At 44.2% G+C, this 1,132,885-nt stretch overlaps 6 protein-coding genes and 1 pseudogene across 12 annotated transcripts; 3 read left to right on the forward strand and 4 right to left on the reverse strand.

Moving 5' to 3' along the window:
* Positions 1-133,272: 133,272 nt before the first annotated feature.
* Positions 133,273-697,216, reverse strand: LOC120990317. Of its 2 annotated transcripts, none has more exons than XM_040419049.1 (23): positions 696,708-697,216; positions 610,058-610,225; positions 582,340-582,437; positions 565,419-565,484; positions 551,989-552,087; positions 522,118-522,209; positions 451,139-451,281; positions 374,008-374,111; positions 354,280-354,399; positions 351,286-351,492; positions 333,012-333,158; positions 261,598-261,711; positions 239,322-239,402; positions 238,464-238,592; positions 220,812-220,909; positions 198,886-198,985; positions 196,164-196,286; positions 192,500-192,601; positions 179,538-179,665; positions 176,977-177,115; positions 170,224-170,303; positions 140,096-140,228; positions 133,273-133,333 (listed from the first exon to the last, which is right to left on the reverse strand). In XM_040419049.1, exons 1-23 carry the CDS (start codon positions 697,108-697,110, stop codon positions 133,313-133,315), a joined length of 2,895 nt encoding a protein of 964 aa, XP_040274983.1. In that variant the 5' UTR covers positions 697,111-697,216; the 3' UTR covers positions 133,273-133,312. The 2 variants fall into 2 exon arrangements, with proteins under 2 accessions (XP_040274983.1, XP_040274982.1); XM_040419048.1 differs by having other exon boundaries at positions 198,886-198,991; positions 696,708-697,215.
* A 75,414-nt stretch (positions 697,217-772,630) lies between these two features.
* LOC120990319 lies at positions 772,631-870,831 on the forward strand. 5 transcript variants are annotated; one of them, XM_040419056.1, is made up of 10 exons: positions 772,631-772,781; positions 791,707-792,089; positions 806,737-806,904; positions 830,057-830,142; positions 841,791-841,856; positions 847,164-847,259; positions 855,014-855,102; positions 859,122-859,264; positions 869,080-869,161; positions 870,746-870,831. In XM_040419056.1, exons 2-9 carry the CDS (start codon positions 791,714-791,716, stop codon positions 869,139-869,141), a joined length of 1,086 nt encoding a protein of 361 aa, XP_040274990.1. In that variant the 5' UTR covers positions 772,631-772,781; positions 791,707-791,713; the 3' UTR covers positions 869,142-869,161; positions 870,746-870,831. The 5 variants fall into 5 exon arrangements, with proteins under 5 accessions (XP_040274990.1, XP_040274987.1, XP_040274988.1 ...); XM_040419053.1 differs by lacking the exon at positions 870,746-870,831 and adding an exon at positions 869,893-870,025; XM_040419054.1 differs by lacking the exon at positions 870,746-870,831 and adding an exon at positions 869,893-870,025 and having other exon boundaries at positions 772,631-772,776.
* On the forward strand, positions 864,994-865,171 carry LOC120992966 (annotated as a pseudogene).
* LOC120990318 lies at positions 870,811-1,003,888 on the forward strand. Of its 2 annotated transcripts, XM_040419050.1 has the most exons (13): positions 870,811-870,943; positions 873,559-873,706; positions 890,921-891,034; positions 893,766-893,846; positions 894,923-895,042; positions 895,223-895,341; positions 922,130-922,229; positions 923,108-923,230; positions 924,515-924,616; positions 957,068-957,162; positions 960,848-960,992; positions 983,690-983,769; positions 1,003,022-1,003,888. In XM_040419050.1, the coding sequence occupies exons 2-13, from the start codon at positions 873,656-873,658 to the stop codon at positions 1,003,491-1,003,493; spliced, it is 1,602 nt and encodes a 533-aa protein (XP_040274984.1). In that variant the 5' UTR covers positions 870,811-870,943; positions 873,559-873,655; the 3' UTR covers positions 1,003,494-1,003,888. The 2 variants fall into 2 exon arrangements, with proteins under 2 accessions (XP_040274984.1, XP_040274986.1); XM_040419052.1 differs by lacking the exon at positions 960,848-960,992 and having other exon boundaries at positions 1,003,022-1,003,182.
* A 41,737-nt stretch (positions 1,003,889-1,045,625) lies between these two features.
* Positions 1,045,626-1,049,735, reverse strand: MED28 (mediator complex subunit 28). The gene is made up of 4 exons (XM_040419058.1): positions 1,049,328-1,049,735; positions 1,048,250-1,048,316; positions 1,047,046-1,047,158; positions 1,045,626-1,045,979 (listed from the first exon to the last, which is right to left on the reverse strand). The coding sequence occupies exons 1-4, from the start codon at positions 1,049,454-1,049,456 to the stop codon at positions 1,045,782-1,045,784; spliced, it is 507 nt and encodes a 168-aa protein (XP_040274992.1). The 5' UTR covers positions 1,049,457-1,049,735; the 3' UTR covers positions 1,045,626-1,045,781.
* A 2,789-nt stretch (positions 1,049,736-1,052,524) lies between these two features.
* Positions 1,052,525-1,075,362, reverse strand: LAP3 (leucine aminopeptidase 3). The gene is made up of 13 exons (XM_040419059.1): positions 1,075,206-1,075,362; positions 1,073,256-1,073,371; positions 1,073,115-1,073,169; positions 1,071,936-1,072,041; positions 1,070,484-1,070,643; positions 1,069,294-1,069,458; positions 1,063,849-1,064,007; positions 1,059,298-1,059,422; positions 1,058,611-1,058,699; positions 1,057,420-1,057,522; positions 1,056,011-1,056,090; positions 1,055,770-1,055,882; positions 1,052,525-1,052,902 (listed from the first exon to the last, which is right to left on the reverse strand). Exons 1-13 carry the CDS (start codon positions 1,075,275-1,075,277, stop codon positions 1,052,707-1,052,709), a joined length of 1,539 nt encoding a protein of 512 aa, XP_040274993.1. The 5' UTR covers positions 1,075,278-1,075,362; the 3' UTR covers positions 1,052,525-1,052,706.
* A 38,467-nt stretch (positions 1,075,363-1,113,829) lies between these two features.
* CLRN2 (clarin 2) lies at positions 1,113,830-1,125,082 on the reverse strand. The gene is made up of 3 exons (XM_040420562.1): positions 1,124,830-1,125,082; positions 1,117,293-1,117,472; positions 1,113,830-1,114,375 (listed from the first exon to the last, which is right to left on the reverse strand). Exons 1-3 carry the CDS (start codon positions 1,125,080-1,125,082, stop codon positions 1,114,110-1,114,112), a joined length of 699 nt encoding a protein of 232 aa, XP_040276496.1. The 3' UTR covers positions 1,113,830-1,114,109.
* Positions 1,125,083-1,132,885: the final 7,803 nt, after the last annotated feature.

The raw sequence follows: 1,132,885 nt of genomic DNA on the forward strand, positions 1-1,132,885 counted from the left end.
GCAATTTTGTTTGTGGTATTTTAGTGGTGTGACTTTGATGCAGGGACATTTCTAGCAAAATGCAGCATGCTAAGGGGAGGGTGTTTTTTTCCAATATGCTTTTAAATATTGTGGCGAGGTGAACTGTAAAATGCATGGTAAAGTCCCGGATGGGGGGTATATCTCTCCCAGGTTCCTTAACTGGCTGAGGTGGGTGAAATCCAGAATGACTCTGGCTTCACTAAATATAGTTGGCGGAGCTATTTTCTTTATTTATTCAGGGCTGAATTTTACTTGGATTGGCATGGTAGGTTTTGGCAGTGGGACCTCCCAATCCACCCCCCCCAGTCAAGGGCAGGTTTTTCCCTAGCAGGAAGGTGATCGCAGGTGAGGCCTGCTGTAATCAGGCCGGCATAAAGCACCTCCCAGGGTGTCAGTCTGGGAAGAAGGGAGAGTGTCTGTGATACTGGAGCAGAGGTCTCAGTCAGGAGGACTGAGGGGCCACAGGGCTATGCGAAGCCTGATCTCTTCCCTGTGTGCATTGACGCTTGATGAGTGGAACCTGCTAAGGCTTGGAGCCTGAGACCCGGACACTAAGCGGTACTTAGAGGTGAGTCAGGGAAACCTATGTGTTTAGGTAGAGCCCAGACAGGCAGGAGTTTATTTTGTATAACTGTTTAGGTTTACGCGGAGGTGCCGCAATAAAACACAGTTTTGGCCCTTAAATCCTGGGGTCTGTGAAGATATCTGTGAGTGTGACCCCCTGAAAGAGAGCTACCCCTTACAATATAAAGATGCAAATATGCCCATACAAAACAACAGAACTTACAGAAAAGACAAATGTGTTTGCATGCTTTACAAAATGTGTTACTCACCTGAATAAGACTCATAGAAAATCTTTGCATATGCTGCAGAAATAACCCCTTTCAGTTATATGATGCAGATATTCACAAATATACCTAGAGACAGATTAATTTTCTTGCAGATGAAAAGGATTTTAAATCAGATAAATTTTACCATTTGCATACAATGATTCAGAATCATTTGATAAAAGCAAGGTCATATTTTTGAAGAGAAATAAATTAGTAGTGAGAAACCTTTCATACACTAGATTGGATATGTTTCTGATATTGCACCAAGACCTGTTTAGGGTTAAAACACCAGAATAGGCCTCATTTTATAGTCAGATCATGCATCTATACCTATTGAATTTGCAGAACCCACACACTACCCCAGCGCATATCTGGCATCTAAACAATGACATTTTAGAACATACCGATTACTCTGGCAGCATTAGAGATGAGGGAATTTCTCAAAAATGTTATTCAGCAAATTTTTGGAATAGATTCGTTTCGATGCGACTTATGTTAAAAATGGCTATTTCCGGGCTGCAGAGAGCCTTTATAGGGGTGTAGAACACTGTGATTTGCAGGAACATGCATAAGGAGACTGCTGTGGTGTTGAAATAATACTGTGAGTCAGTATGACATGCAGATGACAGGTGTCGCTCTTAGAATCACTGCATACTTCACTTATTTGGGCAGTCACAGGGCCAAAATTGACTAAATAACTGAAGTATCAACTCAGCATTACAGGTCGATGTTAGCATCAAGAAGAAGAACAGTCCTTTTAAACCCTCCTCAGCTGATTCCACATAGATGTCTACAGAACCTGTTCTATTAAGCGCTTATACAAGTAGAGCCCCCCCGACAGAGTTGAGAAGGTGTCAGAACAATAACCCCAAAAAGCGGATCCAGTCTCTGGAGCATATGCCTTCACTCGGTCAGAATTTGCTCAATAATCCATCAGTATTGCTAATGCCAAAAAAACAGGAGTGGGCCTAAAACAGAGATGACACGTGAATGGAATATTTGTATGTCTTCTGTGTTTTGTACCCACTCCTGCATTTGGCTACCAAATCTGGAGTTAGCAGCAGTATGAGGAGGCCACCGAGTGGCACAATGACCGAGTCTGGAGTTGGCAGCAGTATGAGGAGCCACCAAGTGGCACAGTGACAGAGTCTGGAGGTGGCAGAAGAATGAGGAGGCCACCGAGTGGCACAATGACAGACTCTGGAGTTGGCAGCAGCAGCATCAGGAAAAGGCCATCGAGTGTCAAAATGACAGAGTCTGGAGTTCGCAGCATTAGGAGAAGACCACCGAGTGGCACAATGACAGAGTCTTAAGGTGGCGGCAGTATGATGAGGCTACCAAGTGGCACAATGACAGAGTCTGAAGGTGGCAGAAGAATAAGGAGACCACCGAGTGGCACAATGACAGATTCTGGAGTTGGCGATAGCAGCAGCAGCAGCATCAGGAGAAGGCCACCGAGTGGCAAAATTACACAGAGTCTGAAGTTGGCAGCATCAGGTTAAAGCCACGAGTGGCACAATGACCGAGTCTGAAGTTGGCAGCAGTATAAGGAGGCTACCGAGTGGCACAATGACGGAGACTGGAGGTTGCGGCAGTATGAGGAGGCCACCGAATGGCACAATGACCGAGTCTGGAGGTAGGGTCAGAATGAGGAGGCCACCGAGTGGCACAATGACAGAGTCTGAAGTTGGTGGCAGCAGCAGCATCAGGCAAAGGCCACAGAGTGGCAAAATGACAATGTCTGGAGTTGGCAACAGTATGAGGAGGCCACCAGGTGGCACTATGACTGTGTCTGAAGGTGGCGGCAGCATCAGGAGAAAGCCACCGAGTGGCACATTGGCCGAGTCTGGAGTTGGCGGCAGTATGAGAAGGCCACCAAGTGGCAAAATGACAGAGTCTGGAGTTGGCGGCAGCAGCATCAGGAGAAGGCCATCGAGTGGCACAATTACAGAGTCTGGAGGTGGCGACAGTATGAGGAAGCTACCGAGTAGCACAATGACAGAGTCTGAAGGTGGCAGAAGAATGAGGAGGCCACCGAGTGGCACAATGACAGATTCTGTAGTTGGCGATAGCAGCAGCAGCAGCATCAGGAGAGGGCCAAAATGACGGAATTGAGTTAAGCAGCATCAGGAGAAAGCCACAGAGTAGAGATGTCCCGAACTATTCGCCGGCGAACAGTTCCCGGCGAACATCGCTTGTTCGTCATGACGGGCAAACCTATGCGATGTTCGGTCCGCCCCATATACGTCATCATTGAGCAAACTTTGACCCTGTACCTCACAGTAAGCAGACACATTCCAGCCAATCAGCAGCATACCCTCCCTTCCAGACCCTCCCACCTCCTATCAAAAAGCAAGGACAGCATCCATCTTAGATTCATTCTGAAGCTGCAGTGTTAGTAAGAGCAGGGAGAGTGCAGCTGCTGCTGATTTAATAGGGAAATCGTTAGCTAGGCCAGTGTTCTGTGTCCACTCCAGTCCTCAAAGACTCATCTGATCTGCTGTAAGGACAGCGTCCTGACAGCACCCCAAAAAGCCCTTTTTAGGGCTGGTACATCAGTCTGCTTTTTTATTTTTTTTCTCTGTAATATAACTGCAGTTGCCTGCCAGTGTGTGTCAGGCCCACAGAGTGTACTGTGCCCACTGCCAGTGCATATTACTCATATCTGGTGGCACAGTAGTTTGCAGATAAAACAGTAAAATATTTTTTTTCTCTGTAATATAACTGCAGTTGCCTGCCAATGTGTGTCAGGCCCACAGAGTGTACTGTGCCCACTGCCCACCACTCATATCGGGTGGCACAGTACCTTGCACGCATAGTACCACTAATCTAAAAAAAAATGACAGGCAGAGGCAGGCCACCCCGCAGGGGCCGTCGTGGTGCTGTGATTTCCTTTGGCCCTAGAATAATGCCCAGTGTTCAGAGGCCACGTACCCTGAACTCAAAAAGTTCTGAGAACATAGTTGACTGGCTAACACAGGACAACCAATCTTCTACAGCTTCCGCTCGGAACCTTGACGCACCATCCTCCTCCAGCTCAGCTTCGGGCACCTCTCAAGTTACCACTCGCCCGCCTGCCGCCACCACCAACACTAGCACCACAGCCGCTTCACTTGATCTGTCAGAGGAGTTATTTACACATCAATTGGAAGAAATGAGTGATGCACAACCATTATTGCCAGAGGATGTAGATAACAGGGATATGTCTCAGTCAGGCAGCATTACACACATGGACGTACGGTGTGATGATGATGATGTTGTACCCGCTGCTGCTTCGTATGCTGAGTTGTCAGATACAAGTCAAGCGGTTGATGATGACGATGTGTTCGTGGAGGTCACGTGGGTGCCCGCTCGAAGAGAAGAAGAACAGGGGGAAAGTTCAGATGGGGAGACAGAGAGGAGGAGGAGACGAGCTGGAAGCAGGGGGAGGTCGTCGCAAGGAGATAGTGGCACAGTCAGACAGCATGTATCGTCACCCGGGGTCAGCCAGACAGCACGCCAATCAACGCATGCTGTTGCCACCACCAGAATGCCGTCATTGCAAAGCTCAGCAGTGTGGCATTTTTTTGGTGTGTCTGCCTCTGATAACAGCGATGCCATTTGCAACCTGTGCCAAAAGAAACTGAGTCGTGGGAAGTCCAACACCCACCTAGGTGCAACTGCTTTGCGAAGGCACATGATCTCACATCACAAACGCCTATGGGATCAACACATGATGAGTACAAGCAGCACACAAACTCAAAGCTACCATCCTCCTCCTGGTCCAGCATCTTCAGCCACGTCAACCACTGCTGTCCTCCTTGCCCCCTCTCAACCACCTGCCACTCTGCCTCTCACCTTCAGCAGTTCCTGCTCATCTGCCCACAGTCAGGTGTCTGTCAAGGAAATGTTTGAGCGTAAGAAGCCAATGTCACAGAGTCACCCCCTTGCCCGGCGTCTGACAGCTGGCTTGTCGGAACTCTTAGCCCGCCACCTTTTACCATACAAGCTTGTGGAGTCTGAGGCCTTCAAAAAATTTGTAGCTATTGGGACACCGCAGTGGAAGGTACCCGGACAAAATTTATTTTCACAAAAGGCAATCCCCAACCTGTACTCTATTGTGGAAAAGGAAGTCATGGCATGTCTGGCACACAGTGTTGGGGAAATGGTCCATCTGACCACTGATACCTGGTCTGCAAAGCACGGTCAGGGCAGGTACATCACGTACTCTGCGCATTGGGTAAACCTGCTGACGGCTGCCAAGCATGGAATACGTGGCTCTGCAGTGGAGTTGGTGACACCGCCACGACTTGTAGGCAGGCCTGCTGCCACCTCCTCTACTCCTCCTACTCCATCCTCTTCGCTAACCTCCTCGGCTGAGTCTTCTTCTGCTGTTGCGTCTTGCTCCACATGAACTGCACCCCCCCAGCTCCCCAGGGGCTATTCCACATCCAGGATACGACAGTGTCACGCCGTCTTGGGGTTGATTTGCCTGAAAGCAGAGAGTCACACCGGACCAGCACTCCTGTCCGCCCTGAACACACAGGTGGATCAGTGGCTGACCCCGAATCAACTGGAGATCGGCAAAGTGGTGTGTGACAATGGAAGCAATTTGTTGGCGGCATTGAATTTGGGCAAGTTGACACGTGCCGTGCATGGCACATGTGTGTAATCTGATCGTACAACGCTTTGTGTATAAGTACCCAGGCTTACAGGACGTCCTCAAGCAGGCCAGGAAGGTGTGTGGCCATTTCAGGCGTTCCTACACGGCCATGGCGCACTATTCCGATATTCAGCGGCGAAACAACATGCCAGTGAGGCGCTTGATTTGCGACAGCCCGACACATTGGAATTAAACACTCCTAATGTTCGACCGCCTGCTCCATCAAGAAAAAGCCGTCAACGAGTATTTGTATGATCGGGTGCTAGGACAGCCTCTGCGGAGGTGGGTATTTTTTTGCCACATTACTGGACGCTCATGCGCAATGCCTATAGGCTCATGCCTCCTTTTTGAGGAGGTGACAAACCTAGTCAGTCGCACCGAAGGCACCATCAGGGACATCATCCTATTTGTTTTCTTCCTGGAGTGTGCCCTGCGAAGAGTGCTGGATCAGGCCATAGATGAGCGTGAAGAGGAAGAGGAAGAGTTGTGGTCACCATCACCACCAGAAACAGCCTTATCAGCATCGCTTGCTGGACCTGCGGCAACGCTGGAAGAGGAATCTGAGGAAGAGGAGTCAGAGGAGGAATGTGGCTTTGAGGAAGAGGAAGACCAACCAAATCAGGCATCCCAGGGTGCTCGTTGTCACCTATCTGGTACCCGTGGTGTTGTACATGGCTGGGGGGAAGAACAGACCTTCAATGAGATCAGTGAGCACGAGGAACGGGACATGAGTAGCTCGGCATCCAACCTTGTGCAAATGAGGTCTTTCATGCTGTCATGCCTGTTGAGGGACCCTCGTATAAAAAGGCTGAAGGAGAACGACCTGTACTGGGTGGCCTTGCTACTAGACCCCGGTATAAGCAGAAAGTGGCTGAAAAGTTACCGAATTACCGGAAGTCGGAAAGGATGCAGCAGTTCCAAAACAAGTTAAAAAGTATGCTTTACACAAAGTATGATGTTACAGCACAACGGGAATCTAACAGGGGAAGAGGTGAAAGTAATCCTCCTCCTACCACAATCACGCCGGCAAGGACAGGACGCTTTACAAACAAGTTGTTGATGGAGGACATGCAGAGCTTTTTCAGTCCTACACATCGCCACAGCCCTTCGGGGTCCACCCTCAGAGAACGACTTGACCGACAGGTAGCAGGCTACCACGCCTTAACTGCAGATATCGACACTCCTGAGGAGCGATGAACCCCTTGACTACTGGGTGTGCAGGCTTGACCTGTGGCCTGAGCTATCCCAATTTGTGATAGAACTTCTGGCCTGCCCCGCTTCAAGTGTACTGTCAGAAAGGACCTTCAGAGCAGCAGGAGGTATTGTCACTGAGAAGAGAAGTCGCCTAGGTCAAAAAAGTCTATATTACCTCACCTTTATTGAGATGAATGAGGCATGGATCCCGAAGGGACTGACATTTGACTAAAAAAGGGACTGACATTTGACTAAAAAAGGCCTGATGAGCTGCCTTGGGCTAAAAATGGTCCATACGCTGCTGTACTGTATTTAATCTCTGCATGCCGGATGACTTGTGTGACTTCTCCGCCACCAACTAGGGTTCAAGCCGCAATGTTTTAGTGCACTTTCTGCCTGCAACAATACCAAATTTTTCAGGCATGTTTACATGCCTAATTTTTCTGGCCTCTGGTGCTGCACTGTGGCTGCAAAAAATAAATAAAATATTTATTATAATTTTGCATAGAAAAAACATTAATTTTCTTTGTGATCATCTAAGGTGATCATTAAAGCCTACTAGGCCAACAATGGGCCCACACTGCAGAATCATTGTTTTCTGGGTCACTTAACTGTCACTGAACTCACCTTAGCACGACAATAGGCTTTGAAAAACCGCCATCGCCTGCAATCTCCCAAATGTGCGCACGAGCACAGTCATCACTACACCAAGATTGACGCATAGAGGAATAAAATTTATGTCATGAGTTTGACAACTCTTTGCAGTTGTCTAAACTCTATTCTATACACGTCCCCTCATAGGGGACGTAACAGGGATTAAACTGATAGGAATAGTACTACTTAACATACCACTCATATAGGGTAACACAGTACATTGCACGCGTAGTGCCCCAAATTGGAAGTAAGAGGACCGACCAAGCATCTTTTTCCATCTCCCGGTTCCTAAAATCTATTCCATACACCAGCCCTGATAGGGGATGTAACAGGGATTAAACTGATAGGAATAGTACTACTTAACATACCACTCATATAGGGTAGCACAGTACATTGCACGGCGCACGCGCAGTGCCCCAAATTGGAAGTAAGAGGACCGATCAAGCATCTTTTTCCATCTCCCGGTTCCTAAAATCTATTCCATACACCGGCCCCTGATAGGGGACAAAACGGAGATTAAACTGGTAAGAACAGATTTTTTTAATTAAAATAAAAGAGGACAGCCTCTGTGGAGCTGGGTATTTTTTGGCCGCGTTACTGAACGCTCATGCACAATGGCTGTAGGCTCATGCATCCTTTTGCGGAGGTGACAAACCTGGTCAGTCAAACCCAAGGCAAAATCATCGACCTCATCCCATATGCGTTTTTTCTGGAGCATGCCCTGCGAAGAGTGCTGGATCAGGCCGTAGATGAGAATGAAGAGGAAGAGTTGTGGTCACCATCACCACCAGAAGCAGCCTTGTCGTCGTCGATTGCTGGACCTGCAGCAACGCAGAGAGAGGAGTCTGAAGAAGAGGAGTCAGAGGAGGAAGGTGGCTTTGAGGAGGTGGAAGACCAACCACAGCTGGCGTCCCAGGGGGCTTGTTGTCACCTTTCGGGGACCCTTGGGGTTGTACGTGGCTGGGTGGAGGAAGAGACCTTCAATGGCGTCAGTGAGGACAAGGAACGGGACATGGCTAGCTTGGTATCCAACCTTGTGCAAATGGGGAGTTTGCGGTTCTGCAAATGGACTGTTTGCGGTTGTTTGCGGTGCGTTAAACGGGGAGTTTGGTCTGTCACTGTGAAGTGGGCGTAACCCTTACACTACCTGATCGATACAACATCATACCTGATGTTTTAAAGCACGTTATTCCAAACAATTTAGAAATGTTAGGTGATTTATGCCCTTTATGGATTAAAACCCGACTCTGCGTCAACTACGTAATTTTCCATGGGAGTTTTGCCCTGGATCCCCCAGTCCAGGTGTGCCACAGTCCAGGTGTTAGTCCCCTTGAAACAACTTTTCCATCACTATTGTGGCCAGAAAGAAGAGTCCCTGTGGGTTTTAAAATTCGCCTGCCTATTGAAATCTATGGTGGTTCGTCTGTCCGCGAAAATTTGAGGAAATTCGCGTTCGCCGTTTGTGAACGGAACGGAAGACCACCGAGGGGCACAATGACCGAGTCTGAAGTTGGAAGCAGTATAAGGAGGCTAACGAGTGGCACAATGACGGAGACTGGAGGTGGCATCAGTATGAGGAGGCCACTGAGTGGCACAAATACAGAGTCTGGAGGTAGGGTCAGAATGAGCAGGCCACCGAGTGGCACAATGACAGAGCCTGGAGTTGGCAGCAGCAGCATCAGGAGAATGCCAACGAGTGGCAAAATGACTGGAGTTGGCAACAGTATGAGGAGGCCACCGGGTGGCACAATGACCGTGTCTGGAGTTGGCAGCAGTATGATGAGGCCACCGAGTGGCACATTGACCGAGTCTGGAGGTCGTGGCAGTATGAGGATGCCACTGAGTGGCACAATTAAAGAGTCTGGAAGTGGCAGCAGTATGAGGAGGTTAACGAGTGGCACAATGACAGAATCTGGAGTTGGCGGCAACAGCAGCAGGATCAGGAGAAGGCCACCAAGTGGCACAATGACAGAGTCTGGAAGTGGCGGCAGTATGAGGAGGCCACCGAGTGGCACAATGTCACCGCCAGCTCTCTGAGAAGGTCTGGCAGACGTTCTTCTGTACCTCTTGCATGATGTTCTTTGTTTTGGTTTCACTTTGTCATCTCCTTTCCTTCTCCCAGCTGTCACCTATTCACACCAATTGCCTCCCTTTATATTCCCTCCCATACTGCCTCACTTTGTGGTTTATAATACTTCCTGGATTGAAGTGATCACTGCTGGAGACTTCTGCTACTGCTTGTTCAGATAAGTCCTTTCTTGTATTGTGTTTCTTTGCTGACTTGATTCTAGGTGACCCTGACTCCCTCCGTATTAAGTGCAGGAAGCCGGTGGTCGTGTCCCCTCAATATTATAGGGTTTTCAGGTGTCACACAGTCTAGGTACGAGGGCATGCAATCGTCTACCTCTGAGACCCTTGTATGTGCTTAGCAGTCAGGGTGAGCTCTTAGGGTTTTACATTGGTCACCTTTATGCTCCTTAGTTTGGAATCAAGCCAGTTGGATGTTTATCCATAACTTCCAGCTATCTGCAATATCATCCGTGACACACAATGATAGAGTCTTGAAGTGGCGGCAGCAGCAGCATTAAGAGAAGGCCAACGAGTGGCACAATGACAGAGTGTGGAGTTGGCAGCAGTATGAGGAGGCCACCGAGTGGCAAAATAACAGAGTCTGGAGTTGGCAACAGTATGAGGAGGCCACTGAATGGCACAATGACCGAGTCTGGAGGTGGCAGAAGAATGAGGAGGCCACCGAGTGGCACAATGACAGATTCTGGAGTTGGCGATAGCAGCAGCATCAGGAGAAGGCCACCGAGTGGCAAAATGACCGAGTCTGAAGTTGGCAGCAGTATAAGGAGGCTACAGAGTGGCACAATGACGGAGACTGGAGGTGGCAGCAGTATGAGGAGGCCACTGAGTGGCACGATGACAGAGTCTGGAGGTAGCGGCAGTATGAGAAGGCCACCAAGTGGCAAAATGACTGGAGTTGGTGACAGCAGCATCAGGAGAAAGCCACCGAGTGGCACAATTACAGAGTCTGGAGGTGGCGGCAGTATGAGGAGGCCACCCAGTGGCACAATGACAGAGTCTGGAGGTGGCAGCTGTATGAGGAGGCCACGAGTTGCACATTTGGAGCAAGGGCCTGCTGATCTGACCATCTAAAACCTTAGGGGCGAAGGCCTGCTGCCGCATTGGTGACTCTAGTTAACCTCTGGGCGATTGCACGTTCCGGTGACGGTGACAATCCATTTTGATGTTTGCCCTATCAACTTTTGATGTTCTTTTCTGCGCCTACCATGGTGATCATGGGTAATGGGGAATCAGGGTTCAATTCTGGAGTGGGAGCCTGAGAAAGGGCTACCACATCCAAGCGAGGTCAATGGCTGAAATCTGATTGACTGTTGTCGCCTTGCCCCTTTTTTTTCCTAATTGTGAACCACTCAGAGAGGGTGGGTCAAGTTATTAAAGCACAAGCATCCAAGAAAGGCAGCAGGTGGAGGTAGTGACTATAAATTACAATACAGCACTCCTAAGCTGCCCTGTTATTGGAAAGAGTACACTTTCCGTTAACGTGGATCTATTGAAGGGCAAGTCTGGTGCCAGCAGCCAACTTGCTCCCGGCCTCCACAACGTTCACCCAGTGTGCCATCATGGTGAGGATTGTGTTGACCAGACTCTTGGCTACTGAGACTGGACTTGTAGGTGAGGACCTGCTGCTGCTTTGTTGACTCTAGTTAACTTCTAGACGATTGCAATTCCCAGTGAAGGCGACAATCCATTTGGATGTCTGCCCTATCAACTTAGCAATTTTTCAACAAGGACCTTCTGGTATAGCACCGTTTTGCTTGTCCTCTCCACCAGAGGAATGAGAGATGAGAAGTTCTCTTTGTAGCAGGGGTCAAGAAGGGTGAACAACCAGTAATCCGTGTCTAAAATGCTTATAACGTGCGGGTCGTGGGAAAGGCAGCCTAACATGAAGTCAGTCATGTTGTCACGGCATTGGTGTGTGCCGCGACATTTTCGCCGTGCATGCTGGTTGCCGGTGGCAACTTGTTTTTATGCATGTGCGTGCGCTTTACCTTTTAGGATGTTTCCTTTCCCTGCTTGTGCACGGGGTTAAGGTGTGCTTGGTAGGTGTGGTGGGTGTGACCTCAGGCCTCCTATATGTTGGTGTGGTGGAGCCTGAGTTTTAGTTTGGTTTGTTTGTCAGCTTGGTGTAGAGCTCTGCTCCTGGGCTGAATGATACCGTCTGTGTGAGCTATCCTTATTTGTTATTTTGTATTTATTGCTTTGTCTGTTGTCCCCTCCGTTGTGTTTCTGTCATTCCTCCCCCCACCTGGTGTATGTAGTTATGGTGCGGGTTTTGCTTGGAGGTTTGATTGTTGTATGAGGCTCCGGAAGGGGCGTGCTTTCCCGGATGGGTTTAAGCGAAGACTCGCCTGTGGGCTTTTCCAGCTTGGAGCCACCTTCCATCATGGCTACGGCAGGTAAGTGAGGATTGCATAGTTATGTTACTGTGTAACTTTCCTGCCGTACTGTTTAGCACATGGCCTTCTATCCTGCTTGCCACTGGGCCATTTGAGACACCATTCATCCGTGGTGTTGGATGAATGGGTGGTCTCTGCCCTGTCATTAGGCCTAGGGCTTTGTCGGGATAGCAGGGTCAAAGGTTGGTGAGCATGAGCCCCCTTCTAAGGCGGCTCATGCGGTAGGAGTCTAAGATGAGTTCAGGGTTGCGCTAGGTGGTGACCTGCTCCCTGTTCCTTCCTATCTGGCATTGCAGTCTCTGCCTTTGCACGGTGGGGGGTTTTCCCCACTCCCCGCTGTGACACATGTGTGCCAGAGTACCAACAGGCAAGACTTCGCTGTTGTCATCAGAAGGGGAGCTGGCCCTGTAAAAGATTGTAGGTGAAGGCCTGTAGGTCAGCTGACCCTGTAAAACATTATATGCAAGGGCCTGCTGGTGATCTGACCCAGTAAAACATGATATGCGTGGGCTTGCTGGTGAGCTGACCCTCTAAAAAATTATATGCGAGGGCCTGCTGGTGAGCTGACCCTGTAAAACATTATCTCCCTTCTTGTGACACTAGGCCGCACATCAGGGTGAGGGTGCTGGCGGAGTGTCATGAAATTGTCCCAGGCCTTGGAGAGTGTTGCCCTGCCTCTGTTGGAACTGCTGTGTGTTCCCCTTGTCTCCCCTCCTCGGTTGCCGCCGGCGTTGTCAGATGGAAATTTTTGGAGCAAATTTTCAACAAGGACCTTCTGGTATTGCACCGTTTTGCTCGTCCTCTCCACCTGAGGAATGAGAGATGAGAAGTTCTTTGTAGTGGGGATCGAGAAGGGTGAACACCTAGTAATCCGTGTTGCCTAAAATGCGTATAACGCGCTGGTCGCGTGAAGTCAGCCTTGTGTGCCAGAGTACCAATAGGCAAGACTTCGCTGTAGTCGTCAGGAGGATCTCTCTCAATCTCCTCATCCTCTTCTGCCCACCCACCCTGAACAAATGGAATTAAACGTCAATGGGTACTACCCTCTGGAGCGGAGGCAACCGTCTCCTGCTCCTCCTCTTTATCGTCCAATTCGCACTTAGAAGACGGATGGAGGGTGGTCTGGCTACCACCCTGTGTAATGTCTTATTCCCTTATTTCCACCTCTTCCACATGCAAAGCGTCGTCCTTAATTGTGAGCAGCGAGCGTTTGAGTAGACACAGAAGTGGGATGGTTACGCTGATAATAGCGTTATCGCCGCTGACCATCTGTGTTGATTCCTCAAAGTTTCTTTAAACCTCACAGAGGTCAGACATCCATGCCCAATCCTCGCTTCTGATTAGCGGAAGCTGACTGGAAAGGCGACGACCATGTTGCAGCTGGTATTCCACTACTGCCCTCTGCTGCTCCCAAAGCCCAGCCAACATGTGGAATGTCGAATTCCAGCGCGTGCTCATGTCGCACAACAGCCGGTGAGCTGGCAAGTTAAAGCGCTGCTGCAGCGTCAACAGACCGGCTGAAGCTGTCGATAACTTGCGGAAATGTGCGCACATGCGGCGCACCTTCACCAGTAGCTCAGGCAAATTGGGGTAGGTTTTGAGAAACCGATGAACCACTAAGTTTAAGATGTGGGCTAGGCATGGCATTTGTGTGAGCTTGCCGAGCTCCAAAGCCGCCACAAAGTTACGGCCTTTATCACACACAACCATGCCTGGTTGTAGGTTGAGTGGCGAGAGCCACAGCTCAGTCTGGTCTGTTATCCACTGCAACAGCTCTGCTGCGGTGTGCTGTTTGTCCCCTAAGCATATCAGCTTCAGCATGGCCTTTTGACCCTTCCCCACTGCAGTGCTACACTGCTTCCAGCTACCGGCTGATGGCTGAGTGGTGCTGCACGCGGATAATTTGGAGGTGGAAGTGGAGGAGGAGGCGGAGGAGGAGAAGTGGGGGTTGGAGCCACTAATGTAGGTGCTGACGGAAATCCTGATGTAATTTGGGCCCGCAATACTCGGCGTCGGTAGCACCTGTGCCATCCCAAGGCACGACTCGCTCCCGGGCTCCACAATGTTCACCCAGTGTGCCATCAGGGAAATGTAGCGTTTCTGGCCAAATTCACTTGTCCATGTGTCCGTGGTTAAGTGAACCTTCCCAGTAACAGCGTTGGTCAGGCACGTGTGACGTTTCGGGACATGTGTTGGTGTACGGCGGGCACAGCACACTTTGAAAAATAGTGGCTGCTGAGTACCGCGGGAAGGTCGCCGACATCAGGCTGCGGAAGGTCTCACTGTCCACAAGCCTAAATGACAAAAGGTGTGCCTTCAGTGCTATGGCCTGTGGGTGGGTGGCTGGGTATTTGTGCTTGCGTTCAAATTCCTGGGGTAATGACCTCTGGACGCTGCGCTGGGACAGGGAAGTGGATGTGGTCGCTGATGGTGCTTGCAAGGGTCCAGGTGCAAGGAAGGAGGCATCCTCGCCTGCACCTTCGACAGGCGATTGGCCAGCACTTACCATAGGGGAAGAGGAGGCAGTGGTGTGACCCGCAGACACAGATTGTGGACCCAGGCGTTCATTCCACTTATTACGGTGCTTGGATGCCATGTGGCGGTTCATGCTGGTGGTGGTGAGGTTGCTAGTGTTCACGCCCCGGCTCATTTTGGTATGGCACTGTCATGGTCTTACCTTCTTGCTGTTTTCCTTCGTTTGACATGTGCTGGCGGCCATCTTGGTTTCTGGGTTTCTTGTAGCCTTCCACCCTGCGGCTCCTCCTTCCCACTGGGAGGAGCTGGATGCCTAGCTCATATATATATAGGAGGTCTGTGGCTTCAGTTCCTTGCTTGGTCCTCCTGTGTTCACATGCTTCCAAGACTGCTGCTGCTTCTGGTTCCTGATCCTGGCTTCGTCTGACTACCCTGCTGGTTCCTGATCCTGGCTTCGTCTGACTACCCTGCTGGTTCCTGATCCTGGCTTCGTCTGTCTACCCTTCTGGTTCCTGACCTCTGGCCTCTCAAAGACTCTGCTTCGGTTTCACCATCCGCTTGGACTTTTGCTTTACAGCTTTATTTTCAATAAAGCCTTCTTATTTTCACTTATCTCTTGTTGTACGTCTGGTTCATGGTTCCGTGACATTAGGACCAAGCCATGAATTCTGACGGTACAGGGCCATCCTCGCTACCCATGCTGGTTGCCAGACTTGATCAGCAGGATCACCTGTTGGGTCGGTTCGCTGTGGCGTTGCAAACCCTGCTTGAACGCACGGCTCATTTCGCTCCCGTTGCCGATGGGTCGGTTGTCGCTCCTACTGCCGCTCCGGTTGTTGCGCCAGAGTCTACCCCGACACCTGTTGTTGCGCCTGCGGTGTTTCGGGGTATGACCGGTTCTGCCCCTCTTCCACAGCGCTTTGGGGGAGAGCCAACTCAGTGCCGAGGTTTCCTTAACCAGGTGGGCATTTATTTCGAGTTGCTGCCACATGCCTTTCCTACTGAGAGATCAAAGGTGGGCTTCTTGATCTCGCTGCTCTCGGACAAGGCCTTGGCCTGGGCCAGCCCTTTATGGGAGAACAACAATCCGGTGGTTGCCGAGTTTTCCGGTTTTGTTGCTTCTCTTCGGAAGGTATTCGATGTGCCGGCTCGTGCTGCCTCTGCTGCGAAGCTCCTTATGTCCATCAGACAGGGTTCACGATCCGTAGCTGAATACGCCATTGAGTTTCGTACCCTGGCAGCAGAGGTGGGCTGGAATAATGAGGCTCTGGTCGCTGCTTTCTCTCATGGTCTCTCGGATGCCTTGAAGGATGAGGTTGCAGCTAAGGACCTACCAGTGGAGCTCGAGTCTCTTATTTCTTTCCTGATTTTGATTGACACCAGACTCAGGGAGAGACCTTCCTTTAAGGAGAGCCTGCGGAGGTCTTCTAACAGATTGGCGTCTACGTTTGCTGTCCCACCCGTGCCTCCCTCTCCTCCCACGCCTCCTGGGGATGACTTGTCTGGGGGTGAACCCATGCAGCTGGGGTTTGCTCGCCTGTCCGAGGGGGAGAGGGTACTCCGGAGACGCGAGGGCCAATGCATGTACTGTGGTCTCGGTGGGCATTTTCGGTTGGCATGTCCGAACCGTCCGGGAAACGCTCGTACCTGAGATCCTGTCGGGGGCAGATCTTGGGTGGAGTCTCCTCGTCCCCGGTTTCCCGTGTTGACAAACCACTGATCACTGTTGTCCTCTCCTGGGTCGGGGGCTCGGTGACGACGCAGGCGTTGGTGGACTCTGGTGCTGGTGGTTTGTTCATTGATAGTGTGTTCGCTGCCGCCAATTCCATTCCTCTGCAGGCTCGAGGTTCCCCACTGGCTCTTGAGGCGATAGACGGCAGACCCCTTCTGCTGCCACACGTGACTCATGAGACCCTTCCAGTGGGGATAGCCATTGGTGCCGTTCACAGAGAGTCGGTCTGCCTCCAGGTTATTTCGTCTCCACACTACTCGGTGGTCTTGGGGTACCCCTGGCTCCAGAGGCATTATCCGACTTTCGATTGGAGATCGGCCGAGATCCTCTCGTGGTCACCGCAGTGTGGGGCTAGTTGCATCCATGGGTCTGTCAAGTTGCTGTGTACTTCCTCGGACTCTCTGTTGCCTCCTGAATACGAGGAGTACCGGGATGTATTCGATAAGGTGCGCGCGGTTGCCCTACCTCCGCACCGCCCATACGATTGTGCCATAGAGTTACAACCTGGTGCCGTTCCTCCTCGTGGCAAAGTCTATCCACTGTCGGTAGCGGAGAATGAGGCCATGGAGGAGTACGTGAGGGAGGCGCTTTCACGCGGACACATTCGCAAATCCTCGTCCCCGGCAGGGGCTGGATTTTTCTTTGTGAAAAAGAAGGGCGGTGAGTTGAGGCCTTGCATCGATTACAGGGGTCTCAATCGCATCACGATCAAGAACGCTTACCCGATACCCTTGATTTCCGAGCTGTTCGATCGCCTTAAAGGGGCCACGGTCTTTACCAAACTCGACCTGAGGGCGGCATATAACCTGGTAAGGATCAAGGCGGGCGATGAGTGGAAGACCGCGTTTAACACCAGGACCGGTCATTATGAATCCTTGGTTATGCCCTTTGGGTTGTGCAATGCGCCCGCAGTCTTTCAGGAATTCATCAACGATGTTTTCCGTGACCTGTTGCAGCAGTGTGTGGTGGTCTATTTGGATGACATCTTGGTATATTCTGAATCCATGGAGGCCCACATTCTGGATGTCAGACGAGTGTTGCAACGGTTACGAGAGAACAAGCTGTTCGGTAAGCTTGAGAAATGCGAATTTCACCGATCCCAGGTAACCTTCTTAGGTTACATCATTTCCGCTGAGGGGTTCTCCATGGATCCTGAGAAGGTTTCGGCTGTCTTACAGTGGCCCCAGCCCAGTGGTCTTCGTTCCCTGCAGCGCTTTTTGGGCTTCGCCAATTATTATCGGAAGTTCATCAGGGACTTTTCCATGCTGGCCAAGCCTCTCACGGATCTGACCAGGAAGGGCAGTAATTCCCAGGTCTGGCCGCTCGAGGCCATCCGAGCTTTTGAGGCCCTAAAGTCCGCTTTTGTGTCGGCTCCGATTCTGTTGCATCCCAACCCTGGGTTGCCCTTTGTCCTCGAGGTGGAAACGTCTGAGACGGGAGTAGGCGCCCTTCTGTCTCAGCGTAGAACACCAGAGGGTCCTCTGCTTCCTTGTGGGTTTTACTCCCGGAAACTGTCTTCCGCGGAGTGCAACTATCAGATTGGTGACAGGGAGTTATTGGCCATCGTGCAGGCCCTTAAAGAATGGAGGCACTTGCTCGAGGGTTCGGTGGTTCCGGTTCTCATCCTGACGGACCATAAGAATCTGACCTACCTTTCTGAGGCCAAGAGATTGACACCACGTCAGGCCAGATGGGCTCTGTTCTTGTCACGTTTTAATTACGTGGTCTCCTACCTACCCGGTTCCAAGAACATCAGGGCGGATGCCCTATCACGGCAGTACTCCGAGCTGTCCAGGGAGGAGTCGATTCCGACTTCGGTCATACCTCCGAATCAGATCCTGGCCGCCATTCGCACCAGCCTGACCTCTCCCCTGGGTGAGCAGATTTTGGCGGCTCAATCTGGTGCTCCCTCTGGGAGACCCAACGGCAGATGTTTTGTGCCTGAGGAGTTGCGCACTCGGTTGTTGCGAACCTACCATAACTCCAAGACCGCGGGGCATCCTGGAAAGAATCAGCTGTCCTGGGCTGTTTCACGTCTGTTCTGGTGGCCTTCCCTACGTTCCGACATCGCCGCATATGTAGCGGCATGCTCCGTTTGTGCCCAGAGTAAGTCCCCTCGGCACCTTCCGTTGGGCCTTCTGCAACCCATAGCCACCGGGGAGCGCCCATGGTCACACCTGGGGATGGATTTCATTGTGGACCTCCCTGCATCCCGAGGCCATACGGTCATTCTCATGATTGTGGATCGGTTTTCCAAAATGTGCCACTGTGTTCCTCTCAAGAAGTTACCCTCTGCACAAGAGTTGGCCACGATTTTTGCCAGGGAGGTCTTCCGGTTGCACGGTTTGCCCAAAGAGATTGTGTCGGATCGGGGTAATCAGTTTGTGTCCAGGTTCTGGCGCGCCTTTTGCTCCCAGTTGGGGATTCATCTCTCCTTCTCCTCGGCCTACCACCCTCAGTCCAATGGGGCCGCAGAACGATCCAATCAGGCCTTGGAGCAATTCCTTCGTTGCTATGTCTCCGATCACCAAGACAATTGGGTTGACCTCCTGCCTTGGGCTGAGTTTGCCAGGAACACGGCGGTGAACTCTTCCTCTGGGACGTCTCCCTTCATGGCTAATTATGGGTTCCAACCTGCCGTGTTACCGGAGGTATTCTCTCCCCAGGATATTCCGGCTGTGGAGGATCACCTTTCCGTCCTACGTGCTTCTTGGGTACAGATCCAGAAGTCCCTTGAGGCCTCTGCGCAGCGCCAGAGACTCCAGGCTGATCGCAGACGAGCGCCTGCTCCTTCCTACCAGGTCGGAGACCGTGTATGGTTGTCCACCCGCAACCTCAACCTTCGAGTGCCCACTCCCAAGCTGGCGCCTCGCTTTGTTGGTCCCTTCCGAGTGCTTCGCAGGGTAAACCCGGTAGCCTATGCCCTTGCGCTTCCTCCTGGCATGCGGATCTCTAACGTGTTTCATGTCTCCCTGTTGAAGCCACTGGTGTGTAATCGTTTCACTTCCTCGGTTCCTCGGCCTCGTCCGGTCCGAGTGGGCAATCGTGAGGAGTATGAGGTGAGCAATATCCTGGACTCACGCCTGGTCCGCGGTCGGGTGCAGTTTTTGGTCCATTGGCGTGGTTATGGTCCAGAGGAGCGTTCCTGGGTTCCCTCCGCAGATGTCCATGCTCCTGCCTTGCTCCGAGCCTTCCACGCACGCTTCCCTCAGAAACCGTTTTTTGCTCCGCGGAGGAGGGGCCCTTGAGGGGGAGGTACTGTCATGGTCTTACCTTCTTGCTGTTTTCCTTCGTTTGACATGTGCTGGCGGCCATCTTGGTTTCTGGGTTTCTTGTAGCCTTCCACCCTGCGGCTCCTCCTTCCCACTGGGAGGAGCTGGATGCCTAGCTCATATATATAGGAGGTCTGTGGCTTCAGTTCCTTGCTTGGTCCTCCTGTGTTCACATGCTTCCAAGACTGCTGCTGCTTCTGGTTCCTGATCCTGGCTTCGTCTGACTACCCTGCTGGTTCCTGATCCTGGCTTCGTCTGACTACCCTGCTGGTTCCTGATCCTGGCTTCGTCTGACTACCCTTCTGGTTCCTGACCTCTGGCCTCTCAAAGACTCTGCTTCGGTTTCACCATCCGCTTGGACTTTTGCTTTACAGCTTTATTTTCAATAAAGCCTTCTTATTTTCACTTATCTCTTGTTGTACGTCTGGTTCATGGTTCCGTGACAGGCACAGGTTGCAAACTACTATTCTTTTGTCGTCCGCGCTTTCCTCAAAAAAGCGCCTTACTGCGGAACACCTACCCCTTGGCAAGGAAGATTTACGCAAGGGGGTGCTCCATGGAACAGTTGCAGGCCTCTTTGGTTTGGACCGCCTTCTCCCTTTTGCCACCCCACTGCCTCTTCCAGCCTGTTGCGGTGGTGCAGATCCTTCCCCCTCTGTACTGCTGTCCTCGCTCGGCTTTCCACCTTCCCAGGTTGGGTCAGTGACCTCCTCTTCCACTTCCTCACTCTGATCATCCTCTTGATTTGTTGACCTAACCACAACCTCAGTAATTAAAAACTGTGTCTCATCCTCTTCATCAACCTCTTGAGACAGTAATTGCAGTTGACTCATTGGCAACTGTGTCTCATCATCATCCACCTAATTAAACACTAATTGCCGTTCCCCACAATCATGTTCTTGTGACTGTGGATGCTCAAGAGGTTGAGAATCAGGGCACAAGATCTCATGTCCCTCTTCAAGCGTGCTTGGCGAGAGGGCCAAATCAAGTAATAGCGATGAAAAGAGCTCCTCGGAGTGTAGGATCACTTGTTTGGCCAGACTCTCCATGGTGGGAGGAAGGAGGATCAGGGAGAGGATTCTGTTTACCAGACTCTTGGCTACTGAGACTGAACTTGGTGGAAGACAGGGTGGTGCTTAACCGACTGGAAGCATTATCTGCTGCAATCCAACCAACCACCTGGTCGCACTGGTCTGACTTCAAAAATGTTGTCCTGCAACGCCCTGCAAACTGGGACATGAAGTTAGGTATTGTTGATTGTTTTTCTTGTGCTCTGGCAGCAGGCACAGTTTCAACGTGCCCAGGGCCACGGCCTCTGCGTGAACCATCAGCATCACTGCCCTTTCCCCGTCTCTTAGTGCTCGCCTTCTTCATATTAAATGTTATATACACGTTTGACACACAAGATGTGGCACGGATGTCACAGTTTACAGCAAGCAAAGTATATAGAAAAAGTAGGTAAAAGTATGGAAAAAGGAAAAGAGATTTCACTTATATTTCTCAAATCTCTGGCCCTGACACACTGAAAGTATTGGACAGATGTCACAAGTCACTGTAGACACCCTCTATATAAAAAGTATTGAAAATGATGGAGAAAATATAGTAATTTTCACTTATATTTCTCCAATCTCTGGCCCTGACACACAGAAGGTATTGGACAGTCACTGCAGGCACCCTCTATATAAAAAGTATTGATAATAATGGGAAAAAAATAATAATTGTACTGTAGCTATAAAATACTGCCAGCCTGCCACCACACAGAATAGTCCTTAAAAGGACTTTTGGGTCTTTGAAAAATTCTTCTACTAAATTGATTGCGATCAAACTCCCTACACTGTTCCGGCCAGCCAATCACTGCCAAGATGGCTACTGGCATTACAGTGAGGGCAGTACTTACCTGCACGTTATTTGCGAAACGTGCGGGAAGGAAACTCAAGCATGGCGCTCGAGCACATGCGGTACTCGGCCGAGTACCGCCATGTGCCGAGCATAGTGATAGTGAATAGTTCGGCAGAGCATGCTCGCTCAACACTAGCACGCATCCGTTAATAAAAAAAGCAATTTTATTAAGGGAAGCTCACTGGATCTTCAGACTCAATACTAGGATACCCACAGGTTTGAACCAGAGGAAGGAACTTATGTATTTCTATCAGTAACTGATTCAATTGTTGTAATCTGTGGACAACCAAGATTTATAGACAGATTTAACACCATTGTATTTTTGTGAATTGACTTCAGATTTTATATTATTTTAGCTCATATATTTTGTAAATGTATTTTATGTCTATATTCACATCATGTGAGTTTGTGTGTGTTAGTGTTTTTTAGTTTTTTTTTATGTTGATTTTTATTTTGCCATGAACCTGGGGGTCATAATTGTGGTTTGATAACCAATGTTATACATGTTTTATTGTGTTACCTCACTGCATATACATCAGTACTAAACCCACTTGTATTTTGTACATTTTATGTCTCTATTCACATCATGTGGGTTTTGGGTGCGTTTTTTCTTTTTTTTTTCTTTGTTATGTTTTCATTTTACAATGAACCTGGGGGTTATGATTGCAGTTTGATAACCAATGTTAACATATGTCCTATTCTGTTACCTTACTGCATACACACCAGTTTTAAACCCACATGTGATTTTGGAACAGGTGGCTTGATGCTGGAGGGATGATTTTGTTCTTACCTCCCCCCCTTCCCTACACTGTAGGAGTGGAGTGTTTGGGGGATCTTTAAATTCTCTCATTCCAGCATCAAGCTTAGCTACGACTAAGGACACTGGTCCAAAACGCGTCAACTACATGTTGTAAAGATTTGTCTGTATATGGATTTATTTTACATTAATAAAGAGGAAGTTTCTACTGAAAAGTATTACAGTGCCGGAAACCTTTCTTCTCACATGGCAAAATGACAGAGTCTGGAGTTGGCAGCAGTATGAGGAGGCCACGAGTGGCTTAATGGCAGAGTCTGGAGGTGGCGGCAGTATGAGTAGGCTACCGAGTGTCACAATCACAGAGTCTGGAGGTGGCAGCAGCAGCAGCATCAGGAGATGGCCACCGAGTTGCACAATGACAGAGTATAAAGTTGACAGTATCAGGAGAAGGCAAACGAGTGGCACAGTGGCCAAGTCTGGAGTTGGCAGCATTATGAGGAGGCCACCGAGTGGCACAATGACAGAGTCTGGAGTTGGCAGAAGTATGAGGAGGCCACTGAGTGGCACAATGACAGAATCTGGAGGTGGCGGCAGCATTAGGATGCCTCCGAGTAGCACAATGACAGGGGCTGGAGTTGGTGGCGTTCTGATGCTGCTGCCGCCGAGTGGCACAATGACAGAGTCTTGAGGTGGCTATGTTTCAGGACAAAATTGCTCCCTTCAATGCCATATGGGATCCCTGGGACGTTTACTGGGCTACGAGACACACTAATCTCAGCAGCTCTCTAAGGATATCTCCCCCCCTCCTCCCTTTTGTGTCTTTGTTCTTGTCGTTAGTCTTGTCTTGTTGTTATTCAGTGGTCCTATAATGGACTAATTAAAGACAGACGCAGTTTATTTTTCTTCTGTGCACTTTATTGTCATATTAATGATTGACATTCCTCTTTCTGTTGTGAAATATTACTGAATGTTATTACTGCCTAGGTTACTGTGAATTCGGTGCTTCGTATGTTATGCCTCATACTTTGTACTAATGTGCATAGATCTGTTGTGGATATGCTTTGTCATTTCTTCACTCTTTAATAGATATACAATTATAAAAAATAAAAAAAATTTATTGGCTCTCTCTCAGTGGGTTCCATAGGTGTGGGCGGTGTCCAAACGGCAAGATTACATATTTTCCTAAAAAAAACTTTGAGGGCACAATCTAGACAAAACATGTTCTACATAGACATCAAAGAGGGTTTAAGATGTGACTCGACTGAGGTCATATACCTAATAGAATGTCCTTGTCTCAAACAATACATAGGGAGAACAAAAAGAACCCTACGCAAAAGAATAACAGAACATTTTTCAAATATTAAGAAGGGATATGAGTTGCACTCTCTATCCAAGCACTACAAAGAAGGGCATAACTGTGACCCCTCTACACTAAAATCTATAGCAATAGAGAAAATCAAGAAACCATGGAGGGGGGGAAACCTCATTGCTCAAATGTCTAGAAGAGAGTCTAGAAGGATATTTGAGTTTGATACCATTATCCCCAGGGGTCTCAAAAGTGAAATGGAGTTATTTGGATTTCTATAAATGAGGGTGCACGTTCGTGACGAGACATCTGGGTCTGGCTATTTTCTAGCACCCAAATCTCTCCTCCTGGACGTGCTTACCCCCATCCTCCTGCTTACCCCCATTCTCCAATTTATTACATACAATATCATATTATATTATACAGGGTGGGCCATTTATATGGATACACTTTAATAAAATGGGAATGGTTGGTGATATTAACTTCCTGTTTGTGGCACATTAGTATATGTGAGGGGGGAAACTTTTCAAGATGGGTGATGACCATGGTGGCCATTTTGAAGTTGGCCATTTTGAATCCAACTTTTGTTTTTTCAATAGGAAGAGTGTCATTTGACACATCAAACTTATTGGGAATTTCACAAGAAAAACAATGGTGTGCTTGGTTTTAACGTAACTTTATTCTTTCATGAGTTATTTACAAGTTTCTGACCACTTACAAAATGTGTTCAATGTGCTGCCCCTTGTGTTGGATTGTCAATGCAACCCTTTTCTCCCACTCTTCACACACTGATAGCAACACCGCAGGAGAAATGCTAGCACAGGCTTCCAGTATCCGTAGTTTCAGGTGCTGCACATCTCGTATCATCTGAAGGCAATTGTCTATGCTGTGAAGATACGAGATGTGCAGCACCTGAAACTACGGATACTGGAAGCCTGTGCTAGCATTTCTCCTGCGGTGTTGCTATCAGTGTGTGAAGAGTGGGAGAAGAGGGTTGCATTGACAATCCAACACAATGGGCAGCACATTGAACACATTTTATAAGTGGTCAGAAACTTGTAAATAACTCATGAAAGAATAAAGTTACGTTAAAACTAAGCACACCATTGTTTTTCTTGTGAAATTCCCAATAAGTTTGATGTGTCAAATGACACTCTTCCTATTGAAAAAACAAAAGTTGGATTCAAAATGGCCAACTTCAAAATGGCCGCCATGGTCACCACCCATCTTGAAAAGTTTCCCCCCTCACATATACTAATGTGCCACAAACAGGAAGTTAATATCACCAACCATTCCCATTTTATTAAGGTGTATCCATATAAATGGCCCACCCTGTAGAATTATTCCCATATATGTTGAAAAGGCACATATATGTTGAATATGGTTCCTAGCCTTTATATTTTGAAAACTACCTATGTAATTTGGAGACTAGACATGTTTCTCCTTATACATTATAACTCATCAATACGTTCCAGACCATCAAGGAGATTTAGATGGGCTTAATAATGTGTAGGACACGCATGTGCATCTAATTGATGCATGGACAACATATATGCAGTTTCACAGTCTCATTTTTTGTCACATGGAAGGAATCATCTTCTTTTTTAGTAAAACATTTTTCAAAAATTTTCTTTTGGGAATTTTTTAACCAGGAATTTTTATCAAGGAATTTTTTAACAAGAAGTTTTCTAGCAACAAAAAACTTTCCAAAACTTAAAACTTTTTATCACTTTTTAACATAACCTATTCATATATATAACCTATTCATTTATATTATTATAGCCAGCTGCTTAGGGTCAGGAGAATAGTGCAAGGGGAGGAAGACACTATTGATAGACTCACCGTAATGGGTGAAAAGTTTATCAAAAGAGGATACCCTAAAAAACTGATAGAACAACATAAGGTGAGGGCTATGCTACAGCCTAGGAAAACCCTCTTGGAAAAGGGGATAAACGAGGTGAAGGACACAAAACGTATCCCGTTCATAACCCGGTTTTCACCCTTGAGTGACAAAATCGGCAACATTTTGAAGGGACATTGGCCCATATTGGGCAGTAACTTCAGAAGTATTCCCGAGTTTGCCAACCCTCCAATGATGTCATATAAACGTACACGTAATATCAAAGATCATCTTGTACGGGCTGACATTGGGACTAAAAAGATTGCATTCAGTACATACTTTGGTGCATCCAGGAAAGGCTGTTTCCCCTGTCATGGGTGTGTGAACTGTCCACTCATGCTTAGGGGCGCACACTTTGTGCACCCACAGACAGGAGAGGAGTACATGATTAAACATCATTTGACTTGCGACTCCTCCTATGTAGTATACTTGTTGGAGTGTCCCTGTCATCTCCTCTATGTAGGGGAGACTACATGGGACGTCAAGACGAGATTGAATCATCATAGATACACCATCAGAAAAAAGAGGTTAGATTTACCGGTGTCTAAACACTTCACGGAAGCATCACATACTGAAAAAGACCTGCGCTTCAGGGTCATTGACCAGATCGCCATGCCACGACGGGGGGGGGGGGGGGGGGGGTGACAGGTCGGTGATGCTGAAGCAGCGGGAACTATATTGGATTTTCCAATTGCAAACCTTGAAACCCCGCGGACTTAATGTTGATTTTAGGGTGACTTAGCTTGGTACCGGTGGGATGCGTGTCTTTTATCTGAGAATGTATAGGTTAAGATTGTGCTCTCCATTTATTCTCTCTTTTTGTCTTCCCTCTCTATAGATTACCATGATGGAGAATTTGATCTTAATTGAGACGACAGCGCCCAACATGAAATCCCCCTGCGATCACTGTATATTTCACTTTGAATGTATTTTTCACTTTTTGCATAAATCTCTCCATTTATATATTTTTTCCTTTTCATGACTTAGGATCTGAGACCAATAAATTGCATGGCATTTATGTCAGAGATTTTGCGGTGTTTTTGATGGGGCAGAGGAGGTTAGGTGTGGCTGATGGATGTAGGAGCAGGTGACATGGGGCACGAGAGTGCTCTGTCCCCTGTTTCCCACAGATACATGCACCCAGAGATGGCTGCGTGTACCTGTGTTAGACACCCCCCTCCACACCATCCCCATTATGACCACAGGGGACGGGGATGCCGTGACAGGAGCCTGGCTATGAAATGGCCTAGGTTCCTTGTGACATTGGAGATTGCGCATTGATTCTTCTATGTGCATATCTCCAGGTACGTCGCCTGTCTCCAGATGGCCACTGTTCCCTTTTCCGCATACAAATAAGGTTACCATGGTCACACAGTGACGACAGCATTGGTCTCCGCCCCTATGTACAGGCGCAGCAGTGCGATACTGCTGGGATTATGTGCCTCCTATAGTCGCACAAAGCGCATGCGCGAGAAGTGGAGAGGTCTCGCGGGATCTATGTGCGTCCCGGCGGCTGCGTATGGGTACGAGTTTGATCGTGCTATGCGCATGCGCGGGACGCAACAGGATCTCGCGATTTAATGACATAGACTGGCGCCTGCGCAATGGATGCCAGGGGACGCTAATACCTGATCGCAGTGTGGAATTCCGTGATGTGGGTTTGTCCCTCTTTTATTTTTTCTAATTAATATGCACTTTAACACAATTTAGCACAGTTGCACTTTATGAGGCAATTAGTAAATATTTGTGTATGTAACACAGATTTGGGCATGTGATAAAGTTGTTTTTTCACTATGTGTGTACCATGCTGATATAATGATGATTCATGTATACCGGTATATTTCAATAATCTGTATAATCATGTTTTATATTGATATTTGTGAAATATGTTTTAATGATCAATTATGTAATTGTAATGAGAACCACCTATTTAAATATGTTTGAGAGCACTAGTTCATTAGCTTGACAAAGGCTCCAAAGTCATATTCAGTGTAGCCCACTGTGGAAATCTAGATTCCTGATTGGCCTACAAAATCAGGAATCACGGGCTCGTATCGCTCTGGACTACACCAGACAAGTTCACCGGCAGGGTGCTCCGGTGGATTTAACTGGTGGGCCGGGAAACCAGTACGAGCCCCAGAGTTGCTCGTACTAGGCTGGGCCACAGGGTCCCTAACATAGCGGTCCCCTTGCTCCGCCTGGCGGCGTCTCCGCCGCCTTGGGGGCTCATCATCATCGCTAGATGATGAGGAGGACGCGGATGACAACAGGAAAGTGGGGTCATCCTCGTCCTCACTGGGACTCTCGGAGTTGGAGGCAAGCTGGGCGTATGCCTCCTCGGCCGAGAACATCCGGCGGGCCATAGGGGAGTGTGTGTCTGCGTGTATATGTGCGTGTGTGTAACTCTTTATTTTGTGTGCGTGTGTGTGGGGGCACGGGTGTTCACGAACTCACCCTAAAACTAACAGAAAAAAAAAATTGCCCACTTCAATTTCTGGGTCTCCAAATTGGGCACATGACCTGAGCTTTCCCTTTACTCCTTGGAGGTGCTGGCCTGCCCTGCAGCCAGTGTATTGTCTGAATGTGTGTTTAGCACGGCAAGGGGTTATCACAGACAAGCGCAGAACTTGTCCGTACCTTGTGCAGAATAGACATGTATACCAGCCTTAACCAGCCATTGTTATACTACAGCGCAATTGCTCATTGTTGTATTTTGGATATTTCACACTCTTTTGGAGTGTACCCTAATTTAAAAAAAAATAATTAACCAAAAAACAGTGTTGGCCACCTCGACCTCCTCCACCGCTACGTCCACCGCCTACTCAAACTCCTATCCTACTCCATATGGACCTCCACCTCATAAATCAAGTTTATTTTTTATAATTTGTACGTATTTTATTTTATGTCATTTCACTAATTTGTCTGCTACATTTTTGGGTGAAAATCACTAATGTTTGGGTGTGATATACCACTGCTATACCTAGTAGACAGGTAAACAAATTTCACTAATTTGTCTGTTACATTCTTGGGTGACATTTGACCATATTTGCCGTTATTAAACCCCTGCTCTGCATAGGTGATAGGGACATAAATTTCAAAAAATCGTCTGTTACATTGTCAGGTGACACTTTACCAATTTTGCCGTATACAAACCCCTGCTCTGCATAGGTGACAGGGAATTAAATTTCAAAAATTTTTCTTTAATTGATCCGCGCCCCCTCCTTTCATTTAATGCTTAAACTTTAACAACTTGTCCCACATTTGCGCTTCAATAATTTGTCCCACTTTTCCGCTCAATCATATTTAATGATGTGGTCTCTCTTTCTCACGCTCCCTCTCTGGCGTGGAACCCTGATTCGCAAATTACCGTGATAAACATGGTAGGCTCAGAAAAGAACATCGAAAGTTGATAGAGAAGATATCCAAATAGATCGTGGACGTCACGGTGACCTGCGATCAGGCAGAAGTTATCTAGAGTCAACAAAGCAGCAGCAGGGCATCTCCTGTCTAACGTTTCCAAAACCTAAATACCCCTGTGACATTCCCTATAATTTTTTATTAATCATTCCAATAATAGTATTGAGCACGAATATTCGAATAACGAATATTCATGATTTTTAAACATCTGAAAACATGATTCCTCACTGCTTCTTGCTTGTGGGCCAATGAGTCATTTGCCCACAAGCAAATTAAGCAGGAAGGAATCATTTTTCATATTGAATAAAAATTTACGAATATTCTAAATAACGAATATATTCGCTATATTGCTATATATTCATTTCTTAGAATATTTGTCATATTCTAAATCAAGAATATATAGCAATAAAGCGAATATTCGTAAAATACAAAAATAGAGCAATTTAGCTAATATAGTGCTATAATCTTTTTTTTTAAGTCTTAATTTTTTTAAATCAGAAGTTAAGAAGAGAAAAAAGTTACAACTATTAGACAAAGAAGATTATACCACTATATTAGCTAAATTGATCGATTCTACATTAGTTTTAAGTTTTTTCGAATATTCGCTATATTGCAAGAAGCAGGGTGGAATCCATCTTTTTATTCGAATTCCCGATTTTTAGCCGAAAATCTGGAACGTTATGAATGACCGCATGAGGACGCGATCTTATGAGTGACGTAATAGTGTCAGGTGCCCTGGTTTCGGTTTCGCTTTTGCTACTAGTGGAGTTTGGCAGTCTGCCTGAAGTAAAATCGCCGATCGAAAATGGGGCGAATTTGATTTCTAGAAGAAGTTATTCCCACTGCAAGTAATATTGTATTACAGCACTGTATTTCATATTGCATGCATGGCAGAACAATATTTAGCAACACTCGATCTATGTATAAATTATTTATATGTAGATTGAGTGTTGCTAAATATTCGTGTATGCGAATAAGAACTACATTGATACAATTTTTTTTTTCCTCCGCCGCCCGTGCCCCCCCCCCAATAGTAGACACTACTGATTGGTGCACAGAGTATTCTTGTTACTTCGTAGCACTATGTCAGTAGCATGTATGTATGGACAACAGATAAATATCTATCACATGCACATAGCACGTCCATTTTCCTGCCATGCAATATATACCACACACTATATACCATACACACAATATATATAGATTTAATTTTATGTTCATTAGCTTTTTTTGTCGAACCAAAAGTATTTGCTGGTTCATTTAGCGTTACCCAGGGTGCACCCCGGGGAGGTGAACCAGCTGTACACCCAATACCGTACCGTCACTTAACTAGACAGGTACATCGCAGCTTAGCTGGCCAATATCTGATTGCTCAGACCTCATACACATATAATCGCAATACAATCCGATCTTATAACGGTAACATTAAATCTAATATTTCCCCTTTAAAGACGTAACTACTTTTTGCTTTCTTGTACTGGATATTTTTTTGAATATCTGTACAATAAAAAAATTGTGATTATATGTAGGGATGAGCGAACCCGAACTGTATAGTTCGGGTTCGTACAGAATTTTGGGGTGTCCGTGACACGGACCCGAACCCGAACATTTTCGTAAAAGTCCGGGTTCGGGTTCGGTGTTTGGCGCTTTCTTGGCGCTTTTTGAAAGGCTGCAAAGCAGCCAATCAACAAGCGTCATACTACTTGCCCCAAGAGGCCATCACAGCCTTGCCTACTATTGGCATCGCTGTGATTGGCCAGTGCAGCATGTGACCCAGCCTCTATATAAGCTTGGGTCACGTAGCGCTGCACGTCACTCTGCTGATTCAAGCATAGGGAGAGGTTGCAGCTGCGACGTTAGGGCGAGATTAGGCAGATTAACTCCTCCAAAAGACTTCATTCTGTGATCGATCTGCAGCTGTGGATCATTGAAGTGCTATTATTGACTTGCTCACTTTTTTGAGGCTGCCCAGAGCGTTTTTAGATCACTTTTTTTCTGGGGTGATCGGCGGCCATCTTGTGACTTGTGGTGCGCCAGCACGAGCTATCACCAAGTGTATTTAACCATCGATAGTGTGGTTATTTTGTGCTATATCCTACATCAGCTGCAGGCTGAGCCTGTGTCACCCAAGTGCATTTAACCATCAACAGTGTGGTTATTTTTTGGCCATATATTACATCAGGGGCAAGTTGAGCCTGTCACCCAGCGCCTAAAAAATAGACCTGACATTTCTATTCAACCAAATCTGCACAGTTTTAGCTGGTCAAGTTATTTGTAGTGACCGTAAAAGCAGACTTTTTGTTCTGGGTTGAAAAAGCATTCCCAAATTTGCCATTCTGAAAATAACTAGTTTGTGGTATTTGAGGCCTACTTGAAATCTATCCCAAAAAGAAAATCTTACATTGAAGTTATTTATAGTGTCATTCAGAAAAACCTAAGACACACGCTAGCGTGCTGATAGAAGTGTCATTCTGTGATTAAACCTATAACTGTCACACAGCGCAAAAAAAAACAGGTCTCACATCTCTATTCAACCAAATCTGCACAGTTTTAGCTGGTCAAGTTATTTGTAGTGACCGTAAAAGCAGACTTTTTGTTCTGGGTTGAAAAAGCATTCCCAAATTTGCCATTCTGAAAATAACTAGTTTGTGGTATTTGAGGCCTACTTGAAATCTATCCCAAAAAGAAAATCTTACATTGAAGTTATTGATAGTGTCATTCAGAAAAACCTAAGACACACGCTAGCGTGCTGATAGAAGTGTCATTCTGTGATTAAACCTATAACTGTCACACAGCGCAAAAAAAAACAGGTCTCACATCTCTATTCAACCAAATCTGCACAGTTTTAGCTGGTCAAGTTATTTGTAGTGACCGTAAAAGCAGACTTTTTGTTCTGGGTTGAAAAAGCATTCCCAAATTTGCCATTCTGAAAATAACTAGTTTGTGGTATTTGAGGCCTACTTGAAATCTATCCCAAAAAGAAAATCTTACATTGAAGTTAATGATAGTGTCATTCAGAAAAACCTAAGACACACGCTAGCGTGCTGATAGAAGTGTCATTCTGTGATTAAACCTATAACTGTCGCACAGCGCAAAAAAAAACAGGTCTCACATCTCTATTCAACCAAATCTGCACAGTTTTAGCTGGTCAAGTTATTTGTAGTGACCGTAAAAGCAGACTTTTTGTTCTGGGTTGAAAAAGCATTCCCAAATTTGCCATTCTGAAAATAACTAGTTTGTGGTATTTGAGGCCTACTTGAAATCTATCCCAAAAAGAAAATCTTACATTGAAGTTATTGATAGTGTCATTCAGAAAAACCTAAGACACACGCTAGCGTGCTGATAGAAGTGTCATTCTGTGATTAAACCTATAACTGTCACACAGCGCAAAAAAAAACAGGTCTCACATCTCTATTCAACCAAATCTGCACAGTTTTAGCTGGTCAAGTTATTTGTAGTGACCGTAAAAGCAGACTTTTTGTTCTGGGTTGAAAAAGCATTCCCAAATTTGCCATTCTGAAAATAACTAGTTTTTGGTATTTGAGGCCTACTTGAAATCTATCCCAAAAAGAAAATCTTACATTAAAGTTATTGATAGTGTCATTCAGAAAAACCTAAGACACACGCTAGCGTGCTGATAGAAGTGTCATTCTGCGATTAAACCTATAACTGTCACACAGCGCAAAAAAAAACAGGTCTCACATTTCTATTCAACTAAATCTGCACAGTTTTAGCTGGTCAAGTTATTTGTAGTGACCGTAAAAGCAGACTTTTTGTTCTGGGTTGAAAAAGCATTCCCAAATTTGCCATTCTGAAAATAACAAGTTTGTGGAATTTGAGGCCTACTTGAAATCTATCCCAAAAAGAAAATCTTACATTAAAGTTATTGATAGTGTCATTCAGAAAAACCTAAGACACACGCTAGCGTGCTGATAGAAGTGTCATTCTGTGATTAAACCTATAACTGTCACACAGCGCAAAAAAAAACAGGTCTCACATCTCTATTCAACCAAATCTGCACAGTTTTAGCTGGTCAAGTTATTTGTAGTGACCGTAAAAGCAGACTTCCCAAATTTGCCATTCTCAAAATTGTGGTGAACGGGAACAACGAGGAAAACATCTAATAAGGGACGCGGACGTGGACATGGTCGTGGTGGTGTTAGTGGACCCTCTGGTGCTGGGAGAGGACGTGGCCGTTCTGCCACAGCCACACGTCCTAGTGAACCAACTACCTCAGGTCCCAGTAGCCAGCAGAATTTACAGCGATATTTGGTGGGGCCCAATGCCGTTCTAAGGATGGTAAGGCCTGAGCAGGTACAGGCATTAGTCAATTGGGTGGCCGACAGTGGATCCAGCACGTTCACATTATCTCCCACCCAGTCTTCTGCAGAAAGCGCACAGATGGCGCATGAAAACCAAGCCCATCGGTCTGTCACATCACCCCCATGCATATCAGGGAAACTGTCTGAGCCTCAAGTTCTGCAGCAGTCTCTTATGCTGTTTGAAGACTCTGCTGCCAGGGTTTCCCAAGGGCATTTACCTAGCCCTTCCCCAGGGGTGGAAGAGATAGAATGCACTAACGCACAACCACTTATTTTTCCTGATGATGAGGACATGCGAATACCACCTCAGCACGTCTCTGATGATGACGAAACACCGGTGCCAACTGCTGCGTCTTTATGCAGTGTGCAGACTGAACAGGAGGTCAGGGATCAAGACTGGGTAGAAGACGATGCAGGGGACGATGAGGTCCTAGACCCCACATGGAATGAAGGTCGTGCCACTGACTTTCACAGTTCGGAGGAAGAGGCAGTGGTGAGACCGAGCCAACAGCGTAGCAAAAGAGGGAGCAGTGGGCAAAATCAGAACACCCGCCGCCAAGAGACTCTGCCTGCTACTGACCGCCGCCATCTGGGACCGAGCACCCCAAAGGCAGCTTCAAGGAGATCCCTGGCATGGCACTTCTTCAAACAATGTGCTGACGACAAGACCCGAGTGGTTTGCACGCTGTGCCATCAGAGCCTGAAGCGAGGCATTAACGTTCTGAACCTTAGCACAACCTGCATGACCAGGCACCTGCATGCAAAGCATGAACTGCAGTGGAGTAAACACCTTAAAAACAAGGAAGTCACTCAGGCTCCCCCTGCTACCTCCTCTGCTGCTGCCGCCTCGGCCTCTTCTGCTGCTGCTGCCGCCGCCTCGGCCTTTTCCTCCGCCTCTGGAGGAACGTTGGCACCTGCCGCCCAGCAAACATGGGATGTACCACCAACACCACCACCTGCATCTCAACCATGTCACACGGCAGCGTTCAGCTCTCCATCTCACAAACATTTGAGAGAAAGCGTAAATTCTCACCTAGCCACCCTCGATCCCTGGCCCTGAATGCCAGCATTTCTAAACTACTGGCCTATGAAATGCTGTCATTTAGGCTGGTGGACACACACAGCTTCAAACAGCTCATGTCACTTGCTGTCCCACAGTATGTTGTTCCCAGCCGCCACTACTTCTCCAAGAGAGCCGTGCCTTCCCTGCACAAACAAGTGTCCGATAAAATCAAGTGTGCACTGCGCAACGCCATCTGTGGCAAGGTCCACCTAACCACAGATACGTGGACCAGTAAGCACGGCCAGGGACGCTATATCTCCCTAACTGCACACTGGGTAAATGTAGTGGCGGCTGGGCCCCAGGCGGAGAGCTATTTGGCGCACGTCCTTCCGCCGCCAAGGATCGCAGGGCAACATTCTTTGCCTCCTGTCTCCTCCTCCTCCTACTCAGCTTCCTCCTCCTCTTCTTCCACCTGCTCATCCAGTCAGCCACACACCTTCACCACCAACTTCAGCACAGCACGGGGTAAACGTCAGCAGGCCATTCTGAAACTCATATGTTTGGGGGACAGGCCCCACACCGCACAGGAGTTGTGGCGGGGTATAGAACAACAGACCGACGAGTGGTTGCTGCCGGTGAGCCTCAAGCCCGGCCTGGTGGTGTGCGATAATGGGCGAAATCTCGTTGCAGCTCTGGGACTAGCCGGTTTGACGCACATCCCTTGCCTGGCGCATGTGCTGAATTTGGTGGTGCAGAAGTTCATTCGCAACTACCCTGACATGTCAGAGCTGCTGCATAAAGTGCGGGCCGTCTGTTCGCGCTTTCGGCGTTCAAACCCTGCCGCTGCTCGCCTGTCTGCGCTACAGCGTAACTTCGGCCTTCCCGCTCACCGCCTCATATGCGACGTGCCCACCAGGTGGAACTCCACCTTGCATATGCTGGACAGACTGTGCGAGCAGCAGCAGGCCATAGTGGAGTTTCAGCTGCAGCACGCACGGGTCAGTCGCACTGCGGATCAGACCCACTTCACCACCAATGACTGGGCCTCCATGCGAGACCTGTGTGCCCTGTTGCGCTGTTTCGAGTACTCCACCAACATGGCCAGTGGCGATGACGCCGTTATCAGCGTTACAATACCACTTCTATGTCTCCTTGAGAAAACACTTAGGGCGATGATGGAAGAGGAGGTGGCCCAGGAGGAAGAGGGGTCATTTTTAGCACTTTCAGGCCAGTCGCTTCGAAGTGACTCAGAGGGAGGTTTTTTGCAACACCAGAGGCCAGGTACAAATGTGGCCAGACAGGGCCCACTACTGGAGGACGAGGAGGACGAGGATGAGGAGGAGGTGGAGGAGGATGAGGATGAAGCATGTTCACAGCAGGGTGGCACCCAAAGCAGCTCGGGCCCATCACTGGTGCGTGGCTGGGGGGAAACACAGGACGATGACGATACGCCTCCCACAGAGGACAGCTTGTCCTTACCTCTGGGCAGCCTGGCACACATGAGCGACTACATGCTGCAGTGCCTGCGCAACGACAGCAGAGTTGCCCACATTTTAACGTGTGCGGACTACTGGGTTGCCACCCTGCTGGATCCCCGGTACAAAGACAATGTGCCCACCTTACTTCCTACACTGGAGCGTGATAGGAAGATGCGCGAGTACAAGCGCACGTTGGTAGACGCGCTACTGAGAGCATTCCCAAATGTCACAGGGGAACCAGTGGAAGCCCAAGGCGAAGGCAGAGGAGGAGCAAGAGGTCGCCAACGCAGCTGTGTCACGCCCAGCTCCTCTGAGGGCAGGGTTAGCATGGCAGAGATGTGGAAAAGTTTTGTCACCACGCCACAGCTAACTGCACCACCACCTGATACGGAACGTGTTAGCAGGAGGCAACATTTCACTAACATGGTGGAACAGTACCTGTGCACACCCCTCCACGTACTGACTGATGGTTCGGCCCCATTCAACTTCTGGGTCTCCAAATTGTCCACGTGGCCAGAGCTAGCCTTTTATGCCTTGGAGGTGCTGGCCTGCCCGGCGGCCAGCGTTTTGTCTGAACGTGTATTCAGCACGGCAGGGGGCGTCATTACAGACAAACGCAGCCGCCTGTCTACAGCCAATGTGGACAAGCTGACGTTCATAAAAATGAACCAGGCATGGATCCCACAGGACCTGTCCATCCCTTGTGCAGATTAGATATTAACTACCTCCCCTTAACAATATATTATTCTACTCCAGGGCACTTCCTCATTCAATACTATTTTTAATTTCATTTTACCATTATATTGCGGGGCAACCCAAAGTTGAATGAACCTCTCCTCTGTCTGGGTGCCGGGGCCTAAATGTGTGACAGTGGCCTGTTCCAGTGGTGGGTGACGTGAAGCCTGATTCTCTGCTATGACATGAATACAGATTCTGCGCTGACATAAGGCCAGATTCTCTGTTACGGGACCGCTCTCCTCTGCCTGGGTGCCTGGGCCTAAATGTGTGACAGTGGCCTGTTCCAGTGGTGGGTGCCATGAAGCCTGATTCTCTGCTATGACATGAATACAGATTCTGCGCTGACATAAGGCCAGATTCTCTGTTACGGGACCGCTCTCCTCTGTCTGGGTGCCGGGGCCTAAATGTGTGACAGTGGCCTGTTCCAGTGGTGGGTGACGTGAAGCCTGATTCTCTGCTATGACATGAATACAGATTCTGCGCTGACATAAGGCCAGATTCTCTGTTACGGGACCTCTCTCCTCTGCCTGGGTGCCTGGGCCTAAATGTGTGACAGTGGCCTGTTCCAGTGGTGGGTGACGTGAAGCCTGATTCTCTGCTATGACATGAATACAGATTCTGCGCTGACATAAGGCCAGATTCTCTGTTACGGGACCGCTCTCCTCTGCCTGGGTGCCTGGGCCTAAATGTGTGACAGTGGCCTGTTCCAGTGGTGGGTGCCATGAAGCCTGATTCTCTGCTATGACATGAATACAGATTCTGTGCTGACATAAGGCCAGATTCTCTGTTACGGGACCTCTCTCCTCTGCCTGGGTGCCTGGGCCTAAATGTGTGACAGTGGCCTGTTCCAGTGGTGGGTGACGTGAAGCCTGATTCTCTGCTATGACATGAATACAGATTCTGCGCTGACATAAGGCCAGATTCTCTGTTACGGGACCTCTCTCCTCTGCCTGGGTGCCTGGGCCTAAATGTATGACAGTGGCCTGTTCCAGTGGTGGGTGACGTGAAGCCTGATTCTCTGCTATGACATGAATACAGATTCTGCGCTGACATAAGGCCAGATTCTCTGTTACGGGACCGCTCTCCTCTGTCTGGGTGCCGGGGCCTAAATGTGTGACAGTGGCCTGTTCCAGTGGTGGGTGACGTGAAGCCTGATTCTCTGCTATGACATGAATACAGATTCTGCGCTGACATAAGGCCAGATTCTCTGTTACGGGACCTCTCTCCTCTGCCTGGGTGCCTGGGCCTAAATGTGTGACAGTGGCCTGTTCCAGTGGTGGGTGACGTGAAGCCTGATTCTCTGCTATGACATGAATACAGATTCTGCGCTGACATAAGGCCAGATTCTCTGTTACGGGACCGCTCTCCTCTGCCTGGGTGCCTGGGCCTAAATGTGTGACAGTGGCCTGTTCCAGTGGTGGGTGCCGTGAAGCCTGATTCTCTGCTATGACATGAATACAGATTCTGCGCTGACATAAGGCCAGATTCTCTGTTACGGGACCTCTCTCCTCTGCCTGGGTGCCTGGGCCTAAATGTGTGACAGTGGCCTGTTCCAGTGGTGGGTGACGTGAAGCCTGATTCTCTGCTATGACATGAATACAGATTCTGCGCTGACATAAGGCCAGATTCTCTGTTACGGGACCTCTCTCCTCTGCCTGGGTGCCTGGGCCTAAATGTGTGACAGTGGCCTGTTCCAGTGGTGGGTGACGTGAAGCCTGATTCTCTGCTATGACATGAATACAGATTCTGCGCTGACATAAGGCCAGATTCTCTGTTACGGGACCGCTCTCCTCTGTCTGGGTGCCGGGGCCTAAATGTGTGACAGTGGCCTGTTCCAGTGGTGGGTGACGTGAAGCCTGATTCTCTGCTATGACATGAATACAGATTCTGCGCTGACATAAGGCCAGATTCTCTGTTACGGGACCTCTCTCCTCTGCCTGGGTGCCTGGGCCTAAATGTGTGACAGTGGCCTGTTCCAGTGGTGGGTGACGTGAAGCCTGATTCTCTGCTATGACATGAATACAGATTCTGCGCTGACATATGGCCAGATTCTCTGTTACGGGACCTCTCTCCTCTGCCTGGGTGCCTGGGCCTAAATGTGTGACAGTGGCCTGTTCCAGTGGTGGGTGACGTGAAGCCTGATTCTCTGCTATGACATGAATACAGATTCTGCGCTGACATAAGGCCAGATTCTCTGTTACGGGACCTCTCTCCTCTGCCTGGGTGCCTGGGCCTAAATGTGTGACAGTGGCCTGTTCCAGTGGTGGGTGACGTGAAGCCTGATTCTCTGCTATGACATGAAGACAGATTCTGCGCTGACATAAGGCCAGATTCTCTGTTACGGGACCGCTCTCCTCTGCCTGGGTGCCTGGGCCTAAATGTGTGACAGTGGCCTGTTCCAGTGGTGGGTGACGTGAAGCCTGATTCTCTGCTATGACATGAAGACTGATTCTGCGCTGACATGAAGCCAGATTCTCTGCTATGGCATGAAGAGACTGATTCTCTGCTGACATGAAGCCAGATTCTTTGCTATGGCATGAAGAGACTGATTCTCTGCTGACGTGAAGCCAGATTCTCTGCTATGGGACCTCTGTCCAATTGATATTGGTTCATTTTTATTTTTTTAATTTTAATTTTAATTCATTTCCCTATCCACATTTGTTTGCAGGGGATTTACCTACATGTTGCTGCCTTTTGCAGCCCTCTAGCTCTTTCCTGGGCTGTTTTACAGCCTTTTTAGTGCCCAAAAGTTCGGGTCCCCATTGACTTCAATGGGCTTCGGGTTCGGGACGAAGTTCGGTTCGGGTTCGGATCCCGAACCCGAACATTTACGGGAAGTTCGGCCGAACTTCTCGAGCCCGAACATCCAGGTGTTCGCTCAACTCTAATTATATGCTTTCATCTTTGTCCTTCAGCGCTTTCTAGAGCGGGGCTATCGATGGACCCGGAAAAGGGTTGAGAAAGAGGACATTTTACGATATGTCCGGGCCAAATTAAAATTAAAAAGTGGCATCTGGCACGATCACAAAGCTATACAAAAAAAAGTTTTGCGACCTGAAGCGCCTACACCCAGATCGAGAAGAAGAGTATAGTCAGCGATTTATGCCCAGGTACAATGCTTACATGAATTTTGTATCGCGCTCTACAACACTCAGTAATGTATATATTCAGTTATGCTGCTAATCCGTACAGATGTAGTAGGGTTAACACACAACCTCCTAACTCTAATTTCTTAAAGTCATCACGTAATCTTGAAACAAAAGCCATTTTATAAAATAGCTTAAGGCATTTAATTGCATTAAGTTTACATAACATGTCTCATAAATCATGTGTTTTAACTCTACTACATCCGTATTTCAGCCCTTTTCAAATGATTGCTTAATACCTGGTGTGACATGTACAAAATCTTCCAGTTACATCATACATCTCTACCTCGCTGAGATTGTATATACACTCACCTAAAGAATTATTAGGAACACCATACTAATACAGTGTTGGACCACCTTTTGCCTTCAGAACGGCCTTAATTCTACGTGGCATTGATTCAACAAGGTGCTGATAGCATTCTTTCGAAATGGTGGCCCATATTGATAGGATAGCATCTTGCAGTTGATGGAGATTTGCGGGATGCACATCCAGGGCACGAAGCTCCCGTTCCACCACATCCCAAAGATGCTCTATTGGGTTGAGATCTGGTGACTGTTGGGGCCATTTTAGTACAGTGAACTCATTGTCATGTTCAAGAAACCAATTTTAAATGATTCGAGCTTTGTGACATGGTGCATTATCCTGCTGGAAGTAGCCATCAGAGGATGGATACATGTTCTCATTCTGTTTACGCCAAATTCGAACTCTACCATTTTAATGTCTCAACAGAACTCGAGACTCATCAGACCAGGCAACATTTTTCCAGTCTTTAACAGTCCAATTTTGGTGAGCTCATGCAAATTGTAGCCTCTTTTTCCTATTTGTAGTGGAGATGAGTGGTACCCGGTGGGGTCTTCTGCTGTTGTAGCCCATCCGCCTCAAGGTTGTGCGTGTTGCGGCTTCACAAATGCTTTGCTGCATACCTTGGTTCTAACGAGTGGTTATTTCAGTCAACTTTGCTCTTCTATCAGCTTGAATCAGTCGGCCCATTCTCCTCTGACCTCTAGCATCCACAAGGCATTTTTGCCCACAGGAATGCCGCATACTGGATGTTTTCCCCTTTTCACACCATTCTTTGTAAACCCTAGAAATGGTTGTGCGTGAAAATCCCAGTAACTGAGCAGATTGTGAAATACTCAGACCGGCCCGTCTGGCACCAACAACCATGCCACGCTCAAAATTGCTTAAATCACTTTTCTTTCCCATTCTGACATTCAGTTTGGAGTTCAGGAGATTGTCTTGACCAGGACCACCCCCCTAAATGCATTGAAGCAACTGCCATGTGATTGGTTGACTAGATAATTGCATTAATGAGAAATAGAACAGGTGTTCCTAATAATTCTTTAGGTGAGTGTATATTGTTATACACACAGCGTGGTACTGATGTATGATGTCACCCGATGATTTTATACATTTCACACACACATAAATATATATATAGGTATTTTTGTTTATATCTACATAAACTACAAACATCATTCAGTATTCCGGTCAAAGTCCCCGACCATTACATACATCCCCCACAAAATTTGCATGGGATTCAAGATTATATATATATATATATATATATATATATATTTATATATACAGTGCTGCCCATAATTATTCATACCACTGGCAAATTTTGACTTAAAGTTACTTTTATTCAACCAGCAAGTAATTTTTTGACGGGAAATGACATAGGTGTCTCCCAAAAGATAATAAGACGATGTACAAGAGGCATTATTGTGGGAAAAAAACATTTCTCAGCTTTTATTTACATTTCAGCAAAAATTGTCCAGTCCAAAATTATTCATACCCTTCTCAATAATCAATAGAAAAGCCTTTATTGGCTATTACAGCAATCAAACGCTTTCTATAATTGCAGTTCAGCTTTTTGCATGTCTCCACAGGTATTTTTGCCCATTCATCTTTAGCAATGAGCTCCAAATCTTTCAGGTTGGAGGATCTTCTTGCCATCACCCTGATCTTTAGCTCCCTCCACAGATTCTCAATTGGATTAAAGTCTGGACTCTGGCTGGGCCACGCCAAAACGTTAATGTTGTTGTCTGCTAACCATTTCTTCACCACTTTTGTTGTGTGTTTTGGGTCATTGTCATGCTGAAATGTCCACTGATGCCCAAGGCCAAGTTTCTCTGCAGACTGCCTGATGCTGTCGTTGAGAATGATCATGTATTGCTCTTTTTTCATGGTGCCGTTTACTGTGATTAGGTTCCCTGGTCCATTGGCTGAAAAACACCCCCAAAGCATTAGGTTCCCACCACCATGTTTGACAGTGGGGATGGTGTTCTTTGGGTTGAAGGCTTCTCCTTTTTTACGCCAAATGAAGGAAACATCATTGTGACCAAACAATTAAATTTTTGTTTCATCTAACCATAACACAGAAGACCAGAAGTCTTCTTATTTGTCCAGATTAGCTTTTTCAAAGGCCAAGCGAGCTTTTGCGTGCCTTATCTGGAGAAGTGGCGTCCTCCTTTGTCTGTATCCGTGGAACCCAGCAGTGTGCAGTGTCCGTTGGATTGTAGGCCTTGAGACATTGCCACCAGCAGAGCCCAGACCCACCAGGATGGCCTTGGTGGTGATCCTTGGATCCTTTTTCACCTCTCTAACTATCCTCCTGGCCAGCACAGGTGTCACTTTTGGCTTCCGACCACGTTCTCTGAAATTTTCCACAGTGCGGAACATCTTGTATTTTTTTATAATACTTTGCACTGTAGCCACTGGAACTTGAAAACATTTAGAAATGGCCTTGTAGCCCTTTCCTGACTTGTGAGCAGCCACAATGCGCAGCCGCAGGTCCTCACTGAGCTCCTTTGTCTTAGCCATGACTGTCCACAAACCAACTGCAGAGAGCTGCTGTTTTTCACCTGTTGAGTTGATTAAAACAGCTGTTCACAATTAATCAGGGTAATTAGAATGTTTTAGATCAGCTTGGACTATTTGGAATGGTATAGAACTTTTGATTTTTCCACAGACTGTGACAGTTTGTGAAGGGTATGAATGATTTTGGACTGGACACTTTTTGCTCAAATGTAAATAAAAGTGAGAATAGTTTTTTTTCTTCACAATAATGCCTCTTGTACGTCGTCTTATTATCTTTTGGGAGACACCTATGTCATTTCCTGTCAAAAAATTACTTGCTGGTTGAATAAAAGTAACTTTAATTCAAAATTTGCCTGGGGTATGAATAATTATGGGCAGCACTGTATATATCTATACATATAAAAAAGGATATACAGTACAGACCAAAAGTTTGGACACACCTTCTCATTCAAAGAGTTTTCTTTATTTTCATGACTATGAAGGCATCAAAACTATGAATTAACACATGTGGAATTATATACATAACAAACAAGCGTGAAACAACTGAAAATATGTCATATTCTAGGTTCTTCAAAGTAGCCACCTTTTGCTTTGATTACTGCTTTGCACACTCTTGGCATTCTCTTGATGAACTTCAAGAGGTAGTCCCCTGAAATGGTCTTCCAACAGTCTTGAAGGAGTTCCCAGAGATGCTTAGCACTTGTTGGCCCTTTTGCCTTCACTCTGCGGTCCAGCTCACCCCAAACCATCTCGATTGAGTTCAGGTCCGGTGACTGTGGAGGCCAGGTCATCTGGCGCATCACCCCATCACTCTCCTTCATGGTCAGATAGCTCTTACTTTCAAAGTTTTCCCAATTTTTCGGCTGACTGACTGACCTTCATTTCTTAAAGTAATGATGGCCACTCGTTTTTCTTTACTTAGCTGCTCTATTCAGTAGGACTATCAGCTGTGTATCCACCTGACTTCTCCTCAACGCAACTGATGGTCCCAACCCCATTTATAAGGCAAGAAATCCCACTTATTAAACCTGACAGGGCACACCTGTGAAGTGAAAACCATTTCAGGGGACTACCTCTTGAAGCTCATCAAGAGAATGCCAAGAGTGTGCAAAGCAGTAATCAAAGCAAAAGGTGGCTACTTTGAAGAACCTAGAATATGACATATTTTCAGTTGTTTCACACTTGTTTGTTATGTATATAATTCCACATGTGTTAATTCATAGTTTTGATGCCTTCAGTGTGAATCTACAATTTTCATAGTCATGAAAATAAAGAAAACTCTTTAAATGAGAAGGTGTGTCCAAACTTTTGGTCTGTACTGTATGTGTGTATGTATGTATGTATGTGAGTATGTTCCGCAACCATCGATTTCAACGAAACTTGGTATACACATCCCTTGCTACCTGAAAATAAATCTTGCGGGAGTCTCGGCTCTCTACGACGTACCGTTCCCGAGATATTCCCAAAAAATGACCTGTACAAGCCTGCCTGCCTTTCACTTAAATCCTAACTGCCAACTGATGGGCGCTGTGGAGTTAACAGTTAAAGGGCCGGTCACCGTGAAAGTCACTGTTAAAGGGCCGGTCACCGTGAAAGTCACTGTTAAAGGGGCGGTCACCATCAAAGTCACTGTTAAAGGGGCGGTCACCGTCAAAGTCACAGTTAAAGGGGAGACTTTAAGCTTCCTTCTAATTATAGTTACCGTGGCAACTAAATCAACAGAGAGGGAGGGCGGGCTGGCAGCAGATCTTCAAAATGCGGCTTGGCAGACAGTCTAACGCTGGCAGCCAAAACAAATTATATTCCCAATATAACACCATCTAATAACCCCTTATCTAATTTCCGAACTGTTGTTTGGTTTCTGTAAACGTCAATTACCCAGTCACAATACCCTATAGGGCACCTTCCTAACAAATCCCATGTTACCTCATCCTACCTTGTAACTTAGACTAGTTCTACCCATCTATAACACTTCTTTTTTTTTTACCAACAAAATGAGGCAAATCCACTATTGGTATAATTCATAATCCCATGCAGATTCCTCCATATAGGAATTTCTTGATCTTTACCTTTGTTATGATTTCTGAGTTGTTTGTCTAAATTCTTAATATTGTGTCATTATTACAGGTCAACCCGTTCCCTCCGTCCGCCACCACAAAAAAACTACAAAAAAATTAGAAGAGGTGCCCATGGAGGAGGAGGAGGGAGAAAATGTTGAGGCCACTTCCCCCCCAGATGTTTGCGAGACAGAGGTGACAGAAGAGGAGGCCGGAACTTCCCAGCCACCAGATTCTGCCCCCCCAGCTCCAGAAGAGGAGGAAGAGGTCATCTACACCCCCCACCGGGAGGGTAAATATGTTCACACATTACTATAATTTGGTATACATAACATATTCACAAGCATCCCATGATCCCCCCACCACACTGCATCTCCGGAGCTGCAATGCACATGTGTAATGAATCTGAAAAATAGCAGCCCTTAGTTAACATGGCTGCCTGTTTAGCTGAGCAGCATTTGCACCCCGGTTCACAAACGTTTATGCCTGGGGGCAGGGTGTCTGTTGGTCCGTAATAGACTGTCCCTCTGCGTCAAGTCACGTCCCGCTGAGGCCTACTCTTAAAGGGAGTCTGTCACCACATTTCAGCATATTAGACCGATCAAATAGGGTTATATGATCCACCCAGAACTTAAAAACGGTACCTTTGTTGTAGAAAAAGGACTTTTCTTTTAGCCGAAAATGAACTTATAAGGTTATGTTAATGAGCCCTCTCAAGTGCCCAGGGCGGTCTCTCAATCCTCGGAGCCCCAGGCAGCACCTCCTAAACGGCTCATAACCCCGCCCTCCGTGCGCCCCTGCCCGCCCGTTTACTCCCCTCCCCTGTCCTTTTCCACTGCGGCTGTGCGGTCCAAATCGTAGCGGGCGTTTTCCGTTTTTTTTCTCGGACCCATTGACTTTCAATGGGTCCGTGGAAAAATCGGAAAATGCACCGTTTTGCAGCCGCATCCGTGATCCGTGTTTCCTGGCCGTGAAAAAAATATGACCTGTCCTATTTTTTTCACGGCCAACGGTTCACGGACCCATTCAAGTCAATGGCATCCGTGTCCCTGATCCGTGGCCGTAGGTTAGTTTTTATACAGACGGATCCGAAGATCCATCTGCATAAAAGCTTTTTCAAAACTCAGAACCGACAGTATATTCTAACACAGAAGCGTTCCCATGGTGATGGGGACGCTTCTAGTTAGAATACACTACAAACTGTGTACAAGACTGCCCCCTGCTGCCTGGCAGCACCCGATCTCTTACAGGGGGCCGTGATCAGCACAATTAACCCCTTCAGGTGCGGCACCTGAAGGGGTTAATTGTGCTGATCACGGCCCCCTGTAAGAGATCAGGGCTGCCAGGCAGCAGGGGGCAGACCCTCCCCCCCCTCCCCAGTTTGAATATCATTGGTGGCCAGTGCGGCCCCCCCCCCTCCCTCTATTGTAATAATTCGTTGGTGGCACAGTGTGCGCCCCCCCCTCCCTCCCTCTATTGTAATAATTCGTTGGTGGCACAGTGTGCGCCCCCCCCTCCCTCCCTCTATTGTAATAATTCGTTGGTGGCACAGTGTGCGCCCCCCCTTCCTCCGTCTATTGTAATAAATCGTTGGTGGCACAGTGTGCGCCCCCCATTGCCCCCCCCCTCCCTCTATAGCATTAACAACGTTGGTGGCCAGTGTGCGGCCTCCCATCTCCCCCCCCCCCCCATCATTGGTGGCAGCGGAGTTCCGATCGGAGTCCCAGTTTAATCGCTGGGGCTCCGATCGGTAACCATGGCAACCAGGACGCTACTACAGTCCTCGTTGCCATGGTTACTTAGCAATAGTACAATAGTAGAAGATTCATACTTACCTGCTGCTGCGATGTTCGTGTCCGGCCGGGAGCTCCACCTACTGGTAAGTGACAGTGACAGGTCTGTGCGGCGCATTGCTAAATGAACTGTCACTTATCAGTAGGAGGAGCTCCTGGCCGGACACGAACATCGCAGCTCCCAGGTAAGTATGAATCTTTTACTATTGTACTATTGCTAGTAACCCGCTGCCACCAATGATCGGGGGGGGGAGGGCGGAGGAGGGGGGGGGGATGGGAGGCCGCACACTGGCCACCAATGTTGTTAATTCTATAGAGGGAGGGGGGCCAATGGGGGGCGCACACTGTGCCACCAACGATTTATTACAATAGAGGAAGGAAGGGGGGGGAGGGGGGCGCACACTGTGCCACCAACGATTTATTACAATAGAGGAAGGGGGGGGCCGCACTGGCCACCAATGATATTCAAACTGGGGAGGGGGGGGGTCTGCCCCCTGCTGCCTGGCAGCCCTGATCTCTTACAGGGGGATATGATAGTACAATTAACCCCTTCAGGTGCGGCACCTGAGGGGTTAATTGTGCTGATCACGGCCCCCTGTAAGAGATCGGATGCTGCTAGGCAGCAGGGGGCAGTCATGTACACAGTTTGTAGTATATTCTAACTAGAAGCGTCCCCATCACCATGGGAACGCCTCTGTGTTAGAATATACTGTCGGAAATGAGGTTTCACGATCTAACTCATATCCGACAGTATATCCGACAGTAGCCTGCTGAGCGGAGCGGAGGCTGAACGCTGACAGACTGATGCATTCTGAGCGGATCCGCATCCACTCAGAATGCATTAGTAGCGGGACAGATGCGTTCGGGGCCGCTTGTGAGACCCTTCAAACGGAACTCACAAGCGGAGCCCCGACGCTAGTGTGAAAGTAGCCATTCATATAGCACCATATTCGCAAATATGTAGAACTTCGAAATATTCTTTTTACGAATATTCGTATTTTTTTTCACAGTACACATTACAATGATCTGTACTATGTAAAGTAATGTCATCCCCCCAGTTTATCGATTGTGTCCAAAAAGTCCAAAGGCTCCAATCTTACTCACATTGACGAGAAAGTGATTAAAGTGCGAATCTTCGTAATGCAAATTTTTTTGCGCAGCTGCGAATATCGGCACTTCCTGAGGACACTAATCCCTCCCTTATTTTAGCTTGTGGGCCAATGAGAAGGAGTCAAACAGGTTAGCAACATCCCTAGCAACTAGGGATGAGCGAACCCGAAATGTATAGTTCGGGTTCGTACCGAATTTTGGGGTGTCTGTGACACGGACCCGAACCCGAACATTTTCGTAAAAGTCCGGGTTCGGGTTCGGTGTTCGGCGCTTTCTTGGCGCTTTTTGAAAGGCTGCAAAGCAGCCAATCAACAAGCGTCATACTACTTGCCCCAAGAGGCCATCACAGCCATGCCTACTATTGGCATGGCTGTGATTGGCCAGTGCAGCATGTGACCCAGCCTCTATTTAAGCTGGAGTCACGTAGCGCCGCACGTCACTCTGCTATGATCAGTATAGGGAGAGGTTGCAGCTGCGACGTTAGGGCGAGATTAGGCAGATTAACTCCTCCAAAAGACTTCATTCTGTGATCGATCTGCAGCTGTGGATCATTGAAGTGCTATTATTGACTTGCTCACTTTTTTGAGGCTGCCCAGAGCGTTTTTAGATCACTTTTTTTCTGGGGTGATCGGCGGCCATTTTGTGACTTGTGGTGCGCCAGCACAAGCTATCACCAAGTGTATTTAACCATCGATAGTGTGGTTATTTTGTGCTATATCCTACATCAGCTGCAGGCTGAGCCTGTGTCACCGAAGTGCATTTAACCATCAACAGTCTGGTTATTTTTTGGCCATATACTACATCAGCTGTAGGCTGAGCCTGTGTCACCCAAGTGCATTTAACCATCAACAGTCTGATTATTTTTTGGCCATATACTACATCAGCTGCAGGCTGAGCCTGTGTCACCCAAGTGTATTTAACCATCGACAGTCTGATTATTTTTTGGCCATATACTACATCAGCTGCAGGCTGAGCCTGTGTCACCGAAGTGCATTTAACCATCGACAGTCTGATTATTTTTTGGCCATATACTACATCTGGTGCAGGCTGAGCCTGTGTCACCCAAGTGCATTTAACCATCAACAGTGTGGTTATTTTTTGGCCATATATTACATCAGGGGCAAGTTGAGCCTGTCACCCAGCGCATAAAAAATAGACCTGACATTTCTATTCAACCAAATCTGTACTGTTTTAGCTGGTCAAGTTATTTGTAGTGACCGTAAAAGCACACTTTTTTTTCTGGGTTGAAAAACCATTCCCAAATTTGCCATTCTCAAAATAACTAGTTTCTGGTATTTGAGGCCTACTTGAAATCTATCCCAAAAAGAATATCTTACAATGAAGCTAGTGATAGTGTCATTCAGAAAAACCTAAGACACACGCTAGCGTGCAGATAGAAGTCTGATTCTGTGATTAAACCTATACCTGTCACACAGCGCAAAAAAAAACAGGCCTCACATCTCTATTTAACCAAATCTGTACTGTTTTAGCTGGTCAAGTTATTTGTAGTGACCGTAAAAGCACACTTTTTTTTCTGGGTTGAAAAACCATTCCCAAATTTGCCATTCTCAAAATAACTAGTTTCTGGTATTTGAGGCCTACTTGAAATCTATCCCAAAAAGAATATCTTACATTGAAGGTACTGATAGTGTCATTCAGAAAAACCTAAGACACACGCTAGCGTGCTGATAGAAATCTGATTCTGTTATTAAACCTATACCTGTCACACAGCGCAAAAAAAAACAGGCCTCACATCTCTATTTAACCAAATCTGTACTGTTTTAGCTGGTCAAGTTATTTGTAGTGACCGTAAAAGCACACTTTTTTTTCTGGGTTGAAAAACCATTCCCAAATTTGCCATTCTCAAAATAACTAGTTTCTGGTATTTGAGGCCTACTTGAAATCTATCTCAAAAAGAATATCTTACATTGAAGCTAGTGATAGTGTCATTCAGAAAAACCTAAGACACACGCTAGCGTGCTGATAGAAGTCTGATTCTGTGATTAAACCTATACCTGTCACACAGCGCAAAAAAAAAACAGGCCTCACATCTCTATTTAACCAAATCTGTACTGTTTTAGCTGGTCAAGTTATTTGTAGTGACCGTAAAAGCACACTTTTTTTTCTGGGTTGAAAAACCACTCCCAAATTTGCCATTCTCAAAATTGTGGTGAACGGGAACAATGAGGAAAACATCTAATAAGGGACGCGGACGTGGACATGGTCGTGGTGGTGTTAGTGGACCCTCTGGTGCTGGGAGAGGACGTGGCCGTTCTGCCACAGCCACACGTCCTAGTGAACCAACTACCTCAGGCACCAGTAGCCAGCAGAATTTACAGCGATATTTGGTGGGGCCCAATGCCGTTCTAAGGATGGTAAGGCCTGAGCAGGTGCAGGCATTAGTCAATTGGGTGGCCGACAGTGGATCATTATCTCCCACCCAGTCTTCTGCAGAAAGCGCACAGATGGCGCATGAAAACCAAGCCCATCGGTCTGTCACAACACCCCCATGCATGTCAGGGAAACTGTCTGAGCCTCAAGTTATGCAGCAGTCTCTTATGCTGTTTGAAGACTCTGCTGCCAGGGTTTCCCAAGGGCATCCACCTAGCCCTTCCCCAGGGGTGGAAGAGATAGAATGCACTAACGCACAACCACTTATTTTTCCTGATGATGAGGACATGGGAATACCACCTCAGCACGTCTCTGATGATGACGAAACACAGGTGCCAACTGCTGCGTCTTTCTGCAGTGTGCAGACTGAACAGGAGGTCAGGGATCAAGACTGGGTGGAAGACGATGCAGGGGACGATGAGGTCCTAGACCCCACATGGAATGAAGGTCGTGCCACTGACTTTCACAGTTTGGAGGAAGAGGCAGTGGTGAGACCGAGCCAACAGCGTAGCAAAAGAGGGAGCAGTGGGCAAAATCAGAACACCCGCCGCCAAGAGACTCCGCCTGCTACTGACCGCCGCCATCTGGGACCGAGCACCCCAAAGGCAGCTTCAAGGAGTTCCCTGGCATGGCACTTCTTTAAACAATGTGCTGACGACAAGACCCGATTGGTTTGCACGCTGTGCCATCAGAGCCTGAAGCGAGGCATTAACGTTCTGAACCTTAGCACAACCTGCATGACCAGGCACCTGCATGCAAAGCATGAACTTCAGTGGAGTAAACACCTTAAAAACAAAGAAGTCACTCAGGCTCCCCCTGCTACCTCTTCTGCTGCTGCTGCCTCGGCCTCTTCTGCTGCTGCCGCCGCCTCAGCCTCTTCCTCCGCCTCTGGAGGAACATTGGCACCTGCCGCCCAGCAAACATGGGATGTACCACCAACACCACCACCAGCGTCACCAAGCATCTCAACCATGTCACACGGCAGCGTTCAGCTCTCCATCTCACAAACATTTGAGAGAAAGCGTAAATTCCCACCTAGCCACCCTCGATCCCTGGCCCTGAATGCCAGCATTTCTAAACTACTGGCCTATGAAATGCTGTCATTTAGGCTGGTGGACACACACAGCTTCAAACAGCTCATGTCACTTGCTGTCCCACAGTATGTTGTTCCCAGCCGCCACTACTTCTCCAAGAGAGCCGTGCCTTCCCTGCACAAACAAGTGTCCGATAAAATCAAGTGTGCACTGCGCAACGCCATCTGTGGCAAGGTCCACCTAACCACAGATACGTGGACCAGTAAGCACGGCCAGGGACGCTATATCTCCCTAACTGCACACTGGGTAAATGTAGTGGCGGCTGGGCCCCAGGCGGAGAGCTGTTTGGCGCACGTCCTTCCGCCGCCAAGGATCGCAGGGCAACATTCTTTGCCTCCTGTCTCCTCCTCCTCCTACTCAGCTTCCTCCTCCTCTTCTTCCACCTGCTCATCCAGTCAGCCACACACCTTCACCACCAACTTCAGCACAGCACGGGGTAAACGTCAGCAGGCCGTTCTGAAACTCATATATTTGGGGGACAGGCCCCACACCGCACAGGAGTTGTGGCGGGGTATAGAACAACAGACCGACGAGTGGTTGCTGCCGGTGAGCCTCAAGCCCGGCCTGGTGGTGTGCGATAATGGGCGAAATCTCTTTGCAGCTCTGGGACTAGCCGGTTTGACGCACATCCCTTGCCTGGCGCATGTGGTGAATTTGGTGGTGCAGAAGTTCATTCGCAACTACCCCGACATGTCAGAGCTGCTGCATAAAGTGCGGGCCGTCTGTTCGCGCTTCCGGCGTAACTTCGGCCTTCCCGCTCACCGCCTCATATGCGACGTACCCACCAGGTGGAACTCCACCTTGCATATTCTGGACAGACTGTGCGAGCAGCAGCAGGCCATAGTGGAGTTTCAGCTGCAGCACGCACGGGTCAGTCGCACTGCGGATCAGACACACTTCACCACCAATGACTGGGCCTCCATGCGAGACCTGTGTGCCCTGTTGCGCTGTTTCGAGTACTCCACCAACATGGCCAGTGGCGATGACGCCGTTATCAGCGTTACAATACCACTTCTATGTCTCCTTGAGAAAACACTTAGGGCGATGATGGAAAAGGAGGTGGCCCAGGAGGAAGAGGAGGAAGAGGGGTCATTTTTAGCACTTTCAGGCCAGTCGCTTTGAAGTGACTCAGAGGGAGGTTTTTTGCAACACCAGAGGCCAGGTACAAATGTGGCCAGACAGGGCCCACTACTGGAGGACGAGGAGGACGAGGATGAGGAGGAGGTGGAGGAGGATGAGGATGAAGCATGTTCACAGCGGGGTGGCACCCAAAGCAGCTCGGGCCCATCACTGGTGCGTGGCTGGGGGGAAACACAGGACGATGACGATATGCCTCCCACAGAAGACAGCTTGTCCTTACCTCTGGGCAGCCTGGCACACATGAGCGACTACATGCTGCAGTGCCTGCGCAACGACAGCAGAGTTGCCCACATTTTAACGTGTGCGGACTACTGGGTTGCCACCCTGCTGGATCCCCGGTACAAAGACAATGTGCCCACCTTACTTCCTACACTGGAGCGTGATAGGAAGATGCGCAAGTACAAGCGCATGTTGGTAGACGCGCTACTGAGAGCATTCCCAAATGTCACAGGGGAACCAGTGGAAGCCCAAGGCGAAGGCAGAGGAGGAGCAAGAGGTCGCCAACGCAGCTGTGTCACGGCCAGCTCCTCTGAGGGCAGGGTTAGCATGGCAGAGATGTGGAAAAGTTTTGTCACCACGCCACAGCTAACTGCACCACCACCTGATACGGAACGTGTTAGCAGGAGGCAACATTTCACTAACATGGTGGAACAGTACCTGTGCACACCCCTCCACGTACTGACTGATGGTTCGGCCCCATTCAACTTCTGGGTCTCCAAATTGTCCACGTGGCCAGAGCTAGCCTTTTATGCCTTGGAGGTGCTGGCCTGCCCGGCGGCCAGCGTTTTGTCTGAACGTGTATTCAGCACGGCAGGGGGCGTCATTACAGACAAACGCAGCCGCCTGTCTACAGCCAATGTGGACAAGCTGACGTTCATAAAAATGAACCAGGCATGGATCCCACAGGACCTGTCCATCCCTTGTGCAGATTAGATATTAACTACCTCCCCTTAACAAAATATTATTCTACTCCAGGGCACTTCCTCATTCAATACTATTTTTAATTTCATTTTACCATTATATTGCGGGGCAACCCAAAGTTGAATGAACCTCTCCTCTGCCTGGGTGCCTGGGCCTAAATGTGTGACAGTGGCCTGTTCCAGTGGTGGGTGACGTGAAGCCTGATTCTCTGCTATGACATGAATACAGATTCTGCGCTGACATAAGGCCAGATTCTCTGTTACGGGACTTCTCTCCTCTGCCTGGGTGCCTGGGCCTAAATGTGTGACAGTGGCCTGTTCCAGTGGTGGGTGACGTGAAGCCTGATTCCCTGCTATGACATGAAGACAGATTCTGCGCTGACATAAGGCCAGATTCTCTGTTACGAGACTTCTCTCCTCTGCCTGGGTGCCGGGGCCTAAATGTATGACAGTGGCCTGTTCCAGTGGTGGGTGACGTGAAGCCTGATTCTCTGCTATGACATGAAGACAGATTCTGCGCTGACATAAGGCCAGATTCTCTGTTACGGGACCGCTCTCCTCTGTCTGGGTGCCGGGGCCTAAATGTGTGACAGTGGCCTGTTCCAGTGGTGGGTGACGTGAAGCCTGATTCTCTGCTATGACATGAAGACAGATTCTGCGCTGACATAAGGCCAGATTCTCTGTTACGGGACCTCTCTCCTCTGCCTGGGTGCCTGGGCCTAAATGTGTGACAGTGGCCTGTTCCAGTGGTGGGTGACGTGAAGCCTGATTCTCTGCTATGACATGAAGACAGATTCTGCGCTGACATAAGGCCAGATTCTCTGTTACGGGACCGCTCTCCTCTGTCTGGGTGCCGGGGCCTAAATGTGTGACAGTGGCCTGTTCCAGTGGTGGGTTACGTGAAGCCTGATTCTCTGCTATGACATGAATACAGATTCTGCGCTGACATAAGGCCAGATTCTCTGTTACGGGACCTCTCTCCTCTGCCTGGGTGCCTGGGCCTAAATGTGTGACAGTGGCCTGTTCCAGTGGTGGGTGGCGTGAAGCCTGATTCTCTGCTATGACATGAAGACAGATTCTGCGCTGACATAAGGCCAGATTCTCTGTTACGGGACCGCTCTCCTCTGTCTGGGTGCCGGGGCCTCAATGTGTGACAGTAGCCTGTTCCAGTGGTGGGTGACGTGAAGCCTGATTCTCTGCTATGACATGAAGACAGATTCTGTGCTGACATCAGTCCAGATTCTCTGTTACGGGACCTCTCTCCTCTGCCTGGGTGCCGGGGCCTAAATGTGTGACAGTGGCCTGTTCCAGTGGTGGGTGATGTGAAGCCTGATTCTCTGCTATGACATGAAGACTGATTCTGCGCTGATATGAAGCCAGATTCTCTGCTATGGCATGAAGAGACTGATTCTCTGCTGACATGAAGCCAGATTCTTTGCTATGGCATGAAGAGACTGAATCTCTGCTGACGTGAAGCCAGATTCTCTGCTATGGGACCTCTGTCCAATTGATATTGGTTCATTTTTATTTTTTTTATTTTTATTTTAATTCATTTCCCTATCCACATTTGTTTGCAGGGGATTTACCTACATGTTGCTGCCTTTTGCAGCCCTCTAGCTCTTTCCTGGGCTGTTTTACAGCCTTTTTAGTGCCCAAAAGTTCGGGTCCCCATTGACTTCAATGGGGTTCGGGTTCGGGACGAAGTTCGGATCGGGTTCGGATCCCGAACCCGAACATTTACGGGAAGTTCGGCCGAACTTCTCGAACCCGAACATCCAGGTGTTCGCTCAACTCTACTAGCAACCAATTAGAAAGTTGCCCACCCCTTACTATATAAGATTTTTTCACAGCAGCCATGTTGTGCAGTTTCATGTGGTGGTGATTGAGAGAGGAGCTTGAAACTGTGCAGTGCTGTTCTTTGTCGAAAGCAATTTACAAATCGATTTTATTAGTTAGTGAATCTGATAGTGTTAGATAGGGTAGTTTAGTGTAGCTGATAGGTTAAAGTTTAGGGTACAGTGTTAGTTAGGTGAAATATAATCATTTATTTAGGTTAGGTAATAGTTAGCTGATAGTTTATAGTGCAGGGTGTAGTGTAGGGTATAGTTAGGTGAAATATATTAATTTATTTAGGTTAGTGAATAGTTAGCTGATAGTTTATAGTGAAGGGTGTAGGTTAGGTATAGTGTAGGCTTTAGGTGTTTTTGAGTGTTCTAGTTTAGTGTCTGTAAGGGCCCTTTCACACTTGCGTTCTTTTCTTCCGGCATAGAGTTCCGTCGTCGGGGCTCTATGCCGGAAGAATCCTGATCAGGATTATCCTAATGCATTCTGAATTGAGAGAAATCCGTTCAGGATGCATCAGGATGTCTTCAGTTCCGGACCGGAACGTTTTTTTGGCCGGAGAAAATACCACAGCATGCTGCGCTTTTTGCTCCGGCCAAAAATCCTGAACACTTGCCGCAAGGCCGGATCCGGAATTAATGCCCACTGAAAGGCATTAATCCGGATCCGGCCTTAAGCTAAATGTTGTTTCGTCGCATTGCCGGATCCGACGTTTAGCTTTTTCTGAATGGTTACCATGGCTGCAAGGACGCTAAAGTCCTGGCAGCCATGGTAAAGTGTAGTGGGGAGCGGGGGAAGCAGTATACTTACCGTCCGTGCTGTTCCCCTGCGCTCCAGAGTGACGTCAGAGCGCCCCACGCTCATGGATGACGTGTCGCATGGATCACGTCATCCATGCGCATCGGGCGCTCTGACGTCATTCTGGAGCGCCCTGGGAGCCGCACGGACTGTAAGTATACCGCTCCCCCGCTCCCCACTACTACTATGGCAACCAGGACTTTAATAGTGTCCTGGGTGCCATAGTAACACTGAACGCATTTTGAAGACGGATCCGTCTTCAAATGCTTTCAGTTCACTTGAGTTTTTCCGGATCCGACGGGCACCTCCGGCAAATGGAGTGCACGACGGATCCGGACAACGCAAGTGTGAAAGAGCCCTAATTAAGGCCTCCTGCACACGACCGTTTTTTTTTACGGTCCGCAAAAACGGGGTCCGTAGGTCCGTGATCCGTGACCGTTTTTCCGTCCGTGGGTCTTCCTTGATTTTTGGAGGATCCACGGACATGAAAAAAAAGTCGTTTTGGTGTCCGCCAGGCCGTGCGGAGCCAAACGGATCCATCCTGAATTACAATGCAAGTCAATGGGGACGGATCTGTTTGACGTTGACACAATATGGTGCAATTGCAAATGGATCCGTCCCCCATTGACTTTCAATGTAAAGTCAGGAGTCCCTTTTATACCATCGGATCGGAGTTTTCTCCAATCCGATGGTATATTTTAACTTGAAGCGTCCCCATCACCATGGGAACGCCTCTATGTTAGAATATACCATCGGATTTGAGTTAGATTGTGAAACTCAAATCCGACAGTATATTCTAACTCAGAGGCGTTCCCATGGTGATGGGGACGCTTCAGGTTAGAATATACTAAAAGAACTGTGCACATGACTGCCCCCTGCTGCCTGGCAGGTGCTGCCAGGCAGCAGGGGGCAGACCCCCCCCCCCTGTTTTTAACTCATTGGTGGCCAGTGCGGCCGCTCCCCCTCCCCCCTGTAGTTAACTCTTTGTTGTCCAGTGCGGCCGGCCCCCCTCCCTCCCTCCCCTGTAGTTAACTCATTGGTGGCCAGTTGGCCCCCCTCCCTCCCCTGTAGTTAACTCTTTGTTGTCCAGTGCGACCGCCCCCCCCTCCCTCCCCTGTAGTTAACTCATTGGTGGCCAGTTGGCCCCCCTCCCTCCCCTGTAGTTAACTCTTTGTTGTCCAGTGCGGCCGGCCCCCCCTCCCTCCCCTGTAGTTAACTCATTGGTGGCCAGTGGGCCCCCTCTCCCTCCCCTGTAGTTAACTCGTTGGTGGCCATTGGGCCCCCCTCCCTCCCCTGTAGTTAACTCGTTGCTGGCCAGTGCGGCCGGCCCCCCCCCTCCCCTTTAGTTAACTCATTGGTGGCCAGTTGGCCCCCCTCCCTCCCCTGTAGTTAACTCTTTGTTGTCCAGTGCGGCCGGGCCCCCCCCTCCCCTGTAGTTAACTCGTTGGTGGCCAGTGGGCCCCTCCTCCCTCCCCTGTAGTTAACTCGTTGGTGGCCAGTTGGCCTTCCCCCCTCCCTTCCCCTCCTAATTAAAATCTTCCCCCCTATCATTGGTGGCAGCGGAGAGTACCGATCGGAGTCCCAGTTTAATCGCTGGGGCTCCGATCGGTAACCATGGCAACCAGGACGCTACTGCAGTCCCGGTTGCCATGGTTACTTAGCAATTTGTAGAAACATCATACTTACCTGCGAGCTGCGATGTCTGCGTCCGGCCGGGAGCTCCTCCTACTGGTAAAGTGACAGGTCTGTGCGGCGCATTGCTTAACGATCTGTCACTTACCAGTAGGAGGAGCTTCCGGCCGGACACAGACATCGCAGCAGGTAAGTATGATGCTTCTACAAATTGCTAAGTAACCATGGCAAACGGGACTGCAGTAGCGTCCTGGTTGCCATGGTTACCGATCGGAGCCCCAGCGATTAAACTGGGACTCCGATCGGTACTCTCCGCTGCCACCAATGATAGGGGGGGAGATTTTAATTAGGAGGGGGAGGGAGGGGGGAGGGCCCACTGGCCACCAACGAGTTAACTACAGGGGAGGGAGGGGGGGCCGGCCGCACTGGACAACAAAGAGTTAACTACAGGGGAGGGAGGGGGGCCCACTGGCCACCAATGTGTTAATTACAGGGGGGGGGCCTGCCCCCTGCTGCCTGGCAGCACCTGCCGGGCAGCAGGGGGCAGTCATGTACACAGTTCTTTTAGTATATTCTAACCTGAAGCGTCCCCATCACCATGGGAACACCTCTGTGTTAGAATATACTGTCGGATCTGAGTTTTCACGAAGTGGATCCGGATCCGTCTGTATGAAAGTAACCTACGGCCCCGGATCACGGACACGGATGCCAATCTTGTGTGCATCCGTGTTCTTTCACGGACCCATTGACGTGAATGGGTGCGTGAACCGTTGGCCGTGAAAAAAATAGGACAGGTCATATTTTTTTCACGGCCAGGAAACACGGATCACGGATGCGGCTGCAAAACGGCTGCAAAACGATTTTTCCACGGACCCATTGAAAGTCAATGGGTCCGTGAAAAAAAACGGAAAACGGCACAACGGCCACGGGTGCACACAACGGTCGTGTGCAGGAGGCCTAAGGCTACTTTCACAGTTGCGTTTTTCTTTTCCGGCATAGAGTTCCGTCACAGGGGCTCTATACCGGAAAAGAACTGATCAGTTTTATCCCCATGCATTCTGAATGGAGAGTAAGGCCTCTTTCACACTTGCGTTGTTGGGATCCGGCATGCATTTCCGTTGCCGGAGGTGCCTGCCGGATACGTAACAACGCAAGTGTACTGAAAGCATTTGAAGACGGAACCGTCTTCCAAATGCTTTCAGTGTTACTATGGCACCCAGGGCGCTATTAAAGTCCTGGTTGCCATAGTAGGAGCGGGGAGCGGGGGAGCAGTATACTTACAGTCCGTGCGGCTCCCCGGGCGCTCCAGAATGACGTCAGAGCGCCCCATGCGCATGGATGACATGATCCATGTGATCACGTGATCCATGCGCTTGGGGCGCCCTGACGTCACTCTGGAGCGCCCGGGGAGCCGCACGGACGGTAAGTATACTGCTCCCCCGCTCCCGGCTACACTTTACCATGGCTGCCAGGACTTTAGCGTCCCGGCAGCCATGGTAACCACTCTGAAAAAGCTAAATGTCGGGTCCGGCAATGCGCCGAAACGACGTTTAGCTTAAGGCCGGGTCCGGATCAATGCCTTTCAATTTTTGGCCGGAGCAAAAAGCACAGCATGCTGCGGTATTTTCTCCGGCCAAAAAACGTTCCGTACCGGAACTGAAGACATCCTGATGCATCCTGAACGGATTTCTCTCCATTCAGAATGCATTTGGATAATCCTGATCAGGATTCTTCCGGCATAGAGCCCCGACGACGGAACTCTATGCCGGAAGACAATAACGCAGGTGTGAAAGAGCCCTAATCCGTTCAGTTTGCATCAGGATGTCTGCAGTTCAGTTGTTTTGACTGATCAGGCAAAAGAGAAAACCGCAGCATGCTACGGTTTTCTCTCTGGCGAAAAAAACTGAAGACTTGCCCGAACGCCGGATCCGGCATTTTTTCCCATAGGAATGAATTAGCGCCGGATCCGGCATTCAGAATACCGGAGTACCGGATCCGTCGTTCCGGCATGCGCAGATCGGTAAAAATGTGAAAAAATGTACAAGACGGATCCGTCGGTCCGCATGACAAGCGGAGAGATGGATCCGTCCTTGCAATGCATTTGTGAGACGGATCCGCACCCGGATCCGTCTCACAAATGCTTTCATTTAGCGGCAGATCGGCGGATCCGGCGGGCAGTTCCGACGACGGAACTGCCCGCCGGATCACACTGCCGCAAGTGTGAAAGTAGCCTTACAAAAAAAAGTTTATTAGTTTTTGTTTATTAGGCTACTTTCACATTAGCGTTTTTGTTTTCCGGAACTGAGTTCCGTCCTAGGGGCTCAATACCGGAAAAGAACTGATCAGGCATATCCCCATGCATTCTGAATGGAGAGCAATCCGTTCAGGATGCATCAGGATGTCTTCAGTTCAGTCATTTTGACTCCGGCGAAAAAAACTGAAGACTTGCCAGACCTTTAAAAATGAGAAGAAAAAAAAAACGGATCTGTTTTGCCTGATGACACCGGAAAAACGGATCCGGTATTGCAATGCATTTTTCTGACTGATCAGGCATTTTTCAGACTGATCAGGATCCTGATCAGTCTGAAAAATGCCTGATCAGTTAGAAAAAATGACATCCGTTTGCATACAGTTTGCCTGATCAGGCAGTCAGTTCAGGCAACGGAACTGCCTGCCGGAATCAAACAACGCAAGTGTGAAAGTACCCTTACTGTTTAGTTTGTGTCGTGTCTGCGTTTTTGTCTACGTCTTCTGTTATTTAAAAAAAAAAAAACGTTTATTAGTTTTAGTGTTTTTTTTTTTTACTGGTTATTAGGTGTATTGTCAGCATCAGTGTCTGCGTCCTTTGTTAGTTAAAAAAAAAAAAAAAGTTTTAGTGTCCGTTTTTTACTGTTTTATTGGTGTATTGTCCGCGTCAGTGTCTGCATCATTTGTTAGTTAAATAAAAAAATAAAAAAAAAGTTTATTTCAGTGTTAGCTTTTTACTGTTCAGTTGATGTAGTGTCTCCGTCTTTTGTTAGTTCAATCTAAAAACTTAAAAAAAAAAAAAATTATTGTTAGTTTTTTACAGTTAAGTTTGTGTATTGTCTGCGTGATTGTCTGCGTCTTTTGTTAGTTAAAAAAAGGTTATTTTAGTGTTTTTTTTTACTGTCTAGTTGTTGTAGTGTCTGCGTCAGTGTCTGCGTCTTTTATTTGTTAAATAATAAAACAAAAAAAAAGGTTTTTCTTTGAATAATTATATATAATTTTTGTTTTATTTATTGGACTACAGTCCCCATCCCAATAAAGTTTTTCCCTAATTTCCATTTTATATTTTTTTTTTCTATAATCAAATAAATATGAGGTCTTTACAATCGAGCAGCAGGGGTAGGAGAGTAGTTGGTCCCAGTGCTGGATAGCTGCCAGCACGGGGCCGCTCCTCTACCCACCAAGATGCGGACGCAGGTGTCAGGGGCGTCCGCCTTATTCGTGATTTTTTTGGGCACTGGCAGCAAGCGAATTTCCTCTCGGGAGGCCGAGGAAGTAGTGTCTCTCGTGGCACAAGCCAGTGCCATGGAGTCCTCTGCCCTGGCTCCAAGCAGCAGTAGCAGTTCGTCTCCTGTAGGACCAACCCCCAGCCCCCAAGAATCGTCCCTGCTCCTGTTTGACAGCGACAGTGAGAGGGACACCTTGGGGGAGGTAATGCAGGAGGCTGACTTGCAGTTCAGTCCTCAGGGTCAGGACCTTTTGGAAGGGATGGAGGAGGAGATGGAGGGGGTACCGCCTGTATGTACCCCAGTGACATCCCTTCCAACAGGTGCGGGTGGTTTCAGCCGGCGAAACCCCGCACCTAGTCAGACCCAGGTGTCAGCGAGGGGACAGAGGAGCCAGGTCAGGGGCTCCACGTCTGCTGTTCCCCTTAGTCCACCACTGGTTGGCCCTGGGTCTGACATATCGGGGGACGAAGAGGAGGGTGACAGAGAATGGGTGCCACCTCCCTTGTCAGGCATCAGCAGCACTGATGAGGAGGAAGGTAGGCACCAGAGGCAAATGATGTGACAGGTTTCCAATGAGCCCAGCGTCAGGGGGTCCACTGGTAATGGCAGTAGGAGGAGGCAGCAGCAGCCAGCTCCACCTGTGCGCACCGAGCCTGAACAGGCGCAAGTCAGCACCACCCTATCTGACAGAAGGTCAGTGCATAAGTCGCCTGTTTGTGCTTACTTCACCCTAGCACCAGATGATGCCACAATTGGCATTTGTAATCTGTGCCATGCCAGGGGGAGGAGAGGGAGGTCTGAGGTTCGGCTGGGTACCACTACCCTCACCCAGCACATGCGAGTCAACCACTGGCGAGAGTGGGAACAGATGCAGGGTGGTCGTAGCAGCAGTGCCACCAGCAGTGTGCAGGGAACAGCAGCTCCTGCCACTGTCCTGCAGCCACCCCAACCACTTCCAACAAGGCGTTCCCACTCCCCCGCTCTCTCTCCTAGAGGTACTGGTACCGGCAGCCAGACCTCTGCCTCCACCGCACCCTCCTCTATGTCCTCCACTGCCGTCCGGCGCCAGCCCACGGTTGCTGACCTTTTTGAACGCACCGCGCCCTACACCCCTGGGGACCGAAGCGTGTGTTCACTCACTGGGCTCCTGGCAAGGGTTATCGCCCAACATCTGCTGCCCTTCAATCTTGTGGACAGCAATCCATTCCAGCAGATGTTGGAGCAGGCACAACCCAGATGGCGTGTCCCCAGCCGCCATTTCTTTGCCAGGACCGGCGTCCCTGCCCTACACCAGCACATTGTGCAGAATGTATCCCTGTCGCTGGATCATGCTGTCAGCGACAGGGTGCATCTCACAATGGATGCTTGGCAGGGCTGGCGCCACCAGTAAGGCGACTTAGGCAGTCGCCTAGGGCGCCATTTAGCAGGGGGCGCCTGTTGCGGTGTAAAAAAAAAAAAAAAGTTGGTTATATAAGTTCGGCCGGCGGCGCCCCTCATGCTGCGCCTCCTGAGCGGCTGAGCGCTTGCCGCTCTAATTTGAATCTCTGGCTGCCGGCTCATTGCTGCGCAGCCTGCCTGCGCCTGCTGTCTGCTCTGTGCTTTTGTTAATGTAGCGTGGCCGAGCTCTGTTCGGTCCGCGGTACAGGAGCTTTTGTTTCCTGTACCCGGCTGGACTGACAGGAAGTGCTCACTTAGTGTGCACTTCCTTTCAGTCCGGCCGGGTACAGGAAACAAATGCTCCTGTACCGCGGACCGAACAAAGCTCGGCCACGCTACATTAGAGGTGATAGGGGGGGGGGGGTAATGAGATTCACAAGGGAGGGGGGGAGGGGGGGAATAATGAGATTGACAAGCGGGGGGGGATAATGAGATTGACAAGGGGGGGATAATGAGATTGACAAGGGAGGGGGGATAATGAGATTGACAAAGGAGGGGGGGGATAATGAGAGTGACAAGGGAGGGGGGAATAATGAGAGTGACAAGGGGGGGGGGATAATGAGATTGACAAGGGAGGGGGGGTGGAATAATGAGAGTGACAAGGGAGGGGGGGTGGAATAATGAGAGTGACAAGGGAGGGGGGAGGGGGGAGAAGAGAGTGACAAGGGGGGGGGGGGGGGAAGAATGAGAGTGACAAGGGAGGGAGTGGGGGAGAAGAGAGTGACAAGGGAGGCGGGAGGGGCGGAGAGAGTGACAGGGAGTCCGCAGAGCCAGACCAAGAGCCAGACTGCAGCCAGAGACCAGATCATCTTATTGTCCTGGTGGTAAGTAGACAATGCAATATGTTTATTATTTAATTGTTTCATTATTAATACTACATTGGAAACTAATTTACCTCACATTTAGGGTCCATTCACACATCCGTGTGTGTTTTGCGGATCCACGGATCCGCAAAACACGGACAGCAGCAATGTGCGTTCAGCATTTTGCGGACCGCACATTGCAGACACTAACAGAATATGCCTATTCTTGTCCGCGAATAGGATATGCTCTATTTTTTTCAGGATCGGAATTGCGGATCCGGGTCCGCAATTTCGGATCGGGGCCGCACGTCGTGCGGCCACATAGAAATGTATGGGTCCGCAATTAGTTCCGTAAAAAAAGACAGCTACAAGAAGCTGGATTAACCCTAAGGGAAACCTAGCAGGGTTTTTATTTAAAAGCTGAGAAAGGGGTGGAACATGATATGGGCAGATCATCTGATAAAGGGGGGGTGGGCGTCAATTTTTATCTTGCCTAGGGCGGCAAAAATCCTTGCACCGGCCCTGATGCTTGGACCAGCAGGCATGGGCAGGGACGCTATATCAGCTTTACTGCCCATTGGGTGTCCCTCCGAGGCGCCGGGGAGGGATCAGCGACATCTGACTTTGTGGTGCCGCCCCGGGGTGTCCAGGGGAGAACTGCTGCTCTCCCCCCACAAGCCACTGTCTCCACGGCAGCTGAGCCCCCCAGCAAGCGTCCCCCCAGCAAGCGTCCCCGTAGCTACGCAAGTGTGGGGCACGTCCGCTGCCAGGCCGTGCTCCAGCTTGTGAGCTTAGGGGAATGGAGACACACTGGACCTGATGTTCTGGCCGCACTAGAGGCTCAGGTCCAGAAGTGGCTGACACCCTGCAGGCTAGAGGCAGGTATGGTTGTCTGTGACAACGGCAGCAACCTACTTGCCGCCCTCCATGCTGGCAGTCTAACACACGTGCCCTGCATGGCACATGTCCTCAACCTTGTTGTACAGAAATTCCTCCGAACATACCAAGGGTTGAGTGTGCAATGAGCAGGACACTGGGTCAGTGGGGTTGCTATGCAGTGGGTCAGATTTAGGTGTGTTTAAGTTCGTGACGCCAGTTGCAGCTTGCGCAGGTACTATAGCAGGGCCCTTTAAGATGGTATGAGCACACGTACTAGGTGAGGAATGCCAGAGGGGGAGATTGTCTCTGTATTGTGTCAACGGTGTCTCCTACCTGTAGTATGGCTGGACTCCTGTATCTTGGCTCACATGCAACAAAATTGAGTGCTGTAAATAGGAGTAATGGAGGAATGATGGAATTCCACACAGAAAAGAGGGTCCAACTTGTCTTTACTTGATGTTATAAGAGGCAGCTTTAGATCCATACAATATGCAGCAATAGTCTAGGATCCCAGAAGGTATTGGCAATATGTGGCAGGAATTGTATTTATATATTCTGCATCTAGTACATACGCCTTAAAGAATCTGGCAGGTATCTGTCTTCTGCTCTGTCTTGGGTTCTGCTTGGTTTGGGCCTGACTAGCTATGGAGGTACTTATCTTCTCCTTGTTCTGGAATCTGTACTTACAGGACTGCTCGCAGGGAATGATGGTGGTGTCCTGGAGATCTGATAGTTCTGAAGTTGGCTGCTTTCTTGGTCGACCAGCTGAGGTAAGGAACTCAGGCTGGGAAGGTTGATCTGGGCCTTAAGGAGGCCTAAATCCTTGGTTGGGATCCCTGTTTCTGGGAGCTCCTATTCACACAGCCTACCCCAACAGGGGGTGGCTGGTACACTGCCTAGAACTTCCTTTCCTCCCTCTGAAGTAGGATGTGGGAACATTCCACTCCTCCTCAGATAGGGGGAACTTATCCTGGAATAGTATATTCCAGTCTAGATATACTAACTGGCTTGGTTCTACTACATACTGCTGCCACCTGCTGGTGTACATTAAGAATTACAGCAAATATATATTAAGCAGTACCAGGAAATCCAGATAATGCAAATGTAATGTCAGATTACACAAGGTGATAACACATTCACACTTTAACATTATATAGCAGGGTGACAGAGTTTTAGTGACATACTCTGGGATGTTACATACCCCGTTACTTTAAGTGAAGCCGTCCTCGGCGTAAGATAGGCGGGTGAGGAGTGAGCTCTGGGTACCCAATTAATACAAAGTGCTGCATGAATATACATATATACAAACTAAGAAGACAGGTTGGCATTAGCAGGAGCTGCTCAAACCCACATGCAGTTGTGCATATATATATAGGGGAGCAAATCCTGCACTTGTGGCCCGTTGCTAATGGCAATCCCCAGCAAAATGCATACGGTGGAGGATGCCCGCGGCGAACCACAAGTACCACAATAGACATCCTACACAAGGTAACAAGTGCGGATGTTGTAATTAATATAACAATATAACAAAACAATAACAAATACAGGTGCACTCTGCAGTCTAACTAAACCCTCAAACTGATTTTAAAATTGAGAGATTAGTCAACATGTCCTACGGTGTAGAACATGTCTAAGCCCAGGCACCACGCCAAGGTTTCTCAAGTAGCCCAGGACCTAACACTCTCCTACCTGAGCCGTATGGGCAATACCAGGAGCCAGTGGGCAAATTACAGGAGCATAAGGCCGACACACAAACAGCTCACCAGTTACCTCCAGCTGCTGTCCATATCAAGCTGACTTGTAGGCCTCAGAATACACCGTTAGCTATACCTGCTGCTGCTGTCCTGATCAAGTTGATTTGTTATGTATATGCCTCATAATACAACACTACCTTTACCTGCTGCTGCTGTCCATTTCAAGCTGACTTGTAGGCCTCAGAATACACAGTTAGCTATACCTGCTGCCTCTGTCTTAAACAAGTTGATGTGTTATGTATATGCCTCATAATACAACACTACCTTTACCTGCTGCTGTCCTGATCAAGTTGATTTGTTATGTATATGCCTCATAACACAACACTACCTTTACCTGCTGCTGCTGTCCATTTCAAGCTGACTTTTAGGCCTCAGAATACACCGTTAGCTCTACCTGCTGCTGCTGTCCTGATCAAGTTGATTTGTTATGTATATGCCTCAGAATACACCATTTGCTTTAACTGCTGCTGCTGTCCTCAAAAAGCTTATTTATGTGTAGGCCTTATACTACACTGTTAACATGTACCTACTGCTGTTGCCTGTCCGAACCCTGCTGACTTTGAACCTGGACTAAAGGGTCCTTACTGATAAGTCCGCAGTTAAAATTAGACAAAAACATAACCTTATAGAAAAATAAGAAAGGAAACAATATAACTGAAAACAACTTTTTTAATAAAAAAAAAAATTAAAATAGCTTTAAATTTTGCAGTTGTTCCTGCAAGCCTGATAATTCTTGGAGGTCCTCTGCGTATTTGTCATTGAACTCCTGCAGCATCGCTTGTGATTTCCGAATGTGGGCTCGGAATTCTTTGACGGTTTTGCGATGCCTCTCTTTCATGCTAATGATTTTATTAGCAATTTTCTTGATTACTGTTATGAAAACACAAAAAATAAATATATCAATTAACAATAAGAGGCAATTATTGAATTTTGTGTAGTATGTGGTTAAGTGCAAAGAATTTAAGTGTCATTTTTAAAGTATACCATATTTAATGTAGTTATATATTAGATTATTTAGTGACAGTTTAGTAGTGTAGAATTAAATTTGTTGTGTTATATAATATTAGTTTATGTAGATTAAAGAGTTATTGTGCATGGCTGTTGATTTATATTACTGTGGTTTCTGTTGTCCCATTATTGTTGTTACTTTTATATTCTTCATCACCTGCCATATAATTGTAGGGGCAGCATTTCCTGACTTTCGTTACTGCACCGTACTATTTGTGCGCCAAAAAAAAAAAGTGCCCTGGACAAAATGGCTCATGAATAGGGATGAGCGAACCCGAACTGTATAGTTCGGGTTCGTACCGAATTTTGGGGTGTCCGTGACACGGACCCGAACATTTTCGTAAAAGTCTGGGTTCGGTGTTCGGCGCTTTCTTGGCGCTTTTTGAAAGGCTGCAAAGCAGCCAATCAACAGGCATCATACTACTTGCCTCAAGAGGCCATCACAGCCATGCCTACTATTGGCATGGCTGTGATTGGCCAGTGCAGCATGTGACCCAGCCTCTAGCTTGGGTCACGTAGCGCTGCACGTCACTCTGCTGATACAAGTGTAGGGAGAGGTTGCAGCTGCGACGTTAGGGCGAGATTAGGCAGTGATTAACTCCTCCAAAAGACTTCATTCAGTGATCGATCTACAGCTGTGGATCATTGAACTGCTGCTATTCAATTGCTCACTGTTTTTAGGCTGCCCAGAGCGTTTTTCAGTCACTTTTTTCTGGGGTGATCGGCGGCCATCTTGTGGCTTGTGGTGCGCCAGCACAAGCTGCCACCAAGTACATTTAACCATCAATAGTGTGGTTATTTTTTGCTATATCCTACATCAGGGTCAAGCTGAGCCTGTCACACAAGTGCATTTAACCATCAATAGTGTGGTTATTTTTTGGCTATATCCTACATCAGGGTCAAGCTGTCATCAAGTGCATTTAACCATCAATAGTGTGGTTATTTTTTGGCCATATACTACATCAGGGGCAAGTTGAGCCTGTCACCAAGTGCATTTAACCATCAATAGTGTGGTTATTTTTTGGCTATATCCTACATCAGGGTCAAGCTGAGCCTGTCACAAGGTTATTCCCAATAACTTCACACACACGCTACAGTGCAGATCCAAGTCTAATTCTGTGATTAAACGTATACCTGTCACCCAGCGCCTAAAAAATAGGCCTCACATTTATATTAATCCAAATCTGTCATTACTGCTTTAGCTGGTCAAGTTATTTAGTGTCCGTCATAGCACAGTTTTTGTTCTGGGTTGAAATACAATTCCCAATTTTGCAATTCTCTAAATTAGTGGTTTCTGCTGTATCAGGCCTACTTTAAATCTATCCCTAAAAGGGTATATTAGATTCAAGGTGCTGATAGGGCAATTCTCAATAACTTCACACACACGCTACAGTGCAGATCCAAGTCTAATTCTGTGATTAAACGTATACCTGTCACCCAGCGCCTAAAAAATAGGCCTCACATTTATATTCATCCAAATCTGTCATTACTGCTTTAGCTGGTCAAGTTATTTAGTGTCCGTCAAAGCACAGTTTTTGTTCTGGGTTGAAAAACAATTGCCAATTTTGCAATTCTCTAAATTAGTGGTTTCTACTGTATCAGGCCTACTTTAAATCTATCCCTAAAAGGGTATATTAGATTCAAGGTGCTGATAGGGTAATTCTCAATAACTTCACAAACACGCTACAGTGCAGATCCAAGTCTAATTCTGTGATTAAACGTATTCCTGTCACCCAGCGCCTAAAAAATAGGCCTCACATTTATATTCATCCAAATCTGTCATTACTGCTTTAGCTAGTCAAGTTATTTAGTGTCCGTCAAAGCACAGTTTTTGTTCTGGGTTGAAATACAATTCCCAATTTTGCAATTCTCTAAATTAGTTTTTTCTGCTGTATCAGGCCTACTTTAAATCTATCCCTAAAAGGGTATATTAGATTCAAGGTGCTGATAGGGTAATTCTCAATAACTTCACACACACACTACTGTGCAGATCCAAGTCTAATTCTGTCCGTAAACGTATACCTGTCACCCAGCGCCTAAATAATAGGCCTCAAATTTATATTCAGCTAAATCTGTCATTACTGGTGTGCCTGTATTAGTGTAATACGGTACCTAAATAGATAGCCAGATAGTGTTAGGTGTCTGTAAAAATAGGCCTGAATTTGAATTCAATACATTGGCCCGAATAATATTTTTCTTATTGTGGTGAACGGTAACAATGAGGAAAACATCTAGTAAGGGACGCGGACACGGACATGGTCGTGGTGGTGTTAGTGGACCCTCTGGTGCTGGGAGAGGACGTGGCCATTCTGCCACAGCCACACGTCCTAGTGTACCAACTACCTCAGGTCCCAGTAGCCGCCAGAATATACAGGGATATTTGGTGGGGCCCAATGCCGTTCTAAGGATGGTAAGGCCTGAGCAGGTACAGGCATTAGTCAATTGGGTGGCCGACAGTGGATCCATCACGTTCACATTATCTCCCACCCAGTCTTCTACAGAAAGCGCACAGATGGCGCATGAAAACCAAGCCCATCAGTCTGTCACATCACCCCCATGCATATCAGGGAAACTGTCTGAGCCTCAAGTTATGCATCAGTCTCTTATGCTGTTTGAAGACTCTGCTGGCAGGGTTTCCCAAGGGCATTCACCTAGCCCTTCCCCAGGGGTGGAAGAGATAGAATGCACTAATGCACAACCACTTATGTTTCCTGATGATGAGGACATGGGAATACCACCTCAGCACGTCTCTGATGATGACGAAACACAGGTGCCAACTGCTGCGTCTTTCTGCAGTGTGCAGACTGAACAGGAGGTCAGGGATCAAGACTGGGTGGAAGACGATTCAGGGGACGATGAGGTCCTAGACCCCACATGGAATGAAGGTCGTGCCACTGACTTTCACAGTTTGGAGGAAGAGGCAGTGGTGAGACCGAGCCAACAGCGTAGCAAAAGACAAAGAGGGAGCAGTGGGCAAAAGCAGAACACCCGCCGCCAAGAGACTCCGCCTGCTATTGACCGCCGCCATCTGGGACCGAGCACCCCAAAGGCAGCTTCAAGGAGTTCCCTGGCATGGCACTTCTTCAAACAATGTGCTGACGACAAGACCCGAGTGGTTTGCACGCTGTGCCATCAGAGCCTGAAGCGATGCATTAACGTTCTGAACCTTAGCACAACCTGCATGACCAGGCACCTGCATGCAAAGCATGAACTGCAGTGGAGTAAACACCTTAAAAACAAGAAAGTCACTCAGTCTCCCCCTGCTACCTCTTCTGCTGCTGCCGCCTCGGCCTCTTCTGCTGCTGCCCCCGCCTCGGCCTCTTCCTCCGCCTCTGGAGGAACGTTGGCACCTGCCGCCCAGCAAACATGGGATGTACCACCAACACCACCACCTGCGTCACCAAGCATCTCAACCATGTCACACGGCAGCGTTCAGCTCTCCATCTCACAAACATTTGAGAGAAAGCGTAAATTCCCACCTAGCCACCCTCGATCTCTGGCCCTGAATGCCAGCATTTCTAAACTACTGGCCCATGAAATGCTGTTATTTAGGCTGGTGGACACAGACAGCTTCAAACAGCTCATGTCGCTTGCTGTCCCACAGTATGTTGTTCCCTGCCGGCACTACTACTCCAAGAGAGCCGTGCCTTCCCTGCACAACCAAGTATCCGATAAAATCAAGTGTGCACTGCGCAACGCCATCTGTGGCAAGGTCCACCTAACCTCCCTAACTGCACACTGGGTAAATGTAGTGGCGGCTGGGCCCCAGGTGGAGAGCTGTTTGGCGCACGTCCTTCTGCCGCCAAGGATCGCAGGGCAACATTCTTTGCCTCCTGTCTCCTCCTCCTCCTACTCAGCTTCCTCCTCCTCCTCTTCTTCCACCTGCTCATCCAGTCAGCCACACACCTTCACCACCAACTTCAGCACAGCCCGGGGTAAACGTCAGCAGGCCGTTCTGAAACTCATATGTTTGGGGGACAGGCCCCACACCGCACAGGAGTTGTGGCGGGGTATAGAACAACAGACCGACGAGTAGTTGCTGCCGGTGAGCCTCAAGCCCGGCCTGGTGGTGTGTGATAATGGGCGAAATCTCGTTGCAGCTCTGGGACTAGCCGATTTGACGCACATCCCTTGCCTGGCGCATGTGCTGAATTTGGTGGTGCAGAAGTTCATTCGCAACTACCCCGACATGTCAGAGCTGCTGCATAAAGTGCGGGCCGTCTGTTCGCGCTTCCGGCGTTCACATCCTGCCGCTGCTCTCCTGTCTGCGATACAGCGTAACTTCGGCCTTCCCGCTCACCGCCTCATATGCGACGTGCCCACCAGGTGGAACTCCACCTTGCACATGCTGGACAGACTGTGCGAGCAGCAGCAGGCCATAGTGGAGTTTCAGCTGCACCACGCACGGGTCAGTCGCACTGCGGAACAGCACCACTTCACCACCAATGACTGGGCCTCCATGCGAGACCTGTGTGCCCTGTTGCGCTGTTTCGAGTACTCCACCAACATGGCCAGTGGCGATGACGCCGTTATCAGCGTTACAATACTACTTCTATGTCTCCTTGAGAAAACACTTAGGGCGATGATGTAAGAGGAGGTGGCCCAGGAGGAGGAGGAGGAAGAGGGGTCATTTTTAGCACATTCAGGCCAGTCTCTTCGAAGTGACTCAGAGGGAGATTTTTTGCAACAGCAGAGGCCAGGTACAAATGTGGCCAGACAGGGCCCACTACTGGAGGACGAGGAGGACGAGGATGAGGAGGAGGTGGAGGAGGATGAGGATGAAGCATGTTCACAGCGAGGTGGCACCCAACGCAGCTCGGGCCCATCACTGGTGCGTGGCTGGGGGGAAACGCAGGACGATGACGATACGCCTCCCACAGAGGACAGCTTGTTCTTACCTCTGGGCAGCCTGGCACACATGAGCGACTACATGCTGCAGTGCCTGCACAACGACAGCAGAGTTGCCCACATTTTAACGTGTGCGGACTACTGGGTTGCCACCCTGCTGGATCCACGGTACAAAGACAATGTGCCCACCTTACTTCCTGCACTGGAGCGTGATAGGAAGATGCGCAAGTACAAGCGCACGTTGGTAGACACGCTACTGAGAGCATTTCCAAATGTCACAGGGGAACAAGTGGAAGCCCAAGGCGAAGGCAGAGGAGGAGCAAGAGGTCGCCAACGCAGCTGTGTCACGGCCAGCTCCTCTGAGGGCAGGGTTAGCATGGCAGAGATGTGGAAAAGCTTTGTCACCACGCCACAGCTAACTGCACCACCACCTGATACGGAACGTGTTAGCAGGGGGCAACATTTCACTAACATGGTGGAACAGTACCTGTGCACACCCCTCCACGTACTGACTGATGGTTCGGCCCCATTCAACTTCTGGGTCTCCAAATTGTCCACGTGGCCAGAGCTTGCCTTTTATGCCTTGGAGGTGCTGGCCTGCCCGGCGGCCAGCGTTTTGTCTGAACGTGTATTCAGCACGGCAGGGGGCATCATTACAGACAAACGCAGCCGCCTGTCTACAGCCAATGTGGACAAGCTGGCGTTCATAAAAATGAACCAGGCATGGATCCCACAGGACCTGTCCATCCCTTGTGCAGATTAGACATTAACTACCTCCCCTTAACCATATATTATTGTACTCCAGGACACTTCCTTATTCAATCCTATTTTTATTTTCATTTTACCATTATATTGCGGGGCAACCCAAAGTTAAATGAACCTCTCCTCTGTCTAGGTGCCGGGGCCTAAAAATATCTGACAGTGGCCTGTTCCAGTGGTGGGTGACATGAAGCCTGATTCTCTGCTATGACATGAAGACTGATTCTCTGCTGACATGAAGCCTGAATCTCTGCTATGGGACCTCTCTACTTTGCATGGGTGCCTGGGCCTAAATATGTGACAATGGACTGTTCCAGTGGTGGGTGACGTGAAGCCTGATTCTCTGCTATGACATGAAGACTGATTCTCTGCTGACATGAAGCCTGAATCTCTGTTACGGGACCTCTCTCCTCTGTCTGGGTGCCGGGGCCTAAAAATATCTGACAGTGGCCTGTTCCAGTGGTGGGTGACATGAAGCATGATTCTCTGCTATGACATGAAGACTGATTCTCTGCTGACATGAAGCCTGAATCTCTGTTATGGGACCTCTCTCCTCTGTCTGGGTGCCGGGGCCTAAAAATATCTGACAGTGGCCTGTTCCAGTGGTGGGTGACATGAAGCCGGATTCTCTGCTATGACATGAAGACTGATTCTCTGCTGAGTCGCTGACATGAAGCCAGATTCTATGTTATGGGACCTCTCTCCTCTGTCTGGGTGCCGGGGCCTAAATTATATGACAATCGACTGTTCCAATGTTGGGTGACGTGAAGCATGATTCTCTGCTATGACATGAAGACTGATTCTCTGCTGACATGAAGCCAGATTCTATGTTATGGGACCTCTCTCCTCTGCCTGGGTGCCGGGGCCTAAACATATCTGACAGTGGCCTGTTCCAGTGGTGGGTGACATGAAGCCTGATTCTCTGCTATGACATGAGAACTGATTCTCTGCTGACATGAGGCCAGATTCTCTGCTATGGGACCTCTCTCCTCTGCCTGGGTGCCTGGGCCTAAATATGTGACAATGGACTGTTCCAGTGGTGGGTGACGTGAAGCATGATTCTCTGCTATGATATGAAGACTGATTCTCTGCTGACATGAAGCCAGATTCTCTGCTATGGGACCTCTCTCCTCTGTCTGGGTGCCGGGGCCTAAATATCTGACAATGGACTGTTCCAGTTTTGGGTGACGTGAAGCCTGATTCTCTGCTATGACATGAAGACTGATTCTCTGCTGACATGAAGCCTGATTCTCTGCTAAGGGACCTCTCTCCAATTGATATTGGTTAATTTTTATTTATTTTATTTTTATTTTTATTCATTTCCCTATCCACATTTGTATGCAGGGGATTTAACTACATTTTGCTGCCTTTTGCAGCCCTCTAGCCCTTTCCTGGGCTGTTTTACAGCCTTTTTAGTGCCGAAAAGTTTGGGTCCCCATTGACTTCAATAGGGTTCGGGTTCGGGACGAAGTTCGGGTCGGGTTCGGATCCCGAACCCGAACATTTCCGGGAGGTTCGGCCGAACTTCTTAAACCCGAACATCCAGGTGTTCGCTCAACTCTACTCATGAACCATGGGCGGCATAGCTCCCAATTACCATTAAACTAAATCCTCTAGCCTAAAGCCATATTGTGCTCCATGCAGTCTGAAGCCTGCTGTGCGACCAAAGATCAGTTTTAGTGCACAACTTTGTTCTTTTTATAAAATACATATTCTGGATAATACGTTTAAGATTTTTTAAGATCTTAACACTTAGTAACATAGTACATAAGGCCGAAAAAAGACATTTGTCCATCCAGTTCAGCCTGTTATCCTGAAAGTTGATCCAGAGGAAGGCAAAAAAAAAACGTGTGAGGTAGAAGCCAATTTTCCACACTTTAGGGGAATAACAAATTCCTTCCCGACTCCAATCATGCACTCAGAATAACTCCCTGGATCAACGACCCCTCTCTAGTAGATATAGCCTGTAATATTATTACGCTCCGGAAATACATCCAGGCCCCTCTTGAATTCCTTTATTTTACTCACCATCACCACCTCCTCAGGCAGAGAGTTCCATAGTCTCACTGCTCTTACCGTAAAGAATCCTTTTCTATGTTTGTGTACAAACCTTCTTTCCTCCACACGCAGAGGATGTCCCTGTCACTACCAGAGTTTGGGACGTTCTCACAGCTCTGTTTCTCCACCCCTGTGATGATGTCACTACTAGAGCTGGGAGGCGTTCTCACTACTCTGTTTACTTCTGGTTTCTTTCACCACAGCTGTCCTTCATGTGTTTGATTTCCCTCTCTTTATATCACCCCTCCTCCTATGATAGGATGTGGATTATAGTTCTCACTTCAATTGTGGCTCTAGCTTTGGTTTGTTCACTTGTGGCTATCAGTCCACTGGACCTGTGTTCTGCTGCAGCTAGCACTCCGGATTTTGCCAGCCTGTCCTTGGATCCGTCTTCTCTGCGGCTACAACACCTTCAGCTAAGTCTGCAGACATTGTTGTATTCCTGTTTGTTTTCTGACTGGATCTGAGGTGGCCACGGTTCCCTCCATATACTGAGTAGGGCACTGGTGGCCGTGCCCCTTCCACTATTGTAGGGGTTACAGTGGTCATTAGTCTTAGGCACGTGGGCATGCCTCGTTCCGCCTTTTGGATCCGGGCATGTGCTGTAGCAGAATAGGGAAAGCGTTGAGGGTCGGACAGGGGTCACCCTTTATCCTCCCTAGTTCTGGGTCCAGTCAGTTGCTCTGTACTGTGAATTACTATCGTTGCTCACATACACCCGTGACATTATAATCCACCAAAACCGTCCTTTTTTGACATGGATCCGCTTTCTGACCTGGTTGACCGCATGCAGGGTCTTTCTTTGGAAGTAGCGGATCTCCGTCAATCTATGATCCAGCTTCAAGCATTGGGCCCTGCTCCGGCTCATGGAGTCTGTTGCGAGCCAAAAGTCTCACTTCCGGAGACGTTCTCCGGGGGCAGTGAGAATTTTGTTCGTTTCAGAGAGGCATGCAAACTCCATTTTTGCTTGTGTCCCCACTCTTCTGGTAATCAAGAGCAGAGGGTGAGGATTGTCATCTCCCTGCTCAGGGGTAATGCTCAGACTTGGGCTTTTTCGCTGCCATCAGGGGATCCCTCCCTTCGATCCGTGGAGGGATTTTTTGTGGCCCTGGGGCAGATTTATGATGACCCGGATCGTGTTGCTCTGGCCGAATCTAACCTACGTGTTTTATGCCAGAACAAACTGTCTGCGGAGCTTTATTGTTCTGAATTTCGGAGATGGGCAGCTGATTCGGGTTGGAATGATGCTGCACTCCGGAGTCAGTTCTGTCATGGTCTCTCGGAGAGATTAAAAGATGCGTTTGCTTTCCATGAGAGACCAACGTCCTTAGAGTCTGCCATGTCATTGGCGGTACGCCTTGACAGGCGTCTAAGAGAAAGAAACGAGACCTCTCTGTCCAACCATTGTCAGTCTAGGGGCAGTGGTGCGGACTCATTCAGTGTGCAGGGGCCTCATCCTGTCTCGCTCCCCTCTGAGGAGGAGCCCATGCAGCTAGGTCGACTTGCCCCTGATAAAAGAGGATTTAGTCCTCAGAGTATGGTCTGTTTTTGTTGTGGGGGAATAGGTCATTTGGCAAATGTTTGTCCGTCTAGGAGATTCTTGAACCGTACTAAGAGCGATAATAAGAGAAAAATCTCAAAAGGTAAATCATCGAGTTGTGCTTCATCTGCTACTTTGGGCAAAGTTGATGTAGGATTTGATGCTTTTCCTCTGACCTGCAGTTCCCGTTTTCTCCTGTCTGCCAGGGTGGCGCTAGAGAGCAAAGTCATTTCTTGTGAGATTTTTGTCGATAGTGGAGCGGCCGTCAATCTTATTGATACTCAATTTGTAGCCATGCATGGTTTTCAGGTTTGCACATTAGATAAAGATATACCTGTTTTTGCTATTGACTCTGCTCCACTCTCACAGAGATCTCTGAAGGGCATTGTTCACAATATCCGGCTAGCTGTAGGTGACACTCATGTGGAGGATATATCTTGTTTTGTCCTTAACGGATTGCCGTCTCCTCTAGTTTTGGGGTTACCCTGGCTCACTAGACATAACCCCACTATTGATTGGCAAGGAAGGCAAATAAATGAGTGGAGTGATTTTTGTAGAGAGAATTGTCTCACAGCGACTTTTGCAGAGGTGTCTACTAAAACGGTGCCATCATTTCTCTCTGATTTCTCGGACGTGTTTTCCGAGAGCGGTGTTCAGGAGCTACCTCCTCACCGGGAGTTTGACTGTCCCATTAACCTCATTCCCGGCGCCAAGCTGCCAAAAGCACGCCTCTACAATCTCTCACAACCGGAAAGAATCGCAATGCGAACTTACATCTCCGAGAGTCTCGAAAAGGGGCATATTCGTCCCTCAAAGTCACCTGTGGCCGCGGGTTTTTTTTTTTGTTAAAAAGAAAGATGGCTCTCTGAGACCTTGCCTAGATTTTAGGGAGCTGAACCGTATCACGATTCGCGATCCCTATCCCCTTCCTCTGATCCCGGACCTCTTCAATCAAATTGTTGGGGCCAAGGTGTTTTCCAAATTGGATTTGAGAGGCGCGTACAACCTGGTCAGGGTCAGAGAGGGGGATGAATGGAAAACGGCCTTTAATACCCCTGACGGGCATTTCGAGAATCTCGTTATGCCTTTCGGCCTGATGAATGCTCCGGCCGTCTTTCAGCATTTTGTTAATAGTATTTTCTATCATTTAATGGGGAAATTCGTATTGGTATATCTTGATGATATTTTGATTTTTTTCCCCTGATGTTCAGACCCATCAGGATCATCTTTTTCAGGTTCTGCAGATTCTGCGGGAAAATAAATTGTACGCCAAGCTGGAGAAATGTCTTTTTATGGTATCGGAGATTCAATTTCTGGGTTTTCTCCTGTCTGCTTCTGGTTTTCGCATGGATCCCGAGAAGGTCCGTGCTGTACTTGAGTGGGAGCTTCCTGAGAATCAGAAGGCATTGATGCGCTTTCTGGGTTTTTCGAACTATTACAGAAAGTTCATTTTGAATTATTCCTCTGTTGTCAAACCCCTCACTGACATGACAAAAAAGGGGACGGATTTTTCCTCTTGGTCGGAGGAGGCGCTTGCAGCCTTTTCTAAGATTAAAGAAAATTTTGCGTCTGCTCCCGTCTTGGTGCATCCCGATGTTTCCTTACCTTTTATTGTTGAGGTGGATGCTTCCGAGGTGGGTGTGGGTGCGGTTTTGTCCCAGGGCCCTTCCCCTGCCAAGTGGCGACCCTGTGCCTTTTTCTCTAAAAAAACTCTCCCCGGCAGAGAGAAACTATGATGTGGGAGATAGGGAGTTGTTGGCTTTCGAGGAATGGCGCCATTGGTTGGAGGGGGCCAGGCACCCTATCACCGTTTTTACCGACCATAAGAATCTGGCATACTTGGAGTCGGCCAGGCGTATGAATCCGAGACAGGCCAGATGGTCTCTGTTCTTCTCCAGATTCAATTTTGTTGTTACATTCCGACCTGGGATAAAAAATGTGAAGGCTGATGCTCTCTCTCGCTGTTTTCCGGGAGGAGGAAACTCCGAGGACCCGGGTCCCATTTTGGCGGAGGGGGTAGTTGTTTCTGCTCTATATTCCGATTTGGAGGCCGAGGTCCAGGCTGCCCAGACTGAGACACCTGCCCGTTGTCCTTCTGGGAAGTTGTTCGTGCCTCCTGAGCTACGTCACAAACTCTTTAAGGAGCATCATGATACGGTTCTTGCTGGTCACCCCGGGAGTAGAGCCACGGTGGATCTCATTGCTCGGAGATTTTGGTGGCCGGCTCTTCGTAAGTCGGTGGAGGGTTTTGTGGCTGCTTGTGAGACGTGCGCTCGCGCTAAGGTCCCTCGTTCACGGCCTTCAGGTTCCCTTCTCCCGTTACCCATTCCTTCCCGTCCTTGGACACACCTGTCCATGGACTTTATCACGGATCTTCCTCGTTCCTCGGGGAAGTCGGTGATCCTGGTGGTGGTGGACCGTTTTAGCAAGATGGCTCATTTCGTACCTTTCCCTGGTTTACCCAATGCTAAAACGTTGGCGCAAGCTTTTGTCGACCATATTGTTAAATTGCACGGCATTCCCTCTGATATTGTTTCCGATAGAGGCACGCAGTTTGTGTCCAGGTTCTGGAAGGCTTTCTGTTCTCGCCTGGGGGTTCGGCTGTCCTTCTCTTCTGCTTTTCATCCGCAGTCGAATGGTCAGACTGAGCGCCTCAATCAGAATCTGGAGACATATTTGCGCTGTTTTGTTTCAGAGAACCAGGAGGATTGGTGTTCATTTCTCTCTCTTGCTGAGTTTGCTCTGAACAACCATCGTCAGGAATCTTCTGATAAGTCACCATTCTTTGGTGCATATGGGTTCCATCCGCAGTTTGGTACATTCTCGGGAGGGGCTCTTTCTGGTTTACCTGAGGAGGAGAGATTTTCCTCGTCTTTGTCTACCATTTGGCAAAAGATTCAGAGTAATCTTAAAAAGATGAGTGAGAGGTATAAGCGTGTGGCTGATAAGAGACGTGTGCCTGGTCCGGACCTGAATGTGGGTGATCTGGTGTGGTTGTCTACTAGAAACATTAAGTTGAAGGTTCCCTCCTGGAAATTGGGTCCCAAGTTTATTGGGCCTTATAAAATCTTGTCAGTCATCAATCCTGTTGCCTTCCATCTTGATCTTCCACGGGTTTGGAAGATACATAATGTATTTCACAGATCTCTCTTAAAACCATATGTCCAGCCCACGGTACCCTCCTCTTTGCCTCCTCCTCCGATTTTGGTTGATGGCAATCTGGAGTTTGAGGTTTCCAGAATTGTGGACTCTCGCATGGTCCGCGGTTCTCTTCAGTACCTCGTTCATTGGAAGGGTTATGGTCCTGAGGAGAGGATGTGGGTTCCGGTGTCGGACATTAAAGCCACTCGCCTCATCAGGGCATTTCATAGGGCTCATCCTGAGAAGGTGGGTCCTGGGTGTCCGGAGTCCACCCGTAGAGGGGGGGGTACTGTCACTACCAGAGCTTTGGGACGTTCTCACAGCTCTGTTTCTCCACCCCTGTGATGATGTCACTACTAGAGCTGGGAGGCGTTCTCACTACTCTGTTTACTTCTGGTTTCTTTCACCACAGCTGTCCTTCATGTGTTTGATTTCCCTCTCTTTATATCACCCCTCCTCCTATGATAGGATGTGGATTATAGTTCTCACTTCAGTTGTGGCTCTAGCTTTGGTTTGTTCACTTGTGGCTATCAGTCCACTGGACCTGTGTTCTGCTGCAGCTAGCACTCCGGATTTTGCCAGCCTGTCCTTGGATCCGTCTTCTCTGCGGCTACAACACCTTCAGCTAAGTCTGCAGACATTGTTGTATTCCTGTTTGTTTTCTGACTGGATCTGAGGTGGCCACGGTTCCCTCCATATACTGAGTAGGGCACTGGTGGCCGTGCCCCTTCCACTATTGTAGGGGTTACAGTGGTCATTAGTCTTAGGCACGTGGGCATGCCTCGTTCCGCCTTTTGGATCCGGGCATGTGCTGTAGCAGAATAGGGAAAGCGTTGAGGGTCGGACAGGGGTCACCCTTTATCCTCCCTAGTTCTGGGTCCAGTCAGTTGCTCTGTACTGTGAATTACTATCGTTGCTCACATACACCCGTGACAGTCCCCTCGTCACAGTCACAGTCCTGGGGATAAATAGATGATGGGATAGATCTCTGTACTGACCCCTGACATATTTATACATATTAATTTGATCTCCCCTCAGTCGTCTTTTTTCTAAAGTGAAAACCCTAATTTTGATAATCTTTCAGGGTACTGTAGTTGCCCCATTCCAGTTATTACTTTAGTTGCCCTCCTCTGGACCCTCTCCAGCTCTGCTATGTCTGCCTTGTTTACAGGAGCCCAGAACTGTACACAGTACTCCATGTGTGGTCTGACTAGCGATTTGTAAAGTGGTAGGACTATGTCCTTATCACGGCCATCTATGCCCCTTCTGATGCAACCCATTATCTTATTGGCCTTGGAAGCAGCTGCCTGACACTGGTTTTTGCAGCTTAGTTTGCTGTTTATTAAAATTCCTACATCTTTTTCCATGTCAGTGCTACCGAGTGTTTTACCATTTAGTATGTACGGGTGACTTGCATTATTCCTTCCCATGTGCATAACCTTACATTTGTCAGTGTTAATCCTCATCTGCCACTTATCTGCCCAAGCCTCCAATCTATCCAGATCCCTCTGTAGTAGTATACTGTCCTCTTCAGTGTAAATTACTTTACACAGTTAAGTGTCATCTGCGAAAATTTATACTTTACTATGCAAGCCTTCTACAAGATCATTAATAAATATATTGAAGAGAATAGGGCCCAATACTGACCCCTGAGGTACCCCACTAGTGACAGTGACCCAATCTGAGTGTGTACCGTTAATAACCACCCTCTGTTTTCTATCATTGAGGCAGTTACTTACCCACATACAGACGTTTTCTCCCAGTCCGAGCATTCTCATTTTATATACTAACCTTTTATGCGGTACAGTGTCAAATGCTTTGGAGAAGTCCAGATATACGACATCCATTGATTCGTCGCTGTCAAGTCTAGAACTTACCTCCTCACAGAAACTGATTAAATTAGTTTGGCATGACAGATCCCTCACGAAGCCATGCTGATATGGCGTTATTTGGTTATTTCCGTTGAGATGCTCTAAGATAGCATCTCTCAGAAAACCTTCAAACAGTTTACCCACAACAGATGTTAAACTTACCGGCCTATAGTTTTCAGGCTCTGTTTTTGGACGGTAGAAAGGTTACAGCCAGCTCACCTTCCGATCCTGTGTGACGGTGCACGGGGCGGACTCAAGCCAGTCCGGAGGTAGATGCACAAAATGGAAAAAGGCTCCGGCACCAGAAGGACATAGTGAAAAAATCCCGGTCTTTATTTTTGTCACCAAAATACAGGTGCATACAGCAACAGTGACACTGGAACCCACTTTTCCCCACGATCTACGCGTTTCGAACGATGTTGTTCTTAGTCATGATCTGAGGTGTCTGGCGTGTACCGGGCTGAAATAAGGCTCACCTCTAAAGTATCCTCCCACAAGGAGGGATCTCAGAATCCAGGGCAAGCAAAAAATCAGCCCGTGTGCAAACAAATTCACCTGTGACATAAAAAAAGTTTCTATACCCCACAGTGATACAAAGTATAATACAATGTATATATAATACAAAATATAAAATTGTGTAGTTACTCTCCTCCAGAAAAAGATATTAGGCCTCTTTCACACTTGCGTTGTCCGGATCCGGCGTGTACTCCACTTGCCGGAATTACACTCCGGATCCGGAAAAACGCAAGTGTACTGAAAGCATTTGAAGACGGAACCGTCTTCCAAATGCTTTCAGTGTTACTATGGCACCCAGGACGCTATTAAAGTCCTGGTTGCCATAGTAGGAGCGGGGAGCGGGGGAGCGGTATACTTACAGTCCGTGCGGCTCCCGGGGCGCTCCAGAGTGACGTCAGAGCGCCCCATGCGCATGGATGACGTGATCCATGTGATCACATGATCCATGCGCTTGGGGCGCCCTGACGTCACTCTGGAGCGCCCGGGGAGCCGCACGGACGGTAAGTACACTGCTCCCCCGCTCCCCGCTACACTTACCATGGCTGTCAGGACTTTAGCGTCCCGGCAGCCATGGTAACCACTCTGAAAAAGCTAAATGTCGGCTCCGGCAATGCGCCGAAACGACGTTTAGCTTAAGGCCGGATCCGGATCAATGCCTTCCAATGGGCATTGATTCCGGATCCGGCCTTGCGGCAAGTGTTCCGGATTTTTGGCCGGAGCAAAAAGCGCAGCATGCTGCGGTATTTTCTCCGGCCAACAAACGTTCCGTACCGGAACTGAAGACATCCTGATGCATCCTGAACGGATTACTCTCCATTCAGAATGCATTAGGATAATCCTGATCAGGATTCTTCCGGCATAGAGCCCCGACGACGGAACTCTATGCCGGAAGACAATAACGCAGGTGTGAAAGAGCCCTAAGTTGGAAAAATATAATTCATGATTTGACAACCTGACATGGCATGGATACACTAATATTGCTCACTGAGAGTGAACAAAAAAAGCACAAACCAAGGACAAACATAGCAAAACTGAGAAACAAATACAAAAATACAAACAGAGTTCACATAGATCAAGACTGGTGGTTTTCTATAGTTCTGTGTCAGTGGAACCCGAGTGCATCATGTTCTTTTAAGATTAAACATAGGTCCAAACTGGCCCGGTCACTCTGTGCGAATTAACGCAGAGTGTGAACAGGCGCCAAGGTTCATACACAGAGAATAATCAGACATATTGTGGTGACTATGGTGCATTCAAGGATCACTGATGCCATTTCATCTGCCATTTCACCTGGAGTATATAGAAACATAGAAACATAGAAACATAGAATGTGTCGGCAGATAAGAACCATTTGGCCCATCTAGTCTGCCCAATATATCTGAATCCTATGAATAGTCCCTGGCCCTATCTTATATGAAGGATAGCCTTATGCCTATCCCATGCATGCTTAAACCCCTTCACTGTATTTGCAGCTACCACTTCTGCAGGAAGGCTATTCCATGCATCCACTACTCTCTCAGTAAAGTAAAACTTCCTTATATTACTTTTAAACCTTTGCCCCTCTAATTTAAAACTGTGTCCTCTTGTGGTAGTTTTTCTTCTTATAAATATGCTCTCCTCCTTTACCGAGTTGATTCCCTTTATGTATTTAAAAGTTTCTATTATATCCCCTCTGTCTCTTCTTTCTTCCAAGCTATACATGTTAAGGTCCTTTAACCTTTCCTGGTAAGTTTTATCCTGCAATCCATGTACTAGTTTAGTAGCTCTTCTCTGAACTCTCTCTAGAGTATCTATATCCTTCTGGAGATATGGTCTCCAGTACTGCGCACAATACTCCAAGTGAGGTCTCACCAGTGTTCTGTACAGCGGCATAAGCACTTCACTCTTTCTACTGCTTATACCTCTCCCTATACATCCAAGCATTCTGCTGGCATTTCGTGCTGCTCTATTACATTGTCTTCCCACCTTTAAGTCTTCTGAAATAATTACTCCTAAATCCCTTTCCTCAGATACTGGGGTCAGGACTGTGTCAAATATTCTATATTCTGCCCTTGGGTTTTTACGCCCCAGGTGCATTATCTTGCACTTATCCACATTAAATTTCAGTTGCCAGAGTTCTGACCATTCTTCTAGTTTTCCTAAATCCTTTTCCATTTGGCGTTTCCCTCCAGGAACATCAACCCTGTTACCTATCTTTGTGTCATCAGCAAAAAGACAAACCTTACCATCGAGGCCTTTTGCAATATCACTTATGAAGATATTAAACAAAATTGGTCCCAGTACAGATCCCTGTGGAACCCCACTGGTAACATGACCTTGTTTTGAATGTTCTCCATTGACTACCACCCTCTGTTGTCTGTCACTCAGCCACTGCCTAATCCACTCAACAATATGGGAGTCCATGCTTAATGACTGCAGTTTATTGATAAGTCTTCTATGTGGGACAGTGTCAAAAGCCTTACTAAAATCTAGATATGCGATGTCTACTGCACCTCCACTGTCTATTATTTTAGTCACCCAGTCAAAAAAATCTATAAGATTTGTCTGACATGATCTCCCTGAAGTAAACCCATGTTGTTTTTCATCTTGCAATCCATGGGATTTTAGATGTTCCACAATCCTATCCTTTATCATCTGTTTTTGTTCACATCCATCTGTTAAGAAATCGTTCCATGTGAACTATGTTGTACACTCCAAGGTACGGACCAATCCATAGAAAAGGCAGCATGTTGGTTTATTATAATAAGGTCTTATATAGCTTAATATTGACAGAAAGAAATTATATAGTATAGACTGAAATCTAGTCCAGTTTGAACCTATGTTTAATTTTAAAAGAACATGATGCACTCGGGTTCCACTGACACAGAACTATAGAAAACCACCAGCCTTGATCTATGTGAACTCTGTTTGTATTTTTGTATTTTTGTATATTTGTATTTGTTTCTCAGTTTTGCTATGTTTGTCCTTGGTTTGTGCTTTTTTGTTCACTCTCAGTGAGCAATATTAGTGTATCCATGCCATGTCAGGTTGTCAAATCATGAATTATATTTTTCCAACTAATATCTTTTTCTGGAGGAGAGTAACTACACAATTTTATATTTTATATTATATATACATTGTATTATACTTTGTAGCAGTGTGGGGTATAGAAACTTTTTTTATGTCACAGGTGAATTTGTTTGCACAGGTGTCTTGCGTTGACCGGGCTGATTTTTTGCTTGCCCTGGATTCTGAGATCCCTCCTTGTGGGAGGATACTTTAGAGGTGAGCCTTATTTCAGCCCGGTACACGCCAGACACCTCAGATCATGACTAAGAACAACATCGTTCGAAACACGCGTAGATCGTGGGGATAAGTGGGTTCCAGTGTCACTGTTGCTGTATGCACCTGTATTTTGGTGACAAAAATAAAGACCGGGATTTTTTCACTATGTCCTTCTGGTGCCGGAGCCTTTTTCCATTTTGTGCATCTGTTTTTGGACCCTTTTTGAATATTGGCACCACATTTGCCATGCGCCAATCCTGTGGGACATTCCCTGTCAGTATAGAGTCCGCAAATATCAGAAATAGTGATCTGGCTATGACATTACTTAATTCCCTTAGGATACGGGGGTGTATGCCATCCGGTCCTGGCGATTTGTCTATTTTAATCTTTTTAAGTCGCTGATGTACTTCTTCCTGGGTCAGACAGGACACTTTTAATGGGGAATTTATTTTTACATTCTGCATGTCATCTGACAGTTCATTTTCCTCAGTGAATACATTGGAGAAAAAAATATTTAACAGTTTTGCTTTCTCCTCGTCGCTCTCTGCGACTCCCCCCTCATTACTCTTTAAAGGGCCGACACCTTCAGATTTATACTTTTTAACATTTATATAATTGAAGAACATTTTAGGGTTAGTTTTACTCTCTTTGGCAATTAATCTCTCGGTCTCTAGTTTGGCCGCTTTTATACTCACCTAAAGAATTATTAGGAACACCATACTAATACGGTGTTGGACCCCCTTTTGCCTTCAGAACTGCCTTAATTCTATGTGGCATTGATTCAACAAGGTGCTGATAGCATTCTTTAGAAATGTTGGCCCATATTGATAGGATAGCATCTTGCAGTTGATGGAGATTTGAGGGATGCACATCCAGGGCACGAAGCTCCCGTTCCACCACATTCCAAAGATGCTCTATTGGGTTGAGATCTGGTGACTGTGGGGGCCATTTTAGTACAGTGAACTCGTTGTCATGCTCAAGAAACCAATTTGAAATGATTCGAGCTTTGTGACATGGTGCATTATCCTGCTGGAAGTAGCCATCAGAGGATGGATACATGTTCTCATTCTGTTTACGCCAAATTCGGACTCTACCATTTGAATGTCTCAGCAGAAATCGAGACTCATCAGACCAGGCAACATTTTTCCAGTCTTCAACAGTCCAATTTTGGTGAGCTCATGCAAATTGTAGCCTCTTTTTCCTATTTGTAGTGGAGATGAGTGGTACCCGGTGGGGTCTTCTGCTGTTGTAGCCCATCCGCCTCAAGGTTGTGCGTGTTGTGGCTTCACAAATGCTTTGCTGCATACCTCGGTTGTAACGAGTGGTTATTTCAGTCAACGTTGCTCTTCTATCAGCTTGAATCAGCCGGCCCATTCTCCTCTGACCTCTAGCATCCACAAGACATTTTTGCCCACAGGAATGCCGCATACTGGATGTTTTTCCCTTTTCACACCATTCTTTGTAAACCCTAGAAATGGTTGTGCATGAAAATCCCAGTAACTGAGCAGATTGTGAAATACTCAGACCGGCCCGTCTGGCACCAACAACCATGCCACACTCAAAATTGCTTAAATCACCTTTCTTTCCCATTCTGACATTCAGTTTGGAGTTCAGGAGATTATCTTGACCAGGATCACACCCCTAAATGCATTGAAGCAACTGCCATGTGATTGGTTGACTAGATAATTGCATTAATGAGAAATAGAACAGGTGTTCCTAATAATTCTTTAGGTGAGTGTATATGTTTTTTGCATGTTCTATTATTTTCCTTATAGTTTTTCAGCGCTTCCGTACTACACTCCTGTTTTAGTGATATATATGCTTTCTTTTTGTCATTTATTGCTTTCTTTACAGTTCTATTTATCCACATTGGTTTCTTTTTGTTCCTTAACCTTTTATTCCCATACGGTATGTACCTCTCACAATGAGATTTTAGGATGTTTTTAAAGATTTCCCATGTTATGGCTGTATTTTTATTTTTGAGGACTTTGTCCCAGTTAGTTAGGCCTATGGCCTCTCTTAGTTGGCTAAATTTAGCTTTTTTGAAGTTTGGTATTTTTGTTCCTCCCTGTAGAAACGCTCTTTTGAATGATAATTGGAAGGTTATTACTTTATGGTCACTATTTTCTAGGTGTCCCCCAACCTGCACATCTGTTGTTCTGTCAGGCCTATTGGTTAATACTAAGTCCAGTATGGCCGTCCCTCTAGTCGGGTCCTGGACCAGTTGGGAAAGGTAATTGTCTTTGGTTATTGCCAAGAACCTGTTTCCTTTATGAGATGTACAGGTTTCAGTTTCCCAGTCTATATCTGGGTAGTTGAAGTCCCCCATAATAACCACCTCATTATGATTTGCCGCCTCGTCTATCTCGTTTAGTAGTAGATTTTCTGTGGACTCTGGTATATTAGGTGGTTTATAGTAAACTCCTATTAGTAATTTATTGTTGTTTTTAGCTCCATGTATCTCTAACCACAGTGACTCCACATGTTCATGTCCCTCACTTATATCTTCATGGAGTGTGGGCTTTAGACAAGACTTTACCTAAAGGCAAACCCCTCCCCCTCTCCGGTTTTGACGATCCTTTCTAAACAGACTGTAACCTTGTACATTAACTGCCCAGTCATAGCTATCATCCAGCCATGTCTCAGTTATTCCCACTATGTCATAGTTCTCCTCACACATCACAAATTCCAGCTCCCCAGTTTTATTAGTCAGGCTTCTGGCATTAGTATACATACATTTGAGAGGTTTATGTAAATTTTTTACCCTACACCTTTCCTTCTGAACTGTTCTAGTCCCTCCTTCCATTCCTCCCCCAGTCCCACTACATTGCCCCCGGTCTCTATCTGCCCTATCTTCCCCTCCTATAATGTAATTTCCCTCCCCCCAGTCCCTAGTTTAACACTCGTCCAACCTTCTAGCCATCTTTCTCCCCAGCACAGCTGCCCCTTCCCAATTGAGGTGCAGCCCGTCCCTGCGATAGAGCCTGTAGCCGATAGAAAAATCGGCCCAGTTCTCCAGGAACCCAAACCCCTGCTTCCTACACCAGTTCTTGAGCCACTTGTTAATCTCCCTAATCTCCCGCTGCCTTTCTTGTGTGGCCAGTGGTACAGGCAGTATTTCGTAAAATACTACCTTTGAGGTCCTTGCCCTAAGCTTTTGACCTAAATCCCTGAAATCATTTTTAAGGACTCTCCACCTACCTCTAACTTTGTCATTGGTTCCGATATGGACCTTGACCGCTGGATCTTCTCCAGCCCCTCCCAGTAATCTGTCAACCCGATCCGCGATGTGTCAAACTCTAGCGCCAGGAAGACAGCACACTGTTCGGCGATCACGGTCTTTGTGACAGAATTCCCTATCTGTTCCCCTAACTTGAATGTTTTCAAATAAAATATATTGAAATTTATAATTTGCTCAAATTATTTAGATTTTTTTAACTTTTCATTAGATTAGCGTTGGACAATTAAATCGTTAACAGAGTTTATAGAATCAATTTTGATTAGCTAGAGGGTGTGTAGTTTCTTAAATGGGGTTATTTATTTGTGGTTTACACTATGTAAGGCACAATGGCGATTTCTTCGTGGCTGCGGACAAATTTTTGCTCTAGGATCTTCTTGACCCCCAAGACTATGGCCTGCTTCTGGGTACGTTTGTACCCCTTCTTCAACATGCGCTGCAGGACAAATATGCAAACATATAATCCCAAATTTATGAAATACAAGGATTATTAATAAATATCAAAAACACAGCAAAAAGTATTTAATTGTTAGAAGGTGGAAATATTAGATTTAATATTCACGTTATAAGATCAAATTGTTTTCCTGTTGTATGTGTATGGGGTCTGAGCAATCGTATATATATTGCAGAGCTGAAATGTACCTGTCTAGTGAAGTGACGGTACGTTATGGGGTGTACAGCTGGTTCGCCTCCACGTGGTGCATCCTGGGTAACGCTAAATGAACCAGCAAATACTGGCGTGAAGAATTATTTTTTTTTCTCCAGACCAACAAGACATAAACTCTAATATATAGACTATGTGTTTGTGTTTGCGTGTGGTATACAGTGTGTGGCATATAGTGTGTGGCAGGAAAATGCATATGCAATGTGAATGTGCTTGATATTTCTCTGCTGTCCATACATACATACTTGCTACAGACAAAGTGCTATGATGTCAAAACAATACTTATTACAACAATGATTAATATCTAATCAGACTTGATAAAAGATTAAGTTATATTTAGTGCGCAAATATATTCGCATATTTGCGCATTCGCGAATATTTAAATACACTATTGCTTACTAATTAGTTACTATACAGATATGGTTCGAACATGCATTCAAAATGTAATTGCATAAAGTGTTGTACTTACAGTTAGCAGGAGTTCGTCCTCTTCATCTCTAAATTTGCTGCCCACCATTTTCTCTTTCCAATTTCGCAGACTCTGAAAAACAAACTAACGTGCGTGCGCACGCTAAACCACGCCTACAATGCACGTGCACATGAGCATAACACTATTATTAACTTAGGTGGTGTAGCGAATAAGCGAATTATCGAATTATCTATCGAATACGCGAATTATCGAACAGCGATGAGGCAAATATTTGAAAAATATTATTAACCCTGCCACAGTAGTTAGAATATACAGTCGGATCTGAGTTTTCACGATCGCATGGAAAACTCAGATCCGATAGTATATTCTAACCACACAGTCTAGTCACTATATTGGTATATATTAATGTTTTATAATATGCCGAATATTCTTCTAAAGAAAATATAGCACTAAATTTAATTAAATTAATTTTTTCGAAGAAAGTCGCATTATGCGATTTTTTTTAAATTACGATTTATCGCATAAGCGAAATAATATCGAATTTGAATATTCGCGAATATTTAACTAATATTATTTTGAATATTCACAAATATTGTGAATTCGAATATGGGACAACACTAGCGTATAAGACGACCCCCAACTTTTCCAGTTAAAATATAGGGTTTGGGCTATACTCGCCGTATAAGACTACCCCTCCAACGCTATTTACTTTGGCATCAAGATCTGCAGGTAATTGTTGTGCAATTTTTGTCTTTTGCCTCAGTACAATATTATGCCTTTCCAAGAATCTAGTACACCAGGATACAGTGGCCTTAAATCTGTTGCTGTGATCTGGGTTAGATTTTGCCCACTGAAGTGCAAACAAACGTATTTTATTTCGTGTCACTACATAACCGTTTTAGCGATGCTCATTCACCATGTCTGCTACATGTTTTTCGAGTTCTGGCCAATGTGGGGTGCCTCTTCTTAATGCACACTTACCCCTTGGCATACTCTTTTTTGCTTTTTCATTTGCTTTTCAGTCCCGAACCATCTTTTCTGTTACTCCATATTGTCTTGCAGCAGCGCAGTTATTATGTTCCATGTTTACAACTTTAAGTTTGAAACTGGCTTCATATTTCTTTCTTCTTGCTGGTAGAGCCATGATGGGGTCTTGACTGTTAGCCATTTGAATACTGTACTGTATGTACTGGTGCTGTACTGTATGAACCGGTACAGATACTGGTGCTGTACTATATGTACAGATACTGGTGCTGTACTGTATTCACCACCACATGTATCTGCTCCCCAGATAGACTCTGTTTTTTCACCACAGATAAGATGCACACCAAACTTCATTAGATATCCGCCATTCCAACATTAAAATTGGCTGAAGTGCAGATGCTCCTGCTTCCCCCTGCCTTCCCTCAGAATCGCTAATCCAACCCAGTATACAACAACCAGCCAATCACGGCAAGCGATGTACCGTATGTCTCGGAGGGCATACGATCATGTGCAAGGGGCCTTAGGCTACATGCACACGACCGCTGTGTGTTTTGCATGGCGCGTAAATGGTGTATGTGAAAAACCCGTAAGGCTTCCCTGTGCGTTATGCAATTAGCGTAACTGCCCAGACAGCCATTTCAATAACTGCATATATAGGACAGGTAATATTTTTTCTAGGCACCACATAATGGAGCTACGGATGGGAACAGCACACAGATTGCAGACCGCATCTTTTTCGGCATCATGGAATTGAATGGGTCCATATCCAAGCTGTAAAAACTGTGGCTCGGATGCAGACCTAAACAACGGTCATGCGCCAAATGGAAGGGTGCATTTCTGTTTCTTTATAGTAAGGTAGTTTATGTTGACCCCCTCATTGTAGTGACTTATAAACAATTACCAACCGGCCAATTTACTAGTAAGCCACAGCGGGAAGTGACTGGACGCACAGGGACGTACTATTATGTAACAACAAACCCCCGGGCCCCAGGCGTTGTCGCTTGCTAACCGGGGTGCAAAGGCTGCTCAGGTAAACAGGCAGCCATGTTAACTAACGTCGGCTATAGTTTAGATTTCTTACACATGTGCATTTTTGCTCCAGAGCTGAAAGGGGAGTGGGGGAAGTGCAGACATCAGGGGGGGAACTGCAGATATCAGGGGGGGAGTGCAGACATCAGGGGGGGAACTGCAGATATCAGGGGGGGAACTGGCCAAGACATTTGCAGAGGGTCCGACCTGCTCTCCCTCTGACTGCTCCTTCAAATCATCAGGGGGGGGGGGGAGTGCAGACATCAGGGGGGGGAACTGCAGACATCAGGGGGGGAAGTGGCCAAGACATTTGCAGAGGGTCTGGCCTGTTCTCCCTCTGACTGCTCCTCCGACTCTTCGTCCATCGACACCCATCGTTCACAACAGGCCTTTGCGAACACAATGGATGTTGCCCGTGACACAATCCACAAACACAATGGATATTGCCTGTTATACATTTAGCAAACACAATGGTCTTAGCCATCGACTGAATGGAACTATGTTCGGCCCCTTTATCCAATTATCTCCAGGATAGAGAGGAGAGATTTTACTGTTCATGTGGGAGTGTGTTATATCTTACTGTATATTGATTGATCACTGTATTTTGTGTTCCTGTTCCCCACAAGGGCCCCGTGTGAGTAACCCTTGCCGGAGGACTTGATAAAGCTGTGGCCATCAATAAAGTTGATTGTTTTTACCCCCTTCCGGAAGTCCTGGATCCTGTTTGTGGGGGATTGGGAGATATATATTCACAACACCTTCGGATTTACTTGATTTCTGGGAGACGCTGCATGGATTTACTCAGCTGGAGTGTAAGATATCCGTAACAAGAATAAAATACGGATGTGGTAAAGTTAACACACATGCTTTATGAGACATGTTATGTAAACTAAATGAAATGTTATGCGTCAAGATTTTTTTTTTTAATGAATTTTGTTTCAAGAAAACGTGATGAGTTAATAAATTTGATTTAAGAGGTAGTGTGTTAACCCTACTACATCTGTACGGATTAGCAGCATTACTGTATATATACACATTGCAGAGTGTTGTAGAGAGAGGGACCAAATTCATGTAAGCATTGTACCTGGGCATAATCTTGAACTGTACTCTACTACTCGATCATAGTTTAGCCTCTTGATGTCCCACCTTTTTTTTGGGATGGCTGGTATTTCATGCCGCACTCCATATTTGGCATATAACTCTGATTGAAGAGACAGTACTATCTCCATTTTGTCCTTTCTTTTCGTGGTCCGGTCATATCCCCGAAGAAGAAATTGCTGATGGATAAAGATGAAAGCATATATTCAAAACATTTTTAGTATACCACATATTAAACATATATCAAAAAAAAAAAAAAATTATTGAAAGCCAAATTTAAATTTTCATGTTACTGTTAAGAATCCTGATTCTATTGGGATTCTATGTGTGTGGGCTCTGACAAATCAGCTATTGCCTAAGTAAGCCGAGATGTACCTGTCTTGTTAAGGCACGGTACCGTATGTGTTGTATAGCTGGTTCGCCTCACCGGGGTGCACCCTGTGTAACGCAAAATGAATCGGTAAAATCTTACATTCAGACTAAGAAAACTCTTGGTCATAAAATAGAATATATATATTGTGTGTGTTATATAGTGTGTGGTATATATTTAGTGGCAGGAAAATTGATGTGCTATGTGCATGTGATAGAGTTTTTCCATGGACCATACATACATGCTACTAACATTGTGCGCCGACGAAACAAGAATTTGCAATATATACTGTAACCAGTTAAAATGTGTTGAATTGACTTTCAGACAAAAAAAAATAAAAAATCGTATCAATATAGATAATAATCGCATCTACAAATATTTCAGAATTCATGATCTACAGAAAAATTATAGTGCTGCATGCAATATGTACAAAAACAACATACCCTGTTTCCCCGAAAATAAGACAGTGTCTTATATAAATTTTTGCTCCAAAAGATGCGCTAGGTCTTATTTTCAGGGGATGTCTTATTTTTCCATGAAGAAAAATACGGTACACATTTATTGTTGAAAAAAAAAAAGGAAATCAGGGTGGGGAGGGGGATCACTTAAAATGGCACAGGGTGATCAGAGAAGGGAATCAAAATGACACAGGGGTATCAGGGTGGGGAGGGGGATCACTTAAAATGACACAGGGGGATCAGAAGGGGGAATCAAAATGGTACAGGAGAATCAGAGGGGGGGATTACCATTTTAGTACCCCCTTCTGATAATCCTGTGTCATTTTGATTCCCCCCTCTGATCCCCCTGTGTCATTTTAAATGATCCCCCTCCCCACCCTGATCACCCTGTGTCATTTTAATTACCGTTTTTAGTCTCCCCCCCCATCTTCACCAGACATCCCCCACCTTCCATCAGATATCCCCCCCCCTACCTGTCACCCCGTCCCCTGTGTGTCCGTGCCAGCCAAGTTGTGAGACTCCATCAGGGCAGAGCGAGCAGCGGGCGGAAGAAGGCGGCAGCTTGTCCTGGCGGCAGCTGCGGCCAATCAGTGAGCTCCTTACATTCTGGGGTGGCTTGCTTTATAATCGGTGAGGCATTATGTCCGGCCGATGCTTTATAATCGGGGAGTCATTATGTTCGGCGGATGCTTTATAATCGGGGATGCATTACGGTATGTTCGGCCGATGCTTTATAATCGGGGAGGCCTTATTTTCGGGGGATGCTTTATTATCGGGGAGGCCTTATTTTCGGGGGCCTTATTTTCGGGGGGATGCCTTATAGGGATGCCGATAGGCAAAACTAGAGGTAGGTCTTATTTTCGGGGGATGTCTTATTTTCGGGGAAACACGGTATATGCTTTAAGAGAATATTACTTACAGTTAATATGATGTTGTCCTCATCTCTCTCAAATATGTGGCTGAACTTTGACGTACTTCCAGTAGTAAAGTTTAACTAGTGATGAATGCTTGATGAAGGGCAGTTCACACTGGTCACAGTCACTGGGCGGTTCGAATACTGTAAATTTACGTCAGACGCTTTTTCACGCACGTTTACGTTACCCGCTTTATTCAAATTAGGGAGAGCGATAGCGAATATAATAAATCAAATATTATTCTGAAATATTTTTTTTTTTCGAAATCACGATTTCGATAATTGTACCCGGCCGTTGCCATACTGGTGCTTCTTCCTGCTTTGCCTGCCTGACTGAGGTAATCGTCTAAGCCCGTCTAGCCAAATTTTTGTTTATCAAATTATTAGAGATCGGCTGAATATTGCCACATATTATTTTCATTGGAATATGCACGAATATTCGAGAGAAAAAAAATATAGCAATATAGCAAATTTTTTAATTTTTTTCCCAAAGTTACTGTTAATCAACTCAGAGAACTTCGCTGACGGTTTCTCATCCGGCCACCCTTTCCACCACATTTGACCCAGACATCACATCCAAATGTGGTCCACTCAATCTCCCTCCCACTTCCTTTTCTCCCCTTAGGTCATATCCTCAGGCCTCCATCCCCTACCCAGGCTCCTTACACTGCCCACCGGCTCCATCATCACCCGCTTCCCCAACTGATCTAGAAGTGGACTCTCTTATCACCGTTCATGAAGTCTCATCTCCTCAATGCTCACAACTTTTCAATACTAGCCCCCCAGGTTCAACAATACAGGCCAGTACAACACTGACCGCCCCAGGACTCATTGATCCGCTAGATAATACTGCTCATTCTACATCTGGTCCTTCCTCCTCCTCATCCTCTTCTTCTTTTTTATCCCTACCTCCTATACTAAACCCTATTACGGCCTATCCGGTCCTAAAGGGCCAGAATACAGTAGCAATAACCAACTACTTCCACCCTTTGGGCCCAAAACCCCCCAAAAGAAAAAATATAGGAGAGGTTGCAGAGGGGGCAAAAGCAAAAAGGAGAATATAGCCCATAGTGCTCCTTTTCCACAGGAGATTAAAAATTTTAATTTGTCCAAACATATTTTGTCTTCTGAAGAAACATCACTCTTATCTAAAGGCCTTTCTTTTTGCCCCTCTGCATCCATCAAGGGTTTTGATTTGTTTTTGGACTTACATCATTTCACTAGGAAGTTAACTCTAAAAAGACATTTTGGAATTTTGGAGAAATCCACCAAACCGAAGGTCAGTTTGGATTTGGGAGTCGTTTCAGATATTCAGAGCCATGAATATATGCATACAGGGCTCAAATCCTCTTCAAAATACTACCCTATACAACACAAGGGGAACTTCATTGACACCTTTTACAATGTAGTTGTGGATGATTTTCGGAGATTACACCAAAAACCAATCTGTAGTCAGAATCTTAGCAAAAAAGAAAAGGCAGCAGTGAAGCACCTCCAAAATAATTTAGATATTGTTATCCGCAGTGCGGATAAGGGAGGGGGAGTGGTGATTCAGGATAGGGAGACCTACACCAAGGAGGCACTTCGCATTTTGTCTGATACGGGTTACTATTTACCTTTAGTTACAGACCCCACTGAGTTACATACTTCAGAGTTTAAGGGCCTCATTGAATCAGCATCCCATATACTAGACAGAAAGGAGAAAGAGTTCATCCTAGTATCCGATCCGGTTACAGCACTGTTTTATCACTTACCCAAGATCCATAAGGATGCGAAGAACCCACTGGGGCGACCGATTATTTCAGGTGTCTCCTCCCTTACATGTAATCTCTCGAAATATGTAGATGTTTTGTTACAAAAATATGTCACCACACTACCCTCATATCTAAGGGATTCTACAGCCTTAATACAGTCCATTAAAGATATAGAGTGGAGGAATACATATAATTGGGTCACCTTGGATGTGACAGCTTTGTATTCTAATATTCCACACACCAAAGGAATTGAATGTATTAAATGGTATTTAGACAATGATCCCCTATTACCTGAAGAACAAAGGGTTTTTGTACAGGACTGCATTAGGTTCATATTAACACATAATGTATTCACCTTTGAGGGTTCACTCTATCTACAGAGCAAGGGAACCGCAATGGGGACGAAATTTGCGCCCAGTTTCGCAAATTTATTTATGGGGCGTTTTGAGGATCAGTACATCTATTGTGTCTAGGTATTGTACTGACAACATCGTCTTCTACCGTGGATACAAAGATGATTTGATCCTCATATGGAATGGTGATGATGCTTCAATCACCTCTTTTTTTGAGGAAATGAAATCCACTGATTGGGGTATCAATCTGATGGGGACATCCAACTGCCTCAAGATCGAATACCTTGATCTAGAATTAGAGGCTATTGGAAAGGCTATTATTACGCGCACCTTTTTCAAAAAGGTGGATTGTAATAGTTATCTGGACTATTCCAGCACTCACTATAAAAAATGGAAGGTCAATATCCCCTTTAGCCAGTTTAAAAGAGTAAGACGCAATTGTTCCCTTGACAAGGGATAGGTTTTTGAAGAAAGGATATCCCCCGAAGATTATTGAAGCTGCATACGAAAGGGCCAGGGGCCTACCCCAAAATTTATGTCTTACTAAGAGCAAAAAAACACAAGACAGTAATGAACGTTTTTGTATGAATTTTTTGACGACATATGGCAATAATCATAACGCCATTAGAAATATATTGTCCCAGCATTGGCACATATTGAAAAGGGATCCCCACTTGAAACAAATGTTACCAGGACAACCCCGACTAACTTTCAGGAGGGCTCAAACCCTTAAAAATATTCTGGCCTCCAGTAGACTTAGACCCATACCCCCACAGCATGTGAAACTGACTGTGAGTAACTTAGTCTCAAGACCGTTTGGGAGCTACAAATGCAATTTATCCAGGTGTTTGTGTTGTATGACCATCAGTACCACATCTTCCTTTTGTAGTAAATCCACTGGGGATTCCTTTCCCATAAAAAATCATCTCAGCTGCGGTTCCCAGAATGTCATCTACCTGCTGGAATGCCCATGCGGCCTACAATATGTAGGTCGCACCATCCAAACGCTACGCAATAGGTTAAATAAGCATAGATCTAATGTAAAAAAGAAATTTTTACAGCATAGTGTATCTCGCCATGCGACAGAGCATCACGATGGGTGTTTCTCTGGCTTTAAGATCACACCCATCGAACAGGTAAATAACAGCTGCCGTAATGCCATCCAGACCCTTCGCAAACGCGAAATGTTTTGGATTTTTAAACTTGACTGTCTCAATCCGAACGGTCTGAATGAGGCATTTGAAATAAATCTTTAGGGTCATAAGACTGATGATTTCTGTATGGAGAATAGAGTGAAATTATTATTATTATTATTATTATTATTATTATTATTATCAATACTGTTATTACTAATAATTTTTTATAGAATACTATTTATTTATTTATACATATATACCTATATATTATCTTCTCTTTTTGTGACATTTTTAACTGACCATTCAATCAATTAATCATTTATTCAATTTTTTGTAGTATAAATAGATATATTTGAGGTCTCCCTTATTAACTTAAGGTATACTCTTGCATGATTTATATATATTTTATACCATAATTTATATTATTTTTTATATCAAATCTATATCAAAATGTATATACATTATATATTCTGGATTTTATTACCTATTCATTTACTTCTTATCCATCTATTTTTATATTTATATTTATATTTATTTATGTCATCAATATATCTTTCAGTCCTTCTGAAACATGTGGGAATATGTTTCCCCCCTCCCCTTCTTTTAAAATAATACATTGCCCTGTAGACCGATCATTCCCAGTGAAGACTGGCATCTCAAGCACCTTTCAACAGCACTGCAGATTGCATCATGAAGGCGGCGTGACGCCTGACCTCTCCGTCTGCCGAGCCTCTCTTCACGCCGGCCTGGAAGCGTCAGGTCGCATAGCAACAAGTCTGCATCATAGGTCACATGATCGGACCAGCGATCATGTGACCCTGGGTGACGCTGTTCCTCCTCCCTAGCGATGGGCTGGTCCGAAAAGCACTCTAAAGCGATCTTTATGTATGTCAATGACTGAAATACATTTATGTGGTTGCCTGTAAGCACAATGGGGCAAAATCGAATATATGGCACCTCCCGCCCATCACTAATGATTAGCCACCGGAGTATTGTTCTTTTTCTTGATGTCCTTTATATGTTCAAGAATATGTCAGCGAAGTTCTCTGAATGTTTTCCCCACATAATTCAAGGGACAGGAGCATTGGCAGAGGTATACTACCCCTTTGTTCCTACAATTAATGAAGTCCCTTATAGTGTGTCTTATATTTGTGGCTGAACAAACATTGACCTTTGAGTTCCTAACATAGCGAGAGGCCGAGCATGTCCTACACCGGAAAATGCACAATGGTTTCCTGTCCAACCATGTCCCAGTTGGAACCGGATGTGAGAAGTTGCTGTGGACCAGCCGGTCACGTAAACATCTACCACGTCTAAATGTGATGCTTGGATGAGGTAATAAAACATTAGCCACACCTAGATCCATCCGAAGTATTGGCCAATACTTCTCAAGTATCTCCCTCACCCTCCGATTCTCAGCATCAAAAGTGGAGATGATCCTAATGACCCCCCCCCCTTGGGATCTGCTTCCTTAGGGACCAAAAGAGTGTTCCATTCCTGTGACTTGGCATTCTGGAAGGCATTTCTAGGGACCTGCTGGGGATACCTCCTTGCCCTAAAGCGGTCATGAATCTTCCTTGATTCCCAATAAAAACTCTCTGGGTCTGAACAACTTCTCTTTCGTAAATATTGGCCACGAGGTATCCCTTTTTTTAGGTTTGTAGAGTGGTAATTCTCCCAATGGAGTAAATTATTCGTGGCAGTGGTCTTCCTGAAGGTGGTTGTGACAAATCTATCCATCTTCTTGGTAACTCTCAAATCTAAAATTGTTAATGTATCAGGATGAAACTCAAAGGTAAATGCCAGACCAATCTCGTTCGTATTCAACATTCTGACAAATGATTAGAATTCATCCAGATTCCCATTCCAGATGACAAAGACATCGTCGATATAACCTGTCCAAAACACAATTTTGTCACACCACCAGGAATAAGTATCTGAAAATATCACATTGTCCTCCCACCAGCCCAGGAGGAGATTAGCGTACGTGGGGGGCACATGGGCTCCCCATAGCGGTCCCCCTGAGCTGGTGGAAGAAACGCAAATCAAAGAGAAAGTAGTTATGTGTCAAAACAAATTCTAGGAGAGTCAACACAAATTAATTGTGGGCATGGTAACAAATTGCCCTTGTCTTTAGAAATTCTGCTACCCCCATTAGCCCTTTTCTAATGAGGAATGGAGCTATATAGTCATTCTACATCAATGCTCGCAAGGGAGCATGATGGTTCTAGGTTGATGGTTTCAATTTTCTTTAAGAAGTCCATTGTATCCCTTATGTATGAGGGAAGGGCTGACACAAAGCCCTTCAGAATCTTATCAATATAAATGACACTATTCTGGGTAATCGAGCCCACCCCAGATACAATGGGGTGACCCTTCAAGGGGGATAACCCCTTATGGATCTTCGGTAATCCATAAAAAGTCGCTATCTGGGGTGAACTCGGGGTCAGGTAGCGGTGTTCCACCTCATTGATGATACACTTCTTGAGACCCTCGTCAAGGATGGACACTAGTTGTTGAGAAAATACATCTGTAGGGTCTGATGATAAAATACGGTAGTAGTTACGATCACTAAGCAGGTGTTCACACATTTGTCTGTATTGACTACAATTCATTACAACAAGATTACCCCCCTTATCAGCAGGTTTGATTACTATTGAGTGATCTTCTTCAAGACATACAAGGGCCTCAGTTTCAGGCCCAGAAAGATTTCGATACGATGAAACAGACGCAGGTAGCCTCTCTATTAGCGTAGATCGAGCACTGTAGTGCTCGGGTGCTCGGGGGCTCAGGCCGAACACATTGTGATATTCGGGTGCTCAACCGAGCACCCGAGTATAATAGAAGTCAATAGGAGAATCCGAGCATTAAACCAGGTACCCCCTGCTCTGAAGAGGGTGCCTGGTTCATAAGAAAATGTATTGTTGGTAACACCACCGAAATGGTTCTGTAACAGCATGGGGAGGATGTATGGATGCATCTTGGACTCGCTGGTCGCTGCTTGGAACTATGTTGTCCGAATAGTACGCCAGTTTTACATAATGACAATAATACGCACAAAACCAAGGTGAAAAAAAATAGATTTTCCTGATATTTCTTTCCTGAATATTTACTTGTATATAAAGTGCAAGTGCTGCCAAAAATTACAAGGAAGAGGCACTTCGATACACCTTTAGTTACAAACAAAGGAGGGCATCATACACACCCTTTAAAAATTATGATTGATTACCTGCTGGTGACCCTCAAAAACATTAGGAGCAAGGGCCTGCTGATCTGACCATCTAAAACATTATGAGCGGTGGCCTTCTGCCGCTTTGGTGGCTCTAGTTAACCTGGGGCCGATGGCATGTCCCCGTGACGGCGACATTCCATTCAGATGTTTGGCCTATCAACTTTCGATGTAATTGTCAGCTCAAAACCATTGTAAACTACGGGTAACGGGGAATCAGTGTTTGATTCCGGAGAGGGAGCCTGAGAAACGGCTACCACATCCAAGGAAGGTTAGCGGGTGGCGCGCAAATCACACACTCCCGATTTGTGGAGGTAGTGACGATAAATAACAATACAGGACTCTTAAGATGCCCCGTTATTGGAATGAGTAATAAAAAATGTCACAGGGAATGTCACTGCGGTATTTCGGATGAGGAAATGTTATACAGGAGAGGCTTTGTTGACTCTAGATAACTTCTGCCTGATTGCACGTACCCGTGACGTCCACGATATATTTGGATATCTTCCCTATCAACTTTCGATGTTCTTTTATGCGCCTAACATAGTGACCACCGGTAACAGGGAATGATTGTTCGATTTCGGAGAGGGAGCCTGATAAGCGGCTATGGCTACTACTTCAAAGCAAGGCAGCATGAGTTGTGGGCCAGCAGGTGAGCTGACCCTGTAAAAGATTTAAGTTGCGGACCTGCAGGTGAGCTGACCGTGTAAATGGTTTGAGTTGCGGGCCTGTAGGTGAGCTGACCCTGTAAAAGTATTTAGGTTTGGGCCTACAGTTGAGCTAACCCAGTAAAATATTTGAGTTGCGGGCCTGCTGGTAAGCGGACCCTGTAAAAAATTAGATGTGAGGGCCTGCTGGTGAGCGGACCCTGTAAAAAATTAGATGTGAGGGCCTGCTGGTGAGCGGACCCTGTAAAAAATTAGATGTGAGGGCCTGCTGGTGAGCGGACCCTCTAAAAAAATTAGATGTGAGGGCCTGCTGGTGAGTGGACCCTCTAAAAAATTATATTCGAAGGCCATATATGCATTATATGTGAAGAATAAGCAATGCATGTTGATATGACGGAAGAGGAGGAGAAGGCTGAGAAAAGGAAGATTCAACCATCTACTCTTGTTTGTGGTGGAAGGGGTGCATGGGAATACAGTCTATTAACTACATTAAAAACAACACATGTAAAGTGCCTTTATATTCATCAGCATTCCTCTAGTGGAGTCGAGAAGTCAGGGTTAATCCAGGCCTTGTTCATTTTTATGAGTCAGCCTGTCAGTATTTTCAGTTGACAGGCGGATACGCTTATCTGTTATAATGCCACTAGCAGCACTAAATACACGCTCAGACAAAACGCTGGCGGCAGGGCAGGCCAGCACCTGCAAAGCGAAGAGCACCAGTTCGTGTCACGTGTCCAGCTTGGACAACCAATAGTTATAAGGCACTGAGGGATCATTGAGGACGCTGACATGTCTTCTAGGTACTCCTTCACCATCTTCCAACATTTTTCTCTCTCTGTGGCAGTAGGCCGGGCATCAGGGTGAGGGTGCTGGCGGGGTGTCATGAAACTGTTCCAGGCTTTGGAGAGTGTTGCCCTGCTTCTGTTGGAACTGCTGTGTGTTCCTTTTGTCTTCCCTCCTCGGTTGGCCAAGGAAGTACGGACTCTGCCGCCAGCTTTGTCAGGTGGAAAATTTTGGAGCAATTTTTCAACAAGGATCTTCTGGCATTGCACCATTTTGCTTGTCCTCTCCAGCAGAGGAATGAGAGATGAGAAGTTCTCTTTGTAGCAGGGGTCGAGAAGGGTGAACAACCAGTAATCCGCGCTGTTTAAAATGCGTATAACGCGCGGGTCGCGGGAAAGGCAGCCTAACATGAAGCCAGCCATGTGTGCAAGAGTACCAACATGTGAGACTTCGCTGTCAATATCAGAAGGATCACTCCAAATCTGTCACGCCCTGTGGGTGTTCTGAGGAGATCTGTCAGAGTTGCTGCACGTGACTCGATCTGACAGTTTGTTTTGTTGTGGGTTTGAACTGAATCCAACCTCCTTCCGGGTGTTGTTCTTTAGGTAATTGGTGAGGCTATTTATTCCTCCCTCTCCCTATAGCCTTTGCGGGTTATAGTTCTGCCTTGTGTGAGCTCTGGAAGTTTGGTGGATCATCTGCTCCAACACATTTCTAGAGCCCTTTTCCCTTTTTCCTTCTGTGTCTGTTTTTACTAGGCCTATATGGTGACGCTAGCTCCTTCGGTTGTTGAAGGAGCTGGGTGTCTCTTTCCCTCTTCCCTACAGCTGAGGGTTTGATTCAGTGTGTTATAGTCTTAGGTACGTGGGCATGTGCATATCTACTATCGAGATATGCACATGGGCATAGCAGCTTAGGGAAAGTGTTTTAGGGATTGCTAGGAGGTTACCCCTTTGTTCCCTAGCATTTGGGGCCTAGTCTGTTGTTTTGTTTGCCTTGTCGTGTTCTGTTTCCTTATCTTACCTACCGTGACACAATCTCCTCACCCTCTTCCTCCTCTTCTGCCCACCCACGCTGAACAGATGGAATTAAACTTCCATGGGTACTACCCTCTGTAGTGGAGGCAACTGTCTCCTGCTCCTCCTCTTCAGCCTCCAATTTGCGCTGGGAAGACGAACTGAGAGTGGTCTGGCTATCATCAACCTGTGTAATGTCTTCCCCCATTTCCCCCTCTTCCACATGCAAAGCGTCGTCGTTAATTGTGAGCAGCGAGCATTTGAGAAGACACAGAAGTGGGATGGTGACGCTGATAATAGTGTTATCACCGCTCACCATCTGTGTTGATTCATCAAAGTTGCGTAAAACCTCAAAGAAGTCAGACATCCATGCCCAATCCTCGCTTGTGAATAGCGGAAGCTGACTGGAAAGGTGACGACCATGTTGCAGCTGGTATTCCAAAACTGCCCTCTGCTGCTCACAAAGCCTGGCCAACATGTGGAACGTGCTTACGTCCCACAACAGCCGTGAGCTGGCAATTTCAAGTGCTGCTGCAGCATTGACAGACCGGCTGAAGCTGTCGGTGACTTGCTGAAATGTGCACACATGCAGCGCACCATCACCAGTAGCTCAGGTAAAATGGGGTATGTTTTTAGAAACCGTGGGCAATGCATGGGATGTGTCTAAGGTTGCCCAGCTACAAAGCCGCCACCAACTTACGGCCATTATCAGACACAACTATGCCTGGTTCTAGGTTGAGCGGCGAGAGCTCAGTCTGGTCTCTTATCCCCTGCAACAGCTCTGCGGCGGTGTGCTGTTTGTCACCTAGGCAGATTAGCTTCAGCACGGCCTGTTGCCGCTTCCACACTGCAACGCTACACTGCTTCCGGCTACCGACTGATGGCTGACTAGTGCTGTAAGAGTATAATTCTGAGGTGGAAGTGGAGGAGGAGGCGGAGGAGGAGAAATGGGGGTTGGAACCACTAACGTAGGTGGTGGCGGAAACCCTGATGGAATTAGGGCCCGCAATCCTTGCCGTCGGTAGCACCTGTGCCATCCCAGGGTACGGGTCGCTCCCGGCCTCCACAACATTCACCCAGTGTGCCATCAGGGAAATATAGCGTCCGAAAGCACTTGTACATGTGTCTGTGGTTAAGTGGACCTTCCCAGTAACTGTGTTGGTCAGGGCACATGTGATATTAAGGGACACATGTTGATGTAAGGCTGGCACGGCACACCTTGAAAAATAGTGGCGGCTGGGGACTGCATAATAAAGGAACGGTCGGCCTCAGTGTCCACAAGCCTAAATGGCAACATGCCTGCGGTAATGACATTTAAACGCTGCGCTGGGACAGGGAAGTGGATTTGGTCGCTGATGGTGCTTGCGAAGGTCCAGGTGCAGGGCGGGAGGCATCCGGGCCTGCGTCTTGGACAAGGATTGGCCAGCACGTAACAGGGGAAGAGGAGGCAGTGGTGTGACCCGCAGACACAGATTCTGGACCCAGGCGTTCGGGCCACCTATTAGGGTGCTTTGATGACATGTGGCGGATCATGCTGGTGGTGGTGAGGTTGCCAGTGTTCACGCCCCGGTTCATTTTGGTGTAGCACAGGTTGCAAACTACTATTCTTTTGTCATCTGCACTTTCCTCAAAAAAGCGCCATACTGCCAAACACCTAACCCTTGGCAAGGGATATTTACGCAAGAGGGTGCTCCGTGGAACAGTTGCGGGCCTGTTCGGTGGTGCCTGCCTTCTACCTTTTGCCACCCCACTGCCTCTTCTTGCCTGTTCCGGTGCTTCAGATCCCTTCCCCTCTGTACTGCTCTCCTCGCTCGGCTTGTTGCCACCTTCCCAAGTTGGGTCAGTGACCTTGTCATTCAGCACCTCCTCTTCCACTTCCTCACTCTGATCATTCTCCTGATTTGTTGACCTAACCACAACCTCAGTGATTGACAACTGTGTGTCATCCTCTTCCTCAACTTCTTGAGACAGTAATTGCGGTTGAGTCATTGGCAACTGTGTCTCATTAAACCCTAATTGCCGTTCTCTAGCGTCATGTTCTTTTGACTCTGGATGCTCAAGAGGTTGGGAATCGGGGCACAAGATCTCAGGTCCCTCTTCAAGCATGCTTGGCGAGAGGGCCAAATCAATTAATGGCGATGCAAAGAGATCCTCGAAATATCCGAGTGTGGGATCACTTGTTTGGCCAGACTGTAAATGGTGGGAGGATCAGGGTGGGGATTGTGTGGACCAGACTCCAGGCTACTGAGACTGGACTTGGTGGAAGACAGGGTGGTGCTTAACCGAAAGGAAGCACTATCTGCTGCAATCCAACCGACCACCTGCTCGCACTGGGCTGACTTCAAGAGTTGTTTCCTGCGCCACCCTGCAAACTGGGACATGAAGCTAGGTACAGTTGAAGGTACCCTCTTGGAAGTTAGGCCCAAGATTTATTGGTCCTTACAAGATCTCTGCCATTATTAATCCGGTTGCGTTTCGTCTCGAACTTCCGCAGGCTTGGAAGATCCATAATGTGTTGAACAGGTCTATGGTTTTTTTTTTGTAAATTCTTTATTTATGAAGAAATTTTTCATATAATAGACAAGGTAACAAGTCATAATCATAAGGCAGTAAGATTTAAGGCATAGAAATAGTCATCAGACCTCTTGGGTGGACAATCCCCACCCCCACACAAGTAGGCAAGAACTACATCTAACAAAAGGTGCAAGACAATACAGTCAAAATAGACATGCAATCAGGGCATCACATCATGTCAATTTAGAGAATAGTGCAAGATAACTGTAGTCTAGCCCTTGGGACGATGTTATGTGGGTGCAAACCTGCCCAGTTCCTGAGATTTAATAGCCCTGTCAACACAGAAACAGACAACATGAACAGAAACACATAGACGGAAGGGTCCAATAGTATATTTGATAACCTGGAAGCGTAATTATAATGGATTCACCAAAATGAATGAGGTATGTAAGCAGCCTAGTACAAGTCAAGATAACGTTAAGATAAGCTTACATGTTGTAGTAAATGGGTATCAGGCTTAAGACCAGTGAAAACGGGAGGTAGATGTCCCATCTAGACGATGCCTAAGAATGTCCGGTCAGAAGACTACGCGGGTAGGGGTAATTAGATAAACTCTTCGTACTGAGTATAATGAACTCAAGATCTCAGATAGGAATTGTGGAAATTCAACCAGGGTTGCCATGTTTTTAGGAATGCATATCTATTGCTCTTTTCCCAACCCACCATTTCCTCCATGAGGCATATCTGATGGGTTTTCTCCACCCATTCTTTCATAGTAGGAGGGTCCATGCTCCTCCACTTGGTGGGAATAATATATTTAGCTGCAGCTATCATGTGTGTGGCCAGACTATCAGGGGAGGGTCGGAATTCCCCTGAGGCAGCCATAGCATAATAAGAGCTGGGGTCAGCGAGATCTTGGAACCGCAAACTCTATTGATAATTTGTTCTATTTCAGACCAGAAGTCTGAGATTTTTCCACAAGACCACCAAATGTGAGAGATGGAACCTCTTTCCTCTTGGCATCTCCAGCACTTGTCTGATGGAGAAAGATGAGCTCTATGGAGGAAGTCAGGGGTCTTGTACCACCTTGATAACATTTTGAAGGAGTTCTCTTGAATGCGAACGCATCTCGAGAAACCATGTGAGTTTTTCAATATCACCCCAACTTCGTCATCTGAGAGGGAAATCTGGAGTTCTCTTTCCCATGCTCTTAAGTAAATAGGCCTCCCAAGTGAAGAGTCTAGGATCAATTGAGAATATATCTTTGAAAGAGTTTTAGGGGGGGAAGTTGGCAACAGAGTGTAGTTTTCTAGCCAAGTGGGATCTTTGAGCGTCTGTACGCATGATTTCTTGTATTTTTTGCAGCATAATTCGAGATCTAACTCTACCAGTCTGGACCATAAATGACTGGGTACTAGGGTTTGGGCCCTAATTAGGAATTCCGAGAGAACTTTGGTTCCAGTCAGATCAAAGATCTTGAGTTCATCTAAGTGTAACCAAGCTCTATGGAAGTCTTCCCTACCTTTATTGAGGTAAAACGGAAGGGCGGATAAAGGAGCTATAGGTGAAAGTTTATTAGTAGCCATTGATAGGGCCTCAGCCTTTCCACAAATCTGGAACATACATCGAGTTAGGGCACTAAGGGAGGTTTTGTCTTTTTTAGCCGGTGCGTGAACCCAGAGTTGGTGCAGGGTCATGTCTCCCAGTAAAGCTTTCTCAAGGTCGACATGTAGGGCTTTGTTATGGGGCCTAGCCAACTCAGTCCACCTTTCCAACTGAATAGCGTGAAGGTATGTTTTTAAGTCGGGAAGGGACAATCCACCTTTGCTGTGTTTTCTAATGAGGAGAGAAAAAGCCAAACAAGGTTTTTTGTTGGACCATAGGAACTTACTAAATAAGGCACGGAAGTCAGAGATGAACTTATTTGATAGGAAGGGGAGTTTAATGGATGCCAGATAGGACTTAATTTTGCTAAATAAAGGGACGTAATTGAGTCTAAACAAGTGGGAGGGGTTTGCTGGAATCATGATCCCCAGGTGTTTAATAGCCTCTTTTGGCCATTGAAAGGGGGTATTTGTTTTGATCTGTGTCATGTGTTTCTCCGGGGCTGTGATGTTTAGTATTTCAGATTTATCATAGTTGACCTTAAAATTGGATATTTCTCCAAAGTCCGAGAATATTTTGATCACCTCAGGGATTGCAACTTTAGGATTTGTTATGAAGAGAAGCAGGTCATCCGCAAAGGCTGCTAGTGAGTGAGTTCTACCTCCCGCCTGCAACCCTTTTATGGATTCCGAAATCCTTAATTTGCACAGTAGCAATTCCAGAGACAAAATGAATAGTGCAGGAGATAAAGGGCAGCCCTGCCTCGTCCCATTGGAGATATGAAAAGGAGGGGATAGAGAGCCATTAACAAGGACTCTAGCTGAGGAACGTCAGTATAATGAGAAAATGGCTGAGATAAACAGGGGCGGAAAGTCAAAGTGACGTAACGTCCTTTCCATGAAAGCCCAATTGACCCTGTCAAATGCTTTTTCAGCGTCTGTTCCTAGAAGAGTCAGTGGGATTTTGTGATGTTTTGCGTAATATATGGCATGTAGAACTCTACTCACGTTATATATAGATAAACCAACACTGTATCCCTATTTTAAACAAGTAAGTGATCCATAATCACTCATAGCATAACCAATAAAAGATTTATGGATCTATAGGTTCCAAATCACAACTCAAGCAACAAAATTTTATACAAAATAACAGATGTTTTTATTGGTACAAAATAAAGTTGTGACCACTGGCCACACAGACATTTAAGAACACTTAAAATGCCATACAGATCGCAGATGTGTGGTAGTTACAATAATTATGCGTAAAGTGCAAATGCTAAATTACTTTACAGCAATGAGATTAGTCAGTGCCTAACACAGAGTTTAGTCCTGTCTATGATATAGTACTAAAAGGTCAACAGTGGACCCTAGACTAATTGGACCTAATACTCGCACCAAATAATATAAACAAATAATAACATAAATGATGAGGCATACTGACCAAGATCTCTACCACAGCACTGACAGTCCGTGCCCCCTACTCACGTTATGTTTGCCTTCACGGCCCTTAACAAAGCCTACCTGTTCCTCACCTATAAGCTTAGGTATTAGCTTAGCTATCCTATGGCTTAGGAGCTTGGCCCATATTTTAAAGTCAACATTGAGCAGGGATATTGGTCTATAGCTGCTGCACTTGGCGGGGTCTTTTCCTTCTTTGGGAATAACTGTTATGTGGGCGATTAGTGATTGTGGTGGGAGGGATTTTCCGTTTAGAAGGGAATTATATAACAGAGAGATTAATTGCCAAACAGAGTAAAACTAACCCTAAAATGTTCTTCAATTATATAAATGTTAAAAAGTATAAATCTGAAGGTGTCGGCCCTTTAAAGAGTAATGAGGGGGGAGTCGCAGAGAGCGACGAGGAGAAAGCAAAGCTGTTAAATATTTTTTTCTCCAATGTATTCACTGAGGAAAATAAACTGTCAGATGAAATGCTGAATGCTGAAATAAATTCGCCATTAAAAGTGTCCTGTCTGACCCAGGAAGAAGTACAACAGCGACTTAAAAAAATCAAAATAGACAAATCGCCAGGACCGGATGGCATACACCCCCGTATCCTAAGGGAATTAAGTAATGTCATAGCCAGACCCTTATTTCTGATATTTGCGGACTCTGTACTGACAGGGAATGTCCCACAGGATTGGCGCATGGCAAATGTGGTGCCAATATTCAAAAAGGGTCCAAAAACAGAGCCTGGAAACTATAGGCCGGTAAGTTTAACATCTGTTGTGGGTAAACTGTTTGAAGGTTTTCTGAGAGATGCTATGTTAGAGCATCTTATGGGAAATAAGCAAATAACGCCATATCAGCATGGCTTCGTGAGGGATCGGTCATGTCAAACTAATTTAATCAGTTTCTATGAGGAGGTAAGTACTAGACTTGACAGCGGCGAATCAATGGATGTCGTGTATCTGGACTTCTCCAAAGCATTTGACACTGTACCTCATAAAAGGTTAGTATATAAAATGAGAATGCTCGGACTCGGAGAAAACGTCTGTAAGTGGGTAAGTAACTGGCTCAATGATAGAAAACAGAGGGTGGTTATTAACGGTACATACTCAGATTGGGTCACTGTCACTAGTGGAGTACCTCAGGGGTCAGTATTGGGCCCTATTCTCTTCAATATATTTATTAATGATCTTGTAGAAGGCTTGCATAGTAAAATATCAATTTTCGCAGATGACACTAAACTGTGTAAAGTAATTAACACTGAAGAGGACAGTATACTACTACAGAGGGATCTGGATAGATTGGAGGCTTGGGCAGATAAGTGGCAGATGAGGTTTAACACTGAGAAATGTAAAGTTATGCACATGGGAAGGAATAATGCAAGTCACCCGTACATACTAAATGGTAAAACACTCGGTAACACTGACATGGAAAAGGATCTAGGAATTTTAATAAACAGCAAACTAAGCTGCAAAAAACAGTGTCAGGCAGCGGCTGCCAAGGCCAATAAGATAATGGGTTGCATCAAAAGGGGCATAGATGCCCGTGATGAGAACATATTCCTACTACTTTACAAATCACTGGTCAGACCACACATGGAGTACTGTGTACAGTTCTGGGCTCCTGTAAACAAGGCAGACATAGCAGAGCTGGAGAGGGTCCAGAGGAGGGCAACTAAAGTAATAACTGGAATGGGGCAACTACAGTATCCTGAAAGATTATCAAAATTAGGGTTATTCACGTTAGAAAAAAGACGACTGAGGGGAGATCTAATTACTATGTATAAATATATCAGGGGGCAGTACAGAGATCTATCCCATCATCTATTTATCCCCAGGACTGTGACTGTGACGAGGGGACATCCTCTGCGTTTGGAGGAAAGAAGGTTTGTACACAAACATAGAAAAGGGTTCTTTACGGTAAGAGCAGTGAGACTATGGAACTCTCTGCCTGAGGAGGTGGTGATGGTGAGTACAATAAAGGAATTCAAGAGGGGCCTGGATGTATTTCTGGAGTGTAATAATATTACAGGCTATAGCTACTAGAGAGGGGTCGTTGATCCAGGGAGTTATTCTGATTGCCTGATTGGAGTCGGGAAGGAATTTTTTATTCCCCTAAAGTGAGGAAAATTGGCTTCTACCTCACAGGGTTTTTTTGCCTTCCTCTGGATCAACTTGTAGGATGACAGGCCGAACTGGATGGACAAATGTCTTTTTTCGGCCTTATGTACTATGTTACTATGTTACTATGTGATGTACTATGTTACTAGTTGTGGGGCAAGGGTGCTTTTGAATTTTTTATAATAAACGATAGGTAGCCCGTCAGGTCCTGGGCATTTCCCTGCAGGGATACTTGCCAAGATATCTGATATTTCTTTTACTGTCACTGGGGAGAGCAATATGTCTTTTTCATCAGTTGTTAGGGTCGGGACTTTAATTGCTTCTAGGAAGGTGTCAATTTTAGACGTCATATGGTTTGGGTCATCGGATTTTAGGTTGTAGAGAGCTGAATAAAATCTCACAAACTCTTCTGCTATGGCAGGAGTATTAGTTAGCTGGAGGCCCATATCAGATTTAATACTAGCAATGAAGGCTCTCTCTCTTTGACCCTTAATCATTTGTGTAAGTAGTCTAGAACCTCTATCACCGTGGACGTAGAGCTTGTATTTAGCTGATCTGAGAGCTTTGGCTCATTTAATGTTTAACAAGTCCTTCAATTGGCATCTCAACTTAATAATGTCATTATAATGGGTTTCTGAGGGGTCACCTTTATTGATGTTTTCTATGGCGGATATTTGTGCTATAGTTGAGTCTATCTTAAGTGCTCTTTGCTTACGCACCCAGGATCCCAGGGAAATAATCTCCCCTCTAATGTACGCCTTGTGGGCTTCCCATATCATGGCCATATCTATAGAGGGAGTGGTGTTTAGCTCAAAAAAAGCTTCCCTTCCAGCTTACGACTATCGTTTTCATTTTCTAAGAGAGTTTCATTTAGTCTCCAGGACCAAGCTTTAGGAGTGAGACCTTTCAGGTGAATCACCAAAGAGACAGGGGCATGGTCAGAAACAGTGATCTGTCCAATGGTAGAGGACAAAATCTTATCCAATACATGGTTGGAGATAAAAAGATAGTCCAACCGCTGGTAGGATCTGTGGACCGCTGAGAAAAACGTATAGTCCCTGTCACTAGGATGAGACAGCCTCCAGGCGTCCGTTATTTGGTGTGCAGCTAATGCTTTACGTAGCTTACGAAGTTGTGTAGCGGAATATTTAGGTACTTTAGAGGTAGAGTCCATAGGATGGTCAAGGACCAGATTTAGATCTCCACCTAGGATCAACAACCCTTCTCTAAAGTCTTGTAGCAAGCTTAATATCTTAATTAGCCAAGGTATTTGCCTAGAGTTAGGGGCATATACATTAGCTAAGGTCACCTTGTTACCGTACAGTGTGCCTTTTAGGAACAGGTATCAGGGTCAATATATTGTGTTTGTAATTGAAAGGGGACATTAGCCCTAAATCCTATGGAGACTCCTCTAGAGGCTGAAGAGTGAGTGCTGTGGAACCATTTTGTGTAATGTTTAGTGAAAAGGGCCGGAATATGATTATTCATGAAGTGCGTCTCCTGCAGGAACATTAGGTCCGCCCTCTCTCTCCTTAGCATGTGAAAGACCTGACTTCTCTTTTGAGGGACATTAAGCCCATTTACATTCAGTGACGTTACCTTTAAAGGATCCATAAGTTATGGGCGGTTGCATGGCAGAGAAAAAAGGCGCATCCAGTAAGGCATATACATTTGGACACAGGACCCATCCGGACGAACTGCAAACCGAATTCCAAAAAAGTTGGGACACTATACAAATCGTGAATAAAAACTGAATGCAATGATGTGGAGGTGCCAACTTCTAATATTTTATTCAGAATAGAACATAAATCACGGAACAAAAGTTTAAACTGAGAAAATGTACCATTTTAAGGGAAAAATATGTTGAATCAGAATTTCATGGTGTCAACAAATCCCCAAAAAGTTGGGTCAAGGCCATTTTCACCACTGTGTGGCTCTCCCCTTCTTCTTACAACAATCAACAGACGTCTGGGGACCGAGGAGACCAGTTTCTCAAGATTAGAAATAGGAATGCTCTCCCATTCTTGCCTAATACAGGCCTCTAACTGTTCAATTGTCTTGGGCCTTCTTTGTTTCCCCTTCCTCTTTATGATGCGCCAAATGTTCTCTATAGGTGAATGATCTGGACTGCAGACTGGCCATTTCAGTACCCGGATCCTTCTCCTACGCAGCCATGATGTTGTGATTGATGCAGAATGTGGTCTGGCATTATCTTGTTGAAAAATGCAGGGTCTTCCCTGAAAGAGATGACGTCTGGATGGGAGCATATGTTGTTCTAGAACCTGAATATATTTTTCTGCATTGATGGTGCCTTTCCAGACATGCAAGCTGCCCATGCCACACGCACTCATGCAACCCCATACCGTCAGAGATGCAGGCTTCTGAACTGAGCGTTGATAACAACTTGGGTTGTCCTTGTCCTCTTTGGTCCGCATGACATGGCAACCCAGATTTCCAAAAAGAACTTCGAATCGTGACTCGTCTGACCACAGAACAGTCTTCTATTTTGCCACACTCCATTTTAACCACCTCAGGACCGCCGTACGCAGGATTGCGTCTTTGCGGCGGTCCTGTTGTTCTGGGTGGACGCGCCGGTGCGTCCTCTCGCGAGACGCGAGATTTCCTGTGAACGCGCGCACACAGGCGCGCGCGTTCACAGGATCGGAAGGTAAGCGAGTGGATCTCCAGCCTGCCAGCGGCGATCGTTCGCTGGCAGGCTGGAGATGTGATTTTTTTAACCCCTAACAGGTATATTAGACGCTGTTTTGATAACAGCGTCTAATATACCTGCTACCTGGTCCTCTGGTGGTCCCCTTTGTTTGGATCGACCACCAGAGGACACAGGCAGCTCAGTAATATGTTGCACCAAGCACCACTACACTACACCCCCCCCCCCGTCACTTATTAACCCCTTATTAGCCCTTGATCACCCCTGATCACCCCATATAGACTCCCTGATCACCCCCCTGTCATTGATTACCCCCCTGTCATTGATCACCCCCCTGTAAAGCTCCATTCAGATGTCCGCATGATTTTTACGGATCCACTGATAGACTGATCGGATCCGTAAAAATCATACGGACGTCTGAATGCAGCCTTACAGGGGAGTGATCAATGACTGTGGTTATCACCCCATATAGACTCCCTGATCACCCCCCTGTCATTGATTACCCCTCTGTCATTGATCACCCCCCTGTAAAGCTCCATTCAGATGTCCGCATGATTTTTACGGATCCACTGATAGACTGATCGGATCCGTAAAAATCATACGGACGTCTGAATGGAGCCTTACAGGGGAGTGATCAATGACTGTGGTGATCACCCCATATAGACTCCCTGATCACCCCCCTGTCATTGATTACCCCCCTGTCATTGATCACCCCCCTGTAAAGCTCCATTCAGATGTCCGCATGATTTTTACGGATCCACTGATAGACTGATCGGATCCGTAAAAATCATACGGACGTCTGAATGCAGCCTTACAGGGGAGTGATCAATGACTGTGGTGATCACCCCATATAGACTCCCTGATCACCCCCCTGTCATTGATTACCCCTCTGTCATTGATCACCCCCCTGTAAAGCTCCATTCAGATGTCCGCATGATTTTTACGGATCCACTGATAGACTGATCGGATCCGTAAAAATCATACGGACGTCTGAATGCAGCCTTACAGGGGAGTGATCAATGACTGTGGTGATCACCCCATATAGACTCCCTGATCACCCCCCTGTCATTGATTACCCCTCTGTCATTGATCACCCCCCTGTAAAGCTCCATTCAGATGTCCGCATGATTTTTACGGATCCACTGATAGACTGATCGGATCCGTAAAAATCATACGGACGTCTGAATGCAGCCTTACAGGGGAGTGATCAATGACTGTGGTGATCACCCCATATAGACTCCCTGATCACCCCCCTGTCATTGATTACCTCTCTGTCATTGATCACCCCCCTGTAAAGCTCCATTCAGATGTCCGCATGATTTTTACGGATCCACTGATAGACTGATCGGATCCGTAAAAATCATACGGACGTCTGAATGCAGCCTTACAGGGGGGTGATCAATGACAGTTGGGTGATCACCCCATATAGACTCCCTGATCACCCCCCTGTCATTGATCACCCCCCCTGTCATTGATCACCCCCCTGTCATTGATCCCCCCCCCCCCCCTCTGTAAGGCTGCATTCAGTCTTTTTTTTGGCCCAAGTTAGCGGAATTTTTTTTTTTTTCTTACAAAGTCACATATTCCACTAACTTGTGACAAAAAATAAAATCTCACATGAACTCACCATACCCCTCACGGAATCCAAATGCGTAAAATTTTTTAGACATTTATATTCCAGACTTCTTCTCACGCTTTAGGACCCCTAGAATGCCAGGGCAGTATAAATACCCCACATGTGACCCCATTTCGGAAAGAAGACACCCCCAGGTATTCCGTGAGGGGCATATTGAGTCCATGAAAGATTGAAATTTTTGTCCCAAGTTAGCGGAACGGGAGACTTTGTGAGAAAAAAACTAAAAAATATCAATTTCCGCTAACTTGTGCCAAAAAAAAAAAAATTCTATGAACTCGCCATGCCCCTCATTGAATACCTTGGGGTGTCTTCTTTCCAAAATGGGGTCACATGTGGGGTATTTATACTGCCCTGGCATTCTAGGGGCCCCAAAGCGTGAGAAGAAGTCTGGTATCCAAATGTCTAAAAATGCCCTCCTAAAAGGAATTTGGGCCCCTTTGCGCATCTAGGCTGCAAAAAAGTGTCACACATCTGGTATCGCCGTACTCAGGAGAAGTTGGGGAATGTGTTTTGGGGTGTCATTTTACATATACCCATGCTGGGTGAGATAAATATCTTGGTCAAATGCCAACTTTGTATAAAAAAATGGAAAAAGTTGTCTTTTGCCAAGATATTTCTCTCACCCAGCATGGGTATATGTAAAAAGACACCCCAAAACACATTCCCCAACTTCTACTGAATACGGAGATACCAGATGTGTGACACTTTTTTGCAGCCTAGGTGGGCAAAGGGGCCCACATTCCAAAGAGCACCTTTCGGATTTCACTCGTCATTTTTTACAGAATTTGATTTCAAACTCCTTACCACACATTTGGGCCCCTAGAATGCCAGGGCAGTATAACTACCCCACAAGTGACCCCATTTTGGAAAGAAGAGACCCCAAGGTATTTCGTGATGGGCATAGTGAGTTCATGGAAGTTTTTATTTTTTGTCACAAGTTAGTGGAATATGAGACTTTGTAAGAAAAAAAAAAAAAAAGAAAAAAATCATCATTTTCCGCTAACTTGTGACAAAAAATAAAAAGTTCTATGAACTCACTATGCCCATCAGCGAATACCTTAGGGTGTGTATTTTCCGAAATGGGGTCATTTGTGGGGTGTTTGTACTGTCTGGCCATTGTAGAACCTCAGGAAACATGACAGGTGCTCAGAAAGTCAGAGCTGCTTCAAAAAGCGGAAATTCACATTTTTGTACCATAGTTTGTAAACGCTATAACTTTTACCCAAACCATTTTTTTTTTACCCAAACATTTTTTTTTAATCAAAGACATGTAGAACAATAAATTTAGAGCAAAATTTATATATGGATGTCGTTTTTTTTTGCAAAATTTTACAACTGAAAGTGAAAAATGTCATTTTTTTGCAAAAAAATCGTTAAATTTCGATTAATAACAAAAAAAGTAAAAATGTCAGCAGCAATGAAATACCACCAAATGAAAGCTCTATTAGTGAGAAGAAAAGGAGGTAAAATTCATTTGGGTGGTAAGTTGCATGACCGAGCAATAAACGGTGAAAGTAGTGTAGGTCAGAAGTGTAAAAAGTGGCCTGGTCTTTCAGGGTGTTTAAGCACTGGGGGCTGAGGTGGTTAAATGATCCCTGGCCCAGTGAAAACGCCTGAGCTTGTGGATCTTGCTTAGAAATGGCTTCTTCTTTGCACTGTAGAGTTTCAGCTGGCAACGGCGGATGGCACGGTGGATTGTGTTCCCTGACAATGGTTTCTGGAAGTATTCCTGAGCCCATTCTGTGATTTCCTTTACAGTAGCATTCCTGTTTGTGGTGCAGTGTCGTTTAAGGGCCTGGAGATCACGGGCATCCAGTATGGTTTTACGGCCTTGACCCTTACGCACAGAGATTGTTCCAGATTCTCTGAATCTTCGGATGATGTTATGCACAGTTGATGATGATAGATGCAAAGTCTTTGCAATTTTTCGCTGGGTAACACCTTTCTGTTATTGCTCCACTATCTTTCTGCGCAACATTGTGGGAATTGGTGATCCTCTACACATCTTGGCTTCTGAGAGACACTGCCACTCTGATAAGCTCATTTTATACCCAATCATGTTGCCAATTGACCTAATTAGTGTTAATTGGTCTTCCAGCTCTTCGTTATGCTCAAATTTACTTTTTCCAGCCTCTTATTGCTACTTGTCCCAACTTTTTTGGGATTTGTTGACACCGTGAAAATTGGAATCAACGTATTTTTCCTTTAAAATGATACATTTACTCGGATTAAACGTTTGATCTGTCATCTACGTTCTATTACAAATAAAATATTGACATTTGCCATCTCCACATCATTGCATTCAGTTTTTATTCACAATTTGTTTAGTGTCCCAACTTTTTTGGAATCCGGTTTGTATATACAAGGTATATAAGAACAAATTTGAGCATGTTAATACTCATAGTGGAAGTAACTGAGTAAAAGCCTCCTACAAGGGAGGGTACACAAAAGGAGCAGGGTGACGAGGGACAGGACAAGAAGGGGGGGGGGGGGGAGGTAGGTGGGAGGAAGGAGGGAATACAATGAAATGGGATGGAAGGGGGGAAAAGATAGAGTATAGTAGAGAGGGAGGAGAAACTGTGAAGTACAGAAAGCCTGTACGAGCTCTCACAGCACAGCTTAAAGAGACAGACCAAGAGGAGGGGGGGGGAGTTGGTAAAGGGAAAAGAGACATGCTTATATCTCAGGAAATCGCTCCCCCCCCTCCTCCCAGCATCAAACACTGTGGGTTCCCACATAAATGACAATTGAGGTGTCCCAATACTCTCATAGGGCTCACCTCAAGGGCTAAGTAGTGGGGAGATAGAGAGTCAGCCAATAAAAAACATAACAACCTGATATACACTGGCCCATATCCTATCTTCTATACTGAGGAAGGTTAATAAGAGGCTGCACGTCGTCATTGCCACCTTGTTCAGGGCAAAACTGCCCCAGCGATTGATGCTGATCTAAATGGATTAACCATGTGGTGGCAGTGATAAGGTTAACAGACTAAGACAGGCTATGTGATCAGGGCTCTCAGCATGAACTAAATTTGAAAAAGCAGTATAACAGGCATTGCGGTACCGGTATGTTACCGGATTTGTTCCGCAGATGGGGAATAGTTAACCCGAACAGAATTACAGGCTGGCTTCAAGTGTCCTGAAGTTCTGCCTGGCGCTTCTTCGCCTGGGGTGACTTGAACTTCTTAGCTACTCGCCAATCTTCAATAGCAGGCAAGGTAGGCATCTTCATTTCACCAGTCATCGGCAGCCACGAGGGAATGTCCAGGGGTTCCACTTGTAAGGCTTCCCATATTTTGTTAAGGTCGTCTGGGTAACGGATGATAATTTGCTTCCCATTGACGGTTGCGCATAGGCCAAATGGAAAGAGCCAGCGCAAGGGGTGACGTCTCTCCCTTAGGAGGTCGGTAAGTGGCTTAAGTTGTCTCCTCTTGGCTAGGGTACTTGCAGCTAGATCTTGGAATAGCTGGATTTTACAGTCCTCAAGCGAAATGTCCCCTTTGTGCCGAGCGGCAGTTAAAATGGCGGCCGTATCTACATAGCTAAGTAAGCCACAAACAATGTCGCGTGGCAGGGCGTCTGGCGGCGGTTTGGGCCTGAGGGCCCTGTGGGCTCTCTCTATAACTACCATCTTTGCCCGGTCCTGTCCAAGAAGAGCGGAAAATATTTGACTAACCGTGTCGGGTATGTCATCCCTCTGTACACTTTCAGGGACTCCTCTTATTCGGATGTTCTTTTTTCGGCTCCTGTTCTCCTGGTCTTCCAGGTGCAGGATAGCTATGTTCAATTGCTCACGGATCTCTTCTACTTTAGATTGCATCGCACGGCTGTGCTTGGTCAGGGTCAATTGAGAATCCTCTAGAGCTGCCACTCTATGTCGCATTTGCTTGATCTCTGTTTTAATAGCAGAGAGTTCTTTCATGACGGGCTCGAAAGCAAGGGCCAGGGACTCTTTGAGGAAGGCTCTGGAGATGGGAATCGAGCCTAGTTCGCTACAGTATGTGTCTCCGACACTGCAAGAGAACCTTCATCATCGGAGTCCTCTGTGTATGTCATATCAGCGGCAGCTCCCTGCGCCATCTTGGATCTTGCGGCCGGCGAGGACAGCTTCTTTTTTAAGTATTTATCTAGATTCAATTGCCCTCTGGCATGTCTAGGAGTCGTCTGGATTTCCTTAGCTTTGTCTTTGTTGAGTTTCCCCATAGTAAATCAGGGTGGGAACCCGTATAATAGCTAATTGCTGGTGCTACTTTTAGGAGCTCACGGGTCAAGCAGCCATTTCCTGACGCGGCTAGCTCCGCCCCCCTGAACAGGTCTATGTTAAAAAATTATGTGAAACCTGATGAACCATCTCCCTTGCCAGCTCCTCCTGTCTTGGTAGATGGTAATCTGGAGTTTCAGATCTCCAGAATAATTAACTTGCGTATTCTTTGTGGTTCCCTTCAGTACCTCGTACATTGGAAGGGTTAATGTCCAGAAAAATGAATGTGGGTTCCGATGACTGATGTTAGTGCTAGTCGCCTTCTGAAGGCTTTTCACAGAGCGCATCTGGATAAGGTTGGTCCTAGGTGCCCGGAGGTCACCCGTAGAAGGGGGGATACAGTCACTGCCTGCCCTGTGAGAGATCTGAGAAGATCGGATAGACTTGCAGCACGTGAGTCTATCTGACAGGTCTTACTGTGTTTCCTTTCTGTTTGTTGTTGTGGGCTGGATCCCACCTCTACACAGGTTCTACTCGTTAGCTGTTTAGAAGCTCTATTTAAGTCCAATATAATAATATTAGCAAAGACAGGTGCACTCTGCGGTCTTACTAACCCTCAAACTGATGTTAAAATTGAGAGATTAGCTAACATGTCCGACTATATTGTTATATTGGTTATCACATCCACATAATTGCTTACTTGTGTAGAATGTTTTTTGTGGTACCTGTGGTCCGCTGCGGGCATCCTCCATTGTATGCATTTTTGCTGGGGATCGCCATAAACAACGGGCCACAAGTGCAGGATTTGCTCCCCTGTATATACATGCACAACTGCATATAGGTTAGAGCACTTTCTGCCTGTTTAACAGCATGGCATTTTTTTCACTCTTTTTAAGTCCGCCTCTTACTGCTGACTTTACAGTTGATATTTTCCTTCTGGAGTTCTATACTGGTTGTTTGTGGATCCTCTATTTCCCGCTCGTCTCAATTTTGGATCAAATTCCACTTCATCAGCTTCGATTCGCTCATCTCTAGATCTAAGATATATGTCATCAGTTATATATTATGGTCATTGTGTGAGTACAATATGACTAAAATTAGGGAATGGGGGCAAATGTAGAGAAAGGAGGGGGACCTCCTCTTACCACTCCATTCAGTATCAGTGGAGAGCTCATCTTCCATGCTGTTGGGGGTTGAAGAATATGTGATGATGCTTACCTGTGCAGTTCTTTTACTATATGTACATAACCTGTGATGCTGAAGATGATGTCATCACAAGTCCTGGAAGATGCTCCTATCTAACCTGGGAACTACATCATTCTTTGTGAAGTTCCTTTACTAGATGTACAGGACCTGTGATGACATCATCACAGGTCCTTTAGCTTTCTCCACTCATAGTAGGGATACTATACTGGAGCTGGACCTAATGAGTGTAATTAGGGGGTGGGGCTTATCTTCCACTGTGGGCCCCTTTTCCCCATGGGTCCAATAGCAGCTGCATGGTCTGCCTCTATTGGAGGTACGCCACTGATCCACAGTGCCCCCCCCCCATACCAGTGACATTCTTAGTGCCCCCATACCAGTGATATCCACAGTGCCCTATAACAGTGACTTTCACAGTGCTCCAATAACAGTGATATCCACAGTGCCCCCATAACAATTTCATGCACAGTACTCCAATAAGAGTGGATAAAAATGGCTAGGTTGTTATGGAACCCTGGTGTAAAACTATGTGTATATCAGTGAGGCGAAGACTGAAGGACCTGCAGGTTTCTATTGTCCAATAGAGGTCATGTGACTGTGTTTATGTCAGGAAGTGAATAAAGGACCTGCGAGTTTCTTTTGGCTAAAACGGGTCATGTGAAGGTGCCAAAATCGCCTTTTTGTGGATATGTCAAGAACGGTACGTTTCAGATAGCTGAGACCTGGTCTAAAACTTCTCTTAGTACCTGATTTACCCATACTGTATATGTCAAATTTGTTGTAGATCGGTCCAGTCATTTGGCCGTGCATAAAGAATGGACAGACAGACAACAGACATTCATTTTCATATACATACAGTATATACAGGTATATATATATATATATATATATATAAAGACAGTCCTTAGATCTATGTCTTACAAGAGACCTACAACACTTTGAAGAAAATTGATGCAAAAAAATATATATATATTATAAATGTTAAAGTTTCAAAAAAGGGAAACAAACAGGATAAGGAGTCAAACAGTTTTGTCTTGAAAAGCCTTTATTGTCACTACAGTAATTTCAAAATAAGCAAAGAGAAACAGGGAATTATACATATAGCGAAATAGGAGTATGTAAGGTATAATAAGCTACTGCTTATAAATCATTCTACAGTAAAGCCATGAATAGCACTAGTATAACATTGCATAGTCTCATACACACAGTATCATATGCTGGAGCTGCTCATGCACTTTTCACGTGTTTTCATTTTCTATTTTTCCCATTGATATCAGTTGGACGAATAAACACATCTACAGCATGTTCAAACACGAGAAAACCACAGTCCCCTAAGAAAAATATATGCGAATAAATGTAGCAGGAAGAATTACAGATCATAACAGACCCTCACCTGAGATTTTTAATTGGGTAAAATAGCAGATCAGATTTCCCTATTCTTCCTATTAAAAACATTGGAAACCTGACAGATTTAAGGTTGATGCCAACGGATGGTTTTTGTCATTACAAAAATTCCATCTTAGGCTGGATTCACACGTCCGTGGAACACGGTCCATGTGATACCGGCCTGGATTTCTTCTGAGTGCAGGAGCGCACGGCGTCATTGGTTGCTATGACGCTGTGCGATTCCTGCTGCCGCCGCAGTACAGTAATACACTGGTATAGATCATACCAGTGTACCACTGTACTGCGGAGGCAGCAGGAAGCGCACGGCGTCATCGCAACCAATGACGCCGTGCGCTCCTGCACTCAGAAGAAATCCAGGCCGGTATCACATGGACCGTGTTCCACGGACGTGTGAATCCAGCCTTAAAGGGGTTGTGCATGCAGTATATATTGATGACCTACCCTCAGGATAGGTAATCAATATCTGATTAGCGGGGGTGTCGGATCCTGCGGATAGGTCATCAATATATACTGCCTGCACAACCTCTTTAAAAAATTGGGATATTAACAGAAATGTTTCCCTATGTTTTTCTGAATAAATGATGGAACAGAATAAGATCCCATTCACATGGAAGGCTGCCCTAACCAATGACTAATTAACCCTATTCCGACATGTGACGTAATAGTACATCACATGTCAGGTCTTTAAAGATGGCACCCTCTTCGCTCATACAGCAGGCCTCCGCAGCTAATGTCCTGCGACCCGAAGTAATGTAGATCGCGGACATTTAACCTCTCAAATGCTTCTGGTGTTACTTCTGTTCCCCCTTGCCTTTTTTTGGTCGCTTCTCCTCCCACAAATTTTTTAAAAAAAAGTGATCAAAAAGTCATTCACTTCCCAGATTGGTATCAATGAAAAGTAAAGATTGCCCCGCAAAAAATGATCCCTCATACAGCGCCGACAAAAAAGCTATAGGGGTCAGAAAATGACAGCAAAAAAATGCAATTTTTAAAAAAAAAATTCAGCTTCAAAACGCACAGAAAATTATACATATGTGGTATTGTCGGATTCATACGGGAGGAAATCAGCAGGAACTTAGGGAGAGAATCATTATCCCCCCATGCTACTTTTCCAGCTTAAAAATGTTGCAAACTTGGACAGGGCATTCGGTCCCAGATATTTATGGCTTTTTCTTGCGTAAATGATGACTGAAATCTAGGAATGAAGACTGTCAGAAGATGTGCTTTATTCATGACGAGGTGTGCACCTTATCATAAATTAAGCAGATCCTCTGGCGGTGCAGCGGATATTAAGACTGGCGTACAGTCTTGATAAATGATCGCTTAGTATTTCTGGAGAAAAGCGTAGCATACAGGTTTTGCCACCTAAATGCAAATTTAGCTAAAGAGCATCTGTCACCATCATAGGAGTTGCAACCAATATTATATCACATTGGGGGACATTTAGTATGCACGTTGCACCAGAATTCTGGCGTAAAATGCATCAAAAAGAATGGCGCTTTTATTTGCGCCAAATAGATCAACTGTTTTCTCCAGAATTGTCACCATAAAGAATTCATCATGCCATAAATTTGTTATAAATGTCAAAGTGGGCGGGGCTATCAAATTGGCGCATATTACGCCTCATTTATCATCCTCTTATCGGCAGAAATGGCTCAAATTGTTGCGGACAGTTAAGCTGGCTTATGTGGTGACTTTTTGTGTAAAAAGTTACATTTATGAAAAGAAAAACCAACTCGTCATGGGCACAAGTGACAGGTAAGTAATAAAACAGGAGGTATTTACTACCTAATATAAATGAGCCAAACAACAGGGTTTTGTCAGTAAATTGACATTCAAACAAAGCAAAACAATAACAAAAACTTCCCGAGTCTGAGAAATAAAATCGCAATTTACCAGTGGAAATGTCGCAAATATGTTTCAAAAGTTGCAAATATGTTTCAAAAGTCACAAGTGCGGTCTGGCGGGGTTGGCTGAAATGGTACATTTTGGTTTAAAAAAGTCGAATTTTAGTGCTATTAGCGTTAAAATGTCGCAAATCTAGAGAAATAGACAGATAAGTTTATATTTAAAAAATATATACATTTTAAAAGTGGTGTACACCTTGTGATATATGAGGTGAAACGAGTCACCACTTTTGATTTGTAATGTTATTGTAATGTTATCATTATGTTATTATGCCATTATTGATAAATGTCCCCCAATATATTCTCATGGAACTATTAAAAAGAATTAAAAAGCTCTATAGTCTCAATGCTGGAGCTTCAGTTCAGTGATTTGATCAATCGTATTCAATGTTGCTGTCAGTAAATAGAAAAATGGAATTAGGTATTTTTAGATGGTGAATATTCAGTCCACGAACAGACTTTGAAGTGGCACAGATGAGGCACAGGAAGATTAATGTGCAAACTTTAGGGTAGATCAACATGCCACTGGTCTGTTGTAGATTTGGAATTGTGTGAGGACAATTAGCAGTGTGGTACAGTAGTGATGAGCGACATATGCAATATTCGTTTTGTGATATTTCACAAATTTTTCGCATAATATTCGCAATAAATTTGCGAATTCTAGAATTTGTGATCTCCAGTCATTATTTTCACAATTACGCAAATTGGCACTAATTATGCGCATATTTTTTGCGCAATACATGCAACTTCACATTTTATCAGGTCTGAGTAGATATTACTGATTGGTGCACTAAGTATTATTGTGACATCACAGCACTATGTCTGTAGCATGTATGTATGGACAGCAGAGAAACAGTAATTCCTATCACACTACCTAACACCCTGCACTGGACCCTATCAGCTACACTATATCACTATCTAACCTACACTGACTATCTCCCACTGTCTGTATTATATATATGAGCTACTAACTACAGTATCTAATGTAATTGGATAAGGAATAGGATCCAGATGAAAGCACAGAGCACAGTAATGTCACTGCTCTCTCTCTCAGAACTGCAAAAAAACAGCAGGAAATGGCTGCTGGGGATTGTCTTATATAGTAAGGGGTAGGCAACTTTCCTATTGGTTGCTAGGGATGTTGCTAAGCTGTGACAAAAATATTCATATATATATATCTTAATTTGAAATTCGTTCACACTTCGTTTACTGGTAAAAGGTGAATTGCGCTATGGATTCCGTTAACGCAATTCTATGACGGAATGCATAACGGAATGCCTTTAGAGGCATTCCGTTATTCATTCCATCATAATAGAAGTCTATGGGCTGCATAACAGATCCGTCTCGTTTCCGTGATGCAGGGGAGTCCTGTATATAAAGCAGTCTGTATCTCACTGCAGGCCTCTGCTGCAAGTTGCTAAACTACAGTGACAGCCTCCAGTGACCTATTGGAAGAACTGAAGAGGCAGCATAACCCAGAAGCCGGTAGCATTATTTGATGTCGGGGAGGAGGGGGGGGGGGGGCACTTTTCAATATTTGCTGTTTTTGAAGCCCAAACCAGGAGTACATTGAATCAAAAAGGAGTACTAGCACCTGTCCAATATACAGTACTTTCTCCCCCCTTCCGTTTTTCCGTTCCGTTTTTCCGTATGGCATATACAGTATACAGTAATTACATAGAGAAAATTGGGCTGGGCATAACATTTTCAATAGATGGTTCAGCAAAAAACGGAACGGAAACGGAAGACATACGGATGCATTTCCGTATGTGTTCAGTTTTTTTTGCGGACCCATTGACTTGAATGGAGCCAAGCACCGTGATTTGCGGACAAGAATAGGACATGTTCTATCTTTTCACGGCACGGAAATACTGAAATACTGAAACGGAATGCACACGGAGACACTTCAGTATTTTTTGCTGAACCATTGAAATGAATGGTTCAGTATATGTTCCGTATACTGAACTCAAAAAACGTCCAGTATACTGAACGCAAAATTCTGTAGTGTGAAAGAGGCCTTAGGTTGTGCATCTACCATTGTAAACACGCATTGGAGGGCCCACTCAGATGTGTTTCACTCCCCGTGCTCAACCCCTAACTACACCACTGATTTACACTATGAATTCTGAAACAAAATCCACACCATGTGGTATAATTATTGGTGCTATGAACATACCATAAGGCTATGTCCATACGCGCTGGAAAATACAGCAATCTTGATGCAGTTCCAGGGCAAAAAAAATGTATACAAACTGCAACAAAAACCGCAGGTATTAGGCTAGGGCTACATGGCAACATGTGTTGCGTGACAATAAGTCGCATGATATATAGGGTACAAGTAAACTGTGACATGTGTTGTGCGAAATTCATGTTGCACCAATGCTGCGTGACATTTTTTGTAATGACAGTCAATGGTGTCGCAGTGTGACATGCAACATGCTGCGACACGACTGTCTCACAAAAATCCAACTTGGATGGATTTTGAGCTATGGTCGTGTCGCAGCATGTCGCATGTTGCAGTGCAACACCATTGACTGTCATTATGAAAAGTGTTGCACAATCACTCTAGTCTTACAGGATAAAATCTGTTGTGGAGATCCGCAGTATAAATGGACATGCTGAACATTTAAATCTGCACCAATTTACTCTATGATTTTTGTACACAAAGTGTGGATAAGACTTTGTAAACTCTCACCCACTCTGCTGACACTGCAGATTTGTCGTGCAGCAAATCCACAGCTTAAGGCTCCATTCACACGTCCGCAAAATGGGTCCGCATCCTTTCCGCAATTTTGCGGAAAGGGTGCGGACCCATTCATTCTCTATGGGGACGGAATGTGCTGTCCGCATCCACATTTGCGGATCCGCACTTCCGCATCCGTGCTTCTGTTTCCGCAAAAAAATAGAATATGTCCTATTCTTGTCTGCAATTGTGGACAAGAACAGGCATATTCTATTTTGTCGGCAATGTGCGGTCCGCAAAATGCGGAATGCACATTGCCGCTTTCCGTGTTTTGCGGATCCGTGTCTCCGTGTATCCGCAAAACACATTGCGGACGTGTGAATGGAGCCTAACATTTACGTGTGGACATAGCTTTAAAAAGGCTCTGTCACCAGGATCAACCCTATTAAATCTGGCATACTGTCTAGTAGGTCTCATCATGCTGATTAAAACAACACCTTTATTTTGTCTGTATGATAAACAGCTGCAGAGAAATATGCCTTTTAGGGCTCATTCAGACGGCCGTATGCTGTCCGCAAAAATACTGAATGCTATCCGCAAAAAAACGGATCCGCAAAAAAAACGGATTCGCAAAAAAACGGAGAGCATTCAGTATTTTTGCAGACCCATAGACTTCAATGGGGCCATGTCCTGATTTTCACGGACAAGTATAGGACATGTTTCATTTGTTTTGCGGAACCATGGAATAGAAAAGGACCCCATAGAAGTGAATGGGTCAGCATCTAATCCGCAAAAAAAACAGATCCGCGTTTTTGCGGATAGCATACGGCCGTCTGAATGAGCCCTTATTCATATGCAAATGAGAAACTGAAGCACTAGGCTGAATCCTTTGAGCACTGCTCAGCTCTGCACACTCCCCCTCCCATTGATTGACAGGGCTAGACATCAGGCTGAGGGCAGAGCCCTGTCCTAGAGCTTTGTGCTAGCAAGTAAATATCATATACACTATGTACTATAGCTTCACCACACTGAGATCTGCTCAGAAAGCCAGTCAACATATTACTGCTTTATTCACAGGCACAATTCATTATTATGACACCAGTAATGTGTGATAACTTATAAGCATAGAAAAAACTGCATCTCTACATTGTGACGCTATAGCTTAGTGGTTTATTGGTTTATCTTGTGTGTAGAGATCTTTAGTTCAAATCCCACAAGAGATATACATTTTCTTTCTGTTATTTTTTTTCTCTTATGCAAAACTATATTAAAAGGCTATACTATAATAAATAATACTTAATCATATAATAATAAGGCCTTACTATGTTGAGAATGGTGTTTTGTTTTGTTTTTTTGCTAAAACCTATACCTATTTATTCACAGACACAATATATGATTATAACAAACCAAGTAGTATTTATTAGCTTTATAAATTCTCAATATAATAAGGACATAGACTTTTTTAATGGGATAAATGTGGAAGAAAAAAAATATCTAAAGAAAAAAAGTTGATGTTTTTCCCAAGATTCAAACCTGGAATCTTATTCTCTACATGCAAAACTAATAGCTTAACCTCTGAGCTATAGCATTACCACATAAAGATACATGTTTTCTTATGCTTAGGAGCTATCATGTATTACTGGTGTCTGTATAATAATATATTGTGCATGGGAATAAAGTAGTAATACATAGATTACTATAGCTTTCTGAGCAGATCTCAGCGTGGTCAAACTATAGCACATAGAGTATTTGATATGTATATGCTAGGACACAGCTCTGCCCTCAGTATGTCTAGCCCTGTCAATAAAGGGGAGGGGGAGCGTGCAGAGCACAGGGGGTGTTACATTCAGTGCTCAGACGATTCAGCCCCGCCTCCGAGGGCTCGATATTATAATTTGAATAAAAACACAGATTTCTCTGCAGCTGTTTATTATACAGATAAAATAAAGGTACAGTTTTAACCAGCGTGATGAGCCCTACCCGCTAGTATGTCTGGTTTAATAGGGTTGAACCTGGTGACAGAGTTTAATAGGGTTGAACCTGGTGACAGAGTCGCTTTAAAAAGAAAATTGTCATCATATGTCGCAGTTTACATTCATTACATCATTCTAAAATGATTGGTCTAAACATTGGAAATAAAGAAAAATGATAAACAGTACCTGCACCAAAGGTGAAGACGTTCCCAGTAAGTAATTACTGCTTTCATAAAGAAGTTTAATGATGTACCAGGAAAATGTATGTGGGTAAAAACTAATCTATGAGAATATTGTAAGTTTGAACGTAAAGCCAGTTATGACAAAAATTAACAATCACATAGTGTTCTTTTCTTGGTTTGTTTTTTTCTTTTATCATTGCCCAAGCACCCTAACTTATTTCTTAAATTTATTTCATGGGTTGCAACACTTAACCATGACCAAGCTAAGCTGCTGGCAGCACTATGTTGGGGCTAGGGTGAGCAGAACAAGCATACCTTTGTGGAGCTTTTACCATCAGGAGTAGTGTGAATATGAAGATTTATTCTGCAAGGCTCTGCTTATATGAGTACCTAAGAGGCAGTGCTTCACTGCGAAGTGCTCTCTGCATTGAGTTGCTTCACAGCCCATCCCCTCTAATCTTAGTGACAGCTGTAGCATCCAACCAGGAGACCACTATAGCTGTCACTTATTATTGAGCAGCTCCACCTCCGGCTCCACCTTCATAAGCAGAATCTGGCAGAACAAAACTTCATATTCACACTACACATGATAATAAAAGCTCCACTTAAGGTAAGGTTGTTTGGCTTTTTCCATCTCCTACCTAGTGCTATCAGCAGTTTAGCATGGTCAAAACTGCTGATAGACCATTGTTAGAGGTTAACTTCTATCCACAAGATAGACGATAACTAATAGAATGGTGGGCGTCCTACCACAGGAACCCCCACCAATCAATCATTAGAACCGGGATCCTATATCCCTCTGAGGCCCCCAAAATGAACAGAGAGGCAGATTGAGCATGCAAACTGCAGCTCCAATTATCTCTATGTGATTTCTAGATATAGCTGAGTGGTGTACTAAGCTGTCTCTGAAACTCCCATAGAGATGAATGGAGTGGCAGTGTACATGCTCGACCTGATATTCTGTTCATCTCGGGGAAGGGGGGTCCCGAGGGGTACAGGGTACCAGTTCTTGTGATTGTCAGAGGCTCTAGCAGTAGGACTCCCATCAATTTAATAGGTATAACCATCCTGTGGATAGCTCCACATGTTTGTTCTTCTGTCCCCATCTCCTATTTAGTGCCTTAATGGATATATAAATTTTGAGTTTTATAACTTTTATTTCATAAAAGCATTTTTGTTTATTAACAATGATTGTGTTTATTTTTTTTGCTGTGTTTTGTTTTTAAAAAATTATTTTGTGACTTTTTTTTTTTTTAGAGTTTATAGCTCACATGTATCAAAGTGGGATTATTTTAATTTTGACTTTTCACATTATAGTAATAGTCGGCCGTTTCCATAGAGAGGTGATGATTACTGCACAAATCTCTTACAACATACCTGCCTAACTTTCACATTGGCGAAAATGGCTGAACTTATTCTATGGACTTTGGACTTCTGTGGAGTAGAGATATAACTTTTTTCTCATTGCATTTTTTTTTTTTTTAAACGTCCCGTTTCATATTTCTCAAACAAAGTGCATTTATCATGTACAAAAAGTTAATACAAGGCAATTACTAATGTATTGTGATCAGGGCCGCTGATAGAAATCATGGGGCCCCGTACGGCATACATGACGGGGCCCCCTTCAGCTCCACCCCCTGATCCCTCCTTCAGCCACACCCCTGGCCCCGCCCTTGGCCCCTCCCCAGACGCCGCCTTCTGTAAGCCCTGTAAGGCTTCATTCAGACGTCCGGATGCGTTTTGCGGATCCGATCCATCTATCAGTGGATCCGTAAAAATCATGCGGACGTCTGAATGGAGCTTTACAGGGGGTTGATCAATGACAGGGGGGTGATCAGGGAGTCTATATGGGGTGATCACCACAGTCATTGATCACGCCCCTGTAAGGCTTCATTCAGACGTCCGGATGCGTTTTGCGGATCCAATCCATCTATCAGTGGATCCGTAAAAATCATGCGGACGTCTGAATGGAGCTTTACAGGGGGTTGATCAATGACAGGGGGGTAATCAATGACAGGGGGGTGATCAGGGGGCCCCACCTGACACAGACGCTGACCCCCACCTGACACAGACGCTGACCCCCACCTGACACAGACGCTGACCCCCACCTGACACAGACGCTGACCCCCACCTGACACAGACGCTGACCCCCACCTGACACAGACGCTGACCCCCACCTGACACAGACGCTGACCCCCACCTGACACAGACGCTGACCCCCACCTGACACAGACGCTGACCCCCACCTGACACAGACGCTGACCCCCACCTGACACAGACGCTGACCCCACCTGGCCACCTCACCTGACACAGACGCTGACCCCCACCTGACACAGTCGATGTTGCACGGTCTTCGGCTTCTTTTGGCAACTCGTGACGCGCAGTATGCGACGGTCGGAAGCCTGTCAATCAAATAGGAACGCCCAGTCCCGCAGAAGACCTACCCGGAAGCGGCGGTAAAAAAAAACAGCCGACAAGCTGGCCGGGACTTGATTCCGGGACTGAGCAGAGCAGAGGAGCGGGCGCGGGAGAGAGAAGAGAAGAGATACTCTTCCGCGCCCGAAACAGAGGAAATAGTCCCTACAGGCACAGCAAGCAGGCAGGTAGTACTGAGCGACGATTTAAAAAAAAAAAAAAAAAAACGTAGAGCGCGGGGGGGGGGGGGGGGAGGATCTGGGGCGTTACGTTGACTAGCGGTCAGGGCTGTGGAGGGTTTTTTTTTTTTTTTTTTTTTTTTTTAAAAAAAACATTAATTGTCGAGGCTGCCCGGGCCCCCCTGCCAGCCGGGCCCGGTACAACTGGGCCAGCTGTACTGGCCTATCAGCGGCCCTGATTGTGATTGTCCATATTGCCTCCTTTGCTGGCTGGATTCATTTTTCAATCACATTATACACTGCTTGTATTCAAGGGTTATGACCACCCTGCAATCCAGCAACGGTGGTTGTGCTTGCACACTATAGGAAAAAGCGCTGGTCTCTCTGGTGGGTGGGATATGGGAGCATGGATGGGCACACATGCACAGCAGCTTCCGTCCTGACCGACCCATTCTTTGCTGCAGCGGTGGCGTTAAACCCTGGGCTATTGATACTACTGATTTTGGGGTGTTCACATTGTTATTTGTTACATAAGTAATTCCATTAATCCTTGATTCTGTAATTGGGGTGAAATAGTGTTCTGATACTACTGATTTCGGGGTGAACAGGTTCTGTAACACAATCTATGTGGAATCAGCTGACGACGGTGTTAAAGGAGTGCGCTCTTTCACCCTATAGTAGGATCTTGGGCCACTGCACAGTTAAGTCCTTTATACCTTATGCTAACATTGCCCTGTAAGGCTGAGTTCACACTTCAGTTATTTGGTCAGTTTTGGACCCCTGTTTGACCAAATAAGTGAAGTCTGAACTGAGTCTAAGAGTGACACCTGTCATACTGATGCACAGTAACTGTTTCCCTACCACAGCGGACTAGCTATGCATGTTTCTGCAATGCTCCCTGCAGCCGGGAAATAGGCAATTTTTTTAATCAATTTTTTTATTTTAAATCGGCAAAGCGTTCGAATCAAATTTTTTTAAATGTGGCTCATCTCTAGCCTCATGCACACAGCCGTTGTTGGCCAGTGCCCGTGCTGTGGACCACAAATTGTGGATCTGTGATCCGCATCCCACTGTCCACACTGCAAAAAAGTAATGCCGTAGTGCTTCCATGGGGTTCCGTGCCTCTGTTCCGCACCTTCTGGATTGTGGACCCATTCAAGTGAATGGGTCCGCATCTGTGATGCAGAGCACAAATGGCTGGTACCTGTATATTGCGGACCTACTGTGGGCCACAGTACTGGCAATGGCCAACAACGGCTGTGTGCATAAGACCTACAGGATACTTATTGTGGACATATTTCACCATTTGGTTACCATTTTTGAACACTATAAAATATTTTACAAACCTGCTGCCAGTCTCAATTCATAGAAAATAGCATTTAGTGCCATATGGTGAACATCTATTCCAGGAAACTGCCATAGATTATAGCAGAAATCTGCACCAGCTTCTTGGTACAAAGATGTGCTTTAAGACATGAACCCTTTCCGGACGCCATGTACATGTGCGGCAGAATCCAATCTTGTGGAAAATAGAAAGCTCAGAAGGCGTCATAGCCGGGTTTGTGCTGTTTCATACAACAGATACCTGGGGCTAATATCTGCGATAGGCGATAATGCCGATTGCAGGCATTTAACCCGTAAGATGCCAGGATCAAATGTGATCACGGCATCTGAGTGTGGAAGAACCTGGAAGCAGAGCCTGGAACGGCTCCCCCATGCAGTGATGGGGGAGCCGTTTATTGGTTGTGAAAGGCCAGAGCCTCCTGCTGGAGACCCTGATGCCTTTCACAGGTATATTCCAATGTAGGCCTGCAGATGGCAGCACTACATTGAACTATACAAAAACTTTTATTTGTCAATGGATATATTTCCACTGATAAACAGAAGTGACAATCTAACGATTGCATGATGTTAGGCCCTTGGGGGCTTAAAATAGTGTAAAAAAAGTAAAAAAAAAAATTATATATATTATAAATGATTTTTTACACTATTTTAGGCCCCCAAGGGCAATCGTTAGATTGTCACTTATGTTTATCAGTGGAAATATATCCATTGACAAATAAAAGTTTTTCCCCAGAACAAATATAAATAATGAAAAAAATAAATCATCGGCATCACCATATCTGAAAACGCCAAAAAAATATTTAGGCCATAGGGTGAATGGGTGAATGTCGTAACGGAAAACTAAATCAATGTGGCCAATTTGCAGTTTCTTGTTGCTTCACCTCCCGAAAAAAATAGAATGAAAAGGGATCAAAAAGTCATACACTCTCCAAAATGGTACAAATTTTTGGGACAAATCATCGTCCCACAAAAAATGAGCCCACACAGTTCTGTAGAATTAACTATAAAAAAAAGTTATGGAGGTCAGAATATCACAATAAAAAGAAAAAAACTATTTCCAAAGTTTTTTTTTTGCCTTAAAACACAAGAAAAACTATATAAAGAGAAAGAAGGGTACAGGTCAGTTTTCTCACATAGGGAACTTCAGAAAAAACAAAACCCATAAAACTGTGTCAGAATTAAGTTTGCTTTTCCCAATTCTACACCATTTAGAATTTATTTCCAAGTTTCCACTACATTATATGTAATAGTAAATGCTGCTATTAGAAAGTACTTCTCCCACAAATAACCAGCAGGGGACAGCTTAAGACCAGCATGTAATATGCCGGTCTTTGTACTGTAAATGTACCCCCTAGTCTCTAAGCAGAGATACATAAAGCGTAATTAACAAAAACATGTAGCAAAAATGGTTAAGCTTGGTTATTTTTCTTTTATTTCTTCTTCCAGTTCAGATCAGAAAAGTCAGGTCATCCTTTTAGATGAAGCTTGCCTCTATCTGTTCATAAAACATAAAATAAAACGTTAACCATGCATGCGTGTTTATTCCAAATTTTGTGTTAAGTTAAAACAGTCTTGAAACTAACACGAAATGCATTTTTCACTGTTCTGTTTCCACCAGTGCTGTGTTTTTAATCTGCATTTGTTTGAATGGTTATTTTGATCATCACATGGCTCACTCTGTGTCAGCTCCAACAGGTCGATTAGTTTTGATGGTAGAAAAAGTCCTGTCTGACATTGAGCACAATTGATGCTCTAAATAAAATGGATCATTTTTTCCCCATTTTTCTGTTACGCCTAATGTCTGTAAGGTTACTTTCACACTGGCATTTTGGTTTTCGTTTCAGGGCTCTCACAAGCGGTCCAAAACGGATCAGTTTTACCCTTAAAGGGCTTCTGTCACCCCACTAAACATTTTATTTATTTTTTTGGTTACTTATAATCCCTATACTGCGATTTATGCATACATACTGTAATTAATCATTTTGGTTCAGCAGATTCTGTTAAAAACTTACTTTTAAAATATGCAAATTACCTTGCTACCAGCAAGTAGGGCGGCCACTTTCTGGTAGCAGCCGCATCCTCCTATCCTAAAGACGCCCCCTCCGCATGTTGATTGACAGGGCCAGCGGACGGGATCTTTCTCTGCTGGCCCTGCTTGCATTCAAAATCTGGCGCACTGAGAGGAGGACGCTCGCTCGGCCGCTCCTTCCTCAATGCGCCTGCGCCGGGTGTAGATGTGACGTCATCGACTGAATACCGTTACGGCGCAGGCGCGAGATCTTGATAGCAGACAGTACCAGCCAGAGGACGATCCCGTCCGCTGGCCCTGTCAATCAACATGCGGAGGGGGCATCTTTAGGATAGGAGGATGCGGCTGCTACCAGCAAGTAGCCGCCCTACTTGCTGGTAGTAAGGTAATTTGCATATTTTAAAAGTAAGTTTTTAACAGAATCTGCTGAACCAAAATGATTAATTACAGTATGTATGCATAAATCGCAGTATAGGGATTATAAGTAACCAAAAAAAAAAAAAAATGTTTAGTGGGGTGACAGAAGCCCTTTAATGCATTCTGAATGGATAATGATCCGCTCAGAATGCATCAGTTTGCCTACGTTCAGTCACCATTCCGCTTTGGAGGCGGACACGAAAACGCTGCTTGCAGCATTTTGGTGTCCGTCTGACGAAACTGAGCCAAACTGATCCGTCCGGACACACAATGTAAGTCAATGGGGACGGATCCGTTTTCACTGACACAATCTGGCACAATAGAAAACGGATCCGTCCTCCATTGACTTTCAATGGTGTTCAAGACAGATCTGTTTTGGCTATGTTAAAGATAATACAAACGGATCCGTTCTGAACGCATGCATGCGGTTGTATTATATGAACTGATGCGTTTGTGCAGATCCATGACAGATCCGCACCAAACGCGAGTGTGCAAGTAGCCAAAGCCTGATAATCCACTCGGGACGGCATCACAAAACCTGTGACATGATCGGAAAACGAACAAAGTTTCATCAGCGTGGGTGAATTGAGAAGTAATTTCTTTTTGCAGGTTTGGGTCATTGAGAAATTGATATTTTCTCCCAGAAAACCCGTTTAACCCCTTAAAGGGGTTGTCTAACCTCACTGTTTACTAAGGCAAGATGAGACACAGTCCCAAAAAACAGCTGGCAGAGAAACAGCGGTGCAAGCTTTAGTTTCTATTGCTACCATTTTGGTGTAAACACTAGTTTTTGATTATTTTCTATTTGATTTATTTTGGAAGAGAAGGTGACCAAAAAATGCATATCGCACATCTTTTTCCAATACAACATTTGCCGTGTAGTACAAATATTGACCATGGCATCTGGAGAGCTAAATGACTGGAATCTGAGTTGTCTCCGATCCTGGTCATTGTGGGCTGGGGTAAGCTGCACTATACAACTCATGAACCCGCTCCATACATTCCTTAGACGCAAATACCATATATGTACGTCATTATTGATTAAGAGGTTAAAATCACTAAGCTCTTATGACCCATACAACTAGCAATGCTTGTGTATGCAGATTGCATGGCCATGTGCTTGATTTTATGCATCTGTTTGCAATGAGTGTAAGCTGAAACACCTGAACTCAACAATTAGAAGGGGTATCCACATTCCTTTGGCCATATAATGTAGTTTTAACCCATTAAGGACTTAGGACGTACCGGTACGCCATGTTTGCCGAGTCCTTAAGGTGAAATAGGGCTGAGTCCTTAAGGGGTTAAAGAGCAACTGTCAGCATGATCAACCTTATTAAACTAGGCATACAGCCTTGTAGTTTGGAAAAAGCCTGGTAGGGTTGATCATGGTGATTTGAAATTATACCTTTTTTTGTCTGTATGTTGAACGAACTACTCAGTTTTTTTTATTTATATGCAAATTAGTAGGTTTGAGTATCGGGGGGAGGGGGGGGCTGAAGCCCCATGGAGCACTGCTTTTGTAATGCCCCTCTGCTTTGCACACAACCACCCTTTCCTTTTTACAGGCCTAGATACCGTATCAAGCATGGTGAGGGTAGAAGCAGCAGATGCAATCATACTCCTCATATCTGACTTTCAGCACTGGCTCAAACATTGCCTTCACATGGAGAAACAGATCTTAAACTAGATATGGTTAGTATTATATATAAAAAAATATAACTCTGGGCAGTACCGCAATCCAGACAGTGAGGAAGGAGTGCCAGCGGCTGTAGATGCAATCCACCATCCAAATAAAGAAAAACTCCACGGCACTTCCAAATATAGTGTGCGTATTTTATTCCACCAGATGCAACGTTTCGGTCCTCTCAATGGAACCTTTCTTAAGCAATTGCTTGAGAAAGGTTCCATTGAGAGGACCGAAACGTCGCATCTGGTGGAAATAAATACGCACACTATATTTGGAAGTGCCATGGAGTTTCTTTCTTTATTTGGATAGTATTATATATATTAGATTATATTATAAATTCATCCTAGAGTTGTGTCATAGCATGCTATCATATATACTGCTTACAGCATGAAAAAAACTATTTTCTTATGTACATGCCCATTCTATGTGATACAAACTGTAGGTATACAATCTGTATATCTAGCATATCAATGTGTATTTATTGCTGTGTGTGTTTATATGAGTGCACACATACTGTATACAGTGGTTCTTGATCGTTTGGAAAGCCTCTAACATTTTCTGTATTTTTGCATAAATTCGACCAAAATCTACAGTATATTAGATTTTTACACAAGTCCTAAAAGTCGATAAAGGTAACCAAATGGACCAAACAAGTCAGAATTTTAGATTTGGTCATTTATTTATTGAGGAAAATGATCCAATATCACATGTGAACCTTTGTTTTCAATATCTGGTGTGACCCCCTTGTGCAGCAATAATTGCAGCTAAACATTTCCGGTAATTGTTGATTAGTCCTCCACATCGGCTTGGGGGAATTTTAGCCCGATTGTCTGTACAAAACAGCTTTAACTTCATTATGTTGGTGGGTTTCCTCCCAAGAGCTGCTTGCTTCATCTCCTTCCACAACATTTCTATTGGATTAATGTCAGGACTTTGGCCATTCCAGAACTTTCACTTTCTTCTGCAACCATTCTTTAGTACAACAACTTCTGTGTTTAGGGTCGTTGTCTGGCTAAATGACCCACATTCTCTTGAGATTCACTCATGAATAGATATCCTGACATTTTTCTTTAGAATTTACTGGAATAATTTAGAATTCATTGATCTGTCAATGATGACAAGCCGTCCTGGCTCAGAAGCACTAAAACAGGCCCAAATCATGATAATACCACCAACATGTTTCACAGATGGGACAAGGATTTTGTATGCTGCAGTTTTTTCCTTTCTCTAAACATAGCGCTTCTGATTTACTCCAAAAAGTTATATTTTGGTCTTATTCGTCCACAAAACATTGTCCCAATAGCCTTCTGGCTTGTCCAGGTGATCTTTATCAAACTGCATATGGGCAGCATTGTTCGGAGAGCGGTTTTCTCCTTGTAATCCTGCCATGTACACCATGATTCTTCGGTATCCTACTGATGGTGGACTCTTGGACACAAACAATAGCTAATGTGAGCTAGGCCTTTGGTTGCTTAGAGGTGACCTTGGGTTTCTCTGTGACCTCGCAGACTATGACACACCTTGGCATTCACGTGATCCTTATTGGTCGACCACTCCTGCGGAGGATCATAATGGCCATGAATTTCCTCTATTTGTACACAATCTGTCTGACTGTGGATTGGTGGAGTCCAAACACTTTAGATTAGGTTTTGTAATGTTTTCTAGACGAGAAAACAACTCTTCTTCTGAGGTCCCCAGAAACCTCCTTTGTTCGTGTCATGATATACTTCAACAAACATATTGTGAAGATCAGCCTTTGATCCCTATTCTTTAAATAAAACAGGTAATCTACTCACCCCTGATTGTCATCCCACTGATTGAAACACCTGACTCTTATTTCACCTTCATATCTGCTAATCCTAAAGGTTAACATTTTGCCATTCACATACATGTAATAATTTGTGTTGAGCAAAGTTTTCAAAAATTTTAATTGGCTGCTTCACAGAACTTTAACAAGTAATTTGATTCGTAACAAAGTACTTTGTCACGAATTGCATTCTATTGTGTGTAGCGGATGCAATGACGGGGAACGGCGATGGTGCCGCCTCCGTCATTGAACCCCTCAGATGCCAAATTCAATGCGGATCGCAGCATCTGAGAGTCACATTGAGGCCTTTCAGGAGTTAATCAGGGGTTAAAAAATAAAAAGTACATACTCACTCATCCAGTTGATCATGGAGACTCCGTCACAGCCATCTTGATTGAAGTAAACATGCCAAATCTCGTGCGAGCTGACATGATAACGTCATCACACTGGGTGGATGCGGTGATGTCATCACTGATGGCATCACATTCCCAGCCAGCGTGCTGATGTCATAGCATTTGGCGCATTTTCTTCAATCATGATGGCCGCGACGACCTCTCCGCGAATCAAATGCATGAGGTAAGTATATATATATATATATATATATATATATATATATATATATATATACTTTTTTATTTTTTTACTGCCATTTCATGCAAAATTGATTCACTAACTTCGATTTGCTCAACACTAGTAATAATGGATCATTTTCTTCAATAAGTAAATTACAAAGTCATTTGTCGGATTTGGTTATCTGTGGCTACTTTTAGAACGTGTGAAAATCTGATGTAGTTTTTAGTTAAATTTATGCAGAAATATAGCCAATTCTGAAAGGTTCACAAACTTTCAAGCACCACTATAGATATAGTACCTCAATGTAATATTAAGATGTATAGACCTGTCAACCAAGTGGAGGGGGTTGGTTGTGTCCAGAGCTGAAGGGTCTTACAAAATCAGTTCTTCAAGATTGGATAACTTGCTCTTTTGTATATTATTAAAAATGGAGATATCTCTGCAACTGTTCAACATACAGACAAAAGAAAGATATTGTTATAGTCAGCACGATCAACCCTACCAGCAGTATACTTGGTTTAATAGGGTTTATCATGCTGACAGAGGCTCTTTAAAGGGGTATTCCGGTTATATTAAGATGTTCAATATCCACAGGAATAAGGGCTCATGCACACGGCCATTGCCCAGCCGTGGCCGTATTGCGGGCCGCATACAGCGGGTCTGCAATACACGGGCACCGGCCGTGTGCACCCCGCATCACAGATGTGGACCCATTCACTTGAATGCATCCGCAATCCGGGAGATGCGGTGCAGAACAGAAGCACGGATCGGAAGCCCACGGAAGCACTACGTTGTGCTTCCGTGGTGTTTCTGTCCATGCCTCCGCACTGCAAAAAAAAATGTTCTAATTTTTTACAGTGCAGACGGATCACGGACCCATTCAAGTTGAAAGGGTCTCGATCCGTCCTGGCCGCCGCACGGATATTGCCCGTGCATTGGGGACCGCAATGCACAGAACGGCCGCACAACGGAAAACTATTAGATCAGTGGCAGTCCTACTGCTGGAACCCCACTGATTACAAGAATGAGGGCCCCATATCCCATGGAGCCCTCCAAAATGAATTGTGTGGCCGATCAGACATGTGCAAAGCCGCTGCATTCATTTCCATAGGAGTTCCGGAGATAGCCGAGCGCTGTACTCGGCTATGTATGTTAGGCCTTCTTCACACAAACGTAGGTGTCCCGTTGCCGTATTGCGGACCAGATATGCGGATCTGCAATACACGGGCACCGTTCCGTGTGCATTCTGTATCACGGATGCGGACCCATTGACTTGAATGGGTCCACAAATCCGGAGATGCGGAACGGAACAGAACACTACAGAAGCACTACGGAGTGCTTCTGTGGTGTTCCGTGCTCCCGTTCCGCAAGAAGATAGAACTTGTTCTATCTTTTTGTGGAACGGACGGATCGCAGACCCTATTCAAGTGAATGGGTCTGCGATCCGCATGCCGCTGCCCCATGGTTGGTGCCTGTGCATTGCGGACCACAGCACAGGCAGCACACGTTCATGTGAAGGAGGCCTTGTTCCCATAGAAATGAATGGAGCGGTCAGTTGCATGCCCAACAGGACCCTTCGTTCATTTCAGGTGACTCCACAGGGTACACAGCCCCTGTTCTCATGCTCGGTGGGGGTCCCAGAGGTACGACCCTCACTGATCTAATAGTTGTGCCCTATCCTTTAGATAGAGGATAACGATATAACCGGAATGCCCCTTTAAGTTTATTATACCTACTGTATTACCATTTTTAAGATGTTGATGTTTCCCCTGTAATTGTGCTCTTCTCCAGATAATGATCTCAGGTGATCAATCAACTGCTTCCAGATTTTAGGAGTTCCATTTCGATTCCGAAGGTTGTTAGACAAGCTTTTAAACCTGGAGAAAAAAAAAAAGATTTTTAGAATTTGCTAAAAATAAGTGAAATAAAATGCTTTTAGAAGGTCAGTCTGCAAAATTTTTTAAAATAAATAATAATAATAATAATAGAGGACTTGACAATCCATCTGACTAATATTTTTAGGACTATTGTTTCCTTAAACCTGATCACTATCATTTGCCATTATGTTTTATTATATTTATATTCATACAGTATATTGATGACCTATGATTCTGTGCAGATGGCACCAACACAGAATCATAGGTCATCAATCTCAGATTGGCAGGGGTCCGACATCCGACAAAACCGCTGATCAGCTGTTTGAAAAGAACCCACGCTCTGTGCTAGCGCTGCCTTCCCTTCATTGCTTACCTGCTCAACATCGCAGCAGTGAGCAGGTGTAATTACAAGCCTTCCCATTCACTTTTATCGGATAGCTCTTTCCTATAGAAGGAGCTGTCCCATAGAAGTGAATGTAATTACTGCGATGTCGACAGCGAGCAGGTAAACAATGAAGGGAAGGTTGCGCTCGCACAGAGTGCTTCCCTCTCTTGAACCAGCTTATCAGTGGGGGTGCCAGGTGTTGGACCCCAGCCAATCCTAAGAATAGTTCAGCAATATTAAAATCCTGGAAAACCCCTTTAATCCCATTCTGTGTATGATTTAGAATAAAGTTACAGACAGTCTACGTAGAACTGAACTTTGGGGACACTTGGATTGTAACAGTATTTTCACACATATTAAAGGATGTATGCTGGTTTTGTTGCAAACAGTGCAATCTTTTGCTCAAACCTCATATTGCAAAAATTATTAACTTTTTCCACTTTTCCGAATTCTTGCCAGATATACTATAATTTACACAAGAAATTGTCTTTAAATTATGGTGCAAATCTATGCTTGCTCATTGCAGGCACAGTTTTGCTTGTCATTACTTTATTTTCAATGGCAACTTGAAGATCGCCCCTCTGAGGGTCAGGAGCATACACAGATCTCATAGGGCCCTAAAGCAAAACTTAGTATGGGCTTCCCTACCCCATCCAGTTTCCCAGTATGTGTGCATCACTCACTCCTAGGTAAGGCAGAATACAAAGCTCAATGCCCAAGGTTTCTGATGAATTTATGTTTTATGTATTTTTAAATGGACATTTTAATTACATAAATTGTAATAAAAAAGCCACCCTTGGCCTCACCCACATTATCCGACCTCTATGTCAGTAAAGTAGAACATGTGCTTCATAAATATGGCACTCATTCTGACCACCATATTTGTCAATGTATTCACGTGAGTCAACTGTCATGAACACACTGATGAATCTCTTGCTTCCCATCTAATACAAGGCAGCCACCACTACGGGGAGCTCAGTGCATAGGAATTTATGTATTTACAATTGACAGAAATGGAAGCTTCAAGCTGTAAAATTTTGTTTGCACTGAGCTTTCCCTAGTGATGGATGCAGAAAAAGCAAGTGTATTCACTGCATTTCACTGTAGCAGTCGCATGGTCTGCCTTCATTGAAATACTCCACTGGTGAGGGCAGAGGTGATCTGATGCACACAGGATTTATACACTTTTATGTGGAATTATGTTGTGATGGGTAATTACAAGGACCTCTGCTGACTGTAAGGTAAACAAGCGAATTAACTTGGGATCCTTATTTAGGAACAAAAGTATCAGCTATCTGCTGAGGTCATGGTAGCTGCTTCTATACACTTGTCTAGGATGTAGCAGATAGTTACTAGTCACTAGGGTTGAGTAAACCCGAACTGTAAAGTTTGGGTTTGTACCGAACTTTATGATTTTTTGACTCCGGACCCGAACCCGAACATTTCAGTAAAAGTTTGGGTTCGAGTTTGGTGTTCGGCGATTTAATGGCGCTTTTTGAAAGGCTGCAGTGCAGCCAATCAACAAGCGTTTAACTCGTGTGCCCTTAGAAGTTATCACAGCCATGCCTACTAATGGCATGACTGTGATTGGCCAGTGCAGCATGTGACCCAGTCTCTATATAAGCTGGAGTCACGTAGCGCCGCACGTCACTCAGCTCTTACTAGTGTAGGGATAGGATGCTGCTGCTGTGGGGGAGATAATAAGAAAGAATCTGATATCAGAACTTGTTGTTAACTCTCTGATCTACAGCGATTATAATCAGTGAATACAACTGGGACATGGTGGGTCACAAAAAAACACTTTTTTTGGGGCGATAAAGTACCTTTGCGGCCTGCACTGCAAATCTGATAGTGAAATAAAATCAGTAAATCCATCTGTTTCACTGTGGGTGAAAAAATCTATTTTTTTCCATAAAGTACCTTTGCGGCCTGCGCTGCATTTCTGACAGTCCACTAAAAACGTTAAATACTGCTGTTACATTGTTGGTATAAAAAAGCACACTTTGTGTGCTAGATAGCACACTTGCAGCCTGCGCTGCATTTCTGACAGTCCATTAAAACCATTAAATACTGCTGTTACATTGTCGTTTGAGAAAAACTCACTTTTTGTGCTAGATAGTACCTTTGCGGCCTGCACTGTATTTCTGACAGTCCAATAAAACCGTTAAATACTGCTGTTAAATTGTCATTTGAAAAAAAACTCACTTTTTCTGCTAGATAGTACTTTTGTGGCCTGCACTGCAAACCTGATAGTGAAATAAAATCAGTAAATCCATCTGTTTCACTGTGGGTGAAAAAATCATGTTTTTTCCATAAAGTACTTTTGCGGCCTGCGCTGCATTTCTGACAGTCCGATAAAAATTTTAAATACTGCTGTTACATTGTTGGTAGAAAAAAGCACACTTTTTGTGCTAGATAGTACATTTGCGGCCTACACTGCATTTCTGACAGTCCAATAAAACAGTTAAATACTGCTGTTACATTGTCGTTTGAAAAATACTCATATTTTGTGCTAGATAGTACATTTGCGGCCTGCGCTGCATTTCTAACAGTCCATTAAAACCGTTAAATACTGCTGTTACATTGTCGTTTGAAAAAAATCCCATTTTGTGATAGTACATTTGCGGCCTGCGCTGCATTTCTGACAATCCAATAAAACAGTTAAATACTGCTGTTACATTGTCGTTTGAAAAAAAACCTCACTTTTTGTGCTAGATAGTACCTTTGCGGCTTGCGCTGCATATCTGATAGTGAAATAATATCAGTAAATCCATCTGTTTCACTGTGGGTGAAAAAATCGAATTTTTTCCATAAAGTACCTTTGCGGCCTGCGCTGCATTTCTGACAGTCCAATAAAAACGTTAAATATAGAGTTGAGCGGACACCTGGATGTTCGGATTCGACCGCTTCGGCCAAAAAAGTTAGAGTTCGGGACCTGAACTTGACCCGAACTCGACCCCGAACCCGAACCCCATTGAAGATAATAAGGACCCGAAATTTTGAGCACTAAAATGGCTCTAAAAATGTCACGGAAAGGGCTAGAGGGCTGCAAAAGCCAGCAAAATGTGGTTAAGAGCATGGCAAGTGCTCTGCAAACAAATGTGGATAGGGAAATGACTTCAAATAACATCAAATACGTAAAAACTAAAACTAATAATCTTGATCTAGGAGGACGAGGTCCATATGGAGTAGGAGGTTGAGGAGGCTGTGGATGTGGCGTTGTAGGTGGAAGTGGCGCTGGCGGAGGAGGAGGTAGCCTACACTGCTTTTTGGTTTTAAATTTATTTATATTTTTTTTTAATTAGGGTACACCCGAAAACATTGGGAAATATAACCTGTGATAACCCCCTCCAGTCGTGCTAAACACACGTTCAGACAATACACTGGCTGCAGGGCAGGCCAGCACCTACAAGGCGTAAAGGGCAAGCTCAGGCCATGTGCCCAATTTGGAGACCCAGAAGTTGCAGGGGGCAGAACCATCAGTCAGTTTGTGTAGGCGTGTGCAAACATACTGCCCCACCATGTCGCACGTCCCCGTGATGTTCACAATCCAATTGGATATCTGCTCTATCAACTTTTGATGTTCTTTTCTGTGCCTACCATGTTGATCACGGTTAGCGACGAATCAGGGTTCCACCCCGGAGAGGGAGCGTGAGAAAGAGAGACCACATTCAAGTGAGATCAATGCATGAAATTTTATTTTGATCGAGCGAAAATGTGGGAGAAGCTATTAAAACTGAATAATTGAAGGAAAGGATGGAAAGCGGCAATTACCCTCTCCCGACTCGGGGAGGTAGTGACGCTAAATAACAATACAGTACTCTTAAGATGCCCTGTTATTGGAATGATTAATAAAAAATTATAGGGACTGTCACTGTGGTATTTTGGATTTGGAAACGTTAGCCAGGAGAGGCCCTGCTGCCGCTTTGTTGACTCTAGATAACTTCTGCCTGATCGCACGTCCCTGTGACATCCACCATCCATTTGGATATCTTCTCTATCAACTTTCGATGTTCTTTTCTGAGCCTACTACCATGTTACCATGTTGATCACGGTTATCGGCGAATCAGGGTTCCACGCCGGAGAAGGAGCATGAGAAAGAGAGTCCACATCCAAGGGAGATAAATGGTTTACATTTTTTTTGATCGAGAGGAAATATGGGAAAAGTTATTGAAGCGCAAATGTGGGACAAATTATTGAACCTCAAATGTGGGACAAATTATTAAAGCGCAAATGTGTGACAAATTATTGAAGCGCAAATGTGGGACAACTTGTTAAAGTTTAAGCATTGAATGAAAGGAGGTGGCGCGCATGAATTAAAGAAGAATTTCTGAAATTTTATTCCCTGTCACCTATGCAGAGCAGGGGTTTCTATCCGGCAAAATTTGAAAAATGTCACCTGACAATGTAACAGATGATTTTTTTTTTAAATTTATGTTCCTGTCACCTATGCAGAGGTGCCCCCGTGACGTCCACCATCCATTTGGATATCTTCTATATCAACTTTTGATGTTATTTTCTGAGCCTACCATGTTGATCACGGTTATCGGCGAATCAGGGTTCCATGCCAGAGAGGGAGTGTGAGAAAGAGAGACCACATCCAAGGGAGATAAATGTATAACATTTTTTTTTGATCGAAAAAATATGGGAAATATGGGAAAAGTTATTGAAGCGTAAATGTGGGACAAATTATTGAAGCGCAAATATGGGACAAATTATTAAAGTGCAAATGTGTGACAAATTATTGAAGCGCAAATGTGGGACAACTTGTTAAAGTTTAAGCATTGAATGAAAGGAGGTGGCGCGCATCAATTAAAGAAGAATTTCAGAAATTTTATTCCCTGCCACCTATGCAGAGCAGGGGTTTATTCACGTCCAAAATTGTAAAATGTCAACCCAAGAATGTAATAGAAAAATTTGTGAAATTTATTAACCTGTCTACTTGGTAGAGCAGGGGTCTATGACAGAAAAAAAAATTTGTTTAATGTCACCCGAAAATGTAAAAGAAAAATTAAAGAAATTTATTAAGCTGTCAGCTAGGTATAGCAGTGGAACATCACACCCAAAAATTGGTAAATTTCACCCGAAAAATGTAACAGACAAATTTGTGAATTTTTTTAACCTGTCTACTAGGTATAGCAGTGGTACATCACACCCAAGAAATTTGTGAATTTCACCCGAAAATGTAACAGACAAAGTAGTGAAATGACATAAAATAAAATAAAATACGTACAAATAATAAAAAAAATTGATTTATGAGGTGGAGGTCCATATGGAGTAGGAGTTTGAGGAGGTGGTGCACATAGTGTTGAAGGTGGAAGCAGCGTTAGAGGAGGACGAGGTAGTCAACACTGGTTTTTGGTTTTAATACTTTTTTAAATTAGGGTACACTCCAAAAGAGTGTGAAATATCCAAAATACGAGAATGAGCAATTGCGCTGTAGTATAACAATGGCTGGTTAAGACCGCTATACATGTCTATTCTGCACAAGGTACAGACAAGTCCTGTGGGATCCATGCCTGGTTCATTTTAATGAACGTGAGCTTGTCCATATTGGCTGTGGACAGGCGGCTGCGCTTGTCTGTGATGACGCCCCCTGCCGTGCTAAACACACGTTCAGATAATACACTGGCTGCCGGGCAGGCCAGCACCTCCAAGGTGTAAAGGGCAAGCTCAGGCCATGTGCCCAATTTGGAAACCCAGAAGTTGAAGGGGGCAGACCCATCATTCAGTACGTGTAGGCATGTGCACACATACTGCTCCACCATGTTGGTGAAATGCTGCCTCCTGCTAAGATGTTCCATATCAGCTGGTGGTGCTGGTTGTTGTGGCGTGCTGACAAAGCTTTTCCACATTTCGGCCATGCTAACCCTGCCTTCTGAGGTGCTGGCAGTGCCCCAGTTGCGTTGGCGACCTCTTCCTCCTCCTCTGCCTTGGCCTTGTGCTTCCACTGTGCCCCCACTGTCAGGTAGGAACGCCACTAGCAGCGCGTCTACCAGCGTGTGCTTGCAATCGCGCATCTTACGATCACGCTCCAATGACGGAATTAAGGATGGTACGTTGTCCTTGTAACGGGGATCCAGCAGCGTGACCACCCAGTAATCAGCACAAGTTAGAATGTGGGCAACTCAGCGGTCGTTGCGGACACATTGCAGCATGTAATCGCTCATGTGTGCCGGGCTGCCCAGAGGCAACGAAAAGCTGTCCTCTGTGGGAGGTGTATCGTCTGTGTTCTCTGTATCCCCCCAGCCATGCAACACTGATGGCCATGAGCTGGTCTGGGTGCCACCCTGCTGTGAACAAGGTTCCTCCTCCTCCATCTCCTCCTCCTCATGCTCCACCTCGTCATCCTCCAGAACTGTGCTCTGGCAGGACAATTGTGTACCTGGCGTTTGTGGGTGCAGGAACCCACCCTCTAAGCCACTTGTGAATGACTGGCCAGAAACCCTACGAAATGATCCCTCCTCCTCCTCCCCCTGCTGTGCCACATCCTCTTCCATCAATGCCAACAGAGTTTTTTCAAGAAGGCATAGAAGTGTTATAGTAACGCTGAGAACAAGGAACACAGGTCTCACATGGAGGCCCAGTCATTGGTAAAGTAGTGCTGTTCCTCAGAGCGACTCACCCGTGCGTGCTGCAACTGAAACTCCACTTTCGCCTGCTGCTGCTCGCACAGTCTGGCCAGCATGTGCAAGGTGGAAGCCCAAAGTTATGCTGCAGCGCTGACAGGCGAGCAGCAGCAGGGTGAGAACGCCGAAAGCACGCACAGACGGCCCGCACTTTATGCAGCAGCTCTGACATAGCGGGGTAATTTTTAAGGAATCTCTGCACCAGCACATGCGCCAGGCAAGATATGTGCGTCAAACCGGCTAGTCCCAGAGCTGCTATGAGATTTCACACATTATCGCACACTACCAGGCCAGGCTTGAGGCTCACTGGCACCAACCACTCATTGTTCTGTTGTTCAAGGTCTGCCCACAGCTCCTGCGAGGTGTGGGGTTTGTCCCCCAAACAGATAAGTTTTAAAACTGCCTGCTGTCGTTTACCCCTGGCTGTGCTGAAGTTGGTGGTGAAGGTGTTACGCTGACCGGATGAGGAGCCAGTAGAGGATGAGGAAGCAGAGTAGGAGGAGGAAGCAACAGGATGCAAACTGAAGCGTCCTGCAATCCTTGGTGGTGGAATGACATGCGCCAAACTGCTATCTGCCTCAGGCCCAGCCACCACTGCATTTACCCAGTGTGCTGTTATGGAGATATAACGTCCCTGACCGTGCTTACTGGTCCACGTATCTGTAGTGAGGTGCACCTTGCCACAGATGGCATTGCGCAGTGCACACCTGATTTTGTCGCCCACTTGGTTCTGCAAGGAAGGGATGGCTCGCCTGGAAAAGTAGTGGCGGCTGGGCACGACATACTGTGGGACAGCCACCACCATAAGGCCTTTAACCTCCTCAGGACCGCCGTACGCAGGATTGCGTCTTTGCGGCGGTCCTGTTACTCTGGGTGGACGCATATACGCGTCCTCTCGCGATAGCTGAGATTTCCTGTGAACGCGCGCACACAAGCGCGCGCGTTCACAGGAACGGAAGGTAAGCGAGTGGATCTCCAGCCTGCCAGCGTCGATCGTTCGCTGGCAGGCTGGAGATGTGATTTTTTTGATAACAGCGTCTAATATACCTGCTACCTGGTCATCTGGTGGTCCCTTTTGCTTGGATTGACCACCAGAGGACACGGGCAGCTCAGTAAAGTAGCACCACACACCACTACACTACACCCCCCTGTCACTTATTAACCCCTTATGAACCACTGATCACCCCCGATCACCCCATATAGACTCCCTGATCACCCCCCTGACATTGATCACCCCCCTGTCATTGATCACCCCCCTGTAAGGCTCCATTCAAACGTCCGTATGATTTTTACGGATCCACAGATACATGGATCGGATCCGCAAAACACATACGGACATCTGAATGGAGCCTTACAGGGGGGTGATGAATGACAGGGGGGTGATCACCTCATATACACTCCCTGATCACCCTCTGTCATTGATCACCCACCTGTAAGGCTCCAGACGTCCGTATGATTTTTAAGGATCCACGGATACATGGATCGATCCGCAAAACACATACGGACGTCTGAATGGAGCCTTACAGGGGGGTGATCAATGACAGGGGCGTGATCACCTCATATACACTCCCTGATCACCCCCTGTCATTGATCACCCCCCTGTCATTGATCACCCCCCTGTAAGGCTCCATTTAGACGTCTGTATGATTTTTACGGATCCACGGATACATGGATCGGATCCGCAAAACACATACGGACATCTAAATGGAGCCTTATAGGGGGGTGATCAATGACAGGGGGGTGATTACCCCATATAGACTCCCTGATCACCCCCCTGTCATTGATCACCCCCCTGTCATTGATCACCCCCCTGTAAGGCTCCATTTAGACGTTGTATGATTTTTACGGATCCACGGATACATGGATCGGATCCGCAAAACACATACGGACGTCTGAATGGAGCCTTACAGGGGGGTGATCACCCATATAGACTCCCTGATCACCCCCCTGTCATTGATCACCCCCCTGTCATTGATCACCCCCCTGTAAGGCTCCATTCAGACGTCCGTATGATTTTTACGGATCCACGGATACATGGATCGGATCCACAAAACACATATGGACGTCTGAATGGAGCCTTACAGGGGGGTAATCAATGACAGGGGCGTGATCACCTCATATACACTCCCTGATCACCCCCTGTCATTGATCACCCCCCTGTAAGGCTCCATTCAGACGTCCGTATGATTTTTACGGATCCACGGATACATAGATCGGATCCGCAAAACACATACGGACATCTGAATGGAGCCTTATAGGGGGGTGATCAATGACAGGGGGGTGATCACCCCATATAGACTCCCTGATCACCCCCCTGTCATTGATCACACCCCTGTCATTGATCACCCCCCTGTCATTGATCACCCCCCTGTAAGGCTCCATTCAGACGTCCGTATGATTTTTACGGATCCACGGATACATGGATCGGATCCGCAAAACACATACGGACGTCTGAATGGAGCCTTACAGGGGGGTGATCACCCATATAGACTCCCTGATCACCCCCCTGTCATTGATCACCCCCCTGTCATTGATTACCCCCCTGTAAGGCTCCATTCAGACGTCCGTATGATTTTTACGGATCCACGGATACATGGATTGGATCCGCAAAACACATACGGACATCTGAATGGAGCCTTACAGGCGGGTGATCAATGACAGGGGCGTGATCACCTCATATACACTCCCTGATCACCCCCTGTCATTGATCACCCCCCTGTCATTGATCACCCCCCTGTAAGTCTCCATTCAGACATCCGTATGATTTTTACGGATCCACGGATACATGGATCGGATCCGCAAAACACATACGGACATCTGAATGGAGCCTTATAGGGGGGTGATCAATGACAGGGTGGTGATCACCCATATAGACTCCCTGATCACCCCCCTGTCATTGATCACCCCCCTGTCATTGATTACCCCCCTGTAAGGCTCCGTTCAGACGTCCGTATGATTTTTACGGCTCCACGGATACATGGATCGGATCCGCAAAACACATACGGACATCTGAATGGAGCCTTACAGGCGGGTGATCAATGACAGGGGCGTGATCACCTCATATACACTCCCTAATCACCCCCTGTCATTGATCACCCCCCTGTCATTGATCACCCCCCTGTAAGGCTCCATTCAGACATCCGTATGATTTTTACGGATCCACGGATACATGGATCGGATCCGCAAAACACATACGGACATCTGAATGGAGCCTTATAGGGGGGGTGATCAATGACAGGGGGGTGATCACCCCATATAGACTCCCTGATCACCCCCCTGTCATTGATCACCCCCCTGTCATTGATCACCCCCCTGTAAGGCTCCATTCAGACATTTTTTTGGCCCAAGTTAGCGGAATTATTTATTTTTTTTCTTACAAAGTCTCATATTCCACTAACTTGTGTCAAAAAATAAAATCTCACATGAACTCACCATACCCCTCACGGAATCCAAATGCGTAAAATTTTTTAGACATTTATATTCCAGACTTCTTCTCACGCTTTAGGGCCCCTAGAATGCCAGGGCAGTATAAATACCCCACATGTGACCCCATTTCGGAAAGAAGACACCCCAAGGTATTTCGTGAGGAGCTTATTGAGTCCATGAAAGATTGAAATTTTTGTCCCAAGTTAGCGGAATGGGAGACTTTGTGAGAAAAAAATAAATAAATCAATTTCCGCTAACTTGTGCCAAAAAAAAAAATGCTATGAACTCGCCATGCCCCTCATTGAATACCTTGGGGTGTCTTCTTTCCAAAATGGGGTCACATGTGGGGTATTTATACTGCCCTGGCATTTTAGGGGCCCTAAAGCGTGAGAAGAAGTCTGGGATCCAAATGTCTAAAAATGCCCTCATAAAAGGAATGTGGGCCCCTTTGTGCATCTAGGCTGCAAAAAAGTGTCACACATCTGGTATCGCCGTACTCAGGAGAAGTTGGGCAATGTGTTTTGGGGTGTCATTTTACGTATACCCATGCTGGGTGAGATAAAAAATGGGAAAAGTTGTCTTTTGCCGAGATATTTCTCTCACCCAGCATGAGTATATGTGAAAAGACACCCTAAAACACATTGCCCAACTTCTCCTGAATACGGCGATACCACATGTGTGACACTTTTTTGCAGCCTAGGTGGGCAAAGGGGCCCACATTCCAAAGTGCACCTTTAGGATTTCACAGGACATTTACCTACTTACCACACATTAGGGCCCCTAGAATGCCTGGGCAGTATAAGTACCCCACAAGTGACCCCATTTTGGAAAGAAGACACCCCAATGTATTCCGTGAGGGGCATGGAGAGTTCCTAGAATTGTTTTTTTTTGTCACAAGTTAGCGGAAAATTATGATTTTTTTATTTTTATTTTTTTCTTACAAAGTCTCATATTCCACTAACTTGTGACAATAAATAAAAACTTCCATGAACTCACTATGCCCATCATGAAATACCTTGGGGTGTCTTCTTTCCAAAATGGGATCACTTGTGGTGTAGTTATACTGCCCTGGCATTTTAGGGGCCCGAATGCGTGAGAAGTGGTTTGAAATCAAAATCTGTAAAAATGGCCGGTGAAATCCGAAAGGTGCTCTTTGGAATGTGGGCCCCTTTGCCCACCTAGACTGCAAAAAAGTGTCACACATCTGGTATCACCGTACTCAGGAGAAGTTGGGAAATGTGTTTTGGGGTGTCTTTTTACATATACCCATGCTGGGTGAGAGAAATATCTGGGCAAAAGACATCTTTTCCCATTTTTTATAGAAAGTTGGCATTTGACCGAGATATTTATCTCACCCAGCATGGGTATATGTAAAATGACACCCCAAAACACATTGCCCAACTTCTCCCGAGTACGGCAATACCAGATGTGTGACACTTTTTTGCAGCCTAGGTGGGCAAAGGGGCCCACATTCCAAAGAGCACCTTTCGGATTTCACCGGCCATTTTTTACACATCTTGAATTCAAACTACTTACCACACATTAGGGCCCCTAGAATGCCAGGGCAGTATAACTACCCCACAAGTGACCCCATTTTGGAAAGAAGACACCCCAAGGTATTCGCTGATTGGCATAGTGAGTTCATAGAACTTTTTATTTTTTGTCACAAGTTAGCGGAAAATGATGATATTTTTTTTTTCTTACAAAGTCTCATATTCCACTATCATCATTTTCCGCTAACTTGTGACAAAAAATAAAAAGTTCTATGAACTCACTATGCCAATCAGCGAATATCTTAGGGTGTCTACTTTCCGAAATGGGGTCATTTGTGGGGTATTTGTACTGTCTGGCCATTGTAGAACCTCAGGAAACATGACAGGTGCTCAGAAAGTCAGAGCTGCTTTAAAAAGCGGAAATTCACATTTTTGTACCATAGTTTGTAAACGCTATAAATTTTACCCAAACCATTTTTTTTTTACCCAAACATTTTTTTTTTATCAATGACATGTAGAACAATAAATTTGGAGAAAAATTTATATATGGATGTCGTTTTTTTTTTGCAAAATTTTACAACTGAAAGTGAAAAATGTCATTTTTTTGCAAAAAAATCGTTAAATTTCGATTAATAACAAAAAAAGTAAAAATGTCAGCAGCAATGAAATACCACCAAATGAAAGCTCTATTAGTGAGAAGAAAAGGAGGTAAAATTCATTTGGGTGGTAAGTTGCATGACCGAGCAATAAACGGTGAAAGTAGGGTAGGTCAGAAGTGTAAAAAGTGGCCTGGTCATTAAGGGTGTTTAAGCTATGGGGGCTGAAGTGGTTAAAACTCTCTGTCTCCACCAGATGGAATGACTGCATTACAAAGGCCAGTAATTTTGAAATTCTGGCATTCAGGGCTAGGGATCGCCGGTGGGTAAGGGGGTACTTCCTCTTACGCTCCAGTGTTTGTGAGATGGAGAGCTGAACGCTTCCGTGGGACATTGTGGAGATGCTTGGTGACCCAGGTGGTGGTGTTGCTGCCGGATCCTCTGTTTGCGGGGTGGCAGGTGGCACTGTCACTCCAGAGGTGGATGAAGAGGCCAAGACTGCAGCAGAAGAGGAAGCAAGAGGAGCCAAAGACCTTTCTTGGTTTTTGAGGTGTCTACTCCACTGCAGCTCGTGCTTTGCACTTAAATGCCTGGTCATGCAGGTTGTGCTCAGGTTGAGAACATTTATGCCTCGCTTCAGGCTCTGATTGCACAGCGTGCAAACCACTTGCGTCTTGTTGTCAGCACATTGTCTGAGGTGATAATATATATATATACACTCACCTAAAGAATTATTAGGAACACCTGTTCTATTTCTCATTAATGCAATTATCTAGTCAACCAATCACATGGCAGTTGCTTCAATGCATTTAGGGGTGTGGTCCTGGTCAAGACAATCTCCTGAACTCCAAACTGAATGTCAGAATGGGAAAGAAAGGTGATTTAAGCAATTTTGAGCGTGGCATGGTTGTTGGTGCCAGACGGGCCGGTCTGAGTATTTCACAATCTGCTCAGTTACTGGGATTTTCACGCACAACCATTTCTAGGGTTTACAAAGAATGGTGTGAAAAGGGAAAAACATCCAGTATGCGGCAGTCCTGTGGGCAAAAATGCCTTGTGGATGCTAGAGGTCAGAGGAGAATGGGCCGACTGATTCAAGCTGATTTAAGAGCAACGTTGACTGAAATAACCACTCGTTACAACCGAGGTATGCAGCAAAGCATTTGTGAAGCCACAACACGCACAACCTTGAGGCGGATGGGCTACAACAGCAGAAGACCCCACCGGGTACCACTCATCTCCACTAAAAATAGGAAAAAGAGGCTACAATTTGCACGAGCTCACCAAAATTGGACTGTTGAAGACTGGAAAAATGTTGCCTGGTCTGATGAGTCTCGATTTCTGTTGAGACATTCAAATGGTAGAGTCCGAATTTGGCGTAAACAGAATGACAACATGTATCCATCCTCTGATGGCTACTTCCAGCAGGATAATGCACCATGTCACAAAGCTCGAATCATTTCAAATTGGTTTCTTGAACATGACAATGAGTTCACTGTACTAAAATGGCCCCCACAGTCACCAGATCTCAACCCAATAGAGCATCTTTGGGATGTGGTGGAACGGGAGCTTCGTGCCCTGGATGTGCATCCCTCAAATCTCCATCAACTGCAAGATGCTATCCTGTCAATATTGGCCAACATTTCTAAAGAATGCTATCAGCACCTTGTTGAATCAATGCCACGTAGAATTAAGGCAGTTCTGAAGGCAAAAGGGGGTCCAACACCGTATTAGTATGGTGTTCCTAATAATTCTTTAGGTGAGTGTATATATATATATAATTTTTGTATATACAGTCAGGTCCATAAATATTGGGACATCAACACGATTCTAACATTTTTGGCTCTATACACCACCACAATGGATTTGAAATGAAACAAACTAGATGTGCTTTAACTGCAGACTGTCATCTTTAATTTGAGGGTATTTACATCCAAATCAGGTGAACAGTGTAGGAATTACAACAGTTTGCATATGTGCTTCCCACTTGTTAAGGGACCAAAAGTAATAGGACAATTGGCTTCTCAGCTGTTCCATGGCCAGGTGTGTGTTATTCCCTCATTATCCCAATTACAATGAGCAGATAAAAGGTCTAGAGTTCATTTCAAGTGTGCTATTTGCATTTGGAATCTGTTGCTGTCAATTCTCAAGATGAGATCCAAAGAGCTGTCACTATCAGTGAAGCAAGCCATCATTAGGCTTAAAAAACACAACAAACCCATCAGAGAGATAGTAAAAATATTAGGTGCGGCCAAAACAACTGTTTGGAACATTCTTAAAAAGAAGGAATGCACCGATGAGCTCAGCAACACCAAAAGACCCGGAAGACCACTGAAAATAACTGTGGTGGATAAGCAAAGAATTCTTTCCCTGGTGAAGAAAACACCCTTCACAACAGTTGGCCAGATCAAGAACACTCTCCAGGAGGTAGGTGTATGTGTGTCAAAGTCAACAATCAAGAGAAGACTTCCCCAGAGTGAATACAGAGGGTTCACCACAAGATGTCAACCATTGGTGAGCCTAAAAACAGGAAGGCCAGATTAGAGTTTGCCAAACGACATCTAAAAAAGCCTTCACAGTTCTGGAACAACATCCTATGGACAGATGAGACCAAGACCAACTTGTACCAGAGTGATGGGAAGAGAAGAGTATGGAGAAGGAAAGGAACTGCTCAGGATCCTAAGCATACCACCTCATCAGTGAAGCATGGTGGTGGTAGTGTCATGGCGTGGGCATGTATGGCTGCCAATGGAACTGGTTGTCTTGTATTTATTGATGATGTAACTGCTGACAAAAGCATCAGGATGAATTCTGAAGTGTTTCGGGCAATATTATCTGCTCATATTCAGCCAAATGCTTCAGAACTCATTGGACAGCGCTTCACAGTGCAGATGGACAATGACCAAAAGCATACTGCAAAAGCAACCAAAGAGTTTTTTAAGGGAAAGAAGTGGAATGTTATGCAATGTCCAAGTCAATCACCGAACCTGAATCCGATTGAGCATGCATTTCACTTGCTAAAAACAAAACTGAAGGGAAAATGCCCCAAGAACAAGCAGGAACTGAAGACAGTTGCAGTAGAGGCCTGGCAGAGCATCACCAGGGATGAAACCCAGCGTCTGGTGATGTCTATGCGTTCCAGACTTTAGGCTGTAACTGACTGCAAAGTATTTGCAACCAAGTATTAAAAAAATGAAAGTTTGATTTATGATTATTATTCTGTCCCATTACTTTTGGTCCCTTAACAAGTGGGAGGCACATATGTAAACTGTTGTAATTCCTACACTTAAACTTAAAGGTGGGAAGAGAAGACTTAAAGGTGGGAAGACAATGTAATAGAGCAGCACGAAATGCCAGCAGAATGCTTGGATGTATAGGGAGAGGTATAAGCAGTAGAAAGAGTGAAGTGCTTATGCCGCTGTACAGAACACTGGTGAGACCTCACTTGGAGTATTGTGCGCAGTACTGGAGGCCATATCTCCAGAAGGATATAGATACTCTAGAGAGAGTTCAGAGAAGAGCTACTAAACTAGTACATGGATTGCAGGATAAAACTTACCAGGAAAGGTTAAAGGACCTTAATATGTATAGCTTGGAAGAAAGAAGAGACAGAGGGGATATGATAGAAACTTTTAAATACATAAAGGGAATCAACTCGGTAAAGGAGGAGAGCATATTTAAAAGAAGAAAAACTACCACAAGAGGACACAGTTTTAAATTAGAGGGGCAAAGGTTTAAAAGTAATATAAGGAAGTATTACTTTACTGAGAGAGTAGTGGATGCATGGAATAGCCTTCCTGCAGAAGTGGTAGCTGCAAATACAGTGAAGGGGTTTAAGCATGCATGGGATAGGCATAAGGCCATCCTTCATCTAAGATAGGGCCGGGGGCTATCCATAGTATTCAGTATATTGGGCAGACTAGATGGGCCAAATGGTTCTTATCTGCCGACACATTCTATGTTTCTATGTTTCTATGTTCACCTGATTTGGATGTAAATATCCTCAAATTAAAGCCGACAGTCTGCAGTTAAAGCACATCTTGTTCGTTTCATTTCAAATCAATTGTGGTGGTGTATAGAGCCAAAAATGTTAGAATTGTGTCGATGTCCCAATATTTATGGACCTGACTGTATGTATTTTTTTGATTTTATTTAATTTTTTTCAAACCTCTTACCCTAAGGCCTCATGCACACGGCCATTGTGCGGCCGTTCCGTGCATTGGGGACCGCAATTTGCGGTCCCTAATGCACGGGCAACGTCCATGCGCCGGCCGGGACAGATCGAGACCTATTTAACTTGAGTGGGTCAGTGATCCGTCCACAGAGGCATGGACAGAAACACCACGGAAGCACTCCGTAGTGCTTCCGTGGGGTTCCGTGCCTCCATTCCACACCGCAGCTCCAGATTGCGGACCCATTCAAGTGCCGTGTGCATGAGGCCTAACACTACTCTGAACTATTTCTATCTAACTGCCAGTATTTAGGCTAACTAACTACGGCTAATTACCAGTAATTTTATATATATTATTTTTGTATATTTGTATATTTTTTTATTTTATTTTTTTCAAATGCCTAAACTATTTCTAGATAACTGCCAGTACTCTGGCGAACTAACTAAAACTATCTAATTACCAGTAATTTTTTAATATATTTTATTTTTAATTATATAATTTTTTATTTTATTTTTACAAACGCCTAACTCTAACACTAACGTCAACTATTTCAAGCTACCTATTGACCTATATACTACACTATTTTATAAAAACAAAACCAAAAAAACACTGAAGTTCTTTGGGGAGGAAGGGTGGTTGGAGGATAGGGTGTTAGGGGAACAGTGTGTGTTTGGGGCACTGTGGTGTGTTTATTCACTTGTGGCACTCTGACTGGAGACCAGGGCAGTGCAGCTCTGATCTCCTGGATTGTAATTCATAATGAGGAGATCGGAGCTGCGCTGGGTGATTTTTTTTCCCCTGCCGGCAAGCAGGACGCACTGCGATTGGATGCTCAGATCTGATTGACCAAGCACAGCCATCGTGATAGTACGTCACTCGTCACTAAGGGGTTAACAAGATGTTTTTTTTATTTTGGATGGGAGGAAGGGTTCTGTGTCTGCCCCTGAGTTAGAGTGATGGCACACAGTGCAGTTCTGACATGCAGTCAGGATGCAAATGGTTGTATTATCAGTAACGGAAGTGTTTTTGCTGAACCCTGCCGTATCCAGCAAAAATGCTGGTGTGAAAGTAGCCTAAAAGAGATATACACTAAATAAAGGGCCTTTACATTTCAGGCAAAACACAAATCAAATCCTGCTCGTTTGGGCACTAACTAAACAGTATTTCTCTAAAAGTCCTAGGTGCGGTACTGTCAGCACTGAAGTTCACCACAGCAAGCTACTCACAAGCACCGGCATTCCAGCTCTCAGGCCCTGTACTGTAATTTCTACAAAGCCACTTTCCACTGCATACTAAATATATTTACAAGCGGTCCTAAAAACCCATAGTTGCCCTATTTGTTTCATATGCCAATTATTAAAACATAACGTTTAATGTGTGCTTATTTAAAAGTGTTTAAAAGTGTTCCCAAACAAATGAAAAATAAAGATTATTAAAACTATCAGCTGTGTCACATGATTTTTGTGTATTTCCTCATATTTCTCCAGCTAATCAGCAGGGGGCTAGTACCTATGTGCATATTACCTGCTCTAGCTAGTCCTACACTGCTAGTCCTACACTGTAGTGTTATTATATAATTCTCATTAGGTATCTACACACAAGTACACGTGCACACACTACTTAAAAACTGCTCAAACACTGCCCCCAACATTATTCACCAGATAAAGTGGCGTCATCAGGGGATTCGGGCAAAGTGTGTTTGAAAGGGGCAGGGATGACTCTATAAACCCTCTTCTGATGACGTCAGTAGCATCCCCAGTGAATCACTGGTCTCATTCTTGTCCTGTGGGATTTCTATCTTCAGCAATATGGGCTCTGATTTGTCCTATTTAAGAGATCCCCGCTCCTCCTATTACCTACCTCTGACGCTGCATGCCTCACCCATCGATTCCCTGCGCTGTTCTGCATGCGCACGGACTCCGACTTCAGAGTAGCGGCAGGCTTTTTCTTCACCCGCGCAACATTTCCAATTAGTTGTGAAAGAACATGAACACTGAATTCTTATACGGAACTGTACTATTTCATTTTCTTTTTTTTGCCAAATCTCTTTTTTTTCAAATAGGCAATCCAAACAGTCACATACATTTGAACATACGTTGGTAATGACAATGTTACAAGAGTTTTTTACAATTGCAATCACTCTTACAATGTCTGGTACAGTAGCAATTACAGTTACAGACTGGGATCACAAAGATTCAACTTAGTTGGACGATTGCACAACATCAGGTCTAAAAAGATGGGTGCTATAGAAACACAACAAGAGAACAGTGAGGGGGGTGAGGGAGGTGAGAATATAGTGGGGAAGGGGAGAGGGGGGAAGTTGTTGGAGATATCGTTTAAAAGAGGCCCCATCTGTGTAGATGGGGGTGTATGATATAAGAGCTGCTGGTAGAAACTTTGTTTTAAGGGTGATAAACAGGGTGGTCATTCATTAATGGAAGTTCCTGTGTACCCTCCAGGGTTCCCAGATCTTCAGGAACTTATGGCGAGAGTGGGTTTCCCGGGGGGGGCGAGTTCTTCAAAGTGGTAGATTTGGTCGACCTTCTCAGCCCATATTAATGTATTGGGAGCGGAGCTGCTTCTCCACAAAAATGGGATGAGTAGGCGTGCTGCTGTGATAAGCATGGTAGGGAGGTTATGTTTGAAAGGGGTGATGGTCTCGTTTGGGCACCAAAGGGTATAAATTTGGGGTCTAGTGATATGTTTATGGAGCATATATTATTAATTGTTGAGCACAATTCGTTCCAAAAGGGCATCAAGACTGGGCAAGACCACCATATGTGGGAGAGGGAGCCCACCCCCAGACAGCATCTCCAACATGAGCTTGAGATTTCTGGATTGATTTTGTGCAAGTATTGCGGGGTCTTGTACCACCTGGAAAACAATTTGTACACGTTTTTGTGTATTTTAATGCATCTATTAAATCCATGTGAGTGTTTCAGGATGAAGGCCTTTTCCAGGTCTGTGAGTTTGATCGAGTGTTCCCTCTCCCGCGGATCCAGAAAGGATAGTCTGGGTGGCACAGAAGACAAAAGTAGTTTATATGAAAGGGAAAGTAGTTGTTTAGGAAGCTGGGGTGCATCTAGTAGCTTGTCGGCCCAGGACACTTCTACCTGGTGAGCGGGGGGTCTGGTAAGACGTCTGACGTCTCTCTTAAAATTGAGTAGATGCAGGAATGGGGCTCCCTACACTCTACGAAGGTTAAGGATGCCACTCCAGTTGGTTCAGCTATCTGGCTTAGAAACCTCACGGAGTGTGTGGTTAGTCAGGAGAGACCACACACCTGAGTGCTCCGTCAAGTTGGGGTGGATATATGTTTGCAGAATGTTTAGCGGGAGGTTCGGGTGGGGGAACCTGATCCCTTGTGTCTTGTAGATCTTAGACCACTCAACCAACATGCTCCGCGACAGAGTTGGGGAGGAAGAGTCATTATGTGAATGGTGTCGGATCCCACATAGTGTAAGCCTCTCCTTATTAGTCCGAAGGTGTCTCTCTAGTTGTGAGCACAGACTTGGTGAGTGCCGGGATAGTAAGGTTAGACATTTACTCAGTTGTTCTGCTTTATAGTATTGGTGGATGTCTGGTAGTCCAAAGCCACCAAATCTCGTCAGGAGGGAGTATGCGATTCTGGGGGATCTCCAACCCCAGAGGAAGATAGACCACAACCTTCGTACATCAGAAAAAAAGGTGAGGGGGAGCCAGATAGGGAGGGCCTGGAGTAGGTATGTAAATTTGGGCACTATGTATGTTTTAAGGCATTTTTTTCTACCTATCCAGGATATGAACGGGATTTTTAAGGACTTGATGTGTGAGCGTGTTGACTGTAAGAGCGGTGTGTAGTTGAGAGTGTAAAGGTCTTTGGGATTTGCTTAGAGATGGATTCCAAGGTATTGTACGCTTTGAGGTGCTCAGGTAAAGGGGGTGGATCGTTTCAGTGCATTGACAATAGAGGCATGGCAGGAAATGTTGAGGGCCACTGATTTATTGTAGTTTATTTTAAAGTTGGAGATGAAGCCAAACTCATTGAAAATTGAAAGGAGTCTGGGGAAGGATGTTTGTGGGTTGGAGGTCATTATGAGTAGGTCATCAGCGAAAGCGGCTGTGAGATGGTTGTGTGTCCCACCTGTAAGTCCTTTAATCAGTGGATCTTGTCTAATTTTATAGAGCAGGGTTTCCATAACCAGTACGAATAGGGTTGGTGACAGTGGGCAGCCCTGCCTCGTCCCATTGAGTATATGGAAGGGGAGGATAGGGTCCCATTAATCTTGACTCTGGCAGAGGGGGCCGAGTAGAGTGTGAAAATTGACCGTATAAACTGGTATGATATGCCGAATCTCGACAAGGCAGCCGACATATATTGCTAGCTGACCCAGTCAAAAGCTTTCTCAGCATCAGTGCAGAAATAAAACAGTAAAAAGATGTATAGGAGATGACAGAATATAATATGATATGTCCATCTGGGTGTCACAGCAGCAACAGCGGACCGGTGAGACGTCGCAGTGACCTAGTGGAGCCCGGGTAACTGCGTGGTACCTTAGGAATGCGGATGGTATGCTTGAAGATCGGGCAAAGACCTGTGGTGGTCCAGGTAAAGATGTCGGAGTCCCTACGGGTTACCAGTTCCGTCTCCTGCTGCGTGGATGCTTTAATCCCTTGAGGTGAGACGGGAAGAATCAGGTTGAGTTTCTGGGCGTGCGGCTCTTCTGGGTTTTATCCGTCTTTCCTGGTGACACTAGTTTCCAGGGGTCTGAAAGAGGTGGACATGGTAGCGGTTTGCCTTGGTCCGCAGGCATCCAGGAGGGGATGTCTATGGAGGTAAGCCCCAAAATTCTCCAAGCAGCTATAGGTTCTTGAGGCGACCTGATGGTTATTTGTTTGCCGTTCTTGGTGATTACGAGACCAAATGGATAGAGCCAGCAGAATGGTGTCGCTGATGGTTTCTGCACCTCTAGAAGGGGTTTGAGGATTCTGCGCTTGGCCATGGTAGAGGTGGCCAGATCTTGAAACATTAGTATGTCTGCTTGCTCATATTTGAGCGAGTCGGATTCTCTGCAGCTTTTTAGTATGGCAGATGTATCGACTTAGTTTAAAAGGCCGCATATCGTGTCACATGGCGGCTCGTTCGCCTTGGGCTTAGGACGCAAGGCCCTGTGGATTCTTTCAATGACAATGTGGGCTGCCCTCTCTGGGCCTAAAAATGTGGTGAAAAGTTCCCTGGTGACTTTTGAAAGTGCCTCTGCAGTTACTGACTCAGGTATTCCACGTATCCGCAAGTTGCGCCTGTGGCTGTGATTTTCCTGGTCTTCTAATTTGAGTAGCGCTTCATTTAGTAGGGCTTTGTGTGTTGCCAATGCTTCACTGGTTTTCTCGCCATAGGACAGTATGGCGTCCTGGGTGTTTTCTAGCGCCACTACTCTGTGACCTAGGTGGCGCAGGTCTTCTTTTATATCTGATAAGTCCTTTTTTAGGGGTGACAGGGCTGCCTCTAGCACGTCTCTGAGGACAGATTTCGATATAGGGGTTTCTCTCTGGGCATGTCTGTGCTTCGGTATGTCTGGGACGCTACCTGTATCCGAGAGCTTTTCCTCTTCAGAATCGCGTGTGGTGCACGGCGCCATCTTGGCCTCGCTAGACGCGGCTGGTTTGGAGTTTTTGCGCAGGAATTTCTCCATGTCCAGTTGTCTTGAGCGGATCGGGGTAGCTTCAGCGATGTCCCCCTGCTTTCCTTTGCCGATTTTCCCCATTGCTGATCAGATGGAGTGCTTAATTAGGGGTGAAACAGCCAGTATTCACAAGGAGTTCAGACTTGAGCGGCCATGCAGCAATGCGGTCAGGCTCCGCCCCCTACTATTTCATTTTCTACTATAAGGAGAAACTTAAATCAATTCTATTATCTTATCTATTTATTTATTAATTATTTTATTGACTATTTTAACTTTAGATGCCCTCATATTTAATCATGATGTATTAATTCACAAAAAAACAAAAAAAAATAATACAGTAATTTCAAAATACTTAATAATTAAGCAGTGTGTGCACATGTACTTGTCTGTAGATACCTAATGACAATTACATAATAACACTACAGTGTAGGACTAGTTAGTAGAGAGCAGGTAGTGAGCGCTCAGGTACCAGCCCCCTGCTGATTAGCTGGAGATATATGAGGAAATACACAAAAATCGTGTGACACAGCTGATAGTTTAAGTAATCTTTATTTTTCATTTGTTTGGGAACACTTTTAACCCCTTCCTGACATATGATGTACTATTACATCATGGAAGTCAGTGACTTCCCGCATCTTGGCGTAATAGTACATCATGGTGATCGGGCCGGCACCTGATCGGTGCATGCCCCATCACTGCAGGGGCCCGGCAGTCACTGATAACCGGGCCCTGATGTATCCGCCGGCCTCACTGTGAAAGCCGATGCCGGCGGATTAACCCCTTCTATGCCGCGGTCCGCACTGACCGCAAAATATAAGGGGTTTGCTGCGGGTGAGGGAGCCCATCGGGTCCCGCGCTGCTGTGGGGTGGACCCGATGGGTGACAAGGCAGCCCAATGCCATGCAGAGGCTGCCCAATGCCTTGCATGGCATCGGGACCTGCCTTCTATGAGTGCCCAGGAGATCCAGCCCCAGGTCCTGTCTGCTAGGCAACCTGTTACTGTATTACTCAGTGTAATACACTAAAAGGCAATGCATTACAATACAGATGTATTGTAATGCATTGCAGAGAGGGTCAGACCCTCAAAAGTTGAAGTCCCAGAGTGGGACAGAAATAAAAAAAAAATTTAAAAGTAAAAAAATGCCCCTTTCCACAGATTGTATAATAAAAAAAAGAAGAAGAAACACACATATTAGGTATTGCCGCGTCTGTAACGACCGGCTATATAAATATATCACATGATCCACCCCGTCCGACAAACACCATTAAAAAAAAGCATTTGTCAACTTACATCACAAAAAGTGCAACACCAAGCGATAGAAAAGTTGTATGTCCCACAAAATGGTACCAATAAAACTGTCACCTCAAAAATCGCTTAAAAAAAATAAATAAAATATAGCTCTCAGAAAATGGAGACACTAAAACATCATTTTTTTTGTTTCAAATATGCTATTATCGTGTTAAAATAAAATAAATAAGAAAAGTATATATATTAGGTATCACCACATCCGTAACAACCAGCTCTACAAAAATATATTTTAAAACGTATCTGTTTGGGGGACAAACCCCACACCGCGCAGGAGCTGTGGACGGGCCTTAAACAACAGACCGATGTGTGGTTGGTGCCAGTGAGCCTCAAGCCCGGCATGGTGGTGTGCGATAATGGGCGAAATCTCGTAGCAGCTCTGGGACTAGCCGGTTTGACGCACATCCCTTGCCTGGCGCATGTACTTTTGGTGGTGCAGAGATTCCTTAAAAAATACCCCGATATGTCAGAGCTGCTGCATAAAGTGTGGGCCGTCTGTGCGCGCTTTCGGCGTTCTCACCCTGCTGCTGCTCGCCTGTCAGCGCTGCAGCGTAACTTCGGCCTTCCCACTCACCGCCTTATATGCGATGTGCACACAAGATGGAACTCCACCTTGCACATGCTGGCCAGACTGTGCGAGCAGCAGCAGGCGATAGTGGAGTTTCAGCTGCAGCACGCACGGGTGAGTCGCTCTGCTGAACAGCACCACTTCACCACCAATGACTGGGCCTCCATGCCAGACCCGTGTTCCTTGTTGCGCTGTTTCGAGTACTCCACCAACATGGTCACTGCCGATAACGCCATTCTCAGCGTTACTATCCCACTTCTATGCCTCCTTGAAAAAACGCTGCTAGCGATGATGGAAGAGGATGTGGCACAGGAGGAGGAGGAAGAGGGATCATTTCATAGGGTTTCCGGCCAGTCATTCACAAGTGGCTCCGAGGGTGGGTTCCTGCACCCACAAACTCCAGGTACACAATTGTCCGGCCAGGGCACAGTTCTGGAGGATGACGAGGTGGAGGAGATGGAGGAGGAGGAACCATGTTCACAGCAGGGTGGCACCCAGACCAGCTCATGGCCATCACTGGTGCGTTGTTGGGGGGATACAGAGGACACAGATGATACACCTCCCACAGAGGACAGCTTTTCGTTGCCTCTGGGCAGCCTGGCACACATGAGCAATTACATGCTGCAGTGTCTCCGCAACGACCGACGAGTTGCCCACATTCTAACTTGTGCTGATTTCTGGGTGGCAACTCTGCTGGATCCCCGTTACAAGGACAACGTACCGTCCTTAATTCCCTCACTGGAGTGTGATCGTAAGATGCGCGAGTACAAGCGCATGCTGGTAGACGCGCTGCTGGTGGCATTCCCACCTGACAGCGGGGGCACAGTGGAAGCACAAGGCGAAGGCAGAGGAGGAGGAGGAGGTCGCCAATGCAGCTGGGACACCGCAAGCACCTCAGAAGGCAGGGTTAGCATGGCCAAAATTTGGAAAAGCTTTGTCAGCATGCCACAATAACCAGCACCACCAGCTGATACGAAACGTCTTAGCAGGAGGCAGCATTTCACCAACATGGTGGAGCAGTATATGTGCACACGCCTACAAGTACTGAATGACGGGTCTGCCCCCTTCAACTTCTGGGTCTCCAAATTGGGCACATGGCCTGAGTTTGCCCTTTATGCCTTGGAGGTACTGGCCTGCCCTGCAGCCAGTGTATTATCTGAACGTGTGTTTAGCACGGCAGGGGGCATTATCACAGACAAGCACAGCCGCCTGTCCACAGCCAATGTGGACAAGCTCACGTTCATTAAAATGAACCAGGCATGGATCCCACAGGACTTGTCCGTACCTTGTGAAGAATAGACATGTATACCGGCACTAACCAGCCATTGTTATACTACAGCACAATTGCTCATTCTTGTATTTTGTATATTTCACACTCTTTTGGAGTGTACCCTAATTTAAAAAAATATAAAAAAATAATAACCAAAAGCCAGTGTTGGCTACCTCGTCCTCATCCACCGCTGCTTCCACCTACACCGCTACGTCCAACACCTCCTCAAACTTCTACTCCATATGGACCTCCACCTATTAAATCAAGTTTTTATTTTTTTATTTGTACGTATTTAATTTTATTTCATGTTATTTCACTAATTTGTCTGTTAAATTTTCAGGTGAAATTCACAAATTATTGGGTGTGATATACCTAGTAGACATGTAAAAAAATTCACTAATTTGTCTGTTACATTTTTGGGTGAAATTCACAAATTTTTGGGTGTGATATACCACTGCTATACCTAGTAGACAGGTTAATAAATTTCACAATTTTTTCTGTTACATTCTTGGGTGACATTTTACAATTTTTTCCGTGAATAAACCCCTGCTCTGCATAGGTGACAGGGACCGAAATTTTTAAAAATAATCTGTTCCATTGGTGGGTGACATTAACCCATTTCTGGCGATGAAAAACCCCTGCTCTGCATAGGTGACAGGGACTTAAATTTCTAAAATTCGTCTTTAATTGGCCCTTTCATTCGATCCTTCTGCTTTAATAACTTGTCCCACATTTCCGCTTCATACCATTACAGCCATTGACCTCCCTTGGATGAGGTCTCCCTTTCTCACGCTCCCTCTCCGGCGTGGAACCCTGATTCTCCGATAACCGTGATCAACATGGTAGGTTCAGAAAAGAACATCAAAAGTTGATAGAGAAGATATCCAAATAGATGGTGGACGTCACAGGGACGTGCGATCAGGCAGAAGTTATCTAGAGTCAACAAAGCGGCAGCAGGGCCTCTCCTGGCTAACGTTTCCAAATCCAAAATACCACAGTGACATTCCCTATCATTTTTTATTAATCATTCCAATAACAGGGCATCTTAAGAGTCCTGTATTGTTATTTATCGTCACTACCTCGCCGAGTCGGGAGTGGGTAATTGCTGCGCGCCCCCTTCTTTTCCTTCAATTCTTCCGTTTAAATAGCTTCTCCCACCTTTCCGCTCGATCACAATTAAATTTCATCCATTAATCCCCCTTAGATGTGGTCTCTCTTTCTCACGCTCCCTCTCCGGCGTGGAACCCTGATTCGCCGCTAACCGTGATCAACATGGTAGGCGCAGAAAAGAACATCGAAAGTTGATAGAGCAGATATTAAATTGGATCGTGAACATCACGGGGATGTGCAACATGGTGGGGAAGTAAGTGTGCACACGCCTACATGAACTGACTGACAGGGGTCAGCCCCTGAAACTTCTGGGTCTCCAAATTGGGCACATGGCCTGAGCTTGCCCTTTACCCCTTGGAGGTGCTGGCCTGCCCTGCAGCCAGTGTATTGACTGAACCTTTGTTTAGCACGACTGCAAGGGGTTATCAGAGGTTATATTTCCCAATTTTTTGTGGTGTAGCCTAATTTAAAAAAATAAAAATTTATTTAAATCCAAAAAGCAGTGTAGGCTACCTCCTCCTCCTCCACCGCCGCTTCCACCTACACCGTCACATCCACCGCCTCCTCAACCTCCTACTCCATATGAACCTCGTCCTAGATCACGATTATTATATTTTATTTTTACATATTTTATGTTATTTAAAGTCATTTCCCTATCCACATTTGTTTGCAGAGCACTTGCCATGCTCTTAACCACATTTTGCTGCCATTTGCAGCCCTCTAGCCCTTTCCATGACATTTTTACAGCCATTTTAGTACTCAAAAGTTCAGGTCCCCATTGACTTCAATAGGGTTCGGGGTCAAGTTCGGGTCCCGAACTCGAACTTTTTTGTGAAGTTCGGCCGAACCCGTCGAACCCGAACATCCAGGTGTCCGCTCAACTCTAGTCATGCGAAAACAGTCTCAGAATTGCTTAGATATGTAAAAGCGTTCCCGAGTTATTACCATATAAAGTGGCATGCCAGATTTGCAACATTTGGCAAAGTCTTAGGCCTCTTTCACACTGGCGTGTGCGCCCCATTGACGTATTGCGGACCGTATTTGCGGATCCGCAATACATGGGTGCCGTTCCGTGGGCATTCCGCATCACGGATGCGGACCCATTCACTTGAATGGGTCCACAAATCCGGAGATGCGGAATGGTGCGGAACAGAACCACGGAACGGAACCCTACGGAAGCACTACTGAGTGCTTCCGTGGGGTTTCGTCCCGTACTTCCGTTCTATCCTATCTTGTCCTATCTTTTTGCGGTACGGCCGGATCGCAGACCCATTCATGTGAATGGGTCCGCAATCCGCTGCGGCTGCCCCACGGACTGTGCTCGTGCATTGCGGGCCGGATTTTGCTGGCCACAATATGGCAACGGGGCGCACATGCCAGTGTGAAAGAGGCCTTAAGGTGAAAATTAACTGTGTCTCTAAGGGGTTAATATAGATGTAACTGCCAAATTTCTAAACCACTTGAATTAAAAAATGTGCCTGCATGCACCTGAAAAAAAAGCTATATATTCCATTGCTAATAGGGGTCTCACTTCCACCTAATTTGTTAAGCAAGATTCGTCCCTGGTAACAGAGTTCACTACACACATTCCATCCAGACAGAAATGTGTATATATAAATCTAAATGAAATGAATGGCAACTATTTGGGCAATTTTAACACTTTAAAACTGTTGTTTTGACAATGATGAGCATTAGTGTCGAGTGCGAATATTCTAATCACAAATTTTTATTGCAAATATCGGCACTTTGAGAATTCGCAAAAATCTAGAATATAGTGCTATATCTTCGTAATCGCGAATATTCTAGATTTTTTTATCACTAGATAAACCTATCTTTGTTCACTTATTGTATATAACTTCTCTCTATCCTTATTATGCTATTTATCATCCATACTTTTATTTTACCAATCATTAATAATTAGTATTTTCCTACCTATCATAATTTTTTTTTTTTATAGATGCTATATTATTTTATTTTGAAAATAAATCATTACCTATAACATACAATAGACAACATATAACAGACAATTACACAAAGGCTGTATGCCAAAAGCAAGGTATGTGCAAGCCAATGACCTATCCATAAGACAAGTATAGTCACAGCATACCTTAGAATGACAGCCTTGTGTGCAATGAGACATTCAAGACCAGCTCTCATCTGACAGAGCCAGTTAGCCTCAAAGTTGCTTGATTTGAGTTGGATGGCTTGGGGGACCTGTGCCCCTAGATCATTATCATTAGGATGACAAAAATTGTAAAACATTTTTTTGGGGATGCCAGCTAAAGGTACTTTCACACTAGCCGTTTTCTTTTCCGGCACTGAGTTCTGTCATAGGGGCTCAATACCAGAAAAGAACTGATCAATTTTATCCCCATGCATTCTGAATGGAGATAAATCAGCTCGGAATGCATCAGGATGTCATCAGTTCAGTCACTGAATGGCGTTTTGAATGGAGGACATACCGCCGCATGCCGCGATATTATCTCTGTCCAAAATTCCAGATCAGTTGCCATTAATTTACATTGAAATGTATTAGGGCCGGATCCGTCTTTCCGGTCTGCGCAGACCGGTAAAAAATTTGAAAAAAAAAAAGAAACTGATCCGTTTGTCTGTATGGAGAGACAGATCCGTTCTTACAATGCATTTGTGAGACGGATTCGCTTCCGGATCCATCTACAAATGCTGTCTGTTTGCATGCAGATTGCCTGATCCGGCAGGCAGTTCCGGCGACGGAACTGCGTGCCGGATGACTCTGGTCATATGGGAAAGACATGCAAATAGTGTTTCACCTGGAAAACAAGGCAGATTCTACTAATTTGCATGTCTTTCCCATATGCCAATGTTTATTTAAATGAGCTTACATGACAAAACAGTATAGCAAGGTTATTGAATATAAATGTTAGGACAATTAGAAAACTGAAAATTTTTATGCAGCCCTCCTAAGAAGAGTTAGCTGGCAGACAAATTTTTTTTTTACCATTTTTGTCACCCTAATGATAATGATAATGATCTAGGGGCGCAGGTCCCCCAAGCCATCCAACTCAAATCAAGCAACTTTGAGGCTAACTAGCTCTCAGTCAGATGAGAGCTGGTCTTGAATGTCTCATTGCGCACAAGGTTGTAGTTGTAAGGTATGCTGTGACTATACCTGTCTTATGGTTAAGTCATTGGCTTGCACATACATAGCATTTAGTATATAGCCTTTGTGTAATTGCTTTATAGGTAATGAAAATGCATTGCTGATTTTTGCAGTCTTGAATTTGCAAAATTATTGTGGATATTCAGTTAAAAATTTGTGAAATATTGCAAATTTGAATATTGCCTATGCTGCTCATCACTAATGAGCATTACAAACATCATTTTGCAGACTTTATTACCTCTGTGAATGAAGGCTTTTTACACGATTGATAAATTTTTCCTCCACATCCATTATACATTTTTCTATATTTTCTCTGGTCTACATTTGGAAGACAAAAAAATAAAACATGATTTTTCTTTTCAGTGACATTTTAGCATAACACAAGTTATATTGCTGTTGCTATCTAGCAAAATTACAACAGTCAAATGCCTAATAAACTGATACTCATTAAGGGCAGGTTCAGATTACTGTTACGAATCCCGTTATTGCTTTCCGTTAAAACATAATTATAACAGAAAATAACGGAATTCCTTAGACGGAAACTTTAGAGGCATTCTGTCGACAGGACTATGATGGAACAAAATGGAATGCCTCTAAAGGTTTCCATTTTGAATTCCGTCTTATGATTTGTTTTTTTTTCTGTTGTAACCATGTTATAACCATGTTATAACAGAAAACACTAATGGGATTCATAACGGTGATGTGAACCTGCCCTAACATTGTTATTAGAGAATGGATCATTTCAGATGAGCATAATATGGGTGTGCTTTTTTGCTCCTATTATGCCCTAGTGTTGATCGCGAATATTCTAATCGCGAATTTTTATCACAAATATTGGCACTTCGAGAATTCGCGAATATCTAGAATATAGTGCTATATCTTCGTAATCGTGAATATTCTAGATTATTATTTCATCAGTACCCATGATCCCTCACTGCTTCTTGCTTGTGGGCCAATGAGAAGGCTGCAATATCTTTGACTTTAGGAGTAGTGTTGATCGCAAATTTTCATATCGCGTATTTTACCGATTACCGATTTTCACAATCAAGAAAATAATGACTGGAGATCATGAATTCTCGAATTCGCGAATATATGACGAATATTCACCCAAATATTCACGAATTCGAATATTGCCCCTGCCGCTCATCACTGTTATGCACCCAGCACCCAGACCTCCTGCCATATCTGGACTAGAATTAGATCAATATAGTGCAGTAAATCAGGTTCAGGTAAACTTCAAGAGGTCTAGATGTTGTGTTATGGGCACACAAAAAAAAACCACTCATATTATGCCCATCTGAAAATGGCCAAAGTCAGGAAATGGGTCAGTTTGAAAATCTGTGCAGAAGGCCGCTTGCCCAAATAATTTTGCTTGCTACATCCCCATATATCTTCTATATTTCTGTGTTAAGTAAAATTTTCATTTTTCAGATTACAACTACTGGCTACACATAAATAAATATATGCGTTTCCCTACAGTGTTGCAAATCATGCTTTTTTCGCACCAGGTCACTTTGCACCACAGATCTCAGGATATGGAAGGACACATCTTTATGTTGTTCTGCTGACAGGACTAAGAGAAAACAAATTTACATGCTAAATCGAAAAAAAAAAGAAATAAAAGCTAATGAATCAATCAAGTTTATATATTGCACATCGAGAGTAATGAAAACAGGAACTCCAACAGTAATAAGCCCTTGTAAAGCTATGTTGATGACTGTTGGAAACTTCCTGACATAAAATATCTTTTTAAGTATTTTTTTTATTATGCCAATATAGTATAAATGAGGGAAAATTATGAAAATCGATAAAGCACATCCAAAAAACAATGTCAGAAATGCAACTTTTTTACATCATTCCCCCAAAAAATTGTTATTCAATTATTGCTTGTACTGTAAAATGGTATAAATAAATGCAACTCCTTCCATAAAAACAAGCTCAGTGTTATGGCTTTTCAAATGCTGGGTTCTTAATGGGGTTTTCTGAGATTACTGGCATTTTTAACAGTTATGCTCATATAGTTGCTTACCTCATGTACATCCTCCACATGTTTTTTTTTCTTCTAATTTGCACTCTCCTGACCTGTTTTCATCATGTAAACCAATCACTCAGGTTTATTCAAAACCTATAAGTAGCATTTCTTGTTTCTCTATCCAACCAAACCCATGATGCTCTTGTCCTTTCTGTGCCACAGTTCCAGTATTGCCTCTAACAACACCCAGCGAGTTTATAGCTCCTCTCACCCACCTTGTTACACAGACACTCACCTATTAAGCTTGCTGCACTGATATACCCATGGACATAATATCACAGGAAATAAGAGAGAGCAGCATGGTATATTTACATTTAACTATTTTATTTTTTTTAGCTTTTTTAAAAAAAATTATGTTTTACTTTTTTACTTTGATTTTAAACATACAATCATTTAATTGCTTATACAATATACTGCAACTGGCTAACTACTCATAAGCCATGGTTGCTAATAGAGATGAGCGAAAAGATTCTACAGAATCAATTTGTCCAGTCATGTAATGACTGTGGCACCCAAGTGGTTAAATGACCAGGATCAGAGTTATCTCCAATTCCAATCATTGCAGGTGGGTGTCAGCTATATAACATAGTCAGCACCTGCCGCTTATGGAGCGGGCTCAGCCCATGAGCCTGCTCCATACACTTCTTCTGTAGATGATGTAACTGTACATCAGTTTTTGCAAAGGGCTTAGGCCTGTTTCACACTTGCATTGTTAATTCTGGTATTGAGATCCGGCAGAGGCTCTCAAAACGTAATTTGTTTTGATTTTGCACATCAGGTTACATCCGTTCAGTTAGGATGCAGTTGTGTGAAATCAAAATGGAAAAAAACTGATCTGTCACTAAATACATTAAAAGTCAATGGGTAATGGATGTTTTTTTACGCTCCTTAAAAAACGGATCTGTCACCATTGACTTACATTGTTTTCAGTGACCAATCCGTTTTTTTTCCATTTTTATGACCAGACAAAAAACAGCTTGCAGCGGTTTTGTGTCCGGTCACAAAATGGAATGCTGACGGAATGGAAGACATGCATCCTAAACAGATCTCTTTCCATTTAGAAAGCATGGGGACAAAAAGGATCTGCCGGATCTCAATAACAACGCAGATGTGAAACAGGACTTAAAGGGGTTTTCCAGCCTATATATACTGATCACCTACAGTGTCATGCAAAAGTTTGGGCACCCCTGGTAAAAATTACTGTTACATTTTCAAAATAATACAAAAAGAAAAGGGTCTGAAACAAAAGTTTAGGCACCTTGCATGGTTAGTACCTAGTAGCAGAACCCCATTTGGCAAGTATCATAGTTTGTAAACACTTTTTTTATTTTATTAGCCAGCCAAGAGTCTTTCAACTCTTTTTTGATGGCTTTTCATCCATTCTTCCTTGCAAAGGTCTTCTTATTCTGTGAGATTCCTAGGCCTTGCATGCACTGTTCTTTTGAGGTCCATCTACATGGAAAATGCATTCCATTCCGTTTAGTTGCGTTCCCATACCGTTGTAGTTTGTTTTCTGTCCTGGGATGCGAAGCAAAGCTTCCAATGCAAGTCAATGGGGACAGATCCGTTTTCTCTGCCACAATAGAAAACTGATCTGTCCCCAATGACTTTCAATTGAGTTCATGACGGATCCGTCTTGGCAATGTTAAATATAATACAACCGGATACGTTTATAATGGATGCAGATGGTTGTATTATCAGTAACGGAAGCGTTTTTGCTGAACCCTGCCGGATCCAGCAAAAACGATAGTGTGAAAGTAGCCTTAACTGTTGACAATAACATTAACTGTGATCAGGGGTTCCCAAACTTTGGCATGCCACTGTATATTCAGGATAAATCATCAATATAAGATCACTGGGGGCCTAACACTTGGCACCCCCATCCATCAGCAGATTCGAATTCACAAACAATACAGTGAACATAGACAGAAGCAGAAAGCCCCATCTACTTGGGTTATACTAATAATACTCTTTATTTTTATACTGTAGTGCCAACATATTCTGCAGAGTTCATGTGCAAACAGAGTCATAAATAACATGTCAACAATCAAAACAAGAGGAATGAGGGTCCTCCACACACGAGCTTACAATCTATTATGCGATAGGGGTGAACCAGAAGGTAACAAGTGCTTGTTTTGTACAATAGATATAAAGCTGCATGAGCCCGTCACCAGTTGGTATCTGTAGTGCTTCTGAGTGCATGGGGTATGGATATTTGATGATGGATCAGGTGCAGAAGAATGATGTGGGGGGAGCTGAATGCAGAAGAGTTAGATTAGCGGATGTGGAAGGCCAACCTAAAGAGATGTGTTTTTAGGATGTTCCTAAAACTGTGGATGTTGTGAATTAACATAATAGCTTCGGGTAGGGCATTCTAGAGAAATGGCGCAGCTCGAGAAAAGTCTTGAAGACAGGAGTAAAAGGTTCGGATTATGGTGGATGTTAGTATTCATTAGCTGAACGGAGAGAGCATGAGCAGGATGGTAAAGAGAAATGAGGGAGGAGATTAGGAGCTAGCAGCACCGTGGAGACCTTTGTGGGTGAGAATGAGCAGTTTAAATTGAATCTTATACTTTATGGGCAACCAGTGCAATGACTGGCTCAAGACAGAGGCATTGGGAGATAGCTGTGTGGGCTAATGAGGGAGGAGGACCCTGCCAGTTCAAATCCTGGCAGGGTCAACTCAGCCCTTCATCCTTTCGAGGTTGATAAAATGAGACCCATCAATTGGTGGGTAATAATAACATCTATAACTATTTGGCTGCCGATTTAGTTAATTCTGAGAGCGTGCGCCCAAAGGCGCTATATAAATACTAATTATTATTGGAGTAGAAGTTAAATATATCAGCCTGGCTGCTGCTTTCAGGATAGATTGGACAGGTGAAAGTCTTGTGAGGGTAGAATAATTAGTATTGAGTGACAGTAATCAAGATGGAAATGGATCAGGGCAACAATAAGTTGTTTTTTTCCCCACAGTAAGAAAGGGTAGATTATAGAAATGTTTTTGAGGTGCACGCGGCATTAGCCGGAAAGCGATTAAATATAGGGGGCAAACATAAGGTTAGGAGTTCAGTGGGTAGTTCTACTCAATGATTGATACTCAGCTCTCTCTTTATGTTCAGCTATATGTCGAAGACTATCAATCACTGAGCCTGATCGCCTACTGGACTCCTAGCCCTAGAATGAATAGAGGTTTAAATACAGTATATACATTGCAACTTATATTTAATCTTTTCTCATAAAACTATATATCAATCAGCTCAGCAAATACTACCCTGCACCATGCTTCCTGCAGAATGCATTGCATTTTTAACATGATGGGTTAACATGAAGGGTTGCACGTGACTTCACTGAATAACTTCGGTAGTTGATTTTTAAAGTGGAAAACCACTTTAAAACTTGAAAAGAAGAACTCTGCTTTGTTTCTGACTGGTGGTTTTCCACTATAAAAATCAACTACCAAAATTATTCAACAAAGTCACGTGCGACTTCTCAAAAAAATTACTTTGGCTCATCGGAGCCCATACATTCTAATACTGTATGGAGACGAATCTCTGTACAGTATTATTCAAAAGTTTTGAACAAAGCGACTTCGGATTAAGTATTCGAAGCTTGCTTCACTCAACTCTAATATTTACGCACCATATAAAAGTGACAGCAAAAAAGCCATATGCCACTAACATCAGTGTTATCTATCAATAGGAACACACTGTCTGATAGAAGAAACATATGTTTAAGGGCAGTATTACACTGGTAGATTTAGATGACGATTGTCAGGAAGGAAGTGTTTCTTCCTGACAAGTGTCTGCTCGTCAGTGAAGGAGACTGCTGCAATTACATGCAGCAATCTCCTCCACAGCCCTAAGATGGTCACACACATTACTCTAAAGTTGATTAAAACAGACCAACCAAAAATATAGTTTGTTGGGTTAAAATTGACAGCAAATTATAATTTTATTCAACCAATGACATACTGTCATTATCTGAATGGAATAATGGAATTCACACGTTTTAAATTTTCATCCAAAAGTCGGAAGAAAGAAAGCGATTTCATCCCTTGTCTTACCCTAAGTTCACACCTGAGCGCTTTACAGCGCGTTCAAACGCGCTGTAAAACGCTCAACACATGAAAACCAATGCTTCCCTATGGCCCTGGTTCTCACTTGAGCGTTTTACAGCGCGTTTGAACGCGCTGAAAAACGCCCTACGCTCAAACAAGTTCTTGAGCCTCTTTGGGGCGTTTTGACGCGCGTTTGTGGCCATAGGACACTGCAGTTAATCACACAAACGCGCGTCAAACGCGCGTTTACTATTGCAAAAAACGCGCATAGAAAACGCGCGTAAAACGCGCGACAAAACGCGCGTCTCAGAAACGCTCAGGTGTGAAAGCAGGGTTACTGCAATAGCCAGTAAGGAAATGGCTGAAATGATAGCTCCCCGGATGATTGTTCATTCAATGGTTGTTCAGCCATCAACCTGCTTGTATCTAATGTGTATGGACACCATTATTAGGGGAGAGGTTGGTCCACTGTAAATTTTTTATTACATCCAAAAAACAATCCATATCAGCATATGCTTGTATAAAGGTCAATCGGTGGCATTTTGATGCACTTGCCACCAGCCAAAATAGAAAATGTGCACATGTAAGGACATAAACAGTTTTTGTTAACTACTGAGAATTTAGAGAACCGTACAAAATCTCTGGACTTCGCAGAACAGAGGAGTAAAAATGATTCACAAATTTATTTACTGTATGTATATATTTTTTTTGTTTATTGATTGATTTAAGTATATTTTTTTTAATAGAAAACATACTGTACACTACAATATCAGCTTACTTTACTAATCAAATTTCACAAAATAGCAAAAAAAAAAAATTTGAAGGAGCAATGTATATTAGGAATTAGGGGAGTAATGTATAAAAATTATTTAAAAAGCAAATAACAATTAATACCTCACCTTTATTTTTGCTTCTTTCATGGTGCACTTCTTAAAATTAGGTGTCAAAATGGAATCTTTCAAGCTTTTCTTTTGGCTGTCTTCCATAAATTTTTCCATTGTTTTCTCATTGAACGGACGTTGTTTCTTACCCCGATACCTAAAAGATCATGCATTTCTATCAGTTGCTTTTATAATAATTCTGACCACCCCCAAGATACCTATACATTTAACAATTGTAACAAATACAAAAGATATTTAAAGGGTTAAGGCCAAAAAAAAATAATATACAAACCGGATTCCAAAAAAGTTGGGACACTATACAAATCGTGAATAAAAACTGAATGCAATGATGTGGAGGTGCCAACTTCTAATATTTTATTCAGAATAGAACATAAATCACGGAACAAACGTTTAAACTGAGAAAATGTACCATTTTAAGGGGAAAATATGTTGAATCAGAATTTCATGGTGTCAACAAATCCCAAAAAAGTTGGGACAAGGCCATTTTCATCACTGTGTGGCATCTCCCCTTCTTCTTACAACACTCAACAGACGTCTGGGGACCGAGGAGACCAGTTTCTCAAGTTTAGAAATAGGAATGCTCTCCCATTCTTGTCTAATACAGGCCTCAAACTGTTCAATCGTCTTGGGCCTTCTGCATTGATGGTGCCTTTCCAGACATGCAAGCTGCCCATGCCACACGCACTCATGCAACCCCATACCATCAGAGATGCAGGCTTCTGAACTGAGCGTTGATAACAACTTGGGTTATCCTTGTCCTCTTTGGTCCGGATGACATGGCGTCCCAGATTTCCAAAAAGAACTTCGAATCGTGACTCCTCTGACCACAGAACTGTCTTCCATTTTGCCACACTCCATTTTAAATGATCCCTGGCCCAGTGAAAACGCCTGAGCTTGTGGATCTTGCTTAGAAATGGCTTCTTCTTTGCACTGTAGAGTTTCAGCTGGCAACGGCGGATGGCACGGTGGATTGTGTTCACTGACAATGGTTTCTGGAAGTATTCCTGAGCCCATTCTGTGATTTCCCCTACAGTAGCATTCCTGTTTGTGGTGCAGTGTCGTTTAAAGGGCACGGAGATCACGGGCATCCAGTATGGTTTTACGGCCTTGACCCTTACGCACAGAGATTGTTCCAGATTCTTTGAATCTTCGGATGATGTTATTCACAGTTGATGATGATAGATGCAAAGTCTTTGCAATTTTTCGCTGGGTAACACCTTTCTGATATTGCTCCACTATCTTTTTGCGCAACATTGTGGGAATTGGTGATCCTCTACCCATCTTGGCTTCTGAGAGACACTGCCACTCTGAGAAGCTCTTTTTATACCCAATCATGTTGCCAATTGACTAATTACTGTTAATTGGTCTTCCAGCACTTCGTTATGCTCAAATTTACTTTTTTCAGCCTCTTATTGCTACTTGTCCCAACTTTTTTGGGATTTGTTGACACCGTGAAAATTGGAATCAACGTATTTTTCCTTTAAAATGATACATTTACTCGGATTAAACGTTTGATCTGTCATCTACGTTCTATTACAAATACAATATTGACATTTGCCATCTCCACATCATTGCATTCAGTTTTTATTCACAATTTGTTTAGTGTCCCAACTTTTTTGGAATCCGGTTTGTATATATATATATATATATATATATATATATATATATATACACATACACACACACACTTTTTTTTTCTCTTTAGATATTGCTGTTACAATTTTGATAATGCGGTCCCTGGTGTTCTCTTCATTTCCACTCAGAATTTCCATCTAATGTATCCAGGACTGGTGGTTATACATGCCCAGTAGATCAACACAGAAGTTGTATTCATTCTTGCTATTGTGCAGGCCAGCCAATAAAAATCAGTTCACCAAAAGTGGATTTTTTTTACCTGCTTAAACATAATAGCTCGATGTTCTAAGAGACAAAGAATAGAACTTTCCTGTACAGAACATCCCATAACGGAAACATTTGCACTTGTTCTGTGTTTTTGATTTGCTCCTGGTTTTGGCTCACAATCTTTGATGGAAATCTCTGATCAAACACTGACCAAAGACTTTGTAAAAGCGGCCTATATGCTCTAGGGCTGAACAACATCAATTTCAGTAACGATTAAACAGAAAAAAATATCTAGCAAATATTGTTTTTTGTAACTGAAATCCTTTTGAAAGCAAAAGACTCGCCAAATCATGAATTGCTCCTTGTTAATGAAAAAAATATCTGGCCTTCTAATAGGATCTTTACAGTATACCCACTAACTTTATTCATAAAAATGTTACACTTACCAGAGATACAGTATAGTTACTCTGGGAAGTGCATTCAGCCAATCATTTACCACTTTACTTTTATCTGATTATGCACAAGTTCATACGTTTTTTGATATTTATCACAGAATGTTATCAACAAATCAATCAATAAAATGAATCAGGACCTCAATTTTTTTAAACCAAGCCTAGTTAAGAAAAAATACAACATACAGTAATTACTAAAATGAGGTATACTGGAAAAAAAACGCTTTTTGTTATTTTATTTTTACACTTAGCACCAAAACCTACCATTTCAGTGCATCGTCCAACTGATCTCCAATGGCTTCTTCGACAAAGTCTATGGTAACAGTTTTAGGTCTGCCCATATCATGTAAAATGGTGTTCAGTTCATCAGTGTACTGTTTTATGGCCCTTTTCTGTAAAACACATTTACTGCATGTATTCAAGTTGACAAGTTTTCAATGGAATGAATTTTGTAAAATATTATGGAGGTAGAGACACATTCACTTTCATGAAAAACAAATTAGACACCTTTAAATCTATATGCATGCTTCCATAAAGCATATTCTGCATGGGGCATCATTATGTGTACCTTTTCAACTCATGATATTTAGTAAAATATTACATAGTTATATAAGGAGAAATGTATTCCAAATAGGGATGAGCGAACCCCAGTTCGGGTTCGTACTGAACATTACGGTGTCCGGGTACCCGAACACGGACATTGGCCCCAAAGTCTGTGTTCATTGTGCAAAGTTAAAATAAAGCTTCTTGAAAGGCTTCAGCGCAGCCAATTAACAAGCGTGCAAGCTGTGGGCACTTGGAAGCCATCATAGTCATGCCTAGTATTGGCATGGCTTTGATTGGCCAGCGCACCATGTGACCCTGCATGCATAAATGCCGGATCACGTGGTACGCCACCATTCTGCTCTGACTAATGTAGGGACAGGATGCTGCTGCAGTGAGGGACAGTGTTAGGCTTTTATTTTATTTTTTTATAAGTCTGTGGTCGACCTGTAGGCATTTATGTGACTGCAATACAGCTCCTTTGCACCAGTGACACAGAAATATAATACTTAATTGGGCTGTTACTTCTTCTGTGGTTGACCTAAAGTCATTATTGTGGTTCAAAACTACACATTTTCATCTGTCTGTTATTACAGTTAACCGCTTCAGTACCGAGACACTTCACCTTAAATCCCAGCCAGATTTTTGCAAATCTAACATGCGTCACTTTTTGTGGTAATAACTTTGGAACGCTCTTACTTATCCAAGCCATTCTGAGATTGTTTTCTCATGACACATTGTACTTCATGACAGTCATAAATTTGAGTCAATATATTTCACCTTTATTTATGAAAAAAATCCCAAATTTACCAAAAGTTTTGAAAAATTTTCAATTTTCCAAATTTCTATTTCTCTGCTGTTAAAATAGAAAGCGATACCTCATAAAATATTTATTACTTAACATTCCCCGTACGTCTACTTTATGTTGGCATCATTTTGTAAATGTAATTTTTTTTTTTTTAAGGCCGTTAGAAGGCTTAGAAGTTTAGAAGCAATTTTTAAAATTTAACAAAATTTCCAAAACCATTTTTTTAAGCACCATTTCAGTTCTAAAGTGATAGAGGAGACTTATGTAATAGAACCCACCCAAAAAATGACCCCATTTTAGAAACCACACTGACCCCATTTTAGAAACCACACCCATCAAATTATTCAACACTGATGTTACAAACTTTGTTAACCCTTGAGGTGTTCCACTAGAATGAATTTTTTCTTGCAACACAGCAAGGGTTAACAGCAAAATAAAGCACTATATATATATTACTCTGATTCTGCAGTTTACAGAAATACCCCATATGTGGCGGTAAACTGCTTTATGAGCACGTGGCAGTGGTTAGAAAGAAAGGAGCGCCATATGGATTTTGGAGGCAGATTTTGCTAGAATAGTTTTTAGGCACCATTTTGTATTTGAAGAGACTCTGACGTACCCCTACAGTGGAAACCCTCAAAAAATTACCCCATTTTGGAAACTACACCCCTTAAAGAATATATTAAGGTGGTATGGAGCACTTTGACCCCCTAAGCGTTTTAAGGAATTTGAAAACACTTGGCTATGAAAATGAAAAGTTTCCTTTCTTCCAATAAAATGTTGCTTTAGCCCCAAATTTTTCATTTTCACAAGAGGTAACAGGAGAAAAAACACCCCATAATTTGTTACCCACTTTGTACTGAATACGGCAACACCCCATATGTGGTGGTAAACTGCTGTGGGGGCACATGGCACGATTCAGAACGAAAGGAGCGCCACATGGCTTTTTCAGCGCAAATTATTGTGATGGATTGGTTTACAGGAGCCCTCGTTTTTTATTTTTTAAGTGATTGTCTTATGTGGGGGCTAATTTTTTGCAGGATGATATGATGTTTTCATTGGTACCATTTTGGGGTTCATAAAACTTTTTGATCTCTTGGTATTAAACTTTTTGTGAGGCAAGGCAAAAAAAAGGCTGTTTTTTTTACTGCTTTCACCTGAGGGGGCATATAATGTGATATTTTTATAGAGCAGGTTATTACGGAAGCGGCAATACCCAATGTGTCTATTATTTTTATTTTTGTTAAGTTTTACACAGTGAAAGCCTTTTTGAACAGAATAAAATTTTGTTTTTGTGTTGCCATTTTCTGAGAGCCATATGTTTGTTTTTTGGGTGATTGTCTTAGGTAGGGTCTAACTTTTTGCAGGTTGAGATGACGGTTTAATTGGTACCATTTTGGGGTACATAAGACTTTTTGATCGCTTGGTATTACATTTTTTGTGAGGCAAGGTGACCAAAAATGGCTGCTTTGGCACTGTTTTTATTTTTATTTTTTACGGCGTTTACCTGACAAAGTGGATCATGTGATATTTTTATAGAGCCAGTCGATACGGATGTGGCAATACCTAATATTTCTACTTTTCTCTTTTTCCCTATTTTTTTATAATTTTTTTTAAACTATTTTGGGAAAAGGACGCTTTTTTTTTTTACTTGAAACTTACATTTTTTATTTTGTAAAACTTAATTTTTGTAACTTTTTTTATTTTTTGTCCCACTGTGGGACTTCAACTATTGGGGGCCTGATCCCCTTTACAATGCATTACAATACATCTGTGTTGTTGGGGGAGGAGCTTTTGTGGGAGTGTGTGTATATATAGCCACATAGTATTAGCTTGCCTAATTTTAGCTTGCTGCATTTTCAAAGTGCTGCTTTCATAAGTGCATTGGAGATATTCAGGAGGTAATCTGGAGGTGGATACAATCTAAAAAAGTAAGATTTGTTTGTTTTAAATCTTTCCCCTCTTTAAAATGGCAGGCCTGGTTCTGTGCAGGAATTGTTGTGCTTTTATTTCAGGTTCCACTCTTCGGAGGTTTGGATGCTGTCTGATCTGTAGACAGCTCTCCATAATGCAGCAGGAAATAATGGGTAAGGAACAATCATCTTTCATGCCTAAAGTATGCAAGACTGCAGCCAAAGACAAAAATAATTAGGTGATGACTGATAGTAAGCAGCTGTTGGTGGGCGATTCTATCATAAGAGGTGTGAAGTTTGAGGAAAATGGTGTTGTGAGATGTCTCCCTGGTGCTACCACTAGGAGGGATAGACGATGTATCCTTAATATTGTTAGGCAAGCAAAGCAGGAAAGGGAGGTGGATGTTATTGTCCATCTTGGGACAAATGATCTGGCTTGCAATGAGGTTTCAAAGGTGAAGGAAGCTTTTCACACACTTGGAAATAATATACGGGAGATTGCATCAACTGTTTCATTCTCTGCAGTTTTGCCTGTGCATAACCTTCAGCATGACAGGAAGATGCACATTAAGGAATTAGTCTGCCCCCCGGAACAATGCCAGAAGATGCCAGTAGCACATAGGTTAACAAATGAGAAGCTCAGAGTCTTGTCTACAAATGCTCGCAGTTTAGGGAATAAGATCAATGAGTCTATAATGGCATCTGAGAATATAGATTTAGTGGCTGTTACTGAGACATGATTCAATGGGAGTAATGAATGGGATATAACAATACCAGGGTTCTCTCTATATAGGAAAGACAGAGAAGGCAAGAAAGGGGGAGGGGTGGCCCTGTATGTGAAAGATAGCATAAAATCGAATTTAATACAAGTTAGCGAGACCAATTTAGAGTCAGTTTGGGTTACCTTGCAGCTTGATAATCATAAGGTAACTCGTGTAGGTGTGATATATAGACCACCTAGCCAAGTCAAAGAATTAGATGATCTACTAGTTGAGGAAATAGCAAAAATGAAATTGAAAGGGGAAGTTATCATTATGGGAGACTTTGATCTTCCTGATGTAAACTGGAAAACCAAAATAGTTAGTTCTGCCAGGAGTACAGATATTCTAAATTCCCTACTGGGATTATCTCTACAGCAAGTAGTTGAGGAGCCAACCCGGAAGGAGGCCATTTTAGATTTAGTATTCACAAATGGGAATTGGTATCTAATATTACTGTAGGGGAAAGCTTGGGATCTAGTGATCACCAGTGTGGTTTACTTTAAGTACAGTGACTGAGTCACACCACACAAAAACAAAAGTTTTAGATTTTAGAAAAAACTGACTTTTCTAAAATTAGATTAGTGGTATACGAGTCCCTATCAGATTGGAACAGTTTCAATGGAGTCCAGGAGAAATGGGACTACTTAAAAGTGGCACTATTGAAGGCAACAGATAATTGCATTAGGCTTGTCAGTAACAGCAACAAAAGGAAGAGACCACTGTGGTACTCAACAGAAGTGGCCAAAATCATTAAAAACAAAAAGATAGCATTTAGTAATTATAAAAAAAAAAAACAGGATGACAGGCAAATTTATAAGATAAGGCAGAGAGAGGCCAAACAAGTTATATGAGCTTCTAAAGCACAGGCAGAAGAGAAATGAGCTCAGTCAGTAAAAAAAGCCGGAAATTAATGGAAACCATACTTAAGGAAAGGATTGTGGAACATCTAAAATCCCATAGATTGAAAGATGAAAAACAGCATGGGTTTACTTCAGGGAGATCAAACTAATCTTATTGATTTTTTTGATTGGGTGACTAAAATTATAGATGGCGGAGGTGCAGTAGACATCACTTATCTAGACTTTAGTAAGGCTTTTTATACTGTCCCACATAGAAGACTTATCAATAAATTGCAGTCTTTGTGCTTGGACTCCCATATTGTTGAATGGATTAGGCAGTGGCTGAGGGACAGACAACAGAGGGTTGTAGTCAATGGAGTATATTCAGACCATGGTCTTGTTACTAGTGGGGTACCTCAGGGATTTATTCTGGGACCCATATTGTTTAATATCTTTATCAGCGAAATTGCAAAAGGCCTCGATGGTAAGGTGTGTCTTTTTTCTGATGACACAAAGATTTGTAACAGGGTTGATGTTCCTGGAGGGATACACCAAATGGAAAAGGATTTAGGAAAACTAGATGAATGGTCAAAAATCTGGCAACTAAAATTGAATGTTGATAAGTGCAAGATAATGCACCTGGGGCGTAAAAACCCAAGAGCAGAATATAAAATCAGTGATACAGTCCTAACCTCAGTATCTGAGGAAAGGGATTTAGGGGTCATTATTTCAGAAGACTTAAAGGTAGGCAGACAATGTCATAGAGCAGCAGGAAATGCTAGCGGAATGCTTGGGTGTATAGGGAGAGGCATTACCAGTATAAAGAGGGAGGTGCTCATGCCGCTATACAGAGCACTAGTGAGACCTCATTTGGAGTATTGAGACAATATCTCCAGAAGGATATTGATACTTTGGAGAGAGTTCAGAGAAGAGCTACTAAACTAGTACATGTCTAAAAAATCAAGAGGGGGTCCCAGCTTCCAAAAAAGATAATGTTCTTTATTCCAATGACACACAGAATTAAAAAATCCAACATAGCAAACAGGTCTACGTATTTCCGATACTCTAATACAGATCCTTATTCATGTTTGTCATGATTAAGGGTCTGTATTAGAGTATCAGAAACGCCTAGACCTGTTTGATATGTTGGATTGTTAAATTCTGTGTGTCATTGGAATAAAGAACATTATCTTTTTTGGAAGCTGGATCCCCCTCTTTTTGTTTTATACAGTCTTCTACTTGGTGCCTTTTCCAAGCACAGTCCTTGCTTCCATTACATGATATATCAGGTGAGCGCAGCCTTTTGTATTTTTTAAACTAGTACATGGATTGCAGGATAAGACTTACCAGGAAAGATTAAAGGACCTTAACATGTATAGCTTGGAAGAAAAACGAGACAGAGGGGATATGATAGAAACTTTTAAATACATAAAGGGAATCAACAAGGTAAAAGAGGAGAGAATATTTAAAAGAAGAAAAACTGCTACAAGAGGACATAGTTTTAAATTAGAGGGGCAAAGTTTTAAAAGTAATATCAGGAAGTATTACTTTACTGAGAGAGTAGTGGATGCATGGAATAGCCTTCCTGCAGAAGTGGTATCTGCAAATACAGTGAAGGAGTTTAAGCATGCATAGGATAAGCATAAAGCCATCCTTCATATAAGATAGGGCCAGGGGCTATTCATAGTATTCAGTATATTGGGCAGACTACATGGGTCAAATGGTTCTTATCTGCCGACACATTCTATGTTTCTATGGGTCTTAGATTAGGTAATGCAAAAAAAATAAAAATAAAATTATGTTTAATAAAAAGTGATTTTATGATATAAAAGTGGTAGAACATGAAAAAACAATATAAATTTCGTATCGCCATAACCATATAAACCGACAGAATAAATCCTTATTCACACGTCAGTGTTTTGGTCAGTCATTTCCATTAGTGGTTGTAAGCCAAATCCAGGACTGGAACCTACACAGAGATAAGGTATAAAGGAAAGATCTGCTCCTGTTCTGTGTGTAGAGCCACACCTGGTTTTGGCTCATAATCACTGGTGGAAAACATTGACTGAACACTGACTGTGTCAATAAGGAATAACAATACCATATCAAATATACCACATTGAGAACCCCATAAAAAAAAAACAAAAAAAAAAAAACACTGACAGAATTGCAATTTTTGCCCACTTCACCTCCTGAAAAAAAAAAAAAATGAACAAAAAGCCATATGTAACAAAAAATGGTACCAATAAAAACTACAGCCCATCTTGCAAAAAAGAAGACCTTAAACAGCTCAGTCAACAAAAAATAAAAAAGTTATGGTCCTTAAAATCTAGTTCCGCAAATTCCATGTTAGAAAATGCAGATGTTTCTCTTTTCCTTTTGAACTCTGCTGTCTGCACATACAGAAATGTACGAACACATATGGGGTGTTGCTGAGTTCAGGAGAAAATGGGTAACAAATTATGCAGTGCATTTTCTCCTGTTATCCCTTGTGGAAGTGAAAAATTTGGGCCAAAAGCGACTTTTTCTTGTAAAAAATGTAATTTTTCATTTTCACAGCCAAGTGTTTCTAAATTCTATGAAATGCCTGTGAGGTCAAAGTGTACTTTCACTTTTTGGGGGTTTCTACTGTAGGAGTGCCTTAGTGTGCCTTTAAATGTGACACGACACTCAAAAACCATTGCAACAAAATCTGCTTTCCAAACCCCATATGTTGCTTTTTTTCCTTCTCAGACCTGCCGTGTGCCCACACTGTTAATGACTACATATGGGGTGTTTTTGTAAACTGCAGAATCAGGGTAATAAATATTGAGATTTATTTTGCTGTTAACCCTTGCTGTGTCATGGGAAAAATATGATTACAATTAAAAATCTGCACAAAAACTGAAAGTTTTTAATTTCACCTCCATTTTCTTTTATTTATTGTGGAACAACTAAAAGGTTACCCTAGTTTGTGAAACCAGTTTTGAATAATTTGAGGAGTGTATAGTAGTTTCTAAAATGCAGTTATTTATGTGTGGTTTCTATTATGTAAGGACCTTATAGTGACTTTAGAACTAAATTGCTCCTTGAAAAAGTCGGTTTTGAATATTTTATAGAAAATTAGAAAAATTACTTCTAACGTCCTAAAAAGTAAAATGTAATTTTCAAAATGATGCCAACATAAAAGACATATAGAGAATGTTAAGTAATAACTATTTAATGAGGTATCACTATCTGTCTGTAATGCACAGAAATTGAAATTTTGAAAATTGCCATTTTTTAAAAATTTTCGGTACATTTTGGATTTTTTTATAATATAAAGGTAAAACATATTGACCCAAATTTACCGCTAACATCAAGTAGAAGATGTCATGAGAAAACAATGTCAGAATGGCTTGGATATGTAAAAGCATTCTAAAGTTATTAGCATGTAAATTGACACATGTCAGATTTGCAAAATTAGGCTTGGTCACAAAGGTGAAAAATAGCTTGGTCATAAAGGGGTTAAAGATGAAACCGAATCGGAGGAATTATGTAAATTGATGAGGTCATAATAAGTCTTTATCATAACTATAGTCAGACTACTGGATATTCTAGATAAGGGAGAGGGGCGGAACTGGTGACAAAGTAAGGGTAGGTTTTCTTCGGCAAGAAGAGATTTCTTCAGGGCTGTAGTTATAAGCTCTGTATTATGCCTTGTGAGGTATAGCCACCTACTTAAGTGAATGGCCTGGTAGAAGATAAAAATATCTCCCATATGTACCAAAAAACACCCTGCTTCATCTGCTAAATAAGCAGGTTACATGTTATATTGTTACTTTTTATTACATTTTTTGGTAGAAGTAAAGTGACCAAAACAGGTAAATTGACCAGTTGTAACAGAGATTTTTTTTTTTTAATAAAACTTTGTTTCATTCTTCATTTTACCACTTAATAGTCCAACAAAAGGATATTGACATGTGATTCTCTGAATGCTCACATAATACACTGTATTACTTATATAGTGCAGTGTATTATACTGTCAGTAGGAAACTAGCAGGCAGTCTAGCAGGCAGTGCCTTTCAGAGATACCCTTGGCTGACAGAGGGAGCACCCTCCCTCTGAAACCATGTAGATTCTCTGGTTGCTATTGACCACAGCATCTAAGGGGGTTAAACAGCTGGGTTCAGCAGTTCTGCCGATCCAGGCAGCTATAGCAGGAGTCTAACTGTCATAAGGCAGCTAAGCTTCTGCTCTTCCCTGCATGGGAAACCCCTGCAGCACTGAGACTAGGCCACCACACTATTTTATCTTGCATTGTTGAAGGAATTTGTCATAGAGGTTCCTAACTGAACCTCCATTTCACATGTGTACTGTACATACTGATGTTGCAAAATAGCAATTTTTTCACACCTGAATCATAGCCTATGCTACAGCCTAAAACTGTTATTGCAGACTTAAAGAGAATCTATCACAATGATGAACTGTAGGCCTGCTGTCTGTGAGTGCAAAGACCCCTTTTTTTGCTGCAATTACTGCAATTCTGTTGGAATCAAATTTATGCTTATTTTATATATTACCATGCTACTGAGATGCTCAGAGCACCAAGGTGGTGGCCTAGCCCACTGGAACACAGCTTCGCCTCCTCTGTTGCCACTCCCTCTGGTTTCACTGTTCCAGTGCATGACTGTGATATGCCGTGCATGCACCAGCAATTGTATGATCGATGTCTGATGATCTTATTCGGCTGTCCCCGGTCTGAGATCTGAACTGTACATGTTCAGGTTTATTTTTAATATAGTGTAGGGAAAAGGATGTGAAGCATTTTTTAAATATACTTTGAGCAATGTGTTACTAGAAAAGAGTGTAAAGGGTCTCCTTTGCAGTCTCCTTAACCCCTTCCCGACATATCACATAATAGTACGTCATGGCGGCAGGTGCGTTCCCACATTTTGACGTACTATTATGTCATGGTAATCGGGCGGGCCCTAGAGCGGTCTGCGCCAGATCACTGCAGGGGCCCGGCAGTCCCTGATAGCCGGGCCCCTGCTGTATCTGCCGGCATCGCTGTACGAGCCGATGCCGGCGGATTAACCCCTTCTATGCCACGATCAGCGCTGACCCCGGCATAGAAGGTAAATGCGGCGGGTGAGGGAGCCCATCGAGTCCCCGCTCTGCTGTGGTGGGGACCCAATGGGTGAGAAGGTAACCTCATGCCATGCAGAGGCTGCCCAGTGCCTTGCACGGCATCGGGATCTGCCTTCTACGGGTGCCGAGGAGATCCAGCCTGGGGCTGGGTCTCCTAGGCAACCTGTTAGTGTATTACTCTGTGTAATACACTAAAAGGCACTGCATTACAATACAGATGTATTGTAATGCATTGCAGAGGGGATCAGACTCCCAAAGGTTAAAGTCCCAGAGTGAAACAGAAATAAAGTTTTAAAAAAAAAGTAAAAAAAAAATCGTTTTTAATTAAAAAAAAATTACTTTTCAAGTAAAAAAAGAAAAAAACGCCCCTTTCCCCTGATTTTATATTAAAAATTTGAAGAAAAAAAACCACACATATAAGGCATTTCCAAATCCATAACGACGGTCTCTATAAATATATCACATGATCCGCCCCGTTCGATAAACACCGTAAAAAAATAAAATAAAAACTGTTTAAAAAAATGCCATTTTTGTCACCTTACATTACAAAAAGTGCAACACCAAGCAATCAAAAGGAATATGCCTTTCAAAATGGTACCAATCAAACTGTCACCTCATCCCGCAAAAAAAGAGCCCCTTTATAAGACAATCACCCAAAAAATAAAAAAAACTATAGCTCTCAGAACATGGAGACACTAAAACATCATTTTTTTGGTTTCAAAAATGCAATTATTGTGTTAAAGTGAAATATTAGATATTGCCGCGTCAATAACAACCAGCTCTATAAAAATATCACATGACTTAACCCCTCAGGTGAACACAGTAAAAAAATTAAAAAATTAAAACAGTGCCAGAAAAAAACATTTTTTGTCACCTTACATCACAAACATTGCAACACTAAGCGATCAAAAAGGCGTATGCCCCCAAAATAGTATCAATCATACAGTCACATCATCCAGCAAAAAAGGAGACTCTAGCTAAGACAATCGTCTCAGACAATTGAGACACTAAAATATGATTTTTTTTGCTTCAAAATTTTTTTGTGTTAAAGTGAAATAAATTTAAAAAAGTTGACTTATTAGTTATCGCCATGTATGTAACAACCTGCTCTATAAAAACATCACATGACCTAACTCCTCAGGTGAACACCGTAAAAAAAAAAAAAAACTGTGCCAAAAAAGCTATTTTTTGTCACTTAACATCACTTAAAGTGCAACACCAAGCGCTCAAAAAGGCGTATGCCCCTAAAATAGAACCAATAAAACCATTATCTCACCCCGCATATAATGAGCCCCTACCTAAGACAATCGGTCAAAAAAAAAAAAAAGGTCTCAGACTATGGAGACACTAAAACATAATTTTATTTGTTTCAAAAATGCTATTATTGTGTAAAACTTAAATAAATAAGAAAAAGTATACATATTAGGTATTGCCGCGTCCATAACAACCTGCTCTATTAAAACCTGTCAGATGAACGTTGTAAAAAATATAAACGGTGCCAAAACAGCCATTTTTTGTTTCCAAAATGGGGTCAATTTTGGGAGTTTCTACTGTAGGGGGGCTTCAAATCGGACATAGTGTCTAAAAACCAGTCCAGCAAAATCTGCCTTCTAAAAACCATACGGTGTTCCTTTCCTTCTGCGCCCTGCCGTGGACCGTTACATCAGTTTACAACCACAGGTGGGGTGTTTCTGTAAACCACAGAATTAGGGTAATAAATATTGAGTTTTTTTGGCTGTTAACCCTTGATGTGTTAAAGAATTTTTTTTATTAAAATGGAAAATCTGCCAAAAAAGCGAAATTTAGAAATTTCATATCCATTTTACTTTAATTCTTGTTAACCAAGGGTTAACAAAGTTTGTAAAATCAGTTTTGAGTAACTTGAGGGGTGTAGTTTCTATCATGTAAGCCCCACAAAGTAGTTTATATTATGTAAGCCCCACAAAGTAACTTCAGACCTGAACTGGTCCTTAAAAAGTGGGTTTTGGAAATTTTCTTAAATTTTTTTAGAATTGCTTCTAAAATTCTAAGCCTTCTAACGTCCCCAAAAAATAAAATGACATTTACAAAATGATGCCAACATAAAGTAGACATATGGGGAATGTTAAGTAATAAATATTTTTATGAGGTATCACTTTCTGTTTTAAAAGCAGAGAATTAGAAATTTTGAAGATTGCAAATTTTTAAAATTTTTTGGTAAATGTGGGATTTTTTAAAATAAATAAAGGTGAACTATATTGACTCAAATTTATGAGTGTCATAAAGTACAATGTAGGGATGAACAGCACTCCTTGATATCAATGTGGTGGGTGCACGTCTCCAAGGGGTGGTAAAAAGCCCCCTAACAGTATGTAGATCAAATAGATGAAAAAACTAAATGAAAAACTGGAGACAGCATGTCCAAGGTGGTAGAATTTAATCTGGATGCAGCGTTTTGGCCCAAATAGCCTTTGTCATGCTTGACAAAGGCTATTTGGGCCGAAACGTTGCATCCGGATTAAATTCCACCACCTTGGACGTGCGGTCTCCAGTTTTTTGTTTTGTTTTTTCATCTATAAATTACAATGTGTCACGAGAAAACAATCTCAGAATGGCTTGGATAACTAAAAGCGTTCCAAAGTTATTACCACATAGTAAGGGACACATGCAAAAAATGGCCTGGGCAGAAGGGCAAAAACTGGCCCGGGATAGAAGGGGTTAATACTTTAAGTCCACATGCACACAACCGTATTTTGCATGTGTCTGATTCACCCTTTTTGCTGATTGCTCAAGGACCCATTCATTTCTAAGGGTCTGCAAAAAAAAAAAGTGTCAGTTCCACAAATTATTGAACATGTCCTATTCTTGTCCATATTGCGGACAAAAATAGTAATTTCTAGTAATGGGAGTGAGAAAACTGCGGATTGCACACAGAAGGTGTGCGTATTTTGCATTACGGTAGTGTGCACGAGGACTAACAGAGCTTTGCTAAGGAGAGTCCATCTTCAGCATTATACTGAGTGTGGCCTCTTAGCTCCCCACGCCAGCCCCTGGCTCCATATATACAGTATGTATCCTATCACTGTGGTGTTCCTGCCTGTGTGACTTGTTGGCATCTCTTTACATGTCTCTCCTCTATGCTAGGTAATAAATGCAGATAATAGGTACTGCTTGGTACTTACTGTACTTGAAGGCTATGGACACTTTTGTATAAAATACTGTATACATATATATACTGGTATATGCATATCTAAAATTTAATATCCAGCCTCACCTTTAAGTTCTGAAGTAAGTTTAGTACCAAATCTAGGATTTTTTTTATAATTAGATTTTTGCTGTTTTCCAACTCTTCAAAAAGAACATGGTACAGACATATCTGTAAAAAAGAGTAATTTCATTAAACAATTTGTAATAAAAATAAAACATTGAATGATTGAAAAAAATATAGGATTACTATTGTTCTGCCCAGCAGAGTTAGAGAATCATTCTAATTCATTCTGCATCAGTTTTGGTATAAAAGCAAAATAAAAAGTCAGTCCTGTGTCCCAACACCGACAAATTACTTGCGCTGCTGCTGGTCCCGGAGTAGTGTGGTAGGTCATACACACTGGTGAATACAATATGAAGGGTTTTGGAACCGCGCTGCTCTGGACCAAGTCTCCCGATAAACGTGGATGGCAGAGGATGAGCCCCTTTCTCCCAACACCCAAAGGATCCAATCTTCAAAAGATCTCCTCCTCTAAGGGTTTAAATGGGATAGGCAGAATAGTGAAGCACCCTTTGCAATTTTTTCTTAAAAGGTTTTATTATACTCACAAGAGTTGGTAGACAAAAAGCATATAATACAAATTATCAGAACGTCAGGTTCCTGCCCGACCCGGGTTTCGCTGTATCGCTTCCTCAGGGGATGCCCCTGAGGAAGCGATACAGCGAAACCCGGGTCGGGCAGGAACCTGACGTTCTGATAATTTGTATTATATGCTTTTTGTCTACCAACTCTTGTGAGTATAATAAAACCTTTTAAGAAAAAATTGCAAAGGGTGCTTCACTATTCTGCCTATCCCATTTAAACCCTTAGAGGAGGAGATCTTTTGAAGATTGGATCCTTTGGGTGTTGGGAGAAAGGGGCTCATCCTCTGCCATCCACGTTTATCGGGAGACTTGGTCCAGAGCAGCGCGGTTCCAAAACCCTTCATATCAGTTTTGGTATGTCTTTCATCCTCATGGAGGTCTCACCGACATACACAAGTCCACAGGGACACTTCAAGAGATAAACCACGAAGTTACTGTTACAAGTAAAGAAGCCATTTATTTTGAATTTTTCCCCTGTGCTATAAAAGGTCCAAAAATATCTGTGACATCTTGGTTAGAGCTGATGTAGGCAGTGACAGACTAAATCTTCGCCAGGCCACTCTCTCCACACCTAAAAATGGGACATACCCATGCCTTCAATGCATACATTGTCTCTAGTGCCATCAAAGGAGAATATTTCACTCACCCGTACACAGGGGAAAAATTCTAAATAAATGGCTTCTTTACTTGTAACAGTAACTTCGTGGTTTATCTCTTGAAGTGTCCCTGTGGACTTGTGTATGTCGGTGAGACCTCCATGAGGATGAAAGATCGCTTCTGTAAGCACAAATCTACAATTAGAAAGAAAAATCTATTACTTCCCATTCCATATCATTTTAAGAAACACCGACATGCCATTTCCCAGCTGCACTTCCAGATGATAGAGCACGTGTCACTACCCAGGAGAAGGGGAGACAGGTGTAAAATGCTCAAAAAACGAGAAGCCTACTGGATTCATCGCTTGCAAACCCTAGAACCTAAGGGGTTAAATCGTGATTATGATCTGAATAGTTTCCTTTAAGGTATAGTCTGTAGTTACCCTTTCAACATGTTCCCTTTTTCTTTCTTCCACAGAGAACTTGATGCATTCCAAAACCTGTGTCATTTAGTGCCTGATCAGGGCGTAAGTTCACCATTTAGTACATAGCATTTAGCATTTAGTATTTTGTACCATTATAATAATGCTTAGTATAATATAGCACTGTAAAGTATGGTGCCCTGTAACCTAATGACATTTTCTTGCAAGTTTGTTACAGCATGTAGCATACAGCATTTAGTATTATATACAATTATAACAATGTTCAGTAGAATATAGCACTGTAAAGCATGGTGCCCTGTGAACTAATGACATTGCACTTGCAAATTTGTTATTCCTGCATTGTTGTGCCCTTTGTTTACGACATTGCTATGGTAACCAACGTCACTTCCGGCTCCATCGCGGGCTATTTAAATTTGTCTGTTACTTGTAATCATTATGTTTGACAAAGGCTCATAGTAGCCGAAACGCGTCACTTACCACATGTATGTGACCATTAAAATCACTTGAAAATCACAACCAGAGCGAGTGACGGTCCTTTCTATACAAGTATCTGCGGACCTTCCCTGGACACGCGCACCGCATCTCTGACAGCGGAGTGCCGCCTGTATCTTCTTTGGGCATATCTACTGTGAGGGGGACACATATCTTGGCATATCTACTGTGAGGGCGACACATATCTTGGCATATCTACTGTGAGGGGGGAACATACTGTATCTTGGCATATCTACTGTGAGGGGGGCACATATCTTGGCATATCTACTGTGAGGGGGCACATATCTTGGCATAGCTACGGTGAGGGGGGCACATATCTTGGCATATCTACTGTGAGGGGGCACATATCTTGGCATAGCTACTATGAAGGGGGCATATCTTGGCATATCTACTGTGAGGGGGCACATATCTTGGCATATCTACTATGAAGGGGGCATATCTTGGCATATCTACTGTGAGAGGGCACCTATCTGTGAGTAGACCTGAGGGACTGAAACACTGGGTAGAAAATAAAAGTAGGCACATAAGGACTGATTCACATATATCCGCTCTGTAGCATGCTCTGTGTAAGGTATTTAATCTATAATACGGTACATGCAGTTTCATTGCTGTAAGCGCCGTGCAAATGCCACAAGGGGGCCCACTGATATTTTATCGCCCCAAGGGCCCCCATGAACCTGGAGCCGGCCCTGGTATTCAGGATCATAATCCCTGACAGGCAGAGCGGAGGAGGATGAGGCAGCTCTTTACCTCAGTGATGTGAAGTAACTTGTCCTCATGTGTGATTAGGACAGGTTTTGTGTGTACTAATAGGATGGTGGTCATTTTATTTCTCCTAATGATTGCTCCCCAGACAAAATGAACCATTATAACTAGAAATGAGCGAAGTATTGGAAAATTTGATTCGACTGCTTCGCCAAATTTTACAAAAAAAATTGTGATAAATTACTTAGTCACAAAGTGCATTTCTTCGTACATAGTGGGTGCAATAACAGGGAGCGGTGATTGTGCCGCTCCCCATCATTGTACCCCTCAGATGCCACGTTCATACATGATCGCGGCATCTGATATACATAACACGGTGCAAAAAAAACCCATACTTACCTGAACCATTTGCTTGCAACGGGCTGGCTGTCGCCATCTTGCTTGAAGATCTGGCGTAAAATTTTGTGCGGCCCAAGATGATGTCATCACGCCGGCCTGCGTGGTGACGTCATACGTCAATGTGCACAGGATTTTGTGTCAGATGTTCAAGCAAGATGGCAGTGGCCGGCCTGTCGTGAGCAAATGGAGCAGGTACTGCAAGTATGATTTTTTTACTTTTTGCACTATTTCAGGTTAAATCGATTCACTATCACAAAGCAAGAGGAAATTCGGATTGAAGTCCATCTTGTGGATTTCGATTCGCTCAACAGTAATTATAACTAATGAAAGTATATAATAATAAAGTAATATTTAAGTATTATCATTTCCTTCATTCCCGGAGAACCCCTTTAACATACAGTGTGTTGACAATTTAAAACAGAAATTAAAACTTTTCAAATAGTGCTCTTACGTGATACCGCGGGTTTTTTCCACAGAAATAAGGGCTGAACACACCAATTGAGCTCACTGCAGGCTCTATTTTATCCCATCTCTCAACTGCTTTCGGCACCAGTTCCTCGAATTCGGTCTTTATCTATTAATTAACAATTAGAATAGACTTATATATATATGCTATATATAGTATATCATATTTTTTTCTATAACAATTACTTCTAAAATGAGATTCATTGATTACACATAGAGTTTACTGGAGGATCAGCTGGGACAGATGTGTGGCTGGGTAGCAGGTCACTTTCACATGGTCAGTATTTTGCTTTATTATGTGTAAACCAAAACCAGGGTCCAAAACACAGAAGGGACGCAAATCTTTCATTGGATTTTGCTTGGAAAATACTGACCAAATACTGGCTGGATGAAAGTGGTCCTTGCATAAGGGCTCCTGTAGTGGCCGTCATATCACCAAAAACAGCACTGACATGTTCTGCTACAAATAGACAAGTTTTTCAAGCTAACAAAGTTTTGTGGGCAAAACTGCTATTTGAAGGTAATTAGCAGTTTTGCCCACAAAACTGTGTGGCCATTAAAATATAATTTGCTGACTGCATCCAGGGGCGGACTGTGGCCCTGGGGAAAAAAAAAACTAAAAGTGGCCCCATTTTGTAGGCAGGTCCAAATTAACAGAAGGCGGGGCAACACATGTAGGCGGGGTCAACAATACCATAGTGCAAAATACCATCCCAGCAGAACAAAATAACATGATGTAGCACAATATACTGCCCCAAAAGCTTGCCATCTGTGGTGGCCGTCAATAGCTACCATGTTCTGTCCTCCTCCTCCTCCAGTTGTCTATGGAGCAGGGAGCTTAGGAGGTAAGGTGCGGGCCACAGCAGTTAAATTCAGGAGGGGATGTGTGTTCGCTGGCTGGTTACATGAGTACCCGATTCTCACAGCCTTAATTACCGTTGAGAGTTCATTATGCACCCGGTCAGCGGCAGAGAGTAGGACTTAGGTGGTCCACTGGGGTATTGGCCCAATGGGAAATTTCCTTGTAGGGTCTATGGCCAATCCACCCCTGACTGCATCAAGTTGTGCTCTATGTGTGACACTACTCATACGACGGGATAAAGGGAAAAGTCTTATGTAGGCTGGTCCTAGGTTGTCACATCTCAACAAAATGACCAAATTGTTATATGGGTTATGTCGGCTCAGTGGTAGTACTGCTGCAGTAAGACAGTCAGTGTCTGATCCAGTGAAAGGCAGACCAGTGCTGAAAGTGAGGGGTTCAGTAAAGGGCGTATATAGAAATCAATCGGCCCCATAGCAAGAATCTGAATTAGACCCCCATGACCTATCCACAGCCACTCCCATAACAAATTTCTAGCCCCTCCCCTTGCTCCATGAAGTAAACTTGTGCTCTGTGTTATATAGTGTGCCATCAGGGCTGGACTGGGATTACAAAACATCCCTGGCACACAAACCCCAAAAGCCCACATACAGTGGCGTACACACATTCCATGAGGCCCCGGTGCAAAACTAATCTATATCTGTGGATGACGCACTTGTGGGGGATATCTGTGGATGACGCACTTATGGGGGATATCTGTGGATGACGCCCTTATGGGGGATATCTGTGGATGACGCCCTTATGGGGGATATCTGTGGATGACGCCCTTATGGGGGATATCTGTGGATGACGCACTTATGGGGGATATCTGTGGATGACGCACTTATGGGGGATATCTGTGGATGACGCACTTATGGGGGATAGCTGTGGATGATGCACTTATGGGGGATAGCTGTGGATGACGCACTTATGGGGGATAGCTGTGGATGACGCACTTATGGGGGATATCTGTGGATGACGCACTTATGGGGGATATCTGTGGAGGGCAATTATGGGGGATATCTGTGGAGGGCACTTATAGGGAATATCTTTGGATGACACATATATAGCATAAGATGCTATATATGTGTCATCCACAGATATCCCCCATAAGTGCCCTCCACAGATATCCCCCATAAGTGCCCTCCACAGATATCCCACATAAGTGCCCTCCACAGATATCCCCATAAGTGCCCTCCACAGATATCCCCCATAAGTGCCCTCCACAGATATCCCCCATAAGTGCTCTCCACAGATATCCCCCATAAGTGCCTTCTAGTAAAGTAATGTATTAGTGGTGGGAAGGGAGGAGGCAGGGACACTTGCGGCGTGGCCGTTGCAGTGCCCAAACTAGAGCGCCGCTGCCAGCCCTTCTGCTGCTGTGCTGCCTGTGCGCAGCGTGACATCTCTCCCTCTGTCATGCGCCTCCTGCCCCGCCTGCCTGATTCATTCATAAAGTGGAAGGAGCAGACAGACGGGGCAGGACGCGCATGACGGACATTTTGCAAGCAGCTTGAGTGGCGCAATATGGCTGCGCGGCCGCCCACCCGCTCCACTTAGACGTAAGGGAACACTGACTGCAGGGGCCAGGGGGGTCCACAGGCGGCCGGGCCCCTGGAGTGCCGGGCCCGGTCGCAACTGCGACCCCTGGATGTACACCACTTGTATGGGGTCAACGCTTCCAGTGGTGGGATCCCTACAGCTTACATTTTTATCCATGTATAATTTAAAAGCCATACAATTGAGTTTGGCTTATTTGCATTCATACTTGTACTTATGCTTATACTTCAAAGAACAATCGCTATTTTGTCAACAATAGTTGTGGAAGATTATTATAGACTACACTTACCATGCTAGATACATCTCCAGATAACACGATGTACATTTTTCGAAATAGATTATTTTCTAAGATGTCAAACCGGCTTCTTATTCCTGATTCAATGGTGTCTCTACAACTGTTATTATTACACATTATTATTTAGAAAGAAAATGAGAACATTTTATAAATGTATTAAAAACATCCCTAATATGATAACTCTTAGTAAGTCTCTTACCATACCTGAGATAGTGTATTCACTCTCAGAAATTCACCCATAACCCAAGTGAGAGGTAATATATATTAAAGAAGTTAGCACATAAAAAGTATTACTATGCAATGACTCGTTCATTTCAAATGATTATTACAAATACAATTTTCTTTTGTACATGACATTTTATTCTCTGGTAGCACTGCCTGCTATTTATCTTTCTGGTCCACCTTCTCCTGCATCCAGTGGTGGACTGATTTAAAAACAAAAACAGAATGTCCGATATTGATTAGATAAAAATAACGAAAATTCCTGCTATATATCAAAAGAATGTGAAAAGATCAGCGGCTCTACCTATACCCCAGATAATGAACTGGTGCACACCTCTTGGTACCCCCGATACCGTAAAGTCGTGAATAATAGTAAAAAAATTAGTACGAGGGGCACTTTATAACTAGAAGTACATGGACATTTATAGATCGTAATACTAAAACCCTTTATTAATGGGAATATGTAAAGTCTAGTGTTGAGCGAGCATGCTCGGCACATGGTGGTATTTGGCCGAGTAACGCATGTGCTCGAGCCAGGGGCGGACTGAGAACCCTCAGGGCCCCCAGGCAAAATAAATCAAGTGCCCCCTTACAGGCCCCACCCATGTTCTGCTGCAAGCCCCACCCTTGTCCCACCTCCATGCCCCGCCTCGAGCCACACCCTACACAATCTTTAATAAGATTTCAAAGTTAAAGCGACACAAAAGGCACCCAGACCACTTCAGCTCATTGATGTGGTCTGGGTACAGTGTCCCTTTTGCAAATCGAGCTGCAATGTTCTAGAGAAACTGCATTGTTTACGTTCCAGCAATAAGTCAGCCTCTAGTCGCTGTCAGCCACCTGAGGGCTTCCTGGATTAAAACAGACCTTTGGTCTGGTATCTGACGCTGGACGTCCTCACACTCTGCATGATGACCTCCAGGGTCAGATTTCTCCCCATAGGAAAGCATTGATTCAATGCTTTCGTATGGGGTGATCTAATCTCAGCGTCCATTAGTGAGCCTCTGTTAGAAACAGTCCTCTCCACCTTGTACTTGTTCCACTGATCTGCTTCTTGCGGGCTACGTGGGCATGAGTTCAGTCACTTCGGCGCGTGATCCCGCGAGACCCGTGACCTACAGCGGCGGGTCTCGCGGGATCACGCGCTGCAGGACAGGATTGCGCACCGAAGTGACTGAACTCATGCCCGCGCAGCCCACAAGTAGCGGAACAATTACAAGAGGGGTGGGGAATAGCCAAATAAAAAAATATTTTGAACCAAAAGGTGTGCTTTTGGTGGGTTTTGAACTAATGGTGGTCTGTGGATGGCACAGTTGTGGGGGCTCTGTGGATGGCACTGTTGTGGGGGCTCTGTGGATGGCACTGTTGTGGGGGCTCTGTGGATGGCACTGTGGGTGACACATGTATAGCACCTTATGCTATATATGTGTCATCCACAGATCCCCCCATAACAGTGTTGGTGGGTTTTGAACTAATGGTGGTCTGTGGATGGCACAGTTGTGGGGGCTCTGTGGATGGCACAGTTGTGGGGGCTCTGTGGATGGCACAGTTGTGGGTGCTCTGTGGATGGCACAGTTGTGGGGGCTCTGTGGATGGCACTGTTGTGGGGGCTCTGTGGGTGGCACTGTTGTGGGGGCTCTGTGGGTGGCACTGTTGTGGGGGCTCTGTGGGTGGCACTGTTGTGGGGGCTCTGTGGGTGGCACTGTTGTGGGGGCTCTGTGGGTGGCACTGTTGTGGGGGCTCTGTGGATGGCACTGTTGTGGGGGCTCTGTGGATGGCACTGTTGTGGGGGCTCTGTGGATGGCACTGTTGTGGGGGCTCTGTGGATGGCACTGTGGGTGACACATGTATAGCACCTTATGCTATATATGTGTCATCCACAGATCCCCCCATAACAGTGTCCCTGTGAGTGAATGATCCCCAATACAGGGTCTGGGGGATGGCATCTGGTGTTGTAATGGCAGCGGGGCCCGGTGCAGTCACTGTATTCTATCACACCGGGCGCCGCTCACTGTAATACTAATTTTCATATGTGAACAAGAAATCCTCTGCGATCCTCTCCCTCTCTGTACTCACAAACTCAGTAGCAGGCAGGCCGGGCGGCAGCGCAACTCACTGACGTTGCGCGCCTGCTCCTCCCACTTTTCGAATGAAGCAGGCGCGTGACGTCAGTGAGTTACGCTGCCGCCCGGCCTGCCTGCTACTGAGTTTGTGAGTACAGAGAGGGAGAGGATCGCAGAGGATTTCTCTTCTTGTTCACATTTGAAAATTAGTATTACAGTGAGCGGGGCCCAGTGCGATAGAATACAGTGAGTGCACCGGGCCCCGCTGCCATTACCACCATTACCAGGCCAGCATAACACATTGTTATTCTGCGGCGGGCCCCCATCCCGGCCGGGCCCTCGGACCATGTCCGAAGTGCCCGAGCGGTCAGTCCGCCCCTGGCTCGAGCGCCATGCTCGCGTCTCCTCCCCGCACGTTTTGCGGCTGCTATGCAGCCAATAATCGTGCAGGTAAGTACTGCCCTCACTGTAATGCCAGTAGCCACTATTGGCTGGCCGGAACACGTCATTAGTTACTATATAGCACCTGATGACGCATGTTCGGCTCATTTGTAGTCAGAGAGAGCTGCGCTTCAGAAGGGACAGAGAGATTGTAGGGAGTCTGATCACAATCAATTCAGTAGAAAAACGTTTCAAAGACCCAAAATTCCTTTTAAGGACTATTGTGTGTGGTGGCAGGCTGGCAGTATTTTATAGCTACAGTACAAATTCTTTTTTTCCAGCATTTTCAATACTTTTTATATAGAGGGTGTCTGCAGTGACTAGTGACATCTGTATTATACCTTCTGTGTGTCAGGGCCAGAGATTGGAGAAATATAACTGAAAATTGCTATATTTTTCTTTATCATTTTCAAAAGAAAATATCTATAGAGGGTGTGTGCAGTAACTAGAGACATCTGTCCAATACCTTCTGTGTGTCAGGGTTCAGAGATTGGAGAAATAAAACTGAAAAATACTATATTTTTTCCATCATTTTTTTTATCATTTTTTCTATCGAGTGTGTCTGCAGTGACTAGAGACATGTGTCCAATACCTTCTGTGTGTCAGGGCCAGAGATTGGAGAAATATAACTGAAAAATACTATATTTTTTCCATCATTTTCAATAATTTTCTATAGAGTGTGTCTGCAGTGACTAGAGATATCTGTCTAATACCTTCTGTATGTCAGGGCCAGAGATTGGAAAAATATAACTGAAAAATACTACTGTATATTTTTCCCATTATTTTCAATAATTGTTCTATAGAGTGTGTCTGCAGTGACTAGAGACATCTGTCCAATACCTTCTGTGTGTCATGGACAGAGATTGGAGAAATATAACTAAAAAATATTATATTTTTTACATAATTTTCAATAATTGTTCTATAGAGTGTGTCTGCAGTGACTAGAGACATCTGTCCAATATCTTCTGTGCAGAGGTTACTGCTAGCTCCCTACGTCTGATGAGGTTGTTATTAGATCAGGAAAAGACTAATATAGAAATAATTGAGCAACAACTCAACAGCCAAATAGAGGCGGCACTACGGTTGAAGGATCATCCGGAATTCTCAAAAAGAGAACTCGAGTTGCAACAGAACATAGAGAGGTTCAAATCTGGCCTGGTTGAACGCAAACATCACCAATTTATTAAAGACCTAACTGAGAAGGGATCTGTAATGGAGAGTTCCCTTCCCTGAGGCTGATAGCTCGGATCTGGAATATAGTCAACTCAAGAATATCAGAACCGAAGTTTCAATTGGAGAGGTAGAGGACGAGGTAGGGGTAGATCTAGGGGTTCCATCTCCAGATACCAATCAAGGGGAAATCAGCAATTTCCCTCTCAACAATGGGACCCCCAACACCCTCAGACAGCAAAGGGAGAATGTACGATTGCTGGGGGTGGGGAACATAAAAAATCTGTAAAATCATCAACACTCAAAGACCCATCTGGGGGATCCTCATTGGGTGCCTTCTTCTCCTCAATATCCTCCACTTTAAACACCACACCTTTTTTAGGCCAACCTCCTATGAACTCGTACGCCCTGAGAGATCGGGCACAACTACCGCCCCAACAGAACAAGAGACACTAATCTCATCTTGTACCAATTCAGCGGTCCTCAATCTGTCAGGAGTAGTGCTATCTATTACTGAACGAGCCATTTTAGCGAAAGGCTTGTCTTTTGTACCGACCACCCGATTTAACCTGTTTGAATGGGTGAAGGACCATCACCTGTTCATCAGAAAATGACGGTGACAAAATCTTTTGCTCCTCTGACAGAAAGAGAGGCTTATACAGTGAGTGCAGAATTATTAGGCAAGTTGTATTTTTGAGGATTAATTTTATTATTGAACAACAACCAAGTTCTCAATGAACCCAAAAAACTCATTAATATCAAAGCTGAATATTTTTGGAAGTAGTTTTTTAGTTTGTTTTTAGTTTTAGCTATTTTAGGGGGATATCTGTGTGTGCAGGTGACTATTACTGTGCATAATTATTAGGCAACTTAACAAAAAACAAATTTATACCCATTTCAATTATTTATTTTTACCAGTGAAACCAATATAACATCTCAACATTCACAAATATACATTTCTGACATTCAAAAACAAAACAAAAACAAATCAGTGACCAATATAGCCACCTTTCTTTGCAAGGACACTCAAAAGCCTGCCATCCATGGATTCTGTCAGTGTTTTGATCTGTTCACCATCAACATTGCGTGCAGCAGCAACCACAGCCTCCCAGACACTGTTCAGAGAGGTGTACTGTTTTCCCTCCTTGTAAATCTCACATTTGATGATGGACCACAGGTTCTCAATGGGGTTCAGATCAGGTGAACAAGGACGCCATGTCATTAGATTTTCTTCTTTTATACCCTTTCTTGCCAGCCACGCTGTGGAGTACTTGGACGCGTGTGATGGAGCATTGTCCTGCATGAAAATCATGTTTTTCTTGAAGGATGCAGACTTCTTCCTGTACCACTGCTTGAAGAAGGTGTCTTCCAGAAACTGGCAGTAGGACTGGGAGTTGAGCTTGACTCCATCCTCAACCCGAAAAGGCCCCACAAGCTCATCTTTGATGATACCAGCCCAAACCAGTACTCCACCTCCACCTTGCTGGCGTCTGAGTCGGACTGGAGCTCTCTGCCCTTTACCAATCCAGCCACGGGCCCATCCATCTGGCCCATCAAGACTCACTCTCATTTCATCAGTCCATAAAACCTTAGAAAAATCAGTCTTGAGATATTTCTTGGCCCAGTCTTGACGTTTCAGCTTGTGTGTCTTGTTCAGTGGTGGTCGTCTTTCAGCCTTTCTTACCTTGGCCATGTCTCTGAGTATTGCACACCTTGTGCTTTTGGGCACTCCAGTGATGTTGCAGCTCTAAAATATGGCCAAACTGGTGGCAAGTGGCATCTTGGCAGCTGCACGCTTGACTTTTCTCAGTTCATGGGCAGTTATTTTGCGCCTTGGTTTTTCCACACGCTTCTTGCGACCCTGTTGACTATTTTGAATGAAACGCTTGATTGTTCGATGATCACGCTTCAGAAGCTTTGCAATTTTAAGAGTGCTGCATCCCTCTGCAAGATATCTCACTATTTTTGACTTTTCTGAGCCTGTCAAGTCCTTCTTTTGACCCATTTTGCCAAAGGAAAGGAAGTTGCCTAATAATTATGCACACCTGATATAGGGTGTTGCTGTCATTAGACCACACCCCTTCTCATTACAGAGATGCACATCACCTAATATGCTTAATTGGTAGTAGGCTTTCGAGCCTATACAGCTTGGAGTAAGACAACATGCATAAAGAGGATGATGTGGTCAAAATACTCATTTGCCTAATAATTCTGCACTCCCTGTAGTTGGGGCTTGAACCCAGTGACCTACAGGGTTATGATGATCTGATTGGACTACTAGATGAAAGTGAACGCTCCAAGGGACAGTACCCCTTCACCACCCTTAAAAATAGGAGCACCTTGAGAGAATCGAACCAGGATATGGCCACAAAGACTATACGCCTACAGAAATGGGAGCATTACAACACCTCAGCACGAATAAGAAGCTGGTGATTAAGCCCTCAGATAAAGGGGGTAATGTGGTCGTCATGTCTGTCCAACAGCATAGCGACATGGGTGTATCACTTTTGTCCGCCATAAAGAGTTACGAAGTACTCAAATTTGACCCCACCTCTTTCTATTCACAGAAGCTGTCCCAGATGCTGCAGGGGGCACTTGAGGAAAAACGAATTGATCGGAGGGAATTTTAATACCTTAGACCACCTTATCCTAGAGTGTCCACTTTCTTCGGCCTTCCTAAAATACACAAAGGTACCAACCTCCTCAAGGGCCAACCGATAGTATCTGGGATTGGCAGCCTTACCCAACATGCAGGCACCTATATTGACCAGATACTCCGTCCCTTTGTTTTAGCTTTACCTTCATATCTACACGATACAACAGATTAACTCAAACGTCTGGATGGTATTATACTGGAACCTGATATGTGGCTAGCGTCAATTGACGTTGGAGCACTCTATACTTCCATTCCTCACAACAAGGGTCTGGCAGCTGTCAAAAACTTTCTGGATACCAGATCCAATGACTTGAATTAACACAATCACTTTGTGATTCAACTCCTGGACTTTTGTACTTTGTACCCATAATTACATTGTATTTAATAACTATTTCTACCCCCAGCTCAGGGCACCGCAATGGGTAGACCTTTGCGCACCGAGTTGTGCTAACCTGCTCCTGGGCTGGTGGGAAGATACGGTTGTCTTCTCCGAGTCCATGACACACTGGACCAGATGTATCACCCTCTGGTCCAGGTTCATTGACGACATCTTGTTACTGTGGTCTGGGACGGAAGAGGACTTCTGGTTGTTTATGGGTGTCCTTAATACCAATAACATTGGTTTATATTTTACGTATGAACTTCACAAAGATACTGTAACCTTCTTGGATACTCGAATTGAGAGAGGTGAGAATAATGCCATCACTACTTTTCTGTTTCGCAAAAAGACGTCGACCAATAGCCTGCTCAGGTGGGACAGTTTCCATCCGAGACCATTGTGGAAGGGCATCCCTAAGGGACAGTTCCTGAGAGTCTGAAGGAACTGTTCAGACAATAAGGACTTTACGATGGAGGCGTCAAAATTATATCACCGCTTTAAACAGAGGGGATACCCTGATCGGTGCCTATTTGAAGCATGGAATCATGCCAACTCATTGGCCAGACCTACTTTGTTCCAGTCCAAAGTGAGAAGGGGGCCAGAAGAACTTATTAGGATCATTGGTACATATGACACCGCGTCCTATCAGGTTCGAGAAATCCCCGGACGTTACTGGTCTCTTCTAAAAACGGACCCAGATCGGTCCAAACATCTCCCAGATCATCCGGCTATCACATTAAGGTGGGGACGCAGCATAGGGGACACCTTGGTGCATAGCCATTTTGAACCCCCCATTTACAATACCTGGCTGTCAAATAGAAGGGTAGGAACATTTAGATGTGGTAGATGTAAAGCATGCCCCTTTGTAGGAGTGGGCGATACGTTCTCTGACAGCACCCAAAAACGTATCTATAAGGCCTCCTCTTTTGCAAATTGCAACACTGTAGGGGTTATATATATGGCTCTTTGTGAATGTGGTAAAATGTATGTAGGCAAAATATGCAGAGTGTTCAAGAAGAGAATTCTTGAACAAATTGGAGATATCCGTAACAAATGTGACAAACCACTCTCTAGAAATGCTGTACTTCATCATGGAGGTAGTACAGGAACAATAAGGTTCTCTATGATAGAGACCATTAAACACTCGATTAGGGGCGGAGACTTCAATAGATTACTCCAAGAGTGCAAGTAGATCCACACACTAAACTGTGCCTGTAGGTCTCAATGATAACATTGATTATTCATGTTTTTTGTAAACCTGCCAACCAAAATATCCGTGAATCGGGCCAGTATCTTGATTTCAATACCTTGTGTGTGTCAGGGCCAGAGATTGGAGACACATAACTGAAATCTATTTTCCTTTTTCCATACTTTTACGTACTTTTTCAATATACTGTGCTTGCTGTGAACTGTGACATCCGTGCCACATCTTGCGTTTCAAGCGTGCATATAACATTTAATATGAAGAAGGTGAGCACTAAAGGAGGGGGAAGTGGCCGTGATGCTGATGGTTCACACAGAAGCCATGGCCCTGGGTACGTTGAAACTGTGACTGCTGCCAGAGCACAAGAAAAACAATCGTCCATGATACCTAGCTTCATGTCCCAGTTTGCAGGGCGTCGCAGGACAAAACTCTTGAAGTCAGGCCTAGTTCACACAATCGTTTTTTTTGCGAGTGTACGGGCAGTTTTTTTGTGTTCTGTATACGGTCCGTATACGGAACCATTCATTTCAATGGTTACACATTAAAAACGGAATGTGTTCCGTAAGCATTCCGTTTCCGTATTTCCGTTCCGTTGAAAGATAGAACATGTCCTATTATTGCCCGCAAATCACTTTCCGTAGCTCTATTCAAGTCAATGGGTATGCAAAAAAAACGGAACACATACGGAAATGCATCCGTATGTCTTCCATATCCGTTACGTTTTTGCAGAACCATCTATTGAAAATGTTATGGCCAGCCTAATTTTTGTAATTACTGTATATGCCATACTGAAAAACGGAACGGAAAAAACGGAACGGAAATGGAAACACAACGGAACTCAAAAACAGAACAACGGATCCGTGAAAAACGGACCGCAAAAAACTATAAAAGCCATACGTTCGTGTGAAATAGGCCTCAGACCAGTGCGACCAGGTGGTCGGTTGGATTGCAGCAGATAATGCTTCCAGTCGGTTAAGCACCACTCTGTCTTCCACCAAGTTAAGTCTCAGTAGCCAAGAGTCTGGTCAACAGAATCCTCACCCTGATCCTCCTTCCTCCCACCATGGAGAGTCTGGCCAAACAAGTGATCCCACACTCGGAAATTCCGAGGAGCTCTTTTCATCGCCATTACTTGATTTAGCCCTCTCGCCAAGCACGCTTGAAGAGGGAAATGAGCTTTTGTGACCTGATTCCCAACCTCTTGAGCACCAACAGTCACAAGAAGATGACGGTGGCGAACGGCAATTAGTGTTTAATGAGGTGGATGATGATGAGACACAGTTGCCAATGAGTCAACCGCAATTACTGTCTGAAGAGGTTGATGAAGAGGATGAGACACAGTTGTCAATCACTGATGTTGTGGTTAGGTCAACAAATCAAGAGGATGATCAAAGTGAGGAAGTGGAAGAGGAGGTGGTGGACGATGAGGTCACTGACCCAACCTGGGAAGGTGGAAAGCCAAGCGAGGACAGCAGTACAGAGGAGGAAAGATCTGAGCACCGCAACAGGCTGGAAGAGGCAGTGGGGTGGCAAAACGGAGAAGGTGGGCCACACCAAACATGCCCACAACTGTTCAATGGAGCACCCCCTTGAGTAAATCTCCCTTGCCAAGGGGTAGGTGTTCAGAAGTATGGTGCTTTTTTGAGGAAAGTACGGACGACAAAAGAATAGTAGTTTGCAACCTGTGCCACATCAAAATGAGCTGGGGCGTGAACACTAGCAACCTCACCACCACTAGCATGACTCGCCACATGGCATCCAAGCACCGTAATAAGTGGGACAAACGCCTGGGTCCACAATCTGTGCTTGTGAGTCACACCACTGCCTCCTCTTCCCCTATGATACGTGCTGGCCAATCGGCTGTCAAAGGCGCAGCCGAGGATGCCTCCTGCCCTGCACCTGGACCTTTGCAAGCACCATAAGCGACCATATCCACTTCCCTGTCCCAGCGCAGCGTCCAAATGTCATTACCCCAGGCATTTGAATGCAAGCGCAAATACCCAGCCACCCACCCACAGGCCATAGGACTAAATGCACACCTTTCAAAATTACTGGCCCTGGAAATGTTGCCATTTAGGCTTGTGGACACTAAGGCCTTCCGCAGCCTGATGTTGGCAGCTGTCCCATGGTACTCTGTTCCCAGCTGCCACTATTTTTCGAGGTGTGGCGTGCCCGCCTTACACCAACATGTGTCCCGAAACATCACACGTGCCCTGACCAATGCAGTTACTGGGAAGGTCCACTTAACCACGGACACATGGACAAGTGCATTTGACCAGGGACGCTACATTTCCCTGACGACACACTGGGTGAACATTGTGGAGGCCGGGAGCGAGTCGTACCCTGGGATGGCACAGGTGCTACCAACGCCGAGGATTGCGGGCCCTAATTCCATCAGGGTTTCTGTCAGCATCTACCTTAATGGCTCCAACCCCCTCTTCTCCTCCTCCGCCTCCTTCTCCACTTCCACCTCCGAATTATCCGCGTGCAGCACCAGTCAGCCATCAGCCGGTAGCTGGAAGCAGTGCTGAAGCTGATATGCTTAGGGGACAAACAGCACACCGCCGCAGAGCTATTGCAGGGGATAAGAGACCAGACTGAGCTATGGCTCTCGCCACTCAACCTACAACCAGGCATGGTTGTGTGTGATAATGGCTGTAACTTGGTGGCAGCTTTGGAGCTCGGCAAACTCAGACACATCCCATGCCTAGCCCATGTCTTAAACTTAGTGGTTCAGTGATTTTTCAAAACCTACCCCAATTTTCCTGAGCTACTGGTGAAGGTGTGCCGCATGTGTGCACATTTCCGCAAGTCATCAACAGCTTCAGACGGTCTGTCAACGCTGCAGCAACGCTTTAACTTGCCAGCTCAACGGCTGTTGTGCGACGTGAGCACGCACTGGAACTCCACGTTTCACATGTTGGCCAGGCTTTGTTAGCAGCAGAGGGCAGTTATGGAATACCAGCTGCAACATGGTCATCGCCTTTCCAGTCAGCTTCCGTTTATCAGAAGCGAGGAGTGGGCATCGATATCTGACCTCTGTGAGGTTTTAAGAGACTTTAAGGAATCAACACAGATGGTGAGCGGCTATTATCAGCGTCACCATCACACTTCTGTGTCTACTCAAACGCTTGCTGCTCACAATTAAGGCCGACGCTATGCATGTGGAAGGGGTGGAAATGGGGGAAGAAGACATTACACAGGGTGATAGCCAGACCACCCTCCGTCCGTCTTCTCAGCGCGAATTGGACGATGAAGAGGAGGAGGAGCAGGAGACGGTTGCCTCCGCTACAGAGGGTAGTACCCATAGAAGTTTAATTCCATCTGTTTAGTGTGGGTGGTCAGAAGAGGATTTAGAGGATGAGGAGATTGAGAGTGATCCTCCTGATGACGACAGCGAAGTCTTGCCTGTTGGTCCTCTGGGACACATGGCTGACTTCATGTTAGGCTGCCTTTCCTGCAACCCGCTCGTTATATGCATTTTAAACATCACGGATTACTGGGTGTTCACCCTTCTCGCCCCCGCTACAAAGAGAACTTCTCATCTCTCATGGAGAGGACGAGCAAAAGGGTGCAATAACAGAAGGTCCTTGGTAAAAAATTGCTCCAAAAATTTCAATCTGTCAACGCTGGCGGCAGAGTCCGTAGTTCCTTGGCCAACCGAGGAGGGGAGACAAGGGGAACACACAGCAGTTCCAACAGAGGCAGGGTAACACTCTCCAAGGCCTGGGATAGTTTCATGACACCCCGCCAGCACCCTCACTCTGATGCACGGCCTAGTGTCACAAGGAGGGAAAAATTTTGGAAGATGTGATGGAGTACGTAGCAGACTGTGTTAGCGTCCCCAATGATCCCTCAGTGCCTTACAACTACTGGGTGTCCAAGCTGGACACGTGGCATGAACTAGCGCTTTACGCCTTGGAGGTGCTGGCCTGCCCTGCCGCCAGCTTTTTGTCTGAGCAGGTATTTAGTGCTGCTGGTGGCATTATAACAGATAAACGTATCCACCAGTCAACTGAAAATGCTGACATGGGTCATCTCAACTGCAGGCCCTCACATATAATGTTTTACAGGGTCAGCTCAACTGCAGGCCCTTGCATAAAATGTTTTACAGGGTTAGCTCAACTGTAGGCCCTGGCATATAATGTTTTACAGTTTCAGGTCACCTGCAGGCCCTCACCTAAAATCTTTTACAGGGTCAGCTCAACTGCAGGCCCTCACATATTATCAAAATGATAAGAGAAAAATCAGCGGCACTCACCAAAAGCAGGTTTTCAACATATCATCACTTTATTGTGATAATAGGTACATGCTTTTTTTCAGGGCTGGGGCGGACAAGCCTTTCACTAGAATCAAAAACCACCTAAGAGGTGTATGGCAGCGACGGACGTTTTGCACTGTGTGTGCTGCTTCTGGCTACCTTGGATGACGTGCACAGGTGTGCCTGCCTATTTAAGACTGAGCGTGAAGATTAACCCTGTATGGGCCAAAATATCCTCAATCGCTGGTAAGGGCAACACTTGTGTACGTGTACAACTGAACTTCAATCAAAAAACAATTAGCACATTTAAATAAATACACTGAGGTCATTTCGATCATTCAGACCTGCAACATAATATTTTCCTGTATATTTACTTGTATATAAAGTGCAAGTACTGACAAAACTTACAAGGAAGAGGTACTCAGATGCAACGAGTATATCACATAATGGAGGGCCTCATTCACATTGAGGTACAATAGTTCATGTATTGGGACTCCTACACTCATAAAGCCTATGCACTACGTGAAATGGCTGCCAAAAATTACAAGGACCGGAACTCCAAATCACCCTTTGTTACACATAAAGGAGGGCATCATATACACCGTTGAAAAATTATGATTAATGGCCTGCTGATGACCCTCAAAAACATTTGGAGCAAGGACCTGCTAATCTGATCATCTAAAACAATATTGCATTGATGACTCTAGATAACTTCTGGGCGATTGCACGTCCCCGTGATAGCGACAATCCATTTGGATGTCTGCCCCAAAAGATGTTCTTTTCTGCGCCTACCATGTTGATCACAAGTAACGGGGAGTCAGGGTTCGATGCCGGAGAGGGAGCTTGAGAAAGGGCTACCACATCAAAGGGAGGTCAATGGCTGAAATGTGATTGGCTGTTGTCTTGCACCTTTTTTTTCCCTAATTGTGAACCACCCAGAGAGGGTGGGTCAAGATATTAAAGCACAAGCATGCAAGGAAGGCAGCAGGCGCACTGCAATTACCCACTCCCGACTCAGGGAGGTAGTGACGATAAATAACAATTCAGCACTCCTAAGCGGCCCTGTTATTGGAATGAGTATACTTTCCGTTAACGAGGATCTATTGGAGGGCAAGTCTGGTGCCAGCAGTCAACTTGTTCCCGGCCTCCACAACGTTCACACAGTGTGCCATCATGGTGAGGATTGTGTTGACCAGACTCTTGGCTACTGAGACTGGACTTGTAGGTGAGGGCCTTGTTGACTCTAGATAACTTCTAGGGGATCGCGCGTCCCCGTGATGGCGATTATCCATTTGGATGTCTTCCCTATCAACTTTGTAGCGATTTTTCAACAAGGACCTTCTGGTATTGCAATGTTTTGCTTGTCCTCTCCACCAGAGGAATGAGAGATGAGAAGTTCTCTTTGTAGCGGGAGTCTAGAAGGGTGAACAACCAGTAATCCGTGTTGTATAAAATGCGTATAACGCGCAGGTCGTGGGAAAGGCAGCCTAACATTAAGTCAGCCATGTGTGCCAGAGAACCAACAAGCAAGACTTCGCTGTCATCATCAGAAGGTGAGCTGACCTTGTAAAAGATTGTAGGTGAGGGCCTGCAGGTGAGCTGACCCTGTAAAACATTATATGAGAGGGCCTACAGGTGAGCTGACCCTGTAAAACATTATATGCGAGGGCCTGTAGGTGAGCTCACCCTGTAAAACATTATATGTGAGGGCCTGCAGTTGAGCAGACCCTGTAAAACATTATATGTGAGGACCTGCAGATGAGATGACCCTGTAAAACATTATATGCGAGGGTCTGCAGGTGAGCTGACCCTGATAAACATTATATGCAAGGGCCTGCAGGTGAGCTGACCCTGTAAAACATTATATGCAAGGGCCTGCAGGTGAACTGACCCTGTAAAACATTATATGCAAGGGCCTGCAGTTGAGCTGACCCTGTAAAAAATTATATGCGAGGGCATATATGCGAGGGCATTATATGCAACAAATAAGCATGTTGATATGATGGAAGAGGAGGAGGAGGATGAGAAAAGGAAGATTTAACCATATACCCGTTTTGTGGTGGAAGGGGTTCATGTATAGAGTACATTAAACAACACAATGTATCGAGTACATTAAACACCACATTTAAAGTGCCTTTGTTCATCTGCTTTCATCTGGTGGAGTCAAGAAGTCTGGGGCAATCCAGGCCTTGTTCATTTTTATAAGAGTCAACCTGTCAGCATTTTCATTTCACAGGCGGATACGCTTATCTGTTATAATGCCACCAGCAGCACTAAATACGCTCTCAGACAAAACGCTGGTGGCAGGGCAGGTCAGCACCTCCAAGGCGTAGAGCGGCAGTTCTTGCCACGTGTCCAGCTTGGACACCCAGTAGTTATAAGGCACTGAGGGATCACTGAGGACGCTGACACGGTTTGCTACGTACTCCTTCACCATCTTCCAAAACTTTTCCCTCCTTGTGACACTAGGCCGCGCATCAGGGTGAGGATGCTGGCAGGGTGTCATGAAACTGTCCCAGGCCTTGGACAGTGTTGCCCTGCCTCTGTTGGAACTGCTGTGTTTTCCCCTTGTCTCCCCTCCTCGGTTGCTCAAGGAAGTATGGACTCTGCCGCCAGTGTTGTCAGATGGAAATTTTTGGAGCAATTTTTCAACAAGGACCTATTGCACCGTTTTGCTCATCCTCTCCACCTGAGGAATGAGAGATGAGAAGTTCTCTTTGTAGCGGGGGTCGAGAAGGGTGAACTCCCAGTAATCCGTGTTGTCTAAAATGCGTATAACGCGTTGGTCGTGGGAAAGGCAGCCTAACATGAAGTCAGCCATGTGTGCCAGAGTACCAACAGGCAAGACTTCACTGTTGTCATCAGGAGGACGAATGTCCATCTCCTCATCCTCTTCCTCCTCTTCTGCCCACCCACGCTGAACAGATGGAATTAAACTTCCATGGGTACTACCCTCTGTAGCGGAGGCAACCGTCTCCTGCTCCTCCTCCTCTTCATTGTCCAATTCGCACTGAGAAGACTGACAGAGGGTGCTCTGACTATCACCCTGTATAATATCTTCTTCCCCCATTTCCACCTCTTCCACATGCAAAGCGTCGTCCTTAATTGTGAGCAGCAAGTGTTTGAGTAGACACAGAAGTGGGATGGTTACGCTGATAATAGCGTTATCGACGCTTACCAACTGTGTTGATTCCTCAAAGTTTCTTAAAACCTCACAGAGGTCAGACATCCAAGCCCTCGCCTCGCTTCTGAATAGCGGAAGCTAACTGGAAAGGCGATGATCATGTTGCAGCTGGTATTCCACTACTGCCCTCTGCTGCTCACAAAGCCTGGCCAACATGTGGAACGTGGAGTTCCAGCGCGTGATCACATCGCACAACAGCCGGTAAGCTGGCAAGTTAAAGTGCTGCTGCAGTGTTGACAGACCGGCTGAAGCTGTCGATGACTTGCGGAAATGTGCATACACACAGCGCACCTTCACCAGTAGCTCAGGCAAATTGGGGTAGGTTTTGAGAAACCACTGAACCACTAAGTTTAAGACGTGGGCTAGGCATGGGATGTGTGTGAGCTTGCTGAGCTCCAAAGCAGCCTCCAAGTTACAGCCATTATCACACACAACCATGCCTGGTTATAGGTTGAGTGGCGAGAGCCACAGCTCAGTCTGGTCTCTTATCCCCTGAAACAGCTCTGCGGCAGTGTGCTGTTTGTCCCCTAAGCATATCAGCTTCAGCACGGCCTGATGACGCTTCCCCGCTGCAGTGCTACACTGCTTCCAGCTACCGGCTGATGGTTGACTGGTGCTGCACGCGGATAATTCGGAGGTGGAAGTGGAGGAGGAGAAGTGGGGGTTGGAGCCAGTAACGTAGGTGCTGGCGGAAACCCTGATGGAATTAGAGCCCCTCAATCCTCGGCGTCGGTAGCACCTGTGCCATCCCAGGGTACGACTCGCTAGCCTCCACAATGTTCCCCCAGTGTGCCGTCAGGAAAATGTAGCGTCCCTGGCCAAATGCACTTGTCCATGTGTTCGTGGTTAAGTGGACCTTCCCAGTATCTGTGTTGGTCAGGGCACGTGTGACATTTCGGGACACATGTTGGTGTAAGGCGGGCACGGCACACCTTGAAAAATAGTGGCGGCTGGGGACAGAGTACCCTGGGAAGACCGCTACCATCAGACTGCAGAAGACCTCAGTGTCCACAAGCCTAAATGGCAACATTTCCAGGGACAGTAATTTTGAAAGGTGCGCATTTAGTGCTATGGTCTGTGGGTGGGTGGCTGGGTATTTGCGCTTGCGTTCAAATGCCTGGGGTAAGCCTGGGACAGGGAAGTGGATGTGGTCGCTGATGGTCCTTGTGAAGGTCCAGGTGCAGTGCAGGAGGCATCCTCGGCTGCGCCTTCGACAGGCGATTGGCCAGCACGTACCATAGGGGAAGAGGAGGCAGTGGTGTGACCCGCAGACACAGATTGTGGACCTAGGTGTTCGTCCTACTTATTACGGTGCTTGGATGCCATGTGGCGGATCATGCTGATGGCGTTGAGGTTGCTAGTGTTCACGCCCCGACTCATTTTGGTGTGGCAAAGGTTGCAAACTACTATTCTTTTGTTGTCCGCACTTTTCTCAAAAAGCGCCATACTGCGGAACACCTACGGATAGAGCAGAGTTAACACTCCTTTTTTCTAAGATTTCTGAGTTGTGTTATCTAATCTAAGCAAACACATTCAATTGCTTTTCAATGGCTTTTGTCTCAAAATAATGCGATGAGTTAAGAAATTTGACTTAAGAGCTGGAGTGCTAAGCATGTTCCATCTGTACCCCTTGGCAAGGGAGATTTACACAAGGGGGTGCTCCGTGGAACAGTTGCGGGCCTGTTTGGTGTGGCCCGCCTTCTCCCTTTTGCCACCCCACTGCCTCTTCTAGCCTGTTGCGGTGCTGCAGATTCCTCCCCCTCTGTACTGCTGTCCTCGCTCTGCTTTCCACCTTCCCAGGTTGGATCAGTGACCTCATCGTCCACCACATCCTCTTCCACTTCCTCACTCTGATCATCCTCTTGATTTGTTGACCTAACCACAACCTCAGTGATTGACAATTGTGTCTTATCCTCTTCATCAACCTTTTGAGACAGTAATAGCGGTTGACTCATTGGCAACTGTGTCTCATCATCATCCACCTCATTAAACACTAATTGCCATTCCCCACCGTCATCTTCTTGTGACTGTGGATGCTCAAGAGGTTGGGAATCAGGGAACAAGAGCTCATGTCCCTCTTCAAGCGTGCTTGGCGAGAGGGCCAAATCAAGTAATGGCGATGAAAAGAGATCCTCGGAATTTTCGAGTGTGGGATCACTTGTTTGGCCACACTTTCCATGGTGGGAGGAAGGAGGATCAGGGTGAGGATTCTGTTGACCAGACTCTTGGCTACTGAGACTTGACCTGGTGGAAGACAGGGTGGTGCTTAACCGACTGGAAGAATTATCTGCTGCAATCCAACCGACCACCTGGTCGCACTGGTCTGACTTCAAGAGTTTTGTCCTGTGATGCCCTGCAAACTGGGACATGAAGCTGGGTATCGTGGATGATTGTTTTTCTTGTGCTCTGGCAGCAGGCATAGTTTCAACGCGCCCAGGGCCATGTTATATTTTTCATATCTCTGTCCCTGACACACAGAAGGTATTGCACAGCTGTCACAAGTTGCTGCAGACACCCTCTATAGAAAAAGTATTGAAAATGATGGGGGGAAAAAATGTGATGGCTATATTATATTGCTGCCACCACACACAATAGTCCTTAAAAGTACTTTTGGGTCTGTGAAACGTTTTTCAACTAAATAGATTGCAAATCTTGTGATCACACTCCCTACACTATCAGTCCCTTCCTAAGCGCAGCTCTCCCTGACTACAAATGAGCCGAACATGCGTCATCGGGTGCTATATAGCTCCCGATGATGCGTTCCAGCCAGCCAATCACTGTAATGCCAGTAGCCAAAATGGCTACTGGCATTACAGTGAGGGCAGTACTCACCTGCACGTTTATTGGCTGCATAGCAGCCGCAAAACGTGCGGAAAGGAGACTCGAGCATGGTGCTCGAGCACATGCGCTACTCGGCCGAGTACTGCCATGTGCCGAGCATAGCGATGCTTGAGCCGAACAGCAGTTTGGCCGAGCATGCTCGATCAACACTACTGTGTTTCCTTCCCATCAACTACTGGTCCTGATGCTCCTGCTCCTCCTCCTACTTCCAGTCACTCATTTTGTGCTCCTGGCCAAATTGCTGGTACTACAGTCCCTCCCTTTCCATGTGGTGGACTCTGCACCTTTCAGAGAATTGATGGCTTGCGCCGAGCCAAGGAGGAGAGTCCCAAGCCGTCATTTCTTTGCGAAAAAGACAGTACCAGCCCTGCATAAATATGTAGAACAGAAGGTGGGCCAGTCCTTGAGCCTGGATATGTAAAAAAAATCTGGTTGTAAAGCGGTTTCTGAAGTTTTCCACCCATCTTCAAGACATCCTGAAAAAATGGCCAGGAAATTGTGCATGCACTTCAGCCACTCTTGCACTGCAAAGCACACCCTTCTCAAGCTGCAAAGGCAGAAAGGCGTTCCCCAGCATCGGATGATATGCAACGTTTCCGCCCATTGGAACTCCACCCTCCACATGTTGGACCGACTATATGAGCAAAGGAAGCCCATAAACGAATTCTTGATGATGCAGGTGGACAGGAGCACTCCCCTGTGTAACTTTGACATTAGCCAGTGGCAGCTCATGCATGACACCTGCCGTTTGCTCAAGCCCTTTGAGGAGGGCACTTTTTTTGTCAGCCGCCAGAACTACAGGATGAACAACGTCATTCCACAACTTCATGTCCTGGAACAGATGCTGCAAAATCTGGCTTACGGGGGGACAGGAGACATGGCGCCTACATTTCACAGCCACCTGAGACCTGTGGGGGCTGAACTGGAGGAGGAGGACATTTACGCATTAGCAATGTATACAGAAATGGTGACAGAGGAGGAGAGCAGGTTGAGCTATAGGGCGATAAGGAAGACCAGGCAGATGACCCTGGCACACTGTGGCAGTATGCAGTGGAGATAGAGGCAGGGAATTCCTCCGAGTCCCTTGCGCAAATGGCCCGATGCATGCTCACTTGCTTGCAGTGACAGACGGATTGTCACCATTCGGCAGAGGGATGACTACTGGCTTTCCACCATGTTAGACCCTTGCTACCGGTCCAAAATGGGCGCCTTTTTTACACCCGCTGAGAGGGAGGATAAACTGAACTACTATCAAGACATCCTATGTGGTCAGTTGGACACTGCCTATGTACGCCATTGCGTATCCTCACAAACGCCTGACTGGGGGGGCCATGTGCGCTCACGTTCCATTACCATGGCTGCTGGAGGGGGGTGAGGGGGCAGGAGCCGTATCAGCTCCATCAGCAGCAACTTAAATCTAGAGTCTCTAATGAGCAGTTTTCTTGACTCACCTACAGAAGAAACCACCCACCAGCAGCAAGACATGGAGAAGAACCTGAACCAGCAGGTGGTGGCATACTTGGACTGCACCCTGCCATCCCACATTGAAGATCCCCTGGACTACTGGGCAGCCAAACTTGATTTGTGGCTGCAACTGGCAGAGTTTGACCTGAATAAGCTTTCCTGTCTGGCCAGTAGTGTGGCACCAAAGCGGGTGTTTAGTGTGGCAGGGGGCATAGTTACCCAAAGGAGAGCTCGCCTTTCCACTAAAATTTGTAGAGACTGACCTTTGTGAGATGAATCAGGCGTGGAGAAGCCAGGATTTCTACACGCCAGTGCCCGATGCATCAGTCTAGATCATTTGGGGTGCCACACCCAAACTTTGTCAAAAGAGATCACTTCTTCTGGCCATCTACTTCAGCCACTATTTGGATGCTGCCACCCACCTGATGCCACACGCCTGCTGCCATGTGCTCCTACTGTCACCCACCATCTTGTGCTGTTACTGCCATTGCTTTTGCCACTCCACCTCCCCACTCTGTGACAGAGCCACTGTGTTGACTCCTCATGCTGTTGCCACCACACCACTGTGTTACTGGCCCACTGTGGTGACTCCTTATGCTGTTGCCACCCTCCCCACTCTATGAGAGGGCCACTATTGTCCCTGTTTGGCCTTGTTGAGATCACCATTTATTACCCTTCTTCTCATCTGTCAGAAGTCACGAATAAATTTGGATCGAATTGAATCTTTTAGGGAAATTCGGCGAACTGACCAAATCAAATTTTTGAGAAATTCGTACACCTATAGCCACCACTATTAACGCTAAGCATCTGTCACCACTACTACTACCACTACTACTAGGGATGAGCGAATCGACTTCAGATGGTACATCCAAAGTCACTTCGCTAAAAAATAAGTTCTAATACTGTAAGGAGATCCTTCTCCGTACAGTATTAGAATGTATGGGCTCAGATGAGCCAAAGTTATTTCTTTGCCAAGTAGTGCAAGATTTGGCATAACATGGAATCTCCGTACAGTATTAGAACAAATTTTTTAGAGAAGTGACTTCGGATGTACTATCCGAAGTCGATTCACTCATCTCTAACTACTACTACTATTACTACTACTACCCATAAAGAGCTGACCTACTGACTTGTATGTTCCATGATATGATGCTTCTGTTGCCTCTACTACTATGGCCGCATGCCACTATATCCGTACTGTAACCTTTTCACATCCACGCTGCACTGCTGCTGCTCCCAATTAAAAGGTAAAACTTTGGCTTACTTAGGCTTGTGTTAATGTTAACAACAAGCCACTTTTTCTTCTAACAATCAACACTTGGGTGTGTCGTATGGGCAGGCATTCCGACCTGGTCAAGGCCTAATTTTGGACGTTTAGTTCCCCCAAGCCACTTTTTTTTATCCCATAACGCTGTGTGTGTATCTGCCCCCGATAAGCGACCATTTTTGGAAGCTTTGGAATATGAAAAAGCATAACACATGTGCAGGCTGTATGTGCATTTGCCCATATCTATGTATGTCAGTGTCACTCAGACATAATTTACTATTGCTGTCACCTTGTTCCAGAGCTTGAAGAGATGGGAGGGAAAAAGATAAAAATTCATAAAAAATAAACAAAAAATCCTGAATCCTAGGAGGCTAGAGGGGGCTGTATTCAGGGAAATTGGAGCAACATTGGTTTGGCCCAGATCGATTTTAGTCCAAACTGAACTTTTTTAAAAATTCAGCGAACCTGAACCACTCCAGTGCTTTTCGGCCCCATTGAAATGAATGGGTCCGCATCCGAGCTGCAAAAAATGCATCTCGGATGCGGACCCAAACAACGGTCATGTGCATGAGGCATCATTAGGTCCTTAACCAATTAGTTGTGGTTGGTTCACCAAATAAGTTCAGGATGCTACCATAATAACAATAAAAAACTAAGTTTAAAGAATAAAGTAAGCATAGAAAAGTGAAAAAAAAAATTCACACATTTCCGACCGTATATGCTATTACACTAATATATGTTCTTACTTGCAGAACACCAGGTACTTACCTTTTCACATATAATGTCTGTACTATAGATCTTGCATCTTCTACACTTTTATTTTCACCATTTATTTCTTTGTAAAAATGAAAGAGTTCCCGCTTTGTCTAAAATATTCAAGATTATTTCAGTCTATTTTAATGTTTACTGTAATTCAATATCATTGGCATTTTGCAAACTCACTGGTTTTGACATTGACTCTACACAAGAGGTAGACATGTTTTTCATTTGAAAAGAGGATTAACTATCTGGCCATTTAAAAACAGAGTAATAATTAAGAATTTAGAATCTGCAGCAGTAAAAAGAGGGTGGACTTTGAATTTATGCTATGGATTAGCATTTAAAAATCTGATATTGCCACAAAATATTACGCTTACTGGCTGCCAAGGGTGGCCATACCTTGGTCATGTGCATCGAGCCACACTGTAAGAACTTACTCAAAGAGCTTATTCACACAAGCGTGTGTGCCCACACAAATAGCGGTCCACAATGCACGGGTATCGGCTGAGTGCATGCCGTTTGGGGATGCGGATCCATTCACTTGAATAGGTCTGCGATACACAAGATATATTTCACACCGCAAAAAAAATAGAACATGTTCTATTTTTTGCAATGCAGAGGCATGGACTGAAATCCTGTATCTTGCAGATTGCGGAGCGATTCAAGTCAAGCTGTTTGCTGTCCGCAATACGGCCCTAAGGCCTCTTTCACACGGGTGAGTTTTCCGCGCGGGTGCAATGCGGGAGGTGAACGCATTGCACCCGCACTGAATCCGGACCCATTCATTTCTATGGGGCTGTTCAGATGAGCGGTGATTTTCACGCATCACTTATGCGTTGCGTGAAAATCGCAGCATGTTCTATATTCTGCGTTTTTCACGTAACGCAGGCCCCATAGAAGTGAATGGGGTTGCGTGAAAATCGCAAGCATCCGCAAGCAAGTGCGGATGCGGTGCGATTTTCACGCACGGTTGCTAGGAGACGATCGGGATGGAGACCCGATCATTATTATTTTCCCTTATAACATGGTTATAAGCGAAAATAATAGCATTCTGAATACAGAATGCAAAGTAAAATAGCACTGGAGGGGTTAAAAAAAAATTAAAAATTATTTAACTCACCTTAATCCACTTGCTCGCGTAGCCCGGCATCTCCTTGTGTCTCCTTTGAGGAAGGACCTGTGATGACGTCACTCCGGTCATCACATGGTACGTCACATGATCTTTTACCATGGTGATTCACCATGGTAAAGGATCACGTGACGTACCTTGTGATGACCGGAGTGACGTCATCACAGGTCCTTCATGAAAGGAGACACAAGGAGATGCCGGGCTACGCGAGCAAGTGGATTAAGGTGAGTTAAATAATTTTTAATTTTTTTTTAACCCCTCCAGTGCTATTTTACTTTGCATTCTGTATTCAGAATGCTATTATTTTCCCTTATAACCATGTTATAAGGGAAAATAATACAATCTACAGAACACCGATCCCAAGCCCGAACTTCTGTGAAGAAGTTCGGGTTTGGGTACCAAGCACGCACGATTTTTCTCACGCGAGTGCAAAACGCATTACAATGTTTTGCACTCGTGCGGAAAAATCGCGGGTGTTCCCGCAACGCACCCGCACATTTTTCCGCAACGCCCGTGTGAAACCAGCCTAAGGCCAAGTTCTCACTCCAGTTAATTGGTCAGTTATTTCTATCAGTGATTATGAGCCAAAACCAGGTGCAGGTCAAAAACACAGAACAGGAGGACATTTTCCATTACACTGTACCTTATGTCTGAGTAGGCTTCACTACTGGTTTTGTCTCACAGTAACTAATGCATGACAGGGTACTGGTTACTTACACTCGACCCCTTCTTCAGGCTGCTTTCCACCCCATCCCTCCTCTACTTCACCTCCAACCTTCCTCCAAATAACACACCGACACCTGGATGGATAAATTGGCCACAGCAGCCTTTTATTAAACAAAACATACATATATAGTTGTCACATTAACCTAACCCAGGGGGAGGTCCTTGAAGCCCGGAAACCTTGGAAACCATGCCGGGGTGGCCAACCTTACCTCCAGCCGTTGCACCTTAGCTCGGAAGCACCACGGTTGACACACCCCAACAATCCCGCCACAGCCGCCAAGCAACCATGGGAGTCCAGCCCCCACCGTGGGGCCCTCCCATCCTCGTCCTCTGATAAACCCACCGACTCCAAGGACCTCCCACCGCCAAACTAAGCCGCCGCGACAATAACCTTCCTTCTTCTTCCTTCTTCATTCTTCGCCTTTTCTTCTTCCCTTCTTTATTCTTCCCCCTTTTCCATTTTTTTTTTTTTTTTTAATTTAATTCTTTTTTTATTTTTTTTAAAGAACCCTCAATATGCAGACAGCACGCAACCCCAACCCATACCAACAGCTATTTCCAAAGGGGGGCCCAGCCCCCTCTCTCCCCCCCCCAAAACAAGGGTGGGTGGGCGGGGGTCAGTACGCACAAAATGGCCCCTGTCTCCTACCACGCATCCCCTCTTAACCCCTTTGTTCCCCTCCCACCAACTCAAACCTACCAATCCCTAACCATGACCAGGGAGGGGTCTCCTTAAACCACCCCCTGTCATGTTCGCCTCCCCCTATGCTACGCCCTCAGTCCGGCTTCTTCTTGACAGGGTACTGGTTACTTACACTCGACCCCTTCTTCAGGCTGCTTTCCACCCCATCCCTCCTCTACTTCACCTCCAACCTTCCTCCAAATAACACACCGACACCTGGATGGATAAATTGGCCACAGCAGCCTTTTATTAAACAAAACATACATATATAGTTGTCACATTAACCTAACCCAGGGGGAGGTCCTTGAAGCCCGGAAACCTTGGAAACCATGCCGGGGTGGCCAACCTTACCTCCAGCCGTTGCACCTTAGCTCGGAAGCACCACGGTTGACACACCCCAACAATCCCGCCACAGCCGCCAAGCAACCATGGGAGTCCAGCCCCCACCGTGGGGCCCTCCCATCCTCGTCCTCTGATAAACCCACCGACTCCAAGGACCTCCCACCGCCACAGAAGCCAAGGCTTGACCTCTTAAGCCTTGGCGTCCCTCCACACCCGCACTGCAACCTCAATGCCTTCCTGCAAAGCTAAACACCACATGTCTATACCCAGCGCATTCAAATGAACCCCATCACTGCGCCAATAGCCACCAACACCCTTCTCCAACTCATGATGCCTGACCGCCAAAGCCCCATTCCGAACCATAAACCTCCCTATTGCCCTGTTTGCCTTCACCCTCGCCCTATTCACACCCTCAACTGAGCGAGCCCCCCTCCAAACCGTACGAGGCACCATGTCTGACCAGACCGTCACCATGCCCGGGTAAAGGGACCACAATCTAAGCAGGTCAAATTTAACATCCCTCACCAACTCCCGTGAAGGGCGCGCACACAAATCATTGCCCCCCACATGCAATACGAGCACATCTGGAGCCCTATCCTGCTTCACGAACTGGTGGAATTCCGGCAACATACCCTTCCACATCATGCCCCGCCTGCCTATCCACCTTACCACTGCCACGTCCCGCGCCAAACCGAGCTGCTGGCCATCAGGCCGAACTGCCGCCCGGAGAGCTCCCCAGAAAACGTAGGAGTGCCCTAGCACCCAAACCAACGCCGGACCGGAACCTGCAAAGAAACGAAAAAACATAACAGAACCAAAATCTATTGGCCGACTCCACACCTCCTAAACAACTCCCTTCACGACAAGTCACCACCCCCCAAGCCCTTCCAGGCGCACATAAGACCTGAACCGCACTGACTCCCATCTCCCGATCTTCTTGATGACCTCCTCCCCCAAACCCCACCTGGCAGCCTCTGTCGCCGCCCCTATCCGAAAAGAATGACTAGCATAACCCGCATCCCCCAGACCCAACTGAACCAAGCACCGTCTGAAAACTGCCGTGAACTGAAACCTAGACAAAAAGGCCCCATCCGCATGCACCAACAGGGGGGTGGCCACCCTACCCCTTTCACAACCGTAATCATGCCAACAGCGAACAGGACACATTTCACACTCCGGGACACTAAACAACACCAGCCGCCTGCCTCTTCCCTCCACATCAGTCTTGGACCGCCGCAAAACTATCTCCATCCGGTCCGGAAAAACATCCACATCATCACACAACAGGCCCCCCACCCTATCCGTTGCCGGGCAGACCAGCTCCCCCACTCTCAAAGCCCCGAAAAATGCCAATGAAAACGCTAAGCGAAACAAACGCACCTCCCATGGCGATGTGCACACATCCGCCAATGTCCTACCCAACTGCAACAACATCACAAACGACACTGGGCGGCGAGAATCCTTCCCCGTACCATCCCTGCGCCACCCCTTTAATGCCCTCCTCACCAAAAAAGCCTTAGTAATGTCGACCATACCCCGCAAGCGACACCCAAAAGCCACGCCCGCGATCCAACCATTCATCCTGGTGACAGACCATCCTTCCTCCCTACAATGACCAATAAACAACAACAGGGGGATCTCAAGATCCTCCCGCTCCCCCACCCCCAACTTCACCTTCCACTCTTCCCACCCCCGCCAAGCTCCAGCATACTTATCCCATGTCACAGGCGCCAAGGATGACCGAATCAAACCCATCACCGCGGTTCCAGGATTTCCCAAATCCCCGCCGGACACTCCAAGCCGACCTCCGCTGCTCCAGGAGCCAGCTGCCGAAAACGGTCCCACTGCGAACGAGAGAGGGCATCAGCAATACAGTTATCCACACCGGGCACGTGAACTGCCACGACCCACGCATTGAGTAGCAGGCATTCTAACACCAATTTTTGTAGCAGCCGCACAACCAATGGTGAAGAAGCCGACAAACTATTAATTGCTTGCACTACCCCCAAATTGTCGCAGTGGAACCGAACCGTCCTATTACGAAACAGGTCCCCCCACAACAACACCGCAACGACAATCGGAAACAGCTCTAATAACGCTAGGTTACGCACCCATCCCTTACTAACCCAACTGTCCGGCCACCTGCCCGCGCACCACTGGCCCCCCAGATAGACCCCAAAACCGCAACCCCCCGCCGCATCAGAAAACAAATCAAAATCAAACGAACTAACCTCCTCCATGAACAAAGAACGCCCATTATATTGTTCCAAAAACATACCCCAAACTCGCAAATCAGCCTTCAACTCCCGACCCAACCGTACAAAATGATGAGGGGCCTGAACCCCCCCCGTGGCCCCCGCCAACCTCCTACAGAAAATCCTCCCCATCGGCATAACCCGGCATGCAAAGTTGAGCTTCCCCAGAAGAGACTGCAAATCCCTCAATTTGATTTTTTCCAATCTCCCCGCCCTCGCCACTGCTTGCCTAAGGTCCTCCACCTTATCCAATGGCAACCTGCACTCCATCCTCCCAGAGTCTATTACTATCCCTAAGAAGCTCAATTCCGTAACCGGACCCACCGTCTTTTCCCCCGCCAACGGAACCCCAAACGCCTCAAACAACGCAAACAACGTGTTCAACAAGACTGAACACACCCGGGACTGAGCCGGACCCACACAAAGGAAATCATCCAGATAATGGATGACCGACTCGCACCCTGACGCATCCCGAACTGCCCACTCTAAAAAAGAACTAAACGCCTCAAAGTAAGCACACGATAAGGAGCACCCCATTGGTAAACAACGGTCCACGAAAAAACCCCCATTCCAAAAACACCCCAACAGATGCAAGCTATCTGGATGCACTGGCAACAGCCTAAAAGCCGCCTCAATGTCTGTCTTTGCCATTAAGGCTCCCTGCCCATACCCCCTCACCAATGCCACTGCCGCATCAAATGAAGTATAGACCACGGAACACATCGCCGGGTCAATACCATCATTGACCGACGTTCCCTTAGGGAAGGACAGATGGTGAATCAGCCTGAATTTATTAGCCTCCTTCTTTGGAACCACCCCCAATGGCGACAAACGCAGTGCCGCTAAAGGAGGCTCCAAAAAGGGTCCCGCCATCCTACCCAACCTAACCTCCTTTGCCAGTCTTTCCGTGACTACCTCCGGGTGCTCCCTAGCCGACCGCAAGTTCTTCCTAACCAAAACCGCTTCAGACGAAACAAACGGAATCCGAAAACCAAACGCAAACCCATTTTTTAACAACTCCGCCGCTCCCCTATCCGGGTACCTATCGAGGTACGGGACCATCCTTGCTAGCCGCACCGGCGTCGCCCCCTTTTCCAGAATTATCCCCTCCCCTATGCTTCCCCCCTTTAAAGCACCTCGCCGCTCCATGTGCCCCCCCGCAAGTTGAGCACTCGTGCTTGAACTTGCACTTTGCCCCGAACTTGCATCCCCCTTCATTAAACAGGAAGCACAGCCCTTTCGCGGATGCTGACGCAAAACCCGACTGGCCTCCTCCCCCCACCTCCCCTCGAAAGGACTGACCCCCCCTTACCGGCGCCGTAACCTTTAACCACAGCGCGATATCCTTGTGGTCCCACCGAATACCCTGCCGCACCGCCTTCCGCTGCCGAAACTGCTCATCGTAGCGCAGCCAGGCCAGCCCCCCATACACCCGATAGGCCTCCCCTATCGCGTCCAGATAACAAAAAAGAGCGGAACAACATTCCGGCTCCTTCTCCCCTATAACACTAGCCAATATCGCGAAAGCCTGCAACCAGTTCGCAAACGTCCGCGGTATCAACCTATGCCTCCTCTTCTCCTCCTCCTCCCTTTTCCCCTCATCCTTCCTCACCCTATCCAGGTTAAACTTCTCAAGAGGGAGCAGCGAAAAAATATCCACATACTCCCCCTTCCAGATCCGATCCCTCACCTCCTGCTTCAAATGGGCCCCCAGCGGCCCCTCAAAGCAAACATAAACTTCACCTTTTGCCCGGTCATCTAACCGAGACTCACCCCCCTCCACCACTCCACCGGCCTGCGTCTGCACTGACACGCTAGCCGCCCGCACCTCCGCAACCGTACCCCCACAACTCTGTACCCCACAGGGACCCCCCGACGCCCCCCAAACAGGCAACGGTGACAGGCCCCCAGCCCCCCAGCTAGCCGCCAGCCCCGCCAAACCCCCCAGTAACTGACCTAAACCTCTGCTCAAATCAAGGTGGGCTCCCCCACCCCCAGCCCCAGCCAAACTAGCCCCCAGCTGCACTAACGGTCCCCAAGGTGTCTCACCTGGCTGCGTGGGTGCTGTGACCCCACCAGCCGCAGGTCCTGCATCCAGAAGAGCCGGTCTCTGCGCAGATCCTCCAGGGGCATCTTCTTCCAGGCGTCGCACCCCTCCACCGGACGAAGATCCACTGCTAGATGCAAATTCTTCAAGGAGGGCCGGCCCCTCCCCCTCTCTACTGCCGGACATCACCGCCGGGAGCCTGCTGCCTCCTGCCTCCTGGCCTGCAGCAGCTCCGCCATTCTGTCCACCTCTCCCACGCTGAGAGGCCCCAGTCACCGCTCCATGGACTGGGCCTGCCGCACCGGGTCCCGCCTCCAACCGCCGTCCATCACGCCGGGCAGGCCTGGCACAGCCTGCAGCCGAGCTCCGCCGCTTGCCAGGATTCCTCCCACGCCTGGGCGTCCGTGGAGGCACAGGCACAGACTGCCCCAGGCGTGAAGGGTCCCTTGAGGGGCTCCTTTTTCGGCGCTGAGCCCTAGGGGGCGCCATCTCTTGACTAAGGCGCGCCGGCGGTACGGACCGCCGCGGCCGGGACGTCTGAGGCAGAGGCAAAGCGGGCGCCTCTGCCACCCCCTGCAGCAACTCCTGGATCCGACCCTGCAGCCAGTCCTCGCCTTTCTCCGCTGCCGCTGCCCTAAGCTGCGATATCAGCACCTCCATTGCGCGTCTGGATGGCGGTCAGTACGCACAAAATGGCCCCTGTCTCCTACCACGCATCCCCTCTTAACCCCTTTGTTCCCCTCCCACCAACTCAAACCTACCAATCCCTAACCATGACCAGGGAGGGGTCTCCTTAAACCACCCCCTGTCATGTTCGCCTCCCCCTATGCTACGCCCTCAGTCCGGCTTCTTCTAATCACTGGTGAAATAACTGAAGTGTAAGCTCAAACATAGGGTATATTCATGAATATAAGCAGAAGTGCACTTAAAACCTGTATCAAAACATCAAAACTGGTAGTTTTTACTAGTAAAACACAATTTTTAACATATTTCACCAGTTACAATGGCAGTGGGATAAAAAAAAAACTGCAGTTAGAACACATGCAGTTTTTTATAACTTGACTTTGATGCATTATTAACTGCAACTCAGCTGCTACTTGTAAATATTCTCTAATACAGTGTCCCAAGCAGGGGCGTAGCTATAGGGAAAGCAGGGGAAGCAGCTGCTTTGGGGCCCTGACCCAGAAGGGGCCCATCCAGGAGGAGGAGGACTAAAAGATTTTGTCAGGGCCCCCTCAACAGTATTACACAATGATATTATATACAGTGACAGTATAGACAGTGTAGAAAACAGATGGAACAGCAGCCGGGCCTGGTCTGAGAGAGCGATCTTTACTAGCCACAGGAATGGGGGCGGCATGAAAGGAAGGGAGAGGGGGGCCCCATTTAAATATTTGCTGTGGAACCCTGTCATTTCTAACTACGCCACTGGTCCCAAGCAAACATATCTTTTGGGACAGTCATGTAAAAATGTAAGTGCACCCCACGTAACATTTTTTAGACATATGTGAACATATGAATATTTTGCCTTCTCAGTATATAAAGACCTTAGTGACTAGCCTGTTAGTGACCGTGCAATTTTTTTTCATTGTTTTCATTATCTCATTCAAAGAGTTATAACCTTTATATCTTTGTTGATGCAGCGTATGAAGGCTTGCTTTTTTGTTGGACAAGTTGTAGCTTATAATTGCATCATTTTGGGTACAAATAGCTCATTGCAGGGGCGTACCACCAGTATTATACAACAACATTATATACAGTGATATGACATACTGTACAGTATATACATGCAGGAAACAGACAGGCCTGGTCTGAAAGAGCGATCTCGACTATACACAGGAGTGGAGGAAGCAATCTTTAGGACTATACACAGAAGGTGATTTCGAGGAACCTGTTGGGGAAGGGGGGGGGGGCGTTCAAAAATTTGTCATTTCTAGTTGCGCCACAAATCCATTGATTAAGGCTACATTCACACAAACGTATTTTGTTTCCATGTCCGTTCCGTTTTTTTGGCGGATTGGATAAGAACCTATTCATTTCAATGGGTCCGCAAAAAATGTGGACAGCACACCATGTGCTATCCGCATCCGTATATGTCCGTTCCGTAGCCCATACGGACGTCATCCGTTTTTTTTGCGGATCCACAATATGCGGATCGCAAAACACATACGGTTGTGTGAATGTAGCCTAACTTTTATTAATTCTTTGGAATTGAAAAAAGCTGCACCTCCATCTTTGACTTTTTAAATGTAAAATTTTTTATGCAATCCTTGTACAAACAGCAATACCAAATACATTATATATAGGTTTTATAGGTATATAAGTTTTGTTACTTTTTCAAAACAAAAACTCCTTTAAAAAAAAAAAAAAAAAGAAACATCAAGACCCATAACATTTTTATTTTCCTTTTGACGACCTTTCTGATGGCTTATTTTTGTTGGATAACTTGTCGTTTTTATTGGTATTTTTTTGGGGTACGGTATATAAGACATTTTGATCACTTTTTATTCAATTTTTTTATGTGACATGTATGCAAGAAAAACAGCAATTCTGGATTTTTTTTTACGTTCACCATGCAGGATACCTTAAATGATCATTGTATAGTTCAGGTCATTATGGATATGGCAATACCAAATATTTGTTTTTTTTTTTTTTTTTTAAATCTGTAAAAAAGCATGGATTTTACCTTTTTTATAACTTTGCAATTTTATTTTTACTGAAACTTTATTTTATTTCTATTTTTGCTACAAGAGAACTTTGACACTATGCTATTAGTGGGAAACTGACAGATAATATATTAGGCTGTACAACTTGGAACCGAACCCGAGTTCGGGAAATGGTAGTTTACAGTACAAATTAATTTATGAAGTTATTGCGCGGTCTCGTGAGACTTCGCGAAGCAATAACTTTGGCTCATCAGAGCCAATACATTCCTGCTCCGTACAGTATTAGAATGAAATTTTATGCGAATCGACTTCAGATGTTTCATCCGAAGTCGATTCTCTCATCCCTAATTATCATATATGTAATTTGTATTTTCATACTCCCTTTGTGATGTTATGCTCCTCCAAATCAGCTGTAAAATGCATTAAGAGTAGAGATGAGCGAACTTCTGTTTTAAGTTCGGCGTCTAAAGTTCGGCTTCCGGTTAGCGGAGGATCCCGATATGGATTCCGAATTCCGTTGTGGTCCGTGGTAGCGGAATCAATAATCGGCCATTATTGATTCCGCTACCATGGTCCACAACGGAATTCGGAATCCATATCGGGATCCTCCCCTAACCGGAAGCCGAACTTTAGACGCCGAACTTAAAACAGAAGTTCGCTCATCTCTAATTAAGAGGACTCCTGAGCATGCACATACAGTCAGGTCCATAAATATTGGGACATTGACCCAATTCTAACATTTTTGGATCTATACACCACCACAATGGATTTGAAATTAAACTAACAAGATGTGCTTTAACTGCAGACTGTCCGCTTTAATTTGAGGGTATTTACATCCAAATCAGGTGAACGGTGTAGGAATTACAACAGTTTGCATATGTGCCTCCCACTTGTTAAGGAACCAAAAGTAATGGGACAGAATAATAACAAATCAAACTTTCACTTTTTAATACTTGGTTGCAAATCCTTTGCAGTCAATTACAGCCTGAAGTCTGGAACGCATAGACATTACCAGACGCTGGGTTTCATCCCTGGTGATGCTCTGCCAGGCCTCTACTGCAACTGTCTTCAGTTCCTGCTTGTTTTTGGGGCATTTTCCCTTCCGTTTTGTCTTCAGCAAGTGAAATGCATGCTCAATCGGATTCAGGTCAGGTGATTGACTTGGCCATTGCATAACATTCCACTTCTTTCCCTTAAAAAACTCTTTGGTTGCTTTTGCAGTATGCTTTGGGTCATTGTCCATCTGCACTGTGAAGCGCCGTCCAATGAGTTCTGAAGCATTTGGCTGAATATGAGCAGATAATATTGCCCGAAACACTTCAGAATCCATCCTGCTGCTTTTGCCAGAAGTCACATCATCAATAAATATAAGAAAACCAGTTCCATTGGCAGCCATACATGACCACGCCATGACACTACCACCACCATGCTTCACTGATGAAGTAGTATGTTTAGGATCATGAGCAGTTCCTTTCCTTCTCCATACTCTTCTCTTCCCATCACTCTGGTACAAGTTGATCTTGGTCTCATCTGTCCATAGGATGTTGTTCCAGAACTGTGAAGGCTTTTTTAGATGTCATTTGGCAAACTCTAATCTGGCCTTCCTGTTTTTGAGGCTCACCAATGGTTTACATCTTGTGGTGAACCCTCTGTATTCACTCTGGTGAAGTCTTCTCTTGATTGTTGACTTTGACACACATACACCTACCTTCTGGAGAGTGTTCTTGATCTGGCCAACTGTTGTGCAGGGTGTTTTCTTCTCCAGGGAAAGAATTCTTCGGTCATCCACCACAGTTGTTTTCCATGGTCTTCCGGGTCTTTTGGTGTTGCTGAGTTCACCTGTGCGTTCCATTTTAAGAATGTTCCAAACAGTTGTTTTGACCAAGCCTAATGTTTTTGCTATCTCTCTGATGGATTTGTTGTGTTTTTTCAGCCTAATGATGGCTTGCTTCACTGATAGTGACAGCTCTTTGGATCTCATCTTGAGAGTTGACAGCAACAGATTCCAAATGCAAATAGCACACTTGAAATGAACTCTGGACCTTTTATCTGCTGATTGTAGTTTGGATAATGAGGGAATAACACACACCTGGCCATGGAACAGCTGAGAAGCCAATTGTCCAATTACTTTTGGTCCCTTAACAAGTGGGAGGCACATATGCAAAGCTTGCAGCGTTCGGGTGTCCGCCTGGCCGTGCGGAGGCAAACGGATCCGTCCAGACTTACAATGTAAGTCAATGGGGACGGATCCGTTTAAATTTTACACTATATGGCTCAATTTTCAAACGGATCCGTCTCCCATTGACTTTCAATGTAAAGTCAAAACGGATCCGTTTGCATTATCATGAACAAAAAAAAAAAAAAACTTTTTTTTTTTTTTTTTGTTCATGGTAATGCAAACGGATCCGTTCTGAACAAATCTAAGCGTTTGCATTATAGGTGCGGATCCGTCTGTGCAGATACCAGACGGATCCGCACCTAACGCAGGTGTGAAAGTAGCCTTACTGATAGTTTGTGGAAGCACAGCGTTAAAATGTAATTGTGAAGATACAAACTACATATTAGTTAATATTCACCTAACCCCACTTTCATCTTTTCTGCAGCTCCAGGCCTGCAATGTACATATACTTATTAGGCTCTGCTTTTGGCAGGCCCTAACAGGCATTCTATTCGTTTTGCTAACATAAATATCATAATACACTACAATAGAGAAGCATTGCAGTGTATCATATGAGCGAACAGAGACTTGTAGGTTCAAGTATCCTCATGCCTTAATTTACATGTTTAAATACATGTAAAATGTAAAAAACTATACAGAATTGCTATCACCATGTCTGTAACTTCCCATACAATTAATTGACTGCATTATTTATCCTGTGTGATGAACATGAAAAAAATATGACAGAAAAATAATGCCAAAACTTTTGTGTTCCAAATTACTATAGCTACTTGGACTTGTGAAATATAATTACACACACTTCATACGTTTCAAAGGCTTTTATCGACAATTACATGACATTTATGCAAAGAGTCAGTATTTGCAGTGTTGGCCCTTCTTTTTCAGGACCTCTGCAATTCGACTGGGCATGCTCTCAATCAACTTCTGGGCCAATTCCTGACTGATAGCAATCCATTCTTTCATAATCACTTCTTGGAGTTTTTAGAATTAGTGGGTTTTTGTTTGTCCACCTGCCTCTTGAGGATTGACCACGAGTTCTCAATGGGATTAAGATCTGGGGAGTTTCCAGGTCATGGACCCAAAATGTCAACGTTTTGGTCCCCGAGCCACTTAATTATCACTTTTGCCTTATGGCACGGTGCTCCATCGTGCTGGAAAATGCATTGTTCTTCACCAAACTGTTGTTGGATTGTTGGAAGAAGTTGCTGTTGGAGGGTGTTTTGGTACCATTCTTTATTCATGGCTGTGTTTTTGGGTAAAATTGTGAGTGAGCCCACTCCCTTAGATGAGAAGCAACCCCTACACATGAATGGTCTCAGGATGCTTTACTGTTGGCATGACACAGGACTGATGGTAGCGCTCACCTTTTCTTCTCCGGACAAGCCTTTTTCCAGATGCCCCAAACAATCGGAAAGAGGTTTCATTGGAGAATATGACTTTGCCCTAGTCCTCAGCAGTCCATTCACCATACTTTCTGCAGAAAATCAATCTGTCCCTGATGTTTTTTTTGGAGAGAAGTGGCTTCTTTGCTGCCCTTCTTGACACCAGGCCATCTTCCAAAAGTCTTCGCCTCACTGTGCGTGCAGATGCGCTCACACCTGCCTGCTGCCATTCCTGAGCAAGCTCTGCACTGGTGGCACTCCGATCCCGCAGCTGAATCCTCTTTAGGAGACAATCCTAGCGCTTGCTGGACTTTCTTGGACGCCCTGAAGCCTTCTTAACAAGAATTGAACCTCTTTCCTTGAAGTTCTTGATGATCCTATAAATTGTTGATTGAGGTGCAATCTTAGTAGCCACAATATCCTTGCCTGTGAAGCCATTTTTATGCAACGCAATTATGGCTGCACGCGTTTCTTTGCAGGTCACCATGGTTAACAATGGAAGAACAATGATTTTAAGCATCACCCTCCTTTTAACATGTCAAGTCTGCCATTTTAACCCAATCAGCCTGACATAATGATCTCCAGACTTGTGCTCGTCAACATTCTCACCTGAGTTAACAAGACGATTACTCAAATGATCTCAGCAGGTCCTTTAATGACAGGAATGAAATGCAGTGGAAAGTTTTTTTGGGGATTAAGTTAATTTTCATGGCAAAGAAGGAATATGCAATTCATCTGATCACTCTTCATAACATTCTGCAGTATATGCAAATTGCTATTATAAAAACTTAAGCAGCAACTTTTCCAATTTCCAATATTTATCTAATTCTCAAAACTTTTGGCCACGACTGTACAATGCTTACTGCAGTTTGGTAGCTGACAGACTCCCTCTAAATTACATAAGATATTTTGCCTTACCTTTTCAAATTTCTGTGTGGTTGTCATATGCTCATTCTGGATTAACCCCTTCCTGACATATGATGTAATAGTACGTCATGGCGGCAAGCGACTTGCCGATTTTGACATAATATTACGTCATGGTGATCGGTGCGCGCCCTATCACTGCAAGGGCCCGCTATCCCTGATAGCCGGGCCCCTGCTGTATACGCCGGCATCGCTGTAAAAGCCTATGCCGGTGGATTAACCCAGTCAGCGCTGACCGCGGCATAGAAGGCGTTTGCGGCAGGTGAGGGAGCCCATCAGTCCCCGTGGTGCTGTGGCAGGGACCCAATGGGTGACAAGGCAGCCCGATGCCATGCACAGGTTGCCCAATGCCTTGCATGGCATCAGGACTTGCCTTCTACGGGGGCTGAGGAGATCCAGCCCCAGGCTCATCTCCTAGGCAACCTGTTAGTGTATTACTCTATGTATTACACTAACAGGCAATGCATTACAATATAGATGTATTGTAATGCATTGCAGAGGGGATCAGACCCTCAAAAGTTTAAGTCCCAGAGTGGGATAGAAATAAAGTTTTTTAAAAAGAAGCAAGAAAAAATGTTTATAATAAAAAATAGAAAAAATAAGGAAAAACACACATTTTTGATATCACTGCGTCCGTAATGACTGGCTCTATAAATATATCACATGATCCATCTCGTCCGATAAACACCATAAAAAAAATAAAAACTGTGTAAAAAAAAGCCATTTTTGTCACCTTACATCACAAAAAGTGCAACACCAAGTTATCAAAAATGCATATGTCCCACAAAATGGTATCAATAAAACCGTCACCTCATCCCGCAAAAAATGAGCCCCTACATATGAAATTCGGTAAAAAAATAAAAAAAACTATAGTTCTCAGAACATGGAGACATTTTTGTTTCACAAATGCTATTAATGTGTTAAAGTGAAATAAATAAAAGTATACATATTAGGTATTGCCGCATCTGTAACAACCAGCTCTATAAAAATATCACATGACCTACCCCCTCAGGTGAAAACCATAAAAAAAATTAAAATAAATACAGTGCCAAAAAAAAGCAATTTTTGACACCTTATATCACAAAAATTGCAACGCCAAGCAATCAAAAAGGCGTATGCCCTCCAAAATAGTACAAATCAAACCGTCACCTCATCCTGCAAAAAATTAGACCCTACCTAAGACATGTTAAAAAATAAAAAAGCTTTGGCTCTCAGACTATGGAGACACTAAAACATCATTGTTTTCATTTCAAAAATGCTATTATTGTGTCAAACTTAAATAAATAATAAAAAGTATACATATTAGGTATTGCCACGTTCATAACGATCTGCTATATAAAAATGTTACATGACTTAACCCCTCAGGTGAATGTGTGAAAATAAATAAATAAAAACTGTGCCAAAATTACCAATTTTCTGGTCACCTTGCCCCATAAAGTTTAATAATAAATGGTCAAAAAATAATATGTACAAAAAATGGGACCAATAAAATCATCAACTTTTCCTTCAAAAAACTAGCCAATGCAGAAGACAATCGGCAGAAAAAAAAAATATATATATATTTTTTCAAAAATGCTTTATTATGTAAAGCTGAAACAAACATCGAAAGTAGACATATTTGATATCATTGCATCTATAACAACCTGCTCTATAAAAATAGCACATGACCTACCCTGTCAGATGAATGTTGTAAAAAATAAAAACGGTGCTATTTTTTGGTTACCTTGCCTCACAAAAAATGTAATATAGAGCAATTAAATATGTACACCAAAATAGTACCAATAAAGCTGGCACCTTATCCCCTAGTTTCCAAAATAGGGTCACTTTTTGGGAGTTTTTACTGTAAGGGTGCATCAGGGGGGCTTCAAATGGGACATGGCATCTAAAAACCAGTCCAGCAAAATCTGCCTTCCAAAAAACATATGGCACTCCTTTTCTTCTGCGCCCTGCCGTGTGCCCTTACATCAGTTTACAACCACAATTGGGGTGTTTCTGTAAACCTCAGAATCAGGGTAATAAATATTGAGTTTTGTTTGGCTGTTAACCCTCGATGTGTTAAAGAAAAAAATAGATTAAAATGGAAAATCTGCCAAAAAAGTGAAATTTCATCTCCATTTTCCTTTAATTCTTGTGGAACACCTAAAGGGTTAACAAAGTTTGTAAAATCAGTTTTGAGTAACTTGAGGGGTGTAGTTTCTACAATGGGGTCATTTATGGGGGGTTTCCACTATGAAAGCCCCACACAGTGACTTCAGTCTCTCCTTAAAGGGCTTCTGTCACCCCACTAAACAGTTTTTTTTTTTTTTTTGGTTACTTATAATGCCTATAATGCGATTTATGCATACATACTGTAATTAATCATTTTCGTTCAGCAGATTCTGTTAAAAAACGTACTTCTAAAATATGCAAATTACCTTGCTACCAGCAAGTAGGGCGGCTACTTGCTGGTAGCAGCCGCATCCTCCTATCCTAAAGACGCCCCCTCCACATGCTGATTGACAGGGCCAGCGGACGGGATCTTTCTCTGCTGGCCCTGTTTGCATTCAAAATCTCGCGCCTGCGCCGTACCTGTCTTCAGTCGGCGCAGGCACACTGAGAGGAGGACGCTCGCTTGGTCGCTCCTTCCTCAATGCACCTGCGCCGGGTGTAGATTTGACGTCATCGGCGCAGGCGCATTGAGGATGGAGCGACCGAGCGAGCGTCCGCCTCTCAGTGCGCCTGCGCCGACTGAAGACAGGTACGGCGCAGGCGCCAGATTTTTAATGCAAACAGGGCCAGCCAGAGAAAGATCCCATCCGCTGGCCCTGTCAATCAGAGAAATTTAAATTTTGAAAATTGCTAATTAAAATAAATTAAATTACAATATTTGGTAAATTTGGGATTTTTTCATAAATAAAGGTGAAATATATTGACTCAAATTTATGACTATCATGAAGTACAATGTGTCACGAAAAACAATCTCAGAATGGCTTGGATAAGTAAAAGTGTTCCAAAGTTATTACCACATAAAGTGACATATGTCAGATTTGCAAACAATGGCCAGGGGAGAAGAGCGTAATCTGGCCCGCGCATAAGGGGTTAAACTTCTGCTAAATCTTTTTTTGGAGATACATATCTACAATGATACCATTTAGTCAATTTTCTACTATTGTTGATGACTAATACTTTTTTATATGTGGCTCTATTTGAGAGCATAGTAGATTGTAATTGTTCTTAGACATATCAAATTAAAATTTATCAAACATCTAGGATTTTTGCCATAGAATAAACACAATACCAGTACTTGGAGAATTTTGATATACAGTGCACATGTACCAAACACAGCTTACCTCTTCAAAGGAGGATTTTTGTCTTGAGAATACCAATTCATCTAGATTCATTATAAGTTCTTGTATTCCTGTATATTTCAAAAATGTGTCTTCGTGTCTTGAAATGACTTCATACTCTGGCTTATGTTCCTTCAAAAACACAAAATATTTCAAAAGAAAAATTGTGCAGTGTTATAATTGGGCATAGCTGTAGAGGGCGCAAAGTTACAGACATAGCATAGTAATTGGGGGCTCTCTTCCTGATTTTGCATTGTGGCTCAGGAGCTTTTGACTTTGGTTACAAATTTCCTATGGCTTATTATCCCATTGACAAGATACAAAATTATCAGTAAAATTATCTGTCTGCCAGTTTTAAGCCCTATGTTTGATGAAGATATGGTCTATTTTATAGCATAAACAAGGCATATAGTAGATCATACAGTAAGTAGATCATGTACCATTTATAACAAAATGGTAAATAAAAGCCTGTTAAATTCATCAGTTTTTAATGGCAAAATGGAAAAGACGGCCAGAAATGGATGCACACACTGATGCAGAATGGCCATTAAAAACTCAGATGGTTATTTCTGTACAATGTTCATGCTCATTTTACTAATTCTGTTGAGCGGGTCTAATTATTAATAATCTATTTGATCTATTTACTGTTTTTGCTTTCCAAACACTCTTGTAAGGGTGAAAATGTCTTTAGGAGGAAAGTAGAAGTTTTTGCTGTTAATGTTGACACACATATTGAAGCCAACAGCTAGTACATACATTTTTCTAATTTCCTCGGTATGCTTTTGACATATTGTTGCTTTAACACATTTTAAAAAGAAAAACATTAATTATAGAAACATAAAAAAAAAATATTACATTTACCTGTGCAAGGATTGATGTGTGCAAGACTGGTAATATGTATGATGTACAGATCCTTTCTTCAAGGCTTTCAGTTAATGTGTCCTATAAGAGAGTTTATGTTGGACCATATTAGATAACAACACTGAAAAAGGAAAAAAGTTTTATACAATGTAGATAGGGTAGTAAAATGTGTGCCACCTTTTACAGCATCAATCAAGAGCGGTGCAGATAAGTGGATGGGAAGAGTTCTATTGTAAAATATCCCCTTATGATTGCACAAGGGGTGCCTATAGCTTTATAGTATAGCTTTGCTGTATGCAAGTGAGCACATTTGCTGTCTACACCAGAGCCCAAATAATCCCATCAAGCCACATTGTACAAAAACATTATCCCATTCATTTCTATGGGATTAAAACTGCTATCAGAGTGTCTTAGTTCGTATTAGCCTTCATCAGTTCAATTTAGGTTAGTATTTCTTTTAATTTTTAATCAACCCCTTAAGAACTTTTTTCTTTCCTGCCTTCCAAGACATATAGCTTTTTTACTTTTCAATTCAGATAGCCTTATGAGGGCTTATTTTTTTGTGGGACAACTGTATTTTTTAGAGGCACTATTTAATTTACCATATCTTCTACTGTAAATTGGGGGGCAAAAACTTGGAGGGAGGAAATAAAAACTTTGCAATTTTGCCATGGTTTTTCAGTTTTTCCTTTTATGACATTCACTATACTCAAAAAATGGCCACATTCTGTGGGTCAGTATTATTACAGCAATACCAAGTATTCTGTGGATTTTAATATGTTTTACTAATAAAATAAAAGAAAAGAAAATTTTAAAAACAAAAATTTGCTTGCATCGCCATATTTTGGAACCTATAACTTTTTTTTTATGTTTTCCACTACAGAACTGTGTTCTGTTTTTTTGTGGGGCCAGATGGAGTTTTATTGTTACCATTTTGGGGCACATATGACTTTTTGATAACTTTTTATTAAATTTGCAGGGGGCAAGCGGACCAAAAAATGGCAAATCATGCATTTTTTCTGTTACAGCATTCACTAAGCAGGAAAAATATTTTTATATTTTCAAAGTTTAGACATTTTCAGATGCAACAATAACAACTATGTATTTTATTTATTTTAGATTTCAAATTGAGAATGGGGTGATTTGAATTCTTAATTTTTTTCTATTTTTTTTAATGTTTTTTTACATTTTTTGTTCCCTTGAAGTAGTTTAAAATGTGATTCTCTGATCTCTTGTAACAAAGTTGCAATAGAATACTATAGTAGCCTATGAGATTCTTACTGGCTGCCTGTCAAGCCTTGCTGCAGGCATGGCTTAACAGACAGCTTAGTATGTGTTTTTGGTGACTACTCAGACACTGCTTCAAAACAGGTAAGGAATTTGTTATACAGGTTTTTGCTATTTTCTGATTGCAAATGAGCATAGGGTGATTAAGGTGTTAAATTTGTTGTTGCCGAGGAGCTTTTGTGGGAGTGTGTGTGTATATAGCAACATAGTATTAGCTTGCCTAATTATAGCTTGCAGCATTCTCAAAGTGTAGCATTACTAAGTGCATCTAAGATAATCAGGAGGTAATCTGGAGGTGGATACAATCTAAAAAAGGAAGATTTGTTTGCTTTAAATCTTTCCCCTCTTTAAAATGGCAGACCTGGTTCTGTGCAGGAATTGTGCTTTTATTTCAGGTTCCACTCTTCGGAGGTTTGGATGCTGTCTGATCTGTAGACAGCTCTCCATGATGCAACAGGAAATAGCTTTTTTGAAATCTGAGATCTGTAAATTAACTGTTAAACAAACTCAGGCTGGGAATGTTGCAATGCCACTGCCACAGAGGTCCCTAGAAATGGAAGATGGGTTACTGCAGGTTCTGGTAGACTTAGGCCCCTTTCACACGGGCGTTGCGGGAAAATGTGCGGGTGCGTTACGGGAACACCCGCGATTTTTCCGCGCGAGTACAAAACATTGTAATGCGTTTTGCACTCGCGTGAGAAAAATTGCGCATGTTTGGTACCCAAACCATAACTTCTTCACAGAAGTTCGGGCTTGGGATCGGTGTTCTGTAGATTGTATTATTTTCCCTTATAACATGGTTATAAGGGAAAATAATAGCATTCTGAATACAGAATGCATAGTAAAATAGCGCTGGAGGGGTTAAAAAATTTTTTACAAAAATTTAACTCACCTTAATCCACTTGCTGGCGCTGCCGGCATCTCGTCTGTCTCCTTCTGTGCTGAACAGGACCTGTGGTGAGCATTCATTCCAGGACCTTTGATGACGTCACTGCGGTCATCACATGATCCATCACCATGGTAAAAGATCATGTGACGTACCATGTGATGACCGGAGTGACGTCATCAAAGGTCCTGTAACTGTACTTAATGCTCACCACAGGTCCTATTCAACAAAGGAGACAGAAGCAGATGCCGGGCTATGCGAGCAAGTGGATTAAGGTGAGTTAAATTATTTTTTATTTTTTTTAACCCCTCCAGCGCTGTTTTACTATGCATTCTGTATTCAGAATGCTATTATTTTCCCTTATAACCATGTTATAAGGGAAAATAATAATGATCGGAGCTCCATCCCGATCGTCTCCTAGCAACCGTGCGTGAAAATCGCACCGCATCTGCACTTGCTTGCGGATGCTTGCGATTTTCACGCAACCCCATTCACTTCTATAGGGCCTGCGTTGTGTGAAAAGAGGAGCATGCTGCGATTTTCACGCAACGCACAAGTGATGCGTGAAAATCACCGCTCATGTGAACAGCCCCATAGAAATGAATGGGTCAGTATTCAGTGCGGGTGCAATGCGTTCACCTCCCGCATCGCATCCGCGCGGAATACTCGCTTGTGTGAAAGGGGCTTTAGAGTTGTGGATAGAAGACATGTCCCACAGTCTGTGGCTCTCCATAATTCAGAGCGCAAGAGCAACATGGAGGATGGCTCAGGCACAGTGGGTGAGGAACAATCATCACCTATGCCTAAAGTATGCAAGACTGCTGCCAAAGACAAAAGGGAGACGGTGAGGACTGATAGTAAGCAGCTGTTTTGGGCGATTCTATCATAAGAGGTGTAAAGTTCGAGGAAAATGGTTTTGTGAGATGTCTCCCTGGTGCTACTGCTAGCAGGGACAGACAACGTATCCTTAAAGGGGTTGGCCACCATAAGTATAAAAAACAATAAAGTGCCCCAGACAATAACTAAAGCCAAGAGGAATTTGTATCATGACAGATATACTGTATATATATCATTTTTCTACTGCATTCAGCATAGCATGCTCCCATTAATGAGAGGCTGTGTGGGCGGAGCAGCTTCAAAGTGAAAGTAAAAATCCCAGCATGCATCACAGCAAAGCGTCTCCAGGGGAGCAGTCTCATGACATCTCTGCCTACTTGTGATGCCATAGTGACAACAGCACATTAGGTGTCATTTCATCAGTGCTTTAGCATACCTCCCAACTTTAGAATAGAAGGAAGAGGGACACTACGTGCCCAAGGCTACTTTCACACTTGTGTTTTTTGCGGATCCGTCATGGATCTGCAAAAACGGTTCCGTTACCATAATATAACCGCATGCATTCGTCATAAACGAATCCATTTGTATTAGGTCTTCTATAACCATAACGGATCCATCTTGAACACCATTGAAAGTGAATGGGGGACGGATCCGTTTTCTATTGTGCCAGAGAAAACGGATCCATCCTCATTGACTTACATTGTGTGCCAGGACGGATCCGCTTGGCTCAGTTTCATCAGGCGGACAGCGTTTTGGTGTCTGCCTCCAAAGCGGAATGGTGACTGATCGGAGGCAAACTGATGCATTCTGAGTGGATCCTTTTCCATTCAGAATGCATTAGGGCAAAACTTATCCTTTTTCGACATACCTCCCCCGTACCAGGACCGCCACTGAAATTCGGGACTGTCCTGCCGGATACTGAAAGGAGGTATGGCTTTAGGCCTCATGCACATGACCATAGCCTGCCTGTGCCTGTATTGTGACCAGCGAACAGGGGGTCTGCAATATACAGGCACCAGCCATGGGTCTGAAATCCGAAAGATACGGTGTGGTCTGGAATGGAAGCACAGATCGGAAACCTATGGAGTGCATCCATGGGTTTTCTGTCTATGCCTCCGCACTGCGAAAAAGTACTGTCGGATGCAGATTGCAGACCCCATTTAAATGAATGGGTTTATGTCTGCAGACAGTGGACACACATGTGTGTAAATATATGTATATAAATATGTACATATACATATGTGTATGTATATTCATATATATATATATATATATATATATATATATATACTGCTCAAAAAAATAAAGGGAACACAAAAATAACACATCCTAGATCTGAGTTAATTAAATATTCTTCTGAAATACTTTGTTCTTTACATAGTTGAATGTGCTGACAACAAAATCACACAAAAAAAAAAAATGGAAATCAAATTTTTCGATCCATGGAGGTCTGGATTTGGAGTCACACTCAAAATTAAAGTGGAAAAACACACTACAGGCTGATCCAACTTTGATGTAATGTCCTTAAAACAAGTCACAATGAGGCTCAGTAGTGTGTGTGGCCTTCACGTGCCTGTATGACCTCCCTACTACGCCTGTCCATGCTCCTGATGAGGTGGCGGACGGTCTCCTGAGGGACCTCCTCCCAGACCTGGACTAAAGCATCTGCCAACTCCTGGACAGTCTGTGGTGCAACGTGAAGTTGGTGGATAGAGCGAGACATGATGTCCCAGATGTGCTCAATTGGATTCAGGTCTGGGGAACGGGCAGGCCAGTCCATAGCATCAATGCCTTTGTCTTGCAGGAACTGCTGACACACTCCAGCCACATGAGGTCTAGCATTGTCTTGCATTAGGAGGAACCCAGGGCCAACCGCACCAGCATATGGTCTCACAAGGTGTCTGAGGATCTCATCTCGGTACCTAATGGCAGTCAGGCTACCTCTGGCGAGCACATGGAGGGCTGTGCGGCCCTCCAAAGAAATGCCACCCCACACCATTACTGACCCAATGCCAAACCAGTCATGCTGGAGGATGTTGCAGGCAGCAGAACGTTCTCCACGGCGTCTCCAGACTCTGACACGTCTGTCACATGTGCTCAGTGTGAACCTGCTTTCATCTGTGAAGAGCACAGGGCGCCAGTGGCGAATTTGCCAATCTTGGTGTTCTCTGGCAAATGCCAAACGTCCTGCACGGTGTTGGGCTGTAAGCACAACCCCCACCTGTGGACGTCGGGCCCTCATATCCCCCTCATGGAGTCTGTTTCTGACCGTTTGAGCATACACATGCACATTTGTGGCCTGCTGGAGGTCATTTTGCAGGGCTCTGGCAGTGCTCCTCCTGTTCCTCCTTGCACAAAGGCGGAGGTAGCGGTCCTGCTGCTGGGTTGTTGCCCTCCTACGGCCTCCTCTACGTCTCCTGATGTACTGGCCTGTCTCCTGGTAGCGCCTCCATGCTCTGGACACTACACTGACAGACACAGCAAACCTTCTTGCCACAGCTCGCATTGATGTGCCATCCTGGATAAGCTGCACTACCTGAGCCAATTGTGTGGGTTGTAGACTCTGTCTCATGCTACCACTAGAGTGAAAGCACCGCCAGCATTCAAAAGTGACCAAAACATCAGCCAGGAAGCATAGGAACTGAGAAGTGGTCTGTGGTCACCACCTGCAGAACCACTCCTTTATTGGGGGTGTCTTGCTAATTGCCTATAATTTCCACCTGTTGTCTATCCTATTTGCACAACAGCATGTGAAATTGATTGTCACTCAGTGTTGCTTCCTAAGTGGACAGTTTGATTTCACAGAAGTGTGATTGACTTGGAGTTACATTGTGTTGTTTAAGTGTTCCCTTTATTTTTTTGAGCAGTGTGTATATATATATATATACACTCACCTAAAGAATTATTAGGAACACCTGTTCTATTTCTCATTAATGCAATTATCTAGTCAACCAATCACATGGCAGTTGCTTCAATGCATTTAGGGGGGTGGTCCTGGTCAAGACAATCTCCTGAACTCCAAACTGAATGTCAGAATGGGAAAGAAAGGTGATTTAAGCAATTTTGAGCGTGGCATGGTTGTTGGTGCCAGACGGGCCGGTCTGAGTATTTCACAATCTGCTCAGTTACTGGGATTTTCACGCACAGCCATTTCTAGGGTTTACAAAGAATGGTGTGAAAAGGGAAAAACATCCAGTATGCGGCAGTCCTGTGGGCAAAAATGCCTTATGGATGCTAGAGGTCAGAGGAGAATGGGCCGACTGATTCAAGCTGATAGAAGAGCAACGTTGACTGAAATAACCACTCGTTACATCCGAGGTATGCAGCAAAGCATTTGTGAAGCCACAACACGCACAACCTTAAGGCGGATGGGCTACAACAGCAGAAGACCCCACCAGGTACCACTCATCTCCACTACAAATAGGAAAAAATGTTGCCTGGTCTGATGAGTCTCGATTTCTGTTGAGACATTCAAATGGTAGAGTCCAAATTTGGCGTAAACAGAATGAGAACATGTATCCATCATGCCTTGTTACCACTGTGCAGGCTGGTGGTGGTGGTGTAATGGTGTTGGGGATGTTTTCTGGGCACACTTTAGGCCCCTTAGTGCCAATTGGGCATCATTTAAATGCCACGGGCTACCTGAGCATTGTTTCTGACCATGTCCAACCCTTCATGACCACCATGTACCCATCCTCTGATGGCTACTTCCAGCAGGATAATGCACCATGTCACAAATCTCGAATCATTTCAAATTGGTTTCTTGAACATGACAATGAGTTCACTGTACTAAAATGGCCCCCACAGTCACCAGATCTCAACCCAATAGAGCATCTTTGGGATGTGGTGGAACGGGAGCTTCGTGCCCTGGATGTGCATCCCTCAAATCTCCATCAACTGCAAGATGCTATCCTATCAATATGGGCCAACATTTCTAAAGAATGCTATCAGCACCTTGTTGAATCAATGCCACGTAGAATTAAGGCAGTTCTGAAGGCAAAAGGGGGTCCAACACCGTATTAGTATGGTGTTCCTAATAATTCTTTATGTGAGTGTATATATATATATATATATATATATATATACACTGCGTGCAGAATTATTAGGCAAATGAGTATTTTGACCACATCATCCTCTTTATGCATGTTGTCTTACTCCAAGCTGTATAGGCTCGAAAGCCTACTACCAATTAAGCATATTAGATGATGTGCATCTCTGTAATGAGAAGGGGTGTGGTCTAATGACATCAACACCCTATATTAGGTGTGCATAATTATTAGGAAACTTCCTTTCCTTTGGCAAAATGGGTCAAAAGAAGGACTTGACAGGCTCAGAAAAGTCAAAAATAGTGAGATATCTTGCAGAGGGATGCAGCACTCTTAAAATTGCAAAGCTTCTGAAGCGTAATCATCGAACAATCAAGCGTTTCATTCAAAATAGTCAACAGGGTCGCAAGAAGCGTGTGGAAAAACCAAGGCGCAAAATAACTGCCCATGAACTGAGAAAAGTCAAGCGTGCAGCTGCCAAGATGCCACTTGCCACCAGTTTGGCCATATTTCAGAGCTGCAACATCACTGGAGTGCCCAAAAGCACAAGGTGTGCAATACTCAGAGACATGGCCAAGGTAAGAAAGGCTGAAAGACGACCACCACTGAACAAGACACACAAGCTGAAACGTCAAGACTGGGCCAAGAAATATCTCAAGACTGATTTTTCTAAGGTTTTATGGACTGATGAAATGAGAGTGAGTCTTGATGGGCCAGATGGATGGGCCTGTGGCTGGATTGGTAAAGGGCAGAGAGCTCCAGTCCGACTCAGACGCCAGCAAGGTGGAGGTGGAGTACTGGTTTGAGCTGGTATCATCAAAGATGAGCTTGTGGGGCCTTTTCGGGTTGAGAATGGAGTCAAGCTCAACTCCCAGTCCTACTGCCAGTTTCTGGAAGACACCTTCTTCAAGCAGTGGTACAGGAAGAAGTCTGCATCCTTCAAGAAAAACATGATTTTCATGCAGGACAATGCTCCATCACACGCGTCCAAGTACTCCACAGCGTGGCTGGCAAGAAAGGGTATAAAAGAAGAAAATCTAATGACAAGGCCTCCTTGTTCACCTGATCTGAACCCCATTGAGAACCTGTGGTCCATCATCAAATGTGAGATTTACAAGGAGGGAAAACAGTACACCTCTCTGAACAGTGTCTGGGAGGCTGTGGTTGCTGCTGCACGCAATGTTGATGGTGAACAGATCAAAATACTGACAGAATCCATGGATGGCAGGCTTTTGAGTGTCCTTGCAAAGAAAGGTGGCTATATTGGTCACTGATTTGTTTTTGTTTTGTTTTTGAATGTCAGAAATGTATATTTGTGAATGTTGAGATGTTATATTGGTTTCACTGGTAAAAATAAATAATTGAAATGGGTATATATTTGTTTTTTGTTAAGTTGCCTAATAATTATGCACAGTAATAGTCACCTGCACACACAGATATCCCCCTAAAATAGCTAAAACTAAAAACAAACTAAAAACTACTTCCAAAAATATTCAGCTTTGATATTAATGATTTTTTTGGGTTCATTGAGAACATGGTTGTTGTTCAATAATAAAATTAATCCTCAAAAATACAACTTGCCTAATAATTCTGCACTCCCTGTAGTGATCACCAGTCAGTGTGGTTTACTATAAGTACAGTGACTGAGTTACACCACACAAAAACAAAATTTTTAGATTTTAGAAAAACTGACTTTTCTAAAATTAGATTAGTGGTATACGAGTCCCGATCAGATTGGAATAGTTTCAATGGAGTCCAGGAGAAATGGGACTACTTAAAAGTGGCACTATTGAAGGCAACAGATAATTGCATTAGGCTTGTCAGTAAAAGCAAAAAAAGGAAGAGACCACTGTGGTACTCAGCAGAAATGGCCAAAATCATTTAAAACAAAAAAATTGCATTTAGTAATTATAAAACAAAACGAGGATGACAGGAAAATTTATAAGATTAGGCATAGAGAGGCCAAGCAAGTTATAAGAGCTTCTAAAGCTCAGGCAGAAGAGAAATTAGCTTAGTCAGTGAAAAAAGGCGATAAGACATTCTTCAGATACATAAATGAAAAAATGAAACTAAAACAAGGAATTACCAAATTAAAAACAAAAGAAGGAAGGTATATGGAAGAAGATAAAGAACTAGCTCACTGCCTCAATGAATACTTCTGTTCAGTTTTTACAAAGGAAAATGAAGGAAAAGGACCTCAGTTAGGAAGGAAGACTAATGAATCTTTTGATGCATGTGTCTTTACAGAGGAAGAGGTTCTAAGTCAGCTGTCTGAAATTAATACAAATAAGTCACAGGGGCCTTATGACATACACCCAAAGCTATTAAAAGAGCAAAGCGGTGAACTAGCAAAACCATTAACAGATTTATTTAACCAATCACTGGTAACAGGAGTCATCCCAAAAGATTGGAAATTAGCAAATGTTGTGCCCATTCACAAGAAAGGTAGTAGGGAGGAATCGGGCAACTATGGGCCAGTAAGCCTGAAATCAATAGTGGGGAAATTAATGGAAACCGTACTTAAGGAGAGGATTGTGGAACATCTAAAATCCCATGTATTGAAAGATGAAAAACAGCATGGGTTTACTTCAGGGAGATCATGTCAAACTAATCTTATTGATTTTTTTGATTGGGTGACTAAAATAATAGATGGCGGAGGTGCAGTAGACATTGCTTATCTAGACTTTAGTAAAGCTTTTGATACTGTCCCACATAGAAGGCTTATCAATAAATTAGAGTCTTTGTGCTTGGACTCCCATATTGTTGAATGGATTAGGCAGTGGCTGAGGGACAGACAACAGAGGGTTGTAGTCAATGGTGTATATTCAGACCATGGTCTTGTTACCAGTGGGGTACCTCAGGGATCTGTTCTGGGACCCATATTGTTTAATATCTTTATTAGCGAAATTGCAGAAGGCCTCGATGGTAAGGTGTGTCTTTTTGCTGATGACACAAAGATTTGTAACAGGGTTGATGTTCCTGGATGGATACACCAAATGGAAAAGGATTTAGGAAAACTAGATGAATGGTCAAAAATGTGGCAACTAAAATTTTATGTTGATAAGTGCAAGATAATGCACCTGGGGCGTAAAAACCCAAGATCAGAATATAAAATCAGTGATACAGTCCTAACCTTAGTATCTGAGGAAAGGGATTTAGGGGTCATTATTTCAGAAGACTTAAAGGGACACTGACAGGCCCAATAAGCATATTTAGCTATATATATATGCATGCATAGGTCTTCTAATGTGTATTAAAAACATATAAGTATAACCCCTGTCCACCTTATAAATACAGCAAAATCATGTTTGATAACCTGATGTAATCGCTCTTCTTTCTGCCCAAGGGGCAGCGTGTCAGCTCCACATGGGCGCACACACGCGCCCCAACCGCCGTTTTCAAGCGCCGCCTAGCTCATCAATATTCACTTCGCTGGGCGGCTTCTGCTGTCCCCGATGTTCCGAGATACCGCGCATGCCCAATAGAAAGATCTTGTGCGCCCCTGTGGAGCTGAAACGCCGCCCAATGGGCAGAAAGAGGAGCGATTACATCAGGTTATCAAACATGATTTTGCTGTATTTATAAGGTGGACAGGGGTTATACTTATATGTTTTTAATACACATTAGAAGACCTATGCATGCATATATATATATATATATAGCTAAATATGCTTATTGGGCCTGTCAGTGTCCCTTTAAAGGTAGGCAGACAATGTCATAGAGCAGCAGGAAATGCTAGCAGAATGCTTGGGTGTATAGGGAGAGGAATTACCAGTAGAAAGAGGGAGGTGCTCATGCCGCTCTACAGAGCACTAGTGAGACCTCATTTGGAGTATTGTGCGCAGTACTGGAGACCATATCTCCAGAAGGATATTGATACCTTGGAGAGAGTTCAGAGAAGAACTACTAAACTGGTACATGGATTGCAGGATTAAACTTACCAGGAAAGATTAAAGAACCTTAACATGTATAGCTTGGAAGAAAGACGAGACAGAGGGGATATGATAGAAACTTTTAAATACATAAAGGGAATCAACAAGGTAAAAGAGGAAAGAATATTTAAAAGAAGAAAAACTGCTACAAGAGGACATAGTTTTAAATTAAAGGGGCAAAGGTTTAAAAGTAATATCAGGAAGTATTACTTTACTAAGAGAGTAGTGGATGCATGGAATAGCCTTCCTGCAGAAGTGGTAGCTGCAAATACAGTGAAGGAATGCATGGGATAGGCATAAGGCCATCCTTCAAATAAGATAGGACCAGGGGCTATTCATAGTATTCAGTATATTGGGCAGACTAGATGGGCCAAATGGTTCTTATCTGCCGACACATTCTATGTTTTCTATGTGTTCTATGTTTTCCATGGCCTGTGATACTTCTCAACGCCGCAGCCTTAACCATTATTTGGAGCCCTGTGTTTTTGCCACAGGGGCTCCGATCGGTTGAAAGAGGGAGCCCCCTCCCTCTGAATAACCTCTTAGGTTACTTTCACACTTGCGTTTTGGCTTTCCGTTTGTGAGATCCGTTCAGGGCTCTCACAAGCGGTCCAAAACGGATCAGTTTGCATTCTAATGCATTCTGAATGGAAAAGGATCCGCTCAGAATGCCTCAGTTGCACCAGTTCAGTCACCATTCCGCTTTGGTGTCCGTCTGATGAAACTGAGCCAAACAGATCCGTCCTGGCACACAATGTAAGTCAATGGGGACGGATCCGTTTTCACTGGTACAATCTGGCACAATAGTTATCTCTGATCCTAGTCATTGTTTCTGGTGTCAGGCAGCTCCATAAACCTTTTACACACCTTGTACATAAAGGCTTGTCTGAGGTCATGAACCGGTCAATGTAAAATGCACCGAGAAAAACTGATATAAACTGAATTCAAACAATTTACATCACTTCTAGAACAAAAATACCAATACCAATACAAATTAAAGGCATAATGAAATAACTTCATAAAAATACCAGGGCATGATGGTAAGTGCTCTATTGCTGTTTACAAACACAAGAAGGAAGGCTGAACATGAAGGCAAAGTGATACATAATTTAATCCAATAGTATATTCAGTAATGCAAAATGTCAACTATAATTAGCTGTTACTATCTACAGTTACTAAATGTTTATCTTATTTCGTTTTTTGTTCTTTGTATATTCTAATCTTTTCTGTTTCTCTTTCTTTATTTTTCCATTCTCCTTCTAAACTTTAAATGTTTTTATACCCACAAACATGTAAAATCTATATATATTACAAATTTGAAATAAAGTGTAGCGACTGGCACTCTACCTTTGACACGATGCATTAGTAATCTGGAGATGTAGATTGAAACTTCTTTTTTTTTTTTTTTGCAAGGTTGCCTAAAATGTGAATAAATACTACTTCATAAATAACATTTCATACAATAATGCCTAAAATCGCATAAGTAAAATCGCATGAATAAAATTGCATATATAAAATGACACACTAACATATCCACATATAATTAATTCATCAGCGGTGGTCCTATGTATTAAGGCCTATAAATGAGGGCTGATGGAACCTCTCACTCAATAGCCTCCTAAGCTAGGTAATTGATTGTCTACAGTATGTAACTGATTAAGATGGCAGATCGTGAAGTCCACAATTCATTTGGCTGTGATTGACAATATTGTATCGTATTAGCAGCTATTTGAGTTTGTATTGGATACTTGAAATAGTATCTTTGGTGACAATTCCTTGCGCTGGTATAGTAGATAATAAGATGATACAGAAGATGGCTTGTTGTTATAGTGAAATTGTTCATGCAAGTAGATAATGACTAGTTGCCAGCCTGTACCTCCGCTACTACATGGCGTCCCACGGCGCGGTCAGTACCTGACTCGTTTGACCTCCCTCCTGCAGATGACTCCGGCCGTGATGTTTCACCATCTGGATACAATACCCCGCATGGTCCTGGAGGTGTCAGCTCGGCGTCCCACGTGATCAGGTATGTTGGTTTCCAGCTGTACGGTCGAGTCCTGGGTATCGGAGGTAGTGCAAAAATTCGTAAAAGAGAAGCGCTTCTATTTGTTAGATGCCAAGGCACTTGATTTTGTCCATAAATACTGAGAGTAGGTCCTAAGATATGTGAATCAAACCATACGCGTTTTGAAGTGTATACTCACTCCTTCATCAGTGGTCATCTGTCCCACCATACCTTACCTACTCTTATAGATCGTTAATTAATCACCTGGAGCCATGTGTGTTTACAATGTACGTCCTGGATCACCTCTTGTTTCCCTGAATAACTTCATTATTGTCCATATTATATAGTTATTTCAAAAATCCTCTATAGGGGATGTAGTTCGCAATGGATGGCAGCCTCATGCAAAAAAACGCACCTGCGGTTTTTGCACTTTTTGGATGCGTTTTCTATGCGTTTTCCTGTTTTTGGATAACTGGTTTCATATTTTTGCTTGCCAATACAATATTTCCCCAGACTATTCATTTTTCTCAAGTGAGAGGGCCAATTGGAGAAATCTTTGTATTTTCATTTGTTGCTTGTAATATAAATATTCCAATCTTATCTAGATAATTTGGTGTGCAATATATAATATATATAAAAAAATAAATAAATATGGTTGTAAAAATATACATATATGTATAAAAATATATAAAATCAATAAATGAATTCTTAAGATCATATTCAAATAACATTCTGTCACTGTGAATAAATGCGTATAGCTGTTCTGTAATTTTCTAGGGCGATGGGTTATTGAACCATGAAGGTGTAAGGTCGCCGTCCTTATACCTTCATGGTCCAATAAGTCATCACACTAGAAAATTACAGAACAGCTATACGCATTTATTCACAGTGACAGAATGTTATTTGAATGTAATGTTAAGAATTCATTTATTGATTTTATATATTTGTATACATATATGTATATTTTTACAGCCATATTTTTATTTTTATATATTTTATATACAGTACAGACCAAAAGTTTGGACACACCTTCTCATTCAAAGAGTTTTCTTTATTTTCATGACTTTGAAGGCATCAAAACTATGAATTAACATATGTGGAATTATATACATAACAAACAAGTGTGAAACAACTGACAATATGTCATATTCTAGGTTCTTCAAAGTAGCCACCTTTTGCTTTGATTACTGCTTTGCACACTCTTGGCATTCTCTTGATGAGCTTCAAGAGGTAGTCCCCTGAAATGGTCTTCCAACAGTCTTGAAGGAGTTCCCAGAGATGCTTAGCACTTGTTGGCCCTTTTGCCTTCACTCTGCGGTCCAGCTCACCCCAAACCATCTCGATTGGGTTCAGGTCCGGTCACTGTGGAGGCCAGGTCATCTGGCGCAGCACCCCATCACTCTCCTTCATGGTCAAATAGCCCTTACTTTCAAAGTTTTCCCAATATTTCGGCTGACTGACTGACCTTCATTTCTTAAAGTAATGATGGCCACTCGTTTTTCTTTACTTAGATGCTTTTTTCATTTCAGGGGACTACCTCTTGAAGCTCATCAAGAGAATGCCAAGAGTGTGCAAAGCAGTAATCAAAGCAAAAGGTGGCTACTTTGAAGAACCTAGAATATGACATTTTCAGTTGTTTCACACTTGTTTGTTATGTATATAATTCCACATGTGTTAATTCATAGTTTTGATGCCTTCAGTGTGAATCTACAAATTTCATAGTCATGAAAATAAAGAAAACTCTTTGAATGAGAAGGTGTGTCCAACCTTTTGGTCTGTACTGTATATTATATTTTGCACACCAAGTTATATATATAAGATTGGAATATTTATATTACAAGCAACAAATGAAAATACAAAGATTTCTCCAATTGGCCCTCTCACTTGAAAAAAAAAAAAATAGTCTGGGGAAATATTGTATTGGCAAGCAAAAATATAAAACCAGTTATCCAAAAACAGGAAAACGCATAGAAAACGCATCCAAAACGCGCAAAAACCGCAGGTGCGTTTTTTTGCATGAGGCTGCCATCCATTGCGAACTACATCCCCTATAGAGGATTTTTGAAATAACTGTATAATATGGACAATAATGAAGTTATTCAGGGAAACAAGAGGTGATTCAGGACGGACATTGTAAACACACATGGCTCCAGGTGATTAATTAACGATCTATAAGAGTAGGTAAGGTATGGTGGGACAGATGACCACTGATGAAGGAGTGAGTATACACTTCAAAACGCGTATGGTTTGATTCACATATCTCAGGACCTACTCTCAGTATTTTTGGACAAAATCAAGTGCCTTGGCATCTAAAAACAGAAGCGCTTCTCTTTTTTACGAATTTTTGCACTACCTCCGATACCCAGGACTCGATCGTACAGCCGGAAACCAACATACCTGATCACTAGAGATGTCCCAAACTATTCGCCGGCCGCCCCCTATACATCATCATTGAGCAAACTTTGACCCTGTACCTCACAGTCAGCAGACACATTCCAGCCAATCAGCATACCCTCCCTCCCAGACCCTCCCACCTCCTATGAAAAAGCAAGTACAGCATCAATCTTCGATTCATTCTGAAGCTGCAGTGTCACAAATTTGACTAAGTTGTAATCGCAATGCAATTAATACAGGTTATATTAATCGCATTGCGAATTCAACTTAGAGCTGGGTTCCTAATGGTTGTATTGCTAGAATATAACGAAGATTGAGAATATAGTGCTATATTTGTTATATTCGTCAATTCTAGCAATACAACCATTAGGAACTCAGATCTAAGTTGTAATCGCAATGCGATTAATATGGGTTATATTAATCGCATTGCGAATTCAACTTAGAGCTGGGTTCCTAATGGTTGGCGTTGCTATGGCTGATGTCACCCGGTGCGGTAGAAAATGGTGTCACCCCTGCCCCCCCCCCCCCCCGAAGCCATAATAAAGAGATAAAGAGAAAAAAAAAAGTCACTAAGTCAGCTCCAATCAGATATCTGCTTTGACCCAGAGTCTTGGTCTATGTGCAGATATCTGATTGTAGCCGACTTCTTATTTTCTCTTTTGCACATAAACGTTTAAACTATATTCCTTAGTAAAAATTACCAGTCCACACCATGTGGGTCTATATTTATGAGGGCCCCCCTGAGCAAAGGTCAACCCAACCCCTTATGTCTCCTGGCCTGGGGCCGTCTCTATAATAATCCACAGTAATTTATGAATGGGGTTAGGCTATTAACTTATTATTATTGGGGTATTAGTAAAATAATTTGGTCTATAAAGTAAGAGCCGATCTACCTACCTCCTCCTCCCGGCACGAGACTCCTGCAGGGCAGCTGCCGCGGCACCCCACCACTCACCAGGCTGCAGTGAGTCACACCCCCGTACCCCTTTACCACGTGACGGCGCGACGTGCTTGCTTGCGAAGTTTAGAAGTTGAACTTGTGAGTGAGAACTCCTGCGCCGGCAGGTGACACCTCATCAGACTGGTGTCACCCAGTGTGGCCCGTACCCACCGCACCCACCTCGCAACGCCACTGGATCTAAGTTGTAATCGCAATGCGATTAATACAGGTTATATTAATCGCATTGCGATTACAACTTAGATCTGAGTTCCTAATGGTTGTATTGCTAGAATTGACGAATATAGCACTATTTTCTCAATCTTCGTTATATTCTAGCAATACAACCATTAGGAACGCAGATCTAAGTTGTAATCGCAATGCGATTAATACAGGTTATATTAATCGCATTGCGAATTTAACTTACCACACTCTGCGTCAACTATGTAATTTTGGATCATGGATCCCCCTCCGGCATGCCACAGTCCAGGTGTTAGTCCCCTTGAAACAACTTTTCCATCACTATTGTGGCCAGAAAGAGTCCCTGTGGGTTTTAAAATTCTCCTGCCTATTGAAGTCTATGGTGGTTCGCCCGTTCGCAAACATTTGCGGAAACTCACGTTCGCCGAACGCGAACGGAAAATTTTATGTTCGCGACATTTCTACTGATCACGTGGGACGCCGAGCTGACACCTCCAGGACCACGCGGGATATTGTATCCAGATGGTGAAATATCACAGCCGGAGTCATTTGCAGGAGGGAGGTCAAACGAGTCAGGCACTGACCGCGCCGTGGGACGCCACGTAGTAGCGGAGGTACAGGCTGGCAACTAGTCATTATCTACTTGCATGTACAATTGCACTATAACAACAAGCCATCTTCTGTATCATCTTATTATCTACTATACCAGCGCAAGGAATTGTCACCAAAGATACTATTTCAAGTATCCAATACAAACTCAAATAGCTGCTAATACGATACAATATTGTCAATCACAGCCAAATGAATTGTGGACTTCACTATCTGCCATCTTAACCAGTTACATACTGTAGACAATTACCTAACTTAGGAGGCTATTGAGTGAGAGGTTCCATCAGGCCTCATCTATAGACCTTAATACATAGGACCACCGCTGTGAATTAATTATATGTGGATATGTTAGTGTCATTTTTTATATGCAATTTTATTCATGCGATTTTACTTATGCGATTTTAGGTATTATTGTATGAAATGTTATTTATGAAGTAGTATTTATTCACATTTTAGGCAACCTTGCAAATAAATTTAAGTTTCAATCTACATTTCCAGATTACTAATGCATCGTGTCAAAGGTTGAGTGCAAGTCGCTACACTTTATTTCAAATTCGCTTTTTTCTTTTGACTGGGTGGATCAACACGTGACTAGAGCACCTATCCACACCTACAGGTAGGTGAGCCTCTATAACCTTCCCTTTTTCAATATATACAGTTGCAAGTAAAAGTATGTGAGCCCTTTGGAATGATATGGATTTCTGCACAAATTGGTCATAAAATGTGATCTGATCTTCATCTAAGTCACAACAATAGACAATCACAGTCTGCTTAAACTAATAACACACAAATAATTAAATGTTTCCATGTTATTTATTAAACACACTGTAAACATTCACAGTGCATGTGGAAAAAGTATGTGAACCCTTGGATTTAATAACTAGTTGAACCTCCTTTAGCAGCAATAACTTCAACCAAACGTTTCCTGTAGTTGCAGATCAGACGTGCACAACGGTCAGGAGTAATTCTTGACCATTCCTCTTTACAGAACAGTTTCAGTTCACCAATATTCTTGGGATGTCTGGTGTAAATCGCTTTCTTGAGGTCATGCCACAGACTCTCAATCGGGTTGAGGTCAGAAATCTGACTGGGCCAATCCAGAAGGCGTATTTTCTTCTGTTTAAGCCATTCTATTGTTGATTTACTTCTATGCTTTGGGTCGTTGTCCTGTTGCAACACCCATCTTCTGTTGAGCTTCAGCTGGTGGACAGATTGCCTTAAGTTCTCCTGCAAAATATCTTGATAAACTTGGGAATTCATTTTTCCTTCGATGATAGCAATCCGTCCAGGCCCTGACACAGCAAAGCAGCTCCAAACCATGATGCCCCCACCACCTACTTCACAGTTAGGATGAGGTTTTGATGTTGGTGTGATGTGCCTCTTTTTCTCCACACATAGTGTTGTGTGTTTCTTCCAAACAACTCAACTTTGGTTTCATCTGTCCACAGAATATTTTGCCAGTACTGCTGTGGAACATCCAGGTGCTCTTGTGCAAACTGAAAACGTGCAGGAATGTTTTTTTTTACAGAAGTGGCTTCCTCTGTGGTATCCTCCCATGAAATCCATTCTTGTTTAGTGTTTTACGTATCGTAGATTTGCTAACAGGGATGTTAGCATATGCCAGAGACTTTTGTAAGTCTTTAGCTGACACTCTAGGATTCTTCGTCACCTCATTGAGCAGTCTGCGCTGAGCTTTTGCAGTCATCTTTACAGGACGGCCAATCCTAGGGAGAGTAGCAGCAGTGCTGAACTTTCTCCATTTATAGACAATTTGTCTTACTGTGGACTGATGAACAGCAAGGCTTTTGGAGATACTTTTGTAACCCTTTCCAGCTTTATGCAAGTCAACAATTCTTAATCGTAGGTCTTCTGAGAGCTCTTTTGTGCGAGGAATCATTCACATCAGGCAATGCTTCTTGTGAAAAGCAAACCTAGAACTGGTGTGTGTTTTTTATAGGGCAGGGCAGCTGTAACCAACACCTCCAATCGCATCTCATTGATTGGACTCCAGTTGGCTGACACCTCACTCCAATTAGCTCTTGGAGATGTCATTAGTCTAGGGGTTCACATACTTTTTCCACCTGCACTGTGAATGTTTACATGGTGTATTCAATAAAAACATGGTAACATATAATTCTTTGTGTGTTATTAGTTTAAGCAGACTGTGATTGTCTATTGTTGTGACTTAGATGAAGATCAGATCACATTTTATGACCAATTTGTGCAGAAATCCATATTATTCCAAAGGGTTCACATACCTTTTCTTGCAACTGTATTACACACTCCAGCGGAAAAAAATTAATCCAAAAGGGCCAGTTCAACTGAGGTGGCATACACCATCCTGGAATCTGACACTGATACTGCCAGCAATGGATGGAAGGATATTTCATTGTTCTTGTCCTCCTCATTCAGACAATTATTAGTCTCAGATTCCTTAATTAGTGAGCAGCTCAGGAATCCAGACTGACACTGTATGTCTCACAGAGGTCTCTGATGATTTTGCAAATTGTGTCTAATTTATATGCTCAGCATTTTTTTTTGCCCGTAACACAACATCATGATTTTCTAGGTGGACTCATATAGATGCAAAGGAGATTATGCCATTTTGGGGTGTGGTGCTGTACATGGGCCTAATAAAAACCCAAAAATAAGACAATATTGAAGTGTTGACATTTTGTACAACACCCCAATATTCTACAAGGCCAGGACCCACAATCACTTTGGGAAGATCCAAAAGTTTTTACACCTATTCAAAATCAAGCCAGTCCTTGATCATTTCAATTTCAAGTTTGCAGAGACACACACACCTGAAAAAATAATTTGTGTAGGTACAGTATCTCACAAAAGGGAGTACACCCCTCGCATAAAATATTTGTATTATATCTTTTCATGAGACAACACTGAAGATCTGACACTTTAATACAATGTAAAGCAGTCAGTGTACAGCTTGTATAACAGTGTAAACGTAGTGTGTCCTCAAAATAACTCAACACACAGCCAATAATGACTAAGTCACTGGCAAAAAAAAAGTTTGTACACCCCTAAGTGAAAATGGCCAAATTGTGCCTAAAGTATCAGTATTTTGTGTGGCCACCATTATTTTCCAGCACTGCCTTAACTATCTTGGGCATGGAGTTCACTAAAGCTTCATAGGTTGCCACTGAAATCTTCTTCCACTCCTCCATGACGACATCATGGAGTTGGTAGACGTTAGAGATCTTGCACTACTTCACCTTCCATTTGAGGATGTCCCACAGATGCTCAATAGGCTTTAGGTCTGGAAACATGCTTGGCCAGTCCAGCACCTTTAGTCTCAGTTTCTTTAGCAAGGTAGTGTTTGTCTTGAAGGTATGTTTGGGGTTGTTATCATATTGGAATACTGCACTGCGGCCCAGTTTCCAAATCATGCTCTGCTTCAGTATGTCACAGTACATGTCGGCATTAATGATTCCCTCAATGAACTGTAGTTCCCCACAGCCGGCAGTACTCATGCAGCCACAAACCATGACATTCCCACCACCATGCTTGACTATAGGAAAGACACAGTTTTCTTTGTACTCCTAACCTGGTTGCCGCCACATATGCTTGACAGCATCTGAACCAAATAAGTTTATCTCAGTCTCATCAGACCACAGGGCATGTCCTAAGTCTACTTGTCATCTTTAGAAGAGGCTTCCTTCTGGGACTACAGCTATGCAGACCAATTTAATGCAGTGTGCGGCGTATAATCTGAGCACTCACAGGCTGATCCCCCCCCCCCCCCTTACTCCACCCCTTTAACCTCTGCAGCAATTCTGGCAGCACTCATACTTCTATTTTGAAAAGACAACCTCTAGATATGACGCTGTGCACGTGCAATCAACTTCTTTGGTCGACCATGGCAAGGCTTGTTCTGAGTGGAACCTGTCTTGTTAAACCGCTGCATGGTCTTGGACACCATGCTGCAGCTCAGTTTCAGGGTGTTTGTAATATTCTTATAGACCATTTTGACCTAGGGTTGTAGTCACTTTTGTTGCCAGCGGTTTAGACATTGATGGCTATGTGTTGAGTTATTTTGAGGGTACACCAAATTCACACTGTTATACAAGCTGTACACTGACCACTTTGCATTGTATCAAAGTGTCAGATCTTCAGTGTTGTCCCATGAAAAGATCGAATAAAATATTTACAAAAATGGGAGGTGTACTCACTTTTGTGAGATACTGTAAGTCACTGAAACATTTTAAAGGGAATCTATCATCAGTTTTTTGCTGCCAATTCCTAACAGCTCCATCACATGCTGATATTCGTAAGCTCTTGACTCTTCCCCTGCCAACATTTTTTCAACTGACATTAACAGCAAGTGGGTGGGGAGATCTAGAAGCTCATGAATATCATTACTCATTGACAGGCGCTGGAGCTGTTCAATATATTTTTTTAGCAAAACTGCATCTCCAAGCCCATTGTTATCAACCCCTTTGAAAAATGCATTTGTGCTTTTGGAAAAATCCTTGTAGGTACAGTACCTACAAATGGATGCATTTTTTAATGGATAACTCAATCCCAATCCTATTTGTCGCATGCAATTAATTTATGTATTTTTTTTTTTACCAAATTGCTTATTTTCCTTCTGAGATCATCATTTCCAGGAGTGGAAAACTATATCTACAAGAAGATAAACGGTCCATGTGTCAGTGTATGCTTAGACTGCAGCAGAATCTGTAAGGCTGTGCACTGGAATCAGTCAGCAAGGTACTGTGCACATCTATGGCAGATAAAAAGTTTTCTGCCATGAGAGGGAATATTTCTAACGCACCCTTCCACACTTGGAGAACTTGATAGCCAGCCTTAGGTTCTGCAGAGAGACTTTAGAAAGACAGAAAGAAGGGGTAGCACAACCCCCTTCATCCAATTCTTTCCCATGTTATTAGAAAAGAATTGCACTGTATCATATGCTTTGCAACTGTGTCTTTATACCGTTGGATGTACTACTACTCCTATCCTGCACTTTTATAAAGAGAGATTTATTTATCAACTGGCCTGGTCACTGAAACTAAATAAATTATCTCCTCATTTTACCCTGTGTGAAAATATTGCATTTTTTCACTTGATGACAGCTTGGTATTTTCTCTCTATATATAGAAGGTAGAAGACACAACTTACCAGTTTTAATATTTTCCTCATTGCTATCAGCTCGACATTTCTTTTTTCATTTCCTTGACTTTCAAGCAACTTTATTTTCTTTTCATCACCAGATGCATACTGCCAATTAGTATTCTGAAAGAGGAAAGTGATAGTTCTTGAATTAAACAAATTTTCAATAAAAATCTTTTGTAAAACGTATCCACTATGCTATGCTTTGTGCAGGGTCTTTGTGTTGGTTCACAACACAAAGATTCTCTCATAGGTGTAATTTGAATCCAAGTGTAATACACTAAGGCCTTATAATTTAATTCAAATAGTCTAGTTGCCTAGACTAATAAACTCCCGTTTCTGGTCTATTAAAACATAACATTTATTTTGTTTATTTTATAAAAATATATAATAGCGGGAGAACAAAGAATAGTTTAAAACTATAGGTGCGGTAGGACAATGGTGGTTGAGATAAGGGTTGCTTCACCCTTATATACTACCTCCTAGCATTCGCTCATCCCACGCTTGCTTTGTCAGCAGTGAGCTTACTTTATTTGTCTATTTGAACAATGCTGGAGATACACTTAATCCTTCGTCCTAAATCATTGCTTTTGCAATCTCTTTTCTCTTAGGTCGTTCTCAATCACTGGTGTTGAAGCACGATTGAGTCTGCAGTTACTCCGTGCTATAACACTCGGTCCCCACCGCTCCTAATCTAAAAACTAACACACGAGCTCCCCCAACATGTTCCACCACTAGATGTGGCTTCTTCAGGGGATGGAGCTACTGTCAACAAGAATGCTTTGCTGCTGCACCCTTTTAATCATTAGGGGAGGGTCGTTACTTATTGTGCGGCCAGTCACTGCAAAGCTTTCTTGTGTGACAGGTTAGTAACCCTATCATAATGTTTTCCTGGTATTTCTCCGTCAACCAATCATTTCCTTACTTACTCGATATTCCTGCGTCTGCAAAGAGGTTTTAACCTCCGATCCGGAAGGAAATGAAGTTATGCGCATGCGCAAGATCTTTAATTCGGTAACTTGTCTCTCGCACCGCATTATGCTCCGGTCTGGGAAAGAAAATGTGCGCATGCGCAAGGTCTTTAAACTTTTCCCGATGGCCTGTATTCTGCGCATGCTCAAGGTCCTTAGTTCTCCAGATACTCTCATCACATTATGTCAGTCTCCGGTGCGCGTGCGCAAGGTCCTTCACCTTCTCCAGATACTCTCATCGCATCATGTCAGTCTCCAGTGCGCATGCGCAAGGTCCTTACCCTTCTCCAGTATAATATTGCCACGCATGCGCCAAAACTTTAACTTCCAAATCAAAGCACCAAAATCACATATAAGAGCATGCGCAAGATCTTTAACCCTGTACCCTCACTTTCACATCGCATTAAGCTCCGGTATAAGGGAGAAAACGCGCATGCGCAAGGTCTTTAGCTTTTTCTGATGATATGTATTAGCGCATGCGCAAAATCTTCTAGTTTTCAAGGATACTCTTATATCATCATTTGGATTCTAGTCCGTATATAACTTTGCGCATGTGTGTAAACTCTTGAATTTTAAATAATACCACAACTGGTACATCTGGGGTCATAGACCTTATGACCCTACTTCTATACTTCTATTACGCATGCACATACGTTCTGACCTCCAGATTAGAGGGATAACATCAATGTGCATATATATGCACCCAGATGTATATTTGTACTCAAGTCAAAGTTTGTACTGTACTTCACATATTTTCTTTTTTATTCTTTTTTGTATATTTATTATTTTCAATATCGATTAAATGATTGATTATAGGGTACTTAGGGTAATCCTTGGTAATTATTGTTTTATATATTTCACCGTTCTTTTTATCTTTTATCCCTATATTTATAGTGAGGAATATGGTTCCGTATGGCTCAATGATCTAAGGGTTACTATCTTTCGTTCTTCCAGGTAATTGTATTTTTCTCTTTTTTGTATATATTTATTTTTCATAGTGTTATTTAAAAGGTGTACCTGCTTGTGTTTAAATAAAGGCCGTGAAGGAAAATTCTTCATTAAGGCCTTGTGGACTCATTGTGCCCAACCTAAATATCCAGCGGGCCTCACTCTGTAGGAGTTTTTTATCAAGATTTCCCCCCCTTGGTCCTAGGGTTATTTTTTCAATGCCCCAGAATCGTAAAACGGAGCTTTTGTTATTATGGAAATATTTAATGTGTCTGGCAATTGATGTGTCTTTTCCGGTTTCTATACTGCTGATATGTCCTGAGATGCGACGTCTCAACTCCTGTACAGTTTTGCCCACGTATAACTTTGGGCATGGGCATGATGCCAAGTATACTACCCCCTGTGTTTTACACGTAATGAGTTGTTTAATTTCATATTCTTTCTTGTCTATAGGGTTTATATACTTTTTAATGCGGGGGACATACCTACAGAAAGAGCAGTCACCACATGGTGAGGATCCCCGGTATCTTTCAACCGGTCTCTCCAGATTTCCTCCCTTCTCCATTAGGTGGCTATGAACCAACTGATCTTTAATGTTCCTGCCTCGTCTGTATGTTACTGATGGATTAGAGGTGAGTATCATATTTAGATCTCTATCGGATTTAATGATGTGCCAGTGTTTTTTCAATATTCCATATATTTCTTTGTTATACCCGTCATAGGTGCCAATACATATGATGATGTAATTTCTCTTGGGGGTACTTTCTTTGAGTAGATCTTCTCTCTTCATTCTGTTGGCTCTATTATAGGCTTTTCTTAGGGTTTTTTTTGGGTAGCCTCTTTTTTGAAATCTCTGAAGGAGTTGTTCACTTTCTTTAGAGCAATTCCGACGTGCCCTCAAATACTGGCCTACAGGGATTCCTTTCTTCAAGGATGTGGGGTGCCAACTATTCCAATGCAGGTAACTATTTGTTGCTGTTGGTTTTCTAAAAACCTCTGTTACCAAAAGGCCATTTTCGGTCTCCTTTATTTTCAGGTCGAGAAACACAATCTCTTTTTCTTGAATTTCATGGGTATATTTCATCCCTATACTGTTATTATTTAACTTCTGAGTGAATTCACAAAACAAAGAGTGACCCCCATCCCATAGGATCAGAATGTCGTCTATATATCTGCCCCAAAAAATAATGTGGCAGATATATGACGACATTCCCTCCGTGAAAACGTGATCGCTTTCCCACCACCCCAAAAACTAATTAGCATACGTTGGGGCACATGACGTCCCCATCGCAGTACCATTAATTTGCTTATAAAATTGTCCCTGAAAAACAAAATAATTGTGCTCTAAAACAAACCTTAGTGATGACAGAATAAATTGGTTGTGTCTGTTAAAGTTTTGACTTCTCGTGTTAAGGTAGGACTCTACCGCGTGCATTCCTAATGGGTGTTGGATATTACTGTAGAGTGACTCTACATCCAAACTAGCTAAAATTGTGTCTGGTGTTACTGTGATATCATTGATCTTCAAAAGAAGATCTTTTGTATCTCTAATGTAAGAGGGTAGGGTAGTCACAAAAGGTCTCAGTACCTGATCGATATATTCATTGACAGATTGTGTGAGATTGTCGTTTCCCAACACAATTGGTCTTCCTGGAATTGGTTTCTTGTCTTTATGCACTTTTGGGAGGGCATAAAAGGTGGAAATCGTTGGGTTTTTATTGTAAAGATATTTAAATTCGTCCTTTGTTATTAAGTTCTCATGAAGTGCTTCATCCAGAAGCTCCTTAAGATCATTCAGGAACTCCTTTGTAGGGTCACCCTCCAAGGGGTTGATAGGTAGACCTATCCTTAAGAAGTCTCAACACCATGTCAACATAGTCATTCCTGTCTTGAATGACTATGTTGCCCCCTTTGTCACTTGGCTTTATTATAATATCCTCATTTTTTCTGAGAATTTCAAGGGCTTTTTGTTCCTCACTGCTGAGATTCTGTACTAGGTGGTCTTTCCTCATTTGTAAGGACTTAATATCCTGAGTGACCAGCTGTACAAAGGTCTCTATCTCTTGGAACTGTGTAAACTGTGGGGTCATTTTTGATTTTGGTCTTAGAGTCGAGAAAGGGGGGTCAAGATTAATTTGATAACCCTCACTTTCTTGCTGTAATGACTCAAAAATCTCCACACATCTCCTCTCCTTATCGTATAGTCTCTGTGAATCACTTTCTTCTTGTTTGTGTACTTTATGCAGAGCTAACTTCCGTGCGAAGAGGTTTACATCCTTAATCCATAGGAACTTATCACATTGTGGGACCAGAGTAAAGGTAAGGCCCTTACTTAACAGCATTTTTTCTGATGGTTTTAAGACATACTTTGACAAATTAATAACTTGTTTTTCATCTGGATCCTCTTGATCCTCAAAGTATGTCCTGCTGATTATTTGCTGTACCCCCACCTCTTCCGGTCCCTCAACTGGATCCCTGTTTGGCCTAAAAAAAGGGGGGCAATAGTTGTTGTTTTTTCTCCTACCCCCATATTCATCTGTGATGGATATGTCTGAATTGGGGGTTGTGATGTTTGAGGTTGGAAAGCTGTTGGTGCCTGACTCACATTCCCTCCCTGAGATGACCCAAAGGAGAATGGTTGTATAGATTGTGAGGGTTGCATAGTCGGAGGATAAGATGGCACAGATATCCCACTTGCACTTGAAGTGCCTTGTCTTCCTGTTAGATCTCTCATACATGATTGAAGAGATTCACGTCTCTCTAGGGATGATTTCCTTGGGGGGTACTGTCTTTTCTTGGTCTTACGTTTAGTTCCCTTTGAACGACTCCCTTGCCCCGTGGAACTATATCCTGATGAGGTCTCATTCTCTAAAGAAAGTGAACAACTCCTTCAGAGATTTCAAAAAAGAGGCTACCCAAAAAAAAAACTAAGAAAAGCCTATAATAGAGCCAACAGAATGAAGAGAGAAGATCTACTCAAAGAAAGTACCCCTAAGAGAAATGACATCATCAGATGTATTGGCACCTATGACGGGTATAACAAAGAAATATATGGAATATTGAAAAAACACTGGCACATCATTAAATCCGATAGAGATCTAAATATGATACTCACCTCTAATCCATCAGTAACATACAGACGAGGCAGGAACATTAAAGATCAGTTGGTTCATAGCCACCTAATGGAGAAGGGAGGAAATCTGGAGAGACCGGTTGAAAGATACCGGGGATCCTCACCATGTGGTGACTGCTCTTTCTGTAGGTATGTCCCCTGCATTAAAAAGTATATAAACCCTATAGACAAGAAAGAATATGAAATTAAACAACTCATTACGTGTAAAACACAGGGGGTAGTATACTTGGCATCATGCCCATGCCCAAAGTTATACGTGGGCAAAACTGTACAGGAGTTGAGACGTCGCATCTCAGGACATATCAGCAGTATAGAAACCGGAAAAGACACATCAATTGCCAGACACATTAAATATTTCCATAATAACAAAAGCTCCTTTTTACGATTCTGGGGCATTGAAAAAATAACCCTAGGACCAAGGGGGGGAAATCTTGATAAAAAACTCCTACAGAGTGAGGCCCGCTGGATATTTAGGTTGGGCACAATGAGTCCACAAGGCCTTAATGAAGGATTTTCCTTCACGGCCTTTATTTAAACACAAGCAGGTACACCTTTTAAATAACACTATGAAAAATAAATATATACAAAAAAGAGAAAAATACAATTACCTGGAAGAACGAAAGATAGTAACCCTTAGATCATTGAGCCATACGGAACCATATTCCTCACTATAAATATAGGGATAAAAGATAAAAAGAACGGTGAAATATATAAAACAATAATTACCAAGGATTACCCTAAGTACCCTATAATCAATCATTTAATCGATATTGAAAATAATAAATATACAAAAAAGAATAAAAAAAGAAAATATGTGAAGTACAGTACAAACTTTGACTTGAGTACAAATATACATCTGGGTGCATATATATGCACATTGATGTTATCCCTCTAATCTGGAGGTCAGAACGTATGTGCATGCGTAATAGAAGTATAGAAGTAGGGTCATAAGGTCTATGACCCCAGATGTACCAGTTGTGGTATTATTTAAAATTCAAGAGTTTACACACATGCGCAAAGTTATATACGGACTAGAATCCAAATGATGATATAAGAGTATCCTTGAAAACTAGAAGATTTTGCGCATGCGCTAATACATATCATCAGAAAAAGCTAAAGACCTTGCGCATGCGCGTTTTCTCCCTTATACCGGAGCTTAATGCGATGTGAAAGTGAGGGTACAGGGTTAAAGATCTTGCGCATGCTCTTATATGTGATTTTGGTGCTTTGATTTGGAAGTTAAAGTTTTGGCGCATGCGTGGCAATATTATACTGGAGAAGGGTAAGGACCTTGCGCATGCGCACTGGAGACTGACATGATGCGATGAGAGTATCTGGAGAAGGTGAAGGACCTTGCGCACGCGCACCGGAGACTGACATAATGTGATGAGAGTATCTGGAGAACTAAGGACCTTGAGCATGCGCAGAATACAGGCCATCGGGAAAAGTTTAAAGACCTTGCGCATGCGCACATTTTCTTTCCCAGACCGGAGCATAATGCGGTGCGAGAGACAAGTTACCGAATTAAAGATCTTGCGCATGCGCATAACTTCATTTCCTTCCGGATCGGAGGTTAAAACCTCTTTGCAGACGCAGGAATTTCGAGTAAGTAAGGAAATGATTGGTTGACGGAGAAATACCAGGAAAACATTATGATAGGGTTACTAACCTGTCACACAAGAAAGCTTTGCAGTGACTGGCCGCACAATAAGTAACGACCCTCCCCTAATGATTAAAAGGGTGCAGCAGCAAAGCATTCTTGTTGACAGTAGCTCCATCCCCTGAAGAAGCCACATCTAGTGGTGGAACATGTTGGGGGAGCTCGTGTGTTAGTTTTTAGATTAGGAGCGGTGGGGACCGAGTGTTATAGCACGGAGTAACTGCAGACTCAATCGTGCTTCAACACCAGTGATTGAGAACGACCTAAGAGAAAAGAGATTGCAAAAGCAATGATTTAGGACGAAGGATTAAGTGTATCTCCAGCATTGTTCAAATAGACAAATAAAGTAAGCTCACTGCTGACAAAGCAAGCGTGGGATGAGCGAATGCTAGGAGGTAGTATATAAGGGTGAAGCAACCCTTATCTCAACCACCATTGTCCTACCGCACCTATAGTTTTAAACTATTCTTTGTTCTCCCGCTATTATATATTTTTATAAAATAAACAAAATAAATGTTATGTTTTAATAGACCAGAAACGGGAGTTTATTAGTCTAGGCAACTAGACTATTTGAATTAAATTATAAGTTGATTATCCCGGGTCCATTGGGTCCTTTGAAAATTATACACTAAGGCCTTGCACTAGCCAAAGCATAGTTTACGGTTGTTCTTTTTTATCATATTGAGGCAGATTTTGCCATGTGTCAATTGTGAAAATACTGCTCATGTTATGTTTGGGCAATACAGTTTATGTTCAACATAAAAAGTGTAGCAAATATTTGCCTTTGTATAACTTAACATACTGTACACATCCAGATACAATCCTATCAAATATATAGGCTAAATGACTATTTAAATAGGTCTTGCAATAGGAAAATGAAATCCAAACCACAGGTAGTATGTTAGGGTATGTTCACAAGGTTGTATTAGCAGTTTTTGCAATAGATTCTCGGCCAGTTCATCATTAACGAGAATTCTCAGGAACACTTGTTTGTGATCATCTGCCTGATGAATGAGAAAATGCTTGTTCATCAGGCAATTGTGATTTTTAGCACAAATCATAGTTTCAGGTGGCAGAACGTGCTGTCTAAGCTGCTGCTGGCAAACAACTAGACAGCATGGGGACGAACAATGGCATAACGATCGCTCATCACTATGCTGTGGTGGAGATGGCTGCATGTAATAGAAGCTGTCTCCTCTTAGTGAGCATGCGATTGCCAAGAAGAAATGTTTCCCTCTTGACAATCGCCTACAGAATCAGGCTGTTTAATACACACACACACACACATACATACACATAAGACTTGGAGTAGCCTAAACAGTTTTTGCGTCTCTTATGCGTTTTGCCGTGTTTTTTTACTGGACGAATAAAGGAATTTTATCAGCATTGGTGAGTGCCGCCTTTTCTCTATTCTCCTCGCTGCATTTATGCATTTAGTATTCGTCTTTTCTCACCACTCCCAGTGTCAGTATCACTTCTTCTCCTGATGAGCCTTGTCTCCAAATGAAGTCAGGGCAGAACCTGGAGCAATGGAACTTATTTTAATGGCTAGGAAGAATACATAAAAAAAAACTAAATAAAAGAGAGGGGGAAATAAAAGACAAACTCAATATGTATAAAAAGGAGGGTGAAATCAGCTAGCCCCCTTGATACAATAAGTTCCCTCAAGAGAAATTAAAGAAGTGAGCAAATATGGGAGATATGAGTCACCAAAAAATAGTTTCAACTGTCAGAATCAGATAAAAGATCAATACACAATGTGAATAGAAAGAAATAGAACGGAAAAATAAAGAATCTCAGGTAGAAATAGAGAAATCAGCGATTCCCATAGAAAATAGATTTTCTCCGCCTGCGCAAATAGATGAAAACTTTTTTTAGAAGCTCCAAATCAGGACAACAATCCAAATCGAATAAGTGTAGAAAGAGTAAAAAAAAGAAAAGGGGCCTAGAAGAAGTGGAAAAAGAGGATCTTTGGTTATCTAATGTACCATTGAGTCAGTGTGTGAGGATTAGAAGAAATTGCACCCAGGAAGAAGACTATGAGGAACAGGTTAATATCATCAAGGAAAGAATTAAAGAAAAAAATTATATTGAAGAAAAAATAGAAAAATAATAGAAAATGTAAAACAGGGAAGAAAAAGAAAGGGTTGGAAAAAGCTTTGGAACAAAAAGAAAGGGTTAAGGAAGAAGGACAGAGGACCCTCCTTTTACTTATAAAACATATATAGTACTTAATACATGTATACTCAATACAAAGAAACAATTCAGTGTGAAGTCAAAAGAAGAAAATGGAAAATAGAACAAATGATAACCTGTGAGTCCATGAACATTGTATATCTCTTAGAGTGTCCGTGTGGGGAACAATATTTGGGAAGAACAGGCAGAAAGTAAAAAGTTATACTAGGAGAACACATAAGGAATATTAAAAAGGAGTAAAATTTTATAGTGTATCATCACATTTTCATGACAAGCATAATGAAAGCCCAAAAGGGTTGAAAGTGATACGAATATTTCATTGTGAAAAGCATTGTAGTGGGGGGTTATTATTAGAAATCTATCCCAGAAAGGAACAGAGTGGAGCTAGATGTTGATTGTTTTATTTGAGGTGGAGTCAGAGCTGTTCCTAAAGGGGGTTTGGGTGGATGTTTTAAAAGTAGGAATTGTGTTTGTGATATTGAATCCACAGCCCTTGAAGAAGCTGAGAGGAGAAACTGGTTGGGCGGGCGTATGGCTAAATGATTTTATGCTTAGGGCCTTTTTTTAATCATATATTGTGTAAGTAATAAAATAAAAGAAGTGTGTCCTTTTAACTGACAGTTCTACCAATGGTGTTAATATTTTTGAGTTACCAACCAGAAAAATCCTTAAGGAGAGAAGAAAGGGAGAAGCGCTGGAAAGGCCCCTCTATTACGAAGGGAAAATGCCAACATCAGCTGCTGATCCGGTTGCTAGGGAAGATTGTGTTCCTCCACCACTGACAGAGATATGGAAATGAAGGAAATCTGGGCGTGGTTCAGCCCTGACTTCATTTTGAGACAAGGCTCATCAGCAGGAGAAGTAATACTGACACTGGGAGTGGTGAGAAAAGATCCATACTAAACGCATAAAAGACGCAAAAACTGTTTAGGCCACTCCAAATACATATATATATTTTATGTCTAATACAGCCTTAAAGGGGTTATCCAATCCAGAATATTGATGACCCATCCTTCACTACACTGCACTTCCTCTTGAAAGTGTGGTGTAATACAAGTGCCTGCTCCATTCAAGTGAATGGAGCTGCCTGCTCCATTCAAGTGAATGGAGCAAGTGCTTAAAATTACACTACACCGCCACTCCAGAGGAGAAGAGGTGTAGTGTGTAGACTAGGAGAATGGGCACACATGCAGTGCAGCCTCTTCATCTCACAGCTGATCAGCGGGGGTGTCGGGTGTCAGACTCCCACCGATCTGATATCGATGACCTATCCTAAGGATAGGTTGTCAATATTCTTGGCTGAATAACCCCTTTAAGACCGTTTTCTATCAGTCACTGCATACACCCATCCACCTTCATTAACAGCTCAACAAAGAATGATGTTCTCATTCTGCACAAGCCCCACCTTGGCTGCTGCCCTACTGATTGACTAATGAGTAATGTTGAGCGAGCATGCTCGGCCGAACTGCTGTTCGACTCGAGCATCGCTATGCTCGGCATATCCGAGTGCTTGGCCGAATACTTCGGGTACTCAAGTACAATTTAATACAATGGAAGTCAATGGGAGAACCCCAGGCACCCCCTGCTCGGAAGAGAAGAGGGTGTCTGGTTAATAAAAAAAAGGTTAGAAATTGATGTAAACCCCATCAAAATGGTTTGGAAACAGCATTAAGAGGATAACTGGATGCGTCTTAGACTCCTATTATATATGACATATAATAGACAACCACACGAAGGCTATATGCCAAAAGCCAGGTATGTGGAAGCCATCAATCTATCCATGAGACAGTTAACAGCCAGCATACCTTACAATGGCAGCCTTGTGCACTATGAGATGATCCAAACCAGCTCTCATCTGACTGAGAACCAGTAAACCTCAAAGTTATTTGATCAATATCATTAGGGCGACAAAAAGTTTTCTGATTGTCCTAACATAATATTTAATAACCTTTCTATACAGTTTTGTCATGTAAAAACTCATTTGCATAAACATAGGCATATGGGAAAGACATGCAAATGAACAGAATCTGCCTTGTTTTTCAGCTGTCATAAGACTATGAAAACCAATAGATGGCGCTATTGAGTTATGAACAGCAACATCTATTGGTTTCACAGTCTTATGACAAGAGTAGACTAATAGTTTTGTCAGAAGACTGTGAAACCAATAGATGGCGCTGTTCATAAGTCAATAGCGCCATCTATTGGTTTCATAGTCTTCTGACAAGAATATTAGACTATGAGTCTTATGACAAGCTTATTAGTGTAGCCTTTTGCATGGAAAATTTACAATAAAAATTTGCTATTAGAATATTTGCAATTTACACTAGGATGATATCTGACACTGGGAAAGCTGGGTAATAACTCAGTGATGATATCTAACACTGGGAAAGCTGGGTAATAACTCAGTGTAGATCGCAAATATTCTAATCGCTAATTGTTATTGCTAATTTCCCATGCAAAAGGCTACACTAATAAGCTTGTCAAAGGCTCATAGTCTAATATTCTTGTCAGAAGACTATAAAACCAATAGATGGCGCTATTGAGTTATGAACAGCGCCATTTATTGGTTTTATAGTCTTCTGACAAAACTATTAGTCTGTTGTCATTAGACTGTGAAACCAATAGATGGCGCTGTTCATAACTAGGGTTGAGCGAACCCGAACTGTAAAGTTCGGGTTCGTACCGAACTTTAGGATTTTTGGACCCCGGACCCGAACCCGAACATTTCCGTAAAAGTTCGGGTTCGGTGTTCGCCGCTTTCTTGGCGCTTTTTTAAAGGCTGCACAGCAGCCAATCAACAAGCGTCATACTACTTGCCCCAAGAGGCCATCACAGCCATGCCTACTAATGGAATGGCTGTGATTGGCCAGAGCAGCATGTGACCCAGGCTCTATATAAGCTTGAGTCACGTAGCGCTGCATGTAACTCTGCTGTTACAAGTGTAGGGAGAGGATGCTGCTGGACTTGTGATTTCAGGGAGAGCATAGGAGAGAATGTAACTCAGCGATCTACAGACAAATAGTTGTGTGGGTGCAGGGCACTATCGTTTTACCCTGCCCTGAGCTCATAGACCAAAAAATACAAACTTTTAGAATTCTATTAGTTAGGTGGGTGGCGGAGGCCATTTTATGCATGCTCAGTGCACGAGCACTGCATCTGAGCTTTTGGGACATTGCAAATAACCATTTTTTGGGGGCAAACTACAACATCTGGATTAGTCAGTGTGCAATTTAAGGTAGAAATACACCCAAATACACCCATCATTTTTGGACCCCAGACCCGAACATTTCCGTAAAAGTTCGAGTTCGGTGTTCGCCACTTTCTTGGCGCTTTTTGAAAGGCTGCACAGCAGCCAATCAACAAGCGTCATACTACTTGCCCCAAGAGGCCATCACAGCCATGCCTACTAATGGAATGGCTGTGATTGGCCAGAGCAGCATGTGACCCAGGCTCTATATAAGCTTGAGTCACGTAGCGCTGCATGTCACTCTACTGTTACAAGTGTAGGGAGAGGTATTTTCCAGATCTGCAAGTGTATTTTCCAGATCTGCAAGTGTTAAATTCAAGTTTGATATATACAGATTTCATATTCTGTTAGCAAAAAAAGACTTTTTGGGCAATCTACAACATCTGTATTAGTCAGTGTGCAATTTAAGGTAGAAATACACCCATCATTTTCTGGGGCTTGAAAAACACATTCTTTTGACAAAAAACACTATTTTCAGGCCTTGCAGCATCAGCACGTGTGAAATTACAGGCTTATATACTGCTGTCAAATTCAGTTTTTAAACAAACACTCATTTGGGCACAAAAAAATGTAGTTGGCAGCCTTTGATGCAGATGACATTGTGAGATACACCCTTAATACATTAGGGTTACAGCCATTTTGTGCAAAGATATATTTACTGCGGGCCTACAGAGGTTCAGGCCCTCTGAGATACTACCTCTACATACAGGGGTTTGAATTAGGCATTTGAAATACAGCCATTTGGAATACAGCCTTTTTGTGCAAAGATATATTTACTGTAGGCCTAAACTGGTTCAGGGCCTATGAGATACCACCTCTACATACAGGGGTTTGAATTAGGCATTTGAAATACAGCCATTTGAAATACAGCCTTTTTGTGCAAAGATATATTTACTGCAGGCCTACACTGGTTCAGGGTCTGTGAGATACCACCTCTACATACAGGGGTTTCAATTAGGCATTTGAAATACAGCCATTTGGAATACAGCCTTTTTGTGCAAAGATATATTTACTGTAGGCCTAAACTGGTTCAGGGCCTATGAGATACCACCTCTACATACAGGGGTTTGAATTAGGCATTTGAAATACAGCCATTTTGTGCAAAGATATATTTACTGCAGGCCTACAGAGGTTCAGGCCCTCTGAGATACCACCTCTACATACAGGGGTTTGAATTAGGCATTTGAAATACAGCCATTTGAAATACAGCCTTTTTGTGCAAAGATATATTTACTGCAGGCCTACACTGGTTCAGGGTCTGTGAGATACCACCTCTACATACAGGGGTTTCAATTAGGCATTTGAAATACAGCCATTTGAAATACAGCCATTTTGTGCAAAAATATATTAACTGCAGGCCTACAGAGGTTCAGGCCCTCTGAGATACCCCCTCTACATACAGGGGTTTGAATTAGGCATTTGAAATACAGCCATTTGAAATACAGCCATTTTGTGCAAAAATATATTTACTTCAGGCCTACAGAGTTTCAGGCCCTCTGAGATACCACCTCTACATACAGGGGTTTGGTTTAATCATTTGAAATACAGCCATTTTGTGCAAATAAATCTTTAATTGAGGCCTAGTCTGGTTCAGACCGTGTGAGATACACCCTTTACATACTGTCGTTCTTTTCTACTATTAATTAAACACCCATTTAGGGCAAGATCCTAAATTCAAAAAATATGAGGAGAGCGTCAAATAAGGGACGTGGCCCAGGTCGTGGTGCTGCTGGTGGAGCTCCTGTTGCAGGGAGAGGACGTGGTCAGCTGCAACCTGTGCCAGCTACATGCATAAGTGAAACCCCTTCCTCAGGTGCAAGTAGGCGACAGAACCTGCAGCGGTATTTGGTCGGTCGTAATGCTGCTCTACGAATGGTGAGGCCTAAACAAGTACAGGTGATAGTAGATTGGTTTTCTGACAGTGGATCCAGTTCTTTCACATTGTCTCCCACCCAGTCTCCTGCTGAAAGACCACAGTTGGCACCTGCAGCCAATGTCCATCAGTCTTTCACCTCACCACCTTGCAAATCAACCAAGCAGTCTGAGCCCCAAGTCATGCAGCAGTCTCTTCTGCTTTTTGATGACTCTGTTAGCAGGGTTTCCCAGGGCCATCCACCTAGCCCTGCCCCAGAAGTGGAAGAGATTGAGTGCACCGATGCCCAACCACTTATTTTTCAAGATGAGTACATGGGAGGACCATCGCAGCACATCTCGGATGATGACGAAACACAGGTAACAACTGCTGGGGCTTTTAAAAGTGTGCAGACTGACAAGGAAGTCAGAGGTGAAGACTGGGTGGAAGATGATGTGGAGGACGATGAGGTCCTCGACCCCACATGGAATCAAGGTCATGCGAGTGACCAATGTAGTTCGGAAGAAGAGGCGGTGGTCGCACAGAGCCACCAGCACAGCAGAAGAGGGAGTAGGGTGCAAAAGCGGAGCGGCCGTCCTCTAGACAGTACGCCTCCTACTGCCCACCGCAGCAAGGGACCGAGCACACCAAAGCCAGCTCCAAGGAGTTCCCTGGTGTGGCAGTTCTTCAGACAATGTGCTGACGACAAGACACGAGTGGTTTGCACGCTGTGCAATCAGAGCCTGAAGCGAGGCATAAACGTTCTCAACCTGAGCACAACCTGCATGACCAGGCATTTAAGTGCAAAGCACGAGCTGCAGTGGAGTAGACACCTCAAAAACCAAGAAAGCTCTCTGGCTCCTCCTGCTTCCTCTTCTGCTGCAGTCGCAGCCTCTTCATCCACCTCTGGAGTGACAGTGCCACCTGGCACCCCGCAAACAGAGGATCTGCCAGCAACACCAACACCTGGGTCACCAAGCATCTCCACAATATCCCACGCAAGCGTTCAGGTTTCCATATCCAAAACGCTGGAGAGGAAGAGGAAGTACCCCCCTACCCACCCGCGATCCCTAGCCCTGAATGCCAGCATTTCTAAATTACTGGCATTTGAAATGCTGTCATTCCGTCTGGTGGAGATGGATAGTTTTAAAGGCCTTATGGCGGTGGCTGTCCCACAGTACGTCGTGCCCAGCAGCCACTACTTTTCAAGGCGAGCCATCCCTTCCCTGCACAACCAAGTAGGGGAAAAAATCAGGTGTGCCATCTGTGGCAAGGTGCACCTGACTACTGATACCTGGATTAGTAAGCACGGTCAGGGACGTTATTTCTCCATAACAGCACACTGGGTAAATGCAGTGGCGGCTGGGCCTGAGATAGCAGTTTGGCGCATGTCCTTCCACCACCGAGGATTGCAGGGCGCTTCAGTTTGCCTCCTGTTGCTTCCTCCTCCTACTCTGCTTCCTTATCCTCTACCAGCTCTTCATCCGGTCAGCGTAACACCTTCACTACCAACTTCAGCACAGCCAGGGGTAAACGACAGTAGGCAGTTTTAAAACGTATCTGTTTGGGGGACAAACCACACACCGCGCAGGAGCTGTGGACGGGCCTTGAACAACAGACCGATGAGTGGTTTGTGCCAGTGAGCCTCAAGCCCGGCCTGGTGGTGTGCGATAATAGGCGAAATCTCGTAGCAGCTCTGGGACTATCCGGTTTGACGCACATCCCTTGCCTGGCGCATGTGCTGAATTTGGTGATGCAGAAATTCCTTAAAAATTACCCCGACATGTCAGAGCTGCTGCATAAAGTGCGGGCCGTCTGTGCGCGCCTTAGGCGTTCTCACCCTGCTGCTGCTCGCCTGTCAGCGCTGCAGCGTAACTTCGGCCTTCGCGCTCACCGCCTAATATGCGACGTGCCCACAAGGTGGAACTCCACCTTGCACATGCTGGCCAGACTGTGCGAGCAGCAGCAGGCGATAGTGGAGTTTCAGCTGCAGCGTGCATGGGTGAGTCGCTCGACGGATCAGCACCACTTCGCCACCAATGACTGGGCCTCCATGCAAGACCTGTGTTCCTTGTTGCGCTGTTTTGAGTACTCCACCAACATGGCCAGTGCCGATAACCCTGTTCTCAGCGTTACTATCCCACTTCTATGCCTTCTTGAAAAAACACTCCTGGCGATGATGGAAGAGAATGTGGCACAGGAGGAGGAAGAGGGATCATTTCGTAGGGTTTCCGGCCAGTCATTCCCAAGTGGCTCCAAGGGTGGGTTCCTGCACCCACAATTGTCCAGCCAGGGCACAGTTCTGGAGAATGAGGAGGTGGAGGATGAGGAGGAGGAGATGGAGGAGGAAGAATCATGTTCACAGCAGGGTGGCACCCAGACCAGCTCATGGCCATCACTGGTGCGTAGATGGGGGGCTACAGAGGACACAGACGATACACCTCCCACAGAGGAAAGCTTTTCATTGCCTCTGGGCAGCCTGGCACACATGAGCAATTACATGCTGCAGTGTCTCTGCAACGACAGCCGAGTTGCCCACATTCTAACTTGTGCTGATTACTGGGTGGCCACGCTGCTGGATGCCCATTACAAGGACAACATACCGTCCTTAATTCCGTCACTGGAGCGTGATCGTAAGATGTGCGAGTACAAGCGCACGCTAGTAGACGTGCTGCTGGTGGCATTCCCATCTGACAGCGGGGGCACAGTGGAAGCACAAGGCGAAGGCAGAGGACGAGGAAGAGGTCGCCAACGCAGCTGGGGCACCGCCAGCACCTCAGAAGGCAGGGTTAGCATGGCCGACATGTGGAAAAGCTTTGTCAGCACGCCACAACAACCAGAACCACCAGCTGATATGGAACGTCTTAGCAGGAGGCAGCATTTCACCAACATGGTGGAGCAGTATGTGTGCACATGCCTACACGTACTGAATGACTGGTCTGCCCCCTTCAACTTCTGGGTCTCCAAATTGGGCACATGGCCTGAGTTTGCCCTTTACGCCTTGGAGGTGCTGGCCTGCCCGGCAGCCAGTGTATTATCTGAACGTGTGTTTAGCACGGCAGGGGGCGTCATCACAGACAAGCGCAGCCGCCTGTCCACAGCCAATGTGGACAAGCTCACATTCATTAAAATGAACCAGGCATGTATCCCTCAGGACTTGTCCGTACCTTGTGCAGAATAGACATTTAAAACCGGCACTAAGCAGCCATTGTTATACTGCAGCGCAATTGCTCATGTTTGTATTTTGGATATTTCACATTCTTTTGGAGTGTACCTTAATTTTACAAAATTAAATTAAAACCAAAAACCTGTGTTGGCTATCTCGTCCTCCTCCACCGCCGCTTCCACCTACTCCGCTATGTCCACCGCCTCCTCAAACTCCTACTCCATATGGAACTCCACCTCATAAATCCATATATTTTTTTTGTACGTGTTTTATTTTATATCATTTCACTACTTTGTCATTTACATTTTCTGGTGAAATTAACCAATTTCTGGGTGTACAGTACCACTGCCATACCTAGTAGGCCAGTTAAAAAAAAATAATAATAATTGTCATTAACATTTTCTGGTGAAATTCACCAATTTTTGGGTTTGAAGTACCACTGCTATACCTAGTAGACGGGTTAAACAATAAAAAAAATTGTCTCTTACATTTTATGGTGAAATTCACCAATTTTTGGGTGTGATGTACCACTGCTTTACCTAGTAGGCCGGTTAACAAAAAAAAAATATATTTGTCAGTTACATTTTCAGTTGAAATTCAACAATTTTGGGGTATGAATTACCACTGCTATACCTAGTAGACGGGTTAAACAATAAAAAAAATTGTCTCTTACATTTTATGGTGAAATTCACTAGTTTTTGGGTGTGATGTACCACTGCTATACCTAGTAGGCTGGTAAGAAAAAAAATTTACAGTTATATTTTATAGTGAAATTCAGCAATTTTTTGGTGTGATGTACCACTGCTATACCTATTACACTGGTAAAAAAAAAAAAACATTTGTCAGTTACATTTTAGGGTCAAATTCACCAATTTTTGGGTGTAATATGGCCTTGTCCCTCTCAGCAGTACAAGGTGATATCGCGATAATTTGAGATGAGATGGCTAAACTAAGAGTGAAGGTGAAGGAGCTGGAATCTGCAGTGGATTTTGACACTTCAGAGAACAGTCTATTAAAAAAGAGACTGGAAGAGGTAGATGTAGACCAATCCTGGCTTAGAGGGAAACTGATAGATTTGGAGGATAGGTCCCGCAGGTATAACTAGCGACTAGTAGGCTTTCCAGAAGGGACAGAACAGGATAACCCTGCAAATTTCATCCAAAAATGGTTGGTGGATAACTTGTGGCCGGATCATGATGCATCTACTTTCTGTGTGGAAAGGGCCCACAGAATCCCCTTCAAGAAGCCCCCACCAGGGGCTTCCCCTAGGGCAATTCTGGCGAAACTAGTTTGCTCAAAAGATCGGGATTGGGTACTTAGACGTAAAAGAGAAGTATTAGAGACATATTTTGATGGTAATTTGATATCAATATATCCAGACTTCTCACGAGAGACCCAAATTAAAAGAAGATCCTTTCTGGAGGTTAAAAAAAGATTAGCTGCAGCTAATATTAAGTACTCAATGATGTATTCAGCCAAATTGAGGGTGGTACATAATGATATGGTTCATTTTTTCTCCACACAGGCGGAGGCTGTTCAATGGCTGCACACGGCAGGGATATAAAGAAAATAAGGTTGTGGGAGGAGGGAGGTTAAGGGGAAAAGTGGTTTGGGGGGAGGTTTGGTGGATTGGAAAAGGTTGATGGGTAATGTGCCTTTCCTTATCAACCATGGAGGGGGTATCTTGGGGGTGGGTATAGGGGAGGGATTGGCTGTCGTCACTCGCTTTGTAGCCTTGTGAGTCTCTCTCCTAGATGGGAGATCAGAATTATCAGTCATTAACTGTCTATGTCAGGTAACATTCTATTCTGGAATGTTAGAGGGTTGGGAGACAGGGTGAAGAGGACGGTGGTGTTTGACCAGGTGGCCCGTCATTTGCCGGCAATTGTTGTATTGTTAGAAACCCATGCAATAGTGAACAGGCTCTATACATTGAAAAGAAAATGGGCTGCTTTTGAATATCATGCTTACTTCCCCTCTTATTCAAGAGGGGTTAGTGTCCATGTCCATGGTGGTATGGAATTTCTACCGGTGGATAGCATGATTGATAAAGAAGGGAGATTTGTCTTCTTGCATGGGTATTGGAAAGGGCAGGAGATTATAATGGCGTTCATCTATATTCCTCCACCATATAAATCGACTTTTTTCTCTCTATTAACTAAATATCTGGCCACAAAAAAACCCTGTCCGTTATTAGTAGCCGGAGATTTTAATTCTGTACTTGACCCTGGGTTGGATCGTTTCTCTACCTCTTCTGGGCGAGGCCGGACTGGATCTACTTTGAGCTCGGTTTGCCAGGAGCTGGCGCTGGTGGATATATGGCGCCACCTCTATGGCAACAAGAGAATTTATTCTTGCTTTAGCCAGTCTTATGAGTCAATGTCCCGTATTGATCTGGCTTTTGCAAGTCGTGACTTGTGTCATCAAATTGTGAAAATGAAATATGAACCTCATGGAATATCAGATCATTCTCCAGTCCTGATTTCGCTCAGAGAGGTGGATCCTCCAGCCTCAGGTAGATCATGAAATACAGGAATTCTGGGGCTTCAATGTAGGCTCGACACATATTGATTATGTGTGGGATGCATTGAAGGCCCATATAAGGGGTATATACAGTACAGACAAAAAGTTTGGACACACCTTCTCATTCAAAGAGTTTTCTTTATTTCCATGACTATGAAGGCATCAAAACTATGAATTAACACATGTGGAATTATATACATAACAAACAAGTGTGAAACAACTGAAAATATATCATATTCTAGGTTCTTCAAAGTAGCCACCTTTTACTTTGATTACTGCTTTGCACACTCTTGGCATTCTCTTGATGAGCTTCAAGAGGTAGTTCCCTGAAATTGTCTTCCAACAGTCTTGAAGGAGTTCCCAGAGATGCTTAGCACTTGTTAGCCCTTTTGCCTTCACTCTGCGGCCCAGCTCCCCCCAAACCATCTCGATTAGGTTCAGGTCCGGTGACTGTGGAGGCCAGGTCATCTGGCGCAGCACCCCATCACTCTCCTTCATGGTCAAATAGCCCTTACTTTCAAAGTTTTCCCAATTTTTCGGCTGACTGACTGACCTTCATTTCTTAAAGTAATGATGGCCACTCGTTTTTCTTTACTTAGCTGCTTTTTTCTTGCCATAATACAAATTCTAACAGTCTATTCAGTAGGACTATCAGCTGTGTATCCATCCTCCTCAACGCAACTGATGGTCCCAACCCCATTTATAAGGCAAGAAATCCCACTTATTAAACCTGACAGGGCACACCTGTGAAATGAAAACCATTTCAGGGGACTACCTCTTGAAGATCATCAAGAGAATGCCAAGAGTGTGCAAAGCAGTAATCAAAGCAAAAGGTGGCTACTTTGAAGAACCTAGAATATGACATATTTTCAGTTGTTTCACACTTGTTTGTTATGTATATAATTCCACATGTGTTAATTCATAGTTTTGATGCCTTCAGTGTGAATCTACAATTTTCATAGTCATGAAAATAAAGAAAACTCTTTGAATGAGAAGGTGTGTCCAAACTTTTGGTCTGTACTGTATTTTTCTAAAATTAACCGGTATAGATCTGAACTTCGTCAAAGGGAACAACAGTTGACAGAGACAATTAGGAGATTGCAGGTTTATTGATTGCTAACCATAATGAGCAAAACATAACCCAGTTAAAAGAGGCCAATGCACAGTTTAAGATACTTTTATATAGCAAAGCTCAACATAAGCTTCTTTTCCAGGGTCAAAATCGCTTCTGCGAATCGGGTAAAACAGGAAAGTTCTTGGCACGGTTGGTTGCTAATCAGAGAGAGGCTACTAGTATAAGTGAGATCGGGAATTTAAAAGGTAATAGAGTGAGATCCTCAGCGCTGATTCGGGAGGAATTTGTGAAATATTACTCTTTGCTCTATCAGTCTGATATTACGCTTAGACGAGACGATATCGAGCAATATTTACAACAATTAGGACTTCCCCAGCTAGAACTACAGGATAGGGAAATGTTGGATCGCCCTATTGACCTGGAGGAGTTGCGATCGACTCTTCCACTACTGAAATATAATTCATCCCCTGACCCTGACGGCTTGCCGTTTGAACTCTACAGGTACCATGCTTAATCGCTCCTTCCAATTCTTTTGCGGGTCCTGAATGAATCCTGTGTATCTGGCGCTCTGCCCCCATCATTTAGAGAGGCAGTGATTACCTTGGTGTTGAAAAAGGATAAAGATAGATGCGATATGGGATCATATAGACCTATATCGCTCTAAAATACAGATTATAAGATCTTTGCCAAAATATTGGCTAGTCACCTGAAAAGGGTCATAGCCTCTCTGGTACATAATAATCAGACGGGATTCATTCCGGGCCAACAAATACAGATGAGTCTCTATAGGGTGTATCTGAACCTCTCGGTTGGGGGTAGTGTAGACCACTCCATCCTGTCTTTAGATGCCGCAAAGGCGTTTGACAGGATGGAGAGGTCTTTTTGGTGGGCTACTATGTCTCATTTTGGATTGGGGACCGTATTTATAGAGATGACTCAAATGCTATATGAACAGCCGTTAGCCCGGTTAAATATCAATGGTATCTGTTCCCCCCCCTATTATGATGCGGCGTGGGATGAGACATGGATGCCCTCTCTCTCCCCTTCTTTTTGCCTTATTTATTGAACCATTGGCCTGTAAGATCCGTTTTGATAATAGTATAGATGGCTTTGGGGTGGCGGGAGTGAGCGATAAAATAAGCCTCTATGTTGATGACGTTATTTTGTTTTTGGACCGGGGATGGAAAATCCTCCCTTATGTGATGGCAGTAATAGAGGACTTTGGTAGATTCTCGGGCTATTTGATCAATTGGTCCAAGTCATCGCTCCTCCCGCTTAACCGCAAGGCCGTAGATGAGGGGAGTGGAGTAAGGGTTCTTGCTCCGAATGATGCCCTGGATTATTTGGGGATTAAGATTGGTCTTCCTATAAAGAGGTTTTATGAGCTTAATTTAGCTCCGGTCCTGAACAAAGTAAAGTCTAAAATATGCGCTTGGCGGAAACTGATTCTGGCCCAGACAGATCGAATAGCGTTGATTAAGATGATTATCCTTCCTATTGTGATGTACCCGATGTGTGCTTCCCCAGTTTGGATCGATGATATCTTCTTTTATAGATTGGAGACCCTTATTAACGATCTAATATGGGGAAGAAAGAGGGTGAGAATAAAACAAAAATATCTATAGTTATCCGAATTAGATGGTGGGCTATCATTCCCTTTCTTTCAGGGATATTATTTATGTGCACAGGTTCAGCTGTGTTGTAGATTCACTGATAGTTTATTAGCACAATATTTGATGCAGGTTTTGGGGAAACCAATTGAGAATATTTTTACATGTTTGGAGTCTGGTTATTTGGGGGTGAGGAAGTCCTTATTGATCCCTTGGTCCCTACAAATGGTTTGGAATAAGCTTAAGAGGATTTTGAAAGTCGCCCACTCTTTTGCTTTTACCCCTGTGTGGGAGAACAGGAACTTGACGGAATTCTTTAAAATCACAGATTTTGCTTACTGGTCACGCAGGGGGGTGGTTAATATGTGTCATCTTTTTGTATGCGGACATTTCAAATCTTTCTCGGATTATAATTTCATGGATAATACATTATTAGATGTGTTTATGTATTCACGTTTAAAACGCGCTTATGAGGCCTCTAGGAACAAAGGTTATATTTGTCCACGGGAGAATGTATTTTTTGATTATTGTTATGCCCAGATAGATGAGAGGGTTAAGATGGCTAGCCTATATAGTAAATTTCGAACAGCATTAGCAACTGTAACTTTATGTGAAAGCTCAAGTAATTGGGAGCAAGAGTTGCATTGCTCACCATTACAATGGTCTAGTATTTACAGGAATGTAAGAAAGGCTACATTTTCTAATGCCCATAGATTAATCCAATTTAAGATCCTCCATCGGTTGTACTATACACCAAAAACCCAAGCAAAATTTTCCCGGAATAAAGGCCGAGACTGCTGCTGCCCGAAATGTGGGTATGTGAACGCGGATTTCAGACATTTACTCTGGGAATGTAGTAAAATAAAAAGGTATTGGGAACAAGTTTTTGAAGCACTACAAAAGGAGTCCTCCTCGAGGTATAGCCCTGGGATGGTGACAGTGCTGCTGGGAGATTATGCGTTAGATATGGAAGTCCCGGCCCGGGTTAGACAGATCTGGATGAGGGGTTTGATGGTGGCAAAAGTTATTTTAGTCAGACATTGGGGCTCTGTTTCGCCACCCTCGATAAATGAATAGATTCTGTACCTTCAACAAATCAAAGTGTATGAGGATATAGAAAGGAAACGGAGAGCGGCACGTAAGACTGTTCAGACATAGCTACTGGTGAAACTGTGTTGGGTTTTACTAGAGCTGGTAGTGACGACAGCCAATAGGGGGGGAAGGGATGGGTGTTCATAGTTTTTTTATATGTAGTAAATATGAATTTGCAGCCCTATTTATAACTTTTGTAGGATTTTGCTAATCGTTTATAGGATAGCTGTCTATTTTTGTATAGTGGCTTTTTTGTATTGGCTGTTTTTTCTATTATAATGTGTGTTGTTTTCTATTATGATGAAAATTAAAAAAAATCCCGAACTCGAACTTTTTTCCGACATTCGGCCGAACCCGTCGAACCCGAACATCTAGGTGTCCGCTCAACTCTATTCATAACTCAATCACGCCATCTATTGGTTTTCTAGTCTTATGACAGCTGAAAAACAAGGCAGATTCTGCTCATTTGCATATCTTTCCCATATGTCCATGTTTATGCAAATTCGTTTTTACATCACAAAACTGTATAGAAAGATTATTGAATATTATGTTAGGACAATTATCGCAGTGGGGAGTCGGGAAGAACTAAGAAAGAAATGTGGGTGTCTGTAGTACAAATAAGAGCAGCACTGTCAGCACCTGCCTTCTGGCCAGTAGTAGCTGACCACAGTTGTCCATTGCCTTAGGTTGTAGGGGCATATTATTGCAGAAGGGCAAGCGGATGAACTTGTGGACTGGATAATTTATTCATTTTCTTAGTCATAGAAGGACTATGTTAACATCTGACTCGGAAATCATGCCTTTGTGCAAGTGTTAAGCACATTCCTCCTGCTCTTCCTCCTTTACAGTTAATGAGAGGCCCAATAGATGCATTTTTTTCCCATCATCTTTTCCCGTAGACAGCTTCCCAGGTGCGAAGGAAGATATTCTAGATTCAAGGGTTCCTGTTGATGAATTATATGATAACAATAGGCATTTAAACTGCGATGAGGAAGAGGATCAGGTGGAAGTGAAGGATATGGGTTTACTGAGAACTAGATAATTGGACTGTACCTAAATATAATAGTTTCACTGCCTGGATGGACGGTTAAAAATAACAAAATAAATCTTTATTGAAAAATATTGTAATAAAATCACTTGGCTTATAAGGCTTATAATGCCTTACTAAAGTCACAAAAAAGACTGGCAGATCGGGATTAGTGTCTAAATTAGACTCAGGTATGTGTACAGTCTAATAGCCACTAAGCATGGTCAGAGCAGGAGGTATGCTTATCGATGTTAGCAATACCTATATATGCGCACAAAGTGCAGGTTCTCTGCTTTGACCCATAAGTTAACGGTACTATTACCAACCACTGGACATCCGGGGTTAGTCCTGTGGTATGTACCATGCGTTCGCTACAGAGCCAAACGCTATTCGCTTGTAATGGGTATATGATCTCACTATCCCAGTGATATAATCGTATGGCTACTGTCACTCTTGGCCAGATGAGGGGATGTCACAGTTTCTGACCCTCTAATATGACTGGCCAGAGTGTGTAAGAAGCACTCAGGGTAAGCAAAGGAGTACAGCACTTAATGGAAGCTCTAACACGGCTGTTCTGCTGACCCTCAGAATACTTTCCCTGTGCTTATTTTAATTCCACCAGCACTATTGTCAGAGTGTCAAGCCCTAAGTCTGCTCAATGCGTTTCTGTGTCTCTTTGAGCAGGACACTTCATCAGGAGCAAAGGCACAAACTTCTAATATCTGACTGTGAATGAAAGGTGGACGCTGCACATGTCAGAAGCAGCATCAGAGGCGCTATGATGGCCTTGAGCACTCCCGCTGGTTAAATAAGGAAGCGGTGTGATTAGGAGGATAGGCACTGTCTCCAACATCCAATTAGAAAGGGAGGCATGTCAGGAGAATGCCGGCACGGCCCAGATCGCGATCGCATGCTGTTGTTAGTATTGTGCATGTATTCTCTTGAGTAACATTAGCATGGGGGATCTTTAGGCGGCTAAAGAGCCTGCCAGGGACAGATTAAAACATAGGAGTGGCAGGTATAAATAAGTGAGGCCAACATGAGACAGTAATGCACATATATCACCTACCCTTGGCACAATAGATTAGAAGCAGCATAATAATACAATTCCTGGTGAAAACTCAGGATCTAAATGAGTTGTAAACATTGTTACCAGGTGCCGCTCTAAAAATGTGAGAAGACACAATGTGACACCTAGGGCCCACTTAGAGATGTAACGAATCAAAGGGACAGCCACATTATGTCACATATATCAATACAATACAGTCACCAGGTGCACTTGAGACATTGTTACCACCTGCCCAGATGTTAAAGGAATAATATCAAAAGCCGACTGCATTAGGACTCTAATATTGTTCTATGAAGCAGGTAAAGCTGCTACGTTTGTTCAAGCCTTTTGGAGTCTCTGTGTCCATATGGAAAATCCATTCCAGTTCTTTTCTCAATAATCTATTATCCAGGTCTCCCCCGCATCTGTCTAATATGTTTAATGCTTTGGAACCTCATAATCTTAATGTTCCCTGAGTGTGAATCATTGATGTGTCTGGCAATGGAGGTGTCTCTCTTATTACGGACATCATTCAGATGCTCACCTATAAATTTGGGGTTCGTTTTCCCAATGTACTGTAAACTACAGGCATAGGTCATGAGATAAACCACAGCTGTGGTCCTACAGTTGCTAAACGTTTTAATCTCATATGTCTGCCGGGTCACAGAACTGGAGAAGCTTCTACCCATCTGTATCGAGCCGCATGCGAAGCATCCGCTGCACCTAAAAGTGCCTTGAGGTTTTGGAGGTAAGCAGGTGCAGAGTTGCGGAGGAGAAAGGAAGCTATGGACCAGCCGGTACCTAATATTCCTACCCCTCCAATATGTAATAGAGGGGGCATCCCCACACCAATTGCACGAGGTCGGGGTCCGTGCGTTGAATACACCAGTACCGATTGATGATTTCCTTGACCTCATTGTGGCCAGCATCAAAAGTACAGATGATTCTAGCTACGTTCTCCTCTCTTAGGGACCAATAGAGTCAGAGCAACGTGCATGGTGATATGCACTCCTAAGGATAGAGTCAGGATAACCCCGGGCTTTGAATCTACTTCTGAGACTATCAGCCACATATTTGAAGTCAATTGACTCTGAGCAATTCCTCCTAGCTCTAAGGTACTGTCCCTTAGGTATGCACCTGCGTAATGTTTTCGGATGGCAGCAACCCCACTGCAATAGATTATTGGTTGTAGTCGCCTTGCGGTACATCTTTGTCATAAGATGCCCATCAGTATGCTTAGTGATAAGTAAGTCAAGGAATGTAATCAGACAGGGATCCACTGTAGAGAAAATGTCAGCCCGACATTATTGATGTTCAGTTGTCAGACAAAGGTATCAAATTGTGACGCTTCCCCTTTCCATAGAATCAAAATGTCGTCGATGTAACGCAGCCAAAGCTGGCATACATGATGACCATTCATCCAGATGTTCACCAATAACGCATTCTTTCTCCAACCAGCCCAGCTATAAATTCACGAATGTCGGGGCACATGGACTCCCCATGGCAACACCCCTGAACTGGTGGAAGATTTTACCATTAAAGATGAACACGTTATGTTGTAAGATGAACTCTAGAAGTGTAAGGACTAACTGATTGTGGCTCTTGCAGTGGACCTGCCTTCCTTGAACACAGTAATGTATAGCTTGAACCCCTTGGTTGTGTGGTATAGAGCTATACAGCGCTTCTACATCAAGACTCGCTAATAGCACATCATCCTCAAGGACAATGCCATTCACCCTCTGAAGGACATCCATCGTGTCGCGTACATAGGATTGCAGAGCCATCACAAACGGGCGGAAGATGGTATCCTTTGTATGAGGCTGCCTATGCCCGACACGATCGGTCTTCCCCTCAGAAGGTCATGTCCTTTGTGGACTTTCGGTAAAGTGTAAAAACAGGCCAGAATCGGATGACATGGGAGTAAGTAATCAAATTCAACCTGATTGATCAAATGTTGAGATTTGGCTTCCTTCAAGATGTTAGTAAGGCTCTCTTTGAACTTGACCGTGGGGTTCTCCTGTAAAGTCTGAAAACATTCCTTGTCCCCCAATAAGTTCTCACACATTGTGATGTAGTGGGGCTTATCAAGGACTACTATATTTCCCCCCTTGTCTGAGGGCTTTATAACAATCGAGTTGTCCCTCTCCAGGGACAGTAGCCCTTCTAATTCTTGTACCGAAATGATATGATGAGGGGACACGTTATTTTCCAGGTGATGTAGTTCAGTGGTGACTACTTCAAGGAAGATATCTTAGTGGTGAATTTTCATTCATCGGTGGATACTTAGTAGATGGCAGCCTTAAATTGGTGAAGGGACCTTCACGCTGATTTCTTTGCCATTCTGTCCAAAGATCCGCCAATATGCGAACATCTGGCATGTCCTCTGGAGAAATCCCCAGTTCTGCACATTGGCGTCTATCATGGGTATCGAAAAATCTCCTCCATTTGATATTCCGGACAAAGAGGTTAATGTCTTTAACCCCCTCAAAATTCTTAAATTTCTGGGTGGGCACAAATGACAATCCCCTCTGAAGGAGGGAGATTTCTCCCTCATTCAGCACCCTATTAGAATGGTTAATAATTTGCAGGCCGTCAGTGGTCGCCAATTTAGAATGGCACATATTTAGTGATTCCTCCTTCCTCGTAGAAGGTAATCTGACACTGGGGGGGGGGTATTCCCTAAAAAACCTCCACATTTTGTCCTCGTATTAACCCTGCTTCTTTTAGATCTACCACGAAGGATATGACTGATATGCGTAGCTGTGTTGGCGATGGTGGTGGTGGCACAGATAACCGTGGTGGTAGTGGAACTTTGCCTTACAAAAAGAGCAATAGCGAGTGATGAAGAAGTATTATGTACACCAAAATGATACCAATGAAAACATCAACTCATCATGCAAAAAATTTGCCCCTACACAAGACGACCGGCAGAAAAATAAAAAAAAATATGGCTCTAAGAAAATGGTGGCACAAAAACAGGATTTTCTTTTAAAAAGTGCTTTCTTTAAAAAACTACATAAAAAAAAAATACATACAGTAAAATTGGTGTAATCATACTAACCAGCAGAATTTTTCACGCACTGTGTTTGCTGCAATAACAAAACCGAAAAGGCAATGGCAGTGTTGCCACCTTTTATTTTTCCTGCTTCCCAAAAAGTGATCAAAAAGTTGTATGTACCCCAAAATAGAACCAAATGATAAAGCTCCGTTTGGAGGAGAAAAAAATGTATAGTTGTCAGAAAATGGCTGTACTGGTCTCCAGAGGCTGATCAATAGCAACATGGCACCCTGCCCTCCAAAAAGGTGCTCCTTTTCTTCTGATCCCTGATGTTTATGACTACATATGGGGTGTTGCTGTATTCAGGAGAAAATGCTTAAAGGGTTTCTATCACTTCGTTTCACCTATTTAGCTTTCAGACACTAGCGATCCGCTAGTGTCTGCTCTATCTAACCATCCTAATATAAGAGCTTATTGTCCTGCCGTTTAGCTAAAAAAATAACTTATATAGATATGCAAATGAGCCTCTAGGTGCTATGGGGGCGTTATTAGCACCTAGAGGCTCCGTCTACCTTAACAAACTGCCGCCGCCCAGCGCGTCCCTCCAGCCCGCCCATCTCCTCCGGAATGCGATGCTCCTCGTATTCGGCGCATGCGCAGTGAATGTCTGATCGCTTCCCTGCTCAGACATCTCCACTGCGCCTGTTCCTCGGAGCACTATGACGTCAACGGCGCAGGCGCAGTGGAGATGTCTGAGCAGGGAAGCGATCAGACATTCACTGCGCATGCGCAGAACAGAGACGCGCACGGAGAGGATCGCTTCAGCTGGAGATGGGCGGGCTGGAGGGACGCGCTGGGCGGCGGCAGTTTGTTAAGGTAGACGGAGCCTCTAGGTGCTAATGACGCCCCCATAGCACCTAGAGGCTCATTAGCATATCTATATAAGTTATTTTTTTAGCTAAACGGCAGGACAATAAACTCTTATATTAGGATGGTTAGATAAAGCAGACACTAGCGGATCGCTAGTGTCTGAAAGCTAAATAGGTGAAACGAAGTGATAGAAACCCTTTAACAAAATTTGTGTTATTTAAAAGAAGATAAACTGCTACAAGAGGACATCGTTTTAAATTAGAGGGGCAAAGGTTTAAAAGTAATATCAGGAAGTATTACTTTACTAAGAGAGTAGTGTATGCATGGAATACCCTTCCTGCAGAAGTGGTAGCTGCAAATACAGTGAAGGAGTTTAAGCATGCATGGGATAGACATAAGGCCATCCTTCATATAAGATAGGGCCAAGGGCTATTCATAGTATTCAGTATATTGGGCAGACTAGATGGGCCAAATAGTTCTTATCTGCAGACACATTCTATGTTTCTACTGTATATGTGTATTTTATGAATATTCTCTATATTGCTATATAGACAAGACAAATATTACACATTTTGATTTCAAACTACTTACCACACATTAGGGCCCCTAGAATGCCAGGGCAGTATAACTACCCCACAAGTGACCCCATTTTGGTAAGAAGAAACCCCAAGGTATTTCGTGATGGGCATAGTGAGTTCATGGAAGTTTTTATTTTTTGTCACAAGTTAGTGGAATATGAGACTTTGTAAGAAAAAAAAAATAATAATAATAAAAATCATCATTTTCCGCTAACTTGTGACAAAAAATAAAAAATTCTTGGAACTCGCCATGCCCCTCACGGAATACCTTGGGGTGTCTTCTTTCCAAAATGGGGTCACTTGTGGGGTAGTTATACTGCCCTGGCAATTTAGGGGCCCTAATGTGTGGGAAGGCCCTTTTCACACGGGCGAGTATTCCGCGCGGATGCGATGCGTGAGGGGAACGCATTGCACCCGCACTGAATACCGACCCATTCATTTCTATGGGGCTGTTCAGATGAGCGGTGATTTTCACGCATCACTTATGCATTGCGTGAAAATCGCAGCATGCACTATATTCTGCGTTTTTCACGCAACGCAGGCCCCATAGAAGTGAATGGGGTTGCGTGAAAATCACAAGCATCTGCAAGCAAGTGCGGATGCGGTGCGATTTTCACGCATGGTTGCTAGGTGACAGTCTATTCACTGTATTATTTTCCCTTATAACATGGTTATAAGGGAAAATAATAGCATTCTGAATACAGAATGCTTAGTAGGTGATCAATTGAGGGTTAAAAAAAAATAAAAAAATTAACTCACCTTCTCCTCTTGTTCGCGTAGTTCCCGGTCTCTTATCTACTTCCAAAAAGATGAACTACCGGCTAGGACCTGTGGTGACGTCAGATCACATGCTCCAATCACATGGTCCATCACCACAAAAGGTCCTTTAGCCCACAGCTCATCATTAAAGAAGTAAAGAAGAGACCGGGAACTACGCGAACAAGAGGAGAAGGTGAGTTAATTTTTTTATTTTTTTTTAACCCTCAATTGATCACCTACTAAGCATTCTGTTTTCAGAATGCTATTATTTTCCCTTATAACCATGTTATAAGGAAAAATAATAACATCTACACAACATCTAACCCAAACCCGAACTTCTGTGAAGAAGTTCAGGTTTGGGTACCAAACATGCGCGATTTTTCTCACGCGAGTGCAAAACGCATTACAATGTTTTGAACTCGCGCGGAAAAATAAATATCTCGGCAAAAGACAACTTTCCCATTTTTTTATACAAAGTTGGCATTTGACCAAGATATTTCTCTCACCCAGCATGGGTATATGTAAAATGACACCCCAAAACACATTGCCCAACTTCTCCTGAGTACGGCGACACCACATGTGTGACACTTTTTTGCAGCCTAGGTGGGCAAAGGGGCCCACATTCCAAAGAGCACCTTTAGGATTTCACAGGTCATTTTTTACACATTTTGATTTCAAACTACTTACCACACATTAGGGCCCCTAGAATGCCAGGGCAGTATAACTACCCCACAAGTGACCCCATTTTGGAAAGAAGACACCCCAAGGTATTTTTTGATGGGCATAGTGAGTTCATGGAAGTTTTTATTTTTTGTCACAAGTTAGTGGAATATGAGACTTTGCAAGAAAAAAAAAGAAATAAATAAAATCATCATTTTCCGCTAACTTGTGCCAAAAAATAAAAAATTCTAGGAACTCGCCATGCCCCTCATGGAATACCTTGGGGTTTCTTCTTTCCAAAATGGGGTCATTTGTGGGGTAGTTATACTGCCCTGGCAATTTAGGGGCCCTAATGTATGGGAAGTATTTTGAAATCAAAATGTGTAAAAAATGACCTGTGAAATCCTAAAGGTGCTCTTTGGAATGTGGGCCCCTTTGCCCACCTAGGCTGCAAAAAAGTGTCACACATCTGGTTTCGCCGTACTCAGGAGAAGTTGGGCAATGTGTTTTGGGGTGTCATTTTACATATACCTATGCTTAGTGAGATAAATATCTTGGCAAAAGACAACATTTCCCATTTTTTTATACAAAGTTGGCATTTGACCGAGATATTTCTCTCACCCAGCATGGGTATATGTGAAATGACACCCCAAAACACATTGCCCAACTTCTCCTGAGTACGGCGATACCACATGTGTGACACATTTTTGCAGCCTAGATGCGCAAAGGGGCCCAAATTCCTTTTATGAGGGCATTTTTAGACATTTGGATCCCAGACTTCTTCTCACTCTTTAGGGCCCCTAAAATGCCAGGGCAGTATAAATACCCCACATGTGACACTATTTTGGAAAGAAGACACCCCAAGGTATTCAATGAGGGGCATGGCGCGTTCATAGAATTATTATTTTTTTGTCACAAGTTAGCGGAAATTGATTTTTTTTTTTCTCACAAAGTCTCCATTTCCGCTAACTTTGGACAAAAATTTGAAATCTTTCATGGACTCAATGCGCCCCTCACGGAATACCTTGGGGTGTCTTCTTTCCGAAATGGGGTCAGATGTGGGGTATTTATACTGCCCTGGCATTTTAGGGGCCCTAAAGCGTGAGAAGAAGTCTGGACTATAAATGTCTAAAATATTTTACACATTTGGATTCCGTGAGGGGTATGGTGAGTTCATGTGAGATTTAATTTTTTGACACAAGTTAGTGGAATATGAGACCTTGTAAGAAAAAAAAAAAAAACAATTTCCGATAACTTGGGCCAAAAAAATTTCTGAATGGAGCCTTACAGGGGGGTGATCAATGACAAGGGGGTGATCAATGACAAAGGGGTGATCAGGGAGTCTATATGGGGTGATCACCCCCCTGTTAGGCTCCATTCAGATGTCCGCATGTGTTTTGCGGATCCGATGCATGTATCCGTGGATCTGTAAAAAACATACGGACGTCTGAATGGTGCCTTACAGGGGGGTGATCAATGACAGGGGGGTGATCAATGACAGGGGGGTGATCAATGACAGGGGGTGATAAGGGAGTCTATATGGGGTGATCACCCACCTGTCATTGATCACCCCCCTGTAAGGCTCCATTCAGACGTCCGTATGTGTTTTGCAGATCCGATCTATGTATCCGTGGATCTGTAAAAAACATACGGACGTCTGAATGAAGCCTTACAGGGGAGTGATCAATGACAGGGGGGTGATCAATGAAAGGGGGGTGATCAATGAAAGGGGGGTGATCAGGGAGTCTATATGGGGTGATCACCCCCATGTCATTGATCACCCCCCCTTAAGGCTCCATTCAGACGTCCGTATGTGTTTTGCGGATCCGATCCATGTATCCGTGGATCTGTAAAAAACATACGGATGTCTGAATGGAGCCTTACAGGGGGGTGATCAATGACAGGGGGGTGATCAATGACAGGGGGGTGATCAATGACAGGGGGGTGATCAGGGAGTCTATATGGGGTGATCACCCCCCTGTCATTGATCACCCCCCTGTAAAGCCCCATTCAGACGTCCGTATGTGTTTTGCGGATCCGATCTATGTATCCGTGGATCCGTAAAAAACATACGGACATCTGAATGGAGCCTTACAGGGGGGTGATCAATGACAGGGGGGTGATCAGGGACTCTATATGGGGTGATCACCCCCCTGTCATTGATCACCCCCCTGTAAGGCTCCATTCAGACAGCCGTATGTGTTTTGCGGATCCGATCTATGTATCCGTGGATCTGTAAAAAACATACGGACGTCTGAATGAAGCCTTACAGGGGGGTGATCAATGACAGGGGGGTGATCAATGAAAGGGGGGTGATCAGGGAGTCTATATGGGGTGATCACCCCCCTGTCATTGATCACCCCCCCTTAAGGCTCCATTCAGACGTCCGTATGTGTTTTGCGGATCCGATCCATGTATCTGTGGATCTGTAAAAAACATACGGATGTCTGAATAGAGCCTTACAGGGGGGTGATCAATGACAGGGGGGTGATCAATGACAGGGGGGTGATCAGGGAGTCTATATGGGGTGATCACCCCCCTGTCATTGATCACCCCCCTGTAAGGCTTCATTCAGATGTCCGTATGTGTTTTGCGGATCCGATCCATGTATCTGTGGATCTGTAAAAAACATACGGACGTCTGAATGGAGCCTTACAGGGAGGTGATCAATGACAGGGGGGTCATCAGGGAGTCTATATGGGGTGATCACCCCCCTGTCATTGATCACCCCCCTGTAAGGCTCCATTCAGAAGTCCGTATGTTTTTTACGGATCCACGGATACATGGATCGGATCAGCAAAACACATACGGACGTCTGAATGGAGCCTTACAGGGGGGTGATTAATGACAGGGGGGTGATCAGGGAGTCTATATGGGGTGATCACCCCCCTGTCATTGATCACCCCCCTGTAAGGCTTCATTCAGATGTCCGTATGTGTTTTGCGGATCCGATCCATGTATCCGTGGATCCGTAAAAAACATACGGACTTCTGAATGGAGCCTTACAGGGGGGTGATCAATGACGGGGGGTGATCAGGGAGTCTATATGGGGTGATCACCCCCGTCATTGATCACCCCCCTGTAAGGCTTCATTCAGACGTCCGTATGTGTTTTGCGGATCCGATCCATGTATCCGTGGATCCGTAAAAATCATACGGACGTCTGAATAGAGCCTTACAGGGGGGTGATCAATGACAGGGGGGTGATCAGGTAGTCTATATGGGGTGATCAGGGGTTAATAAGGGGTTAATAAGTGACAGGGGGGGGTGTAGTGTAGTGGTGTTTGGTGCTACTTATTACTGAGCTGCCTGTGTCCTCTGGTGGTCGATCCAAGCAAAAGGGACCACCAGAGGACCAGGTAGCAGGTGTATTAGACGCTGTTATCAAAACAGCGTCTAATATACCTGTTAGGCGTTAAAAAAATTGCATCTCCAGCCTGCCAGCGAACGATCGCCGCTGGCAGGCTGGAGATCCACTCGCCTACTTTCCGATCCTGTGAACGCGCACGCCTGTGTGCGCGCGTTCACAGGAAATCTCGCGTCTCGCGAGATGACGCACGGATGCGTCCAGGAGGAATGAATCGACCGCCTCCAGGACGCATCCGTGCGTTAGGCGGTCGGGAGGTGGTTAAGGTGGTACTGTATATATAGTTGTGGGTGCTCCTTCTCCCACCGGTTGCTGCTGCACATGAAGATAACTAGGAGGAGCACACTATATGTGCGGGGTCTGCGCTCCTGAATATAAATGCATAACTGCATAGGCAGGTTTAGCGTAGGACCCGCCTGAACTGAGACCACCTTGTCGCTTGGTAGGTGGGCTTAGATGTGTTTTGATCAAGATGTATTGACCAACTGTCTCAGATTTTATCAATAGAGTGAGGGCTTAGTCCATATGTTATGCTTGCATCTATTATTATAGTGCATTATTTTCTGTGACTGTATAAATATAGCCATGTACATCCGCAACATTTATTATCATATTGTGCAGGATGTTTTATATATATATCATGTATTTTACATGGGACTGTTTGCAAGAAGGACTGAAGGCAGGTGAAGTGATGTATCTTACATGGGACTATATGCTGGAAGGGCTGAAGGCAGGAGAGTGATGTATCTTACATGGGACTGTATGCTGGAGGAGCGGAAGGCAGGGGGAGTGATGTATTTTACATGGGACTGTTTGCAAGAAGGACTCAAGGCAGGGGGAGTGATGTATCTTACATGGGACCATATGCTGGAAGTGCTGAAGGGGACCATAATTATTACTATAATACAGAGGGGGCCATAATCATTACAATAATACTACAGAGGTGGTCATTATTATAATAATAATAATAATAATAATACAGAGGGGGCCATTATATATTATAATTATGCAGAGGGCATTATACAAACCGGATTCCAAAAAAGTTGGGACACTATACAAATCGTGAATAAAAACTGAATGCAATGATGTGGAGGTGCCAACTTCTAATATTTTATTCAGAATAGAACATAAATCACGGAACAAAAGTTTAAACTGAGAAAATGTACCATTTTAAGAGAAAAATATGTTGAATCAGAATTTCATGGTGTCAACAAATCCCCAAAAAGTTGGGACAAGGCCATTTTCACCACTGTGTGGCATCTCCCCTTCTTACAACACTCAACAGACGTCTGGGGACCGAGGAGACCAGTTTCTCAAGTTTAGAAATAGGAATGCTCTCCCATTCTTGTCTAATACAGGCCTCTAACTGTTCAATCGTCTTGGGCCTTCTTTGTTGCACCTTCCTCTTTATGATGCGCCAAATGTTCTCTATAGGTGAAAGATCTGGACTGCAGACTGGCCATTTCAGTACCCGGATCCTTCTTCTACGCAGCCATGATGTTGTGATTGATGCAGAATGTGGTCTGGCATTATCTTGTTGAAAAATGCAGGGTCTTCCCTGAAAGAGATGACGTCTGGATGGGAGCATATGTTGTTCTAGAACCTGAATATATTTTTCTGCATTGATGGTGCCTTTCCAGACATGCAAGCTGCCATGCCACACGCACTCATGCAACCCCATACCATCAGAGATGCAGGCTTCTGAACTGAGCGTTGATAACAACTTGGGTTGTCCTTGTCCTCTTTGGTCTGGATGACATGGCGTCCCAGATTTCCAAAAAGAACTTCGAATCGTGACTCGTCTGACCACAGAACAGTCTTCCATTTTGCCACACTCCATTTTAAATGATCCCTGGCCAAGTGAAAACGCCTGAGCTTGTGGATCTTGCTTAGAAATGGCTTCTTCTTTGCAGTGTAGAGTTTCAGCTGGCAACGGCGGATGGCACGGTGGATTGTGTTCACTGACAATGGTTTCTGGAAGTATTCCTGAGCCCATTCTGTGATTTCCCCTACAGTAGCATTCCTGTTTGTGGTGCAGCGTCGTTTAAGGGCCCGGAGATCACGGGCATCCAGTATGGTTTTACGGCCTTGACCCTTACGCACAGAGATTGTTCCAGATTCTCTGAATCTTCGGATGATGTTATGCACAGTTGATGATGATAGATGCAAAGTCTTTGCAATTTTTCGCTGGGTAACACCTTTCTGATATTGCTCCACTATCTTTCTGCGCAACATTGTGGGAATTGGTGATCCTCTACCCATCTTGGCTTCTGAGAGACACTGCCACTCTGAGAAGCTCTTTTTATACCCAATCATGTTGCCAATTGACCTAATTAGTGTTAATTGGTCTTCCAGCTCTTCGTTATGCTCAAATTTACTTTTTCCAGCCTCTTATTGCTACTTGTCCCAACTTTTTTGGGATTTGTTGACACCGTGAAAATTGGAATCAATGTATTTTTCCTTTAAAATGATACATTTACTCGGATTAAACGTTTGATCTGTCATCTACGTTCTATTACAAATAAAATATTGACATTTGCCATCTCCACATCATTGCATTTAGTTTTTATTCACAATTTGTTTAGTGTCCCAACTTTTTTGGAATCCGGTTTGTACTTATGGGCACTATGTGGGGAGGGGAGGGGAGGTCTGTTATCTGAGGATGATAGTAAAGTGAGGAATCTAAAAAAAAATCTGCAAAACTTTGCAGAGACGAGACGCTGTCATGATGGGCCTATCTCTGAATGAAGACACTGAGGAAAGTCTACATCACAGGAGATGTCACTGGATGTAACAGGTATAGTGCTGTATTCTCCTGTATATTTCATAGCAATGTATGTTATGTCCATCCAAATATCTGTTTCACGGTAGGGTGGGGGGGAGGGATTATATAGAATTTGGCCAACACTGCCTCAGCCCGGCCCCAGACTTTAGGTCACACTGTGTGTGTTCTGAATTCTGGGGCCTCACACCCATCTACTACATTTTCTGTACTCAGAGAGTTATCACTGTGTTATCTGTGGTGTTACATAGTACTGCAGGTGACATCTACTACATTATTGTAAAAAAAAGGGGCGTGGTCACAGGTTGGAGGGGGTATGCAATACTTGGCTTGCCCCAGGTGCTGGCTACCCACACTACGCCACTGATTATATGTATGAGCTAACAAACGATCTAATGTAATTGGATAAGGAATAGGATCCAGATGAAAGCACAGAGCACAGCAATGTCACTGCTCTCTATCTCAGAACTGCAAAAAAACTGCAGAAAATGGCTGCTGGGGAGGTTCTTTTATAGTAAATGGGTGGGCAACTTTCCTATTGGTTGCTAGGGATGTTGCTAAGCTCTGACAAAGATATTGCAGCCTTCTCATTGGCCCACAAGCAAGAAGGGAGTTTACTGATGAAAAAAAAAATCTAGAATATTCGCGACTGCGAATATATAGCACCATATTCTACATCTTTGCGAATTCTCGAAGTGCCAATATTTGCGATAAAAATTTGCAAATAGAATATTCGCAATCAACACTATTTTACACATAGCGGAGCTTTCTCTTACCCAATTCCATAGAATTAACACCTATTTTAGGGACTTAATATGGAAGAAGGGACATCCACGGTTGAAACTGGAAATCCTAGATCCTAAAAATTGGGGAGGGTTGGCCTTACCTAATCCATGTTTGTTTAATTTTGCTTACCAAGGTCAACGCTTTAAGGGCCTTGCTCATACTCAAACCACAAACCTGTCCTCAGATATTTTTAAATATACGTTATATTACAATTCAGGCCAGCAGGTGGCAGCACTGAATTGTAATATACCGATCTATGTATAAGGTAATGAATAAAATCCCATTACTTTTATACAATCTGCAATCTAAAGAGTGCATGTTGGGGTCCACTTGGGGACCTAAAGAAAAGTAAAATAAATAAATATATATAAAAGTCCAGCGGGAGCACCAACCAGGATGTGGGTGCAAGGTCCAACGTAGGGTAGCGGCAATACCCAATAATATAAAGGCAAGAAAGTAGGACTGCACTCCAGAATAGTGGTGAAGTGAAGGTTTTTATTCACCCATAGTATGGCAAACTTGCGACGTTTCGTCTCACAAGAGCCTTCCTCAAGCATAGAAACAGTGAAAGTGAATGCATATAAAGGCATATCATAAGTTACCAACCAATCATAGTGTGGTTACAATCATAGTTAAATTAGATACATCTGTTGCAAATAAATAAACAAAGTGCATGTGCGTAAAGTGACATGTGCCATGAGATCCACAATCCTAGGATAATATCCCTGCATGTAGATCAAACAACGTATACAGGACATCAAATATATGTAAATTGCATCTTGATTGAGATTATAATAAAGGTGATTAAGTTTAAAGGATGAGGATCGTAGAAATAACACCTTGGGAAGCCATGGCGCCCACATAGACTATCGCGTTCATTGAGCGTCTCAATCTCTTCAATGTGCATGTCCAGACGAGCGTCATCATGTGTGTCATAGTGTTTCGATGTGACGCATGTGCTCTGCAAAGCCAAACTAAAACCGCCATTTTGCTTAAAGGCAAGTTGCCCTGCGGTTCCATTCATATTTATTACATAGATGTTAGCTGTATAAAATGTCTCCTGCACAAAGTGGATAACCGCGGTAGGTGACTCCTACGCTGTCCAGCATATGGATAGGGATCCAGCTCTGCCGAGATGGACATCAACCCATTGGGTCGCATGTGTCAGAAGGGGACACCTCAATGAACCCCGCTGGCACTGTCAACCCAATTGCTGTCAATAACGCAGCCATAGAGGGGTTCTCCCTCGGAGATACAAAGACAGCATCACACAAAAGAATAGTTACATGTCTGGAATTGCGCAAAAAAGAGAGAACGCTGATGCCATTGCCGGGCCACATCGCTTCCAAAGAGGAACAGTCCAAGGATCCACATCCGATAATGTGCAGGTTAAAATTTCTAAAAGGCAAAGAGAAATTCATACATTCGTTTCTAAATGAATGATATGTTGTATATAAGTTACAAATTGTACTTTCACAATTCTCTTGCACTATCATACATGTGTGAGAAAGGTAAAAACCACATATACAAAGAAAATCAAGATCAACCCCAAATCTAAGGTCTCTCACCTAAACTCAGCATTGAGGCCTATAGGGTGCAAGCTATCCAGAACATATATCCATCGCAATTCTCTTTTCTTTAAGGTTGCTAAACGGTCGCCACCTCTTCTGGGAAGTGTAATATGATCGATAATCCAGCATCTTAGATCCCGTTCAGTATGTTGAAGGGATCTAAAATGTCTGGAAACTGGTAAATCCGTGCGCTTTTTCCTTATTGAGTTTCTATGATTGTTCAACCTTAATTTCGGTTCTGTTGACGTTTCTCCAACGTATATTAAATTGCAGGGACACGCCAACACATAAATCACATATTATGAAGAGCAGAAATTTAATGGGATATTCTTTTCCTGTAGATGGATGTATAAAAGACCTGGATTTGCAAATATGGCGACAATTGACGCAGTTGAGGCATGGGAAACATCCCAGCCCCGAGTGCGTCAATGTTCGCTGTATGCTACTTTTTTTGGAACCTACATCTGCTCTGACCAGAAGGTCTTTGATGTTTCTATTCTTCCGATATGATAGAAGAGGAGGAAGTTTAAACTCAGGAACATCTTTGATGGATCTACTCAGAATGCTCCAATTATCTTTCAAGATCCGTCCTATCTCCACACTACAATCAGAGTATGTGGACATGAACGGTATCCTTTGAATCTTTTGGGGAGCAGTTTGTACTTTTTCTATATTTGTGTGTAAGATTCTGCGAGGATCTGCGAGGATACCCCCGTTCTTTGAATTTGCCTGCCATCATCTCTAATGTTGTTACTAATTCCGCCTGATGAGATACAATGCGCTTTGTCCGCAAAAATTGTGAGTGAGGGAGATGTTTAATCAAGCTGCGTGGGTGGTTGCTTTCGAACCGTAAAATCGTGTTCCTGTCTGTCGGCTTGACAAACAGACCCGTACAGATTGAGCCATCAACCAGTTTAACATTGGTGTCCAAAAATGACAATTGTGTTCTGGAATAAGACACTGTATATTGAAGATCCGGATCAACACCATTAAGATATCTATGAAATTCACTTAGTTGTATTTCCGTACCAGTCCACAGGAGGAAGACGTCATCTATGTATCTCCACCACCTAAGCACATGTTGAAAGTGGTGGGATACATAGATAAAGTCCTCCTCCATGTGGCGCATATATATATTTGCGTACGTTGGGGCCACATTTGACCCCATCGCAACACCGCGTTTCTGATTAAAGAAAGTGTCTTGGAACAAAAAATAATTGTTCTCAAGAATCAATTTCAACAGGGTATTGATGAAGTACTTTGTATTCTGGGTTATAGGTGAATCATCCAAGTATTTATTGACTGCAGCAATACCCTTCTCATGTCCTATTGATGTGTATAAAGATTAGTGATGAGCGGCAGGTGCCATATTCGATTTCGACGAAATTCGCGAATATTCGATAGAATATTCGTTTTATATTCGTTGAAATCGAATATTCGTCATTATTCTTGTTATCGCGATTAATATGCGATTTAAATAATCGCGTTTTGCGATTTTAACTTAAAGGCTACTCTCCTATTGAAATAGCAATGCGATTAATTAAAGTTATAATAATCGAATTTCGATTTTAACTTAGCACTGCTATATTCCATATTCGTTATTTCTAGCTTAATATGGAATATAGCAGTGCTAAGTTAAAATTTTGCACATTACAAAGATGAATTTGCACATTACAAAGATGAAATGAAAAACCAGCTATGCAAATTACAGACGGACTTGGAAGAGGGGAAAAGGAACAAATGGGTGCGTGACGCAGAAGATTATAAAAGAGGCAACATTTACACGTGGCAATCAGATTCGCCATATATGGGCTTTAACCGTGATAATAAGAAAAAGAGAAAAAACACACAGTCGTCCACAGATGAAGACAAAACTTTTTTAGGGAACAACTTGGATATAAAGAAAAGAACAAGAACCAGAAGAGGAGGCCACAGGTATAGAAGAAAAGGGAAAACAGCATTACAACAGAACCAGATTACAGTCGATGAAGGGGTCCTCACAGAGAAAGAGACTATATAGTTTTTAATTTGTCCTCAGCTGTATTGACTGAAGCCCAATACAGCGTCTTGTCTAAGGGACTTACATTCTGCCCGAGTTCCAAGGTAAATTGTTTTAATTTGGAAATGGATTTAAATGATTTTTTTCGTTTTATTAAGTTAAAGATGTTTTTTAGGGGACGCACTGCTAACACACAGATAAGTTCGAGTGAATGATCACTTAAAAAATTAGGTTTAACTAACAAAAGTGCTTTTTCCCCTACTGTGGATGAGCCTGCGATAGATGCCTATATTTCTGCAGTCAAAAGAGACATAAGAGAGTTAAAATCCCTTTTTGGGGATACAGATATATTAAGAAATCCTAACTTGACTTCTGCAGAAATTGAGGGACTATCGCAACTCAAGAATAACCCCCATTTGACGATCAAACCGGCCGATAAGGGCGGAGGGGTAGTTGTGCTTGACACACATAATTATGTTAAGGAAATTGAACGCCAATTGAGTGATACAAATGTTTATGGTATTTTACAGGGTGATCCAAAATTTCATATAATGAATACCATTAAAGATAGCCTATCTGATGCGGTGGCCGGGGGTATTATAGATGAGGGGTTAAGGGAATACTTGATGGTACCATCCCCCATTACTCCAGTAATATACATACTGCCTAAAGTCCACAAAAGCCTTGTGGACCCCCCCCGGCCGCCCCATCGTATCTGGCACAGACTCTGTTTTTAGCAGAATAGCTATCTTCCTTGACAAGATGCTGAGGGATTTTTCGACAGCTGGAAAATCATATATCAAAGACACAGGGGATTTTCTGCAACAATTGAGAGCAGTTGATGTTGGTGATGTGCAGTCTTTAACTCTTGTGTCCTTTGATGTTGTATCTTTATACACATCAATAGGACATGAGAAGGGTATTGCTGCAGTCAATAAATACTTGGATGATTCACCTATAACCCAGAATACAAAGTACTTCATCAATACCCTGTTGAAATTGATTCTTGAGAACAATTATTTTTTGTTCCAAGACTCTTTCTTTAATCAGAAACGCGGTGTTGCGATGGGGTCAAATGTGGTCCTAACGCACGCAAATATATATATGCGCCACATGGAGGAGGACTTTATCTATGTATCCCACCACTTTCAACATGTGCTTAGGTGGTGGAGATACATAGATGACGTCTTCCTCCTGTGGACTGGTACGGAAATACAACTAAGTGAATTTCATAGATATCTTAATGGTGTTGATCCGGATCTTCAATATACAGTGTCTTATTCCAAAACACAATTGTCATTTTTGGACACCAATGTTAAACTGGTTGATGGCTCAATCTGTACGGGTCTGTTTGTCAAGCCGACAGACAGGAACACGATTTTACGGTTCGAAAGCAACCACCCACGCAGCTTGATTAAACATCTCCCTCACTCACAATTTTTGCGGACAAAGCGCATTGTATCTGATCAGGCGGAATTAGTAACAACATTAGAGATGATGGCAGGCAAATTCAAAGAACGGGGGTATCCTCGCAGATTGCTAGATGAACAAAAAAGTAAAATCTTACACACAAATATAGAAAAAGTACAAACTGCTCCCCAAAAGATTCAAAGGATACCGTTCATGTCCACATACTCTGATTGTAGTGTGGAGATAGGACGGATCTTGAAAGATAATTGGAGCTTTCTGAGTAGATCCATCAAAGATGTTCCTGAGTTTAAACTTCCTCCTCTTCTATCATATCGGAAGAATAGAAACATCAAAGACCATCTGGTCAGAGCAGATGTAGGTCCCAAAAAAATAGCATACAGCGAACATCGACACACTCCGGGCTGGGATGTTTCCCATGCCTCAACTGCGTCAATTGTCGCCATATTTGCAAATTCAGGTCTTTTATACATCCATCTACAGGAAAAGAATATCCCATTAAATTTCATTTAACCTGCTCTTCATCATATGTGATTTATGTGTTGGCGTGTCCCTGCAATTTAATATACGCTGGAGAAACGTCAACAGAACTGAAATTAAGGTTGAACAATCATAGAAACTCAATATGGAAAAATTGCGGATTTACCAGTTTCCAGACATTTTAGATCCCTTCAACATACTGAACGGGATCTAAGATGCTGGATTATCGATCATATTACACTTCCCAGAAGAGGTGGCGACCGTTTAGCAACCTTAAAGAAAAGAGAATTGCGATGGATATAGGTTCTGGATAGCTTGCACCCTATAGGCCTCAATGCTGAGTTTAGGTGAGGGACCTTAGATTTGGGGTTGATCTTGATTTTCTTTGTATATGTGGTTTTTACCTTTCTCATACATGTATGATAGTGCAAGAGAATTGTGAAAGTACAATTTGTAACTTATATACAACATATCATTCATTTAGAAACGAATGTATGAATTTCTCTTTGCCTTTTAGAAATTTTAACCTGCACATTATCGGATGTGGATCCTTGGACTGTTCCTCTTTGGAAGCGATGTGGCCTGGCAATGGCATCAGCGTTCTCTCTTTTTTGCGCAATTCCAGACATGTAACTATTCTTTTGTGTGATGCTGTCTTTGTATCTCCGAGGGAGAACCCCTCTATTGTTGCGTTATTGACAGCAATCGGGTTGACAGTGCCAGCGGGGTTCATTGAGGTGTCCCCTTCTGACACATGCGACCCAATGGGTTGGTGTCCATCTTGGCAGGGCTGGATCCCTATCCATATACTGGACAACGTAGGAGTCACCTACCGCGGTTATCTACTTTGTGCAGGAGACATTTTATACAGCTAACATCTATGTAATAAATATGAACGGAACCGCAGGGCAACTTGCCTTTAAGCAAAATGGCGGTTTTAGTTTGGCTTTGCAGAGCGCATGCGTCACATCGAAACACTATGACACACATGATGACGCTCGTCTGGACATGCGCATTGAAGAGATTGAGACGCTCAATGAACGCGATAGTCTATGTGGGCGCCATGGCTTCCCAAGGTGTTATTTCTACGATCCTCATCCTTTACACTTAATCACCTTTATTATAATCTCAATCAAGATGCAATTTATATATATTTGATGTCCTGTATAAGTTGTTTGATCTACATGCAGGGATATTATCCTAGGATTGTGGATCTCATGGCACATGTCACTTTATGCACATGCACTTTGTTTATTTATTTGCAACAGATGTATCTAATTTAACTATGATTGTAACCACACTATGATTGGTTGGTAACTTATGATATGCCTTTATATGCATTCACTTTCACTGTTTCTATGCTTGAGGAAGGCTCTTGTGAGCCGAAACGTTGCAAGTTTGCCATACTATGGGTGAATAAAAACCTTCACTTCACCACTATTCCGGAGTGCAGTCCTACTTTTTTGCCTATATATATATATATATATATATATATATATATATATATATATAAATATAGTAGATGAAAAACGGACAGCACTCCAGGTAAAAGTAGATGGTGTTTATTCACCCATGTGGATGGCAACGTTTCAGCTCATACAAGAGCCTTTGTCAAGCAATGAACACAATACAAAAGGGGGTTTATATAGGCCAACCCCTATGACATCACAATGTGATCAATTATCAGCCAAATACAATAAAGTGCAAATAGTGCATATGTGATACATAAAAACATAAGTATATCAGTGTACAATATATCAATAAATCAGTGGTATATGTCAAATACATTATAAAATCAATGCGTAAACGCAATAAAGTGCATAAAGGTAAATTGACAAATCAATAAACATCAGGTGTAACCTGGAATATATAATAAGTGGGAAGGACAAAACGATGCTGCCAAAGGGAGGAGGAGCAATGACATACCCGATGTCGCTCGATGCCACACATGTCGATAGCCGCCACGTCCGGCGTTCAGGTGGATGCAATGCGCAGGCGCCAAGTCGCGTGAGGAATAAGATGTAACTTCCTCAAGTGACGTAACCGGCGCATGCGCATGAGTTTCAAAAGCTGTGTCGGCCATCTTAAAAGTGGTAAAAACCACATATGGGAAGAAACGCAAGCAATAAACCGCAACAAGAACGCGATATAGTGTGATCTCCTCACAAGTCACAGTGGGAGCATGCGCAGAATGACACTACTTAAATCAAACAGAAAAAAGGTAACTAGTGATGATCACTGTGTGTGCGCATAGCCTGACAATGAACAGAGTAGCGCAAAACGGAAACAGTGCCGTTCACCTAATTGTGTATCCATAAGGAACAGAGAGAAACAAGTGCATGAGAAAATGCAACAGGCTTCCCCAAGTGAGCCATCTGAAGCAATACACCCAGCAGCAATCATGCTGCGGGCATGCCACAAAAAAGCCCACGGTTCCCCATGGACACACATGTCATGTAGGACACACAGTATACAACGCAATATACCAATTTTATAAAAATCTGAAAAAAGTATAACCACAGCAAAAAACAACAAAAACTCAATATAAAAACATGTAGGCAAATACGGAGCATCTCGGGTACGTCTCGCTTCTCCAACCTGCAGCATCATTCTTGTCTGTGTGAAAAAAAGAAGAAAAGAGGAATAGATATAAGAAACTGGCTTAATGGTGTTCAAAATACACTAAATACCCTCAAGAAATAGACACATATCGCATATATAACAATTGTGGGGCAAACTACTCCACTAAACATATAACCCCGGATTGTAATCCGCATTGAGACCATTAGGTCTCAAGCTGTTGAGGGTATAAATCCAAAAGAGCTCTCTTTTTCTCAGGATCAACACCCTGTTACCCCCACGTCTGGGCATGGGAATGTGGTCAATGACCCAACATTTGAGATCTCTTTCGGAGTGTTGAAGCTCCGAAAAATGTTTGGCAACAGGGAGGTCCTTTCTTTTTTTGCGTATTGACAATCGATGATTGTTCAACCGCGTTCTGAGATCCGTCGACGTTTCACCAACATATAATAATTTACACGGACAGATCAAAACGTAAATTACAAAGTTTGAATTGCATGTTAGGTGAAATCGGATAGGGTAAGAAACTCCAGTGGTAGGATGGACAAAGGTAGAACCCCTACCCATGTATTTGCAATCAATGCAACACAAGCAAGGGAAACTACCCTTGCCAAGTGTAGTTAAAGAAGTTTGAACAGACTTGGACCTAGGCCCAATGTCCGCTCTGACAAGTTGATCACGTAGATTCCTAGATCGACAGAAAGAGAAGAGGGGAGGGGATCTAAATTCTACGATCTCACTGTGACACCCAGCCAGAATACCCCAATGGCGCTTGATAATGCAATTGATGGCCTCACTTTGCTCCGTATATTTGGAGATGAAGGGTATCCGACTGACGGACCTATCGGACACCCTCCTCTCCAAAGTGCTGCTCCTGTCTACACCACGGACCTTTTGTATGTGAGACTCCAGGAGCTGGGTGGGATACCCCCTATTCTGAAATTTCTTGGACATGTTGTCCAAGGCCAGATCAACCTGTTCAGGTTCAGAAACAATGCGCTTAACTCTAAGAAATTGAGAAAAAGGCAAACTTTTAAGCATACTCCGGGGATGCCCACTGTTAAAACAAAGAAGGGTGTTTTTATCTGTGGGCTTGGTGTATAACCGTGTATGTAGCTTGCCCTGATTGAAAATAACCGTGGTATCCAGGAACTGCAATTCAGTCTCAGAATGTACCAAGGTGAATTGAAGGTCCCTATTGACACTGTTGAGAAATAGATGAAAATCATCAAGTTGGGCAACACTACCTGTCCATATGAGGAAGATGTCGTCGATGTATCTCCACCACCGCAGCAAATGGCTGCGGTGGTGTGATACAAGGACGACATCCTCCTCAAAGCACCTCATAAAGATATTCGCATACGTAGGTGCTACGTTAGATCCCATAGCCACGCCCCTTTGTTGTTGAAAAAACGTGTCCTGGAAAAGGAAATAGTTGTATCTTAAGATGATCTGTAGTAGATCAATGATAAACTGTCTAGCCGCCATGGAATAAGATGAAGAACCTAACATACGTTCAATGGCACCAATACCCAAATCATGATCAATCGAGGTATATAATGAGGTGACATCGAAAGATGCCAGGTGGACCTCATGGACACCAGTAAAATCAATATTATCCAGCCTACACAGGAAATCAGTCGTATCCTGTATATACGACTCCGCCCCTGTAGCAAAATCATGCAAGACCTTGTCAAGGAAGATGGCAATGCAACTAAAGATGGAGTCCGAACCGGACACAATCGGGCGTCCGGGTGGATCAACAAGCGACTTGTGCACCTTAGGAAGAATATATAAAACAGGTGTGACCGGATGGTCAACAGTAAGAAAAGTGCACAAGTCCAGGACCCTTCTTTGAGATTGAAGCACTTAACCAACTCAGACAGGACCCTTCTTTGACAATTAAACCTGCGGATAAGGGTGGCGCTGTCGTCGTCATGGACACCAGTAAATATATCAGTGAGATTCTACGTCAGCTGGATGACAAGGATGTTTATTCGGTCCTTCAGGCTGACCCCAAATTTGGCATAGCTAGACTTATCAAGGAATGTTTAGCTCAGGCCAGATTGGCTGGCACTATTGATGAGGACTTGTGCACTTTTCTTACTGTTGACCATCCGGTCACACCTGTTTTATATATTCTTCCTAAGGTGCACAAGTCGCTTGTTGATCCACCCGGACGCCCGATTGTGTCCGGTTCGGACTCCATCTTTAGTTGCATTGCCATCTTCCTTGACAAGGTCTTGCATGATTTTGCTACAGGGGCGGAGTCGTATATACAGGATACGACTGATTTCCTGTGTAGGCTGGATAATATTGATTTTACTGGTGTCCATGAGGTCCACCTGGCATCTTTCGATGTCACCTCATTATATACCTCGATTGATCATGATTTGGGTATTGGTGCCATTGAACGTATGTTAGGTTCTTCATCTTATTCCATGGCGGCTAGACAGTTTATCATTGATCTACTACAGATCATCTTAAGATACAACTATTTCCTTTTCCAGGACACGTTTTTTCAACAACAAAGGGGCGTGGCTATGGGATCTAACGTAGCACCTACGTATGCGAATATCTTTATGAGGTGCTTTGAGGAGGATGTCGTCCTTGTATCACACCACCGCAGCCATTTGCTGCGGTGGTGGAGATACATCGACGACATCTTCCTCATATGGACAGGTGGTGTTGCCCAACTTGATGATTTTCATCTATTTCTCAACAGTGTCAATAGGGACCTTCAATTCACCTTGGTACATTCTGAGACTGAATTGCAGTTCCTGGATACCACGGTTATTTTCAATCAGGGCAAGCTACATACACGGTTATACACCAAGCCCACAGATAAAAACACCCTTCTTTGTTTTAACAGTGGGCATCCCCGGAGTATGCTTAAAAGTTTGCCTTTTTCTCAATTTCTTAGAGTTAAGCGCATTGTTTCTGAACCTGAACAGGTTGATCTGGCCTTGGACAACATGTCCAAGAAATTTCAGAATAGGGGGTATCCCACCCAGCTCCTGGAGTCTCACATACAAAAGGTCCGTGGTGTAGACAGGAGCAGCACTTTGGAGAGGAGGGTGTCCGATAGGTCCGTCAGTCGGATACCCTTCATCTCCAAATATACGGAGCAAAGTGAGGCCATCAATTGCATTATCAAGCGCCATTGGGGTATTCTGGGTGGGTGTCACAGTGAGATCGTAGAATTTAGATCCCCTCCCCTCTTCTCTTTCTGTCGATCTAGGAATCTACGTGATCAACTTGTCAGAGCGGACATTGGGCCTAGGTCCAAGTCTGTTCAAACTTCTTTAACTACACTTGGCAAGGGTAGTTTCCCTTGCTTGTGTTGCATTGATTGCAAATACATGGGTAGGGGTTCTACCTTTGTCCATCCTACCACTGGAGTTTCTTACCCTATCCGATTTCACCTAACATGCAATTCAAACTTTGTAATTTACGTTTTGATCTGTCCGTGTAAATTATTATATGTTGGTGAAACGTCGACGGATCTCAGAACGCGGTTGAACAATCATCGATTGTCAATACGCAAAAAAAGAAAGGACCTCCCTGTTGCCAAACATTTTTCGGAGCTTCAACACTCCGAAAGAGATCTCAAATGTTGGGTCATTGACCACATTCCCATGCCCAGACGTGGGGGTAACAGGGTGTTGATCCTGAGAAAAAGAGAGCTCTTTTGGATTTATACCCTCAACAGCTTGAGACCTAATGGTCTCAATGCGGATTACAATCCGGGGTTATATGTTTAGTGGAGTAGTTTGCCCCACAATTGTTATATATGCGATATGTGTCTATTTCTTGAGGGTATTTAGTGTATTTTGAACACCATTAAGCCAGTTTCTTATATCTATTCCTCTTTTCTTCTTTTTTTCACACAGACAAGAATGATGCTGCAGGTTGGAGAAGCGAGACGTACCCGAGATGCTCCGTATTTGCCTACATGTTTTTATATTGAGTTTTTGTTGTTTTTTGCTGTGGTTATACTTTTTTCAGATTTTTATAAAATTGGTATATTGCGTTGTATACTGTGTGTCCTACATGACATGTGTGTCCATGGGGAACCGTGGGCTTTTTTGTGGCATGCCCGCAGCATGATTGCTGCTGGGTGTATTGCTTCAGATGGCTCACTTGGGGAAGCCTGTTGCATTTTCTCATGCACTTGTTTCTCTCTGTTCCTTATGGATACACAATTAGGTGAACGGCACTGTTTCCGTTTTGCGCTACTCTGTTCATTGTCAGGCTATGCGCACACACAGTGATCATCACTAGTTACCTTTTTTCTGTTTGATTTAAGTAGTGTCATTCTGCGCATGCTCCCACTGTGACTTGTGAGGAGATCACACTATATCGCGTTCTTGTTGCGGTTTATTGCTTGCGTTTCTTCCCATATGTGGTTTTTACCACTTTTAAGATGGCCGACACAGCTTTTGAAACTCATGCGCATGCGCCGGTTACGTCACTTGAGGAAGTTACATCTTATTCCTCACGCGACTTGGCGCCTGCGCATTGCATCCACCTGAACGCCGGACGTGGCGGCTATCGACATGTGTGGCATCGAGCGACATCGGGTATGTCATTGTTCCTCCTCCCTTTGGCAGCATCGTTGTGTCCTTCCCACTTATTATATATTCCAGGTTACACCTGATGTTTATTGATTTGTCAATTTACCTTTATGCACTTTATTGCGTTTACGCATTGATTTTATAATGTATTTGATATATACCACTGATTTATTGATATATTGTACACTGATATACTTATGTTTTTATGTATCACATATGCACTATTTGCACTTTATTGTATTTGGCTGATAATTGATCACATTGTGATGTCATAGGGGTTGGCCTATATAAACCCCCTTTTGTATTGTGTTCATTGCTTGACAAAGGCTCTTGTATGAGCTGAAACGTTGCCATCCACATGGGTGAATAAACACCATCTACTTTTACCTGGAGTGCTGTCCGTTTTTCATCTACTATTGACGGGGTAAGCTGCTACATCCCTGGACATAGCACCCTTTCTGTGTTGTTCTTCCGGTGCCGCCATTGTTTTTCTGTTTTTCTTTTTTTTTTTATATATATATATATATATATATATATAAAAATTCCTAAATAAAAAAAAAAAAAAAAAAAATATAGTATGGAAACACAAAAAAATAAAAAGGTGTAGCAAAGAGCGACGTAAGCAGACTATATCTGAAGAGTAAGTACACACATTTATCTGCCCATATTTACATATATAGAGAAGAATCAACGAAAGAATAACACAAATAGAGGAAACCGATTTCACATTTATTTATTTATTTATTAAAATATCGATTATATCGAAACCACATTTTAATATATTTTAATACATATGTCTCTGATTACTAAACCCCACCATTAGAACCATCTCTTTACTATTTTTTTCCCTACATTTCACCATTTTTTAAACATTTTTTTATTTTCTATATTCCATTTTTTTAGATTCCATATTATTATATTATATTTTTACCCCTCCTATGACATGGAGAAGATCTTCCAATATTTCTATCCTCATTATACAACAAAGCCCAGTCCATACACCCCAGAGAAGATTTCATTCCACGACACACTACTTCCCCTTAATCTTGTAGCCAGACCACACAGCTTATACAGCTAAAAGGAATATCGATAAACCGGAAGTACCACGTGCGTTCCAGCTTGGAACGCAGCATCTAACTTCCTGAAGAAACACACCGCCCCTAGGAATAAATCAGGTGAACAGACCGGATGCTGTGTTGCGTTCCAACTTGGAACGCACAGACGTCTCAGCACATCCGGACACTCCCCCTCCCAGCCGGCTCCAGAAGATCTGCTGGCCAACACCTCCCAACGGCGGCCCCCATATAATTTGCCTCAAAACACCCTCCCTCTTCTAAGGGCGGTCCCCAGACATAGCCCCAGATACAGTTATAGTGCCGCTTCACGCGTGGAACGCAAACAACTTCCGGCTGACCTCACTGAATAGCCAAAAACGCCCTTTACCACACATGGGCGGCCCCCCAATGCATTTTTGGCACGTTTTTTCCCGTTTTTTGGCGCCCTTTAGCCAATTAGTGGCCATTTTAACAACCATCCTAATAGGACTACTAGGGTATAAATACCTGTGACCAAACACAGAGACATTATTGCTCCTGATGAAGGGACGTGCCTGTCCCGAAACGCGTTGAGCCGGATTTATATGTACATGCAATAAAGACCTTTGAAGAGAAGCACCCGTGTGTTTGGCTGCCTTCATCCGTTAAAACTCTAGAAGCGATCCAGGCTGGGGGGGTACTCGGTTTACAGGTGTATTATGCTTATCCTGGTAAACCGCCCCCCTCGTGAAGTGAGTAAACTTACCTATGATACCACAATATTTTAATATATATGTCAGTATTTTTTTAAACACAAAAAACTTTTTTACCCATTGTTCTGTCTAACTGTACCACATCATACTGTGTACGACGCTGCAGAACACGGCCTCTTAGGCAATAGAGACTGTATGCAGTGATCCCACTTTTATGCACAATCTTTTTATCTTTTTATTCTCTCAGCAGAATTTATATGTGTGTACTATCACTTGCTCTTTTTATGCAGATTTTTTTACGTACATTTATGTATGTATATATATACATTTTTTTGTTATACATTTGATATCCCTATACACATTACTATACCATCCCCACTTCTACAAACATAACGCGAACGAAAACCTATTACACACTCAAGCAGCCCAACATAAATCCACCATTTTTAAATCCACCACTACTGAACCATTTAAATATGGCGTTCACCTGATGGGGTACATTATGTGATATTTTTATACAGTAGGTTGTTATGGATGCTACAATAATGAATGTCCTTTTTTGTCATTTTTTTACAATTAAAAATTATTTGCTTATGGGAAAGGGGTGCTTTCTTTATTATTATTATGGCTATCAAAGTGGCCATCGTAGGACTAATAAGATTTTTTTCAGGGCTCGAGCCCTACAGTGGCACTGTTAGACAGACTCTCGAGTCCAGCACTGTGCTAGTAAGTGTCAGGACATGAACTGGCAAAAAAACTCATGACACTAGCCAGCACTATGAAGTTCGTTACCTATGCAGCTTCCACCTGGAAACAGTTTAAGATCATCCTGTGCATCCCAAGCAGAGTGCGGAGTCTGGGTTTCGGGTACATCACCCACTGCCAGCTCTGAAGGTCCTGAGTGTTCCCACATCAACATACATTTTCACGCAGGGCACGTGACTGAAACAGCCAATGAAGGGAAGAGGGGGTTGCAGGGAAGTTGCTGGGACCTGTTCAAAAATTTGCTATGGGGCCCAGTCATTTCTAGTTATGTCCCTGAACATTACTAATGCTGTCTTGGCATTTAAAAGATTGAAAGGGGTTGCATGCAGTCCAAGGAGACCCACAGAGTAACTATTTTAGGGCAATCAGACAACTTCTATTTTTGGACCAAATTAATCTCACGGCCAGTTTGATACAATCAGATAAAAATAAAAAATGTCTTTAGTATATATGCATGTAACAGATTTGTCTGTTTTCTGTGACACTGAAGATGATGTCCACTGGGACTACTGAAGAAAAACTGTTATATATTAGTAAGTAGAGTTGAGCGAACACCTGGATGTTCGGGTTCGACGAGTTCGGCCGAACTTTCGAAAAATGTTCGGGTTCGGGATCCGAACTCGACCCGAACTTCATCCCGAACCCGAACCCCATAGAAGTCAATGGGGACCCGAACTTTTGGGCACTAAAAAGGCTGTAAAACACACCCGGAAAGGGCTAGAGGGCTGCAAAAGGCAGCAAAATGTAGTTAAATCCCCTGCAAACAAATGTAGATAGGGAAATGATGAGTTAACATAAAATAAATAAAAATTAAACAATATTAATTGGAGTGAGGTCCCATAGCACAGAATCAGGCTTCAAGTCACCCACCAATGGAGAAGGTCACTTACTATTATTTTGACCACAGCACCCAGACAAAGGAGAGAGGTCCCACAGCAGAGAACCAGGCATCAATAACCCACCACAGGAGTAGGCCACCATTTAGTTACTTTGACCCCTACACACAGACGGAGGAGAGAGGTTACACAGCAGAGAATCAGGCATTTAGATCACCCACCACAGGAGTAGGCCACCATTGAATCAGACCCCGGCAACCATGTCAGATGGCACAAGCATAAGCTTTATATCAATCAGCACAGGAGAAGGCGACTTTGACAGACTTTGACCCCTACACCCGGACGGAGGAGAGAGGTTTGAAAGCAGAGAATCAGGCATTTAGATCACCCACCACAGGAGTAGGCCCCAATTTAATGGGACCCCGCCAACCATGTCAGATGGCACAACCATCAGCTTCATATCAATCAGCACAGGAGAAGGCGACTTTGAAAGACTTTGACCCCTACACCCAGACGGAGGAGAGAGGTTTCACAGCAGAGAATCAGGCATTTAGATCACCCACCACAGGAGTAGGCCCCCATTGAATCAGACCCTGGCAACCATGTCAGATGGCACAACCATCAGCTTTATATCAATCAGCACAGGAGAAGGCGACTTTGAAAGACTTTGACCCCTACACCCAGATGGAGGAGAGAGGTTTCACAGCAGAGAATCAGGCATCATATCAACCACCACAGGAGAAGCCACCATTTAGTTACTTTGACCCCTGCACCCAGGAAGAGGAGAGAGGCACCACAGCACATATTCTGGCATCATATCAGCCACCACAGGAGAAGCCACCATTGAGTTACTTTGACCCCCGCACCCAGGAAGAGGAGAGAGGCACCACAGCACATATTCTGGCATCATATCAGCCACCACAGGAGAAGCCACCATTGAGTTACTTTGACCCCCGCACCCAGGAAGAGGAGAGAGGCACCACAGCACATATTCTGGCATCATATCAGCCACCACAGGAGAAGCCACCATTGAGTTACTTTGACCCCTGCACCCAGGAAGAGGAGAGAGGCCCCACAGCACATATTCTGGCATCATACTAACCACCACAGGAGAAGCCACCATTGAGTTACTTTGACCCCTGCACCCAGGAAGAGGAGAGAGGCCCCACAGCACATATTCTGGCATCATATCAGCCACCACAGGAGAAGCCACCATTGAGTTACTTTGACCCCCGCACCCAGGAAGAGGAGAGAGGCACCACAGCACATATTCTGGCATCATATCAGCCACCACAGGAGAAGCCACCATTGAGTTACTTTGACCCCCGCACCCAGGAAGAGGAGAGAGGCACCACAGCACATATTCAGGCATCATATCACACACCACAGGAGAAGGCCTCTTTCAGTGATTTAGGCCTTTGGACCCAGACAGAGGAGAGAGGCACCACAGCACATATTCTGGCATCATATCAGCCACCACAGGAGAAGCCACCATTGAGTTACTTTGACCCCTGCACCCAGGAAGAGGAGAGAGGCCCCACAGCACATATTCTGGCATCATATCAGCCACCACAGGAGAAGCCACCATTTAGTTACTTTGACCCCTGCACCCAGGAAGAGGAGAGAGGCACCACAGCACATATTCTGGCATCATATCAGCCACCACAGGAGAAGCCACCATTTAGTTACTTTGACCCCTGCACCCAGGAAGAGGAGAGAGGCACCACAGCACATATTCTGGCATCATATCAGCCACCACAGGAGAAGCCACCATTTAGTTACTTTGACCCCTTCACCCAAACAGAGGAGAGAGGTTCCACATCAGAGAATCAGGCATCATATCAACCACCACAGGAGTAGGCCACAATTTAGTTTATTTGACCCCTGCACCCAGGAAGAGGAGAGAGGCCCCACAGCACATATTCTGGCATCATATCACACACCACAGGAGAAGGCCTCTTTCAGTGATTTAGGCCTTTGGACCCAGACAGAGGAGAGAGGTCAGAGATTAGCTTCATATCCCCCAGCACAGCAGAAGACCGCTTTATTTGACTTAGGCCTCAGCACCCAGACAGAAGACAGAGGTAGCATGGCAGAGGTTATGGCTTCATGTCACCCGTTAGTTTAACCGGCCACTTTCATCTGGTTAGGCCCCGGCGCCCAGACAGAGAAGAGTTTCATTCAACTGTGGGTTTCATAAAATTTGTATCAAATAAAGAAGTGGCCCGTAGCACAACAAGACATGTTTTAGGCAGTTAATAAGGACTACTCTGCACAAGGGAGGGACAGGTCCTGTGGGATCCATGCCTGGTTCATCTTTATGAAGGTCAGCTTGTCCACGTTGGCTGTGGACAGGCGGCTGCGCTTGTCAGTAATGACGCCCCCTGCCGTGCTGAATACGCGTTCAGATAAAACGCTGGCCGCCGGGCAGGAAAGCACCTCCAAGGCATAACATGCTAACTCTGGCCACGTGGACAATTTCGAAACCCAGTAGTTGAATGGGGCCGAACCATCCGTCAGGATGTGGAGGGGTGTGCAGACATACTGTTCAACCATGTTAGTGAAATGCTGCCTCCTGCTAACACGTTCCGTATCAGGTGTCGGTGCAGATAGCTGTGGCGTGGAGACAAAACTTTTCCAAATTTCTGCCATGCTAACCCTGCCGTCAGATGAGCTGGCCGTGACACAGCTGCGTTGGCGACCTCTTGCCACTCCTCTGCCTTCACCTTCCACCTGTTCCCCTGTGACATGTGGGAATGCTCTCAAGAGCGCCTCTATCAGCGTGCGCTTGTACTCGCGCATCTTACGGTCGCGCTCCAGTTCAGGAATTAAAGTGGGCACATTGTCTTTATACCGGGGATCCAGCAGGGTGGCCACCCAGTAGTCTGCACACGTTAAAACGTGGGCAACTCTGCTGTCGTTGCGCAGGCATTGGAGCATATATTCGCTCATGTGGGCCAGGCTACCCATGGGTAAGGACAAGCTGTCCTCTGTGGGAGGCGTATCGTCATCGTCCACCGTATCCCCCCAGCCACGCACCAGTGATGGGCCTGGGCTGCCACCCCGCTGTGAACTTGCGTCATCCTCGTCCCCCTCCACCTCCTCCTCCTCCTCGTCCTCCAGTACAGTGCCTTGGCTGGCGACTTGTGAACCTGTCCTCTGCTGCTTAAACAAACCTCCCTCTGAGCCACTTCGAACAGACTGGCCCGAAAGTGTTAGAAACGAGCCCTCATCCTCCTCCTCCTCCTCCACCTGGGCCCCCTCCTCTAACATCATTGCCCTAAGTGTTTTCTCAAGGAGACATAGAAGTGGTATTGTAACGCTGATAACAGTGTCATCGCCACTGGCCATGTTGGTGGAGTACTCGAAACAGCGCAGCAGGGCACACAGGTCTCGCATGGAGGCCCAATCATTGGTGGTGAAGTGGTGCTGTTCGGCAGTACGACTGACGCGAGCGTGCTGCAGCTGAAACTCCACTATGGCCTGCTGCTGCTCGCACAGTCTCTCCAGCATGTGCAAGGTGGAGTTCCACCGGGTGGGCACGTCGCATATGAGGCGGTGAGCGGGAAGGCCGAAGTTCCGCTGTAGCGCAGACAGGCGAGCAGCGGCAGGATGTGAACGGCGGAAGCGCGCACAGACGGCCCGCACTTTATGCAGCAGCTCTGACATGTTGGGGTAGTGGTGAATGAACCTCTGCACCACCAAGTTCAGCACATGCGCCAGGCAAGGGATGTGCGTCAAACCGGCTAGTCCCAGAGCTGCCACGAGATTTCGCCCATTATCGCATACCACCAGGCCTGGCTTGAGGCCCACCGGCAGAAACCACTCGTCGGTCTGTTGTTCAATACCCCGCCACAACTCCTTTGCGCTGTGGGGCCTGTCCCCCAAACATATGAGTTTCAGAATGGCCTGCTGACGTTTACCCCGGGCTGTGCTGAAGTTGGTGGTGAAGGTGTGTGGCTGACCGGATGAGCTGGTGGAAGCAGTGGGGGAGGAAGCCGAGTAGGAGGAGGAGGCTACAGGAGGCAGAGAATGATGCCCTGCGATCCTAGGGGGCGGAAGGACGTGCGCCAAGGAACTGTCCGCCGGGGGCCCAGCCGCCACTACATTCATCCAGTGTGCAGTTAGTGAGATATAGCGTCCCTGGCCGTGCTTACTGGTCCACGTATCTGTGGTTAGGTGGACCTTGCCACAAATGGCGTTGCGCAGTGCACACTTGATTTTATCGGACACTTGCATGTGCAGGGAAGGCACGGCTGTCTTGGAGAAGTAGTGGCGGCTGGGAACCACATACTGCGGGACAGCCATGGCCATCAGCTGTTTGAAGCTGTCTGTGTCCACCAGCCGGAATGACAGCATTTCAAAGGCCAGCAGTTTAGAAATGCTGGCGTTCAGGCCAAGGGCTCGAGGGTGACTCGGGGGGAATTTGCGCTTCCTCTCTAAGGTTTGAGATATTGAGAGCTGAACGCTGCTGTGTGATATAGTGGAGACGCTAGTTGACGGTGGCGGTGGTGGTGGTGTCGGTGGCACATCCTCTGTTTGCTGCTCGGCAGGTGGCAACATTCCTCTCGAGGCGGAAGCCGAGGCAGCAGCGGTAGAGGGAGCAGGGGGAGCCTCAGCGAGTGCCTGGTTTTTAAGGTGTGTACCCCACTGCAGTTCATGCTTTGCATGTAGATGCCTGGTCATGCAGGTTGTGCTGAGGTTCAGAACGTTAATGCCTCGCCTCAGGCTCTGATGGCAGAGCGTGCAAGTCACTCGGGTCTTGTCGGTAGGACATTGTTTAAAGAAGTGCCATGCCAGGGAACTCTTTGAAGCTGCCTTTGTGGGGCTGGGTCCCTGTTGGCGATGTCCAGTAGCAGGCGAACTCTGGGGGCGGCGGCTCGTCTGCTTTGGCCCCCTGCTCCCTCTTTGGCTTCGCTGTTGTCTCGGTCTCACCACTACCTCTTCCTCTGAACTGTGAAAGTCATCGCCACGACCTTCAGTCCATGTGGGGTCTAAGACCTCATCGTCCTCTGCATCGTCTTCCACCCAGTCTCCCTCCCTGACCTCCTCCTGTTCAGTCTGCACACTGCAAAAAGACGCGGCAGTGGGCACCTGTGTTTCGTCATCATCAGAGAGTCGGTAACTCTGCTGTGGTGGTATTCCCATGTCCTCTTCATCTGGAGACATAAGTGGTTGTGCGTCAGTGCATGGTATGTCTTCCTCCACTGGGGAAGGGCTAGGTGGACGCCCCTGGGAAACCCTGGAAGCAGAGTCTTCAAACAGAAGAAGAGACTGCTGCATAACTTGTGGCTCAGACCGTTTCCCTGATATGCTTGGGGGTGATGTGACAGACTGATGGGCTTGGTTTTCAGGTGCCACCTGTGCGCTTTCCGCAGAAGACTGGGTGGAAGACCATGTGGTGAACGTGCTGGAAGCACTGTCGGCCACCCAATCGATTAATGCCTGTACCTGCTCAGGCCTTACCATCCTAAGAGCGTCATTGGGCCCCACGAGATATTGCGGTACATTCTGCCGGCTAGTTGAGGGAGTTCGTTCCCTACTGTGTGCGCCTGGGGCCGAACGGCCACGTCCTCTACCAGCAACAGAGGCTCCACGGACACCACCACGACCGCGTCCTCGTCCCTTAATAGTATTTTTCTTCATTGTTGCGATTCAACTCGCACCACAATGAAATATATTATTTTTTATAAGCAAAATCCCCTCACTGGAATACTTTCAGTCTTTTGACTGTATGGATTACAGATGGAATGACTGTTATATGTGAGTACCGCTTTCTTTGACAGATTCTAGTATGGGTACATATATGTTTTCCCAACCCCAGCACATTAGTTTGCTAATTCCAGATGTATGAAACGCAGGCCTAACTGTATCTAGTATATTGAACGCCAGATAAACTAACTTGGCCTTTTTTAAATAAAAAAAATTCCCTCACTGGAATACTTTCAGTCTTTTGACTGTATGGATTACAGATGGAATGACTGTTATATGTGAGTACCGCTTTCTTTGACAGATTCTAGTATGGGTACATATATGTTTTCCCAACCCCAGCACATTAGTTTGCTAATTCCAGATGTATGAAACGCAGGCCTAACTGTATCTAGTATATTGAACGCCAGATAAACTAACTTGGCCTTTTTTAAATAAAAAAAATCCCCTCACTGGAATACTTTCAGTCTTTTGACTGTATGGATTACAGATGGAATGACTGTTATATGTGAGTACCGCTTTCTTTGACAGATTCTAGTATGGGTACATATATGTTTTCCCAACCCCAGCACATTAGTTTGCTAATTCCAGATGTATGAAACGCAGGCCTAACTGTATCTAGTATATTGAACGCCAGATAAACTAACTTGGCCTTTTTTAAATAAAAAAAAAATTCCCTCACTGGAATACTTTCAGTCTTTTGACTGTATGGATTACAGATGGAATGACTGTTATATGTGAGTACCGCTTTCTTTGACAGATTCTAGTATGGGTACATATATGTTTTCCCAACCCCAGCACATTAGTTTGCTAATTCCAGATGTATGAAACGCAGGCCTAACTGTATCTAGTATATTGAACGCCAGATAAACTAACTTGGCCTTTTTTAAATAAAAAAAATTCCCTCACTGGAATACTTTCAGTCTTTTGACTGTATGGATTACAGATGGAATGACTGTTATATGTGAGTACCGCTTTCTTTGACAGATTCTAGTATGGGTACATATATGTTTTCCCAACCCCAGCACATTAGTTTGCTAATTCCAGATGTATGAAACGCAGGCCTAACTGTATCTAGTATATTGAACGCCAGATAAACTAACTTGGCCTTTTTTAAATAAAAAAAATTCCCTCACTGGAATACTTTCAGTCTTTTGACTGTATGGATTACAGATGGAATGACTGTTATATGTGAGTACCGCTTTCTTTGACAGATTCTAGTATGGGTACATATATGTTTTCCCAACCCCAGCACATTAGTTTGCTAATTCCAGATGTATGAAACGCAGGCCTAACTGTATCTAGTATATTGAACGCCAGATAAACTAACTTGGCCTTTTTTAAATAAAAAAAATTCCCTCACTGGAATACTTTCAGTCTTTTGACTGTATGGATTACAGATGGAATGACTGTTATATGTGAGTACCGCTTTCTTTGACAGATTCTAGTATGGGTACATATATGTTTTCCCAACCCCAGCACATTAGTTTGCTAATTCCAGATGTATGAAACGCAGGCCTAACTGTATCTAGTATATTGAACGCCAGATAAACTAACTTGGCCTTTTTTAAATAAAAAAAAAATTCCCTCACTGGAATACTTTATGGCTTTTCACTGTATGGATTACAGGTGGACTGGTATTAGTAGGGGTGACACAAGCACACCCAAGTCCCTGATGTAGGATTTCTATGGCACAGACCACTATTACAAGTGATTAATGGACGTTGGGAGAGATTGTGCTGCAGCACTAGTCCCAAGATGGCCGCCGCCTATCAGCCCAGTAACATGTGCCACAAAATGGTCTGCACAACCTTTAAAAAAAATAGCCTTGGACTGTGCTGCTAAATCGCTATTGGTCTGAATCCCAGGTGTAGATGTCTGACTTGTTTGGAGCTTTGGAATGCACACTGTGGCAGCTTCTGCTGCAGCACTACAAGTCGCAAAATGGCGGCCGGCGGTCAGCCCAGGTACATGTGGATGGAAAAATCACTCTGGCCACTCTAAAAATAGCCAATCCCTATCAAAAAAGCAGCTCAGCTGTAGTGATGTCGCGAACATAAAATTTTCAGTTCGCGAACAGCGAACGCGAACTTCCGCAAATGTTCGCGAACTGGCGAACCGGGCGAACCGCCATAGACTTCAATAGACAGGCGAATTTTAAAACCCACAGGGACTCTTTCTGGCCACAATAGTGATGAGAAAGTTGTTTCAAGGGGTCTAACACCTGGACTGTGGCATGCCGGAGGGGGATCTATGGCAAAACTCCCATGGAAAATTACGTAGTGGACGCAGAGTCGGGTTTTAATCCATAAAGGGCATAAATCAACTAACATTCCTAAATTGTTTGGAATAACGTGCTTTAAAACATCCAGTGTGTGTATACGATCAGGTATGATGTTGTATCGATCAGGTAGTGTAAGGGTTACGCCCGCATCACAGACATTGACAGACCAAACTCCCCTTTTAATGCACCGCAAACAGTTCATTTGCACAACCGCAAACTCCCCATTTGCACAAGGTTGGATACCAAGCTAGCCACGTCCCGGTGATGTCATTGAAGGTTTCTTCCTCCACCCAGCCACGTACAACACCAAGGGTCCCCGAAAGGTCAATTGAATTGATTTTTCGAACGGGGAGATGGTTAAAAAAACGCTGGCTCCCTCCCCTTTGTTTTTATCCACGGTGACTGCGTCTGCGCCGTGCAATTTACTGTCACACCCGATATGAGTGGTATTTTCTGTAGTACTATTCTCATCAGTTTAATCCCTCTAACGTCCCCGACTCCCCAATCTGGGGGCCATTTATTAAACAGATTTTTCGGACGGGGAGATGGTTAAAAAAACGCTGGCTCCCTCCACTCTGTTTTAATCCACGGTGACTGCGTCTGCGCCGTGCAATTTACTGTCACACCCGATATGAGTGGTATTTTCTGTAGTACTATTCTCATCAGTTTAATCCCTCTAACGTCCCCAATCTGGGTGCCATTTATTGAATAGATTTTTCGAACGGGGAGATGGTTAAAAAAACGCTGGCTCCCTCCCCTTTGTTTTTATCCACGGTGACTGCGTCTGCGCCGTGCAATTTACTGTCACACCCGATATGAGTGGTATTTTCTGTAGTACTATTCTCATCAGTTTAATCCCTCTAACGTCCCCGACTCCCCAATCTGGGGGCCATTTATTAAACAGATTTTTCGGACGGGGAGATGGTTAAAAAAACGCTGGCTCCCTCCACTCTGTTTTAATCCACGGTGACTGCGTCTGCGCCGTGCAATTTACTGTCACACCCGATATGAGTGGTATTTTCTGTAGTACTATTCTCATCAGTTTAATCCCTCTAACGTCCCCAATCTGGGTGCCATTTATTGAATAGATTTTTCGAACGGGGAGATGGTTAAAAAAAACCTGGCTCCCTCCACTCTGTTTTAAACCACGGTGACTGCGTCTGCGCCGTGCAATTTACTGTCACACCCGATATGAGTGGTATTTTCTGTAGTACTATTCTCATCAGTTTAATCCCTCTAACGTCCCCAATCTGGGTGCCATTTATTGAATAGATTTTTCGAACGGGGAGATGGTTAAAAAAACGCTGGCTCCCTCCACTCTGTTTTAAACCACGGTGACTGCATCTGCGCCGTGCAATTTACTGTCACACCCGATATGAGTGGTATTTTCTGTAGTACTATTCTCATCAGTTTAATCCCTCTAACATCCCCAATCTGGGGGCCATTTATTAAATAGATTTTTTGAACGGGGAGATGGTTAAAAAAACGCTGGCTCCCTCCACCGATATGAGTGGTATTTTCTGTAGTATTATTCTCATCAGTTTAATCCCTGTTACGTCCCATATCAGGAATTGCCTTTTATGAAAAAAAATTTAGGCCGGGTACCTTCGACTGCCTTCACAGTGACAGACCAAACTCTCATACACTAAACTGAATTGATTTCAGGAACCGGGAGATGGAAAAAGCAGCTTGGTCGGTCCTCTTACTCCCAAATTGGGGCACTGCGCGTGCACAGAGCAATGTGCTGTGACACCCTATATGAGTGGTGTCTTAACTAGTACTATTGCTATCAGTTTAATCCCTGTTACGGACCCTATCCGGTCGAATTGATTAACCATTGTCGAATCCCCCATTGACATCCCCCTTATAAGCTGTGTAAAGCATATTTTTTAGTTTGGTTTTGAACTGCTGCATCCTTTCCGACTTTTGGTAATTTGGTAACATTTCTGCCACTTTCTGCTTATACCGGGGGTCTAGTAGCGTGGCCACCCGATCGCTTTTGGTCTGACCATAATGAAGCAACGGCCTTATCATCTGGGGTGTGGCAACATTGCCAACACACTTTTATAGAGGTGATGATGATTGCTTCATTGTGATACGCAAGCCCCTTCACCACAACAAGGTAACGATCACGAAGGGGAATTGACACTTGTATGTGCCTTTTTTTTTTGGTTTGTTTTTGCAGCCACAGTGCTGCACCATAGGACATAAAAATTAGGCATGTACACATGCCTGAAAAATAATGGCACTGTTGCAGACGCTATTGTAGCAGCGGCCGGAAAAATTTATGTTTTCCAGGCAGAAAAGTGACTAAAACATTACGGCTTGAACCCTAGTTGGTGGTGGAGAATTCACGAAAGTCATCCGGTATGCAGACATTAAATACAGCAGCGTGGGGACCATTTTGAGGCCAAGGCATGTAATCAGGCCTTTTGTTAGTCAAACGTATCCCCCACTGTCAGTCCCTTCGGGATCCATGCCTCATTCATCTTTATGAAGGTGAGGTAATCAACACTTTTTTGACCGAGGCGACTTCTCTTGTCAGTGACAATGCCTCCTGCTGCACTGAAGCTCCTTTCTGACAGGACACTTGAAGCAGGGCAGGCCAGAAGTTCTATCGCAAACTGGGATAGCTCAGGCCACAGGTCAAGCCTGCACACCCAGTAGTGAAGGGGTTCATTGCTCCTCAGAGTGTCGATATCTGCTGTTAAGGCGAGGTAGTCTGCTACCTGTCGGTCGAGTCGTTCTCTAAGGCTGGATCCCGAAGGGCTGTGGCGATGAGTAGGACTGAAAAAGCTCCGCATGTCCTCCATCAACAACACATCTGTAAATCGTCCAGTCCTTGCCGCCGTGGTAGGAGGAGGATTACACTCACCTCTTCCCCTGTTAGATTCCCGTTGTGCTGTGACATCTCCCTTATAAGCTGTGTAAAGCATATTTTTTAGTTTGGTTTTGAACTGCTGCATCCTTTCCGACTTTCGGTAATTTGGTAACATTTCTGCCACTTTCTGCTTATACCGGGGGTCTAGTAGCGTGGTCACCCAGTACAGATCGTTCTCCTTTATCCTTTTTATACGTGGGTCCCTCAACAGACATGACAGCATGAAAGACCCCATTTGAACAAGGTTGGATGCAGAGCTTCTCATTTCCCGTTCCTCGTCCTCACTGATGTCATTGACGGTCTGTTCTTCCCCCCAGCCACGTACAACACCATGGGTCCCAGATAGGTGACAACAACGAGCACCCTGGGGTGCCTGCTGTGGTTGGTCTTCCTCCTCCTCAAAGCTGCCACATTCCTCCTCTGACTCCTCTTCCTCATACTCCTCTTCCAGCGTTGCTGCAGGTCCGGCAAGCGATGATGACAAGGCTGTTTCTGGTGGTGATGGTGACCACAACTCTTCCTCTTCCTCTTCACGCTCATCTACAGCCTGATCCAGAACTCTTCGCAGGGCACGCTCCAGGAAGAAAACAAATGGGATGAGGTCGCTGATGGTGCCTTCGGTGCGACTGACTAGGTTTGTCACCTCCTCAAAAGGACGCATAAGCCTACAGGCATTGCGCATGAGTGTCCAGTAACGTGGCAAAAAGATTCCCAGCTCCGCAGAGGCTGTCCTAGCACCCCGGTCATACAAATACTCGTTGACGGCTTTTTCTTGTTGGAGCAGGCGGTCGAACATTAGGAGTGTTGAATTCCAACGTGTCGGGCTGTCGCATATCAAGCGCCTCACTGGCATGTTGTTTCGCCGCTGAATATCGGAAAAGTGCGCCATGGCCGTGTAGGAACGCCTGAAATGGCCACACACCTTCCTGGCCTGCTTGAGGACGTCCTGTAAGCCTGGGTACTTAGACACAAAACGTTGTACGATGAGATTCAACACATGTGCCATGCACGGCACATGTGACAACTTGCCCAAATTTAATGCCGCCAACAGATTGCTTCCATTGTCACACACCACTTTGCCGATCTCCAGTTGGTGCGGGGTCAGCCACTGATCCACCTGTGCGTTCAGGGCGGACAGGAGTGCTGGTCCTGTGTGGCTCTCTGCTTTCAGGCAAGTCAACCCCAAGATAGCGTTACACTGTCGTATCCGGGATGTGGAATAGCCCCTGGGGAGCTGGGGGGAATCAGTTGATGTGCAGCCAGACGCCGCAGCAGAAGAGGACTCAGCCGAGGAGGAAATTAAAGAGGATGGAGTAGGAGTAGAGGAGGTGGCAGTAGGTCTGCCTGCAAGTCGTGGTGGTGTCACCAACTCCGCTGCAGAGCCACGCATTCCATGCTTGTCAGCCGTCAGCAGGTTGACCCAATGCGCAGTATACGTGATATACCTGCCCTGACCGTGCTTTGCAGACCAGGTATCAGTGGTCAGATGGACCCTTGCCCCAACACTGTATGCCAGAGATGCCATGACTTCCTTTTCAATGACATGGTAGAGGTTTGGGATTGCCTTTTTTGAAAAAAATTTTCGTCCGGGTACCTTCCACTGTGGTGTCCCAATAGCGACAAATTTTTTGAAGGCCTCAGACTCTACCAGCTGGTATGGTAAAAGCTGGCGGGCTAAGAGTTCCGTCAAGCCAGCTGTCAGTCGCCGGGCAAGGGGGTGACTTTGTGACATTGGCTTCTTATGCTCAAACATGTCCTTGACAGACACCTGACTGTGGGCAGATGAGCAGGAACTGCTGAAGGTGAGAGATGGAGTGGCGGGTGGTTGAGAGGGGGCAGGGAGGACAGCAGTGGTTGACGTGGCTGAAGATGCAGGACCAGGAGGAGCATGGTGGCTTTGAGTTTGTGTGCTGCTTGTACTCATGTGTTGATCCCATAGGCGTTTGTGATGTGAGATCATGTGCCTTCGCAAAGCAGTTGTACCAAGGTGGGTGTTGGACTTCCCACGACTCAGTTTCTTTTGGCACAGGTTGCAAATGGCATTGCTTTTATCAGAGGCAGACACACAAAAAAAATGCCACACTGCTGAGCTTTGCAATGACGGCATTCTAGTGGTGGCAACAGCATGCGTTGACTGGCGTGCTGTCTGGCTGACCCCAGGTGCCGATACATGCTGTCTGACTGTGCCACTAACTCCTTGCGACGACCTCCCCCTGCTTCCAACTCGTCTCCTCATTCTCTCTGTCTCCCCTTCAGAACTTTCCCCCTCTTCTTCTCTTCGAGCAGGCACCCACGTGGCATCCGTGGACACATCGTCATCATCAACCGCTTCACTTGTATCTGACACCTCAGCAAAGGAAGCAGCAGCGGGTACAACATCATCATCATCACACTGTACGTCCATGTGTGTAATCCTGCCTGACTGAGACATATCCCCGTAATCTACATCATCTGGCAATAATGGTTGCGCATCACTAATTGCATCCAACTGATGTGTAAATAACTCCTCTGACGGATCAAGTGAAGCGGCTGTGGTGGCTGTGGTGGTAGTGGCGACGGGCGGGTGCGTGGTAACTTGAGAGCAGGTGACCGAAGCTGAGTTGGAGGAGGATGGTGCGTCAAGGTTCTTAGCGGAAGCTGTTGAAGATTGGGTGTCCTGTCTAAGCCAGTCAACTACGTCCTCTGAATTTTTCGGGTTCAGGGTACGTGGCCTCTGAAAACTGGGCATTATTCCAGGGACAGTGGAAATCACAGCACCACGACCACGACGGCCCCTGCGGGGTGGCCTGCCTCTGCCTGTCATTTTTTTTTTAGATAAGTGGTACTACGCGTGCTAGCTACTGTGCCACCCGGTATGAGTGGTTGGCACTGGCAGTGGGCACACTACAGTCTGTGGAAGTGGGCCTGACACACACTGGCAGCAGGCAAGCAACTGAATTTAGACTACTGTCTAAAAATTAAATGCCTTATTTATCGGCAAGCTACTGTGCCACCCGGTATCAGTGGTTGGCACTGGCAGTGGGCACACTACAGTCAGTGGAAGAGGGCCTGACACACACTGGCAGCAGGCAAGCAACTGAAATTACACTAAAGTGTAAAAATTAAATGCCTTATTTATCGGCAAGCTACTGTGCCACCCGGTATGAATGGTTGGCACTGGCAGTGGGCACACTACAGTCAGTTGAAGTCGGCCTGACACACACTAGCAGCAGGCAAGCAGCTGAAATTACATTAAAGTGTAAAAATTAAATGCCTTTTTTAAGCAAAGTCCTGTGCCAGCCGGTATGAGTGGTGGGCACTGGCAGTGGGCACACTACAGTCAGTGGAAGTCAGCCTGACACACACTGGCAGGCAACTAACCTTAGATTAAAGTGTAAAAATTAAGTGCCTATTTTTTAAGCAAAGTCCTGTGCCACTCGGTATGACAGGGGTGGGCACTGGCAGTGGGCACACTACAGTCAGTTGAAGTCGGCCTGACACACACTAGCAGCAGGCAAGCAGCTGAAATTACACTAAAGTGTAAAAATTAAATGCCTTTTTTATGCAAAGTCCTGTGCCAGCCGGTATGAGTGGTGGGCACTGGCAGTGGGCACACTACAGTCAGTGGAAGTCAGCCTGACACACACTGGCAGGCAACTAACCTTAGATTAAAGTGTAAAAATTAAGTGCCTATTTTTTAAGCAAAGTCCTGTGCCACTCGGTATGACAGGGGTGGGCACTGGCAGTGGGCACACTACAGTCAGTTGAAGTCGGCCTGACACACACTAGCAGCAGGCAAGCAGCTGAAATTACATTAAAGTGTAAAAATTAAATGCCTTTTTTAAGCAAAGTCCTGTGCCAGCCGGTATGAGTGGTGGGCACTGGCAGTGGGCACACTACAGTCAGTGGAAGTCAGCCTGACACACACTGGCAGGCAACTAACCTTAGATTAAAGTGTAAAAATTAAGTGCCTATTTTTTAAGCAAAGTCCTGTGCCACTCGGTATGACAGGGGTGGGCACTGGCAGTGGGCACACTACAGTCAGTTGAAGTCGGCCTGACACACACTAGCAGCAGGCAAGCAGCTGAAATTACACTAAAGTGTAAAAATTAAATGCCTTTTTTATGCAAAGTCCTGTGCCAGCCGGTATGAGTGGTGGGCACTGGCAGTGGGCACACTACAGTCAGTGGAAGTCAGCCTGACACACACTGGCAGGCAACTAACCTTAGATTAAAGTGTAAAAATTAAGTGCCTATTTTTTAAGCAAAGTCCTGTGCCACTCGGTATGACAGGGGTGGGCACTGGCAGTGGGCACACTACAGTCAGTTGAAGTCGGCCTGACACACACTAGCAGCAGGCAAGCAGCTGAAATTACATTAAAGTGTAAAAATTAAATGCCTTTTTTAAGCAAAGTCCTGTGCCAGCCGGTATGAGTGGTGGGCACTGGCAGTGGGCACACTACAGTCAGTGGAAGTCAGCCTGACACACACTGGCAGGCAACTAACCTTAGATTAAAGTGTAAAAATTAAGTGCCTATTTTTTAAGCAAAGTCCTGTGCCACTCGGTATGACAGGGGTGGGCACTGGCAGTGGGCACACTACAGTCAGTTGAAGTCGGCCTGACACACACTAGCAGCAGGCAAGCAGCTGAAATTACATTAAAGTGTAAAAATTAAATGCCTTTTTTAAGCAAAGTCCTGTGCCAGCCGGTATGAGTGGTGGGCACTGGCAGTGGGCACACTACAGTCAGTGGAAGTCAGCCTGACACACACTGGCAGGCAACTAACCTTAGATTAAAGTGTAAAAATGAAGTGCCTATTTTTTAAGCAAAGTCCTGTGCCACTCGGGATGACAGGGGTGGGCACTGGCAGTGGGCACACTACAGTCAGTTGAAGTCGGCCTGACACACACTGGCAGGCAACTAACCTTAGATTAAAGTGTAAAAATGAAGTGCCTTTTTTTTAAGCAAAGTCCTGTGCCACACGGGATGACAGGGGTGGGCACTGGCAGTGGGCACACTACAGTCAGTTGAAGTCGGCCTGACACACACTAGCAGCAGGCAAGCAGCTGAAATTACACTAAAGTGTAAAAATTAAATGCCTTTTTTATGCAAAGTCCTGTGCCAGCCGGTATGAGTGGTGGGCACTGGCAGTGGGCACACTACAGTCAGTGGAAGTCAGCCTGACACACACTGGCAGGCAACTAACCTTAGATTAAAGTGTAAAAATTAAGTGCCTTTTTTTAAGCAAAGTCCTGTGCCACACGGAATGACAGGGGTGAGCACTGGCAGTGGGCACACTACAGTCTGTGGGCCTGCAGCTCCTCACACACAGGCAGGCCAGGCAACTGCAATATGTATATAAAGGAAAAAAAAAAAGCAGACTAATGTTGCAGCCCTAAAAAGGGCTTTTTGGGGTGCTGTCAGGACGCTGTCCTTACAGCAGAGATCAGATGAGTCTTTCAGGACTGGAGTGGACACTGAATTCACTAGCCTAGCTATCGATTTCCCAATTAAATCAGCAGCAGTTACAGTCTCCCTCCTCTCACTAAGACTGCAGCTTCAGAATGAATCTAAAATGGATGCTGTGCAGGAGGTGGGAGGGTCTGGGAGGGAGGGTATGCTGCTGATTGGCTGGAATGTGTCTGCTGACTGTGAGGTACAGGGTCAAAGTTTGCTCAATGATGATGTATAGGGGGCGGACCGAACATCGCATGTGTTCGCCCGGCAGAGGCGAACGCGAACAAGCTATGTTCGCCGGGAACTGTTCGCCGTCGGATAGTTCGGGCCATCTCTACTCAGCTGCAGTTGTTCAGATGAATCACAGGTGGAGGAGAGAAATTTGCTTCCAGTTATTCAATTATCCCTGCCTATTCTCGCCCTAGCATCAGCTGCGTCTATCCCTGTTCTATTCACATCGGGAGTGAGCACGTCCCGACGTGCGCACAAGCTTATAAAGAGGCTGAGTCACATGCTGCACTTGGCCAATCACAGCCTTGCCAATAGTAGGCATGGCTGCGATGGCATCTTAGGGCAAGTAGTATGATGCATGTTGATTGGCTGCTTTGCAGCCTTTCAAAATGCGCCAAAATACATGCCGAACGACGAACCCGAACCCGAACTTTTACGAAAAAGTTCGGGTTCGGGTCCGTGTCACGAACACCCCAAAATTCGGTACGGACCCGAACTATGCTCGAACTGTTCGCTCAACACTATTAGTAAGACTAAATAAATAATTCATACCTTTTCTGGGTATGTAAGAAGCATAACTGTGTGCTTGTCTGGTTGTTTCTTGAAATTTTTGAGAAAGCCACTTTTAGAGAACATTGTTTTAACTTCTTTTTCACACACCTTTAAGCCATTTTCTGTTAGTAGAATCACAGCATCTACCTGTGTAGCAAAGTAATGTATGTTAACAAACTTTTCACACGTTTCCACACTTTCAATACACAGGTAAAAACATAAGAACATAAGATCCGCATTTTTTTTATTTTCAGTCAAACAGAATGTTAAGATAAAGTTGATGAAATTGAATAATAAATTCATTTATTTTTCAGTTAATTACACAAGAAAAATCACATTTTTGCCATTTAACAATGTGGAAAAATAGTTACATATCTATTTACATACATACTGTAGAGACAAAATTAAAGTCATAGTCAGGTGCACCAGTCATGAGCAAATGATTAGACAAATAATTAGAAAATCATTAGAGACAGGGGCAAGCCAAGGATTTTTAAAGAGAGGTTTCCAAGTGTGCTGGTGCCCACAACAGAGATGGGAACATTTCTCTGACTATACTTTCTAAATAAATGGGTTGGTAACAGTGTTGCTATCATACTCCTGGTAGTCTAGGGTCAATAGTGCCAGGTGTTTAGAGATGAGTGAATCGAATCCCACAAAGTGTCAGCGAATCGATTTAAACAAAAATAGTATAAAAGACACAAAACTGCAAACTTAAGTGCTGTGGTGCTGTTTGACTGCTTGCTCCCGCCGCCTGCGGTATTGGCGCCACAGCGTAGGTGGTCGTCTTGCAGCGCCGTGCCAATTTTAGAGTAGGACCCACTCATAGAGGCCACCTTGGCGTGGTGAGTGGGCTTATGCCTTTTGATCAAAATGTACACTAATGCCTCATTTAGCATGCAGTATAGGAGGCGGTACACATGCGCTATTTAGTGCTGTTTTCTGCAAAAGTAGCGGGGATGAGATCAAAGCATAGCAGCTGGATGTGCGATTCATTTATTTTTATTTATTTTTTACGTAGACTTAGGCCCCTTTAACATGGGTGAGTTTTCCGCTCGGGTGCAATGCGTGAGGTGAACGCATTGCACCCGCACTGAATCCGGACCCATTCATTTCTATTTCTATGGGGCTGTGCACATGAGCGGTGATTTTCACACATCACTTGTGCGTTGCGTGAAAATCGCAGCATGCTCTATTTTGTGTGTTTTTCACGCAACGCAGGCCCCATAGAAGTGAATGAGGCTGCGTGAAAATCGCAAGCATCCGCAAGCAAGTGCGGATGCGGTGCGATTTTCATGCACGGTTGCTAGGAGATGATCGGGATGGGGACCCGATCTTTATTATTTTCCCTTATAACATGGTTATAAGGGAAAATAATAGCATTCTTAATATAGAATGCTTAGTAAAATAGTGATGGAGGGATTAAAAAAAAAAAATTATAATTTAACTCACCTTAATCCACTTGTTCGCACAGCCCGGCTTCTCTTCTGTCTTCTTCTTTGAGGAAAAGGACCTGTGGTGATGTCACTGCGCTCATCACATGGTCCATCACATGATCCATCACCATGGTGATGGATCATGTGATGAGAACAGTGATGTCACCACAGGTGATTTGACAGGTCCTGGAGAAATAACAGGAGATCGGCAGCTACGCGATCAATTGGAGGAGGCGAGTTAATTATTTTTTTTTTTTTTAACCCTCAATTGACCTTCTACTAAACATTCTGTATTAAAGAATGCTATTATTTTCCCTTATAACCATGTTATAAGGAAAAATAATACAATTTACAGAATACTGAACCCAAATCTGAATTTCTGTGAAGAAGTCCGGGTTCGGGTCTGGGTAACAAACATGCCAATTTTTCTAAAGCGTGTGCAAAACGCATTAAAACGCTTTGCACTCACGGGGGAAAATCACGCATGTTGCCACAACGCACCCGCATCTTTTCCCGCAACGCACCCACAACGCCCATGTGAAACCAGCCTTAGAGTTTCTGTCCCTGGATCAGCACTCCTTACATTCAGCCTGGTGATTTTAATTAGCAAGGTAATTTGCAGGAGGGATTAAATTAACCTACCATGCTCTCAGTTGGAGTTCCTGAGGGCTTCAGGTAAGGTGATCTTTGACAACTGTTCACATGGTGTGGTGCTGCACATGGGCCACTGTGCTGTTTTTCTGGCGGGTCTGTGGGGCCCAGTTCTAGGTATGGCATAGTCAGGCAGCAAGGGTGCCGTTTGGCTGCTGGGTCCCGCCGCCTGCCGGATTGGCGCCACAGCGTAGGTGGTCGCCGCGCAGCGCCGTGCCAATTTTAGAGTAGGACCCACTCATAGAGGCAACCTTGGCGTGGTGAGTGGGCTTATGACTTTTGATCAAAATGTACACTAATGCCTCATTTAGCATGTAGCATAGGAGGCGGTACACATGCGCTATTAAGTGCTGTTTTCTGCAAAAGTAGTGGGGATTAGATCATAGCATAGCAGCTGGATGTGCGATTCATTTATTTTCTTTTTTACGTAGACTATCAATGACATCTGTGGTATTTTAATCTATATACATAGACCACCTGCTGTCTAATATTGGGTAACCAGGCATTATAAGAGAAACTGTCCATAACTAATATTGCCTTCTTTATGAGCGGACACCACTGCTTTATAACACACTGGATTGTGGATCCTAGACCAAGCTGACATTATACCAGATGATTACTTACCATATAACTAACTTCACCCGCACCTACTTTGTCCTTCTCCCATACCATGTAGATTGTAAGCCCTCACGGGCAGGGCCCTCTCTCCTTCTGTACCAGTTTGTAACTCGTCTTGTTTATGATTAGTGCAATTGTCTGTATTATGTATGTATACCTCTTCTCATATGTACAGCGCTATGGAATGAATGGCGCTTTAATAATAAATAATAATTATAACTACCAATTATATGTACCTTTTAATCTAAGAAGCCACAAGTCTGTGCTGCACACCAAGTGTGAACATTTTAAGCCTCTAGGTTCTTATTTATATGTTATGAGGTTTATATGGTTTTATTCTACTTTTTATTCTTAATTTTAATTTTTTTAATTTTTTGGGGGATCCTCCGTTCTTTTTAGTTTGGAACTATATAAGTTTTTTATTGCTTGGAACTATACAAATCTGTATATATACTTTGAATAAATTTGCCATACTCACTTATTACGTATTAGGCCATTTATATCCAGATACTTGAGTGCCCCCCATCATTTCTATATTTTATTTCCACATTTATTCCTTATTGCATAGGGTGTGCCGTGGGGTGTGCATGATTTCTCTCTCGGCAATAATAGTTTTTAACTATCACTCTTTGTTTGTACATTTATTAAGACCGTAGTTTTAGAAGCCGGTCTTAATAAGCCCTATATCTGGTGGTGGATCCGTCAAAGTTATGAAGGACCACAGGCCTCTACATAACTTTGGCGCATCCACCGCCGCTTCTAAATGTAAGACAGCTGTCACAACCAGACAGCTGAGAAGCTCTGACAGAAGCCTTTCAGAACCTCCTCCTTGAGTTTTCTTTGTTTTGGTTTTCAGTTCCTCATCTCGTTAGCCTCTCTCAGCTGTCATGTAGTTGGACTGATTGCATCCCTTTAAATTCCTCCCCATAATGCATTAGTGTGCGGCTTATACAACTTCCTGGAGTGTGTGTGCATGCTGTTCCTATTTCCCAGTCTTCTACAAGATAAGTGCTGTACATTTATTTGTGATTTTCTGTTTGCTGGATCCCAGAGGACCCTGACTCCCTCTGTGTCTAGTGTAGGGAGCCGGTGGTCGTGTCCCCTCACTATTGTAGGGTGTTCAGGTGTTAGATAGTCGAGGTACGAGGATATGCGACCATCCACCTTTGGGGTGTTCGCATAGGCTAAGCAGTCAGGGAGAGTGCCAGGTCTCATGCAGGGGTCTCCCTTTTGTTCCTTAGTTTTGGATCCAGTGAGTCATAGATTCTTTTGCATTGTCTTGTTTCCTGTACACCTTCCATGACATTATAAGCCGCCAAAACCGTCTCAAGCATGGATCCAGTTTCACTTTTGGCTGAACGTTTCCAGGGTCTTTCATTGGAGGTAGCTGATCTCCGTAAGGCTTTTTCTCAGTTTTAAGTGACCCGTTCAGCTTGAGTTCATGGAGTTTGTTCTGAGCCTAAGATCTCGCTCCCAGATACGTTCTCCGGGGGTAGTGAGAATTTTGTGCGTTTTAGAGAGGCTTGCAAACTCCATTTTCGCCTTCTTCCCCATTCCTCTGGTGAACGGAGGGTGGGGATCATTATATCGCTGCTCAGGGGTAACGCTCAGTCCTGGGCCTTTTCGCTGCCGGAGGGGGCATGGCCCCTCCACTCAGTGGATGAATTCTTTTTAGCCCTGGGTCAGATATATGATGATCCGGATCGTATTGCTCTGGCTGAGTCTAGACTACGTCTGTTATGCCAGGGTAAACAATCCGCAGAGATATACTGCTCAGAATTTTGGAGATGGGCAGCTGATACTGGTTGGAATGATGCTGCACTCCGAAGTCAATTTTGCCATGGTCTTTCAGAGGGATTGAAAGATGCATTTTCCTTTCATGAGAGGCCTATCTCCTTGGACTCTGCTATGTCTCAGGCCGTTCGTATTGACAGGCATCTTAGAGAGAGAGGAGAGATCTCTCCTTCCTGTCATACTCAGTCCCGGGACAGTGCGGTCTCATTCTGTGCGCAGGGGTCTCAGTCGCTGTCAGCCCCTTCTGAGCAGGAGCCCATGCAGCTGGGGTTGATTGCCTCTGACAATAGAAGATTCAGCCCGCATGGGAGGGTTTGTTTTTGTTGTGGAGGTATAAATCATTTGGCAAATGTTTGTCCCCCAGGAGATTCAGGCAGTTTTCTGGGAGTAATAAAGAAACAAAAAGGAAAAAATCTTTTAAAAATGTTCCGTCTGTTACTATTAGCAGGGTTGAGACGGAAATTGAAGGTTTTCCGTTTGCTTGTAGTTCCCGTTTTGTCCTGCCTGCTAGGGTGGCGCTAGAGAGCAAGAGCATTTTTTGTGAGATTTTTGTGGATAGTGGAGCAGCTGTCAATCTCATTGATAATCAATTTGCAATAACTCATGGTTTCCAGGTATGAACTTTGGGAAAGGATATTCCTGTTTTTGCTATTGATTCCGCTCCACTTTCTCAGAAATCATTAAAGGGCATAGTTCACAAGATCCATTTAATTGTGAGTGATGCTCATGTTGAGGATGTGTCATGTTTCGTCCTTAGCCGTTTGCCTACTCCTCTAGTGTTGGGGCTACCCTGGCTCACTAAACATAACCCCACCATTGATTGGCAAGCGAGGCAAATAAATGGTTGGAGTGACTTTTGCAGAGAGAATTGCCTCACGACATCTGTTTCTGAGGTTTCTACTAAGACTGTACCACCTTTCCTCTCTGAATTTTCGGATGTCTTCTCTGAGAGTGGAGTTCAGGATTTGCCCCCGCACAGGGAGTATGATTGCCCTATTAATCTCATCCCAGGCGCCAAGCTGCCTAAATCTCATTTATACAATCTTTCCCAACCTGAGAGGGTCGCTATGCGTGCTTATATCTCTGAGAGTCTGAGAAAAGGACACATACGACCCTCGAAGTCACCTGTTGCCGCTGGTTTTTTCTTTGTTAAGAAAAAAGATGGTTCTTTAAGACCTTGTCTGGATTTCAGGGAGCTGAACAGTATCACTATTCGTGACCCTTATCCGCTTCCTCTGATCCCGGACCTGTTTAACCATGTTGTTGGGGCTAAAGTCTTTTCCAAATTAGACCTAAGAGGTGCATACAACCTGGTCAGGGTCAAAGAAGGAGACGAATGGAAGACGGCCTTCAATACCCCTGAGGGCCATTTTGAGAATTTGGTTATGCCTTTTGGTTTGATGAATGCCCCAGCCGTTTTTCAGCATTTCGTGAACAGCATTTTTTATCATTTAATGGGAAAATTTGTATTAGTGTATTTGGATGACATTTTGATTTTTTCTCCTGATTTCAAGACTCATAAGGAACACTTACGTCAGGTCTTGCTCATCCTGCGGGAGAATAAATTATACGCGAAACTGGAAAAATGTGTGTTTGCGGTTCCAGGAATGCAATTTCTGGGGTTTCTTCTCTCCGCTTCTGGTTTTCGCATGGACCCCGAGAAGGTCCGCGCTGTGCTTGAGTGGGAGCTTCCTGAGAATCAGAAGGCGCTGATGCGTTTTTTGGGCTTTGCCAATTATTACAGGAAGTTTATTTTGAATTATTCCTCTGTTGTTAAACCACTCACTGATATAACCAGAAAGGGGGTCGATTTTTCTTCCTGGTCGATAGAGGCGCGTAAGGCCTTTTCTAATATCAAGGAGAGTTTTGCTTCTGCTCCCATCCTGGTACAACCTGATATTTCTTTACCCTTCATAGTTGAGGTTGATGCTTCTGAGGTGGGTGTGGGTGCGGTCTTGTCTCAGGGTTCCTCTCCTGCCAAATGGCGACCGTGTGCCTTTTTCTCGAAGAAACTCTCCTCCGCAGAGAGAAATTACAATGTGGGAGATAGGGAATTGTTGGCCATCAAGTTGGCTTTTGAGGAATGGCGCCATTGCCTAGAGGGAGCTAGACACCCTATTACCGTGTTTACTGACCATAAAAATCTGGCCTACTTGGAGTCAGCCAAGCGTCTGAACCCGAGACAGGCCAGATGGTCTTTGTTCTTTTCAAGGTTTAATTTTGTTGTCACGTTCCGCCCTGGGGTTAAGAATGTGAAGGCAGATGCCCTGTCATGTTGTTTTCCGGGAGGTGGGAATTTTGAAGACCCGGGTCCCATTTTGGCTGAAGGTGTGGTGGTCTCTGCTCTTTTTCCTGAATTGGAGGCAGAGGTGCAGGCAGCACAGTCGGAGGCTCCTGATTTTTGTCCTCCTGGGAGGTTGTTTGTGCCTCTCGCTTTAAGACACAAGATTTTTAAGGAACACCACGATACGGTCCTTGCTGGGCACCCGGGGGCAAGAGCCACACTGGATCTCATCGCTCGGAGATTCTAGTGGCCTGCGCTTCGTAAGTCGGTTGAGGGTTTTGTGGCAGCCTGCGAGACTTGCGCCCGTGCCAAAGTCCCTCATTCACGGCCATCAGGTCCTCTCCTTCCCTTACCCATTCCTTCCCGTCCTTGGACACATCTGTCTATGGACTTCATAACGGACCTGCATCGTTCCTCGGGGAATACTGTGATTCTGGTGGTGGTGGACCGTTTTAGCAAAATGGTGCATTTCATCCCTTTTCCTGGTTTGCCCAATGCTAAGACGCTGGCGCAGGCATTTATTGATCACATTGTCAAATTGCATGATATTCCTTCAGACATAGTCTCTGATAGGGGCACGCAGTTTGTTTCCAGATTCTGGAAGGCTTTCTGTTCTCGCTTGGGGGTTCGGTTGTCATTCTCTTCTGCTTTCCACCCGCAGTCGAATGGCCAGACAGAGCACGTCAATCAGAATCTGGAGACATATCTGCGCTGTTTTGTGGCGGAGAATCAGGAGGATTGGTGTTCTTTTTTGTCCCTTGCTGAGTTTGCTTTAAATAACCGTCGTCAGGAGTCCTCTGATAAGTCACTATTTTTTGGTGCATATGGGTTTCATCCGCAGTTTGGGACTTTCTCGGGAGAGGGGTCTTCTGGTTTACCTGATGAGGACAGATTCTCCTTGTCTTTGTCATCTATTTGGCAAAAGATTCAGGATAATTTAAAGAGCATGAGTGAGAGATATAAGCGTGTGGCAGATAAGAGACGTGTGCCTGGTCCGGACCTGAATGTTGGTGATCTGGTGTGGTTGTCTACCAAGAATATCAAATTGAAGGTTCCCTCCTGGAAGTTGGGTCCTAGGTTTATTGGGCCTTACAAGATCCTGTCTGTCATCAATCCTGTTGCCTACCGTCTTGATCTTCCTCAGACTTGGAAGATCCATAATGTTTTTCATAAGTCCTTATTGAAACCTTATGTTCAACCCATTGTACCCTCGCCTTTGCCTCCTCCTCCGATTATGGTTGATGGGAATCTTGAATTTCAGGTCTCTAGGATTGTGGATTCTCGTCTTGTCCGCGGTTCTCTCCAGTACCTCGTTCATTGGGAGGGTTATGGTCCTGAGGAGAGGATGTGGGTCCCAGTGACGGACATTAAGGCCACTCGTCTCATCAGGGCTTTCCATAGGTCCCATCCTGAGAAGGTGGGCTCTGAGTGTCCGGAGTCCACTCGTAGAGGGCGGGGTACTGTCACAACCAGACAGCTGAGAAGCTCTGACAGAAGCCTTTCAGAACCTCCTCCTTGAGTTTTCTTTATTTTGGTTTTCAGTTCCTCATCTCGTTAGTCTCTCTCAGCTGTCATGTAGTTGGACTGATTGCATCCCTTTAAATTCCTCCCCATAATGCATTAGTGTGCGGCTTATACAACTTCCTGGAGTGTGTGTGCATGCTGTTCCTATTTCCCAGTCTTCTACAAGATAAGTGCTGTACATTTATTTGTGATTTTCTGTTTGCTGGATCCCAGAGGACCCTGACTCCCTCCGTGTCTAGTGTAGGGAGCCAGTGGTCGTGTCCCCTCACTATTGTAGGGTGTTCAGGTGTTAGATAGTCGAGGTACGAGGATATGCGACCATCCACCTTTGGGGTGTTTGCATAGGCTGAGCAGTCAGGGAGAGTGCCAGGTCTCATGCAGGGGTCTCCCTTTTGTTCCTTAGTTTTGGATCCAGTGAGTCATAGATTCTTTTGCATTGTCTTGTTTCCTGTACACCTTCCGTGACAACAGCTTTCTAGCTGTCTTACATTAAGACCATTTTCTATGCCCATCACCTTCCCCGCCCATGCCACACCCACTTTTTTTAGACCTGCCGTGAGCGGGGAGAATTTGCAAGGTCCATTGCACCGCAATCTGCACCAGGAATACACCTAATTTAAGCGTTTAGTTGTAGGGTCAATATTGATATGCATTATGTATGGTCCTCTATGATGGTTATAGATAAATATCTAATATCACTGGAGGGTTTATATAATATGAAGTGCTAAAACTAAATATATATTTAAAACATATAATATATATATTTCTGGTGCAGATTGCAGTCTCATATTTTTCATTTGAGACCCTTTGGTCTGCTGTGTGTTTTCAATTGATTTGAATAATTGTGAAATAAAACTATGCTTTGTTATTATTCAGTGTGTATCGAGTTTGACATGTACTTTGTCTCCATTGCTTGGTCTTGTATTTTATATGCGGATGACACACATATTGTTATTATTGTTAGTGGTGCCTCTCTCTCTCCCCCACCCACCTTCAAGCTCTTTATTAGAGATGAGCAAAGTTTTGGTAAATTCGATTCGGCTGCTTTGACAAATTATACAAAAAATTGCAAGTAAGTAGTGGGTGCAATGACAGGGAGCTTCGATAGCGCCGCTCCCCTCATTGTACCCCTCAGATGCCACGTTCATACATGATCACGGCATCTGAGTGTAAAATTAACAGAAATCAAACTTATCGCCTCCATTTGCTTGTGACGGGCTGGCCGGTGCCATCTTGCTTGAAGATCTGGTGCCAAATCTTGCGTGTCCCGAGATAACGTCATCACGCCAGCCGGTGTGGTGACGTCATACGTCACCACGCACAGGATTTCGGCTGAGATCTTCAATCAAGATGGCGGCGGCCAGCACGTCGTGAGCGAATAGAGGAGGTAAGTAAGATTTTTTTGGGTTTTTTACACTACTTAAGGTTAAATTGATTCGCTACCACAAAGCACAAGGAAATTTGGCTTTGCAGCGAATCGAATTTATCTGGAAACTCGGATTGAATTCTACTTCAGTGGATTTGATTTGCTCATCTGTACTCTTTATCATAAAGATAACAATAGTTAACAATGTCAGAAAGCCACTGACCTATATAGTTATAGGTAAACGCATGGTTGATGGTGTTCAGAATCAGCTCAAACCGCCTACTTAAAAACACACTGTTGCATCAGATTTGTTATGCTTTTTTAAATTAAAAAACATTCTAAAAATGGTCCCTTTTGCCAGTTTTGCCCGTCTGGGGGTGACAGTGTACTGCTCAGTGTGTTTTTAAATATTCTTTTTTTTAACAATGTCAGCTATGTACAGGTGCAACTCGAAAAATTTGAATATCGTGCAAAAGTCCATTTATTTCAGTAATGCAAATTAAAAGGAATTGCAGTAATGCAGCTTAAAATTAGAATTTTGTGAAAAGGTTCAATATTCTAGACTCAAAGTGTTACACTCTAGTCAGCTAATTAATCCATACCCCCTGAGCAAAGGGTACCTCAAAATTGAGACTTTGGGGTTTCATAAGCTGTAAGCCATAATCATCCAAATTATACTAAATAAAGGCAAATATCTCGCTTTGCATGTAATGAGTCTATCTCATGTGTTAGTTTCACCTTTTAAGTTGCATTACTGAAATAAATGAATTTTTAGTTTCACCTGTATTTACCCATAGCTATATATGTCAGTTTTATTCTGACATTATTTGCTATTGATATTATTTTGTTAAAGAACTTAAAGGGAACCTGTCAACATGAAAATACAATGCAAGATACAGGCAGCATGTTAAAGAGCAGGAGGAGCTGAGGAGCTGAGCTGACCAGGAAAGATTAAAGGACCTTAACATGTATAGCTTGAAAGAAAGACGAAACAGAGGGGATATGATAGAAACTTTTAAATACATAAAGGGAATCAACAAGGTAAAAAAGGAGAGAATATTTAATAGAAGAAAAACTGCTACAAGAGGACATCGTTTTTAAATTAAAGGGGCAAAGGTTTCAAAGTAATATCAGGAAGTATTACTTTACTGAGAGAGTAGTGGATGCATGGAATAGCCTTCCTGCAGAAGTGGTAGCTGCAAATACAGTGAAGGAGTTTAAGCATGCATGGGATAGGCATAAGGCCATCCTTCATATAAGATAGGGTCATTCATAGTATTCAGTATATTGGGCAGACTAGATGGGCCAAATGGTTCTTATCTGCCGACACATTCTATGTTTCTATGATATATAGTTTTATAGGAAAAGATTCAGTAAAACTCCTATATGCTAATACATTCAACTCCACCATGAACAGACAACACGAATGTGCCCTAACAGCAAGATAACTGGACAGACAGCCCTGGAGTCCTTTGTAGTTCCTCAGGGCTGATTGGAGTCTGGAAGAGCAATCTGCAATCAGGTCACTGAGAAACCTAGTGATCCGATCATAGGGAGGAGTCCGCTTTGATCATGCTGTGGTATCATTTGCGGCAATCAAAGTATTAACAGCTGCCAGGAGCCTGCTCTAAGAACCTGCAGTGTTTGTTTAATGTAAAAAATTAAAATCAGACATCATAGAGTATATTCACAAAAAAGAGCAAATTCAGCAGTCCAGAAAAATGGAATAAAAAGTAATGTATGTTCCATACTTGTTAAAATGCAATACATCATGTCTAACTGCAAAGGTAGCACACCATCTGACGTGTTTGCGAACTCTCCGGGTCCTTAGTCATGTAGTACATGACAATCTCTAACAAAGCAAGACCCAGCCCTGTACCTCACATGGATCTAGAGATCTCTCCATTCATTACTCCAATTGCTGTGCTAGATTTATATCAATCTGGCAGCTCAAGGAGTGTCTCCTTTATGCTGTAGCTCAGGGGGCATGTCCTTCCTCAGAGAGGTGGACAGAAAAAGAGGAAAAAAGCAAATAGCAGGTGGCACTATACAGATACATTTTATCAAATAGCTCTTACAAAAAGTATTTAGATCCAGGTGCTGGTTTAAAAACGGCAGAATATTTTTTTGTGGGACAAACCCTTTTATTATAAATGGCTTTTAGAGCAGAACCCTTCAAGAGCTGGTAACTAGAGTTGAGCGGACACCTGGATGTTCGGTTTCTACGAACTATTTAGCACTAAAATGGCTGTAAAAAATGTCATGGAAAAGGCTAGAGGGCTGCAAATGGCATCAAAATGTGGTTAAGAGCATGGCAAGTGCTCTGCAAACAAATGTGGATAGGGAAATGACTTTAAATAACATAAAATACGTAAAAATAAAAAATAATAATCTTGATCTAGGAGGACGAGGTCCATATGGAGTAGGAGGTTGAGGAGGCGGTGGATGTGGCGGTGTAGGTGGAAGCGGCGGTGGAGGAGGAGGTAGCCTACACTGCTTTTTGGTTTTAAATTTATTTTTATTTTTTAAATTAGGGTACACCCCAAAACATTGGGAAATATAACCTGTGATAACCCCCTCCAGTCGTGCTAAACACACGTTCAGACAATACACTAGCTGCAGGGCAGGCCCGCACCTCCAAGGAATAAAGGGCAAGCTCAGGCCATGTGCCCAATTTGGAGACCCAGAAGTTGCAGGAGGCAGAACCATCAGTCAGTTTGTGTAGGCGTGTGCACACATACTGCCCCACGATGTTGCACGTCCCCGTGATGTTCACGATCCAATTGGATATCTGCTCTATCAACTTTCGATGTTCTTTTCTGCGCCTACCATGTTGACCACGGTTAGCGGCGAATCAGGGTTCCATGCAGGAGAGGGAGCGTGAGAAAGAGAGACAACATCCAAGGGAGATCAATGGATGAAATTTAATTGTGATCGAGCAGAAATGTGGGAGAAGCTATTAAAACGGAAGAATTGAAGGAAAGGAGGGGGCGCGCGGCAATTACCCACTCCCGACTTGGGGAGGTAGTGACGATAAATAACAATACAGGACTCTTAAGATGCCCTGTTATTTGAATGATTAATAAAAAAAATTATAGGGAATGTCACTGGGGTATTTTGGATTTGGAAACGTTAGCCAGGAGAGGCCCAGCTGCCGCTTTGTTGACTCTAGATAACTTCTGCCTGATCGCACGTCCATGTGACGTCCACGATCCATTTGAATATCTTCTCTATGAACTTTCAATGTTCTTTTCTGAGCCTACCATGTTGATCACGGTTATCGGCGAATCAGGGTTCCACGCCAGAGAGGGAGCGTGAGAAAGGGAGACCACATCCAAGGGAAGTCAATGGCTGCAATGTGATCGAGCTGAAATGTGGAACAAATTATTAAAGCAGAAGGATCGGATGAAAGGGCCAATTAAAGATGAATTTTACTCATTTAATTCCCTGTCACCTATGCAAAGCAGGGGTTTTTCATCGCCAGAAATGGGTTAATGTCACCCACCAATGGAACAGATGATTTTTAAAAATGTTGGTCCCTGTCACCTATGCAGAGCAGGGGTTTATTCACTGCAAAAATGGTAAAATGTCACCCAAGAATGTAACAAAAAAATTAATGAAATTTTTTTACCTGTCTACTAGGTATAGCAGTGATATAACCCACTTATAAATTGGTGAAATACACCTGAATATGTAAGACAAATTAGTGAAATGTTTTTACCTGTCTACTAGGTAGAGCAGGGATATATAACACCCAAAAAGTGGTAAATTTCACCCGAATATGCAACAGACAAATTAGTGAAAAACTACCTGTCTACTAGGTAGAGCAGGGGTATATCACACCCAAAAATTGGTGAATTTCACCCGAATATGTTACAGACAAATTAGTGAAATGTTACCTGTCTACTAGGCAAAGCAGGGGTATATCACACCAAAAAATTGGTGAATTTCACCAGAAAATGTAACAGACAAATAGTATATTTTTTTTTACCTATCTACTAGGTATAGCAGTGGTATATGATACCCAAAAATTGGTGAATTTCAATCGAAAATGTAACAGACAAATTAATGATTTTTTTTTACCTGTGTACTAGGTATAGCAGTAGTATATCACACCCAAAAAATTGTGAATTTCACCCAAAAATGTAACAGACAAATTAGTGAAATTACATAAAATAACATATGTACAAATTAAAAAAAATAAACTTGATTTATGAGGTGGATGGCCATATGGAGTAGGAGTTTGAGGAGGCGGTGGACGTAGCGGTGTAGGTGGAAGCGGCGGTGGAGGAGGACAAGGTAGCCAACACAGTTTTTTTATTTAAATTTATTATATTTTTTAGGGTACACGCCAAAAGAGTGTGAAATATCCACAAGTATAACAATGGCTGGTTAAGGCCAGTATACATGTCTATTCTGCATAAGGTATGGACAAGTCCTGTGGGATCCATGCCTGGTTCATTTTAATGTATGTGAACTTGTCCATATTGGCTGTGGACAGGCGGCTGCGCTTATCTGTGATAACTTCCCCGCCATGCTAAACACACTTGCAGACAATACACTGGCTGCAGGGCAGGCCAGCACCTCCAAGGCGTAAAGGGAAAGCTCAGGCCATGTGCCCAATTTGGAGACCCAGAAGTTGAAGGGGGCAGACCAGTCATTCAGTACGTGTAGGCATGTGCACACATACTGCTCCACCATGTTGGTGAAATGCTGCCTCCTGCTAAGACGTTCCATATCAGCTGGTGGTTCTGGTTGTTGTGGCGTGCTGACAAAGCTTTTCCACATTTCGGCCATGCTAACCCTGCCTTCTGAGGTGCTGGCGGTGCCCCAGCTGTATTGGCGTCCTTTTACTTCTCCTCTGCTTTCGCCTTGTGCTTCTACTGTGCTCCCGCTGTCAGGTAGGAATGCCACCAGCAGTGCGTCTACAAGCATGCGCTTGAACACGCGCATCTTACAATCACGCTCCAGTGAGGGAATTAAGGATGGTACGTTGTCCTTGTAATGGGGATTGGCGGTCGTTGCGGACACACTGCAGCATGTAATCACTCATGTGTGCCAGGCTGCCCAGAGGCAACGAAAAGCTGTCCTCTGTGGGAGGTGTATCATCTGTATCCTCTGTATCCCCCCCAGCCATGCACCAGTGATGGCCATGAGCTGGTTTCGGTGCCACCCTGCTGTGAACACGGTTCCTCCGCCTCCATCTCCTCCTCCTCCTCCTCCTCCACCTCGTCATCCTCCAGAACTGTGCCCTGGCTGAATAATTGTGTACCTGGCGTTTGTGGGTGCAGGAACCCACCCTCAGAGCCACTTGTGAATGACTGGCTGGAAACCCTATGAAATGATCCATCTTCCTCCTCCTCCTCCTCCTGTGCCACATCCTCTTCCATCATCGCCAGCAGTGTTTTTTCAAGGAGGCATAGAAGTTGGATAGTAACGCTGAGAATGGCGTTATCGGCACTGGCCATGTTGTTGGAGTATTTAAAACAGCGCAACAAGGAACAAAAGTCTCGCATGGAGGCCCAGTCATTGGTGGTAAAGTGGTGCTGTTCCGCCGAGCGACTCACCTGTGCGTGCAGCAGCTGAAACTCCACTATCGCCTGCTGCTGCTCGCACAGTCTGGCCAGCATGTGCAAGGTGGAGTTCCACCTTGTGGACACGTCACAGATGAGGCGGTCAGCGGGAAGGCCGAAGTTACGCTGCAGCGCTGACAAGCGAGCAGCAGGGTGAGAATGCCAAAAGCGCACACAGACGGCCCGCACTTTATTCAGCAGCTCTGACATATCGGGGTAATTTTTAAGGAATCTCTGCACCACCAAATTCAGCACTTGCGCCAGGCAAGGGATGTGCGTCAAACCGGCTAGTCCCATTGCTTCTACGAGATTTTGCCCATTATCGCACACCACCAGGCCGGGCTTGAGGCTCACTGGCACCAACCACTCATTGGTCTGTTGTTCAAGGCCCGTCCACAGCTCCTGCGCGGTGTGGGGTTTGTCCCCCAAACAGATACGTTTTAAAACGGCCTGCTGTCATTTACCCCTGGCTGTGCTTAAGTTGGTGGTGAAGGTGTTACGCTGATTGATGAGGAGCCGGTAGAGGATGAGGAAGCAACAGGAGGCAAACTGAAGCGCCCTGCAATCCTCAGTGGTGGACGGACATGCACCAAACTTCTATCCGCCTTAGGCCCAGCCGCCACTGCATTTACCCAGAGCTTCAGGCTTTGATTGCACAGCATGCAAACCACTCTTATCTTGTCATCAGCACATTGTCTGAAGAAATGCCACGCCAGGGAACTCATTGGAGCTGCGTTTGGTGTGCTCGGTCCCTTGCTGCGTTGGGCAGTAGCAGGCGTACTGTCTAGGGGATGGCCGCTCCGCTTTTGCACCCTTCTCCCTCTTCTGCTGTGCTGGTGGCTCTGTGTGACCACCGCCTCTTCCTCCGAACTACACAGGTCACTCGCATGACCTTGATTCCATGTGGGGTCGAGGACCTCATCATCATCTTCCACCTTGTCTTTACCCCTGCCCTCCTTGTCAGTCGGCACACTTTTGAAAGCCACAGCAGTTGGCACCTGTGTTTCGTCATCATCTGAGATGTGCTGTGATGGTCCTCCCATGTACTCATCTTGAAACATAAGTGGTTGGGCATTGGTGCTAGCAGAGTCATCAAAAAGCAGAAGAGACTGCTGCATGACTTGGGGCTCAGACTGCTTGGCTGATATGCAAGGGGGTGAGGTGAAAGACTGATGGACATCGGCTGCAGGTGCCAACTCTGATCTTTCAGCAGTAGACTGGGTGGGAGGCAATGTAAAGGAACTGGAGGCACTGTCAGCAACCCAATCTACTATCGCCTGCACTTGTTCTGACCATTCGTAGAGCCGCATTAGGCCCGACCAATTACCGCTGGAGGTTCTGTCGCCTACTCGAACCTGAGAAAGGTGTTTCACTTGTGCGTATAGCTGGCACAGATTGACCACGTCCTCTCCCTGCAACAGGAGCTCCACCAGCAGCACCACGACCTAGGCCACGTCCCTTATTTGACGCTCTCTTCATAATTTTCAAATTTAGGATCTTGCCCAAAATGGGTGTTTTTTTAATAGCAGAATAGAACAACAGTATCTAAAGGGTGTATTTCACAATGACATTTGCAGCAAAGGCTGCAATATTAAGATTTTTGCCCAAAAAGGGTGTTTTTTAAAACCCAGAAAATTATAGCTGTATTTCTAGCTTAAATTGCACACTGACTAATGCGGCAGAGGCCCAAGATGGAGGTTATTGCCAAAAATAGATGTTTTTTAAAACCCAGAAAATTATAGAAGTATTTTCAAGCTTGTTTTTAACAATCGCAGATGCAGCAAAGACTGCAATATTAAATACTTTGCCCAAAATGGGTGTTTTTTTTTATAACATAATATGACAGCAGTATCTAAAGCATGTATCTCACACTGGCAGATGCAGCAAGGGCTGTAAAATTAAGTATTTTGCCCAAAAAGGGTGTTTTTTTTAAAACCCAGAAAATTATTGCTGTATTTATAGCTTAAATTGCACACTGACAAATGCTGAAAAGGCACCAGATGGAGGATATTGCCAAAAATGAGTGTTTTTTTAAACCCAGATTATTATTGCAGTATTTCAAGTATTTCAAGCTTGGATTTGAATGTCACAAAAGCACTTATGCTGTGCTTGTGCACTGAGCTTGCATAAAATGGCTGCCGCTGCCCACCTAACTACCAGACGGATAAAAGTTATTTTTCTCTGTCACAGGGCTTAGGGTAGGGTAAAAAGATTGTGCACTGCACTGCACCCACACAACTAAATCTAGGTAGATCGCTGAGTTAACAAACTCTTCAGATTAAAGATTATTTTCTATTCTCTCCCTCACAGCAGCAGCATCCTATCCCTACACTAATCCGAGAAGAGTGATGTGCAGCGCTACGTGACTACAGCTTATATAGAGGCTGGGTCACATGCTGCACTAGCCAATCACAGTCATGCCACTAGTAGGCATGGCTGTGATGGCTTCTAATGGCACAGAGTTAAACGCTTGTTGATTTTGCTGCTCTGCAGCCTTTCAAAAAGCGCCATTAAATCGCCGAACACCGAACCCAAACTTTTACTGAAATGTTCGGGTTGGGGTTCGGGTCCGGGGTCCAAAAATCCTAAAGTTCGGGTTTGCTCAACCCTACTGGTAACCACCTGATCTTCACTGCAAGAACACCAAAGACGTTCTGCATCACAGTGGATGGTCGATAAGGGGTTAACAAACATTATCTACACAAAGCAGACATATGTGTGCATAAGTTTACATGCTGTGCAGATTTTAAATTCACATTATGTCAATTCTTCCTGTGGATTTTTACTGTGGATTTTATCCTCTGCGATGGATGGGTTGAAATCAGTGGCAAAGAGATTTTTGTATGCCATGTGGATGTACTGGTAAACTTTACTTTTACATCCAGGGAAAACCTTTTAATAAGAGAATAGATTGATCTTACACATGTACAGTACAATCTATAATGAATAAGAGGTGGTTACCAGAATGTCTCCACATTAAATAATCATGTCTTAAATCCTAAAATATATGTTTTAGAATAACACTTACCTCATTTAGAGCATTAGCAATAAAATCCATAGCAATTGGATCAGAATCATCTGTTCCAGGCATCTCCAGGATTTCCTTTCCACCATATAATATTTTGCAGGGCAAATACACTACAATTTCCTTTACAGCTGCAATCCGTTTTTTGTAAATTGTATCATTAGCATCAGCAGCACTGTCTTGAGGAATTGTCAGACCTTTCAGAGTATTCTAAGATAGGAATATTACAATTGTTTTATAGATCAGTATGTAAGGAGAGATACAGGAGTATACTAACTCTTCTGCGCTGTGTAATGGAAATCATAAATTACAAAACATACAATAAATATTGCTGTATTAACAGTACAAAACAAGGCACGTGTTGATACAGTCTAATGTCAGCAATGTAGTACTGTAAATGGAGTTCCTCAGAGCACACTATAAAGCTATGGACATGGACCCTGTTTGGCAGCACTGGTCAGTATTGTGGGTATATTCCTGTACCACTGCATGACTCCTTCCTATAGCCAGCATTAAAAATTAGCAAAGTTTTGAAAAACTTGATTCGGCAGCTTCTCCGAAATTAGCCAAGAAATTTGTTATGAAATAATTTGTCACGAATTGCTATAAATCAGGTATACCCAGGCCACTCTACCGTAAAGGGAACCTGTCACCTAGAAAATGCATATTAAACCGTCAGCAGTACCTTATTGCAGCCTGTAGCATGATTATAAATATGTCTGTGTCTTTTCTGTGCATTTCGGCAAAAGTCTAAAAAAATACTTTTATTAAACTGGCCACGCTATGTAAATGATAGTCTTGAAGTCAAGGGGGCAGCGGCTTTCTCGCCTGAAGTCAATCGCGCCCCGCCCCCTTTGCCTCCCCATAGCATTTGATTGATAGGATTTCCTTCACTACTGGACGCTTGAATGTAGTCTCGCGTGTGCTCTGTGTCCCTGCAATACCGGCGCCTGCGCACTGTTCCATTCCGCTTTGAGGTATTGCTCAAAAGCTCAATGCTCAGGCACTCGCACAGGAGAGCCCGCGCATACGCGAGACTACATTCAAGCAATAGGCAGTGAAGGAATCGGGCATCCTGTCAATCAAACGCTATGGGGAGGTAAAGGGGGCGGGGCACGCTTGTCTTCAGGCGAGAAAGCCGCTGCCACCTTGACTTCAAGACTATCGTTTACATAGCGTGGCCTGTTGAATAAAAGTCTTTTTACAGACTTTTGCCCTATTGCACAGAAAAGCCAGACACCTTTATAATCATACTAAAGGCTGCAATAAGGTACTGCTGGCTGTTTAATAAGCATTTTCTATGACAGGTTGCCTTTAGGGTACGGCCACACGGAGCGGCTGTGTTGCGGTGAAGAACCATGCGGCCAATTAACCCGTAGCTGCCATTCATTTAATAATGAAGACTACACTGTATAGTCGGTCTTTAATGTTAATGGCTGTGTGTCACCTTTCAACAGGGGCTGTTGTTAGTATGGGGTTTGGCTGGTAAGGTGGGGGCACAATATGCATATTGTGCCCCCACTGTTCTGGACTGCAATATCCTGCAGATTATTTGACAGTAAACACAGAATATGAATCAGCTCTGGCATACCCACTTTTCTAACCCCAGTGCCTCTTGCCCTACAGGTGGGAGCCCTTCTTCTGCCGTCTACCTTTCCTCCTTTTCCACATCATCTAATAGCGATGAGTATCATGTCATCCTCCTCTCTCTGCATCTTTCTGACTTTTCTAGGACACAGAGACTTGGAAGGATGATTTGGAAGAAGTAAAACCAGCAAAAGTAAGGATCTTCATCATTAAGACCTGGTCCCTGTAAGGGGTGCAGACTGGATGGTATTGGTTGGCAAGCTGGCAGTGGAATAATAACGGCTTCCATCTTATTGATATTGAATTACATATCTTAGTCTACAACTGATGTAAGAATAAATAAATAAAATTGATGTAGAATGAGTCTTCCTGCACTCTCCCTGCAGTCTTCCTGCAGTCTCACTGCACTCTCCCTTTCCAATATTCTTCTATTAATCGTTTTCAGCAACACTTTCCCTAGTGCATGAGTGCTTGCCATGTCTCTCCCTATGCTCAGCTCACAGGACAATGGTGGAGACTGCAAGGGTTTTATAGGGCTGTGACATCACCGCAAGGTCATGCCATTATGGTTGATCTCGCTTTCCCAGAGTTGTCTCCTCTACATTTTGTTTCACATTGTAACATGTGCAGCCGCCATTTTAGGAAAAAAAAGATTTTTTACCACGAAGCGCAAAGAAATTCTGATTTGTTCCAAATCAAAGTTTTCCTAACCTTCAGACTGAATTCCACTTCGAATTCTTCACTTCGCTCGATACTAGCCAGCATACACTAGAATATACCTTGTGCATTCTGTATAAATGTTAACCAAAAAACACTGCATTCTTAGGGATAAATGCATTCTTGCATTCTTTGCATAAAATTATAGGCACATGAAGAGCATAGAATTGCCCTGTCGCAGGCTATGGGCATTAATCTATGGAATCCGAAGGATCCGTAATATAGTTATGTGCATGAGGCCCATAAGGGCAGAAAGTAAGTGGTGAATGAGGCTAGTTTCACACTAGTGGCAAGGAACTCCGGCAGGCTGTTCCGGCGGGTGAACAGCCTGTCAGATCCGTGCGGCCGCTAGTGCACGTGTGCCCCCGGACTATCGCTCCGGCCCCACTGACTATAATAGGGGCGGGCCGGAGTTCATGAGGCAGAACAGCAAACATGCCGAAAGGCGGACGGAATAAAACTACATGTCGTAGTTTTATTCCGGCCACCTCTCGGCATGTTTGACGTGCTGCCGCTGGAACTCCGGCCCGCCCCCATTAAAGTCAATAGGGCCGGAGCGATAGTCCGGGGGCATGTGTGCACTAGCGGCAGCACGGATCTGACAGGCTGTTCACCCGCCGGAACAGCCTGATGGAGTTTCTTGCCGATAAAGTGAAAATAGCCTTAGTAAATTAAAAAAAATATGTATCTTACCTGCAAAGCTAGCCGATCATGAGTTGGATTTTTACCTTGACCAAAATATAATTCTGTTTTTCCAACAAATTCTAAAACTTCAGGTGAAAATGTTATATCTTTAGGACAATTAAACTTATCCTGTTAATATATAATAAAAGAGATTATATACATATCTGTGTTCCTTACATACATAATAATATACCTAGACTAGATGTGTCTCCCACACATAAAATTTTTTAAACTTTTTTTAAAATCCTGTAAAAACATCATATCATTTTTTTTACAAACGCTTTTTATAGCGTTTTCTATTTTGTTCATGCATTTTTTTTCTCCATTGTTTTTCAAGTTCTATAAGAAAGCCTATGAAAAAAAAATTACAGAAACAAGACATATCAACAGCATGTTGCATTTTTAAATAAACCAAAAACTCAAAAAAAAAAATGCCAGAAAACTGCCAACAAGAGATGAGCAAAATTCTTGAATTGTGTTTCTAAATCTAAAGAATTAAGAAATTCAATTTGGGTCCAAATTAATTCTACCCGAATCAAAAGTGCTTCGAATAGTCTGGAAATTGGCTTATTCAATATAAACATCCAAATAACTCTCTCTGTTTTTGGGAGCAGCAGCATCACTACAGTGTGAATGTGGTAATCTGTCTAGAAGTAATAGCAGCACAGCAGTAGGCAAGCAGACAAGGCAGTAGGTGTGCAGCTCTGTAGGGATAATGGTAGTTGCAGAAGTGGGAGTAACAGCTGTGACAGCAGCCATACAAGATGGAACACGATGGCAGGCAGACGCCGGCAGTGGCATGATGGGTGCGGCAATAAATAACCACCATCAGCAATGGCAGATCTATTCACTGGCCTGTGAAATTCCTTACGGATCCATGGCTGATTCATTTTGACAAATGTGATGTTTTGTACACTGGCTGGGGACACATTTGTACATTTGGATGTAACAACGCCACCTAACTTTGTGAAATCCATCTCTAAGATGACATCTCAGGCAAAGTGGGCAAGTTCCAGCCACTGTTCTTAGGCCATTGTCACTGACCACCTTGCCCAGCTGTTGTAGGCAGGTAAAGTTTCAGAGGGATATTTGTAACTTAATACAAATTATCCAGTGCGGCTTCTCTTGCACAGGCTAAGCAGTTCTAAAACAGCATGGCAATGCTTCAGTTTACCCATATGAAAGGCCGGAGGTGGAGTGGAATCAACAATCTGCCCTGTATTAGTTGGGTACGGGAGGAACCCTATTGAGGTGGATGTGGAGGAGGTGCAGCAGCCCACAGTGGAGGGGAGTATGGAAGGAGTGGTAGTGACAATGTTGGTGGTAGTAGTCCCAACAGTTTACGGCATCAGTCTTCCCTGTGGCACTCCTTGGGGCTGCACAACCTTAAACAGAGGGGCACAACCCTTCTTCCCCTTGAGGCACCCCCTAATATTAGGGCTCCTGCCTGGGTTGCCTTTGGTGTTAAGTGGGTGTTTGGCTGGGTGCAAGGCAAGAGAGCAGTCGCAGAGTATGGAGACAATGATCAGGTCCCTAGGTTCTGATGAATAAAGTCTCTTTATTCAGTTGATTATGAGTAGAGATGAGCGAATTTTTGAAAAGTTCGATTCAGCTGATTCTCCGAATTTTACCCAAAAATTTGCTTTGTGACGAATTACTTCGTCACGAAGCGCATTTTTTTGTAAGTAGCAGGTGCAATGACAGGGAGCTGCGATAGCGCCGCCCCCGTCATTGTACCCCTCAGATGCCGCGTTCATACATGATCGGGTCATACGTCACCAAGCATGGGATTTCGGCCGAGATCTTTACTCAAGATGGTGGCTGGCGGCCCATCGCGAGCAAATGGTTAGTATGACTTTTTTTGTTTTTTACACTATTTCAGGTTAAATCGATTCGCTAACACGAAGCACGAGGAAATTCGGCTTCAAGTCTAATCGAATTTATCCTGAAATTCGGATTGAATTCCACTTTGTGGGATTCGATTCGCTCATCTCTAATTATGACAGTAGTCAGGCTCGGACTGGCCCACAGAGGTACAGGTGAATCCACCGATGGGCCCCTGAGCAAGTTGGGCCCCTAGTCTCCCACCCCCTGCGCAAGTGGCACATAACACAGTAGACTTACTGCACTACATACATATATTCAATGTACAGCACCTCCACCAGCCGATGTTCATATAAAACACTTGATAGATTATTAAAGAAACTCCCCAGTTTATCATTATAGACATGATCAGAGATGAGATGATTTCTAGGTATAGAGGAAAGCTGCTAATATCCTCTTCTCCCTAGGACCTACCTTCTGAAAGTTGCTGCAGGAACCCCCATATTCAATCATTTGGTAGCATCTTGCTGCTGTGTGAGCAGGTAATATTTGAATGTATCCATACGGTGGGCCCCCAAAATACATTTTACTGGTGGGCCCTAGGCACCCCAGTCCGACACAGAGTAGTAGTACAAATAGAAAATGCACAGTTCAAGGGTGTTTCACCATATACATCCATAACAGGATTTTGGGTATGCTGGGGATAAGGCCGCAATACCGCTGGTGCACTGTGCAAAAAAGGCAGATCCAAAAAGGATTTAGTGTGAAGAAAAATCATGGCACTCAGCGGTTTTCATAAAAATAGCAGTCTTTGTTGGCTCCAAAGCAGGTAAAAATGCATCCAGTATTTATCATATTTTTACCTGCTTCGGCACTTATAAAGACTACTTTTTTTATGAACACCAGTGAATGTCGTGATTTTTCTTCACAATGAAAACTCCCAATTTCTCTTTCTATACAGTCTTTCCAAGTAGCTACAAGCATGCTATATGGTTCTTGGTAACTCTCCTCTATAGTTTCCACTGGGGGGCCAATCAAGATACCAGTGTGGTAGGTGCCTGAGCTAGATTTGCCTCCCACAGCAATAAGGTTCCATGCCATAAACAGTCTGTACACTACTGTCGTTATCTCGCATGACTTTTCAGGTTCTAGACCTTATCAAGATGTTTAGTCTCCTTTGCTCAGGAATACTTTGGTGTAGAAATTGTTCTTTAGCAGTTAAAGTCTCAAAGATGGCAGTTCTCTGGAACTTGAGGCCTGGTATTCAGAGATTCCTCAAACACATCTTTTCTGTTCTGCACACATTAGACTCTTCTAACAAGTAAACAGGACGCTAACTGCTTAGTGCCTATATACTTACCAGTAGGTTTACATAACACAGATAAAGCAATTATTTTAACTATAAATCAGAACTTTTCACTAGATAACTGTAGGTTAAATGCTTTACTAAGAATTTACTACATTCCTGATCAAAAGTTTAAGACCACTTGAAAAATAAAAAATAAATCATATTTTACATTGTTGGATCATAACCACTTTCCGTCCGCCCATAGGATATAAACGTCCTATGGGTGGATCTCTATTTCTGAAAGCACGTTTTTAAACGTCCGTTCAGAAAGTGCAGCTGCACGCTAATCGTGCAGCTGCTGATCGGGTTGCCCGCTGTCAGTTACAGCAGGGCAACCCAGAGAGAAGGCAGGGACAGTTCCCTGCCTTCTGGATCGCTGTATATACAGCGCTCACCGAGCGCTGTGTTTGCAGAGCAGGAAGCGCTATGCGCTTCCTGTTCGGGCCCGGCGGTCATGTGACCGCCGTGACCGAAGAGTGCAGGGGCTGTGTGAGGTCTTTCACAGACCTCGATCAGCCCTGCTCCGAGGCTGTACAGCGCAGAATTATGCTGTACAGCCTCTCTGGGGGGTGCATTTCTTCTGTAACTGGGGCTACTATGTCAGCCCCAGATACAGGTGAAATCAACAGTGAAAAAAAAAAGAAAAAGTGAAGCAAACGTCCCCCAGAGGTCTTGTATGACCTTATGGGGGACGAAAAGTGTAAAATAAAATAAAATAAAATAAAGGGTTGAAAAAATAAAATAAAAAAAAGTTTCACATGTAAAAAAAAAAAGGTCCCCAAGTAAGGAATAAAAAAAAAATGTTAAAAATAGAAAAAATAAAATAAAATAGACATATTAGGTATTTCCGCGTCTGTAAAAACCAGCTCTATAAAAATATCACATGAGCTAACCCCTCAGATGAACACCGTAAAAAAAAAAAACTGTGTCAAAACAAGCAATTTTTGTCACCTTACATCACAAAAGGTGCAACACCAAGTGATCGAAAACGCGTATGTCCCACAAAATGGTACCAATAAAACGGACACCTCATCCCGCAAAAAATGAGCCCCTACATAAGAAAATCTCTCAAAAAATAAAAAAACTATAGCTCTCAGAACATGGACACATTAAAACATAATTTTTTGTTTCAAAAATGCTATTATTGTGTAAAACTTTAATAAATGAGAAAAAGTATACATATTAGGTATCGCCACGTCCGTAACAATCTGCTCTATAAAAATGTCACTTGACTGAACCCCTCAGGTGAACGCTGTAAAAATAAATAAATAGAAACTGTGCTAAAATAACCAATTTTTTGGTCACCTTGCCCCATAAAGCGTTATAATGAATGATCAAAAAATCATATGTACCCAAAAATAGTACTAATAAAACTGGCACCTTATCCCCTAGTTTCCAAAATGGGGTCACTTCTTGGGAGTTTCTATTGTAAGGGTGCATCAGGGGGCATCAAATGGGACATGGCATCTAAAAACCATGTGGAGTTCCTTTGCTTCTGCGCCCTGCCGTGTGCCCATACAGCAGTTTATGACCACATGTGGGGTGTTTCTGTAAACCGCAGAATCTGGGTAATAAATATTGAGTTTTGTTTGGCTGTTAACCATCGATTTGATTAAAATGGAAAATCTGCCAAAAAAGTGAAATTTAAAAATTTGATCTCCATTTTCCTTTAATTCTTGTGGAACGCCTAAAGGGTTAACAAAGTTTGTAAGATCGGTTTTGAATACCTTGAGGGGTGTAGTTTCTAAAATGGGGTCATTTATGGGGGTATCCACTATGTAGGCCCCACAAAGTGACTTCAGACCTGAACTGGTCCTTAAAAAGTTGGTTTTGGCAATTTTCTTAAAAATTTGAAGAATTGCTTCTAAACTTCTAAGCCTTCTAACGTCCTAAAAAAATAAAATGACATTTCCAAAATGATGCCAACATAAAGTAGACATATGGGGAATGTTAAGTAATAAATATTTTATGAGGTATCACTTTCTGTTTTAAAAGCAGAGAAATTGAAATTTAGAAAATTGCAAATTTTTCAAATTTTTGGGTAAATTTGGGATTTTTTCATAAATAAAGGTGAAATATTTTGACTCAAATTTATGACTATCATGAAGTACAATGTGTCACGAGAAAACAATCTCTGAATGACTTGGATAAATAAAGGCGTTCCAAAGTTATTACCACATAAAGTGAGATATGTCAGTTTTGCAAAATTAGGCCTGGTCAGGAAGGGGGCAAATGGCCCAGATGGGAAGTGGTTAAAAAGGTTCCAAGTAGAGCTTCAACATGCAACAAGAAGAAATGAGAGTGAGGCAAAACATTTTTTGAGCATTCAATTAATTGAAAATAACGATTAAACTGAAACAGGCTGTTTTTCAGCTGATCCAAATTTTAGGAACACATGCCTTTAAAAGGCCAAATCTGTGCAAAGATGTGGATTCATTGTCATTTTCTGTCAGGTAGTCACATGTTGTGATGGCAAAGGCAAAAAAAACTCTCCCTAAGGGGTTATGGAACAAGAAAGTCAAGTGGAAGACCCAAAAAAATGTCATCAGCACTGAGCCGGAGGATCCAATTGGCTGTCCGTCAAGACACTGGACGATCCTCGACCCAAATTAAGGCCCTTACCTCGTTTCCTTGAATGCTACAGAACCACTCGTTTGGACTTTGCAAGAGAGCACCAAACATGGGACATTCAAAGGTGTAAGAAATTTTTATTCTCTGATGAGAAAAAATGTAACCTTGTTGGTCCTGATGGTTTCCAACGTTACTGGCATGACAAGTAGATCCCATCTGAGATGTTTTCTACGCGCCACAGTGGAGGGGGCGCCATAATGGTCTGGGGTGCTTTTTCCTTCAGTGGAACAATGGAGCTTCAGGAAGTGCAGGTGCGTCAAACTGCCACTGGCTATGTCCAGATGTTGCAGAGAGCATTCCTTATGACTGAGGGCCCTCATCTGTGTGGTAACGACTGCGTTTTTTAACAGGACAACGCTACAGTACACAATGCCCGCAGGACAATGGACTTCTTCCAGGAAAATAACATCACTCTTTTGGCCCATCCCCTGATCTAAATCCAATTGAGAACCTTTGGGGATGGATGGCAAGGGAAGTTTACAAAAATGGACAACAGTTACAGACAGTAGATGGCCTTCGTGCGGCCGTCTTCACCACTTGGAGAAATGTTCCCACTCACCTCATGGAAACGCTTGCATCAAGCATGCCGAAATGAATTTTAGAAGTGATAAACAATAAAGGCGGAGCTACTCATTACTGAGTTCATGTTTGGAAGTTGGATTTCTGTTTTGGGGGGGGGGGTTAGTTTTTTTTTTTAGAGGTGTGGTCCTAAACTTTTGATCAGCTGAAAAACAGCCTGTTTCAGTTTATTTGTTGTTTTCATTAAATTGAATGCTCAAAAAATGTTTTGTCTCACTCCCATTTCTTCTTGTTGCATGTTGAAGCTCTACTAAGATCCAGCCATGCTAAATATGATTTTTTGCCATTTTTCAAGTGGTCTTAAACTTTTAATCAGGACTGTATTTACAGTGTTCTACTGGGCATAAGATCCTGGTGTGGAAACCAGACTGGCTCAAACAGGGAGTTGTCAAAAGGACTGTTTCTGTGCTGCAGTATTGTCATAGCTGCACAAAACATTGACCCAGTGGACCGTGAAAGACAAGCACTGTCCCTTGCCGTAACAGCTCCTCATGTCCAAGGTGACCCGCAACTTTCCACATTGTGACAATTACTAGGAGCAACCCACATTCTACACCACATGAGCGTACAAGGCAGGGCTGAGTGTACAGTCGTGGTCAAAAGTTTTGAGAATGACAAAAATATTAGTTTTCACAAAGTTTGCTGCTAAACTGCTTTTAGATCTTTGTTTCAGTTGTTTCTGGAAATATAATTACACGCACTTCATACGTTTCAAAGGCTTTTATCGACAATTACATGATATTTATGCAAAGAGTCAGTATTTGCAGTGTTGGCCCTTCTTTTTCAGGACCTCTGCAATTCGACTGAGCATGCTCTCAATCAATTTCTGGGCCAATTCCTGACTGATAGCAACCCATTCTTTCATAATCACTTCTTGGAGTTTGTCAGAATTAGTGGGTTTTTGTTTGTCCACCCGCCTCTTGAGGATTGACCACAAGTTCTCAATGGGATTAAGATCTGGGGAGTTTCCAGGCCATGGACCCAAAATGTCAACGTTTTGGTCCCCGAGCCACTTAGTTATCACTTTTGCCTTATGGCACGGTGCTCCATCGTGCTGGAAAATGCATTGTTCTTCACCAAACTGTTGTTGGATTGTTGGAAGAAGTTGCTTTTGGAGGGTGTTTTGGTACCATTCTTTATTCATGGCTGTGTTTTTGGGCAAAATTGGGTAGTGAGCCCACTCCCTTGGATGAGAAGCAACCCCACACATGAATGGTCTCAGGATGCTTTACTGTTGGCATGACACAGGACTGATGGTAGCGCTCACCTTTTCTTCTCCAGACAAGCCTTTTTCCAGATGCCCCAAACAATCAGAAAGAGGATTCATCAGAGAATATGACTTTGCCCCAGTCCTCAGCAGTCCATTCACCATACTTTCTGCAGAAGATCAATCTGTCCCTGATGTTTTTTTTTGGAGAGAAGTGGCTTCTTTGCTGCCCTTCTTGACACCAGGCCATCTTCCAAAAGTCTTCACCTCACTGTGCGTGCAGATGCGCTCACACCTGCCTGCTGCCATTCCTGAGCAAGCTCTGCACTGGTGGCACTCCGATCCCGCAGCTGAATCCTCTTTAGGAGACGATCCTGGCGCTTGATGGACTTTCTTGGACGCCTTGAAGCCTTTTTAACAAGAATTGAACCTCTTTCCTTGAAGTTCTTGATGATCCTATAAATTGTTGATTGAGGTGCAATCTTAGTAGCCACAATATCCTTGCCTGTGAAGCCATTTTAATGCAACACAATAATGGCTGCACACATTTCTTTGCAGGTCACCATGGTTAACAATGGAAGAACAATGATTTCAAGCATCACCCTCCTTTTAACATGTCAAGTCTGCCATTTTAACCCAATCAGTCTGACATAATGATCTCCAGCCTTGTGCTCGTCAACATTCTCACCTGAGTTAACAAGACGATTACTGAAATGATCTCAGCAGGTCCTTTAATGACAGCAATGAAATGCAGTGGAAAGGCTTTTTTGGGATTAAGTTAATTTTCATGGCAAAGAAGGACTATGCAATTCATCTGATCACTCTTCATAACATTCTGGAGTATATGCAAATTGCTATTATAAGAACTTAAGCAGCAACTTTTCCAATTTCCAATATTTATGTATTTCTCGAAACTTTTGGCCACGACTGTACAAGACAACTAATAAAAAAATCCTCAATTAATCAAAATAGATCTTGCAGACAGCGATGGTATACAATAGGGAGACTGGACAGAACCGCATTTTGGAAAGGCAAGACAATGTTTATCAATTTGGATGAAGACCTGGAACTCAGACAATTTAAAAAAAATTTAGGACAATTTCAATGGTACTAATGCCATAGACCAGAATCAAATTATGTTAAAGGCTTTGAACTGCAAGACAATTTTCATAAATTTTTTGAGGACGAGACAATTTGAGACAATTTTTAATCAAACAAAAAATGCCACTTGGACAGAGTCCAATCCAATGTACGATAGGTCAGGTACACATCCTTGATTCATGGAGTTCGTAGAAGACAAGTTAATTAATTTTATATTTTTATCAATTGCCACTTGCACAGTGTCCAATACAATATACGTTAGGTCAGGTACACAGCTTTGATAATTTACCGTACATTGGATTTAATTATTTGTAAAAAAAAAAAAAATTGCACTTCTAATCAGGTAAATCAGAGATGACCAAATTTCTTGAAATTCATTTTGCGTCCGATTCAGGTCCAAACCAATTCTACCCAAATCAAAAGTGCTCTGATTGCTCTGAAAATTGGTATGTGACACCCTGAGGACTCGATCTTGTCTTTACATTTTTTTCAATTACAGCAATAGCAAATAATGTGATACTGACATACAGTGGATATAAAAAGTCTACACACCCCTGTTAAAATGTCAGGTTTCTGTGATGTAAAAAAAATGAGACAAAGATAAATAATTTCAGAACTTTTTCCACCTTTAATGTGACCTATAAACTGTACCACTCAATTGAAAAACAAACTGAAATCTTTTAGGTGGAGGGAAGAAAACAAAACAAAAAAAATAAATAATAATGTGGTTGCATAAGTGTGCACACCCTCTTATAACTGGGGATGTAGCTGTGTTCAGAATTAAGCAATCACATTCAAAATCATGTTAAATAGGAGTCAGCATACACCTGCCATTATTTAAAGTGCCTCTGATTAACCCCAAATAAAGTTCAGCTGCTCTAGTTGGGTCTTTCCTGAAATTTTCTTAGTCGCATACCACAGCAAAAGCCATGATCCACAGAGAGCTTCCAAAGCATCAGAGAAATCTCATTGTTAAAAGGAATCAGTCAGGAGAAGGGTACAAAAGAATTTCCAAGGCATTAGATATACCATGGAACACAGTGAAGACAGTCATCATCAAGTGGAAAAAATATGGCACATCAGTAACATTACCAAGAACTGGACTTCCCTCCAAAATTGATAAAAAGACGAGAAGAAAACTGGTCTGGGAGGCTACCAAGAGGCCTACAGCGACATTAAAGGAGCTGCAGGAATATCTGGCAAGTACTGGCTGTCTGGTACATGTGACAACAATCTCCCGTATTCTTTATATGTCTGGGCTATGGGGTAGAGTGGCAAGACGAAAGCCTTTTCTTACGAAGAAAAACATCCAAGCCAGGCTACATTTTGAAAAATCACATCTGAAGTCTCCCAAAAGCATGTGGGCAAAGGTGTTATGGTCTGATGAAACCAAGGTTGAACTTTTTGGCCATAATTCCAAAAGATATGTTTGGCGCAAAAACAACACTGCACATCAACAAAAGAACACCATACCCACAGTGAAGCATGGTGGTGGCAGCATCATGCTTTGGGGCTGTTTTTCTTCAGCTGGAACTGGGGCCTTAGTTAAGCTAGAGAGAATTATGAACAGTTCCAAATTCCAGTCAATATTGGCCCAAAACCTTCAGGCTTCTGCTAGAAAGCTGAACATGAAGAGGAACTTCATCTTTCAGCATGGCAACGACCCAAAGCATACATCCAAATCAACAAAGGAATGGCTTCACCAGAAGAAGATTAAAGTTTTGGAATGGCTGAGCCAGAACCCAGACCTGAATCCAATTGAAAATCTGTGGGGTGATCTGAGAAGGGCTGTGCACAGGAGATGCCCTCGCAATCTGACAGATTTGGAGTGTTTTTGCAAAGAAGAGTGGGCAAATCTTGCCAAGTCAAAATGTGCCATGCTGATAGACTCATACCCAAAAAGACTGAGTGCTGTAATAAAAACAAAAGGTGCTTCAACAAAGTATTAGTTTAAGGGTGTGCACACTTATGCAACCATATTATTTTATTTTTATATTTTTTCTTCCCTCTACCTAAAAGATTTCAGTTTGCTTTTCAATTGAGTGGTACAGTTTATAGGCGACATTAAAGGCGGAAAAAGTTCTGAAATGATTTATCTTTGTCTCATTTTTTTTACATCACCTGACATTTTAACAGGGGTGTGTAGACTTTTTATATCCACCGTATAGCTAAACACATGGTTAACGGTGTTAACAAACACCCTGTTTAAAAACACACTGTGCTATTGCATTTGCTTTTTAAAATTAAGGACAGTTTTTTTAGAAAAAAAATGGTCAGCAGGCCAAAAGTACTCATGCCACAGAACAGAATTACATTTTGGTGAGGGCAGGGAACTGCACAACATTGAGAAAACCTTTTAATTTTAAACATTTAAAGAAAAATGGACTGCTGGCCAAAAGTATGAATAACATACAGCTCAATTAAATGTTGGTGAAGGCATGGAACTGGGGACATTTAGAGAATGAGACAATGTTCAATGGACAGCTGACCAGAGGTAGTGATGCCCTGTAGAGAAAAACTGGCATAGGAGAGATTCCCGCACAGAGCTACTGTAGCAGCAGCCGATTTTGACCTAAGTCTGGCAAGTGATGAGCCTGAACCAATGTTATCAACAGCAAAACCAGTTCTTGAGCTGACCGCAATAGAAGCAGATCTGGCCCTGTCAGATTTTTTGGAGCTTTTGTCCGTATGTTGCCTCTGTTCTTTATTGCCACCGCGGCCACCACCCTTCTCCTCTGATGTCACCTCCTCAGCACCCAGATCCGACTCCCAGGTCCTGTCCAACACACAATCATCATAGTCCTGTCCCTCCCCACCACTTTTATCAGACTGTAATGTTCATTATGGGCTACTTGGCATCCTCCCAATTCTCTCCTCTGTATTTGCCCCAAGTGTCACTGTCCCCACAGGTACCAGTGGTGCTACTGCCACAACTATGGCCACAAGTGTCACTACAACTACTACCACCAACACAGCTATGCATCTTGCCCCCTGGCTCCACCTGAACCTGCTCCTTATGGCAGTTTAAATGCTGATGCTTCTCACACAACTCATCAACAGGAAAACTATCTTGAGTATCTTCCATAGCACATGGGGTGTTGTTAGCTCTTCTTAGGAAAAAAGAAGGTGCCCCACTATGAGTGGACAGTGATGACAGAGATGATGCATGTGATAAGCTTTTCTGAGGCCAGGAGGAAGGCACTGACCCCTGGCTGAAAAGCACATTTTCAGTTTCAGCGGTGACATCGACATCATACTGCTGTAGTTCAGAGGATGGGTAAGCCATCCAATCCACAATGTCATCCTCTTTGTTCTCATTAATAATCTGGTGTCTACTGTTAGCAAGAGAGAACTGTGGCCTGCTGCTACTACTACCAGCTGGACATATGGTGCAGACTGTGCTGCTACTGTTTTCACTACTACTGCTACCCACATTCTCAATCGCAGATGACAGGCACAGGTCTTTCATTTTCCACTCTGTTGTTTACACTGATCACTAAACAGTAGCAAAGTTGCAACTGTGTTTTAAGTAATTATCAGAGGCACAATTAAACGTCCTCTTCTACGAACACACTGTTATTGATGCACTGAAGTGCGTGGAACTGCTTAATTTTAAATTATTTTAAAATTGCAACTGGCTTTTAGAAAGAAAAACTAGCGTATCCAAGGAAACATATGCAGCTTGAGGTGGTGGGAATATGCCTATAAATCACTTATGAACTGTAGATGCTTAAATTTTTTCAAAAAAATAAATAAAAAAAGGCTGGCTGCTCCGGCATAAAAAAATAGCTCTTTTGCAAGGTCAAGCAGACTAGCTAATCAGGCAAGGTCTAAGGCCCCTTTCACACGAGCGAGTTTTCCGCGGGTGCAATGCGTGAAGTAAACGCATTGCGCCCACACTGATTCCGGACCCATTCATTTCAATGGGTCTGGGTACATGGGCGTTGGTTTTCACGCATCACTTGTGCGTTGCGTGAAAATCGCATAATATTCTATGTTCTGTGTTTTTCACGAAACCTGGCCCCATAGAAGTAAATGGGGATGCATGAAAAATGCATTGCATCCGGAAGCAAGCGCGGATGCGATGCGTTTTTCACTGATGGTTACTAAGAGATGTTGTTTGTAAACATTCATTTTTTTATCACGCGTGTGAAAAACGCATTAATGTGCATTTCACCCGCGCGATAAAAACTGAACTGCAATTGCTTGCGAAATAGAAACATAGAAACATAGAATGTGTCTGCAGATAAGAACCATTTGGCCAATCTAGTCTGCCCAATATACTGAATACTATGGATAGCCCCTGGCCCTATCTTATATGAAGGATGGCCTTATGCCTATCCCATGCATGCTTAAACTCCTTCACTGTATTTCCAGCTACCACTTCTGCAGGAAGGCTATTCCATGCATCCACTACTCTCTCAGTAAAGTAATACTTCCTGATATTACTTTTAAACCTTTGCCCCTCTAATTTAAAACTATGTCCTCTTGTAGCAGTTTTTCTTCTTTTAAATATTCTCTCCTCTTTTACCTTGTTGATTCCCTTTATGTATTTAAAAGTTTCTACCATATCCCCTCTGTATCGTCTTTCTTCCAAGCTATACATGTTAAGCTCATTTAAGTTTCATCCTGCAATCCATGTACCAGTTTAGTAGCTCTTCTCTGAACTCTCTCCAAAGTAACAATATCCTTCTGGAGATATGGTCTCCAGTACTGAGCACAATACTCCAAATGAGGTCTCACTAGTGCTCTGTAGAGCTGCATGAGCACCTCCCTCTTTCTACTGGTAATGCCTCTCTCTATACACCCAAGCCTTCTGCTAGCATTTCCTGCTGCTCTATGACATTGTCTACCTGCCTTACAGGGGTTGTGATCAATGACAGGGGGGTGATCATCCAATATAGACTCCCTTATCACCCCCCTGTCATTGATCACCCCCCTGTCATTGATCACCCCCTGTAATGCTCCATTCAGACGTCCGTATGTGTTTTACGGATCCACGGATCGAATCCGCAAAACACATACGGACGTCTGAATGGAGCCTTACAGGGGGGTGATCAATGACAGGGGGGTGATCACCCCATATAGACTCCCTGATCACCCCCTGTCATTGATCACCCCCCTGTTAGGCTTCATTCAGACGTCCGTTTGTGTTTTGCGGATCCGATCCATGGATCCGTGGATCCGCAAAACACATACGGACCTCTGAATGGAGCCTTACAGGGGGGTGATCAATGACAGGGGGGTGATCACCCCATATAGACTCCCTGATCACCCCCCTGTAAGGCTCCATTCAGAGGTCCGTATGTGTTTTGCGGATCCACGGATCCATGGATCGGATCCACAAAACACATACAGACGTCTGAATGGAGCCTTACAGAGGGGGTGGTCACCCCATATAGACTCCCTGATCACCCCCCTGTGATTGATCACCCCCCTGTAAGGCTCCATTCAGACGTCCGTATGTGTTTTGCGGATCCGATCCATGGATCCGTGGATCCGCAAAACACATACGGACCTCTGAATGGAGCCTTACAGGGGGGTGATCAATGACAGGGGGTGATCACCCCATATAGACTCCCTGATCACCCCCTCTCTAAATGACAACTTTTCCCATTTTTTTATACAAAGTTGTCATTTGACAGAGATATTTATCTCACCCAGCATCGGCATGTGTAAAAAGACACCCCAAAACACATTGCCCTACTTCTCCTGAGTACGGCGATACCACATGTGTGACACTTTTTTGCAGCCTAGGTGGGCAAAGGGGCCCACATTCCAAAGAGCACCTTTAGGATTTCACAGGGCATTTTTTACACATTTTGATTTCAAACTACTTCTCACGCATTAGGGCCCCTAAAATGCCAGGGCAGTATAACTACCCCACAAGTGACCCCATTTTGGAAAGAAGACACCCCAAGGTATTTTGTGATGGGCATAGTGAGTTCATGTAAGTTTTTATTTTTTGTCACAAGTTAGTGGAATATGAGACTTTGTAAGGAAAAAAAAAATCATCATTTTCCGCTAACTTGTGACAAACAATTAAAAGTTCTATGAACTCCCTATGCCCATTAGCGAATACCTTAGGGTGTCTACTTTCCGAAATTGGGTCATTTGTGGGGTGTTTTTACTGTCTAGGCATTGTAGAACCTCAGGAAACATGACAGGTGCTCAGAAAGTCAGAGCTGCTTCAAAAAGCGGAAATTCACATTTTTGTACCATAGTTTGTAAACGCTATAACTTTTACCCAAACCATATTTTTTTTCCCAAAACATTTTTTTTTTCAAAGACATGTAGAACAATACATTTAGAGAAAAATTTATATAGAAATGTAGTTAAAAAAAAAAAAATTACAACTGAAAGTGAAAAATTTAAATTTTTTGCAAAACTTTCGTTAAATTTCGATTAATAACAAAAAAAAAGTAAAAATGTCAGCAGCAATGAAATACCACCAAATGAAAGCTCTATTAGTGAAAAGAAAAGGAGGTAAAATTCATTTCGGTGGTAAGTTGTAGGACCGAGCAATAAACCGTGAAAGTAGTGTAGTGCACAATTGTAAAAAGTGGTCTGGTCATTAAGGGTGTTTAAGCTACGGGAGCTGAGGTGGTTAAAAAGGGAAGGGGATGGTGAGATAAACAGTAAACTATATAAGTTACTTAGTCTCCTTCAATTCTACTCGCTAGTCTCGGTTGCTCACCTTCTTCTTACCGTGGTTTCATTCCGGCATTCTGTGTATTCTAGTGTTGACGGCATAATTGTTTGCTTCCAGGTTCAAGCGTTTCTCTCAAGTTACGTCCAGGATCTTGGCTTACCTGCCAGGTAGTAGGGGTACACGTCGGGGGGGGGGGGAGGAGAGAGGTTGCAAGTGTTGTTTATGTCTCATTTGCTGTCCGTTGTTTTGTGTTGTATTGTCTTTACAGCTGAAATGTTGCGAGCTTCAGATATTGTCGAGGCTTGCGTGGATGAGGATGTTGTGGGAATGTCTGAAGGAGGCAGTATTCCGTCCCTACGTGCATGGACTATCCCTAGGCTTATTACGGAACTAACAAAGAGGAGTATTCCTTTCCCGGCTTCCGCCAGGAAGGCCGAGCTGTACCGGCTGTTGAAAGGCTCAGTGGCTCTGTGTCAAGATGTCGTCTCCATGGCCACGGTGCAAACTTCACTCACCCAGTTACTCGTCATGTTGAATAGCTTAATGTCATCTGTTACTAACATTCAAGCAAGGTTGGAAACGGTTGAGTCTCACGATTCGGTCGTTCCTGTCTCCCCTCCGGACCACCCTGTTGCCTCTACATCCGCAGTAGGTGGCTGCCGTCCAACGCAGGCCGTTCTCAATGTCTTTCCTGCACATTTTGTTCCGGCTAACATCAAAAAGGATATATTAGAGGGTAGGGATGTGGATCTGGCTTCTTTGCTGGTTGCCACCAGGGACTTGTCCAAAAGTAAGGTCATTTCCTGTGGTGAGGTCTCTGTGGTGCTCAGAGGCCATGACCATAGGCTCAATCGCAAGTTGACGATCCCCGAATTTGTCATGGTGTTCAGTCTGTTCAGAGTTGTGATATGTTCTGTTAGGCCTGATAGGAGGGAAGAATTTGATTTGTACCTTTTCCGAGTCATAGAGTTAGGGTATAAGTATGGCGGGTGTTCATTTTATGATGATCACTGTTCCTTTACCGCCAAGGCAGCGGCAGCTTTAGCGCAGTTTCAGTTCGTCACAGATTGGTCCAATTTAGACACCGAGTTATTTTGTAGGCATTTTGCTGGTTTGAAAGCTCCTTCCTGCTCGTTATGTCAGTCGATTTTTCACTCAGCTGAGTGGTGCCGGACCTCTAGATGTTTTCAGGTCTTCCAGCTCAGTTGACAAGTTGGGTCGGCCCATTGTTCAGTTGGGTAGGGCCCAGATTTGTAACAATTACAAATACTCTTCGTGTAATTACAGCCAATGCCGCTTGCTACACATTTGTTCTAATTGCTTCAGGGCCCATCCAAAAGTCGCTTGTACATTAAAGTCGATCAAAGCCTACATGAGTGTTGTGGATACTGGTTGCTTACGGAGGTTCTTGGTGGGTCATCCTATGCCAGGTTTCGTGGAGTTTTTAATTTCCGTTTTTTCTAAAGGTTTTCATACCGGGTTGGTCACCGTTCCAGAGTTTACCCATGAATGTAAGAATCTTCAGTCAGCCGGCAAAAATCCTAGCGCCATAGAAAAATTGATAAATGCAGAGTTAGATAAGGGTTTTTTGATCAGTCCTTTTAAGGTGCCCCCTTTCCAGCGGAGGAGAGTTAGTCCCGTAGGGGTGGTCACGGGTAAGTTTAGTAAGAAGGAGAGACTGATCATAGACCTGTCAGCCCCGCATGGTTCCCATGTTCCTAGCCTCAACTCCCTTATTCCATCAGAGGAAGTGGGCATCAGGTATTCTTCCATTGACCAGGCTATCGCCATCATCATTTGGTTAGGATCCGGAGCAGCTTAGTCCAAGGCCAATATCTCTGATTCCTTTAAGTTACTCCCTATTACGCCAGCTCTCTGGCAGTGGCACGGCATTAAGTGGAGGGACCAATACTACTTTTCCACAAAACTTACTTTTGGTTCTAAGAGCAGCCCGTGGCTGTTCGATCAGTTGGCTCAGGCCCTCCATTGGGTATTAGAGAATAAAATTCACTGTGAGCACGTCATCCATTACTTGAATGACTTCCTGCTGACTGAGAGGCCAGGGCTGGCCCCCCAGGGTCTGGGGAAACTTTTGAGTTGCTTTTCTCAGATGGGCGTCCCTGTATCCCCCAAGAAAGTTGAGGGGCCGTCCACAGTTATTACTTTCCTAGGCATAGTGTTAGATTCAGATAACATGTCTGCCAGGTTGCCGTCAGACAAATTAGTTAGGATGAGGGAAGTTGTTCACAGGTTCTAAGTTACCACTGTGGTCACTAAGGCTGATTTACAGTCGTTACTGGGCATGTTAAATTTTGCTATGAGGATCATCCTGCAAGGCAGGTCATTCATTTCCCGCTTGTTGGCCCTTCTCGCTATTGCTCCAAACCAGGACAGCCCAGTACGCCTGGATAGTCAGGCCTTATCTGACCTACACATGTGGGACCACTTCCTCAGCCAGTGGAATGGGGCGTCCTTGTTTATTCCCGAATTGTCTAGCTTGTCTCCAGTAATCCTCTCGGACGCGGCTGCTGGCACAGCTATTTTTGGCACCCACTGGGTCGCAGGTGAGTGGCCACTTGAGGTTAGACAGGTCCCGGGTTTCCTGCAAACCTCAGCACTCTTCAAGCTGTACCCCATAGTGGCGGCCGCCTTTATCTGGGGCAGCCGCTGGACAAATCTCACTGTGTTATTTGTAACAGACAACGCTGCAGTGGTAGATGTTATAACCAGTGGTTTGTCTAAGTCTTCACATGTCATGTGTCTCATGAGGCGTCTAGTTCAACTCTCTTTGCAACATCATTTCTGTTTTACTAGTACGCATGTACCAGGTTCTCAAAATGTGGCAGCTGACGCCTTGTCGAGAGCTAATTTTCCCCTTTTTTCGCAGGTCATGCCAGAGGCGGACGTTACGGGTGCTGCCGTACCTTCCCACGAGTTGCTAATGTTGGTTTGACTAGTGGTCTGGCCACAGCCCATACCTTGTTAGCCAAGTCACTCTCTCCGAACACGGCTAGGGCTTACCGCACCGGGTGGGCCGTATATTGCAAATTCCTGGAGGAATGCCCTCAAGTAGAGTCCAGCTTCATTGAGTACATCATTGCTTTTATAGGTTACTGCCACTCGGTACTTAAGCTATCTCACAACACAGTGAAATCCTACCTGTCGGGGGTGCAGCATTTTCTTTCCGTTAGTCATCCAGAATGGATTTCGTTGTTTTCTGTTCACGCAGTCAAAGCAACCCTGAGGGGATTGAGCAGATGTGGCCCAGGAGGCCAGGAACGCAGACAAGCCGTTACTGGTAGGCTATTCCGTAACCTGTCTGAAGTTCTGGATAAGAATCCTTTTGGGGTTTTGCCCAGCTTGGTGCTTAAAGCGGCTATTTATTTAGCGTTTTATGGTTTCTTGAGGCCTGGCGAGTTTACTTCTCCCCCCAATAGCAGTTAGCCAACTGGTTGCGCATCTTGAGGGTTTCACGTTGTTACTGAGGACATCCAAGACCTCTCAGACGGGTCCCCAGATCCCAGTTTCCTACTTCCCCACATCTCACCGGTGGTGCCCCATCAGGGTTCTTCAGCAGTTGCAGGCAGCCTTGGTAGGTCACAGGCCAGATAGTCCACTGTTGCCTTTTGGGGTGTCGCCACTTAGTACTCGCTAGTTTGTGTCTCACATACGCTCCTTAGTTGGGAGTCTGGGCAGCGACCCCGCCTCGATTTCAGGTCATTCATTCCGTATAGGAGCAGCGTCCGCGGCCTCCAAAAATCAGGTGCCAGCGCATGTTATCCAGAAGTTGGGCCGCTGGCGCTCCTCCTGCTTTAGTCGCTACATCCCTCATCCCAAAACCGAGATGTCACTGGCGTTCCAAAGTTTGGTCTTGTGATTATGTTGTAATAAATTATTCTTGCTACTCTGTATGCCTTTTGCCCTCTTTCTGGTGTCCCTGCTACGTCGCGGTTACAGCACAACTCTAACCGCTTAGGTGTAAGGTAGTTTCAGGTGGGGTAGGGTGCATTCTCTCGGTAGCCAGGACCACAAGTGTAAAGGCCGATTCATTGGCCTGTATTTGTGGGAGGGGCGCTGCTGCCTTTATGTTTGGCCGGCATCTCTCCCACTTTGTACGTCATTCAACGTTTTTCCCTCCCACCCGCCCTTACTCTTGTTACTCATGGAGGGGATGCCCTCTTTCTGGTGTCCCTGCTACGTCGCCGTTACGGCACAACTCTAACCACTTAGGTGTAAGGTAGTTTAAGGTGGGGTAGGGTGCATTCTCTCGGTAGCCACAGCCACAAATTAAATAGGATGTTCAGCTTGAGGCTCCGAGTTAAGATTCAGAACTAATAATGCCACCAGTGTATACCCTTCAGCACTGCCTTAGTAATCCATAAAATTTAACTTTACCTTCATGTTCTTAGAAAAGCTATGGCCTGTTAAAATTTGAAATCTTTCAGTGAGGCACTCCTGAGCGGTCTCATTTACTTCTTCATCTGAGTAGCTTGATGAGCCTAATAAACAATAAATGCAATATATTTACTATACAGTTTTATAGTTCAAGGTCTACCAGTGCTGAAAGAAATCAGAACTATATACAGTAAAGGTCCTATGAAAATATATTGATTTATCCTGGTTTGGTTTTCCCTGTTGCTAAAGTAACATCTAATTTACTGAAGTGAGGTAACAAACTGACCCAATACCTACACGTCCTTCATATTGTACTGCTTGGTTTTGGTGATATACAGTACAGACCAAAAGTTTGGACACACCTTCTCATTCAAAGAGTTTTCTTTATTTTCATGACTATGAAGGCATCAAAACTATGTATTAACACATGTGGAAATATATACATAACAAACATGTGTGAAACAACTGAAAATATGTCATATTCTAGGTTCTTCAAAGTAGCCACCTTTTGCTTTGATTACTGCTTTGCACACTCTTGGCATTCTCTTGATGAACTTCAAGAGGTAGTCCCCTGAAATGGTCTTCCAACAGTCTTGAAGGAGTTCCCAGAGATGCTTAGCACTTGTTGGCCCTTTTGCCTTCACTCTGCGGTCCAGCTCACCCCAAACCATCTCGATTGGGTTCAGGTCCGGTGACTGTGGAGGCCAGGTCATCTGGCGCAGCACCCCATCACTCTCCTTCATGGTCAAATAGCCCTTACTTTCAAAGTTTTCCCAATTTTTCGGCTGACTGACTGACCTTCATTTCTTAAAGTAATGATGGCCACTAGTTTTTCTTTACTTAGCTGCTTTTTTCTTGCCATAATACAAATTCTAACAGTCTATGCAGTAGGACTATCAGCTGTGTATCCACCTGACTTCTCCTCAATGCAACTGATGGTCCCAACCCCATTTATAAGGCAAGAAATCCCACTTATTAAACCTGACAGGGCACACCTGTGAAGTGAAAACCATTTCAGGGGACTACCTCTTGAAGCTCATCAAGAGAATGCCAAGAGTGTGCAAAGCAGTAATCAAAGCAAAAAGTGGCTACTTTGAAGAACCTAGAATATGACATATTTTCAGTTGTTTCACACTTGTTTGTTATGTATATAATTCCACATGTGTTAATTCATAGTTTTGATGCCTTCAGTGTGAATCTACAATTTTCATAGTCATGAAAATAAAGAAAACTCTTTGAATGAGAAGGTGTGTCCAAACTTTTGGTCTGTACTGTATGTTATGACATTGGTTATGGTGCATTAAGCTTGAATCTGATTCTATACTTTAAAGTGTAACTGTCATATTTTTTATTTATTTGCTAGTTTATTAGAGCTAGGCATGTATACCTGAGTTAGTCTTTCAATGATTGCCAAAAGATCTGTATTACCTTATAATAACAACGTTCCTTAACCACCTCCCGACCGCCTAACGCAGGAATGCGTCCTGCGGGCGGCCGGGTTATTCCTCCTGGACGCATCGGCACGTCCTCTCGCGAGACGCGAGATTTCCTGTGAACGCGCGCACACAGGAGCGCGCGTTCACAGGATCGGAAGGTAAATGAGCAGATCTACAGCCTGCCAGCGGCGATGATTCGCTGGCAGGCTGTAGATGCGATTTTTTTAACCCCTGAAAGGTATATCAGACGCTGTTTTGTTAACAGCGTCTGATATACCTGCTACCTGGTCCTCTGGTGGTCCCTTTTGCTTGGATCGACCACCAGAGGACACAGGCAGCTCTGTAAAGTAGCACCAATCACCACACTACACTACACCCCCCCTGTCACTTATTAACCACTTATTAACCCCTGATCACCCCATATAGGCTCCCTGATCACCCCCCTGTCATTGATCACCCCCCTGTAAGGCTCCATTCAGACGTCCGTATGTGTTTTGCGGATCCACGGATCCGCAAAACACGGACTCCGGCAATGTGCTTTCCGCATTTTGCGGATCTGCACATTGCCAGAACTATATAGAAAATGCCTTTTCTTGTCCGCAATTGCGGACAAGAATAGGACATGTTCTATAGGCTCTACAAAAAACGCAGTGTTCGCCCGATCAGGCCTGATCTTGTGCGCACACTTGTGTTCAGTCCGCCCCACCGCAGTGACAGAATTTTTTTTTTCTGATCACTGCAAAAACACTGCAGCTCTATAAAGATCACTTTTGAGGGGCATGGCGAGTTCATAGAAGATTTTTTTTTTTGGCACAAGTTAGCGGAAATAGTTTTTTTTTTTTGTTTTTTTCTTTCAAAGTCTCATATTCCACTAACTTGTGACAAAAAATAAAATCTCGCAAGAAACTCACCATACCCCTCACGGAATCCAAATGCGTAAAAATTTTAGACATTTATATTCCAGACTTCTTCTCACGCTTTAGGGCCCCTAAAATGCCAGGGCAGTATAAATACCCCACATGTGACCCCATTTTGGAAAGAAGACACCCCAAGGTAAACTGCGTCCGGCCGGGAGCTCCCCCTACTGGTAAGTGACAGGTCCGGCCGGGAGCTCCTCCTACTGGTAAGTGACATGACCTGTCACTTACCAGTAGGAGGAGCTCCCGGCCGGACCTGTCACTTACCAGTAGGAGGAGCTCCCGGCCGGACGCAGACATCGCAGCTCACAGGTAAGTATAATGGTTCTACAAATTGCTAAGTAACCATGGCAACCAGGACTGCAGTAGCGTCCTGGTTGCCATGGTTACCGATCGGAGCCCCAGCGATTAAACTGGGACTCCAATCGGTACACTCCGCTGCCACCAATGATAGGGGGGAGATTTTAATTAGGAGGGGGAGGGAGGGGAGAAGGCCCACTGGCCACCAACGAGTTAACTACAGGGGAGGGAGGGGGGGGCCCACTGGCCACCAATGAGTTAACTACAGGGGAGGGAGGGGGGGGCCCACTGGCCACCAACGAGTTAACTACAGGGGAGGGAGGGGGGCCGGCCGCACTGGCCACCAATGAGTTAACTACAGGGGAGGGAGGGGGGGCCGGCCACACTGGCCACCAATGTGTTAACTACAGGGGGGGGCTGCCCCCTGCTGCCTGGCAGCACCTGCCAGGCAGCAGGGGGCAGTCATGTACACAGTTCTTTTAGTATATTCTAACCTGAAGCGTCCCCATCACCATGGGAACGCCTCTGTGTTAGAATATACTGTCGGATTTGAGTTTCACGATGTAACTCAAATCCGACAGTATATTCTAACATAGAGGCGTTCCCATGGTGATGGGGACGCTTCAAGTTAAAATATACCATCGGATTGGAGAAAACTCCGATCCGATGGTATATTAACTCCTGACTTTACATTGAAAGTATCACGGGAAAACGGAACCCCGTTTTGCGGACCGCAAAAAAATACGGTCGTGTGCATGAGGCCTAAAATTGATTTTTTTTGATGAATACATGACAGTTCCACTTTAAAATTTTTATTTGGGTGGGGTGGCAGAAATCTGGGAGATTTAATGCACAGCACAATGCACTGCTTCTGCCTTTATATGATGTACAACTTAGTAGGTTACACATGCGGTGTAATGCAGTGAGTGTGAGGAAGTATGTATGAAATGTATTGTCTGGCAAACCAGTTTAAATTCTAGTCTGGGATTGGACACACTGTTAACTTATAGGAAGTTACTGTTACATACAATAATATTGATTTGGAGATTATATCAATATACAGTGTATTTAGTGTACTGTAATTATTTTATGTGACTATAGGAATATTTTTGTACAGGCGCCCTGCACATATATATATTTCCTCTGATTAGACGACCTGTTGTAAATAATTTGAATATCACCCCTCAGTTTAGGCTACTTTCACATCAGTGTTTTTGCTGTACAGTTTTGAGATCCGGCAGGGGATCTCAAAACCACAGCAAAATACTTCCGTTCTAATAATACAACTGGCTGCATCTGTTCACAATGGATCCGGTTGTATTATATGAAGAAAACTACGAAAATGAAGAAAACTAAAACCATTGTAATTCAATGGATGCCGGATCCGTTTCTTTCGTGTCCAAAAAAACTGGATCCGACACCATTGACTTACATGGTTTTTCGTGCCGGATCCGGCTTCTTCAGTTTACCATGCCGCACACAAAAATGCTGCTTGCAGCGATTTTAGTGTCCGGAATGGGAACGCAACAAACGGAACAGAATGCATTCTAGTGCATTCCGTTCCGGTTTGTTCAGTTTTGTTCCCATCGACAATAAATGGGGACAAAACTGAAGCACAACACTGATGTGAAAGTAGCCTTACCCTTTTAGCTGCTAGGCTTGTCAAATTCTCTTAGAAAAACCAACAAGGAGGGAACTCAATACCAGAAAACTTTGACGCAAGTGTGAAAGTACCCTTAGGCATATTAGAGAAATCAAGAAAAGGATAATTGTAGGAGGGGGCATTGTGGCTGATGGCACTAATTGGGAGTAGTATGGTTGTCAATAGGGTTCCATCACTATAACTGCAGCAGGCGGTACTGTGCCTGCCACTGCTATGGGGTCATTTTGGCTGTCACTGTGGATATCAGTGCTGTGGGTAACACTGCTGTCTGCTATGGGAGCACTGTGGCTGTTAATGCTATGTGGATACTTTGGCTGTCTCTATTATGGGATCACTTAACCTGTTGAGGACACATGACGTACCGGTACGTCATGATGGCCCGGTACTTAAGGACACATGACGTACTGGTACGTCATGTGTAGTTCCGATCACCGCCGCCTGGCGGGCGGTGATCGGAAAAAGGTGCCTGCTCAAATCATTGAGCAGGCACCCTGGGACAATGCGCGGGGGGGTCCCGTGACCCCCCGTGTCGGCGATCACCGCAAACCACAGGTCAATTCAGTTGCGGTTTGCGGCTTTTACTGGAGTTGCGGCGGTCGGTCGTAGGTGCCATCGTGTCCCCGTGCGGCTGTGAGATGAGCCTGTGAGATCCAGCCCCCTAGATCTCACAGCCAGGAAGCTGTATGAGTAATACACACTGTATTACTCATACAGCCAATGCATTCCAATACAGAAGTATTGGAATGCATTGTAAACGGGATTAGACCCCCAAAAGTTGAAGTCCCAAAGTGGGAGAAAAAAATAAAGTCATAAAAAAAGTTAAAAAAATATAGTTTTACCCCAAAAAAATTAAAAGTTTCAAGTAAAAATAAACAAAAACGTAATTTTCCCCAAATAAAATAAAAAAGAAATTGGTAGAAAATAGGGAAAAAAATAAAGTAGACATATTAGGTATCGCCGTGTCCGTATCGACCGGCTCTATAAACATATCACATGACCTAACCCCTCAGATGAACACCGTAAAAAATAAAAAATAAAAACTGTGCTAAATGAAAAATTTTTGTCACCTTACATCACAACAAGTACAACAGCAAGCGATCAAAAAGGCGTATGCCCACCAAAATAGTACCAATCTAACCGTCACCTCATCCCGCAAAAAATGAGTCCCTACCTGAGACAATCTACCAAAAAATAAAATAAATATGTCTCAGAATATGGAAACACTAAAACATCATTTTATTTGCTTCAAAAATGAAATCACTGTGTAAAACTTACATAAATAAAAAAAAAGCATACATATCAGGTATCGCCGCGTCCATAATAACCTGCTCTATAAAAATATCACATGACCTAACCCCTCAGGTGAACACTGTAAAGAAAAAATATATTTTTTTTGTCACCTTACATCGCAAAAAGTGTAATAGAAAGCGATCAAAAAGTCATATGCACCCCAAAATAGTGCCAATCAAACCATCATATCATCCCGCAAAAATCATACCCTACCCAAGATAATCGCTCAAAAACTGAAAAACTATGGCTCTCAGACTATGGAAACACTAAAACATGATTATTATTTTTTTTTTAAATGAAATCATTGTGTAAAACTTGTAAAAATTTTATACATATTAGGTATCGCCGCGTCCGTGACAACCTGCTCTATACAAATACCACATGATCTAACCTGTCAGATGAATGTTGTAAATAAAAAATAAAAACAGTGCCAAAACAGCTATTTCTTGTTACCTTGCCTCACAAAATGTGTAATATAGAGCAACCAAAAATCATAAGTACCCTAAACTAGTACTAATAAAACTGCCACCCTATCCCGTAGTTTCTAAAATAGGGTAACTTTTTTGTAGTTTCTACTCTAGGGGTGCATCAGGGGGGCTTCAAATGGGACATGGTGTCAAAAAACCAGTCCAGCAAAATCTGCCTTCCAAAAAACGTATGGCATTCCTTTCCTTCTGCGCCCTGCCGTGTGCCCGTATAGCAGTTTACGACCACATATGTGGTGTTCCTGTAAACTAAAGAATAAGAGCCATAAATATTGAGTTTTTTTTGGCTGTTAACCCTTGCTTTGTAACTGGAAAAAAATTATTAAAATGGAAAATCAGGCAAAAAAGTGAAATTCTTAAATTGTATCTCTATTTTCTATTAATTCTTGTGGAACACCTAAAGGGTTAACAAAGTTTGTAAAATCAGTTTTGAATACCTTGAGGGGTGTAGTTTCTAGAATGGGGTCATTTTTGGGTGGTTTCTATTATGTAAGCCTCACAAAGTGACTTCAGACCTGAACTGGTCTTTAAAAAGTGGGTTTTTGAAAATTTCAGAAAAATTTCAAGATTTGCTTTTAAACTTCTAAACCTTGTAAAGTCCCTAAAAATTAAAATGGCATTCCCAAAATGATCCAAACATGAAGTAGACACATGGGGAATGCAAATTAATAACTATTTTTGTAGGTATTACTATGTATTAAAGAAGTAGAGAAATTGAAACTTGGAAATTTGCTAATTTTTCTAAATTTTTGGTAAATTTGGTATTTTTTTATAAATAAAAATGATATTTTTTTTACTCCGTTTTAGCAGTGTCATGAAGTACAATATGAGACGAAAAAATAATCTCAGAATGGCCTGGATAAGTCTGGTCAGATTTGCAAAAAATGGCCTGGTCCTTAAGGTGAAAATGAGCTCGGTCCCTAAGGGGTTAAACAAGTGGTGAAAGCACATTGAAATACTAATTGTTATATGGCATTCTAGCACAACAGACCTGAATGAAGTTTATCAACAGCTATGCACTATTTCAGTAGAGCTGCTAATTTTACAGCTTGCTCAGTAGCATTCAGATTACCATCTACTTAGATAAAGCCTTGTCATTTTAGGTGCCTAACAGAAGATAAAATGTATGTACAGATCTATCAGGCGATAAAGTAATTCTATAAACTATACAAAGTGTAAACATCCTGGCCGGTCAGGCTTTATCTCTAAACAGATTTTTTAGAACACCATTAGCTTGCAGCTGCTAAGAGGGGACCATGCCTTCCAGATCGCTGATACACAGCGCTGAACAAATACTGTGTATACAACTGAGGAAGTGCTTTGCTGATTCTTGTTCCGGCCTTAGTGGCAATGTGACAGCCAGGGGCCAGGAGTCTGCAGAAGCTGCCAGGTCTTCCTAGTTCTAAATTGAGGCTGTACAGCACTGTATAGAGCTGTACAGCCTTTCTGGGGGCTGTATTCTCCCTGAAACTGATCTAATATGTCAGACCCATTAGAAATCCGCAGTAAAAAAACAAAACAAAAAATTACTTTTAATTGCCTCCCAAAAGGTCTTGTGGGCGCAAAGTGTAAAAAAAAATAAATAAATGAAATAAAGGGTTTTATAAAATTAAAATGAAAACTTCAAGTGTAAAAAGGTCCCTCAGCAAGCCATTTATTATTGGAGAAATTGAAAAAATAAATTATAATAGACATATTTAGTATTGCTGCATCAATAACAAAAGGCTCTGTAAAAATATTACATAATCTACTCCGTCATGTGGACACCGCAAATTTTTTTCTAAAAAGTGCCAAAACAGCTATTTTATGGTTACTTAGCCTCACAAAAAGCATAATAGCGAGCCATCAAAAAGTACTATGTACCCTAAAATGATGCCAATGAAAACGCAACATCAACTCACACAAGGCCATTGCCAGAAAGAATAAAAATATATGGTTCTCAGAAAATATCAATGCAAAAGCATGATTTAAAAAAAAAATGCTTTAATTGTGTAATGCTGAAAAAAATATAAAAAGAGGCAGATTAGCTATTGCTGTTAGAGATGAGCAAATTTTTAAAAAATTATATTCAGCCGGTTCGCCTTTTTTTTTGAAAAATTCGATTTGATCCGAATTTATTTGCTGCGAATCACGTTAAAAAACGGCTATTTCCTGGCTTAAGAGAGCCTTTATAGTTGCGTAAAACACTGTGCCTTGCAGTAACACGCATAGGGAGTCTGCTTTGGTAGTGAAATAATACTGTGAGTCCGTATGATATGCAGATGACAGGCGTCTCTCTTAGAATCACTGCACAATTCACTTATTTGGGCAGTCACGGGGACCAAAACTGACCAAAAAACCTCAAGTATGAACTCAGCCTTACAAGTCGATGTTAGCGCCAAGTAGAAGCGCACTCCTTTTACACAGTCGTCAGCTGATTCCACATAAATGTCTACATAACCTGTTCTTTAAAACGCTTATACGAGTAGAGTCCCCGCAGACAGAGTGGAGAGGGTGTCAGCAGTAAGTTTGTGTTGATGTCACAGATTATTTAGTCCTTCCTCTGATCTTTCAGAACAATAACCCCCCAAAAAACTGATCCTGTCTGTGGAGCATCCGCCTTCATTCGGTCAGCATTTGGTCATTAATCCATTATTGGTAATGCCCAATAAAACAGGAGTGGGTCAAAAAAAGAGATGACACGTGAATGGAATATTTGCATGTCTTCTGTGTTTTGTACCCACTCCTGCTTTTGGCTACCAAATCACAAGCCATTTCTGATGGGACCATACAGGCCTTACATCTGCTACACAGACAGGATCCGTTGTGTGTCTCATTTTAACTTCCTTCTGAAAGATCAGAATAAGGATCAAATAAATGATGATGTCAGCCAGGCCGAAAGGCAAAATAGTGGCCCAGTCATGAAGTGGGGAGGGTGGGAACAGCATGAGAAGTCCACAGAGTGGCCCTATGACATAGTGGTTAGGTGTAAGCAGCATGAGGAGGCTACAGAGTGGCATAATGACAGTGTGTAGGTGGCAGCAGCAGCATCGGGAGGAGGCCTCAGAGTGGAACAATGATATTCTGGAGGTAGCGGCAGCATCAGGAGGCCACAGAGTGGCAAGGTGACATAGTGTGGAGGTGGCAGCAGCATCAGGAGGCCACAGAGTGGCAAGGTGCCAAAGTGTGGAGGTGGCAGCAGCATGAGGAGACCACAGAGTGGCAAGGTGCCATAGTGTGGAGGTGGCAGCAGAATGAGGAGACCACAGAGTGGCCCAATGACATAGTCTGGAGGTGGCGGCAGCATCAGGAGGACACAGAGTGGCACAATGACAGTGCGGAGGTGGCAGCAGCATGAGGGCAGCAGGTAAGTAGCACTGCAGCATGAGAATAGTAGCTGAGGCAGGGAGCCAGAAGAAACTGGTCTCTTTTGTCAAAATGTTGGTGTGGCACCGTGGATGATCTAGTCTGATGCATCAGGCATTGGTGGGTGGAAATCCTGGCTGATCCACACCTGATTCATCTTGACAAAGGACAGTCTCTTCACATTTTGGGTGGATAGGCGAGTTCTTCGTGGGGAAACCATGGCCCCGCCGCACTAAAACACCCGCTACTGGGGACCCCTCGGTCAGACCTGCAAGAGGATGGACAATGGCGCAGATAGGCAGCGGACAACGGACTACATAGGATGTCTCAATAGTAGGTCAGTTTGTCCTCCCTCTCAGCGGGTGTAAAAAAGGCCCCCATTTTGGACTGGTAGCAAGGGCCCAACAAGGTGGAGAGCCAGAAGTCATCCCTCTGCCGAATGGTGACAATTCGGCTGTCACTACGCAAGCAAGTGAGCATGCATCGCGCCATTTGTACAAGTGACTCGGAGGGACTCCCAGCCTCCATCTCTACTGCATACTGCCACGGTGTGTCTGGGTCCTCTGCCTCATCTTCCTCCTCACCCTGTAGCTCCTCTGGCTGCTCCTGCTCCTCCTCTCCAGCCACCTGTGTAGAAAAAACACCCATTTCGCTACACATTGCTTGTGCTCCAATGTCCTCCTACTCCTCTAGTTCAGCACCCACAGGAAGCAGTGGAATGACGTTGTTCATCCCGTATTCCTGGCGACTAACAAATAACATGGCATCCTCAAGGGGCCTGAGAAATCGGCAGGTGTCATGCATGAGCTGCCACTGGCTAACATCAAAGTTAACCAGGGGAGTACTCCTGTCCGCTTGGATCATCATGAAATCGTTTATGGCCTTTCTCTGTTCGTACAGTCGGTCCAACATATGGAGGGTGGAATTCCAACGGGTGGAAACGTCGCATATCAGCCTATGTTGGGGGATGCTGTTCTGCCGCTGCAGCTCAAGGAGGGTGTGCTTTGCGGTGTATAAGTGGCTGAAGTGCATGCAAAGTTTCCTGCCCATTTTTAGAATGTCTTGCAGATGGGTGGAAGACTTCAGGAACCACTTGACAACCAGATTGAACATGTGCCTTGACTTCCTGAAACCGGGTGAGTGCCACTGGGTGATGCAGCAGTTGCTGCGGCAGGCTGGAACACCACATCAGAGCCACGGTTCTCCCAGGTCACTTTATGTTGACGCTGCATATGTTGATTCAGGGCCGTGATGCCAACATTAGCACTCTAACCACACTTCACCTTCTGCCCTTAGATTCTACATATGGTCATGTTTAACTCCTCCGGTGGCTTAACAAAAAACTGCCACACCACCGAGTAGGTGATTTTACCTCCAACACAACGCACTGAATGACTGCTACCGCCGCTGCTTCCGTGAACCCGTGCACCACTACTTTCAGGGCAGGTAGGCTCCTGCGAAGCAGATGGTCTACCTCGGACACGTTTGGCTCCCGACCTACCACTGTTGCCACCCTGCTGACTCCCGGCCATGCTAACGACTTACTGGCTCTGCCGCTGACCCACGGGCAAGCTTCCACCCTGTTCAACTGATGATGAAGCCCCTTCATCACCCAGCACCCAAGTGCGATCTGATACATCATCATCATTGAGTACTGTCTGCACGTCATTGATGTCCTCCTCAACCATATCTGGGTCAGGAGCCTGACTGCTCGCAATACCAGCTCCCACACCACTCTCCTCATCACTACTTGCCCACCTAGCGGAGGAAGCAGCGGATGTCTCCTCCAGATCTTGGCTGGGCAGTAGCTTCTGACTGTCTTCTAGTAGCTCGTACTCACTGAAAAGTGGGGCTGAGCCCATAGCATATAATACTTCTGTGGCTGAGGGAACAGAAAAGAACAGAGGCAGGTTGAGGACAGCTGAGGGCACAGGGCTTGCTCCCGGGCCATGCAAACTAAGGGTTGTGTCTGACAAACCCACCGACTCTTGGCTGGGGTGTCTGATGTCACTTAAGGAGGAAGTAGTGACTGAGTCAACCATTCAAGAACTGCTGGGTTGCTGTTCAAGAACCGACCGCTAGATAATACCGGAAGCTCAGTTCTCTCGTTGCGACTCCTCTTACTCTGCTGTGACCTGTGCCTGCGCCAGAAACATTTAGAACTCTGCCACTCCCCTGTGCAGGGCCTGGCACTTCTCTGTCTGACATACTGTTAGATCAAAGAAATAAATAAAAAGGAAATTAAAACACCCCAAAAAGTTTGTAATTTTCTCACTCCACCACACAACGGCTAATAAGCCCTTTTTTTTCACTAATGCACGACAAAAAGGGCTGTAATTTTCTCACTTTACCACACAACGGCAAATATTTTTAGTTTTGCACCTAATACACGGCAAAAATGGCTTTAGAACAGATAACTTCACCGCTGATCGGCAAATATATTTTTTGTTTTTCCACTAATACACGCCACAAAAGGCTTTAAAACATATAACTGCACCGCTGACCAGCAAATATATTTTTTCTTTTTTCGCTAAGACACGCCACAAAAGACTTTAAAACATATAAGTGCATCGCTGACCCGCAAATATATTTTACTTTTGCCACTAATACATGACAAAAAGGGCTTTCATTTTCACACTTGACCACACAACGGCTAATAAGCCCTTTTTTTCCCACTAATACAAGCCCAAAAATGCTTTAGAACATATAACTGCACTGCGCAAGGGCAAATAAGATATAGAAATATTTTCTTGTAATAAACCCTGTTAATGGCTGTATCAAACAGCACTTCCCCATAATAAAAATGGTTTGCTGGAATGGTCAGTGCAGCAAGGTGTACTAGGATTGTTCCTATTACCCAGGCTGTTACCTCCCCTACTGAACCCTTTTCAACATAAACGCTGTGGAATGATTCCCTCCTATCCTTTCCCTACACCTTGAATAATCTTTCCCTGCACTTGTAAATCGCTTTTTCAGCACGTTAAAGTATTTTCTACCACTGTACCTAGCACCTGCTGTAGTCTCTCCCTGCACTCAGAACACTGGTAAATGGCAGAATCTAAGATCGCTGACGCTATTTATAGGGCTGTGACATCACAGGGCTGGCTGTCTGCATGCATGCATTGAATTATGGGTGATCCCGTTTTACCAGAGTTCCTTTCTCCATGTCCTCACACGTGCAGCAGCCATTTTAGGAAAAAATGTGATTCGTTACCACGAAGCACGAGGAAATTCTGCTTTGGTGTGAATCTAATTTTTCCTGAAATTTGGATCGAATTCCAATTCATCAACTTCGATTCGCTCATCTCTAATTGCTGTGTCCATAATGACCTGCTCTATAAAAATACCACATGATCTGCCCTATCAGGTATCTGCCATAAAAAAAAGTGCCATAGCCAAAGTGTCTCTTCACCTCCCAAAAAACATAATATCAAGCAATCAAAAAATCTTATTGTAACGGATCTGTCATGGATGAATTATATAGCTGGAACTTATAAATAAATGACCGACTGGCTTGATCCCAAACTAAGGAGCATATAGGTGAGCCCTATAAATCTCTAAGAGCTCTCCCTGACTGCTATGCACATGCAAGGGTCTCAATAATAGACGATTGCATGCCCACATACCTAAGACTGTGACACCTGAAAACCCTATAATAGTGAGGGGACACGACCACCGGCTCCCTGCACTTAATATGGACGGAGTCAGGGTCACCTAGAACCAAGCCAGCAAGGAAACACAATAAAGGAAAAAGACTTATCTGAACAAACAGCAGCAGCAGCCTCCAGCAGTGAACACTTCATCCAGGAAGTAGTATAAACCGCAAATTGAGGCAGTATGGGAGGGAATATAAAGGAAGACGATTAGTCTAAATAAGTGACACCTGGCAGAAGGAAAGGAGATGACAAAGTGAAACCAAAACAAAGAACATTATACAAGAGGTAGAGAAGAATGTCTGCCAGACCTTCTCACAGAACTGGCGGTGATAGTACCCCTCCCTCTTCGGGTGGACTCCGGACACTCAGACCCCACCTTCTCAGGATGAGATCTATGGAAAGCCCTGATGAGACGAGTGGCCTTAATGTCCGCCACTGTGACCCACATCCTCTCCTCAGGACCATAACTCTCCCAATGAACGAGGTACTGAACAGAACCGTGGATAAGGCAAGAATCCACAATCCTAGAGACCTGAAATTCAAGATCACCATCAACAAAAATCGAAGGAGGAGGCAAAGAGGAGGGTAAAGTGGGTTGGACATAAGGTTTTAATAGGGACTTGTGAAAAACATTATGGATCTTCCAAGTCTGAGGAAGATCAAGACGGAAGGCAACGGGATTGATGACGGACAAGATATTGTAAGGCCCAATAAACTTAGGACCCAACTTCCAGGAGGGAACCTTCAGTTTGATATTCTTTGTAGACAACCACACCAGATCACCCACATTCAGGTCCGGACCAGACACACGTCTCTTATCCGCCACATGCTTATATCTCTCACTTATCCTCTTCAGATTACCCTGAATCTTTTGCCAAATAAATGACAAAGACGAGGAAAATCTCTCCTCATCAGGTAAACCAGAAGACCCCTCTCCAGAGAATGTCCCAAACTGCGGATGAAACCCATATGCACCAAAAAATGGTGACTTATCAGAGGACTCCTGGAGACGGTTATTTAAAGCAAACTCAGCAAGGGACAAAAAAGAATACCAATCCTCCTGATTCGCCGCCACAAAACAGCGCAGATATATCTCCAGATTCTGATTGAGGCGTTCGGTCTAACCATTGGACTGCGGGTGAAAAGCAGAAGAGAACGACAACCAAACCCCCAAGCGAGAACAGAAGGCCTTCCAGAATCTGGAAACAAATTGCGTGCCCCTATCAGAAACGATGTCTGAAGGAATGCCATGCAATTTAACAATGTGATCAACAAACGCTTGCTCGAGCGTCTTAGCATTGGGTAACTCAGGAAAGGGAATGAAATGTGCCATTTTGCTAAAACGGTCCACTCCGGTTTGTACTATGTACATATATTGTTTTTGTATGTTGGTCGATTGTGTACCCATAGACACTCTAGGTACAAATGTGTGACAGCCTATACCCAGGGAAACTCGCCCAACGCACTGCGGTGAGTTATAATTTGGCTGTACATATTTGCATCCTATAGTCGTTTCCCATTGACAGGGGGGTCTGTGACCTACCTCTGTCTTTGGAGGTGTAGAGATAGGCCAGGTTGCATGAGTCTCTATGGGTACACACATTTAATGGAATTTGGTGGTGTTGGGAGGGATGTGACCTGTTTTTGTGTGAATGGGGAAGAGTAGATTCCCTAGGGACAGGCCCCCCCTCCTTTACCAAGGTATTTGCCACTTTAACCCCAAGAACGGTGACGTGTGTAAGGGTTGGACTGAATGTCAGTGAGTGCGGTGTTCTTTCCCGCAGTTAATATTTAGGTACTATGACATCACCTCTTACCAGAAATTCTGACCTGCCTTGTAAAAACCTACGTATCTGTCCATGGGAAAACCTCTCCAACAACTGAGTCTTCAATCAAGATGAAAGTCGTACTTGTGTTAAAAGGTCAGCCTACGGTCGTCCGTACCCCATAAGGAGATGCTACATGGATTAAGGGTAAAGTCATTCTGGAATCATTGGGAGTGACTGACACCGAAAGACTGGCACTGACATTGGGGGTGACGGACGCCAGAAGAACAACACTGGCAAAGAGAAAAAACACGGTCGCTGAGTGGAGTGATCTAAATACGGCGAGGGTGAAGTCATTCCGGAGTCAGAAATAGACTACAGAGGGAGTGGCTGACACCTGAGGATCATAATGTAAGATGCAAGTAAAATTCCAGAGAAGAAGACGGTGTATTCTGTGGATGGAGACGCCTGGTTACGTTGAAGGGCAGGTCGGAGGTGGTAGTGTGCGATGGGTGATGACTAGGTACCTAAGGGCCATATTACTTCAGTCCTTCCTGAACTGTTACCAAGAGGGGGGTTGAGGGGGCAAAAATATCCCAACCCTTCCCCCAAGAGTTGATTGTCGTAAAATCGACAACAGGGGGATTGTTGAGGAAGTGTTGGATTTAAATATATATGTATATATGCCCTTACATATATGCATGTATATTGGCCCTTTTGCATGGGCCGGTCCTGCCCATTTATGATATTGTGCATATGTACATGCATGTAGATGTGCCCCAAACATCTATATGGATGTAAATACCTAAGTATCCCCAGGTTGTGTAGTGTGTATATGTGTACATATATATATATTGATCAGCCTGGTTCGCTTATGACGTGGGAGTGTGTGATGTTATGTTGTAGCAGCTGGGGGGGTAGCCTTACAGCTTGGGCAGGAAGTCCTTTGTTTCAGTTCTAGCATTCCGTCACACGCCCCCACGATGATGTCATCACCCTCCTGTTGAAGAAGGAGGAGGGGGCTGCTTTTGGGCTATATTAGCCCAAACCGGACAGAGGTGCGGCCTCTTGGAACCTGGACTACAATCAGAGACACATGGGGACTGCTCCCTGAAGGAAGAGAGGCCACATGGCCCTGATGATGGCTGAGTAACCCTTTCCCTCCAGACCCCTAATACACCTGCCCTGATTCACCCCTTCCCTGCCACCAACTCATACCCCTGTAGCTGCCCTGTAATCTTACCCCTTTACTGCTGCCTGCTTACCCCAGTAGAAGCTGAGTGTGTGTTTTGGGTGGGCTGCTAAGGAATGTATGTATGTGTATTGTACAGCTAGAGTGTGGGGTGGAATTGGGAATTGTCTAGTGTAGTTAGGTTTGTATTGTGGTGTTGCGTCTATATGTATATATATTTATAACCATTGATCTATAAATATATATAGATATAGCGTATAATTAGACTTGCATTATTGTACCCTGTGTGTAGATTACCCCTGCATAGTTACTACCCCGCGTTCCTTGGCCTGTATGTATTAACTCCTGCAGTGCCACAATTGTAAGTGATCCCCCCTGAATAACCCCTGATTACCTCCTCACTGTACACTTGTAGGGTATTAACCCCTGCATTGCTGTACAGTCCTGAACACCCCCATTGTCAACCCTTACCTACCCTGTCCCACCAACGATCCATGTAGCCCTGATCAACCCCCCACTGTACCCTATTCCCCTATTACTGTATTTGTGTCTGTGGCCTGCATACACCCCTGCAGTGCCACCGTTAACCCTTATCGTACCCCATAGGGACAGTAAGTAGAACCAGGTGGGTGGCCTGCTAATATAAATGTGTGAGTGTATTGTATAGTTAGTTTGTGGGTGGAACTTGGGATTGCGTAGTGTAGTTTAGTACTGTATATTTAGTGCTGTATTGTAAGTGTATTATTGTAGTGTGTTGTTATAGTGTGTTAACTTATATTGCTGTGTGCTGCTAAAAATATATATATATATTCCATTGATATAGATATATATATATTTATAGGCAAATATTAGACTGTTACGTATAATGTGTTAATAAATACTTTTATTTAAGCACTGTGTGTAGTCTTTTGTTGTAGTAGGCGCTGCATCAATAGTCGCAAGTAGTGTAGTTCAGTGGAGTGTATAGGTAACAGAGGTAGTTAGCTAGTTAACATAGCTAGGTAGGTTATTTATGTTATGATTTAGGCATAAATAGGCGGAGTCAATTCCTCCTATTTATGAATATTAATTATCAATATTTACATAAATATTGGTGATTATTATTCTCCCTTTACACAGGGCAATAAAAATTTAGTTTTGTTTCGTTGTTAACCCTTGCTTTATTACCGGAAAAAAAGGATTCAAATGGAAATTTTGCCAAAAAATGGGTGTTTTGGCACCGTTTTTATTTAATATTTTTAACGCTGTTCATCCGAGGGGTTTGGTCAAATGTTATTTTTATAGGGCAGATTTTTATGGACGCGGCGATACCTAATATGTCTACATTTTAAATTTTATTTTTATTTTACACTATATTATCATTTTAGGAACCAAAAAAAATTATTTTAGAATCTCCATAGCCTGGAAGCTACAGTTTTTTTTTTGTTGGGCGACTATCTAATGTAGGTGCTCATCTTTTGCGGGATGAGATGGCGGTTTTATTGGCACTAATTGGGGGTGCATATGACATTTTGATCGCTTGCTATTACACTTTTTGTGATGTTAGGTGACAAAAAATTCCTTTTTTTTTTACACTTTTTTTTTTTTTAACGCTGTTCATCCGGAGGGGTTGGGTTAAATGTTATTTTTATAGAGAAGATTTTTACGGATGCAGCGATGCCCAATATATATGGCTCTCAGACTTTGGAGACTCTAAGCAGGCATCCTCAAACTGCGGCCCTCCAGATGTTGTCAAACTACAATTCCCACCATGCCCTGCTGATGGCCGTAGGTTGTCTGGGCATGCTGAGAGTTATAGTTTTACAACATCTGGAGGGCCGCAGTTTGAGGATGCCTGCACTAAAACCAATATTTTTGGGGAAAAAATAATTGTTTCCGTGTCTCCAAAGTCTGAGAGCCATAGTTTTTTATGTTCTGTAGGGGACTGTTGGGGATTATAAAAATTTAGTACTCCATGGAAGTGTGATACTCCCTGAAGCAATCGATAACGCAGAGGCCCGGATGATCGGGGCAAGTGTCACATTGAGTGGTGGTGTCCTTCCGTATCCCCCTCTTGTGACACACTCTGCATCTTTTTTGGGTTTGTCCCTTCTTTCCAGTATGGGGGACCACAGCTGGAAAATGTTGGCCAGGGACGATCCAGGCGCCTCCAGTTCCCGAGGTACTCCGGCCTACTCATTCCCGGTCTGAAAAAATCAGATCCTTGAGGACTGCCTCATAGAATTGGAGGAATGTCCCTGTGCTGTCAGCACTTCGTAATAGTACAAAAGAGTTGTACAAGGCAACCTGTACCAAGTAGACCGCAAGTTTTTTCTACCATGTCCGGGTTTTGCGCATGGCATTATATAGCTTGAGGACTTGATCAGAGAGATCAACTCCTCCCATATACCGATTGTAGTCGACGATACAATCGGGCTTGAGGACCGTTGCCGCGGTACCTCGCACAGGGACAGGGGTGATGCCGTTACCGTGGATTGTGGACAGTACAAGGACATCCCTCTTGTCCTTATACCTGACCAGCAACAGGTTTCCACTGGTAAGGGCACGGGTCTCACTCCTGGGGATAGGTACCTGGAGGGGGTGGGCAGGGAGGCCGCTCTGATTTTTCCGCAAGGTCCCACAAGTGAACGTGGATCTGGCGGCAAGGGGCCTGAGCAAGGGAATGCTAGTATAAAAGTTATCGACGTACAAGTTGTAACCCTTATCTAGCAGTGGGTACATAAGGTCCCACACGAGTTTCCCGCTAACACCCAGAGTGGGGGGACATTCTGGGGGTTGAATACGGGAATCTTGCCCCTCGTACACACAAAATTTGTAAGTGTACCCTGAGGCACTCTCACAAATTTTGTACAGCTTCACGCCATACCTCGCCCGCTTAGTGGGAATGTATTGACGGAAACTGAGTCTCCCTTGAATGCAACGAGAGACTCATCAACTGCGACCTCCCTTCCAGGTACATAGGTCTGTACAAATTTGGCCCCGAAGTGATCGATGACCGGCCGTATCTTATACAGACGGTCATAGGCAGGATCACCTCGGGGGGGGCATGCTGCATTATCTGAATAATGCAGACATTTCCGGATGGCCTCAATCCGGGAGCGTGTCATGGCCATACTGTAGAGTGGGGTCTGGTAGAGGACGTCCCCACTCCAGTATTGCCTGACACTCGGTTTTTGCACTAGACCCATGTGCAGCACGAGGCCCCAAAACGTCCTCATCTCGGCTGCACTGACCGGCGTCCAGCCACCGGGTCTAGCCAAAAAGGAGCCCAGGTGCTGAGCAACGTACAGGTTCGTCTGCTCCACCATAAGATTCACAAATGGGTCACTGAAAAAAAAAAAAAAAAAAGTCAATTTCAGTAAACCCCACTGTGGGAATCTGGATTCCTGGATTGCCAACAAAATCCGGAATCTCGGGCTCAAAATCGACTGGGGGACACCAGCTAAGTTCACCTGCAGGGGGCTCCGGTGGGCTTATTTGGTGGGCCAGGAAACCAGTACGAGCCCCAGGGCGGCTAACAGTGGCCGGACGCTAAGAGTGCCGGCCAGTCATCGCACGCAAAAAAAAAGTGGCAGGGGGTCTAGGGTCTCAAAGCTAAAAAACAATATTTTTTTTATTTTCCCCTAACTAACTTTCCCCTTCTATCCCTGCCTAACGGTGCCTCTCCCTCACTGACCCTAACTTACCTGGAGGGTGATGGGTGCCGATGGGGGGATCGCAGGAGCCTGGTGAGGACGGTGCTGCACGGTGCTGCAGGGTGCTGAACAGGAAAAGGAGGGGAGAGAGGAGCGCTGGAAGTTTAAATCTCGCGCCTCTCTCCCAGCACCCTGGACAGCGACATTCAGCACCACGGCCAGCACCGCCTCTCCCAAATGTTTGTACTGTGATTGGTGGTGTGTAATCACACCACCGATCACAGTCTTTTTCCGGTTCATCAGGTCACCAGAGACCCGAATGGACCGGAAATGCAGCAAACCGTAGGTCTGAATTGACCTGCGTTTTTCTGCGATCGCCGATATGGGGGGGTCACATGACCCCCCCCGGCATTGTGACAGGATGCCCGCTGAATGATTTCAGCGGGCATCCTGTTCCGATTAACCCCTGTGGCGCCGCGATCGCGTTTTAAAGCCATGACGTACCGGTACGTCATGTGTCCTTAAGGACTCGGGAAACATGTCGTACCGTACGTCATGTGTCCATAAGGGGTTAATAATTGGCTCCTCAGCTTCTCACATCAGTTTTAGTTTAATGTACCATCTGGTGGTGGAATATAGAATTTACATGTCTCAAACCCTTTTCTTCTAAAGCATAAAGCTAGTACTGTATCATGCCAACACAGAGCTATAAGAATAGATTCTTAAGAATTGTTACAAGGGCAATGCAAGTAGTTACTAACACAGACATGTCTGGAGAGGTTACAGGTTCTCTTTAAGGTCACTTACAAAACAAGTTCCATCCAATATTATAACATGCTAGCAAAACCCTTGAAAGGCTCCAAGTCATATCACAACCATTGGGTGGCTACACATCTAAACATTTTTTAAATTGTGAAATAATTTTATTATTATTATTATTATTATTATTATTAAAAAAGAGTAACTAAACCTGTATTTAAACTTTTAATATGTTCTCCCTAATGCCCTAATAAAACTCTCTCTAATATACTTAATTATTGAATGTTCTTTTTTTACTACACTTTTTCATACTTAAAGCGCACCATTCCCTGTGCGCTTAAAATTCTGTTCTCTGTACACCAGTGACAGCTCAGCGGTGTACGGAGTATGGAGTACATTTTATAAATGGGGCCGCAACAGCGTAGGGAGTATGGGCAGGAGCGCACATTGCTGCTTCTGCCCGTGCTCCCTGGACGATTACTAAACTCTTGGCATAGCACATGAGTGCCCTGTAACCATGTGCTATGCCAGGATTAGCTGAGTGGAGCAGGCTCCTGCATCTGTGCAGGAGCACGGGCCTCTGGGGAGCACAGGCAGGAGCAGCAATGTGCACTTCTGCCCATACTCACAGTGCTGCTGCGGCCCCATTCATAGAATGTACTCCGTACACCGCTGAGCTGTCAGCGTTGTACAGAGAACAGAGTTTTAAGCGCACCAGTGAATGGTGCACTTTAGGTAGGAAAATGTGTAGTAAAAATAGAAAATTAATTAATAAAGTATATTAGAGATAGTTTTATTAGGGCATTAGGGAGAACATATTAAAAGTTTACATACAGGTTTAGTTACTCTTTAAGCTGTTCATCTTGCCCCACACATCTCACCGAATGTTCAGCCAAGGGCAAAGGTAAGGAAGAACACATCTGTCAAACCTCTACAATGGAAACAAAGAAAATATGACACACTCATATGTCCAGATCTTTTCCCCAACTTTCAGCTTTAAATGAGCCCCAAGAGGCAAATAAAAGTACACATCCTTCTTGCAGGCCAAATCAACTGAACAAAATACCACATTGGTGGAATGCGCACCAGACCCACCAGCATATCTCAAAGAGTTTGCGGGAATTCCCAGGAGTAACAATCCTCATCTTGACACTAAAAGAGTTAAATAAATAATGGCAAAAACTTTTTCTTGACTTTTTCAGTGGTTTTAGTAGTTTTTTTATGACATGATATCACACTCCATTTGTATTTGGTTAAAATGATATGGAGATGGATGGCATTACTATTTATCTCTTTACTGCTAGTTATTCTTCTGTTTGCACTACTTGCTTTGAATTAGTTGGTGGCAGCCTATCCCTTAGTTTGCTAAAAGTATTTTTTTTAATTCTAATTATTAACCTGTGTATTTACCAGGAGATTGAAAATTATGTAATCGTGTTCTGTACTTTCATACAAAATATGAAAACATAAACATAACAGGTTTACCACTTCCAAAGAATAAAGTGTTTTTAGAAAGTGATCATGCAAAAATATAACATAATGGTGTTTTACAGTTTATATGCATATATTTTAGAGATGAGTGAACTTCTCAAAATTTGTTTAGTGTCCAGTTTGGCAACTTTAAAAAAAAAAATAGATTCAGGTACAACTCAAATATGCTCCTATGGGCCTGAAACTTAGTATATAAACTAAAGCTGTCTAGTCTCCTTTCTGAAAAGGTCCTCAAAGATGAGAGGATTAAAGACTAGAATGCTACTCTGGGTTTCTGGGAACTCTATAGGGGTTGTCTTGAGGGGGCTTTCTCATTATAGAGAGTACCTAGTATGCAGAGTATGTGTGTGGAGTATTGTAAGCCAGGCAATGCTCCTCTGGGTTTCTGAGAAAGATATTAAAATTAGCCTTCCTTCCAAAAGGAAAATACAGCTAAGCCTATCTGATGTTGCATAAGCCTATCTGATGCCAGCAGATGTAAGATGTGTTAATTTTCATATATCTTTTACTGAAACCCAGAGGAGTTGTCACGGCCTTTGGTGTGCGTTGTGACACTTATGCCACGCTTGCTGTTGCCTGTGGCAACGTGTTGCTGTTTCAGCATGCGGGGGCAGTGTCACGGCCTTTGTGGTGTGTGCCGTGACATGGTTGCCTTGCATGTTGGAGGGGTTAACCACCTTGTTGGGCGTGGTCACTAGGTGCTTCATCTTACCTATGGCTAGAGGCCAGGAGTCAGTGGTACTCCAGCCATGGTGTGTGCTGGAGTTATGCTCTTGGTCTTCATATTTCATCTCCCAGATTGAGGGCCTCCTAGTGGGACATCGAGGTCTCCAGCGATGTCTTCCCTCCCTTACATATGTTTTATGTTTGGTGTGGGGTTATGTTTAGGTGTGTTGTAATGTCTAGCTTGGTGTTCCTTGTCTGGTATGTTTGGTGTTATCTTCCAGCATGGTTGCTGGACTTCCTAGCCTGCATGCAGTGTCGCCTGGGGCTGCCAGCCATGCACCTGTCACCGCCAGACATCTGAGAAGCTCTGACAGACGTTCTTCAGAACCTCCTGCTTGAGGTTCTTTTGTTTTGCTTTAGTTTTCTCATCTCGTTTCCCTCTCTCAGCTGTCATCTAGTTGCACTGATTGCATCCCTTTAAATCTCCTCCCATACTGCATCACTTTGCGGTTTATACAACTTCCTGGAGTGTGCTGATGCTAGAAGCTGTTACTGCTACATCCACAAGATAAGTCTGTTTCTTTATTTCTGTTTTCCTGTGGGCTCGATCCTAGGTGACCCGGACTCTCTCCGTATTAAGTGTAGGGAGCCGGTGGTCGTGTCCCCTCACTATTATAGGGTGTTCAGGTGTCATACAGTCGAGGAACAAGGGTATGCAATTTTCTACCATTGAGATTTTTGAGCTGAGCAGTAAGGGAGAGAGCTAGGGTTGTTACAGGGCTTACCCTTTTGTTCCTTAGTTTTGGATCAAGTCAGTCGGATCTTAATTTGTGTCTTCTAGTTTTCTGTAACACCATCCGTGACATTATAAACCGCCAAAACCGTCTTAAGCATGAATCCGGTTTCAACCTTGATTGACCGCATGCAGGGTCTTTCACTGGAGGTAGCAGATCTCCGGAAAACTGTCTCTCAGTTTGAGGTATAGTAAAGGTTTGAAACCGCGCTGCTTGTGATTTGGTCATACGATGCACAAGTGAATGAATCAGGGTATTAGCCTTCGTCCTCCTCTCTCAAAGGGTTCGATCCTCCTCAGACCGCCTCCTCTGTAAGATTAAATGACCGGCATATAGTGAAGTACCCTCTTAGTTGTTAATAAAAACAGTTTTATTCTACTCACAAACAAGGGTAGATAACAGGCATATCACAATGATAAAATCAATAAGGTTCCTGCCCGACCCGGGTTTCGCTCTCTGGCTTCCTCAGGGGCGACAACTGCGCATGTCCACAGTAGGGCCCTTTAAATAGCCCAATTTCCCATTCCCAAACTATGGGAGCCATAACTCAATCAGATCATATTAAAATACATCAATGAAATACAATACTTTTTACATATGCTTAATAGGAGAGTTAATCTCATGACAAAGACAAAATAAAATTAAGATTTTTTTTTTCATATATCAGCCGTACGCCAAATATGCCCAACAAAAGAATTGGTTACATAGTAAGAAGTTTTTCACTTATTTGCTATACTTTCCTTTATCATGTTACCACAGCCTTATGATATATGTAAGCCTCATTGGTACATTCTATTATCCCTTTCATCTGGACCGCATTTATGTATTACGTACATCCTCTGTTTCTTTCTATTTACACAGCCTTTATTCCACATTCTCCGAAGGCCTCTCGATTTGTAAGCCATTCACAATTTTCTTATCCCATTCATCACGCAATCACCTCATTTCCTCTCCGCCCACTACTGGTCACGTTACTCCAAAACTCCCAACCCCACCTCTTTCCCATTTATGACATTCATATCACATGTTCCAACCGCCCAATCAACAGTCACTACTTATGACGTTTCTTGAAAGGTCCTCAGGACAAGGAAAAAAAAACTCATTGATTAGTTCCACCCAGAAAAAAACACTTCTTATTCTATACTTTACACTAGACACGGCTTCAGATCGAACTCTATGTTCAAGCCGCTCGGTTGCAAGGTCCCTAGTTGGTAAATCCATTGTACTTCTTTTCGGTTAATTTGTGACAGCGAGTCGCCTCCTCGCCAGTGTGGTTTAACCACTTCCACTCCAGCAAACTTCAAGCCCCGCGGGTTCTTACCATGCGTGAGCTTGAAGTGAGCTGACACACTGTGGCTCATCAATCCTCTCTTGATATTCCCTATATGTTCCTGGATCCTCACTTTCAACTTCCTCACTCTCCTGCCAACGTATTGGAGTCCACAAGGGCACTCCAATACGTATATTATGCCCTCATTCTCACAAGAACAATTTCCTTTTATTCGAAACTCCCCTCCGTTTTTATTGGATAAGATACAGTTAAGTGTTCTCATTCTTCCTTTTGTGTTCCGATTTTTACACCCGGTACAGAACCCACACCATGTGAACTTCCCTCCCTCCTTGCCCCGCTTTTCACCTACTGGGGGGATGGCACTATGCACCAGCTTGGTTCTGATATTTGGAGCCTTTCTAAAAATAAACAAAGGGTTCTCAGGTATAACCTTCCCTAATACTGGGTCATTTTTGAGTGTTCCCCAGTTCTTTCTGACTGCTTTTTTGACAATATCCGACATTGAGCAATATCTTGTTGTAAAGGAAAACCTGTAATCCTTCTCATTCTTTTTTTCCTTCATATTTTCCCTTTCTTTCTTTTTCTCTTCTTCTACAGTCTGGATACACGCATCCAGGCTGTCTTCTTCATATCCCCTTTCAAGGAATCGGTCTTTTAACACCTTACACTGTAATCTATAATCCTCCACCGTAGTACAGTTTCGGGCCATTCTTTTGAATTGCCCTTTTGGTATATTCTTGAGCCATGGTTTATAATGGCAGCTTTTCATGTCAATTTATGAATTGACATCCGTCTCTTTGAAAAAGGAGCTGGTTTTAAAGCTACCATCCTCTATCCTTATGCACAGGTCCAAAAAATGTATGGAAACATTGCTAATCTCCCCCACAAACCGCAAGTTCCATTCATTGTCATTAAGCTGGTGGATGAATGTCTCAAGTCCCTCCTTCTCTCCTTCCCACACTAGGAGGCAGTCATCAAAATAGGTGATCTACAGGGGGATTTTATCCTGAAGTGTTTGGATTACTGCCTTGAACATAACTATTTCTGGTTCCGGGATTCCCATTATGTACAGCGCATTGGCACGGCGATGGGGGCGAAATTCGCCCCCAGTTTCGTTAATATCTTTATGGGGGTATGGGAGGAGGTCACTATCCTTCCCACACTAGGGGCAGACACCTCCAGGGGCAGGCTAACCCTCTGGAGGAGATATATTGATGACTGCCTCCTAGTGTGGGAAGGAGAGAAGGAGGGACTTGAGACATTCATCCACCAGCTTAATGACAATGAATGGAACTTGCGGTTTGTGGGGGAGATTAGCAATGTTTCCATACATTTTTTTGGACCTGTGCATAAGGATAGAGGATGGTAGCTTTAAAACCAGCTCCTTTTTCAAAGAGACAGATGTCAATTCATAAATTGACATGAAAAGCTGCCATTATAAACCATGGCTCAAGAATATACCAAAAGGGCAATTCAAAAGAATGGCCCGAAACTGTACTACGGTGGAGGATTATAGATTACAGTGTAAGGTGTTAAAAGACCGATTCCTTGAAAGGGGATATGAAGAAGACAGCCTGGATGCGTGTATCCAGACTGTAGAAGAAGAGAAAAAGAAAGAAAGGGAAAATATGAAGGAAAAAAAGAATGAGAAGGATTACAGGTTTTCCTTTACAACAAGATATTGCTCAATGTCGGATTTTGTCAAAAAAGCAGTCAGAAAGAACTGGGGAACACTCAAAAATGACCCAGTATTAGGGAAGGTTATACCTGAGAACCCTTCGTTTATTTTTAGAAAGGCTCCAAATATCAGAACCAAGCTGGTGCATAGTGCCATCCCCCCAGTGGGTGAAAAGCGGGGCAAGGAGGGAGGGAAGTTCACATGGTGTGGGTTCTGCACCGGGTGTAAAAATCGGAACACAAAAGGAAGAATGAGAACACTTAACTGTATCGTATCCAATAAAAACGGAGGGGAGTTTCGAATAAAAGGAAATTGTTCTTGTGAGAATGAGGGCATAATATACGTATTGGAGTGCCCTTGTGGACTCCAATACGTTGGCAGGACAGTGAGGAAGTTGAAAGTGAGGATCCAGGAACATATAGGGAATATCAAGAGAGGATTGATGAGCCACAGTGTGTCAGCTCACTTCAAGCTCACGCATGGTAAGAACCCGCGGGGCTTGAAGTTTGCTGGAGTGGTTAAACCACACTGGCGAGGAGGCGACTCGCTGTCACAAATTAACCGAAAAGAAGTACAATGGATTTACCAACTAGGGACCTTGCAACCGAGCGGCTTGAACATAGAGTTCGATCTGAAGCCGTGTCTAGTGTAAAGTATAGAATAAGAAGTGTTTTTTTCTGGGTGGAACTAATCAATGAGTTTTTTTTTCCTTGTCCTGAGGACCTTTCAAGAAACGTCATAAGTAGTGACTGTTGATTGGGCGGTTGGAACATTTGATATGAATGTCATGAATGGGAAAGAGGTGGGGTTGAGAGTTTTGGAGTAACGTGACCAGTAGTGGGCGGAGAGGAAATGAGGTGATTGCGTGATGAATGGGATAAGAAAATTGTGAATGGCTTACAAATCGAGAGGCCTTCTGAGAATGTGGAATAAAGTCTGTGTAAATAGAAAGAAACAGAGGATGTACGTAATACATAAATGCGGTCCAGATGAAAGGGATAATAGAATGTACCAATGAGGCTTACATATATCATAAGGCTGTGGTAACATGATAAAGGAAAGTATAGCAAATAAGTGAAAAACTTCTTACTATGTAACCAATTCTTTTGTTGGGCATATTTGGCGTACGGCTGATATAAGAAAAAAAAATTCGTAATTTTATTTTGTCTTTGTCGTGAGATTAACTCTCCTATTAAGCATATGTAAAAAGTATTGTATTTCATTGATGTATTTTAATATGATCTGATTGAGTTATGGCTCCCATAGGTTGGGAATGGGAAATTGGGCTATTTAAAGGGCCCTACTGTGGACATGCGCAGTTGTCGCCCCTGAGGAAGCCAGAGAGCGAAACCCGGGTCGGGCAGGAACCTCATTGATTTTATCATTGTGATATGCCTGTTATCTACCCTTGTTTGTGAGTAGAATAAAACTGTTTTTATTAACAACTAAGAGGGTACTTCACTATATGCCGGTCATTTAATCTTACAGAGGAGGCGGTCTGAGGAGGATCGAACCCTTTGAGAGAGGAGGACGAAGGCTAATACCCTGATTCATTCACTTGTGCATCGTATGACCAAATCACAAGCAGCGTGGTTTCAAACCTTTACTATATGACTTTCCAGTGTGAATTACCCACCACACTACACCGGAACCAGCAGCGCAAGTAACTGTCCGTGTTTTGGGACAAAGGTCTGACATTTTCTATTTTATTTCTCAGTTTGAGGTGACCGGTTCTGCTTGCGTTCATGGAATTTGTTCTGAGCCTAAAATCTCGCTTCCGGATACGTTCTCCGGGGCTAGTGAGAATTTTGTTCGTTTTAGAGAGGCTTGCAAACTCCATTTTCGCCTACTTTCCCATTCCTCTGGTGATGAGGAGCGGAGAGTGGGGATCATCATCTCGCTACTCAGGGATAACGCTCAGTCCTGGGCCTTTTCGCTGCCGGTGGGGGCATGGCCCCTCCATTCAGTGGATCAATTTTTTTTAGCCCTGGGTCAGATTTATGATGATCCGGATCGTATTGCTCTGGCTGAGTCTAGACTACGTCTTTTATGCCAGGGTAAACAGTCCGCAGAGATATACTGTTCAGAATTTCGGAGATGGGCAGCTGATACTGGTTGGAATGATGCTGCACTCCGAAGTCAATTTTGCCATGGTCTTTCAGAGGGATTGAAAGATGCATTTGCCTTTCATGAGAGACCTACCTCCTTGGACTCTGCCATGTCTCGGGCCGTTCGTATTGACAGGCGTCTTAGAGAGAGAGGAGAGATCACTCCTTCCTGTCATACTCACTCCAAGGACAGTGCGGCGGTCTCTTTCAGTGCGCAGGGGTCTCAGTCTCTCTCAATCCCCTCTGAGCAGGAGCCCATGCAGTAGGGGTTTGCTTGCCTCTGACAATAGAAGATTCAGCTCTCAGAGGAGGGTTTGTTTCTGTTGTGGAGGTATAAATCATTTGGCAAATGTTTGTCCCTCTAGGAGATTCAGGCAGTTTTTTGAGAGTAATAAAAAAACAAAAAGGAAAAAATCCTCTAAAAACGTTCCATCTGTTACTATTGGCAAGGTTGATGCGAAAATTGAAGGTATTCCGTTTGTTTGTAGTTCCCTTTTTGTCCTACCTGCTAGGGTGTCGCTAGAGAGCAAGAACATTTTTTGTGAGATTTTTGTAGATAGTGGAGCAGCTGTCAATCTCATTGATAATCAATTTGCTATAACACATGGTTTCCAGGTATACACTTTGGGAAAGGATATACCTGTTTTTGCTATTGATTCCGCTCCACTTTCTCAGAAATCGTTAAAGGGCATAGTTCACAATATCCATTTGATTGTGAGTGATACTCATGTTGAGGATGTGTCATGTTTCGTCCTAAGCGGGTTGCCTACTCCTCTAGTGTTGGGGCTACCCTGGCTCACTAAACATAACCCCACCATTGATTGGCAAGCGAGGCAAATAAATGGTTGGAGTGACTTTAGCAGAGAGAATTGCCTCACTACATCTGTTTAAGAGGTTTCTAATAAGACTGTACCATCTTTTCTCTCTGAATTTTCGGATGTGCTTTCTGAGAGTGGTGTTCAGGAGCTGCCCCCTCACAGGGAGTACGATTGCCCTATTAATCTCATTCCAGGCGCCAAGCTGCCTAAATCTCGTTTATACAATCTCTCCCAACCTGAAAGGGTCGCTATGCGTGCTTATATCTCTGAGAGCCTGAGAAAGGGACACATATGACCCTCGAAGTCACCTGTTGCCGCTGGGTTTTTTTTGGTAAGAAAAAAGATGGTTCTTTAAGACCATGTCTGGATTTCAGGGAGCTGAACAGTATCACAATTCGTGACCCTTATCCGCTTCCTCTGATCCCGGACCTCTTTAACCAGATTGTTGGGGCTAAAGTTTTTTCCAAGTTGGATCTAAGAGGGGCATACAACCTGGTCAGGGTCAGAGAAGGAGACGAATGGAAGACGGCCTTCAATACCCCTGAGGGCCATTTTGAGAATTTGGTTATGCCTTTTTGTTTGATGAATGCTCCAGCCGTCTTTCAGCATTTTGTGAATAGCATTTTTTATCATTTAATGGGGAAATTTGTACTAGTGTATCTAGATGACATTTTGATTTTTTCTCCTGATTTCAAAACTCATAAGGACCACCTACGTCAGGTCTTGCTCATCCTGCGGGAGAATAAATTGTACACTAAACAGGAGAAATGTGTGTTTGCGGTTCCAGAAATTCAATTTCTGGGGTTTCTTCTCTCCGCTTCTGGTTTTCGCATGGACCCCGAGAAGGTCCGCGCTGTGCTTGAGTGGGAGCTTCCTGAGAATCAGAAGGTGCTGATGCGTTTTTTGGGTTTTGCCAATTATTACAGGAAGTTTATTTTGAATTATTCCTCTGTTGTTAAACCACTCACTGATATGACTAGAAAGAGGGTAGATTTTTCCTCCTGGTCGGTAGAGGCGCGTAAGGCCTTTTCTAGTATCAAGGAGAGTTTTGCTTCCGCTCCCATCTTGCTACAACCTGATATCTCTCTGCCCTTCATAGTTGAGGTGGACGCTTCTGAGGTGGGTGTGGGTGCGGTCTTGTCTCAGGGTCCCTCTCCTGCCAAATGGCGACCGTGTGCCTTTTTCTCAAGGAAACTCTTCTCTGCAGAGAGAAATTACGATGTGGGAGATAGGGAGTTGTTGGCCATCAAGTTAGCTTTTGAGGAATGGCGCCATTGGCTAGAGGGAGCCAGACACCCTATTACCGTGTTTACCGACCATAAGAATCTGGCCTACTTGGAGTCAGCCAACCGTCTGAACCCGAGACAGGCCAGATGGTCTTTGTTCTTTTCAAGGTTTAATTTTGTTGTCACGTTCCACCCTGGGGTTAAGAATGTGAAGGCGGATGCCCTGTCACGTTGTTTTCCGGGAGGTGGGAATTTTGAAGACCCGGGTCCCATTTTGGCTGAAGGTGTGGTGGTCTCTGCTCTTTATCCTGAATTGGAGGCAGAGGTTCAGGCAGCCCAGGCAGAGGCTCCTGATCTTTGTCCTCCTGGGAGGTTGTTTGTGCCTCTCGCTTTAAGACACAAGGTTTTAAAGGAGCACCACGATACTGTCCTTGCTGGGCACCCAGGGGGTAGAGCCACAGTGGATCTCATCACTCGGAGATTCTGGTGGCTGGCGCTTCGTAAGTCGGTTGAGGGTTTTGTGGCAGCCTGCAAGACCTGCGCTCGTGCCAAAGTCCCTCATTCACGGCCATCAGGTCCTCTCCTCCCGTTACCCATTCCTTCCCGTCCTTGGACACATCTGTCCATGGACTTCATTACGGACCTGCCTCGTTCCTCGGGGAAGACTGTGATTCTGGTGGTGGTGAACCGTTTTAGCAAAATGGCGCATTTCATTCCTTTTCCTGGGTTGCCCAATGCTAAGACGCTGGTGCAGGCATTTATTGATCACATTGTCAAATTGCATGGTATTCCCTCAGACATAGTCTCTGATAGGGGCACGCAGTTTGTTTCCAGATTCTGGAAGGCTTTCTGTTCTCACTTGGGGGTTCGGTTGTCATTCTCTTCTGCTTTCCAACCGCAGTCGAATGGCCAGACAGAGCGCGTCAATCAGAATCTGGAGACATATCTGCGCTGTTTTGTGGCGGAGAATCAGGAGGATTGGTGTTCTTTTCTCTCCCTTGCTGAGTTTGCTTTAAATAACCATCGTCAGGAGTCCTCTGATAAGTCACCATTTTTTGGTGCATATGGGTTTTATCCGCAGTTTGGGACATTCTCTGGAGAGGGGTCTTCCGGTTTACCTGATGAGGAGAGATTCTCCTCGTCTTTGTCATCTATTTGGCAAAAGATTCAGGATAATCTAAAGAGCATGAGTGAGAGATATAAGCGTGTGGCGGATAAGAGACGCGTGCCTGGTCCAGACCTGAATGTTGGTAATTTGGTGTGGTTGTCTACTAAGAAAATCAATTTGAAGGTTCCCTCCTGGAAGTTGGGTCCTAAGTTTATTGGGCCTTACAAAATCTTGTCCGTCATCAATCCTGTTGCCTACCGTCTTGATCTTCCTCAGACTTGGAAGATCCATAATGTTTTTCATAAGTCCCTATTAAAACCTTATGTCCAACCCATTGTACCCTCCTCTTTGCCTTCTCCTCCGATTGTGGTTGATGGTAATCTTGAATTCCAGGTCTCTAGGATTGTGGATTCTCGTGTTGTCCGCGGTTCTCTCCAGTACCTCATTCATTGGGAGGGTTAAGGTCCTGAGGAGAGGATGTGAGTCCCAGTGACGGACATTAAGGCCACTCGTCTCATCAGGGCTTTCCATAGGTCCCATCCTGAGAAGGTGGGCTCTGAGTGTCCGGAGTCCACTCATAGAAGGAGGGGTACTGTCACCGCCAGACATCTGAGAAGCTCTGACAGACGTTCTTCAGAACCTCCTGTTTGAGGTTCTTTTGTTTTGCTTTAGTTTTCTCATCTCGTTTCCCTCTCTCAGCTGTCATCTAGTTGCACTGATTGCATCCCTGTAAATCCCCTCCCATACTCCCATACTGCATCACTTTGCGGTTTATACAACTTCCTGGAGTGTGCTGATGCTAGAAGCTGTTACTGCTGCATCCACAAGATAAGTCTGTTTCTTTATTTCTGTTTTCCTGTGGACTTGATCCTAGGTGACCCTGACTCTCTCCGTATTAAGTGTAGGGAGCCGGTGGTCGTGTCCCCTCACTATTATAGGGTGTTCAGGTGTCATACAGTCGAGGAACGAGGGTATGCAATTTTCTACCATTGAGATTTTTGCATAGGCTGAGCAGTAAGGGAGAGAGCTAGGGTTGCTACAGGGCTTACTCTTTTGTTCCTTAGTTTTGGATCAAGTCAGTCGGATCTTCATTTGTGTCTTCTAGTTTTCTGTAACACCATCCGTGACAGCACCTTGCGGCACGGGGGTCCTGGCGGAGTCTGGTGTGCTGGATACATGTGTGAGTTGCTGGTACGGTGTCCTGTTTGGTGTTAGGGCTCCGGTACGTATTCACTGGTTCCAGTCGTGGTGGCAGTGGCAGGTAAGTGTGTTGTCTTGTTTTCTTACCTGCCGATTCTCTTGCTGCATATGGTCTTTTCCTTTCCCTGCTTTTAGGCCTTTTGAGACTTCAGTTCTTCCGTGTCCTGGAAGAACAGGGCGCCTCTCCTCAGCTCCTTTGTGAGGGATTCTCAGGGCGACTCAGGGCTATAGGTATCCAGGGTATGAGCTGTCCTACCATCCAGGTCCGCTCATACGGTGAGGCGTTAGGGCTAGGTATAGGGATGCATTAGGAGGTGACCTGCTCCCTTATCCTTGTGTTCAGGCCTAGTTGCTTTCCATATCCGCCAGTCATCGTACAGTGGGGGGTTTTCCCCACTCCCCACCGTGACAGGAGCGTTGACTGACTTACATTACTCATCATGAGTACTCAACAAAAAATCTTATTATGACAAAGCACTGATTGAACAATCCGAGGTTACAACCAAAAACTTAGTGGTTAAAAAAAAGAGGATTAAATTTATCTATAAAGCACAAGGAGGTCCATGTATAAATATATATGCTAGAGATCTACAAATCAAATTGGAATTCATCTTGAATATTTTGTGATTTGTATCGTGCAAAAAAAAAAAAAAAGAGATCTGTAGGTAAAAAATCCACATGTACAGTTCAGCTTTCTTTCCAAAAGGATTAAAAAAGCTGAGTGTTTCATACTTAGAGAACAGCCCTCTAATCATTACTTAGGATTCATAGCAAGACTCATAGCATGATTAAGAAAAGTAGCTCTTTCAAGACAAAAAAAAAAAGCTCTTTATTAGAGGAAAGCAGACATAATTGGCTTTTATAGCGGAGAGTCCTTGGCAAGACCTCAGGGTGCATAATATTTCTATTATGGGGACTACTTAGTATGTCCAACATCAGCTGTCATCAGAAATAATTCCATTTCTTTCTTTTTTTCGGTCAGGAAAGCTAATTTGCATATCTTTAGATTTTTGGGAAAGATGTTTAAATTTGCTTTCCTGACAAAAATGATAAGGGTAATTCTTTCTGAAGTCGGCTGATGTTAGACATACTAATTTGCATATATATATTGTGGTAAGGTGAACAGAAAAGTGTATGGTAAATCCTGGAAGGGGTGTATATCCCACCCAGCTTCCTCAACTGGGTGAGGTAACTAAAACCCAGAAGGTTAAAATGGTCTCAGCAATGTGTAGGTTGCTGAGACAGTTTTGTTAAGTTTATGGGCTGGATTTTATTGGACTGGGTGAAGGTAGGCTTGGTAGAGGGACCTCCCCAGTCCACCCAATTCCGGGGTGGGTTTTCCCCTAGCCTGAGGAATCCCCAGCGGAAACCAGCTGGGATCGTCAAGGGGAAATAAAGCACAGTCCAGGCTGTCAGTCTGGGGAGAGTGATGCCTGGAGAAAGTCTGGGAAATTGGCTTCCCTGCTGGCTAGAGAAGCCGAATTCTCTGTGTGAACTGTGTTCAATAGGTGAGCTAGGAACTTCACTGTATTAGCCAGAGCCCAGACGCGCAGGTGTTTTTTTTGGTTTATGTTGTGTGGTGCTGGACCTTCCCCTTACCCAGTAAATTATAACTGTGGTTGCTTGTATTGCCGGAGTGTTACAAATAAAACAACATTTGGACTTTAACCCTGTGGTCTGCAAGAGAATCTGTCATCGCCGCCCTGCCTGAGAGTATAACCCCTTACAATTTATATATATATATATATATATATATATATATATATATAACACCGAGAGGAGTTTTTCCTAGCCTATAATAGTCATCATGTATATTAACTGGTCTCCATAATAGAAATACACTGCCTGTCGAAAAAAAAAGTTGCGACCCAAAAAAAAACGGTCACACACTTTAATTTTGTTAGACTGCCTTTAGCTTTGATTACGGCACGCATTCACTGTGGTAAGGTTTCGATAAGCTTCTGCAATGTCACAATATTTATTTCCATCTAGTGTTGCATTAATTTTTCACCAAGATCTTGCATTGATGATTGTAGAGTCTGACTGCTGCGCAAAGCCTTTTCCAGCACATCCCAAAGATTCTCAAAGGAGTTAAGGTCTGGACTCTGTGCTGGCCAATCCATGTGTGAAAATGATGTCTTATGCTCCCTGAACCACTCTTTCACAATTTGATCCCGATGAATCCTGGCATTGTCATCTTGGAATATGCCCGTGCCATCAGGGAAGAAAAAAATCCATTGATGGAATAACCTGGTCATTCAGTATGTTCAGGTAGTCAGCTGATCTCATTCTTGGAGCACATACTGTTACTGAACCTAGACCTGACCAACTGCAGCCACCCCAGATCATAGCACTGCCCCCACAGGCTTGTACAGTAGGCACTAGGCATGATGGGTGCATCACTTCATCTGCCTCTCTTCTTACCCTGATGCGCCCATCACTCTGGAACAGGGTAAATCTGGACTCATCAGACTACATGACCTTCTTCCATTGCTCCAGAGTCCAATGTTTATGCTCCCTCGCAAATTGAAGCCTTTTCTGGTTTGCCTCACTGATTAGTGGTTTTCTTATGGCTACACAGCTGTTCAGTCCCAATCCCTTGAGTTCCCTTCGCATTGTGCGTATGGAAATGCTCTTACTTTCACTATTAAATATAGCCCTGAGTTCTACTGTTGTTTTTCTTCGATTTGAGTTCGCCAAACGTTTAAGTGATCGCCGATCACGAATATTCAGCATTTTTTTCCTGCCACATTTCTTCCTTGAATACGATGGGTCCCCACTATACTTCCAGTTTTTACTAATGCGTTGGACACTTCTTAACCCAATTTTAGTAGTTTCTGCAATCTCCTTAGATGTTTTCTCTGCTTGATGCATGCCAATGATTTGACCCTTCTCAAACAGACTAACATCTTTTCCATGACCACGAGATGTGTATTCCGACATGGTTGTTTAAGAAACTTATTGTACCAGTTGGGGTTAAATAATTTGTTGCCAGCTCAAAGATAATCGCCCATGCAGTAATTATCCAATAGGAGGCTCATAACTATTTGCTTAGTTAAATCCAGGTGGCGACTTTTTTTTTGGACAGGCAGTGTAGTATCCACTGAGAAGTCCCCCCAATGCCTCTCAGCTGGAAAAGCTGATTCTGTCTGCTATTCTCTGATAAAGGAGCTAGGTTTAGGTGTGACACTGCCTTGACTATTCTCTGAGTTATGATTGGAAGCATGTTTAAAAGGTGAATAATGATTGGATGGCTTGGTATCTCCAGGTGTAAACATCCAGCTTTTTAAAATCCTTTTAGAATAATTCTAAATTGATAGAATTGATTTGCTCATCTGAAGAATGTATATTTATACATACCTCCTTATGCTCCGTAGATCAATTTGCCACAATTTTTATCCACTAAGATTTTGCCAGTAGCTAGAGATGAGCGAATCGAAGTTGACAAAGTGGAATTCAATCCGAATTTCAGGAAAAATTGGATTCGCACCGAATCTGAATTTCTTCACGCTTCGTTGGTAAGAAATCAAATTTTTTCCTAAAATGGCTGCTGCATCTGTGAGGACATGGAGCAAGGAACTCTGGGAAGGCGGGGTCACTCATAATGCCATGCATGCAGCCAATCAGCAGCCAGCCAGCACGGTGATGTCACAGCCCTATAAATAGCCTCAGCCATTTTGGATTCTGCCATTTCCCAGTGTGCTTAGTGCAGGGAGAGACGTCAGCAGGTGCTAGGGACAGTGCTAGGAAAGACTTCATTGTGCTGAAAAAAACGATTTACAAGTTCAGGGAAAGATTAAAGAAGGTGTAGGGAAAGGATAGGGAGGAATTATTACACAGTATTGAAGCAAAACAGGGTCCAATAGGGGTGTTTACAGCTTGGGTTATAGGAACAATCCTATTACACCTTGCTGCACTGGCTGCGGATCCAAATTGCCATTATACAGCTCTGTAATACCGTTCATGTTATTTGGGTGCAAGTGCTGTTTGATATAGCCATTAACAGGGTTAATTACAAGGAAATATTTCTACGTCTTATTTGTCCTTGTGCGGTTCAGTTATAGATTCTAAAGCATTTTTTGGCATGTTTTAGTGGGAAAAAAGGGCTTATTGGCCGTTAAGTGTTAAAGCGCAAAAATTACAGCCCTTTTTGGTGTGTATTAGTGGCAAAAAATATATATATTTGTCGTTCAGCAGTGCAGTTATATGTTCTAAAGCCTTTTGTGGCGTGTATTAGTGGCAAAAGAAAAATATTTTTGCCGTTCCGCAGTGCAGTTATATATTCTAAAGCCCTTTTTGTCATGTATTAGTGGCAAAAGAAAAATATATTTGCTGTTCAGTGGTGCAGTTATATGTTCTAAAGTCCTTTTTTTAAGCGTGTATTAGTGGAAAAAGAAAAATATATTTGCCGCTCAGTCGTGCAGTTATATGTATAAAGCCTTTTGTGGCGTGTATTAGTGGCAAAAAAATATATATAAACAAAAGCAAAATATTGGGAAGCTCACCAGAATAGAGCACGACTGGCTACCATCCCATAGCTAATAAGACTTTAAAAATATACTAGTGGTCGGCTCGCAAGAAGTCAAAGTTATCTATTAATTATTCTCTCTAAAAGCGCACCTACAGTTGTGTTCAAAATTATTCAACCCCCACTGAAATTGAGTGTTTTGGCCAGTTTGACATTGATTTTGATCATTTCAGTCATCTTGTTTACAATTAAATCAAAGAGGCACTTGTAAGTCAGACAAATATAACATAACATTTATAATGAAATAACCACAAATGTATTTTCTGTGCTCACATCATTATCAGTTTTATTCAACCCCCAAGTGACATTCAATCTTAGTACTTAGTACAACATCCTTTTCCAGTTATAACAGCTTTTAAACGTGAAGCATAGCTTGACACAAGTGTCTTGCAGCGATCTACGGGTATCTTCGTCCATTCTTCATGGGCAAAAGCCTCCAGTTCAGTCACATTCTTAGGCTGGTGCACTGCAACTGCTTTCTTTAAGTCCCACCAGAGGTTCTCAATCGGATTTAAGTCTGGTGACTGCGATGGCCACTTCAAAATGTTCCAGCCTTTAATCTGCAACCATGCTCTAGTGGACTTGGAGGTATGCTTGGGATCATTGTCCTGTTGAAAGGTCCAACGTCTCCCAAGCCTCAGGTTTGTGACGGACTGCATCACATTTTCATCCAATATCTCCTGGTACTGAAGAGAATTCATGGTACCTTGCACACGCTGAAGCTTCCCTGTACCTGTAGAAGCAAAACAGCCCCAAAGCATGATTGACCCCCCGTCATGCTTCACAGTAGGCAAGGTGTTCTTTTCTTCATAGGCCTTGTTCTTCCTCCTCCAAACATAGCGTTGATCCATGGGCCCAAACAGTTCTAATTTTGTTTCATCAGTCCACAGAACACTTTTGTGGTTTGTCCACATGACTTTTGGCATACTGCAGTCGACTCTTCTTATTCTTTGGAGACAGCAAGGGGGTGCGCCTGGGAGTTCTGGCATGGAGGCCTTCATTACGCAGTGTGCGCCTTATTGTCTGAGCTGAAAATTCAGTACCCACATCTGACAAATCTTTTTTCAGTTCCTCAGCAGTCACACAGGGACTTTTCTCCACTTTGCGCTTCAGGTAGCGCACAGCAGTCGAAGTCAGCATCTTCTTTCTGCCACGACCAGGTAGCGTTTTAACAGTGCCCTTTGCCTTGAATTTGCGAATGATGCTTCCTATGGTGTCTCTTGGTATGTTTAACATCTTTGCAATCTTCTTATAGCCATTGCCCTTCCTGTGAAGAGAAATCACCTCTTCTCTTGTCTTCCTGGACCATTCTCTTGACTTCACCATGTTTGTAAACACACCAGTAAATGTCTAGAAGGAGCTGAGTATCACAGTCCTTTTAAATCTGCCTAATTGGTGCTTATTATGCTTGATTGATCCTCCTTGACATCCACAGGTGTTTTCAATACCTGATCGAAAACACTTGAATGAACCTCTGTTCTTAAGAGTGGTAGTCTTTAAGGGGTTGAATAATTTTGTCAATGAAGAAATCACAAAAAAAACATTTAATACTGTATTACAAAAACAATTGATGTCATTTTAGTTGCATTTGGTTCTTTAAAAAGTCCTTGTAAGATTTCATTCTGAACACAATTACAAATGTACACTAAATTCCCTAAAACCCTTTACAGCATTGGGGGTTGAATAATTTTGAACACAACTGTATAATAAAACAATCCATATAAATAGAAAACACATTAAGAGTGGAATCATATAGACATATATAAATGACAATATAAAATACAAAACATAAATAATAAACACAGATGATAATAAAGAAATAAAATATGAAAAATATATAAAAAAATTGAAATACTAATTACATGGAGGTTATTTACTTTACTTTGGTTGATCAACCAAAATAAAGTAAATAACCCCCATGTATTTTGTATTTTTATATATATATTTTTCATATTATTTTATTTCTTTATTATCATCTGTGTTTATTCTTTATGTTTGTTTTGTATTTTATATATCTGTCCCAGGCCATTGTTAGCCCATATATAGCCGCATACTAAACAAGGTTATGATCTATAGGACATATGACAATATTATAATAGATAGAAACTGTAGCACAAGTTAACATAATATCAATGTCTATTAAATAATTCTATGATGAATAGAATGTACATGAATGATACTATAGATATAAATTATAGTGAAAACTAATTTAGTAATTATAAATCGCAAAGAAACATAGTGTGAATAAAGTATCGCAATATGTAAGACATGACATTACAAGTCACGGTCCGGTCCAGGTTTTAATTCAATCACTGGCTCTTTATAAGGAGAGGTGTGTCCCTCTTTTTTCAACATATTTTTCTGCCACTGAGGAAGAAACCCTTGCGGTATTGAAACGCATCTGACGATATCAACAACTGCATCCTTTTGAAGATACCTTGTTACACTGCAGACTGCTATATCACGGATTGTTACAAAAGTATACGAAAAGTTACACCTTGGCGTTGAGAAATTTACATCACACATGCGCGGAGTGCTGTTACCAGCGAGAGATGACTCGTGGAGCCACTAGTGTACGGAAATTTACATCACGAAGGCGTGGAGTGCCGTTACTAGCGAAAGACGACTTTTGGGGTGCCGCAAGCATACAACACAGATTCCAATAGGTACCACTCCACAGACGGAGCCACAGACAACTGGTAAGACGTGCATCTGCGCTTAACGCTGTGTGAGAAAAAGGAATCAAATATACCATAGTATATACAAGGCGGGCGAACTGGCATACATGTGAGTGAACTTACATATAAATATTGCGTGTATACCAATCTACTATAATCAACTACAGTTGCAAGAAAAAGTATGTGAACCCTTTGGAATGATATGGATTTCTGCACAAATTGGTCATAAAATGTGATCTGATCTTCATGTAAGTCACAACAATAGACAATCACAGTCTGCTTAAACTAATAACACACAAAGAATTAAATGTTACCATGTTTTTATTGAACACACCATGTAAACAATCACAGTGCAGGTGGAAAAAGTATGTGAACCCTTGGATTTAATAACTGGTTGAACCTCCTTTGGCAGCAATAACTTCAACCAAACGTTTCCTGTATTCGCAGATCAGACGTGCACAACGGTCAGGAGTAATTCTTGACCATTCCTCTTTACAGAACTGTTTCAGTTCAGCAATATTCTTGGGATGTCTGGTGTCAATCGCTTTCTTAAGGTCATGCCACAGCATCTCAATCGGGTTGAGGTCAGGATCTGACTGGGCCACTCCAGAAGGTGTATTTTCTTCTGTTTAAGCCATTCTGTTGTTGATTTACTTCTATGCTTTGGGTCTTTTCTCCTGTTGCAACACCCATCTTCTGTTGAGCTTCAGCTGATGGACAGATGGCCTTAAGTTCTCCTGCAAAATGTCTTGATAAACTTGGGAATTCATTTTTCCTTCGATGATAGCAATCCATCCAGGCCCTAACGCAGCAAAGCAGCCCCAAACCATGATGCGCCCATCACCATACTTCACAGTTGGGATGAGGTTTTGATGTTGGTGTGTTGTGCCTCTTTTTCTCCACACATAGTGTTGTGTGATTCTTCCAAACAACTCAACTTTGGTTTCATCTGTCCACAGAATATTTTGCCAGTACTGCTGTGGAACATCCAGGTGCTCTTGTGCAAACTGTAAACGTGCAGCAATGTTTTTTTGGACAGCAGAGGCTTCCTCTGTGGCATCCTCCCATGAAATCCATTTTTGTTTAGTATTTTACGTATCGTAGATTCGCTAATAGGGATGTTAGCATATGCTAGAGACTTTTGTAAGTCTTTAGCTGACATTGAACCCCTAGACTAATGACATCTCCAAGAGCTAATTGGAGTGAGGTGTCAGCCAACTGGAGTCCAATCAATGAGATGAGATTGGAGGTGTTGGTTACAGATGCCCAGCCCTATAATAAACACACACCAGTTCTGGTTGTGCTTTTCACAAGAAGCATTGCCTGATGTGAATGATGCCTCGCACAAAAGATCTCTCAGAAGACCTACAATTAAGAATTGTTGACATGCATAAAGCTTGAAAGGGTTATAAAAGTATCTCCAAAAGCCTTGCTCTTCATCAGTCCACGGTGAGACAAATTGTCTATAAATGGAGAAAGTTCAGCACTGCTGCTACTCTCCCTAGGAGCGGCCGTCCTGTAAGGATGACTGCAAGAGCACAGCGCAGACTGCTCAATGAGGTGAAGAAAATACTAGACATACTTTTTCAACCTGCACTGTGAATGTTCAATAAAAACATGGTAATATTGAATTCTTTGTGTGTTATTATTTTAAGCAGACTGTGATTGTCTATTTGTCATGCCCTGCTCAGACTCTGTGCGGAGGTCTGCCAGATTGTCAGCATATGTTTAGTAATTTGTTTTGGAGTTGTGCTAGATCCGCCTCCCTTCAGGTGCACTGGGTGGGGTCGTTGGTTTAAATTACTCTCACTCCCAGTGTGCCGTGCAGGTTATAGATTCAGTCAGGCTGTGGAAGCAAGGAAGGAAGGTGTCTGTTCCTGCTCAGATAAGATAAGTTGGTTTCTGATTTCTTTGGTTTGCTGTCTAGGTGTCACGGCTGATGTTATGGCCTACTCGGCCAGGAGAACAGGATAGGGAGCAGGTCACCTCCTAACAGCGTCCCTACCCTGACCCTAACTCCTAACTGCATGGGCCGACCTTAATGGTAGGAGGGCCCATGCGCAGGAACCTCGGATCCCTAACTCACCCTCCGTCCGGTCCCTGCGCTAGGAGTCAGAGTAAGACGCCCCACTCCTCCTAGGCACGGAGGAGCAGGAGTCTCAATGGCCAAGCTGTTGGGAAAAGGGGAACAGAAACAGTCCTATGGATATGGCAGGTAATGTGAACTAGTTCCACTTACCTGCCACAGCCTTGCTGACTGGATCCCTGTGCAGGCAAGCTGAAGTCCAGACAAGATACAATGAACCCAGCAAACACAACACAACCACACACAGGAACCCAGATCCATAGCTGCACAAATATATAACAGGAACCAAATCAACTGATCATAACATAACATAATGTAACACAATTTATGATCACAAGGGTGGCCCACACTGGCAGATGGAAATGACCAGGAGAGTTCCTCCAGCTTACAAGGCTGGAGTACCCCTCAGACGTCTGTCTAAACTGAGGCTTTATAGCCCATGCAGCCACACCCACAAATGGACACACCCAGTGCACACACACTAGGAAGGAGATTAACCCTTCCAACACCAGGGAAGGGAAAACACCACTAATAGGAGACGTGCACACAATAACATAAAAAGGAAAGTGCACACATACTCACATCACACAAAACCGCATGCACAACGTAGCGAGCTGCAATGGCACAGCTCAGCCTGCTACGCTGCCACATACATACTGTTGCCAGCGGCAACCACAGGTGAGGCAAATACCACAGCCCTCACCTGTGATTGAACACCAAAGGAAACCGCTGACAACCGCATGCGGTTCAGGAGTCACGGTCATAGCCATGGCCGTGACACTAGGCTGTTTGAGTGATGTCTGTCCCCACCTGGTTCTGAGGGAGCAGGCTGCCCCTTTTCCCCTTTCACCATCTCAGGGATTCTAGGGTATTTTCAGCCCAGGCACGAGGACACATTATTCCCACCTTCAGGGTCTGAATGTGGGCTTAGCAGAATAGGGAGAGCTGTTAGGGATTGGCTAGGAGGTGACCATATCCCCAGCTTCTCGCCTAGAAACTTGTTTGTTTGGTAATCTGTGTATCTTACATCCTGTCCGCCGTGACATTATAACCCGCCAGACTGTGACTGCCATTGCTCAGCGGTTTTATAATGGCGTCAATTGATGCGCTAGTTGACCGCATGCAGGGATTATCTCTAGAGGTTGCAGATCTGCGTGGCTCGGTCACACGGTGTCAGAATGCCCTGGCATCAGGTGCAGGTCAAATTTCTGGTGAGCCTAAAGTCGCTCTTCCTGAGAGATTTGCAGGGGGTGCGGATGACTTTATCCGCTCTAAAGAGTCATGCAAGTTGTATTTTCGGCTGCTTCCATCTTCGTCAGGTGATGAAAGTCAGAGGGTTGGTATAATCATTTCTCTGCTTAAAGGGGACGCGCAATCCTGGGCCTTTTCTCTGCCGCCCGGTTCTCTGGCTCTCCGGTCGGTGGTAGAAGTTTTCAAAGTCCTGGGATTAATTTACGATGACCCAGATCGGGTCTCGATGGCGGAATCTAAATTGCGTAATTTATTACAGGGTGAACAATCTGCAGAGGTTTACTGCGTTGAGTTTAGGAGATGGGCTACAGAGTCAGAGTGGAATGACCCCGCATTACATAGTCAGTTTTGTCAGGGGTTATCTGAGAGATTGAAAGATGCCCTTGCTTTTCATGAGTACCCAGATTCTTTGGAGAATGCTATGTCTTTGGCAGTACGGTTAGATAGACGTATTAGGGAGAGTTGTAAAGCGCCCTCTGAGCAAGGGATCCCTTCTGTGAGTGGTTTCGTCTCTACTGCTTCCCAGGGTGATGTGACAGGTAACTCTGGGGTAGGGGAGGAACCCATGCAGCTGGGTCAGGTATCTTTCCGTTCTGGTTGTAGAGACTTTAGGAAATTGCATAAATTATGTTACTACTGTGGGAAAAGTGGTCATTTTATTTTTGCTTGTCCTTTTGTTAAACCGCATGTTGATAAGAAAGAGAAAATAAAAACCGTTCTGACTCTTGGTAGCCTGAATGGAGCGGTGGAGCAAGCAGGTATGCAATCTCCCTGTAATACTCGTTTTCTCCTTCCAGCTATGGTGGCGCTAGACTCAAGAAAATTTTTGGTTGAAGTATTCATTGACTGTGGTGCTGGGGTAAACCTTATTGACTTGCTTTTTCTTCAAAATCTGGGCCTAAGTACTTGCACTTTAGAAAGAGAGATTCCGGTTTTTGCAATTGATTCTTCCCCTCTTTCTCAAAGGAGTCTCACTCATATTGCTCATGAATATTCAGTTAAGGGTGGGTGATTCACATGTGGAGATTATGTCTTGTTTTGTCATGAAGGATTTGCCCGCTCCTATAGTTTTAGGGTTACAGTGGTTGACAAAACATAACCCAATTATAGATTGGCAAGCAAGACAAATCATTGGATGGAGTGAATTTTGTTTGGATAATTGTCTTGGCACATCTATCTCTGGTGTGTCCACTACGGCTCTACCTCAGTATCTGCCCCCTCATCGTGACTATGATTGTCCAGTTAATCTCATCCCAGGGGCTAAGTTGCCAAAGTCTCGGCTTTACAATCTTTCTCAACCCGAAAGAGAGGTCATGCGGAAGTATATCGCCGAGAGTTTGGCAAAAGGTCATATCAGGCCATCTAAGTCTCCGGTGGCAGTAGGTTTATTTTTTGTAAAGAAAAAGGATGGTTCGCTGAGACCGTGTTTGGATTTCCAGGAATTGAACCGTATTACGGTCCGGGATCCGTATCCCCTTCCTTTGATCTCCGATCTTATTGATCAGATTGTTGGAGCCAAGGTGTTCTCCAAGTTAGATTTGAGAGGGGCCTACAATCTGATCAGAATCAAGGAAGGGGATGAGTGGAAAACGGCCTTCAATACACACAAGGGTCATTTTGAGAATCTGGTTATGCCTTTTGGGTTGACGAACGCGCCAGCGGTATTTCAGCGATTCGTCAATGACATTTTCCATCATTTGGTGGGGAGATTCGTGGTAGTTTGCTTGGATGACATTTTAATTTACTCTCCTGATCTGAAGACCCATCAGGATCATGTGAGACAGTTTTTGACGATCCTTCGGGAGAATAAATTATATGCCGAATTGGAGAAATGTGTCTTTTCTGTGCAGGAGCTTCCATTTTTGGGATATCTGATTTCTGACTGTGGTTTTCGTATGGACCCCGAAAAGGTACGGGTGGTTTTGGAATGGGACCGACCAGAGAATCAGAAAGCTTTGATGCGATTTTTGGGGTTTACTAATTATAGAAAATGTATTTTGAACTATTCTACCATTGTAAGACCTCTCACTGATATGACTAAGAAGGGCGCCGACGTCTCTGTCTGGTCGGATAAGGCATTGCAGGCCTTTTCGACTATTAAGGAGTGTTTTGCGTCTGCTCCCATTCTGGTGCAGCCCGATGTGTCTCAGCCATTCGTGGTGGAGGTTGATGCATCAGAAGTGGGGGTTGGAGCGGTGCTGTCGCAGGGTTCATCTCCTGGCAAGTGGGTCCCGTGTGCTTTTTTTTCCAAGAAGCTCTCGGTCGCCGAGAAGAATTATGATGTGGGAGATAGAGAGTTGCTGGTCGTCAAGTTGGCCTTTGAGGAATGGCGTCACTGGTTGGAGGGGGCGTCTCACCCCGTTACTGTATATATGGATTATAAGAACTTGGCTTACCTGCAATCTGCCAAGTGTCTGAACCCTAGACAGGCCAGATGGTCACTGTTTTTTACCAGGTTCAATTTTGTGGTTACTTTTCGCCCAGGGGTTAAAAACGTCAAGGCAGATGCGTTGTCTCTCAGTTTTCCTGGCGGATGTGATTCAGAGGATCCTGCTTCGATTTTGGCTGATGGGGTGGTGGTCTCCACTCTGTACCCCGAATTGGAGATGGAGGTGTTGGGAGCCCAGGAGGGGGCTCCTGATTCTTGTCCCCCAGGGAGGTTGTTTGTTCCTGAAGGACTGCGATACAAGGTGTTCAAGGAGCATCACGATACTGTCCTTGCTGGACATCCTGGTGGTAAGTCCACCTGTGACGTTGTGTCCCGGAGGTTCTGGTGGCCCAGGTTACGTAAGAGCATTGAGGATTACGTGGCAGCTTGTGAAACCTGTGCACGGTCAAAGGTTGCTCATACTCGACCGGCTGGTTCACTCCTTCCTTTGTCTATTCCGTCTCGTCCTTGGACGCACTTGTCTATGGACTTTATTACGGATCTGCCGAGTTCCTCCGGGAAAACAGTAATTTTGGTGGTAGTTGACCGTTTTAGTAAAATGGCTCACTTTATATCGTTAACTAGTCTGCATAATGCCAAGACTCTTGCGCAGATTTTTGCTGATAATATCGTGAAATTGCATGGTGTTCCTTCGGATGTGGTTTCTGATAGGGGCACGCAGTTTGTCTCTAGGTTTTGGAGGGCGTTCTGCTCTCGGCTTGACATTCAACTTTCGTTCTCTTCGGCTTTTCATCCGCAGTCGAATGGACAGATAGAGCGTACTAATCAAAACCTGGAGACCTACTTGAGGGGTTTTGTGGCTAAGAATCAGGACGACTGGTCCTCATTCCTGTCCCTATCAGAGTTTGCTTTGAATAACCGTAGGCAGAAGTCCACGGGTAAGTCGCCATTTTTTGGCGCATACGGTTTTCATCCTCAGTTTGGTACCTTTTCTGGGACTAGTTCCTCTGGGATGCCAGAGGAGGAGAGATTTTATTCTGCCTTGTCTTCTATCTGGCGGAGGATCCAAGTGAATTTGGAGAAGATGGGTGAGAGGTATAAGCGTCATCGGCGCAGGCGTACTGAGGATGGAGCGGCCGAGCAAGCGTCCTCCACTCAGTGCGCCTGCGCCAACTGAAGACCGGCGCGAGATTTAAAACGCAGACAGGGCCAGTCAGAGGACGAGCGCGTTCACTGGCCCTGTCAATCAACATGAGGAGGGTGCGTCATTATGAATGGAGGATGCGGCTGCTAGCAGAGGGTAGCCGCCCTACCTGCTGCTAGAGAGGTAATTTGCATATTATAAAAGTCAGTTTTTTTATATAACTACTGAACCAAACTGAGTAATAGCCCTATATATTGAGAAATCGCAGCATAAGGATTTTAAGGAGACAAAAAAAATAAAAAATTGTTTAGTGCAGTGACAGAAGCCCTTTAATGTATTTTTTATTTACCGTATTTATCGGCGTATAACACGCACAGGCGTATAACACGCACCTTCATTTTAAGGGAAATTTCAGGGAAAAAAAATTAAATTTCAAATAAAGAACTTTGAAGCAAAATTATGTTATGGGGGATCTGTGGATGGCATTGTTATGGGGTGGGAGATCTGTGGATGGTACTGCTATGGGGTGGGAGATCTGTGGATGGTACTGTTATGGGGGGGATCTGTGGATGACACTGCTATATGTGATCCACAGATCCCCCTCATAACAGTGTCCCCCAATACACCGGCCCCGCCGCACACCGAAGTATTTATAAACGTGAATCCTTATCCTGTTATTAAGTTGAACTAACGCTGCGCTCTCCCATGTTCCCATGTTCCCCTGTATCCCCACAGCACTTACTTAAGCTTCCATAGCAGGCAGAGCGGACAGCACCAGTAACGTCACTCACTGACGTCGCGCGTCTGCTCCGCCTGCTTCATTCATAAAGGGGGCGGAGCAGGCGCTCGACGTCAGTGAGTGACGTTACTGCTGCCGTCCGCTCTGCCTGCAATTGAAGCTTAAGTAAGTGCTATGGGGATACAGGGGAACATGGGAACATGGGAGAGCGCAGCTTAATAACAGGATAAGGATTCACGTTTATAAATACTTTGGTGAGCGGCGGGGCCCGGTGTAAGAGTACAGTGACTGCACCGGGCCCCGCCCCTAGTTACGGACTCCAGCCCCTCCTCTCTCCCGGCTCATACAGCGCAGTCTGTGATGCTGCATTTTTGCCTGGCCGCAATGAATATCGGCGTATAACACGCATACATCATTTGCCCCCTATTTTCAGGGGGAAAAAGTGTGTGTTATACGCCGATAAATACGGTATATGGATTGTTTTATTATAGCTGCGCTTTTAGAGAGAATAATAAATACATAACTATGACTTCTTGCGAGCCGACCACTAGTATATTTAAAAAAATATATATATACACTCACCTAAAGAATTATTAGGAACACCTGTTCTATTTCTCATTAATGCAATTATCTAGTCAACCAATCACATGGCAGTTGCTTCAATGCATTTAGGGGTGTGGTCCTGGTCAAGACAATCTCCTGAACTCCAAACTGAATGTCAGAATGGGAAAGAAAGGTGATTTAAGCAATTTTGAGCGTGGCATGGTTGTTGGTGCCAGACGGGCCGGTCTGAGTATTTCACAATCTGCTCAGTTACTGGGATTTTCACACACAACCATTTCTAGGGTTTACAAAGAATGGTGTGAAAAGGGAAAAACATCCAGTATGCGGCAGTCCTGTGGGCAAAAATGCCTTGTGGATGCTAGAGGTCAGAGGAGAACGGGCCGACTGATTCAAGCTGATAGAAGAGCAACGTTGACTGAAATAACCACTCGTTACAACCGAGGTATGCAGCAAAGCCTTTGTGAAGCCACAACATGCACAACCTTGAGGCGGATGGGCTACAACAGCAGAAGACCCCACCGGGTACCACTCATCTCCACTAGAAATAGGAAAAAGAGGCTACAATTTGCACGAGCTCACCAAAATTGGACTGTTGAAGACTGGAAAAATGTTGCCTGGTCTGATGAGTCTCGATTTCTGTTGAGACATTCAAATGGTAGAGTCCGAATTTGGCGTAAACAGAATGAGAACATGTATCCATCCTCTGATGGCTACTTCCAGCAGGATAATGCACCATGTCACAAAGCTCGAATCATTTCAAATTGGTTTCTTGAACATGACAATGAGTTCACTGTACTAAAATGGCCCCCACAGTCACCAGATCTCAACCCAATAGAGCATCTTTGGGATGTGGTGGAACGGGAGCTTCGTGCCCTGGATGTGCATCCCTCAAATCTCCATCAACTGCAAGATGCTATCCTATCAATATGGGCCAACATTTCTAAAGAATGCTATCAGCACCTTGTTGAATCAATGCCACGTAGAATTAAGGCAGTTCTGAAGGCAAAAGGGGGACCAACACCATATTAGTATGGTGTTCCTAATAATTCTTTAGGTTAGTGTATATATATATAAATAAATATATATATATATATATATATATACATACACACACACAGTACAGGCCAAAAGTTTGGACACCTTCTCATTCAAAGAGTTTTCTTTATTTTCATGACTATGAAAATTGTAGATTCACACTGAAGGCATCAAAACTATGAATTAACACATGTGGAATTATATACATAACAAACAAGTGTGAAACAACTGAAAATATGTCATATTCTAGGTTCTTCAAAGTAGCCACCTTTTGCTTTGATTACTGCTTTGCACACTCTTGGCATTCTCTTTATGAGCTTCAAGAGGTAGTCCCTTGAAATGGTTTTCACTTCACAGGTGTGCCCTGTCAGGTTTAATAAGTGGGATTTCTTGCCTTATAAATGGGGTTGGGACCATCAGTTGCGTTGAGGAGAAGTCAGGTGGATACACAGCTGATAGTCCTACTGAATAGACTGTTAGAATTTGTATTATGGCAAGAAAATAGCAGCTAAGTATAGAAAAAAAAAACGAGTGGCCATCATTACTTTAAGAAATGAAGGTCTGTCAGTCAGCCGAAAAATTGGGAAAACTTTAAAAATAAGGGCTATTTGACCATGAAGGAGAGTGATGGGGTGCTGCACCAGATGACCTGGCCTCCACAGTCACCAGACCTGAACCCAATCGAGATGGTTTGGGGTGAGCTGGACCGTGAAGGCAAAAGGGCCAACAAGTGCTAAGCATCTCTGGGAACTCCTTCAAGACTGTTGGAAGACCATTTCAGGGGACTACCTCTTGAAGCTCATCAAGAGAATGCCAAGAGTGTGCAAAGCAGTAATCAAAGCAAAAGGTGGCTACTTTGAAGAACCTAGAATATGACATATTTTCAGTTGTTTCACACTTGTTTGTTATGTATATAATTCCACATGTGTTAATTTATAGTTTTGATGCCTTCATAGTCATGAAAATAAAGAAAACTCTTTGAATGAGAAGGTGTGTCCAAACTTTTGGTCTGTACTGTATATATTTGCCGTTCAGCAGTGCAGTTATATGTTCTAAAGCCTTTTGTGGCGTGTATAAGTGGAATAAAATAAGGACATATTTGCCGTTCAGCGGTGCAGTTATATGTTCTAAAGCCCTTTTATGGCGTGTATTAGTGTCAAAAGAAAAATATATTTGCCGTTCAGCGGTGCAGTTATATGTTCTAAAGCCATTTATGGCGTGTATTAGTGGAAAAAGAAAAATATATTTGCCGTTCAGCCGTGCAGTTATATGTTCTAAAGCACTTTGTGGCATGTATAACTGGAAAAAAATAAGGGTCTGTTTGCCGTTCAGCGGTGCAGTTATATGTTCTAAAGCTCTTTTTGGTATGTATTAGTGGATAAAGGAAAATATATTTGCCATTTAGCGGTGCAGTTATGTGTTTTAAAGCCTTAGGAGTCAGCAGGGTAGAAGCAGTGGGAGGATGATAGCCAAACGTGCCAGGGGTAGACCACCTCAGTTGAAGGGAGCTGTCTGTCCTTCCCATCATCTGCTGGTCCTGATGCTCCTGCTCCTCTTTCTTCTCCTCCTATTCCGTCAGTCATTCCATCAGCAATCGATCTCCGAAGCGATTGATGAGACAACAGTATGCGTGCACTCATCTAAAGGCGCAGAAGCTGAATGTGCTCCTGTCCAAGTTGCTGGTGCTACAGTGCTGCACCTTTCAGAGAACTGATGGCTTGTGCCGAGTCGCGGTGGAGACCCAAGTCGTCATTTCTTTGCCAAAAAGGCAGTACCAGCCTTGCACACACATGTAGAACAGAAGGTGGGCCGGTCCTTGAGCCTGTCGGTGTCTGCCAAAGTGCACGGCAGGGCTGATGTGTGTGGCTGTAACTATGGTCAGAGACAATACATGTCCTTTACGGCCCACTGGGTGAATGTGGTTCCTGCACAGCTACACCAGCAACTTGGCCAGGTGACACCGTTTCCGCCTCCACATAGTCACAATGTTGGTCCTGTGACAATGTCCGCCTCTGCATCGTCATCCTCCACTGTGTCCTTAGCCTCCACTGCAGGGACAATTCACAGGGCCCCTCCAGCATACCACAGGTCCAGGGCACAGAGGTGTCATGCTGTTCTGCATCTGTTTTGCCTGGGCAAACGGATAAACTGCTCCGTGTCCTTCATCAAGAAATTGAATTCTGTCTTTCTCCGCAACAACTCAAAATTGGAACCATGGTGACCAACAACAGGAAGAACATGGTGTCGGCGCTCCGTTAATTTCCACCAATTGGAATTCGACCCTCCTGATGTTGGACTGACTGTAGGAACAGAGAAAGGCCATAAACGATTTCTTGATGATCCAAGCAGACAGGAGTACTCCTTTGTGTAACTTTGATGTCAGCCAGTGGTCGCTCATGCGTGACACCTGCCATTTGCTCAGGCTCTTTGAGGAGGCCACGTTATTTGTCATATGCCAGGACTATGGGATGAACAACGTAATTCCACTGATTCCTGTCCTGGAACAGATGCTGGTAAATCTGGCTGGTCAGGGGACTGGAGACGTGGCACCTAAATCTCACGGCCACGAGCCCTGTGGAGCTGAACTGGAAAAGGAGGACATTGATTGTGCTCCAATGTGTAGTGAAATGGGGGGTTTTTACACACAGGTGACAGGAGAGGAGGAGCAGGAGAAGCCAGAGGAGCTACAGGGCGATGAGGAAAAGGAGGAAGAGGACCCAGACACACCGACGCAGTATGCAGTGGAGATAAAGGCAGGGAGTCCCTCTGGCTCACTTGTACAAATGGCCCGATGCATGCTCACTTGCTTGTGTAGTGACAGCCAAAATGTCAGCATTCGGCAGCGGGATGACTTTTGGCTCTCCACCTTGTTGGACCCTCGCTACCGGTCCAAAATGGGGGCCTTTTTTACACCCGCTGAGAGGGAGGACAAACTGAACTACTATACAGACATCATATGTAGTCAGTTAGCCGCTGCCTATCTGTGCCATTGTCCATCCTCTCGCAGGTCTGACCAGGGAGCTCTCTGCGCTCACATTCCTCTGCTATGGCTGCTGTGGCAGGGTGGGGGGGGTAGGAACAGTTCCAGCAACATCAACAGTAACTTGAGTCTAGAGTTGCTGATGAGCAGCTTTCGTCACCCGCCTAGTGAAGAAGCAGCAGCAGCTAGACCTGGAGCAGGACCTGAACCAGCAGGTGGGGGCATACTTGGACAGCACCCTGCCACCCCACATTGAAGATCCGCTGGACTACTGGGCAGCCAAACTGGATTTGTGGCCGCAACTAGCAGAGTTTGCCCTGGAAAAGCTGTTCTGCCCGGCCAGTAGTGTGGCATCAGAGCGGGTGCTTAGTGCGGCAGGGTCCATAGTTACCCCAAGAATGACTTGCCTGTCCACCCAAAATGTGGAGAGACTGACCTTTGTCAAGATGAATCAGGTGTGGATCAGCCAGGATTTCCACCCAACAATGCCTGATGCATCAGACTAGATCATCCATGGTGCCACACCATCACTTTGACAAAAGAGACCGGTTTCTTTGGCTACCTGCCTCAGCTACTATTCTGATGCTGCCACCCGCCTGATTCCACAAATCTGATGCCAAGTGCTCCTTCTTTCACCTACCATCTTCAGCTGGTATTCGTATTGCCACCCACCTCCCCACTCTGTCACCGAGTCACTCTGTGGTCTCCTGATGCTTCCACCTCCTCACTATGTCACCTTGCCACTCTGTGGTCTCCAGATGCTGCTGCCACCTCCACACTGTTATTTTGCCACTCTGTGGCCTCCTCCTGATGCTGATGCTGCCGCCACCACCACACTCTGTCATTGTGCCACCCTGTGGCCTCCTGATACTGCTGCTGCCACTACCTCTAGATTCTGTCATTGGGCCACTCTGTGGTCTCCTCATGCTGCTTCCACCTCACCACTATGTCATAGGGTTAATCTGTGGACTTCTCATGCTGTTCCCACCCGCCCCACTTCATGACTGGGCCACTATTTTGCCTTTTGGCCTGGCTGACATCATCATTTATTTGACCCTTTTTCTGATCTGTCAAAAGGAAGGAAAAATGAGACGCACAACAGACCCTGTCTGTGTAGCAGCTATAAGGCCTGTATGGTCCCATCAGAATTGGCTTGTGATTTGGTAGCCAAAAGCAGGAGTGGGTACAAAACACAGAAGACATGCAAATATCCCATTCATGTGTCATCTCTGTTTTGGATCCACTCCTGCTTTTCTTTGGCATTAGCAATACTGATGGATTACTGACCAAATGCTGACCGAGTGAAGGCAAATGCTGAACAGACAGGATCCATTTTTTGGGGGTTATTGTTCTGACGGATCAGAGGAAGGGAAAAATAATCTGTGACATCAACACAAACTTACTGCTGACACAATCTCCACTCTGTCGGGGGGCTCTATTTGTATAAGCAAATTATGGAGACATCTATGTGGAATCAGCTGACGATGATGTACTGTAAAAGGAGTGCACTTCTTCTTGGCGCTAACATCGACCTGTAAGGCTGAGTTCATACTTGAGTTATTTGGTCAGTTTTGGTCCCGTGACTGCCCAAATAAGTGAAGTGTGCAGTGATTCTAAGAGTGCCGCCTTTCATCTGCATGTCATACTGACTCACAGTATTATTTCACTACCACAGCAGACTCCCTATTCGTGTTACTGCAAGGCAAATGGTTCTACACCACTATAAAGGCTCTCTGCAGCCAGGAAATAGCAGGTTTTTTTAATGCGATTTGCCGTAAATAAATTCGGATCGGACCGTTTTTTTACAAAAAAATCGGCGAACCGGCCGAATCGATTTTTTTTAAAATTTGCTCATCTCTACTGGTGACCTTGAACTCTAAAATTTGTGCTTTTTGATAATAAGATTTTCCCCTAGTAGTGGTAGCCTCAAACTGTTTAATCAGTGCTTTTTCATAATATTTAGCTATTGCCATGCTTGTACTTCACAAATCAATTTCCAACAAATTTTTTGGTGGTAGCCTTAGACTGAAAAATCTGAGATTTTTTAGAATATGATAGTGGTAGCCTCAAACTGTTCAGACAGTGCTTTTTCATAATACATTTTGTTATAACTTGTCATGCTTGTGTCCCCACATAATGCTTCTCTAGAAAAGAGACATACAAGCCAGCTTTCTTTCCAAAAAGTAAGGAAAACTAGTAAGGAAATAAGCATTTTTCATTTCCATTAACCATGACGACCTCACAAGGATATTGACCCCTGACCTCTGTAGGGGCCGGAACAAGGAAAGGTTAAAAACACCCCCACCCTCCACCATACACCAGTGTTTCCTGTCCCTACAGAGGCCAAGGCAGAGAAAGGTCTCCCTGTTCGTCAGTGAGAAGAAGAAAGAAGATTTTTTATTTATTTTTATTCCATATGGTTTGGAAGTCCCTGCGGGAAGGCGTCTTGTGGCACTTATCTGATCGGGTGTAGTTCCCCTGCTCGTAAGAGGTCTTATATGCTGAGCAGGGGAGAGATTGGAAGGTTTGCTCTGGTTGATCTGGAGCCTGCTCCCGGGGTTGCGTCCTCCTCCTTGCCCATTGTGGAATAAAGCTAGGGTGAACACACGGCGCACTAAGCACTTTGGATTCCCGTCACTTCTGGAGCATCCAGGAAGTGACTCGGGAGGTGGGCAGTGCGCAGTAGTGGCGTCCAATGTTTGAAAATGCCGGCTGGATAAAGCGGATGAGCCATGTGTCGGGACTGATCTTAGGTCCGGATCAAGATGTTGGGTCCTTAGCCGCACTCCCCCAGAGAGCTTGATGCTCCTTCCCTGCCTCCTTTAAGTTCCCTGCGGGGATTGCTCTTTCATACTGCAGTTTTTATTAGGTACATATGGGAATTAGGGGGGGAGCACCCTTTATCTTAGGAATGGGTGTTTTCCCTCCCCTCTGGCTGATGGCGCACGGTGGTGTCTTGCACCTGGTCGCAAATATATATATATATATATATATATATATATATATATATATATCCTCCTAATTTTGGTCTGCTTTCATCCCATAGGTAATTAAAGAGGCACAGAAGAAACAAAAAAAAAAAACTGCAAAATGTATTTCTTGTTTCAAAAAGTTGCCGGATGGGTATCCTAAAAAGATCTGCAAGGACTGTATTTCTAACATTGTCCGGGAGGAACGGGTCTCTAAGGGATGAGTTCCATTCCATGATTCAGGAGGAGATTAAGGCTTCTATGTCCCAAATGTCTGGGGATGATCCGGGACCGTTACCCCCTAAACGGCAAAGAATAATACCACCCTCTTCTTCTGATTCGGAATGCTGGGGTGACAATGCCTCTTCCTCTAGACAATGGGAGGAGGAAGACCCCCTTACAGAAGGAGAGATTTTGGAAGGAAGTAAAAAGTTCTATTTAGCGGCAGATGAAATGTCTACCTACTCATGTGGAGTCAGTGTATATATCCATCATAAAGTAGACTACCTCCCACTAGATCAGAAGATTGATGATAGGGGCAGATATGTATTCCTCCACTGCCAGTGGAACGGTATATTGTGTGTTTTGGCTTTTGTGTATATACCCCCACCATTTTCATTATGTGTTATTTATCGTTTAGTGGAGTTTGCAGAGTCCCGAGGTAAATGCCCTATACTGGTAATGGGAGACTTTAACAGCGTCATGAACAGTAAGCTAGATAGATATTCGGTAATATCAAATGATAAATATGGGACAAGTCAACCAACACTTCTCAAAAGAATAACCCAAGAACTGCTATTAATAGATGTGTGGAGGTATTTGTATGAAGATAGGCGAGTGTACTCCTGGTGTGGCCGTGGAAGTAAAATAAAGTCAAGAACAGATATGGCACTAGCTAGTCCAGAACTGGTAGACCAGATATCAAAAATGAGGTTAATAGTATCTCAGATCACTCTCCGATTAGCCTGACATTTAAAACAATGGTTAAATCAAAAAGTAGAGCGTTTCGGTTGAATCCGCATTGGTTAAACCTGATTAATAAAGATGAAGGTATTAGCGCAGATATAGAGGAGTATTGGAAAATTAATTTAGGATCTACACAAATAGGGTATGTATGGGATGTATTTAAAGCATACCTACGGGGTATCCTCGTTGGTAGAATCCAGGGTCTAAAAAACGAATTGGCCAAAAAGGAGAGAGAGCTGGGGGATAAAATAAAGAAATTAGAGGAGGACCTCCTGGTAAACAACTCCCCTGAAATGGTGGCTCAGCTAGAAGAGTCTAAAATCCTATTAAATAATTACTTGGAGAATAAGGCACAACAAAAAGTGTTTTTTGAGGGGGCTCGATACTTCAGGGAATCTGGGAAACCAGGAAGACTGCTGTCCACCCTTATACAGAATCAAAGGGGGGACGGCAGAATTAAGTGTGTTGAGAGGAGAGATGGGGGGATAACATCCAACCAGGGAGAAATTGAGCAGGAATTCATTAAACACTACAAGGACCTCTACTCCTCGGAGGGAGTGGGGGAGTGTGGGGACATAAGACTCTTTTTGGAGGGTGTATCGCTCCCTAGTCTCTCTGAGGAGACCAATAGAACTGGAGGAACTACGGGACACTCTGAAATCTATAAAGGGTAACTCTAGTCCCGGGTTGGATGGTCTTCCCTTTGAGATATATAGAAGATATGGTGAGGTTATCCTCCCAGTATTCCTGCGGGTTCTTAATGAATCTATGGACAGGGGTGAACTGCCTGCCTCCCTCTCGGAGGCTGTAATAACCCTGATAGGGAAAAAGGGGAAAGACGAGAGTAAGGTGGACTCGTATCGCCCCATCTCTCTTCTCAACACTGATTTTAAAATATGCGCTAAATTGCTGGCAAATCGCTTAAAAAGAGTTATAGGCAAAATAATACACCCAGACCAATCGGGGTTTATACCAAAACGTCAGGCTCAAATGAATATCTGACGGGCCCTGCTGAACATCCAGATGAGTGGCGAGGGTGCTCACTCCATCCTGTCATTGGACGCAGAAAAAGCGTTTGACAGGGTGGAGTGGGCATACCTCTGGAAAATAATGCACGAGCTAAATTTGGGGGATAAATTTATTAGCTGGGTACAACTGCTTTACCATCATTCGAAAGTAAGGATTAAAATTAATGGGGAGATATCTGAGTCAGTAACATTGCAAAGGGGAACTAGGAAGGGGTGCCCTCTCTCCCCACTATTGTTTGCCATATTCGTTGAACCGTTGGCATGCAAGGTGCGAGCAGATGATAATATCAGGGGGTTTGGGGGAAGGGGCGCATCAGACAAAATATGTTTATATGCGGATGATATCTTGTTCTTTTTGGAAGGGGGGGCGACAATGGTTCCATACCTTATGGGAATTGTAAATCAGTTTGGCCAAATTTCTGGCCTTAGGGTGAATTGGATGAAATCGGTGCTGCTCCCAATTGGCTACGAAAAAGGGCGAACTGATAATAATGTAAAAATACTAAAACCCACAGAATCGATGGAATATCTTGGAATAAAAATTAGTGCGAGGATCTAGGAGTACATAGAACTCAATATTTCCCCTCTGCTTAAAAGGGTTAAAAATAAAATAACCATCTGGCAAAAATTATTGATAAGACAGGCAGATCGAATTGCTATTATTAAGATGATTCTGCTGCCGCAGATCCTATACGTTACATCCTCCTACCCCGTGTGGATAGGTGATCACTTCTTCAATGTATTGGAAGGATTGATAAATGATCTCATATGGGGAAAAAAAAGGGTCAGGCTTAAACAAAAATATTTATGGCTAGACGAGGAAGATGGTGGCCTGTCCGTTCCCTGCTTCAGAGGCTATTACTATGCATCCCAGCTTCAGTGGTTAATGACAGAGGATGACAGACTGCACCTTATCCTGGTGGGCGAATTTGAATGTCTCCAATATAATATTTTTAGTGTCCTGGAAGCCGGGATATTAAAAATAAAGGGTAGGAAGTGCCCAATTAGTAATATGATCCATTTAACATGGGTAAACATTAAAAAATTATTGGAAATAAATTATTCATTAAAGATTACCCCTATATGGGGGAATATAAATTTAGGTGAGTTCCAGAGGTTAGATGACTATGTATTTTGGGGAAAAAATGGTATTAAGTTTATCTCACAGATTGAGAGGAAAGGAAAGCTTAGGACACTAGAAGAATTAGGGCTTAGTATAAAACTAGACACCCTTACACGTTTTAGATATTTTCGGTTAAAGCACACATTTGACTCCACTGAGAATAAAGAGTATTTAATCACTAAACATTCAGAATTTGTAGAATTTTGTTGTCACAGTAATAGGACTAAAATATCAATATCACAGATATATAAAAAAAATCAAAAGGGGGTTAGGGGGAGTGATTAAGTTTAATAGTGAAAGAAAATGGGCACTAGAAGTGGAACCTAACACTCTAGACTGGGGATGCATTTATAAAAGTATTAAAAGAAGCACAATATCGAGTAATTTCCGGCTGATACAGTTTTTTTATTACCCATCGTACTTATATCACTCTTTGGATGTTGAGTAGGATGTATAAAACAAGGGACTCTAGATGCTGGAAGTGCAGCGCGTATAATGCGGATTTTACCCATTTGGTCTGGTATTGTCCCCCTATTCAGGATTATTGGACTCAGGTTCTTCGGGAGCTAACCAGATCAACTGGGTGCTCCGCGCCACTGGAGATCTCTATAGCGGTGCTCGGATATATCAGGAAAATAGGTCTTGACAGAGAAAATGAAATGAAATGGGCTAAAGGATTAATGCTGGCTCGGGTTGTAGTGGCTAGAGAGCGGGGGGCGGACACACCACCAAATATCGAAGAATGGAAGAACTTATGTGGGAGGGTGCATAGATATGAATATGCCTGTAGGCAAAGATAAACAGGGAAAAAGCAATGAACAGGAGGAAAGAGGGGAGATAAGGAGTAGGAAGGAAGTGGTTAACAATCGAAGGAGAGTTGAGTGAAATCCCCGATATGAGATCATGAAATCATCTTTTTCTTTTTTTGTAGAAACCATCAAGACCACCAAGGGTGGGGGGGGGGGGAAGGGGGGGTTATAATTTGCCTTTATACATGTACTACATGAGAAAAGAAATAGGATAAGGATAGATTCCTGATGATTAAGAATAATTGTGTAACAAATGCTTGTGTATATTTCGGAAATATCATTGCAGTAAGAGCCACCATGGGGGTAGAAGAGGTTCAAAAAGCGCATTCCATTCAGGAGGAGATGTTTGGGGGATTAAGAGTTAAAAGAGCCAGAGAATTTCCCATTAACGAAAATATCCGTGATATGATCCTTGAAAAATCGTCAGACCCGGAGAAGAGGCTAGGAGTTTCTAGAGATTTCAAGAGCTGGTTGTTATTTGAACCTGCAGAGTCAAAGATCTAAGATAGACGTTCAGGTAGCCAAGGAAAACCAAAAAAAACTCATTGCCCTTTGAGGATTCATCTCAGCTGAGAGACCCCATGGAAATAAAAGCGGACAGCTTATTGCATAAATCCTGGGAGGCGGCTATGTTTACTCTGAAGTCCAACATCACTAGGTCCATGTATCGTTGGTTGAACGAGTTGTAGACTCATCTTAGGAACAAGACTCCAAGGGAAGAAATAATAAATTCCATCCCTCTTCTAAAATCTGCAACGGCCTTCTTGGTGGACACCTCGGCGGAATCTGTCAGATTTTCGGCCAAAGATGCAGGGCTTTCCAATGCGGCCCGTCGAGCCCTTTGGATGAAATCGTGGTCCAGGGACAAAACTATGTTCCATTCCCTTTTTAGGCGAATACGTCTTTGGCCCAGTTTTAGACAGGATTCTGGAAAAGGCGTCAGATAAGAAAAAGGGCTTTCCTGAGGATAGACCATACAGGAGGAAGATTCCCTTTTGTTCATTTTCAGGCCAGGATAAGTGCTATAGGGGGAAAGGGAAGTCAGGATGCTGGAGTTACCCTAAGGGGGGTAGGGGGAAAAGGTTTCTCCTTAATCCCCAAAACAACCCCGGAGATAAGCAATGATGCCAGAGTAGGGGGGAGACTGAAGAATTTTCTTTCCTCCTGGGAAAACATAACACAAAATCCCTGGGTCCGGGAAGTAGTCAGAATGGGCTACAAAATAGAGTTTTCTATAGTCCCTCTGAGAAGATTTCTGGTGACAGATCTGGGGTCAGTAAGATCTCAAAACAGTATTTGGCAGGGGGTCCAGGATCTCATAAAATAAGAGTTGTTGTTCAGGTCCCAGTTCCAGACCAGGGCCGGGGATTTTATTCCAGTCACTTCCTAGTCAAAAAGAAAGAAGGTTCCTTCCGTCCGATTATAAATCCAAAATTCCTTAACAAGTACATAACTTACAGGAAGTCTGAGGTCATTAATTCCCCTGATAAAAAAAGAATGCTTTAATGTGCACGGTGGACTCAAAAGATGCGTACTATCACATCCCGATCCACCACAATTCACAAAAATTCCTAAGATTAGCCATAAAAGATCAGCTAGGAAACCTTCACTATTTTCAGTTCACAGCTCTTCCATTTGGAATTTCCTCGGCTCCCAGAATATTTACCAAGCTGGTGGTCGAGATGGTAGAGTAGTTGAGACAAAAAGAGCTAGTTGTGGTCCCATACCTAGACAATTTCTTACTAGTGGGAGATACGGTAGACCGTTTGTTAACAGATTGTAAACATCTTTTTATCCATTCTGGAGGAACTGGGCTGGATTATCAATCCAGAAAAATGCTTTCTACAACCATCAACCAACGTACATTTTCTGGGATTCATCCTAAACTCTCGAGCACAGACCACCTTTCTACCTCCAGACAAAATCCAGTCCTTAACTGCTTACCGACCACCTAACGCACGGATGCATCCTGGCGGTGGTCGATTCATTCCTCCTGGACGCATCCATGCGTCATCTCGCGAGACGCGAGATTTCCTGTGAACGCGCGCACACAGGCGCGCGCATTCACAGGAACTGCAGGTAAGCGAGAGGATCTACAGCCTGCCAGCGGCAATCGTTCGCTGGCAGGCTGTAGATGCGATTTTTTTAACCCCTAACAGGTATATTAGACGCGGTTTTGATAACAGCGTCTAATATACCTGCTCTCTGGGCCTCTGGTGGTCCCTTTTGCTTGGATCGACCACCAGAGGACACAGGCAGCTCTGTAATAAGTAGCACCAAGCACCACACTACACTATAACCCCCCCTGTCACTTATTAACCCCTTATTAACCCCTGATCACCCCATATGGACTCCCTGATCACCCTCCTGTCATTGATCACCCCCCTGTCATTGATCACCCCCCTGTAAGGCTCCATTCAGATGTCCGTATGTGTTTTACGTATCCACGGATACATGGATCGGATCCGCAAAACACATACGGACGTCTGAATGGAGCCTTACAGGGGGGTGATCAATGACAGGGGGGTGATAACCCCATATAGACCCCCCTGTCATTGATCACCCCCCTGTCATTGATCACCCCCCTGTCAGGCTCCATTCAGACGTCCGTATGTGTTTTACGGATCCACGGATCCATGGATCGGATCCGCAAAACACATACGGACGTCTGAATGGAGCCTTACAGGGGGGTGATCACCCCAAATAGACTCCCTGATCACCCCCTGTCATTGATCACCCCCTTGTAAGGTTGGCTCCATTCAGAGGTCCGTATGTGTTTTGCGGATCCACGGATCGGATCCGCAAAACACATACGGACGTCTGAATGGAGCCTTACAGGGGGGTGATCAATGACAGGGGGGTGATCACCCCATATGGTCTCCCTGATCACCCCCTGTCATTGATCACCCCCCTGTAAGGCTCCATTCAGACGTCCGTATGTGTTTTGCGGATCCGATTCATGGATCCGTGGATCCGCAAAACACATACGGACCTCTGAATGGAGCCTTAAAGGGGGGTGATCACCCCATATAGACTCCCTGATCACCCCCCTGTCATTGATCACCCACCTGTAAGGCTCCATTCAGACATTTTTTTGGCTCAAGTTAGCGGACCTCTGAATGGAGACTTACAGGGGGGTGATCAATGACAGGGTGGTGATCAATGACAGGGTGGTGATCACCCCATATAGACTCCCTGATCACCCCCGTCATTGATCACCCCCCTGTAAGGCTCCTTTCAGACGTCCGTATGTGTTTTGCGGATCCGATCCGTGGATCCGCAAAACACATACGGACCTCTAAATGGAGACTTACAGGGGGGTGATCAATGACAGGGGGGTGATCAATGATCACCCCATATAGACTCCCTGATCACCCCCCTGTCATTGATCACCCCCCTGTAAGGCTCCATTCAGACATTTTTTTGGCGCAAGTTAGCGGAAATTGATATTTTTTTTTTGGTTTGTTTTTTTCTTACAAAGTCTCATATTCCACTAACTTGTGACAAAAAATAAAATCTCACATGAACTCACCATACCCCTCACAGAATCCAAATGCGTAATTTTTTTTAGACATTTATATTCCAGACTTCTTCTCACGCTTTAGGGCCAGGGCAGTATAAATACCCCACATGTGACCCCATTTTGGAAAGAAGACACCTCAAGGTATTTTGTGAAGGGCATGGCGAGTTCATGTAAAATGTATTTTTTGTCACAAGTTAGCGGAATGGGAGACTTTGTGAGAAACAAAAAAAAAATCTATTTCCGCTAACTTGTGCCAAAAAAAAATAAATTCTATGAACTCGCCATGCCCCTCATTGAATACCTTGGGGTGTCTTCTTTCCAAAATGGGGTCACATGTGGGGTATTTATACTGCCCTGGCATTTTAGGTGCCCTAAAGCGTGAGAAGAAGTCTGGGATCCAAATGTCTAAAAATGCCCTGCTAAAAGGAATTTGGGCCCCGGGGGGCGGAGCCTGCACCGGAGCTGAATGGTTGTGTGAGGTGCAGCTCTCCTGCTAGCAGATCCCTCATAGCCCATTATCATTAGCGATCTGGAAGTTAAAATGGTCAAGATCGGTAACCAAAAGACCACTGACCAGACTGGTCAAAGTAAATCGCAGAGCCAAGCCGGTGAAATTGAGAAATTCATCAGGAAAGTGGCGGCAACATCGGTGAACAAGGAAGCCAAGATGGCGCCCGGGACACCTCGCTCCAGCTACAAACAGGCGGCAGCTGCAAGCGCCGATAAGGTAGGAGAGGACTCTGAAGACACAGAACGTCTGCCCATCTCCAGGTCTTTCCTTAAGGAAGCCGTGGCAGACGCCTTGGGGCCACTTAGCCTGGATCTCTCCTCTATCAAAGAGGACGTACGTCACATAGGCCGCAGGGTGGAAGTTTTGGAAGACACTCAGGCCACAGTCCTGCAGCACCAGAGATAAATGGTCTCCAGCCTGTCCCTTGCCCAGAGCCATATGAACGCCCTTTATACAGCTATGGAGGATCAGGAGAATAGGGGCAGACGGAATAATCTCCGCTTTAGAGGCATCCCGGAGTCTGTTTCTGCATTGGATATCCCAGAGACAGTTATACAGATCTGCCTCAAGCTTCTGGGCCCTGATTCTGTGCACGAGGTCTTGATAGAACGAGCACACAGAGCACTTCGCCCCAAGCCACAAGCAAGTGAACCCCCCAGAGATGTGATCTGCAGATTCCTGCATTTTCCGGTGAAAGAAGCAATCTTGGCTGGATCTAGGAACTCCGACTCTGTGGATTGGGAGGGCAACTCCATCACCATCTATCAGGACTTAGCCCAAACTACCCTGAAGAAACGAAAAATGTTGAAACCACTCACCGACCTGCTACGTCGTCTTAAGATCCTATACAGATGGACATTCCCATTTGGACTATCTTTTCTCCGTGATGGTCGCCGCATTCACATTGCTTCCTTCAGTGATCTAAATAGAGCCTTCGATCTCCTTCAAATATCGCCACTGCCTATAGAAAACTGGGACATGGTCCAAAACTTTACCGCATTGCCAAACCTGCCTACGCCAATTCCATGGGAACCTCTCCTTACTCCTAAATCTCAAAGATCCAGAAGGGGAAATGTTCCTACTACCCCTAAGCGCTTGTCTCTAGCATAAGTATTACTCACCTAACCCCTCTTATCCTTTTGTTTTACTCTCTTTTGCATATAACTATGGAAACAGAGGACTCAATGCATAGACTTTTGTTTTGTTTTGCTACCACTATATTTGAATGCTCCATACAACTTGGCTTACTACACTGGGTGGCGAATGGGATACTCATTCTATTATTGCCCTTGTCCGTGCCTTTCTCCACTCAGTGTAGGAGAAAGAAACAGTAGGGACCTCCATCCCATCTGTTTGATGGCTTCTACAGCTTTATATATGAGTGGTGACTTTTGAGTCATTTATGCTAGTACATATATTGTGTCCTCTCCCTCTTCCTCCTCCCCCCCCCCACCCTTCCCCACCCCTCCCCTTCCCCCCTTCTATCTCTATGGAAAATATAGCCCTGGATCACTAACTACGGATTGACCCCAGGTTTAATACAAATTTTAGGACAACCTAGTCCGACCATCCAGATATAATAACCCCTCAGAGGGAGCTACTGCTCCTTGGTATCCAAATATACCTTCTTCCCCCTGTGTTACTCCTTTTGCTCAGGGAACTATATTAGTCATGTTCCCATTTCATAGACATCTATCTAACCACTTGCGATTAATGCTACTGGTTCTGTTCTCTACGTTTACGTTCACTTTTTGTTATTTTGACAGGTGCTTAAAATCTTCTCTGACTACTTTTCTCTTATACGAAGCTGACATGGTGTTGAAAGAAAAGTCGTGGTCCCGAGGCGGTTCTAGACAGAGGTTTCCTGTGTGCATCTCTCGTGGCGGCGCCCTCCCCCCCCTTTGGTGGCCGGTGGGTAACCTCCTAGCAGACATCTCAATTAGATTTTATACCATTTATTTCCCCATACTCAATTATGTCTGACCTTAAATTGGTATCCTATAATGTCAAAGGCCTGAGATCTCCCTCCAAGAGAAGCCAAATCTTCTCTCTGCTACATAGGGAGAAATGCTCAGTGGTTTTCCTCCAGGAAACTCACTATAAACATGGCTGTTACCCGAATCTCTCCTACTCTAGATTCCCCTGCTGGTACCACTGTGGGGCCGGGGGCGCAGCCTCGAGGGGAGTTAGCATAGGATTCCGTAGGGGGCTCCCTTTCCAATATAAATCCCATCTACAGGACCCAGATGGTAGATACCTCATTCTTAAGGGTAAAATAGGACAAACTATGTTTACATTTGTTAATGTCTATGCTCCTAACGAGGATCAGGTTAATTGGCTCTCCAGTACCCTGGCCTTGGTTGATACACAAAGAGAAGGCCTCCTGGTCATAGCGGGAGACTTTAACCTCGCCTTCAACCCTCTCACTGACACTTCCTCAAAGAAATCCTCAGTCTCTACAAAAGCTCTTAGAGTGCTACATACTAAACTGTATAACATGGGTATGATAGACATATGGCGCTGCCTTAACCCTGAATCAGTGGATTACTCCTTCTATTCCTCACCTAACTCCTCATACAGCAGGATAGATTACATTTTAACCCCAAAAGAAAACCTACAGCATTGCTCAGATAGGAGACATCACACTTTCGGATCACTCCCCTATATATTGTACTATATGCCCAGAAGTCAAAAACAGTAGATATACAAACTGGAGACTTAATGAATCCCTGTTGGGTAATTCTAAACATAAATCGCAAATACTATCCTTCTTGGAAGAATATTTTAGATTAAACAATACCCCTGAGATATCCCCCCAGATACTCTGGGATGCCCACAAACCTTACATCAGAGGCAGATTGATCAGCCTCTGTTCTTATTTAAAGAAAGAGTCTGAAAAGAAACTAAATACTCTTCTGTCCAAAATCCACTCTGTGGAAAAAGCTCATAAACAGTCCCTACTCGCTCATCAATTAGCGGAACTCTCTTCTCTTAGAACACAACTGAAGAACTTATTAAACGAGCGTTCAGCTAAGTTCTTCCTGTCGGCCCAGCAAAAAACCTTCGCTCACGGAAACAAAGCATCAAAATACATGATGCGTAGAATAAAACAGAGAAGAGACTCCCGTTATGTCCAGAGCATTAAATCCCCCATAGGTACTCAGCTTTTCAAAGCAGAAGAAATAGCTGATCAATTTAAACAGTTTTATGAAACTTTATGCAACCTCCCTCCTCCTGCTCTTCCAAACATCTCCCTAGATAGAGAAGCCAATATCAAATCTTTTTTAGACACCCTCAATCTGCCGTCCCTAACTGCTATACAGCAAGAATCCTTATCCAAGCCATTTACCTCCCTGGAGTTAACAGCTGCCATCAAATCTACCCCCAAAGGAAAGAGCCCTGGTCCTGATGGCCTTCCGATATCATACTATTCGGCCTTTGGAGACCTATTAATCCCCTTTATGCTCCCCATCTGTAATGGTGCTTTAGCCGGCCAACCTCTTTCCTCAGACATGACGAAAGCTACGATTACAATAATCCCTAAAGAGGGTAAAGATCTCACGTCTTGCTCCAATTACCGCCCCATATCTTTACTCAACGTTGATCTCAAGCTTATAGCTAAAATGCTTGCCACAAGACTGCAAAGCCTCCTCCCTCTCTTGATACATCCTGATCAAGTGGGGTTTGTTAAAGGTCGGGAGGGGAGGGATAACACCACTAAAATACTGAATGCCTTATTTTATGCTTCACATAAAGCTATCCCTCTGGTCATGATCGGCACGGATGCTGAAAAAGCATTTGATAGAATCGATTGGACATACATTAAACTGATTCTCTCGAAATTCCAGTTGCCTTTAAAATACATAAATGCAGTGTTCTCTATGTATACAAATTCTTCAGCATCCGTGTCGGTCAATGGACTCTTATCCTCTCACTTTACAATAAGAAATGGTACGAGGCAAGGCTGCCCGCTATCCCCCCTCATATTTGTCCTGGTTATGGAATCTCTCCTACAAATTCTTAGACAAGACAAGGAGATCAAAGGCTTGAGGGTTGGTTGTCAAGAATTTAAATTAGCGGCCTTTGCAGATGACTTATTGATCCTAACCACTAACCCCCATATTTCTATGCCCAGAATCCTGACAAAGCTCTCCTTATTCGGCTCACTATCTAACTTTAAAGTAAACCCCTCGAAATCTCAAATTCTCCACATAGGTCTTTCTCCCTTGAGTCTTTCCTCCTTACGAGCAAACTCCCCCTTCAATTGGCAGACCCAATTATTAACATATTTAGGTATCAAGATTTCTCCCAAATTGTCTGAACTATTTAATTTGAATTATAAACCTCTTCTAACATCTATACAAGCCCAAATAGACTCAATTGACTACCCATACCTCTCTTGGTTTGGTAGGAAAAACATCCTAATGTCCCTAATTATACCCAGACTTACTTACTTAATGCAAGTACTCCCTATAGAAATCCCTAAATCCTTCTTTGTTTCTCTAAATAAGCTCATTCAAAAATTTATTTGGAATGGTAAAAATTCCCGCATCTCATTTCTCACACTTACAAGGTCCAAAGCTAAAGGTGGTATCGGACTCCCAGACCCGGAGGCTTATATGAAAGCCATACAACTCTCTCGAGTGGTTGATTGGATCAGAGATCCACCCCATAAATCTTGGCCCATAATAGAGAATGCTTTCCTGTCCTCTCCCATCAGAGCCCTCCTATTGGCCGATAAACTACCTTCCTCACTTAGTACCATTCCAAACCCTCTTATTCGCAACACATTGAAAGTATGGAAGGGTCTCTCACTTTGCTCCAAGAATTTAAACCTGCCCTCCCCTCTTCTTCAGATAAGAGATGTTATTAATCTGGCTCCTAAAGACTTGAGAGATAGCTGTCCCCTGATTTTAAGATCTCTTGAAACTCCCATCTCCCAACTTCTAGACCCAAATGGGTGTATACTCTCTGACCCAGAAATCTGTAAAGTGCTGACCACACAGATCCATAACCCAGTCCTTATGCGCTTTATCAGAACCGAATCTCTTCTCCTTGCAAAAAAGACCCTCCCTTCCAACACTATACACTGGTTTGAAGAATTAATAAGCTGTAAGAAATATCCCTCTAAAACCATCTCCACAATATATAAAAATTTGATATCCCCCCTACAACACTCAAACCTGCAGTGATTGGTTTGTGGGAGAGAGATCTCCAGCGAACCTTGACTCCTCTAGAAATTACTAAAGCCTTAATTTCCCCTCACAAGATCTCCAGATGCGTTCGTATCCAGGAGAATAGTTACAAGGTCCTTATGAGATGGTACAGAACCCCCGATATAACATGCCTTTATATACCTAATGCTACTGATATATGTTGGCGCTGCTCCAAAACCAAAGGCTCGTTCTTTCACATCTGGTGGACATGTAAGCTAATTAATCCGTGGTGGCATAACATAATCAATCTAAGCAATCAGATTTGCCAGACTTCCTTCCCCTGCGCACCAGATTTAGCATTGTTATCCTTGGGTATGAAGGGAGTTAATTCATCTAAGTCCTCACTCTTCTCACTTTTGATAGCCGCTGCTAGACTCTTATTACCGACCCACTGGTTGTCTGCTGAAGTCCCTAACTTGGAACACTAGATAAATAGGGTAGATCAGATCTACAGAATGGAAGAAATCTCTCATTGGGAATCTCACACTAGACACACCTTTCTCCAGATTTGGTCCCCTTGGAGAGGCTATAGGAACTTCTCTTAGATACCTCCCCCCATTTCAATGTTTCGGGGCCAGTACCTAAATTCTACTTCAAAGTCTCTCACGCGTACATCATGTCAGTCTTATGTCAGTCTTGCCTCAGTCTTACTTTAGTCAGATTTTAGTGCTATCTTAGTACCCTGTCACAAAGTTATACTAACTTATTGTTAGTGTTATTGTTCTTTTTTATTTGACACTTGCCTTTATGTGGCCATACAAGCTTCTCTTTACATTTATAATTGCAAAGTGTGTATATGACTGTTAACCATGGATACTTTATATGTATATCATTACACGCTATATAACAGTCAATGCTCTTTATTATGACTTTGAATGTAAAAATTTAAAAAACAATAAAAATTGTCAATATAAAAAAAAAAAAAAAAAGGAATTTGGGCCCCTTTGCGCATCTAGGCTGCAAAAAAGTGTCACACATCTGGTATCGCCATACTCGGGAGAAGTTGCGCAATGTGTTTTGGGGTGTCATTTTACATATACCCATGCTGGGTGAGATAAATATCTTGGTCAAATGCCAACTTTGTATAAAAAAATGGGAAAAGTTGTCTTTTGCCGAGATATTTCTCTCACCCAGCATGGGTATATGTAAAATGACACCCAAAAACACATTGCCCAACTTCTCCTGAGTACGGCGATACCACATGTGTGACACTTTTTTGCAGCCTAGGTGGGCAAAGGGGCCCACATTCCAAAGAGCACCTTTAGGATTTCACAGGGCATTTTTTACATAATTTGATTTCAAACTACTTCTCACTCATTAGGGCCCCTAAAATGCCAGGGCAGTATAACTACCCCACACGTGACCCCATTTTGGAAAGAAGACACCCCAAGGTATTCCGTGAGGGGCATGGCAAGTTCCTAGAATTTTTTATTTTTTGTCACAAGTTAGCGGAAAATTATGATTTTTTTTTTTTTCTTACAAAGTCTCATATTCCACTAACTTGTGACAAAAAATAAAAACTTCCATGAACTCACTATTCCCATCACGAAATACCTTGGGGTGTCTTCTTTCCAAAAGGGGGTCACTTGGGGGGTAGTTATACTGCCCTGGCATTTTAGGGGCCCTAATGAGTGAGAAGTAGTTTGAAATCAAAATGTGTAAAAAATGCCCTGTGAAATCCTAAAGGTGCTCTTTGGAATGTGGGCCCCTTTGCCCACCTAGGCTGCAAAAAAGTGTCACACATCTGGTATCGCCGTACTCAGAAGAAGTAGGGCAATCTGTTTTGGGGTGTCTTTTTACATATACCCATGCTGGGTGAGAGAAATATCTCGGCAAAAGACAACTTTTCCCATTTTTTTATACAAAGTTGGCATTTGACCGAGATATTTATCTCACCCAGCATGGGTATATGTAAAATGACACCCCAAAACACATTGCCCAACTTCTCCTGAGTACGGCGATACCAGATGTGTGACACTTTTTTGCAGCCTAGGTGGGCAAAGGGGCCCAAATTCCAAAGAGCACCTTTAGGATTTCACAGGGCATTTTTTACACATTTTGATTTCAAACTACTTCCCACACATTAGGGCCCCTAAAATGCCAGGGCAGTATAACTACCCCACAAGTGACCCCATTTTGGAAAGAAGACACCCCAAGGTATTTCTTGATGGGCATAGTGAGTTTTTATTTTTTGTCATAAATTAGTGGAATATGAGACTTTGTATGGAAAAAAAATAAAATTTAAAAAATCATCATTTTCCGCTTACTTGTGACAAAAAATAAAAAGTTCTATGAACTCACTATGCCCATCAGCGAATACCTTAGGGCAGGGCTGGCCAACCTGCGGCTCTCCAGCTGTTGCAAAACTACAACTCCCAGCATACAAAGACTGCCTACAGCTATCAGCCTACAGCAGGGCATGGTGGGAATTGTAGTTTTACAACAGCTGGAGAGCCTCAGGTTGGCCAGCCCTGCCTTAGGGTGTCTACTTTCCGAAAAGGGATTATTTGTGGGGTTTTTCTACTGTCTGGGCATTGTAGAACCTCAGGAAACAGGACAGGTGCTCAGAAAGTCAGAGCTGCTTCAAAAAGCAGAAATTCACATTTTTGTACCATAGTTTGTAAACACTATAACTTTTACCCAAACCATTTTTTTTTTTACCCAAACATTTCTTTTTTAATCAAAGACATGTAGAACAATAAATTTAGAGAAAAATTTATATATGGATGTCGTTTTTTTAAAAAAAAATTACAACTGAAAGTGAAAAATGTCATTTTTTTGCAAAAATTTCGTTAAATTTCGATTAATAACAAAAAAAGTTTAAATTTAAAAGTTAAAATGTCAGCAGCAATGAAATACCACCAAATGAAAGCTCTATTAGTGAGAAGAAAAGGAGGTAAAATTCATTTGGGTGGTAAGTTGCATGACCGAGCAAAAAACGGTGAAAGTAGTGTAGTGCAGAATTGTAAAAAGTGGTCTGGTCATTAAGGGTGTTTAAGCTAGGGGAGCTAAGGTGGTTAAAGGAGGAGGTAAAATCCTTCCAGAGAAGGAAGATCTGTTCTATAAGAGAAGCTATGAGTTTGTTGGGGACGTTAACGGCATGCATTCCCTCAATAACCTGGAGTCAGTTTAATTTCCGCGCCATTCAATCCTGGATTCTGGAGATCTGGGACAAGCAACAAAAGTCCCTGAATCGGACGGTTCCCATTCCAGGTTCTGTGAAGACTTTGCCGTGCTGGTGGAAGATTGACAGGAACTTCTCACAAGGGGTAGCCTGGAGAAAATCACCTCATATTCATATCAAAACGGACACAAGCCTGTTGGGCTGGGGAGCAAAAATTGGAGACTTTTATTACCAAGGCTCCTGGCCCCTATCAGTAAGCAGCCAGTCAGGGAACTGAGTGCGGTGTGGGAATCCTTAAACATGGCGAGAGAGATTCTTCAGGATCATCACCTAAGAATCCTTTCAGACAACACAACGACATTGACTTACCTCTCACATCAAGGAGGAATGAAATAAAAAAAATATATTTAAAATCTATCTGTGGGATCCACCTCAAAGGATCCCTGAATCAGGAAGCAGATGCACAATAGACCAAACAGAATGGTCCCTAAATCTGGAGGTCTTCAAAATGATAGTCGACAGATGGGGGGCTCCAGACATAGACTTGTTTGCTTCAAACGACAACAGGAAGGTGAAGCGATTCTGTTCCCTAGATCCCAGGGGCAATCCTTGGGCGATAGACGCATTTTCCGCGACATAGGACTGGAGTCTGTGTTTTGCGTTTCCACCAATAACAATAATTCCAAGGGTGATTTAGAAAATCCAACAAGAGAACTCAACAGTAATCCTGATAACCCCCTTCTGGACGAAAATGAGTTGGTTCTCTTCCCCCAGAAGAGACCCTTGGACCCTTCCGCTTAGGAGGAACCTTCTATATCAAGGTCCCATTCTATATCCTCACCCAGAATTCTTAAGACTAACAGTTTGGATCCGGAGGTCAAATTTATGAGATGGCAAGGCCTTTCAGACAAGTTTATATCTACAGTCGTGGCCAAAAGTTTTGAGAATGACACAAATATTAGTTTTCACAAAGTTTGCTGCTTAACTGCTTTTAGATCTTTGTTTCAGTTGTTTCTGTGATGTAGTGAAATATAATTACACGCACTTCATACGTTTCAAGGGCTTTTATCGACAAATACATGACATTTATGCAAAGAGTCAGTATTTGCAGTGTTGGCCCTTCTTTTTCAGGACCTCTGCAATTCGACTGGGCATGCTCCCAATCAACTTCTGGGCCAATTCCTGACTGATAGCAACCCATTCTTTCATAACCACTTCTTGGAGTTTGTCAGAATTAGTGGGTTTTTGTTTGTCCACCTGCCTCTTGAGGATTGACCACAAGTTCTCAATGGGATTAAGATCTGGGGAGTTTCCAGGCCATGGACCCAAAATGTCAACGTTTTGGTCCCCGAGCCACTTAGTTATCACTTTTGCCTTATGGCACGGTGCTCCATCGTGCTGGAAAATGCATTGTTCTTCACCAAACTGTTGTTGGATTGTTGGAAGAAGTTGCTGTTGGAGGGTGTTTTGGTACCATTCTTTATTCATGGCTGTGTTTTTGGGCAAAATTGTGAGTGAGCCCACTCCCTTGGATGAGAAGCAACCCCACACATGAATGGTCTCAGGATGCTTTACTGTTGGCATGACACAGGACTGATGGTAGCGCTCACCTTTTCTTCTCCGGACAAGCCTTTTTCCAGATGCCCCAAACAATCGGAAAAAGGCTTCATCGGAGAATATGACTTTGCCCCAGTCCTCAGCAGTCCATTCACCATACTTTCTGCAGAAGATCAATCTGTCCCTGATATTCTTTTGCACAGAAGTGGCTTCTTTGCTGGCCTTCTTGACACCAGGCCATCTTCCAAAAGTCTTTGCCTCACTGTGCGTGCAGATGCGCTCACACCTGCCTGCTGCCATTCCTGAGCAAGCTCTGCACTGGTGGCACTCCGATCCCGCAGCTGAATCCTCTTTAGGAGACGATCCTGGCGCTTGCTGGACTTTCTTGGACGCCCTGAAGCCTTTTTAACAAGAATTGAACCTCTTTCCTTGAAGTTCTTGATGATCCTATAAATTGTTGATTGAGGTGCAATCTTAGTAGCCACAATATCCTTGCCTCTGAAGCCATTTTTATGCAACGCAATGATGGCTGCACGCGTTTCTTTGCAGGTCACCATGGTTAACAATGGAAGAACAATGATTTCAAGCATCACCCGTCTTTTAACATGTCAAGTCGGCCATTTTAACCCAATCAGCCTGACATAATGATCTCTAGCCTCGTGCTCGTCAACATTCTCACCTGAGTTAACAAGACGATTACTGAAATGATCTCAGCAGGTCCTTTAATGACAGCAATGAAATGCAGTGGAAAGTTTTTTTTTGGGATTAAGTTAATTTTCATGGCAAAGAAGGACTATGCAATTCATCTGATCACTCTTCATAACATTCTGGAGTATATGCAAATTGCTATTATAAGAACTTAAGCAGCAACTTTTCCAATTTCCAATATTTATCTAATTCTCAAAACTTTTGGCCACGACTGTACTCTCAGGTCCAGTAGGAAAAAAGTGACGTCCGCCATCTACTTGAAAATTTGGAAGAGGTTCTGCTTCTGGTCGGGGGAACCATCTCTGAACCTCGAGAAGCCAAAAATACAGAAGATTTTAGATTTTCTTCAACAATAACTTGATCTAGGTCTCAGACCCTCTACACTGAAAGTGCAAGTATCGGGACTCAGCTGTTTTTTCGATTCGGACTTAACCAATCATAGATGGTCAGGAGGTTCATGAGAGCAGCGTCTAGACTGAGGCCCACGTTGAAAACACAAGTCCCTTCCTGGAACCTTAACACCGTATTGAATGGCCTAACAATGAGCCCAATTAAACCTTTGGAAGACTGCCTGCTCAAATTCCTATCTTTTAAGACAGCCTTTCTAATTGAGATCACGTCCGCAAGAAGGCTGGGTGAAATCCAGGCTATTTAGATTATAGAACCTTACCTTAGAATCTTAGAAGATGGGATAGTGCTTAGACTGGACCCAGGGTTCCTTCCCAAGGTGGTGTCAAATTTTCACAGAGATCAAGAGATTATTCTCCCGTCCTTCTGTAATAACCCCAAAAATAGCGGGGAATCTACCTTTCATTCTCTAGATGTTAGATGTATGGTTTTTAAATACCTAGAGGTTACTACAAGTTTCAGGAAGTCTGATAGTCTTCATATTCAGTTCTCAGGGAAAAACAAAAGGTGAAAGAGTATCTAGGTCCTCCATTGCCAGGTGGATAAAGAATACCATTACCTATTGCTATAGTATTTAGGGGTTTTCTTGTCCTGTTAACTTAAAAGCTCACTCAACTAGAGCTATGTCTTCTTCACAAGTAGAGAAAGCGAGTGCCTCTTTGGAAGACATTTGTAGAGCAGCAACCTGGTCCAGTATGCATACTTTAATAAAGCACAACTGTTTAGATTTCTCCAATACTTCTGAGTTGTCTTTTGGACATAAGGTCCTCCAGGCAGTAGCCCCCCCCCCCCCTTCCCTCCTTAATCTTATAATTTTGTACATCTTCTTGTGAGGCGTCATGGTGATGAAATAGAAAATCTTTATTAGACTTAACGGTAATTCAGTTTCCATGAGATCACCATGACAGCCCATTAATCCCTCCGAGTTTATTATCTTAGATTCTTGGATGGTATGAAGTACAGTAATAACTAGTGTTGAGCACGAATATTCAAATTGCGAATTTTTATCGCGAATATCGCAACTTCGAGAATTCGCGAAGAATAAGAATATTTGCCTCTATATTCGTTAAAACGAAATTTCGTTTCCTTTTAAGCTAATAAAACAATAGAAATATAATTTATTAGGCCCAATGCATTTAGAACAACTCACATATTATAAATCGCACACAAGCTGTAAGCAAAAGCAGCTAACAGTAGTTTGGATGAGCCAGCTAACCATTACACGAACAGAATTATTTTACGAATTTAATGGTAGCGAATTTTCACATACAATATAAGAAAGAGTCAAAATTATATGAGTAACTGAACGCTTTTTACATGTCAAGTGAATTCTCGGCACGGTTGCTTGTCATGGAACATAACCTAGCCTTTGCGAAAAAAAAAAAACGTCTTTACAACATGCGATCCGCACACAAGCTTTAAGCATTAGCAATAAGCATAGTAATACTTGACTGATGAAATGACTCGAAATTTTTCGAAAATAGTGCTATATACGAAAATCAAGAATATAGCACTATATTCGAAAAATACGGCGTTCAGTTATATAATTTTGACTCTTTCTTATATTGTATGCGAAAATTCGCTACCATTAAATTCGTAAAATAATTCTGTTCGTGTAATGGTTAGCTGGCAGCTAATGCTAATGCTTAAAGCTTGTGTGCGGATCGCATGTTGTAAAGACGTTTTTTTTTCCCGCAAAGGCTAGGTTATGTTCCATATATATAGATTGTAATTCAGCTAATATAGTGCTATAATTATTATTTTTTTGCTTAATTTTTTTTTGCCTCTTCTGCACTTTAGTTTTGGGAAATATGTACACTATTAAAAAAAAGAATATAGCACTATATTAGATAAATTGCAGTCTATATGTGTATTTTATGAATATTATTAATATTGCTCTAACTTCATCTTTTAGAATATTCGTAATATTGCTCTAACTCCGTCTTTTAGAATATTACGAATATTCTAAAAGACGAAGTTAGAGCAATATTAAGAAATTTCGTAAAATACACATATTAGCCTAGCCATAGTCATAGGAACGTTGCCTTATACAGAAAAAAAAAATTAAAAAAAATCGCGCGAATAATTTATTCGCATTTTTTCGTGCAAAATAAAATAATTACGAATATTCGATTTCGTCGAAAATAATATGAATATTCATTCGAATATTCGCAAAATATTGCGAAATCGAAAATGGCACCTCCCGCTCATCACTAGTAATAACTTCTGTTCCTATATTATTATGTTACTATGTTTAAATCTCTACCTACTCACTCTTTAGTAATTTTGGAAGCACTGGTGTATGGTGGAGGGTTTTAACCTTTCTCTGTTCCTGCCCCTACAGAGGTCAGAGGTCAATCTCCTTGTGAGGCCGTCATGGTAAGCTAATGAAAACCAAATTACCAGTAAGTCTAATTCTGATTTTCTGGGTAACTACCCTTTAATAGAGCTGGGCAAAGAAAAGTTTGACTGCTTGAGAGGCCTTGGTCAGGGTACTATTTATCCTTATGGATAGCACCAAGTACATATGAGGAGTATTGTAAGCCAGTCAACACTGCTCCGGGTTTCTGGGAAAAATATATGAAATTTAGGATATCTTACATCTGCCGGCATTAGATCTTTTGGAGGGTAAGCTAATTTGAATATCTTCCCAGAAATCAATCAGAGGGTTGCATGGCCTACAATACTATGCATACTGGACACTCTCCATAATGAGAAAGTATGTCCCCCAGATAATGCATAGTCTCTCTAATCTTCAAGGACAAAGGATCTTTTCATAAAGAAAATAGGAAACCAGGGAGAGTTATATACTACGTTTCAGGCCAATTGGAGCATATTTGATTCATACCACAATTGATTTATTTTTCTCTCTCAAAATGCATCACAAAAAAATCTGAATCGATTTGCTAATAAAAAGAAAATGTATACAAACAGTTTAAAAATGCATATGAGGGTGGATCAAATATATTACCTTCTTCCGTTATGACAAGCTCATAAAGTTGTTCTTGAAGTTCTGATTTAGAAAAATACTCCACTTTCATTTCATATAGAGTCCCATATCGCAAACGAATAATACACTTTGTTGTAGACTCATGTCCTCCTTGATTGCCTTTCCTGTTGAATAAACCATAGCGATATTATGTAGTCATCATTAAGTTTAGTCAATTATATTTAACTTAGGCTCTCATAAACCCTAAAATACCTCTCTACATTATTTATTATTATTATTATTATTATTATATTATTATTATTAATATTATTATTATTATTATCATTATTCATTCCATGGCGCTGTACATCAGAAAAGGGGTATACATACATAACAAAAAAATTCAATAAGCATGAACAAGACAAGTTAGAAACTGGTACAGAAGGATAGAGGACCCTGCCTGCGAGGGCTTACATGGGAGAAGGTGAGGGTAATGTACAGATGCAGCAGGGTTAGCACTCCAGCTCTTAACTCAAATTTCTTAACTCATCGCGTTATCTTGAGACAAAACCATTGAAAAGCAATTGAAGGTGTTTGCTTAGATTAGATAACACAACTCTCAGAAAACAGGAGTGTTAACTCTACTCCATCTGTAAGCTGGCCAGCTAGGCCCTGTCCTAGGTTGCTAGTATAGCTTATATGTGTATACAGCTAGACCTGCCAAAAGCCTTAATACAGTTCCTATGTTTATGTGTTAAAGACAAAAGCAGAGTTATTTACTGTGACATCATGTTTTGGATGTCATATAACTGTTATATTTGGTGTTCACAGAAGCATAAAAAGATAATATGCCTTTCAGATTCATTTTGTAATGTAAGGTAAGCTCAGTGACACAGCGGAAACAACAGAAAGCATAGTGTTAATCTGTTGTTGCTGGGCAGAAGTCTAGACCAATCAAAGACAGCTTTTCACACAGCAAGAGTTTTCACCAATCACAGCCATCCTCACACACAGCCTGTCTGGGAATTCCGCTAGCAAGAGCTGCTAGAATCATTATTCACCAGAGACAGGAGCTGAAGAGACATTCACTCCACTGAGAGCTGTGTTTTTAAGGAAACAGAGAGGCCAAAATAGGTATTTAAATCAGTTATACAATGTTCCTACTGTTAGTATAGTGATTAGTACTGAATACTGAACCAGTTATGTGTGTTTACTTACAGTTCCACCAAATACAAATTGAAAGCTACAAATTGCAAGCTACAATTGCAAACTACAAAGTTCACAATCCAAATTCAAATTCCATATTGCAATCCAAATTGCATACAACCATACCAAATCATACTTAACCAATCTGCAAATAGTTACTGCAAACTGCAAACCCATTTTAGCCAGTAGAACTGTTAGACCTAAGATATACCTCTCAAAGAGATCATAAAGTGCTTAAATAACTTAAAGTGAGAGTACAGATACTCAAGAGAGAAATATATCCACCATTTTATGTTGAATAACAAGATTGAACAGTTGAACCACCATCTTATGCATACCGCCATTTTACGATACTTTATTCAACACGTGTTTTGTACATGGACTATCTGCTGTGGAGGCGGCAGTGTAATATGAAGAAAAGTTGAAGTTAATAAACAAGTTATTTTCAAGCATTTGGTGCGCTCTTTAAACCTACTGTTTCCATAGAACGGCGCTAGAGGAATTACAGAGTAACAGACAGTTTGGTTAGACTAAAAGTCAGAGATACCAAAATTTTTCTAATGCCACAGTGCAAAAGGCACTTCATAGTTCTGCTCCTGCCACAGTGGAACTATTTTGGCCTCAGAGGGCGAAGCGATAGCGCTCCTCAACTTGCACAGTAAAGAGCGCATTAGAGCAACGAAGCGCCAGCATATACCGCTGCGCAGCAACTGTTCCCTGAGTGAGCAAGCAAAAGACATCTCAGCGGAGCTACCATAAAGGCCATATAATGTGTGCATTAGTCAAACTGCAGCCAACTCTTAAAGTGGCAGAACGGCAAAGGCAAAATAGTCAGCGCCAACCCTCCTGCGATCCCTAGAGAGAGAAAGACACATGGTGGGAGGCCAAAGTCCAGAGCTAGAGTGCCTGCACCGCTATCCATGGATAGACCACGTACTGAAGCCAGCTAGTTTCCCGCCACTAGGCCCAAAGCCTGCAGCATATCCAAGCCAGAGCATCACAAGTCACCACAGAACATTGCATCATATCAAGAAAAGACATGACTCCCTTAAGACAGACATTTGTTCCAGCACCCTTAAATCACAGTATTCTGCTCTTCAGAATAAGGTCAGAGATTTCCTTTTATTACTTATCATTGCATATAGGCTTTGGCATAAAGAGAAATTTTTGTGTTCAGAAATAAGAGACTTTAAATAAAAACAAAGGACAGTTTGTAGTACACGGACTCTAAAGCATTTAAAGTGAAAGTCATTTATTGCCTGCATTTATCATGCAAAGATAGATAGAGTAGATGTTGAAGAGCAAGGGAACCTGTCTGAGGTAGAAGAGTCTGATATAGCATTAGTCTTGCCTCAAACAAATATAGCCCAAGCAGATGAACTAAGACATTCTTCACGTGCCAGAAAACCGACCCCAAAGATGCTGGAAAATTTGGAGCAAGAAGCAGCACTGAAAGGAAAAAAGTTTGTCAGAATGTATGATAAATGGAAATTATACATTAAAGACATTCGAAAAAAGCTAAAGCAAGAAAGTATAAAAGGGAACTTGAGAGATATGGTAGAGACAGTAGAAGAATCTGAATCAGAGTTTATGGCAGCATTTGTCAACCTGCGGTCATTTACGACACCTTCCCAGGATATTGTAAGGAACATGGACACATGTACTTCGGTCACTAAAGATTTGGAAAAGCTCATGAAAGAACTATCATCTGCAGAAAACTATGATGAAGTTAAAGCAAGAAGTAGAATGAATGAGCTTTTTATGAGGGACTATGATAGGTCCTTAGGTGGTACCACAATCTCAAGTGTGACTTCCTTGAGTCCTCAAATACTTCAGCCAAAAGAAAGGAATTAGCTGAACAACTTGCTGTCAAGAGAGCAGAAATTGAAATGGAAGCCGCCATCGAGGCGCAGCGCCAACTGATGGCTGAAAAGGAAGCTGAAAAGGATGCACAATGCCATCAGATGGAAGCTGAAATCGAGGCACAGCGCCAACAGATGAAAAGTCTGGAAAGGCAGAAAGAAATTAAGATCATAGAAGTCAGACTCAGAGTACATGAGGAGGATATGAGTAAAAGTAGTCATAGGTTCAAATCTGTACTAAGTGAAGAAGCAGACTCCTACTTTCCTACATACTCCCAGGAGAATGGAAGGGAATCTCCAGCATTTAGTGAGAGAATAAGTTATTATCCTTCCATCCCTGCTCAGAAAAACAAAGAGAGGCCTAGTCCAGTGTTAGGAAAAAGGTGTGTGAATTTACCCTCTATCTCTACCAGAAAAGATAAAGAAAAGGACTCACTTAACTCCTGGGGAGCCCAGCTATCACTACACAATTAGCGTGCAACATGAAAGGGTTGGTTCATATCAGTGTTACTTTTTTTTTCTGTCCTGGATAACGGAAACCAGATGGATCAAAATGGAATGCCTCTAAAGGTTTCTGTTTTGAATTCAGTCTTACGAATCCTATTAATTTCTGTTATACCATAGTTACAACCATGGTATAACGGAAAAACAATAGAAGAATTTGTAACGCTGATGTGAACCTGCCCTAACTGTAATCTCTTCACAGTCTTTTTAAAACATCTATACAGAGATATGTCCAGACCACTCAGACGTACAGTCAGGTCCATAAATATTGGGACATCGACACAATTCTAACATTTTTGGCTCTATACACAACCACAATGGATTTGAAATGAAACGAACATGATGTGCTTTAACTGCAGACTGTAAGTTTTAATTTGAGGGTATTTACATCCAAATCAGGTGAACGGTGTAGGAATTACAATAGTTTGCATATGTGCCTCCCACTTGTTAAGGAACCAAAAGTAATGGGACAGAATAATAATCATAAATCAAACTTTGCCTTTTTAATACTTGGTTGCAAATCCTTTGCAGTCAATTGCAGCCTGAAATCTGGAGCGCATATACATCACCAGATGCTGGGTTTCATCCCTGGCGATGCTCTGCCAGGCCTCTACTGCAACTGTCTTCAGTTCCTGCTTGTTCTTGGAGCATTTTCCCTTCAGTTTTGTCTTCAGCAAGTGAAATGCATGCTCAATCGGATTCAGGTCAGGTGATTGACTTGGCCATTGCATAACATTCCACTTCTTTCCCTTAAAAAACTCTTTGGTTGCTTTTGCAGTATGCTTTGGGTCATTGTCCATCTGCACTGTGAAGCACCGTCCAATGCATTTGGCTGAATATGACCAGATAATATTGCCTGAAACACTTCAGAATTCATCCTGCTGCTTTTGTCAGCAGTCACATTATCAATAAATACAAGAGAACCAGTTCCATTGGCAGCCAAACATGCCCACGCCATGACACTACCACCACCATGCTTCACTGATGAGGTGGTATGCTTAGGATCATGAGCAGTTCCTTTCCTTCTCCATACTCTTCTCTTCCCATCACTCTGGTACAAGTTGATCTTGGTCTCATCTGTCCATAGGATGTTGTTCCAGAACTGTGAAGGCTTTTTTAGATGTTGTTTGGCAAACTCTAATATGGCCTTCCTGTTTTTGAGGCTCACCAATGGTTTACATCTTGTGGTGAACCCTCTGCATTCACTTTGGTGAAGTCTTCTCTTGATTGTTGACTTTGACACACATACACCTACTTCCTGGAGAATGTTCTTGATCTGGCCAACTGTTGTGAAAGGTGTTTTCTTCACCAGGGAAAGAATTCTTCGGTCATCCACCACAGTTGTTTTCCGTGGTCTCCTGGGACTTTTGGTGTTGCTGAGCTCACTGGTGCGTTCCTTCTTTTTAAGAATGTTCCAAACAATTGTTTTGGCCACGCCTAATGTTTTTGCTATCTCTCTGATGGGTTTGTTTTGTTATTTCAGCCTAATGATGGCTTGCTTCACTGATAGTGACAGCTCTTTGTATCTCATCTTGAGAGTTGACAGCAACAAATTCCAAATGCAAATAGCACACTTGAAATTAACTCTGGACCTTCTATCTGCTCATTGTAATTGGGATAATGAGGTAATAACACACACCTGGCCATGGAACAGCTGAGAAGCCAATTGTCCCATTACTTTTGGTTCCTTAACAAGTGGGAGGCATATATGCAAACTGTTGTAATTCCTACACCGTTCACCTGATTTGAATGTAAATACCCTCAAATTAAAGCTGACAGTCTGCAATTAAAGCACATCTTGTTCATTTCATTTCAAATCCATTGTGGTGGTATACATAGCCAAAAATGTTTGAATTGTGTCGATGTCCCAATATTTATGGACCTGACTGCATATAAGCAGTTAATTTTAATGTATTCTTAAGTTGGGTTAACATACCCATTACATTTAACACATTATATTGTTGCATTAATATATCAGATACATTTAACACATTATACTGTTACTTCAATAAAGCAGTTACATTTAACGCATTATACTGCTGTTAAATGCTGTTTATACTGTTGCATTAATATACCAAATAAATGTAATGCATTATACTGTTGCCTTAAGAAAGCAGTTACATTTAATGGATTATACTGCTGTGTTAATAAATTCTGTCTGCTCAGCTTCTTATGCATTATAACATACTGCCTGCAGATTGCACTGCATTTTGTGGTGACATTTAGTGATGAGCAGCATAGGCAATATTCGTTTTCACAATATTTCGCTAATTTTTGGCCTAATATTCGCCATAAATTTGCAAATTCTAGATTTTGTGATCTCCAGTCATTATTTTCTTGATTGCGAAAATTGACAATGTAATATGCGCGCATTGCGTGCACAATACAGGCGTGGCTCACTTTGCTACATTTTTCAAGCTGCTAGAAGTTTCCTGAGACTAGAGAAAATGGTTGGCAGCAACTTTCGTGACTGTGAGGAAGAACTCCTGATCACTTTAAGGAATTTTACATTACAGCACAGCTTTTGATTACATTTCACATGCATGGCAGAACAATAGCTTTATATGCAGATAGAGTGCTCCAATATATTCGCGATTGCGCAAAATTGGCACAAATAATGCACATATTTTTTGGCGCAATACATGCAACTTCACATTTTATCAGGTCTGCGTAGATATTACTGATTGGTACACTAAGCATTGATGTGACATCACAGCACTATGTCTGTAGCATGTATGTATGGACAGCAGAGAAATATCTCTCACATGCACATTGCAAATCCACTTTCCTACACTATATCACTATCTAACCTACACTGACTATCTCCCACTAACTATCTGTATTATATATATGAGCTAACTAATTATCTAATGTAATTAAATAAGGATCTAGATGACTCAGCAAATCACAGAGAACAGCAATGACAATGCTCTCTCAGAACTTTAGTGTAGGAGAAACCCAGGTTGCAATCCTCAATGTAATCTATAAGCGGAGGCAGATGTATGGGCAAACAAGCAGAGTAGACCAGGATCAGTACTATGAATATTGTTAAATAATATGTGATATAATATTAATTGGTATTTTATATAAAATATGTATTACACTACACAGTGACACCATTTATAGTGATACACAAGGGTAATGGGAGGTCTGTATGAGGACGTCAAGAAGTATATTTGAAGTCCACCATATATGACAATGTATAAGCCCATACATTACTAAGACACGCCTGTATCTATGGTATAAACAACTGACAGGGACAGACAAGGGGGTTCTTCTTACACTCACTCTCAAGTCTGTTGGGGGTTGTTGTTGCTGGAGAAGATAAAGACACATGGAGCTTGAAGAGAATTCCTGGCCTTAAACAATGATACTTCAAGGACTTTCAACATTCACTCATGGACAATAGATTAAGACCTTTCCTAAACTATTTTTGTAAGTAATCATCTTTTATGACAACCGATAATAAATCGCATTATTCATTTATTTATATAACTCTTGTTGAATCCTGGTAATGAGTCCTCTAGGTGTTCTTTACTCCAAATAAGCATACACTAGATTTGGAGAGGATTACAAAATCAGGTCGATATTTTTTTCATATATAAATATTTTACATTTGGAGACATATTACAATTGGCGAGCTACCATACCGATATATATTCAAGCTTGAAGAGGGGGAAGAGAGAACTCAAAAAGAATTATCAAGCTTTACTAAATCAGAAAATCTAAGAATTAACTTCTGAAGGAGGACAACAAGTGCCAGACATACCAAGATGTGCTGATGACAGAAGCCCAGCCTTGAATCTACTGAGTTTGTGAGTATGGAAATAATACATTCTATTGCTGAAAATAGTAGATTACAATTTAAGTTTATTCCTAGGCAAAATATAGATCTGCAGAAGATATGGTTAGATTTATATGCAGAATGTGAACAGGAAAATAGGAAGATAGATTTTAAGTGTATTTTAGTAAATATAGAGAAAGAGAAAATAAGACATATTTTCCATATGCTGAAGGTCTTTCACAGACTAGTGTCAGATAGATCCATGTAGTGAAGTTCCAACCACAGATGCTGTGATCTGTAAAGATGCATCTACTGAGGGTGGAATTGGCAATAAAGTAGAGGAAAGTAAGAATAATGATGATTTGAGATCTCAGCAGGATGAGATGAAACACATATGTATGCTCTCTGCTGAAGGTGACCTTAATTGTACAGATGAGGAAGGGTCAGTACAACAAGAGAAGACATTGCTGATCTCTGCTGATGGTGACTGTGTCAATAGACAATGACAAGTCTATACACCAGCAGACATTGCATATTAAAGAGGCCAGCTTACAATTAAAATTGCAGAAGCAATTAATGAAACTATGCAAAGAAATCCCCACATATGATGCAAACCTCCATGTGTGCAGGAATTCTGAGATTTTTGAGAGCCACGCAGACAGATTTGAATTATCAAATGAACAAAGGAATAGATTATTTAGCAATGAAACAGGTTGATGACAATGATTCAAAAGAAGGGATTTTTCATAATGATGTACAAAGAGCTGATTTGGCGCACTAGAAGTGACAGCATACCCACATATGAAATCCTAAAGGAATTAAAAATTGGCAGAAAGGAATCCACATTTGGATTTATGTCCATGTTTGAACGGACATACAAAATGGTTATTGAGAATGCCAAACTTTCACATATCATTCACATGTTTGGAAGGAAGTTCACATTTTTAGAGCCTTCTATATTAGTGTTGGCATCAGAGAAACAAACATTATTTCAGGCTGCAAAGTTTCTGGACATTATGAGGAAGCAAATGAAGCCAGACGTGTCTCTATCACACAAGTATAGAGAGAACACAGGCGGATGTAAAAATAGACAGAATCCGGCCTAAGAAGACATATACATGTAAAAGAAGCAAAGATAATCTTTATGAGGAACGCATAAAATTACATGTAATGTTTAGACCATATCATATGATAAAATCAGTCACACACACAAATCCACAACACCAATTGTCATTGAACAGATTTCTGAGGTAGATATAAATAGACCGACTTCAGAGAAGGATCTACAGAGGAAAAAAGATCAGATTTCTAAGGCAGATACCAGTCTAAAGGACAAAGGTATAGATATTCAAAACCAGATGGGTTTTAAATGTAATTATTCTGTTATTGATGAAAAATTAAAGGAAAAGCAGTTAATGGATTTCTTAAATGAACTAAAAGATTTTTACATTTCTAAACCAGTCACATTGAGCAGGATATTCCAGGATCTCATCAATAGAGAGGTACTTAGAATAGGTTTTGGTATTGGCTAGAAATAAGTCTATTGAGGACAGACATATTGCTAATGGTTTTGGTCTGGATAAGGATAATATTTTGTTTTTCGATTAAAGTTAGCTAAATAAAAGTTCTGATTAATTATGAGACAATGCATGACAATTATTATATGGTATATGTTAAAGGGGATATTAATTATTGATATTTATGCAAATCTCAATAATTAATATTCATAAATAGGCTTGAGTCGTCTAGTGATGACTCTGCCTATTTATGCCTAAAATAAACAAACACTACTGCTGATTACCTTACTCTACACTGAACTACCTGCGGCTATTGCTGCGGGGCCTTACTACTACAAAAGACTACACACAGTGCTTAAATAAAAGGTATTTATTAACACACTACACGTTACAGTCTAATATTTGCCTATAAATATATATATCTATATCAATGGAATAGATATATATATATTTATAGCAGCACACAGCAATATAAGTAAACACACTATAACAACACAATAATATGGTCCTAACTACGCTATCACAGTCCCAAGTCCTCCCCAGGATCTAACTACAGTACAATTACAATAATACACTTACATACACACAAATATTGGCAACCCACCCGCCTGGCTACTCACTGTCCCTACGGTATAACAAGGGGTTAAACACACAATTGTGGCACTGCAGGGGTAAATACATGCAGGCCAAGGAACACAGGGTTCTGGGAAAGGCAGGGCAAGGGGTAACCCAGGGTTAACCTGAGGTGATTTCAGGGATACAAGGGTTTAACCCAGAGTTCTGGGATTCCACAGGGCAGGGATGGGGTACAGGGGTTGGTCAGCAGCAGGCTGACTGTGGACTGGGGCAGCAGGGATAATAGGCAGAGTACTGTAGTACAGGGACTCTGCAGCATAGGGCTCTGCTGGGCACTGAAGGGGTTAATGGCAGGGGGCAGTTGGAATGCAGGAGTTAATCTGCTGCTGGGAGTTCAGCAGGGGTTCAGGGCAGCAGCAATGCTGCTAAGGTTACAGGGTCCACAGGGGGGGATGCTGGGCACTGAAGGGGTTAATGGCAGCAGGGGTTAAGGAGGAGGCGATACTTAGTCATCCAGGGTTATTGCAGGACTCAGCAGCTGCTCAATCTCTGCCTCCCTTCTTCCTGCGCTCTTTAGTACAGCAGCTCGACTGCTCGGACTTCCCCTCCTGCTCTCCTCTGGGCTGGTGGAGATCTTAACTCTGAGCGCAGTTCATCGCTGCCTGCGTTCTCTCCTATGGCGGAAGCTAGGGTTTGTTGGAGCACCGGATGCGCTCTCCTTCAGGGGGGGTGCCGGGGGTTCTGCGTCTGAGCGCTGGATGCGCTCTCCTTCAGGAGGGGGTCCCAATCTTGTCTCCTAGCGCAGCACAGCCCGGATGGCTGTCTGCGCTCTCTTCTATGGAGGGGGAGGTAGGGATCCCCACTTCCAGAGCGCAGTGCCGCTGGGGTATTTAAACCCTGGGGGGGATGCCGGGGGTTCTGCGTCTGAGCGCCGGATGCGCTCTCCTTCAGTAGGGGGTCCCGTTCTTGTCTCCTAGCGCAGCGCAACCCGAATGGCTGTCTGCGCTCTCTTCTATGGAGGGGGAGGGGGAGGTAGGGATCCCCACTTCCACTTCCAGAGCGCAGTGCCGCTGGGGTATTTAAACCCTGCGGCGCTCGCTCCCATTTTCCCGCCCTGCAGGCGTGCGCACGTTGGCTGTCGCGGTGATATGACATCACTGCACCAGCCCGCGCTCCCAGGCAGGGGGATCCTTTGATCCTCCCGCCTGTGGAGATATCGCACATCTCTGGCGCTGTAATTACAGCGACGGAGGTGAGCGGCACACAGGGGCATGGGAACTCTTTGTTCTCATGTCCCTGTTAGGCATACCATCTCCGGCACTGCAATAAGCCCACCTACAATATATTATATTATATACATATACAGTTGCAAGAAAAAGTATGTGAACCCTTTGGAATGATATGGATTTCTGCACAAATTGGTCATAAAATGTGATCTGATCTTTATCTAAGTGACAACAATAGACAATCACAGTCTGCTTAAACTAATAACACACAAAGAATTAAATGTTACCATGTTTTTATTGAACACACCATGTAAACATTCACAGTGCAGGTGGAAAAAGTATATGAACCCTTGGATTTAATAACTGGTTGAACCTTCTTTGGCAGCAATAAGTTCAACCAAACATTTTCTGTAGTTGCAGATCAGACGTGCACAACGGTCAGGAGTAATTCTTGACCATTCCTCTTTACAGAACTGTTTCAGTTCAGCAATATTCTTGGGATGTCTGGTGTGAATCGCTTTCTTGAGGTCATGCCACAGCATCTCAATCGGGTTGAGGTCAAGACTCTGACTGGGTCACTCCAGAAGGCGTATTTTCTTCTGTTTAAGCCATTCTGTTGTTGATTTACTTCTATGCTTTGGGTCGTTGTCCTGTTGCAACACCCATCTTCTGTTGAGCTTCAGCTGGTGGACAGATGGCTTTAAGTTCTCCTGCAAAATGTCTTGATAAACTTGGGAATTCATTTTTCCTTCGATGATAGCAATCCGTCCAAGCCCTGACGTAGCAAAGCAGCCCCAAACCATGATGCCCCCACCACCATACTTCACAGTTGGGATGAGGTTTTGATGTTGGTGTGCTGTGCCTCTTTTTCTCCACACATAGTGTTATGTGTTTCTTCCAAACAACTCTACTTTGGTTTCATCTGTCCACAGAATATTTTTCCAGTACTGCTGTGGAACATCCAGGTGCTCTTGTGCAAACTGTAAACGTGCAGAAATGGGTTTTTTTTGGACAGCAGTGGCTTCCTCTGTGGTATCCTCCCATGAAATCCATTATTGTTTAGTGTTTTACGTATCGTAGTTTCGCTAACAGGGATGTTAGCATATGCCAGAGACTTTTGTAAGTCTTTAGCTGACACTCTAGGATTCTTCTTCACCTCATTGAGCAGTCTGTGCTGTGCTCTTGCAGTCATCTTTACAGGACGGCCACTCCTAGGGAGAGTAGCAGCAATGCTGAACTTTCTCCATTTATAGACAATTTGTCTTACCGTGGACTGATGAACAGCAAGGCTTTTGGAGATACTTCTATAACCCTTTCCAGCTTTATGCAAGGCAACAATTCTTAATCGTAGGTCTTCTGAGAGCTCTTTTGTGCAAGGCATCATTCACATCAGGCAATGCTTCTTGTGAAAAGCAAACCCAGAACTGGTGTGTGTTTTTTATAGGGCAGGGCAGCTGTAACCAACACCTCCAATCTCATCTCATTGATTGGACTCCAGTTGGCTGACACCTCACTCCAAGTAGCTCTTGGAGATGTCATTAGTCTAGTGGTTCACATACCTTTTCCACCTGCACTGTGAATGTTTACAAGGTGTGTTCAATAAAAACATGGTAACATTTAATTATTTTTGTGTTATTAGTTTAAGCAGACTGTGATTGTCTATTGTTGTGACTTACATGAAGATCAGATCACATTTTATGACCAATTTGTGCAGAAATCCATATCATTCCACAGGGTTCACATACTTTTTCTTGCAACTGTACATATATGTATGCTGACAAGGGGGCATACATACATCTCTATGTATACACCTACCACTTGGACCTGCCCATGCAAAAAGGCCAATATATATGCATATACAGTTGCAAGAAAAAGTATGTGAACCCTTTGGAATAATATGGATTTCTGCACAAATTGGTCATAAAATGTGATCTGATCTTCATCTAAGTCACAACAATAGACAATCACAGTCTGCTTAAACTAATAACACACAAAGAATTAAATGTTACCATGTTTTTATTGAACACACCATGAAAACATTCACAGTGCAGGTGGAAAAAGTATGTGAACCCTTGGATTTAATAACTGGTTGAACCTCCTCCACCAAATGTTTCCTGTAGTTGCAGATCAGACCAGCACAACGGTCAGGAGTAATTCTTGACCATTCCTCTTTACAGAACTGTTTCAGTTCTGCAATATTCTTGGGATGTCTGGTGTGAATCGCTTTCTTGAGGTCATGCCACAGCATCTCAATCAGGTTAAGGTCAGGACTTTGACTGGTCCACTCCAAAAGACGTATTTTCTTCTGTTTAAGCCATTCTGTTGTTGATTTACTTCTATGCTTTGGGTCGTTGTCCTGTTGCAACACCCATCTTCTGTTGAGCTTCAGCTGGTGGACAGATGGCTTTAAGTTCTCCTGCAAAATGTCTTGATAAACTTGGGAATTAATTTTTCCTTCGATGATAGCAATCCGTCCAGGCCCTGATGCAGCAAAGCAGCCCCAAACCATGATGCCCCCACCACCAAACTTCACAGTTGGGATGAGGTTTTGATGTTGGTGTGCTGTGCCTCTTTTTCTCCACACATAGTGTTGTGTGTTTCTTCCAAACAGCTGAACTTTGGTTTCATCTGTCCACAGAGTATTTTGCCAGTACTGCTGTGGAACATCCAGGTGCTCTTGTGCAAACTGTAAAAATGCAGCAATGTTTTTTTTGGACAGCAGTGGCTTCCTGTAACGGTCACGTCCACACACACACAGGGGGAAGGGTAGTGACCACTGCGCTCCACCCTCACCCCTGGCCCTGCCTACTTGCCTCACGAGTCCTGATGACAGGGGAAAACTGGACGGCAGTCCCTAACTTAGGATATGTGCAGGGAAGACAGACAGACAAACAACAGGACGTGAACGGACCGAGTCAATACCAGGAAAGCTACAAAGTACAAAGGATTAAGCAAAGAATGGTCAGGAGAAGCCGGGGTCAAATACCAGGAGAGCAGAGAAGTACAAGAGGAGTCCTAAGAGAGTAGTCAGGTGGGAGCCGAGGTCACAATACCAGGACGGATGCGCAGTACAGGAGGATCAGGCAAAAGGATGGTCAAAGAACAGGATCAGGTAAGTATTCAGCAGTCCAACAAATAGCCAGGAACCTAGAAATTAACAGGCAACCTGTAGCCAGCAGGCTGCCTGTATTTATAGTGGGGAGTGAGGGTCATGTGACGTGGCCAGCGTCACATGACCGACAGACCAACCAGTCGAGCACCGAGTGATCAGCTCGGCGCTCAAGGCAGACTTAGGAGCAGGGAGCCACCCAGCTAGTAAAGCCGCCCTGGGAATGAGGTCAAACACAGATCCTCATTCCTAAAGCTAAGCAACAGGTCTGCGGGCGATGGGGGACCGAGTGCACCTTCGGAACCCCGTGACACTTCCTCTGTGGTATCCTCCCATGAAATCCATTCTTGTTTGCTGTTTTACGTATCGTAGATTCACTAACAGGGATGTTAGCATATGCCAGAGACTTTTGTAAGTCTTTAGCTGACACTCTAGGATTCTTCTTCACCTCATTGAGCAGTCTGCGCTGTGCTCTTGCAGTCATCTTTACAGGATGGCCACTCCTAGGGAGAGTAGCAGCAGTGCTGAACTTTCTCCATTTATAGACCATTTGTCTTACCGTGGACTGATGAACAGCAAGGATTGTGGAGATACTTTTATGACCCTTTCCAGCTTTATGCAAGTCAACAATTCTTAATCGTAGGTCTTCTGAGAGCTCATTTGTGCGAGGCATCATTCACATCAGGCAATGCTTCTTGTGAAAAGCAAACCCAGAACTGGTGTGTGTTTTTTATAGGGCAGGGCAGCTGTAACCAACACCTCCAATCTCATCTCATTGATTGGACTCCAGTTGGCTGACACCTCTCTCCAATTAGCTCTTGGAGATGTCATTAGTCTAGGGGTTCACATACTTTTTCCACCTGCATTGTGAATGTTTACATTGTGTGTTCAATAAAAACATAGTAACATTTAATTCTTTGTTTGTTATTAGTTTAAGCAGACTGTGATTGTCTATTGTTGTGACTTAGCTGAAGATCAGATCACATTTTATAACCAATTTGTGCAGAAATCCAAATCATTCCAAAGGGTTCACATACTTTTTCTTGCAACTGTATGTAAGGGCATATATACATATATATTTAAATCCAACACTTCCCTCAACAGTATACATAAGTATATATAGAGGAATGTGATACTTATTGTAAGATCAGCACATTGTAGGATAAACCATGTATTTAGATTATGGATCCATTCTCTCTTTTATATTTTTGTACAAGGACATGTAGAGTTTGAGCATGCCTGGTACAGGAGACAGAAGCTAAAATTGTAAATGTAACAGGATCCTATTCTCATATGTCTTGAGTCTAGAGACATTTCTCTCTAAACCATAGGAGGTCAGAGAATAGAAGAATACGATTTTCATATATTATTTATATAGATAATATTGCTAGGAAATATTTTTCTGTTGTATTTAATATTTTCTATTTTTATATTTTCTCCAGAAGCAGCAATTGACCGAAATGAGTAAAATCTTCCTTCCATAGCAATTTTCTCCATATTACTAAATAACTTTCATAATTGCATGGAATATCTAGTAATCAAACTGTTAATCTATGAAACAATGTTTGACTAACAGAATAATACTAAATGTTAGATAAAGTCCTGATCAAAAGTTTAAGACCACTTGAAAAATGCCAAAAAATCATATTTTATATTGTTGGATCTTAACAAGTTTCCAAGTAGAGCTTCAACATGAAACAAGAAGAAATGAGAGTGAGACAAAACATTTTATGAGCATTCAATTAATTGAAAATAACTAGAGTTGAGCGAACACCTGGATGTTCGGGTTCGAGAAGTTCGGCCGAACTTCCCGGAAATGTTCGGGTTCGGGATCCGAACCCGACCCGAACTTCGTCCCGAACACAAACCCCATTGAAGTCAATGGGGACCCGAACTTTTCGGCACTAAAAAGGCTGTAAAACAGCCCAGGAAAGGGCTAGAGGGCTGCAAAAGGCAGCAAAATGTAGTTAAATCCCCTGCAAACAAATGTGGATAGGGAAATGAATTCAAATAAAAGTAAAATAAATAAAAATTAACCAATATCAATTGGAGAGAGGTCCCATAGCAGAGAATCAGGCTTCATGTCAGCAGAGAATCAGTCTTCATGTCATAGCAGAGAATCAGGCTTCACGTCAGCCAAAACTGGAACAGTCCATTGTCATATACAGTGGGATGCGAAAGTTTGGGCAACCTTGTTAATCGTTATGATTTTCCTGTATAAATCGTTGGTTGTTATGATAAAAAAAATGTCAGTTAAATATATCATATAGGAGACACACACAGTGATATTTGAGAAGTGAAATGAAGTTTATTGGATTTACAGAAAGTGTGCTATAATTGTTTAAACAAAATTAGTCAGGTGCCTAAATTTGGGCACCACAAAAAATAAATGAAATCAATATTTAGTAGATCCTCCTTTTGCAGAAATTACAGCCTCTAAACGCTTCCTGTAGGTTCCAATGAGAGTCTGGATTCTGGTTGAAGGTATTTTGGACCATTCCTCTTTACAAAACATTTTTAGTTCATTCAGGTTTGATGGCTTCCGAGCATGGACAGCTCTCTTTAAGTCACACCACAGATTTTCAATTATATTCAGGTCTGGGGACTGAGATGGCCATTCCAGAACGTTGTACTTGTTCCTCTGCATAAATGCCTTAGTGGATTTTGAGCAGTGTTTAGGGTCGTTGTCTTGTTGAAAGATCCAGCCCCGGCGCAGCTTCAGCTTTGTCACTGATTCCTGGACATTGGTCTCCAGAATCTGCTGATACTGAGTGGAATCCATGCGTCCCTCAACTTTGACAAGATTCCCAGTCCCTGCACTGGCCACACAGCCCCACAGCATGATGGAACCACCACCATATTTTACTGTAGGTAGCAGGTGTTTTTCTTGGAATGCTGTGTTCTTTTTCCTCCATGCATAACGCCCCTTGTTATGGCCAAATAACTCAATTTTAGTTTCATCAGTCCACAGCACCTTATTCCAAAATTAAGCTGGCTTGTCCAAATGTGCTTTAGCCCACCTCAAGCGGCACTTTTTGTGCTGTGGGCGGAGAAAAGGCTTCCTCTGCATCACTCTCGCATACAGCATCTCCTTGTGTAAAGTGTGCCGAATGGTTGAACGATGCACAGTGACTCCATCTGCAGCAAGATGATGTTGTAGGTCTTTGGTGCTGGACCTGTGGGTTGACTCTGACTGTTCTCACCATTCGTCGCTTCTGTCTATCTGAGATTTTTCTTGGTCTGCCACTTCGAGCCTTAACTTGAACTGATCCTGTGGTCTTCCATTTCCTCAATATGTTCCTAACTGTGGAAACAGACAGCTGAAATCTCTGAGACAGCTTTCTGTATCCTTCCCCTAAACCATGATGGTGAACAATCTTTGTCTTCAGGTCAATTGAGAGTTGTTTTGAGACCCCCATGTTGCTACTCTTCAGAGAAAATTAAAAGAGGAGGGAAACTTACAATTGACCCCCTTAAATACTCTTTATCATAATTGGATTCACCTGTGTATGTAGGTCAGGGGTCACTGAGCTTACCAAGACAATTTGAGTTCCAATAATTAGTTCTAAAGGTTTTGGAATCAATAAAATGACAACAGTGCCCAAATTTATGTACCTGCCTAATTTTGTTTAAACAATTATAGCACACTTTCTGTAAATCCAAAAAAATTAATTTCACTTCTCAAATATCACTGTGTGTGTCTCCTATATGATATATTTAACTGTCATTTTTTATCGTAACAACCAACGATTTATACAGGAAAATCATGACGATTAAAAAGGTTGCCCAAACTTTCGCATCCCACTGTATTTAGGCCCCGCACCCAGACAGAGGAGAGAGGTCCCATAACAGAGATTCAGGCTTCATGTCAGCAGAGAATCAGTCTTCATGTCATAGAAAAGAATCAGGCTTCACGTCAGCCAAAACTGGAGCAGTCCATTGTCATATATTTAGGCCCCGGCACCCAGACAGAGGAGAGAAGTCCCATAGTAGAGATTCAGGCTTCATGTCATAGCAGAGAATCATGCTTCACGTCACCCAACACTGGAACAGGCCACTGTCAGATATTTTTAGGCCCCAGCACCCAGACAGAGGAGAGGTTCATTCAACTTTGGGTTGCCCCGCAATATAATGGTAAAATGAAAATAAAAATAAGATTGAATGAGGAAGTGCCCTGGAGTACAATAATATATGGTTAAGAGGAGGTAGTTAATGTCTAATCTGCACAAGGGATGGACAGGTCCTGTGGGATCCATGCCTGGTTCATTTTTATGAACGTCAGCTTGTCCACATTGGCTGTAGACAGGCGGCTGCGTTTGTCTGTAATGACGCCCCCTGCCGTGCTGAATACTCGTTCAGACAAAACGCTGGCCGCCGGGCAGGCCAGCACCTCCAAGGCATAAAAGGCTAGTTCTGGCCACGTGGACAATTTGGAGACCTAGAAGCTGAATGGGGCCGAACCATCAGTCAGTACGTGGAGGGGTGTGCACACGTACTGTTCCACCATGTTAGTGAAATGTTGCCTCCTGCTAACACGTTCCGTATCAGGTGGTGGTGCAGTTAGCTGTGGCGTGTTGACAAAACTTTTCCACATCTCTGCCATGCTAACCCTGCCCTCAGAGGAGCTGGCCGTGACACAGCTGCGTTTGCGACCTCTTGCTCCTCCTCTGTCTTCGCCTTGGGCTTCCACTTGTTCCCCTGTGACATTTGGGAATGCTCTCAGTAGCGCGTCTACCAACGTGCGCTTGTACTCGCGCATCTTCCTATCACGCTCCAGTGCAGGAAGTAAGGTGGGCACATTGTCTTTGTACCGGGGATCCAGCAGGGTGGCAACCCAGTAGTCCGCACACGTTAAAATGTGGGCAACTCTGCTGTCATTGCGCAGGCACTGCAGCATGTAGTCGCTCATGTGTGCCAGGCTGCCCAGAGGTAAGGACAAGCTGTCCTCTGTGGGAACCGTATCGTCATCGTCCTGCGTTTCCCCCCAGCCACGCACCAGTGATGGGCCCGAGCTGCGTTGGGTGCCACCCCGCTGTGAACATGCTTCATCCTCATCCTCCTCCACCTCCTCCTCATCCTCGTCCTCCAGTAGTGGGCCCTGTCTGGCCACATTTGTACCTGGCCTCTGCTGTTGCAAAAAACCTCCCTCTGAGTCACTTCGAAGAGACTGGCCTGAAAGTGCTAAAAATGACCCCTCTTCCTCCTCCTCCTGGGCCACCTCCTCTTCCATCATCGCCCTAAGTGTTTTCTCAAGGAGACATAGAAGTGGTATTGTAACGCTGATAACGGCGTCATCGCCACTGGCCATGTTGGTGGAGTACTCGAAACAGCGCAACAGGGCACACAGGTCTCGCATGGAGGCCCAGTCATTGGTGGCGAAGTGGTGCTGTTCCACAGTGCGACTGACCCGTGAGTGCTGCAGCTGAAACTCCACTATGGCCTGCTGCTGCTCGCACAGTCTGTCCAGCATGTGCAAGGTGGAGTTCCACCTGGTGGGCACGTCGCATATAAGGCGGTGAGCGGTAAGGCCGAAGTTACGCTGTAGCGCAGACAGGCGAGCAGCGGCAGGATGAGAACGCCGGAAGCGCGCACAGACGGCCCGCACTTTATGCAGCAGCTCTGACATGTCGGGGTAGTTGTGAATGAACTTCTGCACCACCAAATTCAGCACATGCGCCAGGCAAGGGATGTGCGTCAAACCGGCTAGTCCCAGAGCTGCAACGAGATTTCGCCCATTATCGCACACCACCAGGCCGGGCTTGAGGCTCACCAGCAGCAACCACTCGTCGGTCTGTTGTTCTATACCCCCCCACAACTCCTGTGCGGTGTGGGGCCTGTCCCCCAAACAAATGAGTTTCAGAATGGCCTGCTGACGTTTACCCCGGGCTGTGCTGAAGTTGGTGGTGAAGGTGTGTGGCTGACTGGATGAGCAGGTGGGAGAAGAGGAGGAGGAAGCCGAGTAGGTGTCACGGCCATGTCTATGACCGTGACTCTTCAACCGCATGCGATTGTCAGCGGTTTGGTTTTGTTGTCAATCACAGGTGAGGGCAGTGGTATTTGCCTCACCTGTGGTTGCCGCTGACAACGCTTGTATGTGGCAGCTTTCCTGCGGTGCATGCGGTTGCACCTAGCAACCCCTATGTTAGGTGTGTGTGTATTGTGTTCACTGTGTTGTTTGTCTGTGTGCACTATTGTTAGTGTGTTGTGTGCACTGACATTGTTTCTGCACTGTGGTTGCCCGTGGCAACGTTTGGCTGTCTGTACATGTGGTGGCAGTGTCCCGGCCTCCGGGCTATCTCCCAGGACATGGTTGCCACCCATGTCGTGGCCAGCGGCAACAACCACAGTGGGTTGCTACTGTTGGACACTTTCCCTTTAATATGTGTTTCCCTTCTCTGGTTCTGGAAGGGTTAACTCCCTTCCCAGTGTGTGTGTGTCACTGGGTGTGTCCGACTGTGGGGTGTGGCTTCTTGGCCTATAAAGCCTCACTGTTTGCTCAGGCCTGTGGGTTGTTTCAGCCATGCTTGCTGGAGCAGCCTCTTGTGTTACTATCTGCCAGTGAGAGCCACCCCTGTGGTCATACTGTCACGGCTGAGGATGGGGGAAATCCTCAGCCGTGCGTGCTGGATGATGTTGTGGCTGCTCGGCCAGGAGAACAGGATAGGGAGCAGGTCACCTCCTACAGCGTCCCTACCCTGACCCTAACTCCTAACTGCATGGGCCGACCTTAAAGGTAGGAGGACCTATGCGCAGGAACCTCGGATCCCTAACTCACCCTCCGTCCGGTCCCTGCGCTAGGAGTCAGGATAAGACGCCCTACTCCTCCTAGACACGGAGGAGCAGGAGTCTCAATAGCCGGGCTGTTGGGAAAAGGGGAACTCATACAGCCTTACGGGAATGACAGGCAAACTAATAGTTCCACCAACCTGTCACAGCTAAACACATAGAAAGGTCCCAACAGAACATAACATACAACATCAACACACAGCAGACATAAACATAAGGACAATATCTTTATGACCACAGGGGTGGCTCTCACTGGCAGATAGTAACACAAGAGGCTGCTCCAGCAAGCATGGCTGAAACAACCCACAGGCCTGAGTAAACAGTGAGGCTTTATAGGCCAAGAAGCCACACCCCACAGTCGGACACACCCAGTGACACACACACACTGGGAAGGGAGTTAACCCTTCCAGAACCAGAGAAGGGAAACACATATTAAAGGGAAAGTGTCCAACAGTAGCAACCCACTGTGGTTGTTGCCGCTGGCCACGACATGGGTGGCAACCGTGTCCTGGGAGATAGCCCGGAGGCCGGGACACTGCCACCACATGTACAGACAGCCAAACGTTGCCACGGGCAACCACAGTGCAGGAACAATGTCAGTGCACACAACACACTACCAATAGTGCACACAGACAAACAACACAGTGAACACAATACACACACACCTAACATAGGGGTTGCTAGGTGCAACCGCATGCACCGCAGGAAAGCTGCCACATACAAGCGTTGTCAGCGGCAACCACAGGTGAGGCAAATACCACTGCCCTCACCTGTGATTGACAACAAAACCAAACCACTGACAATCGCATGCGGTTGAAGAGTCACGGTCATAGCCATGGCCGTGACAGTAGGAGGAGGAGGCAACAGGAGGCAAAGAATGTTGCCCTGCGATCCTTGGCGGCGGAAGGACGTGCGCCAAACAGCTCTTCACCTGGGGCCCAGCCACCACTACATTTACCCAGTGTGCAGTTAGGGAGAAATAGCGTCCCTGGCCGTGCTTACTGGTCGACGTATCTGTGGTTAGGTGGACCTTGCCACAGATGGCGTTGCGCAGTGCACACTTGATTTTATCGGAAACTTGGTTGTGCAGGGAAGGCACGGCTCTCTTGGAGAAGTAGTGGCGGCTGGGAACAACATACTGTGGGACAGCAAGCGACATGAGCTGTTTGAAGCTGTCTGTGTCCACCAGCCTGAATGACAGCATTTCATAGGCCAGTAGTTTAGAAATGCTGGCATTCAGGGCCAGGGATCGAGGGTGGTTAGGTGGGAATTTACGCTTTCTCTCAAATGTTTGTGAGATGGAAAGCTGAACGCTGCCGTGTGACATGGTTGAGATGCTTGGTGACGGAGGTGGTGGTGGTGTTGGTGGTACATCCTCTGTTTGCTGGGCGGCAGGTGCCAACGTTCCTCCAGAGGCGGAGGAAGAGGCCAAGACGGCAGCAGCAGAAGAGGTAGCAGGGGGAGCCTGAGTGAGTTCCTTGTTTTTAAGGTGTTTACTCCACTGCAGTTCATGCTTTGCATGCAGGTGCCTGGTCATGCAGGTTGTGCTAAGGTTCAGAACGTTAATGCTTCGCTTCAGGCTCTGATGGCACAGCGTGCAAACCACTCGGGTCTTGTCGTCAGCACATTGTTTGAAGAACTGCCACGCCAGGGAACTCCTTCATACTGCCTTTGGGGTGCTGGGTCCGAGATGGCGGTGGCCAATAGCAGACGGACTCTCTTGGCGGCGGGTGTTCTGCTTTTGCCCACTGCTCCCTCTTTTGCTACGCTGTTGGCTCAGTCTCACCACTGCCTCTTCCTCCGAATTCTGAAAGTCAGTGGCACGACCTTCATTCCATGTGGGGTCTAGGACCTCATCGTCCCCTGCATCGTCTTCCACCCAGTCTTCCTCCCTGACCTCCTGTTCAGAAAGACGCAGCAGTTGGCACCTGTGTTTCGTCATCATCAGAGACGTGCTGAGGTGGTATTCCCATGTCCTCATCATTAGGAAACATAAGTGGTTGTACGTTAGTGCATTCTATCTCTTCCACCCCTGGGGAAGGACTAGGTGGATGCCCTTGGGAAACCCTGCCAGCAGAGTCTTCAAACAGCATAAGAGACTGCTGCATAACTTGAGGCTCAGACAGTTTCCCTGATATGCATGGGGATGATGTGACAGACTGATGGGCTTGGTTTTCATGCGCCATCTGTGCGCTTTCTGCAGAAGACTGGGTGGGACATAATGTGAACGTGCTGGATCCACTGTCGGCCACCCAATTGACTAATGCCTGTACCTGCTCAGGCCTTACCATCCTTAGAACGGCATTGGGCCCCACCAAATATTGCTGTAAATTCTGCTGGCTACTGGGACCTGAGATAGTTGGTTCACTAGGACGTGTGGCTGTGGCAGAACGGCCACGTCCTCTCCCAGCACCAGAGGGTCCACTAACACCACCACGACCATGTCCGCGTCCCTTACTAGATGTTTTCCTCATTGTTACCGTTCACCACAATAACAAAAAAAATTATTTGGCCCAATGTATTGAATTCAATTTCAGGCCTTTTTTTACAGGCACCTAACACTATCTGGCTATCTATTTAGGTACCGTATTACACTAATACAGGCACAACAGTAAAGACAGATTTAGCTGAATATAAATTTTAGGCCTATTATTTAGGCGCTGGGTGACAGGTATGCGTTTACGGACAGAATTATTTAAACTTGGAAATGCACGGTAGCGTGTGAAGTTATTGAGGATGACACTATCCGCACCTTCAATCTACTATACCCTTTTATGGATAGATTTAACCTTGGCCTGATAGTAATTCCCTAAATTTGTGGTTTCTGCTCTAAGTTGGGAATTGTATTTCAACCCAGAACAAAAACTGTGCTTTGGCAGACACTAAATAGATTGACCAGCCACAGCAGTATCAACAGATTTAGCTGAATATAAATTGTAGGCCTATTATTTAGGCGCTGGGTGACAGGTATGCGTTTACGGACAGAATTATTTAAACTTGGAAATGCACGGTAGCGTGTGAAGTTATTGAGGATGACACTATCCGCACCTTCAATCTAATATACCCTTTTATGGATAGATTTAACCTTGGCCTGATACAGCAGAAACCACTGATTTAGGGAATTGCAAAGTTGGGAATTGTATTCAACCCAGAACAAAAACTGTGCTTTGGCGGACACTAAATAAATTGACCAGCCTCAGCAATAAACACAGATTTAGCTGAATATAAATTTTAGGCCTATTATTTAGGTGCTGGGTGACAGGTATACGTTTACGGACAGAATTATTTAAACTTGGAAATGCACGGTAGCGTGTGAAGTTATTGAGGATGACACTATCCGCACCTTAAATCTAATATACCCTTTTATGGATCAATTTAAACTTGGCCTGATACAGCAGAAAAAAATTATTTAGGGGATTGCTAAGTTGGGAATTGTATTCAACCCAGAACAAAAACTGTGCTTTGGCGGACACTAAATAAATTGACCAGCCTCAGCAATAAACACAGATTTAGCTGAATATAAATTTTAGGCCTATTATTTAGGCGCTGTGTGACAGGTATACGTTTACGGACAGAATTATTTAAACTTGGAAATGCACGGTAGCGTGTGAAGTTATTGAGGATGACACTATCCGCACCTTAAATCTAATATACCCTTTTATGTATCAATTTAAACTTGGCCTGATACAGCAGAAAAAAAATATTTAGGGGATTGCTAAGTTGGGAATTGTATTCAACCCAGAACAAAAACTGTGCTTTGGCGGACACTAAATAAATTGACCAGCCTCAGCAATAAACACAGATTTAGCTGAATATAAATTTTAGACCTATTATTTAGGCGCTGGGTGACAGGTATACGTTTACGGACAGAATTATTTAAACTTATTGAGGATGACACTATCCGCACCTTAAATCTAATATACCCTTTTATGGATCAATTGAAACTTGGCCTGATACAGCAGAAAAAAAATATTCAGGGGATTGCTAAGTTGGGAATTGTATTCAACCCAAAACAAAAACTGTGCTTTGGCAGACAGCAGACAGTATTACAATTGGCTAGCCACAGCTGAAACAACAGATTTAGGGTACTGCTATTTTGGCCAATTGTATTTTACCCCTCAATAAAATAGCAAGCACAGCCAAGCCCCTGATGTAGGATATAGCAAAAAAATAACCACACTATTGATAGTTAAATGGACTTGGTGGCAGCTTGTGCTGGCGCACCACAAGACACAAAATGGCCGCCGATCACCCAAGAAAAAAGTGACATAAAAACGCTCTGGGCAGCCTAAAAACAGTGAGCAATTAAATAGCAGCAGTTCAATTATCCACAGCTGTATATCGATCACTGAATTAAGTGTTTTTGCAGAGTTAATCACTGTCTAATCTCGCCCTAACAGCAGCTGCAACCTCTCCCTACACTAATCATAGCAGAGTGACGTGCGGCGCTACGTGACTCCAGCTTAAATAGAGGCTGGGTCACATGCTGCACTGGCCAATCACAGCCATGCCAATAGTAGGCATGGCTGTGATGGCCTCTTGGGGCAAGTAGTATGACGCTTGTTGATTGGCTGCTTTGTAGCCTTTCAAAAAGCGCCAAGAAAGCGCCGAACACCGAACCCGAACTTTTACGAAAATGTTCGAGTTCGGGTCCGTGTCACAGACACCCCAAAATTCGGTACGAACCCGAACTATACAGTTCGGGTTCGCTCATCCCTAAAAATAACGATTAAACTAAAACAGGCTGTTTTTCAGCTGATCCAAATTTTAGGACCACATGTGTTTAAAAGGCCAAATCTGTGCAAAGATGTGGATTCGTTGTCATTTTCTGTCAGGTAGTCACACGTTGTGATGGCAAAGGCAAAAAAACTCTTCCTTTTTGAATGTGGTCGGGTTGTTGAACTGCATAAGCAGGGTCTCAAACAGCGCGCCATCGCTGCTGAGGTGGGACGCAGTAAGACAGTCATTTGGAATTTCTTAAATGATCCTGAGGGTTATGTAACAAAAAAGTCAAGTGGATGTACCACCAAGTCATGTTGCCCTCCTACGGCCTCCTCCACGTCTCCTGATGTACTGGCCTGTCTCCTGGTAGCGCCTCCATGCTCTGGACACTACGCTGACAGACACAGCAAACCTTCTTGCCACAGCTCGCATTGATGTGCCATCCTGGATAAGCTGCACTACCTGAGCCACTTGTGTGGGTTGTAGACTCCGTCTCATGCTACCACTAGAGTGAAAGCACCGCCAGCATTCAAAAGTGACCAAAACATCAGCCAGGAAGCATAGGAAATGAGAAGTGGTCTGTGGTCACCACCTGCAGAACCACTCCTTTATTGGGGGTGTCTTGCTAATTGCCTATAATTTCCACCTGTTGTCTATCCCATTTGCACAACAGCATGTGAAATTGATTGTCACTCAGTGTTGCTTCCTAAGTGGACAGTTTGATTTCACAGACGTGTGATTGACTTGGAGTTACATTGTGTTGTTTAAGTGTTCCCTTTATTTTTTTGAGCAGTGTATATCCTCATATATAAGAAAATATGATATATTTTATACATGATGGTAATATATTGGTCTTAATGTGAATGAATAATGTGTGTGTGTGTGTGTGTGTGTGTGTATATATACATATATATACAGTACAGACCAAAAGTTTGGACACACCTTCTCATTCAAAGAGTTTTCTTTATTTTCATGACTATGAAGGCATCAAAACTATGAATTAACACATGTGGAATTATATACATAACAAACAAGTGTGAAAATATGTAATATTCTAGGTTCTTCAAAGTAGCCACCTTTTGCTTTGATTACTGCTTTGCACACTCTTGGCATTCTCTTGATGAGCTTCAAGAGGTTGTCCCCTGAAATGGTCTTCCAACAGTCTTGAAGGAGTTCCCAGAGATGCTTAGCACTTGTTGGCCCTTTTGCCTTCACTCTGCGGTCCAGCTCACCCCAAACCATCTCGATTGGGTTCAGGTCCGGTGACTGTGGAGGCCAGGTCATCTGGCGCAGCACCCCATCACTCTCCTTCATGGTCAAATAGCCCTTAGTTTCAAAGTTTTCCCAATTTTTCGGCAGACTGACTGACCTTCATTTCTTAAAGTAATGATGGCCACTTGTTTTTCTTTACTTAGCTGCTTTTTTCTTGCCATAATACAAATTCTAACAGTCTATTCAGAAGGACTATCAGCTGTGTATCCACCTAACTTTTCCTCAACGCCACTGATGGTCCCAACCCCATTTATAAGGCAAGAAATCCCACTTATTAAACCTTACAGGGCACACCTGTGAAGTGAAAACCATTTCAGGGGACTACCTCTTGAAGCTCATCAAGAGAATGCCAAGAGTGTGCAAAGCAGTAATCAAAGCAAAAGGTGGCTACTTTGAAGAACCTAGAATATGACATATATTCAGTTGTTTCGCACTTGTTTGTTATGTATATAATTCCACATGTGTTAATTCATAGTTTTGATGCCTTCAGTGTGAATCTACAATTTTCATAGTCATGAAAATAAAGAAAACTCTTTGAATGAGAAGGTGTGTCCAAACTTTTGGACTGTACTGTATATATATATATATATATTTATTTTATTATTATTATTTTTTTTTCCAATTGAACATTTGTAAGGTTTTCAGGATTCTTAGATTACCTTATGGTAAAGCACTCATGTTTTGTTTATACAGGAGTGATTGTTACAAACGGTCAAGGCAGACTTATGTCTCTCAAGAGTTAGAGTCTAAGAATAATAGTCAAATTTAGTTAATGTGAGTCAATAAGTATTGGTATATGGAAGAAAGTATGCAAATACAAAGGTATAATAAAATATTATGTAGTTATCTATTACGCAATTGTATGAATCATCTAATCAGGATATGTGAGTATGACATACATGAACTACTGTACATGGTGATCATGGAGTTACTGTAATTGTTATTTGGGATATTGTATTCTAGAGAGGTTTCAAATATAAAAGGAGTTAATCCTGGGTCAGTGATAGGAATTGAAACTCATTAATGGTCATTTAAATATAAAGGTCAACTATATTGGAAAGCATTCCAGCTATAAGTATTATGTTAATACATATTTGTTGCTTTTCTAAACAAAGGTTTATATTTATAGTTATATTTTAAAGAAGGAGAATACAATGATATTTAATAGAGTAATATATCATATCTCATGCAGAATATTACTTTATTAAAAAAGGTAAAGATTTGGTTCTACTGTAGAAATAAATATTTCGTGTGGTCAATTAAATTAATCAATATAATTTTTATTTACAAAAATTCCACAAAACATACACAAAGATATATGGCTGAAGGAATAAAGATAAAAAGGATACACTTACAAGGATTTTGTATTAGGATAATATTTTCAATAATATATAAACATCTATATTATGTTGAAATATAATATGGTAATAAAAGAATGGTATGGTACACTGTGATAATATAGGTTAGCTATAATCACCAACTTTGGTGTAGTAATAGAAAGAAGAAGATATCTTCAATCAAGACTAAAGTCAACAGGAAATGTAATATTTTCTAGAGACTGTGATATTCATGAAGTCTTTAAACATAAAGACTGATGTGCACAGAGTCCCAGGAAACGACTTTGAGGTAAACAAATCTGTGTCATATTCTGAGAAAGGTGTGAAGATAAGGGGCACTGGAGAGTGACCCAAGACAAGGCTGAAGAGTATCTGAAGCACACCTGTCCATAGACAACTCCAGAGGTAAAGTTCATAGAAAGAAAGTTCTGTCCACACAGAAAGGAGGTCTGTGACAGAAGGACTGGCATCCAAAATGGAGAATTGAGCTCAAGGAGAGCGAGTGCTGAAGAGCTTCAGTAAGTGATTTAGAGTTAGAATAGTTAGGTTTCCAGAAGTGAGATATTTAGCGCCTGTGTTTAGCCTAGGATGTTTGTTTTTTTCTGAAAAAACTATTCCAAAGAAAGGGGAATAACAAAGAAGTCACTGCTGTTCACAGACACTTCTGAAGAAGACCAAGGAATTCCTGATACGGTATGTAAGTTAAAATCTGTGTCCAGGAAAGTAGTGTCACCACGAATAGTAAAAGGTGATAAATCCTGTACATGAACATCATTGGAAAATATGATACAATTAAATTTAAGGACTGCACATCATCTACATACAGTTCTATCAATCCTATCATAGACTATGTGATTCAAATTTAAGATGAATAAGTGAAATCGCAGTATCAAGAACATGACGAGACCAGAGGAAGATGATGAAGAGAAAAAGATGCCTAATAGATATTAGATTAGTTCTTTAATTTATTTCATTGGTATTCAATCACAGTTTACCATATGTTCAGCAAATATTATTGTGTTGTCAAATAAATAATTGAAGGACAATTAATTTATAAAGAAGAATGAAGAGTTCAAGATAATTGTAAAATTTGATGTTGTGGGTTCAAAAAGATTATCTCACCTTCAAGAGGGGGAAATCTTAAATAATATGTGATATAATATTAATTGGTATTTTATATAAAATATGTATTACACTACACAGTGACACCATTTATAGTGATACACAAGGGTGTTGGGAGGTCTGTATGAGGATGTCAAGAACTATATTTGAAGTCTACCATATATGACATCGTATAAGCCCCTACATTACTAAGACATGCCTGTATCTATGGTATAAATAACTGACAGGGACAGACAAGGGCGGTCTTCTTACACTCACTCTCAAGTCTGTTGGAGGTTGTTGTTGCTGGAGAAGATAAAGACACATGGAGCTTGAAGAGAATTCCTGGCCTTAAACAATGATGTAAACAAGGCAGACAGAGGAGGGTCCAGAGGAGGGCAACTAAAGTAATAACTGGAATGGGGCAACTACAGTACCCTGAAAGATTATCAAAATTAGGGTTATTCACTTTAGAAAAAAGACGACTGAGGGGAGATCTAATTAATATGTATAAATATATCAGGGGTCAGTACAGAGATCTTTTGTTTTACATTTGGCCGTTGAGACCATCAATGTCTCAACGGCCAAATGTAAAACAAATGATATATAGTCCCAACACATGTTAGGGAGATAAATGTAAATCCATCCAGTACAGAGATCTATCCCATCATCTATTTATCCCCAGGACTGTGACTGTGACGAGGTGACATCCTCTGCGTCTGGAGGAAAGAAGGTTTGTACACAAACATAGAAAAGGATTCTTTACGGTAAGAGCAGTGAGACTATGGAACTCTCTGCCTGAGGTGGTGGTGATGGTGAGTACAATAAAGGAATTCAAGAGGGGCCTGGATGTATTTCTGGAGCGTAATAATATTACAGGCTATAGCTACTAGAGAAGGGTAGTTGATCCAGGGAGCTATTCTGATTGCCTGATTGGAGTCGGGAAGGAATTTTTTATTCCCCTAAAGTGGGGAAAATTGGCTTCTACCTCACAGGTTTTTTTTTTTGCCTTCATCTGGATCAACTTGCAGGATAACAGGCTGAACTGGATGGACAAATGTCTTTTTTCGGCCTTATGTACTATGTTACATCAAGGACTTTCAACATTAAGTCATGGACAATAAATTAAGACCTTTCCTAAACTATTTTTGTATATAGTCATCTTTTATGACGACCAATAAACTCTTGTTGAATCCTGCTAATGAGTCCTCTAGGTGTTCTTTACTCCAAATAAGCATACACTAGATTTGGAGAGGATTACCAAATCAGGTTGATATATTTTTCATACATAAATATTTTACATTTAGAGACATATTACAATTGGCGAGCTACCATACCGATATATATTCAAGCTTGAAGAGGGGGAAGAGAGAACTCAAAAAGAATTATCAAGCTTTACTAAATCAGAGAATCTAAGAAGAAACTTTTGAAGGAGGACAACAAGTGCCAGACATACCAAGATGTGCTGATGACAGAAGCCCAGCCTTGAATCTATTCAGGTTGTGAGTATGGAAATAATACATTCTATTGCTGATAAGAGTAGATTACAATTTATGTTTATTCCTAGTGAAAAGATAGATCTGCAGAAAATATGGTTAGATTTATATGCAGAATGTGAACAGGAAAATAGGAAGATAGATTTTAAGCGTATTTTAGCAAATAAAGAGAAAATAAGAAATATTTTCGAAAATGCTGAAGGTCTTTCACAGACTAGTCTCCAACCACAGATGCTGCGATCTGCAAAGAGGGTGGAATTGGCAATAAAGTAGAGGAAAGTAAGAATAATGATGATTTGAGATCTCAGCAGGATGAGATGAAACACATATGTATGATCTCTGCTGAAGGTGACCTTAATTGAATAGATAAGGAAGGGTCAGTACAAAAAGAGAAGACATTGCTGATCTCTGCTGAAGGTGTCTGTGTCAGTAGACAATGACAAGTCTATACACCAGCAGACATTGCATATTAAAGAGGCCAGCTTACAATTAAAATTGCAGAAGCTATTAATGAAACTATGAAAAGAAATCCCCACATATGATGCAAACCTCCATGTGTGCAGGAATTCTGAGATTTTTGAGAGCCACGCAGATAGATTTGAATGATCAAATGAACAAAGGAATAGATTTAGATTGTGGCTTCCTGTGAATTTTTCTAGGAGTCTAGCAGTGAAACAGGTTGATGACAATGATTCAAAAGAAGAGATTTTTCATAATGATATACAAACCGGATTCCAAAAAAGTTGGGACACTATACAAATCGTGAATAAAAACTGAATGCAATGATGTGGAGGTGCCAACTTCTAATATTTTATTCAGAATAGAACATAAATCACGGAACAAAAGTTTAAACTGAGAAAATGTACCATTTTAAGGGAAAAATATGTTGAATCAGAACTTCATGGTGTCAACAAATTCCCAAAAAGTTGGGACAAGGCCATTTTCACCACTGTGTGGCATCTCCCCTTCTTCTTACAACACTGAACAGACGTCTGGGGACCGAGGAGTCCAGTTTCTCAAGTTTAGAAATAGGAATGCTCTCCCATTCTTGTCTAATACAGGCCTCTAACTGTCCAATCGTCTTGGGCCTTCTTTGTTGCACCTTCCTCTTTATGATGCGCCAAATGTTCTCTATAGGTGAAAGATCTGGACTGCAGACTGGCCATTTCAGTACCCGGATCCTTCTCCTGCGCAGCCATGATGTTGTGATTGATGCAGAATATGGTCTGGCATTATCTTGTTGAAAAATGCAGGGTCTTCCCTGAAAGAGATGACGTCTGGATGGGAGCATATGTTGTTCAAGAACCTGAATATATTTTTCTGCATTGATGGTGCCTTTCCAGACATGCAAGCTGCCTATGCCACACTCACTCATGCAACCCCATACCATCAGAGATGCAGGCTTCTGAACTGAGCGTTGATAACAACTTGGGTTGTCCTTGTCCTCTTTGGTCCGGATGACATGGCGTCCCAGATTTCCAAAAAGAACTTCGAATCGTGACGCGTCTGACCACAGAACAGTCTTCCATTTTGCCATAGTCCATTTTAAATGATCCCTGGCCCAGTGAAAACGAGCTTGTGGATCTTGCTTAGAAATGGCTTCTTCTTTGCACTGTAGAGTTTCAGCTGGCAACGGCGGATGGCACGGTGGATTGTGTTCACTGACAATGGGGCTGGATCTCACAAGCTCGTCACCGGAAGGCAGCGCTGATGCCTAAGGAAGGCATTGCGCTGCCTTCCATGCCATCGGTTCCCCCCTACAGACGCAACCTACAGTAAAAGCTGCAAACCGCAGGTCTGAATTGACCCCCCCCTGCGCATTGACCCAAGGTGCCTGCTCAATGATTAGAGCAGGCACCTTGTTCAGATCACCGCCTGCCGGGCGGCGGTGTTTGGAAATACACATGACATATCGGTACGTCATGTGTCCTTAAGTACCAGGACATCATGCCATACCGGTATGTCATGTGTCCTTAACAGGTTAAATGTAATTATTCTGTTATTGATGAAAAATTTAAGAAAAAGCAGTTAATGGATTTCTTAAATGAACTAAAAGATCTTTGCATTTCTAAACCAGTCACATTGAGCAGGATATTACGGGATCTCATCAATAGAGAGATAATGAGAATAGGCTTTGGTATTGGCTAGAAATAAGTCTATTAAGGACAGACATATTGCTATTGGTTTTGGCCTGGATAAGGATAATATTTAGTTTTTCCCATTAAAGTTAGCTAACTAAAAGTTCTGATTAATTATGAGACAAAGCATGACATAATTATTATATGGTATACATAAGTATATATAGAGGAATGTGATACTTATTGTAAGATCAGCACATTGTAGGATAAACCATGTATTTAGATAGATTATGGTTCCATTCTCTCTTTTATATTTTTGTACAAGGACATGTAGAGTTTGAGCATGCCTGATACAGGAGACAGAAGCTAAAATTGTAAATGTAACAGGATCCTATTCTCATATGTCTTGAGTCTAGAGACATTTCTCTCTAAACCATAGGAGGTCAGAGAATAGAAGAATACGATTTTTGTATATTATTTATACAGATAATATTGCTAGGAAATATTTTTCTGTTGTATTTAATATTTGATATTTTTATATTTTCTCCACTAGAAATTTTCTTAAGAGGCAGCATTTGACCGAAATGAGTAAAATCTTCCTTCCATAGCAATTTTCTCCACATTACTAAATAACTTTCATAATTGCATGGAATATCTAGTAATCAAACTGTTAATCTATGTAACAATGTTTGACTAACAGAATAATACTAAATGTTAGATATTAAAGATGCAACTTACTTTTGGAAAAGCATGAAGCATGGTTCTTGTGTTCAGCCATGGTAATTAAAGCATGTGATCAGTTGATTAACAGGGGCATATGATGACATGTGAGATCTTTTGTCTAAGAAGAGGATAGTGGTATGGAAAAACCAAAATTCTAGAAATTCAAAGATCTTAAGTAGAGTTGAGCGAACACCTGGATGTTCGGGTTCGAGAAGTTCGGCCGAACTTCCCGGAAATGTTCGGGTTCGGGATCCGAACCCGACCCGAACTTCGTCCCGAACCCGAACAAAATCGGGACCCGAACTTTTGGGCACTAAAAAGGCTGTAAAACAGCCCAGGAAAGAGTTAGAGGGCTGCAAAAGGCAGCAACATGTAGGTAAATCCCCTGCAAACAAATGTGGATAGGGAAATGAATTAAAATTTAAAAATAAAATAAAAAAATTAACCAATATAAATTGGACATAGGTCCCATAGCAGAGAATCTGGCTTCACGTCAGCAGAGAATCAGTCTCTTCATGCCATAGCAAAGAATCTGGCTTCATGTCAGCAGAGAATCAGTCTCTTCATGCCATAGCAGAGAATCTGGCTTCATGTCAGCACAGAATCAGTCTTCATGTCATAGCAGAGAATCAGGCTTCACGTCACCCACCACTGGAACAGGCCACTGTCACACATTTAGGCCCCGGCACCCAGACAGAGGAAAGAGGTCCCGTAACAGAGAATCTGGCCTTATGTCAGCACAGAATCAGTCTTCATGTCATAGCAGAGAATCAGGCTTCACGTCACCCACCACTGGAACAGGCCACTGTCACATATTTAGGCCCAGGCACCCAGGCAGAGGAGAGAGGTCCCGTAACAGAGAATCTGGCTTCATGTCAGCACAGAATAAGTCTTCATGTCATAGCAGAGAATCAGGCTTCACGTCACCCACCACTGGAACAGGCCACTGTCACATATTTAGGCCCCGTCACCCAGACAGAGGAGAGAGGTCCCGTAACAGAGAATCTGGCCTTATGTCAGCACAGAATCAGTCTTCATGTCATAGCAGAGAATCAGGCTTCACGTCACCCACCACTGGAACAGGCCACTGTCACACATTTAGGCCCCGGCACCCAGACAGAGGAGAGAGGTCCCGTAACAGAGAATCTGGCCTTATGTCAGCACAGAATCAGTCTTCATGTCATAGCAGAGAATCAGGCTTCACGTCACCCACCACTGGAACAGGCCACTGTCACACATTTAAACCCCGGCACCCAGGCAGAGGAGAGAGGTCCCGTAACAGAGAATCTGGCCTTATGTCAGCACAGAATCAGTCTTCATGTCATAGCAGAGAATCAGGCTTCACGTCACCCACCACTGGAACAGGCTACTGTCACACATTTAGGCCCCGGCAGCCAGGCAGAGGAGAGAGGTCCCGTAACAGAGAATCTGGCCTTATGTCAGCACAGAATCAGTCTTCATGTCATAGCAGAGAATCAGGCTTTACGTCACCCACCACTGGAACAGGCCACTGTCACATATTTAGGCCCCGACACCCAGACAGAGGAGAGAGGTCCCATAACAGAGAATCTGGCCTTATGTCAGCACAGAATCAGTCTTCATGTCATAGCAGAGAATCAGGCTTCACGTCACCCACCACTGGAACAGGCCACTGTCTCACATTTAGGCCCCGGCACCCAGACAGAGGAGAGAGGTCCCGTAACAGAGAATCTGGCCTTATGTCAGCACAGAATCAGTCTTCATGTCATAGCAGATAATCAGGCTTCACGTCACCCACCACTGGAACAGGCCACTGTCACACATTTAGGCCCCGGCACCCAGGCAGAGGAGAGAGGTCCCGTAAAAGAGAATCTGGCCTTATGTCAGCACAGAATCAGTCTTCATGTCATAGCAGAGAATCAGGCTTCACGTCACCCACCACTGGAACAGGCCACTGTCACACATTTAGGCCCCGGCACCCAGGCAGAAGAGAGAGGTCGCGTAACAGAGATTCAGGCTTCATGTCAGCAGAGAATCAGTCTTCATGTCATAGCAGAGAATCAAGCTTCACGTCACCCACCACTGGAACAGGCCACTGTCACATATTTAGGCCCCGGCACCCAGACAGAGGAGAGAGGTCCCGTAACAGAGAATCTCGCCTTATATCAGCACAGAATCAGTCTTCATGTCATAGCAGAGAATCAGGCTTCACGTCACCCACCACTGGAACATGCCACTGTCACACATTTAGGCCCCGGCACCCAGGCAGAGGAGAGAGGTCGCGTAACAGAGATTCAGGCTTCATGTCAGCAGAGAATCAGTCTTCATGTCATAGCAGAGAATCAAGCTTCACGTCACCCACCACTGGAACAGGCCACTGTCACACATTTAGGCCCCGGCACCCAGACAGAGGAGAGGTTCATTCAACTTTGGGTTGCCCCGCAATATAATGGTAAAATGAAAATAAAAATAGGATTGAATGAGGAAGTGCCCTGGAGTACAATAATATATTGTTAAGGGGAGGTAGTTAATATCTAATCTGCACAAGGGATGGACAGGTCCTGTGGGATCCATGCCTGGTTCATTTTTATGAACGTCAGCTTGTCCACATTGGCTGTAGACAGGCGGCTGCGTTTGTCTGTAATGACGCCCCCTGCCATGCTGAATACACGTTCAGACAAAACGCTGGCCGCCGGTCAGGCCAGCACCTCCAAGGCATAAAAGGCTAGCTCTGGCCATGTGGACAATTTGGAGACCCAGAAGTTAAATGGGGCCGAACCATCAGTCAGTACATGGAGGGGTGTGCACAGGTACTGTTCCACCATGTTAGTGAAATGTTGCCTCCTGCTAACACGTTCCGTATCAGGTGGTGGTGCAGTTAGCTGTGGCGTGGTGACAAAACTTTTCCACATCTCTGCCATGCTAACCCTGCCCTCAGAGGAGCTGGCCGTGACACAGCTGCGTTGGCGACCTCTTGCTCCTCCTCTGCCTTCGCCTTGGGCTTCCACTGGTTCCCATTTGGGAATGCTCTCAGTAGCGCGTCTACCAACGTGTGCTTGTACTCGCGCATCTTCCTATCACGCTCCAGTGTAGGAAGTAATGTGGGCACATTGTCTTTGTACCGGGGATCCAGCAGGGTGGCAACCCAGTAGTCCGCACACGTTAAAATGTGGGCAACTCTGCTGTCGTTGCGCAGGCACTGCAGCATGTAGTCGCTCATGTGTGCCAGGCTGCCCAGAGGTAAGGACAAGCTGTCCTCTGTGGGAGGCGTATCGTCATCGTCCTGTGTTTCCCCCCAGCCACGCACCAGTGATGGGCCCGAGCTGCTTTGGGTGCCACCCCGCTGTGAACATGCTTCATCCTCATCCTCCTCCACCTCCTCCTGATCCTCGTCGTCCTCGTCCTCCAGTAGTGGGCCCTGTTTGGCCACATTTGTACCTGGCCTCTGCTGTTGCAAAAAACCTCCCTCTGAGTCACTTCGAAGAGACTGGCCTGAAAGTGCTAAAAATAACCCCTCTTCCTCCTCTTCCTCCTGGGCCACCTCCTCTTCCATCATCGCCCTAAGTGTTTTCTCAAGGAGACATAGAAGTGGTATTGTAACGCTGATAACGGTGTCATCGCCACTGGCCATGTTGGTGGAGTACTCGAAACAGCGCAACAGGGCACACAGGTTTCGCATGGAGGCCCAGTCATTGGTGTTGAAGTGGTGCTGTTCCGCAGTGCGACTGACCCGTGCATGCTGCAGCTGAAACTCCACTATGGCCTGCTGCTGCTCGCACAGTCTGTCCAGCATGTGCAAGGTGGAGTTCCACCTGGTGGGCACGTCGCATATGAGGCGGTGAGCGGGAAGGCCGAAGTTATGCTGTAGCGCAGACAGACGAGCAGCGGCAGGGTGTGAACGCCGGAAGCGCGAACAGACGGCTCGCACTTTATGCAGCAGCTCTGACATGTCGGGGTAATTGCGAATGAACTTCTGCACCACCAAATTCAGCACATGCGCCAGGCAAGGGATGTGCGTCAAACCGGCTAGTCCCAGAGCTGCAACGAGATTTCGCCCATTATCGCACACCACCAGGCCGGGCTTGAGGCTCACCGGCAGCAACCACTCGTCGGTCTGTTGTTCTATACCCCGCCACAACTCCTGTGCGGTGTGGGGCCTGTCCCCCAAACATATGAGTTTCAGAACGGCCTGCTGACGTTTACCCCGGGCTGTGCTGAAGTTGGTGGTGAGGTGTGTGGCTGACTGGATGAGCAGGTGGAAGAAGAGGAGGAGGAAGCTGAGGAGGAGGAGGAGACAGGAGGCAAAGAATGTTGCCCTGCGATCCTTGGCGGTGGAAGGACGTGCGCCAAACAGCTCTCCGCCTGGGGCCCAGCCGCCACTACATTTACCCAGTGTGCAGTTAGGGAGATATAGCGTCCCTGGCCGTGCTTACTGGTCCACGTATCTGTGGTTAGGTGGACCTTGCCACAGATGGCGTTGCGCAGTGCACACTTGATTTTATCGGACACTTGGTTGTGCAGGGTAGGCACGGCTCTCTTGGAGAAGTAGTGGCGGCTGGGAACAACATACTGTGGGACAGCAAGCGACATGAGCTGTTTGAAGCTGTCTGTGTCCACCAGCCTAAATGACAGCATTTCATAGGCCAGTAGTTTAGAAATGCTTGCATTCAGGGCCAGGGATTGAGGGTGGCTAGGTGGGAATTTACGCTTTCTCTCAAATGTTTGTGAGATGGAGAGCTGAACGCTGCCGTGTGACATGGTTGAGATGCTTGGTGACGCAGGTGGTGGTGTTGGTGGTACATCCCATGTTTGCTGGGCGGCAGGTGCCAACGCTCCTCCAGAGGCGGAGGAAGAGGCCGAGGCGGCGGCAGCAGCAGAAGAGGCCGAGGCGGCAGCAGCAGAAGAGGTAGCAGGGGGAGCTTGAGTGACTTCCTTGTTTTTAAGGTGTTTACTCCACTGCAGTTCATGCTTTGCATGCAGGTGCCTGGTCATGCAGGTTGTGCTAAGGTTCAGAACGTTAATGCCTCGCTTCAGGCTCTGATGGCACAGCGTGCCTTTAGGGTGCTCGGTCCCAGATGGCGGCCGTCAGTAGCAGGCGGAGTCTCTTGGCGGCGGGTGTTCTGATTTTGCCCACTGCTCCCTCTTTGTCTTTTGCTACACTGTTGGCTCGGTCTCACCACTGCCTCTTCCTCCGAACTGTGAAAGTCAGTGGCACGACCTTCATTCCATGTGGGGTCTAGGACCTCATCGTCCCCTGCATCATCTTCCACCCAGTCTTGATCCCTGACCTCCTGTTTAGTCTGCACACTGCAGAAAGACGCAGCAGTTGGCACCTGTGTTTCGTCATCATCAGAGACGTGCTGAGGTGGTATTCCCATGTCCTCATCATCAGGAAACATAAGTGGTTGTGCGTTAGTGCATTCTATCTCTTCCACCCCTGGGGAAGGGCAAGGTCGATGCCCTTGGGAAACCTTGGCAGCAGAGTCTTCTAGCATAAGAGACTGCTGCATAACTTGAGGCTCAGACAGTTTCCCTAATATGCATGGGGGTGATGTGACAGACTGATGGGCTTGGTTTTCATGCGCCATCTGTGCGCTTTCTGCAGAAGACTGGGTGGGAGATAATGTGAACGTGCTGGATGCACTGTCGGCCACCCAATTGACTAATGCCTGTACCTGCTCAGGCCTTACCATCCTTAGAACGGCATTGGGCCCCACCAAATATCCCTGTAAATTCTGGCGGCTACTGGGACCTGAGGTAGTTGGTACACTAGGACGTGTGGCTGTGGCAGAACGGCCACGTCCTCTCCCAGCACCAGAGGGTCCACTAACAAAACCACGACCATGTCCACGTCCGCGTCCCTTACTAGTTGTTTTCCTCATTGTTACCGTTCACCACAATAAGAAAAATATTATTCGGGCCAATGTATTGAATTCAAATTCAGGCCTTTTTTTACAGACACCTAACACTGTCTGGCTATCTATTTAGGTACCGTATTACACTAATACAGGCACACAAGTAATGACAGATTTGGTTGAATATAAATGTGAGGTCTATTTTTTACGCGCTGTGTGACAGATATACCTTCACAGAATTAGACTTGTATCTGCACTGTAGCGTGTGTGTTAAGTTTTTCAGAATGACACTATCAGCACCTTGAATCTAAGATATCCTTTTTGGGATAGATTTAAAGTAGGCCTGATATAGCAGAAACTACTAATTTTGAGAATGGCAAATTTGGGAATAGTTTTTCAACCCAGAACAAAAACTGTGCTTTTACGGTCACTAAATATAACTTGACCAGCTAAAACTGTACTGATTTGGAGGGATAGAAATGTCAGGCCTATTTTTTAGGCGCTGGGTGACAGGCTCAACTTGCCCCTGATGTAGTATATGGCCAAAAAATAACCACACTATTGATGGTTAAATGCACTTGGGTGACACAGGCTCAGCCTGCACCTAATGTATTGAATTGTTGCTACCGTGGCGCTCAGTGGATGCTGTATGTATGAGCAGCGGTATCGCGGCAGAACCACAGAAATCTGCCGCACAGAGGAGGCAATATGAATAATTATGATACTGCGCTTGGGACGTATTATGTTATTTTAAAATATACAGGTATTGCAGATATATAATGGCTGGCACACTAAAGTATATCAATATATAGGTACTAATTGATTTTAAACAATATACCTGGACTGAAAACTTCTGTCTGTGTGCTCCTATCGGCGTTCCCGTATTTGATGTAGAAAGGTTTTTTCTTCTTTCATTGTTGTTGCTGTGCTTGATCTTTCTTTATGTTCCGGATCAGGAAAGAATCCAGGTACGGTATGGTTTGGCGTGCTGCCTCGTGCCCCGGCCGGTGGCGCGCTGCTGCCGCAAATGGAGATGTATGCAAGGAGTGGTAAGCGCTCGCTTGGAGCTTGTGAGTGACGTCACTAACCGCGGTCATCAATGACCGCCGGTGCCAAGTGTCTCTTTCTCCGACGCGTTTCGAACAGACGCTGTTGTTCCTCAGGGAGTGTTACCTGGCTGCTCACGCTCCTTCCTTATATACACCTATCCAGAGCTTTAACTCCTTCCCTGCCGATCCTGCATGGGTTCCTAATCACCAATCATTTATTCAAAGGCAAACAGCTCTATTTCCGCATTAAGACCATTTGGTATTAAAGTATCCATGTTAAATATCCATTTTGATTCTTTTTTGGACATTTCCTTAATGTAGTCCCCCCCCCCTCTTATTTGGCTGTATTATTTCAACCCCACAGAAATGGGACCCAGCAAAATTGCCCCCATGCTTTACACTGTAGTGACGTGACAATGGATGACCTTCATACTTTCTATTTATATTATAGATGTGTTCCCCTATTCTTTTCTTTAGGGTTCTTTTAGTGCGGCCCACATAGATCCTGTTACAGGGACATGTTAAGGTGTAGATAACTCCTTTACTGTTACAGGTAATAAACTGTTTTATAGTTTGTTTATAGGTTCCCTCCTTATTATTTATTTGTGTTATTGTTTTTTTGTTTTTGGATATTTTGCCTCCTCTACACATTTTGCACGGATAGAAACCATCTTTTTTCCCTTCTTTTTGTTTTTGATCTTTTTCCTTTATATTTATTCCTGTACATCTGCCTGTAGATGCGATTATGTTGCCTACATTTTGGGCCCTTCGGAATACAAATTTCGGGTCTTTGGGGATACTTTCTCCTATTATTTTATCTTCCTTAAGGATGTCCCAATGTTATTTTTTTATTTTTTGGAAAATTGGTACTTGGTCACTATATGGTGTGATGATGGGCGGTATTTTTACATTGCTTTCAGTCTCTGTTTTTTTTTTAGTGTTCTTATTTGTTGTTAATAAGGTTTGTCTATTTAGTCGGTTGATTTCGGATTTTTGTTCTGACAGTTTTGCTGTGTCATATCCCTTATATTCCAATTTTTTCTGTAGGATTTCTGCCTCCCTTTAATATTCCCCTATTTTCGTACAATTTCTTCTGAGTCTCATAAACTGACTACGCAGGATATTTTCCAGCCATTTCGGGAGGTGGCAGCTGTTCATAGAGATAAAACTGTTCCCATCTGTTGGCTTGCTGTAAGTTTTGGTAAGTAATTTGTCCCCTTCTACATAAATAGATAAATCTAAAAAGTTGACTTCTTTTCTGCTGTATGTTGAACTGAATTCTAGATAAAAATCATTTTTATTAATATCATTTAAAAATTCCAGCAGCTTTGTTTCCCCCCCATCCCATATAAAAATAATATCATCTATAAAACGCCGCCAGAGGACGAGACCCGCACGGGGGACGCCACCCGGGTGGATGGATAATTCCTCCCACCACCCAACGTACAGGTTTGCGAACCCCGATGCGAATCTCGTCCCCAATCTCGTCCCCATTATCCATCCACCCGGGTGGCGTCCCCCGTGCGGGTCTCGTCCTCTGGCGGCGTTTTATAGATGATATTATTTTTATATGGGATGGGGGGAAAACAAAGCTGCTGGAATTTTTAAATGATATTAATAAAAATGATTTTTATCTAGAATTCAGTTCAACATACAGCAGAAAAGAAGTCAACTTTTTAGATTTATCTATTTATGTAGAAGGGGACAAATTACTTACCAAAACTTACAGCAAGCCAACAGATGGGAACAGTTTTATCTCTATGAACAGCTGCCACCTCCCGAAATGGCTGGAAAATATCCTGCGTAGTTAATTTATTAGACTCAGAAGAAATTGTACGAAAATAGGGGAATATGAGAGGGAGGCAGAAATCCTACAGAAAAAATTGGAATATAAGGGATATGACACAGCAAAACTGTCAGAACAAAAATCCGAAATCAACCGACTAAATAGACAAACCTTATTAACAACAAATAAGAACACTAAAAAAAAAACAGAGACTGAAAGCAATGTAAAAATACCGCCCATCATCACACCATATAGTGACCAAGTACCAATTTTCAAAAAAATTATAAAAAAGCATTGGGACATCCTTAAGGAAGATAAAATAATAGGAGAAAGTATCCCCAAAGACCCGAAATTTGTATTCCGAAGGGCCCAAAATGTAGGCAACATAATCGCATCTACAGGCAGATGTACAGGAATAAATATAAAGGAAAAAGATCAAAAACAAAAAGAAGGGAAAAAAGATGGTTTCTATCCGTGCAAAATGTGTAGAGGATGCAAAATATCCAAAAACAAAAAAACAATAACACAAATAAATAATACGGAGGGAACCTATAAACAAACTATAAAACAGTTTATTACCTGTAACAGTAAAGGAGTTATCTACACCTTAACATGTCCCTGTAACAGGATCTATGTGGGCCGCACTAAAAGAACCCTAAAGAAAAGAATAGGGGAACACATCTATAATATAAATAGAAAGTATGAAGGTCATCCATTGTCACGTCACTACAGTGTAAAGCATGGGGGCAATTTTTCTAGGTCCCATTTCTGTGGGGTTGAAATAATACAGCCAAATAAGAGGGGGGGGGGGGGGACTACATTAAGGAAATGTCCAAAAAAAGAATCAAAATGGATATTTAACATGGATACTTTAATACCAAATGGTCTTAATGCGGAAATAGAGCTGTTTGCCTTTGAATAAATGATTGGTGATTAGGAACCCATGCAGGATCGGCAGGGAAGGAGTTAAAGCTCTGGATAGGTGTATATAAGGAAGGAGCGTGAGCAGCCAGGTAACACTCCCTGAGGAAGAACAGCGTCTGTTCGAAACGCGTCGGAGAAAGAGACACTTGGCACCGGCGGTCATTGATGACCGCGGTTAGTGACGTCACTCATAAGCTCCAAGCGAGCGCTTACCACTCCTTGCATACATCTCCATTTGCGGCAGCAGCGCGCCACCGGCCGGGGCACGAGGCAGCACGCCAAACCATACCGTACCTGGATTCTTTCCTGATCCGGAACATAAAGAAAGATCAAGCACAGCAACAACAGTGAAAGAAGAAAAAACCTTTCTACATCAAATACGGGAACGCCGATAGGAGCACACAGACAGAAGTTTTCAGTCCAGGTATATTGTTTAAAATCAATTAGTACCTATATATTGATATACTTTAGTGTGCCAGCCATTATATATCTGCAATACCTGTATATTTTAAAATAACATAATACGTCCCAAGCACAGTATCATAATTATTCATATTGCCTCCTCTGTGCGGCAGATTTCTGTGGTTCTGCCGCGATACCGCTGCTCATACATACAGCATCCACTGAGCGCCACTGTAGCAAACATTCAATTCCTTTGCTTACTTCAACCACAAGCTTCTGGGGGCTGCTAGTGTTCTTTGCTATTGTTTATAACCCCACGTACCTACATACACATGGCGGAACTGTGGTGGGACAGAAAGGAACGGATCCAGAGAGTTCAGTCGATCTTTGGATCCAATTCCATAAAAAATTCCAAAAATAATAATCATGTGGACACCTACTTTCCCTTTATTAGAAATACTTTACGGGATTTAGAGGACATGCTCACAATAGAACTAAAAGATCTATGGGAAATCATGACCTTGGAAAAATACCTGGAATGGAACATTGTCCCGAAAGGGTTAAAAGTAGAGAAGAGTCTATCAGGAGACATGGGAGACAAAGAAATCATTACTGAATGGAACCACATGTTTCATGATTTCTCAAGAAAAGCCATGAGTTTCATTATCCACAAGAGGAAACAGAGACTAACAATTATGAGCAAGGAAATATGCAAAGCATTTGAAAGAATAAGACCATGGAAAGATGACCCCAGCATACAACCCTTGGTCAATAATATAAGAACGAGACTACACAATAAAGAACTAGAAATAAAAGAAAAGAATATGTGGAAATTTAATAGAGATTCACTCCCAACACATATATTTAACAATGAGAAACCTGAAGAATATAGCGCCCTGGAAACTATAGATTAATTATCTGCAGAAACATCTAACATTGAAGATACATCATTCTCTGTACATAACAACACAGAGGACGATGATATAGACACTGCAATAGTTATAACTGATCACATGACAACAGAGGCCCAGATACATAACATCAACATTTTGGAACAGAATAGATATATCCTACTCAGCCAAACAACAGATGAAGCCATAGACCAACACGACGATGTAGAATTAACTAAGGAGTCAGAAAATAAATTAGAAAATAAATTAGATACTACCAACAATGACAATAGGGGGAGGGGTGAAAGATTTTCATTGAGAAAACACATAGCGAACACCTCATATAGTGCAGCCCTATCACAGAGAAGAAATCATGGAGAAATAAGAGAAGAACTGATAGACACTCAGCTAGCGATAGATGAAGATTTAAATCAAGAAAACCATGAAAACTCTGAGACAATAAGGAAAAAGAAAGGGAGCATTAAAAAAAACAGTAAAAAAGGATTTTTTTCAGGTCCGAAAAAACACAAACAAAAAAGGGGATGCAGAGGGGGGAAATTCTCCAAAAAAAAGAAAAAACTAATGGGGGCAACAGAAACGGATGAAAAATGGGGACAAAAAATATATAATTTGAGTAAACATGTTTTAAAACCAGGAGAGGAAAAAATACTCAAAAAGGGACTCAAATTTGCCCCCACGGTTCATCTCAACAAGTTCCAGGCCTTTATTGGGGTCGGAAAATTTATGAGACACCTGGCTTTGAAAAAATATTTTTTTAAAAAATCCACAAATAGCCAACTGTCCCACAAGAATCAACATAAGGAAAAACAAGAAAAAGATGAGGAGCCAACAAACGGCTTCAGACACACTGATTTAAAGCCGAAATCAAAATATAACCCTCTACAAGAATATTCCTCGGCCTTAAATAGTTTTATGAACCAGGTGACAAGGGACATAAGAAAAATTTACTATCCAAAAAACCCTCAATATATGTGTAATATCTCGGAGGAAGAAAATAAGGCCATCTCCACTATGCAAAAAAATCATAACATTATTATACGTCCAGCGGATAAAGGGGGAGGTATAGTCAGGGCCGGCTCCAGGTTCATGTGGGCCCTTGGGCGATAAATCCCAGTGGGCCCCCATGAGGCATTTTTTTACATTGACATGTCCCCCTGTGGCTCCTACACGGTATAATGACCCCCATTGGCCCCTATACAGTATAATGACTACTAGTGGCCCTTCACACAGTATAATGAACCCCCAATTCCCCCCCACTGTATAATGACCACCTGTGGCCCTGCATTCAGAATAATAACCCCCAGTCGCCCCCATTTAGAATAATGACCCCCAGTAGCCCCCACACTGGGGGAATACTGTATGGAGGGGGCTCTGGGGGTATTTATACTGAATGGAGGGTCATTGGTGATCATTACTAAATGGGGGACACTGGGGGTCATTATACTATGTAAAGGGCCCTCACAGTATAATGACCCCACAGTGGCCCTCCATTCAGAATAATGACCCCCAGTCGCCCCCACACTGGGGGTTATACTGTATAGAGGGGGCACGAGGGGTTATTATATTTAATGGGGGCTCTGGTGGTCATTATGCTAAATGGAGGGTCAATGGGGATCATTATACTAAATGGGGGGCACTGGGAGTCATTATACTGTGTAAGGGACCCTCACAGTGTGATGAATGACCCCCCAGTGGCCCCCTCACATACCTATCATTGCAGGGGAGCTGGTGGTCCTGTCATTCACTAACCGCAGCTCCCAGCTCCCCACATGAACCTGGAGCCGGCCCTGAATGACCACCAGTAGCCCCCACACGGGGGGAATACTGTATGGAGGGGGCTCTGGGGGTCATTATACTGAATGGAGGGTCATTGGTGATCATTATACTAAATGGGGGACACTGGGGGTCATTATACTATGTAAAGGGCCCTCACAGTATAATGACCCCACAGTGACCCTCCATTCAGAATAATGACCCCCAGTCGCCCCCACACTGGGGGTTATACTGTATAGAGGGGGCACGAGGGGTTATTATATTTAATGGGGGCTCTGGTGGTCATTATGCTAAATGGAGGGTCAATGGGGATCATTATACTAAATGGGGGGCACTGGGAGTCATTATACTGTGTAAGGGACCCTCACAGTGTGATGAATGACCCCCCAGTGGCCCCCTCACATACCTATCATTGCAGGGGAGCTGGTGGTCCTGTCATTCACTAACCGCAGCTCCCAGCTCCCCACATGAACCTGGAGCCGGCCCTGAATGACCCCCAGTAGCCCCCACACGGGGGGAATACTGTATGGAGGGGGCTCTGGGGGTCATTATACTGAATTGAGGGTCATTGGTGATCATTATACTAAATGGGGGACACTGGGGGTCATTATACTATGTAAAGGGCCCTCACAGTATAATGACCCCACAGTGACCCTCCATTCAGAATAATAACCCCCAGTCGCCCCCACACTGGGGGTTATACTGTATGGAGGGGGCACGAGGGGTTATTATATTTAATGGGGGATCTGGTGGTCATTATGCTAAATGGAGGGTCAATGGGGATCATTATACTAAATGGGGGGCACTGGGAGTCATTATACTGTGTAAGGGACCCTCACAGTGTGATGAATGACCCCCCAGTGGCCCCCTCACATACCTATCATTGCAGGGGAGCTGGTGGTCCTGTCATTCACTAACCGCAGCTCCCTGCGCTCCTTCTCTACGGCGGCCCGCTGCAGCAGTGAGCCAGGCCTGGAGGAGAGAAGGAGATGTGCAGTGATGGAGCTAGAACTGACTGGGCCCCACAGCAAAATTTAGTACGCCCCCCTCCCCCCCAATGTGTGTTCACATTACGTTTTTCCTATCGGTTTGATGTATACACATGTGCAGCACTCCACGTTTTTGTATCCTGCAGAGTCAAGTAAAAAATGCATACGTTAACGTATATGTTTTTTTACCATGGAACTGTATGGTGAACGGGCGCCACTGTACGGCATCAGTCTGAGGCATCTGTCAATGCATACATTTTCAGTATGCATTAAATGGATGGCAAAAATGTGATGTGAACCCAGCCCTAGTGTCAGAATAAGCCCCAGTACACAGCGGAGCAGCATGGCGGAGAGGGGAGGCCGCCATGTACTGACAGAGCTACCTGGTCCTGGTGGTCAGGGATGAGGACTGTGCTTCCCAAGGATCATTTTCTACTGGAAAATACAGGGCACACTATAATACACTAGAATCTATATAATATAAAGATATTAGCCCCACCCCCGAATAATCATACGATTAGGGGGTCATTTATTATATAGAAATACGTCTATATTAGGCGTATTTCTGGCACAGATGTGGCGCAAAGGTCCTTAACACCGCAATCTGCATATTTTCCCGCTCATGCCAGGTCTAAAAAAAGTGGTGTGGGCAGAAAGGGATACAGTTATGGCCATCCAGTTATTGGATACCACCGCCATATAGTGATAACACCGCCATATAGTGATAACACCGCCATACAAGGATAAAACCACCATACAGTGACCGGATAAAAGGGTATAAGAGGGCATAGTACAGGGAATGACTATGGGCACTGCACAGAGTGTGGTAAGAGGGCACAATGCAGGGTATAAAGGGGCACAGTACGGGGTGGGGGGCACAGTCACATGACCCTGTGACGTTAGAAGGTCCTTATGGTGAATGCGGTTCAGATGCCACCATAATGAGAGGCAGAGGAGTGAGACAGGGGCCCGGGGCCCTGGATGGACAGGAGGGGTGGACACAGCAAGTAGGTTGAAGGGGCTCTGAGGGGGATTCATACAAGTAGTGGCAGGAGGTCTGTGCAGGGCAGCAACAGGAGATAGGAGGGTGGGACAGGAGCCCTGGATACATGAGGGAGGAAAGGAGACAGCAGGGGCTCCATAAGGGTGATATAGGACAGGATATGGGGGGGGGGCAGGTGTCATGGAGACAATCAGCTTAATAAAACAGTAACACAACTAAATAGAATGAAGCAGCAGCGTCCCCCCCTTTCCTTCTGTCCCACAGAGAAGAGACAGTCACAGTGCAGACTCACATACAGACTGTCTCCACACTTCTCTGCTCCAGCTCCAGCCGTGCGGTCTCTCTCCAGTCTCCTCAGGCAGCCTGTGTCCTGTGTAGAGGGGGCGTGTCCTGTGTAGAGGGGGCGTGTCCTGAGTCTCTGCAGCTCAGAGGGCCCACCAGAGGGGTACTGCGTATGTGAAATGACAGCAGTCAGAGCTCCCATCTGTATTGATGGAAGTGCTCATAGCAGCTCAGTGGGCCCCCCCAGGAGCATTGGGCCCCGGCACTTGCCCGGGGATGCCGGGTTATGACGCCGGCCCTGGGTATAGTCCTAATGAATACCGAGGACTACAAGGGAGAAGCAGATAACATCCTGAGTGACACAAGAACATATAAAAATTAAAAAAAATGATCCAACTGAGATTTTTAAAAAACAACTTAAAGGGTTGGTTCAAAAAGGGAGAGACACAGGGATTTTAAACAAAAAAGAAGCAGCTTTTATTAACAATGACCATCCAAAAATTGCTGTGTTATACCACAACCCTAAAATCCATAAAAATACAGAAAAACCACCAGGGAGACCGATAGTGTCCGGTATAGATTGTCTCACTAGTTCATTGTCCAGATACATAGATCAACAACTACAGCCATATGTACAGGTACTCCCAACTTACCTCAATGACACCCAACACACTTTGCAAATTTTAAATAATATAGAATGGAAAAACAACTATATAATTGGTACACTGGACATTAAATCTCTGTACACTGTGATAGAGAATAAAAAAGGAGTAGACGCTGTCCAACATTTCCTAAAAACAACAGGGGAAATGCCTGAAGCACAAATAAATTTCCTGGGAGAATGTATTACATTTATTTTAACAAAAAATTATTTTTTATATAATGAAAACTTTTACCTCCAGACGTGGGGGACCGCTATGGGGAAGAGATTCGCAAACCTGTACGTTGGGTGGTGGGAGGAATTATCCATCCACCCGGGTGGCGTCCCCCGTGCGGGTCTCGTCCTCTGGCGGCGTTTTATAGATGATATTATTTTTATATGGGATGGGGGGGAAACAAAGCTGCTGGAATTTTTAAATGATATTAATAAAAATGATTTTTATCTAGAATTCAGTTCAACATACAGCAGAAAAGAAGTCAACTTTTTAGATTTATCTATTTATGTAGAAGGGGACAAATTACTTACCAAAACTTACAGCAAGCCAACAGATGGGAACAGTTTTATCTCTATGAACAGCTGCCACCTCCCGAAATGGCTGGAAAATATCCCGCGTAGTCAGTTTATGAGACTCAGAAGAAATTGTACGAAAATAGGGGAATATGAAAGGGAAATGTGCCTGTTTTCCATCTACAGGTCACATTTAGGTGCACCTGTGAGGCCTGGGACATATCAGCAAGTCTTTAGTGGGACTCACAGACTCCTCCCTCCTCCCATTGCAAGCATGGCCACATGCTGGAGGTAACTGGTGAGTTGTTTGTGAGTCGGCCTTATGCTCCTGTAATTTGCCCACTGGCTCCTGGTATCGCCCATACGGCTCAGGTAGGAGAGTGTAGGGTCCCGGGCTACTTGAGAAACCTTGTCGTGGTGTCCGGGCTTAGACATGTTCTACACCGTAGGACATGTTGACTAATCTCTCAATTTTAAAATCAGTTTGAGGATTTAGTGAGACTGCAGAGTGCACCTGTGTTTGTTATTGTTTTGTTATATTGTTATATTAATTATGACATCCGCACTTGTTACCTTGTGTAGGATGTCTATTGTGGTACTTGTGGTTCGCCGCGGGCATCCTCCATTGTATGCATTTTGCTGGGGATTGCCATTAGCAAAGGGCCACAAGTGCAGGATTTGCTCCCCTATATATATGCACAACTGCATGTGGGTTTGAGCACCTCCTGCTAACGCCAACCTGTCTTCTTAGTTTGTATATATAGATTCCTGGAGGTGTATAAACTCCTATTTAAATGTGCCTGTTTTCCATCTACAGGTCACATTTAGGTGCACCTGTGAGGCCTGGGACATATCAGAAAGTCTTGAGTGGGACTCACAGACTCCTCCCTCCTCCCATTGCAAGCATGGCCACATGCTGGAGGTAACTGGTGAGTTGTTTGTGAGTCGGCCTTATGCTCCTGTAATTTGCCCACTGGCTCCTGGTATCGCCCATACGGCTCAGGTAGGAGAGTGTAGGGTCCCGGGCTACTTGAAAAAACCTTGTCGTGGTGTCCGGGCTTAGACATGTTCTACACCGTAGGACATGTTGACTAATCTCTCAATTTTAAAATCAGTTTGAGGATTTAGTGAGACTGCAGAGTGCACCTGTGTTTGTTATTGTTTTGTTATATTGTTATATTAATTATGACATCCGCACTTGTTACCTTGTGTAGGATGTCTATTGTGGTACTTGTGGTTCGCCGCGGGCATCCTCCATTGTATGCATTTTGCTGGGGATTGCCATTAGCAAAGGGCCACAAGTGCAGGATTTGCTCCCCTATATATATGCACAACTGCATGTGGGTTTGAGCACCTCCTGCTAACGCCAACCTGTCTTCTTAGTTTGTATATATAGATTCCTGGAGGTGTATAAACTCCTATTTAAACGTGCCTGTTTTCCATCTACAGGTCACATTTAGATGCACCTGTGAGGCCTGGGACATATCAGCAAGTCTTGAGTGGGACTCACAGACTCCTCCCTCCTCCCATTGCAAGCATGGCCACATGCTGGAGGTAACTGGTGAGTTGTTTGTGAGTCGGCCTTATGCTCCTGTAATTTGCCCACTGGCTCCTGGTATCGCCCATACGGCTCAGGTAGGAGAGTGTAGGGTCCCGGGCTACTTGAGAAACCTTGTCGTGGTGTCCGGGCTTAGACATGTTCTACACCGTAGGACATGTTGACTAATCTCTCAATTTTAAAATCAGTTTGAGGATTTAGTGAGACTGCAGAGTGCACCTGTGTTTGTTATTGTTTTGTTATATTGGAATATGAAAGGGAGGCAGAAATCCTACAGAAAAAAATGGAATATAAGGTATATGACACAGCAAAACTGTCAGAACAAAAATCCGAAATCAACCGACTAAATAGACAAACCTTATTAACAACAAATAAGAACACTAAAAAAAAAACAGAGACTGAAAGCAATGTAAAAATACCGCCCATCATCACACCATATAGTGACCAAGTACCAATTTTCAAAAAAATTATAAAAAAACATTGGGACATGCTTAAGGAAGATAAAATAATAGGAGAAAGTATCCCCAAAGACCCGAAATTTGTATTCCGAAGGGCCCAAAATGTAGGCAACATAATCGCATCTACAGGCAGATGTACAGGAATATAAAGGAAAAAGATCAAAAACAAAAAGAAGGGAAAAAAGATGGTTTCTATCCGTGCAAAATGTGTAGAGGATGCAAAATATCCAAAAACAAAAAAACAATAACACAAATAAATAATACGGAGGGAACCTATAAACAAACTATAAAAAAGTTTATTACCTGTAACAGTAAAGGAGTTATCTACACCTTAACATGTCCCTGTAACAGGATCTATGTGGGCCGCACTAAAAGAACCCTAAAGAAAAGAATAGGAGAACACATCTATAATATAAATAGAAAGTATGAAGGTCATCCATTGTCACGTCACTACAGTGTAAAGCATGGGGGCAATTTTGCTGGGTCCCATTTCTGTGGGGTTGAAATAATACAGCCAAATAAGAGGGGGGGGGGCTACATTAAAGGGCTTCTGTCACCCCATTAAATTAAACCGTTTTTTTTTTTTTCTTTACTAATAATCCCTACACTGCGATCTCATCATACATAAGCTAATTAATGATTTTCATTCAGTAGAATTTGTTAAAAATCGATTTTTATAATATGTAAATTACCTTGCTACCAGCAAGTAGGGCGGCTTGATTGACAGGGCCAGGGAACGGAATCGTTCTGTGCTGGCCCTGCCTGTTTTGATTCAATATCTGGCGCCTGCGCCGCGGCCGTACCTCTCTTCAATCTGCGCAGGCGCACTGAGAGGCGGCCACTCACTCGGCCGCTCGCTTCTCAATGCGCCTGCGCCGGGTGTAGATGTGACGTCATCGGCGCAGGCGCATTGAGGATGGAGCGGCCGAGTGAGTGGCCGCCTCTCAGTGCGCCTGCGCAGATTGAAGAGAGGTACGGCCGCGGCGCAGGCGCCAGATATTGAATCAAAACAGGCAAAAACGGTTTAATGAGGTGACAGAAGCCCTTTAAGGAAATGTCCAAAAAAGAATCAAAATGAATATTTAACATGGATACTTTAATGCCAAATGGTCTTAATGCGGAAATAGAGCTGTTTGCCTTTGAATAAATGATTGGTGATTAGGAACCCATGCAGGATCGGCAGGGAAGGAGGTAAAGCTCTGGATAGGTGTATATAAGGAAGGAGCGTGAGCAGCCAGGTAACACTCCCTGAGGAAGAACAGCGTCTGTTCGAAACGCGTCGGAGAAAGAGACACTTGGCACCGGCGGTCATTGATGACCGCGGTTAGTGACGTCACTCACAAGCTCCAAGCGAGCGCTTACCACTCCTTGCATACATCTCCATTTGCGGCAGCAGCGCGCCACCGGCCGGGGCACGAGGCAGCACGCCAAACCATACCGTACCTGGATTCTTTCCGGAACATAAAGAAAGATCAAGCACAGCAACAACAGTGAAAGAAGAAAAAACCTTTCTACATCAAATACGGGAACGCCGATAGGAGCACACAGACAGAAGTTTTCAGTCCAGGTATATTGTTTAAAATCAATTAGTACCTATATATTGATATACTTTAGTGTGCCAGCCATTATATATCTGCAATACCTGTATATTTTAAAATAACATAATACGTCCCAAGCGCAGTATCATAATTATTCACACTGCACCTAATGTAGTATATGGCCAAAAAATAACCACACTATTGATGGTTAAATGCACTTGGGTGACAGGCTCAGCTTGCCCCTGATGTAGTATATGGCCAAAAAATAACCACACTATTGATGGTTAAATGCACTTGATGAAAGCTTGACCCTGATGTAGTATATAGCAAAAAATAACCACATTATTGATGGTTAAATGCACTTGGTGGTAGCTTGTGCTGGCGCACCACAAGCCACAAAATGGCCGCCGATCACCCCAGAAAAAAGTGATATAAAAACGCTCTGGGCAGCCTAAAAAAAGTGAGCAATTCAATATCAGGACTTCAATGATCCACAGCTGGAGATCGATCACAGAATTAAGTCTTTTGGAGGAGTTAATCTGCCTAATCTCGCCCTAACGTCGCAGCAGCAACCTCTCCCTATGCTTGAATCAGCAGAGTGACGTGCAGCGCTACGTGACCCAAGGTTATATAGAGGCTGGGTCACATGCTGCACTGGCCAATCACAGCCATGCCAATAGTAGGCAAGGCTGTGATGGCCTCTTGGGGCAAGTAGTATGATGCTTGTTGATTGGCTGCTTTGCAGCCTTTCAAAAAGCGCCAAGAAAGCGCCGAACACCGAACCCGAACCCGGACTTTTACGAAAATGTTCGGGTTCGGGTCCGTGTCACGGACACCCCAAAATTCGGTACGAACCCGAACTATACAGTTCGGATTCGCTCATCCCTATTCAACACTATTCGCGAATACGAATATATAGCACTATATTCTAAATATTCACAAATTCTCGAAGTGGCGATTCAAATATTCGCGCTCAACACTATTAGTTAAAAGATGGTCATATTATTTATAATGACTTGTCAGGTATATTGTAGGATTATACAACATATTTCATTATTTGTGTTGACAATTATATATCTAACATTTATACTGGAAAAGAGATAAAGGAAATTTGTCTAAATTGTGTTAAGAATAAGGATAAGGCCTCTTTCACACGACCGTTTTTTTTTCCGTTTTACGGGCCGTTTTTTGCGTTCCGTATACGGAACCATTCATTTCAATGGTTCCGCAAAAAAAACGGAATGTACTCCGTATGCATTCCGTTTCCGTATTTCTGTTTTTCCGTTCCGTTGAAAGATAGAACATGTCCTATATTTGGCCGCAAATGACGTTCCGTGGCTCCATTAAAGTCTATGGGTCCGCAAAAAAACGGAATGCATACAGAAATGCATCCGTATGTCTTCCGTATCCGTTCCTTATTTGCGGAACCATCTATTTAAAATGTTATGCCCAGCCCAATTTTTTCTATGAAATTACTGTATACTGTATTTGCCATACGGAAAAACGGAACGGAAAAACAGAACGGAAACGGAAAAACAACGGAAACAAAAAACAGAACAACGGATCCGTTTAAAACGGTGCGCAAAACACTGAAAAAGCCATACTGTCGTGTGAAAGAGGCCTAATTCTGAGGCCTTATAATAGTAATGTGACACATATGTCCAAGAAGACACTTGATCCTATTGTTACAGGTGAATGTTCTATAACATAAGTTATATTAAGTTAAATATTTGATGATCCAGTATATAAAATCATAAAGATTCATAGGTAAATTTTTCAATTTATTTTACAAATGTTTCATGGTAATATTTTTATGGGATTTACTTTCTATAAGATTGCTTGTTTTAATTTGGTTTTCAAAAGTGGTTTTATTTATTTATAGTGATGATTTATTTTTTGATATTACACACACACACATACACAACTATATCCTTATATACAGAACTATATCCTCATATATAGGAAGATATGATATTTTTCATAAATGATGGTAATATATTGGTCTTAATGTAAATGAATAATGTGTGTGTATATACAGTACAGACCAAAAGTTTGGACACACCTTCTCATTCAAAGAGTTTTCTTTATTTTCATGACTATGAAGGCATTAAAACTATGAATTAACACATGTGGAATTATATACATAACAAACAAGTGTGAAACAACTGAAAATATGTCATATTCTAGGTTCTTCAAAGTAGCCACCTTTTGCTTTAAATACTGCTTTGCACACTCTTGGCATTCTCTTGATGAGCTTCAAGAGGTAGTCACCTGAAATGGTCTTCCAACAGTCTTGAAGGAGTTCCCAGAGATGCTTAGCACTTATTGGCCCTTTTGCCTTCACTCTGCGGTCCAGCTCACCCCAAACCATCTCGATTGGGTTCAGGTCCGGTGACTGTGGAGGACAGGTCATCTGGCGCAGCACCCCATCACTCTCCTTCATGGTCAAATAGCCCTTACTTTCAAAGTTTTCCCAATTTTTCGGCTGACTGACTGACCTTCATTTCTTAAAGTAATGATGGCCACTCGTTTTTCTTTACTTGCCATAATACAAATTCTAACAGTCTATTCAGTAGGACTATCAGCTGTGTATCCACCTGACTTCTCCTCAACGCAACTGATGGTCCCAACCCCATTTATAAGGCAAGAAATCCCACTTATTAAACCTGACAGGGCACACCTGTGAAGTGAAAACCATTTCAGGGGACTACCTCTTGAAGCTCATCAAGAGAATGCCAAGAGTGTGCAAAGCAGTAATCAAAGCAAAAGGTGGCTACTTTGAAGAACCTAGAATATGACATATTTTCAGTTGTTTCACACTTGTTTGCTATGTATATAATTCCACATGTGTTAATTCATAGTTTTGATGCCTTCAGTGTGAATCTACAATTTTCATTGTCATGAAAATAAAGAAAACTCTTTGAATGAGAAGGTGTGTCCAAACTTTTGGTCTGTACTGTATATATATATATATATATATATATATATATATATATTATTTTTAGTTATTTTTTCCAATTGAACATTTGTAAGGTTTTCAGGATTCTTAGATTACCTTATGGTAAAGCACTCATGTTTTGTTTATACAGGAGTAATGGTCACAAACGGTCAAGGCAGGCTCATGTCTCTCAAGAGTTAAAGTCTAAGAATAATAGTCAAATTTAGTTAATGTGAGTCAATAAGTATTGGTATATGGAAGAAAGTATGCAAATACAAGGGTATAATAAAATATTATGTAGTTATTTATTACAAAATTGTATGAATCATCTAATCAGGATATGTGAGTATGACATACATGAACTACTGTACATGGTGATCATGGAGTTACTGTAATTGTTATTTGGGATATTGTATTCTAGAGAGGTTCCAAATATAAAAGGAGTTAATCCTGGGTCAGTGATAGGAATTGAAACTCATCAATGGTCATTTAAATATAAAGGTCAACTATATTGTAAAGCATTCCAGCTATAGGGATTATGTTAATACATATTTGTTGCTTTTCTAAACAAAGGTTTATATTTACAGTTATATTTTAAAGAAGAAGAATACAATGATATTTAATAGAGTAATATATCATATTTAATGCAGAATATTACTTTATTAAAAAAGGTAAAGATTTGGTTTTACTGTAGAAAGAAATATTTTGTGTGGTCAATTAAATTAATCAATATAATTTGTATTTATAAAAATTCCAAGAAACATACACAAAGATATATGGCTGAAGGAATAAAGATAAAAAGGCTACACTTACATAAAGGATTTTGTATTAGGATAATATTTTCAATAATATATAAACATCTATATTATGATGAAATTTAATATGGTAATAAATTAATGGTATGGTACACTGTGATAATATAGGTTAGCTATAACACCAACTTTGGTGTAGTAATAATAAAGAAGAAGTTATCCTCAATCAAGACTAAAGTCAACAGGAAATGTAATATTTTCTAGAGACTGTGATATTTATGAAGTCTATAAACATAAAGACTGATGTGCACAGAGTCCCAGGAAAAGACTTTGAGGTAAACAAATCTGTGTCATATTCTGAGAAAGGTGTGAAGATAAGGGGCACTGGAGAGAGACCCAAGACAAGGGTGAAGAGTATCTGAAGCACACCTGTCCATAGACAACTCCAGAGGTAAAGTTCATAAAAAGAACGTTCTGTCCACACAGAAAGGAGGTCTGTGACAGAAGGACTGGCATCCAAAATGGAGAATTGAGCTCAAGGAGAGTGAGTGCTGAAGAGCTTCAGTAAGTGATTTAGATTTAGAATAGTTAGGGTTCCAGAAGTGAGATATTTAGCGCCTATGTTCAGCCTAGGATGTTTTTTTTTTTTTTTCTAAAAAAGCTATTCCAAAGAAAGGGGAATAACAAAGAAGTCACAGCTGTTCACAGACACTTCTGAAGAAGACCAAGGAATTCCTGATATGTAAGTTAAAATCTGTGTCATGGAAAGCTGTGTCACCAAAATTAGTAAAAGGTGATAAATCTTGTACATGAACATTATTGGAAAATATGATACAATTAAATTTAAGGACTGCACATCATCTACATACAGTTCTATCAATCCTATCATAGACTATGTGATTCAAATTTAAGATGAATAAGTGAAATCGCAGTATCAAGATCATGACGAGACCAGAGAAAGATGATGAAGAGAAAAAGATGCCTAATAGATATTAGATTAGTTCTTAAATTTATTTCATTGGTATTCAATCACAGTTTACCATATGTTCAGCAAATATTATTGTGTTGTCAAATAAATAATTGAAGGACAATTAATTTATAAAGAAGAATGAAGAGTCCAAGATAATTGTAAAATTTTATGTCGTGGGTTCGAAAAGATTATCTCACCCTCAAGAGGGGGAAATGTTAAATAATATGTGATATAATATGAATTGGTATTTAATATAAAGTATGTATTACACTACACAGTGACACCATTTATAGTGATACACAAGGATGTTGGGAGGTCTGTATGAGGATGTCAAGAACTATATTTGAAGTCTACCATATATGACAATGTATAAGCCCATACATTACTAAGACACGCCTGTATCTATTTTATAAATAACTGACAGGGATAGACAAGGGGAGGTCTTCTTACACTCACTCTCAAGTATGTTGGGGGTTGTTGTTGCTAGAGAAGATGAAGACACATGGATCTTGAAGAGAATTCCTGGCCTTCAATAATGATACTTCAAGGACTTTCAACATTCACTCATGGACAATAGATTAAGACCTTTCCTAAACTATTTTTGTAAGTAATCATCTTTTATGACGACCGATAATAAATCGCACTATTTATTTTTCCATATAACTCTTGTTGAATCCTGGTAATGAGTCCTCCAGGTGTTCTTTACTCCAAATAAGCATACACTAGATTTGGAGAGGATTACCAAATCAGGTTGATATATTTTTCATACATAAATATTTTACATTTGGAGACATATTACAAATATACAATATTTATGAGTTAAATCAGTACTTGGAGGTAAAGCCAGAAAACAGCTGTATCAAAATATAGCCCAAACCTTGCATCAGAATGAAAAAAGCTAGTAGAATCAGGGCACTACAAAGAGTTAAGAGCTGAAAGATCCAAGTTGAAACACAGTTTAGTATAGTACAAGTAGGGATGAGCGAACCCGAACTGTATAGTTCGGGTTCATACCGAATTTTGGGGTGTCCGTGACACGGACCCGAACCCGAACATTTTCGTGAAAGTCCGAGTTCGGGTTCGGTGTTCGGCGCTTTCTTGGCGCTTTTTGAAAGGCTGCAAAGCAGCCAATCAACAAGCATCATACTACTTGCCCCAAGAGGCCATCACAGCCATGCCTACTATTGGCATGGCTGTGATTGGCCAGTGCAGCATGTGACCCAGCCTCTATATAAGCTTGGGTCACGTAGCGCTGCACGTCACTCTGCTGATACAAGGGAGAGGTTGCAGCTGCGACGTTAGGGCGAGATTAGGCAGATTAACTCCTCCAAAAGACTTCATTCAGTGATCGATCTACAGCTGTGGATCATTGAACTGCTGCTATTCAATTGCTCAGTGTTTTTAGGCTGCCCAGAGTGTTTTTCAGTCACTTTTTTCTGGGGTGATCGGCGGCCATTTTGTGGCTTGTGGTGCGCCAGCACAAGCTACCACCAAGTGCATTTAACCATCAATAGTGTGGTTATTTTTTGCTATATCCTACATCAGGGTCAAGCTTTCATCAAGTGCATTTAACCATCAATAGTGTGGTTATTTTTTGGCCATATACTACATCAGGTGCAGGCTGAGCCTGTGTCACCCAAGTGAATTTAACCATCAATAGTGTGGTTATTTTTTGCTATATCCTACATCAGGGTCAAGCTTTCATCAAGTCCATTTAACCATCAATAGTGTGGTTATTTTTTGGCCATATACTACATCAGGTGCAGGCTGAGCCTGGGTCACCCAAGTGCATTTAACCATCAATAGTGTGGTTATTTTTTGGCCATATACTACATCAGGGGCAAGTTGAGCCTGTCACCCAGCGCCTAAAAAATAGGCCTGACATTTATATTCATCCAAATCTGTACTGTTTTAGCTGGTCCAGTTATTTTTAGTGACCGTCAAAGCACAGTTGTTGTTCTGGGTTGAAAAACAATTCCCAAATTTGCAATTCTCAAAATTAGTGGTTTCTGCTGTATCAGGCCTACTTTAAATCTATCCCTAAAAGGGTATATTAGATTCAAGGTGCTGATAGGGTCATTCTCAAAAACTTAACACACACGCTACAGTGCAGATCCAAGTCTAATTCTGTGATTAAACGTATACCTGTCACCCAGCGCCTAAAAAATAGGCCTGACATTTATATTCAGCTAAATCTGTCATTACTGGTGTGCCTGTATTAGTGTAATACGGTACCTAAATAGATAGCCAGATATTGTTAGGTGTCTGTAAAAAAAGGCCTGAATTTTAATTCAATACATTGGCCCGAATAATATTTTTCTTATTGTGGTGAACGGTAACAATGAGGAAAACATCTAGTAAGGGACGCGGACGTGGACATGGTCATGGTGGTTTTAGTGGACCCTCTGGTGCTGGGAGAGGACGTGGCCGTTCTGTCACAGCCACACGTCCTAGTGTACCAACTACCTCAGGTCCCAGTAGCCGCCAGAATTTACAGCTATATTTGGTGGGGCCCAATGCCGTTCTAAGGATGGTAATGCCTGAGCAGGTACAGGCATTGGTCAATTGGGTGGCCAACAGTGCATCCAGCACGTTCACATTATCTCCCACCCAGTCTTCTGCAGAAAGCGCACAGATGGCGCATGAAAACCAAGCCCATCAATCTGTCACATCACCCCCATGCATATCAGGGAAACTGTCTGAGCCTCAAGTTATGCAGCAGTCTCTTATGCTGTTTGAAGACTCTGCTGCCAGGGTTTCCCAAGGGCATCCACCTAGCTCTTCCCCAGGGGTGGAAGTGATAGAATGCACTAACGCACAACCACTTATGTTTCCTGATGATGAGGACATGGGAATACCACCTCAGCACGTCTCTGATGATGACGAAACACAGGTGCCAACTGCTGCGTCTTTCTGCAGTGTGCAGACTGAACAGGAGGTCAGGGATCAAGACTGGGTGGAAGACGATGCAGGGGACGATGAGGTCCTAGACCCCACATGGAATGAAGGTCGTGCCACTGACTTTCACAGTTCGGAGGAAGAGGCAGTGGTGAGACCGAGCCAACAGCGTAGCAAAAGAGGGAGCAGTGGGCAAAAGCAGAACACCCGCCGCCAAGAGACTCCGCCTGCTACTGACCGCCGCCATCTGGGACCGAGCACCCCAAAGGCAGCTTCAAGGAGTTCCCTGGCATGGCACTTCTTCAAACAATGTGCTGACGACAAGACCCGAGTGGTTTGCACGCTGTGCCATCAGAGCCTGAAGCGAGGCATTAACGTTCTGAACCTTAGCACAACCTGCATGACCAGGCACCTGCATGCAAAGCATGAACTGCAGTGGAGTAAACACCTTAAAAACAAGGAAGTCACTCAGGCTCCCCCTGCTACCTCTTCTGCTGCTGCCGCCTCGGCCTCTTCTGCTGCTGCCGCCGCCTCGGCCTCTTCCTCCGCCTCTGGAGGAACGTTGGCACCTGCCGCCCAGCAAACATGGGATGTACCACCAACACCACCACCTGCGTCACCAAGCATCTCAACCATGTCACACGGCAGCGTTCAGCTCTCCATCTCACAAACATTTGAGAGAAAGCGTAAATTCCCACCTAGCCACCCTCGATCCCTGGCCCTGAATGCCAGCATTTCTAAACTACTGGCCTATGAAATGCTGTCATTTAGGCTGGTGTACACACACAGATTCAAACAGCTCATGTCGCTTGCTGTCCCACAGTATGTTGTTCCCAGCCGGCACTACTTCTCCAAGAGAGCCGTGCCTTCCCTGCACAACCAAGTATCCGATAAAATCAAGTGTGCACTGCGCAACGCCATCTGTGGCAAGGTCCACCTAACCACAGATACGTGGACCAGTAAGCACAGCCAGGGACGCTATATCTCCCTAACTGCACAGTGGGTAAATGTAGTGGCGGCTGGGCCCCAGGCGGAGAGCTGTTTGGCGCACGTCCTTCCGCCGCCAAGGATCGCAGGGCAACATTCTTTGCCTCCTGTCTCCTCCTCCTCCTACTCAGCTTCCTCCTCCTCTTCTTCCATCTGCTCATTCAGTCAGCCACACACGTCACCACCAACTTCAGCACAGCCCGGGGTAAACGTCAGCAGGCCGTTCTGAAACTCATATGTTTGGGGGACAGGCCCCACACCGCACAGGAGTTGTGGCGGGGTATAGAACAACAGACCGACGAGTGGTTGCTGCCGGTGAGCCTCAAGCCTGGCCTGGTGGTGTGCGATAATGGGCGAAATCTCGTTGCAGCTCTGGGACTAGCCGGTTTGACGCACATCCCTTGCCTGGCACATGTGCTGAATTTGGTGGTGCAGAAGTTCATTCACAACTACCCCGACATGTCAGAGTTGCTGCATAAAGTGCGGGCCGTCTGTTCGCGCTTCCAGGGTTCACACCCTGCCGCTGCTCGCCTGTCTGCGCTACAGCGTAACTTCGGCCTTCCCGCTCACCGCCTCTTATGCGACGTGCCCACCAGGTGGAACTCCACCTTGCACATGCTGGACAGACTGTGAGAGCAGCAGCAGGCCATAGTGGAGTTTCAGCTGCAGCACGCACGGGTCAGTCGCATTGCGGATTAGCCCCACTTCACCACCAATGACTGGGCCTCCATGCGAGACCTGTGTGCCCTGTTGCGCTGTTTCGAGTACTCCACCAACATGGCCAGTAGCGATGACGCCGTTATCAGCGTTACAATACCACTTCTATGTCTCCTTGAGAAAACACTTAGGGCGATGATGGAAGAGGAGGTGGCCCAGGAGGAAGAGGAGGAAGAGGGGTTATTTTTAGCACTTTCAGGCCAGTCTCTTCGAAGTGACTCAGAGGGAGGTTTTTTGCAACAGCAGCTGTGTCACGGCCAGCTCCTCTGAGGGCAGGGTTAGCATGGCAGAGATGTGGCAAAGTTTTGTCACCACGCCACAGCTAACTGCACCACCACCTGATACGGAACGTGTTAGCAGGAGGCAACATTTCAATAACATGGTGGAACAGTACCTGTGCACACCCCTCCACGTACTGACTGATGGTTCAGCCCCATTCAACTTCTGGGTCTCCAAATTGTCCACGTGGCCAGAGCTAGCCTTTTATGCCTTGGAGGTGCTGGCCTGCCCGGCGGCCAGCGTTTTGTCTGAACGTGTATTCAGCACGGCAGGGGGCGTCATTACAGACAAACGCAGCCGCCTGTCTACAGCCAATGTGGACAAGCTGACGTTCATAAAAATGAACCAGGCATGGATCCCACAGGACCTGTCCATCCCTTGTGCAGATTAGACATTAACTACCTCCCCTTAACAATATATTATTGTACTCCAGGGCACCTCCTCATTCAATCCTATTTTTATTTTCATTTTACCATTATATTGCGGGGCAACCCAAAGTTGAATGAACCTCTCCTCTGTCTGGGTGCCGGGGCCTAAAAATATCTGACAGTTGCCTGTTCCAGTGGTGGGTGACGTGAAGCCTGATTCTCTGCTATGACATGAAGACTGATTCTCTGCTGACATGAAGCCTGAATCTCTGTTATGGGACCTCTCTCCTCTGCCTGGGTGCCTGGGCCTAAATATGTGACAGTGGCCTGTTCCAGTGGTGGGTGACGTGAAGCCTGATTCTCTGCTATGACATGAAGACTGATTCTCTGCTGACATGAAGCCACATTCTCTGTTACGGGACCTCTCTCCTCTGCCTGGGTGCCTGGGCCTAAATATCTGAGAATGGACTGTTCCAGTGTTGGGTGACGTAAAGCCTGATTCTCTGCTATGACATGAAGACTGATTCTCTGCTGACATGAAGCCAGATTCTCTGTTACGGGACCTCTCTCCTCTGCCTGGGTGCCTGGGCCTAAATATCTGACAATGGACTGTTCCAGTGTTGGGTGACGTAAAGCATAATTCTCTGCTAGGACATGCAGACTGATTCTCTGCTGACATGAAGCCAGATTCTCTGTTACGGGACCTCTCTCCTCTGCCTGGGTGCCGGGGCCTAAATATATGACAATGGACTGTTACAGTGGTGGGTGACGTGAAGCCTGATTCTCTGCTATGACATGAAGACTGATTCTCTGCTGACATGAAGCCTGAATCTCTGTTATGGGACCTCTCTCCTCTGCCTGGGTGCCTGGGCCTAAATATGTGACAGTGGCCTGTTCCAGTGGTGGGTGACGTGAAGCCTGATTCTCTGCTATGACATGAAGACTGATTCTCTGCTGACATGAAGCCTGAATCTCTGTTATGGGACCTCTCTCCTCTGCCTGGGTGCCTGGGCCTAAATATGTGACAGTGGCCTGTTCCAGTGGTGGGTGACGTGAAGCCTGATTCTCTGCTATGACATGAAGACTGATTCTCTGCTGACATGAAGCCACATTATCTGTTACGGGACCTCTCTCCTCTGCCTGGGTGCCTGGGCCTAAATATCTGACAATGGACTGTTCCAGTGTTGGGTGACGTAAAGCCTGATTCTCTGCTATGACATGAAGACTGATTCTCTGCTGACATGAAGCCACATTCTCTGTTACGGGACCTCTCTCCTCTGCCTGGGTGCCTGGGCCTAAATATCTGACAATGGACTGTTCCAGTGTTGGGTGACGTAAAGCATGATTCTCTGCTAGGACATGCAGACTGATTCTCTGCTGACATGAAGCCAGATTCTCTGTTACGGGACCTCTCTCCTCTGCCTGGGTGCCTGGGCCTAAATATCTGACAATGGACTGTTCCAGTGTTGGGTGACGTAAAGCATGATTCTCTGCTAGGACATGCAGACTGATTCTCTGCTGACATGAAGCCAGATTCTCTGTTACGGGACCTCTCTCCTCTGCCTGGGTGCCGGGCCTAAATATATGACAATGGACTGTTACAGTGGTGGGTGACGTGAAGCCTGATTCTCTGCTATGACATGAAGCCTGAATCTCTGTTATGGGACCTCTCTCCTCTACCTGGGTGCCTGGGCCTAAATATGTGACAGTGGCCTGTTCCAGTGGTGGGTGACGTGAAGCCTGATTCTCTGCTATGACATGAAGACTGATTCTCTGCTGACATGAAACCTGAATCTCTGTTATGGGACCTCTCTCCTCTGCCTGGGTGCCTGGGCCTAAATATGTGACAGTGGCCTGTTCCAGTGGTGGGTGACGTGAAGCCTGATTCTCTGCTATGACATGAAGACTGATTCTCTGCTGACATGAAGCCACATTCTCTGTTACGGGACCTCTCTCCTCTGCCTGGGTGCCTGGGCCTAAATATCTGACAATGGACTGTTCCAGTGTTGGGTGACGTAAAGCATGATTCTCTGCTAGGACATGCAGACTGATTCTCTGCTGACATGAAGCCAGATTCTCTGTTACGGGACCTCTCTCCTCTGCCTGGGTGCCTGGGCCTAAATATCTGACAATGGACTGTTCCAGTGTTGGGTGACGTAAAGCATGATTCTCTGCTAGGACATGCAGACTGATTCTCTGCTAACATGAAGCCAGATTCTCTGTTACGGGACCTCTCTCCTCTGCCTGGGTGCCGGGGCCTAATTATATGACAATGGACTGTTACAGTGGTGGGTGACGTGAAGCCAGATTCTCTGCTATGACATGAAGACTGATTCTCTGCTGACATGAAGCCTGAATCTCTGTTATGGGACCTCTCTCCTCTGCCTGGGCCTAAATATGTGACAGTGGCCTGTTCCAGTGGTGGGTGACGTGAAGCCTGATTCTCTGCTATGACATGAAGACTGATTCTCTGCTGACATGAAGCCACATTCTCTGTTACGGGACCTCTCTCCTCTGCCTGGGTGCCTGGGCCTAAATATCTGACAATGGACTGTTCCAGTGTTGGGTGACGTAAAGCCTGATTCTCTGCTATGACATGAAGACTGATTCTCTGCTGACATGAAGCCACATTCTCTGTTATGGGACCTCTCTCCTCTGCCTGGGTGCCTGGGCCTAAATATGTGACAGTGGCCTGTTCCAGTGGTGGGTGACGTGAAGCCTGATTCTCTGCTATGACATGAAGACTGATTCTCTGCTGACATGAAGCCACATTATCTGTTACGGGACCTCTCTCCTCTGCCTGGGTGCCTGGGCCTAAATATCTGACAATGGACTGTTCCAGTGTTGGGTGACGTAAAGCCTGATTCTCTGCTATGACATGAAGACTGATTCTCTGCTGACATGAAGCCACATTCTCTGTTACGGGACCTCTCTCCTCTGCCTGGGTGCCTGGGCCTAAATATCTGACAATGGACTGTTCCAGTGTTGGGTGACGTAAAGCATGATTCTCTGCTAGGACATGCAGACTGATTCTCTGCTGACATGAAGCCAGATTCTCTGTTACGGGACCTCTCTCCTCTGCCTGGGTGCCTGGGCCTAAATATCTGACAATGGACTGTTCCAGTGTTGGGTGACGTAAAGCATGATTCTCTGCTAGGACATGCAGACTGATTCTCTGCTGACATGAAGCCAGATTCTCTGTTACGGGACCTCTCTCCTCTGCCTGGGTGCCGGGCCTAAATATATGACAATGGACTGTTACAGTGGTGGGTGACGTGAAGCCTGATTCTCTGCTATGACATGAAGCCTGAATCTCTGTTATGGGACCTCTCTCCTCTACCTGGGTGCCTGGGCCTAAATATGTGACAGTGGCCTGTTCCAGTGGTGGGTGACGTGAAGCCTGATTCTCTGCTATGACATGAAGACTGATTCTCTGCTGACATGAAACCTGAATCTCTGTTATGGGACCTCTCTCCTCTGCCTGGGTGCCTGGGCCTAAATATGTGACAGTGGCCTGTTCCAGTGGTGGGTGACGTGAAGCCTGATTCTCTGCTATGACATGAAGACTGATTCTCTGCTGACATGAAGCCACATTCTCTGTTACGGGACCTCTCTCCTCTGCCTGGGTGCCTGGGCCTAAATATCTGACAATGGACTGTTCCAGTGTTGGGTGACGTAAAGCATGATTCTCTGCTAGGACATGCAGACTGATTCTCTGCTGACATGAAGCCAGATTCTCTGTTACGGGACCTCTCTCCTCTGCCTGGGTGCCTGGGCCTAAATATCTGACAATGGACTGTTCCAGTGTTGGGTGACGTAAAGCATGATTCTCTGCTAGGACATGCAGACTGATTCTCTGCTAACATGAAGCCAGATTCTCTGTTACGGGACCTCTCTCCTCTGCCTGGGTGCCGGGGCCTAATTATATGACAATGGACTGTTACAGTGGTGGGTGACGTGAAGCCAGATTCTCTGCTATGACATGAAGACTGATTCTCTGCTGACATGAAGCCTGAATCTCTGTTATGGGACCTCTCTCCTCTGCCTGGGCCTAAATATGTGACAGTGGCCTGTTCCAGTGGTGGGTGACGTGAAGCCTGATTCTCTGCTATGACATGAAGACTGATTCTCTGCTGACATGAAGCCACATTCTCTGTTACGGGACCTCTCTCCTCTGCCTGGGTGCCTGGGCCTAAATATCTGACAATGGACTGTTCCAGTGTTGGGTGACGTAAAGCCTGATTCTCTGCTATGACATGAAGACTGATTCTCTGCTGACATGAAGCCACATTCTCTGTTACGGGACCTCTCTCCTCTGCCTGGGTGCCTGGGCCTAAATATCTGACAATGGACTGTTCCAGTGTTGGGTGACGTAAAGCATGATTCTCTGCTAGGACATGCAGACTGATTCTCTGCTGACATGAAGCCAGATTCTCTGTTATGGGACCTCTCTCCTCTGCCTGGGCCTAAATATCTGACAATGGACTGTTCCAGTGTTGGGTGACGTAAAGCATAATTCTCTGCTATGACATGCAGACTGATTCTCTGCTGACATGAAGCCAGATTCTCTGTTACGGGACCTCTCTCCTCTGCCTGGGTGCCTGGGCCTAAATATCTGACAATGGACTGTTCCAGTGTTGGGTGACGTAAAGCATGATTCTCTGCTAGGACATGCAGACTGATTCTCTGCTGACATGAAGCCAGATTCTCTGTTACGGGACCTCTCTCCTCTGCCTGGGTGCCGGGGCCTAAATATATGACAATGGACTGTTCCAGTGTTGGGTGACGTAAAGCATAATTCTCTGCTATGACATGCAGACTGATTCTCTGCTGACATGAAGCCAGATTCTCTGTTACGGGACCTCTCTCCTCTGCCTGGGTGCCTGGGCCTAAATATCTGACAATGGACTGTTCCAGTGTTGGGTGACGTAAAGCATGATTCTCTGCTAGGACATGCAGACTGATTCTCTGCTGACATGAAGCCTGAATCTCTGTTATGGGACCTCTCTCCTCTGCCTGGGCCTAAATATGTGACAGTGGCCTGTTCCAGTGGTGGGTGACGTGAAGCCTGATTCTCTGCTATGACATGAAGACTGATTCTCTGCTGACATGAAGCCTGAATCTCTGTTATGGGACCTCTCTCCTCTGCCTGGGTGCCTGGGCCTAAATATGTGACAGTGGCCTATTCCAGTGGTGGGTGACGTGAAGCCTGATTCTCTGCTATGACATGAAGCCTGAATCTCTGTTATGGGACCTCTCTCCTCTGCCTGGGTGCCTGGGCCTAAATATGTGACAGTGGCCTGTTCCAGTGGTGGGTGACGTGAAGCCTGATTCTCTGCTATGACATGAAGACTGATTCTCTGCTGACATGAAGCCACATTCTCTGTTACGGGACCTCTCTCCTCTGCCTGGGTGCCTGGGCCTAAATATCTGACAATGGACTGTTCCAGTGTTGGGTGACGTAAAGCCTGATTCTCTGCTATGACATGAAGACTGATTCTCTGCTGACATGAAGCCACATTCTCTGTTACGGGACCTCTCTCCTCTGCCTGGGTGCCTGGGCCTAAATATCTGACAATGGACTGTTCCAGTGTTGGGTGACGTAAAGCCTGATTCTCTGCTATGACATGAAAACTGATTCTCTGCTGACATGAAGCCACATTCTCTGTTACGGGACCTCTCTCCTCTGCCTGGGTGCCTGGGCCTAAATATCTGACAATGGACTGTTCCAGTGTTGGGTGACGTAAAGCATGATTCTCTGCTAGGACATGCAGACTGATTCTCTGCTGACATGAAGCCAGATTCTCTGTTACGGGACCTCTCTCCTCTGCCTGGGTGCCTGGGCCTAAATATCTGACAATGGACTGTTCCAGTGTTGGGTGACGTAAAGCATGATTCTCTGCTAGGACATGCAGACTGATTCTCTGCTGACATGAAGCCAGATTCTCTGTTACGGGACCTCTCTCCTCTGCCTGGGTGCCGGGGCCTAAATATATGACAATGGACTGTTACAGTGGTGGGTGACGTGAAGCCAGATTCTCTGTTATGACATGAAGACTGATTCTCTGCTGACATGAAGCCAGATTCTCTGCTATGGGACCTCTCTCCAATTGATATTGGTTAATTTTTATTTCTTTTATTTTTATTATTATTCATTTCCCTATCCACATTTGTGTGCAGGGGATTTACCTACATGTTGCTGCCTTTTGCAGCCCTCTAGCTCTTTCCTGGGCTGTTTTACAGCCTTTTTAGTGCCGAAAAGTTCGGGTCCCCATTGACTTCAATGGGGTTCTGGACGAAGTTCGGGTCGGGTTCGGATCCCGAACCCGAACATTTCCGGGAAGTTCGGCCGAACTTCTCGAACCCGAACATCCAGGTGTTCGCTCAACTCTAAGTACAAGGCAACAGATACCATGTGGCCAGCAAGTGCCAACCAGCAGGGACCTCTCTCCTCTGCCTGGGTGCCTGGGCCTAAATATGTGACAGTGGCCTGTTCCAGTGGTGGGTGACGTGAAGCCTGATTCTCTGCTATGACATGAAGACTGATTCTCTGCTGACATGAAGCCACATTCTCTGTTACGGGACCTCTCTCCTCTGCCTGGGTGCCTGGGCCTAAATATCTGACAATGGACTGTTCCAGTGTTGGGTGACGTAAAGCCTGATTCTCTGCTATGACATGAAGACTGATTCTCTGCTGACATGAAGCCACATTCTCTGTTACGGGACCTCTCTCCTCTGCCTGGGTGCCTGGGCCTAAATATCTGACAATGGACTGTTCCAGTGTTGGGTGACGTAAAGCATGATTCTCTGCTAGGACATGCAGACTGATTCTCTGCTGACATGAAGCCAGATTCTCTGTTACGGGACCTCTCTTCTCTGCCTGGGTGCCTGGGCCTAAATATCTGACAATGGACTGTTCCAGTGTTGGGTGACGTAAAGCATGATTCTCTGCTAGGACATGCAGACTGATTCTCTGCTGACATGAAGCCAGATTCTCTGTTACGGGACCTCTCTCCTCTGCCTGGGTGCCGGGCCTAAATATATGACAATGGACTGTTACAGTGGTGGGTGACGTGAAGCCTGATTTTCTGCTATGACATGTAGCCTGAATCTCTGTTATGGGACCTCTCTCCTCTGCCTGGGTGCCTGGGCCTAAATATGTGACCGTGGCCTGTTCCAGTGGTGGGTGACGTGAAGCCTGATTCTCTGCTATGACATGAAGACTGATTCTCTGCTGACATGAAGCCACATTCTCTGTTACGGGACCTCTCTCCTCTGCCTGGGTGCCTGGGCCTAAATATCTGACAATGGACTGTTCCAGTGTTGGGTGACGTAAAGCCTGATTCTCTGCTATGACATGAAGACTGATTCTCTGCTGACATGAAGCCACATTCTCTGTTACGGGACCTCTCTCCTCTGCCTGGGTGCCTGGGCCTAAATATCTGACAATGGACTGTTCCAGTGTTGGGTGACGTAAAGCATGATTCTCTGCTAGGACATGCAGACTGATTCTCTGCTGACATGAAGCCAGATTCTCTGTTACGGGACCTCTCTCCTCTGCCTGGGTGCCGGGGCCTAAATATATGACAATGGACTGTTCCAGTGTTGGGTGACGTGAAGCCAGATTCTCTGCTATGACATGAAGACTGATTCTCTGCTGACATGAAGCCAGATTCTCTGCTATGGGACCTCTCTCCAATTGATATTGGTTAATTTTTATTTCTTTTATTTTTATTATTATTCATTTCCCTATCCACATTTGTGTGCACGGGATTTACCTACATGTTGCTGCCTTTTGCAGCCCTCTAGCTCTTTCCTGGGCTGTTTTACAGCCTTTTTAGTGCCGAAAAGTTCGGGTCCCCATTGACTTCAATGGGGTTCTGGACGAAGTTCGGGTCGGGTTCGGATCCCGAACCCGAACATTTCCGGGAAGTTCGGCCGAACTTCTCGAACCCGAACATCCAGGCGTTCGCTCAACTCTAAGTACAAGGCAACAGATACCATGTGGCCAGCAAGTGCCAACCAGCAGAAGCATGGAACATACAGTGGCTAAAAAATGTCATGATTATCAGACACCAAATACTTTCCATACTGTATAATAAATGCATTGGTTTTTTTTTAGCAAAAATGTATCTTACTGTGACAGAAAATAAGGCTCTAGGTTCAGTCTTTTCTTCTTGGTAAAGTATTCATCAATGTCTGAAAGACCACGTAGTGCTGTCTCAGCATTCTGCAAAAAAAAAAAAAAAAAGTTAAAAGGGTTATTCTCTTACCAACAGGGGACTTAGCAGGGGCATGACTGCTGTGGTCCTTATGATTATGAGAACAGGAGCCCCATGTTCCCCCTTTGAATCGAGTGGTGGTCACACATGTGTTCTGCTGCTCCATTCAACTCTATGAGGTTGCCAGAGATAGGCACATACAAGAGCCTAGATCTCTCCAGGAGTTACATAGAGTTAGGGCTCATGCACACGACCGTGTGCCGGTCGTTGCTGTATTGAGGTCCGCAATACACGGGCATCGGCCGTGTGCATCACGCATCACTTGAATGGGTCCGTGATCCGGGAGATGCGGAATGGAGACACAGATCGGAAGCCCACGGAAGCACTATGAAGTGCTTCTGTGGGTTTACTGTACGTGCCTCCGCACCGCAAAAAAGTAGTGCAAAAGTAGTGCGGTGTGGACAGATCACGGACCCATTCAAGTTGAATGAGTCTGGAGCTGTCTGCGGCAGCCGCATGGATGTGCAAATTGCAGCCCCCAATGCACGGAATGGCCAGCACACGGTCATGTGCATGGGCCCTTAAACAGAGTGGCGCTACGCATGTGCATAGGGGATAAGCATTATAAGTTACAGTATAAAAATGTCATTGAAAACACTGTTTTTACAAGCATTTATATAGTAGGCAAAAACTGCAAAGGAAGCTATTTATATACTGTAAAATGAAAACACTGCAAAATCTATGCAATATTGGTGATTTATTATTCATATATTGGTCTATGGTTTCCAAAAAATAAATAAAAAGTAGTGTTTTCAAAGACACTTGATTATTTTTAAGTCAATGCTTTTAATAACAAGCAGGATAAAGGCGAATTTAGACTATCAAATGAGCAGCAGATTGTTAGAAAGCAAGTGTTCCTTCCTGACAGTCGGCTGCTTGCTAAGTGGAGGTGGTGTGCTACATTTACATGCAGTGATCAACTCCCCAGTATGAGGACGGGCGATCGCTGCTGCTATCGCTGGTCCACATACAAAATCAATGCTCCAGGTGAGTTGGGTGCTGTTTAGACATCATGATCTGCTGCCTGGGAACGATGACTGAGGTGTCTGCACCTCCAATCATTTCAGCCGATGAACGAGGAGTGTTTAGATCATTCATCAGGTAATCTGCGGCAGATTGTCGGGAACAAGCGTTCGTAGGAGCATTCGTTCTTGATAATTAGCCGAATCTTAGGCTGTCTAAATCCAGTTTAAGCTCCTTCTAGTTTGTAGTTCCTGTAAAAGAGTGCAACAGTTTTCTATTATTTTTTCATACATTATGGGGGAAATATATCATTTGCGGTTGTTTTTGTGCCAATTAAGTCAGTCTTTGCTTTTTAAAGCCACAAAACAGGCATATCTGATTTGATAAATGGCCCCCTATAAAGCTCCAATTTCTTTCTTACTTTCTTTCTTTGCTGATTGGGCTTTATCCCTTGTGTATCGCATTTTAAGAACTTACTTTTTTTTAAATTTATTTATTTTTTCATTTTCATCAAAATAGTTTAATAAGGACTTTTTGTTAAGGTACCTAGCATTTATTGATTAATGTGTAATTTTTTTATTTATTAAATACTAACTTTAATCTCTGGGTCCTTACAATCATGGCAATACCAAACATACACATGTTCCGTTGAAGAAAGAAAAACCTACAATGGTCACTGAAATAACTGGAAACTGACAAAAGTAAAAATAATAATGAAAACCAGACATTGCTTTTAAATTATAATTCAACAGAATAATTTATAAAACAAACTAATGAAACTGGCCTGGACAAAAAGGATTGTCCCCTTAACTTAGTAGTTTGTTGCACAACCTTTTGAGGCAATCACTGCAATCAGGCAATTTCTGTAACTCTAAGTGAGACTTCTGCACCTGTCCGCAGGTATTTTGGCCCAGTCCTCATAAGCAAACTGGTCCAGCTGACTCAGGTTTGAAGGGTGCCTTCTCCAGACTGCATGTTTCAGCTCCTTCCACAGATGTTCAATAGGATTTAGATTAGGGCTCACAGAAGGCCACTTCAGAATAGCCCAATGCTTCGCTCTTAGCCATTCTTGGATATTCTTAGCTGTGTGCTTTGGGTCATTATCCTGTTGAAGGATCCATGGCCTGTGACTGATACCAAACTTATTGACACTGGGAAGCAGATTTTGCTCCAGAATACCTTAATAGTCTTGAGATTTAATTGTACCCTGCACAGATTCAAGACACCCTGTGAAGCCGACACCCAGATGAAGCAATGCAGCCCCAAAACATAACCGATCCTCCTCCATGCTTCACAGTAGGTACAATGTTATTTTCTTTGTATGCTTCATTTTTGCATCTGCTAAGATAGAGCTGATGTGACTTGCCAAAAAGCTCCAGTTAAAGGGGTTGTCTTATCATAGACAATGGGGGCATATCACTAGGATATGCCCCATTGTCTTATAGGTGTGGGACCCGCACCTATATAGAGAACAAAGCCCCAAAAGTGAAGGAGGGCACACTGATCATGCACAGCCGCCCTTCATTCATTTTCTATGGGGCCGGCGAAAATAGCCGAGCGGTGGCTCGGCTATTTCCTTCGAGCCCATAGCAGTGAATGGGAGCGGTGGCCGATCATGCGGGGTGCGGTCCCATTCACTTCTATGGGGACACGGCTTGGTGGTGGCCAGACCAGAGTCCTCCAGCCACCACCTTGCGGGGCTCCATTCCCTATATAGGTGCAGGGCCCAGCGGTGAGACCCGCACCTATAAAGATAACGGAGGCATATCCTAGCGATATGCCCCCATTGTCTATGACAACCTCTTTAAGTCTCATCTGTTCTATGGACATTCTCCCAGAAACTTTGTGGCTTGTCAATATCCATTTTGGCAAATTCCACCGTCATTTTTTATTGATTTTCTTTCAACAATTGTTTCCTCCTTGGAAGTCTTCCATTAAGTCCACTTTGGCCAAACCAGCGACGGATGGTGCGATCTGACACTGATGTACCTTGACCTTGGAGTTCACCTTTAATCTCTTTGAAAGTTGTTCTGGCCTCTTTGGTTACCATTCGTATTATCCGTCAGGGAGGTTGGCTATAGTCCTGTAGACCTTAAAGGCTATGTACACCTTTGGGGCATTTTTTTTTTTATGATTGCATTGTACTCATTTTGATCTAAAAATCTTTTTTAAATTGGTCTTTATTACAAATATGGAACCCTTTTTTTCTGTACAGGGTTGAGATGCTGTAATAGAGGGATCTGAATTTTCACTCTGCTTGTCAGCCAGCTAATCTGACACTCATTATAACTGAGGCACGAGGTGAAAGTAAAAAGTACTATTCATAAAGCTAGACAAACAGTTAACCCTTTCTGATAAAACGGCTCAATATTTTTAATGAAAACCAATTGAAGACATGATTTTTAGCCCAGTAAAATGCGTAAAATGAGTCAAATGCAACCATTTAAAAAAAATTACCTCTGAAGGTGTACACAGCCTTTAAACATTTGAATAATATATGCAACTGTAGTAACAGGAACATCAAGCTGTTTGGAGATGGTCTTACAGCTTTTACCATGTTGGTCTATAATTTTCTTTCTAATATCCTGTGACAACTCTATCCTTAGCTTTCTTTGGTCCATGTTCAGTGCGGTAAAAACCATGGTACCAGATAGCACAATGACTACGTTTCACCCTGTAAATAGGTAGATAGACTGATTACAAGTTTGAAGACACCTGTGATGCCAATTACAGGACACACCTTAGTTTAATATGTCCTTATGGTCAAATTATTTTCAATGTTTTCTTGGGGTACCATCATTTTTGGAAGTGTGGAGGTGGCAGCAGCATCAGAAGACCAAGAGTGGCAAGGTGAAATAGTGTGGATATGGCAGCAGCATCAGGAGACCACAGAGTGGCAAGAAGACATAGTGTGGACTTGTCAGCAACATCAGGAAGCCACAGAGTGGCAAGGTGACAGTGTAGAGGTGGCAGCAGCATGAGGAGACCACAGAGTGGCAAAGTGACATAGTGTGGAGGTGGCAGAAGCATCAGAACACCACAGAGTGGCAAGATGACATAGTGTGGAGGTGGCAGAAGCATCAGAACACCACAGAGTGGCAAGATGACATAGTGTGGAGGTGGCAGCAGCATCAGTAGACCACAGAGTGACCCGGTAACAGATTGTGGCATCAGATTTGTGGCATTAGGCAGGTGGCAGCATCAGAATAGTAGCTAAGGCAGGTAGCCAGAAGAAACCGGTCTCTTTTGTCAAAGTGTTGGTGTGGCACCATGGATGATCTAGTCTGCTGCATCAGGCATTGGTGGGTGGAAATCCTGGCTGATCAATGCCCGATTCATCTTGACAAAAGGTCAGTCTGTCCATATTTTGGGTGGACAGGCGAGTTTTTAATATGGCCCCTATCGCACAATATGACCCGCTCTGATGCCACACTACTGGCCGGGGAGGACAGCTTTTCCAGGGCAAACTCTGCCAATTGCGGCCACAAATAGAAACTGGCTGCCCAATTATCCAGCGGATCTTCAATGTGGGGTGGCAGGGTGCTTTCAAAGTATGCCACCACCTGCTGGTTCAAGTCCTGCTCCAGGTCTAGCTGCTGTTGCTGCTGGTGAGCAGTTTCTACAGTAGGCTGGTGAAGAAAGCAGCTCATCAGCGACTCTAGACTCAAGTTGCTGCTGATGGAGCTGGAACTGCTCCTACCCCCTGACCCTGCCACAGCAGCCATGGCAGAGGAACATGAGCGCAGAGGGACCCCCCGGTCAGACCTGCGAGAGGATGAACGATGGCGCAGATAGGCAGCGGCCAACTGACTACATAGGATGTCTCTATAGCAGTTCAATTTGTCCACCCTCTTAGTGGGTGTAAAAAAGGCCCCCATTTTGGACCAATAGCAAGGGTCCAACAAGGTGGAGAGCCAGAAGTCATCCCTCGGCCGAATGGTGACAATTCGGCTGTCAATACGCGAGCAAGTGAGCATGCATCGGCCCATTTGTGCAAGTGACTCGGAGGGACTCCCTGCCTCCATCTCCACTGCATACTGCCACGGTGTGTCTGGGTCCTCCGCCTCTTCCTCATCGCCCTGTAGCTTCTCTGGCTGGTCTTACTCCTCCTCTCCTGTCACCTGTGTAGACAAACCACCCATTTCACTACACATTGCTTGTGCTCCAAAGTCCTTCTCCTCCTCTCCTAGTTCAGCCCCCACAGGGCTCATGTGGCCGTGAGATCTAGACACCACTTCTCCAGTCCCCTGACCAGCCAGATTTACCAGCACCTGTTGCGGGACATGAAGCAGTGGATTTACGTTGTTCATCCCGTAGTCCTGGCAACTGACAAATAACGTGGTCTCCTCAAAGGGCCTGAGCAAACGGCAGGTGTCACGCATGAGCTGCCACTGGCTGACATCGAAGTTGTCACGAACTTAGACTATTGTATTATGATCCATCACATAAAATTAAGATTAGCAAAACATTAAACTTAAGGCTGCAATGTATCAAAATACAAAAAAAGTCAAGGGGGCTGAATACTCTTGCAAGGCACTGTAACTGCACCGCACAAGGGCAAATAAGACATAGAAATATTTCCTTGTAATAAACCCTGTTAATGGCTGTATCAAACAGCACTTGCATCCCAATAACAAGAACGGTTTTCTGGAATTACAGAACTGTATAATGGAAATTTGGGTCTTCAGTCAGTGCAGCAAGGTGTAATAGGATTGTTACTATTACCCAGGCTGTAACCTCCCCTACTGAACCCTGTTCTACATAAATGCTGTGGAATGATTCCTCCCTATCCTTTCCCCACACCTTGAATTATCTTTCCCTGAACTTGTAAATCATTTTTTTTAGAACAATTAAGTTTTTTCTAGCACTGTCCCTAGCGCCTGCTAACGTCTCTGGAAAAACGATTCTGGAAAATGGCAGAATCCAAGATGGAAAAAAAAGGACAATGCAGCAGCACTCTGCAAACACAAAGTACAATAATGCCATAATTATGGAAAATATTCTGGTGCTAATGCTACACTTATACAGGGAGTTCAGAATTATTAGGCAAGTTGTATTTTTGAGGATTACAGGGAGTGCAGAGTTATTAGGCAAGTTGTATTTTTGAGGATTAATTTTATTATTGAACAACAACCATGTTCTCAATGAACCCAAAAAACTCATTAATATCAAAGCTGAATATTTTTGGAAGTAGTTTTTAGTTTGTTTTTAGTTTTAGCTATTTTAGGGGGATATCTGTGTGTGCAGGTGACTATTACTGTGCATAATTATTAGGCAACTTAACAAAAAACAAATATATACCCATTTCAATTATTTATTTTTACCAGTGAAACCAATATAACATCTCAACATTCGCAAATATACATTTCTGACATTCAAAAACAAAACAAAAACAAATCAGTGACCAATATAGCCACCTTTCTTTGCAAGGACACTCAAAAGCCTGCCATCCATGGATTCTGTCAGTGTTTTGATCTGTTCACCATCAACATTGCGTGCAGCAGCAACCACAGCCTCCCAGACACTGTTCAGAGAGGTGTACTGTTTTCCCTCCTTGTAAATCTCACATTTGATGATGGACCACAGGTTCTCAATGGGGTTCAGATCAGGTGAACAAGGAGGCCATGTCATTAGATTTTCTTCTTTTATACCCTTTCTTGCCAGCCACGCTGTGGAGTACTTGGACGCTTGTGATGGAGCATTGTCCTGCATGAAAATCATGTTTTTCTTGAAGGATGCAGACTTCTTCCTGTACCACTGCTTGAAGAAGGTGTCTTCCAGAAACTGGCAGTAGGACTGGGAGTTGAGCTTGACTCCATCCTCAACCCGAAAAGGCCCCACAAGCTCATCTTTGATGATACCAGCCCAAACCAGTACTCCACCTCCACCTTGCTGGCGTCTGAGTCGGACTGGAGCTCTCTGCCCTTTACCAATCCAGCCACGGGCCCATCCATCTGGCCCATCAAGACTCACTCTCATTTCATCAGTCCATAAAACCTTAGAAAAATCAGTCTTGAGATATTTCTTGGCCCAGTCTTGACGTTTCAGCTTGTGTGTCTTGTTCAGTGGTGGTCGTCTTTCAGCCTTTCTTACCTTGGCCATGTCTCTAAGTATTGCACACCTTGTGCTTTTGGGCACTCCAGTGATGTTGCAGCTCTGAAATATGGCCAAACTGGTGGCAAGTGGCATCTTGGCAGCTGCACGCTTGACTTTTCTCAGTTCATGGGCAGTTATTTTGCGCCTTGTGACCCTGTTGACTATTTTGAATGAAACGCTTGATTGCTCGATGATCACGCTTCAGAAGCTTTGCAATTTTAAGAGTGCTGCATCCCTCTGCAAGATATCTCACTATTTTTGACTTTTCTGAGCCTGTCAAGTCCTTCTTTTGACCCATTTTGCCAAAGGAAAGGAAGTTGCCTAATAATTTTGCACACCTAATATAGGGTGTTGATGTCATTAGACCACACCCCTTCTCATTACAGAGATGCACATCACCTAATATGCTTAATTGGTAGTAGGCTTTCGAGCCTATACAGCTTGGAGTAAGACAACATGCATAAAGAGGATGATGTGGTCAAAATACTCATTTGCCTAATAATTCTGCACACAGTGTATTGCAAATTTGAGATTCTTGGCAAATACATTTTGTTCAAAATTATTTGGGCCTGTCTGCCAAACGTCAAGGCGATCTCTATCAGACGGGAACCTAACACTAAATCCTACCTGTTAAACGCCGTAATGGCCACCACAAAATTCAGGGAGTGCAGGTTCCACATGCATGCTGGGTCCACTGCAGTTGTACTAGAGCTGGAGGTGTGGCTGACTCCATTCAGTCTTGCACCCTTGACTAGCCTGTCTGCCCCATAGGCTGATTTTAATTAGAGTAAGTATAAAGCTGTGGCCTGCTCTCATTGCATTCATTGGAAGTCATTTGGCACCAGGAGAAGTATAGAGTAGGCTCAGCACGCATGTTGGTACCTGCATCTCTGGATTTAATGGAGGCTGTTATGGCACCAAAAATGGCAAAAAGCAGAGTGGACCCAGCATGCATGTGGAACCTGCACTCCCTGAATTTTGTGTTGGCCATAAGGGCACATAACAGGTAGGATTAAGTGTTAGGTTCCCGTCGGATAGAGATCGCCTTGACGTTCGGCAGACGAACCCAAATAATTTTGAACAAAATGTATTTGCCAAGAATATCAAATTTGCAATATAAGTGTAGCATTAGCACCAGAATATTTTCCATAATTATGGCATTATTGTACTTTGTGTTTGCAGGGTGCTGCTGCATTGTCCTTTTTTTCCATCTTGGATTCTGCCATTTTCCAGAATCGTTTTTCCAGAGACGTTAGCAGGCGCTAGGGACAGTGCTAGAAAAAACATAATTGTGCTAAAAAAAAATATTTGCAAGTTCAAGGAAAGATTATTCAAGGTGTAGGGAAAGGATATGGAGGAATCATTCCACAGCATTTATGTAGAACAGGGTTCAGTAGGGGAGGTTACAGCCTGGGTAATAGGAACAATCCTATTACACCTTGCTGCACTGACTGCAGACCCAAATTTCCATTATACAGTTCTGTAATTCCAGCAAACATTTTTTTTTATTGGGGTGCAAGTGCTGTTTGATACAGCCATTAACAGGGTTTATTACAAGGAAATATTTCTATGTCTTATTTGCCCTTTTGCGGTGCAGTTACAGTGCCTTGCAAGAGTATTCAGCCCCCTTGACTTTTTTTGTATTTTGCTACATTGCAGCCTTAAGTTCAGGGGCGTAGCTAGAAATGCATGGGCCCCATAGCAAAAAAAAATATGCCCCCCCCCCCCCGTGCCATCCACAGATCCCCCTCCCCTAAACAGTGCCATCCACAGATCCCCCCTCCCCTAAACAGTGCCATCCACAGATCCCCCCCCTCACAACAGTGCCATCCACAGATCTCCCCCCTAAACAGTGCCATCCACAGATCCCCCCTAAACAGTGTCATCCACAGATCCCCCTAAACAGTGCCATCCACAGATCCCCCCTAAACAGTGCGATCCACAGATCCCCCTCCCCGACGCTCACAGGAGTATATTTATAAACTAATCAGTAACTACTTTACCTTTAATCATTGCTCATTGCTGATCTCTTTACTTGGATTATTTGGATATCTTACTCTGTCTTAGCTCCGGTAACAGCAGGCAGTGCGGGCGGCGCTCACTCACTGACGTCACGCGCCTGCGCCGCCTAGTGGGAGGAGCAGGCGCGTGACGTCAGTGAGTGAGCGCCGCCCGCCCGCACTGCCTGCTGTTACCGGAGCTAAGACAGAGTAAGATATCCAAATAATCCAAGTAAAGAGATCAGCAATGAGCAATGATTAAAGTTAAAGTAGTTACTGATTAGTTTATAAATATACTGCTGTGAGCGGCGTGGCCCTGTATATTCTAACCCCCAGGCGAGCGTCCCTGTCACCATGGGAACGCCTGGGGGTTAGAATATACCATCGGATTTGAGTTTTTACGATCTCACTGAGCTCGTGAAAACTCAGATCCGATGGTATATTCCAACCCCCAGCCAAGCGTCCCTGTCACCATGGGAACGCCTGGGGGTTAGAATATACCATCGGATCTTCTGAGTTACTCAGTGGCCTGGCTGGAGCCTCCCCAGCCACTGTGTCGGCCCGGCCCTGTGCGCGCCCTGCTCCAGTCCTCACTCCTCCCCAGCCAGGCCCGAGCCGCGGACCGCCCTAGTCTAGTGTAGTGGGCGGGTGGTCCGCGGCTCGGGCCTGGCTGCCTGTGTGTAGTGTGTATGTAAATAAAAAAATAAAAGAAAAAAATCAACAGAAGGCGGCCCGGACGGGCCCCCAGTAGTGTAGGGCCCCATAGCCACTGCTATGGTTGCTATGGCGATCCCTACGCTACTGCTTAAGTTCAATGTTTTGTTAATCTGAATTTTATGTGATGGATCAGAATAGAATAGTCTAAGTTGGTGAAGTGAAATGAGAAAAATATATAAATAAAACTATTGTTTAGAAATAGAAAACAGAAAATTGGCATGTACGTATGTATTCACCCCCTTTGTTAGGAAGCCCATAAAAGGCTCTGGTGCAACCAATTACCTTCAGAAGTCACATAATTAGTGAAATGATGTCCACCTGTGTGCAATCTAAGTGTCACATGATCTGTCATTACATATACACACCTTTTTTGAAAGGCCCCAAAGGCTGCAACACTTAAACAAGAGGCATCACTAACAAAACACTGCCATGAAGACCAAGGAACTCTCTAAAAATGTAAGGGACAATGTTGTTGAGAAGTACAAGTCAGGGTTAGGTTATAAAAAAATATCCAAATCTTTGATGATCCCTAGAAGCACCATCAAATCTATCATAACCAAATGGATAGAACATGGCACAACAGCAAACCTGCCAAGAGACGTCCGCCCACCAAAACTCACGTACCGGGCAAGGAGGGCATTAATCAGAGAGGCAGCACAGAGACCTAAGGTAACCCTGGAGGAGCTGCAGAGTTCCACAGCAGAGACTAGAGTATCTGTAAATAGGACCACAATAAGCCATACGCTCCATAGAGTTAGGCTTTGCGGCCAGAAGAAAGCCATTACTTTTAGCTAAAAACAAAAAGGCACGTTGTGAGTTTGCGAAAAGGCATGTGGGAGACTCCAAAAATGTATGGCGGAAGGTGCTCTGGCCTGATCAGACTAAAATTTAACTTTTCAGCCATCAAAGAAAACGCTATGTCTGGCGCAAACCCAACACATCACATCACACAAAGAACACCATCCCTGTTTTCAGCAGCCAGGACTGGGAAACTGGTCAGAGTTGAGGGAAAGATGGATGGTGCTAAACACAGGGATATTCTTGAGCAAAACCTGTACCACTCTGTGTGATTTAAGGCTAAGATGGAGGTTCACCTTCCAGCAGGACAATGACCCCAAACACACTGCTAAAGCAACACTTGAGTGGTTTAAGGGGAAACATGTAAATGTGTTGGAATGGCCTAGTGAAAGCCCAGATCTCAATCCAATAGAAAATATGTTCACAAGCGCAAACATCCAACTTGAAGTAGCTGGGAGAGTTTTGCAAGGAGGAATGGGCAAAAATCCCATTGGTAAGATGTGGCAATCTCATAGAGACTTATCCAAAGCTACTTGGAGCTGTGTTTGCCGCAAAAGGTGGCTCTACAAAGTATTGACTTTAGGGGGGTGAATAATTATGCACATTAACTTCTTCTGTTATTTTGTCCTATTTGTTGTTTGCTTACAATAAAAAAAAAAAAAAAACATCTTCGAAGTTGTCGGCATGTTCTGTAAATTTAATTATGCAAATCCTCAAACAATCCATGCTAATTCCAGGTTGTGAGGCACCAAAATACGAAAAAAGTCAAGGGGGTGAATACTTTTGCAAGGCACTGTATATGTTCTAAAGCATTTTTTGCTTGTATTAGTGGGAAAAAAGGGCTTATTAGCCGTCGTGTGGTGAAGTGCAAAAATTACAGCGCTTTTTGTCGTGCATTAGTGGCAAAAGAAAAATATATTTGCCGTTTAGCGGTGCAGTTATATGTTCGAAAGCCTTTTGTAGAGTGTACAAGTGAAAAAAAGAAAAATATATTTGCCGTTCAGCGGTGCAATTACTGTATTTTTCGCTTTATAAGAAGCACTTTCCCACCCCAAAAGTGGGGGGGAAATGGCAGTGCGTCTTATAAAGCGAATGCTGCCATTTTTACTCTGGTGATGCTGATACATCGCCGGCCGCGATGCTGCACAGGAGGGGTAGGAGGCCAGCAACTGGTGCTGGAATCGCGGCGGGGCCCGGAGCAGTCACTGTATACTATAGTCTTTATATGTAAAGTGTAGTCATGGGAGCTTTGTTAAAGTATCCCAATCCTCTGTAGTACTCACTATCAAACTACCGTAGCCGGCAGGCCTGTCGGCAGCGTAACATCACTCACTCCGTCACGCGCCTGCTCCTCCCACTTTATTAATGGAGCAGGCGCGTGACAGAGTGAGTGACGTTACGCTGCCGGCCGGGCTGCCTGCTACGGTAGTTTGATAGTGAGTACTACAGAGGATTGTGATACTTTAACAAAGCTCCTATGACTACACTTTACATATAAAGACTGCTGTGAGAGGGGCCGGTGTAATAGAGTATTTCAGGTCTGGGCTCTGGCTGGGCCATTCCAAAACTTTAACCCTTTCATGACCAAGGGTCATTGATGCCCCTGTGTCCAGGTCAAAATTTACAAATCTGACATGCGTCACTTTATGTTGTAATAGCTTTGGAAGATTTTTATTTATCCAAGCCATTCTGAGATTGTTTTCTCGTGACATATTGTACTTCATGATAGTCAAAAATTTGAGTCAATATATTTCACCTTTATTTATGAAAAAATCCCAAATTTACCAAAAATTTAGAAAAATTCACAATTTTCAAAATTCTAATTTCTCTGCTTCTAAAACAGAAATTCATACCTAATAAAATATTTATTACTTAACATTTCCCATATGTCTACTTTATGTTGGCATCATTTTGGAAATGTCATTTTATTTTTTTAGGATGTTAGAAGGCTAAGGGCTCTTTCACACCTGCGTTATTGTCTTCCGGCATAGAGTTCCGTCGTCGGGGCTCTATGCCGGAAGAATCCTGATCAGGATTATCCTAATGCATTCTGAATGGAGAGTAATCCGTTCAGGATGCATCAGGATGTCTTCAGTTCCGGTACGGAACGTTTGTTGGCCGGAGAAAATACTGCAGCATGCTGCGCTTTTTGCTCCGGCCAAAAATCCGGAACACTTGCCGCAAGGCCGGATCCGGAATTAATGCCCATTGGAAGGCATTGATCCGGATCCGGCCTTAAGCTAAACGTCGTTTCGGCGCATTGCCGGAGCCGACATTTAGCTTTTTCAGAGTGGTTACCATGGCTGCCGGGACGCTAAAGTCCTGACAGCCATGGTAAAGTGTAGTGGGGAGCGGGGGAGCAGCATACTTACCGTCCGTGCAGCTCCCCGGGCGCTCCAGAGTGACGTCAGGGCGCCCCAAGCCCATGGATCACGTGATCCATGCGATCACGTCATCCATGCGCGTGGGGCGCTCTGACGTCATTCTGGAACGCCCCGGGAGCCGCACGGACTGTAAGTATACCGCTCCCCCGCTCCCCGCTCCTACTATGGCAACCAGGACTTTGATAGCGTCCTGGGTGCCATAGTAACACTGAAAGCATTTGGAAGACGGTTCCGTCTTCAAATGCTTTCAGTACACTTGCGTTTTTCCGGATCCGGCAGGCACCTCCGGCAAATGGAGTACACGACGGATCCGGACAACGCAAGTGTGAAAGAGGCCTTAGAAGTTTAGAAGCAGTTCTTAAAATTTTTAAGAAAATTTCCAAAACCCACTTTTTAAGGAACAGTTCAGGTCTAAAGTCACTTTGTGGGGCTTATAAAGTGGAAACCCCCCATAAATGACCCCATTGTAGAAACTACACCCTTCAAGTTACTCAAAACTGATTTTACAAACTTTGTTAACCCTTTAGGTGTTCCACAAGAATTAAAGGAAAATGGAGATGAAATTTCTAAATTTCACTTTTTTGGCAGATTTTCCATTTTATTAATTTTTTTTCTTTAACACATTGAGGGTTAACAGCCAAACAAAACTCTATATTTATTACCCTGATTCTGCGGTTTACAGAAACACCCCACATGTGGGTGTAAACTGAAGTAAGGGCGCACGGCAGGGCGCAGAAGGAAAGGAACGCCGTATGGTTTTTGGAAGGCAGATTTTGCTGGACTGGTTTTAGATGCCTTGTCCCATTTAAAGCCCCCCTGATGCACCCATACAGTAGAAACTCCCAAAAAGTGACCCTATTTTGGAAACTAGGCGATAAGATGACAGTTTTATTGGTACTATTTTGGGGTACATATGATTTTTAATTGCTCTATATTAAGTTTTTTAGGAGGCAAGGTAACCGAAAAATGGCTGTTTTGGCACAGTTTTTTTTTTTTTTTTTACAAGATTCATCTGACAGGGTAGATCATGTGCTATTTTTATAGAGCAAGTTGTTACGGATGCAATGATCTCAAATATGTCTACTTTCTTTGTTTGTTTGTTTCAGTTTTACATAATGAAGCATTTTTGAAAAAGAAATTATGTTTTTGTGTGTCCATTTTCTGAACGCCATATGTTTTTTATTTTTCTGCCAATCGTCTTGTGCAGGGGCTTGTTTTTTTTCCAGAAAGTTGAGGTTTTTATTGGTACCATTTTTGGGTACATAGGATTTTTTGATCATTCATTATTACACTTTATGGGGCAAGGTGACCAAAAATATTGGCTGTTTTGAAACAGTTTTTATTTATTTATTTTTACAGCGTTTATCTGAGGGGTTGGATCATGTGACAGTTTTATAGAGCAGATCGTTACGGACGTGGCAATAGATAATATGTATACTTTTTTTTATTTATTTAAGTTTTACACAATAATAGCATTTCTGAAACCAAAAAAATTATGTTTTAGTGTCTCCATAGTCTGAGAGCCATAGCTTTTTTATTTTTTGGGCGATTGTCTTAGGTAGGGTATCATTTTTTGCGGGATGAGGTGTTGGTATTATTGGTACTATTTTGGGGGTAATAAGCCTTTTTGATCGCTTGCTGTTGCACTTTTTGTGATGTAAGGTGACAAAAATGGCTTTTTTGGCACCGTTTTTTTTAATTTTTTTACCGTGTTTACCTGAGGGGTTAGCTCATGTGATATTTTTATCGAGCAGGTTATTACGGATGCGGCGATACCCAATATGTACACTTTTTTTTTTATTTCACTTTAACACAATAATAGCATATTTGAAATAAAAAAATTATGTTTTAGTGTCTCAATGTTTTAAGAACTATAGTTTTTTTTTTGGAGCGATTTTCTTATGTACGGTCTCATTTTTTGCGGGATGAGGTGACGGTTTTATTGGTACCATTTTGTTTGATATACACCTTTTTGATCGCTTGCTGTTGCACTTTTTGTGACTTAAGGTGACAAAAATGGCTTCTTTTACAGTTTTTTTTTTTTATGGTGTTTATCGGACGGGGTCTATCATGTGATATATTTATAAAGATGGACGCGGTGATACCTAATATGTGTAGTTTTTTTTTTTTCATTTTTTATAGGAAAAGGCAATTTATTTTTTTAATTTTACATTTTTATTTATTTTTTTTTACTTTTATTATTTTCCTTTTTTTTTTTAGCAAGTCCCTCTTGGATCTTGAAGATCCAGTGGGGCTGATGGCTGTACTATACTTTGCAATGCTCTTGCATTGCAAAGTATAATACTATCAGATGCCCTGTAGGTGGCAACAGCGGATGCTTTTGCAAAGTATCTGGTTGCCATGGCAACCATCGGGCGTTGCCATCGCAGCGTGGTAGCCCCGATGGTGGAGAGAGGGAGCCCCCTCCCTCTATTAACCCCATGGATGCCGTGGCCGCGGCATCTATGGGGTTACAGCAGAGTGTCAGCATAGAGCTGACACTCTCTGCTGATGGCGGCGGCTAAGGAATGGAGCCACTGCCATCACGCACAGCAGGAAGACCGGGGGCAGCGTCGGAAAGGGGGGGTACGGCCACCAACATTGAGTGAGGCTGGGGCAGGAGGAATGTATGGGGCGGGGAGGGGGCGGACCGCATCAGGGCAGGAGGCAGGAGATGAGCGCAGGAGGCAGGAGATGAGCTCAGGAGGCAGGAGATGAGCAGGAGATGAGCTTCAGGGGCAGGCGGCAGGCGGACACAAGGGGGGGCTTGGAGGGGCACAGATCGGGGGGCACGAGGAACACTACCTGATTTCAGGCATTTTTTCACTGCCGCGATCCGATTGGTTAGTCTGCATAGACTAACCAATCGGATCGATTGCCGGCAAGGGGCCACTCTTATTGGTCCCTTGCCGGCATTACTGAACTGTATGCTGTCCGTGACAGCAGCAGGACAGGGGCAGAAGCTTGGATTAAAGAGCTGGCTTGACGTTTATAGACGTTATAGCTGCTCGGGGCATGTGCAAATATCACGTATATAAACAGATTGCAGTCGGGAAGGGGTTAATCTTCTTCTGGTGAAGCCATTCCTTTGTTGATTTGGATGTATGCTTTGGGTCGTTGTCATGCTGAAAGATGAAGTTCCTCTTCATGTTCAGCTTTCTAGCAGAAGCCTGAAGGTTTTATGCCAATATTGACTGGTATTTGGAACTGTTCATAATTCCCTCTAGCTTAACTAAGGCCCCAGTTCCAGCTGAAGAAAAACTGCCACAAAGCATGATGCTGCCTCCACCATGCTTCACTGTGGGTATTGTGTTCTTTTGGTGATGTGCAGTGTTGTTTTTAGGCCAAACATATCTTTTGGTATTATGGCCAAAAAATGGAACAAAATGGAAACCAGCGACTCTACCTCTTGACCGAATGGATCGGGGTGCACGCCTCTCGGTCCACCCAGACCGTGTAAAGAGAATAAATACAGCAATAGATAATGAGGGGCACTCCACGTTTTGGGAAAAGAAAGCAGCAAGAGCTGGATAAGTCAATAATCATACATATTTATTACATATTCATTACAAGGAGCCAATACCTAAAACAATAAAACCATCCATAAAATGAACTAATAAAAAATCAGGACCTTAATCAGTAGTAGAAAAATCGTGGTTACTCATAAAATACAGTCCATAGAAATCGTGATGGCGAATATATGGCAGTCCACACAGATTCTATGAGAATATTCGCAGGAGAAATGTTAAACTTAGAATGTCAATTCTTATCTCCAGCCTAATAAAAGGCTCCAAATAGATCGCATAGAGGACCTTAGTGTACAAGGCAATAAAACACCACACGCTGTCCGGATTCGATCCCACTGACTTATTCGGATATTCAATATAATAACAGTCGTGAGGGATATCTCTTACCATGTGTCGTCACCAAATCGATATTTCAATCGAAACTTCAGCCGATCCTACCCTACGCGGCGTCCCACATGGTATGGAGTCTCAGAACGTGACTCCTCGGCTTGGCAGCTGTAAAGTATCGAACCCTCCTCACGATCCTGCCTCTAGTTCAAGACAATGGCAATAGTTCATACGAGAAAATCCATCCGACTGTAACCTTCTTCTATCGATAGATCCTGGTTATTGGGGAACGGCTCACTGTCCCAGCAGACTCAGACGCGTTTCAGGGTATACACCCCTTTCTCAGTGATACACCCCACTGAGGAAGGGGTGTATACCCTGAAACGCGTCTGAGTCTGCTGGGACAGTGAGCCGTTCCCCAATAACCAGGATCTATCGATAGAAGAAGGTTACAGTCGGATGGATTTTCTCGTATGAACTATTGCCATTGTCTCGAGCTAGAGGCAGGATCGTGAGGAGGGTTTGATACTTTACAGCTGCCAAGCTGAGGAGTCACGTGAGACGTCACGTTCTGAGACTCCATACCACGTGGGACGCCACGTAGGCTAGGATCGGCTGAAGTTTCGATTGAAATATCGATTTGGTGACGACACATGGTAAGAGATATCCCTCACGACTGTTATTATATCGAATATCCGAATAAGTCAGTGGGATCGAATCCGGACAGCGTGTGGTGTATGCTGACTCCTATTTAACATGATTTTAAATGTGATTGCTTAATTCTGAACACAGCTACATCCCCAGTTATAGGAGGGTGTGCAAACTTATGCAACCACATTATTTTAGTTTTTTTTTGTTTTCTTCCATCCACCTAAAAGATTTCAGTTTGTTTTTCAATTGCGTGATACAGTTTATAGGTCACATTAAAGGGGGAAAAAGTTCTGAAATGATTTATTTTTGTCTAATTTTTTTACATCACAGAAACCTGACATTTTAACAGGGGCGTGTATACTTTTTATATCCACTGTATATAGCATAAGATGCTATATATGTGTCATCCACAGATGCCCCCATAACAGTGCGTCATCCACAGATGCCCCCATAACAGTGCGTCATCCACAGATGCCCCCATAACAGTGCGTCATCCACAGATGCCCCCATAACAGTGCGTCATCCACAGATGCCCCCATAACAGTGCGTCATCCACAGATGCCCCCATAACAGTGCGTCATCCACAGATGCCCCCATAACAGTGCGTCATCCACAGATGCCCCCATAACAGTGCGTCATCCACAGATACCCCCATAACAGTGCGTCATCCACAGATGCCCCCATAACAGTGCGTCATCCACAGATGCCCCCATAACAGTGCGTCATCCACAGATGCCCCCATAACAGTGCGTCATCCACAGATGCCCCCATAACAGTGTCATCCACAGATGCCCCCATAACAGTGTCATCCACAGATGCCCCCATAACAGTGTCATCCACAGGTCCTCCATAACAGTGTCATCCACAGATGCCCCATAACAGTGTCATCCACAGATCCCCCATAACAGTGTCATCCACAGATTCCCCATAACAGTGTCATCCACAGATCCCCCATAACAGTGTCATCCACAGATCCCCATAACAGTGTCATCCACAGATCCCCATAACAGTGCATCATCCACAGATGCCCCCATAACAGTGCATCATCCACAGATGCCCCCATAACAGTGCGTCATCCACAGATCTCCATAACAGTGTGTCATCCACAGATCCCCATAACAGTGTCATCCACAGATCCCCTCCATAACAGTGTCATCCACAGATCCCCCATAATAGTGTCATCCACAGACCACCATTAGTTCAAAACCCACCAAAAGCACACCTTTTGGTTCAAAATATTATTTTTCTTATTTTCCTCCTCAAAAACCTGGGTGCGTCTTATCATCAGGTGCGTCTTATAAAGCGAAAAATACGGTATATGTTCTAAAGCCTTCTGTGGTGTGTATAAGTGTAAAAAAAATAAGGGCCTATTTGCCATTCAGCGGTTCAGTTAAATGTTCTAAAGCCCTTTTTGTCGTATATTAGTGGCAAAAGAAAAATATAATTTGCCATTCAGCTGTGCAATTATATGTTCTAAAGCCTTCTGTGGCGTGTATAAGTGGAAAAAATTAAGGACCTATTTGCCATTCAGCGGTGCAGTTATATGTTCTAAAGCCCTTTTTGTCATGTAATAGTGGCAAAATAAAAATATATTTGCCGTTCAGCGGTGCAGTTATATGTTCTGAAGCCCTTTTTGTCATGTATTAGTGGCAAAAGAAAAATATATTTGGCGTTCAGCGGTGCAGTTATATGTTCTAAAGCTTTCTGTTGCGTGTATAAGTGGGCCATTCAGCAAAGCAATTGTATGTTCTAAAGCCCTTTTGTGGAGTGTATAAGTGGGGAAAAAAAAAGATATATATTTGCCATTCTGCGGTGCAGTTATATGTTCTAAAGCCTTCTGTTGTGTGTATAAGTGGGCCGTTCAGCGAAGCAGTTGTATGTTCTAAAGCCCTTTTGTGGAGTGTATAAGTGGGAAAAAAAATATATATATATTTGCCGTTCCGTGGTGCAGTTATATGTTCTAAAGCCTTTTGTGGAGTGAATAAAAGGAAAAAAGATAAAATATAATTGACGTATAGTGGTGCAGTTATATGTTGTAAAGCCTTTTGTTGTGTGTATAAGTGGAAAAAATAAGGGCCTATTTGCCATTCAGTGGTGCAGTTATATGCTATAACGCCCATTTTGTCATGTAATAGTGGCAAAAGAAAAATATATTTGCCATTCAGCGGTGCAGTTATATGTTCTGAAGCTTTCTGTTGCGTGCATAAGTGGAAAAAATAAGGGCCTATTTGCAGTTCAGCGGTGTAGTTATATGTTATAAAGCCCTTTTGTGGAGTGTATAAGTGGAAAAAAGAAAAATTTACTTGCTGTTCAGCTGTGCAGTTATATGTTCTAAAGCCTTTTGTGGAGTGTATAAAAGGAAAAAAGAAAAATATATTTGCCCTTCAGCGGTACAGCTTTATGTTCTAAAGCCTTTTCTGGAGTGTATAAGTGGAAAAAAGAAAAATATATTTGCTGTTCAGCAGTGCAGTTATATGTTCTAAAGCCTTTTGGAGAGTGTATAAGTGAAAAAAAGAAATATATATTTGCCGTTCAGTGGTGCAGTTATATGTTCGAAAGCCTTTTGTGGAGTGTATAAATGAAAAAATGAAAAATATATTTGCCTTTCAGCTGTGCAGTTATATGTTCTAAAACCCCTTTTGTCGTGCATTAGTGGCAAAAGAAAAATATGTTTGCCGTTCACCGATGCAGTTATATGTTCTAAAGCCCTTTTTGGCATGTATTAGTGGGGGAAAAAAGGGCTTATTAGCCGTTGTGTGGTGAAGTGAAAAAATTACAGACTTTTTTTGGGTGTTTTAATTTCCTTTTTATTTATTTGATCTAACAGTATGTCAGACAGAGAAGTGCCAGGCCCTTCACAGGGGAGTGGTAGAGTTCTAAATGTTTCTGGCGCAGGCACAGGTCACAGCAGAGTAAGGAGTCGCAGCTAGAGACCTGAGCTTCCGGTATCATCTAGTGGTCGGGTCTTGAACAGCAACCCAGCGGTTCTTGAATGGTTGACTCGGTCATCTACTTCCTTCTTGAATGACATCAGACACCCCCAGTCAAGAGTCGGTGGGTATGTCAGACACAACCCTTAGTTTGCATGGCCCGGGAGCAGGCCCTGTGCCCTCAGCTGTCCTCAACCTGCCTCTGTCCTTTCTGTGCCCTCAGCCACAGAAGTATTATATGCTATGGGCTCAGCCCCACTTTTCAGTGAGGACGGGCTACTAGAGGACAGTCAGCAGCTACTGCCCAGCCAAGATCTGGAGGAGACATCCGCCGCTTCCTCCCCTAGGTGGGCAAGTAGTGATGAGGAGAGTGGTGTGGGAGCTGGTATTGCGAGTGGTCAGGCTCCTGACCCAGAGATGGTTGAGGAGGACATCAATGATGTGCAGACAGTACTCGATGATGATGATGTAGCAGATCGCACTTGGGTGCCGGGTGATGAAGGGGCTTCATCATCAGGAGAAGAGGGTGGCAGCTTGCCAGTGGGTCAGCGGCAGAGCCAGTAAGTCGCTAGCACAGGTTGCAGCAGAGTAAGGGGCGTGGCAGCAGGAGTCGCAGCGAGAGGCCTGAGCTCCCAGTGTCATCTAGCGGTCGTGTCTTGACCAGCATCCCAGCGGTTCTTGAATGGTTGACTTGGGCATTAGCAATACTGATGGATTACTGACCAACTGCTGACCGAGTGAAGGCAAATGCTCAACAGACAGGATCCGTTTTTTTGGGGTTATTGTTCTGACGGATCAGAGGAAGGGCAAAATAATCAGTGACATCAACACAAACTTACTGCTGACACCCTCTCCACTTTGTCGGGGGGCTCTACTTGTATAAGCGTTTAATAGAACAGGTTCTGTAGACATCTATGTGGAATCAGCTGACGACGGTGTAAAAGGAATGCGCTTCTTCTTGACGCTAACATCGACCTGTAAGGCTGAGTTCATAGTGATCTGGTCAGTTTTGGCCCCGTGACTGAAGTGTGCAGTGATTCTAAGAGCGACACCTGTCATCTGCATATCATACTGATTCACAGTATTATTTTACTACCACAGCAGACTCCCTATGCCTGTTACTGCAAGGCACAGTGTTCTATCCCCCTACAAAGGCTCTCTGCAGCCAGGAAATAGCTGTTTTTTTAAATGTAATTCGCCGCAAATAAATTCAGATTGAAACAATTTTTTTCAAAATTCGCCCATCTCTAATAGAAACATAGTGAAATCTAATGATTGCATGTTCGAGTTCCCTATGAGAATTTTGATAAATTGTGAAAAGTGATAATTTTGGATTATCTTGTATTACTTTTATATTGGGTGGAATGCAAAAAAATCTACAATTCTGCTATAGTTTTTTGTATTTTGTTGGCCGTTTAGCATGTGGTAAAAATAACAAGCTACTAAAAATACTATGTACAGACTTTTTATGTTTTTGTAAGTTTGCATAATAAAAGCGTGTTTTATGGCGCAAAAGGCATTTTTGGGTTGTCACATTTTGAGATCAATAACCTTTCCTTGTTCTTTGCAAGATCAGTTGTATTTCCAGTAACACCATTTTAGAGAATATATAATTTTGGAATAACTTTAATTCATTTTATGTTGGGTGGAATGCAAAAAAAACATAGTGAAATCTAATGATCGCATGTTCAAGTTCCCTATGGGAATTTTTAAAAAGTGAAATTTTGATAAATTGTGACAAGTGATAATTTTGGATTATCTTTTATTACCGTATATACTCGAGTATAAGCCGAGGCCCCTAATTTTACCCCCAAAAAATGGGGAAAATTATTGACTCGAGTATCAGACTAGGGTACATATAGCATCTTATGCTGGTCCCCCTCATGGCCCTATGTGTCCCCTCATGTGTCCTAAACTGCGCACATAACTGTCTTTGTGTGTAAAGTATTTTACTAGTGTGTAAAACAAGCTCTCTCCTATTGATAACATGGCCGCCTCTGTACTCACTGTCACTTTGAATGCACTACAGCGAGCGGGAGCGAGCTGGCCGGCGCGTGACTGACGTCACTTAGTAACGCTCCTCCCACTTCAGGAAGCAGGAGCGTTACTAAGTGACGTCAGTCACGCGCCGGCCGGGCGCTGCAGTGCATTCATCGTGACAGTGAGTACAGAGGCTGGACCTGTTATCAATAGGAGAGAGATTGTTTCACACACTAGTAAAATACTTTACACACAATCCAGTTATGTGAGCGGGGCCCCTTCATATATAATCGCGGCATTTTCGGGTCGGCCAAATCGCTCCTACTGGGAGCTTAACCGAGGTGCCGCGCGGACGTGCTGGGAGCTGACCGGAGCAGCTGTAAAGGTAAGTAACAGCTTCTCCGGCCCCCAACATGTCATGGTCTGTATTATGGCAAAGTAAGTTGCCATAATACAGACCTAGACTCGAGTATAAGACGAGGGGGCTTTTCGAGCACAAAAATATGTGCCAAAAAACTCATCTTATACTCGAGTATATACGGTACTTTTATATTGGGTGGAATGCAAAAATAATTTGCAATTCTGCTATAGTCTTTTCAATTTTTTTCTGGGCTGTTTAGCACACAATAAGGCCTAGTTCACACGAACGTATGGCTTTTATAGTTTTTTGCGGTCCGTTTTTCACGGATCCGTTGTTCCGTTTTTGAGTTCCGTTGTGATTTCGTTTCTGTTCCGTTTTTCCATATGGCATATACAGTATACAGTAATTACATAGAAAAAATTGGGCTGGGCATAACATTTTCAATAGATGGTTCAGCAAAAACGGAACAGATACGGAAGACATACGGATGCATTTCCGTATGTGTTCCGCTTTATTTGCGGACCCATTGACTTTAATGGAGCCACGGAACGGGATTTGCGGCCAAATATAGGACATGTTCTATCTTTCAACGGAACGGAAAAACGGAAATACGGAAACGGAATGCATACGGAACACATTCAGTTTTTTTTGCGGAACCATTGAAATGAATGGTTCCGTATACAGACCGTATACGGAACACAAAAAAAACGGCCCGTACACTCGCAAAAGAAAAACGTTCGTGTGAACTAGGCCTAAAAGTAACATGCTAACTTTATTTTATGAGTTACAAAAAAATGGTATCACCACATTTGAACTATGTTTTTGTAAGGTTTGTATAATAAAAGCATGTTTATGGTAAAAAAAAAAAAAAACATTTTTGGGGTGTTACATTTTAAGATAACTTTTTATATTTTGGTTGAGGCACTCATTTGAGGGCTTGTTTTGGGGGAGATGCAATGTATTATTTTTATTAATACTATTTTGAAGTGCATATAGTATATTAAATAACTTTTATTAATTTTCTTGGGGATAGGGAAATTTTTTTTATTTATGCCATGCACCATGTGGTATAAATAATACACTGCTCAAAAAAATAAAGGGAACACTTAAACAACACAATGTAACTCCAAGTCAATCACAATTCTGTGAAATCAAACTGTCCACTTAGGAAGCAACACTGAGTGACAATCAATTTCACATGCTGTTATGCAAATGGGATAGACAACAGGTGGAAATTATAGGCAATTAGCAAGACACCCCCAATAAAGGAGTGGTTCTGCAGGTGGTAACCACAGACCACTTCTCAGTTCCTATGCTTACTGGCTGATGTTTTGGTCACTTTTGAATGCTGGCGGTGCTTTCACTCTAGTGGTAGCATGAGACGGAGTCTACAACCCACACAAGTGGCTCAGGTAGTGCAGCTTATCCAGGATGGCACATCAATGCGAGCTGTGGCAAGAAGGTTTTCTGTGTCTGTCAGCGTAGTGTCCAGAGCATGGAGGCGCTACCAGGAGACAGGCCAGTACATCAGGAGACGTGGAGGGCAACAACCCAGCAGCAGGACCGCTACCTCCGCCTTTGTGCAAGGAGGAACAGGAGGAGCACTGCCAGAGCCCTGCAAAATGACCTCCAGCAGGCCACAAATGTGCATTTGTCTGCTCAAACGGTCAGAAACAGACTCCATGAGGGTGATATGAGGACCCAATGTCCACAGGTGGGGGTTGTGCTTACAGCCCAACACCGTGCAGGACGTTTGGCATTTGCCAGAGAACACCAAGATTGGCAAATTCGCCACTGGCGCCCTGTGCTCTTCACAGATGAAAGCAGGTTCACACTGAGCACATGTGACAGATGTGACAGAGTCTGGAGATGCCGTGGAGAACGTTCTGCTGCCTGCAACATCCTCCAGCATGACCGGTTTGGCATTGGGTCAGTAATGGTGTAAGGTGGCATTTCTTTGGAGGGCCGCACAGCCCTCCATGTGCTCGCCAGAGGTAGCCTGACTGCCATTAGGTACCGAGATGAGATCCTCAGACCCCTTGTGAGACCATATGCTGGTGCGGTTGGCCCTGGGTTCCTCCTAATGCAAGACAATGTTAGACCTCATGTGGCTGGAGTGTGTCAGCAGTTCCTGCAGGACGAAGGCATTGATGCTATGGACTGGCCCGCCCGTTCCCCAGACCTGAATCCAATTGAGCACATCTGGGACATCATGTCTCGCTCTATCCACCAACGTCACGTTGCACCACAGACTGTCCAGGAGTTGGCAGATGCTTTAGTCCAGGTCTGGGAGGAGATCCCTCAGGAGACCATCCGCCACCTCATCAGGCGTTGTAGGGAGGTCATACAGGCACGTGGAGGCCACACACACTACTGAGCCTCATTTTGACTTGTTTTAAGGACATTACATCAAAGTTGGATCAGCCTGTAGTGTGTTTTTTCACTTTAATTTTGAGTGTGACTCCAAATCCAGACCTCCATGGATTAAAAAATTTGATTTCCATTTTTTTTATTTTTGTGTGATTTTGTTGTCAGCATATTCAACTATGTAAAGAACAAAGTATTTCAGAAGAATATTTAATTAATTCAGATCTAGGATGTGTTATTTTTGTGTTCCCTTTATTTTTTTGAGCAGTGTATATTAACGTTATTCTAAGAGTAGTTATGTTTGAGGCAGTATTTATATATAAAACTATTTTCTTAAGTTAGGGTACTTTCACACTAGCGTTTTTCTTTTCCGGCGCTGAGTTCCGTCCTAGGGGCTCAAATCCGGAAAAGAACTGATCAGTTTTATCCTAATGCACTCTGAATGGAGAGTCAGTCCTTCAGGATGCATCAGGATGTCTTCAGTTCAGTCTTTTTGACTGATCAGGCTTTTCAGAAAAACGTAGCATGCAGTATTTTTACCTCCGGCCAAAAAGCCTGAACACTTTGACTGAACGCCGGATCAGGCCTTTTTCCCATTGACTTGCATTAACGCCGGATCTGGCGCTATGTGTTCAGTCAAAACGGATCCGGCTTTTGCATGTTAAACCCGAAAAATGTGAAAAAAAAGTTAAAGTCCATAAATGGCGGATCCGTTTTTTCCAATGCATTTTTTCATTGTGATCAAAATCCTGATCAGGATTCAAATGTAATCCGTTTTCACACGTTTTTCCGGATCCGGCGGGCAGTTCCGGTGTCGGAATTGAACGCCGGATTAAAACAACGCTAGTGTGAAAGTAGCCTTACAATTTACAAGAGAGAAATATTTTCTTTATAAAAAATAGGCATACTTATATTGGTATTCAAAAGCGTTATAACTTGTCAGTGTAGTACTGACAGGTAACCTATTGTGCCATGCTTTGTCTTTTTTTGGTCTCCATTTTCCATGGCGATGCATCAGCATTCCATGGGGGGCAGGGCACAGAGAAGGGGCTTCCTATTCTCTGTCTAGCTCCTTAGATTCTGTGGTTGGTACTGATAGGTGCATTTAAAAGGTTTAACTGTTGGTATCAGTGTACGTCATTGTGCTTTAATGTATGAAAGTCCATGACACACAGTTACGTCATGCTGTGTTAACGGTTAAGTTTTATATAGGGTAAAATGAGCTGGTTAAAGAAGGATGCCTCTCTCCCCTCCACCATACTTAAATGGAATCTGTCATCAACCTCCCTATCCAGCTAATTCCATGGACACACAGCTGTGGTTCACCTGATTAAAACACTGTTTTCTTTTGTTAACCCCCTTCCTTACCAGGCCAGTTTTTTGGTTGTAGCAATGCGTCTATCTAACTGTAAATAACTGATTCATTTCTGAGCCAGCCTACATGTATTTCATATTATTTTTCACTGGACACCTTAGACCTGTCTTTTGTGCCATTAGATGATGGATATAATATTTTTAAAAGTTATATTTAAGGAAAAACTGAAAATTAGGAAAAAAATATTCATTTTTCCTTTCTTATAATTTTTTTTCTAACTATTACAAAAGGTTTCTTGACAAAACATTTCTAAAACCATTCCCGTGTGCGTGTACCCTGAAAATGGACGCTATTTATGTAATTTATCTACTGGCTGGGCCCGCCGCAAGACTAGGATTTTGGAGGCCTATTTTTCTTTTGCTGGTTCTATCACACCATACTGCCAGAAAAATCTTGTACAGCACCAAAATGCTACAAGCCGCTTTAAAGTGACTTTTTTTTAATGTTATTTGCCTATGGTATTCATCTTGGGGAAATTTTGACATTTTAAGAGTTTTTTTTTTTTTTTTTACATTTTTGCGTGCTTTTGTTTTATGCTGAAAAAAAACCCTGCTATACAAAATAATACCTAGATTTTTAAAATAAACAAATGTTTGTATATTTTACACATACACATTCCACTATACAATTGCTAAAACTAATAAATATATATATATATATATATATATATATATAATACTAGTAACTATTGCTATATCTTTTAAAACTTCTTTATTTATTTTTCTATTATTTACTTTTGTTAAGTTAATTAACCACTTCCTGCCACAGTCAAGCCAGGAATAGGTTAATTCCCAGCCTGCAGGCTGACATTTCATTTTAAAGCCGGCTATCAGCTTCTTCAATTTAATACATGCTTTTAGCAGAGTGCTACAAGCGTGTATTACTGCCTGGCAACGGCACATCTCCCTGTGACCGCAGCTGTTTAATGACAGCGCGGTCACAGCGATCTGCAGCGGCACGGGCCACCAGCAGATCGCAATGTAACCCGACGCTTTTATATATCGGGTTACAGATAAGAGCCTACCGCCGCGACGTGGAAAGTCGTGCGGCGGTAGGCAAGTGGTAAATCTGAGGCTCCATTCCAGAGTTATGATAATTTCTCTTAATATGCAAATAATGAATTTGGTGCAATAAGGGTGTCACCACTGCTCTTGTTGCACCCAAGTTTAACTCCTTTCTGTTGTCATCCCTTCCTTCAATGCCTGACACTGTAAATCAAAGCAGTCTGGGAGGGGCTAGCCACAGAAATGATTGGAGCTTAGACGCAGTAAGAGCAATTGTGACACCCTCATTGCACTGAAGGCCTGCTTTTCATATTAAGAAACAGTATAATAACTTGGGAAAGGAGCCTTTGATCAACAAAAGTAAAATGTTTAATTCAGGTGAACCACAGCAATGTGTCTATGCAAACAGTTTGATAGGGAGGTCGGTGACAAATTCCCTTTAGGCCCCTTTCACATGAGCGAGTTTTCCGCTCGGGTGCAATGCATGACGTGAATGGGTCTATGTAAATGAGCGTTTTTTTTCACGCATCAGTTCTGCGTTGCGCGAAAAACGCAGCATGTTCTATATTCTGCATTTTTCCCGCAGCCCTGGTGTAACGGTCACGTCCACACACACACAGGGGGAAGGGTAGTGACCACTGCTCTCCACCCTCACCCCTGGCCCTGCCTACTTGCCTCACGAGTCCTGATGACAGGGGACAACTGGACGACAGTCCCTAACTTAGGATATGTGCAGGGAAGACAGACAAGACAAAATATGGAACATGAACGGACCGGGTCAGAACCAAGAGAGCTACTCAGTACAAAGGATAAAGCAAAGAATGGTCAGGAGAAGCCGGGGTCAAATACATGGAGAGCAGAGAAGCACAAGAGGAGTCCTAAGAGAGTAGTCAGGTGGGAGCCGAGGTCACAATACCAGGACGGATGCGCAGTACAGGAGGAGCAGGCAAAGGATCGTCAGGGAACAGGATCAGGTAAGTATTCAGTAGTCCAACAAATAGCCAGGAACCTAGAAATTAACAGGCAACCTGTGACCAGCAGGCTGCCTGTATTTATAGTGGGGAGTGAGGGTCATGTGACGTGGCCAGCGTCACATGACCGCCAGACCAACCAGTCGAGCACCGAGGAGCAGGGAGCCACCCAGCTAGTAAAGCCGCCCTGGGAATGAGGTCAAACACAGATCCTCATGGGGGACCGAGTGCACCTTCGGAACCCCGTGACACCTGGCCCCATAGAAGTTAATAGGGCTTCAGTGAAAAACGCATTGCATCCGCAAGCAAGTGCAGATGCAATTAGTTTTTCACTGATGGTTGCTAAGAGAGGTTTGTAAACCTTCCGTTTTTTATCACACGTGTGAAAAACGCATCAAAACACATTGCACCCGTGCGGAAAAAACTGAACAACTGAACGCAATCGCAGACAAAACTGACTGAACTTGCTTGCAAAATAGAGGTAGTTTCACTGAACGCACCCTGAACGCATACGGACCTAATAGTTTGTGCGAAAGAGGATGTAGGCCCCTTGCAGACGAGCGTTCCGGATTAGGTCCGGATGCGTTGCGGATGCGTTCAGAGAAAACTGCACGATTTTGAAAATAAGTTCATTCAGTTTTGTTTGCGATTGCGTTCAGTTGTTCAGTTTTTATCGTGCTGGTGAAATGCGCATTTCGTGCTGAATGTTTACAAACACCATCTCTTAGCAACCATCTGCGAAATTCGCACCGCATCTGCACTTGCTTGCGGATGCGATGCGTTTTTCACGCAGACCCATTCACTTTTATGGTTTTATAGTTTTCTCAGGTAAAAAGCAGAAACCAAAATACAGTAACATGAAATTGTGCATTTTGGGTGTTACGATAGAGTTAAAGAAATTGTCTGAGTTAAATAAAAATTCAGGCACTCCTTGAAATGTGCTAAAATAACAAAAGAAGCAATACCCATTTTCACCCCTGCTGCTTACAGTGCTGCAGTCTGGTCATACTGTACCTACTGCGGTTTGTTCCTAGCCGCAGCAGTGTACGTAGAGGTTACCACTGCAGCTAATTACTGCAGCCCGTGATGTCCCAAATACTGCAGAGGCCAGGTGGCGGGAAGGACCAGCACTAAGTATTGCTGCTTTTGTCATTTTGGCACATTTACAGTGGTTGTCAGAGATTTTATCTTTTTATTAACTTGGAGAACCCCTTTAAAATGTTATCTTTACACTCTAAAGATTATCTTTACACTTTATCAAAGATAAGGGACATACCGTAATATTTTGTTGCTGGACACAAATAGTCCCCATAAGGCATTTAAAGTCTTGGTTGTTGAATTGTGTATTATCTGGAATGTTAAGAAACTCGTTGACCTTTAGGAAGAAAAAAAATATATAAATTTAATTTTTTATTTATTTATTTTCAGCAGACTTAATGTTTTGGCATGTAGCCATTTATAATTATCAACAGTAGTAAGATACAAGCATAATGTCTAAGGCCTCATAACTGGGGTTGAGCGAACCCGAACTGTAAAGTTCGGGTTCGTATGAACTTTAAGATTTTTGGCCCCGGACCTGAACCCGAACATTTCAGTAAAAGTTCGGGTTCGGTGTTCGGCGCTTTTTGAAAGGCTGCAGAGCAGCCAATCAACAAGTGTTTAACTCTGTGCCCTTAGAAGGCATCACAGCCATGCCTACTAATGGCATGGCTGTGATTGGCCAGTGCAGCATGTGACCCAGCCTCTATATAAGCTGGAGTCACGTAGCGCTGCACGTCACTCTGCTGTTACTAGTGTAGGGAGAGGATGCTACTGCTGTGAGGGAGAGAATAGGAAAAAAACTTTAATCAGAACTCCAATTGAACTCAGTGATCTACATAGATTTAGTTGTGTGGGTGCAGTGCACAATCTTTTTACCCTGCCCTGAGCCCAGTGACAGAGAAAAATAACTTTTATCCGTCTGTTAGTTAGGTGGGGGTCGGCGGCCATTTTATGCAAGCTCAGTGCACCATCACTGCATATGTGCTTTTGTGGCATTGAAATCCAAGCTTTAAATACTGCAATAATAATCTGGGTTGAAAAAAACACCCATTTTTGGCAATATCCTACATCTGGTGCCTTTGCAGCATTAGGCCTCATGCACACGACCGTTCCGTTTTTTGCGGTCCGCAATCCGTGGATCCGCAAAAAACGGAAGTCGCCCGTGTTGCCTTCCTCAATTTGCGGAACGGAACGGGCGCCGGCAATATAAATGCCTATTCTTGTCCGCAAAGCGCGGACAAGAATAGGACATGTTATATTTTTTTAGAGGGGCCGCGGAATGGAGCCACGGATGCGGACAGCACACAGAGTGCTGTCCGCATCTTTTGCGGCCCCATTGAAGTGAATGGGTCCGCATCCGAGCCGCCAAAACGGCAGCTCGGATGCGGACCCAAACAACGGTCATGTGCGTGAGGCCATAGTCAGTGTGCAATTTAAGCTACAAATACAGCTATAATTTTCTGGGTTTTAAAAAATATTACATTTTACAGCCCTTGTTGCATCTGTACGTGTGAAATTCAAGCGTTATATACTGCTGTCATATTTTGTTAGTAAAAAAAGAAACATTTTGGGCAAAATACTTAATATTGCAGCCTTTGCTGCATCTGTTATTGTTAAAAACAAGCTTTAAATACTTCAATCATTTTCTGGCTTTGAAAAAACACACATTTTTGACAATACCCTCCATCTGGGGCCTCTGCCGCATTAGTCAGTGTACAATTTAAGCTGGAAATACAGCTATAATTTTCTGGGTTTTAAAAAATACCCATTTAGGGCAAAATACTTAATTTGCGGCCTTGTCTGCATCTGTCAGTGTGAGATACACGCTTTAGATACTGCTGTGCTATTCTGGTATTAAAAAAACATCCATTTTGGGCAAAATACTTAATTTGTGGCCTTGTCTGCATCTGTCAGTGTGAGATACACCCTTTAGATACTGCTGTGCTATTCTGATATTAAATAAACGCCCATTTTGATCTAAATACTTAATTTGTGGCCTTGTCTGCATCTGTGCTTGTGAAATTCAAGCGTTATATACTGCTGTCATATTCTGGAATTAAAAAAACAACACACATTTAGGGCAAAAATCTTAATTTTGCAGTCTTGTCTGCATCTGTCATTGTGAGATACACCCTTTAGATACTGTTGTTCTATTCTGCTATTAAAAAAACATCCATTTTGGGCAAGATCCTAAATTTGAGGAGAGCGTTAAATTGAGCTGGTTGCAGGGAGAGGACGTGGTCGATCTGTGCCAGCTATATGCACAAGTGAAACACCTTCCTCAGGTGTGAGTAGGCGACAGAACCTCCAGCGGCATTTGGTCGGGCCTAATGCGGCTCTACGAATGGTGAGGCCAGAACAAGTACAGGCGATAGTTAATTGGGTTGCTGTCAGCGCCTCCAGTTCCTTTACATTGTCTCCCACCCAGTCTCCTGCAGAGTTGGCACCTGCAGCCAATGTCCATCAGTCTTTCACCTCACCCCCTTGCAAATCAGCCAAGCAGTCTGAGCCCCAAGTCATGCAGCAGTCTCTTCTGGTTTTTGATGACTCTGCTAGCAGGGTTTCCCAGGGCCATCCACCTAGCCCTGCCCCAGAAGTGGAAGATATTGAGTGCACCGATGCCCAACCACTTCTGTTTCAAGATGAGTACATGGGAGGACCACCGCAGCACGTCTCGGATGATTTACGAAACACAGGTGCCAACTGCTGTGGCTTTCAAAAGTGTGCAGACTGACTCAGTCTCCTGCTAAAAGATCAGAGTTGGCACCTGCAGCCCATGGCCATCAGTCTTTCACCTCACCCCCTTGCAAATCAGCCAAGCAGTCTGAGCCCCAAGTCATGCAGCAGTCTCTTCTGGTTTTTGATGACTCTGCTAGCAGGGTTTCCCAGGGCCATCCACCTAGCCCTGCCCCAGAAGTGGAAGATATTGAGTGCACCGATGCCCAACCACTTCTGTTTCAAGATGAGTACATGGGAGGACCACCGCAGCACGTCTCGGATGATTTACGAAACACAGGTGCCAACTGCTGTGGCTTTCAAAAGTGTGCAGACTGACAAGGAGGGCAGGGGTAAAGACTGGGTGGAAGATGATGTGGAGGACAATGAGGTCCTCGACCCCACATGGAATCAAGGTCATGCAAGTTACCTGTGTAGTTTGGAGGAAGAGGCGGTGGTCGCACAGAGCCAACAGCACAGCAGAAGAGGGAGCAGGGTGCAAAAGCGGAGCTCGCAGTCCCCTAGACAGTACGCCTGCTACTGCCCACCGCAGCAAGGGACCGAGCACACCAAAGCCAGCTCCAAGGAGTTCCCTGGTGTGGCAGTTCTTCAGACAATGTGCGGACGACAAGACACGAGTGGTTTGCACACTGTGCAATCAGAGCCTGAAGCGAGGCATAAACGTTCTCAACCTGAGCACAACCTGCATGACCAAGCATCTAAGTGCAAAGCACAAGCTGCAGTGGAGTAGACACTTCAAAAACAAAGAAAGGTCTCTGGCTACTCCTGCTTTCTCTTCTGCTGCAGTCTCGGCGATATGTCAGAGCTGCTGCAGAAAGTGTGCAGAAAGTGTGGGCCGTCTGTGCGAACTTTCGGCGTTCTCACCCTGCTGCTGCTCGCCTGTCAGCGCTGCAGCGTAACTTCGGCCTTCCCGATCACCGCCTTATATGCGAGGTGCCCATAAGGTGGAACTCCACCTAGCACATGCTGGCCAGACTGTGCGAGCAGCAGCAGGCGATAGTGGAGTTTCAGCTGCAGCACGCACGGGTGAGTCGCTCTGCGGAACAGCACCACTTCACCACCAATGACTGGGCCTCTATGCGAGACCTGTGTTCCTTATTGCACTGTTTCGAGTACTCCACCAACATGGCCAGTGCCGATAACGCTGTTCTCAGCATTACTATCCCCCTTCTATGCCTCCTTGAAAAAACGCTGCTGGCGATGATGGAAGAGGATGTGGCAAAGGAGAAAGAAGAGAGATCATTTCATAGGGTTTCCGGCCGGTCATTCACAAGTGGCTCCAAGGGTGTTCCTGCACCCACAAACGCCAGGTACACAATTGTCCAGCCAGGGCACAGTTCTGGAGGATGACGAGGTGGAGGATGAGGAGATGGAGGAGGAGGAACCGTGTTCACAGCAGGGTGGCACCTAAACCAGCTCATGGCCATCACTGGTGCGTGGATGGGGGGATACAGAGGACACAGACGATACACCTCCCCCTGGGCAGCCTGGCACACATGAGCGATTACACCCTGCAGTGTCTCCGCAACGACCGCCGAGTTGCCCACATTCTAACTTGTGCTGATTACTGGGTGGCCACGCTGCTGGATCCCCGTTACAAGGACAACGTACCATCCTTAATTCCATCACTGGAGCGTGATCGTAAGATGCACGAGTACAAGCGCACGCTGGTAGACGTGCTGATGGTGGCATTCCTACCTGACAGCGGGGGCGCAATGGAAGCACAAGGCGAAGGCAGAGAAGGAGGAAGAGGTCACCAATGCAGCTGGGGCACCACCAGCACCTCAGAAGGCAGGGTTAGCATGGCCGAAATTTGGAAAAGCTTTGTCAGCACGCCACAACAACCAGCACCTCCAGCTGATATGGAACGTCTTAGCAGGAGGCAGCATTTCAGCAACATGGTGGAGCAATATGTGTGCACACGTCTACACGTACTAAATGATGGGTCTGCCCCTTCAACTTCTGGGTCTCCAAATTGGGCACATGGCCTTAGCTTGCCCTTTAAGCCTTGGAGGTGCTGGCCTGCTCTGCAGCCAGTGTATTGTCTGAACGTGTGTTTAGCACAGCTGGGGGCATTATCACAGACAAGCACAGCCGCCTGTCCACAGCCAATGTGGACAAGCTCACGTTCATTAAAATGAACCAGGCATGGATCCCACTGGGCTTGTCCGTACCTTGTGCAGAATAGACATGTATACCGGCCTTAACCAGCCATTGTTATACTACAGCGCAATTGCTCATTGTTGTATTTTGGATATTTCACACTCTTTTGGAGTGTACCCTAATTTAAAAAAAATAATGAAATTAAAACCAAAAACCAGTGTTGGCTACCAAGTCCTCCTCCACCGCAGCTTCCACCTACACCACTACGTCCACCGCCTCCTCAAACTCCTACTCCATAAATCAATTTTTTTTTTTTTTATTTGTACGTATTTTATTTTATGTAATTTTACTAATTTGTCTATTACATTTTCTGGTGAAATTCACCAATTTTTGGGTGTGATATACCACTGCTATACCTAGTAGACAGGTAAAATAAATTCACTAATTTGTCTGTTACATATTCGGGTGAAATTAACCAATTTTTGGGTGTGATATACCCCTGCTCTACCTAGTAGACAGGTAAACAAATTTCACTAATTTGTCTGTTACATTCTCGGGTGAAATTCACAAATTTTTGGGTGTGATATACCCCTGCTATACCTAGTAGACAGGTAAAAACATTTCACTAATTTGTCTGTTACATTCTTGGGTGACATTTGACTATTTTTGCCGTGATTAAACCCCTGCTCTGCATAGGTGACAGGGAATTAAATTTAAAAAATTCTTCTTTAATTGATGCGCGTCCCCTCCTTTCATTCAATGCTTAAACTTTAACAGCTTGTCCCAGATTTGCGCTTCAATAATTTGTCCCACTTTTCCGCTCGATCATATTTAATTTTAAAAAATTAACCTCCCTTGGATGTGGTCTCTCTTTCTCCCTCTCTGGCGTGGAACCCTGATTCACCGATAACCGTGATCAACATGGTAGGCTCAGAAAAGAACATCGAAAGTTGATATCCAAATGGATCGTGGACGTCACGGGGACGTGCGATCAGGCAGAAGTTATCTAGAGTCAACAAAGCGGCAGCAGGGCCTCTCCTGTCTAACGTTTCCAAATCCTAAATACCCCAGTGACATTCCCTATAATTTTTTATTAATCATTCCAATAACAGGGCATCTTAAGAGTCCTGTATTGTTATTTACCGTCACTACCTCCCCGAGTCGGGAGTGGGTAATTGCTGCACGACCCCTCCTTAACTTGGAAGCTTATGCTTCAATACTTTGTCCCACATTTCCGCTCGATTACATTTAATTTCATCCATTGACCTCCCTTGGATGTGGTATCCCTTTCTCAGGCTCCTTCTCCGGCCGGGAACCCTGATTCCCCGCCACCCTTGATCACCATGGTAGGCGCATAAAAGAACATCGAAAGTTGATAGAGCAGATATCCAATTGGATCGTGAACATCACTGGGACGTGCGACATGGTGGGGCAGTATGTGTGCACACGCCTACACAAACTGACTTATGGGTCTGCCCCCTGCAACTTCTGGGTCTCCAAATTGGGCCTGAGCTTGCCCTTTACGCCTTGGAGGTGCTGGCCTGCCCTGCAGCCAATGTATTTCCAGAACGTGTGTTTAGCACAACTGGAGGGGGTTATCACAGGTTATATATCCCAATGTTTTGGGGTGTACCCTAATTTAAAAAAATAAAAATAAATTGAAAACCAAAAAGCAGTGTAGGCTTCCTCCTCCTCCTCCTCCACCGCTGCTTCCACCTACACCGCCACATCCACTGCCTCCTCAACCTCCTACTCCATATGGACCTAGTCCTCCTAGATCAAGATTATTATTTTTTATTTTTACGTATTTTATGTTAAAGTAATTTCCCTATCCACATTTGTTGCAGAGCACTTACCATGCTCTTAACCACATTTTGCTGCCATTTGCAGCCCTCTAGCCCTTTTCATGATATTTTGGGTTCGGAGTCAAGTTCGGCTGAAGTTCGGGTCCCGAACTTGAACTTTTTTGTGAAGTTCGGCCGAACCTGTCGAACCGAACATCCAGGTGTCCGCTAAACTGTAGTCATCAATATCAGATTGGCGGGGAGTCGAATCCCAGCACCCCCGCTGATTAGCTGTTTGAAGAGACCATATGCTTGAGCAAATGCTGCCTCCTCTTCACTGTTTATCTGCACGCCTTCGCAACTGCTGCGGTGAGCAGGTGTAATCACAACTGCTTCATCCACATTAATTTCAATGGGATGACTCCATTCTATTCATTTGAACAGGAAGGAGCAGTCCCATTGAAGTGAATAGGAGCAGCAGAGTGGTAATTATACCTGCTCGATACTGCAGTTGCGACAACAAGCTGGTAAACAGTGAAGAAAAGGTGAGCTCTGCGGTCTCTTCAAACTGCTGATCTGTGGGGGTGCCTGCAGTCACTCCCCCCCAGCATTCTGATATTGATGATCTATCCTGAGTAAAGATGAGCGAATCAAAGCTGACAAAGTGGAATTCGATCCGAATTTCAGGAAAAATTCATTTCGCAACGAATTGCATTTTTCCTAAAATGGCGGCTGCATGTGTGAGGACATGGAGAAAGGAAGTCTGGGAAGGCGGGATCACCCTGATTGACATGCATGCATGCAGCCAATCTGCAGCCAGCCAGCCCTGTGATGTCACAGCCCTATAAATACAGCGGCCATCTTAGATTCAGACATTTTCCTGCGTTCTGAGTGCAGGGACAGATGTGAGAAGGGGCTAGGGAGAGCAATAGTAAAAACCTCATTGTGAAAAAAAACCCTGAAAAAACTATTTAAAAGTGCAGAGAAAAGAAAGGGGAGAAATCATTTCACAGCATCTTAGTGCAGGGAGAGACGTCAGAAGGCGCTAGGGACAGTGCTAGAAAAGCGATTTACAAGTGCAGGAAAATATTATTTGGGGATCCAAATAGCCATTATACAGCTCCGTCATTCCAGCAATTTGTTCTTGTAAGGCCTCATGCACACAACCGTTGTTGGGTTCCGTGTCCGTTGTTCCGTTTTCCATGATTTTCTGCGGACCCATTGACTTTCAATGGGTCCGTTGAAAACTCGGAAAATGCACCGTTTGTCATCCGCGTCCGTGATCCGTGTTTCCAGTCCGTCAAAAAAATATGACCTGTCCTATTTTTTTCACAGACAACGGTTCGCGGACCCATTCAAGTCAATGGGTCCGTGAAAAAACACGGAGGCACACAAGATTGTCATCCGCGTCCGTGATCCGTGTCCGTTTTTTTCCTATCATTTTCAAGGCAAGCTTGACTTAGATATTTTTTTCACTTTTCATGTCTGGTGATCCTCCAAAAATCAAGGAAGACACACGGAAAAAAGAAATATATATGCATTTCACTTCTGCAGTTATTTGTGTTGATATCGTTTATTGGCCTAGTTCAGTACAAAAATAGAAATATATATACGCAGTTCGCTTTTTCAGCTATTTGCACTACAAGCATTTACTGGTCTACTGGCACACCGGCTTGTTCTAGGCTGCAGCCGCGGTCACTCTGTGGTGCCCCAGTAGATGAGGCGTACTCAGTGGAAGTATCAAAAGGAAAACTGGTAAAAACCGTATTTTGACCAATTTTTTGGATTCAGACCCAAAAAATTTGGATTCAGACCCATGTCATCGGACAGATAAGGGTTTAACTTTTATTTGCAGGGTAGCCAACGCTTTTCGAGGGCTGAATTGCTCTCTTCTTAAGGACTGTATAGACTTATGATGCCTTGATGTCTCCTGTCCTTTTTCACTGCTCCTTTACAGACCCTGCAAATAAAAGTTAGCCTCTTATCTGTCCGATGACTTGGGTCTGAATCCTTCCAAGCAAGCGCCGATTTTTACCAGTACTACAAGAGAAATATAGATGCTGTTATGCAGTTATTTGCACTGAAAGCATAGTGTCCAATTTTGGTACAAAAAGAAAAATACACTGCTCAAAAAAATAAAGGGAACACAAAAATAACACATCCTAGATCTGAATTAATTAAATATTCTTCTGAAATACTTTGCATAGTTGAATGTGCTGACAACAAAATCACACAAAAATAAAAAAATGGAAAACAAATTTTTCAACCCATGGAGGTCTGGATTTGGAGTCACACTCAAAATTAAAGTTGAAAAACACACTACAGGCTGATCCAACTTCGATGTAATGTCCTTAAAACAAGTCAAAATGAGGCTCAGTAGTGTGTGTGGCCTCCACGTGCCTGTATGACCTCCCTACAACGCCTGTGCATGCTCCTGATGAGGTGGCGGACAGTCTCCTGAGGGATCTCCTCCCAGACCTGGACTAAAGCATCTGCCAACTCCTGGACAGTCTGTGGTGCAACGTGACGTTGGTGGATAGAGCGAGACATGATGTCCCAGATGTGCTCAATTGGATTCAAGTCTGGGGAACGGGCGGGCCAGTCCATAGCATCAATGCCTTCGTCTTGCAGGAACTGCTGACACACTCCAGCCACATGAGGTCTAGCATTGTCTTGCATTAGGAGGAACCCAGGGCCAACCGCACCAGCATATGGTCTCACAAGGGCTCTGAGGATCTCATCTCGGTACCTAATGGCAGTCAGGCTACCTCTGGCGAGCACATGGAGGGCTGTGCGGCCCTCCAAAGAAATGCCACCCCACACCATTATTGACCCAATGCCAAAACGGTCATGCTGGAGGATGTTGCAGGCAGCAGAACGTTCTCCACGGCGTCTCCAGACTCTGTCACATCTGTCACATGTGCTCAGTGTGAACCTGCTTTCATCTGTGAAGAGCACAGGGCGCCAGTGGCGAATTTGCCAATCTTGGTGTTCTCTGGCAAATGCCAAATGTCCTGCACAGTGTTGGGCTGTAAGCACAACCCCCACCTGTGGACGTCGGGCCCTCATATCACCCTCATGGAGTCTGTTTCTGACCGTTTGAGCAGACACATGCACATTTGTGGCCTGCTGGAGGTTATTTTGCAGGGCTCTGGCAGTGCTCCTCCTGTTCCTCCTTGCACAAAGGCGGAGGTAGCGGTCCTGCTGCTGGGTTGTTGCCCTCCTACGGCCTCCTCCACGTCTCCTGATGTACTGGCCTGTCTCCTGGTAGCGCCTCCATGCTCTGGACACTACGCTGACAGACACCGCAAACCTTCTTGCCACAGCTTGCATTGATGTGCCATCCTGGATAAGCTGCACTACCTGAGCCACTTGTGTGGGTTGTAGACTCCGTCTCATGCTACCACTAGAGTGAAAGCACCGCCAGCATTCAAAAGTGACCAAAACATCAGCCAGGAAGCTTAGGAACTGAAAAATGGTCTATGGTCACCACCTGCAGAACCACTCCTTTATTGGGGGTGTCTTGCTAATTGCCTATAATTTCCACCTGTTGTCTATCCCATTTGCACAACAGCATGTGAAATTGATTGTCACTCAGTGTTGCTTCCTAAGTGGGCCGTTTGATTTCACAGAAGTGTGATTGACTTGGAGTTACATTGTGTTGTTTAAGTGTTCCCTTTATTTTTTTGAGCAGTGTATATTCGTCGCTTTTAGGGATGTTTTAATTTGCTTTTAATTTATTTAGTTCAGCTAAAATTATGTCAGACAGAGAAGTGCCTGGTCATGCACAGAGGAGTGGCAGAGGCCTAAATGTATCTGGTGCAGGCAGAGGTCGCAGCAGAGTAAGGGGGCGTGGTAGCAGGAGTCGTAGGGAGAGGCCTGAGCTCCCGGTGTCATCTAGCGGTCGTGTCTTGACCAGCAACCCAGCGGTTTTTGATTGGTTAACTCGATCATCAACTTCATCCCAAGTGACATCAGACACCCCCAGCCAACAGTCGGTGGGTTCGTCAGACACAACCCTTAGTTGGCATCGCTTGGGAGCAGGCCCTGTGTCCTCAACCTGCCTCTGTCCTTTGCTGTTCCCTCACCCAGAGAAGTATTGTATGCTGTGGGCTCAGCTCCACTATACAGCGAGGACGAGCAGCTAGAGGACACTCATATGGTTGCTGCACAGCCACACCAGCAACTTGGCCAGGTCACACCACTTCAGCCTCCACGCTGTCACGCTGTTGGTCCTGTGAAAATGTCCGCCTCTGCCTCCTCATCCTCCACCATGTCCTCAGCCTCCACTGCAGGGACAAGTCACAGTGCCCCTCCAGCATACCACATGTGCAGGGTGATACCAGGTTCAATTATGCCCAATTTTAACGATGAGTGAATTGGTTCTAATAGTTCGTGATTTGGTTCGAATTTATGAAAAAGTTTGTACTTACATGAAACCAATTTTTTGGTCACAATTTTTTGGCCACATCTTGTCCGGCCCTCACACGCGACGCCCGTGTGAATGAGACCTAAAAGGTGTTGTCTATTTCTGCTATGATGTTTTCTCAGGTGACTAGGAAGGAGCCACCCCATTGAAGTGAGACAGCAGGATCTATAATTATATACACTGCTCAAAAAAATAAAGGGAACACTTAAACAACACAATGTAACTCCAAGTAAATCACACTTCTGTGAAATCAAACTGTCCACTTAGGAAGCAACACTGAGAGACAATCAATTTCACATGCTGTTGTGCAAATGGGATAGACAACAGGTGGAAATTATAGGCAATTAGCAAGACACCCCCAATAAAGGAGTGGTTCTGCAGGTGGTGACTACAGACCACTTCTCAGTTCCTATGCTTCCTGGCTGATGTTTTGGTCACTTTTGAATGCTGGCGGTGCTTTCACTCTAGTGGTAGCATGAGACGGAGTCTACAACCCACACAAGTGGCTCAGGTAGTGCAGCTTATCCAGGATGGCACATCAATGCGAGCTGTGGTAAGAAGGTTTGCGGTGTCTGTCAGCGTAGTGTCCAGAGCATGGAGGCACTACCAGGAGACAGGCCAGTACATCAAGAGACGTGGAGGAGGCCGTAGGAGGGCAACAACCCAGCAGCAGGACCGCTACCTCCGCCTTTGTGCAAGGAGGAACAGGAGGAGCACTGCCAGAGCCCTGCAAAATGACCTCCAGCAGGCCACAAATGTGCATTTGTCTGCTCAAACGGTCAGAAACAGACTCCATGAGGGTGATATGAGGGCCCGACGTCCACAGGTGGGGGTTGTGCTTACAGCCCAACACCGTGCAGGACGTTTGGCATTCGCCAGAGAACACCAAGATTGGCAAATTCTCCACTGGTGCCCTGTGCTCTTCACAGATGAAAGCAGGTTCACACTGAGCACATGTGACAGAAGTGACAGAGTCTGGAGACGCCGTGGAGAATGTTCTGCTGCCTGCAACATCCTCCAGCATGACCGGTTTGGCATTGGGTTAGTAATGGTGTGGGGTGGCATTTCTTTGGAGGGCCGCACAGCCCTCCATGTGCTCGCCGGAGGTAGCCTGACTGCCATTAGGTACCAAGATGAGATGCTCAGACCCCTTGCGAGACCATATGCTGGTGCGGTTGGCCCTGGGTTCCTCCTAATGCAAGACAATGCTAGACCTCATGTGGCTGGAGTGTGTCAGCAGTTCCTGCAAGACGAAGGCATTGATGCTATGGACTGGCCCGCCCGTTCCCCAGACCTGAAACCAATTGAGCACATCTGGGACATCATGTCTCGCTCTATCCACCAACGTCACGTTGCACCACAGACTGTCCAGGAGTCGGCAGATGCTTTAGTCCAGGTCTGGGAGGAGATCCCTCAGGAGATCGTCCGCCACCTCATCAGGAGCATGCACAGGCGTTGTAGGGAGGTCATACAGGCACGTGGAGGCCACACACACTACTGAGCCTCATTTTGACTTGTTTTAAGGACATTACATCAAAGTTGGATCAGCCTGTAGTGTGTTTTTCCACTTTAATTTTGAGTGTGACTCCAAATCCAGACCTCCATGGGTTGAAAAATTTGATTTCCATTTTTTAATTTTTGTGTGATTTTGTTGTCAGCACATTCAACTATGTAAAGAACAAAGTATTTCAGAAGAATATTTAATTAACTCAGATCTAGGATGTGTTATTTTTGTGTTCCCTTTATTTTTTTGAGCAGTGTATATTTGCTAATACACAGCAAGTAGGTAAACAGTAAAGAGATAGCAATAGAAGCACCACATTATTTTCACACAGTGAATTGGCAGGCTTGCCTTCTTAATATGCTTATGTAGCAAAGCTAGAAAAATAACTAAGGAGGAGAAAGAAGCCCTTTATCAGAGAAAAGCTGATGAGAGAAACTTTTCAAGTTGCAAGGCCTTAGGGAGAACCTCTGGGTGGGTACTATTTCTATTACGGACTATTGATATACGTAATGACTATTGTAGGCTAGACAACGCTCCTCTTGACTTCTGGGGAAAATTTATGCAAATGATCATGTCTAACATCTGCTGGCATCAGATAGGTTTGGGAAAGCTAATTTGAATATCTTTCCAGAAACCTAGAAGGGCAATGCCTGGCATACAACTTACTAGGGGCTCTCCATAATGGGTAAGAGTATCCCTTAGACAACACATATATATTGTTGAGAAACACACATTTCTATTATAGGCTCTCTCTCAGTCTCTCAAAAATTTGTTAAACTTCAAACAAAAAGAATCTTGCCTGGCTCGCTGATCTCAGTGTTATGTTGCTTCGGGGATCACGTGTTGTACATTGGTCACGTGACCCCAGCCTGGGGTCTGCCAGCCTGAACCTGTCTGCCAGTTCAAACAGCATGTGATCCTGAAAATGGCTGCCGCATGGGATTGTGGTGTAACCTGGATAGCCCCTTTAATAATTCAATACATTGCAATAGAGAAGTTTTTCATTGTATCAAAATTGTGCGCTGGAACTGAAATCTTACTATATATTTGCATACTATGGGAAAAAAGTACACTTTAAACATCTAATTTTGATAAAAGAAATAATTTACCACAACTGGGAGATTTTGCAGATCTCTGTCTGTTAGATTTTTCACCAGTGTATTGTTTGGAAAATCCTGTGACATAAAATAAAATATCAGTATCATATACCGTAGGTATTATTACCAATTGTAGAAATGCAGTAGTTATTACATTACTATGAACACAGTATAATGTAGAAGGTTGAGGGGCGTAATCTGGCAGGGGAGGTACATTCCTAATCAGCTATGAAAAAGTGGGTGACTGCTCTCCCCACAGGTGCAACCAACTGCTGTAACTGTATGTACCTTGGTCCTAGGCTTTACTCCAAAGCATCGTACATGTATGGCACTTGGAATCAAGCCTGTTGCTGCACAGGCAATGCTCTCCAACAGAGCGATAAAGGACAATTTAGCAGTGTCGCCTATCATGTGATCACCATAAAACGAATCATGGTGATCACATAGTGGCATTTACTAAATATCATCACAGGCAGCTTCACTCTGCCTCTTCTCTCCTCAGACAGTCTCATGGTGAGCTGAGAAAGGAGACATTGCTCGGCTGGGTTTGCATCAAGGGCCAGATTTATCATTCCTCTGACGGCTCACTCCACTTTAACATATGGCTAAAGTCAGTTTTAGCCAAGTCAGATTTATGATCGGCCCTTTAAGACTGTAATAAATGTGGTTTGACTGTTTATCAGTCAGTAAGCAGCTTTACAAAAGTCGCACATCTTAACGAAAAAGTCGCACGTTTTTATGAAAAAGTCGCATGTTCTATTAAAAAGTCTCAAAAGATAAGCATGGTCCTCGCTGGAGTGAAATTGGGACTTTTTTGCGACTTTTTTAAAAAGTCGCAATAGTAAATTTGTCTAGCCAATCATTTGCATAAGCCTAAACGCCCATTTACTCAAAACTGGACTGCTTGGCGCTTGGCTTGAAAAAGTCACAAAAAAGTCGCAAAATTTTGATTTGCACATTTTTTTGCGACTATTTCACTCCACAAAAGTGACGTTGCCTAATGATATATCTGGCCCCATATTTTTTTCCATCCGTTTAACTTATACAAAAAACGTATACATTAAATAGATGCCTCAGACGGACGCCATACAGTGGCATCCACTCATCATTGAGTTCCATTGTAAAAAAAAAAAAATCTTCAGAGGCATAAAATGTGATGTGAACCAACCCTTACAGCTCCCTGTGATGATACGTACAGTGTATACTATGAACAATCACCAAAAAACAAATTTTTATATACAATGTATATACAGCGTTCACTGAATATCTAGCCTAGGCTTTGCTAAGGCCTAGTTCACACGATCGTATGGCTTTTATAGTTTTTTGCGGTCCGTTTTTCACGGATCCGTTGTTCCGTTTTTGAGTTCCGTTGTGTTTCCGTTCCGTTTTTCCGTATGGCATATACAGTATACAGTAATTACATAGAACAAATTGGGCTGGGCATAACATTTTCAATAGATGGTTCACCAAAAACTGAACAGATACGGAAGACATATGGATGCATTTCCGTATGTGTTCCTTTTTTTTTTCGGACCCATTGATTTTAATGGAGTCACGGAACGTGATTTGCGGCCAAATATAGGACATGTTCTATCTTTCAACGGAACAGAAAAACGGAAATACGGAAACGGAATGCATACGGAACACATTCAGTTTTTTTTGCGGAACCATTGAAATGAATGGTTCCGTATACGGACCGTATACGGAACACAAAAAAACGGCCAGTACACTCGCAAAAAAAACGTTCGTGTGAACTAGGCCTAACTCTTGAATTCAATGACAGCAATAGCAAATAATATCAGAGTGACACTGACATACATTGCTATGGGCAAATTCAACATTAAGGCTGCGTTCACACGGGCGAGATTTCCGCGCGGGTGCAATGCGGTAGGTGAACGCATTGCACCCGCACTGAATCCGGACCCATTTATTTCAATGGGGCTGTTCAGATGAGCAATGATTTTCACGCATCACTTGTGCGTTGCGTGAAAATCGCAGCATGCTCTATATTCTGCGTTTTTCACGCAACGCAGGCCCCATAGAAGTGAATGGGGTTGCGTGAAAATCGCAAGCATCCGCAAGCAAGTGCGGATGTGGTGCGATTTTCACGCATGGTTGCTAGGTGACAGTCTATTCACTGTATTATTTTCCCTTATAACATGGTTATAAGGGAAAATAATAGCATTCTGAATACAGAATGCTTAGTAAAATAGCGCTGGAGGGGTTAAAAAAAAATAAACAAAATAACTCACCTTCTCCTCTTGATCGCGTAGTTCCCAGTCTCTTCTGATGAGCTGTCGGCTAAAGGACCTTTGGTGATGTCAGATCACATGCTCGAATCACATGGTCCATCACCGTGGTGATGTACCATGTGATTGGAGCATGTGATCTGACGTCACCAAAGGTCCTTTAGCCGACAGCTCATCATTAAAGAAGTAAAGAAGAGTCCGGGAACTACGCGGAGGAGGTGAGTTTATTTTTTTATTTTTTTTTAACCCTCAATTGATCACCTACTATGCATTCTGTATTCAGAATGCTATTATTTTCCCTTATAACCATGTTATAAGGGAAAATAATACAATCTACAGAACACCGATCCCAAGCCCGAACTTCTGTGAACATTGCACCCGTGCGATAAAAACTGAACATCGGAACGCAATCGCAGTCAAAACTGACTGCAATTGCATTCCTACTCGCGCGGGTTTGCCGCAACACACCGGGACGCATCCGGACCTAATCCGGACATGCTCGTGTGAACCCAGCCTAAGGCCTCTTTCACACGAGCGTGATGGATTAGGTCCAGATGCGTTCAGGGTGCGTTCAGTGAAACTCGCACTATTTTGCAAGCAAGTTCAGTCAGTTTTGTCTGCAATTGCGTTCAGTTGTTCAGTTTTTTCCGTGCGGGTGCAATGCGTTTTGATGCGTTTTTCACGCGCGTGATAAAAAACTGAAGGTTTAGGCTACATTCACACGTCCATGGTGTGTTGCGGACCCGCAAATTGCGGGTCCGCAACACACCAGCCCGTCACCCCCATAGAAATGCCTATTCTTGTCCGCAAGCTGCGGACAAGAATAGGACATGCTCTATCTTTTTGCGGAGCTGCGGACCCAAAATCGGGACACACTGTGTGCTGTCCGCAACCATTCCGTCCCCATAGAGAATGAAAGGGTCCGCACCCTTTCCGCAAAATTGCGGAAAGGATGTGGACCCATTTTGCGGACGTGTGAATGGAGCCTTACAAACAACATCTCTTAGCAACTATCAGTGAAAAACGCATCGCACCCGCACTTGCTTGCGGATGCAATGCGTTTTTCACTGAAGCCCCATTCATTTCTATGGGGCCAGAGCTGAGTGAAAAACGCAGAATATAGAACATGCTGCGTTTTTCACGCAACGCAGAACTGATGCGTGAAAAAAAAACGCTCATGTACACAGACTCATTGAAATGAATAGGTCAGGATTCAGTGCGGGTGCTATGCGTTCACGCATTGCACCCGCGCGGAAATCTCGCCCGTGTGAAAGGGGCCTAAGGCCTCTTTCACATGGGCGTTGCGGGAAAAGGTGCGGGTGCGTTGCGGGAACACCCGCGATTTTTTGTAATGCATTTGCAATCGCGTGAGAAAAATCGTGCATGTTTGGTACCCAAACCCGAACTTCTTCACAGAAGTTCAGGTTTGGGTTTGGTGTTGTGTAGATGTTATTAGTTTCCCTTATACCATGGTTATAAGGGAAAATAATAGCATTCTGAATACAGAATGCTTAGTAGGTGATCAATTGAGGGTTAAAAAAAATTAACTCACCTTCTCCTCTTGTTCGCGTAGTTCCCGGTCTCTTCTTTACTTCTTTAATGATGAGCTGTGGGCTAAAGGACCTTTGGTGACGTCAGATCACATGCTCCAATCACATGGTACATCACCGTGGTGATGGACCATGTGATTGGAGCATGTGATCTGACGTCACCACAGGTCCTAGCCGATAGTTCATCTTTTGACAAGTAAAGAAGAGTTAATTTTTATTTATTTTTTAACCCTCAATTGATCACCTACTAAGCATTCTGTATTCAGAATGCTATTATTTTCCCTTATAACCATGTTATAAGGGAAAATAATAGTGAATAGGGGCCTGCGTTGCGTGAAAAACGCAGAATATAGAGCATGCTGCGATTTTCACGCAACGCACAAGTGATGCGTGAAAATCACCGCTCATGTGAACAGCCCCATAGAAATGAATGGGTTGGTATTCAGTGCGGGTGCAATGCGTTCACCTCACGCATCGCATCCGCGCGGAATACTCGCCCGTGTGAAAGGGGCCTAACAGTATCAACAAACAGCTTGTTTAACCCCTTCAGTACTGAGCCACTTTTCACCTTAAATCCCAGGCTGATTTTTACATATCTGACATGTGTCACTTTTTGTGGTAATAACTTTGGAAAGCCTTTTCTTATCCAAGCCATACTGAGATTGTTTTCTCATGACACATTGTACTTCATGTTAGTGATACATTTGAGTCAATATGCTTTACCTTTTTTTTATAAAAAAATATGAGAAAATTTGGAAAATGTTTCACTATTTTCTAAATATGAATTTCTCAGCTTTTATAACAGATAGTGATACCTCACAAATTAGTTATTACTTTCCATATGTCTACTTTATGTTGGCATAATTCTGTAAATGTCATTTCATTTTTTTAGGATGTTGGAATTTCCAAAACCATTTTTTTTAGCACCAATTCAGTTATAAAGTGATTTTGAGGGGCTTACATAATGGAAACCCCCCATAAATTACCCCATTTTAGAAACTGATGTTACAAACTTTTTTAACCCTTGAGGTGTTCCACAAGAATTAGAAGAAAATGGAGGTGAAATTTCAAAATCTCATTTTTTTGTAGATTTTTAATGTTAATCAATTTTTTCTTGCAACACAGCAAGGGTTATCAGCAAAATAAACCTCAATATACATTACTTTGATTCTGCAGTTTTACAGAAATACCCTATGGCCTCCTGCACACGGCTGTTTTTTTTTCCCGTTTACTGGCCGTTTTTTGAGTTCCGTATACGGTCCGTATACCGAACCATTCATTTCAATGGATCCGCAAAAAAAACTGAATGTACTCCGTATGCATTCCGTTTCCATATTTCCGTTTTTCCGTTCCGTTTTAACATAGAACATGTCCTATTATTGCCCGCAAATCACGTTCCGTGGCTCCATTCAAGTCAATGGGTCCGCAAAAAAAACGGAACACATACGGAAATGCATCCGTATGTCTTCCGTTTCCGTTCCATTTTTTGCTGAACCATCTATTGAAAATGTTATGCCCAGCCCAATTTTATCTATGTAATTACTGTATACTGTATATGCCATACGGAAAAACGGAACAAAAACGGAAACGCAACGGAAACAAAGAACGGAACAACGGATCCGTGAAAAACGGACCGCAAAACACTGAAAAAGCCATACGGTCGTGTGCAATAGGCCTATATCTGATGGTAAACTGCTGTAGGGGCACATGGGAGTGGTCAGAAGGAAAGGAGTGCCATATGGTTTTTGGAGGCACCATTTGCTAGAATGGTTTTTGGGCACCATTTTGTATTTGAAGAGACCCTGACGTACCCCAAGAGTGGAAACCCTCGAAAAGTGACACCATTTTGGAAAATACACTCAAAGAATATATTAATGGGTGCAATGAGCACTTTGACCCCATAAGCGTTTTATGGAATTTGGAAACATGAGAAAACATATGAAAATGAAAAGTTTAATTTCTTCCAATATAATGTTGTTTTAGCCACGAATTTTTCATTTTCACAAGGGGTAACAGGAGAAAAAGCATCCCATAATTTTTTACCCATTTTCTCCTGAATGCGGCAACACCCCATACATGGTGGTAAATAGTGATGAGCGGGAGGTGCCATATTCGATTTCGCGATATTTCGCGAATATTCGCATGAATATTCGTGTTATATTCGTCGAAATCGAATATTCGCAATTATTGCGAAATTATTTTTTCGCATATTGCGAAAATTTCTCTTGATAGTATAAGGCAACGTTCCTATGCTAATGACTATGGCTAGGCTAATATGTGTATTTTACGAAATTTCGTAATATTGCTCTAACTTCGTCTCTTAGAATATTACGAATATTCTAAAAGACGAAGTTAGAGCAATATTAAGAACATTTGCAAAAGTCGAAATTGCGATGCGAGTAATAGAACACGAAATAGTCGCATGAAGATTTAAACTTAGCACTGCTATATTCCATATTCTAGCCTAATATGGAATATAGCTGTGCTAAGTTGAAATCTTCATGCGACTATTTCGTGTTATATTACTCGCATCGCAATTTCGACTTTTGCAAATGTTCTTAATATTGCTCTAACTTCGTCTTTTAGAATATTCGTAATATTCTAAAAGACGAAGTTAGAGCAATATTACGAAATTTCGTAAAATACACATAGATTGTATTTAAGCTAATATACTGCTATAGTAATAATTTTTAATAGTGTACATATTTTACAAAACTTAGGTTCAGAAGAGGCAAAAAAAAATTACAGGAAAAAAAAGGGATTATAGCACTATATTAGCTAAATTACAATCTATATGTGTATTTTACGAAATTTCTTAATATTGCTCTAACTTCGTCTTTTAGAATATTCGTAATATTCTAAGAGACGAAGTTAGAGCAATATTACGAAATTTCTAAAAGACGAAGTTAGAGCAATATTAAGAACATTTGAAAAAGTCGAAATTGCGATGCGACTAATATAACACGAAATATTCGCATGAAGATTTCAACTTAGCACTGCTATACTCCATATTCTAGCCTAATATGGAATATAGCAGTGCTAACTTAGCACAGCTATATTCCATATTAGGCTAGAATATGAAGTATAGCAGTGCTAAGTTGAAATCTTCATGCGAATATTTCGTGTTATATTACTCGCATCGCAATTGCGACTATTGCGAAATTTCGTAAAATACACATATAGATTAGATTGTAATTTAGCTAATATGGAATATAGCAGTAAGTTGAAAACGCCACTGACTGGAGCAGCCAGGAAGCCAGGAATCCAAAGGACAGGTAAGAACAATTTTAGGGAAGTGGGAAAGAAAAAAATATAATAAAAAAAAAAAGAAAAAAACGAATATTCGATTTCGCGAATATATAGAACGATATTCTAAATATTCGCAAAATCTCGAAATTGCGATATTCGAGAAAAAAATTCGCAATTCGAATATTCGCGCTCAACACTAGTGGTAAACTGCTGTGGGGGCACATGGCAGGAAAGGAAGGAGTGCCATATGGCTTTTGCAGCACAGATTTTGATGGATTGGTGTACGGGTGCCATTGGTTTTTTTTTTTTGAGTGATTGTCTTATGTTGGGGTTTATTTTTTGTAGGATGAGATGAAGGTTTTATTGGTACCATTTTGGGGTACACATGACTTTTTGATCACTTGGTATTACACTTTTTGTGAGGCAAGGTGAAAAAATGGCTGTTTTGGTTACATTTTTTTTTTTTTTACAGCATTCACCTGAGAGGGCATATCATGTGATATTTTTATAGAGCAGATCTTTACGAACACATTAATACCTAATATGTATATTATTTTTATTTTTTTAAAGTTTTTGAACAAAATAAAATCTTGTTTTTGTGTTGCCATTGAGAACCATATTATTATTATTTTCTGGTGATTGTCTTAGGTAGGGTCTCATTTTTTGCAGGAGGACATGATGGTTTGATTGGTACCATTTTGGGGTGCATACGATATTTTGATCGCTTGGTATTACACTTTTTGTGAGGCAAGGTGACCAAAAAACTGCTGTTTTGGCACTTTTTTGTTGTATTTTTTTTTACAGTGTTCATCTGACAGGATGGGTCATAAGATATTTTTATAGAGCCGGCCGGTACAGACATGGCGATACCTAATACAGTATGTCTACTTTTCCTATTTTTTACAATTTTGTATAACTTAATTATAGGAAAAGGGCGCTTTTTTAACTTAAAACATATTTTTTTTTTATTATTTAAAACACTTTTTTCATTTTTTTTAACTTGATTTTTTGTCCCACTATGAGATTTCAACTTTTTGGGGTCTGATCCCCTGTACAATGCATTACAATACATCTGTATTGTAATTCATTGGCTGTAACTGTATTACACAGTGTAATACACTTACACCTTCTTGCCTGTGAGACCAAGCTTACACCAAGCTTACGATGCCTATGGAAAGCATTAGGCTGCCTTCCTAACCATCCGATGAGGACTCCCTCCACAGACATTGCACATGCTGCAGTCAGCGCTGACTGCTGCACAGCTAGGGTTAATGCGCCGGCATCAGTGTTTTCACCAATGCTGGTGCATACCGCAAGGGCACGGGAACAGCCGGACCCCTGCTGCTGATCAGCACGCCATAGCTGTACGGCACTGGGATTTAAGTCACAGTCCCCAGCGCTATACTGCACCATCAAATGTGTTATGCTTTTTCATATTAAAAATCTTCCAAAAATTGTCCCTTATCAGAGGCAGATGGTGTTTAAACACATACAGTGCTGCCATTTTGTTTTTTATTATTATGTTTGCTTCATGGATATGCCCCTGTGATTCTGAAGGTTCTAGTCTAAATTCTCTTGTAGTATATATTGAGGGTAGCGCCTCTTTTAGATCGAACACGCCCATCTACCTGGGACTTCTGAGCAGAGTACGTATGTAGCTGGTCTCTACACTGCCCCGAATATTGTAGGCTTAGGTAAGTCCAAAGAGAGGCAGTATATTAGTGTTAGGGACCCATCTGCGGAAGCCACCTTGACGCCTGGTAGATGGGCCCGACACACGTTTGATCAAATATGTGCGCTAAGAGCTTCCATAGACTCATTTATAGTAGGTTTTGTACCACTTTTATTTAGAATGACCCCCATTTCTTAGCTCTATTGTTTGCATGTATAGTGGTGTGCGGCCATTTTGTTTTTTTATTATTACGTTTGCTTCATGGATATGCACCTGTGATTCTGAAGGTTCTAGTCTAAATTCTCCTGTAGTATATATTGAGGGTAGCGCCTCTTTTAGACTGAACACGCCCATCTACCTAGGACTTCTGAGCATTATTAAGAATGCTATTATTTTCTCTTATAACCATGTTATAAGGCCTATTGCACACGGGCGTTTTTTTTTCCCGTTTACTGGACGTTTTTTGCGTTCCGTATACGGTCCGTATACGGAACCATTCATTTCAATGGGTCCGCAAAAAAAACGGAATGTACTCCATATGCATTCCGTTTCCGTATTTCCGTTTTTCCGTTCCGTTTTAACATAGAACATGTCCTATTATTGCCCGCAAATCACAGTCCGTGGCTCCATTCAAGTCAATGGGTCCGCAAAAAAACGGAACACATACGGAAATGCATCCGTATGTCTTCCGTTTCCGTTCCGTTTTTTTGCTGAACCATCTATTGAAAATGTTATGCCCAGCCCAATTTTATCTATGTAATTACTGTATACTGTATATGCCATACGGAAAAACGGAACGGAAAAACGGAACAGAAACGGAAACACAACGGAAACAAAAAACGGAACAACGGATCCGTGAAAAACGGATCGCAAAACACTGAAAAAGCCATACGGTCGTGTGCAATAGGCCTAAGGGGAAATAATACAATCTACACAACACCAATCCTAAACCCGAACTTCTTCGAAGAAGTTCGGGTTTGGGTACCAAACATGCCGATTTTTCTCACGCGCATGCAAAACGCATTAAAATATTTTGCACTCGCGCGGAACCCACATCTTATCCGGCCCAAAAACATGACGCCCGTGTGAAAGAATCCTAACTGTATCTATTCACTGAATAAAATTATCATATCATATATAGCATATAAGGAACCCCATAAAAATAAAAATAAAAAACACTGACAGAATTGCTATTTTTGCCCACCTCACCTCCACAAAAAAATGGTATAAAAAGTGATCAAAAAGACATATGTACACCAAAATGATACCAATAAAAACTAAAGCAAAAAAATAAATAGAGGCCCACTAAAAACAATCCCTAACACAGCTAAATTGGTAAAAAAAAATAAAAAATGTATAGCTCCTAAAAACTATTTCAGCAAATTACATGTTAGAAAATTCCGATGCTACTCCTTCCCTTCTGAATGCTGCCGCGCCCCCAAACAGCAGTTAACGACCACATACCGGTATATAGTACAGCCGTATTCAGGAAAAATGCATAACAAATTGTGCAGTCCATTTTCTCCTGTTACCCTTGTGAAAATGAAAATTTAGGGTTAAAGCAACATTATATTAGAAATAAAAGTTAATTTTTCATTTTCACAGCGTGTTTCTAAACTCTATGAAACACTTGTTGGATCAAAGCATCCACTTCACCCCTTAATTTATTCCTTGAGGGATGTAGTTTCCAAAATATGGTCACTTTATTTCTAGGGTTAGCTCAGGGTCTTTTCAAATGTGACATGGCACCTGAAAACCATTCCAGCAAAATCTGCCCTCCAAAAACAAAATATTGCGCTCCTTTCCTTCTGCGCCCTGCCGTGTGCCCATACAGCAGGTTATGACCACATGCTGTATGTGGTGTTTCTGTAAACTGCAGAATCAGGGTAATAATAATTGAGTTTTTTTGGCTGTTAACCCTTGCTGTGTAAAAATTGCTTAAACTGGAAAATCTGCACAAAAAATGTAATTTTTTTTAAAATTCTTGTGGAACACCTAAAGGGTTAACAAAGTTTGTAAAATCAGTTTTGAATAACTTGAGGGGCGCTCACGCAAAACTATACATATGATATTTCAAAACAACTGATACAAAATAAGGAACTCATTTTAATAGTTTATTGTGGTGTCAGTGCAGTTTGCATATTTAACCCGTTGAGGACACGCGTTGTACATGTACGGCGCTGGTGGACGTGACTTAAGGACCAGCTGCGCCCGCCCGATCAACGGCAGGGATCCGGCAGTCACTGATAGCCGGACCCCTGCTGTATGCGCCGGCATCAGTGAAAACACCAATGCCGGCTCATTAACCCTTGCACTGCACGTGTGGGATCCTGCCGGGTGTGGGGTGGCCATCGGGTCCCCGCGCTGCTGTGACGGAGACCCGATGTCTTGGACGGCAGCCCGATGCGTTCCTTAAGCATCTGGCTGACATCCCTCTTAGGCCTCATGCACACGACCGTTGTGTGCTTCCGTGGCCGTTGTGCCGTTTTTCCGTTTTTTTGGAAAAATCGGAAAATGCACCGTTTTGCAGCCGCATCCGTGATCCGTGTTTCCTGTCCGTCAAAAAAATATGACCTGTCCTATTTTTTTGAAGGACATTGCTTAATGATCTGTCACTTACCAGTAGGAGGAGCTCCCGGCCAGACACAGACAGCGCAGCAGCCAGCAGGTAAGTATGATGCTTCTAATATTGTAATATTGCTAAGTAACCATGGCAACCAGGCCTGCAGTAGCGTCCTGGTTGCCATGGTTACCGATCGGAGCCCCAGAGCGATTAAACTGGGACTCCGATCGGAATCTCCGCTGCCACCAATGATCAGGCGGGGGGGGGGGAGAGGGGAGGCCGCACTCTGGCCACCAATGAAATTACAATAGAGGGGGGGAGGGGGCCCGACGGAGGCCGCACACTGGCCACCAATGATATTACAATAGAGCGGGGGCGGGGGGGCGCACACTGGCCACCAATGATATTACAATAGAGGGGGGGCCGGGGGGGCCGCACACTGGCAACCAATGATATTCAAACTGGGGAGGGAGGGGGGTCTGCCCCCTGCTGCCTGGCAGCCCCTGATCTCTTACAGGGGGCTATGATACGCACAATTAACCCCTTCAGGTGCGGCACCTGAAGGGTTAATTGTGCTGATCACAGCCCCCTGTAAAAGATCGGGTGCTGCCAGGCAGCAGGGGGCAGTCATGTACACAGTTCGTAGTATATTCTAACTAGAAGCGTCCCCATCACTATGGGAACTCCTCTGTGTTAGAATATACTGTCGGATCTGAGTTTCACGATGTAACTCAAATCCGATGGTATATTCTAACATAGAGGCGTTCCCATGGTGATGGGGACGCTTCAAGTTAAAATATACCATCGGATTGGAGAAAACTCCGATCCTATGGTATATTAACTCCTGACTTTACATTGAAAGTCAATGGGGGACGGATCCGTTTGAAATTGCACCATATTGTGTCAACGTCAAACGGATCCGTCCCCATTGACTTGTATTGTAATTCAGGACGGATCCGTTTGGCTCCGCACGGCCAGGCGGACACCAAAACGACTTTTTTTTTCATGTCCGTGGATCCTCCAAAAATCAAGGAAGACCCACGGACGAAAAAACGGTCACGGATCACAGAAAAACGGAACCCGTTTTTGCGGACCGCAAAAAAATACGGTCGTGTGCATGAGGCCTTAGCCTGTGAGATCCCCCTGAATCTCACAGGAAGCAGGCTGTGAGTGTATTACTTATTGTAATACACTTACAGCCAATGCATTACAATACAGAAGTATTGTAATGCATTGTAAAGGGGATCAGACCCCAAAAAAGTTGAAGTCCCAGAGTAGGACAAAAAATAAAGTAAAAAAAATTTAGTTTTACAAAAAAAATAAAAAAATTTAAGTAAAAAAAAGCGTCCTTTTCCCAAAATAAAGTTTAAAAAAAAGTTGACATATTAGGTATCGCAGCATCCGTAACAACCTGCTATAAAAAAAAACACATGACCTAACCCCTCAGATGAACACCGTAAAAAAGATAAAATAAAAACTGTGTCAAAAAAGCCTTTTTTTTGTCATATTACATTACAAAAAGTGTTATAGCAAGCGATCAAAAGGTCATATGCACCCCAAAATAGTGCCAATCAAACCATCTTCTTATCCCACAAAAATGATACTCTACCTAAGACAATCGCCCAAAAAAAAAAATATATATGGCTCTGACTATGGAGACAATAAAACATGATTTTTTTTGTTTCAAAAATATTCTTGTGTAAAACTTAAATAAATAAAAAAAGTATACATATTAGGTATCGCTGCGTTCGTTGGAACCTTCTATATAAAAATATAACATGACCTAACCGGGTCAGGTGAACACTGTATAATAATAAAACAAAAAGTAGGTAAAAAAAGCCATTTTTTATCACCTTACATCACAAAAAGTGTAATACCAAGCAATAAAAAAAGTCATATGCACCCTGAAATAGTACCAATTAAACCGTCATCTCATATCGAAAAAAAATTAGCCCCTACATAAGAAAGTCGTCCAAAAAAATAAAAAATAAATATGGCTTTCAGCACAAAAATTTTTTTTTTTTCAAAATAGTCATATTTGGTATCGTCGCGTCCGTAACAACCTGCTCTATAAAAATATCACATGATCTAACCTGTCAGATGAACATTGCAGAAAAACAAAAAATAAAAATGGTGCCAAAACAGCTATTTTTTGTTACCTTGCCTCACAAAAATTGTAATAGAGCAACCAAAAATCATATGTACCCTAAAATAGTACCATCAAAACTGACACCTTATCCTGTAGTTTCCAAAATGGGGTATTTTCTACTCTACTCTAGGGGTGCATTAGAGGGTCTTCAAATGTGACATGGCAACTTAAATTTATCCCAGTTAAATCTGCCCTTCAAAAACCATATGGCGTTCCTTTCCTTCTGCGCCCTGCCGTGTGCCCGTACAGCAGTTTACGAGCACATATGGGGTGTTTCTGTAAACTACAGAATTAGTGCAATAAATATTGAGTTTTGTTTGGCTGTTAACCCTTGCTTTGTTACTTTTAAAAAAAATGGATTAAAATGGAAAATCTGCCAAAAAATTTAATTCTGAAATGTCATCTACATTTTCCTTTAATTCTTGTGGAAGACCTAAAGGGTTAACAAAGTTTGTAAAAATCAGTTTTGAATACCTTGAGGGGTGTATTTTCCAAAATGGGGTCACTTTTTTGTAGTTTCTACTCTAGGGGATCTTCAAATGTGACATGGCAACTTAAAATTATCCCAGTGAAATCTGCCCTCCAAAAACCATATGGCGTTCCTTTCCTTCTGTGCCCTGCCGTGTGCCCGTACAGCAGTTTAAGACTACATATGGGGTGTTTCTGTAAACTACAGGATCGTGGCAATAATTATTGAGTTTTGTTTGGCTGTTAACCCTTGCTTTGTTAGCGAGAAAAAAATGGACTAAAATGGAAAATCTGCCAAAAAAGTGAAATTCTGAAATGTCATCTACATTTTCCTTTAATTCTTGTGGAAGACCTAAAGGGTTAAGAAAGTTTGTAAAATCAGTTTTGAATACCTTGAGGGGTGTAGTTTATAAAATGGGGCCATTTATGAGTGGTTTCTATTATGTAAGCCTCACAAAGTGACGTCAGACCTGAACTGGTCCTTAAAAAGTGGGTTTTGGAAATTTTCAGAAAAATTTCAAGATTTGTTTCTAAACTTCTAAGCCGTCTAATGTCCCAAAAAAAGAAAATGTCATTTACAAAATTATCCAAACATGAGGTAGACATATGGGAAATGTAAAGTAATAACTATTTTAGGAGGTATCACTATCTGTTTTAAAAGCAGAGAAATTTAAATTTTTAAAATTGTGAATTTCTCCAACTTTTGGGGACATTTTGTATTTTTTTATAAATAAAAATGAAATATTTTGACTCAATTTTACCACTGTCATGAAGTACAATATGTGACGAGAAAACAATCTCAGATTGGCCTGGATAAGTAAAAGCGTTTAACGTTATCACCACATAAAGTGACATGTCAGATTTGCAAAAAATGGCCTGGTCCTTAAGGTGAAAAATGGCAGGGTCCTGAAGTGGTTTAAGAATAAGGAGCGATTGTTTGAAAATAATTACGTGTTTGTTTGTTTTTTGCAGTTTTCCCCAAATAAAACCAAAAAAGAAAAGAATATTTGAAAAAATGTTAAAAAATATTAGAAAAAACATTAAAAGAAACCTGTCACGTTAAACATGGTGTTTGAGCTGCAAGCAGATTGATATATAGTTTATAGGAAAAGATTCAGTATAAATTGTCATTTATACATCTAAATTCCTTACCAATCTTGGCTTTGAAGTAAAAGAGGTGATTGACAGCCTTCCCACTATAACTGTGTATATAGAGAGAGCTGTAGAGAGATAGGACCGCCTCTTTGACTTCAAAGCCCAGAATAAGAAGGATTTTAAATGTATAAATGTCAAGTTTTACTGAATCTTTTCCCACACAACTATATAGTAATCTGCTGAGCTCCTCCTGCTCTATAACATGCTGCCCGTAGCTTACATTACATTTTCATGGTGACTGGTTCCCTTTAAACCACCACATGTACTAAATCACAAAGAAGTGGTTATTAAGGGGGTTGTGCAAGAATGGGGGAGTTTGTAGGCCACTCCCACACTTGGTCGGACCTGTAAATGGAAGATTACTTACCTGTTTCCTGGCACTGTCTCCCTGCTTCTTCTCCTTCAGGCCTGTGATGTTTTGTTGGGCTCCCTCACTGTAAACGTCTGGTTTGACATTGCTTCAGCCATTCATGGGCTGTGCAGAGACCGGATCTCCTTCGGTCCTGTGACCATTTGTCATGAATAATGGAAGCCGGTCACTGTCAGGTCCAGTGATTTGCTGCCACAATGTCAAACTGGATACAGAGAGCGTCCATTCTTGCACAACTTTTCAGGCCTTGTCATTAAAGGGTTAACCAATGAGCACCTTCCCCACTAGTAAAGGAATGTGCTTACCGGTTATTGCATGTCCTGGGACAGCTAAGGTAAGTCTCGCTTTCAACTGTACCTGCATCTTGAGGATGCAGATATAGTTGAATGCAGTGGTCAAGATGGAAGATGTCATCGTCCTGTCTTACCTTTCAGTGTCTTGTGCTCCCCAACAGGTACGATGCAGTGACACATTGCTTCTGCTGGGCGGTGTAGTAGGAGTCTACAGGTTGAGGAAATAGCTCCTTCTGCACAGCCCAGGAGGCGTGATGTGATCTGTCACTGAATCGTACCTGCTGAGGAGCACAGGATGTATTCCGATTATCGTGAGAATGGGGCTAGGTGAGTATTACTGTTTTTTGTTGTTTTTTATTAACAGTAAAGGGGGGCATTACTGTAAGGAAACATAACTACTGTGAGGGGGAGCAATGTGGGCATAACTACTGTGTGTGGGGAATAATTACCAATTGAAGGCACTAAGGAGACTGTGCGGGATTTGATGTGTATAGACAGACTTTGTTTAGAATTAGAAGCATTAGTATAAAATTAAAAAAGAAATTGCAATGGCGCGCTATGCTACATACGGTTGCTATTTTTCCCTCTATGGCCTTTTTAAAAGTTGGGAGGCATAGGCACCACATCTCACTGTATAATCAGGTGTGTGTTCAGTAGAACTGAATGAGGGAGGACCGACTGGGGTATTGATCATCCCCATTCCTTTTGCTTCGGCCTATGTAATAGGCCGATGGAAACAAGCAGCGATTGACATTTTTTGCGGTCCTTTGAAATAGACCGATGGGACAACGCAGCCCTTGGACCAAAAATAGTTGTGCACCCCTGATTTATAAAAAGTGATCTGGCTGGTAAGAAGCCACAGACCTTTCACAAATAGCACCATACACATATGGCATAGGCATCAGTGCTTAAATATACAGCGAGGGAATGGAGAGTATTGCATGTATTATAAAAGCCTTATTAAATACCAGTTTTTGCTCCTTGGCCACAAATATATTTTTTTACTTAGATACCACATGAATTACACTATGAAGACTTCAAAATATTAAAATAAATTGCAAAGTTTCAAGATTCGATGTGCACCGTTAGAATCTGTAGAAAAAATTGTAGTAAGAGAGATACTTTAGTAACAGTAAGAATGAAAATCCATATCTGAGGGGTATTGAAGGTTCTTCACATACTGATTTAAAACAAACTACATAGCTACATACATACATTAGGCACTATTAAATTCCTGTTACTTGCAGAATATTCCTCTTCGTTATCAGCTGTCATGAGCATCAGCAGGTTTAGCACGTAACTTTTCCCTCTTCCTACAATGATAAAAAGACAGTATAATTAGGCTGGCCAAGGCAAATTCAGCCCTGGCATTTAAAAGCATACAGGCCAACAAACTTCATAGAAACTCATGCTGAAATTGGCACCATCTAAGGGTACTTTCACACTAGCGTTATTCTTTTCCGGCATTGAGTTCCATTCTAGGGGCTCAATACTGGAAAATAACTGATCAGTTTTATCCTAATGCATTCTGAATGGAGAGCAATCCGTTCAGGATGCATCAGGATGTCTTCAGTTCAGTCTTTTTGCCTTTTCAGGACGGAGATAATACCGCAGATGACACGTGAGAGACAGATCAGACAAATGACAAATACCATCACTTTGCATACGTTTTGACGGATCCAGCACAAGTGTGAAAGTACCCTAAGTAGGAGAGCCCATGCTTATAAATATTTCATAGTTGTTTGCATATTTCTGATTCTTTCTAGTACATGCTGATTGTTAGTTATATTTACAATACATACTATTTATTTTATATAATATCAGTGACACATTTACATGTTAACATAGGGCAATTGTTTTTCCTTCCCAATTAGATAGATAGATAGACTTGGCATTTCTGGGGCCCCAAACAGTTACGCCTAGGGACCCTAATCAAAGATCAACATTTTTGTATAGCAAAATAAAACAATCCCTGCTACGTTTGGATATTTTTTTTATAACTTAACCCTGACTTGTACTTCTCAACAACATTGTCCCTTACTTTTTTTAGAGAGTTCCTTGGTCTTCATGGCAGTGTTTGGTTAGTGATGCCTCTTGCTTAGGTGTTGCAGCCTTTGGGGCCTTTCAAAAAAGGTGTGTATATGTAATGACAGATCATGTGACACTTAGATTGCACACAGGTGGACATCATTTCACTAATTATGTGACTTCTGAAGGTAATTGGTTGCACCAGAGCTTTGTATGGGCTTCCTAACAAAGGGGGTGAATACATACGCACATGCCGTTTTCTGTTCTCTATTTCTAAACAATAGTTTTATTTATATATTTTTCTCATTTCACTTCACCAACTTAGACTATTGTGTTCTGTTCCATCACATAAAATTCAGACATTAAACTTGCAATGTAACAAAATACAAAAAAAAGTCAAGGAGGTGAATACTTTTGCAAGGCACTGTAAATGTCTGACACAAGGCATTGCCTTTGAGAGCTGTACCAATATAAATATGCTGCAAGAAAAGAGGTCTAATTAACCTCTTTAGGACACAGGGCGTACAAGTACGCCCTGATGTCCTGGTCCTGTGTATTTCCGATCACCGCCGCGCGGCGGGCAGTGATCGGAACTTGGTGCCTGCTCAAATCATTGAGCAGGCACCTGGGGCCAATGCGCTGGGGGGTCCTGTGACACCGCCCCGTGTAGGCGATCGCAGCAAACCGCAGGTCAATTCAGACCTGCGGTTTGCTGCGTTTCCGGGTTATTCGAGTCTCTGAGGACCCGATAACCAGGAACAGGATGGTGATCGGTGGTGTGATATTACACCACCAATCACCATCCTGGGATCCTGAGAGGTGATGTGACATCACCTCTCAGGATCGCCTCTGATTGGTAGGTGGCCGGGCGGCGGGACGTTCAAATCTTGGCAACGCTCCTCTTCTCCTCCTTTTGTGTCCGGGGAGCAGAGGAGAGAGGAGCGCTGCCACTGTACGTGTGGATCTCAGCCAGCATCACCCCATCTGTGCCCTAGCACCCATCCGTGCCCCAGCACCCGATCTGTGCCCCAGCACCCCTCATCTCATCAGCCAGTTAATTAGGGAAAGGCTAGGGAAAGGTTGGGCTAGGCAGGGATATAAAAGGGAAAGTTAGTGGAAAAAAACTTTGATTGCATCACCCTAAATAGGTGTGTGACCATAGACCCTCCAGGGGTGCTGCCGCTTGCGCCCCTGCCCCCCCCCCACAATTTTTTGGGGGCATAGGCAGTTTTTGTTTTGTTTTTTGTGTGCGTACGCTGACTGTGGCCGGCACTCTTAGCGTCCGGCTACTGTTAGCGCATCACACACCCCACCACTGATCAGCTTCGGACGGTTGGTCAGCGGTTTTGAATTTTTTTATTTTTTATTTTCAATTTTTTTCCCCTTTTTTTAGTTAGTCTTTTTTTTCTGTTAGTTTTTAGGGATAAGTACGCGAACACCCGTGCCCCCACACACACACACACACTGAATAAAGATTTGCACGCATGCACACACACTCCCCTATGGCCCGCCGGATGATGATGAGCCCCCAAGGCGGCGGAGACGCCGCCAGGAGGAGCGGGGGGACCGCCATGCTAGGCACCCTGTGGCCCACCCTAGTACGAGAAGCCTACCAGTTAAATCCGGTGAACTTGTCTGGTGTACCCCAGAGCGATTTGAGCCCGTGATTCCTGATTTTCTAGGCAAACCAGGAATCCAGATTTCCCTCCTTTTTGGCTAGGCCCGGTGGCTGGACCCCGGTCAGTGCAGCCGAGATGAGGACATTTTGGGGCCTCGTGCTGCACATGGGCCTAGTCAAGAAACCTAGTGTCAGGCATTACTGGAGTGGGGACGTCCTCTACCAGACCCCACTTTACAGTACGGCCATGACACGTATCCGGTTTTAGACCATGCGGAAATGCCTGCATTATTCAGATAATGCAGCATGTCCCCCCAAGGTGATCCTGGCTATGACCGCCTGTACAAAATCAGGCAGGTCATCAATCACTTTGGGGCCAAATTTGTACAGGCCTATCTACCTGGAAGGGAGGTCGCGGTTGATGAGTCTCTCTTTGCGTTCAAGGGGAGACTGATTTTCCGCCAGTATGTTCCCTCAAAGCGGGCAAGGTATGGCGTGAAGCTGTACAAACTTTGTGAGAGTACCTCAGGGTACACTTACAAGTTTCGTGTGTACGAGGAGCGAGATTCCCGTATTCAACCCCCAGAATGTCCCCCCACTCTGGGTGTTAGCGGGAAACTTGTATGGGACCCACTGCTAGATAAAGGTTATCACCTGTACGTGGATAACTTTTATACTAGTATCCCCTTGTTCCAGTCCCTCGCCGCCAGATCCACGTCCGCTTGTGGGACCGTGCGGAAAAATCAACGTGGCCTCCCTGCCCACCCCCTCCAGGTACCTATCCCCAGGGGTGAGACCCGTGCCCTTACCAGTGAAAACCTGTTGCTGGTCAGATATAAGGACAAGAGGGATGTCCTTGTACTGTCCACAATTCATGGTAACGGCATCACCCCTGTCCCTGTGCGAAGTACCGCGGCAACGGTCCTCAATTCCGATTGTATCGTCGACTACAATCGGTATATGGGAGGAGTTGATCTCTCTGAACAAGTCCTCAAGCCATATAACGCCATGCGCAAAACCCAGGCATGGTAAAAAAAAGTTGCGGTCTACTTGGTGCAGGTTGCCTTGTACAACTCTTTTGTACTGTCCCGGAGTGCTGGCAACGCAGGGACATTCCTTCAGTTCTATGAGGCAGTCCTCAAGATCCTGATCTTTTCGGACCGGGATCGTCCCCGGCCAACACTTTCAAGGTGTGGTCCCCCATACTGGAAAGAAGGGACAGACCCAAAAAAGTGCAGAGTGTGTCGCAGGAGGAGGATACGGAAGGACACCACTACTCAGTGCGACACGTGCCCCGATCATCTGGGCCTCTGCATTGACGGTTGCTTCAGGGAGTACCACACTTCCATGGAGTACTATATTTATATCCCAATTTAGCCACTGACAATCGGATAAAAAACTGGTTCTCAGACTTAAGACACTAAAACAAAACAAAAAAGAATTTCAAAAATATTATTTAGTAAAACTAAAATAAATAAAAAAAACTTATTAGGTATCGCCGTGTCCGTAATAATCTGCTCTATAAAAATCCCCCCCAACCCCTCAGATGAACACGGTAAAAAAAAAAAAAAGGTGCAAAAAAAGGTATTTTTTTGTCACCTTACATCACAAAAATTGTAATAGCAAGCGATCAAAAAGTCATATGCCCTCCAAAAGAGCGCCAATAAAACCGTCCTCTCATCCCGCAAAAAATGAGCCCCTACATAAGATAATTGGCTAAAAACTAAAAAAAAATGACTCTTAGGCCTCTTTCACACGGGCGTTGCAGGAAAATGTGCGGGTGCGTTGCGGGAACACCCGCGATTTTTCCGCGCGAGTGCAAAACATTGTAATGCGTTTTGCACTCGCATGAGAAAAATCACGCATGTTTGGTACCCAAACCCGAACTTCTTCACAGAAGTTTGGGCTTGGGATCGGTGTTCTGTAGATTTAATTATTTCCCCTTATAACATGGTTATAAGGGAAAATAATAGCATTCTGAATACAGAATGCAAAGTAAAATAGTGCTGGAGGGGTTAAAAAAATAATAATAATAATTTAACTCACCTTAGTCCACTTGATAGCACAGCCCGGCATCTCCTTCTGTATTCTTTCTTCAGGACCTGGGTAAAGGACCTTTGATGACGTCACTCCGGTCATCACATGATCCATCACCATGGTAAAAGATCATGTGACGTACCATGTGATGACCGGAGTGACGTCACCAAAGGTCCTTGACCTATAATGAATGCTCACCACAGGTCCTGTTCAGTAAAGGAGACAGAAGGAGATGCCGGCATCGCGATCAAGTGGACTAAGGTGAGTTAATTAAAAAAATAATAATAAATTTAACCCCTCCAGCGCTGTTTTTCTATGCATTCTGTATTCAGAATGCTATTATTTTCCCTTATAACCATGTTATAAGGGAAAATAATTATGATCGGGTCTCCATCCCGATCGTCTCCTAGCAACCGTGCGTGAAAATCGCACCGCATCCGCACTTGCTTGCGGATGCTTGCGATTTTCACGCAGCCCCATTCACTTCTATGGGGCCTGCGTTGCGTGAAAAACGCAGAATATAGAGCATGCTGCGATTTTCACGCAACGCACAAGTGATGCATGAAAATCACCGCTCATGTGAACAGCCCCATAGAAATGAATGGGTTAGTATTCAGTGCGGGTGCAATGCGTTCACCTCACGCATCGCATCCGCGCGGAATACTCATACGTGTGAAAGGGGCCTAAGACTATGGAGATACTAAAATGTTTTTTTTTCTTTATAAAAAGATAATATATACTTATGGATCTATAAAGATACGCCAAATAGTTAATATATGTAATGTATATGACCTGTGATATCAACTTTGTATACTACAATATATGGCCAAATGGTCATTGTTTGTTTTGAAAAATTCTGAAAATAAAGAATTTACAAAAAAAAAAAAAAAAGATAATATAGTGTAAAACATAAATAAATAAATAAAAAGTAGACATATTAGGTATTGCCGCGTCCGTAAGAATCTGCTCAATAGAAATACCCCCCAACCCCTGAGATGAACACGGTAAAAAATAAAAAATAAAATCGGTGCAAAAAAAGCAATTTTTTTAACAAATTTTCCATGTTAATCTGTTTTTTTTCCACTAACAAAGCAAGGGTTAACAGCCAAACAAAACTTAATATTTATTACTCTCATACCGCAGTTTACAGAAACACCCCATATGTGGTCGTAAACTGCTGTATGACCAAACGGCAGGGCGCAGAAGGAAAGGAACGCGGTATGATTTCTGGAAGGCAAATTTTGATGGCCTTTTTTTTTGGCACCATGTCCCATTTGAATACCTTGAGGGGTGTAGTTTCTTAGATGGTGTCACTTTTATGGAGTTTCTACTCTAGGGGTGCATCAGGGGGGCTTCAAATGGGACATGGTGTAAATAAACCAGTCCTGCAAAATCGGCCTTCCAAAAACCATACGGCACACTTTTCCATCTACGCCCTACTGTGTGCCCGTACAGTAGTTTACGGCCACATATGGGGTGTTTCTGCAAACTACAGAATCGGGGCAATAAATAAAGCATTTTGTTTGGCTGTTAACCCTTGATTTGTTACTGGAAAAAATGGATTAAAATGGAAAATTTGCCAAAAAATGTTAATTATCAAATTTTATCTCCATTTACCAATAACTCTTGTGCAACACCTAAAGGGTTAACGACGTTTGTAAAATCAGTTTCTAATACCTTGAGGGGTGTAGTTTCTAGAATGGGGTCATTTTTGGGTGGTTTCTATTATGTAAGCCTCACAAAGTGACTTCAGACCTGAACTGGTCCCTAAAAATTGGGTTTTGGAAAATTTCAGAAAAATTTCAAGATTTGCTTCTAAACTTCTAAGCCTTGTAACATCCCCAAAATATAAAATATAATTCCCAAAATGATCCAAACATGAAGTAGACATATGGGGAATGTAAAGTAATAACTTTACATTTTTGGAGGTATTACTATGTATTATAGAAGTAGAGAAATTGAAACCTGGAAATTTGCTATTTTTTAAAATTTTTAGTAAATTTGGTATTTTTTTATAAATAAAAATAATATTTTTTTTTTTACTTCATTTTACCAGTATCATGAAGTACAATATGTGAGATTGTGAAAAACAATCTCAGAATGGCCTGGATAAGTCAAAGCGTTTTAAAGTTATCACCACTTAAAGTGACACTGGTCAGATTTTCAAAAAATTGCAACCACATTATTTTAGTTTTTTTTTTTGTTTTCTTCCCTCCACCTAAAAGATTTAAGTTGCTTTTCAATTGAGTGGTACAGTTTATAGGTCATATTAAAGGTGGAAAAAGTTCTGAAATAATTTATCTGTCTAATTTTTTTACATCACAGAAACCTGACATTTTAACAGGGGTGTGTAGACTTTTTATATCCACTGTATATGTATATGGATATATATATATATATATATATATATATACAGTACAGACCAAAAGTTTGGACACACCTTCTCATTCAAAGAGTTTTCTTTATTTTCATGACTATGAAGGCATCAAAACTATGAATTAACACATGTGGAATTATATACATAACAAACAAGTGTGAAACAACTGAAAATATGTCATATTCTAGGTTCTTCAAAGTAGCCACCTTTTGCTTTGATTACTGCTTTGCACACTCTTGGCATTCTCTTGATGAGCTTCAAGAGGTAGTCCCCTGAAATGGTCTTCCAACAGTCTTGAAGGAGTTCCCAGAGATGCTTAGCACTTGTTGGCCCTTTTGCCTTCACGGTCCAGCTCACCCCAAACCATCTCGATTGGGTTCAGGTCCGGTGACTGTGGAGGCCAGGTCATCTGGCGCAGCACCCCATCACTCTCCTTCATGGTCAAATAGCCCTTACTTTCAAAGTTTTCCCAATTTTTCGGCTGACTGACTGACCTTCATTTCTTAAAGTAATGAAGGCCACTCGTTTTTCTGTACTTAGCTGCTTTTTTCTTGCCATAATACAAATTCTAACAGTCTATTCAGTAGGACTATCAGCTGTGTATCCACCTGACTTCTCCTCAACGCAACTGATGGTCCCAACCCCATTTATAAGGCAAGAAATCCCACTTATTAAACCTGACAGGGCACACCTGTGAAGTGAAAACCATTTCAGGGGTCTACCTCTTGCTCATCAAGAGAAGGCCAAGAGTGTGCAAAGCAGTAATCAAAGCAAAAGGTGGCTACTTTGAAGAACCTAGAATATGACATATTTTCAGTTGTTTCACACTTGTTTGTTATGTATATAATTCCACATGTGTTAATTTATAGTTTTGATGCCTTCAGTGTGAATCTACAATTTTCATAGTCATGAAAATAAAGAAAACTCTTTGAATGAGAAGGTGTGTCCAAACTTTTGGTCTGTACAGTATATATATATTTATACATATATATACTAATAAAAGCCCTGTGTGCATGCTCAGGGCTGGTGTCCATGCGTGTGTGCCTATTATTGAAGTGCGCATGCGCGGCACACCGGCCAATCAACACACGGCGCACCACACACCGGCCACACCGCCCATACCAAAAGGCAAGGAAAAGGCAAAAGGCAGGGAACTGAGACCGAGCTACACAGTGGAGTACTAAGCGTGGGGGGGCGCAGGGAGCTTATGTCCCGTCACTCACCGCTCAGCTCCCCGCGCTCCTCCCCTCCTTCAAGCCTGCAGCGCTCTGAATGGTGAAACAGGAAGACTTCTCCCCGGTCCACCATTCAGCCTGCAGTCACGGATCGCGCTTATGGAGGGGGCACAGAGGACATTATCAGTATGGAGGGGACACATAGGTCTTTATTACTATGGAGGGGGTACAGAGGACTTTATCACTATGGAGGGGGCACAGAAAACTTTATCACTATGGAGGGGGCACAGTGGTCTTTATCACTATGGAGAGGGAACATAGGACTTTATCACTATGGAGGGGGCACAGAGGACTTTATAACTATGGAGTGGACATTACTACAATGAAGTGGGCATTGTTATTGTGAAGGGGCACTATGGAGATTTCTACTAGGGAGGGGGCACAGAGGGCATTACTAGCACAGCGGGCATTACTACTATTAAGGTGGCACAATGGGGATTATTACTGTTAAGGGGGCACAAAGAGGGCATTACAACTATGAAAGGGTCACAGAGAGGGCATAACTACTGTGAGGGGGCACACATCTGTACAAAACTACTGTGTGGGGGTACAATTTTTTTAAAGAAGAGGGGTGCCAAACACCCTAGGCACGCCACTGGCGCTACAGCCCGACAAAAACAACCTGACAAGTATTCATAAAGCGAACAATCAAACAGTATTCAAACAAGCAAACAAGACAGTAAAACATGATAATATACCAACTGATGTCAGAATAACACGATAATATACTACTAGATATTCAGTATCCTTTGTAATAAAAGCCCTGTGTGAGTGCTAAGGGCTGCGTGTCTGTGCGTGTGTGCCGATTAATTAACTGCGCATGTGCGGCGCGCTTACCAATCAAGTCCCATCCAGATGAGCCGTACATGTATGGCGCGGGTGCTTAAGGGGTTAACCATACACGTGAAACAACTAACTCTAATCAAATGAAACTATGCGTTATATATACAGTATGTTAACGATAAGCGAATTTGTTAAAATTTGTTTTGTGTCTGATTCATTGTATTCTTAAAAAACAGTTGATTTGTAACCAAATGGGTTCTACACGCATCAAAGTTGTTCCAATTGTCCTCAAAATTGGTATATAACACCTTCTAGTGTCCTAGGACTTTTTAGGAAAGCTTGTTTGTTTGTTTTTCGTTAATTTTTTTTTACACATTTTTGCTAATTTCCTCCACCCTCTATAAGCTCTTGAACGTAATGACTGCAATAACAAAGGATATCAGAGTGACACTGACATACATGGTTATGAGAAAACACGTGTGATGGTGTTAAACAGCATGTTTAAAATACACTGCATGGTGGCATGCGTTATGCTTTTTAATATTGGGAAGCGTCCAAGAATTGTCCCTTATCAGGGGCAAATAGGGTTTAAATGCATGCAATGTTATGGGAAAAAGACAGTGGCTTTTTGGGACCAAGCGTACAAATATTATGCCTCAGCAAAAGAGAATCTTAAGGTTGGCCAAGGAGCCCATGATGAAATATCAGTCTGATAATAGTGGCAAGGGGTAAGAGAACTATGATGCTGATTGTGTGTTGGACAGAATCTAGGAACCCGAATAGGTGCTAAGGAGGAAGTGAAGAGATGAGCGAATCGAAGTTGAGGAAGTGGAATTCGATCCGAATTTCAGGAAAAATTCAATTCGCACCGAATCTGAATTTCCTCACGCTTCGTGGTAACAAATCAAATTTTTTCCTAAAAAAAACTGCTGCACGTGTGAGGACATGGAGCAAGGAACTCTGGAAAGACCGGATTACCCATAATGCCATGCATGCAGCCAATCAGCAGCCAGCCAGCCCTGTGATGTCACAGCCCTATAAATAGCCTCAGCCATCTTGGATTCTGCCATTTTCCAGTGTACTTCCAGTGTACTTAGCAGGCGCTAGGGACAGTGCTAGAAAAAACTTAATTGTGCTAAAAAAGATTTACAAGTACAGTGAAAGATTATTCAAAGTGAAGGGAAAGGATAGGGAGGAATCATTACACAGCATTTATGTTGAACAGGGTTCAGTAGGGAGGTTACAGCCTGGGTAATAGGAACCATCCGATTACACCTTGCTGCACTGACTGGGGATCCAAATTGCTATTATACAGCTCTGTAATTCCAGCAAACCGTTCTTGTTATTGGGGTGCAAGTGCTGTTTGATACAGCCATTAACAGGGTTTAATTTATTACAAGGAAATATTTCTACATCATATTTGCCCTTGTGCGGTGCAGTTGTATGTTCTAAAACCATTTTTGTTGTGTATTAGTGGCAAAAGAAAAATATATTTGCCATTCAGCGGTGAAATTATATGTTCTAAAGCCTTCTGTGGCGTGCATAAGTGAAAAAAAATAAGGGCCTATGTGTCATTCAGCGGTGCAGTTATATGTTCTAAAGCCCTTTTTGGCGTGTAATAGTGGCAAAAAATATAAATATTTGCCGTTCAGCGGAGCAGTTATATGTTCTAAAGCCCTTTTTGCCGTGTATTAGTGGCAAAAGTAAAATATATTTGCCGTTCAGCGGTGCAGCTATATGTTCTAAATGTCACGGAACCATGAACCAGACGTACAACAAGAGATAAGTGAAAATAAGAAGGCTTTATTGAAAATAAAGCTGTAAAGCAAAAGTCCAAACGGATGGTGAAACCGAGCAGAGTCTTTGCGAAGCCAGAGGTCAGGAACCAGAAGGGTAGTCAGACGAAGCCAGGATCAGGAACCAGCAGGGGAGTCAGACGAAGCCAGGATCAGGAACCAGCAGGGTAGTCAGACGAAGCCAGGATCAGGAACCAGAAGCAGCAGCAGTCTTAGAAGCATGTGAACACAAGAGGACCAAGCAAGGAACTGAAGCCACAGACCTCCTATATATATGAGCTAGGCATCCAGCTCCTCCCAGTGGGAAGGAGGAGCCGCAGGGTGGAAGGCTACAAGAAACCCAGAAACCAAGATGGCCGCCAGCACATGTCAAACGAAGGAGAACAGCAAGAAGGTAAGACCATGACAGTACCTCCCACTCAAGGGCCCCTCCTCCGCGGAGCACAAAACGATTTCTGAGGGAAGCGTGCGTGGAAGGCTCGGAGCAAGGCAGGAGCATGGACATCTGCGGAGGGAACCCAGGAACGCTCCTCTGGACCATAACCACACCAATGGACCAAAAACTGCAACCGACCGCGGACCAGGCGTGAGTCCAGGATATTGCTCACCTCATATTCCTCACGATTGCCCACTTGGACCGGACGAGGCCGAGGAGCCGAGGAACCGAGGAAGTGAAACGATTACACACCAGTGGCTTCAACAGGGAGACATGAAACACGTTGGAGATCCGCATGCCAGGAGGAAGCGCAAGGGCATAGGCTACCGGGTTTACCCTGCGAAGCACTCGGAAGGGACCAACAAAGCGAGGCGCCAGCTTGGGAGTGGGCACTCGAAGGTTGAGGTTGCGGGTGGACAACCATACACGGTCTCCGACCTGGTAGGAAGGAGCAGGCGCTCGTCTGCGATCAGCCTGGAGTCTCTGGCGCTGCGCAGAGACCTCAAGGGACTTCTGGATCTGTACCCAAGAAGCACGTAGGACGGAAAGGTGATCCTCCACAGCCGGAATATCCTGGGGAGAGAATACCTCCGGTAACACGGCAGGTTGGAACCCATAATTGGCCATGAAGGGAGACGTCCCAGAGGAAGAGTTCACCGCCGTGTTCCTGGCAAACTCAGCCCAAGGCAGGAGGTCAACCCAATTGTCTTGGTGATCGGAGACATAGCAACGAAGGAATTGCTCCAAGGCCTGATTGGATCGTTCTGCGGCCCCATTGGACTGAGGGTGGTAGGCCGAGGAGAAGGAGAGATGAATCCCCAACTGGGAGCAAAAGGCGCGCCAGAACCTGGACACAAACTGACTCCCCCGATCCGACACAATCTCCTTGGGCAAACCGTGCAACCGGAAGACCTCCCTGGCAAAAATCGTGGCCAACTCTTGTGCAGAGGGTAACTTCTTGAGAGGAACACAGTGGCACATTTTGGAAAACCGATCCACAATCATGAGAATGACCGTATGGCCTCGGGATGCAGGGAGGTCCACAATGAAATCCATCCCCAGGTGTGACCATCGGCGCTCCCCGGTGGCTATGGGTTGCAGAAGGCCCAACGGAAGGTGCCGAGGGGACTTACTCTGGGCACAAACGGAGCATGCCGCTACATATGCGGCGATGTCGGAACGTAGGGAAGGCCACCAGAACAGACGTGAAACAGCCCAGGACAGCTGATTCTTTCCAGGATGCCCCGCGGTCTTGGAGTTATGGTAGGTTCGCAACAACCGAGTGCGCAACTCCTCAGGCACAAAACATCTGCCGTTGGGTCTCCCAGAGGGAGCACCAGATTGAGCCGCCAAAATCTGCTCACCCAGGGGAGAGGTCAGGCTGGTGCGAATGGCGGCCAGGATCTGATTCGGAGGTATGACCGAAGTCGGAATCGACTCCTCCCTGGACAGCTCGGAGTACTGCCGTGATAAGGCATCCGCCCTGATGTTCTTGGAACCGGGTAGGTAGGAGACCACGTAATTAAAACGTGACAAGAACAGAGCCCATCTGGCCTGACCGTGGTGTCAATCTCTTGGCCTCAGAAAGGTAGGTCAGATTCTTGTGGTCCGTCAGGATGAGGACCGGAACCACCGAACCCTCGAGCAAGTGCCTCCATTCTTTAAGGGCCTGCACGATGGCCAATAACTCCCTGTCACCAATCTGATAGTTGCACTCCGCGGAAGACAGTTTCCGGGAGTAAAACCCACAAGGAAGCAGAGGACCCTCTGGTGTTCTACGCTGAGACAGAAGGGCGCCTACTCCCGTCTCAGACGCGTCCACCTCGAGGACAAAGGGCAACCCAGGGTTGGGATGCGACAGAATCGGAGCCGACACAAAGGCGGACTTTAGGGCCTCAAAAGCTCGGATGGCCTCGAGCGGCCAGACCTGGGAATTACTGCCCTTCCTGGTCAGATCCGTGAGAGGCTTGGCCAGCATGGAAAAGTCCCTGATGAACTTCCGATAATAATTGGCGAAGCCCAAAAAGCGCTGCAGGGAACGAAGACCACTGGGCTGGGGCCACTGAAAGACAGCCGAAACCTTCTCAGGATCCATGGAGAACCCCTCAGCGGAAATGATGTAACCTAAGAAGGTTACCTGGGATCGGTGAAATTCGCATTTCTCAAGCTTACCGAACAGCTTGTTCTCTCGTAACCGTTGCAACACTCGTCTGACATCCAGAATGTGGGCCTCCATGGATTCAGAATATACCAAGATGTCATCCAAATAGACCACCACACACTGCTGCAACAGGTCACGGAAAACATCGTTGATGAATTCCTGAAAGACTGCGGGCGCATTGCACAACCCAAAGGGCATAACCAAGGATTCGTAATGACCGGTCCTGGTGTTAAACGCGGTCTTCCACTCATCGCCCGCCTTGATCCTTACCAGGTTATATGCCGCCCTCAGGTCGAGTTTGGTAAAGACCGTGGCCCCTTTAAGGCGATCGAACAGCTCGGAAATCAAGGGTATCGGGTAAGCGTTCTTGATCGTGATGCGATTGAGACCCCTGTAATCGATGCAAGGCCTCAACTCACCGCCCTTCTATTTCACAAAGAAAAATCCAGCCCCTGCCGGGGACGAAGATTTGCGAATGTGTCCGCGTGAAAGCGCCTCCCTCACGTACTCCTCCATGGCCTCATTCTCCGCTACCGACAGTGGATAGACTTTGCCACGAGGAGGAACGGCACCAGATTGTAACTCTATGGCACAATCGTATGGGCGGTGCGGAGATAGGGCAACCGCGCGCACCTTATCGAATACATCCCGGTACTCCTCGTATTCAGGAGGCAACAGAGAGTCCGAGGAAGTACACAGCAACTTGACAGACCCATGGATGCAACTAGCCCCACACTGCGGTGACCACGAGAGGATCTCGACCGATCTCCAATCGAAAGTCGGATTATGCTTCTGGAGCCAGGGTACCCCAAGACCACCGAGTAGTGTGGAGACGAAATAACCTGGAGGCAGACCGACTCTCTGTGAACGGCACCAATGGCTATCCCCACTGGAAGGGTCTCATGAGTCACGTGTGGCGGCAGAAGGGGTCTGCCGTCTATCGCCTCAAGAGCCAGTGGGGAACCTCGAGCCTGCAGAGGAATGGAATTGGCGGCAGCGAACACACTATCAATGAACAAACCACCAGCACCAGAGTCCACCAACGCCTGGGTCGTCACCGAGCCCCCGACCCAGGAGAGGACAACAGTGATCAGTGGTTTGTCAACACGGGAAACCGGGGACGAGGAGACTCCACCCAAGATCTGCCCCCGACAGGATCTCAGGTACGAGCGTTTTCCCGGACGGTTCGGACATGCCAACCGAAAATGCCCACCGAGACCACAGTACATGCATCGGCCCTCGCGTCTCCGGAGTGCCCTCTCCCCCTCGGACAGGCGAGCAAACCCCAGCTGCATGGGTTCACCCCCAGACAAGTCATCCCCAGGAGGCGTGGGAGGAGAAGGAGGCACGGGTGGGACAGCAAACGTAGGCACCAATCTGTTAGAAGACCTCCGCAGGTTCTCCTTAAAGGAAGGTCTCTCCCTGAGTCTGGTGTCAATCAAAATCAGGAAAGAAATAAGAGACTCGAGCTCAACTGGTAGGTCCTTAGCTGCAACCTCATCCTTCAAGGCATCCGAGAGACCATGAGAGAAAGCAGCGACCAGAGCCTCATTATTCCAGCCCACCTCTGCTGCCAGGGTACGAAACTCAATGGCGTATTCAGCTACGGATCATGAACCCTGTCTGATGGACATAAGGAGCTTCGCAGCAGAGGCAGCACGAGCCGGCACATCGAATACCTTCCGAAGAGAAGCAACAAAACCGGAAAACTCGGCAACCACCGGATTGTTGTTCTCCCATAAAGGGCTGGCCCAGGCCAAGGCCTTGTCCGAGAGCAGCGAGATCAAGAAGCCCACCTTTGATCTCTCAGTGGGTTAGGCATGTGGCAGCAACTCGAAATAAATGCCCACCTGGTTAAGGAAACCTCGGCACTGAGTTGGCTCTCCCCCAAAGCGCTGTGGAAGAGGGGCAGAACCGGTCATACCCCGAAACACCGCAGGCGCAACAACAGGTGTCGGGGTAGACTCTGGCGCAACAACCGGAGCGGCAGTAGGAGCGAGCCCAGGAGCGACAACCGACCCATCGGCAACGGGAGCGAAATGAGCCGTGCGTTCAAGCAGGGTTTGCAACGCCACAGCGAACCGACCCAACAGGTGATCCTGCTGATCAAGTCTGGCAACCAGCGTGGGTAGCGAGGATGGCCCTGTACCGTCAGAATTCATGGCTTGGTCCTAATGTCACGGAACCATGAACCAGACGTACAACAAGAGATAAGTGAAAATAAGAAGGCTTTATTGAAAATAAAGCTGTAAAGCAAAAGTCCAAACGGATGGTGAAACCGAGCAGAGTCTTTGCGAAGCCAGAGGTCAGGAACCAGAAGGGTAGTCAGACGAAGCCAGGATCAGGAACCAGCAGGGTAGTCAGACGAAGCCAGGATCAGGAACCAGCAGGGTAGTCAGACGAAGCCAGGATCAGGAACCAGAAGCAGCAGCAGTCTTAGAAGCATGTGAACACAAGAGGACCAAGCAAGGAACTGAAGCCACAGACCTCCTATATATATGAGCTATGCATCCAGCTCCTCCCAGTGGAAAGGAGGAGCCGCAGGGTGGAAGGCTACAAGAAACCCAGAAACCAAGATGGCCGCCAGCACATGTCAAACGAAGGAGAACAGCAAGAAGGTAAGACCATGACACTAAAGCCCTTTTTTGTCGTGTATTAGTGGCAAAAGAAAAATATATTTGCCCTTCAGCGGTGAAGTTACATGGTCTAAAGCCTTCTGTGGCGTGCATAAGTGCAAAAAAATAAGGGCCTATGTGTCGTTCAGCGGTGCAGTTATATGTTCTAAAGCCCTTTTTGGCGTGTAATAGTGGCAAAAAATATATATATTTGCCGTTCAGCGGAGCAGTTATATGTTCTAAAGCCCTTTTTGCCGTGTATTAGTGGCAAAAGTTAAATATATTTGCCCTTCAGCGGTGAAGTTACATGTTCTAAACCCTTCTGTGGCGTGCATAAGTGAAAAAAAATAAGGGCCTATGTGTCGTTCAGCGGTGCAGTTATATGTTCTAAAGCCCTTTTTGGCGTGTATTAGTGGAAAAAGAAAAATCAGCTAACTACGGTGTAAAAGGAGTGCACTTCTTGGCGCTAACATCAACCTGTAAGGCTTAGTTCATGCTTTACTTATTTGGTCACGGGGCCAAAACTGACCAAATAACTGAAGTGTGCAGTGATTCTAAGAGTGACGCCTGTCATCTGCATATCATACTGACTCAAAGTATTATTTCACTACCACAGCAGACTCACAATGCGTGTTATTGCAAGGCACAGTGTTCTATACCATTATAAAGGCTCTCTGCAGCCAGGAAATAGCCGTTATATAACGAGATTCGCCGCGAATAATTTCGGATCGAAGTAAAATTCTTCATAAGATTTGGCGAACTGTCCGAATCAAATTTTAAAAAAATTCGCTCATCTCTAGAAGTGACATCAGAGGAGAAGGGTGGTGGCTACAGAGGCAATTAAAAGCAGAGGCAACTTATAGTCACAAGATTCAAAGAAAATGGCAAGACCAGATCTGCTTCTATCATGGTCAGCTTGGGAACCAGTGATGCTGCTGGTACCATTGGTGCAGACTTACAACATGCCAGACCTAGGCCTATGAATTTTTCTTCACAGTGCCTGCAGACAAAACCACTGTGGGAAAATAGACCTGACCAGCAATCAGAATAAGGGCTCATGCCCACGAACGTGTTCAGCCCATGCCAGTGCACGGACATCAACCGCGGGGCAGCCGCATGTGGATCGCGGACCCATTCACTTGAATGGGGTCCGCGATCCGCATCCGACGGTATGCACCACAAAAAAGTCGTGCATGCACTACTTTTTTGCGGTGCGGAGGCACGTACAGTAAACCCACGGAAGGACTCCGTAGTGCTTCTGTGGCCTTCCGATCTGTGCCTCCATTCCGCATCTGCCGGATTTCGGACCCATTTAAGTGAATGGGTCCGTGATCTGTGATGCGGGATGCACACGGCCGATGCCCATGTATTGCGGACCCACAATATGCGGGCCGCAATACGACCATGGCCAGCATACGGTTGTGTGCATGTGCCCTAAGACTGTCCCCCGGCCTCCTCTTTTTCTTGTTTTCTTTGTGGCAGCCAGGCCGCATGCATATGCAGTACAGTCAGTGTTCTTGTCCTCATCAGTTAATGCTTCTCCCACTCAGACTCCTCCTCAGTTTAGTCATCAGTCATTCATAATGGGATGTGTGGCCAGAAAACAACTATACGCACCCAGTAATCCGCTTGTATGAAAGCTGAACTCCCACCAGGCCAGGTTGCTGAATGTGAAATTGCTGCCATGGAGTATTACTATTTTTAACGGCTGTTAGACAGGTGCACTTCTGTCTAAGCGGTCCCATTGATTGATAGGCTGAATGGGATTTTAAAGGGGTTCTCCAGGCTTTTAATATTGATAATCTATCCTAGCACCGACTTTCCACCAGCTCTGCTACGAAAAGAATGAAAAGCCGTAGCAGCACCAGCAGCAGCCCATTTAGTTTGATGAACAATTTTTTTTGTGCCAGACCAGGCTGACGCACATCATTGCTGATTGTCATTATTTATACTCATACTTGTAGTACGGAAAGTTCTTGAACATTGCCAAAGAGTCCTTAAGGCTGCATATATGGTGTGGGGGGCAGGGCTGGTTTTAAATAAAATGTGACCCTGGGCAAAATCAACAGTGGGGCCCCAAATCTTGTAATAATGTACTAACAACACAGTTACATTCTGTCGATTCTGGTCCTCCCGCACAGATTTACACCCCATAAAGCTTCTTACACAGGTCTGCATCCTCATGGCCCCAGAATTTGCCCCATGCCCCCTCCCCTCACAGCAATGAGTTCCCCTCACTCACTGCATCTGAGAGTGTTAAAAACCGGAAGAACTGGCTTCCTCTTCTGGCGCGCTTTCCCCCAGCGGAGAACGGGGAAAGCACCCTGTTCTACAAATGAGCCACTGCCTGTACTAGACTTCCAGGCTCATTGTTAGTACAATCCAGTTCAGGCCACTGGATGGCAGCACTAAACTGTGATATAGTGATTTCTATACAGGGTAATGGGGCAATTTCCATTATTCTGTATAAGTTGTAATCTGATGATTGCAGGTTGTGGTCCTCTTGAGGACCTACTGTAACAAAAAGTAATAAAAAAAAAAGTTTTGAAAAAAAGTTTAGAAATTATAAAAACCAAAAAAATATTAAAAAGTAAAATCACTCCACTTTCCCCAAAATAAAAATAAACAAAAATAAAATAACATTATGGGTCGCATAAGAAAACACCCATACTATTAAAATATAAAAAAAAGTTAGCCCATATGGTGACTCGCATAACAGAAGAAAATAAAAAAGGCTGATTTCGCAGTTTATTCATCACTTTATCTCCCAAGAAAATTTTATAAAAAGTGATCATCATACACACCCCAAAATGGTATTGTCAAAACTGACAGATCGTCCCGCAAAAAATGAGCCCCCATTTTATGTTTTTCTTAATAAAATCTAACTTTTCACTGTTAGGGACATCCTGAGAATTTGATTTTTATTTAGCCTCCATTTTTGAAATGCTTCTGTGGGGATTTAAACTCTAAACCATCTACATTAACCCTACACTCAAACAAGTTCTTGAGCTTCTTTGGGGCGTTTTGACGCGCGTTTGTGGCCATAGGACACTGCAGTCAATCACACAAACGCGCGTCAAACGCGCGTTTACTATTGCAAAAAACGCGCATAGAAAATGCGCGTAAAACGCGCGACAAAACGCGTCTCAGAAACGCTCAGGTGTGAAAGCAGGGTAAGGGCAAGAACCTTAACCACTGAGCTATAGAGCTCCATGTTAAATTATTGTAACTATAATATGGCTAAAAATCCTCATAGTAGTTTTCCACACATTATGCATTCATATATATCAGAAGTATCATTTTATATATATATATATATATATATATATATATATATATATAATATATATATATATATATATATATATTGTAATTACATATTTATTTTGTGCTATACATTTTTTTACAATTACAAAACAAAAATATAAAATAAAATATTTCTGCTGTATATGAATACCTAATGCAAGAGAAACTTCTATGAGGCAATAGTTTAGCATTGAGCTCTATAGCTCAGTGGTTAAGGTTCTATGACTAACTGACCATAGCAACAGCCCATCTAGAGGGGGTGAACCCAGCCTCACCTAACAGAATCTAAGGGTGGGGGAGATAAAACCCATATGCATAGCTATCAGTATAAGATTATATAAAGAGGAATTTTTTTTATGAGGATTCAGCAAAATACAGAACCTTACATTTTAACCCATTTGTAGTGAACCACTGGGTCACTGAACTTGTTCAGAGCCAGCGACTGTTTCTTTTAATTTTAACGTTTGTGTGTATAAACATTGGCAGGCATTTGCCCCTGTTAACTCCTTAAGGACACAGCCTTATTTCACCTTAAGGACCAGGCAATTGTTTGCAAATCTGACCAGTGTCATTTTAAGTGGTGATAACTTTAAAACGACTTATCCAGGCCATTCTGAGATTGTTTTTTCGTCACATATTGTACTTCATGACACTGGTAAAATGAAGTTAAAAAAAATCATATTTATTTATAAAAAAATACCAAACTTAGCAGAAATTTGTAAAAAATTGCAAATTTCCAAGATTCAATTTCTCTACTTCTATAATACATAGTAATACCTCCAAAAATAGTTATTACTTTACATTCCTCATATGTGTCTACTTCATGTTTGGATCATTTTGGGAATGATATTTTATATTTTTGGGATGTTACAAGGCTTAGAAGTTTAGAAGCAAATCTTGAAATTTTTCTGAAATTTTCAAAAACCCAATTTTTAGGGACCAGTTCAGGTCTGAAGTCACCTTGCAAGGCTTACATAATAGAAACCACCCAAAAATGACCCCATTCTAGAAACTACACCCCTCAAGGTATTATAAACTGATTTTACAAACTGTGTTAACCCTTTAGGTGTTCCACAAGAATTAATGGAAAATAGAGATACAATTTCAAAATTTCACTTTTTTTGGCAGATTTTCCATTTTAATAATTTTTTTTCAGTTACAAAGCAAGGGTTAACAGCCAAACCAAACTCAATATTTATGGCTCTGTTTCTGTAGTTTACAAAAACACCCCATATGTGGTTGTAAACTGCTGTACGGGCACACGGCAGGGCGCAGAAGGAAAGGAATGCCATACGGTTTTTGGAAGGCAGATTTTGCTGGACTGTTTTTTTTTAAACCATGTCCCATTTGAAGCCCCCCTAATGCACCCCTAGAGTAGAAACTCCATAAAAGTGACCCTATCTAAGAAACTACACCTCTCAAGGTATTCAAAACCGATTTTACTAGGTGTTCCACAAGAGTTATTGGCAAATGGAGATGAGATTTCAGAATTTCTATTTTTTGGCAAATTTTCCATTTTAATCCATTTTTCCCAGTAACAAAGAAAGGGTTAAAAGCCAAACAAAACTCAATATTTATGGCCCTGATTCTGTAGTTTACAGAAACACCCCATATGTGGTCGTAAACAGCTGTACGGGCACACGGCAGGGCGCAGAAGGAAAGGAATGCCATACGGTTTTTGGAAGGCAGATTTTGCTGGACTGTTTTTTTTTACACCATGTCCCATTTAAAGCCCCCCTGATGCACCCCTAGAGTAGAAACTCCAAAAATGTGACCCCATTTTAGAAACTACGGGATAGGGTGGAAGTTTTGTTGGTACTAGTTTAGGGTACATATGATTTTTGATTGCTCTATATTACACTTTTTGTGAGGCAAGGTAACAAGAAATAGCTGTTTTGGTACCATTTTTATTTTTTGTTATTTACAACATTCATCTGACAGGTTAGATCATGTGGTATTTTTATAGACCAGGTTGTCACGGACGCGGAGATACATAATATGTATACTTTTTTTTATTTATGTAAGTTTTACACAATGATTTAATTTTTGAAGCAAAAAAAATCATGTTTTAGTCTTTCCATAGTCTGAGAGCCATAATTTTTTCAGTTTTTGGGCGATTACCTAGGGTAGGTTATAATTTTTGCGGGATAAGATGGCGGTTTTATTGGCACTATTTTGAGGTGCATTTGACTTTTTGATTACTTGCTATTATACTTTTTGTGATGTAAGGTGACAAAAAATGGTTTATTTAGCACAGTTTTTATTTAAAAAAATTTACGGTGTTCATCTGAGGGGTTAGGTCATGTGATATTTTATAGAGCCGGTCTATACGGATGCGGCGATACCTAATATGTATACTTTCTTTTTTATTTATGTAAGTTTTACACAATAACAGCTTTTTTAAAACAAAAAAATGATGTTTTAGTGTCTCCATATTCTGAGCCATAGTTTTTTTATTTTTTGGGCGATTGTCTTAGGTAGGGGCTAGTTTTTGGAGGGATGAGGTGACGGTTAGATTGGTACTATTTTGGTGGGCAAACGCCTTTTTGATCGCTTGCTGTTGTACTTTTTGTGATGTAAGGTCAAAAAAAATGGTTTATTTAGCACAGTTTTTATTTTTTATTTTTTACGATGTTCATCTGAGGGGTTAGGTCATGTGATATGTTTATAGAGCCGGTCGATATGGACGCGGCGATACCCAATATGTATACTTCCCCCCCCCCCTATTTTTTACCATTTTTTTTTTAACTTTATTTTGGGAAAATGACATTTTTGTTTATTTTTACTTGAAACTTTTCATTTTTGGGGGGGAAAACTTTATTTTTTCAACTTTTTTTTCACTAAGTTTTTGGTCCCACTTTGGGACTTGAACTTTTGGGGGTCTAATCCTTTACAATGCATTCCAATACTTCTGTATTGGAATGCATTGGCTATATGAGTAATACTGTGTGTATTACTCATACAGCTTCCGGCCTGTGAGATCCAGGGGGCTGGATCTCACAGGCACGTCACACAGGAAGGCAGTGCGATGCCTTCCTTAGACATCGCGCTGCCTTCCATGCCATCGGGTCCCCTCCACAGCCGCATGGGGACCCGATGGCAATAGGTAAAAGCTGCAAACCGCAGGTCTGAATTGACCTGCGGTTTGCGTGCGATCGCCGACATGGGGGGGTCACAGGACCCCCCGGGCATTTAGCCGAGGTGCCTGCTCAATGATTTGAGCAGGCACCGGCTTCCGATCACCGCCCGCTGTGTCCTGAAGAGGTTAAGGTATAATTTTTGAAACTCTTCTTCAGAACAAGCCAAAACACTGCTTATTCCAAAACTACTATGTGTGTGTTTGTGTGTATAAACACGGGTGGACATCTGCCCCTGTTAAGACATAATTTTTGAACAGTTGTTCAGAACAATCTGCTGCTTCTTCTGGTACTATTGTGTGTGCATGAATACGGGCAAGCATCTCCCTCCTGTAAGGAACAATTTTTATTTTTATTTTAAAAAGCATAACAAATCCTACTGAGCAGTATATTTTTAACCCCTTCCCAACATGTGACATACTATAATGTCCACACACTTGGGCCCTTGGTAGGACCCTCGGGATAATTATTGACAAAACGGTTCTCCGACCAAAAAATCCCTTTAGGGGTCCTAACTATATATGTATCTAAAACTACATCTTTTATTATATTCACTTAAAACTGCTTTTATAGAAAAGAAAAAATGTGTGTGATTAAAACTAAGCAGAGGGTATCAGTTTTAACACCAGTATATGGCAGTACTAAGATATGTGCTTTTTGTTGTAACACTGTGTTTGATAATAAATGCTGCTTGTTAAAAATGGAGTGGTGTGTAGTTTTTTTATTATTAAAATATCAACACCTCCATATATAACCTTTTTGTATATTCACTTTTGTACCCTATATGGTATTGCGGTGTATAGTGTAATGTGTTGCTGGTAACAGCAACAATATGTTCTAGGGGTGGTTATTAGCAGTGTGATTCAACACTGTTTTCAAAGGACGAACAGAGTATTATTATTATGTGATATCAAAACTCCCACATGTCGCCTTTTAATGTATTGACATTTGCAGCCTGTTTAGACTTGCAATGTATGACACGTTGTGCTATGGGGGTGAGAGACTCACAGTATAATGCTACTGCGGTATTCACCGCTAAGTGTGCTATTACATGTGCACTGATTGTACTCTCTGCTCGTTCACATATGCTATGTGGATTGTGACTTCAAGCACTGAGCGGATTGGTCACATAAACAGTTCTCTACATACACAACACACTATCCATCAAAATTTTCCTATCAATTCCAATTGGCGCCCTCTGCTATTCCCCATCTAAAATACAACAGCAAACACTACCCCTCCCGACATGTTTCACCGCTGCTTGCGGCTTCGTCAGGGGAGCACAACGTGTCATACATTGCAAGTCTAAACACGCTGCAAATGTCAAAAGGGATTTTTTGGTCAGAGGACCGTTTTTTTTGTTGTCATACTATAATGTCACAGCGGGAAGTGACCTCACGCAAATTGATATAATAGTACGTCATGCTGATCGGATGGGCACAGGAGCTGTGTGTGCCCGATCAGTGCAGGGGCCTGTCTGAGACTGACAACTGAGCTCCTGCTGTATCTGCCGGCACCAATGACAACCCTGGCTGCCATCAATATTAAACCCTTATATACCATCGTCAATGCTGACAGTGGCATATAGGAGTTTCACAAAAGGAGGGAGCTCCATCTGTCTCTCCATCGGCCCCCAGCGCTGCTATGACAGGGTGCCAATGGCTGCCTTACAAAGACCTTGGGCCTGCCATCTACTGAGGCCCATGAGACATGCTGTATTGTTTAAATACAGTACAATACAGCATGCATTGTACTGCATCGAAACAGGGATCAGACTCCCAAAAGTTGAATTCCCATAGTGGGAGAAAAATAAAAAGTGAAAACAAAATTAAAATAGAGGAACGCCATAAAAAAAAAAAAAATTGTACCAGAACAGCCATTTTTTGGTCAACTTGCCTCACAAAAAGCATAATATCGAGTGATCAAAAAATCATATGTACCTGCAAAAAACAAGCCCGCACACAAGACCATCTCCAGAAAAATGAAAACCAAAAATATATGGCTTTCACAAAATGGCGACGCAAAAACATAATAAAAAATAATAATAATTTGAGTAAATGTGCTAAAAAAAATATAGAAAATTGGTATCTCTGTAATCGTACTGACCAGCAGAATAAAGATAAAATATAATTTTTCCCAGACAGTGTACACCGCAATAACAAAACTCCCAAAATAATGGCAGAGTTGCTGCCTTTTTGTTTGGCTACATGCACACGGCCGTTGTTTTGATCAATTCACTTCAATGGGGCCGCAAAAGATGTGGACAGAACTCCGTGTGCTGTCCGCATCCGTGGCTCTGTTCCGTGGACCGCAAAAAAATATAACATGTCCTATTCTTTTCCACACTTTGAAAACAAGAATAGGCAGTTATATTAAAGGCTGTCCGTGCCGTTCTGCAAATTGCGGACCACAAAACACACAACGGTTATGTGCATATAGCCTTATCCTGCTTCCCAAAAAACTAAATAAAAAACAATCAAAAGGTCATATGTACCCCAAAATAGAACCTATGATACTGGCAATTCATTCCACAAATAATAAGACCCCATACAACTCCATTGAGAGAAAAATAAAATGGTTCTCAGAAAATGGCAGTACTGGTATCTCAAATGCTGTTCAAAAACAACATGGTGCCCCTAAATCAATCCATCAAAATCTCTGCTGCAAAAGCCAAATGGCAGTCTTTCGCTTTTGTACCCTGCACATTATTAAAGGTTACGTTTTACACTGGTGAGGGTGCTCTGTGATATATTTATTAGTTAAGTGACACTAGTGACTGATTTAGACCTCTGATGTCTCCATCTATCAGATCTGTGAGTAACCCCAGATCAGTTGTCAGCACAAGATACGTATATCACCACAATGTTTCTAAAATGCGCATGGTGCTCTTTTACTCCTGAGCTCTATGATATGTTTATGGTATGTCTAGGCAAAAGATTAGGGCCACATAAAGGGTATTTATAAAACCAGGAGGAAACACAGCATAATAATAAGAGGGCTTACTTTTCACACTGGCACACACTGGGCACAACATATTGGGCAGTGAGATGGCATATCTGTGTAAAAATTCCAATTTTCACTCTGCACAGTCTACTTTGAGTGGATTTTTGCAAAACACCTGTGGGTCAAAATGCTTACTTTTCCCTTGGTAATTTCTGTGAGTGGTGTGGTTCCTAAAATGGAGTCACTTCTTGGGGTTTATTTTTATTTATTTTTTATTTAAAAGCAGGACCACTATAGTTGTAGGCCAGTACTGTATAAATTACCAAACTAGGACTCAAATAAAACTCAACAGCCGTTTATGATCACATATGGGATAAAGCCGTATCCAGGAGAAAAAGGGTAACAAATTGTGGGGTGCATTTTATCCTGTTACTGCCTGTGAAAATTAAAAACTTGGGCCTAAAATCTGGCTTGGAAAAAAAAAAAAAGTGTTCCACAATTATTTTTATATACAGTAACACATGTCAGATTTGCATGGCCTGAGTAGAAGGGGTTAAACAGGCTGTTTTCTAACACCATCAACCATGCTTTTACCCATAGCAATATATGTCAGTGTCACTCTGACATTACAGGGAGTGCAGAATTATTAGACAAGTTGTATTTTTGAGTATTAATTTTATTATTGAACAAGAACCATGTTCTCAATGAACCCAAAAAACTCATTAATATCAAAGCTGAATATTTTTGGAAGTAGTTTTTAGTTTTTTTTTTAGTTTTAGCTATTTTAGGGGGATATCTGTGTGTGCAGGTGACTATTACTGTGCATAATTATTACGCAACTTAACAAAAAACAAATATATACCCATTTCAATTATTTATTTTTACCAGTGAAACCAATATAACATCTCAACATTCACAAATATACATTTCTGACATTCAAAAACAAAACAAAAACAAATCAGTGACCAATATAGCCACCTTTCTTTGCAAGGACACTCAAAAGCCTGCCATCCATGGATTCTGTCAGTGTTTTGATCTGTTCACCATCAACATTGCGTGCAGCAGCAACCACAGCCTCCCAGACACTGTTCAGAGAGGTGTACTGTTTTCCCTCCATGTAAATCTCACATTTGATGATGGACCACAGGTTCTCAATGGGGTTCAGATCAGGTGAACAAGGAGGCCATGTCATTAGATTTTCTTCTTTTATACCCTTTCTTGCCAGCCACGCTGTGGAGTACTTGGACGCGTGTGATGGAGCATTGTCCTGCATGAAAATCATGTTTTTCTTGAAGGATGCAGACTTCTTCCTGTACCACTGCTTGAAGAAGGTGTCTTCCAGAAACTGGCAGTAGGACTGGGAGTTGAGCTTGACTCCATCCTCAACCCGAAAAGGCCCCACAAGGTCATCTTTGATGATACCAGCCCAAACCAGTACTCCACCTCCACCTTGCTGGCGTCTGAGTCGGACTGGAGCTCTCTGCCCTTTACCAATCCAGCCATGGGCCCATCAAGACTCACTCTCATTTCATCAGTCCATAAAACCTTAGAAAAATCAGTCTTGAGATATTTCTTGGCCCAGTCTTGACGTTTCAGCTTGTGTGTCTTGTTCAGTGGTGGTCATCTTTCAGCCTTTCTTACCTTGGCCATGTCTCTGAGTATTGCACACCTTGTGCTTTTGGGCACTCCAGTGATGTTGCTCTGAAATATGGCCAAACTGGTGGCAAGTGGCATCTTGGCAGCTGCACGCTTGACTTTTCTCAGTTCATGGGCAGTTATTTTGCGCCTTGGTTTTTCCACACGCTTCTTGCGACCCTGTTGACTATTTTGAATGAAACGCTTAATTGTTCGATGATCACGCTTCAGAAGCTTTGCAATTTTAAGAGTGCTGCATCCCTCTGCAAGATATCTCACTATTTTTGACTTTTCTGAGCCTGTCAAGTCCTTCTTTTGACCCATTTTGCCAAAGGAAAGGAAGTTGCCTAATAATTATGTACACCTCATATAGGGTGTTGATGTCATTAGACCACAACCCTTCTCATTACAGAGATGCACATCACCTAATATACTTAATTGGTAGTAGGCTTTCGAGCCTATACAGCTTGGAGTAAGACAACATGCATAAAGAGGATGATGTGGTCAAAATACTCATTTGCCTAATAATTCTCTACAGGGTGTATTTACTATTGATGTCCTTGCTTTAAAGAACTTCTAAAGGAGGAGGAGAGGGAAGAGAAATAAATTCTAAAAATAAAAAGACAAGAGAGGAAAAACAGGAAACATGAAAGTGTCATACAGCAATCTTCAAGGTATTTGGAGCACTTCAGGTAGAATCGATTTGCGCTCAAGTAGAATTTTCATCGGAATCAAGAAATTTGCTCTGCTCTACTTTCTACTATCTCTACTTGTACATTCTTCACAATAAACCAAATATACCTGACAGAACTTATGAAGAACTTACCATTTTGTGATAGCATAGCGAACTTGGTGTAGCTGTTACTTAAATCTTCTAAGTTCAATTTAATGTTTTCACCTACAATCGAAAGATCAAGTCTACTTGGGGATTCTTCTTTCTTTCCATCAAGTTCTGCTAAGCACAACTTCAGCTTGTGCATTTCAAAGTCATATTCTGTGACAAAACACAAAAATTATAATAAGTTTAGAAAGCTATGTCCATCTCTCTAAAAAAAATACTTTATAAATGTTACATGATTTTATTTTGGTATTTTATTTAAATAATAGCAATTAAAGCATTTGGAGGTGGTGATCAGTTGATCACTATATGTCCAGTTTACAGTTTCTTACTCTTGATGATCAGCAGGTATTGTTTTGGGGCACAACATCTGGGAACACAATATACATTATATGGCCAAAAGTACCGTATGTGGACATTATTCACGGAATCAAGTTCTTGAAGGGGGTGGGACTGGAGATCCCTCTATTTTCCATTATTGCTCTTCCATAGTTTTAATATTATCTCAGAGACTGTTGCTCATATATTAAAAAGTAACAGTAATACATTTAAAAGGCCAAACTGGCAAAAAAAATAATAATCATTACAATAAACTCCTTATCACCACCCCATTGTTTCCATTCTGTGGCCCTCCCTAATTAGAGCTCCTGCCTTGACCCTATCTAGAGATGAGCAAATTGAATCCCACAAAGTGGAATTCGATCCGAATTTCAGGATAAATTTGATTCGCCAAATTTGCTCGTGCTTCCTGTCAGCGAATCGATTTAGCCGGAAATAGTATAAGAAACAAAAAAATTCAAACTTCCCTCCTCCATTTGCTCGCAACGGGTCGCCAGCCCCTATCTTGCTTGAAGATCTCATCTGAAATCCCATGCACAGAATTTCGGCCGAGATCTTCAAGCAAGATGGCGGCGGCCTGCCCGTCGCGAGCAAATGGAGGCGGTAAGTTTGATTTAATTAATTTTTTTATTGTTAATTTTATTCTCAGATCATATATGAATGCGGCATCTGAGGGGTACAATGACGGGGGCGGCGCTATCGCAGCTCCCTGTCATTGCACCCTCTACTTACAAAAAAATGTGGTTCGTCACAGAGCAAATTTTTTCGTGAAATTTGGCGAATTAAAGAAATTCGCTCATCTCTAACTCTAGCAATTTCTATTGACAGCCTGTCCAGATGTTTTAGTTAGGGCTGTATTAGTCGGTCAGATCATTGTTAACAAGCGTTCATATGACGCCTGCCTGTGTAAAATGACTGCCGATTACCCGACGAACAAGCAAATGCTTGTTCATCGGGTAATCGCAATTTTTAAGCAGGCTAAAAAAATAATTTGCTGGTGGCAGATTGTGCTATCTAATCATGGTCTGCTGATGGCACTAGAGATCGATACTCCCCATACTGTGGATGAGATTACTGCATGTAATAGCAACAGTCACCTCCACTGATAGCAGGCGATCGTCGGGAAGGAATGAGTGACTCAGAGAGGGAATGTGAGACCTGTCAGACCCCATATTCACAGCTTTAGGATTAAAGGGTTTGTCCAATTTTGGACATTGGTGCCATATCGCTAGGATATGCCCTAAAGTCTGAAAGGTGTAGGTCCCACCTCTGGGACCAGCACCTATCTTTAGTATGGAGCCCGCAAAGTACATAAGGGCACACCGTGGATGTGCGGCCGCCCTCCATTCATTTCTATGAAACTGCTGAAAATACCTGAGTGACGTGCTCAGCTATTTTGTGAAGTCCCATTGAAATTAATAGGAAGCGCACAGTGCACAAGCTGCCACTGCGTAATTCACTACTATGGGGTTTACAGAAATAGCCAGAGGTGAAATCCGTAGCTATCAGATATTGGGGGCATAGTCTAGCGATATGTCCTCAATGTCCAGGATGAGACAACTAGTGATGAGCAGCAGGGGTCATATTCGAATTTGTGATATTTCGCAAATATTTTGTAGAATATTCATCGAATATTTGCGAATTCTAATATTCGTTATATTCTACATTCTTTTTTCTAACTCGAAAATCGTCAAGGTAATGATCGCGTAATATGCGAATATTACGCGATCAATACAGGCATGGGTCAAAAACGAATATATAGCATATAGAATATAGTGCTATATATTCGTTTTTTGGAATATTCGTCATTTTTTTCCATCTGAAGTTATGATTCCTCCCTGCTTAAGTTGCTTGTGGGCCAATGACTCATTGGCCCACACGCAAGAAGCAGGGGGGAATCATGTGTTCAGATGGAAAAAATTACGAATATTCGAAAAACTAATATTTAGCACTTTATTCGAAATATTCGTGAATTCTCAAAGTGCCGACTTTCGCGATTAAAATTCGGAATTCAATTATTCGTGCTCAACACTAGAGACAACCCTTTTAACTGGTTATTGCAACTATCACAAGAACTGTGCCTACTTATAAAAGTATGTGTATTTGCACTTTGCTTCTATCTTCAGTAAAGAACTGTTTGCTATAACAAAACAGGCCTCAACATTGTCTGCTCTGCTAGTTTCCATCTACCTGCCTCATACCCCACAACTCACCAACACCAAGGGCACCCCAACTACCACTGGGCAAAAGACCATCACCAGGATGTGCTCTGAGATGAAGAAAGGGTCCACTCTTCCCAAAAACTGTGAGCGACCCAGAAGGAACAATGTCACTGTGAGTAACCAACACCTCTCAACTCACAGACACTACCACTCCTATCCTCTGCTCAACTACTCCTCCCATGAGTGCTGCTACATATGAAGTCCCAGAGTGGACCTTCAGAACTCTGATAGTGCTCAACTCCATGAGGACATACGTTGTGCATGTTTGGATGGATGTCCGCACTTTAAAGATGATGTTGTTCCGGAGTGGAGTAGGCAGCATAGCCTCCCAGTTGCGGCATGAACAGGCCTCTAGTAGCTACAGACAATGAGAAGACAAAGCTTTAAGATTGCTTGGAGCCCGGAAGAGTCGCGAAGTTCATCAATATTCAAACCATAACTATCAGCCCCTGGTCTTTTTGTCAGGGAAAACATTACGAGTTCCCAGTCATCATGGATGGGAAGGAGGACATCCTGTGGTGTACGGAGATGGAGCGGGTGTTCGGATTCCCCCCGCACTATACGGATGTCTCAGAAATGAACTGCTGCTCCCAACAGCAGCTCCTGGGAAGGTCATGGAGCGTCCCAATCATCCGGCATCTATTCTCCCCACTGAAGGATTATTTTGAAAGTGTGTAGAAGCCACACGGGGCCCCCACGCTGCAGATTTATCATGGAGACAATGGATTTTATAATACTACATTATTATATAAAGAAAAATAAATAAATAAATGAAGCCCCTTCGTCACCCGGCTCCGAGGTGCGATCAGCTACATCATCATCATCGAGTACTGTCTGCACGTCACTGGTGTCCTCCTCAACCAACTCTGGGTCAGGAGCCTAACGCTCGCAACACCAGCTCTCACGCCACTCTCCTCATCACTATATGCCCGCCTAGTGGAGGAAGCGCCGGATGACTCCTCCACATCTTGGCTTGCCAGTAGCTGCTGACTGTTTTTTGTAGCTCGTCCTCACTGTATAGTGGAGCTGATCCCATAGCATACAATACTTCTCTGGCTGAGGGAACAGAAAAGGACAGAGGCTGGTTGAGGACAGGTGAGGGCACAGGTCCTGCTCTCGGGCCATGCCAACTAAGGGTTGTGTTTGACGAACCCACCGATGTCTGATGTCACTTGTGATGAAGTAGAAGATCGAGTCAACCATTAAAGAACCGCTGGGTTGCTGGTCAAGACACGACATCTAATCTAATACAATGTAGTACAGTAAAAATTACTTATATTGGCACAATTGCACACCTTACATTTGCGATGCCTGCATTTTAGTGATGATCGAGCACCAAAGTATTCGGGTGTTCGGCCCAAACACATTGCTATATTCGTGTGCTCGGCCGAGCATCTGAGTATAATGGAAGTCAATGGGAGACAACCAGGCACCCCCTGCTCTGAAGAGAGGAGGGTGCCTGGTCCATTGGAAAAGGTCAGAAAGTGACAGAAACACCACCGAAATGGATCGGGAACACCATGGGGACGATGTCTAGATGCATCTTGGACTCCCAGGTCGCTGCTGGGAACCATGTTGTCCGAGTTGTACGCCACTTTTACAGACTGACAAAAATACGCACACCCCCCCCCCCCCCCCACACACACACACACACACTATTTTACAGTTTACCCCCCCCACACACACACACACACACACACTATTTTACAGTTTACAGGAAAAATTGTTAGGAAACATTCTTTTATGTATATTCAATTACAAAATATACAAAATTACAAGCAAGAGGCACTCCGAAACAGCCTGTATATCACATAAAGGAGGGCCTCATTCACATTGTGGTACAATTGTTCAGGTAGTGGGACTCCTACACTCATAAAGCCTATGAACAAAAAAAAAGGGATGCCAAAAATTACAAGGAACCGGCACTCCAAAACACCCTTTGTTACATATAAAGGAGGGCATCATAGACACCCTTGAAAAATTATGATTGATGGCCTGCTGGTGACCCTCAAAAACATTTGGAGCAAGGGCCTGCTGATCTGACCATCGAAAACCTTAGGGGTGAGGGCCTGCTGCCACATTAGTGACTCTAGATAACCTCTGAGCGATTGCACGTCCCCGTGATGGCGATGATCCATTTGGATGTCTGCCCTATCAGCTTTCGATGTTCCTTTCTGCGCCTACCATGGTGATCATGGGTAACGGGGAATTAGGGTTTAATGCCGGAGAGGGAACTTGAGAAAGGGATACCACATCCAAGGGAGGTCAATGGCTGAAATCTGATTGGGTGGAGAGGGTGGGTCAAGTTATTAAAGCAGAAACATCCAAGGAAGGCAGCAGGTGCGCCGCAATTAGCCACTCCCTACTCGGGGAGGTAGTGACGATAAATAACAATACAGGACTCTTAAGATGCCCTGTTATTGGAATGAGTAATAAAAAATTACAGGGAATGTCATTGCGGTATTTTGGATGAGGAAACGTTATACAGGAGAGGCCCTGCTGCCGCTTTGTTGACTCTAGATAACTTTTTCCTGATCGCATGTCCCTGTGACGTCCACAATCCATTTGGATATCTTCCCTATCAACTTTCGATGTTCTTTTATGTGCCTAACATGGTGACCATCGGTAACGGGAAATTATTGTTCGATTTCGGAGAGGGAGCCTCATAAACGGCTACGGCTACTACTTTAAAGCAAGGCAGCATGAGTTGCGGGCCTGCAAGTGAGCTGACCCTGTAAAAGATTTGAGTTGCGGGCCTGAAGGTGAGCTGACCCTGTAAAAGATATTAGGTTCGGGCCTGCTGGTGAGCTGACCCTGTAAAACATTATATGCTAGTGTCTGCGGGTGAGCTGACCCTGTAAAACATTTTATGCGATGGCCTGCAGCTGAGCTGACCCTCTAAAGAGTTCTATGCGAGAGCCTGCATGTGAGCTGACCCTATAAAAGATTTAAGTCACGGGCCTGCATGTGAGCTGAGCCAGTAAAAGATTTGAGTTGCGGACCTGCAGGTGAGCTGACCCAGTAAAAGATTTTAGGTGCGGGCCTGCTGGTGAGCTGAGGTGGAACCAACAAAACCAACTTGATTTTGATGGCTGTATTAATCTGCAGGTGACCATGATACAGCTCCACAGATTGTTTCCATCTGCATCTTTCAGACTCAGTCATTGTGCGACTATGTGGCCTCCTCATGCTGCCATCTCCACACCATGTCACCTTGCCACTCATTTTTATCACCATGATGCTGCTGATGCCGATTATAAGGCCTTAAACTGATCACCAGGCCCACAATTTAATTAAGGTTTTGTAATTGATAAAACCAACTTGCTTTTGTGGGCTGCGATAAAACCAACTTGCTTTTGTGGGCTGCATCAGTGGCGTAGCTAGAATTGACTGGGCCCCACAGCAAATTTTTGAATGGGGCTCCATCCCACAGTAATTTTTTAGCGACACCTTCATTTCATGCCACCCCATTCCTGTGGCTAGTAAAGATCGCTCTCTCAGACCTGGGCCGGCAGCTGTTCTATCCGTTTTATACACTGTCTATACTGTCACTGTATATAATTTAATTGTGTCATACTGTTGAGGGGGCCCTGACCAAATCCTTTAGTCCTCCTCCTCCTGGATGTGCCCCTTCTGGATCAGAGCCCCAAAGCTGCAGCTTCCCCTGCTTCCCCTATAGCTATGGCTCTGGTCTGCATTAATATGCTGGTGACTGTGATACATCTCCACAGATGGTTTCCATCTGCATCTTTCTAAACAATCTGTGGCTTCAGTCTTTTATCCAGACTCTGTCATTGTGCCACTATGTGGCCTCCTCATGCTGCCGTCTCCGCACCATGTCACCTTTCCACTAATTTTTATCACCTTGCTGCTGCTGATGCAGCTTAAAATGGCTTAAAGTGATCACCAGGCCCACAATCTAATTAAGGTTTTATACACAAAACCAAAGTAAAAAAATAGATTTTATAGGAAAAATTGATTGAAAACATTCTTTCTTGTATATTTACTTGTATATAAAGTGCAAGTGCTGCCAAAAATTACAAGTAAGAGGCACTCCGATACAACCTGTATATCACATAAAAGAGGGCCTCATTCACATTGCGTTGCGGGCCTGCAGGTGAGCTGACCCTGTAAAAGATTTTAGGTTTGGGCCTGTAGGTGAGCTGACCCTGTAAAAGATTTGAGTTGCGGGCATGCAGGTGAGCTGACCAAGTAAAACATTATATTCGAGGGCCTGCTGCTGAGCTGACCTTCTAAAACATTAGGGGCGAGGGCCTGCTGGTGAGCTGACCCTGTAAAACTTTATATGCGATGGCCTGCTGCTGAGCTGACCCTCTTAAACATTAGTGCCGAGGGCCTGCTGCTGAACTGACCCTCTAAAACATTAGGGGCGAGGGCCTGCTGCTGAACTGACCCTATAAAAAAAATTTGAGTAGAGGGCCTGCAGTTGAGCTGACCCTATTAAAAAAATTAGAGTGGAGGGAATATATACAATCTGGATTGTGAGGAGGAGAAAGCAAGATTGTACCATATACTCTTTTTTTGGAAAAGGTGCATGGTAATACACTGCAGTAGATTGAGTACATTATAAATTATAGATTGAAATTGCCTTTATGTTCATCATCAGCTCAGCTCTCCTCTGGTGGAGTTGAGAAGTCAGGGGCAATCCAGGGCTTGTTCATTTTTATCTGAGTCAACCTGTCAGCATTGCCAGTGGACAAGCGGATACATTTATCTGTTATAATGACACCAGCAGCACTAAATACACGCTCAGACAAAACGCTGGCGGCAGGGCAGGCCAGCACCTCCAAGGCGTAGAGCTCAAGTTCGTGCCACGTGTCCAGCTTGGACACCCAGTAGTTATAAGGCACTGAGGGATCATTTAGGATGCTGACACGGTCTGCTATGTATTCCTTCACCATCTTCCAAAACTTTACCCTCCTTGTACCACTAGGCCTCGCTTCAGGGTGAGGTTGCTGGTGGGTGTCATGAAAGTGTCCCATGCCTTGGAGAGTGTTGCCCTGCCCTTGTTGGAACTGCTGTGTGTTCCCCTTGCCTCCCTTCCTCGGTTGCCTAAGGAAGCACAGACTTTGCCGCCAGCGTTGTCAGATGGAAACTTTTGGAACAGTTTTCCAACAAGGGTCTTCTGGTATTGCACCATTTTGCTCGTCCTCTCCACCAGAGGAATGAGAGATGAGCGGGTGTCGAGAAGGGTGAACACCCAGTAATCCGTGTTATCTTAAATGCGTATAACGCGAGGGTCGCTGGAAAGGCAGCCTAACATGAAGTCAGCCATGTGTGCTAGAGTACCAACAGGCAAGACGTCGATGTCAACATCGGGATGTCGACATCCTCCTCCTCTTCTTCTGCCCATCCTGTTTAGGGGAGAGGGATCTGTGGATGGCACTGTTTAGGGGAGGGGGATCTGTGGATGGCACTGTTTAGGGGAGGGGGGATCTGTGGATGGCACTGTTTAGGGGAGGGGGATCTGTGGATGGCACTGTTTAGGGGAGGGGGATCTGTGGATGGCAGTGAGGGGGGGGGCCCATAAAATTATTTTTGCTATGGGGCCCATGCATTTCTAGCTACGCCCCTGAGTAGTACTATTCCTATCAGTTTAATCCCTGTTACGTCCACTATTATTATTATTATTATTATTATTATTAGTATTATTACTATAAGGTGTGTTAAGTAGTACTATTCCTATCAGTTTAATCCCTGTTACGTCCCCTATCAGGGGACGTGTATGGAATAGATTTTAGACAACCGCAAAGAGTTGTCAATAGTTGACACACTCATGACATAAATTGTATTCCTCTATGCGTCAATCTTGGTGTAGTGATGACTGTGCTCGTGCGCACATTTGGGAGATTGCAGGTGATGGCTGTTTTTCAAAGCCTATGGTCGTGCTGAGGTAGTTCAGTGACAGTTAAGTGACCCAGAAAACAATGATTCTGCAATGTGGGCCCATTGTTGGCCTAGTAGGCTTTAATGATCACCTTAGATCAGGCATGTCTAAAGTCCGGCCCGCGGGCCAATTGCGGCACGCGGTCCGGAGTAAAACGGCCCCCCAGAGGTTTGATTAAATCGTGGGTATTCCGGTCCCTCTCACCAGTCACCGCCAGCTACTCACCGGGAGCCCACAGCTTCACAGGAAGAGGCTGCATCAGCAAAGGCCAAATCTCGTGGCGACGTCCGAGATCACGCGAGATTTGGTATTTGCCTTCACAGAGAAGGAAAGCCGAGATCTCACAACGTCCGAGATCTCGCGGGATTTGGGCTCAGGGAGAAGGAAAGCCCAAATCTCAGATGTCACGAGATCTCTGACGTCACGAGATCTCGGACATCGCGAGATCTCGGCTTTTCTTCTCTTGTAAGGCCAGAATATCGGTCATACTGCACATAACATATAATTGTGATTGATTAAGTTGCAGTTTGTTGAGGTCTCCTACCTCCACGGTCACATTACCCCCAAAGGACATTTATACAGTGTGAAGGTCCCAAATGTAGAAGAAAAAATTTATTAAAACATTTCTGGCTGCGTTCTAGTGCTGAGTTCCAGGTCCAAACATAATAATCAAAGTCATCACCAATTAACGTCGCCTTTCCTTCTCCCTGCGCCTCCACACTAACAGCCACAAGGCCAGAGCGACCATAAGGGCTATTGAGCCTATTTGAGTCTATTGAGGAAAAAAAACACACACTTGCAGGCTGGGCTGTGAACTAAAGCAGAAAAGGGGGCATAATCCGAATCAGTGGTAGCAAGCTGTCATACCCTTCATTAACCCCTCACTGTACGTCACTGGGCTAGAATCTGATTATCTGATTGTGCTCCGAGTACTCTCTACAAATAACTTCTCCCCATCTGGCCAATTTTTATAATGGCAACTACAAATAAGAAACGAAAAGTTGACAATGAGGGACGCCGCTTCCAGGACAGGTGGAAAGTGGAATATTTTTTCACTGAAATACGGAATCACTGTGTTTGTCTAATATGCCAAGGGACTGTGGCTGTTAATAAGGAATTTAATGTCAAGAGACACTACCAGTCGAGACACAGCACATACGACAAGCTAACAGGGCGCGACCGCAGTGACAAGGTGAAGCAACTTGAAGCTGTTTTAATGTCACAACAGCGATTTTTTTACAAGAGCCCGTGAGTCAAATGAAAATGCCACAAGGGCTAGCTATGAGGTAGCAACGTTAATTGCTAAAAATTGCAAATCTTTTGCTGAGGGTGACTTTATTAAAGAATGCGTTATGAAAATGGTGCAGAATATCTGTCCCGAGAAGAAGTCCGTTTTCCACAATTTGCCTGGCTCGTAACACAGTAGCACGGAGAGTAGAAGAAATTTAATCAGATATTAAGAGACAGTTAACGTCAAAAGGAGTTGATTTTGACTTCTTTTCGATAGCCTGTGATGAAAGCACGGACCTCTCCGACACAGCTTAGTTGCTGATTTTTCTGAGAGGGGTGGACGATGAAATGAATGTGACTGAAGAGCTACTTGACCTCCAGAGCCTTAAGGACCAAACAAGAGGAACAGATTTATTTGTTTCTGTTAGTTCTGCCATAGATGACATGAAACTGCCTTGGAACAAAGTTACTGGGATAATTACTGATGGGGCACCTGCCATGGCTGGTGAACGAAGTGGATTATCAACCCTAATCTGTAACAAGGTGATCGAAGAAGGAGGCAAAGCTATTAAACTGCATTGTATCATTCATCAACAAGTTCTCTGTATCTCAAATATGACCATGTTATGAAACCGGTGCTAAAGACCATAATTTTATTCGCTCTAGAGCCCTGTGCCACCGCCAGTTTAAACAGTTTCTACTGGATATCCAGGCTGAATACGAAGATGTTTTATATCATAACGATGTAAGATGGCTCAGTCGAGGGTCTGCACTGCAGCGTTTCTACTCTCTCAGAAAAGAAATTAGAGAATTCTTGAAAACAAAGGGACAACCGATGCGAGAACTATCTGATCCTATTTGGCTGGCTGATTTAGGGTTTCTAGTCGACATAACAAAGCATCTGAATGTACTGAACACGAGTCTTCAGGGCAAAGATGCAGCGGTGAACCAGCTTTATTCACACCTCAAAGCCTTTGGAACAAAGCTGCAACTTTTCCAAAAGCATTTGTCACAAACACCGCCCAATACCATTAATTTTTCAGCGTTGCAGGAAATAATGAACAGTTTTCCACAGGATGATATCAGTGCGCAAACTAGCAGGTATGCAGCAGACATCGTATCTCTTGCTGGGGAGTTTAGACGGCGCTTTCAAGATTTTGCAGCTATTGAAAAGGAGATCACCCTTTTCTCCTCTCCATTCTCTGTTGACCCCGACAATGCTCCAGATCAGCTGCAGCTCAAGCTCATTGACCTGCATTGTGACAGTGAGTTACGCAGTCGGCACCAACAGCTCTCTCTTGTGAAATTTTACAGCCAACTGGATAAGAGCCGTTTTAAAGAGATTCGAACATTGGCAGAGAAAATGCTGAGCTTGTTTGGCTCAACATATTTGTGTGAGAAGACATTCTCTGTTATGAACCTTAACAAGAATCGCATGCGGACAAGACTAAGTGACTCTCACTTGCGTGATATTTTGTGCATCAAAACCACAGCCTTTGAACCAGATCTAGCCTATCTGCTGCAGTCCAGATCTCAGTTTCACCCTTCACATTAGTGCAGGCAAGATTTTTTTCAGTTGAGATGAATACGTTGTAAAATCTTAGTTAAAGGGAACCTGTCATCAACTTTATGCTAATCTAACTGAGGGCAGCATAAAATAGTGACAGAAATGCTGATTTCAGCGGTGTGCCCCTCATGAGCTAAAAGTAAGTGGTTGCTGAGAACCAGCATCATAATCATTGCAGCACAGGCCTTGAAAAGAGTCAAATCTACCTGAGAAGAGTCCTGGTTATTCATAATCTCCTGCTCTCCCGCCATCTGCTGATGATTGGCAGTTCTCTGCTAGAGAGAAAGGGAACTAGGTAGAAGACTGTCAGTCATCAGCAGGTGGGCAGGGAGAGCAGGAGATCATGAATAACCATGACTCTTCTCAGGTGGCCAGGACTCTTTTCTAGGCCCAGTCTGCAATGATTGTGATGTTGGTTCTCGGCAACCACTTACTTTTAACTTATAAATGACAGACCCCTGAAATCAACTCACCTGTCTCTACTTTATTCTGCCTTTAGTATAGTATGGGCGGAATAAAGTTGATAACAGGTTCCCTTCAATGTCAGTTGGTCAATCAGTTATAAATATATTTGAACATATGTGTATACTTGGTGTTATGTTCCTGTTCACATTTTTGGAATTTAAAAGTTAACAGACAACCTTGTAATGTACTGTTTCCGACATATTTCTGCCTCCTGTTTTTTATATTGAAGGCAGAGTGATTTAACCTCTGTTTAGATTTGTCATCCAAGTCACAAAATAATAAGTATGCCGTTTGCAATAAAATTTGCATAAAATAGTTAATTTGCATGTAATTTTAATGGTTTAACCACCTGCCGTCCGCCCATAGGATATAAACGTCCTATGGGTGAACCTCTATTTCTGAAAGCACGTTTTAAAACGTCTTTTCAGAAACAGCAGCTGCACGCTAATCGTGCAGCTGCTGATCAGGTTGCTATGCGCTTCCTGTTCCGGCGGGACCGGAGAGTGCAGGAGCTGTGTGAGGTCTTCTACAGACCTCGATCAGCCCTGCTCTGAGGCTGTACAGCGCTGGATTGCTGCTGTACAGCCTCTCTAGGGGTGCATTTCTTCTGTAACTGGGGCTACTATGTCAGCCCCAGTTACAGGAGAAATCAACAGTGAAAAAAAAAAGAAAAAGTGAAGCAAATGTCCCCCAGAGGTCTTGTATGACCTTATGGGGGACGAAAAGTGTAAAAAAATAAAAATAAAAATAAAGGGTTGAAAAAATAAAATAAAAAAAAGTTTCACATGTAAAAAAAAAAAAGTTCCCAAGTAAGGAATAAAAAAAAATATTTAAAAATGGAAAAAATAAAAAAAAGTATACATATTAGGTATTTCCGCGTCCGTAAAAACCAGCTCTATAAAAATATCACATGAGCTAACCGCTCAGATGAACACCGTAAAAAAAAAAAAAAACTGTGTCAAAACAAGCAATTTTTGTCACCTTGCATCACAAAAGGTGCAACACCAAGTGATCAAAAACACGTATGTCCCACAAAATGGTACCAATAAAACCGTCACCTCATCCCGCAAAAAATGAGCCCCTAAACAAGAAAATCTCTCAAAAAATAAAAAAAACTATAGCTCTCAGAACATGGACACATTAAAACATAATTTTTTTGTTTCAAAAATGCTATTATTGTGTAAAACTTTAATAAATGAGAAAAAGTATACAGGTATCGCCACGTCCGTAACAATCTGCTCTATAAAAATGTCACTTGACTGAACCCCTCAGGTGAACGCTGTAAAAATAAATAAATAGAAACTGTGCTAAAACAACCAATTTTTTGGTCACCTTGCCCTATAAAGTGTTATAATGAATGATCAAAAAATCATATGTACCCAAAAATAGTACTAATAAAACTGGCACCTTATCCCCTAGTTTCCAAAATGGGGTCACTTCTTGGGAGTTTCTACTGTAAGGGTGCATCGGGGGGCTTCAAATGGGACATGGCATCTAAAAACCATGTGGAGTTCCTTTTCTTCTGCGCCCTGCCGTGTGCCCATACAGCAGTTTATGACCACATGTGGGGTGTTTCTGTAAACCGCAGAATCTGGGTAATAAATATTTAGTTTTGTTTGGCTGTTAACCATCGATGTGTTGGATTAAAATGGAAAATCTGCCAAAAAAGTGAAATTTAAAAATTTGATCTCCATTTTCCTTTAATTCTTGTGGAACGCATAAAGGGTTAACAAAGTTTGTAAAATCGGTTTTGAATAACTTGAGGGGTGTAGTTTCTACAATGGGGTCATTTATGGGGGTATCCACTATGTAGGCCCCACAAAGTGACTTCAGACCTGAACTGGTCCTTATAAAGTGGGTTTTGGCAATTTTCTTAAAAATTTGAAGAATTGCTTCTAAACTTCTAAGCCTTCTAACGTCCTAAAAAAATAAAATGACATTTCCAAAATGATGCCAACATAAAGTAGACATATGGGGAATGTTAAGTAATAAATATTTTATGAGGTATCACTTTCTGTTTTAAAAGCAGAGAAATTGAAATTTAGAAAATTGCGAATTTTTCACATTTTTGGGTAAATTTGGGATTTTTTCATAAATAAAGGTGAAATATTTTGACTCAAATTTATGACTATCATGAAGTACAATGTGTCACGAGAAAACAATCTGAATGACTTGGATAAATAAAGGCGTTCCAAAGTTATTACCACATAAAATGAGATATGTCAGTTTTGCAAAATTAGGCCTGGTCAGGAAGGGGGCAAATGGCCCAGATGGGAAGTGGTTAAAGAATGTTGGGCAAAATGGTCGGCCCTTGCACATGTTCACTTTATCAAATCTGGCCCTCCTCGAAAAAAGTTTGGACACCCCTGCCTTAGATGATCACAAAGAAAATTTATGTTTTTTCTATGCAAAATTATCCAGCCGATCGCTTTTGGTCCGTTCACAATAAAGCATTGACCTTATCATCTGGGGTGTGCCAACATTGCCATTGCCAACACACTCATAGAGGTGGTCGCTTCATTGTGATACGCAAGCCCCTTCACCACAACAAGGTATGTGGCATTCAGAGATAAAATACAGCAGCGTGTGGACCATTTTTAGACCAAGGCAGCTCATCTCATCAGGATGTATCGCCCACTGTCAGTCCCTTCAGGATCCATGCCTCATTCATCTTAATAAAGGTGAGGAAATCTAGACTTTTTTGACCTAGGCGACTTCTCTTCTCAGTGACAATACCTCCTGCACTGAAGGTCCTTTCTGACAGGACACTTGAAGCGGGGCAGGCCAGAAGTTCTATCGCAAATTGGGATAGCTCAGACCACAGGTCAAGCCTGCACACCCAGTAGTCAAGGGGTTCATCGCTCCTCAGAGTGTCGATATCTGCAGTTAAGGCGAGGTAGTCTGCTACCTGTCGGTCGAGTCGTTCTCTGAGTGTGGACCCCGAAGGGCTGTGGCGATGCGTAGGACTTAAAAAGTTCTGCATGTCATCCATCAACAACACGTCTGTAAAGCGTCCTGTTCTTGCCCGCGTTGTCGTCGTAGGAGGAGGATTACTTTCACCTCTTCCCCTGTTAGATTCCCGTTGTGCTGTGACATCACCCCTATACGCTGTGTAAAGCATACTTTTTAATTTATTTTGGAACTGCTGCATCCTTTCCGACTTGCGGTAATTCGGTAACATTGCAGGCACTTTCTGCTTATACCGGGGGTCTAGTAGCGTGGCCACCCAGTACAGGTCGTTCTCCTTCAGCCTTATTATACGAGGGTCCCTCAACAGACATGACAGCATGAAAGACCCCATTTGCACAAGGTTGGATGCCGAGCTACTCATGTCCCGTTCCTCGTACTCAGTGATCTCACTGAAGGTATGTTCTTCCCCCAGCCACGTACAACACCACGGGTAACAGATAGGTGACAACGAGCACCCTGGGATGCCTGCTGTGGTTGGTCTTCCTCCTCCTCCTCCTCAAAGCCACATTCCTCCTCTGACTCCTCTTCCTCACACTCCTCTTCCAGCGTTGCCGCAGGTCCAGCAAGCGATGCTGATAAGGCTGTTTCTGGTGGTGATGGTGACCACAACTCTTCCTCTTCACACTCATCTACGGCCTGATCCAGCACTCTTCGCAGGGCACGCTCCAGGAAGAAAACAAATGGGATGATGTCGCTGATGGTGCCTTCGGTGCGACTGACTAGGTTTGTCACCTCCTCAAAAGGACGCATGAGCCTACAGGCATTGCGCATGAGCGTCCAGTAACGTGGCAAAAAAATTCCCAGCTCCGCAGAGGCTGTCCTAGCACCCCGGTCATACAAATACTCGTTAACGGCTTTTTCTTGTTAAAGCAGGCGGTCGAACATTAGGATTGTTGAAATCAAACGTGTCGGGCTGTCGCAAATCAAGCGCCTCACTGGGATGTTGTTTCACCGCTGGATATCTGAAAAGTGCGCCATGGCCGTGTAGGAAAGTCTGAAATTGCCACACACCTTCCTGGCCTGCTTCAGGACTTTCTGTAAGCCTGGGTACTTATGCACAAAGCATTGTACGATCAGATTACACACATGTGCCATGCACGGCACATGTGTCAACTTGCCCAAATTCAATGCCGCCAACAAATTGCTTCCGTTGTCACACACCACTTTGCCGATCTCCAGTTGGTGCGGAGTCAGCCACTGATCCACCTGTGCGTTCAGGGCGGACAGGAGTGCTGGTCTGGTGTGACTCTCTGCTTTCAGGCAAGTCAACCCCAAGATGACACTGTCGTATCCGGGATGTGGAATAGCCCCTGGGGAGCCGGGGGGGTGCTGTTGATGTGGAGCAAGACGCAGCAGCAGAAGAGGACTCAGCCGAGGAGGTTATGGAAGAGGATGGAGTAGGAGGAGTAGAGGAGGTGGCAGCAGGCCTGCCTGCAAGTTGTGGCGGTGTCACCAACTCCTCTGCAGAGCCACGCATTACATGCTTGGCAGCTGTCAGCAGGTTTACCCAATGCGCAGTGTAGGTCATATACCTGCCCTGATCGTGCTTTGCAGACCAGGTATCAGTGGACCCTTGCCCCAACACTGTGTGCCCGACATGCCATGACTTCCTTTTGCACAATCGAGTACAGGTTGGGGATTGCCTTTTGTGTAAATAAATTTCGGCCGGGTACCTTCCACTGCGGTGTCCCAATAACTACAAATTTTTGGAAGGCCTCAGACTCCACCAGCTTGTATGGTAAAAGCTGTCAGACGCCGGGCAAGGGGGTGACTTTGTGACATTGGCTTCTTACGCTCAAACATGTCCTTGACAGACATCTGACTGTGGGCAGATGAGCAGGAACTGCTCAAGGCGAGAGACGGAGTGGCGGATGGTTGAGAGGGGGCAAGAAGGACAGCAGTGGTTGACGTGGCTGAAGATGCTGGACCAGGAGGAGGATGGCGGCTTTGAGTTTGTGTGTTGCTTGTACTCATGTGTTGATCCCATAGGCGTTTGTGATGTGCGATCATGTGCCTTCGCAAAGCAGTTGTACCTAGGTGGGTGTTGAACTTCCCACGACTCAGTTTCTTTTGGCACAGGTTGCAAATGGCATCGCTGTTGTCAGAGGCAGACACACAAAAAAAATGCCACACTGCTGATCTCTGCAATGACGTAATTCTGGTGGTGGCAACAGCATGCGTTGATTGGCGTGCTGTCCGGCTGACCCCGGGTGACGATGCATGCTGTCTGACTGTGCCACTAGCTCCTTACGACAACCTCCCCCTGCTTCCAACTCATCTCCTCCTCCTCTCTGTCTCCCCATCAGAACTTTCCACCTGTTCTCCTTCTCTTCGAGGGGGCACCCACGTGACATCCACGGACACATCGTCATCATCAACCGCTTCACTTGTATCTGACAACTCAGCAAAGGAAGCAGCAGCGGGTACAACATCATCATCACACCGTACGTCCATGTGTGTAATGCTGCCTGACTGAGACATATCCCTGTTATCTACATCCTCTGGCAATAATGGTTGCGCATCACTCATTTCTTCCAACTGATGTGTAAATAACTCCTCTGACAGATCAAGTGAAGCAGCTGTGGTGCTAGTGTTGGTGGTGGTGGCAGGCGGGCGAGTGGTAACTTGAGAGGTGCCCGAAGCTGAGCTAGAGGAGGATGGTGCGTCAAAGTTCAGAGCGGAAGCTGTAGAAGATTGGGTGTCCTGTGTTAGCTAGTCAACTATGTCCTCAGAACTTTTCAAGTTCAGGGTACGTGCCCTCTGAACACTGGGCATTATTCTAGGGCCAAAGGAAATTACAGCACCACGACCACGACGGCCCCACCTGCCTCTGCCTGTCATTTTTTTTTTTATAAGTAAAGTTGTACTATGCGTGCAAGCTACTGTGACACCAGATATGAGTTGCGCTGGTGACAATATGCACTTGCAGCTGGGCCTTAAACACACAAACACGTGCAGGCAACTGACTGCTATTTATTCACAGTCAAATTTTTTTTTTTTATATATGTAACCTACTGTGACACCAGATATGAGTTGCGCTGGTGACACTATGAACTTGCAGCTGGGCCTTAAACACACAAACATGTGCAGGCAACTGACTGCTATTTATTCACAGTCAAAATTGTTGATTTTTTTTATATGTAATCTACTGTGACACCAGATAGGAGTTGCGCTGGTGAAACTATGCACTTGCAGCTGGGCCTTAAACACACAAACACGTGCAGGAAACTTACTGCTATTTATTCACAGTCAAAATTTTTTATTTTTTTTATATGTAATCTACTGTGACACCAGATATGAGTTGCGCTGGTGACAATATGCACTTGCAGCTGGGCCTTAAACACACAAACACGGGCAGGCAACTGACTGCTATTTATTCACAGTCAAAATTGCTTTTTTTCTTTAAATGTAATCTACTGTGACACCAGATATGAGTTGCGCTGGTGACACTGTGCACTTGCAGCTGGGCCTTAAACACACAAACACGTGCAGGCAACTGACTGCTATTTATTCATAGTCAAAATTATTTTATTTTTTTATATGTAATCTACTGTGACACCAGATATGAGTTGCGCTGGTCACAATATGCACTTGCAGCTGGGCCTTAAACACACAAAAATAACTTTTATAAATATGCTAATGAGCCTCTGGGTGCTATGTGGGCGTCATTAGCACCTAGAGGCTCCGTCTACCTTCATAAAGAGCCGCCGCCCAGCGCGTCCCTCCAGCCCGCCCATGTCCTCCTGAATGCGATCCTCCGTGTGACGCAGCCGACGAATTCTCGTGCATGCGCCGTGCGCGGCTGTATTCGGCGCATGCGCAGTGAATGTCTGGCCGCTTCCTTGCTCAGACATCTCCACTGCGCCTGTTCCCTGGAGCACTATGACGTCATCGGCGCAGGCGCAGTGGAGATGTCTGAGCAGGGAAGCGGCCAGACATTCACTGCGCATGCGCCGAATAGAGCCGCGCACGGCGCATGCGCGAGAATTCGTCGGCTGCGTCACACGGAGGATCGCAATCAGGAGGACATGGGCGGGCTGGAGGGACGCGCTGGGCGGCGGCTCTTTATGAAGGTAGACGGAGCCTCTAGGTGCTAATGACGCCCACATAGCACCTAGAGGCTCATTAGCATATTTATAAAAGTTATTATTTTAGCAAAACGGCTGCCCCAAAAGCTATTAGAGTAGGATGGTTGGCCAGAGCAGACACTAGCAGATCGCTAGTGTCTGATAGCTAATTATGACATACCAAGTGATAGAAACCCTTTAAGCACACAAACACGTGCAGGCATTTAACTGCTATTTATTCACAGTCAAAATTGTTGTTTTTCTTTAAATGTAATCTACTGTGACACCAAATATGAGCTGCGCTGGTGACAGTATACACTTGCAGCTGGGCCTTAAACACACAAACACGTGCAGGGCAAGCAACTGACTGCTATATATTCACAGTCAAAATTGTTGTTTTTCTTTAAATGTAGTCTACTGTGACACCAGATATAAGTTGCGCTGGTGACACTATGAACTTGCAGCTGGGCCTTAAACACACAAACATGTGCAGGCAACTGACTGCTATTTATTCACAGTCAAAATTGTTGATTTTTTTTATATGTAATCTACTGTGATACCAGATAGGAGTTGCGCTGGTGAAACTATGCACTTGCAGCTGGGCCTTAAACACACAAACACATGCAGGAAACTTACTGCTATTTATTCACAGTCAAATTTTTTTTATTTTTTATATGTAATCTACTGTGACTCCAGATATGAGTTGCGCTGGTGCTAATATGCACTTGCAGCTGGGCCTTAAACACACAAACACGGGCAGGCAACTGACTGCTATTTATTCAGAGTCAAAAATTTTTTTTTTTTTATAAGTAATCTACTGTGACACCAGATATGAGTTGCGCTGGTGACACTATGCACTTGCAGCTGGGCCTTAAACACACAAACACAGGCAGGCAACTGACTGCTATTTATTCACAGTCAAAATTGTTGTTTTTCTTTAAATGTAATCTACTGTGACACCAGATATGAGTTGCGCTGGTGACACTATGCACTTGCAGCTGGGCCTTAAACACACAAACAGGTGCAGGCAACTGACTGCTATATATTCATAGTCAAAATTATTATTATTTTTTATATGTAATCTACTGTGACACCAGATAAGAGTTGCGCTGGTCACAATATGCACTTGCAGCTGGGCCTTAAACACACAAAAACGTGCAGGCAACTGACTGCTATTTATTCATAGTCAAAATTATTTTATTTTTTTTATAAGTAATCTACTGTGACACCAGATATGAGTTGCGCTGGTGACACTATGCACTTGCAGCTGGGCCTTAAACACACAAACACGGGCAGGCAACTGACTGCTATTTATTCACAGTCAAAATTTTTTTTTTTTTTATATGTAATCTACTGTGACACCAGATATGAGTTGCGCTGGTCACAATATGCACTTGCAGCTGGGCCTTAAACACACAAACACGTACAGGCAACTGACTGCTATTTATTCACAGTCAAAATTGTTGTTTTTTTTATATGTAATCTACTGTGACACCAGATATGAGTTGCGCTGGTGACAATATGCACTTGCAGCTGGGCCTCAAGCACACAAACACGTGCAGGCATTTGACTGCTATTTATTCACAGTCAAAATTGTTGTTTTTCTTTAAATGTAATCTACTGTGACACCAGATATGAGTTGCGCTGGTGACAGTATACACTTGCAGCTGGGCCTTAAACACACAAACACGTGTAGGGCAAGCAACTGACTGCTATATATTCACAGTCAAAATTGTTGTTTTTCTTTAAATGTAGTCTACTGTGACACCAGATATGAGTTGCGCTGGTGACACTATGAACTTGCAGCTGGGCCTTAAACACACAAACATGTGCAGGCAACTGACTGCTATTTATTCACAGTCAAAATTGTTGATTTTTTTTATATGTAATCTACTGTGATACCAGATAGGAGTTGCGCTGGTGAAACTATGCACTTGCAGCTGGGCCTTAAACACACAAACACATGCAGGAAACTTACTGCTATTTATTCACAGTCAAATTTTTTTTTTTTTTTTATATGTAATCTACTGTGACTCCAGATATGAGTTGCGCTGGTGCTAATATGCACTTGCAGCTGGGCCTTAAACACACAAACACGGGCAGGCAACTGACTGCTATTTATTCAGAGTCAAAAAATTTTTTTTTTTTATAAGTAATCTACTGTGACACCAGATATGAGTTGCGCTGGTGACAATATGCACTTGCAGCTGGGCCTCAAGCACACAAACACGTGCAGGCATTTGACTGCTATTTATTCACAGTTAAAATTGTTGTTTTTCTTTAAATGTAATCTACTGTGACACCAGATAGGACATGCGCTGGTGACAATATGCAATTGCAGCTGGGCCTTAAACACACAAACACATGCAGGGCAGGCAACTGACTGCTATATATTCACAGTCAAAATTGTTGTTTTTCTTTAAATGTAATCTACTGTGACACCAGATATGAGTTGCGCTGGTGACAGTATACACTTGCAGCTGGGCCTTAAACACACAAACACGTGCAGGGCAAGCAACTGACTGCTATATATTCACAGTCAAAATTGTTGTTTTTCTTTAAATGTAGTCTACTGTGACACCAGATATGAGTTGCGCTGGTGACACTATGAACTTGCAGCTGGGCCTTAAACACACAAACATGTGCAGGCAACTGACTGCTATTTATTCACAGTCAAAATTGTTGATTTTTTTTATATGTAATCTACTGTGATACCAGATAGGAGTTGCGCTGGTGAAACTATGCACTTGCAGCTGGGCCTTAAACACACAAACACATGCAGGAAACTTACTGCTATTTATTCACAGTCAAATTTTTTTTATTTTTTATATGTAATCTACTGTGACTCCAGATATGAGTTGCGCTGGTGCTAATATTGTCATGGTCTTACCTGCTTGCTGCTCTCCTTCGTTTGACATGTGCTGGCGGCCATCTTGGGTCCTGGGTTTCTTGTAGCCTTCCACCCTGCGGCTCCTCCTTCCCCTGGGAGGAGCTGGATGCCTAGCTCATATATATAGGAGGTCTGTGGCTTCAGTTCCTTGCTTGGTCCTCTTGTGTTCACATGCTTCTAAGACTGCTGCTGCTTCTGGTTCCTGATCCTGGCTTCGTCTGACTACCCTGCTGGTTCCTGATCCTGGCTTCGTCTGACTACCCTGCTGGTTCCTGATCCTGGCTTCGTCTGACTACCCTGCTGGTTCCTGATCCTGGCTTCGTCTGACTACCCTTCTGGTTCCTGACCTCTGGCTTCGCAAAGACTCTGCTCGGTTTCACCATCCGTTTGGACTTTTGCTTTACAGCTTTATTTTCAATAAAGCCTTCTTATTTTCATTTATCTCTTGTTGTACGTCTGGTTCATGGTTCCGTGGCATTAGGACCAAGCCATGAATTCTGACGGTACAGGGCCATCCTCGCTACCCACGCTGGTTGCCAGACTTGATCAGCAGGATCACCTGTTGGGTCGGTTCGCTGTGGCGTTGCAAACCCTGCTTGAACGCACGGCTCATTTCGCTCCCGTTGCCGATGGGTCGGTTGTCGCTCCTGGGCTCGCTCCTACTGCCGCTGCGGTTGTTGCGCCAGAGTCTACCCCGACACCTGTTGTTGCGCCTGCGGTGTTTCGGGGTATGACCGGTTCTGCCCCTCTTCCACAGCGCTTTGGGGGAGAGCCAACTCAGTGCCGAGGTTTCCTTAACCAGGTGGGCATTTATTTCGAGTTGCTGCCACATGCCTTTCCTACTGAGAGATCAAATGTGGGCTTCTTGATCTCGCTGCTCTCGGACAAGGCCTTGGCCTGGGCCAGCCCTTTATGGGAGAACAACAATCCGGTGGTTGCCGAGTTTTCCGGTTTTGTTGCTTCTCTTCGGAAGGTATTCGATGTGCCGGCTCGTGCTGCCTCTGCTGCGAAGCTCCTTATGTCCATCAGACAGGGTTCACGATCCGTAGCTGAATACGCCATTGAGTTTCGTACCCTGGCAGCAGAGGTGGGCTGGAATAATGAGGCTCTGGTCGCTGCTTTCTCTCATGGTCTCTCGGATGCCTTGAAGGATGAGGTTGCAGCTAAGGACCTACCAGTTGAGCTCGAGTCTCTTATTTCTTTCCTGATTTTGATTGACACCAGACTCAGGGAGAGACCTTCCTTTAAGGAGAACCTGCGGAGGTCTTCTAACAGATTGGTGCCTACGTTTGCTGTCCCACCCGTGCCTCCCTCTCCTCCCACGCCTCCTGGGGATGACTTGTCTGGGGGTGAACCCATGCAGCTGGGGTTTGCTCGCCTGTCAGAGGGGGAGAGGGCACTCCGGAGACGCGAGGGCCGATGCATGTACTGTGGTCTCGGTGGGCATTTTCGGTTGGCATGTCCGAACCGTCCGGGAAACGCTCGTACCCTGAGATCCTGTCGGGGGCAGATCTTGGGTGGAGTCTCCTCGTCCCCGGTTTCCCGTGTTGACAAACCACTGATCACTGTTGTCCTCTCCTGGGTCGGGGGCTCGGTGACGACCCAGGCGTTGGTGGACTCTGGTGCTGGTGGTTTGTTCATTGATAGTGTGTTCGCTGCCGCCAATTCCATTCCTCTGCAGGCTCGAGGTTCCCCACTGGCTCTTGAGGCGATAGACGGCAGACCCCTTCTGCCGCCACACGTGACTCATGAGACCCTTCCAGTGGGGATAGCCATTGGTGCCGTTCACAGAGAGTCGGTCTGCCTCCAGGTTATTTCGTCTCCACACTACTCGGTGGTCTTGGGGTACCCCTGGCTCCAGAAGCATAATCCGACTTTCGATTGGAGATCGGTCGAGATCCTCTCGTGGTCACCGCAGTGTGGGGCTAGTTGCATCCATGGGTCTGTCAAGTTGCTGTGTACTTCCTCGGACTCTCTGTTGCCTTCTGAATACGAGGAGTACCGGGATGTATTCGATAAGGTGCGCGCGGTTGCCCTACCTCCGCACCGCCCATACGATTGTGCCATAGAGTTACAATCTGGTGCCGTTCCTCCTCGTGGCAAAGTCTATCCACTGTCGGTAGCGGAGAATGAGGCCATGGAGGAGTACGTGAGGGAGGCGCTTTCACGCGGACACATTCGCAAATCTTCGTCCCCGGCAGGGGCTGGATTTTTCTTTGTGAAAAAGAAGGGCGGTGAGTTGAGGCCTTGCATCGATTACAGGGGTCTCAATCGCATCACGATCAAGAACGCTTACCCGATACCCTTGATTTCCGAGCTGTTCGATCGCCTTAAAGGGGCCACGGTCTTTACCAAACTCGACCTGAGGGCGGCATATAACCTGGTAAGGATCAAGGCGGGCGATGAGTGGAAGACCGCGTTTAACACCAGGACCGGTCATTACGAATCCTTGGTTATGCCCTTTGGGTTGTGCAATGCGCCCGCAGTCTTTCAGGAATTCATCAACGATGTTTTCCGTGACCTGTTGCAGCAGTGTGTGGTAGTCTATTTGGATGACATCTTGGTATATTCTGAATCCATGGAGGCCCACATTCTGGATGTCAGACGAGTGTTGCAACGGTTACGAGAGAACAAGCTGTTCGGGAAGCTTGAGAAATGCGAATTTCACCGATCCCAGGTAACCTTCTTAGGTTACATCATTTCCGCTGAGGGGTTCTCCATGGATCCTGAGAAGGTTTCGGCTGTCTTACAGTGGCCCCAGCCCAGTGGTCTTCGTTCCCTGCAGCGCTTTTTGGGCTTCGCCAATTATTATCGGAAGTTCATCAGGGACTTTTCCATGCTGGCCAAGCCTCTCACGGATCTGACCAGGAAGGGCAGTAATTCCCAGGTCTGGCCGCTCGAGGCCATCCGAGCTTTTGAGGCCCTAAAGTCCGCCTTTGTGTCGGCTCCGATTCTGTCGCATCCCAACCCTGGGTTGCCCTTTGTCCTCGAGGTGGACGCGTCTGAGACGGGAGTAGGCGCCCTTCTGTCTCAGCGTAGAACACCAGAGGGTCCTCTGCTTCCTTGTGGGTTTTACTCCCGGAAACTGTCTTCCGCGGAGTGCAACTATCAGATTGGTGACAGGGAGTTATTGGCCATCGTGCAGGCCCTTAAAGAATGGAGGCACTTGCTCGAGGGTTCGGTGGTTCCGGTTCTCATCCTGACGGACCACAAGAATCTGACCTACCTTTCTGAGGCCAAGAGATTGACACCACGTCAGGCCAGATGGGCTCTGTTCTTGTCACGTTTTAATTACGTGGTCTCCTACCTACCCGGTTCCAAGAACATCAGGGCGGATGCCTTATCACGGCAGTACTCCGAGCTGTCCAGGGAGGAGTCGATTCCGACTTCGGTCATACCTCCGAATCAGATCCTGGCCGCCATTCGCACCAGCCTGACCTCTCCCCTGGGTGAGCAGATTTTGGCGGCTCAATCTGGTGCTCCCTCTGGGAGACCCAACGGCAGATGTTTTGTGCCTGAGGAGTTGCGCACTCGGTTGTTGCGAACCTACCATAACTCCAAGACCGCGGGGCATCCTGGAAAGAATCAGCTGTCCTGGGCTGTTTCACGTCTGTTCTGGTGGCCTTCCCTACGTTCCGACATCGCCGCATATGTAGCGGCATGCTCCGTTTGTGCCCAGAGTAAGTCCCCTCGGCACCTTCCGTTGGGCCTTCTGCAACCCATAGCCACCGGGGAGCGCCCATGGTCACACCTGGGGATGGATTTCATTGTGGACCTCCCTGCATCCCGAGGCCATACGGTCATTCTCATGATTGTGGATCGGTTTTCCAAAATGTGCCACTGTGTTCCTCTCAAGAAGTTACCCTCTGCACAAGAGTTGGCCACGATTTTTGCCAGGGAGGTCTTCCGGTTGCACGGTTTGCCTAAGGAGATTGTGTCGGATCGGGGGAGTCAGTTTGTGTCCAGGTTCTGGCGCGCCTTTTGCTCCCAGTTGGGGATTCATCTCTCCTTCTCCTCGGCCTACCACCCTCAGTCCAATGGGGCCGCAGAACGATCCAATCAGGCCTTGGAGCAATTCCTTCGTTGCTATGTCTCCGATCACCAAGACAATTGGGTTGACCTCCTGCCTTGGGCTGAGTTTGCCAGGAACACGGCGGTGAACTCTTCCTCTGGGACGTCTCCCTTCATGGCCAATTATGGGTTCCAACCTGCCGTGTTACCGGAGGTATTCTCTCGCCAGGATATTCCGGCTGTGGAGGATCACCTTTCCGTCCTACGTGCTTCTTGGGTACAGATCCAGAAGTCCCTTGAGGTCTCTGCGCAGCGCCAGAGATTCCAGGCTGATCGCAGACGAGCGCCTGCTCCTTCCTACCAGGTCGGAGACCGTGTATGGTTGTCCACCCGCAACCTCAACCTTCGAGTGCCCACTCCCAAGCTGGCGCCTCGCTTTGTTGGTCCCTTCCGAGTGCTTCGCAGGGTAAACCCGGTAGCCTATGCCCTTGCGCTTCCTCCTGGCATGCGGATCTCCAACGTGTTTCATGTCTCCCTGTTGAAGCCACTGGTGTGTAATCGTTTCACTTCCTCGGTTCCTCGGCCTCGTCCGGTCCAAGTGGGCAATCGTGAGGAATATGAGGTGAGCAATATCCTGGACTCACGCCTGGTCCGCGGTCGGTTGCAGTTTTTGGTCCATTGGCGTGGTTATGGTCCAGAGGAGCGTTCCTGGGTTCCCTCCGCAGATGTCCATGCTCCTGCCTTGCTCCGAGCCTTCCACGCACGCTTCCCTCAGAAACCGTTTTGTGCTCCGCGGAGGAGGGGCCCTTGAGGGGGAGGTACTGTCATGGTCTTACCTGCTTGCTGCTCTCCTTCGTTTGACATGTGCTGGCGGCCATCTTGGGTCCTGGGTTTCTTGTAGCCTTCCACCCTGCGGCTCCTCCTTCCCCTGGGAGGAGCTGGATGCCTAGCTCATATATATAGGAGGTCTGTGGCTTCAGTTCCTTGCTTGGTCCTCTTGTGTTCACATGCTTCTAAGACTGCTGCTGCTTCTGGTTCCTGATCCTGGCTTCGTCTGACTACCCTGCTGGTTCCTGATCCTGGCTTCGTCTGACTACCCTGCTGGTTCCTGATCCTGGCTTCGTCTGACTACCCTGCTGGTTCCTGATCCTGGCTTCGTCTGACTACCCTTCTGGTTCCTGACCTCTGGCTTCGCAAAGACTCTGCTCGGTTTCACCATCCGTTTGGACTTTTGCTTTACAGCTTTATTTTCAATAAAGCCTTCTTATTTTCATTTATCTCTTGTTGTACGTCTGGTTCATGGTTCCGTGACAAATATGCACTTGCAGCTGGGCCTTAAACACACAAACACGGGCAGGCAACTGACTGCTATTTATTCAGAGTCAAAATTTTTTTTTTTTTTATAAGTAATCTACTGTGACACCAGATATGAGTTGCGCTGGTGACACTATGCACTTGCAGCTGGGCCTTAAACACACAAACACAGGCAGGCAACTGACTGCTATTTATTCACAGTCAAAATTGTTGTTTTTCTTTAAATGTAATCTACTGTGACACCAGATATGAGTTGCGCTGGTGACACTATGCACTTGCAGCTGGGCCTTAAACACACAAACAGGTGCAGGCAACTGACTGCTATTTATTCATAGTCAAAATTATTATTATTTTTTATATGTAATCTACTGTGACACCAGATAAGAGTTGCGCTGGTCACAATATGCACTTGCAGCTGGGCCTTAAACACACAAAAACGTGCAGGCAACTGACTGCTATTTATTCATAGTCAAAATTATTATTTTTTTTTTATAAGTAATCTACTGTGACACCAGATATGAGTTGCGCTGGTGACACTATGCACTTGCAGCTGGGCCTTAAACACACAAACACGTGCAGGCAACTGACTGCTATTTATCTTCGTCAAAAATTATTATTTTTTTTTATATGTAATCTACTGTGACACCAGATATGAGTTGCGCTGGTGACACTATGCACTTGCAGCTGGGCCTTAAACACACAAACATGTGCAGGCAACTGACTGCTATTTATTCACAGTCAAAAATATATATTTTTTATATATGTAATCTACTGTGACACCAGATATGAGTTGCGCTGGTGACACTATGCACTTGCAGCTGGGCCTTAAACACACAAAAACAGGCAGGCAACTGACTGCTATTTATTCACAGTCAAAATTGCTTTTTTTCTTTAAATGTAATCTACTGTGACACCAGATATGAGTTGCGCTGGTGACACTATGCACTTGCAGCTGGGCCTTAAACACACAAACACGTGCAGGCAACTGACTGCTATTTATTCATAGTCAAAATTATTATTTTTTTTTTATAAGTAATCTACTGTGACACCAGATATGAGTTGCGCTGGTGACACTATGCACTTGCAGCTGGGCCTTAAACACACAAACACGGTCAGGCAACTGACTGCTATTTATTCACAGTCAAAAATTTTTATTTTTTTTATATGTAATCTACTGTGACACCAGATATGAGTTGCGCTGGTGACAATATGCACTTGCAACTGGGCCTTAAGCACACACACACGTGCAGGCATTTGACTGCTATTTATTCACAGTCAAAATTGTTGCTTTTCTTTAAATGTAATCTACTGTGACACCAAATATGAGTTGCGCTGGTGACAGTATACACTTGCAGCTGGGCCTTAAACACACAAACACGTGCAGGGCAGGCAACTGACTGCTATATATTCACAGTCAAAATTGTTGTTTTTCTTTAAATGTAGTCTACTGTGACACCAGATATGAGTTGCGCTAGTGACACTATGAACTTGCAGCTGGGCCTTAAACACACAAACATGTGTAGGCAACTGACTGCTATTTATTCACAGTCAAAATTGTTGATTTTTTAAATATGTAATCTACTGTGATACTAGATAGGAGTTGCGCTGGTGAAACTATGCACTTGCAGCTGGGCCTTAAACACACAAACACGTGCAGGAAACTTACTGCTATTTATTCACAGTCGAAAATTTTTATTTTTTTTATATGTAATCTACTGTGACACCAGATATAAGTTGCGCTGGTGAGAATATGCACTTGCAGCTGGGCCTTAAACACACAAACACAGGCAGGCAACTGACTGCTATTTATTCACAGTCAAAATTGTTTTTTTTTTTATTAGTAATCTACTGTGACACCAGATATGAGTTGCGCTGGTGACACTATGCACTTGCAGCTGGGCATTAAACACACAAACACGGGCAGGCAACTGACTGCTATTTATTCACAGTCAAAATTGCTTTTTTTCTTTAAATGTAATCTACTGTGACACCAGATATGAGTTGCGCTGGTGACACTATGCACTTGCAGCTGGGCCTTAAACACACAAACACGTGCAGGCAACTGACTGCTATTTATTCATAGTCAAAATTATTTTTTTTTTTTTATAAGTAATCTACTGTGACACCAGATATGAGTTGCGCTGGTGACACTATGCACTTGCAGCTGGGCCTTAAACACACAAACACGGTCAGGCAACTGACTGCTATTTATTCACAGTCAAAATTTTTTATTTTTTTTATATGTAATCTACTGTGACACCAGATATGAGTTGCGCTGGTGACAATATGCACTTGCAACTGGGCCTTAAGCACACACACACGTGCAGGCATTTGACTGCTATTTATTCACAGTCAAAATTGTTGCTTTTCTTTAAATGTAATCTACTGTGACACCAAATATGAGTTGCGCTGGTGACAGTATACACTTGCAGCTGGGCCTTAAACACACAAACACGTGCAGGGCAGGCAACTGACTGCTATATATTCACAGTCAAAATTGTTGTTTTTCTTTAAATGTAGTCTACTGTGACACCAGATATGAGTTGCGCTAGTGACACTATGAACTTGCAGCTGGGCCTTAAACACACAAACATGTGTAGGCAACTGACTGCTATTTATTCACAGTCAAAATTGTTGATTTTTAAAATATGTAATCTACTGTGATACTAGATAGGAGTTGCGCTGGTGAAACTATGCACTTGCAGCTGGGCCTTAAACACACAAACACAGGCAGGCAACTGACTGCTATTTATTCACAGTCAAAATTGTTTTTTTTTTTATTAGTAATCTACTGTGACACCAGATATGAGTTGCGCTGGTGACACTATGCACTTGCAGCTGGGCATTAAACACACAAACACGGGCAGGCAACTGACTGCTATTTATTCACAGTCAAAATTGCTTTTTTTCTTTAAATGTAATCTACTGTGACACCAGATATGAGTTGCGCTGGTGACACTATGCACTTGCAGCTGGGCCTTAAACACACAAACACGTGCAGGCAACTGACTGCTATTTATTCATCGTCAAAATTATTATTATTTTTTATATGTAATCTACTGTGACACCAGATATGAGTTGTGCTGGTCACAATATGCACTTGCAGCTGGGCCTTAAACACACAAACACGTGCAGGCAACTGACTGCTATTTATTCATAGTTAAAATTATTATTATTTTTTATATGTAATCTACTGTGACACCAGATATGAGTTGCGCTGGTCACAATATGCACTTGCAGCTGGGCCTTAAACACACAAACACAAGAAGGCAACTGACTGCTATTTATTCACAGTCAAAATTGTTTTTTTTATAAGTAATCTACTGTGACACCAGATATGAGCTGCGCTGGTGACACTATGCACTTGCAGCTGGGCCTTAAACACACAAACACGTGCAGGCAACTGACTGCTATTTATTCACAGTCAAAATTGTTTTTTTTTTTATATGTAATCTACTGTGACACCAGATATGAGTTGCACTGGTGACAATATGCACTTGCAGCTGGGCCTTAAGCACACAAACACGTCCATGCATTTGACTGTTATTTATTCACAGTCAAAATTTTGTTTTTCTTTAAATGTAATCTACTGTGACACCAAATATAAGTTGCGCTGGTGACACTATACACTTGCAGCTGGGCCTTAAACACACAAACACACGCAGGGCAGGCAACTGACAGCTATATATTCACAGTCAAAATTGTTGTTTTTCTTTAAATGTAGTCTACTGTGACACCAGATATGAGTTGCGCTGGTGACACTATGCACTTGCAGCTGGGCCTTAAACACACAAACACGTGCAGGCAACTGACTGCTATTTATTCACAGTCAAAAATTTTTTATTTTTTTATATGTAATCTACTGTGACACCAGATATGAGTTGCGCTGGTGACAATATGTACTTGCAGCTGGGCCTTAAACACACAAACACGTGCAGGCAACTGACTGCTATTTATTCACAGTCAAAATATTTTTTTTTTTATAAGTAATCTACTGTGACACCAGATATGAGTTGCGCTGGTGACACTATGCACTTGCAGCTGGGCCTTAAACACACAAACACGTGCAGGCAACTGACTGCTTTTTATTCACAGTCAAAATTGTTTTGTTTTTTTATATGTAATCTACTGTGACACCACATATGAGTTATTTTTCATAGACCCATTTGGACCCAGGATTTTTTAAATCATATAGTTCAAATAGCCTTAGGCTACAAAACTCCTGTTTCTGGTCTGATAAAACGTAACATTTATTTCGATCAATAAAACTAATACAGAACAGGAGAAAAAGAAAAGAAAAAACACTTAATTTTAAAATTCGGAGGTGCTGTGATGATGCTCGCGGCAGTAAGTCGGGAAATGATTCCCATATATATGTCCTAAATTGCTTTGGGAGAATTCCCTCTTATCGCTACTTGAGGTATAACTGCTGCCACATGCAATATCTAAGGGTATCCTCATGTATATAGCTTGGAATGATTCCCTATTTTTGCTACTATTGATGCAGCTGCTACCGCTATTGTATCCAAGTGTAGTGAGTCTGCAGTTCTCACCACTCGGACAATACATCTATCACACACCAATTTTAAAAGATCAAACTAGAGCTCCCCCAACATGTTTCCCCACATATGAGTTGCGCTGGTCAAAATATGCACTTGCAGCTGGGCCTTAAACACACAAACACGTGCAGGCAACTGACTGCTATTTATTCACAGTCAAAATTAATTTTTATATTTTATATGTAATCTACTGTGACACCAGATATGAGTTGCGCTGGTGGCACTATGCACTTGCAGCTGAGCCTTAAGCACACAAACACATGCAGGCAACTGACTGCTATTTATTCACAGTCAAAATTGTTGTTTTTCTTTAAATGTAATCTGCTGTGACACCAGATATGAGTTGCGCTGGTGACAATATGCACTTGCAGCTGGGCCTTAAACACACAAACACGTGCAGGCAACTGACTGCTATTTATTCACAGTCAAAATTGTTGTTTTTTTTGTAAGTAATCTACTGTGACACAAGATATGAGTTGCGCTGGTGACACTATGCACTTGCAGCTGGGCCTTAAACAGACAAACACGTGCAGGCAACTGACTGCTAGTTATTAACAGTCAAAATTGTTGTTTTTCTTTAAATGTAATCTACTGTGACACCAGATATGAGTTGCGCTGGTGACAATATGCACTTGCAGCTGGGCCTTAAAAACTGACAAACACGTGCAGGCAACTGACTGCTATTTATTCACAGTCAAAATTTTTTTTTTTTTTAAATGTGTAATCTACTGTGACACCAGATAAGAGTTGCGCTGGTGACAATATGCACTTGCAGCTGGGCCTTAAACACACAAACACATGCAGGGCAGGCAACTGACTGCTATATATTCACAGTCAAAATTGTTGTTTTTCTTTAAATGTAATCTACTGTGACACCAGATATGAGTTGCGCTGGTGACACTATGCACTTGCAGCTGGGCCTTAAACACACAAAGACGTGCACGCAACTGACTGCTATTTATTCACAGTCAAAATTTTAATTTTTTTTTATATGTAATCTACTGTGACACCAGATATGAGTTGCGCCCGTGTCACTATGCACTTGCAGCTGGGCCTTAAACACACAAACACGTGCAGGCAACTGACTGCTATTTATCTTCGTCAAAAATTATTTTTTTTTTTATATGTAATCTACTGTGACACCAGATATGAGTTGCACTGGTGACAATATGCACTTGCAGCTGGACCTTAAACACACAAACACGGGCAGGCAACTGACTGCTATTTATTCACAGTCAAAAATATATATTTTTTATATATGTAATCTACTGTGACACCAGATATGAGTTGCGCTGGTGACACTATGCACTTGCAGCTGGGCCTTAAACACACAAACACAGGCAGGCAACTGACTGCTATTTATTCACAGTCAAAATTGCTTTTTTTCTTTAAATGTAATCTACTGTGACACCAGATATGAGTTGCGCTGGTGACGCTATGCACTAGCAGCTGGGCCTTAAACACACAAACATGTGCTGGCAACTGACTGCTATTTATTCACAGTCAAAAATATATATTTTTTATATATGTAATCTACTGTGACACCAGATATGAGTTGCGCTGGTGACACTATGCACTTGCAGCTGGGCCTTAAACACACAAACATGTGCAGGCAACTGACTGCTATTTATTCACAGTCAAAAATATATATTTTTTATATATGTAATCTACTGTGACACCAGATATGAGTTGCGCTGGTGACACTTAGAGATGGCCCGAACTATCCGACGGCGAACAGTTCCCGGCGAACATAGCTTGTTCGCGTTCGCCTCTGCCGGGCGAACACATGCGATGTTCGGTCCGCCCCCTATACATCATCATTGAGCAAACTTTGACCCTGTACCTCACAGTCAGCAGACACATTCCAGCCAATCAGCAGCATACCCTCCCTCCCAGACCCTCCCACCTCCTGCACAGCATCCATTTTAGATTCATTCTGAAGCTGCAGTCTTAGTGAGAGGAGGGAGACTGTAACTGCTGCTGATTTAATTGGGAAATCGATAGCTAGGCTAGTGAATTCAGTGTCCACTCCAGTCCTGAAAGACTCATCTGATCTCTGCTGTAAGGACAGCGTCCTGACAGCACCCCAAAAAGCCCTTTTTAGGGCTGCAACATTAGTCTGCTTTTTTTTTTTTCCTTTATATACATATTGCAGTTGCCTGGCCTGCCTGTGTGTGAGGAGCTGCAGGCCCACAGACTGTAGTGTGCCCACTGCCAGTGCTCACCCCTGTCATTCCGTGTGGCACAGGACTTTGCTTAAAAAAAGGCACTTAATTTTTACACTTTAATCTAAGGTTAGTTGCCTGCCAGTGTGTGTCAGGCTGACTTCCACTGACTGTAGTGTGCCCACTGCCAGTGCCCACCACTCATACCGGCTGGCACAGGACTTTGCATAAAAAAGGCATTTAATTTTTACACTTTAGTGTAATTTCAGCTGCTTGCCTGCTGCTAGTGTGTGTCAGGCCGACTTCAACTGACTGTAGTGTGCCCACTGCCAGTGCCCACCCCTGTCATACCGAGTGGCACAGGACTTTGCTTAAAAAATAGGCACTTAATTTTTACACTTTAATCTAAGGTTAGTTGCCTGCCAGTGTGTGTCAGGCTGACTTCCACTGACTGTAGTGTGCCCACTGCCAGTGCCCACCACTCATACCGGCTGGCACAGGACTTTGCATAAAAAAGGCATTTAATTTTTACACTTTAGTGTAATTTCAGCTGCTTGCCTGCTGCTAGTGTGTGTCAGGCCGACTTCAACTGACTGTAGTGTGCCCACTGCCAGTGCCCACCCCTGTCATACCGAGTGGCACAGGACTTTGCTTAAAAAATAGGCACTTAATTTTTACACTTTAATCTAAGGTTAGTTGCCTGCCAGTGTGTGTCAGGCTGACTTCCACTGACTGTAGTGTGCCCACTGCCAGTGCCCACCACTCATACCGGCTGGCACAGGACTTTGCTTAAAAAAGGCATTTAATTTTTACACTTTAATGTAATTTCAGCTGCTTGCCTGCTGCTAGTGTGTGTCAGGCCGACTTCAACTGACTGTAGTGTGCCCACTGCCAGTGCCCACCCCTGTCATACCGAGTGGCACAGGACTTTGCTTAAAAAATAGGCACTTAATTTTTACACTTTAATCTAAGGTTAGTTGCCTGCCAGTGTGTGTCAGGCTGACTTCCACTGACTGTAGTGTGCCCACTGCCAGTGCCCACCACTCATACCGGCTGGCACAGGACTTTGCATAAAAAAGGCATTTAATTTTTACACTTTAGTGTAATTTCAGCTGCTTGCCTGCTGCTAGTGTGTGTCAGGCCGACTTCAACTGACTGTAGTGTGCCCACTGCCAGTGCCCACCCCTGTCATACCGAGTGGCACAGGACTTTGCTTAAAAAATAGGCACTTAATTTTTACACTTTAATCTAAGGTTAGTTGCCTGCCAGTGTGTGTCAGGCTGACTTCCACTGACTGTAGTGTGCCCACTGCCAGTGCCCACCACTCATACCGGCTGGCACAGGACTTTGCTTAAAAAAGGCATTTAATTTTTACACTTTAATGTAATTTCAGCTGCTTGCCTGCTGCTAGTGTGTGTCAGGCCGACTTCAACTGACTGTAGTGTGCCCACTGCCAGTGCCCACCCCTGTCATACCGAGTGGCACAGGACTTTGCTTAAAAAATAGGCACTTAATTTTTACACTTTAATCTAAGGTTAGTTGCCTGCCAGTGTGTGTCAGGCTGACTTCCACTGACTGTAGTGTGCCCACTGCCAGTGCCCACCACTCATACCGGCTGGCACAGGACTTTGCATAAAAAAGGCATTTAATTTTTACACTTTAGTGTAATTTCAGCTGCTTGCCTGCTGCTAGTGTGTGTCAGGCCGACTTCAACTGACTGTAGTGTGCCCACTGCCAGTGCCCACCCCTGTCATACCGAGTGGCACAGGACTTTGCTTAAAAAATAGGCACTTAATTTTTACACTTTAATCTAAGGTTAGTTGCCTGCCAGTGTGTGTCAGGCTGACTTCCACTGACTGTAGTGTGCCCACTGCCAGTGCCCACCACTCATACCGGCTGGCACAGGACTTTGCTTAAAAAAGGCATTTAATTTTTACACTTTAATGTAATTTCAGCTGCTTGCCTGCTGCTAGTGTGTGTCAGGCCGACTTCAACTGACTGTAGTGTGCCCACTGCCAGTGCCCACCCCTGTCATACCGAGTGGCACAGGACTTTGCTTAAAAAATAGGCACTTAATTTTTACACTTTAATCTAAGGTTAGTTGCCTGCCAGTGTGTGTCAGGCTGACTTCCACTGACTGTAGTGTGCCCACTGCCAGTGCCCACCACTCATACCGGCTGGCACAGGACTTTGCATAAAAAAGGCATTTAATTTTTACACTTTAGTGTAATTTCAGCTGCTTGCCTGCTGCTAGTGTGTGTCAGGCCGACTTCAACTGACTGTAGTGTGCCCACTGCCAGTGCCCACCCCTGTCATACCGAGTGGCACAGGACTTTGCTTAAAAAATAGGCACTTAATTTTTACACTTTAATCTAAGGTTAGTTGCCTGCCAGTGTGTGTCAGGCTGACTTCCACTGACTGTAGTGTGCCCACTGCCAGTGCCCACCACTCATACCGGCTGGCACAGGACTTTGCTTAAAAAAGGCATTTAATTTTTACACTTTAATGTAATTTCAGCTGCTTGCCTGCTGCTAGTGTGTGTCAGGCCGACTTCAACTGACTGTAGTGTGCCCACTGCCAGTGCCCACCCCTGTCATACCGAGTGGCACAGGACTTTGCTTAAAAAATAGGCACTTAATTTTTACACTTTAATCTAAGGTTAGTTGCCTGCCAGTGTGTGTCAGGCTGACTTCCACTGACTGTAGTGTGCCCACTGCCAGTGCCCACCACTCATACCGGCTGGCACAGGACTTTGCATAAAAAAGGCATTTAATTTTTACACTTTAGTGTAATTTCAGCTGCTTGCCTGCTGCTAGTGTGTGTCAGGCCGACTTCAACTGACTGTAGTGTGCCCACTGCCAGTGCCCACCCCTGTCATACCGAGTGGCACAGGACTTTGCTTAAAAAATAGGCACTTAATTTTTACACTTTAATCTAAGGTTAGTTGCCTGCCAGTGTGTGTCAGGCTGACTTCCACTGACTGTAGTGTGCCCACTGCCAGTGCCCACCACTCATACCGGCTGGCACAGGACTTTGCTTAAAAAAGGCATTTAATTTTTACACTTTAATGTAATTTCAGCTGCTTGCCTGCTGCTAGTGTGTGTCAGGCCGACTTCAACTGACTGTAGTGTGCCCACTGCCAGTGCCCACCCCTGTCATACCGAGTGGCACAGGACTTTGCTTAAAAAATAGGCACTTAATTTTTACACTTTAATCTAAGGTTAGTTGCCTGCCAGTGTGTGTCAGGCTGACTTCCACTGACTGTAGTGTGCCCACTGCCAGTGCCCACCACTCATACCGGCTGGCACAGGACTTTGCATAAAAAAGGCATTTAATTTTTACACTTTAGTGTAATTTCAGCTGCTTGCCTGCTGCTAGTGTGTGTCAGGCCGACTTCAACTGACTGTAGTGTGCCCACTGCCAGTGCCAACCACTGATACCGGGTGGCACAGTAGCTTGCCGATAAATAAGGCATTTAATTTTTAGACAGTAGTCTAAATTCAGTTGCTTGCCTGCTGCCAGTGTGTGTCAGGCCCGCTTCCACTGACTGTAGTGTGCCCACTGCCAGTGCCAACCACTGATACCGGGTGGCACAGTAGCTTGCCGATAAATAAGGCATTTAATTTTTAGACAGTAGTCTAAATTCAGTTGCTTGCCTGCTGCCAGTCAGTGTGTCAGGCCCTCTTCCACTGACTGTAGTGTGCCCACTGCCAGTGCCAACCACTCATACCGGGTGGCACAGTAGCTTGCCGATAAATAAGGCATTTAATTTTTACACTTTAGTGTAATTTCAGTTGCTTGCCTGCTGCCAGTGTGTGTCAGGCCCGCTTCTACTGACTGTAGTGTGCCCACTGCCAGTGCCAACCACTGATACCGGGTGGCACAGTAGCTTGCCGATAAATAAGGCATTTAATTTTTAGACAGTAGTCTAAATTCAGTTGCTTGCCTGCTGCCAGTGTGTGTCAGGCCCGCTTCCACTGACTGTAGTGTGCCCACTGCCAGTGCCAACCACTGATACCGGGTGGCACAGTAGCTTGTCGATAAATAAGGCATTTAATTTTTACACTTTAGTGTAATTTCAGTTGCTTGCCTGCTGCCAGTGTGTGTCAGGCCCGCTTCCACTGACTGTAGTGTGCCCACTGCCAGTGCCAACCACTGATACCGGGTGGCACAGTAGCTTGCCGATAAATAAGGCATTTAATTTTTAGACAGTAGTCTAAATTCAGTTGCTTGCCTGCTGCCAGTCAGTGTGTCAGGCCCTCTTCCACTGACTGTAGTGTGCCCACTGCCAGTGCCAACCACTCATACCGGGTGGCACAGTAGCTTGCCGATAAATAAGGCATTTAATTTTTACACTTTAGTGTAATTTCAGTTGCTTGCCTGCTGCCAGTGTGTGTCAGGCCCTCTTCCACTGACTGTAGTGTGCCCACTGCCAGTGCCAACCACTGATACGCGCAGTGCCCCAATTTGGGAGTAAGAGGACCGACCAAGCTGCTTTTTCCATCTCCCGGTTCCTGAAATCAATTCAGTTTAGTGTATGAGAGTTTGGTCTGTCACTGTGAAGGCAGTCGAAGGTACCCGGCCTAAATTTTTTTTCATAAAAGGCAATTCCTGATATGGGACGTAACAGGGATTAAACTGATGAGAATAATACTACAGAAAATACCACTCATATCGGTGGAGGGAGCCAGCGTTTTTTTAACCATCTCCCCGTTCAAAAAATCTATTTAATAAATGGCCCCCAGATTGGGGATGTTAGAGGGATTAAACTGATGAGAATAGTACTACAGAAAATACCACTCATATCGGGTGTGACAGTAAATTGCACGGCGCAGATGCAGTCACCGTGGTTTAAAACAGAGTGGAGGGAGCCAGCGTTTTTTTAACCATCTCCCCGTTCGAAAAATCTATTAAATAAATGGCACCCAGATTGGGGACGTTAGAGGGATTAAACTGATGAGAATAGTACTACAGAAAATACCACTCATATCGGGTGTGACAGTAAATTGCACGGCGCAGACGCAGTCACCGTGGATTAAAACAGAGTGGAGGGAGCCAGCGTTTTTTTAACCATCTCCCCGTCCGAAAAATCTGTTTAATAAATGGCCCCCAGATTGGGGAGTCGGGGACGTTAGAGGGATTAAACTGATGAGAATAGTACTACAGAAAACACCACTCATATCGGGTGTGACAGTAAATTGCACGGCGCAGACGCAGTCACCGTGGATAAAAACAAAGGGGAGGGAGCCAGCGTTTTTTTAACCATCTCCCCGTTCGAAAAATCAATTCAATTGACCTTTCGGGGACCCTTGGTGTTGTACGTGGCTGGGTGGAGGAAGAAACCTTCAATGACATCACCGGGACGTGGCTAGCTTGGTATCCAACCTTGTGCAAATGGGGAGTTTGCGGTTGTGCAAATGAACTGTTTGCGGTGCATTAAAAGGGGAGTTTGGTCTGTCAATGTCTGTGATGCGGGCGTAACCCTTACACTACCTGATCGATACAACATCATACCTGATCGTATACACACACTGGATGTTTTAAAGCACGTTATTCCAAACAATTTAGGAATGTTAGTTGATTTATGCCCTTTATGGATTAAAACCCGACTCTGCGTCCACTACGTAATTTTCCATGGGAGTTTTGCCATAGATCCCCCTCCGGCATGCCACAGTCCAGGTGTTAGACCCCTTGAAACAACTTTCTCATCACTATTGTGGCCAGAAAGAGTCCCTGTGGGTTTTAAAATTCGCCTGTCTATTGAAGTCTATGGCGGTTCGCCCGGTTCGCCAGTTCGCGAACATTTGCGGAAGTTCGCGTTCGCTGTTCGCGAACTGAAAATTTTATGTTCGCGACATCACTAGTGACACTATGCACTTGCAGCTGGGCCTTAAACACACAAACACAGGCAGGCAACTGATTGCTATTTATTCACAGTCAAAATTGCTTTTTTTCTTTAAATGTAATCTACTGTGACACCAGATATGAGTTGCGCTGGTGACGCAATGCACTTGCAGCTGGGCCTTAAACACACAAACACGTGCAGGCAACTGACTGCTATTTATTCATAGTCAAAATTATTATTTTTTTTTATATGTAATCTACTGTGACACCAGATAAGACTTGCGCTGGTCACAATATGCACTTGCAGCTGGGCCTTAAACACACAAACACGTGCAGGCAACTGACTGCTATTTATTCACAGTCAAAATTATTATTTTTTTTTATATGTAATCTACTGTGACACCAGATATGAGTTGCGCTGGTCACAATATGCACTTGCAGCTGGGCCTTAAACACACAAACACATGCAGGCAACTGACTGCTATTTATTCACAGTCAAAATAGTTGTTTTTTTTGTAAGTAATCTACTGTGACACAAGATATGAGTTGCGCTGGTGACACTATGCACTTGCAGCTGGGCCTTAAACACACAAACATGTGCAGGCAACTGACTGCTATTTATTCACAGTCAAAATTGTTGTTTTTTTTGTAAGTAATCTACTGTGACACAAGATATGAGTTGCGCTGGTGACACTATGCACTTGCAGCTGGGCCTTAAACAGACAAACACGTGCAGGCAACTGACTGCTAGTTATTAACAGTCAAAATTGTTGTTTTTCTTTAAATGTAATCTACTGTGACACCAGATATGAGTTGCGCTGGTGACAATATGCACTTGCAGCTGGGCCTTAAAAACTGACAAACACGTGCAGGCAACTGACTGCTATTTATTCACAGTCAAAATTGTTTTTTTTTTAAAATGTGTAATCTACTGTGACACCAGATAAGAGTTGCGCTGGTGACAATATGCACTTGCAGCTGGGCCTTAAACACACAAACACATGCAGGGCAGGCAACTGACTGCTATATATTCACAGTCAAAATTGTTGTTTTTCTTTAAATGTAATCTACTGTGACACCAGATATGAGTTGCGCTGGTGACACTATGCACTTGCAGCTGGGCCTTAAACACACAAAGACGTGCACGCAACTGACTGCTATTTATTCACAGTCAAAATTTTAATTTTTTTTTATATGTAATCTACTGTGACACCAGATATGAGTTGCGCCCGTGTCACTATGCACTTGCAGCTGGGCCTTAAACACACAAACACGTGCAGGCAACTGACTGCTATTTATCTTCGTCAAAAATTATTATTTTTTTTATATGTAATCTACTGTGACACCAGATATGAGTTGCACTGGTGACAATATGCACTTGCAGCTGGGCCTTAAACACACAAACACGGGCAGGCAACTGACTGCTATTTATTCACAGTTAAAATAGTTTTTTTTTTATAAGTAATCTACTGTGACACCAGATATGAGTTGCGCTGGTGACACTATGCACTTGCAGCTGGGCCTTAAACACACAAACACGTGCAGGCAACTGACTGCTATTTATTCACAGTCAAAAATATATATTTTTTATATATGTAATCTACTGTGACACCAGATATGAGTTGCGCTGGTGACACTATGCACTTGCAGCTGGGCCTTAAACACACAAACACAGGCAGGCAACTGACTGCTATTTATTCACAGTCAAAATTGCTTTTTTTCTTTAAATGTAATCTACTGTGACACCAGATATGAGTTGCGCTGGTGACGCTATGCACTTGCAGCTGGGCCTTAAACACACAAACATGTGCAGGCAACTGACTGCTATTTATTCACAGTCAAAAATATATATTTTTTATATATGTAATCTACTGTGACACCAGATATGAGTTGCGCTGGTGACACTATGCACTTGCAGCTGGGCCTTAAACACACAAACATGTGCAGGCAACTGACTGCTATTTATTCACAGTCAAAAATATATATTTTTTATATATGTAATCTACTGTGACACCAGATATGAGTTGCGCTGGTGACACTATGCACTTGCAGCTGGGCCTTAAACACACAAACACAGGCAGGCAACTGATTGCTATTTATTCACAGTCAAAATTGCTTTTTTTCTTTAAATGTAATCTACTGTGACACCAGATATGAGTTGCGCTGGTGACGCAATGCACTTGCAGCTGGGCCTTAAACACACAAACACGTGCAGGCAACTGACTGCTATTTATTCATAGTCAAAATTATTATTATTTTTTATATGTAATCTACTGTGACACCAGTTAAGACTTGCGCTGGTCACAATATGCACTTGCAGCTGGGCCTTAAACACACAAACACGGGCAGGCAACTGACTGCTATTTATTTACAGTCAAAATTATTATTTTTTTTTATATGTAATCTACTGTGACACCAGATATGAGTTGCGCTGGTCACAATATGCACTTGCAGCTGGGCCTTAAACACACAAACACGTACAGGCAACTGACTGCTATTTATTCACAGTCAAAATAGTTTTTTTTTTTATATGTAATCTACTGTGACACCAGATATGAGTTGCGCTGGTGACAATATGCACTTGCAGCTGGGCCTTAAGCACACAAACACGTGCAGGCATTTGACTGCTATTTATTCACAGTCAAAATTGTTGTTTTTCTTTAAATGTAATCTACTGTGACACCAAATATGAGTTGCGCTGGTGACACTATGCACTTGCAGCTGGGCCTTAAACACACAAACACGGGCAGGCAACTGACTGCTATTTATTCACAGTCAAAATTGCTTTTTTTCTTTAAATGTAATCTACTGTGACACCAGATATGAGTTGCGCTGGTGACACTATGCACTTGCAGCTGGGCCTTAAACACACAAACACGTGCAGGCAGCTGACTGCTATTTATTCATAGTTAAAATTATTATTATTTTTTATATGTAATCTACTGTGACACCAGATATGAGTTGCGCTGGTCACAATATGCACTTGCAGCTGGGCCTTAAAAACACAAACACGTGAAGGCCACTGACTGCTATTTATTCACAGTCAAAATTGATTTTTTTATAAGTAATCTACTGTGACACCAGATATGAGCTGCGCTGGTGACACTATGCACTTGCAGCTGGGCCTTAAACAGACAAACACGTGCAGGTAACTGACTGCTATTTATTCACAGTCAAAATTGTTTTTTTTTTAATATGTAATCTACTGTGACACCAGATAGGAGTTGCGCTGGTGACAATATGCACTTGCAGCTGGGCCTTAAACACACAAACACATGCAGGGCAGGCAACTGACTGCTATATATTCACAGTCAAAATTGTTGTTTTTCTTTAAATGTAATCTACTGTGACACCAGATATGAGTTGCGCTGGTGACACTATGCACTTGCAGCTGGGCCTTAAACACACAAAGACGTGCAGGCAACTGACTGCTATTTATTCACAGTCAAAATTTTAATTTTTTTTATATGTAATCTACTGTGACACCAGATATGAGTTGCGCCGGTGTCACTATGCACTTGCAGCTGGGCCTTAAACACACAAACACGTGCAGGCAACTGACTGCTATTTATCTTCGTCAAAAATTTATTTTTTTTTTATATGTAATCTACTGTGACACCAGATATAAGTTGCGCTGGTGACAATATGCACTTGCAGCTGGGCCTTAAACACACAAACACAGGCAGGCAACTGATTGCTATTTATTCACAGTCAAAATTGCTTTTTTTCTTTAAATGTAATCTACTGTGACACCAGATATGAGTTGCGCTGGTGACGCAATGCACTTGCAGCTGGGCCTTAAGCACACAAACACGTGCAGGCAACTGACTGCTATTTATTCATAGTCAAAATTATTATTATTTTTTATATGTAATCTACTGTGACACCAGATAAGACTTGCGCTGGTCACAATATGCACTTGCAGCTGGGCCTTAAACACACAAACACGTGCAGGCAACTGACTGCTATTTATTCACAGTCAAAATTATTATTTTTTTTTATATGTAATCTACTGTGACACCAGATATGAGTTGCGCTGGTCACAATATGCACTTGCAGCTGGGCCTTAAACACACAAACACGTATAGGCAACTGACTGCTATTTATTCACAGTCAAAATAGTTGTTTTTTTTGTAAGTAATCTACTGTGACACAAGATATGAGTTGCGCTGGTGACACTATGCACTTGCAGCTGGGCCTTAAACACACAAACATGTGCAGGCAACTGACTGCTATTTATTCACAGTCAAAATTGTTGTTTTTTTTGTAAGTAATCTACTGTGACACAAGATATGAGTTGCGCTGGTGACACTATGCACTTGCAGCTGGGCCTTAAACAGACAAACACGTGCAGGCAACTGACTGCTAGTTATTAACAGTCAAAATTGTTGTTTTTCTTTAAATGTAATCTACTGTGACACCAGATATGAGTTGCGCTGGTGACAATATGCACTTGCAGCTGGGCCTTAAAAACTGACAAACACGTGCAGGCAACTGACTGCTATTTATTCACAGTCAAAATTGTTTTTTTTTTAAAATGTGTAATCTACTGTGACACCAGATAAGAGTTGCGCTGGTGACAATATGCACTTGCAGCTGGGCCTTAAACACACAAACACATGCAGGGCAGGCAACTGACTGCTATATATTCACAGTCAAAATTGTTGTTTTTCTTTAAATGTAATCTACTGTGACACCAGATATGAGTTGCGCTGGTGACACTATGCACTTGCAGCTGGGCCTTAAACACACAAAGACGTGCACGCAACTGACTGCTATTTATTCACAGTCAAAATTTTAATTTTTTTTTATATGTAATCTACTGTGACACCAGATATGAGTTGCGCCCGTGTCACTATGCACTTGCAGCTGGGCCTTAAACACACAAACACGTGCAGGCAACTGACTGCTATTTATCTTCGTCAAAAATTATTATTTTTTTTATATGTAATCTACTGTGACACCAGATATGAGTTGCACTGGTGACAATATGCACTTGCAGCTGGGCCTTAAACACACAAACACGGGCAGGCAACTGACTGCTATTTATTCACAGTTAAAATAGTTTTTTTTTTATAAGTAATCTACTGTGACACCAGATATGAGATGCGCTGGTGACACTATGCACTTGCAGCTGGGCCTTAAACACACAAACATGTGCAGGCAACTGACTGCTATTTATTCACAGTCAAAAATATATATTTTTTATATATGTAATCTACTGTGACACCAGATATGAGTTGCGCTGGTGACACTATGCACTTGCAGCTGGGCCTTAAACACACAAACACAGGCAGGCAACTGACTGCTATTTATTCACAGTCAAAATTGCTTTTTTTCTTTAAATGTAATCTACTGTGACACCAGATATGAGTTGCGCTGGTGACGCTATGCACTTGCAGCTGGGCCTTAAACACACAAACATGTGCAGGCAACTGACTGCTATTTATTCACAGTCAAAAATATATATTTTTTATATATGTAATCTACTGTGACACCAGATATGAGTTGCGCTGGTGACACTATGCACTTGCAGCTGGGCCTTAAACACACAAACACGTGCAGGCAGCTGACTGCTATTTATTCATAGTTAAAATTATTATTATTTTTTATATGTAATCTACTGTGACACCAGATATGAGTTGCGCTGGTCACAATATGCACTTGCAGCTGGGCCTTAAAAACACAAACACGTGAAGGCCACTGACTGCTATTTATTCACAGTCAAAATTGATTTTTTTATAAGTAATCTACTGTGACACCAGATATGAGCTGCGCTGGTGACACTATGCACTTGCAGCTGGGCCTTAAACAGACAAACACGTGCAGGTAACTGACTGCTATTTATTCACAGTCAAAATTGTTTTTTTTTTAATATGTAATCTACTGTGACACCAGATAGGAGTTGCGCTGGTGACAATATGCACTTGCAGCTGGGCCTTAAACACACAAACACATGCAGGGCAGGCAACTGACTGCTATATATTCACAGTCAAAATTGTTGTTTTTCTTTAAATGTAATCTACTGTGACACCAGATATGAGTTGCGCTGGTGACACTATGCACTTGCAGCTGGGCCTTAAACACACAAAGACGTGCAGGCAACTGACTGCTATTTATTCACAGTCAAAATTTTAATTTTTTTTATATGTAATCTACTGTGACACCAGATATGAGTTGCGCCGGTGTCACTATGCACTTGCAGCTGGGCCTTAAACACACAAACACGTGCAGGCAACTGACTGCTATTTATCTTCGTCAAAAATTTATTATTTTTTTATATGTAATCTACTGTGACACCAGATATAAGTTGCGCTGGTGACAATATGCACTTGCAGCTGGGCCTTAAACACACAAACACAGGCAGGCAACTGATTGCTATTTATTCACAGTCAAAATTGCTTTTTTTCTTTAAATGTAATCTACTGTGACACCAGATATGAGTTGCGCTGGTGACGCAATGCACTTGCAGCTGGGCCTTAAGCACACAAACACGTGCAGGCAACTGACTGCTATTTATTCATAGTCAAAATTATTATTATTTTTTATATGTAATCTACTGTGACACCAGATAAGACTTGCGCTGGTCACAATATGCACTTGCAGCTGGGCCTTAAACACACAAACACGTGCAGGCAACTGACTGCTATTTATTCACAGTCAAAATTATTATTTTTTTTTATATGTAATCTACTGTGACACCAGATATGAGTTGCGCTGGTCACAATATGCACTTGCAGCTGGGCCTTAAACACACAAACACGTATAGGCAACTGACTGCTATTTATTCACAGTCAAAATAGTTGTTTTTTTTGTAAGTAATCTACTGTGACACAAGATATGAGTTGCGCTGGTGACACTATGCACTTGCAGCTGGGCCTTAAACACACAAACATGTGCAGGCAACTGACTGCTATTTATTCACAGTCAAAATTGTTGTTTTTTTTGTAAGTAATCTACTGTGACACAAGATATGAGTTGCGCTGGTGACACTATGCACTTGCAGCTGGGCCTTAAACAGACAAACACGTGCAGGCAACTGACTGCTAGTTATTAACAGTCAAAATTGTTGTTTTTCTTTAAATGTAATCTACTGTGACACCAGATATGAGTTGCGCTGGTGACAATATGCACTTGCAGCTGGGCCTTAAAAACTGACAAACACGTGCAGGCAACTGACTGCTATTTATTCACAGTCAAAATTGTTTTTTTTTTAAAATGTGTAATCTACTGTGACACCAGATAAGAGTTGCGCTGGTGACAATATGCACTTGCAGCTGGGCCTTAAACACACAAACACATGCAGGGCAGGCAACTGACTGCTATATATTCACAGTCAAAATTGTTGTTTTTCTTTAAATGTAATCTACTGTGACACCAGATATGAGTTGCGCTGGTGACACTATGCACTTGCAGCTGGGCCTTAAACACACAAAGACGTGCACGCAACTGACTGCTATTTATTCACAGTCAAAATTTAAATTTTTTTTTATATGTAATCTACTGTGACACCAGATATGAGTTGCGCCCGTGTCACTATGCACTTGCAGCTGGGCCTTAAACACACAAACACGTGCAGGCAACTGACTGCTATTTATCTTCGTCAAAAATTATTATTTTTTTTATATGTAATCTACTGTGACACCAGATATGAGTTGCACTGGTGACAATATGCACTTGCAGCTGGGCCTTAAACACACAAACACGGGCAGGCAACTGACTGCTATTTATTCACAGTTAAAATAGTTTTTTTTTTATAAGTAATCTACTGTGACACCAGATATGAGATGCGCTGGTGACACTATGCACTTGCAGCTGGGCCTTAAACACACAAACATGTGCAGGCAACTGACTGCTATTTATTCACAGTCAAAAATATATATTTTTTATATATGTAATCTACTGTGACACCAGATATGAGTTGCGCTGGTGACACTATGCACTTGCAGCTGGGCCTTAAACACACAAACACAGGCAGGCAACTGACTGCTATTTATTCACAGTCAAAATTGCTTTTTTTCTTTAAATGTAATCTACTGTGACACCAGATATGAGTTGCGCTGGTGACGCTATGCACTTGCAGCTGGGCCTTAAACACACAAACATGTGCAGGCAACTGACTGCTATTTATTCACAGTCAAAAATATATATTTTTTATATATGTAATCTACTGTGACACCAGATATGAGTTGCGCTGGTGACACTATGCACTTGCAGCTGGGCCTTAAACACACAAACATGTGCAGGCAACTGACTGCTATTTATTCACAGTCAAAAATATATATTTTTTATATATTGTGACAGGACCAGGGGGAAAGTGGTAGAAGGAGTCTACATTTCACCTAGGTTCCTGTCCTATACGTTCTAAAAAGCAGCCAGGGAATTGACAGCAAGGAAAACTAGGTTTTCTCTTTGCAAGGGTTTTGTTAAAAACCTGGTTAGAAGGGCCTGGCTGCTTGGAGCAGGGAGAGTTGGGTGGGTCCCTGCTCCAATTAGCCACTCCAGGTATTCAGGGTAACTGTGGCTAATCACCTTGCAACCTGAGTGTGCTATAAAAGGGCAAACAGCTCACTAGCTGAGCTCTCTGCTCCTGGGAAGAACCCTGCTGGGTGAGTGAAAAACAACTGTGTGTTTTGTTGATGGAGCTGGGCACAAGGCTCAGTTTCATGTAGTTAGGGACTACTGCCTGTTTAGAAGTAGTGGCCAGACGGCCAGGTATTTCATTTGTTTTGAACTGTTTTGTTTAATTCTTTTTCTGCAAAAATCAATAAAACTGGCTGAGGCCAGTTGCACCGTACTTGCTTGGACTGGACTGTGTTTTATGTGCCTATAGCGCCCGTCTATCCCAGGAGACGGCGGTCCTGTGAGCTAATCCCGCTACATATGGTGGAGGCTGCGCTGGCACAAAAATCCAGCAAGTTTTATGTCCTGGGTTAAGTCTGCTGTTCTGAAAAAAACTAACAGTGCAGATATGGAGGAAGTGCTGAAACAGCTGATCCAGGCTAACATACAGCTCCAAAAGGCGAATGCTAACCAGCAGGAAACCAATCGGTTGTTCATAGAGACTACGCAAGCTGGTTTCAGAGAACAGCAATCGCTTAATAAAAGTCTGGTGGAGCAGATAGCGGTGCTGGCTGAAAGGCCCCATGTCCAGGAGGAATCCATCTCTGTGGGGAGGAGAGTGAAAGCTTCCCTTCAAAAAATGGTAGCAGGGGATGATGTGGAGACCTACCTCACCATTTTTGAAAGAGCCGCTGAAAGAGAGAAACTCCCAGCCGAACAGTGGGTAGACACCCTTGCTCCTTTTCTAAGTGGGGAGCCACAGAAAGCCTACTATGATTTGAGTGAGCAGGATGCCAGACAGTACCCAAAACTGAAAGCAGAAATTCTCGCTCGCTTGGGTGTAACATCTGCAGTCAGAGCCCAGCGGGTGCACAACTGGACTTTCCAATTGGATAAACCAGCGAGGTCGCAAATGTATGATCTTTTTCACCTGGCTAAAAAATGGCTACAGCCAGAGGTATCTACAGCCACTCAGGTGGTGGAAAGAGTGGTCCTGGACCGGTTTGTTCGTGCTCTACCAGTTCGGATACAGCGCTGTGTGGGACAAGCAGACCCCAGGGATGTGGATCAACTCGTCGTCCTAGTGGAGCGGTATCTGAACACAGAGGAGTATCTCCAAGACCTCTCTCCTACTTGGCCGGCCCCAGGGAGCCAGAAGTCTACTGATCGCGGTAAGACTGTTCCTAATCTAAAAGGGGCGAGGGAGGGCCGTAAAGTAGGAACTGAGACTGACCTATTAGCCAGACCTCTTAAGCCAGTTAGCCCTAGACAGCCTTGGGCGATCAAAAACATTGTTTGCTGGCGATGTCAAGGACTGGGCCACGTGGCTGCCAACTGTCCTTTGGCTGATGAGCCTATGGAGTGTGACAGTGGGCGGAGGAGGTCATTGTTTGCGGGACCTGCCTACTCTGCCTTGCCGACCCCAGATATGGAGCGACAAACTTGCAGCTTGGTGATTGAAGGACACTCAGTTCAAGCTCTGTTGGACTCTGGTAGTCTAGTGACTCTTGTGCATGGCAGCCTGGTGGACACTAGGAAGCTGCAAAAGAGACAGATGGGGGTCATCTGCATACATGGGGATACAAAAGAGTACCCCACTGCTATAGTCTCTTTTGAAACCCCGTGCGGGAAAGTAACCCATGAAGTGGGGGTTGTAAACAGTCTGTTGCATACTGTCATTGTGGGGTGTGATTTTCCTCTGTTTTGGAAAATGTGGAATATGCTTGATAAGTGTTTAAGTGGGTCTGCTGTAGATCCCATTCCCCTGGCTGAGACTGAAAATGTGCAAACAGTAGGGGTGACCCAGAGTGAAGCCGAGAGTTTTCCCTTAGCAGTGCTTGCAGGTGATACTGATGATGTCCCGGAAATTGGTCTCCCTGACTTGCCAGTCTCCAATGATAACTTTGGGACAGCTCAACTCAGGGACCCAACATTAACCCACGCATGGCAAAGTGTGAAAGTAGTCAATGGGGTACCTCAAGATACTGGGGTAGAGAAAATATTTCCCCATTTTTCTATAGAGAATGAACTCTTATATAGAGTTGATGAGCAAAATGGGCAGGTTGTGGAGCAACTTGTGGTCCCAAATTCACATCGCCAAAAGGTGATGGATCTAGCCCATTCACATGTGCTAGGAGGGCACTTGGCTTATGAAAAAACCAAAGACCGGATTTTGCAGAGGTTTTATTGGCCCGGGGTACATAAAGAGATAAAAGAATACTGTGATTCATGCCCAGAGTGTCAATTACACAACCCGGTAGCGACCTTTAGGAGTCCGTTAGTACCACTCCCGATTATTGAAACTCCCTTTGAGAGGATTGCAATGGATTTGGTGGGACCTCTTGTTAAGTCTGCCAGAGGTCACCAATACATTTTGGTTGTCCTTGATTATGCTACCCGCTATCCTGAAGCAATACCTCTAAGGAAAACCTCTGCAAAAGTGATAGCCAAGGAGTTGTTCCAGATGTTTACTAGAGTGGGCATACCTAAAGAAGTACTCACTGACCAGGGGACGCCCTTTATGTCAAAGGTTAGAAAAGAGTTGTGTAAACTGTTGAAAATAACTCACTTGCGTACCTCAGTTTATCATCCCCAAACGGATGGATTAGTTGAAAGGTTCAACAAAACCTTAAAAGGGATGCTCAGAAAAGTGGTGGCACAGGATGGGAAAGACTGGGATTGTCTTTTACCATATCTTATGTTTTCTGTACGGGAGGTGCCTCAAGCATCTACCGGATTTTCTCCGTTCGAGCTAGTGTATGGTCGGCACCCTCGGGGTCTTTTGGATATTGCCAAAGAGACCTGGGAGAGTGAGGCTACACCCTACAAAAGTGTGATTGAACACTTGTCCCAAATGCAGGAAAGGATTGGAAAAGTAATGCCCATTGTAAAAGAACACTTGCTGCAGGCCCAGGAGAGTCAGTCCCGGGTTTACAACAGGTCGGCTAAAGTAAGAAATTTCAACCCTGGGGATAGGGTATTAATCCTTGTCCCCACAGTAGAAAGTAAATTTTTGGCCAAATGGCAAGGACCTTATGAAATAGTTGAGAAGGTCGGAGAGGGGAATTACCGGGTTCACCAACCAGGTAGACGTAAGCCCTACCAAATTTATCATGTGAACCTAATCAAACCCTGGAAGGACCGAGAGGTGTTAGCAGCTTACAGCAGTGGGAAGAAGGAATGTAGCATTGAGATACCAGAGGTAAAAATTGCAGACACTTTGTCGGGATCTCAAACCCAAGAGGCAAAGGAGTTTGTACAGAAAAATAAAGATGTATTTTCTGAGCTACCTGGTCGAACAGATATAATTAAACATGATATTGTAACCGAACCAGGGGTCAGAGTCAACCAAAAGCCTTATAGAATACCTGAGGCTAGACGTAAAGCTGTCTCCCAAGAAGTCCAAACAATGCTTCAGTTAGGGGTTATAGAGGAGTCCCATAGTGACTGGTCTAGTCCTATAGTCTTGGTTCCCAAACCTGATGGCACCATACGTTTCTGTAATGACTTCAGGAAACTGAACACTGTCTCAAAGTTTGATGCTTACCCAATGCCTCGAGTGGATGAGCTGATTGATAGGCTTGGTAATGCTAGGTTCTTTACCACATTAGATCTTACAAAAGGTTACTGGCAAGTACCGTTGACTGAGGGGGCCAAAGAAAAAACTGCTTTTAGTGTCCCTGATGGCCATTTTCAGTATGTAGTCCTTCCCTTTGGTTTGCATGGGGCCCCGGCCACATTTCAGAGGATGATGGACAAAATTTTAAGACCACATCGTAGATACGCAGCTGCCTATTTAGATGATGTGATAATCCATAGCACGGATTGGGAAAGTCATCTACCCAGGGTAGAAGCCGTCCTGAATTCTATTAGGGAAGCAGGGTTAACAGCGAATCCAAAAAAATGTGCCATTGGGCAAGAAGAGGCAAAGTACTTGGGGTACATGATTGGGCGAGGAGTTATAAAACCTCAAATAAACAAAGTGGAAGCCATCCAGAGCTGGCCAAGGCCTTTGAACAAAAAACAAGTCAGAGCATTCCTAGGTTTAACTGGTTATTATAGGCGTTTTATTGAAAATTTTGCCAGCATTGCGAGCCCTTTAACAGACCTTACAAAAGGGAAGGATTCAACCATGGTCAAATGGACCACAGAAGCGGAACAGGCCTTTCAGAACCTGAAGCAGGCTCTATGTGCCCACCCAGTGTTAGTCACACCAGATTTTAAAAAGGAGTTCATTGTGCAAACAGATGCCTCGGATGTTGGTATAGGGGCTGTGTTGTCGCAAGTAAGGGCTGGGGAAGAGCATCCTGTAGTATACCTGAGTAAAAAGTTAAATGAACATGAAAAGAAATACTCCATTGTAGAAAAGGAGTGTTTGGCAGTTAAGTGGGCCATAGAAGCTCTCAGGTATTATTTGGTAGGGAGAACATTTAAACTGGTAACTGACCATGCACCCCTTAAATGGATGTGCCAAAACCGTGAGAAAAACAGGCGAGTGACCCGATGGTTCATGTCTCTTCAAGATTATAGTTTTACAGTTGAACATAGGCCCGGGCGTCAGCTTGGAAACGCAGATGCCCTGTCCAGGATGTACTGTTTAAGGGCACAGAGTGTTCCTACCCCAAGGTCGAAACAGGGGGGGAGGATATGTGACAGGACCAGGGGGAAAGTGGTAGAAGGAGTCTACATTTCACCTAGGTTCCTGTCCTATACGTTCTAAAAAGCAGCCAGGGAATTGACAGCAAGGAAAACTAGGTTTTCTCTTTGCAAGGGTTTTGTTAAAAACCTGGTTAGAAGGGCCTGGCTGCTTGGAGCAGGGAGAGTTGGGTGGGTCCCTGCTCCAATTAGCCACTCCAGGTATTCAGGGTAACTGTGGCTAATCACCTTGCAACCTGAGTGTGCTATAAAAGGGCAAACAGCTCACTAGCTGAGCTCTCTGCTCCTGGGAAGAACCCTGCTGGGTGAGTGAAAAACAACTGTGTGTTTTGTTGATGGAGCTGGGCACAAGGCTCAGTTTCATGTAGTTAGGGACTACTGCCTGTTTAGAAGTAGTGGCCAGACGGCCAGGTATTTCATTTGTTTTGAACTGTTTTGTTTAATTCTTTTTCTGCAAAAATCAATAAAACTGGCTGAGGCCAGTTGCACCGTACTTGCTTGGACTGGACTGTGTTTTATGTGCCTATAGCGCCCGTCTATCCCAGGAGACGGCGGTCCTGTGAGCTAATCCCGCTACATATGGTGGAGGCTGCGCTGGCACAAAAATCCAGCAAGTTTTATGTCCTGGGTTAAGTCTGCTGTTCTGAAAAAAACTAACAGTGCAGATATGGAGGAAGTGCTGAAACAGCTGATCCAGGCTAACATACAGCTCCAAAAGGCGAATGCTAACCAGCAGGAAACCAATCGGTTGTTCATAGAGACTACGCAAGCTGGTTTCAGAGAACAGCAATCGCTTAATAAAAGTCTGGTGGAGCAGATAGCGGTGCTGGCTGAAAGGCCCCATGTCCAGGAGGAATCCATCTCTGTGGGGAGGAGAGTGAAAGCTTCCCTTCAAAAAATGGTAGCAGGGGATGATGTGGAGACCTACCTCACCATTTTTGAAAGAGCCGCTGAAAGAGAGAAACTCCCAGCCGAACAGTGGGTAGACACCCTTGCTCCTTTTCTAAGTGGGGAGCCACAGAAAGCCTACTATGATTTGAGTGAGCAGGATGCCAGACAGTACCCAAAACTGAAAGCAGAAATTCTCGCTCGCTTGGGTGTAACATCTGCAGTCAGAGCCCAGCGGGTGCACAACTGGACTTTCCAATTGGATAAACCAGCGAGGTCGCAAATGTATGATCTTTTTCACCTGGCTAAAAAATGGCTACAGCCAGAGGTATCTACAGCCACTCAGGTGGTGGAAAGAGTGGTCCTGGACCGGTTTGTTCGTGCTCTACCAGTTCGGATACAGCGCTGTGTGGGACAAGCAGACCCCAGGGATGTGGATCAACTCGTCGTCCTAGTGGAGCGGTATCTGAACACAGAGGAGTATCTCCAAGACCTCTCTCCTACTTGGCCGGCCCCAGGGAGCCAGAAGTCTACTGATCGCGGTAAGACTGTTCCTAATCTAAAAGGGGCGAGGGAGGGCCGTAAAGTAGGAACTGAGACTGACCTATTAGCCAGACCTCTTAAGCCAGTTAGCCCTAGACAGCCTTGGGCGATCAAAAACATTGTTTGCTGGCGATGTCAAGGACTGGGCCACGTGGCTGCCAACTGTCCTTTGGCTGATGAGCCTATGGAGTGTGACAGTGGGCGGAGGAGGTCATTGTTTGCGGGACCTGCCTACTCTGCCTTGCCGACCCCAGATATGGAGCGACAAACTTGCAGCTTGGTGATTGAAGGACACTCAGTTCAAGCTCTGTTGGACTCTGGTAGTCTAGTGACTCTTGTGCATGGCAGCCTGGTGGACACTAGGAAGCTGCAAAAGAGACAGATGGGGGTCATCTGCATACATGGGGATACAAAAGAGTACCCCACTGCTATAGTCTCTTTTGAAACCCCGTGCGGGAAAGTAACCCATGAAGTGGGGGTTGTAAACAGTCTGTTGCATACTGTCATTGTGGGGTGTGATTTTCCTCTGTTTTGGAAAATGTGGAATATGCTTGATAAGTGTTTAAGTGGGTCTGCTGTAGATCCCATTCCCCTGGCTGAGACTGAAAATGTGCAAACAGTAGGGGTGACCCAGAGTGAAGCCGAGAGTTTTCCCTTAGCAGTGCTTGCAGGTGATACTGATGATGTCCCGGAAATTGGTCTCCCTGACTTGCCAGTCTCCAATGATAACTTTGGGACAGCTCAACTCAGGGACCCAACATTAACCCACGCATGGCAAAGTGTGAAAGTAGTCAATGGGGTACCTCAAGATACTGGGGTAGAGAAAATATTTCCCCATTTTTCTATAGAGAATGAACTCTTATATAGAGTTGATGAGCAAAATGGGCAGGTTGTGGAGCAACTTGTGGTCCCAAATTCACATCGCCAAAAGGTGATGGATCTAGCCCATTCACATGTGCTAGGAGGGCACTTGGCTTATGAAAAAACCAAAGACCGGATTTTGCAGAGGTTTTATTGGCCCGGGGTACATAAAGAGATAAAAGAATACTGTGATTCATGCCCAGAGTGTCAATTACACAACCCGGTAGCGACCTTTAGGAGTCCGTTAGTACCACTCCCGATTATTGAAACTCCCTTTGAGAGGATTGCAATGGATTTGGTGGGACCTCTTGTTAAGTCTGCCAGAGGTCACCAATACATTTTGGTTGTCCTTGATTATGCTACCCGCTATCCTGAAGCAATACCTCTAAGGAAAACCTCTGCAAAAGTGATAGCCAAGGAGTTGTTCCAGATGTTTACTAGAGTGGGCATACCTAAAGAAGTACTCACTGACCAGGGGACGCCCTTTATGTCAAAGGTTAGAAAAGAGTTGTGTAAACTGTTGAAAATAACTCACTTGCGTACCTCAGTTTATCATCCCCAAACGGATGGATTAGTTGAAAGGTTCAACAAAACCTTAAAAGGGATGCTCAGAAAAGTGGTGGCACAGGATGGGAAAGACTGGGATTGTCTTTTACCATATCTTATGTTTTCTGTACGGGAGGTGCCTCAAGCATCTACCGGATTTTCTCCGTTCGAGCTAGTGTATGGTCGGCACCCTCGGGGTCTTTTGGATATTGCCAAAGAGACCTGGGAGAGTGAGGCTACACCCTACAAAAGTGTGATTGAACACTTGTCCCAAATGCAGGAAAGGATTGGAAAAGTAATGCCCATTGTAAAAGAACACTTGCTGCAGGCCCAGGAGAGTCAGTCCCGGGTTTACAACAGGTCGGCTAAAGTAAGAAATTTCAACCCTGGGGATAGGGTATTAATCCTTGTCCCCACAGTAGAAAGTAAATTTTTGGCCAAATGGCAAGGACCTTATGAAATAGTTGAGAAGGTCGGAGAGGGGAATTACCGGGTTCACCAACCAGGTAGACGTAAGCCCTACCAAATTTATCATGTGAACCTAATCAAACCCTGGAAGGACCGAGAGGTGTTAGCAGCTTACAGCAGTGGGAAGAAGGAATGTAGCATTGAGATACCAGAGGTAAAAATTGCAGACACTTTGTCGGGATCTCAAACCCAAGAGGCAAAGGAGTTTGTACAGAAAAATAAAGATGTATTTTCTGAGCTACCTGGTCGAACAGATATAATTAAACATGATATTGTAACCGAACCAGGGGTCAGAGTCAACCAAAAGCCTTATAGAATACCTGAGGCTAGACGTAAAGCTGTCTCCCAAGAAGTCCAAACAATGCTTCAGTTAGGGGTTATAGAGGAGTCCCATAGTGACTGGTCTAGTCCTATAGTCTTGGTTCCCAAACCTGATGGCACCATACGTTTCTGTAATGACTTCAGGAAACTGAACACTGTCTCAAAGTTTGATGCTTACCCAATGCCTCGAGTGGATGAGCTGATTGATAGGCTTGGTAATGCTAGGTTCTTTACCACATTAGATCTTACAAAAGGTTACTGGCAAGTACCGTTGACTGAGGGGGCCAAAGAAAAAACTGCTTTTAGTGTCCCTGATGGCCATTTTCAGTATGTAGTCCTTCCCTTTGGTTTGCATGGGGCCCCGGCCACATTTCAGAGGATGATGGACAAAATTTTAAGACCACATCGTAGATACGCAGCTGCCTATTTAGATGATGTGATAATCCATAGCACGGATTGGGAAAGTCATCTACCCAGGGTAGAAGCCGTCCTGAATTCTATTAGGGAAGCAGGGTTAACAGCGAATCCAAAAAAATGTGCCATTGGGCAAGAAGAGGCAAAGTACTTGGGGTACATGATTGGGCGAGGAGTTATAAAACCTCAAATAAACAAAGTGGAAGCCATCCAGAGCTGGCCAAGGCCTTTGAACAAAAAACAAGTCAGAGCATTCCTAGGTTTAACTGGTTATTATAGGCGTTTTATTGAAAATTTTGCCAGCATTGCGAGCCCTTTAACAGACCTTACAAAAGGGAAGGATTCAACCATGGTCAAATGGACCACAGAAGCGGAACAGGCCTTTCAGAACCTGAAGCAGGCTCTATGTGCCCACCCAGTGTTAGTCACACCAGATTTTAAAAAGGAGTTCATTGTGCAAACAGATGCCTCGGATGTTGGTATAGGGGCTGTGTTGTCGCAAGTAAGGGCTGGGGAAGAGCATCCTGTAGTATACCTGAGTAAAAAGTTAAATGAACATGAAAAGAAATACTCCATTGTAGAAAAGGAGTGTTTGGCAGTTAAGTGGGCCATAGAAGCTCTCAGGTATTATTTGGTAGGGAGAACATTTAAACTGGTAACTGACCATGCACCCCTTAAATGGATGTGCCAAAACCGTGAGAAAAACAGGCGAGTGACCCGATGGTTCATGTCTCTTCAAGATTATAGTTTTACAGTTGAACATAGGCCCGGGCGTCAGCTTGGAAACGCAGATGCCCTGTCCAGGATGTACTGTTTAAGGGCACAGAGTGTTCCTACCCCAAGGTCGAAACAGGGGGGGAGGATATGTGACAGGACCAGGGGGAAAGTGGTAGAAGGAGTCTACATTTCACCTAGGTTCCTGTCCTATACGTTCTAAAAAGCAGCCAGGGAATTGACAGCAAGGAAAACTAGGTTTTCTCTTTGCAAGGGTTTTGTTAAAAACCTGGTTAGAAGGGCCTGGCTGCTTGGAGCAGGGAGAGTTGGGTGGGTCCCTGCTCCAATTAGCCACTCCAGGTATTCAGGGTAACTGTGGCTAATCACCTTGCAACCTGAGTGTGCTATAAAAGGGCAAACAGCTCACTAGCTGAGCTCTCTGCTCCTGGGAAGAACCCTGCTGGGTGAGTGAAAAACAACTGTGTGTTTTGTTGATGGAGCTGGGCACAAGGCTCAGTTTCATGTAGTTAGGGACTACTGCCTGTTTAGAAGTAGTGGCCAGACGGCCAGGTATTTCATTTGTTTTGAACTGTTTTGTTTAATTCTTTTTCTGCAAAAATCAATAAAACTGGCTGAGGCCAGTTGCACCGTACTTGCTTGGACTGGACTGTGTTTTATGTGCCTATAGCGCCCGTCTATCCCAGGAGACGGCGGTCCTGTGAGCTAATCCCGCTACAATATGTAATCTACTGTGACACCAGATATGAGTTGCGCTGGTGACACTATGCACTTGCAGCTGGGCCTTAAACACACAAACACAGGCAGGCAACTGATTGCTATTTATTCACAGTCAAAATTGCTTTTTTTCTTTAAATGTAATCTACTGTGACACCAGATATGAGTTGCGCTGGTGACGCAATGCACTTGCAGCTGGGCCTTAAACACACAAACACGTGCAGGCAACTGACTGCTATTTATTCATAGTCAAAATTATTATTATTTTTTATATGTAATCTACTGTGACACCAGATAAGACTTGCGCTGGTCACAATATGCACTTGCAGCTGGGCCTTAAACACACAAACACGGGCAGGCAACTGACTGCTATTTATTTACAGTCAAAATTATTATTTTTTTTTATATGTAATCTACTGTGACACCAGATAAGACTTGCGCTGGTGACACTATGCACTTGCAGCTGGGCCTTAAACACACAAACACGGGCAGGCAACTGACTGCAATTTATTCACATTCAAAATTGCTTTTTTTCTTTAAATGTAATCTACTGTGACACCAGATATGAGTTGCGCTGGTGACACTATGCACTTGCAGCTGGGCCTTAAACACACAAACACGTGCAGGCAACTGACTGCTATTTATTCATAGTTAAAATTATTATTATTTTTTATAAGTAATCTACTGTGACACCAGATATGAGCTGCGCTGGTGACAATATGCACTTGCAGCTGGGCCTTAAACACACAAACACATGCAGGGCAGGCAACTGACTGCTATTTATTCACAGTCAAAATTGTTGTTTTTCTTTAAATGTAATCTACTGTGACACCAGATATGAGTTGCGCTGGTGACACTATGCACTTGCAGCTGGGCCTTAAACACACAAAGACGTGCAGGCAACTGACTGCTATTTATTCACAGTCAAAATTTTAATTTTTTTTATATGTAATCTACTGTGACACCAGATATGAGTTGCGCCGGTGTCACTATGCACTTGCAGCTGGGCCTTAAACACACAAACACGTGCAGGCAACTGACTGCTATTTATCTTCGTCAAAAATTTTTTTTTTTTTTATATGTAATCTACTGTGACACCAGATATGAGTTGCACTGGTGACAATATGCACTTGCAGCTGGGCCTTAAACACACAAACACGGGCAGGCAACTGACTGCTATTTATTCACAGTTAAAATAGTTTTTTTTTTATAAGTAATCTACTATGACACCAGATATGAGTTGCGCTGGTGACACTATGCACTTGCAGCTGGGCCTTAAACACACAAACATGTGCAGGCAACTGACTGCTATTTATTCACAGTCAAAAATATATATTTTTTATATATGTAATCTACTGTGACACCAGATATGAGTTGCGCTGGTGACACTATGCACTTGCAACTGGGCCTTAAACACACAAACACGTGCAGGCAACTGACTGCTATTTATTCACAGTCAAAATAGTTTTTTTTTTATAAGTAATCTACTGTGACACCAGATATGAGTTGCGCTGGTGACACTATGCACTTGCAGCTGGGCCTTAAACACACAAACACGGGCAGGCAACTGACTGCTATTTATTCACAGTCAAAATTTTTTTTTTTTTTTATATGTAATCTACTGTGACACCAGATATGAGTTGCGCTGGTCACAATATGCACTTGCAGCTGGGCCTTAAACACACAAACACGTACAGGCAACTGACTGCTATTTATTCACAGTCAAAATAGTTTTTTTTTTTTATATGTAATCTACTGTGACACCAGATATGAGTTGCGCTGGTGACAATATGCACTTGCAGCTGGGCCTTAAGCACACAAACACGTGCAGGCATTTGACTGCTATTTATTCACAGTCAAAATTGTTGTTTTTCTTTAAATGTAATCTACTGTGACACCAAATATGAGTTGCGCTGGTGACAGTATACACTTGCAGCTGGGCCTTAAACACACAAACACGTGCAGGTCAGGCAACTGACTGCTATATATTCACAGTCAAAATTGTTGTTTTTCTTTAAATGTAGTCTACTGTGACACCAGATATGAGTTGCGCTGGTGACACTATGAACTTGCAGCTGGGCCTTAAACACACAAACATGTGCAGGCAACTGACTGCTATTTATTCACAGTCAAAATTGTTGATTTTTTTTATATGTAATCTACTGTGACACCAGATATGAGTTGCGCTGGTGAGAATATGCATTTGCAGCTGGGCCTTAAACACACAAACACGGGCAGGCAACTGACTGCTATTTATTCACAGTCAAAATTATTTTTTTTTTATTAGTAATCTACTGTGACACCAGATATGAGTTGCGCTGGTGACACTATGCACTTGCAGCTGGGCATTAAACACACAAACACGGGCAGGCAACTGACTGCTATTTATTCACAGTCAAAATTGCTTTTTTTCTTTAAATGTAATCTACTGTGACACCAGATATGAGTTGCGCTGGTGACACTATGCACTTGCAACTGGGCCTTAAACACACAAACACGTGCAGGCAACTGACTGCTATTTATTCATAGGTAAAATTATTATTATTTTTTATATGTAATCTACTGTGACACCAGATATGAGTTGCGCTGGTGACAATATGTACTTGCAGCTGGGCCTTAAACACACAAACACGTGCAGGCAACTGACTGCTATTTATTCACAGTCAAAATATATATTTTTTCATAAGTAATCTACTGTGACACCAGATATGAGTTGCGCTGGTGACACTATGCACTTGCAGCTGGGCCTTAAACACACAAACACGTGCAGGCAACTGACTGCTATTTATTCACAGTCAAAATTGTTTTGTTTTTTTATATATAATCTACTGTGACACCAGATATGAGTTGCGCTGGTCAAAATATGCACTTGCAGCTGGGCCTTAAACACACAAACACGTGCAGGCAACTGACTGCTATTTATTCACAGTCAAAATTATTATTATTTTTTATATGTAATGTACTGTGACACCAGATATGAGTTGTGCTGGTCACAATATGCACTTGCAGCTGGGCCTTAAACACACAAACACGTGAAGGCAACTGACTGCTATTTATTCACAGTCAAAATAGTTTTTTTTATAAGTAATCTACTGTGACACCAGATATGAGTTGCGCTGGTGACACTATGCACTTGCAGCTGGGCCTTAAACACACAAACACGGGCAGGCAACTGACTGCTATTTATTCATAGTTAAAATTATTATTATTTTTTATATGTAATCTACTGTGACACCAGATATGAGTTGCGCTGGTCACAATATGCACTTGCAGCTGGGCCTTAAACACACAAACACAAGAAGGCAACTGACTGCTATTTATTCACAGTCAAAATTGTTTTTTTTATAAGTAATCTACTGTGACACCAGATATGAGCTGCGCTGGTGACACTATGCACTTGCAGCTGGGCCTTAAGCACACAAACACGTCCAAGCATTTGACTGTTATTTATTCACAGTCAAAATTTAGTTTTTCTTTAAATGTAATCTACTGTGACACCAAATATGAGTTGCGCTGGTGACACTATACACTTGCAGCTGGGCCTTAAACACACAAACACACGCAGGGCAGGCAACTGACTGCTATATATTCACAGTCAAAATTGTTGTTTTTCTTTAAATGTAGTCTACTGTGACACCAGATATGAGTTGCGCTGGTGACACTATGCACTTGCAGCTGGGCCTTAAACACACAAACACGTGCAGGCAACTGACTGCTATTTATTCACAGTCAAAATATATATTTTTTCATAAGTAATCTACTGTGACACCAGATATGAGTTGCGCTGGTGACACTATGCACTTGCAGCTGGGCCTTAAACACACAAACACGTGTAGGCAACTGACTGCTATTTATTCACAGTCAAAATTGTTTTGTTTTTTTATATATAATCTACTGTGACACCAGATATGAGTTGCGCTGGTCAAAATATGCACTTGCAGCTGGGCCTTAAACACACAAACACGTGCAGGCAACTGACTGCTATTTATTCACAGTCAAAATTAATTTTTATTTTTTAAATGTAATCTGCTGTGACACCAGATATGAGTTGCGCTGGTGACAATATGCACTTGCAGCTGGGCCTTAAACACACAAACACGTGCAGGCAACTGACTGCTATTTATTCACAGTCAAAATTGTTTTTTTTTTTAAATGTGTAATCTACTGTGACACCAGATAGGAGTTGCGCTGGTGACAATATGCACTTGCAGCTGGGCCTTAAACACACAAACACATGCAGGGCAGGCAACTGACTGCTATATATTCACAGTCAAAATTGTTGTTTTTCTTTAAATGTAATCTACTGTGACACCAGATATGAGTTGCGCTGGTGACACTATGCACTTGCAGCTGGGCCTTAAACACACAAAGACGTGCAGGCAACTGACTGCTATTTATTCACAGTCAAAATTTTAATTTTTTTTATATGTAATCTACTGTGACACCAGATATGAGTTGCGCCGGTGTCACTATGCACTTGCAGCTGGGCCTTAAACACACAAACACGTGCAGGCAACTGACTGCTATTTATCTTCGTCAAAAATTATATATTTTTTTATATGTAATCTACTGTGACACCAGATATGAGTTGCACTGGTGACAATATGCACTTGCAGCTGGGCCTTAAACACACAAACACGGGCAGGCAACTGACTGCTATTTATTCACAGTTAAAATAGTTTTTTTTTTATAAGTAATCTACTGTGACACCAGATATGAGTTGCGCTGGTGACACTATGCACTTGCAGCTGGGCCTTAAACACACAAACATGTGCAGGCAACTGACTGCTATTTATTCACAGTCAAAAATATATATTTTTTATATATGTAATCTACTGTGACACCAGATATGAGTTGTGCTGGTCACAATATGCACTTGCAGCTGGGCCTTAAACAGACAAACACGTGCAGGCAACTGACTGCTATTTATTCACAGTCAAAATTGTTGATTTTATTTAAATGTAATCTACTGTGACACCAGATATGAGTTGCGCTGGTGACACTATGCACTTGCAGCTGGGACTTAAATACAGACAAACACGTGCAGGCAACTGACTGTTATTTATTCACAGTCAAAATAGTTGTTTTTTTTAATATGTAATCTACTATGACACCAGATAGGAGTTGCGCTGGTGACAATATGCACTTGCAGCTGTGCCTTAAACACACAAACACGTGCAAGGCAGGCAACTGGCTGCTATATATTCACAGTCAAAATTGTTGTTTTTCTTTAAATGTAATCTACTGTGACACCAGATATGAGTTGCGCTGGTGACAATATGCACTTGCAGCTGGGCCTTAAACACACAAACACGTGCAGGCAACTGACTGCTATTTATTCACAGTCAAAATTGTTGCTTTTCTTTAAATGTAATCTACTGTGACACCAGATATGAGTTGCGCTGGTGACACTATGCACTTGCAGGGCATGAAACACACGCGCGTGCCAGCAACTGACTGCTATTATATTACAGTCAAAAAAGTTGTTGTTTTTTTTAAATGCAAGCTACTGTGACACCAGATATGAGTGGTGGCACTGGGCAAGTGGGCACAGTATACGTTGTGAGCCTGACACACACGCTGGCAAGAAACTGCAATTAGATTACACAGGAAAAAAAAAAAGCTGACTGATGTTCTAGCCCTAAAAAGGGCTTTTTGGGGTGCTGTCCTTACAGCAGAGATCAGATGAGTCTTTCAGGACTGTAGTGGACACTGATTACACTAGCCTAGCTATCGATTTCCCTATTAAATCAGCAGCAGCTACACTGTCCCTCCTCTCACTAAGAATGCAGCTTCCGAATGAATCTAAAATGGATGCTGTCCAGGAGGTGGGAGGGTCTGGGAGGGAGGGTATGATGCTGATTGGCTGGAATGTGTCTGCTGACTGTGAGGTACAGGGTCAAAGTTTACACAATGATGATGAATAGGGGGCGGACTGAACATCGCATATGTTCGCCCGCCGCGGCGAACGCGAACAAGCTATGTTCGCCCAGAACTGTTCGCCAGCGACAACTTTTCGACATCTCTAATTATATCTTCTTAATGCAAACTAGATATCATCATGGTCAAGAATAGATATGGTTTTGGGAAATAAAAACTTAATGACCCAGAGTAGGATTAAGATAAAGTATTCGCCTATGGCTCTATCTGACCACAGTGCCGTTGTAATGGAGTTGGATTTAAATAGGAAGCAAAATTTCCCATTGTTTAGGTTTAACCCCCATTGGTTATCTTTTATATCAGAAAAGGAGAGTATAGGTTTGGAGTTGAAAAACTTTTTTGGGGAAAATACTGGTTCTGCTAATAGACTTATAGTGTGGGACACCGCTAAGGCGTATTTAAGGGGGTGTCTGTTTAAAAAGGTTAATCACTATAAAAAAAAACTATTAAAGACAAGGGGGAATTACTCGAAAAGAACTCAGAAGAGCAATATGTCTAATGAATCCAACTCGAAATAACAAGAAGAAATGGGAGGAGGAACATGAAAAGTTAAAAATATATTATATGGAAAAAACAAGGAAGGAAATGTTCTTCCAAGGGTTTCGCTTAGCCTCAGAGGGAGAAAAGGTTGGAAAAATCTTAGCAGGTATAGTGAAAAACCAGAGAGGGAAATCATGGATTGGGGCAATTAGGGATAATAGAGATGAAATAGTCACCTCACCTGAAGGAATTAAAAAGGTGTTTGTTGACTATTTTGAGGAACTTTATAAGTCTAGGGTACAATACACAAAAAGAGACCTGGATCAGTATTTAGACCAGATTGTTATCTCCAAGATTTCTAAAGTACAAAAGGAATACCTGGATAAAGAAATATCTATCTCGGAAATAGAAGAGGTTTTGGGTCAGGTGAAACCAGTAAAATCACCAGGGTGTGATGGACTCCCCTTTGAAATATATAAGAATTTTTCCCAGGTGTTAATACCAGAACTAAGAGAGACATTGTGTCAGGCCCAAAAAATAGGTGATTTACCCGACTCAATGAAGGAAGCAATAATTATTTTGATTCCAAAAAAGGGCAAAGAACAACTAGATCCCGGCTCATATAGACCAATATCCTTGTTGAACACGGATGTTAAAATCTTGGCAAAGGTTTTGGCAGGTCGGTTAGCTAAGGTAATTAAAGGTATAATTCAGGAAGATCAGACAGGTTTTATACCCGAAAGAACAATATATTCAAATATTAGAAGGCTGCACCTTAACATTGAAGCTAACAAAACAGAAGTTAGTGAAAAAGCTATACTCTCACTAGATGCGCAAAAGGCGTTTGATTGTATTGAGTGGGAGTATCTATGGGCAGTCTTAAAAAGGATAGGCATAGGGGAGGCATTTATAGGATGGATTCGACTTATATATTCCAATCCAAGGTCCCGGCTGATGGTGGATGGGAGCCTGTCCCTGCCTTTTGCCCTTTATAGGGGCACAAGTAAGGGATGCCCTCTCTCCCCGTTATTATTTGCTATTGCAATAGAACCTTTGGCATGTATGATAAGAAATGATAGGGAATGTAAGGGCTTCCAATATAGGGATGGAAATGAGAAACTAATAATGTATGCGGATGATATTTTATTATTTTTACACAATACCGGGGAGGAGTTTAATAGAGTAAATGATATAATAGATACGTTTTAGTTTTTTTTTGGGTTTAAAAATAAATTGGGGAAAGTCTTATATGATGTTATTAGGGAAGGGGGTTTCACAGAACACTTCAAGGGTGCATGTATTAGAGCAACACGAGAGTTTTAAATATCTAGGCATACAGATTTCTAGAAATATACAAGATTATGAAAACTTAAATGTACTCCCTTTAATAAAAGAACTTAGAACCAAAATACATATCAGGAAAAAACTACCAATGTCAATTCAGGGCCGGGTGAACCTGATAAAAATGATTTTCCTCCCAAAAATACTGTATGTGCTACAAAATGCCCCAATTGGGTTGTCTAAAAAGTATTTTTAGGTTGTTGGATACTTTAATGGGGGAATTTGTGTGGAAAGGGGAGATCCCCAGGTTAAGGAGAGAAGTTCTACAACTTCCAGTAAAAGAAGGTGGATTAGCAGTGCCTAATTGGTTCTTTTATTACTTAATTGCACAATATAGTCACATAGAAGGAAGTTTAAAAGGATTACCGGGGAGGGAGTAATTAACAAAAATGGGGTAGATTGGGAACACGAATCATTTAGAGGTGTTGGAATCAGGAACACTGGGGAAAAAAATCACTCGTAATAGGATAATGAACTCAATGGAATACATATGGGTGGAACTTAAAAAAATATTGGATATTAAAGGATACTTGCAGTACACACCTATATGGAAGAATATGAATTTAAAGGAAGTACAAATGATTAGACCCTATATAGATTGGGAAAAAAAGGGGGTGAAATATCTAGCCCAAATATTTGAGGAAGACAAATTGAAGGACTTGGCCACTTTCGTAAGGGAGTTTGGGGTTCACCAGAAGGATAGCTATAAATATCTCCAGTTTAAAAACGCTGCTAGGTCATCAGTTAATTTAAATAAATGTAAAATAGAACAATCAAATAGATTAGATAAATTTATTAATGGAGGGGAAAAAAGAGGAACCACTGCAAAAAGATATAGAATCTTGATGGACGCAAAGAAAGAACGGATTATAATATCAGCCAGAGGAAAATGGGAAAAGGAGCTTTTATTTTTTACGGAAGAAAAATGGAACGATGCCCTCAGAAGTTATATTAATGTGTCAGAAAGAGCCTCACATAAAATCTCCCAGTTTTTTATCGTCTATAGGCTACACCGATCTCCTTGGGCGCTAAAGAAAATGGGGGTTAGAGCTTCAGACAACTGTCCAAAATGTAGAGGTGAGAAGGCTGATCTTATGCACTGTTTTTGGAGATGCCCTAAACTGTTAAGGTATTGGAAAGATATTCTAGAGATAACATCATTATATTTGGGAATCCAAGTTCTGAAAGATCCAGTTGTCTGTATTTTGGGGGCCATGACACACCTTAAATTAAAAAGAGAGATACAATTGGTACTGGGTAAAGTACTATTCCAGGCTAGATTGCTTATTTTACGAAAATGGATAAATAAAGATCCTCCTACAGTGGGACAGTGGCAGGAAGCGGTGCTTAATTTGATCAAACAAGAACAGGCGCTTGAGAGATACAGGGATACAGAGGAAAAAACGCATAGGATATGGAAGAAGTGGTTAAACCAGGGCCATGGTGTTTAATATAATCTTTTTTTTTTTTTTTTTCCCTCTCTCTCTCTCTTTCTCCAACTGGGTGGGGGGTTGTTTTCATGGGGATAAAATGTGAATACATGGATGGTTACTGTATTAGACCTTTTGGATGGTCTGATATTGCATATTGTATATGTTTTTGTATAACAGATAATAAAAGATTAAATAAAAAAATATAAAAAAAGATATCATCATGGTCTGAACAAGTGCCAAGATGTCATGTATTTCTATTAAGTATTAGTTTATGAATTAGACTAATATATGAATTAATATTTGGTTGCATCTAATAGAATTTACAGATGAGTGAAGTTATAAAAAATGTGATTCGGCTGCTTCACCAAATTTCCCCAAAAAATTTGATTTGTGATTAATTACTTTGTCACAAATTGCTTTCCATTGTATGTAGCGGGTGCAATGATGAGGAACGGCGATCACATTTCCCCCGTCATTGAACCCCTCAGATGCCGTGTTCATCCGTGATTGCAGTATCTGGCGTTAACACTCAGGGTTTAATCAGAGGTAAATGTGGTTCTCTGCACATGAGCCCGCCGGTTCGGCTCCGGACTCCGTCTAGTACCACCTTTCACGCGGAACTTCAAACTAATATTCGGCACCGGTCTTTCAACTTATTCTTGTAGTGCACTACCATTCAAAAGTGGGTGGTCTGACCAGACGCGTTTCGGGGTTAAAATGTCCCCTTCCTCAGTCAGTCAGTCAGTTTTGAATGGTAGTGCACTACAAGAATAAGGTGAAAAACCGGTGCCGAATATTAGTTTGAAGTTCCGCGTGAAAGGTGGTACTAGACGGAGTGCGGAGCCAAACCGGCGGACTCATGTGCAGAGATCCACCGACGCGGCAAACAAACAGCCTGCAGGAGATAAGTACAACACTCCATTGAGGTCCGCAGGACGGCCGTGGTCGTATTTTCCGGTAAGACTGTTCCGACATTGAAGCCGGCTCAACTATTACAAATCACAATACTTACCTCTAGCGGGACACCGCTAAGTTAGGGATACAGCGGGACGCCGCTGCATACCAGTCTGGTCCATACTGTGCTAGATATCATCCAATCCAGTGTTTCTGTTCCAATTACTTACTGCTGAAGGCTGTAATTGTGTGGCATACAGAGTTGAAAGACTTTTTTTTTTGCCTGCTGCTGCTAACCAGAACTGTTATAGGAATTTGAATTTATCTGCTGCTTTTACCACCAGCATCATTGCCATACCCGGCTAATACTATTTTTATAGAACAACGCTGCTATATTTATTCTGCTATATTTATTCTGCTACATTTATTCTGCTACACATTTTTTATTTATTTAATCTTTACCTTTTATGTCTTATGCATTTCTGAACTGATTTATTGTTTTTTCATAGGTGATTTCTGATTGTACCCATTATTGATTATTATATATGAATATCTTTTTAGCCGCATGTGATTTTAAATTTGTCTTATCATTGCACCTAATCCCATTAAAACGTAGTGGCCCAAACTCTCAGGTGTGCCCAGTTTTTATATACAGATTTTTGACATTCTAATACTGTACGGAGCTCTTGCTCCGTACATTATCAGAACGAAGTTTTATGCGAATCTACTTCGGATGTTTCATCCGAAGTCGATTCGCTCATCCCTAGTGATGCAAAAGATTTTGCACAGCTCCCTCAATCAAGATGACTGTAACTGCCTCTCCGCGAGCAAATGGATGAGGTGAGTATGTTTTTTTCATAATTGATTCGTTACCACGAAGCACGAGGAAAATCAGCTTTGTGGTGAATTGACTTCTTCCTGAAATTTGAATCAAAGTCAGTTTGTTTGACTTCAATTCACTTAACACCAGTAGCATTACATCTATTCCATCAGAAAAGGGTTAACTCCCCTGCTCCTATTTGTGAGTCTGCCTTCTTGTGAATACACCACATGACTTTTCACCTGTGGGTGTGAATGCCTTTTTAAAGAGGGAAGGGGGTAACTTTGGTTTAGGTCAGGGATACTCAACCTGTGGCTCTCCAGCTGTTGCAAAATTACAACTCCCAACATGCCCTAGTAGCTGTAGGATGTCCAGGCATACTACTGGGAGTTGTAGTTTTAGAACAGCTGGAGGGCCGCAGGTTGAGCATGCTTGGTTTAGGTCATGAATAAGGACTAGGCTTAGGGCCCTTGCACATGACCATATGCTCTCCGAGACATACAGTCCGTGAGTGAGCCATATGTCCCGGAGAGGCATTAATCGTGCGCACGGGAGCACACAGCATCATAGATTACAATGATACTGTGCACGTCGGGCCGCCCGCGGGACTATTGTCCTGCACTCATATGATTTTATAAGTGCAATTCACTTTGTGAATGTAAAGCCAAACTCTGAGGCAACTAGAGTCAACTCATGTTTATGAAATTTCTTATTAGAACATTCTGAATTACTTGTTGCTGCTAGATTGTCTGTCCATCTCTACTTGTCCAATGATGAACCAACAAGGTTGGGAAAACGCTTTATACAGGACTTTTTTATACATCTGGTGTAATTTCCATTGTGTAAGCCCTTTATACAATCATTGGGGCATTGTTTTCACTTTAACCCTTTGTACCCCGTTTTCTTTTGCACTCCCTGCCTTCCCAGAGCCATAACTTTTTTTTTTCCATTCACATAACCTTATGAGGGTTCGTTTTTTTGGGGGACAAGATGTACTTTTCAACACCATTTAATGTTGCATATAATGTAGTGGGAAGCAGGAAAAAAAATTCCAATTGGGTGGAATTGGAAAAAAAAAACAATTCTGCCAGTTTTATGGGTTTTTTATTTACAACGTTCGATGTGCTGTAAAACTGACCAGTTACTTTCACTCTACAGGTCACTACGAATCTGGTGATCCCTTATATGTATAGTTTTTCTTGCGTTTTGATACTGATAAAATAAACTCCTTAGAAAAAAATATGTTTTATTTTTTCATAGTCATATTCTGACCCCTGTAACTTTTTTGCAGTTACAGTTGCAAGAAAAAGTATACAAACCCTTTAGAATGATATGGATTTCTACACAAATTGGTCATAAAATGTGATCTGATCTTCATCTAAGGCACAACAATAGACAATCACAGTCTGCTTAAACGAATAACACACAAAGAATTAAATGTTACCATGTTTTTATTAAACACACCATGTAAACATTCACAGTGCAGGTGGAAAAAGTATGTGAACCCTTGGATTTAATAACTGGTTGAACCTCCTTTGGCAGCAATAACTTCAACCAAACGTTTCCTGTAGTTGCAGATCAGACGTGCACAACGGTCAGGAGTAATTCTTGACCATTCCTCTTTACAGAACTGTTTCAGTTCAGCAATATTCTTTGGATGTCTGGTGTGAATCGCTTTCTTGAGGTCATGCCACAGCATCTCAATTGGGTTGAGGTCAGGACTCTGACTGGGCCACTCCAGAAGGGGTATTTTCTTCTGTTTAAGCCATTCTGTTGTTGATTTACTTCTATGCTTTGGGTCGTTGTCCTGTTGCAACACCCATCTTTTGTTGAGCTTCAGCTGGAGTACAGATGGCCTTAAGTTCTCCTGTAAAATGTCTTGATAAACTTGGGAATTAATTTTTCCGTCGATGATAACAATCTGTCCAGGCCCTGACGCAGCAAAGCAGCCCCAAACCATGATGCCCCACCACACTTCACAGTTGGGAAGAGGTTTTGATGTTGGTGTGCTGTGCCTCTTTTTCTCCACATAAAGTGTTAGGTGTTTCTTCCAAACAACTCAACTTTGGTTTCATCTGTCCACAGAATATTTTGCCAGTACTGCTGTGGAACATCCAGGTGTTCTTGTGCAAACTGTAAACATGCAGCAATGTTTTTTTGGACAGCAGTGGCTTCTTGTTTAGTGTGGCTTCTTGTTTAGTGTTTTACATATCGTAGATTCGCTAACAGGGATGTTAGCATATGCCAGAGACTTTTGTAAGTCTTTAGCGGACACTCTAGGATTCTTCTTCACCTCATTGAGCAGTCTCCGCTGTGCTCTTGCAGTCATCTTTACAGGACGGACACTCCTAGAGAGAGTAGCAGCAGTGATGAACTTTCTCCATTTATAGACAATTTGTCTTACCGTGGACTGATGAACAGCAAGGCTTTTGGAGATACTTTTATAACCCTTTCCAGCTTCATGCAAGTCAACAATTCTTAATCGTAGGTCTTCTGAGAGCTCTTTTGTGCGAGGCATCATTCACATCAGGCAACGCTTCTTGTGAAAAGCAAACCCAGAACTGGTGTGTGTTTTTTATAGGGCAGGGCAGCTGTAACCAACACCTCCAATCTCATCTCATTGATTGGACTTAAGTTGGCTGACACCTCACTCCAATTAGCTCTTGGAGATGTCATTAGTCTAGGGGTTCACATACTTTTTCCACCTGCACTGTAAATGTTTACATGGTGTGTTCAATAAAAACATGGTAACATTTAATTATTTGTGTGTTATTAGTTTAAGCAGACTGTGATTGTCTATTGTTGTGCCTTAGATGAAGATCAGATCACATTTTATGACCAATTTGTGCAGAAATCCATATCATTCCAAAGGGTTCACATACTTTTCCTTGCAACTGTATGTACGGAGCTGTGTGGGCGTAAATTTTTTCCAGGGCGATCTGTACTTTTCATTGATACCATTCTGGGGTGTGTGTAACTTTTTGATCACTTTTTGTTAATTTTTTTGTGGGAAATGAAGAGACCAAAAACGGCAAATCAACCATTTTTTATTTTTTTTCCCTTTCGCTGTATGGGGAAACGATTTTTAGAATATGGGCGTTTTCACAAAGGGTGATACTCATGATGTGTATTTTTTATTTTGGGGAAAGGGGGGTGATTTTACTTTTTATATTTTTTTTTATTTATTATAATTTTTTTTAACGGAATTTATATTTTTTTACACTTTTAATAGTTCCCGTAGGGCGCCATCTTTAAAGACTCGGCCACCGGTGTACCAGTATGGTGATAATCGGGAAGGGGTTAATAAAGTTCACAGTTTTTGCACATCTTTGTTTCTATACAACTTGTACGGTTCTGTATGAGCTGAGCAGCAGTTCTGTTGTTTTTTCATTATCTACAGTACGTACCTCATTTGTGACATCAAAAGAAATTTTGTTTTTGTTGGTTTAGCATTTATGTATGTATGTATGAATCAGTCAGAGTAAGCAGTGTGAGATATGAGTGAGATGTTGAGGCGCAAGAGAATGACGTGGCCACTGACGGGAAGAATCAATCATGAGGTGGGAGGCAGGATTTGGGCACGGCAACCAAGACTTGGAGGATGCAAATGCCAGCCTCCTTGACTTCAAGATTTTCATTAGCATATGGCAGATGTGAAATATAAAGTTCATTTTCTCAACAACCATGTAATGGAAAAACAAAAGAAAACGAACATCGGGGAAAACATGCTTGTATTAATAAGGTAATATTCATAGCTAAAAGTGGAATACCGGCATGACAGGTTCCCTTTATGCTTGGTTATGAAACCAGTAAGCATGATCTAATCTCCAGGATGTGCTTTCCTTGTTAATGAAGTTTTGAAGAAAGCTGGACTGTTGTTAAACTTAGTCTGAACAATAGAAATTCCATGGTTTAACTTTCCTCAGTGAGTGACCTGCAAGGAAAAATAGTGCTTGTCTCTGTGCATTGTCCACTTCTGGGAAAATTCCTGTGCGACAAATGAGGCAGTGACCTGAATTTATTTATTTTACTTATATAGCACCAACATATTCTGTAGCACTTGACAGACATTATCATCACTTGCTGTAAGCCCAGTGGAGCTCACACTCTAAAACCCCAATTAATATGTATTTTGTAGTGTAGGAGGGAACCAGAGTACCCAAAAGAAATCCATACAGACATGGGAAGAACATACACTGCTCAAAAAAATTAAGGGAACACAAAAATAACACATCCTAGATCTGAATTAATTAAATATTCTTCTGAAATACTTTGTTCTTTATATCGTTGAATGTGCTGACAACAAAATCACACAAAAGAAAAAAATGGAAATCAAATTTTTTAACCCATGGAGGTCTGGATTTGGAGTCACCCTCAAAATTAAAGTGGAAAAACACACTACAGGCTGATCCAACTTTGATGTAATGTCCTTAAAACAAGTCAAAATGAGGCTCAGTAGTGTGTGTGGCCTCCACATGCCTGTATGACCTCCCTACAACGCCTGTGCATGCTACTGATGAGGTGGCGGACGGTCTCCTGAGGGATCCCCTCCCAGACCTGGACTAAAGCATCTGCCAACTCCTGGACAGTCTGTGGTGCAACGTGACGTTGGTGGATAGAGCGAGACGTGATGTCCCAGATGTGCGCAATTGGATTCAGGTCTGGGGAACAGGTGGGCCAGTCCATAGCATCAATGCCTTCGTCTTGCAGGAACTGCTGACACACTCCAGCCACATGAGATCTAGCATTGTCTTGCATTAGGAGGAACCCAGGGCCAACCGCACCAGCATATGGTCTCACAAGGGGTCTGAGGATCTCATCTCGGTACCTAATGGCAGTCAGGCTACCTCTGGCGAGCACATGGAGGGCTGTGCGGCCCTCCAAAGAAATGCCACCCCACACCATTACTGACCTAATGCCAAACCGGTCATGCTGGAGGATGTTGCAGGCAGCAGAACATTCTCCACGGCGTCTCCAGACTCTGTCACGTCTGTCACATGTGCTCAGTGTGAACCTGCTTTCATCTGTGAAGAGCACAGGGTGCCAGTGGCGAATTTGCCAATTTTGGTGTTTTCTGGCAAATGCCAAACGTCCTGCACGGTGTTGGGCTGTAAGCACAACCCCCACCTGTGGACGTCGGGCCCTCATATCACCCTCATGGAGTCTGTTTCTGACCGTTTGAGCAGACACATGCACATTTGTGGCCTGCTGGAGATCATTTTGCAGGGCTCTGGCAGTGCTCCTCCTGTTCCTCCTTGCACAAAGGCGGAGGTAGCGGTCCTGCTGCTGGGTTGTTGCCCTCCTACGGCCTCCTCCACGTCTCCTGATGTACTGGCCTGTCTCCTGGTAGTGCCTCCATGCTCTGGACACTACGCTAACAGACACAGCAAACCTTCTTGCCACAGCTCGCATTGATGTGCCATCCTGGATAAGCTGCACTACCTGAGCCACTTGTGTGAGTTGTAGACTCCGTCTCATGCTACCACTAGAGTGAAAGCACCGCCAGCATTCAAAAGGGACCAAAACATCAGCCAGGAAGCATAGGAACTGAGAAGTGGTCAGGTCACCACCTGCAGAACCACTCCTTTATTGGGGATGTCTTGCTAATTGCCTATAATTTCCATCTGTTGTCTATCCCATTTGCACAACAGCATGTGAAATTGATTGTCACTTAGTGTTGCTTCCTAAGTGGACAGTTTGATTTCACAGAAGTGTGATTGACTTGGAGTTACATTGTGTTGTTTAAGTGTTCCCTTTATTTTTTTGAGCAGTGTACAAACTCTAGATGTAGACCATGGTTGTGTGAGATTGTGAAACAACTCTTATTGCATGAACACTGTTATTTTGCTGTTTGGCCACAAGAGGCCGCTGTTTCCCCACACAGCTAATAGACTGCACAGATTACAATATGCATGAGAGGAGGGGCTATCAAGCTGCAGAGAGAGAGGAAATCACCATCTTGTAAGGAGAGGAACTCAGACAGTGTGGATCTGTCCCCATCTATGTGTTTGGAAGTGTTCTTTGACATCCTGAACTACAGCCCAGGGGAGCTGATGGTGTCCAGGACCCGGATCTTGTCCAGAAAGAGAAGTACTGCTGCCCAGGAGACAGAGGACGTCGGCCAGGAGTGCTTATGAGAGCTGAGGAACAGATTACCCATTCTGTGGTACTGCTTGTTCGGTTCGGAATCATCAGCGGAGACAGAGCAGACCCGGGTCGGTAAGACAGAGCGTGCACGCACCTCAATATAAGATTGGCGCCTAAATACTAGAGACTGAGATCAAACCTGCCGGTAGTTAGTTAGTGTTGCTGAGTGGCAAGCTACCAAGTATTGCTGTTAGTTTATCACAAAGACTTATCAGTTAAAGTTTTGGTTCGCTCCGGAGAACAGAGAGGACTTCACCATAATCTCCAGTTACCCCAGCGTGTTTATCAGGAGTGATATATATATTAGGCATGTGCCACATTAGCAGTGTTGGGGAAAAGGGAGGGGGAAATCACTGTATAGGCCAGGAAGATTGTAAGCTGCTGTGTCGCACCGCGGGCTAGCCTGTATCTCACACACACACACGATTGTTCCTGTTCTTCAGGGTAATAACAGGTATGGCGAGGGAGAGTTAACTCTGCTCGCAGTAGGTAAATTGCGCAAGTGTTTTCCGGCTACCAACGTAGGGCGCCGTGCTGTGCAGCACAGAGGTCTCAGCCTCTGGGCTGAGTGTATGTAGTCTGATTTTATGTTCACTGCATTTGAGAGTGTGTTTGATATCCCGCAACAGTAAAACAAAGTCTGTTCTACAAGAGCGGGTGTCAGAGTCGTTTTCCTTGTTCGTGTCTTCGCTGTATCCTGGGGATCCCACCGCGATACACGGCTTACAGTTGGATTTGAACTTAAATCCCAGTTCTGTGGAGCACATGTGTAACACCCCGGAGTGGTACACCTAGGCATTATATTGTATAATTTGCATATGCCCTTAACCTTTTTCTCTCCACAGACTTGGGAGGGGAAGGAGCCAGTATGTTCTGTGTCTTTGCGATCCTGTGTTGTTGCTGCACAGGGAGGACCAAGTGGTAAAGTTACAAGCAATCTCAACATCATTAAAGGGTAACCTTGCTGCTAAAAATATGTTACTAGGTGACCTAAGGCACTGTCTTAGAAAAATGTATGAAAAGCTACCAGTTTAGTCACCAAGGTGACGATGCTTAAAGCAGTATTAAACCTTGGTGCTAGATGGGATTACAGGATAAAGCCACCCTCCTATTTGTCGGCTTTCATTGCATAGTTGTGGGATTAGGGAGTAAAGACACCCACGCGCTTACTTTGGTAATAGGGCCCAGTACACACAAAAGAAAGTCAGGAATTATCATTTGGTGCAGTCTTTTGGTTCCTTGGTTTTACAGAGAGGGAAAAAGGAAATAGACACCCTACTAAGATGGGCAGAGACCTGTAGGTAGCCATTGGCAGTGGCGTACCACTAATATAAGCAGACCATGCAGCTGCTATGGGGCTCATGGGAGGAGAGGGCCCGGACTGATTATACTACCACAACAACAGCTGCTGCTTGAGTCCCTACCTGGGGCTCCAGTGGGCCCCGCTTTCCCTGTGCTCAGGGCCCCTGTCACCTTTAAAAACTTAGAAAAATCCGGCAGCCAGGGCAGAAACATACACAGACAGCCCCCACTGGAAGCTGAAGAGAGAGTTCTCTTTCCTCCATCAGCTGAGCGCTGAACTAGCCAATCAGTATTAAGCAGTGCTAAGAGCCTGCTGCTAATTGGCTTGCCAAGTGCAGCTGACAGATACAGAAGCCAGCAGGCAGGAGTGAGGACTTCTCCTGCTCCCATGTGTGTCACCACGCTGGCCCTGCCTGGCTCAGTGAAAGCTGACTGCAGGACTGGATACACGGCACAGCCAGAGTGAGTAATACGCTGCATTAAGTTTAGAGATGAGCGAATCAAAGCTGATGAAGTGGAATTCGATCCGAATTTCAGGAAAAATTTGATTCGCACCGAAGCCGAATTTCATCACGCTTCGTGGTAACAAATCGCATTGTTTCCTAAAATGGCTGCTGCACGTGTGAGGACATGAAGCAAGGGACTCTGGGAACGAGAGATCACCCACAATGCCATGCATGCAGCCAATCAGCAGCCAGCCAGACCTGTGATGTCACAGCCCTATAAAAAGTCTCAGCCATCTTGGATTCAGCCATTTTCCAGTGTACTTAGTGCAGGGAGAGATCTCAGCAGGTGCAAGGGACAGTGGTAGAAAAGACTTAAAGGGTTTCTGCCATGAGAAATAACGTTATGTAGCTCCCTGCCTGCCGCCGTTCTCTTAAAATAAAGACTTTTAAAATATACAGGGTGGGCCATTTATATGGATACACCTTAATAAAATGGGAATGGTTGGTGATATTAACTTCCTGTTTGTGGCACATTAGTATATGTGAGGGGGGAAACTGGTCAAGATGGGTGGTGATCATGGCGGCCATTTTGAAGTCGGCCATTTTGAATCCAACTTTTGTTTTTTCAATAGGAAGAGGGTCATGTGACACATCAAACTTATTGGGAATTTCCCAAGAAACGTAACTTTATTCTTTCATGAGTTATTTACACGTTTCTGACCACTTATAAAATGTGTTCAATGTGCTGCCCATTGTGTTGGATTGTCAATGCAACCCTCTTCTCCCACTCTTCACACACTGATAGCAACACCGCAGGAGAAATGCTAGCACAGGGTTCCAGTATCCGTAGTTTCAGGTGCTGCACATCTCGTATCTTCACAGCATAGACAATTGCCTTCAGATGACCCCAAAGATAAAAGTCTAAGGGGGTCAGATCAGGAGACCTTGGGGGCCATTCAACTGGCCCACGACGACCAATCCAATTTCCAGGAAACTGTTCATCTAGGAATGCTCGGACCTGACACCCATAATGTCGTGGTGCACCATCTTGCTGGAAAAACTCAGGGAACGTGCCAGCTTCAGTGCATAAAGAGGGAAACACATCATCATGTAGCAATTTTGCATATCCAGTGGCCTTGAGGTTTGCATTGATGAAGAATGGCCCCACTATCTTTGTACCCCATATACCACACCATCAATTTTTTTGTTCCAACAGTCTTGGAGGGATCTATCCAATGTGGGTTAGTGTCAGACCAATAGCGGTGGTTTTGTTTGTTAACTTCACCATTCACATAAAAGTTTGCCTCATCACTGAACAAAATCTTCTGCGTAACTGAGGGTCCTGTTCCAATTTTTGTTTTGCCCATTCTTCAAATTCAGTGCGCCGATCTGGGTCATCCTCGTTGAGATGCTGCAGTAGCTGGAGTTTGTAAGGGTGCCATTTGTGAGTAGCTAATATCCGCCGAAGGGATGTTCAACTAATGCCACTCTCCAGTGACATGCGGCGAGTGCTACGCTGTGGGCTCTTGCTGAATGAAGCTAGGACAGCCACTGATGTTTCTTCATTAGAGACAGATTTCATGCGTCCACATTTTGGCAAATCCAACACTGAACCAGTTTCACGAAACTTAGCAAGCAGTTTGCTAACTGTAGCATGGGAGATGGGTGGTCTCGTAGGGTGTCTTGCATTGAAATCTGCTGCAATGACCCGGTTACTGCGTTCACCAGACATCAACACAATTTATATCCGCTCCTCACGTGTTAACCTCGGCGACATGTCAATAGCTGTAAACAAAGAGAAATAACTCATGAAAGAATAAAGTTACGTTAAAACCAAGCACACCATTGTTTTTCGTGTGAAATTCCCAATAGGTTTGATGTGTCACATGACCCTCTTCCTATTGAAAAAACAAAAGTTGGATTCAAAATGGCCGACTTCAGAATGGCCGCCATGGTCACCACCCATCTTGAAAAGTTTCCCACCTCACATATACTAATGTGCCACAAACAGGAAGTTAATATCACCAACCATTCCCATTTTATTAAGGTGTATCCATATAAATGGCCCACCCTGTACTAATGAGCCTCTAGGTGCTGTTAGGGCATAGCTTCAGCACCTAGAGGCTCGGTCTACACACCCTTTGGCACGTTGATTGACTTTCGAGTTCTCCTCATCGTCCTGTAAATCCTGCGCCTGCGCCGTCAATTAGTATTCGGCGCAGGCGCAGTGAGTGAAGGACGTGCTCCTGCTGCCGGCTTCCTTCCTTCGGCGCAGGCGCAGGATTTACGGGACAATGAGGAGAACTCGAAAGTCAATCAACTGGACCTGGGCGCTCTACGGGGTGGCCTACTCTGCTTAGGGTGGCGCCGGCCCTGACTGCTGACATTAGCACATAGCTAATCGCTAATGTCAGGCAGCTGCATAACGTTATTTCTCATAGCAGAAACCCTTTAAAAACTTTTATTTTGCTGTATAGAAGTTCAGGGAAAGGATAGGGAGGAATCATTCCACAGTATTGAAGCAGAACAGGGTTCAGTAGGGGAGTTTACAGCCTGGGTAATAGGAACAATCCTATTACAACTTGCTGCACTGACTGTGGATCCAAATTGCCATTATACAGCTTAGGCTACTTTCACACTTGCGGCGGAGTGCATTGCAAAAGCGGATCCGTCTGTCCATTTCTCATACGGACAAACTGATCCATTTTGATTTTTTTTCACATTTTTACCGGTTTGCGCATGCGCAGACCGGAAGGACGGATCCAGCATTCCGGTATTTTGAATGCTGGATCCGGCACTAATATATTCCTATGGAAAAAAAGGCCGGATCCAGCATTCAGGCAAGTCTTCAGTTTTTTTTGGCCGGAGATAAAACCGTAGCATGCTGCGGTTTTATCTTTTGCCTGATTTGTCAAAAAGACTGAGCTGAAGACATCCTGATGCATCCTGAACGGAATGCTCTCCATTCAGAATGCATGGTGATAAAACTGATAGTGACAGTTATTTTCCGGTATAGAGCCCCTAGGACGGAACTCTATGCCGGTACCTTTAGTAATTTCAGCAAACCGTTCTTGTTATTGGGGTGCAAGTGCTGTTTGATACAGCCATTAACAGGGCTTATTACAAGGAAATATTTCTACGTCTTATTTGCCCTTGTGCGGTGCAGTTATATGTTCTAAAGCATTTTTTGGCTTGTATTAGTGGGAAAAAAAGGCTTATTAGCCGTTGTGTGGTTAAGTGAGAAAATTACAGCCATTTTTTGGCGTGCATTAGTGGCAAAAAAAATACATATTATTTGCCGTTCAGAGGTGTAGTTATATGTTCTAAGGGCCTTTTTTGCATGTATTAGTGGCACAAAAAAAGTATATGCCGTTGTGTGGTGAAGTGAGAAAATTACAGCCCTTTTTGGCATGTATTAGTGGCAAAAAAATATATATATTTGCCGTTCAGCAGTGCAGTTATATGTTCTAAAGCCTATATGTGGCGTGTATAAGTTGAAAAAAGTAAGGGCCTATTTTCCGTTCAGCTATGCAGTTATATGTTCTAAAGTCTTCTTTGGTGTGTATTGGTGGAAAAAAAGGGCTTATGGTGGTGAAGTGAGAAAATTACTGACTTTTTTGGGGTGTTTTAATTTCCTTTTTATTTATTTATTTGATGTAACAGTATGTCAGACAGAGAAGTGCCAGGCCCTGCACAGGTGAGTGGCAGAGGCCTAAATGTTTCTAGCAAAAGGCACAGGTCACAGCAGAGTAAGGAGGCGTGACAGCAGGAGTCGCAGCGAGAGGCCTGAGCTCCCGGTGTTATCTAGCGGTTGTGTCTTGACCAGCAACCCAGCGGTTCTTGAATGGTTGACTCGGTCATCCACTTCATCCCAAGTGACATCAGACACCCTTAGCCAAGAGTCGGTGAGTTCGTCAGACACAACCCTTAGTTGGCATGGTCCGGGAGCTGGCCCTGTGCCCTCATCCGTACTAAACCTGCCTCTGTCCTTTTCTGTTCCCTCAGCCAGAGAAGTATTATATGCTGTGGGCTCAGCTACACTATACAGTGAGGACGAGCTACTAGAGGACAGTCAGCAGCTACTGGCCAGCCAATATGTGGAGGAGACATTCGCCGCTTCCTCCGGTAGGCTGGCAAGTAGTGATGAGGAGAGTGGCGTGGGAGATGGTGTTGCAAGCGGTCAGGCTCCTGACGCAGAGATCGTTGAGAAGTACATCAGTGACGTGCAGACAGTACTCGATGATGATGATGTAGCTGATCGTACTTGGAAGACGGGTGAATTAGGGGCTTCATTATCATCGGGAGAAGAGGGTGGCAGCTTTCCCGTGAGGCAGTGGCAGAGCCAGCAAGTCGCTAGTGTGGCCAGTAGTCAGCAGGGTGACAGTAGTGGAAGGTCGGGAGCCAAACGTGTCCAGGGTAGACCAGCCGCTTCGCAGGAGCCTACCTGCCAGAAAGTAGTGGTGCATGGGAAGCAGCAGCAGCAGTCAGTCAGTGCGGAGTGTTGGGGTTAAAATCACCTATTCGGCGTAGTGGCAGTTATTTGTTACGCAGCCGGAGGAAGAGAACATGGCCATTTGTAGAATCTGTGGTCAGAAGGTGAAGCATGTCCAGGATGCCAATGTTGGTACCACGGCCCTGTGTCAACATATCCAGTGTCACCATAAAGTGGCCTGAGAGAACCTTGGCTCTGATGTGGTGGTCCAGACTGCCGCAGCAACCACTGCATCACCCAGTGGCACGCACCCGATTTCAGGCAGTCAAGGCTCCACCACCTCAGCCGAAGGGAGCTGTCTGTCCTTCCCATCATCTGCTGGTCCTGATGATCCTGCTCCTCCTCCTCCTACTCCTCATCAGTCATTCTGTCAACAATCGATCACCGAAGCGATTGCCAAGAGACAGCAGTATGCGTGCACTCATCCAACGGCGCAGAAGCTGAATGTGCTCCTGGCCAAGTTGCTGGTGCTGCAGTCCTTCACTTTCCAAGTGGTGGACTCTGCACCTTTCAGAGAACTGATGGCTTGTGCCGAGCCAAGGTGGAGAGTCCCAAGCCGTCATTTCTTTACCAAAAAGGCAGTACCAGAACTGCACACGTATGTAGAACAGAAGGTGGGCCAGTCCTTAAGCCTGTCGGTGTCTGCCAAAGTGCAAAGCAGTGCCGACATGTGGAGCTGTAACTACTGTCAAGGTGAATGTGGTTCCTGCACAGCCTCACCAGCAACTTGGCCAGGTGACCAGCAACTCCGCCTCCACGTTCTCACGCCGTTGGTCCTGTGACAATGTCCGCCTCTGCCTCCTCATCCTCCACTGTGTCCTCAGCCTTCACTGCAGGGATAATTCACAGTGCCCCTCCAGCATACCACATGTGCAGGGCACGGCGGTGTCACGCTGTTCTGCACTGCGTTTGCCTGGGTGAACTGAGTCACACAGGGGAGGAACTGCTCTGTGTCTTTCATCAAGAAATCGAATCCTGGCTTTCTCTGCGACAACTCAAAATCGGAACCATGGTGACCGACAATGGGAAGAACATGGTGTTGGCACTGCGTCAAGGAGGGCTGAGCCATGCGCTCTGCATGGCACATGTGTTCAATTTGGTTGTCAAGCGGTTCCTGAAGTCTGCCACCCATCTGCAAAAATGTCCAGGAAACTTTGCATGCACTTCAGCCACTCGTACACCGCAAAGCATAAACGGCATCCCCCAACACAGGCTGATATGCGACATTTCCACCCATTGGAATTCCACCCTTCATATGTCGGACCCACTGTACGAACAGAGAAAGTATAACAAAATAACAAAGATAGGTGCACTCTGAACAGAGAAAGGCCATAAACGATTTCTTGATGATCCAAGCGGACAGGAGTACTCCCCTGTGTAACTTCAAGGTCAGCCAGTGGCAGCACATGCATGACAACTGCCATTTGCTCAGGCCCTTTGAGGAGGCCACGTTATTTGTCAGTCGTCAGGACTACAGGATGAACAATGCCATTCCACTGCTTCATGTCCTGGAACAGATGCTGGTAAATCTGGCTGGTCAGGGGACTGGAGATGTGGCGCCTAGATCTCACGGCCACATGAGCCCTGTGGGGGCTGAACTGGAGGAGGAGGAGGTCATTGGAGCACAAGAAATGTGTAGCGAAATGGGTGATTTTTACACACAGGAAACAGAAGAGGAGGAGCAGGAGCAGCCAGAGGAACTACAGGGCCATGAGGAAGATGAGGTAGAGGACCTAGACACACCGTGGCAGTATGCAGTGAAGATGGAGGCAGGGAGTCCCTTCGAGTCACTTGCACAAATAGCCCAATGCATGCTCACTTACTTGCATAGTGACAGCCGAATTGTCAGCATTCGGCAGAGGGATGACTTCTGGCTCTCCACCTTGTTGGACCCTCGCTACCGGTCCAAAATAGGGGCCTATTTTACACCCGCTGAGAGGGAGGACAAACTGAACAACTATACAGACATCCAATGTAGTCAGTTTGCCGCTGGCTATCTGTGCCATTGTCCATCCTCTCGCAGGTCTAACCGGGGGGCCCTCTGCGCTCACGTTCCTCTGCCTTGGCTGCTGTGGCAGGGTGGGGGGGTAGGAGCAGTTCCAGCTCCATCAGCAGCAACTTGAGTCTAGAGTAGCTGATGAGCAGCTTTCTTCACCCGCCTAGTGAAGAAACTACTCACCAGCAGCAGCAGCTAGACCTGGAGCAGGACCTGAACCAGCAGGTGGTGGCATACTTGGACAGCACCCTGCCACCCCACATTAAAGACCCGCTGTCTACTGGGCAGCCAAACTGGATTTGTGGCCGCAACTGCCAGAGTTTGCTCTGGAAAAGCTGTCCTGCCCGGCCAGTAATGTGGCATCAGAGCCAGTGTTTAGTGCGGCGGGGGCCATAGTTACACCAAATGTGGAGAGACTGGCCTTTGTCGAGATAAATCAGACGGATTTCCACCCACCAATGCCTGATGCATCAGACTAGATCAACCATGATGCCACACCAACATTTTGACAAAAGAGACCGGTTTCTTCTGGCTACCTGTCTCAGCTACTATTCTGATGCTGCCACCCGCCTTATGCTACTGAGGAAGGGGCATCTCAACACCCCGAAACGCGTCTAGCTAAGACAGAACCCCCAATTCTGGGACCACTCGAGAAGCTGGAATAACTTACCGGATGTTCGCACAGGAAAATCGTCCGCCACACGAATGGTTAGTTTGAAAAGTTACACACAAGACCTGATTCAACAGTGAAGGTCTGACTGCACGTGCCAAACAGTCACCAGCGTGGGAAATAAGGACGAATAACGCTCGTATACTACTGGTCTTCATATCCTTAGGACCACTGTACAGAGCGATTCTGTGATTCGACAAATGACACGGTAAGACCGTTCGATTTTATCCGGCAGAATTCGCTATTAGCGGGACGCCGCTACGCCTGTCTTGTTCACATTTCATTGAGACATTTGAATATCTGACTACTGCTGCTCACTTACCGAATTAGGTCTATTTTAGGACATTACAAATATCGCTGCCAATACATTCGAGACTTTTTTTATTGGATTTATATATGCGATTTGCACTTATCGAAACCTACTATACACTGTTTATTGATTTTTTCCATTTTCCAATTCTTATCCTGTTTTATTTTGATTTTTAGATATATTGTATCCTATTGGTTTTATCGTGTATTTCTAGTGTATGCTGCCTCACATTATTAACTTATGCAGTTTTAGTATGCCATTTAGTATCTGGGTATTATTATTTATTTATTGACCACTGTTATGATTCATTGCCATTATTGTATTTAATTAATTGATGTTATATGCTAATAAATTCTAAATGGTGCAGATATCCTGAGAGTGCCCAGTTATATTTGCCATGATGTGGATTACATTGTTATTTTCTTATTTATTTCTTGTTTAAAAACTACATAGTGATACAGTACAGTGATGGCTAGCTCGCCGTGTTCGACTGCGAACACATGCGGGCTGCGATCTTAAATCACAAGTCCGGCGATGCACAGGTAACTTCTTACCTGTGCCTGCGCCACGAGCCGGTCTGAAACAAATGCGGTCACCAGGAGCAGGCAGTTCCGATAACAGCCGCCGAGGGCATTCATCGGGCTGTTCTCGGAACCTACCTGCTCCTGGTGACCGCATTTGTTTCAGACCGGCTCGCGGCGCAGGCACAGGTAAGGACTTACCTGTGCATCGCCGGTCTTGTGATTCAAGATGGCAGCCCGCATGTGTTCGCGGGCGAACACGGCGAACTGGCCATCACTGCTACAGTACAGGCAAAATTTAAAAAAATTAGAAATCTCATGCTCACTTTGCCTTTTTAGTCCATGCGGAAATTGACATGTTGTGCAGATTTTAAAATCAACTGTCAACTGTTTGTGCGATTCCACACCTTCTGTAGAATGGTTTTCCCAAAAGACTTTAAAGGGATTGTTAACATAAATAAAAAAAAAACACAAATTTTATTCACTTTGCTAGTGCTGTACTATGCTGCGTTTTTTCCCCATGAAAATCCACAAGGAAACACCCCACATAATCCGCATTGTGTGCAGGTACACTTAGGGCTCATACAAACGAACGTATTTTTTTTCCGTGTCCCTACCCTTTTTTTTTATTGCGGACCGTATGCGGAACCATGGGTCTGCAAAAAAAAAACAGAAGTTACTCCGCGTGCATTCCGTGTCCATATGTCCGTTCTGAAAAAAAACAGAGCACGTCCTATTATTGTCTGCATTACAGACAAGGATAGGACTGTTCTAATAGGGGCCAGTATCTTTTGTGGACCGCAAAATACATATGGTCGTGTGCATGAGCCCTTAGGGTGAATTCACACACCTCAGATTAATGTGATTGTCTCCTTTCCCTTAGGGCTCATGCACACGACAGTATTTTGTGTTCTGTATATGGATCGTATTTTGATTCCATATACGGTCCGTATACGGAACCATTCATTTCAATGGGTCCGCAAAAGATGCGGACAGCACTCTGTGTGCTGTGCGCATCCGTTGCTCCGTTCCGTGACCCCGCAAAAATGATGAGACATGTCCGTTTTGCGGCCAAGAATAGGCATCTCTATAATGGGCCTCCTGTTCCGTTCCGCAAATTGCGGAAGGCACACGGGCGGCATCAGTTTTTTGCAGATACGCAATTTGCGGACCTCAAAAAACGGCACGGTCGTGTGCATGAGCCCTTATTAAAACAATCTATTTAGATGGAATAGATTTTCCGTCACTTCTGAATATCGCCTATGGGAAAGCTTTCTGTCCACTGAATGATCAGAACTTCATGGGGCATTATATATACTAGAGCTACTATAGGGGCATAATAAATACTGGGTCACTACCGGGGACCACTACTTTACGGTATATGCAAATGTGACAGATTTGTTGCAGAAATTTCTTTAACTGAAAATCTGATGAATGCGAAAGTAGCAGAATTATTTGCCTCTGTTCTCCACGTGATTATTGCCTTTTTAAATAAAAATCACATAAAAATGCAAGTAACAAGGAAACATCACATTTTAACATAATAAACACTTGCCGTGGACGTATTAAAAGACTTGGTTACAATACCTGAAACAAGTGGCTGTGGAATACTTTGACTTGCATCTTGGACTCTCTCAACTAAAATATCCTTTACCATTGTACTTGATAGATTTCTCTCAAGACTTTCCTTAAATTTGCTGCAAAGATTTTCATCATTTGGGAGTGGGTTTCTAAATTTAATCAACAAACTGCTTTCAGCTCCCCTTGAAGTGGTTTGGGATCCATACTGAATATTTTCTAATATTAGTCCATGACTTTTTCCTGCACTTGTAATGGCTTCTGTTAACTTCTCTTGTTGAAGTTTGTAAAGGACACGAATAGAATTTTCTGCTTTCATGACGGGACAAATAATCCTCATGTCCACACGCCGGAATCCGTCAGAAAGGCGAATCCACTCTTCTAGCCTCGGCCTCTTGTCAGAAGGCTCCATCTTGCTGTATTCTTTTTCAGAATTTCAAACAATCAGCCAAGCTCAGTGATCACGTATGACCTGATGCTGTATCTGTGTTTAGACAGAAATTGCACAAGCACGCAAGTGTTTTTATAGCCAAAGGGAGAAGAAGAAAAGGCGTGCCTAAAGAAGAAACGAAAACTCCAGGGACACAGTATAATAGACATCTAAAGTGAAACCAAGGAGTTAGTTGTTTTTTTACCATTGTGCTTGTGCAACCATAGCATTAAGCAATCGTGCTGCAGTTATCAATTAAAAAAACACACCCATAACAAGTATGTGGCTTTCAGATGCAAGTGGTCGCCAGTATGTGGTACCATGCCGTAAGCAATTTTCTGCATGGGACATGACTTAGCATAGGACATTACTGGTTGCACATTAACCTATTTGCATTGCTGCACCTGTATTTTATCTTAATTGATTAAAGATGAGCCCTCTCCGTCCCTCTCCCTGTCTCTTCCCGCCCCCAGGAGAAGAGGATGCCACTTTCCTCTACTCCTCTACCCCCTCATCATCATCATTCGGTGATGAGGGACACTCTAGAAGGCGCCCCAGGATAGCAGTGGAGACAGCCCCCCAGAGTGATCCCACATGGACCCCACCCCCTGAGGATTATCAGCCCCAAATTCCTGAGTTTGTGGGCAGCTCAGGAATTCAGATAGACTCTATGGGCTTCACAGAAATTGATTTTTTAAATTTATACGCCCAGCAATTTATTTCCCAGAACACCACAACACCATACGCTAGACCCCAAGGTTGGACCCCAGTAAATGCAGCAGAGATGATGACCTTTTTTGGGGCTCTTGCTGCATAAGGGCCTTAATCAGATTAATCAGTATTGGAGTGTGAATGTCTTGTACCACAGTCCAATTTACAGTAATGCCTTGGCCCGTAATCAATTCCAAGCAATTCTGAAATTTTTGCATTACAGCGATAATGCACAGTGCCCACCCCAGAATGACCCCGCATTTGACCGTCTGTTCAAAATTAGGCCCGTCCTTGACCACTTAAATGCAAAGTTCTCAGAAGTGTAAACCCCAGAACAAAATGTCTGCGTAGACGAATCCCTATTACTTTTGAAAGGGAGGGTAAGATTCCGCCAGTATGTGGCCAGCAAGCAGGCAAGGTATGGCATAAAAATTAATAAAGTCTGTTAGAGTAGCTCTGGGTACACTTACAAGTTCCGGGTTTACGAAGAGAGGGACACCCGGATTGAAACCCCAGAATTCCCCCCCCCCCCCTTCCCGTCCTAGGAGTTAGTGGGAAGATAGTGTGGGACTTACTGCACCCACTGCTGGATAAGGGTTACCATCTCTACGTGGATAATTACTACACCAGTCTGCCACTGTTCCAGTCCTTAGCTTCCAGAGGTACTGTGGTCTCCCTAGATTCCTGGTAGGGCAACCACTAAGAAAAGGAGAAAGCCGTGCTCTCCTCATTCGGAACACGTTGGCGGTTAAGTACAAGGACAAGAGGGATGTCCTTTTACTGACCACCATTCACAGTAACACCAGCTCCCCTGCTGCTGTACGAGGTACCAGAACCACTGTCCCCAAGCCAGACTGCATCCTGGACTACAATAAACACATGGGGGGGTTGATCTTTCAGATCAAGTTCTAAAGCCCTACAATCCCATACGAAAAACAAAAGTGTAGTACAAAAAGCTGGCCTTACACATTGTACAGATGGCGCTGTACAATGCGTTTGTGCTATTTTAATCTAGAGGCCATCCAAGCACATTCCTACAATTTCAAGAGGTGGTGATAAAGGCCCTAATTTTTTCAAGTTACCGTGCCCGAGTTGTACCAGGGCAACATTTCCCTGGTGAAGTCCCCCAAACAGCGAGAACGGGAAGGACCCAAAAAAGATGCAGGGTGTCTTCCAAAAGGGGGATAAGGAAAGACACCATTCACCATTGTGAAACCTGCCCTGAAAAACCTGGCCTGTGCATCAAGGATTGTTTCAGAATCTATCACTCATCCATGGAATAATTTCATGCTTGATGTACCCTGTAATTTTACCACCTTATATCTGATTTTGTCCACAGAGCTTACACATCCAACCACTACATATTAATTTCTGTAATACACCTGTTTGCTGAAAAGTACCCTTTCCATCACTTAAAATGTTCGCACACAATGCTCTTTCCAAAATGGGGTCACTTCTTGGTTTTTTTAATTTCTGGGGACAACAGGAATTTTTTAACATGCGACATGTCACCTAAAATCCTTGACTGTTTATTCAAGCCTGCAAAACCAATATTTTGCACTTTGCCTCTAGAGCCCTGCTGTGCACCCATACGGCAGGCTACAAGCACATCTTTGAGAAGGGGGTTACTCTCATGTATACTGTGTATATTGTACATGATGACTATGTTGGAAGTACTGTTTGCCAGTCCATTAATTGGTTCAGTCCAGTTAATAATGTCCTTTTGAGTCTTTTTGCTGCAGGTATAGATGCCAGCCAGAGAGCCAATGAAAAAGTAGGGGAGACCCCAGTCCTATATGTCCTATATCTGCAATCTGACCCTATTACCTTCCAGGGGCAGACTGAGAACCCTGGAAAAAACAAAGTGTTATTGTAGGTGGGTTCAAATTGGCAGAAGGTGGGACCACACAAGAAGATGGGGCCAATACAAGTTGACAGTAATACCACAGTGCAGTATGTAATACCTCCCCAGCAGCTGTCCCTCTGTGGTGTCCATCATTAGCTGCCACGTTCTGTCCTCCTCCAGGTGTCACTAATTAAGATATGGAGCAGGGGGCTTAGGAGGTAATACTTGGGCCAGAATACCAAGACAGCCCTACTTCCTATACTTCCTCTAATAATGACCCCTATAGTGCCCTATAATGCCCCCAGTAGTATGTATCTAGCCAACTTCAGTGAGAAGTGCTCAGGTGGCCCTATGGGCATCAGCCCACCAGGAAAATTCCATGTAGGGTCTATGGCCAATCCACCTCTGCTCCCTGCTATCCTGTTCTAACACAGTGGTGACCAGTGATGACCGTTTCTATGACCTTGCTAAAGTCTGTCAACTTCCAGCTTGATGACTACAGCAATGACCACCAAATTACAGCATCAACAGCCCACCAATCAGAAGTAGAACAAAAACAAACCTTGTAGGCTAAAAGGCCAATGCTTAACCCCTTAATGACTAATGACGTACTGTAAAACTAGAGATATGTCGCACAAGGGTGACAAGTACTTATTTACTTAATGACGTACTGTGTTGCCATGATGTGGTGTTAGTCACCGCATCATGATCTGCACAGTACATCATGAGATCAAAGTGTCACTGCAAGTATACTTTACTCTAAACGGGTGTTACGGACAGCTAAGCTGTCCGGGTACCCAGCAGGGGACCAATGACAGTGGTCCCTGCCTTTGGATCGCTTTGATTGGTCAGTCAGATTTGACTAACTAATCACAGTGTTCAGCAGAGCAGCTCCGATCTCCTCAGTGAGTGTTGAGGAGATCGGGCCTGCGCTGCTGTCTATTGTGCCCCGATCACCCCCCTTTCAGGATGGCTGAGAGGGACTAGCTAACATTTTTTTGTCACCTACCATCACAAAAGATCAAGCGATCAAAAAGGTGTATGCCCCTCAAAATAGTACCAATCAAACCATAACCTCATCCTGACAAAAATGAGACACTGCCTAATACAATCGGCCAAAAAATAAAAAAGCTATGGCTCTCAGACTATGGAGACGCTAAAACATTATTTTTTTTTGTTTCAAAAATGCTATTATTGTGTAAAACTTAAATAAAAAAGAAAAAGTATACATATTAGATATTGCCAAGTCCATAACGAACTGCTCTAAAAAAAATCACGCAAACTAACCCCTCAGGTGAACGCCGTAAAAATAAATAGATAAAAACGGTGCCAATTTTTTGGTCACCTTGCCACAAAAAGTGTAATAATAAATGATCAAAAAATCATATGTACCCAAAAATGGTACCAATAAAAACGTCAACTCTTCCTGCAAAAAACGAACCCCTGCACAAGACGATCGGCAGAAAAATTAAAAAATATGGCGTTCAGAAAATGGAGATAAAAAAATTATTTTTTAATAATAACAAACAAACAAAGAAAGTAGACATATTTGATATCATTGCGTCCGAAACAACCTGCTCTATAAAAATAGCGCGTGATCTAACCTGTCAGATGGTTACCTTGCCTCACAAAAAACACAATATAGAGCGATTAAAAATAATATGTACCCCAAAATAGTACCAATAAAACTGGCAACTTATCCCCTATTTTCCAAAATGGGGTCACTTTTTGATTGTTTCTACTGTAGGGTGCATCTGGGGGCTTCAAATGGGTGTCTAATAACCAGTCCAGCAAAATCTGCTTTCTAAAAACATACGGCGTTCTTCTGCACCCTGCCATGCGCCCATACAGCAGTTTACCACCACATGTGGGGTGTTTCTGTAAACCGTAGAATCAGGGTAATAAATATTGAGTTTTGCTTGGCTGTTAACCCTCAATTTGTTAAATAAAAAATAGATTAAATTGGAAAATCTGCCAAAAAGGTGAAATTTTGAAATTTCATCTCCATTTTCCTTTAATTCTTGTGGAATACCTAAAGGGTTAACAATGTTTGTAAAATCAGTTTTGAGTAACTTGAGGGGTGTAGTTTCCAAAATCGGATCATTTATGGGGGGTTTCTACTATGTAAGCCCCACAAAATGACTTCAGACCAAACTGAAACATTTTCTCAACCACTTTCCGTCCACCCATAGGATATAAACGTCCTATGGGTGGACCTCTATTTCTGAAAGCACGTTTTAAAACGTCCGTTCAGAAACAGCAGCTGCACGCTAATCGTGCAGCTGCTGATCAGGTTGCCCGCTGTCAGTGACAGCAGGGCAACCCAGAGAGAAGGCAGGGACAGTTCCCAGGTGTCCCTGCCTTCTGGATCGCTGCATACACAGCGCTCACCAAGCTATGCGCTTCCTGTTCCGGCCCGGCGGTCATGTGACCGCCGGGACCGGAGAGTGCAGGAGCTGTGTGAGGTCTTTCAGAGACCTCGATCAGCCCTGCTCTGAGGCTGTACAGCGCTGGATTGCTGCTGTACAGCCTCTCTAGTGGTGTATTTCTCCTGTAACTGGGGCTACTATGTCAGCACCAGTTACAGGAGAAATCAACTGTGAAAAAAAAAAAGAAAAAGTGAAGCAAATGTCCCCCAGAGGTCTTGTATGACCTTATGGGGGACGAAAAGTGTAAAATAAAATAAAAAAAAATAAAGGGTTGAAAAAATTTAATAAAAAAAAGTTTCACATGTAAAAAAAAAAAAGTCCCCAAGTAAGGAATAATTTTTTTTTTTTAAAAATAGAAAAAATAAAATAGACATATTTGGTATTGCCGCGTCCATAAAAACCAGCTCTATAGAAATATCACATGACCTAACCCCTCGGGTGAACACCGTAAAAAAAAAAAAAAAAAACCTGTGTCAAAACAAGCAATTTTTGTCACCTTACATCACAAAAGGTGCAACACCAAGTGATCAAAAACGCGTATGTCCCACAAAATGGTACCAATAAAACCGTCACCTCATCCCGCAAAAAATGAGCCCCTACATAAGAAAATCTCTCAAAAAATAAAAAAACTATAGCTCTTAGAACATGGAGACACTAAAACATCATTTTTTTGGTTTCAAAAATGCTATTATTGTGTTAAAGTGAAACAAATAAAAAAAAGTATACATATTAGGTATCGCCACGTCCGTAACAATCTGCTCTATAAAAATGTCACTTGGCCGAACCCCTCAGGTGAACGCTGTAAAAATAAATAAATAGAAACTGTGCTAAAGCAACCAATTTTTTGGTCACCTTGCCCCATAAAGTGTTATAATGAATGATTAAAAAATCATATGTACCTAAAAATAGTACTAATAAAACTGGCACCTTATCCCCTAGTTTCCAAAATGGGGTCACTTCTTGGGAGTTTCTACTGTAAGGGTGCATCAGGGGGCTTCAAAGGTGAAATATATTGACTTAAATTTATGACTGTCATGAAGTACAATGTGTCGCGAGAAAACAATCTCAGAATGGCTTGGATAAAGTGATATATGTCAAATTTTAATAAATAAGACTGGTCACGAAGGTGCAAAATGGCCCGGTCATTAAGGGGTTAATCCAGTTCATAACATTTAAGAGCCTGCTTCCTAGGGGGAAGATTGAAGGCCCCCTTAGAGCTGGACTATCTCAAACCCTATCTACATAGTTGGTGCCAGTTGCATGTATCTTTTTCTTTAATCACCTCAGCCCCCAGTGCTTAAACACACTGAAAGACCAGGCCACTTTTTACACTTCTGACCTACACTACTTTCACCGTTTATTGCTCGGTCATGCAACTTACCACCCAAATGAATTTTACCTCCTTTTCTTCTCACTAATAGAGCTTTCATTTGGTGATATTTCATTGCTGCTGACATTTTTACTTTTTTTGTTATTAATCAAAATTTAACGATTTTATTGCAAAAAAATGACATTTTTCACTTTCAGTTGTAAAATTTTGCAAAAAAAACGACATCCATATATAAATTTTGCTCTAAATTTATTGTTCTACATGTCTTTGATAAAAAAAAAATGTTTGGGTAAAAAAAAAATGGTTTGGGTAAAAGTTATAGCGTTTACAAACTATGGTACAAAAATGTGAATTTCCGCTTTTTGAAGCAGCTCTGACTTTCTGAGCACCTGTCATGTTTCCTGAGGTTCTACAATGCCCAGACAGTACAAACACCCCACAAATGACCCCATTTCGGAAAGTACACACCCTAAGGTATTCGCTGATGGGCATAGTGAGTTCATAGAACTTTTTATTTTTTGTCACAAGTTAGCGGAAAATGATGATTTTTTTTTTTTTTTTTTTTCTTACAAAGTCTCATATTCCACTAACTTGTGACAAAAAATAAAAACTTCTATGAACTCACTATGCCCATCACGAAATACCTTGGGGTCTCTTCTTTCCAAAATGGGGTCACTTGTGGGGTAGTTATACTGCCCTGGCATTCTAGGGGCCCAAATGTGTGGTAAGGAGTTTGAAATCAAATTCTGTAAAAAATGACCTGTGAAATCCGAAAGGTGCTCTTTGGAATATGGGCCCCTTTGCCCACCTAGGCTGCAAAAAAGTGTCACACATCTGGTATCTCCATACTCAGGAGAAGTTGGGGAATGTGTTTTGGGGTGTCATTTTACATATACCCATGCTGGGTGAGAAATATCTTGGTCAAATGCCAACTTTGTATAAATAAATGGGAAAAGTTGTCTTTTGCCAAGATATTTCTCTCACCCAGCATGGGTATATGTAAAATGACACCCCAAAACACATTCCCCAACTTCTCCTGAGTACGGAGATACCAGATGTGTGACACTTTTTTGCAGCCTAGGTGGGCAAAGGGGCCCATATTTCAAAGAGCACCTTTCGGATTTCACAGGTCATTTTTTACAGAATTTGATTTCAAACTCCTTACCACACATTTGGGCCCCTAGAATGCCAGGGCAGTATAACTACCCCACAAGTGACCCCATTTTGGAAAGAAGACACCCCAAGGTATTCCGGGAGGGGCATGGCAAGTTCCTAGAATTTTTTATTTTTTGTCACAAGTTAGTGGAAAATGATGTTTTTTTTTGTTTGTTTTTTTCATACAAAGTCTCATATTCCACTAACTTGTGACAAAAAATAAAAACTTCCATTAAACTCACTATGCCCTTCAGCGAATACCCTGGGGTCTCTTCTTTCCAAAATGGGGTCACTTGTGGGGTAGTTATACTGCCCTGGCATTCTAGGGGCCCAAATGTGTGGTAAGGAGTTTGAAATCAAATTCTGTAAAAAATGACCTGTGAAATCCGAAAGGTGCTCTTTGGAATATGGGCCCCTTTGCCCACCTAGGCTGCAAAAAAGTGTCACACATCTGGTATCTCCGTACTCAGGAGAAGTTGGGAAATGTGTTTTGGGGTGTCATTTTACATATACCCATGCTGGGTGAGAGAAATATCTTGGCAAAAGACAACTTTTCCCATTTTTTTATACAAAGTTGGCATTTGACCAAGATATTTATCTCACCCAGCATGGGTATATGTAAAAAGACACCCCAAAACACATTCCTCAACTTCTCCTGAATACAGAGATACCAGATGTGTGACACTTTTTTGCAGCCTAGGTGGGCAAAGGGGCCCATATTCCAAAGAGCACCTTTCGGATTTCACAGGTCATTTTTTACAGAATTTGATTTCAAACTCCTTACCACACATTTGGGCCCCTAGAATGCCAGGGCAGTATAACTACCCCACAAGTGACCCCATTTTGGAAAGAAGAGACCCCAAGGTATTCGCTGATGGGCATAGTGAGTTCATGGAAGTTTTTATTTTTTGTCACAAGTTTGTGGAATATGAGACTTTGTATGAAAAAAATAAAAATAAAATAAATCAGCATTTTCCACTAACTTGTGACAAAAAATAAAAAATTCTAGGAACTCGCCATGCCCCTCACAGAATACCTTGGGGTGTCTTCTTTCTAAAATGGGGTCACTTGTGGGGTAGTTATACTGCCCTGGCATTTTCCAGGGGCCCTAATGTGTGGTAAGTAGGTAAATGACCTGTGAAATCCTAAAGGTGCTCTTTGGAATATGGGCCCCTTTGCCCACCTAGGCTGCAAAAAAGTGTCACACATGTGGTATCGCCGTATTCAGGAGAAGTTGGGGAATGTGTTTTGGGGTGTCATTTTACATATACCTTTGCTGGGTGAGAGAAATATCTTGACAAAAGACAACTTTTCCCATTTTTGTATACAAAGTTGGCATTTGACCAAGATATTTCTCTCACCCAGCATGGGTATATGTAAAATGACACCCCAAAACACATTCCCCAACTTCTCCTGAGTACGGCGATACCAGATGTGTGACACTTTTTTGCAGCCTAGATGCGCAAAGGTGCCCAAATTCCTTTTAGGAGGGCATTTTTAGACATTTGGATACCAGACTTCTTCTCACGCTTTGGGGCCCCTAGAATGCCAGGGCAGTATAAATACCCCACATGTGACCCCATTTTGGAAAGAAGACACCCCAAGGTATTCAATGAGGGGCATGGCGAGTTCATAGAATTTTTTTTTTTTTGGCACAAGTTAGCGGAAATTTATATTTTTAATTTTTTTCTCACAAAGTCTCCCGTTCCGCTAACTTGGGACAAAAATTTCAATCTTTCATGGACTCAATATGCCCCTCACGGAATACCTGGGGGTGTCTTCTTTCCGAAATGGGGTCACATGTGGGGTATTTATACTGCCCTGGCATTCTAGGGGCCCTAAAGCATGAGAAGAAGTCTGGAATATAAATGTCTAAAAAATTTTACGCATTTGGATTCCGTGAGGGGTATGGTGAGTTCATGTGAGATTTTATTTTTTGACACAAGATAATGGAATATGAGACTTTGTAAGAAAAAAAAAAATAATTCCGCTAACTTGGGCCAAAAAAATGTCTGAATGAAGCCTTACAGGGGGGTGATAAATGACAGGGGGGTGATCAATGACAGGGGGGTGATCAGGGAGTCTATATGGGGTGATCACCACAGTCATTGATCATGCCCCTGTAAGGCTTCATTCAGACGTCCGGATGCGTTTTGCGGATCCGATCCATCTATCAGTGGATCCGTAAAAATCATGAGGACGTCTGAATGGAGCTTTACAGGGGGGTAATCAATGACAGGGGGGTAATCAATGACAGGGGGGGGATCAGGGAGTCTATATGGGGTGATCACCACAGTCATTGATCACGCCCCTGTAAGGCTTCATTCAGACGTCCGGATGCGTTTTGCGGATCCGATCCATCTATCAGTGCATCCGTAAAAATCATGCGGACATCTGAATGGAGCTTTACAGGGGGGTAATCAATGACAGGGGGGTGATCAGGGAGTCTATATGGGGTGATCACCACAGTCATTGATCACGCCCCTGTAAGGCTTCATTCAGACGTCCGGATGCGTTTTGCGGATCCGATCCATCTATCAGTGGATCCGTAAAAATCATGCAGACGTCTGAATGAAGCTTTACAGGGGGGTAATCAATGACAGGGGGGTGATCAGGGAGTCTATATGGGGTGATCACCACAGTCATTGATCACGCCCCTGTAAGGCTTCATTCAGACGTCCGGATGCGTTTTGCGGATCCGATCCATCTATCAGTGCATCCGTAAAAATCATGCGGACATCTGAATGGAGCTTTACAGGGGGTTGATCAATGACAGGGGGTGTAATCAATGACAGGGGGGTGATCAGGGAGTCTATATGGGGTGATAACCACAGTCATTGATCACGCCCCTGTAAGGCTTCATTCAGACGTCCGTATGCGTTTTGCGGATCCGATCCATCTATCAGTGCATCCGTAAAAATCATGCGGACATCTGAATGGGGCTTTACAGGGGGGTGATCAATGACAGGGGTGTAATCAATGACAGGGGGGTGATCAGGGAGTCTATATGGGGTGATCACCACAGTCATTGATCATGCCCCTGTAAAGCTTCATTCAGACGTCCGGATGCGTTTTGCGGATCCGATCCATCTATCAGTGGATCCGTAAAAATCATGCGGACGTCTGAATGGAGCTTTACAGGGGGGTGATCAATGACAGGGGGGTAATCAATGACAGGGGGGTGATCAGGGAGTCTATATGGGGTGATCAGGGGCTAATAAGGGGTTAATAAGTGACGGGGGGGGGGGGTGTAGTGTAGTGGTGCTTGGTGCTACTTTACTGAGCTACCTGTGTCCTCTGGTGGTCGATCCAAACAAAGGGGACCACCAGAGGACCAGGTAGCAGGTATATTAGACGCTGTTATCAAAACAGCGTCTAATATACCTGTTAGGGGTTAAAAAAAAAACACATCTCCACATCTGTTAGGGGTTAAAAAAAACGATCGCCGCTGGCAGGCTGGAGATCAACTCTCTTACCTTCCGTTCCTGTGAGCGCGCGCGCCTTCACAGGAAATCTCGCGTCTCGCGAGAGGACGCGCCGGCGCGTCCAGGAGGAATAAATCAACCACCTCCAGGACGCGTCTGTGCGTACAGCGGTCCGGAGGTGGTTAAGTAGTCCTAACTATGTTGGGGATGCCACAGTTAAAGTAGTGGAGAGGGACATGCCCTGGAGCAGGGGTACTTTGCATAGGGAGCTAGGGAAATGTCCACAAATGTCCAGACTTCAAAGTTCTAAACGTCTTACTCTATTTCACTTTAAAGGGTTAGTTTGCAATTATTTATACTGTTTAAGAGTCCATTCACAAGTCCGTATGAATGGTCCGCACCCGTTCCGCAAATATGCAGAACGGGTGTGGACCCATTCATTTTCAATGGGGCCAGAAAAGATGCGGACAGCACACAGGGTGCTGTCCGCATCCGCATTTCCGGTCCGTGACCCCGAACTACCGCTCCGCGGCTCCGCAGAAAAATGTCCTATTTTTGTCCACAGTTTAGTCCGCAGACAATAAAGGCATTTCTATTGGAGTGCCAGCCCGGTGTTGTGAATGGAGCCTAATACAGTGTAACTGCATTTCATATGTTTGGTGTGATATATACCCTGTTCATTTTCACACCACTGTGGAAAAGGTCAAGGACAATGAGACTTTTGGGACTGGTAATTTTTCATAGCTACCATAAGGTTTAAAAAAAGGGCTAGTTTTGGAGGGAAACAGCCAGACATTGTTTACCACTAAAGATAGGCAAAGTTCGGACAATCCACTGAATTTTTCAAAAACATTTGATTCCATCCAAATTAATTTGTGATAAAGCGCGTTAAAAATCAGCTTTTTCCCGGCTGCAGGGAGGATGTATATTGTCGTACATCACTGTGCATTGCAGAAATATGTATAATCTAGTCCATTGTGGTAGTGAAACAGTTACTGAGCATCAGCATGACAGGCAGTTGACAGTCGTCACTCTTAGAATCAGTTCACACTTCACTTATTAAACTTATCCATAACTGACCAAATAACTGAAATGTGAACTCAGTCTTATTGGTCAATGTTAGGGCCAGGTATAAAGGATTTAACCATGCAGTGGCCCAAGATTCTATTACTAGAAAGAGCGCACTCCGTTTCCACCGTCTGCTGATTCCAAATAGATTGCTACAGAACCTATTTTGTTACACACTGATACAAGTAGGATGATGATGAGGTCCTAGACCTCACATGGCATCCAGGTTAGGCCTCCTGCACACGACCGTTGTGTGCACCCGTGGCCGTTGTGCCGTTTTCCGCTTTTTTTCGCGGACCCATTTACTTTCAATGGGTCCGTGGAAAAATCGGAAAATGCACCGTTTTGCAGCCGCATCCGTGATCCGTGTTTCCTGGCCGTGAAAAAAATAAGACCTGTCCTATTTTTTTCACGGCCAACGGTTCACGGACCCATTCAAGTCAATGGGTCCGTGAAAGAACACGGATGCACACAAGATTGGCATCCGTGTCCGTGATCCGTGGCCGTAGGTTAGTTTTTATACAGACGGATCCGAAGATCCGTCTGTATAAAAGCTTTTTCAAAGCTGAGTTTTCACTTTGTGAAAACTCAGAACCGACAGTATATTCTAACACAGAAGCGTTCCCATGGTGATGGGGACGCTTCTAGTTAGAATACACTACAGACTTTGTACAAGACTGCCCCCTGCTGCCTGGCAGCACCCGATCTCTTACAGGGGGCCGTGATCAGCACAATTAACCCCTTCAGGTGCGGCACCTGAAGGGGTTAATTGTGCTGATCACGGCCCCCTGTAAGAGATCAGGGCTGCCAGGCAGCAGGAGGCAGACCCTCCCCCCCCTCCCCAGTTTAAATATCATTGGTGGCCAGTGCGGCCCCCCCCCCTCCCTCTATTGTAATAATTCGTTGGTGGCACAGTGTGCGCCCCCCCCCCTCCCTCTATTGTAATAATTCGTTGGTGGCACAGTGTGCGCCCCCCATCGGCCCCCCCTCCCTCTATAGCATTAACAACATTGGTGGCCAGTGTGCGGCCTCCCATCTCCCCCCCCCCCCCATCATTGGTGGCAGCGGAGTTCCGATCGAAGTCCCAGTTTAATCGCTGGGGCTCCGATCGGTAACCATGGAAACCAGGACGCTGGTTGCCATTGTTACTTAGCAATAGTACAATAGTAGAAGATTCATACTTACCGGCTGCTGCGATGTTCGTGTCCTGCCGGGAGCTCCACCTACTGGTAAGTGTCATTGCTAAATGAACTGTCACTTACCAGTAGGAGGAGCTCCCGGCCGGAAGCAGACATCGCAGCTCCCAGGTAAGTATGAATCTTTTACTATTGTACTATTGCTAGTAACCCGCTGCCACCAATGATCGGGGGGGGGGGGGGGGTAGATGGGAGGCCGCACACTGGCCACCAAGGAATTATTACAATAGAGGGAGGAAGGGGGGGGAGGCCGCACTGGCCACCAATGATATTCGGAAGGGTTAATTGTGCTGATCACAGCCCCCTGTAAGAGATCGGATGCTGCTAGGCAGCAGGGGGCATTCATGTACACAGTTTGTAGTATATTCTAACTAGAAGCGTCCCCATCACCATGGGAACGCCTCTGTGTTAGAATATACTGTCGGAAATGAGGTTTCACGATCTAACTCATATCCGACAGTATATTCTAACATAGAGGCGTTCCCATGGTGATGGGGACGCTTCAAGTTAAAATATACCATCGGATTGGAGAAAACTCCGATCCGATGGTATAAAAGGGACTCCAGACTTTACATTGAAAGTCAATGGGGACGGATCCGTTTGAAATGGCACCATATTGTGTCAACGTCAAACGGATCCGTCCCCATTGACTTGCATTGTAATTCAGGACGGATCCGTTTGGCTCCGCACGGCCAGGCGGACACCAAAACGACTTTTTTTTCATGTCCGTGGATCCTCCAAAAATCAAGGAAGACCCACGGACGAAAAAACGGTCACGGATCACGGAAAAACGGGACCCGTTTTTGCAGACCGCAAAAAAATACGTTCGTGTGCAGGAGGCCTTATCCGAATGACATGTACATTTTGGAGGAAGAAGTGGGGGACACTCAGCGCCAGCAGCACATCAAAAGAGGAAGCAGGGTGCAAAACAGCAGCTGGCCCTTTTGCCAGTATGCCTGCTACTGCCCACTGTGCCGAGGGACAGAGAATACCAAAGCCAGCTCAAAGGAGTTCCCTGGCGTGGCAGTTCTTCAGGCAGTGTGCTGACAACAGGACACGGGTGGTTTGCACGCTGTGCAGTCAGAGCCTGAAGCGAGGAATAAATGTTCTTAACATGAGCACCACCTGCAGTGGTGTAGACACCTCAAGAACCACGAATGACCAGAGGCTCCTCCTGCTCCCTCTGCTGCTGCAGTCTCAGCCTCTTCCTTCCCCTCTGGAGTGAGTGTAGTACTTGCCACACTGCAAACAGAGGATGAGGCAGCAAGACCACCACCACCCTCACCATCACCGAGCATGTCCACACTGTCCCATTAAAGCGTTCAGCTGTCCATCCCCCAAACACTGGAGAGAGAGAGGAAGTACCCCCCTACCCACCCACCCACGAGCCCTGGCCCTGAATGCCAGCATTTCAAATTTGCTGGCCTATGAAATGCTGCCATTCCGTCTGATGGAGACTGACAGTTTTAAAAATGTAATGACGGCAGCTGTCTCATGGTACGTGGTTCCCAGCCGTCACTACTTTTCAAGGTAGGCCATCCCTGCCCTGCAAGAACAAGTGTTGAAAATAAATCAGGTGTGCCCATCAGTGGCAAGGTCCACATAACCACCGAAACGTGGACCAGTAAGTACGGGAAGGGGCGTTATATCTCCCTAACTGTCCACTGGGTAAATGTAGTGGTGGCTGGGCCTGAGGTGGACAGCGGTTTGGTGCATGTCCTACCGCAACCAAGGATTGCTGGACATTTTCTCATGCCTCCTGTTGCCTTCTACTCAGCTTCTTCCTCTGGTTTCTCCCCCTCCTCATCACGTCAGTGCAACACCTGCACCACCAACTGCAGCACAGCCAGGGGGGGAAACGACAGCAGGCTGTTCTAAAACTCATATGTTTGCAAGCTGAACTCTTGCACCCGGGCCCATGAGCCTTCAGCTTCAGCTCTCCCCCTGAATAGTTATTTTCTTTAAGCTACAGAGGCAGTACTTTTGTAAGGAGAAGGGGAGGGATGGGCCACTAAGGGGCTTTAAAGGGGTGGGAGGATGGGCCACTAAGAGGCATTAAAGGGAATGCAATGGAAAATTAACTATAGGCAGAAAGAGCTAAGATGATTGGTATATAGTTTTATCAGAAAAGATTCTGTAAAACTTCTAATCTAGTAATTAGAATTTCTGCTCATTCTGGGCATTGAAGTAAAGGGGGTGCTCCTATCAGTGATTGACAGCTCTCTCTATATACATATGCAGTAAGCCGGATTGGGGCAGATGCACACTGGCGCAATATTATTAGTTCTTAGTTCGTGACGCCAATTGCAGCTTGCTCAGGTACTGTAGCAGGGCCCTTTAAGATGTTATAGCTCACGTACCAGGTGAGGAATGCCAGAGGGGGATAATGTCTCTGTATAGCAGGTATTGTAGTGTCAACGGTGTCTCCTACCTTGGTACGGCTGGACTCCTGTATCCTGGCTCACATGCAATAAATTTGAGTGTGGTCAGTAGGAGTAATTGAGGAATAAATGCAATCCAGACAGGAGATATAATCCAACTCGTCTTTACTTAATGGGTGCAGCATAAATCCATACAAGTTACAGCAATAGTCCTTTGGGTCCCAGCAGGTATTGGCAATATGTGGCAGGAATCAATATATCTATTCTGTTTCTATTCATATGCCTAGTAGATCTGGCAGGTATTTATCTTCTATGGAGCAACACTGGAGAATGTCGCGCTCATCCACAGGAAGCCAGGAGCCCGGACCTCGTCCTGAACCTTAGGCGCACCACAGGTCCCAATAGAAAGAAAGACGGTCCAGCTTCATTGAAATACTTGAGGCTTTATATTATCCCGTGCAGATAAAAACCAACATACAGCAATGCAGAAAATCGACCGGTTTCGGATCACTATAGATGCAGATCCTTAGTCATGATGTGCATCAGTGAGAGGTGAAGTCGAGACTAAATAGTAGACCACCGAGAACAGGTGATCACAATCAGGTACAGGACACACCTCCTGATGACATCCTCCACAAGTAAAGTACATAACAATTACAATGTGCCAAAGGACATAGAAGATAAAATCTACAAATTACAATAATAAAAAGAAGTAAAAATATTAGTAATGTAGAATAGTATCATGACGCCTGTTCAATCCTGATGGTATCCGTAAACCTAATTTGAAGATCCAGAAGCACTCACGATTAGGCAGCTTTTTCTTGTGATCACCGCCTCTGCTTGGTCTGTTAACCCTTTCTACTCCTTGTACTAACATGCTATCTGTATTACCATTGTGAACCGCAGCAAAATGCAGACTTGCGGCAGAAACATTTTTTGTTTTAGCATGGGGTACATCAGAGATATGACGGCAGATACGAACTTTCAGACAGTTTGATGTGCACCCCACGTACTGTAAATTACATAAGGAACATGTGATGCAATATACCACATTTGTGGTGTTACAGTTAATGTATTGCTGGACAGTATGAGTAGTGTGATTACTTGTGGAGAGAATATGCGAGCCCATTCTCATGTGTGAACAACATGTGCATTTTTTATGCCCACATTTGAAATTGCCTATGTGTCTCAGCCAGGTAGGCTGGGACCCAGGTTTATCCTGGTATAGAGAGGGGCTCACCATATTTGCCAAAGTGACAGCACATCGGGCAACACATTTAACACCGCTTTTTGCAACATCACCCCAAACTTGGTCATATTTGAGAAGATGAAAATGTCTTTTGACAATGTTGCATATTTGTGAATATTCACAGCTATAACTCGTAGAGAAAATAACTTGCTTCTCTTTATGACCAGGCTTGGGCATTTTGTTAGGGAAAATTAGATTATCCCGAGACATAGTGGAAACCATATTCTTGGATCGGTTTAAAAGTCTACTAGGATAATTTCTGGCTAGGAGACGAGTGGTGACAGTATTCATTTCTTCAATACAGGTCTCACTAGAGGAGCAGTTGCGCAAGGCGCGAATATATTCACCCCTAGGGATGTTGTGGACAGTATGTGCAGGATGACAGGATCCCGCATGCAGGACAGTGTTTCCTGCGGTTTCCTTTCTATACGTGCGACTCTGCACCCGGCCATCCCCCACGTCCCCCACCAAATACAGATCCAATAAGGATATTAGGGTCTTATGAGAATTTAGAGAAAAGCGTAAATTGCAATTATTAGCATTGAGGAAGGATCCGAATGATGGTACGGCCGCCACATCGCCCGACCAAACAAAGAGCAGGTCATCGATGTAGCGACCATACCACCAGACGGATCCACTCCACGGGTTGGAATCAGAAAATAAAAAAATTATGTTCTCACCATGCCATATAGATGTTTGCAAGCGATGGTGAGAAACGGGGCCCCCATAGAGACTCCTCTGCATTGGAGAAAAAACCTCCCATTAAACATCAAATAATTGTGCTGCATAAGAAATAATACAACTTTGCAGAGGAAATCTCTAAAGGGTAATGAGAAATTGGAATAGAGACTCAAAAACCAACCCAAGGAGATGATGGCGAGATCCTGGGGGATAGCCGTGTACAGAGAAGCGACATCAGCTGAAATCCAAGAAAAATCAGAGGACCATTGGAAGGAATGAAAGGCCTGTAAGACCGAGGCAGTGTCCTTAAGGAAACCAGGAATACACTGTACCAATGGCAGCATACTGTCCACCCAGGATGACAGATTCTCTGAGAAATACCCAATACCTGAGACTATGGGGCGCATGGGGGGGGGGGATCCCTCTTTATGTATCTTGGGGAGGGAGTGGAAAATGGGGACCACTGGATAAGAGACAAGAGTCTGCATTTTGCTGCGGTTCACACTGGTAATACAGATAGCATGTTAGTACAAGGAGTAGAAAGGGTTAACAGACCAAGCAGAGGCGGTGATCATAAGAAAAAGCTGCTTAATCGTGAGTGCTTCTAGATCTTCAAATTAGGTTCACGGATACCATCAGGATTGAACCGGCGTCATGATACTATTCTACACTATTAATATTTTTACTTCTTTTTATTATTGTAATTTGTAGATTTTATCTTATCTTCGATGTCCTTTGGCACATTGTAATTGTTATGTACTTTACCTGTGGAGGATGTCATCAGGAGGTGTGTCCTGCACTTGATTGTGATCACCTGTTCTCGGTGGTCTACTATTTAGTCTCGACTTCACCTCTCACTGATGCACATCATGACTAAGGATCCGTATCTATAGTGATCCGAAACCGGTCGATTTTCTGCATTGCTGTATGTTGGTTTTTATCTGCACGGGATTAAATAAAGCCTCAAGTATTTCAGTGAAGCTGGACCGTCTTTCTTTCTATTGGTATCTGTCTTCTGCTCTGTCCGTGGTCTGCTTGGTGTGGGCCTGACTAGCTGAAGGAGGTATTTGGCTTCTCCTGGTCTGTGGATTAAACACTCACAGTTCTGCTTGTAGGGAATGGCTTCCTGGAGATCTGTAGATCTGGAGGTGGCTGCTTGCTTGTCCACCAGCACTGAGGTAGATAATTCAGGCTGGGAAGAGGGATCCTGGGGCCTCAGCCGAGGTCTGGATCCTAGGTTGGGATCCCTGTGTCTGGGAGCTCCTAATAACACAGCCTACCCCAGCAGGGGGGCTAGTACACACAGGATCTAACTGGTTTCTTCCCTTCCTTGCTGCAGGGCGTGGGACCAGCCCACTTCTGCTCTTAGAAGAGGGGGAGCTAAACACTGGAATGAACTATTCCAGTCTAGCTATACTAAACTGAACTAAATACATTGCTGCCATCTGCTGGTGCACATGGAAAATTACAGCAATAATATGAAACAGGCATGGAAATACATATCATGGCTATGCACAGTTAGATTACACTAGATGGAAATACACATATACACCTGACATTATTGTAGCAGGGATACAGAAGTTTAGTGACATACTTCAGGATGTTACACATAGTCATAGTGGAAAGGCTGTCAATCACTGATATGACCGCCTTCTTGACTTCACATCGAGAATGAGAAGGAATTTTAATGAATAAAATACATGTTTTACTGAATCTTTTCCCACAAAACTATATATCAATCTGCTCAACTCCTCCCGCTCTACACATGCTGCCTGCAGCTCAAACATCATGTTCAACGTGACCGGTTCTATTGAAGGGGCATAACATCTGTGAAGGGGCACTCAGGGGCAGTACTTTTGTAAGAGGCACTAAGGGTCAGTACAACTATGAGTACACTCTAAAGGGCAACACTTTTGTAAGAAAGTGGGGCTAGCAGACGCAGTACAGAGGCAACCACAAAGTCTTTAACTTAAACAGTTCAGTGTTTTATTCACAGATAAGGGAAAAACAAAAAGTAATGGTTTGCAGTCTTGGTTTTTGTTCACACCATAAAAAGTTCATAGAACAAAAGCCTTCACCTGCCCAGCAGTTTTTCCACACATAGTCCACAGCAGGCTTTAGGGCCTGTTTCCCAGCAGGCGTCTCTCAGTGACATGTGGCTTATTTTCACTCCTAGGAAAGTTCTCAGTTCCCAAACACACAGAGACTGACAGCGCTCCACTGTCAGAGAGGAGAAAACCACACCCAGCTGAGACTTCTGGCTGGGCTTTATATAGGCCAAAAAAGACCCGGCCTGGAGCATGGGGAGAAGCCACCCACCCAGCACTTTGGCTACTCCCAGTAAGAGCCGGCCCGGATCGGCTTTACAGCCATACTAACAACAAAAAGTGTCAGTCAGCACTAGCTGCCGCTGACATTTAAAACTACCAGCTATTACCTCACCGAGGCCAGGAATCTCGGTGACACATACCTTCCATCAATGACAGCCCCTTGCGCCTTCCTATAGGTGGTACACTAAGGAGCAGCACTTTTGTAAGGTTTTGTGCTCCATTTGTCTGCCTGTGTACTGACTTCCTGATTCTGACTGACCTGACCTGTGCCTGGTCACCGTATTGACCCTTTTCTGCCTGTGTGACCTTGGGCTTCTTTCATGGATTCACACAAACTCTGCCTGCCCTGACATTGGCCTGTTACTATGAGTTTGCCTGATTGCTCGCTGTCTTGCACCAGTGTCTCCGGGAGGTAGCAGCACCATGCCTCTGGGTCTGGCCTGCTGCCTCATGCTTCTGGACCTGGTCTGCTGCCTCTGGGCCTGGCTATCACCTTCTTGCAGAAATCTCCTAGCAGTCCCTAAAACTCAAAAGGCTGCCTCAGGCAATGTGAACAGTTTGGTTCTCTGTTGGCCTAGGTTCGATGGGGGATTATTCCTCTCCCTTCTTAGCCAGCGAGGTCGTGCCAGCAATCTCCCGTGGTGGATATCCCCTGGCTTGCTCCTGACCTCTATAAAGTCAATAGTACATCTTACTGTTACATCTTGCATGTTGATGCCTGATGAGCGAAGTTTTCAAAATTGGATTCTGTCGCTTTGCTGAATTTTTCCCAAAAACTCACTTCGATCCAAATGAATTAGTCACAAAGCATGTTAAATCAGCTCTATCTCAGCCTGCAGTTAAACTTTAGGGAGAATGTATTCTAGTATACATCACTGTTCAGTGCAGCAACATGCATAGTCCTTCCTGGTAGCGAAACAGTTTCTGTGCATCAGAATGACAGGCAGGTCACATATATGGATGTGTGCATTATCGTGAAGGCCACCAACATTCCTATCTAACTCCTAGTTAAAAAAAAAAAAAACACACAAAAAAAAGCATCCTTCAATAAAAAAAAAAAAAAAAAAAAAACGCTGCACGCCCCTGCGGGTGTCCCAGTGACTATTTAGTGAAACAAAATAAGGAAATGGAGACAGAACCAATAAACTTATGGAGAAAAAAATGGTTCTTTTAATCCACGTTGTGGCAATTCCTTTGATCCGTTATTGTCAGCCCAAAGCAGGTGCTGGTCAAACCCACAGAACAGGTGAAGATCTATTCATGATACCTAATCCGTGAGTAGGCTTGGCTCCTGAATTTGCCTCACAATAAGGGCTCATGCACACGAACGTTGTTTTGGTCTGCATCCAAGCTGCATTTTTTGCGGCTCGGATGAGGACCCATTCACTTTAATAGGGCCGCAAAAGATGCGGACAGCACGAGAAGTTGCTGCATTCCGTGGCCCCGCAAAAAAAAAAAAAAAAGAAACGCAAAACACAGCATGGTCATGTGCATGAGGCCTAAGTGATGGAATTAACTGACCAAATAACTAAAATGTGAACTCAGCCTTACAGGTCAATGTTAGCATCAGCTCTAATTTATCAGCATGGACTGAACCGTGCAGTGGGCCAAAATTCAAGTAGTGGCCTCACGACAGTGGGGAGGGTATCAGCACAGCTTGTGGTCACACCACTGTTTATTTTTCCATTCTTCTGATCCATCAGAGGCCCCAAAAAAGCGGATCCTGTAGTTTGAGCACCCGCATTCACACCTTCAGCATTTGGACAGCATTTGATCAGTACTGGTAAGGCAAAAACAGGAGTGGGTCCAAAACAGAAATAACACGTGATGGAAATATTTGTATGTGTACTGTGTTCTGGACCCACGCCTGCTTTTGGCTTCCAAATCATGATCAAATTCTGATGCAAAATACTGACCATGTAATATAGGCCTTATGCTCAATTTGCTTTTGGCCACTTGCCTCTAAAATCAGCTTTATTCATATGGAAAAGAAGTCCTGCATACAGCACTTTAATTACCTCTATTACACATTCAGTATTTGGTTAGTTTTTTGCATCAGCCTTTCATCAGTATTGGTAAATCAAAAACAGCAGTGCGTCCAAATCAGAGATAACATGTGATGGAAATATTTGTATGTGTACTGTGTTCTGGACCCACACCTGCTTTTGGGGGGGGTGCCAGAGAAATGACCCGCCCCGGGTGCCAAACACCCTGGGCACGCCACTGGGAGGACATAAAAAACAGTAGTGTCCCCCACGCTGCCCCCCACACAGTAGTGTCCCCCACGCTGCCCCCTACACAGTAGTGTCCCCCACGCTGCCCCCCACACAGTAGTGTCCCCCACGTTTCCCCCCACCCAGTAGTGTCCCCCACGCTGCCCCCCACACAGTAGTGTCCCCCACGTTTCCCCCCACCCAGTAGTGTCCCCCACGCTGCCGCCACACAGTAGTGTCCCCCACGCTGCCCCCATACAGTAGTGTCCCCCACACAGTAGTGTCCCCCATGCTGCCTCCACACAGTAGTGCCCCCCACACAGTAGTGTCCCCCATGCTGCCTCCACACAGTAGTGCCCCCCACACAGTAGTGTCCCCCATGCTGCCTCCACACAGTAGTGCCCCCCACACAGTAGTGTCCCCCACATTGCCATCCCTCCCATAATAATTTGCCCCCCACTGTGCCACACAGTATCCTACCATATTCCCCCCCATGTCCCCCTGTGTGCACCCCCCTCTTGTACCCCAAAGTTGGCACATAAAATAAAATAAAAATTTGCCCCACCCAGTATACCACCATATTTCCCCCCCCCCCCCCACGTCCTCTGTCCTGTGTGCACCCCGGCCCCCTCATGTCCCCCAAAGTTGGCACATAAAAGAAGAAAAAAAAAAAAAAAAAAACTAAAAGCTAAATACTTACCTGCGCTTGCTCGCAGAGTCCCAGCACTGTGCTGCTGAGTGCCGGGATCGCGCGCACCTGCGCCGGGATTTCACTACCGCATAGGCTTCAGGCCTACTAGGTCTGAAGCCTATGGCGGTGATCGGCGGCAGGTCGGGGCAGGGAACTATGTGCTCTGCTCCCTGCCCCGCCGCAGTATTTGGGTCACGGGTGTCAGCGCTTCAGCAATGAGCGCTTCCATCTGTATTGATGGAAGCGCTCATTGCTTCTCAGCCTGCTGGCACCCCCGTCAGAGCCGACACCCGGGGCGCCACACACCCCCGCCCCCCACCTGGGCACGCCACTGTGTCCTCCTCCTTGTCCTCCTTCTCCTGTGCCAGTTCAGCCTTCACAGGGCTCAGGCACCTTGTCGTCTGTCTCCTCGCCAGTCAGATTTATCACCACCCCCTCCAGGAAGTGAGGGAATGGAATAAAATCATTCATCCCATACTAGTACTGGAAACTGACAAATAAAGTGGTCTCCTCAAAGGGCCTGAGTAAATGGCTGGTGTCATGCATGAGCTGCCACTGTCTAACGTCAAAGCTACACGAGGAAGAAGTCCTGTCCGTCTGCATCCTGTCCCAGTCACAGGTTTCCTCTTCTCATACAGTCGGTCCAACATGTGGAGGGTGGAGTTCGAACGCGTGGAAACGTCATATATGAGGCGATCTAGGGGATCATGATTTTGCCTTTGCAGCTCAAGGAGGGAGTGTTTTGCATGGTGAGGGGGATTGAAGTGCATGCACAGTTTACTGCCGATTTTAACAGCTCTTGCAGTTCAGTGGAAGACTTGATGAACTGGGTGACAATGAGATTGAAGACGTGCACTATGCAGGACGCATGGGCAGCCCACAATGATGCAGCACAGACAGAATGTTCTTCCCATTATCGGCGACTATAGTTCCTATCTTCAGTTGGCGAAGAGACAGCCAGGATTCAATTTCTTGGTTGATGACGCAGAGCAGTTTCTCTCCGGTGTCACCAGATGCAGAACTGAGTGACAAAGCTGTGCTTTGCATAGGTGGTAAGCTAGAGGACCACTCTGAACTGTGCCTACAGTGTAGGCTGAGGACAAGGTGGAGGATGAGGAGGAAGAGGAGGACATTGGAGCAGAAATCCCACAATCACAACGCAGAGGCGCCATTGCTATCACCTGGCCAAGTTGCTGGTGTGTCTGGGCCAGAACCACATTTACCCAGTGGGCTGTAAAGGACATACAGTTGTGTTCAAAATAATAGCAGCCAGACATCACTAACCTGATAAATCACAATTTTTGGTAGAAATGATATTTCTACATGGCAAATAATTTACTAACAGGTGTAGTAGAGTAATAGAAACCCAACAGACCCAACAGTCATGACATGCATGCTGCTGATTCTCTGTAATTCAATCACTTATTGAAAGGGGCATGTTCAAAATAATAGCAGTGTGGAGTTCAATGAGTGAGGTTGTTCATTCTTTGAAAAACAGGTGGCAATTATTGCCCTTATTTAAGGAAGGAAGGCAGCAAATGTTGTACATGCTGGTTACAGTGCATTTCTCTCTGAAATTCTGAGGAAAATGGGTCTTTCAGACATTGTTCAGAAAAACAGCGTACCTTGATTAAAAAGTTGATTGGAGAGGGGAAAACATATAAAGACGGACTGTCAAGCCTAAAACCAGACCTCTGGCCACCCTAGAGGCAGGCTGCTGTGGAGGACACAGTTAAGGGGACGTTCCGCTATGGAGGTCAGTGTTAAGGGGCAGATTGCTGTAGAGGTCGCTGTTAAGGGGGCGGCGTGTTGTGGAAATCACTGTTAAGATATGGGGTACTGTGGAGGTCACTAATAAAGAAGCAGCCACTGTGGAGGTCACTGTTAAGGGGATTGGATGCTGTGGAGGTCACTGTTAAAGGGGTGAGCACTGTGGAGGTCTCTGTTAAGGGAACAGTGAACGGTGGAGGTCACAGTTAAGGGGACGGTCCGCGATGGAGGTCAGTGTTAAGGGGCAGATTGCTGTAGAGGTCACTGTTAAGGGGGTGAATTATTGTGGAAATCACTGTTAACGAGATGGGGTACTATGGAGGTCACTAATAAAGGGGCAGCCGCTGTGGAGGTCACTGTTAAAGGAGAAGGCGCTGTGGATGTTACTGTTAAGGGGGCAGGCCGCTGTAGAGGTCACTGTTAAAGGGGTGGGCACTGTTGAGGTAACTGTTAAGGGAGGAGGGGACTGTGGAGGCCACTATTAAAGGGGCAGCAGGGTACTGTGAGGTCACTGTTAAGGGGGCTGGGAATGGTGGAGGTCAGTTAAGGGGACTGTAACCTATGGTCAGTGTTAAAGGGGCGGGTGCTGTAGAAGTCACTGTTAAGGGGGCGGACCTCTGTGGGGGTCACTGTCAAGGGGGTGGGGTGCTGTGAAACTCACTGTTAAAGGGGCAGGCTGCTGTGAAGGTTAAAGTTAAAGGGGTGGGCTGCTGTGGAGGTCCCATTTTAAGGAGACGGGGCACTGTGGGAGGGATCAGTGTTAAAGAGGGGGGTCTGTGGAGATCACTGTTAAGGGGTGGGGTACTGTAGATGTCACTGTTATAGTGGATACTGTCGATATCTTTTAACGACACACACAAACATTAAATAAATAGATGAAATATAACCGTGCAAAGCCGGGTCCTTCTGCTAGATGAATATATACACCAAAAAGGTGCAATTAAAAATAAAACTCATTCCACAAAAATCAAATCGTTATATGGCTATACTGACAGAAAAATAAGAAAAAGTTATGGCTCTTGGAATGTGATTACAAAAAAGGCCACGTTTCTGACTGCGATTGCGTTTTTTTCCGCGCAAGTGCAATGCATTTTGCATGCGCGTGATAAAAAACTGAATGTGGTACCCAGACCCGAACTTCTTCACTGAAGTTTGGGTTTGGGTTCGGTGTTGTGTAGATTTTATTATTTTCCCTTATAACATTGTTATAAGGGGAAATAGAAGCATTCTTAATACAGAATACTTACTAAAATGTGCCTTGAGGGGTTAAAAAAATAAAAAAAATTAACTCACCCCATCCACTTGATCGCACAGCCGCCATCGTCTTTTTATTTCAGCACCTGCAAAAGGACCTTCCTGCAACATTCTGGTCTGGGGCTATGAGCCCTAAGGTGTTTTATGGGTCATTTGCTGCCAGCACCAGAGAAGGAGGAGGGGACCATACCCCTAGGCGGGGAGGGGAGCGGCCAGCTACAGGTCATAAGCCCATGCAAGCCAGCGGGTTTTGTCTTTCTCTGAAAGGGGGTCACATCGTGCAATGTGTTTGGCGGGACCTGCAACCGGCTAACATCACTGCCCTCCGACGTGAATACAGCTAAGAACTCATCGCTACCCAAAGGACTCATATATCTGGTAAACTGACTTATTGTCCTGCTTAACCCTGTTGTACCTATATCACCCGTATCTGTAACCTCAGACCACTGTATATATTCTCTGTGTATAGTGTTATATCTAGTGTGCCCTTAAGGCGATTAAATATATAATTTAATCTTGTGCTGTCTTGTATCTCGATCACGAATCCCCACGTCCGTGTTTCGGCCTAGTTATAAGCTACCGCGGGTTGGTTTCTCACCCTACATAATCCCGTTAGCGGATCGGGCTTATATCAAGCGAGAAGCTAGTGGCAAATACCCGGGCTAAGACAGCACTGTTTTCACTGCGGCAGTGAAAAGTCTCTCTCAGCTTGTTGCCTCTCTGTGCCCACGTGGACAGGAGGTGTCTATGTAAACTGTACCAAGCTGACCTTACCTGCTCCTCTGGAGGGTGTAACGTGACACGCTTTGGTAACCCGTGACCATACCGCGACTCGTGAGCTTGTCGTAGGTGACGTCAAGCGGGCACGAGGCGAGGTATTCGTCACATATTGGTGGCAGCAAAGTGGGATCAAGATACTAGTGTGTGTGAGTGTGAGACCCATACTCCCAGAAACTAAAGACGACCAGCAGTAGCTTTTGCCGCTGGAGTCTTAAGATCAGCTCCACACTAAACAGTCTGAGTGCAAATACAATAAGGTGTGTGTGCATCAGGTGGCACCAATGATGGCCAGTTACACACAGAGCAAAGCTAAGGAGATGGCCGATGCTTTGAATGGTGGTGGGGAGGACGCAGTCCAGATAATGGGCCCAAAGGAGGTGGAAGGCGAGGGGGAGCACAGCCAAAGCTCCCCAAGGAGCCAGTTGCCGGAGGTGAGGTCCGCGGTGGGCTTCAATCCACCTGCCCATCCCCCCAGCCTGGCAGGCTCGGCTGCTCTCCTACAAGCTGCCCTGGACCGACTTCAGGCCGGAGACCAGGCTTCCTACGAGGTCCTCATGGCAGCTGCAGAACGTCGTGAGCAAGCTGCAGAACGACGTGTGCAAGCAGCGGCTGCAAAATGTCACGACAAGCACAAGCCGAGCGTGAGCACCAGCTACAAGTGCTCCTGCTCCAACTCCAGCAGCCCTCTCCAGCCCGATGTGAGTCTCCAGAGATCCGGATTCCCAAACTGGGGGCGGAGGACTTTCCCCTACTGGACAAAAATGGGGACCTGGACACCTTTCTGTTGGCATTTGAGATGGCCTGCCATCAGTACCAGCTGCCAGAGGACCAGTGGGTCAGATTCCTCATGCCACGGCTCAGGGGAAAAGCCCTTGAAATCTTCGGGTACCTGCCCAGCGAGACCATCCTGAGCTATGAGGACATCAAACAGGCTCTGGTCAGGCAGTATAACTTAACCCCTGAGTAGAGTTGAGCGAACACCTGGATGTTCGGTTCGAGAAGTTCGGCCGAACTTCCCGGAAATGTTCGGGTTCGGGATCCGAACCCGACCCGAACTTCGTCCCGAACCCGCACCCCATTGAAGTCAATGGGGACCCGAACTTTTCGGCACTAAAAAGGCTGTAAAACAGCCCAGGAAAGGGCTAGAGGGCTGCAAAAGGCAGCAAAATGTAGTTAAATCCCCTGCAAACAAATGTGGATAGGGAAATGAATTAAAATAAAAATAAAATAAATAAAAATTAACCAATATCAATTGGAGAGAGGTCCCATAGCAGAGAATCAGGCTTCATGTCAGCAGAGAATCAGTCTTCATGTCATAGCAGAGAATCAGGCTTCACGTCGGCCAAAACTGGAACAGTCCATTGTCAGATATTTAGGCCCCGGCACCCAGGCAGAGGAGAGAGGTCCCATAACATAGAATCTGGCTTCATGTCAGCAGAGAATCAGTCTTCATGTGATAGCAGAGAATCAGGCTTCATGTCATAGCAGAGAATCAGGCTTCACGTCACCCACCACTGGAACAGTCCATTGTCAGATATTTAGGCCCCGTCACCCAGACAGAGGAGAGAGGTCCCATAACAGAGATTCAGGCTTCATGTCAGCAGAGAATCAGTCTTCATGTCATAGCAGAGAATCAGGCTTCACGTCACCCACCACTGGAACAGTCCATTGTCATATATTTAGGCCCCGGCACCCAGACAGAGGAGAGAGGTCCCATAGCAGAGAATCTGGCTTCATGTCAGCAGAGAATCAGTCTTCATGTCATAGCAGAGAATCATGCTTCACGTCACCCACCACTGGAACAGTCCATTGTCATATATTTAGGCCCAGGCACCCAGGCAGAGGAGAGAGGTCCCATAGCAGAGAATCTGGCTTCATGTCAGCAGAGAATCAGTCTTCATGTCATAGCAGAGAATCATGCTTCACGTCACCCAACATTGGAACAGTCCATTGTCATATAATTTCGGCCCCGGCACCCAGACAGAGGAGAGAGGTCCCATAACAGAGATTCAGGCTTCATGTCAGCGACTCAGCAGAGAATCAGTCTTAATGTCAAAGCAGAGAATCAGGCTTCATGTCACCCACCACTGGAACAGGCCACTGTCAGATATTTTTAGGCCCCGGCACCCAGACAGAGGAGAGAGGTCCCATAACAGAGATTCAGGCTTCGTGTCAGCAGAGAATCAGTCTTCATGTCATAGCAGAGAATCAGGCTTTACGTCACCCACCACTGGAACAGTCCATTGTCATATATTTAGGCCCCGGCACCCAGACAGAGGAGAGAGGTCCCATAGCAGAGAATCTGGCTTCATCTCAGCAGAGAATCAGTCTTCATGTCATAGCAGAGAATCATGCTTCACGTCACCCACCACTGGAACAGTCCATTGTCACATATTTAGGCCCAGGCAGAGGAGAGAGGTCCCATAGCAGAGAATCTGGCTTCATGTCAGCAGAGAATCATGCTTCACGTCACCCAACATTGAAACAGTCCATTGTCATATAATTTAGGCCCCGGCATCCAGACAGAGGAGAGAGGTTCCATAACAGACATTCAGGCTTTATGTCAGCGACTCAGCAGAGAATCAGTCATGTCTCACATGTCATAGCAGAGAATCAGGCTTCATGTCACCCACCACTGGAACAGGCCACTGTCAGATATTTTTAGGCACCCAGACAGAGGAGAGGTTCATTCAACTTTGTGTTGCCCCGCAATATAATGGTAAAATGAAAATAAAAATAGGATTGAATGAGGAAGTGCCCTGGAGTACAATAATATATGGTTAAGGGGAGGTAGTTAATGTCTAATCTGCACAAGGGATGGACAGGTCCTGTGGGATCCATGCCTGGTTAAGTTTTATGAACGTCAGCTTGTCCACATTGGCTGTAGACAGGCGGCTGCGTTTGTCTGTAATGACGCCCCCTGCCGTGCTAAATACACGTTCAGACAAAACGCTGGCCGCCGGGCAGGCCAGCACCTCCAAGGCATAAAAGGCTCGTTCTGGCCACGTGGACAATTTGGAGACCCAGAAGTTGAATGGGGCCGAACCATCAGTCAGTACGTGGAGGGGTGTGCACAGGTACTGTTCCACCATGTTAGTGAAATGTTGCCTCCTGCTAACACGTTCCGTATCAGGTGGTGGTGCAGTTAGCTGTGGCGTGGTGACAAAACTTTTCCACATCTCTGCCATGCTAACCCTGCCCTCAGAGGAGCTGGCCGTGACACAGCTGCGTTGGCGACCTCTTGCTCCTCCTCTGCCTTCGCCTTGGGCTTCCACTTGTTCCCCTGTGACATTTAGGAATGCTCTCAGTAGCGCGTCTACCAACGTGCGCTTGTACTCGCCATCTTACTATCACGCTCCAGTGCAGGAAGTAAGGTGGGCACATTGTCTTTGTACCGTGGATCCAGCAGGGTGGCAACCCAGTAGTCCGCACACGTTAAAATGTGGGCAACTCTGCTGTCGTTGCGCAGGCACTGCAGCATGTAGTCGCTCATGTGTGCCAGGCTGCCCAGAGGTAAGGACAAGCTGTCCTCTGTGGGAGGCGTATCGTCATCGTCCTGCGTTTCCCCCCAGCCACGCATAAGTGATGGGCCGGAGCTGCGTTGGGTGCCACCCCGCTGTGAACATGCTTCATCCTCATCCTCCTCCACCTCCTCCTCATCCTCGTCCTTCTCGTCCTCCAGTAGTGGGCCCTGTCTGGCCACATTTGTACCTTGCCTCTGCTGTTGCAAAAAAACTCCCTCTGAGTCACTTCGAAGAGACTGGCCTGAAAGTGCTAAAAATGACCCCTCTTCCTCCTCCTCCTCCTCCTGGGTCACCTCCTCTTCCATCATCGCCCTAAGTGTTTTCTCAAGGAGACATAGAAGTGGTATTGTAACGCTGATAACGGCGTCATCGCCACTGGCCATGTTAATGGAGTACTCGAAACAGCGCAACAGGGCACACAGGTCTCGCATGGAGGTCCAGTCATTGGTGGTGAAGTGGTGCTGTTCCGCAGTGCGACTGACCCGTGCGTGCTGCAGCTGAAACTCCACTATGGCCTGCTGCTGCTCGCACAGTCTGTCCAGCATGTGCAAGGTGGAGTTCCACCTGGTGGGCACGTCGCATATGAGGCGGTGAGCGGAAAGGCCGAAGTTACGCTGTAGCGCAGACAGGCGAGCAGTGGCAGGATGTGAACGCCGGAAGCGCGAACAGACGGCCCGCACTTTATGCAGCAGCTCTGACATGTCGGGGTAGTTGCGAATGAACTTCTGCACCACCAAATTCAGCACATGCGCCAGGCAAGGGATGTGCGTCAAACCGGCTAGTCCCAGAGCTGCAACGAGATTTCGCCCATTATCGCACACCACCAGGCCGGGCTTGAGGCTCACCGCCAGCAACCACTCGTCGGTCTGTTGTTCTATACCCCGCCACAACTCCTGTGCGGTGTGGGGCCTGTCCTCTAAACATATGAGTTTCAGAATGGCCTGCTGACGTTTACCCTGGGCTGTGCTGAAGTTGGTGGTGAAGGTGTGTGTCACGGCGGGCGTGCACTCAGTATAACAGATAACGAACCAACCAGGCTCTGGGCGAGATACAGGGGAAGGGTCACCTCCTAGCTAATCTCCCTGACCTCTTTCTCTGCACTGCTCAGCCCATCTACAGACCTTGAAGGTAGATCTGAGATGTCCCCGTGCCTGGGCTGACAAAACCCTGAATTCCCTGAGATGGTGAAGTGGGAAATAGGAGCAGCCTGCTCGCGCAGAACCTGGATGGGATAGATGACACAAAACAACCAACTAGAAACAACACTTATCTTCCTGAGCTGGAGCAGACAGCCAACCTTCCTTCCTAGCTTCCAAGATCACAATGATGAGTATAATCCGCTCAGGGCACTGGGCAGAGGAGCTATTTAAACTAATGACTCCACCCAGTGCACCTGATGAGGGGCGGATCCAGCACGACTCCAAAACAAACACTAAACTCGTGCTGCAATCCTGGCCGACCTCCGCACATCGTCAGAGTGGGGCATGACAGTACCCCCCCTTCTACGGTTGACCTCCGGACACCCTGGACCAAACTTATCCGGATGGGACCTATGAAAGGCCCTCACCAGACGGCTGGCGTTGACATCTGACGCCGGAACCCACATCCTCTCCTCAGGACCGTATCCCCTCCAGTGAACCAGGTACTGGAGGGAACCCCGCAGAACTCTCGAGTCGAGAATCCTGGAGATCTCGAACTCCAAGTTTCCCTCGACCAGAACAGGAGGAGGAGGCAATGGCGATGGTACCACCGGTTTAACATATTTTTTTAGTAAAGACTTGTGGAAGACTTCTTGGATCCTCCAAGTCTGCGGCAGATCAAGTCGAAATGCCACAGGATTGATCACAGCAGAAATCTTATATGGACCAACAAATCTTGGACCCAGTTTCCAAGATGGCATTCTCAACTTGATATTCCTAGTGGACAACCACACCAAATCACCCACACACAGGTCCTGGCCAGTCACACGTCTCCTGTCAGCCATTCGTTTATACCTCTCACCCATCCTCTCCAAATTCCCTTGAATCCCCCGCCAGATAGAGGATAAGGCAGAAGAGAATCTCTCCTCCTCTGGCATCCCGGAGGAACCAGACCCAGAAAAGGTACCAAACTGAGGATGGAAACCGTATGCGCCAAAAAATGGCGACTTACCCGTGGACTCCTGCCTACGGTTATTCAATGCAAATTCTGCTAAGGGCAAGAATGAGGACGAGTCCTCCTGATTCTCAGCCACAAAGCACCTCAAGTAGGTCTCCAGGTTTTGATTGGTACGCTCCGTCTGACCATTCGACTGTGGATGAAAAGCCGACGAGAAAGAAAGTTGAATGCCAAGTCGAGAGCAGAACGCCCTCCAAAACCTGGAGACAAACTGCGTGCCCCTATCAGAGACAATATCCAAAGGAATACCGTGCAATATAACAATATTATCCACAAAAATCTGCGCAAGAGTCTTAGCGTTAGGCAGACTTGTTAGTGGTATAAAGTGAGCCATTTTACTGAAACGATCCACTACCACCAAAATCACTGTTCTCCCGGAGGAACTCGGTAGGTCTGTAATAAAGTCCATGGACAAATGTGTCCAAGGACGAGATGGAATAGACAATGGAAGAAGTGAACCAGGCGGTCGAGTATGAGCAACCTTAGACCGAGCGCAGGTTTCACAAGCTGCCACGTAATTCTCAATACTCTTACGCAAACCTGGCCACCAGAACCTTTCGGGACACCAGATCACAGGTGGACTTACCACCAGGATGTCCAGCGAGAACAGTATTGTGATGTTCCTTGAACACCTTGTATCGTAGGCCCTCAGGAACAAACAACCTCCCTGGGGGACACGAACCAGGAGCCCCCTCCTGAGCTCCCAACACCTCCATCTCCAATTCAGGGTACAGAGCGGAGACCACCACTCCATCCGCCAAAATCGGTGCTGGATCTTCTGAATCACCTCCCCCAGGGAAGCTGCGAGACAAGGCATCTGCCTTGATGTTCTTGACCCCTGGGCGAAAGGTAACCACGAAATTGAACCTGGTAAAAAACAGTGACCATCTGGCCTGCCTAGGGTTCAGACGCTTGGCAGATTGCAGGTAAGCCAAATTCTTATGGTCAGTATACACCGTAACGGGGTGAGACGCCCCCTCCAACCAGTGGCGCCATTCCTCAAAGGCCAACTTGATAGCCAACAACTCTCTATCTCCAACATCATAATTCCTCTCGGCAACCGAGAGCTTCTTGGAGAAGAAGGCACACGGGACCCACTTGCCAGGAGATGAACCATGTGACAGCACCGCCCCAACCCCCACCTCTGATGCATCAACCTCCACTACAAATGGTTGAGACACATCCGGCTGCACCAGAATTGGAGCGGACGCAAAACGCTCCTTAACAGCCGAAAAGGCCTGCAACGCCTCATCCGACCAGACAGAGACATCGGCGCCCTTCTTGGTCATATCAGTAAGAGGTTTTACTAGGGTAGAATAATTCGAAATAAATTTCCTATAATAATTTGTAAACCCCAAGAACCGCATCAAAGCTTTCTGATTCTCTGGTCGGTCCCACTCCAGAACCGCCCGGACCTTTTTGGGGTCCATACGAAAACCGGAATCAGAAAGCATGTATCCCAAGAACGGAAGCTCTTGCACCGCAAACAAACATTTCTCCAATTTGGCATACAACTTATTCTCCCGAAGGATCGTCAAAACCTGTCTCACATGATCCTGATGGGTCTTCAGATCAGGAGAATAAATTAAATTGTCATCCAGGTAAACTACTACGAACCTCCCCACCAAGTGATGAAAAATGTCATTGACGAATCGCTGAAATACTGCTGGCGCGTTCGTCAACCCAAAAGGCATCACCAGGTTTTCAAAATGACCCTCGTGCGTATTGAAGGCCGTTTTCCACTCATCCCCCTCCTTGATCCTGATCAGATTGTAGGCTCCTATCAAATCCAACTTGGAGAACACCTTGGCTTCAACAATCTGATCAAAAAGATCAGAGATCAAGATCAGAGATATGGATCCCGGACTGTAATACGGTTCAACTCCCGGAAATCCAAACACGGTCTCAGTGATCCATCTTTTTTCTTCACAAAGAACAAACCTACTGCCACTGGAGACTTAGATGGTCTAATATGACCCTTTGCCAAACTCTCGGCGACATACTTTCGCATGACCTCTCTTTTGGGTTGAGAGAGGTTGTAAAGCCGAGACTTTGGCAACTTGGCGCCAGGAATGAGATTAACTGGACAATCATAGTCCCGATGAGGGGGCAATTCCTGAGCCCCACCCTCCGAAAAGACATCCGTAAATCCGAGAGATACGGAGGTAAAGCCATAATGGACACTTCAGAAATAGATGTGACAAGACAATTATCCGAACAAAACTCGCTCCAACCAATGATTCGCTTGCCAGTCTCTAATTGGGTTATGTCTAATCAACCATGGCAACCCCAAAACTATAGGAGCTGGCAAATCCTTCATGACAAAACAAGAAATAATTTCAGCATGTGAATCACCCACCCTTAAATGAATACCATGAACAATGTGAGTGAGACTCCTTTGAGAAAGAGGGGAAGAATCAATTGCAAAAACACGAATCTCGTTCGCTAACGTGCAAGTACTTAGTCCCAGGCCTTGAAGAAAAAGAAAGTCAATTAGGTTTACCCCAGCACCACAATCAAGGAATACATCAACAAACACATTGTTTGACTCTAGCGCCACCATAGCTGAAAGGAGAAAATGGAAACTACAGGGAGCTTGCATACCTGTCTGCTCCACCACACCATTCATACTGCCAAGTGTGAGGGAGTTTTTTTTTTCTTTTTTCTTTTTCTCTTCCACCTGTGATTTAAGAAAAAGAAAAAAGAAAATGACCCCTCTTTCCACAAAAGTAACATAGATTGTGCACTTTTCTAAAGTCTCTACTATCAGAATGGCAAGACATCTGACCAAACTGCATGAGTTCCTCCCCTACTCCAGAGTTATAAGCAATATCACCCTAGGCAGTAGAAGAAACAAAACCACACGCAGGAGGGATCCCCTGCACGGAGGGACCCTTACACCTCTCTCGGATACGTATATCCAACCGTATAGCCAAAGACATTGCATTCTGTAAAGTATCCGGATACTCATGAAAAGCCAGGGCATCCTTCAACCTTTCAGATAACCCCTGACAAAACTGACTACGTAACGCGGGGTCGTTCCACCCCGACTCAGTAGCCCACCTCCTAAACTCTGTAAAGTAACCCTCTGCAGTATGTTCACCCTGCAGTAAGTTACGCAATTTCGATTCTGCCATCGAGACCCGATCTGGGTCATCGTAAATCAATCCCAGGGCTTGGAAAAATTCCTCCACTGACCGGAGAGCCAGAGAACCGGGCGGCAGAGAAAAAGCCCAGGATTGAGCGTCCCCTTTAAGCAGAGACATGATTATACCAACCCTCTGATCCTCATTACCTGACGAAAATGGACGCAGTCGAAAGTACAATTTGCATGACTCTTTAAAGCGGAAAAAATCATCCGTACTCCCTGTAAATCTGTCGGGAAGAGCGACTTTAGGCTCCCCACCAATTTGACCTGTACCTGATGCCAGAAACCTCTGACACTGTGTGACCGTACTACGCAGATCCGCAACCTCTAGGGATAAACCCTGCATGCGGTCACTCAGTGCATCAATTGACGCCATCACAAAAGCGCTGAGTGATGGCAGTCACAGTATGGCGGATTATAATGTCACGGCGGGCGTGCACTCAGTATAACAGATAACGAACCAACCAGGCTCTGGGCGAGAGACAGGGGATGGGTCACCTCCTAGCTAATCCCTGACCTCTTTCTCTGCACTGCTCAGCCCATCTACAGACCTTGAAGGTAGATCTGAGATGTCCCCGTGCCTGGGCTGACAAAACCCTGAATTCCCTGAGATGGTGAAGTGGGAAATAGGAGCAGCCTGCTCGCACAGAACCTGGATGGGATAGATGACACAAAACAACCAACTAGAAACAACACTTATCTTCCTGAGCTGGAGCAGACAGCCAACCTTCCTTCCTAGCTTCCAAGATCACAATGATGAGTATAATCCGCTCAGGGCACTGGGCAGAGGAGCTATTTAAACTAATGACTCCACCCAGTGCACCTGATGAGGGGCGGATCCAGCACGACTCCAAAACAAACACTAAACTCGTGCTGCAATCCTGGCCGACCTCCGCACATCGTCAGAGTGGGGCATGACAGTGTGTGGCTGACTGGATGAGCAGGTGAAAGAAGAGGAGGAGGAAGCTGAGTAGGAGGAGGAGGAGACAGGAGGCAAAGAATGTTGCCCTGCGATCCTTGGCGGCGGAAGGACGTGCGCCAAACAGCTCTCCGCCTGGGGCCCAGCCGCCACTACATTTACCCAGTGTGCAGTTAAGGAGATATAGCGTCCCTGGCCGTGCTTACTGGTCCACGTATCTGTGGTTAGGTGGACCTTGCCACAGATGGCGTTGCGCAGTGCACACTTGATTTTATCGGATACTTGGTTGTGCAGGGTAGGCACGGCTCTCTTGGAGAAGTAGTGGCGGCTGGGAACAACATACTGTGGGACAGCAAGCGACATGAGCTGTTTGAAGCTGTCTGTGTCCACCAGCCTAAATGACAGCATTTCATAGGCCAGTAGTTTAGAAATGCTGGCATTCAGGGCCAGGGATCGAGGGTGGCTAGGTGGGAATTTACGCTTTCTCTCAAATGTTTGTGAGATAGAGAGCTGAACGCTGCCGTGTGACATGGTTGAGATGCTTGGTGACGCAGGTGGTGGTGTTGGTGGTACATCCCATGTTTGCTGGGCGGCAGGTGCCAACGTTCCTCCAGAGGCAGAGGAAGAGGCCGAGGCGGCGGCAGCAGCAGAAGAGGCCGAGGCGGCAGCAGCAGAAGAGGTAGCAGGGGGAGCCTGAGTGACTTCCTTGTTTTTAAGGTGTTTACAACACTGCAGTTCATGCTTTGCATGCAGATGCCTGGTCATGCAGGTTGTGCTAAGGTTCAGAACGTTAATGCCTTCAGGCTCTGATGGCACAGCGTGCAAACCACTCTGGTCTTGTCGTCAGCACATTGTTTGAAGAAGTGCCATGCCAGGGAACTCCTTGAAGCTGCCTTTGGGGTGCTCGGTCCCAGATGGCGGCGGTCAGTAGCAGGTGGAGTCTCTTGGCGGCAGGTGTTCTGATTTTGCCCACTGCTCCCTCTTTTGCTACGCTGTTGGCTCGGTCTCACAACTGCCTCTTCCTCCGAACTGTGAAAGTCAGTGGCACGACCTTCATTCCATGTGGGGTCTAGGACCTCATCGTCCCCTGCATCGTCTTCCACCCAGTCTTGATCCCTGACCTCCTGTTCAGTCTGCACACTGCAGAAAGACGCAGCAGTTGGCACCTGTGTTTCGTCATCATCAGAGACGTGCTGAGGTGGTATTCCCATGTCCTCATCATCAGGAAACATAAGTGGTTGTGCGTTAGTGCATTCTATCTCTTCCACCCCTAGGGAAGGGCTAGGTGGATGCCCTTGGGAAACCCTGCCAGCAGAGTCTTCAAACAGCATAAGAGACTGCAGCATAACTTGAGGCTCAGACAGTTTCCCTGATATGCATGGGGGTGATGTGACAGACTGATGGGCTTGGTTTTCATGCGCCATCTGTGCGCTTTCTGCAGAAGACTGGGTGGGAGATAATGTGAACATGCTGGATCCACTGTCGGCCACCCAATTGACTAATGTCTGTACCTGCTCAGGCCTTACCATCCTTAGAACAGCATTGGGCCCCACCAAATATCCCTGTAAATTCTGCTGGCTACTGGGACCTGAGGTAGTTGGTTCACTAGGACGTGTGGCTGTGGCAGAACGGCCACGTCCTCTCCCAGCACCAGAGGGTCCACTAACACCACCACGACCATGTCCGCGTCCGCGTCCCTTACTAGATGTTTTCCTCATTGTTACCGTTCACCACAATAAGAAAACTATTATTTGGCCCAATGTATTGAATTCAAATTCAGGCCTTTTTTTACAGACACCTAACACTATCTGGCTATCTATTTAGGTACCGTATTACACTAATACAGGCACAGCAGTAATGACAGATTTAGCTGAATATAAATTTGAGGCCTATTATTTAGGCGCTGGGTGACAGGTATACGTTTACACACAGAATTAGACTTGGATCTGCACAGTAGCGTGTGTGTGAAGTTATTGAGAATAAGCCTATCTGCACCTTGAATCTTATATACCCTTTTAGGGATAGATTTAAAGTAGGCCTGATACAGCAGAAACCACTAATTTAGAGAATTGCAAAATTGGGAATTGTATTTCAACCCAGAACAAAAACTGTGCTTTGACGGACACTAAATAACTTGACCAGCTAAAGCAATAATGACAGATTTGGATGAATATAAATTTGAGACCTATTTTTTAGGCGCTGGGTGACAGGTATACGTTTACACACAGAATTAGACTTGGAATTGCACAGTAGCAAGTGTGTGAAGTTATTGAGAATAACCCTATCTGCACCTTTAATCTTATATACCCTTTTAGGGATAGATTTAAAGTAGGCCTGATACAGCAGAAACCACTAATTTAGAGAATTGCAAAATTGGGAATTGTATTTCTACCCAGAACAAAAACTGTGCTTTGACGGACACTAAATAACTTGACCAGCTAAAGCAATAATGACAGATTTGGATGAATATAAATTTGAGGCCTATTTTTTAGGCACTGGGTGACAGGTATACGTTTACACATAGAATTAGACTTGGAATTGTACAGTAGCGTGTGTGTGAAGTTATTGAGAATAACCCTATCTGCACCTTGAATCTTATATACGCTTTTAGGGATAGATTTAAAGTAGGCCTGATACAGCAGAAACCACTAATTTAGAGAATTGCAAAATTGGGAATTGTATTTCAACCCAGAACAAAAACTTTGCTTTGACGGACACTAAATAACTTGACCAGCTAAAGCAATAATGACAGATTTGGATGAATATAAATTTGAGGCCTATTTTTTAGGCGCTGGGTGACAGGTATACGTTTACACACAGAATTAGACTTGGAATTGCACAGTAGCGTGTGTGTGAAGTTATTGAGAATAACCCTATCTGCACCTTGAATCTTATATACCCTTTTAGGGATAGATTTAAAGTAGGCCTGATACAGCAGAAACCACTAATTTAGAGAATTGCAAAATTGGGAATTGTATTTCAACCCAGAACAAAAACTGTGCTTTGACGGACACTAAATAACTTGACCAGCTAAAGCAATAATGACAGATTTGGATGAATATAAATTTGAGGCCTATTTTTTAGGCGCTGGGTGACAGGTATACGTTTACTCACAGAATTAGACTTGGAATTGCACAGTAGCGTGTGTGTGAAGTTATTGAGAATAACCCTATCTGCACCTTTAATCTTATATACCCTTTTAGGGATAGATTTAAAGTAGGCCTGATACAGCAGAAACCACTAATTTAGAGAATTGCAAAATTGGGAATTGTATTTCAACCCAGAACAAAAACTGTGCTTTGACGGACACTAAATAACTTGACCAGCTAAAGCAATAATGACAGATTTGGATGAATATAAATTTGAGGCCTATTTTTTAGGCGCTGGGTGACAGGTATACGTTTACACACAGAATTAGACTTGGAATTGCACAGTAGCGTGTGTGTGAAGTTATTGAGAATAACCCTATCTGCACCTTGAATCTTATATACCCTTTTAGGGATAGATTTAAAGTAGGCCTGATACAGCAGAAACCACTAATTTAGAGAATTGCAAAATTGGGAATTGTATTTCAACCCAGAACAAAAACTGTGCTTTGACGGACACTAAATAACTTGACCAGCTACAGCAATAATGACAGATTTGGATGAATATAAATTTGAGGCCTATTTTTTAGGCTCTGGGTGACAGGTATACGCTTACACACAGAATTAGGCTTGGATATGCACAGTAGCGTGTGTGTGAAGTTATTGAGAATGACCCTATCAGCACCTTGAATCTAATATACCCTTTTAGGGATAGATTTAAATAACCACACTATTGATGGTTAAATGGACTTGGTGGCAGCTTGCCCCTGATGTAGGATATAGCCAAAAAATAACCACACTATTGATGGTTAAATGGACTTGGTGGCAGCTTGCCCCTGATGTAGGATATAGCCAAAAAATAACCACACTATTGATGGTTAAATGGACTTGGTGGCAGCTTGCCCTTGATGTAGGATATAGCCAAAAAATAACCACACTATTGATGGTTAAATGGACTTGGTGACAGCTTGCCCCTGATGTAGGATATAGAAAAAAATAACCACACTATTGATGGTTAAATGGACTTGGTGGCAGCTTGTGCTGGCGCACCACAAGCCACAAAATGGCCGCCGATCACCCCAGAAAAAAGTGACTGAAAAGCACTCTGGGCAGCCTAAAAACAGTGAGCAATTGAATAGCAGCAGTTCAATGATTCGCAGCTGTAGATTGATCACTGTGTTTTGGAGGAGTTAATTACTGCCTAATCTCGCCCTAACGTCGCAGCTGCAACCTCTCCCTGCACTTGTAACAGCAGAGTGACGTGCAGCGCTACGTGACCCAAGCTTATATAGAGGCTGGGTCACATGCTGCACTGGCCAATCACAGCCATGCCAATAGTAGGCATGGCTGTGATGGCCTCTTGGGGCAAGTAGTATGACGCTTGTTGATTGGCTGCTTTGCAGCCTTTCAAAAAGCGCCAAGAAAGCGCCGAACACCGAACCCGAACCCGGACTTTTGCGAAAATGTTCGGGTTCGGGTCCGTGTCACGGACACCCCAAAATTCGGTACGAACTATACAGTTCGGGTTCGCTCATCCCTACCCCTGAGTCATACCGGAAAAAGCTCAGGAATTTGCAGCGGGGTTCTACCCAGAGCTGGGTCGATCACATGGGTGCCTTGCTGAGAGCGGTCGATCACAGGATTGGAGCTCACCACTGTCCAACAGCTGAAGGAGCTCGTCGCCACAGAACAGTTCTTGTGGAATTGCCCAGAGGATCTCAAGCAGTACCTCCGTGACTGGAAGCCAAAAGGGTCCTCCGCAACAGCAGCCCTGGCCGATGAATACACCAACAACAGGACTTCAGAGGCTCGGAAACCTGTCGGCTGGAGAGGGGTAAGACACACTCTTCCCCTGCAGCCCCTGCTCCAAGTGTGCAGCGGCCCCGGCTTCACTTTCCACTTTATTGGGGGAACACCGACTTTGCCACCTGTGTAAACAGCCAGGACACTTCAAGGCCACGTTTTCACCCATAACCGTGGGCCAGGTCGTGGCCATGGGACTTAGAGACATCGGCGCTGAGATGACACTGGTACGGCCTGAACTGGTGGCACCCCATGATTTACTGCCCGGGAGATCCCTTACTGTCTCCCGGGTTGGAGGAGCAGAACCGGTGGTGCCCGTCGCCAAGGTCTATTTGGACTGGGGCGCCCGTCGAGGAGTAAGGGAGGTGGGGTTATCCGCAAATATCCCTGCCAGTGTTTTGCTGGGGATGGACCTGGGGCGGCTTGTGTCTAAGTACGTGGCCGCTGACCCCCCGAGGTCCGATTCCCTAGAATGTGATGTAATATCCACCCCTGATGATACTGTGAATGTTCATGACATGCCTGTTGATGGGGATGTGGGGGTGGGGGATGTAACGTGTACCTCTCCCCACATGGGTCAGCAAGCGTGGATACTGGTTCTTGTACCTCAGGACAAGCTTCAGGCTGTATCTCACGCACCAGGGGCTCAATACCAGGCTGTACCTGTTCACCCTGGACCACGCCCGGGGAAGGCAGAAGGCCTTCCCCGTGAACCTGATGCAGGTGCATCATGAGAGGGAGGCAGGTGCCTTTGGGCATGGAGTATGTCCCTGCTACTTCTAAACGGATGGTCCCGCTTTAAGGGACTTGAAGGGTACGCGGCCGCTTACCTGGAGGTCATTGCCGTCGTCGGTCCTACATGGGAGGATCCCTGAGAGCATCTGGCGCAGATGCTCGGGCAGGTCTGCCAGGCAGACTTGACCCTTACGCCAGGAAAGTGCCATCTGGGCATAAACGAGGGGCCCCAGGCAGGCAGGGAAGCTTTGGAACCGGAACTTGGGAGAGTGGATGCCAGCTCATCCTGGATCATTTTCTGGGACAAGCACTAGGTGATGTCCTTCCTGGGCCCAGCAAGGTACTATAGTTTGCACTTCACTATAGTAGCCTGGCGAGGCACCTGACAGACCGCACCAGGAAAAAGATGCCTCCACAGTCGATTGGACAGACGACTGCGAGCCGCCCTTCCAGGCGCTGAAGGACACCATTTCCAGCTTCCCAGTACTATAAGCAGCCGACTTCACACGGCCGTTTATAGTACCCACTGATGCCAGTAATTATGGCCTCAGTGTCAGGCTCAGTCCGGGTGACTCCATGAGTCAGATACGAATGGGAGGTGGGTACGCGGGAGCCTGGCACTCTAGTCGTACCACTTTGCCATTCACCACCAGAGAGGGTGCGGATGGGCGCACGGGGAAACACAGGAATGTGCTTCCCCCTGGCGCCCTCTAAAAGGAGGAGGTGTAAGGAATATGGATTAATATTTACTGTCAGCCATGTCCTCACACCCACCATTTGCTGAAAGATGGCCGAGGAAATCAAGCTCCACAGGGGGATCACTGCTTCAAAGCCACAGCCAGATAGCAGAAAACTCTTAGCAGGCCACATTTGGTTACATTTCACACCTCCAGTCACACAGCACAAATCCTGCAGGAAAACCCCCAGCAGGAGGTATCAGCCCTTGCCAGGATCAATTATTCCTCCCAGACATGTTGGCACCTACATTTCATAAGGAATTATGAATCACCCGGCCATCGCAGGCGCAAACCGGATACATATTTGTCCTGGTGGCCACGGTGAACATGCCCATGGTCTTTGTTTGATGGTGGGATGCCAGGGAAGGGAGATATCCATATCTCCCCACAGAAACCCAATTGCGGCACCATGCTTGAACTCTAGTTGTAGCCGGAACCCAGGCGGATCCGTTGGTCCCAGAACCATCTTCCTGCGACATTCTGGTCTGGGGCTATCAGGGCGAGAAACCAACCCACGGTAGCTTATAACTAGGCCGAAACACGGACGTGGGGATTCGTGATCGAGATACAAGACAGCACAAGATTAAATTATATATTTAATCGCCTCAAGGGCACACTAGATATAACACTATACACAGAGAATATATGCAGTGGTCTGAGGTTACAGATACAGGTGATATAGGTACAACAGGGTTAAGCAGGACAATAAGTCAGTTTACCAGATATATGAGTTCTTTGGGTAGCGATGAGTTCTTAGCTGTATTCACGTCAGAGGCAGTGATGTTAGCCGGTTGCAGGTCCCTCCAAACACATTGCACGATGTGACCCCCTTTCAGAGAAAGACACCGCCTGCTGGCTTGCATGGGCTTATGACCTGTAGCTGGCCGCTCCCCTCCCCGCCTAGGTGAAGGGTCCCCTCCTCCTTCTCTGGTGCTGGCAGCAAATGACCCATAAAACACCTTAGGGCTCATAGCCCCAGACCAGAATGTCGCAGGAAGATGGTTCCGGGCCCAATTGATCCGCCTGGGTTCCGGATACAACTAGAGTCCAAGCATGGTACCGTTATTTGGTTTCTGTGTGGAGATATGTATATGTCCCCTCCTGGGAATCCTAACCTTAGGTCAGGACTACGTAGATGTTTGGCTTTGCCCCAGGATCGCAAAAAGATCACTGAATTATGTCAGGGATGGACGGACGATTCATAATTCCTTATGAAATGTAGGTGCCAACATGTCTGGGAGGTATCATTGATCCTGGCAAGGGCTGATACCTCCTGCTGGAGGTTTAATCCTGCAGGATCCGTGCTGTCTGACTGGAGGTGTGAAATGTAACCAAATGTGGCCTGCTAGGAGTTTTTTGCTATCTGGCTGCGGCTTTGAAGCAGGGCCCCCCTGTGGAGCTTGATTTCCTCTGCCATCTTTCAGCAAATGGTGGGTGTGAGGACATGGCTGACAGTAAATATTAATCCATATTCCTCACAAAGGTCTGTGGCATAACTGCATCAAATCTGCACCAAAAACTGCTGTTAGACTGTTGGCTTTTGTGCGGATATGCTGCAGAAACTAGCATAAATCTGCACAAATTTCTTATGTGTGTTCACACGCACTCGTGTAGAGGTAGCCTAAGGGGTTAATGCATCTCTTATATTCTGCCTTTCTGCTCCTATGGGCATTAGTGCCATTTTGTCATAAACAACAATTTGACTGTGACAATGGAACAAAACCTCGGGCAGAATCGTCTGTTTTGTTTCTTATTGTGCTGTTCCTTACTACATGCCTTTCACCCCTCCTCTCTTCTCCTCTGGGCATTTCGGTGCCAGTATACACTCAGGTGTTGATTTTTTTTTTTTTGGGAGGAGTAAAAAAATTGAATTGTTTTGGAGTATTTCTTTTGTGGCATTCACCATGATACATACATGACAAGTTAACTTTATTTTGCAGGTGAGTACAAATACAGCAATGAGAAATTTATATATTTTTTAAGTCATACTACTTTTACACAAAAAATATTGTTTTTGTACAATATTCTCATGCTCATATCAATAGAGCTATTGGAAGGCTTGTGTTTTTTTTGTTTTGTTTTTTTTTGTTTGCAGGGCAAGCTGTAGTTTTAATTGGTACTGTTTTGGGGTACCATACATATGAATTTTGATCATGGTTTATTAAATATTTTTTGGGGGAGCTGAAATAAATAAATAACAGCATTTGAGCCATTGATATTTTCTGTACAAGGGGTGTGCGCTTGGTAGCTGAAGGCATCTGTATTGGTCCAATATTCATACGTGCCCACATTGCTGAAAAAAATGATGTTTTAAATATACAGTTGTGTTCCAAATTATTTAACCCCCAATGCTGTAAAGGGTTTTAGGGAATTTTGTGTACATTTGTAATTGTGTTCAGAATGAAATCTTACAAGGACTTTTTAAAGGACCAAATGCAACTAAAATGACATAAATTGTTTTTGTAATACAGTATTAAATGTTTTTTTTGTGATTTCTTCATTGACACAATTATTCAACCCCTTAAAGACTACCACTCTTAAGAACAGAGGTTCATTCAAGTGTTTTCGATCAGGTATTGAAAACACCTGTGGATGTCAAGGAGCAGCAATCAAGCATAATAAGCACCAATTAGGCATATTTAAAAGGACTGTGATACTCAGCTCCTTCTAGACATTTACTGGTGTGTTTACAAACATGGTGAAGTCAAGAGAATGGTCCAGGAAGACAAGAGAAGAGGTGATTTCTCTTCACAGGAAGGACAATGGCTATAAGAAGATTGCAAAGATGTTAAACATACCAAGAGACACCATAGGAAGCATCATTTGCAAATTCAAGGCAAAGGGCACTGTTGAAACGCTACCTGGTCGTGGCAGAAAAAAGATGCTGACTTCGACTGCTGTGCGCTACCTGAAGCGCAAAGTGGAGAAAAGTCCCCGTGTGACTGCTGAGGAACTGAAAAAAGATTTGTCAGATGTGGGTACTGAAGTTTCAGCTCAGACAATAAGGCTCACACTGCGTAATGAAGGCCTCCATGCCAGAACTCCCAGGCGCACCCCCTTGCTGTCTCCAAAGAATAAGAAGAGTCGACTGCAGTATGCCAAAAGTCATGTGGACAAACCACTAAAGTTTTGGGATAGTGTTCTGTGGACTGATGAAACAAAATTAGAACTGTTTGGGCCCATGGATCAACGCTATGTTTGGAGGAGGAAGAACAAGGCCTATGAAGAAAAGAACACCTTGCCTACTGTGAAGCATGGTGGGGGGTCAATCATGCTTTGGGGCTGTTTTGCTTCTACAGGTACAGGGAAGCTTCAGCGTGTGCAAGGTACCATGAATTCTCTTCAGTACCAGGAGATATTGGATGAAAATGTGATGCAGTCCGTCACAAACCTGAGGCTTGGGAGACGTTGGACCTTTCAACAGGACAATGATCCCAAGCATTCCTCCAAGTCCACTAGAGCATGGTTGCAGATTAAAGGCTGGAACATTTTGAAGTGGCCATCGCAGTCACCAGACTTAAATCCGATTGAGAACCTCTGGTGGGACTTAAAGAAAGCAGTTGCAGCGCGCAAGCCTAAGAATGTGACTGAACTGGAGGCTTTTGCCCATGAAGGATGGGCGAAGATACCCGTAGATCGCTGCAAGACACTTGTGTCAAGCTATGCTTCACGTTTAAAAGCTGTTATAACTGGAAAAGGATGTTGTACTAAGTACTAAGATTAAATGTCACTTGGGGTTAAATAAAACTGATAATGATGTGAGCACAGAAAAGACATTTGTGGTTATTTCATTATAAATGTTATGTTATATTTGTCTGACTTACAAGTGCCTCTTTGATTTAATTGTAAACAAGATGACTGAAATGATCAAAATCAATGTCAAACTGGCCAAAACACTCAATTTCAGTGGGGGTTGAATAATTTTGAAAACAACTGTATATATGCAAATGAGCCCTAGGAGAAAAGGGGGCGTTGCTGTTACACCTAGAGGTTCAGCTCTCTCTGAAACTGCTGCACCCCCTGCACTTTGAATAACACTGCCAGGGAGTGTAAATTCCATCACGCCTGGCCCTGTCAATCAAAAGTGCAGACGGCATGGCAGTTGCAGAGAGAGCTGAGCCTCTAAGTGTAAAGGCAGCACCCCTATTGCCCCTAGAAGCTTACTTGCATATATAAGTGAGTATAATAAATAAATATATTAAAACATTATTTTTTTCAGCAATGCGGGCACATGTGAACATGGGACCAACACAGATGTCTTCATCTGCCAAGCGCACATGTAAGAGGTCAGCCAGGGTCATAGGTGCAAATCTGCTGACAGATGCCCTTTAAGGGATTAAACATGTAACTATCACACCCATCCTTATGAAGCCATCTCTCTATCTATCCTCTCTTTCCAGCTTCTTACTATTTCCATTTGCCTCAAAACACCTTCAACATTTTTTCTTGAACTGTACTCCTAACCTCATTCAACTCACTTTTTCACCAGCCACAGTCTGGCTTTAGACCACACTAATCTACTGAAATTGACTTATCTAAAGTCCCTAATGATCTGCTAACTGGCAAAGGCCAACAACAGTCCTTTGCGCTCCTCCGTCTAGACCTGTGCTCTGCCTTCAGTAAGGTCAACTGCTGCTATCTATTACAATCTCTTACAGACATGGATTAATACTGGTGGTTTCTTAATACACATGTGTATTGCGTGCTGCAAGATCCTATCTGGAGTTATCCCAGTCCTCCATATAGAAAGCAAAAAAGAAAGTAGCGGATCTGTGCAAACTAGACTCTCTCAGCTCTCTAGCACGTATCGTTCCTGAGATATTCCCAAAAAATGCATTAGCCAATAGAAGCCTGGTCACATGACTCTTATCAGCCAATATAAGTTTGTAGGCCCTTATTCTCCACATACACAGGCCCTTAGTCTCATAACAACCCAGCCATTTTCCTTCGCAGATTTCCTTGTGCAGATCACAGTCAAGGGGGCAGGTAGGGTGGCCATTCAGGCCATCCTCAAAAGACGGACTTAGAAACCCGCCCTCAGGCCCCGCTAAGCCACTCCCCCGATCAGGTTAGGTCACGCCCCCTCCCACTCCACTGCCGACAGGGATTGAAAAAATGAAGTTAAAAATCAACTTCTGTCAGCTGCAGGGGTAGGAGGGAGGGTGACTTTCTCCCTGCAGCTCACGCTTAGACAGCACAGTGCTGCTGTCTGAGAGTGAGCTGTTCAAAAGGACATTCCTGTGTCCGTCCAGGCCCTGCACCAAACGGAGGACAGGGAGTCTGAAAGCCGGACTGTCCAGCCTAAAACCAGACCTCTGGCCACCCTAGGGGCAGGCTGCTGTGGAGGATACAGTTAAGGGGACGTTTTGTATATAGAGGTCAGTTTTAAGGGGCAAATTGCTGTAGAGGTCGCTGTTAATGGTGCGGGGTGTTGTAGAAATTACTGTTAAGGAGATCGGGTATTGTGGAGGTCACTAATAAAGAAGCGAAAAGAGACACAGTGCAACAGCACTCTACAAACCAAATAGAGTACAAAAGTATATTACATTGCAAATTCTATGCTAATAATTTATTGATGCTTAGCAAATACATTTTGTACAAAATCATTTGAGCCCGTCTGCCGCACGCCAAGGCGATCTCTATAAGACGGGTCCTAACACTAAAGCTCAAGTGCAGGTCCCACATGCATGCTGGGCCCCTTTTGGTTTATATCTGTATGGTGCCAAAATGGCCTCTATTGAATCCAGGGACTACAAATACCAGCATGCATGCTGAGCAGACTATGTACTCATGCTAATTAAAAATCAGCCTGTGAGGCAGAAGAGGGGCTACATCTCTAAGTTATTAGCATAGCATAGCATTTGCAATGTAATATACTTTTGTACTCTATTTGGTTTGTAGAGTGCTATTGCACTATGTGTCTTTTCAGATATATATTTGCAGCCACAAGCAACGTGCACCTGCGCATTGGGATGTGCTGACCCCTCCCCCCCCCTTTGTGTTTGTACTAATAAAGAAGCGGCCACTGTGGAGGTCGCTGTTAAGGGAATTGGATGCTGTGGGGGTCACTGTTAAAGGGGCGGGCACTGTGGAGGTCTCTGTTAAGGGAACAGGGAACGGTGGAGGTCACAGTTAAGGGGACAGTCCGCGATGGAGGTCAGTGTTAAGGGGCAGATTGCTGTAGAGGTCACTGTTAAGGGGGCATATTATTGTGGAAATCACTGTTAACGAGATGGGGTACTATGGAGGTCACTAATAAAGGGGCAGCCGCTGTGGAGGTCACTGAAAAAGGGGAGGGCTCTGTGGATGTTACTGTTAAGGGGGCGGGCACTGTGGAGGTCACTGTTAAGGTAGGAGGGGACTGTGGAGGCCACTATTAAAGGGACAGCGGGGTACTATGAGGTCACTGTTAGGGCAGCGGGGTACTGTGAGGTCACTGTTAAGAGAGTGAGGTACAGTGGAGGTCACTGTTAAGGGAGCGAGGTATTGTTGCAGTACCTGTTAAAGGGGCAGTCACTGTGGAGGTCTCTGTTAAGGGCACTGCAACCTATGGTCAGTGTTAAAGGGCGGGTGCTGTAGAGGTCACTGTTAAGGGGGCGGACCTCTGTAGAGGTCACTGTCAAGGGGGTGGGGTGCTGTGAAACTCACTGTTAAAGGGGCAGGCTGCTGTGAAGGTTAAAGTTAATGGGGCGGGCTGCTGTGGAGGTCCCATTTTAAGGAGACGGGGCACTGTAGGGAGGATCAGTTTTAAGAGGTGGAGGTCTGTGGAGGTCACTGTTATAGTGGATACTGTCGATATATTTTAACGACACACACAAACATGAAATGAAATAGATGAAATATTACAGTTTGAAGCCGGGTCCTTCTGCTAGATGAATATATACACCAAAAAGGTGCATTTAAAAATAAAATTCATCCCACAAAAATCTAATCGTTTTATGGCTATACTGACAGAAAAATAAGAAAAAGTTATGGCTCTTGGAATGTGATTACAAAAAAGGCCACGTTTCTGACTGCGATTGCGTTGCTTTGTTCAGTTTTTTCCGCACGAGTGCAAGGCATTTTGCATGCCCGTGATAAAAAACTGAATGTGGTACCCAGTGGGTTCGGTGTTGTTTAGATTTTATTGTTTTCCCTTATAACATTGTTATAAGGGAAAATAATAGCATTCTTAATACAGAATACTTACTATAATGTGCCTTGAGGGGTAAAAAAATAATAATATTAACTCACCTCATTCACTTGATCACCCAGCCGGCATCGTCTTCTTTCTTCTTCTTTCAGGACCTGCAAATGGACCTTTGATGATGTAATCGCGCTCTTCTTTCAGCAGGACCTGCGCTGATGTCAACGCGCTCACCACGTGGTGAGCGCGATTACGTCATCAAAGGTCCATTTGCAGGTCTTGAAAGAAGAAGAAAGAAGACGATGCCGGCTGGGTGATCAAGTGGGTGAGGTGAGTTAATATTATTTTTTTTTAACCCCTCAAGGCACATTTTAGTAAGTATTCTGTATTAAGAATGCTATTATTTCCCCTTATAACCTTATTATAAGGGAAAATAATACAGTGAATAGACTTTAATGGGGTACGGGGTTACTCATCCCTATAATCCCCTAGCAACCATGAGTGAAAATCGCACCGCATCCGCACTTGCTTGCGGATGCTTGCGATTTTCATGCAGCCCCATTAATTTCTATGGGGCCTGCGTTGCATGAAAAACGCAGAATATAGAACATGCTGCCATTTTCATGCAACGCATAAGTGATGCGTGAAAATCACCGCTTATCTGCACAGCCCATTGATGTGAATGGGTCCAGATTCAGTGCGGGTTCAATGAGTTCACCTCACGCATTGCACCCGCGCGGAATTCTCGCCCGTGTGAAAGAGGCCTATGAGATTACACAAACCTCATTTATAGCATGTCAATTATGTTTGCCGTTTTAGCAACGGATTTCATCCTTTTTAATAGAAGGATAAGGTCTGTGGCAAAACTGCATTAAATCCGCACCAAAAACTGCTGTTAGACTGTTGGATTTTGTGTGGATATGCTGCAGAAACGAGCATAAATCTGCGCACATTTCTTATGTGTGTTCACACGCACTTGTGTAGAGGTAGCCTAAGGGGTTAATGCATCTTATATTCTGCCTTTCTGCTCCTATGGGCATTAGTGCCATTTTGGCATAAACAACAATTTGACAGTGACAATGGAACAAAACCTCAGGCAGAATCGTTTCCTCGTTTTTTAAGTTTCGTTTCTTATTGTGCTGTTCCTTACTACATGCCTTTCACCCCTCCTCTCTTCTCCTCTGGGCATTTGGGTGCCAGTATACACTCAGGTGTTGATCAGGTTTTGTTCCATTGTCACTTGTTGTTATTGAAGACAATTTTTGGGAACAAGAGAGGCAGGGTACTGTAAAGTGGTACATTAACCCCTCAAGGGCACAACATTTTTTTCTATTTCTTTCATCTTCACATTCCAGGATCCATAACTTTTTTATTTTTATGTCAACATAGTCTTATGAGGGTTTGATTTTTGTGGGGATAGTGCAACGTGCCAGTCCACAGGGGTAGAACACGGGGACACCGGCCAAGTGGTGATTGAGGTGCCCCTGGGTTTCTGAGTGCCTGTGCGGCTGGGCCCTGACTTAGGTAGTGTTGTGATGCCAGCACCTTGATGGTGCAAAATGTTAAGAGTGGTAGTAGTATGAAGATAGAAGAATGAGGCAGGTTTAAATCCAACTGAGAACTTTACTATAACCAGGTTCTTGATAACAGTTTACATCCAGTAATAAAACAGTCTCTGATGCACATGCAAGTTGGATGTGATTAATCCCAGTAACAGGCTGTGCTGGGGATAATGTGTCAGGCTAGGGTAGTTAGTTATGTACTCACTGATATTCAGCTCTTTGCCTGGTTCTGTTTCTCCAGCTCTTTAATAGTGAGGCTGCCGGAAGCTAAGAAGTCCGTCACCTTGAATCCAAAGGTCCTTAACCTCTTAGGGACATATGATGTATAGATACGGCATGATGTCCCGGTACTTAAGAACATAGGACGTACCTGTATGGCATGTGTATTTCCGATCACCGCCGCGCAGCGGGCAGTGATCGGAACAGAATGCCGATCAGGCGGAATAGTGGCAGGGATAGTGAGGGAGAGTTAGGGAAAACCCCACACACATTTTTGGGGGTGCAAGTGTTTTTTTTGTGTGCGTGTGCACACACCCCCGCTGATCAGCGAGTACGCCCTGCTTGCCTCCGACTCCGAGAGCCCCAGTGAGGACGAGGATGACCCCACTTTCCTCTTGTCATCTGCGTCCTCCTTATCATCTAGTGATGATGAGCCCCCAAGGCAGCGCAAACGCCGCCAGGCGGAGCCAGGGGACCCCCACGCCAGGGACCCTGTGGCCCACACTACTACGAGCAGCTCTGGGGCTCGTGTACTAGTTTTCCGGTCCACCAAATAAGTCCACCTGAGCCCCCTACCGGTGAACTTGCATGATGTACCCCAGAGGATTTTGAGCCTGTGATTCCTGATTTTGTTGGCCAACCAGGAATCCAGATTCCCACAGTGGGCTTCACTGAATATGACTATTTAAGTTTTTTGTTCAGTGACCACTTTGTGAATCTGATGGTGGAGCAAGCAAACTTGTACGCCCAACAGTTCATTGCTCAACACCCGGGCTCCTTTTTGGCTAGGTCCGGTGGCTGGACTCCGGTCAGTGCAGTCGAGATGAGGATGTTTTGGGGCCTCGTGCTGCACATGGGTTTAGTAAAAAAAACGGTGTCAGGCAGTACTGGAGTGGGGACGTCCTCTACCAGACTCCACTCTACTGTATGGCCATGACACGTTCCCGTTTTGAGGCCATCCAGAAATGCCTGCATTATGCAGATAATGCAGCATGTCCCCCCCTGAGGTGATCCTGCCTGTACAAAATCAGGCCGGTTATCGATCACTTCAGGGCCAAATTTTTGGAGGCCTATGTACCTGGAAGGGAGGTTTCTGTTGATGAGTCTCTCATTGCTTTCAAGGGGAGACTCATTTTCCGCCAGTATGTTCCCTCTAAGCGGGCGAGGCATGGCGTGAAGCTGTACAAACTTTGTGGGAGTACCTCAGGGTACACTTACAAGTTTTGTATGTACGAGGGGCGAGATTCTCGTATTGAACCCCCAGAATGTCCCCCCACTCTCGGTGTTAGCGGGAAACTTGTGTGGGACTTTATGCACCCACTGCTAGATAAGGGTTAACACCTGTACATGGATAACTTTTATACTAGTATCCCCTTGTTCCAGTCCCTCACCGCCAGATCCACATCCACTTGTGGGACCATGCGGAAAAATCAACGTGGTCTCCCTACCCACCCCCTCCAGATACCTATCCCCAGGGGTGAGACCCGTGCCCTTACTAGTGGAAACCTGTTGCTGGTTAGATATAAGGACAAGAGGGATGTCCTTGTACTGTCCACAAATCACCTTAACGGCATTCCCCCTGTCCCTGTGCGAGGTACCACGGCAACGGTCCTCAAGCCCGATTGTATTGTCGACTACAATCGGTATATGGGAGGAGTTGATTTCTCTGATCAAGTCCTCAAGCCTTATAACGCCATGCGCAAAACCCGGGTACAGGTTGCCTTGAACAACTCTTTAGTGCTGTCCTGGAGTGCTGGCAACACAGGGAAATTTCTTCAGTTCTATGAGGCAGTCCTCAAGGACCTAATCTTTTCTGACCGGGAAAGAGCAAGCCGGAGTACCTCGGGAACTGGAGGCGCCCGGATCGTCCCTGGCCAACTCTTTCCAGTTGTGGTCCCTCATACTGGAAAGAAGGGACGGTCCCAAAAAAAGTGCAGAGTGTGTCACAGGAGGGGGATACGAAAGGACACCACCACTCAGTGTGACACGTACCCCGATCATCCGGGCCTCTGCATTATTGGTTGCTTCAGGGAGTACCACACCTCCATGGAGTACTAAATTTATTATCCCCTTCCCCAATTTTTATTCTATTTAGCCACTGACAATCGCCCAGAAAATACATTTAAAAAAAAACTATGGTTCTCAGACTTGAGACACTAAAACAAAAAAAAATTTATATTATTTTGTAAAACGAAAAAAAAATAAGTATATATTAGGTATTGCCGCGGTCAATTTTTTTTTAGTAAAAACGGTGTCAAAAAAGCAATTTTTTGTAACCTTACATCACAAAAAGTGTAATAGCAAGCAATCAAAAAGTCTATGCCCCCCAAAATAGTGCCAATAAAACCGTCCTCTCATCCCACAAAAAGCCCCTACCCTAGCCCTAGCCCTAGCCCCTACCTAAGACAATCGGCTAAAAACTAAAAAAGAACTGACTCTCAGACTATGGAGATACTAAAATGTTTTTTTTTTTTTTATTAAAAAAGGATATTATAGCGTAAAACCTAAATAAGCTTAAAAAAGTAGACATATTAGGTATTGCCGCATCCATAAGAATCTGCTATATGAAAATACCCTATGACGTAACCCCTCAAATGAACAGTCAAAAAAATAAAATAAAAACGGTGCCAAAACTATTTTTGGGCAAATTTTCCATTTTAATCCATTTTTTCCAGTAACAAAGTAAGGGTTAACAGCCAAACAAAACTTAATATTTATTTCCCTGATTCTGCAGTTTACAGAAACACCCCATATGTGGTCGTAAACTACTGTACGGGCACACGGCAGGGCGCAGAAGGAAAGGAACGCCATATGGTTTTTGGAAGGCAGATTTTGCTGGACTGGTTTATTTACACCATGTCCCATTTGAAGAACCCCTGATGCACTCCTAGAGTAGAAACTCCAGTGACCCCATATAAGAATGGGGTCACTTTTATGGAGTTTCTACTCTAGGGGTGCATCAGGGGTGATTCAAATGGGACATGGTGTAAATAAACCAGTCCAGCAAAATCTGCCTTTCAGAAACCATATGTTGTTCCTTTCCTTCTGCGCCCTGCCGTGTGCCCGTACAGTAGTTTACGACCACATATGGGGTGTTTCTATAAACTACAGAATCAGGGCAATAAATATTGAGTTTTGTTTGGCTGTTAACCCTTGCTTTGTTACTTAAAAAAATAGATTAAAATGGAAAGTTTGCCAAAAAATAGAAATTCGTAAATTTTATCTCAATTTGCCAATAACTCTTGTGGAACACCTAAAGGGTTAACAAAGTTTGTAAAATCAGTTTTGAATACCTTGAGGGTGTAGTTTCTAAAATGTGGTAATTTTGTGGGTGGTTTCTAATATGTAAGCCTCACAAAGTGACTTCAGACCTGAACTGGTCCTTAAAAAGTGGGTTTTGGAAAATTTCTAAACTTCTAAGCCTTGTAACATTCCCAAAAATTAAAATGGCATTCCCAAAATGATCCATACATGAAGTAGACATATGGGGAATGTAAATTAATAACTATTTTTAGAAGTATTACTATGTATTATAGAAGTAGAGAAATTGAAACTTGTAAATTTGCTAATTTTTCCAAATGTTTGGTAATTTTTTTATTTTTTTTTATACGGTAAATAAAAATGAATTTTTTTGACTCCATTTTGCCTGTGTCATGAAGTACAATATGTGACGAAAAAACTATCTCAGAATGGCCTGGATAAGTAAAAGCGTTTTAAAGTTATTCACACATAAAAAGACACTGGTCCGATTTGTAAAAAATGGCCTGGCCCTTAAGGTGAAAATTAGCCTGGTCCATAAGGGGTTAAAGCCTGGTAAAATGGCTGTTGTCCTTTGTGTCTTTATCCACTCTTTTTCACTTGAACTGACTTCCTTTAAACACAGCTAGCAGCTGCACTCTCACTCCTTCACCTCCTACTCCTTCTCTCAACTGACTAACTAGGCCTAAACTCTGCTATATATACTGTGGCACTACCCCCATCTAGTGGTGGAATGTATGTAGTGCACCTGACAGCCTGGTAACAGGGATTTCACATAAGGATAAAACACAGCATGATATAACAGATGACAAAACAAGCTTTTGCAGTGCCCACGTACGCTAGTGGGACGCTGCAATTGTTTTATTTTTTTATTGCTCAATTTTAATGTACATATAATGTATTGTATTTTTTTATTTTTGGAGGAGTAAAAAAATTGCATTGTTTTGGAGTATTTCTTTGTGGCATTCACCATGATACATAAATGACAAGTTAACTTTATTTTGCAGGTGAGTACAAATACAGCAATGAGAAATTTATATATTTTTGAAGTCATACTACTTTTACACCAAATATTCTCATGTTCATATCAATAGAGCTATTGGAAGGCTTGTTTTTTTTTTTTTTTGTTTGTTTGCAGGGCAAGCTGTAGTTTTTATTGGTACTGTTTTGGGGTACAGTACATATGCATTTTGATCATGGTTTATTAAATTTTTTTGGGGGAGGGGAAATAAATAAATAACAGCATTTCAGCCATTGATATTTTCTGTACAAGGGGTGTGCGCTTGGTAGCTGAAGGCATCTGTATTGGTCCCATATTCATACGTGCCCACATTGCTGAGAAAAATGATGTTTTAAATATATATATATGCAAATGAGCCCTAGACCTGTGCTCTGCCCTCAGTAATGTCAACTACTGCTATCTATTACAATCTCTTACAGACATGGATTCATATTGGTGATTTCTTAATACACATGCGTATTGCGTGCTGCAAGATCCTATCTGGAGTTATCCCAGTCCTCCGTATAGAAAGCAAAAAAGAAAGTAGCGGATCTGCGCAAACTAGACAAGTGCTAAAGGTGAAACAATCAAAAGTGCAGTCTCAACCATGGTCCCATTCACCTCAATTATATGAAATGGGATCAATTTAAAAATCATTCGACCCTCCCTGAGAAGGGGGGATTTTGATAAACGAGTACTACAGAAGGAGGCATAGTGGACTTTTCGGCTTGATACTGTCCGACCGAATGGTCTTAATGATCATGTATCCTATCTGTGCTTCCTGTAGGCTCATGTAAGTGGCTTTGTGCATTCTATATGATATCTTAGTGATGACGGTACAGAAAATGACCACTGGTTAATCCCTGTGTGACTTTAAGGCCTCTTGCACACGAATGGTTTTTTTTTCCGTTTACGTTCCATTTACGGACCGTATATGGAACCATTCATTTCAATGGATCCGCAAAAAAAATTGAAGGTACTCCGTATTTCTTCCGTTTCCGTTTTTCCGTTCAAAGATAGAACATGTCCTATTATTGTCCGCATAACGGACAAGGATAGTACTGTTCTATCAGGGGCAAGCTGTTCCATTCCGCAAAAAACGGAATGCACAGGGACGCCATCCGTATTTTTTGCGGATCCATTTTCTGCGGACCGCAAAACACCGAAAAAGCCATACTGTCGTGTGCAAGAAGCCTAACAGACAGTGTTATTTTACTTGATCGTATTTCATACAAGAGAGGTGATTGGGACCATGGTTGTGTCATCAGTGATCCCTCATTACTATTATTCTTTCCTTTGTGCCTTGTATTTGTCATTACATCTTCCATTATTATTCTCATTCCATGTTAGGATTTTTTTAGTTCTTATTTCCAAGATGCAGGGTCATTTGCATCATTTAATTCGACTTGTATAATCCTTCAATAGTGATTCCACTCATATCCACCTTTTTAACCCTGTATTACCTTTGGAGAGCGGGAGTCTCCCAGCGATTCTTCCCTCTTATTTGACAGCACAGGATTTCATGCAGCGCCAGTGGCAGATTATAATTGGGGCGTTTGGGTCTGTAGCCCCGGGCCTGGCATCGCTGTGGGGCCCAACGCTCACCCAAACGGCCACAAACTACGACGTGGCATGGGAGCGCATAGTTCCCTGCCCCCCGATCACCGCTATAGGCTTCAGCCCTAGTACGCTTGAAGCCTATGAGGTAGTAAAATCCCGGCGCAGGCGGGCATGATGATGTCATCGCGCGCCTGTGCCTGAACGCAGCACACTGACGTGTGTGCGCAGCGTGCCTGCCTACCATCTACGAGTGAGCGCCGACTGGGACACAGGTAAGTATTAGCTTTTAGTTTTTTTGTGTGCCAACTTTGGGGGACATTACTGGGGGGGACAGGGGAATATTACTGAAGGGACAGTGGGGGGCAAACTACTACATGGGGAGCAAACTACTACGTGGGGGCAAATTACTAGTGTGGGGGAAATTAATACCGTGGGGGCAGTGTGGGGGAAAAATTACTCCCGGTGGGGGGAATTAATACTGTGGGGGCAGTGTGGAGAAATTAATACTGTGAGGGCAGTGTTGGGGATAATTAATACTGAGGGGGCAGTGTGGGGAAAAATTACTACCGTGGGGGGAATTAATACTGTGGGGGCAGTGTGGAGAAATTAATACTGTGGGGCAGTGTGGGGGATGTTGCTATTGGGTAGGAACTATAGGGGCATTTCTATTACAAGGACATATTAGGGGATATTATTTTTCAGGGACACTATTCAGGCATTATTACCTGGAGCACAATATAGGGTGTTATTACTGGGGGCACTCTAGGGGACATTATAATTGCTGTAGACACTATAGGGACATTTGGGAGTCATTTATCAAATTGGTGTAACGTAGAACTGGCTTAGTTGCCCATAGCAACCAGATTCCACTTTTAATTTTAGGCAGCTCCTTTTGAAAATAAAAAGGTGGAATCTGATTAGTCAGTTGTACTTTACACCAGTTTGATAAATGACCCCAATTATGAGAAATCTAACGTGTCGGTGTAACAAACTCTGTAGAGACGAGATGCGGCTGAAAGAATTAGTCATGGCGGTCTGGGTCAAACGGAGGAGAAGAGGAAAGAGAATATCTACATGACAGGAGAAGTCACTGGATGTAAGAGGTACGTGGTGCTGTATTCTATTATATGTAGAGCTGGCTCACTACTGTGAGCTGCCTCTCATCTTCTCCTCCAAGTCTTTTTTTAATTATAATTTACCATATTTTTCGCTTTATAAGACACACTTTTTCACCCAAAATGGGGGGAAGAAGTCAATGCGTCTTATAAAGCGAACGTACCCAGAAATATGGCCGTCATATTGCAGGCTGTTATCTAGAGACGCACCTCCAGTGTTAATAATGTGAAGCGGCGCCCTCTAGTAGGAAGTGTGGGGCAGGCGGCGGTCATTGAAGCTAAATGCCGCCAGCATGCATGTTTAATATGACGTATGAGTGCTCAGTCTGCTGTTGCTTAGCAGCCCTGACGCTGTGCTGTCCTCCGAACCACACCTCCCTCCCCTTCTGTGACGCGCTTCGGCACTGTGTGTTGAGCTGATTGGTGGTGAGCACGGAGGGAGCTGCTGCTCTGCCGCCTCCACCAATCAGTTTAGTCAGTTGCCTGACTGCTCCCCTCTACCAACTGCTTGTCACTACTGAACCTTCCTGCACCCCGAGTCAGCACTGCTTTCCCCTGGGACTACTGGGCTGTCTCTACCTAAGACTTGGTGAGTGACAGCCTGAATATAAAGAAGGGAGCTCAAGGGCCGACCTGGACAAATACGTATTACATATGGCTATAACCTCTCCTCAGCTATAGGAATACACCCATGTACTGCAGTACATGAGTGCACTCTTTAGGATGAGGGGGGTTATAGTCACATTTAATATAAACACTGTTCAGGAGCTGTACTAGTGTTTGCATTAAATGTGACTATAACCCCCTTCATTCATAGGAATACTGCACATGGGTGAATTTCTATGGATGAGGGGGGTTATAGTCACATTTAGTTGCTAGGTTAAAACATTTGGGGCCTGGGCCCCTGATGTTTTGTCCCAGGCCCCGAATGTCCTGCCTGCCTGCTAGATACAACTGTATTGCCATCCACAGGACAGCAATACAATTAAATCTAATGTGGTGGAAGATCTAAAGGACCTGTGGTGACATCACAGGTCATGTGACCAGAAAAACAGGTAGTGGTATAGAAGTACCTGCAATGATGTCACCATCATGTAACCAGCGCAGGAGAGGACGGCAGTGAAGAAGAGAAGACCTGGGGGAAGAGGCTGAGGTGATGTCTGCTATATGAGGAGAGGTAAGTGAAGGGAGAGGAAGAGCAATGCTGGGAGTTGTGGTTATTTAACTGGGACTGTATGTTAGGGCTAAAGGGAGGGATGTTATTTACATGGGACTGTGTGTTTTAGGCAGCTTGGGAGGGGGTCATGTTATTTACATGGGACTGTACACTCACCTAAAGAATTATTAGGGACACCTGTTCTATTTATCATTAATGCAATTATCTAGTCAACCAATCACATGGCAGTTGCTTCAATGCATTTAGGGGGGTGGTTCTGGTCAAGACAATCTCCTGAACTCCAAACTGAATGTCAGAATGGGAAAGAAAGGTGATTTAAGCAATTTTGAGCGTGGCATGGTTGTTGGTGCCAGACGGGCCGGTCTGAGTATTTCACAATCTGCTCAGTTCTGGGATTTTCACCCACAACCATTTCTAGGGTTTACAAAGAATGGTGTGAAAAGGGAAAAACATCCAGTATGCGGCAGTCCTGTGGGCAAAAATGCCTTGTGGATGCTAGAGGTCCGAGGAGAATGGGCTGACTGATTCAAGCTGATAGAAGAGCAACGTTGACTGAAATAACCACTCGTTACAACCGAGGTATGCAGCATAGCATTTGTGAAGCCACAACACGCACAACCTTGAGGCGGATGGGCTACAACAGCAGAAGACCCCACCGGGTACCACTCATCTCCACTACAAATACGAAAAAGAGGCTACAATTTGCACGAGCTCTCCAAAATTGGACTGTTGAAGACTGGAAAAATGTTGCCTGGTCTGATGAGTCTCGATTTCTGTTGAGACATTCAAATGGTAGAGTCCGAATTTGGCGTAAACAGAATGAGAACATGTATCCATCCTCTGATGGCTACTTCCAGCAGGATAATGCACCATGTCACAAAGCTCGAATCATTTCAAATTGGTTTCTTGAACATGACAATGAGTTCACTCTACTAAAATAGCCCCCACAGTCACCAGATCTCAACCCAATAGAGCATCTTTGGGATGTGGTGGAACGGGAGCTTCGTGTCCTGGATGTGCATCCCTCAAATCTCCATCAACTGCAAGATGCTATCCTATCAATATGGGCCAACATTTCTAAAGAATGCTATCAGCACCTTGTTGAATCAATGCCACGTAGAATTAAGGCAGTTCTGAAGGCAAAAGCGGGTCCAACACCGTATTAGTATGGTGTTCCTAATAATTCTTTAGGTGAGTGTATGTTGAGGGGGCAATGTTATTTACATGGGACTGTATGTTGATGGCGGCTGTGGGAGGGAGTGATGTTATTTACATGGGACTGTATGTTGAAGGTGGCTGGTGGGGGGGGATCATGTTATTTACATGGGACTGAATGTTGAGGGGGTGATGTTTACATGAGATTGCTTGTTGGGGGTGGCTGGGGAGGAGGTTATGTTATTTACATGGGACTGTATTTTGGAGGGGGCTGGAGAGATGGTGTGATGTTATTTACATGGGACTCTATGGCGGAGAGAGAGAAATAGTGTTATTTACATGGGACTGTATATTGAAGGGGCTGAAGGGAGGGGAGTGATGTTATTTACATAGGACTGTATTTTGGAGGGGGCTGGAGAGATGGTGTGATGTTATTTACATGGGCCTGTATGGTGGACAGAGGAATATAATTACAGGGGGCACTGCAGAGGGCAGTATAAATACTGGGGGCACTGTAGGGGTATTATAAATTCAGGGGACATTAGGTGCTCTTGTTACTACTGGGGGCTCTATAAGAGGGACATATAGATCTGCCTTATTTCTACTAAGAGCACTATTGGGGGCCTTATTACTACTGAGGGGTCAGTAGATAGCTTTATTACCACTGGGGGAACGATAGGGGTCCTTATTTCTACTGGGGGCTCTGTAATGGCATTATTATTACTGGACGGCTCTTCTACTAATGGAGGCACTCTTGGGGAGCATTATCACTGTTGGGGGCACTGTAGGGGCAGTATTACTAATGGGGCATTCTAGAAGGGAATTACTATTGGTGGGACTATGAGGAGCACTATTACTATGGGGGCACTCATATTTCTTCAGGACAGTATTTGGGGGTATTGGGGAGCACAGCGAGCAGCAGAATAACACTGTGGGGACTCCAGGTTGGGAGATGATGATAGAAATGTGGGGAAGCTAAGATGTCTGTGTGTTACACTCTGCAGAGACGAGGCGGCTGAAAGAAGTTATACGAACCTAATGGAGAAGATGATGAGAGAGAAGATCTACTGTACATCAGAGGAGACGTCAAAACAACTAAGACAAAAAAAATTGGAGCTCACAAAGTACCCATATAAAAGGTTTTGTATTTTATTTAAACATAGTATATAACAATATATGCCATTAAAAAGGGGGAAGTGACAGAACAGACTCCATCCCGGCAGAACACACTCCGCAGAAATATATCAAATTGGGAAATAAATAGAAATCAAAATTACATATATATAAATTGATATACCATAGAAGCAAAAGATAGCGGTAGGGTAAGTCTATAATTGCGAGAGTCATCAACAATACATAATATAAGGATATTGGCAAACTAATAGTACATACGGAGCAATCCCGCAAAAATCTTAGCCAAAACTCCAGGAAGACAATAGCAAAAACAGGACTCACCCAAACCAAGTGTGTACAACCAGAATGGCGCTACCCTGGCCAACTTTAGGTTGAAAATATTTTTTTATTATCTTATAAAGCGAAAAATACGGTATGTATTTAAAATTTGGCAACTAAAAATTTTATTTGGCTCCTAAATTTTTCAGTTTAGGAACCAATGGCTCCTGGGTATTTTTGCAGTCCTATGTAACACTACAGATAGCATAAGGTAAAAGGGTTCTCTGGGATTTATATATTGATGGCGGGTCCTCAGGACAGGTCATCAATATGAAATTGGTGGGGGTCCGACTCCTGGCACCCTAGCCAATAAGCTGTTTGAGGAGACCGCGATGTTCCAGCAGCCTCTTTGCTCCGCACTGTCCATTTGATAGCCCTGCGCTTGGTATTGCAGCTCAGCCCCAATTACTCAGATGGAACTGAGCTGCACCGAGGCCATGTAACGATAAATGTGATGTCATATGGCCTAGGAAGAGACTGTGGCGCTCACCAAGCACCACAGCCTCTTCATACATATAAAAAAAATATCTAAACTAAAATGGAGGGAGGGGCCCGAGTTGGGTAGACAGCCCGGGCCCATCATGCACTTAATCCGCCACTGTGCGGCGCACATGACTTCTCAGCGCGCATCGAGTCATGAACCCGTATAACTATGAGGACGGTTCACCTCTGACGTGTGGGAATAGGTGCAGCTATCCCATTAAATAGTAGGGCTTTCAGCGGCCGTTTTACAGCCAACATAGCGCCGGAGCACGGTCCCTGTGAGAGAGGGGCTGTGCATTATCGTTGCCTACATACATTTAATTCTGGCTCTTAATACTAGGTTACATTCAGGGCTCCTGATGGGACATCATGTTAGATGTGGAAACGCGTTGAGCCTGCAATTTTAAGTTGATGGGTAGCCTGTCAGAGTATAGAGGGCAATTTGTTATAGCAATGGTAACATTTCATAGAGAGGACTGTTTAGGTGATTAACCAGCTGCGTGAACTGCAGCATGAGTGGTGAATCACGATTGCTCTTACTAACAGGAGATTTGAGGGCATAACCATATAACCATGGAAATAGTTCCCATCTCAGTTGTGGTTTGCGGTTGTTACAGCTTGTAGTGCAATAAAAACAGGCTGTTTATTTCCGCCTACCAGCATTATCACATCATTGCTTCCTGAGGGTTGTTTTGTTTTCAACCTTTAGGCTAGGTCTACACAACGACATTTGTCGCGCGACATTTTGTTGCACTAATGTCGCGCGACAATTTTTATAATGGCAGTCTATGGTGTCGCACTGCAACATGCAACATGCTGCGACTGCGACGTCACAGTCGCAGAAAATCCATTAGAGATGGATTTTTCTGCGACTGTTGCGTCGCAGCATGTTGCATGTTGCAGTGCGACACCATAGACTGCCATTCTAAAAATTGTTGCGCGACATTGGTGCAACAAAATGTTGCACTACAAATGTGGCAGTGTAGCTGTGCCCTATCTGTCGCGCGACAGCCTTAGGCTTTGACACAATATATGAAATAGCCTCCTAGCCTGTAGTTACCTTATGAGCAGCAGCATTCGATGTGTCATCAAAAAGGGTGTTTTTATTCCCTTATTCCTACAATGATAATTATTTAATAAACATTTTTTGTTTTGGTCCTTTTTAGCATCCCCCCCTTTTTGTGATTATATTTGATATTAAGGGGCTGCAAACCTGATTCTGTTGATATTTTATGTGACCCTCATAAGACTATGTTGACATAAAAATGAAAAAAAATTATGGCTTTTGGAATGTCAAGATGAAAGAAATAGAAAAGAATGCTACAGTACCCTGCCTTTCTTGTTCCCAAAAATTGTCTTCATTAACGACAAGTGACAATGGAACAAAACTTGGATCAGTATTGTTTCCCTTGTCACTAAGTTTTAAGTTCTGTTTCTTATTTTGCTGCTCCGTACTGCACGTCCTTCACTCTGTCTTTCTTCTCCTTTTTTACAGTGCCAGTAAATGTTCATGTTTTCTGCTGCTGTTTTGAAGCTATGATCGTACAGGAGGATAAAGTATGGAGAGCAGATCCTACTACCTGAAAAAAAGCTGATCAACACCTGAGTGTATACTGGCACCCAAATGCCCAGAGGAGAAGAGAGGAGGGGTGAAAGGCATGTAGTAAGGAACAGCACAATAAGAAACAAAACAGACGATTCTGCCTGAGGTTTTGTTCCATTGTCACTGTCAAATTGTTGTTTATGCCAAAATGGCACTAATGCCCATAGGAGCAGAAAGGCAGAATATAAGATACATTAACCCCTTAGGCTACCTCTACACAAGTGCGTGTGAACACACATAAGAAATTTGCGCAGATTTATGCTCGTTTCTGCAGCATATCCACACAAAATCCAACAGTCTAACAGCAGTTTTTGGTGCGGATTTGATGCAGTTTTGCCACAGACCTTATTCTTTCATTGAAAATAATGAAATCCGTTGCTAAAACAGCAAACATAATTGACATGCTATAAATGAGATTTGTGTAATCTCATACACTTTGCTGGTATTGTAATACGCTGTGGTTTACTGCATGCAAATCTGCATAGAAAACCATGTGTATTCCACAACATGTGCACGTGGCCTTTTGTGTAATCACATTCCAAGAGCCATAACTTTTTCTTATTTTTCTGTCAGTATAGCCATATGACGATTCGATTTTTGTGGGATAAGTTTTATTTTTAATTGCACCTTTTTGGTGTATATATTCATCTAGCAGAAGGACCGCACAGTTATATTTCATCTATTTAATTTAATTTAATGTTTGTGTGTGTCGTCAAAAAATATCAACAGTATCCACTATAACAGTGTCATCTACAGTACCCCTCCCCTTAAGGCCTCTTTCACACGGGCGTGTCCAGATGCGTCCCGGTGCATTGCGGCAAACCCGCGAGAGTATGAACGCAATTGCATTCAGTTTTGACTGCGATTTTGTTCCAATGTTCAGTTTTTATCGCGCGGGTGTAATGTGTTTTGCACGCGCGTGATAAAAAACCGAGTGTGGTACCCAGACACTAACTTCTTTACAGAAGTTCAGGTTTGGGTTAGTTGTAGTGTAGATTGTATTATTTTCCCTTATAACATGGCTATAAGGGAAAATAATAGCATTCTGAATACAGAATGCATAGTACAATAGGGCTGATTTCTAAATACTGCTGTTGAGGGGCGGGCTGGGACGGGGGACAGGGAGGCAATTGCCCCCTAGGCTGCCCTAAAGTATGTTAAAAACGTCCGCTGAGCACCAGAGGACCAGGAAGCGGTGAAATGACTTGCGCATCGCCGGTCTGGTCCTGGTATCTTCTCTCTGGGCTCCCGAAAAGTTGTTAACGACCTTTCCCACTCAGCCAACCAGTGGCTGCAGCTGTGTCACGTGTCAGGCCAGAGATTTCCTGCTGAGCCAATCACTGCCCTGACACATGACACAGCTGTGGCCACTGATTGGCTGAGTAGTATAGTTCCTTAACAACTTGTCCGGAGCCCAGAGAGAAGATACAAGGACCACACAGAGGAGAAGGGGAGCTGCTGCAGACAGGGCCAGGTGAGCATAATATTTTTTTACACAACATTAATAGAGGGGAGATGGGAAATGTGACATGAGGGGAAATGTGACATGGAGGGGGTGATGTAAAAAGGAGGGGGTGATGTGACATGGAGGGGGAGAAATGTCACATTTCTCCCCCCTCTGTGTCACATTTCTCCCCCCTCTGTGTCACATTACCCCCACCGAGTTCTGGTGGTGGTAGGGGCGCCAAAATGTAGCTTCGCTTGTGTTGGCAAAAATTCTTGCTCCGGCACTGGCTGTCAGCTGTGCAGGGCTGCGCACAGGCATAAGGCGCTCTGTGACGTCACGCTGTGCGCAGCCTTCACGGCACAGCCAACAGCAGGAGGATGCAGATCGCGTTGGAGGAGAGGAGCGTCAGCGTCCAGGAGCAGGAAAGGTAAGTGTTTTATTTTATATTTATGAGGCTGATGGACACTTCTGAGGGCTGGTGAGGGCACTGGGGACTGATGGAGAGGTTGCTGGGGGCTGAGAAGCTACTGGGGGCAGATGAGAGGCACTGGGGGCTGATAGAAAAGCTGCTGGGGCTGAGAAACTACTGGGGACTGATGGAAAGGCTGCTGGGGGAGAATTATTACTACTAGGAGGTATTATGCAGAGCTTTACTACTACTGGGGGGCTATGAGGAACATGATTACTAGTATGGGCCCTATAGGGGCCTTATTACTACTAAGTGTCCTCCGGCAGAGAATTATTTCTATTGATGGGATTTTGGGTAGCACCCTGGCATAGTATCAGCTTAGCACAATTATTTTTGGGGGACATTATCTTTATACTTTTAGTGTCTGGGCACAGTTATTTTTTAGAGCACTGTGTGCCAATAATTGTTGAAGGGGGCACTATCTGTGTGGTAGTAGTATTTCCAGGGGAACTGTTTCTGCAGTATAGTATTAGGGGTGGCAGGAAAGGTTGTTCAGAAGATGTGAAGATGATGGAAATGTTTGTCAATCTCTGCAGAGACGGGAGATGGCTGAAAAATCATCATGGCGGTCTGGTCTGAATGGAGAAGATGAGGAAAGAGAACTTCTACAACAAAGGTGACATCACTGGATGTAAGAGGTATGTGGTGCTATGTAGGAGAGGAGATGCTCTGGCTCTTCCCCCTGCCATTTGCAGAAGGAGGATTCAGAGCTAGGTGAGGACGGGCAAGGGGGGCAGCAAGCCACGGGCGGGTGTCAGATGGTGGGGGGAACTACAGGCCTTGAGCAGGATCTGGGAGGGAGGAGCTTCCTGGCTGTAGCCTGCTGTTTATTTTATAATGGGAAGCAGGCAGTGCAGCCAGGACAGGGCTCCCCTCTCCGTATGATGTGTAGAGACGGGCCTCAACAATAGAATTTCAGCTGTAGAGTGTTTGTTGGGAGTGGCCTATTATATGTAGGAGGGGCTTTTAATAATGGAAGAGGCTAAAAATGGGCCACTTGACTGGATTTCCCCCCCAGGGCTAAGGCTGCCAGCCCTCCCCTGACTGTAGGGTAAATACTGCATATGAAACTGCAGTTCCATGCGCCATCTGGTGTTCACAAACCTAAATTGCACCTTGAAATGTCTCTTAGGGTTTGCTAATGAAATTGGATATCTCTATGCGCTCACGGGAGTCTGATGTGAGAGCTAGTGATTCTACATCTGTACATATCATTATTAAGAGTTATTAGAGGGTTATAGTAGACAACAATAAAAAAATTATTATACACTGCTCAAAAAAATAAAGGGAACACTTAAACAACAAAATGTAACTCCAAGTCAATCACACTTCTGTGAAATCAAACTGTCCACTTAGGAAGCATCACTGAATGACAATCAATTTCACATGCTGTTGTGCAAATGGGATAGACAATAGGTGGAAATTATAGGCAATTAGCAAGACACCCCCAATAAAGGAGTGGTTCTGCAGGTGGTGACCACAGATCACTTCTTAGTTCCTATGCTTCCTGGCTGATGTTTTGGTCATTTTTGAATGCTGGTGGTGCTTTCACTCTAGTGGTAGCATGAGACGGAGTCTACAACCCACACAAGTGGCTCAGGTAGTGCAGCTTATCCAGGATGGCACATCAATGCGAGCTGTGGCAAGAAGGTTTGCTGTGTCTTTCAGCGTAGTGTCCAGAGCATGGAGGCGCTACCAGGAGACAGGCCAGTACATCAGGAGATGTGGAGGAGGCCGTAGGAGGGCAACAACCCAGCAGCAGGACTGCTACCTCCGTCTTTGTGCAAGGAGGAACAGGAGGAGCACTGCCAGAGCCCTGCAAAATGACCCCAAGCAGGCCACAAATGTGCATGTGTCTGCTCAAACGGTCAGAAACAGACTCCATGAGGATGATATGAGGGCCCGACGTCCACAGGTGGGGGTTGTGCTTACAGCCCAACACCGTGCAGGACGTTTGGCATTTGCCAGAGAACACCAAGATTGGCAAATTCGCCACTGGCGCCCTGTGCTCTTCACAGATGAAAGCAGGTTCACACTGAGCACATGTGACAGACGTGACAGAGTCTGGAGACGCCGTGGAGAACGTTCTGCTTCCTGCAACATCCTCCAGCATGACCGGTTTGGCATTGGGTCAGTAATGGTGTGGGGTGGCATTTCTTTGGAGGGCCGCACAGCCCTTCATGTGCTCGCCAGAGGTAGCCTGACTACCATTAGGTACCGAGATGAGATCCTTAGACCCCTTGTGAGACCATATGCTGGTGCGGTTGGCCCTGGGTTCCTCCTAATGCAAAACAATGCTAGACCTCATGTGGCTGGAGTGTGTCAGCAGTTCCTGCAAGATGAAGGCATTGATGCTATGGACTGGCCCGCCCGTTCCCCAGACCTGAATCCAATTGAGCACATCTGGGACATCATGTCTCGCTCTATCCACCAACGTCACGTTGCACCACAGACTGTCCAGGAGTTGGCAGATGCTTTAGTCCAGGTCTGGGAGGAGATCCCTCAGGAGACCGTCCGCCACTTCATCAGGAGCATGCACAGGCGTTGTAGGGAGGTCATAAAGGCACGTGGAGGCCACACACACTACTGAGCCTCATTTTGACTTGTTTTAAGGACATTACATCAAAGTTGGATCAGCCCGTAGTGTGTTTTTCCACTTTAATTTTGAGTGTGACTCCAAATCCAGACCTCCATGGGTTGAAAAATTTGATTTCCATTTTTTTATTTTTGTGTGATTTTGTTGTCAGCACATTCAACTATGTAAAGAACAAAGTATTTCAGAAGAATATTAAATTAACTCAGATCTAGGATGTGTTATTTTTGTGTTCCCTTTATTTTTTTGAGCAGTGTATAATCATGATCATGTTAACATAGAACATGATTTACAACATACTTTAATTTTTTTACGTGGCTACATTTTAACCCCAGCCCACAAGCACATGTCAAGGGTCCTCTTTGTCTTGTGAGTCCCTACACTATCTACATATAACTCCCCCACCAACATAAAAAAAACGCACTATAAAAACAAAAAATACTAAAATGACCAGAGTCCAGACACTTCATAGTCTGCCATGAACTACGTCTATCTGCCATGGCAATGCTCCCTCAGGAGTAGAAAAATATTCTTCATAGAGGGCCCAAACGCACAATAACAAATGGAGTCGGTGGTCCCGCAGAACCTGGCAGCAGTCTGGGCTTTGGGAGGGCTAGCTGGTTGGCTTGAAGCCGATCACCCATTCTAGAAGAACTGAAAATGCGCGCATCAGCAGTGCTCCCATAGGCCCCCATATTCACAATTATAAACTTGTAAGTACTGTCAGCCAAGGCCATCAGCACTACTGAAAAGTATTGCTTATACTTGTAGTACCGGGACCCCGAGTGAGGCGGCCTCTTAACACGTATGTGTTTGCCATCCAATGTCCCAATACAGTTTGGAAACTGCGCATCAACATGAAAACCCTCAGCAATTCGGATCCAATCCTCAGCCTTAGGCACTGGTATCACCGTGTTGCTGCCAAATCAAATCACAGGTTTGACGAACTATCCGAGAAATCGTCGAGACTCCCAGCAGAAACTCAAAATGCAGAGATAAAAATTAATTCCCAGATGCCAAAAATCTGTAATATACAAACATAAACAGTCATGCAACACAGACATACTATAACACCCGCAATTTACAAATAATCTATATATACTGGTGAAACTCGAAAAATTTGAATATTGTTCAAAGTTCATTTATTTCAGTAATGCAACTTAAAAGGTGAAACTAACATATGAGACTCATTACATGCAAAGCGAGATATTTCAAGCCTTTATTTGTTATAATTTGGATGATTATGGCTTACAGCTTATGAAACCCCAAAGTCTCAATTTTGAGGTACCCTTTGCTCAGGGGGTATGGATTAATTAGTTGACTAAAGTGTGACACTTTGAGCCTAGAACATTGAACCTTTTCACAAAATTCGAATTTTAAGCTGCATTAACGCAATTCCTTTTAATTTGTATTACTGAAATAAATGGACTTTTGCACCATATTCTAATTTTTCGAGTTTCACCTGTACACATACGGATGTACCAGTGTTAATACACAAACTCTTAAAACTCAAATTTCTTAACCCATCGCGTTATCTTGAAGCAAAAGCCTTTGAAAGCATGTGTGTTAACTCTGCTACATCTGTAATCACATTGCATCTAAACTATCGCACAAACATATATATAATGTAAAATAGACATACCTCAACGTCACGATGAGCTGTTCCTCTGGAGAAATGCAGCGCCTCATATTTGTGTCCTGGCATGTGAGGCCAGGGCGCACAGTCGCTAACAACAAGTCAAAGCTGTTCACAGACATACGACAATACCCATGAAATTTTTCAGGATGCTGTCGCAGATCCATGTACAGTGTGTGGAAATGACCCTTCCTGCGCCGCTGACAGAGAATTGGGTGAACCCACTGCCTCCTCCTCCTCGGTTCCACGTTCTGCATAGTTGGCTGCTGTTTGTGTTCCTGAGAAATCAGCCAGCACAAGAGAACCAGTTCCTCCTCAGCCATGATACAACAGAATATTGTAGCCAGAAACCTATGTCTGCCAAACACAGTATTCCAAGTACGCTCTCAATGCTGCAACAAGCTGCATGAAATGGAGTCCCAACTATCACATGACCAAGTAAAATAGGGGGCGTGAAAAAGGGGATGTGTCCAAAAATGCTGATGTAAAATCTTCTTTGCTTCCATTTGCGATCCGAAAAAAATGGATCGTATATGGGAACCATAAGGATATGTTTTTGCTGACATACGGAACGGAAACACAACAGAAATGGAAACACAACGGAAACAAAAAAAAAAACAAAATAACGAATCCATTAAAAACGGACCGCAAAACACTGAAAAAGCCATACGGCCGAGTGAAGGAGGCCTTACTGTATGCTTTACTAGTCCTATATTTAAATTCCTAGATTTAATTATAAATCTGCGAGCTGTACATTGACCACATTTATAATTCCCCTGTGGTGTTCCTTTTTCTAGCCAATTTTCTTTTCTACTCTCAAACCTACTTCTTATTATCTTGTTTTTAATGGTCTGGCTCCTTCTAAAACTTAACAAAGGTGGATTCTTTGTTTTTTCCTTTAAATCTTCATCATAGGAAAGAATATTCCAGTTATTCAGTATGGATTTTTTATAATCATGGCCATAGGTGTATATTTAAAGGGAACCTGTCATGTGGTTATTTGATTATAATCTAACTAATTATATTTAATTATTAACTACTCAAAAGTACCTTAGATGTATTCACTTACTGGTGTGACAGATGGTTACCTCATAATATACACACAAAGATGCCGCATGCTAATGAGCTGATTTGAGTCCAGCGTGATGTCATTGAGTCCAGTGTATATTTAATTCAGAGCTATAGCCACTCCCTGCCCATCTGCTGCTGATTCATATGGAAACAAACTGTCATTCAGCAGCAGGTGGGCGGGGAGAGTCAGGAGCTCATGAATATTCAGGACTCATCATTATCAGCTGGAGCTTTTCAATACAAGATGTTGGCAGATTGACTGGGTCAATTAAAGAAAGTGACCCAGCATTTTGCTAAGAGAATCAGTCACTTATTTATGTTGCCCTTCGTTAGGACACCATAAAACTGGTGACAGGTTCCCTTTAAAGGTGAACACTGCTCTCCCTCTTTCTCTTCTACTTGTTTATTATCAATGATGGCCAGTTCGCAGTGTTCGCCGACGAACACATGCAATCTGCCATCTTCACTCCCAAGTCTGGCGTTGCAGAGGTAAGTCCTTACCTGTGCCTGCGCTGCGAGCCGCTCTGAAACACATGCGGTCACCGGGAGTAGCCCGATGAAGGCAGTTCTCGGAACTGCCTGCTCCCGGTGACTGCATGTGTTTCAGAGCGGCTCGCAGCGCAGGCACAGGTAAGACTTACCTCTGCATCGCCGGACTTGGGAGTGAAGATGGCAGATCGCATGTGTTCGTCGGTGAACACTGCGAACTGGCCATCACTGTTTATTATATCTCCTCCCTTTTTGATTACTCTCCTTCTCTGCTCTCAAAAATGAGTCATCCATTATTTTTTCAGGCTACCCCCTCTCCAGTAGTCTTCTTTTTAAATCTCTAGACTAATCTACACTCACCTAAAGAATTATTAGGAACACCTGTTCTATTTCTCATTAATGCACTTATCTAGTCAACCAATCACATGGCAGTTGCTTCAATGCATTTAGGGGTGTGGTCCTGGTCAAGACAATCTCCTGAACTCCAAACTGAATGTCAGAATGGGAAAAAAAGGTGATTTAAGCAATTTTAAGCGTGGCATGGTTGTTGGTGCCAGACGGGCCGGTCTGAGTATTTCAAAATCTGCTCAGATACTGGGATTTTCACGCACAACCATTTCTATGGTTTACAAAGAATGGTGTGAAAAGGGAAAAAATCCAGTATGCGGCAGTCCTGTGGGCAAAAATGCCTTGTGGATGCTAGAGGTCAGAGGAGAATGGGCCGACTGATACAAGCTGATAGAAGAGCAACGTTGACTGAAATAACCACTCGTTACAACCGAGGTATGCAGCAAAGCATTTGTGAAGCCACAACACGCACAACCTTGAGGCGGATGGGTTACAACAGCAGAAGACCCCACCGGGTACCACTCATCTCCACTACAAATAGGAAAAAGAGGCTACAATTTGCACGAGCTCACCAAAATTGGACTGTTGAAGACTGGAAAAATGTTGCCTGGTCTGATGAGTCTCGATTTCTGTTGAGACTGTAATGACCGGCGTCAAGCAAAGGGAGGGAAATGGGAAGGCCCTGTCCAAGGGAGAGGGAAAGGTGACTCACCTTGAGGCTAGCACCTGACTGCCCTGACGTCCCTAGACGGGTTCCTCACCCATACGCCGATCACGTGCATAAACCCTGGCTTTCCCTAAGATGAGCCCTATGTAGTGAACGGGGCGGTGGGATCACTAGTCCGCACCACTGACACTAAAAGGAAAACACCAAGGAGAGGACAGACAATACAGACAAACATATAATCCCAGGTGGGCGACAACAGCAGACCACAAAGGCCCAACAGGGATCCGGAGGGTAACGTTCTGGAACAACAACCAGGGAACACAGCTACACAGCTCCAGTGGGTCAGTATAGAAGTCCAGGCAGGAAGCTCTATATCTGGCAACCAGAAAAGTGGGAGAGGGAATATAAGGAGGTTGGGAGTGCTGGACAAGAGACAGCTGAGGAGAAGGAGCTACGGATCCCTGAGTGAGCCAAAAAGGGTTGCAAGGCAATCCCAGAAAGCTACCATTAAGAAACAGCACTATTTTTATACATAGAGCGCGCAGCCACCCGCTGCGACTTCCTGACCCCGGGTATAACGGAGTCAGGCGTGGTTCTTGACACCCTCGTGACAGAGACATTCAAATGGTAGAGTCCGAATTTGGCGCAAACAGAATGAGAACATGTATCCATCCTCTGATGGCTACTTCCAGCAGGATAATGCACCATGTCACAAAGCTCGAATCATTTCAAATTGGTTTCTTGAACATGACAATGAGTTCACTGTACTAAAATGGCCCCCACAGTCACCAGATCTCAACCCAATAGAGCATCTTTGGGATGTGGTGGAACGGGAGCTTCGTGCCCTGGATGTGCATCCCTCAAATCTCCATCAACTGCAAGATGCTATCCTATCAATATGGGCCAACATTTCTAAAGAATGCTATCAGCACCTTGTTGAATCAATGCCACGTAGAATTAAGGCAGTTCTGAAGGCAAAAGGGGGTCCAACACTGTATTAGTATGGTGTTCCTAATAATTCTTTAGGTGAGTGTATAAAGTCTACGTCTTCACTAGCTATCCTTCTCAATCTTGTAAATTGCCCATAGGGTATTGCTTTTTTTTTTACATGTGGGGGATGGGATCTCCTGAAGTGTAAGAGGAAGTTTGTGGCGGTAGATTTTCTAAATACTTTAGTTCTTAATGTCTCCCCTTGTACATTAACACTTACATCTAAAAATTTAAATTCACTTGAACTTACTTTACTAGTAAATTTCATATTATTTTGAGTATTTAAATACTCCACAAATTCCTCAAATTGCACTTCAGTTCCTCTCCATATAATAAACACATAATCAATAAATCTCGGAAAAAAAACTTTATTACTCATACTTATTTTTAGTGGTGAACAAATATTCGTCCTCAAAGGTTGACAGGTATAAATTTGCGAAAGTACAGGAGACTGGTGTCCCCATAGCTGTTCCCGTTTTTTGATAATTCCATTTATTATCAAATGTGAAGGCGTTATGTGTCAAAACAAATCTCAAGGCTTCTCTCACAAATTCCACATACTCCTTACTTTTTTGTTGACATTCCAATATTCTGCCTATTGCCTGAACCCCCAGTTCCTGTGGTATTCTTGTGTACAAGCTTTCTATATCTATGGATGCTAAAAGATCTCCTTCTTGCCACTGTATATCTTTGATCACTCTCAAAAAATCATTAGTATCTTTCAGATATGATGGTATCCCTTTCAAAAGAGGACAGAGTAGCCAATCCACATATTGTGACAGGGGCTCTGTAATCAACCCATTTCCTGACACTATAGGGCATCCAGGTGGGTTTTCCACCGATATGTACGGTTGCTAGGAGACGATGGGGACCCGATCTTTATTATTTTTCCTTATAACATGGTTAAAAGGGGTTAAAAAAATAATAATAATAATTTAACTCACCTTAATCATGGTGATGGATTTTCACGCAGCCCCATTCACTTCTATGGGGCCTGCGTTGCGTGAAAAAAGCACTAAATAGAGCTTGCTGCGATTTTCACACAACGCACAAGTGATGCGTGAAAATCACCGCTCATGTGCACAGCCCCATAGAAATGAATTGGTCCGGTCCGGTTCACCTCACGCATTGCACCCGCGCGGAAAACTCGCCCGTGTGAAAGGGGCCTAAGGGTTGCATAGCATCATAAATCAATATAATGCTATGCGACCCCATCAGTGCTAGGGAGGTCAGTACGGGAGCCTCCACAGACACACAGTGCGAGTTCAATGCGTTGAACTCTCTTGTCTAAAAACAAGACGATAGGAAGTAGTATGCAGTGCATACAGTGCACAAAGTAGTTTTTTTATCTGGCAAGATTGCAAAAAAAATAAAAAATCCCTAAAACCAAGCGCCCATATAAAAATCAAACATACATTTGTGGTATACAGCTTGTTCATAAATTGGTGGTGTCTCTTTAAGGAATAGCTCAAGAAGAAACGAAACCTAAATCTGAGAGGACAAGAAAGGCGGAGTGAAAGAAACGCATTAATAAGCAGTAACAAGAAACAAGGCTTGAATCTTAGCAGTCAAGCTGAAAATTATACTGGCTGAGGTATTGCTTGCAGGAAGTAAGGTAAGCATTTTACGTGTAATGTTTATATATGATATCTAAGTTAACCAGAAAGAGACTAGAAATGAGAGAGAGAGCGATAACTGTAATGTTACTACTTTTGATATTGCAGATACATTGACACAGAAACAGCTTTTACAAAATGATGCATATTAGGCACAGTTACAAACGTCAAGGCAAAAACTCAGCAAAATGCTATAAGCTATATACCCTGTAACATGCTGAAGTGTGGTTATGAAGCCTTTTGTGGACGATCATAGCTAGGTGTGTTTGCAAGAGGGTTGAAAATCACCATACAAATAAATGTATCCTAAAGCACTAGTATGTTTGGCTGCTTTTAAGCCTCATTCACACGTTCGCGCTCCGTGATGCATCCGTGAAGCTGTCCGTGTGTGTCCATTTTTTGCTGTCCGTGTTGCATCCGTGTTTCACTGACACTGAACAGCTGAAAAATTATTTTCAAAGCATCTTTTCTTAGGCCCCTTTCACACGGGCGAGAATTCCACGCGGGTGCAATGCGTGAGGTGAACGCATTGCACCCGCACTGAATCCGGACCCATTCATTTCTATGGGGCTGTGCACATGAGCGGTGATTTTCACACGTGAAAATCGCAGCAAGCTCTATATTGTGCGTTTTTCACGCAACGCAGGCCCCATAGAAGTTAATGGGGCTGAGTGAAAATTGCAAGCATCTGCAAGCAAGTGCGGATGCGGTGCGATTTTCACACGTGGTTGCTTGGTGACGATCGGGATGGAGACCCGATCTTTATTATTTTCCCTTATAACATGGTTATAAGGAAAAATAATAGCATTCTGAATACAGTATTTATTATTTTCCCTTATAACATGGTTATAAGGAAAAATAATAGCATTCTGAATAGCATTCTGAATAAGTAAATTAGGGATGGAGGGGTTAAAAAAAAACAACTCACTATGGTGATGCACCATGTGATGAGCGCAGTGACGTCACCAAAGGTCCTTTTCTCCCAGGTTCTCAAAGAAGAAGAAAGAAGACAAACCGGGCTGCGCGAACAAGTGGATGAGGCGAGTTTAATTTTTTAACCCCTCCATCCCTAAATTTACTTCGCATTCTGTATTAAGAATGCTATTATTTTCCCTTATAACCATGTCAAACACTGATCCCAAACCTGAAGTCCGGGTTCGGGTCTGGCTACTAAACATGACGATTTTTCTCGCGCGCGTGCAAAACGCATTAAAACGCTTTGCACTCGTGCTGAAAAATCACGCATTTTCCTGCGTCGCACCCGCATCCTATCCGGCCCTCACACGTGACGTCCGTGTGAAAGAGGCCTTAATGATCCGTGAAACACGGATGCAACACGGATGGCATTCGTGTTGCATCTGTGCTTTTCACGGGCGCATAGACTATAATGGACATGATGGATCCGCGAACACGGACAAAATAAAGCATGCTTCCCTGCTAAAAACACTGACCCACGGACCGTGCTAAAACACTGATGTCTGAATACACACATTAAAATGAATGGGACGTTTGCAGTCCGTGGAGAACACGTTAAGCACACATCCGTGAAACACTGACGTGTGAATGAGGCTTTACAGTGATAATACCACCCTGTTTGAACTTCTAGGCTGTTATGTAGGAATGAGGGAATTTCATATTTTGAAATTTGTTTTCGGTTCGGGTTGCGGTATAATGTGAATTGAGTTATGGACTCCATTACCACGGAAAATAACGCAGTTCCGTGACGCAATTCCAGGACTCCAGCGTAACGGAAACCGGATGGATCTGTTATGCAGGCCATACACTTCCATTATGACGGAATGAATAACAGAATGCCTCTAAAGGCATTCCGTTATGCATTTTCTCATGGAACTGCGTTATGGTCAGTGGTAACGGAATCCATAACGCCAAAGTCTATGTCCGGGTTCGTTGTTCGTACTTTAAAAAAGCTTGTTGAAAGCCTGCAGTGCAGCCAATCAACAAGGATTTAAGCTGTGGGCACTTGGAAGCCATCACAGTCATGCCTAGTATTGGCACGGCTGTGATTGGCCGGCGCACCATGAGACCCTGAATGCATAAATGCTGGATCACATGGTGCACTGTCATTCTGCTCTGACTAGTGTAGAGACAGGACACTGCTGCAGGCAGGGAGAGTGTTAGGCCGTTATTAATTTTAAAAAGTGTGCTGGTGACCTGAAGGCATTATTGATCAGTGCAATACAGATCCTTTGCACCAGTAAGACAGAAATACCATACTTAACCCCTTATGGACCGGGCTCATTTTCACCTTAAGGACCAGGCCATTTTTTGCAAATCTGACCAGTGTCACTTTAAGTGGTGATAACTTTAAAACGCTTTGACTTATCCAGGCCATTCTGAGATTGTTTTTTCATCACATATTGTACTTCATGACACTGGTAAAATGGAGTAAAAAAAAACATTTTTATTTATAAAAAAATACCAAATTTGCCATAAATGTTGAAAAATTTGCAAATTTTCAAGTTTCAATTTCTCTACTTCTATAATACATAGTAATACCTACAAAAATAGTTATTACTTTACATTCCCCATATGTCTACTTCATGTTAGGATCATTTTGGGAATGACATTTTATTTTTGGGGGACGTTACAAGGCTTAGAAGTTTAGAAGTAAATCTTGAAATTTCGCAGAATTATTATGGCTTCAAGATTATTATGTCTTATATTGGCAGAATAGAGAAATATACCGACCAAGCCCCCAAAAATGGCTAAAGGTCACACACTGAATTGACACATAAAAAAAAAAAAATAATAATAATAATAATAATTAAATCCATGTAGGGATGCATATAGGGTAAGAGATATAAGGATGTATAAAGGGTAAGACAGGCTTACTAATAAAGAAATCTTGGTAGTGTGAAGTATATAAATAAGTAAAAATAAATAAAGGAAAAAAAAACCTCAATGAGCCCTCAATAATCCTAAACCATGTGAATGAACCAATACTGTTGCAAAAAACAATACTGTTGAGAAAACTATACAATTGTATGTGATCCTTGTATAATGTGCTACCTATCACGTTAGTGGTGTGCATGTAATATATATATATAGTATATAATATATACAGTGAAACATTATGTGATGAGGAAAGGGCATGTGTTCATAAAAAGGTGTGTAAAAAAGTGTGTTAAAGTGCAAAATATGCTGAATATGTGCATACGGTGCAAATTAAACAATTAAACGACCACAATAAATACAAACCGGATTCCAAAAAAGTTGGGACACTATACAAATCGTGAATAAAAACTGAATGCAATGATGTGGAGGTGCCAACTTCTAATATTTTATTCAGAATAGAACATAAATCACGGAACAAAAGTTTAAACTGAGAAAATGTACCATTTTAAGGGAAAAATATGTTGAATCTGAATTTCATGGTGTCAACAAATCCCCAAAAAGTTGGGACAAGGCCATTTTCACCACTGTGTGGCCTCTCCCCTTCTTCTTACAACACTCAACAGACGTCTGGGGACCGAGGAGACCAGTTTCTCAAGTTTAGAAATAGTAATGCTCTCCCATTCTTGTCTAATACAGGCCTCTAACTGTTCAATCGTCTTGGGCCTTCTTTGTTGCACCTTCCTCTTTATGATGCGCCAAATGTTCTCTATAGGTGAAAGATCTGGACTGCAGACTGGCCATTTCAGTACCCGGATCCTTTTCCTACGCAGCCATGATGTTGTGATTGATGCAGAATGTGGTCTGGCATTATCTTGTTGAAAAATGCAGGGTCTTCCCTGAAAGAGATGACGTCTGGATGGGAGCATATGTTGTTCTAGAACCTGAATATATTTTTCTGCATTGATGGTGCCTTTCCAGACATGCAAGCTGCCCATGCCACACGCACTCATGCAACCCCATACCATCAGAGATGCAGGCTTCTGAACTGAGCGTTGATAACAACTTGGGTTGTCCTTGTCCTCTTTGGTCCGGATGACATGGCGTCCCAGATTTCCAAAAAGAACTTCGAATCGTGACTCATCTGACCACAGAACAGTCTTCCATTTTGCCACACTCCATTTTAAATGATCCCTGGCCCAGTGAAAACGCCTGAGCTTGTGGATCTTGCTTAGAAATGGCTTCTTCTTTGCACTGTAGAGTTTCAGCTGGCAATGGCGGATGGCACAGTGGATTGTGTTCACTGACAATGGTTTCTGGAAGTATTCCTGAGCCCATTCTGTGATTTCCTTTACAGTAGCATTCCTGTTTGTGGTGCAGTGTCGTTTAAGGGCCCGGAGATCACGGACATCCAGTATGGTTTTACGGCCTTGACCCTTACGCACAGAGATTGTTCCAGATTCTCTGAATCTTCGGATGATGTTATGCACAGTTGATGATGATAGATGCAAAGTCTTTGCAATTTTTCGCTGGGTAACACCTTTCTGATATTGCTCCACTATCTTTCTGCGCAACATTGTGGGAATTGGTGATCCTCTACCCATCTTGGCTTCTGAGAGACACTGCCACTCTGAGAAGCTCTTTTTATACCCAATCATGTTGCCAATTGACCTAATTAGTGTTATTTGGTCTTCCAGCTCTTCGTTATGCTCAAATTTACTTTTTCCAGCCTCTTATTGCTACTTGTCCCAACTTTTTTGGGATTTGTTGACACCGTGAAAATTGGAATCAATGTATTTTTCCTTTAAAATGATACATTTACTCGGATTAAACGTTGATCTGTCATCTACGTTCTATTACAAATAAAATATTGACATTTGCCATCTCCACATCATTGCATTCAGTTTTTATTCACAATTTGTTTAGTGTCCCAACTTTTTTGGAATCCGGTTTGTACAACAATTCTCCACAAACAGAAGAATGTCACAAATAAACCAGAATTCATATAGTTCATAAAAGTCACTACGCTCCAAGGAATTTCTGCATACCTCCATGGGAGGAACTCAGTTACCTGGAATACTGATTTCATATGCTTCTGAAAAGATGTTTGTAAGAATCAAGAATTGGGCTGTGGGACTAATTAAAACAAGACAAAAATATATTGCAAAACATGTTAAAAACATTATAAAATGATCTACAGCTGTGGATGTGAAGGTCAGAGAAATTCAGAGAAGCCCAGATTTTCCTTATGTCTCGTAGGACATAATGTCCCAAGTGTCCAAATCCGTCTGCTTGTCACAGTGCGGTTCACTGTGACAGTTGTGGCCTTGTAGGCTGGATGCATGCCCTCTCGCGTACTGGCTGCAGGCTGACCCCTGTGCAGTCTGGTTGTTTGGGGCTGCTTACTGGCTGCAGTGTAGTTTGTGAACGGTGCCTGAGTAGGTGGATGTTCTATTACTTTTGGTGTCTGGTTTTGGTGGGGTTAACTTTTCTTGGTCTTTTCCTGGGTCTGGCTTATCAGGTGCCCTCGTTATTGCAGCTATTTCTACCTGTGAACTGTGGGGCTTGTGGTCAATTGTGCCTTGCTGGGTGTAGCCCCTTGCCGCTGACCCAGGGGGTTTGGCCATCTGCCCTTCTGTGTGGTGTCGCCTGGTAAAGTGTTGTTGTATCCTGTCTTTTCATGGCAGTGCCCAACTGCTTCTGATCCTGTCTGTTCCATGTCTTGCTGGTAGTGCCTTTCTGCTTCTGTTCCTGTCCTGTGTTTATCCTGCCTTCATGAGAGGGCTCCTGGGTTCTCCGGAGGGAGGACATCTAGTCTGTGTGCAGCTCTGCCTGTGACCACCATGCTTCCATTCCGCATGGGGTTCAGGCATCTGCTTGTGTGCTGGTTCCTGTTTGTCTTGTCTGATCTATGTCCTGTGTTCGTTTTGGTTCCAGTTCTGATGTTGTCTGTTCTGCTGGTGCTTGCACCAGAGCGGTTCTTTGCAGGTAGCGGCCAAGTGTACCGGGACCTTCCAGGAAGTGCGACCAGTGAGCCCTCGGCCAAGTTCATCCCCACCACCGGGGGCTCTGTGATGAAAGCTGGCTCTCCGCTGGCTCTCCACCCTCTGGGGTTTGCCTCTGGTCTACCGGTGCACTTGGTTCAGTGGTAATGCTAACACTATTGCCTCACCTGCTTATTATTCTTTACTGTCATGTTCATTTATTACATGTGTAATAAAGTACTCTGTTGGTTTCCTGGTCTGTAATCTACCTGCCTGTGTCCTGTTTGCATGATGTTCCGGAGGTCTGCCCAGTCCTGCGGAACGTGACACTGCTCTCTTTTTGAGCAAGTCTCTTGGACATATTTCCTGCTCTTAAACCCATTCTGATACAAGCTCCCACAGGGGACAAATCCCCATTTAGATTTTGCCTGACTCGGAAATATATGAGATGTCATTAGTTCTAAATAGCTTCTCACAAGATTATCTCCCAAAGTATCAGCTCATCTGTCAGTAATCGATGGATATCGAGATACGTATTTTGTCAAAACAGATCCGTTAACAATATGGGACAAAACTTGTTAATAGATACTCTCATTTGTTCCCAATGTAAATGGTATGCAGTGATAAATATGGCTTTATCATCAGATGTTCTTTTTGTTTTTAATTATTATGACTTTATTATGGATAATTTGGGATTTAACCCCTTCACGCATATGGACTTAACTGTACGTCCAAATTACAAGTGACTTACTCCATTTGCACATACAGTCACGTCCAATCTGCTTACCCGGGCTGAGACACTATAAAGTGTCACAGCCCCAGAGTCTCTGCTCTTCCCTAGAGGAGAGATACCAGGAGAGCCAGCAAGGGACCAATCAGAGTGGTCCCTTGCCGGCAAGTGCTCCAATTGGCTAGTCTGTAGACGAACCAATCATAGTGCTTCATTGAGAAAATGCCGGTTTCAGGCTGTGATCTCCACTCTGGAGATCTCAGCCTGAAATCGGGTAAGACCCCCTGTGTTCCGCCAGTGCCCCTATCTTTATGCGCCCCCGATGCCCCCATTGTCCCCCATATACTTGGTGCCCCCTGCAGCTTTGTCTAGCCAGCGATGGCAGCGGCTCAGGAACAGAGCCGCTGCCATCAGCAGAGAGTGTCAGCTATAACTTACAGCCGACAATCTGCTGCTCAGGCTGAAATCGGTGATGGCACCGATTTCGGCAGTTTAACCCCATAGATGCCACGGTCAGTAGCCGTCCACAGCATCCATGGGGTTGAGAGGAATGGAGCTCCCTCTCATTTCCATAGGGCCACCGCTGCTGCAATGTCAGGGGCCCTATGGTTGCCATGGCGATCATGTGAGTAACCCTGCGCTGTGAACACCGTAAAAAAATATTGTAAAAAACAATGACGGAATTGCTGTTTTTGTCACTTCACCTCCACAAATAATGTTATAAAAAAGGTATATATACCCCAAAATGATACCAATAAAAACTACAGCCTGTCCTGTAAAAAACAAGCCCTCATACAGCTACATTAGTGAAAAAATATAAAAGTTATAGACTTTAGTGTATAATAATGCAAAATATAATTTATTTTAAAAACAAAAGGGATTTTATGCTGAATAACTAGTAAAACATAAAAAAACTATATAAATTTGGTATCGCCATAAATGTATCAACCCACAGAATAAAATGATCATATCATAATCACTGCAAGAGAAACTCCATAAGGCTACTTTTACACTAGCGGCACGGACCTCCAGCAGGCTGTTCCGTCGGGTGAACAGCCTGTCAGATCCAACCTGCCGCTAGTGAACGTGTGCCCCCGGACTGCCGCTCTGGCCCCATTCACTATAATGGGGGTGGGGGCGGAGTTCTGGCGGAGGCACGGCAGCGCATGGTAAGAGGCTGCCGGAATAAAACTACGACATGTCCGACATTTATTCCAGCAGCCTCTCGCCGTGTGCTGCAGTGCCACCGCCAGAACTTTGCACCACCCCCATTATAGTCAATGATGATGGAACGGCAGTCCGGGGGCACACGGTCACTAGCGGCAGGACGGATCCGACAATCTGTTCACCCGACGGAACAGCCTGCCGGAGGTCCGTGCTGCTAGTGTGAAAGTAGTCTTAAAAATAAAAAACACTGACAGAATTGCCATTTTTACCCACTTCACCCCCACAATTTTTTTTATAAAAAGTGATGTCGGCGTGTTAACCCCTTGTATGCCGCAGTCAAATCTGACCGTGGCATGCAGAGAGTTCGCGAAGGGTACGGGTGCCCTCCGCTTCCCCATCGGGTCCCCGCTCTGCAGTTGCGGGGACCTGATGGTAGAGAAGGCAAGCCCAGTGCCTTCCATAGGCATCAGAGCTTGCCTTCTATAGAATCCTGTGAGATCCAGCCCTTAGGCTGGGTCTCATAGGTAGGCTGTCAGCATAAAAGCTGGCAGTCAATGCATTACAATGCAGGTTGTATTGTAATGCATTGCATAGGGGATCAGACAGCAGAAGTTGAAGTCCCAGAGTGGTACAAAAATAAAAAGTAAAAAAAAGTTAATGTTTTTTATAAAACAAAAAAATTCCAAGTAAAAAAAAAAATCACAAAATAAAACGCAGAAAATTGTAAAAAAAAAAAATAGAAAAAATAAAACCAGACATATTGGGTAATGCCGCATCCGTAACGACTGACTCTACAAAAATATCACCACCTCACCTGAACTCCATAGAAAAAATAAAATAAAAACTGTGCTAAATCAATCATTTTTTTTGTCACCTTACATCACAAAAAGTGCAACACCAAGCGATCAAAAAGGCATATGCCCCCCAAAATGTACCAATCAAACCATCATCTCACCCAGCCAAAAATTAGCCCCTATCTAAGATAATCGCCCAAAAAATAAATAAAACTATGTCTCTCAGAATATGGAGACACTAAAACATGATTTTTTTTTTGTTTCAAAAATGTTTTCATTATGTGAAACTTAAATACATTTAAAAAGTTCACATATTAGGTATCGCCGCATCCATAACAACCTGCTGTATAAAAATATCACATGAACTAACCCCTCAGGTGAACACCATAAAAAAAACATGTACATAAAGCCATTTTTGGTCACCTTACATCACAAAAAGTATAATACCAAGCGATCAAAAAGTCATACGCACTCCAAAATCATACCAATCAAACCATCATCTCATCCCGAAAAAAAAAAAAACTATCTAAGACAATCGCCCAAAAAATCAAAAACCTATGGCTCTCAGAATATAGACACAAATTTATTTTTTATTTTTTTCCAAAAATGCTTTATTATGTAAAACTGAAAAAAAAATCATATTTGGTAAATGTTGCGTCCGTAACAACCTTTTCTATATAAATAGCACATGATTTAACCTGTCAGATGAACATTGCAAAAAACAAAAAATAAAAACAGTGCCAAAACAGCTATTTTTGTTACCTTGCCTCACAAGTGTACTATAGAGCAACCAAAAATCTTATGTACCCTAAAATAGTACCAACAAAACTGCCACCTTATCCCGTAGTTTCCAAAATGGGGTCACTTTTTTTAAAGTTTCTACTCTAGGGGTGCATCATGGGGTCTTCAAATGTGACATGGCAACTTAAAATTATCCCAGTGAAATCTGCCTTCCAAAAACCATATGGCGTTCCTTTCCTTCTGCGCCCTGCCGTGTGCCCATACAGCAGTTTATGACCACGTATGGGGTGTTTCTGTAAACTACAGAATCAGGGTAATAAATATTGAGTTGTTTTGCTGCTAACCCTTGCTTTGTTACTGGAAAAAATGGATTAAAATGGAAAATCTGCCAAAAAAGTGAAATTCTGAAAGTTCATCTACATTTTCCTATAATTCTTGTGGAACACCTAAAGGGTTAACAAAGTTTGTAAAATCAATTTTGAATACATTGAGGGGTGTAGTTTCTAAAATAGGGCCATTTATGGATGGTTTCTATTATGTAAGCCCCACAAAGGGACTTCAGACCTGAACTGGTCCTTACAAATTGGGTTTTGGAAATTTTCTTAAAAATTTTAAGATTTGCTTCTAAACTTCTAAGCCTTCTAAAAGAAAAGAAAAGAAAATGTAATTTACAAAATGATTTAAACATGAAGTAATAACTATTTTAGGAGGTATCACTATATGTTTTAAAAGCAGAGAAATTGAAACATAAAAAACTATATACATTTGATGTCACCGTAACATTTTTAAACACACAAAATAAAATTATTATTTCACATTTACATTCCAGCAAAATCTGCCCCCCATTAACAGTATGGCGCTACTTTCCTTCTGTGCCCTGCACAGCAGTTTACGACCATATGTGGGGTGTTTCTGTAAACTGCAGCATCAGGGTAATAAATTTTGAGGTTTGTATGGCTGTTAACCCTTGCTGTGTTACAAGAAAAATTTATCAAAACGGAAAATCTGCACAACAAAATGAATTTTTTTTAATTTCCCGTCCATTTTGCTTTAATTCTTGTGGAACACCTAAAGGGTTAACAAAGTTTGTAAAATCAGTTTTGAATAACTTGGGGGGTGTAGTTTCTAAAATGGTCATTTATGGGTGGTTTCTACTATGTAAGCCCCAAAAAGTGACTTCATAACTGAACTGGTCCTTAACCCTTTCGCTACCAGCGCCGTATATGTACAGCGCTGGAGCGATGTGTAAACATGGCGCCTGCTTGCACGTGCAGAGGGCGTCATGACTGGCAGGTCTCTGCTGCGGCTAATTAATATGAAAATTTTGTTTCAAAGGCAGCACCAACGTCCCACCTTTTGAAAGTGTCACGGTCACCAGTGGTTAGACTTCTTCCCACTGTAGGCAATAGGCACAAGATCATAACCAGCGTCTTCCTTGTGCAAGATTTGTATTCACGATCAACACAGCAAACATTGTTTCAGCTTAACACAAGCCTTTCTCAAGCCATAATAAACATTACACAGTGGGGGTTGCACCAATAAAACACTTGTATACACTTGTATACAGATTGAAACATACTTAAAGGGAACCTGTCACCAGGATTTTGGGTATAGAGCTGAGGACATGGGTTGCTAGATGGCCGCTAGCACATCCGCAATACCCAGTCCCCTTAGCTCTGTGTGCTTTTATTGTGTATAAAAACCGATTTGATACATATGCAAATTAACCTGAGATGAGTCAGAGCTCGAAAATATGACTTTTCTGGTCACACAAGTAAGATATGACTCTTTTATGTTAATTTGCATATGTATCAAATCGTTATTTTTTACACAATAAAAGCACACAGAGCTATGGGGACTGGGTATTGCGGATGTGTTAGCGGTCATCTAGCAACCCATGTCCTCAGCTCTGTACCCAAAATCCCGGTGACAGGTTCCCTTTAAACCAATCATCTGTGTTTATATATGTGTAACCATTTATCCTCCCCATACATTAAGCCCCTAACCTCTTTTTCCTAGCGCCATCCATGCATCTGCGAGTTGTCGGCGGCAATGCTACAACTCGAAGATTCATGGATGACGTTAGGAAAAAGATGTAAGGGACTCCATGTATGGGGAGGATAAATGCTTACACATATATAGACACAGATGATTGGTTTAAGTATGTTTTAATCTGTATACAAGTGTTTTATTGGGGTAACCCCATATGGAGGAGGTACGGTATATAAGTTCACATTGTGTAATGTTTATTATGGCTTGAGAAAGGTTTGTGTTAAGCCAAAACTTTGCCTGTTTGCTGTGTAGATCGGAAATAAAAATCTTGCACAAGGAAGATGCTGGTTATGATCTTGTCTTATGCCTGCGGCTAATTACTATGATCAGCAATTGTAACGGGGTTCCGAAGGTGCACTCAGTCTCCCATTAGCCGCAGACCTGCTGCTTAGCTTCAGGAGCGAGGATCTGTGTTTGACCTCATTCCCAGGACGGCTTTGCTAGCTGGGAGGCCCCCTGCTCCTAAGTCTGCCTTGAGCACCGAGCTGATCACTCGGTGCTCGACTGGTTGGTCTGTCGGTCATGTGACGCTGGCCACGTCACATGACCCTCACTCCCCACTATAAATACAGGCAGCCTGCTGGCCACAGGTTGCCTGTTAATTTAGGTTCCACCTGTGATTTTGTCTTTCCTGGCGTACTTACCTCCTGCTGAATTCCTGACATTCCTCTGCCTGCTCCTTGTGTACTTTGCTGCTCTCCTGGTATTCTGACCCCGGCCTCCTCCTGACGATCCTCTGCCTGCTCCTTGTGTACTTTGCTGCTCTCCTGGTATTCTGACCCCGGCCTCCTCCTGACGATCCTCTGCTGACTCCTTTGGTACTTCACGACTCTCCTGGTATTTATGACCCCGGCTTCTCCTGACAATTCTCTGCTTGCTCCATTTGTACTTTGTAGCTTTCCTGGTATTGACTCGGTCCGTTCATGTTCTGTTGTTTGTCTGTCTGTCATCCCTGCACTTATTACAAGCTAGGGATTGCCGTCCAGTTCTCCCCTGTCATTAGGACTCGCAAGGCAAGTAGGCAGGGCCAGGGGTAAGGGTGGAGCGCAGTGGTCACTTCCCTCCCCCCTGTGTGTGTGTGTATGCGACCGTTACAGCAATAATGCCGATCGCAGTAATTAAAGGCTTTAGATGCCATGATCAAGTGAGATCACAGCATCTAAAGTGTCAAAAAGCTTATGCTTCTGGGCTTTTTACCGACACATCTACAGCCGATGGGGATGTCAGTAGTTGCTTTGAATGCACTGAGCCTCGCTGACGAGTCTCACAGCATTCATGCTGCATTTCTTATTTTGGCCCCTAGATGGCAGGCCAACATAAGAAATGAGCAATATACAGTAGTAAACATATTTTAAATATCCCTGATTGTTCAAAATTAAACATTTCAAATAAAAAAACTGATTTTATAGGCTTAGATTTAAAATGGTTAAAAAAGTGTGTTTTGGCAATTTTTTTAATTTATTTTAAATTTGCTTGTAAACTTCTGAGCCTTCTAACTTCCTGAAAAAATAAAATGACATTTAAAAAATGATTCAAACATAAAGTAGACATCTGGGTAATGTACAGTAACAACTATTTTATGAAGTATCACTATCTGTCTTAAAAGCAGACAAATTCTAATTTTGAAAGTAATGAATTTTTCAGAAATTTTGATTTTTTTAGGCATAAAAGTAAAATATATCAGCTCAAATTCACCACTAACATGAAGTACGATGTCTCACGAAAAAAAAAACAATCACAGAATGGTTTGGATAAGTAAAAGCGTTCTAAAGTTAGTACCAGATAAACACATGTCAGATTTGAAAAATGGGGCTCCGGCATTTGGTCCAAACTGGCTTTTGCTTGAAGGGGTTAATTGTTATTATGGGTAAAATCGTTTTAAATATTAGGATCATGTAGATTTTTTCAACATATGGTGCTGATATATGGTCTTGGTCAAGAGTAAAGATAATTTAGTTGTTAGAGAGGCAGAATGTACAATATAGATGGTGTATGACAGGTGTAATATCCCCTGCCTACCAGAGGGGGAGCCAACATTCATTTTGTCAGGTTAAGAAACTGGTCACATGATATGAGTTGTTTGGGTTATCCACCTGAATAGAGCACATGACTGGCAGCGCCCACGTGACACCTTCTGGCCCAGCGTCAGTAAACATCGCCCCACATATCACGTGACTTGTTTTGTGACTGTGCGTGTGTTGGCGTGATGCTGGGCCTGGAAGAGATGTCGGGTGGGCGTGCGTTTGTCATGTTGCCGCCGAGACTCAGGTAGATATGCTTTAGTAATGAAAGGGGGGACTATTCTTGATTGGTGCAGTGGGGTTTATTAGACATGATTCACAGTGATGACGCTACCCCCAGGTGAAGGCATGCCGAAACCCGCGTTGGGGTTGGCGCCACTTCTGGCCACACATGCTAATGGGTGAGTTATGATTACTGTATTTTAGTATGGACTGGGCTATTACATATGTACTTAGTTTTTTTAGAGGTTGTGGTCCAGCCATTTTATATATTCTTGAATAATTCCCACTAGACATTCTGTGGTTCAGGGATGGTGTCTTTCCTGTCACCTATCCTTGCATCATGTAATTTGAATTTTTAATGATGTGTCACAATAAAGATTGAAATTTATTATATCTTATGGGTACATTATTGGCTCTTTTCTATGTAGGTTATTTAGGGATGGATCTAGCCTAACAACCGGCAGTGCATTGCAAGTTAGATGGAAATGAGACTCTTAGTGGCCATTACCGGTATTTTACAGCTTTTATTTTAGGTGGATGCAGGCATATTTTTTTAAATGAAATTATTCAGAAATTTGCTTATTAAACAAGTATCTATTGAATTAAATTGTGTGAGAGTACAGTGACTCTTTAACCCCTTCCCGTATTATCACGTACATGTAGGTGAGGGAATGTGGTCTGTTGCCACATCCTCTCGTGCATGTGCTTGATGTGATCGGGTGGTTGCAAGAGCTGCGCCCGTCCGATCAGCAGCAAGGGCCCGGCTGTAAATGACAGCTGGGCCCCTGCTTCATCCGCCGGCATCACAGGACACAGCAATGCCGGCGGATGAAGCATTAGCCCTTTCACATGCCGTGGTCAGCAATGACAGCGGCACATGCAGGCTTTACAGAGGGAGAGCGCTCCCTCTGACTTTATCACCTCCCTGCTATGCGGTGACAGGCTGCAGAGCCTGCCAGCTATTGAAGCCAGGGAGATCCAGCCCCCAGGCTGAGTCTCCTAGGCAACTGTCAGCGTCTTACTGTGTAAGACGCTGACAGTTCAATTCAGTACAATACAGAATGTATTGTACTGAACTGAAACAGGGATAAAACCCTGAAAAGGTGAAGTCCCACATTGGGACAAATATAAAAAAGGAAAAAAATGTGTTTTTTTAATAATAAAAAATTTAAAGTTTCAAGTAAAGAAAAAAAAGCCCCTTCACCATAAAATCATGTATATAAAAAAAAAAAAACAGACATATTAGGTATCGCCGCATCCGTAACAACCGGTCTATAAAAATGTCATATAATCTACCACCTCAGATGAACTCTGTAAAAAATAAGTGTAATTCCAAGCGATCAAAAAGACATATGTACCCCAAAATAGTAGCAATTAAATCATCATCTCTTCTGCAAAAAATTAACCCTTACCTAAGACAATCGTCCCCCAAAAAATATGGCTTTTAAAAAATGTAGACCCTAAAACACAATTTTTTTTTCTTCAAAAATGCTTTTATAGTATAAAACTGAAATAAATTTTAAAAAAGTAGACTAATTAGTTATTGCCGCATCCGTAATGACCTGCTCTATAAAAATATCACATGATCTAGGTGAACGCCATAAAAAATGTGCCAAAAATGCAATTTTCATCACCTTACATCACAAAAAGTGTAATTCCAAGCAATCAAAAAGACATATGTACCCCAAAATAGTACCAATCAAACCATCATCTCTTCCAACAAAAAATGAGCCCCTACATAAGACAATCTCCCAAAAAATAAAAAAATATATATGGCTTTCAGAAAATGGTGACACAAAAAACATGATTTTTTTTCACAAATGCTTCTATTGTATAAAACTGAAATAAAAATTGAAAAAATTTAAATATTAGGTATTGCTATGTCCATAATTATTTGCTTTACAAAAACATCACATGACCTACCTCCTCAGGTAAATGCTGTTAAAATGAACCCTTACCTAAGATAATCGTCCCAAAAAAATATGGCTTTTAGAAAATGGAGAACCTAAAAAAACACAATTTTCTTTTCTTCAAAAATGCTTTTATAGTATAAAACTGAAATAAACTTAAAAAAGTTGACATATTAGTTATTGCCGCATCCCTAACGACCTGCTTTATGAAAATATCACATGATCTAGGTGAACACCATAAAAAATAAAAACTGTGCCACAAATGCCATTTTCGTCACCTTACATCACAAAAAGTGGAATTCCAAGCAATCAAAAAGACATATGTACCCCAAAATAGTACCAATCTAACCATCATCTCTTCCCGCAAAAAATCAGCCTCTACATAAGACAATCGCCCCAAAAAAATAAAAAAAAATATATGGCTTTCAGAAAATGGTGATATTTTTTTTCGCAAATGCTTTTATTGTATAAAACTGAAATAAAAATTTAAAAAATAGAAATATTAGGTATTGCTACGTCCATAATTACCTTCTCTATAAAAATATCACATGACCTACCTCCTCATTTGAATGCTGTTAAAAAACATAAATAAATAAAAACTTGCCAAAATATTGAATGATGAAAAAATCATATATACCCAATAATGGTACCAATAAAAACATCAGAAAAAGAGCCCCTGCACAAGATGATTGGCAGAAAAAAAAAATTAGCTTTTAAAAAATGAAGACACAAAAACATAATTTTTGTTTTGAAAAATGCTTTATTACGTAAAACTGAATAAAAAAAATAAAAATACCCATATTTGGTACTGTCACATCCGTATCGACCTGTTCTTATGAACTATCCTGGAAGAGCTAAAAAATCATATGTACCCCAAAATAGTACGTATAATACTGTCACCTCATCCCGTAGTTTGCAAAAGCGGGCCACTTTTTGGAAGTTTCTACTGTAGGGATGCATCAGGGGGTCTTCAAATGTGACATGGTGCCTACAAACAAATCCAGCAAAATCTGGCCTCCAAAAACCATATGGCACTTCTTTCCTTTTGAGCCCTTCTGTGTACCAATACAGCAGTTTATGACCATGTATGGGGTGTTTCTGTAAACTGAAGAATCAGGGTAATAAATATTGAGCTTTGTTTGGCTGTTAACCATTGATACATTACAGGAAAATCTTCGAAAAAAAGTGAAATTTTGAAATTTCAACTCCATTTTCTTTTAATTCTTATGGAACACCTAAAGGGTTAACAAAGTTTATAAAATTAGTTTTGAATAATTTGAGGGGAGTAGTTTCTAATGGGGTCATTTATGGGTGGTTTGTATTATTTAAGCCCCACAAAATGACTTTATAACTGAATTAGTACTTTAAAAAGTGGGTTTGGAAATTTTCTTTAAGAATTTCAAAATTGCTTCTAAAATTCTAAGCCTTATAAGATCCTAAAAAATAAAAATGACATTTACAAAATGATGCTAACATCACAAAATAACTATTTTAAGAGGTATCACTATCCGTTTTAAAATCAAAATAATAAAAATTTTGGAAATAGTGCATTTTTCTAAATCTTCCATAAATTTGGTAAAGGTAAAGGTAAAACATATTGACTCAAATTTACCACTAACATGAAGTACAATATGTTACGAGAAAACAGCAGTCCAGAGCTATTACCAGATAAAGTGAAACATGTCAGATTTGCAAAATGTGGTCTGATCCATGTGGTGAAAACTGGGATGGTCTTGAGGGGGTTAAATTGTGTCTCAAAATAAAATTTTCACATTAGCATTTATTTGGAGTGTGTTGCATTTTTTCTGGATGATTTATGGCCTGGAGAGTCCTTCAACGAGCACCTCCCTTAGGGCTCATGCATGCAGCCATAGCCATTTTTGCAGTCCACAAATTGCAGATCTGCAAAACACGGATATAGGTCATGTGCGTAACACATTTTGCGCAACGGAACGTTCAGGCCATAATAAGACTGTCTGTAATGCGGACAAGAATAGGGCATTTTCTATATTCTTGCAGATGGCTTGGACATCCGACCTGCAAAAAATCAGATCGGATGCGGACAAAAACAAAGTTCGTGTGCGTGAGCCTTTAGGGTGTGCGGCTCCACTATGCCCCATGTTCAATTTTGTGAAGATATAAAAGACATTGCATTTTGTTAATTCATGTACTCTTTGCAGTGGTGTAACTAGAAATGACTGGTCCCCACAGCAAATTTTTGACCAGCCCCCCTCCCTCCAAAAACTTGGAAACCCCCACTCCTGTGGCTAGTCAAGATCAATCTCTCAGATGAGGCCCAGCAGCGGCTCTGTCTGTTTATTATAGTGTCACTGTATATAATGTCACTGTATAATACTGTTGAGGTGGCCCTGACAATAAAATCTTTTAATCCTCATCCTGGGTGGGCCCCTTCTGAGTTTGGGCCCCAAAGAAGCCCCTTCCCCTGCCTTCTCTATAGCTACGCCCCTGACTCTTTGTTATCATAGGACAGGCATTAAAGGGGTTGTCTAGCCGTTAATATTGATGACCTATCGTCAGGATAGGTCATCAATATCTGATTGGCGGGGGTCCAACACTAGGGACCCCTGACGATCAGCTGTTTTAGGCCTCTTTCACACTACAGTATGTCCATTTCAGTGTTTTGCGTTCCGTTTTTCACGGATCCGTTGTCCCGTTTTTGGGTTCCGTTGTGTCTCCGTTTCCGTTTAGTATGTCCGCAAAAACCTTTCAGTATGGTTTCCGTATGGTTCCTGTATACGGTCCGTTTTTCACGGATCAAAAATGGAAGCCACCTGTATTTGTGCTCAGCCAAAGTTTGGCAACAAGAAACACATGGCCACAGTGGGCTGGGCCTAGCATTTGTTAATGACGGATCCGCAAAAAACGGATGACATACGGATGACATACGGATGCCTTCCGTATGCATTCCGTTTTTTTGCGGACCCATTGACTTTAATGGAGCCACGGACCGTGATTTGCGGACAAACATAGGACATGTTCTATCTTTCCACGGCACGGAAATACTGAAATACTGAAACGGAATGCACACGGAGACACTTCAGTATTTTTTGCTGAACCATTGAAATGAATGGTTCAGTATCTGTTCCGTATACTGAACTCAAAAAACGTCCAGTATACTGAACGCAAAATACTGTAGTGTGAAAGAGGCCTTAAGAAGAGCTTGCGCTCCATGTGAGCACAGCTTCCTCGTCATTAGATTGCACTTCATTAGTCCAGTGTAATATAAGTATCGCTCCATTCAAGTGGAGGGCTGCCTCCTTGTCAAACAGCTGATTGGTGGGGGGTGTCGGTTTTTTGGACCCCTGTCAATCTGATATTGATGACCTATCCTGACGATAGGTCATCAATAATAACGGCTGGACAACCCCTTTAAGGCAGCAAATGTGAATTTTAAAAATTAATAGGGTTTTTATTATTTGTTTTCGTCAGCCTGAAAATGGAATCTAACCCTAAAAGAGCAAGATCTGATGTTGGTTACATTCGTCTGTGTGACTCCGTTGGTCATACTGCTGAGCAACTTATTTACCCCATCATAAAGGCAGAAGAGTCAATCCGGGTAATGTTTGAACATCAGAAAGAATCATTGATGAATATTCTCTGCAAAAAAGGAATTACATTGTGTCCAGCAACAGAACATAATTTCGTGGAGGGTAACATTTTTATTCAGTGTGAACCATTTTCAAAATGGAATGATAAAACGCTAAAAACATACACAGATGATGTTAACTTGAAGCTACAAAATTTTAACATTCAAAGTGTTTCAATTGATCATGTAATGGAACAGTCAACACTTTCCCAGCCAATAATTCCAGGTAATTGTATGATATTATACTAAGTTTTATTTACAGAATTACCAGGTCTTGCAACAGGATAACCACAGACACGTCTCAGAAACACATTCCTCAATTGTTCTATACAAGTTTCAGATCTATTGGTGTACAAAGTTTTAATTAAATGTGATACCTTTTACAAATGCACACCTTTGATGGCTTTATGTGAAAACAATAAATCTCTTTAAGTTTTGAGGTGATCATCATGTTCTGACCCCACCTATCTAAATGTGCAGCAGAATATGTTGCCACTGTATAAATAAAGATTATTATTATTAAAGATGGCTATACACTTAAAGGAATTGTAAAATAATTCACTATTGATGACCTTTCCTCAGGATAGACCATCAATATCTAATCAGCAGAGATCTGACACCCTGCACCCCCCCCCCCCCCCCACCTCCAGTACCGAAACTACACAGCTTTGTCCACTGTGTAGTGGATAGAACTGGTTACTGCAGTGCTGCTCTTACTGAAGTGAATTGGGGCAGTGCTACAGTACTTCTTTGCCAACTCTAAATCCCAAATCAATGTGATTGACTGGATGATCCAACCAATCAATATGGCCATTCCACTGGTAAAATGCCTGTATTAGATGCCTATTAGCACCTCCAAACAGCACAGTGGTGGTACTATATGTTCTCTACTGCTCTTTACTTGTGCCAAGGTGAGCACTTTCTCTTTTGGACACCAGGTGAGGCCTACTCAATTTTAGTTTTCTCAATTACACTGTGTCCTATACAGAACCCTTGAAGAAGCCGCCATCTAATAAATAGACAGTAATGTGCATCCTTCAGAAACTCTGCCTGTTATATATGAGAACTTGCTGTATCTGTGATATTTTGTTGCTTTTTATTCATCTTAATTTCTTATCCGTCTCATTGGGGGACACAGGCTTGACCATGGGTATAGCTGTTGGCGCTAGGAGGCAGACACTAAGCACAAAGGTGTGAGCTCCTCCCCTTCAGCTATACCCTTCCTACTTTTGACTAAGCAAAATCAGTTTTAGCTTAATGTCTGTAGGAGGCAGACCTCCCTGCGTTGCATGTCTGCTGTTTTTTGTTGTTTTTGTTGCTTTTTTTGTTTTGTTTTTTTTCTAGCGGGAGTTTCAGGCAGTCTGTAAAACGGCCTGCACTCCCACCCAGGAGACGGGAGACCAGGGGGTCCCCCAAGCCCCCTGCTCCTTCCTGTTCTCCAGAAGCAAAGAAGGACCGGAGGTTCCTACAAAGCCTCTGTTTCCCGCCAGCGTTCGGATCACCACAGCCGTCCACCGCAAGTCCCCTCTGTTCTGGTGTAGCGTCCCACCACAAGGGGCCACACACCGAAGGTGGTGACCAGGCTGGAGCCAGGGGGGCAGAAGATGCTGGACAGGTGAGTATTTTAAAAAAAAAAAGAGGAGGAAAGGAATTTGGCCCCAAAGTGCTCCCCCCTTCCAGTACCCTCCCCTCCTCAAGTTACCTGGTCTCCACGAGGCTGGGCCCCTCCAAGAGGTTGCTGCTGGAGGGAGAGGGGGGCGTGGGGGGTGATGCAGGGTGACGGAACAGTCCAGTTGCCCTGTAGCATGTGTAGTGTACTAGAGCAGGTACTTGCACTGTTTTGGGGGGGTCCGTTTTCCAGTGCCGGCAGGCAGGGCTCAGTGGCACATCAGGCTAATCCTGCTCGGCAGCTGCACACCGCGGCTCATCCTCCTGTGGCTTTATCTGTTTAAAACATCGCCGTATCGGCACTTCGGCTCGGTTCCGGGGCCATTGTTAATTAAGGACCCGGCTTCTGTGCGGTCTGCACCTTCAGTGCCCCCGCGGCTTATTTTTCCCTGGCTGGTGTATAGGTTCGGCCGGGAATGCGGGCTTGTGTACCAGTGAGCGGGGGGCGGTGCCAGAGATGGAGGGCGGGCGCTGTGGGCCGGCGTCATTTTGGGGGCAGTGCAGATGAGCACCTGGCGGGAAACTGACGAGCTGGTCTTGCTGCTTGGAGGGAAACAGGCTGGGTAAGTGCTGTTTGTCCCTTCTTACAGGGCCTAACTTCCCTTTTTCCTCATTTAGGTGACAGGGTTGTCATTATGTCTGAGCCTAGGCCTCAGGTCCCGAAGCAAGCAATCCCATCTGTGCGTCAGCTTGTGAGTCGAGTCGTGCAAAATTTCCCCTCAGACAGACTCGCTCTGCTCTGCGTGTGCTGCACCGCCATCAAGTGGCTCAGCCCCAGACCCGATGGTTCCTGCTGCCCAGCCTATGGTAGAACCAGAATGGGCACGTTCCCTGTCTAGGGTGGTACAGGATGTCTCCAATACCAACAAGGCCATTGTGGAAATATTGTGGCATTTGTCGGCAAGGCAATTCTCTGACCGGTCCGACTCTGGGGAACATAGGGCACATGTCCATCGCGGCCATCCCGCAAAACGGGCCAGAACATCCTCCCCAAAAGGGTCTCTGTTTCTCCCGTTTCCTCGGCCTCTCCTCCTCCTGCTAGAGAGTCTCACTCCAATGTGTCCTCAGTGGAAGAGGCATGTTCTGAGGAGGGGGCTCAGATGAGGATGTTGTCTCGCCGGAGGGTCAGATGTCCAAACTGTTCTTCATGGTTGACAATCTTATTACAGCAGATATCGAGATGTTGCAGGTTGAGGATCCCGCACCGTCATCTGCCAGCTCGGAAGTTTCCATTAGAAGGTCCCGTCGCTCGCACGAGTGTTTCCCAACCACCAGGAGTTTGAATCCAAGGAGTGGAATTTCACTGATAGACGTTTTACCTTGCCAAAATGCTTAAACGTCCTTTATCCTTTTCCGGAGGATTTGACTAAGAAATGGTCATCCTCACCGATAGTGGACCGGCCAGTTTCCCGCTTGGCTAAACATACTACCTTGCCAATGTCGGATGGGGCTACTTTCTCGGATATCAGAGATAAGAAGCTGGAAGCATTTGCAAAATCTGCCTTTGAGGCAGTGAGCACAGAACCACAGCCGGTGTTTGCCTCTACATGGGTGAGTAAGGCTATGGGGGAGTGGGCAAGTAATTTACGTCAGGGTCTCGACTCGGTAGTCCCCAGGGGGAAACTTGCAGATATGGCCCTGCAGCTCTTTCATGCCATTGCGTGTATTTGTGAAGCTTCTTTGGACATGGCCAGGCTTATGACTTGTTTGTCAGCCCTGTTGGTGGCTATTCGCGTACCCTATGGCTCTCCTGCTGGGCGGCAGATAATGCTTCAAAGCGGACCCCGATGGCCCTCTCCTTTACCGGCAGCAGAATTTTTGGTAAGCACCTGGATGAGATAATTTCAGACGCTACAGGTGGCTACTCCACTGCAGTGGCGTGCCTCAATCACCATGGCGGCACTCAGAGCCCGGAAGCCATGGTGGAGACGGCGCTGATTCTCAGTGCCGGAACATGTTTTTCCACCCAGCTATCGGCAGTTCATATACCCGGCGTCGACAACTGAATCGCAGACTTCCTCAGCCGGGAGCGTCTCGATCCCGGCGAGTGGGCTCTTCACCCACAGGTCTTTCAAGCCATCTACGAGCGGTGGGGTCGGCCGGATGTGGATCTTATGGCCTCCCGCTTCAACAAGGTTGATTACTTCATTGCGTGGTCCAGGGACCCCATGGCCCTGGCGTGCGACACGCTGGTGATTCCGTGGAGTCAGTTTATGTTTCCTTACATGATCCGGCCTCTTCCTCTCATTCCGCGTCTCCTCTGGAAGATCAGGGACTGCCTGTCATTCTCGTGGCCCCAGATAGGCCACGCCAGGTGTGGCATGCGTCTCTAGTCGCCCTTCTCACCGACGAACTCTTGCGTCTTCATCTTCGGGAGGACCTTCTGTCAAAGGAGCCGATCTTCCACCCGAATTTAGGGTCACTACATTTAACAGCATGGCTGTTGAAGCCGCCACACTAAAGGTTAGGGCCAGGAAGCCGTCGTCGTCCAGAATCTACCAGTGGACCTGGAAGTCCTACTTTAGCTGGTGAGAGTGGCATCAACAGACTCCCATTCGGTTCTCTTTGACACGACTCTTGGCTTTCCTGCAGTCGGGCATAGATTTGGGGCTGGCTCTTAGTTCCCTCAAAGGGCAAGTTTTGGCTCTTTCCGTTCTTTTTGAGCAGAATTTGGCTTTACTTTCGGCGGTTCGGACTTTTCTGCAGTGGGCGGCGCATGCTGCTCCCCCTTTCCATCCTTCATTGGACCCTTGGGATCTCAATCTAGTGCTCAGCATTCTCCAGTCTTCTCTGTTTGAGCCCTTGCAGCAGGTGTCGCTTCGCTTCCTGTCATACAAGGTGGCATTTTTGATGACAATCCATCTGTAGGGTGTCGGAACTTGAATCTCTTTCTTGTCGGTTGCCTTTTCTGATCCTCCATCGGGATAGGGTGGTCCTTCGCCCTGTGCAGTCCTTCTTGCTGAAGGTGGTGTCGGCATTCCATCTAAATGAGGAAATTGTTCTCCCTTCGTTTTGTCGCGACCCGTCTCATCCTCGGGAGAGGTTGCTCCACACTCTGGATTTGGTACGGGCCATTCACGTCTATCTGTCGCAGACGGCATCTTTTCTGCAGACGGATTCCCTGTTTGGTATTCCAGAAGGGCCGAGATAAGGGCTGGTAGCATCAAAGATAGGGCTGGTAGCATCAAAGACGTGTCTCTGGGTCGTAGAGTTTTGCAGACGGCTGTTCTCTGATTGGCAGGAGGGTTTCTGGTTATGCCCACCCTTGGGGACTGCTCTGTAACATCCGATTGTCAAGCCTGTGTCCCCCAATGAGACAGATGAGAAAACTAGATTTTTGTACTTACCGGAAAATCTGGTTCTCCTCCGTTGATTGGGGGACACCCATTCTTTTGTTTTGGGGCCCTTTTGGGGCCTGTGTGGTTCTGGGTTTCTACATAGTGTAATTTTGTATGTTGCTTCTCCTACTGCTTTTGCACTAACTGATTTAGCTTAGTCCCTGTAGGAAGGGTATAGCTGAAGGGGAGGAGCTTACACTTTTTGTGATTAGTGTCCACCTCCTAGTGGCAACAGCTATACCCATGGTCAAACCTGTGTCTCTCAATGAACGAAGAGAAACAGAATTTACGTTAAGTACAAAAATCTAGTTTTAATTTTATGATAGCATTTTAGAGATTTCGAACCAATTACCAGTTTTCCAAAGAATTATGATCTCAAATTACAATGGGTTCAACATACAAAGGTCATCCTGGAACCAATTAATATTCTATCTTGAGGGACCTCTGTATATACAGTCATGATCAAAAGTTTAAGACCACTTGAAAAATGGCAAAAAAATCCTATTTAGCATGGCTGGATCTTAACAAGGTTCCAAGTAGAGCTTCAACATGCAACAAGAAGAAATGGGAGTGAGACAAAACATTTTTTGAGCATTCAATTTAATGAAAACAACGAATAAACAGAAACAGGCTGTTTTTTAGCTGATCAAAAGTTTAGGACCACACCTTCAAAAAAAAAAACTAAACCCCCCCAAAACAGAAATCCAACTTCCAAACATGAACTCAGTAATGAGTAGCTCCACCGTTATTGTTTATCACTTTTTCGATAATGTTTTGGCATGCTAGATGCAAGCGTTTCCATGAGGTGAGTGGAAACATTTCTCCAAGTGGTGAAGATGGCCGCACGAAGGCCAGCCCATCTACTGTCTGGAACTGTTGTCCATTTTGGTAAACTTCCCTTGCCATCCATCCCCAAAGGTTCTCAATTGGATTTAGATCAGGGGAACACGCAGGATGGGCCAAAAGAGTGATTTTATTCTCCTGGAAGAAGTCCCTTGTCCTGCGGGCATTGTGTACTGTAGCGTTGAAAAACCCAGTCGTTACCACACAGACGAGGGCCCTCAGTCATGAGGAATGCTCTCTGCAACTCTGCAATCTGGACATAACCAGCGGCCGTTTGACGCCTCTGCACTTCCTGAAGCTCCATTGTTCCACTGAAGGAAAAAGCACCCCAGACCATTATGGCGCCCCCTCCACTGTGGCGCTTAGAAAACATCTCAGGTGGGATCTGCTTGTCATGCCAGTAATGTTGGAAACCATCAGGACCATCAAGGTTAAATTTTTTCTCATCAGAGAATAAAACTTTCTTCCACCTTTGAATGTCCCATGTTTGGTGCTCTCTTGCAAAATCCAAACGAGCAGTTCTGTGGCGTTCAAGGAGACGATGTTTTTGAAGACGTTTTTTGTTTTTGAAGCCCTTCAGTCTCAGGAGCTGTCTGATGGTTATGAAGCTGCAGTCAGCACCAGTAAAGGGCCTTAATTTGGGTCGAGGATCATCCAGTGTCTTGACGGACAGCCAATTGGATCCTCCGGCTCAATGCTGATGAAATTTTTTGGGGTCTTCCACTTGACTTCTTTGTTCCATAACCCTCAGGATTAGAGTTGAGCGAACACCTGGATGTTCGGGTTCGAGAAGTTCGGCCGAACTTCCCGGAAATGTTCGGGTTTGGGATCCGAAAACGATCCGAACTTCGTCCCGAACCCGAACCCCATTGAAGTCAATGGGGACCCGAACTTTTGGGCACTAAAAAGGCTGTAAAACAGCCCAGGAAAGAGCTAGAGGGCTGCAAAAGGCAGCAACATGTAGGTAAATCCCCTGCAAACAAATGTGGATAGGGAAATGAATTAAAATAAAAATAAAAAAAATAAAAATGAACCAATATCAATTGGACAGAGGTCCCATAGCAGAGAATCTGGCTTCACGTCAGCAGAGAATCAGTCTCTTCATGTCATAGCAAAGAATGTGGCTTCATGTCAGCAGAGAATCAGTCTCTTCATGCCATAGCAGAGAATCTGGCTTCATGTCAGCGCAGAATCAGTCTTCATGTCATAGCAGAGAATCAGGCTTCACGTCACCCACCACTGGAACAGGCCACTGTCACACATTTAGGCCCCGGCACCCAGGCAGAGGAGAGAGGTCCCGTAACAGAGAATCTGGCCTTATGTCAGCGCAGAATCTGTCTTCATGTCATAGCAGAGAATCAGGTTTCACGTCACCCACCACTGGAACAGGCCACTGTCACACATTTAGGCCCAGGCAGAGGAGAGAGGTCCCGTAACAGAGAATCTGGCCTTATGTCAGCGCAGAATCTGTCTTCATGTCATAGCAGAGAATCAGGCTTCACGTCACCCACCACTGGAACAGGCCCCTGTCACACATTTAGGCCCAGGCACCCAGGCAGAGGAGAGAGGTCCCGTAACAGAGAATCTGGCCTTATGTCAGCGCAGAATCTGTATTCATGTCATAGCAGAGAATCAGGCTTCACGTCACCCACCACTGGAACAGGCCACTGTCACACATTTAGGCCCCGGCACCCAGACAGAGGAGAGCGGTCCCGTAACAGAGAATCTGGCCTTATGTCAGCGCAGAATCTGTCTTCATGTCATAGCAGAGAATCAGGCTTCACGTCACCCACCACTGGAACAGGCCACTGTCACACATTTAGGCCCAGGCACCCAGGCAGAGGAGAGAGGTCCCGTAACAGAGAATCTGGCCTTATGTCAGCGCAGAATCTGTATTCATGTCATAGCAGAGAATCAGGCTTCACGTCACTCACCACTGGAACAGGCCACTGTCACACATTTAGGCCCCGGCACCCAGACAGAGGAGAGCGGTCCCGTAACAGAGAATCTGGCCTTATGTCAGAGCAGAATCTGTATTCATGTCATAGCAGAGAATCAGGCTTCACGTCACCCACCACTAGAACAGGCCACTGTCACATATTTAGGCCCAGGCACCCAGGCAGAGGAGAGAGGTCGCGTAACAGAGAATCTGGCTTCATGTCAGCACAGAATAAGTCTTCATGTCATAGCAGAGAATCAGGCTTCACGTCACCCACCACTGGAACAGGCCACTGTCACACATTTAGGCCCCGGCACCCAGACAGAGGAGAGGTTCATTCAACTTTGGGTTGCCCCACAATATAATGGTAAAATGAAATTAAAAATAGTATTGAATGAGGAAGTGCCCTGGAGTAGAATAATATATTGTTAAGGGGAGGTAGTTAATATCTAATCTGCACAAGGGATGGACAGGTCCTGTGGGATCCATGCCTGGTTCATTTTTATGAATGTCAGCTTGTCCACATTGGCTGTAGACAGGCGGCTGCGTTTGTCTGTAATGACGCCCCCTGCCGTGCTGAATACACGTTCAGACAAAACGCTGGCCGCCGGGCAGGCCAGCACCTCCAAGGCATAAAAGGCTAGCTCTGGCCACGTGGACAATTTGGAGACCCAGAAGTTGAATGGGGCCGAACCATCAGTCAGTACGTGGAGGGGTGTGCACAGGTACTGTTCCACCATGTTAGTGAAATGTTGCCTCCTGCTAACACGTTCCGTATCAGGTGGTGGTGCAGTTAGCTGTGGCGTGGTGACAAAACTTTTCCACATCTCTGCCATGCTAACCCTGCCCTCAGAGGAGCTGGCCGTGACACAGCTGCGTTGGCGACCTCTTGCTCCTCCTCTGCCTTCGCCTTGGGCTTCCACTGGTTCCCCTGTGACATTTGGGAATGCTCTCAGTAGCGCGTCTACCAACGTGCGCTTGTACTCGCGCATCTTCCTATCACGCTCCAGTGTAGGAAGTAAGGTGGGCACATTGTCTTTGTACCGGGGATCCAGCAGGGTGGCAACCCAGTATTCCGCACACGTTAAAATGTGGGCAACTCTGCTGTCGTTGCGCAGGCACTGCAGCATGTAGTCGCTCATGTGTGCCAGGCTGCCCAGAGGTAAGGACAAGCTGTCCTCTGTGGGAGGCGTATCGTCATCGTCCTGTGTTTCCCCCCAGCCACGCACCAGTGATGGGCCCGAGCTGCTTTGGGTGCCACCCCGCTGTGAACATGCTTCATCCTCATCCTCCTCCACCTCATCCTCGTCCTCCTCGTCCTCCAGTAGTGGGCCCTGTCTGGCCACATTTGTACCTGGCCTCTGGTGTTGCAAAAAACCTCCCTCTGAGTCACTTTGAAGAGACTGGCCTGAAAGTGCTAAAAATGACCCCTCTTCCTCCTCTTCCTCCTGGGCCACCTCCTCTTCCATCATCGCCCTAAGTGTTTTCTCAAGGAGACATAGAAGTGGTATTGTAACGCTGATAACGGCGTCATCGCCACTGGCCATGTTGGTGGAGTACTCGAAACAGCGCAACAGGGCACACAGGTCTCGCATGGAGGCCCAATCATTGGTGGTGAAGTGTGTCTGATCCGCAGTGCGACTGACCCGTGCGTGCTGCAGCTGAAACTCCACTATGGCCTGCTGCTGCTCTCACAGTCTGTCCAGCATGTGCAAGGTGGAGTTCCATCTGGTGGGCACGTCGCATATGAGGCGGTGAGCGGGAAGGCCGAAGTTACGCTGTAGCGCAGACAGGCGAGCAGCGGCAGGGTGTGAACGCCGGAAGCGCGAACAGACGGCCCGCACTTTATGCAGCAGCTCTGACATGTCGGGGTAGTTGCGAATGAACTTCTGCACCACCAAATTCAGCACATGCGCCAGGCAAGGGATGTGCGTCAAACCGGCTAGTCCCAGAGCTGCAACGAGATTTCGCCCATTATCGCACACCACCAGGCCGGGCTTGAGGCTCACCGGCAGCAACCACTCGTCGGTCTGTTGTTCTATACCCCGCCACAACTCCTGTGCGGTGTGGGGCCTGTCCCCCAAACATATGAGTTTCAGAATGGCCTGCTGACGTTTACCCCGTGCTGTGCTGAAGTTGGTGGTGAAGGTGTGTGGCTGACTGGATGAGCAGGTGGAAGAAGAGGAGGAGGAAGCTGAGTAGGAGGAGGAGGAGACAGGAGGCAAAGAATGTTGCCCTGCGATCCTTGGCGGCGGAAGGACGTGCGCCAAACAGCTCTCCGCCTGGGGCCCAGCCGCCACTACATTTACCCAGTGTGCAGTTAGGGAGATATAGCGTCCCTGGCCGTGCTTACTGGTCCACGTATCTGTGGTTAGGTGGACCTTGCCACAGATGGCGTTGCGCAGTGCACACTTGATTTTATCGGATACTTGGTTGTGCAGGGAAGGCACGGCTCTCTTGGAGAAGTAGTGCCGGCTGGGAACAACATACTGTGGGACAGCAAGTGACATGAGCTGTTTGAAGCTGTGTGTGTCCACCAGCCTAAATGACAGCATTTCATAGGCCAGTAGTTTAGAAATGCTGGCATTCAGGGCCAGGGATCGAGGGTGGCTAGGTGGGAATTTACGCTTTCTCTCAAATGTTTGTGAGATGGAGAGCTGAACGCTGCCGTGTGACATGGTTGAGATGCTTGGTGACGCAGGTGGTGGTGTTGGTGGTACATCCCATGTTTGCTGGGCGGCAGGTGCCAACGTTCCTCCAGAGGCGGAGGAAGAGGCCGAAGGCGGCGGCAGCAGCAGAAGAGGCCGAGGCAGCAGCAGCAGAAGAGGTAGCAGGGGGAGCCTGAGTGACTTCTTTGTTTTTAAGGTGTTTACTCCACTGCAGTTCATGCTTTGCATGCAGGTGCCTGGTCATGCAGGTTGTGCTAAGGTTCAGAACGTTAATGCCTCGCTTCAGGCTCTGATGGCACAGCGTGCAAACCACTCGGGTCTTGTCGTCAGCACATTGTTTGAAGAAGTGCCATGCCAGGGAACTCCTTGAAGCTGCCTTTGGGGTGCTCGGTCCCAGATGGCGGCGGTCAGTAGCAGGCGGAGTCTCTTGGCGGCGGGTGTTCTGATTTTGCCCACTGCTCCCTCTTTTGCTACGCTGTTGGCTCGGTCTCACCACTGCCTCTTCCTCCGAACTGTGAAAGTCAGTGGCACGACCTTCATTCCATGTGTGGTCTAGGACCTCATCGTCCCCTGCATCGTCTTCCACCCAGTCTTGACCCCTGACCTCCTGTTCAGTCTGCACACTGCAGAAAGACGCAGCAGTTGGCACCTGTGTTTCGTCATCAACAGAGACGTGCTGAGGTGGTATTCCCATGTCCTCATCATCAGGAAACATAAGTGGTTGTGCGTTAGTGCATTCTATCTCTTCCACCCCTGGTGAAGAGCTAGGTGGATGCCCTTGGGAAACCCTGGCAGCAGAGTCTTCAAACAGCATAAGAGACTGCTGCATACCTTGAGGCTCAGACAGTTTCCCTGATATGCATGGGGGTGATGTGACAGACTGATGGGCTTGGTTTTCATGCGCCATCTGTGCGCTTTCTGCAGAAGACTGGGTGGGAGATAATGTGAACGTGCTGGATGCACTGTCGGCCACCCAATTGACTAATGCCTGTACCTGATCAGGCCTTACCATCCTTAGAACGGCATTGGGCCCCACCAAATATCCCTGTAAATTCTGGCGGCTACTGGGACCTGAGGTAGTTGGTACACTAGGACGTGTGGCTGTGGCAGAACGGCCACGTCCTCTCCCAGCACCAGAGGGTCCACTAACACCACCACGACCATGTCCATGTCCATGTCCACGTCCGCGTCCGCGTCCCTTATTAGATGTTTTCCTCATTGTTCCCGTTCACCACAATTTTGAGAATGGCAAATTTGGGAATAGTTTTTCAACCCAGAAAAAAAAGTGTGCTTTTACGGTCACTACATATCACTTGAGCAGCTAAAACAGTACAGATTTGCTTGAATAGAAATGTGAGACCTGTTTTTTTTTGCACTGTGTGACAGGTTAAGGTTTAATCTCAGAATCAGACTTCTATCTGCACGGTAGCGTGTGTCTTAGGTTTTTCTGAATGACACTATCAATACCTTCAATGTAAGATATCCTTTTTGGGATAGATTTCAAGTAGGCCTCAAATACCAGAAACTAGTTATTTTGAGAATTGCAAATTTGGGAATAGTTTTTCAACCCAGAAAAAAAAGTGTGCTTTTACGGTCACTACAAATAACTTGAGCAGCTAAAACAGTACAGATTTGCTTGAATAGAAATGTGAGACCTGTTTTTTTTTGCACTGTGTGACAGGTTAAGGTTTAATCTCAGAATCAGACTTCTATCTGCACGGTAGCGTGTGTCTTAGGTTTTTCTGAATGACACTATCAATACCTTCAATGTAAGATATCCTTTTTGGGATAGATTTCAAGTAGGCCTCAAATACCAGAAACTAGTTATTTTGAGAATGGCAAATTTGGGAATGGTTTTTCAACCCAGAAAAAAAAGTGTGCTTTTACGGTCACTACAAATAACTTGACCAGCTAAAACAGTACAGATTTGGTTAAATAGAGATGTGAGGCCTGTTTTTTTTTGCGCTGTGTGACAGGTATAGGTTTAATCACAGAATCAGACTTCTATCAGCACGCTAGCGTGTGTCTTAGGTTTTTCTGAATGACACTATCACTAGCTTCAATGTAAGATATTCTTTTTGGGATAGATTTCAAGTAGGCCTCAAATACCAGAAACTAGTTATTTTGAGAATGGCAAATTTGGGAATGGTTTTTCAACCCAGAAAAAAAAGTGTGCTTTTACGGTCACTACAAATAACTTGACCAGCTAAAACAGTACAGATTTGGTTGAATAGAAATGTCAGGTCTATTTTTTAGGCGCTGGGTGACAGGCTCAACTTGCCCCTGATGTAATATATGGCCAAAAAATAACCACACTGTTGATGGTTAAATGCACTTGGGTGACACAGGCTCAGCCTGCACCAGATGTAGTATATGGCCAAAAAATAATCAGACTGTCGATGGTTAAATGCACTTCGGTGACACAGGCTCAGCCTGCAGCTGATGTAGTATATGGCCAAAAAATAACCAGACTGTTGATGGTTAAATGCACTTCGGTGACACAGGCTCAGCCTGCAGCTGATGTAGGATATAGCACAAAATAACCACACTATCGATGGTTAAATACACTTGGTGATAGCTTGTGCTGGCGCACCACAAGTCACAAAATGGCCGCCGATCACCCCAGAAAAAAAGTGATCTAAAAACGCTCTGGGCAGCCTCAAAAAAGTGAGCAAGTCAATAATAGCACTTCAATGATCCACAGCTGCAGATCGATCACAGAATGAAGTCTTTTGGAGGAGTTAATCTGCCTAATCTCGCCCTAACGTCGCAGCTGCAACCTCTCCCTATACTGATCATAGCAGAGTGACGTGCGGCGCTACGTGACTCCAGCTTAAATAGAGGCTGGGTCACATGCTGCACTGGCCAATCACAGCCATGCCAATAGTAGGCATGGCTGTGATGGCCTCTTGGGGCAAGTAGTATGACGCTTGTTGATTGGCTGCTTTGCAGCCTTTCAAAAAGCGCCAGGAAAGCACGGAACACCGAACCCGAACCCGGACTTTTACGAAAATGTTCGGGTTCGGGTCCGTGTCACGGACACCCCAAAATTCGGTACGAACCCGAACTATACAGTTCGGGTTCGCTCATCCCTACTCAGGATCATTTAAGAAATTCCAAATGACTGTCTTACTGCGTCCCACCTCAGCAGCGATGGCGAACTGTGAGAGACCCTGCTTATGCAGTTCAACAACCCGACAACGTTAAAAAAGGGAGAGTTTTTTTGCCTTTGCCATCACAACGTTTGATTACCTGACAGAAAATGACAATGAATCCACATCTTTGCACAGATTTGACCTTTTAAAGGCATGTGGTCCTAAAATTTGGATCAGCTGAAAAACAGCCTGTTTCAGTTTAATCGTTATTCTTAATTAATTGAATGCTCAAAAAATGTTTTGTCTCACTCTCATTTCTTCTTGTTGCATGTTGAAGCTCTACTTGGAACCTTGTTAAGATCCAACAATGTAAAATATGATTTTTTGCCATTTTTCAAGTGGTCTTAAACGTTTGATCAGGACTGTAATTTCTATAAAGTGCAAATACAAATTTTATAATACTATAAATTCTATATGACTAGTAATGAGGTCTTACCATAGTTAATAGTCTGATGTAACTGAATGATATGAAGAATGCATTCATATATATTTGATGTTAAAGGGTTTCTGTCACCCCACAAAACTCCTTTTTTTTTTTTTGGATAGTTAGATTCCTTATAGGGCGATATAGGAAAATATAATAGTCTTACTTACTTTCATGCGGCCGATTCTTTATAAAACGAAGTTTTATAATATGTAAATGAGGGCTCTACCAGCAAGTAGGGCGTCTACTTGCTGGTAGCCGCAGCAGAAAACCGCCCCCCTCGCCGTGTTGATTGACAGGGCCAGCCGGGATCTCCTCCTCCGGCCGGCCCTGTCAGTAATTCAAAAATCGCGCGCCTCTGGTCATTCGCGCAGGCGCTCTGAGATGAGGAGGCTCGTCTCCTCAGTGCGCCTGCGCCGATGACATCACCGAAAGAGAAGACGTCATCGGCGCAGGCGCACTGAGGGAGTGCTGAGGAGACGAGCCTCCTCATCTCAGAGCGCCTGCGCGAATGACCAGAGGCGCGCGATTTTTGAATTACTGACAGGGCCGGCCGGAGGAGGAGATCCCGGCTGGCCCTGTCAATCAACACGGCGAGGGGGCGGTTTTCTGCTGCGGCTACCAGCAAGTAGACGCCCTACTTGCTGGTAGAGCCCTCATTTACATATTATAAAACTTCGTTTTATAAAGAATCGGCTGCATGAAAGTAAGTAAGACTATTATATTCTCCTATATCGCCCTATAAGGAATCTAACTATCCCCAAAAAAAAAATGAGTTTTGTGGGGTGACAGAAACCCTTTAATATCTAACTCAATAACTAAACTTTTTTTTTAAAGAATTTGATGCCAGAATTTATGAACTGGAATCAAAATATCAACGCCATTTAAGTTCTTACCAGCAGTCAACCAAACAAGATACAATACCAGCAGACTTGCAAATTATTGGAACATTGCTGAAAGAATTAAAAGACATCAGAGTTTCAATTGCTGTGTTATCACACAATGGTTTGTATTTTCTTTTAAACTTTCTATTTGATAATAATCTAGTTTACATATGTATATGCTTATGTATGTTTTTTAAATATACAATTCTTCGGGAAAGTAGAAAATATGTTCCACCTCAAAATCATATGCCACAGTGCAAACGCATTAACCTTTTGGGTATTACTGTTACTCCACAGTAAAAATCCACATTTTCTGGTTGTTCACAATCAGCTCCTCTACGTTAATGATCGTTTGCAACAGAATTAGCATGCTGCAGATTTGAAAATCCACAGCATGCTCTGATTTCCATATTGAAAATGTCCACAGTATGTAAAATCTCATCCACATGCCTCATATGGTAATGCACTGAGAATTTTACCAGTGCAAATCTGCAAATGAGAACATACCCTAATTAATATCAAATTTTTTAAATGCTTTTAATAAACACCATGAATTTTAAAGTGTAACCGTCATGTTTTCATAAAAAAATCTATTGTAACATATGTTACTGCTGGTGGAGCATTATGCATAAAGCAATCTTTAGTTTCTTCACATACCACTGTTTTACTTGAGTTTTTCCCTTAGACCTCTTTCACACGGCCGTTTTTTTTTTCCCGTTTACTGGCCGTTTTTTGCGGTCCGTATACGGTCCGTATACGGAACCATTGATTTCAATGGGTCCGCAAAAAAAACGGAATGTACTCCGTATGCATTCCGTTTCCGTTTTTCAGTTTTTCCGTTCCGTTTTAACATAGAACATGTCCTATATTTGGCCGCAAATCACGTTCCGTGGCTCCATTAAAGTCTATGGGTCCGCAAAAAAACGGAATGCATACGGAAGTGCATCCGTATGTCTTCCGTATCCGTTCCGTTTTTTGCGGATCCATCTATTGAAAATGTTATGCCCAGCCCATTTTTTTCTATGAAATTACTGTATACTGTATTTGCCATACGGAAAAACGGAACGGAAAAACGGAACGGAAACGGAAACACAACGGAAACAAAAAACGGAACAACGGATCCGTTTAAAACGGACCGCAAAACACTGAAAAAGACATACGGTCGTGTGCAATAGGCCTTAGTTAGGCCTCATGCACACGACAGTATTTTTTTGCGGTCCGCAAAAAGCTGTTCCGTTGTTCCGTGATCCGTTTCCGTTTTTGTTTCCGTGTGTCTTCCTTGATTTTTGGAGGATCATCAGACATGAAAAGTGAAAAAATAATCTAAGTCAAGTTTGCCTTGCAAATGATAGGAAAAAAACGGACGCGGACTCGGATGACAATCTTGCGTGCCTCCGTGTTTTTTCACGGACGCATTGACTTGAATGGGTCCGCGAACCGTTGTCCGTGAAAAAAATAGGACAGGTCATATTTTTTTGACGGACTGGAAACACGGATCATGGACGCGGATGACAAACGGTGCATTATCCGAGTTTTCAACGGACCCATTGAAAGTCAATGGGTCCGCAGAAAATCACGGAAAATGGAACAATGGACACGGAACACAACAACGGTCGTGTGCATGAGGCCTTATGGTTGTTCAAACCCCTACAATATGAGGAGCTACTCAAGATGGCTCCTCTACCAGTTCTCTGAGGACAAAACTCCCTTCCCACCCTTCACATACACACTTGCTGTAGCCAGCAGCTCCCTGCCAGCCAATCAGATTAGATTCCTGAGAGACACGCCTCCTCACTCTGAAGCCTAATGTAGGCATGCAGTGTGAAGGACCGCCCCTCCGTCTTCTGTTCATACTAAAGGGAATAAAAGGAAAATCAACAGCGCACGATCCTTGTTCACACTGCATGGGAAGGGGCAATCCCCAGATCAAATCCAACGAAAAAATCCCATCAAGCTTTCTTGTTTTCAGTACGTTATGCTCTTTATTTCAACTACAAAATTTACAGGATGCGTTTCGGCCCGTCCAGCCTTTCTCAACTGCAGTTGAGAGGCTGGACGAGCCGAAACATGTCCTGTAAATTTTGTAGTTAAAGTAAAGAGCATAACGTACTGAAAACAAGAAAGCTTGATGGGATTTTTTCGTTGGATATACTAAAGGGAAGACAGACAAGCAATAGTAACCTTTTAAGGGACCAGTGGAAATTGACAGGGGACACTAAGGAAAGCTGTTATTATAAGGTAATTACAGATCTTTTGACAATCATTGACAGACTAAGGCCTCATGCACACGATCGTTGTGTGTTTTGCGGTCCGCAAAATACGGATGGCGTCTGTGTGCGTTCCCCAATTTGCGGAAAGTCGCAGACAGCCATTAATATAGCTGTCTATTCTTGTCTGCAAAACGGACAAGAATAGGACAGGTTATAATTTCTTTGCGGACTACGGAACAGAGCAACGGATGCTGCAAGCAAACGGAGTGCTGTCCGCATCTTTTGCGGCCCCATTGAAGTGAATAGGTCAGCATCCAAGCCGCAAATACTGCGGCTCGGATGCAACCCAAAACAAAGGTCGTGTGCATGAGGCCTAACTCAGGTTTACATGCCTAGCTCTAATAAACTAAAAAATATGACAGTTACAGTGTTTTTTGTAGTGATGTTAATTTTGTTACATTTGTAATAGTATGTTTACTTCTGCCATAAAGTAGCATATTAGAAAAATACACTGGATCACATTTACTATAAGGGCTCATGCACACAACAATATAGCTTTTTCAGTGTTTTGCGGTCCGTTTTTTACAGATCCGTTGTTCCGTTTTTTGTTTCCATTGTGTTTCTGTTTCCTTTCCGTTTTACTGTTCCGTTTTTCTGTATGCCATATACAGTATACAGTAATTACATAGAAAAAATTGGGCTGGGCATAACATTTTCAATAGATGGTTCAGCAAAAACGGAACAGATATGGAAGACATACGGATGCATTTCCGTATGTGTTCTGTTTTTTTTGCGGACCCATTGACTTGAATGGAGCCAAGCACCGTGATTTGCGGACAAGAATAGGACATGTTCTATCTTTTCACGGTACGGAAATACTGAAACGGAATGCACACGGAGACACTTCAGTTTTTTTTTGCTGAACCATTGAAATAAATGGTTCAGTATATGTACCGCATACTGAACTAAAAACGGCCAGTATACTGAACACAAAATACTGTTGTGTGCATGAGCCCTAAGTGTGCCATTCTCCTGCCACTGCTTCCAAAGTTTTGGTGCGCCTCATTTTAGAGAGATTTATGATTGAGATGTGCCAAAAATAATGACTTTTTCTGACATCCTCAACACTGCATGGTTTTAAACTAGAATGTGCGCATTGTCTACCTTACAGTTGCAAGAAAAAGTATGTGAACCCTTTGGAATGATATGGATTTCTGCACAAATTGGTCATAAAATGTGATCGGATCTTCATCTAAGTCACAACAATAGACAATCACAGTTTTCTTAAACTAATAACACACAAAGAATTAAATGTTACCATGTTTTTATTGAACACACCATGTAAACATTCACAGTGCAGGTGGAAAAAGTATGTGAACCCTTGGATTTAATAACTGGTTGAACCTCCTTTGGCAGCAATAACTTCAACCAAACGTTTCCTGTAGTTGCAGATCAGACGTGCACAACGGTCAGGAGTAATTCTTGACCATTCCTCTTTACAGAACTGTTTCAGTTCAGCAATATTCTTGGGATGTCTGGTGTGAATCGCTTTCTTGAGGTCATGCCACAGCATCTCAGTCGGGTTGAGGTCAGGACTCTGACTGGGCCACTCCAGAAGGCGTATTTTCTTCTGTTTAAGCCATTCTGTTGTTGATTTACTTCTATGCTTTGGGTCGCTGTCCTGTTGCAACACCCATCTTCTGTTGAGCTTCAGCTGGTGGACAGATGGCCTTAAGTTCTTCTGCAAAATGTCTTGATAAACTTGGGAATTCATTTTTCCTTCGATGATAGCAATCTGTCCAGGCCCTGACGCAGCAAAGCAGCCCCAAACCATAATGCCCCCACCACCATACTTCACAGTTGGGATGAGGTTTTGATGTTGGTGTGCTGTGCCTCTTTTTCTCCACATATAGTGCTGTGTGTTTCTTCCAAACAACTCAACTTTGGTTTCTTTTTTTTTCTTTTTATCTTTATTCTTTTCTTTTTGAAAATGTATACACAAATCACATCAATACCACAATACAAAAATCCGTATTACAACTTTAGTAAATATTATCCTTATTCATTATCACCCGAATACCCACCCACCACCCCTTAGAGAGAGAGAGAGAGAGAGAAACTGGGCAAGAAAAAAAAAAAGTTCCATACCTAATATGGCCATTTTTTCCATATCTCATCCATTTCTTCTAATTTTTTAGTATAGCTCTCAGTCACCTGTTGAATTTTAATAAGGTTAACTACTGCTTCTCGCCACTGTCCCACTGTAGGCGGGTCTTCCTTTACCCATTTCCTAAGTATAAGGAGTCTAGCTTGAAATAGTACTTTACCCAGAACCAATCGTACTTCTTTCTTTAATTTCAGATGTTCAGTTGCTCCCAATATGCAAACTACTGGATCTTCAAGATCCTGAACATCCAAGAATACTAGTACAATCTCTGCTATCTCTTTCCAATATCTAAAAAGTCTGGGGCATCTCCAAAAACAGTGTATAAGATCTGCATTCTCTCCCCTACATTTTGGGCACTTATCTGAAGTTCTCACACCCATTTTCTTTAGTATCATAGGAGATCGATGTAATCTATGTACTATAAAAAACTGTGATATTTTATGTGAACCCCTATCCGACACCATAGCATAACTTCTGAGAGCATCTTTACATTTTCACTTCCGTAAAGAAAAATTGAAGTTCTTTTTCCCATTTTTTTCTAGCAAGTATTGTAATCCGTTCTTTCATTCCCTCCATCAATATCCCATATCTTTTTGCCGTTATTCCTCTTTTTTCTCCTCCATTAGTGAATTTATATATTATATCTGATTGTTCCTTTCTATATTTATCTACATGTACCACTGTACTCAGAGCATTCCTAAGCTGGAGGTATTTATAAATATCCTTTTGGGGATCCCAAACCCCCTAGCGAGTGTATTAAAGTCCTTCAGTTTATCTTCTTCAAATACTTGACCTAGATATTTCATCCCCTTTTTTTCCCAGTCGATGTAACTCCTAATCATTTGCAATTCCTTTAAATTAAAATTTTTCCAAATAGGTGTATATTGCAAAAAACCTTTAATCTCCAATATTTTTTTAATCTGCACCCATATGTAGTCCAGTGAATTCAATATTCTATTTCTTATAATATTTTTCCCTAGTGTACCAGATTCCAATACCTCTAGGTGATTCCATTCCCCTCTCCAACCCATTTTATTTAATTCCTGTCTTCCCACTAAACCGTTCAAACTACCTCTTATCTGACTATATTGTGTTATTAAATAATATAGAAACCAATTAGGAACCGCCAAACCACCCTCTCTTACTGGGAGCTGAAGCACTTCTTTTTTTATCCTAGGGATAGCACCTTTCCAAATAATGTCCCCCATTATGCGATCCAATAATCTTAAAATCTTCTGCGGCAATCTTATTGGGGCGTTTTGTAAAGCATAAAGTATTTTTGGAAGAAAAATCATTTTTATTAGGTTTACCCGACCTTGAATTGAGTGGTAATGTCATGGCGCCGTCTAGGAGGCGGGCACGTCCAGAGCGCGCGCGCATCATCAGTGCGTCCAGCGTCACCCGCGCTCCTGATAATACTATGTGTGCATCTATCTGCATTCATGCTAATGGTTTTAGGGCTGAGCACCGAGCTGATCACTCGGTGCTCGGCTGTGTAGTCTGTGTGAAGTCATGTGACGCTGGCCACGTCACATGACCCCTCTAGCTCCCTATTTAAACAGGCAATCTGCTGGCCACAGATTGCCTGTTATTTAGGTTCCACCTGCGATTTTGTCTTTCCTGGCGTACTGACCCCCTGCTGAACTCCTGACGATCCTCTGCTGACTCCTTTGGTACTTCACGACTCTCCTGGTATTTATGACCCCGGCTTCTCCTGACTATTCTCTGCTTGCTCCATTTGTACTTTGTAGATTTCCTGGTATTGACTCGGTCCGTTCACGTTCTGTTGTTTGTCTGTCTGTCATCCCTGCACTTATTCCAAGCTAGGGATTGCCGTCCAGTTGTCCCCTGTCATTAGGACTCGCGAGGCAAGTAGGCAGGGCCAGGGGTGAGGGTGGAGCGCAGTGGTCACTTCCCTCCCCCCTGTGTGTGTGTGTATGTTACCGTTACAGAATAACAGGCCTACTGAAACCACTGTACCATGAATCCTCTACTGACCCTGACTGAGCATGTGTCAAACCTGACGCAGATGGTGCAGGAGCTAGGGGAGAAGATTCTTTCCCTAGAAATAGGACAATACGCCGCTGCTCCTCAGGCCTCTGGTCCGAACTTGAGCCCTCATATGGAGCCACCGATCAAGCTTCCAGAGCCCTTCTCTGGAGTTCGGAAGAAGTTTCACTCCTTTAAGGAGAGCTGTAAATTGTATTTTACAGTAGGTGTTTGTGATATTGTGCTTTTAGCACGACAGCGTCGCGCTGATACTCGGCGACATGGTGCCGAGATCTCGCACTCACTGGAATAGTGACAGCACATCCCAGCAAGCGCGTCATAGAAGCGACGGGAGATCCGACTTGGATTCCCGCCAATTCTACACGTGTGCGGCGTTTGTTATGAATCCTGAGGGGGAAGTCCCCGCCGGATTTTAAATAAAAATCCGGCATGGGTCCCCCCCTCAGGAGCATACCGGGCCCTTAGGTCTGTTATGGGTTGTAAGGAGAGCCCCCCCTACGCCGAAAAAAACGGCGTAGGGGGTCCCCCTACAATCCATACCAGACCCGTATCCAAAGCACGCTACCCGGCCAGCCAGGAAGGGAGTGGGGACGAGCGAGCGCCCCCCCCCCTCCTGAGCCGTACCAGGCTGCATGCCCTCAACATGGGGGGGTTGGGTGCTCTGGGGCAGGGGGCGCACTGCGGCCCCCCCACCTCAGAGCACCCTGTCCCCATGTTGATGAGGACAGGGCCCCTTCCCGACAACCCTGGCCGTTGGTTGTCGGGGTATGCGGGCGGGAGGCTTATCGGAATCTGGGAGCCCCCTTTAATAAGGGGGCCCCCAGATACCGGCCCCCCACCCTAAGTGAATGAGTATGGGGTACATCGTACCCCTACCCATTCACCTGCAAGAAAAGTGGTAAAAACACAAATAAACCACACAGTGTATTAAAATATTTTATTTTTCCACTCCGGAGGCCGCCCCCTGTCTTCTTTATTAGCTCTTTTACCAGGGGGGGCTCTTCTTCTTCCGCTATCCCGACGGGTCTTCTCCGCTATCCGGGGGGTCTTCTCAACTCTCCGGGGTTCTCCTTCTGTCTTCGCCGCTCTCCGTTGTTGACTCGGCGCACCCCGGTTCTTCGTCTCGCGAGATCTCGGATTTTAAATAAAAATTTAGCGAGACGAAGAACCGGGGTGCGCCGAGTCAACAACGGAGAGCGGCGAAGACAGAAGGAGAACCCCGGAGAGTTGAGAAGACCCCCCGGATAGCAGAGAAGACCCGTCGGGATAGCGGAAGAAGAAGAGCCCCCCCTGGTAAAAGAGCTAATAAAGAAGACAGGGGGCGGCCTCCGGAGTGGAAAAATAAAATATTTTAATACACTGTGTGGTTTATTTGTGTTTTTACCACTTTTCTTGCAGGTGAATGGGTAGGGGTACGATGTACCCCATACTCATTCACTTAGGGTGGGGGGCCGGTATCTGGGGGCCCCCTTATTAAAGGGGGCTCCCAGATTCCGATAAGCCTCCCGCCCGCATACCCCGACAACCAACGGCAAGGGTTGTCGGGAAGGGGCCCTGTCCTCATCAACATGGGGACAGGGTGCTCTGAGGTGGGGGGGCCGCAGTGCGCCCCCTGCCCCAGAGCACCCAACCCCCCCATGTTGAGGGCATGCAGCCTGGTACGGCTCAGGAGGGGGGGGGGGGCGCTCGCTCGTCCCCACTCCCTTCCTGGCTGGCCGGGTAGCGTGCTTTGGATACGGGTCTGGTATGGATTGTAGGGGGACCCCCTACGCCGTTTTTTTCGGCGTAGGGGGGGCTCTCCTTACAACCCATAACAGACCTAAGGGCCCGGTATGCTCCTGAGGGGGGGACCCATGCCGGATTTTTATTTAAAATCCGGCGGGGACTTCCCCCTCAGGATTCATAACAAACGCCGCACACGTGTAGAATTGGCGGGAATCCAAGTCGGATCTCCCGTCGCTTCTATGATGGCTCTGTCTCCATCGCGGCAAGCCAGCTCGGCGCTGGCTCCCGCGATGGGGCTCGTAGGTGCTCAATCTCGCCGAGAAAGAGAGCGAGATTGACACAAAATCGGGTTCACCTACTGTAGTTTACGCCCCTTGTCCTCCGGGTCGGAAATCCAACGGGTGGGCATTGTTATTTCCCGCTTACAGGGGGATCCCCAGGAGTGGGCCTTTTCTGCGGAGGAGTATTGCACCCAATTTAGAAGGTGGTGTGTTCCCTCAGGGTGGAATGAGCCAGCTCTTAAGTGTCAATTCAGGTCAGGCCTATCTGATAATCAAAAAAGACCTACTAGTGAGTTATCAGCTCCCTGAGACTCTTGAGGAGACTATGACCCTAGCAGTCCTACTCGACCAACGTGTGAGAGAAAGACGACAGGAACGACAGTTCTCTTTTCAGGTACTGGTCCAGTCTGAGGGTTGCTGGAGGTCTCCTCTGAAGAACCTATGCAAATTGGGATGACCAGAGGGGATCAGCGCCGCAGACGTGAGATCTGTTTCTACTGTGGAGATCCTGACCATTGGATCAATCAGTGTCCAAAGAGGATCCTTTCTGATAAGGCTTCCAAGACAAGACCACCAAGGGACCAGGTACTCCCTGTTATTACTAAGAGTAAGATTTTAGTTCCTATAACAATTTCTCTGGGTTCTAATAAGTGGTCGGGTCAGGCCTTTATAGATTCAGGCTCAGCGGCCAGCTTTATTGACCAGGGGTATGCTACTAGACAGGGTATTCCAATTTTTGTTTTACCCACGCCCATCCATATCTCGGCCATCGACTCCACTCCCCTGGTGGGGGGTACTGTGAGGTCATGTACCTCAGAGATTTCCTTAGCTGTGGGAGTGTGCCACTTAGAGAAATGTTCCCTGTTAGTCCTAGAGAACTTACCAGTCGAGGTGGTATTGGGGATGCCGTGGCTCCAATTACACAATCCTACGATTGATTGGACCAGAGGGGAACTGGTGAGTTGGGGATCTGAGTGCGGCTCGTGTTTGGCTAATACGGGTTGGGTTCTCTGTGGAGACTGAGGTATTACCTGCAGTCATAAAGGAGTATGCTGATGTGTTCTCGTCGTCGTCCACAGAGGCTCTTCCTCCCCATAGACCTTATGATTGCGCCATAGTCCTGGAGAAGGGGGCAAGGTTTCCTAAGGGGCGTATTTACAATCTTTCCAAACCTGAACGTGAGGCCATGGAAGATTACATTAAGGAGAGTCTCATTAAGGGGCACATTAGACCCTCGGTTTCTCCCATGGGGGTGGGGTTTTTCTTTGTTAAGAAGAAGGATGGTGGCCTTAGACCCTGTATAGATTACCGGAAATTAAATGAGATCACTATCCGGAATACTTACTCCCTCCCATTGATTCCGGATTTATTTAACCAGGTATTAGGGGCGGCCTGGTTTTCTAAGATTGATTTAAGAGGAGCATACAATTTAATCCGAATCAAGGAGGGGGACGAGTGGAAAACGGCATTCAATACCCCGGCTGGTCACTTTGAATATCTCGTCATGCCTTTTGGACTCAGCAATGCCCCGGCTGTGTTCCCAAATTTCATGAACTATATTCTTAGGGATTTCTTGGGAAAATTTGTCATTGTATATCTCGACGACATTTTGATATTTTCCCCTGATTTTAAGAGTCATGTGTTTCATGTTAGACAGGTGTTGGAAGTGTTGAGAGAGAACCAATTATCTGCTAAACAGGAAAAATTTGTTTTTGGGGTGCAGGAGATTATATTTCTCGGACATGTTCTGACTCCCCATGCCATAAAGATGGATCCTAGCAAGGATCAAAAAGCATACAAAGATAAAATCATATATTTTAACCTAAAACTGACTTGGCAAATATTTCTGAAACAAAAAACTAGATACTAGATAAAGTACTATGTAATTTCTTTCTGGGGGAAAAAGGTAAATACACATTCTAATACCTGGTGTTGCTCCCTCCAGCATTTTATATATATGTTGGAATTGAATTAAACTTTCTATGTGTTAATGTAATGATGATGTATGTAAGTGATTACAATATTAGAGTGTCATAGAAGAAGGTTTAGCAAGCAATGAGCTATCACCAACAGGTATACTACCCAAAAGTACCCTCTGAGAGCCTTTTTATAGATCAGCAGTGGAAGCACTTCTATGCCCTCTTGTGGCAATACCCAGTATCAAATGAGACCACACCTGTAATCATTTTCATATCTGCTTTATATGAGTTTTGCAGCGACATGTCCGACTTTTCTATCTGGGTGCATTATTATAAAAAAAAATTGTCAATGAGTGTAGCTATCATCTCTGACATTAATTAGGAAAACAAGTCCTAATCCCTAATGGAAAAAATGGCAGTGATAAATTGCCATGCTGCAAAGTTCAATTTTTGGCAAAGCTTTAACCCCTTAGTGACAGGCCTGTTTTGAGCCTTAGTAAGCTTTTTATTTTTCATTGTCACATTCCAAGACCAACAACTTTTCTATTTTTCCATCACTGTAGCCATATTAGAGTTGTTTTTTTTTGTGGAACAAGTTGTAATTTTACTTCTACCATTTTGGAGTACATAAAAGTAATTAACTTTTATAAATTCTTTCGAGGAGGGGATGAAAAAAAACAGCAATTCTGCCGTTCTTTCCATTCTCCAGTATGGATCCAGTATTTTGAGCATCAGTTATTATTAGTTTGCATCAGTTTACAGTATGTCACTTCTGTCAGGGATAGGCTATTTTTGACAGGAACAAGGGTGCCATCACACGTGGCAGATTTTGTGGCAGAAAATTCAGCGACTGAAAATCAGTTCCCTCTGTCAAGGGCTTTTACCAACCATAGAAGAAGTTAGGACTCTACTCAATATGCCTGAGATTACTTTTCTGTCTTACTCCACACTATTATGCGCCCTTAAAACTCTGGTTAAAACAGATGACCCAAAGAGGCCCTTGACTCGTTTTGAAACCATGGCCCAACAAATTGTGCCTCCCAAAAAATCTCCTTTTACCAAACCCATCTAACGCAACATACAGTGAACGCACTGGACCTCTCTTTTATCAAAGATTGGGAAGCGGACCTACAAACAAAGTTTAATGAGAATCAACTCAAACTGCTTCTGAAATCTCCTAAGGTCACCTCTAGGTGTGTTCGCACCCAAGAAAATGGTTTCAAAATTCTTGTTAGGTGGTACATGACCCCAGCAAGAATTTACAAAATAGATACCTCATACCCCGATACATGCTGGAAATGCAAATCAGCCCCGGGATCCTACTTTCATATGTGGTGGTCATGTAGCAAAGTTTCCCCTTTTTGGTCACTAATTAGAGATACCATAAACAAAGTTTGCGCAACATTAATAGAAAAATCCCCAGAGGTTTTCTTGCTGCTCCTATTGCCCGAGGATATCCCAAGAAATATTAAGCTTCTCCTACGTCCTCTGATAGCTGCTGCCAGATTGAGCCTAGCAGCATCATGGAAGTCAACTAAACAACCGCCCATTGCTAAATGGACTGCTAAAGTAGATCAAATTTACAGACTAGAAGAATTATCCTATTGGGAGTTTCGCAACCGTACTAAATTTGATATAATCTGGCGCCCATGGAAGGCCTTTAGGGGCTTCCAGTCAGAGGACTCAGCAACCTAGCCTTATGGGGAATTAATACATGACGTAGCCTTTACATTTGTGTATCAAGACGCAAATTGACCATACCCCCACTTCCCCACCCGTCTCTTCCCCTTTTTTCTCCCTCCCCTACCCCACCTTTCTTAATTGGTTCTTTATGTTAAGTCACAACTTCTAGAAATGTCCTCTAGCTGCCGTATGCAAGTTGTGTCCAATAAAAAAAAAAAATATTAAAATGTTCAGACTGCTTTCATTAACATTTTGACACAAGCACAGGTGATTCAATGTTGACTGTAGGTTAACCCAGTTTATTGCTTGATTTCCAGCATTCAGTGTATGATTGCTTTTATATATGTGTCCGTCATAATAAAAATGTAATATCTGTATTCTACAACTACGTCCTGCGTGATGTGCTCTTCTACTCTGTATCTATGGAATATCAGATGTAAACCCCTGTTTCTTGTGTTAATCTCTAATGCAATAAAAAGAGATTTGAATTATTATTTTTTTAAATCAGTTCCATTCACCTTACTTGGGCTTGCAGAAATCCATGTGCTCGCTGCCCCATTCAAATGAATAGGCACCCTCTAATGTGAAGGCACCCTCTAAGTCCTACACAGAAAAAAAATGGGGTAGTCAGCACACCCCAGTGCACGTTGCAATGGCTGAAAGCACAAAAGCAAAAACAAACACAATAATAAAGTAAATACAATCATGCCATACTCACTATAGAAGATGTACTCATGCTAATGCTACGTTATAAATTATTGGCAAATACATTTTTTACAAGATTATTTGTGCCTGTCCACCAACGACAAGGCGATCTCTTTAGGACAGGAACCTACACTAAGTGCTACCTCCTGTGGTGTCAAACTGACCTTCATTAAATTCAGGGAATGCAGGTTCCACATGCATGCTGAGCCCACACTGTAGTATACCTCTTTTGGTGCCACAATGGCCTCCATTAAATTCAGCAAAATACAGCTTGCACATGCATGTTGATCCCACCCTGTGTTTTACCTTAGTGCCAACTGGTCTGCAATAAATGCAGGGAGAGCAGACTACAGTTGTGTTCCAAATTATTCAACCCCTAATGCTGTAAAGGGTTTTAGGGAATTTAGTGTACATTTGTAATTGTGTTCAGAATGAAATCTTACAAGGACTTTTTAAAGAATCAAATGCAACTAAAATGACATCAATTGTTTTTGTAATACAGTATTAAATGTTTTTTTTTTGTGATTTCTTCATTGACACAATTATTCAACCCCTTAAAGACTACCACTCTTAAAAACAGAGGTTCATTCAAGTGTTTTCGATCAGGTATTGAAAACACCTGTGGATGTCAAGGAGCAGCAATCAAGCATAATAAGCACCAATTAGGCAGATTTAAAAGGACTGTGATACTCAGCTCCTTCTAGACATTTACTGGTGTGTTTACAAACATGGTGAAGTCAAGAGAATGGTCCATGAAGACAAGAGAAGAGGTGATTTCTCTTCACAGGAAGGTCAATGGCTATAAGAAGATTGCAAAGATGTTAAACATACCAAGAGACACCATAGGAAGCATCATTCGCAAATTCAAGGCAAAGGGCACTGTTGAAACGCTACCTGGTCGTGGTAGAAAGAAGATGCTGACTTCGACTGCTGTGCGCTACCTGAAGCGCAAAGTGGAGAAAGGTCCCCGTGTGACTGCTGAGGAACTGAAAAAAGATTTGTCAGATGTGGGTACTGAAGTTTCAGCTCAGACAATAAGGCGCACACTGCGTAATGAAGGCCTCCATGCCAGAACTCCCAGGCGCCACCCTCTTGCTGTCTCCAAAGAATAAGAAGAGTCGACTGCAGTATGCCAAAAGTCATGTGGACAAACCACTAAAGTTTTGGGATAGTGTTCTGTGGACTGATGAAACAAAATTAGAACTGTTTGGGCCCATGGATCAACGCTATGTTTGGAGGAGGAAGAACAAGGCCTATGAAGAAAAGAACACCTTGCCTACTGTGAAGCATGGTGGGGGGTCAATCATGCTTTGGGGCTGTTTTGCTTCTACAGGTACAGGGAAGCTTCAGCGTGTGCAAGGTACCATGAATTCTCTTCAGTACCAGGAGATATTGGATGAAAATGTGATGCAGTCCGTCACAAACCTGAGGCTTGGGAGACGTTGGACCTTTCAACAGGACAATGATCCCAAGCATACCTCCAAGTCCACTAGAGCATGGTTGCAGATTAAAGGCTGGAACATTTTGAAGTGGCCATCGCAGTCACCAGACTTAAATCCGATTGAGAACCTCTGGTGGGACTAAAAGAAAGCAGTTGCAGCGCGCAAGCCTAAGAATGTGACTGAACTGGAGGCTTTTGCCCATGAAGAATGGGCAAAGATACCCGTAGATCGCTGCAAGACACTTGTGTCAAGCTATGCTTCACGTTTAAAAGCTGTTATAACTGGAAAAGGATGTTGTACTAAGTACTAAGATTGAATGTCACTTGGGGGTTGAATAAAACTGATAATGATGTGAGCACAGAAAATACATTTGTGGTTATTTCATTATAAATGTTATGTTATATTTGTCTGACTTACAAGTGCCTCTTTGATTTAATTGTAAACAAGATGACTGAAATGATCAAAATCAATGTCAAACTGGCCAAAACACTCAATTTCAGTGGGGGTTGAATAATTTTGAAAACAACTGTACATCTTTAAACTTCCACTAAAATCAGCCTTCGGGACAAACAAGTTAGTTAGAAATCCGCCACCAATGGAGTCATCCACGCCTCCAATGCAGACTTGCAAAGAAAAGAAAAAAGGGGGTTAGCACATCGCAGTGTGTAGGTGCACTTCGTCATGCGGTACTTTTTTTTCCCTTCAAAAATAACTGATCTGTGATGAGATTGACACAAACTGATGCAATCTTATCATAACTGATGCTCAATAAAAGACGGATCAGTTATTTTCAAACTGATGCTCAAAATACTGGATCCGTTTTTTTGTTGTTTTTTTCTGTTCTTCTGACGGATCAGAAGAACAGAAAGCTAAACAATGATGTGAACTCGTCCTGGATCAGCACAATTAGAAGGATACTAAATATGCAGCTTTTTAAAGTCTCACTACTTTTGCACATTAACCCCTTTGGGACACAGCCTTATTTCACCTTAAGGACCAGGCAATTTTTGGTAAATCTGACCAGTGTCACTTTAAGTGGTGATAACTTTAAAACGCTTTAACTTATCCAGGCCATTCTGAGATGGTTTTTTTTCATCACATATTGTACTTCATGACACTGGTAAAATGAAGTCAAAAAAATAAATTTTTTAAAATAAATATTTGTAAAAAATTGCAAATTTCCCCAAGTTTCAATTTCTCTACTTCTATAATACATAGTAATACCTCCAAAAATAGTTATTACTTTACATTCCCCATATGTCTACTTCATGTATAGATAATTTTGTGAATGATATTTTATTTTTTGGGGATGTTACAAGGCTTAGAAGTTTAGAAGCAAATCTTGAAATTTTTCCGAAATTTCCAAAAACCCAATTTTTAGGGACCAGTTCAGGTCTGAAGTCACTTTTCGAGGCTTACATAATAGAAACCACCCAAAAATGACCCCATTCTAGAATCTACACCCCTCAAGGTATTCAAAAATGATTTTACAAACTTTGAGTGTTGCACAAGAGTTATTGGCAAATGGGGATGAAATTAGAGAATTTCATTTTTTTTGCCAAATTTTCAATTTTAACCCATTTTTTCCACTAACAAAGCAAGGGTTAATAGCCAAACAAGACTGTATCTTTATTGCCCTAACTCTGCCGTTTACAGAAACACCCCATATGTGGTCGTACACCTACTGTACGGCCACACAGTAGGGCGTAGAGGGAAAGGTGCGCCATATGGTTTTTGGAAGGCAGATTTTGCTGGACTGGATTATTTACACCATGTCCCATTTGAAGCCCCCCCTGATGCACCCCTAGAGTAGAAACTCCCTAAAAGTGACCCCATCTAAGAAACTAAACCCCTCAAGGTATTCAAAACAGATTTTACAAACGTCGTTAACCCTTTAGGTGTTGCAGTGTTGCACAAGAGTTATTGGCAAATGGGGATGAAATTTGAGAATTTCATTTTTTTGCCAAATTTTCCATTTTAACCCATTTTTTTCCACCAACAAAACAAGGGTTAACAGCCAAACAAGACTGCCAAACAATTTCAAAATTTCACTTTTTGGGCAGATTTTCCATTTTAATAATTTTTTTCCAGTTACAAAGCAAGGGTTAACAGCCAAACCAAACTCAATATTTATGGCCCTGACTCTGCCATTTACAGAAACACCCCATATGTGGTCGTACACTACCGTACGGCCACACGGCGGGGCGTAGAGGGAAAGGAGCGCCGTGTGGTTTTTGGAGGGGTGATTTTTATGGACCGGTGTTTATTTACACCGTGTCCTGTTTCAACCCCCCTGATGCACCCCTGGAGTAGAAACTTCCTAAAAGTGACCCCATTTGGGAAACTACGGGATAAGGTGGCGGTTTTGTTGGGACTATTTTTAGGGTACATATGATTTTTGGTTGCTCTATATTACATTTTTGTGAGGCAAGGTTACCAAAAATTGAAATTATGAAATTTCATCTCCATTTGACATTAACTGTTGAACACTTAAATGGTTAATAAAGTTTGTAAAATCAGTTTTGAATACCTTGAGGGGTGTAATTTCTTAGATGGGGTCACTTTTAGGGAGTTTTTACTCTGGGGGTGCATCAGGGGGGCTTCAAAAGGGACATGGTGTCAATAAGAAAGGCCATCAAAATCGGCCTTCCAGAAACCATGTCGGTCCTTTCCTTTTGCGCCCTGCCTTTTAGTGAAACAGCAGTTTACGACCACAAATGTGGCGTTTCTGTAAACTGCAGTATCGGGGTAATAAATATTAAGTTTTGTTTGGTTGTTAACCCTTGCTTTGTTACCGTAAAAAACGGATTGAAATGGAAAAGTGCCAAAAATAGCTGTTTTGGCACCGTTTTTTATATATTTTTTTGACAGTGTTAATCTGGGGGGTTAGGTCATGGGGTATTTTTATAGAGGAGATTTGTACGGTCACGGCGATACCTAATAAGTCAACTTTTTTTTTACAATTATTTAGGTTTTAGACTATATTATCCTTTTCTCTCTTATCTCTAAAGTCTGAGTCACTTTTTTTTTTCTTTTTTTTTTTTTAGCCGATTATCTTATGCGGGGGCTCATTTTTGGCGGGATGAGAGGACGGTTTTATTGGCACTATTCTGGGCGCTATATAACTTTTTGATCGCTTGCTATTAAACTTTTTTTTTTTTTTTTTGGACCGTGTTAATCTGGGGGGTTAGGTCATGGGGTATTTTTATAGAGGAGATTATTACCGACGCGGAGATACCTAATTTGTTTTTTTTAATGTCTCAAGTCTGATAACCATAGTTTTTTTATCCGATTGTCAGTGGCTACATTGGGATATAAATTTAGTACTCTATGGAAGTGTGATACTCCCTGAAGCAACCAATAATGCAGAGGCCCGGATGATCGGGGCACGTGTCATATTGAGTAGTGGTGTCCTTCTGTATCCCCCTCCTGTGACACACTCTGCACCTTTTTTGGGTTCGTACCTTCTTTCCAGTATGGGGCACCACACCTGGAAAGTGTTGGCCAGGGACGATCCGGGGCGCCTCCAGTTCCCGAGGTACTCCGGCTTGCTCTTTCCCGGTCCGAAAATATCAGGGCCTTGAGGACTGCCTTATAGAACTGAAGGAATGTCCCTGTGTTGTCAGCGCTCCGGGACAGCACAAAAGAGTTGTACATGGCAACCTGCACCAAGTAGACCGCAACTTTTTTGTCCCATGCCCGGGTTTTGCGCATGGCATTATATGGCTTGAGGACTTGATCAGAGAGATCAACTCCTCCCATATACCGATTGTAGTCGACGATACAATCAGGCTTGAGGACCGTTACCGCAGTACCTCGCACAGGGACAGGGGTGATGCCGTTAACATGAATTGTGGACAGTACAAGGACATCCCTTTTGTCCTTATATCTGACCAGCAACAGGTTTCAAGTGGTAAGGGATAGGTACCTGGAGGGGGTGGGCAGGGAGGCCGCGTTGATTTTTCCGCACGGTCCCACAAGCGGACGTGGTTCTGGCGGCGAGGGACTGGAACAAAAGGATACTAGTTTAAAAGTTATCCACGTAAAGGTGGCTTATCTAGCAGTTGGTGCAAAAGGTCCCGCACAAGCTTCCCGCTAACACCCAGAGTGGGGGGACATTCTGGGGGTTGAATACGGGAATCTCGCCCCTCGTACACACGAAACTTGTAAATGTACCCTGAGGTACTCTCACAAAGTTTGTACAGCTTCACGCCATACATCGCCCGCTTTGAGGGAACATACTGGCGGAAAATGAGTCTCCCCTTGAAAGCAATGAGAGACTCATCAACCGCGACCTCCCTTCCAGGTACAGTCGTGGCCAAAAGTTTTGAGAATGACACAAATATTAGTTTTCACAAAGTTTGCTGCTAAACTGCTTTTTAGATCTTTGTTTCAGTTGTTTCTGTGATATAGTGAAATATAATTACACGCACTTCATACGTTTCAAAGGCTTTTATCGACAATTACATGACATTTATGCAAAGAGTCAGTATTTGCAGTGTTGGCCCTTCTTTTTCAGGACCTCTGCAATTCGACTGGGCATGCTCTCAATCAACTTCTGGGCTAATTCCTGACTGATAGCAACCCATTCTTTCATAATCACTTCTTGGAGTTTGTCAGAATTAGTGGGTTTTTGTTTGTCCACCCGCCTCTTGAGGATTGACCACAAGTTCTCAATGGGATTAAGATCTGGGGAGTTTCCAGGCCATGGACCCAAAATGTCAAAGTTTTGGTACCCGAGCCACTTAGTTATCACTTTTGCCTTATGGCACGGTGCTCCATCGTGCTGGAAAATGCATTGTTCTTCACCAAACTGTTGTTGGATTGTTGGAAGAAGTTGCTGTTGGAGGGTGTTTTGGTACCATTCTTTATTCATGGCTGTGTTTTTGAGCAAAATTGTGAGTGAGCCCACTCCCTTGGATGAGAAGCAACCCCACACATGAATGGTCTCAGGATGCTTTACTGTTGGCATGACACAGGACTGATGGTAGCGCTCACCTTTTCTTCTCCAGACAAGCCTTTTTCCAGATGCCCCAAACAATCGGAAAGAGGCTTCATCAGAGAATATGACTTTCCCCCAGTCCTCAGCAGTCCATTCACCATACTTTCTGCAGAAGATCAATCTGTCCCTGATGTTTCTTTTGGAGAGAAGTGGCTTCTTTGCTGGCCTTCTTGACACCAGGCCATCTTCCAAAAGTCTTTGCCTCACTGTGCGTGCAGATGCGCTCACACCTGCCTTCTGCCATTCCTGAGCAAGCTCTGCACTGGTGGCACTCCGATCCCGCAGCTGAATCCTCTTTAGGAGACGATCCTGGCGCTTGCTGGACTATCTTGGACGCCCTGAAGCCTTCTTAACAAGAATTGAACCTCTTTCCTTGAAGTTCTTGATGATCCTATAAATTGTTGATTGAGGTGCAATCTTAGTAGCCACAATATCCTTGCCTGTGAAGCAATTTTTATGCAACGCAATGATGGCTGCACGCGTTTCTTTGCAGGTCAACATTGGTTAACAATGGAAGAACAATGATTTCAAGTATCACCCTCCTTTTAACATGTCAAGTCTGCCATTTTAACCCTATCAGCCTGACATAATGATCTCCAGCCTTGTGCTCGTCAACATTCTCACCTGAGTTAACAAGACGATTACTGAAATGATCTCAGCAGGTCCTTTAATGACAGCAATGAAATGCAGTGGAAAGGTTTTTTTGAGATTAAGTTAATTTTCATGGCAAAGAAGGACTATGCAATTCATCTAACCACTCTTCAGAACATTCTGAAGTATATGCAAATTGCTATTATAAAAACTTAAGCAGCAACTTTTCCCATTTCCAATATTTATGTAATTCTCAAAACTTTTGGCCACGACTGTACATAGGCCTGTACAAATTTGGCCCCAAAGTGATCGATGACCGGCCATATCTTATACAGACGGTCATAGGCAAGATCACCTCGGGGGGGACATGCTGCATTATCTGAATAATGCAGGCATTTCCGGATGGCTTCAAACCGGGAGCGTGTCATGGCCGTATTGTAAAGTGGGGTCTGGAAGAGGACGTCCCCACTCCAGTAATGCCTGACACTAGGTTTCCTGACTAGGCCCATATGCAGCACGGTGGATTTAACTGGTGCGCCAGAAAACTAGTACGAGCCCCAGAGCTGCTCGTACTAGGGTGGGTCACAGGGTCCCTAACATGGCGGTCCCCTTGCTCCTTGGGGGCTCATCATCATCGCTAGATGATGAGGAGGACGCGGATGACGACAGGAAAGTGGGGTCATCCTTGTCCTCACTGGGACTCTCGGACTCGGAGGCAAGCTGGGCGTATGCCTCCTCAGCCGAGAACATCCGGCGGGCCATAGGGGAGTGTGTGTCTGCGTGTGTATGTGCGTGCATGTAAATCTTTATTTGGTGTGCGTGTGTGTGGGGCACGGGTGTTCACGTACTCACCCTAAGCCTAACAGAAAAAATATATATATAACAAAAAAAAGTGGAAAAAATATGAAAAAAAAGTATAAAAAAAATTCAAAACTGCTGATCAACCGTCGGAAGTTGATCAGCGGTGGGGTGTGCGATGCGCTAACAGTGGCCGGATGCACAAAAAAAAAAACTGCTTACGCCCCAAAAAAGTTGGGGGGGGCAATCAGCAGCACCCCTGTGGGGTCTAGGGTCACACAGCTGTGCTGTGGACCCCAGACACCCTACTTAGGGTGATGCATAAAACTTTTTTCACACTAACTTTCCCTTTATTTTCCCTGCCTAGCCTAACCTTTCCCTAGACTTTCCCTAATTAACTGCTGATCAGATGGGGGGTGCTGGGGCACAGATCGGTTCCTGGGGGGCAAGGATGGGTGCTGGGGCACAGGTGGGGTGATGCTCCACACGTGCAGGCAGCGCTCCTCTCTCCTCGGGCTCCGGACACACAAGGAGGAGGAGAGGAGCGCTGCTTTGATTTGAATCTCCCGCCGGCCCGCCCACTTACCAATCAGAGACGATCCTGAGAGGTGATGTCACCGTCACCTCTCAGGATCGCAGGATGGTGATTGGTGGGGTAAAATCACACCACCGATCACCATCCTGTTCCGGGTTATCGGGTCCTCTGAATTGACCTGCGGTTTTCTGCGGTCGCCGACATGGGGGGCTCACAGGACCCCCCAGCGCATCTAGCCAAGGTGCCTGCTCAATGATTTGAGCAGGCACCGGGTTCCGATCACCGCCTGCCAGGCAGCGGTGATCGGAACTAGACATGACGTACTGGTACGTCATGTATCCTTAAGTACCAGGACAACATGCCGTATCGGTATGTCATGTGTCCTGAAGAGGTTAAAACTGCTTTCTTAACCCCTTCACGCCCAATGACGTACATGTAAATAAATATGGCGCCCACTCCTGGGTGCCATTGCCGCGGGTGGCCGCCTGCTTCTTATAGCAGACACCCGTGGCTCATGTCTGCAACCGGCAGTAATGCTGATCGTGGACATTTAACCCCTCAGATGCCATGGTCAATCCTAACCACAGCATCTGAGCGTGCTGAAAACCAAAAGCGAGAGCTTCTGGTGGTGCTCCGGCTTCCCTGCCCGGTGATCGGAGGAGTCGGAGCTTGTGTGCAGCAGCCCCTGTCTTTGTGAACGACAGGAGGCTGCTGCACAGTATTTCCTATAGAGCCCTTGCCTGTAGTAGGGCTCCATAGGAAAGTAGTAAAATTATCATAGACTTCAATGCTAGTGCATTGGAGTCTATGAGAATAGCAATCTAATGATTGTATGTTATAGTTTCCTATGGGAACTGTAAAAAGTGTAAAAAAATATATAGTTTTAAAAAATTAAAAATAAAATAAAAAAAACAAAAATTCCAATAGCCCCCCTTCCCAAAAAAAAAAAAAAAAAAAAAAAAAAAAAAAATACACATCATGGGTGTCGCGATGTGCGAAAACACCCAAAGTATAAAAATATAAAAATATATTCCCCATATGGCAAACAGCAAAATGGAAAAAAGCGTCCAAATAGCTTAATTTTCTACAATTTTTTTTATAAAAAGTGGTCAAAACGTCATACACACCCCAGAATGGTATGAATAAAAATTTCAGATCGCCCCGCAAAAAATGAGCCCCTATACAGCTCCGTACACATAATAACAAAGTTATAGGGGTCAAAATATGGCGACAAAAAAAAAAACTGATTTTTTTTCCCACTTTTTAATTTTTTTTATCACTAGCAAAATGCAAGAAAAACTATACATATAAGGTATCGCCGGATTTGTACTGACCTGTAGAATGAAAGTAACCAGTCAGTTTTATCGTACATCGAACGTCGTAAATAAAAAACCCGTAAAACTGTGGTGGAATTGCTTTTTTTTTGCAATTTCACCTCATTTGGAATTTTTTTCCCACTACATCCTATGCAATATTAAATATTAAAGGTGGCATTAGAAAGTACAACTTGTCCCGCAGAAATCAAGCCCTCATATGGCTATGTGAACAGACAAATAAAAAAGTTATGGTTCTGGGAAGGCAGGAGTCACAAAATGAAAATGCAAAAAAAAAACAAAAAAAAAACAAAAAAAACTCTTTGCTTGAAAGGGTTAAAGATAGAAATAGTTTTTACATTGTTGCATCCAAAGACTAGTGTTGAGCGAATCGAAGGTGACGAAGTGGAATTTGACCGAATTTCAGGAAGAATTAAATTTGCTGCAAAGCCGAAGTATATCATGGTTTGTGGTATTCCCTGCAATATCGTTAAAAAAAAATTTGAAAATCAGACTTATCTCATCCATGACTGGGAGTGGCGCAATCGCTGTTCCCCGTCATTGTACCCACTACTTACAAAGAAATGTTCTTCGTGATGAAGTAATTCATCACAAAGCAAATTCGGCGAAGCAGCAAATCTAATTTTTGAGAACTTCGGCAATAACTTTTTTTTTTTTTTTACAAATCTGTGTGAGATCTTGTTTCTTGCAGAATGATTTGTAGTTTATATTTGTGCAATTTTGGGGTACATAAGACTTTTAAAATAAAATGTACACATAATATGAGACTAGATAAATACAGTTTGTGATTTTTTTTACTTTACAATATATGATATATTAAAACATTGATTATATATTAGCCTTAATATATATTTTCTCCCCAAAATAACAGCTATAGGAAAAAGCTTCCTGCTAAACCTGCTTCTTCTACTGACTTCTGAAAGTTACAGGCCAAATAGAAAAATAAAGCTGCCAAAGGTAACTTTTTATTTAAACATATATTTTTGGCATGAAAATAAATAAGGTAATTGGTAATTTCACACCTCAAATATTATCTTATTTTAGGAACAGGCTAAGGCTACTTTCACACTAGCGGCAGGATGGATCCGACAGGCTGTTCACCCTGTCGGATCCATCCTGCCGCTATTATGCTGTGCCGCCGGACCGCCGCTCCGTCTCCATTGACTATAATGGGGGCGGTAGCGGAGCTCCGGCGCAGCACGGTAGTTTGCGGTGAGAGGCCGCCGGACTAAAAAGTCAGACATGCAGTACTTTTAGTCCGGAAGCCTCTCATAAGGCACATAACTGACGCCAAACTGAGCCAAACGGAGCCCTTAGGCCCCCTAGACTATAATGGGGTCCGTTATGTTTCCGATCAGAAGATGATTTTGAAGCGGAGACAATAGTCCTGCATGAACAACTTTTGTCTCCGCTTCAAAATCATCTTCTGAGCGGAAACATAACGGACCCCATTATAGTCTATGGGGTCCAAACGCTCCGTTTGACTCAGTTTGGCGTCAGTTATGTGTCTTTTCCGTCCTTTCCGTTCTCCTGCTCCTAAACGGAGCAGGAGAACGGAAAGGCTGAACGGTGATGTGAACGAAGCCTAAAAAGATCATTTTCGCCCTGCACTGCATTTGTGATAGTGAAAGAAAATCTGTTAAATCCATCTGTTTAATTGTTTAATTGTGGGTAAAAAAATCATATATTTTTTTCCATAAAGTATTTTTGCGGCCTGCACTGCAAATCTGATAGTGAAATAAAATCTGTAAATCCATCTGTTTAACTTTGGGTGAAAAAATCATATTTTTTTTTTTTCCATAAAGTACCTTTGCGGCCTTTGCTGCATTTCTGACAGTCCAATACAAGCGTTACATACTGCTGTTATATTCTGGTTTTAAAAAAACACCCATTTTGTGCAAGATCCTACATTTGTGGCCTTTGCTGCATTTGTGACGGTCCAATACAGCCTTTAAATACTGCTGTTATATTGTGGTTTTAAAAAAACACCCATTTTGTGCAAGACACTACAATTATTAGTCGTTAACTCCACAGATCTAGCCTTTATGAAAGAGTAGCAAGAAAGCATTGTATTTTTTAAAGTAAGCCATAAGAAGTCCCATTTTCAGTTTGCCACAAGCCATGTAGGGGAAACAGCAATCAGATCTAAAAATGTTAGAATTATCAGGGTTTTTTACAGTACATTGATTAACCAGAAAATAAAATTGGTTATAAAATAAAAACTGGTACACTACCTGTAGTGTGGATGCAGACACGGAAGACTGAACAATAGGGATGAAATAATTTCTTGAATTAATTTTAGGTCCAATTAGCTGAATTTTTCAAAAAATTCAATTTGAACCTGAATCAATTCTGTTCCAATTGCATGAAATTTGGTATATCACACTCTCTGATCTCAAGACTACAGATTTTTATTTTATTTTTTTCGGATGGAGTGAGACAGCGAGTCTAGTATGCTACTCTGGGTTTATTGATAATGTATCTGTTTTGGTGGTACTCTGTCTCATTATGGAAACACTTATGTATATGTATGGAGTATTGTGGGCCAGGCAATGCTTCTCTGGTTTTCTGGGAAAGATATTCAAATCAGCGTTTCTTTAAAAAGGAAAAGACAACTAAGGCTATATGATACCAGCATGTATAAGCTAATTTTCATATATTTTTTTTACCAGAAACCCAGAGAATTGACTGGCTTACAATACTCCTCATGCATACTCTTCAGTGCTCTCCATTAAAGGGAAATAGAACTCAAACCAATGCCTTTCAGGAAGCCAACTATTAAAGGGAACTTACCTGAAAAAAGCTGGGTTCCTGGTATGAGACACTCAGTTTTACTTTTTTTGGAAAGGAGACTGGCTTGCATGTCTCTTTTCCAGAAAAGCATTATGTGAGGACATGAGCATGGTAATAGAGAAAAAAAGGTTTATGAAAAATCCTTGACAAGACAGTTTGAGGCTACCACTACCAGGGGAAAATCATATTATAAAAAGGCACTGATTGAACAGTTGTAATTAGCTTTGAGTAAATCAAGAGAGATTAAAAAAGAGCATTAAAAAAAAGCTAAGTTTCACAGCTACACAGTTATAGCATAGTCATCCTGCCATTGTTGAGCCTTTTAAACAGACTTCCTAACATATCTAAGCGAATAGTGAACCCAACTTAAAACCTTCAACTAGCCTTTACAGCACAAAAGCCCTTAACCCCATACGGACACATGACGTACCGGTACGTCATGTGTTGTTCCGATTACCGCCGTCAGGCGGGCTGTGATCGGAACAAGGTGCCTGCTCAAATCATTGAGCAGGCACCTCGGCTAAATGCGCGGGGGGGTCCAGTGACCCCCCTGTGTCGGCGATCGCCGCAAACCACAGGTCAATTCAGACCTGCGGTTTGCGGCTTTTACCTGGTGCGGCGGTGGTGCCATCGGGTCCCCATGGGGCTGTGGGGGGGACCCGATGGCATGGAAGGCAGCGCGATGCCTTCCTGAGACATCTGTGCTGCCTTCCGGTGAAGAGCCTGTGAGATCCAGCCCCCTGGATCTCACAGGCCCCGGTAGCTGTATGAGTAATACACACAGTATTTCTCATACAGCCAATGCATTCCAATACAGAAGTATTGGAATGCATTGTAAAGGAATATACCCCGAAAAGTTCAAGTCCCAAAGTCGGACAAAAAATAAAGTGAAAAAAAAAGTTGAAAAAATAAAGTTTTCCCCCCAAAAAATTAAGTTTCAAGTAAAAATAAACCAAAACGTAATTTTCCACAAATAAAGTTAAAAAAAATTGGTAAAGTATAGGGGGAAAAAAAAAAAGGTATACATATTAGGTATCTCCGCGTCCGTATAGACCGGCTCTATAAATATATCACATGACCTAACCCCTCAGATGAACACCGTAAAAAATAAAAAATAGAAACTGTGCTAAATAAACCATTTTTTTGTCACCTTACATCACAAAAAGTGATCAAGCGATCAAAAAGGTGTTTGCCCACCAAAATAGTACCAATCTAACCGTCACCTCATGCCGCAAAAAATGAGCCCCTTCCTGAGACAATCGCCCAAAAAATAAAAAAACTATGGCTCAGAATATGGAGACACTAAAACATAATTTTTTTGTTTTGAAAAAAGCTGTTATTGTGTAAAACTTACATAAAGTATACATATTTTGTATCGCCGCGTTTGTATAGACCGGCAAATATCACGCGTTTGTATAGACCGGCAAATATCACATGACCTAACCTCTCAGATGAACACCGTAAAAGGAAAAAAAAAAACATTGTGCTAAATAAACAATTTTTTGTCACCTTACATTACAAAAAGTGTAATAGCAAGCGATCAAAAAGTCATATGCACCCCAAAATCAAACAGTCATCTCATCCCGCAAAAAATGAGACCCTACCTAAGATAATCGCCCAAAAACTGAAAAAACTATGGCTCTCATAATATGGAGACACTAAAACATGATTTATTTTTTTGTTTAAAAAATTATATTATTGTGTAAAACTTACATAAATAAAAAAAAAGTATACATATTAGGTATCGCGGCGTCCGTATCGACCGGCTATATAAAAATATCACATGACCTAACCCCTCAGATGAACACCGTAAAAAATTTCAAATAAAAACTGTGCTAAATAAATCATTTTTTGTCACCTTACATCACAAAAAGTGTAATAGCAAACGATCAAAAAGTCACACGCACCCCAAAATAGTGCCAATAAAACCATCATCTCATTCCGCAAAAATCATACCCTACCCAAGGTAATCACCCAAAAACTGAAAAAATTATGGCTCTCAGACTATCGAAACACTAAAACATGATTTTTTTTGCTTCAAAAATGAAATCATTGTGTAAAACTTAAATAAATAAAAAAAAGTATACATATTAGGTATCGCTGCATCCGTGACAACCTGGTCTATAAAAATATCACATGATCTAACCTGTAAGATGAATGTTGTAAATAACAAAAAATAAAAACGGTGCCAAAACAGCTATTTCTTGTTATCTTGCCTCACAAAAAGTGTAATATAGAGCAACCAAAAATCATATGTACCCTAAACTAGTACCAACAATTCTGCCACCCTATCCCGTAGTTTCTAAAATGGGGCCACTTTTTTGGAGTTTCTACTCTAGGGGTGCATCAGGGGGCTTCAAATGGGACATGGTGTAAAAAAAAATAGTCCAGCGAACCTGCCTTCCAAAAACCGTATGGCATTCCTTTCCTTCTGCGCCCTGCCGTGTGCCCGTACAGCCGTTTACGACCACATATGGGGTGTTTCTGTAAACTACAGAATCAGGGCTATAAATATTGAGTTTTGTTTGGCTGTTAACCCTTGCTTTGTAACTGGAAAAAAATTATTAAAATGGAAAATCTGCCAGAAAAGTGAAATTTTGAAATTGTATCTCTATTTTCCATTAATTCTTGTGGAACATCTAAAGGGTTAACAAAGTTTGCAAAATCAGTTTTGAATACCTTGAGGGGTGTAGTTTATAGAATGTGGTCATTTTTGGGTGGTGTCTATTATGTAAGCCTCACAAAGTGACTTCAGACCTGAACTGGTCCCTAGAAATTGGGTTTTTGAAAATTTCAGAAAAATTTCAAGATTTGCTTCTAAACTTCTAAGCCTTGCAACATCCCCAAAAAATAAAATATCATTCCCAAAATGATCCAAACATGAAGTAGACATATGGGGAATGTAAAGTAATAACTATTTTTGGAGGTATTACTATGTATTATAGAAGTAGAGAAATTGAAACTTAGAAATTTGCAATTTTTTACAAACTTTTGGTAAATTTGGTATTTTTTTTATAAATAAAAATTATTATTTTTTTACTTCATTTTACCAGTGTCATGAAGTACAATATGTGACGAAAAAACAATCTCAGAATGGCCTGGATAAGTCAAAGCGTTTTAAAGTTATCAGCACTTAAAGTGACACTGGTCAGATTTTCAAAAAATGGCCTGGTCCTTAAGGTGAAATAGGGCTGAGTCCTTAAGGGGTTAAAGAGGTTCTGGCACCAGGAATAACCCTATTAAACAAGACATAGTGTCTGGTAGGGCTCTACTTGCTGATTAAAATGATACCTTTCTTTTGTCTGTACGATAAACAGCTACAAAGATATCTGCATTTTATTCATATGCAAATGAGAAGTTCGAGCATTAAGAGGTGGGGCTGAATTCTTTGAGCACTGCTTTGTAACACCCCCTGTGCTCTGCACACTACCTGCTTTCCTTGATTGACAGAGATAAACAGTAGGCTGAGGGCGAAGATTTGTCCTAGCATGTACATATTCTATACACTATGTACTATAGCTTCACCACACTGAGATCTGCTCAGAAAGCTAATATACATATTACTCCTTTATGCAAACCCAATTACTTAACTACTAAGCTATGTTTTACCACACAGAGAAATAGGTTTTTCTATTACTGCTGTCTTTATAATCATATATTTTGCCCGTGAATAAAGCAGTAATATGTAGATTATATTTCTGAGCATATCTTAGTGTGGTGAAGCTATAGTACATAGGGGGAGATTTATTTATCAAAATGGTGTAAAGTAGAACTGGCTTAGTTGCCCATAGCAACCAATCAGATTCCACCTTTCATTTTCAAAATTTGCTGTGAAAAATGAAAGGTGGAATCTGATTGGTTGATATGGGCAACCAAGCCAGTTCTACTTTACACCAGTTTGATAAATCTCCCCCATAGTGTATATGATATTTACATGCTAGCACACAGCTCTAGGATATAACTCTGCCCTCCGCCTGCTGTCTAGCTCTATCAATCAAGGGGAGGTGGGAGTGTGCAGAGCACAGGAAGTGTTACAAAGCAGTGCTCAAAGGATTCATCCCTGCCTCCTGGTGCTCAAACTTCTCATTTGCCTATTAATACAAATACAGATATCTCTGCAGCTATTTATCATACAGGCAAAAGAAAGGTATCATTTTAAATCTGCATAATGAGCCATACCAGCCAGTACGTCTGATTTAATAGATTTCATCATGGGGACAGAGCCTCTGTAACAGGACCAAGCACAGAGAATTGTCTTTCTTAGTTGAGAGGCCTTGAAGGGACCTCTTGGTGGGTGGTACTATTTCTATTCTATTTCTTTCTCTGTCTCTCGATTTGGTTTGTTGTTTTCCTCCTGGTTCTGACCCATTTCAGTACAAATCTTGTTTTTGTCCCTTGGTGTTGTTTGTCTTGCACCTCAGCAGAGTAGGGAACGTCGACCAGTTGTGGACTTGCTATTTAGCGCTTGCACTGCAAGTAGGCAGGGTAAGCAGGTGGGGTTCTAGTTAGAGCTCACTGTCCATGTCCGTTCCTATCTATTGTAGAAAAAAAGGAGAAACACACTCTGGAGGTTTTTCTGGTGCCAACAAGGGCTCGGTTAGCCACGATACATGTAGTAGAAATTGAGGCACCCAGATTATTCAGCTTTGCATTTTTTGAAAAAGTTTATTGATACAATGGTTTCATACTCCAGTTGCCCAATTCTTACATCAAACTCAAATAGAGAAAATGACCGAACGTTTCGGTCCCAACAGACCTTCCTCAGAGGTCAATTTATCTGTAATTAAATGATACATAGGACATATCGTCATTGTCAACTGGTGTTAGGACAAAAAGAGAGAACACAGGAGAAAAGGAAAGAAAATCTAGCTATATATAACACACAGAAAAGTCAGGTAATGGATATCGGATGGTACAAAATGATACATGATTAAAGGTGGTTGTAGACCATAATATCTGGTAAGTTGCGATTCCCATGATTCAAAAGGCATGTACATCATAGGTGGTCATAAACATGATTTTATGAATATATATTGAGGGAATTAATAGTTTAGTCTATCACAATATACAATTCAATAAATAAGTAGCTCTTCAGTAATTCATATTGCAAGGTACGCCAAAATTCTTGAGACAAAAAAAGTAATCCTGGAAGAAAAAGAAGTTAGATACCTGTAAGGCATATGGGGAGAATGGCAGGGCGCTGGATGTGCTGCGTTGCCACGTGCTTGCCGCTATCTATAGTGTATGGGCCGGATGTAGTTCCGGTCACGTGATCGGGCCTCACGTGATGTCCGGGACGCAAGCGTGTGTTCCACTGAAGCGTCATGTGAGCGGAAGCAGCCCGAGCCTGCATTCCACCAGCAGAATCAATTGCAAAATATTAAGGATTTGATAATGTCGTGATTATGGATGTGTCCGCATGTTGGGCTGAATATAAGACAAAATAGTGAGGAAACTGTCATCAATGATAGCGTGAAAATGCCCGGTATCGACAAAAAAATATGTTAAAATCAGGGAAAAACAATGCACTGTTGGGAAGATTATTAAAGCTATATCACGTAATTTAGGAGAGCTATAAGTATTGAAGGACAAGAGAGGAAGGAGGGAAAAGGGAAGAAGGGAAGAAGGGAAAAAAGGGGGGGTGGACGAGGGGGCAAAAAGGATAAAGGGGAAGGGAGGGGGTGTTTTCTCACCCAGTTGTAGTTAAAGAATCAGCGGTTCTGTGAAAAACAAACCCACCAATCGCAATAGTCTCCTTCATTATAATAGCGGTCACCCCAGAGCCACTAAAAAATCTCTACCTCTTCACAATACACACGGGTAGACCGCATTGTCACTGATGATACTACCAAGACCTTGAGACTTCACAACATGACCAAAAAGTTGGGGGTATCCACAAGCTATTCTGAACAATGCTTTAAATGACTTGGAAAAAACTTCTTTGCCACCTCAGACTTCACAAGATAACCGCAACAGAATAACTTGTGTTACCACATATCATCCCTTAATACCCAAAATACAACAAGTCTTAAGGAAACATTGGTCATTACTAGCTAAAGCCTATCCTGATGTAAAATAGTTCCATCAGCCCTTGCTAACCTGGTAAAAGAGATCACCCAATATCAGGGATAAGTTGGTTAAGGTCGATGTTGGTAGCTTTACCAGGATACCAATACAGTCATTCTTACATAGTCAACAACAGGGAACATATCCATGCTTACATTGCGCCCAATGTTCAAGCGTGATTAAGGGAGAATATGCTACACATCCATGTACGGGACAAGCTTTTCCAATCAGAGGATTCTTCACTTGTGATTTCAGTTTTGTGGTTTATTTATTAAAATGTCTGTGCGGTCTTGCGTATGTCGGTTAAACAACACAACATATTAGAGACCGAATAAGTAAACACAAGTCAACCATTAGACTGGGCCACACTCTGCTACCTATCACACATAATTTCTCTGTAAAAAAGCACCAAGTCTCCCAACTACGATATCAAATTTTGGAACAGGTTGATTCACCCAGAAGAGGGGGTAACCGGATACTCCTCTTAAAACAAAGAGAGGCCTTTTGAATCCACAAACTGGGAAAACTTTTGCCGCACAGTCTGAATTGCGAATGTGATTTCTGTATCAATGTTTGATATGCTTTGTATGGGTATACATGATGTTTATAGGGTCTGTAGGAAGGAACAAGAGGCCATTATTAATGGTCGGTACGTGTCACGGAGGTTCCTGGCCTCGGTGAGGCAAGAGCTGTTTTTCTTTTTCCTGAAGTGACATTATTGCAGATTGCACTGATACTTCAGCTGTTTAGCATGGCTGTAAAGCTGATCCGGGACGGCTCTTACTGGGAGTAGCCAAAGTGCTGGGTGGGTGGCTACTCCCCACGTTCCAGGCCAGGACTTGGCAGGCTTATAAAAGAAGTCAGCACCATCAGGTAGTGTGGATTTTCCTCCATCTGACAGTGAAGCTGTGGAGTCCTCTAGGCTGAAGACTGCAAACATGCATGCAGGCCGCCTGGAAGCCTGCCAGTGAACTATTCTGTGGCTGAGCATTCAGCCAGGTGTGAACCGACATCTAGGATTCCAGGTGAACATTGTTTTGTTTTTGCTGTGAGTGAACAAGCACCAAGACTGTTATGTTTTGCTGAGTGTGAATAAAACGCTGAAGTTGATTTACAACCTGGTTCCATGCCTCTATACTGCGTCCGCTAACCTGTCTACCAGAGCAAATCCCCACAATTGGCTGAGGATGCGTGCACACGCAGTGAGGCTGGCCTAAAAGCCGAAAAAGATTTTGGGTTTTTCCGGGCACGGGTGTATGTCCTATATCAAGCCGGCAAGGTTACGACCCGTGTCCCCTGACAAAATGGAGGCGGTCGTGAAAGCCCTCATGGAGGCTAACTTGCAGCAGCAGGAGGCTAACAAGAAGCAGCAGGAAACCAACCAGCTGATATTACAGCATGTGATGGCGTTACAAGGGGCCAATAGCGTCCCAGAACGTCCACAATGCCCGGAAAGCTGTCCGTGCGGCGATCCCTAAGATGACCCCCTTGGACGATGTTGAGACCTATCTGGCGGTAGTAATCGAAAAGGTGGAAGAAGTTACCCCAAACCCAATGGGCTGAGGTCGTCGCTCCGTTCCTGGCGTCTGGACCCCAGCAGATCTTTTTTGACTCACCAGATGGTCAAGCGGCCGACTACCTGACCGTAAAGGGTGAGATTCTGGCCAGACTGGGGGTGAATGTTCTGGGCCCAGCGGGTGCATCAGTGGGAATTTAACCCGGCTGAACCCGCCAGACCGCAGTATTATGATCTGCTACATCGGTTGCAAAAAAGGCTGCAGCCTGAAGTACTGAGTCCCACTGCTATGCTGGACCGTCTGTTGGCTGATGTGTTCTGGAGGGCTTTGCCATACCCTCTCCAGCACTGGATCGGCCAGGTGTCTCCTGGTAATGCCCTAGAGATGGTGGACCTGGTGGAGCGCTATAAAGCCAACAGAAATCTACAGAGGGGTTCTGTTATGAGGGGGCCAGTTAAACCCCGGAAATCTCCACCCTCGACCAGATGGCTGGTGCTAGCAAGGTCCACTTGGGGTGTACTCCCTGCAGATCCAGCTCCAATGGTCTTTTGGCGGTGTCAAGAGCCTGGTCACATAAGGGCCGACTGTCCCCATCAGGGGGAACCTATGGATACTAACTATGGCTACCGGCCCTCGATGTGTGCCAGGAGGCTGTGTGCAACCAGTACCCCCAAGACAATAGTCACCTGTGACAGGTGCAAGTGGGAGATATCCTGGCGGTGGCGCTGTTGAACTCAGGGAGCCTGGTGTCCCTGGTAAGAGCTGCCCTGGTAAGGCCCGCCCAGTATACTGGCCGAAAAGTCGGCATCGTGAGCATCCATGGAGACTTAAAGGACTATCCTACCGCCCTAGTGCCTCTATCCACGGTGGCCGGCAGTCAGCACTACCAGGTGGTGTGGATTTTCCTCCATCTGACAGTGAAACTGGGGACTCCTTTAGTTTGAAGACTGCAAACAGGCGTTCAGGAAGCCTGCCAGTGAACTATTCTGTGGCTGAGCATTCAGCCAGGTGTGAACCGACACCTAGGATTCCAGGTGAACATTGTTTTGTTTTTGCTGTGAGTGAACAAGCACCAAGACTGTTATGTTTTGCTGTGTGAATAAAACACTGAATTTGATTTACAACCTGGTTCCTTGTCTCTATACTGCGTCCGCTAACCTGTCTACCAGAGCAAATCCCCACAGGTCTAACACTATCTTGTTTTTTCACAGACCCACTGATTCTTTAACTATAACTGGTGAGGGTGAGAAAACAACCTCTTCCCCCCCCCCCCCCTTTTTCCCTTCTTCCCTTTTCCATTCCTCCCTTTTCCTTCCTCCCTTCTTTCCTTTTTTCCCTTCTTCCCTTTTCCTTCCTCCCCCTCCCCTCCCCTTTTTCCCACCTTCCTCCCTTGTCCTTCAATACCTATATCTCTCCCACGTTACGTGATTTTGCTTTTAATAATCTTCCCAACAGTGCATTGTTTTTCCCGGATTTTAATATATTTTTTAGTTGATACCGGGCATTTTCACACTATCATTGATGACCATTTCCTCACTATTTTGTCTTATATTTAGCCCAACATGCGGACACATAATCACAACATTATTTATCACATCCTTCATATTTTGCAATTGATTCTGCTGGTGGAACGCAGGCTCAGGCTGCTTCCGCTCACATGACGCTTCAGTGGAACACACGCTTGCATCCCGGACGTCACCCCTTACAGGTATCTAACTTCTAATTATTGTCTACAACCACCTTTAATCATGTAAATTTTTGTGCCGCCCGATATCCATTACCTGACCTTTCTGTGTGTTATAGCTAGATTTTCTTTTCTTTTCTCCTCTGTTTTTGTCCTAACACCAGTTGACAATGACGATATGTCCTATGTATCATTTAATTACAGATAAATTGACCGCTGAGGAAGGTCTGTTGGGACCAAAACGTTCGGTCATTTTCTCTATTTGAGTTTGATGTAAGAATTGGGCAACTGGAGTATGAAACCATTGTATCAATAAACTTTTTCTAAAAATGCAAAGCTGAATAATCTGAGTGCCTCAATTTCTACTACACATTCCTACCTAATGAGATTACAGTTCAAATCTGATTTTGTTTTCAAAAATGTAAGATCAAATTCAGAATCCAAACTTTGAGAAATTCGGGGCAAAGTCTAATTTATTAGAATTCATTCGTTCATCTCTACTAAATAACCATTTCTAATCATAACTAACAATGGTTTCTTTATAGGAGATTACAGGAAACCCGACTGTTAAAACTGTGAAAGAGGAACATTTTGAAGATTTGCCAGAAGCAGTAAGTAATCAGCCAATAATCTGTATTAAACATCAAACATGGAAAAAATCAGACCTGTGTAAAGCAGCGGGTGTGGATCTGCTATGTCACTGACAAGCTTTGGCTTAGACTGCTCCTCAGGGTGTTATCTTAATGGACGCCTGTTTTTCACCCTTTTATTCCTATTCTATATAGGGCTCTGGACATTGCTGCAGGGGAATCAACAGGAAGCTGCTTTTTGAAGTAATCTCCTTTCAGTGTCACCTGTTTGAGGTACCAAAGGGACAGTAGAAATCATGCTTAGTGGACAAGCTGAGTTTAGGGCAGGCAGTGTTCAATCCGCTATACAGGTAATGGGTCAGGGCAGGTGACACAAATTTAGTACTATGAAGAGACAGAAGTCAGGGTGGGTGTAACAGGTTTAACATGGAAAACAGGCAGAGGTTAGGCACAATAGTCCAGACAACACAGTAAACTTTCACAGGGACTAGATAAACTAGAGACCTTCTTACTCATGTACCTTTGCTGGAATGTGCCCTATATACTTTCTCTAGAAAGTACCTATGTATCTCTTAATACAGCTTATAGGTTCTGGTGGCCAGCTACCACATGTCAAAAGTGCAGAATGGAGGACATTATACTAGCTAATGAGTTCAGTAGCTATGAATCCAGCACTGGGGTGTGATAGAAAACTTAACAGCACCATTTCTGTGTATCTCTCTGCCTCTTTTTCCCTCTGTGGCTGCTTTTTTCTCTGACTACCCTTTTTATAGTCCATGTAATGTATAAACAGCATGTAACCTGATTCCTCGGTGAGGTGATAATATGTCTTGAAAGATATATTACAAAATTTCTTATGTTTGTTTGTACTGAAAATGTATGCAAAGATTGACAAAATGACATTTAATTTAAAGTGAATCTGTCACCAGGCAGATTTAAAAGTTTGTATATGGATATACCTTTCTCTACTTATCAGGCTTCTTTCCTCCCCACCCTTCCACCTATACTGTTTACTCACTCTGAATTCTGTGTTAACGCTGTCATGGGAAACAAACTGGACTGTCAGCTAAGAGTGAGATCTAATTACATGCTGTCTATGGAGAGGGGTGTGTGGAGGAGTGAAGAGAAGCTGAGTAAGAGAGAAGAAGGGAGGCAATTACAGACAAGCTGCAGCAGTTTATAATACATTTTCTATCTCACCCCAGAGCTTAAGTCACATCAATACTGTGAGAATGTGAGGTAATGAGAGATATCATTGCAGCTAGTCAGATAGCTCAGGAAGAACTAGGAATCAGAGATGGTGCCTACACAGTATAATCCAAGTGGACTATGTATTCATAATATCTTGGCTCAAGATTTACTTTTGATCCTGGCAATTTTATCCCTAATATGCCACTGTGAATAATGACCGAAGCATCTAAGATGCTTGACAGGGAGATCTGACTCTCTGTTGTTTTTTAAATTCCTATGGGTGCCTAATAGAATGAGCGAATTATTATTATTTTTTATTCGGTACGATCCAAATTTATTCGCGGTGAATCACGTTAAAAACGGCTATTTCCTGGCTGCAGAGAGCTTTTATAGTGGTGTAGAACACTGTGCCTTGCAGTAACACACATAGGGAGTCTGCTGTGGTAGTGAAATACTGTGAGTCAGTATGACATGCAGATGACAGGCGTTGCTCTTAGAATCACTGCACACTTCACTTATTTGGGCAGTCACGGGGCCAAAACTGAACAAATAACTCAAATATGAACTCAGCCTTACAGGTCGATGTTAGCACCAAGAAGAAGCGGACTCCTTTTACACTGTCATCAGCTGATTCCAAATAGATGTCTACAAAACCTGTTCTATTAAACGCTTATACAATTAGAGCCCCCGACAGAGTGGAGAGGGTGTCAGCAGTAAGTTTGTGTTGACGTCACTGATTATTTTGCCCTTTCTCTGATCCATCAGAACAATAACCCCTAAAAAACAGATCCTGTCTGATGAGCATCTGTCTTCACTTGGTCAGCATTTAGTCAGTAATTCATCATATTGCTAATGCCCAAAAAAACTGTGGATCCAAAACAAAGATGACACGTGAATGAAATATTTGCATGTCTTCTCTGTTTTGTACCCACTCCTGCTTTTGGCTACCAAATCACAAGCCAATTCTGATGGGACCATACAGGCTTTACAGCTGCAACACAAACAGGATCCGTTGTGCGTCTCATTTTTCCTTCCTTCTGACAGATAAGAAGAAGGGTCAAACAAATTATATCAGCCAGGCTGAAAGGCAAAATAGTGGACAAGTCATGAAGTGGGGAGGGTGGCAACAGCATGAGAAGTACACAGAGTGGCCCTATGACATAGTGGTGAGGTGGAAGCAGCATGAGGAGACCACAGAGTGGCCCAATGACAGAGTCTGTAGGTGGCGGCAGCATCAGGAGGAGGCCACAGTGGCACAATGACAATGTGGAGGTGATGGCAGCATCAGGAGGCCACAGAGTGGCACAATGATAGAACGTGGAGGTGGAGGTGGCGCAGCAGCAGCATCAGGAGGAGGCCACAGAGTGGCACAATGGCAGTGTGGAGGTGGCAGCAGCAGCATCAGGAGACCACAGAGTGGCAAGGTGACATAGTGTGGAGGTTGCAGCAGCATCAGGAGGCCACAGAGTGACAGGATGACATAGTGTGGAAGTGGCAGCAGCATGAGGAGGACATAGACTGGCAAGGTGACCAAGTGTGGAGGTGGCAGCAGCATGAGGAGACCACAGAGTAGCAAGGTGACATAGTGTGGAGGTGGCAGCAGCATGAGAAGACCACAGAGTGGCAAGGTGACATAGTGTGCAGGTGGCAGCAGCATCAGGAGACCACAAAGTGGCAAGGTGACATAGTGTGGAGGTAGCACCATGGTTCCGATTTTCAGTTGTCGAGGAGAAAGCCAGGATTTGATTTCTTGATGAAGGACACGGAGCAGTTCCTCCCCTGTGACTCCGTTCGCCCAGGCAAATGAGGTGCAGAACAGCTTTACACAGCTGTGCCGTGCACATGTGGTATGCCGGAAGGGCACCGTGAATTGTCCCTGCAGTGGAGGCAGAGGCGGACATTGTCGCAGGACCAACAGCGTGACAATGTGGAGACGGAAGCGGCCTCACATGACCAAGTTGCTGGTGTGGCTTTGCAGGAACCACATTCACCCAGTGGGCCATAAAGGACATGTATTGTCCCTGACCGTAGTTATAGCTCTACACTTCGACAGGAGCACATTCAGCTTCTGCATCGTTGCATGAGTGAGCGCATACGGTTGTCTCTTGGCAATCGCTTCGGTGATCGATTGCTGATGGAATGACTGACGAGGAGGAGGGGCAGGAGCATCAGGACCAGCAGATGATGGAAAGGACAGACAGCTCCCTTCGGCTGAGGTGGTGGAGCCTTGACTGCCTGAAACCGGGTGCGTGCCACTGGGTGATGCAGTGGTTGCTGCAGTAGGCTGGACCACCACATCGGAGCCAGTAGCTGTTGACTGTCCTCTAGTAGCTCGTCCTCCCTGTATAGTGGGGCTGAGCACACAGCATATAATACTTCTCTTGCTGAGGGAACAAAAAAGGACAGAGGCAGGTTAAGGACAGGTGAGGGCACAGGGCCTGCCTCCCGGGCCATGCCAACTAAGGCTTGTGTCTGACGAACCCACCGACTCTTGGCTGGGGGTGTCTGATGTCACTTTGGACGAAGTGGATGACCGAGTCAACCATTCAAGAACCGCTGGGTTGCTGGTCAAGACACAACCGCTGGATGACACTGGGAGCTCAGGCCTCTTGCTGCGACTCCTGCTGCTATGGCCCCTTACTCTGCTGCGTGCACTAGAAACATTTAGGCATCTGCCACTGTGCAGGGCCTGGCACTACTCTGTCTGAAATACCAGCTAATAAGCCCTTTTTTCCCCACTAATACACTAATACACACAAAAAAGGGCTTTAGAACATATAACTGCAATGCTGAAAGGCAAATATATTTTTATTTTGCCACTATTACATGACAAAAAGATCTTTAGAACATATAACTGCACTGCTGAACGGCAAATATATTTTACTTTTGCCACTAATACACAACAAAAAGGGCTTCAGAACATATAACTGCACTGCTGAATGGCAAATATATTTTTCTTTATCAACGAATACATGTCAAAAAGGGCTTTATAACATATAACTGCACCGCTTAACTGCAAATATGTTTTTCTTTATCAACTAATACATGCCAAAAAGGGCTTTAGAACATATCACTGCACCGCTGAATGGCAAATATATATATTTTTTTTACACTAATACACGCCAAAAAGGGATTTAGAACATATAACTGCACCACTGAATGGCAAACAGGTCCTTATATTTTTCCACTAATACACGCCACAAAAGGCTTTAGAACATATAACTGCACCACTAAACGGCAAATAATATATTTTTTTGCCAGTAACACCCCAAAAAAAGGTTGTAATTTTTGCGCTTCAACACACAACGGCTAACAAGCCCTTTTTTCCCCACTAATAAAAGCCAAAAAAATGCTTTAGAACATATAACTGCACCGCACAAGGGCAGATAAAACGTAGAAATATTTCCTTGTAATAAACCCTGTTAATGCCTGTATCAAACAGCACTTGCACCCCAATAACAAGAACGGTTTGCTGGAATTACAGAGCTGTATAATGGCAATTTGGATCCCCAGTCAATGAAGCAAGGTGTAATAGAATTGTTCCTGTTACCCAGGCTGTAACCTTCCCTTCTGAACCCTGTTCAACATAAATGCTGTGGAATGATTCCTCCCTTACCTTTCCCTACACCTTGGATATTCTTGCCCTGCACTTGTAAATCGCTTTTTCAGCACAATGAAGTTTATGTTGGCGCTATATAAATAAAGATTATTATTATTATTATTATTATTATTGGTATTATTATTTTTATTCAGGATCATAATCCCTGACAGAGCAAAGAGGAGGATGAGGCAGCTCTTTAGCTCAGTGTTGTGAAGTAACTTGTCCTGCTGTGTGATTAGGACAGGTTTTGTGTGTACTAACAGGGATGATTGCCCCCCAGACAAATGAGCCATTATAACTACTGAAAGATATTTGAGAATATATGTATAATAATGTAACATTTAAGTATTTTCAGTAATTTTTTTGAATTCCCAGAGAACCCCTTTAAGGAATGCGTTTGTTTTTACTTAAGTTGGTGATAGTGGGAGGTACAGTTTTGATAAACATATCTATTTTGTATTGCTCTGGATGACATATTTTATGTAGAAACATCATTCATGAAGTGATTCCTATTTCCTATGATATCTTTATTGTAGATACAAGATTTTCTTCATGACATCACAGAAGATCAGCAAGATTTCAAAAATTTACTGGAACCAATTTGTCGTGAATTAAGTTTCACCAATGAAATGGTATATTATCTTTTCAAATATTTTAGATATTGTGTGTTACTTCAACTCTGTATATCTGTTTTCAAGCCTAAGAATATAGCATTGAAATTTTGTATTATTCCTAGTTATGCTTAATAGGTTAAAAAGGTCAACTTCACAAATTGCATCCTATGCCAGACCTGTGCAACTGTGTAGAGATTTAGTGCACGAGTCTATATGTCAGATAGTAAAGTTTCAAACAGTCCTGCTAAATGTAAACTCTGAACACAGTGTGAATTTAGGCAAAGTAGCACACCTATGACAGTAAGAATATACAAAAAATTGATAAAATACGTGTAGAATATTTTCATCACAGAAACTTCTAGCTTTCATGACTTTTTAGAAATGTTGAAGTCTCAGTCGCCTTAAATGGGTTGTACCATCTTGCCATTTCCATGGTGAGACGGGACTAAACAGTTGTTCCAGGTGGCCAGGCTTACAGAAACTGCCGAGCTGCTTGGTATCCTGCTGTTTCAGTAACCCTCATTGCAGTGAAATAGAGTTATGGAAATAGCATAACAGAAGCAAGATATGCTGCTTTCATAACTCTGCAATCATGAAAACAGCCTAGCCTGTTGTGCTATGCTATTTGCATAGATCCCATTTAGGCCCCACTTGTGTCACAAAAATTTTTATATGTCAGTTAAAAGCAGATAGCAACACATATGCTTTTTTTTCTAATCTGTTTATATTTTCTATTCTACCGTAATTCCTAAACATGATTATGTGGACTGATATCTTGAGCAGTGAACCAAAACTTCCTTTTACTTAACAGTTCAACTATTTACAGTCTTTAGTCAGTTCCACGTGTAAAAGGTTGTGACAGGCAGGCTTTATATAAAACGGCAGGCAATGTTCTTGCAAGATACTCAGAGGGTTAAACACTTACAGATCAGGCTGCACTTTTCCTCAGAATCCTGCCTTCAGCTCTCTGTCATGCTGGAATAAACTTGGCTCTGCACTGTACTTTGATAGAACTTATCTTCTCAGGAGGCAGACTTTCTCCTGCTGCAACTTCTGAGCTTCTTTTTCTCAGGAAACCTCAGGCAGGCTAGACTGTACTCACTAACCTCCTGGAATAACTGCACTAACTCCTTCCTGTCTGGGTCTAACTATATATACTAGGGGGTTCCCTAGCTCCCTCTATAGCTTGGGAGGAGAAACTACACCCCTGACAGGCCTGGTACACAGGAATTAACATGGCATTACAATGCAATACAAAATACCATTCTCCCACAGGAGGTGGGAGCACATAACCCTTAGTAGTGCCCACCTTTACATAGTGGGACATGTTCATATGTGTCTGCATTGCTGAGAAAAATTTTGTTTTATTTATATGCAAATGAGCCTGTAGGAGCAACAGGGGCGTGACCGTTACACCTAGAGGCTGTGCTCTCTCTGCAACTACCGTGCCCTCTGTGCCTTCAATGACAGGGCCAGGCATAATTACTTTTACACTGCCTTGTCCTGTCAATATCAGTTTCATAGGTACAAGTCTGCTGATAGATGCCCTTTAAAAGCATTTAGAAAGCATTAAGAAAATTGCCTTTACGGCAGCCCCATGGTCCATAGACACAATGGTCAGGAGGGGACCTCATTGACTTCTATGGGAGAGTATTCTAGGCATGCTCTGTGACCTGTGCAGAGGTCATTGTACAGGGGAAGAATAGATAAGCTTTGACAACCACCTATTATAAATGGTGAATCCTGTATTATCTATACACATAGGTGATATCATTACAGGCAGGTTTAGAATGACAGATAAGCAGATAACTGCAGTAAAGGGATCTATACAGACCAAGAAGTGGCGCCTATTATTAGGCTTAGTGGCCAGTGCAAAAACTGCATGATATTATGTTTTTGTTTACATATAGATATTGACATGGAAAATTAAAAATAACATAAAAAAATCTTTAAAATATGTTAAACATAAATATGATTTAAACAATAGATCATTTTCTGATGACACATTCCCTTTAAATGGCAGCTATGGAAACAGCAAAGCGCCAGCCAGCTTGCTGGTTTCCATAAGCTTGGCCACCTGGGACTGACGCTTAGTCCCATGGAAACGGTGACAGGGGACAACTCCATAATGCATAATGCCATAAATATACGGCACTATGCGCCTACCTTTGTATGGAGCGGGCTGCTGCGGTGAGCCCGCTCCATATGCTTGGGTCTTGGCTGTATCATACAGCAGGCACCCACCCACAATGACGGGGCGGCAATCTCGTCGAACCCCGTCATTTAACCCTTCAGATGTCATTATCAATGTGGAGTTAGGTAATTTCACTGCAGGGGCTCCAATTGAAAGAGCTGTATCCCTCATACAGCTCTTTCAATTGGAGCCCCTGCAGTGAAATTGCGGGGCTCCCATCGGTTACCATGGCAGCCTGGACGCTGCTGAAGCCTTCCAGGCCTGCCATGGTAATCGGCCTGCTGAACTATGCATGAGTTTCCTCAGGATAGGTCTTCAATATCAGAGCTATTTTTTATTGAGCAACTTAACATTTTTATTGATACCATCTTTGGCCGCTTCTTATTAAATTTTTTGAAATAAAGAAAGGGGCAATTTTTCATTGTTTATAATTTTTTTTCTAATGTTCACAATGCAGGTTAGGGTACTTTCACACTAGCGTTAAATTTTTCGGTATTGAATTCCGTCTAGTGGCTCAATACCGGAAAAATACGCATCGTTTGTCCTAATGCATTCTGTTGTTGTAATAAACATTTTTTATTGTTTTTATGATTAAAGGCAATGTCATTTTTGTTGATAATACATCAGTTAAGATGGTTTCTCGTATACATTGTTGTAGAAATGAGCACGAAGCAGGTATATCATAGATACATTGCTTAAATAACATACAGAAACATGTGTAAAAGTTTGACAAAAGTAAAGTAAGGGCATTAACATAAGGATATGAAACATGCGTACATATTAATGGGTGAATTTTCTGTAGTTTTTCCAGAGAGACCAGATGTATGTGAAGACATTTTTAGTTTTAAGTTCCCAATGGGAAAGTTCCTCTAATCTATAAAATTGGTCCACTTTATTGAACCATTGATCTATAGAGGGGATATCTGGTGAACGCCACATAGTGGGGATCAGAATGCGAGTGTTACTACCAGAGCTTTGGGACGTTCTCACAGCTCTGTTTCTCCACCCCTGTGATGATGTCACTACTAGAGCTGGGAGGAGTTCTCACTACTCTGTTTACTTTTGGTTTCTTTCACCACAGCTGTTCTTCATGTGTTTGATTTCCCTCTCTTTATATCACCCCTCCTCCTATGATAGGATGTGGATTATAGTTCTCACTTCAGTTGTAGCTCTTGCTTTAGTTTCTTCACTTGTAGCTATCAGTTCACTGGACCTGTGTTCTGCTACAGCTAGCACTCCGGATATTGCCAGCCTGTCCTTGGATCCGTCTTCTCTGCGGCTGCAACACCTTCAGCTAAGTGTGCAGACATTGTTGAATTCCTGTTTATTTTCTGACTGGATCTGAGGTGGCCACGGTTCCCTCCATATACTGAGTAGGGCACTGGTGGCCGTGCCCCTTCCACTATTGTAGGGGTTACAGTGGTCATAGTCTTAGGCACGTGGGCATGCCTCGTTCCGCCATTTGGATCCGGGCATGTGCTTTAGCAGAATAGGGAGAGCGTTGAGGGTCGGACAGGGGTCACCCTTTATCCTCCCTAGTTCTGGGTCCAGTCAGTAGCTCTGTACTGTGTATTACTATTGTTGCTCACATACAGTCATGACAGCGAGCTGCAGATATCAAGAATGAGAAGAGGGAGATTTTGTGGGAGTCTTCACGGATGCCAAAGGATAGAAGAGCAATCTCAAGCGTATAGAGAGATTTGGATCTACAGACAACGTTAAGTTACTTTTGTGGAAAATGTTTTTCCACCAGGAGTATATCAGAAGACAACTCCACCATATATGGAGGAATGTGCCTCTACTTTTTCTGCATCTTCAGCATTGGTCTGAGATGTTGGGGTAGAAAAGTGATAACTTATCTGGGGTTCTATACCATCTGGACAACACCTTGTATCCGTTTTCTTGCACCCGGACACAACGTGAGAGTTTGTGAGGAATGGTAAAAAGTTTTGTAATTTCTTGTTGAGAAAATTGTCTTCCAAGATCTTTTTCCCATAGACCTATTATTGCTGGTTTGGCATCCACAGAAGGGAGGTTTAGCTTTTTATATAGGGTAGAAATCAGTTTGGGGGGATATTTAGTATTGGATATGAGGTTCTCAAACCACTGAGGAGTTGAGGAGTAAGACATTTGGGTTGTGGAGTTTAAGGTGATCTCTCAATGAAAGTTCTGGAAGAACACACCCATCATTATCCAATAGTTCAGTGATTAAGAGAGGGGAGGATTTAACTCCTGGGGGACAGGAGTCTCTTATTTCTTTAGGGGCGAGGGATATGATGTCCCTGACTTGAAGGGATGAGGGTAGGGTCAGGACTCGATGATTGGAGGAGAACCATCCCCAAACTTTTAAGGTGGTACGGATAATAGGGTTTGGAATAGAAGAGATAGAGGGGGTGGTCTGTCCACCAACAAAAGGGCCCAGAGGGAAAAAGGAAGAAACGCATTTTCCAATGAAAGCCATTGTTTGTGGGTAGAGGGTCTGTGCCAGTCTACTACCCTACTTATGTGGATAGCTTTCATATATAGTTCAGGATCTGGTAGGCCTATGCCACCTAAATGTCTGGGCTTAGTTAAAATTGAACAAGATAGTCTAGGTTTCTTTTTCTGCCAGATGAATTGGCGGATGTGGGAGTTTAGAGATCTAAAGAAAGATCTCGGTATGGCAATAGGGAGGACTTGTAGGAGATAAGTGAGTCTGGGTATCACCAAGGACATCACCATATTCTTCCTGCCGAACCATGAGAGGTATGGAAGATCCAAGGAGTCCAACTGAGCAACGATGGCCGACAGGAGGGGGGTGTAATTAAGATGGTAATCGGGTCCGGTAGATGAGAGGTTAATTTAATACCTAGGTAGGTTAAATGTCGAGAAGACCAGTTAAAATGGGAGTCTCGTTGGAGAGCTGATACACGGTTAGTGGTAAGGCCTAGATGTAGAATTTGAGATTTTTGCTTGTTTATTTTGAAGTTGCAAAGGGAACCAAATTTTTGTAAAAGGGAGATTATTATAGGCATAGATGTGGTTGGGTTGGTGGTAAGGATTAGAAGGTCGTCAGCGAAAGCTGCTAATTTGTGCTCAAGTAATCCTATTTTAAGTCCGGTGATACCCTCTTCCTGTCTCAAGGGTTGTAGTAAAGTTTCCATTACAAGAACAAATATTAAGGGGAGAGGGGGCAGCCCTGACGAGTTCAGTTTTTAATAGAGAATCGGTCTGATATGAGATTGTTCACTAAGACCGAGGCGGAAGAGTTTGTATACATAGCAAACACTACTTGGACTATAAGACAGGGGAAAGTGGAACCTATGCAGGGTGTGTGGTTTATAAAGGACCAATCTATACGGTCAAATGCTTTTTCTGCATCCGTGCCAAGTAATACTAGGGGAATTTTTTTGTATGAGGCAAAGAGGGCATCCAGGATCTTGGTGGTGTTATCCTTCCCTTCTCAACCTTTCACGAATCCTACTTGGTCGGGGTGGATCAGGTTAGGGAGAAAAGGTTGAAGTCTAATGGCCAACATTTTGGCAAGAATTTTTAAATCTATATTTAGTAGGGATATGTGGCGGTAGTTCGCGCATGATGTTAGGTCTTTCCCATCTTTGGGGATTATAGTAATCAGTGCGTTGGTCATATCAGATGACAAGGGTTGGTCGTTTAATGCTAGGTTACATACAGAGAGTAAGTGAGGGAGCAGGGATTCTTGGAAAGAGGAGTAGTATGTAGTTGGGAAGCCGTCAGGTCCAGGGCACTTGTTTTTGGGGGTTGATTTGAGAGCGTTTTTGAGTTCTGTGAGAGAAAAAGGTTTAGCCAATGTGTCTTGTTGGGTTTTGGATAAAGTAGAGAGATTTAAAGAATCTAGAAAAGTGTTGATGGTGGATTCCCTATCTGAGTCGACTTCAATTTCTTTCTTTTTTGATAGATTGTACAGGGATTCGTAGAACAATCTGAATTGTTCGGCGATAGCTTCAGATGAAAAGAGTTGTTGGCCCAGAGGGGATTTGATGGAGGGAACATATCTCTCTAGTCGTCTACGCCTTATGCGTTGCATCATAAATTTAGATGCTTTATTGCCATGGGCAAAGAACTTTTGTTAGAAGGATAGATAGTATTTTGCTGATTTTGCATTTAAAAGGTTTTTAAGTTCTATTCTAAGGGCTGTCAGTTTAGTCAGGTGTTGGGCTGCTAAGGATCTTTTATGGAGGGATTCTAGGTTATGGATATTGTCTAATAGGGAGGAGATGAGTTTTTTAGATTGTTTTTTAAAAAAAAAGGAGCATTTGCTAATAAAGTAGCCTCTAATGAACACTTTGTGGGATCCATAGGGTTTGGGGAGAAATGTCTGGTGTGTTATTGGTGATGAAATATTAATCTAAAAGAGATGGAAATGTTTACTGTGTCTCGTTGTCAGTATGGACTCATTCAGCCTTTCTCTGAGACCGCTGCAGCGCGCTCATCTGCCGGCGCCATCTTGGGCTCTTTAGTCACAGACGCTGCTGCTTGCTTTTTCAGGTATTTTGCCATCCCTGATCCCAGATTTGGAACTTTGGGGATTTGCGCGGGTTCCGTGGGTTTCTGTCCCCCGATCTTTACCATATTGAGGTCTGTTGGCTAACGTTAGCTTGTCCCTTTAGCAAGAGTATATGCGGAGCTCAGCCAAGCATGTCTTTACAGTGCTGTTGGCTCCGCCCACCCCCCGTCCTAATGCATACTGAATGGAAAGCAATCATTCAGTATGCATCGGCTGTCTTCCGTTCGTCTCTTCACGGTATTTGGGGAGAAAATTCACTTGCCAGAATGTCGGATCCCGGCATTAAAATTGCTGCATTGATGGACCCGGTCTTCTGGTCTGCGCTGTGCGCAGACCTTTAAAAATGTGAAAAAAATAACTATGGAACTGTTTTTCCGGATGCATCGAAGAGAGGATCCGGTATTTCAATGCATTTGTCCGAAGGATCCCGGATCCGGGACTGTAAACAAATGCAATCCGTTTACATACGGATTTCGGCAACGGAACTGCCTGCCAGAACCCAACAACGCAAGTGTGAAAGTCCTCTTAAATACCACAATTATTTTATAATCTGGCTCTTTACTTATGAGGTATATTTTAATTTTTTCACATAGTAAAACAATGTATAAGAGAAAATAGATTTTTTTTTTAATCTTTAAATATTTTGCTAAATTTTCTTTAGCCCCCATGGAACTAGATCATGTCATCACTTGATACTCATATGATACACTGCACTACTACAATTTTGCATCATTGACATATCGTTGACAGGCATCCTGTTAGGCCCCTACACTGGCCATCACACGAGCACAAAGGAAGACCTCATTTGAATGGAACATACATCTTATAGATATAAAAGGGTTAGGGCTAGAGCTTTATTCACTACATTAGAGAGGAAATGTTTACATCTCCTATATTAGATAAGTCTTTACGGTATAAACAGGTTAGCTAAAACAACCTTTATCACTGTTCAAAATTGATGTTAGTTATCAGCTTACTGTTTTACTAGAAATTTTTGTTCTTTAGACTTGCTCTCTTTCCGCAACCAAATTTCTTTAATCTATGCTTGTTTAGGAACAGCGAAAAGTCGAACTATCCTTCAGAGAACTGAGCAGATATTTCATGATCATGCACGTGTATCCATTGAACTTATTTGCTTCAGAGTAAGTCAGATGTATCATATTATACTTAATGAGATTACCTGTCTTGGTTTTGGATTTCTTTCTGATTTTCGAACCAGGTTAAAACATTCACAGAAATGAAAAAAAAATGCTCAAAAACAAAGAAATGCTAAACAGGGCTGAATGCATCATTAAATAATGAGTGAAAGTCTCAAGTATTTGTGGCAAACATGGATCCACTGTACACCAGGATTGGTCCATGAGTGAAATGAGGCAGTATGTGCTGAATGTGTAGTACATCACTTTAAGAAAAAAAAGACAAAAAGAGCAAATAAACTGAGATGGAAAGAGGAGAAAGAATAACCATGAAGGAGTGGGGAACCCATTTCCAGGCAATACTATAAAAGCACAGGCAATCAACATACACAAGGCTGCAAATAGTAGAAAAAGGAGATCCCCAAAAACAGGAACAGGTCAAGAGAAGGACACGAAATGTAGTATGATCCTGATAGACTGCAGATACAGTATGTTGAGGGTGACTGAAAGTCACATAGTTGTTAAGGTTGGAAAAAGACAAGTCTATTAAGTCTAACCTGCAATCCTGCTGTATTGATCCAGGGGAAGAAGAAAAAAACCCTATGATGGAAAAAAAAAAAGTCCTCCCAACTCCACATGTGGCAATCAGAACAAATCCATGGCTCAACATCCATCTTCCTTTTTAAAGAGGGTTGGATCTAAAGGAAAAGGTGTTTATATAACAGGTAGTCTCTGGGGTCTTAGCACCCATCCTCCAGAGTCAGAGGGAGGGTTCATCAGCTTCAACCAACGTAGGATAAGCCACTTAGTAGCCTATAAAATGTGACAGGTGAGGAAGAGTTTGTATGTGGATGAGGGCATTAGGTGCATGCTGTGGCAGAATAAACCCACAGAACACTTTTATGTCACCTGAACTCCTGTAGGAATTTCCCGGGCCACCAGTCCATTGATTGTGTAAACATTAAGCGCTGCAGCTGCCGCATCCACAGTAAAATGACAAATAGTCACATGGATTACTCATTGTTTCCACCTACTTTGCCATCCAAGGTAGCTGCATCCTTTTTTGTGCTGGCCCTGGACGGCAACTATTCTTCTGACGCAGCCAACCCCTTCAATTCACTTATCATGATTCTCATTCATATAACTTGGTTTGTAAAATTATTCCATTCTGCAATCTGGACTTGGTAGCACCAGTATTGATCCAAGAGAGCATAATCCATTAAGATTTATAATACCAATTCAAGGAGTTTTCCACGATTTTTAAAAAATTAGCACAGGGTGGTATAAAGAGAGGCAACAATCTTACTCACTGCTTTAAATGGAGTCTGTCACCAGAGACCTCCCCATCAAACTAATTGCACAGTTAGATAGGTGTAGGTAACCTGAATAAAACATTGTTTCTCCTTCCCGATCCAAGGCACTGTTCCTAAAATATGAGTGTTTTTCATAATATGCATATGAGCTGTTAAGTGCAACTAGGCCATCACCATTGTTCTCGTCTCTGGAAGGAGAGAATCTTTGGTATGATGAGAGCAATGGCGACGCCCTCGTTGTACCAAACAGCTCATTTGCATATTATAAAAAACGCTGATTTCTTAGGAATGGATCCCAAGATTATATTCAGGTTACCTAAAGTTATCTAACTGAACCCTTGGTTTAATAGGGAGGTTTCTGGTGACAGACTCCCATTAAATATCCTGTTGCTCCAGCACTGCTGCTGAGGCCAGTGATTGGCTACAGCAGTCACATGAACAATAAATGGCACATGAAGGCTGCAGGCCCAGCGGGGACATAAAAAACTGGGCCAGAACAGCAGCGTTGGAGTGAAATTTAGAAGCTGAGTAAAGTTTTATCTCTGATTGCTCTATGCCTAGTTGCTCTATGCCAAAATCTTGAAGAACCCCTTTAACCCCTTCCTGACACATGACGTAATAGTATGTCATGGCAGCAGGTGACTTGCTGCAATTTGACGTACTAGTACGTCATGGTGATCGGGCTGGCACCGGAGCGGTGCGCACCCAGTCACTGCAGGGGCCCGGCAGTCACTGATAGCCAGGCCCCTGTTGTATCTGCCAGCATCACTGTAAAAGCCGAGGCTGTCGGATTAACCCCTTCTATGCCGCTGTCAGCGCTGACCGCGGCATAGAAGGGGTTTGCGATCAGTTAGGGATCCCATCGGGTCCCTGCACTGCGGTGACGGGGACCCAATGGGTGAGAAGGCACTCCGATGCCTTGCAGAGGCATCAAGTCCTGCCTTCTACGGAAGCCTACGAGATCCAGCCCCAGGCCCGGTCTGCTAGGCAACCGGTTAGTGTAATACACTAACAGGCAATGCATTATAATACAGATGTATTGTAATGCATTGCATAGGGGATCAGACCCCCAAACATTAAGGTCCTAGAGTGGGACAGAAAAAAAATGCCCTTTCCCCTGACTTTAAAAATAGAAAAAATAATAATAAGGCAAAAACACACATATTAGGTATCGCCACATTCATAACGACCGGCTCTATAAATATATCTCATAATATACCCTGTCAGATAAACACTGTAAAAAAATAAAAATAAAAACTGCCAAAAAAAGCTATTTTTGTCACCTTACATCACACCAAGCGATCAAAAAGGTGTATGCCCCCCAAAATGGTACCAATCAAACCGTCGCCTCATCCTGCATAAAATGAGCCCATACATAAAACAATCTCCCAAAAAAATAAAAAAACTATAGCTCTCAGAATACGGAGACACTAAAACATCATTTTTTTGCTTTAAAAATGCTATTATTGTGTTAAAGTGAAATAAATAAAAAAAGGTAGACATATTAGGTATCACCGCGTCCATAATGACCTGCTCTATAAAAATATCACATGACTTACCCCCACAGGTGAAGTCCTTAAAAAAAAAAAAAAAAATGAAAACTGCCAAAACGAACAATTTTTTGTTCACCATGCCCCATAAAGTGTAATATTGAATGATCAAAAAATCAAGACGATCGGCATAAAAATAAAAAAAAATGCTGTTAAGAAAATGGAGACACAAAATATTTTTTTTTTTAAATGCTTTATTATGTAAATGCTTTATTATGTAAAACTAAAACAAACAAAGTAGACATATTTGATATCATTGTGTCCATAACAACCTGCTCTATAAAAATAGCACATGATCTAAACTGTCAGATGAACATTGTAAAAACCAAAAAATGAAAACTGTGCCAGAACAGCCATTTATGATTACCTTGCCTCACAAAAAACGTAATATATAGTGATCAAAAATCATATATACCCCAAAATAATACCAATAAAATCTGTCACCTTATCCTGTAGTTTCTAAAATGGGGTCACTTTTTGGGAGTTTCTACTGTAGGGGTGCATCAGGGGGGCTTCAAATTGGATATGGTGTTGAAAAATCAGTCCAGCAAAATCTGCCTTCCAAAAACCATACGGTGCTCCTTTTCTTCTGCGCCCTGCAGTGGACCCTTACATCAGTTTACCACCAAATGTGGGGTGTTATTAAATTATAAAAAAATCTGCAAAAAAAGTGATATTTAGAAATGTTATCAAAATTTTCCTTTAATTCTTGTGAAACACCTAAAGGGTTAACAAAGTTTGTAAAATCAGTTTTGACTTACTTGAGGGGTGTAGTTTATAAAATGGGGTCATTAATGGGTGGTGTTTACTATTTAAGCCCCACAAATGTTTGGTCAATTTAGGATTTTTTTTATATATAAAGGTGAAACATATTGACTTAAATTTATGACTATCATGAAGTACAATGTGTGACGAGAAAACAATCTCAGAATGGCTTGGATAAGTAAAAGTGTTCCAAAGTTACTACCACATAAAGTGACAGATGTTAAATTTGCAAAAAATGGCCAGGGCAGGAGGGTGAAAACTGGCCATGGGTAGGAGGGGTTAATAGTAGGGTATTTGTATAGTCATTTGAAATTAATTTTAAACAAATATCAACAAGTGCAATAAACTAATGTGCATTTTATTAATAGGCTGTATTTTGTGTATTACTTAATTCCAGAAAGGGTAATTCTGAAGCCTACCACTGCACAACCAACTGTGTTATCCATATAAGGCACGGTGCCTCATTTCAAGCTAAAGTGGAATACTTTAGTGAGGAAGAATTACAGAATCAGTTGTTCGAATTGTTTTTTTCAGAAAGAGGTACAGTATTGTCAAGATTATATACAGTATATTCTCATTTTAAGCAACTCCTTAAAGGGAATGTGTCAGAAAATGGCCTATTGTTTAAATGATGGGGGACATTTATGATGCTGATATATGCTTATATTAGGCGTATTTCAGGTGCGCAATCAGTAACTTCTTCCCGCTCACGTCAGGTGTAAAAAAAAGTAGGCAGAGCGGGGAAGGGAATAGGCCGGCAGGCCCATCTCATTTACCATTTTCTACGCCTGTTTCAGTAGAAAAAGGTCTAAATGTAAGACAGCTTACACTTAGAACTGGCGGATCCACAGCCAGCTTAGGGGTTTATTAAAACCAGCGTCTAAAACGTGAATGCATGTGCCCCGATGTTTTTATGTTAAACAGATTCATTAACAATTTTGGGTGAACAGTTTTTTCATTTTCCATATACGGTGTATATATATATATATATATATATATATATATAAAAAAAAACTACAATCCTGCAGATTTCCCACTGGCCACCAGGTTTAAAATATGTTAAAACTTCCTATCTTTTGAGAGCAGCTAAATTGGTCAAAGCCACAATGTAGGCGACCTCCTTGACTTATATGAGAGAGATTGCTAGGCATGCTGTGTCACCAAAAAGTCAAAAAAAAAGTGCATTTACGAACAGATATACACTTTTGTGGTGTATATGTGGCACAGATTCTGTCCTACACCATGTTTCAGCAGAATCTGTGACTAGAGATGTCGTGAACATATAATTTTCCATTCGCAAACGGCGAACGCAAATTTCCGCAAATGTTCGCGAACGGACGAACCGCCATAGACTTCAATAGACAGGCGAATTTTAAAACCCACAGGGACTCTTTCTGGCCACAATAGTGATGGAAAAGTTGTTTCAAGGGGACTAACACATGGACTGTGGCATGCCGGAGGGGGATCCATGGCAAAATTACGTAGTTGACGCAGAGTGTGGTAAGTTGAATTCGCAATGCGATTACAACTTAGATCTGAGTTCCTAATGGTTGTATTGCTAGAATTGACGAATATAACAAATATAGCACTATATTCTCAATCTTCGTTATATTCTAGCAATACAACAACCATTAGGAACCCAGCTCTAAGTTGAATTCGCAATGCGATTAATATAACCTGTATTAATCGCATTGCGATTACAAGTTAGTCAAATTTGTCACACTGCAGCTTCCGAATGAATCTAAGATGGATGCTGTCCTTGCTTTTTGATAGGAGGTGGGAGGGTCTGGGAGGGAGGGTATGCTGATTGGCTGGAATGTGTCTGCTGACTGTGAGGTACACTGTCAAAGTTTGCTCAATGATGATGTATAGGGGGCGGACCGAACATCGCATATGTTCGCCCGCCGAGGCGAACGCGAACATGCGATGTTCGCCGGGAACTGTTCACCGGCGAATAGTTCGGGACATCTCTATCTGTGACTTCTTCCCCACTCATGCCAGGTCTAAAAAAGCATGGTGTGGGCGGGGAAGGGGCCTGCCGGCCTGTCTCATTCATCGTTTTCTGCGCCTGGTTTATGCATAGAAAATGGTCTAAATGTAAGACAGCAAATAAACTGTCTTAAATTTTGAATCGGTGGTGGATCCGCCAAAGTAAGACTGGCGTCTAAAATGCAGGTCTTAATAAATGTGCCCCAATATGTTTAAAGGGGTTGTCTCACTTCAGCAAATAGTATTTATTATGTAGAGAAAGCTATTATGAGCCACTTGCTAATGTATTGTGATTGTCCATACTACTTCCTTTGCCGGCTTGATTCATTTTTCTATCACATTACACATTGTTCGGTTCCATGGTTATAACTATCCTGCAGTACATCAGTGGTGGCCTTGTTTGCACATTATAGGAAAAAGCACCAGCCTATGTGAACTCCCATGGTCCCGGCCACCAGAGAGGTCGGCACTTTTTCCTGTAGTGTGCAGGCACGGCCACCACTGATGGATTGCAGGGTAGTCATAACCATGGAAACGAGCAATGTATAATGTGATGGAAAAATGAATCCAGAAAGCAAAGGAAGCAATATGGATAATAACAATACATTAGTAAGTGCCTTGTATTAACTTTCTCTACATTATAAGTGCCACTTGCTGAAGTGAGACAACCCCTTTAACACAAAAAGTGATTCAAATAATAGGTCATTTTCTGATGACACAGTCTCTTGGGACCGGCCCAATTTAAATTTTTGCAATTTTATTTTTTTCTCCTCACCTTCCAAGAGCCATAACGTTTTAAATTTTCCATTCTCATAGTTGTATTTTAAAGGGTTTCTGCCACCTCATTTGGACCTAATTAGCTGTCAGACACTAGCGATCTGCTAGTGTCTGCTCTACCTAACCATGCTATTCTAAGACCTATGTGTGCAGCCGTTACACTAAAAAAACAATTGCTATGCAAGGTGCTATGGGGGTGTCTTTTCAGCACCTAGAGGCTCCGTCTACTCACCCTGTATTCCGCCCCGCTCGTCCGTCAAGCCCGCCCATCTCTAGATTGCCAGCCTCCATCTCATCCATCGGCCTTATTCTCGCGCCTGCGCCGTGTGCGTCTGTATTCGGCGCAGTGACTGTCTGACCGCTCCCGAACAGACGACGCCCGGCCGGTCAGACAGTCACTGCGCCTGCGCCGAATACAGACGCACACGGCGCAGGCGCGAGAATAAGGCCGATGGATGAGATGGAGGCTGGCAATCTAGAGATTGGCGGGCTTGACGGACGAGCGGGGCGGAATACAGGGTGAGTAAACAGAGCCTCTAGGTGCTGAAAAGACGCCCCCATAGCACCTGGAGGCTCAGTTGCATAGCAATAAAAGTTGTTTTTTTAGTGTAACGGGTGCACACAAAGGTCTTAGAATAGCATGGTTAGGTAGAGCAGACACAAGCAGATCGCTAGTGTCTGACAGCTAATTAGGCTCAAATGAGGTGGTAGAAACCCTTTAATGGAACCATTTAATTAATCATAGCTTGTATTGGAAAATCAAAAAATATATATATTCCGCCATTATTATTTTTTTTTTGTTTAGTGTTTATGGCATTCACTGTGTGCTAAAAATAAAATAACATAGCCTTATTCTGTGGGTCAGCATGATTACAGTGATAACAAATTTATATAGTTTCTATTATGTTTACTACTTAAAAAATATAAAAACTTTAAAAAAAAAATTTATTTTTGCATCACCATTTTCTGACAACCATGACTTTTTTTTTATTTTTCGGTCTACAGGGCTGTGTCAGTTTATCTTTTTATTTTTTTTTGGGGGGGGGGGCTACTTAACCAAAAATGAACAAATTGACTATTCTTTTTTCCCTATTACAGCATTCACCACACACGATTTTAATAGTTTAGGTATTTTTGGATCTGTATCTATGTTTATTTTGTGTTGTTTATAATAAAGCCATGGTGGCGGCTATTTGGGAGGGACTAGTAGGTCGAATCAAGGATGAAATGATAGGGTGGGACATTCTACTCTGGATGCCTTGATTTTTCTGGTCACAAGACTTGACTTGCGGTTCCAGGAAAGATCCAAAGAGACGGCCCAGGAGAGAAGATACTTTCGAATGGCAACCAGATTCCAGAGGCAATTTTCTACCACTCCTACTACCTCCTTGGCTACTGAATCAGAGCCTATGCAGGTCGACAGGCTCAGGCTAACAGAGGAGGAGCGCTCCAATAATCGGTGTATGTACTGTGGAGGCAAGTGGCACTATGCCTGTACCTGCCTCTCAAGCCGGGAAACTCCCGAGCCTAGGGTCAGTAGGAGAGGCTGCCTTAGGTGAAGATCAGTCCTCTCCAAAATTGGACTTTACCTGTGACCATGTCCTTCTCTGGTACTCACCGTTTCGGCTCTCTTGGATTCCGGTTCGGCAGGGAATTTTTCTGTCCCAGGCCGCGGTGAATCAATACCAGATACCTATTCAACAGCTTAATATGAGGCCTCTCTCTGAGTCCATTCAGCTTGTCACTGCTACTCTGGATCTTTAAGTGGGCGTACTTGCTGGTTCTCGAAGTCCACAAGTCTTCTGCTACTAGGACTACCATGGTTACACCAGCAAAGTCCAGTCCCGAATTGGTAATCTGGTGAGATTTTATGCTGGGGGTCAACCTGCTATTCTAAATGCCTAACTCCTGTATAGCCAGTCCGATGTCCTCCAGTGCCACAGGCCTGCCAGAGGCTTATTATAATTTTGCTGGCATCTTTGACAAAAAGAAGCTGAATCCCTGCCACCTTATCGTCCTTTTTTCTGCCCAATTAATCTTCTTCCTGGTTTCACGCCTCCTCAAGGCAGAGTATAACCTCTATCTCCTCCTGAGACCCAAGTTACGGTGGATTAAATCAAGGTGAATCTCGACAGAGGTTTTATTTGCAAGTCTTCTTCTCCCATGGGGGCCAGATTCTTCTTTGTCAAGAAAAAGGATGAGTCACCCTGTATTGACTGTTGGGGCTTGGGGATATACACAAAGCTTATAACTAGTGATGAGTGGACCGGTGAACATTCAAGTTAGAGGGGTTTGACCGAACTTCGTTTCAATGTTCGGTTCGGGTTCCGAACATGACCCGAACTTGACACCGAACAGCAAACCCTATTGAAGTTAATGGAGACCCGAACTTAAGGGCTGAAAAAGGGCTGTAAAAAAGTCATAGAAAGGGTTAGAGGGCTGAAAAAGGATCCAAAATGAGGGTAAGAGCAGTACAATTGCCCTACAAACAAATCTGGACGTGGCAGTGTAGGTGGACGAAGCAGAGAAGCCAACACTGTTTCTGTTTTTTTAAATGTGTCTGTGAATTCTGTGTGTGACCTTTAGCCATTTTTTGGGGTGCAGCTGGTATAGTTCTCTACTCCCAATATAAGACATAATAATCTTGAGCCCGGAGGTGAAGGTCCAAGTGGAAGAGGAAGCCAACACTGTTTCTGTTTGTTTTTTTCCCATGTGTCCATCAATTCTGTGTCAGGTTCCTAAGGGCCACGGCGTGACAGTTTGGTGCTTGTATGTCCTGGGTAAAAACTGGGTAAATTTTTTTGTCTCAGTTTAAAATCTCATACGTCCCCTATCTGGGGACTATATATTAAAAGAATGTTTCTCCTACTACAGTTAGATAGATGCAAATGGAGAGTTCCTAATTTTAAAAAATTGCCAGAGTGTCAATGACACACTCCACAGAAAAATTTCCTCTCCTACAACAGTAAGACGGATGCAAAAGGGGTGTTCTTAATTTTTTTTTAAAATGCCTTATTGTCAAAGACACACTCCACAGACAAATTTCCTTTCCTACTACAGTTAGAAGGATGCAAAAGTGGTGTTCTTAAATAAAAATGTATTTTGTTTTTAATTTAATTTTTGTTTTTTTGTTGTTGTTTTTGTTTTTTCGTTACTGTAGGCCCCAATACATTGGGAAATGGCAAAGAGAACGCACCAAGTGAGCTGGAGTATAACAATGGCTAGGGAGAGGGGTAGAGAGGCTGTCCCAGATGGGCCTGGACAGACGGCGCACTTTGGCAACAGGATGTACCAAAAGTGGGCGTGCACTATGCGGGTGGTGTTATGCAGATTGGGAACCTGAAGAGGAGCATTTTGGTAAGGGCAGAGCGGCGGACGGATGATCTCCCTGCTTTGTGAGATTGACATGCCTCCTGGAAGAGAGCTGGAACCTGAAGGCTGTCACCTTGAAAAGTGTTCTGTTTCGGTGAACGACGGCCTCGGCAGCGAACCCTTTTCGGGTTATCTGTTCTCAGCCTTGATGGTGTGATCACCTCTAGTATCTTTTCCTTTCAGTTTAATATCTCCTACGTCCCCTATCTGGCGATCATATATATAATGGATTTTTTGAATGGGGAGAGTGAAAAAGAGTTTGCTCTGTCCCCTCCATGCATTGACCTACTCTACTGCGGATCGCCTTTGTGTGTGACTGTGTTCGTTGGGCTCTGAGGACTGTAAATGGTTCTGTGGGCAAGGTCATGTCTCGCTTCCTTCTCCTGCCCGTCTGGGGAGGCCTAGGCTGGGACAAGTGGGACAGCTGCAGGCAATACAATTGCCGAGTTCACCTTTAGTATTTGTTCATCTCAGTTTAAGATCTCATATGTCCCCTATCTGGGGACCATATATTAAAATAATTTCCTCTCCTACTACAGTTAGACAGATGTGAAAGGGGTTTTCTCTGCCTTTTTGCTAAGATCAACTGCACACAGGGTAAATACCAGGGAACTACCAGGACAACACCCTTAGGTTTAGCCCAAAGCGATACATAATCATTTTCGGACACTTATATAGAAGAAGTCTCTGCTTCCTCTAATACTACTTTGTGTGTCAAAACACTGGCAGGCATCTGCCACCAATAAAGGACAATCTTTGAAATGTTTTCTACTTTAAAAAAGCATAACAAATCTGCAGTGTGTTCTTATACAGGCTGTTTGTTAACACCATCACCATGTTTTTAATCATAGCTATATATGTCAGTGTCACTTTGACATTATTTACTATTACTGTTTTAAAGCTCTTTCAAGGGCAGAGAGAAAGTTTAAAAAAAAAGTAAAAAATTTAAAAAAAGGGAAAATTTTTATTTGTTAGAATCAGAAGAGTTTCAAGAAATGTGCTCATCTCTGGTGACAGCTAATATGGTTCCCATGATGGTGGTTACAGTTCCGTCTACTGTGTAGTGGACTGAACTCAACATTGCAGAACTGCTCCTATTGACTTCAATGGAATAGCGCTGCAGTGGCAAGCTCAGTCCACTACACAGTAGATGGCGCTGTGTCCTTCCAGTGCCAACATTAGGTGTGGAAGCTATTATCAGCTACTGATGGCCTATCCTGAGAATAGACCGTCACTTAATACTTTAATACTTTTAACTCTTTATTCCCCCCTACTCTTTAATGCAACAGAAGACTTTTAATCAAATTTCAAACCTAAAAATTGACATCAGAGAAGGTTCTAGCCAACAGTCCTCTCAAACACTCTACACAACTACTTAGTGCTTTTCCCACATATCCTGCTTCTCCACTATCATTGTGGAAAACTTTCAACTGTACTCTCCAACTTAAACTTTACCACCCGTGCCCTTAATTGAATTCCCTTCCACCTCTATGCTTATCCCACCCCTACCCACCTCTTCAACCTATCAATATCCACTGGTTTTGTCCCTTCTTCTTTTAAACATGCCACCATCACACCCATTCTCAAGAAACCTTTCCTTTACCCATCCTCTGTATCCAGCTATTGCCCCATCACACTACTTTAATTTTTTCATAAAACTTCCAGAACAACATGTCCACATTGAACTACACCATTCTCCTACCCCACTGACTTTTTGACCAGCTACAATTTGGCATCCAACCCCATCTCTCCACTGAAACTGCCCTAACCAAAATGTCTAATGATCTGCTATCCACCAAAGCTAAACTTCAGGCCCTGTGCTACTCCTTGTAGACATGACCTCTGCCTTCAACACAGTTGACTACTCCTTCCTGCTACAAACTCGGTCATCATCAGCATCAGAGCTGGCCCTCTACTGGACATTTCATACCTCACCAACTGAACATTCAGTTTCTTCCACTCAACAGCACCTCCTCATCTTTGCCTTCTCCAACTCAAAAACATTGCTAATATGCACCGTCCTCAACCATTAGTCAACTAAAATGCTTGTGCATGCCATATGGTAGTTATATGGAACCAAATGGGGCTCAAAGATTGCCGTAGAGGGCAATCTACCTAGAGGGATATACCAACATAAAGCTAAATAGTGCTGATATATGCACAGATAAAGCATTATAATGCCTACAGTGTTTTTACAGTGCCCCCATTACACAGAAGACACAACTTACCTTCTCCTCACCCCTCTGCTTGTAGTAGTAATACTGCATATAATTTACATCTCTATAGAAAAGGTTTCTACTCCTAGATGTGTGTACTATTTAGTATACAGTCTTGGCCAAAAGTTTTGAGAATGACAAAAATATTAGTTTTCACAAAGTTTGCTGCTAAACTGCTTTTAGATCTTTGTTTCAGTTGTTTCTGTGATGTAGTAAAATATAATTACACGCACTTCATACGTTTCAAAGGTTTTTATCGACAATTACATGACATTTATGCAAAGAGTCAGTATTTGCAGTGTTGGTCCTTCTTTTTCAGGACCTCTGCAATTCGACTGGGCATGCTCTCAATCAACTTCTAGGCCAATTCCTGACTGATGGCAACCCATTCTTTCATAATCACTTCATGGAGTTTGTCAGAATTAGTGGGTTTTTGTTTGTCCACCCGCCTCTTGCGGATTGACCACAAGTCTCAATGGGATTAAGATCTGGGGAGTTTCCAGGCTATGGACCCAAAATGTCAACGTTTTGGTCTCTGAGCCACTTAGTTATCACTTTTTGCCTTATGGCACGGTGCTCCATCGTGCTGGAAAATTCATTGTTCTTCACCAAACTGTTGTTGGATTGTTGGAAGAAGTTGCTGTTGGAGGTTTTTTTGGTACCATTCTTTATTCATGGCTGTGTTTTTGGGCAAAATTGTGAGTGAGCCCACTCCTGGATGAGAAGCAACCCCACAATGAATGGTCTCGGGATGCTTTACTGTTGGCATGACACAGGACTGATGGTAGCGCTCACCTTTTCATCTCGGACAAGCCTTTTTCCAGATGCCCCAAACAATTGGAAAGAGGCTTCATCGGAGAATATGACTTTGCCCCAGTCCTCCAGCAGTCCATTCACCAAACTTTCGGCAGAAGATCAATCTGTCCTGATGGTTTTTTTTGGAGAAGTCAGGCTTCTTTGCTGGCCATTCTTGACACCAGGCCATCTTCCAAAAGTCTTCGCCTCACTGTGCGTGCAGATGCGCTCACACCTGCCTGCTGCCATTCCTGAGCAAGATTTGCACTGGTGGCACTCTGATCCCGCAGCTGAATCCTCTTTAGGAGACGATCCTGGCGCTTGCTGGACTTTCTTGGACGCCCTGAAGCCTTCTTAACAAGAATTGAACCTCTTTCCTTGAAGTTCTTGATGATCCTATAAATTGTTGATTGAGGTGCAATCTTATAGCCACAATATCCTTGCCTGTGAAGCCATTTTTATACAAACGCAATGATGGGCTGCACGCGTTTCTTTGCAGATCACCATGGTTAACAATGGAAACAATGATTTTCAAGCATCACCCTCCTTTTAACATGTCAAGTCTGCTATTTTAACCCAATCAGCCTGACATAATGATCTCCAGCCTTTTGCTCGTCAACATCTCACCTGAGTTAACAAGACGATTACTGAAATGATCTCAGCAGGTCCTTTAATGACCGCAATGAAATGCAGTGGAAAGGGTTTTTTTTTGGGATTAAGTTCATTTTCATGGCAAAGAAGGACTATGCCAATTCATCTGATCACTCTTCTAACATTCTGGAGTATATGCAATTGCTAATATTAAAAACTTAAGCAGCAACTTTTCCAATTCCAATATTTATGTAATTCTCAAACTTTTGGCCATGACTGTATACTGTAGCAGTATAGGGGATGGGTCACCTTGGAATGCAGGACATCATGTAAAAACTTGTGGACTATCATGCAGCATTTGGAATTCTTCTATGATGTAAAAATAATTGTCAACCATTTAAACCAGATTTATGGTGAGAAATTACAACATTGTCTCCATATTTTTGCATGACTCAGTTTTTTTTTTAAGATGATCAGTACAATCTACTTCCTTTGTACATTTACCAAACAAAAGAATATTATACCGTATGTCTTGGCTATATTTTACCAGAACCTACGCTAATAAAACTATCTCTCATGGCATATGATATGGTAATAAACTTGTCACCCATTCAGAGGTATGCAGTGACAATAAGAAGACTCACAGGAAATCACTGAAGAAAGATTTGCTGTTTTAACCAAAAGTAAACTGGAGAAGGTATGTAATATATATTTGCTTGCTTATACAGTGAATCAACATTTACCAAAATTGAGTCTTCTAAAAAATATGTGTAAAGTACATGGCAGATTTTTATTTTTTTTTTTGCAAAAACTTCTGACAGAAAATCCATTCTGTGCACCTGAATATGGAATTCTGCAAACCCAATTTAAGCGAGTGGAGCATTTACAGAAATATCTGCAACAGATCTGCAGGTTGGGCCCAACCATGTATGGGGGCTTCTCCCCCAGTAGGCAGATGTCGAGGAATAGAAAGGTTAGGCATGTGAGTTTTCAACATATGCAGTCCTTTCATTTTTTGGGAGATAAGCTGCCAGACAGGATGCTTGCTGTGGCTTTCTCGCCTCTTTCATTCACAACGGCACAAAAAAGCTTGGCCGAGCATGCATGTGTATGAGGGGATTGTGATAGATAGCTGATGGCCACATGAGTTAGCCTTTGTCTTTGATGGCTAACTTCCGGCACTCCAGCTGTGGTAAAACTACAACTCCCAGATGCCCCCCTTGCTTGGCTGTTCTCAGAACTCCACAGAATGAATGGAGCATTGCTGGGAGTCGTAGTTTCACACAGCAGGAAATGCCGGAGGTTAGCCATCACTGGCCTATGTGTATGGCCAGCTTCACTCTTATGTAAATAAAGATTAATCATTATATAATGGGAACAGCACTATGTGGACTTAGTATTAAATGTAATATAAATCTTCATACACAGGAGAAACTACATAATACTCTGGAATTAATAACCTCTCCTAAGGACATCATGTTATGTGAAGAGGTAAAGAAATTTGCAGGAAAAACTGAGCTTTATATTGGAAAAGGGGTTAACCCAACAAATGACCGACTAGCCCTTCAGGTAACTCATTTTACTGGCTGAATACATTCTTTTTAAGGGTACTTTCACACTAGAGTTTTTCTTTTCCGGCATAGAGTTCCGTCCTAGGGGCTCTATACCGGAAAATAACTGATCAGTTTTATCCCCATTGCATTCTGAATGGAGAGCAATCCGTTCAGGATGCATCAGGATGTCTTCAGTTCAGTCGTTTTGACTGATCAGGCAAAAGAGTAACCGCAGCAATGCTACGGTTTTATCAACTGACCAAAAAACGGAAGACTTGCCTGAATGCCGGATCCGGCATTTTTTCCATAGGAATGTATTAGTGCCGAATCAGGCATTCAAAAACACCAGAATGCCGGATCCGTCCTTCTGGTCTGTGCATGCGCAGACAGGTAATAATGTAAAAAAAAAATATTTAAAAAATGACAAGCGGATCGGACCATTGCATAATATAAGCATTTTTTTTTTTTTTTGTATCACCCCTACCTCCTCATAGATTGTAAGCTCTCATTCCTCTTGTAATTGTTGACTATTTTGTTGATCTGTAATGTATGATCTTATTTGTACATGAAACATCTGGTTGTAAAGTGCTGTGGAATATGCTGGCGCTATATGAATAAAGATTTTATTGTTATTATTATTATTATTATTATTATTATTATTATTATTATTACTGTAACAGCATATTAAATTAAACAAAGCCCTGTAATTGCATTGTTATATTACACAGACTCTGTTGAAGGAATATACATTGTTAGAAAGAAAAGATAAAAGTTCAGTTGCGGGGCTGAAGGTGGCTGCTTTAAAAAGTATTGTAGTCTATGTGCCTAGCAATCTGCTGTATGGAGGGAAAGAAATTCTGGAAATGCCAGGAACAAATGAAAATGATCCACTGGCGATGAGTTTTATACAGGATGAACTTGACACAGTGAGTTCTAAAGCTTTACTTTTATTTCTAACTCAAGTAAGAAAATATATAATGAGAGAAAATGTATTGCGTAGTTTAGGATCACAGTCTTGCTTTTGGGGTGCTCAGCATAATTGTTTTTGCAGTGATAACCAAATGTTCATTTAAAGGGATTCTGTCACCAGATTTAACCCTATTAAGCTAGCTGACATTAGCGATGTGCTAATGTCAGCTAAAACTAACTAGCCTTTTCCTACTTTTATCTATGCCCCCGTTACTCCAGAAATCTAACTTTTATAATATGCTAATTAGCCTCTAGGAGCAGGGGGGGGGGGGCGTTGTTCCTGCCTGGCCCTGTCAATCAGGACTTGGAGAGAGGCGACAAAGGTGGGAGAACGGAGAATCTAGGAGCAGGAACAATGCACCCCCCCCCCCCCCCGCTCCTAGAGGCTAAAAAGCATATTATAAAAGTTCGATTTCAGGCGTAACGTGGGCATAGATAAAAGTAGGAATAGGCTAGTTAGGTTTAGCTGACATTAGCACATAACTAATGTCAGCTAGCTTAATAGGGTTAAATCTGGGGAGAGAATCCCTTTAAAAGGAATTACACACATGCCCTAGGAATCTATTGATTTCAATAACACTGACAGTCTGCAGGAGTGGAGTATCATGGGGTAAGCAGATCCTGTCCAAATGCAGATCCTCTTACAGATATATTTTGTACTGACAGTGAACAGGAACACTTAAAAAAACATATACAATGTTAAAGAGTAACTAAACTTTTATACAAGTTGCTTTTAATCTTTTCGAAATAGCGCCAAAATAATTTTTGTAATATACTTTAGTAATGTATTATATTGTTTTGCAAAAAGGTACCCAATGTTTATGATAGTACCGCTTCTTAAAATCCTCATTCTCGTAAAGCACTGGCTTGTTAGCATTGTACTGTGAAGAACTCTGCACAGGAGGGAGCACAGATCGCTGTCCTGTCTGCGCTCCCCCCAAGATAACGCTGGCACAACACAATCAGCACCTGTGCCCTGTACCAATGTTCTCTTCCAGGTTTTAGCTGATCAGAGAGAGCTCCTGCCTGTGCCCGTGTTCCTCTCAGCTCAAGGCTCTCGTACCGATGTGGTATAGAGATCCTTGAGATGAGGGGAGCGCAGCAGGACAGCGATTTGTGTTTCCTCCTGTGCAGAGTTCTCCATAGTAGCAGAAATCCGAACACCGTACAGTGTTCACAAGCCAGTGCAGTATAGGAATGATGACTTTGAGAAGCGGTAGTATCATGAACTTTGGGTAACTTTTTAAAAGGGTTGTCCGGGTTCAGAGCTGTCTGTTTTAGGCTACTTTCACATTAGCGTTTTGCATTCCACTATTGAGATCCGTCATAGGATCTCAAAAGCAGAAGAAAACGCTTCAGTTTTGTCCCTATTCATTGCGCAGTGTGCTCTCCACCACTTTTGGGGCCACGTTCTCGATATAGGTGCAGGACCCCCACCAAATTTTTATTGCGAATATCGGCACTTCGAGAATTCGCGAAGATGTAGAATATAGTGATATATATTCGTAATCGCGAATATTCTAGATTTTATTTCATCAGTAACCTCCCTTCTTGCTTGTGGGCCAATGAGAAGGCTGCAATATCTTTGTCAGAGCTTATCAACATCCCTAGCAACCAATAGGAAAGTTGCCTACCCCTTTACTATATAAGAACCTCCCCAGCAGCCATTTTCTGCAGTTTTTTTTTGCAGTTCTGAGAGAGAGAGAGCAGTGACATTGCTGTGCTCTGTGCTTTCACCTGGATCCTATTCCTTATCCAATTACATTAGATAGTTAGCTCATATATGTAATACAGATAGTGGGAGATAGTCAGTGTAGGTTATATCCTGATATGGTGTAGCTGATAGGAATTTCAGTTTCTTTGCTGTCCATACATACTACAGACATAGGGCCATATTTATCATTACACTTGCTAATGATAAATCTGGCCATAGTGCTGTGATGTCACAACAATACTTAGTGTACCAATCAGTAATATCTACTCAGACTGATAAAATGTGAAGTTGCATGTATTGCGCAAAAAATATGTGCACCATTAGTGCCGATTTGCGCAATTATAATGATTTTGATATTTTTTTATAACCTAACCCTGACTTCTCAACAACATTGTCCCTTACTTGTTTGGAGAGTTCCTTGGTCTTCATGGCAGTGTTTAGTTAGTGATGCCTCTTGCTTAGGTGTTGCAGCTTCTGGGGCCTACCAAAAAAGGTGTGTATATGTAATGACAGATCATGTGACACTTAGATTTCACACAGGTGGACATCATTTCACTAATTATGTGACTTCTGAAGGTAATTGGTTGCATCAGAGCTTTTTATGGGCTTCTAACATAGGGGGTGAATACATACGCACATGCCAGTTCTCTATTTCTAAACAATAGTTTTATTTATATATTTTTCTCATTTCACTTCACTAACTTAGACTATTGTGTTCTGTTCCATCACATAAAATTCAGATTAACAAAACATTGAACTGAAGGCTGTTATGTAACAAAATACGAAAAAAGTCAAGGGGGGTGAATACTTTTGCAAGGCACTGTATTAACTTTATTATCTGACTTATTGTTTATCTAGGCTGATGCCGTCATTGTTCTGTCAGAGTTTTCCTTTAAAATAGCTTGCACAGAGGTCAAAGATGTTTTAAGAAACAGCTGCTTCATTAAAAAAATGGATGAAGAATCCTCAAGAATTCAAGCTGATGTTTGTCTCTTATCCAGAAAAGGTTATTTATTTTTATATATAAATATCTTTTTAGGATTTTAATATACAATAAATGTATGAATTTGTGGTCGTATATATATCCTAGTCACATAATTTTATACTTCACATATGGAATATTCACATAAAACATTAAAGGGGTTGTCTCATCTCAGAAAATGGGGACATATCGCTAGGATATGCCTTCTTTGTCTTATAGGTGTGGGTCCTACCGCTGGGACCTGCAGCTAATATTGGGAACGGAGCCCTGCAAAAGTGGTGGCTGGAGGACTCCGGTCTGGTCACCACCACATGCTCCCCCCATAGAAATGAATGACCACGCATGATCGGCCACCGCTTCCATTCACTTCTCTGGGCCCCATAGAAATTAAATGGAGGGCAGCTGCGCATGCGCAGTGTGCTCTCCACCACTTTTGGGGCCCCGTTCTCGATATAGGTGCAGGACCCCCACCTATCAGACAATGGGGGCATGTCCTAGCGATATGCCCCCATTGTCTGAGATGAGAATAACCCTTTAAGTAACTTTGTAAGTGCATTGCATTATATACAGTATGTATTCAGACATCAGCATGGGCTTCCGAGCTGAAATCTCCAGACATTCCTTGCTAGTTCAGTATCTGCACAGAGCTGGCTCTGGTAATTTGCAATCTGGGATGTGTATCCCCAGGTACTGTATAGTAATTATTCCATGGATGACAGCTCTATGACCTGTGCTTTAAACATAATTTATGGAAAATGGTGTTATATATATACATAGGTAATTAGTGTTGACCGAAGCAAAGCATTCAAAGCAGAACTCTGTCCAAAGTGTAGGAAAACTTTGATTCACAACAAATCTGATTTTTCTTGTGCTTCATGGTAACAAACCCATAATTGTGTGCAGCCAGCCAATCCACAGATAGCCACCCCCTGTGATGTCCAGCCTTATAAAACCCTCATCCCGCGCAGTCTCCGCCATTGTCCTTTGAGCATAGGGAGAGACGTGGCAAACGCTCATGCGCTAGGGACAGTGTTGCTGAAAACTATTGGAATATTGGAGAATGGAGAGTGTAGGGAGATCGTAGGAAGAGTGCAGGGAGACGCCTGGTAGATGGGCCCGACACGTATGTGCGCTAAGAGCTTCCATTACTCATTTATAGTCGGTATTGTGCCACTTTTATCTAGAATGACCCCCATTTCTTAGCTCTATTGTTTGTATATATAACGGTGTGCAGCATTTTGTTTTTTGTAATTATGTTTGCTTCATGGATATGCACCTGTGATTCTGAAGGCTCTAGTCTAAATTTTCTTGCAATATATTGAGGGTAGCACCTCTTTTAGACTGAACACGCCCATCTACCTGGGACTTCTGAGCATATTGTAGGCTTAAGTAAGTCCAAAGTGAGGCAGTATATTTAGTGATAGGGACCCATCTGCGGAAGTCACCTTGACGCCTGGTAGATGGGACCGATACGTATGTGCGCTAAGAGCTTCCATTGCTCATTTATAGTCGGTATTGTACCACTTTTAGCTAGAATGACCCCCATTTCTTAGCTCAATTGTTTGTATATATAACGGTGTGCAGCCATTTTGTTTTTTGTAATTATGTTTGCTTCATGGATATGCACCTGTGATTTTGAAAGTTCTAGTCTAAATTTTCTTGCAATATATCGAAGATATTACATTCATCTCTCCCAATTTCTCTTCCAGTGATATTTATTGAGTTTAGTGATGAGCGAAGTTGTCAAAAATTCAATTTAACTGCTTCGCCAAGTTTTACAAACAAATTTGATTTGTTACGAATTACTTTGTCACAAATCGTATTCCATTGTAGATAGCAGGTGCAACAATGGAGAACGGTGATCGCGTGGCCCCTCATCTTTGAACCCCTCAGATGGCTTGTTCATCGCTGATTGCGTCATCTGACATTAAAATTGAGGCCTTTCAGAGGTTAATCAGTAAAACAAAATACAAACTTACCTCATCCATTTGCTTGGGGAGAGGCCTTCGTGGTCATCTTGATTAAAGAGACCACGCAAATTCTCGCATAGTGACGTGATGACGTCATCACAATGGCTGGGTGTGGTGATATCATCACGTCACTGTGCGAGATTTTGCGTGGTTTCTTCAATCAAGATGATCACGACGGCCTCCGCGATGGCCTCTCCCCGTGCGTGAGATTTTTTTCCTTTTTTTTACTGCCATTTCAGGTTAAAATTGTTTTGTTACCCATGACACACGAGAAATTCGGCATTGTGGCAAATCAAATTTTTCCTGAAATTCGGGTCGAAGTCAATTTGTTTGACTTCCATTCGCTTAACACTAATTGAGATTAAAGGGTTTATCCAAGACTACAAAATGCCCCCCTCCCATATGACAGGCACCTCACAATGAATATACTTACTGGCTCCTGTTCCTGCCCCGCTCCTGAATCCTGCACCCACCGCTGCTACTTCAGCCTCGTGCGTGGATTAAAACATCCGGTTTTTGGGGGGAGCAGCCAAAGGCAGGCAGAAACGAGCCTCCCTAGCGTCAACCCACGATGCTAGGGAGGGCTTGTCCCCCGTCCCAGGCTGCCGTCCCCTGTCCCCTCCGCGCCGGACATCGGATGTTTTCATCTATGCACCGGTAGAAGCAGCAGCGGCGGTGCGGGGACCAAGAACGGCGCCGGGAGCAGTGAGACAGGTAAGTATATTCCTTGTGAGGGGCCCGGCATATGGGAGGGGGGCATTTTATAGTCTTGGATAAACCCTTTAAAAAAGGTTAATCTTCTAACAACTTGCTTAATGAAATTCTGGCTGTATTAAGAAATCTAACACTGATTTAAGTGAATAAAATGTTGTAAAATATTGTGTCACAAATTCAGTGACAGCTTGCAAGTGGATAGAATAGAGTCTGCTCTCATGAGCATGTTGTCACCATCCTTGGTAAAGGATGTTAACGCTCTTAAATAGGGATGAGCGAACCCGAACTGTATAGTTTGGGTTCGTACCGAATTTTGGGGTGTCCGAGACACGGACCCGAACCCGAACATTTTCGTAAAGTCCGGGTTCGGGTTCGGTGTTCGGCGCTTTCTTGGCGCTTTTTGAAAGGCTGCAAAGCAGCCAATCAACAAGCGTCATACTACTTGCCCCAAGAGGCCGTCACAGCCATGCCTACTATTGGCATGGCTGTGATTGGCCAGTGCAGCATGTGACCCAGCCTCTATATAAGCTTGGGTCACGTAGCGCTGCACGTCACTCTGCTGATACAAGTGTAGGGAGAGGTTGCAGCTGCGACGTTAGGGCGAGATTAGGCAGTGATTAACTCCCTCCAAAAGACTTCATTCAGTGATCGATCTACAGCTGTGGATCATTGAACTGCTGCTATTCAATTGCTCACTGTTTTTAGGCTGCCCAGAGCGTTTTTCATTCACTTTTTTCTCGGTTGATCGGCGGCCATTTTGTGTCTTGTGGTGCGCCAGCACAAGCTGCCACCAAGTGCATTTAACCATCAATAGTGCGGTTATTTTTTGCTATATCCTACATCAGGGTCAAGCTGTCATCAAGTGCATTTAACCATCAATAGTGTGGTTATTTTTTGGCCATATACTACATCAGGGGCAAGGTGAAGCTGTCACCAAGTGCATTTAACCATCAATAGTGTGGTTATTTTTTGGCTATATCCTACATCAGGGTCAAGCTGTCATCAAGTGCATTTAACCATCAATAGTGTGGTTATTTTTTGGCCATATACTACATCAGGGGCAAGCTGAGCCTGTCACCAAGTGCATTTAACCATCAATAGTGTGGTTATTTTTGGGCTATATCCTACATCAGAGTCAAGCTGTCATCAAGTGCATTTAACTATCAATAGTGTGGTTATTTTTTGGCCATATACTACATCAGGGGCAAGCTGAGCCTGTCACAAAGTGCATTTAACCATCAATAGTGTGGTTATTTTTGGGCTATATCGTACATCAGGGTCAAGCTGTCATCAAGTGCATTTAACCATCAATAGTGTGGTTATTTTTTGGCCATATACTACATCAGGGGCAAGCTGAGCCTGTCACCAAGTGCATTTAACCATCAATAGTGTGGTTATTTTTTGGCTATATCCTACATCAGGGTCAAGCTGAGCCTGTCACAAAGTTATTCTCAATAACTTCACACACACGCTACTGTTCAATTCCAAGTCTAATTCTGTGTGTAAACGTATACCTGTCACCCAGCGCCTAAAAAATAGGCCTCACATTTATATTCATCCAAATCTGTCATTATTGCTTTAGCTGGTCAAGTTATTTAGTGTCCGTCAAAGCACAGTTTTTGTTCTGGGTTGAAATACAATTCCCAATTTTGCAATTCTCTAAATTAGTGGTTTCTGCTGTATCAGGCCTACTTTAAATCTATCCCTAAAAGGGTATATAAGATTCAAGGTGCAGATAGGGTTATTCTCAATAACTTCACACACACGCTACTGTTCAATTCCAAGTCTAATTCTGTGTGTAAACGTATACCTGTCACCCAGCGCCTAAATAATAGGCCTCAAATTTATATTCAGCTAAATCTGTCATTACTGGTGTGCCTGTATTAGTGTAATACGGTACCTAAATAGATAGCCAGATAGTGTTACGCGGACATGGTCGTGGTGGTGTTAGTGGACCCTCTGGTGCTGGGAGAGGACGTGGCTGTTCTGCCACAGCCACACGTCCTAGTTTACCAACTACCTCAGGTCCCAGTAGCCGCCAGAATTTACAGCCATATTTGGTAGGGCCCAATGCCGTTCTAAGGATGGTAAGGCCTGAGCAGGTACAGGCATTAGTCAATTAGGTGGCCGACAGTGGATCCAGCACGTTCACATTATCTCCCACCCAGTCTTCTGCAGAAAGCGCACAGATGGCGCATGAAAACCAAGCCCATCAGTCTGTCACATCACCCCCATGCATATCAGGGAAACTGTCTGAGCCTCAAGTTATGCAGCAGTCTCTTATGCTGTTTGAAGACTCTGCTGGAAGGGTTTCCCAAGGGCATCCACCTAGACCTTCCCCAGTGGTGGAAGACATAGAATGCACTAACGCACAACCACTTATGTTTCCTGATGATGAGGACATGGGAATACCACCTCAGCACGTCTCTGATGATGACGAAACACAGGTGCCAACTGCTGCGTCTTTCTGCAGTGTGCAGACTGAACAGGAGGTCAGGGATCAAGACTGGGTGGAAGACGATGCAGGGGACGATGAGGTCCTAGACTCCACATGGAATGAAGGTCGTGCCACTGACTTTCACAGTTCGGAGGAAGAGGCAGTGGTGAGACCGAGCCAACAGCGTAGCAAAAAGACAAAGAGGGAGCAGTGGGCAAAAGCAGAACACCCGCCGCCAAGAGACTCCGCCTGCTACTGACCGCCGCCATCTGGGACCGAGCACCCCAAAAGCAGCTTCAAGGAGTTCCCTGGCATGGCACTTCTTCAAACAATGTGCTGACGACAAGACCCGAGTGGTTTGCGCGCTGTGCCATCAGAGCCTGAAGCGAGGCATTAACGTTCTGAACCTTAGCACAACCTGCATGACCAGGCACCTGCATGCAAAGCATGAACTGCAGTGGAGTAAACACCTTAAAAACAAGGAAGTCACTCAGGCTCCCCCTGCTACCTCTTCTTCCACCTGCTCATCCAGTCAGCCACACACCTTCACCACCAACTTCAGCACAGCCCAGGGTAAAGGTCAGCAGGCCATTCTGAAACTCATATGTTTGGGGGACAGGCCCCACACCGCACAGAAGCTGTGGCGGGGTATAGAACAACAGACCGACGAGTGGTTGCTGCCGGTGAGCCTCAAGCCCGGCCTGGTGGTGTGCGATAATAGGCGAAATCTCGTTGCAGCTCTGGGACTAGCCGATTTGACGCACATCCCTTGCCTGGCGCATGTGCTAAATTTGGTGGTGCAGAAGTTCATTCGCAACTACCCCGACATTTCAGAGCTGCTGCATAAAGTGCGGGCCGTCTGTTCGCGCTTCCGGCGTTCACATCCTGCCGCTGCTCGCCTGTCTGCGCTACAGCGTAACTTCGGCCTTCCCGCTCACCGCCTCATATGCGACGTGCCCACCAGGTGGAACTCAACCTTGCACATGCTGGACAGACTGTGCGAGCAGCAGCAGGCCATAGTGGAGTTTCAGCTGCACCATGCACGGGTCAGTCGCACTGCGGAACAGCACCACTTCACCACCAATGACTGGGCCTCCATGCGAGACCTGTGTGCCCTGTTGCGCTGTTTCGAGTACTCCACCAACATGGCCAGTGGCGATGACGCCGTTATCAGCGTTACAATACCATTTCTATGTCTCCTTGAGAAAACACTTAGGGCGATGATGGAAGAGGAGGTGGCCCAGGAGGAGGAGGAGGAAGAGGGGTCATTTTTAGCACTTTCAGGCCAGTCTCTTAGAGTGACTCAGAGGGAGGTTTTTTGCAACAGCAGAGGCCAGGTACAAATGTGGCCAGACAGGGCCCACTACTGGAGGACGAGGAGGACGAGGATGAGGAGGAGGTGGAGGAGGATGAGGATGAAGCATGTTCACAGCGGGGTGGCACCCAACGCAGCTCGGGCCCATCACTGGTGCGTGGCTGGGGGGAAACGCAGGACGATGACGATACGCCTCCCACAGAGGACAGCTTGTCCTTACCTCTGGGCAGCCTGGCACACATGAGCGACTACATGCTGCAGTGCCTGCGCAACGACAGCAGAGTTGCCCACATTTTAACGTGTGCGGACTACTGGGTTGCCACCCTGCTGGATCCACGGTACAAAGACAATGTGCCCACCTTACTTCCTGCACTGGAGCGTGATAGGAAGATTCATTTTACCATTATATTGCGGGGCAACCCAAAGTTGAATGAACCTCTCCTCTGTCTGGCCTAAAAATATCTGACAGTGGCCTGTTCCAGTGGTGGGTGACATGAAGCCTGATTCTCTGCTATGACATGAAGACTGATTCTCTGCTGACATGAAGCCAGATTCTCTGCTATGGGACCTCTCTCCTCTGCCTGGGTGCCTGGGCCTAAATATGTGACAATGGACTGTTCCAGTGGTGGGTGACGTGAAGCCCTTATTCTCTGCTATGACATGAAGACTGATTCTCTGCTGACATGAAGCCTGAATCTCTGTTATGGGACCTCTCTCCTCTGTCTGGGTGCCGGGGCCTAAAAATATCTGACAGTGGCCTGTTCCAGTGGTGGGTGACATGAAGCCTGATTCTCTGCTATGACATGAAGACTGATTCTCTGCTGACATGAAGCCTGAATCTCTGTTATGGGACCTCTCTCCTCTGTCTGGGTGCCGGGGCCTAAAAATCTCTGACAGTGGCCTGTTCCAGCGGTGGGTGACATGAAGCCTGATTCTCTGCTATGACATGAAGACTGATTCTCTGCTGAGTCGCTGACATGAAGCCAGATTCTATGTTATGGGACCTCTCTCCTCTGTCTGGGTGCCGGGGCCTAAATATCTTACAATGGACTGTTCCAGTTTTGGGTGACGTGAAGCCTGATTCTCTGCTATGACATGAAGACTGATTCTCTGCTGACATGAAGTCTGATTCTCTGCTATGGGACCTCTCTCCAATTGATATTGGTTAATTTTTATTTATTTTATTTTTATTTTTATTCATTTCCCTATCCACATTTGTTTGCAGGGGATTTAACTACATTTTGCTGCCTTTTGCAGCCCTCTAGCCCTTTCCTGGGCTGTTTTACAGCCTTTTTAGTGCCGAAAAGTTCGGGTCCCCATTGACTTCAATGGGGCTCAGGTTCGGGACGAAGTTCGGGTCGGGTTCGGATCCCGAACCCGAACATTTCCGGGAAGTTCGGCCGAACTTCTCGAACCTGAACATCCAGGTGTTCGCTCAACTCTACTCTTAAAGCTTCAGAACAAAATATTACACCTAAATTGAATGATATGGAAGACAGGCCCAGAAATGTACTGGTAAAGTTGTTGGCTTTCTAGACGGTGTAGTGGAAACAAACTGTGTGGATTTCATGTCTAGAGGGATTATAGAGAACTTTGTCTCAGATACATTTTATTTTTGTTGGGTTTAGAATTCCCTTAAAGACCAGAATTTGTGGAGCTAATCCAAGAACAGATTTGTGCACGCTACTAATAAATAACTGAGGTCAAGATACTTTGTTGAGGAAAGCTCGAAATATGGAACAGTTGTTTTAAAATAATAAAAAAAAATATGCTTTTCCCAGATTTTTCAACCAAAAAGGGAACATACTTTACCTCATTTAACCCCTTGCTCATTTAACCCCTTGGAAAACAGAGGTTTTAAAATTTTTGCGTTTTTATTTTTCAGCCATGTGTTCACGGAGCCATAACTTTTTTTTATTTTTTGATCACATAGCCACGTGAGGGCTTGTTTTTTTTGCAGAACTAGTTGTACTTTCTAATGCCACCATTTAAAATGACATACAATGTAGTGAGAAGTGAAAAAAATCCAAATGGGATGAAATTGGGAAAAAAAAGGCAGTTTCACCACAGTTTTACAGGTTTTGTCCCTATAGCTTTCCCTATGCGACAAAAATGATCTGTGCCCTTTATACTCTGGGTCAGTATTATTATAGTGATGCCCCATAGCTATATGTTTTTTGTGTTTTAATACAGAATAATTTTTTTTACTTTGACAAAAAAAAAATTTTTCTTTCTCCATATTCTGACCCCCATAAACTTTTTATCGTTATGTCTATTGGGCTGTGTGGGGGCTCATTGTTTGCGGGATGATCTTTAGTTTTAATACCATTTTGGAGTGTGTGTGACTTTTTGATCACATTTCATTAAAAAAAAATTCAGTATGCCATTCACTGTATGGTCGTATATTTTAATAGTACAGGCACCACAATGATGCCCATGATGTTTATTTTTTTAATGTTTATTTTTTTATTCTAGGGAAAGGGGGGTGATTTACATTTTTAGATCTTTTATGTTTTAAAAATATATTTTTTTACAATTTTTTAACCTTCTAAGAGGCTACAATATTCACTTATTAGATTTCTTATAGCTTATACTGTAGTTCCATAGAACTACAGTATAAACTCAGTTTGCTGTTATCTTATGTTGGCCTGCCACCTGCAGAGAGTGCCACCTTCAGAGTTGGCCTGCTATCTTCAGAGATCCTCAGCGTATTAGAACAAAGGACTGGCTTCCCCGAACACTACATGGGGGGCTGGTCTTAACTCGGAAGCGCTAAAGGATTAAATGCCTGTGATCAGCATTATTGCCAGTCACAGACATCAGCTGCGGGCCTCTGCTGTTTGAAAAAGCTAAGGGTTAATGATGTTAAAAGACAACTACATTCTGTTGATATAAAGTTGCTGATATAAATCAGAAAGAGTTTTATCAGTTAGAGCAGATGAGCAAATTTCTTGAAATTTGTTTCGGATCAGATTCTAACGAATTGGTGAAAAAATTCTATTTAGATCTGAATCAATTCTACCCAAACCAGATATGCTCCAATTTGCCTGAAAATTGGTATATGACACTCTGACTTCTCATAGGACTATATTTTTCTCTCCCGTATTTTTTTTAATTATTATCATTTTCAAATTATGTCTCTTTCCAATCTCCCTTTTAAGCTCTTTAACACAATTACAGCAAAAGTAATGATGGCGATAACAAATAGCCTGTTTAAAAACACACTGCGCTATTGGATATGTTATGTGTTTTAAAATAAAAAATGTTGCAAAAATTGTCCCTTATTGGGGGCAGCTTGTGTTTAAACACACAGTGTTTTCAGAAAAAAACTGTGGCTTGTTCTGAACAAATGATCCAAAAATTATGCCTGAACGGGGGAAGATGTCCTCTCTCTTTTTGGGGAGTAGCAGCAATACAGTGTGGAAGGGATAACCAGGGATATTAATGGCATCAATAGTAATGGCAGAGTAGCAGAACAACATAGAATCTAACAGACAAGATAGAATATGTGCGGCTGTGTAGGGAAAGTAGTAGCAAACTGGCAGATGTACAGATGTGTAGCGGTAGAAGTAATAGCAATGGCGAAGATGTGTGGCTGTGTAGGGGTAATGGTAGTGGCAGTAGCAGAGGCAGCAGCCATACAGTACATACCATGATAGTAAGTAGGCAGGCAGACAGTGGTATGATTGGGCCGTCAATATATAGCCACCATCAGCAATAGCAGATCTATTCATTGGCTTTAGTGGAGGTGTGTGATCCATTTCTCACTCATTTTGACAAATGTGATGTTTTCTACACTTGGAGGACAAGTTTGTCCGGATGTGATGACACCAGCTACCATGCTAAAAACCTTATTTGAGTTGAAACTGGAGACTGGACAACAGTACAGCGATGAGCAAACTGAGCCATTTCCAGCCACTGCTACAATCTGCCTGCTCAGAAGTCCAAGGGGTTAGGGAACAGGGTATGTGCTGAAGAAAGGCCACAGTCCAGGTATAGGTGTTTGTTCACACAGTAGGTATCCATTTTCTGATTGGCATCAGTCTGGAGCACTGAAACTGCTCTGTCATGCTCATTAGACTGAATTGGCCGGTGCTGCTGCAGCTTCTGCTACTTATGATAGTAGACACGGCAGGATGTCAGTGACTCAACAGAGAGCAAAGAGGGGTCAGACATGCAAGCTCTCCAAAAGCTGTGGCAAGCTTTGTATATAGTATATCCTGGTAATACATACATTTTGCCTCACTTTCAGCATCAGGAAAACATTGTCCCATTTTGTTTTAATAGAGAGGGTCCAAAAGCAGTTCCAACTCTAGCTCAGCTGCCTGAGGGAAAAATTTTAATGGCGCCCCCCTCCCATTAAAAAATAGTATGAAAGTCAAGTAGCCACCGAACTCCGAGACTGTCCTGCCAGATCTGAGGCGGAGCAAGTACAGATAATGTTAATGATATCACCTGCAGTCCTACAGTCAGGTCCATAAATTTTGGGACATCGGCACAATTCTAAATTTTTTGGCTCTATACACCACCACAATGGATTTGAAATGAAACGAGCAAGATGTGCTTTAACTGCAGACTGTCAGCTTTAATTTGAGGGTATTTACATCCAAATCAGGTGAACGGTGTAGGAATTACAACAGTTTGCATATGTGCCTCCCACTTGTTAAGGGACAAAAAGTAATGGGACAGAATAATAATCATAAATAAAACTTTCACTTTTTAATACTTGGTTGCAAATCCTTTGCAGTCAATTACAGCCTGAAGTCTGGGACACATAGACATCACCAGACGCTGGGTTTCATCCCTGGTGATGCTCTGCCAGGCCTCTACTGCAACTGTCTTCAGTTCCTGCTTGTTCTTGGGGCATTTTCCCTTCAGTTTTGTCTTCAGCAAGTGAAATGCATGCTCAATCAGATTCAGGTCAGGTGATTGACTTGGCCATTGCATAACATTCCACTTCTTTCCCTTAAAAAACTCTTTGGTTGCTTTTGCAGTATGCTTTGGGTCATTGTCCATCTGCACTGTGAAGCGCCGTCCAATGAGTTCTAAAGCATTTGGCTGAATATGAGAAGATAATATTGCCCGAAACACTTCAGAATTCATCCTGCTGCTTTTGTCAGCAGTCACATCATCAATAAATACAAGAGAACTGGTTCCATTTGCAGCCATACATGCCCACGTCATGACACTACTACCACCATGCTTCACTGATGAGGTGGTATTCTTAGGATCATGAGCAGTTCCTTTCCTTCTCCATACTCTTCTCTTCCCATCACTCTGGTACAAGTTGATCTTGGTCTCATCTGTCAATAGGATGTTGTTCTAGAACTGTGAAGGCTTTTTTAGATGTCGTTTGGCAAACTCTAATCTGGCCTTCCTGTTTTTGAGGCTCACCAATGGTTTACATCTTGTGGTGAACCCTCTGTATTCACTCTGGTGAAGTCTTCTCTTGATTGTTGACTTTGACACACATACAGCTACCTCCTGGAGAGAGTTCTTGATCTGGCCAACTGTTGTGAATGGGTGTTTTCTTTACCAGGGAAATAATTTTTCGGTCATCCACCACAGTTGTTTTCCGTGGTCTTCCGGGTCTTTTGGTGTTGCTGAGCTCACCAGTGCGTTCCTTCTTTTTAAGAATGTTCCAAACAGTTGTTTTGGCCACACCTAATGTTTTTGCTATCTCTCTAATGGGTTTGTTTTGTTTTTTCAGCCTAATGATGGCTTGCTTCACTGATAGTGACAGATCTCACGTTAAGAGTTGACAGCAACAGATTCCAAATGCAAATAGCACACTTGAAATGAATTCTGGACCTTTTATCTGCTCATTGTAATTGAAATAATGAGGGAATAACACACATCTGGCCATGGAACAGCTGAGAAGCCAATTGTCCCATTACTTTTGGTTCCCTAACAAGTGGGAGGCACATATGCAAACTGTTGTAATTCATACACCGTTCACCTGATTTGGATGTAAATACCCTGAAATTATAGCTGACAGTCTGCAGTTAAAGTACATCTTGTTCGTTTTATTTCAAATTCATTGTGGTGGTGTATAGAGCCAAAAATGTTAGAATTGTGTTGATGTCCCAATAATTATGGACCTGACTGTATGTAGCACCACAGGTAACACAGTGATAAATCTCTAAATACAGATACTATAGTAGATGTTACCTGCAGTCCTATGTAACAGCACAGATAACACAGTAATGGCTATCTGAGTACAGAAAATGTAGTAGTGTTACCTACAGTCCTATGTAAAACCACAGATAACACTAGTGCTGATAATGTGATAGTGTTACCTGCAGTCCTATGTAAAACCACAGATAACACTAGTGCTGATAATGTGGTAGTGTTACCTGCAGTCCTATGTAAAACCACAGATAACACTAGTGCTGATAATGTGATAGCGTTACCTGCAGTCCTATGTAAAACCACAGATAACACTAGTGCTGATAATGTGGTAGTGTTACCTGCAGCCCTATGTAAAACAACAGATAACACTAGTGTAGATCATGTAGTAGTGTTACCTACATCCTTAGTGTGCCTCCCTGTGCCCCCCCCACAGACTCCATGCCGGTGGCGCTGCCTCCTCCTCCTTCTTCTTCTCCTTGCCCTGCACAGAACAGCCTGATGCAGCTGCGTCAACACATAGGAACACTGTGGGCATGGTGAAGGTGACAGACACACAGAGGAACAGACACATCTGTGCCCCTTTCACAGTGATAATACCCTCTTTGTGCCCCCTCACAGTATTTATGCCCTCTCTGTGCCTCCTTCAGAGTAGTAATGCACTCTGTGGCCCCTTTACTGTAGTAATGCCCAGTGTACCCCCTTCACAGTAGTAATGCCCACTTTGTTCCCCCATAATAGTTATGCCCCTTTACAGTAGTTATGCCCTCTTTGTGCCCCCTTTACATTAGTAATGCACTCTGGACCCCCTTCACAGTAGTAATGCCCATTGTGCCCCTTCACAGTAGTAATACCCATTGTGCCCTCTTCATAGTAATAATGCCTATTGTGCCCCCTCCACAGTAGTAATGCCCACTATGCCCCTTCACAGTAGTAATGCCTATTGTGCCCCTTCACAGTAGTAATGCCCATTGTGCCCCTTCACAGTAGTAATGCCCATTGTGCCCTCTTCATAGTGTGACAACTCGGGGTCACCTAGCTCTCCAGGATCGCCGTACTCTCAACTTAGACGGTTGGTACACCTCAAGAAGCCACTTCAACACTGCAGATTTGGGTGCAAACTGGCCATGACCAGCTTTATTGTCACTTTAACAGCAGACCAAACACAAATCATAAACACAAATTCTAGACCGTCTGGCCACTGACTATACAGTAGTTCTCCCTCTCTATCAGGATCTGGGTCTACTACCCAGCTCCCCAAAACACAACACGGTGCTTACACCACACAGGGTTAGAGGGTCCTGGCTCCCACAGGCCTTGACGCAGCCTGCTCCTTAGATAGGGAGCCCTGATTGAGAAGCCCAGCCCACCTTTACCTGAGCTCCTCAGCTGCTTCTTAATATCTAAATTACCAGCCAAGCTGCTGCAGACAGTGGGAAAAACCTATTTTTCCAGCCTTTCTTGTTGTCACCCAGCTTCCTCTGGGTGAAATACACCATTCCAATGGCCCTCATATGGCCCTCTGGCAGCTCCACTGCCACAATAGTAATAATGCCTATTGTGCCCCCTTCATAGTAGTAATGCCCTCTGTGTCTCCTTTATAGTAGTAATGCCCTCTGTGCCCCCTTTATAGTAGTGTTGCCCTCTGTGCGCTTTTATAGTAGTAATGCCCTCTGTGCCCCCTTTATAGTAGTGTTGCCCTCTGTGCGCTTTTATAGTAGTAATGCCCTCTGTGCCCCCTTTATAGTAGCAATGCCTTCTGTACCCCTTTTATAGTAGCAATGCCCCCTGTGCCCCCTTTATAGTAGCAATGCCCTCTGTGCCCCCTTTATAGTAGCAATGCCCTCTGTGTCCCTTTATAGTAATAATGCCACCTGTACCCCCTTTGTAGTAGTAATGCTCTTTGTGCCCCGTTTGTAGTAGTAATGCCCTCTGAGCCCCCTCTGTGTTAAAACAAAAAATGCACAGTACCTACTCACCTAGCTCACTGTCCTCTCTCCCCATGCTGCAGACACAGATCGCTTTGCTGGAATGTGTGGGCGGAACTTATGCAGATTTCCGGGCTGCAGGCTCCGCCCACACTGGCTGGCAGCAATGCCCTCTGTGCCCCCTTTATAGTAGCAATGCCCTCTGTGTCCCTTATGGTAGTAATGCGCACTGTGACCCCTTTGTAGTATTACTGCCCTCTCCTCTGTGCCCCCTTTGTAGTAGAAATGCCATCTGTGCCCCCTCTGTGTTAAAACAAAAAATGCACAGTACCTACTCACCTAGCTCACTGTCCTCTCTCCCCATGCTGCAGACACAGATCGCTTTGCTGGAATGTGTGGGCGGAACTTATGCAGATTTCCGGGCTGCAGGCTCCGCCCACACTGGCTGGCAGCGCCATCTGTGCCTGCAGGCTGAATGGTGGAGCGGGGAGAAGTCTCCCTGCTTCACCATTTACTGCGCTGCCGGCCTGAAAGAGGGGAGGAGCGTGGGGAGCTGAGCGGTGAGTGACAGGACTGCAGCTCCCTGCACTCCAGGGGAGGGGGGCGGGAAAATGCGCAGCTTTAATTCGCTGGTTCGCCAAATTTTTTCTGAAAAATTTGGTTAGATCCGAATATATTTGCGGCGATTCGCGTTAAAAAACTGCTATTTCCTGGCTGCAGAGAGCCTCTATAGTGGTGTAGAACACTGTGCCTTGCGGTAACACGCATAGGAAGTCTGCTGTGGTAGTGTTATAAGTTATGTACAAATATATAAATGGGCCTGACAAAAAAATATGCTGAAAAGCTGTCCCATGTAAAACAGCTTTTCAGCATATTTTCTCTGTTTGGAGAATAAAAAGTTCAGTCTCCAGAGGAGTCAAGACTTCTTTATTGTGAGAACTGTGAATTTGTGGAAAAGACTACCTCAGGAAGTGATCACAGCAGGAACAGTGGACAGTTTTAAAAAGGGCCTAGATAAATTCTTAAAAGTAAATGACATTAATGCTTATGAAAATGTGTAGAAATCTGGGTCTCACTCCCTTTTCTAAAATTCGCATCCCCTCCTATCCCTTGGTTGAACTTGATAGACTTATAACTTTTTTTAACCGTATTAACTATGTACCTATATAACTATGTAACTCTGCTATATCCTTATTGTACTGCCTGCACACGATCCTGTCCTGCTTTATAGGCATATTCCCAGCACCAGAAGCATACATTTCACTGCAAGCACTGCACAATTGTGCCTTTTTCTTTATAGAAAACAGCTGCAATTTTGCTAGTTTTCTGGTATTGAGTTCCGTCCTAGGGGCTCAATTCCGGAAAAAAACTGATCAGTTTTATCCTAATGCATTCTGAATGGAAAGCGTTCCGTTCAGTATGCATCAGGATGTCTTCAGTTCAGTCCTTTCACGGTATTTGGATGGAGAAAATACCGCAGCATGCTGCACTTTTCTCTCCGTCCAAAATTCCAGAACACTTGCCGGAATGCCGGATCCGGCATTAATTTCCATTGAAATGTATTAGTGCCGGATCCGGCATTAAAATTGCCGCATTGATGAATCCGTTCTTCCGGTCTGCGCAGACCTTTAAAAATGTGAAAATAATAAATACCGGATCCGTTTTTCCGGATGACACCAGAGAGACGTATCCGGAATTTCAATACATTTCCATTTTCAAACGTTTTTCCGGATCCGGCAGGCAGTTCCGCCAATGGAACTGCCTGCCGGAATCCAACAACGCAAGTGTGAAAGTACCCTAAACTAAGTAATCAGGGGCCTTGGTAAGAAAGTTCCAAAGATCCTGCGTGCAGATGGGAGAAAGTTCCAGAAGGACATCCATCACTGCAGCACTCCTCCAATCTGGACTTTATGGCAGATAGGTCAGAAAAAGTCTCTTCTCAGCAAAAAACACATGAAAGCCAACATGGAGTTTGCAAAAAATCACCTAAAGGACACTCAGACTGTGAAAAACTAAATTCTCTAGTTACATTTTTTAGCTTCACTTTTAAGCCGCATGTCTGAAGGAATCCAGGCACTGCTTATTACATGCTCAATACTAGGATCTGCCCCCCAAAAGACTTTGTTAATTTTAAAAATCACAACAAATCCTATAGTGCAGTGTTTTTAAACAGGTGACCATCTATTTACCCATAGCCATATACAGTATGTTGCTGTCACTTTGACATTACTAATGCTGTCTTGGCATTAAAGAGCCTGAATTTATTCATACACAAATCAAATCTTTGACCAATTCATTAGAATTGGGCCCAAGTCATTCTAATTGGATCCAAAACAAATTAAAAAAATACACTTATGAAAAAATGATGGCATATTAGTTTGATCATAAGCAATCTTCATTGTTTTTTCACTAAATTATGTAGTTCAGTGCAACTTAAGGTGCCTTTAGATGCACCAATTGTTGGGCTATAGTGATCCCCATCCTTATACAGTGAAGGAGATCGCAGCATGTAAATGCGCGGTCTTCTTCACTGAACAAGAGCTGACAGTCGGGAAGGAACGCTTCCTTCACGCCAATCGGCCGCTGCATCACCCCGTGTAAACCTCGCTGTATTGTATATTAATATTTGATTTTGTAGACAGCCTACTGGATGAAAAAAACTGTTAGTATATACAGCAATTGTTAGTAGTAAATATATGGATTTGCTTTGTTCTTTCATGTTACTAAATTGTTCTTTCTATTTAGAATCAACCATTCCAATTGGGAAGAAATGATATAGAGCACCTTAAAAATATTAAAGAAGGAGAGAATAAAAAAAAGACCGAAGATCTTCAAGAACTAGCAAGGCAACTGTCTTTGGTAGGAACAATAAGGAATGATCCCCAATCACTTTGTGGAAGGCGAACAGAGTCACACTACGTGGCACTCTAATTCAATTGGACTCCTCCAAAAAAAGAGCCGGACAAATTAAAACCTTAAAGTGGCCATACATATTAGATTGAAGTTGGTTGATGGTTGAACAGTGGTTGAACATTCATTATTCGGTTCACAGATACAGCTATACAAATTTTAATCCATATTGACCATTACAGTTGTTCAAACCTACCATACATATTCAAAGAATTTAGAAGATGGACGAAAGATCTTTCTGGAAACGTTCTTTGAAAAAAAAAATCTTTTGTGTATGAACAATCTTTCTTTAAAAAAAAAGATCTTTGTTCGACTACCGGACGAAAATATTAAACATGGCTGACTTTTTTTAAACGATGATGGTCTGTCACAGGTTGTCTAAAACCATTATTCGTTAAGATGGATATCCATTTTGGTTCAAATCATCCATTTTGATCAACTTTAGACTAATGTGAATGGTCTTCTTTATAGCTTGATAAGCTATTGGGAACTGGGAGAGATCCTGGAAACAATTCCTCTGACAAAAAAAATAAAATCTCTCCAAATTATACGTCTCCCCACCCTCCTTCGGCTAAGCTAGAGCGTTAATTTACCCAACTAACGTTCCCAGGCATCTCTCATTATGAGCTTTAATAGTTGGAGACATACATTTCTATTCTATTATATTATATAGGTACTAAATGCCATCAAGGACCTAGTTGATGCCATCAAGGACCTAGTTGATGCTATCAAGGACCTAGTTGATACCATCAAGGAACTAGTTGATACCATAAAAAATTCCAGGTCCAGATTGTTTTTCACCATAAGAAGCTTTCGCCAGTATTAATACCACACTTAGGCTACTTTCACATTGCTTTAGTTTTGTCCCCATTCATTGTCAATGGGGACAAAACTGAAATGAACGGAACGGAATGCACCAGAATGCATTCCGTTCCATTTGGTTGCATTCCTATGCCAGACAGAAAAACGCTTGAAGCAGAGTTTTTCAGTGCATGAAACACAATATAAGTCAATGGTGTCAGATCAGTTTCTTTGGACACAAAAGAAAACGGATCCGGTACCCATTGACTTACTGTGGTTTTAATGTCATTGCCATTTTAGAGATAATACAACCGGATCCGTTCATAACAGATGCAGCCGGTTGTATTAATCTAAGGCTCCATTCACACGTCCGCAAGTGTGGTCCGCATCCGTTCCGCAATTGTGCGGAACGGGTGCAGACCCATTCATTCTCTATGGGGATGGAATGGATGCGTAAAGCACACTATATGCTCTCCGCATCCGCATTTCCGGAGCGCGCCCCCGATCTTCCGGTCCACAGCTCCGCAAGAAAATAGAGCATGTCCTATTCGCAATTGCGGACAAGCATAGGCATTTCTATAGGGGTGCCGGCCGGGTGTATTGCGGATCCGCAATGCACTACGGACGTCTGAATGGACCCTAATGGAAACGTTTTTACTGATCCCTGCTGGGAAAATGCAGATGTGAAAGTAGCCTTAGGCCTCATGCACACGTTAAAAACGGACACACTGTCAGTTTTTCATGGCCATTTTGCATCAGTGTGTGCATCCATTTTCTGGCCGTGTGTCCGTTTTTAATGTCCGTTTTGAATCCGTTTTGCATCAGTTTTTCATATCCTTTAAAAACGGACGTGAAAAATGGATGAATTGGATTGGCCACCCTTCTGAGAACATCCACAGGATGGTAGGTCCCCAGCTAAAATAATGTCCCCCACAGTGTATATAATTTTTTTATAATGCCCCCAGCTTTAATAATGCCCCCATGTAGGCCCCCAGCTAAATAAATGTCCCCCACGGTGTATATAATCTTTTTAACCGCCCTTAGCTGTAATAATGCCCCCAGTGTAGGGCCCTATCTTAAATAATGTCCCCCATAGTGTGTGTTTTTTTATTAATTTTTTAGGGCCCCCAGCTTTATAATGTCCCCCATGGTTTATATAATGCCCCCATAGAGTCCCACAGCCCAAAAAAAACTAAAACCCTAACCTTATCCACTTGCTCGCGCTGCAGCAGTCTCTTCTCTCTTCACAGAACGGGACCTGCCGAAGGTGCGCAATGATGTCACTGCACGCTCCCATGTGGTTATGTCACCATGCAGATCGCAGGTCCTTCGGCAGGTCCTGCTCAATGAATAGAGAAGAGACTGCCGCTCCTCAAGCAAGTGGATGAGGTGAGGGTTTTTCTTTAACCTCTAAATGGCCTGTGTACCCATTTTTAACGGCTGTTAGACAGGTGCACTCCTGTCAATCGGCCGTTAAAAACTGTCCCATTGATTTCAATGGGGTCTGTCTGGCCGTGAAAACTGCCAAAAATAGGACATGTCCTATTTTTGGACGGACACTATTCACTGGCCATTAAAAGAACAGCCATGTGAGTAGCCCCATAGACTTTCACAGGTGCTAAAAATGGCAGTGTGACGGCCGTTACTTAGACAGGATTCTGCTATTGATAAAGTAATGGGACTCCAAAGTGGTAATAGTACGGACATATGTATTAAACAATGCTATCCTTGAGAGTAATGTTTATATTATTATATATAGTAGTATTATCACCTTATACGTGACATACATTGTCGGATTACTTCCAGCTTAAATCACTAGAAATAAATAATGATTTTATTAATGTTTCCTTAATTATATTCTTATGGTTTCTTCCACAAGGATCTGTCAGAAGAGATGAAGAAAAATGTATTTTCTACAACTGTTTTGCCTGTGCTGCACTGTTCAATCCATGCCAAAGAGGTAAGTACACAATAAATAGAAAAATAATTGCAACGGATAAACACCGTATTTACCCAAAAATTTGATTCATCATAACATAGTGTAATATTGCTGTCATGGGTAGTGTTGATCGCGAATATTCTATTTGTGAATTTTTTTTGTGAATATCTGCACTTCAAGAATTCACGAAGCTGTAGAATATTCTAGATTTTTTTTTTTATCAGTAACCTCCCTTCTTGCTTGTGGGCCAATGACAAGGCTGCAATATCTTTGTCAGAGCTTAGCAACATCCCTAGCAACCAATAGGAAAGTTGCCTACCCCTTACTATATAAGAACCTCCCCAGCAGCCATTTCCTGCTGTTTTTTTTTTTGCAGTTCTGAGAGAGAGAGAGCAGTGACATTACTGTGCTCTGTTCTTTCATCTGGATCCTATTCCTTATCCAATTACATTAGATAGTTAATTAGCTCATATATATAATACAGACAGTTAGTGGGAGATAGTCAGTGTAGGTTATATCCTGATATAGTGTAGCTGAGGTTCCAGTGCAGGGTGTTAGGTAGTGTGATAGGTTCTGCTGTCCATACATACATGCTACAGACATTGTGCTGTGATGTCACAACAATATTTAGTGCACCAATCAGTAATATCTACTCAGACCTGATAAAATGTGAAGATTCATGTATTGCTCAAAAAACATGCGCATCATTAGTGCTGATTTGCGCAATCGCGAAAATAATGACTGGAGATCATGAATTCTAAAATTCACAAATTTTTTGCGAATATTAAGCAAAAAATTTGTGAAATATCGCGAAAACGAATATTGCCTATGCCGCTCATCAATAGTCATGGGCACATCTACTGAACAAGAATGGTGTGCATAGCTGTACTGCAAGGAGAAAGTCGCTGCTCTCCAAAAATAATTGATTTCACTGCCAGGGCCCTGATTTGAAGGCAGAGGGAGCCTAACCTCACAGATGCTGGGATCGTTATTGAAATAAAATAACTTGAGCTATAAGCTGTACATACTGCCGTTTATTTCATTCAAATATTCAAGTTTTAAATTGTGATCAATGTTCACGGTTATTTCTTCCTCAGGGAAACCCTCATGACATAATTGAAAAAAATAAAGATTTTTTGGAGAATACTGGAGTTAATGCCTTATTTAGGGAACTTGATCAACTAACCTTAAAAAGAAAATCAGCTATCATTGAAGAGGTGAGGATGATTGTTTTTAAAACTATGTAAAATGCATTTGCCATTTCTTAACTATCTTTAACATTGGTTTTACAATTAATGTTTCCCATACACGGTATTAATGCCCATTACCAGAAATTATCTACAGTGTCTAAAATTAATATTCACACAGTATGCTGCTGCACTTTCTTTGTCAAATAGATTAAAAATAAATTGGCAGAATTTGAAAACAGCCAAATAGATGAAGAAAGTGGTAACAGCCAAATAAACGAAGAAAGTCAAGAACGAAGTGCTATTGGTTCTGCTTCCAAAAGTATTAAGTAAGTATATTCATATAGGCAAAAAAATTCTAAAGTATAATATACACCTTTTCTAATATACTATCTGTCACCACCTTTACGTGTACATAAAGTAGTTTTTAATAAAAAGGACATCTTTTACTGTCAAAAAGGGTATCACTAACCTTTGAATATCAAAAGTAGCAGAAGGTCAATTATAGTCAAGGAAGGGAAGCTGTGGAGAAAAATGCAGATGGATGGCTGCAAGGGTTATAGTGTTTTCATGGCACATGTCTATATGGAAGATACTACTGAGTTGTACAAGAGATTCCAGATTGTACATATACTACTTAGAGAGCTTGTGGTGTGTAGGGGTATTCACTAATGTGAACGCCATATCAGAATATACTGCCCAAGTGGAGTAAACTTGGCTGCTCATGCGCTGGCTGCATGAATAGAACTGTACAAAAAGCTCAATTTGGTGTAAAAGGCTTCTCCCTCTGTCAAACGGTCACTATTTGAACAGTGGGCAATTGCAATCAGAGAAGATGTAATTACAATATAATTACTGGCTTCTAGAAAGGGTGGACTGGCCATAGACCCTACAGGGAAACTTCCTAGTTGGCTGATGCCCAGGGGGCCATCTGAGCCCTCCTCATGGCTGCCAGCCATGGTAAGTAATGATCTGATGCTCCCCACCTGACTCTTGAATTTAACTGTACTGCCATCCTGAGGCAACTGGTGTAGGAGGACAGAACATGGCAGCTGGCGCTGTCCACCGCAAAGGGACAGTGTCTGGGTAGGTATTTTATGCTGCTGGAGTAGTAGTTTGTGATGCACTGTGCTATTTGGCTCTGCTTGGTGGCATAATGGGCCTCAATATGGTATTGCAGGCCCCGCCTACTTGTGTTGCCCTCACTTTCTGTCAATTTGGACTACAAAATGGGTTCACTTTTAGTTTTTTCCAAGGCCATTTCAATCTGCCCCTGGCTGTTACTGCTGTATCAATAGGTCATTTAAAAGACCAGCAGTGCTGCTACAAAAGTACAGACAAGCTGTAATTGGCAATTGTGAGGAGATGGCATGCAGTGTGGCCCTAGTTGATCTCTTGCTCTAGGCCCATAAGCTCCTAATTATGCCCCTAAAAGTTTGGTTGCTATGGAAGCTTGTGGGCCTTGTCAAGGCTTCCACACCTGACAAAGTTAATGGGGTTATCCCTTAACCAATGTAAAAAAAAATTAAAACCACACATCATATAGTATATGACAATCTCTTTCTAACCAAGCTAGAACCAGCCCTGTACCTCACATAGACCCAGAGATCTTTCCATTCATTGCTTCAATTGCTCTTCTAGATTTATTTCAAGCTGGCAGCTCAAGGAGCATGTCCTTTGTGCTACAGCTCTCTTCCTGTAACCACAGAAGATAGAGCTGGTGGCAGTTGAACAATGGAAATGAGCATGTGCATCCACCTCAGAGAAGTGGACAGAGAAAAAATCATGAAAATAAAAAATTGATATACAGATTCATTTTATTAAATAACTCAGTGGCTATATTTCATTTTTAATTAAATGCAAAAGTATTGTGATCCAGATGATGGTTTGAATTTTTTTTTTTATGGGGCAAACCCTTAATTTCCTATTAAGCTCTGTCTGTAGCAAGGTTTATAAGAAGCACAGAGATTTTTCCCATAGATAGCAATTAAGGAATCTAACAATCGTATGTTCAAATACCCCAATGGGGGCTAAAATTAAAGTTAAAAAGTTATAAATAGTTTTTAAACATATAAAAAAACTAAAGGAATAAAAAATTTTAATGAGCCCCCTTTCCCCAAATTACATATAAAATAAGTAGACATAATTCACATTGCTGTGCCTAAAAATGGCTGAACTATTAAAATATAAAAGTACTGTATTTTTTGGAGTATAAGACGCAAAAAATCTTGCTAAAACTGCCTTCTTCTTATAGTCTGCAGTCAGGATGTTCCAGCAGTGTGAGACCTTCCTGACTGGTTCCTTAATGACCCCACCGATATGAGTGAAGGAGAGGAGCGCCAAACTTCTATTCATATACCGAGTGGTGCTCAGAATCAATAAGTAATGTAGTGGTTAATAAATAACCCTTAGGCCTCTTTCACACTACCGTTTTTTTTTTTCCGTTTTGCGGGCCTTTTTTGCGTTCCGTATACGGTCCGTATACGGAACCATTCATTTCAATGGTTCCACAAAAAAAAACGGAATGTACTCCGTATGCATTCCGTTTCCGTATTTCCGTTTTTCCGTTCCGTTGAAAGATAGAACATGTCCTATATTTGGCCGCAAATCACGTTCCGTGGCTCCATTAAAGTCAATGGGTTTGCAAAAAAAACTGAACACATACGGAAATGCATCCGTATGTCTTCCGTATCCGTTCCGTTTTTTGCGGAACCATCTATTGAAAATGTTATGCCCAGCCCAATTTTCTCTATGTAATTACTGTATACTGTATATGCCATACGGAAGAACGGAAAAATGGAAACACAACGGAAACAAAAAAACGGAACGCAAAACACTGAAATCGACATACTGTAGTGTGAAAGAGGCCTAAACAGAAGGAACACAGGATAAATTAATGCAATTTTGTTAGAATAGGTAAACCTGTGGTCACCGTGACCAAAAATAAACTATCCTTTCAGGGACCCTTTGGACCCGGGATTTAAATTATTAAGGTTCAAATAGCCTAGCGGCTAATAGGTTCCCGTTTAAGGTCTATTTTAAAATATAACATTTATTTGGTATTCTTTAAAATTTACGGGAAAATAGAAAATAAAAAAATATAAAAGTTCAAGTGCTATGGTGCTTGGTAACAGTGATTACTCTGTTTGGTTTGTTATTACTGCTTATGTTTGCAGTCTCTATCCTTTATATATCTACAACTCTGTCCTGAGGAATTGATCCAGCTATATTACCCTGCTTCAGTTTATTGGGAATATCTACAACTCTGTCCTGATCCAACTATATTAGGGTAATATAGTTGGATCAGGACAGAGTTGTAGATATTCCCAATAAACTGAAGCAGACCCAATAAACTGAAGCAGATATTTTAAAATAGACCTTAAACGGGAACCTATTAGCCGCTAGGCTATTTGAACCTCAAAAATAAACTAGACACCAGTGTATTGATGTGCCCAATAAGGGTAAAAGTAATGGAGGCTATTTAAAATCTGCACTAAAAAATTATGGTGAATTGTGTGAATTATACACATATAAAAAGGTATATGAACAATCATGTACCAAATTAAAAGGAGGAAGAAAAGACTTTCCACTCACTTCACTAGGGGGGTCACCTCCAGGATAAGCTCAAGACACCTGGGGTGGGTCCCCCCTGGCCAGGATCGTCCGTAGAATGGTAGAGATCCAGGTAAGTATGCCAGGTCTGCAATCAAGGTGGAAAATAGCAGCCGGATCCTCAACTTCATGAAAATCTGTCTTTAATATGTAATAGTTATACGGCTCAACGCGTTTTGGGGGTCTATACAATACCCCCTTCATCAGGAGAAGATATAAAAAGGTTAGTAAAATCCACAGGTATATATACACAAAGGTATGAAGGTAAAAGTTGGCGCCAAACCCTTGTGGGCAGGGCCCCGGAAGTGACATCATATACAGGTATAAGCTATTTGGTATATAAAACATTCGGTATATAAAATCATTACAATGATCATAAGAAATATACAGTACAGACCAAAAGTTTGGACACACCTTCTCATGCAAAGAGTTTTCTTTATTTTCATGACTATGAAGGCATCAAAACTATGAATTAAATATGTCATATTCTAGGTTCTTCAAAGTAGCTACCTTTTGCTTTGATTACTGCTTTGCACACTTCTTGGCATTCTCTTGATGAGCTTCAAGAGGTAGTCCCCTGAAATGGTCTTCCAACAGTCTTGAAGGAGTTCCCAGAGATGCTTAGCACTTGTTGGCCCTTTTGCCTTCACTCTGCGGTCCAGCTCACCCCAAACCATCTCAATTGGGTTCAGGTCCTGTGACTGTGGAGGCCAGGTCATCTGGCGCAGCACCCCATCACTCTCCTTCATGGTCAAATAGCCCTTACTTTCAAAGTTTTCCCAATTTTTCGGCTGACTGACTGACCTTCATTTCTTAAAGTAATGATGGCCACTCGTTTTTCTTTATTTAGCTCCTTTTTTCTTGCCATAATACAAATTCTAACAGTCTATTCAGTAGGACTATCAGCTGTGTATCCACCTGACTTCTCCTCAACGCCACTGATGGTCCCAACCCCATTTATATGGCAAGAAATCCCACTTATTAAACCTGACAGGGCACACCTGTGAAGTGAAAACAATTTCAGGGGACTACCTCTTGAAGCTCATCAAGAGAATGCCAAGAGTGTGCAAAGCAGTAATCAAAGCAAAAGGTGGCTACTTTGAAGAACCTAGAATATGACATATTTTTAGTTGTTTCACACTTGTTTGTTATGTATATAATTCCACATGTGTTAATTCGTAGTTTTGATGCCTTCAGTGTGAATCTACAATTTTCATAGTCATGAAAATAAAGAAAACTCTTTGAATGAGAAGGTGTGTCCAAACTTTTGGTCTGTACTGTACATAAATGTTGTTATAGGAATTTGCCAATTAAAACTTAAAGGTATATGCAGATATTATAAATTGATTGAAAATTCTTTAGTCCGATATCTGGGGGCGGTACCGGAAGTGACGCAGATGGTGGAACGCACAGAGACATATGTGCATTCCACTTGACTCAAGAGGTATTGCAGACAAATAAATTAGTATAGAGGTAGGTATGAGGTATAAACTAAACTAAACTAAACTAGGTTGCCCATAGGGATGGATATTTGGTGCATTACCGGCTGGAATATAGAAGGGCTGGAGATCAGGAAGTATCTATGCAGCGGGCGGCCCCAGGAAATGACGTCAATAGTGGAACGCACACTGTCACGTGTGCGCTCCACCTTGTTCTGATGATATCTCTATCCGGAAGTATCCATAGCCCTACAGGGCGCAATAAGTCATACCCCGTACTAGCTAGCCTAGGATAGTGAGCGGGGTTCAGGAACGGCTCCAAAGTGTTGTGCCTGTCTGTATAGATAATATATTCCCTAAATATGTAAACATAGAAAGAATATATACCATATATATATATATATATATATATATATATATATAAAAACAATAAAATTAAAATAAATATATAAAAATAAATATATAAAAAGAAGAAAACTTTCCCACCCACTCAATAGGACACTAAACAAATTTTTTGAATATAAGTATATACATATGTGTATATATGTATACATGTGATTAAGAATGGATATGACCGTTGGTTCAAGTTTTATATATATATGCACACATCAATCATGATGGGAAAATTCCCTCATATATAGCCATTAATGGTTCTTAATTAGTTTCCGATTTTATTCGATTTAAATACGTTTCTAAAAATAATTATTAAAAACATTAGTGAAATAGGATAAGGAAAAGGATAATATATATAAATCTGGATTTCAATAATTTGTGTATTCCAGTGATTCGTTTAAACCGGACGGGGAAAGGGTGTTTAATTTAAAAACATTTCCTTCCTGCATAATGTCTGGAAGGAATAGGGGACCCATTTTAGAGGTGTAACTAACAAAGAAAAAGGGTCACCATCATGACGAAGGGCAGTGGCGTACCGCCAATAGAGGCAGGGTACGCCACTGCTATGGGGCCCGCGGCACCGGGGGGCCCGGAGAGCTCGGAAAGGCCCCGCCCCCTGCAACTGCGCTCACTGCAGGCTCAGAGGCGGTCTGCCCACCTATAATTGGCTCCCAGCGCCGCCGATAATACACGCCCCCCCCGTCTGACTTCTCATTGACTGTGCGCTCCCTAGGACCCAGCCGCGCTCCCTCGGCTCGTGCGTCTGCTGCGCCTTCACTGCTTCACATACTGGGCCAATCAGCATTAGCAGTGTGTTAAGATCCTGCTGCTGATTGGCCCAGCCAGTGCAGGCAGCAGGCGCGCACCCAGGAAGAAATTTAGAATGAGTTGTGCTGCCCGCCCGCCGGCCTCGACAGACGCCAGTGCCACCCAAAACAGTAATTTCACAGCCAGTCCGGACCTGTGCCACTGCCAGCCCGTCCACACGGTAGGACTGCCCCAGCCACTATCTTTACAACCGGGATCATTAATGAAAAAAATGTCTGTACTAATAACAGTCTCTCTTAGCACTGGCGTAACTAGAAATGACTGGGCAGTGGGCCCCACAGGAAATTTTTGAACGCCCCCCCCCCTCCAGCTGTTTGGCACCTCTGACCGGCAGAGACACTTGACTTCTTCCCTAATACAGTCCAAATTCTAATTATCGTCCAAAAGACAAGTCATGGAAATATATGTATACTGTAGTATGATATTTTGACAGTAAAGGTAAGAATAAAGGTCTTCTGGTTAGTACAGTATACTTTCTATATTTCCATGACTTGTCTATTGGACGATAATTGGACTGTATTAGGGAAGTCAAGTGTCTCTGCTGGTCCGAGGTGCCGGACAGCTGGGAGGGGGGCAATTCAAAAATTTCCTGTGGGGCCCAGTCATTTCTAATTACGCTAGTGCTAATAGAGACTGTATAAAACGTTCCAGTTCCAGAACTTCATGTATAGGACTTTCTGAGGGCAGCAGCAAGCAGAGTTCCTGTGGGGGTGGGCGGTACTGTAGGCTCATAGAGGACTCAGGAATGTGCCCCCCCCTCGCCCCCCCATAAACTCTGCTTGCTGTTAAAGGGAACCTGTCAGCTCAAAAACACAAATAAAACCGCCAGCATTAGTCGTCCCCAGTCTGTTCATAATTAGAGATGAGCAAATTTCATATTTTAAAATTCGTTCACGCTTCGTTTGGTGGTAAATAGTGAATTGCATTATGGATTCCGTTACCATGGACCATAATGCAATTCCATGACGGAATGCATAACTGAATGCCTTTATAGGCAGCTTTATAGGCATTCCATTATTCATTCTGTCATAATAGAAGTCTAGGGCCTGCATAACGGATCCGTCTGGTTTGCGTTATGCTGGAGTCCTCAGTAGGTCATGTATACATTTCTTTATTGGCAATGGGGGTGTGGCAGGGGAGGAGCCAGGGCAGGGGGTGGGATGGGCCAAGGTAGTGGGTGGGGTTAGGGGCCCAATTCAGATTCTTGCTATGGGGCCCAATGATTTCTATGTATGCCCCTGACGAAGGGCATAGTGACGGGAAACACTGTGTGCTAATTTTACGTCGCATATTTGAGCAATGCTCATTCATGCGTTTAATGACTGAGTGGTACGGCCTACATATAGAAATTCGCAAGGACATTGTAGCAAATAGACAATATTGGTAGTACTACAAGTCATATTGTGTTTTAAAGTGACAGGTTCCCTGGGATGGGGTAAGACTAGTTGTTTGCCACAGGGATTAATGATATCGCAACACATGCACCTTTTGATGCCGCACTTGTGGGAGCCTATGCACCTTTTGATGCTACACTTATGTAAGCCCATCTTGGATGAATTTTCGCTTGATTTTGATGTCACTACACTATCACCTCCTGGTAATTTGGGCAGGATGGGGCCAAGATATTTTTCAGGGTCTGGGCTCTCTTGAAAGTTAGCTTGGAAGTTTGGGGAATGGTTGCACCTATAATAGGATCTTTTAACAGGATGTTCCAATGTTGGTTCATAATTTTCCTAATGTCGTTATGACGTGAATTATAGCGAGTAATGAAGTTAAGGTTGAGATGTTTAATTTCATTCTGTTCACCTTTGTTCTTCTCCTTCCCTTTTAGACTTTCTGTTTGAGTGATTTAAAGGGCCCTTTTCATTGATTCATTTATAAGTTTGCTCGGATAGCCTTTGTTCAAGAATCTCTGTTTCAGAATGGATAGTTGTTCTTTACATATGTTGTTATTGGAACAGTTTCTATGGATTCTACGCATTTGGCTGTAGGGTATATTGTTTCGCCATTTGGTATGATGACAGCTTTTGTAGTCTAAATAGCTGTTCGTATCCACTTTTAAAAAAAGTGTTTTAGTGGTGATTAGAGTTGAGCGAACACCTGGATGTTCGGGTTCGACGAGTTCGGCCGAACTTTCGAAAAATGTTCGGGTTCGGGATCCGAACTCGACCCGAACTTCATCCCGAACCCGAACCCCATAGAAGTCAATGGGGACCCGAACTTTTGGGCACTAAAAAGGCTGTAAAACACACCCGGAAAGGGCTAGAGGGCTGCAAAAGGCAGCAAAATGTAGTTAAATCCCCTGCAAACAAATGTAGATAGGGAAATGATGAGTTAACATAAAATAAATAAAAATTAAACAATATTAATTGGAGTGAGGTCCCATAGCACAGAATCAGGCTTCAAGTCACCCACCAATGGAGAAGGTCACTTACTATTATTTTGACCACAGCACCCAGACAAAGGAGAGAGGTCCCACAGCAGAGAACCAGGCATCATATCACCCACCACAGGAGTAGGCCACCATTTAGTTACTTTGACCCCTACACCCAGACGGAGGAGAGAGGTTACACAGCAGAGAATCAGGCATTTAGATCACCCACCACAGGAGTAGGCCACCATTGAATCAGACCCCGGCAACCATGTCAGATGGCACAAGCATAAGCTTTATATCAATCAGCACAGGAGAAGGCGACTTTGACAGACTTTGACCCCTACACCCGGACGGAGGAGAGAGGTTTCAAAGCAGAGAATCAGGCATTTAGATCACCCACCACAGGAGTAGGCCCCAATTTAATGGGACCCCGGCAACCATGTCAGATGGCACAACCATCAGCTTCATATCAATCAGCACAGGAGAAGGCGACTTTGAAAGACTTTGACCCCTACACCCAGACGGAGGAGAGAGGTTTCACAGCAGAGAATCAGGCATTTAGATCACCCACCACAGGAGTAGGCCCCCATTGAATCAGACCCTGGCAACCATGTCAGATGGCACAACCATCAGCTTTATATCAATCAGCACAGGAGAAGGCGACTTTGAAAGACTTTGACCCCTACACCCAGATGGAGGAGAGAGGTTTCACAGCAGAGAATCAGGCATCATATCAACCACCACAGGAGAAGCCACCATTTAGTTACTTTGACCCCTGCACCCAGGAAGAGGAGAGAGGCACCACAGCACATATTCTGGCATCATATCAGCCACCACAGGAGAAGCCACCATTGAGTTACTTTGACCCCCGCACCCAGGAAGAGGAGAGAGGCACCACAGCACATATTCTGGCATCATATCAGCCACCACAGGAGAAGCCACCATTGAGTTACTTTGACCCCCGCACCCAGGAAGAGGAGAGAGGCACCACAGCACATATTCTGGCATCATATCAGCCACCACAGGAGAAGCCACCATTGAGTTACTTTGACCCCTGCACCCAGGAAGAGGAGAGAGGCCCCACAGCACATATTCTGGCATCATATCAGCCACCACAGGAGAAGCCACCATTTAGTTACTTTGACCCCTTCACCCAAACAGAGGAGAGAGGTTCCACATCAGAGAATCAGGCATCATATCAACCACCACAGGAGTAGGCCACAATTTAATGGGACCCCGGCAACCATGTCAGATGGCACAACCATCAGCTTCATATCAATCAGCACAGGAGAAGGCGACTTTGAAAGACTTTGACCCCTACACCCAGACGGAGGAGAGAGGTTTCACAGCAGAGAATCAGGCATTTAGATCACCCACCACAGGAGTAGGCCCCCATTGAATCAGACCCTGGCAACCATGTCAGATGGCACAACCATCAGCTTTATATCAATCAGCACAGGAGAAGCCACCATTGAGTTACATTGACCCCTGCACCCAGGAAGAGGAGAGAGGCCCAACAGCACATATTCTGGCATCATATCAGCCACCACAGGAGAAGCCACCATTGAGTTACTTTGACCCCCGCACCCAGGAAGAGGAGAGAGGCACCACAGCACATATTCTGGCATCATATCAGCCACCACAGGAGAAGCCACCATTGAGTTACTTTGACCCCTGCACCCAGGAAGAGGAGAGAGGCCCCACAGCACATATTCTGGCATCATACTAACCACCACAGGAGAAGCCACCATTGAGTTACTTTGACCCCTGCACCCAGGAAGAGGAGAGAGGCCCCACAGCACATATTCTGGCATCATATCAGCCACCACAGGAGAAGCCACCATTGAGTTACTTTGACCCCCGCACCCAGGAAGAGGAAAGAGGCACCACAGCACATATTCTGGCATCATATCAGCCACCACAGGAGAAGCCACCATTGAGTTACTTTGACCCCCGCACCCAGGAAGAGGAGAGAGGCACCACAGCACATATTCTGGCATCATATCAGCCACCACAGGAGAAGCCACCATTGAGTTACTTTGACCCCTGCACCCAGGAAGAGGAGAGAGGCCCCACAGCACATATTCTGGCATCATACTAACCACCACAGGAGAAGCCACCATTGAGTTACTTTGACCCCTGCACCCAGGAAGAGGAGAGAGGCCCCACAGCACATATTCTGGCATCATATCAGCCACCACAGGAGAAGCCACCATTGAGTTACTTTGACCCCCGCACCCAGGAAGAGGAGAGAGGCACCACAGCACATATTCTGGCATCATATCAGCCACCACAGGAGAAGCCACCATTGAGTTACTTTGACCCCTGCACCCAGGAAGAGGAGAGAGGCCCCACAGCACATATTCTGGCATCATACTAACCACCACAGGAGAAGCCACCATTGAGTTACTTTGACCCCTGCACCCAGGAAGAGGAGAGAGGCCCCACAGCACATATTCTGGCATCATATCAGCCACCACAGGAGAAGCCACCATTGAGTTACCTTGACCCCCGCACCCAGGAAGAGGAGAGAGGCACCACAGCACATATTCTGGCATCATATCAGCCACCACAGGAGAAGCCACCATTGAGTTACTTTGACCCCCGCACCCAGGAAGAGGAGAGAGGCACCACAGCACATATTCAGGCATCATATCACACACCACAGGAGAAGGCCTCTTTCAGTGATTTAGGCCTTTGGACCCAGACAGAGGAGAGAGGCACCACAGCACATATTCTGGCATCATATCAGCCACCACAGGAGAAGCCACCATTGAGTTACTTTGACCCCTGCACCCAGGAAGAGGAGAGAGGCCCCACAGCACATATTCTGGCATCATATCAGCCACCACAGGAGAAGCCACCATTTAGTTACTTTGACCCCTGCACCCAGGAAGAGGAGAGAGGCACCACAGCACATATTCTGGCATCATATCAGCCACCACAGGAAAAGCCACCATTTAGTTACTTTGACCCCTTCACCCAAACAGAGGAGAGAGGTTCCACATCAAAGAATCAGGCATCATATCAACCACCACAGGAGTAGGCCACAATTTAGTTTATTTGACCCCTGCACCCAGGAAGAGGAGAGAGGCCCCACAGCACATATTCTGGCATCATATCACACACCACAGGAGAAGGCCTCTTTCAGTGATTTAGGCCTTTGGACCCAGACAGAGGAGAGAGGTCAGAGATTAGCTTCATATCCCCCAGCACAGCAGAAGACCGCTTTATTTGACTTAGGCCTCAGCACCCAGACAGAAGACAGAGGTAGCATGGCAGAGGTTATGGCTTCATGTCACCCGTTAGTTTAACCGGCCACTTTCATCTGGTTAGGCCCCGGCGCCCAGACAGAGAAGAGTTTCATTCAACTGTGGGTTTCATAAAATTTGTATCAAATAAAGAAGTGGCCCGTAGCACAACAAGACATGTTTTAGGCAGTTAATAAGGACTACTCTGCACAAGGGAGGGACAGGTCCTGTGGGATCCATGCCTGGTTCATCTTTATGAAGGTCAGCTTGTCCACGTTGGCTGTGGACAGGCGGCTGCGCTTGTCAGTAATGACGCCCCCTGCCGTGCTGAATACGCGTTCAGATAAAACGCTGGCCGCCGGGCAGGAAAGCACCTCCAAGGCATAACATGCTAACTCTGGCCACGTGGACAATTTCGAAACCCAGTAGTTGAATGGGGCCGAACCATCCGTCAGGATGTGGAGGGGTGTGCAGACATACTGTTCAACCATGTTAGTGAAATGCTGCCTCCTGCTAACACGTTCCGTATCAGGTGTCGGTGCAGATAGCTGTGGCGTGGAGACAAAACTTTTCCAAATTTCTGCCATGCTAACCCTGCCCTCAGATGAGCTGGCCGTGACACAGCTGCGTTGGCGACCTCTTGCCACTCCTCTGCCTTTCACCTTCCACCTGTTCCCCTGTGACATGTGGGAATGCTCTCAAGAGCGCCTCTATCAGCGTGCGCTTGTACTCGCGCATCTTACGGTCGCGCTCCAGTTCAGGAATTAAAGTGGGCACATTGTCTTTATACCGGGGATCCAGCAGGGTGGCCACCCAGTAGTCTGCACACGTTAAAACGTGGGCAACTCTGCTGTCGTTGCGCAGGCATTGGAGCATATATTCGCTCATGTGGGCCAGGCTACCCATGGGTAAGGACAAGCTGTCCTCTGTGGGAGGCGTATCGTCATCGTCCACCGTATCCCCCCAGCCACGCACCAGTGATGGGCCTGGGCTGCCACCCCGCTGTGAACTTGCGTCATCCTCGTCCCCCTCCACCTCCTCCTCCTCCTCGTCCTCCAGTACAGTGCCTTGGCTGGCGACTTGTGAACCTGTCCTCTGCTGCTTAAACAAACCTCCCTCTGAGCCACTTCGAACAGACTGGCCCGAAAGTGTTAGAAACGAGCCCTCATCCTCCTCCTCCTCCTCCTCCACCTGGGCCACCTCCTCTAACATCATTGCCCTAAGTGTTTTCTCAAGGAGACATAGAAGTGGTATTGTAACGCTGATAACAGTGTCATCGCCACTGGCCATGTTGGTGGAGTACTCGAAACAGCGCAGCAGGGCGCATGGAGGCCCAATCATTGGTGGTGAAGTGGTGCTGTTCGGCAGTACGACTGACGCGAGCGTGCTGCAGCTGAAACTCCACTATGGCCTGCTGCTGCTCGCACAGTCTCTCCAGCATGTGCAAGGTGGAGTTCCACCGGGTGGGCACGTCGCATATGAGGCGGTGAGCGGGAAGGCCGAAGTTCCGCTGTAGCGCAGACAGGCGAGCAGCGGCAGGATGTGAACGGCGGAAGCGCGCACAGACGGCCCGCACTTTATGCAGCAGCTCTGACATGTTGGGGTAGTGGTGAATGAACCTCTGCACCACCAAGTTCAGCACATGCGCCAGGCAAGGGATGTGCGTCAAACCGGCTAGTCCCAGAGCTGCCACGAGATTTCGCCCATTATCGCATACCACCAGGCCTGGCTTGAGGCCCACCGGCAGAAACCACTCGTCGGTCTGTTGTTCAATACCCCGCCACAACTCCTTTGCGCTGTGGGGCCTGTCCCCCAAACATATGAGTTTCAGAATGGCCTGCTGACGTTTACCCCGGGCTGTGCTGAAGTTGGTGGTGAAGGTGTGTGGCTGACCGGATGAGCTGGTGGAAGCAGTGGAGGAGGAAGCCGAGTAGGAGGAGGAGGCTACAGGAGGCAGAGAATGATGCCCTGCGATCCTAGGGGGCGGAAGGACGTGCGCCAAGGAACTGTCCGCCGGGGGCCCAGCCGCCACTACATTCATCCAGTGTGCAGTTAGTGAGATATAGCGTCCCTGGCCGTGCTTACTGGTCCACGTATCTGTGGTTAGGTGGACCTTGCCACAAATGGCGTTGCGCAGTGCACACTTGATTTTATCGGACACTTGCATGTGCAGGGAAGGCACGGCTGTCTTGGAGAAGTAGTGGCGGCTGGGAACCACATACTGCGGGACAGCCATGGCCATCAGCTGTTTGAAGCTGTCTGTGTCCACCAGCCGGAATGACAGCATTTCAAAGGCCAGCAGTTTAGAAATGCTGGCGTTCAGGCCAAGGGCTCGAGGGTGACTCGGGGGGAATTTGCGCTTCCTCTCTAAGGTTTGAGATATTGAGAGCTGAACGCTGCTGTGTGATATAGTGGAGACGCTAGTTGACGGTGGCGGTGGTGGTGGTGTCGGTGGCACATCCTCTGTTTGCTGCTCGGCAGGTGGCAACATTCCTCTCGAGGCGGAAGCCGAGGCAGCAGCGGTAGAGGGAGCAGGGGGAGCCTCAGCGAGTGCCTGGTTTTTAAGGTGTGTACCCCACTGCAGTTCATGCTTTGCATGTAGATGCCTGGTCATGCAGGTTGTGCTGAGGTTCAGAACGTTAATGCCTCGCCTCAGGCTCTGATGGCAGAGCGTGCAAGTCACTCGGGTCTTGTCGGTAGGACATTGTTTAAAGAAGTGCCATGCCAGGGAACTCTTTGAAGCTGCCTTTGTGGGGCTAGTGCCCTGTTGGCGATGTCCAGTAGCAGGCGAACTCTGGGGGCGGCGGCTCGTCTGCTTTGGCCCCCTGCTCCCTCTTTGGCTTCGCTGTTGTCTCGGTCTCACCACTACCTCTTCCTCTGAACTGTGAAAGTCATCGCCACGACCTTCAGTCCATGTGGGGTCTAAGACCTCATCGTCCTCTGCATCGTCTTCCACCCAGTCTCCCTCCCTGACCTCCTCCTGTTCAGTCTGCACACTGCAAAAAGACGCGGCAGTGGGCACCTGTGTTTCGTCATCATCAGAGAGTCGGTGACTCTACTGTGGTGGTATTCCCATGTCCTCTTCATCTGGAGACATAAGTGGTTGTGCGTCAGTGCATGGTATGTCTTCCTCCACTGGGGAAGGGCTAGGTGGACGCCCCTGGGAAACCCTGGAAGCAGAGTCTTCAAACAGAAGAAGAGACTGCTGCATAACTTGTGGCTCAGACCGTTTCCCTGATATGCTTGGGGGTGATGTGACAGACTGATGGGCTTGGTTTTCAGGTGCCACCTGTGCGCTTTCCGCAGAAGACTGGGTGGAAGACCATGTGATGAACGTGCTGGAAGCACTGTCGGCCACCCAATCGATTAATGCCTGTACCTGCTCAGGCCTTACCATCCTAAGAGCGTCATTGGGCCCCACGAGATATTGCGGTACATTCTGCCGGCTAGTTGAGGGAGTTCGTTCCCTACTGTGTGCGCCTGGGGCCGAACGGCCAGGTCCTCTACCAGCAACAGAGGCTCCACGGACACCACCACGACCGCGTCCTCGTCCCTTAATAGTATTTTTCTTCATTGTTGCAATTCAACTCGCACCACAATGAAATATATTATTTTTTATAAGCAAAATCCCCTCACTGGAATACTTTCAGTCTTTTGACTGTATGGATTACAGATGGAATGACTGTTATATGTGAGTACCGCTTTCTTTGACAGATTCTAGTATGGGTACATATATGTTTTCCCAACCCCAGCACATTAGTTTGCTAATTCCAGATGTATGAAACGCAGGCCTAACTGTATCTAGTATATTGAACGCCAGATAAACTAACTTGGCCTTTTTTAAATAAAAAAAATTCCCTCACTGGAATACTTTCAGTCTTTTGACTGTATGGATTACAGATGGAATGACTGTTATATGTGAGTACCGCTTTCTTTGACAGATTCTAGTATGGGTACATATATGTTTTCCCAACCCCAGCACATTAGTTTGCTAATTCCAGATGTATGAAACGCAGGCCTAACTGTATCTAGTATATTGAACGCCAGATAAACTAACTTGGCCTTTTTTAAATAAAAAAAATTCCCTCACTGGAATACTTTCAGTCTTTTGACTGTATGGATTACAGATGGAATGACTGTTATATGTGAGTACCGCTTTCTTTGACAGATTCTAGTATGGGTACATATATGTTTTCCCAACCCCAGCACATTAGTTTGCTAATTCCAGATGTATGAAACGCAGGCCTAACTGTATCTAGTATATTGAACGCCAGATAAACTAACTTGGCCTTTTTTAAATAAAAAAAATTCCCTCACTGGAATACTTTCAGTCTTTTGACTGTATGGATTACAGATGGAATGACTGTTATATGTGAGTACCGCTTTCTTTGACAGATTCTAGTATGGGTACATATATGTTTTCCCAACCCCAGCACATGAGTTTGCTAATTCCAGATGTATGAAACGCAGGCCTAACTGTATCTAGTATATTGAACGCCAGATAAACTAACTTGGCCTTTTTTAAATAAATAAAAAATTCCCTCACTGGAATACTTTCAGTCTTTTGACTGTATGGATTACAGATGGAATGACTGTTATATGTGAGTACCGCTTTCTTTGACAGATTCTAGTATGGGTACATATATGTTTTCCCAACCCCAGCACATTAGTTTGCTAATTCCAGATGTATGAAACGCAGGCCTAACTGTATCTAGTATATTGAACGCCAGATAAACTAACTTGGCCTTTTTTAAATAAAAAAAATCCCCTCACTGGAATACTTTCAGTCTTTTGACTGTATGGATTACAGATGGAATGACTGTTATATGTGAGTACCGCTTTCTTTGACAGATTCTAGTATGGGTACATATATGTTTTCCCAACCCCAGCACATTAGTTTGCTAATTCCAGATGTATGAAACGCAGGCCTAACTGTATCTAGTATATTGAACGCCAGATAAACTAACTTGGCCTTTTTTAAATAAAAAAAAAATTCCCTCACTGGAATACTTTCAGTCTTTTGACTGTATGGATTACAGATGGAATGACTGTTATATGTGAGTACCGCTTTCTTTGACAGATTCTAGTATGGGTACATATATGTTTTCCCAACCCCAGCACATTAGTTTGCTAATTCCAGATGTATGAAACGCAGGCCTAACTGTATCTAGTATATTGAATGCCAGATAAACTAACTTGGCCTTTTTTAAATAAAAAAAATTCCCTCACTGGAATACTTTCAGTCTTTTGACTGTATGGATTACAGATGGAATGACTGTTATATGTGAGTACCGCTTTCTTTGACAGATTCTAGTATGGGTACATATATGTTTTCCCAACCCCAGCACATTAGTTTGCTAATTCCAGATGTATGAAACGCAGGCCTAACTGTATCTAGTATATTGAACGCCAGATAAACTAACTTGGCCTTTTTTAAATAAAAAAAAAATTCCCTCACTGGAATACTTTATGGCTTTTCACTGTATGGATTACAGGTGGACTGGTATTAGTAGGGGTGACACAAGCACACCCAAGTCCCTGATGTAGGATTTCTATGGCACAGACCACTATTACAAGTGATTAATGGACGTTGGGAGAGATTGTGCTGCAGCACTAGTCCCAAGATGGCCGCCGCCTATCAGCCCAGTAACATGTGCCACAAAATGGTCTGCACAACCTTTAAAAAAAATAGCCTTGGACTGTGCTGCTAAATCGCTATTGGTCTGAATCCCAGGTGTAGATGTCTGACTTGTTTGGAGCTTTGGAATGCACACTGTGGCAGCTTCTGCTGCAGCACTACAAGTCGCAAAATGGCGGCCGGCGGTCAGCCCAGGTACATGTGGATGGAAAAATCACTCTGGCCACTCTAAAAATAGCCAATCCCTATCAAAAAAGCAGCTCAGCTGCAGTTGTTCAGATGAATCACAGGTGGAGGAGAGAAATTTGCTTCCAGTTATTCAATTATCCCTGCCTATTCTCGCCCTAGCATGAGCTGCGTCTATCCCTGTTCTATTCACATCGGGAGTGAGCACGTCCCGACGTGCGCACAAGCTTATAAAGAGGCTGAGTCACATGCTGCACTTGGCCAATCACAGCCTTGCCAATAGTAGGCATGGCTGCGATGGCATCTTAGGGCAAGTAGTATGATGCATGTTGATTGGCTGCTTTGCAGCCTTTCAAAATGCGCCAAAATACATGCCGAACGACGAACCCGAACCCGAACTTTTACGAAAAAGTTCGGGTTCGGGTCCGTGTCACGAACACCCCAAAATTCGGTACGGACCCGAACTATGCTCGAACTGTTCGCTCAACACTAGTGGTGATTGATAATTTCTAATTCTAGATCTAAAAAGGTGGCTTTAGTCGGGTGATGTTCCAGCGTGAAGGTGATGTTCCAGTCATTTTTATTGAATTATATCATCTATGTATCTTCTATAAAACATGATTTTGGGATGTGATAAAAAGCAATGTGTCTCTTCAAACACACCCATGAATAGGTTGGCGTAGGCCGGGGCAAATTTAGTCCCCATTGCTGTCCCTTTACAGTGTTCATAAATTGTATCCTGGAATATGAAGTAATTATGGTGGAGTATGAAATGTATGGAACCTAAAATAAAGGATTTCTGAGCATTTGGCATAAGGGGGTCTGAACTAAGTGTTTGATCTATTGTTAGTAGTCCCAGAGAGTGGAAGATGTTGCTGTAAAGGAAAGTGACATCGAGTGTGGCCCAATGATAAGTATCCTTCCAAATAAAGGAGTTTAGGGTAGTAATGAGATGGGAAGTGTCACGTAAATAAGAAGGCAACCGAAGAACATATTTTTGTAGCAAGCTATCTATATAATCTGATAAATTGGACGTTAATGACCCAACCCCAGAAATGATGGGTCTCCCTGGGGGATTGACCAAGGATTTGTGTACTTTGGGTAAAAAGTAGAACCGTGCTAGAGTGGGGTGTGATATTTTCAGAAAACTTTGTTCTTTCTTATTGATGATACCTTGACTGAAACCTTCATCAATGAGGTGTGCTAAACTTTTTTTGTATTCGTTAGTGGGATCCTGTGATAAGGTTCGGTAATAATCACTACCTGAGAGAATTCAAATGATTCTGCCAGGTAATAGGAGGAATCCATAATGACGATGCCTCCACCCTTGTCCACGCTTTTAATTACAATATCTTTCTTCCGCGTAAGGGACTTAAGGGCTTTCGAAAGATCAAAATTTAAATTATTATTAGTAGGGTAATTAGTCGTAGATGAAAAACTCTCTGAAATCTGACATCACCATATTGAAAAAACTTTTAATGTGGGCTCCTCTACTTTCGGGTGGGAAAAAGGAGGATTTGATCTTAACATTAGAAATAATGGGGGTCTGTTGAGAATTAGAAACTGTGTTGCTAGATGGTATATCTAAAACCCCACTGCCTAATGAAGGTCCAGCCTAATCAGTGGGTTGTATACCTAAAAGGTTATCAGTATTCAAATCTATATTCCCACTGCCTAATAAAGATGTCGTATTAACAGTAGGTTGTATATGTGAAAGGGTATTGACCTTAGAACTGTGGGAAGGTGGAATTGTGGTTGCAGTGGTGATACCTAAATTTTGTACAGAGTTTTTTGTGGTAAAATGTCGATGTAAGGTTAATTTACGTGTAAATTGATTCAGATCAACAAACAACTCAAACAGGTTGGGTTGGTTGGTGGGACAGAAGGATAATCCCTTGCCTAGTAGTTCTATTTCCTTTCTTGCAAGGATATGCTTTGATAAGTTAAAGATTCCCAATTTTCTTTCATATTCCGTGGGGTTACTGGCAAAACTGTTTGGTTTCGTGTGTGCAGGATTTCTTTTTTACTGGAGTGTTGTTTTCCACTTCCCCTGCATCCTCTAGGTCTGCGATTGATCTTTTTTTCTTTAGACCGGAGACTGGTGTGTAAAAGTGTGTTATCTTGAGTGACTGAGAGGTAATCGGCATCCTGGGGAGAGGGGAGTCGATGGGTCTTATTAGTGGACTTAGGCTAGAAAGCTGGTGAGTATCTTCCTGGTCGGTAATACTGGAGGTCCCTTGTTGATGGTCGGGGAAACCTGTTCTAAAAAAGAGTTTTCTGAGAGGTTTGTGGGTAAAGTTAAAAAACCTTCGGGACTTGCAGATGAAACGGAATTGGTGGAAATGTTGGATGGATGGATAGGACTGTCAGGGGAGTGCGGGATATCAGATATTTTGGGTGAGGAATGGATGGTGAGAGTTGTGAGTGATTCCAAAGATTTGGAGGTTTTGGAATCGGACAAGTTAGATGAAAATGGGAAGAGGTCTGTTAAGACCTATGATTTAGAGGTGGTTTCCATAGTTGATGAGGGAGGTGGTGGAGGAGTGGACTCTTATGGATGAGAGTCCATCTCGTCGGATGTTGTGGCTGCTGCACCTGGTGCAGTCAGAGGTGCGGTGGGCCAAACCTCAGTCGTGGGAAAGGCTCTGTGGTGGAGGGGGAAGGAGCCCAATGATTTGGAATTCAAGGGACCAGATGATGGATGATTGTTTTTAACCTTATTCTTGGTGATTGTATTGTCATTCATCTGTATATTTAGAATCTTATTCAAGGGCTCTTGATGGTTCCGCCCCCGGTATTATGGTGGGGGTAAATCCTACTATTATAGACAGTCCTTGTAGTAACGGGTCTAACATGGCGGGTGGATGAATGGTTTTGGCTAAGGGGGTCTAATAACCGGTGTCGTTTATCAAAATTGCTCGTAGTGGGATTAATAGTGTAATTCTTTCTTATATGTTTTTTCCTTTCCCATATTCGAACTATATGTTCTTTGTAATCTAACAGATCACGAAGGAGCTTATTACATTTATTTAGGACCTCATTGTACTCAAATTTTCTCAGAGTAATCCGTTCAAAATGTAAGTGTTTTTTTTTTTATTGTTGTGTCATGCCTCCCAGCTGATGAGTGAAGTATGTGTTTGAGTTTAGTGACTAGATTCGTACATATCTATTTACGTTTAGTGATTAGGATTCTCATAAAATTAATGGAGCAATCGTAACTATTTTTAAGCCATTTGTCATGAAAGATCTTGTCATCAGAAAAGGTAGGTTTGAGGGAAAGTCTGTGCCCTCATGGTATAAGTCCTAAATTTAGGTATATAGATAAAAGATACCCATCTATTTCATTGCGAATGAAGTCCTTGCTCAGTTTTAAAATATCGGTTATAGATCCAGCTGCCATATCTACAGTCCGAGTCACAGGCCTGTTGGCGCCTCTTTCCACTTCTCCAGGGGCACTTATTTGAGCCCTGGAAAGAATTTGGATAACCTCTTCTCCTTTTTTTTTCTTTTTTTTATACATATTCTCCTTAATGACCCGGCAGAGCGCTGAAACTGTGCTTTTCTGGATTAATGAGAGAAGAGTGCGTCTACACATGTCTCTTTCCCAGGCTGCCACCAACCAGTGTTATTAGCACAGGCAAGAAAAAAGGGTGAGCGATCATCAAGATGACTGTGAGAAACATAGCACTCTGCATCCAGAAGGTCCCCAAGCTGCAGGGATGGAGGTGAAGACTCCAACTAACTGCAGCCTAACAACCTCTGATTATGTCATGAGTGGGAAGAGCCAGAACAGAAAGAGCTACAGTGGGTGGCACATTTTCAGTGTAAATGTGAATTTTTATTAAAGATAATAGGGTGTGTTTGCAGCAGAGCTGTGGAAGCAGAAGACATGTGTGTTAAAGCTGCTGAATGCTGAATTTCTTAGTAAAATTTGGCGAAGCAGTCGAATAAAATTTTTAATAACTTTGCTCATCTCAATTAATTAGGATTATAGTTTAGAGGGATGGAAAATGATATAGTATATCATTCCTAATGTTTGCACCCAAAAAGGTTGGTTTGTGCATTCCTGTGGTTTTTGCATTTCTACAAATGTAGCATTGAATGTAGACATATGTGGCACGTATGTACTATATTTTATTTGTATATGGACCCTGCTAGAGGTTGCATTTCAGTCGCAAATTAGAATTTCTGCTAATAATCATTGTCTGCTACAAAGTTGCATGAAGGTGGTTTTGTGTATTAATTTTAAGGTTATATTTTTATATACTGCGCTGTCAGATAATGTAAATTTTGCCAACGTAGAAGTAATTTTTCAGTGTACAGTGTACATTTTTAACACATACTGTATGTGCATGAAGATCATATATTACATAACCTGCTAATCGAGAGGGCACAGAAGCTGCGCTCACTCAAGCAGTGACAGGGGCCCAACTGTTACTATTGTACTGCATTGTAAAAGGGATCAAACCCTTATGGGACAAAAAAAGGATAAAAAAAAGTTTTTTAAGAAAAATGAAAGTAAATTAGTTAAAAAGACCATCACACAAGACCATAACCAGATGGCCCTCACATACGAAAATAGCAACACAAAACATGATTTTTAAAAATGCTTTTATTGTTTAAAAATCTAAAGAAAAATAGACATATTTGGTATGGCAAAATTTGGTATGACCTATCCCATAAGGTGAAGGCCATATAAAAATAAATTTAACACCATGCCAGAACAGACATTTTCTGGCCATTCATTAAAAAAAGTCGTATGTAGCCCAAATTTGTACTAATGAAAACGTAACCTCATACCTCAAGAAACGAACCTTCACACAAGACCATATTAAAAAATATGGCTCTCAGAAAATGGTGACACAAAACATTGTTTTATTCGAAAATGCCTTGTGTATAAGTAGCAATATTATATAAAATAAGTATCTCTCCTATGGTAATTGCCCTGGTTTCTACTTTGGACATATCCATCACTCCCCAGGCAGGCTGACTACAATAGAGACAGAACCATGCAAGTAGGATATAGTCTAGAAGCATGTGTAATGCAGAAGCACAAGGGAAACGCCCCCTGTGAGGAATATGGATTAATATTTACTGTCAGCCATGTCCTCACACTCATTTCCTGAAAGATAGCAGAGGTAGTGAACTCCACAAGAGGGCCCTGCTTCAAAGCCGCAGCCATATAGCAAAAAACTCCTAGCAGGCCACATTTGGTTACATTTCACACCTCCATTCAGACAGCACGGATCCTGCAGGAAAACCTCCCTGCAGGGGGTCTAAGCCATTCCCCAGTTCAATCAAATCTAGCAGACAGCATGGAATCGGCGATTTATAAGGAATTATGAATCGCCCAGCCATTGCAGGCGCAAACCGGATACATCGTTGTGTCCCGGTGGCCACGATGAACATGCCCATTAGTTTGATGGTGGGATGCCAGGGAAGGGAGATATACATATCTCCCCACAGAAACACAATAGCGGCACCATGTTTGGACTCTAGTTGTAGCCGTAACCCAGGCGGATCAATTGGGCCCGGAAGCACCTCCCTACAACATTCTGGTCTGGAGCTATGAACCCTAAAGGGTTTTGTGGGTCATTTACTGTCAGCCCAGAAGAGGGGGGAGTGGACCCTTCCCAGAGGAGAGGCCGGCTACAGGTTAAAAGGCTTGTGCCAGCAAGCTGGCGTGTCTTTTTCTGAAAGGGGTCACATCGTGCAAATGTGTTTGGAGAGACCTTGAAACCAGCGGACATCACTGCCCTCCATGTGAATACAGCAAAGGAACATTCATCTACCCGGTAACTGACTTGTGCTCTGTGTAATCCTGTTTGTACCATATTACCTGTATCTGTGACCTCACACCGCTGTATATATTCCCTGTGTATAGTGTTATATCTAGTGTGCCCTTAAGGCGATTAAATATATAATTTAATCTTGTGCTGTCTTGTATCTCGATCACGAATCCCCACGTCCGTGTTTCGGCCTAGTTACACGCTACCGCGGGTTGGTTTATCACCCTATATAATCCCGTTAGCGGACCGGGTTTATATCAAACGAGAAGCTGGTGGCGGATTTCCCGGGCTGAGACAGCGCTATTTTTACTGCGACAGTGAAAAGGCTCTCTCAGCTTGTTGCCTCTCTGTGCCCACGTGGACAGGAGGTGTCTGTGTAAACTGTACCAAGCTGACCTTACAAGCTCCTCCAGTAGGGCGTAACGTCACTTCTTGGTAACCAGGGACCATATCACGTCTCGTGAGCTCGACGTAGTTGACGTCAAGGGGGCACAAGGGGTGGAATCCATCACACCCCCCACATCCAGGAACTGGTCTCAGTGTTTTTGCTGCTAGACCTTACTTAACAACCAGCAGCAAAAAGCAACTTAGCAGGAAGAGAGACCCCTAGTGGCCAACAATTTATGGAGTTTTTAAAGGTGGAAGACATCATTTTTTGCTAAATAAGGCGATTTTCCCTTTTTCTATTTAGAACACTGGCTATCAGATATACAAAAAGTTGTGTGAAAGTACAGTGACCATTTAACAAACAATGTGCAAAGTTTGATACATTTGGCGCAAAGTATGTCAATAAAGACTCAAGTAAACTGACTTCAAATATTATCTTATTTTAAATTCTGCCAAATGTCTGTAACAGGATCTCAACTGTGTTACATGTGCTATATGTACTAGTATCTAACTGTACAATACTAATGATTACCGTTACTACATGTACTGCACTGCTGACTATTCATACTCTATGTAGTACATGTTATTGTACTGCTCTTTACTTGCACCAAAATAAGCTGCTCAGGTGAAGGTATCCTCTTTACTTTTTACTGTGAACTGAATAAGACTCTGAAGATAGCCCTGTCATCAACACTTAAAATGATCCGTCAGCTTCCATATGAAAGATGTTGCTTAATTTCTCACTTGAACAGAAGTTGCTCTAATAAAGTGTTTATTTCAGGAATAGGTGCAGTGCTCGGCGCACTGCAATTAGTTGTCCCCAAGGGAAAGTCTGCACCTGTTCATTTCTCCTATGATGATGCGTTAGAATACATAAAGCAGTACACTATGCCCACTGAAATCAATGGGTATCATACACAGACCAGCTTCTTTTTGTAGCATCATTTTGTTCTGGCTAATAGAGGGTGATCCTGGTCAAGGAACATTTTTGTGTCCTACTAAAGCATATGAGAAAGGATTTCACACCTGCGGTAAAGCAATCCAGTAGGCTGTTCCAGCAGAGAACAGCCTGCCGGATTACACAGTATCTGGCCTAGCCGGATAGGGCCATTACACGCAATACCATTATGACTATAATGGGATCCGGCCAGTTTCCAGCATAAGCACCGGGTTTCAGCCGGACAAACTAGCGTGCACCAGTTATTGTCCAGTGATGGATATGTGCAGGATGCTACTGCCATCACTAGCTCATATGTACTATCAAAGCTTCCTTCTTGTACTGCTTTCCCTTTTGAACACAGCTTCTATATGTTCTCCTCCCTATCTGCACTGTGACATCTTACATCCCTGAAGATTCTGCTGTGATATGCTTTTACTCTACACTCTGATCTGATGTGCACACCTCCCTGGTATCATAAAACTGTGCTACTGTAAAATGACGGAGGGGGCAGCAGAGAAAACAATCTTTTTGAGCTGATATTAGCCAAGAGCAGACCCGCTGTCAGCATCTATATGAGGAGCAGCACTACACTCAGCTAGTGTTGCACAGGCTCTACAGCAATATAATAAAATACAATTCTAAATTAAAACTACTTGGAAAGCTTCTTACAGTGTTGCTTGAAAGTTTGTGAACCCTTTCAAAATGTCTATATTTTTGTTAAAATTGACCTAAAACTACATCAGATTTTCATACAAGTCCTAAAACCAGATTTGGCCTTTTATTTACACAGAAAAATCATCCAATATCACATGTCTGTGAGTGGCAAAAGTATGTGAACCTTTAGCAGATTAGCAGATGATGTGAAAGTGAAATTTAGGTATTTTCAATCAATGGGATGACCATCAGGTGTGAGGGGTGACCTTTTTCATTTAAATTCATGTTTGTAGAAGTGTATCATGGCATGAACATAGAAGATTTCTGAAGACCTCAGAAGAACAGATGTTGATGTTCATTAAGCTGGAAAAGGTTACACGTTACAAAATCATATCTAAAGAGTTTGAACTCCACCAACCCACAGTCAGACTTTGTACAATAGAAGGAAATTCAGGACCATTATTACTCTCCCCAGGAGTGGTCAACCAACAACGATCATGCCAAGAGCAAGGCGTGTAATAGTCCACAAGGTCACAAACGAACCCAAGGTAATCTCTAAGCGACTGAAGGACTTTATCACATTAGCTAATGTGATTCCACCATTAGTAGGACACGGAAGAACAATAGTGTGAGTGGCAGGATTACAAGGAGAAATGATTTGCTAGAGATCACCTGGACAAGTCAGAAGGCTATTGTTTTGTGGATGGAAGATACCAAAATAAACATTTTTGGTTTAAATGAAAAGCGCTATGTTTGGAAAAAGAAAAACACTGTATTCCAGCAGAAAAAACTTGTACCATCTATGAGACACATTGGTGGTAGTATCATGGTTTCAGCCGTTTTGCTGCACCTGGGCCAAGACAGCTTGCCATAATTGAGGAAGCAATGAATTCTGAATTATACCAGCAAATTCTAAAGGAAAATGTCAGGACATCTTTCCATGAGCTGAATCTCAAGAGAACGTGGGTCATGAAGCAAGACTACGACCCTAAGAACACAAGTCATTCTACCAATAAATGGTTAAAAAAGAATAACGTTAAAGTTTTGGAATGGACAAGTCAAAGTACTGACCTTAATCCAATAGAAATGGTGAGGAAGGACCTGAAGCAAACAGTTCATGAGTAGAAACCCACCAACAGATTTGAAGCTGTTTTGTATGGCTGATTGGGCTCAAATTCCCTTAAGCTGATGTACAGGACTAATCAATTGCCAGAAATGTTTAGTTGCAGTTATTGCTGCACAAGAGGGGTCACACCAGATACTAAAAGCAAAGGTTCACATACTGTATTTTTTGCCACTCACAGACATGTGATATTGGATCATTATCTTCAATAAATAAATGACCAAGTCTATTATTTTTGACTCATTTATTAAATTTGATTATCTTATCTACTTTTAGGATTTGGGTGGAAATCTTATGTACAGTAGTTTTAGATAACATTTATGCAGAAATATAGAAAATTCTGAAGGGTTCACATACATTCAAGCACCACTATAATTTTGCATTTAGGGAGCAAGTGTACAATAAACAAAAATTCAGTGCAACAGTATCCATAGCCTTTAAGTAAAAGACCAAAAAGTATATCATTATACTTCAGTGACTTTTATTACTTATTTTGATTTTAGCTTTCAAATTGAATCGGATTTCTTAAAGAAAAATGAAGACCTTTTCAAACAACTCAAAAATCAACATGAATGTTTGATAGAGAAGACATTAAATGAGCAGGTATGTCATTTGTTATTTCTCTGGTGATATTTATAAGGTTTGTCCACAAGTTTAGGGTTTGATGAAGGCCAGACACACACAAGCGAGTTCAGTGTGTTAAACTCACAGCATGTATCGATATAAGGTCCTATTCTGACCTCTGCTCCTCAGACAGGAATGATTTATAATGCCGTGTGACCCTGAGAGTTCTGGAATCTACTGAATTACACTGACATAATGTTATTGGTGTAATACAATAGGTTCCAGGACTCTCAGGGTCACATAGAATTATAAATCATTCTAATGCTGCAAGGAGACCAAGTCAGAATAGGACCTCACATCAACGCATGCTGTGAGTGTGTCTGGCCTCAGGTGTGGATCTTGGACCTAATTCCACATTAAATCCACTATCATTCTACATCCAATGCAAGTAAATAAGGTATTTTATACTCAAAATGCTTTGGAAAAAACATCTGCATAGATGTATTCACCCACAGGAAAATATTACCCTAAGATTCCACATTGGAAACCATGGATTGGACTCTTGTTGGTTTAGGACAATGAAGGGGATCACTTTGTAATACTCAGTGATCTTGAGCATTAAAGGACTAAATTGTAAATATCTTTTAAATCAGCAGGGCCAACCTTACCAGGTGATATGCCTAGTTTGATAGGGTTGATCCGGCTGATAATCTTTAAATGCAGTAGTGCACCTATTCTTTCTATACTTGGTAAGGCAATAGTTCTGCTAATTCTGACGATTTTGCTTCATATCAGGTGTAGGTACGTGGAATATATGCATGTTCTTTGACATTTGTTTCCCTACAACTTTTATGAAAGCCAATTATATACTGTATTATTAGATTTCACTACCAACGAACCGTTCTCTTTGATTTTAGTTGAAGACCACAATGGAAAAAGTTGCTGAATCTGCTAAAACAAATTTGCTTAACATTACAAGTACAGTTACTGAAAAACAATTTTTCAACCCACAGTACAGTGGCAGACATTCATTTTTCAAGGTAGTTATTTCTGTCTGAAAGTATTTATACAGTATTACCGTAGCATTTTTTTATATTTATGTATTGTGTAAAACTTACAAAGTGTACATCCAGTTATGACAAATGGGTTATATATCATACCTTATCAGTGGGGTCTGTAGAGAAAATGTAGTAGTCTGCAGGGCAATGGGACCCTTGAGCTTCAGCATCATTAAAGGGGCCCCTAATATTGATGACCTATACTCAGGCAGTGGTGATTCATGTGAGCACCGCTTCCTCGTCATCCCAATATGCCTCATCTCCAATGTAGCAGTGGCATAGTGTAATTGCAGGCACCCGCTCCACTCACTTAAATGGAGCGGATTCCTGAATTACACCGCACTTCCTAGACGAAGTGCATTTAACAAACAAATTTTTGTAAAATTTATAATGAATCCGGTTCATTACAAATCAATTCACTCATCCTTACCCAGAAACTTATATCCAGCTTGCCTGGATGAATTGCAGAAGTCTTAAAAAATAACGGTAAATACTGTAAATATTGGGTCTTTGCATAAATTTTATGTATTTATCAATAAAAGTTAAAAACTAATTATTATGAAATGCTTAGATTTGTAGTATACTCTAGAAACATCTGACAAAAAGATCAAAAAACACTGAATCAGCAAATTTAGTAACAACCCAAATTTGTGTAAGTCTCAAAACTCTTGGACACGACTGTATAAGGCTACTTTCACACTAGCGTTTTGGCTTTCCGTTTGTGAGATCCGTCATGGGCTCTCACAAGCGGTCCAAAACGGATCAGTTTTGCCCTAATGCATTCTGAATGGAAAAGGATCCGCTCAGAATGCATCAGTTTGCCTCCGTTCAGTCATCATTCCGCTCTGGAGGCGGACACCAAAATGCTGCCTGCAGCGTTTTTCTGTCCATCCTGGGATGGGCAGCGAGACGGATCCGTCCTGACACACAATGTAAGCCAATGGGGGCGGATCCGTTTTCTAATGTGTCAGAGAAAATGGATCCGTCCCCCCCCCCCCATTGACTTTTAATGGAGTTCATGACAGATCCGTCTTGGCTATATAAGACATAATACAACCGGATCCGTTCATGACGGATGCATGCAGTTGTATTATTGTAACGGAAGCGTTTTTGTAGATCCATGACGGATCCGCAAAAAACGCTAGTGTGAAAGTAGCCCTTATTTTAATAAAGTGAGCTGGAGTTTGTATTAGTATTTTCTAAATAGAGGTTTTAGAAGTTGTAAAATTATGGGATGTATTTATGCAATGTATTAATTATTATTAGATTGACCTGTACAGCCGTCTGTTTGGCCATTTAGACGAAGAAATATCCATGATTTTGCATGATCTTGTAGTAGAGTTGCGTGACGTTCTGGACAAGTACGAGGTATGGATATCATTTTTTAATCATGTTAAAATGTTAAAGTTAATATTAAACTTCCATATTCTAAACTCATCTTGAAACTGTACTTGCATGCTTAACATGAAACTGAATTTTTTTCTGTCTAAAAAGGTTCTGTTTTTAGCTGATTTGGCAATTAGGGTGTGGCTTTTGGAATTGTTTCCATCAAAGGAAAATTCTGTGAATGCAGTTAAAAAGCCTGGTTAATTCAAACTTATCATTATTACTACTACTAGAGATGAGCGAATCGAAGTTGACGAAATGGAATTCGATCAGAATGTTAGGATTTTTTTTCCCCTAAAATGGCTGCTGCACGTGTGAGGACATGGAACAAGAAACTCTGGGAATGCAGGATCACCAATAATGCCATGCCCTGTGATGTCACAGCCCTATAAATAGCCTCAGCCATCTTTGATTCTGCCATTTTTCAGTGTACTTAGTGCAGGGAGAGACGTCAGCAGGCGCTAGGGATAGTGCTAGGAAAGACTTCATTGTGCTAAAAAAATGATTTACAAGTTCAGGGAAAGATTATTCAAGGTGTAGGGAAAGGATAGGGAGTACTTATGTAGAACAGGGTTCAGTAGGGGTGTTTACAGCCTGGATAATAGGAACAATCCTATCACACCTTGCTGCACTGACTGGGGATCAAAATTGCCATTATACAGCTCTGTAATTCCAGCAAACTGTTCTTGTTATTGGGGTGCAGCCATTAACAGGGTTTATTACAAGGAAATATTTCTATGTCTTATTTGCCCTTGTGCGGTACAGTTATATGTTCTAAAGCATTTTTTGGCTTTTATTAGTGGGAAAAAAGGGCTTATTATCCATTGTGTGGTGAAAGTCCGAAAATTACGTCGTGTATTTGTGGCAAAAGAAAAATATATTTTCCGTTCAGCAGTGCAGTTATATGTTCTAAAGCCCTTTTTGTCGTGTATTAGTGGCAAAATAAAAATACATTTGCTGTTCAGTGGTGAAGTTATATGTTCTAAAGCATTTTGTGGTGTGTATAAGTGGAAAAAAGAAAAACATATTTGCCGTTCAGCGGTGCAGTTATATATTCTAAAGCCTTTTGTGTCGTGTATAAGTGGAAAAAAATAAGGGCATATTTGCCATTCAGCTGTGCAGTTATATGTTCTAAAGCACTTTTTGCCGTGTATTACTGCAAAAGAAAAATATATTTGCCATTCAGCGGTGCAGTTATACACTCCACGAAAGGCTTTAAAACATAACTGCACCGCTGAACGGCAAATATATTTTTATTTTGCAGTAATACACGGCAAAAAGTGCTTTAGAACATATAACTGCACCGCTAAATGGCAAATATATATTTTTTTTTCCACTTATACACTCCACAAAAGGCTTTAAAACATATAAGTGGAAAAAATATAAATATATTTGCCTTTTAGCGGTGCAGTTATATCTTCTAAAGCCCTTTGTGTGGTGTATAAGTGGAAACAAAATAAGGGCCTATTTGCCATTAAGGGGTGAAGTTAGATGTTCCAAAGCCTTTTGTGTCGTGTATAAGTGGAAAAAAATAAGGGCCTATTTGCCGTTCAGCAGTGCAGTTATATGTTCTAAAGCCTTTTGTGGAGTGTATAAGTGGAAAAAAAAATAAGGGCTTATTTGCCGTTCAGCGGTGCAGTTACAGTTGTGTTCAAAATTATTCAACCCCCACTGAAATTGAGTGTTTTGGCCAGTTTGACATTGATTTTGATCATTTCAGTCATCTTGTTTACAATTAAATCAAAGAGGCACTTGTAAGTCAGACAAAATATAACATAACATTTATAATGAAATAACCACAAATGTCTTTTCTGTGCTCACATCATTATCAGTTTTATTCAACCCCCAAGTGACATTCAATCTTAGTACTTAGTACAACATCCTTTTCCAGTTATACCAGCTTTTAAACGTGAAGCATAGCTTGACACAAGTGTCTTGCAGCGATCTACGGGTATCTTCGCCCATTCTTCATGGGCAAAAGCCTCCAGTTAAGTCCCATTCTTAGGCTTGCGCGCTGCAACTGCTTTCTTTAAGTCCCACCAGAGGTTCTCAATCGGATTTAAGTCTGGTGACTGCGATGGCCACTTCAAAATGTTCCAGCCTTTAATCTGCAACCATGCTCTAGTGGACTTGGAGGTATGCTTGGGATCATTGTCCTGTTGAAAGGTCCAACGTCTCCCAAGCCTCAGGTTTGTGACGAACTGCATCACATTTTCATCCAATATCTCCTGGTACTGAAGAGAATTCATGGTACCTTGCACACGCTGAAGCTTCCCTGTACCTGTAGAAGCAAAACAGCCCCAAAGCATGATTGACCCCCCGCCATGCTTCACAGTAGGCAAGGTGTTCTTTTCTTCATAGGCCTTGTTCTTCCTCCTCCAAACATAACGTTGATCCATGGGCCCAAACAGTTCTAATTTTGTTTCATCAGTCCACAAAACACTATCCCAAAACTTTTGTGGTTTGTCCACATGACTTTTGGCATACTGCAGTCGACTCTTCTTATTCTTTGGAGACAGCAAGGGGGTGCGCCTGGGAGTTCTGGCATGGAGGCCTTCATTACGCAGTGTGCGCCTTATTGTCTGAGCTGAAACTTCAGTACCCACATCTGACAAATCTTTTTTCAGTTCCTCAGCAGTCACACGGGGACTTTTCTCCACTTTGCGCTTCAGGTAGCGCACAGCAGTCTAAGTCAGCATCTTCTTTCTGCCACGACCAGGTAGCGTTTCAACAGTGCCCTTTGCCTTGAATTTGCGAATGATGCTTCCGATGGTGTCTCTTGGTATGTTTAACATCTTTGCAATCTTCTTATAGCCATTGCCCTTCCTGTGAAGAGAAATCACCTCTTCTCTTGTCTTCCTGGACCATTCTCTTGACTTCACCATGTTTGTAAACACACCAGTAAATGTCTAGAAGGAGCTGAGTATCACAGTCCTTTTAAATCTGCCTAATTGGTGCTTATTATGCTTGATTGCTGCTCCTTGACATCCACAGGTGTTTTCAATACCTGATCGAAAACACTTGAATGAACCTCTGTTCTTAAGAGTGGTAGTCTTTAAGGGGTTGAATAATTGTGTCAATGAAGAAATCACAAAAAAAACATTTAATACTGTATTACAAAAACAATTGATGTCATTTTAGTTGCATTTGGTTCTTTAAAAAGTCCTTGTAAGATTTAATTCTGAACACAATTACAAATGTACACTAAATTCCCTAAAACCCTTTACAGCATTGGGGGTTGAATCATTTTGAACACAACTGTATATGTTCTAAAGCCCTTTTGTGGAGTGTATAAGTAGAAAAAAGAAAAATATATTTGCCGTTCAGCGGTGCAGTTTTATGTTCAAAAGCCCTTTTTTGCATGTATAAGTGGCACAAAAAAAGTACAGTATTTACCTTTGTGTGCTGAAGTGAGAAAATTACAGCCCTTTTTGGCATGTATTAGTGGGGAAAAAAGGGCTTATTAGCCGTTGTGTGGTGAAGTGAGAAAATTGCAGACTTTTTTGGGGTGTTTTAAATTCCTTTTTTTTATTTATTTGATTTAACAGTATGTCAGACAGAGAAATGCCAGACTCTGCACAGGGGAGTGGCAGAGGCCTAAATGCTTCTGGCACAGGCACAGGTCGCAGCAGAGTAAGGGGGAGTGGCAGCAGGAGTTGCAGCGAGAGGCCGTGTCTTGACCAGCAACCTAGCGGTTCTTGAATGGTTGACTCGGTCATCCACTTCATCCCAAGTGACATCAGACACCCCCAGCCAAGAGTCGGTGGGTTCGTCAGGCACAACCCTTAGTTGGCATGGCCCGGTAGCAGGCCCTGTGCCCTCACCTGTCCTCAACCTGCCTCTTTCCTTTTCTGTTCCCTCAGCCAGAGAAGTATTTTATGCTGTGGGTTCAACTAGAGGACAGTCCGCTGCTACTGGCCAGCCAAGATGTGGAGGCGACATTAGCCGCTTCTTCCGCTAGGCGGGCAAATAGTGATGAGGAGAGTGGCGTGGGAGCTGGTGTTGCGAGCAGTGAGGCTCCTGACCCAGAGACCATTGAGGAGGACATCAGTGACATGCAGACAGTACTCGATGATGATGATGTAGCTGATCGCACTCGGGTGCCGGCTGAATTAGGGGCTTCATCATCATCGGGAGTAGAGGGTAGCAGCTTGCCCATGAGGCAGCGGCGGAGCCAGCAAGTCGCTAGAGTGGCCGGGAGTCAGCAGGGTGGCAGCAGTGGGAGGTTGGTAGTGAAACGTGCCCGGGGTAGATCACCCGCTTCGCAGGAGCCTACCTGCCTGGGAAGTAGTGGTCCACGGGTCCACGGAAGCAGCGGCGGCAGCAGTCAGTGTGTAGTGTTGGGGGTAAAATCATCTATTCGGCGGTGTGACAGTTTTTTGTTAAGCCGCCGGAGGAGGTGAACATGGCCATATGTAGAATCTGTGGGCAGAAGGTGAAGCATGGCCAGGGTGCCAATGTTGGCACCACGGCCCTGCGTCAACATATGCAGCGTCACCATAAAGTGGCCTGGGAGAAACGTGGCCCTGATGTGGTGGTCCAGCCTGCCACAGCAACCGCTACATCACCCAGTGGCACGCACCCCCTCAGCCGAAGGGATCTGTCTGTCCTTCCCATCTGCTGGTCCTGATGCTCCTCCTCCTCCTACTCCTCGTCAGTCATTCCGTCAGCATTCGATCACCGAAGCGATTTCCAAGAGCCAAGAGTATGCGTGCACTCATCCAACGATGCAGAAGCTGAATGTGCTCCTGTCCAAGTTGCTGGTGCTGCAGTCCCTCCTATTGCAAGTGGTGGACAGTGTACCTTTCAGAGAACTGATGGCTTGTGCCGTGGCGAGGTGGAGAGTCCCAAGCCTTCATTTCTTTGACAAAAAAGCAGTATCAGCCATGCAAAAACATATAGAACAAGATGGGCCAGTCCTTGAGCCTATCGGTGTCTGCCAAAGTGAACGGCAGCGCCGACGTGTGGAGCTGTAACTACGGTCAGGGACAATACATGTCCTTTACGTCCCACTGGGTGAATGTAGTTCCTGCACAGCCACATCAGCAACTTGGCCAGGTGACGCCGCTTCCGCCTCCACATTGTCACACCTTTGATCCTTCGTCAATGTCCGCCTCTGCCTCCTCATCCTCCACAGTGTCATCAGCCTCCACTGCATGGACAATTCACAGTGCCCCTCCAGCATACCACATGTGTAGGGCCCGGCGGTGTCATGCTGTTCTGCATCTCGTTTGCCTGGGCGAACGGAGTCACACAGAGGAGGAACTGCTCCGTGTTCTTCAGCAAGAAATCAAATCCTGGCTTACTCCGCGACAACTCAAAATCGGAACTATGGTGACCAACAACGGGAAGAACATGGTGTCAGCGCTCTGTCAAGGAGGGCTGAGCCATGCGACCTGCATGGCACACGTTTTCAATCTGGTTGTCAACCAGTTCCTGAAGTCTTCCACTCATCTGCAAGACATCCTAAAAATGGCCAGGAAACTTTGCATGAACTTCAGCCACTCATACACCACAAAGCACACCCTCCTTGATCTGCAGCGGCAGAACGTCATCCCCCAACATAGGCTGATATGCGACGTTTCCACCCATTGGAATTTCACCCTCCATATGTTGGACCAACTATACGAACAGAGAGAGGCCATAAACGATTTCTTCATGATCCAAGCGGATTTTACACAGGTGACAGGAGAGGAGGAGCAGGAGCAGCCAGAGGAACTACAGGGCGATGAGGAAGACGAGGTAGAGGACCCAGACACACAATGGCAGCATGCAGTGCAGATGGAGGCAGGGAGTCCCTCCGAGTCACTTGCACAAATGGCCTGATGCATGCTCACTTGCTTGCGTAGTGACAGCCGAATTGTCAGCATTCGGCAGAGGGATGACGTCTGGCTCCCCACCTTGTTGGACCCTCGCTACCAGTCCAAAATGGGGGCCTTTTTCACACCCGCTGAGAGGGAGGACAAACTGAACCACTAGAGACATCCAATGTATTCAGTTGGCAGCTGCCTATCTGCACCATCATCCATCCTCCCACAGGTCTGACTGAGGGGCCCTCTGCGCTCACGTTCCTATGCCATGGCCTCTGTGGCAGGGTGGGAGGGTAGGATCAGTTCCAGCTCTATCAGCATCAACTTGAGTCTAGAGTCGTTGATGAGCAGCTTTCTTCAACCTCCTAGTGAAGAAACTACTCACCAGCAGCAGCTATACCTAGAGCAGGACCTGAACCAGTAGGTGGTGGCATACTTGGACAGTACCCTGCCAACCCACATTGAAGATCTGCTGGACTACTGGGCATCCAAACTGGATGTGTGGCCGCAACTAGCAGAGTTTGCCCTGGAAAAGCTGTCCTGCCCGGCCAGTAGTGTGGCATCAGAGTGGGTGTTTAGTGCGGCGGGGGCCATTGTTACCCCAAGAAGAACTCACCTCTCCACCCAAAATGTGGAGAGACTGACCTTTGTCAAGATGAATCAGGTGTGGATCAGCCAGAATTTCCACCCACCAATGCCTGATGCATCAGACTAGATCATCCATGGTGGAACACCAACACTGACAAAAGAGACCGGTTTCTTGCCTCAGCTACTATTCTGATGCTGCCACCCACCTGATGCCACACATCTGATGCCAAGTGCTCCTTCTTTCACCCACCATCTTCAGCTGGTACTCGTATTGCCACCCACCTCCCCACTCTGTCACCATGTCAGTCTGTGGTCTCCTGATGCTGCTGCCACCTCCTCACTATGTCACCGGGTCACTCTGTGGACTCCTGATGCTGCTGCCACCTCCACACTATTTCACCCTGTCACTCTGTGGTCTGCTGATGTCACCTCCACACTATGTCACCTTGCCACTCTGTGGTCTCCTGATGCTGCTGTCACCTCCACACTTTGTCACCTTGCTACTCTGTGGTCTCCTGATGCTGCTGCCACCTCCCCACTCTGTCACCGGTTCACTCTGTGGTCTTCTGATGCTGCTGCCACCTCCACACTGTCATTGTGCCACTGTGTGCCCTCCTCCTGATACTGCTTCTGCCGCCACCTCCACACTATGTCACCTTGCTACTCTGTGGTCTCCTGATGCTGCTGCCACCTCCCCACTAGAGATGGCCCGAACTATCCGACGGCGAACAGTTCCCGGCGAACATAGCTTGTTCGCGTTCGCCTCTGCCGGGCGAACACATGCGATGTTCGGTCCGCCCCCTATACATCATCATTGAGCAAACTTTGACCCTGTACCTCACAGTCAGCAGACACATTCCAGCCAATCAGCAGCATACCCTCCCTCCCAGACCCTCCCACCTCCTGCACAGCATCCATTTTAGATTCATTCTGAAGCTGCAGTCTTAGTGAGAGGAGGGAGACTGTAACTGCTGCTGATTTAATTGGGAAATCGATAGCTAGGCTAGTGAATTCAGTGTCCACTCCAGTCCTGAAAGACTCATCTGATCTCTGCTGTAAGGACAGCGTCCTGACAGCACCCCAAAAAGCCCTTTTTAGGGCTGCAACATTAGTCTGCTTTTTTTTTTTCCTTTATATACATATTGCAGTTGCCTGGCCTGCCTGTGTGTGAGGAGCTGCAGGCCCACAGACTGTAGTGTGCCCACTGCCAGTGCTCACCCCTGTCATTCCGTGTGGCACAGGACTTTGCTTAAAAAAAGGCACTTAATTTTTACACTTTAATCTAAGGTTAGTTGCCTGCCAGTGTGTGTCAGGCTGACTTCCACTGACTGTAGTGTGCCCACTGCCAGTGCCCACCACTCATACCGGCTGGCACAGGACTTTGCATAAAAAAGGCATTTAATTTTTACACTTTAGTGTAATTTCAGCTGCTTGCCTGCTGCTAGTGTGTGTCAGGCCGACTTCAACTGACTGTAGTGTGCCCACTGCCAGTGCCCACCCCTGTCATCCCGTGTGGCACAGGACTTTGCTTAAAAAAAAGGCACTTCATTTTTACACTTTAATCTAAGGTTAGTTGCCTGCCAGTGTGTGTCAGGCCGACTTCAACTGACTGTAGTGTGCCCACTGCCAGTGCCCACCCCTGTCATCCCGAGTGGCACAGGACTTTGCTTAAAAAATAGGCACTTAATTTTTACACTTTAATCTAAGGTTAGTTGCCTGCCAGTGTGTGTCAGGCCCGCTTCTACTGACTGTAGTGTGCCCACTGCCAGTGCCCACCCCTGTCATCCCGAGTGGCACAGGACTTTGCTTAAAAAATAGGCACTTAATTTTTACACTTTAATCTAAGGTTAGTTGCCTGCCAGTGTGTGTCAGGCTGACTTCCACTGACTGTAGTGTGCCCACTGCCAGTGCCCACCACTCATACCGGCTGGCACAGGACTTTGCTTAAAAAAGGCATTTAATTTTTACACTTTAATGTAATTTCAGCTGCTTGCCTGCTGCTAGTGTGTGTCAGGCCGACTTCAACTGACTGTAGTGTGCCCACTGCCAGTGCCCACCCCTGTCATACCGAGTGGCACAGGACTTTGCTTAAAAAATAGGCACTTAATTTTTACACTTTAATCTAAGGTTAGTTGCCTGCCAGTGTGTGTCAGGCTGACTTCCACTGACTGTAGTGTGCCCACTGCCAGTGCCCACCACTCATACCGGCTGGCACAGGACTTTGCTTAAAAAAGGCATTTAATTTTTACACTTTAATGTAATTTCAGCTGCTTGCCTGCTGCTAGTGTGTGTCAGGCCGACTTCAACTGACTGTAGTGTGCCCACTGCCAGTGCCCACCCCTGTCATACCGAGTGGCACAGGACTTTGCTTAAAAAATAGGCACTTAATTTTTACACTTTAATCTAAGGTTAGTTGCCTGCCAGTGTGTGTCAGGCTGACTTCCACTGACTGTAGTGTGCCCACTGCCAGTGCCCACCACTCATACCGGCTGGCACAGGACTTTGCATAAAAAAGGCATTTAATTTTTACACTTTAGTGTAATTTCAGCTGCTTGCCTGCTGCTAGTGTGTGTCAGGCCGACTTCAACTGACTGTAGTGTGCCCACTGCCAGTGCCCACCCCTGTCATACCGAGTGGCACAGGACTTTGCTTAAAAAATAGGCACTTAATTTTTACACTTTAATCTAAGGTTAGTTGCCTGCCAGTGTGTGTCAGGCTGACTTCCACTGACTGTAGTGTGCCCACTGCCAGTGCCCACCACTCATACCGGCTGGCACAGGACTTTGCTTAAAAAAGGCATTTAATTTTTACACTTTAATGTAATTTCAGCTGCTTGCCTGCTGCTAGTGTGTGTCAGGCCGACTTCAACTGACTGTAGTGTGCCCACTGCCAGTGCCCACCCCTGTCATACCGAGTGGCACAGGACTTTGCTTAAAAAATAGGCACTTAATTTTTACACTTTAATCTAAGGTTAGTTGCCTGCCAGTGTGTGTCAGGCTGACTTCCACTGACTGTAGTGTGCCCACTGCCAGTGCCCACCACTCATACCGGCTGGCACAGGACTTTGCATAAAAAAGGCATTTAATTTTTACACTTTAGTGTAATTTCAGCTGCTTGCCTGCTGCTAGTGTGTGTCAGGCCGACTTCAACTGACTGTAGTGTGCCCACTGCCAGTGCCAACCACTGATACCGGGTGGCACAGTAGCTTGCCGATAAATAAGGCATTTAATTTTTAGACAGTAGTCTAAATTCAGTTGCTTGCCTGCTGCCAGTGTGTGTCAGGCCCGCTTCCACTGACTGTAGTGTGCCCACTGCCAGTGCCAACCACTGATACCGGGTGGCACAGTAGCTTGCCGATAAATAAGGCATTTAATTTTTAGACAGTAGTCTAAATTCAGTTGCTTGCCTGCTGCCAGTGTGTGTCAGGCCCTCTTCCACTGACTGTAGTGTGCCCACTGCCAGTGCCAACCACTGATACCGGGTGGCACAGTAGCTTGCCGATAAATAAGGCATTTAATTTTTACACTTTAGTGTAATTTCAGTTGCTTGCCTGCTGCCAGTGTGTGTCAGGCCCGCTTCCACTGACTGTAGTGTGCCCACTGCCAGTGCCAACCACTGATACCGGGTGGCACAGTAGCTTGCCGATAAATAAGGCATTTAATTTTTAGACAGTAGTCTAAATTCAGTTGCTTGCCTGCTGCCAGTCAGTGTGTCAGGCCCTCTTCCACTGACTGTAGTGTGCCCACTGCCAGTGCCAACCACTCATACCGGGTGGCACAGTAGCTTGCCGATAAATAAGGCATTTAATTTTTACACTTTAGTGTAATTTCAGTTGCTTGCCTGCTGCCAGTGTGTGTCAGGCCCGCTTCTACTGACTGTAGTGTGCCCACTGCCAGTGCCAACCACTCATACCGGGTGGCACAGTAGCTTGCCGATAAATAAGGCATTTAATTTTTACACTTTAGTGTAATTTCAGTTGCTTGCCTGCTGCCAGTGTGTGTCAGGCCCGCTTCCACTGACTGTAGTGTGCCCACTGCCAGTGCCAACCACTGATACCGGGTGGCACAGTAGCTTGCCGATAAATAAGGCATTTAATTTTTAGACAGTAGTCTAAATTCAGTTGCTTGCCTGCTGCCAGTCAGTGTGTCAGGCCCTCTTCCACTGACTGTAGTGTGCCCACTGCCAGTGCCAACCACTCATACCGGGTGGCACAGTAGCTTGCCGATAAATAAGGCATTTAATTTTTACACTTTAGTGTAATTTCAGTTGCTTGCCTGCTGCCAGTGTGTGTCAGGCCCGCTTCTACTGACTGTAGTGTGCCCACTGCCAGTGCCAACCACTGATACCGGGTGGCACAGTAGCTTGCCGATAAATAAGGCATTTAATTTTTAGACAGTAGTCTAAATTCAGTTGCTTGCCTGCTGCCAGTGTGTGTCAGGCCCGCTTCCACTGACTGTAGTGTGCCCACTGCCAGTGCCAACCACTGATACCGGGTGGCACAGTAGCTTGTCGATAAATAAGGCATTTAATTTTTACACTTTAGTGTAATTTCAGTTGCTTGCCTGCTGCCAGTGTGTGTCAGGCCCGCTTCCACTGACTGTAGTGTGCCCACTGCCAGTGCCAACCACTGATACCGGGTGGCACAGTAGCTTGCCGATAAATAAGGCATTTAATTTTTAGACAGTAGTCTAAATTCAGTTGCTTGCCTGCTGCCAGTGTGTGTCAGGCCCACTTCCACAGACTGTAGTGTGCCCACTGCCAGTGCCAACCACTCATACCGGGTGGCACAGTACCTAGCACGCGTAGTACCACTTATCTAAAAAAAAAATGACAGGCAGAGGCAGGCCACCCCGCAGGGGCCGTCGTGGTCGTGGTGCTGTGATTTCCACTGTCCCTGGAATAATGCCCAGTTTTCAGAGGCCACGTACCCTGAACCCGAAAAATTCAGAGGACGTAGTTGACTGGCTTAGACAGGACACCCAATCTTCAACAGCTTCCGCTAAGAACCTTGACGCACCATCCTCCTCCAACTCAGCTTCGGTCACCTGCTCTCAAGTTACCACGCACCCGCCCGTCGCCACTACCACCACAGCCACCACAGCCGCTTCACTTGATCCGTCAGAGGAGTTATTTACACATCAGTTGGATGCAATTAGTGATGCGCAACCATTATTGCCAGATGATGTAGATTACGGGGATATGTCTCAGTCAGGCAGGATTACACACATGGACGTACAGTGTGATGATGATGATGTTGTACCCGCTGCTGCTTCCTTTGCTGAGGTGTCAGATACAAGTGAAGCGGTTGATGATGACGATGTGTCCACGGATGCCACGTGGGTGCCTGCTCGAAGAGAAGAAGAGGGGGAAAGTTCTGAAGGGGAGACAGAGAGAATGAGGAGACGAGTTGGAAGCAGGGGGAGGTCGTCGCAAGGAGTTAGTGGCACAGTCAGACAGCATGTATCGGCACCTGGGGTCAGCCAGACAGCACGCCAGTCAACGCATGCTGTTGCCACCACTAGAATGCCGTCATTGCAAAGCTCAGCAGTGTGGCATTTTTTTTGTGTGTCTGCCTCTGATAAAAGCAATGCCATTTGCAACCTGTGCCAAAAGAAACTGAGTCGTGGGAAGTCCAACACCCACCTTGGTACAACTGCTTTGCGAAGGCACATGATCTCACATCACAAACGCCTATGGGATCAACACATGAGTACAAGCAGCACACAAACTCAAAGCCACCATGCTCCTCCTGGTCCTGCATCTTCAGCCACGTCAACCACTGCTGTCCTCCCTGCCCCCTCTCAACCACCCGCCACTCCATCTCTCACCTTCAGCAGTTCCTGCTCATCTGCCCACAGTCAGGTGTCTGTCAAGGACATGTTTGAGCATAAGAAGCCAATGTCACAAAGTCACCCCCTTGCCCGGCGACTGACAGCTGGCTTGACGGAACTCTTAGCCCGCCAGCTTTTACCATACCAGCTGGTAGAGTCTGAGGCCTTCAAAAAATTTGTCGCTATTGGGACACCACAGTGGAAGGTACCCGGACGAAATTTTTTTTCAAAAAAGGCAATCCCAAACCTCTACCTTGTCATTGAAAAGGAAGTCATGGCATCTCTGGCATACAGTGTTGGGGCAAGGGTCCATCTGACCACTGATACCTGGTCTGCAAAGCACGGTCAGGGCAGGTATATCACGTATACTGCGCATTGGGTCAACCTGCTGACGGCTGACAAGCATGGAATGCGTGGCTCTGCAGCGGAGTTGGTGACACCACCACGACTTGCAGGCAGACCTACTGCCACCTCCTCTACTCCTACTCCATCCTCTTTAATTTCCTCCTCGGCTGAGTCCTCTTCTGCTGCGGCGTCTGGCTGCACATCAACTGATTCCCCCCAGCTCCCCAGGGGCTATTCCACATCCCGGATACGACAGTGTAACGCTATCTTGGGGTTGACTTGCCTGAAAGCAGAGAGCCACACAGGACCAGCACTCCTGTCCGCCCTGAACGCACAGGTGGATCAGTGGCTGACCCCGCACCAACTGGAGATCGGCAAAGTGGTGTGTGACAATGGAAGCAATCTGTTGGCGGCATTAAATTTGGGCAAGTTGTCACATGTGCCGTGCATGGCACATGTGTTGAATCTCATCGTACAACGTTTTGTGTCTAAGTACCCAGGCTTACAGGACGTCCTCAAGCAGGCCAGGAAGGTGTGTGGCCATTTCAGGCGTTCCTACACGGCCATGGCGCACTTTTCCGATATTCAGCGGCGAAACAACATGCCAGTGAGGCGCTTGATATGCGACAGCCCGACACGTTGGAATTCAACACTCCTAATGTTCGACCGCCTGCTCCAACAAGAAAAAGCCGTCAACGAGTATTTGTATGACCGGGGTGCTAGGACAGCCTCTGCGGAGCTGGGAATCTTTTTGCCACGTTACTGGACACTCATGCGCAATGCCTGTAGGCTTATGCGTCCTTTTGAGGAGGTGACAAACCTAGTCAGTCGCACCGAAGCCACCATCAGCGACCTCATCCCATTTGTTTTCTTCCTGGAGCGTGCCCTGCGAAGAGTTCTGGATCAGGCTGTAGATGAGCGTGAAGAGGAAGAGGAAGAGTTGTGGTCACCATCACCACCAGAAACAGCCTTGTCATCATCGCTTGCCGGACCTGCAGCAACGCTGGAAGAGGAGTATGAGGAAGAGGAGTCAGAGGAGGAATGTGGCGGCTTTGAGGAGGAGGAAGACCAACCACAGCAGGCACCCCAGGGTGCTCGTTGTTGTCACCTATCTGGGACCCATGGTGTTGTACGTGGCTGGGGGGAAGAACAGACCGTCAATGACATCAGTGAGGACGAGGAACGGGAAATGAGAAGCTCTGCATCCAACCTTGTTCAAATGGGGTCTTTCATGCTGTCATGTCTGTTGAGGGACCCACGTATAAAAAGGATAAAGGAGAACGATCTGTACTGGGTGACCACGCTACTAGACCCCCGGTATAAGCAGAAAGTGGCAGAAATGTTACAAAATTACCGAAAGTCGGAAAGGATGCAGCAGTTCAAAACCAAACTAAAAAATATGCTTTACACAGCTTATAAGGGAGATGTCACAGCACAACGGGAATCTAACAGGGGAAGAGGTGAGTGTAATCCTCCTCCTACCACGGCGGCAAGGACTGGACGATTTACAGATGTGTTGTTGATGGAGGACATGCGGAGCTTTTTCAGTCCTACTCATCGCCACAGCCCTTCGGGATCCAGCCTTAGAGAACGACTCGACCGACAGGTAGCAGACTACCTCGCCTTAACAGCAGATATCGACACTCTGAGGAGCAATGAACCCCTTCACTACTGGGTGTGCAGGCTTGACCTGTGGCCTGAGCTATCCCAGTTTGCGATAGAACTTCTGGCCTGCCCTGCTTCAAGTGTCCTGTCAGAAAGGAGCTTCAGTGCAGCAGGAGGCATTGTCACTGACAAGAGAAGTCGCCTCGGTCAAAAAAGTGTTGATTACCTCACCTTCATAAAGATGAATGAGGCATGGATCCCGAAGGGACTGACAGTGGGGGATACGTTTGACTAACAAAAGGCCTGATTACATGCCTTGGCCTCAAAATGGTCCCCACGCTGCTGTATTTAATGTCTGCATACCGGATGACTTTCGTGAATTCTCCACCACCAACTAGGGTTCAAGCCGTAATGTTTTAGTCACTTTTCTGCCTGGAAAACATAAATTTTTCCGGCCGCTGCTACAATAGCGTCTGCAACAGTGCCATTATTTTTCAGGCATGTGTACATGCCTAATTTTTCTGTCCTATGGTGCAGCACTGTGGCTGCAAAAACAAACCAAAAAAAAAAGGCACATACAAGTGTCAATTCCCCTTCGTGATCGTTACCTTGTTGTGGTGAAGGGGCTTGCGTATCACAATGAAGCAATCATCATCACCTCTATAAAAGTGTGTTGGCAATGTTGCCACACCCCAGATGATAAGGCCGTTGCTTCATTATGGTCAGACCAAAAGCGATCGGGTGGCCACGCTACTAGACCCCCGGTATAAGCAGAAAGTGGCAGAAATGTTACCAAATTACCAAAAGTCGGAAAGGATGCAGCAGTTCAAAACCAAACTAAAAAATATGCTTTACACAGCTTATAAGGGGGATGTCAATGGGGGATTCGACAATGGTTAATCAATTCGACCGGATAGGGTCCGTAACAGGGATTAAACTGATAGCAATAGTACTAGTTAAGACACCACTCATATAGGGTGTCACAGCACATTGCTCTGTGCACGCGCAGTGCCCCAATTTGGGAGTAAGAGGACCGACCAAGCTGCTTTTTCCATCTCCCGGTTCCTGAAATCAATTCAGTTTAGTGTATGAGAGTTTGGTCTGTCACTGTGAAGGCAGTCGAAGGTACCCGGCCTAAATTTTTTTTCATAAAAGGCAATTCCTGATATGGGACGTAACAGGGATTAAACTGATGAGAATAATACTACAGAAAATACCACTCATATCGGTGGAGGGAGCCAGCGTTTTTTTAACCATCTCCCCGTTCAAAAAATCTATTTAATAAATGGCCCCCAGATTGGGGATGTTAGAGGGATTAAACTGATGAGAATAGTACTACAGAAAATACCACTCATATCGGGTGTGACAGTAAATTGCACGGCGCAGATGCAGTCACCGTGGTTTAAAACAGAGTGGAGGGAGCCAGCGTTTTTTTAACCATCTCCCCGTTCGAAAAATCTATTCAATAAATGGCACCCAGATTGGGGACGTTAGAGGGATTAAACTGATGAGAATAGTACTACAGAAAATACCACTCATATCGGGTGTGACAGTAAATTGCACGGCGCAGACGCAGTCACCGTGGTTTAAAACAGAGTGGAGGGAGCCAGGTTTTTTTTAACCATCTCCCCGTTCGAAAAATCTATTCAATAAATGGCACCCAGATTGGGGACGTTAGAGGGATTAAACTGATGAGAATAGTACTACAGAAAATACCACTCATATCGGGTGTGACAGTAAATTGCACGGCGCAGACGCAGTCACCGTGGATTAAAACAGAGTGGAGGGAGCCAGCGTTTTTTTAACCATCTCCCCGTCCGAAAAATCTGTTTAATAAATGGCCCCCAGATTGGGGAGTCGGGGACGTTAGAGGGATTAAACTGATGAGAATAGTACTACAGAAAATACCACTCATATCGGGTGTGACAGTAAATTGCACGGCGCAGACGCAGTCACCGTGGATAAAAACAAAGGGGAGGGAGCCAGCGTTTTTTTAACCATCTCCCCGTTCGAAAAATCAATTCAATTGACCTTTCGGGGACCCTTGGTGTTGTACGTGGCTGGGTGGAGGAAGAAACCTTCAATGACATCACCGGGACGTGGCTAGCTTGGTATCCAACCTTGTGCAAATGGGGAGTTTGCGGTTGTGCAAATGAACTGTTTGCGGTGCATTAAAAGGGGAGTTTGGTCTGTCAATGTCTGTGATGCGGGCGTAACCCTTACACTACCTGATCGATACAACATCATACCTGATCGTATACACACACTGGATGTTTTAAAGCACGTTATTCCAAACAATTTAGGAATGTTAGTTGATTTATGCCCTTTATGGATTAAAACCCGACTCTGCGTCCACTACGTAATTTTCCATGGGAGTTTTGCATAGATCCCCCTCCGGCATGCCACAGTCCAGGTGTTAGACCCCTTGAAACAACTTTCTCATCACTATTGTGGCCAGAAAGAGTCCCTGTGGGTTTTAAAATTCGCCTGTCTATTGAAGTCTATGGCGGTTCGCCCGGTTCGCCAGTTCGCGAACATTTGCGGAAGTTCGCGTTCGCTGTTCGCGAACTGAAAATTTTATGTTCGCGACATCACTACTCCCCACTCTGTCACCGGTTCACTCTGTGGTCTCCTGATGCTGCTGCCACCTCCACACTATGTCACCTTGCCACTCTGTGGTCTTCTGATGCTGCCACCTCCACACTGTCATTGTGCCACTGTGTGCCCTCCACCTGATACTGCTGCTGCCGCCACCTCCACACTCTGTCATTGTGCCACTCTTTGGCCTCCTGATGCTGCCACCACCTCCAGACTCTGTTATTGGGCCACTCTGTGGTCTCCTCATGTTGCTTCCACCTCACCATTATGTCATTGGGCCACTCTGTGGACTTCTTATGCTGTTCCCACCCTCCCCACTTCATGACTGGGCCACTATTTTGCCTTTCGGCATGACTGACATCATAATTTATTTGACCCTTCTTCTGATCAGTCAGAATGAAGGAAAAATGAGACGCACCACGGATCCTGTCTGTGTAGCAGCTGTAAGGCCTGTATGGTCCCATCAGATTTGGCTTGTGATTTGGTACCCAAAAGCAGGAGTGGGTACAATACACAAAAGTCATGCAAATATTCCATTCACGTGTCATCTCTGTTTTGGTTCCACTCCTGTTTTTTTTTTTTTTTGCATTAGCAATACTGAGGGATTACTGACCAAATGCTGACCGAGTGAAGGCGGATGGTCATCAGACAGGATGTGTTTTTTGGGGGTTATTGATCTGACGGATCAGAGGAAGGGCAAAATAATCAGTGACGTCAACAGAAACTTACTGCTGACACCCTTTCCACTCTGTCGGGGGCTCTAATTGTATAAGCGTTTAATAGAACAGGTTCTGTAGACATCTATGTGGAATCAGCTGACGACGGTGTAAAAGGAGTGCGCTTCTTCTTGGTGCTAACATTGACCTGTAAGGCTGAGTTCATACTTGAGTTATTTGGTCAGTTTTGGCCCCATGACTGCCCAAATAAGTGAAGTGTTCAGTGATTCTAAGAGTGACGCCTGTCATCTGCATGTCATACTGACTCACAGTATTATTTTATGTCACGGATGGTGTACAGGAAACAAGACAATGTAATAAAATCAATGACTCACTGGATCCACAACTAAGGAACAAAAGGGAGACCCCTGCATAAGACCTGCAACTTTCCCTCACTGCTCAGCCTATGCGAACACCCCAAAGGTGGATAGGCGCATATCCACGTACCTCGGCTATCTAATACCTGAATACCCTACAATAGTGAGGGGACACGACCACCGGCTCCCTACACTAGACACGGAGGGAGTCAGGGTCTCCTAAAATCCAGCAGACAGAAAATAACAAATAAAGGAACAAGACTTATCTTGCAGAGGACTGGGAAATAGAAACAGCATGCACACACACTCCAGGAAGTTGTATAAGCCGCACACTACTGCATTATGGGGAGGAACTTAAAGGGCAGCAATCAGTCCAACTGCATGACAGCTGAGATAGACTAACGAGATGAGGAACTAAACCAAAACAAAGAAATTCAAGGAGGAGGATCTGGAAAGCTCCTGTCAGAGCTTCTCAGCTGTCTGGCTGTGACAGTACCCCTCCCTCTACGAGTGGACTCCGGACACTCAGAGCCCACCTTCTCAGGATGGGACCTATGGAAAGCCCTGATGAGACGAGAGGCCTTAATGTCCGTCACTGGGACCCACATCCTCTCCTCAGGACCATAACCCTCCCAATGAACAAGGTACTGGAGGGAACCACGGACAAGACGAGAATCCACAATCCTAGAGACCTGAAATTAAAGATTTCCATCAACCATAATCGGAGGAGGAGGCAAAGGCGAGGGTACAATAGGTTGAACATAAGGTTTCAATAAGGACTTATGAAAAACATTATGGATCTTCCAAGTCTGAGGAAGATCAAGACGGTAGGCAACAGGATTGATGACAGACAGGATCTTGTAAGGCCCAATAAACCTAGGACCCAACTTCCAGGAGGGAACCTTCAATTTGATATTCTTGGTAGACAACCACACCAGATCACCAACATTCAGGTCCGGACCAGGCACACGTCTCTTATCTGCCACACGCTTATATCTCTCACTCATGCTCTTTAGATTATCCTGAATCTTTTGCCAAATAGATGACAAAGACGAGGAGAATCTGTCCTCATCAGGCAAACCAGAAGACCCCTCTCCCGAGAAAGTCCCAAACTGCGGATGAAACCCATATGCACCAAAAAATGGTGACTTATCAGAGGACTCCTGACAACGGTTATTTAAAGCAAACTCAGCAAGGGACAAAAAAGAACACCAATCCTCCTGATTCTCCGCCACAAAACAGCGCAGATATGTCTCCAGATTCTGATTGACGCGCTCTGTCTGGCCATTCGACTGCGGGTGGAAAGCAGAAGAGAATGACAACCGAACCCCCAAGCGAGAACAGAAAGCCTTCCAGAATCTGGAAACAAACTGCGTGCCCCTATCAGAGACTATGTCTGAAGGAATACCATGCAATTTGACAATGTGGTCAATAAATGCCTGCGCCAGCGTCTTAGCATTGGGCAAACCAGGAAAAGGGATAAAATGCACCATTTTGCTAAAACGGTCCACCACCACCAGAATCACAGTCTTCCCCGAGGAACGAGGCAAGTCCGTTATGAAGTCCATGGACAGATGTGTCCAAGGACGGGAAGGAATGGGCAAAGGAAGGAGAGGACCTGATGGCCGTGAATGAGGGACTTTGGCACGAGCGCAAGTCTCGCAAGCTGCCACAAAACCCTCAACCGACTTACGAAGCGCAGGCCACCAGAATCTCCGAGCGATGAGATCCAGTGTGGCTCTTGCCCCCGGGTGCCCAGCAAGGACCGTATCGTGGTGTTCTTTAAAAATCTTGTGTCTCAAAGCGAGAGGCACAAACAACCTCCCAGGAGGACAAAGATCAGGAGCTTCTGACTGGGCTGCCTGCACCTCTGCCTCCAATTCAGGAAAAAGAGCAGAGACCACCACACCTTCAGCCAAAATGGGACCCGGGTTTTCAAAATTCCCACCTCCCGGAAAACAACGTGACAGGGCATCTGCCTTCACATTCTTAACCCCAGGGCGGAACGTGACAACAAAATTAAACCTTGAAAAGAACAAAGACCATCTGGTCTGTCTCGGGTTCAGACGCTTGGCTGACTCCAAGTAGGCCAGATTTTTATGGTCAGTAAACACGGTAATAGGGTGTCTGGCTCCCTCTAGCCAATGGCGCCATTCCTCAAAAGCCAACTTGATGGCCAACAATTCCCTATCTCCCACATCATAATTTCTCTCTGCGGAGGAGAGTTTCTTTGAGAAAAAGGCACACGGTTGCCATTTGGCAGGAGAGGAACCCTGAGACAAGACCGCACCCACCCCTACCTCAGAAGCATCAACCTCAACTATGAAGGGTAACAAAATATCAGGTTGTACAAGGATGGGAGCGGAAGCAAAACTCTCCTTGATATTAGAAAAGGCCTTACGCGCCTCTACCGACCAGGAAGAGAAATCTACCCCCTTTCTGGTCATATCAGTGAGTGGTTTAACAACAGAGGAATAATTCAAAATAAATTTCCTGTAATAATTGGCAAAGCCCAAAAAACGCATCAGCGCCTTCTGATTCTCAGGAAGCTCCCACTCAAGCACAGCGCGGACCTTTTCGGGGTCCATGCGAAAACCAGAAGCGGAGACAAGAAACCCCAGAAATTGAATTTCTGGAACCGCAAACACACATTTTTCCAGTTTCGCGTATAATTTATTCTCCCGCAGGATGAGCAAGACCTGACGTAAGTGTTCCTTATGAGTCTTGAAATCAGGAGAAATAATCAAAATGTCATCCAAATACACTAATACAAATTTTCCCATTAAATGATAAAAAATGCTGTTCACGAAATGCTAAAAAACGGCTGGGGCATTCATCAAACCAAAAGGCATAACCAAATTCTCAAAATGGCCCTCAGGGGTATTGAAAGCCGTCTTCCATTCGTCTCCTTCTCTGACCCTACCCAGGTTGTATGCCCCTCTTAGGTCTAATTTGGAAAAGACTTTAGCCCCAACAACCTGGTTAAACAGGTCCGGGATCAGAGGAAGCGGATAAGGATCACGAATAGTGATACTGTTCAGCTCCCTGAAATCCAGACAAGGTCTTAAAGAACCATCTTTTTTCTTAACAAAGAAAAAACCAGCGGCAACAGGTGACTTCGAGGGTCGTATGTGTCCTTTTCTCAGACTCTCAGAGATATAAGCACGCATAGCGACCCTCTCAGGTTGGGAGAGATTGTATAAACGAGATTTAGGCAGCTTGGCGCCTGGGATGAGATTAATAGGGCAATCATACTCCCTGTGCGGAGGCAAATCCTGAACTCCACTCTCAGAGAAGACATCCAAAAATTCAGAGAGGAAAGGTGGTACAGTCTTAGTAGAAACCTCAGAAACAGATGTTATGAGGCAATTCTCTCTGCAAAAGTCACTCCAACCATTTATTTGCCTCGCTTGCCAATCAATGGTGGGGTTATGTTTAGTGAGCCAGGGTAGTCCCAACACTAGAGGAGTAGGCAAACCGCTAAGGACGAAACATGACACATCCTCCACATGAGCATCACTCACAATTAAACGGATATTGTGAACTATGCCCTTTAATGATTTCTGAGAAAGTGGAGCGGAATCAATAGCAAAAACAGGAATATCCTTTCCCAAAGTGCATACCTGGAAACCATGAGTTATTGCAAATTGATTATCAATGAGATTGACAGCTGCTCCACTATCCACAAAAATCTCACAAAAAATGCTCTTGCTCTCTAGCGCCACCCTAGCAGGCAGGACAAAACGGGAACTACAAGCTAACGGAAAACCTTCAATTTCCGCCTCAACCCTGCCAATAGTAACAGACGGAACATTTTTAAAAGATTTTTTCCTTTTTGTCTCTTTATTACTCCCAGAAAACTGCCTGAATCTCCTAGAGGGACAATCATTTGCCAAATGATTTATACCTCCACAACAAAAACAAACCCTCCCATGCGGGCTGAATCTTCTATTGTCTGAGGCAATCAACCCTAGCTGCATGGGCTCCTGCTCAGAAGGGGCTGACAGCGACTGAGACCCCTGCGCACAGAATGAGACCGCTGCACTGTCCCGGGACTGAGTATGACAGGAAGGAGAGATCTCTCCTCTCTCACTAAGACGCCTGTCAATACGAACGGCCTGAGACATAGCAGAGTCCAGGGAGATTGGCCTCTCATGAAAGGCAAATACATCTTTCAATCCCTCTGAAAGACCCTGGCAAAATTGACTTCGGAGTGCAGTATCATTCCAACCAGTATCAGCTGCCCATCTCCGAAATTCTGAGCAGTATATCTCTGCGGATTGTTTACCCTGGCATAACAGACGTAGTCTAGACTCAGCCAGAGCAATACGATCCGGATCATCATATATCTGACCCAGGGCTAAAAAGAATTCATCCACTGAGCAGAGGGGCCGTGCCCCCTCCGGTAGCGAAAAGGCCCAGGACTGAGCGTTACCCCTGAGCAGCGATACAATGATCCCCACCCTCCGTTCTTCATCACCAGAGGAATGGGGGGGAAGAAGGCGAAAATGGAGTTTGCAAGCCTCTCTAAAACGCACAAAATTCTCACTACCCCCAGAGAAAGTATCCAGGAGCGAGATCTTAGGCTCAGCACAAACTCCATGAACGCAAGCTGAACCGGTCACTTGAAACTGCGAAAAAATCCTACGGAGATCAGCTACCTCCAATGAAAGGCCCTGGAGGCGTTCAGCCAAAAGTGAAACCGGATCCATGCTTGAGACGGTTTTGGCGGCTTATAATGTCACGGATGGTGTACAGGAAACAAGACAATGTAATACAATCAATGACTCACTGGATCCACAACTAAGGAACAAAAGGGAGACCCCTGCATAAGACCTGCAACTTTCCCTCACTGCTCAGCCTATGCGAACACCCCAAAGGTGGATGGGCGCATATCCACGTACCTCGGCTATCTAATACCTGAATACCCTACAATAGTGAGGGGACACGACCACCGGCTCCCTACACTAGACACGGAGGGAGTCAGGGTCTCCTAAAATCCAGCAGACAGAAAATAACAAATAAAGGAACAAGACTTATCTTGCAGAGGACTGGGAAATAGAAACAGCATGCACACACACTCCAGGAAGTTGTATAAGCTGCACACTACTGCATTATGGGGAGGAACTTAAAGGGCAGCAATCAGTCCAACTGCATGACAGCTGAGATAGACTAACGAGATGAGGAACTAAACCAAAACAAAGAAATTCAAGGAGGAGGATCTGGAAAGCTCCTGTCAGAGCTTCTCAGCTGTCTGGCTGTGACATTTTACTACCACAGCAGACTCCCTATACGTGTTACTGCAAGTCACAGTGTTTTACACCACTATAAAGGCTCTCTGTAGCCAGGTAATAGGCATTTTTAACGCGATTCGCCGCAAATAAATTCAGATCGAACCGAATTGTTTTGAAAAATTCGCTGAACCGGCCGAATCGAATTTTTAAATTTTTTTATCATTTCTAACTACTACAAATCAACTGTGGAAAGTTTATAAGATCTGAGAATGACAGTTAAAGGTCTTCATATTTGTGTTTTTTCCCCTTCTGTCTTGTCTGGAGCTACTGGGTGGCAAGGTTGGGGTTCAGGGATGTAATTGATCTGTAAAAGTTTTTATTTGTGCAGTTGGATATTTCTATTAAATAAAGTAAAGATTATTATGAAAAAAAAATGCAATGCGGGCTCTCGGAATTTCCACCGCTGTCTGTGAGTGTAATATAGAAGTGTGTGAATTTTTTAGTTCAAAATTAAATTCTTTGGGGGGAATTATCAACAGATTTACAGCATTATTATTTTTTTTCATTAAAGGGGTTTTCTGAGATTTGTATACTGATCACCTATCCTCAGGACAGGTCATCAGTATCTATCTGATCGGTGGGGGTCTGACACCCAGGACCCCCACCGATCAGTTGTTTGAGAAGGCACCGGTGCTCTTTTCACTTCAATGGGGCTGATCTGCGATACCAAGCACAGCCGTTGCCAGCCGGTCCCTAAGTTATGAAAATTTTGATTTGGCCACTTCACTGAATTTCACAAAGAAATTCGAATTGTTATGAATTATTTTGTCACGAATCGTATTCCGCGTTCATCGTGGCATCTGATGTTAAATTGGAGGCCTTTCAGGGGTTAATCAGAGTTAAAAAATAATACATACTCACCTTACCCATTTGCTCACGGACTTTGCGGCCATCTTGATTGATGAAACGCATGAAATCCCGTGCTGTGACGTGATGACGTCATCACGCTGGCCGGGCATGGAGACATCATCACCGATGATGTCACCATTTCTGGCAAGTGCGCTGATGTGGTGATGCCACATGTCACTCCGCACAAGATTTATCGCGGTTTCTTCAGTCAAGATGGCCGCGACGGCCTCCAGTGAGCAAATGGATAAGCTGAGTATGTTTTGGGATTTTTTTACCGCCATTTCAGGAAAAATAGATTTGTTATCACGAAGCACGAGGAAATTCAGCTTCGCAACAAATTTTATTTTTCCTGAAATTCAGATCAAAGTCAATTCGCTTGGTTTGGATTCGCTCAACACTAGTGATCAGTATCAAAATCCTAGAAAGCCCCTTTAAAAAGCTACAAAGAATTTAACCTTTTTACACCAATCTATCAGGAGGGACGTGGCCTTCAAGTTTTAGACTGTTTTATTAATAAAACGCCAGAAAATGGCACAAATGGTTACACCTATATATGCCTGTTCAAAGTAGGCACAGATTTTATTTTATTACAGTCTTAAATATGCCAAATGAGAATTGTGCCTTTTGAAGAACTTTGTACAGTATGCGAGTTTTATTGTTGATCAATATAACATACATACAAAATACACACAGACATTATATACCGTATATCTTAATCAATAAACTTAGCAGACAAAAACACTATAGCCCTGATTTATAGAATTCTAGTGTCAAAAAGTCACAGAAATAGGGCTTTTGCAACTTTTTTGCACTCGCTTGGCAAAATTTTGCGACTTTTTGCATTTTTACACCACTCACTCCAGTTTTGTAATGTGGGTGGAAAAATGGATGTGGTTAGCTATGTTAATGAGCTTCACTCCAGATTTATCATTGAGACTTTTTTAAACAAAAGTCGCAGTCTCACTCCAGGAGGAGGCTGGAGTAGGAAAACTGGAGTAGCTTCTCTAGAGTAGACAAATGTGTTTTAGAATAGGACAAATTTATCAGGTAACATGAGATATTTGATAAATGTGGCATAAAGTACTCTAAGGCAGACTTGAGCAAAACTGAAATCCTGAAATCAGACACTATCTGCTCCATGCCATCAATTTGTGCCCCAATCTGTGCCCCCTGCTGCGATCTGTGCCCCCCATCTGTGCGTCCTGCCTCTATTTTTGCCGGCTGTGCTCTGTTCATGCCGGCCGTGGCTCCAACTGTGCCGTCTCCCCCATCCATGTACTCTGCCCTCATCTGTGTCCCCTGGTGCGTCCCCTTACTGTTTCTGATGGCGATGGCTCTGTTCCTGTATGCTGACACTCTGCTGTAACCCCTTAGATACCGCTGTCAGCAGCATCCATGGATTTAACAGAGGGAAGTGGCTCCATCTCTCAACCATCAGGCTGCCCTGCTGCGAGGGCAACAAATTGATGGTCGTCATGGCAACTGAATAACCTTGCAAAGGCGTTCAGTGTTGCCATCTATAAGTGTAAAACTGATAGTATAACTGATAGTATTATACTTTGCAATGCAAGAGCATTGCAAAGTATAATACAGCTATCAGTCCCACTGGATCTTCAAGATCCAAGTGGGACTTGATAAAAAATAAAGTGAAAATAAAAAAGGTAAAAAAAAAATGTAAAAAAAAGGACATTAAAAATAAAATAAACTGCCTTTTCCAATTTAAAATAAAAAATAAAATATGCAAGTAATTGGTATTGCCGCATCCGTAATGACCTGATCTATAAAACTAGCATGGTACTAATCCCGCATGGTGAATGCTTTAAAAAATAAAAATAAAAAACAATCGCTGAATTGCTGTTTTTTTGCCTCACCTCCAAAAAAAATTTAATAAATAGTGATCAAAAAGTCATATGCATCCCAAAAATTATGCCAATAAAAACTACAGCCCATCCTGCAAAAAATAAGCCCTCATACAACTATGTTGACGGAAAAATAAAAAAGTTATGGGTTTTAGATTTTGGTGATGCAAAAAAAAAAAGTGATTTTATGATATAAAAGTGATAGAACATGAATAAAACAATATAATTTTGGTATCGCCATAACCATATCAACCCACAATAAAATTATATTATCAAATATACCACATGGAGAACCCCACAAAAAAAAAAAAAAAAAACACTGGCAGAATTGCAATATTAGCCCACTTCACCTCTTAAAAAAAGGCAAAAGTCAAAAATTTTCCCAAATTGTAATATTCAAAACTACAGCCGATCCAGCAAAAAATGAGTCCCCACACAGCTCAGTTAAAATTTTTTTTAAAAGTTATGACCCTTAAAATCTATTTCAACAAATTCCATGTTAGAAAATGCAGATGCCACTCCTTTCCTTTTGAATTCTGCTGTCTGCTCAAACAGCAGTTTACCGGTCATATTCAGGAGAAAATGGGTAACAAATTATGGGATGCATTTTCTCGTGTTATCCCTTGTTAAAGTGAAAAATTTGGGCTTAAGCGACTCTTTCTCGTAAAAAAACATAATTTTTCATTTTCACAGCCAAGTCTTACTAAATATTATGAAACACCTGTGAGGTCAAAGTGGTCATTAACCGCTTGCCGCCACGCTAACGCCGAAAGGCGTCATTGCGGCGGCTCCCCCAGGCTACGCTAACGCCAATAGGCGTCATCTCGCGTGAGCCGAGATTTCCTGTGAACGCGCGCACACAGGCGCGCGCGCTCACAGGAACGGAAGGTAAGAGAGTTGATCTCCAGCCTGCCAGCGGCGATCGTTCGCTGGCAGGCTGGAGATGTGTTTTTTTTAACCCCTAACAGGTATATTAGACGCTGTTTTGATAACAGCGTCTAATATACCTGCTACCTGGTCCTCTGGTGGTCCCCTTTGTTTGGATCGACCACCAGAGGACACAGGTAGCTCAGTAAAGTAGCACCAAGCACCACTACACTACACTACACCCCCCCCCCCGTCACTTATTAACCCCTTATTAGCCCCTGATCACCCCTGATCACCCCATATAGACTCCCTGATCACCCCCCTGTCATTGATCACCCCCCTGTCATTGATCACCCCCCTGTAAAGCTCCATTCAGACGTCCGCATGATTTTTACGGATCCACTGATAGATGGATCGGATCCGCAAAACGCATCCGGACGTCTGAATGAAGCCTTACAGGGGCGTGATCAATGACTGTGGTGATCACCCCATATAGACTCCCTGATCACCCCCCTGTCATTGATTACCCCCCTGTCATTGATCACCCCCCTGTAAAGCTCCATTCAGATGTCCGCATGATTTTTACGGATGCACTGATAGATGGATCGGATCCGCAAAACGCATCCGGACGTCTGAATGAAGCCTTACAGGGGCATGATCAATGATTGTGGTGATCACCCCATATAGACTCCCTGATCACCCCCCTGTCATTGATTACACCCCTGTCATTGATCACCCCCCTGTAAAGCTCCATTCAGATGTCCGCATGATTTTTACGGATGCACTGATAGATGGATCGGATCCGCAAAACGCATACGGACGTCTGAATGAAGCCTTACAGGGGCATGATCAATGACTGTGGTGATCACCCCCCTGTCATTGATTACCCCCCTGTAAAGCTCCATTCAGATGTCCGCATGATTTTTACGGATGCACTGATAGATGGATCGGATCCGCAAAACGCATCCGGACGTCTGAATGAAGCCTTACAGGGGCGTGATCAATGACTGTGGTTATCACCCCATATAGACTCCCTGATCACCCCCCTGTCATTGATTACACCCCTGTCATTGATCACCCCCCTGTAAAGCTCCATTCAGATGTCCGCAGGATTTTTACGGATCCACTGATAGATGGATCGGATCCGCAAAACGCATCCGGACGTCTGAATGAAGCCTTACAGGGGCGTGATCAATGACTGTGGTGATCACCCCATATAGACTCCCTGATCACCCCCCTGTCATTGATTACCCCCCTGTCATTGATTACCCCCCTGTAAAGCTCCATTCAGACGTCCGCATGATTTTTACGGATCCACTGATAGATGGATCGGATCCGCAAAACGCATACGGACGTCTGAATGAAGCCTTACAGGGGCGTGATCAATGACTGTGGTTATCACCCCATATAGACTCCCTGATCACCCCCCTGTCATTGATCACCCCCCTGTCATTGATCACTCCCCCTGTCATTGATCACCCCCCTGTCATTGATCACCCCCTGTCATTGATCACCCCCCTGTCATTGATCACCCCCCTGTCATTGATCACCCCCCTGTCATTGATCACCCCTCTGTAAGGCTCCATTCAGACATTTTTTTGGCCCAAGTTAGCGGAATTATTATTATTTTTTTCTTACAAAGTCTCATATTCCACTAACTTGTGTCAAAAAATAAAATCTCACATGAACTCACCATACCCCTCACGGAAACCAAATGCGTAAAATTTTTTAGACATTTATATTCCAGACTTCTTCTCACGCTTTAGGGCCCCTAGAATGCCAGGGCAGTATAAATACCCCACATGTGACCCCATTTCGGAAAGAAGACACCCCCAGGTATTCCGTGAGGGGCATATTGAGTCCATGAAAGATTGAAATTTTTGTCCCAAGTTAGCGGAACGGGAGACTTTGTGAGAAAAAAATTAAAAATATCAATTTCCGCTAACTTGTGCCAAAAAAAAAAAAATTTCTATGAACTCGCCATGCCCCTCATTGAATACCTTGGGGTGTCTTCTTTCCAAAATGGGGTCACATGTGGGGTATTTATACTGCCCTGGCATTCTAGGGGCCCCAAAGCGTGAGAAGAAGTCTGGTATCCAAATGTCTAAAAATGCCCTCCTAAAAGGAATTTGGGCACCTTTGCGCATCTAGGCTGCAATAAAGTGTCACACATCTGGTATCGCCGTACTCAGGAGAAGTTGGGGAATGTGTTTTGGGGTGTCATTTTACATATACCCATGCTGGGTGAGAGAAATATCTTGGTCAAATGCCAACTTTGTATAAAAAAATGGGAAAAGTTGTCTTTTGCCAAGATATTTCTCTCACCCAGCAAGGGTATATGTAAAATGACACCCCAAAACACATTCCCCAACTTCTCCTGAATACGGCGATACCAGATGTGTGACACTTTTTTGCAGCCTAGGTGGGCAAAGGGGCCCATATTCCAAAGAGCACCTTTAGGATTTCACAGGTCATTTACCTACTTACCACACATTAGGGCCCCTGGAAAATGCCAGGGCAGTATAACTACCCCACAAGTGACCCCATTTTGGAAAGAAGACACCCCAAGGTATTCCGTGAGGGGCATGGCAAGTTCCTAGAATTTTTTATTTTTTGTCACAAGTTAGTGGAAAATGCAGATTTTTTTTTTTTTTTTTTTTTTCATACAAAGTCTCATATTCCACTAACTTGTGACAAAAAATAAAAACTTCCATGAACTCACTATGCCCATCAGCGAATACCTTGGGGTCTCTTCTTTCCAAAATGGGGTCACTTGTGGGGTAGTTATACTGCCCTGGCATTCTAGGGGCCCAAATGTGTGGTAAGGAGTTTGAAATCAAATTCTGTAAAAAATGACCTGTGAAATCCGAAAGGTGCTCTTTGGAATATGGGCCCCTTTGCCCACCTAGGCTGCAAAAAAGTGTCACACATCTGGTATCCCCGTACTCAGGAGAAGGTGGGGAATGTGTTTTGGGGTGTCATTTTACATATACCCCTGCTGGGTGAGAGAAATATCTTGGCAAAAGACAACTTTTCCCATTTTTTTATACAAAGTTGGCATTTGACCAAGATATTTATCTCACCCAGCATGGGTATATGTAAAAAGACACCCCAAAACACATTCCTCAACTTCTCCTGAATACAGAGATACCAGATGTGTGACACTTTTTTGCAGCCTAGGTGGGCAAAGGGGCCCATATTCCAAAGAGCACCTTTCGGATTTCACAGGTCATTTTTTACAGAATTTGATTTCAAACTCCTTACCACACATTCGGGCCCCTAGAATGCCAGGGCAGTATAACTACCCCACAAGTGACCCCATTTTGGAAAGAAGAGACCCCAAGGTATTCGCTGATGGGCATAGTGAGTTCATGGAAGTTTTTATTTTTTGTCACAAGTTAGTGGAATATGAGACTTTGTATGAAAAAAAAAAAAAAAATCATCATTTTCCACTAACTTGTGACAAAAAATAAAAAATTCTAGGAACTTGCCATGCCCCTCACGGAATACCTTGGGGTGTCTTCTTTCCAAAATGGGGTCACTTGTGGGGTAGTTATACTGCCCTGGCATTCTAGGGGCCCGAATGTGTGGTAAGGAGTTTGAAATCAAATTCTGTAAAAAATGACCTGTGAAATCCGAAAGGTGCTCTTTGGAATATGGGCCCCTTTGCCCACCTAGGCTGCAAAAAAGTGTCACACATCTGGTATTGCCGTACTCAGGAGAAGGTGGGGAATGTGTTTTGGGGTGTCTTTTTACATATACCCATGCTGGGTGAGAGAAATATCTTGGCAAAAGACAACTTTTCCCATTTTTTTATACAAAGTTGGCATTTGACCAAGATATTTATCTCACCCAGCATGGGTATATGTAAAATGACACCCCAAAACACATTCCTCAACTTCTCCTGAGTACGTAGATACCAGATGTGTGACACTTTTTTGCAGCCTAGGTGGGCAAAGGGGCCCACATTCCAAAGAGCACCTTTCGGATTTCACTGGTCATTTTTTACAGAATTTGATTTCAAACTCCTTACCACACATTTGGGCCCCTAGAATGCCAGGGCAGTATAACTACCCCACAAGTGACCCCATTTTGGAAAGAAGAGACCCCAAGGTATTTCGTGATGGGCATAGTGAGTTCATAGAAGTTTTTATTTTTTGTCACAAGTTAGTGGAATATGAGACTTTGTAAGAAAAAAAATAAAAATAAATAAAATCATCATTTTCCGCTAACTTGTGACAAAAAATAAAAAGTTCTATGAACTCACTATGCCCATCAGCGAATACCTTAGGGTGTGTACTTTCCGAAATGGGGTCATTTGTGGGGTGTTTGTACTGTCTGGCCATTGTAGAACCTCAGGAAACATGACAGGTGCTCAGAAAGTCAGAGCTGCTTCAAAAAGCTGAAATTCACATTTTTGTACCATAGTTTGTAAACGCTATAACTTTTACCCAAACCATTTTTTTTTTACCCAAACATTTTTTTTTTATCAAAGACATGTAGAACTATAAATTTAGAGCAAAATTTCTATATGGATCTTGTTTTTTTTGCAAAATTTTACAACTGAAAGTGAAAAATGTCATTTTTTTGCAAAAAAATCGTTAAATTTCGATTAATAACAAAAAAAGTAAAAATGTCAGCAGCAATGAAATACCACCAAATGAAAGCTCTATTAGTGAGAAGAAAAGGAGGTAAAATTCATTTGGGTGGTAAGTTGCATGACCGAGCAATAAACGGTGAAAGTAGTGTAGTGCCGATTTGTAAAAAAGGGCCTGGTCTTTAGGGGGGTATAAACCTGTGGTCCTTAAGTGGTTAAACCCCTCAATATATTTTTTTAGTGGTGTAGTTGACACGACACCCAAAAACCATTCCAGCAAAATCTGCTCTCCAAAAACCATATGTTGCTCTTTTTCTTCTGAACCCTGCCATGTACCCATACAGCTGTTTACAAAAATAAATGGGATGTTTTTGTAAACTGCAGAATCAGGGTAATAAATATTGAGGTTCGTTTTGCTGTTAACCCTTTGTGTTATAGGAAAAAATTTATTAAAATTTTAAATCTGCACAAAAACTGAAAAGTGTAAATTTCACCTCCATTTTCCTTTAATTGTTGTGGAACACCTAAAGGGTTAACATGGTTTATAAAACCAGTTTTGAGTAATTTGAAGGGTGTAGTTTCTAAAATGGGGTCATTTATGGGTGGTTTCTATTATGTTATTCACCTCAAAGTGACTTCAGAACTGAATTGGCCCTTGAAAAAGTCGGTTTTGAAAATTTTATAGAAAATTTAAAAAATTCTTTCTAAAATTCTAAGCCTTCTAACCTCCTAAAAAATCAAATGTAATTTTCAAAATGATGCCAACGTAAAATAGACATATAGGAAATCTTAAGTAAAAAAAAAAACTAACCTAATCTAATTAGGTATCACTATCTGCCCTTAATACATAGATATTCAAATTTAGAAAATTAAATTGTTTCCAAATTTTTTGTACATTTTGGATTTTTTATAATATAAAGGTAAAATTTATTGAGCCAAACTTACCTGAGATGTCACGAGAAAACAGTCTCAGAATAGCTCAGATAAATAAAAGCATTCCAAAGTTATTGGTACATAAAGTGACACGTCAGATTTGCAAAAGGGTTAAGAATGGTGCTGTGCTGAAAAAGCAGACCCTTTTTTTTTAAACTTAAGGCAACCACTGTAAGCTTTTTATGTCTTCTAAATATCGGTCTCTTGTAATTTTGTTTTTACAGCAAAATGCAATCAAATTATTTACAGAAGAGCTAAAAGACCAAAAGAAGCTAAAGACAGCAACGGTCGGAAATTCCTTGCAGTTTGCACTGAGATGGTAAGGTTAATTCAATTTGTATTACTGAATTTGATTTTGAATCTCACATTTGGAATACAGCAGGTATTAACAAAGAAAAATAAACTTTTTTAAAATATTCCGTATTTATATAACATATCCATATAACATAGGCCTCAAAAATTAAGGAGGACCTTACAGATTTTTAATAGCCATTTGTTAGCATGTTTTTTCAGGTACCATTTCAGGTTTGCAAAGGCCTTAGGCCTCTTTCACGCGGGAGAGATTTCCGCACAGGTGCAATGCGTGAGGTGAACGCATTGCACCCGCACTGAATCCGGACCTATTCATTTCTATGGAGCTGTGCACATGAGCGGTGATTTTCACGCATCACTTGTGGGTGGTGTGAAAATCGCAGCATGCTCTATTTTGTGCGCTTTTCATGCAACGCAGGTCCCATAGAAATGAATGGGGCTGCGTGAAAATCGCAAGAATCCGCAAGCAAGTGCGGATGCAGTGCGATTTTCACACACGGTTGCTAGGAGACAATCGGGATGGGGACCCGATCTTTATTATTTTCCCTTATAAGGGAAAATAATAGCATTCTTAATACAGAATGCTTAGTAAAATAGGGATGGAGGGGTTAAAAAATAAATAAAAAATAATTTAACTCATCCACTTGTTCGCGCAGCCTGGCTTCTCTTCTGTCTTCTTCTTTGATGATCTGTGAGGAAAAGGAACTGTGGTGACGTCACTGCGCTCATCGCATGGTCCATCACATGATCCATCACCATGGTGATGGATCATGTGATGGACCATGTGATGAGTGCAGTGATGTCACCACAGGTCCTTTTCCTCAAAGAAGAAGAAAGAAGAGAAGCCAGGCTGCGCAAACAAGTGGATGAGGTGAGTTAAATTATTTTTATTTTATTTTTTAACCCCTCCATCCCTATTTTACTAAGCATTCTGTATTAAGAATGCTATTATTTTCCCTTATAACCATGTTATAAAAGAAAATAATAAAATCTACAGAACACCTAACCCAAACCCGAACTTCTATGAAGACGTCCAGGTTCGCAGGGAAAAATTGCGCATGTTCCCGCAACGCACCCGCATCTTTTCCCGCAACGCACCCGCAACGCCCGTGTGAAAGAGGCCTTAATGTGCCAAAACATAAAAGACACCCCCAAAAAAACATTTTGGAAACCAGACTTTTGAAGGAATTAGTTTAGAGGTATAATGAGCATTTTAGCACCCAGGTGTTTTTAATACAATAAATTAGAACTGAGGCGTGAAAATTAAAAACGGTTATTTTTTTTAATAATATGTTATTCTAGCTCAAAAATTTTCAGAAGGGTTAATCAGAGAAAAAACATTGCACAAATTTTATGAAAATATGTGGTTGTAAACTGCTGTTTGACTAAAACAAGAAGGGAAAGGAGCGCCATTTGAATTTTGGAACATGAATTTTCTAAGATATGTCATCAATATTAGATCAATGGGGAGCTGATTGCCAAAACCCGCGGCAATCATTTTGTACGAGCAATTATAGCAATTTTTCTAATTTTATCATAATGAATGGTAAAATGTGGTATTTTGAATTTTTAGCATACAATATTTTTTAGATTTTTTTATAAATTTCATTTATACCATTTTTTTTTTTTGCAGAGGCAGGGTGTAATAGATAAGTAAGATGGCAGGCCCGGGGACCTTCACTTGTGCCATAACAACTCAGGTGCCCTCACAACTTGGCCCCCTGTGATTGGTCAATAATAAATGCTCAGATGCCGTGGTCACAATTGACCGCAGCATCTAAGGGATTAAATGCATGGGACTGGAACTATCTCCGATCCCGGCCACTGCAGGTGGATGTCAGCTGTCCAAATGATCCGGGTCCCACTACGTTTGGGACAGGCTCAACTTCTAGGCCTTCATACACCCTTTCTGGCATTATGACATGTACGTTCATTAGTGTATCTTTATAGTGGTTGAAGTTGTTTTCTGATACAGGGCTCCAAATCACCTGCTTACAAATAGTTAATATGCCCACACTTCCTGTTCTGTAGAGAATACTTCTCAGCATTTATCTCATTAACATCATAGGCAGCATTACTATGAAAGGTAACACTTAGGCCCCTTTCACACGGGCGAGTATTCCGCGCGGATGCGATGCGTGAGGTGAACGCATTGCACCCGCACTGAATACTGACCCATTCATTTCTATGGGGCTGTGCACATGAGCGGTGATTTTCACGCATCACTTGTGCGTTGCGTGAAAATCGCAGCATGCTCCTCTTTGTGCGTTTTTCACGCAACGCAGGCCCCATAGAAGTGAATGGGGTTGCGTGAAAATCGCAAGCATCCGCAAGCAAGTGCAGATGCGGTGCGATTTTCACGCACGGTTGCTAGGAGACGATCGGGATGGAGACCCGATCATTATTATTTTCCCTTCTAACATGGTTATAAGGGAAAATAATAGCATTCTGAATACAGAATGCTAGGTAAAACATCGCTGGAGGGGTTAAAAAATATAAAAAATAATTTAACTCACCTTTATCCACTTGATTGCGGCCCGGCATCTCCTTCTGTCTCCTTTGTTGAATAGGACCTGTGGTGAGCATTAAGTACAGTTACAGGACCTTTGATGACGTCACTCCGGTCATCACATGGTACGTCACATGATCTTTTACCATGGTGATGTATCATGTGATGACCGGAGTGACGTCATCAAAGGTCCTGGAATGAATGCTCACCACAGGTCCTGTTCAGCACAGAAGGAGACAGACGAGATGCCGGCAGGTGAGTTAATTTTTTTATTATTTTTTTTTAACCCCTCCAGCGCTAGTTTACTATGCATTCTGTATTCAGAATGCTATTATTTTCCCTTATAACCATGTTATAAGGGAAAATAATTCAATCTATAGAACACCGATCCCAAGCCCGAACTTCTGTGAAGAAGTTCGGGTTTGGGTACCAAACACGCGCGATTTTTCTCACGCGAGTGCAAAACGCATTACAATGTTTTGCACTCATGCGGAAAAATTGCGGGTGTTCCCACAATGCACCCGCACATTTTCCCGCAACGCCCGTGTGAAAGAGGCCTTACTGTATATATAGAAAACACAGGATTCACCATTAACAGGACAGAACTTCACTTTAAAGGGAACCTGTCACCTATAAAACGCATATTAAACCACCAGCATTACCTTACTTCATCTTGTTTCTACAGTTGCTTTTGACTTTTGTCTTTACATACCGCAGGCGGTATGTACATTAAGGTTTTGAAGTAAAGGGCTGGTGTGAAGAAAGGACAATGGCACTCCCTCTTTTCTCGTCATGTCTGAAAATGTTGCAAATTTTACAGCACAAATGGCATACAAAAGTGTCGTAAAAAGATTAGTAGATGTCCCCCTTAGTTTTTAGATACTTTGTGTATTGGAATAAAAAAAAGGATGCAAGGCCTGACGAACATAATACACATCTATGTGTGCAACAGTTGTTTCCGGCCTCTAATACAGACATTTGGACCTCAATGCGTGCTGAAAATGTTACGTGTGTTGTGGCCGAAACACAGGATTTATAATATGGACTTGTGAATCAAGAGTCACAGACTTGGAAAAGTAGGGTGACGCAGTATGCTGAGTAAAGTACTATGCTATACCCCCTTAGAAGAAATAATAATATATATAACATAAAATGCCCAAAATAACTTTTTCAATTGTTATAGGTACTTGGGGAAGACAAGGTCATCCTTCTGTGAGGATTCTTTGCAGAAGAAATTTAAAGTCCTGTTGATAGAGAGTATGAAGAAACACATACTGCAGCCAGCATATACCAGGACTACTGGAAATACCAGACCTACAGAAGGAGAGGTGAGTATAGCTGATCATGTTAAGGTTAGAGTCAGAATTTCTATGTCAATGTCAAGATCTTGATATGGCAAATTCACTTTTGGGCGTTTTGAAATAAAAAAGCAGTCATCATTAGGGGAGGATTTAGGGTGTCATGGACCCAGGGATGTATAGGAGGTGTGGGACACCTGCAGTCTAGTACACCCGCCACAAAATATACTGCATGTTTCCATACATACATTCACCATGCACAGGCACGCTCCCATACAAACGTTTACATGTAACACCACATATACTTGCGTTGTGGCATTCCGGTTTTGAGATCCGGCAGAGGATCTCAAAACCGTTCCAAAACGGTTCAATTTTGTCCTAATTTATTGTCAGTGGGGACAACACTAATCAGGATGTATGAGAATTAGAGATGACCGAAGTTTTAAAAAATTCTATTCGGATACTTTGCCAAATTTACTCCAAAAATTCTATTCCATACGAATTCATTTGTGATGATGCTCGTTTAAAATCAGCTATTTCCCGACTGCAGGGAGCGTGTATATCGGTGTACATCACTGTGCATTGCAGAAACATGCATAGCTAGTCCACTGTGGTAGTAAAACAGTTACTGTGCGTCAGTATGACAGGCAGGTGACAGCCTTCATTCTTACGCCTGATTCACACAGTCAGTGTGCGGTCAGTGATTTCCATCAGTGATTGTGAGCCAAAACCAGGTGCGGCTCTAAACACAGGACAGGTGCAGATCTTTCCCTAAGGCTGGGTTCAGACCTGAGCGTCTTTGATATGCGCGTTTAACGCGCGTTTTTGACGCGCGTTTTTTACGCGCGTTTTTTGCAATAGTAAACGCGCGTTTGACGCGCGTTTGTGTGATTGACTGCAATGTCCTATGGCCACAAACGCGCTGTAAAACGCCCCAAAGAAGCTCAAGTACTTGTTTGAGCGTAGGGCGTTTTACAGCGCGTTTTTCAGCGCTGTAAAACGCTCAAGTGAGAACCAGGGCCATAGGGAAGCATTGGTTTTCATGTGTTGAGCGTTTTACAGCGCGTTTGAACGCGCTGTAAAACGCTCAAGTGTGAACCCAGCCTTATACCTTATCTCTGTGGAGGCTCCAATCCTGGTTTTGGCTCACAATCACTGATGGAAATCACTGATCAAACACTGATGTGTAAATGAGGCTTTAGAATCGCTTCACACTCATTTGGGCAGTTACGGGGCCAAAACTGATGAAATAACTAAAGTGTGAACTCCGCCTTCAGGTCAATGTTAGCTTCAATATAAATTTTTATCAACCAGGTCAATGTTAGCGTTAGGTATAATGGACTTAACCGTGCAGTGGTCCAAGATTCAACTATAGAGTGAAAGAGCGCACTCCTTTTACACCGTCGTCAGCTGATTCCACATAGATTGCTACAGAACTTGTTCATCCCAAAATCAGTAGTATCAGACCGCCATTTCACCCCAAAACAGAATCAAGGATAAATGGAATTACTTATGTATAAAAGAACGTGAGAAACCTAAAATCTGCAGTATTAGGCTGCGTTCACACGGGCGAGATTTCCGCGCGGGTGCAATGCGGTAGGTGAACGCATTGCACCCGCACTGAATCTGGACCCATTCATTTCAATGGGGCTGTTCAGATGAGCGATGATTTTCACGCATCACTTATGCGTTGCGTGAAAATCGCAGCATGCTCTATATTCTGCGTTTTTCACGCAACGCAGGCCCCATAGAAGTGAATGGGGTTGCGTGAAAATTGCATGCATCCGCAAGCAAGTGCGGATGCGGTGCGATTTTCACGCACGGTTGCTAGGTGACTGTCTATACACTGTATTATTTTCCCTTATAACATGGTTATAAGGGAAAATAATAGCATTCTGAATACAGAATGCTTAGTAGGTGATCAATTGAGGGTTAAAAAATAAAAAAAATTAACTCACCTTGTCCTCTTGTTCGCGTAGTTCTCCCGGTCTTTAGTTCTTTAAAAAGATGAACTATGGGCTAAAGGACCTTTGGTGACGTCAGATCACATGCTCCAATCACAGGGTCCATCACCGCGGTGATGGACCCTGTGATTGGAGCATGTGATCTGACGTCACCAAAGGTCCTTTAGCCCATAGTTCATCTTTTGAGAAGTAAAGAAGAGACCGGGACTTACGCGAACAAACGGAGAAGGTGAGTTAATTTTTTTTATTTTTTTTAACCCTCAACTGATCACTTACTATGCATTCTGTTTTCAGAATGCTATTATTTTCCCTTATAACCATGTTATAAGGGAAAATAATACAATCTAAACTACAACTAACCCAAACCTGAACTTCTGTGAAGAAGTTCGGGTCTGGGTACCACAGTCGATTTTTTATCACGCGCGTGCAAAACACATTGCACACGCACGATAAAAACTGAACATCGGAACGCAATCGCAGTCAAAACTGACTGCAATTGCATTCCTACTCGCGCGGGTTTGCCGCAACACACCGGGACGCATCCGGAACTAATCCGGACACGCTCGTGTGAACCCAGCCTTAGAATGCTTTTTAAACCCAATTAGTGCAGCAAGGTGTAATAGTAATAGCTCCTATTACCCAGGCTTTACACTCCTATTTATCCATGCTCTCTCCTTATAGCGTGGATAATGCCTCCCGATTACATCCCTCCACTAACGCTAAGCTGTCACTGAACTGCTCAAAAGTAATATTTCTTAATTAAAGTCTTTCCTAATTACTGTTCCTAGCACCTGTCAAGTCTCTCCCTGCACTAAGTTCACAGTAAAATGGAGGAGACCAGGCAGGATGAGGCTTTTTATTGGGCTGTGACCGCACAGGGGCTGGCTATCTGCTGATTGGCTGGCTGCACGGCATTAGGCCTAGTTCACACGAACGTATGGCTTTTATCGTTTTTTGCGGTCCGTTTCCGTTTTTCCGTTCCGTTTTTCCGTATGGCATATACAGTAATTACATAGAAAAAATTGGGCTGGGCATAACATTTTCAATAATTGGTTCCGCAAAAAACGGAACGGATACGGAGGACATACGGATGCATTTCCGTATGTGTTCCTTTTTTTTGCGGACCCATTGACTTGAATGGAGCCACGGAACGTGATTTGTGGGCAATAATAGGACATGTTCTATCTTTCAACGGAACGGAAAAACTGAAAAACGGAATGCATACGGAGTACATTCTGTTTTTTTTGCGGAACCATTGAAATGAATGGTTCCGTATACGGACCGTATACGGAACACAAAAAAAGGCCCGTACACTCGCAAAAAAAAACGTTCGTGTGAACTAGGCCTGATGATACCTCATTCCTGGGCTTCTTACTTTCACTTTGTAAAATGTGCAGCAGAAATTTTAGAAAAAATCCAATACGTTACCACTAGAGATGAGCGAATCGTAGCTGACAAAGTGGAATTCGATAAAAATTTCAGGAAAAATTCAATTCACACCAAAGCTGAATTTCGTCACGCTTCGTGGCAACGAATTGCATTTTTTCCTAAAATGGCTGCTGCACGTGTGAGGACAAGGAACTTTGGGAAGACGGGATCACCCATAATGCCATGCATGCAGCCAATCAGCAGCCAGCCAGCCCTGTGATGTCACAGCCCTATAAATAGCGGCAGCTATCTTACATTCTGCTATTTACCAGTGTACTTAGTGCTGGGAGAGACGTCAGCAGGCGCTAGGGACAGTGTTAGAAAAAACTTAATTGTGCTGAAAAAGCAATTCACAAGTGCACGGCAAGATTATTCAAGCTGTAGGGAAAGGATAGGGAGGAATCATTCATTCCACAGCATTTATGTTGAACAGGGTTCAGAAAGGGAGGTTACAGCCTGGGTAATAGGAACAATCCTATCACACCTTGCTGCACTGACTGGTGATCCAAATTGCTATTATACAGCTCTGTAATTCCAGCAAACCGTTCTTGTTATTGGTGTGCATTTGCTGTTTGATACAGACATTAACAAGGTTTATTACAAGGAAATATTTGTATGTCTTATTTGCCCTTATGCGGTGCAGTTATATGTTCTAAAGCATTTTTTGGCTTGTATTAGTGGAAAAAAAGGGCTTATTAGCCGCTGTGTGGTGAAGTGCTAAAATTACAGCACTTTTTGTTATGTATTAGTGGCAAAACAAAAATGTATTTGCCATTCAGCGGTGCAGTTATATGTTTTAAAGCCTTTTGTGGCATGTATTAGCGGAAAAAGAAAAAATATGTTTGCCGGTCAGAGGTGCAGTTATATGGTTTAAAGCCATTTTTACTGTGTATTAGTGGCAAAACAAAAATATATTTGCCGTTCAGCAGTGCAGTTATATGTTTTAAAGCCTTTTGTGGCGTGTATTAGTGGAAAAAGAAAAAATATGTTTGTCGGTCAGCAGTGCAGTTATATGGTTTAAAGCCATTTTTGCCGTGTATTAGTGGCAAAAGAAAAATATATTAGCCGTTCAGTGTAGCACTGTTGAAAAGCCTTTTGTGTAGTGGAAAAGTGGAAAAAAATTAGGGCCTAATTGCCGTTCTGCGGTGCAGTTGTATATTCTAAAGCCCTGTCTGCCGTGTATTAGTGGCAAAATAAAAATATATTCGCTGTTCAGCGTTGCACTTACAGTACATGTTGAAAAGCCTTGTGTAATAGAAAAGTGGAAAAAACGAAGGGCCTATTTGCCGTTCAGTGGTGCAGTTATATGTGGTAAAGCCCTTTTTGCAGTATGGACCAAATTACATAATGGTGAAATGTTTTATGTGAAACAGGCTTTTTTTGTCAAAATTGATTGGTAATTGTAGACCTCCTTTTGTCACGGCTGAGGATGGGAAAAACCCTCAGCCGTGCGATGACAGAAGATGGTGGTCGCTGCTAGGCCAGGACAGGAATCAGGAAGCAGGTCACCTCCTAATACGTCCCTAATTCTGACCCTGTCTCCTAGCGGTATGAGCCGACCCTGATGGTGGGAGGGCTAATACTCTGGAACCCATAATCCCTACTAGCCCTCAGGGTGGCCCTGGACTAGGAGCAGGGTAAGACGACCTGTTCCTCCAAGACACGGACAAACAGGAGTCTCACTGGCCAGACTGCAAAGGAAGGGGAACATATACAGCATATGGCAATGGCAGGTAAATGAAACAAGTACAACACCTACCTGCCACAGACACACAGCCTGGAACCCATGTACAAGTGCTGCTGTCCACAAAAACACAAACGGACACACCACACACCACACAGGAACCCAGGACCATAAGCTGCAATAAACAAAAAGACCAAAGAAACATCTTCAAAACATCATACATAAACTTAAACTTATGACCACAAGGGTGGCCCTCACTGGCAGATGGTATATAACCAGGAGGATGACTCCAGCTAATCATGGCTGAAGTACCCCTCTGAGTCTGGCATCCAGCTGGAGCTAAATAGCCCCAAGTGGCCACACCCACACACAGACACATCCAGTGTTCACACACAAGGAAGGGAGTTAACCCTTCCTACACCAGGCAAGGGAAGACTGCCACTTAAAGGGGAAGTGTACAAACAACAAACAAAGTGCAGCTGTTACCGGCGGCAACGACATGCATGGCAACCATGTCCATGAAACAGCCAGAGGGCCGAGACACTGCCACCACATGTATACAACACCACACGTTGCCACGGGCAGCCACAAGTGAAGGGAAGTGTCACAGTGCACACATACATAAACCTCGTGCACACCAGACATACAAAAGGCACACCTATAAAGACAGGTTGCCAGGTGTACCCGCATGCACCTGACAGCAAGCTGCCTAGCAACAGCTCAGGCTGCTATGCTGCAAAATACAAACATGTTGCCAGCGGCAACCACACATGAGGCAACATATCAGCAGTCCTCACCATGTGGTTGACAACAGACCAAACCGCAGGCAACTGCATGCGGGGAAGTCACGACCAAGACCATGGTCGTGACACCTTTTGCTGTATGGACCGAATTATATAGTGGTGAAATTTTTTATGTGAAACAGGCTTTTTTGGGGAAAATTGATGGGTGATTGTAGACCTTCTTTTGCTGTATGGACCGAATTACGTTGTCGTGGGTCCTGCAGTAAACATAATAAAGTCACTGATGACAACACACCAGCAGACTTTGCCTTTACCATCTATTCACAATTAAATCAAGCAGCTTCAGTAAGTTGAAAATATTCATGTGTTTTTATCTGCTCCGTCTGCATTCGATCTCCACAGCACACAAGACATGACAGGAGAGCCTCTGCTTTGGAGTCCAAGTCCAGTTTCTTAAGATCACGAGCTCCATCATGAGGAGACCACAGAGCGGCACAATGATAGAGTCTGAAGGTGGTGGCAGCATCAGGAGGCTGCAGAGTGGCAAGGTTACATAGTGTGGAGATGACAGCAGCATCAGGATACCACAGAGTGGCAAGGTGACATAGTGTGGAGATGGCAGCATCAGGAGAAGGCCAACAAGTGGCACAATTACAGAGTCTGGAGTTGGCAGCATTAGGAGAAGGCCACCAAGTGGCACAATGACCGAGTCTGGAGGTGGCGACAGCAGCATCAGGAGGATGTGGATATGGCATCAGCATCAGGATACCACAGAGTGGCAAGGTGACATAATGTGGAGATGGCAGCAGCATCATGAGAAGGCCACCGAGTGGCACAATGACCGAGTCTGGAGTTGGCAGCAGTATGAGAAGGCCACAGAGTGGCAAAATGACCGAGTCTGGAGGTGGCGACAGCAGCATCAGGAGGATGTGGATATGGCAGCAGCATCAGGATACCACAGTGTTGCAAGGTGACATAGTGTGGAGATGGCAGCAGCATCATGAGAAGGCCACCGAGTGGCACAATGGCCGAGTTTGGAGTTGGCGGCAGCAGCAGCAGTGTCAGAGAAGGCCAACGAGTGGCACAATGACTGAGTCTGGAGGTGGTGACAGGAGCAGCATCAGGAGGATACCACAGAGTGGCAAGGTGACAGTGTGGATATGGCAGCTGCATTAGGATACCACAGAGTGGCAAGGTGACATAATGTGGAGATGGCAGCAGCATCAGGAGAAGGCCACCGAGTGGCACAATGACCGAGTCTAGAGTTGGCAGCAGTATGAGAAGGCCACAGAGTGGCAAAATGACCGAGTCTGGAGGTGGCGACAGCAGCATCAGAAGGAGGATACCACAGAGTTGCAAGGTGACATAGTGTGGATATGGCAGCAGCATCATGAGAAGGCCACCGAGTGTTACAATGACCGAGTCTAGAGTTGGCAGCAGTATGAGAAGGCCACAGAGTGGCAAAATGACCGAGTCTGGAGGTGGCGACAGCAGCATCAGAAGGAGGATACCACAGAGTGGCAAGGTGACATAGTGTGCATATGGCAGCTGCATCAGGATACCACAGAGTGGCAAGGTGACATACTGTGGAGATGGCGGCAGCAGCAGCAGCATGAGGAGAAGGCCACCGAGTGGCACAATGACAAAGTCTGGAGGTGGCGACAGCAGCAGCATCAGGAGGAAACCACAGAGTGGCAAGGTGACAGTGTGGAGATGGCAGCAGCAGCATCAGGAGAAGGCCACCGAGTGGCACAATGACCGTCTGGAGTTGGCAGCAGTATGAGGAGGCCACCGAGTGGCACAATGACAAAGTCATTGGAGGTGGCGACAGCGGCAGCATCAGGAGGAAACCACAGAGTGGCAAGGTGACATAGCGTGGATATGGAAGCAGCTTGAGGATACCACAGAGTGGCAAAGTGACATAGTGTGGAGATGGCAGCAGCATCAGGAGACCTGAAAGTGACCCGGTGACAGAGTGGGGCAGTGAGTGGCACTTCCAGTACGTGCTGACGAAGGTGGGTAAAAGAGGGAGCACTTGGCATCAGATGTGTGGCATCAGGCGTGTGCAGCATCAGAATAGTAGCTGAGACAGGTAGGCAGAAGAAACTGGTCTCTTTTGTCAAAGTGTTGGCGTGGCACCATGGTCTAATGCATCAGGCATTAGTGGGTGGAAATCCTGGCTGATCCATGCCTGATTCATCTTGACAAAGGTCAGTCTTTCCACATTTAGGGTGGACAGGTGAGTTCTCCTTGGGGTTACTATGGCCCCCGCTGCACTAAACACCTGCTCTCATTCCACACTACTGGCCGGGCAGGACAGCTTTTCCAAGGCAAACTCTGCTAGTTGCGGCCACACTTCGGTCTGAACAGCGGAGGGAGTAAAGACAAGCACCATTAACCGAGCAGGCACTGATATACACAGGAGAGGGTAACGTACAAACCAACAAAGTTGGATAAATACATTAATGTACTAACCCTACAATTGTACTGACCTGTCAATAACCATGACCCGGAATGCTTAAATCATTGGTGTGAGACAGGTGTAATGATTGAGAACTTTTAAACCGTAAAAAAACATCTCAAAACCTTAATTAACATGCATGCTTAGTATGGACTGAGGCAAGAACGTTATGTATAAGTATAAGGATCCAAAAGAATATATACTAAAGACTTGTGGTACCATAGTGACCCCTAAAGGTGGAAACATATATTGCATTGTTTATATAATCCCACATTTTATATATATTTTTTATATTTTATATATTATATTTTATTTGTATATTGTTGTGAGGATTAATATAATGTTTTAATGAGGGAATAGGCAGCTAACAATAAACATTGGATGAAAATAATAGAACCGTGTAAATCCCTATATTGGGTGCCAGACAGCTTTTTCTAATATATTTTGTTTTCCTACCAAAATACGTCACTAAAGGTTTCACCACAAATATTACTGCAGCGCAGAACATTCAATAAACAGTTTTTGTACTGAAATGCATCAGCAAAGATTTCACCACAAATATTACTGCAGCGCTGAACGCTGACTAAATTTAGTTTTTCTACCAAAATACGTAACAAGAGGTTTTACCACATTTAACTGCAACAGTTAACGCTGAATATATTTAGTTTTTCTACCAAAATACGTCACTAAAGATTTCACCACAAATATTACTGCAGCACTAAACGCTGAATAAATTGCTTTTCTACCGAAATACTAAATATATAAATAGATAAACCAGCACACACCCATCCAAACACATCTAAAACCAAAGGACTTGGGTAGGTAAAAATAATCTTATTTATTCGAATAAATGATAAAAATCGATTGATAGTCGAATATAATCACAATATAAATGCTAAAATCAAAACAAAAAATATCAAATGGTAAAATTATACAATTAACATCCACATAAAACTTGATATTGCTAAAATGTAAAAAAAACTGCCAGAAATTCGAGCTAATGGATACGCGATGACATTCGTGGACACATGAAAGGTTCAAATCCGATCTTTACTATTAATGGTATAGTAGTTCCTGAGTTAAAACCAGTGCGAATGATCTTGGTACCGAATATATTCATCATAAGAGTACTAAATATCTGTCCATCGATATGATCACATGTAGGAAAACGACAATCCTTTAAATAATCGTAAATAAGAAAACGGCAATCCTTTAAAGGGCTTCTGTCACCCCCCATTTTTCATTTTTGGGCTAATTAAAATCCTTATAGTGTGATTATTCAATATATAGTGCTCTTACCTTTTTCTGTGGCTTAGTTTCTTTAAAAACCGCACTTTTATAATATGTTAATTACCTCGCTACCAGCAAGTAGGGCGGTTACTTGCTGGTAGCCGCCGCATCCTCCTTTAAAAAAAAACGCCCCCTCCTCTTGTTGATTGACAGGGCCAGCAAGCGCTCTCCTCCTCCGGCTGGCCCTGTCTGCAATTCAAATCCCGCGCCTGCGCCTTATGTGTCTTCATTCAGCGCAGGCGCTGGGAGAGAAGGACGCTCACTTCCTCAGCACTCCCTCAGTGCGCCTGCGCCAATGACGTCACCTCTAAACCCGAAAGAGAAGACGTCATCAGCGCAGGTGCACTGAGGAAGTGCTGAGGAAGCAAGCGTCCTTCTCTCAGAGCGCCTGCGGCGAATGAAGACACGTAAGGCGCAGGCGCGGGATTTGAATTGCAGACAGGGCCAGCCGGAGGAGGAGAGCGCTCGCTGGCCCTGTCAATCAACTGGAGGAGGGGGCGTTTTTTTTAAAGGAGGATGCGGCGGCTACCAGCAAGTAACCGTCCTACTTGCTGGTAGCGAGGTAATTAACATATTATAAAAGTGTGGTTTTTAAATAAACTAAGCCACAGAAAAAGGTAAGAGCACTATATATTGAATAATCGCACTATAAGGTTTTTAATTAGCCCAAAAATGAAAAATGACTTTTGGGGGGTGACATAAGCCCTTAAGTGTTCATATAAAAGTATAGGTTCCCAAGCTCGATATGGGTCTTTTAAAGGAACATCCCAATATAATTCAGCATAATTATACCTTGTTTTTTTACTTTTCTATGGTTAATTGATGAGTCCACATATTAATTCTTATATAATCAATATCATGTCTAAGAATGTCTATAAAAACGCTGGTGTGTTAATGATGCGATTTTTATGCTTTTTATTTGTATTATTTTTGTGCGTTTTTGTTGTTTTTCATCAGTTAACCCCACTTTCATTGCTGTGTACACTTAATTGTTAAAATATATGTAGAATGAACAATTGAGGCTTTTATAACCTTACAGAAATAATGATCATATAAAGATAAAAGTGATCATACAAAAGATAATGTGCATATGCAAGCAAATATCTACATAAAGGTTTGTCTGGCAGCTTGTATAGAGAATATAGCTATTTTTGGATACCTCCTTCTGATAAGTACTACAGATTAATTGGTTTGATTCCGTTTTAATCAATAGATCCAAAAATTCTACCTGACATGTACTATAGTTCATAGAAAATTTTAGATTGTTCTGGTTATTGTTAATTGTTTCTAAAAAAATCAATGAATTGCTGTTCTGTTTTGTTCCAAATGAAAAAGATATCGTCAATGCATCTATGCCAGAATACCAGGTCTACCCCGAGCCTAGGGAGAATTGATTTTTTAGAAACAATTAACTATAACCAGAACAATCTAAAATTTTCTATGAACTATAGTACATGTCAGGTAGAATTTTTGGATCTAATGATTAAAACGGAATCAAACCAATTAATCTGTAGTACTTATCAGAAGGAGGCATCCAAAAATAGCTATATTCTCTATACAAGCTGCCATTTACCAAGATGGCTTTTAAACATTCTGGAAGGACAATTCAGAAGAATAAAAAGAAACTGTACTAAGAAGGAAGATTTTGAGAAAGAGGCACTAAAAATGAAAGAACACTTTATTGCTAAAAAGTATCCAACTGAAATACTAGATAAATCACTGAATAAAGTTAGGACCATGGAAAGGAAAAGTTTTTTCGAACAAAAACACACAGAAGTTTCAATAAACCAAGAAGAACCTATTAGAATAATATTACCTTACAATACACAACATAAGAAATTAGAAGCCATAATAAGAAGACATTGGCACCATATACTAAGAGACAAGATGGTAGACCCCTTTTAACAAATGGTCCATTAATCACGTGCACAAGGGCCCCTAACCTATCGCTAAAAGTTGCAACCACTATAATAGAAAGAAAGTATAAAGAACCCATCTTACACAAATGGCATAATTTAAAAGCTTTTTTACAGATGTGGTCAGTGTGGTAATTGCAAAGTAACAAAATTCCCCCCAAAATAAACACAAAAATTGTATCATCAAACAATGCTTTTTTCTGGGATGTTAAAGATTTTTTTAACATGCAATTCAACAAGTGTAATCTATATAGTGGAATGTCCGAGCAAGAAACAATATATTGGTAGAACAAAAAGAACAATGAAAAAGCGAATTTCAGAACACATAGCAAATATTAAAAAAAGGGTATGAAAAAAATTCTTTGTCCCCACATTTTAAACAGAAACACAATAAAGACCCCACAGGAATCAAATTTGCAGCTCTAGAGCAAGTTAAAACACTGCAGAGAGGAAGATCACATCCTTAAGATATCTAGACAAGAATCAAGATGCATTTATGAATTTAATACCTTACAACCGGGAGGCCTGAATTCAGATTTTGAACTATATGGATTTCTACACTGCGTGCAGAATTATTAGGCAAATTAGTATTTTGACCACATCATCCTCTTTATGCATGTTGTCTTACTCCAAGCTGTATAGGCTCGAAAGCCTACTACCAATTAAGCATATTAGGTGATGTGCATCTCTGTAATGAGAAGGGGTGTGGTCTAATGACATCAACACCCTATATCAGGTGTGCATAATTATTAGGCAACTTCCTTTCCTTTGGCAAAATGGGTCAAAAGAAGGACTTGACAGGCTCAGAAAAGTCAAAAATAGTGAGATATCTTGCAGAGGGATGCAGCACTCTTAAAATTGCAAAGCTGCTGAAGCGTGATCATCGAACAATCAAGCGTTTCATTCAAAATAGTCAACAGGGTCGCAAGAAGCGTGTGGAAAAACCAAGGCGCAAAATAACTGCCCATGAACTGAGAAAAGTCAAGCGTGCAGCTGCCAAGATGCCACTTGCCACCAGTTTGGCCATATTTCAGAGCTGCAACATCACTGGAGTGCCCAAAAGCACAAGGTGTGCAATACTCAGAGACATGGCCAAGGTAAGAAAGGCTGAAAGACGACCACCACTGAACAAGACACACGAGCTGAAACGTCAAGACTGGGCCAAGAAATATCTCAAGACTGATTTTTCTAAGGTTTTATGGACTGATGAAATGAGAGTGAGTCTTGATGGGCCAGATGGATGGGCCCGTGGCTGGATTGGTAAAGGGCAGAGAGCTCCAGTCCGACTCAGACGCCAACAAGGTGGAGGTGGAGTACTGGTTTGGGCTGGTATCATCAAAGATGAGCTTGTGGGGCCTTTTCGGGTTGAGGATGGAGTCAAGCTCAACTCCCAGTCCTACTGCCAGTTTCTGGAAGACACCTTCTTCAATCAGTGGTACAGGAAGAAGTCTGCATCCTTCAAGAAAAACATGATTTTCATGCAGGACAATGCTCCATCACACGCGTCCCAGTACTCCACAGCGTGGCTGGCAAGAAAGGGTATAAAAGAAGAAAATCTAATGACATGGCCTCCTTGTTCACCTGATCTGAACCCCATTGAGAACCTGTGGTCCATCATCAAATGTGAGATTTACAAGGAGGGAAAACAGTACACCTCTCTGAACAGTGTCTGGGAGGATGTGGTTGCTGCTGCACGCAATGTTGATGGTGAGCAGATCAAAACACTGACAGAATCCATGGATGGCAGGCTTTTGAGTGTCCTTGCAAAGAAAGGTGGCTATATTGGTCACTGATTTGTTTTTGTTTTGTTTTTGAATGTCAGAAATGTATATTTGTGAATGTTGAGATGTTATAATGGTTTCACTGGTAAAAATAAATAATTGAAATGGGTATATATTTGTTTTTTGTTAAGTTGCCTAATAATTATGCACAGTAATAGTCACCTGCACACAATAGCTAAAACTAAAAACAAACTAAAAACTAAACTACTTCCAAAAATATTCAGCTTTGATATTAATGAGTTTTTTGGGTTCATTGAGAACATGGTTGTTGTTCAATAATAAAATTAATCCTCAAAAATACAACTTGCCTAATAATTCTGCACTCCCTGTATAGACCAATGGGAGGGTCTCGCTCTAATGGAACATCATGTGTCAGGCTGTTTTACCAGCACCATGATCTTCCCTCGGTGCGGGACCCCTCCAATCTTACTCCTAGCAACCATTATCAATAGTGAATCATTTGTCACTAACTTCCTCTCTTTACCACTATTAAAGCAAAAATTCCTACAGACAAACCTTTATGTAGATAATTGCTTGCATATGCACATTATCTTTTGTATGGTCACTTTTATCTTTATATGGTCATTATTTCTGTAAGGTTATAAAAGTCTCAATTGTTCATTCTACATATATTTTAACAATTAAGTTTACACAGCAATGAAAGTGGGGTTAACTGATGAAAAACTACAAAAATGCACAAAAAGAATAAAAATAAAAAGCATAAAAATCTTATCATTAACGCACCAGCGTTTTTATGGTTTTTATAGACATTCTTATACACGATATTGATTATATAAGAATTAATATGTGGACTTATCAATTAACCATAGAAAAGTAAAAAAACAAGGTAGAATTAGGCTGAATTATATTGGGATGTTCCTTTAAAAGACCCATATCGAGCTTGGGAACCTATACTTTTATATGAACACCATTTTTGTATAGTTATAGTTTTTAAAGTCTTTTTAAATTGTTTATTTTGCATGTACTTTAACTAAAGATTGTATATAGCAACGAAAGAGTGGTAAACTGATGAAAAACAACAAAAACGCACAAAAATAAGAAAAAACGCACCAAAACCGCATTAATAACGCAGATGCGTTTTTGTTGTTTTTCTAGATAATCTTGAAAATTGTATTGACTATATAATAACTAATGTGTGGACACACCAATTAACCAAACAAAAGTAAAGAATTATTCGAATTATGAAGGGACGGTCTGTCCCTTTAAGAAATCCAGATCGGGTTTTGGTGGGTTCCCTTAACACAAGGGTATAAATGGAGGGTAAATGAGACTCTCAGTATGGCCACTGAGGAAGAGGTTAGAGGACCTCAAAACACATCTGGCAGAATCAGAGATTGCAACTACCCACCACTACCCGCACACAGTGTTTGCGATATTTACAAAAGACTATAGGATCAAGAAAGATTTCTATTCCTGATTTATTCGACATCCATACTACTCAAGCTTCATTCGACACCCCCTTGAAACACCACGTGACAGAACTACAAGCTCCGTTACACAAGTCACGTGAAGGAGCATCACGCGAGACACCAGTTTCACCGCAAAATTGAAACTATACGGCCGCTGCACAAAAAAAAAAAAACGAGATACATAGAATATACAGCAATAAGAAGGTGGGTGAGTCTTTATACACCACGAGAGACGCCTCTGGTGGAGACTTTGAAGCAACTATAAAGTGAGTAGAGTTATTCGAAAATACTTGCAAGTAAACTAAGACATTTAGAACTTAAAGGATTGCTGTTTTCCTATATACGATTATTTTAAGGATTGGCGTTTTCCTACATATGATCATATTGATTGACAGATTGAATATTTAGTATTCTTATTTCTTATGATGAATATATTCGGTACCAAGATCATTCGCACTGGTTTTAAATCATGAACTACTATACCATTAATAGTAAAGAACGGATTTGAACCTTTCATGTTCATTGTATAATTTTACTATTTGATATTTTTCGTTTAGCATTTATATCGTGATTATATTTGACTATCAATCGATTTTATAATTTTTACGAATAAATCCGATTATTTTTACCTACCCAAGTCCTTTGGTTTTAGATGTGTTTGGATGGTGAGTGCTGGTTATTTATATATTAAATTTTTCCATTTTACCAAGTGACTGGGTGAGCCACTTTTAAACCAAGCACCCCTACCAATATTAATTGAGCTAAGTGAGCCACTATATTAACCAATATTCTACCGAAATATGTCGGTAAAGATTTCACCTCAAATATTACTGCAGAGCTGAACGCTGAATTAATTGCTTTTGTACCGAAATACGTCAGTAAAGATTTCACAAAAATTACTGCAGCGCTGAACGCTGAATAAATTTAGTTTTTCTACCAAAATACGTCACTAAAGATTTTACCACATATCACTGCAACAGTGAACGCTGAATATATTTTGTTTTTCTACCGAAATACACAACTAAACGCTTTCAACACATATAACTGAAGAAGTGCACTGTGTATATATTTTTCTTTTTGCAATGAAATAGTCCAATAAACGCTATCACCACATATACCTGCAGAAGTGAAATGCATATATATTTCTCTTTTTGTACTGAAATAGGCCAATAAACGCATTTAGTGAAACTTACTGCAAAAGTGAACTGCGTATATATTTCTCTTTTTGCACAGAATTAGGCCAGTAAACGCATTTAGTGAAACTTACTGCAAAAGTGAACTGCGTATATATTTCTCTTTTTGCACAGAATTAGGCCAGTAAACGTATTTAGTGAAAATAACTGCAAAAGCAAACTGCGTATATATTTATTTTTGTACTGAAATAGACCAATAAACACTATCAACACATACTGTACAACTGCAGAAGTGAACTCTGTACATATTTCTCTTTTTGTACTGAAATAGGCCAGTAAACGCTTTTAGTGCAAATTACAGAAAAAGTGAACTGCGTATATACAGTATTTCTCTTTTTGCACTGAAATAGGCCAGTAAACGCTTTTAGTGCGTACATATTTCTCTTTTTGCACTGAAATAGGCCAGTAAACGCTTTTAGTGAAAATTACTGCAAAAGTGAACTGCGTATATATTTCTCTTTTTGCACTGAAATAGGCCAGTTAAAGCTTTTATCGCATATAACTGCAAAAGTGAACTGCGTATATATTTCTCTTTTTGCACTGAAATAGGCCAGTAAACGCTTTTAGTGAAAATTACTGCAAAAGTGAACTGCGTATATATTTCTCGTTTTTGTACTGAAATAGGCCAATAAATGCTCTCACCACATATACCTTTCAAAAGTGAACTGCGTATATATTTCTCTTTTGCACTGAAATAGGCCAATAAACGCTATCACCACATATAACTGCAGAAGTGAACTGCGTATATATATTTCTCTTTTTGTACAGAAATAGGCCAGTAAACGCTTCTAGTGCAAATAACTTAAATAGTGAACTGCATATATATTTCTCTTTTGCACAGAAAATTGCTTTAAGCGCAAATAACTGCAAAAGTGGACTGCGTATATATTTCTCTTTTTGCAGAGAAATAGGGCGGTAAATGCTTTTAGTGCAAATAAATGAAAAAGTGAACTGCGTATATATTTCTCTTTTTGTACTGAAATAGCCCAATAAACGCCATCACCACATATAACTGCAGAAGTGAAATGCGTATAGTATTGTACTGAAATGGGCCACTAAATGCTTTCGCCAAAAATAACTGCAACAGTCAAGTGTGTGTATATTTTTCTTTTTGTACTAAAATAGGCCACTAAAGGATTTTCAACATAGCACTTGCGCCCCAATAACAAGAACAAATTGCTGGAATGACAGAGCTGTATAATGGCTATTTGGATCCCCAAAATATATTTTCCTGCACTTGTAAATCGCTTTTCTAGCACTGTCCCTAGCGCCTTCTGACATCTCTCCCTGCACTAAGATGCTGTGAAGTGATTCCTCCCTATTCTTTCTCTGCACTTTAAAATAGTTTTTTCAGGTTTTTTTTTCACGATAAGGTCTTTCCAATTGCTCTCCCTAGCGCCTTCTAAGATCTGTCCCTGCACTCAGAACACTGGATAATGTCTGAATCTAAGATGGCCATCGTATTTATAGGGCTGTGACATCACAGGGCTGGCTGGCTGCTGATTGGCTGCATGCATGCATGTCAATCAGGGTGATCCCGCCTTCCCAGACTTCGTTTCTCCATGTCCTCACACGTGCAGCCGCCATTTTAGGAAAAATGTGTTTCGTTACGACGAAGCGCGAGAAAATTCGTATTCGTTGCGAGTCGAATTTTTCCTGAAATTCGGATCGAATTCCACTTCGTCAGCTTCGATTCTCTCATCACTAATAGATTGATATGCAACGTTTCCACCCGTTGGAATTCCACCCTCCATATGTTGGACTGACTGTACGAATAGAGAATGGCCATAAACGATTTCTTGATGATCCAAGTGGACAGGAGTACTCCTTTGTGTAACTTCGATGTCAGCCAGTGGCAGCTCATGCGTGACACCTGCCGTTTGCTCAGGCCCTTTGAGGAGGCCACATTATTTGTCAGTCGCCAGGACAACGGGATGAACAATGTCATTCCACTGCTTCATGTTCTGGAACAGATGCTGGTAAATCTGGCTAGTCAGAGGACTAGAGACGTGGCGCCTAGAAAGATGGCGGCAGATACATTTGTCTGTCAAGATCTCTGTTTACAGGCAGTGAACTGGAACATCATTTATGGTAAGGATATGCTAACACCTACTAATGCCGTATTAACCCCCAGAAGTAGGTCACCGGCACGAAGGAGCAGTCATTTTCACAGCTCGAGGCACGGTATTCTCCCAGAAGCTTGACTTCTGCACATCGAAGGTCTGCATTGCTAAGCTCGTCTAAAAAATCACGCAGTGCACTCCCTTGGAGGAAACTCTTGATCCGGCACAGGCTGCTTTGCTCATTCAAAAACTATGGACTCTGTGCAGCGTGACACCGATGTATAATTTATCATACACCAGACTGAAAGAGTATTCGAAGCACCTGTCTGCCCACATAGCTGCTGAGAATCAGAAGGGTCTTGCCATTGAAGTGGGCTCAGACCTGAACCTAAAAGCCAAATTTTCCTGTTTACCTGGACTCAAAGGAAAGGACAGAGATCCACTGGCTGTGTTCGTACAGATTTAATCCAAGCCTCCACTCACCAAGGCAAGCACAGAGGACCACATTGTGTGGACAGGTTGGTTCAGCGGGGCGTACACACTGAGGACGAGCTATTGGTGGTGTTACCAGAGACATTTACTTCACTCATGCTCTTCCTGTATAATGGCTCCAAGGTGCTCACTGCTATCGTAGGGATGTGGTTTCAAAGAAACTTTGAATGTTGTTTCGGTAAGCTGGTGATCAGTTCTCAGGACCTTATGTGGCTAGCAGCAAGGTGGACCGGGTATGACGTGTCTGAATCAGTGTCAGCCACAGAGCTTGTTTTCTCTGTGCCCGTTGAACCTCACATGGACATTTCTTATGCCATCCACGCAGAGGACTTCAAGACTTTATGGAATGATATTCACAAATCAAAGGATGAGGTCACCACTTCTTACCATTCTGTTACAGCGGCTGTGAGACCTGCACATACTAACGCTTATTTTAAATAAGTGGGTACAAAACACAGAAGACATGCAAATATTCCATTCACGTCTCATCTCTGTTTTGGATCCACTCCTGTTTTTCTTGGCATTAGTAATACTGATGGATTATTGACCAAATGCTGACCGAGTGAAGGCGAATGCTCAACAGACAGGATCTGTTTTTTGGGGATTATTGTTCTGACGGATCAGAGGAACGGCTAAATAATCAGTAATGTCAACACAAACTTACTGCTGACACCCTCTCCACTCTGTCGGGGGGCTCTAATTGTATAAGCGTTTAATAGAACAGGTTCTATAGACATCTATGTGGAATCAGCTGAAACGACGGTGTAAAAGGAGTATGCTTCTTCTTGGCGCTAACATCGACATGTAAGGCTGAGTTCATACTTGAGTTATTTGGTCAGTTTTGGCCCCGTGACTGCCCAAATAAATGAAGTGATTCTAATAGTGATGCCTGTCATCTGTGTCATACTGACTCACAGTATTATTTCACTACCACAGCAGACTCCCTATACGTGTTACTGCAAGGCACAGTGTTCTACACCAATATAAAGGCTCTCTGCAGCCAGGAAATAGCCGTTTTTTAAACGCGATTTGCTGCGAATAAATTAAGATTGAATTGTTTCGAAACATTTGCTCATCTCTAGTTACCACAAATTTTTGAAACATTTGCTCATCTCTAGTTACCACAAAGCGCAAGAAAATTCGTATTTGCGATTAATCAAATTTTTCCTGAAATTCGGATCGAGTTCCAATTTATCAACTTTGATTCGCTCAACACTACTAGTAATTAATGCAGTACTCCAGGCAATTCCAAAGGGTTGACTTACTTTTTTTGCAACTGTATCTCAACTTTTCCATAAAACAGGAGAAGTTTGGCATGATTGGGAATAGCAGGTGTTGAGGAAGGGTGGCAGGTATACATAAATATATATGCATGCCTACTGGGCATGCATATATATATGTATATGTTAGCCCCTCAGAGGACGATGTGCGCAGATGTGCCCAGCACCAGCGCCCATCTGCCTCTTGTATTCCCCAGGGGCTCATTCATGCCCCTGTGGGAATTCATATATGTATGTGCCCCCTTTAATAGATATATATATATATATATATATATATATATATATATATCTATAATGCCCCCTGTATCCTATAATGCCCCCTGTATATCATATATATATATATCCCCATACCATATAAATCCCCCCCCTACATGGACACAGATGCATCAATGTAAATGTGCCCCAAGCATTTACATTGATGTAATCTGGGTGAAGGCGCCAGAATGACCGAACAAGGTCCGGTCATTCTGGTGACCTCAAAAGGATTCAAATTCAATAGAATTTGAATCCTTTTGTTCTAATTATCTGCAGCCCTGCTGAAGATAATTAAGCATAATAGAGGGAGAGGAGATACCTCCGCTCACTCTATTATGCGCATTCTGGCATCGCAATTACCATTGCGATGTCCAGAATGCTAAGAGCTACAGACGGGAGATCAAAGGATCTCCCGCCTGTCAGCAAGTGCACGCGGCCCTGCGGTGCGCGTGCAGGGACGCGCGGGCAGGCGCGGTGACGTCATCTCACCGCGCCGGCCCACATGTCCTGCACTGTGGTGCGCGCTCGCGCGCCGCTGTGTGGGCGGTACGGCAGTGCGGGCGGCCGGACATATAAGTCCGGCAGGCCTGCACTAGTGAGGAGAGAGCCGGCCGCCCACCCACCCTGAAGGAAGGAGACCCCCTTGGACTGACGAGCACCCCTAGACGAACGAGCGACCCCTGGACAACGAGCATTAACCCTAAGTATCGCTATATACCCCCCTGTACTATCTATATACCCTCCGAACCCCCCCTGCACTATCTATATACCCTCTATATACCCTCCGGACCCCCCCTGCACTGTCTATATACCCTCCGGACCCCCCTGCACTATCTATATCTATATACCCCCCGGACCCCCCCTGTACTATCTCACTCCCCTGGTAACCCTCACTATATACCCCCCGGACCCCCCCTGTACTATCTCACTCCCCTGGTAACCCTCACTATATACCCCCCGGACCCCCTCTGCACTATCTCACTCCCCTGGTAACCCTCACTATATACCCTCCTGCTATCCCCTGGTATATATCCCCTGGACACTATAACCCTACCCCACATACCCCTGGTACACCCCTTGTTGCCCTGATTCCTGATACTCTAATCCCCTCCCGTGGTATATTTGTGCTTGGTGGTCGGCTTGTAAGACCACCGTCTACCTTCGTCTGCTCCGTAGGGATAGTATACAGTACTAGGTGGGTGGGCTGTTAATATTGAATGTGTGTATCATATAGTTAGTTTATGGGTGGAATTGGGAACGTGTAGTGTAGTTGAGTACTGTATAATTAGTGCTGTAATGTTAGTGTATTGCGTAGTGTATTGTTAATAAATACTGTTATATTTGTATCTGTGTAACGTGTAATTATTGGCGATAGTTAGTAAGGCGCATGCAGCTAGCATAGTGATTAGTGTAAAGCATAGCAAAGGTATTGTTATTAGTATATAAAGGTATAAATAGGCGGAGTTATCAATAGACGGTTCCTCCTATTTATGAATATTAATTACCGATATTTGCATAAATATTGGTGATTAATATTCCCCCTTTACAGCAGGCCTGGGATTAAGCCAGTTCCCTCCAGTTCTCCAGATCCGGTTGTTAAAATTACAACTGGATCGGAGAACCGTTTTACTGGCCGAGTCCCAATCCGATGCTCTGGAGATGGCAAGGCAGCTGGAGATGTTCGCTTCCATTGCTTCATGTGCTGCTAATAGTTTAGCTCCTTAGTTGGGTGGTATGTGTGTGTAGTGTATATATAGAGAAGGCATGCTCAACCTGCGGCCCTCCAGCTGTTGTAAAACTACAACTCCCACAATGCCCTTTTGTATAATGATAGCTGTAGGCTGTCAGGGAATGATGGGAGTTGTAATTTTGCAACAGCTGGAGGGCCTCAGGTTGAGCATGCCTGATATAGTGTATTTATGTATGTGCACCATGTATATGGTGTATTTATGTGTATGTGTGTTGCATACATATGGTGTATGTATATGTAAACATGTGTCGTGGCGCCGCTTGTCTGCCGTTGAGTAGGGAAGCTGTTAAAAATTTGAATCCCACCCCTGGGGCATAGGCTACTAAAAGTCAGACCAAAATGTCCTGATTGCCACAGCCTGGTGAGGACTGGTGAGAAACGTTCCATCTGTCGCCAAGTGCCACAGACACCCAAGCAGGATGTTCAGTGCCAGGTTGCAGGATTGTTGAAGACACTGCTGTGCTGGAGCCGAGTCTGAATAAGACAGTCTTTGATGTAGGAGAGAATTACAGATTGTTAAACCTAAGAGTGAGGGCCCCCGCTGCTTAAGTTGTAACAATTAAGAGACTGTGCCTCACACCACCTGAGTAGATTGTGTTATGCCGAAATGTAGCTATGTCCGATTTCCTCTTCGGCTGTTTTGCTCCTTAGTGTCCGCAGCTCTACCTCAAAGAACCTGCCACCAGTTACATGCACACCAGTGCATCCATTTTGTTCTAGTGACCAGTGATGTCATATCCTCCTTTTCTATCCCACCCCCTAGCTCTTCATATGTATACTGTATAATTTCCTTTATACAATTTGAGGGTATTCTGACAGCGACATATGGAAGTTATATATTTAGTGCTAAGTTGGATTCCATCATTTTGGGAAAGACTGTGCTGAAAACTTGGACTCATCATGTTGTTAGCTCCAAATATTCAGATCCCATAGGTAGCCATATTGCAGCCATGTGAATTCAGCCTTATAACTTATTCATAATATTTTGCCCCTACAGGTTGCTGCACAAATTGAGCAAGTTCTTCTTGACGTACAGTCATCTTTCAAGATATATATTTTTTCTTTTTATAATAATGGGTAAGATGCTATATTAATGTGTTAATGATCTAGCAGTACCTGCGAGGAGAGCAGCACTAATACACAACTCAGCTCCCACCACAACTGCCATGATTGAAGAAAACTATGGGGGAGATTTATCACAACTGGTATAATGTAGAACTGGCTTAGCTGCCCTCAGCAACCAATCAGATTCCACCTTTCATTTCTCAAAGGAGCTCTGAAAAATAAAAGGCAGAATCTGATTGGTTGCTATGGGCAACTTAGCCAGTTTTCCTTTACACCAGCTTGATGAATCTCCTTGATTGTGGGATTACATTGCTGTAGGCGGAAATCTGTGATGGATGTTAACATCTGAATTTTGTTGTGGCAGAGCACCTGGTATTACGGTGATCACCAGTCACTGCAGCTGGTGGCTCCCTCAAAGCGACAGCACAAGAACTGATAAAGGCACTTAGGGGGTCATTTATCAAACTGGTGTAAAGTATAACTAACTTAGTTGCCCATAGCAACCAATCAAATTCCTCCTTTCATTTTCCAAAGGAGCTATTAAAAATGAAAGGTGGAATATGGCTGGTTGCTATGGGCAGCTAAGCCAGTTCTACTTTACACCCTTTTGATAAATGACACCATTAGTGCTGTCTCTCATATATCCCTATCAGGGCTTATTTGTAGCATGCACTAATAGGTGCCAGTGCACATGTGTTTGCATAGGACCAAAATGCTGATATTGTAATTGTGGCTGATCTGTCGTCAATGGAATAGTTTGTTTGAACGGTCCCACCCGCACCATGCCAGACTGAACTGGGTGACCAGGGAGTTTGTTTAAAAAAATGAAAAATAAACAGATGAATAATCAAATCAAATAAAAATAATAATAAAAAAAAAAAAAGCAGACGGCCTAGTTGTTTGGTCCTTAAATAAAAAGGCAAATGATCAGCCACATTGGACCATCATTTGGCCCATTATTTGGCTGGCGATCACATTTTTCAGCAGACAGAAGTTTGCCATCGGTCATCACTATCATTGTTTGCTATAATTTTTCAAACGGTGGTCGGCCGAGATTGCCAGAATTGTCCACCTCAGCTGGCTTTACCCAAATACCAAAAGAAACGTGTGTGTGTGTGTGTGTGTGTGTGTGAAACACCCACAGACACAATCACGTTGGAAAGGGTTTCAATAAACCAGTCCAGTTTTTGTTGTCATTCACTAATCTTACCCTTACAATAGCCATATGCTACTCCTGTAACCATGGCAGGGTAGTGAGCACCGAAAAAGTCATCCCAAGGTTTATCTGACTATCCCAAAGTTGCCCTAAGGTTGTCCTGGAGCAGGCAGATGACAGGTAGTAGACCCACTGGGCCACCAATGGATTTGGCAAATATATAATCCATGTTGCATGGAAGAGGTTATCTGTGTTTCACTTTAAAATTCCTGGAAGTGGTCATACATTGTACCAGAAGGAATCCCTAGGTCACGTTCCCTGAGTAAGTCTCCATTGGCAATGGTTGACATATGAGAGGGCTTTAAAACCTAAAGATTGTCACACAAACGAAAGGGCAGTTATTAAGACTGACATTAACTACCTAAAAAGTGCATGAGTGTAAGCTACATCAAAATAAAAATTTGGCTTTTCATGCGCCAGGTACCGAGGAGATGGTAGTGACGTAGATCTCAGCTGCAATTTATGCCAGTCTCTGGAATAAATTATAGTAAACCCTTTTCTAGTCACTTTTAAAAAGTGGTTAGAAGCTCAAAAAGTTCCATATTATTGTGCATATATTTTGTGCGCTATAATCTGCAACTTTTTTAGGCCACTACCGTGGTGTAAAAAACATTGATAAAATCTCTTATTTTAGGTAACAGGCACAGATCAGGATGTATAAATAAAAGAGTGGTAGGGCACACCTACACTTGGACACACATAGGAGATTTAATATAGTACAATTTATTTAAACAAAGTGTACAATAACACATATGTGTAATAACATATAAAACTTGATTAAACAAATATTTGCATGCTATAAATTCTCATAAAAATTAATAAAATCGATATAAATGCACACTGAAACACACACTTAAATATGTAATCCTGAAAGAAAGAGCCTAATATGGACAGAGAAGGATAAAACCTTCCAACTACGTTTGTCCGTAATGTGATGCTCACATAGCAAGTCAGAGATATTCAGCTCTTTAACATAGTTCGTAGTATTCAGGAACTGCAAGGCAAAGTTCACAAAGTGACCCCCGTATAATCGAATAGGGGTAAATAGTGTTATCACTTATATTCCTTTTGTTTGGTTTTGGTGTCCCAAAGCTCACTTTTTATATATGCACTAGTTCAGCGATAGTTTCCTACTCACGGTTGTGCCGACTGTAGTTGCGGTTAGCGTGGCGTCCCACGTATGTTCCGCTTGCAGGCAGTGATGTAGCTTCCAGGCAGGGCCGGCCTTTGGGGTGTGCGGGCTGTGCGGCGCCATAGCAACAGGGGCGCTGGGCGGCCGACAGCTCGCAATGTAATATGCGGCAGGCGAGGCTGCACTTGTGTTCTCCCTCGGGGCGCCCCCTCCATCTCCCCCTCCCCTGTTTGACCTGATTTCTCCTCCCCTGTGTCTGACCTGCCTGCTGCCCCCGCCGCTGCCAATAAGAAGAGAGACGGGAGGAGGAGGGGAGGGGCTGTGGCCACTGTGCCACCAACGTTTCTTATAAAGTTATACAAATACAGGAGGCGGGTGCTGGAATCAAATAGCGGCACCCGACCTCTGTGACAGGGAGCTGCGATCAGCTGCAGTTGAGTTAACCCTTTAGGTGCGGTACCTGAGGGGTTAACTGCCGCTGATCGCAGCTCCCTGTCACAGAGGTCGGGTGCCAGCTATTTGATTCCGGCACCCGCCTCCTGTATTTGTATAATTTTATAAGAAACGTTGGTGGCACAGTGCGCCCCCCTCCCCCCCCCCCAACACCCCAGTATAAGAAACGTTGGTGGCACAGTGCGCCCCCTCCCCCCCCCAACACCCCAGTATAAGAAACGTTGGTGGCACAGTGCGCCCCCCTACCCCCCCCAACACCCCAGTATAAGAAACGTTGGTGGCACAGTGCGCCCCCCTCCCCCCCCCCCCAACACCCCAGTATAAGAAACATTGGTGGCGCAGTGGGAAGTGCCAATGAGGGTTAAAAAATAATTTAAAAAATTAACTCACCTCCTCCAGTTGATCGCGTAGCTGCCGGTCTCCTGTTCTTTCTTCAGGACCTGTGGTGACGTCACTGAGCTCATCACATGGTCCATTACCATGGTGATGGATCATGTGATGTATCATGTGATGAGAACAGTGATGTCACCACAGGTCCTTTGACAGGTCATGAAGAAAGAACAGGAAATGATCAATTGGAGGAGGTGAGTTAATTATTTTTTTATTTTTTAACCCTCATTGGCACTGCCCACTGCACCACCAATGTTTATTATATTGAGGGGGGGCGCACTGCACCACCAATGTTTATTATATTGCGCCACCAATGTTTATTATATGGGGGGCGCACTGCGCCACCAATGTTTATTATACTGGGGTGTTGGGGGGGCCCACTGCGCCACCAATGTTTATTATACTGGGGTGTTGGGGGGGGCGCACTGCGCCACCAATGTTTATTGTACTGGGGTGTTGGGGGGGGCGCACTGCGCCACCAATGTTTATTGTACTGGGGTGTTGGGGGGGGCGCACTGCGCCACCAATGTTTATTATACTGGGGTGTTGGGGGGGGGCGCACTGCGCCACCAATGTTTATCATACTGGGGTGTTGGGGGGGCGCACTGCGCCACCAATGTTTGTTATATTGGGGGGCCCACTGCGCCACCAATGTTTATTATACTGGGGTATTGGGGAGGCGCACTATGGGCCAGTGCACAGGTGCGGTGATCGGATGGATGTTCTCAGCTGGACACCGGCCGACACTGCGCATGCGCTGGGAGCCTCACCAGCGGTTAGGGTAGGGAAAAAGCACTGGCCCGTACGTAATTTTTCCCTTCCCTAACCGCTGGTGAGGCTCCCGGTGCATGCGCAGTGTCGGCCGGTGTCCAGCTGAGAACATCCATCCGATCACTGCGCCTGCGCACTGGCCCATAGTTTTTCCCTACCCTAACCGCCGGCGAGGCTCCCGGCGCATGCGCACTCTGCTGTGAAATTTCCCTAACCTGTCGTTGTGCGCCTGCGCGGCGCTGCACACCTCCTCACGTCATGTCCGGTGCGACCGGAAGTGACGAGGGTAGGGAAATATCACGAAGTAGGGAAGTATAACATTACACCAGCCTTTGGGGTGTGGGGGCTGGTAACTACTTGGTTGGATAGTCAGCCAGCCTATGCCATGATGCCAGCAACAAGCAGTGTTTTTTTTTTTTTTTTTTTGGGGGGGGGGGGGGGGCCACAAGGTTAGCTCACACAGGGCGCCTGAACACCTAAGGCCGGCCCTGCTTCCAGGGTATGGATCCAGGGATCTTCGGTCATCAATTGCAGGAGTGCTGCAGTTAGGAATTTGTAGGTGGAGATTCCTTCCAGGTGCTCTGATCAAGCAGCAGGCTGATTTTTACTGCGGCAATCAGTCTTAGATTTCTCCTGCCAATTTTGTTTGATACCGATCCCTCTCCTTATAGTTGGTTTAAAGCGCTTCAATACTCCGGTTGTATATTCAGTTTCATGGGATCCTCTTTCACCAAACGCGTTTCGGAGTTGGCTACGACTCCTTCCTCAGTGGCTTATGTTCCCATGAGACTGGTCATCTTTTATATCCAGCTATCCAGGTGTGAATTAATTCAGATGCATTAAAAACATGGAGTGGAATTTTCTGAACACTCACAATGCTATTATAGCAAACATATTTATATCTATATATATTTCCAATATAAAACTTAAATGCAGTCTATAAAATGTGCAAAGATATACTCCGCTAAATGCTGTGGATAAATTCATCATTGTTATCCCTTACTGATTATCCTGCGGTAATCCTGCGTTATTCCTGCGTTTTTTTTAAAAAAAGGCAATGATGGTGCTCTCTATGTGATTTTCTTTGTATCAAATCATGTAAAGAGAATATATATTTGTTTGACCCCGTATTCAGTCCTATTTTGTCAACTCTGTGATATATAAGTTGATATATATAAATAAAAATACACACAGAATGAACAAAAAATGGAGTCAATAGAGCATATAGAAAAAATCGATTTGTATCAGCCTTTTATTCCAGGCAATTTTGACCCTTACAGACAATTTTGTATTTTTCTGTGTGTATACATAGGGGTAATTTTTCTCCATTTTTTTATTATTTTTTTTATTTTTTTATTCCAAGCGGATTTAACCCTTGCAGTAATATTGCGTTTTTCTGTATGTATACATGCGTTTTTTTTGTCAATATTATAGAATCTAATTCAGATATACAGATAGATATATATAAAATATGATAAAAATTTAAAAATGTATTGTAAAAATTTACTAAAATTATAAATATTTTCGTCTTGTATGATCATTTGGATTAATTTCATCGCCTTCTTGAATTATGTGAAGTAGAGTAGAAAGGGCAGTGAGGTCACCCACCGAGTCCTGATTGTGTGTGGATTTAAAGTGGTTAGATAGTGTGTGTTTTTCATAACCCTTTTTAATATTGGGGATATGCTCCGCTATGCGTACCTTCAGTAGTCTTTTGGTCCTACCCACATTTTGCCTTTTACAGGGGCATTGTATTATATAGATTACACTATTAGAATTGCATGTGAGGAAATCTTTTATCGTGTGTTGGTGAGCATTGGTGGTGGATTTAACAGATAGTGTTTTTTTGGGAAAGGAAGTGATTTTGCAACCCATACATTTCCCACATTCCATATAAATAGAATGTCATCAATGTACCTTTTCCAGAGCACCAGGTCTGTCCCCAGCTTGGGGTTAATGACCTCCTGTTCCCAATTTGCCATAAAAAGGTTGGCATAGCTGGGAACAGGAGGTCATTGACCCCAAGCTGGGGACAGACCTGGTGCTCTGGAAAAGGTACATTGATGACATTCTATTTATATGGAAGAATAACCAGGAATCCCTAGATAAGTTTTTGGAAGAGATTAACCAAAATAAATTTAACTTACGTTTTACAGCAAAGACGAGTCAAACGATGGTAGAATTCCTGGACCTACAAATTAAGGTAGAGAACGATAAATTAATCTGTAATACATATCACAAACCGACCGCAAAAAATAGTTATATTTTATATAATAGCTGTCATCTACCACAGTGGCTATTAAATATACCCACAGGACAGTTTAGACAAATAAAGAGGAATTGCTCAAAAATAGAGAGTTTTGAGGAAGAAGCAAAAATAATGAAAGACCAATTCCTCAAAAAACAGTACCCTACAGAGATTTTAGATACAGCATTGAATATAGTACGCCAATTAGATCGGAAAACCTTCTTCGATACTAACACAAAAATAGATAAACAAAATAATGGCGACAACATGAGGATAATCTTACCTTTTAACACACAACACAAAAAAGTGAGACACATCATTAATAAACACTGGCACTATATTGGTAAAGACAAAACAATAGGACACTTAATACCGCACTATCCCCAACTCACGTTCACTAAGGCTCCAAATTTGGGCCTATTAGTAGCACCATCAATTCCTAAAAATAAGAAAATTTTAGCACAATCAATACAAAAATGGACCAACACCACTGGTTTTTTTAGATGTGGGAAATGTATGGGTTGCAAAATCACTTCCTTTCCCAAAAAAACACTATCTGTTAAATCCCCCACCAATGCTCACCAACACACGATAAAAGATTTCCTCATATGCAATTCTAATAGTGTAATCTATATAATACAATGCCCCTGTAAAAGGCAATATGTGGGTAGGACCAAAAGACTACTGAAGGTACGCATAGCGGAGCATATCTCCAATATTAAAAAAGGTTATGAAAAACACACACTATCTAACCACTTTAAATCCACATACAATCAGGACCCAAAAGGTCTAACCTTTGCCGCTCTAGAAAAGGTCGAAATTGACTGGAGGGGTGGGAACCATATCAAAAAAATGTCAAGAATTGAATCTAGGCATATTTTTGAATTCAATACTCTTCTACCAGCAGGACTGAATGCTGAGTTAGAACTATATGGTTTCCTTTAAGATGGTGGGGCCCTTCACCGATGGGAGATCCGCGGGTTATAACCTATGCGGGCCCCCCCTCGGTGGGTGACCTCACTGCCCTTTCTACTCTACTTCACATAATTCAAGAAGGCGATGAAATTAATCCAAATGATCATACAAGATGAAAATATTTATAATTTTAGTAAATTTTTACAATACATTTTTAAATTTTTATCATATTTTATATATATCTATCTGTATATCTGAATTAGATTCTATAATATTGACAAAAAAAACGCATGTATACATACAGAAAAACGCAATATTACTGCAAGGGTTAAATCCGCTTGGAATAAAAAAATTAAAAAAATAATAAAAAAATGCAGAAAAATTACCCCTATGTATACACACAGAAAAATACAAAATTGTCTGTAACGGTTTAAATTGCCTGGAATAAAAGGCTGATACAAATCGATTTTTTCTATATGCTCTATTGACTCCATTTTTTGTTCATTCTGTGTGTATTTTTATTTTTATTTATATATATCAACTTATATATCACAGAGTTGACAAAATAGGACTGAATACGGGGTCAAACAAATATATATTCTCTTTACATGATTTGATACAAAGAAAAGCACATAGAGAGCACCATCATTGCCTTTTTTTTTTTTAAAACGCAGGAATAACGCAGGATTACCGCAGGATAATCAGTAAGGGATAACAATGATGAATTTATCCACAGCATTTAGCGGAGTATATCTTTGCACATTTTATAGACTGCATTTAAGTTTTATATTGGAAATATATATAGATATAAATATGTTTGCTATAATAGCATTGTGAGTAGAGTTGAGCGAACACCTGGATGTTCGGGTTCGAGAAGTTCGGCCGAACTTCTCGGAAATGTTCGGGTTCGGGATCCGAACTCGACCCGAACTTCGCCCCGAACCCCATTGAAGTCAATGGGGACCCGAACTTTTCGGCACTAAAAAGGCTGTAAAACAGCCCAGGAAAGAGCTAGAGGGCTGCAAAAGGCAGCAAAATGTAGTTAAATCCCCTGCAAACAAATGTGGATAGGGAAATGAATTAAAATAAAAATAAAATAAATAAAAATTAGCCAATATCAATTGGAGAGAGGTCCCATAGCAGAGAATCAGGCTTCATGTCAGCAGAGAATCAGTCTTCATGTCATAGCAGAGAATCAGGCTTCACGTCACCCAAAACTGGAACAGTTCATTGTCAGATATTTAGGCCCCGGCACCCAGGCAGAGGAGAGAGGTCCCATAACATAGAATATGGCTTCATGTCAGCAGAGAATCAGTCTTCATGTCATAGCAGAGAATCAGGCTTCACGTCACCCACCACTGGAACAGTCCATTGTCAGATATTTAGGCCCCGGCACCCAGGCAGAGGAGAGAGGTCCCATAACAGAGAATCTGGCTTCATGTCAGCAGAGAATCAGTCTTCATGTCATAGCAGAGAATCATGCTTCACGTCACCCAACATTGGAACAGTCCATTGTCATATAATTTAGGCCCCGGCACCCAGACAGAGGAGAGAGGTCCCATAACAGAGATTCAGGCTTCATGTCAGCAGAGAATCAGGCTTCATGTCATAGCAGAGAATCAGGCTTCACGTCACCCACCACTGGAACAGTCCATTGTCAGATATTTAGGCCCAGGCATCCAGGCAGAGAAGAGAGGTCCCATAGCAGAGAATCTGGCTTCATGTCAGCAGAGAATCAGTCTTCATGTCATAGCAGAGAATCATGCTTCACGTCACCCACCACTGGAACAGTCCATTGTCAGAAATTTAGGCCCCGGCACCCAGGCAAAGGAGAGAGGTCCCATAACAGAGATTCAGGCTTCATGTCAGCAGAGAATCAGTCTTCATGTCATAGCAGAGAATCATGCTTCACGTCACCCAACATTGGAACAGTCCATTGTCATATAATTTAGGCCCCGGCACCCAGACAGAGGAGAGAGGTCCCATAACCGAGATTCAGGCTTCATGTCAGCGACTCAGCAGAGAATCAGTCTTCATGTCATAGCAGAGAATCAGGCTTCATGTCACCCAACACTGGAACAGGCCACTGTCAGATATTTTTAGGCCCCGGCACCCAGACAGAGGAGAGGTTCATTCAACTTTGGGTTGCCCCGCAATATAATGGTAAAATGAAAATAAAAATAGGATTGAATGAGGAAGTGCCCTGGAGTACAATAATATATGGTTAAGGGGAGGTAGTTAATGTCTAATCTGCACAAGGGATGGACAGGTCCTGTGGGATCCATGCCTGGTTCATTTTTATGAACGTCAGCTTGTCCACATTGGCTGTAGACAGGCGGCTGCGTTTGTCTGTAATGACGCCCCCTGCCGTGCTGAATACACGTTCAGACAAAACGCTGGCCGCCGGGCAGGCCAGCACCTCCAAGGCATAAAAGGCTAGCTCTGGCCACGTGGACAATTTGGAGACCCAGAAGTTGAATGGGGCCGAACCATCAGTCAGTATGTGGAGGGGTGTGCACACGTACTCTTCCCCCATGTTAGTGAAATGTTGCCTCCTGCTAACACGTTCCGTATCAGGTGGTGGTGCAGTTAGCTGTGGCGTGGTGACAAAATTTTTCCACATCTCTGCCATGCTAACCCTGCCCTCAGAGGAGCTGGCTGTGACACAGCTGCGTTGGCGACCTCTTGCTCCTCCTCTGCCTTCGCCTTGGGCTTCCACTTGTTCCCCTGTGACATTTGGGAATGCTCTCAGTAGCGCGTCTACCAACGTGCGCTTGTACTCGCGCATCTTCCTATCACGCTCAAGTGCAGGAAGTAAGGTGGGCACATTGTCTTTGTACCGGGGATCCAGCAGGGTGGCAACCCAGTAGTCCGCACACGTTAAAATGTGGGCAACTCTGCTGTCGTTGCGCAGGCACTGCAGCATGTAGTCGCTCATGTGTGCCAGGCTGCCCAGAGGTAAGGACAAGCTGTCCTCTGTGGGAGGCGGATCGTCATCGTCCTGCGTTTCCCCCCAGCCACGCACCAGTGATGGGCCCGAGCTGCATTGGGTGCAACCCTGCTGTGAACATGCTTCATCCTCATCCTCGTCCTCCTCGTCCTCCAGTAGTGGGCCCTGTCTGGCCACATTTGTACCTGGCCTCTGCTGTTGCAAAAAAACTCCCTCTGAGTCACTTCGAAGAGACTGGCCTGAAAGTGCTAAAAATGACCCCTCTTCCTCCTCCTCCTCCTTCTCCTCCTGGGCCACCTCCTCTTCCATCATCGCCCTAAGTGTTTTCTCAAGGAGACATAGAAGTGGTATTGTAACGCTGATAACGGCGTCATCGCCACTGGCCATATTGGTGGAGTACTCGAAACAGCGCAACAGGGCACACAGGTCTCGCATGGAGGCCCAGTCATTGGTGGTGAAGTGGGGCTGTTCCGCAGTGCGACTGACCCGTGCGTGCTGCAGCTGAAACCCCACTATGGCCTGCTGCCGCTCGCACAGTCTGTCCAACATGTGCAAGGTGGAGTTCCACCTGGTGGGCACGTCGCATATGAGGCGGTGAGCGGGAAGGCCGAAGTTACGCTGTAGCGCAGACAGGCGAGCAGCGGCAGGATGTGAACGCCGGAAGCGCGAACAGACGGCCCGCACTTTATGCAGCAGCTCTGACATGTCGGGGTAGTTGTGAATGAACTTCTGCACCACCAAATTCAGCACATGCGCCAGGCAAGGGATGTGCGTCAAACCGGCTAGTCCCAGAGCTGCAACGAGATTTCGCCCATTATCGCACACCACCAGGCCGGGCTTGAGGCTGACTGGCACAAACCACTCATCGGTCTGTTGTTCTATACCCCGCCACAACTCCTGTGCGGTGTGGGGCATGTCCCCCAAACATATGAGTTTCAGAATGGCCTGCTGATGTTTACCCCGGGCTGTGCTGAAGTTGGTGGTGAAGGTGTGTGGCTGACTGGATGAGCAGGTGGAAGAAGAGGAGGAGGAAGCCGAGTAGGAGGAGGAGGCGACAGGAGGCAAAGAATGTTGCCCTGCGATCCTTGGCGGCGGAAGGACATGCGCCAAACAGCTCTTCGCCTGGGGCCCAGCCGCCACTACATTTACCCAGTGTGCAGTTAGGGAGATATAACGTCCCTGGCCGTGCTTACTGGTCCACATATCTGTGGTTAGGTGGACCTTGCCACAGATGGCGTTGCGCAGTGCACACTTGATTTTATCGGATACTTGGTTGTGTAGGGAAGGCACGGCTCTCTTGGAGAAGTAGTGGCGGCTGGGAACAACATACTGTGGGACAGCAAGCGACATGAGCTGTTTGAAGCTGTCTGTGTCCACCAGCCTGAATGACAGCATTTCATAGGCCAGTAGTTTAGAAATGCTGGCATTCAGGGCCAGGGATCGAGGGTGGCTAGGTGGGAATTTACGCTTTCTCTCAAATGTTTGTGAGATGGAGAGCTGAACGCTGCCGTGTGACATGGTTGAGATGCTTGGTGATGGAGGTGGTGGTGGTGTTGGTGGTACATCCTCTGTTTGCTGGGCGGCAGGTGCCAACGTTCCTCCAGAGGCGGAGGAAGAGGCCGAGGCGGCAGCAGCAGAAGAGGTAGCAGGGGGAGCCTGAGTGAGTTCCTTGTTTTTAAGGTGTTTACTCCACTGCAGTTCATGCTTTGCATGCAGGTGCCTGGTCATGCAGGTTGTGCTAAGGTTCTGAACGTTAATGCCTCGCTTCAGGCTCTGATGGTACAGCGTGCAAACCACTCGGGTCTTGTCTTCAGCACATTGTTTGAAGAACTGCCACGCCAGGGAACTCCTTGAAGCTGCCTTTGGGGTGCTCGGTCCCAGATGGCGGTGGCCAGTAGCAGACGGACTCTCTTGGCGGCGGGTGTCCTGCTTTTGCCCACTGCTCCCTCTTTTGCTACGCTGTTGGCTCGGTCTCACCACTGCCTCTTCCTCCGAATTCTGAAAGTCAGTGGCACGACCTTCATTCCATGTGGGGTCTAGGACCTCATCGTCCCCTGCATCGTCTTCCACCCAGTCTTCCTCCCTGACCTCCTGTTCAGTCTGCACACTGCAGAAAGACGCAGCAGTTGGCACCTGTGTTTCGTCAGACTCATCATCAGAGACCTGCTGAGGTGGTATTCCCATGTCCTCATAATTAGGAAACATAAGTGGTTGTGCGTTAGTGCATTCTATCTCTTCTACCCCTGGGGAAGGGCTAGGTGGATGCCCTTGGGAAACCCTGCCAGCAGAGTCTTCAAACAGCATAAAAGACTGCTGCATAACTTGAGGCTCAGACAGTTTCCCTGATATGCATGTGGGTGATGTGACAGACTGATGGGCTTGGTTTTCATGCGCCATCTGTGCGCTTTCTGCAGAAGACTGGGTGGGAGATAATGTGAGCGTGCTGGATCCACTGTCGGCCACCCAATTGACTAATGCCTGTACCTGCTCAGGCCTTACCATCCTTAGAACGGCATTGGGCCCCACGAAATATTGCTGTAAATTCTGGCTGCTACTGGGACCTGAGGTAGTTGGTTCACTAGGACGTGTGGCTGTGGCAGAACGGCCACGTCCTCTCCCAGCACCAGAGGGTCCACTAACACCACCACGACCATGTCCGCGTCCCTTACTAGATGTTTTCCTCATTGTTACCGTTCACCACAATAAGAAAAAAATTATTTGGCCCAATGTATTGAATTCAAATTCAGGCCTTTTTTTTACAGGCACCTAACACTATCTGGCTATCTATTTAGGTACCGTATTACACTAATACAGGCACAACAGTAACGACAGATTTAGCTGAATATAAATTGTAGGCCTAGTATTTAGGCGCTGGGTGACAGGTATACGTTTACGGACAGAATTAGACTTGGATATGCACAGTAGCGTGTGTGTGAAGTTATTGAGAATGACCCTATCAGCACCTTGAATCTAATATACCCTTTTAGGGATAGATTTAAATAACCATACTATTGATGGTTAAATGGACTTGGTGGCAGCTTGCCCCTGATGTAGGATATAGCCAAAAAATAACCACACTATTGATGGTTAAATGGACTTGGTGGCAGCTTGCCCCTGATGTAGGATATAGCCCAAAAAAAAACACACTATTGATGGTTAAATGGACTTGGTGGCAGCTTGCCCTTGATGTAGGATATAGCCAAAAAATAACCACACTATTGATGGTTAAATGGACTTGGTGACAGCTTGCCCCTGATGTAGGATATAGCAAAAAATAACCACACTATTGATGGTTAAATGGACTTTGTGGCAGCTTGTGCTGGCGCACCACAAGCCACATAATGGCCGCCGATCACCCCAGAAAAAAGTGACTGAAAAACGCTCTGGGCAGCCTAAAAACAGCAATTGAATAGCAGCAGTTCAATGATCCACAGCTGTAGATCGATCACTGTCTTAAGTGTTTTGGAGGAGTTAATCACTGCCTAATCTCGCCCTAACGTCGCAGCTGCAACCTCTCCCTACACTTGTAACAGCAGAGTGACGTGCAGCACTACGTGACCCAAGCTTAAATAGAGGCTGGGTCACATGCTGCACTGGCCAATCACAGCCATGCCAATAGTAGGCATGGCTGTGATGGCCTCGTGGGGAAAGTAGTATGACGCTTGTTGATTGGCTGCTTTGCAGCCTTTCAAAAAGCGCCAAGAAAGCGCCGAACACCGAACCCGAACCCAGACTTTTACGAAAATGTTCGTATTCGGGTCCGTGTCACGGACACCCCAAAATTCGGTACGAACCCGAACTATACAGTTCGGGTTCGCTCATCCCTAATTGTGAGTGTTCAGAAAATTCCACTCCATGTTTTTAATGCATCTGAATTAATTCACACCTGGATAGCTGGATATAAAAGATGACCAGTCTCATGGGAACATTAGCCACTGAGGAAGGAGTCGTAGCCAACTCCGAAACGCGTTTGGTGAAAGAGGATCCCATGAAACTGAATATACAACCGGAGTATTGAAGCGCTTTAAACCAACTATAAGGAGAGGGATCGGTATCAAACAAAATTGGCAGGAGAAATCTAAGACTGATTGGCGCAGTAAAAACCAGCCTGCTGCTTGATCAGAGCACCTGGCAGGAATCTCCACCTACAAATTCCTAACTACGGCACTCCTGCAATTGATGACCGAAGATCCCTGGATCCATACCCTGGAAACTACATCACTGCCTGCAAGCGGAACATACGTGGGACGCCACGCTAACCGCAATACAGTCGGCACAACCGTGAGTAGGAAACTATCGCTGAACTAGTGCATATATAAAAAGTGAGCTTTGGGACACCAAAACCAAACAAAAGGAATATAAGTGATAACACTATTTACCCCTATTCGATTATACGGGGGTCACTTTGTGAACTTTGCCTTGCAGTTCCTGAATACTACGAACTATGTTAAAGAGCTGAATATCTCTGACTTGCTATGTGAGTAGGAAACTATCAATTCATTAGCTGCAAGTACTACCTTCAAGTACTACATTAAAATACAGTGAAGAGATATTGCAGGAGATAGTCAGGAGGTAGGCTGGAAGGTGGAAACAATACAAAAAAAAAAAAAGGTAAGATTTGTTTGATATGTTTAATTTAAAAATTACAATTTTTTTTAAATTTTTTTCTCCTCTTTAAAATGGCAGACTTGGTTCAGTGCAGGAATTGTTGTGCATTTATTTCATGTTCCACTCTTTGGAGATTCGGATGCTGTCAGATCTGTAGACAGTTCTCCTTACTGCAGCAGGAAATTGCATTTTTGAAAGCTGAAATATTTAAATTATCTGTTAAACAAACTCCAGCTAGGACTGCTGCAATGCCACTGCAACAGAGGACCCCAAGAAATGGCAGATGGGTTACTGTAGGTTCTGGAAGACTTAGAGTGGTGGATAGAAGACATGTCCCACAGTCGGTGGTTCTCCATAATTCATTTGCAGCACTCTCAGAATGTAAGGACAACATGGATATGGACTCAAGCACAGAGGGTGTGAAACCATCGACTCCTATGTCTAATGTATGCAAGACTGCAGCCAAGGACAAAAAAGATAAAGTGAAGTCTCAAAGGAAGCAGCTGTTGCTGGGTGATTCAATCATAAGAAGTGGGGAGCTTAAAGAAAATGGTTTTGTGAGATGTCTCCCTGGGGCTACTGCTAGAAGAGATAGAAGACGTATTATTAATATTGTTAAGCAAGCAAAGCAGGAAGGGGACGTGGATGTTCTTGTCCATCTAGGGACAAATGACCTGGCTTGCAATGAAGTGTCAGAGGTGAAATTTTTTTTTATCACACTTGGTAATGACGTACAGGATTTTGCATCCACCATTTCATTTTCTGAAGTTCTGCCTGTGCATAATGTTCAGAATGATAGGCAGAGGCGCATAAAGGAGTTCAACATATGGCTTGGTAAATGGTGTCAAGAGGAAGGATTTGGCTTTGTTTCTCATGATAGCTCTACTTGGAATAGAAAGGAACTGTACAAAAAAGATGGTTTGCATCCTTCTCTCAAAGGAACAAATGTACTTAGTGAACAACTCCAAGAATTTGCGGAAGAGTATTTAAACTAGGAAGGGGGGGCAAAAGAGTGAAAATAAAAGAGTCCAATTGCCCCCCGAAACAATGCCAGAACAGGTCAGAAGCACAGAGGTTAAGAAATGATAAGCTCAGAGTCCTGTCTACAAATGCTCGCAGTTTAGGTAAAAAAAATCAATGAACTTGGGTCAATAATGGCATCTGAGAATGTAGATTTAGTGGCTGTTACGGAGACATGGTTTAATGAAAGAAATGACTGGGACATAACCATACCAGGGTACTCTTTATACAGAAGAGACAGAGAAGGCAAGAAAGGAGGAGGAGTGGCCCTGTATGTGAAAGATAGCATTAAATCTAACCTAATACAAGTTGGTGAGGCCAACATAGAGTCAGTCTGGGTTACGTTGCAGTTTGCTAACCATGCAGTAACTCGTGTAGGTGTGATATATAGACCACCTGGTCAAGTTAAAGAACTAGATGATCTACTAGTTGAAGAAATAGCTAAAATGACAATGAAAGGAGAAGTTATCATTATGGGAGATTTCAATCTTCCAGATATAAACTGGAAAACCAAAATAGCAAGTTCTACCAGGAGTACAGATATTCTAAATTCCCTACTGGGGTTATCTCTACAACAAGTGGTTGAGGAGCCAACCCGGAGGGAGGCCATTTTGGATTTGGTATTCACAAATGGGGATTCGGTATATGATGTCATTGTAGGCGAAACCTTGGGATCTAGTGATCACCAGTCAGTGTGGTTTAATATAAGAACTGTGAAAGAGTCCCACCACACAAAAACAAAAGTTTTAGATTTTAGAAAAACAGACTTTTCAAAAATGAAATTAGTCATAAATGAGTCCTTATCAGACTGGAACGGATTACATGGAGTCCAGGAGAAATGGGACTACTTAAAAGGTGCATTATTGAAGGCAACAGAAAATTGCATTAGACTTGTCAGTAAAAGCAAAAAAAGGAAGAGACCACTGTGGTACTCAGCAGAAGTGGCCCAAATCATTAAAAATAAAAAGCTAGCATTTTGTAATTATAAAAAACCCAGAGCAATGAAGATAAGGAAATCTACAAGATTAGGCAGAAAGAGGCCAAGCAAGTTATAAGAACTTCTAAAGCGCAGGCAGAAGAAAAACTAGCTCAGTCTATGAAAAAAGGGGATAAGACATTCTTCAGATATATAAATGAAAAAAGGAAATTAAAACAAGGAATAACTAAATTAAAAACAAAGGACGGAAGGTATGTAGAAGAGAATAAAGGGCTAGCCGACTGCCTTAATGAATACTTCTGTTCAGTTTTTACAAAAGAAAAAGGAGAAGGACCTCCACTAGAAAGGATGACTAATAAATCGTTTGATGCATGTATCTTTACAGAGGAAGATGTTCTAAGTTTGCTGTCTAAGGTGAAGACAAATAAGTCACAGGGGCCTGATGAGATACACCCAAAATTATTAAAAGAGCTTAGTGGTGAGCTGGCAAAACCGTTAACAGATTTATTTAACCAATCATTAGTAACAGGAGTCGTCCCGGAAGATTGGAAATTGGCAAATGTCGTGCCCATTCACAAGAAAGGTAGTAGGGAGGAATCGAGCAACTATAGACCAGTGAGTCTGACATCAATAGTAGGCAAATTAATGGAAACCCTATTAAAGGATAGGATTGTGGAACATCTAAAATCCCATGGATTGCAAGATGAAAAACAACATGGGTTTACTTCAGGGAGATCATGTCAAACAAATCTTATAGATTTTTTTGACTGGGTGACTAAAATAATAGACGGTGGAGGTGCAGTAGACATCGCATATCTAGATTTTAGTAAGGCTTTTGACGCTGTCCCACATAGAAGACTTATCAATAAACTGCAGTCATTGAGCATGGACTCCCATATTGTTGAGTGGATTAGGCAGTGGCTGAGTGACAGACAACAGAGGGTTGTAGTCAATGGAGAACATTCAAAACAAGGTCATGTTACCAGTGGGGTTCCACAGGGATCTGTACTGGGACCAATTTTGTTTAATATCTTCATAAGTGATATTGCAAAAGGCCTCGATGGTAAGGTTTGTCTTTTTGCTGATGACACAAAGATATGTAACAGGGTTGATGTTCCTGGAGGGAAACGCCAAATTATAAAGGATTTAGGAAAACTAGAAGAATGGTCAGAACTCTGGCAACTGAAATTTAATGTGGATAAGTGCAAGATAATGCACCTGGGGCGTAAAAACCCAAGGGCAGAATATAGAATATTTGACACAGTCCTGACCTCAGTATCTGAGGAAAGGGATTTAGGAGTAATTATTCCAGAAGACTTAAAGGTGGGAAGACAATGTAATAGAGCAGCACGAAATGCCAGCAGAATGCTTGGATGTATAGGGAGAGGTATAAGCAGTAGAAAGAGTGAAGTGCTTATGCCGCTGTACAGAACACTGGTGAGACCTCACTTGGAGTATTGTGCGCAGTACTGGAGGCCATATCTCCAGAAGGATATAGATACTCTAGAGAGAGTTCAGAGAAGAGCTACTAAACTAGTACATGGATTGCAGGATAAAACTTACCAGGAAAGGTTAAAGGACCTTAATATGTATAGCTTGGAAGAAAGAAGAGACAGAGGGGATATGATAGAAACTTTTAAATACATAAAGGGAATCAACTCGGTAAAGGAGGAGAGCATATTTAAAAGAAGAAAAACTACCACAAGAGGACACAGTTTTAAATTAGAGGGGGAAAGGTTTAAAAGTAATATAAGGAAGTATTACTTTACTGAGAGAGTAGTGGATGCATGGAATAGCCTTCCTGCAGAAGTGGTAGCTGCAAATACAGTGAAGGGGTTTAAGCATGCATGGGATAGGCATAAGGCTATCCTTCATATAAGATAGGGCCAGGGACTATTCATAGGATTCAGATATATTGGGCAGACTAGATGGGCCAAATGGTTCTTATCTGCCGACACATTCTATGTTTCTATGTTTCTATGTGAGCATCACATTACGGACAAACGTAGTTGGAAGGTTTTATCCTTCTCTGTCCATATTAGGCTCTTTCTTTCAGGATTACATATTTAAGTGTGTGTTTCAGTGTGCATTTATATCGATTTTATTAATTTTTATGAGAATTTATAGCATGCGAATATTTGTTTAATCAAGTTTTATATGTTATTATACATATGTGTTATTGTACACTTTGTTTGAATAAATTGTACTATATTAAATCTCCTATGTGTGTCCAAGTGTAGGTGTGCCCTACCACTCTTTTATTTATACATTATTTTCTGAAGATTGGGTGTAATCTTCTTTGTAGGTGCACCCATTCCAATCATTGTCCAAGAAGTGAGCCATCTCTAAACACTAATTTTTAACAGATCAGGATGGGTAAGAAAAAAAAAAAAAAATGCTAAAGAACCGCAGATGACTTTTTTCCATTGGCTGAGCACCAAACAGCTGTGGTGGTGTTTTGGAAGCCCAGCAGTGGTAGTAAAGACATGGATGTTGGCTGCATCGATAAGTAGTATGGCCAGAGGCCTGTTATAAAGAAGTGATAAGACGCCAGTTATAAGACTGTAAGCCAGTGAAGAGGTATCTGATGCTAAATCGATTTAATTTTTTTTTTTTAATTCCAGGTGGCCTGATAATCTAGCCATGTTCATGGTACGTTCATCCCTCCCCATAGCTTCCACTTCTGATCCACGCTGCACTTTTTGTGGAGATTTAGGATGTAGAACATGTCTTTACATCAAAAGCAGCAATACATTTACCAGCAGGGCAAAAAAAGTCTATCATATAAAGGAACATTTCCACTGCAAAACAAGCAATGCCATCTATCTTATCACATGCAAAAGATGCCGTCTGCAGTATGTTGGGCAAACCAGTAATTCTGTAAGTCAAAGGTTTGTTAGCCACCTATCTATAATAAACTGTAAAAAGGATCAGAGTCTTTCAAGGCATTTCAATCTCCCTGACCATTCTCTACAAGATCTAAGTCTTATGGTAATTGATAAAGTGAAGGATTCCAGTGACCTGCTTAAACAGGAAAAGCATTGGATTCGGGAGCTTAAAACGCTGGAACCAAATGGGTTGAATATTAAGAACTAATGCATATATAATTGGTCTCATAAGTTTCTCTTTATCATCTACAGTAGTAATGTACAGGGAGATCCACTCGAAAGAGGCCCTGAATATTCTACAGTATATGCTCGTGTACATTACCTTGAAAAAGTATTCATACCCCTTTTCCACATTTTTTCACATTACACCCACAAACTTAAATGTTTTTTATTGGGATTGTAAGTGATAGACCAACACAAAGTAGGAAGTATGTGTGAATTGAAAAGAAAATGCTACATGTTTTTCAAAATTATTAATAAAGTAGCAGAAGGACCCGGCTTCACACGGGTATATTTCATCTACGGATGTAGCAGGGTTAACACACATGCTTTATAAGACATGTTATCTAAACTAAAGGCAACTAAATGCGTAAAGCAATTGCTTTTCAATGTCTTTTGTTTCAAGATAACGCAATGAGTTAAGAAATTTGAGTTAAGAGTGTGTGTGTTACCCCTGCTACATCTGTATTTCATTTTATGTTTCCGTGTGTTGACCTCCACAGTGGCCGCCTTTAACAATGACCTTCACAGTGCCTGACCCCTTAACAGTGATTGCCCCTTCAGCATTGACCACACCTTTAACAGTGGCCTTCATAGTGGCTGCCCCTTTAACAGTGACCTTCACAGTGCCCGCCTCTTTAACAGTGACTTCCACAGTGCCCGCCGCTTTAAAAGTGACTTTCACAGTGACCGCGCCCCTTTAACAGTGACTTTCACATTGACCACCCATTTAACAGTGACTTTCACAGTGACCGCCCCTTTAACAGTGACCGCCCCTATAACAGTGACTTTCACCGTGACTTCCCCTTTGACAGTGACTTTCACATTGACCGCCCATTTAACAGTGACTTCCACAGTGCCCACCCCTTTAACAGAGACCTCCACAGTGCCCACCCCTTTAACAGTGACCGCTCCTTTAACAGTGACTTTCACAGTGACCGCCCCTTTAACAGTGACTTTCACCGTTACCTCCCCTTTAGCAGTGACTTTAACATTGACCACCCATTTAACAGTGACTTTCACAGTGACCTCCCCTTTAACAGTGACTTTCAAAGTGACCTGACCTTTAACAGTGACCGCCCCTTTAAAAGTGACTTTTACAGTGACCGCCCCTTTAACAGTGACTTTCATAGTGACCGTCCCTTTAACAGTGACTTTTACATTGACCACCCCTTTAACAGTGACTTTCACATTGACCGCCCATTTAACAGTGGCTTTTACAGTGACCACCCCTTTAACAGTGACCACCCCTTTAACAGTGACTTTCACAGTGACCACCCCTTTAACAGTGACTTTCACAGTGACCGCCCCTTTAACAGTGACTTTCACAGTGACTGCCCATTTAACAGTGACTTTCACAGTGACCGCCCCTTTAATAGTGACTTTCACAGTGACCGCCCCTTTAACAGTGAATTTCACAGTGACCGCCCCTTTAACAGTGACTGCCCCTTTAACAGTGACTTTCACAGTGACCGCCCCTTTAACAGTGACTTTCACAGTGACCGCCCCTTTAACAGTGACTTTCACATTGGCCACCCCTTTAACAGTGACCGCCCCTTTAACAGTGACTTTCACAGTGTGGCGTGAATTTGTATTCAGCCCCCTTGAGTCAATACTTTGTAGGACCACCTTTTGGAGTATGTCTCTACCAGCTTTTCACATCTACAGGCTGAAATTTTTGCCCATTGTTCTTTGTAAAATAGCTCAAGCTCAGTCCGATAGGATGGAGAGCGTCTGTGAACAGCAATTTTCAAGTCTTGCCACAGATTCTCAATGGGATTTAGGTCTTGACTTCGGGCCATTCTAACATATGAATATGCTTTAATCTAAACCATTCCAATGTAGCTCTGTTTATGTTTAGGGTCGTTGTCCTGCTGGAAGGTGAACCTCCGCCCCAGTTTTAAGTCTTTTCCAGCCTCTTCCAGGTTTTCCTCCAGGATTGCCCTATATTTAGCTGCATCCATCTTTCCATCAACTCCAGCTTCCCTGTCCCTGCTGAAGAAAACCATCCCCACAGCATGATGCTGCCACCGCCATGTTTCAGGGTGGGAATAGTGTGTTCAGGGTGATGTGCAGTGTTAGTTTTTGCCATACACAGAGTTTTGCATTTAGGCCAAAAAATTCTACTTTTTCCACGTTTGCTGTGTCCTTTACATGGCTTTTGTTAAACTGCAAATGGGACTTCTTATGGCTTGCTTTCAAAAATGTCTTTCTTCTTGCCACTCTTCCATAAAGGCCAGATTTGTAGAGTACACGACTAAAAGTTACCCCTGTGGACAGATTCTCCCACCTGAGCTGTGGATCTCTGTATCTCTTCCAGAGTGACCTTGGGCTTCTAGGCTACTTCTCTAATTAATGCCCTCCTTGCCTGTGCTGTCAGTTTAGGTGGACAGTAGTGTTAAGTGCGCATGCTCGGCCAAACATCAGTTCGGCTCAAGCATCGCGATGCTCGGCACATCCCAGTGTTCAGCCGAACAGCGCGTGTGCTCGAGTCTCCTCCCCACACTGGCTGCTACGCAACCAATCGCATCCATATTATGCTATCTTCTGTACCTTTTTTTTTTTATAGTTTTTATTTTACCTACCATAAGTAAACGTATTATAAATATTATTTTACCTATCATTAACCTCTTCCTGACATATGACGTAATAGTACATCATGGCGGCAGGTGCGTTCCCGCATTTTGACGTACTATTACGTCATGGTGATCGGGCGGGCACCGCAGCGGTGCGTGCCCAATCACTGCAGGGGCCCGGCAGTCCCTGGTAGCAGGGCCCCTGCTCTATCCGCCAGCATCGCTGTACAAGCCGATGCCGGTGGATTAACCCCTTCTATGCCGCGATCAGCGCAGAAGGGATTTGTGGCAGGGGAGGGAGTCCATCGAGTCCCTGCGCTGCTGTGGAGGCGACCCGATGGGTGAGAAGGCAGCCCATATGCCATGCAGAGGCTGCCCAATGCCTTGCATGGCATCGGGACCTGACTTACACGGGTGCCCAGGAGATCCAGCCTCAGGCCCTGTCTCCTAGGCAACCTGTTAGTGTATTACTCAGTGTAATACACTAACAGGCAGTGCATTACAATACAGATGTATTGTAATGTACTGCAGAGGGGATCAGACCCCCAAAAGTGAAGTCTCACAGTAGGACCGAAATAAAGTTTTAAAAAAAGTCAAAAAAAGAGTTTAATCACCTCATGCCGCAAAAAAATAGCCCCTACATAAGACAATCTCCTAAAAAATAAAAAAAAACTACGGCTCTCAGAACATGGAGACACTAAAACATCATTTTTTTGGTTTCAAAAATGCAATTATTGTGTTATAGCAAAATAAACTAGAAGGTGTCGTTTCTGAAGAAACCACAGGATGTTGGCTTGAAATCTGATTGGCTGTTGGTGGCTCCACCCACTTTTTTGAATTTGAATCCCAGTCCTCCAGTGACCAACTGTGCCAAGTTTGAAAACTGTGCCAATACGGGGTGGTTGCACCTAAGGGTCGGGGTGTTTGCACCTAAGAATCGGGGTGGTTGCACCTAAGGGTCGGGGTGGTTGCACCTAAGGGTCGGGGTGTTTGCACCTAAGAATCGGGGTGGTTGCACCTAAGGGTCGGGGTGGTTGCACCTAAGGGTCGGGTTGGTTGCACCTAAGGGTCGGGGTGGTTGCACCTAAGGGTCGGGGTGGTTGCACCTAAGGGTCGGGGTGGTTGCACCTAAGGGTCGGGGTGGTTGCACCGAAGGTTCGGGGTGGTTGCACCTAAGGGTCGGGGTGGTTGCACCTAAGGGTCGGGGTGGTTGCACCTAAGGGTCGAGGTGGTTGCACCTAAGGGTCGGGGTGGGTGCACCTAAGGGTCGGGGTGGTTGCACCTAAGGGTCGGGGTGGTTGCACCTAAGAATCGGGGTGGTTGCACCTAAGGGTTGCACCGAAGGGTCGGGGTGGTTGCACTTAAGGGTCGGGGTGGTTGCACCTAAGGGTCGGGGTGGTTGCACCTAAGAATCGGGGTGGTTGCACCTAAGGGTTGCACCGAAGGGTCGGGGTGGTTGCACTTAAGGGTCGGGGTGGTTGCACCTAAGGGTCGGGGTGGTTGCACCTAAGGGTCAGGGTGTTTGCACCTAAGAATCGGGGTGGTTGCACCTAAGGGTCGGGGTGGTTGCACCTAAGGGTCGGGGTGTTTGCACCTAAGGGTCGGGGTGTTTGCACCTAAGAATCGGGGTGGTTGCACCTAAGGGTCGGGGTGGTTACACCTAAGGGTCGGGGTGGTTGCACCTAAGGGTCGGGGTGGTTGCACCTAAGGGTCGGGGTCGTTGCACCTAAGGGTCGGGTCGTTGCACCTAAGGGTCGGGGTCGTTGCACCTAAGGGTCGGGGTCGTTGCACCTAAGGGTCGGGGTGGTTGCACCTAAGGGTCGGGGTCGTTGCACCAAAGGGTCGGGGTCGTTGCACCTAAGGGTCGGGGTCGTTGCACCTAAGAGTCGGGTTCGTTGCACCTAAGGGTCGGGGTGGTTGCACCTAAGGGTCGGGGTGGTTGCACCTAAGGGTCGGGGTGGTTGCACCTAAGGGTCGGGGTCGTTGCACCTAAGGGTCGGGGTGTTTGCACCTAAGGGTCGGGGTGTTTGCACCTAAGAATCGGGGTGGTTGCACCTAAGGGTCGGGGTGGTTGCACCGAAGGGTCGGGGTGGTTGCACCTAAGGCTCGGGGTCGTTGCACCTAAGTGTCGGGGTGGTTGCACCTAAGGGTCGGGGTGGTTGCACCTAAGGGTCGGGGTGGTTGCACCTAAGGGTCGGGGTGGTTGCACCTAAGGGTCGGGGTGGTTGCACCTAAGGGTCGGGGTCGTTGCACCTAAGGGTCGGGTCGTTGCACCTAAGGGTCGGGGTCGTTGCACCTAAGGGTCGGGGTCGTTGCACCTAAGGGTCGGGGTGGTTGCACCTAAGGGTCGGGGTCGTTGCACCAAAGGGTCGGGGTCGTTGCACCTAAGGGTCGGGGTCGTTGCACCTAAGAGTCGGGTTCGTTGCACCTAAGGGTCGGGGTGGTTGCACCTAAGGGTCGGGGTGGTTGCACCTAAGGGTCGGGGTGGTTGCACCTAAGGGTCGGGGTGGTTGCACCTAAGGGTCGGGGTGGTTGCACCTAAGGGTCGGGGTCGTTGCACCTAAGGGTCGGGTCGTTGCACCTAAGGGTCGGGGTCGTTGCACCTAAGGGTCGGGGTCGTTGCACCTAAGGGTCGGGGTGGTTGCACCTAAGGGTCGGGTCGTTGCACCAAAGGGTCGGGGTCGTTGCACCTAAGGGTCGGGGTCGTTGCACCTAAGAGTCGGGTTCGTTGCACCTAAGGGTCGGGGTGGTTGCACCTAAGGGTCGGGGTGGTTGCACCTAAGGGTCGGGGTGGTTGCACCTAAGGGTCGGGGTCGTTGCACCTAAGGGTCGGGGTGTTTGCACCTAAGAATCGGGGTGGTTGCACCTAAGGGTCGGGGTGGTTGCACCGAAGGGTCGGGGTGGTTGCACCTAAGGCTCGGGGTCGTTGCACCTAAGGGTCGGGGTGGTTGCACCTAAGGGTCGGGGTGGTTGCACCTAAGGGTCGGGGTGGTTGCACCTAAGGGTCGGGGTGGTTGCACCTAAGGGTCGGGGTGGTTGCACCTAAGGGTCGGGGTCGTTGCACCTAAGGGTCGGGTCGTTGCACCTAAGGGTCGGGGTCGTTGCACCTAAGGGTCGGGGTCGTTGCACCTAAGGGTCGGGGTGGTTGCACCTAAGGGTCGGGGTCGTTGCACCAAAGGGTCGGGGTCGTTGCACCTAAGGGTCGGGGTCGTTGCACCTAAGAGTCGGGTTCGTTGCACCTAAGGGTCGGGGTGGTTGCACCTAAGGGTCGGGGTGGTTGCACCTAAGGGTCGGGGTGGTTGCACCTAAGGGTCGGGGTGGTTGCACCTAAGGGTCGGGGTGGTTGCACCTAAGGGTCGGGGTCGTTGCACCTAAGGGTCGGGGTCGTTGCACCTAAGGGTCGGGGTCGTTGCACCTAAGGGTCGGGGTCGTTGCACCTAAGGGTCGGGGTGGTTGCACCTAAGGGTCGGGGTGGTTGCACCGAAGGGTCGGGGTGGTTGCACCTAAGGGTCGGGGTGGTTGCACCGAAGGTTCGGGGTGGTTGCACCTAAGGGTCGGGGTGGTTGCACCTAAGGGTCGGGGTGGTTGCACCTAAGGGTCGGGGTGGTTGCACCGAAGGGTCGGGGTGGTTGCACCTAAGGGTCGGGGTGGTTGCACCTAAAGGTCGGGGTGGTTGCACCTAAGGGTCGGGGTGGTTGCACCGAAGGGTCGGGGTGGTTGCACCTAAGGGTCAGGGTGGTTACACCAACTGTGCCAAGTTTGAAGACTGTGCCAATAAAAGTCTAAGAGCGGCGGCAGTTTTAAATTTCCCTATTAAAACAACTGACTAAAATTTGATTGGCCGTTGTAGACTCCGCCCACTTTTTAGAAATTTTAACCTTTGTCACACACTGACCCACCCTGCCGAGTTTGGGTGCTGTGGCTTAAATACTGTGAGAATGACAGCTTTTTAAAGGTTTCTCATTGAAGTCAATAGGGAAAATCTGATTGGTTGTTGTAGACTCCGCCCCCTTTTTAATGTCCCTAAAATGTGACATAAATTTGCAGGTTGACCCCATGACTAAGTGACCCAAGTTTGGTGAGTTTCACTCCGAAGCTGTATGAGTGACAAACGTTTGCATTTTTCCAATAAAACTCTATGGGGAAAAAAGAGGTTTTCGGGGGCCCGCCCCAGGGGCCCGGAGGCTGGGATCGGTTAACAAAGCACAAGCAAGATACTCGGGTATGTGCCGACCAAGAGTGCAAAGTTCGGTATTTATACTCCTAAATCTGTGGGAGGAGTAGCAATTTGAACGTCTCATTATAGTCAATGGGGAGAATTTGATTGGTTCTGTGTGGCCCCGCCCACATTTTAGGGTCTCCGAAATGTTCTAACAAATTGCGCGTTGACCCCATGACTAAGTGACCCAAGTTTGGTGACTTTAGTTTAAAATCTGTGCGACTGGGAGCGATTTGAAAATTTTCCCTGTCAAAGTCAATGGGAAAAACTTGGATTTTGGGGGCCCGTCCCAGGGGCCCGGAGGGTGGGATCGGTTAACAAAGCACAAGCAAGGTACTAGGGTGGGTGCCGACCAAGTCTGCAAAGTTTGGAATTTGTACTCCTAAAAATGTGGGAGGAGTAGCAATTTGAATGTCTCATTACAGTTAATGGGGAGATTTTGATTGGTTCTGTGTGGCCCCGCCCACTTTTTGGGGTCCCCGAAATGTGCCCAAAATTTTCGGGTTGACCCCATGACTAAGTGACCCAAGTTTGGTGACTTTAGCGTCAAAGCCTGGCGAGTGGGAGCGATTTGAAAATGTACCCTGTCAAAGTCTATGGGAAAAAAGGGGGCTTCCGGGGCCCGCCACGGGGGCCCCGGGGGTGGGATCGCTTATAAAAGCACAAGCAACTCGAGTCGCTATAGGTCGAAGAAGTGTAGAAAGTTTGGGGTATGTAGCCCCAAAACTGTAGGAGGAGTAGCGTATAGAAAACGCGGCTAAGAATAATAATAATAATAAGAATAAGCTGAAACGCTTTTTGACTATCGAATAACAGTATGTTGGCTTTTGCAAGCCAACATAATAAAAAAAGCATACATTTTAGGTATCTCCGCGTCCGTAACAACAAGCTCTAAAAAATTTCACATGACCTAACTTCTCAGATGAACACCGTAAAAAAAAAAAAAACTGTACCAAAAATGCCATTTTTTTGTCACCTAACCTCATTTAAACTGCAACACCAAGCGATCAAAAAGGCGTATGCCCCCCAAAATAGAACCAATCAAACCATCATCTTATCCTGCAAAAAATGAGCCTCTACCTAAGACAATCGGTCAAAAAATAATTTATGTAGACACTAAAACATCATTTTTTGTTTCAAAAATGCTATTATTGAAAAAGTATACATATTAGGTATTGCCACGTCCATAACGACCTGCTCTATAAAAATATCATGTGACCTAACGCCTCAGGTGAACGTTGTAAAAATAAATAAAAACAGACAAAAACAACCAATTTTTTTGGTCACCTTGCCTCATGAAGTGTAATAATGATTGATCAAAAAATCATATGTACCCAAAAATGGTACCAATAAAAACTTTAAACTCTTCCTGCAAAAAATGAGCCTCTGCACAAGATGATTGGCAGAAAAATAAAAAAAATATGGTGTTCAGAAAATGGAGACACAAAAACATTTTTTTTAAAATGCTTTATTATGTAAAACTGAAACAAAGAAATTTGACATATTTGATATCACAACGTCCGTAACAACCTTCTCTATAAAAAATAAGCGCTTGATCTAACCTGTCAGATGAAAGTTGTAAAAAATAAAAAATAAAAACAGTGCCAAAACAGCAATTGTTACTTTGCCTCACAAAAAAGGTGAAATAGAGCAATTAAAAATCATATGTACCCCAAAATAGTACCAATAAAACTGTTACCTTATCCCCTAGTTTCCAAAATGGGGTCACTTGGGACATGGTGTCTGAATGGGGTCAAATGGGACATGGTGTCTGAAAACCAGTCCAGCAAAATCTGCCTTCCAAAAACCATGCAGCAGTTCTTTCCTTCTGCGCCCTGCTGTGCGCACTTACATCAGTTTACGATCACATGTGGGGTGTTTCTGTAAACCTCAGAATCAGGGTAATAAATGTTGAGTTTTGTTTGGCTGTTAACCCTCGATGTGTTAAAGAAAAAAATGGATTAAAATTGAAAATCTGCCAAAAAAGTGAAATTGAGAAATTTCATATCCATTTTCCTTTAACCTCTTAAGGACACATGACGTACCGGTACGTCATGTGTTGTTCCGATCACTGCCGTGCAGCTGGCAGTGATCGGAACAAGGTGCCTGCTCAAATCATTGAGCAGGCACCTAGGCTAAATGCGCGGGGGGGTCCCGTGACCCCCCCATGTCGGCGATCGCAACAAACCGCAGGTCAATTCAGACCTGCGGTTTGTTGCGCTTTCTGCAGTTTCTGATCGCTGCGGTCCCTGATCGCGGCGATCAGAAACTTTAGTGTGGCAAAAATATATATTTATCACCCCCCCTGCACCTCTGAATGATTTTAGCCCCGTGGGAGGTGCAGGGGGAGGGTTGCGGGCGGTGGGGGCGGTGCGGGAGGCGGGCGGTGCGGCAGGCGGGATCGCGATCCCCCGCCCGCCTCCCTTTGTATAATCGTTGGCTTCTAGTGGGTATACCAGGGTGCCAGCACATTGCTGGCACCCTGGTATAAACGGCTGACATCTGCGATGCGATGTCAGCCGTTTAACCCTTTCCATACAGAGGTCCGTACGGACCGCTGTATGGAAAAAGTTAACAGTAAGAGGGAGCTCCCTCCCTCTCCCATCGGGGGGCTGCAGTGCCTTTGCAGCCCCCCGATGGAGAGGGAGAGAGCTCCCAGACAGCCCCCCGACAGATCCCCTCCTTACCCTTCCCCGTCTGCGAAGTTCTGAGCAGACGGGGAAGGTTCCCATGGCAACAGGACGCCTCTCAGGCATCCTGCTGTCCATGGTGCTGAACAGATCTGTGCTAAAAGCACAGATCTGTTCAGTGTAAGTAAAATACAGTACAGAACAATATATATTGTACTGTACTGTATTATACAGACATCAGACCCACTGGATCTTCAAGAACCAAGTGGGTCTGGGTAAAAAAAAAAGTGAAAAAAAGTGAAAAAAAAGTAAAAATCAAAAAACACATTTATCACTGATTAAAAATGAAAAAAATAAAATTCCCTACACATGTTTGGTATCGCCGCGTCCGTAACGACCTGATCTATAAAACGGTCATGTTACTTTACCCCAACGGTGAACGCCATAAAAATAAAAAATAAAAAACTATGATGAAATTGAAATTTTGCCCACCTTACTTCCCAAAAAAAGGTAATAAAAGTGATCAAAAAAGTCGCATGTACGGCAAAATTGTAACAATCAAGCCGTCATCTCATCCCACAAAAATCATACCCTACCCAAGATAATCGCCCCAAAACTGAAAAAACTATGGCTCTTAGACTATGGAAACACTAAAACATGTTTTTTTTTGTTTCAAAAATGAAATCCTTGTGTAAAACTTACATAAATTAAAAAAAAGTATACATATTAGGTATCGCCGCGTCCGTATCGACCGGCTCTATAAAAATATCACATGATCTAACCCCTCAGATGACCACCGTAAAAAAACGGTGTAAAAAAAGCCATTTTTTGTCATCTTACGTCACAAAAAGTGTAATAGCAAGCGATCAAAAAGTCATATGCACCCCAAAATAGTGCCAATCAAACCGTCATCTCATCCCGCAAAAAGTGAGACCCTACTTAAGATAATCGCCCAAAAACTGAAAAAACTATGGCTCTTAGACTATGGAGACACTAAAACATTTTCTTTGTTTTCAAAATGAAATCATTGTGTAAAACTTACATAAAAAAAAAAAAGCATACATATTAGGTATCGCTGCGTCCGTGACAACCTTCTCTATAAAATTACCACATGATCTAACCTGTCAGATGAATGTTGTAAATAACAAAAAAAAAAAAACAGTGCCAAAAAATATATTTTTTGTTACCTTGCTTCACAAAAAGTGTAATATAGAGCAACCAAAAATCATATGTACCCTAAACTAGTACCAACAATACTGCCACCCTATCCCGTAGTTTCTACAATGGGGTCACTTTTTTGGAGTTTCTACTCTAGGGGTGCATCAGGGGGGCTTCAAATGGGACATGGTGTCAAAAAAAACAGTCCAGCAAAATCTGCCTTCCAAAAACCGTATGGCATTCCTTTCCTTCTGCGCCCTGCCGTGTGCCCGTACAGCCGTTTACGACCACATATGGGGTGTTTCTGTAAACTACAGAATCAGGGCCATAAATTATGAGTTTTGTTTGGCTGTTAACCCTTGCTTTGTAACTGGAAAAAAAATATTAAAATGGAAAATCTGCCAAAAAAGTGAAATTTTGAAATTGTATCTCTATTTTCCATTAAATCTTGTGCAACACCTAAAGGGTTAAAAAAGTTTGTAAAATCAGTTTTGACTACCTTGAGGGGTGTAGTTTCTTAGATGGGGTCACTTTTATGGAGTTTCTACTCTAGGGGTGCATCAGGGGGGCTTCAAATGGGACATGGTGTAAATAAACCAGTCCAGCAAAATCTGTCTTCCAAAAACCAAACGTCGCACCTTTCACTCTACGCCCCGCTGTGTGGCCGTACAGTAGTTTACAGCCACATATTGGGTGTTTATGTAAACGGCAGAGTCAGGGCAATAAAGATACAGTCTTGTTTGGCTGTTAACCCTTGCTTTGTTAGTGAAAAAAATGGGTTAAAATGGAAAATTAGGCAAAAAAATGAAATTCTCAAATTTCATCCCCATTTGCCAATAACTCTTGTGCAACACCTAAAGGGTTAACGAAGTTTGCAAAATCAGTTTTGAATACCTTGAGGGGTTTAGTTTCTTAGATGGGGTCATTTTTGGGTGGTTTCTATTATGTAAGCCTCGCAAAGTGACTTGAGACCTGAACTGGTCCCTAAAAATTGAGTTTTTGTAAATTTCTGAAAAATTTCAAGATTTGCTTCTAAACTTCTAAGCCTTATAACATCCCCAAAAAATAAAATATCATTCCCAAAACAATTCAAACATGAAGTAGACATATGGGGAATGTAAAGTCATCACAATTTTTGGGGGTATTACTATGTATTACAGAAGTAGAGAAACTGAAACTTTGAAATTTGCTAATTTTTCCAAATTTTTGTTAAATTAGGTATTTTTTGGTGCAAAAATTTTTATATTTTTTACTTCATTTTACCAGTGTCATAAAGTACAATATGTGACGAAAAAACAATCTCAGAACGGCCTGGATAAGTCAAAGCGTTTTAAAGTTATCAGCACTTAAAGGGACTCTGGTCAGATTTGCAAAAAATGGCCTGGTCCTAAGGTGTAAAAAGGCTGTGTCCTTAAGGGGTTAAGGCTGGGTTCACACGAGCGGATGCCGTGCGTGGCATCCGCTCCGTGAAAGAGTGCCAAGACCCGATGCAGACTGCAGAGGCACGGAGCATTAACATGACTGATAATGCTCCGTGCCTCTCTGTGACCTCTTTACTACGAAATCACAGTGACAACTGTGATTTCGTAGTAAAGAGGTCACAGAGAGGCACGGAGCATTATCAGTCATGTTAATGCTCCGTGCCTCTGCAGTCTGCATCGGGTCTTGGCACTCTTTCACGGAGTGGATGCCACGCACGGCATCCGCTCGTGTGAACCCAGCCTAATTCTTGTGGAACACCTAAAGGGTTAACAAAGTTTGTAAAATCAGTTTTGAGTAACTTTAGGGGTGTAGTTTCTAAAATGGTGTCATTTATGGGGGGTTTCTGTGAGGAATATGGATTATTATTTGCTGTCAGCCATGTCCCCACACCAGCCATCAGCTGAAAGGTAGCAGAGGTAGTGAGCTCCACAGGGGGGCCCTGCTTCAAAGCCAGCAGATGGCAGAGGACCTCTAGCAGTCCACCAGTGTTTACAACTTTTCACAATTCCATTCAGCCAGCCAGGAACCCAGCTAGTGGAACAGGAAAGACCTCTCTGCAGGAGGTCTAGTCCATTCCCTAGTTCAATGGAAATTATCAGACATATTGGAGCCGGCAGTTCATAAGGAATTATGAATCGCCTGGGCTTTACATACATATACCAGATACACATTTGTGTCCCTGTGGCCACGATGAACAGGCCCGTGGTCATAGTCTGGCGGTGGGAGGCCAGAAACCCAATAACGGTGCCAACTTTCTGGTCTGGAGCTATGAACCCTAAAGGGTTTTATGGGTCGTTGAGCTGCCAGGATCAGCAGGGAGGGGGGGACCCTTCCCAGAGGCAGGGGGGGAGGGGCCGGCTACAGGTTAATAGGCTTGTGCCAGCAAGCGGGCGTGTCTTTTCTCTGAAAGGGGGTCACATTGTGTCATGTATTTAGAGGGACCTGCAACTGGCTGACATCACTGCCTCCGATGTGAATACAGCTAAGAACTCATCACAACCCAAAGGACTCATATATCTGGTAAACTGACTTATTGTTCTTCTTAACCCTGTTGTACCCTATTACCCGTATTTGTAACCTCAGACCACTGTATATATTCTTAGTGTGTATAGTGTAATTTTTAATGAGCCCTTAAGGCGATTAAATATATAATTCAATCTTGTGCTGTCTTGTATCTCGATCACGAATCCCCACATCCGTGTTTCGGCCTAGCAATATGTTACCGCGGGTTGGTTTCTTACCCTATATAATCCCGTTAACAGACCGGGCTTATATCAAACAAGAAACTGGTGGCAGTCTTTCCGGGCTGAGAACGTGCTGTTTCACTGGGGCAGTGAAAAGGCTCTCTCAGCTTGTTGCCTCTCTGTGCCCGTGTGGACAGGAGGAGTCTGAGAAAACCGTACCCAGACTGACCTTACCCGTTCCTCCAGGAGGGCGTAACGTCACGCCTTGGTAACCAGTGACCATACCGTATCTCGTGAGCTCGACGTAGTTGACGTCTGGCGTCAGTCGGGGCACGGTATTCGTCACATCTATTATGTAAGCTCCACAAAGTGACTTCAGACCTGAACTGTGTTAAAATGTGGTTAAAGTGTAACTGCCATTTCACTACCAAAAATGAAATTCCTAACATATGTGATGCTGAAGGGAAGATATTCATGAAGCTGCATTTTTCAGCTAATTTTACCTTTCTGATGTCTGTATTCAGCCCTTAGCAACCCTATTTCTCTGTGCCTCTATTTCAGAATCTTCCTAAGATGGCCTCTGCTTCCTGTGATGATCTTTGCCCTTCCTTGAGGCCATCCTGTATTTCCCTCACTTCCCATAAGCCCATAAGTCTTTGAAGAGAGCAAGGGCTTTCTAATTGTCCTAACAGTATATTCAATGACCTTTTTATACTGTTTTATCATGTAAGCTCATTTGCATAAACAAGGGCATATGGGAAAGACATGCAAATTAGCAGAATCAGTTTTTCAGCTAAAACACTATTTGCATGCCATTCACATATGCCCATGTTTATGCAAATGAGCTTACATGACAAAACAGTATAGAAAAGTCATTGAATATACTGTTAGGACAATTAGAAAACGGAAAAAAATAATTGCAGCCCTCCTAAGCAGTGAGAGAAGAGTTAGCTGGCATCCAAAAAAAAAAATTTCAATTTTTGTCACCATAATCATAATGGTCTAGGTGTGCAGGTCCCCCAAGCCATCCAACTCAGATCAAGCATCTTTGAGGCTTACTGGCTCTCAGTCGGATAAGAGATAGGCATGAATGTTTCATTGCACATAAGGATTGCCATTGTAAGGTATGCTGACTACCTGTCTTATGGATAGATTGGTGGCTTGCACATACCTGGCTTTTGGCATACAGCCTCTGTGTGATTATATGTTGTTTATTGTATGTTATAGGTAATGATATAGCATCTATAAAAAGAAATTATTAATGGTATGTGAAATAATACTTACAATACATTTATTAATGATATGTAAAATATTTATAATAAAAATGTGTTGCGCTCAACACTTTTTATCACTATTCTTACTATTCCTTAACCATTTCAGTGGTGTTTCCATCAATTTCTGACCTTTTCCTGTGAACCAGACACCCTCAGAGCAGGGGGTGCCTGGTTTAATGCTTGGATTCTCCCATTGACTTCCATTCTGCTCAAGTGCTCTGCCAAGCACCCGAGCACTTTGGTGCTCGATCAACACTAGTGGACAGTCATGTCTTGGTAGGTTTGCACTTCCATTTTTGGATGAGGGATTGAACAGTGCTCTGTGAGATGTTTAGAGCTTGGGATATTTTTTTTATAACCTAACTCTGCTTTACACTTCTACACTTTTTTACCCATGACCTGTCTGGTGTGTTCCCTGGTTTTTATTATGCTGTTTGATTACTAATGTTTACTAACAAACCCTTTACAGAACAGCTGTAGTTATACTGTGAATAAATTGCACATAGGTGAACTTAACTTACTAATTAGGTTTACACTGGATTTTATTTAGGGGTATCCGAGTATGCGGGGCTTAATACAAATGCACACCACACTTTTCAGATGTTTATTCATTAAAATGTTAAAAAACATATATTATTTTCTTTTTACCTCACACATTCATGCTACTTTGTGTTGATCTATCACTTACAAACTTAAATGTATTTTATTGGGATTTTGAGTGTAACGTGAAAAAATGTGGAAAAGTTCATGGGATATGAATACTTCTTTAAGGCACCATATGATGCTCTTCACTAGCAGCTCTTCCTAATGTACAGTAGATGATGACAGGAAATTTGTAAAGAAGTTTTTTAGTGATCTGCATACATAGAAACTTCCTTGCTCTATCTTTGCTTTGGTCATTCTTAAGTATGTTACTTCTATGGTCACTCCCCTGTGTTTCTGTGCCTTCTCTTATCAGTACACAGGTAGAGCGTTCTACATGGCATGTACCCTGGGAGCTAGAAATGCAAACTTCTCCTTTTTGTGTTCAGTGTAGAGTACATCCTGGGAGAAAAAGGTGATGAAGACATGCAGTCTTTAAAGGGGTATTCCAGTTTCATCAAATGATATGCTTGTAATATAGTGAAAAGTTATACAATTTTGCAATATACTTTTTATCAGTCCCTCATAGCGTTCAATATCTCTGCTATTAGTTATTCAATAAGAACTTTTGTTCATTTCCATAGAATAAAAACCTGGATTGGTCATGTGACTCACAGGCAAGCGGCTCGATACAAGACGTGGCTATGATAATTGTACAGGTAATGTACAGGACATCGTGTCCTGTGCCTGTGTGAACATCACATGACCAGCACAGATTGATCCACTGGAAGTAACAAATGAAGGTTTCTATTAATGACAGCAAGCAGAGAATTGAAACAGAATATTTACTGCAAATTGAATAACTTTTCATTATAAATAAATAATAGTAAATATCCCTTTAAGTAAGGGCTCTTTCACACTTGCGGCAGGACGGATCCGACATGCTGTTCACCATGTCGGATCCGTCCTGCCGCTATTTCGCTGTGCCGCCGGACCGCCGCTCCGTCCCCATTGACTATAATGGGGACGGGGGCGGAGCTCCGGCGCAGCACGGCGGTGCACGGCGAAAGCCGCCGGACTAAAAAGTCCTGCATGTCCGACTTTTAAGTCCGGCGGCTTTCGCCGTGCTCCGCCCCCGTCCCCATTATAGTCAATGGTGACGGAGCGGCGGTCCGGCGGCACGGCGAAATAGCGGCAGGACGGATCCGACATGGTGAACAGCATGTCGGATCCGTCCTGCCGCAAGTGTGAAAGAGCCCTAAGAAAGCCTTTAAAATATATATGCACCTTAAGTATACTTACATGGTAATAGTTTTATATCATAGTTATTTCATAGACATAAGTCATACATCATATTTAGAGGAATCATATAATAATCGGGTATTCATTTAGTACAAAGCTATGATTTTAATATAAGAAAAATAACGTATCTAATCTTAAAAAATAAAATTTTGCTTGATGTTTATTCCAAATTCTAATAAAATATGTAATCAACTGAATATGTAGTCTTTGCATATTTGTTTTACTGCACTGCAACAAAATAAGTTATTTTATACAACCTGGGGTGGGGGAAGGGATGGAGGTAATTTTCCTCTGAATTATTAACCCCATGGGGCCCCCATCAGCATTTTTGTATATTGGAACGTTCACCTGTAGAGTTGAGCGGACATCTGGATGTTCGTGTTCGGCCGAACTTTGGAAAAAGTTTGAGATCGGAACCCAACCTTGACCTCGAACCCCATTGAAGTCAATGGGGACCCGAACTTTGGAGCACTAAAATGGCTGTAAAAATGTCATGGAAAGGGCTAGAGGGCTGCAAATGGCATCAAAATGTGGTTAAGAGCATGGCAAGCGCTCTGCAAACAAATGTGGATAGGGAAATGACTTTAAAAACTAAAATACATAAAAATTAAAAATAATAATCTTGATCTAGGAGGACCAGGTCCATATGGAGTAGGAGGTTGAGGAGGCGGTGGATGTGGCGGTGTAGGTGGAAGCGGCGGTGGAGGAGGAGGAGGTAGCCTACACTGCTTTTTGGTTTAAAATTTATTTTTTTTTTTTAATTAGGGTACACTCCAAAACGTTGGGAAATATAACCTGTGATAACCCCCTCTAGTCGTGCTAAACACACGTTCAGATAATACACTGGCTCCAGGGTAGGCCAGCACCTCCAAGGGATAAAGGGCAAGCTCAGGCCATGTGCCCAATTTGAAGACCCAATTTGAAGACCCCTGTCAGTCAGTTCGTGTAGGCGTGTGCACACTTACTGCCCCACCATGTTGCACGTCCCTGTGAAGTTCACGATCCAATTTAATATCTGCTCTATCAACTTTCGATGTTCTTTTCTGCGCCTACCATGGTGATCACGGGTGGCGGGGAATCAGGGCTCCACGCCGGAGAGGGAGAATGAGAAAGAGAGACCACATCCAAGGAAGGATTAATTTTTTCAAATTTAAAATTATAGAGTGGATTTATGGGACAAATTATTAAAGCGTAAAAGTTTTTAAAGTTTAAGCATTGAATGAAAGGATGTGCTTACTGAAGAATTTATTAAATTTTATTCCCTGTCAACAATGCAGAGCAGGGGTTTCTATCCGGCAAAATTAGAAAAATGTCACCTGACAATGTAATTGACGATTTTTTGAAATTTATGTTCCTGTCACCTATGTAGAGGTGCCCCAGTGACATCCACCATCCATTTCGATATCTTCTCTATCAACTTTCGATGTTCTTTTCTGAGCCTAGCATGTTGATCATGCTTATCGTCGAATCAGGGTTCCACGCCGGAGAGGGAGTGTGAGAAAAAGAGACCAAATTTAAGGGAGATAAATTTATTTTAAAAAATTGGGATCGAACGGAAATGTGGGAAAAGCTGTTAAATCGCAAATGTGGGACGAATTACAGAAGCCCAAATGTGGGCCAGAAGAGTAAAGCGGAATTATGGGAAAAGTTATTGAGGCGCAAATGTGGTACAAACTATAGAAGCCCAAATGTGGGTCAAAAGAGTAAATCGGAATTATGGGAAAAGTTATTGAGGCGCAAATGTGGTACAAACTATAGAAGCCCAAATGTGGGTCAAAAGAGTAAAGCGGAATTGTGGGACAAATTATTGAATCGCAAATGTTGGCCAAAAAAGTAAAGCGGAATTGTGGGACAAATTATTGAAGCGCAAATGTGGTACAACTTGTTAAAGTTTAAGCATTGAATCAAAGGAGGTGGCGCGCATCAATTAAAGAAGAATTTCTGAAATTTTATTCCCTGTCACCTATGCAGAGCAGGGGTTTATTCACGTCTAAAATTGTAGAATGTCAACCCAAGAATGTAACAGAAAAATTAGTGAAATTTATTAACCTGTCTACTTGGTAGAGCAGGGGTCTATGACAGAAAAAAATTGTTTATCGTCACCCGAAAATGTCAAAGAAAAATGATTGAAATTTATTGTCAACTAGGTATAGCAGTGATACTTCACACCCAAAAATTGTTGAATTTCACCCGAAAATTAAACAAATTTTATTTTTATTTTTTTAACCTGTCTACTAGGTATAGCAGTGGTAATTCACACCCAAAAATTGGTGAATTTCACCAGAAAATGTAACTGACAAAGTAGTGAAATGAAATAAAATACGTACAAATATATATATTTTTTTGATTTATGAGGTGGAGTTTCATATGGAGTAGGAGTTTGAGGAGGCGGTCGACGTAGCGGTTTAGGTGAAAGCGGTGGTGGAGGAGGACGAGGTAGCCAACACAGGTTTTTGGTTTTAATTGTATTTTTTAAAATTAGGGTACACTCCAAAAGAGTGTGAAATATCCAAAATACAAGAATGAGCAATTGCGCTGCAGTATAACAATGGCTGGTTAGTGCCGGTATACATGTCTATTCTGCACGAGGTACGGACAAGTCCTGTGGGATCCATGCCTGGTTCATTTTAATGAACGTGAGCTTGTCCACATTGGCTATGGACAGGCGGCTGCGCTTGTCTGTGATGACGCCCCCTGCCATGCTAAACACACGTTCAGATAATACACTGGCGGCAGGCCAGCACCTCCAAGGCGTAAAGGGCAAGCTCAGGCCATGTGCCCAATTTGGAGACCCAGAAGTTGAAGGGGGCAGACCCGTCATTCAGTACGTGTAGGCATGTGCACACATACTGCTCCACCATGTTGCTGAAATGCTGCCTCCTGCTAAGACGTTCCATATCAGCTGGTGGTGCTGGTTGTTGTGGCATGCTGACAAAGCTTTTCCACATTTTGGCCATGCTAACCCTGCCTTCTGAGGTGCTGGCAGGGCCCCAGCTGCGTTGGCGACCTCTTCCTCGTCCTCTGCCTTCGCCTTGTGCTTCCACTGTGCCCCCGCTGTCAGATGGGAATGCCACCAGCAGCGCGTCTACCAGCGTGCGCTTGTACTTGCGCATCTTACGATCACGCTCCAGTGACGGAATTAAGGATGGTACGTTGTCCTTGTAATGCGGATCCAGTAGCGTGGCCACCCAGTAATCAGCACAAGTTAGAATGTGGGCAACTCAGTGGTCGTTGCGGAGACACTGCAGCATGTAATCGCTCATGTGTGCCAGGCTGCCCAGAGGCAACGAAAAGCTGTCCTCTGTGGGAGGTGTATCGTCTGTGTCCTCTGTATCCCTCCAGCCACGCACCAGTGATTGCCATGAGCTGGTCTGGGTGCCACCCTGCTGTGAACATGGTTCCTCCTCCTCCATCTCCTCCTCCTCATCCTTCAGAACTGTGCCCTGGCTGGACAATTGTGTGCCTTGGGTTTATGGGTGCAGGAACCCACCCTCGGAGCCACTTGTGAATGACTGGCCGGAAACCCTACGAAATGATCCCTCTTCCAACTCCTCCTCCACCTGTGCCACATCCTCTTCCATCATCGCCAGCAGCGTTTTTTCAAGGAGGCATAGAAGTGGGATAGTAACGCTGAGAACGGCGTTATCGGCACTGGCCATGTTGGTGGAGTACTGGAAACAGTGCAACAAGGAACACAGGTCTCGCATGGAGGCCCAGTCATTGGTGGTGAAGTAATGCTGTTCCACCGAGTGACTCACCCTTGCGTGCTGCAGCTGAAAATCCACTATCGCCTGCTGCTGCTCACACAGTCTGGCCAGCATGTGCAAGGTGGAATTCCACCTTGTGGGCATGTCGCATATGAGGCGGTGAGCGGGAAGGCCAAAAATACGCTGCAGCGCTGACAGGCGAGAAGCAGGGTGAGAACGCAGAAAGCGCGCACAGACGGCCCGCACTTTATGCAGCAGCTCTGACATATCGGGGTAATTTTTAAGGAACCTCTGCACCACCAAATTCAGCACATGCGCCAGACAAGGGATATGCGTCAAATCTGCTAGTCCCAGAGCTGCTACGAGATTTTGCCCATTATCGCACACCACCAGGCCGGGCTTGAGGCTCACTGGCACCAACCACTCATCGGTCTGTTGTTCAAGACCCATCCACAGCTCCTGCGCGGTTTGGGGTTTGTCCCCCAAACAAATAAGTTTTAAAACTGCCTGCTGTCGTTTATCCCTGGCTGTGCTGAAGTTGGTGGTGAAGGTGTTACGCTGACACCTGGTAGAGGAGCTGGTAGAGGATGAGGAAGCAGAATAGGAGGAGGAAGCAACAGTAGCCAAACTGAAGCGCCCTGCAATCCTCAGTGGTGGAAGGACATGCGCCAAACTGCTATCTGCCTCAGGCCCAGCCGCCACTGCATTTACCCAGTGTGCTGTTATGGAGATATAATGTCCCTGACCGTGCTTACTGGTCCACGTATCCGTAGTGAGGTGCACCTTGCCATAGATGGCGTTGCGCAGTGCACACCTGATTTTGTCCCCTACTTGGTTGTGCAGGGAAGGGATGGCTCGCCTGGAAAAGTAGTGGCGGCTGGGCACGACGTACTGTGGGACAGCCACCGCCATAAGGCCTTTAAAACTATCCGTCTCCACCAGACGGAATGACAGCATTTCAAAGGCCAGTAATTTAGAAATGCTGGCATTCAGGGCTAGTGATCGCGGGTGGGTAGGGGGGTACTTCCTCTTCCTCTCCAGCGTTTGGGATATGGAGAGCTGAACGCTTCCGTGGGACATTGTGGAGATGATTGGTGACCCAGGTGGTGGTGTTGCTGGAAGATCCTCTGTTTGCGGGGTGGCAGGTGGCACTGTCACTCCAGAGGTGGATGAAGAGGCCGAGACTGCAGCAGAAGAGGAAGCAGGAGGAGCCAGAGACCTTTCTTGGTTTTTGAGGTGTCTACTCCACTGCAGCTCGTGCTTTGCACTTAAATGCCTGGTCATGCAGGTTGTGCTCAGGTTAAGAACGTTTATGCCTCGCTTCAGGCTCTGATTGCACAGCGTGCAAACCACTCGTGTCTTGACGTCAGCACATTGTTTGAAGAACTGCCACGCCAGGGAACTCCTTGGAGCTGGCTTTGTTGTGCTCGGTCCCTTGCTGCGGTGGGCAGTAGCAGGCGTACTGTCTAGAGGACGGTCGCTCCGCTTTTGCACCCTGCTCCCTCTTCTGCTGTGCTGGTGGCTCTGTGCGACCACCGTCTCTTCCTCCGAACTACATAGGTCACTCGCATGACCTTAATTCCATGTGGGGTCGAGGACCTCATCGTCATCCACATCATCTTCCACCCAGTCTTCACCCCTGCCCTCCTTTTCGGTCTGCACACTTTCGAAAGCCCCAGCAGTTGGCACCTGTGTTTCATCATCATTCGAGATGTGCTGCGATGGTCCTCCCATGTACTCATCTTGAAAGATAAGTGGTTGGGCATTGGTGCACTCAATCTCTTCCACTTCTGAGAGCAGAGCTATGTGGATGGCCCTGGGAAACCCTGCTAACCGAGTCATCAAAAAGCAGAAGAGACTGCTGCATGACTTGGGGCTCAGACTGCTTGGCTGATTTGCAAGGGGGTGAGGTGAAAGACTGATTGACATCGGCTGCAGGTGCCAACTGTGGTCTTTCAGCATGAGACTGGGTGGGAGACAATGTGAAGGAACTGGAGCCACTGTCAGCAACCCAATCTACTATCGCCTGTACTTGTTCAGGCCTCACCATTCGTAGAGCTGCATTAGGCCTGACCAAATACCGCTGCAGGTTCTGTCGCCTACTCGCACCTGAGGAAGGGGTTTCACCTGTGCGTGTAGCTAGCACAGATCGACCACGTCCTCTCCCTGCAACAGGAGCTCCACCAGCAGCACCACGATCTGGGCCACGTCCCTTATTTGACGCTCTCCTCATATTTCTCGAATTTAGGATCTTGCCCTAAATGGGTGTTTAATTAATAGTAGAATAGAACGACAGTATGTACAGGGTGTATCTCACACGCCCTGAACCAGACTAGGCCTCAATTAAATTTGTTTGCCCAAAATGGCTGTATTTCAAATACCTAAATAGAAGTCCTGTATTGAAAGGGAATTTCAAACGTCTTAATGATGTAAGGGCGCAACAATTGTGTATTTTGCCCCAAAAATGGTGTTTTTTTAATAGAAGAATATAAGCCCTGTATATACAGGGTGTATCTCACACGGCCTGACCCACACTAGGCCGCATTCAAAGATTTGTGCACAAAATGGCGGTATTTCAAATATCTGAATAAAACCCCTGTATTTAAAGGGTGTATCTCACAATGACATCTGCTGCAAAGGCTGCCAACTAAATTTATTTTGCCCAAATGGGTGTTAGTTTAATAACTGAATATGACAGCAGTATATAACCCTGGAATTTCAAACATCTTGATGCTGCAAGGCCTGAAAAATTGTTTATTTTGCTCATAAAAGGGTGTTTTATTAATAGAATATAAGCCCTGTATATAAAGGGTGTAGCTCACACGCCCTAATCCACACTAGGCCGCAATTAAAGGTTTGTGCACAAAATGGCTGTATTTCAAATACCTGAATAGAACCCCTGTATTTAAAGGGTGTATCTCACACGCCCTGACCCACACTAGGCCGCAATTAAATATTTGTGCACAAAATGGCTGTATTTCAAATACCTGAATAGAACCCCTGTATTTAAAGGGTGTATCTCACAATGACATCTGCAGCAAAGGCTGTAAATTTTTTATTTTTTGCTTAAACGGGTGTTAGTTTAATAACTGAATATTACAGCAGTATATAACCCTGGAATTTCAAACGTCTTGATGATGTAAGTGCGCAACAACTGTGTATTTTGCCCAAAAAAGGGTGTTTTATTAATAGAACAATATAACCCCTGTATATAAAAGGGTGTATCTCACACGCCCTGATCCAAAATAGGCCTTAACCGCCTCTGGACCGCCTAACGCAGGATTGCGTTCCGGAGGCGGTCGATTCATTCCTCCTGGACGCGCTGGCGCGTCATCTCGCGAGACGCGAGATTACGCTCACAGCCGGCCCGCGCATGCGCATCGCGGGCCGGCAAAACTTAAAGGACAAGTTCGTCATCAGCCTGCCAGCCAATGATCGTCGCTGGCAGGCTGATGATTTTCAAAAAAACGAATCACAATCATAAATATAATGTGTTAAATGGCTTCTGTGCTCCTCTGCTGGTCCTTTTCGTCGGTTGGTCCCAGCAGAGGAGCACACATCACTGAGTACACACCAACAGTACACTTAGCCCCAGATCACCCCCATCACCCCAATTAACCCTTTGATCCCCCCTGTCAATCACCTAGCGAAAGGGAAAAAAGTGATCAGTGTAAACTGTCACTTTTTTTTTTTTTTCACTAGTATTGACGGTTAGGTTTAGGATAGTTTAGGCCCCTTTGTTAGGTAGTTAGACCGGTTAGCGCCCAGCCCACCGCAGTCACTGATTCGCTGATTAGCGTATCGCTAATCAGCATTGGTACTTTTATAGTATCTGTAAGTGATCAGAACTGATCACAGTCAGATCTATAATAGTATTACTGTCACCTTAGTTCGCCCTCCACCCAAAACGCAGTGTTTGCCCGATCAGGCCTGATCGGTCGCCCACACGTGCGTTCACCCATGCCCGCCCTGCCGCAGTGACAAAAAAAATCTTTTTTTTGATCACTGCACAATAACTTTACAAGCGCTGCGGCGATAAAAAAAAAAACAGTTTTTATATTTTTTATCAATCGCAGCGGCCTCCGGTACTTCGCTAGCCTCCCATTTGTAAGACAGGCTTGCTTTTTTTCTTGGGTGGTCTCAGGGAATACCCCCTAAATTTAGTTGACCAAATGGCAAATAAGGGGTATTCTTCTGAAGAGGCCTACAGGATTCTGACCCAGTCGGATGAGGAATGGGAACCCTCATCTGACGAATCCAGCGGGTCAGAATATGAACCTGTAGAAAGCAGTGGCAGTCTGACCCAAAGTTCGGACGAGGAGGTTGAGGTCCCTGATACCACCAGGCGTACCTGGCCCCGTGTTGCTAGACCACAGGTTGTGCAGGATCCGCTTCAAGGGCAGCAGAGTGGGGCTGGCGCTGTCGGATTACGTGGTGAGGCATACACCAGCAGCGCAGCCCATCCTGGACCTAGTACCAGCACTGCCGTACAACATGGTGAAGTGGCGAGCACCAGAAGGGCAGTTGAAGCTGGTACGGTGGCACGTGCATTAGTTCCCCCGTCTCAGCCACCGCACAGACAGGCCCGTAGAGCCCCTAGAGTCCCTGAGGTGCTGGCAAACCCTGATTGGCAGCCCCGAACTTCAGCCGCACCTGTATTTCCCCCTTTCACCGCCCAGTCTGGAGTTCGGGTTGAGACAGCTCAGATCAGATCGGCACTGGGGTTTTTTGAGCTGTTCTTGACTGCGGAGTTCTTGGACTTAGTCGTGGCAGAAACAAATCGGTATGCCACTCAATTTATAGCCGCCAACCCGGGAAGCTTTTATGCCCAGTCTTTCCGGTGGAAACCCGTCCAAGTTTCCGAATTTAAAATTTTTCTGGGCCTTCTCCTCAACATGGGCCTGACAAAAAAACATGAATTGCGGTCATATTGGTCCACAAACCCAATTCATCACATGCCCATGTTCTCTGCTGCCATGCCCAGGACACGATTTGAGACCATCCCGCGTTTCCTGCACTTTAGCGACAACAGCACCTCTCGTCCCAGTGGCCACCCAGCTTTTGACCGGCTCCACAAATCTCGGCCCCTCATAGACCACCTTAACACCAAATTTGCAGATTTGTATACCCCTGAGCAAAACATCTGCATAGACGAGTTCCTTATACATTTTACCGGGCGCCTTGGCTTCAAACAATACATCCCAAGCAAGCGCGCCCGGTATGGGGTCAAATTGTATAATCTCTGTGAAAGGGCCACAGGCTATACGCACAAATTTCGTGTCTGAGGGTAAAGATCAGACCCTGGAGCCAGTTGGTTGCCCTGACTACCTGGGGAGCAGTGGGAAGACAGTCTGGGACTTGGTGTCACCCTTATTTGGCAAGGGGTACCATCTTTATGTGGACAATTTTTACACAAATGTGCCCCTCTTCAGGCATTTGTTCCAAGAACAGATTGGCTGCTGTGGCACCGCGCGACCTAGTCGCCGGGGCTTTACCCAACGGCTCGTTACCACCCGTCTTGCAAGGGGGGAGAGGGCTGCCTTGTGTAATGAAGAACTGCTCGCGGTGAAATGTAGAGACAAGCGTGACGTTTACATGCTCTCCTCCATTCACGCAGACACGACAATACAAATAGAACGGGCAACCAGTGTCATTGAAAAGCCCCTCTCAGTTCACGACTATAATTTGCTCATGGGAGGGGTGGACTTCAATGACCAGATGTTGGCTCCTTATTTAGTTTCCCGACGCACCAGACACTGGTATAAGAAGGTGTCTGTATATTTGATTCAATTGGCTGCATATAATAGTTTTGTTCTCTACAGTAAGGCTGGGAGAACAGGATCCTTCCTCAAATTTCAGGAAGAGATCATCGAGAACCTCCTGTATACAGGAGGTTCCGTGGCCCCATCCACCAGTGTAGTGAGCCGTCTACACGAGCGACGTACCTCAACCCAGCCGTCACCCCGAAAAAGATGTCGTGTCTGTAGCAGGAGTGGAATAAGGCGTGACACCCACTATTTCTGTTCTGACTGCCCTGACCACCCTGCCCTATGCTTTGGAGAGTGTTTCCGGAAGTACCACACACAGGTACACTTAGCATAGGGATTGCGTTACACAGGACAGGCACACAGGGCTATTAGGGCCCTTTCACTCACAGCTGCTGCAAACCTCTCCTTTCACCTGGGACAAAGTGCATAATGTACTTCGCCACATCTCTGGGCGATTTGCGCTTTGCACATTGTCCCATGGAGAAGGAGAGGTTTGTCCTATAAAGGTAAAAAAAAAAAAAATAATCACCGGTAAGCAAAAAAGTTAATGTTCTGTTCAAAAAGTTAAATAAAGTTTATAAAAGTTAATGTTCAAATGTTATATAAACTTAATGTTAATACATTTATTGCGTTGCGGCCTGGTTTGTTCTTTTTTTTTTTTTTTTACCTTCTAGGTGGACCAACCGATGTACGAGCTGCAGCACTGATATGCATTCTGACAGAAGCATTGCGCTGCTGTCAGATTACACAAAAGTCGGTGTATGCGGCGCTGCAAGACTAGATTTCTCCTCTGCAGTGAAAAAGATACGTTTGCCGAGGCATATGAGCTGAGGAGGTGGCGGTGTTCATATGCTTTGGCAAACACTTTGTATATAAAAATAAAAAAATAAAAAAATCCCGGCAATGATTTATTCATCCACATCGATTGATGTGAATGGAGAAATCGGGTTTGCCAGGGCATACGGGCTAAGTGGGTATGGATGTTGGGCGGAGCTCCTATGTCCTGGCAGACGCCTTTCCCCTCCTTTTTCTTTTTTTGGCAGAGATTTTTTCATCCACATTGATCGATGCGAATGAAGAAATCTGTGCCGTTCATTTTTTCTTTCAGCCCAGAGGCTGAACGGAAAAAAAATCTCATTACCCGTATACTCAATATAAGGAGAATAGCAGAAACTCCTAATGCTGGCCATACATGTAATGATTGCGGAGACCCTCAAATGCCAGGACAGTACAAACACCCCACAAATAACCCCATTTTGGAAAGAAGACACCCCAAGGTATTCGCTGAGGGGCATATTGAGTCCATGAAAGATTGAAATTTTTGTCCCAAGTTAGCGGAAAGGGAGACTTTGTGAGAAAAATAAATAAATCAATTTCCGCTAACTTGTGCCAAAAAAAAAAATCTTCTATGAACTCGTCATGCCCCTCATGGAATACCTTGGAGTGTCTTCTTTCCAAAATGGGGTCACATGTGGGGTATTTATACTGCCGTGGCATTTTAGGGGCCCTAAAGCGTGAGAAGAAGTCTGGAATCCAAATGTCTAAAAATGCCCTCCTAAAAGAAATTTGGGCCCCTTTGCGCACCTAGGCTGCAAAAAAGTGTCACACATGTGGTATCGCCGTACTCAGGAGAAGTAGGGCAATGTGTTTTGGAGTGTCTTTTTACATATACCCATGCTGGGTGAGAGAAATATCTCTCTAAAATGACAACTTTGTATTAAAAAAATGGGAAAAGTTGACTTTTAGAGAGATATTTCTCTCACCCAGCATGGGTAAATGTAAAAAGACACCCCAAAACACATTGCCCTACTTCTTCTGAGTACGGAGACGCCAAAAACACCACAAATGATGAATCCCTCTCAACTTCCCAGAGTCCCTATACTGCTACATTGATGGATCTCCGAGTGCAACACCATAAAAAGTGTTCTTTTCCATAGCCATGCTACTAATGTGCAAATGTATAAAAACATAAACTATACATATATGGTATCATCTAATTAATCATACTGACTTATAGAATTAGGTTAACATTTTATTCATGCCACACAGTGAAAAGCATAAATTTAAAAAATGAAAAAACAATGAAACAATGGCGAGATGACTTTTTCTACTACCCCACCCCCCTCCCTAAAGCTAATAAAAGTAAGGGCTCATGCACATGGCCGTTGCCCCGCTGTGCCTGCATTGCGGCCTGCAAAATACAGGCACCGGCTGTGCGCACACCATATTACGGATGCTGACCCATTCACTTGAATGGGTCCGCAATCTGGAAGGAGCAGTGCAGAACGAAGGCACGGAACCCCACAGAAGCACTACGGGTCGCAAAACACACAACGTTCGTGTGCATGTAGCCTAAGTTATATGTACCCCAAAATGACGTCACTGAAAAATATAACATCCTAGAAAAAAGCCCTCAGAAAACCACCTCCCTGAATGCAATAGCGCAAAAACGAAAATATTCCACCAAAATAGGCTTAATTTTTGGGGGAATACAATAATACTTTCTTTTTCCACAGAAGGACATTGCATATCTAAAGTCAGTTACTGTTTTTCTGTTCTATTTCATCATCTTTATGTACTCTGTGAATGAAGATCAAATATTGGTATATCCTCATATGTTAAATAAAAACTTTACACAGGATATACTTACTTTTTCATATGCCTGTCCATCTGAAGTAATCAATACAATCAGCAAATGAAACACACGTCACCATGACCAATAATTATGAAAACATCTGCTAGTTATATCTCCTAGTATGCGCAGTACATGTGCGGAATATTGTAGGCCAGGCAATGCCACTCTGGGTTTATGAAAAAGATATTCAAATTCGCTTTCCTTAGCCTATCTGAAGCCAGTAAATGTAAGATGTGCAGATTTTCATATATTTTTCCCAGAAACCTATCAGAAACATTGACTGGACTATGATACTCTTCAAGCATACTTGGTGCCCTCCATAAGAAGAAATAGAAGCCCAACCAAGGCCTCTCAGGCAGCCAAGCAAGGTTTCTCTGCTCAGCTCTATTAAAGAGGACCTTTCACCAGTTTTTACTTTCTAAAAGCGATACCTCACACTGTAGCCCATGTTCCCTAAATGTCATATCGCAATTTTTTTTATGATATGCTCCTCCGTTGCGCAGCTGTGCCCCTCGTTCTGTTTAGGCGCCCTGTATGCTAATTAATAGCATCGGTACAGGGAGGAGGAAACATCAGCATTTCTCAGTGGGCAAAAAATAGAAAATAGAAAACAGCTACTCCAGCTATCGGCCGAATGGATCAGGGTGCTCACCTCCCGGTCCACCCAGACCGTCTGGAAGAAAATAGTAAATCGCAATAGATAATGAGGGGCACTCCAACTTTAGGAAAATGGCAGCCAGTACTATATAAAATATTTTATATGGTGAGCCAATCAATATAGTGGCAACAATAAAAACATACATGCAATAAAATAATACCAATAAGTCTTGACCTTATATAAATGTAGTCCCAATATACCTCTGCTCACAAATAATCGTAAGAGATATTGGCAAACCGTGAATGGTAGTCCTTGTCTCTAGCCCAACAGTGGGCTTCAATAGAACCGGATGGAAAAATAAGTTTTTCACGGCAAAGTTAGCACTACACAATGTCCCAAATCTCCAGGGTAAGTCCCGCTAAACCAGCCGGATAATCAGATAGTAATAATAGTGGAGGATATCCCTTACCACAATGCGTCATCTGCTAGATCCCCGGCTCAGTTCTCCTGCCGTTCTTACCAAACGCGGCGTCCCACGTGGTATGGAGTCTCTAACGTGATGTCTCACGTGACTCTTCGGCTTAGCAGCGGTGTGATATCAGACGCTCCCTGCGATCCTACCTCCTCTCAGCGGATCGGACACAATTCAAGACAATTCGTAAGGGAGTAATCCTCACAAGCATAGAGTTGTCCTGTAGATAAATCCTGGTATATGGGAAAAGGCTCACTGTCCCAACAGAACCAGACGCGTTTCAGGGTATACACCCCTTCCTCAGTGGGAAGGGGTGTATACCCTGAAACGCGTCTGGTTCTGTTGGGACAGTGGGAAGGGGTGTATACCCTGAAACGCGTCTGGTTCTGTTGGGACAGTGAGCCTTTTCCCATATACCAGGATTTATCTACAGGACAACTCTATGCTTGTGAGGATTATTCCCTCATTTGCATACGCCGCGTTTGGTAAGAACGGCAGGAGAACTGAGTCGGGGATCTAGCAGATGACGCATTGTGGTAAGGGATATCCTCCACTATTATTACTATCTGATTATCCGGCTGGTTTAGCGGGACTTACCCTGGAGATTTGGGACATTGTGTAGTGCTAACTTTGCCGTGAAGAACTTATTTTTCCACCCGGTTATATTGAAGCCCACTGTTGGGCTAGAGACAAGGACTACCATTCACGGTTTGCCGATATCTCTTACGATTATATGTAAGCAGAGGTTTATTGGGACTACATTTATATAAGGTCCAGACATATTGGTATTATTTTATTGCATGTATGTTTTTATTGTTGCCACTATATTGACTGGCTCACCATATTAAATATTTTATATAGTACTGGCTGCCATTTTCCTAAAGTTGGAGTGCCCCTCATTATCTATTGCGATTTACTATTTTCTCAGTGGGCGTCTCTTCTATCTGGCTGTAGCGCTGTCCAATCACAGCGGAGCACGTCATACTAATTGAGAAAAAACAGCTCACCTTCTCCCTGGCTGTGACGCGCTCCGCTGTGATTGGACAGCGCCACAGCCAGATAGAAGAGACGCCCACTGAGAAAAGCTAATGTCTCCTCCTCCCTGTACCGATGCTATTAATTAGCATACAGGGAGCCTAAACAGAACGAGGGGGACAGCGGCGCAACGGAGGAGCATATCATAAAAAAAATTAGCGATATGACATCTAGGGAACACAGGCTACAGCGTGACGTATCGCTTTTATAAAGTAAAAACTGGTAAAAGGTCCTCTTTAACAGGTAGTTACTCAAAAAGAGCTGGAATCCTGGTATGAGAAACTTTTCCTTTTCTTTTGGAAAGGAGACTAGCTTGAATGTCTCTTTTTCCAGACAAGCATTATATGGAGATGCAAGCACAACAATAGATACAAATCTTATGAAAAAAGCACTGATTAAACAGTTTGAGGCTACCACCAAAAACATAGTGGATAAAAAATTAGGGAAAATTGATCTATGAAGCACAAGGAGATATGTATAAATATACATACTAGAGATGAGCAAATCAATTCCATCAATATGGAAATCATCCCGAATTTAAAAAACCCCCAAAAACTTGGATTCTATAGGACCACCTCCTTCACATGAAAGCCCAGTATGAGCAGGAATTTTAATGTATGAAATACTAGTTATACTGAACCTTTTCCCATAAAACTATATATCAATCCGCTAATCTCCTCTTGCTGTATAACATGCTACCTGCCTATTGAGCTACATTTTCATGGTGACAGGTGGTTCCATTTAACATATGTAATGAGTATTTTAGGCTAGGCAACACTTCTCTTGGTTTCTAGGCAAATATATGCAAATTAGTATTTCCTACTCTAGGGAAGCCCATCCCTGATTTCTTTGTTGTCATGATTACATCAAGAACTAGATGGAGTGTACTTTCTTTGGAGATCACTGATTTGTTATTTTGTAAAATGTATGATCATGATCAGTGATAAGTGTATCAGTTGGCATCAGGAAAAAAAGAAAAAAAATACTGAAAAAAAAAATACTTTTATTATAATTTTTTGTCAGAAAAACCTAATTTGAATATCTTTCCCATAAACCCAGAGGGTCAGCCTACAATACTCTGCACTACATACTAGGTGCTGTCTGTAATGAGAAAGAGTACTTCCCCCAGATAACACATACTGTATATATATTGTCAATAAACCTAGAGTTACATACTAGTCTCTCTCCTCCTTCTCTATCCTATTCCGAATCTCTTCTGTTTGGCCCAGACCAGCATAACAACTTCTCCCAGCTATAGAAGTGAATGGAGAGGTGGACCAACATGCGCACTAAGAGCCATTCAGAGAAGGGATGCAGAAACCCATTGATCTAGAGAATGCAGGGTGTCCCAGCAGCTGGATCCCCCGAAATCAGATATTTATCACACCCTAAAGATAAGTGATGGATAATTTTCATAGGATAAGCTCTGAGTCAGCTGCTAAAATGGGTATTCTACTTTCAGCAAACAGTCATTCGCTGGATAATGAAAAGTTATAGGCCTTTTTCACACGGGCGAGTATTCCGCGCGGATGCGATGCGTGAGTTGAACGCATTGCACCCGCACTGAATACAGACCCATTCATTTCTATGGGGCTGTGCACATGAGCGGTGATTTTCACGCATCACTTGTGCGTTGCGTGAAAGTCGCAGCATGTTCTATATTCTTCACGCAACGCAGGCCCCATAGAAGTGAATGGGGCTGCGTGAAAATCGCAAGCATCCGCAAGCAAGTGCAGATGCGGTGCGATTTTCACGCACGGTTGCTAGGAGACGATCGTGATGGAGACCCGATCATTATTATTTTCCCTTATAACATGGTTATAAGGGGAAATAATAGCATTCTAAATACAGAATGCATAGTAAAACAGCGCTGGAGGGGTTAAAAAAATATATAAAAAATTTAACTCACCTTAGTCCACTTGATCGCGATGCCCGGCATCTCATTTTGTCTCCTTTACTGAACAGGACCTGTGGTGACGTCACTCCGGTCATCACATGATCTTTTACCATTCATTTTTAATAATCATGTATTTTTAAAGGAAATCCTGTCACCAGGATAATCGCTATTATAGCAAAGCCATAGCCTAATAGCACTTAGTACCTTATTTCTAGATGTGCCTTTGTTTCAGCAATAGATGTTTTTATCCTCTGAAAATCCAGTTTATTTGGTATGCAAATGAGCCAGTAAGGTCCCCTAAGGACAGGTCATCAATATTAACGGGAACCTGACATCAACTTTATGCTGCCCATACTAACGGCAGAATAAAGTAGAGACAGGCGAGTTGATTTCAGCGGTCCATCATTTATAAGTTAAAAGTAAGTGGTTGCCGAGAACCAACATCACAATCATTGCAGACTGGAGAAGAGTCCTGGCCACCTGAGAAGAGTCCTGGTTATTCATGACTTCCTGCTCTCCTGCCCACCTGCTGATGACTGACAGTCTACTACCTAGTTTTCTCACCCTTCTCTCTAGCAGAGAACTGCCAATCATCAGCAGATGGGCGGGAGAGCAGGAGATTATAATAACCAGGACTCTTCTCAGGTAGATTTGACTCTTTAAGGCCTGGGCTGCAACGATTATGATGCTGGTTCTCGGCAACCACTGACTTTTAGCTCATGGAGTCACACACCGCTGACATCAGCATTTCTGTCACTACTTTATGCTGTCCTCAGTGAGATCAGCAAAAAGTTGATGACAGGTTCCCTTTAACTCCCAGATAACCCCCTTTAACTGCTAAACAAGTAAAGACAGGTCAAAACTGACACTTCCAGGTGTTTGAGTAAATTATGACCCCCTTCCCATTGGAAAAACCTGAGCTGAGTTCAATATGGCGGATGAAAATGTTTCCTCCACCAAATAACTCAGCCTCCCTCCCAAATAATACTTTTACACAATTTTCCACAAATTACAGCAGTTGAAAGGGTCTGTCCAGACTGTTACCCCCCCCTGTATTTACTAAGCTGGCAGGGCCTATTGCAGGACGCTGGCCCTCATTTACTAAACAGGCTATGGCAGATTTGGGCTTATACTGCCCCGCTAAAGGGTCACAAGTGATGATGCGTGTCATTTTAGCGGTAAAACAGGAAACAAGTCCTCAGAGGAGACAAAGTTAAAGGCTATGGACACCTTTGTGCACTAAAATTCAATAAGCCCATATCTTACCGTAATGCAGCACATAATAAAATTGCACTTGTTTGTTTACTGGTATCAGCTTTGCTTCACATGCTCTCAGTGCTGTCATCTCCTGTGAGAATCTGTGGGCGTTCCTGTTGATTTCACATGCACCAGCACAGCTCTGCTGCCCCACCCCCACATCCAGTTACATAGCACAGCTCTGCTGCCCCACCCCCACATCCAGTTACATAGCACAGCTCTGCTGCCCCACCCCCACATCCAGTTACATAGCACAGCTCTGCTGCCCCACCCCCACATCCAGTTACATAGCACAGCTCTGCTGCCCCACCCCCACATCCAGTTACACAGCACAGCTCTGCTGCCCCACCCCCACATCCAGTTACATAGCACAGCTCTGCTGCCCCACCCCCACATCCAGTTACATAGCACAGCTCTGCTGCCCCACCCCCACATCCAGTTACACAGCACAGCTCTGCTGCCCCACCCCCACATCCAGTTACATAGCACAGCTCTGCTGCCCCACCCCCACATCCAGTTACATAGCACAGCTCTGCTGCCCCACCCCCACATCCAGTTACACAGCACAGCTCTGCTGCCCCACCCCCACATCCAGTTACATAGCACAGCTCTGCTGCCCCACCCCCACATCCAGTTACATAGCACAGCTCTGCTGCCCCACCCCCACATCCAGTTACATAGCACAGCTCTGCTGCCCCGCCCCCACATCCAGTTACATAGCACAGCTCTGCTGCCCCACCCCCACATCCAGTTACATAGCACAGCTCTGCTGCCCCACCCCCACATCCAGTTACATAGCACAGCTCTGCTGCCCCACCCCCACATCCAGTTACATAGCACAGCTCTGCTGCCCCACCCCCACATCCAGTTACACAGCACAGCTCTGCTGCCCCACCCCCACATCCAGTTACATAGCACAGCTCTGCTGCCCCACCCCCACATCCAGTTACATAGCACAGCTCTGCTGCCCCACCCCCACATCCAGTTACACAGCACAGCTCTGCTGCCCCACCCCCACATCCAGTTACATAGCACAGCTCTGCTGCCCCACCCCCACATCCAGTTACATAGCACAGCTCTGCTGCCCCACCCCCACATCCAGTTACACAGCACAGCTCTGCTGCCCCACCCCCACATCCAGTTACATAGCACAGCTCTGCTGCCCCACCCCCACATCCAGTTACATAGCACAGCTCTGCTGCCCCACCCCCACATCCAGTTACATAGCACAGCTCTGCTGCCCCACCCCCACATCCAGTTACATAGCACAGCTCTGCTGCCCCACCCCCACATCCAGTTACATAGCACAGCTCTGCTGCCCCACCCCCACATCCAGTTACACAGCACAGCTCTGCTGCCCCACCCCCACATCCAGTTACATAGCACAGCTCTGCTGCCCCACCCCCACATCCAGTTACATAGCACAGCTCTGCTGCCCCACCCCCACATCCAGTTACACAGCACAGCTCTGCTGCCCCACCCCCACATCCAGTTACATAGCACAGCTCTGCTGCCCCACCCCCACATCCAGTTACATAGCACAGCTCTGCTGCCCCACCCCCACATCCAGTTACACAGCACAGCTCTGCTGCCCCACCCCCACATCCAGTTACATAGCACAGCTCTGCTGCCCCCCCCCCACATCCAGTTACATAGCACAGCTCTGCTGCCCCACCCCCACATCCAGTTACATAGCACAGCTCTGCTGCCCCACCCCCACATCCAGTTACATAGCACAGCTCTGCTGCCCCACCCCCACATCCAGTTACATAGCACAGCTCTGCTGCCCCACCCCCACAACCAGTTACACAGCACAGCTCTGCTGCCCCACCCCCACATCCAGTTACATAGCACAGCTCTGCTGCCCCCCCCCCCCATCCAGTTACATAGCACAGCTCTGCTGCCCCACCCCCACATCCAGTTACACAGCACAGCTCTGCTGCCCCACCCCCACATCCAGTTACATAGCACAGCTCTGCTGCCCCACCCCCACATCCAGTTACATAGCACAGCTCTGCTGCCCCACCCCCACATCCAGTTACATAGCACAGCTCTGCTGCCCCACCCCCACATCCAGTTACATAGCACAGCTCTGCTGCCCCACCCCCACATCCAGTTACACAGCACAGCTCTGCTGCCCCACCCCCACATCCAGTTACACAGCACAGCTCTGCTGCCCCACCCCCACATCCAGTTACACAGCACAGCTCTGCTGCCCCGCCCCCACCTCCCGTTACACAGCACAGCCCTGCTGCCCCACCCCCACATCCAGTTACATAGCACAGCTCTGCTGCCCCACCCCCACATCCAGTTACATAGCACAGCTCTGCTGCCCCACCCCCACATCCAGTTACATAGCACAGCTCTGCTGCCCCACCCCCACATCCAGTTACATAGCACAGCTGTGCTGCCCCACCCCCACATCCAGTTACATAGCACAGCTCTGCTGCCCCACCCCCACATCCAGTTACACAGCACAGCTCTGCTGCCCCACCCCCACATCCAGTTACACAGCACAGCTCTGCTGCCCCCCCCCCACATCCAGTTACACAGCACAGCTCTGCTGCCCCACCCCCACATCCAGTTACACAGCACAGCTCTGCTGCCCCACCCCCACATCCAGTTACATAGCACAGCTCTGCTGCCCCACCCCCACATCCAGTTACATAGCACAGCTCTGCTGCCCCACCCCCACATCCAGTTACATAGCACAGCTCTGCTGCCCCACCCCCACATCCAGTTACACAGCACAGCTCTGCTGCCCCACCCCCACATCCAGTTACACAGCACAGCTCTGCTGCCCCACCCCCACATCCAGTTACATAGCACAGCTCTGCTGCCCCACCCCCACATCCAGTTACATAGCACAGCTCTGCTGCCCCACCCCCACATCCAGTTACATAGCACAGCTCTGCTGCCCCACCCCCACATCCAGTTACATAGCACAGCTGTGCTGCCCCACCCCCACATCCAGTTACATAGCACAGCTCTGCTGCCCCACCCCCACATCCAGTTACACAGCACAGCTCTGCTGCCCCACCCCCACATCCAGTTACACAGCACAGCTCTGCTGCCCCACCCCCACATCCAGTTACACAGCACAGCTCTGCTGCCCCACCCCCACATCCAGTTACACAGCACAGCTCTGCTGCCCCACCCCCACATCCAGTTACATAGCACAGCTCTGCTGCCCCCCCCCCACATCCAGTTACATAGCACAGCTCTGCTGCCCCACCCCCACATCCAGTTACATAGCACAGCTCTGCTGCCCCACCCCCACATCCAGTTACATAGCACAGCTCTGCTGCCCCGCCCCCACATGCTGTTACACAGCACAGCTCTGCTGCCCCACCCCCACATCCAGTTACATAGCACAGCTCTGCTGCCCCACCCCCACATCCAGTTACATAGCACAGCTCTGCTGCCCCACCCCCACATCCAGTTACACAGCACAGCTCTGCTGCCCCACCCCCACATCCAGTTACATAGCACAGCTCTGCTGCCCCACCCCCACATCCAGTTACACAGCACAGCTCTGCTGCCCCACCCCCACATCCAGTTACATAGCACAGCTCTGCTGCCCCACCCCCACATCCAGTTACATAGCACAGCTCTGCTGCCCCACCCCCACATCCAGTTACATAGCACAGCTCTGCTGCCCCACCCCCACATCCAGTTACACAGCACAGCTCTGCTGCCCCACCCCCACATCCAGTTACACAGCACAGCTCTGCTGCCCCACCCCCACATCCAGTTACACAGCACAGCTCTGCTGCCCCACCCCCACATCCAGTTACACAGCACAGCTCTGCTGCCCCACCCCCACATCCAGTTACATAGCACAGCTCTGCTGCCCCACCCCCACATCCAGTTACATAGCACAGCTCTGCTGCCCCACCCCCACATCCAGTTACATAGCACAGCTCTGCTGCCCCACCCCCACATCCAGTTACATAGCACAGCTCTGCTGCCCCACCCCCACATCCAGTTACACAGCACAGCTCTGCTGCCCCACCCCCACATCCAGTTACATAGCACAGCTCTGCTGCCCCACCCCCACATCCAGTTACATAGCACAGCTCTGCTGCCCCACCCCCACATCCAGTTACATAGCACAGCTCTGCTGCCCCACCCCCACATCCAGTTACATAGCACAGCTCTGCTGCCCCACCCCCACATCCAGTTACATAGCACAGCTCTGCTGCCCCACCCCCACATCCAGTTACACAGCACAGCTCTGCTGCCCCGCCCCCACATCCAGTTACATAGCACAGCTCTGCTGCCCCACCCCCACATCCAGTTACATAGCACAGCTCTGCTGCCCCACCCCCACATCCAGTTACATAGCACAGCTCTGCTGCCCCACCCCCACATCCAGTTACATAGCACAGCTCTGCTGCCCCACCCCCACATCCAGTTACACAGCACAGCTCTGCAGCCCCGCCCCCACATACTGTTACATAGCACAGCTCTGCTGCCCCACCCCCACATCCAGTTACACAGCACAGCTCTGCTGTCCCGCGCCCACATCCAGTTACATAGCACAGCTCTGCTGCCCCACCCCCACATACTGTTATATAGCACAGCTCTGCTGCCCCACCCCCACATCCAGTTACATAGCACAGCTCTGCTGCCCCACCCCCACATCCAGTTACACAGCACAGCTCTGCAGCCCCGCCCCCACATACTGTTACATAGCACAGCTCTGCTGCCCCACCCCCACATCCAGTTACATAGCACAGCTCTGCTGCCCCACCCCCACATCCAGTTACATAGCACAGCTCTGCTGCCCCACCCCCACATCCAGTTACATAGCACAGCTCTGCTGCCCCACCCCCACATCCAGTTACACAGCACAGCTCTGCTGCCCCACCCCCACATCCAGTTACATAGCACAGCTCTGCTGCCCCACCCCCACATCCAGTTACACAGCACAGCTCTGCTGCCCCACCCCCACATCCAGTTACACAGCACAGCTCTGCTGCCCTGCGCCCACATACTGTTATATAGCACAGCTCTGCTGTCCCACCCCCACATCCAGTTACACAGCACAGCTCTGCAGCCCCGCCCCCACATACTGTTATATAGCACAGCTATCAGCCACTTGTATGCTACTTTCTATTCTGTAGAAAGTCCATTATTTGTAGACACAATAGATATTTCTGCTGGTAACGTTAGTGCAGCGATCTACAGTCAGAACCATGGCGCTATAAGCAGGATATAGATCTCATTACTGGCAGCTCTCACTACCTGCACTCTCTTCTGAACACAGTATATTGTGCCGTCCGCACAGTGAGCTGTCACTTTACCACACAGATTAGTACAGTGTGACGACACACAATGCTATGTACACTAGTGCAAAGGAAAACTGGCTTTGTTGCCCATAGCAACCAATCAGATTCCTACTTTCATTTTCCAAAGGAGATGTGGAAAATGAAAGATTGGTTGCTATGGGCAACTAAGCCAGTTCTACTTTACACCAGTTGAATAAAAGGTTTTTCATTTTTTTACCATGGAGTGCTGCCCTTTTTTGGGTGTGTATATATAGATATATATATATATCTATATATGAAAAAAATGTCCGCACTCTCAAACACTTTATTCACTCCTGCGGTCGCAATGTTTGCAGCTCATCTACAGAGCCTTTTTTTCAAGCTATCAGCTGAAACGTTGCGACTAGTGTTTCAAGTTTGACGTACAAGGTTCAGGTTATATAAGAATTCCGTTATGGATTCCGCTATCATAGACCATAAGTTATGGTCCGTGGTAGCGGAATCCATAACGGAATTCTTAGATAACCCGAACCTGAACCTTGAAAACACAAGTTCGCTCATCCCTAGTTGTGACCACAGGGGTGAATAAAGGGTTTTTCTTTTCACTAATTTTTTGTGAGTGCTGCCATTTTTTTCTTATTCATTTTGTGAGGCAAGGTAACAAAAAAAATGGCTGTTCTGGCACAGTTTTTATTTTTTTTAAATGTGAGTAGATCATGTGATATTTTTATAGAACAGGTCGTTACGGACGAGGCACTACCTAATATGTCTATTTTTTATTAATTTTTTTTCTTGTTTTACAGAATAAAAGCTTTCAAAACAAAAATGTAAATCATGTTTTTGTGTCTCCATTTTCTGAAAGCCATATTTTTGGGGCGATTGTCTTAGGTAGGGTTTCATTTTTTCCGGGATGAGGTGACGGTATGATTGGTACCATATTGGGGAACATATGACTTTGTGATCGCTTAGAATTACACTTTTTTGATGTATGGTGATAAAATGTTTTTTTTGGGACAGTTTTTTTTAAATTATATCTTTATGGCGTTCACCAGACGGGTTGGATCATGTGATATTTTTATAGAGCAGGTTGTTACACATGCGGGGATACCCAATATGTGCTTTTTTTGTTTTATTTTGGTTTTACACAATAAAAGCATTTTTGCAAAAAAAAAAATTTGTGTCTCCACTTTCTGAAAGCCATATATTTTTTTTGCTGGGGCGATTGTCTTAGGTAGAGTCTCATTTTGTGCAGGATGAGATGACTGTTTGATTGGTACCATATTGGGTCACATATGACTATTTGATTGCTTGGTATTACACATCTTTATGTAAGGTGATAAAAATTGTGTTTTGGCAGTTTAAAAAATAAAATAAAAAATAAAAATATATATATATATTATTTTTAGTGTTTTATATTTTTGACATTTTTAGCCAATCATATGTGTGGATATAGGAAGAAGTTAGGTTTTTAACTTTTTTTTTGCCCCAGACCCACTTGGTTCTTGAAGATCCAGTGGGTCAGATGGCTTACAATACACTGTATTTGCATTTACACTTAGCCTGACCAGGCTCAGACATACAATGGCAAGCTAGATGCCTGTGAAGGCATTCGGTTGCCATGGTAACCATTGGGATGCTGCCACAGCAACCCGATGGGGAAAGGGGTGTTTGTCCAGCAGCGGGGAGATCCTGGAGGGCGGGAGGTAGGACAGCTGCGCCGGCCATCATGAACTCGGGGTGGGCGTTAGCGCTTAAAGCGCAAATGGTGCAGTGAGGGTACGATCCCTCTAGATGATAGCCAGCAGCAGCACCACGCAATTCCGGCTACACAAAGTACAAGGGGGGGGGGTGCTTTTGTGTTCTGTCCAGCAGCGTTTACAAGGTGGAGGACCACAGCATGGAAGGGGTTATATCTGCTGTTTCAAGCAGAGTGTCACTGACACTGCACCATCGGCCATCCTGTTGAGGAAGGGGGTAGGGAGAGAGACACTGCGCGCTCTCATGTGGAGCCAGGAGAAGTTACAGAAAAAAAAAGGTGCGATGAGGGAAGGACGCTCAACGGCTGCCTGCTTCCGCACTGCGCCGAATACTGAACGGCGCAAGATTTCCCCAGCGCACAGAGGTGGCAGGAAGATGCGAACGCTGCCTGGCCCTGTCAATCAAGACTTGGAGGGCGTGTAAAGAGGTGGGAGAACTGAGCTTCTGACAAACGCCCCCCCCCCCCCCAGACTAATTTGCAGATTATAAAAGTAAGAATTCTGCAGTAACGGGGGCATGAATAATCACAAGAATAGCAGAGATAGGCGCAGCTGACATTAGCACATCGCTATTGTCACCCAGTTTAATAGGGAAAATCCTAGTGACAGAAACCCTTTAACATCAAATTTATTATATCAGAGGAAATAGTGTAAATTAATGCCTTCTCATTTAATTACCCCAATGCAAGGTAAAAATGTAGCTGAAACCAGTAAGTCAATGGGCAACGGATGCGTTTTATTCCGTGTCCGAAAAAACTGATCCGGCACCATTGACTTACATTGTGTTTCATGATGGATCTGTCTTGACCAGTATCCCATGATGTCCGGCGTGGGAACACAACCAAACGGAACAGAATGCATCCTGGAGCATTACGTTCTGTTCAGTTAAGTTTTGTCCCTGTTGACAATGAATGGGAACAAAATTTAGGCATTTTCCTCCGGTTTTGAGTTCCTATGACAGATCTCAATGCCAGAAAGGAAAACGCAGATGTGAAAATAGCCTTAGCGCTATGCGTATTACAGTATCTGATGGAAAGCACTGCTACACACAAACTGCAGACCCGCAAAATACAGATACAGGCGGCGTGCATGCTGCATTTTTGTGTGGGCACAATAGTAGAAATACCTATTCTTGTCTGCAAAAAAAGGACAAGAGTAATACACGTTCTATAATTTGCTGCATGGACAAACGGATGCGGACAGCACATGGATGACATCCGCGTACTGTCCGGATTTTATGCAGCTCCATAGAAATGAATAAGTCTGCATACAATCCAAATGTTGATAGGACTCAGAAGAAAGATACAGTCATGTGAATGAGGCCTTAGAAATATTTTTAATTAAACCGTAGCATAAAAAGTCGCCAGTTCAAAAAAAAAAAAAGATTCTACTTTACAAAATATAGTACAAAATCGAGCCAAGGGAAAAAAAATGGTAATATTCTTTACAAGAAGTCCCTGAGGCAGCCAGGTCACGTCTGCTTCATTGGAGCAGGGATATTGGCAGAGGCTTGCTCCAAAAATGCAAGAGGCCCTTGTGCCATCTCGCTGGGCTTCTTATGCTGACCATTGATCTCCTCTAGAACCTGCTGCCAGCTCCGCAGTTTGGTCAGGTGCTTCTGTATGAGCGCTTCCTTCCTCTGCAGCTCGATCCTCAGTTCTGTCACATCCTGTCGGAAGCAAAGGCAGACATGAAAGGTGAGTCCGTGTTACCCAGTGGTGGCTGCAGAGCTAACCATGGTGATAAGCAGGCTACGGTGTTTGCATGAGGACGATGTCAATTTTACATGGTAGCTTGGTAACATGTGCTGCAATCCAAGTGAGTACCGCTCCCCGATCGGTGAAGCCTAAGGCTAGGGCTGCACGACTACTTGTCGCACGACAATTTTTTTTAATGATAAAGTTGGATTTTTGTGCGACCGTCATGTCACAACGCGACATTATTGACTATCATTGAAAAAAAAAATGTTGTGTGACACATGTCGCCATGTAGTTGTACCCTGTCGCCCTAGCCTAAATCCATGTATTCAGAGTAACATTCATTTAAAGGGGTTGGCCACAATTTTCCCAAAAAGGTGCTGTAAGCCTCTTACTTCTACGACGTCATATTGGAATGTGCCCCGATGTCGTCACATGTACCTTCACTATACGATGCTCCCACCTGGAACACAGCTGCTGATGGAGCTGCGGTGAACAGGCCCGTCTATCAGCAGCCTCCAGCGACCCACATGTGCCAGTCTCACACGGCAGGCATAGCTTTATTTTATTTAAAGCAGAATCATTTAAAAAGAATTATGGTTTTGGCTAAAAAAGCAGCATTGACAAAGGTCAGGTGTGAACCAGCGCAAAACGCGCTTCAGTAAGAACTCCCAAACTAAGACGGTAAACCAAGCAAAACGGTTTCATACTTTCTGCCGGGTCTGAGGGGGAGGTCCGTCTCCATTTAGCGTTACATTGCTGCAAGTGACGCCCCCCTTCGTTGCTTTCATAGGAGCCCCCCCATGCTCAATCCCATACGTCAGAGCCTCAAAGCTAGGCATGGCTGCCTGTAACAGCCGAGCCGTCAGGCTAAGAAACCAGGGACTGCTGCATTCATTGTGCTGCTATGGGACTGCTATGATGGCACGCTGGGAGTTGTAGTTGTACAGCAGCTGGGTCTTCCTCAAGACAAGCCGGCTTCCTGTAAGGAGATCCTGCTCCTCTGTGTGTGAGACATTACGGCCATCGGGTAGTTACCTCTTTAATAACCTGCTCCGGCTTTTGGACAGAGAGCTGCAATCTCTTCTGTAGGAAGAAACATTCGGTCTGTCTGGCCACGTCCAGGAACTTCTGAATACACTGTTCCACGCCTGAGGAGGAGACGGGGAATATCTTAAATACCTGCTACCAATTTACTTCTAAGACGCATACAGATAGACAGCCTGAAACACGCAACCTGAAGCCCATTTAACCCAATACCAGCCCCCTGTCATAACGGAACATGACCCCTCTTATTGATACTGTATATCTGTCACAGGTATACATCGTCCTCATGACCGTGATGTCTAGCTTTTACCATAACGGAGTGTGTGACCTTACAGTGTATGCGCAGGTGATAAGGAAAGGGGGTCCCAGTAATCAGATATTAAAGGGGTTTTCCAAGATGTTTGTGCCCGGGACCCCCACGGATCAGCTGCTCAAGAAGGGAGTGGTGCTCGCAGTAGCGCCCTGGCCTTCTCCCTGCTTTCCCTAGGCCGAGGGACAAGACGTTCATCATTCACGTGGCCTGGGCACAGCTCGGCCCCATTGAAGGGAATGGGGCTGAGCACAATACTAAGCACAGCGCTGTGCTTGGTGAGCTGAGGGGAGGCCACGGGGCTACTGCGAGCATCAGTGGCTTCCCAAACAGCTGATCGGCGGGATCAGATACCGATAACCTATACAGAGGATAGGTCACAAATATTAAAATCTCGGAAAAAGCGATTTTAACAACCTATCCTGTGGACAGCTGATCAGGTGGGAAAACCTCTTTAAAGGGAACCTGTCAGGTTGAACATGGCGCCTGAGCTGCATGTTATAGAGCAGGAGGAGCGGAGCAGACTGATATATAGGTTTATGGGAAAAGATTCAGTATAACCTGTAATTTATACATTTATATTCCTGCTCATTCTGGGCTTTGAAGTCCAGGGGGCGGTCCTATCAGTGATTGACATCCTCCCCTCAATCACTGTGTATACAGAGAGAGCTGTCAATCACTGATGGGCCCGCCTCCTGGACTTCACATCCAGTATCAGCAGGAATATAAATGTATAAGTTACAGGTTATACTGAATCTTTTCCCATAAAACGATATATCAGTCTGCTCCGCTCCTCCTGCTCTATAACATGCAGCTCAGGCGCCATGTTCAACCTGACAGGCTCCCTTTAAACAGCAGACAACACTTCCATCAGGTGTACGTTACCAGTGCGGATTTCCTCCTGGTCTGTGCCGTTCACATAGTCCTGGCTCACGAGAGAAGCAAAGCAAGCCTGGAATAGAGAAGTAATCTACAGTGAATTATCAGCTGGATGACATGGGCCAAACTAGAAAACCTCTTCTCTGGACAGAGCTATCCCCCCCCCCGACCCGCTGACTGATGTGTGAGATACTGCGGCTACCCCTAACAGTTACATCTGAGGAGGAGCATGAAACAAGGAGCCTTGGAGAAGAGAGGCAGAAACACGGGTGTGAGGGAGGGGATCAATGGTGGAGGTCTGGAGTCACACAGCCCCTGCACTACAAGTACCAGGGGGTGCACCCTCTCACCGACGTGTGCCCATCCGGTACTCGGCTATCTATGGCAGCCCCATAGAGTAGAATGGAGCGGCGGACAACAATGTGTCTCTACAGCTCAGTTCAAACGGGGATGGCGGACGACTTGTCGCAATGGGACAACCCTTTAAGGAAATCTGGTGAACCCCATTATACGTCAGTGGGAGACATTCAAATACAGATCTGTCACGGCTCAGCCATTTAGAAAAGGATTTGGGGGGAGCCCCTGGACCCTCTGACCGACACCTTCACATTCTGAAGAAAGGCCTGGAACCGTTTCCTACTCAGCGCTTGTTCTTCACCACGTTCCAGATCTCTGCTTCCTGTCAGTGGATGGACACATCAGACTAGAAGGTTCATAATCAGGTCGAGCACACTCTGAGGGTCCTAGTAGCCCCATACTGCAGGCCCCCTCCCCCACATCTGATGTGTCTCTCCACCCATGAAGATAGAACAGGGGGTGGGGTTCCCCCATATGACTGTGGGCTCTAACTGCACATATGGACGAGCATGTACCGAATAGAAACACTGGAACACTTATTCTGCACCTGCTGGGAGTTGTAGTGCTACAATTGCTGGAGCCCCTTGCACCCCCTCTCCACAGGGCTGGAAACTGCAACTCCCACCCTGCTGCTATGATGGCACGCTGGGAGTTGTAGTTGTGCAGCAGCTGGAGAGCCTCCATTTGCAGCCTGTCCATGCTGTGTACAGCCCCCGCCATACAATACCTCGAAGGAGGACTCCAGCTCGTCCACCAGGGTGCTGTTGGGGTTCTTGGCCCCGGGAGGAGTAGACATGAGGCCGGCTCCAGGCTGCATGGGCGGCGGAGGAGGACCGGGCGGCTGACCTGAAAACATCCCGCTAGAGAAGAGGCTGTAAAAGGCCAAAACAAGAGGCAATGACGTCACGCCGTGCGCCGGAAGTGTTCCTTACTGATAACTACTGGCATACGTTCAGCCGCCGCCATCTTTGATGTGGTAAGGATTAGTTTTACATTGTTTTCACAAGCAACGCGAAGGGCATGTTATATGTGCAGCTCGGCATCATGCTTCCTGACCATACATTGTAATACTATGGTTTCAGGCCCTGACGAGCGTTACTATAATTTTTGGCCACCAGATCAGACGGGGAGAAGCAGAAAGACACCTTGACCGAGATTTACTAACATGTCTGCGTCTAGAATCTGTCCGAGCATAGCTCCCAACTTTTGAAAAGGAAGAGGGAGGGACACTATGTGCACTAGGCCACGCCTCCAACCCCGCCCACAACACAGTCCTCTAAATGTCCCCACATGGTAATTATTCCCCCTTTATGCCACCTCACTGTAGTTATGCCCAGTTATGTGCCCCCTGACAGTAATATGCCCAGCTATGTGTCCCCTCACAGTAATATGCCCAGCTGTGCCCCCTCACAGTAATATGCCCAGTTATGTGCCCCTCACAGTAATATGCCCAGTTATGTGCCCCTCACAGTAATATGCCCAGTTATGTGCCCCCTCACAGTAATATGCCGTTATGTGCCCCCTCACAGTAATATGCCCAGTTATGTGCCCCCTCACAGTAATATGCCCAGCTATGTGCCCCCTCACAGTAATATGCCCAGCTGTGCCCCCTCACAGTAATATGCCCAGTTATGTGCCCCCTCACAGTAATATGCCCAGTTATGTGCCCCCTCACAGTAATATGCCCAGTTATGTGCCCCCTCACAGTAGTGATGCCCAGTTATGTGCCCCCTCACAGTAATATGCCGTTATGTGCCCCCTCACAGTAATATGCCCAGTTATGTGTCCCCTCACAGTAGTGATGCCCAGTTATGTGCCCCCTCACAGTAATATGCCCAGCTGTGTCCCCTCACAGTAATATGCCCAGTTATGTGCCCCCTCACAGTAATATGCCCAGTTCTGTGCCCCCTCACAGTAATATGCCCAGCTGTGCCCCTGCACAGTAATATGCCCAGTTATGTGCCCCCCTCACAGTAATATGCCCAGCTGTGTCCCCTCACAGTAATATGCCCAGTTCTGTGCCCCCTCACAGTAATATGCCCAGCTGTGCCCCTGCACAGTAATATGCCCAGTTATGTGTCCCCTCACAGTAGTGATGCCCAGTTATGTGCCCCCTCACAGTAATATGCCCAGCTGTGCCCCCTCACAGTAATATGCCCAGTTCTGTGCCCCCTCACAGTAATATGCCCAGCTATGTGTCCCCTCACAGTAGTGATGCCCAGTTATGTGCCCCCTCACAGTAATATGCCCAGCTGTGCCCCCTCACAGTAATATGCCCAGTTATGTGCCCCCCTCACAGTAATATGCCCAGTTCTGTGCCCCCTCACAGTAATATGCCCAGCTGTGCCCCTGCACAGTAATATGCCCAGTTATGTGTCCCCTCACAGTAGTGATGCCCAGTTATGTGCCCCCTCACAGTAATATGCCCAGCTGTGCCCCCTCACAGTAATATGCCCAGTTATGTGCCCCCTCACAGTAATTTGCCCAGCTGTGCCCCTGCACAGTAATATGCCCAGTTATGTGTCCCCTCACAGTAGTGATGCCCAGTTATGTGCCCCCTCACAGTAATATGCCCAGCTGTGCCCCCTCACAGTAATATGCCCAGTTCTGTGCCCCCTCACAGTAATATGCCCAGGATTGTGACCCCTTCACAGGCAGTTCAAATAAAAGTGTGGAGCGCCGTCAGGGGGAAGAATGATTGACGCGGACCGCTCTCTGCTTCATCATTACAGGCAGCGGTCAGAGCGCGGGACATACCTCCCCCGTACCGGGACAGCCACTGAAATCCAGGACTGTCCCACCGGATCCAGGACGGTTGGGAGGAATGTAAGGAGTAGTGCAGATTGTTTCTACACTCTCTCCAACTTAACCGAAAATGAGCGTCATTTTGAGCAAAATTGTGCCACAGTTTTGGGGTAAAATCCTGTCTCGTAGTAAGGCCTCATGCACGTGGCCATGTCCGTTCTGCAGTCCACAACTCTGCAAAACATGGATACCGGCTATGTGCGTCCCTCATCTTCCCATTCTGCATGTCCCGCCATATGTTAAAAATCTGTTAAATCTTTTTATTTTTTGCGGGATGGTGGGCAGGACATGGTGTGCCGTCCACATTTGACTTTCCTCAATGCCGGATTCGGCATTTTTTCCCATAGGAATGTATTAGTGCCAGATCCGTCCTTCCTGCACAGACCTTAAAAAATAAATGCCGGATCCGTTTTGCCGGATGACATTTTTTTGACTGATCAGGCATTTTTAAGACTGATCAGGATCCTGATCAGTCTTACTAATGCCATCAGTTGGCATACATTTTGCCGGTGACGGAACTGCTTGCCGGATCACTCTGCCGCAAGTGTGAAAGTAGCCTAATGAAGAAGTTTCCTGGAGCCCATATACACCTAGACATGGTGGCCTGTGCTACTGTGAGCCTGCTCGCGAGCGGGGCGCTGTGGGGTTTTATATGAGCCCCTAATTGGTATATTAATTTAAATGTCATTGATGGTGGCAGCGTGTTGGTGTGCATGTAAGGCTGTGTCAGGGTGTGATCTCGGTTAAGGCCTGCGTGTAGGGGCGTCAGAGATTGAGTGCGTGAAATAGATTGACCCTTGGTCACGTGACAGGGCGGTCCCCGTACGTGACAAGTATGGATTCTGCCAGGCAAATAGTGAGCGCTAACTGCACCCAGTAAACAGCCCTAAAGCTCTAACTTGGGGTAAAGTGGATCATTAGTGGATGGGTGGTATGTAAAATATTTACTGAAACTAAGATTTTAGCCCACATTAACTTCAGCGCTGCGGATAGTGATTAGTTGTTGCAGTCACTGTGGAAAGGGGAATAATGAGCTGAACAGGCGTGTGGGTCTCGAAGATGTAGAAATGTGTTATTTTATGTTTAGAACCCCTCAAAAGGCAACGTCAAACATTTTTTCTTGATTTGTTCTTTATTCTATAATGACAGCTCTCCATTCTGCACGCAGACTAATCTGAAGATGTCAAATTCAGGATTTGCTTTGATTTGTATTTGTATTAGTAAAAAAACAAGTGCATAAAAAGCTTGTGGACTTGTAGTTCATCGCGTCCACTGAGCAGATCCTGGAACCGATGTCAGAACTATGTGGGTTTCTGGTCTTTACTCAGACGATCAGCAAATTCTACCAAAGTCCTTGTGGGGCGGCCGGACATGCCCTTGCGCAGGTAAGGCACTTCATCTTTGTTTGACATGACTCCGGCAATGTCCAGGTGAGCCCAGTGCGGTATGGTGACAAACTGCTTCAAGAAGGCAGCGGCTGTGCAGGCACCACCAGATCTGTGAAAGACGGGAATACACTATTAAAGTTTACCTCCAGTTATAAACAAGTTTTCAGAAATGAATAGTACAGATGAATGTTAGAAACTTTGTAATATAGCTTATTAAAGATTTCTGCTTACTCCTGGGCTTCACAGGATACTTCCCCCCCCCCCCCCCCCCTTCACTCAAGTCTATGGAGAGAGGAGGGATGAGGCTGCTGACAGCTAGTAAGTGATTTGGGACATTTCCTTACCTACACATCATGTCGTAGTGCATATTTTTGTTGCTTTATTCATGTGTCCTTCATACTATTTTGCTGATGCATACATGTTTACATGGGTATGTAATTGTATACAATTATTATAAATGCCTGTGACTTTGTGTTTCTTGAATAAATTATATATTTCCTAAGAGGTGCGGCCTTTGTATGTGGTATTTCTCGCTCTTCTTCTTTTGATATACATGTTTTATATTGCCGCGGCTTGCACTCTGTTATATATATTAGGTGTGTCCCCTTTGTTTGTTTGTTCTTCAACAGCTAGTAAGTGATTTATTACCTCACTCTGAGCAGTGGTAGAGCCTCGTCTTACTAGATATACTAGAGCTAAGAAACTGCAGTTTGTGTCTCTCATCCAGCAGCCTCCCCCTCCTCTATCCATAGACATCAGTGTTAAAAGCAGAAAAGAGCAAAGCAGCCTGATAAAAGCAGATAGAAGTCTTTTTCTTTCATAAGATATATTACAAAGTTTCTTATAGTCACACACACACACTATTCATTTAAAAAAGTTGGATGTTCGCTTTCAGTTTTAAAAGATTCTTGCACTTTACATAAAATGTTGGACATTTTTGTGAATACTTTGCCTTACTTATATTGCTGATTTTCAATTGTATATTATTTTAGTTTCCATTCAGCCAGTAAGTAAAATGGAGAATTCGGCCAGCTTCCAGTTACCAGAGAGGAGTGTATTTATTGTAGTAAAATTCTTCACTACATCAAACATCATCCAAATACATTGATATAAGTGGGATTGGCTGATTATCTAACGTGTAAGGGGTATCCCAACATCCCCTAGATCTAAGGTGTCAGGTGTACATCTAAGGCCGAATTCACACGTCTGTGGAACACGGTCCGTGAGATCCTGCTGAGAGCAGGAGCCCACTGTGTCATTGGTGTCTATGACGCCGTGCGCTTCGTGCCGCCGCTGCAGTACAGTAATACAAAGTGTATTACTGTACTGCAGCGGCGGCTTGAAGCGCACGCTGTCATAGCAACCAATGACGCCGTGCGCTCCTGCTCTCAGCAGGATGCCAGGCTGGGATCTCAGGGACCTTGTTCCACAGACGAGTGAATTCGGCCTAAGGTGTCATCTAAGGGTACTTGCGTTAAACTTTTCCGGTATTGAGTTTCGTCCTAGGGGCTCAATACCGGAAAAAACTGATCAGTTTTATCCTAATGCATTCTGAATAGAGAGCAATCTGTTCAGTATGCATCATGTCTTCAGTTCAGTCACTGTACGGTTTTTGGGCGGAGAAAATACCGCAGCATGCTGCGGTATTTTCTCCGTCCAAAATTCCGGAACACTTGCCGGAATGCCGGATACGGCGTTATTGTCTATTGAAATGCATTGATGCCCAAGTGTTCCCGGAAAAACGGATCCGGTTTTGCGGTCTGAGCATGCACAGACCTTTAAAAATGTGAAAAAGATAAATACCGGATCCGTTTTTTCCGGATGACAACCGGAGAGACGGATACGGTATTGCAATGCATTTGTGAGACTGATCCGCATCCAGATCCGTCTACAAATGGTATCCGTTTGCATACGGATTTCCGGATATGGCAGGCAGTTCCGGCGACGGAACTGCCTGCCGGAATCCAACAACGCAAGTGTGCAAGTACCCTAAGTCAGGTGTGCATGTGTATTGGGGGGAGGGGGCAGGGAGGAATAGCTGCTGGCCGAATGAGCATTCTAGGGAGTGTCACCACCTTTAGGGGTTATACAACTTTAATAAAAACATGACAGACTATGTAAATGGTCTATAACAGAGATGCCCAACCTGCGGCCCTCCAGCTGTTGCAAAACTACAACTCCCACCATGCCCTGCTGTAGGCTCTCCACTGAAGGTTGAGCATCCCTGGCCTACAGCTATCAGCCTACAGCAGGGCATGGTCGGAGCTGTAGTTTTGCAACCGCTGGAGGACCGCAGGTTGAGCGTCCCAGGTCTATAATAACAAAATAAAATAAAAATAAAATAAAAACTCATCCTATTTCTCCCCTGCTTCTTCACCACTGCAGCCATTTATTAACCTCTGCAGTTGCCAACCAGAATTTGTATCTTTTCTTGACAACTTATTAAAAAAAATCACAGACAGCCAACATTTTTTACGGACAAATTGGAAGACCATAATGAATAATAAAGATTATAAGGAATCCATGTCTATCGCTCAATATACGGATAGTAACTCATTACCAGCATTTACTGTGAGCTGTAAGATCATGATAATTACCAGCAAAATAATCTAGTCTCAAAAATATCACGGACACCTATTTTTTTTCTACACGGACACAGGAAAAAAAATCCCCTATTTTTATGGACTATCCAGTCGGCACCCTGGCAGTGATGTCCCACATACAGCCAAGGCCAGCGACTGGTTGCAGGTTTTGTCACAGCTACAGCCAGGAAAATGACATCAGCGGCGGGAGAGACCAGAGCTAATTGTTGGAAGCGGCAGCGGAGAAAAGGGTTAAGTATGCCCTTTTTTGTCATTTTAACACATTTACGGGGGATGGTTGAGTTTTTAACTCCGACATCCCCTTTGAAGGGGTTGTACCACGTGGACATTTATCTCATACAGAAGGAATCTGCTGCAGACACAGGTACATTACCTGCTATACTTCCCGACGTTATTAATGTCTGCCAGAGCCGACTCCGTCACCTGTTTGGTGTAGTGATCAAAGAGAGGCATTCTCCATACCCGATCCCCGGTCACAATGCTGGCCTGGAGGGAGCAGTAAATACCATCAGCGGTGGGCATGGCGCCCCACTCTATACACAGCCGTCTAAAATACGTATTATATGAATAACTTGGATACAGAAGCATGCAGATATCAAGCAAGTGTTCTGAACCTCTTGAAGGTGATTCCAGAGCCAGGAAGAATTGGAGAACACTCCGGTGGCTGCAGATCCCAGGGCCACATCCATGGCGCCTAAACAACAATTCTCGGTTAGTAAAGCTCCTCGGCAGAATATGCACATACAATGATATGCTGTCCTGTTCTACTGAGAATGTCTACATAAACTGAGCAGCAATGATTGGAGATGGAATCGGTCTCATCTCCATTCTCACTTCTATTCATTCTCTTCCTGGACACTGTATAAAACTGGTTTCATACCCAGCACTCTCACGTGTTTTACTCTTAGCAATAGACGCTTTAGGCCAGACACAGAAGACAGAGTTCAATGCGAGAAACTCGCAGCGTGTGGCAGTGAAAGGTCCCGTTCTCACCTCCGCTCCTCCAACAGGATCATAGTAACAGTCTATAAGGCTGAAAAAAGACATTTGTCCATCCAGTTTGGCCTGTTATTCTGCAAGTTGATCCAGAGGAAGGCAAAAAAAAAAACTGAAGTAGAAGCGAATTTTCCTCACTTTAGGGGGAAAAAAATTCCTTCCCGACTCCAATCAGGCAATCAGAATATCTCCCTGGATCAACGACCCCTCTCTAGTAGCTATAGCCTGTAATATTATTACACTCCAGAAATACATCTAGGCACAGAATTATACTGATTTATAATGTTGTGTAACCCTGTGAGAGCTGGAATACTGTTTTACACTGGCCAAATGCTGTCAGTGTAATTCAATAGATTCCAGGGGGACACGGCATTATAAATCATTAGGATTTCACAACTAGTTAAAGGTTATGTACACCTTTGGAGGCATTTTTTTATTATTATTATTATTATTATTATTATTATTGCATTTAACTTATTTTTGGATAAAAATCCAATTTTCTATTGACCTTTATTAAAAATATTGAGCCATTCTGTCACAAAGGTTTAACAGTTTCTCTGGCTGTGTGACTGGCAATTTCACTTTGTGCTGGTCATCTAATAAGCCTTAGTATCTCTAAACTACTGAGAGGTCATAAACACTTATTTAAGCCACAATCTTACCAGTAAGATAAGGACTGAGCTATGATGAGTGTTTATAATGTCAGAGAGCAGAGATAAGGAGCCGTCAGCTCCTCAGATGACAGAAAATCCACAGGCAGCTAGTAGAGCATGTCAGCTCTGTACACAGAAAAGGATTCCATATTGTTAATAAAGACCAATTGAAAAAATGATTTTTAGATCACGATAAGTACAATGCACTAATAAAAAAATTGCCCCCAAAGGTGTACATAGCCCTTAAATTACATACAATTGGCTCAAGAGAAAGCATGGGGGATGTGCAATGATGAGAGAGAAAGCGAAAGAAGACAGATTGGACACTGTAAATTTAGTTTTCTCAGTCCGTTCCGTGTATTCAGCTTACATACCTGTTAATGTCGCTGCATTTACTATGGCTCTTGCATTGAAGTTGTGTGCGTAACAAAGGGCATCAGCCAAGAGCAACCGTCCCTCTGCATCCGTGTTATCCACCTGTAAGAAAACATCTCCTTTATCAGACTTACCACGGATAACATGGACTAAAGGCCCAGTTACGGGGGCAGATTATTATAAAGATGATCGCTAAGGAGCATTTATATGAACGTTAGTTAGTGATCATCTGGCAGTGTTATACTGCCGCCGATTACCCAATGAATGAACAAAAGCTCATTCATCGGGTAATCGGACTCTTAACATAGTAAAAAAATCCTAGTTTGCCAGCGGCAGATCGCTCTGTGTAATAGGCGCTCTGCTGCCTCTATACGGAGGAGGAGATCGCTGCATGCAATAGCAGCTGTCTCCTCTAGCGAGCAGGCGAGTGAAAGGAGGGAATGCTTCTCTCCCAACAATAGACTGCTCTATCTGCCCGTGTAATAGGCCCTTAGATGCAGACGATTGTCGGGACGGAAGCGTTCCCTCCTGTCAATCGTCTGCTCGCTAGAGGAGGAGACTGCTGCTATTACATGCAACGATCTCCTCCCTATACTGTCTGGTTGTTTCCTGGCAGCAGAGCACCTATTACACAGAGCGATCTGCTGCCGGCGTACCCGAATTTTTTTTAACATGTTAAAAGATCCTGATGAACGAGCGTTTGCTCATTCATCGGGTAATCGGCGGCAGTATTACACTGCCAGATGATCGCTAAAGAGCGTTACTACGGGCGCCTGTTAGCGATTATCTTTACAATAATCTCCCTGTGTAATAGGGCCTTTACAATGAAACAAAAACATCAGTGGCTATTCCAGGACAATGTCCGCGAGCAGCAGGAAGTGTCCCAGACTAGCGGTGCGTAGTGTGGGTGCACGGCCATCTTGGGTGGCAGAAGAGGGGTCCAGGAATTGGTGGATCTAAGGCTTAAAAGATTAAATGAAGGGCACAATGTAGGTGTTCTCTCCTTTCCCCAGCTAATGTTTAATTTTTATTTGGACCCGGAGAGTCGCTTTCAGTTCACTGGATAATTCAAACTCAGCACAAGCCTGAGCAAAGGTTATATGTTGTATTAGTTATGGCTATTAAACACTAACTACCCTCGGGATAATAACCGTAATTATCGCCAGCGATAGATGAAGAAACCGGATTACCTGGATTGTCTTCCCGTTCTTGGCTTTCACAACATCTCCGGGTTTAGTAGCTCTGCCACTTGGCATATTTTCACACAGTGGAGCCAGACCTTACAGGAGGAGATTAACCATATCATTACCTTTACATGCACACAACTGAGGAAAGAGTAAAGGGTTAAAGGGCATCTGTCAGCAGTTCTGTACCTATGACACCGGCTGACCTGTTACATGTGTGCTTGGCAGCTGAAGGCATCTGTGTTGGTCCCATGTTCACATGTGCCCACATTGCTGAGAAGAATGATGTTTTAATATATGCAAATGAGCCTCTAGGAGCAACGGGGGCGTTGTCATTACACCTAGAGGCTCTGCTCTATCTGCTGCACCCTCTTCACTTTGATTGACTTTAAAATAAGTCAGGGCCAGGAGGGATCACATTTACACTGTCTGGCCCTGTCAAAGTGCAGAGGGTACAGCAGTTGCAGAGAGAGCAGAGCCTCTAGGTGCAATGACAACGCCCCCGTTGCTCCTAGAGGCTCATTTGCATATATTAAACCATTGTTTTTCTCATTAATGCTGACACATATGAACATGGGACCAACACAGATGCCTTCAGCTGCCAAGTGCACATGTAACAGGTCCGCCAGTGTCATAGGTACAAAACTGCTGACAGATGCCCTTTAAATTTATCTGTAAACCAGGTTTACCTACCAATCAAGTTAATGGGCAACTTGAGGGTGGCAGCAGTCAAGATGGCAGAACAGACGGTGGCAGCTCCTCCCATATCTGCTCTCATTGCATCCATTCCTGATGATGGCTTCAAGGAAATCCCACCACTTACAAGAGAAACGGCAATTACAGGGTTCAGAAAAAATCTAACAATATACATTTCCCACACGTAACATTTAAAATACAAATCTACTTCCGGTTATATAACTCATGCCCACTTTTTCGTTCTGCTGCATTGTCCAGAATACACCTCTTGCCCTATAGAAGCTCAGATTGCTGTTCTGTCTCCCCTTGCTTTACACTGTAGCTTTGCTTGATCAGATTGTCCCTATATACACAGCATCCAATCTCACCTGAAGGTCATTATAACCAACAAAACAAGTAGACTAGTAGTGACTAAGAAAACATTTTTTAGAGAAGGCTAGTTTCACACTCCAGGCTGTTACGGTAGAGGAACAGCCTACCAGAGTCCATCATATCCGGCATAGCTGAAAGAGGCCGGAGCACCGCCTGTCCCCACTGACTGTAATGAGATCCGAGCTGTTTCCAGGACTTAGCGGCAGGATTTGGCCGGACAAAAAACAGTGCTTGCAGGCACTAATGCCAGAAACAGGCCGGATCCCTTCATAGTCAATAGTCTCAAGCAGGGAAAGGCAGCATCCAGCTAGGCCGGATATAATAATAATAATAATAATAATAATGTATTTATATATCGCCACCATATTCCGCAGCGCTTTACAAGTTCATAGGGTTCATATACAAGACAAAAATAACTGGATAATATGCAACTGAAACACTAGGAGTCAGGGCCCTGCTCGCAAGAGCTTACAATCTATGAGGAATTGGGGGTGACACATAAGGTATTTGATTGTGATAAGTAGGATTTGAGACATTATTGAACTGACAGGAGTGGTGCCGGACAATCTGCTTCGGGTTTGGGACTACTAGAGGATCGAGTTTAGGCCAGAGGAGCTGGTGGGGAGAGGTTTAGTCGGGGATTAGTCAGTCAGTTTAGGTAGCTTGATAAGTCTGCCTGAAAAGATGTGTTTTTAAGGCACGTTTGAAGGTGGAGAAGTTGTGGATTGACCTAGTATTCCGGGGCAGAGTATTCCAGAGAGTAGGTGCAGCTCGAGAAGAGTCTTGAAGATGAGAGTGAGAGGAACGAATTATGGAGGTTATTAATCTTAGGTCGCTAACAGAACGGAGAGCACAAGTAGGGTGGTAGATGGAGATGAGGGAGGAGATGTATGGAGGTGCAGCACTGTGGAGAGCTTTCTGGGTGAGGGTGAGAAGTTTGAACTGTATTCTGTGGTGGATGGGCAACCAGTGACGTAATTGGCACAGACTAGTAGCATCAGTGTAGCGGTTGGATGGATAGATGAGCCTGGCAGCAGCATTTAGAACAGACTGAAGGGGGGAGAGTTTAGTGAGAGGGAGACCGATTAGTAATGCGTTGCAGCAGTCAAGACGAGAATGAATCAAGGCAACAAGAGTTTTTGCCGTTTCCACCGTAAGAAAAGGGCGGATTCTGGCGATATTCTTGAGGTGCAGACGACAAGAGCGTGTAAGTGATTGAATATGGGGAACAAAGGAGAGATTGGAGTCAAATGTGACCCCAAGACAGCGGGCATGTTGCACAGGAGTTATAATAGTTAGTAGATGGGGGAAAAGACAAGAAGTTCAGTTTTTGAGAGGTTCAGTTTTAGATACAGAGAGGACATGATGTTAGAGACAGATTCCAGACAATTACTGGTGTTTTGGAGTAAAGCAGGGGTGATGTCAGGGGACGAAGTGTATAGTTGGGTGTAGTCAGCATAGAGATGGTATCGAAAGCCAAATCTACTGATAGTCTGTCCGATAGGGGCTGTATTGAGGGAGAAGAGTAGAGGACCTAGTACTGAGCCCTGAGGAACTCCAACATCAAGAGTAAGAGGAGAAGAAGAAGAGCCAACAAATGATGCACTAAAGGAGCGGCCAGAGAGATAGGAAGAGAACCAAGAGAGAGCAGTGTCCTTAAGGCCAATTGAGTGGAGCATGGTGAGGAGGAGTTTATGGTCTACGGTATCAAATGCTGCAGAGAGATCCAGAAGAATCAGTAGAGTATAGTCACCATTTCTTTTTGCTGTTAGGAGATCGTTGGACACTTTAGTAAGGGCAGTTTCTGTAGAGTGAAGAGGGCGGAAGGCAGATTGTAAGGGGTCAAGAAGAGAGTTTGCAGAGAGATAGCTTATTAAGCGAGAGTAGACAAGACGTTCAAAGAGTTTAGAGATGAAGGGGAGGTTAGAAACAGGCTGGTAGTTAGCAGCACAGGTCGGGTCAAGAGATGGTTTCTTTAGGAGAGAGAAAGAGAAAGAGAGAAAAAGAGAGTTGGAGGATTGAAATTATTTGGGGACTGGGAGATTATCATATGAGGAACTCCAGAAGCCATTCCCTCTGCAGGAACATTTTAATGCTAGTGTGAAACTAGCCTGAATGATAGATGTACATAGATCAGAATACACCCTGGTAAACCTGTCTGTGTATAAGGCTGCATTCACATCTGTGTCAGATGCTTCGTTATGGGCCTCCATTACAGATTTTTAAAAAATTAAAAATTACCAGGACAGAATCGCTCAGCGCGTTGCCCTATTTTGAATGCCCGGCTCCTTGACAAAAACCTATAGTCAACGGGGTCTGTCACATGCTATTCATTTCTGTTAAAGGGGTAACGCAGTACTTGATGTAAAAAATGAAAATCAGACACAATCTCTAACAAAGCTAGAACCAGTCCTGTGCCTCACATGGATCCAGGGATCTCCCCATTCATTGCTCCAATTCCTCTGCTAGATTCTCTTCAGGCTGGCAGCTCAGGGGCGTGTGTCCTTTCTGCTACAGCTCTCTCCCTATTACAGCTCAGTGGGTGTTCCCTTTCTGCTGAAGCTCTCTCCCTATCACAGCTCAGGGGGTGTTTCCTTTCTGCTACAGCTGTCTCCCTATTACAGCTTAGGGTGTGTGTACTTTCTGCTGCAGCTTTCTTTCTATTACATCTCCGGGGGAAGGTGTCCTTTCTGCTGCAGTTCTCTCCCTATTACAGCTTAGGGTGTGTGTACTTTCTGCTGCAGTTCTCTCTCTGTAACTGTCACAGCTTGTAACAGTGATAGCTAAAGGATGGAGCTGAGCATGTTCACATTACCAGAGGCCGGCATTATAATGAAGTAAAGATAATAGCTGAAAACCGGAATATATATTTTTTTTGCAGAAAGTAACTTACAAAGTAATTCATTTTTCATGCTGAATTATATTCAAATAACATCCAACAGCACAACCCAATTAATTGATTATTGATTTATTTTTTTTCTGTTCCTTTTTTTTTTTTTTTTTAACTCTGGGATTTGGTAATTCTTGTCTATAGAAAAAAAAAAAAAAAAAAAAAAATGGTAAAACAAATTAAAAAAAAAAAAGTGCCACCAAAAACATTTGTAAAAGAAACTGCATTATAAAGTAGAAAAGTGCTAGAAAACCTGCTAAAAGATTTCACAGATTTACACACAGCATTTTGACCCATTTTTGTTGTCATTTTTTGCTGAAGAAAACCCGCAGTCATCTCCTGGTTGGATGCTGCAGCTGTCACTCAGAACCGAGGGGAGGGGCTGTGAAGAAGCTCGATGCTGAGGGCACTTCAGAGTAAAACTCCGCCTCCAGGGCACAAAAAGGGGTTGTCCCTCAAAAAATATTTTACAGTTTTCAAACCAGCACCTGGATCTGAATACTTTTGTAATTGCATGTAATTAAAAAAATTTGCATAGCCACTGAGTTATTCAATAAAATCTACCTGTATAGCGCCACCTGCTGTTTTTATTTATTTATTATTATTTCTTTGTCCTGCTCACCGAGATAACCGCACATGCTCAGTTTCATCCTTCAACTGCCTCCTGAGCTGTGATAGGAAGAGCTGAGACACGCCCCCTGAGCTGTGATAGGGAGAGCTGAGACACGCCCCCTCAGCTGCAGCAGAAAAGACCCTCCCCCTTGAGCTGTCAGCTTGATATAAATCTAGCAGAGCAATGAATGGGGAGATCTCTGGATCCATGTGAGGTACAGGGCTGTTTTTTTGTTAGAAAGAGACTGCCATATACTATATGATGTCTGATTATCATTTTTTACATTGGTCATGGGATAACCCCTTTAAGGTGGTATAATGTCTATAGTCACATTACTCCTGATAATGAAAGTTATGTTTGTCCTGATCTCCCCAGACCCTTACTAGCATTGCCAGCAGTTTAGTAGGGTCAAAATGCTGAAAAGAGTGTGTCTGGAGGTCTACTTGAGTTGCACTTGATCCCCCTGACACTGATTTTAGTTAGACCAGATTGATTAAAACGACGAGTGCCGCGTTGATCCATCTACAGCGCTTGCGCATTCTACCAGTAGTAATAAGTCTGTATTATCTAGCCACATAGACAGTAATAGATCTCCACACGGTCCAGTAGATATCAATGAGAAACACCATTTTGTAAAGGCGGTAATGCATGCTCATGTCATAGCGCTTCTGACCTGTCAAAAGTGACCCCTTTCCCCACAAACACAAGAGGGGAGTCATTAGGGTCCTGGCTGCCAGTGTAATGAATTTCCAGGAAAACCGGAGGTTCATCAGATCCTTTGGCCACACTTAAAAACGCTCCCATTTGTTGCTCTTCAATCCACGACTTTGATCTAGGAAATGAAAGATGAAATATTACTGCGATGTAGGTCAACAGTTTGAGCCAACAAGTTCATTTAAAGAGGCTCTGTCACCAGGGTCAACCTTATTAAACCAGGCATACAGCCTTGTAGGGTTGATCAAGCGGAGTAACTAGGTGCTGGCGTTGTGGAGAAATAAAGACTTTTATTCCTATGCAAATGAGCCATTGGAGCACCAAGACTTGGGGTTGAGGGGTTTGAGCACCGCTCCAGCTACGCCCCTGGTGCTGACTATAGATGCCTCCAGTGCTCCCGCCTCCCCTTAGATTAACAGCGCTAAGTTCTTGCGCCTGCACACTTATTCTCAAACACGGCACACCGTTAACATCATTGCACCCGAAAGAGGGGGTGCCATTGGCGCAAGAACTCAACGCTAGACACAAAGTATATGCCTGGTTTAATAGGGTTGTTCCTGTTGAAAGAGCTACTGAGGGTTCACTTGGAGCAGTTCTGGTCCAAAAGGAATTACCGCTGCTTTTGGATGTCCTCATAGTTTTGGATGCAAAAAAAACTGTGTGTGAAGAAATAGGATTTTAAAATCCTTTTCTTGCTGAGTTCATTGGGGGACACAGGAGACCGTGGGTATAGCTGCTGCTGCCACTAGGGGAGGACACTAGGAAAAAAAGTGATAGCTCCTCATCTCAGCGATACCACTCCTGCATACACTGAGCTAGTCAGTTTTGTACAAAAGCAGTAGAAGCAGCCAGGAGAAGCCAACAGAAAGCAAGAATAAGAAGAGAAGTGAAGATGGGTCAGAACCGAGCACAGGTGGGACCCATCTGGAAGATCCAGCAATGTACGTACTGGGTGGGAGCTGTGTCCCCCAATGAACTCAACAAGAAAAGGATTTTACAGGTAAGCACAAAAAATCCTATTTTCTCACTCGTATCATTGGGGGACACAGGAGACCATGGGACGTTCTAAAGCAGTACCATGTGGAGGGGACAAAAGACCAAACCAAAGTTAAGGCTGGCCATGAGGACCCGCGCAGAACTACAGGGAAAGGATGCACAGGAACCCTGAATAGGACATGAAGAGCATGAACCAGGAAGACCAGCCAGAAGACTGGGCAGAAGAGAAAAGCCCAGTTAAACGAAGCCAAAGGGCTGGAGATACTTCAGAAGATGTAGATAGCAGCACAGAATATCCACAAGAAGGATAAGCCTTTCTGACATGAACATGATGTCTGGAAGGTACCTCTGGGTCCAGAATGGAAGGCCAGGATGGTTTGCATGACAATAGGCCCCACGGAAAAGCGAGGGAGGTTCACCCAATAGAACTGGGTTTGCAGAATCCGGGTACATATGAGATCCGGCCAAAAAGCAGGGAGGACCCCGACAAAACTTAAACAAATGTTTAAGTACCAGGAAGGGAGATTTCAACACAGAGAAAAAACATGGTAGTCAGGAAGGAACCAGCTGGGCAGTAGACAGAGGACCAGTCCTGGAGAGGCCTCCCAGGTAGGATAGGAGACCTCTCTGGACCAACATGTAAGAGAAAGTCAGGAGGACCATGGGAGATAAAAGCCACAATAGGAACCCATCGGTGGAACTGACCAGAAAAAAAAAACATGCTCGAATGGTGAGAAGGAAAAAAACAGCGTCTTCAGGGATCGGTAAGATCCCAGCCATGCTGCAGAGAGAAATGTAGCAATAGGACAATATCATGACTGAAGCTAGACAGGCTGAGGAAGCAAAGCAGAGACAGAGCAGCTGCACTGTGAAAAGAGACAGGCTACAAGTGAGAGTGTAGACGCTCCCCAGGAACATCTAGGGATGTAGCTATAAGTACACTCCTGGAAGCAGATTAGGAACCGCTGTGTACACCTCTGTAAAAAGAGGAAAAAACTCCTGAAAAATAAGTAATATGGTAGGAGGATGCCCCCAGAGCTGAAGGCTCGTCGTAAGTTCTCTTGCAAGAGAAGCCGTCTGATACACCACAGACAAAACTGCCTGGACCGGCCAACGCCACCACAGGCTGAAGCAATGCCCACGCCAGAAACGTCGGTGGTGCGTAGACTCGTCAGAGAGCAATTCCCGCCCTAAGGAATGTCCAAATTGGCCAGAGACGGGAGAATACTCCGCCCTAAGGGGAGTGTAATGGCAATGTCCAACTCCACAGAAGTATCAGAGAAAAAAAAACAAAAAACGGCAGTGCGGGTACTCTAGAGAAATAATACGCCAACCCCAGGGAATATGGATACTGGTTGGGTAGACAGAAAACAGTAGCTTGGGTGCGTAACCAATCGCTACAGTAGGAAGGGTGTTGCGTTCCAGCAACAAATCATCCATTAGCTGTGACAACAAGCGACAGCACAACCACTCATCTGGAGAGGAGAAATGTAGGCATTTCACAGTACGTGCGCTGAATACAGTAGGTGTATCCGCTACAACTGTCAGAGTCCGTACTTGAGAGGCAATGCTGAAGCTGTCATGGTGTCAAATGTCAGCGCCAATGACCCACTTGTGAAGGAAACAATACCGTAGACGAGCGCTACAAGAACAAGGGGGTTACGCCAGCTGAAGAACCCCATTCTAGTGCACACCAAAAGTGAGGGATTTATTAGCTATAGCATCCCATGCTACTGCTCAAAACCTGATTGGAGATGAACGTAATGTGGATAACCAGTGCCATCAGGAACAAATGGACGTGTAAGGTGAGGCACCATGTGCCAGCAAAGACAATGCCTGTCAGTGCCACGGCCTCCATAGGTAGCATACATCGAACAGGAGAACTGCCTGCGTGGAAATATCTATACAATCACCACCCCTAGGTTCACCTATAGAAAGGGGGATACGATAGAAACTACCGCATACAAAGATAGGGCCAAAACAAGGTGTGGAGTAGAAACTACAGACTCCGTATCTGGTGCAAATCCACCATGCAAGGAAGGAAGCAATGAGGGTGCAATGACAGCTTTCTGAGTGAACCTAGGCACTACATCAGAGAAAGGGACCATACAGTTGTAGACATAGGGCTAACATAAATACTCCACCAGATAAGGGAGCCATACAGTAGAGAACACTGCATCTAGCGCTTGTGCAACTTGCCAACTGAAAGGGAGACCATGCAGTAGAGAACACTGCATCTAGTGCTTGTGTGCCACTCCACCCAAGGGGGAGGCCGTGCAGTAGAGAACACTGCATCTAGTGCTTGTGTGCCACTCCACCCAAGGGGGAGGCCGTGCAGTAGAGAACACTGCATCTAGTGCTTGTGTGCCACTCCACCCAAGGGGGAGGCCGTGAAGTAGAGAACACTGCATCTAGTGCTTGTGTGCCACTCCACCCAAGGGGGAGGCCGTGCAGTAGAGAACACTGCATCTAGTGCATGTGTGCCACTCCACCCGAGGGGGAGGCCATGCAGTAGAGAACACTGCATCTAGTGCATGTGTGCCACTCCACCCGAGGGGGAGGCCGTGCAGTAGCAGCCACAGTGGCTAGGGCAATACTCCGCCGTTGTGTAGTGCTAGCATAGATACTCCACCTGAGAAGAAGGAGGAGAGGTGGCCGTGGATACAGTATACCGAGTCAGTGAAATGCACAAAACCGCTAACCGACTGGATGTGGAAGCAACCACAGTATTCTGTGCCAGTGCAGATGCTCCACCTATTGGGGGGAGACAATGACTATGATTGTAGAGTGGATTCCAACAGGGACTTAAAGCACAAGAAAGGTTGTGTTGTAAGGAACCCCTGAGCAAGCAGAGGCCGCCATGTAAGTGCTCAATGCCAACAAAACTAACTAGCTAATGAAAAGGATAATGTGGACATAGCGCAGTAACCAGTGGTTGCGCAGTATTCCACCTCCTGAGGAGGGTAAGGCATTAGTAGGTACCGTCTCTTGCTAATAACCCCCCCTGAGAAAGGGGAGAACAGAGACGGAGCTGGGACCAATGCTTCGCCATGGCGTACCACCCATTAGCATGAAAACTCTACCTGCAGAAGGTCCGGTGCTAGGACCAATGCTCCACTGTGGCGTAGTGGTCACAGTATCCAGTGTTGGTATAATCGATGCACATATCAGCGTGATTACCCAAACTGTGAAAGGAGGTAATGGGTATAGGATATAGTGCATATATGCCACCTGTAAAAGGGGTTAAACACTATAGAAGGCACCCGTACAGAGCTGGAAACGCACCAGGGGCTAAATGGGATTTTTTTTTTTTCAACTCACATATTGGAAGTTTATCCAGTATCTTTAAATATGTATGTAATTGGTGAATTAATACCATGTTAAGCCCCAGTAAGAGTTAAATGTTTTTGTTTTTTTTTCCCCCCCACTCTGTCCCCCATGAGATAGGGGAGTGGACTTAGCGCAAGATGAAGTGAGTAGGGAGGTTGGAGTGGAGGGGGGAGACTGCAGAAATGCAGATGACCCCATGGCTGGCAGGATGCAGGGGAGCTGGGCTGCCCTGGTCCACTTTTTCTTCTTGGGGGAGGTTGGGTGGTCAGGGGAATCGAGCACCGGCCTTCCTCCCTGGGTAAACAGAGAGGCCAGGCGTCTCTGATTCCCGAACCTAAAGAGGAAAAAAGGTAAAATAACAAAAGAAAATGACAGTTAGGAGCCCTGCAAAGCAGGGAGGTCTGCCTCCTACAGACACTAAGCTAAAACTGATTAGCTCAGAGTGTGCAGGAGGGATATAGCCAAGAGGAGGGGCTAACACTTTTTTTGCCTAGTGTCGCCTCTTAGTGGCAGAAACAGTTATACCAATGGTCTCCTTTGTCCCCCAATGATACGAGCGAGAAAGGACAATTTCAGAGCTGGGATCCTGAGAGCAGATCTCAGAGCCGAATGATATCTGCCTCTGTACATACTGTAGTTATGCTGACCATATACACAAGATGAAAAATGTCCAAAATGGACGACTGTCCGACATTTCGGCTGGCCGTTGTTTGAAAAACAAGCATGAACGATTGTTCTCTTTCGCCGGATCTTGTCTGGAAATTTTGGCCGAAACTTTACATTAATGGCATGATGGCTGAATTCAGCAGATCATCTGCCATTGTGCTGTAGGATAAGGGAAGATACTGGTTGACCAGTTGAGACTGGCATGTTGCTGGTGGGATCTCTTGTACAAACAATCCCACAGACGACTGACCGGCTGCAATGCGACCAATCATTGTCTCAAACGTATGGCCAGCTCTACCTCTTCATCTAGATGTATTTTCTGTTGCTTCTCTAGTGAGGGGTTGTCTACGGAGCTGTACACCAGGGTGGATTATGGTGCCATCATTGTGGGTGGAGAGGTCAGCAGTCTTACCTTGTGAATGCCTTAATGCTGCTTCCCAATGCTCCAATCTTCTGGTGAAGGATCTCAGCAAACTTTGAGGGTGTTATATAGTTGGCTGGAGATTCCATCAAGTAACGAGCCAAGTTCTGTCCCTCTGCATAGGAAACTCCTTTTTGCCAGGCATCAAGGTCTTGACTAAATTTGACAAATAATTTTAGGTAAATGCTTTGTATCATAGACATAGATTTTAATAAGGGGCTTTTCCCGATAAAATAAGCTGCTCTGTATAAGGCTTTACAAAGCAGATTTACTGTATGGTAGGCACTTTTTTTTTTGTAGAATTAGATTTTTATATATGTATATATTTTTTACACACAAGTACATGATGGTGTGAGGCTGGGTTCACACTTCAGTTATTGTGAGCCAAAACCAGTAGCGAAGCCTACTCAGAAAGGAAAGATTTTCTCCTGTTCTGTGTTTTTGACCCGAACCCGATTTTGGCTCAGAATCATTGATGGAAATAACTGACCAAATAACTCAAGTGTGAGGCCTCAGAAACAAGGACCATTATTTGTCTCTATAGATTTTTTTTTTTAGCAATGTTAAAGAGTTGTCTTAATACTGTATTAACGGGGTTGTCTCATTATGATGACGTATCCTCTATCCACATGATAAAGGATAGGTGGGAGTCTGATGGCTGGGGTCTCTGCTGATCACTAGAGCGTGGGGCATGCTCCCCTGCCTTAATATGCACTCAACTGGATACATTCATTTTTCCATCACATTATACACTGCTCGTTTCCAGGGGTTATCGCCACCCTGCAATCCAGCAGCGGTGTCAGTGCTTGCACACTACAGGAAAAGGCGCTAGCATCTCTGGTGTCCGAGACTGCAGGAGTACACGTAGGCAGAAGCTTTTTCCTATAGTGTGCAAGCACGACCACCACTGATGAAATGCAGGGTGGTCGTAACCATGGAAACCGGAAGCGTATAATACGATGGAAAAGTGAATCAAGCCAGCAAAGGAAGCAATATGGACAATCACAATACATTAGTAAGTGCCTTGTATTAACTTTCTCTACATGATGAATACAAGTTGCTGAAGTGAGGATTGAAGTTGCACGACAACTCATGCACAACTTCAGGGTGCTTTGTAGCCCTAGCCTCAAGAACAAACATATGAAGTCCCATTAAGCCCATGGTGTGAGAGTTTCCTATACCTTCCATACAGCTGCGCTGAGACTTTTTTCTTCTTTTTTGACTTCAGCTCATCATATTCAAATAACCCCAGGACAGCGCCTTCTGCCGCAGCCTGAGCATCTCCACAAGGATCCACGTCCACGCATTCAATCTCCATATCCTGCATCTGCCGACAGCCCACTGCATGGCAGACAAGTACAGTCAGGATATCAAGACATGTAGAGGGTTCATTGAAAGAAGTGAGAATATTATTGTCCATATGCAAACACTAAAGCTGGCCATACACACCAGACCAATGTCTGCAGGACTGGGTGACCATCTAATGTGTATGGGGACCTTCCAACTCTCTTCCGATACTTGCTATCAGTGGAGATTTCAACTGCCTGATCGTGTGCTTCGTTGTCTGATCAGTCATTGTGTGACCAGCTGCAGATCTCCGATTAGACAGCACGATCTGCTGCCCAGAAATGATCATTTAGGTCCCTGCACAAACGACAGGAACACCTGATCAACAGTCGTTTCGCTTGTTCATCGGATGATCTGCGGCACCTTTAGATGAGCAGATTGTGGAGAAGAAGCGTTTGCAGGAACATTAATTCCCGACAATCTGCCCGTGTAAATCCACCTTAAGAAGCTCAAAGACCACCAAAAAGTAACTACTGTGCATGGGATCATGGTTTCCCCAGAACACAGCGGCAGCAAGTCCTGCCACCTTTACAATAAGCAATTACACAATGCATTACCTGCACCTACACCATTCGGGATCCCCAGGAGGGGAAACATTTTTATGGGGCTCCTGAGTTACTAAGGTTGGGAATTACTGACATTGACGGAAGAGAAAAAGTGCCCTCAATGTGTGATCGATGGAGGTCCAACTCAGTTACCCTACACAGCACCACATTCATTCATACTGCAGCTTGTTCAAACTCCACTTAAGGGCTCATGCCCACGACCGTATGCCCTCTGAGACATACGGTCCACGAGCGGGCCATATGTCCCGGAGCGGCATACATCGTGCGCACAGCATCATAGGTTACTATGATACTGTGCACATCGGGCCGCCCGCGGGACTATTGTCCTGCACTCATAAGATAATATGAGTGCAGGACAATAGTCCCGCGGGTGGCCCGATGCACACAGCATCATTGTAATCTATGATGCTGTGCGCACAATGTATGCCGCTCCGGGACATATGGCCCGCTCACGCACCGTATGTCTCAGAGGGCATACGGTCGTTGGCATGAGCCCTTAAGTGAATGTGGCTGAACTTGGTTGGAGTTGTAGTACCAGGCTCAGGTGTATGTGATATGTGGGGGTCCCGGGGTCAGACTCCCCTCGATCAATCACAGATGGCTTACACATTTTATACATATCCCTGTTATTCCCTCCAGTGTAAAGAAGCACTGGCGGCTTTGTGAACATCCAAAGGTCAAACTGAAGCAGAGCAGCGGCCAGGACCAGTCACACGTCACCTGAAACCGCCGAACGGATATTCTCCTTGCTTTCATTCCAGAGCTCCTGCTGATTGACGCCAGCGGACGGTTTGCCCAGGCCCACCACTGCCACACTGGGGAACTCCTGCCATTGAAATGGGGAGATGTGCAAGACTTGGGTTAACTTGCGTGTTTAAATATGCCGGAGGCATCACCTCACGTCGACTGTTCAGGTCAAATGTGGTGTGAACAGAGCCTTAGCGAGCACGGTGTGGTGAAAAACCAAAGCACAGCCACACAGCAAAAACCACTGTTTGCTTTCGTAAAAAGGGGTTGTTGTTATAAGGGATTTACACTCGACTGGATCAGCCTGTATGGAAACGTATAGGTCGGCATATCAGCTATATATTTTTGTTAAATTTTTATTTTATTTTAGTTGTATTGAGACAATAAGAAAATACATGTAAAAGTGCAGATGGCGACTTTTTCAGTTTGGGGAAGCTTCCAGCCGATTCCGGCATGGCCAACTGCTGCAGGGGACCTGTGGTGTATGGACTGCTCGGGTCCGCTTGTACACTTACCGTATACAGCTGGTATGGCTCATTGCTTATACATGACATATAACATAAACTGAAAATGTCCAGTCTACAAATCCTGCTGGTCCCACTGCCAATGGGTTTGGACCATTATATGATGAGCTCTTACAATCATGGAAAAATCATTAAAGGGGTTTGCCGAGACTTTGCTACTGATGACCTATCCTCGGGGGGAATAGGTTGCTCAGTATCTGATGGGTGTGGGTCTGATACGCAATCAGCTACACAGTAGCACCGCAGCCTTTTAGCAGCTTTCTCTAGGCCAGTGATGACACGTTCGTCAGTCTCATGCCCATTGAAGAGAATAGGGCTGAGTGCAATACCAAGCACAGCCACTATACAATGTACGGCGCTGTACATGGCGAGCTGAGAGAAGGCCACTGCGCTAATGCAAGTGCTGGTCCCTTCTCAAACAGCTGATCAGTGGGGGTCCTGGGTGTCGGACCCCCAATCATCACATACTGATGACCATAGGGTAAAATTAGACGCAAAACCATGTTGTCCCTGATTTGCTGCAGACTTTCTCCAGCAGAACCGCGGCAAAATCCACCGTGGATTTTCTACCACTACAAAATGTCCCTAAGAGATCATTTCCACATTACATAGTAATAATAGAACGTACCTCATGCAAACCATAAAATACCCGTGTCTTCCCCTTCTTCAGGGAGGGTCCTGACCTGTAAAGAAAGGTAATGGGTCACTATGGGAGTGGATGGGGGGGGTGACAAAACTCAGCCACACTGAAAAGAAATAGCAGGTTTACCTGGTCAGCTGATCTCGCAATTTTCCCGAAACAACATTGTCGAACGTGTCCCCTGCTTGGGTAAGAAGCGCACTTTCATCCTCTTTATTATTTTCGTATACTCCTAGGACAAGCCCCTAGAACAGAAATCCGTAAGATTACCAAGCCGTGATTCTTAGGCCTCGCGCACAGGGGCGTATTATAATTTACGAATCTTTAGTATGTAGTAGATTGACTGGGCCCATAGTAGATCGCAGACACATGGAGGCTTCATCCATATGGAAGGAGAATTGCGGAATATACTGGAGGGATCAAAGATAACCGCTGCAAAGAGGTGTTGTGTTATTTTTGTGGTTTATTTTTCAGTAAGTAGAGATGATGTTCTGTAAGACCCCATGCACATTGCACACGACCATATTTTTGTTCCACGTCCGATCCGATCTGATACGAACCCATTCATTTCAATGGTGCCACAAAAAATGTAGACAGCACATAAAGATGATTATTATTAGGGATGAGTGAATCGACTTCGGATGCTTTATCCTAAGTCGATTTGCATAAAACTTTGTTGTAATACTGTACGGAGCAGGAGCTCCGTACAGTGTTAGAATGTATTGGCTACGATGAGTTATTACTTCGCGCAGGCTCACTACTTGGTTCCACTTGGAACCAAACGCAAGTTCGGTATCAAGGTTTTTTACAGTAATAATTCACAGAGTTATTGCGCAAAGTCTCGTGAGTCTTCGCGAAGTAATAACTTCGGCTCATCGGAGCCAATACATTCTAAGGGTCTATTCACACGTCCGTAAGTGTTTTGCGGATCCGCAAAACACGGACACCTGCAATGTGCAATCCGCAATTTGCGGATCCGCACATCACAGACACTATAATAGAAAATGCCTTTTCTGGTCCGCAATTGCGGACAAGAATAGGACATCTTCTATTTTTTCCAGGAACAAAATTGCAGATCCCGAAAAAACGGATGTGGATCTAGGAAATGTGGATTTGCATCTGTTCCAGCCCCATTGAAAGTGAATGGGTCCGCAAATTGCGGAACGAATGCGGACCCAAATTACGGACGTGTGAATGGACCCTTACACTGTACAGAGCTCCCGCTCCATACAGTATTGCAACAAAGTTTTATGCGAATCGACTTCGGATAAAGCATCCGAAGTCGATTCGCTCATCCCTAATTATTACTATTATAACTTCCTACTGTATATTGTTGAGGTGCTATAGCAGGGATCCAGCAACCTCCAGCTGCGGTGAAACTACAACTCCCAGCATACACACTTGCTTGTATGCTCTCAGAACGCCCAAAGAAGTGAGTTGAGCATGCTGGGAGTTGTAGTTTCACAAACGGCTAGAGGGTAGTGTCTAACTCCCATGCACCGTACAGACCTTCCGACATCAAAGGGTCATGTTACTTGTCACAGTCACTGAATATGAAGTAGACGCAGCAGGGTCACGTCTGATCAATGATTAGTAATATAGTATTTATTGTATGCACTTGTATAGCGTTACTATATTCCGCAGCGCTTTACAGACATTAGCATCGGGCTGTCCCCAGTGGGGCTCACAATCTAAGGTCCTCATCAGTATGTCTTTGGAGTGTGGGAGGAAACCCACGTGAACACGGGGAGAACATACAAACTCCATGCAGATGTTGTCCTTGGTCGGATTCGAACCCAGGACCCCAGTGCCAACCACTGAGCCACCGCGCTGCCCGTATAAATAATAATAACTAAGCCTGTGACCCTGTGACACTACCACGGCAGGCGTGCCAGACGGCGCTGACCCCGTCATATAGTATTGCTCGCTACGCTTAAAAATGACACAAATAACCATACAAATACACAAGATCTAGCCAGGAGATGACAGACGTGTGTGCAGACAGGAACAGGTTAAACACAATGATGTCAGCGCACCCCTGGGAGCCTGGAGTTACTTTCTGGGGCGATGCAGGTTTACCTTGCGCCCAGCATTGTAGGAGAGTGTCCTGCAGCAGCTCCTGTGGAGCGCCGCTCTGAGGGGCTGCAGCATGATGTCTGCCAGGAGCTGTCACTGGGGTGCAGCCTGTGTCCTCTGACATGTGCCTAGACACAGGGTAATGACATCATCACCCAGAGACCACAAGGCCCGCCCTCTCATGGTGAGCAGGGTCTAGCAGCACAAGCAGGTTACAGCTCACATGTGCCACCTTGTGGCCACATATCAGACTGCAGGAATAGAAGAGCTGCAGACTACATTGGTGGTAAAACTGTGCAATGAAAAGGTTGTTTCTCTGGGAGATGCCTCTTCAGGTCACCCTCTGTCCTCAAGCACCTCAACAGACCTAATATTCACTTAGTATTGTGCATGTGATGTAATGATGGTGCTCCCCTCTAAGTCCCAGTTCGCATTTTGAGGTAGGTTTTTGTAGAGAACAACTAGGTATGAATCCGAAGGGTACAGCCACACAGGACGTAAAATGCAGCAGAAATGTCCGCTGTCGATTTTGCTGTGGATTTCACGCTCTCCATTGCAAAGGGTGAAGTTCGTTGTGTAGATCTGCAGCACACATTGCACCGCGGGGCGGTTTATGCTGCTGACTAGGGACGAGCGGACTTGTGTTTCCAAGTTCAGCGTACAAGGTTCAGGTTATCTAAGAATTCAATTATGGATTCCGCTCCCACGGACCATAACTTTTAGTCCGTGGTAGCGGAATCCATAAGGGAATTCTTAGATAACCTGAACCTTGTACGCTGAACTTGGAAACACAAGTCCGCTCAATACTACGGCTGACCTTTAGGCTAGGGCTACACGGCTTCTTGTCGCAGAAAAGTCACGCGACATGCTGCGACTGCGGTACAACATAGTTGGATTTCTGTGTGACTGTTGTGTTGGAGTCGCAGCATATTGCACTTCGCATGTTGCAGTGCGGCATCATTGACTATCATCACATGAATGTCGCCCGACACGTGCCGCAGTGTAGTTATACCCTTAGCCATGTTGTATACAATGCTGCGGATTTGCAATCGAAAAAAGCTCAGGGCACTAATGGCTCTGTGGCTGATGGCACTAACGATGGGCACTGTAGCTAACCTCAAGCTTGGACTGGCACACAGGGGTACAGGTGAACCCCCCGGTGGGCCCCTAGACTCCCACAAGTGGCACATAACACAGTAGACTTACGGCACTACATAAATATACTCCATGTACAGCACCTCAACCAATGTTCATATAAAAAACGTTATAGATTATAAAAAAAAACATTTATTATTATAGACACGATCAGAGCTGAGATGACTTCTAGGTATAGAGGAAAGCTGCCAGTGTCCTCTTCTCCCCAGGACCTGCCTTCTCAAAGTTGCTGCAGGGACCCCCATATTCAATCATCTGGTAGCATCTTACTGCTGTGTGAGCAGATAATATGTGAATGTATCCATACAGTGGGCCCCCAAAATTTATTTTACTGGTGGGCCCTAGGCAACTCAGTCCGACACTGACTCGCCCTATTGGGGCAATGTGGTTGGCACTAATGGAACTGTGGCTGGCACTCTTAGTTGGTCCTAATGGAGGGACTGTGACTGGCACTAATGGAGGGCACTGTGGCTGTTACTACTATGGAGGGCACTGTGGCTGTTACTACTATGGAGGGCACTGTGGCTGTTACTACTATGGAGGGCACTGTGGTTGTTACTACTATGGAGGGCACTGTGGCTGTTACTACTATGGAGGGCACTGTGGCTGTTACTACTATGGAGGGCACTGTGGCTGTTACTACTATGGAGGGCACTGTGGCTGTTACTACTATGGAGGGCATTGTGGCTGTTACTACTATGGAGGGCACTGGGGCTGTTACTACTATGGAGGGCACTGTGGCTGTTACTACTATGGAGGGCACTGTGGCTGTTACTACTATGGTCGGCACTGTGGCTGTTACTACTATGGTCGGCACTGTGGCTGTTACTACTATGGTGGGCACTGTGGCTCTTACTACTATGGTCGGCACTATGGCTGTTACTACTATGGTGGGCACTATGGCTGTTACTACTATGGAGGGCACTTGTCACAACCAGACAGTTGAGAAGCTCTGACAGGAGCTTTCCAGATCCTCCTCCTTGAGTTTCTTTGTTTTGGTTTAGTTCCTAATCTCGTTAGTCTATCTCAGCTGTCATGCAGTTGGACTGATTGCTTCCCTTTAAGTTCCTCCCCATGATGCATTAGGTTGCGGCTTATACAACTTCCTGGAGTGTGTGTGCTTGCTGTCTCTATTTCCCAGTCCTCTGCAAGATAAGAGCTGTTCCTTTATTTGTGATTTTCTGTCTGCTGGATTTTCAGGTGACCCTGACTCCCTCCGTGTCTAGTGTAGGGAGCCGGTGGTCGTGTCCCCTCACTATTGTAGGGTCTTCAGGTATCAGATAGCCGAGGTACGTGGATATGCACCCATCCACCTTTGGGGTGTTCGCATAGGCTGAGCAATTAGGGAGAGTGGCAGATCTAATGCAGGGGTCTCCCTTTTGTTCCTTAGTTGTGGATCCAGTGAGTCATTTATTGTATTGCATTGTCTTGTTTCCTGTACACCATCCGTGACATTATAAGCCGCCAAAACCGTCTCAAGCATGGATCCGGTTTCACTTTTGGCTGAGCGCTTCCAGGGTCTTTCATTGGAGGTAGCTGATCTCCGTAAGACTTTTTCTCAGTTTCAAGTGACCGGTTCAGCTTGCGTTCATGGAGTTTGTTCTGAGCCTAAGATCTCGCTCCCGGATACGTTCTCCGGGGGTAGTGAGTATTTTGTGCGTTTTAGAGAGGCTTGCAAACTCCATTTTCGCCTTCTTCCCCATTCCTCTGGTGATGAGGAACGGAGGGTGGGGATCATTATATCGCTGCTCAGGGGTAACGCTCAGTCCTGGGCCTTTTCGCTGCTGGAGGGGGCACGGCCCCTCCGTTCAGTGGATGAATTCTTTTTAGCCCTGGGTCAGATATATGATGATCCGGATCGTATTGCTCTGGCTGAGTCTAGACTAAGTCTGTTATGCCAGGGTAAACAATCCGCAGAGATATACTGCATTTGCCTTTCATGGGAGACCTACCTCCTTGGATTCTGCTATGTCTCAGGCCGTTCGTATTGACAGGCGTCTTAGAGAGAGAGGAGAGATCTCTCCTTCCTGTCATACTCAGTCCCGGGACAGTGCAGCGGTCTCTTTCTGTGCGCAGGGGTCTCATCGCTGTCAGCCCCTTCTGAGCAGGAGCCCATGCAGCTGGGGTTGATTGCCTCTGACAATAGAAGATTCAGCCCGCATGGGAGGGTTTGTTTTTGTTGTGGAGGTATAAATCATTTTGCAAATGTTTGTCCCTCTAGGAGATTCAGGCAGTCTTCTGGGAGTAATAAAGAAACAAAAAGGAAAAAATCTTTTAAAAATGTTCCGTCTGTTACTATTGGCAGGGTTGAGGCGGAAATTGAAGGTTTTCCGTTTGCTTGTAGTTCCCGTTTTGTCCTGCCTGCTAGGGTGGCGCTAGAGAGCAAGAGCATTTTTTGTGAGATTTTTGTGGATAGTGGAGCAGCTGTCAATCTCATTGATAATCAATTTGCAATAACTCATGGTTTCCAGGTATACACTTTGGGAAAGGATATTCCTGTTTTTGCTATTGATTCCGCTCCACTTTCTCAGAAATCATTAAAGGGCATAGTTCACAATATTCGTTTAATTGTGAGTGATGCTCATGTTGAGGATGTGTCATGTTTCGTCCTTAGCGGTTTGCCTACTTCTCTAGTGTTGGGGCTACCCTGGCTCACTAAACATAACCCCACCATTGATTGGCAAGCGAGGCAAATAAATGGTTGGAGTGACTTTTGCAGAGAGAATTGCCTCATGACATCTGTTTCTGAGGTTTCTACTAAGACTGTACCACCTTTCCTCTCAGAATTTTCGGATGTCTTCTCTGAGAGTGGAGTTCAGGATTTGCCCCCGCACAGGGAGTACGATTGCCCTATTAATCTCATCCCAGGCGCCAAACTGCCTAAATCTCGTTTATACAATCTTTCCCAACCTGAGAGGGTTGCTATGCGGGCTTATATCTCTGAGTGTCTGAGAAAAGGACACATACGACCCTCGAAGTCACCTGTTGCCGCTGGTTTTTTCTTTGTTAAGAAAAAAGATGGTTCTTTAAGACCTTGTCTGGATTTCAGGGAGCTGAACAGTATCACTATTCGTGACCCTTATCCGCTTCCTCTGATCCCGGACCTGTTTAACCAGGTTGTTGGGGCTAAAGTATTTTCCAAATTAGATCTAAGAGGGGCATACAACCTGGTTAGGGTCAGAGAAGGAGACGAATGGAAGACGGCTTTCAATACCCCTGAGGGCCATTTTGAGAATTTGGTTATGCCTTTTGGTTTGATGAATGCCCCAGCCGTTTTTCACCATTTCGTGAACAGCATTTTTTTATCATTTAATGGGAAAATTTGTATTAGTGTATTTGGATGACATTTAGATTTTTTTCCTGATTTCAAGACTCATAAAGAACACTTACGTCAGGTCTTGCTCATCCTGCGGGAGAATAAATTATACGCGAAACTGGAAAAATGTGTGTTTGCGGTTCCAGAAATTCAATTTCTGGGGTTTCTTCTCTCCGCTTCTGGTTTTCGCATGGACCCCGAGAAGGTCCGCGCTGTGCTTGAGTGGGAGATCCCTGAGAATCAGAAGGCGCTGATGCGTCTTTTGGGCTTTGCCAATTATTACAGGAAATTTATTTTGAATTATTCCTCTGTTGTTAAACCACTCACTGATATGACCAGAAAGGGGGTAGATTTTTCTTCCTGGTCGGTAGAGGCGCGTAAGACCTTTTCTAATATCAAGGAGAGTTTTGCTTCCGTTCCCATCCTGGTACAACCTGATATTTTGTTACCCTTCATAGTTGAGGTTGATGCTTCTGAGGTGGGGGTGGGTGCGGTCTTGTCTCAGGGTTCCTCTCCTGCCAAATGGCAACCATGTGCCTTTTTCTCGAAGAAACTCTCCTCCGCAGAGAGAAATTATGATGTGGGAGATAGGGAATTGTTGGCCATCAAGTTGGCTTTTGAGGAATGGCGCCATTGGCTAGAGGGAGCCAGACACCCTATTACCGTGTTTACTGACCATAAAAATCTGGCCTACTTGGAGTCAGCCAAGCGTCTGAACCCGAGACAGGCCAGATGGTCTTTGTTCTTTTCAAGGTTTAATTTTGTTGTCACGTTCCGCCCTGGGGTTAAGAATGTGAAGGCAGATGCCCTGTCACGTTGTTTTCCGGGAGGTGGGAATTTTGAAGACCCGGGTCCCATTTTGGCGGAAGGTGTGGTGGTCTCTGCTCTTTTTCCTGAATTGGAGGCAGAGGTGCAGGCAGCCCAGTCAGAGGCTCCTGATCTTTGTCCTCCTGGGAGGTTGTTTGTGCCTCTTGCTTTGAGACACAAGATTTTTAAGGAGCACCACGATACGGTCCTTGCTGGGCACCCGGGGGCAAGAGCCACACTGGATCTCATCGCTCGGAGATTCTGGTGGCCTGCGCTTCGTAAGTCGGTTGAGGGTTTTGTGGCAGCTTGCGAGACTTGCGCTCATGCCAAAGTCCCTCATTCACGGCCATCAGGTCCTCTCCTTCCCTTACCCATTCCTTTCCGTCCTTGGACACATCTCTCCATGGACTTCATAACGGACTTGCCTCGTTCCTCGGGGAAGACTGTGATTCTGGTGGTGGTGGACCGTTTTAGCAAAATGGTGCATTTCATCCCTTTTCCTGGTTTGCCCAATGCTAAGACGCTGGCGCAGGCATTTATTGACCACATTGTCAAATTGCATGGTATTCCTTCAGACATAGTCTCTGATAGGGGCACGCAGTTTGTTTCCAGATTCTGGAAGGCTTTCTGTTCTCGCTTGGGGGTTCGGTTGTCATTCTCTTCTGCTTTCCACCCGCAGTCGAATGGCCAGACAGAGCGCGTCAATCAGAATCTGGAGACATATCTGCGCTGTTTTGTGGCGGAGAATCAGGAGGATTGGTGTTCTTTTTTGTCCCTTGCTGAGTTTGCTTTAAATAACCGTCATCAGGAGTCCTCTGATAAGTCACCATTTTTTGGTGCATATGGGTTTCATCCGCAGTTTGGGACTTTCTCGGGAGTGGGGTCTTCTGGTTTACCTGATGAGGACAGATTCTCCTCGTCTTTGTCATCTATTTGGCAAAAGATTCAGGATAATCTAAAGAGCATGAGTGAGAGATATAAGCGTGTGGCAGATAAGAGACGTGTGCCTGGTCCGGACCTGAATGTTGGTGATCTGGTGTGGTTGTCTACCAAGAATATCAAATTGAAGGTTCCCTCCCGGAAGTTGGGTCCTAGGTTTATTGGGCCTTACAAGATCCTGTCTGTCATCAATCCTGTTGCCTACCGTCTTGATCTTCCTCAAACTTGGAAGATCCATAATGTTTTTCATAAGTCCTTATTGAAACCTTATGTTCAACCTATTGTACCCTCGCCTTTGCCTCCTCCTCCGATTATGGTTGATGGAAATCTTGAATTTCAGGTCTCTAGGATTGTGGATTCTCGTCTTGTCCGCGGTTCCCTGCAGTACCTCGTTCATTGGGAGGGTTATGGTCCTGAGGAGAGGATGTGGGTCCCAGTGACGGACATTAAGGCCACTCGTCTCATCAGGGCTTTCCATAGGTCCCATCCTGAGAAGGTGGGCCCTGAGTGTCCGGAGTCCACTCGTAGAGGGAGGGGAACTGTCACAACCAGACAGTTGAGAAGCTCTGACAGGAGCTTTCCAGATCCTCCTCCTTGAGTTTCTTTGTTTTGGTTTAGTTCCTAATCTCGTTAGTCTATCTCAGCTGTCATGCAGTTGGACTGATTGCTTCCCTTTAAGTTCCTCCCCATGATGCATTAGGTTGCGGCTTATACAACTTCCTGGAGTGTGTGTGCTTGCTGTCTCTATTTCCCAGTCCTCTGCAAGATAAGTGCTGTTCCTTTATTTGTGATTTTCTGTCTGCTGGATTTTCAGGTGACCCTGACTCCCTCCGTGTCTAGTGTAGGGAGCCGGTGGTCGTGTCCCCTCACTATTGTAGGGTCTTCAGGTATCAGATAGCCGAGGTACGTGGATATGCGCCCATCCACCTTTGGGGTGTTCGCATAGGCTGAGCAATTAGGGAGAGTGGCAGATCTAATGCAGGGGTCTCCCTTTTGTTCCTTAGTTGTGGATCCAGTGAGTCATTTATTGTATTGCATTGTCTTGTTTCCTGTACACCATCCGTGACAGCACTATGGCTGTTACTACTATGGAGGGCACTGTGGCTGTTACTACTATGGAGGGCACTGTGGCTGTTACTACTATGGAGGGCACTATGGCTGTTACTACTATGGAGGGCACTGTGGCTGTTACTACTATGGAGGGCACTGTGGCTGTTACTACTATGGAGGGCACTGTGGCTGTTACTACTATGGAGGGCACTGTGGCTGTTACTACTATGGTCGGCACTGTGGCTGTTACTACTATGGTGGGCACTATGGCTCTTACTACTATGGTCGGCACTATGGCTGTTACTACTATGGTGGGCACTATGGCTCTTACTACTATGGTCAGCACTGTGGCTGTTATTACTATGGTGGACACTATGGCTGTTAGTACTATGGTGGGCACTATGGCTGTTACTACTATGGTGAGCACTGTGGCTGTTACTACTATGGTCGGCAATGTGGCTGTTACTACTATGGTCGGCACTGTGGCTGTTACTACTATGGTGCACTATGGCTCTTACTACTATGGAGGGCACTGTGGCTGCTACTACTATGGTGAGCACTGTGGCTGTTACTACTATGGAGGGCACTGTGGCTTTTACTACTATGGTCGGCACTGTGGCTGTTACTACTATGGAGGGCACTATGGCTGTTACTACTATAGAGGGCACTGTAACTGCTACTACTATGGTCGGCACTGTGGCTGTTAGTACTATGGTGGGCACTGTGGCTGTTACTACTATGGTGGGCACTATGGCTGTTACTACTATGGTGGGCACTATGGCTGTTACTACTATGGAGGGCACTGTGGCTGTTACTACTATGATTGGCACTGTGGCTGTTACTACTATGGTGGGCACTATGGCTCTTACTACTATGGTGGGCACTATGGCTGTTACTACTATGGTGGGCACTATGGCTCTTACTACTATGGTCGGCACTGTGGCTGTTACTATTATGGAGGGCACTATGGCTCTTACTACTATGGTCGGCACTGTGGCTGTTACTACTATGGTGGGCACTAAGGCTGTTAGTACTATGGTGGGCACTATGGCTGTTACTACTATGGAGGGCACTGTGGCTGTTACTACTATGGTGGGCACTGTGGCTGTTACTACTATGGTGGGCACTATGGCTGTTACTACTATGGTGGGCACTATGGCTCTTACTACTATGGTCGGCACTGTGGCTGTTACTACTATGGAGGGCACTATGGCTCTTACTATTATGGTCGGCACTGTGGCTGTTACTACTATGGTGGGCACTATTGCTGTTAGTACTATGGTGGGCACTATGGCTGTTACTACTATGGAGGGCACTGTGACTGTTACTACTATGGTGAGCACTGTGGCTGTTACTACTATGGAGGGCACTGTGGCTGTTACTACTATGGTCAGCACTGTGGCTGTTACTACTCTGGAGGGCACTATGGCTGTTACTACTATGGAGGGCACTGTGGCTGCTACTACTATGGTGGGCACTGTGGCTGTTACTACTATGGTGGGCACTGTGGCTGTTACTACTATGGTGGGCACTATGGCTGTTACTACTATGGTGGGCACTATGGCTGTTACTACTATGGAGGGCACTGTGGCTGTTACTATTATGGTCGGCACTGTGGCTGTTACTACTATGGTGGGCACTATGGATCTTACTACTATGGTGGGCACTATGGCTGTTGCTACTATGGTGGGCACTATGGCTCTTACTACAATGGTCGGCACTGTGGCTGTTACTACTATGGAGGGCACTATGGCTCTTACTACTATGGTCTGCACTGTGGCTGTTACTACTATGGTGGGCACTATGGCTGTTAGTACTATGGTGGGCACTATGGCTGTTACTACTATGGAGGGCACTGTGGCCTTTACTACTATGGTCGGCACTGTGGCTGTTACTACTATGGTGGGCACTATGGCTCTTACTACTATGGTCGGCACTGTGGCTGTTACTACAATGGAGGGCACTATGTCTCTTACTACTATGGTCGGCACTGTGGCTGTTACTACTATGGTGGGCACTATGGCTGTTAGTACTATGGTGGGCACTATGGCTGTTACTACTATGGAGGGCACTGTGGCTGTTACTACTATGGAGGGCACTGTGGCTGTTACTACTATGGTCGGCACTGTGGCTGTTACTACTATGGTCGGCACTGTGGCTGTTACTACTATGGTGCACTATGGCTCTTACTACTATGGAGGGCACTGTGGCTGCTACTACTATGGTGAGCACTGTGGCTGTTACTACTATGGAGGGCACTGTGGCTGTTACTACTATGGTCAGCACTGTGGCTGTTACTACTATGGTCAGCACTGTGGCTGTTACTACTATGGAGGGCACTATGGCTGTTAGTACTATGGTGGGCACTATGGCTTTTACTACTATGGAGGGCACTGTGGCTGCTACTACTATGGTCGGCACTGTGGCTGTTACTACTATGGTTAGCACTGTGGCTGTTACTACTATGGTGGGCACTATGGCTGTTACTACTATGGAGGGCACTATGGCTGTTACTACTATGGAGGGCACTATGGCTGTTACTACTATGGTTGGCACTATGGCTGTTACTACTATGGAGGGCACTGTGGCTGTTACTACTATGGTGGGCACTGTGGCTGTTACTACTATGGTCGGCACTGTGGCTGTTACTACTATGGAGAGCACTGTGGCTGTTACTACTATGGTTGGCACTATGGCTGTTACTACTATGGAGGGCACTGTGGCTGTTACTACTATGGTCGGCACTATGGCTATTACTACTATGGTCGGCACTGTGGCTGTTACTACTATGAAAGGCACTGTGGCTGTTACTACTATGGTGGGCACTATGGCTGTTACTACTATGGTCAGCACTGTGGCTGTTACTACTATGGAGGGCACTATGGCTGTTACTACTATAGTGGGCACTATGGCTGGTACTACTATGGAGGGCACTGTGGCTGTTACTACTATGGTCGGCACTATGGCTATTACTACTATGGTGGGCACTATGGCTGTCTCTACGGTAGGGAGCATTATTGTTTTTACAGTTCCAAGTTAAGCAAAACATATACATTGGGCTATACCTAGTATTCTTTAAATCCCTGGGTCAGACCCTGCAGTATTAGGTAGCATTCCACTGTCTCACTGTTTTGATAGCAATGTCCCTCCATTACATGTCATACTCATTTATATACCATAAAAATGAAGCATATTTGCCGTTCACATGATATAAGAATAGTTTAATGAAGAGTTATTGTTAGTATTATTATTTATTATTAAAGCGCCGTTCATTTCATAGCGCTGTACACATGATAAGGTTAGCACATACATAATACAGACAATTACACTAAGCATAAACAAGACGAGTTACAAACTGGTGCAGAAGGAGAGAGGGCCCTGCCCGTGAGGGCTTACAATCTACATGGTATGGGAGAAGGACACAGTAGATGAGGGTAAAGTTGGTCATGGCGGTATAGAGGCAGCAGGGTCACTGGTTGTAGGCTTGTCTGAAGAGGTGGGTTTTCAGGCTTCTTTTGAAGGATTCCACTGTAGGTGAGAGTCTGATATGTTGGGGTAGCGAGTTCCAGAGTATGGGGGATGCATGGGAGAAATCTTGGAGGCGATTGTGGGAAGAGGTGAGGAGAGGAGAGAAGGAGAGGTCTTGTGAGGATCGGAGAGTGCGTCTGGGGGTGTACCGGGAAAGTAGCTCAGGAATATATATGGAGGGGGACAGGTTGTGGACGGCTTTATACGTATTTGTTAGTACTTTGAAGTGAATTCGCTGGGTAATGGGGAGCCAGTGAAGAGATTGGCAGAGGGGAGAGGCAGAGGAGTAACAGGGTGAGAGCTGGATTAGTCTGGCAGCAGAGTTGAGGATAGATTGGAGCGGTGCGAGAGTGCTAGATGGAAGGCCACAGAGGAGGATGTTGCAGTAGTCTAGGCGGGAGATGATGAGGGCATGTACAAGCATTTTCGCAGATTCAAAGTTGAGGAAAGCGTGGATGCGGAAGATGTTTTTGAGTTAGAGGCGGCAGGTGGTGGAAAGTGCTTGGATGTGCGGTCGGAAGGAGAGGGCAGAATCCAAGGTCACTCCAAGGCAGTGGACTTGGTTGACCGGTGAGAGTGTGCAGCCATTGATCGTGATAGATAGGTCTGTTGGGGATGTTGAGCAAGATAGGGAGAAAAATTATTAATTCTGTTTTATCCATGTTAAGTTTTAGGAAGCGAGAGGAGAAGAAGGATGATATAGAAGATACACATTGTGAGATTGTGGGAGTTGACATTACATACTAAGGCCTCATGCACACGACCGTTGTGTGCATCCGTGGCCGTTGTGCCGTTTTCCGTTATTTTTCGCGGACCCATTGACTTTCAATGGGTCCGTGGAAAAATCGGAAAATGCACCGTTTTGCAGCTGCATCCGTGATCCGTGTTTCCTGTCCGTCAACAAAAATATGACCTGTCCTATTTTTTTGACGGACAACGGTTCACGGACCCATTCAAGTCAATGGGTCCGTGAAAGAACACGGATGCACACAAGATTGGCATCCGCGTCGGTGATCCGTGGCCGTAGGTTACTTTCATACAGACGGATCCGAAGATCCGTCTGCATAAAAGCTTTTTCAGAGCTGAGTTTTCACTTCGTGAAAACTCATATCCGACAGTATATTCTAACACAGAGGCGTTCCCATAGTGATGGGGACGCTTCTAGTTAGAATATACTACGAACTGTGTACATGACTGCCCCCTGCTGCCTGGCAGCACCCGATCTCTTACAGGGGACTGTGATCCGCACAATTAACCCCTCAGGTGCTGCACCTGAGGGGTTAATTGTGCATATCATAGCCCCCTATAAGAGATCAGGGGCTGCCAGGCAGCAGGGGGCAGACCCCCCTCCCTCCCCAGTTTTAATTTCATTGGTGGCCAGTGCGGGCCCCCCCTCCCTCTATTGTATTATTTTCATTGGTGGCACAGTGTGCGGCCCCCCCCCCCGGCCCCCCCTCCCTCCCTCTATTGTATTATTTTCATTGGTGGCCAGTGTGCGGCCTCCCTTTATTTAGCAATATTAGAAGCATCATACTTACCTGCTGCGCTGTCTGTGACCGGCGGGGAGCTCCTCCTACTGGTAAGTGACAGATCATTAAGCAATGCGCCGCACAGACCTGTCACTTACCAGTAGGAGGAGCTCCCGGCCGGTCACAGACAGCGCAGCAGGTAAGTATGATGCTTCTAATATTGCTAAGTAACCATGGCAACCAGGACTGCAGTGGCGTCCTGGTTGCCATGGTTACCGATCGGAGCCCCAGAGATTAAACTGGGACTCCGATCGGAACTCTCCACTGCCACCAATGATCCGGGGCGGGGGGGAGAGGGGAGGCCGCACACTGTGCCACCAATGAAAATGATACAATAGAGGGAGGGAGGGGGGGCCGGGGGGGCCGCACACTGTGCCACCAATGAAAATAATACAATAGAGGGAGGGAGGGTGGCCGCACACTGGCCACCAATGAAATTAATACAATAGAGGGAGGGGAGGGGGCCGGGGGGGGGGGCCGCACACTGGCCACCAATGAAAATAATACAATAGAGGGAGGGAGGGGGGCCGGGGGAGGGGCCGCACACTGGCCACCAATGTAATTAATACAATAGAGGGAGGGAGGGGGGCCGAGGGGGGTCTGCCCCCTGCTGCCTGGCAGCCCCTGATCTCTTACAGGGGGCTATGATACGCACAATTAACCCCTTCAGGTGCGGCACCTGAGGGGTTAATTGTGCGGATCACAGCCCCCTGTAAGAGATCGGGTGCTGCCAGGCAGCAGGGGGCAGTCATGTACACAGTTCATAGTATATTCTAACTTGAAGCGTCCCCATCACCTTTGTGTCGGATATGAGTTTCACGATCGAACTCAAATCCGATGGTATATTCTAACATAGAGGCGTTCCCATGGTGATGGGGACGCTTCAAGTTAAAATATACCATCGGATTGGAGAAAACTCAGATCCTATGGGGGACGGATCCGTTTGCAATTGCACCATATTGTGTCAACGTCAAACGGATCCGTCCCCATTGACTTGCATTGTAAGTCAGGACAGATCCGTTTGGCTCCGCACGGCCAGGCGGACACCAAAACGAGTATGGCTCCACCTGGTGATCAAAGTGTATATCAATGCTCATGTCCAGCTGGCGAGCAGTGTGCTGGTGGATGAGCATGCTCAGTCACTCTCCCCATGAGGGCAGTAGCTGGGGGTAAGTGGGGCATGTGACTTTGGTGCACCAATTTTTTGAGGTGGCACTAGTGCGTCTGTTGAGTGTTTCTTCTCCTCCATATCCTCCCTGCTCTGCTCTCCTTCCCCTGCCAGCCCTCTTTGAAGTGACTGCCTGCCTCCAGACTCATCCCCTATCACAGTATCATCCCTTTCCTGGACCTGCTGCAACTATTATAAGCAGAGCATAAGTAGAGCTGGAAACTGCAAGCATTCTGTAATATGGAAGCATCAGCCACAACTCAGACATTAGTAGGTAAACTTTTCCATCTGTGCACTGAAAGGGGAATCCGGCAGGGTTCAGCAAAAACGCTTCTGTTACTGATAATACAACCATCTGCATCCGCTATGAACGGATCCGGTTGTATTATCTTTAACATAGCCAAAACTGATCCGTCATGAACTCCATTTAAAGTCAATGGGGGACGAGAAAACGGATTGTGGCAGAGAAAACGGATCCGTCCCCATTGACTTGCATTGTGGGTCATGACGGATCTGACGTGTTCCGCATCCCCGGACGGAAAGCAATGTACAACATGCTGCGATTTGCTCTCCGGTCTGGGAACTAAACGGAACGGAATGCATTTTGGAGCATTCCTTTCTGTTCAGTTCAGTTTTGTCCCCATTGACGATGAATGGGGACAAAACTGAAGCATTTCTTTTCTGGTATTGGGACCCTATGACAGAACTCAATACCGGAAAAGTTAAACGCTAGTGTGATTATAGTACCCTAACCTCTCCAAACATGAGCTGAGAGGAAAAGCAAACTAAAACATAAAGCATACAGAGAACAATTGATTTATGCACAGTTGATTGAAAGTTTAGATATACTAAGAAGAACTTGCCTTAAAGGGGTTTTCTCAGCACGTTGATGCACTGGCTGACAGGCAGTTTGCACTCGCTCTGTCTCCTCAGGCTGTGGGGGGGGGGGGGGGGTCACCAGCAGTTATTAGCATATATTAACTTACTCTAACACAGTTACAGGTAAAGCCGTGCTTCTCAGTCCTCACAACACTTGGACCTTTTGCTTACTGCAGGTAATCTTGCTAAACCTTATAAGTTCCCTCAGAGCTCAGTCCCATCATTCCGTGGGGGTGAGGTCATTCCTGCTCTCAGCTAATCAGGTCTGCAGGTTACCATAGAAACCTGTGTGCAGATGTAACACCCCAGAGTTGTGTTACTACACGCCTCTACCCCGCTACTATCTGTTAAGAGCCTTTACATTTGTCATCTGAAATGATTTTGATTACGTCTTCACAAATGTGCATCTAAACACTGTATTAAATACAATTATTGTTGTAAGGTATTAGGTATTATTGTTGTAAGGTATTAGTTTCAGTTCAGTATGTCTAGGCTGGAATGGATCATTCCAGCTTAGCTCCTCCCCTGTGGAGGTGTGGACTGTACCCACATCCTACGGTATGGGAGGAGAAGGAAGTTAAGTCTGTGTGCCAGCCACCCCTATTGGGGAAGGCTGTTTGATAGCCTTCAGGAGATCCCCTGCATAGGGAAGAAAGCCAGGATCTCGTCTCGGCTTGAGACATTGATCAAATACCCAATCTGAGAACCTTCAGCCTCAGCTGGATGAAGAGAAAGCAGACAATCTCCAGAGTTCCAGGAAGAAAGCATTCCCTGAGAAACTACCTGTGAGTAAAGTCCAGAGACCTAGGAGAAGCCATATCCTCCTCAGCTAGTCTGTCCCCACAAAGCAGAAGTTATAGAAAAGCGCAGAAGATTAGTTCCTGCCACAAGTACAGAGCTACCAAGCAGACGAATTATCCTGCAAGCTGACACTTAAAGTGCAGAAGTATTTATTCCTGCCAATGATTGCTAAAACCTGCTGGGACCAGAGACCAAAGCTGTATGCTGCTTGGATACAAGTTATCTTCAGTAAAGAAACGTTTGAACTTCATCTAAAGGTCTGGACATCATTTCTGCTGCAAAATTCCTCTATTACTCCTACTATCACTACACTCAAATTTATTGCCAGGAGTCCAGCCGTACCCAGGTAGGAGACACCGTTGACACAATTATCACCACCCTATAGAGACATTATAGGCCATTACACCACTCTGGCATTCCTAATCTGGGACGTGCGTTATAACACCTGGGGTAGTACCCTGCGCACACTGCAATTGGCGTCACGAACAAACTATAGACTATTAACTACCCATATCCTGGCCCACTGCATAAGTGGCGTCAGCTTTACCCAACATCCTGCTCATTGCACAGTGAGACCTGCTGAACTGTCTAGACTCTATAGTTCCTGACTAAAGTAAAACTTACTGACCAATATATTTAGAAAATGTCTTCTTTTAACTGTCCCTTTATGTTGAAAGCTAAACTTTGTAACTAGTGAGAAAACCTCTTTAATCCTGTTTTCTCTAGCAGATCTGAGAGGAGTGCAGCCATTCCTTCCCAGTGCCTTTTTCTTCTGATCTGTAGTGGAGGAGCTTCACTACTGAGCATCTACATAAAGGGCAGCACACATTCATCTCAACTAAAAGCCTAGATCCTTAGATCAGGAATAGAACAGACATTAATCGGACATTTCATCATTTTCAAAAATTCTTATGAAAATATATTCAGCACATACTGCATTGAACTAACTGTACACATTTATTATATATTTTTGGAGTCGGAGTCGGTCCATTTTATAACGACTCCGACTCCACCAAAATGGACACCGAGTCCAGAGCCCTGCCTACAATCTATGAAGTAGGGGAGGCACAAAATATTAAAAGTCCTTGTTGTGTTCAATGGTCCGGCCATCTTAACAAAAAAGTCGAGTAGACATAAAGCTGCAGGAGTCAGTCACCAGCCGATATCTGTAGTACTTCTGAGTCATGGTGGATACAGTTAGATGATGGGTCTGATTCTGAGGAATAAGGTTGAAGGGGGAGGCGGTGAATGGAGAAGAGAATTTGGATAGACCAACCTAAAGAGATGTTTTTAGGAAGCACCTAAAACTGTAGAAGTTTGTAATTAACCTAATAAAGTTAGCAGAGAGATAGTGGATAAGGGGAAAGTAGCCCAGGCGTTCCCGGACTTCAGAGATAAAGGAGAGATTAAAGACAGGTCTGTGGTTAATTATGACAGAATGTTCGAGGAAGACACCAGAAGAGAGAAAGAGAGGTTGAAAATGTTAGGTAGGTGAGTAGTGACAGCCGGAGAGACAGACAGGTGAAGGTGTGAGGGAATAGGGTCAGTAGTGCGGTAGGGCGAGAAGAAGAGAGGATCCTGGACACTTCTTCTGTGATTGGGTCAAATGTAGAGATGAACCAGAAGAGGTTTGGTGATACTTGAGAGCTAGGAGACAATTTCATGCCAATCTTAAGTATAAAAAGACAAATTAATTTGTTAGGGGGATTCACAGCTAAGTAACAGAACAAAATGTGCTGTACAGTGGCTTCGTGGTGAAAGGAAGTACTTTAAAAAATTGTTGGGACTCCACGGCTTCACTCATGCAGATGGTCCACACAGCCAGCCAGTTCTTTTAGGGCTACTTATCTCCATGTCCTGGCTGGAGTACATTTCAGTTCTGGTGCACAGGCTGACAGAACGGTGCCACCATTTTTTAGGATGCATGCACCTTATAATAACTGTGGCGCATCTCATGGTAACACAGTACAAATTAAGACTTAGGGGATGCCATTAATATCAAAATCCTGAACAACCCCTTTCATTCTTCTACAAGGGATGCTACAGGGGTGGGGTTGAAATAATAACGTCTCCTGTCCATCTATGAAGGGGTGTAATGGCACAAACCTGCACCAGCATGGTCTCCATTCTAGTTTCTGCTATGGGGCCTCCTCTGCTGTATGGACACCAATGCTAATACTGTAGCATTGCATTCTAATACATACGGTATGTGGTAATAATGTCCGTTATTCATAATACATACTATTAACAAGAGCCCTAAAAATGTGTAATTAGTTCAAGCTTTATATAGTGTGGCATCGTGCCAGGGCCTTATCTGTGCCCTGCTTACCAGAGCCCTATACTCCAACAAATTAAGTAATCAGAGTAACATGAGCCATTCAGCTGAAAGATGACTCTGTGCCTGGAGTTCAGCTTTCTGTCCCTGCATCCAGCCGGACTAGCACGTCACAGAACCCTTATGTGATTGATCACAGATGTAATGCCTGGGTTATATTCTGCTTGTATCAAACGTTCCTGTAGGTGTTCTTTTCTTTTTAGTGCTCCTCTCGTTATTTTTTGTGTAAGACATTAGTACATATGAATGCAAGATATAACATTTTGAAATACATCTGCAGCGTACTCAAGTTGTGTGTAATAGGTGTTTCTGGGTGATGTAGTGCAATATACACTAACCTGGTACAGCTGACTCTCTGCAAGGGCAGGTATAGGTAGAAATAGTTCGTGACGCCAGTGCCAAGTAAACGGTGGCACGCCGTTTGCGGATGCAGGAATAAATTGAGGAAACGTAGTATTAAACCAGAACTCCAACTTTAGTAGTTTTTCAAGCAGAGACAATAATGGAAATGCAGTTCCTTAGCATACAGTCGATTTTGCAATTCGGTCGATGCAGGCAATTCAGTTACAGCAGGGTAATTACAGAGTGTTGAACACAGGACTTGCAGCACAGGAGCTTGCACTCTAATCCTGTCTGATCCTGGAATATAGCATATCTTCACCAAGGCCCATTAACCTAAGTCTGGCTTTATATCCTTGGCTATGGCTTTTATAAGTACCTCCTCTGTCTTTCTGAGTCCCTCTGGCTTTCCTGATCTTTGCTTCTGTCCCTCTCAGCTTCCTCAGGCTCTAGAAACTTCTGAGCTGTGGTCTAGACTGACTTCTGCACTCCACACTAGATCAGGTTACACTGACTTTCCCTTCCTTGTCTGGGTCTTATATAAACTAGGGCTCCCTAGCTCCCTCTAATGCCTAAGAGCTGGAATGACACCCCTAGCCGGCCTGTACTTGCAAGTTTCATAGCAACAGGGAAATACATGCATTACATTACATGACATTTTATAAAACTGACATATACCAACTTCCCCATAATTAAGGAGGGACGACAGCACACCAAGTGACCTTTGGTAGTGACGGGTATTACAGTTCCCGTACACTACATACCCCACTGCTTTAAGCTGAGTACGACCTCGTACTCCATCATGGGTCTCCCAACTGGAATCTCTACCTGAAATAGAAAATAGAGACATGCAGGCATACATGCATGTAATTCATCTGCATTTACATTTACATCAGGTCCAATTGGCAAAAGTGAAGTGTGGTGACAAGGGGCGTCGTTCTCTTCTCTCAGGATAATGAATGGAACGGGGGCGCTGACCTGGCACAGTGTAACATTATAACCAGGATAGTCCATGACAATGAATAAGTCCATGATAAAACAGTAGAAAACGGTATAAAAGTTCTTGGAGGCTCAAATAACAAACATGAGTCCGTACCCAGGTTATTTCTTATTAAATCACAGAGGCTCTCATGCGGTGGAGTCCATCTCTGGGCACATTTCCTTAGTATGAAGTTGCACAATAAAATGACAGCATAATAACGGAACTACCCAGGGGTTTCCTGTGGGTGTAGCACAGGCAAGGGCTCACGTGGGGGAGTCCATTCTTGCGCACAAATGTCCAACAAGGTATTCCCAGTAACAACGGTTTGGGAGGAGACGCCACCAGAATAGTCAAAGTCTCCTAAACGGACTGGCGGGCGTCCCCTGGTCATCCGGGTAGACCTTCTCAGTACAGGGGTCTCCTCTTCCCTTAGCAACGAAGTAGAAGGGACAGGAGCAACAGGAGGGTCTCCATCAGCGAGACCCTGGTCAGGAACAACTGGAACAACTGGAACAACAGGAACAACAGGAACAACTGGAACAACAATATCCACAAGAGGGGAAACTGGATCCGGGGCATCTTGAACCGGCTCTTCTGGAGGTGAAGAAACAGCAGGGGCCGGAGCAGGCACCAGCAAATTCAACCAAGGCGTCAGAAGCCAATGCATGGGATCAGCGTCATACCTCAGATTACTAACAGCCTGCATAGGATCCTCGGGCTGTATTGCTGACTCTGACACAGGATATTCAGATCCAGAACTCTCGGCACTAGGTTCTGGTGTCAGGCAGAGCTTCAACCGGTTTCGGTGTACAATTTGGGATCCCTTGTCTTCCCGGGTGATCTCATAAGTGTGAGTTCCAACATTTGGGATTGCAGTGACAACATAAGGACTTCGCTCCCACTTACTGTCCAATTTGCTGGTACGACGGTTATTCTTTAACCATACCATGGCCCCTATGGTCAAGGGTTCTGCATGGGCTGCCTGATCATAGTCTCTCTGCTGTCGGTCTCTAGCAAGGTCCATACGTTCCTGAACAATGGCTTTGGCTGCATCCAATCGCCTTTGGTGCTCAGCAACCCAGTCGGTGTTAGGTAATGGGTTAATGCAATCAGGCACATGTATGTCCAATGAATGATCAGCAGGCAATGTCCCTTGGCGCCCAAACATCAAGTAAAAAGGGGTATACCCGGTGGAACAATGTATGGTATGATTGTATGTGAACATGAGCTGTGGCAACAGACTGGGCCAATCTCCTCTGTTCTCAGGAGGCACGGCCCTCAGCATCTCTATCAAGGTCTGATTCATTTTTTCACATAATCCGTTACCTTGAGGATGGTAGGCCGTCGTCCGGATCTTCTTACAGTTGTGTAAGCGGCACAGTTCATGGAACAGATGGGACTCAAAAGCAGGTCCTTGATCGGTGAGGATCTTTTCTGGACATCCATAGGGCAGCAGGAAGTGCTTCCAGAACATTTCGGCTGTAGTCTTGGCTGTCTGGTCTCTCACAGGCACTGCTACAACAAACTTTGTGAAATGGTCAATAATAGTCATGGCATAAGCATACCCTGAGCGACTAGGCTCCAGTTTTACATGGTCGATGGCGACAAGTTCAAGAGGACGGGTACTTACAATGGGTCTCAGTGGTGCCCTCTGATCATGGTGCTCACTTCGTTTCAAGGCACAGGCTACACACTCTCGACACCACTTCTCCATGTCTTCTCTCATGCCTACCCAGTAAAACCGCTGGCGGATAGTAGCTTCAGTCTTTTGGACCCCAAAGTGACCGGATTGATTGTGGTACATCTCCAACACCATACCTGCATCTCGTCGGGGTATGAGAATCTGGTGTACTCTTTCGTTGGACACTGGGTCTAGGCTTCTCCGTAGCAATAGGCCCTTTTGTATGAAGAGTTGATGGCGCTGTCTCCACAGTTTGATGAGCTCAGGATCTGCACTCTTACGCCGAATCCTCTCAGGGGCTCTGCCACTAGTAATGAAGTCCAACAACTCACCCAGCACTCTACTTTCAGACTGTAGTTTCACCCACCTTTCTTCTTTAGGTTCAGGTCTACTGGAGGGTGAAGGAACTGCCGCTCTGTTATTGGTAGCTCGAGCCTGATCCTGTTGAGCAAATTTGTTATAGAAAGCCGGCATCTCTACATCTTCCCAAGCATCTCGCACATCATCAGGAGCTGTCTCTGTGGGAAGCCTGGATAAAGCATCAGCATTATCATTAGTACGTCCAGCACGATACTTTACAGAGAAATTATAGTTGGCAAGGCGAGAGGCCCATCTCTGCTCCAAGGCCCCCAATCTAGCTGTATTTAGATGTGCCAGAGGGTTATTGTCAGTGAATGCAATGAACGGGGTGGCGGCTAGATAATCCTTGAATTTTTCTGTCACCGCCCACACTAATGCCAGGAACTCTAGTTTGAAGGAACTATAATTCTGGTCATTTTTCTCAGCTCCTTTCAGGGAGCGGCTTGCATATGCTATCACTCTCTCTTTTCCCTCTTGGACTTGGGCTAACACAGCTCCCAGGCCTCGCTTGCTAGCATCGGTATAAAGATGGAAAGGCTTGCTATAATCTGGATAACCTAACACTGGAGGCTCGGTCAGTTTCTTTTTTAGCAATTGGAACGCTATCTCTCTTTTCTCATTCCACTCAATGGGCACAGGAGTTCTAGGACTCTTTTTGGGTTGCCCCCTCAAGAGCTCCTGGATAGGATCAGCTATTTGAGCAAAATGGGGGATAAAACGTCTATATTAGCCGGCAAAACCCAGGAAACTCCTCACCTCTTTGACAGTAGTAGGAACCGGCCAATTACGGACAGCTGCTAATTTATCAGGGTCAGGTTGCACTCCCTCTCCGCTTACTACATGCCCCAGGTATCTTACTGCAGGTTTGAGCAGGTGACACTTGGATGGCTTTACCTTCAAGCCATATTTGATAAGGATTTCAAATACTTCTGCCAAATGTTTCAGATGGTCCTCATATGTTTTTGAGTACACAATGACGTCATCAAGATACAGCAGCACTGTTTCGAAGTTTTTGTGACCCAAACACCGTTCCATTAGTCTCTGGAAAGTTCCTGGGGCATTACATAGCCCGAACGGCATACAATTGAATTCGAACAGACCCATGGGAGTAGTGAAGGCAGTCTTTTCCCTATCTGCAGGGGCCATGGGTACTTGCCAGTAGCCACTGGTCAAGTCCAATGTGGAGAAATAGGCAGAGGAGCCCAGAGCAGTTAGTGACTCCTCAATGCGGGGCAGTGGGTATGCATCTTTGTGGGTTATTTGATTAATTTTCCTATAATCCACACAGAAACGGATACTACCGTCCTTCTTCTTTACAAGAACCAGGGGTGCAGCCCACGGACTACGGCTGTCCCGGATCACATTAGAGTCTTTCATTTCTTGGATCATTTCCTTTACAGTCTGATATGAAGTAGGTGGTAAGGGTCTGTATCTCTCCTTGATAGGAGGATGAGAGCCAGTAGGTATGGTGTGTTGTATGACACTAACCTCTCCATAGTCAGTAGCATGCTTACTGAAGGCCTGGTGGTGCTCCTTGACAAGCTGTAGAATCCCTTCTTGTTGATGTTGGGGGGTAGTCTCGTCCCCTACATGGAGCTCTTCCCACCAGGGCACTTGTGGCTGGGTCACCGGCGAACATCTGCTGTCTGCAGCTGGCGGCTTTTCTGTCACTGGAAGACGAATGATGTCTTGGAAGGACACCTGGGACAGCTGGGCAACAGGGCAATGCTTAGTAAGCGCAACAGGATGATTACTCAGATTAATCAGACGGACAGGTACTATACCTTGGGAGACGTTCACCAGGCACTTGGCAGCTCTCACATAAGGATAATCCTCCATCTGGAGTGGTTCCACCAGGGCTGGATAATCTCGGCCTTCGACTCCCAGGACAGCACGACACCACAAAAGAGTTTGAGAATTAGGAGGCAAAGTCACAGGCTTAATATCACGGATCCTGGCAGTACAAATTTCTCCTTTCCCATTAGCAAACCTCTGCTGGGCACTTAACACAGTAATAGTCTTTTGAATCACCCTCCTGGATGCAGAGGAAGCAGTGGGCAAAGTCTGATGTAATACAGCAAGTATTTCTGAATAACAGTTTTTGAAGACATTGGTGCCTAGAATGACAGGATGTCCTCCTCTGTCACCGGCCTGTACTACGATCACTCCCTGTTGAGGCAGGGTTACTTCTCCCACCTGCAGGGTGGGTTCCCAGTATCCATGAACCTTTACTGGTTTGCCATTGCTGGCGATAATTTCCACCCAGGATTCAGGTGGTTGGGTCAACTGGTTGGTGTCCCAGAACTTTTCAAATGCAGGCAGCTGAATAATAGTGACCTGAGACCCAGTATCTAATAGGGCTTCAAAGGGGACCCCGTTGATCTCTATATTGATTTTAGGATGGGATCCTACATAACGTGGCATCCAATTTGGATTCTCTGGACCTAGTGTTCTACCTCCCGAGGGGTGGTCCTCAGCCTCAGGGGTTGCCCGTTTAACTGCCAGCACGTGGATTCTGTGTGTCCCAGCTTTTTGCAGTATGTACACACGGGCTTCTTGCGACCTCTATTACGCCTCCCAGGATCCCTGGGGTGAGTCTCTTGGTAAGGAGGTGGGAACGGCCTAGGAGGTGACAGGAATTCTTCATCTAGCATTATGGGTTTTTCCCATTCCTCTATTTTTCTGCACACTTTCTCTAAACTTTTAGTGAGGTGATTTACTTGCTCTGTCAGCATGGCAATAGTATCGGTAGCTGACACTTGAACAGCTTGGCCGGCCTCAGCTCGGTTAGTGACAAGCGGTTTTGGCTTGCAGGCTGATGACTCAGATGGGGTGCTCAACTCAGGAGATACTGTGGACCCCAGAATTTTTATAGCCAGTTCTTTAAAGTCCAGAAAGGCACTGTTAGGGTGCTGGGCGGACAGCATCTTTAACTGGGTCCTTATTTGTTCACTAGACACCCCGTTGATAAATTGTTCCCTCAGGGTCTGGTCCCGGTTATCAGCCTCTTTGGGATCTATCTGGATTACAGCCCCTAAAGCCTCCTGAAGTGATAGGGCAAAGTCACGGAGGGACTCACCGGACTTCTGTTTCTTGCCAAAGAAGTGCATCTTTATCTCTGAGGCAGTCCTAGTTTCAAAAGTGGCTCTGAGGCGGGTGAAGATCTGTTCTAGAGTACTCCGCTCAGTAGCAGGCCATGATAACACTTCCCTGCGGGCAGCTCCCTCCAGTTGCGCCAGCATGATTTCCATTTGCTGGTCGGCATTTATAGGGTACAATCGGAATAGTGCCAGCAACTTTTCTTTAAAGTCCCTTAGGGTATGGGTCTCTCCCCTGTAGCGGGGGAACCATGGGGCCCCGAAATAGTAAGGCATGGTAAAGGGCATCATGCTGGGGGCTGTAGGATGATTAGGAGCCGCAAGCTCTCCCGGGGCCGGCTGCTCAGGCACTCCTGGCTCTGACATGGTAGTCTATTGAGAGGTGGCCGCTGGCGACTAAAGGGGCCGGAACAATGAAGAGGTGCGATGATGAAGAGGGGCGGGACTCTCTGTGTCTTTGCAGGGATCCGCCTACGAATGTCCTCAGCGGCGCGGGAAACTTTACTCCAGGCAGCCGGTGGCCATCTTTAGCAAAACGCTGTCCATTCACTGACAGCAAGCAGGATTGTAAAAAGTCCACAAAACCACACTCCAATGCGGCGATTTTCTTCCTCTGGGTAGCGCAACACTGCACAGCGCTTTTTAGAGGTTTTTGGTACACTTTGGGTACGATTTTCAGTCCACAAAGTCCACTTGAATAAAACAGGCAAATTGTCACTTTGGTCACAGGGCAACGGTATAAGGCACAAAGTTCACGCTTCTTGCACTAGAAAGCGTGCGTATCCTGTTCGTGGAACGCCAAAAGAGAAGTGCAGCGTACTCAAGTTGTGTGTAATAGGTGTTTCTGGGTGATGTAGTGCAATATACACTAACCTGGTACAGCTGACTCTCTGCAAGGGCAGGTATAGGTAGAAATAGTTCGTGACGCCAGTGCCAAGTAAACGGTGGCACGCCGTTTGCGGATGCAGGAATAAATTGAGGAAACATAGTATTAAACCAGAACTCCAACTTTAGTAGTTTTTCAAGCAGAGACAATAATGGAAATGCAGTTCCTTAGCATACAGTCGATTTTGCAATTCGGTCGATGCAGGCAATTCAGTTACAGCAGGGTAATTACAGAGTGTTGAACACAGGACTTGCAGCACAGGAGCTTGCACTCTAATCCTGTCTGATCCTGGAATATAGCATATCTTCACCAAGGCCCATTAACCTAAGTCTGACTTTATATCCTTGGCTATGGCTTTTATAAGTACCTCCTCTGTCTTTCTGAGTCCCTCTGGCTTTCCTGATCTTTGCTTCTGTCCCTCTCAGCTTCCTCAGGCTCTAGAAACTTCTGAGCTGTGGTCTAGACTGACTTCTGCACTCCACACTAGATCAGGTTACACTGACTTTCCCTTCCTTGTCTGGGTCTTATATAAACTAGGGCTCCCTAGCTCCCTCTAATGCCTAAGAGCTGGAATGACACCCCTAGCCGGCCTGTACTTGCAAGTTTCATAGCAACAGGGAAATACATGCATTACATTACATGACATTTTATAAAACTGACATATACCAACTTCCCCATAATTAAGGAGGGACGACAGCACACCAAGTGACCTTTGGTAGTGACGGGTATTACAGTTCCCGTACACTACACATCCTATTATTGGGACAGTTCATAAAACCTCCTTAGTCACTAGAATATTGTAAGAAGTGTAAAGAGTTGGAGGAGGGAGATGCAGCTGCAGCTTAGTGAGAGAGCAGTAAAGGGAACCTGTCACCACAATCTTGGATTATAATGTTCTGTATTACATGAGTAGTACGATAGATAAGGAGTTCAAATTGATATTTTTTTATTTTCCTATTGCCCCCTTCTCCATTGTTAGGGCTTCGCTGAAATACATTGTTAGGACTGCTGTGCGCACAAGTCCTCTCCTGTATGTTTGCACAGCACAGCAATCCAAACTGTGTATTTCAGTACAGCTTTGAGTGCTAACAGCAGAGGAACTGGGAAATTGTGATCTGGGCTCCTTATGTATATCTGGCACCACACATGTATTACATCAGATAATAGTCCAGAATCGTGGTGACAGATTCCTTTTAAAGGGAGTCTGTCACCAGATTGTGACCTTATAGACCGCTTACATAGCGCTCTAGCATAGCAGTCTATGATTCTAATGGTACCTTTGATGTTTTCTTGTGAAGTTCCCCCAAGGCAAAAACGGACTTTTATTCATATGTAAATTAGGGCTCGCAAGTGCCCAGGGGCGGCGTTCACCTCGTTGGTGCCCAGGCTGTTCTGCCTCTTTTCGTCATATCCCCGCCCCAGCCTCTTCCTCTGCCCGCCCCGCTCTTCCTTTGCGTCCTTCTTCTCTGCAGCGAGATCCCGCGCCTGCGCTATCCATTGCTTGGCCGGGGCATGCGCACTGCGATGCCCATTGTGGGCACGGCATTGCAGTAGCTACTGCTCATGAACCGGCCAACGGCGAGAAACAGCGGCAAGGAGGCGGACCAGAGACACCCACAATGGGCATCGCAGTGCTCATGCCCCGGCCAAGCAATGGATAGCGCAGGCGCGGGATCTCGCTGCAGAGAAGAAGGACGCAAAGGAAGAGCGGGGCGGGCAGAGGAAGAGGCTGGGGCGGGGATATGATGAAAAGAGGCAGAACAGCCTGGGCACCAACGAGGTGAACGCCGCCCCTGGGCACTTGCGAGCCCTAATTTACATATGAATAAAAGTCCATTTTGGCCTTGGGGGAACTTCACAAGAAAACATCAAAGGTACCATTAGAATCATAGACTGCTATGCTAGAGCGCTATGTAAGCGGTTTATAGGGTCACAATCTGGTGACAGACTCCCTTTAAGGCCTCATTCAGAAGAGCGGGCTCCAACTGGTCCATGCTGTAAAAACAGATATCTGTTATTTGTATTTTGTGGGAGAAATCAACCTAAGGGCTGTTTCACAGGAGTGAGTCCATTGTGGGAATCGCACTGCATGTGTCATCATGATCCTCAGTTTTTCACTTGCAGGAGCGCACAACATTATCATGATTTATAATTCCATGCGCCTCTGCTTGACCTTGCTTCTACAGAATCATGGTGACAAGTCCATAACGGAGGATCACGCTCACACACGGAACGTGATCCATAACGGACTCGCTGATGTGCAACAGCCCTAAAAGGTGCCTGGTCCATGGAGAAAACAGCACATGTGAACTGGCCCTTGTTCTATACTGTATTAGTGTTCAGTTCTGGGGGCTGTCTGTTCTACTACACTAGGACAGCACCAGGACGTGGACATCACTTGTCTGAGAGAGACCTAAACTGAGAGCCCAAGAGTGGAGAAAATGGGGATTTACAGAATCCATCAGAGAAGGTAACATAGTAACATAGTACATAAGGCCGAAAAAAGACATTTGTCCATCCAGTTCGGCCTGTCATCCTGCAAGTTGATCCAGAGGAAGGCAAAAAAAAAAAAACCCTGTGAGGTAGAAGCCAATTTTCTCCACTTTAGGGGAATAAAAAATTCCTTCCCGACTCCAATCAGGCAATCAGAATAACTCCCTGGATCAACGACCCCTCTCTAGTAGCCATAACCTGTAATATTATTACGCTCCAGAAATACATCCAGGCCCCTCTTGAATTCCTTTATTGTACTCACCATCACCACCTCCTCAGGCAGAGAGTTCCACAGTCTCACTGCTCTTACCGTAAAGAATCCTCTTCTATGTTTGTGTACAAACCTTCTTTCCTCCAGACGCAGAGGATGTCCCCTCGTCACAGTCCTGGGGATAAATAGATGATGGGAGAGATCTCTGTACTGACCCCTGATATATTTATACATAGTAATTAGATCTCCCCTCAGTCGTCTTTTTTCTAAAGTGAATAACCCTAATTTTGATAATCTTTCAGGGTACTGTAGTTGCCCCATTCCAGTTATTACTTTAGTTGCCCTCCTCTGAACCCTCTCCAGCTCTGCTATGTCTGCCTTGTTCACAGGAGCCCAGAACTGTACACAGTACTCCATGTGTGGTCTGACTAGCGGTTTGTAAAGTGGTAGGACTATGTTCTTATCACGGGCATCTATGCCCCTTCTGATGCAACCCATTATCTTATTGGCCTTGGCAGCAGCTGCCTGACCCTGGTTTTTGCAGCTTAGTTTGCTGTTTATTAAAATTCCTAGATCCTTTTCCATGTCAGTGTTACCGAGTGTTTTACCATTTAGTATGTACAGGTGACTTGCATTATTCCTTCCCATGTGCATAACTTTACATTTGTCAGTGTTAAACCTCATCTGCCACTTATCTGCCCAAGCCTCCAATCTATCCAGATCCCTCTGTAGCAGTATACTGTCCTCTTCAGTGTTAATTACTTTACACAGTTTAGTGTCATCTGCGAAAATTGATATTTTACTGTGCAAGCCTTCTACGAGATCATTAATAAATATATTGAAGAGAATAGGGCCCAATACTGACCCCTGAGGTACCCCACTAGTGACAGTGACCCAATCTGAGTGTGTACCGTTAATAACCACCCTCTGTTTTCTATCACTGAGCCAGTTACTTACCCACATACAGACGTTTGCTCCCAGTCCGAGCATTCTCATTTTATATACTAACCTTTTATGTGGTACAGTGTCAAATGCTTTGGAGAAGTCCAGATATACGACATCCATTGATTCGCCGCTGTCAAGTCTAGAACTTACCTCCTCATAGAAACTGAATAAATTAGTCTGACATGACCGATCCCTCACGAAGCCATGCTGATATGGCGTTATTTGCTTATTTCCGTTGAGATGCTCTAATATAGCATCTCTCAGAAAACCTTCAAACAGTTTACCCACAACAGATGTTAAACTTACCGGCCTATAGTTTCCAGGCTCTGTTTTTGGCCCCTTTTTGAATATTGGCACCACATTTGCCATGCGCCAATCCTGTGGGACATTCCCTGTCAGTATAGAGTCCGCAAATATCAGAAATAAGGGTCTGGCTATGACATTACTTAATTCCCTTAGGATACGGGGGTGTATGCCATCCGGTCCTGATGTACTTCTTCCTGGGTCAGACAGGACACTTTTAATGGGGAATTTATTTTTACATTCTGCATGTCATCTGACAATTTATTTTCCTCAGTGAATACATTGGAGAAAAAAATATTTAACAGCTTTGCTTTCTCCTCGTCGCTCTCTGCGACTCCCCCCTCATTACTCTTTAAAGGGCCGACACCTTCAGATTTATACTTTTTAACATTTATATAATTGAAGAACATTTTAGGGTAAGTTTTCCTCTCTTTGGCAATTAATCTCTCGGTCTCTAGTTTGGCCGCTTTTATTTGTTTTTTACATGTTCTATTTTTTTCCTTATAGTTTTTCAGTGCTTCCGTGCTACCCTCCTGTTTTAGTGTTTTATATGCTTTCTTTTTGTCATTTATTGCTTTCTTTACAGTTCTATTTATCCACATTGGTTTCTTTTTGTTCCTTAACCTTTTATTCCCATACGGTATGTACCTCTCACAATGAGATTTTAGGATGTTTTTAAAGATATCCCATTTTGTGGCTGTATTTTTGAGGACTTTGTCCCAGTTAGTTTGGCCTATGGCCTCTCTTAGTTGGCTAAATTTAGCTTTTTTGAAGTTTGGTGACACACAACACACTACTGTACAGCTAATAAACATCAAAAGTTGTTTCAGGAGTGATGTCTCCTAATCATGATAGGTTTAAAGTTTAACCCCTTAAGTACAGGGCCGTTTTCGTTTTTTCCTCCCCACGTTCCAATAGCAATAACTTTTTTATTTTTTCGCTTACACCTAGCCATATGATGGTTTATTTTTTGTGGGACAAGATGCATTTTTTTAGCGGCACCATTTAATTTACCATTTCTGTTACTGGAAAACAGGAAAAAATTCTTTGTGGGGTTAAATTGAAAAAAGCCGTAATCTCGCGATGCGCGAGCTCGCGCATGCGCAGTGCCGGTATAGTGTTCCTTCCCTGTGCTGGCATCAGCCTCAGGGAAAGAACTGCGCATGCACGAGCTCGCGCATCGCGAGATTACGGCTATCTATCGTTGATGAAAGAAGGAGACATAGGCGGTGCTGGGCTCCTTCACAGGCGGGCGTGGCTGGGCACAAGGAAGGTTAGTCACCTGAGGTAGGCGGATCGAATGAAAGGGAGGGCGGCGATTTCAGCTGAGAAGGCGGCGCTGGGCACCTAAACGACATGGCTGCATCTGGGCACCTTTCACCATGAGACGTCCCCTTGGACACATTTTGAAGTGATTGACAGGTGATATAAACCGCTTTTTTATGAATATAGAGCCACAGGGGCATTTGATAAACTCACTTTAGGATTCAGTGTTTTACAAGGGACATCGCCATATGTTTAGCTTATTTCTGATGACAGAATTCCTTAAAAAAAAAAAAAAAAACGTTGAAAAATCAAACTTTTCTTTACATCGCCATTTTCTGACAGCCATAACTGTATAAGGGCTTGTTTTTGCACCCGCACTGAATCTGGACCCATTCATTTCTATGGGGCTGTGCACATGAGCGGTGATTTTCACGCATCACTTGTGCGTTGCGTAAAAATCGCAGCATGCTCTATATTGTGCGTTTTTCACGCAACGCAGGCCCCATAGAAGTGAAAGGGGCTGTGTTACAATCGCAAGCATCCGCAAGCAAGTGCGGATGCGGTGCGATTTTCACGCATGGTTGCTAGGTGACGATGAGGATGGGGACCCAATCTTTATTATTTTCCCTTATAACATGGTTATAAGGCAAAATAATAGCATTCTTAATACAGAGTGCTAAGTAAAATAGGGCTGGAGGGGTTTAAAAAAATAAAAATTAAATTAAACTCACCTCATCCACTTGTTCGCACAGCCCGGCTTCTCTTCTGGTGACGTCACTGCGCTCATCACATGGTCCATCAAAATCCAGGGAAAATAATAAAATCTACACAACACCTAACCCAAACCCGAACTTCTGTGAAGAAGTCCGGGTTCTGGTCTGGGTACCAAACATGCCGATTTTTCTCACACGCGTGCAAAACGCATTAAAACGCTTTGCACTCACGAGGAAAAATCACGCATTTTCCTGCGACGCACCCGCATCCTATCCGGCCCTCACACACGACGCCCGTGTGAAAGAGGCCTTAGGGTTCTGTTGCAGATTTCACCCTGTGCCGATATTCTAATATCAGCTTTGCAGGTCAATTTATACTATTTCTTAATACTTCATCCACTTTGCAGCTACTGTAAAAAGCTGTAGGTTTGCTGCATAAAAATTAGCGGTGGCAAATCTACAGCATTTCACTCCCGGGCTTCTGGGGAGAAGGAGGATTTGCAAGCCTTATCTATACAAGGTGAGATGAGACAAAGTAAATAACGCTAAGTGGTTTTTACTACCAATGTTTTATTATTTAAAAAAAAAAAAGAAAGAAATCCCAAGTGCTACCAACATTTTTGGTACAGGAAAAGATGATTTATATTATTATTGGATTCTTTAGATGGTGTTATTTTGACGCCTCTTGATATGTTATATGGCCTCCATTCCCTAGTCCCTGGTGACTATAATGAATTCTATTTAAAGATAAGATATCTTGGAATTAAGGCTGAGTTCACACTTCAGTAAAGCCTCATTCAAACATCAGTTATTTGGTCAGTTATTTCCATCAGTTATCGTGAGCCAAAACCAGGTTTGGGTCAAAATCACAGAACAGGTGCAGATCTTTCCATCAAATAACTGAAGTCAGCCTAAGGCCTCTTTCACACGAACGTGTGCGCTCCGTGGCCGTATTGCAGATCGTATTTGCGGATCCGCAATACACGGGCGCCGTTCCGTGGGTATCACGGATGCGGACACATTCACTTGAATGGGTCCGCAAATCCGGAGATGCAGAATGGTGCGGAACGGAACCCTGCGGAAGCACTACGGAGTGCTTCCGTGGGGTTTCGTCCTGTACTTTCTTTTCGCAAAAAGATAGAACATGTCCTATCTTTTTGCGGAACGGGCGGATTACGGACCCATTAAAGTGAATGGGTCTGCGATCCGCTGCGGCTGCCCCACGGTTGGTGTTCGAGCATTGCGGCCCGCAATTTGCGGTGCCGCAGAACGGCCACGGGGCGCACACATTCGTGTGCTAGAGGCCTAATAGGTAACTATGATTTATGACATAGGTTTAGTCAAAAAATACAATCTCTTTCTATCTGTCCCTTTAGAGTTACACGGTGGAGCTCCCATGATCAAGCCCACATTCACCACTAGAGGTACACATTTGGTGAAGCCACACATAGGGGTGGAGGTGGGGGGTTCATCCGATAAGCAAATCAACATGTGGTTTTAGTGCTAATTAGTGCGGTTTTGCAATGTTCATCTTTTACCACACTGATAGCGGTAAAACTGTGCTGTTCGCTTTTTAGGAGCATCATCAGCCAAACCTCAGCTTCAACGTGTGGTCACTCTCTTAACTTCTTAGTGAAACTATGTTAAAATAGTCATTATTATTCAACAAGGAATACTTCATATTCCCTGATCAATGTTTTAGATGACTTGTTTCATCAACATAGGCGAAAATATGCTCGGACGAGGTAAGAAAAAATGCCAGATTTCCACACCAGTAGCTCTAGAGTGGTGTTAGTTCAGTAGACGGTTTGGTGACACCAGTACTTCTGGTTCTGGCTGTCTTGGAGAGGACGATAGTGGGTTTCTGAATTGCTTGTTAATGGTGTGTGCAGAAGTTAAAAACATTAACGGGGTTATCCTGGAAAAGATAATGATGACTTCCTGATGATATCCTCAGGATAATTCATCATTATGACAAATAATCTGACCCAAGAGAGAGTCAAAAGAGCCACCCCATAAATGCACATCCGACCATTAAAGGATCTAAAAATATATATAAAGTTTATTAGACACAACAACACACACGCATTAAAAAATTGTATACAATATAGAACAAAGTGCGGTATGCAATAGAGTATATGTAACCGACACACACAGGTCCACTGTGTTATCACATGTAAATGTATGCGTTATCAACCAGCGTATAAAGCAATACAATAAATCACATATAGCAAATGTAAGGTAAGGTAAGACCACTAGAATTGAAAATACAGACAGACCGAAATGGGGTCAAATATCAAGAGCCAAACCTACGTAGCCAGCTGGTACAGTGGACCTGGAAACATAACAAGCGCCCAACGCGTATCGTTGAGGAAGCCGGATTGCTCCGGCAATACGCGTTGGGCGCTTGTTATGTTTCCAGGTCCACTGTACCAGCTGGCTACGTAGGTTTGGCTCTTGATATTTGACCCCATTTCGGTCTGTCTGTATTTTCAATTCTAGTGGTCTTACCTTACCTTACATTTGCTATATGTGATTTATTGTATTGCTTTATACGCTGGTTGATAACGCATACATTTACATGTGATAACACAGTGGACCTGTGTGTGTCGGTTACATATACTCTATTGCATACCGCACTTTGTTCTATATTGTATACAATTTTTTAATGCGTGTGTGTTGTTGTGTCTAATAAACTTTATATATATTTTTAGATCCTTTAATGGTCGGATGTGCATTTATGGGGTGGCTCTTTTGACTCTCTCTTGGGTCAGATTATTTGTCATATGTAGTTATACCACCCTTTGCACTCCTTTAAGTATTTGGTGTGCCCCCTGTCTCTTTAAATTAATAGTTCATCATTATCACATCAGCGGGGTGGAAGTTTCAGGAAGCCGCTGCGCTCGCCAAAGCTCCGGTGAGCAATGCAGGCTCCCGGCAGCTTTCCAAGGACAGCGCCGTACATTGTATAGTGGGAGTGCTTGGTATTGCAGCTCAGCCCCATTGACTTGAATGGGGCTGAGCTGCAACTAGGCCATGTGACAGATGTACAGTGATGTCACTGTCCTTGGAAGAGGCTACGGCGTTCAAGGCCTCTTTTAACAGCGGATCGGCCGAGGTCCTGGGTGAGGCACCCCCGCAGATCTGCTACTGATGACCTGTCCTGGGAATAAGTCATAAATATCTTTTCTTGGATAACACCTTTAAGCTAGAAGCAGGAAAAAATGTTATAAAATTTCTCAAATTGTTAAGTTCTCCATCGCTCAAGTACCAGTGATCTTATGTCCCCACCAGTCCCCAATCCCTGGTCTCAGAAGTGATGCTGGCATGTACAGCACAGCTGATTGGCTGCAGCGGACACCTGGTTTTAAGGCACGCTGCAGTAAAATAAAAAAAATGGTTGAGACCAATGGGGCGTCAGAGCTTGACCGGTGGGGGATTTAACATGTAATGTTTGTTACCAATAACAATTCCAGCTCTTTGCTTAATTTTCTCCAACTCTGAACAGACTTCTATACAACCCCTTTAAGTATTTAGCACATTTTAGCATTTTTTGTTTTATTTTCTAATATTGTAGTCAGGGTCAAATACAGACAGCAAGGGGCTATTGTGCAAGGACCAAAATAGGCCCCTTGCTGTAGGCTGATAGCTATGGGCTTTCCGTGCATGCTGGGAGTTGTAGTTTTGTAACAGCTGGAGGGCTGCAGGTTGAGCATGCCTGGCATAGCTAATTATAGGTTGCACTGGTTGCACATGTAGAATGCCCACCCCTAGTTGTAGTATTGGAGAGGGAGAGGTGGAAGATAGGGGGGGGGGGGGGTGGTTTCTGTCCAGAGGTGAAGTTCTCTGAGGTCTACTCTAAGCACTTTTTAAAATATTTTTATCTTGTTGCCACCGATATTTATCCTGCCTTGAGCACAGAGTATAAAACAACCAGGAATTAGGTGGATAAATGTTAGAAATGATACAACTTATGAGTGCGTTGTTCTTATGGAAGGCAGTGATCTGTGTATAAGTATACAGTGGTGCTTGAAATTTGTGAACCTTTTAGAATGTTGTATATTTCTGTATATTGCAGTATAAATTTGACCTAAAACTACATCAGATTTTACACAAATCCTAAATGAGTAAAAATTAGGAGTCAACAATATTAGACTTAGGCCATTTATTTATTGAGGGGTATGATCCAATATCACATGTCTGTGAGTGGCAAAAGCATGTGAAGTTTTAGGATTAACAGATAATTTAAAGGTAAAAATTAGTCAGGTGTTTTCTAACAATGGGATGACGATCAGGTGGGAGTGGGCTGCTATTTAAAGAACAGGGATGTATCAAAGTCTGATCTATACAACACATGTTTGTGGAAACATATCATGGCACGAACAAAGAACAAAGTCAGAAGAGGAGTTGTTGATGATCATCAGCCTGGAAAGGTTACAAAACAATCTCTAAAGAATTTGGACTTCACCATTCCACAGTCACACAGACTGAGTACAAATGGAGGGAATTCAAGACCAGGTAACCTTTAAGCAACTAGAAGCTTTTCTCACATTACTAATGTTAACGCTCATGAGTCCACCATCGGGAGGACACTGAACAACAATGGTGTACATGGCAGAATTGCAAGGAAAAAGCTGCTCCAAAAAGAACACTGTTGCCTGTCTACAGTTTGCTAAAGATCACTTGGACAAGCCAGAAGGTGACTGGAAAAATGTTTTGTGGACAGATGAGAGCAAAATAGAACTTTTTGGTTAAACTGAGTAGCGTTATGTTTGGAGAAAGGAAAACAATGCATTCCAGCATAAAAGTCTCATCTCATCTGTAAAATGAGGTGGTGGTAGTGTCATGGTTTGGTCCTGTTTTGCTGCATCTGGACAAGGACGGCTTGCCATTATTGATGGAATAATGAATTCTAAATTATACCAGAAAATTCCAAAGGAAAATGTCAAGACATCTGTCCATAAGCTGAAGAAAACATGGGCTATGCAGCAAGACAAATACCCTAAGCACACAAGTCGTTCCACCAATGAATGGTTAAAGAACAGAAAGTTAAAGCTTTGGAATAGGAAAGTCAAAGTCCTAATCTTAATCCAATAGAAATGTTGTGGGAGGACCTGAAATGAGCAGTTCATGGGAGGAAACCCACCAACATAACAGAGTTGAAGCTGTTTTGTATGGAGAAATTGGCTAAAATTCCTCCAACCTGATGTGCAGGACAAATCAACAATTACCGGAAATGTTTAGCTGCTGTTATTGCTACACAAGGAGGCCACACCAGATACTGAAAGCAAAGGTTAAAGGGATTCTGTCACCAAGTTTTGGGCTATACACTACTGTACATGCAGAATTATTAGGCAAATGAGTATTTTGACCACATCATCCTCTTTATGCATGTTGACTTACTCCAAGCTGTATAGGCTCGAAAGCCTACTACCAATTAAGCATATTAGGTGATGTGCATCTCTGTAATGAGAAGGGGTGTGGTCTAATGACATCAACACCCTATATCAGGTGTGCATAATTATTAGGCAACTTCCTTTCCTTTGGCAAAATGGGTCAAAAGAAGGACTTGACAGGCTCAGAAAAGTCAAAAATAGTGAGATATCTTGCAGAGGGATGCAGCACTCTTAAAATTGCAAAGCTTCTGAAGCGTGATCATCGAACAATCAAGCGTTTTATTCAAAATAGTCAACAGGGTCGCAAGAAGCGTGTGGAAAAACCAAGGCGCAAAATAACTGCCCATGAACTGAGAAAAGTCAAGCGTGCAGCTGCCAAGATGCCACTTGCCACCAGTTTGGCCATATTTCAGAGCTGCAACATCACTGGAGTGCCCAAAAGCACAAGGTGTGCAATACTCAGAGACATGGCCAAGGTAAGAAAGGCTGAAAGACGACCACCACTGAACAAGACACACAAGCTGAAACGTCAAGACTGGGCCAAGAAATATCTCAAGACTGATTTTTCTAAGGTTTTATGGACTGATGAAATGAGAGTGAGTCTTGATGGGCCAGATGGATGGGCCCGTGGCTGGATTGGTAAAGGGCAGAGAGCTCCAGTCCGACTCAGACGCCAGCAAGGTGGAGGTGGAGTACTGGTTTGGGCTGGTATCATCAAAGATGACCTTGTGGGGCCTTTTCAGGTTGAGGATGGAGTCAAGCTCAACTCCCAGTCCTACTGCCAGTTTCTGGAAGACACCTTCTTCAAGCAGTGGTACAGGAAGAAGTCTGCATCCTTCAAGAAAAACATGATTTTCATGCAGGACAATGCTCCATCACACGCGTCCAAGTACTCCACAGCGTGGCTGGCAAGAAAGGGTATAAAAGAAGAAAATCTAATGACATGGCCTCCTTGTTCACCTGATCTGAACCCCATTGAGAACCTGTGGTCCATCATCAAATGTGAGATTTACAAGGAGGGAAAACAGTACACCTCTCTGAACAGTGTCTGGGAGGCTGTGGTTGCTGCTGCACGCAATGTTGATGGTGAACAGATCAAAACACTGACAGAATCAATGGATGGCAGGCTTTTGAGTGTCCTTGCAAAGAAAGGTGGCTATATTGGTCACTGATTTGTTTTTGTTTTGTTTTTGAATGTCAGAAATGTATATTTGTGAATGTTGAGATGTTATATTGGTTTCACTAGTAAAAATAAATAATTGAAATGGGTATATATTTGTTTTTTGTTAAGTTGCCTAATAATTATGCACAGTAATAGTCACCTGCACACACAGATATCCCCCTAAAATAGCTAAAACTAAAAACAAACTAAAAACTACTTCCAAAAATATTCAGCTTTGATATTAATGAGTTTTTTGGGTTCATTGAGAACATGGTTGTTGTTCAATAATAAAATTAATCCTCAAAAATTCAACTTGCCTAATAATTCTGCACTCCCTGTAGAGATGCGGACATGCACGGCTAGATCGCCGCTAGCATGTCCGCAATATAGCTGTCCTATAGGGCTGTGTGCTTTTATTTTCTTTAAACAAGGATTTTAGAGATATGTAAATTAGTCTTGTAGGTGCCCAAGGGGCTATACGAACCTTCCTGGTGCCCAGCCACGCCCGTCTGTGAAGGAGCCCAGCACCGCCTATGTCCTCCGAATCTCCTCCTTTCATCACCGATAGATTGCCATAATCTCGCGATGCGCGAGCTCGCGCATGCGCAGTGCCGGTATAGCGTTCCTTCCCTGTGCTGGCATCAGCCTCAGGGAAAGAACTGCGCATGCGCGAGCTCGCGCATCGCGAGATTACGGCAATCTATCGTTGATGAAAAGAGGAGATTCGGAGGACATAGGCGGTGCTGGGCTCCTTCACAGACGGGCGTGGCTGGGCACCAGGAAGGTTCGTATAGCCCCTTGGGCACCTACAAGACTAATTTACATATCTCTAAAATCCTTTTTCCAAGAAAATAAAAGCACACAGCCCTATAGGACAGGTATATTGCGGACATGCTAGCGGCGATCTAGCCGTGCATGTCCGCATCTCTATAGCCCAAAACTTGGTGACAGAATCCCTTTAACTTATTTTTGCAAATCACAGACATGTGAAATGGTATCTTTGTCAGTAATTAAATTACCAAGTCTAATATTTTTTTAATAATTTGTTTGATTTGGTTATCCTTATCTACTTTAAACTCACAAATATTCAAGCACCATTGTAGCTGGCCATACACATTATACGTGTATTGACCAAATCTGTCAATTTCATCTGGTTCAGGCAACCATCTCAGGGGTATGGTGCCCTCTGGACTGTCCGCAACGGCTGATGTTGGGGAAGATAAGGATTCTTTTGTTAGTGGGGAGACAAGACTATGCCAGAGGAGTCTGTCAGCGGCTCTTTTTCCTCTTCAATTCACACATTCAGCTTTTTTCACAATGTTGGGTCTTCTTTTGAAATTACATTGGAACCACCTTCTACCCAGACGTGATTGAGATTCAATAGCTGTAAAGGATCCAACCCCATTCAGTCATGTTTAAAGCAAGAGGTCCATTACTATATGTAAGTTATGAAGAACCAACTGATCCAAATAGAAGGGTCACTTGATACAAGCAAGTTTTATATCTTCCATTGAGCTATTGTACTAAATACGGAATAACAGGTCCTAATGGCTGCTGTAAAAGGACTAGTACATGATGTCATCCGCAGTCACATTTGCCTCCTCCGTCTTTGTCTTAAATTTAGGAAGGCGGATCGTACTCGCTGCCATAAGCAGCATGTTAAAAGCATGAGTCGCTCCACTTGCCACACACAACCAGAATGAGTCTTCATAATGTTCTTCAAGAATGACGATTGTGAAGACATTTTCACGGAAGTTTGCAATTCGCTCTGTCAGCTGGTGAAGTTGGACGGCAGCGATAAAGCTGGTGACTGCAAACACAGTGAACAGACCTACAATACACAGTGTAATTTGCTGTATTAAATATATATACTAATATCACTAGCAAAAATACAGTACTGATTAATAAAATAGTAATAATAACTATAATAATATCTTCAAAGAGATGGTTTTAGGAGGGCTAGGTGAACATAAATATGGCCACCATTACAGTTCCCATGAGGGGTCTCGAGTAGCTTACTTATGCAATAACAGGGGGTCAGGATGTGTAGATTTGCCGTTCAGAAGTACGCTTTGAGTAGAATTCAGCTCTTTGTAGCGGTTGTGCATGGTATTGCAAATGCCATTCTTAGTATAAAGTCTGCTGGCGCAGAAGGTGCCGAATTTGCCATGAGGCACAGGCCTCTTAATACATTTGGCATATCTCCAGGCAGTCAATGTAGCTGGCCAGCTAAGACCTGTCATAGGTTGCAAATATAGCTTGTGCGTTTATACAGCTAGACCTGCCAATAACCTTAATACAGTTCCTATGTTTGTGTGTTAAAGACAAAATCAGAGTTATTTATAGTGACTTCATGTTTAGATGTCATATAACGGTTATATATATTGTGTTCACAGAAGCAGAAAAGATAATATGCCTTTAAGATTCATTATATGATGTGAGGTAAGCTCAATGACACAACAGAAAGCATAGAGTTAAACTGTTGTTGCTGGGCAGGAGTCTTTACCAATCATAGCCAGCCTCACACACAGCAGGAGTTTTGACCAATTAAAGCAAGCCTCACACACAGCTTCTGTGGGAAATTCCCCTAGCAGGAGCTGCTAGAATCATTACACCAGAGGAGAGGAGCTGAACAGACATTCACTCCACTAAGAGCTGTGTTTTATTGAAGCAGAGAGGCCAAAATAGGTATTTAGAACAGTTATATTATGTTCCTATTGTTAATGTAGTGATTAGAACTGTATACTGAACTGGTTATATGTGTGTTTACTTACAGTTCCACCAATTGCAAATTCAAATTCCATATTGCAATCCAAATTGCATACAACCATACCAGATCATACTCAACCAATCTGCAAATAGTTACTGCTAACTGCATACTGCAAATTGCGACCAAATTCAGCAAGTGAACTATTAGTTAGACCTTAGATATACCTCTCATAGAGATCATAAAGTGCTTAAATAACTTAAAGTTAGAGTACAGATACAGAAGAAAGAAATATATCCACCATTTTATGTTGAATGACAAGATTGAACAGTTGAACCATCCACTTTATGCAACACGTGTTTTGTACATGGACTATCTGCTGCGGAGGCGGCAGTGTTATATGAAGAAAAGTTGAAGTTAATAAAGAAGTTATTTCAAGCATTTGGTGTGCTCTTTAAACCTACTGTTTCCATAGAACGGCGCTAGAGGAATTACAGAGTAATAGACAGTCTGGTTAGACTAAAAAGTCAGAGATATCAAAGTTCTTCTAATGCCACAGCGCAAAAGGCACTTCATAGTGCTGCGCCTGCCACAGTCCATGCTACAGAAATTCAAATCTACTGTATACCAGCTATGCCAGTTTTTAACGTGAATGATAGTAAAGTCTGTATAGTGATGCCCCCGTTGGTGAGCTCCACCCACCTTTCTTGCAAAAAGTTGCAAATATGCCACAATTTTTTACACCACAGTAGTAGCTTAGTGTAACTGAGAAATGTCCCTCTGTATGTTCTGCAGGGCAAACAGTGTACAGACGCTCTAACCAATGAAGATACTGCAGCATCATGGCCCATTCAAAAAGCTAATTGATAGAGAGGCTGCGGGTCTGACTCCACCTATCTAATATTGATGGCCTATACCTCTGTATGTGTAGTCCTGTACAGGTTCTCATCACAACAATGGAGATTGGGCCCTCTCTCTATAAGGCCTCATGCACACATTACCGTATGTGTTTTTGTGGTCTGCAAGTTGCGTATATACACAAAATATGGATACGGATCTTTAATCTTTAGTACCCCAGACCTGGGTGTACTAACTAGTGTATACCCAATAGCTTAATTTTCTATATTTTATATGCAATACTATGCAATGTGTATTTCACAGCTACCATGTCATTTTGTCCAGTAAGGGAGGTACTTGGTTGGTAATGGCTGGCTGTAACAGGGTTAACCACCCTGTTTTACACCTCCTCGTAGAGTGGGCTGGTCCAACTTCCTGCCAACCTTGAAATTTTAGACTGTAGAGTGATCAGCGAAACACAGAATTTGCAGACTCTGCGGTGAAGTGAGGGATAACTACTCAGACACCATCATCTACCAAGCGACTACTAGGCCAGTATCATCTAAGTGCAGGACAGCAGCCATCTGACCTGCCACCATTCCTCTAAAGCCGTCTGCTGCTGTATGTATTTCAATTTCTATGTTGCACTTAGTAAAAAAGACTTTATTACGTTCAACTCTGGCCTCATTCTTCAGTATTCTACTTCCAATGAAACACAGGGAGCGACGGCCTGCGGTAGGACACCGTAACCCTACAACATCACATCAGGGCCACTACCACTCCCATCTTCTACACTGGCTTCCACAGGGGCTTGCTACACATCCTCATTTTTTGCTGACCCGTTGATCAATGGGTCCATGGTCCTTATTTGTGGGCAAATATACATGTTCTATCTTTTTGTGGAACAGATATATGGATGCGGAAAGCACAAGGATCATCTGTGTGCTCTCCAGATCCGAACACAAAAAGACAGAATACGTCCGCAAAATGTGGACAACGGACCCGTTGAAACAATGGGTCTGCAAATAAAATGCAGAAGGCATACGGACCAACTTGGATTTTGCGGATCCACAATAAGTGGAACGCAAAATGGATGGGTTTCACGTGCATGAGGTCTAAGAATCCCAGAGTGGCTGCGTAGCCCACCTTGATGTTTTGTACACCCTTACCCCATAAAATATAAAATGTGGTCATGTGAAATTACCTGCAATAAAATTCCAGAGGCATATACCTGCAGGACCCTTGATGGACCGATATGGGACTTTCAGTGCATTATATATACAAAATCCAAAACTGATCAACGCAAAAGCAATGGCTGCACAGAGGAAGAGGATAATGATGACATGGAGGGTGGTGTTCATCGTTTTCACCATATCCGGAAATACTGGAAGTAAAAAACATGACACTATTACTGCATGTCTGTAAAGTAATGATTCCTATGAAGAAACTGACATTTTATTTACTTAGGGTGTCGGGATATAAACACATGGACAACATTGTCGGTACCCTTCTGTTAAAGTAAGAAAAACCCACAAAGGTCACTGAAATAACTCGAAACTGGTGGCAGTGGGCTCAGAGTGCTTGAAACACTGAAAAGAAATGATACCTCACTAATCCTCCAGCACGCGGGTCCCAGCTGCTCTCTACTCCCTGCTCCCATCTAGACACTTAGCCAGTCACGGCATTTCCTTTGTGTCAGGGCAGGAGCGGGAAGTGGAGTGCAGCTGAAATCCTCCTTAATATTTATTGGTCTTCCTTTGCTGCTATGAAAAATGTTTTCCACTAGATTTTGCATTATAGTTGCAGGGACTAACATCCATGAAACTACAAATGCTTTAGATAGCATAGGCACAGATGTTGTCGATGATAAGGCCCCGTTTAATTGGTCCCAAAGGTGTTCAATGGCTTGATGTCATGACTCTGCTGCCCAATCAAGTTCTTCCTATCTTGTCACACCACTTTTTTGTGACCTTCTTTCGCGCTGAAACAATAATGGACTTTTTTGGGAATGTCATTGTATCCTCTAACAGCTAAAATAGTTAAAAATCCTAGACGAATACACCTACACCTTTGAACCAGTTCCCTCGATGTATTCAGGTTCCCATTCTTCTGACATCTAATAAATCTAATGGTGGCGTCGTCTACATATCATCAAGAGAAACACTTACAATGAACCAGGTCAGAAATTTGGCAACGAGAGCTACTGCAACAATTCTGCATGCATCAGAGACCAATGTGTTATGTTAAGAAGAGATACCTAATGGAGTGCATGCAAAATATAGTCACGTACATGACAGCTGGTAGTGGCCATTTTCTATATGAATAGAGACCTTTCAATCATCCCATCATATCATTTTTTCCACTGCCTCTGATAGTAAAGCCTAGTGTTATCACCTAGTCGTGAAATGGCACTAAAGATAACACATCACCTGCAGCAGCTGCTATGGGGCCCAACAATTATTACCACTGAAACCTAAGGTGCTGTTAAAGGGGTTGTGCAGTGCTACTATACTGATGACCCATTCTCAGGAAAGGTCATCAATATTAGATCGGTGGGGGTCTGACTACCAACATCCCTGCCAATCAGCTGTTTGAAGAGGCCCTTGTCTAATTTGTATCAGAGCTGCAGTGTAATTACAAATAACATAAACTTCTTAATTGTATGTATACTAATGCCAGAAGCCTGACTAATAAAACTGGGGAGCTGGAATTAGTGATGTGTGAGGAGGACTATGACATAGTGGGAGTAACTGAGACATGGCTGGATGTTAGCTATGACTGGGCAGTTAATGTACAAGGTTACAGTCTGTTTAGAAAGGATCCTCAAAACCGGAGAGGGGGAGGGGTCTGACTTTATGTAAAGTCCTGTCTAAAGCCCACACTCCGTGAAGATATAAGTGAGGGACATGAACATGTGGAGTCACTGTGGGTAGAGATACATGGAGGCAAAAACAATAATAAAATACTAATAGGAGTTTATCATAAACCATCTAATATACCAGAGTCCACAGAAAATCTACTACTAAACGAGATAAACGGGGCGGCAAATCATAATGAGGTGGTTATTATGGGGGACTTCAACTACCCAGATATAGACTGGGAAACTGAACCCTGTATATCTCATAAAGGAAACAGGTTCTTGGTAATAACCAAAGACAATTACCTTTCCCAACTGGTTCAGGACCCGACTAGGGGGACGGCCATACTGGACTTAGTATTAACCAGTAGACCTGACAGAACAAAAGACGTGCAGGTTGGGGGACACCTGGTAAATAGTGACCATAAAGTAATAACCTTCCAATTATCATTCAAAAGAGCGTTTCTACAGGGAGGAACAAAAATACCAATCTTCAAAAAAGCAAACTTTAGCCAACTAAGAGAGGCCATGGGCCTAACTAACTGGGACAAAGTCCTCAAAAATTAAAATACCGCCACAAAATGGGATATTTTTAAAAGCATCCTCAAATCTAATTATAAGAGGTACATACCTTATAGGAAAAAAATGTTAAGGAACAAGAAGAAACCAATGTGGATAAATAGAACTGTAAAGAAGGTAATAAATGACAAAAAGAAAGCATTTAAATCACTAAAAGAGGAGGGTAGCGAGAAAGCACTGAAAAACTATAAGGAAAAAAATTGAATATGTAAAAAACAAATAAAAGCCGCCAAACTAGAGACCGAGAGATTAATTGCCAAAGAGAGCAAAACTAACCCTAAAATGTTCTTCAATTATATAAATGGTAAAAAGTATAAATCTGAAGGTGTCAGCCATCTACAGAGCAATGAGGGGGGAGTCGCAGAGAGTGACGAGGAGAAAGCAAAGCTATTAAATATTTTTTTCTCCACTGTATTCACTGAGGAAAATAAACTGTCAGATGAAATGCAGAATGTAAAAGTAAATTCCCCATTAAAACTGCCCTGTCTGACCCAGGAAGAAGTACAACAGCGACTTAAACAGATTAAAATAGACAAATCGCCAGGGCCAGATGGCATACACCCCCGTATCCTAAGAGAATTAAGTAATGTCATAGCCAGACCCTTATTTCTGATATTTACAGACTCTATACTGACAGGGAGTGTTCCACAGGATTGGCGCATAGCAAATGTTGTGCCAATATTTAAAAAGGGTGCAAAAACAGACCCCGGAAACTATAGGCCGGTAAGTTTAACATCTGTTGTGGGTAAACTGTTTGAAGGTTTTCTAAAAGATGCTATCTTGGAGGATATCAATGAAAACAAGCAATGCTCGGACTGGGAGAAAATGTCTGTATGTGGGTAAGTAACTGGCTCAATGATAGAAAACAGAGGGTGGTTATTAATGGTACACACTCAGATTGGGTCACTGTCACTAGTGGGGTACCTCAGGGGTCAGTATTGGGCCTTATACTCTTGAATATATTTATTAATGATCTTGTAGAAGGATTGCACAGTAAAATATACATTTTTGCAGATGACACTAAACTGTGTAAAGTAATTAACACTGAAGAGGACAGTACACTACTACAGAGGGATCTGGATAGATTGGAGGCTTGGGCAGAGAAGTGGCAGATGAGGTTTAACACTGACAAATATAAAGTTATGCACATGGGAAGGAATAATGCAAATCACCCGTACATACTAAATGGTAAAACACTGGGTAACACTGACATGGAAAAGGACCTGGGAATTTTAATAAACAACAAATTAAGCAGTAAAGACCAGTGTCAGGCAGCTGCTGCCAAGGCCAATAAGATAATGGGTTGCATCAGAAGGGGCATAGATGCCCGTGATAAGAACATAGTCCTACCACTTTACAAATCACTAGTCAGACCACACATGGAGTACTGTGTACAGTTCTGGGCTCCTGTGAACAAGGCAGACATAGCAGAGCTGGAAAGGGTTCAGAGGAGGGCAACTAAAGTAATAACTGGAATAGGGCAACTACAGTACCCTGAAAGATTATCAACATTAGGGTTATTCACTAGAAAAAAGATGGGGAGATCTAATTACTATGTATAAATATATCAGGGGTCAGTACAGAGATCTCTCCCATCATCTATTTATCCCCAGGACTGTGACGAGGAGGAAAGAAGGTTTGTACACAAACATAGAAAAGGATTCTTTACGGTAAGAGCAGTGAGACTATGGAACTCTCTGCCTGAGGAGGTGGTGATGGTGAGTACAATAAAGGAATTCAAGAGGGGCCTGGATGTATTTCTGGAGTGTAATAATATTACAGGCTATAGCTACTAGAGGGGTCGTTGATCCAGGGAGTTATTCTGATTGCCTGAATGGAGTCGGGAAGGAATTTTTCCCCCCTTAAGTGGGGAAAATTGGTTTGTACCTCACAGTTTTTTTTTTGCCTTCCTCTGGATCAACTTGCAGGATAACAGGCTGAACTGGATGGACAAATGTATTTTTTCGGCCTTATATACTATGTTACTAAATGCTCGTACTATTCAAGTCCTACTCCCATCACCTCCGCTGATCTGATATTGATGACCAATCCTTGAATGATGCCTATGGACCATGGAAGGGAGTGAAGAAACTAAATGCAACCAGTCCTACATTTTATAATAGAGTCCTGTGTTCACCCCTGTTATGGTCGTTATTCTTGTGCTATGACATCACTGCATTACAATACTTAGACATCATACTGTAATGTTAGCACGGGACTTCATTATACGTCCTATTTCTTATACTAAGATGTCACAGTATACATGGTGACCTTTGTGTATGCATTATCACTATACTATGATATCTTAGTATACATTATCTTTGTAGTATGACATCACTGTTTGTATAACTCCTGTGTTGTAATGTCACTGCATATCCCTGTATTGTGACATCACTGTGTGCAGTATCCATGTAAGGTGACATCACTGTGTGCAGTATCCATGTAAGATGACATCACTGTGTGCAGTATCCCTGTACTGCGACATCACTGTGTGCAGTATCCCTGTACTGCGACATCACTCTGTGCATAAGGTAGAATAAACAATCATAAACGTTTCACGTTCTGAACAGGTGCTGAAGTTGGTCATAGTAGAGTGAGGTCCATTACAAGTTTTGATATGGGACCCCAAAATTACTCATTAAGCCCCTGAAAAGGAATTAGAAATAGTCTAAAAGGAAAACTGTCTCTATTGCCATTGCAATCAATCACAGAGAAGTTTTTATTTTGTAAGCCTTGCTGTAATTGGTTGTTACCAGTTTTTGAACATGTGAGTGCACTTAAATTCTAGCATAAATGTGGTAGAATTTGGCACAAGGGCATGGTTTATTGGAAAATTGGCACGACTTCATGGTAAAAGGGGCATTTCCTAAAGTTTACATTGCTCTACAATTCTGGTGTAAAATTCTATCTGGATTTGATGGATGAGTCACATTTTCCCAGGTTTATCAAATGTTATTCTATCTCTTTACCTTCACAGTGCCAGTCTGTAACAGTACACATTAACAAAGAGATAAGCTATCACTCTGGAACTAAGTAGGACAGGCTAAAGATGGCATCAAGCCCTGTGGACACGTTTACTTCCATGGGCACAATTCCTTCATTGGTATTGATCACCTGTTTTAATGTGAAATCAGTGATTTGCGAATGAATAGGCTTAATCAGGCTGAGTGAATAAATCTATCTACTAAATGTGATAAAAATATAGACAAATCACATACACAGTACTGAAAGTAAATAATAATCACTAGTCTGCGACAAAATGAGGAGACCTGTTTCCATGTCGTAGCACATGGCTGACACCACATAGTGATACACGAGAAAGATAATGACCTGGATGATTGTTCCGGTTATTTGTCTTTGTGTAGAAAAGTTTATAACATTCGGCCTCTCCTCCTAAGGATGACCAGTGTGCAGTACGCAGCATGTCTTTGAGATAATCACCCAGGAATGCAGACTTCTCCGCACAATGGGGGGTTTGTATATGGTATGTAACTATCCTTAACTCTCTACATTACAAAGAATATAGAAGGTGATATAATAATTAAACGGGACAGAACCAATCAGTACTTACGGTAATCAAGTATCTAAAATACTCTTACTCTTGTATTTATCTGTTTCCTTTATCAAATAATCTAGTTTAATATTCTGAAAACTGACCAATCACAAGAATCCATCAAATAACTGTGTGTGAATTACGGCTCATGCACACGATCGTGATTGGCCCGGGAAACACATTTCGTGTGTCTGCCACATCTCCCAGGCTGGCCGTGGCTCCCCTGATCCGGACTGACTGTATCATAGTAATTTAGGATACAGTCAGTTTGTATCTGATTGCGGGGCTCTTGCAGTATATGATGATGTACATGAAGATGTGAGTAAATTGTAATAGCGCCACGATCAGACAGACACTGATTACTATGATACAGTCAGTTCGGCCCAGGAGATGCGGCCGAAACATGGACCATGATTCACGGGCTGATCACAATCATCTACATGAGCCCTGAACGTGTTCTGATAGATTTTACAGATTCACTTTCAATCCCAAAGGATCCTATTGATTTCTAAAGTGTTCCATCAGGTTTCCATAAGAGATCAGTTTTACTACGGGAAAAATAGCACAGCAAATACTTGTTTTAAAAAATGGGGGGAAAAAAGAGATAACTGGAAGGAACAGAGACTAGTGCTAATGTGAAAATGACTTAAAGGAGTTGTCCAATGAAAAAATATTCCACAGTTTTCAAACCAGCACCTGGATCTGAATTCTTTTGTAATTCCGTGTAATTAAAAATGTAATATTGCTACTGAGTTATTACATGAAAGCTAATCTATCAGTATAGCGCCGCCTGCTGTTTGCTATTTTTCTAATTTCTATGTCCTGCTCACTGACATGGAAGCACATGCGCAGTTCCATTCTTCAACTGCCACCAGCTGCTGCAGACAGGACACGCCCTTGAGAAAGGACACGCTTTCTAAGCTGCCAACTTGAAATAAAATGTCATGCTCCGATACTCTCCTTTGCCCTGCACTGGATCGTGCACGTCAAGTGCTTTTTCTGGGGATCCAGTGACGTACTGGGCTCTCCATGGGTAAGCTAGGCAGAGGCTTCCACCTAGCAGTGAGCCCGGTGACGTCACTGGCACTAATGGATAGGCTTTAGCACTGCCCTAACTGGTAAAACGGCTAGGGCAGCACTAAAACCCGCCCATTAGTGCCGGTGATGTCACCGGGAACACTGCTAGGAGGAAGCCTCTGCCTAGCAGTGTATGTTTGTAAACAAAAAAGCCCTTGCCCTGTGCGATCCAGGAGGATCGGAGCATGAAATGGATGAGAGGCCTGCCTGGGTGAAAATGGGGATAAGTCCTGTTTCAGCTCTGAACCCGGACAACCCCTTTAAGCTCTGTCAGATTGAGTGAAGCTTTTTGCAGATTGCACACGGAACCCATTCGTTTCTGTGGGTCCACAAAAAATGCGAAGAGCACATGGACGTTATCCGTGCGCCTTCTGCATCCATGTGGGGTTCTGCAAATTATAAAACATCCTATTGTTGTCCATTTTGCAGACACGAATGGAATTTGTATAACGAAATTGTATTTTGCACATGGACAGTATCTGTATTTTGGGGATCACAAAACGAATACAGTCTATGGGGGCATTCACACTTGAGTCTGCAGTCTATTTTGCAGTATTATTTTTTTTAAGATATCAGGCTTCAATCATAAGCAAAAACCAGGTAGGACGTGGAGATATATGTTCATACGCAAATATTTCAGTGGCTCCTATTGGTACACAGTAAACGTTTACTCACTTTTGAACGCGAACCTTCGCTTCCCCAATCCACACTGACGCACTTTGCCCCCCTGAAAAAGTCCATAGTAGATATCCCCAATGAACTTCACCAGCTCTGGATCCGAGGCATTGACCAAATCAACGCCAGTCTGACACAGCGTCTTCCCAGTCATCCATTTTTGAGTCGCCATGGCAACAACGATGAGTAAGACGGACACGAAACTTAGTGCAGCAGCCAAGGAGAATATAGTTTTCTTGAAGCACCCGGGCATTATAAAATGTTCAAGAAATCATCCCTGACACTGCCCTGCGGTAACAGCGCTGCGGATCAGCACTGGAACGTCTCCGGAGACGCAGATCCAGGGAATATTCCATCGTTAGCTCTGTGTCTCTGGATCAGGGATGAGAGGCTGTATGCGGAGGGGCATCGTGCAGTGACAACCCTCAGCAGAGTGTAACGGTGGTGTAGGTTGGATCCTAGAGGCGGTAATACTATCTCCAGGGAGCTGCTAGTGTTTCACCAGACCGCTGTATTGTCTCCTCTATAAATACTCAGATGACAATTGCCATACAGCAGCAATAGATGACTGTATAGATACTTTTTTGTATTATATACTGAGGGAGGTATATCAAAAAATATCCTAGAGTTTTTATCTTGAATCCACTGATAAACCAAGAATCTGCTGCTTCATTCTGGAGAAAAACTACTTTCTATCCATATACAAATGAGCAGTTTAATGGCATCTGTCAGCAGTTTTGTACCTATGACCTGTTACATGTGCGCTTGGCAGCTGAAGGCATCTGTGTTGGAAACCAATGTTCATATGTGCCCACACTGCTGAGAAAAATTAAGATTTAATATATGCAAATTAGTCTCTAGGAGCAACAGGGGTGTTGCCGTTACACTTAGAGGCTCCGCTCTCTCTGCAACTGCTGCACCCTCTGCACTTTGATTGACGGGGGCAGTCGTTATGATGATTTCACTGCCTGGCCTAATCACAGTTGAGGGGGTGCGGCAGTTGCAGAGAGAGCAGAGCCTCTAGGAGTAATGACAACGCCCCTGTTGCTCCTATAGGCTCATTTGCATATATTACAACTTAATTTTTGTCTTCTGCTGTTACAAGAGCACAGGTAACAGGTCAGCCAGTTTCATAGCTACAAAACTGTTGACAGATGGACTATGGAACTCTCTGAGGAGGTGGTGATGGTGAGTACAATAAAGGAATTCAAGAGGGGCCTGGATGTATTTCTGGAGTGTAATAATATTACAGGATATAGCTACTAGAGAGGGGTCGTTGATCCAGGGAGTTATTCTGATTGGAGTCGGGAAGGAATTTTTTATTCCCCTAAAGTGGGGAAAATTGGCTTCTACCTCACAGGTTTTTTTTTTTTTTTTCCTTCCACTGGATCAACTTGCAGGATAACAGGCCGAACTGGATGGACAGATGTCTTTTTTTCAGCCTTATAAACTATGTTACTATGTAGATGCCCTTTAAGTGCACATAGGGTGGGCCCCAGCTGCACCTGCTTCCTCTGTTAGTTCAGGTTGCTCAGAGGGTGCAGGAAGAATTCCTGAGTCGGCAACAGGTTCAGAAGAATTGGGGTGATTTACTTACAGTGCTACGCTAGTGTTTGCCGTAAAAAAAAAGTTGCAACATCCCGTTTTGTGACTTTTTAAACGCCTGTGCAACACTATTTATTTTTTTCCGCACGTGTATTTTTATGCTGGCCTTGCTGCTGGGGAATGGTGGGGAATGGCCAATTGGCCCTGGCACATTCACAAACGCTATTTACACCATTTACAATGGAGGGAGTGGTGTAAAATCAGCTAAAGTTGCAAATATTTGTAATACTGTAAAAAAGTCATAAAAGCCCTATTTTGCGACTTTTTAAAGCCAGAATTCTGGAGTTCAAGGCTTATAACCCCCCCCCCCCCCCCCAAAGTCTCTTTATGTGGCACCAGGGTTACTTTATTTTCAGATGTTTCACCCAACCTCACTGGGCGACGTCAAATGCCACAACACAAAAGATTATACGCATAGTAGTGTATACTAATGAATCAATACCTCGCTGAGACACATTACCACATCAACAGGGCATATCATACATGGCAGACAATACGAGGTAGCATATCACATAGTAGTCAACCTGTTATTGGCGTTTCCACAGTAAACAGTCACTTAATACTTCAACATGGGTGGTAATGCCACAAAAAAAGCAAATACTATATTACTAAAATAGAGTTTCAAGTCAAATAGGCTCGGTGCACATTTGTGGCCAAGACTCCATCAGGAAAAAAAAAGTTATTTGGTAAAATGAAGTAATTACTAAGAAAAAAACAGACCCCTAAAACATTAGATTTTAATTAACTCAATTCCCAAAATATAGACCTACAAATAAAGGTCACCCAGGGGGCAAACCGAGTGCCCAATTAATCAAACCAGGTACAGTATATACCAAATATCACTGAATACCAAAAATTTTACCAAAACAAAACAAAACATGAAATAAGGGACAATGGCCAAGATGCAGAGAGGGGGGTGGGGGGTCTTATTCTCTCCCTACACCGACCCTACTGTGGCCTCAGCCCGGAGACAACCCCTGATGGTGGGATTTCACCGTCCTCGTGCCTAGGCCTGATGAGCCCTAAGCATCCCTACCCTGTGCAGCAGATAGCTCTGTCTAACCAATGATGAATAATGAATTTCTATGGTAATAAGTGATCGCTGTAGCCATAGCTTGTCGCCATACAGCGGAGGTGATTGCTGTATGTGAAGGCTGCTCTCATCTCCGCCGATGATCAGGTAGTTATCTGGAGCATCTGCTTCACTCTCAATAATCTCCCAGATCATCGGACCATGTAAATGGGCCCTTAGGCCTCACGCGCACTACAGTATTTTTCATTCATGTGCTATATGTACTAGGGCTGCAGCTATCGATTATCTTAGTAATTAGGTATTCTATTGATTAATCCAACGATTAATCGAGTACTCTAATAAGAAAAAACTAATAAAAGAACATTTTCCTTTATAAAAACTCATCAGCCCCCCCATGCCATCATCAGACCCCCCTGCCATCAGTCCTCAGCGCCATCAGCTCCCTCCATGCCATCAGTCCTCTGTGCCAACAGTTCCCCCCATGTCATTAGTCCTCTGTGCCATCAGCTCCCCCCATGCCATCAGTCCTCTGTGCCATCAGCTCCCCCCATGCCATCAGCTCCCCCCAGTGCCATCAGCTCCCCCCAGTGCCAATAGCTCCCCCCATGCCATCAGTCCTCTGTGCCATCAGCTCTCCCCATGCCATCAGTCCTCTGTGCCATCAGTCCTCTTTGCCCTCAGCTACCCCAGTGCCATCATTTACTTCCCCAGTGGCACTATCTCCCGCTCCTAGCCCCCAGCTCCAGTGAAATACTTACCTTTCCTGTAGGGGGCGCCAGTTCTGATTGCCTCCTCTTCGCATGCTGCACTGGGACCTGACATCACACAGCGTCAGGTCATAGTGCGCGCTTATGTGCACTGTGTCCTGACGATGTGTGTACATCAGGAGGACAGCGCAGCGTTGTGCGGGCCGGTGACCACGGAGCGCGAGTAATAGCAAGCGCTCCGTGGTCATGACGCAAACGAATCCTCGAGGATTTTCCTGTGTTGAGTTCCTCGATTTAATCCATGTTCACATCTGTATTTTTGGTGGATCCAAGTAGTTGTTCTACAAATGAACATGTCCTTTTCTGATCGGCCTTGCAGACGAGAACAGTCATTTCCACTGATGGGAGTGAGAACAATGCACATAGAACATTTCTGTATTTGGCAGATCCGGGGTTTGTATACTGAGATAGGACACTGCGTGTGAATGGAGCCTAATACTGAACTATTACAGAGCAGAACACTGTATATAGAGAACGGAGTGGATATGAAGATAGGTGAGCCTAGCCTTAGCGTTATACATTGAGAAGGATGGAGAAAGAAGGGATGGAAATGATCTCGGCATGCAGCTGCGTTTGCCATTGTGGAGCTGTCATCATATAGAAATAACCAGTATGTACATACAGCTTAGCCTTGGCAGACATTTTCCATAATGGAATGGATGTTACTTTAGCAATAAATTTTGAGTTGTCATTTTTGTCACTGACGTTCATCTAGAAGTTGTATCTCTCCTTTTATGATCCTTCCTGATTTTAGCTTCCAAAACTGCATGCAGAAACCTGACCGTGTGGCCATACCCTTACACAGTGCGGTGTGTTTCTCCCCAGTGTACAAGGTGCAGTGTATCAGACCAATATACCGACTGATACCGAAACAGAGGAGCGCACTCAGACCCCTGGAAGGGCGCATTACAGCACAGATATTGAAATAGATTTTTTAGTTTGTCATCTTCAAGCTTAAACTGAATGTCTGCCTTTGATCACCGTTTTGTTTTTACTTTTCTGCGCTGATTCGTTCCTTAACCCTTTCCCAACATCCGCCGTAGATGTACGGTGGAAGTCGACTCTTTAAAGATGGCGCCCGCTCCGGAGAGGAGCAAACGCCATAGCTGCCGGATGCCTGCTGTATCATTGCAGCAGGCACCCGCGGCTAATGTCTGCGATCGGCGGTACTGCCGACCGCAGACACTTAACCCCTGATGTGGATGTGGGAAATTAAGAAACGAACTCTAGCTGGGAATTGGTCTAGTCCTAACGACAGTAAGACCATGGCAGGGGATCATATCGGGTCATACCCTACAATGTTCTGAAGATGATTGTGTATGGAGCATCTAAAGGAGCAAATAATGACACAGCTCCACCAGATGTGAAGAACAGTCCCAACCTCTTTGTCACATCTCCCGCATGTCGCTGACGAGGTGGGGTATAGCTTTGCAAGACGGAACAGAGTCATGTACCACCTATATAGAAGCTTTGAGGGGGTTGGCACATCGGGATGACCTGTGACTTAAACTAAATACAAATTCCCATTGGGAGTCAGAAAATGTAGTACCTAAGGGTGCTTCCAACCTGGAAATAAAGATGTCGCTATGGGGGGGGGGGGTTGGAGTATCTTGTATCGGAGGGTAGCAAGAGGATAAACCTTTGTGTGGTTTGTGAGGATTATGGAAGAAAAGTTCAAAACTGGAAATAGGCGATTGTGTGGGGTTTCATTTATTTTGCTTGGAAGCTGGGGTCCATCACATACCACCAGGTCATAAGGCCGGACATCTGGCCGCCACAAGACAATCACTTGCACAGTGAGTGCGCTTTTGCCTCAGTGGTTGCCCCCTGTAGCAAATAGGATGGAGCAGAGAAGACCAGCGAGCAGCAGAACTCCGACAAGTGTGCCCTCGTCCTTGAATTGAAGTATTGTATTAAAGCAATCATCACAAGCTGCTTTCTCAGCAATATCGGCTGCAGACTGGAAAATGCCTTGCATATCGGACTGCAGTGGGGAGCAGGAGTCTGGTGAGTATTTTTTTTGTCACTATTGAGTTACAAACTACTCGGGCATTATAGGAGACAGTTTTAGCTCCTCGGGGCGTTATAGGGGACCATTATAGCTAATGGAGGCATATAGGGGACCATTATAAGTACTGGGGGCACTGTAGGGGACCATAATAGCTAATGGAGGCATATAGGGGACCATTATAGCTAATGGAGGCATATAGGGGACCATTATAAGTACTGGGGGCACTGTAGGGGACCATAATAGCTAATGGAGGCATATAGGGGACCATTATAGCTAATGGAGGCATATAGGGGACCATTATAACTAATGGAGGCATATAGGGGACCATTATAACTAATGGAGGCATATAGGGGACCATTATAACTAATGGAGGCATATAGGGGACCATTATAAGTACTGGGGGCACTATAGGGGACCATTATAACTAATGGAGGCATATAGGGGACCATTATAAGTACTGGGGGCACTGTAGGGGACCATTATAACTAATGGAGGCATTATAGGAGATGGTTATAGCTCCTGGGGGCATTATAGGGGACCATAATAGCTAATGGAGGCATTATTTAGGACTATTATAGCTACTGGGGGCATTATAAGGGACCACTTAAACTACCGGGGGGATTATAGCGGACCATTTGAACTACTGGGGTACTATAGGAGATTATTATAACTCCTGGAGGCATTACAGGGGATCCTATGCCTCTCACCCTGTTAAGGCTCTCTGCTGTGCACTGATGAGGGGCAATCACCCCGAAACAGCTGTCTGCAGATGAGGTGCTGGCTTTTATAAAGGGTTTGTCTCACTTCAGCAAGTGGCATTTATTACAGTATGTAGAGAAAGTTAATACAAGGCACTTACTAATGTATTGTGATTGTCCATATTGCCTCCTTTGCCGGCTGGATTTATTTTCCATCACAATATACACTGCTCGTTTCCATGGTTACAACCACCCTGCAATCCATCAGCTGTGGCCCTGCTTGCACTCTATAGGAAAAAGCGCTGGCCTTATGTGTGCTCCTATGGTCCCGTCCACCAGAGAGGCCAGTGTGCTTTTTCCTATAGTGTGCAAGCACGGCCACCGTGTCTGTTCCATTTTTTTTTTTTTTGTGGACCATATGCAGGAACCATTTACTTCAATGAATCTGCCAAAACAAAAAATGAAAGTTAGGCCTCATGCATACGACCGTTGTTCGGGTCCACATCCGAGCCACAGTTTTTGCGGCTCGGGTGCGGACCCATTCACTTCAATGGGGCCGCAAAAGATGCGGACAGCACTCTGTGTGCTGTCCGCATCCGTTGCTCCGTTCCGTGGCCCCGCAAAAAAAACAGAACATGTCCTATTCTTGTCCGTTTTGCGGACAAGAATAGGCATTTCTACAATGGGCCGCCCGTTCCGCTAATTGTGGAAGGCACACGGGTGGCTTCCGTTTTTTGCAGATCCGCGGTTTGCGGACCGCAAAAAATGGAACGGTCGTGTGCATGGGGCCTTAATCTGTATGCATTCCGTTTTCGTATGTCCGTTCTGCATTACGGACAAGGATAGGACTGTTCCATAAGGGACCAGCTGTTCTTCAAAATACGGAATGCAAACGGACATCATCCGTATTTTTTGCGGATCCGTTTTTTCCAAAATGTATACGGTTGTGTGCATGAGCCCTTTCAGGAGCATTGTCAGTGTAGGAGGCACTATTACTCACGAGAGCACTCTGGGAGAGAATTAAGAACTAATGGTGGGACTTTTGGGAGCACTATTACTATGGGGGGGATATTTGTATGGCACTGTTATTTCTGCACTATAGTATTTTGGGGCATCGAGCAGTACAGCGGGCACAGTACTGGGGTGTTAGAGTAGCTTCCTCTAATAAAAATGAATTTGTCGAGGAACAAGCGATTCACCGGCCGGGGCACATCAAGCGCACACAGTTGGTGTACAATACAGTCCGGGGTTCCCCTTTCTCAGTGGTTATTTATACACAAACACAAAGTCAATCAAAGGTTTATGGTATAGAGCACTGACCAATCAGATTAGACGAACAGTGCATGACAGCCTTATGACAGGACGGGGCAGATTATGGTGGAATGTGTAGACAGGGTCTCACAGGCATTAGCCCCTGGCAACCTAAACAGGTCTTGTAGACACCCCCCACTCCTACACCCTGTGATGGAATGTTCTTAAGAAGTTTGGAAAAGATGTTTAAAGATGAGATGGAGTCAGTTACATTAACAATTCCCCTCTTTTTTTTTTATAAACTCTTAAGACATTCTATATGTCCCTTCATCTGTGATATTCTACCCCTAGGATCCCAGCAGCCCCTGATGGTGGGACTCTGGAACCTTGCCCTGCCCTAGTTATCCCTACCACCAACGGGCAATGATAATGAGGGCTTTCTGTAATAGACACACATATACACTGCTCAAAAAAAATAAAGGGAACACAAAAATAACACATCCTAGATCTAAATTAATTAAATATTCTTCTGAAATACTTTGTTTTTTACAAAATCACACAAAAATAAAAAAATGGAAATCAAATTTTCCAACCCGTGGAGGTCTGGATTTGGAGTCACACTCAAAATTAAAGTGGAAAAACACACTACAGGCTGATCCGAATTGATGTAATGTCCTTAAAACAAGTCAAA

This window comes from Bufo bufo, chromosome 2 (assembly GCF_905171765.1).
Source record: "Bufo bufo chromosome 2, aBufBuf1.1, whole genome shotgun sequence".
Classification (NCBI taxonomy): Eukaryota; Metazoa; Chordata; class Amphibia; order Anura; family Bufonidae; genus Bufo; species Bufo bufo.

Coding starts and splice junctions, on each gene's coding strand:
- MED28 (XM_040419058.1), bottom strand. CDS start 1,049,456: ATGTTTTCAGGTCAGCCGCCCGGTCCTCCTCCGCCGCCCATGCAGCCT. Junction 1,048,317..1,049,327: donor AGCTGGAGTCCTCCTTCGAG/GTATTGTATGGC, acceptor TCTCTATTCCAG/GCTTGCTTTGCTTCTCTCGT. Junction 1,047,159..1,048,249: donor CCAGGAGGAAATCCGCACTG/GTAACGTACACC, acceptor TCTCCTCCTCAG/GCGTGGAACAGTGTATTCAG.
- LOC120990319 (XM_040419056.1), top strand. CDS start 791,714: ATGGAATCTAACCCTAAAAGAGCAAGATCTGATGTTGGTTACATTCGT. Junction 830,143..841,790: donor GAAAAATAAAGCTGCCAAAG/GTAACTTTTTAT, acceptor GTTTCTTTATAG/GAGATTACAGGAAACCCGAC. Junction 841,857..847,163: donor TTGAAGATTTGCCAGAAGCA/GTAAGTAATCAG, acceptor TCTTTATTGTAG/ATACAAGATTTTCTTCATGA.
- CLRN2 (XM_040420562.1), bottom strand. CDS start 1,125,082: ATGCCCGGGTGCTTCAAGAAAACTATATTCTCCTTGGCTGCTGCACTA. Junction 1,117,473..1,124,829: donor GCGAAGGTTCGCGTTCAAAA/GTGAGTAAACGT, acceptor TTTTACTTCCAG/TATTTCCGGATATGGTGAAA. Junction 1,114,376..1,117,292: donor CCTCTGGAATTTTATTGCAG/GTAATTTCACAT, acceptor TGTGTATTGTAG/GTCTGTTCACTGTGTTTGCA.
- LOC120990318 (XM_040419050.1), top strand. CDS start 873,656: ATGAAGAATCCTCAAGAATTCAAGCTGATGTTTGTCTCTTATCCAGAA. Junction 891,035..893,765: donor TAGCAAGGCAACTGTCTTTG/GTAGGAACAATA, acceptor TTCTTCCACAAG/GATCTGTCAGAAGAGATGAA. Junction 922,230..923,107: donor AGAAGACATTAAATGAGCAG/GTATGTCATTTG, acceptor CTTTGATTTTAG/TTGAAGACCACAATGGAAAA.
- LOC120990317 (XM_040419048.1), bottom strand. CDS start 697,110: ATGGAGCCTTCTGACAAGAGGCCGAGGCTAGAAGAGTGGATTCGCCTT. Junction 239,403..261,597: donor TGAGGAAAATATTAAAACTG/GTAAGTTGTGTC, acceptor ACTCTCTTATAG/GACACATTAACTGAAAGCCT. Junction 140,229..170,223: donor AAAAGCCTTCATTCACAGAG/GTAATAAAGTCT, acceptor TTTTTTCTCCAG/GTTTAAAAGCTTGTCTAACA.
- LAP3 (XM_040419059.1), bottom strand. CDS start 1,075,277: ATGCTGCAGCCCCTCAGAGCGGCGCTCCACAGGAGCTGCTGCAGGACA. Junction 1,055,883..1,056,010: donor TCTGGAATCACCTTCAAGAG/GTTCAGAACACT, acceptor TGCTCCCTCCAG/GCCAGCATTGTGACCGGGGA. Junction 1,052,903..1,055,769: donor AACGTCGGGAAGTATAGCAG/GTAATGTACCTG, acceptor CGTCTTTCACAG/ATCTGGTGGTGCCTGCACAG.